This window comes from Orcinus orca, chromosome 2, assembly GCF_937001465.1.
Source record: "Orcinus orca chromosome 2, mOrcOrc1.1, whole genome shotgun sequence".
Taxonomy (NCBI): Eukaryota; Metazoa; Chordata; class Mammalia; order Artiodactyla; family Delphinidae; genus Orcinus; species Orcinus orca.
The window spans coordinates 187,109,152-188,262,584 of NC_064560.1; the positions used below are offsets into that span (position 1 = coordinate 187,109,152).

Genomic DNA, 1,153,433 nt, shown 5'->3' on the forward strand with positions numbered 1-1,153,433 from the left:
TTTGGCCGTTCTCCTGCAGGCAATGAAGCCAGGTGTGAAGATCTGAAGCAGACGATACAATCAGAAGTGACTGGGAGGGACTTCCCGGGCGGTCCAGTGGTTAGCACTCGGCGCTTCCACTGCAGGGGGCACGGATTCGATCCCTGGTGGGATAACTAAGATCCCACATGTCGTGAGGTACAACAACAACAACAAAAAAGTGACTGGGAAAGATGATTCTCGTGGCTCTGTGGGGAACGTGTGGTCAGGGGAGGCTCATGGTTATGGCTGACGTCCAGACGAGAAGCAACGGAGATTGACCAGGAAGGTGGTCATGAAGGTGGAGGACCAGAAAAAAGCAAAGGTGAGTTTGAGGTGCAATTGACCAAATATGGTGCTGGATTCCCTGGAGGAGCTGCCAGAGCAGAAGGGATTCAGGATGACTCGGGGGCTCTTAGAGAGGTTGGTTTGGGATGGGTGGGTTGCGTTCTTGATAGCACCTTGGAAACACTAAGGACCAATTTCATGTGCAGCGTGTTTATGTTATTATTAGGTTATGAGTTCTTAGATATATGAAACGAGTTCCATCCTCAAAGTGTAAGAATGTTAACTTAAGCGTGAGTATAACCTCCTTCTGAATTTTCTTAATTGGCACTTGAACTTTTCACTCCGAAGGGGCAAGTTATTGCCAATAAAGATGAGAAAATACCGAGTAGTTTCCCTGCCAATGGGTCAGGATGGGTTAGATGACATTTTCAGTCTGAAAGAAATGGTCTAGTAGAAAGGATTAAGCATCAAAAAGTCATGGCTTTTGTATTGTGTGACTAGAGCCCCTGATAATCAGTGTGCATGGCATGCCCCCTCTGAGCTCCGAGTGGAGTTTGCTGCCATGGTCCACCTGTGGGCAGGAGGCTGAACACAATGAACCTTCTCAGGTCTATGGGTCCATGTTCAGTGAGGAAGAGTTTCAGGGAAAGGACTAGACTGATAATCAACTGAATGCTTCATGCATCTTTCTGCACATCCTTGATCGCCCATAATGGTGGCAGAATTACTAAAATAAAGCAAGAGGATGCTGTGCCGCTTGGATTCTCCAATCTTCGCTCTTACAGCAATTTTGAGAAGGGAGTGATGATGGCTAGGTGGTGGGGAGAGAAAGCAGGGAGGGGGGCAGGGTGAGGTTGACTGCTTGCTTATAAATCGAGAACTTGAAGCATTGTGTGGAAGAGAAGGACACACCCAATTATTTTATCATAGAGCTGGTAACCAGTAGCAAGGATCAATTCAGTAAGAAATCATTCTCCCACGGGAGGGATGGCCATGTCTGCAAATGGCAAACAGGCTCTTATCTAATTCCTCACCAGCCAACAGAGGTGAGAAGAGGAGACATGAGAGGAAGAGGAAGACAAAAGCTGTATTGATCTTCGCAACAAGTATTTTTACGTCTTGAAAAGGCCACCCACTACTGAGAAGTTTGGGGAACGATATACCAGCCACCAGTGAGATACCCATTACTTGATACAGCTGCATTTTTGGAGGTGATCATATTTGAAGGTAGGAACCAGATTTTTCGTCTTCATCCCCAGAGCCATCAGGATTGGCAAAAAGTTGCTGAAAAACACGGGTGGGTTGACTATGACTGTGAAGGAGAGAATCTATTTTAAAATTTCCTTAACCTATTTCTTCTTTAATTTCTTCTGTATCCTTTCATGTTTCGGGCAGCCTTCTCAGACTACTGAAGTTCTGCGTGCTTAACTATATATGCCATGCCGGATAGTGTCAAGTATTTAAAAAGAAATAGGTGCCAGAAGTAACCAAACTCAAGTTCTGAGTTTTGTTTTAAGAAGGAAGACCATTATTTTAGATGCATTTGACTATGTTTAGAGACTCACTACCGGCTAGATATGGCAGTGCTCTAAACGGGCTTGCACAAGGAGTGAAGAAATACCACCAGCATTATGCTGAAACTTCTTGATTGTAAACAGGAGAAGACTGTCTGCAAACTTCAGATCTATAGTCTCAATGCTGTCCTTGGGCAAAATTCTGGGACGGATTATTACAAGAATGGTTTGTAAGCTCTTGGCAAGGAAGCTAACTTGAGCTCACTAAGATATAGTAAGTGAACGGACGGATGAAGATGTGGATGAATAAATTGGGGCTGCTTTTCATATGAGGGGTATGTTCCTTAAAATCTCATATTATTTAATACATGCATAAATCAAGACTAATTCCCCCCGTAGGAATAAAGTAGGATTTACATTATTTCAAGGTTTGTACATTAGGTGAAACTTTATTCTTCTCCGTTGCCTTATTTCAAATTTGCATAATTCACATTAGCGTAGAGTAGGACTTTATTTCTTTTTTTATAAAGGAAGACTATGGACTTATACTTGGAGATCAAGGGTGTGCTTGACAAACTTTTGACTGGATGGAGACATGTAGGCTTCATATATCTTCATAAAGCCAGGTATACGTATAACTAGTTGAATGATTGCCCTCTAAGGGGGATGACAAGGGGGTCTCCAGAACCATGCTACATGGCTCCAGCTTTGTCCTAATCAGCAAACAAAAGACATTTTCAAATTTGTGATCCAATGATGCCTGGAGGGAAAGCAAGTTTTTCCGATGGCCCCTCATACCCCCACCCCACTGCTAATCTCAACTGGCCTTGAACAATGGACCAAATCTAAGGAGGTGACATTTAATAGAGATAAATATAAAGTCCAGCACTTTGATCCAAAATGAACAACTGGAGAAGCACACCAACAGCTGGGACTTAGTTGTTTTAATTAATAGCAAGTTCAACGTGAATCCGCGGTGTGATACTTCTGAAAAAAAAAAGAGTTTAGCCTTTGGTTACATTAATAGAGGATCTAGAATGAAGAAAGTGATAGTTTCTCATCATCAAACTGTACTCAGTTCTGACTACAAACTGGAACATGTCCAGAAGAGAGAAAGAATAGACAGAACTTGGAATATTTATTCTGGAAAAGACTTTGGGAAGAAATTATTCAAACATATAAATGGTTGCCATGTAGAAGATGAGTTAGGTTTGCATCTTTGTGGCTTTCCAGGCTAGTCCATGGAACTTCAGCCAAACGTTTTAGGGGGTGGAATTTGTCTCAATATAAGGACAATTAGAGTGTCTGAAGAAAAGAGGGCCATCTGGGGACAGCTGACGTGTTTGGTCATCATGGCGCCATTTAATGGCTAATCAGGAGCACTGCTAGAAAAGAGACTATGAATCTCATTTCTTTCTCCTCTACTCTTGAAGAGTCAGTTACAGATGATTCAGAAAGAAGAAAATAAATGGCCAGTAAATGATGGGAAATCATGTAACTTTGCTAGTAATTAAATGAAAACTCACACAGTAATAAATTGTCAATTAAACCTCAATTTTAAAAAAACAGCAATTTAAAAAAACAGCAATTGTCTGGTAGCAAAAATTAAGGAGAAAAATAAATTCCAATGTTGGTAAGGGTGCAATGAAATTGGGGTTTTCATTCATTGCTGTTGGCACTGATGCCTTTTGGAAAGCTGGTATATAAAGTGCTGTAACATTGGTAATACTTTTGTTCCAATAGTCCAACAGGCTATCTACAAAAGACAAGTTGAAAATATGCAAATAGCCACTTGCCTGAAGATCTTCATTGTGGTATTACTTAAAATAGAAAGAAACTGTAAGCAATTTAAACAATGAAAAGGAAGGTAACAGTTGAAGGTGACAGGCCACCTACTCGATAGAGTGTTATATATCATTTACAAAGATAGTCATTTTCACTACAGCTGTAGGCAAAATGCATAGGACATGATATTAAGTGTGTATGTGTGGGGAATTGTCAGCTATGAAATTCTAGAGATGTGATGATTATAATTACATACCAAATAGATGGATATAGCAAAAGATAAGAAGGAAAATTTCCTCTTGAGTCCAGGTCTGCCACTAGACAGCTGTGTCATCTTGGGTAAATCCCTTAACTTTTTTGTGCTTCAGCTGCCAGGTCTATAAAACAGGGTGTTTGGACTCAACGGTCCCCAATGTCCCTTCCAGTTTTATGATGTGACTAGAATGGACCCATTTAATGAAGAAACTGCATCCCAGTGGGATTAAGACATCAGCCACTGTCTTGTTTTCAGACTTCCCTCATCATACAGTGCTTCATCCATATTACATTTTTAGAAATCAGTTTTGAGATGAGTAACAGATGAGAAAAAATAGAATTCCTTGATTCTTCTCAAATAAATTGCTGCATTTTGAGGGAGATTTAGCCATATGTTCTGTAAGTACTTTACTATGGAGTAACAGAAAACATTAGGAAACTCTATCCCAAAATGCCCCAGAATGACTGCAACTCAAGATACCGTTGTTTGAGTATTATTTAAAGCACCGTTCTGGGTTTATTCACACGAAACAACGGGAAGAGGTGGATGTCCAATAAGCTGGTTTATTCACTTATACTTGAGTCTTTTAAAAAAAGGTCCTTTAGGTGGTCACAAAGCACCTAGCTGATCTCCCTGTGCTATGCGGCTGCTTCACTTTGTTATAAAGCAGAAACTAACACACCATTGTAAAGCAATTATACTCCAATAAAAATGTTAAAAAAAAAAAAAGCGGTCCTTACCAAGTTCCTGAACCCCTGGTTTTGTATCCCAATCGACGTTATAATGGTCAGAACACATTTATGTTTGTGTACTTACAAGACCATTTGATTCCTAGGGGATCTGAGAAGCAGGGTGACAGACATGAGCTTTCAGGTGATAAACAAAAGCCTCCTAGTCATGCCAGACTCCCTCTGAAATTGCCCTCATCTGTTCAGAACTTTCTAGAAGGATGGTGACTTCTTAGTTCAGAACACTTCCTTTCATCAGGCAGAGCAGTCAAGAGGCGAAGAGAAACTGGTCAGGGGCAGCAGCACCGCTCACCTTCACTCATCCCACCGGTGCAGCAGCAACACGCCAAATGGCCTTTGTGGTCCCTGAGGTACTGGGGCGCGGGTGGTGGGTGGGTAGTTTCACTGCTCTGAGGATTCATACAACTTTGCAGACAGTGCTGTCTGATCTTTTCAGAAAATATTCCATTTTCAATTGTCCAGGAAGAATTTTTAAGTAGCAGAGAGAGCCTACATCTAGATTACCTAAACATTAGAGGAGAGCTTGCGTTTTACTTAAATATGCAAATGAGGCATCTATCCAGCACATAATTACATCCTCAAGGCAGAGTCCAGAATCTTGTAGTTTTGCTCAAAGGAAACACAAAACATTAGACATACAGTTCCGCAGCGAAATGCACGGCACAGATCGCAAATGCGGAATACAAGTCACTGATGAGTGTGTTTTATTAGTACTTTTGATTTCCTCTTTCTTTGCATTTATACCAGGCTGCTTTTAATAAAATGAAGACACTGGTCATTCCTTTGTTTACTTCTTTTGGAGGAACTGGAGAGTGAGTTGAAGAGGGAGGCTGTGGCCCCATTTTGATGAGCGCAGAGGACACAGACGGAGAGGCACGTGAATACAAGGGAAGGAAGTAAAACTGCTTGAACACACGTAGAAGCAGCTCAGAGACATGCGAGTGCTGTCCTTTCAAATCAGTCACCTGACAATACTCTGAACTTATATTTGAGTCTTTTAAAAAACGGTCTTCACTGCAGGTTACGAACAACTACCAGATTTTTTTCCCTCTCTTCTGTGGAATGGTCAATGTCCCCCGGAGGTCAGATCAGAATTTTGGAGGTGTTATCATCTTGACAGAGTTCCCTCAGATATTCTGATAATCTAACTGGCTGTCTTGTCTTCAGACACCTTGAGAATCACTTACGAAATGTTTGATATGGGCTTTTTATGGTGGGTGGCCACACTTTATGTTTGGTATTGTCATACCCAACTTGGTCAACTACCCGATTCATCAGATTTGAACCAAATGACTTTCTGCTATTCCTCCCAATCAATTCCCCTGAAATACTGAAGATCTGTCAACCAGGAGGGAGCACCACAGCTTTGAAGGTGATTCCAACAGTGCAAATGGACATGGCTGCAACCCTGGCAAACATACTGGATCCTGGAGCGACCACTCTGAGAAGCCTTGCTGGGAATCCATTCCAGCAGGCCCACTAGAAGTGATTTTGCAGTAACACCTTGACCGCAGGAGGTACAGCCTGGGCACCTAGAAGACACCCGTGAGTATGAGGGTCCAGCAGAAGGGTATCGGTGGAGACCAGATCTACGAGGGCTGCTGCTGCCACTGTGAGATCTACAGATGGACATAGTACACTAGAACAGCCATCACAAAAGGAACCAGAACTCCGAAAGAACATCCTTTCTACTCCTCCAGCATGGTGACTGGTGCCCTGGGACCTATTACTTGTCCCAACCACTCCTCTCCCAACCAGCTCCTTCGTGCCTCTTAGGGCGTGTGTGTGGCCCTTGAGTGGTGATGGATTAAATCCTGGAAGGTCAGAGTCTCAGGGTTAGGAAAGTTATCCTAAGAAGCCCTCGGGACCTGGGATAGGCTGGCAGGCTCCAGCCCCATTGTATAATTTTAATATATCGTTTGACAATTTCCAAATGAAAGGCACACTCTTTCTTAACCACAAGCTCTAAGGTTCGTGGCAGGAGGCCTGCTGTCCAACAATTCTTCAGGTCAGAGTTGGAATTCTCCGGGGTTCCACAGGTGAGCCCACCCTTAGGCTGTGAATCTGTGTATTTGCAAAAGATGTGTGATTTTCTACTGAAAAACAAGCATGCGTGAGGATAGGCACAGATAAGTACAGTGGAGACTCTAACACCAGACCGTAAAAAACAGAACACATACCCTAGTGCAGGTAAGAAATAGAAATGATTTTACTGCTCAGCATTTGCACGTGGAGACGCAGTGCACACAATACTACGTGGCATTTTTCTTCAATTGATGCAACTCAGTAATTTTTATTGCAACTGGAAGACAATACATCACAGAAACTTTATGGTAGGTCTGGGGAAAAGTGTTATTTACAATAAATGATGAAATAGTTTGTCTTTGGCAATATGATTACATACGAAGAATGCGAAATGCAAGTATGAATGCCTCCAAAGCAACACCATCAGGTCCCTAAACTTCGGGGGACTGTGCCTGCTTCCACACCGCTCCTCTAGGTAACACAAACGCAACTGAACGTCACTGTCTCCTCTATGGTTCTCCCTTTCTAGTCATGATATTGGCAGTTTCATACAGAAAAAAATACCGAAAAAAATTGGCTTTTGAAACCTTATTACTCTAGTAAATGAATTTGGCCATCGAGGTCTATTGGCCAGAGGTCACATGACCCTAAGTATTGAGAGTAAACCTCTTGTCTTCTGATTGCTTTATCACTGTTATTTATTTATTTTTCTGTAAAACAAAAGCAGAACTCAGAAATGTTACAGAATCAGAGTATAAAAAAAATGTACAAGTGTATAATGCTTCCCAGACATACACGGATACTTGTTTCTTCCACATTGTTACCATGGCAGTATAAGTAGTGAGTGTGAATGACAGCAGGAAACTGGTTACTGAATCAGCTGTGAGCGTCGATGTCTCAACATACATACTCAAGAAATGCTGAGTGTTTAAATAACTGAAATTGTGCTAAGGGTTTCATCTAAAAAAAAGGGAGGGGTTGGGAACTCAGGCCACAGTCATGAAAGGATGAAAGACAATTTCTAGGTTTGATAGATTCACCATATCGAAGTCTCTGAGAATCCAATATGGAATATTAACTCTTTGCAAAAAGTAGGGAAGGCTATTCTCAACTTTTGCAAATGAAATACAGTGGACAACACTGTTGCATCTATTCCAAATAAATAGTCTTGATTTCAACACTAACAAAACGAACAGGAAGGGTACTTGTGAGCATGATCACAGTAAGTCAGAAGTGATCTTTCACCCAAGTCTGATTTCAAAAGTAGGACAGACAGCAAAATGCAGCACCATAGACACATTGGTTTCGGCTGTTAAAAGATGGATCGTTTTAAAAATCGGATTTTCCTTCCTTAATTTTTGGTCAGTGAAGCTAGCACTTGTTTGCTGAACTGTGGAAGAATTGCAAGGTCACACGCTATATTCATGATAAAGCAACGGAGCTGATGAGTCTGTGCTTAATTCAAGAATAACCAGGGAGAGAGAGAGAGAGAACAGGAGTTGACCACCATCACCGGCTCTCTCTCAAAGGAAGAGGGGTTGACAGATGAATTCACAAAGGCAGGCGGGACTATACAGAACACTGAATGCCATGTGTAAATCCTCATGGGATTCCAGAAGGGGGAACACCACACAACGTATATACTTTGATTTACACATTCCGTTACAAAGAAAAGAAAAAAAAAGACACCATTACAACTTTGTAACTGTGTTAACTGCAATATAAACCAAAGTCCCGGAGTTTTGGCAGGTAACTAAAAAGAGGGTTATCACTTAGGTTATATAGCAAAAGTGTTGATGTATATTATATATAGTAGTATAAATAATAAAAAAGTATTATTTAAATTAGATCACAGTGCTGCATTATGTGCATAACAGTGTTTGATATAGTATTCGAGCTGGGACCTACGACACAAAGGATTTAACTGTCAACACTGGTTAAGTCACAATCAAGAGGGGACACGGAGTTCAAATGTGTTCTTTTGGTGGCAAAAAAAAAAAAAAAAAAAAAAAAATCCTGAAGATGAAAGAAAAGTACTCCTCTACAGAAACATAAAAAAGAAAAAGGCAACATCTGGGCAGCTGTGATCCACCAGAAAGAAATGAGTCCCAACCTGAATCAAGTTTAAAAGGGAAAGAGAAGTCACATTGAGTTGAATCCAATCCCATATGGAAAACCCTCCCATGTAGGTCACTTGTACATAACTCTGATTCCTTCTCCGAGAGCCCTTTGATGACAGAGGCCAAGGGCCCACACACGTGGAGTGGCGGTCACTGAAAGGAGGAACTGGTAGCGCTTGGTGCCGAGCAGTCCTGCCGCGTCCCAGGACTGAGTTGGGCGCAAAAGCCATCCGGACGGTTTTCACTCTACAGAGCCCACAGCCTGAAGCCGTCCCGGGTGAGACCAACATTCAGTGCGATGGCCTTCTCCAGTGGCCCCGTGGTATTCACAGCTATGCCTAGCAAGGGCTAGACATGCTGAAAATCAGCTCTTAGGAAAAGCCTCCCACACATCCCTTCTAAAAACTCAGCCCCAAGACTAAAACCTGCTACAGTTGTCTTGGCCAGGGTTTTCTCACACCACCATCTCGATGTGGGTTGGGTTCATTTTAGTTTCAGATAGACAGTTTTACCAAAGAACTCTTGAACGTATATATACTGCTTAGAGAGGGGGAAGGGAAGTAGGAGCTTAGGGTATATCATAAGGCTGGGAAAAATCTATGATGCAAACTTTTTCCACATAATACTAGGTAAAGATAAAAGACAACTGTAGAAGCATAAAAATAACTGTCTACGTGTATATCATTTAAGAAAAAAGAGCTTACAATCTCCTTCTCTTAAATGTGTCCGAGGACCAACAGCAAGTAACTGTAGATGTCATGGTGCCGACGGATGTGTTCACGTTTGTTTTCCAAAAGCATCTTCAAATATTGCTATAGTTCCCCATTTTCCCCTCCCCCCTGCCCCACGTGAGTATGTGAGATACTGGAATGACACATGAAACGCCACTTCTCCCAGCAGGAGAAATGAAAGCAAAAACACCACACCCCTTGAACGGTGCTCAGGCAATTTTTGTCAGACTAATGAGTACATAGGCTAGTTTGGAAGCTAAAAGAACACCTGACGTTTGGGAAGAAATTCCAAGACTAAAGTGATTACACTTGAGCAAAATATTCTTTCACAAATAGGCTTGTGCTTAAATTCTCTACTGCTCTTGGAGGAGGGGGTGAGAGAGGGTGCCTCCTGCCCCTTGGCTTGGCAAGGACATGGACAACCTCATTCTGCAATGAATTCACTACAAACGGCCACATACACATCGATACTTTTTTTTTTTTCTCAACAATCAAAATACAAAGTTAAACACAATTGAGCCATTGTTTTGGTTATGCATAATGTGTATGCCTCCAAAAACAGAAGAAAAATAGAAGAAAGTACCCTCACTAAAGTTTCCCCCAGGTCTCCCAGCGGCTCCTACGGAGGGACTGAGGGAGACTCGGGAAAAATAACACTTAGAAAGCTGCCCGATGAGGTATTTATGCAAAAAGAGTGGTTCTGGAGTTAAGAACACACTTTTATAAGATACTTATCTATTTCTCAAAGAGATCAGAAAAGTAAATCACACACATTGCATTTTATTATTTTCTAAAAGAGGCCTTTGCTCCTTTAGAAAAAGGAAATGAGGGGAGACAGCCCACGGTGGGGTTTGAATTGGAAGAAATCCCCTGCCAGAAACAGTCCTGGATGTTTACCTCTGTCTTTCAGAAGGGAAGTCTGAATTTGACCTTGGGGGTGGGGTGAGGGTGGGGGACTGAGGTGGGCTCAGTCAGGTGACAACACAGAAAGTGTCGCCCAGGTTCCACAGCTGTGGATGGCTTTTGGGGTGTCAGATGTTTGGGGAGACAGAGGGAACAGAGCACTTCAAAAAGACATCCTTATTCCCATCTACACCCTGAACAAGTATGCTGGAAGTTTTCAGGTTCAGGTAATGAATCTGACCTGTGTAGGGGCGTAGATCTTTTTTTTTTTCCCCTCAGGTTCTCTCATCAGCAACCCAGAGGATACAATGCACCAGTTAATTTTCACCGTCCTGGCTGATGGAGCTTCTGACAGTGCCTGATGCTGGCAGATGGGCTCCACAATGGCCCACCCTGTCCTATCTTAAAAATCAAGATCACCCCAGTTCCCTCCCTCTCCCTCACCATCATATCTTGAGCCATGGGAGAGGGCATTTTTATGTTTTAAAATTCCCTTCCATGTGGGTGGAAGATCAAATTCTTTTAGAGGGTTCTCTGGATCTCCCCAGATCATTTCTTTTAGGCAAAGATAACAGGAGTTTCTGGTCTGCGTGGCATCATCTGGTTGTCTAGATTCAGCGCTCACAATCTAGGTGGGCTTCATTCCAGGTTGGCTCGTGTGCCCAGGTGGTAGAGACGGCCAGCCCCTCCTTCCCACCATGAGATGGCGTCACGGGAAAACATCTGGGGCTGGTCCTTCCAACACCCGTGTCACTTCCTCCTTCACGTGTACCCTAACTCACACCCTCATCCAATAAGGCCCATTAGTGTGTTTCCCCTTCTCCTGGTGAATTTGCATAATTATTCACTGCCTTTTTCCTCAAAACCAAATCATGGTCATGGTTTTCTCAAGTCAGCGTCCCATAATTCTCTTGATTCTATCATACACACTCACTACTAAGTTTGCCCTCAAATTATTGCGTCATGGTAAACATGTACAGACAAAGAGAAAGGACACACTTTTCAACAGAGAATCAGAGGGGGTCGGGGCTGAAGTGCAGACAAGGCAGTGCAGAGCTCCACCATCCAGGCCCTACCAGAACATGAAGAGATTTTGTATTGCAGAGTAAGCTCCCCAACAGTCAGAATTTGTCCCTGAAGAAGGTTAAACCTTAAACACCTGCTTCAAAAAACAAAAACAAAATAATTGGAAAAAAGGGGGGAAAAAAAACAATGAAAAAAATTAAAGGAAAGGAAAATAAAAGGAAAAAAAGAAGAAAACCAAAAGAACCTCTAAGCCTAAGGGCTTAAAAATTAGAGGCATAGCCTTTTCTCTATTTTCTATATTTATATGAAAATAATTCATGCTTCATGCTAAATACATTGTTTACCTTACAAGAACTTTATTTTTGAATAAAAAAAGTTTGTGTTTTTGTGATTTTTTTTTCTTTTTTTTTTCTTTTTTCAAAGGAATTCCATGCATTGTGGATCAGAAATTTCTGCTGGCTACACTGGCTGAATGTGGAAATCATTGATTTTCGCAAAGATGAACCTTGACTGACATTAATTGCAAACTCCATTTTGAGGGCAGTATAGGAATTTGTTTTCCTTTCTTTTTTGCCATGTTTTACTTTAGTTGTCCATCAATGTGCCTTTCATCTTTTAAAAATACACCACAATACTAATGGCAGGTTCTGTAGCTTTTTGTTTTGTTTTGCTTTCACTTGGATCAAATGGTTTTGACAGACAGAAAAAGATTTGTACCATGATTTCCTTTGTTAACAGCTACTGTAATTTTTTGGAACTTGATTTTCACTTGGGCAGTTAAGAAGACATAGCTTGTTTTTTGCATCAGTTTTTTTCTTTTTCTCTCGTGTGTGTGTGTGTGTGTGTGTGTGGTGTGTCTGTGTGTGTGTGTGCACACGTGTGTGTGCAGGACCAACCTTCAGGCTTATGGCTTGTGGAACCTTCTCTTCATTTAATGTAGAACAGAATTCAGTGATTAGCAACATCACTAAAAACTGACCCAGTTTCTTCTCATGAGTCACTGACACCTGTTGAACATGAATGGTCCAGTGTCCACCCCGGAAGATGCTACTAGGCTTCACGGTTAAGAAGCACAGAGGACTGGTGACCGCCTACCCACCCCTGCATCGCACGCTTGGGGCAATGCCAAGGGTTTTCTGGCACAATTTGATGCCCAGCGCCACGAGCTTGGGTCTGCTCCTTCCTTCTCCTCAGTTGCCTTATGTGCATTCACTCAGCGAACCCAACTGGGTGCACATCCTGACCTTTTAAACCTAAAGGTTGGGCCTGATCGATGGTTACTTTGCACACGTGCCTTCTAAGTGCCAGATGTGTATCCCCGTGGCATTATTGTTGCCATCCCTGTGGATTCAGCCACGGGTTTCTGACAAGCTGGAGGAAGCAATGGTAATTTTGGCTTTTTCGGTTTTGTCTTCAGATAATGAAAAGCTTTTGTAAAACAGCTGAGTGTCAATATGAGTTCTATGGCTTCAATCTCCTTTAAACATAAAATTCTTAAGGGTCCAAAACAAAGGAGGGGGGCAAATTTAAAAAAAAGAAAGAAAGAAAGAAAGAAAACCAAACCAAAAAAAAAAAAAAAAAAAGAAAAAAGAAAAAATAATAATAAATTGCTGATATTGCCACAAATCATTAGAAATCTCCTGACATGCTGAAACCAAATGGCCGTAAGTTCAAAACAAATCAGTGACTTGTTTTTAATTTTTTGTGGTTTCCTTTTGTTCTTTCTGCCCCTTTGCCGTCCGATTGGTGATGTTATTCAAACAGGACCGAATCCCCGCCAAGTGCAGGAGTGACCCCGCCGCCTCTTTCATCTCCTCGTCATCGCTCTCGGGGGGCTTTTCCGTGCGTCTCTTTTTGAGGGGCAGCGTGTCGCTGGGGACCTTCCTTGCCTTGGCGAGGTGCTGGCGCTTCTTGTGCTGGGACGCGTAGCCGCTGTCCCCCAGAGCATCCTTGGCCTCCTTCGGGCTGCGTTTCCTGTCATCCTCCTCCGTCTCGCTGTGGCTCTCGTGGCTCTGGAAGCTGCCCTCGCTGCCCTCGCTGCCCTCCTGGCTCCCCTTGGTGGCAAACTCGTAGTGGTCGTCGGCCGAGGAGGAGGAGACGGAGTCGCTGGCGGGCGAGGTGCTCCTGGCGTTGGAGGACTTGGCACTGCTGTAGTTGTGATCCTCCTTGGGGTCTCCACTGACCACCGGGGAGCCACACGAAGGCTCGCTCTCAGTCCGCATCCGGCAGCTGGTGAGGCCATTCCTGCGGGGCGGGGACAGCGGTGGGGAGAGGGGCGGGGAACGGGAGACAAGAGAGGACACGGATTAAACCCCTGTGACGAGACACCCAGCAGCCCACTGAGTTGCCACAGCAGACGCTTTGACATCCAATCCGGCGATGCCCCAACAGGTGGGTCCACTTTGAAGACAGGGTCCTAAATCCTGACACCTCCGTCTTCCCTGCTTATCTCCTATCACTGACATTTTCACTCAAGTTGTGCAGCTGAGACATCAAAACAACACTCTTTTGAAGTGACAGCGGTGGAAGCGCCATCTCTTCTATTAAACCATAAAAATCAAGCTGTGCCTGGTTTCACATACCCATCAACACCGCGGAGGAGACACCACCGGGCGATGCTGGCTGGGTGCTTCAGAGAAAAAAGCCCGCTCTGTTCTAAAGCGGCTCTGGTAGGAGCCTTTTGTTGGAGGACTAAATCTGATGTTCAGGAAAAAGAGATACCTGCCATGTGGTGACAGCTACTCACTCCTGCGTCCCTTCCCTCATTCATTCATTCCACAAATATTCACTGCACACCTAATATAAATGCACGGCCTTAGGGAGGGTGCCGGGGGGAGGCATCCGAGGTGGAATCAAATCCAGACTGTCACAAAAATGTGCACAGATGAACAGAGAAGCAAGTCATGGTTAGAGCACAGACGAGACAGCAATAAGCTACCATCTACTAAACTCACCACCTGCCAGGCGCCCTGCTGCGTCTGCACAGATGATTGCGTTTAACTCTATAAAGTGGTTATATTAGCATCCTTATTTTACGGATGCTGGAAGTGAGGTCTGGAGATGTCTGGTAATTTACTTAAAGCCACACAGCTAATGAGTAGCAGAGCTGGGATGAGAACCAAAGTCTTAAGCTTGAGCTCTTCGTAACATCATCAGACCGACTCTCACTCTTTTCTGATTTCCCTACAACTAGGTCACCTGCTATATATTCCCATCGGGACCCGACAGCACCCATCACACCTCTGGTCATGTTATTGTGTCCACATGTCTGAGCAGTGAACGGACCTCCCTTGTGCTTCCTTACTGGCAAAGTGGGTATAGTACCTGCCCCCTGCTTCACGGGGTTGTTGGGCTGAGGATGTGGGCGAACGCCTGCCGGCACCTGGACCAGCGCCTGGCATAGCGGCAAGGACGGTGATGCTTATTCCTGGTTCGGCCATACACTCTGTGGAATGAGCACCAATCCTGTCTGCACGGCAGCTGTGGTTCTGATGGTGCCTGGCACACAGAAGGTGTTCATAAGAGGCAGTGATCAGAGATGAAGACACACAGGTGGGGAGGGTTACTTACAGCTGGAGGGGGCAGAGGGAGGGCACAAGGAGGTTTGTGGAAGACATGGCCTCCCTGGCCTTGGATGGGAGGGCCGGAGGTTTTGGGCAGGGAGGAGAATGTTCCACTGTACCATGTTGGCCCCATTTCCCGTAGACTCATCCACGGGTAATATATTTCTAGATCTTGGGAAGATGGGCACACTTTTCCTTCCTACACAGCCCCAACTGTAAGCACCCTACGTTCCCTCCATAGACAGCACTTCCCACCATAACTATGATCGTGTGGTGATGTCCAGTGTCGGTGGTTCCCGTTAAAGAGTTAGCACCACAAGGCAGGGCCCAGTGGTGCTAGGCCCTGTCCTCAGGGGCTAGCACTGTGCCAGGCACGGAGTGGACCCACAACAGATACACCGAGCAAGTGTGGGAGCAGATGGGATTGTTTGGCAGAGAGTAGGAAGTCTGGGGAGATGGCTGTGGGTCTCCACCAGCACGTCTTCCCAGACACTCCCTGAGGAAGCGGCCCCGGCAGAAAGGCTGTGGGGTGGGCCCTCCAATGAGAGTCAGTCTGGAGCCCCTTCCCTTTCTCTCCTGCCACCCCTGTGGGCCTCGAGGCTCAGGGAGATCCTGTTGCAGGCCAAAGAGAAAGGAAGAGGCGAGGAGAGTCCTTGGTGTAAACGGTGTAGCAGGCATCTCCTTCCTGCTGGTGCTCCATTAAATTTAAGCTGGTGGAACTTGAGGATACAGGGAGGGGGAAGGGTAAGCTGTGACAAAGCGAGAGAGAGGCATGGACATATATACACTACCAAACGTAGGCAGATAGCTAGTGGGAAGTAGCCGCATAGCACAGGATGATCAGCTGGGTGCTTTGTGACCACCTAGAGGGGTGGGATAGGGAGGGTGGGAGGGAGGGAGACCCAAGAGGGAGGAGATATGGGAACATATGTATATGTATAACTGATTCACTTTGTTATAAAGCAGAAACTAACACACCATTGTAAAGCAATTATACTCCAATAAAGATGAAAAATTAAAAAATAAATAAATTAAAAAAAATAAAGAGCCCAATGTTCAATTTTAGATTATCTGACCAAAAAAAAAAAATTTAAGCTGGTGGTGAGGAACCCCCCGCCCCCATAATGTGCACCAGCAAAATTCATGAGGGCCGTTATCAAAATTCCATCCTTGCCAGATGCCTTACGATCATCACGATAAACCGTGACAATGACAATGTGTGCATCTGTATGATAAAGTCCTAGCAGGCTCCGGAAGGATCCCAGCAGCTGCCTTGCACTCTGTGATCCCAGACCGACACCCCCTCCCCAAAGTCCTTATAGAAACAGCCTGCCTTTCAAGACAGACAGACTTTGGGGTTCACATCCCAACACTGTTTATTAGTGAGACCTTCTACAGGCCCCTCATCTGCCTTACGGGGCTATGTGACGATAAAATGAAAAGTTCCAAGCACAGAAGACGGCTCTTAGGGGTGCCTGAGAATTCTGACACCGTCCCCTCTCTTGCTGTCTGCCTGCCCAGAGCTCTCTCTGCTGCCCCAAGCAGTCCCATTTTCCTTCTAGGCCAGGTCAGCAGGCTGATGGGAATGCAGCATAAAGTAAGAGGGAAGAGGCTCGGAGACAGAAGTTCCTCACGGGCTTGCCTGTACAGACAGCCCCTGTGCTTTGGGGTATGGTCTCTGCGATACGTTTTCTGCAGACTTCCTGTTTTTTGGCTGTGTTTTGGATGCACAAAAGTGGCCAGGGAAAGATTCCTGTGAGGTGTTACCAAACATGAAACTGGGTAAATGTCATAAATTGTACAGGTAGCTATGAAGAGGTATTAAAGTGAATGAAAATGAAAGTCCCGTACAATGGTTCTCAGGATTGCTGCTGTTGCCGGTTAACTCTTGTGAAATCCCCCAATAATTAGTCTACTGAACTAACCTAAGAGGGTTCTGAATGAACCCAGCTATACTTGGATGAGTTGACTGGGCTATGGTTGGCTTTTAGAAAATCAATTCAGTTCTGAATCCTTATTTTTTTTTTTAACAACATGGGCCTTATGATTCACTTCACTACCACAGTTAAGCAGAATTTGATACATCTCTGAGCACGTATGAAGAGGGAGACGGAGCGGGAGAGGAGAGGGAGAGAATTCCGGGAGCAAAAGAGTAAGAAAAAGGCAAGTGTTGCAAAAATCTAATTCTTAGTGAATCTGGGTGAAAGGTATATATGGTGTTCATTGTGCTTCTCTTTCTTTTTTTTCCACAGGTGAAACATATTTTTAAGTAAAACATTTGGGGTGCAGGGTAGAGGAGTGGGAGAAATACACCAGAATGAAAGCAACGGTACATTTCAGTGCCATGCTATCATAAGAGGGAACGTTCTGAGCCTGAGAACTTCTTTTTCTCTCTTTCTCTTTCAAGGATATAAGCAAGCATAAACCATAATGGAAAAGAATATTTAAAAATATGTATATATGAGTATAACCGAATCACGTTGCTGTACAGCAGTAATTAACACAACATTGTGAATCAACTATACTTAAAAAAAACAACAACAAGGATATAAGCAAGCATGAGAGAAGCACTCAAGACACAGGAGAATCACACTGAGACCTTCTTCTTAAAGGCATCATAGAAGTGAAGGATAAGAGAGAAGCAAATCACTTCCCTAGCTCATGAATTCAAGGCTGTGCAGTGCAGGGTCTCTGGTTCCTCCTGGAAACACACTGCACGTCAACAGGGATTCCACAACCCACACCTTGCAGCGCTGGCCCCACACAACCACTTCACAGACAGACAAAGAGAATAAACTCAGGGAGCCCCGTGACTCATCCGAGGTGGCCCTGCTAGATCTCAAAGACGGCTCAGGCAGGAAACTGAAATGTCTCCGTCCCCCCCAGGAAGCAAGCTTACTGTAATGAAGACAGGAAACAACTTACCATTTGACAATATTTCTGGGTGAAAACAGGTACACAGACGTAACTTCACGGAGTCAGAATTACAATATAAATACATCTCTCTCACACTTGATATTGATACAATTAGCTTTCCCTGAGATTTTAGCATGGGCTCCTGATCCATAAATTACACACAAGCTCAGCAGGAAGAGACAAGCTCCTTCAATTATTAATCACTCGATGCAATGTTGTTCATGGTGGGACATGCTGGCTGCACTGACTTGGTGTCAGAGACCTCCTGCTGCAGGGGCTGTCATTCCGGGGAACCAACTACTTTAAAAGAAGAAACCGGGCAACCTGGACATGTTGGAAGGGGGATTTCTAACCACCTCCTTAAAAATCATTCATTAAAATGAACACTCGATACATCTGAAATGCCTGCCATTTTTCAGTTTCAGCTGAGTTTCTATGTAACAGTACTCACAACACTCATGTGAGCATAAATTAAAGCCACCTGATTCTACTAGGATGACACAGAACCGCATGTTATTCATCTCAAATAAAAACCTGGTATTCATTCTCCTGTCAAATTGGCGGGGGGCGGGGGAGTGGGCAGGAAATACTGAACATAAAAGGTGAGAAATCACATTAGTTCAGGCCGACAATGAGCAACGCTTGCAACTAACAAGTTAAGGTATAGCTTCTGATCAGACATGGACATTTTGCTGGTTTTTTTACGGGTTCATGATTTGTTCCATTATCGTATCATCAGTATTGATCTCATCAGTGTTGTCTCCACCTTTCACTTGTGTACTAGGGTTCTCTCTCTGGAGCTGGTGGTTTTAAACCTAGCTAGCATTGAGGGTGAAGTTGTCCTCCTTAGGGATTTACTTGAGAATACTGGTCTTTTGCCAACTGTGAAAAGAAGGTGCAATTAATGGGATTATAGAAGCAGCACTCGAAGTGCGGCGCTTCTGTCCAAAACCGACTGTAGGTAGAAAGACACAGAGGACAAGAGATGACCTGAAGCTTCCATTTCCAGCCAGTTGGCAGAGGAGATATTTAGAAGGCATTCTTCCAACTATCATACAAAAGATACTGGATAAAGGGCAGCAACATATTTCTGAGTCATTGTTGGGTTCCCTGGAAAATAAGGGTACTCTTAAAGCTCTACATCAATGCACATGTACCAAAAGAACTTCACACACACACAGACGAAAACCTAAAAAAAAAACGGGACAGAATCTGAAACGTGAGCAGTAGGCAACCAAGAAATGCAGGGTTTTCATGAAGCAAATGCCTCCTCTAGCCCTGGGACAAGAGCCCAATCTTAGGGGGAGGGAGCGGCAGGAGGATTGATTTTGGCAGCTCCCGGGTTTCTGTGGCCCCTTGAGGGGGTTAAAGTGGCCTTGGATGCATTGGTCCCCAGGCTACCAGCAGAAATTTTAAAAGCAAATGCTCTCTTGAAGAAAGCAAGCCACATTGAGGCCATCAGGATTCCTGTATATCAAGTTTAATCAAACATTCAAGTAGAAGCTCATAACCTAAAATCACCAAAAAGGCCACTAGGAACGTATAAATGTAAAAATGCCACATAAAAAGCTAGGACCCTTGAATGATGACGCCTTCAATGAGATCCTAGGGAAAAATAACTGCCCCTCACAGGCAGACAATGGGGATAAAAGCCAGCCTTGACCTCAGCTCCAGATGGAACTGGAGACAAGAAAAGCCTCCCTTGAGAATTTTTAACCACAAGCCTGAAGTCTTGCGGGTATGAGGCCAGAATTCTACTGTGTGGACCAAAAGACCTTAAGCTAAATTTAGTTTCAAGTGCCCAATCGTGCTTACTAGAAGAAAATACAAACCCTTTTTGGAAGAACATACTTTAAACCCAGGCCACAAAGAATTCCCACAGATAAGATTTTAAGGAACATATGTTCACAATTAAAAAAAAAATCATTAAACACAAAAGAAATACACCAACATAAAGAGACAACAGAAAAAACATCCTATAGAATCTGAACTGCAAAGTCTGAAAATATTGCAATAATTAGGCACAGAATGTAAACTATGTATAAAAAAATAAAAGAAGGAATTGACAAATATTAGAAAGAAAGACTGGATTATTAAAACCAAGCAGACAGGTTTTGGAATGCATCAAATAGAATTTCTAGAGCTGAAAAAATATAATCCCTGAAATTAAAAAACTCAATGTAATTGAGTTGTAAAACAAAAAAAGTAAAAAAAAATTGGTGAATTGAAAGATGGAGCTAAAGATATGATAGAAAATGCAGCAGAGAGAGATGAAGAGATTGAAAATATGGAAGAGAGATTGGGTAATACGGCACACAGTAAGAAGATCCAATATAAATCTAACTGGAGTTCCAGGGTGAAAGGAAAAATGGGGAAGATCCAATCCCAGAATAGAAAATGGCTGAGAATTTTCTAGTTTTGATGGAAGTTACCAATCTTCAGATTCAGAAAGCCAACAAATCCCATGGAGGATAAATAAAAAGAAATGCATATCTAGATACATCATAGTCATCACAGACAATACAAAGAAAAAAAAAAGGAGTAGAAAGGAAACACATTACCTAAGGAGAAGTAGCAATTAAGATAAAACCAGTGACACAGATGAAAGTGGAACAATATTCTCAAAGTGAAAGAGAAAAAAAATAACTGTCAAACTACAATACTATTGTCTAAGAATGAAGGCAAAATAAATATGTTTTCAGACAAAAATTTAAGACTTTAATTAAAAGCAGATACTCATCTATAGGAACTTCTTAAGAATATTTTTCAGGAAAAAAAAGAAAATGATCCAAAAAGAAAGGTCTGACTTAGAAAACAAACTTATGGTTACAAAAGAGGAAAGGTGGAGGGGAGAGATAAATTAGGAGGCTGGGATTAACATATACATACTACTATATATAAAATAGATAATCAACGAGGACCTGCTATATAGCATAGGGAACTTTACTCAGTACTCTGTAATAACCTACATGGGGAAAGAATCTGAAAAACAATAGATATATGTGTATGTATAACTGAATCACCTTGCTGTACACCTGAAACTAACAACATTGTAAATCTACTATACTCCACTGTAAAATAAAAATGAAAAATAAAAACAAGAAGAAAGGTCTCAGATGCAAGAAAAAAAATGATAAGCAAAGAAAATGTATTCAGGTATTGACCAGACAATACAATAGAGTCGTCCCTTGGTGTCTGTGGGGTTTTGGTTCCAGGACCCCCACAGGTACCCAAATCTGCAAACGCTCAAGTCCCTTATATAAAATGGTATAGTATTTGCTTATAACCTACGCACATCCTCCCATATACTGTAAATCATCTCTAGATTACTGATAATGCCTAATTCAATGTAAATGCGATGTAAATAGTTGCTGGTGCACAGGGCAAACAAATTTTCATTTTTGGAACTTTCTGGAATTCTTTTTTTTCCCCGAATATTTTGATTGAATCTATGGATGCAGAATCTGTGGATACGGAGGGCTGACTATAATAACAACTGACTTAAAAAAAACAAACAAACGAGAAACTGAAATAGAACTAAAGTCCTCGACAAATGTAGCGTATCATTTGGGAGGTGAAGAGAACAGAAGTTAAAGCATTCCAGGGGCCTTGTATCGATCAGGAGGTTAAAGATACTGATTAACTCTACACATTTTAAAATATTCATGTTAAAAGTTCAAGGATCAACACTAAAAGAAGAGAAAAATATATATAATTTCTAAACCATCAGAAGAGGGGTAAAAGGAATGGGGAGTGGAAGAATCATGATCAATTTAAAACAATGTTAGAAAGGAATCTGGAAAAGGGGGGACAAACAAATGCAAACTAAGATGGTAGAAATAAATCCAAATATGTCATTTAAAATGGGCTAAAAATCTTCATTAAAAGGTAAAGATCATTAACACAGACTTTTTAAAAAGCCATATGCTGCTTATAAGAGATGAACCAAAAACATAAGGATTAAGAAAGGTTAAAAGTAAAAGGAGGAAAAACATCGTGCCATGCTGGTGTAGCTACATTAAAACCAGATAAGATAGATTTTTTTTTTTTTTTTTTTTTTTTTGCGGTACGCGGGCCTCTCACTGCTGTGGCCTCTCCCGCTGCGGAGCACAGGCTCCGGACGCTCAGGCTCAGCGGCCACGGCCCACGGGCCCAGCCGCTCCGCGGCACGTGGGATGTTCCCGGACCGGGGCACGAACCCGTGTCCCCTTCATCGGCAGGCAGACTCTCAACCACTGCGCCACCAGGGAAGCCCCCCGATAAGATAGATTTTTAAGGCAAAAATCATTATTACAGATAAAGAGAGTCATTAAACATTCATAAAGGTTCAATTCACCAGGAAGATGTAACTGTTCTAAACATGGAGACCTCCAATAAGATAGCTTCAAAATACACTCCAAATTGGAAGAGCTATAAGGAGAAATGATCAAACCCACATCTCCTTCCCTCCCTCCTTCCTTCCCTCCACCAGCCCCCTCCCAAAACACACACAGACATGGTTAATAGGTAGATTTGATCTAATGGACATACATAGAACATGTGCTCATAATGGAGAAGGTATATTATTTTGAAGCACACACAAAATATTTATAAAAACTGATATACACTACTAGACCACATAGCAAGTCTCCACAAATATCAAAAAAGCAGTATCTTACAGGTCAATTCTCTGACCACAATGTATTATAATTAATAATCAATGTTGAAGAGGTAACTAAAAGCAAAAATAAGAAATAACCATCTCCTCCTAGGTTTGAAAATTTAAAGACACACTTTTAAAAACATGTATGGGTCAAAGAAGGAATCAAAATGGAAATTAGAAAATACTTTGAACCTGTAACAATAATAAAAATAAAAGATATCAAAACTTACAGATGTAACTAAGCAGTAGTTTGAAGGAAATTATAACCTTAAACTTTTATATAAAAAGAAGAAAAGTTTAAAATAAAAGTATCCAATCCAGACCAAACAACAAAAAAGAATAAGCTCAAAGAAAGAAAGGAAATTATAAAGTAGCAGAAATCAATGAAATAGAGAATAGATACAACCTTATGCCAACATATTTGAAAACAGGTGAAATGGACAAATCCCTACAGTTACCAAAATGAATTTTAAAAGAAATAAAATATACTATAATCATTAAAGAAATTAAATCAATAGTTAAAAATCACCCCACAGGGGCTTCCCTGGTGATGCAGTGGTTGAGAGTCCGCCTGCCCATGCAGGGGACACGGGTTCGTGCCCCGGCCCGGGAAGATCCCACATGCCGCGGAGCGGCTGGGCCCGTGAGCCATGGCCGCTGAGCCTGCGCGTCCGGAGCCTGTGCTCCGCAACGGGAGAGGCCACGGCAGTGAGACGCGCGCGTACCGCAAAAAAAAAAAAAAAAAAAAAAAAAATCACCCCACAAAGAAAACACCAGCTCCACAGTGTTTTGCAAGTAAGTTCCATCAAACATTAAGCAATAGACAATTCCAATCTTACCTAATCTCAGAGAATCTAATAGCGAATACTCTTTAATTCATTATATGAGAATAATGTAATCCTGACATGAAAACTAGATAAAAATAGCACTAGAGAAACATGGACATGGACAAATATGCAAAATTCATACCTAAGATGTTAGCGTACCAACACTAGCAATATGTAAAAAATATAATGTATCATAAGCATATCAGAAATGCAGATTTTACTCAAAATTGGGAATTTATAATGTAATTCACCAAGTAAAAAACAATGAGAGGGTTGATCGACTTCCCTGGTGGCGCAGTGGTTGAGAGTCCGCCTGCCGATGCAGCGGACACAGGTTCGTGCCCCGGTCTGGGAAGATCCCACATGCCGCGGAGCGGCTGGGCCCGTGAGCCATGGCCGCTGAGCCTGCGCATCTGGAACCTGTGCTCCGCAACGGGAGAGGCCACAGCAGTGACAGGCCCATGTACCGCAAAAAAACCAAAAAAACCAAAAAAACCAATGAGAGAAAAAATTTATAGTTATCTTAAATGATGTAAACATTTCGTTGATGAAATTCAACAACCATTTATGATAAAGTATCATAGCAAGCCAAAAATAGAAGGAATTTTTTTTGTTATGATAAAGTATATTTCCTAAAAAAACCTATAACATTCTATCAATTGTTCAATAACATAGCTCCCTTTAAAATAAGACACAATATAAAGATGTCTATTACCATTACTTTTACTCAGAGGTCCTAACTGCAATAGGACAGGAAAAATAAAAGATATAAGAATTAGAAAAATCCACACCATTATTTATATAAGATATAATTTTATACATAGAAGAATCTACAGATAAACTATTAAAGTTACTAAGCCGGTTTATTTTATTTAGCAAGGTTGCTGGAAAAAATCAATATACAAATAATTAACTCCACATGGATTATAGATTTAAATGAGTAGGAAAAACTTTTTAAATCTTTTAGAAAAAAACTATAAAAGACCATACGATCTTGGAACAGGGGCTTTTTAAAGACACTAGATTTCATTACAAAATGATTACTAAGCATGAAAATTAAGAGCTTCTATTCATCAAAAGACATTACTATGGACCGTGAAATGACCATCCACAAACTTAGAAAAGTTATTAGTAACACATATAGTCAATAAAGGATTAATATCCAGAATATACAAAGAACTCCTACAAAGATAAGAAAAACAGAAACAACCTGATAGAAAAATGAATAAAAATGTTGAGCAGGCAATCCATCAAAGAGCACATTCAAGCAGCCAATTAAATATATGAAGAACTGTGCAATATCTTTAGTAAGAAGGGAAATGGAAATTAAAATGCAATGAGATACTGTCACATATTCACTAGATTGGTTGAAATTGCAAAGTATGACAATTCCGAATGTTTGTGAAGATGAAGAGGAATGGGAAGCATCATACTCTGCTGGTAGGAGTGTAAATGGATACAAGCACTTTAGAAAACAATTTGTCATCATCTGGTAAAGCTGAGCATGTTCATACCTTACAAACCAACAATTCCCACACCTGGACATGCATCTTAAATGAAACTGGAGCCATGTATAGGAATTTCCATAGCGGCTTTGCTTGTAACAGCAAAGAACTATAAACAATTCAAATGTCTTAAAAAAAATTGTGGCATAGCCACAGAGTGGAATATTATACAGCCATGAAAATCATCATCAGTTACAACTATATGCAGCAAACCAAATAAACTTAATAATGAATAAAAAGAGCAAGTTGGAAAGAAGACATATAGTATCATTCTAGTTATATAAAACTCAAAACCAAGCAAAACTAAATACAGTATTTACAGATATCAAAAATACTTTTAGAAACCTAGGAACAGTAAATACAAAATTTGGGATTATGGTTATCTTTCAGATAGTGGGTGCAGGGGCCTCTGATGCTTGCTCCAGCTGGGTAGCCCTTGCCAGGAAGCATATGGGTCCAACAACTCCAGGACTTCTGTCTCAGTGGTCACCCCCAGGGCGGGGGCAGGAAGGAGCATAATTTTCTCCCATGAGCTGCAAATCGTCCCCTTAAAAGACTGAGGTAAATGTGACTCCCTCTCTGTACTAGATCGCAGAACACAACAGGAGTGATCCTAAAACTCTCCTCTATGAACCGTTTTGCATTTGGCACAGTTCTGCATACCGGGAGAGCAGAGGATTTTTAGATACAATAGGAAAAGCCCCCTGGACTTTCAAACCAATGCCATTGATTTGAAACACGAGGAGCAGCTCCAGAACGCTGATCAAATTTTACACAGGGAACTTGCTGGTCATTGTTTAGATTTCTGGACCAGAAGAGACAGAAGTCAAGACAAAAAGCCGAGCTGGCAGCCGAGCAGGAACTCTTGTGCATCCTTTGTCCTCCTGGTACTGTTTTTTCCTTTTCCCTTTAACCGCTCCCTTTAGTAATATTTCCTCCTCTCCTTCCCACCACTAAGCATAACCTCATACTGAGTTTTAGAATTGCCTTCAAAGACCATGGTTTCAGAAGATAAAATCTGACAGGTACTTGGCTTTTAACAAACAAAACAAAATACAATACAAAAGAAAGAGATCAGTGGCAAACTTTCCCTCCAGTTGTATAACTGGTCCCCACCCTATCTTAAAACTGAAGGTTGCAGGCTTCCTAAACTCCTGTGACAAACACCTTCTCCAAGGGAAAGACAAAGAAAATGACAAGGAGTAGATCTAAAGCTGATACGTAGGTTTTCCTGGTGACTCTATATGGACAGGACCTTACGTATTAATCTTTTGTATGTATAGAACCATTAATTTCTGACTTGCTTCCTGTTCCACGGGAAGTACAGTTTTCACTTGAGGTTCTTAGAGATCCAAATGAAATTAAGCAGCCTTAGGTGGTGATCAAATGGAGCTTCCTTATAATTTTACAACAGGCTATGGTTTAGACTACTGTCATGACTCCTCAAAACCATGGCTTTGCCACAAATGTGCACTGTCCTCAAGCTGGCACAGAAGCCCAATCTAAAGCCTTTTCTGGCGGTTGGGACTGAGCTTCAGATACCCAGAAAGGGGGCCTGGGAAGGTCTGTGGAGGGCAGGTTGGATGAATCCATAAGGCTCTCCCCATTACTCATTTCATTTTTTTTCCTTTTTAAAAGTTTGTGATAAAATACACAAACAAAAAACCTTACCATCTTAACCCTTTTGAAGCATACAGTTCAGTGGCATTAAATACATTCATAACATTGTGCAGGCATCCCCACCATTCATCTCCAGAACCCTTCATCTTGTAAAATTGTAACTCTGTCCCCATTAAACAATTTACCTCCCCATTCCCTCTCTCCATAGTTACTGGCAACTACCACTCTACGTTCTCTCTCTGTGAATCGGACTACTCTAGGTACCTCATATAAGTGGAATCATACAGTATTTGTCTTTGTGAGTGTCTTATTTCACTCAACATAAATGTCCTCAAGGTTCATCCATATTGTAGCATGTATCAGACCTTCCTTCCATCTTAAGGCTGAATATTCTATTGTGTGTATATATACCACATTTTGCTTGTTTGTTCATCTGCTGATGGACCCTTGAGTTGCTTACACGTTTTAGCTACTGTGTGAATAATGCTGCTATGAACATGGATGTACAAATATCTCTTTGAGAACCTGCTTTCAATTCTTTTGGGTATATACCCAGGAGTGGAATTGATGGCTCACATGTCAGTTACTATTTTTAATTTTTGGAGGACTGCCATCCTGTTTTCCACAGTGGCTTCACCATTTTACAACCCTACCAACAGTGCTCAAGGGTTCCAATTTTTCCACACCCTTGGCAACTCTTGTTATTTCCTGTTTTCTTGACAGTGCCATCCTAATGGGGGTTAAGTGGTATCTCACTGTAGTTTTGATTTGCATTTCCCTAATGATTAGTGATGTTGAGCATTTTTCTATGTGCTTATTGATTACTTGTGTATCTTCTTTGGACATAAGTCTGTTCAAGTCCTTTCCCATTTATGAATAGGGTTGTTTGTTTTTCTAATTATTTATTTATTGAACACCTGTATAATGTTTACTGTGCGCCAGGCATGTAACTGTGTGTTAATCCTAATAACTCATGAGGCAGGTGCTGGTTTTCTCTTGAGAAGCCCAGGCACACCTGGCCCAAGGTCACACAGCTGCAGGCTATGGACCCAGGAAACTTGGTTCCCAAGTTCATGCATGCAATTTCTGGGCTCTCTTGACATACGAAGGATGGCCCTTCCACCAGTTCTCTCTCAATCCTCTGGCAAGCCCTGGACATTTAATTTTTCTCTGCCACCTGAGAGGTCACTTGGGGTCAAAAAGCCTTAAGAGTTGAAAACAAGGTGGCTCAGACCCAGGAGAGTGCTACGGCCTGTACCTGGGAAGCAGCCCATAATTCTATGAATGTAAGAAGTCTTATGCTCCCATTTCCCAAGAGTTCCAGAAACAGTTCTTCTTGGACTAGAATTGTTTGTCCCATTCAGTGTATTCTCTGCAAGAAATTTCACTGGAGAAGCAGCAGAAGACACGGGCATAAAACTATGAGACGTGGGAGCAGTTATTTTGAGGAAAATGTGTCTTGAGGACTCTCTGCCCAAGCAAATTTAAAAATAAGCAGGTTTCCGATGTCTAAGGATGGGCCGATCCCTGAGGTTATTGAGTAAAAAGTCAACACTGTAAAGTCAATTATGCTATTGACAGATACTCTTACAAGGAGATTACACATCATAATTATATGCAAAGGAACCCAGCAAATACAAGCTGTGTAATGATCAGCTAATAAAAGTAACACTTCATCTATGTCAATAACAGTTTCAGAGTTAAGACAAACAAACATGGCCTTTGCCACTCAGTGGAGGAAAAAAAAATCCCTGAAAGACAAATATTTTCACTTAAGGAGAAGTTGCTTAGACTCACACAGAAAACCTGTCACACAAAGCAGGGTAGGAAACAGGTCTTCAGGGGGTGCTAATGACTTTCTGGCCCTCCTGCCAGCCCCAGCTGAACTGATGGGGACAGCAACCCCTGTAAACATGTGAACACCCCCAGGGACCCTTGGTCACTGCCACATGGTCTGGCGGACGACGTTTGCTGTTGTTCTATTCTCTGCTGGACTGTTTTCCCTATAACCTTAGTTGAATTTAGGTTCAACTGACAAATGGCCAAATTTAAAACAATTGCAATTGCAATGAATGTGAAAAAGCAAAACAAGATCCCCCCCCCTCCCCTCCAAACACTTCTTAATGGGTTTTACACAGTCTCTCCCGCAAATACCCACCTAGCTATGTTTATATTCATTTTTCCTGAAAGTGTCGCACTGCCTCCTATTTGGGCCATAAAGAGGGCAAAGGTATTATAAGCAAGGGTCCCTGATCTTCCAGAGCCTGTGACATTCCTCTCCCTAATGTCTCTTAAACTGAGGTGGAAAGTGCAGAATTGGTATTTGGATAATGGACTGCTAAGGCACAATGGTTTTCTTTATCTCTATTTATGCAAATGGGAACTTGTTTAGTTTCTGCAAACTGCGGTTGTACATTTCACTGAAATGATTCTGCTTAAACCTCCTGTGATGTTGAGGAAGGTCACTCTTCGACTATGAGTGCTTTTGTAGGGGGACAGGCGTTATGAAGCTACTGTCACTCAGCCCCAACCCCAGACTACTGTAGTGTTTCGTAAGCTGGAGCAGGCTGGGCTGGGGCAAGCCACATTTCTGCAGCACTCCTGGCTCTGCCTTCGAGAGACTGGGAAGGGGGTGGAGGAAGAGGGGACACGCTCCTTCCTGTGTGCTTCCTGTTCCTGCGTCACCCCAGCAATGCCTCTTCCCCTCTGCAGTGCCAGTTCATTCCTATAGTAGGTGCTGAATCCAGTTTGTGATTTTTCCAATACTGGAGACCCAACTTCTTCACGTTCCCTGAGAGGTACGTGCCCTAGCAGGAGGAGCTTTCTCCTTAGAGATACCTCTGGTCCTGCCACGGGTCCCTCCTCTGAGCTCAGAGATTCCAGCCCAGCTCAGTGGTACCTCCTAAGAGGTCTGGATCCCAGCCCCAGCCCCTCCTCTGAGCTCTGAGGTCCAGCTTTGAGAGGCAGTCATTCCAACCTCACCCGAGGGGATGTGGCTACTTCCTACAACTGTTTCCTCCGTGATACCCTGAGTTCTCTGTTACCCTTCCAGTTGCCTGGTTAATAACTTTCTACCTGGTTAACGGTTCTTTATTTTGAAGTCTCTCTGTTCGAGTACCTAGTGTGGCTTCTGTCTCCCAACTGGATCTGACTGATGCACAGGTCTAGCCCTGAACCTGTTTTGTGGCCTTTTACCGTGGAAGGAGCCTAGGTGAGGCACTGGCTGGACTGGATGAGTAGCAACTCTTTTACCAAAAAGAAGACATCATTGTTTTGCTGTAGTGCTATGTTATCTTCTAATCAGAACATAACCAGTTAAAAAAAATTATATTTTACATAATGCTTCTAGAGGCTAATCAGTAAATTTTTGCAATAATATATGCCATGAGGGTAATAATTAAAGTTAGGAATTAAAATTAGGAGCAGCTCCTGCTGAAGGCCAGCCCGGTCTCAGGCCTCCCTTCGCTCTGCCTGGCTCTTCCCTTCTCTGAGGGAATGGCTGGAGCCACGTGGAGAGCTTCGTTCGCTTTCAAAGGCACTGAAAAGATGCTGAAGGCGACAAACTGAAAGTCTGTACCCAGCATCCGCTCAGAAAAGTAGATTGTTACTCCCCGTAAGAATAGTCTACGGTCTCAAAGTCTTCTCAACCAAAAAGGCAAACTAGGAGGTTAGGCAGAAACAATTTTAAGAAAGAACGGAAAACAGAATGTCTCTCTCATAATGTGAGGTCAAGGCATGGATATATTGGCTTCATGGAAGAGGCTTACCATTTATGAATTCAATTACTGATCTCAGGATATCTAAGAAAAATATAGGAGAAGTACAAGAAAAAGAACCTTCCCATACACTTTTGGAAAGTATCACCATGTCTGGTTAATAGAAATGATAAGTGGTTTTTATCATTCTATGACTCTTCTAATTCCTACCAACTTTCCTCCTTAGCAGGTTCCAAATGCCAGCGCCTGCCCTGAAGATTAAGGACTTCCATCCTGGCAAAAGTAGTTGGTTTGCTGGGAGGATTAAAAGACACAAGTGAGTGGAGAATCTCCACATGGTTGATTCACATCAGGGAGCTCGACCCTACGTGTCCCTCAGGGCCCAGTTAACAGACTTCCTGGGATGGTTTCCTTTGGGACATGAAACACTATGAAAGCAAAATCGCCATTAGGTGTGAACTTGATCCAAAAGTGCAGGAAAGAAGCTGGAAGGTGATGCTGTGAAGGGATGCAGCTCAGCATGGCAGGCCTTTTCTAAACAAGGAGCTGTGTAACATGCAATGAGACATCAGCCGAGTGAGACCCAGCCCCCGTCCTCAGCGAGCAAACCACAGAGGACAGAGGGACACACACACATAGGGTCACTCATCAAAGGGTCACAACCAAAGCATGGGCTTATGGGTTCCAAGAAAAGAGAAATTAATCTGATGTTGGCTCAGAGGCCTGTGCAGAAAAGCTTTGTGAAGGAATCATTTTTGTGATGGGCCATGAAGGATATGCTGCCTTGTATATGGAGTCTGAGGGAAATTGACAGAGAGGAAACTGTATGAATAAGATGGGCAAACATTGGATGTATGCGGAGAACAAATTTGGCTCAAGGAGATGGGAGGACCAGGGGGACATCAGGGTGATGTGGTGGGAGCCAAGGAGGATGCTTTTGCAGACAGCTGGAGAGGCACATTTTAGGAAATCAGTCTGGCGATGGTTGATGGATGGGCGAGGGTGGGCAGAGAAGCAGCAAGGAATAGGAGGAAGGCATTCAAACTGGTGCGTGTGAGGCTTCCAAGCTAGCGACAGACCCTACTCTGGGGCTGGCAGAGGAGGTGAGAAGGATGGAGGAAAGAAATTTCCCAAGGAAGAGTTCATGTGGTTTGGCAACTGACTGGAGTCTCAGAAGCAGGAGACTGATGCCACCTGGTATTTATACATCACTTACCAAAGCACTTTTCACACACGATTTTTTGCATGTGAGTTTCATCGCAACCCTTCCCAGGACTAGAGGATTTCGTGGATGAGGGAACTGAGGCCCAGAGAGGTCAGACATCCACCCAAAGTCAAAGGACTGGGAAGTGACAGGGCTAAGTCTAGAGGTCGACCAGCTAGCCTAGAATCTAATGACTAACTTGCCCACCATTTCCTTCTGTTCACCTTACCGCACCTTTTTAGCACAAAGCAACTTAGTTTCATCTGTCTTCATTTAATCTGCAAAGAGACCAGGATAATTTGATGGCCCAAGAAGGAGTAGTTGGCACTTGGATTGGGGTCCCTGGGAGCTACTGTAACTTTTTTGAACACCCGTACTATTTCTGTCTTTACTACTTGAGGCTGGTCTTCTTCATCCCCTCGAGTAGCCCCGTGGGACACACAATGTCCTTCCCACTCCTCAGGTGGGCTTTGCCCAGCAAGCGTCTCCCTTACCTCACGGCTGCTGTCATTCCAATGGGAGTGATTGGCAACGGCCGGACTCCGGGAAACAGGCCTCGGCTCAGAACCCGCGTTCCGTTTTGTATCACTCCTGGAGGAACTGAAAGAGCAAAAAGGGAAAAGACACCACACATGAATCCAACTGTGAAGATTTCTGCTCTGAGTCAGAAATTTTGGATACACCAGAGAATGAGACAGAGAGAGAGACAGAGAGATAGAGAGAGAGAAGGGAGAAAGAGATAGTCATAGGTACATAGAGCAAGCAGAGACAGAGAAACACACACAGACACACACACACACAGACACACACACACACACACACAGGGAGACAGATACAGAAAAAAATACCATGAGAGCGAGACAGAAAGAGAGAAAGATACCACACCTCAAGAAAGGGACTAGTCAGCCAAGTCAGACCAATAGCTTATTATTGATGCCTTGGTGGGAAAAAAAAAAAAAAAAAGATCAGTTTTAAAAAGTGGGCTTCAAATATTATTTTCTTGCATTTATTAAATATAATCTTTTATCTCTAGTCAGACCCTAAAAAGATCTTAAGAACCTGACACCACCTGACAGCAGATGACCAAACAAAAGCATTTCCTCATGCTTCGCTGTTCATGGTCAGAATTGGGAACATCTTTCTAAGCATCCTTAATCCAACAAGGGAAAAAGACAGCCAAGAGAACAGCAGAGCTGATTTTACAAACTACTCAGCACCTCAGCGCTCACAACATCATCTCATCATCTCAGAATCCTCACAACCATCTCTGTTGGGAGTGAAGGGTTGTCAGCGGCGTGGATCTGGCTCCAGCCTCAGAATCACACAGCCCGCTCTGGAGGGCCGCCTTCCTCGTTCCCAGAAGCTTCCTCTAAGCAAATCTCCTGAGAGCTCTCTCATCATCCCATGGTCTCCTATACACACTCATCCCTGGATTAATCCTGAGCCAACCTTTCACGCCAGTGACCATCAGATACTGCCCACGCTGCATATAAACTCACGGTGGCCTTACATGAATCTGAGGCTGTGCAGAAGAGGGGAACCATAGGAAATCCCCGATATTCGATCTTTTTTGACCTCCAAACAGCAGTTCCTTCTGGTTCAAGCTAATATTCTTACTGCACCATCAACACTCCTCCATGTGTGTGTATATGGGGTCAGGCATGCATCCTGTGTGAGCACACTGACACAGGGCTTGTACACCTGGGTTTTAATCTTAGTTCTTCGGGTAGGACTTCACGCAAGCTCACGGAATCTCTGTGTCCCTCTTTGAACGGTGTTCTCTAAGACCCCTTCCGCTGCCAGCATCCGAAAGAGTCCCCAGAGCCCTGGCTGTGTTCATGCAGCCCCTGGCACAGTCTCATCCGGGGGCAAGGTGGACAAATTGTGCTTTCTCAAACAAACACCTTACCAAAAAGACTCTAGAAAATCATACCTTCAAAAATAAAAACCACTCTGGATATCAAGTTTTTAAAGCTGACATTATTTGTGGAGAATAACTACTCTTCCCAAAATACACAGCATATACTTTTTACTCCTATCATTTTCAGGTCTCTAAGAGCACATTTACTTAAATATTCGGAACCTTTAGTCAGGTCTTTCACGTAGGATGAATGTCCACTCTGGAATATGGGATTAAGTTATAGACCGATTCCTTGGGCGTTCTGTAGCTCCCGCTAATATTTTTTTGCCATTTCTCATCCAGGTTTGTGTAAGGCCCTAGTTACTAGGTTTTATAAAACGTGGGATGGGAGACAAAACTGAAACCAGTGCCTGAAGTCAGTACTACCAGTGCAGTCAGGGTTCCAGAATCCCCTGTCTCTCCCCATATTTAATTATGAAGGTAGTTTGAACTAGATCAGGAATTCCTACCCATCCCATACTATCAGCCTGATTTCAGATCATCTGAGGCAGGGGACTCACCAGGCATCTTAAAAGCATGAAACCTGTTATGATGTGATATTGCAGCTAATTATCATAGTTTGCCCAGTTGATGAGTTTTCTAGAACTCTAGAAGAGTGTCTAGAATTTATATTTACCTGAATTATTCCTATAAAGCTACAAGACAGTGTGGTATTGGTGTAAGTGCAGAAATATAGATCAATGGAACAAAATAGAGTCCAGAAACAGACTCATGTGTGTGGTCAACTGATTTTTTGACAAAAAATATGCAGACAACACAATGGGGGAGAAGAGAGAACAATCAGAGATCCATTTGGAAAACAATGAACCTCGGTCCTAACCTCATACCATTAGGAAAATTAATTAGAAATGGATCATAGACCTAAATGTAAGCACTAAAACTACGCAACTTCTAGAAGAAAATACCAATAGCTTCTGCGGACAGACATATGTAAAAACCAGTAGAACTATGCAGTTTGTAGACAGATGCTTCAGGTTGCTTGAAAAGAGAGGTGTTTTTGGTTTGTCTCTGTTTTGGGGATCGTGGGAAAGGGTTTTTCAATTATTTTGCTGTAGGGTACTCTCCCCAAAATGGTCAGATGACCACAGGTTCAGTTTAATTCTGATAATACTATTTAATATGCCAGTCACTAGGGATCTCACCTAGAACAGCAAGCAAATCTCATAGAATGGTACCCCCCCCAAAAACTTAAATATTTAAAATTTATACCATGATTATAATTCTCACCCGTAAAAATTATTACAGTCCCATATACAGATTGTATCAATTAATGGATTAAACTACCAACTACCTGCCAATGTATGAGACGAAGGGGACACAGGGTCCCCACAGTTAAGTGGGACAGACAGAAAACTGAAGAGGCAATGAAAATATACTATGGCGAGTGCTAGGGCAGGGGGCCTAAACGCATGAAAGATGGAGACACCGAACCCAAAAAAAAGCTATCTGGGAAGGCTTCCTGTAGGAAGTGCCGTCAAAGTTGGGATTCAAAGGCACAAACCAGGCCTAGAAGTGATAAAAATCACAATGTGCACATGAACTAAAAAGTAATTTTGATAAAGCACATAATCCTAGCAGGCATGAGATGCCTTTGGACTTCATCTCATGGATATTGGGAAAACCATTAAAGGGCTTTGAGCAAGGAAGTGGTCTGCAGCATAGTGGCTGAGAGCCAGACTCTGGTGTTTCCCATGCGTGTCCTTTACTGCCTGTGTCCCCTGACAAGCTACTTAAGTAAGGAGGAGACAAATGGTATTTATCAGAGTATTTAGAGATTTAACTGAATTAATAAAGGCATTGCTATTTTGAAAATACATGTTAGCCATCAATCCCCTCATCATCATCATCGTCATCAACATGCTCAACATTCCCAGAGCAATCCTGGGGTGGCCTGTGTTGTCTCCAGTCCAGGTAAGATGAAAGCCCGTAAGAATGCGTAAAGACAAAACCAGACCGCATTGGAAGACCTTGACCATCTTTCTGGTCACAGACTTAGCCGGAAGAGCAACCACTGCTCTCACGGTGCTTCCGTTCTCCTTGAACAAATCATGTCAGAGTCACCATTTTGGCAAAAACACCGGAACCACCTAAAATCCTGGGACAAAGACTAGGGAGCCCTGGAAAGTGAAGCGGGCGGATGAGAGTCATGGAACATGCATTCCCCTGGCCTCTAGTACAGCCACAGAATCACCTGCCAGTCAAAGGAGAAATGCAGCCCCACTTTTTCTTTTGCCCAGAGTCCTCTGCCCAAGTGCCTAGAACCTCTAAGCACCAGGGGCGCACCTGGCGTGAAAGGAAACAGAGAAAGGAAGCCAGCCCTCACTGAGCACCTACTGGAGACTGGGTTCTTTTGACCCTCTTGTCTCATTTAAGCTTCAGGGAAGAAGCCTCCTGCATGGTTACAAGTCATGGGGCCACATGGCCTCCATTCAAAGTCTTGCCCCACCGCTAGCTCTGTGGCTTTGGGCAAGTGCCTTACCCTTTCTGTGCCTCAGTTTCCCCACCTGTAAAGTAGGCATAAACATACCTCAGAGGATCATTTTGAAGATTAAACAAGACAAAGTACACAAATTGCTAGCTCAGTGGCTGGCCCATTATATAAGCTCATCGTCACCGTCACCACCATGTTCATCCTTCCACCATCCCATCTCACCGCAACGGCATCTTCTTACTAATTATCTCTGAGGCATAGGACCTAATGGGGTCAGGACATGGGGAAATTCTTTCAGCCTATTATGCTTTTTGTAGCTCTCCCTAACTCTGCACTCACCCCTGAAAACATCTTCCTGGTTAATGAACTGTATTCACTTCAAAGACAATCTCACGGACGGAGCTATCCCTCAGCATTAAAAGGTTTTCCCTGAGCTATTTTCTGAACCTCGCAAGACTTCTGGTGTGCAGACTAGGCTCTTCTTCTGAATCCTGGAGCTCGTTCTCAAATGAGCTGCCACTGAACGCTGCCTCGGCCAAACCCGGCATTTCTCAGTCCTCAGCACTGGCAGTGCGCCTCACGTGCGGCGGGCGGGTGTGCCCCTCTCTGCTCACAGGCTGCCAGGAGCCCGGCTGTGACACTTAACTGTCCTCCCATCTTTTCTCCTTTCCGTCTCCATCCCCAAGTTTCAAGAATGTGGCTTCTGAAAGATGAATCACAGCCAGTCTAAAATGTCTGAGAAAGGTATTCTGAGGTCCCTATTGCATGGCTTTTTGGACTCTGGGATCTGGAGGAACCCGAGTCCACCACTCCTCAGTCCTTCTCCTATCAGCAGGTCGATGTCCTTTCATTTCCTTTGCATTTCCCTCAACGTATTTCAAAGCACGTAAACCCCAGTGCACCCCACCCAATGTGCTGATATTATACCTAGGCTCCAGCTAGAGAAGAGACGTCATAAGAAACTGGACATTCAAAATCAACCTTAAACTCAGATTTGTGGCTCTCACTAAATCAACTATACTCCAACAAAAATTAAAAAAAAAAAAAAAAGCACGGGCCTCCAGCATCATCCCCTTCTGTTAGATCAGTTAAATATCTGGTTCTTCACAGGGAACTCTGCCCGATACTCTGTAATAACCTAAACGGGAAAAGAATTAGAAAAAGAATAGACACATGTATATGTATAACTGAACCACTTTGCTGTACACCTGAAACTAGCACAACATTGTTAATCAACCTACTCCAATATAAAATAAAAATTTTTTAAAATGGCTTTTATAGGAGAGAAGACATACATCTGAGACTCTCAAATCCTGGGATGAGGTGTTAAGGACATCAGCACCAGGGCTCCCAGCCGATCGACCACTTTACCTTAAGTTATACGGTGACCCTAAACTTTCTTACTTTTAACCAGCAAGAAAGCAACACACACACACACACACACACACACACACACACACACACAGTCCAATCAAGCAGCACCGCTCACTGTGATCTAAATGTGATCGTCTCCAGAACCTAAAAAAAAAAAGTTGAAGGCACAAGAGAAACCTTCCTGCAGCTCCGCCCCCCTCAGCTCCGCCCCATCCTGGCTTCCCCAGCTTCCCTCCTGATGCTCAGTTTCCTTGATTTTCACAGCTTGTGAAAGTAACCCCTGCGCTCCTGCTGCCGCCTTTGGAGAGCAGCCCTGGCTAAGCTACCAGAGGCCATAAGCTGAGCAGCAGGTGATTCCGATAATCCTTCCCTTTCCTAAAATTGGCCTTTCCACCTGCTTCCTTGGAAAGATGCTGGGGAGGGGGCTGAGAGAGGGGAGCCTGTTTCCTGGTTGCCCTTCTTCGCCGGTGGCTGGTGCATCTGTACACAGCCTAGTTCTGGGGAGGGGGATGCAGAACTCCACCTCCCCCCTCCGTCCCATTTTGTTGTTTTGTTTATTACCTAGAGTTCCTCTCTGGAACATTCCAACCAGGGATCATGCAAGCCTTTGAAGATGAGTAATGGTGATCTGACTTCTCCGGACTTAATAACAATTCCTCCACTGGGGTTAAAGATGACTCACAGGGCTTGTCGAAGGGGAACTGCAAAGCAGGTATTTAAGTAGACTCTAGAAGCTGGAATTAGTCTACACAGACACTTTTTATTGGGGCGGTGGGTAGGTGGATGGACTTGACCAGAAGCATAATCCAAAGTTAAGAGATAAGGAGGAAGCAGTGTCCTGCTTGGATTTTTCTGGAAGTAGTGTTTTTCAGAGCACCTGAGACACGATGGCACACCTTGTAGAATGTTCTCCATACGGCAATCTGGGAAAGTCTGAGAAAGATCACATTACCGCTGGTGCTACCAGAGGAGACAAAATGCTGTGGCCTGAGGTTTTGATTAGATGTGCACTGCTGCCTCACAGAAAGAGAAGCATCAGAGCACAGGCAGGGGCTGAGGGGACCCACAGGGAGTCCAGCTCAAGCAACACATAGTGCAGTGAGCACCCTTGGGGCAGGATCGGGTCCCCCCAAGATAAGCGGCTTGGCTGACTGGGGTTCTTGTCAACTTCTGGAGAAGTTTCCTTTCTATGAACTAGTCAGCTCAGAGCCAGACTGAGGCCAGTCTGCACCGAGCTAGCTGTGCAGATGCTGAGCAGGGAGGATGAGTGGAAAAGACCTAAGTGGCTGCCATCTGGTGACCTGAAGTGAACTGGCTACGAAGGGCAATGACAAAGGAAAAGGCTTTCAAACCATCCAGGACAGCCTCCGACTGCTGGGAGTGCCAGTGGCAGACAGACTAGGTTGGTGGCCGGTGGCCCCCATTCAAAGAGGGGCATCACACAGCCTGGGAGGTGAAAACAAGGGGCTATAAATAGCAGCACACGAGGAAGCTCTATAAACAGAGCCCAGCCACGGAGCAACACGGGGGAGAACACAGGCAGGCTCCGTGCAGACAGGAACCCACGCTCCCCACGCGTGGCAGTGGCAGGACCCCCGAACCTGGGTGATGCACACACACATCCTCACCGGGACACATGCACACAAACACCCCTCGGTAGGCTGCCCACACTCCAGCACTGCCTGGGCGTCTGCTGCCTTTGAACCTTTTGGTCGAGGGGTCACCTCTCACTTTTTCCAGGCTTTGCACAAAGCCAGCAGTGTAGGGCACGGTGGCTTCACCACCGTATGTATGGAATGCGTCTCCCGTCAGGAGGCGAGGTACTGCATCACTTCCCAGGACAAGAAACATCAGGCAGGGAGGGGAAGGGAGAGTGAGGCAAAGAAGAACTAAGTGAAAAGAGAGGCCTGGCGTCGGAGACACAAACCTCGGACTGCGTTTCTCAGAAGGCTGAGGAGGGACCCCCTGGCTCCCCCAAGTGCCTGGAGCGGACGCTCAACAGACACTCACTTCCTTCCGATGGTACTGGTCCAATTTTGGGGGGCTTTACATCCGGCCCACTGAGTATGCCCTAGCTTGGCCTCAAGGGGATTTTACAAGGCTTGGGGTCAGACAGGAAGGTGAATATGAAGGTGATGTTCTACCCTCTGCCCAGTCCTTAAATTTACTTCTCTGCTGCTCCTGCCAATGCGTCTCCTTCCACGACTTTTATGGGCTTCCTTGTTCCTTCCTTCCAGGACCCTGGGACCCCCTCTTGGCGGGGGCCTTCACGAAGGCTACAGCCAGGTTTCTCACAGTGGTGAGAGCGCGGTAGGAAAGCCCTACATGACTCTACAGCTTCAAGACATGAACGCGCTTTGAAAACTCAAATTCAGCATTTCAATGTAAATAAGACTATGGATACCTTGAAAAAAATAATTATTACAGTTTGTGTTACAGTAAGGGAGAGAAGAAGTTCATTTAGCCATGAGAACATTAAAACAATTCACTTCTCAGCTAATCGGGATCAACCCTTTTCCTCTTCTATCTGTGGTCAAGAATCTAGTGATAATGGATTATTATAAAGCTGCTTTTAATGACCAATCCCTTTGCCTTTCCCTGCTTAACTCCATTATTCCAGTTCATCAAGTTATTTCTTTTTTTCTTTTCTTTGTTTTTTTTTGCGGTATGCGGGCCTCTCACTGTTGCGGAGCATGAGCTCCAGACGCGCAGGCTCAGCGGCCATGGCTCACGGGCCCAGCCGCTCCGCGGCATGTGGGATCTTCCCGGCCCGGGGCACGAACCCGTGTCCCCTGCATCGGCAGGCGGACTCTCAACCACTGTGCCACCAGGGAAGCCCCAAGTTATTTCTTTAAACCAATGATCACTGCGGGCGGCGGCTGAGTGCAAAGGAAGGTGCCTGAACCTTACACAGCTCTGATAAAATCAGTACGCCTGCCTCATGATGAATTACGCAACTCGATTTCAGAAACCATTTCAGACCGTAACTGAATTACAGTCTGGTCTATACTCTTCCTGCAAGAGTCATCTGAGAATGGAGGGTTTTTTTTATTTTTTCTGATTTTGTTTTTTTCATTTCCTTTTAACTTCAAACATCATTTGAAACCCACACTACAGGTTAGCCGCTAGTGAGAGGACTGCACCGGTACACATCTGCTTACGGTGGTGTTTCCTTCTCGGAGGTGTGGGCAGCCGTTATGTCAACTGCTGGCAAGCTGAGTTTAGCAAAGAGAGAATGAGAATTCTGCACCTTCAGGATCAGGTAATGGCAGCCCGCGGCACAGGGATGAGTCTCTCCCGAGAACGCCTGGCTGCATCTCTTGGGTCCTTTAAAAAATGGACCAGGGGGCTTCCCTGGTGGCGCAGTGGTTGAGAGTCCGCCTGCCGATGCAGGGGACGCGAGTTCGTGCCCCGGTCCAGGAAGATCCCACATGCCGCGGAGCAGCTAGGCCCGTGAGCCATGGCCGCTGAGCCTGCGCGTCCAGAGCCTGTGCTCCGCAACGGGAGAGGCCACAACAGTGAGAGGCCCACGTACCGCAAAAAAAAAAAAAAAAAAAAAGGACCAGGTAAGGAAGGAGCCAAGTTTCCTAAAGCTGTTGGAAGGCTGTGACGAGTAGAAGGCTAGGAGGGATGGTCTGGAACTCCGCATCAAAAGACACCTGGGTAGGGTCTGGGAACAGATGTTCTCCTGTGGGAAACCCTATCAGCTCCAGAAGCGGGGGATTCCCTTCGCTCGGGAGGCCATGCAGCGCTCAGAATGAGGCAGGCGGGCGCCAGCCCTGGTGGGCGTCGCGGCGGGGTGTGCCGCTTCACGCCGCCGTCTCCACGCCGTGAGTTTCATGCACAGGAGGCGGCGATGCAATTGTCCTGCCAGCGAGCTGAGCGGCCCGTGGTGGCTATCTGCTCAACAGGCTTCTGGTGGGGGGTGGAATGTGCCAGAGAAACTAGCCTCAAGTTGGGAGGAGGAGGGGACAGATGTCTGCGTTTGGGTCATTTGTCATCACTTGGGAAGGAGACCTTTCTAACAATGTTGTAGCGCCAGAGGTGGGGAGAAACATCCGATGGTGGAGAGAAGAGAGTTCAAGTTAGGAAAAGAGTTGTCTCAAGCTTGACATTGCTCAAGGGCCAACAGAAGATGAAGACAGGAGCCCTGCTTACGCTAAACCAGCCCTGCCCTTCTGTCTGTGGCACCCTGGAAAGCTGGTGGGGAAGACGCAGGGCGGGGGGCACCACAGTGTTTCCATTTTAAGGCTGTTCCAAACTCCTGCATCCCCGCCTCGCCAGATTTTCCTCTCCTCTCTCTTAAATGGTAGCCTGTTATTAATGAGGTCCCCAAGGGGAGAGGAATGTCTAAAAACGGACACTGCTGAGTTCCATGACTGTCAGGCTGGCCCCCTGTAGCCTCTTCTAGCAGAAACTACAAACTCACGGGAACAATTCCTGCAGGACAAAGGGTCTCTCCTCTGGGACTCATTACAGGGTCCACTTCCCTGCCCCCAAGTCTTAAGCCCTGAAATTATATTAGAACTTTCTCATCTTGGAAACACACCTATGCATCATTCATACATATGCGTAGCTGCATCTTTATGCGCACATGTATGTAGTCATGCACTGAGGTAGTTTAAAGTGATTCTATAAGGGAAGGTTGGCTTGAGCATTAGTTCTTCCTATGGCCTGGTATATAAAGGAGAAGGTTAAGTTCACAAACTATGGTGCTGTAGGCTATAGAAATATCTACTCACAACCTGCTTGTATCTCAGGGGGAGTATTCAAAAGCATCATGGCACTGGCAGCATCAATGTCAGGATCTGGAAAAATCAACCAATAAACAACATTATTTACAACGGGGCCGGTGTGTGTGGGTGTTTTTCCCCCTGCACGTTACAGTTTATGAATGCAACAGAGAAAAAAAATTCCAGGAACTAGAGGAGCTATCCCAAAGGTGACTTTTCTTCCCATTTGGATTTGCAAGGAAGAATGTTATTCTAGAGTGAGACTTAAGGGGCATGTTAGCAAGTTTTTCAGATAAAGCACGGCTTTTTTTTCGCAGTTTGCTAATTTCATAATTTGCACTGTATGTTCCTGATAAGTTGCTGATCTTTTCACCCGCACAGCTTTGTCCCCGGGGGTGGAGGAGAGGAGAGTGGGGTGACAATAGAAAGTTCAGCCGCCGGAATCTTTAATGAACCAGGGAAGCTCACAGCACCAAGAAAAGAAAGCACTAAATACACCTGCATCTAGTGAGATACAAACAAGATATTCGGTCATTTCCATTTGTCAGCAGAATGTAAACTGTATTTTATGAGGTTGTCGCAGCAGTGGTGGAGGCGGTGAAGGCATTAAACACACACACACATCAATATAAAGAAAAAAATTAAAGTTCTGATGTTGAGGGGACAACATTTGTTTCCACATCTATTATTGCTTTTAATATGGGACAAAAAAAAAAAACAACTCATCACTTCATTGCTATCAGTCTTAATAGGTTTCTGAATCCTTTCTGATCCACCAGTTGACAGATGGCAGGTTATATACAGACAGAAAAATATTATCCTTTTATAACTAAATTCATTTTCCTCTGAGAAACAGCAGCTCTGCTGCTATGGAAATGAAAGTCACCATGGCAACAGTAAACAACCCCCAAGAATGGTCACTGAATAGGCTGAAAAGAACATCTGCCCCAGCCCAGCGTCCCAGCTGCCCTGGGGTAAAATTCACTAATAGTGCAGCGAGGCCGAGTGACAGGAGCTGCCGCTTGAGCCCGGTCCAAATAAAGGAAGTCGACATCCAAATGCCTGCCCTTGAAGATTACTACCTCCGCGTCCACTAAACCGATGACTAATGACGGGGTGCGGGGTGGCGGGGTCGCACTTGTCAGTTTTCGTATAAATTACATACCAAAAAATTCAATTTACTGCTAATGGCTCCATGGCACTTTATCTGGGGTTTTATGTTAGAAAATAACTTTTTTACCGTTTAAAAAAGTACATGTTTCATAACTTTATATGTGCAGTTTAATTCCAGGGGAGTAACGTGATACAGTATAAAGCCCTACCAGTGATTAATAATACGGTTGACTCTGGTTTCAGAAGAGTGTCTCAAAACAGAAAAAAACCCAAAAAACAAACAAAGGCAAAGGAACTTGACTCTTCAGGTCTTTTTCTATTTTGCCTGCAGGAGGTCCATTACTTACACTTCATAATGGAGTGAAATTTTATTTTAAGAAGTACATTGTAGGAGAAACAGGTAGGTTAACTTATTTGACAACTCCTGGGGTGAAACTCCTAAAACAGTCATCGATTCCCACTGATGTTAAAATATATATATTAGTTGAATGATGAACCAAAAAACTTAAAGTTCCACTCAGTGCTCCCAGGGTTGCCGCTGTCCCTGCCCTCTCATGTCCCCACCAGGACAAAGGGCTCGCAGTGTCAGGGTACTGCTGGTACCCCACAAGCCATAGGCAGCAAGGCTGAGGCCTTCCTCTCTTAGTCCCTCTCTTTGGAAAGGGCCTTTCCTTTCTCAGGAATGAGAAAACGTGCCTGTTTCCCCTCGCCAAGCAAAGGTTCTTTGCCATCTTCGAGAATGCAAGTGCTGCAGGCAACCCAGGTTTGGCCTGGCTGGACGGTCCCCACCTCCCCAGGCCACTCTCATTGGTGTTTTCCTGAGTGACCAGGAGGTTTGATGCGGGCAGAACAAGAGGAAATATAGTTAAGAAGTCTGGAGTCTTTTCCTACTTATTTTGCCAGAAAACTAAAGAAAGTAGTTCCGTACTCTTCAAAAACACATTCGACCTCAGGAGGAAGGTGTAAAGGGCCACAGATAGAAAGATGTAATGAAAGAAGGAAAAAGAAGGGAGAGAAAGAGAACTTTAAAGGGCAAGAGTATTAACATCACGTGGATTTCACCGAACCTAAGTGGGGCAGCCCCAAGGGCAACATGGGAACATCCACCCATGACCCCTACCCCCACCCCACCCAGCCAAGCCAAAGAAACATATAATCTAAGTAAAGATAGGATGCTTTAGGACAAGTCCTCCAATCCTTCCTTCCAACCAGATTTGCCATGCCCGAGGCCGCCACAGATAAGAATTCTGTTGCTACCTTGGCACTCCTGCTGGTCTCCAGGCATCTGGGGCAAATGTAACACCCAGTCTTCTCATTATTTCATGCATAATCAATTCCTAAGCCCCACTCTCCATTCTGAACGGGTCAGTTCCTGCTCATGAAGCCCCAGGAGGAGAACGGAATGGAGGGCAAGGCACGGGATTCCTCCCTCATGCTATCTTGGCAGGTGAATCGGCAAACATGAGAACTGTAAATGGTATGAGAAAACGTGATCATGAGTCTGTGCAGGTGTGTACACCCTGGCACGACAGTGCCAGCCCTTCCCTGGGGGACACAGTGAGTGTCATCCCTGGCGTACTGGTTGATGAGTCTGACAAATTTTATACCAGCGCTACCACCACCGTAATCAAGGTAAAGAGGAGAGTGAAGATACAGATTTCCATCACCCCGAAGTTTCCTTGTGCCCCTTTGCTGTCATCCCTACCCTTGCTCTGGGCAACTACTGGCTCGCTTTCTGTTATTCATCCAGGCTGTGGTGTCAGCAGTTCCTTCCTATTACCGTTACTGTCAAGTAGTACCCCATTGTATGGATACACTACAATTTGTGTATCCATCTACCCGTAGATGGACATTTGGGTTGATTCCAGTTTGGGAACTTACAGAAAAAGCTGCTGTGAACTTTTCTACCAGTCTTCTGAGAACAGCTTTTCATTCCCTTGGGTAACCGCTGGTAAGTGTACGTTTAACTTTACAGAGGATTGATTCTCTTTTCCAAAGAGGCTGTACCACGTATGAGTTCCAGTTGCTTCACATTTTTGTCAATCTTTTAAAACTTGAGCCTTTCTAGATGTGTCGTGGTATTTCCTGGTGGTTTTAACTTGTATTTCCCTACTGACAAACGATGTTGAACATCTTTTCATGTGCATAATGGCCATGTGTAGATCTTCTTTTGTGGAAAGCCTGTTCAAGTTTGTGCCTGTTTTTTCATTGGGTTGTTAAATTTCTTACGATTGAATTGTAAGGTTTCTTTAAACATTCTAGATAGAAGTCCTTTGCAAGATATATTTTTCTGAGTCCACGGCCTGTCTGTTCAGCTTCTTAATAGTGTCTTTTAATAAGTAGAAGTTTGAAATTTTTGTAAAATCCAATCTATCGATTTCTTTTATAGCTCAATGCTTTTTGTGTCCCAACTAAGAAATCTCTGCCTACCCCAAAACTGCACAGAATTGTCTCCTGAGTGGCATCTTTTTGTCTCATTTGTTAGTGTATCAAATATAACATTATCTGGGTTCAATACTCAGATACAGATAAATGAAAATGGAAGTAATCAACCAGACCTCTTTCTTGATCCAGTAAGCTGCTTAAGCACAGATCTCCCAGAACTGTACAGATCAATGCTAGAAGGGCCAGCTTTGGCTCCAGGTGTGTTGAAGAAACACCAGACAGCCCGAAAGAAGCCTCAATCAGCCATGTTTCTATGTCAAAAAGTCTCTCGGATCCTCTACTAAACATCTGACACACCTTTACGCTTGTCACACCCAGGCATCCTGTGCGTGTTTCAGTCTTCAGAGCCAAAAACCACCCATCCCTCCTCTCTAAAGAGATGCTACAATATTATTAAAATGTCTAAGATTTTTTCCCTTAAAAAAAAAATCAAGAAAGTAATGCATGCCCACTGTGAACAAAAAATATACACTAGGGGGGGTTCCCTGGTGGTGCAGTGGTTGAGAGTCCGCCTGCCGATGCAGGGGACATGGATTCGTGCCCTGGTCTGGGAAGATCCCACATGCCGCGGAGTGGCTGGGCCCGTGAGCCATGGCCGCTGAGCCTGTGCTCCGCAACGGGAGAGGCCACAACAGTGAGAGGCCCGCATACCGCAAAAAAAAAAAAAAAAAAAAAAAAAAAAAAAAAAAAATATATATATATATATATATATATATATATATATACATATGTATGGATATAATTTGAGAAATAAATGCCTTCCCCATAGACCCACTCCCAGATTCACATTTCCTTGTACATATGTCCAGAAACTGTCTATACAAATACAGGTGTTTATATATATTCACTGAAATACCAGCACACATACGCTTACACATGCACACATATCTATTCTTTAAAAATTGGTTCATGTGGAAAATACTCTTCTGAAGATAACTTTGTCCCCCTATTTTTCACTTAATGACAGATCTTGGCACTCTGTCATATTAGTATACATAAGCCGAAGCTTTTTTGTGGTGACTTTTTCATGCATAAAAACACACCACAGTGTTCGTACCGACATTCCCTCTCCTTTAGACTGCAGACTCTCAGAAGGCAGACACAAAGCGTTTGCAACAGGAAACCTGCGCCCAGCACACTGCTTTCTCCCTACAAATCCTGAGCCCCCGAAGACACCGCCTTAGCACAGCAATCCCCTCCTTCTCTCCCGGCCCCCATCTCTCCCTCCTCTGCCATGCACAGCTCTTACTTCTCAACCTCTCTCTGGGGCTCACCCCCAGCTGCCACCTTGGTGACGTGTTAGTTTTCATGAGCACACTTTGGGTATCCCTAAAAGCCTCTCAATCCCTGTGCTCAGGAGAGAGCTGGCAGTGGCCTGTGTCCTTAGGCAGCCAAGGGGCTTTCTGATGGAAGCACATCTTCCTGGTGGGATGCTTTTGACCAAGGATGCTTGTTCTGGAGCTCTTTGGCTGGGGCTGTTTTAGGGGACTGGGCAGCTGGTCTGGAGCCAGGGATGCTCTGCTTCGGAGGCATGGTTGATTCCGACAGATGAAAGGTCCAGGACCAGATTCGGGAAGGAAGAGCTGCATGTTGGCTGCGTCAAATTTTTCCCTGGGCTTAAAAAAAAGGAATTCTACCCCCGAGATGGTTCAATCCAGCTTACCAGCATAAGAAAAGAGGAAGAAGATATTTTGGCCAGGAACTCTTTTTAGGAAAGAAGATCCACCTGGCAGAAGTATCCTTTATGTTGTATCTCTGGGGAATGTGCGTGAGGCAGAGGGGGACAGGAGAACAGAGCAGCACAACCCTCTTTATTTTTGGAGGGGGTGGGGGCGTGTTTCACAGCAGTACCGAGTTCAGCATCCTAATACCAGAGGCCGTATCATTTACCACTCGGTTAATTCAGTAAAACATCAAGAGTGCCATCACGGATGCTTAATGACCATCCTTAAAACCCAGCGAATCTCAAATCCCATATTTAAAAAAATTCCTCCTTTCTCATGCTTCAGTAACAAATGTTACTTCTCCTCTGGCCTGGCTCCCAGCGGCCCATTTCAATTTTCATCTTTAATACAGTTGTCTTATCACATTGCCTCTTCTCTGTACTATGAGACTGAAAAACGGTCACACATCTTAAAGAGGTTTTCAAATCCTCTTTCTCCTGAAGGTATATAGACAATTATGTTATCCTACAGTGAAATAACAGGTAACAAAGTTTCCAGAACCAACGGTTCAGCTGTTTGGATTTAAAAAAAAAAAAAAAAAAAAAAGATTGTGCTTCATTTTACCAAAATGTGGAGACAGTTCCTTCTGGGCACCGGGAGGAGGCTTTTCCTTTGCGAGTATCACGGGAAGAGCACAAGGCGAGGCGTGAGTGTTCTTGGGTTTGAGTCTTGGGGCTGCTGCTAATCAACATGTGACTTTCACTTTGCTGGGTCTGAGCTCATTCCTTTTAAAAGGGTGATGGGTGGCTACAGACATGGGAGGGGCTGAACTGGTTTTAAATCTCATTCCACAGAGTTCCTGGCTCCACCCATAAGGCCCCATAAAGTCCCCTGACTTTTTCCTCCCTTTCCAGCTCACAGCTGCCAGAACTATGGACTCCAAGGAGTATCTACCAAATGGGGCATCTGCTCCAAGGCCTCTGGAGGCAGTTAACACTCTTAGCAAGGCTGGGAGACTATCCTAGTGTCCCTGGAGTGTGGTGGGCTGTCATTCTGGGCGTCTGCTGGGTCCACTTCAGAGCAATCCATTCGGCCTGGCATGGGTATGTTGTGGGTCTTGGTGTGGCTTCTGTTTATATCCATGCCCCTTCCTCTAGGATCTGGGGTCATAGGGAAGTGACTGCAGAGACCATCTGTTTTAACAAACTAAGAATACAAAAGATGGCCAGAAACCCCTGGTTCAATCCTCACTGCTATAGAAAGGCTGCAAAAATGGGAGTACCACCCTTAGCATCTCTGAGTTGACCAACCTAACGAAACAGTGATAATGAAACTTTTCCCATAGATAAAGTCTGAGAACAACCAACAATCATAGCTCTCTTAGAAATCACGGTTTCTCTATTTCTCCCTGATCCCTTTCATATCTGAAATGTTTTACAGGATGATAAAAGGTCTTTATGTAACTGAATAAAAGAGATTCAAGAAGCATTAAAAAAAAGCCAAACAATGGATGACAAACACTCGGCCAAAAAATTACTGGACATATGGACACAGTACACATTCAATCAGATGCACACACCAAGGTGCTCATATTCTCTCTGACATTCTTCACAAGAAAGTGAGCCCTGCTACAAGGGCTCCTCCCTCTCTGCCTTTTCACTGCTGTACCCCCAGCACCTAGAACAGTGCCTGGAGCACAGGGGGTGCTAGAAAAATAGATGTTGAACATTTGAATGCACACCTCATCCAATCCAACTGTCTGATGCTCCCAGGGCATAAGCCTCCGGATGTGCAGTGGAATCCCCAGGAAACTCCAGAAAACTAAATGTCAGGCCCCATCCCAGATGACACTGAGTTTTGTAAACATTTATCAGGGGGTTCTGATGTGCAGGAAAGGGAAAGCGCCTCCTTTAGTAGGGGATTTGAATTCCATCCAAAGCACTTGAGGATGGCAAGTGCTCCCTAGAGATCCTTTATCATCTATAACTTTCCTAGATCTCTTTGCTTTGAAATATCTTTATCCATTTTCCTGTAACTCTGCATGAGAGTGGCATCTGAAAGTATTTAATGAATCCCTGAAAATGGAGGAAAAAAATACTTGGATAACTTTTAGGGCTAAGGGAACAGGAAATAGATGAAAGCAAATACACAAGCAAGAAAAGAAATAAAAATCTCAATAAGGCGTACACTTCCTGGGGCATTCTGAGTAGATACGCATGGTTTCATTATGTACATTCCGTAAACTCCATGAGTCAGTGGTTCTCAATCAGGGATGATTCGGCACCCCTTCCCTCCTACGGCAATGCTGTCTGCCCCTTGTACGGCAACGTCTGGAGGTGGCTTTCATTGTCATGACTGGGTGGGACGGGGAGGATGCTACTGGCACCTAGCGGCAACACTTAACCCAGGGATGCTATCCAGCATTCTACAGTGTACTGACAGTCCCCCACAACAAAGAATTGTTGGATTCAGAATGGGAATAGTGCTGAGGTTGAGAAACTCTGTATTAAGCTTACATGTACATGTGCTATGGTCAGGAAAAACAGTTCTTCGAGCCAAAGTATCTCAAATAGAATACATCAAAAGTAAACAAATAGACATGAAATTCACTCTGTTGTTGATGTCTCTTTTTCTCCCCTTTTTGCAAAATCCCTAGGTGTCGGTTAACAGAGATGGGATATCTACATTTGTGGCTTTGAAACCACTGAAGTAGGAGTCACACGCTTTGGCTGCTGTTGCAATCGATCAAGACATCTGCACCAGCCGCCTCTGATCTCAAAGGCAGCAGAACGGGCTGGGGCGGGCCGGGGGCGGGCGGTGGTGCTGTCAGATCTACTGAGGTCATTTACCAGGAATATTTTTTCCACCTCCCTTCTGGCTGGAGGTGATTAAGATGGTATTCACCACGGCTACATATCTGCGAGGCTCTCACAGCCAGACGAGGGAAAGTGACACCAATGAGCCCGATGGACGATCTTCACGATGGATGGGGTTTTAGGGAATAACAGCCTCACACAAAAACTGACTCCAAGTTGTGACTTTTAAAAACTATCTTTAGGGGCTTCCCTGGTGGCGCAGTGGTTGAGAGTCCGCCTGCCGATGCAGGGGACACGGGTTCGTGCCCCGGTCCGGGAAGATCCCACATGCCGCGGAGCGGCTGCGCCCGTGAGCCATGGCCGCTGAGCCTGCGCATCCGGAGCCTGTGCTCCGCAACGGGATAGGCCACAGCAGTGAGAGGCCCGCGTACCACAAAAAACAAACAAACAAACAAAAACTATCTTTAGGATGAGAGTTGGAGCTAGAGAACACCAAGAGCAGTCCTGCTTCTCCAAAAGATTAAGTCAAAAAACAAACAAACAAAAAAAACAACCTCCAAACTTGCTACACTGAAGAAATGAATTGAGTTAAAACTAACAATTAAACAAGTTGAAACTAAAAGTTGTTTGTTGTCACAAAAGAGAATCTAAATGAGGTCGGGGCGAACTACAGGATGGATAAATTCTACTCGCATTTTAGGATTATTAGGCTCCCATTCACACAGCTTCTTCCTCAGCTTAAACCCAGTGACTGGTGAGCTCTAAATGAGGGATTTACTGGCTCTGAGGGGCAGCATCATGGTCAACTCTGCAAATCAGGACCACAGTTCTACAAGCCAGCTTCCCAACCAGGGACATCCTTCTAACGCCTGTAAATTGCCCATTGATTACGCTGATTCTATCTCATGCAGAAGGGATTGGAGGGAAAGCATCTGGAAGGTTAAGTGCTGAGCTCAGGGTGCACCCTGGGCTGGGAGTCAGGTGACATGGGCTGTCACCTCTGTAAGTCTCAGACGCCCTGTTTCTAATGTGATGTTAGGGAGGCTGAGCTGCCGGCCCTCCGGGGCCTCGAACTCTCTGCGAGTCACTCACTTTTGCTGCTGCTTCCCTCCCTGCTTGAGAAGTAAAAGCAAGCTCCTCGACACTCCTCAGGCCAGACGCTTCCATCCTTCTGCTTTTCTCTGGAGAACAAGAAACACTTTAACTCTGTTGTGTTCTGAGTCGCTTAATTCTAAAGTCTCCTTTGCTTCTTCAGAGGTCTGCGTTTCATTCCCTACTTTTCCAAGTCTGTGCTTCCAATGAAAGCAATGCCACCACCCTCTCCTGGCTCACTTCAGGTTCACCCCTCTCCTCTCAGCCAAGACACTGTCACACCAACACCTCACATCGGCGCTCTGAATTTTCCCCACGATGAATGTCTGCCTCTTTAATATCTTTGACGAGTTGATGGAACTCTTTCTAGCAGCTGCCTGGGAGCGAAGGGAAAGGAACCACGTGGACCAGGGTGGACAGTACAAAGGGTTCAAAATTCTAGAACTGGAGCATGTGGGCAAAGGTGACAGGAAACCCAGAACGGGTTATGACTTCTGTCCTGTGAGATGTAACCACTACTTAAGAGGCAAGGAGTTCTGGTTTGGTTCTGTTTGGCTTGTTCAACTGTTCTACAGCTGCTTGTCTGCTGGGAGTTTCTAAAAAAAACTCTTTTTAAACTTCTTGTAGGTGAATGAGAAACTACACATTCCTCGGAAGTGCCTTCCCCTTTGCGCCTCATTCAGCTGTAGATCTCTGCTTACTGCATGCTCTGACTTTTGCCTCTCTGGGGATGCTGTACATGACAACCATGAGCACAGGAGACATCCGGGGATTTTGTAGAGGGGCTTCTGATGCTGGGAGGGAGGACTGAAGGGGATACACGCTGAAGCCTTTTAGACTCTGGAATTCTTTGCTTTGAAAACCTTGTGTTTGCTCCTGGCTTCTTCAACCAGGGATAGAGCAAAAGCCCACCACCCAGCTGGGACCAGGAAGACGGCCCTGGGTATGGAAGGCTTCCAGGGGCAGGAACAGGAATGGGGTGCTCCCAAAAGAGCCCTGAGAACCGGAAGGCCTGGCCACACTGATGTCTCGGAGGAAGGAGGCACCAAGTCCAGAAACCAGAGGCAGAACCAGGCTGGGGATTCCTGAGACAGGAGCTAAAGGCCCAGGGGGACAACAGGAGCCCCAGAGGGCTGGACGCATAATCGGCGGGAGGTGGCAGGGGAACTCCAGGGCATCTATCTTAGCCGGTTTCCCCCCTCCCCATGCTGCGAGCTTGTCTTCCCCAGCAATCACTTCTTCCCACCTACTGGAAAATCAGCTCCTGCACAGTCCCCACCCTAGAAACCACTTCCACCTCTAGGAAAGGTCACAGGATTTCTGGCAACTCCTGCACAAACTCTTCCACGGCTCCAGCCGTTCTCATGGTGGCCCGGTCCCCACCAGGCATGCAATGCTTGTTGTTGCTGACAATTGAATATTTCCATTTGCACGGCATCTCCAATTAGCTCTGTCTTAAACTGGGTAGATGTGCAAAGCCCCTTTTCCAGAAGCAAAGATTCCATCTCAGAGTGACACCGGCAGGTGTGTTAGTGAAAGTAAACATCACACAGAAGGCTGACATCAGTGTTCCAAGGCACAAAGCGACTGCTTGCCCAGCTTTCAACTGTCTTCCTCCCTAATGTTCAAGGGATGAAGAACTGGAGGAAGTTAACTCTAAACACGAGGCTCACTTTGTCTGGGAATGTATGTATTATGCTGACTCAAAAGAATTTCAAAAGGAACAGGGAACCATTGATTTTCCCAGATCTGACAGGCGACTGTCATCAGATAGGACATGTCAGAACTAAACCTTACCCCTCAGGAATTCCCTGGTGGTTCAGTGGTTAGGACTCCGTGCTTTCACTGCCGAGGGCCTGGGTTCAATCACTGATCGGGGAACTAAGATCCCATAAGCAGTGCGGCACAGCCAAAAAATAAAATAGAATAGAATAAAATAAAATAAAATAAATAAACCTTGCCCTGTGCTTTCCACATCAAGTCTACCATATTGAATCGCACACACCATCCCATGCAATGCGTTACCATCTGTGTGTTCCTGTGCCATAAACCACTGGTCCCCAACCTTTTTGGCACCAGGGACGGGTTTCATGGAAGACAATTTTTCCACGGACTGGGGGGTGGGGGGATGGTTCAGGAGGTAATGCGAGCGATGGGGGCCGGCACATGAAGCTTTGCTCGTTCGCTCGCCTGCCGCTTACCTCCTGCTGTGCAGCCCGGTTCCTAATAGGCACTGGTCCGTGGCCCGGGGGTTGGGGACCCCTGCCATAAACGATCATTCAGTTGAGTTGAAAAAGGGTTTTCCCATGCTGAAATCAACTTCCTTACCAGAGAGCTGCTCCTCAAGAACCTGGAAGAGGAGACCACTGCCACTCTGGACCCTAATCTCCACCATCAGGTTAACTCCACAGCTGGGCAACGGTTATGCCCTGGGAGCGATGCCCAGCATTTGCCTTTCTTTTACTTCAAGACAAGTCGGAGGGTGTTCTAAGAACCCATCTGGAGTCAGAGGATGTGGGTAGGGGCGAGGGGAACAAATTAAAAATAAAATAATTCACCTGCTACAGCCCACTGGTTACACCATCCCCAGAGAGGGATTCCCTGGGAGGCTGGAACAGAGCCTGCGGTAAGTAGTGATGGGTGGCTGGACGAATGTGGTGGCGAAGGGCCTTCAGAGGGACACGCAGTCCCCCACCGTGACTCTTTGCGTCTGCACCCCAGGGGTTGAGTTCAAGTGCACATCGCAGAATTCTCTCACTTTGGTACAGTGGATTTCCAAATGAACGTTTAGGGTATTCTCTGGGGAGAGGCCTAGCCATCCACCAAGGCCGGAGCACTCTCCCTTCCACCGTGCCCTGTGTCCACGGCAACTGAGGGAGGCCAGCCTGCCAGGCCCGGGTGTGTAGGAGTACTTGCCCTCTTCTGGGGGGAGGATGGAGGGCAGGAGAGCCAGCACCCGGCCCACAACCTCAAGTGAGAAAACTGAGCAGACAAAGCCAACCGACAGGAAGTCAGGCAGTGGGGAGGCGGAGTGAGATTGGGAAGGGCTACCGAGTGTGGTTCAGACACTGGGATCGCAGCACGGGGCAGGCAGACAGCAGACACGCGGGTGGGGACAGGGCTGGGCTGCAGGGGGCGGGACAGGTCAGTGGAGGGCAAGCAGAATCACCGCAGGCTCGTGTAACCGTCTATGGTTTTCTTCTAGCTAGTCCGGAGGGCTCCGTCCATCCACAGTGCCCCAGAGCTGGGCAGCTGACCAGGAGTGGGCCAGCAAAGCAGGGACTTCTGCACGCTTTCAGCTCCAAGAAAGGAAATATGTTAGTACTCTTTGGCCACCCTGTTTCCAGATGGAAAGTCATAAGAATTTACTACTAAAACCCAGTTACTTAAATCCTATTTGGGGCATCTTAATAAAAGACGTGAAGGAAGCAAACAGGCTCCCTCCCTGACACACACATACCCACACAACAATCACCGGCTGACACCATCCTGCTTCCACTGGGGAGTGGGTCCTGGGAAACCCGTCTCTTTCTCCCTTAGAGACCTGAGTTTCAGATACAAAGAGGAACCAGAACAGGGGAAGCACATTTCCCATCAAAGACCTTGAAGTCCTTATTCCTGCTTTCGTCTGTACACACCAACCTAAAGACTCCACATCGCTCTTGGGAGACTGGAGCGCGTTCTTCACCAGGACTGATGCTGCACGCTGCCCAACCATCTCCTCCGCTATTTTTCCAAAGTGAATCAAGGCTGCTGATTCTCGCAACAGGATTACTGGTCACTGAGCTCTGTCTGGGCCTCAGTTTTAATGCTTCGCCTTTTATGCTTTCTGGTCTAATCCTTACCCCCAAATACATTATAAAAAAAAAGATAAAAGCACATCTGTTGCTTGGTATTTTGTGTGTGTGTAGTTCTCTGAAACATGTTTATTCAGAAACAACTTACACTATGAAATATACTGATTGAAAAATAAAAACAAAGCACTTGTTTTCCTTTATCCTACAGGGGAACTTTACCTAATGTGTCTCTCAAAGCTGCCTCCTGGGATGTCCTGCACCTTTTCGGGGTTGCAGAGAAGGTGGATACAATGAGGGGGCTATAATAATGTAATTGTCATTGATTCCATTTTCACTGCATAGTGTCTACTCAATTGCATACAAAGAGACTGGCCCCATCCATTCATTACTGAGAACAAAAAATAGCGTGAGGCTGTTAAGAAGTAATTCATTTTAGACACAACTAAATATGGAAATATATGGAAATGCAGATTCAAGATTAAGACTACAAATGAAAGTATCATGGAAATAAAAGGATTAAGTTTTCTACCCAACAAGATTTACATATAACGCTATGCTACTGGGAGAGAAATCCTGAAGGAGATACCAACCAGCTGAGAAGGCTACAGACCCTAAAAGGGTGGAAGATGCCTGCACTCTGAGAGACCATGGGTGGGGAGGGTGGGAATGATTGGCGTGGGTTTAGACTTTAGTCTAACCATGAAGCAATGAGCTGATCTTCTGGTGGGAAAATGGGAAACTGGCTCTCAAGACAACCTCCACGGAAGTTTCCAGAACGATTTTTGGGAATGTCTTCATCCCTGGAACAAGTATTTTGCCTTGAGTCTACTTTGAAGGACCTTCTTTTTTTGGATGTGCTTGAAAGAAAAAATTGAGCTCCTTACTTCCCAGCCACATAGCGTACATGAGTAAAACAACCAGCACATAAAAACACTAAGTAAATATACTGTGGAATAAGGTAGACCAAGTGCTGAGGGCAAGAGCTTGGTTAGGGAAGCATGCTTTTAAAGGAGGTGAGTTCAGGCCAGAGCTGATTTCCTTTTGCAGATGCTACGTATTCATTCCAGAACTGTAAATGCTACGCCAAGAAAGGTTTTCAGCTTGTGTCTGGGGCGCACTTGTCTTCGGAAAAACCAAGAGGGAGGACGGTCATCAGACAATATGATGAACAGACCCAGGTAGACTCTGAAGGTAAAATGGACGAAAGGTGCCAGTGCGGGTGGGGTAAGGTCTGTTCCCACTGGGGCTGCGTAAGGGCAAAACCATATGGAGACGGCTTTGCAGGCCAGCGCAGCAAGCAGGTGGATCAGGTGACTTCACGACAGCAACTGCGTTCCTTCTCTTACCGTGAAAGGCACATTTCATCTTTCAAAAGGAAAAAAAAGTTACAGCAAGTATTCTATGAGCAAAACCAAAGAATACTGGAAAACAGAGAAGGGAAAACCAGAGCAACTGTCTCCATGCTGGCACCTGTGGTTTTCTCTTCCCTTTCAAGATTCTTCTAGGAAGGCTTTTGGTATATTTTTCACTGAGCTGGAGCCCTCAGACCGGCCTGTGCCTCAGGTCAGTGTGGCAGCGGACCCCCAAAACCCTGCTGCTGCCAGCTCTGCCCACCAAGGTGCTTGGTGACAGGCATTCAGCCCATCCCGCGAGGCCAGGCACGAGCTGACCCACTGCCACCAGCCTCCTGTCCCCACAAATGATTACTGCTTCAGAGAACGTGTATGTGTGTGATGGGGGCACGTGGGGTGTGGAAGGGAGAGGTAAGGACAAAACTTACACTCTAGAAATCTGGGCTTTGGCTTGACTTCCGATGGAGAGAAAATGCTGAGCAGCCTAAGTGTTCCCTCCTTCCCTCCCCCACTTAGTATTTATGTCTTACTGTTTCTATTTTTTTTTTTTTTGGCCGCACCTCACGGCTTGCAGGAACCTAGTTCCCTGACCAGGAATCGAACCCGGAGCCTTGGCAGTGAAAGTGCCAAGTCCTAACCACTGGACCGCCAGGGAAGTTCGACTGTTTCTCTCTAGATAAGTCAAAGAATTTGTTTAAAAAAGGTGTTTCTGCTTTTTATTTAAAAAAGTACTTCACAGAGCCAATCTCACCTAAAATTGAACCCACATATTCAACACAGTATTCCCTGAATCCTGTCGACTAAGCCGATAAAAGGAAACATCAAAAAACTCAATGAAACAAAAACAAACAAAATACACGGTAGTCCCTCAAAGTTACATTTCACCCAGTCTGCTGTAATGTGTGTGTAGACTGATGGAATTGATGGCGAAAATGGAATGAATGAACCCAGATACCAGCGCATCCACCTTCTGAGCAATGCTCCTCTGAGATCACCAACCTGTTGTCTCCTGCCAAAGAAGGCTCCCGAGTCACTTTTAGAACTTGTCACCTGGTGCCTTCATAGCCAGGTGAGGGTTCATGGGATGCTAGCAGCAGAGGGATGACTGGCCATGTCTGAACGCACGGAGGCAAGTAGTACCCGGAACTGCCAAGTACAGCTCTGCCACTAAGCCTCCTCTGAAACTCCCACCCACGGCGGTCTCTCCCTTCCTAGACACCTAGAGCTCTCCTTACTATTTCCTGTCATCTGTCTCCGGTTATCTTCTAATCATTTCTTGTACGCTACATACCTAGGGTCTTACCAAAAAGATGCAGAGAGGGTCTTCCCAAAGCTAGTGAGCATTCATTCACCTTCTGGACCATATCTCACTTCTAACACACTTGCCTTATTTGCATTATGGGAAAAACAAGGAATTCTTTTTGCCACGGAATTCTTGGGAAGGATGCTTGCTTCCAAAGCAGAAGACATGCTGAGGCACACAGGTAGCCAGCCCATACCTTCTGACAGTGAGCCACAACTTCAGGTGTCTGAGTAGCATGAAGCGGAACCAGGAAGAACCTGTTCTTGAAGTTCCAGGCAGGGTGTGCAAATTGCAAAGACTGTGACTCTCCTAGGTTGCTAAGACCTGATCAAGAGCTTGCAATCAAGGGTCCTCTGGTCCTCAAGAGATGGACTTTTAAGGATGTCCCATTCATTCCTAAGTAACTGATCAGTTTCTAGGCTCTGCTACTTCTAGAACCTACTACGTGACTCAACCACAAAGGCCTCCTTGGTCTTGACCTTTCCATATACTGTGATCTCACCCTGTAACACTGATTTCAAAGGCAAAAGAAACATTAGTCTTATTGGTCTCAGAGGGGCTTATATGCAAACAAGAGGTGCTTCTAAGCAGTTTATAACAACTCATCCAAAGGAGCTATACAGATTATCAAGGTGCTGAGAACTTAATTGGGTAGAGTCCGAGATCCATAACAAATAGAAGAACTACATGGTTAGAATTACCGGTGGCAACAGACTGTAGTCTCCACCATTTCCTGGGAAAAGAAACCAGGGCTTCTTAGAGAAATGGCTGACTCCTGGTCTGGAGTATACACAATGAGCTCAGAGTGCCCTGTCATATCAGAAGAAGACACTATTGAAGTCTATGGTCTTCATGTCAAAAAGACTCAGAAACCTACCTGAAGCCTCTCCCATTGGCCAAAGATGGGACAATTTGAGCTCCCATAAAGCTAATAACTACGTTAAACTGAAACACATCAAATATGCTTAAACCCAATAGTTCATAATGATATTTTTAAAAAACTGAAACTCACTGGTCGACTTTGGGAAGTGCTGTGGAACTGACTCATTCTTTGAGAGCTAATAAAAGAATCAAGTGACTGCTCCTTTCTTATAGGCAGCGTACCCAGATTAGCTAAGGGATTGATGAGGAGATGTTTCTCTTTAAAGAAATATTCAAGATTATACATGCAGAAGGCAAGATGAGAGTTTGCATCTACAAAATTTTGCAAGCCTCTGATGAATAACTTTATCTAAGCAGTGATAATCAACAGCTGCTAACAACACAGAAAAGAAACAACCAGACACAATATATTACCTGACAGAGGAATAACACCCCACTTAGAAGTCGTCCTACCGAAACAAATCAGGGTTCAGTCTGAATCTCTTCAAGCCTCCATAAGCGGTGGTTCTCAACCAGGGAGTGCCTGTGGCCCCCTGGGGATACTTGGCAACGTCTGGAGACATTTCGATTGTTGTAACTGGTGTGTGTCTGTGTGTACTGACATCTAGTGTGTGGAGCCCACGGATGCTGCTAAACATCCTACAATGCAAAGGATGGCCCCTCACAGCAAAGAATGATCTGGCCCCAAACATCAAGTGCCAAGGTTGAAAAACCCAGCTCTCAACTGAGCCACCCATTTATAGAAAATTCAGGGGACAAAGGAACAAGTAAAAAGACAACCCAGAATGAATCTGTAGAATCCAGACTGTGGAAGACAAACAACCCAACCTCTTAAACAACAACAGCTGCAGCAAGAAAAAGAGACAGAGAATTATGGAAGGGAACCTACAGACTGAAAGAGACTTAATCGATTACAATGTATGACCTTTATCTGCTTCCTGATTTGAAAAACAAACGGTTAAATAAAAACCTACAAGCAATTGGGCAAAAGTAACACTGATAAATTACTAAGGAATTATCCTTTCCCCTGGTTTTACTGAGATATAATTGACATACAACACTGTGTAAATTTAAGGTGTACAACATGATTTGAGATATGTATATACTGCAAAATGACAATTAAAAATAAACTTACCAAAATAAATTTAGTTAAATCCACCACTTCACACAGTTACAACTGTTTTTCCTCATGTTGAGCACTTTTAAGATCAAAGGAATTATCATTAAAAATTTTAAGGTGTATTATTGATATTGTGGTTGTGCTTTAAACGTTTCTACATTTTTGAGACAGACATAGAAGAAGTTACATGACATCCAGGGATTTGCTCCAGAATTCCCATTACTTGGGGGTGGAAGTGGGAGAGGCACAGATGCAACAAACCTGGCCAGGATTTGATGATCACTGGGTGAAAGGTAATAGGAGTCTATTCTTTGCAATATATCGAAATATTCTCTAATAAAAATTTCTAATAGTTAGAAAAAAAAGGTGGCACAATACACCAGCCCAACTGTACCAGATGTGGAATATGCTCTTAATGAACAAAAACAGGACCCACGACATGAAGCTCCAGGTGAAGCTGGATTCTGAGAAGGCCATCATGGAAGACAGACTAAGGTCTAGACTCAACTGAAGCTTTAGATCTCTCTTGAACACGAGTTAAATTTGAACTTCCACTAGAATAACTGTTAAACAGTGGTTAAACCCAACACTTAAACAGCATGATAAAGCACAGCAGGCCCAATTTAGTTTTGTCTTATGGTGTATGCCTGGTTGAGGCTGGGGGGAAGAGAGAGGGGTCAGCACCCTCCTGACCCCTGTAGGCAATTAGCTTATACTTCCAAGCAGGAGGCGCTATTATCTTTAACTCAGCAGGCATAACTGTACATAATTAGAGGTCATAATTACGGTTCTCTTTTTAAAATGTGACCATAGTATCCAAATTGACCTCCCGTGGCAGCGCTGCCTACATGCTGGGAAGTACATAAAAGGAGGGTACAGGCGGCCTAGTGACGGGCAGCCAGAGTCCCCGCGCAGTTTCTGAGGTCAGGAGACCGTACTTATTCCCCATGGAACTTCGATCTGTTTGGGGTTTACGAATTACCATTTTTCACCGAGACACATTTTATTTCTTTAAATAGACACAGACGAGCCAGAGCATTCCACTGTCTTTTTGACCATGGGAAAAACGCAAAAGCAGCCATGCAAATTAATATGCCAGTAATTATGTGCCTCGGCTGTCTAATTACCCATGTAACGACAAAGTTGAAAAGATCAATTCTGGATCATTTTTCCACTGTAGTGTTTTGTAAAGTTGCTACAGAGACCCCACTTCACTTTAAAAATTCTGATTTATTGTTATTTTATTACATCTGATAATCGGCCCCACCTAGCCATATTTCTGGCTTATGTAGCCTGAATCATCATCGAGAACAAATCATTTTGTGGAGAAATAAAACCTACCTGGATTTTCATATAGCCAGACTTCTCTCAGTTCTAAGCAGAGAATGACAGAATTTTTGAGCTCAAAGAGACCCTGTGAAATCACCTAGGGTCTTCAGATTTCTGGATAAAAAGCCCGAGGCAGGTCCAGAAAGAAGGGGGAGCAAATGTGACGGCAGAAAATGATGGGCTGAGGAACTCACAGGAACATTTCAGGACCAACCGGTGGTCAGCATCTTATTTAGTGGTCAAGTTAATTCCAATTCCCGCTTCCAACACAACATCTAAGCAGCTATTCCGTCTCCTATTCCTTTCCTCAGGAGCATCTGATTCTTCACCCTTTACCAGAAGCCACTAAATAACCCTGACAAATAGCTAACTTCTTACCAACAGTATTTGAAATGCTCAGTCAGTGCTTGAAAAATTGGAAAGAGAGACGCAGTAGCACCAGCTAATCTCTTGCTGACTGAAAAAAAGGGATCAAAAAATTCCCAAGTTTGATACCACTGGTTTCAAAAAGGATAAGACAATGTCAATTCACAACATGTACAGCCAAGTGACAATTCCCGCTTGGAGGCCTGAGACATGTACTTTTCCACCAATATATTTTTCTTGAATAGAACAGCCTGAGAGTGAATGATGGTTCTCTATATTTGTAGAAGCTCCTCTATGCAGAAAAGAAAAACTTAACTGCTATTCAGAAGTGTCCAAAACTGGAGTTTAAATAAAAGAATGATTGCCTTACTGCTTTTATAGGCATGTCACTATGAAGAAATACTACTGTACTACTATTTTCTCTTGGTGCAGTAAAAGAAGTCAAAGGAACAAGTCTAAATACATCACAACAAAGGTATTTAATTGAGACTAGTTCATTTGCATCTCAGTGGAAAATCAATGCATGATATACTAATGCAAACACATTGATAAAGTGCATCCTACCATTGCAGTGAAAAAGGGGAAATGGTTCAGTGGTAAATTCTTCAAGTTTACATTATTTATTGGAACATTTCATGTAGTTATTCGGCCCAGAAACTCCACTTCCATGCTTCACAAGCATTTTGCAAATTACGCGCCCTCGTGTCACAGTTCCAGAACTGTGGTTTGTCACAGCACCCAGTATACTGTTGTCACTCAAACATCCTATTAAAATAAAAGGCTTGGTTCCTTAGAGCTTTGCTTTACTGCCTAGTAAATCAGCATCCACCGTATTTATCCCTAAGTGCTATTTGCTGCATTAATTTACACATACAAGCGTCAAATTAAATACCATCATTTCCTATTTCAATTGAATTTTGAATCTGGACTGCACACTTCATTTAGCTATTTGTTGGCCCCGGCAGTGGGGCAGCCTCAGCACCTAGTGACTGAAAGGGTTAAAAACATGGCCTGGTTAGGTCAGCCCCTTCCTGTGGGGGTCATCAGACTGAGCATGTTTCAAAGTAAAACATTCCTTCCACACTGTAAAATCCTGGCATCTGCTGAGTAGCAAATCCAGCTCATTCCGTTTTGCTTTATTTTATTCTCAAAAGAAACTATACAGTTTGGACTACAGAACGCAATTTCTACATTTCTTCCCACTCTCTAGCTGCCTATTTTCTCCATCTAAGGACTCTGCAAAAACCCAAATAGACTAGCTAATGAATCCAAAGTGGATTTAATTTTATTGATTCCATTTCACATAAAATTGTTCATTTTTCTGATTCTTTTTTTTATTTCATTACCTCTCATCTGGAATATACTGTGTCCCTCCAAACCAGCTGATGTCATTCCATATGCTTCTCTCTGTGGTTTTCAGAGCTAGAGGGAGGAGAACCCAAACTTGAAGCAATTTTGGAGATTAAGCTTCCCAAGTAAATTCATTTTTATCCCAATCTTCATGTTCCAAAGTGGCCAAGTCATCCTGGTCGTGTTTATTAACTAAAGGTAATAGCAAAGATCCTAATCAGAGCCTCAGTGTATGCAGCTGCACAAACTAATTCTCGCTCTGTGAATGTGAACAGATGGTTCTCAACTCCAACCACTGGATCCCATTAGTGCCCTGGGACTGAACGGCAGCACCTCGGATTCTTGATGACCACCCAAAGAAAAGCAGTTTGCAAGGAAGGAAAGAGATGCTTGCCCTGAAGACAGAGCAGGAAACCCCAGGGGGAGGGGCGAGGGTAGGTGGCCCCTCCATAGGAAGACTTATGTGGAACCTGCAGAAAGTGCATACAAACACTGGGATTCTGTGCATGTTTCTGGAGAGGGTCCATAGCTTTTATCCAGTTGTCTCAGGGATGGACTATACAGAAAAGGGTAAGAATCATCAGCTCTACACTCGCTCATCAGAGATTTGAGTCTCACCCCGGAGTGCATCATTAGGACAGGACTAAATGCTCTCCTCTTGCTGAAAGGAAGCATTACGAGTCTTTGCTCTGGAATGATCCTGAAATATTTGCAATGCCAACAAAGATGTATTCTGTTAAGAACTGAACATTTGTGTCCCCCCCAAGATTCATATATTGAAGCCCTTACCCTCAATGTGATGGTATCTGGACATGGGGCCTTTGGGAAGGAATTAGGGTTAGATTTAGGCATGAGGGTGGCACCCTCATGATGGGATTAGTGGCCTTATAAGAATAAGAAGAGAGAGAAAAATCTCCCTCTCTCTCTCTCTCTCTCTCTCTCTCTCAAGAATGCAGGGAGAAGGTGGCCATCTGCAAGCCAGTAAGTAAGCTCTCACTAGACACCAAATCCTGCTGGACCTTGATCTTGGACTTTCCAGTTTCCAGACTGAGAAAATATATTTCTGTTAAAGCCACCCAATCTATGGGTTTTGTTATGGCAGCTGGAGTAGACTAAGACATATTCCTTGGGGGGTGTTGTATTATCAGAATTCAACAATTCACAAAGATTGTGTGCAGCTGACACTGGATTGCTCAGCCTGTAGTCCATTAGCCTTCTAGCTGGAGAGGTTGGGAAGCTAAACGTCTTCATTTTTCAGAGCGAAGCTTCATCTGCTGCTCCCCATTGCTCGCGTTACTGCCTGAACCATCCCTCCCCCTCCCTCCATGGAAAAATTGTCTTCCCCGAAACCAGTCCCTGGTGCCAAAAAGGTTGGGGACCGTTGGTTTAAGGCACTATTTCTTACCCCTGTCATAAAAAGCCATTACAGATCACCCTTGTTCTCACAGCCAGGCACACCTCACTGGTACGTGTGCTTGTCCTAGAAATGAGAGCTGTGTGTACCACACTTCCCTCTTTGCTCTTGCTGTTGTCAGAGCTGGGTTTTGAATCAATTGTTGTCATTTTCATGGCCTAGGCTCTTGAAGTACAACCCCTAGGGGTGACCCTCCCTCCCTTTCCTTCCCATACAGCTACTCTTAAAAAAATCCTACCTTAGGGACTGCTGGTATTATTGCTTTTTGTGCTTTTATGATCATAAGTCACCTCCCTTCTTTTTTTGGAGATAGGTGAGGTATAGATAACTAAAATATTTGCTTTGGGCAAGCCACTGGTCTGAGGATATGACCCTGCCGGCTGACCTAAGTGAGGAATACTGAAGAAGGATAATAAATGAGACCCTTTCCCTTTTGCTTTGGAGGAGACGGGAAGACTGCCACCCAGAGGAAACTGGACAACTAACTGTGTTTCTAGAAAAGAAGCAGGCAATTACCAAAACTTGTGATGCGGCTGCTCAAGGGCACACCTAATAATTTATTAGGCCATCGCTTCCAATTTTATACTCGCTTCGACAGTATTGAAGAAGATGCGACTATCGCTGCACTTTCCTAACTTACGGGTCTTTCCTCAATGAGCTTTCTCACGGATCCTTGAAGGCTGAAAAAACTAAGCCTTTCGGGGCAACAGGCAAGCACAAAAGGAGCAAAACATTCTGGAAGAATTTAGAAAATCCCTAAAGATAACAAGTCAGCGTGGATGCGCTCCCAACTCTGATGAGGTGTCTTCTCTTTATTCTGTCCCAACCAGTCTGGGCGCAGGTTACTTAGCACAAATGGCTTCTGTCTTCTTATCTGTTAACGAGGGAGTTTCCTTATCTGTGAGCTAAGGAGGTTGGACTCAATCTCTAATTTCTATCACCGGTGAAGCAGGCTCAATCCTATTTTCCCCACTGGGATGTTGAGAAAGGACAAGGTTTGTCTGCGGAAGTCTTGACCAGAGCCCAGGCCCTGTGCCTTTTCCACCCCTCGGCCGGCCCCGCTGGCTGCACTTTCCAGGCTGGACAGAAAGGGCCGCCCGTGCTGGGCTTTCTTGTTTGGTTAATCTCTTCACATCTATTTGCTCGGCTGCCCGGACAACTCAACAGCAAACAAAGGCCTGGGCTTCATGCCGCTGGCTCCAAATTGGGAACCTGCCTATTTTGTTTGCTTTGGGGCACAAGGAGGGAGCAAGCGGCAGCTTTTGTAAATCAAGCTGGTGATATTCTTCACTCAATTACGGCTGTGAAAAGATGGAGAGATGCAAAGGCCCCCTTCCAGGGCAGGCGCTTCACAGTGACCCCCACCCCCTCCCCGCAGCTCCTTCCCTGGACTCGCCCCTGAAGGTGGTTCAACTCTGATGGCAACCGACCATAGTTTCTGCATTTTGTCAGACTTTTTTTTTTCTTTCTTCTCAGCCCAGTGGGGATCAAGAAATGTGAACGCCTTCTAGCTAAGCAGAATATTTTCTTAAAAGAAAAAACACAGGCTACAACCAGCTTGGGAGTAACACGATTCCATCTTCTGATCTGTATCAGAGGGCCAGACGCTGCTTCTGACTGTTAAACTGTTTATCGGGTAAGGTGAGCCTGGCCAAGCCCTTTAAAAAAGCAAGAGAATTAAAAGAATTTGCCTTCAGATGGTTAACAAAAACGGGAGACAAGAACGTGAGGTTGAGGGTTAGTGGGGCATATGGAAAATTATTTTGCAAGGCGTCTACACCAGAGAAAAACAGGATTGGTTGGTTAATTATGTAATTAAACTGCAGTCAGCAATGGGCTGGGTCTTCTATCTTTCAAAATCCAAACCAGTTATTCAAGCTTTCATTGGGCACAGTTTAGAGATTCTATCTGGGGAAGGCACCCAATTTTTCTTGTCTGGATTAGAGTTAAAAAAAAAGTGCTGCTTTGCAAATCTGGCTTCCAGTCTCCAGGATAAAACAATCACAACCCCCTCCCCATTCCTCAAATACCTTTTTTTTTTGCTTCATTTCTTCAGAGTTAGAAGAATAGAGGTTTGTTTTGTTTTTTTTTTGGCAGAAAGCCAAAGTAATATCCCAGCAAGATATCTGACTTCTTCACAGAGACACATACTGTTTAATGTTTGATTTTGGTTTTCAAAAGCAGAACAATTTTCACATCACTATATAAAAGGCTTCCACTACTTAAAATGTCGGTTCTAAATTAATTTTATACTCCCGAGGCAGAATGCATCTGACCACATTGAATTCTATCCATTTAATAAGGTGAGAAAAGTTCGCGGACAAGAATTTAGTGAAAGCGACAGTAAAAACTTTCAGTTTAGAACAAGAAGTTAAAGTCAATGGTTTCTGGAAGCTTGGTTTTGTTTTTTCATAGGGCATGCCGCCAGCTGTTTACCCCTGTCAGCCCCAATGCAGAAGGGAGGTAGCTTCTGTTGCAGGACAGTAAAGAGAATTTGCTGGACCAAGAGATCTATAGTGACATCCGATACATGGGTTGGGTGGTGGTGGTGGGACAGCTGAAAAATTCGATGACTTGCCGTCTTAAAATTTTAACAGCTGGGCAGATGCTGAGGGCATAATGAAATGGGTCCCTGTATCTAAAACTCTTCATTCACCTTGAAGACAGACCAGGATCTTCTTAAGAAAGTAACCTCAGTTCCTCTTGAAAAAGTTTACTAACTTGCTGAGAGTTGCAAAGGTGAGAAGTGGGACATTTTTGACAATGAGCAAAAAGATTAGGTGGGCAGCACAATGCCTCACTGGCTGGGGCACTAGGAACAGGTCGGGCTCACATCACCAGAGGCATCTAGGCTGACACACTTCCATTGATACGAAAGTTGGTTAACAGGCATTTACATAGGACTTAGTGTGAACAGACACACAAGCAGTTTGTAAGTGATGTGTGTTTATTGGGGGGCGGGAGGTGTTGTATGTGGATAGAACACTTGAGTCATAAAAGGCATTATGTCTTGATGGGGTATAAACTTTTCATCCTCCCTACTGGAAAAAAAAACAAAACCCAAATCTTTAAAACCCCAGCATTTTACCCAAGGCAAAATAATCTACGAGCTAGGTCAAGGGTGGGTGGGTGGGGTAATGTCTTGGCAGATAAGGCATTTCTAACATAGTCATATTGCAAATGCATTCAGAATGCACCCAGGCCACCACCCCGCACCCCTAACCCAGTGTTCACCAGCTTGTGCCAGAACCCTAGGAACCACCTTCAACCAGGTCTTGCCGCCTCGAGCTCTCCCCTTGCTAAACCACTGTCCACGTGGCACCAGTCTCAAGAACCCCTTTCCTTCTAAACCTCCGCCAGCTCTTCTCCAACCTGTAAGACATGGTCCAACCCTCCTGCCTGGTACTCAAAGCCAAGTGAATTGCCACTCTCACGGAGCAGCCCCGTCCCTCCAGCCAGCCTTGGCACTCCTCGTGGGTGTTCTTATTCATGTCGCCGCCAACCTGAGAACCCTTCCCCATCCTTTCTTCCTAGGAAAACTGTACCCACCCCTTAATGAAAATCCAACTTCTGCACATTTATTCCCTGTCATGTAGAACGGTCAGTAAGGACTTCTACCCATTTGATTTTCAATCTTCATGACCCTGCAACCAAGCTAGATGCTTCTTGAGGGCCAGGACTGTTGAAGTAGCATCTTACTATCCTTCGTATCTATCCTTCTCCAGCTTGGACCTTTTCTGTGCTGGTTTTGTTTATGAGAACACCTTCATTTATCTTTTATGAGGCTCCTGAGAAAATAAGATGTAAAAGTCCTGGAAACTGCTCAAAGGGAGATCTCTAGATGCGTTCTCTTCCTTAGCCCCAGTTGCTAGTGAGAAGGGCACCCAGAAGTCTGAGTTCTGGAGCCAGACACACGTGGGTTCTAATATATCATTTCGTTGCTGTGTGACTTTGGGCAATTCACTTCACCTCTCTGAGCCTCACTTTCCTTTCCAAAGGGAACCATATACCCTAGGTTCATAGGGTGCTTGTTAAGAATTAAATGAAAAAAATATATAATAAAAAATATACTCAAATTTTTTGCTTAGTTGCTTTAGAAATCTTAGTTTCCCTCTTCTACCAATCAGTCCCAACAAATTATTGCTGGAAACAAAGCCCAGCCCTGTAAGCTCTGAAGTGACCTGTATCCCCTCCCATCTGCAGACCCCTCCCCTGCGCCGGGCCGGCAGCATCACTGTGGGTCTGGCTCACTAAGCTGGTGGCTCCCCAAGGTGCCAATGCACTCAGGCAAAATGAAGCTAACATCTGTATTCTATTTGCTAATGAGCAATCATCATTTGTACCTTTCTCCAGCCTGGGATTCAGCTGACTGGAATACTAATGCCATTAAAAATTGGAGTCTTTTTTTGAAACACACACACTCATTTAGCAAAACCCGGTTTAACCCATTGACATGCGTATGGTTCCTGGGATTCGTAAACAATATCTGGCTGGTTACGAAGCTCTGGATTCCCCTCTACCCCACCTCTCCATGCTTGAATATTTGGGTGTTTGAGTGGGATTTGGAAGCCAGGAAACTTGAGTGGTCCTAGACTTGCCTTTTCAACTAACTCAACATGTGCAATCAGACAAGTCAATAGACCTTTCTTTTTTGACTTAATTTTAATCACACGATTAATACAAGAATATAGTTGCTTATTTTTAAAATTAGGCCACTACTAAAAAGATCACCTAATCCTATGGCCTTGCCCCTTCACTGAAGGTGACATTCCCTTGGTGTGTATCTGACCAGAGCTTTTCCTTTGCAGACAAGCAGACAAGAATCTGTATCTTTCACAACAATATAGTGTTGCTGTCTTAGATGAATGGAGACAGACTTACACATCGCTTTGCAATGTGTTTCTTTCATTCATTCAACAGTAAGTCTTGGCCTCTCTCCATCTGGGGTACAGAGGGATGGAGCGCGTGTCTTTCATTGCTGCGTAGTTTATTTCAACATCTCCCTGGACATGGACATTTATTTAGGTTGTTTCTAATTTTTGGCTTTTATAAAGAAAGCTGCAGCAGAAACATGTGGACAGCTCTTCTAGGGAATTCATCCTAAAGAAATTTTCTGGGCCTCACTTTCCTGTCTGCAAAACGAGAAGGTTGGACTGAACAGTCTGTTGTGACTGTACTTCCAATCAATGTTGTGTGTCATTAGAGGCAACTGTAAGAAGGCTGCGTTTCTACACACAACTCAATCCAGCCCCCAGCTAAGACTCTCCTATGCCTCTCCAAGGTCTTCCATAATCTGAACTCATTTATCCTTATTTTCTGCTTTTATCTAACACATCCAGTTGCTCCTGACCCATGTCTGTAAAGTCCTTCTCACTCCTAAGAAATTCCTGCCCTTCCTTAGTACTCGACAGGCATCACTGGAGGTGCTCAGAGCTTATGACGCATGTGTATGTGTGCTCATCTGCGTGAAGGCCAGCCCCGCAGGGAAAGGTCTCGTCTGCTTGCTCCTCACCGTGCCCCAGGAGCCAGGAGCAGTGCCCCTTACCCAGTGGGCTCTCATCAAATATCTGGTGAATGGATGACTGTTATCAATACCTTGGCCATGAGCTAGCAGTGAAGTCTGGGGCAAGTTGACTTAACCTCTCTTTGCCTTTGTTTCCTCACCTGGAAAACGCAAAATAGCACCTCCCTCCCTTACAGGGCTGCTGGGCGGATCAAACAAGTTGATACATGCAAAGCCCTAAGAAAAATGCCTGGTACAGAGACACAGCCAAGTAATATTAGCTGTTATTACAGTTATCACTGTAACTCGGGTAAGTTTGATATTCCACTTGATCAATGGGATATTGTATTCGGGCCACCCCTGAAATTGTGGGGATGCAGTGCTAAGATATCTGAGCCAGATATGCCAGAGCTGTGAGTGAGACAGAAGTATGGGCTAGCGTCCTTGTCACTCATGGTACTCGTATTCTGCTTACAGTTTACTATCCTTTTCTTTACAATGATGTATAATTCCATATTGATAACAGTTTAATGAACAGAACTTTGTGTTTTATTGTGCTTTTTGCAAGCGAGGCTTTCTCATCTATGTTTCAAAGTCCCCTCCTCTTCCTTGCTTATCACCACGTTTTTCTTCTTCATTTTACACCATTGATTCCAGTGGTTCCCCCAGGAGGTGCCCAGTTCTCTGGATGTATTTAGGGCCTTCCTTGGTTCCACTTTGGATCACAGAAGAGGCAGCGCAGTTGGGAACACAGGCTCTGGGGCCAGCCCCAGCATTTACTAGCAGTGTGATCTCAGTCAAGATACTTAACCTCTCTGTGCGTCAGGTTCCTTATCTGTCAATCGGGCTGTGGTTCTAGATGAGCTGATGTGCACAAATTGTGTAGGAGAGAACCTGGCACTCGGGAGTGCTGTATCATCATCATCAGACCAAAATGATGCAACCCAAGTACCATCATCTCGAGGTCCTGCTGCGCGAGCTGTGCTTGCGGGTGGTGTAATGGATTCTTCTGGACTGTGTACACACACACAACTCTTTCCACACTACCTACTCCATACCTCCCTGGGTGAAGAATGTGGATTCATGGGCTGGATGATGAAGAGGATACAGCCATGATGTGGCAAAGACGACCGAACTGGACTCACTGGTTCTCTTGGCCTTGGCTCCCTTTGAAACCCACCCAGGCAACTGAACATCAGTAGTTGTATCAGAGGAATTTCCATCAATTTCATCCAATATACCCTTTGAAAGATGGGACAGACACATCAGAGACTCTGCCCTGAGAACCACCAGAAAGCAAAGATTAGCTTCAGTTCAGATGCTTCTTTCAGAGGGCTGTTCACTCAGGGTCTAACAAAATATAACAATGACTGAAATGTGACCAAGGAGAGGCAATCCTGACAGCAAGGAGAACCACTGACATTTATTACAGGCGCTACAGAGAAGGTATTCAAACTCTGAAGCTTAGTGAGTTGGGCCAGTGGCTGGAAGTGAGTTCAGGGAGGCATTCATAACGTAACCTATTTTTACACCAGCAATAGGCACAAAACTCTCAAGTGAAGGCAGAAGCCTGTGTGTGTAATACAAGCCCCTGGGATGGTATCAGGGCTACTCAGCATTATCACGAAGAAAGAAAAAGACTAGCATGGATTTTACTATTTGACAACAAATACGGAGCTAACAATGATGGTTTTGTTAGAACTGTAGTTCTATTCCAGCGAAGCGTCTTATGCCAGCATTTCCTCCCTTCTCCAGGATGGTGTTCTACTGCTATGACAACCAGTAACACTTTGCACACCACAGAGCACTATATCATGTATCACCATGGCAGGAAGGAAATGCCATACTGTACTTAAAAGCCACCTTCTCTCTCTCTCTCTCTTTTAAAGTCCGTTATCACTCCCTATGCATTATTCACCGCACCACATTATATATAACCTTTGGTTACAGTCAGGTTCGTGATACATGTAGCAAAAGCCAGGAAGCCTCGCAAATCCCTTCACACTTTAAATGATAACCAAACTGTATTATTCTGGTTTTTCTTCAACATAGTTATAAAGAACTTGCTTTTACCAACTTTCTCATTGGCTCAAGAACCTTTGTCAGACTTTTACAAATGTTTTTTTCATGAAGCAAGAACTCACTTAGCCACATTGTCGGGAAATACAGCACTCTCTTTAAGACAATTTTCCAATACATGAAGCACTGCCTCTGGGTGAAATATCTTTTTTTTTTTTTTTCCATTTTAACTATTTTAACAAAATTTAAGAATTATATCGTATACTTCCCTGTCTACACAATATTTTCTTGAGGACTGAGTTGTCACCATGGAAACCCATCACTGGGCACTGCTATAACACATGATGCTCTCCAGGACTGATGTCACTTGTGGAGTGGCCGGCTGGGGGGCTGGGAGCTCTGGCAGCCAAAGATGAGGCTCCACAGGCCCACATTAGCATTTAGCATTACAGGCATACTTCATTTTATTGCTCTCCGCAGATGCTGCATTCTTCACAAATTGAAGGTTTGTGGCAACCCTGCATCAAGCAAGTCTATCAGCACCGTTTTTTTCCAAAAGCATTTGCTCACTTCATGTCCCCTTGTCACAGTCTGGTAACTCTTACAATATTTCAAACTTTGTCATTATTATTATATTTGTTATGGTGATCTGTGATCTTGGATGCTACTGCTACAACTCCCTGCAGGCTCAGATGATGGTTAGCATTTTTTAGCAATAAAGTATTTTTAAATTAAAATATGTACATTGGTTTCTTTAGACACAATGCTACTGCACACTTAACAGACTACAGTATAGTGTAAACATAAATTTCATATGCACCAGGAAACCAAATGTGACTCACTTTATAGCAATATTCACTTTACTGCGGTGGTCTGGAACCAAACCCATGATACTATATATATCTCAGATATGCCTGTATATGAAGATCGTGCACAATCCCACAGAGTTTCAAGGTCTCTGGACACTCATGGAAAGACATCTGCATATATTAAAATTTAGAAAATGTAAAATCCTTTCTGGTGACAACCAGAGGGTAGGGGATATAGATCTCGGTGAGTGGACAGAAGAATCCGTAATGTTTGCCTTTAATGTAAGGGATGGAGGACAAGTGAAAAACTTACCTCTTTAAGTTGCGGTCTCATTTACAGAGTGACTGTAAGAAGGGGCTCACCCAGCTGTCAGGGGCATATATATCCAACTGAGTGCTGGTTGATACCCACTGCTCATTAAGAAATCCCAGCAAGCTGAGAAGGCAGCTCCTCCCTCACCACTGCCCTGCCCCTGAAATTCAGTTAGGAAGGTGATGCTCAAAATTATTTGAGATGACCTCAAAGAACAATTAACTGTTTTTAAGTGAAGTAAGCATCTTCCCTCCCTTCCTTCTTCTTCTTCTTTTTTTTTTCATAAATTTATTTATTTATTTATTTATTGGCTGAGTTGGGTCTTTGTTGCTGTGCACGGGCTTTCTCTAGTTGCAGCAAGTGGGGGCTACTCTTCGTTGCGGTGGCTTCTCTTGTTGCGGAGCACGGGCTCTAGAGCGCACGCTCAGTAGTTGCGGCGCATGGGCTTAGTTGCTCTGTAGCATGTGTGATCTTCCCAGACCAGGGCTCGAACCCGTGTCCCCTGCATTGGCAGATGGATTCTTAACTGCTGCGCCACCAGTGAAGCCCTTTTTCTTCTTCTTCTTCTTCTTTTTTTTTTAAAGATGTAGACAACTGCTTATTTTTTATAACTTGTTATCTGGGGGCAAAAAAAGTTCTGTCGACAATATCTGAACAACGGAATGTGGTCTTATTATTTCTGCAGGGTGAGAAACTATTTGGGCTCAAATTTTTAAAAATGTGCACAGGGAGCCAGATTTGGTTTGCTACTTTCGGTAATTTGAATGATCATCATGGTTCTGACCCAGGCCCACACTCTGAATTCAACCTTTTACCACTGTGCAGATTTCTGCATGAGGAGAGAATGCAGGACTGAGGTGGGAAGGGAAGCTGCGGCGTGTGGTCCTGACGACCAGCCTCCCTCGGGAAGAGCTCTGGACCGGGGCAGGGTACAGACCATTGACGTTGGTGCCATGGCCAGACCCTCGCTGCCTCCTGGCCCACTACGAAGGCGGCCGTGAGGACGATGGGCAGGACCTCTCGGGGACATCCAAGCACCGGCAGCTGATGGCTCCCCAAGAGTTTGGGTGGGGCTTGTCTGCCCATCTTTGGAAACCTCTTTGGGGTAAAGGAAGTGCAGACAGCCTGAGGATGGCGCGGTGCTCCCGAGCAGCTTCCGGGAGCCTCAGATTGCTCAGACTTTCTCTCTCAAAGCTGCCAGAAGGGGGCTTCCTTGGTGGCGCAGTGGTTGAGAGTCCGCCTGCCGATACAGGGGACGCGGGTTCGTGCCCCCGTCCGGGAAGATCCCTCATGCCGCTGGGCCCGTGAGCCATGGCCGCTGAGCCTGCGCGTCCGGAGCCTGTGCTCCGCAACGGGAGAAGCCACAACAGTGAGAGGCCCGCGTACCGCAAAAAAAAAAAAAAGCTGCCAGAAGTACATGGGAGGTCCCTCCAAGGAGCACCTGATGGGGATTTGTGGTAGTTCTTCCCCTGGACAGTCATGGATGGGAGGGGAGGCACTGCTGGTGAACAGAAGTTTCCAAAGATCCCTGATGTGCGGAAGGTTCTGGAAGGCAGAGGGGAGGGTGTCCTTCTTTTCCTTCTTGGACAATGTGAGTGAGCACTTTTTAACCCAAAGAAGATTTAGAATAAAGTACAAACATGGTTAAGAAAATGAGATCTGTCAAATTAATTATTTTTAAAAAGAAATCAATGTAGATCTAGTATTTTAAATATTTGCTACAACTAAGAGAACTGGCCCGTAAGAATAACGACCAGCCTTGAAACATCAACTTAAACTGTGGAATTAAATAACCAATTGAGACTTTGATTTTAAATCAAAATCTCACTGAAGTCACATACAGTAGAAGAAAACTTAAAAGCCCGTAGGGTGTAACATACTTATAAGCTTAATTAGATTTATAAGAATTGCTTAAGTGCTCTGGGCGGCTTGTTTGTTGAGTCAGGCAATTGAGTACTTATACATTTAATATGTTCGATTTCCTTTACAAATGTAGTTTAAAATGTTTAAAGGAGTTTAATTAACTAAGTTTGCAAATCAGACCGAGCATTAGTAAAAGGTCCCCTTAAAAGTGATTGTTAAAAATTGCTAGAATAAATAAATTGAGATCTTCTGACCACCTCTTAAAAGCCTAATGAAAGGTAAGGTTTCAAATTTTGTAACTTTAATAAAAATTAATTTTAAAAAGGAAATATCAGAGGAATCTTTTTTGCTCAAAATGCTTTGAAACTCCACCCTGCCTAAAATTATTAGGCACCTAAATTATTATCTTACCTAATTACTGTCCACCTAAAAATATATCCTTTCCGGTTTTTCAGTCTTCAATACGAATTTGTTGGTGTACCTACTGTGTGTCAGGTATTGTGTTAGGCACAACTGGGTATGTCCCGGCTCTTACAAGCATCTGGTAGGGGAGATTAAGATATGTAAACAAAGTAGAATATGGATACAAATTGTTAGAAAACAGGTGACAAGTGACTAATGAAGGTATAAAATAATACTGGAATTCAGAGGAAGATATTGATGAAGGCATCATAACGGAAGTAATATTTAAACTGAATTTAGTTTGGAATTTTCCCTGAGTCTGTCATTCACATATTGATGCTTCCACTGTCCTGTGAACTTTAAAAGTCTGTTAGAATTATGTGCAGAGTAAAGGTTAATAGGATGTGAGCAAAAGTCCACAGGGTTCTCTTAAAAGGGTTTATTTTGTGACTGTTGTGACATCTTTGCTCATCATTTTTTCTGTTTTCTCTGTGACCTTGGTTTTCTATTCCCCACCTACCTTATAGGTGAGGTTGCCAGATAACTGACCTCTGGATAAGCATCCTACTACCAGAAATAGGGTTATGACTGACCAATTTTAGACGCAGAATGAGAGCTGTTTTATTTCTAAAATTAAGTCCAAAAGGCAAGGATGCCATTCTAGTGAGAAAATAGTAAACTCCCAAATGAGAGGGTGGAGGGAGAGAGGGGAATCTAATGATCTCTGACCATCGATCCACCAGGGAGACTTTGATTTACTTGCCAGAACAACATGACTATCAGGAAAATTTAAAATTATTCTTCATTAAGTGTTATGGGTTGAATTGTGTCCACTTCCCCCACCCTCACCCACCCAATTAATTAGCGTGTTGAAGTCCTACCCAGCATCTCAGAACATAATCTTATTTGGAAACAGGGTCATCACAGATAGAATTAGTTAAGATGAGGTCATACTAGAGTAGGTTGGGCCCTTAATACGATATGACTGGTGTCCTTATAAAAAAGGGAAACATGGACGCCGACACAACAGAAGCACAGGGGAAATGCCATGTGAAAAGGGGAGTGATGCCCCCGAAGTATAAAGGAAGTACCAGAAGCTAGGAGGGAGGCCTGGAGCACATCCTTCCCCAGCGCCTTCAGAGGGAGCACGGCCCTGCTGACACCCTGATCTCAGACTTCCAGCCGCAGAACCCTGTGAGCATAAGCGGCTGCTCTTTAAGCCACCTGGTTTGTGGTACTTTTGCTACAGCAGCCCGAGGAAACGAATACACTAAGAAAACAGAGCTAGAAGGAAGAGCAGCTCTGGGAATTTCCCATTAAGTTCTACCACAGACCAACTCACATTCAATTTTGAACTTTTTTATTAACGCTGAATTAGACTCGAAATAAACCAAGAATCATCTCAGTCAACATGCAGCTACCCCCTCAGCACCCAGGAACGAGGAGTCTGAAGTTATTTTGGGGTCTGGCTGCCTCTCATTTGTCCAAACCATGATCTTTTTGTCTCAAAAAATAGAGCAAGCGTGGCCACGATGTTGACATAGGCCGTAATACATGTTTGCTGTGGGTCTTCTCCCACACAGCCTAGAATCAGCTCTTTTCTCTCATTTAATACTCCCTTCACGGCGCTGACTCCATCTAGATAAAATAAGACTGATCAATTTTTCCCCATTCAGTCATGTCGGGTTTCTTCCCACGGATATGATGCGACTCCTCAGCGAACTAACGACGTTGTTTGTAGGATGTCAACTGTGTCTTTTTTCAAAGATTCCAGAGCAGAGGTTCTTTTGAGTTTTCAGGAGGTGATTATGTGAGACAAAGACCAAGGAGACCCCCGGTGGGTCATGATCTTGTATAATCTCCTTCCCTTTGAGTACAGATGGAAGGTGTTACTTGCTTCTAGTGATAAAATACAGCAAAGTGATGGGTAGTCACTTCCTGGGTCACGTTACATCAGGTAGGACTGTGTCGCAGCAGACCCGAATGAGAGATTCTCTTGCTGGCCCTGAAGCAGCTGCCTGATTGTGAGAGTCTGGGAGGGGGCCACGTGGCAGGGACTATGTGGGTATCTACCCTGCCTGAGAGCCAGCAAGAAAAGGGGACCTCCACCCTGCAACCACAAGGATCTGAATCCTGGCAGCAACTACATGAGCTTGAAGGAGGACTCAACTCCAGAAAGGACCACAGCCCTAAGACACTTGTTTGCTGCCTGGTGAGACCCTGGGCAGAGGACTTAGTTAAGTTGGGCCTGGATTCCTGACCCAGGGCAACTGTGAGATTACAAGTATGTGCTGTTTGAAGATGCTGATGTGGTGACCACGTCCTTTGAGGGTCTGATGAAAAAGAAGGATTCTTTAATTAGAAAAGCTCAGGAAGGCACATGTTTTGAACACAATTTCAGGAATTTGTCTAGACCCCCTAAACCTCATCGATGAGCCCCAAGATGTTCTTGATCGCACGGTTATGAACCTATCTTTCTGTCTGATCAATACTATTTACTGCAAAACGTGGCAATGTCTGAGAAAATAACAAGGTCACAGTACGTAAGGATCACCTGTTAGTCTATTTCTACAGTTTAAAACGTGAATTTAAATAATCTGTGTCTCACTGTTAATCTGTAAGACAGAGCTATTCTTTTAATATCATCTTCAACTTGTTGGAGAGATAGAAAAGCACAGATTTGAAGAGAGAAGGCAATTTCTTATTTTACCAGGAAAAAAATCTTCATTCCTGCCTCTTCTAGCTTAATAATAGGAACCAAAAAACCAACCAACCAGCCAACCAGCAGACAAAAAACCTCGCAAACAAACAAACTCAGAAGCATGGCTTGCGGGAAGAAGGAAGTGTTTTTAAGTGTTTAAAAAAAGGACACGTTTTAGGAAGACAGGCTCAGTTCATTTCCCCACAGAAGAGTACTTGGAGTAGAAAGAGTCTTGGAAAGAAAACAAACAGAAAGTTAAAAATCTGGGTTTAAGTCTTGTTCTGCTTGCTTGCGTGCTCTGTGCCTGGGAAGAAGTTACTTTATTTCTCCGAGCCTGGGTTTTCTCCACCCTAACATGGGTTGTTTTGAGAACGAGGTGAAGTAACAGTCATAACGTGCCAGGCCTTCTCATAAGCAAGCAAAACCACCACCATGGGCCTAACGGAGAGAAATCCTTCAGCTGCCCTGAAGAGGGGAGGGCCGTCCCGACCTATGATGGATGTTCAATGTTAATGATCTCATCCTCCTGCACTGATGTCTATGAGAAAAGAGGTTAAGTGTGGTTGCCCCGGGGAAAGATAAGGGGGAACTTCCCCACGACAATACTCATCTCTTGAATCCAGAGCAAAAGCAAAAACAATTCACCTCTTCAGAAGACTTTGTCAGACAAAAGAAGTAAAGAAACAAATATAACCTCAAACCAACAGAAACCCTACAGCACCAGAGCATGTATTAAGTCCTTGTGACTTTCAGCTCTGGGAATAAATAGGCTGTATTCGCTACTGACCCCTCACTAGCAGGAAATAAACTTGCAATGGCTTATCCTCAGTAGGCATGAGGTCTCCCTGGCCCACCTCTGCCAATGATGGGATGGAGGACCGTGGGCAGGGCTGGGAACAGGCAGGGGATGCAAAGGGTTGTCCCTCCGTGTGACACTCTCTGAGGTCAATGAGAGAGGAAAGGAGGGACGGGTGACATTTAAAAGAGTGAACAACGGCTATACCACAGACACCAACTAAACAGACAGACATCAAGGGGAACTGAACTGGCCCTCCTGGTGCAGACGGGAGGGATCAGCTCAGGAAGGCCAAGGGCCTTGGCTTTGCGGCCTGGAGTCTAACCAAAGAAGCTATTGGCTTGATCAGCCTCTCATGCCTAGAAGTTCTGCAGGGAAAGAGAGAGTACAACGCCACGATCAATGGTCTTTGGACAAAGGTAAGGCCGCTGATGCCATGAAATCACTAGGTGATTTGGGTCTGCTCAAATAGAATGCTTTTCCAGTGTGGTACCTCTGCTGCCCTAGGTAACCAAGGAGGAAGGTATATCACACCACATGGTTTGCTCATATGTCTGTGTACCCCTAATCTCCCCTAAGAGACTGTGAACCTCTCCAGGGCAGGGATAATGCCCCTTGCATTTCTATATCCCAGGCATCCAACACAGTGCCAGGCACAGAGCACTCAGAAATGTCTGCTGAATGGATAACCCCTTACCCCGTTCCGTTTCTTTCTCCACTGGCTTCTCACCCACGAACTTGCTTCTAGTGATAAAATACGGCAAAGTGATGGGTAGTCACTTTCCTCTGTGAAACTGATTTCCAGTGCCAGCATTACTAGCTGCGTGACCTTGGGCAAGTCACTTCACCTCTCTATGGGTCATTTCCCCCCACCATGGGGTTGAAAATAGTATCTACTTCATAGAGTATTTGGGATTAAATATATTACATACATGCCTGGCACAAAATAAGCACTATTGGAGTGTTACTTACTGTTGTTATTTTGATGACCACTTCTTTTTTATTTATTAGATGTTTTTGTTTCTCATCTGTTTCCCTCACGAGGCTCCATGAGGCAGGGATTTGTGTCTGTTTTCTTCACTGATGAATCCCAAGCACCAAGAACTGTTCCAAGCCCCCAGTAAATATTTATCAAATGAATAGATGAACTTAAGTTCTTAGATCGTAATGGCCACATCTTCCCCTATGTTAAATTGTATAAACATCCTTACAATGTTCTGCCTTGTCTCCCAATGTAGATGAAAGTTCCCTACTTTTTGTTGAAAACAATAGCTTCCATTTATAAAGTACTTTCACATCTATTTTCTCATTTGAGCCTCCCAACAACCCTGTAATAAATTCCCATGGTGTCTACTGGAGTAGGACATGCCCAGCATCTCTGCAGAAGTATCAGGACTGGAGGTTGATGGTAATGATGGTAACGTCCCACCTCATCTCACCTGTGAAAGGCCATTTATTACTTGATGAGGAGGAGCAAGGCTGCCTCATATTTTTGCACTGATTTACTCTGGGGTGATTTTACTGTTGTTGTTATTCTACTGAACAAAAAAGACTACTTGTTTTTATTTGCCATCTTCCCAACGGCTATTTTACAATATATATATTTCCTTTCCAGTTAAAAAACTAGTACATGTTCATTGTAGAAAATGTGATTTAAAGAAAGAAGGGTTGGGAATTCCCTGGTGGTTCAGTGGTTAGGACTCTGCGCTTTCACTGCAAGGGGTGTGGGTTCGATCCCTGGTCGGGGAACTAAGATCCTGCATATTGTGTGGCACAGCCAAAAAAAAAAAAAAAGAAAGAAGGGTATGAAGAAGAAAACTGAAACTACCCACAACCCAATTTGATGTTAGTACTTGCTTCTTAGGAAGTATTTGAAGCAAAATATTACTGTTTTGTAGAAAGATGTTAGCGTGGCTTCTTGGCCACATTGAATTCTGGGAGCCAACAGCAGTCAGACCTGGGGAGGGGGTGGCAGGGAGGTGGCAGGAGCTCAGAAGCCTGAGAGGGAGGGTGGCTGAGGATGAAAAGGAGTAGAGTGGGTCCAGGTCCAAGTGGTGGGAAGGGGCAAAGGTGGGGGTCGGATCTGATCTGCTGGCAGCGTGGAAGGTGTGTCCTTCACGGTTCACGGTTCCGACGACTAGAGTCTTGTTAGAGCAGGATGTGAGCACCACTCCCTGAGGACCAAGAGCTCTTGAGAAGGTCCCAGCCAGACAGTCAGGGTGCTGGGGCCCTGGAAGGGGCAGACACAGAACCCTCGCATCTGGAGTCAGACGTACGTGAAGTAATAGCATGGCTGCCCCATGTGGTACTGTCTTCTGATCCGTGTCGCCTACGTAGGGGTGCCTCTGAGCTGGGGCATGGGACAGATGTGCTTGTTCTACAATCTTCCCAGGCTGGGTAGGTGGGAGTAGGGGGACAGTGGTGTAATTGATTTCTAGGTCTGCTCAAATCAATTGGCTGGGGGCCGCAAATTATTGGCTACTAAATTTATATTTGAAATAACTGGGAGGAGGCCAAGATAGAAGCAGGTGATAGCAGTCACTTCAGAGATAGGTGAGCTCAGTGTTGCAGGAAAGTGTGAACCGAAGTCTCAAGAATCCTACCTGCCCTTAGGTTGTAACGTCTCCTAATTGTATCTGGGCCAGGTCTGGTAAAAGTCATAGGGGCCACTCACGGCAGCCACAAAAAGTCCCTACCGTATTGTATGTTTCCATATCTAGGCTGGCTTCTAGTTTCTGACCCGCTAGAGACATGGGCTGAGACCAGAAGGTTCGTATAAGCCAGAATCTGAAAGTCAGTTCTTTTAAACTGCTCATCTGTAGGATATGTCTGAAACTCATTTTATATTTTTCATACACAAACTGTTCACATACACATAGTTCATCCTGTATATAGTATTACTGACAACCAATAGATCCCATGTGCTTTAATCAATAACATTACTGCCTCCGCTATTACAGGAAACTATGAACTGTTGTGATCTTCTATCCTTGTTTCAATCGATATAAACCAGGGCAAGAAAAAACAGGACCCCAAATTATATAACCGGGAAGGATTATATAACAAAGGTCCTGATGCAACTTTAACTGTATCTGCGCCAACCAGGGCTGAAAGACCACATCTTTTCAGAAGTAACGTGAGCCGCCGAGAGTTGTGCAAACCACCCTTCAATATTGGTTTAACAAATCCCACTTGCTCACTATCAACAAAAGCCTCTGCTCTTCTAACCTTGTTTTTCCACAGCACTGGATGAAGCAACCCTATTTCAGGGTGACAGTTTGTTAAAGTGACAGCACACCAGCACTTAGAATGCGTACACGAAGATGGAAGATGAGAGTGTCAATTTCTCTGAGAGGTTGGTCTCCAGCTCCCGGCAATGATTATGTCATAAGGGCTGCTAAAGCCACTTCTGGATTTCAAAATGGCAGGACGCTGATCACTGGTGACGGGAAGCATTTGCACGGGGAGACTTTTGAAAGCCACACAGCATTTCTTTGTTGGAGGAACCCAAGAAACAATCATAGTAACAACAAAAAATAACAATAACAAACTCCCCTTCCTTTCAAAGTGTGCTGTCAAGCAAAATGATTCCTCCCCGTGTCTCCTTTACGTCTTCCTGATAGAAATTACATTCCAGGGCACCCAACACAAAGGACGCTCATGCAAGCAATGTGCCTTGTAAGTGACGTTCCTCGGAACCTTTAGGAGAGAGATTGATTTAAAGCTACCATGATGGCATGTGTGCATTGCTACTGCCATAATGAATCTACCTGGCATCCTGCACTCGAGATTTAAACCAAGCCTGGAAAGATGAAATCCACGGAAACAACATTAGTGGCTCTACTCCACCCTGCAGAGGGACAGGAAACTCAGAATGACGCTGAAAGTGCAACTTGTGGTGTCTGAGCTCATATAACAGTTGCTGATTTTATAAATTCTACCCTCTGCAACACGTGGGTCGGACGGTCAGTGAATGAACCTGTGAGCTGGAACTTCCCATCCACTTGAGGCTGGGGTGGATTTTATTTTTCAATGACACAGAGTAAAACTAAATACCCTTGGGTCTTTTATTTTAAAGATGCATAAACTTATTCTTTCAAATCCCTTTCCTGAAGGTCAACATGTTCCCCTTTTTTGCTTTTTCTTTTTTAAAGTGCCTATTCTTTCCTCCCCCCACCAGCCCCAGTAAATAAAGAAGAGTCTAAAGGCGTAAGTTAAAATTCTGTGACCCCCAAAAAACTTTCCGAAGTCAGAACCACAGACTTTAGAGTCCCTGTAGAAATCTTAGAAGTCTGGATATGAGATTTAAGATCTGAATTCAAGTCCTTACTCTGTTACTAGCAGAGTGGCTCTTGGATGGGTCACGTGATACTTCTCTCCAGGGAGAGGCAGGAGGAAGAGTTGGTATAAATGAACTCTGAAGTCTTTTGCCCTAGAACCCTTTAATTCCCATCTACTCCAATTTTCTAATGGGAACCACGTCACAGTGCCTGCTTACTCCACCCTCTGTCACCAGCTCACTGTCCTCCATGGAGATCCCAGAGACCTCAGCCTAAAGCCCAGAAAACCGAGGAGCCCCTCTGATGATCAAATTCCCCCTGCAAAGACCACCTATTAGCCACCGATGTGACCTCAACAGGCACAACTGAACCTCCCTGACAGACTGTAGAATCCAAGTCGAATTCCACGAGTAGAGGGCCGGGTATAAACTAGGTATGTTAGTTCCTAGGGCTGCCATAACAAAGAACCACAAACTGGGTAGCTTAAAACAACGAGGTCCAAAATCAAGGTGCTGGCAGGGCCATGTTCCCTCTGAAACTCGTAGGAGAGAACGCTTCCTTGCCTCTTCCAGTGCTGGTCACCCATCCTGGCACCCCTTGTCTTGCAGCTCCAATCTCTGCTTCCATCATCTCGTGGAGTTCTGCCCGTGTGTGTCTGTGTCTAAATTTCCCTCTTCTAATAAGGACGCCAATCACAGTGGATCAGGGTCCACCCTAGTGACCTCATCTTGATTACAAGACATAAACAGATTCCATCTGCAAAGACCCTATTTCCAAATAAGGTCACATTCCCAGGTACTGAAGGGTGGGTTAGGACTTCCAACATATCTTGGGGTGGGTGGAAGGTGCAATTCAACCCCTAACGCTAGGTAGGTAAGCACACTTTGAAGTCTTAACTCAAGTGCACAAATGAATGAGGGGATGACAAAAGCCCACTTTAGGTAAAGTGGAAGGAAAAACATAAGTGGAAAGACATTACGGTTCTAACGGTCATATGGGGAACAGATGTTTATTTTCAATGGTTGGGCAGGTGAGCGCTGGAGAGGAAAGTGCTGTTCTCTCTTCAGTCCAGCCCTATGTGCTCTGTGCTATGTTCCCTGGACGTGCCTATGCTTTCACCTCCTGGCCCACCCATTGCCAGCAGTGCCACCCTACCCCCAGCTGCTGAAATCCTCCTAACTCTGGAAGCACCAGCTCAAATTTCACCAGCAGAAAGCCAGGTTACCTGCCTCTGACCTTTGAAGGCATTTTGTCTGCTCCTTGGTGACCCCTGAACTACGGTCATTTGTACCCTCTCCGCCTACCACTCCTTGAGAGCAGGGATCATTTCTTACTCAATCACTGCACTCACAGTTGGTGTGTGCAAATATATGCTAAAGTAAACCAGCAGGAAGATAAGAGGAGAATGGAAAATATCTGCTGTTTTGAAAACTTCACCATGGAGAGGGACCTTTGAAACCAGGGGCTGTTAGAACTCCGTGGCTTATTGATTCCCCCACTGAATCTCTGTGACCTCTGCTACCGTGCCATATTTCTTGGAAATCATAAGAAAGGCAGAAAAATAAGCCAACCAATGAAAGCAAAGAATGGGCGCTCTTTTGATGCAGAAGAGATTCTCGCTGACCCTCTGAGAACTCATCTCCTTGACCAGTCATCATCATCTGTCTACAACAGAAGAAAAGTCCCCCTTGGCCTAAGTTTCAGGCCCCCCAACACACAATTATTTGGCAAATAACTGTTGATAGGCAACTGAGAGCATGCGGCAGTGCCTATAGCACCTTTTTGTAAATATCTGGTATTACCAGCAGCTTGAAGAAAATGCAATTTTATTTTTTATAAATATTTATTTATTTGGTTGCAACAGGTCTTAATTGCAGCACACGAACTCTTAGTTGCGGCATGCACGTGGGATCTAGTTCCCTGACCGGGGATCAAACCCAGGCCCCCTGCATTGGGAGCGTGGAGTCTTAATCACTGCACCACCAGGGAAGTCCCGGAAATGCAATTTAAGTGAATGCTGTCGGCACGACAGTGGATTGAAGTTCATCAAAAGGCTTCTATCCGTGCGTGCCGATCTGCTGGGGTAAAAGCCTGTATAGTGTCCGTGACGCTTTGATGACCCTAACAGGTCTTTCTTCTGCTGGGAAGTACAGGAGTGATACTGAAGACCTGATATGTTTACACCTTTTTGCTCAGCCTAAATCTCTTTGTTCAGCTTCTTTTAGAATCAGGCAAGTCAAACCAGTAACTTGGTCGAACATTTTTATTCATCAAGACCTGAATTCAGGATTTTCTTTTCTTCTGGTAGTAAATTATACAGCTGCTTAAAAGTATACCTAAAAATTGACCATCTGAAGGGACTTCTGCTTCCAGGAAATGGAATAGACATACTTTTCCCTATTCTTCCCACCAAACACAACAAAAAATGATGGACATTAAATATAAGACAAACATAAGAAGACTCTGAAAGGTAGAGAGAAGAAAGCAGACCAACTAAGGACCGTATAAAAAAGGCAAGGTACAGACTAAATTAACAAAATATTAATAAATATAATCCAGGAATATTTAAATAGAATTATATACTGTGACTAAGTGGGGTTTATTCCAGGGATGGAAGACTGGTTCAGTATTCAAAAATCAATCAAAGTAATCTACCATGTCAACAGGCTATAGAAGAAAAATCATATGATCATATCAACTGATGTAGAAAAGGCATATGAAAAATACATCTAATCATGATAAAAATGCCCAGCACACTAGGAATAGAAGGGGTCTTACCCAACTTGTCAAGGAGCATCTGTTAAAAAACCCTACAGCTAACATTATGCTTAATAAGGAAAGACTGAATGCTTTCCTCCCTATGACTGAGAACAAGGTGAAGATGTCTCTCTCACCACTCTTATTTAATATAGTGTTGGAAGTTCTAACCAGTGAAATAAGGCAAGAAAGTGAAATAAAGGTATATGGATCAAAAGGGAAGAAATAAAACTGTCTTTATTTGCAGACTGTCTACATAGAACTTCCTACGGAATATACAAAAAACCTCCTAGAACTAAAATGTACATTCAGCAAGGTCTCAGAATACAAGATAAGCATACAAAATCAACTATATTCCTATATGCTAGCAATAAATGAATGGATACCAAAAATTTAAAAATAATATCACTTACAATTGTTCAAGAAAAATGAAATACTTGGGTGTAAATATAACATGTATAGGACTTATATGTTGAAAACTACAAAAATGCTCATAAAAGAAATCAAAGAAGATCTAAACAAACAGAAAGGTATACCATGTTCATGGATTAGAAGACTCAACATAGTAAAGATGTCATTTGTCCTCAAACTGATACACAAGCTTAATGCAATTCCTATCAAAACCCCAGCAAGATTCTTTTGTAGATACAGATGAGATTATATATATTATACTATTAGTTTTGCAAGATGTTACCATTGGGAGAAACAGAATTTCTCTGAATTACAATTGTTTTACAGCTCCATATGAATCTACAATTATCTCACAAGGTTTGTTAAAAATAAAAACTGTTCTTTGCTGCATCTACTATGAGAATGAAGACCATTCTCAGCAATCAGACTGCAGATATTCCAGAAAATTCTGACATCACACAATTACTGTGTGAAGGGCCACACAATTACTGTGAAGGGAACCAGAAGAGCCTTTTGGAGGGACTTCAATCATATCAATGTAGAACTCAGTTTCCTTGGAAAGAAAAGAAAGAGGCTCCAGGTTGACAAATGGTGGGGATACAGAAAGAAACTGGCCACTTTTCGACTATCTGTATCACGAACAGAACATGATCAAGGGTGTTATGTTGGGTTTCCATTACAAAATGAGGTCTGTATATGCTCATCTCCCCATCAGTATTGTTATTCAGAACAGGTCTCTTGTTGAAATCTGAAATTTTTTGGGCAAAAGACAGATGCTCCGGGCTCAGGTGAGGCCAGACATCGCTTGTTCAGTACCTCAAGCCCAGAAAGGTGAGTTAATTCTCAAAGAAAACGACATTGAAACTGCATCAAATTCAGCTGCTTTGATGCAGCAAGCCACAACAGTTGAAAACAAGAATATTAGAAAAATTTTAGATGGTATCTACATCTCTGCAGAAGGACCAGTTCGGCAGGTGATGAATAAGATTTAAGTTATCCAGCTACAGAAACAACAAGATGCCAGATGATTCCTAAGACCTCTCTGTGATATTTTAAAGAGTCACTAAAAGCCCTGTATTGATTTGGGGGAAGACAAACAAAACCAAAAAACCCCAAAGGAACAAACTGTGACCACCCCTCCCCTTAATGTCTTCTTCTCATACTGAGAACTAGTGAAGTGCAAAAAACGACTAATAGAGTAGGATACCTTGATCACTCTATTCCTTTATCCCATTTATAATTCTTTGTAGCACTCATAACTGTACAACATTATATTATATCACATTTGGTTATCTGTCCATCTGTCTGTCCTATTTGTCTGTCTTGCTTCCCCCAGTGAAATGGAAGCTCCATGTGGGCAGGACCTCTGTCTTGTTCACACTCTACCACATTCTATAAGTACTAAAAAAAAGTTGCTGAATGACTATGGGGAACTCAAGTCACATGCCTTTTTTTTTTTTTTTTTTGCGGTACGCGGGCCTCTCACTGTTGTGGCCTCTCCCGTTGCGGAGCACAGGCTCCGGACGCGCAGGCTCAGCGGCCATGGCTCACGGGCCCAGCCGCTGCGCGGCATGTGGGATCTTCCCGGACCGGGGCACGAACCTGTGTCCCCTGCATCGGCAGGCGGACCCCCAACCACTGCGCCACAAGGGAAGCCCCATATGCCTTTTTTAGATAGAGCATTTCCAACTGCCTAACTTCCCCCAGATCCCTTCTCCTGTAAGCACCTGCTCTTCAGCATTACCCACCAGCAGGACCATCTCTTAAATCAGTTTCACTGAACCTTTAGTCTTCAGCTCCACTCTAGACCCTTCCCAAGTCCCCACCTTCTGTACTCATAGCACCAGAACAGCCCAGTCTTGGGAATCATTTCCAGGGGTCAGTTTCAATCTAGGGTGCTGGAACTTCCTGTGAGGCATGTGGCTTTAGGCAGTATCAACGGTCACTCTGTTTACCTGGTCCATACAGCAAGAACATGCCCCCTAATCCCAGACCTGTTTCTTGATTGGATCGATTTGATGTACCTCTAATTTAATTTGCACCCAGATCCTGGGGATGTCTGGAACTAATCTGATGATCTTTAAACTATTATGTTTTCCATGTATGTCTCAGCTGCCAATATCATATCGGGGGACTTTAATGTGAAATAATAACTTTAATCGCCAGTGGCTTCTAACTTCTTACCATATTCCTCATTATTACAGGGCTGGGAACAGACAAGTGTTTGGCAGCCTAGGGGACACACAGCCATTGCCGCCAGCCAGACAGTGGCTTTAGGGGTCAGCTGGGCAGTCCTGTTACACAGAGAACTACAGAATATTTTATTTTGTCTGTTCTATTCAGAGAATACATCCCAAGCACCTAGTGTGCAGTGGGTGCTCAATAAGTGGCTGTGGATTGAATGAATACACCAAAATCTTGGGAATCTCTAAGTTAGAGTACAGCGGCATTTCTTAGCTTAAAACCTGATAATGAACATCAATAACATGGCATTTACTGAACTACATCTAGAATGTGAGTGAAACGTATCAATTTCTAAATGGTTTGGGGGGAGGGAATTATAAATTACAATTCTTGCTATTGGAAGAGTTCTAGCTTACTACCCTTGCTGCCATGGAAATGACAAATAGACAACATAATTACAGACTGCCAGTAATTAACATACACCCAGCTAGAGCAAACATGAAAATTTAAAATGAACAATTATATACTAAAAAAGAGACTGCGAATGATCCACTGGGGGAAAAGGCAGAAATCTATGAATGAGATGGTGTTAAACAGTCAGATGTGGGCTTCCCTGGTGGTGCAGTGGTTGAGAGTCTGCCTGCCAATGCAGGGGACACGGGTTCAAGCCCTGGTCTGGGGGGATCCCACATGCCACGGAGCAACTGGGCCCGTGAGCCACAGCTACTGAGCCTGCGTGTCTGGAGCCTGTGCTCCGCAGCAAGAGAGGCCACGGCCGTGAGAGGCCCGCACGCTGTGATGAAGAGTGACCCCCACTCGCCGCAACTGGAGAAGGCCCTCGCACAGAAACGAAGACCCAACACAGCCAAATAAATTAATTAATTAATTAATTAAAAAAAAAGAACAGTTAAAAAAAAATAAGAAATAGTCATAAAAAAAAAAAAAAAAAACAGTCAGATGTAATTCATTCTACTTTCCTCCTCCCTAAGAGCTTTTCCAGCCAGGCGCAGCGACTTTTTCCTGTCAAACCAGTGGAACCAGAGCGCTGAACTGGTATCTCCAAGCAGGCAATTTTCCTAGTTGTAAATAACCAGCAGCTCTGTGGGAATCAATTAGGAGGCTCCCATTTCTTCTCGATGAGTCTTATTTCACTCTATCCATCTTCCTTCGTTAATTTCTTAAGTTGGGTTTAAGGGATGCAGAGAGAAAGATTATTTGTTTTGATCTCTCAGACTTCTTGGGGGAGGCAAGGGGAGGAGCAGAGTTTTCAGATCTTTTTCACTAAGAATTCAAGTAGAATACTTTCAAATCACTCTCCCTTTTCAAGGCCCGAAAACTGGATGGGCATTGAAACTACACGGGCATTATGTACTATGTCTAGCAACAGAGGCTTAAAGCCTGTAAGAAAATGATGGTCACAAGACAAATGAAATCAATGTAGGTGCAAATAAACTTTTATTGCAAAGACGCAGATGGTCTGCAAAAGTCACAATCTCATATAACATGGTCATCTCATGAATCAATTGTTTAGTCTTAGCCCATGGCCCTACTGTCACCCGTTGGGTTTATGGTGATGGCAATAACAGTCCTGATCAGAACAATGACACTAATACTAGAAGCTGTCAATTACTGAAAACCTGTCATGTGCTCGATACTTTACTATGTTCTTTCTATTGCTCAGAACAGCCTGGCAACATCAGTATTATTATTCCCATATTACAGATGAGGGAACTGTGGTCCAGAGAGGTTTGCATGGCTTGCAAATTCTGGAGCCAAGAAGATTTGAACCCAGGTCAATGTCTAGAGAACTAGTTCATCCCAAAGATAATCTCATCCCACAATGCCATGTTCTCTCTTTTGTTCAACCGGCAAAAACTGGTCAAGCCCCACTATTGGGCAGGTATTCCCCCTACTAAGTCTGAGGCTTGTTGAGGAACTCGGCATGACCTCACCTCAACAACAATGGGGAGGAAGAAAGGGACCGGGTAAACGAAGTCGGCCTCCGCAGCTGACGCGGGGCCTTTTCCCAGGTACCCGGGCTTCTCAGTAAACATCCATCAGATCTCTCCCCCGGCTAAAATATTCCTAATTGTAGAAATGACTGGCACTTGGATCATTACCTCTTTGGAAAATGAGGTGCAGTAGGAAAAGAAAAATTCAATGGGGGAAAAAAAAAAGAGCAGCGGGCACAAGGAGGGAACATACAGAAAAAAATATACATGGCCTTCAACCTCGCTCAATTAAGGAAATGAACCAACAAAACGCCACTTTGCAACCCTATCTGTAGAATGTCAAAGACCAGAGGATACTTTAATCCAGCCACACAGTGAAAAACTCCGGAGTCCCAAAAAAGGATAGCTCTATATGCATTGATACAGAAAGATCTTTATGGTCAGAATAATGCATATGGTATGTCCCCGTCTGCATAAATGTGCACACTTACTCAGGTGTGTAAAGGCATCGGCTATCAAACGGCACGTAAGAAACTGATCGTGCCGGTTACCTCTGGGGAGGGGGACTAGAGCTGTATTTCTTTCACAGGAGGATGACAGTTTTCACTATATATCTTTTTGTACTTTATGATTTTTTTTTTTTACAACATATTAAAAAGAAAGGGAGAAACAAAGCGGAGTGGTGAAGAGCAGGCAGTGACTTGCCTGGGGTCTCACAGATGGTCAGTGGCTAGGCCTGGCCCCCAGAACCCTGACTGTCAGCCCAGTGCTCTTTCCATGGCAGCAGCATCTATATAGACAGTTTGATTCTCTACACCTCACTCAATACTCACCACCCACAATGATCACTCTTGGAGAAACTGCTCCAACCTCCCTGGTTCCATGATCTTGTTAGTTAGCACTGATAGATAAGCCACAGTTTTCCAATTAGCGCCATCCCCCATATTACAGACAATGCAATCCTTTGAGCGATGAGTAGGGGATGACACTGGCTGGACCAGTCAGAACTCTATCCCTGTGACACGCTCTACTCAAAGTGATGCCCTATGGCTTGAAGTCCAACTAAAACAGTTACATGGATTTTAGGTTTCTATATAGAAAGTTCATGCTGAGGTTAAGTCCTCACGATGTGCACAAATATTACTCAATATGGATTATTCCCAGCAAATTTTCCACTTCAGGCCAACGTGTAACCAGCCACTTCCCTATTAACCACCTACTGTCCTCCCTACATACCCATGAGGCATCGGCTGTCAGCTTGTAGAGATAAAGCCCAAACCTAGTACCATGGTTGGCTCTGCATTTTGGAGTCAACCAGAACAAGTGACATGACAACAGGTGACACATTGTCCTTCCAGCCTCAGTTTCCCCATCTATAAAGTGGAGACATCAGTGGTTCTGTGGAAACAGTAACTGGAGCTACTCATACTGTTGATTCCTTTCGCCCAGCTAAGCAATAGGCAGTTGACTAGAAATTGCTTTTGGGGGTTCCCCTCAGAAACCCAAGCTCTGGAATATGCATTCAGATTCCTGCAGAAGTGTGTGGGGCATCCCTGAAGGCTGCATGAGGAGTCAGGGTCGCCGTCCTTCTCACAAAAATATACAAACACAGCCCTACTGCAGGTGTCAGGTCCATTCACACCGAGCCTCTTTCTCTGGAGCTGCGCCTTCCCTCGCCAACGGGGAGAGCCCCTGGTTGCCGTGATTCACGTCATGAGACGGCGCTCCTGGACCAGCTGACTGGACTGGGGTGGGGGGGTGTCACATGACTACAGTTGTTCCAGTCAGAATTCCCATTGCTCCTGGGAATTGGGAACTGAGACCAAAAGATGGCTGGTCCACCTGGGCTGCTCTCGTCTACAGAGGATATTTAGCTTGAAAGCTACCGATGACCACTGACCAATTCACACACAACGTTAGAGAAAACACAGAGGACGCGCAGAAAGAAGCAGCGAGGAGGTGAGCGCTGCCTGCGTTCTTGGCAGCCGTCTGGTTCCCGGTCCTGGTGCCTCCCAGCTACAAGCCTGGCCTTGGGGTCCTGAGACCCTTGGTACTGCCTCCAATAGGTCTCTATCTTTATATATATTTCTTCTTGAGCTAGCTGCTTTCTGTTACTTGCAACCAAAAGAGGCCTAAGGCATTCCTAATTCCATCTTTGCAGACCCCAATCAGCATTTCAGAACAGCCAGCAGGTGGCGCTTTCCATTCTGAGACAAAGAATTCTTACTCTAGAAGTGCTGAATTTGTGCTGTTACCTTTATTTTGCCTGATTACATTACTCAAACAGAAAGAGCTATGAAGAATAATAACAATAAAGATACCATTAAAGTAAAATATTTGACACTCATAAGATTAAAAGCTGAATACAATAATCTTCTCATAATCGTTGCAGGATATGCAGCACTTAATCAACAATTACACTGGGAAAATGCCCAAGACTTGATGCTTAAGTAGCAGGGAAAAGCAAAGGAGAAAGTCAGGAAATCCCCATAAAAAGAGAAGGGAGTATTATCCAATCTAAATACTGCATGTATTAGTATAAGAGTTCTATCTTTTCCTATCAATGCTATACAAAAAAATAATAATAAAAAACAATCCAAGAATACACACCCTCAACCGAAACACTCTAGTGAAAGAGCTATTTTTAAAAACCACGCACAGTATTCACATAGTGATGGCACAGTCCATTAATCAGGGTGCTTGCGTGTGTGTGTTTTTTAATAGCTTTATTGAGGTATGATTTACACTTTCTCTATACAAGAGTTTCTTCAACCAGTCTTGCCCCCTGATGGGAGAGAGAAATGAAATGGTCCAAGCTGGAAACCAGAACCTGGTGGGGCAAGAAGCTGGGGTGAGGCCAATTCCGAAACAGGAGGAGACAAACCCTCCCTCCTAGGAGGTTTGGGGTTCACATCCCCGAAGAGTCATACAAGTGATTGTGAGGAAGTATGTATGTATTTTCACAGACAGAACATCATTTTTAAAAGGCAAAGTACAGATGCCATGTCAAAATATCTCACGACCAAGAGGAAACCTCTGAGCCACCTTGGGAAATGAGTAGCCATTTAAGACACCCACAATCTCTTTGGGCTAAGTCAGATTTCTACAACATGGGTTTTATTTTTAACGTTCTTTTTAAAGAGCTGATTCTTCATTCAGGATGCATACAATGAAAGCAGCACAAATACCCGCACTGTACCTTAAACAGCCTCTGTTGAGGAGGGCTGGGAGTCTCACAACATATTTTAACCCAGATATAGCTTTGACAACCCCTGTATGTTCTTTCATAACCTCTAAGCATCAGCTCTGCTGTGTTATTTTATATGGATACATCCTTGATGGCCGCAGCGAGAGACAATGAGGCCATATTATGACTCCATGAACACATAATAATGCTGCCCTTTTCTTCTCTGAGAGGGTTTATTTTCCTTCTTCTACAGGTAAATGCAGTAAACCTGACATCATGGAATGCAACTGAAGTAGTAAGTGATCAATGTCAACCACAATAACAGTGCTTCAAAAAATTACCTCAACGATCCTACTTTTGCCATTTTCCATGACCTACGGAGGTGAGGGAGCGGCGCGAATGGGCTCCTGCAACTCTGAGGGAGGATCTAAACACAGCCGTGTCTGCCTTGCATCCGCCAATGGACCCATGTGAGCGCTCTCCCTGACACGCCTCAGTTCACATAAGAGCTCCCCTAAGTCCATCTCGCAGGAGAATGAAAACAGTAAAAAGCTATATGCAGCCCTGGCTACACAAGAAAATCTCTCTGCACTGATGCTATAACGGAGATGCTCAGAGAAAAAAGTTACAACAAACCAACCTGCAAAACCCAACTCATTGTCAACGAGTAGAGACATGCAGTTTATCTTCGCACCAAGTATCTAGAAATCCTATTTGTACAGAATTGAGGCAAAATCACCCTGAGAAACCAAGCAAAATGAAATCAAGTTTCAGCAAAAGCCGAAGTATTTTCTTAGGCAGAAACGTATCGTATTGGTACTCGTCTTTCCTGACCTTAAATCTGACCTTATAATACAAAGGCAACCCAAGGCAAGGTCCCCAAATAATCCAGGAGTCTTGAAATATTTTCCCTTGTCTACCCCATACCTACAAATGCCATCTACAAGTCCTTCTACGAGTCCTACCTTCAGGAAGCAAAGACAAACAGGAATCTGCCTATGGCCAAATATGTTCAGAGTTCACCTACCAATTTCATGAAAATCTCATCAAGTGTGAAGGGTATGAAAAGGCAAATTTACTAGACTTGTTTTAGGTTTGTTGTCTGATTTCCCATTAGGCTCTGGGCATGTGCTAATATGTAAGCTGACATATACATACACAAAAAGAAATCTGCCCTTCAGGATATGATGTGTATAAGAATTTCACTTCAAAGGAGACCATAGAGAAAAACACTTACCTTGTCTTCTTATAGCTACAAGAGTGAAGACTCCCCAGACTTAACTTTCTCCTTAAGATTACAGAAAAGGGAAACACACAAGAAGTTCAGATCAGGGCATGTGAAAACCCCGTTATCCTTCATACACATACAAAAATGTGTCAGAACAGCTTCCGGAGAGGGCTTTTGGCATGGATGATCAAATGTTAAAAACCAGAGGGGCCCTTCCGAATCATCTAAGTCCAACTTCCTGACTTCAGGTAGGAAGTCAGGAAGCACTGAAGCACGTGCTTCCTAAATGAGCATGTGTGTGCTCATTTCCTTTAACTCATATTAACGGAGCACCTGCCATATGCCAAGTACTGTTCTAAATGCTGGGAATACAGCAATGAACAAAGAAGAAAGTCCCGGCCTTAAGGAGCTGATATTCTAGGGGTGTGAGGAGGAGATGGAAAATAATCAAGACTTATATTGTCAGGTGGATGGAAGTGCTATGGGATACACAGTAGGGGTTGCTGAATGAATTTCACAGATGGGCAAACTGAAGCTTCAAAAGTTGCAAAGCTAGTCTGAATTCAAAGCAGCAGCAGAACTGGATAACCTAAGTTCTGGGCTTTTTATGTTTTTATGCAGCAAAGGGATACCAAAACGCTAATAAATACAAAGGAAAAATTAAGTGTAATGCACACGCATCCTATTTTTGGAAGCACATGCAAAAGAGACGCAGGTGGGCATCGGTCACGTTCTTCCTGTTTCCGTCTTTAGGATGCTGCACTGATCTATCGACTGAGAGCTGACAATTTTCACCCTGCAGCTCGAAATATCAAAGAAGTGTTCTGGGGCATAAAATACTCCAGAGCAAGAAATGTTTTCTTGTTTGAAAGCAAGAAACAATATTCACTACAGGTTTCTCATTTTAAAATTTTTTGGGCTTTTAGTGCTTGAAAAAGGCGCTGGAAGGAAAAAAAAGAAAGACAGAGCGAAACAGGAGCTTGGTCTTTCTCGTCCCCGTCTCTTGAACTGGATATTTCTTGCGGTATACGTTTTTCCGCCATTTGGAGCGCCTAGCCTCAAGATTACAAATCACTTGTGAAATAAAGTAAAGAAGACTGTCTCATCCACTAGGGCCCTCTTCTGGAAAAGCAGTTCCGTGAGAAAGAAGCAATTTTCAGGTAAAAGAGACATAATAGAATGCTTCAAAATTCACATTTCTCCCCCAAAAGTGGAGCTTTTCCCTGTGTGTGCTCTGTAAGTGGCCTGGTTAAACACACATGCGTGCGTGTGCGCGCACGCACGCACACACACACACACACACAAATTCTGGAGGACCCCAGCAGGGAAGGGGGCCCCCTGAGACACATGGTAAGCAGCAAGGGGACAGAGCCCCACCTGCCCTACCCATTCCGCATGCTGCAAGCCTACAGGCGCCCTCTCGGAGAGCTCATGATCAGAGCGCAAATTCCAGTAGGCCAATGACTTACAAATTTGATTTAAAAAATGATCATTTTGGGGGTGTGGTGGCGGAGCGATGGCTAAAGGGTATGGGCTTTTTTGTTTTTTGAGGTGATAAGAATATTCTGAAATTAATGGTGGTGGCGATTGCACAACTCTGTGACTATACTAAAAACCAGTGAATTGTATGGTATGTGAATTACACTTGAATAAAGCTGTTATCCAAAAAAAGGTCGACATTTTCATCAACCCCAAAATATCAACAGTCTTTCCCATTACATTACCCTAATGGTAAGAGGCCACCGCTGACAGCTGCTGTTCACATTTTAATTGTTTTACATCTTTAAATGAAAAGATATACTTTCCCAGGGCATGATTTCCTCCAGGCCTGGGTGTCTGCACTACAGCAGATCAGAGGCCCATGAGGAACATACCCCAGGGCTGAGGTCCTTTACCCTGAAACGGTGGGTTTCACGTATTCCTATGCTCAGTGCTCTGAAGGCCCCAGTGAAGGGCAATTAGAGAGAGTGGGGAGAATCTTGGCTTAGTCCCTATCTCTTAACTCACATTGTTTGGGGAATGGAGCTGCGTAGCTGAAGAAAAGAGAAGGCAGGACATGGTTGAAAAAGCTCAAATCTGGATTACTGAGAAAATCAAATTAAATGAATATTATCTCCTCTCCCTCCAATTTCAGGGTGTAGACTATAGGGAGAGACTTTATTTCCTTCCTTCCTTCCACTCGTCAAATATCCATCCACCCAACTGTCCATCCATCCATCCACCCATCCTTTATCAAGAGTCTCCGTTGCAAAAACAGAGATACAAATAAAATAACTTCTGTAAATTGAAAAGTATATATAGAACTTAAGTATGATTATTGTAATCAAACCTGAAGGCTATCCTTTTTATCTCTTTGCCCTCATATCCACGCCTGGGAACTAAGAAAACTTTGATGAGTAAAACCAAAAAAACTGGGTTATTAGTGGAGCTTTACGGAATCCAGGAGAGCTAGGAGAGGGCAGAGAAGAATTACTAGAAGATGTCAAATTAGATCGTACTTCCAGGTTCAATTAAACAGACAATTCAGTAAGTTTACACCTTAGGCTTGAATTATGTTAAGGAGAGAGAAAAAGTTGTATAGTTCAAGGCCTCTGCTAAGAGATTACGGTAAACAGCCATGTCTGACCACCTCTACTGCCAGCACCCTGGCCAAACTGCCGTCATCCTCACCTGGGTTATGACAGTAGACTCTTAACTGAATTCCACTTCCACAGACCCCGCCACTTGCCCAGCTATTCTGTCCTCCACTCTCCAGGGTGATCTTTCGTTTGTTTGTTTGTTTTACAGTTTTTTTTAAAACTTTTTATTTTATATTGGAGTATAGCTGATTAACAATGTTGTGATAGTTTCAGGTGCACAGCAAAGCGACTCAGCCATACATATACATGTATCCATTCTCCCCCAAACTCCCTCCAATCCAGGCTGCCACATAACATTGGGCAGAGTTCCCTGTGCTATACAGTAGGTCCTTGTTGGCTATCCATTTTAAATACCGCAGTGTGTACACGTCAATCCCAAACTCCCTAACTTTTTTTTTTAAATTGGGGTATAGTTGTTTTACAATGTTGTGTTAGTTTCTGCTGTACAGAGAAGTGAATCGGCTATACGTATACATATATCCCCTCATTTTGGATTTCCTTCCCATTTAGGTCACCACAGGGTACTGAGTAGAGTTCCCTGTGCTATAAAGTAGGTTCTCACGTGGAATCTAGAAAAATGGTTCAGATGAACCTATCTGCAAAGCAGAAATAGAGACACAGATGTAGAGAACTAACATATGGACACCAAGTGGGGAATGGGCGGTGGGATGAACTGGGAGATTGGGATTGACATATATCCAGGGTGATCTTTACAAAAAGCGTACCAGATTAAGTCTTGCCCGTCCTCAAAACCCTCCAACAGTTTCTCATCATAATTAGAATAAAACCCCAGTCTCTGTTTCATGATTTATGATGATCTGGCCTCTGCTTGCCACTCCCAATTCCTTTCCTACAACCTTCTGTCTTGTTCATACCTCTCCAGCCACATTGATATTGCCGTTCTTTCAACAAGCCATGATTGTTCCTGCCACAGGGCCTTTGCACTTGCCCTCTGCCTAAAAAGCTCTTCCCCTACATGCTGACATGACTGGTACCTTCTCATCATTTTGGTTCCTACATCAATTATTCAGAAAGGCCTTTCCTGCCTACCTTCCCTGAAATAGCACCCTAAGACCACCACTCTATCCTTGCGTTGCTTTATTCTTATTTATGGCAAGTATCCCCACCTGAGATCACACTACATATTCATTTCTCCATTTGTTTGCTTTCTGTCTTCCCACTAAAATATATATGTCACAGGGTAGAGACCTTAGTACTTATTCACTGCTGGTTTCCTGCGGGTCTAAGACTGTCACTAACATACAATAGGCATTTTATAAATGTGCAAATAGATGATTCTGATCTTAGTTCTACCCTCCACACTTCTGCATTTTAGTATTGTTTTGCTTTTCGTCAACAGAAGCAAATGATCTATAATCGGTGTCTAGAACAATTTTATAACTTCATTATTGATATTTTTCCCATCCCTATCTTCTCCCTTCCCTGATGGCTGGTTTTAATCAAAGGCAGCTTTCAGCTGATATGGGCCTAAGACCCTGAAAATGTAGCAACCATTGTATTTACAGATATGATGCCCATGGGGAAGAAAGTCAAAGCTGAAACCCTAAGCGTGTATCTGTGTATAGTGCGCTATGTGAAACTTGTGGAAAACTGCCTGCTTTTATCTGTTGGGGAACTGACTGAAGTATGAAATCTACTCTACCCAGAGGAATAAAATTAAAACTTCCTTAACTGTAGAAATCATTTTTGTTTGAAGGAAAATGAAAAGGCAAAAACTTCAATTAAGTAAATCTCTAGAGCAAATAATCCAAGAAACTGGTGAATTTTTTAAAAAGCCATTCTAATGGTTTAAACAGCTTATTCAAGTGGTCTACTTTAAAATGCCAGGAATCCAACCTCTTGATTTAAGAGCTCTGGAATTCAAGTGCTTCAAATTGAGAAAATAATACACAAGTAAATGGTCATAATTTCTTCTTTGTGCTTCCTGGCATTATATCCTCCAGATATACAGCTCTGTGCAAGAGTCATCTTCCCTAAGTGCCTCGCGTCTCTCACGGGCAAGTGGAAGCCAGGACAAACACCACCTTGCTTGAATACTGAACACCATTCCTTAGTTGAAATTATAAAGCTCTTGCCTTAAAATTACAAACAAGCGATAAAATAAATATTTCAGGGGCTCATTTAAATGAGCCTCTTGGGAGTCTGGACTCAACAGATGGGCTGTATTCTCAAAAGCTTGCCAAGGTGGAGAGGAAGGTATCTAGAAATTCCTGTGGACCCACATGGTGTATTTATAGAAGACCTGGGGCGGTCAAGGCCTCTGTTGCTGTCTTCCCTGTCACTGCTCCATCCTCCTTTCCCAAGCCCTTTCCCCTTTCATCTGACAGCATCTTCACTTAGTTGGAATCACAGACACAGAGCTCCTCAGCTGAGTAATTCTTAGAACAGCGGCTGTCAGGTAAGGAGAATTTATTTACAAGCATTGCAGCCTTTGAAATGTTAGGAGAGCCACTCAACGATGCAGACAGACAATAAATACCTTCCAGTACGGATCTATCCAAACAGATGCTGCATTCTAGGAATGAAACAATAATTTCCCAATGTTTCATGTAGACAGAGTCATCCTGCAAGTGGGACAATGACTACACCATTCATTTGGAAAGCATTCGGCAAGCACCTACTATCCGCCAGGGACTGTGGCTGTGGAGAAAGGTCTCACAGTCCCTGAATAAGATGCTTGGGAGAAACACATGACGGTACAACGCCACAGAGGCCCAGAGGTGTGCGGGACTACAGCAGGGACTTGGATAAAATCCGACAGCTGCCGAGGAGGGGTAGACTAATTCGGAAGTCAGCCAGCTACAGACAGCCCATGGGCCAAATGTGTCTGTTTCTGTATGGATGCCCTACGAGCTGACGATGGCTTATATATTTTTTAATTATTGAAAAAAAAATGAGTATTTTGTGACATGAATATTATATGAAATTCAAATTTCAGTGGCAGTACATAAAACTTTACAGGACACAGCCAGAGTTTAGAAGCTGTAAAACCTAACTGTGTGATCTGCAGAGTTTATAATATTTACTATCTGCTCTTTATAGAAAAAGTGAGCTGACTCCTCCAGTCCACTGGACTAATGCCACTGAGCAGGACTGAGGGTTTTTGCTTTTAAAAGATATAAATGTATAACTAACTCCAGTGTACTGTGTGATGGTTAGCAATGAGACACTTTTGAGAGAATCCACAAAGACATCTGTGAGTTACAATGTAAAACAGCCTTTGATGTCTCCTAGACCAACACTCACATTTTTCAGGTGAGGAACTGGACCCCAAGAAGCCAAGTTACTCTGCCAGGCCCATAGGGAACGGCACAGTCAAGAAAGTGTCCTTGCTGTCCCCAGACTCATATATGTCCCATCCTGCTAACTGAAAGAAAAAAACAAAAGATCTTTACCGAGAACTATCTAAAAAAATAAAATTAGGCTTTGAAAGGGCTAGATTTATATTTTTCCTAACTAAGCACCCCTACTTGAGAACCTCCTTAGAACGCACCACCTCCTCCTTCTCTAACCTCTGATCTTCTTCCCACTGTACTCTCCACTTCCCAGATGCTTCCTGCAGCCCCGTCACACCTGATAAAGGCACCGTCCCGAAATACGTCCTAGGCCATCCAACCTCACTCACAAAACCACCCCTTCTGCCTGGGATCCTTTTCTTAGTTGTCTGATCCATCAGGTCCCCTAATTCTAATGCTTTTGGGGTCCCCAAGCTTTCCAAGGCCTACAAAAATGAGACCAGAAAAGCAAACTCACTGCAAAAGCACCTTGTAAATTTAAAGAAAAAAAAAATCACTTAAATGTCTCTAAAAATAACATTATACTAACCAGTCAAGAGCATAGTTTATATATAATGATATTTAATGTGGGAGGAGGTAGGTGTACCTTGTTAGTTTAGTAGGATAAAGGGGGCTGACTTGAGCTAAACAAACACTTAAGATGCCCTGCTGTCCTTCTATATAAAGACCCCACCCAACTGCCATGTCTTTTATGAAATGTTTCTTCATTTTCAAGTTATTTTCTTTGTGTTCTAATAGAATGTGCTATTTTTGATCCATAAAATCATTTCTAGGCACAAATAATAGAATAAACCTACAGAATACTATTGATATGCTATGAGAAGCCTGAAGTCGTCTGAATATATGGTCTTTGACCTTGAAGCATTTACAAACGAGGGGACAGAGTCATAAAACAACTCAAAGGCATAAAGTAGCTTTGTGATACACTAGCTAAGAATTCACAGGTTTGGTTGAAAATGTTGGGGAAAAGTTCTTTGGAAGTACTGTATGTTGAACAGCAACCATTTACTGAGTATCTACTAGGCGTCATTTACATGCTTAGTCATTTGAATCGTCTCCTTTGCTCTTTGTAACAACCTAACAAAGCAGTGATCCTTATACCCACTTAGCAGATGAGGAAATGGAGGTTAAGCAACTTGACAAAGGACACTCGGCCAATAACCTGGTGAACTACAAGCCAAACCCAGGCTACAGAGCCTAGGATTACTTTTATGACATGAGCTTCTCAAACTGGGTCATGTGCTACCACCCACACTCCACCCCTGACACGTGACGGTATTTGAAAAGCCGAGATGAAAATGATACAGTTTACCTGAGCCTCATTTTATATCAACTTTAGGGAGAGTTAAAAGTAAACAAAAACACTGTTACTCGACTAAATACACAGATACAGCACGAACAGAATATAAAATTTGCAGAGGTTTTCCACTAAAGAAATGGAAAACACAGCAGTGAATGTATTGCCCCAAAGCGTGGGGAGGTTTAGGACTGTGGAAACCACCCGATTTACCTGAAGAGGGCATCTCTTTATGGAGAGACAGGCGACAAGGTCAGGCAGAGCTTGGAAGGGGGCTGTCAAGGGCACTGAGTGTCTGTGTCTCGTCTCCGCATGGGTCTTGGTGGGCCACGCCAGCGAGAAGAGCGTGCCGCGGTGCGTTGGGCACCTGGGCCGCCACAGTTCAGCTATAAATGGCTTCGTTGCTGCCCCCGCTTGTCAGTGCTCATCGAGGCATAACACGAGATGGCCCAGGCCTGGGGGGACCAAAAACGGAGGGCGCACGCGTGCGTGTGCAGGCATCCTCTTGCCTTACTCTCGTAAGGGTTCATGGGCATCGTGGAAAAGGGCCTGCAGCAGGAACCTGACATTCACGCTAGGGCTTGAAGGTTCTGGAAGACTGAATCCAAGGAGCTCCCCAGGGAGCGCTGCCCAGGGCTGCTACATGTTTATGCTGCCTCGGGGTGGAGAGGCGATTCCAGTTTTCATCACTGCATTAGGCCTGGTCCCTCCTGTTGGCCCTGAAATGCTGTCCGCGGGGGAGATCAAATGGTTCTTTCCCATGAAATAGACTGGGCTGCAGAAATCTCAACTGAGAGCACAGAAAAGATCAGATCTTATTTCACTCCCAGAGTCGTTTCTTAAGGTAAAAGTCTGGCTGGTGGGAGCTAATGCCTTTGGGCTGGAGCACCCAGAAACATGACAAATTACCAGAAGGGAACCGCAGTTCAACCTTGCTCCAAATGAAAGAGAATAAACAGAAACGTCTGTCAAGATCCTTCCTTATAAATCTTTTGCCTCCTCTTCCCTCTTTCCAGTTCCTCTGTTCCCTCTCATTAGCCATCGTTGTGTTTTTTGAGTCCCTCACTGCCTTCTTTTTTTTTTTTGCAGTACGCGGGCCTCTCACTGTTGTGGGCTCTCCCGTTGCGGAGCACAGGCTCCAGGCGCGCAGGCTCAGCGGCCATGGCCCACGGGCCCAGCCACTCCACGGCACGTGGGTTCTTCCCGGACCGGGGCACGAACCTGCATCCCCTGCGTCGGCAGGCGGACCCCCAACCACTGCACCACCAGGGAAGCCCCCTCACTGCCTTCTTGAAATCCTCTAGGATTTCCTCATTCTCCGGCCCTCATTCAAGACTCCAGCTGTATCCCTGAGGAAGTCCCTTATCCTCTCCAAGTCTCCACTCCCTCATCTGTATCTGTCCCAGAGGCTGTGCCAGACTCTATGGCAATGGGCCACACAAAGCCCTGGGCACCAGTGCTACCCACACCAGACTCAATGATGGTCAATTTCCTTGATCCGTCAAGAGCGGCCCCAGGACCCAGCTCGTTTGGGTGGAAATCCCAGCTTTGTCACAGAAGAACTGCTTGCACCTGAGCAGCTAATTCCAATTATGAAACTTGTGCTCTGGTCTCGCCATCTGTCAGAACAGGTTATAACAGTACCTGCCTGCATGGGTTTCCATGGGGTTGAGCGGATTAAAGCCAGCGCAACGCTTAGACGAGAGTCCACTCATAGCGAGCAGTTAGTTCCAAATGTTTTAGCGGCCATCGCCACCATCCTATCCTACCTTTAGCAGGGCTGCGTTAATTGCCCAAACCTGGACTATTTCCCCAGTAGAACTGGGAAGCTTGCTCTCTAACCAGTGACTCAGAGGCGAGAGCCCGAGTGAAGCAGGGTGTATGGTGCTAAGAACCATGAACCCGGACATCACGGAGCACGGCCACTCAGGTCCAGCCAGCTCCTGGCCCGAGGCAGCGTGGGCCCCGTGCTGCTGTATCTCCAAGTTGTCAAGAGAAGCCAGAAATCTGAACACTGCTGGGAAAACTCCTAATTTTAAGCATTGACGATGAATTTATATGTTCAAAGTCACTCTGTCTGACAAACAAAACCCATCTGTGTGCCAGACCTGCCCTCCGCCCACCCCTCCCCGGCCCATCAGTCTGTGCCCTCCGCTGGGTGGGGTCATTGACAAATTGTGCTTCTGAACATACGTCTCTTCCTAAGGGGCCCCAGCAGAGCTTCTTGTCCTCACCTCCTCAGACCCAGAGCCCTCAAGGCCACCTTCTTTGGCCACACCCTCCCGGCTGCGGCCCAAAGTGGACCTTCTGTTGATCCCCCCCCCCAACACACACACAGTGCATTAGAGGCACTTAGCGGGGATCCGCAGGAGAGCTAAGTGCTTTAATGACACTCCTATATCGATTTAGAGCTTTTTTTGTTCCTCCACTTGGATTTCCCGAACACAGTACATCTGTGCAGTGAACTCTCCTGGAGGCTAGGTTCCCAGAGGCCAGGGGCCCCTCCATCAGGTTCTCCCCCAGCATCCCACCCCCCTACCCCGCACACAGGGAGTGCGTGACTCTGTGCCACCGAATCCTTCTCCTGATGAAGGCCCAGAAGGCTAAGGGCACAGTGCGTTGTTCAGTGTCTTTGGAGAAATTCACACAGTCACGCCAACGCTTCTGTCTCCACAAGCCACCTGCCCACGTTGCCACTTTCTGTTCTCCTTTCTACAAATGCACAGTTTCAAGTGATGCCCGAATCTCCAACTGTGTGGACTCAACTCAAACCCAAGGAGCCTGCGCCCTCCATATTTATATCAGGCACAGGCTGTCTACTCAGATGAGTACTGCTGGTCTGCGTTCATTCATTCATCTACTCATTCACCAAGCATCGACTCACTCCAGGTCAGACACAGCACTGAGCACGAGAAGAGCCAGAAAAATTAAGTACAAAAAGTTCTATGGCTGGGCTTCCCTGGTGGCGCAGTGGTTGAGAGTCCGCCTGCCGACGCAGGGGACGCGGGTTTGTGCCCCGGTCCGGGAAGATTCCCACATGCCGCGGAGCGGCTGAGCCCGTGAGCCATGGCCGCTGAGCCTGCGCGTCCGGAGCCTGTGCTCCGCAACGGGAGGGGCCACAGCAGTGAGAGGCCCGCGTACCGCAAAAAAAAAAAAAAAAAAAAAAAAAAATCCTATGGCAAAAGTCTATTCCTGTAAACAGAGGTTAGACGGGACCTTAGGAAATGATGCCACCCAACACTCCCATCCGGATGAGGTGCAGAGTTGAACACAAACTCTACACGTTTGGCTCTGAAGGAGTGGTACAAAGATCAAATCAGAAGTCCTTGCTCCCGGTCCAACACTCTTTTCAAAACACCTTACAGAATATTCTAAACAGAATTCGAACAGAACCATTAATAAGGCCTGGTGTCCAAACTCAGATGTCAGCAAACTGGGATCTTCAGGGAAACATGACCCTCATCAAGGCCCTCAAGAATTCATCAGTGAGATTCCATCAGTGCGTTCTGCATAGTAAGCCCTCCCTACACATTCTAAAACCCTATCAAGTGGTTCTCATGCTTTTTTGGGTTAATGTTCCAATGCACCTAAGGCACAAAACCCCTGTCCATGGGTGATGGAGAGTCACAAGGAGTCTGAAGGGTGTGTGTGTGTGTGTGTGTGTCTGAACACTTATCCAACGGGCACACCTGATATGCCTTTAATGAAAGGATTAAGTCTGGTTACCTGCCAGGCAACTAAGAATTAGCTGGCACAGCCCTGCCCTTCCTGCCAGCCATCCCCACATCCTCCCGAAGGATGCCTGCTATCATTTTCAAAGGGGAGATCGAGTAGTCTTTCATGAACAACTGGCATTGAAAAAGGCTCTCCACACCACGAGTTTCAATCTCCCTCAAACTAAAATCAGTCCATCAGCAAAACAAGGCCTCCTGTGATCTAAGCCTGTTTTTGTGCACCCCTCCTGGGGTGGGGCGGGGGGCTGCACCTGAGCAGACGGTCGGTGGGCAGCTCAGCACCAAGGGAAGCAGGGCAGGGATCAAGCATGTCTCTGCAGACCTCGCGGTCTTGCCACGTTCCTCGCAGCCAGGACAAACAGGCCGTGTGTGGGTCTATTTTGGTCACACAGCTGCACACATGGGATTTATGAAGATGTCTGGTGCTTGGCTCCCGGGAGATCTGCGCACCAAGCTGCTGCTCTATCGGCAGGAAAGAAGCTGAGCTCTGGACCGTCTGCTCACGTTTCCTCATTCCCACTGAGCAAGGTACATCCCAAGTTCTGATCCCTTACGACTCTTCCCAGGTCACGAGCCTTCTGTTTTCTCTTTCCCCAGCTCGCGAGAGTGCAAGGCTGTGCATTACTGTGTTTGGCACCCAGTGGCCTCAGTGTTCTCTATCAGTCCGCTGCCGGGCTGCCTCTTCTTGGTGGGATTTAGCTCTATTGATTTCTATTTCTGACTTGCTCGACACTGCCTCATTCATTATTCAGGGAAAACCTGGCGATGAGGCCACAGTTGATATCCTGCCAACAGAAGCCTGAGCAGGTGGGACCTCTGTGAATCTTCAAAGAATCAGAACCTAGAAAAAGCAGTGTAGTTTAGACTCCTCGAGTTATTCATTTAAGACCTGGTCAATCTGAAAACTAGATTGTTTTCTGTGTGAGTAGCAGGTTAGGTGAGAAGGAAAACACACGGGGTTAACCACTGAGGCCAAAGGTTCGAACCCTGTATAAACCAATATAAATCAGTTATCTTCGAGCAGAGAAAAACTCCACTGTTCAGTCGGAAAATGAAGCACTCCTTAGCCACCCATACTGCAGGTATGTGGTGGGGGTAACTGAGGCAGGGGCTGGAGGTTCCCATTAACCACCATCATCAATTCCTCTGCCGACTCACGGGCACACGGACACGTAAGGATACACACCCACCCTACTGCTAGAGGCTGAGTCCCGCCATCTTCCCACAGGGTCGATGGGTGTTGACGGTGAGGGCAACACTTCCAAGGTGTTATAATAATAAGATGCAGGGGACCAACCCATTTTGTTGTTTTGTTATTTGTTTTCTTCTTCACAGAGCACAGAAGGAAATTATATTTAAACCATAAGAAGAGAATTTCAAATTAAAGAGTGGGAAGAAGTTCCTTCCAGAAATTCAGGCTGAAACGTACTATTGAAGAAAGTAGTAAAATTATCCTCTAGAGAAATCTTTTAAGAACAGAACTAATTACCACCTGTAAGTACCAATTTGTGCGTAATCCGATTCTGGGGGAGGAGGCTAGATGAGAAAATCTCTCAAAATCCCCTCTGGGCTTCCCCATCAGGTTGAATTTTCACCACAAAAAGTTTGAAACGCTGGAGCCGATTTCCGTTTGCGGCCCTGGTGTGAGATGCTCTCTGGTCACATGTCTTTGGCCGATTTTAACCTCAGCGTTACACAAAGTGCACAGCCTGGGTACCAGTGAGAACTCTCCAAGGGGCAGGGTTTCTTCAGAACACACAGATGAAAAGACAGTGGTGTGTGCACTTGTACCAAACTTTGGGCATCGTATCCTAATACCATGATAGAGACTCTGTCTATTTATTCTTCTAATTTGTAAAAGTAAACGAGACTTCATAAAGAATGAAATAGGAAATAACCATCTGTCCTTTGGCTGAAAATTGGAATGTCTTTGAACACACACACACACTAGAGCCATGACAAATGGGGCTTAGAGTCACATTACAAAAGCGCTGCAGGCCACGGCTTGGGATGTCAGTGAGATCCTGGCCCAGTGGCGCTCCATGGCCTTTCTGAGAGGGTGACACTGGGGTTGTGAGAGAGGCTGAGGCAGGGGACTCTTGGCCCCTAACCCCTTAGTTCAACCAGACACTTCTGATTTCATGTTTGACCTTATTTCAGCAAGGGGGTCAGGGGGAAGTGAGGGGAGGGGGAGGAGAAGGAAGAAGAAGGAAAAGAAGAAAGGAAAAGAAAAAAGAACACTTAACCACAAATGGAGTGCCAAGTTTCTGGATTCTCCTGGAATGGGCAAATTTGGAGCAGATCCCAGTTCCTCCGTTTCCTTCCTTAGTTGCACGCCAGTGACTGGGAGATGACTACAATGCCTCTTCCTCACAGGGCTACGGTGAGGTCTAGCAAGGGGGGAGCAGGTATGGCCCAAGCTCGATGCCGAGCACATAAGAGGCAAGTTTAGTAAGTGGCAGCCCCTGTGACAAAGCCAATACCACTGGAGCCCTGTTTACTGGTAAATATTTTCTAAACCTTATTATATTTTCTAATTTAAAGAATTCATATTCAATAATGATAAGTATCACTAATAATTCAAGTGATCCAATTTAAAGATATATTCAATGTGCTTTACCTTCAAACGTCTTTATTCCCATTACAGTATACCTTCCCAATCTGTATCGCTTCCCTTCTAAACTCAACCTCGAAAAGGGGTGGAGAAAATGTGAAGAGAGGTCTGCCATGGGAATGCGTCCCGTTCTCCCCTCCCTGTGTCCCTTCAGCTCCTTCGCTCTCCCCTCCTTCCTCTCTAGACTTACTTCCACAGGTGAATTTGGGCCTCTCACATGATTGGTCACTAGCAACTCATCAACCCAGTATTTCTAGCTCTGGACACTTACCTGGTTTAGTTACCTTTTTCTCACTACCTAAAACAGAAGCTATCAAGTCTGTATGAACATGAGCATCACCTGGAAGCTTTTAAAAGTACAGATTCCATGGCCCTACCCCAGCCTAAAGATGGCAACATCCCTGGGCTATCACTGAAGAACTGGCTTCTAAACGCCTCGTTGCCATTGCCCTGCCTGAAGAGATGTTACAGAAAACTGCCCGTGAAACTAGGCATAATCTTCAGGATGCATCTTGCTACATAACTAAGGATTTCTCTCAGTCTGATGATCTAAAGGACAAATTAGTACCAGGGACTTCTGCATTCCTCTTTGGTAACAAGCTGATTTTAACCTGAACATTTAAACTATACAAGTGATTGTGTTTCTCTCGTTGCCTTGGCTACCGGGAAGCTTAGAGCCATATTCATGACTGACCGCTCTATCCTTTAAACCAATACATAGAACCTAGGATATTAATTTTATATATTAATGTTATCTCCTAACTTTACCTTGGGTATCCTACCCTTCCTTTCCCTTTATTTTGATTGTTGCATGTCCTTTAAAAAAAATTCTAGTTGCACTGCATTTTCATAAGCTATTGCAAATTCTTTTTGGAACAAGGTAGGATATGTTAGACAAATTAATTAAATATAGTCATTGACATGCAGCCCTTTTCATCACAACAGCCCTAAAGCAGATGGTAACAAGCACCAGAAGTAGAGACTAGGGCTCCGAGGAAACCTTTTGGCTTTGGGGTCACTACCCCCAACAGAAACCTTCCAATGGCCCCAGTTGTCCCAGAACACCTGCAAACATTTCTAAACTGCATATTAAATATGTTTTAAGATTATGAATATTTTCAACAGCTATACACATTCAAAATCGGGAATCCTGATGTTCAATTCTGAACCTACTGTCTCTCAATCCCATTGAGCAGATCCACACATGGAATTTCTGGTCCTCATGGAAATGTACCAGGTTGGTCTGCAAAATTACAGGCAAGTAATAGATCCTGGAAGTCTGTGGCACTGTGTATCAGACAAGAAGAGATCATTTAGAAGACCGGAACATTATTCCAGTTGTTTAAAAACATGTAATAGTCTTTAAAAGTCCTGGATACAGCAAACAGCCTGCACCCGATGTCCCCACATCACCCTCCTTCACGCTTTCAACTGAGCTAACTACCCAAATACTACCTGTTCTCCAACGTGATCAAAAAGATTATTATCTGCCACTGAAGTGCTTTCCTGTATCGGTTAGAGACTCTGTTCTCCCGAGCACAGAGCCAGGAGCACTTCTGATGTGGCCAAGAATCTCGGGGTGGGGGGGTGCTCAGCCTATGGGGCAGCCTGGACCAGAGCTCTGGGCTGCAGGGAAGACCTCCCCTGTGCTTGTGGTGATTGCCATGTACCGTTAAAATACAGAGGGGCTGCGGGTCCTTCTTAGCCCTAACTCTGCCCATCTGCATCAAAAGGGTGGACCAGAAAAGGTCTCCTGGCTGGCATGGTCTGGGTGCATTCCAGCTTTGCCCCGGGTCTCACGTGTATGGGCAACGAGACCTGTTTCTGTCATTCTGCTAGTTGTTATTTCTCTCACGTAACAATGTGAGGATATGGTTCATGTTTATTAAAAAGAAAAGAAGTCTCAGGTACATATATCAGGCACAAGGAGGGGATGAGATCTAAAGCTTCCCTATTCTCTAAGATTTAAGTAGCCCAGAATGCCTTAAACACTCTGCCATTTTACATTATTGCAAACATTGCTCGATTTTTGAAGATGTAAACTAACCACTAACGATAACCTAATGAACATAAACTAGCAGTTGTACAATTTATTTTATTCTTCTATATACTTTAGTTGTCTAACCAACACAACCTGATGGCAGCCAGTAGAAAGTGAATAAAAAACTACCCATGATCCCATGGCTCAAAGTAACTACAATGAAAATTTCAGTAGATGCCCCCTCAATCCTCACTTATGTATGTATCTTGGGCTCAGTCTGGGCCATACACAGAAGCAGTGCGCTGGATTCAAAGCCAGGGGCGTGCAATTTCTTTCTTTCTTTTTTGGCGGGGTATGGGGGGAGTAGAAAAGAAGAGCTTTATTGCTTTGCCAGGCAAACGGTGCCACAGCGGGCTCACGCCCTCAGAACTGCACGTTCTGACCTGGAGGGATAGCGAGGAGGTTTACGATAATGGTTCAAAGAGGGCGTGGTCAGCTCGTGGACATTCTTCTGATTGGTTGGTGGGGAGGTAAGTGGGAGTCCACATGATCAACCTTCTGGTTCTAACCAGTCTGGGGTCTACATGCCTGTGGGCAGCAGACAGTTAACTTCTCCCACCTGGTGGGGGGTTTAAGTATCTGCAAAACAGCTCAAAGTTATTGTTATGTGTATTCCTTAAGGGGGAATCAGGACCCTGGCCGGAAGGCTGAACTACTGTTTCTTTTTTGTTGTTGTTTATTGTTTGTTTTAAATTTTTATTGGGGTGGGGCGTGCAATTTCTAATTGCACCTAAGGAAACCCACCAAGCCCTCATGGTTGTAGTCGTTTCTAATTACGGAGTGCTTACTGTATGCCAGGCATGGAGGTGACCCCATGTAAATCTTCCCCGTGACTTCGCCTGGTGGGTCTTACTTCGCATTTCACAGATGGAGGAACTGAGACTTGAAAAGATACAATACTGCTAGTGGGTAAAAAAGCTGGGATTCTCAACATCGCTAATTATTAGAGGAATGCAAATCAAAACTACTAGGTACTACCTCACACTGGTCAGAATGGCCATCATTAAAAAGTCTACAGATCACAAATGTTGGAGAGGATGTAGAGAAAAGAGAACCCTCCTACACTGTTGGTCGGAATGTAAATCGGTGCAGCCACTATGGAAAACAGTATGGAGGTTCCTTAAAAACTGAAAACAGAACTACCATACAATCCAGCAATCCCACTCCTGGGCATATATCCGGAGAAAACTCTTAATTCAAAAAGATACATGCACCCCTATGTTCATAGCAGCACTATTCACAATAGCCAAGACATGGAAACAACCTAAATGTCCATCAACAGATGAATGGATAAAGAAGACGTGATACCTATATACAATGGAATATTACTCAGCCATAAAAAAGAATGAAATAATGCCTTTTGGAGCAACATGGATGGACCTAGAGATGATCATACTCCGTGAACTAAGTCAGACAGAGAAATATGATATCACTTACATGTGGAATCTAAAATATGACACAAATGAATTTATCTATGAAACAGAAACAGAGTCACAGACATGGAGAACAGACTTGTGGTTGCCAAGGGGGTGGGGTGGGGGAGGGATGGAATGGGAGCTTGGTATTAGCAGATGCAAACTATTATATATAGGATGGATAAACAACAAGGTCCTACTGTGTAGCACCGGGAGCTATATTCAATATCCTGTGATAAAGCATAATGGAAAAGAATATGAAAAAGAATGTGTGTGTGTGTGTGCGCGCGTGTGCGTGTGTGTGTATAATATATATAACTGAATCACTTTGCTGTACAGCAGAAATTAATACAACATTGTAAATCAACTATACTACAATAAAATAAATTTAGAAAAAAAACAAAGAAAAGCTGGGATCCGAGGCCAGGACTGGTGCCAGTGTGATAAGGAAGAAGCATCCATTTTATATTACTGCTTTCGATTATGCAATGCCCTTTGGGATTTCTTTCCTTCCTTTCCATACCTCTGAGCATACCAGGAAGAGAAGGGGAGTTTACTCCAATTTTCAAGGATGGCAGAAAAGGAGAGCTGGCCTGGCCTGGGGAGGGCTGCTTTTGCCACCAATCTGCCCTGTGACCCAGAGATCCTGGACTCCCTGGGCCCAGCTTACCTGTCTGCTCACTGAGGGTGTGGCCAGCTGGGTGTCTAGGAAACCTTCCAGCTCCGAAATTCCATGACTCTAGTTGGTTCCTGCATAAACGCACCAAGTGCAAACTGGAGGCCTGTGTGATCTGTGGCACTCCGCTGGTATCGCCAAAACAACAGTCCCGAATACAAAATTACCTTGTTCCGAACAAGGAAGCAAGTCCTTTTTAATTAGACAAGCGGGGAGGATGAGGACAAATTTGGACAGAAAACATATGCTTAAGTCACGTAAGAGACACACGCAGACACTCCCACAACTTAATTTTGTACTGTGATGCGACCCCAAAACTAAGGGTGTGTACTTTCTTGCACTATCACTGAGATAAAAATAGCAGAACACCTGATGTAGGGTATGAATATAAGCCACACTACTGATACTTCAACGCCTGGTATAAATGACTACAGGAGTGAAGAAAGTCCTTCAGAAATATTTATAGGCAGACGTCAGAGATACTGCGGGTTCGGTTCCAGACCACCGCAAAAAAGCTGATATCGCAATAAAGCTCAGTCACAAGAAGTTTTTGGTCTCCCAGTGCAGATAAAAGTTATGTTTACATTCTACTGTTGTCTCTTAAGTATGCAATATGTTAACTAAGAAATACTTTATTGCTAAAAAATGCTAACCATCATCTGGGCCTTCAGCAAGTCGGAGGAATAACATCAAAGATTACTGTTCACAGATCATCACAACATATATAATAATAATGACAAAGTCTGAAGTATTGCAAGAATTACCAAAACACAGAGACGTGAAGTGAGCAAATGCTATTGGAAACAACTGTGTCAATAAAACTGCTTGATGCAGGGCTGCCACAGACCTTCAATTTGTAAAAAACACCATATTTGCGAAGCACAATAAAGCAAAGTATACTTGTAATGTGCAGACTCTGGACAGTTAAACTAATCACAATCAGAACGTGCAGGTACTTAAGCTTTGCTGGAAAACAGAAAGCATACTATAGTATTGCCTTAACTCTTTGGGGAAAAACAAATACAGACATATCTGAGATTCCCTCTGTCCCTGAAATAGGGGAGTGTCACAGCCTTTGGCTTGGGAACACACAAGACAAAATCTAGGTCTGAGTAGTACATAAAAATGACGCTATGGTTTATTATTATTACAACACATTCTTAGAAGATTTGAAAATTTAAGAGGCAGCAGTAGCCACTTAGACAGTATTTACAAAAGGGCCGATGTAAAGACTTAGAGTTTAATTGAAGATAACAAATGGTTCAGTGGTCTGACAGGCTTTCCTGAACACCTTAATCATTTCAACAAATGCTCCAGAGGAAGGGTCCTCTCTTCTAAGTCAGCCTTCAAGGTACAACCCCAATTCTATGGGCTATCAGTTGAAAAAGATCTTGGTTATTTCCTATTCCACTGGAAGCTTACAAATCTCAGTGTAACTGGCCTGGCTTGTTTTTATTTTTCTTTTTAATGGAGATATAATAGATGTGTAACATTATATTCGTTTCGGGCATACAATGTAATGATTTGATATTTGTATATATTGTGAGATAATCACCACAGTAAGTATAGTTAATCTCCATCACCACACAGTTACAATTGTTTGTCTTGTGATAAGAACTTAAGATCTACTCTCTTAGCAGCTTTCAAACATACAATGCAGTATTATTAAATAGTCGCCACGCTGTACACTACACCCCAAGGCTTTTTAATTTTATAACTGGAAGTCTGTACCTTTTGACCCTTTCACCCATTTTGCACCCCTACCACCCTGACCCTGGCCTGCTTGTTTTTAAATCTCAAAAGTTTTCAAACACGTTTTCTCCACTAGCAAAATGCTTGCTAGGAAGTTTCAAGGTTTAAATAATGATTTCTAGATCAATTACTTTACTGACGTATTTATCCATCAAGACACTATGATGGAAAGAAAAACCACTTTTGTTTAGGTAAACTTTTACACTTTTACATGAGTCTCCTATGTGTTTTGGCAAAGACCTACTCAAAGTTTTTGATAAAGAGCTTTCATTTATTTTTCTAATGTCACTTATAGTCACATAGATTCATCTTAATCTACATTTAAGAACCTAACTCTCTGGTTATGAGTGTTAAAAAATAACAACCCAGTCTCGGAAAAGATGGACATTACAGTAATCTTTGCCAGCTGGCACGTTCAAAATGGAATCTAAATATTGTATTAACGATATCAATAAAAAGCAGGTTCAGTGGGCCTTAATAAAACACGCCTGAATTGTGAGAGAAATTCTCATTATTTTGTTTCACCCAGCTTTAATTTAATACATTGATTTAATAAAATCTATGACAATCTCATTTTTTGAATCATGTAAGAATTCTGAGGTTCACTACATATGTATAAAAATAATCTGAAGTCAAGCAGGTGTAATGAAATTTTTGTTGCCGAATCATCTTTGAAACTTTTGACTGAAGTAACATATACCCAGCAAAGTCCACATATGTGTCCAGCTCAGTGAATTTTTACAAACAATTTTCCCTGGTAACCAGCACCCAGGTAACCAAACTGGCACCTCAGGAGCCCCCTTCTACCCCCTCCAGTCACTACCTCACACCCCAAGGAGAACCGTAACTTGATTTCTCTCTGCCCACCTTCCCCGTGAGCTCTGGCTGGGGCAACACTGAGCCCAGGTGACCACACCATCAGGACCACAAAGCACACTGGCTTGCACGTGATTTCATTTACTTCTTGAGAGCTAGGTGGTAACCTCCTGATCTTACAGATGGAGAAACAGAAGCTCAAGGCTGAGTATCTGAGCAAGCCAAGAAGAACATATGTAAATGAACGTGCAGCTGTGTGTGTGTGTGTGTGTGTGTGTGTGTGTGTGTGAGAGAGAGAGAGAGAGAGAGAGACAGAAAGAGACAGAGAGCGAGTGAGCGAGAGATTGATTATGAGGGGCTGTCAGAGTCAGTATTCAAAGTCAGGTTCCTCCAATGCCAAGCTCAGTTTTGCAGTACAAAAGCTATTCTAGACGATCCCATTTTTCTCCCAATTCATTGATTCACAGGTCCAACAAATGCCATTTGTAGTTAATGTCCTTATATAGAGAAGAACTATCCCACCCCTGAGCGCCCCCCTTACCCTCAACACACACACACACACACACACACACACACACACACACACACACACACACACAGTATGGCGGGTTTTGACATGAATCCGTTTTCTCACTCAGCATCTTATCTTCCTCTCACTATATTTTGGATTGTGAACGATTTTGAGACTCGTTAGAGGTATCTTAATTTTAAAAATTAAGTTGGAAACCAGCAAGTGAAATGGAAGAGGCTCCATCTCTGGCTCTGAACTGGATTTTCATTACCCAATTACTCTTCAAATTATACCGATTTAAGATGTGATTATTATTATTTTTCCTAAGTAGACTGGGTAATGAGAGAAATGCAAAGCATCCCAGCCTAATGGTATGTGAGGTTCTAACACCTCTCTCACCTGCCCAGTCGCCCCGCACACCTCACCTCCACCCAAGCTACTTCTGGGTCTGCCACTCTCCTCTCACCTCTTCAGCAAAGCTGCTTGCATCTTTTTCTGGCTTCAGCCCAGCGATGACCACGACGACCCAAGTCACCCTGACCACCTTCTGCTGTGATCGTGTGATATGATGGGTACCATCCTGCAGGAGCTTCCGGTGTTTATGACTATTGGCTCTTAGTTCTTGACCCCTCCTTATACGGCTGGTTTCCAGATTTCAATTGCACCATCCAGCCCAATGCCACTATCTAGCCACTCCCTTCACCTCAGAGTCAAACCGATCTTCTACTACCTTTCTAAGAATCTCCCCACAATTCTGCCCGGAACACCTTTCTTTCATCTCCCCATCTTCTTTCCTGCAAGGAATGAGGGAAGCTACCTGAAACGGACATGGTGACTTTCCCATCTCCATCCTGGATCATCGTATCTCGCCACTGCTTTCGAAGCCACGCACGTCACATATGACTGTCTGTGCACTTGTTAATGACTTGTGCCTTTGGGGTGGGTTTCGTGACTTCGTAAGCTTGGCTAAGTGAGCGTTTCCGCCATTGATGTAATGTGACGCATCTTTGGTACTGAGGCCCGGAGCAACACTGTGATGGAGAAGGGCACAGTTAACCGTGTCAAGGAGTCCATATGGGCAGATTTAGGAGCTGCAGGGCCTTGCACTGCACAAGCAGCACCCCTCAGCGAAGTGTTCCCTGACTCCTGACTTCCTCCTCCCAGAATCTGAGCCCTTCTGCAGTGGCACAAACCACCCAGGCTTCTTAGTGGTTCTGTCTCCCAGCTAGACTGCGATGTCACAGCTAGGGTAGCTGGCACATTGCAGAAAATCAAGGCATGTTCGTGAAATATATGCGTGTAATTCACTATTATGGGCTGAACTGTGTCTCCCTCCCCAAATTCATATGTTGAAACTCTAACCCCCAATATGACTGAATTTGGATACAGAGCCTTTAAAGAGGTAATTAAGATTAAACGGGAAGTAAGGGTGAGGCTCTAATGCAACAGGACCCTAACAGGGCCCAAATCCGATAGGACTGGTGTCCTTCTAAGATGAGGGAGGAAGCACACGTACAAAGAAGAGGCCATGTGAGGCCACAGTGAGAGGGTGGCCACCTGCAGGCCACGGAGGGGGCCGGGAAAAAGCAAGCCTGCCGACTCCCAGCCTCCAGAACGGCGAGAAAATGAATGTGTGGCAGAAGCCCCTCGGTCTGAGGTATTTTGTTGCGGCCGCCCTAGCTGATGAATACATGAACTGTCCAAGCATCTTGTATTCTGAAGTGAGGACCCTGGGGATCAACTCTGGCTGCTAAGAGAACTTCTCAGACATCCCGAGGTTGGTTGCTCAAGGTTAATCCTCAACGAAGGGAAGTTGTATCCCACCTTCTTCCTCTCCTTTATCACCAATGAGGCAAGTCTGGTTAAAGTAATGCATTCCACCGACCCCCACTTTGCCAGGAAAGGTGAATGTCATCATTGCCTAAGATCCTGGGCCTCTGCGAAATTACTTAACTTGACCGACACCACCATATGCCCTGAGACCTTGGCACCTGTACACCCGTGGATGATGGCCCTTCTCGTGCAAAGAAAGCCGGAAGAGTCTCAAAGGGGAAGATGTGCACTCAGTCTTTGACCTTCCACTGGATGGCCGCGAATACTTGCATATGTGACCTAACGCTTTCTTGTCCATTGCCTCGTTTTTTAAAATGGTTGTGCTGTTGTCATGGACAGCTCCTTTCCCCCTCTTTGGGAACTGACCCTGACTTGCAATCTGGAGACCCTTCCATCTCCCCATCCGTCCATGTGCTTCCAAGTGATGCTTCCACCCACCGTGTAACCCAACCCGCGCCTCCCATTCCTCGGATTACAGTGCTGGTTCCAGGTGGTCATGTGATCCAAGCTGGTCTAATTACAGTGCTGTTCGTAACTTCTTCTGGGAACACTGGGAAAACGCTAGAGTCAAAGTTTGTAGCCCAAGAGGCTGCAGGCAGCCACTTTGTAAATTCAATCTGAGCCTCTCCGAGCCTATTCCCACCAAAGGCAACGCTGAGTTGGGGGACAGAGAGAATAGGTATTATTATTACCACGATCCTACTTTGTTTGTTTAACTCAAGTCACCATCTCCGGAAAGCTCTCCGAGCTCATCTGCTTTCAAATGACAGCCAAACCACTAAGTGGGCCTCCCAGGACAATGGGGAGGTTGGAATTTCACTGACACACAGAAATCATCAGTGATATATATTTAGCTGAATGGATGCTATTCCCTTATCGAGATTCTTTATTAGTTAGGACTCTTGGATGTACACATACACACACAGACAAAAACACCCACGTCAAGCTGGGTCAAGTAAAAGGGAGAATTTATGAGCTCATCTCATCGAACCACAGGAAGGACTGTAGTAGAGTGGTCCCTTGTCTCTGCTTCTTTGCGCTGGTGCCATTTCTCGTACACTGGTCAATTCTATTGATACATGGAAGGCCTTGTGATGACAGCACATGCTTTAGAGCTCCCATACCCAAGAGAAGAAAGACCAGAGTAGAACTCTGGCCTGGGCTCGGTCATGTGCCTGTCTCTCAACCAATCGCCGAGGCCAGGGAGCTCCTGTAAAAAGTTGGCGCCTCTCATTTGTAATATTATGTTGCAATATCATGTTGGGGGAGCGAACAGTGGGCCCCACAAGAGAAGAAAGATGCCACTGATGCCCTGATATGGCTACTGGTACCCATGCCGTCCCCGTGAGCACCCCAATTAGGGCCCACAACAGCTGCAAAAGTTTAAAAGTGAAAACTTCATGCATAATTGTTTCATTTCCCAACCATGGCAAAACTTAAAAAAGGAAGTCTCTCAGTCTGAGAACTATGGTACACACAAATGATAAATACAGAACTGGCCTTTCTGTATGTCACAGGCTTTTGGTCTCTTGTCACAATGTCCTCAGAATCTTGTCCAACGTGTAGGAAATGACTCCATAGCCAAGACACTGGGTTAGAGTAGCCCTACTGGCAGGTGTCATCAGGCACAGACCTGTGGTTCTAACACCTCCCTGCAAGGTGTATCCAATAAGCAGAATGCGGTCATCCTGAGCACGCCGCATAAAAAAAAAAAAATCACAGCCCAAAGAGGGGCCAACCATGTGCGCTACAGTGACCGTGAAGCAGGGGACAAGCTCAACGAGATCTTTTAAACGAAGTTCTAAAGTTCTTTATCACTGCAAGTACGTCTCTCCTTCTTTCTCTCCCTCTCCCTCCCTCCCATCTTTGAAACGCATCTTTGCAAATAGTTCGTATTCTGGCACCATCGAGACGCTAAGAGGAAGAAACAGGAATACAGATCACAAACTATTCCAAACCATCCCCAAGGAAACTTCTTTTTCTGTGTCATATTTCTGCAAGATCTTAGTCACTCAAACGCGTCCGTGAGAACAGCTGGTGAGGGCTCAAGTTCTCCTCCTCCTGTGCATACCTTGTAGACATTTGCCTTCATGTAGCAGGAGCTTCAGAGAGGCTGAAAACAGTCTTAAACATTCCTGAAGATATAACATCAGTTCAACTGGGCAAGGATTTTTTTTTTATGTCGTTGTCTGGGGGTGGAAGGAATTGAAAACCTTAGGAAATCGCAGAAATGCTATCATAAACATAATGAATCCTATTTACTGAACACAATGATCACCAGGCCCTGTGCCAGCCCTGTACATACACGATTGTAATTCTCACAAAATCCCATGAAGCACTACTATCTGTCTTACTGGCTGGAAAGGCTCGAACAATCGGATAAGCTGCTTGAAATCACGCAGCTGGTGGACGGCAGAGGTCGGCCTTTGTACCCAAGACTGGCCAGCTCCGAGAGCCATACTCTTCTCTCCCAGTCACGCTGCCTCCCCTGGAGGGAAAGTAGTGGCCGTGGCAGCTACACCTGCAGCACCTACTAAGTGCCAGGGACAATACACAGATTGTCATCTAATCTTCACATATAATTATACTCATCTTGCAAGACTGGTATTTTTGCATTTTACAGCAGTTCAAAGAAGTTTACATAACTTTCCCAAAGTCAGACAGCAATTAGGCAGCAAGGCAGGGAATGGATCCAGGAAGGCCTGAATTGAAAACTGAGGTCTTTTATCCTCATACCGTCTTTTGTGGGATGGAAACACCAGAGGAAGAGGGGCAGGGGGTTGGCAGGGGAGTCACATCTACACACACACACACACACACACACACACACACACACACACCGCCATACACTCCTGACCTATCACATGCACTGCAGCCAGTACTACCCAGGAGTTCTGAGCCACACCTTTTGGTCGTCAAGGGAACCAAACAAGAACACAAACTTGACCTCTTGCAGTTTACAGGTGGATGCTTTCAAGTTCACTTCTGAAACTGTAATGTGAACATTTCCCTTCGTCTACTCTAAAAAATTCTTCTTCATTGCAAGCCTCTTGGCAATTGTATTGAAATATTTCTAAACTTCCATCCGCGCACGGTTAAACAGGACTTCAAGGGGGCTGACTTTTTCAATTGTATTTTAAGATTGAGCACTTTGATAAAAGCAGGCTCTGCAGTACAATACGATCCAAAGTTGTCTAATCTTTTTATTTTATCATCTATATGATACAATTTAATAGACAAGGAAAACATTTTTAAATGCTCCAAAAACTAAACTATAAGGAAATATTCCTGTTGCTGAGTTGTAATCCGTGTAAAACTATCTTTATCTCTCTATTTCCTAGTACAAAATTCAGATACACTCAAATAAAATATTCATTCTGTTAAGAATTACACCCTCTCATTGCATTAATCTTTGAATGACTAATTTCAGGATTTCCCTTTCTCTTTCCTCAGCCTTTAAAATATCTTAAAGTTAGCTGTTTACAATAGTCATGTGAGGGGACAAAAGAAGAAAGGAAGCCTCTTAACTACTCAAACAAAAGAAGACAAGCATTCACTTCCATCTTTTTGTCTCGTCGTTATAAATTGCTTTTAAGCATTATAACTGGATTCTCCCCAGCCCCAGTCTGCAAAACACAGCAGACTGTCTGTCTAAACACCTAAAGTGCAAAGCTGTTTAGAAATACTGATGCCATTTTGAGCCAACGATGAGTGTGAGTCCAGGTTTCTGATCCTGGCTCTGTGACCTTGAGCAGCACAGTTGCTCCAGGCCTTATTTTTCCCATCTGCAAAACGGGAGTAATTATACCTAAGGCATAAAGCTAACATAGGAATAGTGTAAAGAATATATACAGCCAGACACAAAAGGTCACTTACTGTCTGATTCCATTTATGTGAAACGTCCAGAACAGGCAGGTCCATAGAGACAGAAGATTAGCGGTCGTGCCCCGAAGGCCCTAGTGCCACTTTAATCATCAGAGCCCACAGGTGGCTTTTCTTCAGCCCCATCCATCCCCCCCACACCCCCACTGGCTTCTCTGCAGAGTGGATGCTCTTGCCCAGTCCCCTCTCTCTGAAACTCTTTCCCTTCATTTCAGTGATTTCCTCCAGTTTCTGACTGAGCGGCCTCTTTGATGCCATGGTTGCTTGCTGTCAGCTGCACTCCTCTTTCTATCACAAATCTAGGTCTTCAACATGGAGCTTTCCCCTCTTCTTCATTCTATAACCCCCTGAAAATCTCATGTAGGCTCGTAACTTCCACGGTCATTTCTGGATTGACAACTTCTAAAACTCCCTCTCCGGCCCTGCCCTCCATCTCCTAAACTCCTGCCCCAGTTTCCACCTTCCTCTGGAAACAGCAGAACCAGCTTGCACCCACCCACCCGGCAGGGGCCTGGCCCAGAGGAAGCGCTCAATGCCAGGTCCCTGGTAAAGCTAGCAGTTCCTGCTGGCTTCCCTATTTCTGTCTACAGGGCCGAGTACAACACTGGATTTTCATGAAAAGGGTTTCTATGGAGAATGGTACAGAGACTGGCTGAAATTAAAGTCAGATAGGAAAACACAGGCTATCTGGCTGGTGGAGAGTCCATGTCAGGCTGCAGACGCTGGGAAGTCGGGGCAAATCTGGATTCCCAAGAGACAGTGAAGGGCTTCCCTGGTGGCACAGTGGTTAAGAATCTGCCCGCCAATGCAGCGGACACGGGTTCGAGCCCTGGTCTGGGAAGATCCCACATGCCGCGGCGCAACTAAGCCCGTGCATCACAACTACTGAGCCTGCGCTCTAGAGCCTGTGAGCCACAACTACTGAAGCCCACATGCCACAACTACTGAAGCCCACGCGCCTAGAGCCTGTGCTCCGCAACAAGAGAAGGCATCGTGATGAGAAGCCTGCACACCGCAATGAAGAGTAGCCCCCGCTCGCCACAACTAGAGAAAGCCCACACACAGCAACAAAGACCCAACACAGCGAAAAATAAATAAATAAATAATAATAAATTAAGGGGGGGAAAAAAACAGTGAATGTCAGAATTCTATCAAAGGCTTCTTTTAAAATTGCATTTCCTGAGTCAGACAAAGACAAATACTGTATGGTATTACTTACATGTGAAATCTAAAAAATACAACCAGCTAGTGAATATAACAAAAAAGAAGCAGACTCGGATGTAGAGAACAAACCAATGGTTACCAGTGGGGAGAGGAAAGGCGGGAGGGGATTAAGAGGTATAAACTATTAGGTACAAAATAAACTACAAGAATATACTGTATAGCACAGGGAATACAGCCAATGCTTTATAATAACTATAAATGGAGTATAAGCTTTAAATATTGTGAAGCACTATACTGTGCACTTGTAACATATAATATTGTACAACAACTACACTTCAATAAAAAAAAAACGATGGGGGTAAAAATAAAATAAAACTGCATTTCCTTACAGTTTTTAAGTAACTTAAGAACATGTTCTCCGTGACCGCACAGAACCTGAGTGATGAGAAGAACAGAGCAGCAGCCGTTTAACTTCACTTGATGGTAAACAAAAATAGGCAGGTGACTTTACTACTGTATTACATAAATATCTCTACAAATAACTCAGGGCAGAACAATAAGACAAACAGGCCAAGAGATAAGAGCTCCTCCGAAAAACCAAAGGGCTTCTGCAGGCCAAACAAAGACAGAAGGCAATTAGCACTGGGGGGGAAAGTAGAGAGGTTTTTTTGGTTTCCTTTCTGTTATTACTGTTGCTTTTTTTTTTTGAAACGGGTGTGCCTGGGGACAAGAATCAAGAGGTTTATGCATTAGGTGGGTGCCCTCCTGGCAAAATGGACAAAAGAGTCAGCTTGTGGGGCAGATTAGATGAAAGAAGCCACAGAGCCCAGAGGCGGCAACCAAATGGGAAAGCAATGTGGGGGGGGGGGCAGGGTAAACCCGAACAAAGCCTTCAGTCTGCGTCTTGATGGACAGAAAGAAGGAAGCGCCTGGACTAGAGACCCAGGCCACGCAGACACCCTGGTTCCATCAGAAAGGAAACACTGGCGAGGCTGGCAGTGTGCGTGGACCTCATGCACAGGAGAGGCTTTTGTTGGGAGACCGCTCCTTTAAGGAACTTTGGAACCTTTCACCCTGAATACACCGGCCAGGATTAACGGGCACAGAGTCAAAGGTTAACTCCACTCTTTATTAAGTGTTTGTGAGGTGCCAGGCCAGGCACTGGACTGGACAAATGCTTCCACGTTCACACCCTCCTTTAATCTCTGCCAAGATTCTGGGGAGCACAACTCGTAGCCCCGTTTTACAGACAACTGAAACTGAGGCCCAAGGTCAAACAGCTGGTGCCCAAAGAGAGAGGGATTTAAAGCTGGGCGGACGTGGTGCTGAATCCGTGCTTTTCTGCGTGGTTATCTATGCTCCTGCTGGGTATGTACAACCGTACAGCAAGGGGTATAACTCAGTCTTTGTGAGCTGGGGGAACCTCACAAGGAAGCAGTCCTATTTGAAAGGAATCTGATATAAAGAGTTGAACAAGTTGTCTTTCAGATCCACGTATAAATCCAATAGGATCCGGGCTATCCCGTCTTTTGCCCTGTTCTGAGAATCAGTAGACCCAACAAATGGACAAGGGAAATTTTAGCAGAGAAGAGAAATAACACAGGGACACCAGATTCAGAGGATGTTAGCCCTGCTTTCCTAAGATTCATAGTTTTGTAAAATGTTATAATAACTGACTCTGGGAATTTAGCCTGTTCTCAGGGCTTTACTGATACGAATTCATTGAGCCCTATAGGAACCCCATACGGCAAGCATGTTTATTATTATCCCCACAGAGAGGGTTAAGCCAGGTGCCCACGAGGCCAAGATGGGTCCTTTCCAAGTTGTCCAAATCTGTAGTATGTTGCCTCCCTACGATCCACGAGAAAGGGTTTGTTCAAGGGTCAAGATATAGCCAGGGAGCCATCACCCTGTTTCCTCTCCGTGGGCCATCTGCTGACACTGCTGGTTGAAGGTGGCGCTCCTCCCACTGAGCTATGCCTCGAAACCATTTTGACCCACTTTATTTCATTTTTTCTTTTCTTTTTTTTATTTTGGTCGCACCACGCAGCATGCAGGATCTTCCCCAACCAAGGATCAAACCTGTGTACCCTGCAGTGGAAGCACGGAGTCTTAACCACCGGACCACCAGGAAAGTCCTCAACCCACTTTAGGGAAGTTGTTAGTATGGCTCATCAGAGCTGTAATCCACAGGAAACCCCTGCCACTCCTGAGGTCCGCTCCTTAATTCACAGGCAAGAACACGAAACCCTAGGGATGCCTGAGTTTTGCCCAAGGTCAGAGTTTACCAAGTGGCAGAGTTGGGACCACAGCCAGGTCCCCTCACTGGTAATCCAAGGCTCCTTTCCACGAAAACTCGTTTCTGATATACTGACTACTTGCTGCTGAGCCTTTCACAGCCCCAAACACAACCAAAGGGAGGTACTGCATACATTTTACCAGAAAAAACCCACTGCGGAGCTGCGGGAGAGGGTAAGGCGTAAGGGTTGTGGAGAGTGGGCAGTACATAATAGGACTCCCAGGAAAGTAAGTGCATGAAGCCGGCCTAGAACTTGGGAAGCTGGCATTCCCCAAAGCAGGTCATCTACTGGGCATAATCAACTTCCTGCATGTGTCACACCAGTGGCGAGCACATCTGTGCGCTCGTGGGGACAACGTGCATCTGACAGCAGAAGAGCTGGTTTCCTTTCCCCTATCTGCTCTCGGGCCTGCGGCAGCTCAGTCCTGCTCTGTGCACTGAAAAGGCCTGGAAGGTCTTCTTTCCATTTCATTAGCTCATCCAGGGGGCTGTCAGGAGTGAAAAGAAACAAGCATCTGCTATGCGTGCTAGGGAATTTCTTTGAATTCCACCCCTGCATCCTATGGGAATAGAGTTAATAATAATTAGTGGCCCCATACAGGAGGGATGGAGAGGAGAAAAGTGGAGGGAGGGCCCGGAAGGCTGCCAGGGGGTTGGTAACTGGGCAGGTCTGCATGACCTGTGGTGGCATCAGGGCTTGAGCTGCTTTGCAGGAAGGGCTGGTACGTGTGGTCTGACCCCGGGACGGGCGGTCAGTGGTGGAGGGGGCAGGCCCTGGGCCTCCCAGGGAGGTTCCAGCCTAATCCAGTGCCTGACACACAGAGACAAAGACTAATGAAATGCTTGCAGGTGGGGCAGTGTGGGTAGGCCCAGATGGTCAGCTGGCTCAGAGCTGTAAAGGCAGCAGCTTCTCTCTGAACAAAACTCCGTGGGGAGCTTGCAGGCCTATAGAGCCTATGAGGGCCAAAGCGGGGCAGACGTGGCGGATCGGATGCGCGGCGGCTCGTAGCAACTCTTAGTAGAAGAAATGATGCGAGCAAGAGCAGCGATGCCATGTGCGGCTGGGGGATGCACCCTCCAGGGGCAGACGCTGAAGGGTCAGACCAGAGGTGAGGAATGTCTTTAATTAGGAATCACTGACTCATTAAAATAATTCATCCATGGGTGATGTTTAAATAAAGTAACCTAATTTTAAGTTTGATGGGTGAAGGGAATATGTGTGTCTATGTGGCAGAAGGAGAGGGGGGAGTTTGGGGCCAGGGAGTTTGGAAGAAAACTTACAATAGTTTACTCTTTTTTTTTTTTTTTTGCGGTACGCGGGCATCTCACTGTTGTGGCCTCTTCCGTTGCGGAGCACAGGCTCCGGACGCGCAGGCTCAGCGGCCATGGCTCACGGGCCCAGCCGCTCCGCGGCATGTGGGATCTTCCCGGACCGGGGCACGAACCCGTGTCCCCTGCATCGGCAGGCGGACTCTCAACCACTGCGCCACCAGGGAAGCCCAGTTTACTCTTTTAATTAAGAAAATAAGAGATATTATAACCTAAGAAATTTTAAAATGTACTTCACAAGGACAGTCTACTCAATACTCTGTAATGGCCTACATGGGAAAAGAATCTACAAAAGAGTGGCTATGTGTATATGTGTAACTGATTCACTTTGCTGTACACCTGAAACTTACACGACATTGTAAATCAACTATACTCTAGTAAAAATTAAAAAAAAAGATGGTTAAAAAAATGTATTTCACACACAGAGACTGTCACCAAGACACACAGAGACAGGCAGAGGAGACAGTTGGGGACACCTGTCAGCTGGCCACTCCTGGCCTCTGAATAAGCCACACTCATCTGTTGGGCCCCATCCTGAGTCCCCTTTTAACGAAGGGTTTGTCCCCTTCTGGCAATCAGCTAGGTTACTGTCGTACAAGATCTGAAGTGCTCTCTACCCACTGAAACTGCTAACATACTAAAATGTCTCTAGCAGCCTAAATGGCATTTAAAATAAAATAAATACTGTGAATTGATGAAATGACCAATTATGTTAAGTACCCATGCCTGCTGTAATCCAAACCAAATCTTACCCCATTATCCTCAAAACTGCAAGACGATTCAGCAGGCCCTCTTGCCAGTGAATCTGCAAGAACCGAAACACAGAGGCCGCCCTCAACAGGACCCTGAGTGCTTCCGGTTAATTCTTGCAATTGGTTTTACGCTGGAAAAAAAGAACTATACTACCTCTCTGCTCAACAGCTTATAAAGCAAACAACTATTAGACAATACACATCGGTTCCCCACTGTAACAATTAGGTCATTCTGTTCCACTGATTTCAGGTTTTACCTTCCATTACTTCCTCTTTGGAAATCTCAGCTTTCTTCTGAAAAACATCTTGGAGTGCGTGACGATGTCATTATTCCAAAGTGCCCGCAAAGCCCTCATTTCTGCATCCACCCCATAGAGTCCCCATCGCTCTCTCTACCTGTGGTCCTCTCGTGCCCGTGTGCTCTGGTTGTTTCCCTCCTGGCACCACCCCCATCTATTTACTTTTTAAGGCCTTGTACAAGTGTCAACTCTCCCAAGAAGTGACAGGCCCACGTTCCCTCCCTCCTGTCAAAAACAAGGCTCTGTCCTCAAAGCAATGGGGCACATCTGCTCATTTTGCTGCTTTTGGGTTCTTTTAGTCTCAACCCGTAGGGTGACTTCACAGAGCAGGTTCTCCCCGGCCCCGTGCAGTTCGGTTTCGCCAGTTCTGCTTGTGGTCAGGGCCCACAGTCACAGCTGGGCTTTGCTGGCCGGTTGCTGGGTCCCTGTGTCACCCTGTGTGACCAAGCTTCACCTACTACCCTGCTTCTAGGAACTGGGTTTTTTAGGGGATCCTCCTGGCCTGCAATCCCAATCCTTGTGGCTGGAACCTATTAACAGAGTTCTTTCCTAGTCTGATTATCTAGACAAACATCCTCCTGCTTGCTTTAGACATAAAGAAAAAATGTGGACATACATTGAAAATACAAAGTATAAAGGTGAGAAAGTGAGCATAAATCAGCTACATTTTCTTCTCCTTGATTCTAAACTGAACCTTCCTCTGCCATGACTGGGCAGCTCCCTTCTTTCTATGCCAGTATCTTTACTGTAAAACTTTTGTTCGTGGGCATCAGCAACTTCTTGATAAGCCAGTACTGCCCGCCAGAGAAACACAAGAATATGACACAAATGAACTTATCTATGAAACAGAAGCAGACTCACAGACACAGAGAACAGACGGTGGTTGCCAAGGGGGAGGAGGGGTGGGAGGGGGATGGAATGGGAGTTTGGGATTAGCAGAGGCAAACCATTATATATCGAATGGATATACAACAAGGTCCTATTGTATAGCACAGGGAACTGAATTCAATATCCTGTGATAAATTATAATGGAAAAGAATATAAAAAAGATATATGTATATATAAAACTGAATCACTTCGCTGTATAGCAGAAACTGACACAACATTGTAAATCAACTATACATCAATAAAATAAAGTTAAAAAAATAATAATTCAGAAGAACACACACAGAGTTTAAAAAACCTTATTACAATGTAAGTGTCTCATGAACCCTCTATACAGATACAGCAAATGAAGAAACACAACAGGAAAAAAAACATTAGCAAATCCCCACCCACACTCCAGAATTCTCACCACGAAACTTCTGATTTTAACATGTACATAAAAAGTAAATGGGATGTATTGAATTGGATGTGGATTCAAGAAGCATCTGAAATCTGTAATAATTTAATTCTCAATGCCTAGAGTAATTAGGAGAATGTTTAACCCTATGTAGAAAAGAAAAAAAGTCTACCACCCATGAGACAGAATCTCATGGTGAAATCACTCAATTTCATAAACCTTATCAGTTTTTCCCTCATGCTTCTGTCCTGCAGAAATAACCCAAAACTAACATGCTTAGAGCAAATCTTCCCTAATGTGGAACTTAATGAATAAAAATCCTATAAGAAAATGCTCTAAGTAAATAAAATGCCTTTTGTGAAAATAATCCAACCATGAATGATATTCATATCATTGCTACAGATCTAGAGGAAAAATAAGGATGCACGTAACTTTGAAATCCACTTGCAAAAACCCAAAGGCTCCTCATAATAGGTCTCCATTTACACTTTCTGAAGGGAGAACAGAATAGATTTTTTTAAAATTATGTATTAATTTTTCAGAGTGGAGGGAGTTCCCTTTTTTTCTTAAATATTTAGGATATTTATGATGGTCATTAAAATTAGGATTAATCAGACCTACCTACCTAAATTTCACCTGGACCAAGCAAAGATGTAAAGAAATTCTGAAGTTCCCGATTTCACAGGCAATTAAAAAGACAACATACAATTGTATGGCCTTGAAAACAGTAGCACAAATGTGATGACATCTCTCACAATTGTTTGAGCTACTCTGGAAACCTGAAGATAAATGCCTCTTTTCTTAGCTGCATATATATCCTACTCCTTCACACACATGGCTGGCCCCGGGCGTGTAACTTTTAGGGAAAAGAGGCGTAACAGCTCTAAACCAACCAAGATGCACTGAAACTCCTCACCCTAAGCCCAGTACAGTTTCAAAGCTCTTGGCAAAACCAAATCCATCTGCTTTGGGCCAGTTGTGCCACTCTGACACCCAGCCAATCAAGAGAGGCTAATGAGGAAGGGAAGTCAGAAGACACTTGGGGGCCAGCCAATCCCAGCTGATCTGCAGAGCAGACATCTCCCCAAAGTACTTTCTCCAAGCAGTTAGAGTGCATCTCATTGCTATTTTTAGCTCTGTGTTCTTCTTCGACTTTGGCCATTTTTAAAGAAACTTGACAGCAAAAGTAGAGATGAAAGGCGGTTTGAATTCCTTGAGTGCATTGGACAGGAAGTCGCGCAAGGCAGCTGAGGATGGACTGGACAGCAGAAAGAATGTCCCCCTGCAAATGACGCCTGCAGGGATGAGGGAGGGCGTCTGAACTCTGAGCTCAGAACAAACCGCAGTCACCCTTCCAGGCACACGTGGACGTCAGGGCACAGCAAGCAACACGTGGATCTCCACGATGACCCAAGTGCCAGAACACCCCCAGCATTCCTCACAGCCCAGGCACTGGAAATCCGCGGTAGGGTTTGATTTTACCAGTCCAATTGATGCTATCGTTGCATCCTAACTGCCACGTAATTCCAATTTCACCAAAGCAAGCCGACCACTTCTGGAATCTGACCAGTGACAACAGACCAAAGAAGCCGTCTTATCTCAGATTAACAGTTCATATCAACCAGGAGACGTCAGTAGGAAGAAATAAAGAGAACTGGACAAACAGAGCCATCCCACAGCAGTCACAGAGGGCCCGCTCTGCAAAGCAGACAGAACTCTCCCGACAGACACCAGGAGCGAAGGAGTAGTGTGGGGGAGGGGGAGGGGGGGCTGTCAGAGACCTACCTTGTAGAAGGGCTCCATTTCTCTTGAAGAAGGTGCTGCCCGGCCAGAGGGGTGGACCTGATGTGCTAAAACAGAAGAGAAACCAGCGTGAGGGCGAGCTTGTCTACACTCACTCAGTAGCACTCAGAAAACAACCCTTCCTCCAAACACATCCTGCAAAATGGCCTCAGAACACTTTCCCAATTACGCATTATTTACACCCTCTGAAAATGTATCTTTAAAAACCGTTAGTCTTGTTTTATGATGAATGGGCTTCATATGTCAACGTGCATAACCCGTCCATGTGGGTATTCAGGTTACTGTCCTAACCCTGCTCCCTCTTGGGCACTGAAATCATTTGCAGGTAAACAAAATGGCCACATCAGATGCTCAACATCATAGCTTATAACTTTCGCTAATTTCTTCATAATTTTATGACTTTATGAGGCAAAGAACTCCCATCCATGTCTTCTGAGATCAGCAGGTTTTTCACCACTTCTTAGTGCCACCTGCCCATTATAAATGCGAGCTTGCCTTTCCTGGCTTTTCTACCACCAAATTCTTATTATACAGATATGACCTTGATCAACTCCCTCCCTCCCCTGTCTTCGTGTTTCATATCCCGTTTTCAATTCCTTGGCTTAAAATGTTGCACCCCATATCCCATAAAACACTTTTCAGATATGTTACCACTCACAGTCCTGCAACAGGAGAGGCAAGAAAAGACGAAAGATTAATGTATCACAATGACACTTTACTACATTTATAGACAAGCATTTTCACTGTTTTAAGACACCCAGTGAAAAACTTTATAACCAAGCCGGTGTTGGAGTAGAAAGGAGGTGATTCTAAATCAAGGATTGGTTTAGATTAATGTTAGAAAGCACTTAGTCAAAATTGTGCCTACAGCCAGCCCAACAGGCAGCATAAATTACTTTCTCCAAGATAGAACGTGGCAAATGATACCGGTTAATGCATCATCAATCACCTTCAGCGTTAAAAAACATTAAAAAGTTGGTCTAAATAATAAGTTTGTAAGTTTGGCAAACACGGACACACACACACAGAATAAGAAATCTGAAGGACTACCCGATGAATGTTTCTAGAGTCCATCAGGGTCTCTAGTGATGCAGGGGAACAATACTGTTAACAAGGAGAAATGCCAGTGACACGTTCTGTTGACCAACATTTCGTCCCCAGAGGTACCAGGTATGGGGACATGGTACATGGCTGGTGAGGCGTAGAGAAGGAGGAAGAAAAGTGCTACAGCACACAAATACATCAAAATGACGACAAACGTGTCAGAAAACACACAGTATGAACCTTGATGTAAATGATAAAACTTTTGTTTCATTGTGGTTTGGATCCACTCTACTCAGAGTAAGTGAGGATAATGCATCTCAGCTATGGCTTTTCCTGCAGCCCTGATCCTCAGCTCCGGCTGCTGTGGCCTCTGAGTGGCCAGGAGTTGCGCAGGACAGCAGGAGATCTGGCCGGGGTCTCAGGGCTGCAGGATGATGGCAGCAAGCTGAGTTCTCTTCTGTATGATTCCTGTCCTATTCCGATTTGAGGCTGTTAAGGCTCATAGCTGCATGAAGAATAATGTGCGTTAAAATGCTTAAGATTATCTTTGAACAACCCCAGCCAGCTCCTGGGATCTCACCATCTGATTTTTATAAGAAAGCAGGAAATAGCCAGCTGGCTGTGGCCAACGCTGAATCACCTGATTTCTAAAGATACTTAAAAACTGAGGAGTTCACGATAGAGGAGTTGGCGCTTCTGGAGAATTCGATAATTGACTATTACTGCAGGAGCCTGAATATCTAGCTTACTTCCCTCCAAATCTCCTCTTCATTCTGACCCTGATTTGCCTGAAAACTGAGTAGACGCCAGGGATGGAGTAAACGTGGGGAACGGAGGACGGGTAAATCCAGTGGTGTAGATAAGGAAAATTCTCTGTACGATAGAAATCTACTTCAAGATTTCTACAACATCCTTTGAATGTACCTAAGTCACCGATCGCTATTCCACTCGTTCTGCTGTGCTGCTGTGTAATCCACACTCTCACAGTGGAGACAGATCTGGAGTGGCCCACCTACCCGCTCTGATGTAGCCCCTGTAGTGACTGATGCATTCACCTGTGGGCTCGGTTCCTGCCATGCTAATTGCAAAGCTTTTGAGCTCACTGGCCCCATATTCTACACTCTTCTTTGGTATGGTCCCTCCAAGTGACATCTTCTAACTGTTAGGAGATTCAAGGATTTATTAAGAGCTTGTTGAAAACTGTGCTTGGACATGGAGAGAAAAATTAGAAGCCATATTTTATGGCCTCTAGGAGCTTACTGTCATACTTAGCTAGCTCCAACCTCTTGTGACTCTATCTAAAGAGACTAGAAATGCGTGTGGAAAGGCCAACGGTTATGGGCCTAGTGGCTACAGGTTGGGGAGAGAGCAAACTGATTTTTTTCCTCCATCTGGAGATATCCCTGGCTCACCGGGCTTTAAAGCTCAAAGTTAGCTTTTAAAAAGTATATAAAATTACTTTAAAATGTATAGCAACCACAGTAATTCAGAGAAGCTAGTGGTCGAGGTCTCTGTGGGAGTATCTCAGGCCACTCTGGAAACCACTCATTTGTGTGGCAAATCAAGGAGGGGAGGGTGGGTGGTCTGTGCAGAGCAGGATGGGGGACTCGCCACACTCAAGTCACCTAAACGCCAGTGAACTTGTAAATAGTCACTGCCATGGGAAGTGGCCACTAGGGCCCCCTTCAACCTACCAGAGTGGGTTTTAATCACGTTACAATGGTGCTCACACTGCTTGAAGACAGGATACCACATTACCATGTACAGAGCACCGTGATCAACACTTTTCCGTGGGATCCTCCGATCCCATGAGAGGGCAAGGCAGAACCCACTGTCCCCATTCTTCAGGTGATGGAGGGACTTGTCCAAGTCATCACACGGCTGGTCAGTGATCAGCCCAAGACCAGCCCACTGTACCACAAAGACACACGTCAACGGCCCCGATTTCATTTCTCATCGTCCAGCTTTCTCTTCCAGTCTTTCGGCACCAAACCCTTAGCTATCCTCCTCCATGGAAGAAGGCTGTGGACGGTATTTCACTAGGAATCTCTCCAAGACAAAATCCCAGGCTAGAAAAAGCAATCAGGCTCACCAGATGCGAAAAACAGACACGTGGGCTCATATCAGCAGAAACAATATAACGCTGGTTTCACAACTGTCTCACTTCAGTAACGCTCTAACAAAATCTCATGACCTTCAGCACCAGAAGCCAAACCCACGTGTGGCAAAGGAAGTCGAGCAACAGGTTAAGATGGCCTGGCCTGCCAGCAAAGGCAGTTTGTTAACTGGCATTTGAGAACATTGATCCAGCTGATCATTAAGACCAGAGCTGAGCCAGCAAATCCCAAGGGAAGTGCCCTACCATCCCACCAGCACCTGCCAGAGACTCAGAGCTCTGTCTCTCCCTGGGCCTCACACACTCAGCTGCAGTTCTTCCAGCTCCCAAGGGGACACTGTAGGTCAACAGGTCGTCCGGCCCTAAGGTGGCTCTTGGCATAATGATGCCATCTGTCATGCGACACCCATGAGCTGCCATCATTGTCAGAACTGGATGAACTCTAACCAAGACCCTGGGAGGTTCTGGCAAGATCCACACCTGTTTTCACCAGCCTGGACTTTCTGTGAGTCTAAGAAAAGAAAATTAGTTAAAGTACTTCTTTTCTAAGTACTTTTTAAAAAGTACTTTTTGTCTAAGAACCCGGCTGCCAAATGTGAACGGGTTGATCTGAAAGAGAGAACAGGGTACTGTAACACGGATGAACCCCAAGGACATCATGCTAAGTGAAATACACCAGTCACAAAAGGACAAATTTCAAGTTCATAGAGACAGAGTAGAAGGGGAGTTCCCAGGGGCTGGAGGGAGGGGGGAGTAGGGAGTTGTTTAGTGGGTACAGAGTTGCAGTTGTGTAAGTTGAAAAGAGTTATGGGGGTTGGTTACCCAGTAATGTGAATGTACTTAACACTACTGAACTGTACACTTAAACGGCTAAGATGGTATATTTTATGTTATGTGTATTTTACTACCACAACAAAAAATTTTTACTGTAAAATGATAGAGGGAGAGAGAGGGAGAGAGAGAGAGAGAGAGAGAGAGAGAGAGAGAGAGAGAGAGAGAGAGAATGAATACAGGAAGGACCCCGGAAGAAGTGAATCAAAGTCTAAAGAGTTTTGGGCAGTGAAAGATCAACCTACATGCTGCGTTTCTGAAGGTCCCCTGCAGTTAGCATCTCTGCCAGAGTGGCCCAAAGTACACTAAACAACAGAAAGGGTGGTGGTGAGACCAGCCTATCCTAACCTGGTCCTTACAGAGGCCAGAGCTTGCCTGGTAGTCTTCAGGCAGCTGAGCAGATCTCTGACGTATTCTTAGCACTAGAAACAATGCGAAGGCAGTCCCCTTGGATGTGTGAAATCTACCATCAGACTGTGTTTCTCCAGGAATAAAACAGTCAAAACAGTTGTAATGAAGGGGGAAATTCCCGAAAAAATACTTGGAATTCTACTGTTAATTCTAACTGTGGATTGATCAACAGAATGTCATAGAAAAACAAATACGACCTACACCACATACTAACACAGACACGCTGGGTGAAAGATGCCAGTCTTGAAGTTTGGAATGCAGGAATCAGACGTGTGTGAGATGGTCTCAAGTTTCACAAAACACCCTTCATAATTTGAGACGCATCACTAAAGAGTCCAGCTGAAAGTTCAGAAATCTCAGGGACTTTTACAACCTTCCATACAAAACCGGACTATACTGACATTCAAAGAGATCTCAGTGGCCACCTGGCTCCATCCGAGTTGTGGTGGGGACAGCACAAGATTTGGACTCAAGGAATTTGTCTGTTGAAAACACAAGCTGAGGGCTTCCCTGGAGGCGCAGTGGTTAAGAGTCCGCCTGCCGATGCAGGGGACACGGGTTCGTGCCCCGGTCCGGGAAGATCCCACATGCCGCGGAGCAGCTGGGCCCGTGAGCCATGGCCGCTGAGCCTGAGCATCCGGAGCCTGTGGTCCTCAATGGGAGAGGCCACAACAGTGAGAGGCCCGCGTACCGCAAAAAAAAAAAAAAAAAACACAAGATGAAAACAGGTCTCAATTCCACTCCTACAAACAGGGAGCAGTTACAGCATGTAGTGCTGGAGAATTAAATGAGATGATGCATGTACAAAGGACACTCTGTGAACTGCAAATATCCCAGTGGTTGTCTTGATTACAAGAAAACTGCAGTTCAGAGAAGTTAAATGATGTGCTCGGTGCCAACACTTCCTCCTACATCCTGTGGACTCTCCCAGTTAGGCTCTTGGCTTCACTTCTGTGACAGAAGAGCTAACCACACCTTCATCTTCCTCTTCCCCTTAAGGATGCTTTGAGATCATCTCATTTGCAAACGTTCCTCCACCCGAAGTAGCAATGAACACTTTCTAAAAATCAATAGGCTGGAAGAAGCAGCTTCACGGATGCCACCTACTCCAAAGAAAGCTAAAAAAAAGACAGCTCTGCCCAGAATCCTGCATAGATCCAAACTATTAAGTACGGCTGCCCACAGTGACCTTTCAGGGTCAGGCAATCAAGAGGCAGAAGAGACCAGGTGGAAACGTATCAGGACTGGCCAATTTTCAGAGGCTGACAATTACTGGGGAGGCATTACTGGAGTGATCAGACAATAACCAGCAAGGACCACAAAAGCCACAACGGAGAGTGTGGCAAGATCTCTCTGAAGGCAAAACTCGGATCCTGGTAAGAAATGGAATGGCTTTGTCACCTTCGCCAAAGTTAAGACTGGAGAACTGGGAGATTGGGATTGACATATATACACTAATATGTATAAAATGGATAACTAATAAGAACCTGATGTATAAAAAAATAAAGTTAAATTTAAAATTTTTTTAAAAAGACTGGAGACTCATCCTGTCTCCAACCGGATCAACCTGCAAAGCATTCCTGTGTGCCCATCACAGCCAAGGGTACGCTAGGCTGCAGCGGATGGGGGGGGAACGGCTGCGAGACTCGGACAGGGCTGGCTGCTCTGGAGCAAGAGCTACTGGGCGATTTTAAACACATCAATAATGTTCCACAAAGTATGCTATGAAGTTTAGGGTTTCCCTCCTCAGACACGTTTGAGATGTGCTGCTGACCTGTGACAGGGTTTCTCAACCTTGGCACTGCTGACCTTTGGGGCTGGATCATCTTTGTGGTGGGGGCCGTCCCGTGGGTGCTAGGGTGTTCGGCAGCCTCCCTGGCCTCTACCCACTAGATCCCAGCACCAACCCTCCCCAGTTGTAACAAATAAAAATGTCTCCAGAAACTACCATGTGTCCTCTGGGAGACAAAATGGCCCCCAGCCAAGAACCATTACCCGATGGTCAGCAACCCGACTAAGCTGCCCTCACTCTTCTCTCCACTTGCCAAGTCCCAACACCCCCCCTCCCCGCTCCATACCTCATCAGGCAAAAACGTCACCTCCTCTTTTCTAAAACCAAAGCCATTCCTCACAAGCTCACTCATGCTCCGTTATTTCTACCTGTGTCTGCACCTTCTTCTTTGCCAAAGCAACACCCCTATTGCCCTCTTTTCCTCTGGCATCTTTCCTCCTGCCATTATTCCTTGTCTCCCCTCCCCTCCCCCTTCCAGGACTTCTCAGCTGACCCATCATCCAACATCACCTAGTGTCCAGATCCTCCTTTTGGCCCCCATGACCCTGCCATGCACTCACCAAGCACAGGAGCTGGGCGACAGTGCCCGACCTCTGCTCTTCTGCGTCATGTGTCCCCGGACTGGCTGCGATCCCCTCACGTCTGGGTCATCAGAGGCCCCTAAAGTCACCCCGCCATTCAGGGCTAAGGGCCTTGATGGCTCTACAGCCCCTCTCCCCTGCCCACTCCATGCCCGCCCACATGCACGCATATGAGAGGCTTACTTTATTATTATTTTTTTCTAATTACATAAACTATCACTTTTGACATTATCTCTTTAAAACCCTTTCCAAGTTTAGCCTCACAACACCCAGCTAGCCTGGCTCTCCTCCTCCCACTCTCCTTTCTATGAAATCTGCTAGCTCTCTGTCCAGCCTTACCCCCATAAGCATGGGTATCCCTAGAGTTTTAGCCCTCTCTTCTTCTCTATTCATTCTCCTTTGTTAGGAGAGTTCATAAACTCCTGGGGAATCTGGCTTTTCCAATTCTGTATCTCGAGCTGATCTTGCCTCCAGACTCTGGAATGTATTTCTGGCTGCATCCCCCCGGGCCACATCAATTCAAATGAGGGAGCCAGTTTGCCACCTCTGTTTCCCCTGCTGGTCCCCACGGGCACTTTCCACACTGCCCTGGATTTCTCAGTGTCTCTATTGGTTCTCTAGGGCTGTCATAACAAAGTACCACAGATAAGTATCTTAAAACAATAGAAATTTCTTCTCTCCCAGTTGTGGAGGTTAGGAGTCCAAAGTCAAGGATGGTTCCTTCTAAGGGCTTTAAGTGAGAATCTGTTCTATGCCGCTCCCCTAGTTTCTGGTGGTTGCAGGCAATCCTTGGCCTTCCCTGGCTTATATATGCATCACCCTGTCTCTGCCTTCATGTTTATATGGCATTCTCCCTATGTGTGCTTTCTGTGTTCAAATTCCTCCTTTTGATATTGGCTTAGGGGTCCACCCTACTGCAGTATGACCTCATCTTCACTAACAACTGCAATGACCATATTTCCAAATGAGATCATATTCTGGAGTGCTGGGTGTTAGGACCTAACATCAATATATGAAGTTTTGGAGGGGACAACTCAGCCCACCACAGTGTCTGTGATTGTCTCCCTTTACACACGGTGCACTCACACTCCCTGACACACTGCGACATCTGAGTCTGTCTTCTCCTAAATCCCTACCACCTACGGCAATGCTTGGAACTTGGCTGGTACCTGTCAATGCTTGTTGAAAGAATACAAGTTACCAATTAATTTAACTCAGCATTCCTCAAAAAAAGAAAAGAAAATGACCCAGCTTTTGGTGATTGCCTGTAAAATGTTCAAGTTGAAAACTCTGGTGCTCATGGAACATTCTACAGGATAGATCATATCTTGGGTCACAAATCAAGCCTTGGTAAATTAAAGAAAATTGAAATCTTATCAAGTGTCTTTTCTGACCATAACGCTGTTAAGACTAGATATCAATTACAGGAAAAAATCTTTATAAGATACAAACACATGGAAGCTGAACAATACACTACTTAATAACAAAGAGATCATTGAGGCAATCAAAAAATACCTAGAAACAAATAATAATGAAAACACAACGACCCAAAACCCATGGGCTGCAGCAAAAGCAGTTGTAAGACGGAAGTTTATAGCCATACAATACTACCTCAAGAAACAAGAAACATCTCAAATAAACAATCTAACCTTACACCTAAAGCAATTAGAGAAGGAAGAACCCAAAAAACCCACAGTTAGTAGAAAGAAAGAAATCATAAAGATCAGAGCAGAAATAAATGAAAAAGAAATGAAGGAAACGATAGCAAAGATCAATAAAACTAAAGCTGGTTCTTTGAGAAAATAAACAAAATTGATAAACCATTAGCCAGACTCATCAAGAAAAAAAGGGAGAAGACTCAAATCAACAGAATTAGAAATGAAAAAGGAGAAGTAACAACTGACACTGCAGAAACAGAAAGGATCATGAGAGATTACTACAAGAAACTATATGCCAATAAAATGGACAACCTGGAGAAAATCGGAAAATTCTTAGAAAAGCACAACCTTTCAAGACTGAACCAGAAAAAATTAGAAAATATAAACAGACCAATCACAAGCACTGAAATTGAGACTGTGATAAAAAATCTTCCAACAAGGGCTTCCCTGGTGGCGCAGTGGTTGAGAGTCCGCCTGCCGATGCAGGGGACACGGGTTTGTACCCCGGTCCGGGAAGATCCCACATGCCGCGGAGCGGCTGGGCTTGTGAGTCATGGCTGCTGAGCCTGTGCGTCCGGAGCCTGTGCTCCGCAACGGGAGAGGCCACAGCACTGAGAGGCCCGCGTACCGCAAAAAAAAAAAAAAAATCTTCCAACAAACAAAAAGCCCAGGACCAGATGGCTTCCCAGGCGAATTCTATCAAACATTTAGAGAAGAGCTAACACCTATGCTTCTCAAACTCATCCAAAATATAGCAGAGGGAGAAACACTCCAAAACTCATTCTACGAGACCTCCATCAACCTGATACCAAAACCAGACAAAGATGTCACAAAGAAAGAAAACTACAGGCCAATATCACTGATGAACATAGATGCAAAAATCCTCAACAAAATCCTAGCAAACAGAATCCAACAGCACATTAAAAGGATCATACACCATTATCAAGGGGTGTTTATCCCAGGAATGCAAGAATTCTTCAAATATGCAAATCACTCAATATGATACACCCTATTAACAAACTGAAGGAAAAAAACATATGATCATCTCAATAGATGCAGAAGAAGCTTTCGACAAAATTCAACACCCATTCATGATAAAAACCCTCCAGAAAGCAGGCATAGAGGGAACTTACCTCAACATAATAAAGGCCATATACGACAAACCCACAGCCAACATTGTTCTTAATGGTGAAAAACTGAAACCATTTCCACTAAGATCAGGAACAAGACAAAGTTGCCCACTCTCACCACTATTATTCAACATAGTTTTGGAAGTTTTAGCCACAGCAATCAGAGAAGAAAAAGAAATAAAAGGAATCCAAATCGGAAAAGAAGAAGTAAAGCTGTCATTGTTTGCTGATGACATGATTCTATACATAGAGAATCCTAAAGACTCTACCAGAAAACTACCACAGCTAATCAATGAATTTGGTAAAGTAGCAGGATACAAAATTAATGCACAGAAATCTCTTGCATTCCTATACACTAATGATGAAAAATCTGAAAGAGAAATTAAGGAAACACTCCCATTTACCATTGCAACAAAAAGAATAAGATACCTAGGAATAAACCTACCTAGGAGACAAAAGACCTGTATGCAGAAAACTATAAGACAGTGATGAAAGAAATTAAAGATGGTACAAACAGATGGAGAGATATACCATGTTCTTGGATTGGAAGAATCAACATTGTGAAAATTTTACAATTTGTGTGGAAACACAAAAGACCCCGAGTAGCCAAAGCAATCTTGAGAAAGAAAAATGGAGCTGGAGGAATCAGGCTCCCTGACTTCAGAGTATACTACAAAGCTACAGTAATCAAGACAGTATGGTACTGGCATAAAAACACAAATCTAGATCAATGGAACAGGATAGAAAGCCCAGAGATAAACCCATGCACATATGGTCACCTTATCTTTGATAAAGGAGGCAAGAATATACAATGGAGAAAAGACAGCCTCTTCAATAAGTGGTGCTGGGAAAACTGGACAGCTACAGGTAAAAGAATGAAATTAGAACACTCCCTAACACCATACACAAAAATAAACTCAAAATGGATTAAAGGCCTAAATGTAAGGCCAGACGTTATAAAACTCTTAGAGGAAAACATAGGCAGAACACTCTATGACATAAATCACAGCAAGATACATTTTGACCCACCTCCTAGAGAAATGGAAATAAAAACAAAAATAAACAAATGGGACCTAATGAAACTTCAAAGCTTTTGCACAGCAAAGGAAACCATAAAAAAGACGAGAAGACAACCCTCAGAATGGGAGAAAATATTTGCAAATGAAGCAAGTGACAAAGGATTAACCTCCAAAATTTACAAGCAGCTCATGAAACTCAATACCAAAAAAAGAAACAACCCAATCCAAAAATGGGCAGAAGACCTAAATCGACCTTTCTCCAAAGACATACAGATTGCCAACAAACACATGAAAGAATGCTCAACATCACTAATCATTAGAGAAATACAAATCAAAACTACAATGATGTATCACCTCACACCAGTCAGAATGGTCATCATCAAAAAATCTACAAACAATAAATGCTGGAGAGGGTGTGGAGAAAAGGGAACCCTCTTGCACTGTTGGTGGGAATGTAAATTGATACAACCACTATGGAGAACAGTATGGAGGTTCCTTAAAAAAACTAAAAACAGAACTATCATATGACCCACCAATCCCACTACTGGGCATATACCCTGAGAAAACCATAATTCAAAGAGTCATGTACCACATTGTTCATTGCAGCTCTATTTACCATAGCCAGGACATGGAAGCAACCTAAGTGTCCATCGACAGATGAATGGATAAAGAAGATGTGGCACATATATACAATGGAATATTAGTCATAAAAAGAAATGAAATTGAGTTATTTGTAGTGAGGTGGATGGACCTAGGGTCTGTCATACAGAGCGAAGTAAGTCAGAAGGAGAAAAACAAATACTGTATGCCAACAAATATATATGGAATCTTAAAAAAAAAAAGTTCTGAAGAACCTAGGGGTAGGACAGGAATAAAACGCAGACGTAGACAATGGACTTGAGGACACGGGGAGGGGGAAGGGTAAGCTGGGACAAAGTGAGAGAGTGGCATGGACATATATACACTACCAAATGTAAAATAGATAGCTAGTGGGAAGCAGCAGCATAGCACAGGGAGATCAGCTAGGTGCTTTGTGACCACCTAGAGGGGTGGGATAGGGAGGTTGGGAGGGAGACGCAAGAGGGAGGAGATATGGGGATAAGATATGGGGATATATGTAGATGTATAGCTGATTCACTTTGTTATAAAGCAAAACTAACACACCATTGCAAAGCAATTATACTCCAATAAAGATGTTAAAAAAAAAAATCTGGGATCTCAACCAAGGTTCTCTCCTGAACCCCCATCTGCTGTCATCCATTCCTGCCAACCCCTTCTTTCAAAAGACTTGCAATTTCCCTTCCTTTGTGTTTCTACTCTACTGTGTCAACTCATATGCAGATGTTCCCACTAGCATCCTAATAGGTCTGCCCATCTCCATTCTTTCCCCCAACCCCAGTTCTCCCTGCCTAATACCTTTACAGTCTTCTCAGAGCGCAGTATCTTCCTGAGCTCTCCCCTTGGTTTGCAAACTGTTCCCCAGGGAACCCCCAGGGGGTGCCTATAGTGCTGCCAGTGGTGGGCGTGGGGGACGGGTGTCTAGGTGAGGTCCTGCACCAATGTCAACAAAGCATCTCATACTATGTATAAAACAGGTAACTAATGAGAACCTACTGTATAGCACAGGGAACTCTACTCAGTGCTCTGTGGTGACCTAAATGGGAAGGAAATCCAGAAGAGGGGATATATGTATACGTATAGCTGATTCACTTTGCTGTACAGTAGAAACTAACACAACACTGTAAAGCAACTGTACTCCAATAAAAATTAATTTAAAAAAAAAAGCATCTCATTTTTCATGTGTCTGACGTGTTGAGTTTCCACATAATTTTTCATTTGAAGAGCTTGATGGTTATAAAAGTGGGTGAAAACCAGTAGCTTATAGGGCAGAGTTAAGTCCAATAGGTTCTCTGCCCCAAGAGGCCTTTCTATTCCTTCTCAAACGTTCCCCCTGATCCCCAACATACCACCTGAGGCAGGTCTCCAGAACACACTCGTACCCCATATATTTCTGTGACCCACTCAAGCCAACTTGAAACAGGAGGGAAGGGGGCAGGGCACAACCGTTAAAAGAATGACGCAGCCACTGAGGACACAACATCAACTGGTTAGAACCAACTAGGTCCAAGATGGTAGAAGGTTCGACTTCCAGTGGACCTTGAGCCTCATTATATGCTCATTGTAATACATTATCACGCTAAATGACACACCCACAAGTGCCATGACAGTGCTGAGGCTAACCATAAAAGGTCAAAAAGTGGGCCGTCGCACCATTCCTGGAAATCTCCACCCCTTCTCCACAATATCCGTAGTTGGAACAATCCTCCCACTCATCAGCCTATGAAATTACCCAGCCCGTAAAAACGAACCGCCCCATATCTCGGGGCCTCTCGCCTTCTGAGACGGCCCACACTCTGTCTACGGAATGTGTTTCTCTCTAAATAAGTCCACTTCTTACCTATCACTTTATTTCTCACTGAATTCCTTCTGTGAGGGGACATAAAAGAACCTGAGCTTCATTAAGTCCTGAGACCAGGTGTGTGATCTCAATGAAAAGACACTGGGTTCAAGTGCCAATCTGGGTTGTGTGGTTTCAGATTCTGTTCCCCTCTGCTGAAATGCCCTGCTCCCATCTTCTCTTTGCCTATTCAACTCCCATCCATCCTTTATGGTTCAACGCAAATCCCGGATCTTCTTCTGGTCACTCCTACACTGGAACCTCTCCCCACTCTGAATTTGGTAATTCCTGTATAGTAAAGTCTATTTGGTAATTCCTGTATAGTACAGCTGATCGTACTATGTGATATTTCCTGATCTGATGTCTTACACCTTTAATTCACTTTCCATAGGTGTGTGTCTTACCTTTCCAAAGGGCAGAAACCCCATGTAGGCAGAGACTAAAGGTGACTCCCCTCCTAGAATTTAGCCGAGTTCACTGTACACAAAAATTGTTGCTATTATTCTACTAAGTGATGGTGTAAAGCAGCAGAAGTGCTACCTGCATATCATAAACAGAATTATTTCACACAGTAGGATTTCTAAAAAATTCTCTTAGTAGACATAATTCTCTTACAAAGGAACTAGCCTATATAGTAACATTCCTTCTTCCACTATCATCATCTCAGATAAAAACTTAAAAATCTTTAAAAATGGAAACAAAATTACAAATCTCATCTTTGATGGTAAGTAATACGTGAGGTAATTTGGATTACTCTTTTCTGTGATTTTTTGATTACGTAGGAATATATAAATAACTAGATAAGTACATGTATATTTTTGATAATATGGAATGCATGTTTGAGTATACCAAAGAAATTCTGCCTGAAGCCTGGGCTACAATTTTAGATGCATACAGCTCATGATACATCTTATGAACAGATGCAAAGGTGTTTATCATTATCTTTGTGCTACACAGTTTCTAATTTTACATATGAAAACCAAGGCATCATTCAGCATAAAGTACATTATTTGCATGATATATTTGCATTTGTAAAACACCCACATTTACTTTTACTGCTTAATGGGCCTGGTTAAAATGGGCCACTCTATATAAATGGAGCACACTGGTTCGCAACTCAATGGTGCTGATAAGAAAACGACTCCTTTTAGATGCAAATGAACCTACTAATCACAATTAAAATGGTGGAGTTGAGGAAAGCTGAGCAGCTGTTCCAAGAGCTACAAGTCTAGGGCCAGTTTGGTTCCAGCTTAATCTCAGGAGCAGCCTGGGACTCCCCAGAGGACAACTGCCCAGGGGCCAATGGGATAAACTTAGCTTTTTCAAAGGTGGTTGGGAGAGGTTAGAGGCAGCTCCCGAATCTGGGCTGACTGTGCAACTGTGGTCATCCGTCCAGTTCAAAGGACATAAGTGGTGCAGAAGGGAGGAGGATTGCATTTGTAAGACTCACAGAGGAAAGGCAAGACACAAAAAATTAAGTAACTGAGGCATCACTTTGAAACGGTGTAGTCGCTATGGAAAACAGTGTGGTGGTTCCTCAAACAATTACACATAGAATTACCACAGGATCCAGTCCACTTCTGGGACTATACTCAAAAGAACTGAAAGCAGGAACTCAAAGAGTTGCTTGTACCCCCATGTTCACAGCAGCATTATTCACAATAGGTAAAGAGCGGAAGCGACCAGAGTGTCCATCGATGCATGAATGGATAAAGAGTACCTGGTAAATACATACAATGGAATATTATTCAGTCTTAAAAGAAGAAAGAAATTCCAACACATACTATAACACAGATGAACCTTGAGGACATTATGCTAAGTGAAATAAGCCTGTCACAAAAAGACAAGTACTCCATGATTCTGCTTATATAAGGTACCTAGAGTAGTCAAATTCATGAAAGGCAGAAAGTAGAATGGTGGTTGCCAGGGTCTGTGGGGAGGAGGGAATGCGGCGTTGTCGTTCAATGGTCACAGAGTTTCAGTTTTGCAAGATGAAGTTAGTTCTGAAGATGGCTGGTGGGGACGATTGCACCACAATGTGAATGTACTTAATGCCACTGAACTGTACACTTAAAAATAGTTAAGATGATAAATTAATATTATGTGGATTTTACTATAACTAATGAGAACCTACTATATATAGCACACGGAACTCTACTCAATGCTCTGTGGTGACCTAAATGGGAAGGAAATCCAAAGAAGAGGGTATATATGTATACATATAACTGATTCACTTTGCTGTACAGTAGAAACTAACACAACATTGTAAAGCAATTATACTCCAATAAAAATTTTTAAAAATAAAAACAAATAGTAGCTAACTGGCTAGCTAGATAAGTAACTAAATATACAGCTATTCCCTAACGGCCAGCCAGACACTCACGTAGGGCAGGTGGAGCTTCTGCTCCAGTAATAAGAGCTGGGTTGCCCACCTTCCTTTCTCTGACTCATCCATTCATTGAATAACATGTCTTTACACCTGCTATGGGGACACAGCAATGAAGAAACTATACTGTCCTCCAAGAGGCAGGGTCATGGCTGGCTAAACAGATAAAATAAAGAATCCGTGGTTGTTCAGAGAACGACACACAGCTCTGGATCCTACTGCCCTTGGGTCCCTCAATTACTAAGCCATGAATCTGGACACTAGCAACTTCTGGACAACAACCCTCTTTTTGGGCAGAAACCATGGACAATTCCTCTCTTCCATGAGGCCTACCCTGATTTGATCTTTATCTGTCCCTTGTTTGAAGCCTGGCAGCCCCGCCATCAACACACAGACTTCAACACCAACTGTCCTGCCAGTTCTCCAGCTGCCTCCCCGGGGAAACTACAGACCCCCCAAAAGTGTCATCCATCTTGCTGGGTGCTCAGCACAGGGCATGGTACCTAGTACCTGCTCGATAAACACTGACTATTATCCCAGCCCAGAGAGCAGCCCCTCAATACACCCTTAGGTGCATTCCTGGGGGGTTGAAACCTGGAGGCTTTGTCATGGAATTTCTCTATCTCGGGGTCACTGCCCATGAATACAGACACCAAGACCCTTCAAGGAGCAGCTTGGATGAGGGCACAGGTCTGGGATGCAGTGACTTAGGGTGGCACAGGGACAGTGTGGCCCTCTGGCCATGCTGGGCTGCAGGGGCATCGAGACTGAGGAACCCCAACCCTTCTCTCCTTCCCTTGGTGGCGGTTTTGTGGCGATCTTGAACAATTGTGCAAAGAGGCTCCAGCTTAACAGGTGGAACCAGCTGGGGACCTGAAACAGTATCATGTAGCTGGAGACAAGTGATCTTTCCCCAAAATCCACTCCTTTAAGAGGATCACCTCTTGAGCGAAAATATCATTTTGTTTTGAACTCAATATCATTTTGCCTTGAAATCCTTGGGCCATCGCCCGTCACCAAGAAGCAGGAAGGGTCGGCCACACTCCTATCTTCTGTCCCAGGACTGAAGGGTTGTCCTGAGGCTGTCACACCCATGCACTGCACAATACAGATAATGTTAATAACGTTACCCATCGCCATTCCATTGCACTGATACAGCTTTCAGGGAAAAACCTCAGTAACAGAGACAAAAGTCACTATGACCTATTTATCTTTCAGGCTTGTGGAGATCAAGAGATATAAACGTTTAGTCGAAGTTTTGGACACAGTTTGATTCCCAGTACTCCCTACAATGCTGAAAACTGGTCCCAGACAAGAAAATGACCTATTTGTGGCAAAGCTGTGGTTTACCTTGACAATTCATTTCCTCCCTTTGAGAGCCAGTCCCACCCCCGGACTCCACCGAGAAGATGAGAGACATAAATGCTGATTTTGGGAAGCTGATGCTGTAGAGCTGGACATCTCCAGCTACACGTTCTATCAAGGGTACCAAATCCAGGCGTTCAAATGCTGAAGTTGTACATAACAGAAGTTGTTTTCTTTCTTTCTTTCTTTTTTTAATATTTCTCCTATGGTTTACTGGATCTAGTTATGGTTGGCTTTGAAGTGACAAAAAGCAATTTTCCATTTCCAGAAAGTAATCTCTTATATCTGCCAAGGCAACAAATATTGTGATTGGCATCAGCGTCTAAACTATGCCTTTGTCCTAATACTTCCAACTGAGCATAAAGAACTGGCTCTACCTTCAAAGATGCGCCCTCCACTCCTTCCTCTCCCTGTGATCCCTCGCCACCTCCCTCACCACCTGTACCAAGCCGTGACTTGCCTGTGACTCTCTTATTCTCAAATCGTCCCATGTGGACCCGGAGCCCCACTCAGGAAAACCAGAGAAGAAATGACTGGAAAACCCAAGAGGACTGGTCCTCTTCCCACACCATGTGGGCTAGAGCTTATATAACTGACTCTTCACCTAAAACTTCACACCCATTGGATTCTTCTAGAAAACCTACAGAAACATCCACTCCTCTCCTTAAAAGACAACGAAGCAGTTAGGGAGTTTGGGATTGACATGTACACACCGCTGCTATATTTCAAATGGATAACCAACAAGGACCTAGTGTACAGCACAGGGAACTCTGCTCAATATTATGTAACAACCTAAATGGGAAAAGAATTTGAAAAAGAATAGATACATGTATATGTATAACTGAGTCACTTTGCTGTACACGTGAAACTAACACAACATTGTTAATGAACTATACTCCAATATAAAATAAAAATTAAAAAAAAAAGACAAAGGAGCAAATAATGTTGCTAAACTTCCTTAACAGTATTAAAGTCAGGAGAATATAGTTTCAGAACAGTAATGTTACTTCTTGGCCACAGTTACAGAGATGGGGGTGTGAGGACTGCGCTTTACACAGTTCCATGGTACATGGTGACTGGTGGGAACATTTCTTCCTGGGTAAAAACAGTCGGTGTAGCTGTGTGAGAGGTTTTTTGTTTTGCTTTGTTTTGTTCTGGACTTCCCTCTTCTCTGACTTACCACAACTTAAGCGAAGCCTGAAGCGTATTCAGGAAACCCTTAGCTTCCTGAAAACTTTGGGAGAACTCGACTCCCATGTGTAGACCTGGTGCCGGGTCATCATGCTCTCCTGGGAGTGTCCACTGATCACACACAGCACACGCTTCACGTCCAAGGCTCACAGCATCCTCATTGGTGCCACCTGGCCTGAGAGCTCCTGAAGGACACGAGTCATGCCCCTGACTCGCTCGCAGAGCCCAGCACTGAATCTGGCCGGAAGAGGTCTTCCCACGGTGCTACCTCTGCACCTTCCACTGCCCTCCTTTCAAGGCAAAGCCCCACGGAGTCACGTGCCACCCAGTTTCAGGACCACTGTCCCAGGCTTAGCCTTTCCTGGGACAACGCTTTACGTTTAGGGCACCCTTATCACACGTATGTTATAATTGCTGCCACTTCATCTCCGCAGATGTACGGACTTTCATTAGCCGTGACTCCATTGACTTTTTGTGAAATTCAGTCAATCGTGTGTTCAAAACCACTCCCTGGGCTCCCTGTGGGTTGTGTCACTCCCAATTTTCCTAGCTCTAAGCGACTGGCTCAGCCTGCTCCAGCTTCATCTCCTACCATCCCTTGTCTTGTTTTTGCTTGTTTGTGTTCATTTGTTTGTATTTTTTTTGGTTTTCGCTCTGGCAACACCAAGTTGCTCATGGGCTCCCGAACACACCAGAATGCCTCTCACCTCTGTCTTTGCTCACTCAGCTGCCACGCTGGAAACACCTCTCCCTCTATTGTCCTCTTTGCAAACTCTGACGCGTTCTCGAAAATTCTGCTCTTCCGATATCTCCTTCTTGTCTTCATCCATGCCCGGAGCACATCCGGCTCTCCCATGCTGTTCTCTCCAGGTATCACCCTGTATTGTAATCTATTTGTTTATGCGGCTAGACCATGAACTCTGGGAGGATGACGGCGACTCTTCTATGAGTCTAAAGTTCTCAGTAGCTGGCACGGAGCAGGTGTTCAGTAAATGTCTGCTGAAAAAAACTAGCCTGGGGGCTTCCCTGGTGGCGCCGTGGTTGAGAATCTGCCTGCTAATGCAGGGGACACGGGTTCGAGCCCTGGTCTGGGAGGATCCCACATGCCGCGGAGCAACTAGGCCCGTGAGCCACAACTACTGAGCCTGCGTGTCTGGAGCCTGTGCTCCGCAACAAGAGAGGCCGCGACAGTGAGAGGCCCGCGCATCGCGATGAAGAGTGGCCCCCGCTTGCCACAACTAGAGAAAGCCCTCGCACAGAAACGAAGACCCAACACAGCAAAAATAAATAAATTAATTAATGTCAAAAGAAAAAAAAAAAAACTAGCCCGATGAAGTCTACAGAGCTGGTATCAGGATCCTCATTTTGCAGCTAAGGACACAATTCAGAAAGGTGAGGTCACGAGGGTCCTGCAGCTAGTAAGTGACTCATGTTCTTTCCACTGTACCATGACGTTGATATAACCCAACTCTCATTTCCTGTTATCTCTGGAGTTTTGTGACCTACAGGAAATAAAAGTTTACTGGATGCTCCTAAGCATCTATACATAGCCTTCTTTTCAGAATGGACACCTAGAAGGACAGTCCTATAATTCACCATTATCAGTGCATCTAGTTTAACTCAGAGCCCAGGCAGCCAAGCGCTAAATTAACATTACTCTTCTCTGCAGAGGTGTTGGGGCTCTGAACAGGCACAAGACGCCTGCATAACTTTGAAGAAGAGATTTACACACCTCTTTGTCTCCCATAGAAATGGACTCAAGAGCTGCAGCAGTGCATAAATGATCCTTTCTTTCCACTGTTTATAGTTGAAAGCAGCCGTTTTCAGCTTCTTGCCGGTGATCACTCCACTAAAAATAGCTTTGATGCTGTCACATGCAAACTTAGGCAGAACCTGAAAGCATTCCCCGTTTAGTTCTGAGCAGGTTCAACTTTAAGAGAGGCAGCTGTTAACATACTCCAGCGTGTTTACATGATGCTGAAGTAGTTTGGCTCGTAGTGAAAAAAAGAAAAAAAGAAAAACACTAAAAAGGGACAGAAATGGGTTTGCAGCCTCTGGTGACAACACTGCTTTCTGCTGAACTGGAGCCCCAGGAGAACAGTGGGGTTGGCAGGGAAAATGCCCAGCTTCAAGGGGAAACTGACTGAAGCACAACTGTGGAGAAGACAGGAGAGAGACTGCTTCCTAAGATGTGAGATTCCCGACTATGCTTGAGGTAGGGGTGGGGAAGTGGCCAAGAAAATGGTACTTTTAGAGAAGAGAACTTACAAAGGAGGGGTACTTTTCTACCTTGTAGAGAACATCAAAGAGCTGTTTTTAGAAATCAAGGAAATAAAGAATGAAACATATTCAACATCTTGGCCATGCCTTGGATGCCTCATATTGGTTCACTGGGCAACCGGACCCAAACTGAAGGCAAAGCAGAGCATGGGCTTGGGAACCAGAGGAAACCTGAACTTTCATCCCAGCTCCTCCCCTTCTGGCCCAAAGGACCTGCTGTGTCTTCCCTATCTTCCACCCAGGGTACGAGGATTAAGTGAAAAAACGTACTCCGAAGAGCCTGGTGAGGTGGGCGACCCCTAACAGACAATCAACAGTGTCCTTTAGAAACATGTGACCAGAAGAAAGAGTGTCTGGGGTCAAGTCTGGAATACAGCAGTTTCATTCAAAAAAAAAAAAAAAAAAAAGCATCCACCAAATAAATTGTGTTTCTTTTTTCCTTCTTAATTCTAATGTCCAAAGGATGACTCACACCATATTTGCTTATGAAGTGAGAATTCATTTTTCAAGGGTTTTGTCCTAGAAAATTTGCATGGAGGCTGGCTGAGCTTCAGGGGAACAAGGGCTCTGGCTGCCACAGGACTTATCACAGGTGCTGGGTGCTCACTTGCGGGCCACTGGGAGATGGAGACCAAGGTCAAGGACGGCGAAGTCCATCCTTGAGCCAGGGTCCTCACTTGGGACGCTTATGCTGGAACTCCACATACATTTCACAACCCATAATTTAACAAAAACCTCAGATTATTTTATGGAGACCTGGAGAAAACAACGCCTCTATTACATCACCGTCCCATTCTATGAGCTTCGGTGCTGTGAGTAGACGTCTGACTCAAGCACAAGAATGAACAGGCTCCCTAAACACACCATAAATTTTAGCTGCACCTCAAGGTTATATTAGTGGAGGAATTTATCAGCTAAGTTGCATGTATTTGAACAACAGAACAGACTTTATGTACTGCTGTATCTTTAACACTCATTTCTGGGTTAACAAGACAAAAGAATTTACAGTTACTGCCAACGGCTTGCTGGCAGCTAATACCCCCGATTAGCCGTTGCCTAGCAACAGTCAAGCATGCTTCCTCCCAAATCAGGAAGAACCACTGCTAAATCTAGACTAATTACAAAATGGGACAAATATTTAAAAGCTTTATATTTATTAAGGATTTGGGGAGGGCATCCTAATAAGAATGATTTCTATTAAACAAATTTAACTAAATACAACACAAATCTGTCTTTGTTTCGTTGTCCCACGTTATGCAGATCATTTTAGGAAAACTGGATGTTTTTGCATCTTTCCTAATTTCTCCAAAGATTGTACTAAACGAAACCATGTGCTTTTTATTTGTTTTTTTTATACAGAAGGTTCTTATTAGTTATCTATTTTACACATTAGTGTATACATGTCAATCCCAATCTCCCAATTCATCCCAGCACCACCACCCACCCCCTTTCCCCGCTTGGTGTCCATACATTTGTTCTCTACATCTGTGTCTCACCATGTGCTTATATTTTGTAGAAGCACGTCTTTTGCTTACTACTCTAAGAATAAGGAGGAAACGAAGCACCAGAGACACCTAAGCCTTTTAAAATATACGTATCTGCAAAGAAATTAGGAGGCTACCATCACAATTCTCACAACTCTTACAGGGATATCTGGATGGAAAGCTCAGCAGCTTTCTACCTTCATTTCCTACATTTGCCTGCATTCTCGATTCCCTCTATTTCAAGAGCCACTCAGAGTTCTCTGCGTGGAGAATGAGCCCAGAGTTGTTTCAGAGTCCACCATGCTGGCCTCCCTGCCGTAAAGGCTATTTTGCTGGGCAAAGTTCTGAGCAATCAAAGTTCTAAAGTAAAAAGACCTGGCTTCATCCCCTAGAGTGGAGGCAGGAGGATCAGGAGAGCCCAAAACACACGCACACGCACGCACACGCATGCATGCACACACACGCACGCACGCACACGCATGCATGCACACACACGCACACGCATGAGCACCAGAGTTTGGCCCCCTTTCACATGCCAATGTAAAAGGATTTCATATGTAGGAATATTCTCCCCAAAAGACAAGACACCAACCTCAAAGGCAGTATAGGAACTGAACAGGGGTCTGCAAACTATGGGCCAAACCGTACTGCCCCAGAGGTAAGAATGGCGTTTACATTTTTAAGTGGTTGAAATAAAAAATGAAATATGAAATCCAAATTGCAGGTCCTTCACTTATGTGTATGTCTGCTTCGTGTTAATATTTAGTATTTGGCCTTTTACAATGAAAGTCTGCAGATCTCTGAAGTGGAATAAAGACCAGGGACATTTTAGTTCTTGAAAAAGAAATCGATTTTGGATTAACTTTAAATGTGACCAAAACAAAGCAAATGAGCCATTTCCCACCAAATGGCCTTGAGTCCGGGCTGCTTCGTGAAGGCACTACCAAAATTTCCAGAAAACAGTTCCTGTGGAATGCTAATTTAATTAGTATTAAATTTAATCATCGTTACTTGGAATCTTTTTGATTTCAGCTAACCAACCCTCCCTCCCCTACCACACACACAAATTCTCTTCAAAATGTTTTTCTTAGATTGTTTCTCCTGTATCTTGTTATTAGTGGAACAATCTGAGTAACTCATCAGATGGTCTATGTAAATCTACACCATTTTCTAAACGGAAATAATTTTATTATTAAAAACAAACATGAGTACTGTTTTTGGATCTGAGGAGAATATGGAATTAATTATATTTTGTGTGTAAATAAGCCTGCCCACCAGATAGTGCTGCGTCGTCCATGAACTTTGTTAGAAAGTGCTGATCCAGATTAAAACATGGATATGCTGCTTCACTCAAGTCTGAAACAGCCCAAGGACTCTTCGCTTTTGCTACCCTCTCCCTTGGGTTCTCCATTTACCAAGCCACAGTATTTCCTTGAAGCTCACTGGCAGCCTGCACTTCTGTTTATACTTTAGAGACACATGTTTTGCATCATATTACAGCCCACGGTTTTTGTACAACCGTGGTTTTCACCATCTAACCATCCTTCCAAATTCCACTATCAACCAAAGCTTAGAAAAAGTGCCATTCTTCCAAGCCTTCCAGAATCACTTACAATAAACCCTAAAGCAATCTTCCATTAATCTAAACGCAAGTATGTGCCAGATAGAAGCAACTTTTGGACACTCCGCACCTGACATAAGAAAGAGGAAAGACCTTCAAGTCTGGTCACTATTTAAGACAATGACAATTTTGGAAGAAGAGCACAAGAATAATTATCAAAATAAAAATAGTATTCATGCCCCGGTCCAGAATTAGCTCTTCTAAAATGAACTTGAATCTTCTGGAATTACCTCAGATTGCGCTACACTGTTCTCTGCAGATGGACACAGTTGTAGGGTCACGAAGGCCCCCAGTTTTTTCTGAAAATAATCCTAGTATTTTCAGGCTGAGGTGGGTAAAATGTGTGATTGGGGACACCTGGTGAACTTGGTGGTCTGCTGGTACTTCTGGTCCACACTCTCCTCAGGAAAATGCCCTCCTCAGCACACGGAGCCAGGGTGGTCATGCTTTGCATCAATGGCCATGGCTGACAGGGCCGGGGTAGAACCTGACCCAGGTTCTGGGTCTAAGGGACATCAGTTTTAGGTGACCCTTAATCTACTTGGTCTAGCTCAAAACGAGGAGCTGAGCCATTCAGAGTCCTCAGGCCTGGAATTATAAGAATAGAAGCAGAAGTACACACACATATAAGTTAAGCTTGTTAACTTATGATGGATGATATCGATTTTTGAATGTTGAACCACTGTTGCATACCTAGAATAAATCCCACTTGGCCAAGGTTTCTAGTTCTTTTTATACATAGTTGGATTTTATTTGCTAATATTTTGTTAAGGATTTTTGCATCTATGTTCATGAGGGATACTTGTCTGTAATTTCCTTTTCTTGTAATATCTTCATCCATTTTTGGTATTAAGGTAATGCTGGCCTCAGAACGAGTTATGAAGTATTTCCTCTGCTTGAAAAAGACTGGCAAGAATTAGTATAATTTCCTTCTTAAATGTTTGATAGAATTCATCAGTGAACCCATCTGGGCCTGGGGCTTTCTGTTTGAGAAGGTTATTAGTTATTGATTCAACTTCTTTAATAGACCGAGGCCTATTCAGATTGTCTATTTCAGATTGTCTATTTCTTCCTGTGTGAGTTTTGGCAGATTGTATCTTTCAGGGAGTTGGTCCATTTAATCTGGGTTATAAAATTTGTGGGCAAAAAGTTGTTCATAATACTCCTTTATGATCCTTTTTAATTTCCATGGGATCTGTAGTGATGTTCCTTCTTTCATTTCTAATATTACTAATTTGCATCCTCTCTTTGTTCTTCTTAGTTAGCCTGGCTAGAGGCTTCTCAATTTCATCGATCTATTCAAAGAACCAGCTTTTGGTTTTAGTGATTTTTCTCTACCGATTTTCTGTTTTCAACTTCATTGATTTCTACGCTCATCTTTTTTCTTCTGCTTACTTTGGATTTAATCTTCTCTTCTTTTTTCTAGTTTCCTAAGGTGGAAACTTAGATTACTGATTTTAGATCTTTCTTCTTTTCTAGTATATCCTTTTGATGTTGTAAATTTCCATCTAAGCACTGCATCCCACAAATTTTGATAAGTTGTGCTTTCGTTTTCACTTAGTTCAAAATATTTTACAATTTCTCTATTCTGTTTTAAAATTTCTCTTAAGAGTTCTTCTTTGACTCGCGTTAGCCATCAGTGTGTTGTTTAATCTCCCCACAGTTTGGCATTTTCCAATTAACTATCTTGGTGAACATTCCATGTGAGTTTGAGAAGAACGTGTAACCTGGTATGGTTGAATGAATTAGTCTATGGATGTCCATTGTATCTAGTTGGTTGATGGTGCTGCTGAGTTCAACTATGTCTTCACTGATTTTCTGCCTTCTGCATCGGTCCATTTCTGAGAAAGAGGTGTTGAAGTCTCCAACTATAACAGTGGATTTATCTATTTCTCTTTGCAATTCTATTAGTTTTTGCCTCACATAGTCTGACACTCTGTTGCTAGGCACAAACACGTTAAAATTACGTCTTCTTGTAGAACTGACCCATTTATCATTATGTAATGCCCTTCTTTATCCCTGATTATTTTCTTTGCTTTGAAGTCTGCTTTGTCTGAAGTTAATATAGTTACTCCTGCTTTCTTTCCGTACATTTTCCTCCATCTATTTACCTTTAATCTATGTGTGTCTTTATATTTAAAGTGGGTTTCTTGTAGACAACACGTCGTTGGGTCTTGTTTCTTAATTCACTCTGCCATTATCTGCCTTTTCATTGGTGCATTCACACTACTGACATTCGAAGTGATTACTGATACAGTTGGATTAATATCTAGCCTATTGGTTCGTGTTTTCTATTCACTGCCCTTGTTCTTATTTTTGTCTTCCACTTTTTTCCTGCTTTTTGAGGTTTTAATGGAATGCTTTATATAATACCATTTTCTCTCTTCTTTTAGCATATCAGTTACACTTCTTTTTTTTTTTTTACTTTTTTTTCTTTTTACTTTTTTTTTTTTTTTTACGCGCCTCTCACTGCTGCGGCCTCTCCCATTGCGGAGCACAGGCTCCAGACGCGCAGGCTCAGCGGCCATGGCTCACAGGCCCAGCCGCTCCGCGGCACGTGGGACCCTCCCGGACCAGGGCACGAACACGTATCCCCTGCATCGGCAGGCGGACTCTCAACCACTGCGCCACCAGGGAAGCCCTTTTTTTTTACTTTTTAAGTGGTTATCCTTTGCTCCTTATATTTAAGAGCCCAAACTAAAAGACCAGGTCTGAGGCCCTCCCTCCAATTTCACCCCTTGTAAGCCCTTGCGCCTCACTAGGCCTTCTCCTCTGATAAGTGTAAGGGTTGGACTTGCATTCTCTACAGCCACTTTGGACTCACATTCTGGAAGCCCACTCCTGTGTTTTCAAAGGGCACCTAGCACCACCACTTCACATTACAGTGTACAAAACTGATTGGGAGAGGTTTTGCATAGCCCTGCACTGATAAGGAGCAGAGGGAGACCAGGTCACTGCTGTTTCCATTACATAGGCTGCCTCTGTTATTAGACTTAAAATTTTAGTTTAAAAGGGTAGGGGGAATTCCATTTAAAAGTTCATGCTTTAAGCAAAGGAAAAGGAATTTAAGTAACACCTTCATTAACTGGGCACAGCTAACCATTTCAGTAACAGCAAAACCCAAGCAAGAGTGGGGAGAGATGCACTTTGGCCAAGGGTCAGGGTGGGCTCACGGGCAATGTGCCTCCTGGGTGTGCCATCTAGCCCCCTACAGCCAGCAGATGCTGGGTGCTTGGAGAGTGAGTCCCACAGTGGTGCTGAGGAACCATTTTCTGGCTTAATACTGAAATGGCAGGCTGGAAGCTCACCTCACTCATTAAAAAGACAGGAACCCCACCAAGGTCTGCCAAGAGTCACCGATGGCCCTGGCGTCCCCAGGCTCTGCAGATGGTCCACAGTCACAGAATTTACCTGAAAAGGGGATTCTCTTGTCTTCAAGTCACCAGACCCAGGGCAAGCCCTGTTCTCTAAACATAGCTCCCATTCCGAGCCTGATGTCACGAACTTTTTTTAAACATCTTTATTGGAGTATAATTGCTTTACAATGGTGTGCTAGTTTCTGCTTTATAACAAAGTGAATCAGCTATACATTTACATATATCCCCATATCTCCTCCCTCTTGCGTCTCCCTCCCACACTCCCTATTCCACCCCTCTAGGTGGTCACAAAGCACCGAGCTGATCTCCCTGTGCTGTGCGGCTGCTTCCCACTAGCTATCTATTTTACGTTTGGTAGTGTATATATGTCCATGCCACTCTCTCACTTTGTCCCAGCTTACCCTTCCCCCTCCCGTCACGAACTTTTCTCACCGTGAAAATAAAGCGCCATGAACGTGGACGTGGTAGACACCTGCTGACATTCCCGGCCAGCCAGAATTTATTCCCTCTTCTTCCAGTAATCACTCCCCAAATTGCCTTGGGTGCCAGTCCTCCCCTAGTGCAGGGTGAGCACAAGTCAGAAACGTTCACCATCCCCTGCTACAGTTACTGGTCGTTAGGCAGATGGCAGTCAGACCTACATTTTGGAGTAGGAGATCCTTTCTTTTTTCCACTGGCCTTGACCTTCAAGGATTCATGTCAGGTTGGGCAGCCATCTGCCTCCACCAGGTGAAAGCCTGACTGAGAATGGAACCGACACAGAGAAGAAAAGCCAAAGGGTGGAAAGTGAGGAACCATGACTGTGTGACCCACGGAACAACCTCAGCCCGAAGTGAGACCTACTCTTGGACTCTATAGTCGCAGAAACCTAACAGATTTCCATTTGTGCTCAAGCCACTCCAAGTCAAATTTTCTCTCAATTGCAAATTTAGTACCAACTGATACACCGATAATTCAGATGGAGATGAAGCTCAAAGTTCCTTCTCCCACTTCCTTTAAGAAAAGGGTCTGCCATGCAAATGAAGTTTACAGACAGGGCTGAAGAGAGAAATGTGCTTTCACTAGAGAAAAGTCACTGCTGGCACTCAAGCACCACAGACACCATTATTAACTGCTAACAAGAGAGTTTCACCTATTCTTATTTGGGGCTGGATGGCATATAAATGTCCTAGACTTGACAACTCTTCAGGAAGCATCTAGCCGACGAAAGAAATCCTACAAGTTTCCATCTTTAAAAATGAGCTGTGTGGTAATCCAAAGAGTATAGCCCTAGCATAAGACTAGACAGAGAACTCAGTGAGAGTCTAGAAAGAGAATGAAGCGTTGGGACGAAACAAGTATACTATAAACGCAGCATTTCCAATCCCGGGGACGGGGATCTGACAGTAGTCCAAAGGCGTCAAAAATGAGCACGAGGACTTAACGAAAATCTGGGCCTTGAGAAAAATACAGCTGGCCCAAATCACGGGGAAGGGTGTCCACCTCAGCAATAAGGAGAGGAAGGAAAATCAAGGCAAAAAATCTCTACCAGCTGGATGAGCAGGTATTTGAAAGACTGACAAGACTAAGGGATGGCAGAATAGTCAAAGTGTTGGCAGGACTATAAATTGATACAACTTGGGGAAGGGGTGGGGAGAGAAACGTGGATATACATGCATTTCTAAAATGCCTATCTCTTGGGCCCAGCAATTCTGCTTCTAGGAGTTAATCAATACGCACCAGAGGCTACTGATAAAGAGCCCAGGCCCTCGTCTAGAACAGACCCTTCCAAATCCCACCCACCCCTTCCTGACTGTGGAACACTAGGAAAGTTACTTACCATCATTCAATTTTAGTTCTTCATTTGTAGCACGGGGATAAGTGAGCACCTAGGCTGTTAAACGTGCATTTAGGTACTTAGCACAGTCCAGGCAGAAAGAAAGCGCCACGACTGTTGCAAGCGCTGGTGGTGATGTTGTCCCATCCACAGCCTCGGAACCAGGGGCTGCCCCCCCCTCCAGCCACTATGAGGCCTACGCAAATAGCTCACACCCTGCACCTCCTCCAGAACTGCCCATGGCTTAGGGCCATGAGAGGCCTTCAAGTTACAGGCTGACAGCACCCCCAGACCAAAGAGGGGCAGCTCTGCCAGGGTGGTTACACTCCAATCGGGCCGAGACTAAATTTGAGAACTTCTCTGCTCAGTTCCTTACTCATCCTGTCTCCCTCACTCCTCTTCCCCTGAGAACACCTTTTTAGTAAATCGCTTTTACCCAGATCCCCCTCTTGGGCTCTGCTTCTGCAGAATTCAGCCTAAGACCCAAATGTTATGATTTTTATTTCCAGGCAAGGGGGGCAAAAGTATAAGTCTCACCCTGCTTACTGAGGCACGGTTAGAATATCAAGAAATGGAAAACAATTTAAATGTCCAACCACAAGTAGGTAAATCTATACAAGGGCACACACACCATGAACATAGTAAAAAAGAGTACTGCCTGTCAATATGAATTGACAAGAGAAGAGGTACATGGCAGTGTGGAGTAAAAATGCACGTTACAAAGTAGCACTGTATGTTCCCTTTATAAATATAGTTTAGGTGGGTAAAGGGATATGTTAAAAGATGTTCAACACTCATGTTCATAGCAGCATCATTCACAATAGCCAACAGGTGTCAGTCACTCAAGTGTCCATTTACAAAGGAATGGATTAACAAACTATGTATACATATATTGATACATATATATAATGGAATATCATACAAAAAGAAATCCTGACACATGCTACAACACGGATGAACCCCAAAGAAAGTGAAATAACTCAGACACACACACAAAAGACACATATTGTGTGATTCTATTTATATGAGATACCTAGAGTAGTCCTATTCACAGACAGGAAGTAGAAGGTAGAATGGTGGTTGCCAAGGGTCGGGGAGAGGATGAAATAGGGAGCCGATGTTTAATGGGTATAGTGTCAGTTCTGCAAGATGAAAAAGTTCCGGAGACTCTGGTTGGACAACGTGTACATACTTGCTGCCACTGAACTTTACACTTAAAAATAGTTAAGACAGGGCTTCCCTGGTGGCACAGTGGTTGAGAGCCCTCCTGCCGATGCAGGGGACACGGGTTCGTGCCCCGGTCCGAGAAGATCCCACATGCCGCGGAGCGGCTGGGCCCGTGAGTCATGGCCGCTGAGCCTGCGCGTCCGGAGCCTGTGCTCCGCAACGGGAGAGGCCACAACAGTGAGAGGCCTGCGTACCGCAAAAAAAAAAAAAAAAAAAATTTAAGACAGTGAATTTTATGTTATGTGCATTTTACCACAATTAAAATTTTTTTCATAAATGTTAACGATCATGGAAATAAGGGTACTTTTATTGAGTTCTTTATACTCTTTCATTGTTTGACCATTCTACATGAGTATGTACTAAGTTCATAATCAGAAAGTACAAAAAAGCTATTTTAATTCTGGAAAAAGGTAAATACACTTTGAAAAGATGGTATACTTCTACTACCCTAGGCCGGTAATCCATATAACTTAGGTTCCTAGTCTTTTAGTGTGTGTGTATTTTTAATAGTGTAGAAATTTCACTTTGGTCCCTTGTTTTGTCAGCTTCCTTTCATTTCTTATCTCACCACCACCAAAACAGCTTAAAAGCCATCAACAGTCATTGTTCTGGGGCTGTTTAAAATGTCCAGGTTAATTATGTAAAAATTACTGCAAAAAAAAAAAGTAAAGATGCTTAAAAAAATTCCTCTTCCAGCTTTTCTTGATTTGTTTGTTCAATAAATATTTCTTAAGTGCTTAATAGACACCTGGCAACACGCAAAGCCTTGGAGACACAGTGGTGCCCAGGATAAGCTCGGTTCCAGGCTCCCAGAGCTTAGAACGTAACTGGCTGAGGCAGACATGAGACAGACAGGTTGATAGGGCTCCACTTGTGTTTCCATGCTAGGCTATGCATTCACATGCATGCACGGGTGCGCGCGCGCACACACACACACACACACACACACACACACAGAGTCACCCGAGCAGCTTTCACAGTCAACGATACTGATGTTATTATCCAACCTAGAACCTGCACAGTCCCCACCAAGGAGGGCTCTTGACGCCCACTGACCATTAACCGTCGAATTTGCTGAACCTGAGATATTGTCATAATATCAGACTGTAAGAATGGAAAATTCATCCTTGCTCAAATTTAATTCTTCTCTGCTTGCAGCAAAAGTCATCTCCCCAGTACTCACGCCCCAGACGCCTAGTCATCTTGAATTATTTCCCCAAATGCACTTAGAAGTTCTTTGATACCTGATCAGTCCCATCCCCTGTCACCTGGCTCGGCCAAACAAGTATCTTTGCTGCCCAGGGCCCAGCCTCACTCTAGGACCCGAAGACCATCCATCCTTCTGCTCTCTTCCCCTACTTACTCCAGATTCTACGTCCAAACACCTATCTGACCTCAAAATCATCCCTTTGATTCCTGTCTCTTGGCAATATTTCTCTAATATTTGCTGAATACAATCTTTATTTGTTTTTAGATCCACACATATATGAACAATTGATTATTGACAAAATACAAAAAAAATTAGTGCAGTAATTAATGATAGACTTCCACAAATGCTGCAGGAACAATTGAATACCCATACGCAAAAACGTAAAGTTTTATCTATACTTTGCATCATGTGAATACAATCTTTAACATGAGCATAAACCTGAAAAGATACAGAACTTAACATAAGATGATCAGAATGGGATGAAAGCAGATGTCACGGAGGCCATCAGCCCGCCCCTCCACGTGCCCAGTAGTTCAAGTCTCCTGGCACTAAACCCAACTAACGAGTCTGGGTGTCCAGAGTCCCAGGCAGTGTCCCTCCTTCTCACAGCCCCAGACTTTCATCCATTGCTCTGCTGTCGTCACAGCACTGTGAGGGCCACAGAGGACAGCTGCTGGCATTTCCTCAAGGACGCTCAAGACCGGAAGAAGGACGTGGCCCAGGCTCGGGGCAGGCTGAGAAGACTGTGGGGGATTTTAGATATTGTTTCATCAGAACTGTCTGCATGGGCTGTATTTGCTGTTAGCTTGGAGTTCCTTTGCAAGCACTGACGTCAGATTCATGCTGATCCAGCTACACTCTTCTGGTGGGCCCTTTGGGACTGGGAGTACCCATCAATCTGTGAGCCAGATGGCTCAAGCCTTTGTAGTATGGCTGGGCATAGAGAGAATGGTGCTAAGAGGGCCCACGTGGACCAGGGAGCAGAGCATCTAATCCACTGACTGCACCCATCCCAGGAGACTGTCCGGAGGAGAAAGGCAAAGAGAGCAGACAGTAATACTGCTGAGGCAAAAAGAGCAGACGATAATACTGCTGCTTTCATTTCTGGCAAGACCCCAGCTAAACACCTTGATGCAAACTGCTGCAGCTAGAGCCGACAACCACCATACTTTCCTGTATCCACACCCGCAGATGGGCCCTGCCCATGGTTCTGCCTTGGACTCATGGCTTGCTGTGGCCAATGGGACATTAGGAAATAGGACACCAGCAGAGACTGGAAAAGTCCTTGCATACTGGAGCAATATGTTCTCTCTAGTGGCTCGGAACCCTTCTGCCACCACGTGAATAAGCTTGGAATAGCTTCCTCAACGATGTGTGAGCCCATGGAGAGAGGCCCCCGCTGTCCCTGTCATCCTAGCTGAGGTCCAAATACACAAGACAGCCTAGGCAACACCACCCGGAACAGAGATGATCCAGCCACACTGAGCCCAGCCCAAACTGCCAACACACAGAATGATGAGCACAGAGATGACTATTCCTGTAAGTCACTTAGTTTGGGGCGTTTGTTACGCAGCAGAAACTAAATGATACAAAGATCTCTACAACAGAACCGGTACAGCAAACCACAATCCCAAGATTGTGATGGAGCTTCAAGACGCAGCTTTACATGACTCTAGTGGATGCCTCATACAAATAAGGGAAAGTAGCAACAGCAATCTTGGTAACACCTTCTGCAGCGTGGCCTCTGGCAGTCACTCAGGGAGCTCCTAGGACAGAACTGCTCCCACGTGGCACAGCTGCCTTACACCCAACAGCAACTTACACCAACCCTTTCTACCAACTCCATGATGCAAGATTCGGTGGTGGCCAGTCCAATCCTCAGACATGTGTTAGGAGGCCAGGGTCCTGGGAGATTGCCCTGGTACTGACATCTATTTTCCTCTCTCCCTGTGTCCCTTCTACCACAGAGAGCCGGGAGGAAATCTAGGCACCCTGGAGAGAATCGTTCCGAAATCACCAGACAGGGATCGTATCCTCAGAAGGGCGCACACCCCGTTAAGTAGCTCAAAATGTCACTCCAGAGAAAGACGAGTTCCAGCAGGAGTTAGAGTCTCAGGGTCCCGCGGGAAGACTTTGTTTTTATGATTGTTTCTTGGAGGCACACCCAATCCTGACACTTCTCTGCCTCTCTCTGTGGGATCAGAAGTGGGGGTAAAGCATGAGTTTGGTAACTTCACTTAAACAACTTGGTGCGCCTCTTTTCCCACCTGAGCCCTTTACACAGTGTGCCACTTTCATCCGTGTTCCCCTCATACTCTCAGTTTAATCCATCAGAGCATCTTATATCCCCCAAGTAACCATAAGCTTCTTGAGAGCACAAGCCCCTTTCTCATTCATTCATTTATTCAGCAACTGATTATTAAAGAGCCACAGCCAGACAATGTCAGGCAGCAGCTCCCAGCCCAGAGGAAGAAAGTCAAGAGATAATCATAAAAACTAAGCATGAGAAATAGAGTTACAGATTCAGAAAACAAACTTATGGTTACCAGGGGGTGAGGGAGAGGGAGGGACAACTTAGAAGATCGGGACTGACATAAACACACTACTATATATAAGATAGATAACTAGTGGGCTTCCCTGGTGGCACCGTGGTTGAGAGTCCGCCTGCCGATGCAGGGGACACGGGTTCGTGCCACGGTCCGGGAAGATCCCACATGCCGCGGAGCGGCTGGGCCCGTGAGCCATGGCCGCTGAGCCTGCGCGTCCGGAGCCTGTGCTCTGCAACGGGAGAGGCCACAACAGTGAGAGGCCCACGTAGCGAAAAATAAAAATAATAATAATAATAATAAAACTAAGCACAGCTAATAGTTATGGAACACTTTTCATCTGCCAGGCACATGTTCTAAGGTTTTTAAACGTATACTCATTTAAACCTGTACCAATCCTAGCAGGAAGGTACTGTTCTTATCCTCACATACAGATAAGGACACTGACGCACAGACAGGGTGTGTAACTTGCCCGTGGCAGCCAGTGAGGGACACAAATCTGCACACCAACCGCTTTGCTGCGCCACTTCCCAGTGAAGGGCCCTGGAAGGCTGACCCGAGGCATTTGTGTTTTATTTCAATGGTGGCAGTAACTCAACCTAGGTTTTGGATGGAGGTGACACGAAGGACAGGCTGGACTGCAGATCAGAGGCAGAAAACCAGGACAGGGAAGCTGCTGCACGAAGTCCAGCAAAGAGCAGTAGTGCTAACACTGGGATGGCGGCAAGGGCTACGGGAAGGCTGGATTCGAGACACTTCAGAGGCAAAACTGACAGAATTTGGTGCTTTGAATGCAGGAGAGAATCAAAGATGATTCTGAGGTTTCTGACTATGAATACTGGGTTGAAGGGAGGGAACTGCCGAGATAGAAACAATCAAGAGGCAGAACAGGTTTAGAAGGTGTGTCAAGATACCCCAGTAAAAATAATTGACTCAGGCCAAGAAACGATTATCTCAAACTGACACTGAATGACTATCCAAACCCCAGATAACCCCCAGGTTCGGTAACTTACTAGGAGAACTCATAGGACTCAGTATATAGCATAAATGTTCATGGCTACGATTTATTTCAGCAAAAGGATACAAAGTGTATTCAGCAAAGGGAAAAGGCACATGGGGTGAAGTCTGGAAGAAACCAGGCACAAGCTTTCACGAGTTCCCTCCCAGCGGTGCCCAAGGTTTTTACTGGGGACTGCGCCCAAAGGCACCTCCTGCCTGGCTCGTGTGAAAATCCCAAATTTCTTCCATCATCACATACATTGTTTATACAAACAGTTAAGACACAGTGAACCACTCTCATTCCCAGTTCTGGAAACCTCTCAAAATCTAAGTACCCAGACACCAGCCAAAGGCCAGCTTTGCAAGACTTGCTAAGAAGACGTCAGACAGGTTAATTTTTTTCTCCACAAAAGGACAAGTATTTATGTTTTGTACAGACGATGTTTTATTTCCAACGCACAAGTGCTCGAATTTTAGACGCTAGAGCAATTCTTCAGTCATGTTCTGATTATGAAACTGAAGTCAGTACTTTCCTCAGACCGGAGTATAATACCAAAAGCAAACAACAAATACAAATTCCCAGGCAGGGCTAGCAGGTTCCGAGGCTGCTTCTGCTCCCCCTTGCTGTCCAGTTGGAGTGTGAGCTTGGAGATGACACTTTGCATTTCATTATTAAGGAAAGCAAACATGAGGTCTGCTGCAGAATCAAACACAATTAAAACTTTAATTAACTGAAACCCAGCTAGCCCCCGTCTTCAAATAAAAACATTTCCAGGTGGCAGGAAAAGCAGAGGATAGAGATTATTTCACTTCTAAGGGAAAGGGGCAGGTCAGATGCTCCAGTTGGGGATTTATTCAAAGCAATCATTTCTTGCCGCCTCTCGAGGGTGGACACGTATTTTACATCAATTATTACAAACCAAACACTGAAGGGCAAAATGCAATGTCCTCCAACACATCAAGTATTCGTTCAGCATATTCTAACTATTAGCAGAAAATCGACACACAGATTCAGAATAAATTTTTAACAATGGAAGTTCAAACACAAGGCATGGTAGTTCTGTAACCAGGGTGCCGAGGTTTCCCAAACTCAGTGTTAACTTGGGTTCTGTGGTACGAAGAAAATCTCTTGAACGTTTCCTTCGGAATCACCCACAAACTTCTCCCCTCCCTGGATATGGAAACTTCTGTGAGTGAGCTAATCCCCAACCATCATGCAAGAATCAAACCCAAGTATTATTAGCAGGGGGACAAATCCCTCGTGGGTCTCTCTGCTCACACCTGAAGGAACAGGAGGAAGGCCTGCTCTCCCATTGGCAAAAAGAAGCTTCATATCAATAAAACTTTAGGTAAGGCAGGGAGGGCTAAGGTTCAGGCACCTGGGCCAACAGCCAAGCAAAACACACCTCCAGGAAGCATCAGAGGTGAAAATGACTTTCAAGCACTAAGAGAATTGCTATGACGGCTATACAGCCCACCACAATGGTAGAGAGCACATTGAGTTGACTGTAACCCAGCCCCAACCAAACGTGAGAAGTTCTATGAATGATCTTACATGTAGGGAGCTGAGGTCAAGGGGCAAGGATCCTTCTTCTCCAGGTCCAAAACAAAGAAACTGCATTCTCACCACACTGCCCATTCACCTTCCAGACTTTGGCTTGAAGACACACTGACCAAATAAGATGTTCTTTAAAGGGAGGCTGTCTTTGTATGTTCTTAAGAGATCTGCCGTGCAATTTTCTTCATTTAGAGGACTTTTAATGAGCTTTTAAAATTTCTTTCCTTTCCTGTCGTTCTTCTTCCTTTTTATTTTTTTAAACAAGAAACCCAGTAAGTACAAATACAGATCAACTGATTTTTCAGTATCTGAAGAATGCCAGGACATCGATCTACCACTCCAGGCCCTAAACTGGATTGTCTCGCTGCCTTAAAGAAAACCAATACCTTATTTCCTGAACAAAAGCAAGGAGTTTTTAGGCGCTATAATCTCACTGCAAAGCCTTTTACCCACTCCCTACGCTTTTGGCCCCAAGATCGCAATCCTCTTTGGGTAACAGGACGGTAGCGGGTGCCAGGGCGGTACCTGCCTTTGCCTTCCCGCCCTGCTCTATGGCACTGCTCACCAGGGGCTGTGGGGCGGGGGGCAGCGTGCCAGGGTTCAGGGCCCCATAATGGCTCTGTTCTTCCAGGGCAACTGTTAATAATTAGCAGGAAGCATTCTGTCTTTAAATCTCACAGCTTGAACAGTAAGGCCTCACAGTGCCAAAGAAACCCTGAATTCTACAGAAGTGAGACTTCCTTCTGCCCATAGAATTAAATGGCCCCATTCATCCTTCAATACACAGTGGTCAAGCGCCTGCTCTGTGCGGGGTGCTCAGTCTGAAGGTGGGAGAGCGAAGGGGAGCAAGATAGAGGTGCCTCCTGTCCTCACATAACTTGGAGTCGACGGACATGACTGTGAAGTATGAAAGCCGGACAGACGAAGCTCAGGCCATCTGAGGACACAGGGCCCGGGTCTGCAGGGCTGGTGGAGGGAAGGACAGAGAACACAGGGAACGACGCGGCGGCATAGGCAAAGAATAAAGGAAATTTGGTAAGGGTGCAGGAAGAGGAGTTGTAAAGCTGTCAGGAGCCATAAGCACAGAAAGCCTCTGGAAGGAACAGTCAAGGGCAAGTAGACGTTTCAGGAGGCTCACTCTGGCCACCTGGAGTGGGGAAGCACACCAGGAAAAAGGCGAGGAGGAGACCAAGTGAGAGGCATCGGCAGCTCTCCAGGTTAGAGAGCCATTAATTCATCCATCCATTCAAAAACATTTATCTTGGGGCTTCCCTGGTGGTGCAGTGGTTGAGAGTCTGCCTGCCGATGCGGGGGCGCGGGTTTGTGCCCCGGTCCGGGAGGATCCCACGTGCCGCGGAGCGGCTGGGCCCGTGAGCCATGGCCACTGAGCCTGCGCGTCCGGAGCCTGTGCTCTGCAACCGGAGAGGCCACAACAGTGAGAGGCCCGCGTACCGCAATAAAAAAAAAAATGTATCTTGTGTTATTTGGGGTTGAGCACTGTTCTAGATCTAGAGGACGTAGCAGTGAGCAAAACAAAGCCCCTGCTCTCAAGGGACATACATACAAATAAATGTATATGGTACAGGTAAGAATAAGAGCTAAGGAGAAAAATAAAGAAGGGCACGGGGAATAGAGAATGTTGGGGTGTGTGTGTGTGTGTGTGTGTGTGTGTGTGTGTGTGTGTGTGTACGCATTATTTTTTTTTCACACGGGCCTCTCACTGCTGTGGCCTCTCCCATTGCGGAGCACAGGCTCCGGACGCACAGGCTCAGTGGCCATGGCTCACAGGTCCAGCAGCTCCGCAGCATGTGGGATCTTCCCGGACCGGGGCACGAACCCATGTCCCCTGCATCGGCAGGCGGACTCTCAACCACTGAGCCACCAGGGAAGCCCGTGTGTATGCATTATTTTTGATGGAGCAGCTAGGGAAAGCATCTTTGAGAAGGTGACATCTGAGCAAAGACCTGGAGGAGGAGAGACCAGATGCAATGACATCGACACTCAGAGGGAGGCAGCACAGGGGATGTGGGAGATGGCCTGTTCCCGGCAGGGAGCAAAGGCAGGCGCGGGGGATGGCGAATCGTGCAAAATCTGGAACCAAACCTCCAGGGGTCACACTATGGCTCCTCATTTACCAGTGCTGTGACCTTGGGTCTCTTTTAGAGACGTATTTTAGGGGCATGGAATCCTGGTGTGGTGCCCCTTCTAGCTCAGTGCCTCAGCTGCCTCACAGTGCCCTCGGCAGCTCCCAAGATGCAGCTTAATACAGTTTTGCAACCTGCCACCGACATCATATAGACAAACATCCGGTGGAGAGCCATCAGCACATCATGTCTGTGAGGATTCAAGACTGAAAAGAGGGCAGAATGAAAAGTCTCCATCAAATTCCCAACTTGGCTAATGTCAGCAATACCCAAGTAACATCCCCATTAGCCAAAGTGATCTGACCATTGGATGTCAAAAAAATCTGCGAAGTTTTCTGTTTCAATTGGCTAAATCAGTCCCATTACAGAAGAGAAATTATTAGTACTTTCAGAGAGGTGGGGGACATTTCTCTCATTTCATGTAGAAAATGTTATTTATGCTTTTGAAATATTTATCAGTAGCCAGAGTGCTGGAAGCATTAAGATAACCACAACCTGAATGTACTGATTCGGTTTGAAACATCCAGAAAGTGAGAGAGAGAGAGACAGAGACAGAGAGAAATGCATACGTACATACCCACATCTTTACCAGTTTAAGGCAAAGTAGTAGGAAAAATAAAGCTATAGTAGGATGAGTGGGAAGATAAAAAGAGAGTTACCTTTTGGGGAGAGAACCTGGGAACATAGAGATTAAGAAGGTTTATGAGGAGGAATAAGCAAAACAGCATTGAATCCTGAGTAAAAAGCTACATAACTTGTTCCTTTGATCTCTCAACCACAGGATGCAGAGACCCACACGCTTGGGTCCCCTGGAGACTGCATTAGGGTGTATGAGTAGCCGAGAAGGCAAAGGTGACGGTGAGAACCCTCCAGCTCCAAGGGTCCAGCCTCCCTAGTACTACAGCTGCGTGGAAGTCCATGCAGAACACTGAGCAGCTCAGAGGCTAGCCCTGTGCTTCTTAAATCCAAATGTGCTCGTGAACCACCTGTGCTGATTCTGATCTCGTAGGTCTGGGGTGATGTCTGAGAGTCTGCATTTCTCACAAGCTTCCAGGGAATGGACAGACCACTAGTCCTTAAGCCCCAGCAAGGCCCTAGAGCTGCACCGTCCAATGCGCTCGTTACTCGCCACGTGACGGGTTTACATTCAAATTCAAATGAAGTGAAATGAAAAATTCAGCTCCTCGGTCAAACTGGCCACATCTCCAGTGCTCGACAGCCACCTGTGGCTAGTGACTGTGCCTGGGACGGCATGGATACAGAACATTTCCATCATCACAGAAAGTTCCATTGGACACTGCTGCTCCCACCTAGAATGAGTCCTTCCTGTACTCATGCTTTTCCAACTCTGCACCATATCAAAGATTCCCTAAAGCACTAAGGAACCGAGGTTATTGTGGCCCTTTCTCCCACCTGCCCCATTTCATGCAAGAGGAAGAGGTAAAGCGTTCAGTACAGAGGAGGATGGGGAACACACCACTAGAAGGTAAAGGAATTTAAGTGGATACATTTATTTAATATCTCAGTAAGGAGGACATCACCCACTCCCTCGTTTATCACCCACCACCCACTCTGTATGGCAGGTGTCACTGGCCCAGCTTTACAGATCAAAGAACAGACAACAGGAGAGGTTATACGACTTGCCCCATGTCAAGAGCTAGTGGCAGGTGGCTTTGTGCTTAGGTGTGTGTGACTCCCAAGCTCATGCTCTGTCCTCAGGGGCTGTGTTAGCTACACTGGGCGTTACCTGTGCCTCTTGGGGACCAGGCCTAGCCCCTGCCCTGCCAAGTTAGGCATTGGAGCTGCAGCCCTTGAAGACAGGTGTGGTCGTATCTCCCAACGCTGGAGAGCAGCCCCAACCAAGATGCTATTCATGGAGACTCAGAGACAGTCACAGAGACCCTTTAATCCAGAAAACATTTAATCAATGACAAAAGGCAAAACCAGTTAGTATTTATCTCATGCATCCTCACTCAACAACTATTTACCACACAGCTACCAGGTACCAGGAACTGTGTAGACCCTGGAGGTAAAGAATGAACAGAACTATAGGTCCCTGCCCTCCTGGAATGGACATCTTCTTTTATACACGCTCTTGAAAGAAAAGGCCTCTCTTAACCTTTACATATTCTATACCTAACTTCACTTCTCTAGATACTTTAAAAAAATATTAAAGAATGAGGAATGAGGGCTTCCCTGGTGGCGCAGTGGTTGAGAGTCCGCCTGCCGATGCAGGGGACACGGGTTCGTGCCCCGGTCCAGGAGGATCCCACATGCCGCAGAGCGGCTGGGCACGTGAGCCATGGCTGCTGAGCCTGCGTGTCCAGAGCCTGTGCTCCGCAACGGGAGAGGCCACAGCAGTGAGAGGCCCGCATACCACAAAACAAACAAAAAAAAAAAAGAATGAGGAATGAATAAAACACATGCATATTTCTAATCTCAAGAGTTGCAGAGCCTTTTAACTTTGCTCCACCTGCCGCCCTGAGGAGGACCATGAGTAAATCAAAACTTCTCTTTGGCTACCTGAACACTCGGCTCATTTCACCATCCATAGCTCTCTCCAGCGGCAGGAAAATTCACCCAGAGTGGCGCGTACAATCACAGACTCACTGGACTTTAGTCAAAAGTAATGAATTTTGTGATAGAAAATTGATCTCTCTTGTTCACACAATACAGGCTCTGTCGAGAGAGCAAACAAATAGGGCTGTAAAAATTAATTGAAAAGAAAGGGTCTAATTAAATTTTTATATTAGTGTACATAATGGCCAGAAATAGTAAACACTGCTTTAAAAAAAAAAAAAGAACCAGAGCTGTAAAACAGCTAAGAGCTCTACGGCTCTTCAGATAACAGCAACCACTGATCACTCTTCAGGGCGTACACACAGCTTCATCTTATTTTCTAACCCCCAGTAAATGGCATAAAGTAGAAAGACTAGAGAACTGTGAAATATTTAAGCACTTACCATTTGGTCCAATTCTACAACTATTTATTGAGTGCCCCCCAGTGCCTGACACCGAGATCCATCCATTCCCTCCGCTGATGTTTACTGGTGTCTAACGCACACACATCCGCGCACAGCCCGACCTGGGCTGTAGGGTCCTTCTAGGTGGTTAAATACAATCATGGCTCTGGGAGAGGATCACGATCTTTTAAGAGAAACGGCACATGCACACACAGGACCACACTATAAGGCAGTATGTGCCAAATATCAGCCAGGTGATTCGGGAAATTTATCCTGACATGCAGTGAGAGTTCAAAATTTGGTTTCTTGGAGAAGGTGAGATTTACCTGCAAGACTACACCTGAAAGGGCAATAAGTACGCAGAGCTGTCTTGGAGAAAGAGAAGGATGCTCCGAATATTTCTCTCCCGTTACATATGCCTAGAGATCTCATTCCCGACTGGGCGTCCCTTGCTGGGAGCTTGGCTATGGACACCTTTGAGGTGACCGACCCTGGAATGCTGGGGATGGAGCTTATAGGATCCAGAAGTGACAGGTGTGGAGACAAGGTTTAAACTGGACAGGAAATTTACCTACAGCTTCAGGTGCAGAAGGAGTGGGTCACCTGAATCGAATAAGTTTATAAAATTCCACAGGTGAGCAGAAAGATACTGGTAAAAGGCATCCCCGCCCCCAGAAAGCCCCGTGGAAAGAAGCCCTCTGAAATGGATGGGTCTGTTTAGAGATAGCATCTTGCTTCATGGAGCTTCAGGGCAAGCTTTCAGACTTCTGGTTTACCCCTTCTGTGGGACCTCTAAGTGCTGCAAGGCCTCCGACCCCAGCAGAGTTGTGCAAGTCTCCCCACCAGGCACAAGTGAGCCGGGAACCCACTGTAACAACATAAAATAGGGCCTCCTCACAAAGGCTGGCTGATCACAAGGTTTCTAGCTCTGAAACCTATTATAATAGTATCTAATAATTCTAATACAATTACTATTAAAATAAGCATAGGCTGCTGGAGTCAGAGATGATCCAGCCCGTACACATCATCTTACACAGCCAGGAAGTGCGATCCAGAAAAAGAAAGTGACCTGGGAAAGGGAGCACGGCTAATCAGGACCAGTGTCAACATTAAAAAAAAAAAAAAAGCCAGGTTTTCAGACTCCCAGAACAGTGCTCTCCCAGACTGCATGCTAGTACCTTCCGAAATAATCACCACCACAATCAGTTCTTCAGACTTAGGCAGGAAGATTAAACCGCAGCACTTCGTACAGGTGATAGAAAGCAGTTCTCGTGATACATCAGATTTATTATAAGTCCACCTTTCAAACTAGTGTGATAGGAAACCAGCTTAGTCATCAAAGTGTCTCAAGTGACTTGAACAAAGCATGGCACGCGGGGGCTCCAGCAACAATGGATGACTGAATCGTGAAACATTCCAGCTTACCCAGCCTAGGGGAGGAAACGAATGCTTTACTTTATGGAAGATGGAACCTGGGAACCCACTGGGGGCTCTGGAACAGGTAATGAAACCATGAAGAATTCCATGGTCCCAGACAACACCCCCATGAGGTGAGTTCAGCAGACGAACTGGCCACATCATGGCTATTTAATAAGATGAAGAGCAGGTATCCTCCACTTAGACGTGGAGGGAGAAAGACACAGGAGAGGAAGTAAATAACTTGCTCATATCATTCAGCCACGTGACTGGCATAGGCACGGAGACCTGGACTGAAATCATAACCAAATACCCATCATAGAACAAGCCCATGACATGGGTAATGGTTTCACCTCACAGCAGTGCTAGGTATTAATTTCTCACAGTTGATGACACTTTACACACACGTTAAAAATTGGAGTTTTATACAAATGAGGCAGGGCTCAAACAAACAAAAAAAACCCCAAGCCATTTCCCATTATTTCCAGAATAACAACTGACGAAGTCCTCAATGCCTAAAACTCTGAACATGGCAGAATCCTGGCTGCCAGTGGTCCTGAGCCAGGGGCGATTTTGCCCCCCAGGGGACACAGGACAATGTCTGGAGACATTTTTGATCATCAGGAGTTTGGGGTGGGGGGGGCGGCCGGTGCTGCTAGCTGCTCTTGGCAACTGGTGGGTAGAGGGCAGGGATGCTGCAAACACAGGACAGCCTCTCACAACAAAGAATTCTTGGGTCCCAAACATCAACGGTGCCAAGGTAGAGAAACCCTGGGTTTGATTTCAAATCACAAGGTTACGCTGAGTTTTGAGGTAAATATCATGATGTTTTCCCCTAATTCAGGGAGATTCTACCAGCCTCACTCATGGCAAATTTCAGGTAACATAAGAATAAACTATTTCTGAAGTACTTCCTGAGCTCCCAGTAAACCGAGTTAAATACCTTCACTGATTAAGTTCAGAGGCATTTTCTCTCAGTTTCCTTTATCGTGGATGCTGACTTAAGGGCCGCAGAGATTCCGATGGGGTCGCTGCAAGCACAGGCCAGCTGTTTTTCAATATCTGTGGAGGAACAGGAAGCAAAAGGGTGCCTGCAGGACAGAGCGAAATCTCCAAAGTCCTCAAACAGAGCCAATCAGTGACTGCCATCTGCTGCGACTTTTATGGGCAGAAGTTGCCTTGCATTGGGAGTTGCAAAAACCTTCTTGGCTCCAAGGAAGAAGCACACATCCACTTTCTGCTATCTGGCCGCCCCTGGTCTCACTTCTGGTTCACCGTGCTTCTTCTGATTCTCATACCCAAACATGTGAAGAAGCATGAGCGGAGAATGGAGACAGTGGGAATCACTATCAGCAGCCTGTGGGTAGTAGCATTTCACTTAAATGGCTGTTTGCAGCGAGCCTGGCGGTCTTGTAAAGGAAGAGGAAAGGAGAACAGGGTATTTGTCAATGGGTCAGGGCTAAAGGTCAACGGAGGAGAGGGGTGGAACCAAGAGAAGAACCATGATATATGTTTCTCCTTGGCCTTCCAAAAGAAAATTGTGGGTTTATCCAAATGTCGCGTTGGAAAATCAGAGCTATTAGATGGAAAAGGTCATCTGCTGAGCAGGACCCACTGCTGTAAAATGCATCACCTGCGAAAATGCTAGCCGTCATCACCTGCCAGGGAGTCTAGAATCAAGGCCACATGTGGCCATACTCTGCTCCAGGGATTCCTAAGCGCAGGAAGCCTGCCTAGGTGGCCTCAGAAACCTCAGTGCCTGGGCCTGCACAGGGGAAGGGCCAAAGGAAGGAACAGGTGTTAGAGTGTGAAATGAGGTCTGCTTAAAACAAGTGTTATGCTGCCTTTATTATTATTATTATTACTATTATGATTTTGTGGCTGGATTCTTTTAAATTATTATCGTGATAAAGTATACATAACATAAAATTTGCCATATTAACCATTTTTAAGTGTACAGTTCAGTGCACTGAGTACATTCACATAGTTGTGCAACCGTCACCACTATCTATTTCCAGAAGTTTGTCCTCATTCCAAACAGAAACTCTGTACCCAGAGTGGTTTAATATCACTACCTCCTGGCTGCCCCTCATCTCAACCCCGGGTAACCTCCAATCTCCTTTCTGTCTCTATTAAGTTTAAGTGGAATCATACAACACTTGTCCTTTCGTGTCTGACTTGTCTCTCTTACCATAATGTCCTCAAGGCTCACCCATGTTGTAGCACATATCAGAATATCATTCCTTTTAAAGGCTGAATAATATTCCATTGTACATATAAGCCTTGTTTTGTTTATCCATTTGCCTTTGACAGACATTTGGGTTGTTTCCACCAGGGCTGCTTTTTATTTGTTTTCTGTTTTTTGAATTTTTTCGCTGCGCCGCGCAGCATGTGGGATCTCAGTTCCCCAACCAGGGATCAAACCAGCTCCCCCTGCATTGGAAGCGTGGAGTCTTAACCACTGAACCACCAGGGAAGTCCAGGGCTGCTTTTTAAACAGGATGATTTATGGATTTGGTAGAGCGCTGGTGTCGGTGAAAGAGGATGAAGAGTAGACTCAGGTTCTGTCTGCCACTAACTCCCCACGTGATCTTGAGATCCACTCAAACCCTTGAGTCTCAGGGTTTTCACTTATAAAACTGAGGAACTGAAATGGACCAGTGATCTCCAAAATATTTTTGGCCATCATCTATAGTAAGGAATAGAGTTTTCATTATGACTGAGTTTACACAAACCCACATATATAACTGAAACAAAAGTTTCACAAAATAACATTTACCCTCCTATGTGCAGCCCACTCTGGCATTTTCTATTCTATTATTTTTCACTAAAAGAAAAGAATGGTTGTAAGCCCTACATTGATTTCACAACCCATTAGCGAGTGGCAACTCATGCTTTGAAAACACCCTTATTTTAGATTACTTTTTCCCAAATTGGTGTTCCTTGGAACATGTTGGTAAGTGTGCCCCCCCCAAAAAGTATCTGTCTAATAAAGTGCGGGAAAAGATCTGAATTAGCTCACTACAAAGTTATCATGAGCTGCATTTCCCAAATTTATTGGCCATGGAAAACTCCACACATATTCGATAGGAAAGTCCTAACATCTCTGGAAACTGTTCACTGTAGTACCCGTCTGGGGAAACTAAACTGGGTGGTTTTAGGTTCTTTTCTGCCCCACTTTCTATGACATGGGACAGTAATTCTCAGCATGATTTTCCTGGTGCACGCTATAGAGGGAGACAAGCACCCTTCACAGTAATGCTATACCTGACTCCCAGAGTCATGCCCTTCATCTATTCACATAAACGTCTGAAAGAAAATAATGGACTTTATTTTTTAGAGAAGTTTTATGTTCACAGCAAAAAGTTCCCCCAACACACACAGCCCACTGCACCATCAAGAGCCTATATAATTTTTTAAAATTCCCTCTAGTGATTCTGACACCCCACCTCTTGTTCCCTTAATGCTGATCTAGAGACTTCGTTAAAACTACATCTTCCAGGACTAACTGCAAAACAGCTCAATGGTCTAGCACATTAATATCAATTGGTTCTCTCAAATTTAGTATCATTCCTACACCTTTTTATATTACTGAAAATGTCCTTACTTGTTGCATTTTGCCACCCAAGTAGTCCACTCAACTTGGCGCATAGAAGCCAAAGTGACCAGGAGAGCTTTATCATTTTCAGCAATCTAAGTCTTGCCTTAGCAACTATACACTTTCACAGCACTATTTTGATAGTTATTTACAGTTTAATTTGTATACATGTGGGTCGACCAGAATTAGCCAGGTATTTTCGGAAGAATCTTCACTTGCTTATTCTGTACCAAAATAAAGTTAATTCTGTGTCTTTCATCCATTTTATGATTTCAATATCAAATAAAGGATGCTAATTACATTTATTCATTTGATTTCACAAATATTTACTGGGTTCACACATATTGGAGGTTCGGGTCAATAATTAGTTTTTTTAAAAGAATGTTCACAAAATATATTGCTTTAACAACCATGACCAAAAAAACTTAACCCCAAAAGGCAGTTAGCTCTTGTCAGTTCTCCCTACAAACACATTTTTTTTTAATTACACATAAAAAATGATTAGAAAGATGGCTGTGTGGCCATTTATTCCCAAAGATGACAGAGTATTTAAGCAAGCTTAGAGGAAAAAACAAAACCTTAATGATCTCTGAGAATGGAATTCATCGGCAAGGCAAGTCCTTTTTTTTTAAATTTTAATTTGTTTCTACTGAAATTGAACATATGGCAGACACTGATTTTCTTTTCTTTTCTTTTTTTCCTCTTTTTCTTGGCCACGCCGCACGGCACTTGGGATCTTAGTTCCCTGACCAGGGATCGAACCCGGGCCCTTGGCAGTGAGAGCGTGGAGTCCTAACCACTGGACCGCCAGGGAACTCCCCAAGGCAAGACCTTTAATATGGAGAATGTTGAATTTCTTTATTCTTATTAAACAGTCAGTATAAATAATCTCCCAAATCATAAAACTCAAGCCACAAGTTTGAGCAAATATTGCATGATTCTCCCCCACCTCACATCTACATTTGCTTTTCTATTTTGTCTAAAACAGAAGCGATCCTTACACAAGCATGGAGTGTGCACGCACACACACACACACCCCATGGCCCTGACTCACTTCCCTCTCTGTTTCCCTCTGCGGTGCCCTCCTCCATCCACACGAGTCAGGCCCCTCTCAGCTGCCTCTCCACCCCGCTCCCCACCAAGCCCCAGGGATCTCCCTCCAACTGTCTTTGTTCCCTCCTCGCAAGCTGTTTCAGACCTTCATCTCCAAAGATGTGATCTACTGCAGGGGCCTCTGAACTGCTCTCACCTCCATCTGTCCCACCCTCATTACGCTACAGAACTGAAAATGCCTTTTAAAAAGGAATGTGCCAGGGCTTCCCTGGTGGTTCAGTGGTTAAGAATCCACCTGCCAATGCAGGGGACATGGGTTCGAGCCCTGGTCCGGGAAGATCCCACGTGCCACGGAGCAACTAAGCCCGTGCATTACAACTACTGAGCCTGCGCTCTAGACCCCACGAGCCACAACTACTGAGCCCACGTGCCACAACTGCTGAAGCCCGCGCACCTAGAGCCTGTGCTCTGCAACAAGAGAAGCCACTGCAATGAGAAGCCTGCGCACCGCAATGGAGAGTAGCCCCCGCTCACTGCAACTAGAGAAAGCCTGCGAGCAGCAACAAAGACCCAACGCAGCCATAAATAAATTAATTAATTAAAAATAAAAACTGATGTGCCAGTCTTCCTTTCCCAGGCTCACCCCTCCAACTATCAGATACTGGAGAATATTTCCATAGAAGGAAGCGACCACAAGGTGCCAAGTTAAGGTGGGAAGAGCTGAGTCTCTGGAGTCACAATAGGGAGAGACTGCTGGCTCAAGTCCCAGCTCAGTCGTTCACGAGTGACCTGGGTGACCTGCCATTGGCAGGCACAGGACTGCCTCTCTTAGCCTCAGTTCTCTAAAATGTAAAACAGTGATCAAATCAATCTCATCAGATTCTTATAAGAATTAAGACAGATTACATACATGATGTCTGTTAATACCAAGCCTGGTACATAGTAGATGCTCAATAAATGCTTGGTTTTCTGCCTTGATTTAGGGTTCAATGCAGGAGGAACTAATTAAATTTTAAATTCTTTATATAGGCATACTTCATTTTATTGTGCTTCACGTGATTGCATGCCCAGATAATTGCATTTTTTTACAGATTGAAGGTTTGTGGCAACCCTGAATTGAGCAAATCTATCAGTGCCATTTTTCCAAAAGCATTTGCTCACTTTGTGTCTCTGTGTCACATTTTGGTAATTCTCACAATATTTCAAACTTTCTCATTATTATTATATTTGTTATGGTGATCTGTAATCAATGATCTTTGGTGTTCACACATACTATGACTCACTGAAGACTCAGATGATAGTATTTTTTTTATCAGTAAAGAACTTTTAAGTTAAGGTATATACATTGTTTTTAGACATAATGCTATTGCACACTTCCTAGACAACAGCAGAGTATAAATATAACTTTTATATGCACCGGGAAACCAAGAAATTCCTATGACTCACTTTATTGCAATATTCCCTTTATTGCAGTGGTCTGGAACCAAACCCACAATATCTCCAAGCTCTGCCTGTAATCCTATAGTGCTAAAGAGCTCACATCCATTACATAGTTTTTTCATAGAAGTTTGGAATATCGGGTGGAAAGAGACTTTTGTTTGACTCTGCATCAAAGAGTTGTATTAGAGAAATTCACGGTGGTTCTCCTATAACTTCGACTTCAACACCAGTGATGACAGAATATTCCGCATCTAAGAGGGGAGGGTAAGAGGGGGTTAGAAAGAGGGAACTTCAAAGGGCTTAAATAATAAAATTCCATTGGAGTTACCATACGCCCCACCTGCCTTTCTCAAGAACAGCCCATTACAGAGCTTGAAGGAGGCACTGCTCAAGTGAGGGGGTCCTCAGAGTCAGGCCACGATGTATGGTCAGAACACCTCCTGCAGAATCCAGGGCCTGTGATATCACCTATTTGTGAGTTCTGAACCCAGATTTTCAAGTACAAAGAATCAAGATCATCTTTTAGCAGGGAGGGAGGGATAACATTTGGGTGACTTTCTTCTTGAGGGATGAAAGGGAAACAGTGAGATTTCCTGGGAGAAAGAAGCAGGATCTGGAGCAGGGGGGAGACGGGCTTTGTTCTCATCAAAGAAGAAAAGAATGTAGGGGGAAAAACTCATGAGTTACTGCCAAGAGATTTAAACACGGATTATGTATCTGGTAGAGAATGCACACAATTGAGTGTTTTGGCCGGCCTGCGGTGAAAACTTTTCCCATTATGATTAAGGAAGGGGGAGCCCAAGTGCCTTACCTTTCAAGTGCTCTGTTCTGCAGTTAAGTGTTCAGAGGAAGTTTCCTTTCAGTAAGGAGCAGAGGGAGGCTTCTTTTCAAAGGAATAATGAATGAGACAAAGCGAGAGCAATTCCTGGCTAGCACCACCTTACATGCATTTGAATTTTCTATGGCAGCTGCAAAATGTTTAGTCCTCTGACAACATTTGGTGCCTTGAAGTCAACAGCCTGGAATGTATAACCTTTCCAACGCAGAGTCACCTGATGGGTCTCTGAGGCTTCAAGAATGACCCGGTCCAAAGAGTCAGGCTTTGTGATACCCAGAGGTACACCAGGGCCTTGGCAGACAGATGGGGAAGGAGATGGAAGGTCAGAGACACCAACACTACAAACCCGCTCAATTATCGTCAGAGGGAAAGGATACAGAGTGAGCTGCCCCCCCACCCATATGTCCCTTGCCTCACAACAGTAAAGGGAGGGAGGGCATTACAATTATTCTGGGGCATCCCTGAGCAACCAGAAGAATATGTTTTGCACTATTCTCATAATCCGCACTCTGCTATCTAAGGGAAACCATTGATAAATATCTATTGAATAACACCTGTATGCAGGGTTAAAGCACAGGGAAAGAGAACTCTAAAAGAATCCTGGTTTTCACAGATCTTAAATCTAGTGGAAACTACGGAAGATAATATATAAAAAGATGCCTTACAGTGCAAACCAATATTTAGGGGCCAAATTGGTATGCAGCATGTGTAAAAACAAGACTGTACAATTACCAAAAGAGAGTCTTGCGAAGGTGAAGAAGGAGAAATTAAAATGCGTTGATTTTCCATGGGCACAGATGCATTCGATACAGTCCTTTACTTAATTTAATACCCATGGCACCCCTTTGAGACAGGTATTCTTTTTTTTCTTCTTTGTTTTTGGCCGCCATGCAGCATTCGGGACCTTAGTTTCTTAGTTCCCCAACCAGGGATCGAACCCGCGCCCCCTGCAGTGGAAGCTCAGTCTTATCCACTGGACCGCCAGGAAAGTCCTAAGCTAGGTATTCTTATGCCACAACAGGAATGACAAAATGCAACTTGGCCAAGATCACACAGATAGGGAGTGGCCCAGGCAAGGTTCTAACCCGCATCTTTCTGAGACGTACTGGGATTTGCTCTAGGCCTGGTTTGACGGTCAGCCTGCAGGAGCTGGGAGGGAGCCTGGGGATGGTCAACTGGGGTTCTCAGGCTGTGCTCCCTGATGTGCCTTGTTGCACACGAGGAGCTGAGGCCCAGGGACGCAGAAGGACCTGCCCGAGGGCACCAAAGCTCATCAGAGACAAGTCGCCTTGTGTGACTTCTGGTCTACCACAGGGCAGGATTCTGACAGGTGGGGAGGGTCGGGGATGCCAGCACCCCACTCTGAGACCATAAGATCTTTAGCTCTTCTTCGTTTTTCTGCTTTCTTACTGTTCTTCCAGACTTGCCTCTTCCTCCTGAGGACGTCACAGCTACTGCACCCGTCCATTCGCCTGCAGGACCAGCTAGGGTCCACTCCCTAGCAAGTGCGGGCAGACATGAGGCCAGGCAGGGGGCTGTGGGCCTGAGGAACTCACCAAAGCCCGTCAGAACACCCATTCCAGTGGCTTTCTGCTGGAAAGTTTAAAAGGGGGGGAATCTCTCTATGTTCCTCAATTTCTCTACAAGCAAAAAACGAAATGGGGAGGGAAGGAGGGAGTCAATTTCTAGGTCAAAGGAATCCTAAGATACTAAACTCTGCTCTCTTTATCATTAAACAAAATCCTTTCACTGAAAGTCCCACAATTGCAGAGGGAAAGGGAGAGGGAGAAGAGAAGAAAGAGGAAGAGGAAAAGGAAGAGGGGGAGAGGGAGGGGTGGAGGAAGAGGAGAAAAGGGGAGGGGGAGGGGAGGGTGGAGGAAGAGGAGGAAAGGGGAGGGGGACGGGTGGTAGAAGAGGGTGAGTAGGAAGAGAAAGCCACTAAACTCCTTCTACTTGTTTCCTCTGAATGTTTTTTTTTCCACTCACTTTTATTCTTCCCAAGCTATATGGGGGTGGGTGGTGGTGTGTGTTTGCGGGGGTGGGGGGGTGGGGGGCGGGGTACTAGTGTGTTAGAGAGATATGGGTGGCTAACAGACTTTGACCAAAAGCTTCCATTTAAAATAGATAAACACACCGTATACATGTCTCTACTTGGACTACTGCGATTAAGCAACTCAATCTAAGAAGATAAGGATTAAGAAATGTGTCTAAAGGGTTTATGGATGCTGTCTCCAGATGAATGAAAAATCAGCAAGAGTTAGCAATTAATGTGGAATTAACGTGTGACGCTTCTCACACTCTTCCTGCACCTTTCACATACACAGCAGAGTCTCAAAGATGGTTTGACAAATAACGCGATGTGGCCCTTACGTAAGAAAAAACAAAAGGTTAAGAATGTGACCAGAGACCGGCCCAAAACATGTGATACCACAGAATAAAGACAGGGGTTTGGCTCTTCCACAGAGATTTATACAAAGGGTGGGTGTTGCTCTCGTTAATTCAGTGGATAAACAATAGGAGGAAGGTCTGGATGATTTGATGGACAGCTTTTGGAAATGATCTTCTGCTTGGCAAAACACCGCAGTGATAATTTTCTTCACACGGAAGGAAATGCAAAGAAGTGTCACTAAAACAAGAGAGGTAATTATAGGGCAGGAATCAAAATACTGGGTGACACAGAATGAAGAGTAACTAAATTAGTACCATTATGGCCTTGAAATCTGGACTTAACAATTTCAAGAGAAGAATCTGACCTCTCATTTCTGAGTAACAAAGCCATATCTTCCCTGTGTTTTGTTTCCAACCTACACTGTGGGCTTGGAGAACTACAAACACTGTGCTACCAAGTGATATTCCATTACTCTCCTGTGCTGGCAGCTCAACAGACTTAGAAACAGAACATTGCAAGAGCTGGAAGGGATGACCTTGCAATTCTCCCAGCAATAATTAAATCTCTTCAAGGGACCCTGACAGCTGGTCATCTCAACTTGACTAGCATCCCAAGAGTAGCTGGTTCACACACTACCCAAACACTTACCCACCCAAACAGTTACCCAGCCAAACAGTTACCCATCCACCCAAACACTTACCCACCTAAACAGTTACCCACTCACCCAAAAAGTTACCCACCCAAACACTTACTCATCCACCCAAACAGTTACCCACCAAAACAGTTACCCATCCACCCAAACACTTACCCACCCACTTACCCATCCACCCAAACACTTACCCATCCACCCAAACACTTACCCACCCAGTTACCCACCACCCACCCAAAAAAGAGTTACCCATCCACCCAACACTTACCCACCCAAACACTTACCCATCCACCCAAACACTTACCCATCCACCCAAACACTTAACCACCCAAAGTTACCCAACCACCCAAACACTTACCCACCCAAACACTTACCAATCCACCCAAACACTTACCCATCCACCCAAACACTTACCCACCCAAACACTTACCAATCCACCCAAACACTTACCCACCCAAACAGTTACCCATCCACCCAAACACTTACCCACCCAAACAGTTACCCATCCACCCAAACACTTACCCACCCAGTTACCCACCCAAACAGCTACCCATCCACCCAACACTTACCCACCCAAACACTTACCCACCCAAACAGTTACCCATCCACCCAAACACTTGCCCACCCAGTTACCCACCCACCCAAAAAGTTACCCACCCAAACAGTTACCCATCCACCCAACACTTACCCACCCAAACACTTACCCATCCACCCAAACACTTAACCACCCAAAGTTACCCATCCACCCAAACACTTACGCACCCAAACACCTACCCATCCACCCAAACACTTACCCACCCAAACACCCACCCAAACACTTACCCATCCACCCAAATACTTACCCACCCAAACAGTTACCCATCCACCCAAACACTTACCCACCCAAATAGTTACCCATCAACCCAAACATTTACCCATCCAAACACTTACCCACCCAAACAGTTACCCATCCACCCAACACTTACCCACCCAAACACTTACCCATCCACCCAAACACTTAACCACCCAAAGTTACCCATCCACCCAAACACTTATGCACCCAAACACCTACCCATCCACCCAAACACTTACCCACCCAAACACTTACCCACCCAAACAGTTACCCATCCACCCAAACACTTACCCACCCAAACAGTTACCCATCCACCCAAACACTTACCCACCTAAACACTTACCCACCCAAACAGTTACCCATCCACCCAAACACTTACCCACCCAAACAGTTACCCATCCACCCAAACACTTACCCACCTAAACACTTACCCATCCACCCAAACATTTACCCACCCAAACAGTTACCCACCCAAACAGTTACCCATCCACCCAAACACTTACCCACCCAAACAGTTACCCATCCACCCAAACATTTACCCACCCAAACAGTTACCCATCTACCCAAACACTTACCCACCCAAACAGTTACCCATCCACCCAAACACTTACCCACCCAAACAGTTACCCATCCACCCAAACACTTACCCATCCACCCAAACATTTACCCATCCAAACAGTTACCCAGATCCTGGTATGTGTCTGGCATTGTTAGATGCTGTTCTGTTGGAGAGATCTTTTTTAAGTGAGCCCAAATCTTTCCTTCTATAACTTCAACCCACTGGACCCAAAACCCTCCTAGCAGAAGTTGAATACGGCTGGCATGCTGATCTTCTGAAAGTATTTTCTCCAGATCACACATTTCCAGCTCTTCCACCAGCTTCACTGCTTTTCTCATGATCTTAAAGTCCCCCTCCCACCTGGTCAGAAACATCGCAGTGAGGTCTGGTCTACAATGAAAGTGGGAATTACTGGTCATCATATCACTTGTTCAAATACTCACCTTTTATTAATATAACCTGAAACTACTTAACAGTACGCTTTTGACCAACATTAATTCACAGCTGACGCACTTATAGTACACGAATTCTCCCCACCCCCATTCTTCCTTCCTCAAATCTTTTGTGAATGATGGGTTCTACTGTCTAATCTAATTATATCAGGCCTCTACTTCTTAATCCCCCTCCTTTTCAGTCTATAAAATCCAGGAGTGTTTAGTGTAACCAGAAGTTGGAGAAAGAGGAGTCTTACAAATGGCAGTGGTTGCTTTTAATTTTCTATTGTGATGAAACATTTGCCGATTTTTAGATAACTAATGAGAACCTACTATATAGGGAACTGTACTCAATGCTCTGTGGTGCCCTAAATGTGAAGGAAATCCAAAAAAGAGGGGAGATATATATGTGGCTGATTCACTCTGCTGTACAGTAGAAACTAACACAACATTGTAAAGCAGCTATACTCCAATAAAAAAATTTTTTTAATTTGCCAATTTTACCCTCCTGCAAAACAGAGTGTGCAGTCTGTTGTCTCATGTTGTACATCACTGATTCCATGCGTTTTTGACAGCTCTTTCATATTTCTAACATGGAGATCAATTTCTCCCCCTCCGAGAAGGTGAGGGGGTTGACAAACATGCAGAATGCAGGTCGGCCCCTAAGATGCTCTGACCAGGAATCTGCCAGGTCCTCTGCTGGCTATTTGGAGATGCAAATAAACAGGAAGCAGATCGGTAAAGACCCCAGACTCCTGCTGAGTCCATCAACACTTCAACTTTCTAACCAGGAATCAGGGACACAGAACCCCTTTGTCATCCATTATCTCAGTAGTTAGATCAACAGAAATTTACCAGTAGCAGATTTAAAGAGATCCTAACACTTCTGCTGACAGAATACCAACCAGGGACTGAGGGCACCCCAAGAGTTCAGAGGATGAAAAAGAACTCAGCTTGGCTCTCTCTTGGCCATGAGTTTCACTCCGCACCTGAGTAAAATAGATAGCTGCTGAAACATTCAACTTTCAAAGTGAGTGTGAAAACAGGATGAAATTGGATGACTGGGCACTATATTCATACGATACACCTAGTACATAAGAGCTCAAAGATAACAGAGACTATTTTCCATTTAAATAAAATAACGGAGGATGAAATGTACAATGGACAGCATACTGCAGGTAAAATGCTGAGATTAAAAATATTCCGAGACAAACTCAGAAAATAGAATGGAAGTCAATAGACAATATGATTTGATATGCAAAGAAAATCATGGCTAACTAATGGATTTTTAAAGCTCACACTGTAAATGAGCATTGTTTTTTATATATAAGTGAACCCCTAAATTTGTAAGCCTTTTCTATGTCTCCTCCAATTTTTTAACAAAACAAAGTTTGTACTTCAAATTACTATTATTAGAAAATCTTGTCATTCAATCCCATATTCATTTTACCACATTAATTTAGCACATCCTTCAATATATTTAGCACAATGAAACTTCACACTGATTTTAAAAGATTTTTAAAATTTAAAAGAATATTGTCCTTTAAAAAATTAAGCATAATGTTGCAGTTTAACGCATATGCTTTCAACATAGCTAATACCTCACCCTTTTTAATTACACTTACACAAGTAAGTGTATTGTATATGAGGAGCTTTAAAAAAACTATTCATGGTTTCCATCAAATATGTCGCTTACAAGTAAATATAAGGTGTGTAATGTGTAATAATGATGTAACTAATCTAAATCCTCACACTCATTCTTTATACTTGACTGAATTAAAAGTTGCGATGACACAACAATCTAACAAACCCCTTTAATACAAGTTAAAACTGATTTTATTTGGGCTTTGCAGTTCTTCTGCCAACAATTAAATGCATACCACTTTGAATAACTGGAATGAAAGATGTCTTATAAGTTAAAAAATTATTGGATGTTATCCAAGCAATGAATAAGCTATTCCTTGCTGTGTACAAATTCAGCATTTTAGTGGGGGAATTAACATGGTTATGTTAACAAGCTTAACATTGTTAGGATTTTCTAATCTTTTAATTGTCTAAAAGGATGAGTTCCCTAAACACCCCACCTTCCCTACCTCCTCCCAACGCAATCCCCCATCTGCCATCATCAGGTCTCTCCTTCGGCCAATGCTTACTTACCTGGTGAGGAATCCCTGATGATTTCCTTAATTCAAACATATACTGACCACTCTGTACAATTTCTATATCCTTAGCAGTATAGTTCTGCTATGTAGGCATTTTTAAAAATTATAAAGAATAAGCTCAAAGCACATGAATAGGGCAGCAGGCAGGATAAAAATAAAACCTTTTGGTGAGTCAGCACTAAAATCAGCCATTTTCATTAAGACCCTCAATATCTGAAAGGCCAAAACCTTTGGAGAGGTCATTAACGTATCTTTTGCGGCTCATTAAACTGCTCTGAAGAAGCAAAAAGAAACATAAGGAGCTAAATGATAAGCTTAAATGTTCGGAATTCTCTTTAAAAAAAAAAAAAAAGGTGAGAGCGACAGAAACTTTCTTGAAATGTTTTGACTCTGTAAACTTTAAAGTCATCCAAAAAATAAATCTTCAGACCTAGATCAGCAAATAAAAGTCTTATGGATTTTTCTAACTTTGTACATGTTAGGCTACAATACTGTATATAAAATATAAAATACATTGTCATTATTTTTAAAGATATTTAAGCAAAAAGTGAAAGGTGCATTGGGCAACAGAAGTCCCCTCAATCAGGGTTTATGTTCCTCCAAAGCCCAACCATGGCTGCCCCATCACATAGACCAGAGGCATATAAGATGCTGAGATTTCTTTGGAGGTACCAAGGAAGCATAAAACTATAGTGGCTCTGGCTCCCAAATTAGGTATATTTTACTAAATTTCTCTTCTCTGAAAAAATGATCATCCAAGAAACTCTCTATAACCCATCCTGTTTGATTCATCATAAAACCTGTTCCCGCCTATGGTGAGAGATGATTGAAACTTTTTTTCTGTCAACTGATTTTGGATTGGTGCCTATCCCAGAGAGGATGCTACATAAGACCCTATACATAACTTTTGAAAACAATCTGTTGTCATAAACATTGTTTTGGGGTACCCAATATTTAAGGGGTGTGAATTGAGTATTGTCAAGTTTAAGGGCCCCCACTATACAGTATCAAAATCATAAATGTCAAGGTCACCCACTGGGGAGCTGTTTATTTAACCATCAGACACGGAGAAAGATTAGAAAAGGGAAAATTCCTAATAAGTTGGAGGGAGTGTAGATTGGAACAGAGTCTAAAATTGGAAGGCAAATTGGCAATATCTATATCAAAAGCACTAAAATGTGCATATCCATTAATGAGAAATCCCACGTCCACGAAAGAGGGGCATAGGCAACAAAACCATTAAACCAGATAATAGGACTTTTCTGAAGACGCATGGGCAAGAAACGCAACTACACCATCCTCCCTCCTCCTTCCAGACCTAGAGTCTGAAAGTCACACTGGCAAAAGCTGGGAACAAAAAGAAGTTGATCTGGCACGGGCAGCTTGACCTCGGGGACCCTACCAAGCACAGTTGAGCGTCATTTCACAGAAATAGAGTTCCAAGAACTGTAAGAGCCAACTTACAGCCAAGCCCCTTGTACGGCTCAGCAGATCCTAGGGAGAATGAGGTAAAAGCAAGAGCTCTTCAGTTGTCTCGTAACATGATAGAGACAGACTCCAAATGGGTCGGGCAAACTGCTCAGCGATGCAGTGATTTTCACTTTCCATTACAACAAAAGGGACATGGTTATTTTAAATTGATAAACTCAACTAGTCTGCGCATCGGGGACTGCTTTTTCTTGAACAGAAAAGTTACAGAGACAGTGCAGAGAGTTCTCACAGACCCTACACTCAGTTTGTCCAAGGTTAACATCTTAGGTTACTATGGTACATTTGTCACAACTAAGGAACCAACAATGATACGTTGCTATTAACTGCACACTTTATTCTTATTTCACTAGTTTTTCCCTAATGTCTTCTTTCTGTTCCAGGAACCTATCCAAGAGATCCCATTACCCATTTAGTCACCATGTCTCACCATGTCTTCGTAGCCTCTGGTCTGTAACAGTTTCTCAGACTTTCTTTGTTTTTGATGACCTGACAGCTTTGAAGACAATTAGTCAGGTATTTTTAAGAATGCCCCCCCCCACCCCCGCCGCACCACCTTGGGGACAAAACCTTGCCTAATGTTTTTCTCTGATTACAGAGAAGTTAGGGATTTGGGGGAGGAGGACAACAAAGGTGAAGTGATAATTTCTTGACATCGTTATCACGGGTACATCTTGTCAACTTCACATCACAGATGCTGTTAGCTTTGACCACCTGGCCAAGGTAGTGTTTGCCAGGTTTTCCACCATAAACTTCCTTTTCCACCCCCTTTCCACACTCTGCTTTTTGGAAGTAAGTCATTAAGTGCAGCCACTCAAGGGGTGGGGAGTTAAACACCCACTCCTTGAATGGATGAATATCTACATAAATTATTTAGAATTCTTCCGTACGGGAAATTTGTCTCTACTCTCATTTATTTATTTGAGCATTTATTTATATCAGTATGGATTCACAGACATGTATTTTATATTTGGGGTTATATCTCAATGCTATGTTATTTATTTATTGTTCATATTGTCCCAGCTTTGGCCACGGGGAGCAAATTCAGGTTGGCTCTGGTAGGCTTTTTACATCCTTGTTTTCTGAACACTTCCTTACTTTCTGCTTCTCCATATTTTTATTAGTGAAATGCCTTACTTAAGAAAAGGGTTGTGATGGGATGAATTTTGTGTTCCCCCTCCAACATACAAAAAAAAATTCACATTAAAGTCCTGGTTACCAGTACCTCAGAATGTGATGTTATTTGGGAATAGAGTCATTGGAGATGTAATTAGTTAAGATTAGATCATACTGGGCTTCCCACGTGGCACAGTGGTTGAGAGTCCGCCTGCTGATGCAGGGGACGCGGGTTCATGCCCCGGTCCGGGAAGATCCCACATGCCACGGAGCGGCTGGTCCCGTGAGCCATGGCCGCTGAACCTGCGCGTCCGGAGCCTGTGCTCCGCAACGGGAGAGGCCACAACAGTGAGAGGCCCGCGTGCCACAGAAAAAAAAAAGATTAGATCATACTGAATAGGGTAGTCCCCTAATCCACTATAACCGATGTCCTTCTAAAAAAGGGAAATTTGGACACGGCACACAGGAAGAACAAAGTGCATCACACAGTGAAGATGAAGACAGAGATCACAGTGATGTTTCTAACAAACATTCAAAAGGGCATACTGGAAAACAGAGGCACAAGCTCCGTGCGGCAGTACTGAGCATCATATTTGGACGTGAACAAGGTTTCGGGGTCAGTGTTTTCAGATGCTTCATTTTCCCTGCAGAGTTTCCAGCCACCTGCAGCTTGGTTCAGAGCACTACTTGCCAAGCACACCTGCAAGTACTAGCAATAACCACCCATCTAGTATAATCACCATCTTCAGCATGCTAAGTACCAGCTCTGTGAAATCCAAGCGCTTCCCAGGTGCCCCTCACAGCAATCCTGCGGGGCAGACAGGTGATTCCCTGCATCACAGAGGACCCAGCCAGATCGTGTCAGGTCGTCATTTGTGGTCCCTGTTTAATGACTCGCTTTGTCCCACTTCCACCTTCCCTAAGTCACGTCCACAAGTGGCCCAATGGCTTAGAACGGAACTGACTACGTCACTGTCAGCTATACGAATATTATACAATCATCCAGCATTTAGGACCCTTAGTACAATTTTACACACTACAGGATACTAAGCTTTCAGATGAAGGAACTATAGTCCCCGGGAAAGAGAAAGTGACTTGTTCTTAGAGTTAAGACATGGAAGAGGCAGGCTGAAATCTGGTCTGTCTTCTCACTCCACATCCAGTAATCTTTATGGAGGTGAAATCTAAGTTCCCGCATGCGCAGAGGCAGAAACTTTTTTTTCCCCCTCAGTCAACTGGGAGAAGAGGAACTGGATGTGACATACTGGGATCTGAAGTTTTCGTTTGGAAATTATTTTCATTACAAAAGTTCCAGTTCATCTGCATTTTTATTCCTATATTAAAAAATCAAATGAAGTCATTAGGCTTAGGCCAGCTCACAAAGCCCCTCGCCTGAGCGTGCATCCCTCTGGCAACCTCTAGAGCTCTACTCTAATCCTTCAAATTATTAAATAATTACTGTGTTTCCCTTGGGGTCGCGTTTGGCAACAAAATACTGGCCTAAATGAACCAGTGATGTGACCCAGTGAATAACACTTATGTTCTTAACTTCTTAGAAGCAAAAGGATACGAAATACTTCCGAGGTACAAACTGGGAGGAAAGTGAAGGGTTTTCTGTGGGGTGTGGAGGGTGAGGGGAGCAGGATGACAAAGGAACATGAGAATCTGGGAATTATTCCAATAATGAGGGTCATCCCCTCCCCCATCAACCCTGCACATCAGTAAGTCTCCACTCCAAACCCAGTTTTCTCCCATTTCAGGAGTGGTTACGGCCACAAGGAGAAAACCAAGCATATGGCTCTGCCCTTCTGGACATTTCTACAATGCTGGCTGGGCTGCTTTGGAAAATCCCATGTTATCTCCTACAGCTATATGACCTCAAGTTGTCATTTCCAATAAAGTATGCTTCCACTGATTTTTATGAACATAGACAAAAGCTGCTACAACCTTTTTTGCCCCCAAATCTTTCAAGCCAACTGTAGTTGCTATGTAGGGTTATTTGTTTCTAAGGCAACAGCCCATATCTAAGTACTAATGGCCTGTCCTTTTGCCAGGCAACAAACAGCCTTGTGATGCAACTGCACCTGTCTCGGCTACGTGTTACTATGGAGATGCTGCAGTTGCTATGGCTACCATCACGCTAATCGCCTAGCGAAGGCAGACATACAGCAGTCTTCTCAGAGAGCCCAGCTGTTCCTCCCCGTCTCTTGCTGAAGACTGATTGTCTAAGGCCTGTGATGGAATGCTTCTCAACTGAGATGTACAAGAACTTCATTAATGCTGTTTCAGAGGATCACTTTGTGCTCCCTTCTGCAGAACAAACACCAGACTAGGGAAAGAATCTGCAATGACACAGACTGTGAAACTACCGACATCTATGAATTCACGCCTTTCCTCACTGACGTAAACTTGTAGTCCAAGGATCATTCTCTTAACTGACTGGTAACAATAGAAACATCTCTATACATTAAAGAAAAAAAACTTTTTTTTTGTAGAGTTGAGGGATAGATTTCAAACCCAAACACTATGCAAGAGAAAATCAATTTTAAAAATTGGTTCTGTTTTATAGGGCTATTTTTTTAGCCTAAATACTAAAAATAGTAACCTATTTTTTTGAGTGACAGGTTGCATATCCTCCCCTCCAATTCTATCTCTGTAAAAATGGCACCCGTGACCTCACTGTCTCAAAACAAATGGGCATGTGACGGGCAATCCTAGTCTCTACTGTTCTTTGCTGTTTTCCTTGAAGAGGCAAACACCAAGTAACCACAACGAAACGATCACTCTGGAGCACCGTCTACATGGAGACGGGGAGCGGCAACAACTCTGTGCATCCTTCAGTGAAACACCTGCAGACACTCTGGCTTGGAGGATGGGAAGTTGGAATCGCTTACCCGACGCGCTCCTGGACTCTCATCCCTGCAAACGGCCACACTCTGAGATGTTAAAGCTGATAGCTTTCCTTTGTAAATGTTTCTACCCAGGAAGACATTATTTCACCCACCATGAAGCCTTCTGGAAGGAGACACATTCGTCCCAAGCAGCAGAAGCGGTAAGGTTTGCCGAAAAAACACTTGGATATGCCTCCAAGAATACTTAACTTCTTTCTCATTTATCTACAGTTATTTTTCAAATCATACAGCCTATTAAATTAGTTTCAGTGCCTGTCTCTGCCAAAATAATGCAACTTCAGTAGACAACAAACAAACCAACCCCAAAACAAAAAAGGTCTGAATGGCTTACCTTTGATATGCCTGAGGAGAGGCGGGAGGTGTATTGAACACATTCGAGTGCGGGTGATAAGGTGTCTTTTTCAAAGCCTGAATTAGATTTTGTCTATACTCTGGGTCTATGCACCACAATGACCCTTTCCCGATACTCTGCAAAGAACAATAAAATACAAAAGTGATTAATATAGAGACAGTACCTACTGTGCAGTAAGTAGATGTATAACTCTCATCATAGTTACTTATTTTGAAAAGCCTCTCACTTCTTTGTTAACTGTCTGCCAGCCTTAACTACTGTACTATTGTCCTCTGACAACAGAACGCCAGGCAATGCGCTTCTGTGTATACACATTAAGTTTAACAAAATGAGTATGTTATTTCCAGGTGATGTTGCTACAATAATATTGTAATTTTCATATCCTACTGACCAAAACCCTCAGTTCCCTTATGATTTTTCAGTGTCAACTTTGAAAAACATATGTATCCCCTTTAAAAAGTGAGTTTTAAATTTGTCAGGTATCAAGGGTTGAGAGAAAAAGAGGGCAGAGACACCCTCAAAACTCTGTCTCTGCTTTAAAAATTCGAGGGTTATGTTTTCAAACCCTATTACATCGGTGCCACTTTACAAAAACAGAAAAGTAATCCCCTTGTTTTTTCCTGCTTAACAAAAGAATGACATTATTTAAGCTTCCAATGGAATTCTGTAATGACCTTCCCAAAGAAACAAAAGAACTCAGGCAGCAGTGGTAAACCTTAGCCAGAATCCAGTACTTATTTTTTGATATCCTCCATTCTGGATTTTGCTCCAGACCTGAATCTTCAGAAGTCAGAAACTTTTAAAATACAAATTTTAACAAACTGGTTCCATGGAAAGAGGGAGACTTGCTCGGAGGCCCACTTTCAGCTGGACGCTTTCGTTCTGGGCACGCAGCATTTTATAAAACACATGCAAGATCTGCCTCTGAGGCCCGCTGGATCTGGCGGCAGGCTGATAGGATGGGCAGTCACTGTTCTGACTGCTCGCTTTCAAGTGACCGAATGTACCCAAGCTGCTTGATAAGGTCATTTGTAAACATTTACTGATTTGGAGAGAAAAGAAGTCAAATTATATAAACCCACACCCACCCCATGCTTCCAGCCAACGACTCTCTAATTTTCACAACTATTATACTACAGAAAGATTTAGAAAGCAAACAAGAAAATCATTTAACTATTATGCAGGGGGCAAAGTCCAAGAAAATCCCCTAGAAGGAGAACTAAAAATAAATTATTCCTAAAATCTTTAAAGTTTTAAAAATTTGTATTTCAGTCATCAGCTTACCAGATAGTTTACTTACAAACTTATTCACAGAACCCCTTAAAATTCTTTACTATCAACACCACCAGTGCACTCAGCACAGGGAGCTGCTCGAAGCCAAGATCCGGGGCCAGAGCCTCTGCTCCCCCTCCCCCACTGCTCCCCCCACCCGCCCCGCAAGTGCAGGCCTGACCCCAAACACAGTCCCAGTCAGGCCAACCTGCCTGGGCTAAACACCAAAGCTCCCAGTTTAACCACCCGGATGTTAAAAGAAATGAAACATTTCAATTTTAGAAAACTCAACACCCTTACGTGGTCTTTCCTTCCACGCGTACATTTTCAAGCCCAGAAGGGGGACTAATGACACTTTCCGGGTAAAGCAGGCAGGCCACCAATGATCAGCCCTGGACCTTCCATTCTGTCCTTTGGAAAAAAGCTGTGCGGCACACTTTTTAGAAGAAAGCAAAAGCCAAGATGCTGAGAGGCGTGGAGGAAGACCAGTGACTACCAGATCTGGATAACGTAAAGCAAACCACAAAAGCCAGTCACCTCCTGGGCAGCAGGGGTCCTGGCCTGAGTCCATCAAAGGCTCCCTGTCGAGCCCTGTGCCAGTGGGACTCCCTTTCCCATCCCCTTGAAGACAAGGCTCCCAACTAGCTAGTTGGAGGGCCAGGGCCCATGTGCAACCCACACGTTTCTGCAGTGAGATCACCCTGCTTCTGGGAACCACACGGGGCTTCTGTTTTCATCAAGGTGGCTTTCAGGGTAGGGCCGTTTAATCTTACAGGGAATAAAAATATGACAAACAAATGAAGGGAAATAACAATAAGCCGAGAAGGCGGCTTCTCCTAATCCTTAGCACCTTGTTTATTACACTACACTACTATTTACCAGAAGAAAAAGGGGGAAACCCCGCAGGATTGGGGTGCGGGGAGGATCGCAAGCTAAGTGATCCAGGTACAAGAGGCAGGCCGAGCTACAGTAAGAACGGGAGTTCTAAAGCCAGACAGATGTTTCCTCTGTGGCCTGGGGCAAATCAGGGCCCCCTAGAAAGTCCAGGCTTCCTCAGTGGCAAAATAAAGACCCCCTTAGAGACAGGTGTGCGGTCCAGCATGACAGGAAACACCTAGAACAGTGGAGAACGTACAGGCATTCGATAAATGGCGGAGGGCGGAGGGGACTACGGACAGGTCCTTTGGGACAGAAGAAAGAAGGCAAAGCTGGCTGCACCATGCTTTCCACATCCGATTCTCCCATCATGAAAGAATCACCAAATTCCAACAGAGGCAGTGGGTGGGGTCCCCGGCAAGCCGGCCTTCCACGTGAGGACTAAGTATTAATCTCCTGGAGCGCCACTGGCCCCGGCTCAGCAAGTGCGCTCTGGACAGCTTTGCTACTCTCTAAGACGCCCCACTTTATTTCCACCCCACCCCCCCATCACCCTTCTATGAACCCCTCACTCCATGTTACTTCTCCCTTGCTCAGGAAGCCAATTCTGACTTCCCTACTAGAAGTTTTCTTTTGCTCGGGTCTTCGCACAGTGATCACCAAGCTAAGGTTTAATTCCACACTTGGTCAGCACACATTCACAGTACCTTCACTGCAGGCAATGTGCCTGAGCTTGGGATCATCACGGTTCCTACCTGGATCAGTTCTGCATTTTACGGTGAGCGTGGTCTGGAACTGTGATAGATTTTCACAGACCAAACACTAATTTCAGTATCTCACACTCAGAATTTCCAGAGAGAAAAAAAATAAGCCAAAAGGGCATCTTCAGGACACACCTATGGGGACACTGGAGATCCCTCAAATCCCTCCAATGATTTTCCAGTGGAGAGCTCCAGGCAGAGCTTGGAAGGAGCATGAAAGAGGCTGGCGCCGCATCTTATTTGCAAGCATTCTCGTTGGTTTCATGTAACAGTTCAGAATAGTAAGAAGGTTGACTTGAAAACTTTTAAATGGAACTATGCAGAGCAGACAATGCTCAAGTTTATTCGGCCAGGAAAAATTACATTTAATGCCCATAACAGGGGAGAAAAGGGTGTAATTTGATTAGAGTTGTGTAATAAGTTTGAGGGTCAGAACTTTTAGAATTATCTGCATCTCATCTAAAGAATATGGATTTCTTTTGTTGAACCATAATAACTGTGAAGCTCATGCACCATCAAATGTTAGGGAATTCAAGATAATAAGGGAAGAAAGATTTCTATTCATAGACACATTTTCATCTTTGAAAAATAGTTATATAGGTAATATACTTTTATAAAATATATAAATATACATATTTTCTATATTTATAAATATATAATATATAAAATGCATATTTATAAATACGTTTTTATATATTATATATGTGTAAATATATATATATTTAAGACAAAAACATGTCTGTGAAGGAAGGGAGAGGTGAAGGAAGATCTTTCTTACGTGAGCACGGGTGTGTGCGCACACACACAGAGTTTGAGAAAACTAATGTGAAAAGGAAAGAGGAGTAAAAACATAGAGATGAAGCCAAGTTGTTGTTGTTTTAATTAAAAAGCACCTGGGGAATAACAGACAATTCCTTGTTAGCAATAAAAATATCAGTATATAGCACGAAAAAAAGACCAGGAGAACCTATATTATAGAAAGAACTGATTAGTGAGAAGGGTTTTAAAAAAAGAGAGAGATAAGAATAGCAACTAAATTAAATCTTAAATCTAACTTCTAAGGATAACTTGTTTTTCCCTGAGAGGTCTGGATCCAGGGGCATCCCTGGCAGGCCATGAATTTCTCCCTGTTCCCGGAACTCTGCAGACCCACATGGTAGCACTGGTCAGTCTGCCGAACATCGGGCCTTCACTGCGGGTCTCTTCGCTAGGTTGTCCCTGAGGATAAACCGTATTTTAAAACATTGTTTACAAAATGTGGCCCATGATACATTAATGGGGCACGCAGTCAATGTAATGGGTCACAACCAGCACTGCCTTCATGAAAAGGACTAGAACCAAATAGAACAGCTTAGAAAGCATCTGTACTAAAGTAATATTTTGTGAAATGTGTGTGCGAGTACACCTGCGTGTTGGTGTACAGTGGATCACAAAGTAACATACACTTCTTACTGGGGATCTGGGTCCAAAACGGGTAGTAAACACTCTTCTAGAGCAATGGTTTCCATTTTCTTCCTTCTCGTCACTTCTGAAGGATAAAGCCCTTTCCCAGCTGTAACGGAGGACTCCCTCAATGTGACCCCCAATTCACAGGGGAGGGACCATGCTTGGGGATGGGGGTTAATGAGGCAGGACCCATGGCAAAATGGAGCAGGGAGCTGGATACGTGTTTCTGGTGACTCTGAAACAATGCCCCCCACTTTTTTTTTAACTCTTTATTTTGTACTGGAGTATAATGATTAACAATGCTGCGTTAGTTTCAGGTGTACAGCAAAGTGATTCAGTTATACAGATACATATATCTATTCTTTTGCAAATTCTTTTCCCATTTAGGTTGTTACATAATACTGAGCAGAGTTCCCTGTGCCGTACACTAGGTCCTTGTTGGTTATCCATTTTAAATATAGCAGCGGTGTGTACACGTCAATTCCAAACAATCCCTTTTGATGCTTCTGATATGCCATTTCCACGGATGTTTCCAACACCACCCACCCTCTTCCGTTACCTCACCCATATGGTACCCACTGTATGCCAGGCACCATGGGGGTACATTAGTGAATACAGAACAATACAATAAGGCAACTGCTCTCTTGAAGCTTGGATTCTGGAGGGGGAAGAAGACGGTTAAGTAAGTCAAGAAATAAATAAGCAAGATTATGACAGACTGTACCGTCTGCTGTGAAGGAAATAAAGAGAGTTGTGAGTTGGAAGACAGGAACTTGCTGCTGTGTGAAAAATAAAAGGGTTGGGAGTGGAAGAGGACCTGCCGGGATCTATGATGAGCTGATGCCACAGCCCAGGCCCGACGTGCCCAGGTGGCAGCAGTGACGTAGAAGAGAGGGCAGCTTCGGGATGTAATCTGGAGAAGCAATGGGACCTGGCGATGGATTAGAAGTGGCAGGTAAAGAAAAGAGAAGAATAATGGTTTGATTTGAGTAACTAGGTCAAAGTTTGGGAGGCAGGGGGAAATCCAGTGCTCAGGTGAACATACAACCTTTGAGTCTTTGTATTAAGAGCTACTGATTAAGGTACTTGAAGGAACTTGCTGGACATATGCCACTCCCTTCCCTCTGCTGTCCCCTCACTGACCCCAAACTTTATAGCAAAAGCTTACGAACACAGAAAGGGAGATCTGAGGTGGTCTGGCTTTAGAGGTTTAACATTAACTGATTCTTCTACAGCAGGCACTGGTAAACATTTTCTTAAAGGATCAGAGTAACCATTTTAGTCTGTGTGGGGATTTCCCGGGCGGTCCAGTGGTTAGGAGTTGGCACTTCCACAGCAGGGGCCACGGGTTCAGTTCCTGGTCGGGGAACTAAGATCCCACGAGCCACACGACGCAGCCAAAAAAAAAAAAACTTTTAGTCTCTGTAGGCCACACGGTCCGTTGCAATTATTCACCTCTGCCGTTGCAGAACAAAAGCAACCACGGATGTAAATGAACAGACATGGCTGTGCTTCCACAGTATTTTATTTACAAAAACACAGGCCACTGTTGGCTGGTCCCTCTCTACAGCTTCTGCACTTGAACCCAGGGTTCAGACTCAAAGCTCCTGTAGTTTGGGAACCTAAAACCAGGTAAGGGGAGTCTTCAGGCGCTAAGAGAGTTGGGCTGGGTCCTGTGGAACCGGGGAGGGGATGCCAATGATGATCTAAGTGCTCCAAGGCAGGAAAGGGGCCCATCTGCAGGGATGCGGGAGGGAAGAGGTACGGACACGCACTGGAGTCAGTATGCCCATCAGTGATGAGTACACGTATTAGTATTTGTTGAGCTGCACCTAACACCACTGCTTCTGAAAGTCAACGTGTATGTCCAGTTCACTTTCCCTCTCTGGGTCTCAAGTTTCTCATCTATAAATTAGGTGGTCAGACTAAATCATCCCACGGGCTCCTAACTCTATGCTTTGAGAATGTGTTCCTACAGATTACTTAGTATACACGTACCTTCAATTCCCCATCTCCTTCCTAGCTTCCCAACACTGCCATTTTTCTGTTCTGGGCACTTTGGGCAAGTTACTTAACTCCTCTGAACTTCAACTTCCTCATCTATAAAATGGGAGTGATATAATAATACCTGATTCACAGGACCGTTGCAAGGATTAAATGAGATAATCCTATGCGTGGCACGTAATAAAAGCTCCACGAACACTGCTCTCCTGATGATGATGGTAAAATATTAAATAGCCCGCTTTCCTTGACATCAAGCTCCAAAACACGCAGGCCCTGCCCCGTGAGGGGGAATACTTGCCACATTGTGAAATAATGCGAATTTCGTCTTAAAAAAAAAAAAAAAACACACATGGCTATTTGTTTTCCACTGTCTGATGGTACTTTCCTTGGTCCGAAAGAAGCATTTTATATCAGACGTACTAAGGTAGAAAAGAAAGGATCAAAACAGAACAAAGCAGAGACGTGGGCACTGGAGTGATGCCAGGAGGCATACGAGGCTCTGAGGATGCTCCTTGCTTTGAGTCGCTTCCTTGTGCATCGAGGCCCCTGGGCGCCAGGACCCTGTGGCAACCCAGTACTTCCCAAGGGAGGTCCCTACCCTTCAGACCTTAAACCTGCCACCTCCTGAGTGGAGAGGCCCTACCCTCCACGCTGCCCTGCTACAGGGTGGGGAGACAGCTGACTTAGGGAATAACGCTGTCGTGCCTCATTTTGAAGCAGGCCACTTAACAACACCTGTAACCACGACGCAAGGCAGGGTCCATTTTTTAGGGTGCAGAACCTCCAGAGGAAGACAAACAATACACAACTATAAAGGACTGCACAAGCTGGCCGATGCAGTGTAGGTTGGCAGAGGAGGGAAAGGATGAGTCCTGCGGCGCACCAAGGTGCTGAAACCTCGCACTTGTGCACATACACACACACAAGCACACAACACACACACACACATATTCTGTCAGGCCAGCTCCTCCTATGGACCCACCCAACGCCCACACCCCCTCCAGCTACCCCCCTACCCCAGGCTGCCCCCGCTAGAAACTGCAGCCCCTTGGAGACTGTGTTCTCCCGATCCCTCCTCTTACTTTCCCATCAAAGCCCCAGGACAGAGTCTGGCTTTCTGAGGTTCAGGCTCCCTGGGACTGTCAACAGTGAGAGGCAAACACTCCTCACTGACTCTGACCAGTGAGGGGGCAAGAGGCAATGCCAGGGCTTCCCAGGGAGAATTCTAGAATGCAACCACGCGCATGGCTCCCAAGCAACAAAGGGATCCGCCTGTGTAGATCTTGTCTACACCACTACCCTACTGTGGTGTTACCGGGAATAAACCTCTTGTCAGCTCTGACTGCCAGTTTCTTCACCTACGTACTAGACGTAAAACAGGCTTCTCCCAGTCTTGTTGGGCTTAAAGGTGATAACATATAAAATGCGCCTAACACCATACCCAGCGTGAAAAAGACACTTAATTTAATTCTACTTCCTGTCAAAGGACGTCACAGGAGAAGTTGGGTGAAACTGGAAAGAGCAAATAAAACAAAGAAAAGTTATTCTAACAAGTGCCAGTAACGTCATACCACAACAAGATGCTTAGCAAGTGAGTGATTCCTAAAGGCCCTTTTTGTCCTAAAATTCTATAATTTATAATCTAAAAACATCAAGGGGGATTTTTAAAATTTAAAACTGTTAAGAAAAGGATCTGGGGAATTCCCTCGCAGTCCAGTGGTTAGGAATCCACGCTTCCAATGCAGGGGGCATGGGTTCGATCCCTGGTCAGGGAACTAAGATCCCGCAAGTGGGTACAGCCAAAAAAAAAGAAAAAAGAAAGTAAAAAAAAAGAAAAGGATCTGAAAAATTAGCCAAATACATGAAACAGAGGAGGAGAGAGGGAAAAAGAACAAAACTGATCACAAAGAATTTTTTTCTAGATACATCATAACAAAATAGACAACTACACCAGAAGAAAGATATTTTTAAAAAGAAATCACATCAGACAGTTGGGTTTCCCAAACTGTTTGCAGTGTTTTAAATGTCCCACTTTGCTTTCTAAATAGTTTTTTTGTTTGTTTGTTTTCCAAAAGCAGAAGGAGGAATGGAAAAGAGATATTACACACCTGGTCCAGACAGGAATCCCTCTCTCAAGACCCTGGCCTGGTGGGCCTCAGTCTAGCTTCATTCCGGGGAGCGGCCCTGCAGGCGGGGAGGGCAGCCCTGGCACCTGGAGGACCAGCCCAGCTTGTGGGCATCGGGAGCTGGACACAGAGCCCCTGAGATTCACAGCCTCTGACTATTTCGAACTCACTAACACTGCATCTTCTGAATATCAGATACACAACTCTCCTCCAGTCCCGCGATCATCTTGCTATTACTTTACAGATGTATTCTAAAAGCTAGGAAGGTGGAAATCAAGATGAACATGTCACTTGTACAATATTCAGACACGTGAGCTCTATAATGAGGCTTTCCCACAAGCGTGCCTCGGCTGTCTCTGAAAGCCTCCCTCCCTTCACCAAGCATCCATGGAGATGGGGACGAGGGAATGCAGGTGGCACAGGTGGGGAAGGAACTTTTTAGGCATGAGGAAAATGCTTCACCTCTAGTGGAGAAGCTGGACAGATTGTGTGTGTGTTTAATCGGTGCAGGAAAAGTCAATCATTTCCTTGCATTAACACCTAAATAAAACCAAAATGGCCCCAAGATCTGCCTAAAACCAAATTGATCTCTAGGACAAACCTGGCAGGTGAAGCTGGGTCGGGGTGGGAATGGCAGAAGGACACCAGTTGATTGGAGTTTACAACCAATGGCTCTTGCTCTACAGGAATCTCTCCTCTATCACTCACTATGATGCTGACTTCCACCGCTCATCACTCTAATTTCCACCTGGGGTTAGGAGAGGCCAAAGGGAGGGACACCGTGAAGCACATCAGCTCATGGCGGCTGGCAAAGCTGGCAAGTGTTTGTTTGGGTTGAAATGAGTTATTTTTGGTCCTCTCTAGACTACTGTTTTCCAACTACCAAAGGCAGTCAAGAGCTAGTGCACTAACAACAATCAATAATAAAATGATCACCAAAACACCTAAAAGACATTTACTTAAAAATACTGTCAAACTCTATGCTGGTAAGTTCTAATAAAGAAAAGGGAACACACACACACACACACACACACACACACACACACACACACACAGAGGCAGGCACGCACACACGCACTCTGATACTCCAAGTCAGCAAGTCAAAGAATTGGCTTTTTTTTTTTTTTTTTTTTCTGTACGCGGGCCTCTCACTGTTGCGGCCTCTCCCGTTGTGGAGCACAGGCTCCGGTCGCGCAGGCTCAGCGGCCATGGCTCACGGGCCCAGCCGCTCCGCGGCATGTGGGATCCCCCGGGACCGGGGCACGAACCCGTGGCCCCTGCATCGGCAGGCAGACTCTCAACCACTGCGCCACCAGGGAAGCCCAAGAATTGGCATCTTTAAAATCACTGCTTTTATCCAACTAAATCTTGGGATTCTCCCAATTAGTTTCACCAATCTGTCCTTTGGGGCCCTTTCGCAAATAAGAGTCAACTATTCTTCCCTTTCTGAAACCTCACAATATTAGCTTAGGCAAGCTGAGAAGAAGTACAGACACAGAGAAGTTTACAAAAACTTCATACACTCCCAAAACACACAGGAAATATAAAAAGCTGGTGGTTTTATATACTTGCAATACCAGCCGTGCTACACCACTTCAAAGAGTGAAATTACTACTCAAATGAAATCGAGATATTGTGGCATCAAACAGTCCTCCCTCCCTCTCTCTCTCGCATACACATACACAGAGGATATACGGATAGATAAATAAACTCTACATGACCACTTAACTGCTAATAACTTTATTACAGAAACAAAGATGAGCAAATTTACAAGGTTTTATTTGTCACCGATATAAAACAGGTTATATATAAATATATAAAACAGGACGGTACGTGATAAAGTTGTTTGGAATGTGGATATATTCCGTTTTAAAATTTATAAATAACAGTTGTTTGCATCACATCTACAACCTTAAAGTTAAAACTGCATAAGCAAATGGCAAAGAGGCTACATGGGAGAATAAAAGACATATATTAACTTGCCTTTTTCAGGCCTTTTTTTCCCCCAATTTAAAAAGCAAACTGACTTAAAGCTCGTGGATAGGAGGGGAGGTAAAACTCACCATTCAGAACACTGACAGAAGTAAGAACTCAGTTATTTTAAAAGTTCAAGACCCAGGAAAGGATTTTTAATAAACGCACTATGGAGAGGTGAGAAGATGACAGCCAGCTCCAACTCTGGACCGAACTTACACTCCTTCTGGTACCTCTACTTTTTAAAAAGTGATTCAAACGTGGCAAATGAGAATTACCACAGTAACGTTTTATGGAGGGTGACAAAGGCCCACGTGGGTCTGACAGAGACACCCGTGGTTGGATTACAACTGGCCCACCAGTGCCACTTTATCTTCTGGTTGTCCATAGTTACTCATCTATTTTTAAATGTTCCAATATGATCTTATCTAATTGGCACATATAATTTGATCACCTTATTTCCATAACTAAGAGTTGTTAAATGTGCCTGGCCAGGTAAGAGTTACAGTTACAGGCTGTGTGTCTACTGGGCTGGAGTTTAACGATCACGGCCTTTTATTTTTTTTAAATAATCATAAAGACCCTCTCAGTAGAACACGCACGCTGGGTTGGTAGTTTGGTTGGTTTGGTTGGTCGGTTGGTTTTTTAAAGAGTAGACCACTGGCCATGGGACCAACGAGTCACCCACTCTCCCTGATGGTCCGTCCCCATGGGGTCTTGGCTGGCAGATCCTAGGCTGGGAATCCAGCTTCTCGCCACAGTATTTTGCTATAAGCAACTCGGCCCGCTTTGAAGGAGAAATTATCTTTACAGTGCCTCTAAATTCTAGCACAAGCACCCCAACAGCAAAGGAGACACTTTCAACAAATGGTATCTGAGCACAGCCTGGGCCCCTGATGTTGTAGCGTCCGCTACGAGGATAAATCTGAGACCATCCCTGACCCAGGTGGGGGAAGCAATAATGATCAAATGACCCTGTAAGATTCCTTTGATATTACTGTGGGTGCTAGTCAGACAGAATCCACGGGGCTCTGGGAGCAGAGGGAGTGGCCGAATTCGTTGCGGGACAGGGAGAGGGTGCCCAGGACAATTGCAGGTAAGAGGTGGCTGGTCCAGGACGCCAAAGGAACACATGCCTGACAGAGCGCTAGGCAGAGAGGGGAGGGGAGATAGAGTCAGAGGATGATCTGATCCTGCGATTAATGATGAAGAAACATACAAGTGAACAGAGTCCCCCAAAAAGACTCGCTGACCTGGACCCTAGGAACCACATGAAAACCTTGGTGAGGTCTGAGCTTCCTGGTGTCTAAACGTCCTCTCTTGGCCTCACACTGAGTCTCCCTGAGGCCCATTTCTGAGTACGACTGACCCTTGAACAATGCAGGGTTTGGGGCACACGGACCCCCAGGCCCCCATGCACAGTCAAAAATCTTTGTATAACTCTTGACTCCCCCAAAACTCAACTACTAAGAGCCTACTGTTGACCAGAAGCCTTACCAATAACATACACAATTAACATGTGTTTTGTATGTTCCTTAATTTTTTTTGATATCCCTAGGCTACACAGTTTGCCTGCAAGTTTTTTCAAATGGTCAAAAATGTCCAAAATGTTTTCCAATATATTTACTGAAAAAAACCTGCACAAAAGTAGACCCGAGCAGTTCAAACCCCTGTTGTTCAAGGGTCAACTGTATTTAAAACGCAAATTACAACCTTAACCTCATCATCATCAACCTTAACCTCATCATCGTATCATCCTCACAAACTGTGTTCCTGGGAGGTCCCGCAAAAGGGCAGATACCTCAGTATCTGCCTGTCTCTCCCACAAACTGCTGATTTTGGTGATAATGTGTTATGTGTCACCCGGAAAGGCCAGTGTCAAAACTGAGCACTGGGCACTATGGGGATTCACCTGCGCCACAAGCACAGTGACCTAGAAGATTCGTACAGGGCCACAGAGGCAACCTGGGACAGCACACCTGCGTCTGGATGCTTCTCAGCTCACCTGAGAACTCACTGCAACCCGAGGGGCAGAACACAGAGAACAGCCCTCTAGAGAGTCAACCAGAAGCTCATGAGGGTACCTAACAACTGACAGTTACACAAGGCGACCTGATAGCCAAGTACAGGACCTTCGGAGAAAGCCTGCCAAGGGTTCTGAGTTACCTGATTACAATGCCTGGGTGGGGGTGGGTATCTCTGGCTTGCTACACAGCGCATTTCATCTCACGGTGTAAAAGTCCTCTCTGACCACCGTTTCCTCAGTCCCGAACTGGATCTCGGGAAGGACTCCTGCGGCCGGCATCTGATCCCCCCCACGGGGGAGGGGAGAAACAGGGACGCTAGATGCGTTGCCCAGGGATACCCGGGGATTCCTACCAACCGCACTCAGACCATGCCACAATGACTAATTAAGGTTTCCCAAAACAGCCAGCCCTTGATTATCCATGGAAATTTTACACACAAGAAATTTTAACTCACTCAGGATCTTGCAGAGTCACTTGGCCTAAATGTCAGTCCAACTCGGAACTCAAGCTACACACACGTGAGTAGCGGCGGTAGTAACGGCAATGACCATGAACGCTGACCAAGAACTGACCATGTGCCAGGCACCAACCTAGCATTTCACGTGCATTATTTCGTTCAATTCGCCCAACAAACCTAGAAGGTGGGTCGTGGGATGGCCCTACCGATAAGGAAGTTAAGGTTCAAACAAGTTAACTAACTTGCCTCAGTTTGACTCAGGAACCCGTGCGTGTCACCACCAAAGTAAGAGTCCTGTGACCAACATTAGTAGGTAGGTAACCAGATGCAAGAAAACCTATCACACATTTCCGAGTCAAATCACGAATAATTTGGGGATGATCTACCGTACGAAGTGATGTACATCCTTAAATGGGAGTGTGCATACAAATGCTTTCTGATACACACACCCTCATTCACACACACATTTTCTTTAATCGTTCATGTCAGATGAAAAACAGTGACAAAGTTACTATTGTTATTACGATGACTTTATATCTGCATTGCTGGCACGTGACCCTCTGCAGACAAAACATCACCTTTCTGTTTGTAAAGCAAATTTCGAAGGGCAAGCAAGCATCTCAGGTGGCCCTAAACAACTCGATGAAGGAACCTGAGAAGATCAGGTTGTTCAGAGCCAAGAAAAACAGGCTCCGAAAAGACAGGGGCTTCCCTACATCCTAACCAGCAAGAAGCAGAGCCAGCCACAGTCTTCTGAGCTGCCCCCATCTTTCCACCAAATCATGTGCTTCCACGAGAAAATCCAGCCTCCTGGAAGTGTTTTCAAATCTTCAGCATTCAGAGGGTTCCAACAATCCACAGAAAGGGCTGTACCAAGATAAACAGAATCCCACAAACTGGGGCAGCTTGTGTACGTTTGTCCCAATGTTTTTTACATCCTCTCCCCTCCAGGTGGGACCCCACGTCTCTGAATTCACCCGGCAGGAAGGAGATTCTTAAAATCATGTGCTACTTGAAAGAAATTCTCAAAGGGAATTAGGAGAGAAAGGGCTTTGGTTTGATGGACATGTTCTAAAATGGGTGAGAAAGAGCTAAACTCCAACATCCTTCCGCGGGAGTCATCTACACTGGATTTGTTTGGCAACATAAACACAGCCTTAAATTACACTCAACTTCTGGGGTAAGGTCTCTACAGCCTGTGGGGTCCACACACCACAGGGAGGATGTGATTTACATTTCTGATAAGTTATGTCCTTATAAGTACATAATGAGTACTTATAAGTGCATCTGTAAGGCACTGGTATCAATCTTTTAAGACAACAGAAAGAAAAGTTGTACTTCGGGTGCTCCAAAGATGCAGCTGTTCCCCAAAACAAAAACAACAAAAGACAGCATCTATTCCGGCAGCACTTCCTTCCCCCATGTGGCAGCCCTGAGGACAACGTACAGCTTGCAGGATCTTTTTTTTTTAACATCTTTATTAGAGTAGAATTGCTTTACAATGGTGTGTTAGTTTCTGCTTTACAACAAAGTGAATCAGTTATACATATACATATGTTCCCATATCTCTTCCCTCTTGCGTCTCCCTCCCTCCCACCCTCCCCATCCCACCCCTCCAGGTGGTCACAAAGCACGAGCTGATCTCCCTGTGCTCTCGAATGGAATGGAAAGCATGCTCTGGGCATTTAAGCTGTGGTGAACCTGTGCGGTGGGTCCCAGGAGTCCCAGCTCAGAGAGACTCTCCATATACACAAGAAGAGCTTGTGGGGATGCGGCCAGCTCTGTCTTCCGCATTCCCAAAGGTAGCCCTGGAGAAAGGGAAGCTCTCCTTTGGGAGAGATCTCTCCAGATTTTGTACCATCCTCCAGTGATGGGAAAGTAAGTATCAAACACTCGAAAATGAAGACTATTGAAACTTAGCTGAAAGGAGTTGGGGGTCCTGTTTAGTGTGGTTTGCTGTTGTTGTTGTTTTATTTTCGGCCACGCCCCTGGCAGGCAGGATCTTAGTTCCCCAACTAGGGATCGAACCCACACCCCCTGCAGTGGAAGTGCAGAGTCTTTGGACCGCCAGGTAAGTCCCTGTTTAGGTATTTCAAATTAAGGAAAGATCTTTAGATATTTTTTACAAACCTCCCATTGTGATCCACCCGACCACCAGGAGCCCCATTCCTCTCCGGCCTCTGCCAGGGCTAAGCACACACGTGCACTAGATATTCAGGGCACGTGAGGACCAACGGTTCTTAGCCCCCCCCACCCCCGCCCCATTCTATATCTTACAAGTGTGCTGGATAGACTCCCTCCGCTCCGCAGGCCACTCTACCCTTCTCTGCTCTGCTCACAACCCTCAGAGGCTGACACGTGTAGACACATGGACAGTCTCCCGGGCCCACTGACCTCCGGTCTGCGTCCTCCAATGGGAGGTACCGGTGAGAGAAGTTAGGGTGGGAGGAGAAGGAGGGCAGGGTATTTATTCTCCTGGCTCTCCTAGAAGTGAGCTGCGTCCCGCGGCCAAAGGCCCTGCCCCTACTGAGGGTCCACAACCTCAGCTACTTTCTCCCCCGGGTTCCAGCTCTTGCTCCCTTCCTTCGCCACTGGACCCAGAGGTGAGGAAAGTTCCCCGGTGCAGCCAGCCATCCCCCCTCCTCCGGGGGTAGTGCACCACCCTTGCTGGTTTCTTCTATCCCTGCCCACTGCTGCCAACTAGTCTTTTATTAAACACTCCTTGGTTACTTCGGCTTGAGCGTGCCATCTGTCTCCTGCCACGGTAGTGACTGGCAAAAATAAAAACCAAACTGATCACCCTAGAATTTCACTCTTGGAATCTACGTGCCACAATATGTGCATGCTAATCCCCTTGCAATTTCTGCAAGGCAGAGAGGATCGCTATCAGGCAGGGGGAAAAAATGCCACCAATACTTCCATCATAATTTACTCTATTGTGTACCTTGAAAGAGCAGAATTCATCTTCTTAAAAAGTGAAGTAAGCTTTCAAACATGAAAACTCAATTACAGGATTAGAAAAGTATGTTGTTCCTAAAAATATTCTCTGTAGAATTCCTTTATAAGTGCATCATCAATGATTTCGACTATGTTTCAGAGTCACTTTAACCATGCGTAAAAATTGCAAATAGGACAGCATTTGTCGGGAAGTTCCAGTTTTAGAACAGCAGATTGAAACTGCATCTTATCTAAAACGTTTTATAGAGTAGATAATAGCTCTATGGTATGAATTCAATGATTATAACAACAATAACATAAAATCAAAATTTCTAAGAATTTAAGACCTAACAGTCAACCTCACCCTGAAGACCCCTGGTGTTCTATACTAGGTCAGGGTGACCTAGGAAATCAAAACATAAACCAAAGTTTCAAATCTAAAAACTATGAGCTGTTTTGGGATGGGGTTGGGTTGGATGGGGATATCTAACAAACCTACTAAAGGAAAAAAAAAACAACCATTGATAACATAACAACTGACATTCTTTAATCACTGAGAAATGGTTCAAATCCAGTGCCGGTATCTACAATGTTAAAAACTAAACTAAAAAGGGCTTTTAAGAAATTACATGTAAACCAGGTGTTAGCAATGTATTTTTTGTAAAAACACTGAAAGTCTGTCTCAACCGGGACTCTGTAAGGAACAAGCCCATACAACTTCATCTAAAACCAAATAGTTAAGTGAAGGCTTATCATGGTTCTTCCACAGACCTGGGTTCCAATAGTGGGGTGCTGGTTATTTTCCAAGGGTTGAACCTGTTGCTACAGATCCCAGAGTCACAGCAGGTTAGAAATTTTGCAACAGGTATTAAGGGAGGGAGCATGTAAACATCTTTTCTTGGGAAACCATGATGAAATACAGACACCACAGCCTTAGCCCTCTCCTTATATCTGTCCTACAAAGCACACAGCAAAGTTACGATCTTACATTTATTTGTGAGGCTATGTGATAAATGCCTATCTCCCCTCACTAATATGTAAACTCTCTGAAGGTAGGGTCTATTTCCATTTCTACTCAAGACCCAGTGCCAACACAGATACAAGTGCTCAACAGATTCTCCAATCATTTAAACCACACCTCCCACAGGAGGATTGAGAAAAAATAAGCTTGAGACTTCACTAAATATACTTTTTCATAGAATTCTAATGTTGGAACTAAGAAATACTTTACTATTCAAAATAGAAATTCAATCAAAAGGAGAACAATGCAAATTAAAATGGTAAGATATGACAATATGCCCATGGGAATTGCTAAAATTAAGAACACTGACAATACTAAATGCGGTCAAGGATGTGAAGCTACTGAAATACTCACAAATTGTTGGGCAGAATGTAAACCAGCACAACTGCGTTGGAAAACAGTTTAGCATTTTCTTATAAAATTAAACATACAGGGCCCTCCCTGGTGGTGCAGTGGTTGAGAGTCCGCCTGCCGATGCAGGGGACACGGGTTCGTGCCCCGGTCCGGGAAGATCCCACATGCCGCAGAGCAGCTGGGCCCGTGAGCCATGGCCGCTGAGCCTGCGCGTCCAGAGCCTGTGCTCCGCAACGGGAGAGGCCACAACAGTGAGAGGCCCGCGCACCGCAAAAAAAAAAAAAAAAAAAAATTAAACATATGTTTACATGGGACCCAGCAAACCTAGTCCTAGATATTTACCCAACTGAAATGAATGTACCTATCCACACACAGACTTGTACAAGAATGTTAAGAGCAGCTCTATTCATAATTCCTAAAAACTGCAAACAATCCCAAATCCATCAGCTGGTGACTAGATAAACAAATTCTGTATCTCCATAAAATGGAATACTACTCAGCAATAAAAAGGAGTGTATTATTGATACACACAACATTTGTGATTCTCAAAAACATGCTGAGTAAGAGAAGCCAGAAATAAAATATACAATTTATGATTTCATTAATATGAAATTCTAGAAAAAAGTAAAACTAATCTACTGAAAAAGAAAGTACAACAGTGGTTGCCCAAGGGTCTGGGTGGAGGGAGAGGAGATCGACTCAAAGGAGAAGGAAGCATTTCACGCTGATGAAAAGGTTCTGGTCTCCACTGTAACACCTGCTTACACAGGCGCATATATATTAGTCAAAATACTTTCAATGGGTGCATTTTATTATGAATTTATTAAATTTTGCCTCAGTAAAGTTGATTAAAAAAAGAGCAAACCATAATTTTAAAACAAAATTTAAAAAGCCAACGAAATAACCTAACTAGAGGATCAAGTGGGCAATATAACCTGACAAGGAAAAGAGTTCGTTCACATGACTTTTGAATTCAATACTGGCTGTGCATTCTAGTGGAATGTATATTAAGGACAAAATGAACTACAAAGAAATACTATGTTTCCATCAGAATCACATTATTAATAGTAACAGACAATATGATTTTGAAACTATTTTATATATCTCGTAGAGTTCAGCAAAAAGTGCATGTGTTAACAGCATTAACAGTAGAATTAGAAGCCAAGCAAAGAGCTATGAATACAAAATCAAAGACTTAAACCCACTAATGTTTAAAGTGATTTGGAAACAGCAATAAACGCGTGATTCTATTTTGCCTTAGTTCTGTCCACTGAAAGTAATAACACCGCAGCCACAGTGAACACCCCTAGCATACAGATTCGGTTTCTAAATACCATTCTCCACTAAATGGAATTGGAGCTTTTTTGGAGAAATGGATGATCCCATGCCTGGAAATGGAAAGTATAAGATGAGCCTAAGGCATTTCCGTGCAAGAAAGCAAGGTAGTACTCAAAGACTAAAAGAGGCTTGTTCAAAAGACAGAAGAAAGCAGCTTGAAAGGCCCTGCTGGCCAAGTTTGGGATAATTTGAGCATCAAAACAACATCTGTTGCTTCGCTTGCAAATATTTTCTCCCATTCTGAGGGTTGTCTTTTTGTCTTGTTTGTGGTTTCCTTGGCTGTGCAAAAGCTTTGAAGTTTCATTAGGTCCCGTTTGTTTAGTTTTGTTCTTATACCCATTACTCTAGGAGGTGGGTCGAAAATGATCTTGCTGTGATTTATGTCATAGAGTGGATTAATCTCCAAAATATACAAGCAGCTCATGCAGATCAATATCAAAAAAACCATGAACAACCCAATCCAAAAGTGGATGGAAGACCTAAATAGACATTTGTCCAGAGAAGACATACAGATGGCCAACAAACATCTGAAAAGATGCTCAACATTGTTAATCATTAGAGAAATGCAAATCAAAACCACAATGAGGTATCACCTCACACCGGTGAGAATGGCCATCATCAAAAAATCTAGACACAATAAATGCTGGGGAGGGTGTGGAGAAAAGGGAACCCTCCTGCACTGTTGGGAATGTAAATTGATACAGCCACTGTGGAGAACAGTATGGAGGTTACTCAAAAAACTAAAAACAGAACTACCATACGACCCAGCAATCCCACTACTGGACATATACCCTGAGACAACCATAATTCAAAAAGAGTCATGTACCACAATGTTCATTGCAGCACTATTTACAATAGCCAGGACATGGAAACAACCTAAATGTCCATCGACAGACATATGGATAAAGAAGATGTGGCACATATATACAATGGAATATTACTCAGCCATAAAAAGGAACGAAACCAAGTTATTTGTAGTGAGGTGGATGGACCTAGAGTCTGTCATACAGAGTGAAGTAAGTCAGAAGGAGAAAAACAAATACCGTATGCTAATGCATATGTATGGAATCTAGAAAAATGGTACTGATGAACCTAGTGGTAGGGCAGGAATAAAGATGCAGACGTTGAGAACGGACCTGAGGACACAGCCGGGGAAGGGGAGGCTGGGACGTAGTGAGAGAGTAGCACTGACATATATACACTACCAAACGTAAAACAGATAGCTAGTGGGAAGCAGCCACATAGCACAGGGAGATCAGCTCGGTGTTTTGTGACCACCTAGAGGGGTGGGATAGGGAGGGTGGGAAGGAGGCTCAAGAGGGAGGGAATATGGGGATATATGTATGCATATAGCTGATCCACTTTGCTGTACAGCAGAAACTAACACAACATTGTAAAGCAATTATACTCCAATAAAGATGTATAACAAATCTGCAATTGATTATAAAGCATTGATTTAAATAAAAACCTATGAGGCCACAGCAATATTCACAGAGAGCAATTTATTTTGCTACCATTAGAGGTGACTATTACACCAACCCCTTTTTCTACACATCGGTCATTACAGTTCCTTTTTGGAACTTTAATGCCAACTAATGATAGAATTAGAAAAATCACCATTTTGCAATTCCCCAGTGAAAGAATTCAATCAAGCATCATCAATGGATACACACCCAGTGCCAAATTATCTCCCCATCGAGTACAGGCTAACTGCAGAGCGAAAAACACAGATAGTGTTGTGGTTGCCCAGGAGAACATCTTTATTCCTAAGAGATTCATGCTGATGTTTTGATGCTACAACTTTCTTCTAACTGGGTCATATAATCTATACGTAAAGATGAAGCAAATACAACAGGTTAACAATTACGGATTCTAGGTAGTAGGGTAACAGGTCACTGTAGTACTTTTGCAGAGGTGTAAATCTCATCATGATCTGTAAAGTCTGGTCCCAGACAGAACCTGTACATCTACAGGTACACCAAACATCTCCGTAAGCGAGCGGTGCTGAATTGTGACCCTAACCCCACAAATTCACATGTTGATGTCCAAACCCCTAGTATCTCAGAATGTGACTGTATTTGGAGACAGGGTCTTTAAAGAGGCAGTTAAGCTAAAATGAGGTCATCAGGGTGGGCGCTAATCCAACATACGACTGGTATCCTTATAAGAGGAGGAAATTTGGACACAGACACGCACAGAAGGATGACCATGTGAAGACCCAGGGAGAAGGCGGCCATCTACAAGCCAAGGAGAGAGGCCTCAGAGGAAACCAACCCTGCCGACACCTTGACTTCAGACTTCTAGTCTCCAGAGTTGTGAGGAAATACATTGCTGTTGTTCAAGCCCCCCAGTCCGTGGTACTTATTGTGGCACATCTGGCAAACTAATAGGAAAGATTTCCAGGAGAAGGAGGAAGCCTATGCCTCTAATTCAAATGGAGGAACAGTGTTTGCCACCCTGTGCACATTAGCCATTCACTGATATAGAAAATCAAGAGCTCCCAGGATACTGTGTGTGTGTAGGGGGGTGGGAGTTGAGACGGCTATCCAGGATGACTTCGTGTCTGCTGCATCAGCTGGGGAACACCCAGACACCCTGGAATCACAAGTTCTTGCACACTCACTGGACTCCTCTCAGAGCCAGACATGTCTGGGGAGGTCCCCGCAGCCGGGCTGTATCCCAGGAGAGACACTTAAAACGCACATACCTATCTGCTGTAAGTGATCAGACGTGGAATTTTCATCACTGAGCAGAAGTGTTTCAAATATATTAAAATCATTTCTCCTTGAAATAAAACAAACATTCTCATGTTTATCAGCACAGTCCTTCTTTATTAAAAAGAGGAGACATTTAAAATATGTACTTTTTATTACACAATTTTTACCTTTTCAGAAACAAACAAAAAAGCAAGTAAAAACTGGTAAGAAAGACTTAAGAAAATAGTGTCTCATCAAATTTTTTTTCGCAAATTATTCAAATCCTGCTCAGGTTATGAGGATAGAGGGTCAGTTCTAGAATCTCGGGATGTGAGAGCTGGAAAGGGTCTCAGAGATCTGGTTGGCCCTCCTCATTTGCCATTTAAGGGACCCAAACTCTGATGGGCAAAACACACCGCTGGCGGCCTGGCCCCAGTCTCCTGGTTGCAGCCACGCAGTCTTCTCTCAACCAGACCTTCACTCTGGGACCCTCCTTGGCTGTGGTGAGAGCCCTGAGTCCTCCCCCGCAGACAGCGGTGAGGATAGGAAGATTTTGCTGGAACCGTAGCCCATGGCTTCTCAACCTCAGCCCTACTGGCATTAGGGGCAGGGTAATTCTTTGTTGTGGGGCCGTCCTGTGTGTTACAGGAAGTTCAGCAACATCTCTGGTCTCTACCCACTAGGTGTCAGCAGGACTCCTCCCCCAAGTTGTGACAACCAGTCTCCAGATATTGCCAAGCGGCCCCTGAGGGGACAAAACCACCTCCATTAAGAGCTGTTGCTCCAGAGCATAATAAACTACTAAGTTCCTGAGTTCCGGCAGGAAGAGGACTCCCTGAACCCAGAACGCAGGACAGCGCCTTCTCCCACATCACTGACCTCCCCACTGCGGGTGGCTGAGGCCCTCTCTTCCCAGCCTCATTCCTGTTAAGGTCCTATTTACCTGGGACACCGAAGGACTTCAGTCAAGCTTCACCTTGTTTTCCACGTTAACACCAAAACGCAGTCAGCTTTCCCAAGAAGAACATCTCAGAATGAGCTCTGCATTGACAGTGCTGCACCCCCAGTCCTTGCCCCTGCCCTTCCTGATGTGCCCAGAGCGCGGGCCCCTCGAACCACGTCCCTGAACAGCGCTACCCACAGGCAGGGCTGCTTCTCACCCAGCGCCATGGCCATGACCTCACGGGCCCCACAGACCACGCGCAGTCCTGGGAATCACCTTCAGAATCACTTGTGGAGATGCTCAGCCATGTGGACCAGAGGCAAAACCAGCCCTGAGATGCCTAAAGCTCTGCATGTAACTCTGAAATCAAGCTCAGCAACGGCAGGGGAAAAGCCCTGTTCTCAGAAAATCATCACAAAGACACCAGCAAGGTAATTAACTGAACTGTCATCTGCAAATATTACTGATAAATACCAATAATAATCCTCCACTGTAGACTATTTACTCCCAGTATTCCTGAAGCGACTAAGAGGATTATGCCTTGGACCAAGGCCTCAACCTACAAAACCACACGGATTATAGGTTTGCTCTTAATTTTATAAAGCCTTCCCACAGCATCTGGTGGCATGACCATAACAGCCCAACTAATCCTACACGCCCCGACACCCCAGCCCTGGAGAGCATGCTGCCAAGTCTAAGCGGCCCCAGCACACACAGTCCGGGAGGGGCTTCGCGACGTTTGCCTAAATGAAGGTAAAGCTGGCCCCAGGCCCTTTGCTTGACCCTCTCAACTCTCTCCAAAGCTTCACCTGGCCCGCCCACTGCCCACACATTGGCTGTCTACCGGCCACCCACTCCAGATGACCCTTGGGTGCCCAGAGTCTGCCATGGCCAGACCACGACCCATCAGCTTCCCCACGGCCCCCCAAAATCCACCATCTCCTCCTTGATGCCTGTCACGGTGCCCGATGTCACCACCCTCTCCTCTAAGCAGCTGTAAGCCTCGACTCTTACTCCGCTTCCATGTCTGCCCACCCCGCTGCCCCCAGCTGTCAGCATAGCCTCACACTCCACCTCCAGGACAGTTAGGTCTGGCATCACCTACCCCTTTCCTACAGCTACCAACCTAGTCAACTGCTCACTGCCCCAGCCAAACCCCTGGCCCCTAACCCACCACGCTGCTCCCTCCTGCCAGGTGTAACTGCTCCAATCACCACTATTCCCCATGGCCAAGCCTTTGACAGCTCCCAGTGTAGACAGAAAACATCCCACCTCCCAGGCCTCACAGTCTGCACCTTCCTAGCTTCCTGACCTTCTCCTGTGCCATCCCCTTCCCTGTTCCCTCATCCCCCTTTTCCACCAGCTCCCTCTCCAAACTCATCTGTGTCCATTCCAAGTTTGCTCAAGCTACATTCCTACCCCTCCCACAGATGCCCTGTGAGGTGGGTTGGGAGGTCATGGGTGTCAGAGTCAGACAGACCCCACCTCAGATTCTGCTCTGCTGCTTACCCGCTGTGTGACCCGTAACAGGCTACCTCGTTGTTCTTTGGAGCCTCGGTTTCCTCATCTATAAAATGGGACAACAATTCCCCACTTCGTGGCCTGCTGAGATCATTAAATAACAGAACATTTGATAAAGAAAGGGTAGCATCTGAGGCAAGGTAAACGTGGACAAGAGCTTACAGGTCACACCGAACAAGACAGGTAAAAGACAATGAAATGCACCCCCATCTAATGGGAGGGTGTCCTGCTGGGTCCCGAGCTGGGGGGGTGGGAGGCAGGCCCAGTGCAACACTGTTCCCCTAAAACCCAAGTGCTCAGAATGCTTGAGTCGTTTTGTGTTTTGCACATGGTTGCTTTTTCGTTTTTGGCTGGAGCCAGTACCATCTGTGAATTACACTGCAGAGGCCAGGTTTTCGATAATTTGAATAAGACCTCAGGGAGCCTGAACTAAACATATGTCCCACAAAAATATAAATTAATTTGTATGTTTTCATCTATTAATTGGGAAAAGGGGCTTTTTATCAATATCTAAATTTTTAGGGACAGTCAGAGAAAGGTCTAGTTCTTTCCATCACACACACCACCTGGCAAGAAGACATCTTCCAACAGGTCAGCCTTCTCTAGACAGACATGAGGATGGCATAGCAGCATTAGAGAGAGCAAACACAATGGATGGTTTTTAAATAAAAGTACCAGCAAGCTCACTTCATTTTGCTTAAATGAAGGTAAAGCTGGCCCCATGCCCTTGGCTTGACCCTCTCAACTCTCTCCAGAGCTTCACCTGGCCCACCCACTGCCCACACATTGGCTGTCTACCGGCCATCCTCTCCAGATGACCCTTGGGTGCCTGGAGTCTGCTATGGCCCAGCCAGGACCCATCAGCTTCCCCGCGGCCCCCCAAATCCACCGTCTCCTCCTTGATGAGACAAGTGTGAGTGTGCTGGTCTCCTAGAGATGTCATAATAAGTTACCACAAACTTGGTGAATTAAAACAAAAGAAATATTAAGTCACAGGCCCGAAGTCTGAATCCAAGAAGCTGACAGAACCACACTCCCCTGAAGACTCCAGGGAATGACATCCTTCCTGGCCTCCTCCCAGGCCTGGTGGCTCCCAGCCATCCTCAGCATTCCTTGGCTTGTAGCCGCATCCCTCCAATCTTTACCTTCCTTATCACTCAGCACTCTTCCCCGTGTGTCCGTGTCCTCTCTTCTTACAGGGACACGAGTCACTGGATTTAGGGTCCACTCAAATCCAGTACGACCGCATCTTAACTACTTACACCTGCAAAAGACTTATTTCCAAATGAGATCACATTCTGAGCTTCCAGGTGGACCTGAATTTGTGGGGGGATACTCCAACCCATTACAGTGATGATCGAGGAAAATCAAGGAATTTTCTAGAATCATGAGGGCAAAAAAGAACTTCAAATATAACCATGGATGTTAAATACGTTTCTTCTCTGATACCAACCCCAGTGGACTGGCGGTGGCTTCCAGGAGCGACTCTCAGAGACAGAGCCTGAGCCTGCATCTGCACACAGGTGAGAGCTGCGGCCGATGACGGCTGCCCACCCTGGGCATGGAACGCGGGGCTGGAGATGGACTCCACACCTCTGCGCTCCCTGGCCTGATGCAACATGCTCACTTTGCAGGTGCAGAAGCCAAGCCTGTGAAATGTACAAGTTGCACCTCCACTTGGTAGAAGCATCAGGACTAGAACCCAGGTCACCTGACAACCACCACTTCCAACAGCTTCAATGAGACGGACAACTTTCCTGTGTCACAGACAAACTACCTACTACAGGCAGACACTAAAAATCAGCCAATGGTTTTCACTGCCAGAAATTGGTTTTGTCCACTTAGAAAACTTTCTAACCTAGATCAGTAAACTTCTTTCCTTCAGCACTGGCCACACACCTCCCACAGTACTAGGAATGAGTCCTAGGAACACCTGGGCTAGTTATAAGAGACAACATAATGCAACATGGAGGGGCAGAGATAAAGATATGCCCACAGTATTATGGTTCCACTGAGGAGAGGGAGTCAGCCTGGCCTAGGCAGAGAGCATCATGGAAGACTTCTTGGAGGAGGTGACCCCTGTCAAAGACTAAAGGCTAAACAGGAGTTATCTAGGGGCAGATAAGGATAAGGCCATAACAGCATGAGCAAAAATCGCGATCACTTCTTGAACTATAGCTAGGGTTGCTAACGTGTTGTAAATTATGTGGTTTTATATTCCTTGGAGAAAGAGCCCCACAATGTATTCTTTCTACAAACTGGCACCTGAGGATTATGACTCTCTCCTGAATTGTCATCTTACCAGCGAAGCAGAATTACGTAACCTGCTGAGTTTCCATTTTTGCCTTGGCTGTCAGGGTACTCAACTGAAATAAATATATCAGCTTAAGGATTTGGAATATGTGCTTTTCCCCCCTCTCTCTACAGGGTTTGTCTGTTTTTGATTTTCACTTTCACAGCCTTATTGTAACACGTCTTCTATGTCTTACAGTAATCTTTATTACAAGGAAGTGGGGTATAAATAATAATCGTGCTGATAAGGTACATATGCCATTGTCTATGAACATGACCCTGGAAATCTAAAAGCTAGAAGAACCTCATCACCTCGAACCTAAGTTAGATTCCACACGGCTAACTTTTTTTTCAGAGGCCCAAACCCACCGAGTTCTGAGAGGAAAGGGGCTAATTAATTACTAACAAAGCCATCTGGGTCCTGAGGAGAGTGAAGCAAATTTCTCTTTGAATCACAAAGGCTGAGGCAGGGGAAAGAAAAAAAAAAAGAGTTGTTTAATGTTCTCTCTGGTCTCTTAAATTTAACTCACACAAGAGAGGTAGAAGAAAGCAAAGGAGAAAAAGAACAAGACAAGAACTACTTATATTACCAACGTGTAAAGACACCTCCATAAGGGCCATCCTCACACTCACTCACTTCCACTCACTGAGAGAATAAAAAACTGAAGGTTGAGACAAAGGTTTAATATCCATCCATCCGTTGAAGACGTGATCCTCCTTTACTTTCTTCAGCTCTGCACCTCAACACCAAATGCCCTCACTGACAGCAAACAGCTCAGGAGATGCACACTGGAGAATGGGGGAGGGTGGAAAATTCCACTCTTTGCCCAGATGTAGGCGATCTAACAGTCTGGAGAAAATTAGCCGACCGAAAATTATTTTTTAATTGCTTCCTGTGCACATAGCACTTGCTAAGTGCCACTGGAGAGAAAACATAAGGCATCGCCCCTGACACCAAGGAACTCATCATCTGGACTCAGAGACCCATGGCCTCCCATTAGGGTCATGTGGGGTCACTGGCACACACTGCACAACTCCGGGAGGTGCCACTGCACAAAGGCTACAACGTGAAGTTGCTGTTCTAAACCTGGCACTGCTGGGCTATAGGAACCTCAGCAAGTTACATAACCAGTCTCCTGAGGTGGTTATGAGAATTGAGAGAGATTAGACATGGAAGGTTAAATGAGAAAGTGTCTGACACATAATAAGTGCTCAATTAACATCAACTAGACAAATCGTTATCTAATTAGAGAGAAAGTCAACTGTATTAGTCTGCTTGGGGCTGCCTTCACAAAATACCACTGCCTGGAAGGCTTAAACAACAGGAATTTATTTCTCACAGTTCTGCAGGCTCTAAGTCCAAGATCAAGGTGCTGCCTGATTCAGTTCCTGGTAAGGACTCTCCTCCTGGCTTAACAGACGGCCACTATGCACTGTGTCTTCACATGGCCTTTCCCTGGTGTGTGAGCATGGAGAGAGAGCTTGCTCTCTCTTCCTCTTCTTATAAAGCCACCAATCCTATCAGATGAGGACTGCAGCCTTATGACCTCATTTAACCTTAATTACCTCCTAAAAGCTCCAGAGTCACATTGGGGATATGAATTTAGGGAGGATACAATTCAGTCCACAGCACCAGCATAGGAGAAATGACCATCAGCATAATATTTATTGAGTACCTAGTACATTCCAGGAGTTGTACCGTCATTATATCACTTGTTCTTTAAGCAACCATGTAAGAAAGGCATTATTCTTCTCCTCATCACAGATGAGGACACGAAACTCATTAACAGTAATTAACTTGCTGAAGGACACACATCTGGCAGATGGCAAAACAAAGATTCATACCCAGGTCTCTCTGATTCCAACCTCCAAGCTCCTAAAAAATCATCTGCACTGCTCCTTATTTCATTAGATAGCAAACTTTGTTATAAAGTTTATTATAAGCCGCACAGACTTTAAGTGCCAAGGGCCAGAGAGTGTAATAAGATCAGGGGTAGATCCCATTAAGGAGATGGGCTTTAAACTGAGTTCTTAGGAAAGAGCTTGGCTGGGCTGTACAGAAGGGAGAAAGAAAAGGAAGTCCAGGGAAAGACAACACAAGTAGTGGACCATGCACGGTGCGCTCTGTAGAGCAGGCAGGGGGCCCACCTGTCCCCAGCGGGGACAGAGAAGCAGAGAAGCAACGAGATGAAGACAGCTAAAGGGGTGAAGACTCCGAAGGGGCTATACAGTCAGGGAGGAGATGAGAACTCACTTCCATGGGTGGCAGCAACCAACGAAGACACCTGAGCAGAGGACACAGTGGTGACAGTATTCAAACTACAGGGGACAGAGCTGGGAGATGGGAAAGGCTGTACCTGCCACTCAGGGATAAAGGGGGTGGGGCCACAAGCAAGGTGTCCTCCAGAGGCCCAAGGAGAGGAGGAATCAAAGACAACAGCGGGTCTAGCACCAAGGGGACCAGGAGAATGGGGGTGCCAGTTACTCGTTCAGCAGAACTTCTGGAGTCCCCTGTGTAAGGCGCTGGTGCTCCACTTGGAGAAGGAGAGAGATGGTGAACAAGTAACATGTACGAGTTTAAATACACCTGTGGCAAAGTGCTCCCTAGAGGAAAAGTCCTCATGGAGCCCAGTGGGAGGGCTTAAGCAGGACCTCTAGGAAGAGGTGTCATGAAAGCTAGAACCTGATAGTTAAGAAGGTGTCAGGTTGGGGGAAGAGCACAAAAATTTAAAAATGAGATGCCCAAGAGGCTGACAGCAAAGCCTTTGATGGGGGAAGACGTGGTGAGACAGAACGGATCCCAGACATCAGGGAACACAGCTCTGCCGGTGGCCGGCTCACCAGTGCTAACAGAGTACCGGTCCCGGATTGCTCTGTGATGCCAGGTGGCATCCACAAAGGGATCCCGGAGAAATCGGAGGATCCAAAGTCAGGTGATTCAGAAAGAGAAAGTCCTGGGAAACTGCGCATCTGAAGCACTGGGGAAGGAACTAGGACGACTCGGGAAACACCGTAATATGTCTTGCCATTAAGAAAGGAAACATTTGGGCTTCCCTGGTGGTGAAGTGGTTGAGAGTCCGCCTGCCGATGCAGGGGACACGGGTTCATGTCCCGGTTCGGGAGGCTCCCACATGCCGCGGAGCGGCTGGGCCCGTGAGCCATGGCCGCTGAGCCTGCGCGTCCGGAGCCTGCGCGTCCGGAGCCTGTGCTCCGCAACGGGAGAGGCCACAGCGGTGAGAGGCCCGCGTACCGCAAAAAAAAAAAGAAAGGAAACATTCATCCTGCGAGGCTCCAGTGGGCAGTTGCAGCTCAAGGGACAGCTTACAGGAGCTCTGTTTGGGTTTTCAGGGCAATCCTTTTCGTCCCATCTGGGGTGCTTTCCTGAAATGGGTTCGAAAGTAAAACACAGGAAAGTCAAAACACTTCTCTGTTACCACGCCCACCTCACCAGCATAAAAGCGTGTTCCTTCTCAGAGTGCTTAAAACAAAACCAAGAAAAGAACAATTATGAAGTCCCTAAATACGCCCAACCTTTCAGACTCGCAGCATTTCACACACACTGTAATTTTCTCCTTTCCCTTCCCAGCCGAGGACTCCCACAGTTCCCCAATCAAGACCCGAGATTCACGCCCAAGGATTTCCAGCTCCTTCTCAATGGGTGTGTTTAGCAGAATTACGCTCTTCATAACTCTTATTATTAAATTTTTTAATTTTTAATTTTTATACATTGGCAAAGTACACAAGCAATCCAAATGACTGCATAAAAAAACTGTTGTGAAGAAAAGGATGGAAAGCTGTTGAAACTGACCATGTGTTGGCTGGCGGGGGTGGTGGGATGGCTAGAGGCATTCGCTTGTTGAAGATGTATAGGAAGCCAAATTCGGTGCACAAAGGGCGGTCTGGAGGTGTCGATGCATGATATTAGTAAGCCCACCATGGAGGTAGCACAGAAATGATCCAGCTGGTCATGGCCACAGAGAGGACACTGCCCTTTGGCCCACCACCAAAGAGGGATGGATAAGGAATAAGAAGGGTCTTTCCAACCACCCAATTTTATAAAATTATGGCTTTTTTTTTCTGTTTTGTAAACCATAAAAAATTCTGCACTGGGAATGTTTTCAGCCATGTGTTTCAATAGCACTACACACACATATATGTATATGGTATATGTTTGAAAAGTAAGGAAAACTGTTACTTTAAGAAAATGATAGAGCCCTGAAATCCACTAATATATTTTTCAATCAGGAGACTATGTTCAGGGATTTTCTCTAAGCTGCTTTTTTTTTAAAAAAAAAAGAGGAACTCCCAACCCACAGAGCAGACAATCTGCTTTTTCTTCCAACTGACAAGCAGTATCATTCTGTATTAGATACTAGAGAATTCTTCTTATTGAATGTGCTTTTATTCGGGGGCAGGGGGAAGCCTAGTAGGAATAAAATACAAGGTATTGAAGAAAATAAAAACAGCACAAGGGTGCACCAAAGTACCTGAAGCCACACGTATGACCCAAATCTCAGGCAACCCTTCTGAGGTCCTTGCCGTTCCCTGGTGATGCCATGAGAGGGGCTGTTACTTCCGTCCTCACATACGGGAGGGGAGACCCTCTCAGGAGGAGTCCAGATCCTCTCAAGAGCTCCTGCCCTTAGCACTTAGGAGGTGGTATCTCCAGAAAGTTCTCTTTTCAGATGCTAAGCTTAAGAGTGGGTCCAGCCCACCACAAGCCAGAGATGAAGAGGACTGGCATCTGTACAGGGAACTCTGTTTACTGACTTATGTCTGGTCTCCTGGGACCAGTTAAGGACGGCGAAAACTTTAGGAAAGAGAATCACCTTGAACCCGAGGAGCAGCCCGACTGCCCATGGCCAGTCCCAGACCGACCTCAGCTCTCGAGGACGGCCAGCGAGTCCTCCTTCTGGCAAAGCAGCCCGGGTTCAAGGGCACAACTGTTGCTCAGAAACAAAATGTTGTTACACTGTGCAAACTGAAGACACTCGACGAAAGTGCCTTCGGATGCTTAGTAGAACTGAGGTCATGCACACACTGAGTCATCGGGAACAAAGTAGCCAATACATTAATAATTCTAAGGGGATGCAGCCAGGCCCTCCGTACCAAGAGCCCATCTGACGTGACCATTTGCGGTTGTGCAAACTGAGTCTCGTGATTTCATGTCTCAGTCAAAAGGATTTTTCTGCTGACGAACACGGTACTCCAAACAAGAGTTGCTCCTTCCAAGTTCAAGGTTTAGACAGATCCTAAGAAATGTCAGGCAGGTACGGCACCTAGTTAAACCAATTCAAGACGATTGCCAGGCAGCAAGGACCATCCTGTGGGTTCAATGCATCTAAGACCCTGCCATGGGCACAGGGGCACGTGAGTGGGCCCCGGAGACAGACGCCCGGTGCAGGAGACGGCCCAGGACGGGGCGGGGAGCACAGGAGGGCGTGGGGGAGGACTGAGCCAGGCCCACGAACACCTCAAAGTAGGCAGAGATGAGCCTGCAAAGTCTCTGCTCTAACAAAGTACCTTCTGAAGAGGATGAGATGAGTGACATGAGTTGAAAACAGGCTGACATCTTTAAGGTTTTCACGTGTAAAGTTAAAAAGTTAAGCCCACTTCCTGCTCCATCACCCCATACTACCTCCACCTACTAGAAACACTGAGAAAAGCCTTTCAGAAAATGCTTCCATTCAGAGAAAAGAGGGGAGGTGAGAGAAAGGAGGAAAAACAAAGGAGAAGCACATGGGCACTCATTACAATCCATTACTGATAAAGAAGAGAAAGTTCAAGTGCACGACCAGCACGCAACGGTCCCAGAAGAACGAATCCCAGCAGTTTGTGTTCCAGGCTGTCCTCTGGCAGTCTGTGGAGAAAATATGCCCGGAACCCTGTAAATTCCCCCCACTTGGTCGTCAAGACCCGTGGTCTCCTCATTCACCATCCAAACCCGAAGAGGAAAACAAACGGTTTGTCTCCTAACTTGGCTTCTTTTTCTGTAATGTGAATGAGGTCAGCTTTCGAATGTCCTCAAATAGGCGGTGTTAGGAGTGGGAGAAGCTCTAAGCTCTGGAGATGTGGGTTCCGGATCGTAATCCCTCACCAGTCCCCGCGGTGGGTCTGCAAGCACCTCTCCAACCTCAGTTCCCTCCTCTGTGAAAGGACACAGTCCCGCTGTATGATTCTTAATTATGTGTGGCTAGGGTTTACTCTTAACATCATTAGTGTAAGCAGAAACTCACTGCTACTTCTTTTTGCTGCTGTGTTAGTTTCCCATGGCTGCTGCAAAAAGGTGCCACAAACTGGGTCCCTTTAAAATAACAGAAATTTATTCTCTTGTAGTTCTGGCTTGAAGTCCAAAATCCAGGCATCAGCAGGGTTGGTTCTTTCTGGAAGTTCTGAAAGAAGATGTGGTCCATGCCTCTCTCCTAACTCCTGGTGTTGCCGGCAATCCTTGAGTTTCCTGACTTGTAGACACATCACTCCAACCTCTGCCTCTGTCTTCACCCGGCATCCTTCCCTGTGTGTGTATCTCTCCTCTTCTCATACGGACACCAGTTATACGGGATTAAGGCCCACCCTAATCCTGTCTGTCCTCGTCTTAACTTGATTCCATCTGCAAAGACCCTATTTCCAAATAAGGTCACACTCACAGGTACTGAGGGTTAGGGATTCAACACGTCTTTCGGGGGGGGACACAATTCAACGCATAATGCTTGCTTAGACAGGCAAATGAAGGGCACCATGAGACGTCCAAAAATGACACCGTGTGAATAAGCTGCCATTTCTGAATAGATGATCTGAAAACCTTCACGGCCGTCTCCGAATGGCCATCGGTCAGCCACGGCCAGGCGACAGCCACAAGCAGGGCTCCTCACCAGACCCCATACCTCAGCACCGGGGCAAACAGATGGCTCAGACTGTGTACACCAAACACTCTGCACGGGGCAAAAAAAAAAAAAAAAAAGACCAACTGGGAGTACATTTCAGAAAACTCAACCGCTGCTAAGAAAATAACCATCTGGCCATAAATTACGCCTGCACAGGCAGCACGCTTGTCCAGAGGGAGGTAGGACAGACGCAGTGATGGTGACAGAGGGGCAAAAGTGAAGCGAGAGCCCAGAGGTGTGGCTTGTCCAGAGCAGGAAGTTGGGGAGAAAAGATGGGGATGAGCACAAGTGCCCGTCACCGCCTCCGACATCACTGGGAGTTTATGAAATGATTTTTTTTTTTTCCCCCCGATACGCGGGCCTCTCACTGTTGTGGCCTCTCCTGCTGCGGAGCAGAGGCTCCGGACATGCAGGCTCAGCGGCCATGGCTCACGGGCCCAGCCGCTCCGCGGCATGTGGGAGCTTCCCGGACCGGGGCACGAACCCGTGTCCCCTGCATCGGCAGGCGGACTCTCAACCACTGCGCCACCAGGGAAGCCCCCCAATACAGTTTTGATTTCAGCACGAGAAAGGGCTTGCAGATTACACACATCCCAGGTCTGCTGTTCCCACATGGGAAGGGTCTTCCACAGAGCTAGCACCGTGAGGGCAGGGCTTCTTCCCAACACTTCCTCAAGCCCTTTGGAAATCACATTTATGCACAGCACTGCTGTGTAAGCTGCCACATCCGGCTCCTGTGCTTTGGGCAGAAGTGTTCTTTCTAGGCACACCGAGTTGACACTGGTGATCTGACACAGATCAGAACCTGTGACTGGGGGTCACATCCTGTATGTGTAACAAAAGCATGGAGGAGGGAGGATAAACAGTCCCCCAGCGCAAGTGGTTTGGGAACCATGGATCTAGGCCACCTCGGCTTACAGATGAATTACAACACACTGAATCAACACAGTGGGACCACAAGAGAAGGATTATTGAATCGAATGGAGAAATCTCAGGTTCAGAGAGATGCAGGCACACGCCTAGGTCACAGAGCTGGTCAGTTGACCCAGTTAGCTCTAGAACCCAGAGACCCTAAACATCTAGCTCAGTGCTCTGTGCACCATGCAAGCTTTCTACTAACCCTCTCTGTTCAACAGTTACCCCATTCATCAACACATATAAAAGCCAAGCCGCAGGGACCCCTCCTTGCTCTCCCACAGCACCTTGTATGGAGGTCACACACCAAGTTGGGCATGAATTTCTTTATATGCTCATCTCCCCCACAAGACTGGAATCATCCTCGTTTTCCTGATGCCTAGCGCAAAGCTTGTTTGTAAGCACGAAATGCCCACTTGCTGAATGAATGAATGAGTTATCAGAAAGTTTCAGGCACCAATACAGGGGTGGTAATGTATTAATATTATTTCAGAGAAACAACGCCCTCAATATAAACTGATCTCTAAGGAAGAAGGAAAAACTTTTCAAATACGTTAAAGAACCAGAGATAATAACTGTAGAGTCAATCAAGACAAATACTTAAGTGGATCCTCCAACTCTCCTCTGATTCCATCTGTCACTGCTTCTGGGCATTCTGCATTCTCTACGCATAACATACGTATCAACAAACAGGTCCTATGCTCACCAGGAAAGATCTGGGAGGATTTCATCGATGGCTATAATACTAATGAGCAGGTAACTCAAAATAGTGCCTGTAAGACTTATCCAAAGACTAAAATTCAAGGACATTTTGAGTAATTCATGAAACAAAAATGTGACAGGCTTGAGCATATTTTCAAAGGTCACAAACAAATGATTTTTTTTATAAAAAAAAATTTACTACATTCAGTAACTCAAAATAAGACACATGAAGGAAAATAAATCCCATGTAAATGGCACAAGTTCGTGTCCATTTCCAATTAATCAGAGTCTTGAGGAAGGAGTGAAGCAAGGAGATGGTGCAGAGGAAAGAGCAGCCGACCTGGACTCTGCGCCCAGATACATGAGTTTCTAGCAAGTCACTTGCACTGTTTCGACCTCAGATTCTTCTACAAACCCCCACCATCTTCTAGAATCCCAGTAAAGAGATCCCTATCAAAGAATTTAGGGAACGGAAAGAACAAAGAAAATCTGCTGTGCTTTAACAAAAGTGACAGACTCTTGGGTGTCATCCACAATTCAGCGATTTCCCAGGGCAGGGGTCAATTCTCCCGTATCGCCTGAACCCCCTCTTTAGCTACCAACTGTAAAACACTCCTTGGTCAGCACATTCGGTGCTAAGACTCTTTCCCTTTTGTTAATTCTTGACAAAAGGGTGGCGGCTCTTGGCCACTGAAGGTAGACAGAGGCCGTTATCTGGGCAAGCCCACAGTCTTACAGTGGACTGAAAAAAAAAATTGAAAGCAGTGTTCTTCCTAATTAAAGAAAGCTACTCATACAGGGTATACAAACCTTATTAACAGTAAATATTCGAGCGTTCAAAAAACCTAAACCTCAATTTATCTTAAAACACTTGAATTGGTGGCTTATGGCTTGTCCATTCTCTTATAAGGTATTTCAAGAATACCTACCATTGGGGCTTCCCTGGTGGCGCAGTGGTTGAGAGTCCGCCTGCCGATGCAGGGGACACGGGTTCGTGCCCCGGTACAGGAAGATCCCACATGCCGCGGAGCAGCTGGGCCCGTGAGCCATGGCCGCTGAGCCTGCGCGTCCGGAGCCTGTGCTCCGCAACGGGAGAGGCCCCAACAGTGAGAGGCCCGCGTACCGCAAAAAAAAAAAAAAAAAAAGAAGAACTAGACAAAATATTTTGAAATGAAAAAAAAAAAAAAAGGATTACCCACCATATACCAGGCACTCCCTTATTCCAGCGGGTGCAAAAGTAGACTCCATGTGATCCCTGCCCTCAGCCTCAGTGTGGGAAGAGGAGTGAAGCAAGAACACCACAGGGACAGATACTAAGGGGGTGATTACACTGCAAAATAAGTGCTGAAAAATAATGGGCAAAGTGGGGAACAAAAACTAAAATGGGCAGGGATGGCTTGGAGAAGGTTTAGAGGGGTGCAGGTCACTGGGTCTTCCAAGGTGAGAATGCAGCGCTCAGAAGAGAAAAGAGGAGGAACAATCCAGGCAGAGGGAACGGTGTACGCAAGTCAAAGTCTCAAAGTCGGCATTAGAGCACACGGCCTTCTGCAGGAACAGAGCCCAGAGATTCAGCAGAAGGACTGGAGTATCAGAATAATGACAGAAGAAGAGGATGAAACGGGAAGACAGCTTCCTTTAAATGATGAGGGGAAAAAAAGGAAGAGGAAGGAGCATAGATTAAAAAGAGATTGAAGAGATTTGAAGAGATACAGGTATCCCCTGCTTTTCCAAAGTTTGCTTTATGCCACTTCCCTTTTACAAAAGACCTATTTTAGTACTTGTTTCACTAACAGAAAGAAATCCAAAGCTCTTTGCTTTTACAAGAAAAGGCAAAAAGCGAAAAGAGCGTTCATTTTTTTGCAGCAAATACCCCAGCAGCAAGGGGGGGGCCCCCACCAAGCTCCTTCCCCAGGAACCACACTCAGCATCTCAGCATCAAACCGCCACAGCTCTGAACTGTGTCTGTGTCTGTGCTTTACCCTAATTTACTTTGTGCATCCGTTAGCAAGATGCGTCCTACGAAAGGTTTCATAGGAATGCTCTATTTTCAGACAGTGGGGGGAAACCCTGTACGTCAACCAAATGTCACATGTGGACCTTCTTTGGACTCTAATTTGAAAAAACCACTGCTAATTTTTTTTTTTTTAAACAGGCAATCAGATAAATTCTAAAACGGACTGGATTTTAGACATAGTAAAGAATCATGGTTAATTTGGTTTAGGAGTGATAATGGTTTCGTGGTGCGGGGCGGGTGTCTGTGTGCGTTTGAGAGTTCTTACGTATTAGAGATACATTCTGAAATATCTGTAGATACAACAATACACTGCCTGGGATTTGCTTTAAATAATGGGGGGGTGGGGGTGGCGTGAGAAGGGTCAGGATGAGGTCGGATGAAACAAGATAGGTCACATGTTAATGACACATACGGTTTGTGGACTCCCATGACGGTTACATGGTACACTGAAGTCCATTATACTACAGTATTAACATCTTCCAGAATACAAAGTATAAGGAAGGCAGACTTTATAAGCCCAGCTGAAGAGTTTGATCTTGGTCCTCTAAGCGCTGCTTCTGAAAATTTCAGTGTAAAAAAGAAGCATTTGGGGAGTGTGCTTAAATGCAGATGCCCAGGCGGCACCACCAGAAATTCTCAGGAAGTCTGGGCTAAGGCTCAGGAATCTGCATTTCTAATAAACACGCTAGATCATTCTAGGTTGGTGGTCAGAGCCACACTCTGAGATCAACCACTCCAGGTAACAGGAGCCACTACAGGGCTGTGAATTAAATAAGCCCTCTGGCAGCCCTGTTTCAACGGACTTGAGGGGACACAGTGAAGTACCACCCAGCAAACAAGGAAGATCAGCAGTTGTAGGGTTAGAGAGGAAGGGACGGCCAGAGAGACCTGAAGGAGGCAGAATCAGGAGACGTCTGTAACTGACTGGGTACGGAGTTGAAAAAGAGGGAAGCATCAGGGATGACCCCAGAGTGTCCGCAAGGACCCCGTCTTATACCTCTGGGTCCCCCACAGCATCTAGCGCAATGCCCTCCACATTCCAAGGGCTCGAGGGAGTTGAATGAACAAAGGAATGAAAGAAATCACCTATTGGACCCTGTTTCCCATAGAACTAAAGGGTTAATATTACTGTGTTTACCTACAATGCCAAAGGGGAAAAGATGTTACCGCCTGAAACCAGAAGAGGGAAAGATCCACCCGGACACCAAAAAATGATTAAATCCACAGGGCAGTGCCGAGCGGGCGGGTCGCTCGTTTCATTCCTCTATAAACTCTAGGAATTCCAGAATGGTCAGGTCATTCCTAGGAACTGGTGGCACCAACAAATAAAAGCAAGGATCAGTGAAAACAGAATTCATTAAATAAAAATAAGAGCAAAACACTTAAAATGAAAAATAAGTTGCAGAGTGTTTGTTGTTTATAAATCTGGCCCAAGTTAGTTAAATCTACTGAAAATCAGTCAGAGCTGGCCATGGTCTTTTTCTCCATTAATCTCTGGGCAGCAGGAAGTTCTGAAGCAGAGGACAGGGCTGCTGCCAAAACCTTGAAGACATAAGCAAGAATCACTTGCCTCCAACTTTGCATCTTCGTATATGCCCTGGGTTTGCTCAGAAATGTCTAAGGGCTCTCCCCCGCTTTAGGAGCAAAGTCTAGACTCCTTGGCGTGGCACTCAAGACCCTCAAAGTCCAGCTCAACTGACCTTTCCAAATCTATTTCCCTCTCTATCCCACAGGAGCCCTCTGCTTCAGGCAAAAGCAAAAGCCCCAGATCTTGGTTCAACACCTGGCTGGGTCACTTCACTGGCAAGCCAATGAATTTCTTTGAGCCTCAGTTTCCCCACTTATAAATAGAACATAGTATCTACTTTTACAGTTGTTGGAAAGCTACAAGATCATGGATGCAAATGCCTCACACAATTACAAACAGCCCCAACAAGACCTGTGAAAACGTCAGTTCCCGGTTTCAGATCCAGTCTTCCCCAAATGCATTCCCACCCCCGTGTCCAACCTAACCCTAATGACTCCAGTGACCTCCTATCTCCCTGTTACCAGCCCCAGTCCTGGCCACCCAGCTAATGAAATTCCATCTCCTCTCTGGGATTTCTCCCATGGCTCTGCTAACCCTCAGGGATCATTTTCTCCTTTGGATTCCCAAACCATGTAATTCTGGCCATTGGACAATCAATCCCTTGGCAATTAGCAAATGATACTTTCCTGGTCTCTTTTTATCTTTGCCCAGTCTACTCCACCAGAGTTTCATAATCTCTTTGTATCTCCAGTCCCTGGCATGAAGTAATTATATTTTTTTCCCCCATTTTGAACATCTCAATGTGATGACAGGGGCTGGTAGACAATGGTTATTATTATTAGCAAGAACCATTACCCAATCTCTTGTTCTTGAAAATCAGGACAACTTGTGTTGGATAGATGACATTTACTCCTGTCTGGAACAGGGGGCTAGAGTTCATCATTTTTGGTAATCAATCAACCCTGTGATTACAGGCAATTTGAGGGCAGCTGGCAGGAAAAAGTAGCCACCAAAGAAAAACTTTGCTAGTTTGAGAACCACCAGCCCCAAATCTACGGAAATGAAACGCAAGAAAGATGAAGTCATCACAGAGACCATTAATGAAGGGAGGCTCAAGACAGTCCCCGAATTCTCGGTGTGAAAATCTCCATTATCTGTTGGAGAGACGCTGAGGGGACACAAAGGGAAGTGGAAATCACAAAATACTTCAGAGTTATTTATTATTTTTCTTTGCATTATTAAAATGCTTCCAAAGACCAAAGGCTTTCCAGACAAGTTTTTGTTGCAGGCATGTTTCAAGCCCAAGCCCAGTCCCCACCCCAGATGAAGCGATGGTCCCAGCAGCTGCCTTGATCCAGGGGACCCTGCCCATGTTGTGACCAGGGCTGAACATCTGATTCAGGGAGGACAAGTCTGTGACTCTGAAACGATGACAAGGACACTGCACAGAGACGACGGGCACTGGGGCCATCACATCGCAAGGGTTGGTGTCAACATGCCACCTCATCAAGCCAGTGGTGTGAAGAAGCGGAAATCAAGAGCCACACGGGGGAAGCCAGGCTACTAAGAGGAGGCTGGAACGGATCCCCAGAGAATGGCAGGGATGAGCATCCGTGTGGCCACAGAGGGACAGAGGGAGCAGTTCCAATCGCCATGGACCCCAGATGTGCTTTACCGCTTGTCACCACTGGTCCATGGGACTATTATGTCCTTGGGAGGACTACTCTTCTACTTAAGGCAACTTGAGGGACTTTGTTTTCCTTGCAACCAAATGCACCCTGCCGAGGACATTCTCCTTAAATGAAACTAAATAAATTCCACCAGGAGATCCCTCTTAGAATCTATTTCAACTGACAGCAACTACTTTTGCCTGATTTATTACCTGGGTAAGCCCTTCCTCCTGGAAGCGGGAGGGGCAGCGATCTCTTTTAAAGCAGGACTGATTTTACACTAGCAGGGCCAGCGTGTGCAGTCCTACAAATACAGCGCCCTACACGATACATTGAAACTAGTTTGGTCAGCTTATCCATTCCCGGAAAGCAGGGGAGCCACCACATCAGCAACTCCGTTGCTAAGGCAACTGCTTACTTACCATATCAAATGCAAACTCGTTGCTATGGAGACACATATACAAGAAAAATTCCTCTCTCCAGCCAGAGACCAGATGGCAGGGAACTCGCCAAAGCCATGGGTTAGGGGGCTCTACTAAATGGGATGTTTAGCAGAGTGCATTTTTCTCATCATATCAGAGATGCCACTGGCCCTGAACACATTTAGAAGTTATACCCTCGTTACAAGGAGCAAAAATTGTTCTCTTCTGCCTACAAAACTACAGGCAGTAACTACCATAACTACAAATAAGTTATTTTTGAAATAATTCGGAGTTTCTCCCTCTAAATATAAACTGCTTTTGTTTTTATTCGCCATGTTGAATATACCCCAAAATGAATTTTCTTGTCAAACACTAATGGAAATATAATTTCCTACAGAACTAAACTAGAGGTTTGATTTCAGCTCCTCTCTGATGGAGAGGTAATCCAGAAATCCTCTTTAGTTTCCACCAAATAAACGCTAATGCGTCCCAGATTCATAACTCTACTCCGACTTCTCTAGTGAGCTTGAAACTCACATACCAAACTTCCAACTTGATAGCCCCACCTAGATGTTCAAAAGTCATCTCAAATTTAACATGGCCAAAATAGTATTTTTTGCTCTAACCCCCATCTCACTTCCCAACCCACGTTTGCACATACACCTTCATCTGCAAATCCCAATCCTGGTCTAAGCCAGCATCATTTCCATCATCTCTAACCTGTACCACAGGAACAAGCCCCAAACAGATGTTCCCCCTCCAGTCCCTTTAAACACCTCATTCTCCCCTCACTGACGTACTTCCTACAGGCCTTCTTTCTGTTGCTTGTACATTTCAAGCCACTGCCACCTCAGGGCCTTTGCACATGCTGTTCTCTCTGTCCCAAGTTTTTGCTCGGCTGCATCCCTCTTGCCATTCAAGGCGTGGCCCAGTCAGCTCCTCCAGGAAGCCTGCCTCTCTCCTCCCCACCCCTCTCTGGTACATTATCCCATTTTACTGTCTTCACTGCATGCATCATCATCTGATACAGTACCTATGTGTCCATGTATAGATCTACTGTTTAACACGTGCCTCCCTGTCACCCTCCCTGTCCCCACCCCATGGATGGTCCAGGAGAAATGTGAGGGACCATCACAGGTCACCACTGTGTCCCCAGCACCCAGAACAGTGCCTGGCCCTCCACAAACACATGGCACAGATGAACCACTGCTGAAAATACTTCTACGATGAAGGAGAAGTACTTCTACATTTTTGTGAGGAGTCTATTTTTTACTTTGCAAAGTAAGGCTTCCGTAGGGTCTCAGAACTGTGGCTGCGAATGCAGGTTCTCACTTTACATGATTGCATCTAGGGAAGATTCTAGAAGGAACTCAGCATTCCGTGAAGTATTCCGGGAGTACTTAGCGTGACTCTGCACCCCAGCTCTGTGCCACACTGCCTGTCCTCTGGTGCCAGGAGACTGGATTTTCTTCTCCTTCCACGACAGCCATGATTGGAGTCAGCGCTCACCTGACTTGGCCTTTTCTTCTAAAAACAAAGTACGTATGTACAAGTGTTCTGCTAGCTGACTGTTTTCTATCTAATGACATCAGTTCAATCATTTATGGGTCCTGTCCCTCAAGGATGACAGTCATCGCTTTCTATGAGGCCCTTCACAGAGCTCCAATAAGTGGAAGGCAACACTGACCTTGACCTCACTGGGCCCAGAGGGGACCCCGCACAAACCCTGTGGGGACAAAAGGAGGAAAAGGAAGGGTAATTGGAGAGCCTGTTCCCCTGAGCAGCAGCACAGTCCCTCTGCCAGTATTTACTGGTCTCCTGCTGTGTTCACAAGCAAAGGTACTCAAACAGCACGCGTGCACACACACACAGACACAGACACACACACGTAAATCAAAGACTTCATTCTCTTCTTGGAACTGTCAGTAACCTCGCACAGCAAACCATCAAGTTATTACTAAAAGAACTACTTTACGTTCCTCCCTATCTTCAACCATATATTTCCCTTGCTTTTCTTCTTATCACACCTGCCACAGACTACATCTTCACCTCTATCAAGCTATTGCTTTTGAAGATATTAAATGCAATTTAACCAGAATATCTGGAAGCAAAATGTTGATTAACTGGAATATTTGAAAAACGGGTCATCATCTCTGCTTTAAGTTACAAGAGCAATTTAAATTTCCCCCTTTAGCATCCTAGCTCCCCACCAATTCCTCATACTCATTTACATAACCTCTCCGACCACCCATTTCTCTCTTTCCTTTTCTCTGATACTGTTCCAACACATCCCTTGGGTCCAGCAACATGCATCTCCTAGACCGCCTAGACTTCTGTGACAGAAAATCTCAGGCTTGCTTAGTAAGAGAACCAGCATTTTATTTGCGATTGCAATGGGCTCAGCTAAAAGACTACATTCCCCAGCCTTCTTTGCGGCCAAGAGGGGTCATGTGGCCAGGTGCTAGCCAATAAGATGAAAGCAGAGTGCGGGGTGGGGGGTGGGGCCTGTTTCTGGAAAAGTTCCTTAAAATTGGTAACTCAATGGAACCCCTTTTTGTCCTTCCCTGCGTACCCCTTTCTGCTCCCTAAAATGAGAACAAGCTAGCAGATGCCATCTTGGACCATAAGAAGACTTTGAGAATGGAAACCAGCAGTGTATTAAGCACAGTAGAGCAGAAAGATAAACGGAATGTTGATCTCTGTCCAATACTTCAAGACTTACTTTATGTGACAAAGCAATGCACTTCTAGCTTAATTCACTGTTATTTGGAGTTTCTATTTATAATAGAAACAGTCAAACCTCATCCTAACTACTCTATTCTTGGAGGTCTCATGTTCATTCATGCTTTGTTAACAATTTATTCAAGTGCCCCCTGCCCCGCCCCCCCTAAGGAATATTCAAAACTTGTCCGTTACTGTCTTTTATGTCAGCTCCAAGTGCCCCTCGTTGGGGAGGGGAGGCCTCCTTGACTGACCTCAATGACACCAATCACTTACTGATCTGGTACACTTCTCATACCTGTGACGGTTCACTCTTCTTTATTTATATTTTTATAATGTCTCCTATTTCACTGGAATGTAAACTCCTAAAAGGCAAGAACCAAATCTCGTTTTCAATTTTAACCTTTGATATCACCAAACAATTCTATTGAATAAAGTAACTAATAAGCAGAAGGTGCTCGAAGCCCCTTAAATTATAGGCAATGAGATACTGATGTCCTAGTAACAGGGAGGCATTCCACAGGAGCGGCGGGATGCAGTTCCTACCGTCTGAAAACTTTAAGCCAGTGTTGAAGCAAATGTAGCCAAGATAAATTCTTACAGGGCTGGTTGGATGTATTCATTGAGAGAAGCCGCAAAAAAGTTAAAAGCGACAAGGGTGGAGAACAAGAATTAAACACTTTAAGGGGTCCACGAATCCCAAATCTGCAAACAGAAGACCAGCCTAATGAACACAGTATCATCGAAACGAACATTACATTAGCTTTTAAATGTATCATCATCTGTTTCAAGTGCAAAAATGTCCACTGGGAAGGAGACAGAATTTTCTAAAAAATCTACAATCTGCCATCATATTGCTCAAGCTTAAGAGCATTAAGATGGCCAAGGGCTCCATGAGAGGATACCGATTAATCCCAACAACCCATCGCTATTTGTGAAAGAAACGGAACACATGACTTTCAAATAGGAGATCGGTGTGCCAACTTCCTATATTATTTAGCACAGGGAATTATCCTGCAGCTAAAGTGATTTCAAAGGGAAGTCCTAGAGCCTCTTCAGCTCAACAGGGGAGGTCCTGAGAATAATTTCTTGCTGGTTGCATATCCAGCCAGTACGTCAATGAAGAAGCATCTCATAGACCTACCTAGGGACTACCAAGCCCTACTTTGCAAAATGATACTGGACAGATACATTAATGGGGCCCTGTGATCCCAAAGAACCAAGCTTTCCAGAACACGTGTATAGATCCTCATCAAGGTCAACAGCAGGGGAGTCTGTGAGGACTAGAAAAGCAGGGTATCCTTGAAATGGAAGGGCCAGAAAAGCAATGATGTGAGAAACCAGAAAGAGATAAGTAAAAGGGGGAGAGAGAGCTGAAAGAAGGGCTTCTGCTGGTGAATTCCGTTAGCCAGAAGGAATTTCTGCAGGTGGGGCTCACTGGACCACGAAGTCTTTCTAGGCCATGGCCACATACATTCAATCTTGCACCCTTTTAGCACTTTGTATAGGTAAGTATAGTACGTACTGAGCACAACAGGTGCTTTAAAAAGTTTGTCGAATGAATGAATGAGCAATGAACAGCTGGCAAGAGCAAGACAACAGAAATGTCAAGACAGAGCAGTGCCTGGAAGGAACAAATGGGCAAGATCGGCGGGGCAGCGTGGCCGAAGGCAGTACATAGATTTTTTGGCCTCACTGAGGATGCTGGTATGAAGTGCTTCCTATTCCAGGGCCTGTGACATGGGGGTATGTTTATTTCAGGGCCCCCAGAGACGGCCTGAAAGGCTGGTAACGTCTCAGCCTTCCAAGGCTACACAGCCTATAGCATAGACAATGGAAAGCAGCCTGCCAGGGAGTGGGCGCTGGTGAGAAAGAGGCTGTGTTCCTACTGCTGTCCAGGGCAGCGCCAGCGCAGGGACAAACGGGACCGTCACTTGCCCCAGAGGCCACGGAAGAATCTTATACACTTCATCTCATTTTTGCATGTCCTACCATCGAACATTACCCTGATTTTTAGTAATTTACTCATCAGGACAGAACTGCACAGTTTTTCAAAGAGCATCATTTATCCCCACCCCCCAAAACATAATAACAGTAGTAGTTACGGGCTTTCTTCTTCCTAAAATGACCATCACAGGAATGGGGGCTATTTCACGGGAAAGGGAAATGCTGCGGTCGCACCCCCAAGAGGAGGGAATGAGAGCAACTGTGATATGGGGGTGTTGCCATATAAGAGGTGCTCCATTTTCAAAACTGCCTTTGAAAAAGAATTTCATCCACCAGGATGGAAAAGCGAACACCAAGGGGGCTGGGAATTAGAGGGAGAACTTGTATAAACAGTGTCTAGGCAGGGAGAAGGGGCTTTGAACTTGGGCCAGACCTCAGTGGAGGGGACCTGGGAGGCAGGGGGCCTGGGAAGAGCCTGGAAACAGGGAGCTGGAGGGCCACGATAGGCTTCGTGCAAACGCCGACACCCTTCCAGCTGCTTGACAAGGACAGAGCTTGGCCCCGTCCTGACAGCACAAAAGTATTCTCTATATTTACCTTTCTCTATCCTGTACCCGCAGAGTAAATTCTGAGTTTATCTGGGTTATTTTAATTCCCCTATAACTCATGATCATAGGCTACTTTGGGGAAGCACATAGAGATCATCTACAGCAGCGTCTACACTGAGAACGTGTGCTCAGGCACCAGAGTTAACTTCAGCACATGCCGTTTAGATTTGCAGGGAATTCAGGTGAATTCCTATTGTGCTACTTACTAGCTGCGTGACCTCCAGCAAGTTGCTTAACCACTCTGAGCTTAACTCATCACCTATTTTAAGAATGAAACTAGGGCCTACCTCATAGGGTTGTAGTGAGAAAGAAATGATATATTGGGAAAGCACAAAGAAAGTATTCCATAGTAAGTCCACTATTGTTATTATAATACACCAGTGGTTCTGCACCTTTCCAGGGTCAGAGGTCCCATTAAGAACCTAAAAACCGATCAAACAAAATCTTGAGATCCTCTAGGAGAATGCATAGTCACGTGACATGTTGTCAATAATTTCAGGCTGTTTGCAAAGCCTCTCACATTCACAGAGCCCAAATTAAGAAGCTTCGGGTAACAATAAACTCTTGCTTCTATAGCTGAGAAAACTGAGGCCCAAGACAGCCATGTATCTCCGGCATCAGAACTAGAACCAGGTATCTTGGCTTCCAATCCAGGCCTCTTTCAACCAAGACAAGCTGCTTATGTTTACAAGCTAAAACTGTACTTAAAGCACTCGGCCCTGGATATAATAAACATATTTCTGTACACTGTTTCCTTTATAAACCCTGTTATGACAACAATGTGTTTTGTTAAAGTGTCAAGTGGGGAAGTAAAGAAAAAGCAGAGAAACAGCAAACACACACCCCTGAGCCATTATGATCCAGTTTATAAAAAAATAAAAAGTACACTTTACTTCTCCTTTACAAATACTCGGAGAGGTTAGTACATGCTAATCTTACGGTTCCAACTGAGAACTGTATTTAGGAAATAACCGAACTGAATCCCAGACTTTGGACCTCAATCTTGATTGATGTGGGCAAAGGGCATCCACAGATGAAACCGTAAGATGAAAGGCTTACGGGGACTTTGCAGAGGAGGAAGCAGCCGACTCTACGTGAACCCACAACACGAGCGCAGCATCCCCAGGAGTGGGTCAACCAGCCTTCCTGATGTGAGGAGGCACGAGACTCGTCTATAAAGTATTCCTGAGGGAAAACAAGCCGGAATGGGATCTAGCCTTTTAGCACTTACTTCCATTTCACAGAATATACGTACGAGGGGACAGAGGAACAAGCTTCATGAAACCCCAATGAAGCAGACGTATTACGTGGAGGGGTCTATTGGACAAGGAAGGGGCAGGGGTCTGCCGTGGATGGAAACAGGCTGAAGAAACAAAGCCAAATGCAATGTGTAAACAATGTTTGGATCCTTATTCAAACAAATATTTTGTAAGCCATCCAGGATATCTGAACACAGATCTGCCTTTAGGTGATACCAAAGAACTGTTCACTTTATCAGAGGTAACACTGGCATTGTGGTTATGGAAACCGTTCTTACGCACACTAAAATATGTTGGGATAAAATGACATGAGGGCTAGGATTTGCTTCAAAATACTTAAGCAACAGCAAAAAAAAAAGAAAAAGTGAACAAAGTAAGAGAGGCAAGCCCTTGTTAACTACTAAATCTGGTGTGGGCAGTGATGGTGGTTATACCGAGTCACTGTACTACTGTATGCCGTCACTACCATACAGTGACTGATTCTCTCCACCGTATATGCTTGAAATTTTCCATGATTGGAATAAAAACAAAAACAAAACAAAACAAAAAAACGCTATCTTTCAAAGTCCTATTAGAGATAAAACAGGAAGAAAAAAAAAAAAACCTCTATTCTCACCTAACTTATCCATTCATGAGAATATGTCCTTGACGAAATCTCAGCACTGGAAAGAACCCAAAAGGGGATCTAGTTCAGGGATTCCCAAATCTGGCTGTAAGTCAGAAATACCTATGAAGCTTATGAGAATTTCAGTTTTCCCCAGCCCACCTCAAACCCACTGAATGAGAGTCTACAGGAAGGGGCCGAGAAGCGGCGGTTGTGTGCAAGTGCCGCAGGTGATTCCGGTGCCACCCAGGTTGCTCCCTCTCCAGCACCCCACCAAGCAGCCGTGCAGCAGGGGGCTGTCCCAAGCCCCCAGGGACAAGGATCACACCACATTCTGCATTCTCATGCTTATGCCACGTTTAAAACCGTGTCCCACACTTTTAAAAAGAAAACAAAAAGCGGAATGGCTAACTCTGCAAACACAGCTCGCAAGGCTTCCATCCTCCCCTTCCCCTGGCATCTTTCTCACCAACATTTGGGCACATTTAGTCACTGTGTTGCAGCAGAACCTCAGCACGGGAGCTACAGCCAAGTAAAATCCTCTGGGAAAACATGAGCTTACCTGAGAGCCCGAGGAGCTTCCCCTGGGCAGAGTGTGAGGGAAATGCCTTTGCCTTACTCAGCTGGCCACCGGAGAAAACCACAAATGAAGGGGTCGAGACCAGTGCCTGAGGGTACCCGGGAGTCTGCCCCTCTCAGGGCAGCCAGCAGCTGGCCCCAAGGTTATCCGAGGAAAGAGGAGTAAAATGGGGAGTTCACACACCTTGCTTTGTTCTCACAGCATCACAAACCCCGGGAACAAACTCCCAGCCACACAAGTGACTGGCATCTGATCAGAAACATGTTAATACAGGTCGGTACGCCCAGGAAGCCAGAACTCAACATTTCACAAGATAAACAAACTCGAGCCCTTAAAACCATTCCCTTTCTACAGGCGCTATCTGCAGAATGACAACCATCACCCCAGGAAAACACGACTCCCAGAGCGGGGCAGGGGGGTGCAAGGGGGTGACGGCGCTCCTGCCAGAGTGCTATCCAACGCCCGCCTGTCACTCCCCAGGCTGATGAATAATACTCCCGAGTCTCTCTGCATACTTTGGAGCTGGTCTTGTTTAACATTTCAGAGTGTGCATTTGCTAAATTACTATTATGTGCCCCGGCGTGATGACAAACACGCCGACCCAGGCATGTGGTAACTTGCAGAATCATTTCACACCAACTTAAAGCCCTGATCATTGCTTCATCAGGGACGTGCTGCTCTGGCGGACCTGACAGCCCTTTCTTCTCTACCTTCTAACCCTGGAATTGCTTCCCAAGATTTTCCCTTTCTTGAGCACCCACCCATATGGAAGTTTTTAAGACCACAGACTTGGTTCTTTACAGGGGAGAGACGAATTTTCTCTAAGTTCAAGGAATGATCTTAAAACACTCAGCAGAGCCAAGTCCGGAGGTCGGTCTTAGGATGCCCATGCTCGGATGCGGAGGGGAGGAGAGCAAGTGATGGACACCTGGGGACAGCAGCAGTGCCCCGCGATTGTTACAGTTACATAAAAATAAGGACGTAACTGGGAAGGCAGGGCCCAGAGCACTCAGGAGTGTTCACACTTGCACGCTGGATCCAGGCACCACCTGCACCCACGATCAGCGGCAAAGCTCCGCAGTTTCCACATCTTTCCTCTTCCTGGGCAACACCCCCCTCAAACCCTGCATGACCACACTCCATCTTTTTTTTTTTTTTTTTTTTTTTTGCGGTATGTGGGCCTCTCACCGCTGCGACCTCTCCCGCCGCGGAGTACAGGCTCCGGACGCGCAGGCCCAGCAGCCATGGCTCACAGGCCCAGCCGCTCCGCGGCATGTGGGATCCTCCTGGACCGGGGCACGAACCCACGTCCCCCGCATCGGCAAGCGGACTCCCAACCACTGCGCCACCAGGGAAGCCCCCACACTCCATCTTAACATAAACTCTGGGTGAACAGCATCTGCAGACAAACGTGTCCAGTGGCAGCAAGGAAAAATAGGGCTTCACCACTGCCACAGTCGTAGTCTTCCAGGCCAAGGACAAGTAGAATCTTCTCAGGCTCAAGATTCAACTGGAAGCACATACCTGTTCCTGGAAAGAAAGAAATGAAAGGCCCCAACCCTGCACAGCTGCTGAGCCCACTCCAGAGGGGTCCTGAGACCGAACCTGAACTTTAAAAAGGTTGGAAAGCAGACCGCCAGCTCCACACCACAGCACCACTAACACGGAAACCAAAACCGTGAGAACAGGGCAACACGAAAACTTTGTGGCGAGTACGTTTTCTGGCAAGTTATTTTAACTGTTGCTACGTTACTTTTCAGAACCCCAAGCTAGGTCACAATTTTGATTTCCAGCTCTAACAGTCAATCCTATTTCTACCGTACCTATTGTGTTCCTTACAAGAAAAATAAAGCAAATTATTAAAACTGTCTTTCTTTAGCGAACCACGAAGCTGGAGCTTTAAAGGCTTTAAAGTCAAAATTCCACCTTCTGAAAGTCAGTCTTACCCTCAGCCCACCTTCCACACTCAGAGGGAGTTTCAAAGTTGCCAAACACTTTGTAGACACCCGATTTCAAGAGAGTCACCTGGGCAATTCGTGTCTTTGGTCTTGGAGTATAGAAGGATGCTCAAATCACCCCCCGCAATGTCCACCACTGTCCATTTATTCCAGAATCCCGGACCAGCTGCCTTTCTCCAAGTTAATATTCAGAACGAAAATAGATGCCATTTTTTTCTAGCCCTCAGTGGCAACTTTCCTCAAATATACAAACACACACACACACACAGAGACATATATATATATGTATGTATGTATACACACACACCTCATGGTTCATGGCTGCCATCAAAATACAGACCTTTGTTTGGTGTCCAAAACCAAAGGGGGACCCACCCACCGACTCTGAAGGACAATGATACTCAGAGCCAATCAAGTCTGTAAACCACCGTTTTGTAACCATGTTCCCCAGTGGGAAACCCTCAATCTGGCTTTAGAAACCCCAAACACAGGAAAAGGAAGTTCTTGACAATTATCTAAATGAATGAAATGAGATCGAATTACCCGCGTTTGTGACTGCTACTTCCCTGTGGTGAATTTACATTCCTGAACATTTTTTATTAATGGAGAGACAGGTTTAATTTCAAAAAGAAAAACGTGAGTTCCAGACCCAGAGGCTTACCTGACTCCTCTCTTTGTCCACTTTCTTAAAACACTTATTCAAGGACAAATTATGTCTCACTGAGTTTTTCCACCCAGTAGGTGCGTTTGCAAAATACGGAAAATGTTCCAAGATCCAGTTGTAGATATCCTTTACCGGCAGGCGCTTGGTTGGAGAGTCCTCGATGGCCATAAATATGAGGCAGCTGAAGGAGTAGGGGGGCTTGCAGTTGGGGTTCTGCCTGGCATCGTAGGGCATGTCGGAGTGGGCAGGGGATGGGGGCGTGTCATCGTCCAGGTCCTGGACGGGGCTGACGCTCCGCAGGACAGAGTCCCCGAAGCTCTTCAGCAGGTTCTTGCTCTCGTGCAGCCAGTTCAGGTTGGTCAGCTCTTCATCTTCCATGGCCCCCTCTTCTAATCGGATGTCAGGCAGAGAAAAGTCGAGGTCATCGTCTTCCTGAAGGGCCTTGGAGAAACCGCTGCCCCGGTAACACTGACTCAGCCCACTGGAGACACTAATTCCTGAGCTTTCTGGCTTCTTACTGGGAGGCATGACTGGACCCATTTACGTGAAGGCTCCTGGGAAACACACGACAGAGAGAAGACGAGGCGGTGAAACCCAAAACAGAGAGGCAGCCATGCCCTCCCTAATGATTATGCCCCCCTCCCACCCCTGCCACCTCTGGGGACCCCCTACCACTTAGGAACATCCCCTCACAGCTCCCACACTGAGTGACATTAACCCACATTCCACCACACAGAGATGCCCGATTAACAGTAGTAAATTCGGTCTACCACGCACATAGCACAATGACCTGTTAGCCCTTAGGTACAAGACAGGAAATGTTCACAGCACCTTTAACGTGCACATGCCAAGAAGAGAATGGGAGGGGGAGGGGTGGATTGGGAGTTTGGGATTAGCAGATGCAAACTATGATATATAGAATGGATACGCCTACTGTATAGCACAGGGAACTATATTCAATATCCTATGATAAACCGCAATAGAAAAGAATACAAAAAAGAATATATATACATGTATAAAATCACTTTGCTGTACACCAGAAACTAACACAACATTGTAAATCAACTATACTTCAATTAAAAAAAAAAAAAAAAAGAATGGGAAATTCCACAATACCTTCTTCCTGATCTATGAAGACTCTCACTGTGACCCTGGAAAAATCAGTTATTGCCTGCTGCCTCAGTTTACCTATTATACATGAATATGTACAAATTCTTTCAAGCTGCACAATAACCACAAAATAAGTGCAACCACAGCCCATGTCACTTTGGGTGACAGGTCTCACTGTTTATCTTTCTCAAGAAAAAAAAGGGACATACCTATAAGTTTAAGGCCAGTTGGTTCAGATTAAATTCAGCTCTTTCCATACAAAGACCGCTGCAACTGCCTAGGAATCAAAACTATGGCTATGATGAGCATAAATTTGGTAATGTTTTATTTGATTTTTTTTTTCCTTCTTTCTCCACAAGTCATAACCTAAAACTGAAACTTTAACATTTGGCAAGTCTAAAGAGCGATGTCAAGGAATTCTGTGGATTCAAACTGGAGGAGGAAGTACATTTAATTTCTCTGGGACACTACAAACTGAACAAAAAAGTGAGTAACGTCAGACACCACACAAATACACGGGAATGTGAAGATAAGCCATTAACTGAAGTTAAAATCGGTGAAAAAATTCAGGAGAGCAACCACGAGCTTCAAGACAGGAAGGCAAATCCAACAAAAACTGCTACAGAATTCTACTCTACCCCTCCTCCATTGTTATCAATGACCTAGAACAGGGAGTAAAATATCTGATGAGGAAAGACAATGGGGGAGGTGACAAGTCCACAAAAAGAATGACCCCGACAGATACAAGGCACATTCACCCCTGAAGCACTCAATGTGAGATGGAAAGAACAGTAAGATAATGAAAGAGGTCTCCCACTCTCCTTCTACAGTGCTCAGACAATGCGCTTGGTGTCTGTTTTATCCTCCACCCCACCCCTGAGTAAGATCAAGCAGTCTATCTAGAAAAAAGAATGAACACATCAAGAGCAAAGACATGATCATTCTAAGGCTCAAAATGCCCACTGATAACATGCCTAAAATAACTGCCACTTCAGCTAGGGAAGCTCTAGAATGAGATTCTAGAAAGCATAATGTGGGGCACTAAACAGCTAGTCAAAGGTGCCTGAGAACGGTAGCAGGCCCCCTCCCCAGAAGTGGACAAACAGAACCTACAGACCGAAGGCCTGAGGGGGAGCTCTCTGGAGCTGCTTGTAGATGTCCAACGCTAAGGACGGAAAACATCCACAGAGACCAAAGTCCCATGGAAGCAGGGCAGTTCAGATACCTACCTCGGGTTCATCCACAGGGAATATTTTTTCATCAAAAAAGGAGGCTAACCTGAGTAGTACAGGACACATTTTAAAGAATAATCTAGTATCTTAAATTTGGGGGTAAGACAGAGACCAGCCTGATTCTTTTACCTTCTTTACGAACAAATCAAAATTAGGCTTGTCTCTCTCAAAGTTTCGACGTACCCCCATCAAAAAACCTAATTTTCTGATAACCAGGAATATCCACATGGTCGAGTACAAAAGAGAACAACGACCCAGCCACTGAAGTCAACTTTAGCTCCAGAGGAAAGTTTTATGTCTCCTGAGCTTCCAAACAGGAAAATTATATCATGGCTGACAGTAAAGTAATTTAATTGCACTGTTGCTATGACAACATGCTGCTCTCTTTCTTTTTAATTTGCTTATTTGTCAGTAGCTTCCCAAAGGAACCAACACGCTATTCTCCACGTTTTCTTTTGTTTTAAACAAACATTGCCAGCTATATGGTTTTATTAGAAGAACAGCACTGTCAAGAAAAGAGGGTTACCAGGGCCCAGCACCCTTGGATCATTTGTCTGCTTTGTGTTTCTGTGCCCCCCATGTTCTCCAACTGTTAACTACATCCCTAGAAATCCCGCATTTTATAGCAACGGTATCAAGAGCTGCTGATCACTACAGTTCCATTTTAAAAAACAGTTCCCAGAAACCACAGCTGAGGAGTTTTCCATTATTATACTCTAACTACATAATTCACCAAATCTTTCTTTCCTCGTATTTTAGAGGGGGGAAAAAAAGGAATCCGGATCATGTGAGTCTGCAGTTAAGCAAACATTTTTAATCTGCTGCCAATAAGGTTGCTCCACCGGATCCGCAAATAGTTATTCACTAGTGACCTCCTTAACAATTTTTCGGTTTGCTATTGGTTACGTCCCCCACACGCACACCCTCTTCTTGTTTTTTTATGACTTGCTGTGTTTTCTTATCTTTTTTTCCTTTTTAACGGAGAAAACGCAGCAGGAAAGCTAGTTTCTTGCCCACTACCAGAGGGCTCCAAATAACTGACAAAGACATTACTGGCCCAGCTCTGAACAGATGCTCAATGTGAACTTTAAAAAGTTGAGAAATCCTCTCCAAGCCGAGCAGGGCAGTTGCGAGTTTGGTGGGGGGGGGGGGGGGAGGGCAACCCCCCCCGCGCGCGCGCACGCACGCACGCGCTCCACTCCAGTCTACTGTACTTGTCAAAAACATTTCAAGGGGACCTGCGGGAGCGGCGATTGGCTGCGTCCCGCGTCAATCAGCGGCGTTGCCAGGCAACAGGGAAACTGCTCTTCTGCCCGTATACAGGGCAATTGGGAGCTCGCATACCTTCACTGCCGGTCAGATGTCATAAACCTTTTATTGGCCGCACCGCGGCGAGCCTTAAAAACACATCAATAAAAGCCCGCCGTCCCCCAACTTCTCCAGGACCCAAGGAGGGTTTCAAAGAGGGCCGGGGTGAGGAGGAGTCAAGCCTCGAGAGTCTCCGGAGACTCTCTCTGCCGGTGCCAAGCCTGCACAGTTTGGGGAGGGGGGGGGGAATCTTTGTTAGGAGGCTGTCTGTCGTCTTGGGGTCTCCCCTTGATCGGCACCCCCTGCCCCGGCCCGAAACGGCGGGGATCCAGTCCTTCGCGGACAATACTAACTCTGTTCCTTTAGGGCGGCTTTTCGGAAATCGAGGCACCGGGAAACAGCCCGCACGTCGGGGCAGGAAACTCTTCGGACTGGGCAACTTCCCCGCTCGGGGGCTCCCGTCTCCCCGCCCGGCCAGGCCCCCCAATCCCGGGCCCTCTCCCCCAGGAACTGCGGAGTCCCCGGTCAGCCGAGAGCGGCGAGGTCGCCTCCTGGACGGCCTCGAACAACTGCCCCCGCCCCGAGTCACCCAAATCCCATTCGGGCGCTGGCGGGAGCGGGGAGCAAACTCACCTGGCCGGAGCGGGTCGCGGGGACGCGGGGGCGCCGCTGCCCTTCAGCGGGAGCCGACAAACTTTCGCAGGCGCCCAGCGGGCATAGCTTGGTGGCCCGGCTAAGGACGCGCGGACGCGGCGCGGCGAGCCCGGGGCGGCGGGCGGCAGGGGCGCGGGGGTCGCGGCGCGGCATGGGACCTGCGGCGTCCGCCGGGCGCGCCGCGCGTCCTCCCGCCGGCCCCGCCGCTCTCCCCGCCCCGTCCCGCCTCCCGCTCGCCTCCGCCGCGGCGCGTCGGGCCGGGGCGCGCCGAGCGGCGAGAAATTGTTTCCACTGCAAACAAAAAAAGGCGACACATGACCAGGCAGGAGGAGGGGAAGCGCGGGGAGGGAGGGGAGCGGAGGGGAGGGACGGAGCGGAGGGGGCGGAGGGAGCGGGAGAGAGGGAAAACGTGGGCCGGGCCGCCAGCGGCCTGGCGCGCGGGGCGCGGACCCGCCGGGGCGGCCCTTGCTGGAGCTCCCCACGCCACGATCGGCCCTGCTACCCGCGCCCGGGCGGTCCCGAGGCGCAGCCGGAGCCGAGACCCGGCTGGGCCGCGCGGACTCGCTTCCCGCGGACTCGCGGAGCGGGGGTGGCCGGCGCGGGCTCTGCGACCCCGGGCAGCCGCGACCGCGATCGGCGGGTCTGGTGAGGCGGGCGGCGCGCGGCCTGTCCCTTCCCCGGGCTCTGGCCACGCGGGCCGGCGGGCACCGCGCCTCTGGCAACGTGTCCCCGGAACGCTCCTACCCATCCGCATGCCTTACATGGCTCGAAAGTAAAAATAAAAAGAATTACGATGCGGGCGAGGCTTGCGAGGGGGAGAAGAGATTCCACTTCTCCCCAACTACGGCGTCCTGGCGGGACTCCCGGGGGCCATCCCCAGCCCTCCTCCAGCTGCCACCTCGTGCCCCGGGAGGAAAGGCACAAAGGCACCGCAGCCTCCCGCCCAGGTGGCTGCTCCTCTCGTCTGTCCGCAGGCGCGTGTCTGCCGGGGGAGGGAGGGTGGCCATTACAGATTACAGAGCAAGAGGCCCGTCCTGAAGGCCAAACCGTGGGGCCTCCAGTGGGTTGTGCTCAACGCCCCAGCCGACCTCTAAGCCTCCAGCGAAAACAAGCCTCATGTCTTTCATATTTAGAGCTTGCACGAACCCCACCGACAACTCGCAGGGCCACCACTCCAAGTCTTCAGGCGCCTGCAAAGATGGGCCACCCGCTGCTGAAGCCACACCAAGAGAGGATGAAAGGAGAGTCCAACGGGACACCCTGGTGGTGACATAAATAAAAATACTATTTTACACCACGCCCAGGTAACCAAATCAGCAGGTTCCTGCGCAGAAGAGAAGCCCAGGTCATTCTGCCGGCCACCACCTGAGCCAGAGGACAGGCCCTTTTGAGCTCTCTGAAAACCGCAGGAAAACCAGTGGGAAGGCCCGGAGTGATCTCCGTCAGAAAGCCCTCCAGGTTGCAGTACCTTGTAACCTAGCCAAAGGGGGAGAAAAATCCCACTGGGTTTCTGAGTTTTTTAATTTCCAAAAATAAGGAAACCCCAATCAATCTGAGAGTCGTTCCACTTCACAAAGCTCCAAGATGGTGGGTGGTAAGTTTTCATCAGGGCACTCACCACAGGCCTTATTACTTACCAGTGCCAAGGCAAATCCCACCCACCTGGGAGATGATTCAGAGGTGAAGGCCCAGGGGCAGCCTGAGGTCATCCAGCCCCACCCCTTAAATTACTGAACACTTGACCTACCCCAAGTCACTAAGCAAAAAGCGTGAAGCAAGAGGGACAAACGAGATATATCTGAAGTCCTGAGTCGAAGTTTCTAAAGGTCAGAGGTGGTAACAAAGCCAGGACAGGAGCTCAGTCTATTGCAGATACCTCCATCTGCCTATCAGTTGAGGCTGGTGAACCTCTCATCAAAGGAACCAAGGCCAGAGACCTTTGCTGCCTTGGGGAGGAAGAAATAGTCCTCTTCCGTCCTCCCCTTCAACTGCCAGGTCCCAAGCCTCCGCACCCGACCACACTCACACACCGTAGGTGGAAATCTCCATGTTAAGTAGAGGTGGCAGTTACGTTCACCCCTTGTCCTTTCCTTCTTCCTCAGAGCTCAAAAGGACGCGATGTAAGCGCGTGGTTATTGTACAAGGACTCTGTCTAAAGCAGCCATCCTACGTGAACAGAAACTTAAAGACACAGCAAGCTTAGGGCCAGGAGCAGCCCCTGAGCAGAGGGTGGAGTAAGGTGAGGTAAGCTGCCTTTCATGAGCTCACCTCTCTTCCCCTCTGCGGCTTTTGGTTTCTTCCATTCTCAAACATATTTCTGAATTTCTCTCTCCCGTTACCAATGCAGCAAGAGTTGTGAGAAGGTATCGTCATCCTTAAGAGGAAGTGGTGGACCAGCCCTGCCTGATGTGGAGAGCGGGGTACACGTGGTTGCCTGTCTGTCTGAAATGGGGAATACAGACCTTTGCTAAAAGCCAAAAGAAGGCTTAGAGTGGTCTTTCCACCTTATAATTCCATAGACTCCTATCTCTGGGACCTGCTGCCTGACAAACGGGGGCAAAAGCCAAATTCGCTTAGGAACAGCCTCGTTCTCAATTCCCCTCTTGAACTTGCAGGAAGGACCCTTGCGCCTTAGAGCCGGAGAAGCCTCAAAGAAACAAGTGGAACTGTTTAAATCATTGTTTGACAAACACGTTTGACAGCAGAATCCCAGGTGTGCTCTAGAACTCACTTTGGGCAACACCTACTTCCTGATTGGGGACTTGATGGGACCGTTCCACGGCCCTATCTGGGCCTGGGCTGAGAGTACTTGTATCTGGGACCGGGAGAACCCAGATTCTAGCCCAGGCAGTCCGCAATCAGCATGGGACCCCAGGTTCCTCCTCTGTGGAGAGGACTGGCCCTCGCCGTGGTGTTTTGCGCTTTCTTCTCCAACATGCCCTGGAACATTAAAGCCCCGCCCTCATCACTGGTTATTTAGCCAACGCGATTATTTATGAACAGTTCAGTGTAAAGCCCCGCGACCCTCTCCAGGCCATCGTAACAACTGAACTGACGGCAGTGAGAGAGGGCTGCAGGTGAGAAGACCTGAGGGATTTTCAAAGACGAGGAGGAATCTGAGGCAGGCCTGGAAAGACGGGCTTCTGAACAGGATCCTTCAAATTGACTCCAGGGAAAACGATACCCAAGTGGGAACTTGGGTCAAGCCTGGGACAGGAAGCACAGCTGGACTGCGTGGAACTGGGGCATCATTAGGTGGTTTTCCTCTCCATTCACCTCTTGCCCTCTGAGACCAAGTTGTCTTTCCTACCTCCCTCTATATGTCTGTGCACTCTCCTCCCTGAAGGCCGGCTTCCTCTACTCATGTATCACCACACATGGCTGCCAGCGGCAAGTGCAAAGGACCTTCTGATTGCCAGCACCCACCACCTTCAGACTGCCTCAGCCTTCCGCTACATAGTTCAGATTCCCAGGGAAATAAACTGATCGGCTTGGCCTAATTCAGGTAACTCTTCCCTTCTCCCCTCCTAACAGCAGGAGGCATAGTAGAACCATCTGGTACAACAGGACTGGGGAGGGGAAGGGAGGTGACTTTGGAAGGAGAATAATAAACATAGGTCCATAGAAACGGGGAAGGGACATTCTAGACCTGAGCTTCTCACTTGGGGATACCTGGGAAGCCACACCTAATAGATCAGAATCTCCTAGGACAGGTCCCAGGCATATGCACTTTGAGAAAGTGCCACGGCACAAACTGCTTTTCCAGGCAGGAGCCGTGAATGGCGCATACAGATTTATCAACTATGACTTGACTGTATTAGAAGATGCATTCAGGACTTCCCTGGTGGTGCAGTGGTTAAGAACCTGCCTGCCAATGCAGGGGACACGGGTTCGAGCCCTGGTCCGGGAGGATCCCACATGCCGTGGAGCAACTGAGCCCATGTGCCACAACTACTGAGCCTGCGCTCTAGAGCCCACGAGGCACAACTGTTGAGCCCGTGCACCACAACTACTGAAGCCCGTGTGCCTAGAGCACATACTCCACAGAGAGAAGCCACCACAATGAGAAGCCTGCGCACTGCAACGAAGAGTAGTAGCCCCGGCTTGCCATAACTAGAGAAAGCCCGTGCGTGCAGCAACGAAGACCCAAGGCAGCCAAAAATAAATTAAAAAAAAAAAAAAAAAAGAAGATGCATTCATTCCTTGAACAAATATATTGAGTGCCCACCAAGTACATGACGTTATTAGGTTCCAGGGATACAAAGTTTTTGTTCCTTATGGAGCATGCATATTAGTGGATAAGCGAGGAAACATCCTATCACAAAACTCCCTGAATGCTAAGGTAAGCAGTTTATGTACAGTAATCAGAGGGGAAGAGGAACTCATTGAGTATTTTTGGATCCAGAAGTTGCTCTATCAGAAATATGCTTTAAAAAAAAGAATAGCTTGCCTCTAGTAGATAAATAAGTCCTAGAGCCCTAATACACAGTACAGTGATTACACACAACAAAACTGTATTATAAGCATTAAACTTGCTAAGTGACTAGATCTGAATTATTCCCAATACTAGAAGAAATGATAATTATGTGACACAATAGAGGTATTAGCTAATGCTATAGTGGCGATAATATTTCAGTATGATGTATCAAACCAGTATGCCGTACACCTTAAAGTCACACAGTGTTATATGTCAAATATATCTCAATTTTAAAAAAGAAGAATGGGATCATGGACCCAAGATGAGTTTTGGGAGCGGAAAGAAGGAAATGGAAGACCAAAAGTAGACAGAGCCAATCAGAAAGCACTGCAGTAATCCATACAGAAACAGAGACTAGCTTTTTTAACATTTTTTAATACGAAAAAATGTTAAAATAGTAAAATAGTGTTTCCCTCTGTGGGGTTGAGTTATGGGGTAATTTTTTCTGCCTGCTTCTTTCGTACTTGTCTATATTTTCCAAATTTTCTACAATGAGTACCCAACACATTTATAATGTTTGAATAATAAAAGGGGGGTTCCATTAGAGCAGTGGTTCTCAAACCTGAATGTGCATCAGAATTACCTGTAGGGCTTACGTCAACTCAGCTTGCTGGCCCCCACCCCCAGAGTGTCTGATTCAGTAGGTCTGAGCTGGGGCCTGAGAATTTGCGTCTCTAAGAAGCTCCTAGGTGATGCTGTTGCTGGTTCAGGGACCACATTTTGGGACCCACTGAATTAGAAAGTAGTCAGTGAGACTGGAAAAAATGAATGCATGAGAGTCTTCACAGGAAGAACCAAGAGAATCTATCCAATGACTGAATATGAGAAGACAAGAGATTATGTTCAAAGATAACTCCTTAATTGTGGGTTGACTAAGTGTCTTTGAGATAACATGTGAGAATGCTGTCCATCGTAGTAAAATAGTTCCTCACTTCCCTCCCTCCTTTGCAGAAGGAAGAGACACCCAGGACCACAGCTGGAAGACCCTCCATCTCTTGGTGAGTTTCAAAGGCTCGTTCAAGCATCCTTTGGGCTTTCCGGTTATCCCCTCTTGGGGTTTTCCTCTTGTGCGTCCTTGGTGTTTACCTGACAGGTTCTGAAGGGTGGTGCCTGGGAAAAGGCTTATTAGAATTTCTCCAGCAGGGATTAGAGCCAGGAGGCTTATATGAAGAGGGAAGGAGGGCTGTGGAGTAAGGGAAGGTACAGCTGAACCCGTGGAGGGACATTCATTAGCTCAGGTGCCCTAGCCAAAGCCGAGCCTATCAAGTCACCTGCTGGAAGCAAAATGGAAAATATAGAACCTGTCAGCTCCTCTTCGAGCATAAACAGAAGTGTGAGCTGATGATCCAGAAGTCAAAAAGTACTTATTAAGCATCTAGCCATACCACGTCCAGTACTGTGTGGAGGGCACTGGGAAGGAACTGGGAGAAATAAAAGATGTGGCACTTGCCCTCAAGGATGGGGAAGATTCAGTGAGCATTTAGGAAGCAACCACAATTAAACACACACAGAGAGCCTAATACCAAGACCAGAGCTGATATAGCTTAGTGGCCTGGGACTACGTTCGTATTCTCACTTCACCACATACTAACTGGGTAACCTTAATCAAGGTACTTAACTTCTTTCTCTCTACCTAGTTTCCTCATCTTTTTTTGTTTTAAATAAATTTATTTATTTGTTTGTTTTTGGCTGCATTGGGTCACGGGCTTTCTCTAGTTGTGGCGAGCGGAGGCTACTCTTTGTTGTGGTGCGCGGGCTTCTCATTGCAGTGGCTTTTCTTGTTGCTTTGCACGGGCTCTGGGCGCGCGGGCTTAAGTACTTGTGGCTCGCAGGCTCTAGAGCGCAGGCTCAGTAGTTGTGGCGCACGGGCTTAGTTGCTCCACGGCATGTGGGATCTTCCCGGACCAGGGCTCGAACCCGTGTCCCCTGTATTGGCAGGCGGATTCTCAGCCACTGCGCCACCAGGGAAAACCCTAGTTTCCTCATCTTAAAAAAAAAGGGGGAAAGATGGAGGATACAGCAAGACCCACTTCGTAGGGTGGTGATAAAGATTAAATGAATGAATATCCGTAAAACACATGTAACAGTGCCCTGGCACTTAGAGCTATTTTTGTTAAGTAAATAAATCATAAGGAAAATAATGACATATTTGACTACAAAACAATTTAAACTTTGTATGTAAGACCAGAGGTCATAAATCAAGTTCAAAGACAAAAAAAAAAATACAAGGAAGTATTTGTCATACATATGAAAAAGGGTTAATATTTTAAATCTATAACTCTTACAACTCAATGAGAAAATTATCACCCTAATGAGAAATGGGGCAGATTCACAAAAGGAGAAACACAAATGGCAATATACCCATGAAAAGATGCTCAACCTCAGTTAAAAAAAAAAAAAAAAGCAACGAAATCCCAGAAATGCCAACTCAAGCAATTGTGATATCTCATTTCATCCATCAGATTGGCACAGACTTAAAAAGAATAACCACACCAATATTGGTGTGGGTATCGGAGGAACGTGACTTGGTATAACTATTTAAGAGGGCAGTCTGGTGAACTGAATTAAAACTTAAGCGAGCATGGTCATTGACTCTAAATTTCCAGCTTCTAGGAGTTTATCCTAAGGAGATGCCAAAGCAAGACAGTAAACTTCCCCACCAGACTGCCTACCCCCATGAGATAATAAGCCCCGTAAAACCAGGATCCATACCTGTTTTATTCAGCAATGTACACAGCAAAGTTACTCCAGTGTCTGACACACACAGAAGACACTCAGTATGTATTGAGTGAAGGCACTGAAATATGCAACAACGTTTTCAGGTGGATGTTTATTAAATTATATGGGCCACAGTTACCCATGTTCCCTTTGTTCCCTTCTACTTGCATTTTCCAGTCGTTTTAAGTGAAGCTTTCCCTTTTCTGAATCACTTTCACATTCTCATATACTGTATGTGTGAAACAATTTGCAAACATTTCATAAAGTAAGAGTTTGGGGGAAAATAGATATGGTGGCAAAACTTCTCACCAAATTGAAGCATTTTGTGATCTTTTCAATCAGAAGGGACAAAATGATCCCTTTCAGAAAAGGCTGGTGATCCAAGCAAACAAGAGAATTGCTAAGTATAACAAACGTTATACCCTGCATAATGGGGTCTATTGTCTGCTTGTGGGAAAGCTTTCAATTTATTGGTTTTGAGTATCAAACGTTTTCTACAAACTCTTAGGTAGGTTCAAAGATGAGGGAAAATACTCTTGAATTAAGAATTTGTGGGGAAGGGGGAACATTTACTCTCCATTTCCAGATGGATCTTCTATGAAAACTTATGCTTCTAAGGGACCAAATGTGGTTGCATCTTTTTGGTTGTTGCTTTTTTCAATCTGCCAGAAAAATCTGTGCCCAGCTGAGGCACACCCTGCATGGCCAGAACTACTCCTGCTTCTCCCGCCCTCCCAGGGATACTCCCTGCAGTCAAAAGCTTGTCCTAAAGGAGGCTGCCCCTCTGAGTACTTGGATTCCATTTATCTGCAGTCAATTCTTATCATTCAGTCAAGCACTGAATTAGCAAATATTGAACCTCTGCTCCTAGAGGAAATCTAGGGTTAGGTTCCTGCGAGCCACCGGTCACAACAATTTCATTAACTGATCAATACATTACCTTATTTTCTCCGATTCCATTTAAAGATACCTGATGTAATATATATTGCTGATTCATTAACACTGAACTCACAGCCACCAGCACTAGAACTCATGTCTGAACAAAGCTTATCGAACACAGGAAAAGCTTGTCTTTTCTCCACACGGCAATCACAGTCTTCTGGCACTTAGGAACACAAGATAGCCCTTCAGCACGTGTGATTGGGTGCCATTTTAAACAGCAAAATCGCCAACAAAAAGCACACCAAAAAAGTGACACTAAAGAGACATTTAAAAGGACGCTTGTTTACAGTATGAAAGCTGAAACAAAAAGGCGGAGAGTTGCTTTGTCTCAGCTGGGAATGTGTGTGTTGGATTACATATATATATATATATGTGTATATATATATATATATATATATATATATATATACGTATATATATATATATATTTTTTTTTTGTGGTACGCGGGCCTCTCACTGCTGTGGCCTCTCCCGTTGTGGAGCACAGGCTCCGGACGCGCAGGCTCAGCGGCCATGGCTCACGGGCCCAGCCGCTCCGCGGCATGTGGGATCTTCCCAGACCGGGGCACGAACCCGCGTCCCCTGCATCGGCAGGCGGACTCTCAACCACCACGCCACCAGGGAAGCCCCTGGATTACTCATATTTGTTGCCACTCTGCACATGTCCACGAATGACCATGAAAGCACCACAAGTATTGATTTTATGATTACAAATAAATTTTAGCAAGTAAGAGAATTTGCAAATATGGAACCCGTGAAGAATGAAATCGATTGTATTTAATTGGCCACTTATTCAGTGCCAGTGAGTGTTCTAAGACTTTGCAAATATTCACTGTTTCAGCCTCACATTAACCACGTGAGGTAGATAATGTTATTATGGCCATTTTATTAAATGAGGAGCCTGAGGCACAGAGAGGTTTAGCCACCTGCCCAAGGTCACACAGCTGGTAAGTGATGGGGCTGGGATTTGAAGCCACACAGTTTGGCTCCAGAGTTTAGAGCCCTGTTCCTACCAAGGGAAGCGTCAGATCAATCCAGAGCATTTGGTTTTGTCTTAAAGAACCTCTTAGAGGTCGAGGATGTAAAGGCCGGAAGCGGTGAGGTTCAAGAAAGGAAAAACTGACCAGGAGGTAGAAGGAAAAAAGGGACTTTTAAGCTGAATGAAAAGGGACTACTTTCAAAAAGACAAAGTTCAGCTTCTATTTCATAATCAACATGGTATGGTGTACCTTTGTAATAAAAAACAAATCAACTAGCTACTGACTGTCAAACAGACTAAGTGCCTTGAGAGGCAAGGACCCCGTCTTACACTTCTCTTCTGCTCGTAGCATGTGGAATTAGTGGTAATCAAAAAAATCAATCACTTAACGGGAAAAAAAAAAATGCTCTTTTTTTATTCCTCTCTCAAACTGGTATCTAATAACTACGGATCAGTGAAAGAGTAGCATCATCAACCTTTTCCTCCTCCAACGTTTTTAAGAGCATTTATTGTTTTCCTCTCTTCAGCAAGTACACCAAGTACCACAGTCTCATGGGTTTCGGTGACTATGTCTGCCAAAGTCTTAACCATGCCAAGAAATAACTTCTCTCATTTTACTTTTTCGGAGGGATGTGAAAGAAAACAATCAATTCTTCTCCTGAAGATCTGTCTTTTTAAAACAAAGTAAAAGCTCCGAATCTGGTGAACTCTCTGGAGAGATTACATAGATTAAAAATATTATCAACTTATTTCCCTGCTGTACAAAGCCCTTTTATGAAGATAAGCAAGTTACTCAATTTATTACGACAGCCAAACCTGAAGTCTCTGCTCCTCTACTGGGCAGTGCAATTCACCCAACACGTTCAGTTTTTAAACCCTGCCTCCTTCCAAAAATAGCATCTCTTGTACCTTCAATATTGTGATTCAGATGCAAGCAAAACGTGCCCATAAAGTGTGAGGCATGAGTGCCTGTGAGTGATCCATCGCTAAGGGGTGGAGGCTGGGAAGGAAGTGGCTAACTGGATTGCTGTCTTTCGGTGGGTGCGATCAACAGCACCTCATTTCTCTGCACTCAAAGCCATGTGACTCTGGCTCCAAAGATTTGGACCCTAAACAACCAGGCGTTTCTTCTCGAGAGGAATACTGAGCATCTTTCCTCCTTGCCTCGGGGCCAGCTGTCTGACAATATGGATCCCAGAAGGGGGTGCTGCCCACATTGGCGATGGCAGCCATTAGTGCCTGTTGCTCATAGCTAATGTCAAAGAGGCCTCAGCACGGGGCGGCAGGCGGTTGGCTGGGACTCCCCGGGCAAGCATCCATGCACCAGGAGCGCCAGCAGAGGCGACCCGAAGGCCAAGGTGGGCATGCCACAGAGTCCTGGACTTCCAGATGGAGTCCAGTCCCAGAGAGTGGACGTCAGAGCTCTCCGGAGGCTGCCCAGGCCAAGTTCAAAGGGAGGGATGAGCGTCATGACGTCCGTTCCAAAGCAATCCCACCTGCTACTGGCATGCCCAGGCTCATCTCCCCCTCATACCAGCCCCCAAGGCAAGTCTCCAAGGGCGCAGTAAGGAGGCAGCCGCAACCATTTGCTTTCTCTTAATAATCTGAACTGGGAAGATGTAGAGATGGGGAAGAAGTAATGGCCATTCCCAGTGACGGGGACCCTCCAGCTGGCTGGGCTCCTGCAAGGTCGTCTTGTCGATCTCTTTGTAGGAAAAACGTGGTTCTCTTTGGCCTTGGGAATCTGGCCAGGCAGCTTTGCTGGGATAAGTTTCTTCATCCACAGACACCCGCACCACACGGATGTTGAGGGCTGTAACTAACGCACACCTACTCCCAGACAGCCGGCCCCCTCCAAACTCCAGTGACATCTCCTCGCCTGAAACGCCTGCCACCATGCGACAGCCCGGTTCAGCCGCTCAACAAGGACCCCCTAGCTTGCTACTGTTGAAGAACCTGAATATCAAACCATGCACCAAGGGAATCCTACACAGGAGTTGCTAGAAAGAAAAGCTCACTCCATCTACTTCATTCTTGCTGGCAGACGCAACATTTTTAACCCCCGAAAAACTCATTTAAACTTGGGGTGCAAGAGGCATCTGAAATGTGAGAGTCCCTGGGCCGGCACAGGAAGAGAAGGAGGTTTCAAGGAAACACAAAAGCAACGCAGACCTAATGGGTGAGCAGGCTGCCTGACAACAAGGCGGCCAACTGCCAAACTCTCATTGTGCGCGGCGGCTGAACAGAAGGCTCGAGTAATGACAACCACAAAACTCATTTCAAGTCTGAAAAGGTGACTAATGAGCTCATTCATGCTGCCTATAAATTATTCACTACAACACTGATCCCACTCAAGACAAACAGTAAAGTAAACTTTAAACACAGACACCTCCGGCCTCCAAAGGAGAACGAGTTAGGTCTGTAAAACTTTTCACAATGAGGGAGACTTGTCTCTCCCTCCGTCCATTGTCACATTCATTCTTCTGTTTACGTTTTTTTACTGCCTTTAATCAAGTTTAAGCAGACACAGCTGTTAGACATTTATTTCTCTGTTGAGTTTTTTCCATTAGTTATTAGGAGCAATCATGATGCTCTAAAAATAGCAGCAAATTATATTCTCTCGAAGTTGAAGGCTGACCTTAAAATGAAGCCCAGGTCTTCGGAAATAATATTCATATGCACATGTTGGGTGAGTGACAGCCCTGCACAAAGGCGAAACAAAAGTGCATTTTCCACTCTTTGAGAGGTTTGCAACTCGCTTCCAAATATCCTTAGGTTCTAGTGGAAACCGGTTGCTTTAACATCTAACAAGACAGAACCTGCTTCCAATGGTCATGTTTTGGTTGAGATTTTCATGAAAACTCACCATCTTAACGGAATAAAAGGGGAAATGTCTCATTTAGGCTGTTCAGCACAGATAAACCCACCCGCAGGTTTGTTGGAAACCCACCACATTGCTGCAGACTGCTTTCAGTTTCCTGTTTAATATTAAATAAAGAATTTTAGCTCTTCTGTTTTTACAAACTATGCTGTTTGCAACTACTGTCACCACCGAAAGCATTATGACTGTGGAGTAGTCCTATATTTTTCAAACCTTTTTTAAATCTTAGTATCTATTTCCAAGACATAGTAAGAGTTAAAGAGTTAAAAATAGTCTTCAAATAAGTACTTACATTAGTTCTTGGTCAGATCGCTGAACATTATGTATTTTTAAACTGCTTTGAATACTTTGAACAGGAGCCACAGAAAAGCCACAGAAAACACTCACAGTCAAATACCGCCAGATGGAGGTTCTGAACAACCAAAAGTGAAAGCAGAAAGGTCTGAGGCTGAGTCGTGCCCTGTACACACCTCAAGATTACAGGAAAAAAATGAATGATTCCCCGGTCTTGGGCAGGGGAACCTTGCATATAACATATGAGAAATAACACGTGGAAGGCCAATTCAGACCAGGGCTTGAACTTCAACGTGAGACCAGGCCAAGCTCTGTCTCCATTTAAGGAAAATCTTTCACATTGTTTTCAGTTTCTTGCACATGAACTAAAGACTTGTCCAGCCATTTCTGTTGTCTGAAATGCAAAGCAAGTTTTTCTTTTAAAAGAAAGAGGAGTCCTGCAATATTTATAGCAAAGTACTTTGCCACCTACCGACAGCAATCTGGTGGTTCTTCACGTGTTTGCATGTTTTTTACCCAAGTTTCTGTATCGAGTAAGAAGCCATTCTTTCGGTCCTCTGTGCAAAACAGTTCTTGCAGATTTGTTGCTGTTGTTGTTTGAATCAAACATGTAAAAACCCCATTCCATCCAAAGAAATTGAGACGTCTAAAATGGCATCCCGTTGAAGTCTCAGCTTCTCTACCACTCTTCGGAGACTGACTAGATTTCTGTCACCTCTCTGGGGAAGGGTGGGGACAAAATATTGCTTTGAAACCGAGCCACAGGGGGCTCTTCCCTAGTAACATGTCTGACAGGCAGAGTTCGCCTCTTCCTTCATTGGTGGGAAACCTGGCTTGTCCACAGACCACCCTAACACCGCCTTACTCCTAACCTAACTGTCCTGAGGAGGACCAAAGGGAATGTCAGTTTTGCCTGGGGATGTTCAAGGCACCTAAATAACAAAAGCCAAAACAATGAACACCAAGTACCCAATTACTGCAATCCAAAAAATCAGACAGCAGACAAAACAACAAAAGCTCTCCAATGCTTCCTACATGCCAGGTACCATGCCAAGAGCTTTACCTGCGTTATTTTCTCCTTCCACTATCCTTCCCAGGTAGGGGCCGTTGTCCCCTTTTACAGATGAGGACACCGAGGCTTAAAGAAGTTAAGTTATGGGAGTTCCCTGGTGGCCTAGTGGTTAGGATTCCAGGCTTTCACTGCCATGACCGGGGTTCAATCTCTGGTCGGGGAACTGAGATCCCGCAAGCTGCGTGGCGTGGCGAAAATAAAATAAAATAAAAGTTGTTTGCTGGTGGTCAATAATCGGCACTAAGAGGTGAAATGAGAAGTTAAGACCCCAAGTCTCTTCGGCCTGCAGAGCCCATCCTCTTGAGCACCGCACTCTCCGATCTATTTATACTATCCAAGATCTCATTTCCAAGATCACAGCATGTAACTTGCTTGCAGTCTACATCTTGGGCTTCTTCGTCGGAGGTTTATGGGTTTCTCTGATTTGGTTCTTGCGTAGCATTCTTCAAATGGACCACTAAACATACACGCCCTTCCTGCTTCTGCAGGCTCAGCTGCTTGTGCTCCCATAGATATGGACATCATTCAGTGAATGACAAACATCTACAAAAGGCCGTGAGACCCAGGGTAATGGCCACACACCAGCACTGAGCTCCTGCCTGAATTATAAAACACAAAGATTTTGGGAACAACAACAAAAAAAAAACCTCATGACAGTTGACAACTCCAGAGGCCGGGCCTGAAACTCCAAGCCTGTCCCTACCTCCCATCTGGATATGGACCCGCAGAAGGAACAAGCAGCTATGAAGGTGCCCATGAGGCAACTCATAAAACAATCTACTCTCTCTCCAGTCCTCATTGTTCCCTCCCCCCAATCCAACAAATGACCCACCCCCACAGGGATAAAGATCTTATGGTTTCACTCCAGGCTAATGCTTCCAAGGCACAGACATCTGACCAGCAACCATTTTCGAATTATTTCTCTTTCACTTTGCACACAGAGTTAGGTGGTAATTGTCTGCCGGTTTAGAAACACCACCGACCACCACACCAGAACGAATTTCCAAAAGCTATATTGCAGGGAATTAGATTAAGGCACAGATCAACCTTTGCCAACTCTATACATATGTTCAAAAATGAGCCAACCCAATAAAAATATACTGACTGTACTACTAATCAGATTAACTCTTCCCCGTAGATCCTGGACAGGAGGGTAAAACTCTCCGACTGAGGCAGCCCTGGGCCCTACAGGTCTTCAGAGTCTACACACAGCTTTGTACACTGGGAATGGAGGAGACAGGCCCCCATAGCTCACCGCCATCTCCAGCACCCATGCCACCCTCACGTCCACGGCACTCCCAACTGGATTTTGGTACCAAGGCCCAGGAGTTCATTCCCTCAGAAACCACTCTCAGATGCTTCCTTGAAAGCTTTTCTGGTGCCACTACTGGGATCTCATGTCCAGACTGGCCAAAGGCTCCATAAAAAGTGGATGAAGTAGAAAGCTGAGGTCTGTGGTTTCATTCTTGAGAAACCCTCAACTAACCACAGGGATCTGATTCCACTGCCATTTAGAGTCATTCTCTGGCTTCTGGCAACACCAGCTCCCTCTGAATCCAAATTAAACCTCTCTCGGCTTCTTTGTGATACCAGCTTCCTAGCAGAGCCTCCAATGGTTATGGTAAGAAAAATAAGCCGGGCCCAGACCTTCCCGGATCTCCTGTGAACGAACATCCAAGTTACGTTTGCTGCGAACAAAATTATGCTTTGCTGCGAACAAAATATGCTTTACTAAGTCAAAGCAGGCTTTCTATGCTGTTTTCCGGGGCTCCTCCCTCACATCCTCCACTGCTCATTTTTCTAGATCAAAATCTGCAACTCATGGGTAGGAGGAAAGTTACTAAGGCTGACTGCCCTGACTTATCGAAACAGAGCTATTTGTTTCCTAATTACATTCTTAGCTCTACAGCACTGGCCAAAAAAAGGTCTGTTCATTCATTACGAGAACCAATTAGTAAAAATAAAATCATAAAGCTTACCCTTAGGAAGGACTTCACTCATGGATTCGGACAAGCCCCCAATTTAATGGGACAACTGAGGCCCGGAGAAGTGAAGTGACTTAGGGTCACATGTCAGAACGCACACTGGTAGTTTCCTTTCCGGTGTCTGTTCTTCTCTCCCTTCTCAACAGCACCCAATTCCCCAGCCTGGTGGTTTGGGCAGGATTGATCCCATCATCAGCTCCAGGGGCAGTGGACTGGTGTAGAAGAACAGGCAGGTCCAGCCAGGACTCAGTGGATGGGCCAACACATTTCCTGTCTTGTTCGGACACTGAACTGGATTTTCTGTTATTTGTAACCCAAAGCCTCCCAACACATCCCCCATGCAGAGTTAGTGGCAGATACCACTTCTTGACTCCCTGTCCACGGATGTTTCTGCCGGAGTAAAGTCTTTAACATTACAAAATAGAGAAAACTAATCTAAAGAAAAAAATACAAATGGGGGACGTCCCTGGTGGTCCAGTGGTTAAGACTCTGCACTTCTGATGTAGAGCACATGGGTTCGATCCCTGGTCAGAGAACTAAGATTCCACATGCTGCGGAGGGCAGCCAAAAATAAATAAATAAATACAAATGAACTTATTTACAAAACAGAAATAGACCCACAGGCAAAACAAACCCCAAACATAGTTACCAAAGTGGAAAGGAAGGGAGGGAAGAGATAAATTAGGAGTTCGGGATTAACATATACACACTACTATATATAAAGTAGATAACCAACAAGGACCTACTGTATAGCACAGGAAACTATACTCAATATACTTATACCTTATAGGTAATAACCTATAAGGGAAAAGAATCTGAAAAAGAATATATATACGTGTGTATGTTTATGAATACATATGTATAACTGAGTCACTGTGCTGTACATCTGAAACTAACACAACATTGTAAATCAACTATGCGTCAATAAAAAAAATAGAGAAAACAGCATTTTGACAAATTTAGTGACTGGACTTGATAGGAATAAAAAGATTTGGGAGAAAAATGAAATTAAACATTATCGATGAGCACTTTAAAAGTATGGCTGAACGTATAAATTTGGCCATATTAATAGAGCATTACTGATGAAGGGAGAATTCATAAATGGAGATTAACTGGAAAGAATTCATGGCTAGAGGGACGGCCAGCTCCACCTAGAATTTGATACAAACCATGACTCCCATTCAGGTCTCAAGAGTTTGACCCTAAGCTGAGCCCATACCAACCTCCCTGAGGGACAATATCTGAATTTTATATCCCCAGGTGCCCAGTTCCAGATCGGGTGCTGACAGGAAGGTGATGATGGTCATAGTGAAACGGAGCAGGACCCTGTGGTCCTCACCCGCCATGTCCTCTGCCTGCATTTTGTCTGTGGAAAAACTTCAGCCAAAGAATAAGTTTAATCAGAGAAGTCAGAAAATGCAGAAACAAAGGAAAACAGTCAGAGGAGACCAAATAATAATAGTTTAGTCATTAAGCATAGTCAAGGACCTTTAGTTCCTCCTTAAGGGCTATAGATAATATTCTGAGCCGTATCCCATGAGCTGTCATATAGATACTGAGATCCCCACCAGGTGGAAGAAGTTACCTACATGATGAGCAGGCTGTAGCCATGACATCAGCTGCCACAATTCTGAGAACTGGCCTCAAAGAAATGGGAACAAACCGACCCTGGAACAGAAGATTAACTGTAGCTAAAACAATCAAGATGACGCTGGTCAGACCACAGATGACCAATTTCAAGATGACGGTCAGAGCTGACTGTGCTGTTTCTGCACGTAGCCCCTTCCCTCCGTCTATAAAAGTTCTTGCCCCCTGATTGTCAGGGAGGGGGACTTGGCCTTTGGACAGGCGTCGGCCCTCCCCCTCCCCACTCCCGCCCCCAGCCCTCCCGGTTGCAGGCATCCAAAGTAAAGCAAATTCTCCTTTCCACCAACTTGGCCTCTTTATTGGCTTTTGAGCGGCGAGTAGCCAGACCCCACTTTCAGTTACAATAGTGCCTTAGTTTATTGTGTAGTCACTACAGGAAGACACTGAGCTGTGTGTTGCCACTCTGTCATCGAAGGCTCCCAACGATCAACGTGAGGTAGATTGATCAAAGTAGACAGTCAACAAATGATACTGAATGAACGACTTGCACAAATGTAACTAAATTAAGATTCTATTTAGTGTCAATGAGAATTCATTTTTAGTAAATCTAAAACTATAAAATTAAAAAGATGAGTGTCAGTAAATATAATAAAATATGATCTAGTTAACATTTATTGAGTCCTCTTAAACCTCAACACCCCTCACTCACACAGGCCCCTTCCGCGGCCCAGGTAAGGACTCCAGCAATGTGTCTAATAGGCATCTTTTATATTTAAGATTAGACACTGCATACAAAAATTTTAAATGCTCTGAAACCTTACAGCTCACACATTGAAAGAAACTTGAAAGAGCTTTCCGCAAGTTTGACAATAATCCTAAAAATTTATCTGACGTTACCGACAACCAGTTGTAAAGCTAAAAAACTTTTTTTCTAAACTATCAACTGTAAAAAACAAATCCCAACCAACCGCGCTATAGGAATGGGTGAATTATCTTGCTATTCTCTAGAGAGAAAACGGCATTCCAAAACCATTATCATATGAAGAAATGATCAAAGAGTACAGAGCCCAAAAGCTGTAGGAAGAAAAGTAACATAGACACATGTTACACAGCTGATCAATAATAATATTATGTTATTTTGATTTCATGATGTTTAGGATGTCAGCTTTTTAATCATACACTTTTTTGTGTTTTCTTTTATCATTTGAAATAAATGCTTACTTATACCTGGTTCCATATTTGTAATTTTACATTCTTTTCTTAAAGAGTTCCCTCCTACCCCAAACTGAATAGGCTTCAGGCCACACACAGCCCGCATCTTCCCCATGTGCGCCTACCGTGTGCCAGGCTCATCGCTTCTCATGGACTATCTCCTCTGTCGGCCAACAGCTCCTTGAGGAAGGTACGATTATCTTTACAAGAGACCTGGGCTTCAAGCTGGTTAAAATGACCTGCCACAGGTTACTCAGCTAAGGGGTGGCAGAGCCGGGAGTGAACCCAGCAGTCTGATCCAGCAGGCTCCGAGCCAGGGCGCCATCCGCACTCACCAGGTCTGCTTCTTGGCCTGCCCGCCCCCACTAAGGTGAGAAAGTTGAGGGCCACCCCCTCCTCTGATCGAGGTGTGCCTTCCTGGCCTCTGGCTGCTGCAGCAGCTTCCCAGTAGAGCTTGGGGAAAAGGGAGCACCTCAAACCCATGCAGCAGAGAGAGCCCTGTTTCAGTTCCCTGCAGAGCTGTGGGTTCAAGCCTTGTTAATGAGCAACAGGGGGACTCTGCAGCGGATCACCTTTCAGCTACACCCTCTTGGTCCGTGACCAGCCCTTTCCTTTGATGTTATTTATGGTTCAGGTGATGGTGATTAAGCTGCAGCAAAACAAATAGGGCGAGAGTAGGTCCAGGTGTCCAAGCCTGGTTGAGGTCTGAATACTGAAGGATGACCGATTTAGGAAGGGGACGGGGAGAGGACTGGACACTGGTCCAGCTGCGGAAAAGGCAGCCCTGAATGAAGTGTGAGGGCACAGCTGAAGCTCCAGCTCTCCTTCCACTCCAACCAGGCCCCCTGCCCAGGGTCTCCGCCCAGCCTGGGCCATCCCTTCCCCTCAGTTCAAAACAGCAACTGCGCCCTCCAGTCCCTCCTCTGAGGCCTCTTCCCCAACTACCCGAAGCCTCTGCACACAGGACTGGACCTGCCATTTCTTGGTACCACTCCTTTAATGTTAAAAATGATGACATTGCAAGGCCGTGTGTGATTACCTTCTCCAAGGAGTGAGCTGGGAAGCCAGGAGGAGCCCATGGAACCTGTGCAAGTAGGCTAGACCTTTGATTGTGCCCTTAACCTAGTGTCACTGCTCATTTCCAGGGCTCTCAGTCACCCTCCGGGTCTCAGCTCTGTCCTACACACCCCACCAGCTTGAACAGAAAAAACTTTCCTGTGCTAGATGGGATATAGATATACAAAGTCCCAAAGGGAGAGACCACCCAGTCCCCAGTCTGCAGGGTGGGCTGCGTTAACATATCTAAAGAACTAAGTGTCCTCCTGAAAGGGAGGGAGGGGTGGGAGTTGGGTGGGAGGGTCAGGGTACTGGAGGCCCTTACAGATTCCACAAAGGTGGACCTTTTTCTAAGACCAGCCCAGTGCACTGGGCAGCATTAACCCTGGCCTTGAGGTTGGGGCCTCAGCAACAATGGCATCTAGCTACACAGGGGGCTATGAGCAATTGATTTTGCAGTCGCACTCATTCAAATCATTGAAATCATCCAAGCCTTCCCTTCCTGATTCCCAAGCTCAGCAGACCACTTCTAGGCAGTGATATTTCTCACTTCAAATTAACGCACAGGTGTTCTGATTTGCCACACCTGTCCCGTGAGCTTAGTGAACAGGTGCGCCCTTGGGAAACAGGTTTGCAGCTTGGGCTGAAGTCGCTTCATGGAGGTGAGGGCACACAGCTGGAGCTCTCCTTCACCTCACCCAACACTGCTGTCAGCCATCACCACCCACCGTCATTATGTCTGAGAAGCCAAGTAGACAGAGTCCTGCCCAGCAGACAGTAAACATTAGAAATCTTTGCTGAGCAAGGGATGGAATGAGGGATTGATCGATCTGTTCTAGGAAACGATGGATCCATTAGAAGGAATACACTCGTACTTTTTACTGCCACGACATCCATTTAAAAGACAGGCGACAGGAGGGGCAAGCACATAGGCTAGTCAAGCTTGCCGGCATGGCTAAGTCATTTGACCTCCTGGTACCTTACTACCTTCACCTGTAAAATGGGGGTATAATGCTTCCGTCATAGGGCTGCGAGGAGGATCAAATAAAGGGACATTTGTAAAGCACCTACGGGGATGCATGGCACAGGGTAAATGCTATACAAGTGTTTACTATTATTATGTAAAATATAAAGAGAATTATAATAGAATGAGAGTTAAGAGCCAACTTTAAGAATCATTCGCTCATTATTTACAATAACTGTGCCTAATACCGGTACATTTTCTCCCAAGCAGAATGATTAAACCTTTTTTTTCTTTTCTCTCTTTATAGTTGAAGGTATCAATAAACCATTGAAATTCTTTCCTGGAATTAATTAGGATTTCTCGAAGTTTTCTACAACTCCCCGAAGATTTGCTGAAAAACTTTTCTAATCTTGGTCCTAGATCCCGTGCTGTCTCTGCTGAAAGAAAAATAGCACTCCCTCTCTTAACAGCAGAACCGGAATAAACTTTCCTGACCTTAATGACAAAATTCTCCAATCCCAGCCCAGTGTGCAGGACACTGTCCTTGGAGAATGCACGTTCCTAGGCGGGAGTGTTGCGGGTAAGCTGAACACATGGACAGCTAGTTTTTAAGTCATCTTCTTTGCAGACCCACCTGTTCCTCTCAGGGGACAGGTATCAGCCATCTCTAGTGACACTTCCGCGCGATGTACCATTGCCTCGACGCAAATGCGTCACATCACTCCCAGCCCTCTGCCGCTAATGAGAACTGCTCGTTGCTGCGGATGATGAGGCAAACAGGGAGCTCATTGCAACACATTTGTGGTAATTAGGCCCTTCCTGGGGTCCACATTCTGATGGGAGAAATGGATTGTAGGCGTAGACTGTGGGCCGGATGGAACATTCTGGCCGTGCAGGCAGACGATGCAACTATGCCCCTCAATAGCGGAAAACACCCCCAGGCTGATTAGTTCAGGGGTTCATGTGCCCTGAATTCTCCAGGGTCTCCCCAGCGTCTCCCTTGAGGCCACGCCCATGTTCATGGGATGAGTGGCCGTCTACTGCTTGTTAGGTACAGTCTATTGCTTGAACATACAGTTCTCAGTTTTATCCTAAGCGGCCAGCCTTCCCAGCCACGGACATAATTTACACATCAGCCTCTACCCAACTTCAGGGCCTGCTCAGTGTTCGAACTGAACATTTCTCATGGCTAACTTGACTTTCCCACCCAACATCAGAAATGAAGAAGGAGCCTTCGATAGCAAACTACAACCTGCCAGCCAATCACGTCCACTACCTGTTTCCTAAATAAAATTTTATTGGAACAAAGCCCCAGCCATTAGTTTATATATCACCGATGGCTGCTTTCCCGAGAAGGGGCAGGGTGGAGCGGTCCCAGCAGAAACTGTATAGCCTGCAAAGCTTAAAATATTTACTATCTGGCCCTTTAGAGAAAAGAAGAGAGGATGACAAAAGCCACCAGAGTATTTGTACCAGTTCCTGATGGCTTATGACTCATGGTTTAAATGGAACAGTAGCCTAGTGAGTTAGCAGAAGGGAACGTGGGTTCAAGTGCTGTTTCTACCAATGGCTCAGCTTTGAGAGGTTATGCAAGTATTTTCACCTCCCTGCTTTCATTTCATTCATAAAATAGGATTAGTCATGGGTGGCAAATGCATGACAAATAATTAGCTAATACTCCAACGTGTGCATTTTGAATGCACAACAGGAAGAACTGGCTATTTGTTTTCTGTGTATAAGTTAGAGTTATACACGATCCCTCCCTATTTGCTGTTCCTCCGCATTTGTGGCGTCAACCACATGGAACATGCAGCACTACAGTATTTACTATTGAAAAAAGTCCACATATAAGTGGACCCACGTAGTTCAAACTCATGCTGTCCAAAGGTCAACTGTAGTACCTATCATATTAGAACATTCTTTGGATGTGGAAAATAAACAATTCCTTAACCTCATTCTAACTTAAATTGTCCTATCTGTGTGTCCCTGGTATCTCCTATTTGTCTTATCATCTTCTCTTTTATAAAGTTGTGAGGATTTTTGATGTGGACCACCTTTAAAGTCTTTATTGAATTTGTTACAATATTGCCTCTGTTTTAAGGCCGTGAGGCATGTGGGATCTCAGTTCCTTGACCAGGGATCGAACCCACACCTCCTGCATTGGAAGGCGAAGTCTTAACCACTGGACCACCAGGGAAGTCCCTGTCTTATCATCTTTTAATACCTACTAATTAAGCAAAGCTAGAACCCAGCAAGGAAAGAATTTCAAGAAAAAAAGTCAACAACAAAGGTCAGGTCTTGGTATAAGTTATCACTCTTTGGGGAGGTATAGGTATGTAAGGTATAATAGCTGGCCTTTGATTTCAAACCACAAGCAGGAGGAAAGGTTATTATAGTGAGCATAAGGGAGGGTGGTTATTTCTCTCTCTCTCTCTCTCTCTCTCACTCACTCAGACCCCAGTTTCCTCATTTATAACCCTCCAGAAAAGGCAACTAAGAGTAACTTTCTCTTTCTGACTTACTTCACTCTGTATGACAGACTCTAGGTCCATCCACCTCACTACAAATATCTGTTTCGTTCCTTTTTATGGCTGAGTAATATTCCATCGTATATATGTGCCACATCTTCTTTATCCATTCATCCGATGATGGACACTTAGGTTGCTTCCATGTCCTGGCTATTGTAAATAGAGCTTCAATGAACATTTTGGTACATGACTCTTTTTGAATTATGGTTTTCTCAGGGTATATGCCCAGTAGTGGGATTGTTGGGTCGTATGGTAGTTCTAATTTTAGTTTTTTAAGGAACCTCCATAGTGTTCTCCATAGTGGCTGTATCAATTTACATTCCCACCAACAGTGCAAGAGGGTTCCCTTTTCTCCATACACGCTCTACAAGCATTTATTGTTTGTAGATTTTTTTTTTAACATCTTTACTGGAGTATAATTGCTTTAAATGGTGTGTTAGTTTCTGCTTTATAACAAGGTGAATCAGTTATACGTATACATATGTTCCCATATCTCTTCCCTCTTGCGTCTCCCTCCCTCCCACCCTCCCTATCCCACCCCTCTAGGTGGGAGGAGGGGCATCTCTCTATATATGTATATGTATAGCTATACATATATATGTACAGGTATAGCTGATATATGTATATGTATAGCTGATTCACTTTGTTATAAAGCAGAAATTAACCCACCATTGTAAAGCAATTATACTCCAATAAAGATGTTAAAAAAAAAAAAAGAGTAACTTTCTCTGCATCAACTTTCAACAGAAATGGGAATTCCCTGGCGGTTGGTCCAGTGGTTAGGATCACTTTCACTGCCGTGGGCCCTGGGTTCAATCCCTCGTCGGAGAACTAAGATGCCGCAAGACAAAAAAAAAAAAAAACACTTTTATCAGAAATAACCTTCTGCCCATTCTAAGCCTCTGCATTCCTCAGCTTCCCAGAGTCCTGCCACTTGATAGATTACCTCATCCCTCACACACTCCCCTGGCTTTAGACATCTGTTTCTATGGTTATGGTAGAGCTTGCCTCTTGGAGTGGAAGGCAGTACAGAACAGACGTTAAAGATGTTGCTTCGGGGCTTCCCAGGTGGCGCAGTGGTTGAGAGTCCGCCTGCCGATGCGGGGGACACAGGTTCGTGCCCCGGTCCGGGAAGATCCCACATGCCCCGGAGCGGCTGGGCCCGTGAGCCATGGCCGCTGAGCCTGCGCATCCGGAGCCTGTGCTCCGCAACGGGAGAGGCCACAACAGTGAGAGGCCCGCGTACCACAACAACAACAAAAAAAGATGTTGCTTCGAAGCAGATGGACTGGGGTTTGAATCCCAGCCTCTTCTACTCCAATGACCTGCTCCCGTTACCTGTCTTCTGAGCTCAAGGTCCCCACCTGTAAAATGGAGGCGATGAGTACCTACACTTCAGGGTGTATCATGAGCCTCAACGAGGAAAATGTCTGTGAAATGCTTTTTGCACTGGAACAGGCACCAGGCAAGGCTCAATCCATGGAGCTGCCATCCTTGTTTGCTTGGGGTGCGGGGACATTAGGCTGAGTTAGTGCAAGTCAACCGCAGCTTATTTTTTTCCACCAGGTGAGAGGCACTTCCTTAATTTAATTATATGACTAATACAGAAACTCTTTTCCCGGTTTGAGCACAGCCCCAGGTTCCTAGAGGACCAGAGCCCTGGAGACCAATAGTGCCCAGGGATCAGGGCTTCAGCAGCCCATCTGCTGTCTGGCTCCCCAGGAGAGCTCCGGTCCTGCCAGCCCTGCAGCAAAATCCCCAGTGTCCTCAGAAGAGACAGAGCTGCGATCTCTGTGTCCTGAGCTGGAGCCCTAGGAGGCCTCTCCGCAAGCCGTTCAGAGGACGTTCAGGACAGTTCTCAGACTCGCTCAAGGGCTCAGCACGAGTTTAAAAAAAAAGAGTTGGGTCTAGAACCCAGTTCTGCTCACTTCTCTTTCTCTCTTTCCTCAAAGCCACGTTTAAAAAAAAAAAAAAAATATATATATATATATATATACACACACTATATATACATATAGTACATACAGTATATATAATAAGTTGTCACTGCAAAAAACTTGGAAACTAGAGAAAAATAAGAAGGGAGGAAAAGCTCGTCTATAACTTCATTGCCCAAAGCTTCTACACCTTTGTTAATTCAGTCTTCCAGAGTGTTTCTATTCATATGATGAAAATGAGATCCTGTAAATATACTTTGTACCCTGCTTTCTTCCACTTCACAATGTATGAAGTCTGTTTCTACTACAAAAGTTTGAGCTTCGGGTGGGCTTGAGACTGTATCATGGCACTTCTGTGTGCCTGGCACACAGTAGTAGGCACTCAGTAAATGGTCGTGGCGTGCCCGTGTGACACTGTGATGACCCATGGCTTAGCCACCCTCATTCTACTGGACACTTAGCTTATCTGCTCCTATGAACAATGTCAGACGAACAGCCTTATTCAGGCATCGTGTACAAAGCTCTATGTCCTTGGAATGAATTCCTAAAAGTGGAATCACTGGGTCAGAGTATTCACATTATAAGGCCTTGGATCCCTGTTGCCGATCTGCTCTCCAGAAAGTCAATCCTAATTTATATCCTCCACTGGTGATACAGAAGAGTGAAAAGCACAGTATTCTCCATAGAGTAACTATGTGAGTTAAGAGGAAACTGTAGAATCCCTCAGTAGGTATTTTAATAAGGAACTGAGGGCTGGAATTGAAGTGCATTCAATATCTAGCAGCCCCACACAGTATAGAGTTTCCTTCTGAACTTTCACCAGCTTCCCCCTCCAACATCCTCTACCATGTGGCACCTAATATTGCCACAAGGGAAATTATCAACTCCCTACCATCCAAACAGATAACTCTACTAGGAAACGCCCCCAGGAACACAGGAGGTTTCCTAGAACGCAGCACAAAAAAATCCAATCTTTCCATATAAACAGTGACCCACACCCAATCTGTGTCTCTGGCACCAAGTGTGTTTTGCTTGAGCTTGTCTATAAATATCTGCAGTTTAAAGTAAATGTCCACAGTGGTTTCCAAATGTCTTTTTGATTACACGCATGCGTTAAAGATACACAGCTAATCTCAAAAACACACTTTTAATACGTGTTTCTGAGAAAAAGTTCTGTTCTTCCTAATCTAAAATCACCAAAATAAATTCCAAATGAATGTATCTATCCATGTTTTAACTGATCCCCCCCACCCCCCCGTAGGTCAAGGAGGTCATTTGTGGACATGAAAACGGAGGTGTGTAGATCTGATCCAGAAAGCCCCAAGCCCACTCTCTCCACAGAGCCAGTGTTCATTCGGAAACTAGCAGGGGTACCTTGGCAATGAAGAGGGTCCAGTGTCTACAGGCGCTCTCTCTGCCTGTCCCCACCACGCTGGACACGAAGACCCTCGTGATACGATGTGATGATGAGCTTGATTCGCTGGCCCCTCCTCTCTCTCCCAGTCCTCTACCTTCTCTCTTCCCACAATGCCAAGAGTTGACTGTACGGGGAAATCACTAGCTTCTCTCCAAGGCCTTTTCAGACAGAGCAAACTAGGAAAAAATATTTATATTCTTTTTTTGTGTGTGTGTGTGTTGGGTCTTCATTGCTGTGCCCAGGCTTTCTCTAGTTGTGGCGAGCGGGCGCTACTCTTCATTGCGGTGCGTGAGCTTCTCATTGCAGTGGCTTCTCTTGTTGCGGCACACGGGCTCTAGGGCACGAGGGCTTCAGTAGTTATGGCTCGCAGGCTCAGTAGTTGCAGTTCGCGGGCTCTAGAGCGCAGGCTCAGTAGTTGTGGTGCAGGGGCTTAGCGGCTCCGCAGCATGTGGGATCTTCCCGGACCAGGGATTGAACCCGTGTCCCCTGCGTTGGCAGGCGGATTCTTAACCACTAAGCCACCAGGGAAGTCCCAATATTTATATTCTTAACAAAAGAAACTCTAGATTCAAATCCCACCTTTGTCCCAGAATTACTGTGTCAGGTACCTTCGTGTCTTCATTTCTGAATCTTCAAAATGGGTGGGGTTTTTTCCCTGCATCTCCCTTGTGGGTTTCACGAGAACTCTGCAGAGAACTGAAGCATAAACATTTTTCACGTGTTCCCGAGAGGCAAAGCACCTCTTTAAATTCAAGGTGTTCCTTTGTTAATTACTTCTGCTTTCTTGACTTAACCATCAAGCACAACTCTTCTACCCAAATCGTCCCCATTCCTTAGTTTCTGATGGCAATGTTATCAAGGTATCTCCTACCCTTTGAACCATCTCTGATGTTTTTTTAAAAATATCCATGTGGCTCTTCACAATCAATTAATATTAGCTACTCTTTACCTTATATCCTTTTCCTATAAACACACACACACACTCACTCACACAATATGGAAGTCCAGATTCTTTTCTTTGACTCAAAATAAACCACAGGCCTCCAGTACCCAACAGCTAAAAATCACAAAGTCCATGTCCACATTTATCCATGAAAGAAAATTTAATAGTTCAGCATGTCACACAGCAAGTCAATCAGAGGACTGAGAAATCAACACAGAAGTTCCGCGGTCCGTGTTTTCTTATGACAGGAACAAGACAGAGTTTATTTGAGAAGGAAATGCCAAGGTGACATTTGGAATTACCACGTTTGTGGGGGCAGGAGGCCAAGTTCTAGGGCATTTTGCTTTCTCTTTTGGAGCCGTGGCTTTGCCGGATCCACACCCCCATATGCACACAATTCAGCCAACTCACCGTGGGAGCCCGATAGCCTTTTGCCCAAAGACTTCTCCTCCGGCCACCAAAAGGGACTTTGCCATCAGGAGGCCTCTTGGGGAGAGAGGAATAGAGGAATAGACCAGGGGGGCCAGAGGGGGAACTGAGTGGTCCAGCAGGGGGACATAGCAGAGGACCAAGATGAGAGCACCCCTGTCACTAGAGGCATACTCGCCACGTCCCCTTGTTCTGAAGCCCCTGACGGTGCTACCTTGACAGGAGGATCTGCTTGTTGCATGGGGGCAGAGCCAGTGGCCCCCATCCACTGCATCCACTACCCTGTGTGGGCAAGTGCTCTGAACCCACGCTGGGCAGGGGAGTCACCGGGCAGCTTCTGACACTCCCTGCTCTTGCCTTACGGAGCCAGGGGATGGCAGGAAAGAAACTGCTCTAAGACAGCTGCCTGTGACTGTGCCCACCTATGGACCCAGCTCTAGTCCATTTCATGGGGCCTTCGCATTCTCCCAACCTTCCCAGAAATGTTTCTAGACCAGGAGTCAATGAAATGTGTTCTGTAGGATGCATTATTTTACTAAGTCCTAATATCCTGCTTCATGGAGGGCCATGTCAGCCAAGAACATTATAAGTAATTACCCCTTTCAGTATCTGCCCACCGAGGTGCAGATCTGTAAAAGTCCCTGGTGGCCCACAGCTACCATCTGCACCTTCCCCCAGGTGCCTCGGAGCCCACGGCCCTCACTGGCAGGATTCCCTTCCCTCCTCCTCTTTCCTCACATCTTGGTTAACACGCTTTGCTGAAATTTCAACAGTTCCCTGGATCCCAACCCAATCCATCATAAGTCTGCCTTAGAGCTCGGTCCTTTTGGATGAGCCTGGGAACCACTCTGGACCTCAGTGTCTTTTTCTGACAATGGGGGCAGGAACAGCTCTTCTCCAAAGTTCTTTCTAGCTGAGAAAATGAATATTCTCTATTTTTCTTCTTAAAACTTTGCTCCCTGTGCCTTTGACAGAAATAACTTTCCAGTCTCGCCTGTTAAATGAATCTGGAACACTGAGCCTGCCAGAGAAGTCCCCCAGGGCTAGCCTTTCCTTCCTTGGTATCTGTGGGACATTGCATGGCCTGGAGGCAACATCCTCCCACCATAGGTTTAAAGAAGGATGTTTCAGTTTTGGAATTTGCAATCGGTGGGGCAGACCCCACGAATTCTAAGGTCTCTTTCAGAGTGAAGAGCCCAGGATTTTGCAAGTGGAAAGCTCAAGCTAACCACCAAAGGTCAAGACAAAAAGAGAGAAAAGCCGGTGTTGATTGAACACCTCGAAGCAGACCCAAACTTTAGCTGCCTTTCATTTTGCTCCTGATGCCAGGATGCTGATGAAATCCACAGAGGTAGAGGGTGAGTCAGTCCGATCTCCACCATCAGCCCAGCCCTGGGGCGGGGGGCATCCGTGGCAACCAGCTGCTTTCAGGTAAGGCAAAGACCATCTGGCAACATTGTGCTCTAAACAGTCTGCATGGTTGTCAGGAAATGTAATTCCTCAAACCAGGACCCTAACCCTAAAAATGACCGCCGGCCACCACATACTGCCACTGGGCCGAAAGTTCTGGAAATGGAACTTCTGGAGCATGTTATAACTTAACAAGGCTTTCCTTGGGCTGGCCTTTGGATTGATATGTTTTCAGCTCATCGTGTTACCTGTCAGTCATGTGTCACCATGCAGGTGTCAGCCTGAGCACAGGCCAGGAGGTATGGGATGCTGCCACATCTCTGTGTTCATTCTGGAGAATTACTGTAGCTTGAGGGTGACAGTCCCACAAGTTAAATCTTCATCATCCCTGCCTCCCTGTCTTAACAATGCAGATTCACTTTTTTATTTTTGAGTGTATTCACTCACTACCCATGTGAAAAAAATTGAAGGCTTGTGTGAGTATATTAAACGGTTTAAATGAAAAGAGCTTTTAAAAAACACAAAGTGTATTTTTGGAAGTCATCACTCAAGCATGGGTGGTTGGGGACCTTAGAGTGGCCAAAATCATTCATTTTTCTTAAGAGGACACTATTTCTTCATCTCCTACCTTGTCTAAATATCTCTGAATTCACTTGACACTCAAAAAAGGATCATTTTCATGGAGTGATTTCAGAGAGTAAGAAGCAGCCACACCTTAAAGCCCCTACCTGAAGTTCTTCCTCCCCCTACTGCCGTGTCCAAAATCTAGTACCCTAAATTCATACTAGTGTGTAAATGACTGATACCAAGGTCATCCCCTGGGACTGGCTGGAGAGAAAGCAGGGCTCCATGTGCCCCCAAGAGGTGTAAAGGTGTGTTTTCAGGGTGTACCCTAAGGGGCAGGGAGGGAGAAAGGCAGAAAAACAGGCTGAGGGCACCCAGAACAAAGAGGCCACTGCACTGTTTTCCCTAGAGTTGATCTTGCTTCTTCCTAATTTGGCTTTTAAAAGAGGGGCGTCCCGTAGCAGTGACCTTTCAAGGAGGGATAATTTATCCACCTGGGCTTAACTGGTGCCTGAGTGGAGCTGCTATGGAAAGGCGCCCTGGCCAAGCCCATTTCCATCTCCCCAGCACTCCTTGGGGATGGGGGGGAAGGAGCGCGGCTGAGACTGTCAGTGCCATCACAGGAGCATCACTAATGTGGACACAGGAGGTGCCGGCTCCTACTTCCCAGCCAGGTGTCCAGGCTGGCAAGGCCATCTGGGTTAGGAAATGTGTGTTCTGAAGCCTGCTGGGGGAAGCCCGTTTTGATGGGAAGCTTAGCTTAAGAATCAGCCGGCTTCAAGAAGCTTCCTCAACCTGGCCCCCTGTAAGATGGGAGGCCTTGGAAATCAGTTATTTCCCCTTATGGAGCCCTGAGAAGGCCAGTGCATCCACATTCAACAACCTGCAGCCAGGGTCCAGGAAACGAGTCAGCTCCAACAGGAAACCCTGGGGGAAAAATGCCGGGAAGGGCTAAGACTTTAGTTTCAGGTTTCCAAAAGCCTGCAGATATAAACCCAAAATGAAAACCTTTTAAGAAATGCCTATCTAAAATGGAACCACCATACCTTTAAGCTCTTTGTACCCTGACGGAAGAGATAACAAACATTAGAAAATGAACTTAAATTGTACCAGATCATAAGATTGCCTCTAAAAATCTTTAGCTCCAGGGAATTCCCTGGCGGTCCAGCGGTTACGACTCTGCGCTTTCACTGCCGAGGGCGCGGGTTCAGTCCCTGGCAGGGGAACTAAAATCCTGCAAGCTGTGCAGAGCAGCCAAAAAGTAAAAATTAAAATTAAAAAATAAATAAAATAAAAATATTTAGCTCCAGGATTTAAAAGACCTGTAAAAACCCAACGGATGAAGATGTAAGGACACAGGCAGTCTCGTTCAATTGATGGGAATGTTAGTGGGTCCTATCATTTTTGGAGGGATATTTAGCAATATCTATTAAGTTTAAAATGCACGTCGGCTTTGACTCAGCAATTCTCCTTGTCGGAATCCATTGCCCAGAAATACACAGTTGTGCAAAAATATGCAGGTACAAGGATTATTTCAGCATTATTTATTATCGAGGAAAACTGTTTTAGAGGAAAAGAATTCCATGTCCATCAAAAAGGGATCAGTTAGCTAAATCCTGGTTCATTCATATAATGAAAACTCACGGCTTTTAAAAGAAAAAGGTTGACCATGGTGCTTATGGGAAAAGATGTTCAGAGAGAAAAGCACATTGCAAACCACGTATCAAGTCTGTTTTTTGTAAAATAGCATTAGATATATTAATATATGCATGAAAAAGTCTTCCATGGGTGGATCATTAGGGACGTTAAACTTTCCTTGATAAGCACTTCTAAATTGTTAGGATTTTAACATTTATCTTTAACCTTAAACAATAACTCGTAATCAGAAGGGAAAAAAATGAATGCCTCCATCTTCACGTTAATTATCTACAACCCCTTATCTTATCCTGGAGGGGGAGTGAGGACTGTGGTTGTTCTTGTATGTTCTAGAGAATGGTGGCTACGGGCTCTGTATTTTATCCCAGCAATTCCATTTGATAAATGGCTCAAAATCCCAGCGCTTCAAATACTCTCACACTTAAGATATTTTGTGCTTGAGAAGTGGCCATTGTGATGAACAGAATGCACGACTGTGACTTGGGAACATCACCTTGGGCCAGTTTTCTTCCTGTGTCCCAACTTTTTCATCATAAGATAAAGGGTTTGAAGGGACCCTGACCAGACGCTCCATGGATGAAGTACTCAATCGGCATTTGTTGAAATACTGGAGGACAGAGACGGGGCCTGATATGGGGAAACGATGGGAAAAGGAACAGCTGAGAAAAGTCTTACCAGCATCATTGGGAGTTGGTGTAGAGTCAGCCAAGGGGGAAAGAACAAAAGGGTTTTGACGCAGGGGAAAAACAAGCACGTTTTTGAGGTTCTCAACTGGAGAACTGAATGTCTGTAAATATGTAGGTATGGTTTGAGTTGTCACACTAATAGGAGAAGGCAGGTGCTAGCAGCATATACTGGGTGGGGGCAGAGATGCTAAAGTCGCCACAAGGAAAGGGACAGTTGCACCCCAGTTCCATCCATGCGGCCCATGGAGTAACACTGAGGGATGCCAGCCAGGCTGGTAGCCATCAGCTTCCTTCCCTGACACATGGCCCGGGGCTGGGGCTGGGTGCTGGATGGGTGGGTGGGTCTCGAAGGAAAGCAAGGAGGCAAGACCACTGGGATATCCACCAGACAGCCCACCTTCTGCAGCCTGTTCCCAAGTCAGCCTGAGTCATAAAACTGCAAACTGCCTAACTCCAAAATGGCCCATTCTGGATCTTTTATGATAATCATACTTTCCCTTTAATAAACACTAATAACAAATTAAACCTCCCTGAAGGAGCCACATCTCTAGAGTCACATGCCTGAATAAGTCCTAACCACAAGAGACTTTGGGCTCTGCAGTTCAAGGCCTTCCTATTACATTTTGGACCCTGGTCTCCTCCTTGCTTACTTTAAGTGGGGTCCCAGGTTCCGCAGGGCACCGTTGTCTGATGTAAACTCCAAAAAACAGAGACCTGTCTACCTTATTCCTCACAACATCCCCAGCACAGAGAACAATGGCTGGCACATAGTAGGTGCTCAGTAAATATTTTAACAAATGAATGAAAGTGGAAACGGCATAATCTAAGGAGCGGGGTTAACTATTTATAAGCTGTGTGGCCTTGGGCAAGTCACTTAACCTTTCTGAGCCTTTGGTTCTTCATCTGTGAAGCAGAATAACAATAACCACCTTCTAGGGCTTCGGGGGAGACTGAAATGAGGTATGGGAGACATCCAGCATGGGCTTCTTAGTTCTCAGTAGGTTCTTGGAAAATCGGAACTAACACTGTGTCATTATTATTAATAACTCCAACTCACACCCTAGCCCACGCATCTCCTGCAATCACAAGCATCACATAAAAGATACGCAGTTTGGTTCAGCTTGCCCTTTGTGAGCTACTAGTCAATAACCAACAAACACAGCAAGAGCCTCTTCTTTAAACATGATGTTCTTCCAGTCTCCTTCAAAGAGCTGTACTCAGAGCATTATCAGTTGATCCATTGTTTCCAAAGACCTTCACGAAGCACTGTACAGGTATATGTGCCAGAAGGACGTGAAGACCAGTCAAGGAGAACCAGCAGGTTTGTGGGCACTTCTGGTTCAGCCCTGGCCCAAACTGTTGAGGTTTGACTCTGATTTGGCCTCCTGATACCTGAGCCTGTTCCACTAAGGAAAATCCAACATGCCATAGTGGTTACAAGCATGGAGTTGGGAGCCAGAAGCTAAGGTTCAAAGCCTGGGTCCACCACTCTTAACCGTATGACCTCGGGCAAGTTACTTAACTAACTGAAACCTCAGTGCTCTCATCTGGAAACTGGGGGACAACAATAGTATCTACCTGGGGAAAGAGGGGAAGAAAGGAATAGATTGTGCTTCTCTTGGTTTTGTAAGAAATCATGGAACTCAATCAACCCATTTGCAAAAACCCCATGGAGACTATCTTTCCTATGTTTTCTATTTTTATTAATCAATCATCTTGAATCCTCTCTGAAGGGTGGAGGAAAGAGCTTGCTGGTGATACACTGGCTGTCTCTACAGGAACACGAGCAGAATGCTTGACACACAGTAGGTCTTCAATAAATATCTGTTGAATGACTGAATAAGTGATTCAGAAGTTGAAAAAGTCTGACAGTCCATCATACCTGTTTGACCTAAGAAACTAGGTGCAAACTAAGGTGAGGGAAAATCTTGTATTTTTGAAACCAAGGTCTAGAATCTGTATTAACGGAAATCTCTTCGACCCAAGCCCTCCAAGGCTTCTCCCCTCTAAGAAATATCGATCATTTTCTGTGTCTCTTGCCATCTGCACCTGTTTCCTTTGCATTGACCCAAGCCCACTCTCTCGGCCTTGGAGGATCAGCTCTAACTTGTCTCGTTCCTATATTAGAAATACACAAGGTACTTCTTTTTTTTTTTTGGCTGCATTGGGTCTTCGTTGCTGCACGCGGACTTTCTCTAGTTGCAGTGAGCACTGGCTACTCTTCGTTGAGGTAAGCGGGCTCCTCATTGCGGTGGCTTCTCATTGCAGAGCACGGGCTCTAGGTGCACGGGCTTCAGTAGTTGTGGCATGCGGGCTCAGCAGTTGCGGCACACGCGCCCTAGAGCATGCGGGCTTCAGTAGTTGTGGCACGTGGGCTCAGTACTTGTGGCACAGGGGCTTAGTTGTTCCGCAGCATATGGGATCTTCCCAGACCAGGGATCAAACCCATATCCCCTGCATTGGAAGGATTCTTAACCACTGCACCACTAGGGAAGCCCCAAGGTACCTTTTTAGAGACAGCCACTTGGGCGGTCCCTCCTAGTGAGTCGTGGGCTCTCCACTGAAGAACTTCCTTTCCTCCTGGGATAATAAGCACATTGTTCTCCCCAAAACTCAGCATGTGGGTCAACTGTGGACTCTAACTGCCTCTTGGGTGCCCTTTTACCAAGTGTCTGACAGTGCACTTCTCAGAAAATGACCCTATTCCTCCTGTACTCCACAGAGACATACAATGTGAACTGAGAGCTTGACGATTATGCTTGTGAATAATCTGAGTTTCAAGTGCGGCCTTGGCACGCCTGAAAACAAATAATTACCAAAAAGTTATCCAGCTGCCCTCACAATGTGCCGCTACTTTGTCTTGGGTGTGGAGCCCTGTTGGCTGGCCCCGTGGGAGCCTCAGTGAACAGAGCCATCAGGACCCCCTCCAGGTCTCAGTCAATGACTGCAGCAGAAAGTTTTGGCCGATCTGGCCCTGGAGAAGATAAAGCCCTTAAACTAAGATTAGCCACGCTCATTCCAGCCCCACTCACAGCCAAGAGTCAAAGTCGATATTTGCTGAGTGGAAAAGGACAAAAGGAAACAAATTTCGTTTGCAAGCTCTCCAAACAGGACAGAAAAAGTAATTATCTGTTGCTTACCCCGTGCGTCTCCTCTCATAGAAAGACTAAGCTAATACGTCGCTGCTTTGAGGGAATATCAACATTTTGGTCTCTGGATCACAGACGATCAGCCAGCTCTCCGAATAGGGTGTTCAGCAAAGAGTTGCGTGCAGGATGGATTCTTTAAAAAACCAACAGAGCCAAAAAAAATTTTTTTAAGTCGGGGGAGGGAGACTTCCTTAACCCAGGGGTTAAGACTCTGCGCTTCCACTGCAGGGGGGTCATGTTCGATCCCTGATCAGGGGCCTAAGATCCCGCATGCCACGTGGTGAGGCCAAATTATTTATTTTTTAAATTTTTTTTAACATCTTTATTGGAGTATAAACGCTTTACAATGGTGTGTTAGTTTCTGCTTTATAACAAAGTGAATCAGTTATACATATACATATATCTCCTCCCTCTTGCATTTCCCTCCCTCCCACCCTCCCTATCCCACCTCTCTAGGTGGTCACAAACCACTGAGCTGATCTCCCTGTGCTATGCGGCTGCTTCCCACTAGCTATCTATATTACGTTTAGTAGTGTATATATGTCCATGCCACTCTCTCACTTTGTCACAACTTACCCTTCCCCCTCCCCATATCCTCAAGTCCATTCTCTAGTAGGTCTGTGTCTTTATTCCCGTCTTACCCCTAGGTTCTTCATGACCTTTTTTTTTTTTTTCTTGGATTCCATATATATGTGTTAGCATACGGTATTTTTCTCTTTCTGACTTACTTCACTCTGTATGACAGACTCTAGGTCCATTCACCTCACTACAAATATCTCAATTTCGTTTCTTTTTATGGCTGAGTAATATTCCATTGTATATATGTGCCACATCTCAGACACCATCAAACTCTTAGAGGAAAACACTGGCAGAACACTCTATGACATAAATCACAGCAAGATTTTTTGACCCACCTCCTAGAGAAATGGAAATAAAACCAAAAATAAACAAATGGGACCTAATGAAACTTAAAAGCTTTTGCACAGCAAAGGAAACCATAAACAAGACCAAAAGACAACCCTCAGAATGGGAGAAAATATTTGCAAATGAAGCAACTGACAAAGGATTAATCTCCAAGATTTACAAGCAGCTCATGCAGCTCAATAACAAAAAAACCAACAACCCAATCCAACAATGGGCAGAAGACCTAAATAGACATTTCTCCAAAGAAGATATACAGACTGCCAACAAACACATGAAAGGATGCTCAACATCATTAATCATTAGAGAAATGCAAATCAAAACTACAATGAGATAGCATCTCACACTGGTCAGAATGGCCATCATCAAAAACTCTAGAAACAATAAATGCTGGAGAGGGTGTGGAGAAAAGGGAACACTCTTGCACTGTTTGTGGGAATGTAAATTGATACAGCCACTATGGAGAACATTATGGAGGTTCCTTAAAAAACTAAAAATAGAACTACCACACGACCCAGCAATCCCACTACTGAGCATATACCCTGAGAAAACCATAACTCAAAAAGAGTCATGTACCAAAATGTTCATTGCAGCTCTATTTACAATAGCCAGGACATGGAAGCAACCTAAGTGTCCATCATCGGATGAATGGATAAAGAAGATGTGGCACATATATACAAAGGCCAAATTATTAAAAAAAAAAAAAAAAAAAGCAACAGGGCCGTTTTAAGCAAACTTATGATGACTTAAAATGACAATGACACTGTTGCTACTTTAGACCAGTAAAAGCTTGAGAAAGCTTAGAAAGAAAGCTCCTCTTAATCAGACTGAATTTAAATCTGCATCCAAACCACTAGCCTTTGGTGTACAAAGATGGCATATTTGATCAGGAAGAGACTTTAGGATTATCTAGGCCATTGCCCAATCCAGGTCCACCTCCCACCTGGGGCATCTGCTCCACACACTGTGTACACTGTACGCCACACAGCCAAAAGCACACCCCTTCTCACTCCCGTAAGCCACAGCTTTCCTGGGCTCTCCCGTCTGCGCAAGTGCCGACTGGATTGAGAAGGCAGGCCCATCACAAGCATCACGAGACCCAGAAGGCTTCGCCAGGAAGGGAATTGCCTGTATGGTATCAGAGTCCCCAATGAGGGCTGCATTCAGCAACCCGTGCCAAGACCAAACAAACAGCTCCATGGGGACCATGGGGTGAGCGAGTGGGGTGCACATCTGCACGGGGTGACATCTGGTTCAGAACTGTCAACCTCACAGCAGGAGGGGAAGACTGTAAACTCTGCCGGACAGGGGCTAAGGGATGCTGAGAGGACCCTGGCAACCCAGCTCGGGCTGGAATTCCTGGGGGAGCCCACTGCACACTTATCTGGGGTCTACTGTTCACTTTCCTTTCTCTAGAAATCCAGGCTACTTCTTTTTTTTTTGCAGTACGCGGGCCTCTCACTGTTGTGGCCTCTCCCGTTGCGGAGCACAGGCTCCGGACGCGCAGGCTCAGCGGCCATGGCTCACGGGCCCAGCCGCTCCGCGGCATGTGGGATCCTCCCGGACCGGGGCACGAGCCCGCGTCCCCTGCATCGGCAGGCGGACTCTCAACCACTGCACCACCAGGGAAGCCCCAGGCTACTTCTTGTTGGGGAGATGGGGGGAGCAGGGTGAGGGACTTCTTTTTCTTGCATTTTGTTCTAAAAGAGGGACATCCAAGTTAGATCTTCTTCCTTGAGTGTTCCAGAGGAGCAGTGCAAGCTGTGTCTAACAGGGTCACCGCCCCAAAAGTACAAGTTCAAAAGGTCAGAGCCAAGTACTAGACCTTTTCTTTTTAATAAATTTATTTTATTTATTTTGGCTGCGTTGGGTCTTCGTTGCTGCGCACGGGCTTTCTCTAGTTGTGGCGAGCGGGAGCTACTCTTCACTGCGGTGCGCAGGCTTCTCATTGCAGTGGCTTCTCTTGTTGTGGATCCTGGGCTCAAGGCGCACGGGCGTCAGTAGTTGTGGCACACAGGCTCAGGAGTTGTGGCTCGCGGGCTCTAGAGCGCAGGCTCAGTAGTTGTGGCGCACGGGCTTAGTTGCTCCACAGCATGTGGGATCCTCCCGGACCAGGGCTTGAACCCGTGTTCCCTGCATTGGCAGGCAGATTCTTAACCACTGCACCACCAGGGAAGCCCTAGATGTTTTGATTAAATGTGCATATTCCTTTTTTGGTGGGTAGGTGCTGTTTAATCTGTGTGGATCCAGGAATCAACAGGCATCTCTCTCCCTATTCAAATCGAAGGAAACGTCTGAATAGCATCCAATACCTCATTTCTTCGTGTACAACAAATGTCAATGATATGCAAACACAGGCACTTCACGGTGAAAGAGTAGTTTGTCAGAGTGGATAGTGAATGGGCTTCTCTTCTTGCTTCTGGTTACTCTGAGCTCTGCCTGGGAGCGGGGATCTTGCTGGGCGACATCCAGGAGGCTCTCCTAGGTCAGATCTGCACAGTGTAGACATTGCCTTTGTTGCTCAAAAGGATGGATCAGACAGAAAATAAATTAAGTAGAGTTATCAACTGATTACAATCACTCTCTGAGTTCTCACCTCGGCTACACTGTGGGTAATCTGCAAAGAGGCATCGAGCCCCAGACCCCTAGCCTGGCACTCAGGGCCCCTCGTACTCTCAACCTGCTAACCTATCCTTGCTGACTTCACTCCCTTCTGGCCTCTGGCATTTCCAGGATGGGCCGTCCTTTCTCTTGTCCAGACCTCTCAGGCTCACTCCAACACTTTCTCTGGACAGCTTTCCCTGACCAATCACTGAGCCCCCTTGACACCCTTTACCTCAGTATCATTCATCCTGTATCTCCAGAACCCAACACAGAACTGATACGTGGCAGGTGTCTGATTAATGTTCACTGAATAAATAAATCAGATATTCCTGAAACAATCAGCAAACTAAGTTGAAAAGAGATAAAGAAATGTGCACATTAAAAAGGTAACACACACACACACAGACAAGTCCTTTATATGCAATGAATACGTATAAAAGCTGGTGAAGTCCTCTAAACAAGGTCTGTAGTCTAGTTAATAGTATTGTACCAATGATGTACAATGGTGCTTTTAACGATGTACTAAAGTTATATAAGATGTTCTCACGGGGGAAGCCAGAAGAAGGATGCATGGGTCCTCGCTATGTTATTTTTGCAACTTCTGAGTCTAGGATTATTTCCAAATAAAAAGTTCCATAAAATAAATGAAACAAAAGAGGCACGAAGTTTCAGGTACCAAATGATCAGCTGAGGTGAGGGGTTGCAGCCTCCCTTTTGCGACCCCATCATGTTCCCACCTGATACTCCCAGGTTAGGGATGATTCCAGCCTCACTTTCTCTCTCCCTTCCCTCCCTCAGGTCTCAGCTGCGATGTCCTCCCCACTGAGGGTCTTCCCAGACCACCAGCACCACAGCCACTTTCCCCCAAGCTTATTTACTGCCTTCAGTGCATGGATCGTAATCAGAAATCTCTTGTCTGTTTGTCGCCTGTCTTTTCCCACCAAAAGGCAGATGCCACAGGACCTGGGACCTCAGCTGCGTGTTTACCACTTTGTCCCCAGTACCAGGGCATATCCTGGCCCACAGTACTTAAGAAATACTTTTAGATGAATAATGGATATGTTAATTAATAAAGTTATTAAATTAACTTTAATAAAGTTAAATTAGTAAACCAGTAAATTATTAAACCGATGCTGAGTGACGTTATTAGCCTTAAAGCCTTTCTAATAAAAATAGTAAGAACAACAAGCAAGTTCGTTACAAAATATAGCACTTTAACTATGGCTCGCTGGAAATGACTTGAAACATATGATGTGATGTCTGGAGTAGGTGCCGGAAGGAAGCAGACAGCCCTAGAGCTGGTGCAATCAGGAAGGATGTCCAGTGAGCAACTGTCTGGACGGACATGGAAAGATGGATAGGTTTTTAAAAGAAGTCAAACCAGGAAAGGAGAAAAAAGGGTGCTTCAGAATTGAGAAGCAGCATGAAAGAAAACCTTAGTGGCATCCAGGCCCACATCTGTCCTTGTAGGAAGTTGGTGACCTGTCATGAGCAGTGCTGGGGTCAGGACGGTGAATGGGAGACACAGACCCTGCCGGAGAGCTTCCACTTTAATCAGCTTTCTATCTGATAAAATAGTATCTGTAAACATCTACTTTTCTCATTAAGGAAGGCTTCCTGCTTGTATGGCAGAGAGTATAGAGACTGCCTCGATAGTTCTGAATTCTTACTAGCTGGAAGAATAGCCAGGAGGCTATTTAAAATTGATTGGGGGAAGTAGGAACCCTTGCCCCTTTGGGGCACACCCCTCCATCGTGGGGAGGGCCACTTTGGTGAGCTCTCCCGACCGTGCAGACAGAAGTCCAGTTCCTCCTCTTTCTTCCTTACAGGAAACACTGATATTGGAAAATTCATCCAAGATCAAATGCATCAGACTGGGATGTTAAGGAATCTGGCTAATGATGTCAAAAGCCATCTCATGAGTGATACACTCCTACTTAATTCCTTTTTTCTGTCATGCCCACCACCAACCTGGACCAGGACTGCTGGAGGAGAAGAGACCTGGAAAGTTATGAGGAAATCCTAGGAGGGCAGGTTTAAAACTAAAAATTTGCATCCCACCCCTCATTTCAGAAGGCCACAGTTTGGGCAGTCTTGGAGCAACCAGTTCTTACCCATAACAGGTCTTCCTAGCCAAGTACGCTGGGTTCAAGCTATTCCCATAGACTTTGGTTCTTCTACAGCACAGAGTGTATTTCAACAAAGTCTTTAACCTACAGAAGTATCCTGAGGCCTCTTTATTCTAGCCTCAGCCACTGGGGCAGGGACATGGCATCACTGCTCTAGGGCCATAAGAAGTTGGGGCTCCGCTGATGGTTTTGCCGTGGATCAATGCCTCCGGCATCAGAGATATGCAGGGGTATGTGTCTCCCAGTCCACTGTCCCCAGCTGAGTGTAGTGCAGATGGAACAGATCCCAGTCTTCTCCAGATTCCATCAGCTGAGTAGGCATGGGGGCAGCAAAGAATAAGGAAGGATCATGGAAGGGAGAAGGGACTAAGGAAAGGTCACGTGTGGGGCTATGAGATGCCTCCATCTTCTTACCGTTCCCCAGGCTTGCCCCGTTTCCCAGACCCGGGGAGCTCCTATGCTAACTTGGAGTTTAGAGGCAGTTCAAGTGCCTACTCTTCTGGCACTCAGCCTTTCTCAAATCATGGCCAAGAGCTCCCATCCTCCCAGCCCACTAAACGGCAATCCTGGTGCCACATACCCATGGCTACAGTGTCTGGATACCTTTCCAGCAACACCCGTTAAACTTGAGCGATTCCCCCTTCCCAGAAATCTTGCTGCGAAAGCTTCCTCTGCTTAGTTCATGAAGTGGGCTCCACCCTCTTGCCGAACCCTTCAGTAAGTTCAGCAAGATGGCCACACGAGGTGTGTTTTATACCACCGACTACACGCAAAGGGGCTCCCCCGGGCTTCCCTGGTGGCGCAGCGGTTAAGAATCCGCCTGCCAATGCAGGGGACATGGGTTTGAGCCCTGGTCCGCGAAGATCCCACATACCGTGGAGCAACTAAGCCCGTGCGCCACAACTACTGAGCCTGCGCTCTGGAGCCCGCAAGCCACAACTACTGAAGCCCGCAGGCCTAGAGCCCGTGCTCCACAACAAGAGAAGCCACGGCAATGAGAAGCCCACGCACTACAACGAAGAGTAGTCCCCGCTCGCCGCAACTAGGGAAAGCCTGTGCACAGCAACGAAGACCCAACGCAGCCAAAAATAAATATATAAATAAATAAATTTAAAGGAAAAAAAAGGTGGCTCCCTGAAACTCACAGATTTAAGCATTGCAAAGACTGTGAAGGGTGATCTAACACTTCCAACCTAAGCTGTTTATCATTTCAGGCCCTGAGAGGTCACATTCCATTTACTCCTGTAGATTAAGATCTGTTGGTGCTACAGACTGGAGGACACTCTGGAGATGTCCCACTTAAATCTCAATCCAGGAGCTACCTAGATATGGTAGCCTTAGAGCATCATTCTGGATTGTTCCTAAGATTAGTTTTAAATGCTATTCCAGCTTTTAGGTTTTCATGCAGTGTTATTTTTACAGGCTGATTATAGGGGTAGAACGTTAGGGCGGTCCCCTTCTCATTTGCTTTATTCATTTTTATAAATTATACGCGCGCACACACGTTTCTACCGGCTGCCCCAACACGAGTCTCAGTGTGAACACCACTGAGCACTCAGGCAGGGAGAAGTCAGGGAGGAGTCAGCAAGCAGGGCCTACGCCTGCCCCGCCCCAAAGCCTCCCTAGTGCTCCAGCTTCTGGACCATCACCTCCACTTATTTTTCCTCCTTTTCATCTCTCTTCCTCTGTGTCTGCACCCCTCCCCCTTAATCACAACACAGTTCACTGAGGCATACAAGTCACTCTGCTTAAAGCAAACTGAGATGGGAATAACCGACACATTCAGCCCCCCCGGGGCAGCCATTCTGCTACCAAACACAACTTCGCCAAACCAAATGGAAACCCCACTCCTTTCTCCTCTTTCTCATCTCTCTTCCAATTGATGGCAAGCGTAGGGGTTGTTTTTTGAATGACTTGCTTTCTGGTGCCTCTTGACTGCTCAGACAACTGATTTGCCCATGAGCACCAGCTCTATCCATGTTGGAAATGTTCCTGAGTCTTAATTAAGGGCCAGTACTAGGCACTTGGATCAGCAGGATGAATCAAGACCTAGCCCATCAGGAACCCACACCTAGTGAAGGACACAGCCTATAACAGCAATTACTCTACAGTGTGGTTAAGTGCTGGGATGCAGGTACAAACAGAATGTCATGAGGAACTGCAAGATACAAGGTCCCCCCCAGTTAAAGCAAATCCTTTAACATGAGATAAAAAATTTACAGGGGGCTTGGGGCAGCTGACCAAGAATCTTGACCCCCTTCCTTGGTTTTCTCGGTTCAGTGATTGTTCCAGTCACCACGTTGAGGCCCCGGGGCAGCAGCATGGTGGGGAGCACACTGTTCTCATCACTGACAACTAAGGCAGAGGCAAGGGGGGCACATCTGAATCTTCATCTAAAGAATGGGGAGAAAAACAATGATAGAGATGATCACAGGCACAAAATAAGAGTTGGTGCTCATTGTTGGTACATCACTGCTGGTGGTGGTAATAATCCCGAACTCAGAAGAATCCACCCAGGCTGGACCCTGCCGGGGCTCTCAAGCACAAGCAGCTGTATTCACTGGCCACGTCTCGCAGGGGCTCTCACCACCCCAGCCTCAGACACGACTCTCTGCCGGAGAAGAAAATGAGTGCTGGCCAAGCTAGACAACCAGCCTCCAGCAGAGAATGGTGTGATCCCAGTGCTGCACCTGTTCCAGGTATGTTTATCGCCGTCCACCACCATCTGCTCCAACTCTAAGCGCCTTGCGGGCAGAGAACATGGTGTCATTACATGTTACTTAAGTAACAGAGCTGGGTTCACGCTCAACAAATGCAATCAGGAGATTTCTAATCTGGCAGGGGCTCTCGGAAAGAGTTACGTCCAACCTTTTCATTTAAAAATACCGTTATTGGGACTTCCCTGGTGGCACAGTGGTTAAGAATCCACCTGCCAATGCAGGGGACACGGGTTCGATCCCTGGTCCAGGAAGATCCCACATGCCGCGGAGCAACTAAGCCCATGTGCCACAACTACTGAGCCCTCGTGCTGCAACTATTGAAGCCCACGCACCTAGAGCTCGTGCCCCGCAACTAGAGAAGCCACTGCAATGAGAAAACCGCACACTGCAATGAAGAGCAGCCCCCGCTCGCGCAACTAGAGAAAGCCCACGAGCAGCAATGAAGACCCAAGGCAGCCAAAAATTTAAAAATAAAAATACAATTATTTACTAGATAATTTCTAAATATAGAAAAATTTAAGGAAAATGTAAATGGCCCCTAGTCACACCACCTAAACAAACTAGGCCCATGTAAACCTTAAAAAATAAAACAAAAGTGCTAGATGCACCCTTGGGTTTGTTTTTTTTTTTTAAGACAAAACAGTACAGGAATGTGTACAAAGTTGCTTCCCTCCTACCTTGAACCCTCAGTCCTCCCTACCTTTATCTTGTGTAACCTGCCAAAAATAAGTATGAAAATATAAGCACATATATGCATGCACATATATGCATATACATATATACACATATATGACTTGATTCTTTTAACATAAATAGGACCTGAAACTTGTTTTTTTTTCCACTTAAAAAGTTGCTATGGTCTGAATGATTGTGTCTCCCCCAAATCCTAACATCCAATGTGATGGTATTAGTAGGTAAGGCCTTTGGGAAGTGATAAGGTCATGAGGATGGGGCCCTCATGAATGGGATTAGTGCCCTTATAAAAGAGACCCTGCAGAGCTCCCTAGCCCCTTCCATCAGGTGAGAATACAAGAAGTCTGCAAACCAGAAGAGGGTCCTCACTAGATACCTTGATCTTAGACTTCCAGCCTCCAGAGCTGTGAGAAATACATTTCTGTTGTTTATAAGCCACCCAGTCTGTGGGATTTTGCTACAGCAGCTTGAACAGACTAAGACAAAAGGCAGTGGACAGGGACCTCCCTGGTGGCACAGTGGTTAAGAATCCGCCTGCCAATGCAGTGGTTAAAAATCCACCGCCAATGCAGGGAACGCAGGTTTGTTCCCGGGTCCAGGAAGATCCCACATGCCACAGAGCAACTAAGCCCCTGCGCCACAACTACTGAGCCCACCCACCTAGAGCCTGTGCTCTGCAACAAGAGAAGCCACCGCAATGAGAAGCCCACACACCGCAATGAAGAGTAGCCCCCCTCACCGCAACTAGAGAAAGCCAACGTGCAGCAATGAAGACCCAACCCAGCCAAAGATTAAAAAAAAATTTTAATAAATTAAAAAAAAGGCAATGGACAAAGTTCTCAAACCAAAATACTTGCTTCGTACTCCCCACGCCAGGCTACTTTCTGATTATATTATGATCTTGAGCAGTTTATTTAACCTCAGTGTGCCTTGGCTTTTTCAAGTGTAAAACGGGAATAGGTGAGTCAATACATGTAAACTTCTCAGAATGTAGACGGCACTCAAAAAACATGTATTATTGTTACTTATTATATCTTTGCACCCCTCCCACGTTATCCTATTTAAATGCTGCCCAGTGTGCCAAGGATATACACTGGTCTACCAAGGATAAACACTTGTCTACCAAGGATAAACACTTATTCAGTCCCCAAGGGATGGGTATTGAGGTTGTATCTAATTTTTTGCTGTTGCTATTATGAACAATATCAATATTCCCATTCACCAGTTTTTGATACTTTGGTGAGTAGATCCATGGGATACATTCTTGAGGGTGAACTTGCTGGGTCAATGCTTTTGATAGATATTGCCAGATGCCCTTCCAAGATGCTCTACCAATGCATCCCCCCAGGAAAACAGAGAGAGGGTGTCTATTTCCCAACTCCAGCCCAGAATTGGATATTCTCAAATTTTTAAATACTTACCATACAAGTGACGAATGGTATCACATTTGTAGTTTTGATTTGAGCCTCTTTAAATTATGAGTGAGGTTGAGAACTCTTTAATTTACAGATGAGAAAAATAGACACCCAGTGTCCCCTAACTGGCTTAAGGTCTAATCCTGAGCTAGTTATACAGACAAGCCTGGACCAGATCTCGGCTCGGACCACCCTAAGGATGCCCTGACCCCCAGCACCAGGAGGAGAGGCTGACAACCAGTGGACAAACTTCTTCTTTCTCCCTGCCGGGCACACCAGCTGGGTAGGCAGGTGGCTCTCCGATGCCTGGGTTAGAGTGAGAGCCTCCCTCGGTACCCGCAATCCCAAGGCATGTGCTTCCCCTGCCTGACAGGGAAATCTCAGCCTCGTCCTCGGCCCAGGAAGCAGGGCTGTGGGGCCTCTCCAATTGGAGAGCTGCTGACTGCGGCTCGAATACAGAAGGCTTTGCCTCCGAACTGCCTGAGGTTCCAAGGTGTTTTTTCTCCTGTTCATGTCATATCAAATGTTGTTCCATCTGAGAGCAAAGTGGTTCGTGCTGTGATTGGACCTTCACATTCCTCTGTCTCCTTCTCTGTGGAACTGGACTTTATTAACTGGGAAAGAAAGCTCCTTGCAGTAGGGAAAGTATCTCTGGCCACATCCCACGGGCAGGGACAGGGCAGGTGTTCACGGAGCAACACAGGGGTGCGAGTACCCGGTCTAGGTGAGGGGCTCAGCTTCTGGGTCTCACTGGTGCTGTGACCTTGGGTGCTTCTCTCTAAGCCTCACCGTCCCCACCGGAACGACGGAAATGACACCGATACCTGCTTTGCCTACCCTGCAGGGTTGTTTCAAGTTAAGTAGATCATGTGGGTGACACTGCTTTGAAACTGTGAGACTCAACACAAATGGGGGATCTCGGTGAATGTCAACCAGCTGGTCGCCATCGGCTTCCAGGCCAGAATGTGCCTGTAGGAAGCAGCCATCCTCAGACATGGGGTGGGGTCTGCCCCTGCTCCCAGATATGCCTGAAGCCGTCCACCTCACACCAAGCACACCAGAACCAGGCTGATCGTCATGACACAGACTGAGTCGAGGCTTCACCTTGATTGTGCAAAAAAGCATTTCATAAGCATCTGTTTATGCACCCACTAAACTAGGTGTTCAGCAAAGAGAACAGCCAGTAACTTCATATTCCTTTGGCAATAGGAAGCACAGCTCCACTTGCTGGAATTTCTCAGCCAACTGACACTCATCATACGTTAGAATTAAAAACTAAACATGGCCATTTTGAAGGGAATCGTCCTACAGTTATTATATATTTCCATACTACTTTCTTCAAAAAAAAAAAAAAAAAGAGTTAAATACAGTCCAGCCTGTCTGCTTATCTCACTGCCACCTTCATCAACACTGATTATCCTTCTAAGTCTCGAATCATAAGAACCCGTTCTACCACTCCTAGCTTTGAGACCTTAGGCAAATTACCTCTTTGTGCCTAAGTTTTCTCGAAAATCAGACAACCACGTTAATTAGGAGTGTGGCTACATTAATAACACAAAACCAGCAAGGATCAACTTAAAGTTTAGTGCATGGATTTGGAGAAAGCTCTTTTGTTCTCTGAGATATGTTTTGTTTCTCCCTAACTCCTGGCTATATTCCAGAGAGCTGAATTTGCTGGCTCCATGAGGCTATCTTGTGTAGATATAAATTCCTTTTGGGGACTTGGAGAACATAACTAAGGCCCTGATGGGGATTGTTACACCAACAACCCAAGCCCAAACCCAAGCGTTCAGTTCCAAAAGAGAGACTTAAAGCCAGCACCCTGGAACAGCAGGGCAGAGATGAATAGAAGACACAGAGAGCACGGAGGCAAGGACAACGGGAGCCTCCCTGAGCCTGGAGAGCGAGGAACAACTTCCTTACTGTTGGCTGTACGCACAGACCAATGCCCCAAACAAGCGAGCTTCGTCTTTGTAAGAAGAAACCTTCAGGGACTTCTCTGGTGGCGCAGTGGTTAAGAATCCACCTGCCAATGAAGGGGACACGGGTTCGAGCCCTGGTCCAGGAAGATCCCACACGCCGCGGAGCAACGAAGCCAGGGTGTCACAACTACTGAGCCTGCGCTCTAGAGCCCGCGAGCCACAACTACTGAGCCCACGTGCCACAACTACTGAAGCCTGTGCGCACGCCTAGAGCCTGTGCTCCGCAACAAGAGAAGCCCGCGTGCTGCATCAAAGAGTAGCCCCTGCTCACCGCAACCAGAGAAAGCCGGCACGCAGCAACAAAGACCCAAAGCAGCCAAAAATAAATAAATAATTTTTTTAAAAAAAGAAGAAACCTTCAGATGCCCACTTAGGAAACTGAAATATACAGGATGAAATATAAAAGTGAACACCCAAGAGGGGGAAACCAAGCAAAATGGCTGCTCCAGAAGGTCTGTGTAGGAGGAGCTGAGAAGGGGCACAGGGTTGGCCAAGAAGGGGATGGCTGCGGGACTCCACAGATGGCCCACCTGCAAAACAAGCACACGGAATGCTTGCTTGAGTGGTTTATGTTGTATGTGAGATGGAGAGTTTGCGGGGCTAGAGCCCCGAGCCACTCCCTGGTTCAGTCTCTGGAGAGGACAATAATGAAGAGATGAAGCAACTCCATTTCAGGCGACTGGTCCATTTTTCTGAAGGATGTAAAGAATTCTCTCAAAGCTCTGCTCACTTGCTTCCACTGAGCTAGGTTTCTAGAGTTCTATCTATAATATTGAAGTTGTACATTATGGGCATCACACAGCTATTTATAAATATTTCAGCGCTCTCTCCTTCACGTACACAGTTATATAACATCTTCCCACCTTGTTGAAGTTAGGTGTGGCCGCATGACTAGCTCTGGCCAATAAAATGTGAGCGGAAGTTGGACGGCTTTAAGAGCCAGCACGTGCTTCACCATTTTCTCCTTTCCCTCAGCCTTGGTGACAGGGAATGTTCCATTGCCTCCATCCGGGACTGAGGTCAAGGACGCCTTGAAGCACAGTCCCTAGGCAACCTCAATAGATACGTAGGGTAAGCAAGAAATAAACCTTCATTGTTTTATGCCCCTGAGTTTTGGGGGCCATCTGTTAACCTATCACCTAGTCTACCCTGAGTGATACACACGTACCACTTAGCCACCAGAACATGACCTTCTTCTAAATCAGTAACTGGTTGTGCACCCAGAGAATTCACAGTACTAGGAACCTAGCTGTTTATTACAGACGTAGACACAATTTTTAATTATGAGAAACCAAACTCCTTTCCAAAAGGTAAATTTTAAAACTAAGCTCTCAGGAATTCCCTGGCGGTCCAGTGTTCAGGACTTCGTGCGTTCATTGCCAAGGGCCCAGGTTCAATCCCTGGTCGGGGGAACTAAAATCCTACAAGCCATGTAGCACGGCCAAAAAATTAATTAATTAATTAATTAAAAATTAAAAGAAATTAAATAAAACTAAGCTCTTAAACAATCCCCCAAACCCTCTAATTCCTTTCCTGAGCCCCAGTGTACACGTCCCCAGGTGCAAGGCCAGACATTAAACCTGCTCCAAATACATCATCTACCAGCAGAGGAGAAGGCAATCATCTTAAGAAACTCCACTTTCTAACGTGGAAGATTTCCCGCACGACATTCTTGATCAACACGTGAGTTCATCCTCCCAGACGTCAAGCTGGACTGGCCAAATGGGAACTCCTTTGTGGGCTCTCTTTCCCTGTTGAATCCAGAGTTTTAAAATGCAGTTCCTTGCAAATTTCCTGGTGGTCCAGTGGTTAGAACTCTGTGCTTCCACTGCAGGGGGGGCGGATTCAATCCTTGGTGGAGGAACTAAGATCCCACACGCCACACGCATGGCCAAAAAATAAAATAAAATAAAATGCAGCTCCTGGAACATCACTATGGGTTGACACCCCCCAGAGTCAGGTTCAACCCAATTTCTCATGCCTCCAAAGGCATATTTTAATTCACCATTTTATTTAATATATAAAACATGAATTAAGACAAAACTTGCAGTACTCTCCTACACTAAAAAAAAATCCACAAAGTTTTTCTACAGCAAACGTATCAAAATATATGTCTCACACAGTTGCAATGTAGTCCAGGTACACTGGCTAAGTTGCGACCAATGAAATCTTCCCATTTCTAAAGACCAGGACCAAAGACACAGCTTCTGTTATATGAAGCCACTGATTCAATCATTTGGGGTCAGATTTATTGTTTTAGCCATCATTACCTTTTTCACTTATGAATCAGTATCAATCTAGTCATTTTAGTGACCAAAATAACTATACCATGATCTAATTTCTTAGGTTGTTAAAATGACCAGATCAGAGTCACAGTGGGTGAATCAATAAAATGCCTGGAAATAAATATGAGGGGAAATGTACAGCCACCCCATTGGATGTCAAGGTCGAAAGGCCTGCCTACCACCCATATCCGTGCCTCAAGCCTTACAATTTATATCTATATTCTGACTTCCCAAGGTGCCGGGGCCAACCTCTAAGAATTTCGATGTGCACGTATTGCAGAACCACTCGGATGTAATAGTCAATTAAATTATTAATGAAAGAACTATACAAATAAAACATCATGCTCTTTTATGCAGTAATAATTATTATCATAAGCAATGCAAATTGAATAATAAGAATCATCAGGACAGTTCGGTGATAAGCTAACAATTTCTGGCAATCAGACCAAACATCTCTGCTCAAGCTGTTTAATAAAATAAATAGCAGGTTGTTGACATTTTTGTTCAGTTAAACACACACACATCCAGAGACTACTTATGTGTCCCGAGTAGAAGAGCTAAAAAAGAAGTGGAGACTGACTAATACAAAAGTGGAACCACTTACAACGGGGATCATTTAGATATCTCCACAAGAAATCAATGAATCCTATGAACTGTCCCAGAATCAAATGACATCATTTGCTCATTTATACACACATTGCATACACATATATTTACATATACATCTGCATTACATGAATATGCATATATATACAACATTATAAGAATCTTCTTATAATGTTTCAGGTACTTTCACGTGACGGATAAAGTTAAATGCCATAAGAATACTAGGCTGTCACTATTTAGAAGCATTTACCAAGCACCTAACTTCCTAGCACACAGGCACACACCACTTTGCAAAAAAACAAACCTTTTCCTTCTTTACCTTAGAGGACCCCCGATGCTGGAACCCTCTAGAAATCATGCAGTCTCAAACAGCATTGCCCAATCTTCTACCAGTTCACCGAAGACTGATTCAGAAGAGAAGCTGTCCGTTCACAGATCAAACTAACCACAGAGAAAGTCTATTAAATTCTAATTGGCAAGTCATTTGGACCTTCCAGTAGCAACTACAACCAATTTTCTGCCTCTTTTTGTGCACCTGGAAAAATACGTTTTCTATCTGAGGTAATGATATCCTCTGGTATTCAGAGGAAAAAAGTCAAAGGCAGTGAAGTCTCCTCAGCTTCCAGCAAGAAGAAAGAAATGCTAAAGAGTGAGCTGAACCTACCTGCCGTCAGATGCGTTCATGTCACAAACAAACTCATCTTCTCCTAGGCTGGTTAAAAGTCCAACCATTCAGAGGCCACTTGACTGGGCTTGGGGGTGTGCTACGCCTTTTACAAAAGCGCCTTCCTCATGAGCTGCCATAATAACGAGACCAATTTAGATGCCATTCTCTTTCAAGGGGTATCAACTTCAAAACAGCTCTACCTCTTCAGACTCTGGGAGATGCCCCTGCTCTGAGTTGCAATTATTCCTTTGAACCTAACTCTATCCTAAAAGCCAAAAACCTCTCACCTGAGCTACGTGGCTACCACCACTGATGGAGCTACGAGACTTGAGCACAGTTCTGAGTTTGGGCTCAAAAGACTCGGTCCCTGGTTAATGCCCAAATATCCATTTGGGGAGTTCACATGCATATACCAGAGTGAGAGTAAAATAAACGTGGACACATAAATATGCCCACTACAGGGAAACGGCAACCAGGAGTAACAGTTCACCCTCTGCCTTTGCAGGGGGGATGGGGTCTGCCGATTTCCACCAGGAGACAAAGGTGTGGCTGTGTATTCTTAAGCCGGAGTGCTGTGGCCAGATGTCTACTCATCGTTTCAAATGCCTTTCTTCTCTCCTCCCTAAAGCAGGAAGAAAGTCTTCATTGATGCTATGTCTCTAGCGCTAGCTAATCTCCTGTTTAATAAGGAAGACAAGCCCCAGGCTGCGGACCTCCAGTAAACAGTAGTAGAAGCCAGTATGGAGGAGAGAGAGGGAGGTGAGAAGGGAACCAAGGAGAAGGGGCGAGAGAAGCCAAGTCAGGGAGGTTCCCAGATCGTGATTTAGCACCACAATAAAATTTCAAAAATAGTTTCGGAGAGGCGTAGGTTGCCAACTTTTTATTTTTCCAAGTAAAGAATACTGAACTCACTATCTTGAGTTTATTTTTCTCTTTGCCTTGGACTGGGGAAAAGTTCATCTTTGAACACTTATTTGTACATATCTGTTTTTTCCCCCCTCCTCCCCACACCCCATCAACTGTAAACTCAAGCAGGCCCCTCAGAATCTCTCTACCTTCCACACAGGAGGGCCCCTGGTGTCCAGGAACCACTGAAATAGACAGATTGGATCCCGAATCTGAGAATTATTACTTACTTTCTCATTTCACTTCACAATGTTTCACATTTCCTTATCTTCCTTCAGAGAATTTCTGTGAAACACCTTTTCTAAGGTGACATAACTATATGGCCATCTCAAAAAAAAAATCAACACATTTTGCATCGGATCCATTTCAACCCTTGATAAGAAAGCACTATGCATGCTTCTAATGGAAATGAATTCTAACAAAAGGGTGTATTCACACTTTCAGCCTAGGGGCCTGACCCACCAGGGCCAAGAACACATGTGCAAGGAATGTGAATGCCGTCTTTTGCAGGCAGACAGGAGAAGGAGCAAATGACCAAAGATTTCCATCCATTTATTTTGACACAAACCTACTCTTCCGCCAGCCAAGATGACGGTTCTGAAGGGAACCAACTTGCAGAGTCTGGACCCGAACCAGGGCTTTCAGCAAAAACTAAGGATTTAGACCAGCTTAATTTCTGAATTCTTGTAAAACAAAGACCATATATGTTAAAGTGGCCAGCTCAGGGCCTGCGTGCAAAAATCTCCCTCTTCCCTTGAGACGAGAGCTCTGTATCTGGCCTCTCTCTCCCTGGCAAACAGCTTGCAAAGGGCTTTCAAACATGAAGAACTCTTTGTTGAAAGAGCTCTCATATCTACCTTGTTATCTGCAGTACATAGGAACAACTGACTTAGAAGTCTTTTCAATTCATTCTCATTAAATAAAAGATGGATTTTCATCTCATTTCCAATTATCAGTCAGGAACATACATTCTTTTTTTGTGGCTGCATTGGGTCTTCGTTGCTGCGCTCGGGCTTTCTCTAGTTTCGTTGCGGTGCATGGGCTTATTGCAGTGGCTTCTCCTGTTGTGGAGCACGGGCTCTAGGTGCACGGGCTTCAGTAGTTGTGGCACGTGGGCTCAGTAGTTGTGGCGCACAGGCTTAGTTGCTCCGTGGCATGGGGGATCTTCCCGGACCAGGGCTCAAACCCATGTCCCCTGCATTGGCAGGGGGATTCAAACCACTGTGCCACCCGGGAAAATACATTCTTAAGGAATGACAATTATAATCACTTTAAGAGCTACCATAAAATGAGCGCTTACTGTCTGCCAAGCACTGTGCCAAGTATTTTACTTTTGTTTATTTATTTTTTTATTGATGTGTAGTTGACATACATGATGTTAGTTTCAGGTGTACAACATAGTGATCCCACAATCGAATACATTATGAAAGGATTACCACGACAAGTAAAACCATCTGTTCCCATGCAAAATTATTACAGTACCATTGACTCTATTCCTTATGCTGTATTTTACATTCCCAGGACTTATTGATTTTAGAGCTGGAAGTCTGCATCTCTTAATCCCCTTCACCCAACCCTCCTCCCCCTGTGCCAAACATTTTATAAGAATTATTTTATTTAATTCTCACGCCAACTCTATAAGTTAAATATCATTATCCCCCTTTTACAGATGGGGAAATGGAGGCTCAGATACCTTCCATTATTTTCTAGGAATACACAGCTCAGAAATCACACCCCAAGTCATTCAGCTGGAAAGAGGAGGGACAGGAATCTGAAACTCTGGCTGATATGCTAAGCCTAACATCCTCTGCCTCTCCCTGGCACCCTTGGGTCACTCACTACAAGCAACCCCGCCAGAAGCCACAGCTTTACGGTGCATGCACTTTAACTAGCACCGCTAAAAACGCAGGCCATCCCGTCTTTCCTAGAAACCAGCGTTGTTTTCACTCTGCTTTCAAGTCCTGTTGAGGCTTTATGCCTGCTCTCTCAGGCCTTGGACCACCACAGCAGTCATTCAGTCCAATCAGACAAAGCCATTTCTCTCAGGAGAGCTGGTGTCATTCCACAATGGTTTATGAGGGACCAAAACTCTGATCTTGTTTTAAATAAAGCAAGCCCTCCAAAGTTCACAAATCTCTTTCATCTGCTTTAGTTTGTGATGACAACGAGACAAACGTTAGTGGGGAAGCTGTCCCCTCCACCACCAACGTCTCGCTTTGTGACCTTCCTTGGAGGTTCTGCGGCCCCTCAGTTTCTCTATATACAGAAGACAAACTCTTACCTTCTTCACAAGAATGAGTGTGGCGACCAAGTGAGATAGTAAAAATACTTGGAGAAACAAAAAATTAAATGCCGTCTACGACGAAGGTGTTGATGTCATATCTTTTCCAAATAGTACAGGTTCTGGCAAATTCCACTGGGCATTTATGTACAAGGACAAAGCACAGATCCAGAAACTCTCTCTGTTACATATATGGGGATTTCCATGTAATGAAATGTTTCTGGGAAACACCTTAGAGCCATAAGCAAACGTGCTAAGCGGGCAGCCATAGGAAAACTCCCCATAGGTCTATGAATCAGTCCCTGGGCGAGTTTTCTCTTTTGTTTATTAACATTTGGGCCCCATGTATGACTCCAGCATAACTTCCCTTGGCATTAAAGTAACCGGGAACTGAGATTAATTGCCCGATTTTTAACTACATTTGGCCTCTTAGCACTTCATGTTGTAAGCACCCTGCCTCTCAGGGCACGCTGACAACAAGTGGTCTGTCGTCGGCTATTCTGAAAGAGCTCTGGTGTCTGCACAGTTATGATCACTAAAATAAAGGGTTCTAGCCTTCTAAGAATCTAACACACACACTCTTCGTGTGGCTTTACAAATGCCTCAAATAATGAGACCATCACAGGAAAACATATTGAATTGAGTTTCTCGACTGTTTACACACCCCCTAACCTGTCCAGCTGCCTCTGCCTCTTCTGGCCTCAGACTCCATTTTGAACATGGATTTCTGTTGTCCTTTCTGGAGTCTCTTATTTTCTCCACTGTATTCATTCAGAGGGGGGGAAAAAAAGACCTCATACATGTCATTTCATATTCCAAGCAATTTGCTATAGGCAAATACACCATTACGTTGTACAAATAAATTTACATAAATCATTATTAGAATGTTTTATCTTAGCAAGATTATTTGGTTCCCAGAGCACACATTAAATGCATGCTTAAAGCAGAATATTTAAAAGTTATTCCTATATTGTTTATGAGATGGAATTAGAAATTTCCATCTAATTTTTCTTTCATAATGGAATTCCTTTAGTTTTCTTTGTACATCTAGAAACCACATGTATAATTGTCTGGGGGGTTTCTTGAAGCAAGCATTGCAATAGGTGCTTCTGATACATTTGGTCCATTTTTCAGAGACTATTCCCTTTGATTCCGTGGGGTCAGTTCTGAACAGTGATTAGGAAGGCCAGGAACCAGGGAAATTAAAACCATCTCCTGAGTAGATGGGTTTTTGTCTGATATAATTCTTCAAGCAAACTGGTCGTTGGTTGTGGTTTCGCTTTTTTTTTTTTTTTTAAATAAACAAACTTGTAAACAAACTTCCTGAAAATGGAGCTCAGTTTCTACTCACTGTTTAAGTTGGGAAGATGCCTGTTTGGATCAACTGCACAGCACATGGCAAGTCTTCACCGGCTGGAGTTCGACTCCACCCTAGATCTCAAAATAAAATCTTTTCTCCCTATATATAAAGGTGGTGCCCATTTTTAAAACGAGCTGCAGTTGTCAACATTAGGGAAGCAGGCAGAAAGGGACCAAGTGAAAGTCAGGAGCAGCGCTTGCCACCCTGAATCTGTTAACTGCTGGCTCCGGAGAACCCCTTCATGATTCCATGACTTGTCTTCTCATCGGGGTCAAAAAGGGCTGGACTCACCACTCAGAGCTCTACCCTTCTCCCCGTGTGCGGTCTGGGAACAGACTCCCAAGCCAGTGTCAGGGAAGGGGGGCCCCACGTGGTCAAGGGCACAATCCTCGTAAAGGATGAGTGAGGCAGTCACGTGCAAGAGCTGGAAAGAGCAAGAAAGAGCTGGGTTCAAAGCAAGCTGGTGCCACTCTCTAGCTGTGACCACAATTTAAACCTTTCTGCATCTGTTACCTCATCTTAAAATGACATTACTTGTACCTACTTCACAAGTTTGTTTGGGGAATTAAATGAAAAGAAGGCAGGTAGAAGCTGAGGACAGTGTGACCTCTGGAAGAGGCTCAATAAACAGTAGCTAACATTAATCTTCAAGGATGACCAGTGGGGTGAAGCTGGGGTGAGCATGTCATGTATTGTCCATACCAGCATATTTCCAGGTGTGAAAGGAAGGGCTGTATTACAATTCTGTTGGGTCAACTGGCAAATGCTAGGATGCTTCCAGGCACACTGGGGCATGTGTGACTATCCCAACTCCAGCCCATCACCATTCAAGACCCGGTAAAGAAGTTAGGTAGCGATTATATCTTGCATATTTTACAACTCGTTATACCTTTTAGAGATCTTTCATACATCTTTTTAAGCCTTCCATAAACTGTGTGAAAAAATGTAGGTCTGGGTTAATTACCCTTTAATCATGAGCAGACAAAAGCACAGATAAAAGTTTGGGCTTTCCCACAGTGCTACAGTGTTGCAGGGGCAGTGGGAACCCCAAACGTACCTCACGCTGCTCCCTACTTCCTACCCTCCCAGCAACGAGACAGGGTCATGTGACTAGTTCTGGCCAATGGACTGTGGATGTGGAATTGGTCTGAGTCACTTCCGGTCTAAGGCACCTAAGAACGGGTGTGTGTTCTCAACTCTTTTTCACATATTGAAGCAACCAGGAAGCCACAGTTTGAGACGTAGGTGTCACAGGATGGGGGAGGCAGCAAAGCCACACTCGTGCAATCCAACTCTGGGTGAGTGAGAAATACACTTTTATTGCACTAAACCCTGAGATTTGGAGTGTACTTTTTACCCTAGTATCCCACAGCCTGCCCTGGCTCAGCTAGCTAATACGATTAGAACCCGCATCTCCAACTTTCACCAGTTTTCACTCAACAGTATCAAAAATCCCCACCAGACTGGGAAAATGCTGCGAAGATTAAATGCCATAGCTTACTCATGGCAAACCTTCAATGCTTACTTGATTTAAAACAAAATGCTTTCTTGGTTTAAAACAAAATAGTTCACACCCAGTGCCAAGTAAAAAGAAGAAAGTTCCAAAATGCAGGCTATATTTTAATTTGGTGCTGATTTGTTCCAACATTTACGTTAACCTGAGAAGCCTGGATGCCTCCTTTTAAAGACGACCCTAATAATTAGATTCCTGAAATGAAATAGCCTCAGTGTCATATCTAGCTTTAACTGAAAGTTAAATAGATGAACAGAAAAATCCAACTAGACTAGGACCAATTCTCTATCTCAATCTAGAAAATGCCTCTCTTCCTCTCTTGCTTATTTAAATCCCACTCATCCTTCAATCCTATTTTCTTTATGAGGGAAAAAGTTCCACACCTCAAATTTTGCAAACACTTGTGTCAATCAATTGCCTAGGCCAGAGGATAGCACCTTTTTTTCTATAAAGGGTCAGAAAGCAAATACTTTATGGTTTCTGACGCACCTATTCAACTCTGCCCTTGTAGCGCAAAAGCTGGTATAGACAATCTGGAAATAAATAAACATGACTATGTTCCAGTAAAACTTAATTTAGGGACATTGAAATCTGAATTCTATATCATCTCTACGAGGCAAAATATACTATTCTTCTTTTAATTTTTTCCAGTCATTTTAAAATGTGAAAACCATCTCAGCTTGTCCACCCCAGACAAGCAGTGGGCCACGCCTGGCCGGCGGGCCGTAGTTGACCCACCCCAGGCTTAGAAGAGGCAGGGCAACGACAGATTAGGCAGTCGCTTGTGTGGGAGGGGAACACGAATACTGTTATTCTAGTTCTTCCACTTCCTGGTGGCTGGTGATCCAGGGCTCTGACTCCAGGAAGGCCTGAGCTCCTGGATGAGCCAGGCCTCAGTTCCAGAAGCACTGGTGCACGCTAAGGAAGGTGGTGTGTGGCCACGCAGACCTGACGGGCTGGGCGGGGGCCTCGGCCGGCGACCCTCACCAGCACCCTCAAGACCCAGGGCAGGAACGCCGCCACTGCTTTATCCAAAAGCGCTAGGTGTGGGCAGGATTTGCTGGGCCATTGCAAGATGAATCAGCACACTGGGCTCCCATCCCTGACTACGGCCCCAGCTTCAGCCTTGAGGCCCTCCCTGAATTCTGGTTTTCAGAACTCGTGATACACTCTTGGCATCAACGTACAAACTCACGTTCCTGGCTTCTTCTTCCTACCCTTCCATTCCACTTCTCAGCTCAGAATCACCCATTGTGAATCACCAGGGACTGACCTCACACAGCACCTGGTTCATCCCGGGGCCCTGTCAAGCCACACCCGCCAGGCAGAGTGCAGAGGGGAGGGGGGCAGGTATGTGAGGATAAACAATCAGGTAGAGAGGCAGAGGCCAGGTATGGGCAAGCCCAAGGAAGCAGAAGGCCAGCCAGGTAGCCAAGCCAGGGCTGGGGCACCACAGACTAGGGTCCCCTGAAGGAAGCCGTCAGCCAAGGTGACTCTGTAACAGAGCAGGGAGCGTGTCCCCAGGGGAACCTTAAGGGACCCAGGCCCTGAGGAGGAGCCTGGCTCTGGCTGGGATAGAAGAGGCTCGGGGTCCTCCAAGCCCTGTGTGGTCCTCACTGGCTAGGCTCATGGCAGGCTCGTTCCCGCCTTCCGGGCCAGACCAGGCTGCTTCTCTTCCCTCTTGGCTGTGACCAAGCCCGCCTTCAGCCCTCCCTCTTCCATGAACTCTCCGATTATTTCAATCCCAATCCTCAAGGTCTCTTAATTCCCTGAACCAGAGAGCTACCATAGTGCACGGCTCCGGCCGGAAGCTGAGCGCCATCTGCCATTTTCTTATGAGTGAGTCGTGGCTCCTTTGCTAAGGTCTGAGCTGCATGAGGATGTATCTTATGTTTTTATACGTCTTATAGTTTTTTATCCCCATCTGCCCTGAGAACACATAACAGATACTCAATGATACTTATTAAACTCAATTAAAAGGTCCAACATTAGAAAGATTAATACAATTCAAAAGAAATATAGGGGCTTCCTTGGTGGCGCAGTGGTTGAGAGTCCGCCTGCCAATGCAGGAGACACGGGTTCGATCCCTGGTCCGGGAGGATCCCGCATGCCGCGGAGCAACTAAGCCCGTGCGCCACAATTACTGAGCCTGTGCCCTAGAGCCTTCGAACCACAGCTACTGAAGCCTGCGCGCCTAGAGCCCGTGCTCCACAACAACAGAAGCCACCGCAATGAGAACCCGCGCACAGCAACGAAGACCCAACACAGCCATAAATTAATAAATAAATAAATTTATAAAAAGAAATACAGTATTATGGGAAAGAAAATGACTTAGAGAAACTAGGTACGGCAGAGGCTAGTTTCTATACAAAAATTCCCAGCAATGTGCCTGTTGCTTTGTGTCTATGACACACACCAAAATTTTAAATAAAGATGTGACTCATTATCTTAATGCCTAAATTCATTGACCACATTGTCAGTCTGATCAGCTGTATAAATTGATCATTAAGAAGACGCGGGGAAAAAAAAAGAAAAATAAGACGCGGAGGGGGCTTCCCTGGTGGCGCAGTGGTTGAGAGTCCGCCTGCCGATGCAGGAGACACAGGTTCGTGCCCGGTCCGGGAAGATCCCACATGCCGCGGAGCGGCTGGGCCCGTGAGCCATGGCCGCTGAGCCTGCGTCCGGAGCCTGTGCTCTGCAACGGGAGATGCCACAACAGTGAGAGGCCCGCGAACCGCAAAAAAAAAAAAAAAAAAGACGCCAAGACGCGGAGGAAGAGGGGGAAGATTTCAATTGCTGGAGAAACAATCAATTTGGCATTTGCATTTAAATATAGCTTTGGTATTTCATTTATTCAGTGCAATCTCCATGAGGTGTAAGCCAGCTGGGGAAGGCAAAGCTTGGTTACCTGAGTCAGAATGGGTCCAGGAAACCGAGGTCAGCATTGCTCCAGTCACAGAAAGGACAGAGAGGCCTCCATGATCACGAGAACGCTGGTCTTCTAGGAGATGATGCGTCTAGTGGCTGGTGGAGAGGAGCAGAAGGACGACGGGATTAGAGCAGAGGAGGAGAGAGAACCCTCTCAACCACGGTGGATGTCACCTCTGGCCTGACTCTCTAAAACATGACATACTTCAGCGAAAAAGTCAATTGCAACGGTACCTCTTTATTTCTTGGCAAGTTATTGAAGCACTGGGTCTTTCGTGATGGAGTGTTCTTGAAACTGCCTCATGGGGCATAAAAGGACCCAGAGATTTGAAAATACATGCCATAGATATTATGAGATTATCTTATTTTACTCTAGCTGCCATTGAGACATTTGTGAGATCATTTTACTTTACTTCAGCTGCCACTGAAACACTTGTCTATATAAAGGAAAAACATCAGAGCGCCAGCAAGCCTCCAAGGCCGGCCTTCCACCATGAGAACCAGCCTTGATCCTCCGGGTAGACCAGGTATACAGGCTGCAAAGTCAATGACTCCCTAGTCTGTTGTTGTAAAATAAAATTACGCTGGCTCTATTCCTGGAGAAAAAGATGCTATCAAGCTAAAGCTCACTAAATGGGCTACAGGTTTGGAGGACACGGTTAACCTATAATCTTACAAAATAGAAAAGTTGGTACACGGGATAGACGGCATCATAATTTCTAACGGAAGATATTTTTTTGACCTACACATCAAGGAAGACACAGCAATAGGCTCTCTAATGAAAAGAATGGTGTGAGCCTATGAGCTTTAGTGTGAGAATGTTAGGAAACAAATTCATTCTATCAGTGGTTCTCAAACGGTGGTCCCTGGAAGGGCAGCATCGGTATCACCTGAGAATTTGTTGGAAATGCAGATTCTTGGCCCAACCCAAGATCTACTAAATCTGAATATTTGGAGGTGGGGCTCAGGGATCTGTTTTAACAAGCCCTCCAAGTGATACTGATACATCTTAAATCATTAATTTATCCACCCATCCAAAGACATTGAGTCCATTGTTAAAAAATAAAATTACCCTACTCTACTGCATGTTAAGCTTCAATTAAGGGCCAAGTATTGGGCTAGGGATTGGGGAGGGAAGAAGGGTCAGAGAGAGAAGATGATGAAATCCCTGCCCTTGAGAAATGTATTGTCCTCTATGGGAGATAAAACAGGTATACAGGCAACTCAAATACAGACCGTGTTATTTTCTCTAACAAAGAGTTAGAAGTTTTCAAAGGAGATATTTGTTTCTGATTGGTGTGGGGAGGCAGGTAAGGGAAAGCATCAAGACAATCGTAATGGGACTTGAGATCTGCACAGGATTTTGACAGGCGGGAATAGGGAAAAGTTGAAGCAAAGGCCCAGAGGTGAGAAAGCATGAGGGCTATTCAGGTACATGGAGGAACCAGGTCTGGCTGATACGTGAGAAACTTGGAGGTGATCTCGGTGAGACAAGGTTACTGCCAAGCACAGACACGTAAATGCTAGGGGCCCGTTGCTTCTCCTTCTTGTATGAAGACTACTTAGCAGCACCTATGGCTTATGTTTAGAAACTGACGTCTGATAAACCAGGTGATTTAATAATTTCTAAGTCTAGTCTGCTTTTCTGTACGTTTTGAACTGCTTTTTCTAGAGGGGAGCACCTCAGCTGCTTCAAGGATTAACTGCTGAAGGTTTGCCCTGGAGGAAGACACAAAAGAAAATTTCAAAGCAGGCATAAGAATCTGGATGTCACAGTAGCCTCGGGCCATTCTGCAAAGGGGCAAAATGTTACCACACCTAAAAAGCCCCTGAAGGCACTGATGGTTTTAGCTTCATAAAATAACTCAAGTGGAGAGGGGTGTACCTCAGTCAAAAGGAAAAGTTAAACCAGGGACGGGGAGAAATGGGTGTAGGGATCAAAGGGTACAGACTTCCAGTTATAAAGTGGATCAAAGGGTACAGACTTCCAGTTATAAAGTAAGTCGTGGAGATACAGGATGACTATAGTTAATAAGACCGTATTGCATATTTGAAAGTTGCCAAGAGAGTAGATCTTAAAAGTTCTCATCACAAGAAAAAAAATTTTTTTGTAACTATGTAAGGTGGCGGATGTCAACTCGACTTATTGCGGTAATCATTTTGCAACGTATACAAATATTGAATCATTGTGGTACACCTGAAACTAATAAAATTTTATGTCAATCATACCTCAATTAAAAAAATTAAAACATGCCCTAAAAAAGTTAAACTAATACTCAACACTTCTCATTAGAGAAAAAACTACTTTTCATGATCAAGAAGGTATGGCTTTTGCTTCTAGAAAACTGACAGAAATAGAAGCCTTTATTTCCTGGTGCTGCTAGATGAATGATGAAAAACTGAAAATGTTTTTGATGTCATGCAAGGCTCTGATGGAAATGAAGCTGGATTCCGAATCCGTTGTTCATCCCAGTTCTGCCATTTAGCCATCTGTGTCATTAAGGGCAAGGCACTCAACTTCCTAAACCTCACTTTTTCATCCATCAAGAATTAGAGGGCTTCCCTCGTAGCGCGGTGGTTGACAGTCCGCCTGCCGATGCAGGGGACATGGGTTCGTGCCCTGGTCCGGGAAGATCCCACATGCCGCGGAGCAGCTGGGCCCGTGAGCCATGGTCACTGAGCCTGCACGTCCGGAGCCTGTGCTCCGCAACGGGAGAGGCCACAACAGTGAGAGGCCCGCGTACCGCAAAAAAAAAAAAGAATTAGAGACACTGACTTGTCCCACCTTTGAAATTTAAATAAGAAAACAGACAAGAAGTTGCTCTGAAAGTTATAAGGTGCAATATTACACAGGGGTATATTTTTATTGTATATATAATTATACTATCCTACTCACTGAGACATTTGGGTACTAATCAATACTTGTTACTGTATTGGCCTTTGAAAATATAAAAGTAAAATGTTTCTTATGCCCAGACTCTCCTTTTAAATATTTGCAGATAGAGCAGTTCTAAGGCACAAACTTGGCACCAACCAAACCGTCCTCCCAAAACACATTTCAAGGTAAATTTTTTACTTCTAATTTTTTTTTTTTAACTTTTATTCCTCTGACCTCGCTAGAGCATCCAGATATCTTTCAGCAGCTCCTGGTGAGCACGACTCAGTCTGCAGCAACACAGACATATGATGGCGATAATTTATCATCTCTGCAGTAGTTTAGTCCCAGATGGACCATTTACTAATTTATTTCCATATGTAACTGGCAGAAAGATTAATCAGGCTTCCAACTCAGAAACCTGAATTGTGTTTCATTCCCTGAACAGGCTAACTCTGGACCAGAAGAAGTACACCGTTTACATAGAAAACCAAGAGTTTCTCTTAAAAAGCCTGTCGACCTTAGACACAGGCCTTTAAACACACACACACACACATACACACACACACACACACACACACACACACACACAAGGCCTGCTCCTTATGTCAACTTGGAGGGTTGGTTCTTTCTTTAGATACTAATGGACTTCCCATAGGAGCTGTGTCTGATAGAACTGCAGGCAGAAGTAATGCCAAATCAGGCCCAGTTGCAGCTACAGTCCCCTCCCTGTGTGCAAGCACGGGGTCTTGTATTTCTGAAACTGAACAGATCTTTTTGCCATGGTGCTACACCCAGCTGGACGGCTGTGCAGTGCCCAGGCACTGGAAACTATGTGCTTTCTTTTTTCCACTCTTTTTAAGGGTCTGAACTTGACTGAATCCAGCAGCTGCCGTAGCTCTAGCAAGGCGATGGCTAATGAACTGTTAGCATTGCTCTCAGTCCCCCTGAGTTCAACTCTCAGTTCTCTTTTGTTTTTAATTCTATCCCAGTGATATCAGCCTCGAGCAAAGAGTTAATGGAATTATTGTTGGATGACGGTGTGTATAGACAGAAGGCCAGCCAATCCCAAAGCGGGGCAGAAAGGAAATTGACTGGTTATATCTTCAGTGGAACCCAAGGCCACAGCCAGGAAGGCTCAGGAGGCAGGACCACGTAGAGGTATTACCGGCTGGATCCACACACCTGGGTCACTAAACAACCACGTGGCTTCGGAAAAGTCACTTACCGGTTCAAGCTCACAATTCTCTCCTCTGTAATATGATCTTAGCTCCCTAAAGTTCCTTCTGGCTCTAAAATCTTTGATTCCATGAAGATGAAAAGAGTATCAGCCATTCACCTGGCTTCCGTGTTTAGATGATGCCAAACAGCCAGAAGTTTGGAAGCATCCGAAAGCAGCTGAACTGGTCACGATGCTTGGTTCTGGGACAGACATAGACTTAGGAATCTCAGTATCTAACAGTCTGTCTTTGAGCAGAAGACTGTTCAATGATGTATACCTTTGCAAGTGTTTAAGAATTCAATGAAAAACAAGTTTGAAGTACTGTTCTAGGTATGGCAGAAGCTACAGAAGTACCTAAACCAGGGTCCTGTGTCTTTTTTTTTTTTTTTGCGGTACGCGGGCCTCTCACCATTGTGGCCTCTCCCGTTGCGGAGCACAGGCTCCAGACATGCAGGCTCAGCGGCCATGGCTCACGGGCCCAGCCGCTCCGCGGCATGTGGGATCCTCCCGGAGCGGGACACGAACCCGTGTCCCCTGCATCGGCAGGCGGACTCTCAACCACTGAGCCACCAGGGAAGCCTGGTCCTGTGTCTTTGATTACATTTACATCACAGTTCAGAAAAGATACAACTCATCCTAATATAGTGAAATAGTGCTATAATTTGAAGACCAACTGCTATGGGAGCATGATGGAAAGGATGGAAAAGTCATCCCAGGGAGGGTGACAGGGGGAGATCTGTAAGGTTTTTTGGAGGAATTGGAATTGAAGCCGGGAAAGTGGGAGGAAAGGAATCCGGGCAGAGACAGCAGCAAGAGCAAAGGCCTAGAAACTTCCCCCACGAGGCCAGGATATAGTATTTATTACCCTAGGGCAGGCCCCGGGATGCTCAAGAAAGAGACCTAGTGACAGAGAAGGCTGGAAAGGGACTAATGGTGGAAAGCCCTGGACACCAGCTTGGGGATTGGCTCTTACCCCTGTGACCACTAAGAACCTTCAGAAACAACGAGGCAGTGGAGACTCTATGCCCAGAAAGTTTATTCTGGCAATTCTATTACCATTTACGATTGGTAATAAGATCAGTCTGTACCTTCATTTTTCTCTTATTCATTTCATGCTGCCACTATTTGGGAATCCCTCAAATTTACTTTTTTCCAAATCAACTTCCTGGCTCTTCAGATGGAAGCAATTGAGTTTCCTACAAGCACTGCCAGGATTTTACATTTGAATGACTGGTGCCGCCTAGGGCTTTATGTTTTGGTTTATGTGTTTTTCTATTTTTACGAAAGAGTTAACATACCATGGCTTAGACTGGTGTCTTCTGGAGATTTTTTGTTTACACTGGAAAGTACTCTGGGACAATGAAAAAAATATATACAAACGTGTCAACTGTTGGAAGGGCTTGCACTCCCCAAACAGGCAGAAGTTGAACTATCATCCAAAGTAGTTCATTGGCACTTTTTTGATTTCCAGTTTCAGAGCTCAAGGGTAATGACCCAAGGCTTCCAGGGCCCCTCAAATGTAATAGCAGAACATCAAGTAAACCCTCACACCAATAGTATTTGGTTTCTCTGCCTCGGGACCAAGCACAGGTGGCTTCCTGCAGCTGTCACAGAGAGAGGCTGCCCACCAGGATACCCGGGGCCCGCCGGGCAGCTCAGGCCATGGGGGAGGGGGTCTGCAAGCCTGCCCTCCCGTCGGCCCCAAAGATGGGCTGGGGTCCCGAAACTACAGAGATGAGTGTGAGAATAGGCAGAGGGGCTCCCCGTCTGAGAAAGGAGCTGCCTTTAGTATGAGCCACCACAAAAAAAAACAAAAACAAAAACAAAAATTCCCCTTAGAAGACACAGACTTCACTTCCCGTCTCTGGGTGGCTCAGGCTACAGATGGGCATTGCTGGGAGGTTTCAACACTAGTTTCACTTTGGATCACCTTATTTAGAAGGCAAATCGTATCTATCCACTAGGGTGTCAAACATTCTAGGGTTCCATCCCTGACTCACAACCCCAAATCTCTCCCAGCCCCCCACACCCCCAGGTGTGCAGGAAGCTCCCGAACCCCCTCCTCCCATAGGTGTTCTCTGAACATTCAATCAAATAATTACTGTGAAGAACAGTGTGCAGCAGACGTGGGAGACAGTTCCCTGTGCACATAAAAAACAGTCTCACACACACAAGAGTTGCGTTTCTCATACCACTTTTTGTAAAAGTCCACCTATGGTCAGAAAACAAATCCTCCTCAAATGAATAGATTGGCTTACATTACCATGCCATTTTACATTCTCTTTCCTGATACATAAATAATAAAACTGTAAGGTAAATGCAGGCTTACGTGGAATAATGGGCATAAATAAAAATATTCTGACATGAAAACCTCAGTATAAATTGAACTACAACATACTTGAAAGCTCCCGCAATCATAATGTGCGCATCAAAATCCATTAACCTAATACCTAGGCTACTATTCACAAGCAGAGGTCTAGCCTGTAACTAAATACTCATTTGAACAGTTCTCCTAAATTACTGTACAATTTGACTGCAAAGTCACACACTTACAAAGTCTATCATCTTTACTTGGGTGCTCTCTAACCAACACTCAAGTCTTATCAGGCTACAACGTGGCAGCATAATACAAACACACAGGACAGTAAATGGTACCAAAAAGTAGCAGCGAATGTGAAAGACAAACCAGGGTCATCCTGGCGAGAAGGGAGATATTTACATAAGCATTCAGAAAGACAACGGAGCCCCAATTTCTCTTTAACTGCATATACCCAGTCAGCCTCTCTGCTCCTCACCTGATCATTTTTATATAAAAGCAATTTTAGAATGATACATTCAAATACCTTAGTTACCATAAACTCAGCAGCAGTTAAAGATTCTGGTGCACATTGATTTGCTTTAAGACTCAGCTATTTTCAACCAAAGCTTACGTTCCTTACCCATCACTACCCGCCCTCCAAAAAATTAGCTTCACTGACTATATCCTTCTGAAATATGTCATCTACAAAAGCCATTTTCTTACCTTTGTAACTCACTCACATTTGTTTCATTTGATGATATTTACCCAAGCAGGGATAATTGTTTGACTGGAATCTTGCAACTTTCAACTTTGCCCAGATTTTGTTGTCATGAGGAAGGGGAATGCCGAAATCCCCAATACATCGCTTAGCTGAGCTAATATACATCTGAATCAGAGCTATATTTTAAATTCTTTTACACTTACTTAATATAGTACGTGCTGCCTGTCCACTGATGCGATATCAGAAACCTGCAAGCTACTATTTCTGCAACTGTGTCACTGTAGATAGTCTGAAACATGTACGTAGCTGTTGCCATGGAAACAAACACAGCTAGGGTAGAGTGCCACGCTGTGTTAATTCCTTCACCCATGAACCCCAGGGGAATGCTAACATTCATCTTCTTTCTCCTTTAGTCTCACACTGCTTTAATATTTTTTTAGCATTATCAAATGATGTACTAAATACATATGGTACACCTGAAAATACGGATGGCTGAAACGAGCTGTGTGCCAACCTAGCCTGCTGGGTACCTGCTTAAGGTGGTGCAAATAGGCATGGATCCTTTCACTAACTTCTCCTGAGAGAAATGGAGAACTTTGTTTCTTTCTTTTAAAATGGTGTGCGTAGGACAGAACAAGGTGAGCATCTCGTCTCACCTAAGAACAGTTATCATGGAATTGCACCACAATAAAGACGCTATCAGAAATGTGCCACCTCAGTTCTGTGAAAGGCAGGGGGAGGTTTTGCAAACTTTCCGAAGTGGATCCAAGCTGAGAGTTGTTCTCCCTTCTAACTAGAGCTGCATTAGCAGGTTGTGAATCCAATCGTTTTAATTAGGCAAAAGCATAAACCCCAACAAGGGCTTCATCTGTCCCCAGTTGGTCTTTGTTCCTAAACCCATGGAAGAAGGTATTAGAATCAGTGAGGGACTAACAAGGTGGAAATCTGCCATCGTTCAGAAAGAAATGTGATTTCCCTGGAATCTGAACATTCTCGTATTTGCATCACGTTCAAATCGCTGCCCTCATCAAATGTGTGGATCGGTGAAGAAAACTCAAATTCTTTCGTGACACCTAAAAGCCAAAACATGTAGATACTGTCTTGCTGGGCCATCTTCCCCTTCTTCAAACTGGTATGCCACTTTCAATACTGGGGTTACTCATCACAGTCAACAAAAGTAAGCTCTTCGAAATCTTAATTACAGCCTATCCCTTGGGCTACTTAATAATATTCAATCTAGATGAAAATGGCCACACTTTAGATTTACATGCTGATGTGTTTCACTGGAATACAATTTTCACACTGAACAATCAATTGCAGGCTTTAAAAATGCAGATCCGTGACTCTGAACCGGCATGTTTTAAAGAAGCCACTACTTTATTTGCAAGGTCTATGGCAAAACCATCCTACAAAAGACCAGCAAAGTTTTGACTATTATTTTCCTAAACTGAATCATTCTTGGCTACATACTGATAATAATGATCGACGCATCCGTAAGATAAGGCAAAACAGAAAATAGGTACGTGTATACACTTTACTGGCCAAAGAACTATGTCACTTTTTGAAAGCCATCTCGAGAGGAGTCCAGTATATTAAAGTCTAGTCTTCGAGTACCAGCAGGGCAGGTAGTGATGACTCTTTAACTAATCCTGACCAGTACTTACAAACTTAAGGAACAGAGTCACAGTAGTAAAAAACAGTCATTTCTTACCTTTACTTCACCCTTCCATATTTGTTGAGTATTATGAAGTGTTTTCATATAGGTCATCTCATCTGACTATGACAAGATTACACTATGAATTAGTGTGGCAATTATCTGCAATCTCATCTCCTATGGGAGAGCACTGAGATTCCAAAGTCCGTGACTGGCCTGGAGTCAACACATTCAGAGGCACAACTCTGCCTGCTGTTAACTGATCTCATGCTCTTTCCAAGAGCCACACTGCCTCTAGGTGTGCTCACAAATGTACTGGCTTGTAAAGGACTTAAAATAACTGTAGCAACAATACTTATAAAAGGACAGATACTAAGTATCCGATAAATCGGTGTGGGCATCAATTATGGCTGGTGGTTAAAGTTAGGCAATGCTCCTCTCGGCCCTCGCCCACCTATATTCTTCCAAGGGTGGAAGGAGATGGGTCAGCCTTCAGGCTGAGGTCAGCCCCTGCCCCCAAAGCACATCCTCTCAGCCTGCTCCCACGTCCTGAACCCTCTTCCTTCCCATGTGTCCCACCCTAAATCCTGGCCACTCCTCAGAGAGGGCCTTGGAGGGGAAAGATGATCAGAGGCTCCTTGGGCTTTGGACGTAAAAGGGGGATTGGAATCAGCAGGAAGCAGCAATAAATTGGTTAGCATCCTGTGATGGTTAATTTTACGTGTCAACTTGACTGGGCCACAGGGTATCCCAATACTTGGCTGAACGTGATTCTGGGTGGTCTGTGAGGGTATTTCTGGATGGGACTTGAATCTGTGGATTGAGTGAAGCAGATTGCCCTACCCAACGTGGGCGGGACTTAGCCAATCCCCTGGAGGCCTGAACTGAACAAATGGCAGGTGAGGGTGAATTCACTCTTTCTGCCTATTTCTGAACCGGGACTTTGGTTTTCTCCTGCACTTAGACTGGAATTTAGACCAACTTTCCTGGTCCCCAGCCCCTTGGACTTGGACTGGAACTGCCCCACCAGCTCTCCTGGGTCTCCAGCTCAGAGGCAGCAGATCATGGGACTTCTCAGCCTCCATAATTGCATGGACCAATTCCTTAATAGAAAGATATATAGATATAGATATACACACAGACATACACATGCACCGTTGGTTCTGTTTCTCTGGAAAATCCTAATACGTCTCCTTAAGGAAGGAAGCCATTCTGGACCAGCAGCCACCAACTAATCCAAAGTAGATTTCATGGTGATTTGGGCTATTCACGACCTCCTACCCACATCACCCTGCACATCAAGAATGAACTGGGCACTTTCGAGAGGACAACCTGAGGCTGCAGGAGTCCAGAGTGCCTCCGACAAGCTGAACAAGTTCACGGAGTGGGTCTTCAACACCACCGACATGATCTAGGCCGGGAGAGGGGGCCGCGGGGGCGCCTGCCCCCTTAGTCCTGCCGGTGAAGGCATCCTCCGAGCTGCCGCCCCAGCTCCCAACTTTGCCCCCTTTCGGGGAGTGCACAACACGGCAATTGCAGATCAACGATCATTATCTGCCTTTTGTAGAAAAGAAAAAGAAAAAGGTAAATAAAATTTAAGTAAAATAAAAGTTTAACTGCTAAAAAAAAAAAAAAAGAATGAACTGGATTTGGTCATGCTACATCGTTTTGGTGAAAGAGGACTTCTCGGAGTGAAATCTTCCAGGCCTTGGATTTGTTCTAGTTTGGCCTGGGGGAGCTGATGAAGCAGCAGAAGGCACCCTTAGGGGCAGCGTTCTGGGGAGGCTTCTCCCAGAGGGCAGGGGAAACTGGTTTCTTCCAATGGGTGTCCCAATTCAAGAGTCAATGATTTGGTCCCTTTTGACGAAAACCTTTCTAAAATGGATTGTATGAGAAAACGATGAATGGGGCAAAGTGGATAACATGTGATTTAGCCTGTTATAAATATTTTTCATGATTTGGCTGGCATTATGCGCATTATAATACAGAGGTGCCCTCAGAAGCCAGAGAATCTTGAGACAGGAGGGCAGACGGGGCAGCACACAGGACAAGGCCCCTCGCTAGTGCAGTGTTCTCATCCCTGTACTTGCATGTTCATTTTCTCTGGCCTCCACCTGCCCCTCCCTGGCTGTCAGGGTATCAGCGGGCCTTCTGAACACACCAAGTGGTCTGGTTCTGGCTGTTCCCTCCCTGTTCTGATTCACATCTAATATGCCAGGGGCTGGGGAACCAAATAAGAGAGTTGATTAGAATTTTGTCTGAAAGAAGATGAATACAGGCCTGAGAAAGTGTCCCTGAGCACAAAAGTGTCGACTTCTGCATGCCCTTGACTCTAGACCAATTAGCCTAAAGCGAGTCACCTGATGAGCAATTTGCCTATAATTTGAAACCTTTTTGAATGTTTTTACATAGGAATGTCCTTTGGTTTGTTTGTTTCTTTTTGCCATCTCTTCGGAGTTATAGGGTTTGTAAATGAAGGGCACATCCAGCTTGTTTTTCAATTTTAGTTTACGCTTCATTTTAATTTTTAAATTAAATTTTTTTTTGAGATAGTGGCAACAAACACGAAAAACACTCCACACGGAATTGAATTTCTGGTGAACTGGTGATTAGGCAAATTGATAAGAGAACTGGTGTTTTAAGGGAATTTTCACTTCTCAGTTTCATTTTTTTAGAATTCAAAAACCCATCCAAGGAAACTCGCGGTTCAACCAGCCCAGAATGCACACACTGCCTGCTACCCGGACCTCGTTTTCTTCTCCTTGCACAGGACCCTCTGCACTGTTGAGTTTCCAGCCTCCACAGGAGGGAAGGAATTCGGTATTGCTTGACTTTGTTTTTTCCCACCATGAATTTACTTTACGGGCAGTACTGAGTTCAGCTTAGCTTGTGGGTGTCAGCTAGAGCAGCGCTCACCTTGTACTCACTCAGGCCAGGAGCCTCTGTTGTGCGTTTTGAAGCAGTAGGCACAGACGGCGTAAGTGGAACCCAATATCTTTTGCATCAAAGCAACGCGTAGACTGCAGAAGTCTGAGAACCACTCACCTGACAGCCCAAATCTTTTTTTTTTTGATGCTGTCTTTTTTAAAAAAATTATTGTATTCAAGTATAGCTGATGTTGTGTTAATTTCTGCTGTACAGCAAAGTGATTCAGTTATACACATATATATATTCTTTTTCATATTCTTTTCCATTACAGTTTATCACAGGATACTGAATATAGTTCCCTGTGCTATACAGTAGGACCTTGTGGCTTACCCACCCTATATATAATAGTTTGCACCTGCTAATCCCAAACTCCCATTCCATCCCTCCCCCACCCCACCCCCTTTGGCAACCACGAGTCTGTTCTCTGTGCCTGTGAGTCTTGGGTAGATAAGTTCATTTGTGACAACCCAATACTTAATGCAAGAGGGGGAAAAGGCCCAAGGTCAAGGTACATCCAGTATGACTGGAACGGATGGCCCCAGACCCATCCAAAAGGAGGGGCCGGGTGCCTTGCCTCACTCTGTTGCAAGCGCCCTTTGAGAGGGAAACCAAAAACCAGACCAGCCTTTAAGGCCAGAAGCCAAGTTGACCCAAGAGATCAGGCACAAGCTAGTGTGATCGGACAGCATCCGGGCTGCAAAGGGGGACAGGAAAGAATTAGAGGTGGTCCCTGGACTCCCCTATTATCCACTTGTGGCTCTGACACAAACATTGTCCCTCTGGGCAGAGCTCCTGAGCCGCTGAACCACTCTGCAGAGAGCAAGCATTCCAACCAGCCTGGTACCCTGGCTGGAGCCGCAAGGATGCGGGCCAGCAGGTGCGGGTTGCCTTTTTCCTGGAGCAGCTGCTCTGCTGTTTGTCCTGCAGCAGTGAGGAGTCCCTGGGGCCAGCTCTTGGAGAAGAGAAACTGACCAGGAAGGTCTCAATCTTAAGATGCTCACTTGGGTACTGAGTCAGGATTTGGGAAGAAAATTCTCCTGGGAATGGAAACTTTTCCTTTTCATTCTCAAATTACCATTGTGACATTTGCTCTATTGGGGACAGAGCAGCTAGCTGTCCTAAGTGTGTATGCACTTCCTCTATCTTTATATGAAAGATAAGGAGCTCAGTTCACATGCCCTCAATGGGGTCATGTCCACTGCAGGACTGGACACTAATACCTAGTCACTGGGGCAGCTGTAAAATGTGTTCTTTTCCTTTTTTAATCTGAGGATGCAATGAATTACATGAAAGTGTTTTACCCTAATCCTCCCTGCTTAAGAAAAGTGAAAGTCTTTAATACAGTAAGTCACTAGTAATGTACATAATCAGAATGTAAACCACTCCTATTAGAACATTTTGGGGTCAGGGACTTCCCTGGTGGTCCAGTGGTAAAGAGCCCGCCTTCCAACGCAGGGGACACGGGTTTGATCCCTGGTCGGGGATCTAAGATCCCACATGCTGGGGCAACTAAGCCCGCGTGCCGCAACTACTGAGCTGGCTCACCTCAATGAAAGAGCCCGCGTGCCGCCAACTACAGAGCCCACGTGCCCTAGAGCCTGTGCACCACAACTAGAGAGAAGCCCACACGACGCAACGAAGAGCCTGTGTGCCGCAACGAAAGATACCGTGTGCCACAACTAAGACACAACGCAGCCAAAAACAAATGAAGAACATTTTGCGGTCTGTTTTAATAGTGATCAAATAACACTGACTTAAATAAAAATATGGTTGTTTTTTACGTCTCATGAAACAGCCTGAGATGGTGGGCAGCCCGGTGGCAGGGCAGGGGGTGAGTGGGATGTGTTGGAGCAACGGATACCCTGAAGCCCACTAAGCCCACTGGATTTTTTACTTCTTTCTATTTAACCACATAGCCAGAAAGGAAATGACCCAGGGCCAAACCAACCCAGAATTTTTCCATCTTGTCACTCTGCTATCTTCTTGTGTGTCTCCCACATTTGTATGGGCTTAAGTAGCTCACTACCACCTTGCCCCTGTCCTAATTAGAAGCAAAGAGGAAAGAGAACGTGAAAGACTTGCTCCTTCATCTTAAAGGCAAAGTCCAGATGTTGTATCCATCCCTTCCATGTTCATCCATCAGCCAGAACTCAGTCACTTAGTCATCGCTGGCAGATGGTGTTCAGCTAGCTAAAGCTCTGGGGTTCTAGTATTAAAAGGAAGAAGGAAGGGATGCATACTGGTGGAAAACTAGCAGTGTTTTTGAAGACACTAAATGTATGTATGGATACAAACATATATAGTAAAAGTTGACAAACATGCATGGGAATGATAAGCACCAAATTCAAGATGGCGGTTACATGGGGGCACAAGGGAGAGATTAGTTCTGGGATTGGGGAAGGGATACTCAGAAGTCTGTAATCATATCTTCAATTTTTTTTTCAAAATGTATTTGAAGTAAAAATTGCAAAATGTTGAGATCTGCCAAAGTTGGATAATGGTTACATGGGTGTTTTAGCTTTCATATTAGAAATAAATTATAATAAAATCCACAAAATTTAGCATTATCTCAACGACCTGACTGCAACTCAACTTATAACTAAACTGTATTTCATCAATTCTAAAAAGCGCATTTTTCTACATTTGAACTCTCTGCAATGAGTGCATCTAATTATATTAGGCATTATTTCTCTTAGTGGGATATAATGTTTTACTTTACAATGAATGATAACTTAGATTTGAAGATGTACAATGTATAAGTTCTATTGCATGTGGTCCATGGCGCATTTTAATATGTTGACAGTGGGGGAAGGGGGACTGTTTCCACAAGAGGGCATCACAAAGCTTATCAATCTCTTCAAGCCCCATACCTGGGCTCTCTCTGTTAGGTGGTTTTCCGACTTCCAAGCCAACGTTCCTTCCAATGATAGTGCCTCTGATTAAGGTCGTGTGAAACACAAACATTTGGACTAATTTTCTCTGCAACTGAAGAAACTCTGGCAGATAAAAGCCCTCCTTAATTAGTTTTAAAGTGCTTGAGAATCTCCTACCTGGTAAGTAACAAAAGCATAAATGGCACCTACAAATGAAACTCCTCCACATGGGAAGAAATCAGAGTCAGGTGATTACTGGACCACAATTTTGGACAGGCTGAGAAGGCACAGCCATCTGAGGACAACAAAGGCTTCTCCATCCACCCAAAGCAAAGTCCATGCTCCTGGCCTACAGAGGTAATGGGCAAGACCACCGTAGTCCCTTTTCCTCTGATATATGCTACTGTAGAACTCTCTTGTAGAAAATTAGCTAAGAATACACAGGCAACATTGTTCCTTCCATATTATCAAGATGCAAATAAACCAAAATGGGGAAAAAAATCCATACAGCTGGTTTATTTGAATGCAGAATAATAAATCACCATTTTTTTTTAATTTATGAAAGTTTTCTTCGTTTCTCACATCCAGTTAGTATACAGTTGGCATTTTCAAAATTCAAACCTGATGTGGGTTTGGAATTCAATGAAGCACACTGGAAGACATCTGAGTGAAAAAATAAGAGTTCTAGCCATATGCCACTGGTGCATGCATTTGAATATTTGAAAGGTAATCTAGAAATGAGAATGTTTCCAGCTCTCCTTACCAACAACAGTCATTCACAGCAACAACACATTTTATACATGGAACCACTTCACCATCTGAGAGACAACAGGAGGACAGACGGAGTCTGGGGCTGGGGTTCTGTCCCTGCCTAGTGAGTTCCAAGCCTGTGATTTTCACTAGGTCTCGACCACTCTGAAGCCCTGCTTGGTCGATGATTAGGGTGCAATAATGATTCTTGCCTCACTGGACATATTAGCACATAAAAGAGCTGCTAAATGTTTCAAGTTTGGTTAACAATTGGGTGAAAAACCAGAAGACCGTGCACAATGGCTCCTTCCAAAAGCCATATGTGACACCATGAAACAAGCTCTAATATTAAGCCCACTGGATTTTTTACTTCTTTCTATTTATCCACATAGCCGGAAAGGAAATGACCCAGGGCCAAACCAACAGCAGGGGCTCTCCCCCTTCTTGTTTGTACCCATGACTAGGATGGCAGGAGCCCCCAGCCCTAGCTGGGAGGGTTTCCTGACAGTGCCCAGCTAGCCTTGCTCATTCTGTCCCCGGGCCAGGCCTCTAACTGGGTCACTCAGCCAGGGAATATACAAGCCAAGGGATCACGTGCATTTGGGGAACGTCAACCGTGCAAGACTGGAATCTGAGGTATTACGTTAGCCCACTTCCAAATCCACGTGTCAAGGATCCAACCCATGTGTTTGCAGGGCGGCTACAATGCCATGGGGTTGTCCAAATGCTGAATGTGTTGATTCCTACGCATCCATCTCACTTTGTGACGGAAGTGAGCGATCTTTTTACCAACCTATTGATAAACTGAGAGGACAAAATGATAGCGTTTCTTCTGGATCTATCCTGGCAATAATTCCCAATGGACTGCCCTTCAACCTGCTCCAGCGTATGTAGACTGGTGCTCTTCTCAAGGGCATTAGAGAGGGCCAGAGCGGGGCAAAGAGACACAACTCCGCGTGAGGAGACAGAGTGTCCATGACAACCTGGGCCAGCCACCAATGTGTCTCCCCAGCTCCCCCTGCCACCCCAAAACCTTAACCTTAATCAGAGCCCCAGGTCTGGGGAAAATCTCCGACAAGTGGCTTCACATTGCTTGGGGAGAGAACCTCTTCTTGGTATGAACTCTCCGTAAGATGACACCTTATGATATTACCAGACCAAACCACCTCTCACAGCAACCATGGCCCACAAGACCAGTTGTTACCACTTCCCAATCTCAACAAACCCTTCTAGAGCTCCTGGATCTAATCCCCACTCAGCCCAGCAGCTTCCAAACCAGACACGACCTTGTCATGAAGCGCTTTGTTCCTCGACAGGCCTCCATGCACCCTAGAGGTCTAGAATGATCTCCACCCCCCGGCAAAGAAACAGAATATCAATGGGGTACAGCCAAGGGCTGGAAAAGATGCATGATCTGTGACTCAGCTCCCTGCATGGTTTCTGCCCGGCTAAGCTGTGATGGTTGCATCTTATCTCTGCAGCCTGAACTTGATCACAGCTTGACCAAGGGAGTTTTGGTGCTGGTTGTTAATGTGGTGTTTGCTCACTTGCTTTACTCTGTGGGTTGCCTAAAATTACACAGCTAATGAAACACCGTCCCTGAACCCATCTGCTTTACGCAGCGTGGACAGCAGATAATTAAGCAGTCAGTCAAGTGAGCCCAGAAGTCTGTCTCACGGCACGATGGCAAAGATCTGAAAATACCCGATCCCAGCAAGCACTGGGCTCATCTGGACCTCCGAGGTGGTAAGGTAAGACGCAGCTCCATCGCAGCTATCGGGTGGCCCCACCAATGGAAACCAGCAGTGACAAATGAAGACGGTTTTCTCCTAGAGTCCTCGGCAGGCCAGGAAACACCTGAGAAAGCTGAGAATTTGACCACATCCAGAAACCGACGTTCAATCATAGTAACTCCCTAGTTGGGCAAGTGCTTCGCTGAATAGGTCTGTTTGCTTACAAGCCATACATCAGCTTGCCTTAACTTTATCGTAAGGAGAAATCCAAAACGTCCTCTGAAAGGGACCAACCCTAACTTTATTTAGGTCACATTGCGGACATACACAATTAACGGGAAGTAGGGGAGGTCAATGCCTAGTTCATTCCTTAACCCACAGTGGTCCGTGAGTAACATTAATAGGCATTTGCCACTGTTTGCTCATCAATGCTGTAGTCATTAAACCAACAGGAGTAGGGAGAGGATTTCACACTCGTTAAAAAAAAAAAAAAAAAAAGAGTATGCTAGTATGTAGTGACATAAGCATGGAAATCACACATTTAAAAACAGCTCTTGGGACTTCCCTGGTAGTGAAGTGGTTAAGAATCCGCCTGCCCATGCAGGGGACACGGGTTCGATCCCTGGTCCAGGAAGATCCCACATGCCATGGAGCAACTAAGCCCAAGCCCGAGTGCCGCAACTACTGAAGTTCGCGCACCTAGAGCCTGTGCTCCGCGACAAGAGAAGCCACGGCAACGAGAAACCCGCGCAGGGCCACAAAGAGTAGCCCCCACTCGCCACAACTAGAGAAAGCCTGCGTGCGGCAACCAAGACCCAACGCAGCCAAAAAAAAAAAAAAAATCTTAAAACAGCTCTCAAAGCATTTATATAATAAAGTCTCAATACCCTGCCTGTGAAGTAGAAATGATTATAACCCCAGCTTATCAGTAAGCAGCCTGATAGCCAGGCACCTGAAAAGTGATTTGCCCCAAGCTCCTCAGAAGTTAACACAGGCTCACCTCAGAGATATTTTGAGTTCGGTTCCAGATCACTGCAATAAAGCGAATATCGCAATAAAGCGAGTCACGGGAAGTTCTGGTTTGCCAGTGCAGAAAAAGTCACGTCTACACCATACTGTAGTCCATTTAGGGTGCAATAGCATTATGTCTAAAACAAAATGTACATACCTTAATTATTGCTAAAAAAAAAGTGCTAACCATCACTGGAGCCTTGAGTGAGTTGTAATCTTTTCGCAATATACCATTAGAGATCACTGATCACCATAATAAATATAATAATAATGAAAAATTTTGAAATACTGTGAGAAATACCAAAATGTGACACAGACACATGAAGTGAGCAAATGATGTTGGAAAAATGGCTCCAACAGACTTGCTCGTTGCAGGGTTGCCGCAAACCTTCAATTTGTAAAAAACACAATATCTTCGAAGCGCAATAAAATGAGGTTTGCATGTAATAGCCAGGCCAAAATTAGATCGTCAAGATTCCAGGCTCCATGCCCAGGCCACAGAGCTGTGTGTTCTGCCTCAGAAGGGCAGGCTGAGTCCATGACACCCGATGCTAGCGTGGACCAGTCAGTATATCATCAGAAGCAACATTTCCATGTACCCTCAAAGGCAACCCCCTTTCTGTCACCTGGAACCACTGGGGCCATAAAGGGCCTGGCCAAAGATAATAGGAACTTGGTCTACAGATTAGCCACCCCACCTGTGGCTCTGTTCAAAGCATACGCCCTGCTGAGGGTGGGGGAGCAATGTTATATGCACACACAGAAGGCAGCATCGTCCTCTGTGATGGGATAGAGCGTGGGCATCTGTAACACTAAATGTTAAGAGGACAGAGCACATCCTAGAAATTCCACGGCAGGACTTTCCTGACAGTCCAGTAGTTAGGACTTTGCGCTTCCAATGCAGGGGGCGTGGGTTCGATCCCTGGTCAGGGAACCAAGATCCCACTTGCCGTACAGTGCGGCCAAAAAAAAAAAAAGAGAGAGAAAGAAATTCCACAGAGCACAGAGTATCAGCTCCCCAGGCACCTTCCCGTCCTATACAACCCCAGAGAGAGTTTGGTCTGATGGATAAGGAACGTGATGGTAGGAGAGGCGCACACTCAGAAAAAGAGAGGAACTTGGCCAGAGCAGACAATGTCAGCATCATTCTAATCTCTTCATTTCACTCAGGAGGAAACTGAGGCCGACGGGCAGTAAAGCGCCCGCCCAAGGTCGCCAGATCATTAGCGGACATGCTCTGAGCAGACTCCCGGGCTTCTGATGCCCAAAGCCACAGACTTCTCTCAGCTTGTGCTTCTCCGACGTGAACCTGCCATCGGACCACCTGCAGGCCCTGTCAGGCGCAGGTTCCGACCCCACAGGTCTGGGGTGGGGCTGAGGGTCTGTATTTCTCACCAGTGCTCAGAGGATGCCACTGCTGCTGGCCCGTGGACTGCACACGGTAGCAGGATTTGAACACCGCACATTCTGTGACCTTATGACTTAAGGCATCCCCCCGACCACGCTGCTCAAAATGATAGGCTTTGTACGTGGCGAAAATAAAATGATCGCTATCAATTGGCCCCTTAAAAGTATACGTCCTTCTCGGGAGTTCCCTGGCGGTCCAGTGGTTAGGACTCCACGCTTCCACTGCAGGGGGCACGGGCTCAATCCCTGGCTGGGGAACTAAGATCCTACAAGCTGCACGGCATAGCCAATTAAAAAAAAAAAAGTATATGTCCTTCTCCATAGCACTTACTACTAATTGCAAATGATATATATTATTTCCTGTGTCCATTGTCCATCTCCCCACTAGCATGTCAGCCCCAAGAAGGCAAGGATTTTGTCTGTTCTGTTCACTGCTGTATCTATTCCAGTGTGTGGCACCTAACAGGCATTTAAATATCTGTGAAATGAAGAAAGAATTCAATTTTTAGCGGAAATTTTAAAGTGCCAACCATCATTCTCAAAAGCTTCAGTGATTGTTTGCATACTTCTAATAGTATTTTTCAATCTGAAGAAACTACTTGGAGATTTCAAAAGGATCGTTGTTACAGATTGTGGGAGATATTTTTATCTTGTCATGCAAGCACGGGCTTCGTGGAGAAAGGCATTCCCCGTGTTTTTCAGCTCTCATTCACCATTCAGCCTGGATTCCTCCTCCTTCCCTCTCACAGGACCCACACAAGAGACAGATCAAAATTGGCAGGCAGACGTCCCCATGAGAGGGGCCTCCCATTCCTACACACAAATGGGGATGAGTCGAGAAAAGCTGGAAGCAGGATGGGGAATTCCTCGGTGTGCATGTGGAGATGCTGGCACTTGGGGAGGTATGAGACAGTGACGGTCTCACTGCCCTTTGATGGCAGGGCTGGGACTCGAACCCATGCCCCCTAATTCCCAATACTCTTTACACTGTGCTTCTCCTCATAAACAGAATCTGGGACCTGGTTTGAGAATGACTTCAGCTCCAAGATCCGTGACAGGGATCCAGAATAAGTCTCATGATATCCACGGAAGCGGAGAGAGTCCTGCACACGCACCGAAGGTGGCCTCAGCTGAGCAGAGAGGGCTGTGTGTCCAGGGTAACCCCAGGACCCACGCTGCCCTCTGACCTGGCCCTGCATCTTGCCAACACACATCCCCAATCACACAGACAAGGATGGGGGGCATAAGCAGCCCCCCATAAACTTCCCAGAGATATAGGATCATAATCACCATCACATTCAGAACGAGAGGACATCTTTGGAGCTTGGAGGTTGCAACTTTGAAGTCACAGATTGAAATGAATGACCAAATCCACTGCCACCTGCCTTTTCCCAAAGGCTACTTCTTTCTGCTCCCATACCATCCCAAATGTGCACACCTAGCCGGAACAGGCCTAGAGGCGTTCATGAGTGTGCAAAGAGTTCCTCACCTCACAATCAGATCACCTTAGGAGTCGGGATCCTCAGAAAACCTGCCTGGTTTATAATTCACATGATAACTCATATTCGCTCAGAGTCCAGAAGTCTAAAGGTCATCCCCTAAAGGCCCTGGACCCAAAGTAGCCCAGGTTTAATGAGGTTTTGCAGTCCTGATATGAACGATGCAGATTCACTAGAGGCAAGAAGGGCAGTGTGCTGCTTTCACAAAACAGCAAACCCCTGTTCTCAGCCATCTGCCTACAATGTAGAACAAACAACTGTGTCTACATCTCTCCAAAGAAGAGCAGGAAGACATACTGAGGCAGGGACTGGGCAGCACGACCAGTTGCTTGGCAACTCTAGGGGAGGAAAGACTTCTCCTCTACCCTCTTAGGTTCTGTGATTGGAACCTGTGGATTAAACTGACAAAAGTCAGATTAACGGAAGAAAAAAGTTACAAGTTGTACTTGACGTTAATATTTTTACGTGGAATAGGAGACTTCACAGAAAGAAATGAATGTACCACAATGTTCATTGTAGCACTATTTACAACAGCCAGGACATGGAAACAACCGAAACGTCCACTGACAGATGAATGGATAAAGAAGATGTGGCACATATATACAGTGGAATATTACTCGGCCATAAAGAGGAACAAAATTGAGTTATTTGTAGTGAGGTGGATGGACCCAAAGTCAGGGATACAGAGTGAAGTAAGTCAGAAAGAGAAACACAAATACTGTATGCTAACACATATATGTGGAATCTAGAAAAATGGTACTGATGAACCTAGTGGTAGGGCAGGAATAAAGATGCAGACCTTGAGAACGGACTTGAGGACACAGTGGGGGAAGGGGACGCTGGGACGTAGTGAGAGAGTAGCATTGACATATATACACTACCAAACGTAAAACAGATAGCTAGTGGGCAGCTGCTGCATAGCACAGGGAGATCAGCTCAGTGCTTTGTGACCACCTAGAGGGGTGGGATAGGGAGGGTGGGAGGGAGGCTCAAGAGGGAGGGGATATGGGGATATATGTATGCATATAGCTGATTCACTTTGTTGTACAGCAGAAACTAACACAACATTGTAAAGCAGTTATACTCCAATAAAGACACATAAAAAAGAAAGAAAGAAAGAAATGAAACCAAAAGAATTAGACCCAGGGGTTTATATATCAGTTTAACAAAGAGTGATAAATTGTAGAGATGTGACATACTAAAGGAAGATGGGTTTATGGGAAAGTGATTTGGAAGTACACAGGGTAAACTAATGGGAAAGAAGGGTTATTCTAGTAAAAGGTGTCTTTGGGCAGACACATCTCAGCTTCAACTCCCCTTCTCCAATGATAAGAATGTTTTCCTCTTCCTGGTACAGAGAGGACGCCTTTCTCACAGGAAATTTATGCTCTGCTTGTAGGCAGAGAGGGAAGGGCAGAGAGCCCTCCCTGAATCTGCTGATTTTCAAGTGCCTTCAGCTCAAAATAATGAACAGGCCGACGTGGCAGCTTTGGGGATGGTATGTTCAGGACGGGGAAGCAAGGGCTGCCGGGTGGCTTGGGGAACGACTCTCACATGTCAAAGGTGAGAAGAGTGAAATATAAGAGAGAAACTAGGCAGTCACAGCTTCCCCAAACCCTACTTCCCAAATGCAGCTTCCATGGTGTCTAATGCTGTCGCCAATGCCACCATCTTTGAGTTTGTTTGTTTTTGTTTTGTTTTGTTTTTGCGGTACATGGGCCTCTCACTGCTGTGGCCTCTCCTGTTGCAAAGCACAGGCTCCGGGCGCGCAGGCTCAGCGGCCATGGCTCACGGGCCCAGCCGCTCCGCGGCATGTGGGATCTTCCCGGACTGGGACACGAACCCACCTCCCCTGCATCGGCAGGCGGACTCTCAACCACTGCGCCACCAGGGAAGCCCTGTTTGTTTGTTTTTAATCTCAAAACACTAACCACTGTCACACCAACTGTAACCATCTCTTCTTCTTTCTCTCCTTCTCTCTCTTACACACACACACAGACACACATACACACTCCTCAACACTTAGAGGAAAGTTGATAGCATTTCCAGATGAACTAGAAGGGAGGGGACATGGCTCTATCTCTGTTTTCTTCCAGGATGTCAGAGGCTAATGTGAAAGGGCTGCTTGAGGACCAGGTGATGACGCTGATAATGGAAAACAAGATACTAAGGAGACAAGCCAGAACAGAGGAGAAGGTGTTAGAAAAAGGGAAAGAGGTGAATGAGGGAAGAAGAGGATGGAGAACGGGAGAAGCTGTCCTAGCAGCCAGGTAACCAGGCACTACCCCACTCCCAGCGCACAGGCCAACTGGGCCAGAACAATGGAGCAACACCTGCTCCCATAGAGCTTTTCTGCTGCAGGTCGCAGAGGGAGCCGGCTATTGTACATGCATTTGCCCTTGGCCTCAGCATCAATCAGACTTGAGACCTTAGTGTCTGCAGTTGTAAGCTCTGGCCTGTCCTCACCTCCTCCCTGGGGCGAACCTCTGTGTAAATCACATGTCAAGACAACAGCAATGTTACCTCCATTAAGTGCAATTAAATTGCCAAGGAATGTCCCTTATCACACGATCGTAGAGCTAGCGTCTTAGACCTTAGAAACAGACATCAGCTACCGTAACCCAACTTTATTACAGAAACTGAGGCCCAGAGAAGTTGGTCAAGGTCATAGAAGCTGTGAGGAGCAGAGCTGGTGCCGACTGTCAGGACAGCCCTCTTGCCACCCCCACGCTGCCTAACACACCACAGTTAATTTTAGTTCATCAAACATTCGGCTTGTGCTTTCGAGGAATTTTACAGTCCCCACTCCATCTGTGCATTTTGTCATTCTACTAGCTTCACGTTATTCAGTGCCTCCCAACTATCTATTGATATCTGTGGCACTCTCCTTAAAAAAAGAGGGGTCCAAGAGGTTAAATTAATCGTCATCTGTTTGTCATTTCGACAGCACAGAGACGGCAAAACGTTCACAGCTGAGTGTGTTCTGTGTTATTCTGAAGGGCCAGTTCTAGACGGACAGTCCACTTTGGGCAAGGACGAAAAACATTTCTACCAAGATTTACAGCCACTAAGAATAAGGTCACCACTGTCTACGTGTGGCATACACCGTCACTTAGGAAGGTATTAGGTTTTACTTTTCAGGACTGTTTCAAATAGAGTGAAGACCATTTAGGTGGAAACCTGCCGGTCAGAATGTATTCCAATGTGCGTAACTGTTAAAATAACACATGTAATGAAAAGTTAAAGGCCTGGTTTTTAGAATGACCAGTCATGAATGTTGAGGCTGTCAGGCTGCAGCACAAACCATTTCTGCGGCTCCTGATACCCAAGGACCGTTTGAGGAGCCACCATTATGACAGCATGGTCGCCTCTGGGACCTAGGAGCAGGTGCGCCCCTCATCTCTGTCAGAGCACCGGTCAAAAGCCACACCACTTGAAACGGCTACAGGGTTTTCAAAATGCCATCGACTGTGGGCAAAAAAAACACAACCAGCATCCAAATTGTCCAAATTAAGCATCCAAATTGTTACAGAAAAGTAGTTTATTTCATCTGCAAGTTGTGCATCTCAGGGAAGCAGAGACACAGCATTATTGTTTATGAAGCACCTACACACAGAATAGCTTTTTATTTGTGTGCAGATATCGTACGTACAGAGATGGCTATCTGTGCAGATAAATGCTTCAGGGACTTTGAACTTTAGAAAAATGGGATCTGGCTAAAGTTTCTCCTCTCTCTGCTCTCTCTACTGCTTTAATCTTTTACATCTGTACATAAGCCAGATGGAAATGGAAGCCTCTACTTCTCTAAGGTGTAGAAGTAAATAAAGGAAATGAACTTTCAAGGATGAATACACACTTAGTATTCTACATGCAGTAACTTGTCTTTCTGCTGTCACCTAAGTTCTGATTTCTGTAATTAAGATGCCACTTAGGACTCAGGAAAATACAACGGTATTCAATGGCCTCCTAGTGCATTCAAAGCTCTGGGGTAGGCACCAAGGGTCAGGCTTCCAGCAGCTCTGTAAAGCAGACACCTGCCCAATAACACTGTTCGTAGTCTCAGTCCTGAACTGCTCATTTTGACCTGTCCACGGAGCTCACCTGCCCTCTTCCACACTCTCCCCAGCACTGACTTGACCCTTTGACCTGCTGTTTGCACTGCTTCTCTAAAATCAGTCACCTGTGGTCATCTTCTCGGCCACCCAGGCTTTCCTGAAACACGACTGCCATCCAGATTCTGCTCCTCCGGTTCACCTGAGAACCAGTTCTCCACCTAGCAGGCGCCCCAACCAAAGGGGTTCGCGTTCTCTACTCCCTGGGCAAGGCAGGGCTCTAGCCATGTGAAAGATTAAAGAAATGGATGCCATATCCCAAGGCTTCCAGAAGTTTACGGTTTCAGTCAGAGAATAAACATAACCACGTAAGATGGCGTGTGTCAACGCTGTGGCATAGAGGACCCTAGAAAAGACTAAATGAAGACCCGTCAGGGAGATGACCAGATGCATGAGCAGATTTCAGGCAGATGCAGGGCATTTCAGAGAGGAAAAAAGCATTCACTCATTCAACAAACATGGCTCCCATGTGTAACAGGTATAGGGTACTCCAGCTAATACACAGATAAATACGCCAACGAGCTAACACGAGATGGTGTGCACACCAACATCTCTAATGCTTAAATGGCTGTGACAAGGGCTTAAAGAGTGATTGCAGAAGCCCCGGCTTTCCTTGGAGACTGTCTTCTTCTCTTTCCAACAGCCCTCCCCACTACCAAGATCAACAGCGGTGCTTCTGAGTGTCACATAAAGGAGCCGAAGATGACCCCTGTGTATTGGCCCCTAAGCTGTTTATTTCTTCAGTACACTCTGAGACCCATTAGCTCAAAAGCCGGCTGGTGCGAAACTCAAATTTGTACACATCCAATTATTTTAAAATAGCCCAAACAAGATTTTTAGTCATTTAGAATCGACCTGCTTTGCATACCCCACAAAACTACACCCAGAATTTGTTGGTCATTAATAAGACAGAGGCTTATGGTTGTAAGACCCTAAGCCACTACCTACTGCCCTTTGGAGCTCGCTGACCTAAAGACTCCCCAGCATGCTGCTGGGTGACATCACCTAGACACATGGAAACCCCTTCTTCCGGTACCCTCTCCCCTGGAGCTCCCATGTCCTCTTCCCCTTCCGAGTACCTACCCTCAACCCTCTCGCTGTAATCCACAAGCCCCCGCCCCCAGAATACTGCCCTGAGGGGTATCTACCCTCCTCCCCATGCAAACCTGCCTAAGTATTGCCCAATAAAGCTTGTGTGCGCTACTGCCACCTTGTGGTCATGTCTTTCCCCTTGATCAGCCCTCAAATCACTGGAATCTCCTCCGCCAGGCTGCCATGTTTATAATCATGTGACCTTGCTCTCCAGGCCTGGACTGACTGGAGGAAGGGGTACATACCTGACCCAAGCTACGTGCATCAGATTATCTTTCTTGGGAATATAGAATCGGGATTTAGAGAATAGGAAACAGCAAGTTAGACACACAAGTTTCCTTAAAATATATTCTCCCCCACTCTAAGAACAACTAAGTTTGTTTGAAGGAGGTCTCTGTTACTTGCATTGAAACCTTGTTAAATAATTTAAAAACAGATACAAAAGAGCCCAGCACAGGGCAAGATGAGTTTCAACCACTGGCAATCAGGAAAGACTTCACGTAAGAAAAGAAATAGGCACTGGAATTAGGCCTTCAAGAATGAGTTCTTCACAAGCATTCATCCACAGGCATGTGAATGAGCATGGTGCCTGCTCAAAGGGACGGCGGACCAAGCTGGAGGAAATCATGAAGCTGGAGGGGAGGGGAGGATTGAGATCAGACAGGTAGGCTGCACCAGCTGTGGATGCCTGTGGACACTCAGGCTGAAAGCCAGAGGAGGCCAATTTATCTGAAGCAAAACCAGGTTTTTTTAATTTCCCTGAAGTTCTGAAGTGTGCTACATTCTGATAGTAAAGTCTTGGAGTGGAGCTGAAGTGACATGCTTCTATTCACTCTGTCTCCTTTACCTTCAGGAAAGTTAAAAATTATGGAGACAGGGTTGCAAAAATGAATGCAAAGGTAGCTGGCTTCCTCCAGAACTACTGATCTATCACCATCTGTGAGTGAGGAGACCCCATCATAGGCAATGGAGATCTACTGGCAACGTAGAAACTGGGAATGTGATACATTAGGAAGTTTTAGGCAAAGGTGTTGAACATGGTTTAGAGGAGGAGAGCCCAGAGCCAGAAGGTCAGGTGTAAAAGGATAAAGCCTGACCTGGGATGATGAGGCCAATAGGAATAGAGAGACTAGAGCCCAAAGTCCCTCAAGGAAAAGCAGGAGTTAAGATCGAGACTGACTAGGGTAGGAGGGGGCAGTCATGCCTTCTCTGTAGGGGTAAAGCCAAGGGAGATTTAAGAACCTAGAGCCATGGATAAAACTTTAAAAGTTAGGGAAAGAGGAGAGTTGGTTTCTGATAATAGTAGAAGGGTATCTAACAGAATAATACTCTTGCAAATAACAAATACTAAACTTTAGATTTAAAACACAAACAAGGGCTTCCCTGGTAGCGCAGTGGTTGAGAGTCTGCCTGCCGATGCAGGGGACACGGGTTCGTGCCCCGGTCCGGGAAGATCCCACATGCCGCGGAGTGGCTGGGCCCGTGAGCCATGGCCGCTGAGCCTGTGCGTCCGGAGCCTGTGCTCCGCAACGGGAGAGGCCACAACAGTGAGAGGCCCGCGTACCGCAAAGAAAAAAAAAAAAACACAAACAAATGTGCAAACAAACGAAAATACTACCTGAAAGCATTAGGAGTCACAAAAGTGGCAAACACTGTCTACACCTGAATGAAGGAAAAGGCAATAGATGGAATTTCTGCTTTTTAAAACTTCACTAGTCAGTGCTGCATAAAGCACTTAAAACTTGGATGGAAAACCTTCAAGGAGTTACTGGCTTAAAGAACCAGAAAACAGAGTCTAAGGCATCCACAGCAGCTACAAAGTGAGGGTGAGATCCCAGAAAGGGAGAATCTGAGAAGGGGAAGCCCCAGTTTTTGTGTAAAAACTCTGCTCAAATCTTTGGCTATATGTGTGTAAGGAGTATTACAAGCTTTGAGCAAAGGCTAAAAGAACTAAAAAGATTTAGGTGCTGCCCACCACAAGAAAGACAGGGCTTGGAATCAGAATTCATTCAAGATAACTGCCTGACAAAACAAAACAAATCAACATTTTTCAAGAATAACAGAATCCAGAGTCTCTAAAATGTATCATCCACAACATCCAGGTTACAATCCAAAATGAGTACACATATGAAGAAACAATAAAATCTAACCTGTACTCAAGAGAAATGTCCAAAGCAATCAGAAAGACTGAACCTGGGCTTCCCTGGTGGCACAGTGGTTGAGAGTCCGCCTGCCGATGCAGGGGACGTGGGTTCATGCCCCGGTCTGGGAAGATCCCACATGCCGCGGAGCGGCTGGGCCCGTGAGCCATGGCCGCTGGGCCTGTGCGTCTGGGGCCTGTGCTCCGCAGCCGGGGAGGCCACGGCAGTGAGAGGCCCGCGTATCGCAAAAAAAAAAAAAGGCAATTGACTGTTTAAAGCAAAAATAATAACAATGAATGGTGAAGTTTATAACAAACATAGAAGTAAAACTTATGACAACAATAGCATGAAGACCAGGAGAAAAGAAATAGGAATGTACCCTTTTAACATTCTTATACTATATATTAATTAGTACACTATTATTTGAAGGTAGACTGCCATAAGTTAGATGTATACTACAAATATATACTACCAATAAAGCAACCACTGAAATACTACAAAGAGATATAACTATTAAGTAAACAAAGGAAATTAAATAGATGAAAAAGAATGTGCAATCCAAACGGAGACATAAAAGAAGAAAAGGGCAGTAAAGAACAGATTCAATAAACATAAAGCAAATAACAAAGTGGTCAGTTTAAACCTAACCAAATCAATAATCACATTATAAGTAAATAGTTATAGTTATATCCCAATTTAAAGACAAAGATTGTCAGATGAGAAAGAACAAGACCAAATCACAGGCTGCTTATAAGAAACCCACTTTAAATATAAAGTCACAAAGTCAAAGGATGAAAGAAGATACACCCATACCACAGTAACATTAATCTAAAGAAAGCTGGAATGGCTCAATTACTATAAGACAAAGTAGATTTCTAATCAAAGAATGGGTAATTTCATAATGATAGAGGAGTCAATTAATCAAGAGAACATAACAACCCTAGATGTTTAGACACCTAATAACAGAATTTTTAAAAACATGAAGAAAACTGATAGAACTGCAAGGAAAAATAGGTAAATCCACAATTATAGTTTGAGATCTCAAAAACTGATAGAACAAGTAAACAGGAAATCGGTAAGGACAGAATTGAACAACACTATCAACAAAATTGATCTAATGTCAAGAACACTATGCTCAACAACAGAACACTACACATTCAAGTGCATATGGAACATTTACCAAGATAGATCACTTTCTGAGCCATAAAATATACCAATATATGAAAAGGACTCAAGTCATATAAATATGTTCTTTATCCATAATGGAATTAAATTAGAAATCAGTAGCAGAATGATATTTGGAAAAGTCTTAAATAATTGAAAAGTAAATAACACATCTCTAAATAACCTATGAGAGAAAGAGGAAAACAAAAAATAAATCAGAAAGTATTCTGAACTGAATGAAAATGAAAACACAACATATTACAATTTGTGGGGCACTGCTAAAGCAGACTTCGAGGAAAGTTTAAAACACTGAATGCCTATATTAAAAAAAAAGTTCCCAAATTAATAACTTCAGTGTCTTCCATCTTAAGAAACTAGGGGAAAAAAAAAAAAAAAAGCAGATGAAACCCAAAGCTAGCAGAAGAAAGGAAATAAGAAAGAAAATAATAGAATCAAAAATAAATAGAAAAAAAAACAAAAAATGAGAGAATAAATCAATGAAACTAAAAGCTAGTTCTTTGAGGTCAATAAAACTAATAAATCTCTAATTAATATTATCAGGGAAAAAGGAGAGAAAACAACAAATTGCCAAAATCAGGAATGAGAATGGTGATGTCACTACAATTTATAGATATTAAAAGTATGTTAAGTGAGCATTATGAACAACTTTATGCCAATAAATTCAGTAATTTAAATTAAGTTGACAAGTTCCATGAAAGACACAAATTAACAAAAACCCATAGAAAAAATAATCTGAATAAGTTTACATTTATTAGAGAAACTGAACTTTTAGGTAAAAAAATTTTCCCATGAAGAAGACTCCAGGCCCAAATAATTTCAGTGGTGAATTCTACCAAATATTTAAGGAAAAAAATAATACTAATTCCTCACAAACACTTCCAGGAAATTGAAGAAGACAGAAAGATTTCCACTATATTCTATGAGACCAGGATCACTCCAATACCAAAACCTGACAAAGATCACAAGAAAAGAAAACTAAACACCAATACCCTTCAGGAACATATATGCAAAAATTCTTAACAAAAATGTTTAACAAATTAAATTCAATGTTAAATGTAAAAGATAATATATATATGACCAAGTGGGGTTTATTCCAGGAATGCAGGGTTGAAATAACATTAGAAAAATCAATCAATATAGTTCATCATAGTAAAAACTAAAAAATTCATATGATCATCTCAGTAGACACAGAAAAAGCATTTGACAAAATCCAGTATCTTTTCTTGGTAAAATCGGCAAACAAGGAATAGAAAGGAACTTCATCAACTTAATAAGAGCACCATTTTTTTTTAATCCTATAGCTACTATCATACTTAAAGATGAAAGACTGAATTCTTTGTTCCTATGATGAGGAACAGGCAAGATTTTCTGTTCTCACCACTTCTATTTAATATTTCATTGTAGGTTCTAGCAGAACTTTCAGACAAGAAAAAGAAATAAAAGGCAATCAGGTGAAAAAGGACAAAGTAAAATTGCATTTGCAGATGATGTCATCATCTTTGTAGAAAATTCCAAACAATCTGCAAAAAAGACCCTAGAACTAACAAGTGAGTTCAGCAAGGTTGCAGAATACATCATCAGTATACAAAAGCAGCTGTATTTCTATATCTTGGCACATAATCAGAATTGAAAATACAATTTACAATAACATATAAACATTAAAATACTGAGGGATAAATCTGACAAAAGATGTGCAAGACCTGTATGGTAAGAACTACAAAAAATTACTGAGAGAAATTAAGGACCTAAATAAATGGACAGAAATACCATGTTCATGGATTGGAAGACTCAATCCATTAAAGTGTTAATTCTCTTCAAATTGATCTAAAGATTCAACATAACCCCAATCAAAATCTCATCAGACTTTTTTTGTAGCAGTCGCCAAGATGATTAACAATTCATGTGTAAGTACAAAGGACCCAGAATAGCCAAAACAACTTTCAAAAAGAATGAATTTGTCAGAACTGCACTACATGACCCTAGATTTATTATAAAGCCACAATAATCAAGACCGTGTGGTACTAGCATCAAGATAGACAAATAGATCAGTGAGACAAAATACAGAGTCCAGAAATAGACTCACACGTATTTGGTCAATTAATTTTAAACAAAGGTACAAAAGTAATTCAATGGAAAAAGGAAGTTTTTTCAACAAATGGTTCTGGAACAATTTGAATTTCATATATTTAAAAATGAACTTCAACACATATTGTACCTTGCACCACATACAAAAAAAATTCAAAATGAACCACAGAAATATATGCAAAACCTTAAAACTTTTAGAGAAAAACATAAGGGAAAATCTTTGTGACTTCGTGTTAGGCAAATACCTCTTAGTTATAACACCAAAAGTGCCATCCATAAAAAAAAAAAAAAAATTTGATAAATTGGACTTCAAAATTAAGAAAGTCTGCTCTTTGAAAGAAACAGTTAAGAGAATGAAAATACAAGTCATAGACTGTGATAAAATATTTGCATATCACATACCTGACCAAAAAAAACCCATATCTAGAATATATTTCAAAACTCAGTAATGAGTAAATAACCAACCCAACAATACACTAGGCAAAAGACTTCAACGGACACTTCACTAAAGAAGATATATTAATGGCAAATAACATGACAAGATGCTCAATAACATTAGTCAGCAGAGAAATGCAAATTAAATCTATAATGAGATATTACTACCACATACCAATTAGAATGGCTAAAATTTTTAAAGATCATACCAAGTTTTGGTAAGGATGTGAAGCAACTGGAACTCATACAATGCTGGTGGGAATGTAAAATGGTACAGATACTTTGCGAAACATTATGGAAGTTTCTTAAAAATTAAACATACACCTATCATATAATCCAGCCATTTCAATCTTGGGCATTTACCCAAGAGAAATGAAAACATATGACCATACATAGATTTGCATACAAATATTCACAGCAGCTATATTTCTAAAAGGCATAAACTGCAAACACTCAAATGTCCATCAAAAGGTGAACAGAAAAATAAATTGTGACATGTCCATGCAAAGGAATAATGCTCAGCAGTAAAGAGATTGAAGTGTTAACACATGCTACAACGTGGATGAACCTAAAATAATGATCCTGAATGAAAGAAGCTAGACCTACCTCCTCATACTATGCTACACACTCACACTAGACACATCTACATCCTATGTGACTCCATTTATATAAAATTCTAGACAGTGTATCTATAGTGACAGAGGCAGATTAAAGGTCACTTGCCTACTTGAAGGAGGGGCGGGATGAAAGGAGAGATTACAGAGGAGAAAGAAGCTTTTGCAGGTGATGAATATCTTCATTACCTTGATTGTTAGATGGATTCACATGTGTATACATATGTCAAAATTTACCAACTGTACACTTTGAATATACACAGTGTACTATGCATCAATGATACGTCAATAAAGGTATTTTTTGAAAAGATTACCTAATATCTTAAGACATGCTTCTTAATGTTTTCGAACAACGTTATTTCTACAGAATAAAAGGAATCAAACCCTAGGGGCCTGGGGATATAACCCACAGTGGCCAGCTCCAAAAATCTAATTTCTTTAAGTCTCATGCTATACCTTAATTTGTACACATGTTACTGCCTAGTCCATAAATAATAATATGTTTTAAGATAAACATAATGTTTAATATTACTTAACTAGTCAGAGTATGTAACATTGCCCGCCCCCTCAAATCTTCAGGTGAAACATTTACCTCAAGAAGATGTACCCTGTTTTCTTTGTGGCATTGCTTATCCCGGCACATGACTAAAAGGAGTATAAAAACATTTCAGTAGCACAACTGTGAAGTCTAGATGCTTTGACTGTCTTCCTGTAGTGTTTCTCTCCCCCCACAAGTCCTCTTTTTTCTACTTGGAATCACTGGAAAACAAGGGCAGAAAACACACTTGCCAATGTTAGGCACTACTTTCCTCTTTAAAGGAAGTAACACCTATGAATTCCAAATGTTTGTCACGCAATCAATTTGAAAGAAAGAAAAATACTTTAGACTCTTCATTATCCAGGAAGGTGGCACTTTGGGTTCTGAATAACTGAAAATTCTAGATATTCCAGAAAATCTTTTTCTGTTGTTGTTTACTTTCCACTGGATTAAATAAAGCCTCCAGATGATAATTATGCACTTTAGGTTTCATTCCATAGTCCTGTGGCTGTTGAGAAGGATGGAGAAGAATCTGCAGTGGAGTGGCCCTCTGCCCCAGTCTCCCAGGTCTATAGGCTCATCTGTCTGCTGTGGTCTCCTGAGTACTTGCAAAACTTGTGGGCAGAACATGCAATGAATGAATCTGATTAGGTGAGCTCACTTTTTGATGATAAACAATTTGTAATTTTATGATGCTTTTTAAGTAAGTGATTTAAAATAAGTCATTTTCTCTAGAATTAAAGAAATGATTAAAAATTACTTCTTGGAATAATACAGAATTGAGTTCAACTATGGCCAGGGTGACTTCAGCTTGCCAGAGAAGATGCTGTCAGAAAGATTAAGTACCTAAGAGTTCTAATTTCTTTAAGATTTTCTCTTTCCCCTTCACTCAGTGCTTATGAAATCCCAATGCTAGTAACATCAGAGCATTAATGATGTTGCAAGTAGCTTAAAGCAGGGCTTCTCAAACTTGAATGTGCACATAAATCACATGGGAGCTTGTTAAAATGCAGATTCTGATTCAGTAGGTCTGGGCTGGAGCCTAAGACGCTGCATTTCTGAAAAGGTCCCAGGTGATGCGTCAGCCAAGTACAACATACATGCTGCTGGTTCCAGTCTACACTTAGCAAGGGCTGAAACTGCAGCGGTTCTCAAAATGTGGTACCTGGATAAGCAGCATCAGCATGACCTGGCAACATGGGAGAAATGCAAGTCCCCCAGCCTCACCCCAGACCTCCTGAACCAGGAACTGGTGATGGAGCCCAGCTGGCTGTGTGTTAAGAAGCCTTCCAGGTGATTCTGATGCACACTGATATTTGATAACCTCTGGCTTAGAGAAAAGAGGGAATAACTGACTGCAGCTAGTGAAAACCAGGTCCATTTCAACAGGCCTGCAGTTCTAAGAGAAAGCCATGGAAACTTCCAGAAGAAGCCCAGTTATAGAGGACTATTTTAAACCAGAATGCGTTTAAGTCTTCCAGGAGACATCATCAGCTCTAATTTTTTTTAAAGAAAGAAAATACCATGTGAAATTACACAAACATAAAAGCTTTCTTGTTGACAAGGTACAATATATATATATATACCACCAGCATAATCACAGGCTCCATTTTCACTTATTTATAATAAACATGTCACAACCATATTTTTTAAAACCCTCTTCCCTTTCCAAATTCTATGTTTAAATTAGAACACACAAAACTACATCTATTCTTAAAATTTACAAACCTTAAATAATGTGTGAGCACATTATGAAACGATCAGGAAAACACGACACAGCCCCCAATTTAGAGTGGCAAAACAAAAATCTATCCATTGGGCAAACAACATAATCAGAGGATCTTATTTAGATCAATGTTGGCAAGTTGATTTTACCCCAACATTTCCACTGATAACCCAATGAGGATGAGGTCAACCAGATTATTTTGAATAATTTTGCCATTTACCCAGAGATTTTTTAAAAATCACCATGGTAGGCACCAGATAAAAGAGAACTAGCTGTACATGTAGGTAAGAAAGACTCAAAAGATCAATTAGATTGAATCACAAAGAAAGGTAGTAGGCTGACATACCAGAATTCGATAAAAACAGGAAAAAATTAATGGAGAAAGAAACTAAATTTGGGGGACCTCCCTGGTGGCGCAGTAGCTAAGAATCCACCTGCCAATGGAGGGGACACAGGTTCGATCTCTGGTCTGGGAAGATCCCACATGCCACGGAGCAACTAAGCCCTTGTGCCAAAACAACTGAGCCTGCACTCTAGAGCCCACAAGCCAGAACTACTGAGCCCGTGAGCCACAACTACTGAAGCCCGTGTGCTCTAGGGTCCGTGCTCTACAATGAAGAGTAGCCCCTGCTCGCCACAACTAAGAAAACCTGCGCACAGCAACGAAGACCCAACGCAGCCCTCCCAAAAAAGAAACTAAATTTTTATACTCAGGTTCCCCTCAAGGTCATGTAGAGAATAGAAAGCATATAAAAATTAGTATCTATAAAAAGAGCAGTTGAGAACATAGACACTGATCATACCAAGTTGCTTGGGGCCACATGAACTCAAAGTCAAAAAATTATTATTGTGTCTGTACTTCATACATCACCTGCACAGAGGGCAGCTACACACCAGTCTTCTCCATCCATGTCTTATTCTCTTCCAGCTGCCCTCAGAAAAGCATTCACACCAGCAGATGTACTGGACTGATGTGCCTCTCAAAGTGTGAGCCGGGGGTCAGAACCATCAACATCACCTGGAAATGCTGACTCTCTTGGGCCCCTCCCTGGACCTGTTGATTCAGAATCTGCATTTTAACAACATCTCTAGATTTGTGAGAACATCCCACTTGAGGAGAGCTGCTCAAGCCTGCTTTCGGTCTCTTGGACCCACCTGTGACCTCCTGACTTTTTTCTGGTTGGTGTTGAGGTGAAGACACCCCTTCTCAATCACCCCAAACTCAAATATTTGCTCAGTAGGCAGTTCCTTGTAAAGAAGTAAATGTTCTTTATCAAACTGGAGTACAAGCGATAGTATGACTCCTGTTCTACAGACTGAGAAAAATAGAGAATTATTGAAGGTCAATGCTTAGCATTAGCGAAGTACTAACTAAAAGCCGTGTTTCTTCTTACTTATGTTATACCGTACTGTCTGATATTTCCTAGAAATCCCAAAAAGAAAAGGGAAAAGCCCCACTTAAGTTAGGGAATGTAGTTCTGACCATCAGACCTATAATCAAGAAGGTACTCTATTACTTTTCTTTTCTTTCCTTCTTTCTTGTTTTTTTTTCCCCCAGCAGTAAATTAGGGCCAAGTCTCAGTGCCTGCTGATACCTTGATCAATATCACTTCACAGCATCTTCCCACTACTTGGAAGTTTGCCTGCACCTGGATGTGGTTGTTTACTTTTTTCTTTTTCCTACTTCGGAGTTCAGAGAGAATATACTTATACTTTCTCTGTGATGGAAAGAAACCCCAGGATTCATTTTTCAAAGGAACACTGGAATTTTACTTTTTAGCCCTTAAAGAGAGGAATCTATCAAACTAAAGACTTAATCAAGTGCTCTCTGGGTTGGCTTTGAAGGTCTCTGCTCCCCACTCAGGATGGAGGCTTCCAAACCAAAGTCCCTACAAGCAAACCGCCCTAGCTGCAAAGAACACGGAAAAAGAAGGAAATCAGTCATCTTCTAGGCCGATGGTTTCTCAATCTTTGCTGAACGTCAGAGTCCTCTGGGTAGGTTTTAAAAATCCCCATGGCCAGGCCACACCCCAGACCAATTAGGTCAGAACCTCTGGGCACAGAACCAGGCATCATATATTTTTCAAACTCCCCAGGTGATTCCAATGCACATGCAAGTCTGAGAACCAATGAGCCTGGCAGTGACACCCACAAAACCTCACGCTGACGCCATGAGGTCAGTTCTATCCGTGGCTCCGCACCTCCTATATTTTCTCCATTCTTCCTACGAGCCAGGCAGCAGAATCTTGGGGGATATACTTTCACTCACGTTCCAGAACGTGCTCTTCTGAAACAGCTGCTTCAATGGGGGTATATTTCTTTGCAATGCTCTTCCATGTAATAGAGAAATTCTTTCTCATTCCCTTAATATTGCTCCCCATTAAAGCATAACCTACAAACAGATGAATTATACTTATGCAGTGAGTATAAAGGACAGCTGTTCTATCTCAATGCAGCATTTTCTCTTCGTGATTCCATTATTTTACTGTGGCATGACATGCCTAATGCTTTAAGTAAGGCTCAGCTTTTCTTTCTTTCTTTCCTTTTTTTTTTTTTTTTACTGGAGGTGAAATTTCAGCTGGAAATCTACTCTAAAAGATCTTCAAGAAACAGTCCGAGTAAGAACACAGCCGTATTTATTTTTTATGAGTAGCTGAAGGCTGATCAAAACGTTCCTCCCAAGCCACAAAATGTGTAACCCTGGCATTTTTCTGGGCTATTTTTTGGCACACTGAACACAGGTCGAGACAGCATTTTATTTTAATTCTTCTTCTTGAACCTCCTGAATCTTCAAGCAGCAATTCTTAAAGAAACTCATTCATGGTTAGCAGATAATGCAGCCTTTTTTCGCCCTGCAGTGACCTAGTACAGAGAAAATATAGTGAATACACTTCTTTTCTTTTTTTACCAAAGAGGTGCCGTTAACTTGTCCTTGAATTGCGACTGCCTGTGTGCGAACTTCTAGAATATTTTCCAAATTGTCGTTTCAACAAGCAGAGCTTGCTGAGTTTGCCAAACCTACTTCCTTACCTTTGTCTGTTCTGTTCTTTGGCAACTCCTTTTGACAGGCTACCCCATTCAAGGTCTTTCCCCTGCTCTAATCCATCTCATTACATCCTCTTCAATTTTACGTTTACCTATTCATAATATGGATCTTCAAAGGAACTCCCCAAAAGGAGGGTGTCAGAATCACGATCAATTTTCTGTTAACATCGGAAGGAAGATTTATGTATATGCCCGTAGAAACATACGTTCTTTGTAACTCCCAGTTAGTATAAAAGAATTGAAGTCACATATTCTACTCCGTAAACTTGGTTCTATTTAAGATAAAAGACTACATGATTAAAGACAAAAATTAAACAGTTGCAAATAATGGCACATTTGTTTGGTGCTGATTCTGAGTCTTTCCAATACATCAACACTCTTTGCTAAAAGGTCACTGGAGGCAAAATACAGCGACCAGCCAAAATGTTTCAGGTGAGAAATGAAGGGCAAGAAAGACATGCCAGCATCTTAACAGCATCGATAGTGGGCTAAGGGCACAGGGGCTCCAAGTCTGGCAGACCTGGGTTCAAATCCTGGCTGTGTCTCCCTGGGCCGGATAGTCAGCCTATGACCATCCCCATCTCTAAAATGCAGATAATGGGAATTCCCTGGTGGTCCAGTGGTTAGGACTCCACACTTCTACTTCCGAGGGTGCAGGTTCAATCCCTGTTTGGGGAACTAAGATCCCACAAGCCGCACCGCACGGCCAAAAAATAAATAAAATAAAATGCAAATAACAGCAATAATGACCTTCACAGGGCTGCTGTGAGGATTAAAGGGCTTAGAAAGTAGTGAGTACAGGTCAGCTATTCCTACTGCATTTTAAGGAAATGCAACCCAAACAAACCCATGAGGCAAGAGGAGTGGGTATTATCTATATGCATCTTACTGCTGAGAAAAGTAAGGTTCCCAGAGACGAAATAAACTCATCCTCCTCACATAGCTTTCTAAAACACAAAAATGACTATGCTGTTCGCTGTTAAAAACTCTTCAGTGGCTCTCATGACCAGGAAATTAGAAAGAGGCATAAAGTCCAAACTCCCTATCATGGCATAATCCCTGGATAAGATTTTTTTTTTCCCAAAACTCAACCCCAAATCACTTCTGCCACTAAGCATTTCTGCAGCACCACAGAGAGTGTTGCCCCTCCCTCCTTTGGGCTCCCACTCTACCTGGACACACTTTTAGCAAAGCACCCATGGCATTTTTCTGAGCATGTTGGTTTATGCTTCTGAATCTATACACTAAACAGGAAGTTCCTTAAGAACAAGAACACTGTCCTATTCATCTCTGTAGCCTTAGCATCTAGCCTAGCACCGAACACCTGGTAGATAGCCCATAAAATGCTTGATGAATGAATGAATAGTCCAAAGCCATCCAACAAATAAACGGCAGGGCCAGAGAGGACCCCACATCTTCCAACTTCCTGTTGGGCCACCGTTCCCTGAAACCACACTGCCTTTGTCAACGTGTGGGTGACATCTCAGAAAAGACCCTGAGGCTCAACCTCCGTATTCAGAATGGACTTGCCATGTAACCTGAGGCCACGCATTAAAAAACAAACAAAAATAACCACAAATCTGCATGCGTCGATTTGTATCTGTAAAAGAGGGCTCATGCTTAACACTGGACTTTAGAATACACAGGAGGTGGGGGAAGAAGAAGAGAAAAACCAATCAGATAACACGAGGTGCTCCTCTTGAAAAGTGCCTTAATTTAAAACTGCCACAATAGTAAATATAATTAGATAACAACAATAATACCAAACACCACAGTTTACTACAATCCTTTCTTCTGAGGCTTTCAATTGCAACTGAAAACACAATCACTAATTAAATTGGACAAGGGGAGGTATCATTTTCCAAATGGAACCCTAGTGATATAAATGAGTTACTGCAGCTTCTCGAATTTCTCACTGTCACTCAAAGAGGGGGTTCTTCACTGGGCTAGAATCAACTCAGAAAAACAGAGCCATATCCTGCATTTTTATTCTTTTATTCGAAATACAGTTTATTTCTATATTTCCTATGTAGTGACTGAGCCACTGTAAGACCACAAAGATGCTACAGCCCAGGTCCTCCCCTCAAGGAGCTCAATGTACACTGGTGGGTGGAGCGCACGGATGGCGAAAAAAACCTAGTCGAGACCTGGGCCAAAGACAAAAGTCTCAAGGCAGGAGATAAAGACCAGGGGACTCACATTTCCTGCCTTGGAGGAACCTGGGTAAAAAATAAAGACGGTTTTAAGGTGGAACAGGGTGAAACAGGAGGCTGTGAACTTTAGAGGGCCTGAGAACATTGTTTTCTCCTCTTCTTTTCCTTTTTTAAAAATTCAATTCTATAGTGGAACGCCCCAAGCTCTTTCCTTGCCTTTTACTTGAAGACTTTTCCAAATTATGCTTTTAAAGGCATTAGGAGAAAAAATAAAGGTTCTGTAGTCCAATGGAAATTTGGGGAAATTAAATTAAAATTTTAAATTTTAGAATAAAAATACTTTTTTGCTGAAGGACGGCTCAGACCTCTTAATATGCAAAAGTGAACTCAGAATCACCTAGAAGGGGATTTCATATGCAGTTTTGACCATATTAATTTAACGCAAGACTCCTTTTTTTTGGTCTGTTTGTTTTTTAGAAACATCTAACATCTTGCTGGCTAGTGTTCTGTTAAAACACATAGAAAATACTGGTCTAGTAAAAATGACAAATAAATCACCTTCCCTTCTTGTAATATTACAGACTTTGTCACAGGTCTAAAGAAAACAGTGAGTACCTATAATGGACAAATAAAGGGGGCATTATAGCTAGCACCTGCAGCAGTAGAGGGGCTTCAAAATTATGTGAGTCCCACTTCGGATCATGCTCACCGCTTATACTACGAGACCTTGGTTTAAAAATTGCTCAAACGTTCTTGGCCTCAGTTTCCACATCAGTCAAATGGGAATAATGGCATTACCTGCCCCTAAGGGTGAGTGGGAATATTTGTGTAGTCAAATCATCCAGCAGAGCGCTTAGCACAGAGCAAGCTCTCAATGTTCAGAAACTATCGCATGAGACACTCCAGGGTGGCAGGGACGCCCGTTAGGGTCAGTCCGCTGTAGCTGTGTCTTCTTAGGCTAAAACGAAGATGCTTTCAACTTGAACACAAGTGAAAGACTCGACATCGGCCACATGGGAATAGAGCAAGAAAGATGCCAAAATGGAAGAGAAGTCTGAAGGAAAATCCTCTCCAGCCAAATTTTCAAGGAAATGAATTATATGAAATTACAAAAACAGTGCCCTCGGGGCTGCTTCTACTTTTCTCTGACATCTGATACGCAGATATAACGAAGTATCAGGAGAACAAAGAAAATGCACAGAACAGCATGATAAACGCTTTTAGTCACTTTCTCAGTCAGAGCCTTCGAATCAGTGTTAGCAGCATGGCCGGGGAAGGAAACACAAGATCCATGTGTGGTAAATTTACAGCAGATTTTGAGATCCAGGACATTTCTGAGGAAATATATGGAGATAGTGGCAAGGCCAGCAACAAATGACCATGTGATTCGTGGAAAGATCCAGACTTTGAAACAGATCCTTCACTTGGCCAAGTCCATTAGTTCTCACCACTGCCCTCTAGTAGACCTGCTGAATACAGACCTACAACAAAAGCAAATCCTCACACTAGAGTTTCATAGTACTCATTAAAAAAAAAAAAAAAAAAAAAAAATCTTGCATGTAAAGTTGCCTGGAGCACTAAAGCAACCAGTTAGAAAGAAAAAGAATGAGCTATATGACTTAAAAATCCAATTTGCTAGGATAAAATGTCCCAAGATCGCTGATAACAGGAGTTTGTATGGAATATTCCTTGATAGAAGTGTGCCAGATTAGGTCTTGGAAACATTTTTGTTGTGCAGAGACTTTCGGTAGCAAGTGGGAAATACCTAATAAGTATTTGCCACATGAAGGAATGGAACGAACTGATGAACAAACAAAAGAACAAAGGGGCTGAATCCCAGCATTCATGAATTGGAAGAGTTCTAAGATCCCTACCAATTTCGGTTTTGGTTTGTACACTGTCTTGGGAAGCTCACAATCTCACCAGGCAGACCTCCCCACTGGAACAACATAATGGGTGACAATGAACCCTTCCAAAGGTTTCAGTTTATCCAACATATTTTTTTTCCAACATATTTTCTGTTAGTGGTAAGAATGCAGGTGTTCCCAAGGAGTTAAGTACTTCAACAGATAATACTTCTGTTATCTAATTGCCAACAACATTCCTCTGTTCCCCTTATATCTTAGCTAAGTACTTATCACAACCTGTAATTTTCTTACTGTTTCACCGCTGACTGTGGGCATCTCCCACTTCTAAATGTAACTTCATGAAGGTAAAGACCGCGCCTTCCCCCGGCACCTAGCCCAGTACCTGCACATAGGCAGAAGGTGTGCATTAAAGATCTGTTGGTTATACAGATGGAATCAGCGCTGTGGAAGTAGGAGCTTTTCCTCTCTCATTTCCCTTCAGAAGCATCGTTTGGGTGGTCCTGTCATTAGAGTCAACTGGCTGGCCACTCTCAACATAGCTGTGTATCCTTGAGCAAACTTCTTCACCTCTCTGGTTTCCTTCTTTGTAAAGGAGGATTTGGGGGCGCTTGAACTACTCTCTCAAAGGTCCCTTGCATCAGTAACATTCTAAGATTATTTGGGAAAATAAGCCCAAAACACCCGCATTTTCATAATTAATAAAGTTTACAATGATCAGAACAAATAAACAAGTGAATTTCAAGATTGTTCTATAGCGTTAGTCATGGTTTTCTTCAAGTTAGCTCATTTCTCTGCCAGGTCACACTCTGTATTTACCTTTCAGCGTTTGGCCCTTAGAAAGGGCGAAATTGATGAGGTGGCTAAGGTCCACTTTCTAAAAAAAGAGCAACCCCCTTCCCCCCTGTCCAGATAATTTCTGCAGCCTGTTTGCAAGATTTCTAATATGAGGTGCAACTGTCATTTAATTAAGTGGTTCTTAGAGATTTTGATTTTTCCTGCCACCAACGGGTTAATGCGCTGAGATCTTCCTTTGTTTTACGAAGGGGCAAGAAAACACATTGAGCTGATACAGTCCATTATTAAAATTGCATTTCAGCAGAGGCAAATAACTCCAGCCACCTGACGCTGGGCTTAGCCATCATCTTCTCTTGCTACAACCCAAAGCTATTACATTAAAAGCATAAGCAAAACAATAGAGCTGACAGCAATGCAAGCTCCCCTGGTAGACGGAAACCATCAATCCTGTTGGTGAAGTATTTAGCTACAGAAGTATTTAGCTACAGAAGGAGAAAAGACATTCTTTGACTGCAGGATAAGAGGAAGGGATACACAGCCACTTTTCAATCAGAGCTAGATCGTGTATACATGAAGAAATAACAGCTTCGACAGCCAGACGTTAAGTTTGCCTCTAGAAAGTGGGAGCCAGCAAGTATACCTGTGAAGGCTACGAAAAGTCTGGGGTTGAATGAAGTCGCTCTTACCTGCTCCACCTTCACCTTGGATGCTCACAGCCCCCACCCATTCCCTGCGTGGTAGTTTCTACAGAAATTAAACAAAGAGCTTTTTCAGGGGCCAGGCAGGCAGAAAACAAACTTCTTTAGCTTGGGCAGTGTTAAGCGATCTTAATAAGCTCTAAATCTTTACTTGGAAGTCAATGAAATTAGCAGCAGAGTTTAGAAGCCAGAAACACCGGGCTGGATTATTTTAAAAAGCAAAAACAAAAAACTCCAACCATTCTTTGCAGCTAAACTCCAGCTCCGGTTCTCTGGGCTAGAATAGTAGTGTTAATAGATTCTGCCTCGACTAAAAAGGGAGCCAGTGGCAGAAAATCTATTCCTCCAGCAAGGTTGCCGGGCAACGAGCAAGCTTTTGGCATGTGGCTGATGTCTCCCGGCAGCCCGGACTACACAAAGTAAGCTCTTCCATCACTTATAACTAACTTGATTTTGATGGATTAAAACCAAATCAAAAGGTACTGTAAGTCACTCGTTTCCAAATTCAGGAATCTGGGTGAGACAGAAAACATCCCAATACCAAACATAAGACTAACTGATCAGGAAAAGTAGAATCCACTAAAGGTCATTCTGCTGGGTGATACATCTCTTACACATCCTAGTATACACACAATGTTATTTTAAGATGAGAATATCCAAAAGCAATGGGAAAAAACAGCATTCAAGAATATTTGGGGGTGGGGGGATGAGTGAAATAGGTGAGAGAGATTAAGAGGTACAAATTTCCAGTTACAAAATAAATGAGTCACAGGGATGAAATGTACAGCGTGAGGAATATAGTCAATAATATTGTAATATCTTTGTATGGTGACAGATGGTAACTAGACTTATAAGGGTGATCATTTTGTGATATACAGAAATATCGAATCACTATGCTATGCACCTGGAACTAACAGTATTGTAGGTCGGTTATATTTCCATTACAAATATATATTTTGGAAAAATATTAACGTTATAAAGATGGAGCCTCAATGTTACGAGGAGTTGTGGATTCAAATGCATCTTTGTGTCTCGCGTTGGTGAAGGTGTTTGCACATCTGAGCACATTACTCAATAATCGGCGAACCCTCGCTAAGGGCTCTGAGATCCCACCCCTGTGCTGTAGGCGTGATGGAAGAAAATGTAAGACTTTGGGCCAAGGCCTCATTCAGAACACATTTACTATTAGGACATAAGGTAAGATGGTTTCTCTCACCAACTAAGTTCTTCCGCAAAAGGCTAGTTTTGGCACTGATTGTGTTTGCTTACGAAAACCACCTCCAAGACATACTGACCGAGCTGACTAGACTTCCCAAATGATGAAGACGGCACTGAAGGCCAGGCCTGTCCTTTCCCAGGGTTCTGGGGTGAACCAGGCCTACCTGCCAGGTCTCTGAATAGCATAAAATATATTCACACTTGATCCCAAACTTTTCTTTCTCTTTTAGAAAAACATCCTTCACAACATTCATAGTGTATCTCCTTTCATTTAAAAAAAAACTCCTTTTGGGGACTTCCCTGGCGGTCCAGTGGTTAAGACTCCGCGCTTCCACTGCTGGGGGCACGGATTCGATCCCTGGTCAGGAAACTAAGATCCCACACTCTGTGCGGCGTGGCAAAATAAAAAATAAATCCTTTCGGGGCTTCCCTGGTGGCGCAGTAGTTGAGAGTCTGCCTGCCGATGCAGGGGACATGGGTTCGTGCCCCGGTCCGGGAAGATCCCACATGCCGCGGAGCGACTGGGCCCGTGAGCCATGGCCACTGAGCCTGCGCGTCCGGAGCCTGTGCTCCGCAACGGGAGAGGCCACAACGGTGAGGGGCCCGCGTATCACAAAAAAAAAAAAAATCCTTTCGTTCAGAAAGTTGCACATACTCGCATGGACAGAGGCATCCTCTTCTCGTGCAATCCTGAACCTGTGGTCATTAGCAGCCACAGGCCCACCATAGGGGATGCTGAAGGCAAAGGCAACCGGATGAAGCAGCCCAGCAGAGGTGCCCACACATTTCCTTGGAGTTCCAGGCAAAACCAGCTTGTGCCCATCGGCCCCTTCTAATGTGGAGAATGCACATGACACCAAGCGAAGCATTCGTGTTTCAGACGTGGCATGTCCCATTTGTGGCCTCGTCAGCCCCTCGTCCATTATGGATCCATTATGCCTTTCGTCAACTTCCATGTTTCTTGCAACACATTCAAATGCACTGCAGGGACTAAAAGCAGCCTCCTCTGTAACCATTATGATGATAAAATGCAACTTGATGGAAATCGATATATTATCATCGCTCCCTATCAAGACATATGCCCTCAGGAAACAAAGAGTTGTTAGTTTTAATATGAAAAAGGCTTAATGGGTCTTCGCATGAGCTTGGCAGGTGGCTGAGCAGGTGCACGGCACTGCCACTCTCCACAAGTCTAATGCTTGCCCACTCTTTAAGATCGAGTCTGAATGCCACTCCAGCAATTCTTAACTGAGCCCTCCACCCCTACACTCAGCCCTTCCTGTTACCTGCAGCTCTGCTCCTGCACTGAACCTTTTCTACTGTATATACATCCTGTGCATACAACCATTCTCTCTCCTACCAGGTGTATGTTCCCCAAGAGCTAAAGCTCAGGGCCTTATCCAGAGCCAATGTTCAGTGTTAGGTGATTTTGGTTTTCATTGGAAGAAAACAAAACGGTGGGTAAATACAACCCCCGAAAAATTAAAATTTTTTTTTTTTTAGTTTGTAGGTAATCTGAGATATCTGGCCAAACCCTTAGTGCTGTGTCATGGAAAGAAGAGCCTGTGGTCTGACTATTAAGTCAGCCAAGCAGATCTAGCCTTCCTATTGGAGTACCTTGTGCACCATGTAAGTAATCTAGTACACTGTAGTTTTGCAGAGGAATTATTCAGTAAGCAGAGGCCATGAGAAAATTAAGAGTTGATGAAATGTTTTCCTAATGTTTTCCTTTCTTGAAACAATCTCCTACGTAATAAAAGCCTTACAAATGTATTATATAGCCTTCATCTTTTTCATATATATATATATATATACACACACACACACACACACACACACACGCACACAATATCAATTGCTGATTGTCAAATTTTCACTTTACCTGATGCGTTTGCAAGATGGCTTCTTCCAAGTTTATTGATAATAGCACCTTGTATGTTTCCTATCCAGGATTCATTACTATTTGTAATTTATTATTTGTTGTGTCCTAGTTTGTCTCCCCAATAGACTGGTAGCTCCCCAAGGGTAGAAACCATTTTATCTTGAGTTCTATTAGTATCCCCACTGCCCAGCACCGAGCCTGACATGGATGAGGCACCCACACACCTGCTGAACGATCACTGCCTGAAGTAATTAACTGACCGATAAATTCGTGCCTAACTGAAGTTCTGGCTTGGTTGAGGGTCTTCAAAATAAGATCGCGATTGGGCAACCAGTCTACTGGTCCTGCAATAGATTTTGCTTCAGAGAAACTCTTGCAAACCAGAATACCGAAGCTAGTGCCCTCCTTCAGCGAAACTTAGGGAGCCTGAAATCCTAGGAGAGCCAGTAGGAGCTGGAAGGAGAAGCTGGCAAAGGGAAAATATCTATTATTTTATTCGAAGAGAACATTCAAAATCAGAAACATCTATATTCAGATGTTCAAGACAGAGACACTTGAGTTGAAGTCAAAATACACATTTGTTTTTTCTGTTTTTTTGTTTTGCGGTACGCGGGCCTCTCACTGTTGCGGCCTCTCCCGTTGCGGAGCACAGGCTCCGGACGCGCAGGCTCAGCGGCCATGGCTCACGGGCCCAGTCGCTCCGCGGCATGTGGGATCTTCCCGGACCGGGGCACAAACCTGCGTCCTCTGCATCGGCAGGCGGACTCCCAGCCACTGCGCCACCAGGGAAGCCCCACATTTGTTTTTAAATACAAGTTTGGGACTAGAAACACCCCTATTCACTAAGAGTAAAAATCCTCTCTCACTCGTCCACCCTCTCGTCCTCCCCTGCCTGCCCCCCTTAACCCCTGCCCCACAGAGTCCGCAGATTTTTCTCATAATGTATATCAGGTAATTTAATTTTTCCCCAATTTTTCACTGTTTATTTATGTTCGTCAAAATATATGCTCTGATTTTTTTATTCAGAAAAGAAATCATAAATATATGTGTGAATGCGAGTAGGCTATACATAGGTTTCTAAAGATGTGTGCGTATCATCACAGCATTATCTGTTTCTTTACTCTCACTAACATAGCAGAGTAGCAGAGACTGGAAAAATCAAAGCAGTAGATAATTTTTTAAATTATTCATATTTGACTCTAGGACAGTAACAGCTTAAACATTAGACTTCCCTTCTGTTCTTAATTCTATTTAGCTTAGGCTATTCAGACTAATTTATGTTTTAAAGGCATACACTAACAGACCATATGAGATAATACATGTAAACGTACTCTGTAATTAACATGTATTACTCTGTAATAATGCAAATGTGTTAGTATCATAATAATTACGATTTTTCTTTCAATTTGTATGTACGTATATAAGTCTGTTTATATAGTATATATGTAGCCTAACAGCCTAACACTATAGTTTTCAAATACCTGTTCACAGACCAATACTGGTCAGTGACAAAGTTTTCACTGGCCAGAGGCAAAAGGAGAAAAATCGTAACAATGTATTACAGATTTTAAAAAATACAATGTTAAACGTATTATATTTAAAAGATTGCTTTTATTCTGAAATTAAATTCTTACTGATTTTTTTTCCTGGATTGTTCCAAAGTCCATTGCTTTATCGAATTATAGTGCTAACGAGTGGTAATTTTTAAAGCCCTTACTTGCCAAAAAAAAAAAAAAAAAAGAAGAAAATTTTCTTTTGAAATGTATTAATCCATGGAACCTAAAAGTCTGAAAAAAACTGATTCAGGCAACAAAAACACCAACATTTCCATAGTCTGTTCAAGAAAAGAAAGTGAGGCTCCCCTTTACCTGCAGCTTTAGTGCTTCTAGTCATCCAATCCCAGTAACATCTGGAACGTCCCAAAAGATCCAGCCTCTGAGCTGAGCCCTCCCAGGCTCCCAGCAGTCCAGCACCCATTCGGCTTCTGCGTGATCACTTCATTTTCCCCAGCAGCCTCAACAAGAAGCACCACTTCGGAAGAAGCCCCAAATCTTAAACCAGTCCAAGGTGGGGGCAGGCTGAGGGAGGCACCGAATCCAATTTTTTACAGGCAGAGAGACTTCAAAGTCTCCATCCGATGGCTCAAACATCCATAACAGAATTGGTATTTCTTCTCGGATTCAAGGCATGGCCAAGTCACACAGGCTCACTTCCAGGGTCCAGTTTTCACTTGGAGGCTGCAGCCCAGGCAGGCTCACTGCCCTTTGATCTGGTTGGAACCGGAGTGTTACAAATATGCTTGTATTAAGCTATCTCCAGTCTGCCTGAGGGCCTCGGTCTGGAATGCGAGAACGGGAGCTTCAAACAGTGAGGTTCCCAAGTCTTCATTTACGTTACATTTTTTTCTGGCCGGCCGGCCGGCCAATGCTCCTTCCATGGCAGGCAGCGATGGGGTGCCCGTGGAGTGCAGTAATGCAGACTGGCATCATAAGGCAGAACTAGAGAGTTTTGTCTCTATTCTCTGGGCCAGCAATCCAGGCGAAGAACAAGGGAAACTACAAGCAAGCACCAGAACCCTAAATTATACTTTTATTAAGCCACCCACAGGCATTTGTAAAGCACCTAGGAGCTCCGAGCGCTGTGTTATTAAGACGCAACGGAGGCATCACCATCTTTGGCCATCAAAGCATCCATGTTCCACCAGCCAGTGGGTAATGAATCATGGCAAGAGCTCCATCCCTTCTACCCCGGGGGCCTTCTCCTCCTAGACTTGACAGTGCAGGCCTCCATTTTCAAAATCAGAATGTATAAAAAACCCGTTTAGCTGGAAGATATCCTGTGTGAAAGAATGTGCAGTAAATAGCAAATATTTCCAACAGCACAGCCAGTATTTTCCTATTTCCTGGACAATTTACTAAAAATCTTCCACCCCTGCTTTCATAGGTTGAGGGCATCTGCTGTGCCAAACTGCCTGCTGGTGACAGAGAGAAACCAACACATTCTGCAGTGCCCAGGGATAAAACTGAAAAGCGAGAGAGAAGTGTCCCTGACAGAAGTAGACTCTGAACTTCTCTTGAGTCACCTGTTACCGAGAGACTTTAAATGCTGGATGATCAGAGATCTTTCACCAGCTTATACCACGCCAGTCATAATCCCCAAAATATCAAGAACCCCCAAGTCCTTGAGTGACTGCTTCATGCAAACATGGAAATAATGCAAGAGAACCACTGTTTCTTTGATTCCTCCAGACGGAAAAGGTAGTGCCTTTAATATCATGCTTACTGGACATCCATCATCCAACGCACAATGCAACCATTGTAGGGCAGAGAGAGAGAATATACTCTGTGGGGTAGAGGCATGCGGCGGAAAAAAAACCCAAAAACACGAGAGCCTCGACGCACTGAAGAAACGGTCTTCTGCTTCTCATTGGAATAATGGTGGGATGTGTACAAGAATGTTTCTGGCTGGCCTTAAAAGAAAGAAACTCTTTCAGAGAGCAGCGACCTTAAACATCTTATCAGCCTTTGAAGTTATGCACAATGACATCCTTTGGTTCCTTGCCCAGGGCAGAGGTTTAAGCTTTAAGACTCCATTTACTTACAAAGAACTGTAGAAATATTTTTGCTGCGGCACAAGGCAAAAGAGCCAGTTTTTGAAAACAGCAAATGATAGAATGGTGAGGTAGAGGGAAAACACCCTTTATAGGGGGCACCGCACTGTGTTAAGGGGATCAAGAGCTATAGATCTAACTTTCTGGGGTTAACCTCCTTTATTTTCAATCTTCTGTACCATTCAGATCAGTTTTGTGAAACTCACGTCAAAGTGATAGAAGCAGAGTAGGTTCTGATGCTGCCACCCGCCTTCTGACTCATCCCTGGTCCAACGTGCCCTACCAATGCCTGTGCTTCCTACCAACACCACTATATCTCTGTAACCCATCTCCCCTCAACCCAAAACAAAGGGTACCCCCTGCTCCCTCCAATGCTACCTCTTGAGTAGGAGTCCAAGGTGGGATAACGTCCCCCACAGGGTGGTGAGGGGGAGCCTTGTGCCCACTGCTGCCTCCACACAATTTTCTAGGGCATCTAGACTTGTGTTTCTTCCTTATGGTGGGTCCCGTCTATCTGGTCAACCACTGCATCCCTGCACGCTGTGTGCCCAGCCAGCACAGTGTTGAGTATATAGTAAGTACTCAAGACACGCTTGTAGAAGAAAGGCCCAGTGACCTCCACCCCAACATTTTCTCTTTCCTTTCTGCCAGATATCTTCTGTCTTGGGGTACACTCTATTTTAGGGTCTCCCTGATGATTCAATCTTGGGCACAAGAATGTTCACTTGCCAGAGCTGTTTGATTTATTTGCTTTTGCTTTAATCTCAGGCCATGGCAAAAGTTCTTTTGCAAGACCCCAAAAAACTGGGAATCCAGAGATTCTGGGAATCTCCTAATAGTCACCTAAGAAAAGGTAATAATGCTGTATGCCATCATTTTCATGATTTGATAAGCTACATAAAACTCGTTACTGAACTGGAGCCAAACACTTGAAGGAAAACAGAAGGAAATCTGTTGCCTTGAGATTTATCTTTCTTCTTCAAAGAACTCGGAGTTGCTTCTATAGTACATGATGTTAGGATAGGCCTTGGGCCAATCATTGTAAAGAGCATCTGAAAAATTACTCAGAATTGTGTGCTCGGTTGTTTTGCAAAGGATATAGCTATTTGTTTGCTTAAGTGAGGCTGTAAGGATTGCTGGAAACGTTCTGTGAAAATATTAGCTAAACTCAAGTCCCTATCAGCAAATACACGCATGCAGTTCACACATGTGTCACACCACACGTATGATCTCTGACTTACAGGTATGAATAATGTATAAACAAGCTGAACCCCATTCCAACAAGCAAGTGACTTTAGTTCACAATGGAAATGTAAACATGACCCTTAGTTGAAGATAGCCTTTAACTCCAAATTGTCCATATACACAATAAAACAAGCTCTTTACTGGGCCTGGAGGGCGACTCCACGTGGGCTGTGGTGAATTCTCCTAATTGAAAGCCGTGATAAGTCAACATGAAGGGGCTCTTTCGAATGTTGACACGTGTTCATGGAGGGCCTCTTCATTTGAAAATCTTCAAGAGACCCCACCTGGTCCACGGGGCTCCATTTGGTCTTCATAGCAAAGAGAACACACAGTTCTCCATAATTACACAAAGGGGACAAGTTGGTAAAGAAGAACTAACTCTATGAAGTAGTGCTTGTGAGTTAATCAAGTCAAAAGACAAGCCCAATTAAAAGAGCCTTTTGCTTAAATAATATATAAAAATAAAGAAAGCAAAACTCAGGAGGTACAGTCCCCAGATACACAACTTGTAATTTCTAATAAAGCAGGAAGGCAGAACTCGAGTCACTTAACAAAATGCTCAATACCCAATTAGGATCCACAGTCCCTGAACAGCTATCTGATTACCCCGGAGATTAATTCCCTGGGCGGCAGGCCCCAAGGGTCCTTTCTAGCCAGCCCCATCACTCATTGGGAAGTCAGGGAAGATGAATATCTAGGTTAGGTTTGATGCTCACAACTTTTCAAGGGTTACTCAGATCTCAGAAATAAAGATTGGCAGATCAAGGAGAGAGCACAGACACGATCATTTGGTTCATTAAAATCGTGAAACTAAAATCTCCTTTTGCAGTTGTAAAGAGCCAGCTCAAGTTAGTTTTCCAAATAGTGAAAGGAAAATACTCTAACAAACAAAGAGGCATATGAAAGTCAAGCATGGTAAAGGGCAGGAAAAAAACAAAACAAAAAAAACCCCGAGTAATTCCTCTTAAGTGCCTTTCTTCCTTTCATTTTATTTTACTTTATTTTAGCAAGAAGAAAGTAGGAGAGTTGGAACTTTGTCCGTATTTTTTTGTTGTTCACTTTGATTTTTTTGTTTACTTTTGTTTTGTTTCGATTTTTAAAATTTGTTGGTAATAGCTACATATAGACAAAATTCAAAAGGTTCAAAAGGATATGCAGTGAAAAGTAATCTTATCACCCCCCTGTCACCAGCCACCCAATTCTACTCCTGGGCAGGGCAGTAAACAAACAAAAACCAGCAATGACCACCAAAGTGTGTGTGTGTGTTTGGGGGGGTAGGGTGGGTGGCAGTAGACAAAGAAAATAAAGAAAAAAACCCTAAAACAATGATCTAAATCTGGTGTATCCTTTCAGATATAATCTATGCAAATATTAGCATTTCTTTTCTTTGTGAAAAGACAAAAGCAATGTTTTTTATAAACTGTTCTGTACTTTGCATTTTTCTCTCAACATAGCTTCAAGGTCAGTCCCTATCAGCAAATACAGAGATGCCTAATTTTATATAAGTGCAAGTACATCTGTAGGATAAATTTCAAGAAATGGAATTGCTTGCCCCAAATATATGCATTTTCTATTTCAATTAATGTTACCAATGTGCTTTCTCTAGAGACTGTATCAATTTATACGCCACTCAGCAACGTGAGTGTCGGCTTCTCCTCACCTTGGCTAATCCACGGCACCAACCATGACAGGTAAACATGACCTCTTAAAGTTCTAGTTTATATTTCTCTTATTAGCAGGAGGGCAAGTATCTTTTCATCTATTTAAGAGCCATTTACTTCCTATCCTGTCAACTGCATGTTCATATCTTAGGTGACTTTCTACCACCTTCTTTCTCTTCAGTAAAGGCAGTGTCTCTAGCAAATGATATCCAAGCTGGTCTTTTTTTTTTTTTTTTTAATTTTTTTTTCTTGGCCGCGGTGCGTGGCATGTGGGATCTTAGTTTCCCAACCAGGGATCGAACCCACACACCCTGCATCGGAAGCATGGAGTCTTAACCACTGTTACCTCCAGGGACGTCCCCTCCAAACTGGTCTTTTGTATAGTTCTTCAAGCCCGTGCATATATCATCTAATTTAATAATTGCAATAAGCCAGTAAGCAGGCATAAAAATATTTTCTCCATTTTATAGGTGAGGAAGCCAAGGTTTTGTTTGTAGGTTTGACCAACAAGCTCACTGGAAGTTTGTAGCCAGAACTAGAATTCATGTAGCTTACCTTTTAGTCTAACGATTTGTGCGTGCGCGCATTCCCGTGTGTGTTTACTACATTAAAATGCCTCTAGATTGTAGAAAGGATGAGAAAGGAAATATTCTCTTTTTCTCTAATGATGAATTTGCATTTTCTATTTACCTGGCCAGTTTTCATTGTATAGCAAATAAAGGAAACTAAAACTTTATTTGCTCTCATTCTGTTGCTCAGGCCAAAGCATGGACAAGCATTGAGTCTTCATGTATCGCACATCACCAAGCTATCAACCTTTTATTACCAACCTGGATGGACCGAGTACTGGGTGGAGGGGAGATAGAACAGTACTGACATACATCCTCCCCAGGAAGAGGGGGACCCTCGAGAGGACTTCCCATGTTGAATGTCCTGGGGGAGAGCATGAATACACGAACTCCTATGAGGGGGCAGAAGGAGAAGTCCCCAGGACAAAGGAGAAGAAGGTCATAAGCCATAGGGGTCTGTCAACTTGGTGCTATTGACAAGGAACGCTTCTGGGTTCAACCTAGGATACTGATTCCCAAGTATTCTCCAGCCCGTCCCGGGGGAGCTGGTCTCTAGTCTACCAGGAAGAGGCTGTGGGGTGGAAAGTACCCAGCTAATTTGGGAAAAGGGACAGGAAGGCTCTAAAAGAGCTGGAAGACCTTCTTCTGCCCCATCTTGGGGCAGGGGATGGGGGGCAGTGGGGCAAGGGATCCAAAGCTGTGAGTGATGGGGACAAAAGCATAATGAGGAAAAATACAATCAGAGCTGCCACCAGACCCTACAGGGCAGAAAAGGGCTCACTGGGCCCAGCAGTAGTTCAGGTGCTAAGCTGGGGGAAACACCAGCAGTAAACTGCACTAGGTGGGACTTGGATGCAAAACCCTGAGATTGTCACCCAAGCTCTCGACTGTCTTCAAAGCCGGTGTGGCCAGAACATATGATGAGCGATATTTCATAAATCTGAGCCTTTAGTGAAAGGTGCCAATTTCATCCTTAAGTTTACTTACTGCTTCATTCATTCATTCCCTTCAAAGGCAGTCCTTTCCATAAAACTCTCCTCCTAATTTCCACTCGAATCCTGGCAGAGTAAGCATGTCAGGACTGTGCAGAAATTCCACGGCAGTTTGCTGGAGCTCCCGTCCCACACGTAAGGTGGGTGATACGTGCAACGCAGCTGAACACGTGAAAGGGACCATTCCAAGAGAATCTAACTCATTCTCAGTGGCGCCCCTACTGGCTTCAGCCAGCCAGCCCCAAGAGCTGGCTGAGGTCCCACCCTACAGTGGGACTTTGCCTGGTTAGCTGGTTAGACCGGGGCCTCCTGACAGGTCTTCAGCAGTAGACCTGCTCGCTGAGGTGGGACAGGTGCCAAAGGCAAAGATTCCACTGCAAGCATGAAGGAGGTCTTTGACATCACACAAAATGTGATCTCATGTTATGCAGAAGTTAGGTACTAAAGCCAAAACATAAGGCAAAAAATCAAGTGTAGACAAAAATACTTTAAAATTTTAAAATTGAGTGTGACTTCCCTGGCAGTCCAGTGGTTAAGACTGCGCTTCCACTGCAGCGCGCACGGGTTCGATCCCTGGTCAGGGAACTAAGATCCCACATGCTGTGCAGCACAGCCAAAAAAAAATTAAGATACAGGAACCTTATAGATGTGTAACAGGAGGGAAGGGGGCAGGGCACAACCTTTAAAAGAATGACATAGCCGTTGAGGACAAGACAGAAACTGGTTAGAACCTACTAGCTCCAAGATGGCGGGAGACTCGACTTCCAGCGGACCTTGAGCCTCATCACACGCACACTGTAATACATCAGCATCTAAATGACACACCTACAGGTGCCACGACAGTTCTGAGGCTAATTTCCAATTCCTGGAAATCCCCGAAACAGTTGGAATAATCCTCCCCCTCATTAGCCTATGAAATTACCCAGCCCGTAAAAACTAACCACCCCGTATTTTGGGTCCTCTCACCTTCTGAGATGGCCCATACTCTGTGGAGTGTGTTCCTCCCAAAGCCGTTCTTGCCTTTTGAGATGGATGGCATTCTGTCTCTGGAATGTGAATCCCTCTAAATAAATCCACTTCTTACCTAATACTTTGTCTCTCACTGAATTCTTTCTGCAACGAGACATCAAAAACCTGAGCTTCATTAAGTCCTGAGACCAGGTGTGTGATTGCAATTAAAAGACAGTGGGTTCAAGTCCCAATCTGAGTTGTGTGGTTTCAGATATAAAAATTAACAATGTGTAGTTATTGATGGGACAACGAAGATGGATATTAAATAAAGACTTGCTTCTACTTCTCCAGACAACCTCTCCCTCCCTCCCTCTCTCTCTGTCTCTCTGTCTCTCTGTCTCTCTCCCTCTCTCTCTCTCTCTCTCTCTCTCTGTTTCTCTATCATCTATCTTGTCCAGGAGCACATCTTGGCCATGCAGTATCTCCACTGTATACAAAGGGTAGGGGGCAAAGAACAAGTGAATTAGTACAGGGAAGAGGCAGATGAAGTCAGAAACAGGGTGACTGAACCGGGAAAGGAGCAGCGCAAAACTACAAAGCTGACAGGCAGACGGTGGATAGAGGGGAGCAGAGCCCCCATCTGCTGGGCTGGTACTGAGAGGCAGGCTCTACTGCATGGACAGGGCAGGGCTGAGCACAGGCCTTTCAGTACCTGGGGTTCTCAGCCAGGTAAACAAGGCAGGAGGTTTGGGCACAGAAACAGGGTAGGGAACAGTTTGCAGAGCCTATAAAAAGAACCAAGACCCAAGGTCAAGGTTGGACTAGGCAACAAGGATTCTGGAATGGAGTTCCTTAAACCCTGCCTCAGATCAAGATCTGTCCTAGGACTTGGGCAAGCCCGTCCCTCAGGGGAGGCTGAGCCAGCTTTGGCCGTGCAGTGAGGAGAGATGCCTAGGTCTGGAGCCCAGGGGCCCGGCACATCCAGCCACATCAGGGGTAAGGGAGGAAGCAGGCCAGGCGGACCAGCATGGGGGCTCCAGCAGGCCCTGGGGAGCCAGCTGGAAAGCAGGGGTGACGACAGGGCGAGATGGGTACACTTTAGTTTTCGCTACCTGGCTGAGATGCTCAATGCATTCCTGCAAACCTATTCACATCTGAGCAGGCTTAGGCCTCTCTGAACACGAAACTTCTTCCTATTTATCACTTTAAGATTCTCACTGGCCTTCTCGGCACGGGAGGAAGGCACAGCAGTACCAAAAGATAACAAAGTGCAATTACAATACACAGTGTATCAGAACTTCTCTGTACGAATAGCGTCCGGTAGCCAAGTTCCTCTTACCACTGAGTGGAGGATGTCGGGAAAGAGTCAAGTTATTCTCTGGGACCAGGCAGCAACAGGGAAGGGAAAGAGGCAGCTGTATTCACTCAAATATACACCCTGGGGAGAGGGAGTCTGCCCAGAGCAGTGAGGGTCTGCCAGGCTAGTCTTCCTTACACAAGTCAGTAACGAGCATTGGCAAGGAGCTGGACCAGGTTGTGGCCACGTGCAGCCCCAGCGTCACTGGTGAAGGAATGGGGAGAGAAACCAGGAACCACCCTCACTCCACCTGTCCTGACTGGAGGCAAAGAGGGGGAAGCATGCCCCGCCCCCAGTTACCCATACAACTCAGTCCTGGTACTGAAGCTTTGGGCAGCAAAACTCTAGCCCTGGGATGCACTGGCTTTATGAAAAGTAGTAATCTTGTCACTGATTTTATTTATTTATTTATTAAATAATTTTCTAATTCTGTCATTCCTTCTGCATTTATTTATTTATTTGTTTGTTTATTTATTTTATTTTGGGCCGCATTGGGTCTTCGTTGCTGTGCACGGGCTTTCTCTAGTTGCGGCGAGCGGGGGCTACTCTTCGTTGTGGTCCACGGGCTTCTCATCGCGGTGGCTTCTCTTGCTGCGGAGCACGGGCTCTAGGCTTGCGGGCTTCAGTAGTTGCAGCACGCGAGCTCAGCAGTTGTGGCACTCGGGCCCTACAGCACACGGGCTTCAGTAGTTGTGGCTCGTGGGCTCTAGATCGCAGGCTCAGTACTTGCGGTGCACAAGCTGAGCTGCTCTGTGGCATGTGGGATCTTCCCAGACTAGGGCTCGAACCCATGTCCCCTGAATTGGCAGCTGGATTCTAAACCACTGCGCCGCCAGGGCAGTCCTGTCACTGATTTTAGAAGTGACTCTAGAGCCGGTTTACAAGTCTGGGTCTCATTACTTTACAATGACTTATCGTCATGGACCCAAAATTACATTACCCAGCAAGTATCACCTGCTTGCAAGTGAGTTACTTTTTGTTATCTCTGAGGATATTCGAAAAAAAAAATAAAACCAGCTACACCACTTCCTGAATGTGTCCTGCATGCCACTTACTGGCATAAGCGCTTTACACACATGGCTCTGAGGCCATAACTAACTTTCTCAAGGTCACACAGCCAATTACTAGACAAGCTGACATTGGAAACCAGGTTTCCCCTTCCCAGCTTTGCTCTGTGGCATCCAGATACAGTCTCAGTTCAGAAATTTCCAACAGAGGTCCTCCAGATTATTGAAAACATGTAACAACTGCCATGCCCATGCCTAGACCAACTGGAAAGGACACGCAGTGAGTGACAGGTAAGGGGGTCCATGTGCCTTCCGGATGAAATCAGCTCTGAGTGTAAGCTCAGGGGTACAAGAGGTACAGCCTCAACTGAGATGACAGGGTTGCTACCCTACACCAGATGCGGAACAAAAATTTTCTGCCCCACCATTTTGTAGAACAATGCCTTCAAAGGGTTACTACGAGGACATCACACAAACCCTGACACTGTCAAAACTATGCTCAATTAAACTAATAGAGGTTGTTCCATTTCAAAACATGCCTGTGTTACATCCTGATAAGGAGGTATCAAAAGAAAATGAATTTGGATCACTTTTGAATGATGACATCTGCATTACCACGGCAATTCACCTATCAAACTAATTTAGGCTTAGAGCCCAAATCAACACTGCTGTCAGAGAGTTGATTTCTATTCATTTAAAAACTTCCAGGCTCAAGAGTGATCAGTGGGAATTTTAATGTCTTGGGAAAAGGGAGGAAAAAGAGAATGTGAGTACCGCACACAGCAGCAAGACTGGAACTCACAGTTCAGCCAGCAAGCGTTTATGGAGCATCCAGTACAAGGTTCCGTCCTAGGCATGGAGGAAATTCTAAGTCACAACCTCTGTCCTAACAGGGCACACAGTTCCATCCAAAGATGCTGACAATGAGGACGAGGATGAGTGTCTTACTATACGCCAGGTACTGTCCCATGTGCTAAATTAATCTCCACCAGGTACTATTGATTAATAGGTCCATTTTACAGATGAGTAAGTTGAGGCACATTAAGTAGTAAATGTTTAAATAGTACTTCTCATAGATGAGTCTTAAATAATTTTAATGTTCTAGCTCATCTGATCCTCAAAGAACCACAATGAGACAGGCAGCATCAGACACAGGCACACAAAGTGGTAACGGCAGAACCTTGAGTAGAAGGTAGGGCTTGTGGCTGCCAATCCATAATTTCTATAAAGAGAGAGCGTTAAAAGGCAGTCCTGTGAGATCCAGATGAGGTACTGACAAGGAGTTCTACAGGACTGCACTCAGGAGGAGAGCACTTCCGATCTGGGCAGCATCCACGGAGAACAGGGATGGGTACAAGCCTTTGAGGGTAGGTTGTGTTCAGAGGAGTAGAAGGAGAAGGGGCCACCACTGCAGATGCAAAAGGAGCCAGAGCAAAGCATGGAGGTGGACAGGTGCAGTGTGTATGTGGAGATCAGGAAGTAGATCATGTTGGTTTGAAGGACGCTCCATGGGGCGACCACAAGGAGATAGCAATGGTGGAAATGGGGTGCCATTATGAATTTTGTCTAGAGCACGATAGGACAGAAGGAATTAAAATGTCAAGCTTTCCAGAAGGTGAATTTAGAGTGAGGGGATAGTGAAAAAATAATAGTTAAGGAGACAAGTAGATAAGAGTGCTGAATAAATTATAGAATAAGTAATATAGAATAAATTGTATATTCTAAATTATAATTATTCTAAATTATAAATAAATATAGAACACATATAAGAGTAAAAAGAATCAACTCTCCAAATTGAAGGCTCTAATGAGACAGAAAAAGAACTCAGAGAATCTCTACAATAATGTCTACAGCTCAATTCTTGTCTCTGAATTGTTTCTAACTTCATCCTTTTTCTGTGGCTAATCCTCGGGTTGACTCACGTGCTCTCACTCCTCGCTAAAAAGTGAAAGCTACGCATAATCCTCATTAATAATAAATGGAAAAGACTCAGGTTCCTGCACTTGACGGGAAAAGCATCAAGACAGAACAAGCTCTGAAAGTACAGTTGAAGGTGATAATGACTCATCGCAGTTCGACGTCTCCAGAAACCCTCCATGGAAAACCTTACCCAAGCCCACCTGTTCTGCGTTGAATTGCGTCCCCTTGAAAAACTACACTGAAGTCCTAACTCCTGGAACCTCTGAATGTGACCTTATTCGGAAACTGGATCTTGTAGATGAAATTAGTTAAGATGAGGTTACACTGGAGTAAAGTAGACCCTAAAGTCAACATGACGGTGTCCTTATGAGGAGAGAAAAGACTCAGAGACACACACAGGCAGAAAACCACGAGATGCTGGGGGCAGAAACTGGAACTATGCTGACACAGCCACGGAAAGGTAAGGATTGGCAGTGCCCCCAGAAGCCAGGAGAGAGGCACAGAACAGTTCCCCCCAGAGCCTTCAGTCTGCACAGCCCTGCCAATACTTTGATCTTGGATTTCTAGCCTCCAAAACATATGAGAGAATAACTTTCTGTTGCTTTAAAGCCACTCAGTTTGTTGTATCCTTCGTTACAGCAGCCCTAGGGCGCAAATACGCTGGCTTCATTTCAGCTTCTGGGAGGTAGGACAGAAAAGGAAAAACCAGGCACATCTGGGGGCTTGGAGACTTGAATTCCAGGCTCCATTTTGCAACCACCTCCCAGGTGACCCTCCCTGGACCCAGAATCCTTGTCTTTGAAATGAAGCATTTAGGCTGGATGAGCCCTAAGTCCTCTTTTGGTTTCAAACTCTGTATCTAGCACATCATAGCCAAGAAAGTCATCTGCTCGAACATCTACTGAAGGTGAGAGTACGACAGGGCTGAAAAAGGAAAACACAAATTCGAGAAAACTCCCATCACCTGTAGAAGTCAAGGAGAAAGGGAAAAGAAAGAGTAATTAGCGGCGGTCCTTGCATTTACCATATGCCACATTATCATTCCATCTTCATGTCAAATCTGGCCTGCAGCCCCCATGCCATGGCGAGTTAATACAAAGAGACGCTGGGAGCTGCCAGATGCAGAAGGTTAATACAGGGGATAAGAGAATCTCGACGAGCTACACTCCATTTCCCAAACCTGCTCGTGTCAAGGTCATTTAACCCCAGAAATACGAAACCTGCTGCCTGGAGAAGACAAAAAAAAAAAAAAAGAAGAAGAAGAAGAAAAAGGAAGGCTGGCATTGAAACTGTCCCCTCAACCCTCACCCCAGTCATACAACGTGCTTTGCAGCTGGGGGGGCTCTTCGAAACTGCTAGAAACTAATGATTATGAAACAAACCCCACTAGTAAAGACCAACAAGAAATTCCTGTAAAAACCTCATACATACGCACTATTCTACTGTACCTTTTTTTTCCAAGAGTAAATCGCGGCTGTCAAATTACACCCTTTCATTACTGTCATGGACTCTTTTAAGAACAGCTAATCAGAAAAGCCTACAGAGGTATTTAATCAGATTTTTTTTTCTTCCAATGACCTAATGTTTTGGTATGAAACTGCCGCCCGCTCACGCACCGTAGAAATTTAGCACTGTCAGCATTTAATTATTATTTTATCACGGATTTCTTTACTTTCCTACAGGGAAGAAATAACTTAAATTTTTTAAAACTCCAACAAGCGCTTAGCTTTTAAAATCGCCAAGACGCTGCCCTCATTATTTTGCTTTGTCAAAAATACTAGGTGTGGAGATGGGATATATCACAGAAACGCACTTCTGAGTTCATAAGAGCTACCACTATCACCAGCTTCGATCTTCCGGAACACCAAGACAACGTGGTGAAAATTATGTACATCGTGCTGGTTTCCAGGGGATGAAATACTCACGACTCATTCAGGTTTGTATGTGACAGCAGCTCCATGTTCCAAACAATATCCCTGCCCCTGGACACCTGAATGAAGGCCTCGGCTTCACTCTCCCCTTCCTCTTCCTCCAAGTAAACTTTGCCTTGTCTTCTCTAAGGTGGGAAAAAGAGAACAGGGAGGAGAAAGGAAGCTAAATGGAAAAGGGGAGAGAAGACAGGTGTGTAGGTGTGACCCTGACTCCAACAACAGCTGACCCAAGACTCCAAGTCTAGAGGCCAAGAAAGGGAGCATCGGGGCCAAAGGTCTAGATGTGTTCCTCAATCCGGTTTCTCTTTCGTTTCTTCCTCCTCACTCATCTGAAGTCTCTTTTCAGAAAAGTAGCCATTTCATCATCAACACCACAAAAAAAAACCCTCTTCATTTGCCTCTCTTCCCCTTTACCCACAGAGTTCCTGCTTCAGAGTCGAGCTCTGTGAACAAGTTGGGGATGCTTGGTGCAAGCAAGTCATCTCCAAATATTTATTGAGCACCTACTGTAAGTGAGCAATGGTGTTACCTACTGAGGGGGCGACATGGTATAAACATAGGTACAAAGTGGTACCCAGGGAAGATCACGTGTAGGAAGAAAGCTAGTCATTTATCAGAGCATGATACAACTCACGAGCAGTGAGGACAAGAAAGGTTACACTGGTTCGCGCTTACCAGCTCCAGAAGGTGCTTGTGCCACCCATGCACCTAATTTCAAAGCAGAACTTGAGACCCTTCCCCCACCCACATCTGTCCTCCCACCCCTCCCCCAAATTTCTCCCATCTCAGTAAATGCCACCTCCTAGATGTCAGCATCCCGGGACCTCCTTGCCCCTCCCCACTTCTATTCCAATCCACCAGAAAGTCCTCTTCATCGTCACTTTATTCTGTGTAGTCCAGGGACATCCCTCACCTGGCCTCTAGGACTGCACTCTCACCCACCTTGGAACTTCTCTATACACAACAGCAAAAGCGATGATCTAAACAGAAACTTGACTGTGCCATTCGCACTTGTGAACCTGGCCAAAGGTTTCCCACAGCACAAAATAAATCCAACCCCCTCCCAAAGCAGCCTGCCCCAGATCACCTGCTGGGCCTCCACCGGGCTATAACCCTGACAACTAGCCTAAAGCCCGGCACCAATCAAAGATTCAATGTTTGTTTAAATGAATGAATCAAGTGTTTGTTATTCATTTCCCAACAAAGACATAAGTAACGCATGGGGACGATATACATAAATATATGTGTTTACACATGGCTTGGATCATGGATGGTTTGGCCCTTTCCAGGATAACCTTCAAGCTGAGTTGTAGATTAGTCTTTCTTTTCAGTTTCCACAGTTTGATCCAGATTATCCGTGGGCAGCAGCAGAGGGGCAAAAGGGAAGGAGGTGAGGAATGGGTGGCAGCCTCCGAGTCAGGGAAACAACAGCAGTGGTGGAAAGCCTTGGTGATCTTGGGTGAGTAGCAGGCTGAGATTTCAGCCCAGCTCTGCTGCACCTGTAGCTGTGGCCTGCCTTCTATTTCTATATCCTGAGGGAAGGGCTACTTCCTCCATCAGGTGGCTGTTTGGACACTTAGCACTTTATGGCTACTACCTAAACATACAGTTAGCACAGTCAACCTCAAAGAAACCTTTATGCCACCAGAAACTCTTGGTCACGACAAATCAATTCAACATATATACGTTGAAGCCAGGTATCGTTCCAGTCAATGGAAATTTGCAGCTAAAATTAAAAGAATAGTTCCTGCCTTTACGGGACTTACAGACCAGAGTGGGAGGTAGTCATCTATACATACATGGCCTCAGATCCACGCCAGGAAAGAGTACTCTCAGCAGCAGCTGATAGGAATCGGGGTTGATGCTATTACAACAGGGACCCAGGAATGTCTGCATCTTTCCCCTAACCCTAACTCCTTCACTTTACCACCCATGGAGCTATACACAGGAACAAGGGCCTAACAGGAATCAAAGTTTGACTATATCAAGAGCTGAGCCAATCCAGCACTCTGGCAAGGGTTACTCACCTGGCCTTGTAGACGAGGGCAAACACTTGGTAATTTTTAAGGCATAGTGATCTTGCCCACCATTGCTGTGGCCCATTTCATGTTCTATAGTTGGCATATCAGTTTCACACCTGCTCCACCCAAGTGGCAGGAAGGGCAATTGAGGGAGGAGCTGAAACACATATCCCTTGCAGCACACCCTATGATGTAGTTAATATCGTTGCTGTTTTACAGATGAAGAAACAGGCTTGGGGAAGTAAAGGGAATGACTGCCTAAGACCATACAGCCACGGGACAGCTGAGGAGGGTCTAAACCCAGGTCTTTTGATCTCAAGTTCAGATCACTATTCTGGCATTGAGCCTCGCCATGATAGGAAATGCCACGTGTATGAACGGCATGTCTATGTAGGAAGCAGATGTTACGGCCAATCCATAACCACAGTCAGCAACCTGAAAGCAACTGTTTCTAGAAATTTCAAATTGTGGTAAGACTTCAACCACCTAGAATACCTCTCCAGAGTAACCCAGAGATTTAAATAAGAAGATAAATAAGAAGATTGTGCCCTTGAACTTTTGTTCAGAAACCTATTAACTCTTTCTTTGAACACAATTCTAATCACTTGTGTTCTCTGATTTCTTAGCCTCTGGCCTGGGAGACGTGGTCAATTAAAATGGATTCCTGGAGGGAAAGAGAGTGATTACAATGAAAAGTGATAGAGAGTTAAAAAAAAAAAAGAAAAGAAAAGAATCGGGCAGAGGTTGGCAAACTTCTCCTGTAAAGATAAAGATCAGAGAGTAAATATTTTAGGCATCATGGATCATACTTTCTCTGTTGTGACGACTCAACCTCACCCTTGTAGCTCAAAATAAGCCGCAGACCAATGTGTAAATGAAGGAGCATGGCTGTGTTCCAATAGACTTTTATTTACAGAAACAGGTGGTGGGTCAAGTTTGGCCCAGAGGCTACCGTTTGCAAACCGTGGAATAGAAAAAAGCTTCAACGCCAACACAATATCTAGAAAATCTCAGCAGTCTGGGACCATAGCTTAAAGAAACAAATAATCCCAACCTCAACAGCCCTTAGGACAACTGGCATCACAGAATATCATGGTCCTTCATCATAAGATTATAGAAGTTTAGAAATCTAAACAGCCTTGGGAATATTATGGTCTGACTTCCCATTTTTACACATGAGGAAATAAATTCTCAGAGAGGTTAAGGGACTTGCTAAAGGTCAAACAGCTAATTAATGATTAAACTTAAATTAGAAGCAGGGTTTTGCTTCTATGTTTAGAACTCTTTCCATTATTCCATGTCTATTATTTTAGCCTTTCGGTAACAATGGATAGAGGAAATGCTCATTTAATTAAAACACTACACCCTTGAGATTGTTAAGATTCTGAAATCACTAAAATACACAGTTCTAGATGTTTAGAAAGATGATTGTGAATCATCAAGACAAAGGTTAAATTAGGTTTAATGTCCTCAGAGAATATAATTTCCGAAGTAGGGATAAAAAGAATACATTTCAAATAATTAAAAAGTTAATATACGTGGAAATTTCTATTCTCCCTTGTGCATGGGGAAATGAGGTACCGCTTGTCCATTAGTAGGAGCAGAAAAGCTTGCCATCGTATTTGATCAGTTTAGACCTGTTCGTAAATTCTGACCACTTCCAGGACAGCCCAAAAATCACCAAGGCATTGGCAGGCCCCAGGTAATTTCTCAAATTGCTGGACGCCCATATTCATTCAATTCTAAGTGAAAAACAAAAGCCACCCTCAGTCCTACCTGTCCCTTTCTCTTTTCTATCATTAGCAATGTCTTCTGCTCCTTTTCTGAATTAATTAGGAAATAAAAATAGAACCCCTGACATGTTTATAAAGATTCCAAATGCTGGTTAAACATGAAAGAACAGAGGTTGGGAACACGGAGGTGACAAATTTTATTTCTGTGATGACAAGTTAGAGTACTCCTGCCAGCTGGACCTTGCAGCAGTCAGAAGCACGCACCTGTCTATGGGGAAGTCAGAGAGGAGTGGGGGAGCAGAAAGAGACTGGGGGGTCAGTGGCCTGCCACACCATGCAAATGAGCTATAATTGCTCAGGGTCACTGAGGACTGCTCATCTTGGGGAGGTTCCTGACAGCTCCTGACACCGGGGAATGCAGGGAGACCACTTCTCTTCTCCTGACCACACAAGTGGTCCTGTTTCTGTTTACAGACCCCAGAGCAGGGCTGTGGTTCAGGGAGTTCACCTTCCTCTAAACAGGAGAAGGGCGAAGGGGGTGGGTCGACTACTGCTTTGGAGTGTCCCCGAGATGCACTTCCCGGTTTGACAAACCTGCCAAAGGAAATGAGAAGCGATAAGTGATTGGGCCCCGATTAGATCAGCCACCTTGGGAAAGGTGCTGAGCCAGAGATACTGCACTGAAATAAGGAGAAACCTGGGACTAGATTTCTAGCAAGCAATCCCGAAGTAGATATGGTCTGAATTGGAAATGGATTTCATGGGCAGATAAAGTCTAATAAATGGCAGGTCCCTCAAAACTCATATATCATCCAGTCTCACACAGTGTCTGTGAAGTTTGTTATCAATAATTTAACAACGGGAGAACCTAGCCCTTAGCAAATATTTAATTTCAAAACATACCTACTGATTTACTCAGATACAGCATACATAGTATATTAAAAATATATTACAAGGAGCCAAATGCCAATAACGCTGCACTTGGAGAAGACCAGGGGCACTGGGTGCTTTCCGAACATTTCCGTTAAAGGAGGAACTGGACCCTCCGTCCAAAGAGCTAGTCCACTTAGCAATTTCTAAATTGTGTGGCGAAGAAAGCTTGCCTGTGAGCCCTGCTTCAAACAGCACGGACACCACCTGAGCTCCTATTCCCAGCCAAGCAACAAGCCAGATGCCACGTGTACAAGTTCTGAGGGACAAGAATCAGGGGTCCCCTCAGGAACAGCTCTCCATGCCAGGCCTGAAGGCTAAAGGAAGCGAGGGCATTTATACAAAGCAAGGTCTTTAGTAGCAAAGAGGGGACTTTTTTTTTTAATTGACGTAGAGTTGATTGACAATATGTTAATTTCTGCTGTACAGCAAAGCAATTCAGTTATATATATATATATATATACATACATATGTGTGTATATATATATATGTATATGTATATATACACACATACATTCTTTTTTTGTATTCTCTTCCATTATGATTTATCACAGGATAGTGAATACAGTTCCCTGTGCTCTACAGTAGGACCTTGTTCTTTATCCATTCTCTGTATGATAGTTTGCACCTGCTAATCCCAAACTCACCCTCCATCCCTCCCCCACCCTGCCATCCCACTGGCAACCACAAGTCTGTTCTCTATGTCCGTGAGTCTGTTTCTGTTTCACAGATAAGTTCATTTGTGTCATATTTTAGATTCCACATATAAGTGATATCATGTGGTATTCGTCTTTCTCTTTCTGACTTACTTCACTTAGCAGGATATTATCTCAGTCCCTCCATGCTGCTGCAGATGGCATTATTTCACTCTTTTTTTATGGCTGAGTAATGTTCCATTGTCCACATCTTCTTTATCAATTCATCTGTCAGTGGACATTTAGGTTGTTTTCATGTCTCAGCTATTGTGAATAGTGCTGCTACAAACATAGGGGTGCATGTATCTTTTTGGATTATAGTTTTGTCCAGATATATGCCCAGGAGTGGGATTGCTGGATCATATGACAACTCTATTTTTAGTTCGTTGAGGAACCTCCATACTGTTTTCCATAGTGGCTGCACCAATTTACATTCCCACCAACAGTGTAGGAATGGGTTCAAAGAGGGGACATTTTTAAGGGGACAGGAGGCAGAGGGAACTATCTCCATGGTCACTGTCTACAACAAGTACCGTTGATCTGAGCCACTCCCCCTGCAGCACCCCCAATCATCCAGTCCTCTCCACAACAGACCCTCACCACTTGCTGGCTGGAAGGTGTCACCCCTTGCTATGGTCTGAATGTTTGTGTCCCCCTGAAATTTCACCTGTTGGAACGCTAATGCCCAATGTGATGATGCTAGGAGGCGGAGCCTTTGGGAGGCGACTGGGTCACAAAGGCAGAGCCGTCGTGAATGGGATTAGTGCCATTATAAAAGAGGCCCCAGAGAGCCCCGGAGCCCCTTCCACCATGTAAGGCTATGATGAGAAGTCTGCAACCCAGAAGAGGGCTCTCCCCCAACCACACAGGCACCCTGATCTCAGACTTCCAACTCCAGACTGGGAGAAATACATTTCTGTTGTTCATAAGCCACCCAGTCTGTGGGATTTTGTTTTAACGGCCTGAACAGACTAAGACGCCCATGGGCAACTGGTGTCAGCAGCAAAGAGGTCCAGAGAAATGGCTGTTTCCTGACGGAATGGTGGTTCATCTAACCGAGCTTAAAATGTAAGCAGAGGCTCAACAAGGACAGATTAGTTCCACGGTAAACACTCCCCTAAGAAGGTTTTAGGCCTTTTGGGGGGTTGATTAAGGCCTGGGAGAGAGCAGAGGAGGAGGAAGAGGACAGAGAGAGAGAGCAGGTGTCAGTCAGTGGGTGCCTCTAATTCTCTTGCACCCAGAAAGCGTTGACGGGGATAACTGAACTAAGGGCTCAAAGGAGCCAGGTGTCAGTCCTGGCTCTGCCACCCAGAGCTAACGGCCTCAGGATTTGACTCTACAGTCTTTTTTTAAAAAAATATTTACTTATTTATTTTGGGGGGCTGCGCTGGGTCTTAGTCGCGGCATGCAGGATCCTCTGCTGCGGTGCTTGGGCTCCTCGTTGCAGCACGCGGGCTTCTCTCTAGCTGTGGCCCGTGTGCTCAGTAGTTGCAGCGTGCAGGCTTAGTTGCCCCGCGGCACATGGGATCTCGGTTCCCCGACCAGAGATCGAACCTGCGTCCCCTGCATTGGAAGGTGGATTCTTAACCACTGGACCACAAGGGAAATCCCTGACTCCACAGTCTTGAAGGGCCCCTTCATTCTAGGGTGCTGGAACATAACTGTCATCAGCTCTCAGCAAAGGTATTCCCACCACTTTCCATCTCACTACACTGGCATTGCAATGGGAAGCTTCTCTGATCCTCCTACAGGCTGTGGCCAGAAGGAGTAAAGAAGAGTGGGGAACTGTCCCAGACCTGGATCTTAACTCTCTGGGTTTTTCCACACATGAAAGGTGGCCCTTCCAGCTCTCAAAAGCTCTTCCTGTGAGATCCAGAGCTGCCTTGATAGCCAGAAAACTATGAATTTCTTAGTTCTGTATGCAGTGCCTTTAAAGGGGTTAGAAGTGCACACCAGAACTCCAAAACAAAACACACACACACACACACACACACACACACACACCCCACTGCCAGAGCTCACCCTGTACCCAAACAACCTAGCAACACAAGCCAGAAGCTTAAGCAGACGAGATCAGGTGAGAAAATCACAAAGTCCTTAAAGCCAACGTGAGGTGCCGAGAACAAAGTTATCTGAGCTGACAGTGTTGAGGTCGACCCAGACTCAGTTTCTCCTTCACAAACTGCAACCCTCCTCTTCTCCTTCCCTCATAAAATCCCTACCTTTCAGAGACATGAAGTGGCCAGACCACCAAGGGGACCCCCGGGAGATACTGATTCCAGAAGGTCATAGTTAAAAGCACTCAAGTGATGACCTTGAGGGACCCGGGCACCTGGACAGGCTTGCAGGTCTGCTGGTCACCAACCACTTGAAGACAGCATGGAGGGGGGGACTCCAGTGTTTGTTTTGGGTCAGTGAAGCCTGGCAGGGCTGGGGGACGGGGGGTGTAGGGGTGAACAGGAATGAAAAAGAGTGAGGGGGCTAGACAACCTGCCCACCCCCACTTATGCCAAAGGCCGGTCCTCTCCACCGCTGGTGAATTCTCTGCAAAACAAAAGCCCAGTCTGCAGTTCACCGTTACAGCCAAGCACAAAGCACAGCTCGCGAACACACAAACCACAAAGTATGTAGAAGTCAGCATTCTGGAACCAAAAGGAACTGCCACGTTCAGTCCCTTGGATGTTGATTACAGCTGACTCCTTCCCTCTCTCGAGGCATCCACGGACTCGAAATTCAACCTAGACCCCAAATCGGAGGACGGCCAGGTTCTCTAACAATCGTTTCTTGTTTAGGGTTAACAACCCCAGATCACGCTTTTGGGTACTTTTGGAAGCGCTAAGCGATGCCCCGGCCACGTGGTCCGAGAAATAATATAACTCTCGATGCCTGGATGGGGCTCCCAGCTGCCCTCCTGCCTCGGCGACAGCCGTTGATAAAACTCTCCACTCAGCAGAACTGGGAGCTGGACGCGCCATGTTTCACTGACAAACTCCTCACTCTGAAGTTAGTACGAGTGGGAGAAGAATCAGGTCTTTGATTTTTGCAACTTCCACTCCTGACACCATAACAATTTATTTTCAGCCCATTTCCTTCCCCTCTGATGACTCCCTAGTTAATCTGCCAGACACGATGTCAGTGAACTCTGGGAACCCCTGGAGGAAAAACGTTAGAAATATCAAAACGGCCACGTGCACGGGCACTTGGCACTTTGTTGAGCAACTTGTTTAGTGCTTTAGACCACTCCGCGTTAACTAATTTAGAACATTTTGCTTTCGCACTTGGCTGACTGCTTTTCACTGCCAAACTAAATACTCCACTTTAAAGCATACCCCCGTGTACGCATGTGATTTCTCCTTTTAGGTGAGGAATGTAATGTTGACATAAATGTCAAATAAAATTAATGAGAGAATGGGCCCTCAAATGGGACTCCGGTGAAGGGAATTTGTTAGACGGGGACCTTTGAGCCCAAATGTATATATAATTATGTAACACTCATATGAGGAAAGAATCTGAATGTTAAGCTTTAGCAAATTTATCACCTTTGGCAGAAATGCTGTTACCTACAAAAAGCAGGATGCAAGTAAATTAAGATGAAAATACCATGAGATTAGTCTGTCACGGCAAGCTACTGTAGAATTAGCAGGGTGGCCCAGCTGCCGGTATCAAATCCTTCCCTTATCTACACAGAATTCAGGTCGGATGTCTGCTGCTCTGCCTGAATACTTCCGCTGTTGACTTTGCAAATGGACTTCCTCCTGCTTTATCCAGCTCCTTCCCCATCCCTTATCCCACCGGCCACTTAGGAAGAGTAAAAATGGCAGTTAGAGCAATAACAGGTATTTTCACTCAATAGTCAAGGCACCAGATTCTAAGCAGAGTGGCTGCCCCCGTCCGTACACTGATATAACTACTGTCTTTTATTTGTAGTCTCAAAAATCTTCCCCAAGTACGGCAGAATCACAGAAAATCACTCTAATCATTGAAAAGAGCCCTGTTCCCAGTAAAGCAGCAAGTCTTCTCTTGTCAGAGTAAAGGGCATGGAGTAAAATTTCCTCCAAACACGGGGGAACCTGCATTTACCCCCATGCCAAGGAAAATGGCCAGCAGGACCCACCTGCAGCCGCAGGATCATTTACGCAGAGAATCTGCAAAGGTCTGGGGTGAGCGGATGCCTTAGGAGGAGGAGTTTCAAAGAAAACAGTGATGGTGTTTTGTTTTTCACACCTCAGACTGAATCCTAAGGACCAGACAGACAGCACCCATCACGCTCCTCTCGGATACACTGATTTCAAATACAATCACATAATTTTGAAAATCCATGATGCTTTCCCTAAACAAAATGAAAAAGGAATTAGAAGGATAGGTTTCTATTTCTTTGCAGTTACCTGGATACCCTCCTTCTCCTGGAAAACCCCCCAAAGAATAGCACACTAATTATGATGGTTCTAAGAGTGGTTCCTCCAATGATGAGAATCACAGCAGAATCAAACAAAACACACAAATTCCTTCTGATGCTCATGCATCTTTAAACAGTTCACAAAATCCATATATTTGGGCCAGTCACACAGAATCTCTAATTAATTTACAGCGAGGGAAAGAGAAAGAGAAAGCATTTGAGGACCAACTTCAAACAACTCACACTCTGTCCATGTACTATGAAGTCACCCTGACTCTGGATAATTTGAAATGCCTGCACAGGACCCAGGGAACATTCTCCTTTTTATTCTTCTCCAGGCTATCAGTTCATAATGAACAAATATGGAAATTTTTCTAAGGGGGAAATCCAACTACCAAAATAACTCCTTCATAATTCATATGTGCAATCACAACGGTGATTAATAAAAATCCTGAAACGGTTCCTAAAAGCCTAAAGCATTAATTACTCTGTTAGATGTCAGGACTCTATGAAAACCTATGACAGCAGGTTACTCAGGCAAATTAAATCATGAGAACTTAAGGCGGAAAAGGAGAAATCTTTGCTTGGTGGATTTGCAAGCTGGTAAATGGATGCTTTCGAAGAGGGGTAACCAACCCACAGCTCTTCGGGGCTCCATATTTCAACCTTGAAAGACATATGAAAGAGGTAAAAAATGCCATTGCAAATTGAATTTATGCTGGGATGAAAGGTAATGTTAGATCCTTTGAAAGACCTAAAGTAAATGAATGATACTATTTCCATTAAGGGGAAACTAACTTTCATTGAGCGTGTCCAGCGCTGGCTAGTCGATACGATTCTTTTCTTGCTTCTGTGACACCCCACACCCAATTCTTCTCCAGCTTCAATGAAAGCTGCTTCTCAGTTATCTTTGCTAGCTCATCTCTTCTTGGTCGGATCTCTAAACTTTAGTGCTCAGGGCTCTGTTCTGGGCCCTTTTCTCTTTTCTGCCCCTTCTCTATGGATGATAGCACCCAATCTTATAGCTGTAGACACCACCTACGTGCCAATGACCGCCCCCCCAACCCAAGTTGTAGAGGTCAATGCCCAGTGCCCTCCTGACATGCCCAGCAGGCATCTCAAGCCTAGTGTGTCCAAAACAGAACTCTGGATCTCCGCTCCCTACCCCAGGTCTTTCCAATCTCCAGAAACGACACTGCCTTCCAACTTCCTCAAATAATCCTCCATTGTTCCTTTCCCCTCCCCACACTTCCAATCCATGAGCTCTACTTCCAAAATACATCCTGAATCTTTTTACTTCTCACCGTTCCAATTTACCACTGTAGTTGAAGCTCCTTCTCTCCCAGAAACCATCATACCTCTTAAATGGTCTCTCTGCACCCATCCTCCACACAGTAGGGAGAACGTTCAAAAAATAAATCATACTCGGCAACTCCTTTGTTTACAATTCCCTGGTGGTTTCCCAGTATACCCAGTATACCAAGTATAAAGTCCATACTTCCCTTGCCCATAAAACCCGACGAGATGAGGCCCTGACATTTCATCTCCTACTCACTCCACAACTCACCAACCCCCAGCCACACTGGTCCTTCTTCTGGTTCCTCAAATGTGCAAGCTGTTTCCCACCTCAGGGCCTTTGCATGTACCGTGCCCTTTGGCTGGCCCTTTATTACTAAAGAACTCTTCTCTGGTCACTCTTATCAAAGTGGTCCCACCAGAATTCTTTCCCATTCTTTACCTTGTATGGTTATTTTACAGCCGATAGTATCTTATACAATTTATTTGTTTAGCTACTTATTGTTTCCTTGTCCCTTCAATCAAATGTCAGCTCCATGATTGCAGGAACACTGACTATCTTCCTCACTGCTACAGAGTAGACACCCAATAATCTTTGCTCAGTAAGTACATAAGTGAATAAATATATTCCCCTAACTTTATGAGATAGATTATTCCTATTTTGAAGCAGAAAAAATTGAGGTTTCCAGGAGTATGTCCAAGGTCATTCAGGTAATTGGAGGCAAAATCAGAATCTGAACCTGAATCTATTTGACTCCAATGACCATCTTTCCAGATACCAGATTAGTATTTCTCGACGAGTCTTGAAAATCCGATCAAGAGGGACTTCCCTGGTGGTCCAGTGACTAAGAATCCACCTTCCATTGCAGGGGATGCAGGTTCGATCCTTGGTAGGGGAACTAAGATCCCACATGCCATGGGGCAACCAAGCCCATGCACCACAACTAGAAAGCCCGCGTGCCACAACTACTGAGCTCACATGCCACAACTACTGAGCCCGCGTGCCCTGGAACCTGCACGCCACAACTAGAGAGAAGCCTGCATGCCGCAACTAAGACTCAATGCAGCCAAATAAATAAATATTTTTTTAAAAAATCCAATCAAGAGAAACTCTGCTCCTAAGATTTTCCAGAAACAAACTGCCTGGGAAATTGTATTAGACTCAGAATTTCTTCTTCTACCACAACTTTGCCATCTATAAAATGGGTGAACAAAATGAGTTTCTCATGGAAGTATTAGAAGACATAATTTCCTTGCTGATTATAAAAAGTTTTGTAAACTCTCAGATGATTGTTTTTCAGGACTACCATGCTGAGCAGTTTTAACTAAAATGTATTCTGTGCAGACACCACTGTGCAGGGTTCTCAATTACATTGAGGAATCATACATATACAGGCTAGAGTTATAGACCACAAAATACTGCCAAATGTGGAATCCACTTTCCCAAAACCCTTTAAAGGGGAGGTGATCTCATCCTACTAGAGGGTTTTAGGCAAGAGAAGGGAATAGGTGGTTTCTAGAGGGTCCCCCACACCAGCCCCCATGTGTATAATCGTTTGTACCAATACCTGATTGTGTAATCAACCCTCCAGAACTGGGACTGCGCTCCCCCAATATACTCTCTTTCTTTCACTCAACAAAATCACTTTGACATTCATCCATGACGTTGCATGTATAACAGTATATTCATTTGTATTACTGAACAGTGTTCTGTTGTACGGATGTATCATCGTTTGTTTCGCAATTCACCTGTGGAACATGTGGGTTGTTCCCAGGTCGGGGTTATTCTAAACAGAGCTGCTGTGGAGATCTATATACCGATCTGTGGGGAATGTGTGCTTTTATTTCTCTCAGGCAAATACCGAGGACTGGATTGTTCACAAGCCACCTGGTCTACAGTGCCTTGTTATAGCCGCCCAGCAGACAGACATACTTACCAAATGCAGGAGGTGGGGAGGTGGACTCAAACTAAACATGGTAACCAAATGCCCTCCTAGTACAACCTGAATCCAGTACCCCCTACCACCGTGGCCTTAGTGTGCCTCTACTACCAGTGATGTGCCGTCCGTATCCTTCGCTATTTACTTGCTAAAGCTGTGAAAGCTAAGACGCAGATTAAGTTCTAAGCTTTTCAAGTCAATGCAAAAAGGGAAGTATCTTCAGTCACATGACTCAGTCACCGTAAGACACAAGCAAACCAACTGTCTGCTCCTGTAGTTCTCTATGAAGACCTTGTTACGTATACTAGTCAGGGATCTCCAGAAAACAGAACCAATGGGTGAGTGTGTGCGTGTGTGTATATATATATAGAGAGAGAGAGAGAGATTTATTTTAAGGAATTGGCTCATATAATTATAGGAGCTGACAACTCCATATTCTGCAGTGAAGCTCAGCAGTCTGGAGAACACAGGAAGAGCTGATGTTGCAGCTCGAGTTCAAAGACAGTCTGGAGACAGAACCCCCTTTTCCTCAGTGGGCCTCAGTCTTTTTCTCCTAAGGTCTTCAACTGATTGACGGAGGCCCAACCACATTATGGAGGTTATCTGGTTTACTCAATGTCCATAGATTTATATGTTAATCTTACCTAAAAACACTTTCACAGCGACGTCTAGCCTGGTATTTGACTGAATATCTGAGTAAGGTGGCCTCTCCAAGTGGCACACAAAATTAACCGTCACACTGTGCAAAGGAGGATTTGCAAACTCAAATTCCCACAGGAGCCAAGCAGGCAAAGTAACTGAGTGAAGCTAGTGTCAGATGATAGGGAACGGTGGGGTCTGGGGACAGCTGGAGGGTGTTTGCTTCATCTAAAGACAATCAAATTCGAAAATTTTAAAACCACGGTTTGGGAGAAGCAACAATCATCTGCAGGACAAATAAAACCTAGGAATCACCTAGGCAACAAACACACCAATGGGGTCCACAGGGGATACTGCCCAATGGCAGCAGGATGAAACACAACTCCATGAAAGTTCCAGGCTAATATTATATCAGATACGGAGCTTTCTAGTAGTCAGGCTGAAATTAGGAATGGGTCAGACAACCAACAATCCTTCATAAACATGGTCCTATTCAATCAAAGGTTTGATCAGTGTTGAAGAGCATATTTGAGGTTAAATTCCTGGTTGGCATCTGTGTTGCCTGTTAAGTATGGAGAGATGTGATTTAAGACAGAGCAGGGCTGTGGGGTAGAGCTTCCATCTTCAGGAAGAAGGACCTGGCAAAGCCTAAAGGCACTCAGTACCCGTGGGCAGAGCTAACACTCCCCTGTGCAACAAGGATTTCAGGACACTTTAATATACAGACAAATGGGCAACCAAGTTTCCACGACTGAAATACTTCTAGCCTGGAATTTTGTAAAACATAATCAAACACACATCTTGGAAAGGATGTACCATGCCTATCTCCCAATCAGAAAACTCCCTGGCGTGCCCTCCAAGATTAACTAGCTGCAAAACATACACCACAAATTTAGTGACCCGATGTATGATATTATTAACTATAAACCAGTTTAAGATGGGGAAACACCTACCAAAAAATTAAATCACTTAAGAGTATTTGAACTGCAACCATTTTTTTTCTGGCAATAACTAAAGAGCAGAGCTGACTGCCTACCACAGACACTTCCAGATAATGAGACTAAAACCATAATCTGTCTTTTTTTTTTCTTTTGGCTGCGCCACACGGCATGTGGGATCTTAGTTCCCTGACCAGGGATCAAACCCGCGCCCCCTGCATTGGAAGTGCGGAGTCTTAACCACTGGACCCAACCCAAGACATATCTGTCTTTTTTTTTTTTTTTTTTTCCGGTACGCGGGCCTCTCACTGTTGTGGCCTCTCCCGTTGCGGAGCACAGGCTCCGGACGCGCAGGCTCAGCAGCCATGGCTCACGGGCCCAGCTGCTCCGCGGCATGTGGGATCCTCCCGGACCGGGGCACGAACCCGCGGCCCCTGCATCGGCAGGCGGACCCTCAACCACTGCGCCACCAGGGAAGCCCCATATCTGTCTTTATATAAGATGATGTGTTCTTATAATCTTTAGGAAAGAGGCACTCCTCCCTCCAGATCACTGTGAAACCAGACTTACTTAAGCATTTCAAGTTTACCTATAGGTATGGGCCATTCAAAACACAATACTCTTACCAGAACCTTTATTAACTTCTTCCAAATCAAATTACTGATGAAAGTCAAAGGAGTCTCATTTAAAAATCTCAAGGTAGCTAAAGAAACTGACCGTGCTTAAACAATTTTCCAGTTACTAAGGAATAAGGGAGAGGGAGACGGACCCTACTGACCACTGGGCACGGTCTCAATGCTCCTCATAATTGGAGAATCCCATACCCATGCAGCCTATTTCACATTCCCAGCTTTGGATGCATGAGAGGAGGGAGAAAAAGCCTACTCAGCTGAGGTCTACAGGAGAGGAGTTGCAGAGTGCCATGCAGCATCAATCAGAGATGCTCTGAACACCAGCCTAGGACTGGAAATTGGCTACCCTGAAACCACTTAGCAACAGCGGTCAAGATGCAGCTTCTAAAAATCTGTCATGAGAATGAAGTGTGGCATGCGTATTCCCAGAGACTTTTATTTTCAACAATAAGCCAATCCTGAGAACGGCTGTGTGGCTGTATTCACATCACAAAGCTTCAAAGGCTATTTTAAGAGCACCTCGTTTCTACTTAGGCGGGGGAGAGAAACTCAGCCCCTTCGGGCACCTCAGAGCTATTCCCCTTCCCTTTCCTACTCCTCTTTTCCAGACAGTTTGGAAGCAAAGACAGCTTGGAAGGAGGCAGAAGTGCTGGGCACATGTAATGGGCTGATGCCTGGCAGGGTCCAGGTTTGCTGGGCACCCAAGAGACAGAAGGAAGGAAGAACCTACCAAGAGTTGGATGCAGCACCCAAGTAGATGCTATCATTTGCATCTACACACCGGCAAATGAGAAACAAGAGATAACATGGGGGAAAGGGTAAAGAAAGCAAGAAGACGGGGCTTCCCTGGTGGTGCAGTGGTTAAGAATCTGCCTGCCAATGCAGGGGACAGAGGCTCAAGCCCTGGTCCGGGAAGCTCCCACATGCCGCAGAGCAACTAAGCCTGTGTGCCACAACTACTGAGCCTGCGCTCTAGAGCAGGAGAGCCACAACTACTGAAACTCATGCACCTAGAGCCCGTGCTCCACAACAAGAGAAGTCACCACAATGAGAAGCCCGCACACCGCAAGGAAGAGTAGACACCTGCTCACCGCAACTAGAGAAAGCCCATACGCAACAATGAAGACCCGACGCAGCCAAAAATAAATAAATTTATTTAAAAAAAAAAAAGAAAAGCAAGAAGGCAGAGTACTGCAATGATTAGGGAGGTCGGCATCAGTCAATCAATGTTTCCTAAGCCTTAGTGCTTGCGCCTGCAAGTAAACTAAAGATGTGTACGTCATGGTTTCTGTCCTTAAAGAGTTAACACAACCCACAAAGACAGAAAGAATGAGAGAGGAGACAACAGCAGATGAGAGCTGTCAAGCAATATCTAAAGATAGAGGAGTGATGGCTGAATTTAGGCATATTGAAGAAAGCTGAGACGAAAATTCCAGCAGAGGGAAAACTGATCAGATGCTAGTGGATTAGCCTCGCAGAATCCCACAAAGGCTTTGGAATTGGAGGCATCAAGCACAGTGGACTATGGGAGTGAGATGTGGAGGTTAGTTAGACTCTACAATGAAAAGTTAGACCTTCACATTCTCAACACTTCCTGGGGGCATAACCAGGTGATTCCCCCTCCCCTTTCCCATACAAGTCAATTTTAATGCTAGATAAATTGAAAAGAGCACAGGGGTAGGACACCAGGCTAAAAACAGAAGGTGAAATGGACAACAAGAGCCTGTAGCCCCTTGCCCAGCTGGGTATCAGAATACCAACACCCAGACTCACATCCCTCCTACAGGATCAAAAGATCCTTCTCTGAAGAAACGGAATGGCCCCAGAAGGAAACCTCCTGAGAGATACCGAAATTTGAAAAAACTGGGTCCCAGCCCAGCCACTTCCACAGGAAGCCCGCTCCTGAAGCACACAGCTTCCAATAAGCTATTCAGAACCTTCCATTTAAATATGAAAGGACATCCAAGGAAAACCTACACTACGAGTCAGAAACCTAAGCAATCAGGAAAAACAATAAAGTCTGAGGAAATGGAGATAATGCAGGAAACAGAAGAAAATATCAAAAACACAAATTAATATATTATGTAAGATAAGAAAAGGTATTGCTTTTAAAAAAAAAAAGCGCAGGCTGTTGCAAAAACAAACATTCAAGGAAAAATGTAAAGTTCTTGGAAATTAAAAATATGATGGACAGAATAAAAAATTCAATAGATGATTTGGAAATAAAGAAAAGGAAACCATCCAGAAAGTAAGGCAATAAGCCAGAAAGATGATCAAGACAAAAGGGAAAAAAAAAATAAGAAAATTTAAAAATCAGTCTGAAGTTCAACTATTGGAGTTTCTAAGTGTTCAGAGAAAATGGTGAGAGGAAAATGATTAAAAACAACACATAAACAAACAAACACAAATCCTTTAGATCCTTTCCTAAAACAGGAACATAAGTCTTTCAGTTGAAAGGGTTGATTAAATCCACAGCAAAATGATTTATAAAGACACAACAAAATTCTAAAAGCTTCCAGAAAGAAAAAATCTGTTTACATAGAAAAGATTAACAATCAAAATGGCATATGACTTCTCAACAGCAACAACAGAAGCTAGATGTCAATTAGTATTACCTTCAGAATATGGAGGGAAGATGATTTTCAATCTAGAATCATATATATACCCAAACTGCTGACTAAGGAAGATGGTGAATTAAAGACATTCCCCAAGATTAAGTTCTTTGAGAATTTATCTCCTATGTTTGTGCATTAGTAAACTGTTAGCAGATATGCTCCACCAAAAGCAGCAAACCATAAAAGAAAAGACATGGGATCCAGGAAATGGGAACCATACAGGACACAGGTGAGAAAGAAATCCCTGCACAAAACCTGTTCTAGAACAGGCTATAGAGCAACCACAGCAGATGACAGCAGGAAAAACAAAACAGAAGGGGTACATGATCTGATACGTTTGGCCAAGAGCAAAATGAGATTGAGAGATGCTATTAGAAGGCATGGGAAAAATTAAAGAGAAAGAACAAAAAGGAAGGGAGGGAGGGTGAAAGGAAAGTGTATGTTTGTATATCTACAAATATATACACAAATCAAAAAGAAGCAATATTTACTAGTAGGAAAAAATGAAAAGTTGCACAAGAAAGGATTTGTAATCATAGTATATCATTGGTCTCACTGATTCATAGTGTTTATGTAATAATATAAACGGTGTCAATTCAAAAGAAGGGAAAGGGAAAAGGTCTTAATTATCACAGTACCAAGTCAAGGGGTAATATTTAAATTGATTAAAAATCAAGAAAATGATGGTAAAGGTACATTACTGATTTTTTAAAATTTCCATCGTGAACTATAACATACAATACATAGAGAAAAGTGAACAAAACAAAATGTACAGCTCAATGATTTATCGAAAAGCAGACATCCAGGTAATCATCACCCAAGTCAAAAAATAGAACTTTGACAGCACCCCTGAAACTCTCATCCTTCTCCTCTTGTTTTTTTTTTTCTTTTCCGGTACCCGGGCCTCTCACTGTTGTGGCCTCTCCCGTTGCGGAGCAAAGGCTCCGGACGTGCAGGCTCAGCGGCCATGGCTCACGGGCCCCACCGCTCCGCGGCATGTGGGATTTTCCCGGACCGGGGCACAAACCCGCGTCCCCTGCATCGGCAAGCAGACTCTCAACCACTGCGCCACCAGGGAAGCCCGTCCTTCTCCTCTTAATTAGCACCCTGATCCTCCCCAACAACTATTATGTTAACTCTGATAGTAATCACTTTATAGTTTTGCTATCTAAGCATGCATCCCTAAAGACTATAGTTTCATCAAGCCTGTGTTTTGTGTTTTATATAAATGAAACACAGAGGGTGTGTGTGTGTGTGTGTGTGTGTGTGTGTGTGTGTGTGTGTGTGTGTGTGTGTGTGTGTGTGGCTTCCTTCACACATTAATGTCAATGAGACTTATCCAGGTTGTGGTGCAGTTTGTTTTTATTGGTTTTTTTATTTATATAAATATACCATAAAGCGTGTGTGCACATACACACACATGCACACATTATATTATACTCTTGATGGATACTGGCTGGTTTTCAGTTTGGGGCCTTTATGAATACTGGTGCTATGAAATTTTCTCTCCATAATTTTTGGTATATATGTATTCACTTTTCCCTTGAAACTGTACATCAGATTAGAATTGTGGACTCACAGAATATGCCCTTGTTCAATTTTATTAGATAATGCTAATTAGTATTCCAAAATGGTTGTACCAATTTAGGCTCACCAGCAGTGTATGAGAATTCTCATTTCTCCAAATCCTCACCACCTGTTAGTATTGAAAGTCATTTTTAATTTTAGGCAGTGGGTGGAAGTGTAGTCACATCTTATGTGGTTTCTAACTTGTATTTCCCTGAAGGCTTACGAAGTGCAGCCCTTTTTTCACAAGTCTATTGGACATATGGATAGCATCTTCTGTGAAGCTCCTGTTTAGGTCTACTACCCATTTTTCTATTTTATCTTTCTTTTACCGATTTGAGGGAAATTCTTTGTATATTCTTCCCACAAGCCCTATGTAAATCATAGATATTGCAGATACCTCTAACTCGTCTCTCACTCTCTTAACTATGTCTTTTGATGAATGTAAGTTCTTCATTTTAATACAGTCCAACGTTATTGTCTTTTTTTATGATTTTTTCTTTGGGGTCCTGTGTAGGAATTCCTCTCCTAGCCAAAGTCATGACTATATTATCCTACGTTATCTTCTGGATATTTTATTATCTTGTCTTTCACATTTAGATCTTGAATTCACTTGGAATGGGTTTCGGTGTATGGTGTAAATTTAGGGTCAAGGGTGTATGTTGATATCTAATTGTTCCAGGGCTGTTTATTTAAAAATGGCCATCCCATCCCCAAGGGGATGGGATTTTTATCATTGATAGTGTGTCTGTATATACACAGGTCTGTCTGGGGACTCTGTTCTTTTTCACTCGTCTATTCATCTATGCTTGCACCAGTGCCACACTCCCCCAGCTACTCGAGCAGGACAACAATAAATCTTAATATCTGGTGGACCAAGTCCTCTTTCCTTATTCTTCTTCAACAGTATCTTGGCTATTCTTGGTCCTTTGTGTTTCCATATAAATTTTAGGATCAGCTTATCAATTTTCACAAAAACCCTCTTGGGATTTGATTGAGATTTCACTGACAGTTTGAGATTGACATCTTTTTAAAAAAAAGGAGCCCTCCATTTCATAAACATAACATATCCCTCCATTTATTTACATCTTCTTTAATTTCTCTCAATAATGTCAAATGGTTTTCAACATAGGTCTTCATAACTTTTGTTAGATTTATTCCTAGGTATTCGATTATTTTTATTCTGATGTAAAGTCATTGTATATCTGTTTATTGGTAATAAGTAGAAATAGAATTTATTTTTTCATATTTACTTTGTATCCGGCCAACTTGCTAAATTCACTTTTAAGTTCCAACAATTTATCTGAAATTCCTTTTGAATTTTCTATATACATAGTAATTTCATCCCCCAATAATTATAGTTTTATTTATTCCTTTTCAATCCTAATATCTTTATTTCTCTTTTGTGCCTCATTGCATTAGCTGGGATTTGTCATGCAATGATGAACAGAAGAGGTGATAACTGACATATGTCTTATTTCTTACTCTCAAACAAAGTTTTAACATTTCATCCATTACTCACGATGTTTTCTACTTTTTAACGATACATGGTATTTTTTGTAGATACTCTTCTTGGAGTAAGAAAATTTTCTCCTGTTTATTAGTTTGCTGACCCTTTTAAAAAATCATGAATAAATGTTGCATTACATCACATACATTTTCTGCATTTATTGAGATGATCGTATGATTTTTTATTCTGTTATATACTGAGTTACACTGATTAATTTTCAAATATATGACCTCAACCTTACAGTTTTGGAAGATAATCAACTCGATCATAATGTGGTAATTTATTGCTGGATTCACTTTGCCAGTGTTTTGTTTAGTATTTCTGAATCCATATTCATAAGTGAAACTGGCCCAGAATTTTTCTTATTTATGTCAGGTTTTAGTATAAGAATTCTGCTGACCTCTTAAAACAAGTTGGGAGTGTTCCTTCTTTTTCCATTACCTGGAAGAGTTTGTGGAAAAAAATGTGTTATTTCTTCCTTAAATATTTAATGAATTTAACAGAAAAACCATCTGGGTCTGAAGTCGTCCTTGTGGTAAGGTTTTTAATTGCATATTCATATGAGTAGATATAGTGCTACTCAGACTGTTATTCTTATGTCTGTTTTGATAAGTGGCATTTTTAGAAAATTTGTCCATTTCTTCTAAAATTTCATTTCATAATTTGCCATGGTGTTATTCATCATATTCTGTCCTTATCATTTAAATATAGTGATGTCCTTTGCTTCATCCCTGATATTGGCTATTTGTGCTTTTTTTTCCCTTGATTAGTCTCACCAGAATTTATTGATTTTGAAGGTCTTTTTGGCTCTGTTGATTCTGTCTATGGGATGTCTGTTTTCTATTTCATTACTTTCTTCTCTTATTTGTATTATTTCCTTCCTCCTACCTTTTAAAAAAATTTAATTGCTTTTCTTTGTTAACTTCTTGAAATTAATGCTGAGGTTATTTATTTTTAAACCGCTTTTTTTTTCCTAATGTATATATTTGAGGCTATAAATATCCCTCTAATCATGGCTTTAGCTGTATTCCATGTCTGGTATCTCATATTTCATTCATTAATTTGTAAATATTACCTAATTTTCATTGCCATCTCTTCTTTGACCCATGATTGCTTAATTTCTAAACATATGGGGATTTTTCAGGTATCTTTTTCATTGTCGAATTCTAGTTTAATGTCACTGTTATCTGAAAATACACTCTGTATGATTTCCATCCGTTGAAATTTGCTGAGTTGCTTAATGACTCAGACTATGGGCAATGTCGACAAATATTTTCTGTGCCCTTGAAAGAAATGAGTATTTCATATTTGTCAAGTGCACTGTTTTGTTTTGTTTTTTTTTTGTGGTACGTGGGCCTCTCACTGCTGTGGCCTCTCCCGTTGCGGAGCACAGGCTCCGGACGCGCAGGCCCAGAGGCCATGGCTCACGGGCCCAGCCGCTCCGCGGCATGCGGGATCCTCGCAGACCGGGGCACGAACCCGTGTCCCCTGCATCGGCAGGCGGACTCTCAACCACTGCGCCACCAGGGAAGCCCGAAGTGCACTGTTTTATAATTAGATCAGGTCTGTTAATTAACTTCGTTCAAACTATATGCTAACTGATTCTTACTGTCTGCTCACTGTATCAATTACCAGGAGAGATATATTAAAATTTCTAACTATATCAATATCTATTTCTACTTATAGGTCTTATAATTGTATGTGTATGAGAATATGTGTGTGTGTTTTAAAAGTGCGTACAAATTTAGAAATATTTTATTTTCCTGGCAAATTGAATCTTTTTTGTTATGAAATAATCTCTCTTCATCTCTGACAACACTTCTTGCCTGTTAGAGGGTCTACTTTATCTGACATTCATTTAGCTACAGAATCTTTCTTTTGGTTAGTGTTTGCATAGTATATCTTTTTACATCCTCTTATATTTGACCCTTCCATATATTTTTAAATAATGTGTGTCTCTTTAAAGCAGTATATAGGTTTTTTAAAAGTTCAATCTGATAATATTTGACTTTTAATTAGGGTATTTACTCTGTTTATATTTAATATAACTGCTGATATATCTGGGCCTAAACCTACTAGTTTTTATTTGTCTCATAAGATCCTAGTCTAGGATCCTTTTTCTCCCATTTTCCACCTTCTGTTGAATTATTTGAGTATTTTTTATTATTCTATTTCCCCCTTCTCTTAGCTCATTATTTATATATTCCTTCATCATTCTTTTAAAGATTATCCAGAGTTTAAAGCATGCACCCTTGACTTATTAACGGCTAACACTAATTAGTTTTTATCACTTCCTTTACAATATAAAGGGTTTAGAACAATTTCATTTCATTAATCTGTCCAGACTTGAGTTCCACTTTGATCATATATATTTATTCCCTATATATTTTAAACTCCACAAGACAAAATTATTATTATTTTGTATGGCTAGTATTTATTTATATTTAACTAATTATTATTTCTATTGCTCTTCATTCCTTCCTACATCTCTGAGCTTTCATCTGGGATAATTTTCCTTCTGTCCAAAGGATGCCTTTTAGTATTTTCTTTAGGATAAATGTGCTCATAATAATTTTTTAAAATATTTTTAGTTTTTTCTGAAAATCCTTTTAGGTAAATATAGAATTCATGGTTAACAGTTGTTTTCTTTCAGCAACTTGAAGATATCATCCATTCCCGTTTGACTTTACTGTTTCAGTGAGTCAGTTGTCAATCTTATTGTTGCTCCTTTGAAGACAAAAGGTACCGACTCTTCCAGCCCTGACTGCTTTTCAGCTTTTCTCTTTGTTTTTATTTTCAGAAATCGCACTGTGTTGTACCTAGGTGAAGTTTCTTTATACAGACCCTGCTTGGTGTCTTAGGGCTTCTTGATTCCGTGGCTCTGTGTCATTTGTTCATTTTGGAAAATTCTCAGTCATTTTTTTCCCCCAATTATTTCTCCTGTTCCATTTTCTCTCTCCCTACCTACTGAAACTCCAATTATTTGTATATGAGGCCTTTCTGCTATATTTCACAAATCTTTCAAATTACTTTCCATTATTTTGCCTCTCTGTGCTTTATTTGGGTATTTTCTTCTGCCTTATATTCTAGTTAACTAACTCTCTCTTCAACTACATCTGGTTAATCCATCCATTTTTTAACAACTTTATTAAAGTATAATTTTCATACCATAAAATGCACCTACTGTAAATGTATATTCAATGGTTTTAGTATGTTAATTCAGTTGTGCAACCATCACCATAATTCAGTCTTAGAGGATTTCCATCACCCCAAAAAGTTCATCTATTTAGATTTTAACTTCAGTAACTATATTTTTCAGTTCTAGGATTTTACTTATAATTTTCAGTTCTCTGGCAAGTTTTTAAATCTTTTAATTCTTTGAATATATTAATCATAGTTATTTTAGAGACTATAATTAATTCACTATCTGGATCCCTTGTAGGTATATCTTAGTTGTCAAATTTTTTTCTTGGTTTTTGATTATGTCTCATTTTCTCACATATCTAGTTATTTTTCACTGGGTGACAGATATAGTACATGAAAAACTCTAGTGAACATGAGGCTCTGGAAGATGTATCTTCCTCCAGAGAGGATTTTTGCTTTGGCTTCTGGCAGGCATCTAAGCTAGTGACACTAATCTGAAAATATTTCATTTTTGGCTTCAGTCCCTGTGAGAGTTTTTCTATTTCTGGTTCATCTTGATTCAGAGCTCCAAATGAAAACTGAGGTTGTTTACTAGGGTTTGTGCTCCTTGGCAGGACTTGACTACCTAACCCCATGAGTTTGTTGAAAGCTCTGTTAAGTTTTTAGTCTCTTAGCCACTACTTTTGCAATTGATAATTGTCTCTAGAAGAAGATACAAAAGCTGGGCTCACCTCTTAGATGAAGGGACTTTCCTGCCCCCAAATCTTAGCTCTGCTATTCCTCATTGCCTTGATGGCTCTCCAATGCTTCCAAACTGACTTCTTTTTTTTTTCTTTCTTTTTAATTTTAAGCATCTTTTCTCCGCAGAAGAGTTGGTCTCTAAACAGACTGGATCTACTATTGCTAGACATATTGACTACCCTTGTAAGTAAGGTGACCATCATTTATCATACAAATCAGGATGCTTTTGAAAATGAAAAGAGGTAGTATTAGTCATTACACTGGGGCAATAGGCACAAACCCAAACGATCACAAACAAATCAAGATATATGGTCACCCCAATAATAATGCATGGAGTACTTCGCTTTAAAAATATAAATTAATTTAAAATTCACATTGGCCATATCAAGAATGTGGAGATTTTGTCCCTACCCTTTGTAGTGACAGAGTATTTGGTATTAAGGATGTAAATGAGCCCTTGTTCAATATGAGAAGACACCATTCAGTAGCTCATTGTATCAGTAGAAGAACTTAACTATCCTACCCAGCCTGCTAGTTCATGGGCTCTACATCTTATGAATGTCCTTGGCTGAGACTTGGTACCTCTAAAAGAGTAGTTTTGGAAACTCTTCCAAACAAGACAGCATTTTTTCTAAAAAGATAAGAGAGAAGCCTTAGAGTTGAGAAGAAAATGAACATAATTTTCAAAAAAAGCACTGTGTACCCCCCCCCCAACTTCATCTCTCTTATTAGAAATTCTGTCCTCTACTCTCATCTGCCAGAAATTCTATGCCCTGTTCCATGAAGGAAACAACATAATAAGTGAAGTGAAAGGCTAGCTCTGCCTTGGCTTTTGAGGGAGCTATATTATCCACCTAGGTCATCTTCTACCGTGAACTCCTTTGGGCTGGAAAGCTATTCTCTGACCAATGTCAGAGCTAAGCCCAGGAAGCTGCTCGGTCGAATAAAACATGGTCAATACCTAATTACAGACTCACCACATCTTGTATTTTGCAGCCTGACCCTTCCTGGAATTTTGTTGTATTCAGAATACACTTCCTTTTCTTCATCTGCATATTTTAGATGGCTTGATTCAAAACAATGTTTTGTATATAAACAGCACAACATTTTTCCAAAGCACAGGCTTTATCAGCATATAAAGTAATTTGCCACATGCATTGTGTTTGCATCCGAGCAGATGGATAATAGATTAGTTAGAGTTTCTAAGATGTCAGTGCATTTTCCCATCCACAGTACAGTGCAGTAGAGAAAGAAAACTACTCAATGAAAGCAAATTATGACTCCAACAATTTAACTCAGGTCCATATGTCATTCTCATTTACTAAGACCAACAGCAACAGAAAATAAAATGAAGCATTGAAAACATCGAGCCTAGCAACAAAGTTATGAGTTAAACTCAAGTAAAGAGGGATACTGAGGCCAATAACCTAAGGCCCAGTTTAGCTGAGATTATCTGTGGCTCTGAAGAATATTCAAGAGCTAAATTCCTCTGCCTGTTGTTAAATACTAGCCTGGAGAAAGGCTGGCCTCCTTAAGCAAGACCTAAAGCCAAAGGAAAAGGGAGGGCAAGGTCTCTACTTAAGGGCTTGAGACAGCACCAAGCCTTTTTTTTCCCACATCATACAAATAACTAGAACCTCACCATCACTATATCAATCACAAAGCCAACTATAAAGGTCTTTTTCCACTCAAAGCAGTTTGTCTGCACCTCCTCATCCAACCCCCTATAGGGCAGAATCTTATCTGTGTTGCTCATCTCTCAATGCCCTGCCTCTCAACAATATCTAGCACTCTGTAGACCTCAACAAATATTTTCAGAATGACTGAATGAATTCTCATAACAACCCAGAGACAGCTGAAAAGGCTGATTTCAACAGTGCAGAAGAAGCTACCGAGACAGATTAAACTGATCCCCCATGGAAATGCAACTATTGTTTGTAGTGCCCCCTCCAGACTCCCGACGTTTGGGGTTTTCTCCAAATTTTTATTTCAACATATTTCAAATCTAAGAAGAAAAGTTGAAGGCTTAACATAATGAGTAAGTTGCAGACCACAACACTACATCCCTAAATATGTTACAACAAGAACCTTCTCCTTTCATTCAGAGGTTTAATTTTTTTTTTTTTTTTAGAGCATACAGCATGTTCAAAACTGAGCGGTAGGGGACATTTTCAAAAGTTGAGCACAGGGCTTCCCTGGTGGCGCAGTAGTTGAGAGTCCGCCTGCCGATGCAGGGGACACGGGTTCATGCCCAGGTCCGGGAAGATCCCACATGCTGCGGAGGGGCTGGGCCCGTGAGCCATGGCCGCTGAGCCTGCCCGTCCGGAGCCTGTGCTCCGCAATGGGAGAGGCCACAACAGTGAGAGGCCCGTGTACCACACAAAAAAAGTTGAGCACAGAATTCACACCTTCAAGGAAGTTATTATATAGTTGGGGATTTAAACTGTACAAACATGAAATAATTCAGGAGAATTAGGTCCTAAAGTTGGTGTCCTTGATTATAAGTGAAACAGGAGCTCAGAGAAGTGAGAAATCAGGTTGGGCTGAAGTTTCACGGAGGAACTACATGGCAGAGACAGACTGGTTATTTATTAAACCTGTTTCTTCTTTGTCCTAGACACACATCCAGACTACTTTTCCCAGCAACCCCTCTTTGCAGTCAGATGTGGCAATCTTACCAAGTATTAGCTAGTAGAATGGGAAAGGAAGTAGAATGTGCCACATCTAGGGCTGGCTAGTGAAAACATGCCACTCATGAGTCTACACATTCTTTGCTTTTTTGCCAGTGTGATCCAAATAAGCACAATGACCTTGGGAGCCATAGACTGACAATGGCAGAGCCATAGGAAGGAAAGTGGCTCATTCCCTAAATCACCACCTGAATCAGAGCCATTCTTTAATCAGGGATACCCATTTTGGACATATAAGGAATAAACATCTATTGTTTTGATTCACTGCACTATGTTGGGTTTATTGAAGCAACTAGTGTTACCTCAACTAATACAAGTTAGGGCTTAAATTATCCTGGAATATGTGTGTCAGGAGGTAATATTTTGAAAATAATGACTGTGCTTTTCCTCTACTGTTTTTTGCACACCCTAGTTGCCCAGAGACATTCATATGTTTTTTGCACACCCTAGTTGCCCAGAGGCATTCATATGTTTCAGGGACTATTAGGATTATTAAATAAGGAATACAAAGAGAAAGAATAGTTCTTTTTCTGGCAATATGGCAGAATAGATACCTTTAAAATCTTCTGAAAACAATCAAAAATGCTGGACAAAACATGTCCTCAAAAATAGTTTGAAATGCTAACTTAGGCTTCTGTTTTTACAAGTTAGCAGGGCATAACGGTCAATGATAAAGTTGCTGGCACTGACAAAGCCAGGGCCCACCAAGGTACAAAGTGTAATAGGAGGTGTCCTGCTAAAGATAGGACTCCAAAAGGCTACCAGAATTGCCTGTCTCAAAAATCAGTGCTCAGTAGAGGGGAGAAAGTCTTTACTGAACATTTATAACCATAAGACAATCCTTACATGGGTTTTGAGTATGAATTGATTATATGGTCGGTCCCCAAACCTCTAGTTGAGAATTTTTAAGTCCTTGCTTTGCAGATTGGTGATGATCCTAGGCACTTGGGAGAAACAAATGCAAAATCTAGTGAAACTCACCTTCAATTCAAACCTCAAATTATTCTCATTGATAAAGTAAAAAAAATAAGGTCACAGTAAAATAAAACAAAGTAAAATAAAAGCCACAAATACACACATGCATATAGAAACAAAGCATCATGAACAAAAACTAGCAGAAATAAGAGATAGTAGAACTGAACCCATAGACATCAAATTTTTAAATTATCAACTAACAATATTGTATGTCAACTCTATTTCAGTTTTTTAAAAGTCTAAAAAATTATCAGATGCACAATATAAAATAAATGTTTAAAAAATAATAGAAGGACACAAGTATATAAACTATGAGCAAGATTAGACAGGTTAGATACAAGAAACAAAAAGGACTGAAAAAATTATCGACTGTAGCATATAAAGATATTATATAGACAGAAAATATGAAAAAGAGGTTAATACATAGAGAAGACAACAGAAGTCTAACATATACCTAATCTAAAATCCAGAAGTAGAAAAAAGAGTACTAAGCAGGAACAATACTCTGAGAACCTTCCAGAATTGATGAAAAAAAATCAATCCACAAATTCACAAAACAAAATATCCAAAGCAAAATAAATACATAAAAAAGAAATTCACATCTATAGACACTTTATAATAAAACTGCAGAATGCCAAAGATAAAAAGAATACCTTCAAAGCAGTCATAAGGTTTCCTTGGAAAACAAATACCTTCCAAGACAAATGGCAATTAGATTCAGTATTGATTTCTTAGCAGCAGAAGTCAGAAGACAACGGAACATCTTTAATGTGTTGAAAGAAAGTAACCAGAATTTTATACCTAGCAAAACTATATTTTAAGGAAAAAAAGGAAAGAATTAGAATTTTCCAACAAACAGTAAGTAAAATAGGTCTCCCTCAATTGATCCTCACTTAACGAAATCTATGAAGAGAAGTGATGGGTAGGGGAGTACAAGTAGGGGAAGAAATTATAAGCGAAGAAAGCAATAAATATGTGGGTAAATCTGAACAAATTTCTATTTTTAAATGATAATGTCTAACCCACGAAGCTAAAAAAAACCCACAAGATAAAATTAAAACACTGGGCAAAAATGGGACCCAAGCTAGCAGGGGCAGGTGTGAGAGGTGGTAATGACTGGAATTAAATGGTCTAAGCTCCTTGCATTGTTTAGGAGGAGAGGAAAGATAATGATTCACTTTAGACTTTTAAGTATGCATGCTTAAATATCTAGAGAACCGCTAAAAGAATAATAATAGAGTGTAAAACTTCCAAAGTACTATAGAATAATACATGAAATAAGGAAAAAATGTTAATCAATTCAAAAGAAGGCAAGAGGTGAAAGAAAAAGAAACATGAAGAGGTGAAAAAAAAGAAACATGAAGAGGTAGGACAAATGGAAAGAATAAAATAACATGAAAGAATAAATTGAAATCAATCTGAAATTACAATAAATATAAATGCTTACATATTTCATTTAAAAGATATGTATGACTGCATAAAAACAATACCCAGTGTTATGTCATTTACAAAAGATACATCTAAAATACAGGATGTAGGGACTTCCCTGGCAGTCCAGTGGTTAAGATGCCTCACTTCCACTGCAAGGGGCATGGATTCGGTCCCTGGTCAGGGAACTAAGATCTTGCATTCTGTGTGGCATGGCCAAAAAATAGAAAACAAAATAAAATAAAATACAGATGTAAAGAGTTTGAAAAAACAAAGAATGGAAAACAAAGAGCAAGAACTAATAATGAAGAAGCTATTATATCCTACTGTTGACTAGTATTGTTGCATGGACACCAGACAAAATATGCTTTAAGACAAAAAGCATTATGAGAGTTAAAGTGCACTACTTCATAATAATAAAAAATTTGATTCTCCAAGAAGATAGAAGAATTCTAAATGTGTATATACCAAATAGTGTAACTTCAAAATATATCAAGAAAAAAATGATAATCTACCACTTTACTGAGAGACTTTTAATACACTTCTCTCAGTAAAAAAATAGATCAAATTGGGATAGGGACTTCCCTGGTGGCACAGTGGTTAAGAATCCGCCTGCCAATGCAGGGGACATGGGCTTGAGCCCTGGTCCAGGAAGATCGCACATGCCACGGAGCAACTAAGCCCTTGTGCCACAACTACCGAGGCTGTGCTCTAGAGCCTGCGAGCCACAACTACTGAGCCCGTATGCCACAGCTACTGAGCCCACATGCTGCAACTACTGAAGCCCGTGTGCCTAGAGCCCATGCTCCACAATAAGAGAAGCCACCACAATGAGAAGCCCGCGCACTGCAACGAAGAGTAGCCCCCACTCACCGCAACTAGAGAAAACCCATGTGCAGCAACGAAGACGCAATGCAGCCAAAAATAAATAAATAAATAAATTTATTTAAAAAAAAAAAATTAGGATAGTGGTCATCTTGCAAAAGATAGTGCCTTAGGGGCATAAGGGGACTTCTTGGGTGAAGCTAACATTCTATTTATTAACATAAGTGCTGGTTACATAGGTGTGTTCACTTAAAAAAAATCCATCTGTTTACAGATGTAACTGTAGACATAAATATACACACAACATACGTTTACATATATATAAATACATAGGTATCTATACTATATATCTGTATATACTACAAATGGTGTGTGGGTGTGTATATATATATAATGTTTCCATCTATATGAAATCGTGTGCAACTAAACTATATACAGTTTCAGGATTTAAAAAGTATGTGATAAAATTATAAAGAAAAACAAGGGCACAAACCAGAAACAACATACTTCACATCTACTCACATCCAAGTGGCTAGAATTTTGCCATTCTTTTTTTTTATAAATTTATTTATTTATTTGTTTTTATTTTTTTGGCTGTGTTGGGTCTTCAACGCCGTACGCGGGCTTTCTCTAGTTGTGGTAAGCGGGGGGGGGGGCTACTCTTTGTTGCGGTGTGCGGGCTTCTCATTGTCGTGGCTTCTCTTGTTGCAGAGCATGGGCTCTAGGCGCTCGGGCTTCAGTAGTTGTGGCACACGGGCTCAGTAGTGGTGACTCGCGGGCTCTAGAGTGCAGGCTCAGTAGTTGTGGTACACAGGCTTAGTTGCTCCACAGCATGTGGGATCTTCCCGGGCCAGGGCTCAAACCCCTGTCCCCTGCATTGGCAGGCGGATTCTTAACCACTGCGCCACCAGGGAAGCCCAAATTTTGCCATTCTTAGCTGCAAGGGAGTCTTAGAAATGTAGTTAATGGACATAGGTGGGAAACTAGTTCACTCTGCCATAGGCAGAAATTCCATAGCCTTGAAAGTCAGGCTTTCTCCTGGGACAGGATTTTCACCTATTAGCAGCAGTCTGGAGGACCCAGCTCAAAGAATTGACCTGAAGGCTACAGAAGATACTGCTTTCTTCCATGAGTGACAGTGAAGTTGCTAATCTTTCTGCCTGGATGGTAGAAGGATGAGATGGTGGAGGGGAAGTGAAAGAAAAGCCCACCTCTTTCTGGGTCCAGTTAACGATGGGCAGGAAAAAGGAGATAAGAGAAGAAGACAGTGGATTCTGCCTCTTGATAGAGGAGCTACCCCTGAGTGCAGAGGGATGTGTTTGTGTCCATTCCCCTCCATCATCCAGAGCCCTAGGAAGAGAGGGTCTGCACCAGCCTGGAACACAGCTTCCTCAGCCCAGCACTGCAGCCTGATCAAACAGAGGGAGCTGTGTGGTGGAGTGCCTCGGGTAGACTGTGGACTGAGTAGTGGACCCCTTGCAAGGAGCACCAGGCCAGTGGGCTTGATGGATGGTGTCACACATACTCACGAGTTTGCTGCCAGTGGGAGCTAAGGGTGGACCCAGCCAGCAGGGGATGACACGTCAGGTTCTCATAAAGCCAAGAGGATGACCAGATCAACTTTTTTTGCAAACTGTGGGTCACTTATTGGGTCCCAAGTGTGGTTTTTTGTTTTGGGGGTTTTTTTTTCATTAAATAAAATAGAATGGAAAAGATCTGAGTACATCAAGTATAAAAAGGATAACAATACCTTGTAAAATTTATATTTCAGCTATACAGGTTATTTTGTAAAAACTTTTGTATCACCTGTCCACATATGCTTACTGGAATCTCATGAAAATGTATCTGTGTTTTACTTTGAATCTTTGGAAACCACTGGACTGGACTATGTGTTATAAGAGCCACAGACTTCATCTGCTAATACAGAACAAGCAACACCATGGCAAGAGACCCAGCCTCTGAGAGTCAAGGCCACCGTAACTAAGGAGACAGATTTGCTAGTCCTCTGTAAGAAATAAAAGTACACGAGACACCCCTTCCTCACACTCTGACATCACTGGCAAAGAAAGGGAACAACAGGAAGGAAGGGATATTGTTTTCCTAGGAAGACTGAGAATTATCTTAAAGGACTATTTGGATTATCAGATCAAACTAAGTTTTTAAATAGACGGGATCAAAAGTTATTATTCTTTTTCCTGATAACCGAAGGGTGTTTGCTGGGAGGAAGGTTTGCTGCAGACAAAATAGACAAATTGCATTTTTCTGCACCTCACAGTTGCAGAGTGGGTGAAACTGGTGACCCTACAACATGTGAAGCGGGGAAGAAGAAGGTTGTGGTCAGGGAACAATATGAACAAAGTCAGGGGAGCTAGAAGGAATAAGGCAAGTTCAGGGATGAATGAACCCTGACCAGATCCGGGGGCATTTCCTGAGCACTAATGGGGACGGCCAGATTATAGAAGGTCTTGAAAGTTAGGCAGAGGAGGACAGACTCGGTAAGGAGAGCAACAGGGAGCCCGCATAGGTTCTTAGTAGATGAGGGACATAACACAACAATAACAACGTAAAAATAAAAATAGCTACAATAATTTAAGTTGCAACTATGCATCAGGCTGTCTGTCAACGGTTTATCATTAGCTTTCACAAGCATCCTTTCAGGATTTCCACATTAATGAGTCTTATTTCACATTACTGAGCCTGAGGTTAAGGTCACACAGCTGTAAGTAGGTTTGAAAGCAAGAAGTCTAACTTCAAAGCCCTTAACTTCCAGAGTGGTTTAGGGACAGAAGTCTTCAGGAGGACAGAGGAAGGAAAGGGGCCAGGAGGGACAGAGCACCTCGGAGGTTCCCAGCAGTATTCTCAGAGTGAGGCACTAGAACTCAAGATGAGGAGATGACCATGAGGTGGATTTCAAAGAAAGCAGCAAGGGGCCCTGGTGATAAATGAGATACCTGGCATGTAAAACAAGTGGCTGTCCAAGTTTCCCAACCTGGGAAACAAGGATAATGGTTGTAACAGAGAAAAAACAAACCAAAACAAAAACATACACAACAAAATAAGTGCCCTTATTGAAAATTTCTGCCTGAATGCTTAGACTCAGAGCTTATGTCCTTCTCTTGTTCCCATTTCTCAGACCGAAAAACCACTTTCTCAGGATCTTCATTTTGAAGTTCAGAGGACCACTAAAAATGACTCTTGTAAAGCATTCTCAGTTCCAAGATCGTGGAAGGAGCTGAGAAGTGGAGAGCATTGTAGAGGCTGCTGGTGCCCGGCCCACGTCCCCTTCAGGCCTCACTACTCAGCGCCACCAGTCCAACCTTCACCTCGACCAGAGGTGTCAAGAACCTCCCTGAGCACCTTGTCTGGCAGAAGCTCACGCACCAACCTTAAGTGCTGGGAATCAACGTCTCCTGAGTCATCAGCCAGTGCCTAGAAGCGACATGCTGGACACCAGCTCTCAGCGCGCCTAGGCGCCCCTCGCAGTGTAACCGGGGATGGAGGTGGAGGGGGCGGGGTGCGGGGGCATAGACGAGTCTCCCACTCGCGCCCCCTACTGCTGTCCTCCTGGGATCGTCTCCCAAGTAAACTACCCACCCTGGAATCCTTGCACTTACACCTGGAGAGAGGAACTCAGGGAGGGCGTCGCTTCAATCTGTAGACATCAGCTTAGAATATAAACTTCAATAGGGCCAAATTGGGGGATACTTACAGTTTAAGAAGCCACTCAGAGTTAGGGAACAGACGGTTGGCTCTGCCGGTGATTTCTTCCCCTTTAGTTCCCTATCACAGGGCACAGTCGCTTATATGCAGTAGGCACGCAATAACTGTTCATTGAATGAATGGGTGGGTGATTCCTTCCCCGAAATTGGTGCATATATATATATTGAACACGTCCCTAGATCAATTCTTTAAAATGACTTCACATGTGAGGTCTGTGAAAGTACACGTGTGAAATATGAATTAGTTCCATTCAAGTGCTGATCATTTACCTGAAGTCTTCCAGAGAATTAGAAAGTACCAGGCACCTGCATCCCTGAAAATGTCCACATCGGTTCCATTGCTAGTTCCAACCGGTCACATACATACCAGGCATAGTGGGGTGCCCAGGTGAAGATTTAACTTGTCATTTTCCCCTTTGCCAGAATGAGAGCAGAGCTCCTGGCTTAGATGAGAAAGTCAGACTAACCCAGTTTCACTTGGTCTATATAAACCCATGTGGAGTTTGTTTGATTTACAGGTAAGGGGGTCTCAAGAAGGAGATACCCAACACCCTCCTAATCTGACAACTTAAGCCACTTGTTTTTTATTCCAAAAAAAATAAAGGAGGTATCGTTGAATTTGCATCTCTGAGTTTCTTGAGCAGTTCATAGGAATTATAAAGAGAATACTGTCTAGGAAATCTGTTTTCTGGATGCCACCAACAGAAATTCTAAGTGTAATATTTGGGTAATTAAAGAAAATCATATCCCTGTGGTAAGAGCCCTTTGTTCACCAACTAGGTGAATGTGCTCAGGGATGCATGAAGGGAATTTCAAAAGATGAAGATGGCAACTCCCCTGGTGGTGCAGTGGTTAAGAATCCGCCTGCCAGTGCAGGGGACACAGGTTCAATCCCTCCTCCGGGAAGATCCCACATGCCACGGAGCAACTAAGCCCGTGCGCCACAACTACTGAGCCTGCGTGCCTAGAGCCCGTGCTCCGCAACGAGAGAAGCCACCATGACGAGAAGCCCGCGCACTGCAACGAAGAGTAGCCCCCGCTCGCCGCAATTAGAGAAAGCCCGCGCGCAGCAATGAAGACCCAACGCAGGCAAAAATTAATTAATTAATTTTTAAAAATTCATTCAAAGAAAGAAAAGATGAAGATAAATTAAGGAAGGTAAGCTCTGACAAGGGAACTAAAAGTTTCCTCCCATCACTGATGGTCAAACATGGGAACACAGAATGTCAAGAAGCAAAACCCTACTTCTTGCCAAAATCACAATATTTTTCCCGCCCCTCGCAATTTTTCCCAGGAGGAGACGCCATTTCAAGCATAGAAGGGGGAGTTATCAACCCTGGAATAGAAACAGAGGAGCAGTTGTAAGGTAGCCAGTGGGACAGAAAATGACTGGAACTTGGAGTCAGGGGGCCTGAGGGTGAGAACTACTTGTACCAAAGAGTGTGTGGCCTGGAAACATAGTTACCTCAGTTTCTTCATCTGTGAAGGGACATTACTGCATATTATCATTATTTATTAGTAGTAGCAGTAATATTATATTAATACTAGATTATTATAATAATTAATAGGGGCAGCACCTGATAAACAAAAACCCCTTATCAGTTGGATGTGACTTTTCTATATTATCCAATATTGCCAAACTTACCATGAGCAACTTATTTCTTTTCCGAGAGACCATTCTAAATGCTAAATCCAATTCCACGAAAAAATATGACTGTCTTAATTTAGAGACCTTATTAACTAGTCATTAAATGGTAACTGTTTTCATTTTACAGCCTGCAAAAATGTTAAGTTTGCCAAATGAGAACATTTCAGACTTTAAAGAGAAATGTGAGGTTATCTAAAATCTAACCTTGTATAATATTCTAAAATCACCTCTTCCAGTAGGACTTACTACTGTCTGAATCTTAAGAAAGTGACATCTGCAAAGGTAGCAGACACACTCTGTAATATTTGGAGCCCTCCATTAACAACTTCAGCAAGGTCCTGGTAATTGGAAGCATCCTTGAGTTCCAAAACAAAGTCCCCAAGAACATCGGAGTATAAGTGCTCACTCAAGGAGAGTCACTGGTCTATTATTATGAATACGCCTTGGGACAGCTCCGTTGGTTTTCTATGGCTGTACACACTCATTCTTCTTTGAAATGCAGGTGGGAGGAGGAATAAGATAGCTTTAAACAGCCTAAACGTGAAAAGCTTTATTCAACCCAATTCAACAAACAAAAGTTAACCACAGTCATTTTCATCCACTACCACGGCCAACTATTTTGTGCTTATACTAGTTTTATCTTTCTAGAGGAAACATTTTCTTTAAAGAAAGAAAAAGTTCCGGCACAAATTGTGAGAAGATCTGTGGCTTCCCAGAATATTGATTATTTTAATCGCCATCTCTGACCCACACAGGTACTAGAAGCATGGCAAGCACGGTGGAAGTAATAGGAGCATGCAGACAGGGGGCTGTCCTTTCTACTTCTATAAACTCCCTCACTGTGCAGCCTCCAAGAAACAATGCAAGGAGGTTTGCTGTGACCCTAAGAAGCACAATGCTATTGATACCGTTTGCGTGAAGTCCCTGCTGCTTGTAACCGAGCACATGTGAATCAAGGGGTTGTGAAAATTAGGAGTGGAAGTGAAGGGGATCCCTCTGTCCGCCACCCCTAGAAATCTTAATATTTATGGCCTCTGGGATGTAAACAAGGGGAACTGAACTCAATCCCAATACTGCCATTTCAGTAAATCTCATAATAGAAGAGATAATCTGAATATGTTTGATGATATTCAAATATCATCCATGTGTTATCATTTTACTCAACACTCAAAACACTACCGCGTCTGCCAAGCAGATTATATAGCTTGGCAAACTTTCATTTCATGAATGACACTTAATATGAAATAATTTTCACTGACAGATACTGTAACAGTGATATAACAGATCCTGAGGTGGCACTAGAATAAATCCACACATTCCAGGACAATGAGAATCGACTAATCTCAAACACCTGCACATGATGTTCCTGTAACTTATGAGGAAAGGGGGCCCTTTAAAAACGTCCTTTCCTGGGGATATATGTATATGTATAGCTGATTCATTTTGTTATAAAGCAGAAACTAACACACCATTGTAAAGCAATTATACTCCAATAAAGATGTAAAAAAAAAAAAAAAAAAGTCCTTTCCCCTTCCCTTATTACAGATGGAACCAGGGCTCTTTCATACTTATAGCCAGTCCAGCCCAGCGCTATATACAGAACGTCTTATTAGAGCCCATTGTCTGCCATTCCTTCTTCCTCCTCTGAGCACAAGTGCCCTCTTAAACTGTCAAGGCAAAAGTTCTCTCTTCAGCTCAGAAGTTCCAGGGCTCTGCAAGCAATTCCCTCGGGGCCTTCCTTAGAGAATATTTGGGGCACTTTAAAAGCAGTGGTTTTCAAACAGTTCACAGGGATACTAGGGTCCTAGGGTGTGCCCCAGGCACAGCCCAGGAGAAAAGAGCAGATTCTGGGTTCCCGGCTCTTGGTTCCCCCAGAGCAGCTCTGTTTTTATTCCACTCGTATATTAGGGTCTTGCATAAGACTCCATTTGGTGCTAAATATAAAACCAAAATGATGTCTTCAAAAATGTGTGAAAACCATCGCAACAAATGGTACCCTCCCTTAGGCTCTCTTAACCCCCTCCCCCGGCTGTTCCCTTCCAAGGGAGGTTTCTGTACTTATTTTCCTTTAAAGAACCTCACCCTGTTTCCTCTTCCAGAATTTGAAACATACATGAATTGAAACTATTAAATATATTTATTTATAATATTCAAAAAGTAATCCAGAGTTTTGCACAATAAATCTTTTCAAGGTTAAGATTCGTTTTTCTCATACGGACTCTAGCCTGGCTTTAGCTATAGCCCCTCCCCAAATTCCAACTCTCCCCCACTCCATCAGCAAAGGAGGCATACACCTGACATGTAATCTTTATGGATTTTACTGTCACAAGCCCAGAGAAGAATGAAGCTGACTCTCTCCCTTTACCTCTCCACAGAACTGGCATTTGGTTGGTATTCTGGGCTAATTATTAGAAATTTGGCATCATCATCAAAAAACGCCAACTTCAGTTAATGTCTATATATCTGACAACTGAAAATGAATTAGAATTTTACTGAACATCTTGTGTGTTGGTCAAATAAGTTGTCCATAGCAGTATAATGACCGATGTTTCTAATCTCAGAGTCAAAAATAAATGAACAGAAATACCAAAGATTTGGAGTAATTTAATTGTACTCCTCCAAAGTCCATTTAAAAATGAACTGTTCTGAGCAAACTATTTGACAGACAATGGAGCATGAAGGCAGATTCTAGAAACTAACAAATCCCATTCATTTCCTTCAGTTTGTAAAAACAAGCAACTGACATGTTTCCTGCCAATGAACATAGTTGAAGATAAGAAAGCTCCCTACAGGAAATCCTTTGCTAAAAGAGAACAGTTGTGCCACTAAGCTTAACCTTTTTCACCGAATCTCAATCAGTTAAATATTTGACAAGAGGGGATCATGAAGTACATGCTAAATCACCCCAATGATGCTCTATTGCTTCTAACGTCTGTATTTCCTATGGCATAGATGCAGAATATTAAATAAATATTACAGTATAGTTAGGATTCTTTCTACCTCCTCTCCCCTGCCACCATGCAATTAGTTTATGAAAACAAGGGCAATTTTCTGCTTTTTAAAAAGACCAAAGTGTTAGTTAAGTGAAATGTAAAATGGACCATTTTCAGTTAAGACTAAGCAATACCATGCTATAAATCATCACGATTATAAGAAGGATATTTCTAAATGAATATCAAGCACGTCAAATTTAAAGGCTACCATTGACAAGATTAGAGAAATATAAGAAATACACCGGTTTTATATTTACAAGCTTCAATGTTGACCCTCAAATTCAAAATTTAGCCTCCTCAGTTATTTTTTGCTTAGCAAAGTGAAAGGGGGAGATCTCCAAACTCTTCTCCTTTCTTTACTCTCCTCACTAAAACCACTACCAAGATATTGAAAATATTCGCAACCTTGAGGTGGGGAACCTCTCAATTATCGTAAAACTAAAGCACTCTTCTCCATCCACAGAAGAAGAGGAAACTTTTCTAAGTTAACCAAAATAATAATAACTGCAGTTTTGAAAGAGCCCTTATTTCTGTTTAGGATTATCCTTTCCCTGCTTTGCTACTAAGAACACCCTTCCTTATACTTCCCAAAGCACCAGACAGAGTCTTCATCTATCCTGTACAGGCAGCCTTAGAGCAAAGCTCCAAAATGCCACAGTTCTTCAAATTCAATTGCAACAGTTCAAGTTAGAAGCCTCTTGCAAACAGAAACTCTTCATTATACCGTCCCCAAATGACTCTTCAGCCACAGGTAACAGCCTAGTCTTTACAGCTCCACAGAGTGTTGTTCTAACAGTAGACTTACAAATCAGTTCGCTTCTACAATTAAGTGATCAAATACATTCTTCTTAGCCTTCCCTGGCACAACTCCGAGGTAGCAAAATGCAAAGTAAGCACGCGTGCTCCTCCTTGCTTTAAGCCCTTTTCCTCACATCTTTTCAGTAAAAATACAGTTATGAAATCCAGGAGACTGCATTTTTGGTTGTTGTTGTAAAATGACCTTGATTTGACAGGCACGGTCTCAGGTTTCAACAGATGCTGTGGGAAAGCTTACAGAAGGCAACATGTTCTCCAGGCATCTGTGATGACATGCAGGTTTTGTTTTTTTGTTTTTTAAATGGTGGTTATGGTAGTGTACGTGTGTTGGAGGGGGTAACTCGTCTCAGTTTCCATGACAACCATGTCTCTACTCATCGGTTGTTAGATACCATCCACTTCCTGTGTCTAAATTTTTAAGCCAATCGGAAAAGTGTTTATACATTTAACAACTTCTGGGACGGTGCTTCTTTAATTGGGGTGTTTTAAGGCTCAAATGGAGTTGTCCACCGGCCTTATATTTTTCCGCTTATGTAGAACATTTCACAATATTTACCAACTCATTCTTTTAAGGTGAAGAATGCCCTTTTTTTTTTTAACTTGAAATGCATTCTCCTCAAACCAGATGCCACAATTTCTTATAACAGTCTGCAAGCTGATTTTGATTGTTGGCTCTTCGTGGCCTTTTTCTCTCACTGTTACAGACTTAAATTTAGTGCATGATACATGCTAATAATGCACAAGACACTTACATTATCAAAGTAAAGATACAGTTAAGCACCATCTGCTGACAGTGATATTTAACTCTTCAGATCAAAAAAAAAAAAAAAAACAGGAAAAATTATTCTAAGTTGAACAACTTTGCATTCTATAACTCCCAAGGAGAAACCATTGAGAACGTATTGTAAAGTGATATGTCTATAAAAGCTGATGTCTGCAAAGAAATTTGTCACCAGAATGGCCTACTTTCTTTGGATAGAAGCAACAACAAAAAATTAAACACAAAGGTATCTCAAGCAAACTGCACCCAAATTAAAAATCAACCTTGCAGAAATCTGGGCACGAGAAGGCTACTCTGAAATTACAGCATGATTTTCAAAGAAGGTTTTGGGTGACTGTTTCCCTAAGTCTTCATCGAACTGACCAATCAGTGTGAGAGCAGAGTGGGCTGGAGTCATTTGTGCAGTCTTCCGAGCTCTCCAAGCTGCTCTCCCCTCTCTCAGGCAGCGCTGGCGATCAATGAAAAACAGGGAACAAAAGGAATATAACAGGATGTCTCCTTAGCTAAGGAAAATGATTCCCTTTTTCCTCAATGAGCCAGCCGCACCCTGCCCACAACAGCTCCACATGGGAGCTCCCAGCAGACCAGACCTTTCGGCTGAAGCACATTTTACACGTGCAAATCATGTGTCCCAACTGCTGGCAAATGTGTCACCTTAAGCACATCCTGTGACAGAGGGCTCCCCGAGCCCAACCAATTGAAACTAATAAATTAAATAAATTAATAATCCCACCATTAAAAGCTACCAAGAAAGACTGTGTTTCCCTTTCCCAAATGTCAAATCCGAGAGTATAAACAAAGCATGAAAAATACTCTCTTCAGCCTCCCCAGCCAGTAATCATGGTTTTCTCCTCAAAACCAGGTTTCTCCAGAAAGAGAAATATTCTGACTGCCCTCAAAGGAAACTCTCATCTGTATATGTCATATCAGGATAACCAGTTACAGTATTTGAAAAGAGGTTTAAACTGCCCACAGATTTGACACTGTTTATAATTGATAGCAAAACACTTGACTGTTTATAATTGATAGCAAAACACTTGCGACAGCAATGCTGTAAACTCTGCCCGAGCCAAACTCCACATTTAACACGTTAGTTCCTTGAAAATAAAAGTAATGCCTGGGGAGCCCACAAAAGTAAAGACCTAGGAAGTAATTAACAGAATTACATCAATTATTTCATAATTTTTAAAAATTATCCATTTGTCTGCTATTTAAAAAAACAAATTTAAAAACTACTATCCACAAATTCCTGAGAAACTTTTTTTTTTTAAATGAACTTACTTTTGAGACAAAACTAATGAAAATATGCAACTTGCCAGCCCTGGATCTCTCCCATTCGGACTGCATGCTATAAATCAATCTGAAACCAGGTGGAAATACGGGGGCGGACACCTTAAAAAATCAAAGTGTGCCCCCAAATGCAGCAGCCTGAACAGTGAGGGCTTCTCGTGACAATGCTGAACCAGAGCAGAAGGTCAGGAGGCAGGAAATGAGCCCCATTTTCGTTACCTTCGATCGCCTGCCCCCCCTTCTGCTTCTCGCGGCCGCATTGGGGGGCTGCGGCGGCGCTGGACTCGCGGGTGGCCCCGCCGCCGGGTCGCGCCGTCTCCCGGCAGAGCTGCAGCCGATCGCGGCCGGAACCCCGGCTCCAGCCCCGGCGCCCGCCCGGGGTCGGCGGCGCGGCTCTCACCCGGGCCCGGAGCCCTGCTGGGTCCTAGTGCGCGCCGCGCGCCTGCCGGCGGCCAGGTCTGCAGCCCGCACGTACGGCAGGCGGCTCGCGAGCACCGTGGTTCCCCGGGAAAACCGAAAACCCCGTCGTCCTCTTTCAAAACCAGACACGGTAGGTGCGGATGAACTGGAGCTTAATGTCAAATCCCGGCCTAAGATGTTAAAAGAAAAACATTGGGGACAACTGAACTCATTGAAGGCGGATATTAACATCTGTAGCCCCAGTGTAAAGCGTAGGGCAGTAACTGGTTTCCGTAGGTTCTCCCGGTGCACTTGTGATATTGTACATTCACAGACGGTAAGAGAGAGTGCGGCATCAGTAATGATACGTTCCGAAGATATAACGGCGCCCCCGAGAAGAAAAAGGTTGAAAATTGTGTGTTTAAAACAATGTTTTAAACAGTTTTCCAATGATTTTTTTTCCTAACACGTCCTTCTGCATTTTGCTTTCTCTTACTTTATCATATGCTATTTTAAATAACAAAGGCCCATATGGCAAAACACGCAGTCATTTGATTTTCAAAAGACCTCAACAATTGCATCAGAATATGCACTCATGTATCTCCTAAGAAATCAACGAGCAAGAATTAATGGTGGCATATGGTGTGCTTCATGGAGAAAACTGAATTACAAATTAAAACAAATGCAAAAATTCACAAATTCAGTAAACTGAAAGTAAATTATAACCCTAGATATATACACAAATCAGCTTATGTACAATTAGGGGAAATGTAAGTTCTAGATTTCTCTAACTGCAGAAAGTGTGTTACATGAAGAGATTCCCCTCATTTGCCCCCCAAAAGGGCTTTCAGCGCCCTCTCAACACATTTGTTTACTACAGCCCACCTGGAAGGCAACTTTTAAACTTGCAAGTGCTCATTTAAGAGGACAATTCTATTAGCTCTTAATTCAAAATAAAAGTGCTTTAGTTTGAAAAGCCTGTTTAAAAGGCTTCAAGACTGGGAGCTTTACTTTCAGTCTTTGATATCACCAAGTTTGAAGGTCACAATTCTGTAAAACTGCTAATAACAATGGCGCTGTGGTTTGACACCAAAAGGAAAATCAAATGTGTGTTTTCTGAGTTCTATTTTTGGAGCTCAAAAAGTCCCTTTGAAAATTACTCTTGCCTTCCTCCTTCCCAATTATAGCTAAATAAATGTAATAGAAGATTTTTAGTATTAATTAAACATCAAAGTCACCTTTCCTGCTGCCTGATGTCCACGCAAAGAACCAGTTGTAGTATGTTACACTTGTCGATCTTCAAAGCCCTCGCACAAACATCTCATGTGATCTTTACCATACTTCTGTGATAAAACAGACACTATAATCCCCGATTTTCAAACAAGAAAGTGGAGGTCCCGAAGGGTACGGTGACTTGTCCAAATCACACAGCTGGTCCTCAGAGCAGCTGGGATCCCCAACTCAGATGCCAACATCTCCAACAGACTCCTGCTTTTTCAAGTGCCCACCTGGCCTCCCAACTATTTCTCTACAAATACTATGGAAAATGAGGTATCCAAAACAAAAACTCAGTTATGTTCCTGTAGTCATCATTTCTTACCTGTTTTAGAGCAGCGATTTACCAGAATGGAAATAAGAGGCTAGTTGCAAAAGTTTTAGTCTCTGCTAAATGAGAAAGCTGGCTGGTCGGACTTCTGTCCTGTGGCTGTCCGGGGCACCCTGGCAGACTGAAAACTTGAAACTCTGGGGCTAAGCAATGTCCCTGTCACCTATACACCTTTTTATTCTTTATCAGAGACTAGAAACTGACTCCACTTGACACATGAAGGAAAGAGGTTTTCTCAAGTGGAACTTGGTTTTCTACGTGCAGTCCCAGCACTGAAAGTCCACAAGAACCCTAGAACCTCAAAAGTTTCAGATACCTGGTGGCCTGTTCATGATATCCAGGGCATCCCTGCCCAGACCTGGTGATAATCGAGGTGTTACTTCTCAGCCCTCCTGCACCCCTGGGAAAGTCGCGAATCAGTTCTGTTTGTAGCATTCTACTTCCTCCTCTCCTCTGCCGAAAGGAAATGTAACTTCTCTTATGATGTGGCCCAAACCAGCTAAATACCGGCCAGGTGAGTGCTGGGTGACATTTAACTGAAAAGACAGAAATATCTGATTCTTAAAAATGATTCATTCCTGGGCTTCCCTGGTGGCGCAGTGGTTGAGAGTCTGCCGGCCGATGCAGGGGACACGGGTGCATGCCCCGGTCCCAGAAGATCCCACGTGCCGCAGAGCGGCTGGACCTGTGAGCCATGGCCACTGAGCCTGCGCGTCCGGAGCCTGTGCTCCGCAACGGGAGAGGCCACAACAGTGAGAGGCCCGCATACCGCAAAAAAAAAAAAAAAAAAAAAGATTCATTCCTTTCGTGGGCAGCTCATAAGGAAGAGTCTGGGCGTGGCAATGTCCTCAAAAGATGTGGACGATCTTCCTGGGGAACCACTTGGAAGGATTCATGCAAAACTTACGTGGTGAACTCGTGTGATTCCTTTGTTGAAAACTGGTCTAATTATAATCACACCATCCACTGTGGCCTTCAGATGTTGTACGTGCTAGGCTGAAAGTCATCTTAGCACCAATAGGAGGTGATGAGAAGCTGAAAAGAAGAGCTGGTGGCGAGCAATTCCTCAAAGCAAGAGTGCACCAGAAGAGGGACTGGTCAGAAGAAACCATCATTCATTCATTCATTCATTCTGTATACCTCAAACGTTGAAAACCTAATGTTTTCATGTTTAATGTAAGCCAGGTACTGTTCTAGGCTCTGGGTATAAAATATAAATAATGCACTATACAGAGCCCTCAGACAGTCAAACAGCTGCAGAGTGGTGGTGTAAGTGTTGCAGTAAAACCATGTTATAGGCACTGTGTGTTCGAATGCCAGTGGTTCCAGTCCTGGGCCAGTTTGACTTTAGAGCCATTCTCAGCCCTGCCTCTGCTCTGTTTTGCTAGTAGCTGACTCGTGCAGGCCAAGGTTTACAGAATCTTGGTCAGTTGGCTAATAGCTGGATATGGTCCATGAGAGGCACTGGAGGGAAAGTGGAGGGTGGGAGGAAAGGAGAGGCCAGAGAATTTCTTCACCTCCCTCTTGCCTCTGACAGCATCTCTAGCCATGACTGCATCTAGCTGGGGCTTCTGCCAGGTGACCCTAGCCCTTGGCTCAGGTAACACTGTCACTTCCTGTTAACTCTCCAGCTTAGTGATATTAATGGCTTTCTGCTAAAATTAGTTGCTGGGTAACTTCACCTTCCTCTGTTTGCATCTCACATCCTCCATCACCTGTGGAGCAATCCCCTGCATTAAATTCCTTCTGTGCACATCAGCAAATCCCAGTGGAAGGGCAACTTACAAAATACCTGAGCAGTACCCCTCAAAAGTATCAAGGTCAAAAAAAAAAAAAAAGTATCAAGGTCATTAAAAACCAGGAAATGCTGAGAAACTATTACAGCAAAGAGGAGCTTTAAGGAGACATGACAATTAGATGTATTGTGGTGTGCTGGATGGGATCCTGGGACAGAAAAAGGACATCAGGTAAAAACTAAGGAGATTTAATAAAGTATGGATTTTAGCTGGTAATACTGTATCAATACTGGTTCATTGATTATAACAAATGTACCATACATTAACATGTAAGATGTTAGTAATAGGGGAAAGTAGGTGTGAGGTAGGTGGGAACTCTCCGTACTATCTTCTCAATTTTTCTGTAAATTTAAAACTGTTACTTTTAAAAAGTGTATTTAAAAAAAATTCTTCCGTGGTAAACATTTGAAGTGGTTTTGTTTCCCTACTACAGAAACCCCACTGCCTCCCTTCCCAAGCAGGGGCTAGGTCTGATCCAGCAGGTCTAGGGCTTTTTTACGGGGAACTAAAACAGGGGGTTTCATGGTCAAGACATCAAGACAGCCCAGCAAGGGATCAAGTAGCTCTGGGAAGCCAGGAAAAAACCTGAATCTGAAGCCAAAATGTGGTCTGGGCAAGGATGATGAGAGGTGGGAGATGGCTGTGAGTGAGGAAAGCAAGACAGCCAGCCTGGGTGTGGAGCCAGGGTCCAGGGTGATGGCTGAGAAGGGAGGCTGCTTGAAAGACTATGGGGTGTGGGAAGGGCTGGGCCCGGCCTCTCTGGGTGAACAGAGAGAAGAGGAAGAGGGGAAAAGGAAGAACAATAATAATAGCAACTAAGAGTCACTGAGTCATTTTACCTGCATTTTCTCATTTCTAGTCCCTTATAAGCAGGGTACTCTTTTTATTCCCATTTTACAGATGAACAAACTTGCCCCAAATTGCACAGATATTTAGGGGCAGAATAACAGCTCAAATACAAGTCTGTAGGACACCAAAAAAGAGTCAACAAGTCACCATGCTGGGCAACCTTGGTAGAAACCATGAAGTTGAGTCTTCGAGGACAAGTAGAGGTTAAGATGTGAGCAAGTGTGGGGAGAAGAAGGACTTCACGGAGGGGACGTCCTAGGTGTGGGCAAGGGCATGGAAGGATGAGAAAGCCAGGCAGGTCAGAGAGCTTCACGGAGAGCAATGAGGCTAAAACAAAGGTTTCAAGTGAGGAAGTGCCTGTAGGTCCCACTGGAGATGCTGACAGGGGCCAGTGACCACCCAGGTTTACACTTTATCTTGACTTGCACATGGCAAACACATTGATCTCCCTTAAGCCTTTGCTCAAATGTCCCCTTCTCAATGTCTCTCGAGCCTCCTCATCCTGCTGTACTTTTTTCCTTCTTCCCTTGTACTTACCCCTTACTAATTTACTTATTATTCATTGTTTGTCTCCCTCCACCACCAACCCCCATACAAATAAAAGTTTCACAAGGCCAGGAATCTGTTTTATTCAGTGATCATTTCCAAGAACACAAAACAGTGTCTGGCCCACAGGAGGTGCTCAATGATTTTTTTTTAAATGAATGAATGAATGAAGTTAGTAAATAAGAAAGTATTTGTATCAGCCAGGATACTTCAGAGAAACAGAACCAATAGGATGTGAAGATATATAGAAAGCAGTTTTTGTAAGGCATTGGCTCACATGATAACAGAGGCTAAGTCCCAAGATCTGCAGTCAGCAAGGAGAACCATTGGTGTGATCTCGGTCTGAACAATGGCAGGCTCAAGACCCAGGAAGTGCAGATGTCTCAGTTGGAGTCTGACGGCAGGAAAGAACTGATGTCCCAGTTCAAGGCAGTCAGGCAGGAGGAGGTTCTCCTTACCCAACACTTTTGTCCTATTCAGGCCTTCAACTGATTATATGAGGCCCACCCACGTTAGGGAGGGCAATCTGCTTTATTCAGTCTGCCGAGTCAAATATTAATCTCACCCAAAACACCACCACTGATGTAACCAGATATCTGACCAAATATCTAGGTACCCCATGGCCCAGTTAAGTTGATACATAAAATTCACCATCACAGTTTTGAAAGGGACTCGATCGTTTTAGAACCTGTAAGGAGAATGATTTACAAGGGAGCAAGACAAAGGCAGGGAGACTCATAAGGAGGATGTTATTATACTAGCTCAGGCAAGAATTGATGCAGACCTGCAGGAAGCCATCATTTGTAGCTCCAGATGACCCTTCTGTGACCCGTGGGTGATATGTGATGTTACATACCAAAGGTATCACATAGACACAATGCCAGGAGGAATCAGTCAGAAGTGCAATGTCCAGAAAAGAACAAACTGGAAGACTATGGTGGGTCCTGGTCATTGAGAAGTCCCCTTGCGGCAGGCTGGGGACAAGAGCATCTTCTGGCCTCTTTAACGGCTCAGTTGGAGTCGACATAAGTGGGGGTGGCTACTTGGCTCTCCTTTTGGGGATTTTCCACTCCACTAGATGGTCCTGGTGATGAATGGGAGCAGGCATCTTATAGTGTGACCATCATTCTCTGACTGTAGGATTAGCCCCACACTGGGCCCTTGCCCCCATGCCAGGCTGATCAGAGTCTTCTGGAATTTTCTAACTGAAGTCAGGGGAAGTGGGCTTCCTTCTGCTCTGGTTTCCAAGCTGTAGGGTGCTGCCTGCAGCCACACCCTCAGTTTATGGGCTCAGGAGATGGGTCACAACCCAACTATTAACCCAAGCAGGACATAACAGGATGAAAGCATAAAATAAACTTTGGATTCTCCAAACAGACCTTTTCCCCTTCTATCGTCATAAACGGTTTAGAAGAGGCTGTACACATAGCCACCGTTTAGATACACACAGAGGTGCACAGAAATCCTCACTCAATTGGAAATTATGTCATAACACTAACTTTCTAGATACAGGTGATATCAGGTGATATTGAAAGGCAGATTTTCCACTTCCTTCTTTGGATGCTTTAAATTGCAATAAAATGCCACCTGCCTTTGCCCTGTGAGGTCACAAACCTTAACATCCTCCATGAAACCAATGGTGTCACCCTTCTACTAACACACTTAAGAGACGGTGCACTAGCACGTGACTCAGACTTCATTATCTTTACCCACCACTTTCTAAGGGTTTAATGCCTCCCACAGGTGACAGCACTAAATCACTACTGTGAAGCCATGCTTGTCGAAAGGAATGAGCAAACCTCACTCCGCTTCATTCATGTCTTTGATATTTATCACATTTCCTCCTTTATATCGACCAAATCCGGTAATTTGCAGGTGGTCCTGCGTTGGCAGTAGTGATGAGCGGGTGGCATCCCCTTCTCTGTAGGACCAGTTACAGAATTGGCTGCAATTCGTGTCCTCAGACTCGTTTCCCTCAGCTCTGGCTCAGCCCTCGTGGAGTGATTTATCCCGGGGTCTGACTCCTGAGCAGAGCTTGGGGCAGAGCGCTGCCAGAAACAGGCCGGCCTGGCTCCAGGCCAACCAGCCGGCTTCTGAGCTGAGACTCTCCGTGTCTCCCCAGACCCGCTTTGTCTCCCTGGGCCTCGCTCTTTCAGCTGTCTCGCCTCAGGTAATCATCCACACTGCAGTTCCCCAGCTCTTTATATCCCCTCATTTCAGATCACTTTACACATGTTAAGTAAGCCTTGAAACACCCAGGAAAGAAAAACAAAAGGCTCCCCCCAGCAGGAGGGCAGCCCCCACTCACCCCGAGGAGGAAGGACCCTGTTCCTTAGAGCAGACAGGGTTGGGGCAAAGAGGGTTGCACCAACTCCACACATCACAGGAAACCCCATTCACTTTACAGTCACATGTCAGCATCACAGAACAACCTCCCACCTCCAGGTCACCCGCCACAGTTGATCCAGATGACCTTGGGAAGGTGGGTCCCAGGCAAGACTCTGATCGAGAGGCAGTATCTGTATCACGCCTGTGATGAATGCCCTTCAGTCTGTACTGTAGTGGTGACGGTCACGGTCGTGGGCTTTGGAATCAGAGAGGCCTTATTCCACACCACGGCCCTGCCACTTCCCACCTGAGCTGTCTCACACACGTGGCTTGGAATCCTAAGTCCCACTGTCCTAGTTGTAAAGAGGATATGACGGTATCCAGCAAACCCCCTCCTTGGTTTCTGAGGAGGATGAAATCAGATCATGCGTGCAAAATATTGGGGGCCAAAATTAAAAACGTATTTATTTTTGGCACATAAAATGGTTTGTTTCGAAAGCATCTCTCTATCTAATCCCAGTCCATCTGAATTAATGTAGTTCTCTAGCTGTGTTGGAACCTTTAACCTCTATCTCAAATTAGCACTGAAGTGTCTCATTGACAAGAGATGGTGCAGAAATCCAAATGATGTCTGTAGTTTAGTTGAGAGCTTATACCATATTCAGTGTCTTAGTTTTGATAAATGTATCCTGGTTATTTACAATATTGACATCCAGGAAGCTGGGTGAATGGTATACCAGAACTCTTGCTTTCTTTGCAACAAATGCTCATCTGACAACAACGATAACGTTATTAAAATGCATCGAAATCAGTAACACTCACACATAGGTCTAATACTTCACCTATACTTTTAGTACACTATAGTAAAATATCTCCTTAGGGTTCAAAAAAATGCCAAGTTTTTTTGTTACCAAAAGGAGAGGCAATTTAATGTTATCTCTAGCTGTTATCACCACCAAGAAAAATTCCTTGAGTTTCCAGTGTCTGCAAGGCACCATACTGTACGTGAAAACTGCAAACATTACTGTCAGGAAAAAAACGCTGCCTGCGTGGAAATCATTTGAAGGTAGCCGTTCAGATGTAAGATATTTGATAACTTTACCATTTAAGTCCCCAGTGCTTCCCTTATTTCACAGAAAATGGATGACTTACCAGTCAACCAGCTCCACGCTTTCCCTTCCAGTGGGCAGTGACTACCAAGAACCATCTTGTCAAATAACGCCGTAGATTATACTGCTTGCCACCCTGAGTACAGTTTTTGAGATGTTCATCTTAAAATGCTGAGATCTTTTCTCTCTCTCACTTAAGGAGACCAGAGGCTTTACATACTTTTATTTCCTTATTTCTTGTACCATGCACATTGTGAGATACTCATGGGGGTCAGAAGGAGGTTTGCCAAAGGCAGAGGGTGAGTTTTGTTAATGGCTTTGACGTAGATCCCATCAGAGAATGTGAATGTCCTGTGGCCACATTACAACAGGTTCAGGAAAAGAGCCACTGCTTTAAAATGTGAAGATATACATGCTGTCAGGTTGCCCAGCTCTCTAGGCTATTAGGCATCCGTGAAGGGTGACTCTCTCCTGAACGTATGTTGGCAAAGCCTCTCATAATTGAAAGTGCTGTTGGCACCTACTGTGTGCAGGCATTGGGCTGGGTCTGGACCCATAGAGTAGATGAAGACATGGTCCCAGTTCTCAAGTGCAAGAACGACATTTGTCACTGTTTTTAGTTGCCCAGGATGTGACCTCCTTCCTGTGCTTGGGGGAATCCCCAACCTCGGGAGTCAAAGCTAAAGACCGGAAAGTCCCCTGGAAGTGCCAGAGACAGACTTCCCAGCCTTTCTTGCAGTTGTGGGGGGAGGGGCATGACCTAGGCTCCCCCTGCAACCGGCGATACCAAGGAGTGGGATGGTGCAGAATTCTGCAGCCGTAGGGGCGGTGGCAGCCTCCAGGGCACAGTGCAGCATCTTTGGGGTCCATAGCAGGGTCACCGCCAGACCAGTCTGCAGCAAAACTGCAGGCTTTGAACCAGACTGCATCACCTCATTGCTGATCCCACCTCCAGCCCACCTGAGGATTTCTGTGGGCCACCTGCCATGCTGAGCATAAATGCCCTTTCTGCTTAGACCATCCAGACTCAGCCTCTGTTGACTGACACAAGGGCGCTGCCCCCAGTCTCCCTAGTGGATACCAGTTGAGCCAACCAGCCATTATTTTTCAAGCCACAGCATTGGGTTTGCACTGATCCCTCACTCTGTCACCAGACTCCTTATAATAACACGCACTTAGGTACGGGGCTATTTGTGGTCATGGAATAAGCCAGTTGCTCCCATGGGGGATTTAACTAGTTACCTTGGCTGCTGGTGCTAAGCGAATCAACCAGAAATGTAAGCAAATTTAATCTCAGATACATTTCTGCATGGATAAAATGAGACATGTATTGTACACATATTTCTGGTACTGTAGACAGGGTAGTCTCTCTTTTTTTTTTTAATGACACTAAAGAATGTAAGACACTAGAGTTCTGGGCAAAAACAAAACATAAAACAAAATAAACCTTCATAGTGACAGAGAAAACATCATTTTTGTTGTTGTTTTAGATAGAGAAGAAACAGTTTCAATATTCCGTTCATCTTCCTTATTCAGTCTCTCCGTTTGTCTTGTACAAATCGCATTGTGGTGCATACTTGTAATTCATCCACTGACTCTTCTTGATGACATTGAACTTGGCAATAAGAAACTTTCAATGTGAGATTGGATCATTTTGTCTCAAAGAGCAAAGAATTGATTCCTTAAGAGATTGAGAAAATATGAACTTCCGCTGATGAAAACCAGGAATGCAAGTCTTTCACATTATTCTCCCAACAAGTTAAACGTGGAAGTGGGCTCATTTCTTAACAAAACGAGAAGGCAGAGAGATCATTAAGCTTCCCACTTACACTTACTTTGAGCAACTAAGCCCCGATCCCTCTCACTAGTGCACTAACGAGTCCCCCACGGCTCACTCTACCCCCTGTGCCGTGTGACGCTGCTGCTTCATTTTCTGGGAACTCTTGCTTTCCTGGAGCTCTACTTGCTTCTGGTTTTCCTCCTACCTTTCTGGCCAGTCCTTCCCAGTTTCTCTCCCTGGCTTCTCCTCTGCCTGCTTTCTGATGCTGGTATTCTATCATGGGCTTTTTTCTCTTTTCTTTCCGCTTGCGCTCTCTCTAGGTGATCACATCCACGTCTTTGCCTTAGAATGATCACCAATAAGCCACAACCAGCACCCAGCTCCCTCCGGAATCTCTGTCTCCAATAAACTCCTGGACCACTCGACCCTGTATATTTTGCTGTCACCTCGAATTCAACATCCGTTATGTCCCAATCTGAATTATTTATCCACCTGCTCTAAACCTCTTCTTTCTGTATTCCCATATTCAGCATCCAGAAACCACAACATTATCCTTAACACCCTCTTCCCGCCTGCTCTACATTCATTCACCGAATTCTATAGATTCTGCCTCAGAAATTGTTCTTAAACTTGGCCCCTCCACTCCGTCCTCACGGCCTCTGCCTCGGTTCAGCCCCTTCATCTCTTGACCACTGCTACTGCCCCCAGCGTACCCGGCACGGCTTCCCAGTTATCCTCGCACCAGATGAGATGTGCTGCTTGGGCAGCCAAGGGAGAAAAGCCCATCAGACCTGGGAATCCAAGCAGATGGGAGCGAGAAAAAGAACAAAGGTTTCTCGGGGGGTTAGGACCCTGGAGGATTCTGAGGCTTGAAGGGAAGAGACAGTTATGAAACCTCAGCAAGTCCTGCCTCCACCAGTGACCAAGCTAATCCCTAGAGCCACTCTCAGGGTCCGTACATGGCTGCTTGCCTCCACCCACTTCGTACTTCCAGGGAAGCTGCCCATGGCCATATAATTAGTTATCCTAAAAGACCACTTTGGTTCCATCACTTTCTGACCCCCATCTTTGGTGACTCCCCATCAGCTATAGAATATACAACATAGAGTTTACGTCCTCCTCTCAGCACCCCAGAACCCCTATAACTCTCTCATGGCTCTGTTCCCCTGTGTATCTTCACTTTCTGAAAGTAACCTTTCTCCTCTGAACTACTGACCGTGATTTTTCAATTGCTGAAATTTTGTCTATGTGTCTTCTCTTCCTAGAACCCTGTCATATAATTCCTCAAACTTGTTTGTTTCGATCACACATGATTATTCATTTGCTCAACCCATATTTATTGAGAGCCAACTATGGGCCAACTGGATTCCAGTGAAGAAGGCAAATCTTTGTCCTTGAGGAGTTTCTCATCCACTGGAAAGACAGACAGGCAAGGGAAAGGAAGTTACATTACAATGTGATCAATTCTGCAATGGTGCTACCAGACGATGACCTGGGAGCATCCTTCTGGGAATCTCTCACATCTCATCATCACAGAGACAATCGGGTCACCTTATGGAGGAAATACTGTCTCTCTTTTGAACTCCAAGGGTGTGATTCTCAACTTTGTGGTACAAAGATTCATGTGGAGTGCTGTTTAATCACACAGTTTCCAAGGGTCCATTTCCAGAGATTCTGTTTCAGTAGGTCTGGGCTTGGGACTAAAAATAAGCATTTTTAGTAAACCCCTCAGTGAACTTAATAGATGAGCCCACAGTTCACACTTGGAAAAACATTGCTAAGGGGTTTACTGTTTTCGCAACTCACAAAACATACCAGATACTGCCTTGTAATCTACATGCTTATATATATGGCTTCTATAGTTTGCTAAATAATAGCTCTTTAAAAGTAGGGTCCTTTTCTTTTTTTAACATATTTATATTTTACAGGGCAAAAGAAATTGCATACCTTTTGTACCTTCATAAGTCCTTAATAATTTTAGTTAAGTCCTTTATTTTGTTTGAATTTTTATAATAACTACAAATTGCTTTTAAAAATTAAAATAAAAAAAAGATTGATCTGAAGATGTATTGCTGCTGAAGGGTGAGTTATTAGTGACAAGATGGGGTGGGCAGGGGGCTTGCTGCCATATCCCTGAGGCCCAAGCCCCTCACCTGGGGGCAACAAAGCCAGGGTACCTGCTGCACATGTCACTCAGGGCAGCTAATGCTGCACTAACATGGGGTTAAGTAAATGTTTCAGAAAGATGCCATTGGGCCTTGGAGGAGGGTGTTCTTCAAAGCTAAATCTGATCTCCTGCAGCACAACTGTGGCAAACCATTCTTTCAAACAAGTTTTTCAGTGGCCTTTCATGAAAATGTGGAAGGAGGACCAAGATTCCCCGGCCCAGCTGGAGGAAGTCAGCCTTCCTTTGCTTGCAGCCTCCAGCAGGCACTGCACCTGACCATCCCTGCCTGGAACAGCTACAGGACCGCCGGACACCCTGGGGCTGGTGTACCGAGATGCTGGTCCCAACCAGTGGGTCTGATTCCGCCCTCTCTCTGCTCCAGCTGGATCCTTTCCTAGATGTGAACATGACTGTCCGCGATGCCACACGTGCTGGGCCCCTGGTTGTGGCAGCCTCCATGGTTATGTTTCTTGGGGTGCAGTCCCTGGACCACCCACATCAGAGTCATCCCAGGTAGTGAACCTGAGCCAGAGCAGGGCCTGGGAATCATCAGAAGAGAAACAAAAGAGGAAGATTAAGCTGGGATTAATATTCTCTTTACTGTTTTTTCCTACAATTCTCTTTCCGTTCTCAGGAGAGGCTCATTTATTATTCCCTGAGAGCCTCCACTTGCCCCAGCTTCCAGCTCTCCTCTCCCCACAGCTGAAACCATTAACCCACCTATGCAGCATTAGCCCTACTCCAGTCTTGAGATTCTAGAAAGTTCAAGAATCTAGAACAAGTCCAGATCTTGGGCAGGGGAGTTTTAACAATCTACTCTTTAACTAGGCATATATTCTACCTCAGAACCCAGTGAGATGTGCCTTGGGCTCTAACAGGACAAGGAAAGTTGGGAGCTATCAAGACCCAGAGCAAGACTTAAAACTGGACCCAGAACTGGACCAAGATGGAGCCAGCCCAGTCACAGGTGCTGGTATTGCACCCACTGCAGCAGGTGCCCTACTCTGCAGTAGGGACAATTGCAGGGCAGACTCACATGCTCAGGTATGTCCCAGCAAAGCAATAGGGACCCAGAGGTATGGTCAATAGCCAGAATTAACATAGCCCACTGGTGAACAAAGGGTCCCTAGCTTTTAGGCTGAGTTTGACGAGCTTCTCTTAGAGGACCTGTGCTACTAGGTGATTTAGCAGAACAGGGAAGCAACACAAGAATCTAGTTACCGATTCGGGGTGGGGTATGGCAAAGAGCGTACCATGGCTTTGGAGCAAAGCTAGCTTTGCTAGTTGAACAAAACGAAAAGGAAGAGGGACATATGCAGAGGGCTGAGGTCTGGAGACGGGCTTCAGAAATCATCTCTATGTTCCCCTTTATAGGATTCAGGGAGTCAAAAATACCCCATCACAGGGCTGAGGTAGAAGGCAAAGAGGGTAAACAAGGCAGCCCTGGACAATGTCCTGGGTCCAAAAGCCAACCACTGCCTCAAATACATAACATTTCTTTACTATAACACCAGCATCCTTCCTATCCTCACATGCCCTGGTTCATGCTCTCTGAAAACCGGGATTGATCATCATGTGTGCCCCTTCAGAACATCTGCTAAGCAAAATGGGATTAAAAACAAAGTTAGGGGCTTCCCTGGTGGCGCAGTGGTTGAGAGTCCACCTGCCAATGCAGGGGACACGGATTCATGCCCCGGGTCCGGGAGGATCCCACGTGCCGCGGAGCGGCTGGTCCCGTGAGCCATGGCCGCTGAGCCTGAGCATCCGGAGCCTGTGCTCCACAACGGGAGAGGCCACAACGGTGAGGGGCCCGCGTACCACAAAAAAAAAAAAAAAAAAGTTTGGGCAGTGTTTCCTTTTCATAAGCATTTAGTAGAAGTGAGAACCTTTAGAAGCACTGATTTAGTCCAACCCACTGATGTAATCTAAGGCTCTATATAATCCATCATTTTAATTTCTAGAACAAAATGCCAAGGGCAATTCTACTGGTGTTGCCACAGAAAATTAAAAAATGGAAAGCTCGTCACGTCTTGGTAGTTATAAGTGTAACATCTCAGGATGCGCTTTATACTTTTTTATTGGCAGATGGTCTTATAGGCGAGACCACGTGGTGGGGTTTGCCTTTACCAATGGCAACATAGGAACATCAATTTATTTGGGTGGAAGTGTTCTAACATTGCTCTAAAAACCATGGATGTATGTCACCAGATAATCCCGGTCTCAACTCTCCTTGGTGGCCTACCCTTACTATCATCACCCAGCTCGTGGATTTAGGAAGATGTGCCTCCCTACCTTCCCACTTCCCAATTCAGCTCACCCTACTTTATATAAGCTCCTTAATCTCCCCACCCCTCCCCTTCTCAATGGCAAGACAGGGGTCTGGTCATTCCTTCTCCTACTGTATCTTTGAGATTATGTCAACGTGGTTTTTATTTCAATTTCCTTTAAGATGTTTGTTTGTGCTAAAGAACCCATACAGAGATTTTTTTTTTTCCTCCCAGGGGATTAGCATTTTAGTAAGAGCTGAATAATAAAAGTGGATTGTAAAAGCCTGTCAGAAATGTAGTGGTGCGTGTCTTACTTCTCATAATTGCCTCGGAATGATTAGGATTGAACTTTGTTGTTGCTGTGTTCTTGTTCCAAAGTGAAAACAGGCACTTTTTCTCTGCCAGGTCTCCAGAATGGATGTCAAGGGGGGACTGACCTGTGATGCCTTATAAAAACGTAAATTCTAATTTTCTAGATAAAAACGATGTGGAGCAACTTAAGATGGGGCATTAAGGTGTGGACCGCTAGGACTGCTTTGAATGGTTCTCAACCTTTTGCGGATGTCACTCACACTCCTTCGAGAATTTGAAGCAATTGCATACGTACACAAAGATATATAAAATACGGCAACAATTTCAAGGGAATTGTGGACTTTATGTCCCTCAGATGAAAAAGATCCTTGTGGGGTCATCAAAATATTCTCCCCCTTCTTCTGGTTCAATCTTAATCCAGAAGTTAGAATAAATGGATGAAACTTAGAGTCCAATTAAGTTGCAAATATACCGTGATGCTTAGCATTGTGCCGGGTACAAAGAACCCAGAAGAATGTAAAACCTTATCCTTGCCCCAGAGTCTCAAGACTTTGAGATGACTATACAAACTTACATGATGTACCTTTCAACAAGACCGTGTAGAGTTCAGTGCTAATTTGTGAGGTAGAGAGTCAATGGCTTAATCAAAGAAGATCTCATAGAGGAAGAAGGATTTCAGTTGCACTTGATAGGATCTGTAGGGCTTAGATAAACGAAAGGGAAATGTGAATGTTTTCTGTGGAGACAATATGGTTCAAGAGAGAGAATGTGAGCTTTGACATCTGATACATCTGGGTTTGAATCACCACTCTGTTGATTACAGGCTCTGTAACCATGCTAAATTTATTTAATATCTCTGGATTTACATTTCTACATTTGTAAAATGGGCATTTTTGTAGAATGGATGGGAATCATAAATGAGATAATTTTTTAAAAGCATATGGAGCAGTGCCAAGAAGGCAACAACTACATTTCTCTTGTTTGCTACCATATCACAAGTGCATTACCCATGGGCTGGCACATAGAAGGTGTTTGGATAAATATCTTCAAGAATGTTAAATGGAAGAGTGAATGAATGAATGAATGAAGAATATGTTGAGTAGTAGGCAATAACGATGAACCCAATGTGTGGCAATATATAATTTATTTTTCAAATATATTATAATAAATAAAATTATAGGATAGCTCTAACTAAAATGGATTCACATTGTGTCCTAGATTCTCCAAGGACAAACTCTCCAGTGTCTGGGTTATTTAGGCCCTTTACAACTTCGTTGCCAGCTTCACAATTCTGGCTGATTTTAATGAATTTTTTTTCCTCCGTCTTTGGTTTTCAGTTTTCAGCAGTTTACTATGATGTCCCCAAGTGTGATTTCTTTGTATTTAGCCAACTTGGGGTTCAATGACCTTGAATCTGGAGGTTGATGGTTTGCATCAGTTTGGGCAAATCTTTGGCCAATACCCTTCAAATATTTTTTCTGTCCTATTCCCTTCTTCTCTAAGTCTCTGATTACCTACGTGTTAGACCTTTTCACTGTATCTCATATATCTTTTACCCTCTTTTCTGTTGTTGGTTTTTCTTCTCATTCATTTGTCTGTGCTTCAGTTGAACATTTTCTATTAATTTGTCTTTCAGTCACTAAGTTTTGTTCTTTTGTACCTAATCAACCATTAAACCCATTTAATGGGCTCTTAACATCAGATAGCAGGCTTTTCAACTCTAAAATTTTTATTTTATTCTTTTTAAATAGATTCCTCTCTAGTAAAATTTTCTTTTATTTTCCTGAATGTAGTAATCATAGTTATTTTAAAGCTCTTATCTGCTATTTCCAATGTCTGGGTTACCTATAGGCATATTTCTATCACTTATTTTTTCTCTTGGTTTTCAGTCTTATGGTACTTCATATGGGGCTTGTATCAGCTGTATCACTTTTTGTGACCACCTCTATTAGATAAATGCTTAAGAGATCTCCAGATATTTATAATATGTGTGTAAGGCAGAAGCTTCTTTCCCAAATCACAAAGGCATCTACTTGTGAGCAAATATCTAAGGGGACAGACATCACTATCTGGTTAACAACATCTAGGTTTCTTAGGGTTCTGAGGGATTTCCTTCATTCAACAAGTATTTGAGATCCTGTTATGTGCCAGCACTATTCTTGTGCTAAGGCTATTTTGGTGGTCAAGATAAGGTCTCTGTACTTATGAAACTTGCATTTTATGGGGGAAAGACAGCAAAAAATAAACAAATAAACAGCAAGAAAACTCTCAGAAAGTCATGAGTATTCTGCTGATAATTAAAATAGAGTGACCTGATAAATAGTAACTTAGGGAGGTACTTTACGTTGTATGGTTAGGGAAGGATTTTGGGGGAAGAAGGTGACTCTCAAGGTGATAATTGAATGACAAGAAGGAATCAGCCATGTGAGTATGAAAAAGGATTTGAGGCAGAAGGGAGAACTAGCACAAGGTCTTTAAGAGAGGAATGAGGTTGACACATGTGATGGTTAAATTTATGTGTCAACTTAACTGGGTCGTGGTATATTTAGTTGCTCAGATATTTGTTTCAACATGATTTCTGGGTGTGTCTGTGAAGGTGCTTTCAGGTGAGGTTAGCATTTGAATCCACAGGCTGAGTAAACAAGATTGTCCTCCCCAGTGTGGGTGGGCATCACCCAATCCACTGAGGGCCTGAATAGAACACAAAGGTGGAGGAAGGGAGAATTCACTCTCTCTGCTTGACTGCTTGAGCTGGACCACTGGTCTTCTCTTGCCCTAGGACTGGGATTTATCATTAGCACCCCGGGCTCTTAGGCCTTCAGACTTAGACTCATATCATCAGCTCTCCTGGTGCTCAGGTCTTCAGATTCAGACTACAACCCACATCACGAGGTCTCCTGAGTTTCCAGTTTGCAGATGGTAGATGTTGGGACTTCTCAGCCTCCATAGTCATGTGGGCCAGTTCCTTATAATAAATCTCTTTATGTATGTAAATATAAAGATGCTATTGATTCTCTCTGGAGAATGCTGACTAATGTTCAAGGAAAAGAAAGGTCAGAGTGACCGGAGTATAAACGGGGGAAGTTGAAAGTGAAAGAAACGAGGCAGTGCACAGAGACTGTCCAGATCCTTTAGAGCTTTATAAGTCAGAGTAAGGAGTTCAGATTTATCCAAACGTGGTAAGAAGCTACTGAAAAGCTTTAAGTAGGAGAGGAACAGGGTCCGATTTATATATATATATTTGGTTTTGGGGGGCGGGTACGCGGGCCTCTCACTGTTGTGGCCTCTCCCGTTGCGGAGCACAGGCTCCGGACGCGCAGGCTCAGCGGCCATGGCTCACGGGCCCAGCCGCTCCGCGGCATGTGGGATCCTCCCGGACCGGGGCACAAACCCGCGTCCCCTGCATCGGCAGGTGGACTCTCAACCACTGCGCCACCAGGGGAGCCCTGTTATATTTTTAAAAGCTCACTTTAGCTTTTGTGTGGAAAGAAGCAGTTTGCAGAGAGGCAAGATTGAAATGGAGAAACAAGTTGGGTTGTGATTGCAGTGGTCCAGGAGAGGGATGGTGAGGACTTGGATGAGGATGATGCGAGTGGAGATGAACAGGAATGGAAAGACTCAGGATTGCTTTTGAAGGTAGAGTCCACAGAGCTTGCCAACAGCTCGATATGAGTGAGAAAGGAGAGATAGTTAGAGAAAAATCCTAGATTTCTGGCATAAGCGACTAGGTGGACAGTAAGCCATCCCACTGATTTGGGAAAACTAAGGGAAAGCTCATTTGGAGGTCAGTGGGGTGGATTGGGAATTCTGCTTTGGCCACGTTAAATTAGAGACGCCCACTCACCATCCAAATGGACATAGCAAACTAATACTTTGGTACATGCCTCTAGCTTTTCAGAGAGAAGTTCAGCACAGATAAAGAGCGGGAAATCATTCACATGTAGATGCTATTTGACTCAGCCTTGGGACTAGATAAGATGTCTATATTTCTTGGCCAAGTATATAGAAACATGACATCTCGGACTGGAAGAGACATTAAAGATCCTCTAGTCCAATCCTATTCTTTTTTTAAACAGGAATAATGAGGCCTTGTGAGGTGAAGTGCTTTTTTCATAGTCATACAGTCCATCAGAGTCTAGGATTTCCTTACTTGGTTCAGTGCAGTCTTATTTACCTTCTGCTTCTAAAATAGTGCAACTTAACTCCAAAGTTATAGCAAATATTTGTTGAATGAGATAATTACACTCTGTGCAATATTGGATTTTAAATGACAAAAAAAAGTTTAAAGGGAAAAGAAACCACAAATAGATTGCTTTAAAATATTTCACTATCAATTTGAATTCAAATAAAGAAGCAGCTTGGTTGGCAGACTGGTTGGCTCAGTGAAAAATGAATTAGCAGAAACATTTTTATCCAGAATTTATTGTAGCTGAGGCAACCTTTTTGAGAGAAGACTTTAAATTAAAAGGCCAATCGTTTCTTCATCATATAGAAGAAAAAAACTTGCAATGTAAAATCCCATGGCCTGAGTTGTTAAACTGGGTAGTAAAATTCTTTAGACCACTGGCTGTTACACACACACAAACACACACACATTTACAATTTCCTTAGATAAACAGCAAGTGTGTGTCCTCCTGCTACAGCAAAGTGGTACAGAAGGAAGCTGTGAGATTGAAAAGAACAACCGTGGACATTTTGTGTTGGCTCACTTAGAATGAAGTGAAAGAGGCAAAAAGTTGAAACTGATGTTAACTGCCTTCCAATTTAGCAGCAAAAAGCTAACCTAGGCACTGCAGATAAAAGAACATGGCCATAAATCATCAATAATTCCTTGTACAAATGTACCTCTGACTTGTTTATGAAACTCTCGATAACTATGGAAGATATTCCAAATAGAATGTTCCAGATGTTGTTCTGCCTGAGAGACTTTTCTTTCTTTTTTTGAATTTTATTGTATTTTTTTATACAGCAGGTTCTTATTAGTTATCTATTTTATTCATATTAGTGTATACATGTCAATCCCAATCACCCAGTTCATCCCCGCAACCCCCCAGTTTCCCCCGTTGGTGTCCATACGTTTGGTCTCTACATCTGTGTCTCTATTTCTGCCTTGCAAACTGGTTCATCTGTACCATTTTTCTAGATTCCACCTACATGCGCTAATATACAATATTTGTTTTTCTCTTTCTTACTTAGTTCACTCTGTATGACAGTCTCTAAGTCCATCCACATCTGAGAGACTTTTCTGAGAAGAAAGCAACATCTGTGCCTTTCCCCTGTGTCTGTATCCAGCAAACTTCCTGCTGCCAACGCAAGAGACAAACATAACCATCATTTAACCTCTTTGAGCTTCAATTTCCTGGTCAGTAAAATGAAGCAGGTGATTGCTTGAGAATTCCCATGGGCTTTGAAATCATATTTCCAACGCTTGCCAAGGCCAAAATCAATAAAAAGAAAAAAATAAATTCTAAGGTCACGTGAGACTAACTTTTTTTCTATGCTGGAGCACAGCTGTGACCAGCCACTCGGTAAGTCACCTACCTTTGACCCCCTTTCTTTATGCCCCCAGTTAAAATACCTTTTCTTTGGTATTTTATTGAGTCTTTAAAGTAGTAAACACCATTTTATGAATAAAGTCATGGTAACTTCTCTAGTAGCTACAACATATAAATCCAACTTTCAAACATGATCTCAGATGAAATCTTCAATGCAAATATAAACGATGGATTCTTTTCAATGCCTGAATATATGGTAGAAGACTAGCCTAGTGTGAAGACGTGCTCTAACGTTAGGTTGGTAAACAAGAGACCACTTGTCAAAACCAGGGGGTGTCGCCTTTCAGTAAGGAGGACTTTCTCTCTTGTGGATCCCATCTGTGAGGTCTTTGCAGGGGCTGATGCCACACCAATGACCGACAGCTGAGTGCAAGAGGAGTCTTCTGCTTACTGATCGCCCACGCAAGATCAAGGCCTCTCTTCCCATATCTTGCTTCGTTCAGTTAATTCTCTATGTTTGGGGGAAATAAAACTCGACATTAACCCTGATTGCCTCTGTCACCACTAAATGTTGACCCAATTTAATGTCAACTCAAATTTGACGTGTGCCAAGTTTCATAGTGGGGAGCTTCCAAATTTTCCAGGATTTTGGTGGTGGTAGAACAGGAAACATTCCTGATCGTCTTCTTCTTCTTTTTTTTTTTTTTTTTTGCGGTACGCGGGCCTCTCCCGTTGCAGAGCACAGGCTCCGGACGCACAGGCTCAGCGGCCATGGCTCACGGGCCCAGCCGCTCCACGGCATGTGGGATCTTCCCGCACCGGGGCACGAACCCGTGTCCCCTGCATCGGCAGGCGGACTCTCAACCACTGCGCCACCAGGGAAGCCCCCTTCTTCTTCTTTTTTCTAACAACCAGTTACTTTCACTACTGTATCCCCAGCAATTAGTGCAGTGCCTGGTATGTAGTAGGCACACTGTATTTGCTGAAAGCTGAGTGAATGAATGAATGAATAAATAGAAGAACTTTACGTGATGTGAAGGCGGAGAGCAGGACTGCATTTACAGTTCACTTTAAAATTTCCCAAACTGGCTCCATATCATATGTTATCAGGGAAATGCAAGTTAAAACAATGAGATATCACTCTACACCTAGTAAAACAGCAAAATTGGAACTGACAACACCAAGTGCTGGTGAGGATGTGGAACAAAACGAATTCTCCTTTACTGCTTGTGGGAATGCAAAGTGGTACAGCCACTTTGGAAGACAGTCTGGCTCCTATCATATGATCCAACAGTTGCGCTCCTTGGTATTTATCCAAAGGAGTAGAAACCTATATCCACACAGAAACCTGTCACAGATGTTTATAAACAGCTGTGTTCATAGTTGCCAAAACCTAGAAGTAACCAAGATATCCTTCAGCAGGTGAATGGATAAAGAAACTGGTGCATTGAGTCGACGGGATGATATTCAGCCCTAAAAAGAAATGAGCTATTGATCCATGAAAAGACATGCATATGACTAAGGGAAAGAAGTCAGTCTGAAAAGGCTACAGACTATATGACATTCTGGAAAAGGCAAAACTACGGAGACAGTCAAAAGATCAGTGGTTACCAGGGACTGGGGCACAGCACAGAGGATTTTTCGGGCAGGGAACTACTCTCTATGATACCATAATGATGGACACATGTCCTTGTATATTTGTCCAAACCAACAAGTAGAGTGAATCCTAATGGGAAGTATGGACTTTGAATGGCAACAGTGTGTCAATGTAGGTTCATCAGTTGTAACAAATGTCCCACTCTGATGGGGGATGTGGATAACAGGGGAGACTGTGCATGCGGGGTGGGGAGGGGGGGCAGGGCCATATGGCATATCTCTGTTCCTTCCCCTCAGTTTTGCTGTGAAACTTAAACTGCTCTAAAAAAAGAGTCTATTTTGAAAAAAACATTCTAATAATATTCAGAAAAGGGGAATGAGGTGAAATGTTTCCTACACTCCCTCTTCCAACTTCAACTCTGAGCCCAGTGCAAGCACCCAGTTTCCCCACTCCATGTGTAGACCTCAGTTAGACTGCAGGAAGCAGCAAGATCTGTTTTACTCTACAGCCTGTCCTCTTTCCATTTTACCGTATCATCTCATCATCCAAAAGCCTCCTAAAGTATGTTGTATACCTACATCATCTTAAATGAAAAATACTGAATATGAAATCGATGACTTAAAGATGTAGTTAGGGGGCTTCCCTGGTGGCGCAGTGGTTAAGAATCCGCCTGCCAATGCAGGGGACACGGGTTCAAGCCCTGACCCGAGAAGATCCCACATGCCACGGAGCAGCTAAGCCCTTGTGCCACAACTACTGAGCCTGTGCTCTGGAGACCGCGAGCCACAGATACTGAGCCCATGCGCCTCAACTACTGAAGCCCACGTGCCCTAGGGCCTGTGATCCGCAACAAGAGAAGCCACTGCAGTAAGAAGCCGGTGCACCGCAATGAAGAGTAGCCCCCCGCTCGCTGCAACTAGAGTAAGCCCGCGCGCAGCAACGAAGACCCAACGCAGCCAAAAATAAAAATAAATAAAAAAAGATGTAGTTAGGAACATAATTTCTAGGGTAATGGAGATTGCTGCAGAATGTAGAGCTATTTGACAACACACAAACTGGTTCCTCATTGCTGTAATTTTTTTTAATGAATTTTTATTGGAGTATAGTTGATTTACAATGTTGTGTTAGTTCCTGCCGTACAGCAAAGTGAATCAGTTATACATATACATATATCCACTCTTTTTTAGATTCTATTCCCATATAGGTCATTACAGAGTATAGAGTAGAGTTCCCTGTGCTCTACAGTAGGTTCTTATTAGTTATTTATTTTATATATAGTAGTGTGTATATGCCAATCTTTTTTTTTTTTTTTTTTTTTTTTTTGTGGTACATGGGCCTCTCACTGTTGTGGCCTCTCCTGTTGCAGAGCCAGAGGCTCCGGACGCACAGGCTCAGCGGCCATGGCTCACGGGCCCAGCTGCTCGGCGGCATGTGGGATCTTCCCGGACCGGGACACGAACCCGCGTCCTCTGCATTGGCAGGCCGACTCTCAACCACTGCGCCACCAGGAAAGCCCTATATGCCAGTCTTAATCTCTTAATTTATCCCTCTCCCGTGCTGTAATTTTTGAATTACTGAGTCTGGGTCTTTTTCTATCTTCTCCTTTGTCACCAGCCATCATGTCAATTTCTAGAAGCCTCTTGATCTTTTTTGAATTAGTTGTTTCTAATCCTCTGTGGGCTAAGAAACCACGTAACCAGGTTTATTAGGATCATGTCTAAAATGCGAAAAGACAGTTGCTGAATGACAGAGTAAAAGGATGGAAATCAAATTCATGAGCTTAGCGAATGAGCTCATGGTGTTTATTTTAACTTCTCAGAGGCCTTTTTCTTTGAGCTGTGTTCTCAGTGACTGACATTATTGGAAAAATGACCTCTGGGTAGGTGAGTTATTGCTACAAAATGGCATTGTTTCCTTTAAAATGAATAAGAATGGCAGCTAATACTATATTCCATTTTCTTTGTAGAATGGATTCTTTGTTTAAAAAGAAGAGAGCAAAAAACCCAACAACAAAAAAAGGTGGAGCGATATACTCTGGGAAAGAAGACCTAAAGTGAGTCACATTATATGAATAGCTAAGTTGATAGGAAAATAAATGTTGTTTTGCTCATACACTGAGAAGTCAATAAGCAGAAAATGAACTTCAGAGTAGCAGGGCCGATATTCATTTAGATGTCCTTTGTAATTAAAAAACAACACCCAAACAAAACAAAGCATAGTGTAGGCACAATGCCTGGAAGGGTTACATATGCAGGGGAACAAATTGTTGTGTAAACAGATTTGTAAAACTTATTCATGAGACATGATAGCTCATTAATGGAGAGGCTGATTCCTTTATTCAGAAGAGGTTCCATTATCTTTAAATTCTGTAGTTTATAGTAAGGGATTTGAAAATGGAAAATTCTAGTAAAAAGGTTTAGAACACCAAAATGGGAGGAAAATTCCTAAGAGCTCAGAGGTTTATACTCTTGGAAATTGTTCAATAAAGATTTAAAGGCCTTTATCTGGTTTTAATGCTCCTCGTTCTTCACCTGCCTCATGACAAATACCTCTCCTTTACCCCTACCCTTCTTCTTAAGACTATCTTCAGGTGGCCATGAAGGATATTTTATTGTGTCAATAGCCTATAAGCAGCTTCTTATCTTTTAACCACAGTCTTGGACTCTAAACTCTACCTTGTATACCAGAGATGTTATATAGGTTTACCTTGTATGCAAACTCTAATCATTTGATAGTGCCTTCCTAGAGGGTTACAGTTAGAAAGTTTCTGAGCTCACATCTGTGCTCAGCAGGAAGGAATGTAGTGGTTGATTAGTGATGTCTACCATGGGCAAGACAGAGGTGATGGATATATGCATGCCTTAAAATCGCCATCCCACTCCTATATCCTGCCAACAGTGAACCAAGAGAGGCCGGGTTCACGCTCAGTTTCTCTCTTGGGCACTGGACTTTCTGTTAATTAGAAAGATCAACTCCCTATATCCACTACCAGCTTGTGGAATACGCAAGTATGTTGTTTCTGCATTTGAAGAGGATGGGTGTATATGGATTTGATTCTTGGCCACTTGGTGGGTGGATTATATAAATTATGGACATATTTTAAGTCGGTTGAAGAATATTTAACACAAATATACTTTAAATATGACAAACACAGAGAGATAGAGAGAGAGAGAGAGAGGGAGAGGAAGAAAGAACAACATCTATATCCCAATGAAGTTTTTTTCCATTTCTTAACCTAGCACCATTTCTTAATCTCTCTCTTCTGAATTTAAAAAAAATAAATAAATCAAAGAGAGCAAGTTTTCAACCAGATCATTAAAAAGGGGGAAAACTGATAACATTGATCAACAGGAAATATGACAATTCATGGCATAGTAACGAATTAGCCATATAATTCCATACACTTGAAGGTACATTTGACTGAAAACTAAATGGGAGGGGGACAGCTCTTGAGAAGAAATCAAAGGAGGGAAAAAAAAAGAGAGAAGGAATTCAATTCATTCAAGGAATGTTGGGCTCCTGCCCTCAGGGAGTTCCTGGTCAAGTTTACATTGGCCCATATGCATTCCTGGGTCATGGATGGAGACCTGAAAGTTAGTAGCTGAGTCTGTCATACAGAGTGAAGTAAGTCAGAAAGAGAAAGACAAATACCGTATGCTAACACATATATATGGAATTTAAGAAAAAAAAAATGTCATGAAGAACCTAGGGGTAAGACAGGAATAAATACACAGACCTACTAGAGAATGGACTTGAGGATATGGGGAAGGGGAAGGGTAAGCTGTGACAAAGTGAGAGAGTGGCATGGACATATATACAATACCAAACGTAAAATAGATAGCTGGTGGGAAGCAGCCGCATGGCACAGGGAGATCAGCTCAGTGCTTTGTGACCCCCTGGAGGGGTGGGATATGGAGGGTGGGAGGGAGGGAGACGCAAGAGGGCAGAGATATGGGAACATATGTATATGTATAACTGATTCACTTTGTTGTAAAGCAGAAACTAACACACCATTGTAAAGCAATTATACTCCAATAAAGATGTAAAAAAAAAAAAAAAAGCAAGTATACAGGTATTTCAAAACTGAAATTTCCTCCTATCTTCTTTTCTTGGTAGCCCTGTTCATGACCTTGTTATGCTCTGGCAAGCGGACCCCTTCCAGATGTCTACCAGGCTTTTCCTCCTGTCCACCATCACTGTACATTTTCATACTCAGAAAAGTGCAAAATAATAACATCAGTATATAAGTATTTAAGCAAGAATTAAAGTCTTTCAGAAGTCTTTCTTACCTTTGTGAGACCTAAGTAATTTTAAAACTTGAATGAAAGTTGAATGAACAAAGGAAAACAAATATAAAAGAATGTAAAAGAGCATCTGCTTTCCCTTGCTTCTAGGCCTGCGCTGAGCAACACAGTAGCCACTAGCCCCAGGTGGCTACTGAGGATTTGAAGTGTGGCTAGTCTGAATCTAGGTATGCCATAAGCATAAAATATATGCTGAATTATGAAGACTTAGAACAAAAGAGAATGTAAAAAATACCATTACTAATTTTGTCTACTGGTTACATATAGGAATGATAATATAGTGGACATATTGGGTTAAATAAAATCTATTACTAAAACTAATTTCACCTGCTTCTTTTTACCTTTTTAATGTGGCTACTAGAAAATTTTAAATTACCTAAGTGGCTCACACTATGTTTATATAGGACAGAGCTTCTCTAGGTAATTTTTTCTGTAAAACATTCAAGATGGATGGTGGTGTAGTTTATTTTTGAAGATTACAGAAATAGAGGTAAGTAGTCTATGCTACTTTATCCTTTAAGTCCAGAAAATCCCTTCTAACTGCCTAAAAGGACAAAAATATTAAGAGTGTCTATAGCAGAGGGTCACAAACTCTACAAGGCACAGATAGTACGTATTTCAGGTTGTCAGGACTAAATGATCTCTGTCATTTTTGGCCTCTCTCCACAGCTTGTGGAATCTTATTTCCCTGACGAGGGATTGAACCCAGGCCAGGGCAGTGACAGTACGGACTCTTAATCACTGGACGTCCAGGGAATTCCCTGTTCAACTGTGTTCTTACAGTGTGAAAGCCACCATGACCAAGATCTAAAGAATGAGTGTGGCTGTGTTATAATAAAAGTTTATTTACAAAAGCAGGTGGAAATGCCATAAGGCACTAGGAATTTCTAAGTACATAATAGTAGGCAGGACAAAAATACCCCATAAGTTGAGAAAATTTGACACAAGTGGTCAACTTGCTTTTGTTCAAAAATAGGTATTTTCTTTTGTAAATATTGGAATAATTTGGCACGGGGAGACACTAGGTCTGAAATCATGAAAAGTCTGCATTAAAGATGATTTGGTTTTCTTTTTCGGCTGTGCCATGTGCCATGCGGGATCTTAATTCCCCGACCAGGGATGGAACCCATGCTTCCTGCAGTGGAAGCCAAGAGTCTTAACCACTGGAAGGCCAGGGAAGTCCCAAAGATGATATATTTTAATACAAAGTAATTTTTCAATTACATGTACACTACATTTAGTATTACCTTTTGCAGCAATAATTTGTTATAAAGCTACTTGTCTCTGAAATGATTCCATATTCATAAGTTAAAGAAAGAAAATATGTATCTTCACATATGATTCATTATAGTCTACTGCAATGTCTGTTTTCCCCAAGCTGAGGAGATCGTGTGTTCTCAGCCAATGAGAGAGGATGTGACAGACTCTGCTGTATGCTGCTGTCCAATAAGCATTACTGTACTACGAAGCATATACTCTCAACCAATCAGCTTTCTGCTATGCCACTTAAATGGGTTTTGTAATGTGTTGCTTAGTTTAGGATGGCCTCTCTTTTCGACACTTAATTTTGTGTTCTGGATAGTTTTGAACCCATCAATGACTGGCAATGTGTACGTGTGATAAGACTGGACTTGATTTTAAGGGAAGAGTATCACCAGGGATTTTAAATATTAATTTTACAATAGCTTGGGACACCATGGAAATAGTTGAGGAAACAAGAGTAAAGATCAACAGATGATTGGGACTGGTGGAAACTTTTGATGCTGTGAAGGACATCATGAACATCCCTGCAGGCTGGGGGTGGGGTGGGGTGGGGCAGTGGCTAGGGAACCATGGTGGGAGGCTTGTGGCCTTTATGGGGATTTGGAAAGAATAGACATGAGTTGGCAGCATAGCGATGTGAGATGCTGAGCATATAACTCCATAGGGATGGGGCTTCCCCAGTCTACTCCAGTACTGGTTTGGGAGGCAGTCCCATTTCTAGAAAAGCAGCCCTCATGATAAATAAGTTTGAGTGACACAGAATTCAAAGTAGACTTAACATAGTCTTTTCAAGTTTGTTTTGACAAATAAGACATCTTTGGACCTGCTTTAATAAATCTATTTTAAAATGTAGTGTAACTTACATGTTTCATTAATTATAAATTCAACCACCTAAACAGCTTGAAAACAGTTTATTTTGTAAATTGGGTTTAATATTTTCCTCTGAAATATTTTTAAACCATTCATTTCCATTACAAACTCTGTAATACAAAAGTCATCTCTGAGCTGATCTCTGACCAAATCATGACAAATTCTCAAACAGCAGCATCTAAATGAGGGCATGCACCAGCTAAACAGTGGCATCAGTCGTTAATCTCTTTGTAAAATTGTTTATTTTTCTGTTTAAAAGAGATAGTAAAATCGTGCTCCTGTAAGTTATGGTTTAAAATTGCAAAGAGATATATGATCCCTCTGAAGAAGATAGTCTGCTTCAGAAAGCAGGTTGTATTCCATTCTGGGTTAGAGATGGTTACCAAGGAGACAGCTCAACTTCATCAGTAGGCTTCTAGGATCAGGAATCTAGTGGGCTCTTAGAAAGTGTTTGTAGAAAGAAAAAGGAGAGAAATAAAGAAGGAAAGAAAAGAGGGAGGGGGAAGGGAGGGAGGACAGGCTTTTTCCTATTAGGAAAGAACATTATGATGGTTAATTTCATGTGTCAACTCGGCTAGGCTACAGAAGCCAGATATCTGGTCAAATATTATTCTAAATATTTCTGTGAAGGTATTTTTCAGATGGGATTAACATTTAAATCAGTAGATGTTGAGTAAAGCAGATTGCCCACCATAATGTGGGTGGGCCTCATCAAATCAGTCGAAGGCCTTAATTGAAAAACCCTGACTGCCCCCTTAGAACAGAGAATCCTGCCAGAAGACTGCCTTTTGAGGCAAACTGTAGCATCAACTCTTTCCTGGGTTCCCACTCCTGCTATAGTACCTTCTCTCTCCCAGCCTGCACCTATAACCTCATAGGGAGTTCCATATGATCACTTGGAGAAAGAGAAAACTTGGGCCTTGTTTACAATAGTCCTGTGTGATATGCAGCCACCACCCCAAAGTGCACGGCTACAGCACTACAACCCTTTCTGGGATATCACTGAAGGACAGTGGTGAAGTGAAATCCTCCCGGTGGGTAGAATTTTGAGCAGTGCACCTGATTGTTCATTTTGCTTGTTAGGAGAAATGGCCAGATTAGATAGCAATTAGATAACAATTCACAGTCTATGGCCATGTGAGGTCTGTGGTTTGACTTGGAAGGAACACGACTGGAAAATTGGTGACAAGGAGGTCTAGAGAAGACATATGTGGACAGACCTCTCTGAATGTGAAAAAAATGTGAAGATATCTGTGTCCCATGTGAATGCTTGCCAAATGGTGACCCCAGAAGAGGAGGATTTTAATAATCAAGTGGATAGGATGACCTGCTCTGTAGATACCAGTCAGCCTCTTTCCCCCTGCCAGCCCTGTTATTGCCCAGTGGACTCATGAACAAAGTGGCCATAGTGGCTGGGATAGAGGTTATGCGTGGGCTCAGTAACATGGACTTCTACTCACCAAGGTCAACTTGGTTGCAGCCACTGCTGAGTGTCCAATCTGCCAGCAGCAGAGAATAATACTGAGTCCCTGATATGGCATCATTGCCTGGGGTGATCAACCAACTACCTGGTTAATTACATTGGACCACTTCCATCATGGAAGGGGCAATGTTTTGTTCTTACTGAAATAGACACTCTGGATACAGATTTGCCTTCCCCTACACACACTGCTTCTGCCGAAATTACCATCTGTGGACTTACAGAATGCCTCATCCACTGTCATGGAACTCCACATAGCATTGCTTCTGATCAAGGAACTTGCTTCACCGCAAGTGAAGTGTGCCAATGGGCTCATTCCCATTGGAATACACTGATCTTACCATATTCCCCACCATCCTAAAGCAGCTGGCTTGACAGAAAGGTGTGATGGCCTTTTGAGGACTCAGTTACAGCATCAGCTGGGCTGTAACTTGTAGGGCGAGGGCAAGGTTTTCCAGGAAGCTGTATATGCTCTGAGTCAGAGTCCAATATATGGTGCTATTTCTCCCATAGCCAGGATTCACAACTCTGGGAATCAAGGGGTGGCAATGAGAATGACACCAGTCACTATTATCCCTAGTGATCCACTAGCAAGATTTTTGTTTCTTGTCCCAAGATCTTATTCTCACTGGCCTAGAGGGCTTAATTCCAGGAAGAGATTCTTCTACCAGGAAACACAACAATGATTCCAGTGAACTGGAACTTAAGACTACCACCCAGGCACTTTGGGCTTCTCATGCCCCTGAACCAACAGGCAAAGATGGGAGTTACTGTGCTGGCTGGGGTGATTGATCCTGATTACCAAGAGGAAATTGGACTGCTACCCCACAATGTAGGTAAGGAAGAGTATGCATGGGATACAGGAGACCCCGTAGAGTTTCTCCTGGTATTACCATGTGCTGTGATGGAAAACCACATCAACCCAACTCTTGCAGGACTACTAATGGCCCAGACCCTTCAGGAATGAAGGTTTAGGTCACCCACCAGGTAAAGAACCATGACCAGCTGACGTGCTTGCTGATGGACTTTGGAGTGATGATGGTGTGTCAGTGCAGGTTCATCAACTGTAACAAATGTACAGCTCTGCTGGGGCATGTTGATAACTGGGGAGGCTATGCATGTATGGGCACAGGGTGTATGCGGGAAATCTCTATTTCTCTAAATTTTGCTGTAAACTTAAGCTGCTCTAAAAATAACGTCTATTAAAAAAAAAAAAAGACTGAGGTATTCCAAGGAAGAGGTAATTCTGTCTCCAGACTGCTTTTGAACTCAAGCTACAAAATCAGCTATTCCATCAGTTTCTAGTCTGTTAGCCCATCCTTCACAGCCTCCAAAATCACACGAGGCAATTCCTTAAAAATCTCTCTGTATATGTATATATGTATACGTGCATGTACATGTATATGTATATGTATATGCATGTGTATGTGCATGTGTGTGTGTGTGTGTGTATACATCCTATTGGTTGTGTCTCTCTGGAGAACGCTAATATAAACATCATATAAAGTAATATTATGCTGATATAAACACCTTCTACATGTCTCTAAATTTTTTTTTAATTGTTGTTGTTACATGGAGACAGAGATGGTGTAAGTCAGAGCTTGAGGAGATGTGAAGCTTTAGCGGGTGTAGCGGTAAGCAGTCAGAGGCAGGGCTCTCCTGGCAAGAGTCATCCCAGTCTCCCCTGAAGAAGTTGAGGGTGAGTCTTTTAGATTTTTAATCAAATGTGAGATGGACCCGATGGTCTTAAACTCGCAGTTGGTAGGTGAGAGCAGAGGGGCCACCTGAACGGAAAAGTCCATTTCTTTAATGAATCCTACCAGACCTACAAGCAGATCCCATCCTAGATTCTGATTCTGAGAGCCAGGAGCTTTGATGACAGCTATGGTGCTAGTCAGACAGAACAGCCAGCAGCATTGACTGGAAGTATAAGGATTCCAATGACTGAAAAAGAAGTTTTCTACAGAGCTTTAAGAATAAAACAGAGATTAACAGTGGCTGATAAGATTCAAGGATGGATGAGAAATGTAGCAAATGTACTTAGGTATGTATTTTTTCATAGTAATTTGCTCTGTGGAGCTATCTTGCTTGCTTTTTAAATATTTATTATTTGTTTTAATAAAGAGATATATTCTCTGTAAAAAGAAATTATAATTAGGTTATGAAATAAATTAATCTTTTGACTAATCATACCTTTGGGAGATTTGGGTTTTTTAGACTGCAAAGCTCTAATGTAAGAATCATCACTTACATGGTGGCCAGTACCCTAATAGTATGCAAAGCACTAAGAGGAACTAAACAGTCTTTTGAGTGCCAGGTTTACAGACTCAACCCCATAAAGAGAAAGAAATATCGGAGAAGCAAATCTATATTAAGATTTCCATGTCTGGGTGAACTTCAAATGCTGTACCAGGCCTCCATGGCCAATAATTATAGCAGAATAGCACTCAAGACACCCTATCTAGGTCTGGGGTTGTGAACTTTTTCAACTATGAGGACTCTCTATAATATTTCCCAAATCACTGGGATCCCCTATAGAATGCTAGCCATATTTTAGTATCTGATGCAAACATACGTAATAACAAAAAAGTTAGTAAGAACTTGGAAGTTATTTTAAGTGAATGTGCCTGTTCATTCATATGAGCTCCATGATTTACTTAGTCTAGGCAGGTACATGGTTTCATAAGCCCCGTGTAGTAATTCTTCAGTAGCCTCAGGGCTCCTCTGCCACTGATTTAGATAATGAGATGCGAAGCATCTCAATAACCTATACACCTTTAAAGTCTCTGCAAAAGCAAGGTTCTCCCTCTGGATTCCTTATCACAGATCTCACTGATGCTCTGAATAGCTCCTTAACTGGTCTCACTGCTTCCACTCCCCTCCACTCCCTCTCCCAGTTCAAATCCATCCTGCACATCATGGCCAGAGATACCTTTCTAAAAATCTAGATCTGATCCAGCCACTTCCCCACTCAAACATATGCATGGCCCCTCATCACCAAGAGCAGTGGTTCTCAATCTTGAGCACACATTAGACTCATTTGGAGGACCCCTTAAAATGCAGATCATCATGGAGCTCCATTCCCAGAGTTTCTGACTCAGTAAGTCTGAGGCCAGGACTAACGATTTGCATTTCTAAGAAGTTTCCAGGTGATGGTGATGGTGGTGGTCTGAGACCACATCTCAAGAACCACAGCCCTAAGTGTAAAACCCAGACCAAAGCAGGTCCTCCACTTCCTGGACCCTGACATCTCTCAAATATCGTCTCCTGCCTAGTCTGCCCTTCACCCTTTACCCACTTGTCAAATTCCAACTCATCCTAAGCTCAAGCACTCTCTCAGAGTGCCCTCCAGGAAAATAGCAATTTCTCTTTCAAGTTCCCACTGACTGTGCCGAGCATCTTCCCGAGCATTGCACTTTTACTGAGCATTGCATCTCTTTGCAACCATTTGCTTACACATATCTGCTTCGCCCACTAGATTGGGTGCCCCATGAAGAGGGGATCTGGTCATACAGCTTAGAGCTTCCAGCACCAGAAGATAGTAGGTGCTCAATAAGTATATATGCGGGCTTTTAAATCAGTATAAATAGCAAACGCACAACTTTAAAAACACACTGTTTCTCTAAGACGTTTAGAAACCCTGCACCCTGCCGGCTAGCGTCAGTAGGATTAGACTGTTGTCAGTGACTCAGAGTTCAAGATGCTGCTTGCAGCAAAGAAAGTAATACGTTGTTAACACCCTGTAGCTATTTGTGATCCTGATTAAGGAGGACATGTATATGTCATGCAAATAGAGTGAAGAAACATCTGAAATCTTTATTAGAATCTAGGACCAACTAGACTGACATCAAACCAAAAACTTGTGTTTGTCTCTGAAACTCTGTAGGATTCAGTGAAAATCAAAGATGGTCCCATATTCCTCCCAGCAAAGAGCATCAGAGAGAGGGAAGCTCTATTTCAGTGATCTTTTCTATGTATCTTTTACAAACACAGCTGAGAATTCCCAAGTAACAGACTAATTGGAGGATGGCAGTAAGAGACGAAGGAACTTGAAAAATGTTTGAGATTCTCTATAGTCCGTGAGGTAAAGAGAAAAAATAGGGTCTATAAGAACATCTGATATGGCTGCTTATAAACAGTGGACTATATGCGTACTGGGTCTAAAGACTATTTGTGGTACACTTGCCTGTGGAGGGATACCTGGAGAACTGAAAATCAGCATCTTCAAATGTAAACAATATTATATACACGGAGTCTATTGTTCTATTATGAGCTCCTGCATGATGTGTATTCTGGTTGATTACTCATTGATGATTAGGGGATTTTTGTGTTACTCTTCCAAGGGTAGATATATCTGGTCAGCGACTGCTTTAACCTGTCAATTACTCCTTCCTTCCTTCCTTCCTTTTTTCCTTCCCTCCTTCTCTCCTTCTTCTAACTCTATTGCCCTTATATATGCATACACATACATACAAATTTTATATGTATACGCACAGACATACACACACATTCTCCTATTATTCAATTACTTCTCTTGATTTTCATGAATTAATATGACAACTGATACCTCCTCATGCTCTGATAACAGCTACCAAAGTTTGCTCAACCTTTAACTATCTGTTGTCAGATCCTGCTTATCAGAACATATTCAGCTTTTAAAATGTTTTTCAGATATTCTGTTCATTTTTATTCAATTAAATAATTGAGTGTCACAGGTTCTGGTGACACTACAGCAAATAAAATAAATATGATTCCTGACCTCATTGGGCTCACAGCGTTATGAGGGAGACTGTCAGTAAACAAGTAATCTCACAAATAAGTAAACAATTACCAAGTACAAGTGCCTTGAAAGAAAAGTCTTTCCTGAGACATTAAGAATGAAGAATCTGGACTTCCCTGGTGGCAGAGTAGTTAAGAATCTGCCTGCCAATGCAGGAGACACAGTTCTATCCCTGGTCTGGGAAGATTCCACATGCCACAGAGCAACTAAGCCCATGTGCCACAACTACTGAGCCTGCGCTCTAGAGCCCACGAGCCACAACTACTGAAGCTTGCATGCCACAACTAATGAAGTCCGTGTGCTTAAAGCCCGTGCTCCGCAACAAGAGAAGCCACTGCAATGAGAAGCCCGTGCACCGCAACAAAGAGTAGCCCCCACTCGCCACAACTAGAGAAAGCCTGTGCGCAGCAACAAAGACCCAAAGCAGCCAAAAAAAAAAAAAAAAAAAGAGAGAGAGAAGAATCTAATTTAAATGAAGCAAATATGGAATATGTCATCATTGACCCCCAATTCTTCTTCCTTTCCTGTATCCAAGCCTTTTGTCATGTGATTGTTCCAGCCTCTCCCACATAAGGGGTGGAGTGCACTTCCCACCTTTAATTCTGGTTTTGGCCTTGGAATTTGGTTTGACCAAGAGAAGGAGGCAAAAATGATGTTGTGCCAGTCTTGAGTCTAAGTCTCAAGAGTTCACCTGTATTTATATTTGCCTATTGCACTTCTATCATTGCTGTGAGGAGACTATACCCAGATTAGCCTGCTGGTCCCAGAAGGAGGACAGACACTCAAAGCACCCTGACCCTCCTACTGTGCTCCAGTCAATCCTGGCTTAAAGCGAAGCCTCCAGCCATCCCACAGGCTCATGTGTGATCCCACCTAACATCAGATGACCCAGCGGACCTATAGGTGCATGAACTACAATAATAAGTGATTATTTTTTGAGCCACTGAGTTTTGGCTTGTTACACAGCTATTGTTAGAAATAGCTAACTGATGCAGGGCATCAGAGAATTCTCTCCCAGACAGTGACATTTGGACTGAGACCTAAATATTAAGTAGGTATGAGACAGATGAAGAATGAAAGTAAGAATGTTCTTACAGACGGGAGGCTTCAGGGGAGAAAGAACTTGATCACTCAGATGATTGGAAGAAGGTTTAGAGAAAAGGATGAGCTGAAGATGGGGAGCAGGGGCTAGATTATGCATGGTTCCTCATACAGTCTTTTTAGAGAATTTCAGATTAAATTTCAAAAATTGGACTCAGAGGAGAGCTACTGGTAATCAAGAACATTAAAATCAAAGGATTGCTGTCTTCATTATTATTAATCTAGAACTGCACGGTCCATTAGGATAGCCACTAGCCACATATGGCAACTTAAGTTCAAAGTAATGAAAATTCACTTCCTCACATGTACTAGCCTCATTTCAAATGCCCAGTAGCCCATGTGGCTAGTGGCTACCATATCAGCTGCACAAATATAGAACATTTCCATTATGATGGAAAATTCTACTGGACAGGGTCTTAGTTTCTTTTTACTGTGTAACAAATTACCATAAACTGAGTGGCTTAAAACAGCACAAATTTATTATTTCAGATTCCATAAGTCAGGAATCCAGGTGCAGCTTATGTGGGTCCTCTCCGCAGGGTCTCACCAGGCTGCAATCAGCCTGTAGCCTAGGGTCTCCTCTGAGGCTTGGGATCTTCTTCCAAGCGCCCTAGTTGTTGGAATTCATTTTGTTTTATCCACATAGCCAAGGGGCTGCTTGCAGCTCCTAGCGGCCACCTTGAGGTCCTTACCATGTATCCCCCTCATCTCATAACATGGCAGTTTGGTTTTTATCCTTGAGGCCAGCAGGATACTGTTTCTTCTCTGATAATTTCCCTTTTGACTAACTCAGTCAACTGAACCTAATCAAAGGAGGGATAACATATCATACTCACTGGTTTACACACATTCAAGTGGAGGTGATTATATAGGGTATATATGCCAGGGCATGGGGGAACCTTCAGGGCCACCTTAAAATTCTGTGTATCACAGACAGAACTGACCTAGAAAGTGGGAAAAGCTTAAATAAATTAATAAATAGAGAAGGCAAGTGGCGGGAGAATTTAGAATGATTAGCACAGGCTTGGACCACAGGTGTAATCTCTATTTAAATAATCTCTACATCACCGAGGTCTGTAACAGCCTTCTTGTAATTAAAGACTGGCCGCAACCACGATCAAGGTTTATCCACAGTAATTTCACCCTCAAAGTAGCTGTAACCACTACTCTGCCTGCAACTGGGAAGCAGCATAAACAAGAGCCATAAAAGCGAACACAAATAGATGTCACCTTAAGAGCTGACATCCCTAGATTCTATTCCTTGCTGTTACTGACCTCCAAGAGTTTCTGACCTTCTGCTAGTCTTGATCTTCAAAACCCAATTGCTCCTTCTCAGATTTACTGGTTTACTGGCTTGACAGAGTCCAGCCTTGGCCTGAGCTCCCTGGCTTCCAGACCCTTGGCCCCTCCAACTGCAAACATTCTTGGGCACAGTCCCCTCCTCTTGCAAGCCCTGTCTAGCTGCTGCCCATCCCCCAGGTGACTTGGGTTTCGGAGGAGGAGAGGACTTTAAATATTGATTTTCAGGGAGAGGTGCGCTGGCAGAAAAAAAGCATTTACACCATTTGGTTTCTCTTTTTTAATTGAAGTATTGTCGATTTACAATATTATATTAGTTTCAGGTGTACAGCATAGTGATTTAGTTTTTTTACAGCTTATACTCCATTAAAAGTTATTACCAGATAATGGCTATAATTCCCTGTGCTATACAATCTACCTTTGTTGCTTATCTATTTTATATGTAGTAGTTTTTATCTCTTAATCCTGTACCCCTCCCTTGCCTCTCCCGTCACCCCTCCCTTCAGGTAACCACTAATTTGTTTTCTCTATCTGTGAGTCTGTTTCTGTTTTGCATACACATTCCTTTGTATTATTTTTTAGTTTCCACATATAAGTGATATCACAACAGTATTTGATTGGTTGCCCTGAAGGTAAACGTCAACCATGAATTATAAGGACTATGTAAGACTAATTATTCATTTTAAAGAGGTGCTAATTAAAAATCATGTAAGGAATGTATTTACCATTTTGATAAAATTGTATCTACATAATTTTAAATTTTACAAAGAAAGTGAGTTTTTTTTAAATGTTGCATTTAGTTATTTTAAGAAATTCTATTTCAAAGCTGTACCTGATTCTGAAATGGCTTCTATAGTAGCACTTCCTTTAAAAAAGTTTTTGTCTGTTACAAGTGAAGAATAAGTGTTTGCATTCTAGCTACAATCAGTATTTCAACAGTGGAGATATTTTAGTGCCTTCGGTGGGCATTTATCTTCTTGCCATCAGCACAATAGAACAAAAGAGTACCCATATTAGCATTAATAATAAAACCAAGTCCATTATGCAGATTTTCTTGTCAGTTAAATTTGTTGCAGGCTCAGTTTTGGATTCAATTTCGTACATTTGGAAGTACTTTTGCTGTCAAGCACATTTTTATCATTTTAATTTTGGAGGGTTTTTCTTCTTTGTTTTTTTGCTCTCCTGTGTCTAAATTACCTTTTTAGAGGTTGGCAAATGGTTCTTCCCCACTGATATAGGAAGGGTTTGATTTGGCAAACTTAGGTATTTTCCCTGCCATGTGAATAGGGTTAATTTTAACAGAGCCGTTTCATTTTAACAGCCTCAACTTGCTCGGTGTATGTCCTGCCAAACAGCTTTGTGTATGATTGTCGACTGATGTCAGCACAGTTCTAGAAATAGTATTTGATAGTTAACAGCTGCCACAGAGCCAGAAGGGGAACACGAGACATTGTATTTCAGGAGGGTTTACGAAACTGGTGGCTATTGTTTTTATTTATTTATTTATTTGATTTCTTGACAACAGGAGAGTTTAAGATACCATGTATAGGCTTTTTAAAAAGACTGATATTCCTAAGTAGGTCAAGTGGATCCTAGGACCTTGACACTATATACCATTTAAATATTCTGCTCTCAAATAATATTTGATTAAGAGAGGTTTTTACTCATTTTGTGATGACATATATGGTCAACAGGTAGGTAACAAAAAACAGGTAGGTCGAGACTTGGCAAACTTTTTCTTTAAAGAGCCAGGTAGTAAATATTCTAGGCTTTCTGGGCCATGCAGTCTCTGTGGCACCTACCCAGTTCTACTGTTACAGGGCTAAAACAGACGATTTGTAACAGATAGGAGTGGCTGTGTTCCAATAAAACTTTATTTACAAAACAAGCAGTGGGCTGGATTTGGCCATGGGCTATAGTGTTTCCACCCTTGTTTTGAATACTAAGTGGGAATATTCCACACAATTCCATGCAGCATTCCATAAAGGTTAAAGGTACTTACACTCTCTTACAGGCTTCTGAATCAAATTCCCCATGCATTCCCTGTGGAAACACGTGCAGTTCTTTTATGGACGCAGAGGAGTACTTAATTACATACGTATATGTGCTCTGCAACCACTCTAATAATGGTCTGAGAGTAACGTGAGCAATAGATATGCTTTAATGAACTGAGAGGATAAAGATCATGATCTCTGGTGTACAGTGAACCTGATTTTTCCTACCTTTCTTATTTTATTTAATATCACCCTTAAAGTTTGAATTATCCTGCAAGAATGCAGGTTCATTAACTCCAGTTCAGCTTGTGCATCATCTTAATGGGACATATTTTGTAATGATGTAAATCACAAAACAGTTCTGTGCTCCAAATGACCTGCATATTTCATTGAAGTCATTACAAGCAGTGCATACTAGTAAGAAAACGGATGGTATTATTTAAAGATAACTTACACAGAGAAAAAAATCCAAGGAAGAAAAACTAAAGCATGGTCTGAAAAAAGAAAGTCAAAGAACATGCTGGTTGCAAAATGTTATCTCGAAAGCCTTTATATGCCTTGCCCGTGCCCACTCTCCACCATGAACAGACTACCATGAAAATTACCAATTTGACCGTATACAAAGATGGGGGGAAAATGTAACAATGCCTTACACTTTTTATTTTTCTGTATTCATGTATCACATTTGTTCTAGAAATGCCATTTTCGCCTTTGGCATCTCAAAGGCAAATTGATGGTCCCAAGCTGGAGAACGTCTACTTGAAGAGGATCCCATGCACTAGCAACTTCCTAAAAAATGATCACTTTTTCCAAACATGCCTCTTGCTCGAGGCTACATTTTCTTTTCACAATAGTTTTTGGAAACTTTCCCTCTCTTAATGTTACCACAGTCTCTTTGTTGTCTTGTTCTTTCTTGTTTTTCCTATGTGTTACTTTCTAGAGATGGGAATGTCATCTATTTGTCTAATGGGATTCAGAATGATTTTAATACTGTTGCTCTTTTTAGCTCAGTCTATTACTTGCCTTCAATATATATATCATATAACACAATAGTGTTGCACCATGTCAAAAGCTATGATGCTTTTTCTTTAATGGGTTATCTTATAGCAATTTAAGTTGAACAAGTAAATCATTACACTCTCAGTTATTCTTATCTATGTACATAATTTATAAAAACTATGCCTGTTATTGTGTTAATCATTTCCTAATTGAGTTAGGACCATCTGTAGATCTCTTGGCTCTAAGATATCTGAAGGATGCTGTGTTGTCAGCAACCATTTTTCAGTTTACTCTCCCACTGTCATGAGTAAACATCACTGGTCTCAGTACTGATTGTTAGAATATCTCAGCCCTAGCTCATCATCATGCTCTTCAAATGGCATGGAAGTGTTTTTTATGGGCACTCTTCTCTCTCCCAAACTCTCCATTTTATCCCCTGGAATCCCTATTAAATGCTAAGCAAATTTCCTAACATATTCCATCACTTCACAAAATATTCCCTCCACTTCCTAATTATAACTGAAATCTGCTCTCCCTTGAGGACATGGGTGTTCTTTATAGGACTCTTAAGCAGCTGTTCATTCTCACAGGATTGACATGGAAATAGGCCAGGAGCTGGGGGTGGTGTGAGTGCAAGAGGGCTTGATATTCCCTTAGCTTCTCATTGTGGCAGCCAAGTCATTACTTCTCTACCTTCATCTGGGCTTTGCTTCCTCTCTGAACCTCGTGCCATCCAATTATGTAGCATTTTACCACCCCTCATGCCTGGCATCTACTGGTCCAGAGGTTTGCATGGTAGAGGCACTTCACAAATAGGGAAGGAATTTATGAAATAATCAATATAATTCCCCAGATTAATCAAAGACAATTCAGTCCCTCCATCACAGGTACCACAGTCATTTTAGGGGTTCTTGGTTTCCAAGAGGGTAACCTGTCTAAAATGCTTACCTCACTCTTTTTCTACACCTCAACTCCAAAGATTTATACCCCCACACTCATGATTGTACTATGCTTTACCATCATCTAGAGCACTTTACTAACTCAAACACTTTAAACAATTTAAAATTCTTGAAGTGTGCTCCAAATCAATCCCTTACTGTCCTTACTTTGTTCCCTATCAAACCATCTACCTAAGTGTTTCTCTGAATTTTGATATCTGCAAACAACTTTATGGCCATTTAGAACACATGTGGATATTCAAATGTAGGCAAATTGTTTTTTAAAAGATTAATTAAAACTTTTAGAGTGACTAATGAGGTGTTTTATACCAATGCTCCTTCTGAGAAAAATTAGAAAAGCTGAAGCAAATATTAAACACAGACACACACACACACACACAAACACACACAAAAAAACTCTAAAGATATCATAGAAATATCAAAGCAGAGATAATTTGTAGGATCAAGATTTGAATAAGGGAAAATCCAAAGAGGTAAGCCTGGTATTTGGAGTGGAGTGTGGCTGAGAAAATGAGAAAGTAAGCAGAGATATTAGTGGTCTCATAGATTCAAGAAGTGCTATGAATACCCAAGCAGTATGTATATACATATGCTCGATAGTAAAGCTGCTAAAATACAAAGACAAAGAGATAACCTTAGATGCCTCCAGAAGAAAAATTATATATGAGCTTCAAAGAAGCAATACTATAGGACTTACAGCTGACTTCTCAACAGAAGCAATGAATCCAGAAGGCAGTGGAATCATATCCTCCAAGTGCTGAAAGAAGATAGCTGCCAACCTAGAATTCTATGTCCAGCAAAAATATTCCTCAAAAATGAGGATAAAATAAAAACATATTTAGGCAAGTGAAAACTGAGATTTTTTTAGCATCAAACATTCTCTTTTGCAAATGTGAAAGAGAAAATTTTAGGAAGAACTATGACCCTAGATGGTATTTGCAGAAAAAGAATGAATGATAAATATGTACATAAATTTAAATATTTACTCTATGAAGCAATAGTTATAATGTCCTGTGGGGCTTGAAATATACAGATACAGTTAAGGTACATTACAATGACAGCCCAAAATGTGAGGGGTAAATGGACTTAATGCATTTTTAGTTTCAAGTATTATCAAAGAAGAAATAAAGCAACAATTTATATCTTATTTTTTTTTTAACATCTTTATTGGAGTAAAATTGCTTTACAATGTTGTGTTAGTTTCTACTGTATAACAAAGTGAATCAGCTATATGTATACATATATCTCCATACCCCCTCCCTCTTGCGAATACCTCCCACCCTCCCTATCCCGCCCCTCTAGGTGGTCACAAAGCACAGAGCTGATCTCCCTTTGCTATGCGGCTACTTCCCACTAGCTATTTTACATTTGGTAGTGTATATATGTCCATGCCACTCTCTCACTTCATCCCAGCTTACCCTTCCTCCTCCCTGTGTCCTCAAGTCCATTCTCTACGTCTGCGTCTTTATTCCTGTCCTGCCCCTAGGTTCTTCAGAACCTTTTTTTTTTTTTTTTTAGATTCCATATATATGTGTTAGCATATGGTATTTGTTTTTCTCTTTTTGACTTACTTCACTCTGTATGACAGACTGTAGCTCCATCCACCTCACTACAAAGAACTCAATTTCGTTTCTTTTTATGGCTGAGTAATATTCCATTGTATATATGTGCCACATCTTCTTTAACCATTCATCTGTCGATGGACACTTAGGTTGCTTCCATGTCCTGACTATTGTAAATAGAGCCGCAATGAACATTGTGGTACATGTCTCTTTTTGAATTATGGTTTTCTCAGGGTATATGCCCAGTAGTGGGATTGCTGGGTCGTATGGTAGTTCTATTTTTAGTTTTTTAAGGAACCTCCATACTGTTCTCCATAGTGGCTGTATCAATTTACATTCCCACCAACAGTGCAAGAGGGTTCCCTTTTCTCCACACTTTCTCCAGGATTTATTGTTTGTAGATTTTTTGATGATGGCCATTCTGACCAGTGTGAGGTGATACCTCATTGTAGTTTTGTTAGATCATACTTTAAGTAAACCAGGAATGCATGTTGTAATCTATTGGGCAACTACTAAAAAGAATAGTTTAAAATACATAGATACCAAGTGAAGAGAACTAGAAAATGTAATAACAAAAATGGAATTAATGAATAATAACACAAGGAAGACAGAAAAGGGAACATAGAACATGTAGAACAAATAGAAAACAAATGGTAAGATGGTAGATTTAAATCCAGATACATTGGTAATTACATTAAATGTAAATTGACTACGTTTTTCAGTTAAGAGACAAAAAATTTGAGACTCGATTGAAACAATGACATACTGTTTACACTAGTCACATCTTAAGCATAAGGATACAGATAAGTTGAAAGCCGAAAGATAGAAAAATATATACTATGTGAACAAAATGAGAAGAAAACTGATGTACTAGTATCAGTCAAAGTAGACTTTAAAGCAGAAGCATTACTGGCAATAATGAGGGATATTTAATTATATATCTCTACAAGACAAAGTTAAAAGCAGAAATAGATACATCCATACACATAATGAAAAATTTTAATATACTCCACTCAGTAACCTGATAGAGCAACAGACAAAAAAGATCAGTAAGACTATAAATTAATTGAATAGCATGAGCTAAGAAATTTAACATAGAGAGAACACTTTACCCAACAACTGTAGAATATACATTCTTATCAAACATATATGGAGAATTTATTATCCATATGAAGAAAATTGTCCATATGTTGAGCCATAGATTTAAAATAATTAAAATCATACACAGCTTCTCAGGCTGCAACTGAATTTAATAGAAGTTAATAATAAAAAAAAAAAAAACCCTAGAAATCCCCAAAATATTTGGAAATTAAAGAGTATAGTTCTTAATTAGCATAGGTTAAAAATAAAGCATAATGCAAAAGAGAAAATATTCTGAAGTGAATAATAATGAAAATACAACATACCAAAACTTGTAAGATACAGCTAAAGCAGTGTTTAGAGAAAATTTTTATCATTAAATGCATAGGTTTGAAAAAATAAAAAGGCTAAAAATGAATTAGCTAAGCAACCTCTCAAGAAGTTAGGGGGACATAGCATAATAGACCCAAAGAAAGGAGAAGGAGGGAAATAACATAAATAAGAGGAGAAATTAATGAAATAGAAAACAAACATATCACAAAATCAGCAGAGTTTACAGAGTTGGGTCCTTGAAAAGTCCAAAAAATTTGATAAAGCCCTAGAAAAACTGGATCAAGAGGATGCCAAAAGTAGTTCTACCAATTCACATACTCCACCAGCATTTTCTCAGAGGATCCATTGCTCTAATTGACACTCAGTATTGTCAGGGTTTTTGGTTTTTCCTATTTTAGGCATTTTGGAGTGTATGTAATGGTATCTTATTATGGTTTTAATTTTAGTTTCCCTAATGGCTTATGTGGTTGAGCTCACTTTTATATATTTATTTACAATTTGTAAATCATAGTTATTGTTTATGTTTTGTTGCAACATTTAGATGTTGGATGTGTTTAAAACAAACATACCCAATATTGTATCTTTTTCTTATGTCTTCAACAAATTTTTTTTAAAAATCAAGTGTAAAATTGAGAAATCTTCAAACACTGTGCTGAAATCATTTGGACTTGAGTTTGTATTTCTAGAAAAATCTAATGTCTGGTCCTCTGCCTTAAGAATTGTGGTGATGGGCAGTGAAATGATTAGTGAGAAAAACCACTTGGTAATGTAAAATGACTTCACTGGCACTATTACTGTCATAAAAAAATAACTTTGTCTCATCCTTCATTTAAAAATGTTACGGGTGCCAGCCCCCCTTCCGGCCCGCAATGGCCAACATGCTTTCACGTGAAAAGCAGAATCTCTATTCACTGTCTATTTTTTGTGTTGCCTGACAAAAAGAAGCTTGTACTCAGTGGGGTCAAATAAATCACATTTATATTTTTCACTATTTTCTTCAGCACTTAGGCAGTTGGGTTTCCCTCTTCTTTTGGGCCAGAAATTAGCATGTAGGAGATTTATTTGGGGAGTACTCTTGAGAGGAACACCTGTGGGGGGAAGGGAAGGATGGTAGACTGGGAAGAGGAGAAGCTGAGCTGCAGTGTAGCCACTGCTAGGTCTCAGCCGACCCCGCCGGGAGCTCTGGAGCTGGGATAGCCATTCAGAGTTGTTCTGAGTTGGGGCACTGGGGTGGGGCCTCTGTACCGTGGTGACCAGCCATTGGCTGTGGGCTGACCTGGAAAAGGACTATGACTTTAAGTGGGATAGCTCTCTCCAACCTCGGCTATTCCATCAGGGCAATGCAGCCTGTGGCCACTGCCAACGCTGATCAAATTCACGAGGCACATTATTGAACGTTCAAACGCTCTGTGGATACAGCGGTGTTTGGGATGGCCTTTAGGAGCTGCATCTTTTACTTGAGTTGTCCAGCTCTTTCTTTGCTGTGCTTATAGGCAGTCATGTATGAATACTGAGCCCAAAATACCTACCCTGTTGACATTGTGGCTTATGGAGTACTTCACGTGCCCAAATGTAAGGCAATTGTATATATAGGCAATACTCTATGAGAAAATATGGAACAAAAGCCTTTTGGCGATTTGAATATAATATAAACTTTCAGGAATGCAGATGAAACAGCCAAATAGCTATGCATAATATTTACTTTAATTGTGTATATTTAAAGTCTCATGTTATAAACTCTCAGGCGACAATTTTATTCAGTCTTTATATGCTTTACCATATCTGTCATCACTGGAGTCAATTTCTGAGTTTTCTAGAGTTTTTTTAGAACACATCACCTTTGTTTCCTTCTAAATTGTTTAAGATACAGTACTTTTGGAATCTCTATATAATAATGAATGACCTTGGAAATTGTACCCTAAGTTAAAAGTAGCCATTTAGTATTTGTGAACTCCATAATCACTTACTTTATTACTTCTTAAATTGTTTGTCTTTTATTTTCTTGAAACAATTGACATATAACTTTGTATAAGTCTAAGGTGTACAATATTTTGATTTGGTACATTTATATATTGCAATATGATTACAACAGTAGCATCAGTTAACACCTCTATTATGTCACATGATTATCGTTTCATTTTTACGGTGAAAAAATTAAGATCCAGTCTCTTAGCAACTTTGAGGTTTATAACACAATATTGTTAACTATAATCACTATGCTGTGTATAGATCCCCAGAACTTATTTATCTACTAGTTACAAGTTTGTTCCCTTAAACAACATCTCTCCTATCTCTCCAGCCCCAGTCCCTGGTAACCACCACTGCAATCTCTTTTTATGAATTTGCCTTTTTGGATTCCACATATAAGTGATATCGTACAGTATTTACCTTCCTCTGTCTGACTTATCTCACTTCTTAAAGTGTTTTTAAAAGGTTTATTCTCAACAATTTCCAACACACGTGATCGAGAGATCATTTTACTATTAATAATTACTAAATCTGTGTTAAAGTTTTCTTTTTAACTGATGCCATAACTTACCACTATAAGAATATTAAAACGTCTTCTCCCAATGGTGTTATTATTGAAAATAAAGCAACTCAGACAGCACTCTGTAATATGAGTGACTTTGTAAAGATTCTAACTTAAGGCAACAGCTTCTTTTCTGAGAGATCATCTGTGGGGAAAAAAGACCTTGCATTATATTTGTGTGTGTGCAGCAACCATGAGCTAAATGAAAACCTTTTCCTCTGTATAATGGTTTCCAAAGATAAACAGATTGAGAGCTGCCTTAACTTCCCAGTTCCACTCTTAAATTTATCTTTATCACATCTTCCCTCTAGTGTCAGAGGAAACTTACTGAAGGTAGGAAAAGGAAGAACAGATGCGTCATTCAAAGTTGCAACTTGTGGCAAAGATAGTCTCTTTATTGCAGTGAAGCTGGGAACGTGGTAAAACCAAATAAACGAAATGACAAATTGCCAAGGAAAAGAAAAAAATAGAGTGAGCGAGTGGCAACATTCCTTTATCAGAGAAATCAATGATGTGTGCCATGTCAGCGGCCCTCCGCAGGGGGGAGGCCAGGTGACCCAGGCTTGGTTGAAAGCCCATGACTGAGCCCAAATCCCTTCCCACAGCGACCCATCTGCTGAAGCTCCTTTTGAAGACATCTGCATGCCCCCAACACCACCCCTGGTTCCTAATTTCAATATTCACGTAACATTCTTGCTTCACTTGGCCTCCCTGCAAAGGTGAAGGATCTCTGGAAACATGCTCCTCCCTTGAATTCACTAACTCACCTTCTACACAGCTTTCCTCTTCTCCTTCTGAACTCTCCCTTTCCATCTTTTCCAAGGAAATCTCTTATGATTTACTAGTAAAAGTTCTTGTTCCCTAGAATTCCACTGTCTGCCCTCTGCTTAAACTGCATACTCTGCCTAAGCACACTCACTTATCCCTGTAGCTTTATTTGTTGCCTGTAAACTGAGATCTTCCAGCCAGATTGTTTGGGTTTAAATCTCAAATGAACCATGTTTTAGCTGTAGAATCTCAGAAATGGGTATAATAAAACGACTGATCTCACAGGACTGTTTAATGATTAAATGAGATCATACATACAACATGTTTAGTACAGTGTCTGGCACATGGTATAAAAACACATGAAATGTCAGCTGCTCTTCTTAGTGTCTATTTCCAGCCTATATCTCCAACCTGAGTTATCTTGCATATTATCATTTAGATGTCCCATAAACACTGCAGATGCAACAGGTTCCATTTAAAACTCATCATCCCACCCTCTCCATCTCACTGTCCCTGCTGTCACCCCATACGCACACCCCTAAATATATTCTTCCTTCAGTAACATACCCTAATGTCAGATAACATCCTTGAGATGGAGAGCTCATTTGCAATATTTCATTTTGCTAAGTTATTTTGTTATTTCATTTAATGCAATCAGTATCCATACACGTGTTTGAGCCCAAAACCTTTGCCTGATTCTTAACTCCTCTTTCTACCTTCACCCAACACCCTCCCCTTGCTCCAAATTAAGACTTAAGGTAGCAGAAGAGCCACTCCAGACAGAAAAGACAGCGTGTGCAAGCGCTGAATGGGTGAATGGGTGCCACATGCTTGTCTGAATTTCAAAACCGTCTGCTGCCAACACACAATTTCAAGAATGTGTGTGGCAGAATTACAGGCCAAATAAAATAATACCTAATATGTTGTGTCTGTACGTGGTCATTTTTTAATGTGCTTGAATACATTATCTTATTTGATATGCACAAAAATCATGTGAGTTGGGCAGGGCAGATATTACTTTTCCCATTTTAAAGAGGAGGAAATTGAGCCCCAAAGGGGCCTCAAAGACCTGCTAGAGGTGCATGATCTGAGATCCATGAACGGAGGAGCAGCTCTATCAGTTTGTGGGCCTGTGCTCTGTGCACAGTGTGGCCACCTCATCCGACAGTGATCAGGGTATCAAAGCTCATATCCAAACCACTGCCTCCAAATCAAGGGCACTTGCTGTATTACTCAGGGTTCTCCAGAGACACAGAACCAACAGGAGATACGCATGCATGCATGTGCACCCGTGCATACACACACGTCTTAGAAATGGGTATAATAAACACATAGATCATATAGTATAGCCAGTGTCTCTCTCTCTCTCTCTATATATATATAGATAGATGATAGATAGATATAGATATATACATATATTTATTGAGAGAGAGAGAGAGAGAGAGAGAGATTGATTTTAAGAAACAAGTTCATGTGATTATAGATGCTTGGTAAGTCCAAAATCTGCAGGGTAGGCCAGTCTGGAGACCCAGGGAAGAGCTGATGTTGCACCTCAAGTCTAAAGGCCACCTGCTGGCAGAATTCCTTCTTGCTCATGGGCCATCAGTCTTTGTTCTATTAAGACCTTCAACTGGGACTTCCCTGGTGGTGCAGTGGTTAAGAACCTGCCCGCCAATACAGGGGACATGGGTTCAAGCCCTGGTCCAGGAAGATCCCACATGCTGCGGAGCAACTAAGCCCATGCACCACAACTACCGAAGCCCATGCTCTGCAACAAGAGAAGCCACCACAATGAGAAGCCCACGCACTGCAACAAAGAGTAGCCCCCACTCACCACAACTAGAGAAAGCCCATGCGCAGCAACGAAGACCCAATGCAGCCAAAAATAAATAAAAATTAATAAACAAGTTCATTAAAAAAAGAAAAAAGACCTTCAACTAATTGGATGAGCTCCCCCGCCCCGGCACCGCTCCATGATGGAGGGTAATCTGATTTACTCAAAGGCCACTGATCTTTGAAAAGCATAAATCAGATCTTGTCACTTCCCTGTTGTAGATCCTCCAATGCCCTTCCAACACTTGAAGAATACAATCCAAATTCCTACAGTGCCCACAAGGTTCTCCTTGGGCTACATTCCAAACTCTATTAACCTAGACTATAAACCTTCTCCTGAGTCTGTCCCCACCCAGCTGGCTAATCCCACCAACACCACTCCCCATTCCTGCTTCTTCCCTTTCAGGAATCCCTGCACATGAAATTAAGATCATTCAAGGAAGGCTTAATTGTGGGACTGTGTACAAAGCGTTGGGTGGGGTGTAGGAAAACCACAGAGACAGTGCCACGCCTCAGGGCTGTTATCACCTGAAGGAGGGAGCAGTTACAAGACCTTGGAAGAGAAAATGGAGAGGTGTCCCAGGACACCACCAGCCAGCCAGAAACCCCTCCACAAGGACCTGAACTCACTTCAGGCCCTTCATCCAAATCTCCTCCATCCATATCTCCTCCTGGAGCTCCCCATTGGCTTAACCACAACTGGCAGCCATAGAGCACACTGGTGCTCACCAATGTAGTCCCTGCAAGTCAGTCTCCCTTCAGAGAGTAGGAGGCAAAGGGTGGAAGGTAGACCTCAAGGAGCAAATGGAAGGAATAGGGCACAAGGTTCTTAAACAGGTCCAGCGATCTCTCCAGGGGATGTATCATATGAACATCCTTCTATCTGGGTCACCTTCCTCCTTCCTGCCCTCTCCCTAACACTCTCTGCAACTCTGATGTCCCTTCACTGGGCTATGTGTCCTTGCCACGTGTCAATAACACCCTGAATCTCCCCTTATCACACTGAATAGTAATTATGTTAATTATCTGTCTCTCCTACCCTGTACAGCTTGTTCATAATTATTTACCCAGCAAGTTGTCTCTGGGCCCTGCACATAGGCACTCAATTTCTGTTGTTGAATTGAATTAACCAGAATTATTTTATGTTCTTTTTTTAAAAAAATTTTTTATCGAAGTGAAACAGGAGAGAAGGGGGCAGGGCACAACATCTGACAGAATGGCATAGCCCAAGGACATGACATAAACTGATTAGAACCAAATGGGTTCAAGATGGTGGACAAGTCGACTTCCACTAGACCTTGAGCCTCAGTATACACTCACTGTAACACATCAGCAAGCTAAATGACACACCCACAGGCACCATGACAGTTCCAAGACCGACCATAAGGATCAAAAACTGGGCGGTGGCCCAATTCCTGGAAATCCCCGCCCCTTCCCCAAAGTAGCTGGAATACTCCTCCCACTCATTAGCCTATGAAATTACCCACCACTATAAAAACTGACAACCCCATACCCTGGTGGCTTTCTCGCCTTCTGACTTGGCCCACGCTCTGCTCTGTCTGTGGAGTGTGTGTTTCTCTCTAAATAAATCCACTTCTTACCTATCACTTTGTCTCTCATTGAATTCTTTCTGCGATGAGACATCAAGAACCTGAGCTTCATTAAATCCTGAAACCAGGTGTGTGATCTCAGTTGGAAGTCTGTGGGTTTAGGTTGGGTTCGAGTCCTGCCACGGAGGTTCAAATCCCAATCTGAGGTGCACAGCTTCAGAAGTACAGTTGATTTATTGTAACATGTTACAGAAAATTCCGAACGAACTTTTTGGCCAACCCAATACAATGTTGTGTTAGCATCAGGTATATAGCAAAGTAATTCAGTATGTATATTCTTTTTCAGATTCTTTTCCATTATAGGTTATTACACGATATTGAATATAGTTCCCTGTGCTATACAGTAGGTCCTTGCTGTTAATCTTTTTTTTAATATAAATTCATTTTATTTTATTTATTTTTTTATTTTTGGCTGCTTTGGGTCTTCATTGCTGCCCGTGGGCTTGTCTCTAGCTGTGGCAAGCGGGGGCTACTTTTCATTGTGGTGCGCGGGCTTCTCATTGAGGTGGCTTCTCTTGTTGTGGAGCATGGGCTCTAGGTGCGTGGGCTTCAGTAGTTGTGGCACGTGGGGCTCAGTAGTTGTGGCTCGTGGGCTCTAGAGAGCAGGCTCAGTAGTTGTGGCACACGGGCTTAGCTGCTCCGTGGCATGTGAGATCTTCCTGGACCAGGGCTCGAACCTGTGTCCCCTGCATTGGCAGGTGGATTCTTAACCACTGTGCCACCAGGGAAGCCCCTATCTATTTTTTATATAGTAGTGTGCATCTGTTAATCCCAAACTCCTAATTTATCCCTCCCCCCACCCCATTTTATGTTCTTAACCTCTATTTTAGCCGTAGTTATGTGAAATAAAATTCATATTTTATGGCAAGACAAGACAAATTTAAACACAAATTCTTCTCTGCTCTTTGGCCTCCCTCTCGCCCCACTGTGCATTGTGTATCTTCATTACCCGTGGACCAGACCTCCCCCGTTGGCAGAAACACCTGCTCAGCCATAAAGAGCAACATTCTCCCAGCACCAACAATAAAACTCCTTAAAAAATAACATTCCTCCTTAATCTTGTAAGAGGTCACGTGACCCACCAGGATGACGCTTAGATCTGGATTATGTGAACTGTCAATAATACGTCATTTGACATACAGCCCTCTGTCTCAAAAAACTTATATAACTGTGCCTTGATTTCTAACCGGTGGAAGACTCCTCAGAGCTTTCTGAGATGCTCTTCCCGAGTTATAATCCTCAAATTTGGCTCGAATAAAATTTTCCATTTCTTTCTTAGATTGACTGATGAATTTTTTGTCGACATATATAATACTCACTGACATCCATATTCTTATCACATGTTTGAGAAAATAGGCCAAAGTATTAATTTATACATATTCAAGCCACGAAGATACTGCAATGTTATTGTCAGCATTTTAAACAACCAATTCATTATCTTTATGTATACTCTTTTCTACAATATGCACTGAGGATAAGACACTTACCCTCTTTAGGCCACTGGTTTTTTATCTGTGATAAAAGGGAATTTGGCCAGATGATTTCCATGGTATCTTCCAACTCAAAATTTCAGAGGTTTTAAGTGAAGGGCTGCATAATCTCCTTAAACTCGGCACCCACGTCTTACCCGTGGTTGTGTTTCCGGCACTCAGCCGAGGGTTTGGCATGCAGCAGGGACTTGAGAGCACAGCCCAGCTGTGGGGTGTCTGTTCAAACCCAACTCTGCCACATTCTGGCTGGGTAAACCTAGGCCGTTACCTTAGCCCTTCAGAGCCTCAATCTCCTCCTTTGAAAAGTGGGGCTAATAAATGGGATAATGTTGGCAAAGAGCTGAGCACAGAAGCCAACTCACGGTAAACCATCATGGAATGTGGATGACTGTACGAGCCAGTGAATCTGGGATGCTAGACAAATTGCCTAGATTAAACTGTGCACTATTTCTTCAGTATCATGTTCTCTAAAATACTGAGTGATTAACATAACTGTTCCCACTCTCTAGTTCGTAAGTAGATGTAAATTAGTTCCTGGCATTTGTGCCAAAACACCAAATATTACTAAGATGTATGCTTAGTAATTGTATATACATTTACAGTAGGAGGCATACATTAAATTTATTTATCTTATTTTTTATGTATAAATAGATACATAAACTGATTATTACACATTTAAATGAACAACAGGCCAAACATTTGCTGAAACTTTTTTGTGGGCAAGAATTTTGTTTCTAATAAAAAGAACTGCTCTATTATCATATTGTTACCTAATTATTCCGAACAAAACAGTCTGAACTTTTATTGAGTTAAACCAGAGCTCAGGCGTTACATTATCTTTCAAACCAAGTTTCTGACTATCTCAATAAATAAGAGGAGGTGTGACGACAAATGTAATTAACAAATGTGACTTTTTCTGCCAATTTTTTCCCTTAACTGTTTATGCTGTCGGTTTTGCCCATCTGGTTTTCATTTGAGAATAGAAATCACTAATCCCACAAACCATCCACTGATTTCTAATCCTGGAAAAGACTGGTATTACTTAGCAGCATAATATGTTTTTCTTTCCTCCTGTGGAAATAAATGTGCAGCTTCATAGTGGATTAAAAAGACAATTGAGAAATTTCCTATTATAAACATGTATGGTATCTTAATTTCCTAGTATAATAGCAGACAGACGAACATAATTAATTATATTTTAAATGCAAATTGTTGACAACTGTTCATCTGGTTGAAATTATTTAAGCCACATCAACTCTAAAGAAAGTCCTACTTTCTAATTCCTATTTTTTTATAAAAATAATTCCATAGGCTTTTCAATACCCAGCAATCTCTTAAAAATTTCACATGATATTTAAAGCACCATTGCTGCAACCCCCATAGAGACATCTAGGCAAATATAAGTGATTTATATGCAGATTTCAACCTATTTACCGAGCTTAATAGTGAGAGACAAAATATTATATGCAAAATGCGTTCATTTAAATTTTTGATCAGATCTTTCTGCTGCTTGATGGAATGAGAAAGTTATATCGGTATAGGAGTAAATACTTTCAGAATAGAAGTCTCATACCACGTTTATCTGTAATGAAGGACCTGGACAACAATGTGGCTAGATGAGCCATCAGTTTCACTCGTCTTCTTGATTGACAAGTGTCACGGCAATGTGACTCAATCCTGAGATTTCCATAGTAAGCACTAAAGTGGCTGAAATTATGACAGCTCTCAAACCAGCAACGCTGTGGGACCCACAGAGATCACCTCATCCACAGGATGCCAGCCACATGTGGTATACAAGATAATTTTAGGAATTACACACACATTGGTTGAAGTTACAGTTACGTTTGTGTATCTTAGAATGTGTATCTTAGAATGTGTATTAGAAAAAAACATAACTAGCATATTGAAGCTATGATTTCATAGACGGTATTACTTAGGAAAAGGATCAGTAATTAAGCAAAAAGTGAGTTGATTAAAGAAAAATATTAACAAAATAATAGTGCAGGTGGCATATGGAAATGACAAAAATAGTGATGGCCATATGTAAGAATGACTAAAATTTAGAAAATACTGACCTACTCCAACCCCTAATTGTGTAGGTGAGGAACGTGAGGTCCTGAATCGTTTTAAAGGTTTCCCCAAGATCCTATGGCTTGTCAGAGGCAGTTTGGATTCTACAGTTTACAGCCCCACACTCTATGTATTGCATCTAAGATTGACTATCTTGCCTTTACAACATCTATTTCAGCCTCATGGAGCACACACATCTTTTTCCTGGAAGAATGGGTCAATGAGAAATTCAGATAAATTCTCAAGCTATTTATGTATTTGATGTTGTTCCTTTTTATGGAACAACGGTTGTCCGATGACAACGAGTCCAGTTGTCATTGGACCAGAATAAAAAGTGCTAATGAAAGCTGATCTCACTTTCAGCTACATTTTTTTAATTGAATCAATTTGACACGTAACACTCTGTCAGTTTAAGGTGTACAGCCTGTTACTTTGATATATTTATATCTTGCAATATAATTGCCATTGTCGCCATATTTATCACGTTATGTAATTATAGTACAATATTATTGTCTATATTCATCATACTGTGCATTAGCTCCCTAGGGTTTATTTACCACTCCTTACAAGTTTTGTACCTTAAACATCGTCACTCTTATCCCCGCCTTACCCACCAATCCCTGGTGACCATTATACTCTCTGGTTTTTCTACAGGTTTAACTTCTTTAGATTCCACATATAAATGATATCATTTAGTACTTGTCTTTCTCTGACTTATCTCACTTCTCACGGTGAGCTACATTTAAACAGAGTAATATTGATTAGGTCTGTGTTGTTAGTTATGAGTATAGATGTGGACTATAAGAATGGTAAGTTTATAATCCTCTATACATTTTGTTAAACTAATTTGTGAGCCTTCTTACTAAATTCAGCTATGCTTAAAATTTCACTTTTATCCAACACACCAAGGCCTTTGGACATTTTTGCTTTGTATGTGAAGGATATTCTAAGATACAGATTCTACAGTTTCCTGAAAATGAGGGGGGTGGAAGTGGGAGGAGTCCACATAAATGTCACTGTGCTTCCAAGTGATGTGCTGGAGCCATTTTCTACCAGACCATGAGCATCACTCCCCACCCCCCTCCAGCGTTCAGAGATGTCACATTGGTAGCTTGAAATCATTGACCACAGTGGGAGTATTTACACCACAGTAGTTGGCAAATGCTACAAATCAGTGTTTCCTCGTTGAGAGAGTTGACTGTCAAACATTTACAAGGAAACCACTTTTTTGAGGGTGAGTGGAAGGCAGGCCCTTTTAAAATGAGGCTTGGTGGTCCCTCCTTTCAGCGGTGGTGTGAGAGCAGAGTACGAACTGCAAACTGTGGTGGCCAGAATCCTGGCAAGACAGGATTTAGAAAGTTTCTTCCCCTCTTTGACTGAGTACTAGTAGAAAGAAGTGCAGCCGAAACTGTAACCAAAGGAGGTATTACGCTTCCAGAAAAATCACAAGGAAAAGTATTGCAAGCAACAGTAGTAGCTGTTGGATCAGGCTCTAAAGGAAAGGGTAGAGAGATTCAACCAGTTAGTGTGAAAGTGGGAGATAAAGTTCTCCCAGAATATGGAGGCATCAAAGTAGTTCTAGACAACAAGGATGATTTCTTATTTGGAGATGGTGACATTCTTGGAAATATGTCGACTGAAATATGTCACTATTGAAATGGCATCACATGAAGCTGCCCATTCCACTGAAGTTCTGAAATCTTTCATCATGTAAATAATGTTCACATTTCTCTGTGTAAAATAAACTAATGATATCCAAACTAATGACATCCAGTGTCTCTAAAATTTAGTTTCAATGTATTGATATAAACGTTTCCAAATAAACGTATATAAGTGAAAAACAAAAATGAGGCTTGGGTACTTTAAGAAATGATACGCAAATTAACTTTTGCACCTGTTAGGGAGTAACAGAGGCAGCACCACCCCTGCTCTAGGCAGCAGGTGAATGGAGGATGCAGAGAGCCTCTGACCGTGTTTGCTTTGCTTTCGGGGGACTATGGTATAATTTGAGCCCTGAGGACAAAAACACAGGTCCAAATAATCAGAAATGGCTTTTCTCATTATTCTGCTGACCAGAAAGACCCTGCCTAAGGCTCTTTGGAAAGTAAACATGACAGGTAATGTCTTCTTCAGAAAAATATTTCTACATAAAAATCTTCATGGGGCTTCCCTGGTGGCGCAGTGGTTGAGAGTCCGCCTGCCGATGTAGGGGAGCGGGCTCGTGCCCCGGTCTGGGAAGATCCCACATGCCGTGGAGCGGCTGGGCCCGTGAGCCATGGCCGCTGAGCCTGCGTGTCCGGAGCCTGTGCTCCGCAACGGGAGAGGCCACAACAGTGAGTGGCCCGCGTACTGCAAAAAAAAAAAAAAAAAATCCTCATGAATGGGCTAGATGTGTGCCATCCCATAGAACTTTCTGCAGTGATGGAAATGTCCTGTATCCATGCTGTCCAGCAAGGTAGCCACTACATGCAGCTTATTTAACCCTTGAAACGTGGCTAGTCTGAATTGAGACACGCTGTAAGGGTAAAATACACACTGGATTTCCAAGACTTAGAATGAAAAAAAGAATGTAAAATACCACATTAAAATGTTTATATTGATTACACGTGGAAATGACAATCTTTTGGATAGATTATTAAATATTACATACTATTATTAAAATTAATTTCACCTGTTTCTTTTTACTGTTTTAACGTGGCTACTAGAAAATTTTAAGTTTAAATGTAATATTTAAATTAATGCACACATCATATTTTTATTGGACACCACTGAGCTAGATCATGAAGTTCTGAGTCAGGTGCTGTGGAAGACAGAAGGGTATAGAGAATCAAAAACGAGGGGCAAGGAAAAACAAAGCTAAATTGTGCACACCTCAGCAGACAGATTTTGTAATGCAACTTCCCCTTCCACAGGGAGTGTTAGAATGTTGGGAAAATGCATCACGAGTTGCCTGTATGTGGCCTAGGAGGAGAGGGAGACACACCCAAATATTTGAAACCATGAGCAGTACGTCTGAGTGTCAAGCATGACCTATATTCCCCTTAACCCTCCTTCCTTTGGTGGATGGGATTAGGACATGGTTTGAGAAGTTTCTACAGAATTCTGTGAGAAAGTAGGCTCAAATTTTCAGTCCTGCTTCCAGTAGATGTGTCCTATTTCCAGCCCCAGTCTGAGAGAAAACATTGTCGTGTTTGTTTGAGAATTTACGTCAGATCATCACCAACCTTAAAACCCAGAACCTCTCTTTTAGATGGGGAACCATAAGGCGTAGACTAAGGTGTAAGCACCCTCAGTAAATCAGGAGGGCTGAGGCCATATAGGACTCAGATTTCATTATTTTAATCTCAGGTCTTCCCTTTCTCAAGAAGATTTAAGAAACACAGCACAGTCATTCCAATACACTTGATGTCCAAGACCTATTTTTTGTTCTGTTTTTTAGAAGTAGCTTCTGAATCTGTCATCAAAAGCATCTCATGGAGGGCAAATGCTGCAGCCAGCAGAAAAAAGTTTAATTTCAACATATACAAAAAAGGAAAGATGGGGAAGGGAAATTTTTTTCCTACTGCATAGAAATCCAAACTTTCAAGCCTTCAGCCATAAAGGATGTGCACCTTAGTGAGACAAAAGTCATGTTCTAATCGGGAAACTTTGATCAAGTAGAAGTTAAATAACTTCCCACCTGCAAAACCGTGAAGAAGGAAGCACAACAGGAAGCCCTGAGCGGTAGCGAGGCTGGTACACAAATCCTGACTGTCTCTGCACGCGCCTTCTGGGACTTTAACATTCACCCAGAGAGTGGGAACTATAAAAATAGACGACATGTTTCTGAAGAAGTGAAAGACTTATTGCATAATGGTGGCAAACTCTGTCTGCTAGAACAGAACGACTCTGCATGCAAACAGAAAACTAAAAAATAGCTACCACTCTAGACAAATGTATTTTTGAAATATTCAGCCTCCAGAAAAATGTATGGCTGCATTAGCAGAGTGAAAGCCTCATCACCTGATATTGGGAAAATGGAGTCACCTTCCCTAGTCCACAAATCTGGCCCATAAATCTGGCTAATCCATGTTGACCCCTCCCGAACTGTAAGTCTCAGAATTACTTCTCTCCTCTTTCCTTCCTTTTCTCTGTAAGACTTGTACATCAATAGAAAGGAAATAATTTGTGAACAGAAAATATCGATTTTGGCGGAAGCCCTGTAAGGCAGAGATCTACCGTTTCCTTCATTTTCATCGTGGGGAACGAGAGGAACGACGGAAACATCCAGACGCAGACACAGCTGTCAGGTTGAAGAGGCATCTCCTCTGGTGTCTCCTTTGCTCTCTGCTCTCCCTTTTTCCGTGTCCCCTCCAGAGTTTCATGCCGACTACATGAGTCTCTGCCTTGATGACTACCCATCTGCTGATTCACCGACCCTTACAACAAATATTTATTAAGCAACTAATATGTGCAAAGCCTGGATTAGATGCTTAGAGAGGGGGCTTTGGGGAGGGAGAGAGAGATGCAAAGACAATTAAGATATAATAACTTTCTTAAAGGAATTTAAAATCCAGGGGAGATAAATATGAAGATTGTAATAAAATACCGAGTATATCACGTGCTGTGATTGTGTGACAGGAAACCTGAAAATGCCCTAGGATAGGGCTTGTCTCAGAGTGCCTGGAAGTCCCATGGGATGCAGGTGGAAGTCTAAATGCCCAATGAATTGAGAGGCCTTTTGGGAAAAAGTAAGGGGGAGAGAGATTAGAGGTGCCTAAGATGGCTGCAAATTCAGTGCTTCCAGGTCAGAGTAATGAGACACACTCAGTGTAACAGGGCTGTCAGCTGCATCCCTGAGTCTTACAGGGTGAGGCCCAAGTGGACAGAATCCTTCTATCAATGACATGCCCATGGGGGTATCTATGGCCCACGGTCACATTGTGTCCTCGCTGATAGACCAACTTCATCTCCCTCTGGAGTTATTGTTTGAGCCTATACAGACATGGCACTGACCCACTGTTGTAAGCAGCTGGACAGTCCAGCCAGGAGCTGGACCAAAGAAGATGTGTAAGAGGACAATATGAATCTGCCATTGTGATTGTCAGTAGCAACCTGGTGGCCTCAGAAGATAGTTCCTTTGAAAGGCTTCTCTTTGGCAGGCGTCAGCAATTGTGCCTTCATAGCATCACAGATAGCAGAACAGGAAGGGAGAAAATAAGAGACCCTGGAGGGCAAGGCTAACTGCAGATGAACAAAACTCAGGTGCCCCATGGAGCCTGTGTTCTTTACAACCTGATTGTTTATTGGGCATCACCCATGTGCCTAGCATTGGATTAGACCCTAGGTCTGCTGGGGGCAAACAAGTATTAACTCATACTTGCATAAATGATTATTTCATTGGGTAAGTGCTCTGAAGGAAAAGCATCAAATTGGGAAAGTATAAAGAAGTTAGGGGCAAGGTCATCTGAGGGGTTATAAACGCTTCCTTGAGGCAAGGAGTAGTTGGGCAAAGGGAGTAGGATGGAGAAGTTCCTACAATTGCAGGCAGGGACAGGACTGGAAAAAAGCTGGTTGTGACTTGTGTTATGGCTCTGTTATTCTGCCAAGTCTGGGTACCCTGGAAAAACAGGGTACAAAACCTGTAAAAAGGGACTGTGGGGACCCATGGGCAATTGACTTGCAACAGCTGAGAAGCCTTCTTAGAAAAGGTGGCCTTTTAGTTGAGCTTTGAAATATGAGTAGGGTTTTGACAGGTGGAGGATGGAGGCAAATGGCATTCCAGAAAAAGGAAGATACAGTAAAAGCAAACACTAAGCATGAAGGGAAGAGATGAGCAATTGTATATCTATACCTATATCATATATATCTACACACACATCCCAATATCATGAGGCAGTTGTTATTTCTGTTTTGCAGATAAGAAATGCAAGGTCTAAAAGATACAAAGGTTGGAAAGACTTGCCCAAGGTCATCAGAGTCTTAGGTGATAGAGCCCACATTTAAACCCCCGTCTAAATCTGCCCCATGTTGCCTTCCTGAAAGCTCATGGCACATAATAAGCCCTCACTAAGTGGCTATCATTATAGATACAAACGTGACAGCAAAAATGATCACGTGATGCGCCGAAGGGCAGTTGGATGAAGAGGGGGGTAACGGGAATTGGGGTGGAATAGCAGGAGCAGTCGAGCTTTGAATGTCTGTTAATGTAGCCCATGTGCAGTAGGTATAAAATGATCAAACAGCAAAGTCTCAGACAAATCCATTATCCCAGGATCCTGTAAGGCAGAACCTGCTGTTTCAGGGCCTCCTGGGGTTTGTCCAGAGTCAAGAACAAAAAACAACAAAAAAAATAGGAGCAGGTTATAGAGACATATTAATGGTAGTTGATGAATCCTCTGTAGTTGAGGCAGAAAGCCTGAATTTTAAGGACAGAGGTCTGAGAAACTGCAGACAGAAGAGTTTGAACACTGCCACCAAACTGGTGCATTTCAGCAAGGGGGTGACAAATCTCATGGCGACACAGGTAGGTTTCCAGAAGTGAACTGCAGACAATGATGAGCGGCAGGGAGCAATGACCATGTACGTAGAGGACGCTGGCTGAGGAGAGGTGGTAGTTAATGCCACAGTCGCATTTTAGAACACCCGAGGTCATGTTAGTAATATGCTTTGTTTCAATGGATGCTTGCCAATCTACGGTTCAGTAATTTCATTTAGAGGTCAGCCACAGTATTTGCTTAGAAATTTCTCAAAAATCCCTTTTGATAGTCACTCTGATTTTATGAACTCTTTCAGGTTTTTAAAGAAGGGATATCTAATCAACCAGTATGGTCTCAGTGCTCTTGTCCTGGTTAAAATGCTTTTGATATTTGCTTCTTAAGTGGGAGAGTTGGGGTGAGGTGAGGACAGGGCAGGGGACCTTCCTGTTTGGATAAGGCAGATAAACATCTTTTACAATAAGGAATTTGGTATTTATTCCACAGTAGATAGAGTCATCAAAAGCATTTGAGTTGGGGCTATGACAATCAGCTCTGTAGTTTAGGAGGAAAATCCCAATAGCAGTGTGAAGGGTGGATTAGGCCTTTCGTGCACTTTTCTTTTTTTTTTCATATACTTTATTTTATCAAAACTTAACTGCTCCCCTTTAATCAGTACGAGGGTGATATGTATTACAATGAGTATCTTAGTGCCTTACTCCTATTAGCTAATAAAAGTTAATGTAATTGAACTTCAGTTGAATTGAATAGTTCCTAGAAATGTAACGACAACCCTTCTAAACACTGGCTTTTTTTTTTTTTTAACATTTTTATTGGAGTATGATTGCTTTACAATGGTGTGTTAGTTTCTGCTTTACAATAAAGTGAATCAGTTATACATGTACATATATCCCCATATCTCTTCCCTCTTGCGTCTCCCTCCCTCCCACCCTCCCTATCCCACCCTTCTAGCTGGTCACAAAGCACCGAGCTGATCTCCCTGTGCTATGCGACTGCTTCCCACTAGCTATCTATTTTACATTTGGTAGTGTATATATGTCCATATATACACTACCACTCTCTCACTTTGTCCCAGCTTACCCTTCACCCTCCCCACGTCCTCAAGTCCATTCTGTAGTAGGTCTGCGTCTTTATTCCCGTCTTGCCCCTAGGTTCTTCATGACCTTTTTTTTTTAGATTCCATATATATGTGTTAGCATATGTTATTTGTTTTTCTCTTTCCGACTTACTTCACTCTGTATGACAGACTCTAGGTCCATCCACCTCACTACAAATAACTCAATTTCGTTTATTTTATGGCTGAGTAATAAATATTCCATTGTATATATGTGTCACATCTTCTTTATCCATTTATCTGTCGATGGACACTTAGGTTGCTTCCATGTCCTGCCTATTGTAATTAGATCTGTAATGAACATTGTGGTACATGACTCTTTTCGAATTATGGTTTTCTCAGGGTATATGCCCAGTAGTGGGATTGCTGGGTCGTATGGTAGTTCTATTTTTAGTTTTTTAAGGAACCTCCATACTGTTCTCCATAGTGGCTGTATCAATTTAATTTCCCACCAACAGTGTATGAGGGTTCCCTTTTCTCCACACCCTCTCCAGCACTGAGACAAAAGACCTGTATGCAGAAAATTGTAAGACACTGATGAAAGAAATTAAAGATGATACAAATAGATGGAGAGATATACCATGTTCTCAGACTGGAAGAATCAACATTGTGAAAATGACTATACTACCCAAAGCAATCTACAGATTCAATGCAATCCCTATCAAACTACCACTGGCATTTTTCACAGAACTAGAACAAAAAATTTCACAATTTGTATGGAAACACAAAAGACCCCGAATAGCCAAAGCAATCTTGAGAAAGAAAAACAGAGCTGGAGGAATCAGGCTCCCAGACTTCAGACTATACTACAAAGCTATAGTAATCAAGACAGTATGGTACTGGCACATAAACAGAAATATAGATCAATGGAACAGGATAGAAAGCCCAGAGATAAACCCATGCACATATGGCCACCTTATCTTTGATAAAGGAGGCAAGAATATACAATGGAGAAAAGACAACCTCTTCAATAAGTGGTGCTGGGAAAACTGGACAGCTACACACAAAAGAATGAAATTAAAACACTCCCAACACCATACACAAAAATAAACTCAAAATGGATTAAAGACCTAAATGTAAGGCCAGACACTATCAAACTCTTAGAGGAAAACATAGGCAGAACACTCTATGACATAAATCACAGCAAGATCCTTTTTGACCCACCTCCTAGAGAAATGGAAATAAAACCAAAATAAACAAATGGGACATAATGAAACTTCAAAGCTTTTGCACAGCAAAGGAAACCATAAACAAGACGAAAAGACAACCCTCAGAATGGGAGAAAATATTTGCAAATGAAGAAACTGACAAAGGATTAGTCTCCAAAATTTACAAGCAGCTCATGCAGCTCAATATCAAGAAAACAAACAGCCCAATCCAAAAATGGGCAGAAGACCTATATAGACATTTCTCCAAAGAAGATATACAGATTGCCAACAAACACATGAAAGAATGCTCAACATCATTAATCAATAGAGAAATGCAAGTCAAAACTACAATGCGATATTATCTCACACCGGTCAGAATGGCCATCATCAAAAAACTGACTTTCTTATGAAGGGTATTTTAAGTTCTAGGAGAGGGGGCAGTAGAGCAAACATTTTGGAGAAGTACCACCAAGCATATCAGCCTTTGCCCTTGCCATCCAAGTTTTTTCCACCGCCACAGGTCTCTCGGAAGTATTTGCTGCAGTGTGGGATAATGCACTCATTTGAATATTTACATTTGAAAATAACAGAAATAGATTTTTTCTAGAACTTTTTTTTCTGCAGTAAATTTCTGGAAAACACAGCTTTTGCTGTGTTTAAATCAAATTGTTATGACTGTGCTTAAATGTGGCTCTCAGCTCTTCCACATTACACAGTTTTCCTCATTTCCTGGGACTGTGGTTACTGAGAATTGACAATACTTTGGGCAAGAATCTGTATAACAGATCTGTCAGCAGAGGCTGAAAAGTAAATTTCATTTCAGACTGCTCTGTGTTTAAACTGTTTGAATGAGTATTGGTTCTCTTATTTCTTACTTTCTGAAACCTGCTTACCACCTGCACCTTTTTCTTTTCCTTCTTTGGATATTCATTCATTCATTCATTCCCTCATTCATTCATTTGTTCCCTTAACAAATATTGGTTGAGGTGTACTTGTGCTTGGTACTGCTCTGGGGATAGAGATAAGAAAGGTCCAGTTCTCGTCACTGAGAACAGTGTGGTCTACTGGGGGGAGATGATGTGATGGAGGTTGGAAGGGGCTCCAGAAGTTCAGAGGAGCCATGTCTAACACACATTGCAGAGTCAGGGAGCAGTTCTCAGAGGACCTGGCGCTTGAGCCGGGTCTTCTGGATGAGTAGATGCTAATAACATCGGGAAGAAGAAGGAATTCTAGCCAGAGGCAAAGAGGTGTGTTTCCTTTTGTCACTTTCAAACTCTTATTCCTACATCCATTCTCTTTACCTTTTTAAAATTAATCATCCAAAGTGGATAAAGATGGAGAGGAAAACCCTAGAAAGTAGCAAAAGAAAAATATTTTTGAAAATACTTTTATCCAATGTCAAAAATATGCAATTCTGTGTGTTCATAAAGAAGTAAGGAGGCCTCCCTGGTGGTGCAGTGGTTAAGAATCCGCCTGCCAGTGCAGGGGACACGGGTTCGAGCCATGGTCCGGGAAGATCCCACATGCCACGGAGCAACTAAGCCAGTGCGCCACAACTACTGAGCCTGTGCTCTAGAGCCCGCAAGCCACAACTACTGAAGCCTGTGCGCCTAGAGCCCGTGCTCCGCAACGAGAAGCCACCGCAATGAGAAGCCCACGCACGGCAAAGAAGAGTAGCCCCCACTCACCACAACTAGAGAAAGCCTGTGCACAACAACGAAGACCCAATGTGGTCAAAAAAAAAATTAAAAGTTAAAAAAAAAAAAAGAAACACCAGCTAATGGGCATGGGTAATTATTTTTAAATGCTTAAAAAAAAAAAAGACAGTTGTGATGCTTTTCACCATCAGTTTATACTAAAAGATTCACAGCCCATATTGATTTTTCTTCCCCCAAAGACATCTCAGTTTTCAACAAGCCTTTAGGCCTGCCTCTTCCCATACACTCTTCTCCTTTCTTTCTCTGCTATCTCTAGCCTGTGGCTACCTTCCAAGGCAGTTTGTTTCCTAAACATGTATACTTTTAAAGAAATTTTAGTGACGATATCTGGTTTGAGATATTTTATTGCTCATTTGTTCTTTGAGGTTGTGTTGAGATGTTCAGGGAGAAACAGGTAACATTAGGTATCTCCGTATATGGATAGACTTGAACCTGCGCATTGAAGATGAACTAACAGGGCCAAAGTTTCAGCTAGAATTAGGGAGAAAAGCAGGGGAATTAGGGGATCTTCTTAGAGCAGCCACAGCAAAAGCACCAAGATACAAATGTTGTCTTCCATACAGTCTCACTTCCTTATTTGGTGCCATTCTGTCTCTCTGGGTTGGGCATCCTTGTTCCCCAACCCTAAAGATCTATTTTAGGGAATTAATTTTGTTTCCTGACATGTCAGGTTGGAAATCATTCCTGATAGGGTTGTAGTGAAACAAACAAAGAAACAAACCATAATAACAATAAAAAAAACCAAAACAATAGCCACCAAAAAAAGGTCTCCTAAAGGTGTTTACAGTGTGATTCACTTATTCCCCTAACAAACGGTGGCTGGGAGCCTACGTGTGCCAGACACAGTGTTAATGAATGGAGATGAAACGATGAATATTCAGAATGCAGTATGTTAAATGCTAAGATAGATGTATGCACGAGGTGCTTGAAAGCTCAGAAAAAATCAAGCATAGTGGGCCAAGCTCTGCATGCATGATTTCAGTGCCTTCTCACTACAGTCTCGAGAGGTACATACTTTCATTACTCCCATCATGCACATGAGGAAATGGAGGTTAGGAAGGATACATAATTTACCCAAGGTCGCACGGTGAGTACGTGGAAGAACCTGGACTTGACTGACTCCAACCCCGTGCATCATGTTTTAGCCAAGCTGCTTCCCAGAAGAAGACACGCTCAGACTCAGTTTAGAAAGAAAAGGATTAAAAGCATCCCAGGCAAAGAGAACACGTTCAAGGGTTCAGAGGCAAGAGTCATGGCGTGTGCAAGGAATCCCATGTGGATCATTGTGGCTGGGAGCGATCTAGTTAAAAGAGCACTGGGCCAAGGGCAAACCTGGGGAATCCCAACATTTTAGGTGAAAGGGGGAGAAAACTGAGAAGGAGTAAACCATAAGAAAGGAATGCCACTGAAGCCAAAGAATAAGAAACCTTCATGCAGGAAGGAGAGATGCAGAAGAATGAACGAAAATGAAGAATGAAAGCCCCAGGGAGTGAAGGGTGGGATTTCGGGCACCTGAATCCCAGGGGATGGGAGAGATGATGTAGAGGTCCTTCCTTAAATACATAAATGAAAATATACTGCATAGCCGGTCACCTATCTCCTCCCACGTTGACCACTGACAAGGCCTGCTGATGGGTGGACCGATGGATGGAATCACAAAATTTTAGAGAACAACAGTGAGATGATTTAATTTGATCATCTAGTTTTCCACAAGAGGAAATGGAGACTCAGAACTCTGCAGCGATTTTTTTTCCTGACATCGCATAGCTAATTAGGGATCGAGCTGTGATTAGAATTCAGATCATCTGACTCTCTATCTCAAAGGGAAATTTTTCAGACATGTATTCTTTGCAAAGGACGTGAATAGACAATCCACAAACGGCCAACAAACATGAAAAAATTTGTTCAGCTTCACTTGTAATCAAAGAATCCTCAACAGTACAGGGAGGCAGGCACACTCACATATTGCTGGTAGAAATCTAGATTGTAATAATTTTGGGGGGAAGCTATTCTGGCAATATGGAAGGGGCCATATAGTGCAGTGATTAAGAATATTGGGCTCAAAATCAGACAGACTTGGGCCCAAACACCAGGTCTGCCAACCACTGTCATGTAGTAACCATTTTCTGGGCACAGGCCTCAGTTTCTTCTGAAAAAAAAAGTGGATATTAATAGTACTTATCTCATGAATTTGTTGTGAGGATTAAATGAGAATATGTTGATAGCACACTCGCCAGCATATGGAGTCCAAAAGAATGTATATTCGTGATCCTTATAACAAGGAGTTCTACAAATATATGCCTTGGACCAGCAATTTCATAGCCAGGCATTTATCTTACAAAAATAATCAGAACTGGGCATTAAGATTTATGTACATAGATATTCATCACAACATCATTTATAATAGTGAAAAATTGGAAACACAAATGTCCAACAATAGAGTGGGTAAATTAATGATGGTTCATGTGGTTGACGGAATACCACGAGGCCATTAAGTATCAGACTGCAAAAGAACACTTCATCACTGGAGGGAACATCCATACTAAGTGACAAAAGCAGGTTACACAACAATGTATACGCATAACACCGATTGTGTAATAAACCAGACGCACGTATGTGCATTCTATACATATAGAAAGTGCTGGATGGCAATTCGGTGAGAAAGCAAGGATCCCCACCCCCATAAATCCATGCTGGTCATACAAGTGCATGTCTGTGTGAGACGCCTGTCCCCCAAATTGAGGAAAACCTAGTTTTAGTGGATTGTGTTGTAAACTCTGTAACAAGACTAAGATAAAAGAAAAAATGAAAATAAGTTCCTTTTTCTGATACTATCAAAATGACATAAATATTTGAATTTAACGAGCCATTCTCAACCTTCCAGATTTGAAAAGCCTTGGAAGGAAATTATATTTTACAGTTGTAAACTGATTTCAGCATGCTGGGATGTCCACATTTAACTTCTATTAATGCTTTTCAATGCCAGCATGAAAACATATACCTTAGACAATCTTCCTCAGTGCTATTTCTTACAGGGAGGTAATTAGACTAAATAAAATAAAGTAGTAAACAAAACAGGCAAACCCTCTCTGGACAAACACTGAAAAAGGATGTTAGAGTTGATTTGTTTACTACTTTCTTCTATCGATAAATCCTAGGAAACCTACAGAGGAATTACAGTACAAATGAGAACAGTAAAGAACCCAAAGGAATGAGCGATCTTTTTTCCTACACCTATGATTCCAAGTGGTTCACTGTAATAAACTTTGAAAAGACTATAGTACGCATTCTTAGCTGTAAAGCACTTATCTGCTCCTTCTAGTTGCACATTATTTGTGGAAGGTTTGGAACATACACACAAAATAGGTTCTACAAATACAAAGACTCCATCATTATTGGTTTTGTGCTTTAATTTATAATGGAATTAAGTTATAAATGTGCTTCTAATAATGTACTCTTGGACAAGTCACGTAGCCCATCAAATCCTCCATAACCTCATTTGTAAATAGTTATAGGATTGAACAGAATGATTTCTAAGATTCCCTCTAGCTCTGAAATTATACAGCAAGCTATTAACTTATAAATTAAAAAATTTGTCAATCATTTAGGTCAGAGGTTGGCAAACTATAGCCCATGGGTCCAATCTGGTAGGCTGCCTACTTCTTAAAATAAAGTTTTACTGGAACACACCTGTTCATTTACACATTGTCTATGCTTGCTCTTGTGCTACAGTGGCAGAGGTGAGTAGTTGCAGCAGAGAACACAGGGCTCACAAAGCCTAAGATATTTACCACTGGCCCTTTACAGAAAGTTTGCCAATCCCTCTCTTGGGTTCAGTTTACAGATCTTATTATTCTTTATATAAAGTTAGCAAATCTTGACAATCACTTTTAAGGAGGCTTTTATAAATTCAGTTAAAACGCCATCAAACATTTTTAACTACAGGTATACGCTTGATGTATTAGAGTTCCTTTTAATGTAACTCAGGTGTCTATCTTAACAACTTTCCAAGTGTTTGTATTATTCTTGTAAATCTAGTAAACCATGTTGAATCTTGTAAATATAACCATATATTCATATTATTTTTATATAACTTATAACCATTACTATAATCCTACAACTATTACATTCCCTTGAATGTTTCAACACTTTGTATAAATGTGGAAAAGTTTCAGTGAGAAGTCAGACGCCTAAATCAATTATAATTTCTATTTAAGATAACAAGACTGACCTATTTAACCAAGAGGTTAAATTCTCTTAAAAATTAACAGATATGAACAGATTCCTTCTTGAAATAAAATATAAATATTAAAGGTTGGATCCTCTTAACATATTTCTATGCTTAATTCTAAATCATCTCAGAGTTAAAATATGGCAACCCATTAAGGAAATAATTATATTGTCATTATAAATAGTTTGGGGGCCTCCCTTCTCAATGATGGATATTGCAGTAATAGCAGTGGAGATAACGGACTGGACATTTCTTGGCAACAGCGATGGGACTTGCTGAGCTCCATTTATGAGCCATGACAAGGGCACCATACATTACGGTAGGGGTGGTCACAACAGTCTATATTAGTTTGCTACGGCTGCCATAACCAAATACCACAAACTGGGTGACTTGAACAACAGAAATTAATTGTCTCTCAGTTTTGGAGGCTAGAAATCCAAAATCAAGGTGTCAGCAGGCAGGGTTGGCTCCTTCTGAGGGCTGTAACGAAAGGATCTGTTCCAGGACTGTCCTCTAGCTTCTGGTGGTTGCTGGAAATCTTTGTTATTCCTTGGCTTGCGGAAGCATAACCCTGATCTCTGTCTTCAGCTTCGTATGACATTCTCCATGTGTGTATGTATGTCTTTGTGTTCAAATTTTTCCTTTTCTATAAGGACTTCAGTCATATTGCATTAGTGCCCACTCTAATGACCTCATCTTAAGTTAACCAACTATATCTGCGACAACCCTATTTCCAAATAAGGTCACATTCTGAGGTAGTGAGGGTTAGGACTTCAACATATGAATTTTGTGGGGGACACAATTCAATCCACAGATAGAGTCCACGTCCATAGGCTTGACAGCAGAGACTGGAAGGCTAAAACTCTCTTTCCTGAATTCTCTTGACATTGGGATGGTGGCTCTAACGTAGGTTTAGTACTCAAGTAAAATTTGGAAGACAAAAATGGGGCAGAGGTCCTGCTTCTGCTGTTTCTTCTGGAAAGCATGGGCATGGAGGCATTTTGTTTTTCTGTGAGAGTTTTCAGCAGACCCCGATGGTTTGGAGCTGTGTCTAGTGAAAGATTCTTGACTGTGGTTACTCCCTGAATATGGTAGCCTTCCAGACCATGGCCATAACAGATGAGTCTGAAGGAAGCAATCCACACTGTATTAAGGTGACTGATCATTTACCAAGTAAGCTGTAGGGCAGTCAGTGTTGAGTGGGAGAGAGAGAGAGCAAGAGAAAATCCTCAAGCTGATCCAAAGCAGGCAGTTCTGCAATTTGGTTCTTACGATCCAGAGTATCTAATGGTGGGCACAGCATCTATGACAGGTCAGAGTGCTCTCTGGAGCCTGTGATGAGCCCCAGGGGGAGGGTCTCAGCATAGGATTTTGATATTTTGAAACTAAAGCCGCATCTTCTTTGCAGAGAACCATTAAGAAACAGCTCTCGGTTTGCTGAATGCTTGACAATGGAAAACCAAGTGATCTTGTGACCTGTCTTCCCATCATGAAGTGGGTGCTGCATGGATCCACTCAGCCACAAAGCTGGCGGAAGTGGAAGTGGTCTATGGGATACTGAGCCTGTGCAGGTTCAGATGGTCCAAGGAGCTCGAGTGGTTCGCTCACACTCCCACAGCACCTGTTCTTGTTGCTTGTCTCCTTCAATCCACACATAAACCCTCATGAGGAGTTCCCTACGAAAAGACTTTTTTTAAAGGTAAAGAGAGAAAAATCCTGAACCTGGCTCATGGATGGTTCCGGCTAACATGCAAGCCTCACTGTTAAGGGACTGTACCAGCATTACAGACTCAGAGGTGGGGAACAGCAATCTTCCCAGTAGTTAGAACTTTAAATGATTCAGCCGGTTGTTCAGTTTGTACAGAAAGAGAGATGATCAAAAGCATGGGTTTGTTTAGGGACTTGGAAATAAAAAGAGGTGACTGGTGACATGGTGGTCTGGGGAACAGGGATGTGTATAGCCCTCCTGGAATAAACCCAGAGTGTGATGCGTCCCACAGGTTTGCTTGCCAAAGGGCAGCACGGCATTTGGGAGGGAGGCATGAACCCAAATGATAAGGCAGATAAGATGCCTTGTTCAGTGCTTGTGAGTCAGCTGCTTCCTCAACCACCCCAGACTGCCCAGAAAGCAGCCAAAAAGCAAGAATGGGGGTCACACCTGGGCTCAGTCATAGGGGCTTCCGTGTATCAAGGCACATCCGGATACCTCCCACTGCTGAGGGCCACCTTACCAACAGCGGGCTAACGCTGAGCCCCTGGTGACACATCACACCGCCTGGCAGCAGGTTTCATATAACTGACCCCTCCTCATGGAGGGGGTGACAATTTGTCCTCATTGGACTGTTTCGGTTTGGATTCGCCTTCTCTGCCTGCCATGCTTCTGCCAGCAATGCCATTTATGGACGCAACAAATGCATTATTCATTCTCACAATATTCCACACAACATTATTTCTGACCAAGAAACGAACATTACTGCCAGAAAAAAGCAGGTGGCTGACCTCCAGGGGACTCGCTGACCTACCTATGTGCCCATCACTCAGAAGGCTGCCATGCAGAGAGTAACGGCCAGGGGACACAGCTGAGCCACAGCTCGTGAGGTGCTTTCCTTCTCGGTGTGACATACGCTCCAAAACAGGTGCTCTTAGGTGGTGCTGATGCTCCCACAGACGGGTCTCCCAGATCTGGAAACCAAGGGGTGGAAAAGAGAACGGCACCTCTCCTTATTAAACCTGGTGCTATGTAAAAGCTTTTATTTGCCTCACTGTGACTTGGAGTTATCGTGGAATTGGAGGTTTGTGGACTCCTCCATCGGGGAACACACGGTTTCACTGGACTGGAAGTTGAGGCTCCCACCTGGTCATCATTGGGCTCCTGACTATGAGGGAAAATGAAGGTCGCTGCTACACAGTGAGAGCCAGTCGATGCTCTGGAGCGCCTCCTAGGACTTCCACACCCAGGGGCAAAAGTTAGAGCAGACGTCAGCAACCCTAGAACTCAGACACCCGGGAAAGGAAGGTTTAGATCATGCCACTGGGCAAAGATGCTGGCCCACTGAGCAAACCTACTGGGAGCAGAGACGCCATGGAGCAGGTAGCAGAGGAAAGAAATTGTGACTGCCAGCTCTGGACTTGTGAACCATAGCGAAACGGAGGATCCTAGTAGGGATCATAGTTTTTTCTTGCTCTTTATGTATCATTTACATACATTAACCACTTTCATTTTTTTCCCCTCCCCTTTGTCCCTAATGTTTTATAAAGGGTCTGGGGGGCATGATTAACTTTACAGTTCAGCCCATAGGTTGTGGAACATCAAACCTGAATTGTGACTGGGCTTAAGAGAGAATGAACATTCCCCACATAGATACAGGGAAGGTTGGTCTCCCTTTGTGGGGAGGGCAAGTGCATTTGTATGTTAGGGAGGATCTGTTGTTATTGCTATAATTTGTTTTTTGTTTCTTTGTTTTTTTTTTTGCTGTTGTTGTTTTGGGCCGCACTGTGCGGCTTGTGGGATCTTAGTTCCCCGACCTGGGATTGAACCCAGGCCCCCGGCAGTGAGAGCCAAGAGTCCTAACCACTGGGCCTCCAGGTAATTCCCGTTATTGCTATAATTTGGAAGCTTAAGTTTGGGAAGAGCAGTGGACAAGGTTCTAACCTCCTTTTCATATGCCTTCCTCGACTGCAGACGTGGTGGGAACGCCACAGTTTTCAGACATCCTTGAAGCAAAGTTCTGGATATAATTTAGGTTCTCACGGCACACTGGCACCATCCCAGGTTCACTTCTGGGTTGGGCTGTTCCTGCCAGCAAGCACGCTCAAGAAGCCACTGAGGTGAACAAGGTTAACACTGGTGCCAATACTAGCCTGCTAGGTGTCTGGACTTTTCTCCTTGTACGCTCCCCTCCTTAGTCAAAATGTCTGTTTTATGTCCTGTCAGAATCCTGTCTATCTGTGGTTAGTCTAATCTAATAAACTAATTTAGCCTAAGTTAATTGGTGACAGTGGAAACAATGTTTTAATACAGATGGTAATCATGATGAGCACAGCACTGCTCACATCATTCACTGAGTGTTGATTGCGTGCCAAGTGCTTTACAAGAATTATGTCGTTTAATCCTTTAAAATTGCCAAACTTAATGAACTAAGTGCTATTATCTCCATTTTACAGATGAGGAAACTGAGGCCTAGAGAGGTTAAAAAAAACTTGATTAACATCACATAGCTGACATGTATACACTGATGTGTATAAAATTGATGACTAATAAGAACCTGCTGTATAAAAAAATAAATTAAATAAATTTAAAAAAACCAAAACATCACATAGCTAGTAAGCGTTAGAACCAGGATTTGAATCCCAGTCTGAGTTCAGTGTAGTAGTCTCCTAACTACTACACTACATTGCCTCTTCAAATCCCACAGAATGATCTGAGAATATTAGGTGACCTTGCAGCTGGATGGGAACAAATATTTTGAGATTTCAAGATGGGGGAATCTTCCAGCAACAGATGCATTTATATTTTCCCGATATCGGGAGATCTAAACGTAAGACATTAAGAACTAATGTCTTAACTAATTAAGCACTAAACAAGAACACTTTGTGGTAACACAGTCATTTCTGTAGTAACAAGTAAGCATTTTGGTTTATTTCATCATATAATGAAAGTGGGAAACATGAATATTTAAAGAAGGAAAAAGGTACATGGGTAAATGAGCAAAAATAGAGAAATCTGGAAAAGTAGAGAAAGGTTATTCTTATGATAAAATATTTCATTAAAGAGCCCATATTATGATAAGCCTCTAAAGGATTAAAGTAGTACAGATAAAGCGGTAAATCAAGTTTAACGCAGGATTAAATAAGAGGCTGGTAGCCAGTAATAAGGATAAGATGCTCAAAGCTTAAGGTCACTGATTATTTGGAAAAGAGGAAAGGTGAGCATGCAAAATGGATCCTGTGTTTGATAAGTATTAGGTTCCTAAGAAACAATAACCATAAATGATAAGGTAGAAACCTTGTAATAATGGAAACTAACTGCAATGGCTATGTGGAGATCATTTTCACGTTAGGAAATTATGCAGAAAATCTAGTAAGGTTCTCGACATTTATGTATTCTTAATAAAGTAGGGCATGCAGTAACTCTCTAAAACGGTCAATGAATTCTAAGGAGTGAAGGTTGGGCTAACTCATGGGTATAACCAAACCTCTACCTACCTAGAGAGAACAACCAACCAGTTACAGAGCTGAAATGGTCAGTTCTATTTGCCACGTCAGGCACGTGTGGATCCGTACCAATATCTTGCAATCAAACTGGTCTAAGCTCATACTGATAAATAACTTCTGTGAAAAGAACTTCAGGGTAATGAATGAAGAATCAGACACTAGGAAAATTACCAAAGAAAAATTAATGTTTGCAAATGCTAATATTTTATTATAAAATATATTGTTGTTTCCACCATTCTAACATTTAAACTACCGAATCGGAAGCACATTCGGCAATTTGCCTTACGCACAAAAAAGCTGTTACTATTCATAGTTTTGTACATTCTTTTTTTTTCCCTCCAATTAGTGCTAAACATAAAACTATTATTTTCAGATCCTTGATTTAGCTTTCCGAATGCAAAAATAAAGGTTCTGTTTTGATACTGGGGGAAAAAGATACAAACACACATATTCATATATAAATATAAATAATATGATCATTTGCCCAATTACATTTTCAACCGAAAAAGTATGTGAAAGAAGCTTTCTGAGAGATTAAATATTCTGGCAAAATGAAGAATAAAGAGGTTCCAAGTGAATGCTCCTTTAGAGTGGGAAAAGGTTAGCTGTGAACATGCTTGTGAAATACGCTGAGGAGGATCCTCATTCTGAGATTATGGTCGTTCTTGCCTCCAGCTTCAAGTGTTGCTCAATCAGCAAGGTGCTCAATTCACAGTGATTGCTGCGCATTCGCTTGTTGATCAAGAAAATGCATAATCTCAGCCTAGACACATTTACCATAGAAATGAATATAAGAAATAGGATTTTGATTTAAATTTTCCAGTTGCAGCAGATCGAAAAAAATATATGCAGGAGAAGATTCCATTTGAAAAGCTCTGATTCAAATAAATCCAAAGAGAACGCATCTCTATGTACCTAATGCAGTCTTCGCATTACATAGCAAGCTTTTCTCGCTCAGATCCCTTGTCCATTTGATTAAACTCACGAGCACGTGACTGACTCCGCCTCTGTTAAAAATACTCTCAAGCCAGGGCTTCCCCGGTGGCGCAGTGGTTGAGAGTCCGCCTGCCGATGCAGGGGACACGGGTTCGTGCCCTGGTCCGGGAAGATTCCCCATGCCGCGGAGCGGCTGAACCTGCGCTAGAGGCCACAACAGTGAGAGGCCCGCGTACCGCAAAAAAATAAAAAATAAAATAAAAAAGCCTCTCAGGCCAGAGAATGAGTGAGATCGTGTGGCTTTGTCTTTGTGACTGGGTCGTTTAACAGAGCATTCATAACACAGAATACTAGCTAGGGTCGTATACGTTTAAATTTAACACCCCACAACTGAATTCTCCAAACGCAGCTCACTGCAGAGAGGGATTTAGAAGAATGCAAATTCAAGTCCAGAATCCAGACTACCCTTCCAGGCATGGACAAATCAGTTTAAAATGGCCCTCGTGAAACATGATACTTATTTGCAGGGTTGTTTTTTAAATGGCTGATTTGGAAGCCGCTCTGTTTTCTGCATATTCTCTTTCCAAGATTAAAGATCCTTCAGGTGAAACACTTGAGAGAAAAGCACGGGACGCTAGGCCGTGTGTGTACGTGTTTCTTGCGTAGCTGGGGAAAAAAGGTGCGATGAGATTCCAAAGCCAAACAGTTCATTCAGCCTAGACCTGGCCCGGACGACCAACTCCGTCCCCACGAGACAGACTGTAAAGTCTCCAGGCCGTTACTGGCTCAGGCGGCGGGGGACCGAGTCGGGACCAACGACCTTGCGCCCCGGCCACGGTTGCAGACAGCTCGGGTCCCCCTGGGCTCCGGGCGAGCGCCTGGCCCCCTCTAGGCCGCAGCTGGAGCAGCGGAGGTGGATGGCCGCCTCCCGGCCGCCCACGCTGGGCCCGGAACCCTGGTTTCCCTCCGGCGCCGACGGCGTCGGGCGCGGCAGACGCGCTACCATGGCAACGGCGGCCCGCCTCACCCCGCTTCCCGGCGCCACCGCGCCAAGCCGGCGGGGATGGGGCGGGGCGGGTGTTGCTAGGACACCGCCGGCGGGCGTCAGCCTCCGCGGCGTGGGCTCTCGGCTTCCACCCTTCACCTACTTCAACCCTGCCGAGAGGGCTGTAGGGGAGGGTCGGAGAGGAGGTCGAGGAGCCACGTGGTGGCCGAGGGTGTCAGGGCCTTTCTCCTTTGAGGCCTGCCCTTCTGGCCGGCACGACGTCCTCTTTCCCTTTGCCTTGCAAGTAGTCCTGTGCCCTGGGAGGAAAAGTGAATGAAAACACTTGGGCGTTGCCTCTGCCCAAGCTGGCTCTATAAGGATAGTGATGTCCCCGGACTCCACTGAAGACGCTGTATCCGCTGTTCTTCCCCTTCCGAAAGGAACCATTTCTTGAGCTTTACTAGGACAAGGAGCAACGCTAAGCACTTTGCCTACATTAATTCTCTTTCAGTTCTGTGAAGTAGGAGCTAGTTAACTCCATTAGAACACGAACAAAATGTGGCCAAGGTCATAGAGCTGGTTGGGTGGAGGCAGAATTTGAGGTCCTGTCTTAACTTCAAGGTCCCTGCTTTTTCATAATGCTTAAGTGTTCTCCCTCAGCTGCCTCTTGGCTAGCACATTATCCTTTGCTATCCAAACACCACACCACCTGGGACACACTGTCTGGAAATGGTCTGACAGGAAGATTAAAAAACTGAAATCAGGGTTGTCCAAAAAACCTGGGGCATGTGTTTTACATTGATGTATCACTGATAATTTACAGATGTCCCCATCTGTAATACACTAATGCAATCGCCACTTAGCATCCTCAGATTCTTACTAAGGGAAGAGAGTCTAAACCAAAGAATTTGCCAAAACCCAGATCAACTCCTGGTAGGTATCCCATGCCGGGCTACATACAGTGGGAGATTAAAAGATTTTTTTTTCCCCCTAATTAGTGTCTATCCACAAAGAGTTTATGTGCTACTAGGGAACTGTCTTGTCAAGGATTTCTTTGCAAGTAATTTATTAAGGACATGCTTCCAGGAGAAACTTGTAAGGGAAACAGAATAGGGCAGGAGAAGAAGACAAGGCAGCAATTTAAGGTCAAGTTCCAGCCTCAGCTTGATCCAAAGGCAGCTCTGGAGCACAAGTTACAGTGAGTTGATACCACCCTGAGGCAAGGGACCTGGATTTTTGTACCCCTGCACTAATCAGTCACCGGCTCCAGGCCTTCCTGGAGGGAGTGGGGGACATAACACCCAGCACTTCTGATTCCAGAGTGAGCCCGGGTGAAGTGGATCTGGTCGATTAAGGTAGTTCTCTGAAGGTTGGAGGTGTGAGCCATTAGGAGAGAAGCACCCGGTAGCTGGGGGATGTGTACAGTGAACCAGTCAAAGGTCTCTGAAGGGATGTGGCAGAGCACCAGAAGCATCCACTACAGTCCACTCCTTGCAACACTCAGATTCACATGTTCTCACATGAAGTCTCCATCTTGTCATAGCTTATTCAAGATTCTAATTGGTCACAAATCTAGTGGGACAAACCACAGCCCTTGCTGCTGCAACTGGTCCCAAGATTATAACTAACATCCATCATCTCTCTTCTCTACCATCCATTCTAGACTCCTCTCATCCTCAACTAGCCCTTCTACCGATCTAGGGGTTTGCCTGGTGGAGTGTCCCAAATCTTCATCCTTGAGGGATCTGAGCTCCTTGCTACCAGGTCTTTATCAGGCAGTGGTTGCCACGACTGCCTATTTTCAGTTAAAACTTGGCAAGAGAGACTCCAGTGAATCAGCTGAGTGCCAAACACATTCCTCCCCCATTATGTAACAGCAGCCCTGCATTCTTACGATGATTGGGGTCAGTTACCTCCGCCAGTATGATCATAGCTTTCTTTGCTCACATGGAGTCCAAAACAATAGGACTACAGCAGTAGCTTTAGGTTTAGTGTGAAGTATTCTCCCTCTGGGAACTAGAACTTCTAGAACCAATGCCCTAGAGTTGTGAGGACAGGAAGCATGCATTCCCCAAGCAGGTCACTGAGAGTGGCAGTGAGCCAGGCTACTCCTCTTTCCACCCCTTGGTTCCCAGACCCATGTATTCAACTCACTGGAGACAACACAACATAATGGCTTTTGGTTTAAGGCACACGCTGCATCCTGAAGGATGGTGCCCCAACCTCACAGGGTATCATTTCTAAGTTAGTGCCTTCCTCTGCCTTCAGAAGGTGGTTACAATATATTATGCTAGAATGGCGTGGTATGTTGTGGGATCCGTGGATCCCCTAGTCGTTTGCCCGTTACCGTACCTCTTTGGGACAAAAAATGTTTTGTGAGATTCTGTGTCCATAAATCAGACATTCTGAGACCTCAAATAGTGGATCTTATCAAAGCACTGCAGTCAGGAAAGGCAAATTCATACAATGAATTTGTACCAATCAGTCAGAACAAAATGCTGCCATTGCTAGGGTAAAAGGGGTCCTACGTAATTAACTTGCTATCAAGGCTCTGGTTGGTCTCTTCAAGGAATGGACCTATAGTGGGGACTCAAAGTCAACCTCTGACAGGTCAGACATTCAGCAGTGGCAACAGCTAGGTCAGCTGTAGTGAGAATGAGCCCCAGGCTTTTGAACTGATGCGTAGCCTCCAGTTTTGTTACTGTAACTACAGTAACAAAAATGAGCTTTTAGGACAAGAACTGAGGTAGCTAACAACAAATGCTGGCTGACATCTATTGATGAGTTATCCTGCCCACCAGTTTGCTTAATGCCTCTTCTGCAGTCAGCGCTCCCTGGTGGGCATCAGCGTACAATACAAAGGTCTTCACTCCCATGGGTCCTCTTTCCTCAAACCTCCTTGTCCCCCATCTTCCAGTTGTGTGCCTTCCAGTTCCGTGACCAGCCTGTGGAGTTAGTGTCCATTGCCCATAAGTCTATCTGTATCTTTACCTTGGGCCACCTCTCTCTCCACACAAATTGCATCACCAGGTGCAATGCCCAAAGTTCTGCCTATTACAACGATTTATCTTCACTAGTCTCTTCAGAGCCACCTCTGGGTGGGGCTATAGTGCAGCTGTCCATTTTCAGTTTGTGCCAGTATACTGAGTCAACCCATCTGTGAGCCAAACTTGGGATCTTTCCTCTATCAGCTGGTCATGGGGGATACCCCATGAGGCCATAGGTGTGAGCTGATGAAGATGTCTTGGTTGGTGGATAACATAGAGTCTGGGTCCCTACTTTGTGCAATTTACTCATGTGTTCTGGACCTGCTCAAGCCCAATTCTACCCAATTACATAGTCCTTATAGTTGTTATTTCCTCTATTTCTCAAAAGCTAGAGATGTTGTACAAGCCAAAGCAGCTCCTTTTAGCTGTATGCCATCACAGCTCACCAAGAGTGAGTCTTAGTGACTTTAATGATACAAAGATATAGAATGCCACAATTAATGCTTGCTACATAAAAAATATTCTGCTTTCCTTTTTTTTAAATAAAGGTGCTTTTGTCCTTTTTTTTTTTTTTTTTTTGCGATACGCGGGCCTCTCACTGTTGTGGCATCTCCCGTTGCGGAGCACAGGCTCCGGAAGCTCAGGCTCAGCGGCCATGGCTCACAGGCCCAGCCGCTCCGCGGCATGTGGGATCTTCCCGGCCCGGGGCACGAACCCGTGTCCCCTGCATCGGCTGGCGGACTCTCAACCACTGCACCACCAGGGAAGCCCGTTGTCCATTTTTTTAAAAAAAGGTTTATTTATTATTTATTTATTTATTTTTGGCTGTGTTGGGTCTTAGTTGTGGCAGGCGGGCTTCTCTCTAGTTGTGGTGTGTGGGTTTCCTCTTCTCTAGTCGTGGCACACAGGCTCCAGGGCGTGTGGGCTCTGTAGTTGTGGTGTGCAGGCTCTCTCTTTGAGGCGCACGAGCTCAGTAGTTGTGGGGCGCGGGTTTAGTTGCCCTGTGGCATGTGGCATCTTGGTTCCCTGACCAGGGATCTAACCCCATCCCCTGCATTGTAAGGTGGATTCCTTACCGCTGGACCACGAGGGAAGTCCCTACTCTGCTCTCTTGATGCTTCATCATAAACTACGACTTAGAGGTTTGTTTTTATCAATATGTATGTCCTTAAATGTAAGTAAAATTACATCAATTATTATATGCAATTTTCTTTTGTATAAAATAAAGATATGCTGATTTTCTAACAAACACACACAAAAAAAATACAGAATGCCACCTACCACCAGAGATGAGACCTCCCTTTTCATCTTGCTGGTGAATGAGCTGCATCCAGAATCCCTTTCTTAAGGTCAGCTTCCTGGGACTACGTATGGCAGCATCTGTTTTAGGTAGGTTCCCCAGATGCAGACCCTGAGGAAAGGGTTTTTGTGTAAATACTTTATTAAGCAAGTTGCCTCAAGAGAAATTAGAGAGGGAGTAGGAAGAGCGGAATAGGGAACAAAAATTAGCCAGGTAAGGTTGTGATTTCAAGGAAAGTTCCAGACTCAACTTGAACCCCTGAGGAGCTTTTGAGAATAAATTGCCCAGTAGAGTAAGGGAGCTAGGTTTTAATACTTCTGCACCAGTCAGTCATTAGCTACAGGCCAAAATGGGGATTTGTAATTTCCCAGGCTGCTTTGGTTCTGGAAGCATCTGAATGAAGTGGTTCCAGGGGATCCAGGGTAGTGCTCTGAAGAAAGTTATAGATATGAACTCTTTGGAGCGGAGCCTGTAGAAACTGGGGGATGGGCGCACTGAACCAATAATGGGAGCTTACAGGGATTTAGACGGAGAGCCACGATTGCTAAAGGAGCTAAGATTCACATATGGAAAACTGACGTAGCGCTTCCTGTTGCTGACAAGATGGTAAACTAAGCTGAGCTTCTACCTTCTCCCAGATTCTGACTCTGAAGAAACTGGTAGGGAGACATAGAGAGGTTGGGTCCCCATGTGTGTTGATGGGGGGGCACAGTGCATGGACGTTCAGAGCCTCACAGAGATGGGTGCTGTGAAGACTTTTCCTTCCCTCACTGCCCTGAGCAGATTGTTGCCTTCTGTGATTAGGCTACATAAGATTATGACTTCCATCTTGCTAGTACACTCTCTCTACTGCATGTCTGGGTTGCATGTCTTGATAAAGCAAGCTGCCATGTTGGAGAGGCCCACGTGGCAAGGAACAGGTGGAGGCCTCCAGCCAACAGCCAGCAAAGATCTGAGGCCCTCAGTACAATAGCTCTCAAGGAACTGAATTCTACCAGCATGAGTTTAGGATTCTTTCTGGGTTGAGCCTTCAGATGAGAACACAGCCCTGGCCAATACCTTGACAGCAGCCTTTGAGAGACCCTGAAGATAGTAGCTGGCTAAACCAATCCCAGATCCCTAACCCATAAGAACTGGGAGATAAGATGCATATGTTATTTCGAGCCACTAAGTCTGTGGCAACTGGTTATGCAGCAATAGATAACAAATGCTAGCGTTCTGCAGCTGGCCTGGAGGCTTGAGCATATCTTCCTTACAGATGGTTATCTGTGTACAGATTATATCTACCTGCTAGAATGCAGTGCCCAACTCTGGGTCTCCCTGCAGCACCTAGGGTATTGCCCTGCACATAGCAGTCACACAGATAATGATTTCTAGGCAGGAAGTCCAGGCATTTATGATAATAACAAAAATGGATTGAGTCCTTATTATGTGCCAGGCCTTGTTGTAGTCACTTTAAAAATCTTAATTTATTTAATCCTCATTGATGATCAGATTAGGTAGGCTCTTTTAGGATTTCCATTTTGGAGCGGAAAAATGAGGCTTGCAGAGGACAAATAACTTACCTAGGTCTGACGCTTGTGAGTGGCAGAGCTGGGATTCAAGCCCTAGATAGCCTGGCTCCAGAGCCTGTGCTGCTCTCAGACCTGGGAAGAGATGGGGATCAGTGCCACACAAACATTGTCCTTTTCTGAAGCACCAGAAAGAATTCCAACCTGTCAGCCGCTGCCCATCAACTGTTGGAGGGCAGGAATGTACCTTATCTGATATGAAATCTCACTTTTAATATTCAAAACATGGCTATAGTAGGAGCCTTAAATGTTGGCTGGGGCTTCCCTGGTGGCGCAGTGGTTGCGAGTCCGCCTGCCGATGCCGGGGACACGGGTTCGTGCCCGGTCCGGGAAGATCCCACATGCCGCGGAGCGGCTGGGCCCGTGAGCCATGGCCGCTGAGCCTGCGCGTCTGGAGCCTGTGCTCCGCAACGGGAGAGGTCACAACAGTGAGAGGCCCGCGTACCGCAAAAGAAAAGTTGGCTGAATGAGTGAGTGAGTGAATGAATGAGATGCCTTGAATAGGATGAGGAGAGAAAAGAAAAGGGAACACACAGAAGGCTCTATTTCTAGATATTACATCAGCAGACTCAAACGTCTCACCCCCCAACACGTTTCTTTGCAGTTGCTACCCATATTACCTCTTCCGGTGCTTATCTGATAGCATGACTTAGGAAATAGGATGTGTTTTCCTTGATTTGGAATTGAGAGCAGAAAATAATTCATAAGAGGTAAGTGAAGTGGAAGGCGGCTATTGTCCCTAACAAGTGTGTTCACTTCTTACTGGTCTCACTGCACGTGCACACACAGAAAACCCAGGATTATATCTAATTCTGCCTTTATAGCAGCTTATTACCTGCAGGGATAAGCGAGGTTATATAATGGGCTGGTTCAAAGAATGTGCTTGTTTGTATATGCAAATATCTGTCTAAATTGCTTAAAATAACAAGTTGTTTAACACCCGCCACTGAGGGAATTCGGTTTGAAATGTTCAAACATCACCCTTTATTAGGCCTGCCTACTCCAAGCACATGAAGTGAAAGATGGTCGCTTAGCCGCACAATTTGTCCGAAGAAGGAAAGACGCTCAAGTCTTGTCTCATATTTCATTGTTTTCAGGTACTAGAATCAGAATAATAGTTAACAGTTTTTATGATTAAGTTGCTTTGGTTTCTTGACACAGATAAAAACATATGGGAGAGTTTGACTATACAGTCATCCTTTGCTTAATAAAAGTGGACTCTGGGCTTCCCTGGTGGCGCAGTGGTTGCGAGTCCGCCTGCTGATGCAGGGGACATGGGTTCGTGCCCCGGTCCGGGAAGATCCCACTTGCCGCGGAGTGGCTGGGCCCGTGAGCCATAGCTGCTGAGCCTGCGTGTCCGGAGCCTGTGCTCCGCAACGGGAGAGGCCACAACAGTGAGAGGCCCGCGTACCGCAAAAAAAAAAAAAAAAGTGGACTCTGACATTTTAGGCAGTGGGATTTGCTCCCTAATAAGATGTGAACAACTGAGCTTAATTTCCTGGGCCTTTTTTGGCCTTCTTCCTCTCTTTTAGTGCCATCCTGACTGAGCCACACAAATCTGGTCACATCACACCTTGGTTAAAACTTTGTACTGACTCTCCCAGTCCCCTCAAGACAGGGCACACTTCTTGGTCTGATATCCAAGGCCTCCGTCATCCAGTCCTTACTCCTCTGACTGACTTCATCTTTCAGAGGTTTTCCCCACCTTCCGGCCTCCCTATTCCCACCCTTCTGTTCTATTTTTGGTTTCTCAAATTTTTTATGATCTCCAAAGCCCTGGGCCTTTGCATTTGTGGTTCCCTCCATCTTGTTCCCCTTCCTTTCCTACCCACCCCCGAGCCCGGCCGGCCTCCACCGGTCCCCACTAAGATGTCACCGCCTGGGAAGCATCCCCTCCGCTGAGGCTCGGTGCCCTCCTCAAGGCTGCTATGGCTCCCGGCACAGCCCCACTGCGTTAGCGTTGTCTGATTCCCCTGCTGGACTCTCAACTCCTAGGTGGGGTGTCTCGACACCCAGCACAGGGGCCTGATTCACGCAAGAAACTAAAAACACTAAAATAAAAATCGGTTGAATGTATTTCTCATTACTCTCCTGTAACCTTTGTTTCTCTACTTTGAGCAGATCTAAATTGTAATTGGTCCAGTTTATACATTTCAATCCAAATGAATGACAGTTTACTTAAAATAAAAACTGTTAGCACAATAGAAAATCTTCCTGAAAACAAAATTAACTTTTGAAATTTTAACCACATGAAATTCATTGCTATAATGTAAAGTGCAAAATTGGAAACCAGTTCTCAAATGTTAGACCCCAGAACTACTTCCAAATCCATCTATTTTCATTTCTTACAGACACCCATCATTCTATGGGAATAAGCCCCCATAGACGACGCTGCCTCTCACCCTCCCTCCGCAACTTTTCTTAGAAAGTGTGACATGCATTTTTTTCTGCTGGCATAATAATGAAAGGAAGGGTAAAGACAGTAAGATGTGCTTCATGTAGTGCTAGTACAGAACAGAAAAACAGCTAAGAAGATCTAAAAAAATGCTTCTAAAAGATAGTGTTTATTAGCAAAATTGATTTTTATTTAGAAGGGAATTCTCTCTGTGCAGGCACACTCTTGCTTTGATACCGCCTCAGCTATTAGCAGCAGCAATAACAGTTTAGTCAAAGAGATGAGACTTGATCATTTGGGCATTCCTAATCGGACCCCAGCGCTCTCTAGAATGGAGGTGACTTTAAAACAAGTACTGGGAGTTGGGACTTTGTTATTATTTTGGAAGTTCTAGTGGACTTTGGTCTAAATACTTTGTAAACCATAAATCACTACTGTAGTTTTGCTCAGAGTCTTAAACTGCCTTTATCAGTTTGAATTTTTAGAGCCAGGGGGCCCAATTTGTACATTATGTTGTTATTCTGGGAAAAACTCCAATGTTTTCTGAACATTTTGTTCAGGAAACTGAAGTAGGCCTGACCCCACTTACCAGGACTGACTTCCCAGGTCTGCTGAAAAGGCATTCAATGGCTCACCAGGCAAGTTGGGAAACGAGAATAAAATGAAAGAAGAAAGCATAAGATATAGAGGGTGTATTAGCTTCCTGGGGCTGCCATTAGAAATTACCACAAACTTGGCAGCAATAGAAATCTATTCTCTCACAGTTCTGGAGGCCACGAGTCCAACATTGAGGTGTCAGCAGGATTGGTTCCTTCAGGAGGCTCTGAGGGAGAATGCATTCCATACCTCTTCTCAGCTTCTGGTGGTGTGGGCAATCCTGGGTGTTCGCTGGCTTGTAGACACATCACTCTGATCTCGCTCCATCTTTACATGGCCTTCTCTTCTGTGTGTCTGTGTCTGTGTCTCAAATCTCCTTTCTCTTATAAGGACTCCAGCTGCTGGATTTAGGGCCTGCACTTCTGCAGATAAGCAAATACCTTATCCAGGTTGACCTTAAGATCTTTAACATCTTCAAGGATCCTATTTCCAAATAAGGTCACATTCACAGGTACTGGGTTAGGACTTGGACATATCTTTTGGGGGGATGTAATTCAACCCACTACCAAGGGAGAGTTCACCTGCCTAAAAACCCTTCGTGCTTTGACCCTCCCAAGAGCTCCCTACATTTTGACCTTCTCAACTTTCTCCTTCAGCCACTGAGACAAATCCCTGCCTCTTGTCTGCACTATTTACAATAAAACCAGAATCTGAGATACTATTGTGAGGAGCTCTTGAAGACTGAAAAAGAGAAAAATAAACAAGAAACAAACAAGAAGGAAGACTGGTTCTAGAATCCTAAAAGATGGAACTTTAGAACTAGTGATGTATAACATGGCCCCTCTTTTTTTTTTTTTCTTTTGTAAGGTTAGATTGTTTATTTGAGATTTTTCTTGTTTCTATTTCATTTATTTCTGCTCTGATCTTTATGATTTCTTTCCATCTGCTAACTTTGGGTTTTGTTTGTTCTTCTTTCTCTAGTTCCTTTAGGTGTAAGGTTAGATTGTTTATTTGAGATTTTTCTTGTTTCTTGAGGTAGGCTTGTATAGCTATAAACTTCCCTCTTAGAACTGCTTTTGCTGCATCCCATAGGTTTTGGATTGTCATGTTTTCATTGTCATTTGTCTCTAGGTATTTTTTGATTTCCTCTTTGATTTCTTCAGTGATCTCTTGCTTATTTAGTAGCGTATTGTTTAGCTCCATGTGTTTGTGTTTTTTACGTTTTTTTCCCCTGTAATTGATTTCTAATCTTGTAGCGTTGTGGTCAGAAAAGATGCTTGATATGATTTCAATTTTCTTAAATTTACTGAGTCTTGATTTGTGACCCAAGATGTGATCTATCCTGGAGAGTGTTCTGTGTGCACTTGAGAAGAAAGTATAATCTGCTGTTTTTGGATGGAATGTCCTATAAATATCAATTAAATCTATCTGGTCTATTGTGTCATTTAAAGCTTCTGTTTCCTTATTTAGTTTCATTTTGGATGATCTGTCCATTGGTGTAAGTGAGGTGTTAAAGTGCCCCACTATTATTGTGTTACTGTTGATTTCCTCTTTTATAGCTGTTAGCAGTTGCCTTATGTATTGAGGTGCTCCTATGTTGGGTGCATATATATTTATAATTGTTATATCTTCTTCTTGGATTGATCCCTTGATCATTATGTAGTGTCCTTCCTTGTCTCTTGTAACATTCTTTATTTTAAAGTCTATTCTATCTGATATGAGTATCATTACTCCAGCTTTCTTTTGATTTCTATTTGCATGGACTACCTTTTTCCATCCCCTCACTTTCAGTCTCTATGTGTCCCTAGGTCTGAAGTGGGTCTCTTGTAGACAGCATATATATGGGTCTTGTTTTTGTATCCATTCAGCAAGCCTGTATCTTTTGGTTGGAGCATTTAATCCATTCACGTTTAAGGTAATTATTGATATGTATGTCCCTATGACCATTTTCTTAATTGTTTTGGGTTTGTTTTTGTAGGTCCTTTTTTTCTCTTGTGTTTCCCACTTAGAGAAGTTCCTTTAGCATTTGTTGTAGAGCTGGTTTGGTGGTGCTGAATTCTCTTAGCTTTTGCTTGTCTGTAAAGCTTTTGATTTCTCCATCAAATCTGAATGAGATCCTTGCCGGGTAGAGTAATCTTGGTTGTAGGTTCTTCCCTTTCTTCACTTTAAGTATTTCATGCCACTCCCTTCTGGCTTGTAGAATTTCTGCTGAGAAATCAGCTGTTAACCTTATGGGAGTTCCCTTGTATGTTATTTTTCGTTTTTCCCTTGCTGCTTTCAATAATTTTTCTTTGTCTTTAATTTTTGCCAATTTGATTACTCTGTGTCTCAGCGTGTTTCACCTTGGGTTTATCCTGTATGGGACTCTCTGTGCTTCCTGGACTTGGGTGGCTATTTCCTTTCCCATATTAGGGAAGTTTTTGACTATAATCTCTTCAAATATTTTCTCTGGTCCTTTCTCTCTCTCTTCTCCTTCTAGGACCCCTATAATGCGAATGTTGTTGCGTTTAATGTTGTCCCAGAGGTCTCTTAGGCTGTCTTCATTTCTTTTCATTCTTTTTTCTTTATTCTGTTCCGCAGCAGTGAACTCCACCATTCTGTCTTCCAGGTCACTTATCCGTTCTTCTGCCTCAGGTATTCTGCTATTGATTCCTTGTAGTGTATTTTTCATTTCAGTTATTGTGTTGTTCATCTCTGTTTGTTTGTTCTTTAATTCTTCTAGGTCTTTGTTAAACATTTCTTGCATCTTCTCGATCTGTGCCTCCATTCTTTTTCCGAGGTCCTGGATCATCTTCACTATCATTATTCTGAATTCTTTTTCTGGAAGGTTGCCTATCTCCGCTTCATTTAGTTGTTTTTCTGGGGTTTTATCTTGTTCCTTCATGTGGTACATAGCCTCTGCCTTTTCATCTTGTCTATCTTTCTGTGAATGTGGTTTTTGTTCCACAGGCTGCAGGATTGTAGTTCTTCTTGCTTCTCTGGCCCCTCTTTTTGACACATAAAATTGCATATATGTTCATAGAAAATGTCTGGAAGGATGGATACCAAAAAGTTGACAGAGGTAATCACTGGGTTCAGTGATTATGGGATCTTAAATTTCTTCTTTATGTGTATTCATATTTTATAATTTTAGGTAATTTTAAAACGTCTCTTTAAACATTTGAACCAATAGTTTATTAAAAGAGAATGAGATCCCAGGATGGTAAAGAATCATTCACTTGGTCTGGTTGTTCAAAGAAGCAATTGCTCTGAAATCAGGTAGAGAAGGTGGAACAGGGGTCAGTTGGCATCTTTCTCTGAATCTCCTTTCATTGGTATGAATTCCACACAGCATATCCTGCTGTTTGGTCACTATCTGGATAATCTTACTGAATTGTAGACATGAAAACTGGAAGAAGCCACACAGATCATCATGAGAAAAAAGAGAACCCTAGAGAGGGTGGCACAATCTCCTAAGGCTCATGGACAGAGGGAGAGCTGAGACCCGGAGGCGGGGCTTCTTCTATTACTGCAGGAGACTGCTATCAAGGTCTTGTACATGGACCACTGGACTAACACAAGTCATAGCATTTATTTCCAGTTCAGCTTCCAATGACTAAGCCACTTGTCTATGCCAACACTTGTGAAGGCTTATCCATCAAACAATCACTGAATGTCTGTACCCTGTCCCAACATATTCTGGTCACTGGGTATAAAGATGGAAGCCTTCAGGATCTACTAAATGTGCCCAGGCCTAGCTAGACATTTAAATTTAAAGACCTTTTAATAGAAAGGCCCAACTCTCCATGACTGAAGTCCCAAGTTGCTCTCCTGGGCATTTATCGCCCTCACCTTGGTTATTTTAGGGAGTCTCAAGACGGGGACATGAGGGTTAGGGTTTTGCTGGTAGTCTCTCACAGACATGTTCCCCACCCACCCCCAGGACCTCATTTGGGAAGTCAATGGTCCAAAAACCATTTGAGGAGATATGATGGTTAATTTCATGTGTCAATTTGGTTAGGTCAGATATTTGGTCAAATACTATTCTAGATGTTTCTACGAAGATATTTTTAAATAAAGCAGATTACCCTCCATAGTCACTCAGTTGAAGGCCTTAATAGAAAAAGAAAAAGACTGACCTCCTGGAAGATGAGGGAATTCTGCCAGCAGGCTTGGACTTTGGACTCAAACTACAACTCTTCCCTGGGTCTCCAGCCTGTTGGCCTACCCTGCAGGTTTTGGACTTACCAGTCTTTGTAATCATGTAAGCCAATACCTTCAAATTCTCTGTGTCTGTCTCTCTGTTTTTGCTCTGTCTCTCTCTTTCTCTCAACCTCTCAATCTCTCTCTCTCTTCCCCCTACTCTGTGGATAGATAGATAGATAACCTCCTTTTATCATTATAGATAGATAGATAGATATCTAGATCCTTCCTATTGATTCTGTTCTCTCTAACTCACACAGGAGGAGAACCATCGCTAGCACAAGCCCAGAGAACCCTATCTCCTTGCTACTCTAGTGACTAACTGTGCTGCTACTTCACAGCCACCCCCAGACCCTGCCTCTTTGTCCTGGGACAGAAATGGGAGGATGGATGCCACCCTCCTTGACTCTGTGTCAAGCTTGCTTGAATCAACTAATATGACAAAGGGATGTAATGCCTAATGCAAGAAAGACTTCTAAAACTTCTTAAAACATTTTCTTTTACTAAAATAAAACTATGAAAATAGGAAAATAAATAAAAATAGCATTAATAATAATTTATAGATTTAAAAGTACTCATAAAGACTCTTGCATACTTTTCCATTTTCCATATTTTACTGTCTGGACACTTTTCAGATTTGCCTTCCCTATGGCTTCACAATGATTTGCTTGTAAATCAACACTTTTTTGCAGATAATAGGCATGCTAAAAAGTTTTTTCTTCTATGTTGGATCCTTCATCCACATATTCAGTGTGTTTGGCACTTTTTGGCATGGACTTGTGGGGCTTCTCTCTCATGTCCTATTGTGGTCCCAGGGGTATGGAATAACTTGAATAAAATAGTAGCCTCATTACGTATTACGTGAGAAAGTTGTTATTATCCCTATGGTACGGAAATGGAAACTGAGGTTCAGAGATGTCCGATAACTTCCCTAATATCCTTCAACTTGAATGTCCCAAAGCTGGCCCTGAACCCAAGGCTATGTGGATCTAAGCCCACACTGACTTCTGTGATTTAGATGATTCGGATAATTTTTATTTAATTAGCCCAGCCTAGCTGAGCAGTGACTTGCCGAGTTTGTGCCACCACACGTAAGGTCATTCAACACCTTGTCCGTGTCCATGATAACCTCACGGCCTGGCCTGTGCTGTCTGTTCCTCTTAGATGTGACCCTGTTCTCTGCCTCCTCTCAAACTCAGCCAGCTGGTTGGTCTCCAGCCTTTGTTTACTTCCCCTCAGCTTCCTTGATCTTTCCCGAGGCTTCAGTGCTTCTTCTCTGCCTTCTGCTGTACCTCAGTTTTCTATTCCTCACTCTTAGCTGACTCCCAACAACTATTTTTTTCACCTGATTATTCTTAACAGAAATGAGTTTCACGTATATGAAGCAAAATTTTCATGGTTGCAAAAAAAGGCACCGTATTAGTCAGCACAAGCGACTGAACCCCAATTCAATCAGTTTTAGGGAATGAATTGGCTCAGGTACCTGGGATGTCTGGGGACGCTGCCTCCAGGCATGGCTGTATCAAGTGGCTCAAGCAATGACATGAAGAGTTTGTCTGTTTATCTTTTGACTTGGTTTGACTTCTCTCAGATAGAATCTCTCCAATGTGGCAGCAAGAATGCCTTGGCATATCTAGGTTCCTATCCTACCTCTCTTGATCTCAGGGCAAGAGAAAGAAACTCACCCCTACCCCACCCTCACCCCCAGCTCTCATACAAACCCCCATAATAATTTTGATTTACCCTGTTTGGGTTGCATAGCCATCCCTGTGGCAAAGAGGTGGGGACATGTTTGACAGCCTCAGGGACATGACACAAAATTGGTGTAATGTTACCCATTACCTTTAGAAAGGGAAGTGATGACTATCCACCTTGGTCCACATAACAAACTTTCCCTGAGGAACACTCATGACAGCAGAGAGAACACGAGTTCTCCACTTAACCCCCATGATCACCACAGGCTGATCTGGGAAGATTTACCCCCCATTTCCAGCTGGCTTGGGATGGCAGGAGGCCCAGCATTAGAGCCAGACAGGCCAGGAGAGAAGAGCCAGAGGCCACAGGCCACCGTATCCGGAAGCCCCTCCCTCATCATAAATGTCCCAGTGACCCAGGGACCTGCCTGAATCCCTGGTGAGGAGCGTGGAGAGTGTCCAGTCGCTCCTTCCACTGTTTCCCCTACCCAGGCAATCTCAGGGACAGTTTTCAATACACATATTCCCAATGTCCTTCTTTTTTCTCCCAGATCTAAATGATGATGGTGATGGCGCTGCTAATGACAGTGACAGAAAACTAAAGCTCACTGAACACCCAAGTACTGCTCAAGATGCTTAAGAGGCATTAACTCATCTAATCCCCGCAACAACTCTGTTTTACAGGTAAGAAACTGAGGCGTAGAGAAATTAAGAAATTTGCCCAAGATCACAGAGCTAGCAAGTGGAGAGCTGGGCTTTGTACTCAAGCAGTCCCTTAACAGATAATGAAAATGAATGTTAACTGAGCACTTGGTATGTCCCAAGTGCTTTAGAAGGATTATCTTTAACTTTTACAGCAGTGCAACAATGCAGTGACTATTATCCTTACTTCACAGAAGAAGAGAGTGAGGTGTAGGAGGAGTAAGTAACTCGCTCAGTCCCCAAAGCCTGCAGGGACCCACCCCGCTAAGTAGTTGGGAGCCGGTGCTGAACAGCAGAAAGATATATCTGAAGCTGCACTTCTGGAAAATGAATCTGGCAGCAGCGTAGAAGAGAGACTGTCTTTTCTCGGCTCAGTAGTACCAGCTGGAAGATCTGACCACAGAGCCAGCAAGGGGCAGAGCTGGGGTTAGAACCACATCTATCTGATTCCAGTGCCTGAGTTCATATCCCCTCGGCCAAGTGGACTGAAGCTGGATGAAGGCTTAGGCTCCACAGCCCTCTTCCCTCATTGTGGGTGTTCTGGTGCCTCATGGCCCCGCTGTGCTTCCTCTTGCTTTGAACCCTTCTATTGGCCCATCTCAGCAGCAGACAGTTCCTCTGAGTCAGATATGCTCAGAAAAGCCCAAATCTGCCACCAGTTGGAGCTGGTAAGGCTGCAGTACTTCCTGTTGAAATGGGTCCTGGGGGCAGAAACTGCAGTGTCATTTATACCCAAAGCTCTTTATTCGTGGGGCTTTACAAAACACAGAAGGCCGAGTCCTGTCTCACGGAGCCAACAGACCACAGACGTACATAAAATAACAGAGAAGAATAATAAACTCTCCCCCCTCTCCTTACACCGTAACTTCCATTCTGCCTGAACAGCCCCCTCCGCTGCCCCTTTTGTTTCTTTCATTACCTTCCTCTGAGCAGGCTTATTATTGACATAGACACCTAATTAACACATCAGGTTTCCCCTTTTCCAAAAAGTCTCAGAAATTTGCCTCTTCCCTGATGCTGTTCACTCGAAGCCCCCCCTGCCGTCTTTATTTGTTCTGCTTTTCGTCCTGGCTTGTATCATTTGTTCCTCTGTATTGAAAGCTTGTCAGCTCATGGAACCTGGCACGTATTAATTAGGAGGATGGTCCAGCGCACGTCGCAGCTTGATGGAAAGCAAGCCTGAGTGGGGAACTAGGCAGAGAATCAGAAATAAGCGGAAGCAAGCAGGAGTGGGAGACGGCTTAAGACCATGACCCAATTTTCAGGCCCAGGGCGACCAACGGTCGGCCTTTTTTTCCCCTTTTTTAAAATAAATTTATTTATTTATTTTTGGCTGCGTTGGGTCTTCGTGGCTGCGCACGGGCTTTCTCTAGTTGCGGTGAGCGGGGGCTACTCTTCATTGCGGTGCTCAGGCTTCTCACTGTGGTTTCTCTTGTTGTGGCACACAGGCTCTAGGAACACAGGCTTCAGTAGTTGTGGCACGCGGGCTCAGTAGTTGTGGCGCATGGGCTTCGTTGCTCCGCGGCACATGGGATCTTCCCAGACCAGGGCTCAAACCCGTGTCCCCTGCATTGTCAGGCGGATTCTTTTTTTTTTTTTTTCTTTGCGGTACGCGGGCCTCTCACTGTTGTGGCCTCTCCCGTTGCGGAGCACAGGCTCCGGACACGCAGGCTCAGCGGCCATGGTTCACGGGCCCAGCCGCTCCGTGGCATGTGGGATCTTCCCGGACCGGGGCACGAACCCATGTCCCCGGCATCGTCAGACGGACTCTCAACCACTGCGCCACCAGGGAAGCCCTGGCAGGCAGATTCTTAACCGCTGCGCCACCAGAGAAGTCCCAACAGTTAGCGTTTTGTGCCGTGATTCTTTACTTGGGCTAAGCCAGTCTTCAGCTTGTGCCATTAAAGCTCATATCAGGTCTCGCTTCTGTGCCTCCACCCAGTTTGTTTCCCTCGGCCAGGATGCCCTTCCTTCTGTCTTCCACCTCTCTGAATTCCACTGATTTACAAGGCCAAGATGAAGCCCCATCTCCTCCAAGAATCCTTCCATGATTCCTCCAATCCTAATTAACTTGCATTTTCATGACACTCTTACAGTATTTGTATCACAGAATCTAGCCCTTGACTATGTAGTCTTCTCAAAGAGAACTGTCTCAGCCTCTCCTTCCCTCAGTCTGGAGAGAAAAAAAAAAAGGGTTCCTCCAGACACAGGTTGAATAAGAAAGAGGCTTGTCAGGTGTTTTGGGTCAGACGTACCCCCAGAGCAGTCCTGCAGCCACCACAACGAGGGCAGCAGGAGAAGAGCTCAGCAGGCACCTAAGATTATACAGCAGCTACGAAGGGGAATCACCAGCCATTGTTCAAAAGTATGACCAAGTATACATACCTCCGCTGCTGCCAGCTGCAACGGGTTGCCCACCCGTGAGGGAAGCAGCTCAACTGAAAACCACCTTCTGCAATTTGAAGTGTCTGCCTTTAGAATTTTGGACTCCTCTGAAATACCTATTCCTTGTCCTGTACACAGGTTTTGATACATGTGATGAACTACTGGGTGTCTCTGTGATCCCCTCAAAATTCTTTTTCCATTTCTGGATGCCTTACCCTTGGCTTCTGTGTTTGCATCCCATGGCCAGCACCAGTGACTCTCTTCAGAAGACTGGAATTTAGATGCTCCTGGGGGGCCGTTGGTCGATGACTGACTGGTACCCAACATGAAAGCTCAGTCCTCTGCCCAGAGTTGGGATAAAGTCTGAGGTGTAACTTACACTCCACGGCCCTCCCAGGGTCAGGCTGAGGCTCGGACTTGCCTGCAATGGCTCCCTGGCTTGGCTTCTTTGTGTTCTCGGTCCTGCCTGTCTGGCCTCCCACTCCCACCCCATCCCCTCTGATTTTCCCCAGGGAGCAACTCCTTTAAAAATTCCTTGTCTGTTTCCGGGAGAACCTGACCTAAGATAATACATATGGTGTGTTTTTTCTTTGGTCACTGGCAGTCATACACCTCACCCCACCCTGCCAGGTCCACGTCTTTGAGTGATGATTGTCATTCTCTTTGAAGTAGCCCTCCAGGACCCAACTCCGAGTAAGGTTCACCACAGAGTCCATATTTCACGTTACATCATTGCAAACGTGCCCTCCAACCCAGTAAAAATCCACCCAGTCACTCCTAGGTGATGTGATAGCAGATACGCAGTCAGAAACCTATTTTTACTTATTCCATGTAGAAGATAAAATGTATCTTATTTTTTCTTCTTGGACTTTCCCCATTCAAAATAATTTCTATGGAATACATTTAAGGACATCAATGTATTCAAATGTTTTGTCTGTGAAAGAGAGGAACCATTAGGACCAAAAGGAGTCAAGGAGCTTGTATATATAATTAAGACAATGATGGTTACTTTCGACCCTGGGTAAAGGTTTCGTTTCATATTTATATCCCCAAGTTTGCAAAGATAACCAATTAAATGTCATCTTTCATCCTCCTAGAAAACAGTAATACCTTCGCCCTCTGTGGCTTTGGACGCTGTCAATGGAGTCACTGATAGATTTCGTTCACTTTTCTAGATCCAGCGGTCCTGATATAGTGACTCAGCACATTGTGTTTCAGCACCCCTGGCCCTGCCCTAAACTCTTCTGATAAGCTACCAATGAAGCAAAGGAAACATTTACCTTTCTGTTCTTGGTCACAATCACTAAACTCTTCCTAACTTCATTAAAATCTATCGCTAAAACCCCACCAGCATGCTGTCACCTTTGTTGCAGGTGTGCATGTTCACTTCCTACCTCTCCAAGCCCAAGGCCAAGCCTTGTAGTTCTGTGTTCCCCTATTTTGCTCGGCACGGGTCCAGAGTCACACCTGCCAAACGTATCAATCTCATGGGAAATGAAAGTCTATCAAGCCAGGCAAATAGGGTCTGTACAAGATTCAACCTATTCATGGGTCCAGGCGACTTTGCAAGCTAGAGCCTCAACTTGGCAGCTGCAATGTACTTTTCTACAATGTAATTTCTCACACTCCTTTAGCTATCTGCTGTAAGGTGCACTTGGTTTTCTTTCTAGCTCTATCGTTCTACAACTTGATCCATTTTCCTGCCTCCCTGAGATATCTACGTCCTCCTGAACTCAAGGATTTCAGTACTTCAGATTTCTAAGGAAGGCAGTTTATTAGGAAACCTGTGTTTACTCAAGTATGTGGCAAGTCCCACTTGGCCAGCAAGCTAAATGTGATTCCTTGAAATTTTCTTCCAAGCATGGACTCCAGGGAGCTAAATGTAACATTCAGTCATCAACAGGATAATTTAGGTTCATTCTTTCTACTTGACTTCTAAGAAGGGACTGGAGTTCACGCTGGTAGTCTCTAGAAAATGCAACTACCTTCCCACCCTGTAGCGGTATGTTATTATTGAAAGAGCCACCTATTTCCTGCGCTGGCTTCCTCTACGCTTTGGGACTTAGACACAGTGTCTTTTCAGACGTGCTGACTCTTTATGGCTTCGGCAATGTAATAGTGGATAAATGCCGTTGGCCGTTTACCATTTGGGATTCAACTCCACGTCTGGATCTTGTTATGCAGGCATTTTCAGAGCATTACAGCTCAGCTGTGAAAGCTCTCTGGCTTAAAGCGAAAATGCAGTAGAACCTTGCTAATCTAACAGCTTAATCACACTTACCACCCCTTCACAGCAAGGACTTAATAGTAAGACTCAAAGTGAGGCTTCATGTCTTCAGAATGCACAGGAACACATTCTTCTGATGACTGTGTTATCATAAATAATCTCCAACTTTGCTTATTGAAGCAAATGAGACATTACTTTACCGCTGTGCTATCCTTTTAATGCAGCCTTCAAGGATAGCTTCAAAATGCTGGAGAACTTGACTGAGATATTCTGCCTAATGCCTTGAATTCTATCCTTCAGTACCAAGACTCTGTGAAAATGTATTGTGATCCCGGGCCATTTCGTGTCTTCAGGTGCCAGAAGACAATCTTTAGAGGAATGTTCTAAACAAGGAATGTTTGGATTTAGATATGGAAATTCACACATATATAATTCTAATTCTTTGGCCAGAGTAGCTTAGTACATTTTCTCTCCCTTTGGGGGTGAGGGAAGCTTTCATATTCATATTGAAGTTGTTTCCAGTTATCTAAACGATTTCCATGGCATATACTAGATAAATTTGTTTTCTATTTACCTTCTCGCCATTCATAAAACAGAGAGTGTGTTTCCAAAAGAAGAGAGACTGAAAAAGTGACCTATTGTTATTTTTGAAATCTAACTGATCTCACCTAAAATTCTACTATCTCTAACCAGGAGATTACAGTTGAAAGTTTCTGTGTGTGTGTGTGTGTGTGTGTGTGTGTGTGTCCAAAATCGTTATACTCTTCTATATGAGGAAGTTTTTTACAGATTCCAGAAGACAGCTTTCAGTAACAAAGCTTAATGGAGATACAAGAGGGAAAAGTTGACGGCTCATGTTCACAAGTTCCCACGAAAATGACTACCAATCTATCCAACAAATATGTTTTCTACTGAGTATAGTGCCTGCATCTGAGTGCAACACAAATACCCTGTACAGATGGATATGGCCATTTTAAGTGACTTAAAATGTCTTGATGGTTGGGGTTATAATCCAGTGTCGTGTAGGCTTCCCGTACATGGGGCTTTAGAATGCCCAGTCTCTGGTTATTTCAGAATAGGTTCTAGGTATGTGACTTGCTTTGTGGAGATCCCTTATTTTTTGGCAACAGGTTGCTCAAGACTTCCAAAGTAATTGGTATTCTCTCTTGTTACTTCATCTATTCTAGAGATGACATTTGTCAAAGATGGAAAAGACACCTCAGAGTTTTGCCCTGACTCAAGTTGTCCCAAGTGATGTCAATTCAACATCATTCCTTATAAATAAATTACTACAGACCCAATCATCAGAACCAAAGTTTCTCTTCAAGAAAAGGGTATTTTTCCATATATGCAAATGGAGCCAGATATTTCTCTTGTCAGAAACTCAGCATCATTGTATGTGGCAGGAGAAATATCAGTAGTAATCCAGTATTCCAAAGAATTCTTAGCTGATACCTTCATCTTTGAGGGAAGGAATTCCTATGAAATCAGTGGAGAGTAACCGCCGAGGTCTGTATCTCAAGTTTTCTGGGTTTCATGATCAGTATGATCTTTCCAAGTGAATTCTTGGGAGTCCACAGAAAATGTTTGCAAATTTAAAAATAATCCTTTACAAACATATGTGAAATTATGTTCCTGCCTTGCTCAAAACACTCCCCTGAGGGCTTCCCTGGTGGCACAGTGGTTGAGAGACCGCCTGCCGATGCAGGGGACACGGGTTCGTGCCCCGGTCCGGAAAGATCCCACATGCCGCGGAGCGGCTGGGCCCATGAGCCATGGCCGCTGAGCCTGCGCGTCCGGAGCTTGTGCTCCGCAACGGGAGAGGCCACGGCTGTGAGAGGCCCGCGTACCGCAAAAAAAAAACAACAAAAAAACCACTCCCCTGACTTCCCATGACATTCGGAAGAAAATTCAGTCTTCACCATGCCTCCAGGTTTCCTCATGGCTGGCCTCTGCTTGAATCTCTGGCATCCTTGCCCTCCCTCATGGGTTCTGTTCACCATGGCCTCCTTGATATTCCAGCCTCCAGCCTTGAGCCTGTGCACCCACTGTCCCCCTGCCAGAAGTGCTCTTCCCCCAGATGACTCACCCTACACCTGTGACTCGTTCCCTCATTTGGTCTCTGCTCAGATGTCTCCCCTCCTCAGAGAGGACCTCCCTGAACCCCCGTTATGGGCTGAATTGTGTCCTCCCAGAATTCATATTGAAGCCCTAGCCCTCAGCATCTCAGAATGTGACTATATTCATCAATAAGGCCTTTAAAGAGGTGATTAAGTTAAAAAGGGTTTGTAAGGGTAGCCCTAATTCGATATGAGATTAGCATATCGATAAGAGATTAGCACAGACAAAGACACACAGAGATGACCAAGTGAACACACAGTGAGAAGATGGCCATCTGTAAGCCAAGGAGAGAGGCCTCAGAAGAAACCAAAACTGCTGGCACCTTGACCTTGAACTTCTAACCTCTAGAATTGTGAGAAAACACATTTCTGTTGTTTAAGCCGCTCTATCTGTGATATTGTGTTACGGCCACCAAGCTAATACACTCCCCCAATCTAAGGGCCCTTCCCTGACTACTCTCCCCCATTCTGTGGTTTACATCTCTTCCTAGCCCTTGAGAGTACGAACTTATTTATTTATTTCATTTCATTTCATTTTTTTCTTTTCCATATGGTTTATCACAAGGTATTGAATATAGTTCTCTGTGCTATACAGTAGGACCTTGTTGTTGATACTTTTTAAAATTGAGATTTAATTGACATATAACATTATATCAGTTTCAGGTGTACAATGTAATGATTATATATATATATATAGATATAGATATATATACTGTGAAATGGCCACCACAACAAGTCTAGTTAACATTCACCATTGCACATAGTTACAATTTTTTTCTTGTGCTGAGAACTTTTAAGGTCTATTTACTTTCTTAGCAACTTTCAGATGTACAATACAGTATTACTAACTACAGTCACCGTGCAGTATGTTACATCCCCAGGACTTATTTATTTTATACCTGGAAGTTTGTACCTTTTGACCACCTTCACACGTGGTAGGTGTTCAGTAAATATGTGCTTAATGAATTAATAAATATATTAAATAATGCACAGTAGTCTAGCTCTACAATAACTCCACTAGGAGATCTGAGCCGTGTATGAATACAGATATTAAGGTCTTATGTTTAAATCAAATGAAGCAACTTATTCCCTAAATGTATAGAAACTTGGATTGAAATGATTATAATCCTGGCAGGCACCTCGGAAATGACACTGAAATGAAACTAAGAACTAGAAAGTTACTAAGTGGAAGCTGTGAATATGATATCAAAGTCAAGAACATAAACGGTTTTTCTTTCTGCTTTCTGGTCATTATACTATATTTGGAATAGTTAGGAAAAAACACACAACAAAGAAGCTAATGTTCTAAAAGGCAGAGATACTTGAAAGTCTTTGAACACCTCACCAGAAATAATTTAACCCAATAAGATTAAAATTCCAGATCAAAGGTAGCAAAAATACAGAAAGGGAAGAAAGACAGTTGTAAGACCTCCCATTCCCACACACGTTTACCACCACGCTAATAATTAGTAGACGTGGGGTTCCCATAGCAAATAATTTCCATTTCCACCACCTGTAAGAAATAGCATTCCATCAATGTTCTCAGAAACATAGCTGGTCTCCATCACTCATGATCTGATTGGTCTAGGAACAGATAAACAATAGAGAAAAAATAATGATCCACAAGGATGAATCTTTACCATCATATAATCAATCAGCAAACATGTATTGACTACCTGCTACTATTTGAAATTCTATCCATGGTGTCATAGGAAAATCCAACATTATATTCAAAAGCTTCACGTGATTTATGTAGTCAAGCAAACCTACATTAAATGGATATTAAGTCCCTCGCTGGAATGTAAGCCAGGACCATGACACCGGTTCACCTCTGTATTTCAAGATCCTTACACCTAGCTAGGGCTGCAATAATATTTGTTGAATGAATAAATGAATATCAAAATAGAAGTAAAAATACGGCAGTGGCTCCGTTTCTTGAGTGACCCATGAGTCATGAATTCAAAACTGTTAGAACCTTTAAAAGGACTTTGGTCAGCAAGCTTTGTAGGGAAAAAACAGGCTACTGGACATCCAATCCAAAGACAAGGATTCCCTACACTCAACCTCGTGGTCAAATATCATCCAGTGTCTACCACTGACTGCTTTGCTGGCAGCGGCAACGAATGTCTGTTATTTTGGACTGTCCTGCATGGACTCCCTCCTTGTTTGAATACCGACATCTCAATTTGCCTTTCTCAGCCTTGATTCACACAGTTTAGGTGGAGCCAAACCCTCTCCCCACCCAGCGAAGATGGGCAATTGGCTCAGGTCAGGCCAAGCCAAGGTTGCCTTCCACTTGACCACAGTGATGGGTTTAGGGATATTAGGTGACTCAAGACAGGTCCACAAGACTCAAGGCCAGATTCATGCTGGGACTTCAGAGGGAAAAGCCTTGTCTTTTTACCAAACTCTAGACTTTATTTATTTATCTTCGTTTCTGTGCGCCACTTTCTCAAGTTGCGGCGAGAGGGGGCTACTCTTCATTGTGGTGCGCGGGCTTCTCAGTGCTGTGGCTTCTCTTGCTGCGGAGCATGGGCTCTAGGCACGCGGGCTTCAGTAGCTGTGGCGCACAGGCTTAGTTGCTCTGCGGCATGTGAGATCTTCCCGGACCAGGGCTCGAACCCATGTCCCCTGCACTGGCAGGCGGATTCTTAACCACTGCGCCACCAGGGAAGTCCCAAACTCTAGACTTTTAGATGTAGGTCTGATGCTAGTCAGTTTAACCATGTTAGCAGAGAGGTAGGCAACTCTAGAGGTGGAGAAAATGTGTGTGTGTGTGTGTGTGTGTGTGTGTGTGTGTGTGTGTGTGTGTACGCACGCGCGCGCTCATGCCTGGGTGTTCACACGCTTGGGCATGGTGGGGGGAGAGGAGAAAGAGAGAGAGAGCGCGTGAGAGAGCACGCAAGCCACCATTTAGTCACTTGGATACAGCCGTGCCTGAAACTGGATACACACCACCGATAAATTCCCATAGTGCTTCAGCAAATTTGAGTTGGTTTCCCGGGCTCTCTAGCAAAATAACTTGAATAATACAACAACACAGAGCAAGCCTCAAACTAGTCTGCTTCTCAGTGGAACATCCCACGGTGAAAGCAGTTGTCAAGAAAAAGGAATACAGTAGACTGTTTAGTCCCAGGCCTTGAAAGTTTGTTGTTCTCTCCGGCTGGACTCGAGGCTTCTGTCGCAACCATGCTTCTCCAGATCATCATTCAGGCCAAGAGGCATCCTAGCTTGATCCCTATCTTCATATTTACTGGAGTGGGAGGTACTGGAGCAGCGCTGTATGTCTCGCACCTGGCGTTGTTCAATCCAGATGTCAGTTGGAACAGAAAGGATAACCCAGAACCCTGGAACAAACTGGGTCCCAATGATCAGTACAAGTTCTATTCAGTGAATGTAGATTACAGCAAACTGAAGAGAGAAGGTCCAGACTTCTAAATGAAATGTTTCACTATAAAACTGCTTAGAATGAAGTTCTTCCAGAAGCCACCTGCACAATTTTCCACTTAACCAGGAAATATTTCCCCTCTAAATGCACGAAATCATGTTGGTGTATTGTGCTGGGGTTTACACTGATTAATAAATAGTCTAAAACTTGAAAAAAGACCAAAGAAAAAGGACTACAAATTTATGGACAAGCATGGAACTGGGAAAGTTACCTCCCCCCTCTGCGCCCAAGTTTCTGCATCTGTGAAATGGGGATAATAATGAAACCTCCCTCGTGGCATTATTGTGATTAAATAAGTCAATAAGAAAAGTGTTATATGAAAGTATCCCAAATGTTGGTACGATTGGTACTATTATTAGTTATTGTTACTATTATTGTTATTTCCGTCTTAAAAATGATTATATCAATGCTAGAGTTCTATTGCTCTATGTGAAGGCTCTACTCTGGAGTCATATTTGAATTGTTACCAAGTTGAATTAACTACCCATAGGGTCTATTATTGGATACATTGAGCATTTATTCAATCATTCAGAAAGGAAATCCCAGCCAAAAACAAAAAAGAAAGAAAGAATTACAAAGGAACTTCCCTGGCAGTCCAGTGGTTAAGATGCACTTCCAGTGTAGGGGGAGCGAGTTCAATCCCTGGTCGGGGAACTAAGATCCCACATGCTGCTGGGCTCCCCAAAAAAGGAAATCCACATCCAAGTCTGGGATCTGGCCTGACTCCTGAATCCACAGGGAGCACCCGTGGGCAAATAGGAGACCCCTGGAGGACAGGGTCCTTATCACTACAAGAGCCTGTGGCTCCATCTGCACCTGTGGAATCAGGCAAACTTCCCTCCTCTGTGGAATCCAGGAGGGAAACAAGTATTTTTAAGGGAACGGAGGGAAAAGGATGATGGTAGCTTTAGCTTGAATCTGAGGCTGCTGTAAGAGAGAATAACAGTGTTGGTAATTTCTCCTTCCTGTTTAAGCACTTCGGTGAAGGGCCTTCCCCTAAATTAAACTGGGAAGTAAGAAAAAACTAGTTCACATGCCAGCATACAGACCCACAGGCCCACTTGGCTACAGATTTCTAGCACACGGGAGTTGTCTTAGAGGAGAACTGGGGAACTGGGCCAGACTGCAATAGCAGAATTTCCCTCCACTGTGGGAAAAAAAGAAAAAAGAAAATGAACTTCAGTCATCTCAGTCAAAAATGTACTGAGGTTGGGCTTCCCTGGTGGCGCAGTGGTTGAGAGTCCGCCTGCCGATGCAGGGGACACGGGTTCGTGCCCCGGTCTGGGAAGATCCCACATGCCGCGGAGTGGCTGGGCACATGAGCCATGGCCGCTGAGCCTGCGCGTCCGGAGCCTGTGCTCTGCAACGGGAGAGGCCACGACAGTGAGAGGCCCGCGTACCGCAAAAAATAAATTAAAAAAAAAATGTACTGAGGTTTTCTTCCCAAATCCTTTATCTTTCTTCTCAGTCTCTTTTTCCTCCTTCTCCTCCGCCTCCTCTTTTTAAGAAAAACTGTGGTAACATATACATATATGTTATACATATATGTATACATATATGTTAAAAACTGTGGTAACATATACCATATCCATAATGTTCAAGTGTGCCGTTCAGTGGCACTGAGTACTTTCACATTGTGCAACCGTCCGCATCATGCATCTCCAGAACTTTCTCGTCATCCCACCCTGAAACTCTGTCGACATTAAACACCAGCTCTCCATTTCCCCTCCCCCTAGCCTCTGGTATCCACTATTCTACTTTCTGTTTCTATGAATCTGACTGCTCTAGGGCTCTGATATGAGTGGAATCACACTGTATCTGTAGTTTTGTAACTGGATTATTTCACCTAGCTTAATGTTTTCAGTGTTCATGTTGTGGCATGAGCCTGAATTTCCTTCTTTTCTAAGACTGGATAATGTTCCATTGTATGTACCACATTTTGTTTATCTATTTATCTGTTTACAGACACTTACGTTGCTTGCACCTTTTGACTCTTGTGAATAATGCTCCTATGAACATGGGTGTACAAATATACATGTTCCAGTACCTGATTTCAATTCCTTTGGCTATATGCCCAGAAGTGGAATTGCTAGATCATGGGGTAAATCTACGTTTAATTATTTGAGGAACCATCATACTGTTTTCCTTAGCAGTTATACTGTTTTCTATTCCCAGTAGCTATGCACCATGGTTCAATTTCTCCACTTCTTCACCAGTATTTGTTATTTTCTGTTTTTCTTTTTTAAAAAAATAATGGCCGTATTAATGGGTGTGAAGTGGTATCTCATTATGGTTTTGATTTGAATTTCCCTAGTGATCAGTGATGTTGAGCATCTTTTCATGTGTTTAGTGACTTTTTGTATATCTTCCTTGATGGAATGTCTATATATTCAAGTCCTTTGCTCGTTTTTTAATTGAGTTATTTGGTATTGTTGAGTTGTAAGAGTTCTTCATATATTTTGAATATGAATCCCTTATTAGATATATGATTCACAAATATTTTATCCTGTTTCCTGGGTTGGCTTTTCACTCTGTTGATAATGTCCTTTCATGCACAGAAGTTTTAAATTTTGACGTAGACCAATTTATCTGTTTTTTCTTTTGTTACCTATGCTTTAGGTGTCATATCCACAAAATCATCACCAAATCCAACGTCATGAACTTTTTTCTTTATGTTTTCTTTGAAGAGTTTTATACCTTTGACTCATGTTTAGGTTTCTGATCCATTTTGAGTTAATTTCTGTATATGGTGTAAGGTCCAACTTCATTTTTTGGCATGTGAACATCCAGTTTTCCTGTCACCATTTGTGGAAAAATAACAACAACCCATGTTAGTTTTGAAAACACTCATAACCGTGAGGTGTAAAATCTTTTCTCAGTTCTTTTAGAGTTTGCTTTGTGTATGTGAAGCTCTGTGAATAGGTGTATACTCATGTAGAACCGTTATGTTTTTTTAATGAATGATCCTTTATCATTGTGAATTGTTCCTCTTTTTCTCTGGCTATATTCTTTATCCTGAAGTTCACCTTGTCTGATATTAATATAGACACTCAGCTTTCTTATTATTAATGTTTGTATAGTATATCTTTTTCCATTCCTTTATATTTAAATTAGATCTCTTGTAGGCAATGTTCCACTGGGTTTTACTTTCTTATCCAGTTTGACTTTTAATTAAAGTATTTTTATTTAATGTAGTTTGTGATATGGTTGGAGCTAAGTCCAACCTTACTATTTTATTTTCTACTTGGTTATTTGTATTTTTTCCTCTTTTCATGCTATCTTTTAGATTATTTTTAGATTCTATTTTCTCTCTATTGGCTTATTATCAGTATCTACTTGCCTTATTTTTTTGATGGAGTATAGAGTTCACAATAAGCACCTTTAACATCACAGTCTACTCTCAAATCGTAATATACCACTAATATGTACCCTAAGAACCACACAATAGCTGTACTTCCATTTCTCCCTTGGGGTCATTTAAACAATTGTTGTCATTCATTTTACTTCTACATATATAATAACCCTCACAATACAATGCTATTATTTTTTTCCTTAAATGGTCAATTCTTTTTAAAAGAAAATTTTAAATTAGGGAGACACTTATTTTGTATTTATACACACATTCACCACTTCAGTGTTCTTCCCTTCGTTTAGAGCCAAGCCTCCAACTGGTATCATTTTTCCTTCAGCCTGAAACGTTTCCTTTAACATTTCTTATGGTGTAGGTCTCCCGGATAAAAAGCCTTGTTTTGCTTCCATTTTGAAGATTATTTTTTCTAGATATAGAATTCTACTTTAACCTTTTTTTTCCCCTTCCATCTCTATAAGAACACATTTTCCTTGTCTTCTAGCTTGCATTGTTCCTGACAAGAAGTCTGTGAGCATCCTCGTCTTTGCTCCGTATATGTAATATGTCTCTCTTTCTGGCTCCTTTTAGTAACTCTTTTATCACTGGTTTTCAGTAACTTGTGATGTGTTTTTATTTGTATATTTTCTGCTTGGGATTCATTGAGGCTCTTGAATCTATACATTTATAGTTTTCCTTAAACTTGGGAAAATTTTGGCCATTATTTCTTCAAATAGCATTTCTGTCCCCCCTTTTCTGGTACTCCCATTTTATATATGTTAGACCACTTAATCTTGTTCCACAGGTCACTAAAGCTCTTTTCATTTTTTTCTTCTCTGTGTTTCAGCCTAGATAGTTTCCTTTGTGATTTCTTCAAGTTCACTGATCTTTTTTTTTCTATAGTGTCCAATCTCTTGTAAAACTTGTCCAGTGAATTCTTCACTTCATTTGGTTCCATTGAAATTCCATTCATTTCTTTTTTTATAGTTTGTATTTCTCTCCTCAGTATGATCATGTTTTCCTTTGATTTCTTAAACATATTAATATGAGCTATTTTAAAGTTTTTGTTTGATGATTCCATTATTGCTATCATTTCTGGGTCTGTTTCTTATGATTAATTTTTCTCCTGATTATGAATCATACCATCTTGCTTCTTTGAATGTTTAGTAACTTTTGACTGTGATTTAAAATTTTTTTAATTAATTAATTAATTAATTTATTTTTGGCTGCGTTGGGTCTTCACTACAGCATGCAGGCTTTCTCTAGTTGCAGCGAGCAGGGGCTACTCTTTGTTGCAGTCCGCGGGCTTCTCATTGCAGTGGCTTCTCTTGCTGGGGAGCATGGGCTCTAGGCACAGGCTTCAGTAGTTGTGGCTCGAGGGGTCTAGAGTGCAGGCTCAGTAGTTGTGGCTCAGGGGCTTCATTGCTTCGCGGCATGTGGGATCTTCCCGGACCAGGGCTTGAACCTGTGTCCCCTGCATTGGCAGGTAGATTCTTAACCACTGCACCACCAGGGAAGCCCCTTGATGTGATCTTAAATTTCACATTGTTTTGTGTCTGGCTTTTGTTGTCTTTCTTTAGAGTATTGATGTTTATTTTGACAAGCATTAATTTACTTATGGACTAGCTTAATTTTTTTTATTTTCAAGCTTTGTTAGGTCAAATCTAGAACATCCACTGTTTTAGGGTTAATTTATCTCTACTACTATGGCCTAACTGTTCTGAGGTCTCTAGTAAATGCCTCAGTGGTTGTAATAAGCAAAATAATGGCCTCCCCAAATGTCCACATCCTAATTCCTGGAACCTGGGAATAATTAAGTTAAATGACAAAGGGGAAATAGGGTTTAAGAATTAAGTTTTGCTAATCAGCTGACTTTAAATTAGGGAGATTATCCTGGGTTATCTAGGTGGGTTCAAGGGTCTTTAAAAGCTGAAGAGGGAGGCAGAAGAGAGAACCAGAGAGACAGAGTGTGAGAAGGACGCAGCTCAATGTTGTTGACTTTGAAGACAGAGGAAAGAGGCCATGAGTCAAAAAACAGTGGGTGGTTCCCAGGAGGGAAAAAATGCAAAGAAACAGATTCTTCCCCAGATCCTCCAGAAAGGAATGCATCATACCCGCATTTGGGTCTTACCCCAGTGAGATCCGTGTCAGACTTCTGGTCTACAGAACTGTAAGTTAATACATTTGTGTTGTTTTAAACCACTACATTGAGAGTAATTTGTTACAGCAGCTGCAGAAAACCAAGGCAGTGGTCAGTGAGATTTCTCCACGCTGACTGGGTGGAACTCAACTGTCTTCCAGATAATCGTGAATGCTGAGAATGTTTCTGTTTATGGCTCCCTCGTGCTTCTTTCACCTTGTTTTGTTTCCCTTCCCTCAGGGATTACAGTCCTGCTGTCCAACATCTGAAAATAATTGTATCATATATTTTATCCAGTTGTCTAGTTGTTTATGGCAGGAAGGGAACAAATAGTACTGGTTATTCCAACATGGCTAGAGGCAGAATATAATGTGTGCAACTTTGCATATTGAGAAACAAATTTATATAGCATGACTTTTTTTTAACATCTTTATTGGAGTATAATTGCTTTACAATGGTATGTTAGTTCCTGCTTTATAACAAAGTGAATCAGCTATACATATACATATGTTCCCATATCTCTTCCCTCTTGCGTCTCCCTCCCTCCCACCCTCCCTATTCCACCCCTCTAGTGTATATATGTCCATGTCACTCTCTTACTTCATCCCAGCTTACCCTTCCCCCTTCCCGTGTCCTCAAGTCCATTCTCTAGCTCTGCGTCTTTATTCCTGTCCTGACCCTAGGTTCTTCAGAACCTTTTTTTGTTTTTGGATTCCATATATATGTGTTAGCATACGGTATTTGTTTTTCTCTTTCTGACTTACTTCACTCTGTATGACAGATTCTAGGTCCAGCCAGCTGACTACAGATAACTCAACATCGTTTCATTTTGTGGCTGAGTAATATTCCATTGTATATATGTGCTACATCTTCTTTATCCATTCATCTGTCGATGGACACTTAGGTTGCTTCCATAACATGACTTTTTTAAAAAAAACCTCCTTAAGCGTAGAACTGAAGACCCAGCTCAATCTTACAGTCAAATTAAAGCACGGCCTTCTTTTGGTCTTGGCAGCCACTGCTGATGACAAAATGAACTTTGTATGTTTTCACATGGTCTTCCCTTCGTGTGTGCCTGTAATCTAATCTCTTCTTTAAGAACACGAGTTATGTTGGATTGGTGCCCACCTTAGTAACCTCATTTTAACTTTTAGTCACCTCTTTAAAGACCCTATCTCCAAATATAGTCACATTTTGAGGTCCTGGGGGTTGGGGCTTCCACATATGAATTTGGGAGGAGGTGGCCACGTCCAACACGTAACAGTGCTTTCCCATGCTTAAAGTTACTGTTTCCAAAAAGACTGGAAATCTTTTCTTCCTCTGTTTCTATGGCCCATTGACTGTTCTTTATTAGTTAATGGCAGCGGGAATATTTAATGAGGTCAACTTGATTTGCTGGACAGGGTACCAGAATATGGTCAAGATACAATTCCTTCCCTCAAGGGGCTCTCTGCTTGTGGTGGAATTATACTTTGGAAATATTAAAATATTAACTGATTTTTTTTTTTTTTTGTCCTTAGTACCTTCTTCTACCGACTGACCCACAAACAAATTTCTATACACCCTGGACTCTCACATAAGCTTCTTTATCCTCACATACCTATAAGCAGCATGAAAATGCTGAGTCTTGGACCAATGGAGGGAAGCCCTACAGTCAAGAATGAGTGAAAAATCCCCAGTTAACTGACAATGAAATCCCAAACAGAAACGAGAATGCCTGCATCCGATGATGATATTGAAGATGCCCATCCCCACAACCTAAAACTTAGATGGAACTCCAAAAGAAATTAGGAAAACCCCCAATGAAATAGAATTCCTTTTCTGCTATGTCAGAAGCATGGAAACTCAAGAAAGGAACTGAATAAAGAAAGACACATTTCTTGTACCCTGAAATCAATACCTATGATATTGTCTATTTGGGAAAGGAAGACATTTCCATAAGAAGAGAAGCATTGACACTGGCTAGTAGATACAGAGAGTAAACAAGCTGTGTAGCAGACACTTTCTATAGCAGCTCAAGGCCTTTGAAGCCTGTGGAGGTGGAGAGGATATCACGAATGGCCAGTGACCTTCTTGAATATTAACTGACCATGCTGGTTAAGGCGGGGGTCCCCAATCCCCGGGCTGCGGACCCATAGTGGTCCTCGGCCTGTTAGGAATCAGGCCGCACAGCAGGAAATGAGTGGCAGCTGCTGCTCCCCATTGCTCCCCATCTATCACATTACTGCCTGAACCATCCCCTCCCCATCTGTGGAAAAACTGTTTTCCACAAAACCGGTCCCTGGTGCCAAAAAGGTTGGGGACCACTGGGTTAAGGTGAGGCACTGTGCCTAACAAGCTGGGTGCTATAATAAGCAAACCCCAAATTTATTTATTTTTCATTAATTTTTATTGGAGTATAGTTGCTTTAAAATGTTGTGTTAGTTTCTTCTGTGCAGCAAAGTGAATCAGTTATACATATACATATATCCACTCTTTTTTATATTTCCTTCCCATTTAGGTCACCACAGAGCACTGAGTAGAGTTCCCTGTGCTATACAGTATGTTCTCCTTAGTTATCTATTTTACACATAGTAGTGTATATATGTCAATCCCAATCTCCCAATTCATCCCACCTCCCCTTCCCCCCTTTGTAACTGTAAGTTTTTTCTCTACATCTGTGACTCTATTTCTGCTTTGCAAATAAGTTCATCTGTACCATTTTTCTAGATTCCACATATAAGCGATGTTATATGATATTTGTTTTTCTCTTTCTGACTTACTTCACCCTGTATGACAATCTCTAGGTCCATCCACATCTCTGCAAATAGCACTCTTTTGTTCCTTTTTATAGCTGAGTAATATTCCACTTATATATTACCACATCTTCTTTACCCATTCCTCTGTCAATGAACATTCAGGCTGCTTCCACGTCCTGGCTATTGTAAATAGGTGCATGCATCCTTTGGAATTCTGAGCAAACCTCAAATTTAGAAGTTTAACCACAATAGTTGACTCCTTGCATGTGTAACAGTTTGACAGTGGTGATCCTAGTTGCTTCCTCCACACAGTCATTCAGGGACCCAGGATGCTAGGTCTCCCCAGCGCAAGGTGGAACATTGTAACAACAATACAGAGAATTCCTAATGAAAGGAATCATCATAGTTCCCATTCATCGAGTGCTTCCTGAGGGCCAGGCACTGTGCTGAGACTCACCATTCCGTCCTCACAACAACACTCTGTGAAGAAGCCAGGGCTTGGAAAGGCTCACGCCCAATTTTGCCCAGCCACAAGCCAGATTCTTAATCATTCCACTCCACATCAGCTTCTTGATTTATGCTGATATTGCATTCCTGAGGAGTGACAGTTAATTCAAAAACACGTAGAGCAAAAATGAATTTTCTCACCAGAAATGAAGGGAAAGAAATGCAAGAGAAATGCTCTAGTAGACTGCAAAAGATTCCAGTCATGTAAATGTTTTTGCTATATTGCATTAATATGAACAGTAAATAAGCAGTTTATGGGGAAAGTTGAATATATTAAAATTTATTCATGGAATAACAAGAAAAAAATAGCCACTGACTAATGAAGAACTGGCCAATATAGCCTGCAAATGTGAGTATGCAAGTCTCCATTTGCTACATTATGAGAATTTTAATGTGCGAAGTCTCTCATCACATTACTGGTGTTTCTAGCCAAACAATCCTGTTACTCTTGGTGGCCCTGCTTACATTTTTTCTTAGCGTTTTCATCAGAGAGAAGCATACAGCCAAAGCCTATGACAATACTAATTAATAATAATAATAGTCAAGAGCAAACACTCACTGAGCACTATGTGCAGACACTATTCTAAACACATGCATTGATTCATTTAGCCTTCATGTTCACCCACTAGGATAGGTTCTTTTATTATCTCCATTTTACAGATGAGAACACTGAGGCACTGGGAGATTAACTTCCTATGATGGTTGCTTTTATGTGTCAACTTGGCTGGGCCATGGTGCCCAGATATTTGGTCAAACATTATTCTGGATGTTTCTATGAGAGTGTTTTTGGATGAGATTTACATTTAAAGCAGTGGACTTTGAGCCAAGCAGATTGCCCTCAATAATGCTGGGCGGGCCTCATCCAATCAGCTGAAGGCCTGAAAAGAACGAAAAGCTAACCTCTCTCTAAGCAAGAAGAAATTCTACCAGCAGACTGCCTGTGGACTCCATCTGCAGCACTGGCCCTTCCTGGTTCACTAACAGACTGCCTTTGGATTTGAAGTGCAACTCTTACCTGTGTCTCCAGCCTGTTGGCCTCCCCCATCAGATTCTGGACTTGCCAACCCTCCACAATCACATAAGTCAATTGCTTAAAATAAATCTCTTTCTACATATGTATCACATCCTACTGGTTCTGTTTCTCTGGAGAACCCCAGCTAATACACTTGCCTAAAGTTATATACCCAGTAAATGGCAGAACTGGCTTTCAATCCTGCAGTCTGGTGCCGAAATCCATAGTCTTGATGGGAACTGTCCTGTTAGCCCTTGTCAGTGCACCTGGTAACCTCTATTCTTATGTTAGTAGCTTTTTCCCCACTTCTTCAAATTAAATGACCATATTGGTTAAGATAATGCAAATTGCCTAAGAAGCTAGCTGCCGTAATAAACAAATTCCAAATTTCAGAGGCCAACCACAATATACATTTGCTTCTTACATCTACCTGTAGCCATTTGACAGGGGCCATCCTGGTTGCTAGGTGACCTTCCTTCACACACTCATTCAAGGGACCCAGCGGCTTGAGGCTCTGCCATCTTCACCAGGTAGGGTCCAAGGTCACCCTGGGGCTTGACTCCACTCCAGCTAGCCAGAAGGGGAAAGGAACATGGTAGATCATGCATGAGAATTTTTATAATCACTATTGCTAAGGAATTTTTTGTTAAAACAATTTGGCAAGCAGTTTAAATTGTGTTATTCTGAAATTATTTTATGTGCATGTGTGTTGCTCATTCATTGTTCTTTTTTTTTTTGCGGTACGCGGGCCTCTCACTGTTGTGGCCTCTCGCGTTGCGGAGCATAGGCTCCGGACGCGCAGGCTTAGTGGCCATGGCTCATGGGCCCAGCCACTCCGCGGCATGTGGGATCTTCCCGGACCGGGACATGAACCCGTGTCCCCTGCATCGGCAGGCGGACCCTCAATCACTGCGCCACCAGGGAAGGCCCATTTTCTTTTTTTCTTTTTTATTGTTCATTTTAAAGAATGTAATTCTTTAAGATGACATTTAAAAGCACATTTTAAAGTTGCTCATTTTATTTCAAACTCCTTAAGTTAACAGGGTGTAAAATGAGAGGTGGGTGCATTTCTTAATGAATCAACCAAATTGACTAGAAGTGTTGTTTATATAGAGGATATTGTGAGAGAAGGTTGGAGGTAAAGTTGGGACAAGATTATGGAGGGCCTTGAATGCCAGGCTAAGCGGCTTGGACCTTTTCCTTTGAGAGATCTCAAATTCTTGCTCTTTCTCCTCTGAACTAACAGCCCTTATTCTCTACACTAACTAATCATAGGTGAGGTTCACCACCACACTTGAGTGTGATAATATTTACCTCATCATTTGTTTGTTTCTCATTGCCTCTCCTCCCTCCACACCCATTGCCTGGATAAACTGTATGCATCTCAAGGGCAGGACCGTGACTTACACTCTTATTAATGCTGCACAAGCCTAGCAGAGCATCTCATATGTGAAGTTAAGGACTACATTCTGTTGAAATTCAAGAGATGTCCCTGTACCTTCAAATATCCCACAAATTGGTGAATGTAACTATGCATCTAATTTTCTCCCAAAATGCAATATATTCTAACTGAAAAATATGAATGATGTCTTGAGGCTTCTGATGACTTTATAAACTACCACGTTCCGGTTGGGGCTCTCACCAAAATGACTTACCCAATTATGCTCCCTGGCTCGGGGATTGCATCCTTTAACTGTTTTCACATCATAAAGCCAAGCTGCCGTCACATTTGGCATTCTCTTCTTTGAAATGTCTATTATTAGGTGGGGAATCTCTATTTCTCAGGCCTCTTTATTTTCCTTTCACTTCTATCACTAAGACTAGCAGTCAGCTGATATTTTTTTAGCACTTTTTTGGGGGAGCAAAGCATTTAAAAAAAATTACATCAAAAATTTATTGCATAAGGAATGACCAGTAGAGAACAAAATCCTATTTGTGCTGGTAGTCAGCTAGGATCACTCACTAGCTGAGAAACTCGCTCCCACCCACGAGCCTGGGACTCAAATTCATGGCTCAGCAAAATTATACATGACCGTACCTCATGGATCTGGGATTTACAAATAATCAAAACCACGTGTGCTGACTCTAGAGATGGTAAGTATCTAGGATATAATAGCAAATGTGACAATAGCATTGATACCACTAGTTACCAAGCTGTGTGACTGTGTGTGTGTCAAACTGGATATGTGTCTGTATGAATACATTTGCATACAAACGTGAGTGTGGGCATGTGTGTATTTTCAAGTTCTTCATTGCTACATAACAAGCTACCTCAAACAGTGGCTTGAAACAATAACCATCATTTCTTCACCCTCTCAGTTCTGGGACTGACTGAGCTCAGCTGGGTGATTCTCACTTGGGGTGGCTCCACAGCTGCAGTTAGCCTGTGAGTGGAGCTGAAATCATCTCAAAGACCTCTTCACACACATGTCTGGGGCTTGGACTGAGAAAACCCCAAAGATCTGGGAGCTAGGGCTGGAAGATAGGCAGCTCCTTGGGCATCTCTATTTCTATTTGGTTTCTCCACGTGGTCATTCTAGTATGGTGGCCTCAGGGTAGCTGGACTTTTACATGGCAGCTCAGCACTCCAAAAGCATGGGTTCAAGGAGAGAGAGACAGAGACAGAAATAGAGAGAAACTGTAGCAAGACGGGTGCTGTGCTCTTACAGAATCCCATGCACATAATCATGTACGTCTTATTGCCTTTGCCACCTTCCATTGATTAGGAGCTTGTCACAAGCTTCGCCCACACTCGTGGGGAGGGGAGTGACACAAAGGTATGAATACCAGGAGGGAGGGATCATGGGGTCCCCCTAAAGGCTGTCTGCCACATGTAACGAAATTAAGCAGTGTGTTCCAAATCACATAGCTAGTAAGCCCCACAAATAGGATTTGAGCCCCGGTGGTCTGATTCCAGAGCCCCCATTCTCAGTTATCACACTAGAGGGACATGTGGTGTGAGTGCATATTTTCAGCTGTCATAATCCTCTTTTTAAATGAATACATTCTCCTTTGCATCCTCAGTTAGTAAGAAACTAAGCTGACAGAATCATGCTTCTGAGTCTGCAAAGTTGAAGACCAGCCCCCAGGACAGGACATGGTAACTTCATGCAGGTAATGCCACACCCATCAATGCGGCTTCCTTGCTGATACCTTCAGGTCATAATTATATACCTAATATATTTGTATAAACAGAGGAAGATAGCTTGTCAGAAGACCATACATTTCCTTGGAACATCTTCAGGCCAGATGGCACGTGGGCAGGAACAAACAGCTAATGCTGCAATGGAAGCAACTGGGGGAAAGTCCTGTAGATGCTGGGCCTTCAGCCTTGGGAAGGACTCCAGCAGCAGCTGATTCTCTACCATACAACGGGCTGAAAAAAACACATCTCTGTAAAAATAAAGAAAAGCCTAACTGAGTGCAGCTGCCATCCTCCCAATAATTAGATTCGGAGGATTATGCTGAGATGAATGGAAGATATCATATGGTCACTGCTAGAAATATTTGCCATCTTTGTCTAACTGCACTACCAGACACTAGAGTTCTTAGCGGACCCACATATGTTTGTTTTTAATTAAAATGTGCTGAATGAACCGTTAGCTACACTGAAATAATGAAGAAAAGCAACACAAGACAAATCGGCTAATTGACAACTCCAAACATTCTATTTTATACCCTTCAGTTATGTTAATGGAGAGTTCCAATATGTTCTAGTTGAAATAATAATTACACAGCACAGTTACATAATAACCTAACAGGTAGATAAAAATGTTATAAATAACTACAGCAGCAAAACCCACAAATGGGTCAAAGGATCACAAATTCATTTACTCAGTCTTTCTTCCAACAAGTACATATTGAGTGCATACTGCTTATTATGTGTCAGGCTCTCATAGGTTAACGCTTATGATGAAATATTCCTGGTGTTTTCAAATACACATTTTTGTTTAAGACAGCACGTTCTGTGAGTATCGAGGTGCTACTCAGGGTACCTCTCCAACCACATGATGAAACAAAACAGCAAGCAACTCTTGAAAAGGAGACACCATAATTTTAAGACATTTCAAAAGCTAGTTTATATGAAGGCAGAGAATCTGGCCAAGATCTTGACAAATTACATTTTATTCAGTGCACAAGAAACTAGCACAGCTGCCTGAAGGAAAATGTGTCCTGGGATAGTGTACACAGAGCAAGGCCAAAGGGCAGCCATATTCCAAGTAGACCGTAAACAGGGGACTGATCGGAAGCCTTTCCAAAGATCATGGCAGAATTTCAGCTGTGCGATAACCAGAATTCTGGCCAAAATTGGGAGTGATGGAAACCGTCACATGTCTTTGGATATTTTGTGGAGATTAATCCCTTTGGCTGGGTCGTCTCTGATGAACGAAGGAGAATAATTCAGAGTCAGTCACAGAACACTCTTGCTCTTAACTGGAGGGGCAGGATATCAATGAGGTAAATTAACTCCAGGGCATTTAGAGTTTATTTACAACTAAACTGCAAAGCCGCCATCTCATCCATATTCAATCAGAGAAAATTGTGGCTCATCCAAGACAAGATATGAGCCAAATTTGGGGCGAGGCGAAGGGTGACATCATCTGAAAGGGCTGGAAATGAAGTGCAAATTTGAATATCATCTGTATATAAGTGATAATTAAAGCTGTGAGACGCGATGTGCGCCAACAGAGAAAGTTAATACAAATGAGGAAAACAGTGTCCCAAGCTACGTGGCACTTCTGAAATGGAGATTTTTTAAAAAATAAGGTAGTGGGGACAAGATTTTCTTTCCTCTTGAATGATCTCAAGACAAATGCAGGTCACTCGTGAGAAAGACGCTCATCTACTTGCAGAGAGTCACTCAATCACTTGATAAAGTAGAGGAGTTTTCCTGTAAGATTTACATTCCAAGGAAATAAGTTACTTCATTTAGTTTAAGGAAGACCATTCCCTCCCCCCAAATAGATCATTTTGGTAAATAATAACAATGAGAATCACCCACTGAAGCTGACATTTGCTTGTCCTTTTCAAGTTCAGTATTATATTTGGGCAGGAAACACAAGTTGCTTTATCTGGGTGTTAGGTGATTTCATTCATGCAATGAAGAAATAGTTTCTCTTTTCCTAGCTCTGTCTGAACACTGTAACAGTAGCATAACTAAAGGAAATGAAACATGAGTCAAATGGAATGGAGCCTAGTTCATAAGGAATTATTCATTACAAAAATGGCAGCTTTTGCCCTAATCACCCCTCTAGAGATCTATGACTTAGGGCTCTCTTTTTCTCTCTCTCTCTCTCTCTCTTCTTTTTCTTTTCTTTTCTTTTTTTTTTGGACTACCAGCTCTCCAGGTCATAGTATCTTCCAAACAACCTGTTCCTCAGTAGCATGGGCTGAGTGTGGAGTGACCCTCACCCTGAGTAATGGGTGTTATGGGCTGAATTGCATCCCCCCACAATTCCTATGTTAAAGTCCTAACTCCCAGTACCTCAGAACCGGACTGTACCTGAAGACAGGGTCTTTAAAGAGGTAATTAACTAAAATGAGGTCATCAGGGTGGGCTGTAATCCAATATATGACTGGTATCCTTATAAGAAGAGGAAATTTGGACACAGACACACACATAGGGATGACCATGTGAAGACCCAGGGAGAAGGCGGTCATCTACAAGCCAAGGAGAGAGGCCTCAGAGGAAACCAACCCTGCCGACACCCTGACTTCAGACTTCTAGTCTCCAGAGTTGTGAGAAAATACATTTCTGTTGTTTAAGCCTCCCCAGACCATGGTACTTTGTTATGGCAGCCTGAGCTGACCAGTACAATGGGACAAAAGAAGTAGGGCCAAGGATACGATGTACTTTCCATGGAAGAGCCTTACCCTGAACCTTTTCTCTCATTCTAATAGACCTACCTCATAGACTTGTTTGTTCTGTCATCACGAGCAACAACAAAAACAAAATTTATTTTACTTCTCTGAGCTTGAGTCTCCTCGTTTCAAAACTGGGATGAAAAGTCTCAAATTATTGCTCTGGAAGTAGATTTTCTTTTTTTTTTTTTCTTTATACATTTATTTATTTATTTATTTTTGGCTGCATTGGGTCTTTGTTGCTGTGTGCAGGTTTTCTCTAGTTGCAGTGAGCGGGGGCTACTCTTCGTTGCAGTGCGTGGGCTTCTCATTGTGGTGGCTTCTCTTGTTGCAGAGCATGGGTTCTAGGCATGCGGGTTTCAGTAGTTGTGGCGTGTAGGCTCAGTAGTTGTGGCTCACAGGCTCAGTTGCTCCGCGGCATGTGGGATCTTCCCGGACCAGGGCTCGAACCCATGTCCCCTGCATTGGCAGGTGGATTCTTAACCACTGTACCAGCAGGGAAGTCCCCTAGATTTTCAACAAATTAACACGAACTTGTCTCTTGCCCCTCTTCCATTCCCTATACAGTCATAAAATACTATGGCTTCCCAAATATTTTTTTCATCAAAATATCCTATTAAGGTTTGAATTTAGTCTGGTTTAATCACTCACTATGTGACTTTGGATAAGTTACTGAAACTTACTGATCCTCATAACCTGCTTCACAAGGTTATGAAAATAAAAATTCAAGTGACAATTATTTAAGGCTTCTTAGCAGAGTTCCTGGTACATGGTAGGAGTTCCATGAAGGTTGCTTTCCTCCTTCTAAAAGCATGAGCCCGGCTTCCCTGGTGGCGCAGTGGTTGAGGGTCCACCTGCCGATGCAGGGGACACGGGTTCGTGCTGCGGTCCGGGAAGATCCCACATGCCGTGGAGTGGCTGGGCCCGTGAGCCATGGCCGCTGAGCCTGCGCGTCCGGAGCCTGTGCTCCACAACGGGAGAGGCCACAACAGTGAGAGGCCCGCGTACCGCAAAAAAAAAGCATGAGCCTGTTATCCACCAGCAGAGAAATGTTTATTGCATTTCATTGATATTATACTTGTTTTATTTATTTATGCCCCTCTTCACTCTAAAAGGAATTTATCACTTCAGGAAAATATCTCCAGGATAAATTAGCCTTCATAAGGGAAAAATAGTATGGGGTGGTAGACAAGGCCATGGACCACATTTTTATAATGAACTCAGAAGGAAGTTCAGAGGGCTGAGCCTTAAAGCATCCTGTAGTTGCATGACCTCAAAATGCAGTGGGAAGGAGTAATGCTTTGCTAGGAAGGTAGAGGTGAAATGAAGTCTTGCTTTGCAGCTCCTTTATGGTTGGACTTCACCCCAAAATAAATGTAAAGTATCTTTAGGAATGGATGAGTTGGTCTTCCCTTTTGCTTTTTTAACCTCTTTAAAAATTTAAATATATAAAAACTACAAAGAATATAACAACCAAACTCCCATATTATACTGCCTAGAATTAGAAACCATTCACATCTCACCATATTTGCTTCCAATATTTTTTATTTTTTTTTAATCGGGATAGAGTTGCTTTACAATGTTGTGTTAGTTTGTGCTGTACAGCAAAGTGAATCAGCTACATGTATATATACATCCCCTCCTTTTTGGATTTCCTTCCCATTTAGGTCCCCACAGAGCATTGAATACAGTTCCCTGTGCTATACAGCAGGTTCTCATTAGCTATCTATTTTATACATATTAGTGTACAAATGGCAATCCCTATCTCCCAGTTCATCCCACCCCCTTTTCCCCCCTTGGTGTCCATACATTTGCTATGTCCACTTCCAATATTTTTTAAAGAAATAAAGTACTACATATAGCTAAAGTCATGTTTAACCAACTGATATGGAGGCAACCTCCAGTGCCTTTGAATTGATCCTTCCAGAACACTGAAATGTTTATACATATACAAAAGTTATTTGTGTAGGTCTGTGTGTGTTTCATGCCCATAGTGGTGAGTGGTAGCATATGGTACATACTATTTTGCTAATCAACATAGATTTTGCAACTATTTTTCAACTCCACATTGTTTTCTGAGTTGAAGCTGCACTGTTAGATGCATATCTCACCCATTCCTCATGGGGGCTGTTTTATGGGATGTATTGTGTGCCCCCAAAACTCGTATGTTAAGTCCTAACCCTCAGTGCCTCAGAATGTGACTATTTGGACATAGGGTCTTTAAAGAGATAATTAGGTTAAAATGGGGCCATTGGGGTGGGCCCTGATCTAATATGATTAGCCCTTATGGAAGAGGAGATTAGGACACAGACACACAGAAAGAAGACCATGTGAGAACACAGAGTGAATACAGCCATTTGTAAGCCAAGGAGAGAGGCCTCAGAAGAAACCAACCCTGCTGACACCTGGGTCTCAGACTTCTAGGCTCCAGAGTTGTGAGAAAATAGATTTCTGCTTTCTGCTTAAGCCACCTGATCTGTGGTACTCTGTCATGGCAGCCCGAGCAAACTAATACAGGCAGCGAAGTATTGCACAGAATACACAGCCTACAGTGTTTTTAGCCATTCCCCCACTGGTGGACATTTAGATGGAAAAGCATAAATATGCATCCTTGAACATGGCTCCTTGTGCAGGAGTATCTCTAGATAATACCTAGAAAGGAAATTGCTGGGTTATACAGGAGGCACATTTTCAAACTTTCAAGATGCTGTCACATTGCTCTCTGAAGCATGTGTCAATTTACACTTGCACTGACAGTGAATGAGAGGACCAGTTAATTCCCTCACATCTTAGCCAACATTTAGTATCCTCAGACTTAAAAATTTTGTGCCAATATGACTGGCAAAAAAAGTGTTTTCTTAATTGCACTTCCCTAATTATATATGAAGTTGACTATCTTTTCATACATGCATTGCCCATTCTTATTTCTTCTTCTATAAATTCTCAGCTCATATCCTTTGCATGTTTTCACTTTGGGTTGTATGTCTTTTTCTACCTGACTTGTGGGAATTATATACATTTTAGATAATAATCCTCTGTCTGCTAGCTGTTCTATAAATCCTTCTCCCAGGCTACCACTTGTCTTTTAATCTTGTTCATGGTGTTATTATTTATTTATTTATATTTTGCGGTACGCGGGCCTCTCCCTGTTGTGGCCTCTCGCGTTGCGGAGCACAGGCTCCGGACGCGCAGGCTCAGCGGCCATGGCTCACGGGCCTAGCTGCTCCGCGGCATGTGGGATCTTCCCGGACCGGGGCACGAACCCGTGTCCCCTGCATCGGCAGGCGGACAGTCAACCACTGCACCACCAGGGAAGCCCCCCATGGTGTTATTTTGGCAAAAGTTTTCTAATTAGGTGTAATCAGGTGTACCTCTATTTATACTTTGTCTTTTCTGTGTCATCTAAAAAAAACAAACAAACCTTTCCTCTCCAAAATTCATAATTTATTTTCTCACAATTCTGGTTTTTTCTTATGTTTTATTCTAATAGTTCTAGAGCATTTTCACCATGTTTAGATCTTCAGTACATCTTTATTTCTGTGATTGGGATAGGTAGGACTTTCTAATTATTTCCCCTTTGAGAGTCAACTGTCCCAACACCATCTACTGAAACAGCAGATACTTACCCTAAAAAAAAGTCTCAGTAAAGCACCCACAGACCATCTCATTTTGAGTAGCGTAATTTTCTGATAACTCCTCCAAAATGTATTAGGAGGAAAATGTGCCCCTAGGTAAGTAAATAAGCTGACCTAAATGGGTATTTGGATATGAGCCAAGCAAATGCTAGAAGTTGTCTGCCAAAAATGGTTTTGATGTTGGAAGGGTTGATGTCAAGCCCTTCTTCCTGACAGTCACTGGATAGTGGGACCAGGTGTCTCTCCGAGGCCATTCCGAGTGTGCAATGATTAAACCATCAGTGGCATTTAGAAGGCTTGCCCTTCCATTGTCCCTGGCAAGGGGATGTGCCTCCTGCCCACCAGAGCAGTGACCCCTGCATGGAAACCTCTGGAAGGACATGCTGAAGCCAGCTACAGTATTGTCTCTGGAGATGGGGGATGCGTGTTTGTGGGGAGGCTGATTTTTTGACTGAATTCCCGCCTTTTTCTTTTGGACCATATGCATGTATTACCCACTCAAAATAAGAATTTCTTTTTAAAGCTAAAAAAGAAAAAAAGGCAATATGTCACTAAGACACTAAGTAAAACCAAGAGAAAACATCCCTGTGCTATTCTGTCTAAAAAAAAGAAACATAGATTGATGAGAATTTTGGAGAGAAGTAATTCAAATAGAAATTACACTTCACCTTAATTATTTGAATAATTTAGACCATTGGTTTTCAGATATTTCTTAGCCACAAAAACCTTTGTTCAAACTAGACCTTTCTCGGGACTTCCTTGGTGGTCCAGTGGTTAAGAGTCCACCTTCCAGTGCAGGGGATGCGGGTTTGATCCCTGGTTGGGGAACTAAGATCCCACATGCCGCGGGGCAACTAAGCCTGTGTGCCACAACTAGAGAGCCCGTGTGCCACAAGTACAGAGCCCACGCACCACAGCTAGAGAGAAGCTCGTGTGCCACAACGAAGACCCAACGCAGCCAAAAACAAAAAAAAACCAACTAGACCTTTCTCAGAAGACCAATATATAAAATTGATGAAAATAAAGCAGTCTTGTTTAAAATGAGGATCCCCACTGAGGGTCTTTGAGGGGGCTCTGTGGCCCCCTCCCCAGGGCTCTTTAGAGTACACTGAAAAGCCTCTTTTAAAGTCAAGGCATTTGAGAATTAGAGATAAGTTATATAATTCTCTTTTTCACTTTCTTCGTGTAGTAATTCTATTTCGTCTCTGAAATTCACAGTGTTATGTGTTCGTAATTCTGTAAACATTTCTTGAGTACATCTACTGTTTTCCAGGCCCTGGGATAGGCACCCAGGAAGAGGAGGTGGCATGGAGATGGTGAGGCCTGAGAAAAAATTTGAAGTGTGAGGAGGAGACAGCTGAAAGCCAGGGAGGGCATGCCAGCCCCAGGAGACTGCAGGGGAAAGCAGCAAGGAAGCAGGCTGGCAGATTAGAGGCGTGGCGGGGCGGCACAGCGTGGGGAGACGCACAGGGCATTTGTTGGTGGTGGCAGGTGCTGAAACTGGAGAGGCAGGGAGGACTGAGTTACTATGTGCCTGGCGGACCTTTCTAAGTTTGGACTTGGAAGGCCACGAGGAAGCGATTGAAGGGTTTTAAGCAGGAGATTGACACAGTCATATTTGTGCTTTGGAAGGATCACTCTGGCCCAAGTGAGCATTGAAAGGGCACGTGATTAAGGCAGGGAGACTGGGTAGGAGATCGTTGCAGATATCCAGTGAAGAGATGCTGTTGGACTGACCTGAAGCCGAGTTACAGAGATGAAACAGAAGGGGGCTGACTAAGAAAAGATGAGTTGGATGTTGTACAGAGGAGGAAAACAGAAGTGCCTAGAGGATTCCTGGAGTTTGTGTTTGTATAACCGAAATGGGTTGGACAACCAGTGCCATTCAACACAGCAAGAGAGATGGGAGAAAGGATGATGAGTTCCAATGGGGGCGGGTCTTGTTTGAAGTACCTGTGAGATATCAAAGTGGAGATGCCCAGTAGGCAACCAGATATCCAGTCCTGAAGTTCAGAGGAGAGATCTGGGATGGAGGGGACGATTTGGGAGCCACCCTGAGCACGATGATAATGGTAGGTCAAGAAGGTGGTTAAAATCCTTGAGAGACTGGAAACAGTACAGAGAGTAGAGTCCCAAGAAGGCAAGGGAAGAGGACCCTAGGAAGTAGACTGAGATGGCTCAGCACAGAGGAAGAGAATCAGGGAGAGTGGGGTTCAAAGAAACAAGGGAGAAAGTTTTGAGATAAGGAGGATTTATGAGGAGGTTCAAATGCTGTGTTGAGAAGAAGAAATGAAAGAATTGTGCTGATGAGAGAAGCGTGAGCTGCCTTGAGGTGAACGTGCTCTATGATTCTGGGGAGCCACACACAGAACGACCGGGTGGAGGATTAGCAACTCTAACCACACAGTAGAAACACCTGGGGACTTTTTTTAAAATAAATCCTGGGTCATAGATTTCATTGGTCTGAGGTGGAGCCTGGGCCAGAATACATTTCTAAAGCTCCGCAAGAGAGCCTAGCGTGTGGCCACAGTTGGGAACCACTGTTCCAGTTACGCCCTATTTGAGCCACAGAGGATTGAAACAGGCTCCTCTGGGAGAGGTCAGATGACTTTCACGTTGATCTGTGTTGTTGGGATGCACAGGAAATGGAGTCCAGCCAATTACAATGCATCTGTGTGGACCCATGTCTTTTTGGTAGGGACAGGTTCTGAAATTGGGGGAATACCATAGATGAATCCTCCATTGCTGGTGAAGGGAATTTTGCTGGCTTTCCCAGTATGTAAGAGATCTGTCCCCAGATCAGGCCAAGTTTATACCCACCAAACGTCTTTCTGGTTAATAATTAAGCTTTACCTGGTAATTTAAAGATTACACATATTTTTCAAAATTTGAAAGGAATGCGTATATAAGGATAAAAAGATACTACAGCAGTAACATTCTTTCCCCTCAGATCATCTCTATCCACAGCTACATCCCAAAGCCAACCACTGGGCCATTTCTGTCTATGTGTCTGGTGGTTACCCCATAACTGTAAATAACATGCTTACCTCTCTCTTTCCTAATTTATTAATGCTGTACCTTACCTATCAATAACAGAAGATGAGAGTTTACTTACTCTGCTTTTACTGCCCCTTCTCCCTTCCAAAGTTTGGTAGTCTCAGTATTATTTTTAATTCTTCTTTGGGTTACTTTCATAAAAGTATACTTTAGTGTATTTAAAATTCTATTTCTCATTCCATGAACTTGACACAGTATTTCTTAACTCCACACAGTGTGAGATGAAGATATCAGCTCCCCCGCTTTCCTCTTTCAACTTCTGTCAGTTTGATCTATGCATTTCCATTGTTCTGATTGACAGCATTACATTCTGTTCTGTAACCATAAGTCCTCTCTGCTTGGTCTGCCGGTTAATTCTGAGTTGAAAACCAAAAAACTGCATTTGAATTATTTGGAGTAGGGCTTCCCTGGTGGCGCAGTGGTTAAGAATCTGCCTGCAGGGGACACGGGTTCAAGCCCTGGTTTGGGAAGACCCCACATGCCATGGAGCAACTAAGCCCATGTGCCACAACTACTGAGCCTGCGCTCTAGAGCCCGCGAGCCACAGCTACTGAGCCCACGTTGCACAACTACTGAAGCCCGCGCGCCTAGAGCCCATGCTCCACAACAAGAGAAGCCACGCAGCGCAACGAAGAGTAGCCCCCGCTCGCCGCAACTAGAGAAAGCCCGCGCGCAGCAACAAAGACCCAATGCAGCCAAAAATAAATTAAAAAACAAAATTATTTTGAGTAGGTAGATTCTGTTCCCTGAAGAGCCAAGGACTGTGTCAGCACCACATTTCTTCTTTTTGGGTCCAATGCCACAACTCTTGGGTGACTTAGGGAGAGTGTTCCCAGTAGCTTGTTCTGATTCTCTTTTATTACACTCCATCAATGACTCAAAATCATGGTTCATTTTAGTTTGCCTCTTCTTGGATCATGCTTTTCTTGTATCTCTTTTCCTAGACTTCTCTTTTTTCTTGTTGAGAAAAGAAACATATTCTGTCTTCGTCATGTCACAAACATTTCTGGCATCTTACTCATCCCATCTCTGGAAGAAGAATAATTGAATGCCTTCAATTTTTCTTCTTACAGAGAGATTTCTCGGAGCCCAATTACTTCCTGTTTCAACTTGAACCTGGGAAAAGGGGTGTTAGAGATAAAGAACACAAATATTTTGATCACTGCAAAAGGATGGTCTCATTGTAAACAAATCAATTTGCTGTGTATTCATTAGTCTTGTCTGAATTTAGTTAGTGTGACCTTGTCACGGAGATGCCAATTATCTATGGACACATAAAGAAAATTCAGGTTCTGGGTCTCAGAGATTAAGTATCTGAAGGTAGTCACTCAGCCACCCCAAGAGTCTCACCACCATCAGCCAAAATCCTTCAGTGCACTTGTAGTGGATGCTGTGATGTGTTGCCAAGACGTCCAAAGGACTAAGGCACTCAGCCCCTTGCCTCAATTCAAGACATTTCTGAAGGGCCATCCCACGTTCAGAGTTCCCCATGGGATGGGCTGAGGCCTCTTTTGCAACTGCTTTGAACTTCAACTTCTTTTACTGTCCAATCCTTCCTTCACTCTCCTACAGGTGTTGTTCCCACAAGTGCTCCCCAATAAATATCTGTCTCAAAGTCTGTTTTCTGAGGAACTGAACCTACAATCCTACTTTTCTCTCATACATAAACAAACAATAATATAATAAACAACAAATATAAACAAACAAACAAGAAGGTTAATTTCTTACGGGGATATTGGGTTATTGTGGGAGGGGGTTGTTTTCTAGGCAGGAGATGGGATGAGGGGTGGGATTCAGTTTCAGGAGAGGCAGGAGGGGCTGGGATCCAGGACATCAAGGGATGGGAACAGGAACTAAGCTTCATCAGAGACAGGAAGGGAGGACAGTGAGGTGCTGAAGATGTTTAAAGGGATTGGAATGGGGGAGCAAGTTGAGGACGTGGTAATGATGGTTGTGACTCTGAATTTGCTTGAGGAGAAGAGCACTCTATCTCTAACTTCAGTTCTTCCTCCTATTATACCTGTACCTAGAGACCCTGACCGGAGGCGGAGTGGGGGTGGGGAGATGGGATGGGTGTGGACCTGAACTCCTCCCCCATGATGGTGCCCTGTCTAGATACTGCCAATGCCCTCCCTCAGGAGTCTGGTCCCTCTCTCTGCCGTGCCCTCCATCTCTCCAGACATAGGCCAGGGCCCTCTTTGGATGAAAGGGATCCCCCATTAGATCCCATCAGGGTCCTCTTTGGATGGAAAAGATATACCCACATCCCAGTACCAGGCCATGGATGGGACTTTCAGTATCACTTCCTGCCTGGACCATTGCCTCACCTCCCCCCACCTCCCCATTAAATTGTTCAAATTGTACTTGAACTTGACCTGCTTCTCAGCTTCCCACCAATGATGAGGGTGAACAAAATCTTCTCCTCCCCACAAAGACTGATCTGGTAAAAACGAAATTCTGAGGGAATCCATATTTTTTTCATTCAAAATGAGAACTTGAATCCCAAGGGAAAACGTGCAGGCTTGGAGCTTAGATCACCAGCTTTGAGAGGGGAGGGGCCTCTCAGCTCAGAGAACACGCACCACAGTCTCTGTCCCACCTCTTGCCAGCTGGGTGACTTGGGCCAATAACTTACTGTCTCTGACCCTCAGTTTCCACATCTGTAAAACTGTCATAAGAACAGCAGGTACCACGCGGAGCTTGGAAAAATTTTATGGAAAATTAAAAGAGACAACCACGAAGATCTGCTGGCACACTGCCTAGCACATGGTAAGCACAAAGCAAATATTACCTATGATTGTGATTATGATTACTGAATTTTAAATATCAGTAGATAGGCACTGATTTTTAGTTGCTAAAATGCTACTACCCGGGCCTTTGTGGGAAGTAGCTGTACAGAGTCAGCTTTCTGTTTTGTTCTGATATGTTGTCTAATCCCTTGTTTCTCCTTCCCCTTCGAGGTTCCAGCTGTGGAGGTCCCAGTATGCCTTAAATCCGAGGAGGTGTCACGTGTAAATCAAAATCAAGTCTGTTTCTCTTTGGTAAATACTTACACTGCCCCACGCAAATGCCTGCCTACTCCATGTGGCAGATTCATCTTTCCAAACCGTCAACTCGGAGATTGGTCTATCAGCCCACACACATCCATGGCGTGGATGTCACATCTTGGGTGGTACTCGAAGGCCTGACCAGGTGGAGAACTTGTCCTTTGGGGACAAGGTTTCATTCTCCCTCTACCTGCTCTTTCTTTCCTACACGTGGATTTCTTTCTGTCATTTTATTTTCTCTTTGTCATCTTTGTTTTCTTTTTCTACACAAGTGTGTGTGTGTGTGTGTGTGCGCACACGTGTGCATGTGTGTGTGTGTGTTTACATATTAAATAAGTAACATATGCTTAATTTAGAAAACACAGAAAAGCAAAGAGATGGGGCAAAGTGTAATCCCACCACCTTGGGTGTGTATCCTTCCAGAACACCCAGACATGCATACAATTTTTGTTTCCATGAAAATAAAATCATATAGGCTAGACCAATGGTTCTCCATCAGGGAGGTTTTTGTCCTCCTCTCAGAGGACATTTGGCAACGTCTGGAGACATTTCAGTTGTCAAAACTGAGGCAAGTGGTGCTACTGGCATCTAGGGTAGAGGCCAAGGATGCTGCTACACATCCTACAACGCACAAGACAGCCCCACAGCAACTGACTGTCTAGCCCCAAAGGTCAAGAGGGCCAAGGTTAAGGGACACTGGTCTGGACCAGGGTTCGGCAGATTAAAGCCCCTGCTGGTTAGCTGCCTGATTTTAGAAATAAACTTTTATTGGAACACAAGACGTCCATCCATTTACATGTTTTCTCTGGAGGCTTTTGCCTTAAACAGCAGCTGCGTAGTTGTTACAGGGACTGTGTGGACTGCAAAGCCTAAAATAGATGTGAACCACACATGAAATTTTAAGTTTTTCTGGTATCCAGAGTTTTTTAAAGTACAAAGACAACTCAATAGCAAAAGAAACAACCTGACTAAAAAATGGACCAAGGATCTGAATAGACATTTTTCCAAAGAAGACATAAAAATGACCAACAGGGACATGAAAATGTGCTCAACGTTAACCAACAGGGAAATGCAAATCAAAACCACAATGAGGTATCACCTCACACCTGTTAGGATAACTATAATGAAAAAGAAAACGTAAGTGTTGGTGAGGGTATGGAGAAAAGGGAAACCTTGTGCCCTGTTAGTGGGCATGAAATTGATGCAGCCACTATGGAAAACAGTAGGGAGGTTCCTCAAAAAGTTAAAAATAGAACTACCATATGATCCAGCAATCCCTCTTCTAAACTTATATAATAGGAAATGAAATCATTGGTACTTCAAGGAGATATCTGTGCTCTCACATTCATTGCAGCATTATTCACGATAGCTAAAATATGGAAGCAATCCAAATGTCCATTGACAGATGAATGGATAAAGAAATTGTAGTATATATAGGTAATGGACTATTATCCAGCCTTAAAAAAATGAGACCTTGCCATTTACAACAACATGGATGAACCTGGAAGACATTTTGCTAAGTGAAATAATCCAGACCCCAAAAGAAAAATACTGCACAAACTTATTTATATGCAGAATCTAAAAGAAGTCGAATACATAGATGCAGGGAGTACAACGGTAGTTACCAAGGGTGGGGAGATGGGGGAAATGGGGAGATGTCGGTGAGCGGGTACAAAGTTGCAGTTGTGTAGGATGAATGAAGTTAGAGATCTAATGTACAGTATGGTGACTATAGTTAATAATGCTGTACTGTGTACTGGAAATTTGTCAAGAGAATAGATTTGTATTTTCATCACACAAAGAAATTATGTGAGGAGATGGATACGTTAATTAGCTTGACTGTAGTAATCGTTTCACTCTGTTTATGTGTCAAAACATTATGTTGTATACCTTAAACATATACAATTGTTCTTTTTAAAAATAAAAGTAAATAAATATTTAAAATGTACGAAGAGGCAGGTGAAATAAATTTGAATAGCATGTCCAAAATATTATCATTTCAACATTGCAGTCAATGTAAAAATTGTTAATGAGATATTCTATATCCTTTTTTTCCATACTAAGCCTTTACTTACAGCACATCTCAATTCAGACTAGTCACATTTCAAGTGCTTATGTGGCTCTCGGCGACTGTACCAGACAACACAGGACTGCACTATTACAAGCTACAGCGTTTACTTAATATAAAGGTCCTTTCTTGTCCACGCTACATTTTTATATCACTTTTAAATGGCTCAATTTATTTAAAAGATCCCCATCTTTTGGATATTTACATTGCTTCCTAGTTTCATAATTATAAACCATGCTGCCATCAACATTCTTACATTAAAACGTTATACCCCACCTTTAATTATTTCCTTAGGATAAATTCCCACATGTGGGTCAAAGAGCACACATCTGTGCTCAAATTTTTAAGCCTTTTAAAATATATTGTTTAATAATAATACCTCTCCTGACAAGGTTGTTATGAGGATTAAGCGAGCTAGTACATGTAAACCAATTTCATTAATTAAAGTAAGGTTAGTAAGACTTCAAACAGTAGTGCCTTGCACATAAAAGCATTCTATAAATGTCATCTATTATTATGACCAGTACTACATCTGAATGCGTCTCCAGCACTGTTATACTAATTTATACCCCAGTTAACAATGTCCACGAACGCCTGATTGCAGTGCTCTCTCTCCAATACCATTATATTTATAGCTCTTACAAGTTTCATATGCTTCTTGTTATAGTTGGTTTAATCTGACTGTAGTTCATTAGTTTTCTTAGACTTAATTTTTCTTGGATAGACCTGTCACAACCTCAGTCTATATCCATGTATCTACCGATACTATATAAAATAGTTCAACTATATAGATACACATATACACATATATCTAGTTGGACAATTTTTCATTGAACTGTGTAGGACAATAAATGACCATTTGTATCAGTCAGCTTTCATTTGGTTATGTTGTTGTAACAAACAACCCTAACATTTCAGGGGCTTACAACAACAAATATGTATTTCTCACTCTCATTCCATGTGAGAACTTGGGCTGAAAGAGCAGTGCCTATTGGGGTTATGCCTTTCTAATGGCAGACAGAGAGGAACAAATGATCAAAAGTAAGAGTGAAGTCTGCTATAACCTCTACCCTTACCTGTCACTCAATCTCTCCTGCTCGCATTTCATTTTGCCCATGACAAAGCAAGTCATGGCACCAAGCCCAATATCAAGGGGGTGGAGAAGTATGCTCCAACCATAAGAGACACTGCAAGTCACGTGGCAATGGGCGGGGATTGAAAGGGTGAGCAAATGATTGAGGACTAATATGATCCACCCCACCAGTCAAATCAATGCAGTTAAGTTAAACTGGTTATGTGGCTCCACCCACCTGAAATCAGGAACCCTTTAGGACTCACTGAAGTCCCACAGGAGTGCTGTGGCCCCTGCCCCCTAAGGGGACAGATAACAGACGCTGAGCTTCTGAACTGCTTCCAAGGTGCTCTAAGGACAAACTGATCCAGAGGGGCTAAGCTTAAAGCAAATATGGCTACATCTCCACTCCCTGCATGAAGGTACAATCAATGAAAAGAGCTTTGTACCTAAAGAAATCATTTCATCATCAAACAACTAGGAAATGATAAATACCTGGATGCCCTTGCAGCCATCAAACAAACTAAAGGTACCTCGATTCTCTAGGAAAGACAGTCTGGCAGTCTCCTTAGAACAGGGGAGAGTGGTATTCATATCCTGGCTGCATCGCCTGTATGGTCAATGGTTCTATCATCATCATCATCACCATCATCACTGCCACAATCACCACCTTTTAAGGTCCAGTCAGCTGCCACACTCCTGAAGCCAGCCAAGAGCACCCCAGTTGGCCAGAGGGGCATCTCCATCCCAGATAACTGACCCCTGTCCTAAAGAAATGAGCCACAGGCTCTGGTCGCCTGATTAATTGGAAAATCACTAAGCTATTTGAAACTGCATAAGAATGTATCTGTAAAATCCTAACACTAGATAGTTTCGGAAATAATAAGTGTGCAGTAAAATCACAAGCCTATTCCGCTGCAAACGTAAAAGGCGGCGTTCCAGGAATATGAGAAATGAAAAGGAGAAATGCCTGTTTCCTATGGCAAGTCACTTCATATCTGAATCATTTATTTATATAACAAGTCTTTCTGGACTGATTAAGGGAACTGCCAATTACACTCACCATCCTTTCTTCAGGTTACAGAGAAGCACGACGTTTCTTCTTGGTTCACATGAGAGTGCCTGGGCTGGAGATGTGTGTCCTGGCAACCAGACTCTTCCCCATGTTTGTCAGCCTCTGGAAGGATTCAGTGCTCAGAGGGAAGCACTTCTCATCCCGAACCAATGGCAGAGGAGAGAAAAACAACAGGGTCCTTTCCATCCCACAGTGCTACTGAGCTTGCCTGAGCCTTTGAAAATGGCCAGAAAAGAAAGTACAGTAATTTCTTCTTTATGCATTTTTAAGCTCTAAGTCTTTCAAGGCCCAGTTCAAATCCCACCTCTGCTGTGAAGCCTTTCCAAATTCCCCCCAGTGAGCATGATTTTCCATCTTCTGAACCCCAACTTATATTTCCTGACTTTACCCCCTCTTCGGCACTGTCTTCGCTCCTGGTGATGTTGGTTAACTTCTCAAGTAGCCTGTTGCAGGGAGTGATTTTACAGATTCATTCCAATCTCCTTCTGGGTTTCAGAGCAATGAGTTCAGGGGTGAGCCTGTGATCCCAGCAGGACCATCCAGCACTTGTTCTGCGTAATTAAAAATATATGTTGGAAGAGAGAAGCTCCTGTCTTGTGCTGGGTCATGAGCTATAAGGAGATTTTAAGCCTGGAATTTCTGAAGGCCATCTTCCCTGGCCTTCTGCAGAAAGCCCAGACTGAGAGATGGAGAGCCCTAATGACATCGTTTGAACCCCTAGATCCAGCTATGCCTGAAATTCTTACCCCAGACTTCCCAATTACGTGAGCAAATATATTCGTTTTGCTGCTTCAGTGGATTTGAGTTGACTCTTATCATCTGCAAGCTAAGTGACTAATCTGTTCACTCAGAACTCAAGAAAAAGGGATGCTTAAAGATTCTCTGGACCACAAAGCCTCCAGAAGCTTTCCGTCTTGCTGCTCTGCTCTTGTCCTTACGCGGCTGAAGCTGACTGCCCCCACCTCTGGGTTCCAGCTGGAAATGGGTAGAGCACACGGAGGAGTGCACAGCCAGTGTCTGAAGGCCCGGCTCGGGAGCTGGCACAACTGCCTCCCTCAGAGCCCTATGGTCAGTACTTAATGTCACAGCTACAGCTGCAGGGGCCTCTGGGACGTGTAGTCCATCCAGGCAGCTGTGTGTCCAGCCATGACTCTATTCCTGAAGGAAAGAACAGATGTGGATGCACAACTCTCCGTCTAAAGCACACCAGCTGCTTGCAGATTAAAACAGTTGAAATGCCAAGTCTCCTTGAAGTGCATTCAAGGTTGGGAGTGAGGTGGGGAAAAGCCACATCCTAAGTGAAAAGTGCTGGTGAGCGGAGCTCCACGTGGTCCACCGCGGAGGTGTGTTACCAGGGCAACTGCGCTAAGCGGGAACCACATTTCCTAGCGTGCCGCTCCCCATGTGGCTCCGCGCCGGGCTTGGCCACGAGAGAAGTGAGCATGAGGTCCAGAAGGTGGCGGTGAAGCAGCAGCCGTTACACTCTGAAGGTCGGTGCAGGGCACCCCGCATTGCCGCAGCTCGCGGGCCGCAGCTCTTCTGCTGCTCACCTGTTGCAGGGGGCAGCGGCCTGCAGCCTCTCAGCCAATGCCCAACCTCCTCTTTCATATTTTCCAAGTCCTCGGCCAACTGCAAGCGTCGCTGCACAGCACAGGACGCCAGCAGCTTCCGTGGGTCACCCTGCATGGAGCTTGGACACTGTGGGAGACAAACATGGGCTCCAGCCGGCCTCGCAGGTCCCAGCCTTTCTTTACCTTAACCTTGAGGTTTCTCAGCCTCAGCACTGAGGCTGTTTTAAGCCAGATGATTCTTTGTTGTGTGGGGCTGTCCTGTGCATTGTGGGGTGTTCAGCAGTATCCCTGGCCTCTACCCGCTAGATGCTGGTAGAGACACTCATGGCAGTTGTGGGAACCCAAACTGTCTCTAGGCTTTGCTGAATGTCTCCTGGGGGGCAAATCACCCCGGGTTGAGACCACTGTCGTCATATCCATGTTTCCTTCCCAATTTCCGGCCTTGTGACCTACAGCAACTTCAGGCCCACTTTCACACGCAGAGGCGTATGACTCAGAGACTCCTTGAGACCTCGCCGCCAGCTCCCACGGTCACAGTCTAACCCACAGTCAGTCCCTTATCTTGTGTTCCTCAGGGCTGTTCCGCTCAGGGCTGCATTATGACGGTCATGTGCCCCTTCCTCTATAAAAAAATAAGAGATGATATGCAAAGGCTATTTTGGTATAAAAACAAATACTATGTAGGCTGGATTTATTATTAGATATTCATTTTTATACTCATTTTAACTAAAATTAGAGCTTTTGTGGGCCCCTGCAAGGAAGGGGGAGCCCTAAGCATTGTGTCTTTGATAGAGGAGTTGGCCCTGGGCCTGCTTCTTCCCCCGGAGCCTAACAGGTGCTCTCACTTCCCACAATTATCTTCTTTGTAATCAGAACAAAAACACATGCAGCAGTGATTTGCTTCTTTCAAGACCAGCCTGACTTTAGGGGAGGAACTCCAAGTACTTGAGGCTGCAGTCAATGGGAGCAGAGCAAAATTGGGCGAGGGCCCTCCATGAGTCTGCCTCTTAGCCCACTAGCTGGACCAATAGAAATGACGGATGCGATTTAGGGAATTCGGGGCAAAAGATAAGTGTGAAATAAAACTCCCTTTTAAAAGCACATCAAGGAAAACACGTGTGTCTCAAGGTGAAATTGTAGACATGTGTTTGCTATGTATTTTCCATTAGATTGTTAATAATCGGATATAAATCATCTAGTGCAATCAGATGGACCAATCCTGGGGTCCCTTTCCCCACCAGTGACGGCTGTTTCTGATTAGCACAGAGCCCCCTGCCCTGACGAACAATGGTCTCCTCTCGGGCTGTGGAGGACAGGAAATTAAGCCATCAGGCATCTTGCCCATTATTCTCACGCTATCCTCAAGCTGTAAATCCATCAAATATGAAAGGCAGAAATATAAATTGGGGCCAAATTGGAGGAAGTTGGAGATGCAGTTTTATTCCACACGTCTCTCAGAAAGTTTGTCCACAAATGTTCAGTATTCACTCTGGAATTAAAATACCCGCTTTACAGCAGATGTTTTATAGACGGGCACCACTGTAGATGGTAAGAAGTTTGTATCAGAGCACCAAATATTTCCTTTAGCAAGAACTCTGCTTTTATCTATGGAAATATCAGGAAATCATTTTGAGTCGAACAACCAAAATAAAGGCAGTGGAGTTTGAGATAAATGTTAGGAAAATTGCGTAAAACATTATATCAAAACCCTTGGCACTGTCAAAAAGATTTCTGAATCCAATAAGTAGCTGAAGAAGAGAATTCAATTCCATTTTTTCACTTTGTCTGCCAATTTTATAGCACTTCATTTAAAATGGAATCTCTAAAGAATCAATTCAAATTAGTTTTACAGTTTTCCCCCAAAGAATCTGCTTTAAAATAAATTGAATTGGAGCATGTGACATAATATGTGAGCATAAAATTCATGTTAACTAGTCCGACGGAAAAAAGTTCTCATAATAAGGAAACAAATAATCACACATGACTGAGCTAAAAATAGTCTTTAGATTGTCAGTTTCAAAATTGAACAAAAATAGGGAGAGTTGTTATAATGATGATATGGCACATTTCCTCCTAATGAAATCGCCTTGAATTCTGTAATAAATTACAGAAAGAGAATCCTCTGGGCAAAAAGAAAAATACCAGACATGAGTTGCTGTCATAAATAGAGTGACAGCAATGCAAATACCTTCCAGCTGGGACTGAGCAGCCTCTGCTGGAGGCTTCATTACTGAAGCCAGAGCTGAGCTGGGGTGAACAATATACTGAGGATGATCCTTCATCATCTGTGGCCCCCTGTTTATAAAACAGCTTCTGCTGCTGTATTTGCTTTGTTTTGATCAGGTATATTGAGTATAAATATTTATTTGAAATCTCTTTATAAAGTTTATTAGGAGTCTTAGGCTCCTTGAGAATAGGGACAATAGCTTATGTGACTTGGTAACCACCCGTACCTAGCACAGCATCTGACACGTGGTAGCAATCCCATATGTGTCTGAGGGAGGAACATAAGAATGAATAAATCAATGAATCAATTTAGCGTTAAAATCACATTAAACTTAGTTATTATACCTTAAAAAAATTTTACAGTTAAGTTAGGAAATGTACTGTTCATTTAATTAAGGAGGGGATAGTTGGGTTGTGGTGATTTTTTTTTCCTCTGTTGAAATCAAGAAACAAATACTTAGGTTTATCACTGAATAAGGCCTGATGGACATTCTTTTTTTTAATTTAATTTTTTAATGTATTTTATTAAAGGATAGTTGATTTACAGTGTTGTGTTAGTTTCTGGTATACAGCAAAGTGATTCAGTTATACATATATATAATAGTTTACCTCTGCTAATCCCAAACTCCCACTCCATCCCCCCCTCACCCTTCCTTGGCAACCACAAGTCTGTTCTCTACGTCTGGAGTCTCTTTCTGTTTTGTAGATAATTTCATAGTTTAGACTCCACATATGTGATATCATATGGTATTTGTTCTTTTTCTGACTTACTTCACTTAGTATGATAATCTCTACGTCCATCCATGTTGCTGCAAATGGCATTATTCCATTCTTTTTTATGGCTGAGTAGTATTCCATTGTATATATGTACCACATCTTCTTTATCCATTCATCTGTTGATGGGCACTTGGGTTGTTTCCATGTCTTGGTTATTGTGAATAGTGCTGCTATGAACATTGGGGTGCATGTATCTTTTTGAGATATAGTTTGGTCTGGATATATGCCCAGGGTTGAAATTGCTGGATCATATGGCAACTCTATTTTTAGTTTTTTGAGGAATCTCCATACTGTTTTCCATAGTGGCTGCACCAGTTTACATTCCCACCAATAGTGTAGGAGGGTGCCCTTTCCTCCACACCCTCTCCAGCATTTGTTATTTGTAGACTTTTTTTTTTTTGTGGTACGTGGGCCGCTCACTGTTGTGGCCTCTCCCGCTGCAGAGCACAGGCTCCAGACGCGCAGGCTCAGCGGCCATGGCTCACGGGCCCAGCCACTCCGCGGCATGTGGGATCTTCCCGGACCAGGGCATGAACCCGTGTCCCCTGCATCGGCAGGCAGACTCTCAACCACTGCGCCACCAGGGAAGCCCCCCTGTAGACTTCTAAATGATGGCTATTCTGACCAGTGTGAGGTGGTACCTTGTAGATTTGATTTGCATTTTTCTAATAATTAGCGATGTTGAGCATCTTTTCATGTGCCTATTGACCATTTGTATGTCTTCTTTGGAGAAATGTCTATTTAGGTATTGATGGAGATTCTTTAAGGCCCTGCCTGAAAGTAACCATATAGGAGAAGTTTAACTTAGTGGGACCCAATATCTTGGAATTTAACTATGTCTTGAAGTATGGGCCAGTCCCTCTTCCACAATACCCATTTGAGCTTCCTTGCTTTTCCACCTTACCTGTCCTTCCATTCTTCAATCCACCCATGCATCGGTCTATAGCCATCTATCTGATCATCTGTCCATCAAATACTTAGGGGTACAGTGATGAACAATAATAAAAGCTAACATTTACTGAGTACTTACTCTATGTCAAACACTGTTATTAACACTTTATGCTAATTAACTCATTTAATCATCCATCATCCGCTTCTATGAAGGATGTACCATCATATTCCACACTTAACATTCAAAGCAACTCAGGTGCAGCGAGATGAAACACGCTGTCCAAGATCACATCACTAGGAAGTAGGGGAGACGAGATTTGAACCCAGAGGGTCTGGCTCTAGAGCTACCACTCTGCTGCACTAATTAGGCAGAAATGCTCTTGACCTTCACAAGCTTTATGTTCTAGTGGGAGAAACAGAATTTAAACACATAATTATGTAATTTTAACCATTAACAACTGCTTTGAAGAAAAAGTACAGGCGTTACAAGAGTATATAAAAGGGACATGTAGCCCAGTCTGAGGAATTCAGGAAGGCCTTGCTGCTGAGCAAGTTGACCCTTGGGTTGAGCCGTGAAGGGTGGGTGGGTGGTGAGGCATAAGCAGGAAAGAGTGTTCAAGGCAGAACAGCATGTGCAGGGGAAAGAGGTGTCTGTGCTGGGGACCCATGGGGCCTTTGGTGTCTACTGATGTCAATATGATCAAAAGTCAATTCTAACATGAGCCTCTTCTGATGCTCTCCATCCCACTGACTTGCAACCTAAGTAACCCAGTTACAGAAGGCAGACATCTCCAGTTAAGGAGACAGCCTTGTCACCTTCTCCCTCACCCAGTGCCCAGCATATCCACTCTTGCCATCCAGTGCCACCAAATTTAACCCACTGTCCCCATGGATCTATCAGATCCACTTGTTTCTTTCTGATCCCACCCCACCTCCTGAATACAAGCCACTTTCACTTATTACTTGGATGTCTGCAGCATTCTCCTATATCCAACACTCTTCCAGAAAGCACTCCAGAACCCCGCACATCCGTTGTCCACCTGCAGCCAGACTGATAATTTCCAAAGGCAAATCTGGTCATTCCACCTCTGCCCTCACTAAAAACCTCCGATGGTCTCCCATTGCTCTCGAGAAAAAGACAAAATTCCCTGCCCTGGTTTAGAGGGCCCTGCATGGCCTGGCTGTCCCCACTGACAATGTCAGTGTCATCCTAGCCCCATGCCGTGTCTCACAGCTCCTCAGCCACCATGGTTGCCTCCTCCTTGGTCTCTGCTTCCTGCCACGCCCCTCCCACTGGGAGGCTTGGCAGTGCCCTTCCCTCTTCCTGGAATGCCCTTCCCCTCCACTGTGTTTAGTTAGCTCTTAATCATCCTTTAGATTCCCATTTAATCCTCAGCAAGCCCACACTATGTCCCTGCTTGGGTATCCATTAATATCTGACCCTTCCCCATTAACATCTCCATCTGAACCAGATTACTCTCTGTTATGGCTGAATCGTGTCCCCCAAAATTCATATGTTGAAGCTCTAACTCCCAGTACTCAGGATGTGACTGTTTGGAGATAGGGCCTTTAAAGAGGTGATTAAGTTAAAATGAGGCTGTTACGGTAGACCCTAATCCAATCCGACTGCTGTCCTTGTAAGAAGAGGAGATTTGGACACAGACATGCACGCACACAGAGGAAAGACCATGTGAGGACATGATGAGAAGTCTGCCATCTGCAAGCCAAGGACAGAGGCCTCAGATGAAACTAAATCTGCTAAAACCTTGATCTTGGACTTCTAGTCTCCAGAATTGTGAGGCAATAAATCCCTGCTTTTTAAGCCACCCGGTTTGCAGTATTTTGTTATGGCAGCCTGAGCAGACTAACCCTTTCTTTCATAGAAACTGTCATAGTTAAAGTTAGTTGTCAAAATTAGTTGCAACTTAACTTTCATTTCATTATTTGATTGCTATCTCTCTGATAAGAATGCAAGCTCTGTAGGGACAGGAACTGGGTCTGGTTTTGCCCACCATGGTATCGCCAGAGCCTGGCACAGTGCCTGGCATATAGTAGGTGCTCAGTAAATACTTGGGGCATGAATGAATGAACAGACAAGTAAAAACATATGAGTGAGTGGATGAACACACATGGAGAAGAAACAGTAATTACACAGTGGTTTTACCTTTGGAAAGATTCACTTTGGGTCTGGGCTGTGTCTGGAAGCAAGGGCACCTTGTCCTGGCTAATATGAGTATTAACATGCATTTATGTAATTTCACTAGATACAGCAAATTCCTGGAATTTCAAGTTTTTACTCCCTCAGAGCAACACTGTTCAGTGAAATTTAATCTCATGGATTTTATTTTTAAAGAGGCAAATAACTCTAGGGTAAAAAAAAAAGATAATTCTAAGAGACATAAATCCAGCATCCTTGCAATTGGAAGAAAATATCTTGTTTGTATCAAACCATGATACAAACGGCATGCTTGATTTCCGCTTGGAAAATGTCCTTGATGGTTTCCACGGGACAATGACACAGTGAGAGCACCGTGGAATCACCACACAAGAGGGAGGGTGGGACACATGTGAGAATTTCTGTTGCAGTTTTAAGAGGAGTCTTCTTTTCTGAGAAACTCATTATTCACTTAATTATTCATTCTGTTTATTTACTGTAGAGTTATTACACATAAATATGGTGCAAATCCCTGGAATCCTCAAACACCAGATGCCAGTTTCCCTCTGCAGTCCCAAAAGACATAGCCAAGCCATCACTGTGAGAATTAAAACAACAACAACTAAAACCCAATTAAAATTGTGCCAGCATGTTCATTTCCAAAATAAAAACCCTGGGAATGAATAAGCTTTTAGTCACTCCCCTGACTGCTTCTGCAAAAGAACAAACACAAAAAACTTTAAACTAAAACTGGCATATAATTAGTATTTAAATCACAGTTACAATGAACCTCGTATCTGCACAGAAAGGGCATTGGCTAAGTCAACGTCGTATTATTTCTCCCATTTTCAAAAATCACGTGATTGAAGAAAACGGCATTTTGCTTTTCAGAATTTCTATGTGTCTGGCCAAAGCCCAACGATGGTGGAGGAAGAAGCCAAGATGGCGACATAAAGTTTGGGGTCTTGGAATCCACAGGTTACACAACCTCTTCCTCCTCATGATGTGAGGGGGCCTCACACCCAGGTGCGTCTCACCCACCTGAGTATAAGACTGGGCACAGGAGGGGATGAACACGCAGCCCATGTTCTTGGAACAAAGGCCAACAGAGCACAGAGGAGGCCTGTCTCCTTCAAGAAATTGTTGGGAGTGCAGAGAGAACCACACGACTGAGGGCAGTGCAGGGCTGACCGCTGGGCTGGAGGACGTGTGTGGGTGTGGGGAAGAAGGAGAGGTCGGGTGTGTGTGTGTGTACGTGTTTACAAGTCACCAATCCTCAGGTGATACTGGCTCCACGAAGAACCAGGTGGACTTTCTGATGAGCGTGTGACTGTGGTCACCTCCATTGGAGAGTCGCAGAGTGATAGGAGATCTGTCTGGCCTGCTACGCCCATACCAAATCACAGTCTGCCTAGGGGGTCACTGTGAGACCCGAGGTAACCTTGGAGGTGCAGGCAAATGAGTGCGTTAGTGGAAATACGTGAAGCTCTTCTGGATAGGCCAGAGGCCTGCAGTGCCTCCCCTAACCCGGAGCTCAGACCTGAAAGGCCAGGGGTCTCCATTCTCAGCGTTGTGGTTATAAGGGCGGGCTCAGAAGACAGGCTGTGCAGGTTCAAATCCCAGGTCTGCCACTGACCTTCACTCCTCTGTGCTTATTCCCCATCTTGACAATAAGGATGATGCCTCTGTCTTAGAGTTGCCACAAGAATTATCTGTGATAGTGCATGTGAAGTGCTGACAGCAGTGTCAGCCAATGGCAGGCACATACTAAACACTGGTTTCTACCATCAATGCTGGTAAATTCCAGTCGTGTGGCAATTTATCACAGGGCTGAGCTTTGTGGTAACACTGTTGTTTTCTACTTTGTATTTCCAAGGCAGCTGATAAACTGTTTGTTTCACTCCTGAGCAACAAGAATGTTGCTATTCCTGGCACCTCAGATTAAAATAAATTCATTGCCTCCTGTCTCACAATGCCCATGACCATTTTTGTTACCTGTTGCAAATATTTTCTAGTCACGTAGCCTAATCTGGGGTCTTTTTGCTGAGAAGGCAAAAACATTTTCTAATCTTCTTGGCAACCACAGTGTAAAGTATCAGGTCCATAAAAACACAAAAGGTCTTCATTACTAATATATGGAATAGGAACTCTGTATAATATTTCATTATTGCTTTCTTATTAACATAACATTAATAATCTGTAGCTGCTTTAACAATTCCTGGGCATGAAAGCCTGGTATATTAAGTTATGGCTAAGATTAGATATATTAAAGTTACCTCCATGATATCATGAAAGAAACATGATAGAGCTGAGAAAATCAATTTAAATTAAAATAAAATCATTCTGTCTTATGCTTCAGTTTTCAAGGCAGCTGCTCTTAGATCAGCTCTGATGTGACCTCACTATCTGAGGTCTGAAGTTAAGTGGGTGCACCCAGGCCTTTCCTTCCGGGTGTTTCAAGTCGAGTTGCTCAGTGTCTTCACTTGGGTGGGGCAGCGGTGCAAGGGGAGATGAGGAAGCAGGGGCAGAGGGAGTGGAAGGTTAAGTGTGTGGCTTATGAGTTTACAGTCACACCACTAGTCAAGTTAGGTACCAGGGACGGTAAGATGGCAGCATGTTCATAAGACATAAAAACATCGAACTGGAAGATCGCTTAGAGATAGCTAATCAATCATTTCCCAAAGTATAATCCATGGAACATTAGTTCTTTAAGACGGCTCTCTCTATATCCTCACATGCACATAAACACACACACACACACACACACACACACACACACACACACACACATACACATACACAAACACAGAATTACATGGTCCATCAAATAAGTCTGAGAATCTCTGCAATGTACCCATTCCTTGGAGTGCCATAACGGACTTCCACATTTTAAAGTTTCTGTGAACTCCTACAGTAAGAAAACACCCATTTGTCATCTTTGACCAAGTATTTCCCCAGCTTCCCTGGCCACGGCACCCTTTGTTCATATAACACTTATTTACGTCTAACAGGCAATGAGCAATCTTATCTAAGTCAACCTCCTCCTTGAAATTGATGAGGAAGAGGAAACTGAGGCCCAAGGAAAGCGTTTGACTTGCCAAGGAGCATAATTCAAACACTGAGTGGAGAGGGGAATTCACATCTTCGGATTCTTAGCTCTGCCTCTCAGAGAAACTTCCCTCTCATTCATCAACGTATGCAAACCTGTCATGCACAGGCACGGTGCCAGACACTAAAGACACAAAGATAAAAAATGGTCCTGGGGGCTTCCCTGGTGCCGCAGTGGTTGAGAATCTGCCTGCCAATGCAGGGGACACGGGTTCAAGCCCTGGTCTGGGAGGATCCCACATGCCGCACAGCAACTAGGCCCGTGAGCCACAACTACTGAGCCTGTGCGTCTGGAGCCTCTTCTCCGCAACAAGAGAGGCCACGATAGTGAGAGGCCCGCGCACCGCGATGAAGAGTGGCCCCCACTTGCCACAACTAGAGAAAGCCCTCGCACAGAAACGAAGACCCAACACAGCAAAAATAAATAAATTAATTAATAAACTCCTACCCCCAACATCTTCTTAAAAAAAAAAAAGGTCCTGGCTTCAGGAGGCTCATAGTCCAAAGCTGGAGGCGGAACTGGAAGTGTACCGACCACACTACAATGTGAGGAGAGCTCAGAAGTGACTGCTGTGGGAGTGGGTCCAGAAGAAAGTATGACTCATCTCCTAAGGGGTTAGGAGTTAGTTGTCACACAGGACGTGAGGTTGGCATGGGGCCTTGAAGGGTGAGCAGGAGTTTGCCTCAGAATGTTTTTATCTCCCTTAATCCCTTTCTAAGGAGTCCCCATAGTAGCTCCCTTGTGTGGGATGATGTTCGCATAAATCACCACAGGATTCTGTCACCTGACTGGACCAGGATCAGGGCCCCAGGGCAGCCAACAGGAGTGTCTAGGGAGTGCTGTCCAACAGAACTCTGTGCAATGATGGAAATGTTCTCTTTGGCGTGGTTCAACATGGCGGCCACCAATCATAGGTAGTTGTCGAACACTTGAAATATGGCTACTGGATATGGCTATCCAGTGAGGAACTGAATTTTTTTTTTTTTTTTTTGCAGTACGCGGGCCTCTCACTGTTGTGGCCTCTCCTGTTGCGGAGCACAGGCTCCGGATGCGCAGGCCCAGCGGCCATGGCTCACGGGCCCAGCTGCTCTGAGGCATATGGGATCTTCCCGGACCAGGGCACGAACCTGTGTCCCCTGCATCGGCAGGCGGACTCTCAACCACTGCGCCACCAGGGAAGCCCTGAATTTTTAACTTTATTTAATTTTGATTAGTTAAAATTAAATTTAAGTAGTCACATGTGCTGGTGACTTTAGACAGCACAGCTTTAGACTGATTAACAGATTCACTTTGTGATTCCAATTTAAAATACAAGTTGGGGGACTTCCCTGGTGGGTCCAGTGGTTAAGAATCTGCCTTCCAATGCAGGGGACACGGGTTCGAGCCCTGGTCAGGGAACTAAGATACCACATGCTGCGGGGCAACTAAGCCCACATGCCACAACTAGAGAGCCTGAGCACCGCAAATACTGAGCCCGCGCACTCCAGAGCCTGCACGCCACAACTGGAGAGAAGCCTGTGTGCCTCAACAAAGACCCCGCACACCGCAACGAAAGATCCCACATGCAGCAACTAAGACCCAACACAGCCAAAATTAATAAATAAATATATTTTTTTAAAATACAAGTTGGTTTAGACTTACGATTTTGAGTTGAAATTCGAGTTTACAAATACTATTGAAACATTCAAGAGACTTAAGACATCAGATTATAGAGTCTACTTAATTATACTTAAAATTTATTTAAATACATGGGAAGATGTATTTGTTCACTGGAGAACTGAAGGGCTTAAAAGAGAATTGATTCAAGGATTTGAAAACATTAAAAATAAGTCCTCTGACCAGTGGAATTAGCTAGAAATCAATAACGAAAACTAGAAATGCCACATCCTTTGAAAATTTAACAACGCATTTCTGTACAGCCCATGTGTCAAAGAAGAAAGTACAACAGAAATTAGAAAATATTTTGAACAAAATATTAATGAAGACAAGACATACCAAAACTTGTGAGATGCAGCTCAAGCAGGGCTTAGATGACACTTACAGTCTTAAATGTAAGTATTAGAAAAGAAAAAAGGCTGAAAATCAGTACAGTATTTGTCTTTCTCTGTAAGATTTATTTCACTTAGCATAGTGCCCTCAAGATCCATCTATATCGTCACAAGTGGCAGCTTTTCTTCTTTTTTTATGGCTGAATAATATTCCATTGTATGGGTACAGATACAGATATATTTCATATTTTCTTTATCCACTCATCCATCGATGGACACTTGGGTTGTTTCCAAGTTTGGCTATATTAACATATTTACAGGCCTTCTGAGACTGGCCACAGGGAGAATCTAGGAACCATACCTGTGGGTTTTCTCAGTGCTGTAGGAATTATGAAGTTGAAAAGACATTCAAAGGGCTTTCATTTCGATAGGTCCAAGGCCAAGGGATTTCCTCCTTTGAAATGTATATTGCAAGCAGTATTATAGGAAAGCTAGGCACTTTTGTTTGTTTGTTTTTTTTTTGAGGTTCTCCAAATGCAATTCAAAAGCAGATATATGAGGTCTCTTCTTTGTCAGAAACCAACCCGTATAACAGGTTGTGAGCGTACTTCCCTATGGCAAAAGCCTGACCCCACTGGGACACTGTTGAGAGTTCAGAGTCCTATAAAGTTGCCATTAAGTGGTGGTTTTCCAGTTTTTGCTAATGTATCCTATAACATTATTTTGAAAGGCTATATATAACCCTTTTATATATTTTTAATTGACATCTAGACTTGTATTATACATTTAAAGTGGCAAGGGATATAATTTCCATCATACAGTAATACCTGAAAATTTTAAAATAAACTTTTATTTTAGAACAGTTTTAGGGGCTTCCCTGGTGGCGCAGTGGTTGAGAGTCCGCCTGCCGATGCAGGGGACACGGGTTCGTGCCCGGTCCGGGAAGATCCCACATGCCGCGGAGCGGCTGGGCCCGTGAGCCATGGCCGCTGAGCCTGCGCGTCCGGAGCCTGTGCTCTGCAACGGGAGAGGCCACAACAGTGAGAGGCCCAAGTACCACAAAAAAACCCACCAAAACCCAAAATAGAACAGTTTTAGATTTACAAAAAAAATCGTGAAGATAGTACAGATTTCCCCTACACCTCACACCCAGTTTCACCTATTATTAACATTTTACATTAGTATCATATATTTGTTATAATTAATGAAACAATTTTGACATTACTATTAACCAAAGCACATGCTTTATTCAGTTGTCCAGGGTTTTTATCTAACGTATTTTTCCTTTTCCAGGATCCCATCCCAGCTATCACATTACATTTAGCTGTCATGTCTCCTTAGGCTCCTCTTGGCTGTGACATTTCTCAGGCATTCCTTGTTTTTGACCTTGACAGTTTTGAGAAGTGCTGGTCAGGTATTTTGTAGAATGTCTCTGAATTAGGATTTGTCTGCTGTTTTTCTCATGATGGGACTGAGGTTGTGGGGTTTGAGGAGGAAAGCCAGAGAGGTTAAGGGTCATTTTCATCACATACATAAGGGTACCTAGTATCAACAAGATTTATCACTGTTGATATTGACCTTGATCACCTGGCTCAAGTAGTGTTTGTCAGGTTTCACCACTGTTACTCTATGTCTCCCTTCCATACAGTACTCGTTGGAAGAAGGTCACTCTATGCAGTCCACACTTAAGGAATGGAGAGTTATGCTACACCTCTTTGAAGGCAGAGTACCTACGTAAATCATTTGGAATTCTTCTGCAAAGGAGATGTGTCTCAACTCTGCCATTTATTTATTCAATCATTTATTTGAATCAGTGTGGACTCATGGATATTTATTTTATACTTTGAGTTATAATCCAATACCACTTTATTTTGTTACTCAAACTGTTCCAGCTTTGGCCACTTGGAGCTCTTTCTATTGGTTCTTGTGTCCCTTTGATACACCCCTACCAATGTAAGTTGTTTTTTTTTAAATTTTGTTTTGTTTTGCTTTTTGAGCACTTCCTCACTTTCTGGCTCATCTTGCATATTTTACCACACTAAAAAAAAAAAAAAATTCCCTGTGCTTTACCTATTCAACCCTCCTCCACCACAAAAAACCCTTGATAATCACTGGTCTTTTAGTCATCACTATAGTTTTGCCTTTTCCAGAACGTCATATTGGTACCATACAGAATGTAGCCTTTTCACACTGGCTTCTTTCACTTAGAAATATGCATTTAAGATTCACCCATGTGTTTTTGTGGGTCAACAGCTCATTTCTTTTAATCACTGGATAATAATTCCATTGTATGGTTGTATCACATTTTGTTTATACAGTCATCTCCTGAAGGACATCTTGGCTGCTTCCAGCTTTGGGTGATGATGAATAAAGCTGCTATTAATAATCTTGGGCAAATTTTTTTGTGGAGAGAAGTTTTCAAATCAGTTGGGTAAATATGTAGGTTCATGACTGCTGGATCGTTTGGTAAGACTATGCTTAGCTTTGTAAGAAACTGTCAAACTGTCTTCGGAAGTGGCTGTGCCACTTTGCATTCCCACCAGCAGTGAGTGAGTAGAAATTACTGAACTGAAAGTTAAGCTGAGGGAGGAAGAGAGGGGGAGGAGGAGAACAGAGAATGAGAGACGTCAGGTCACATCGGCGGCATAACATACGTGTAACTGGATTCTGAGAGGACATTCTCTTCAAGGATGTCAGAAAAGAAGTGTTTGAAGAGATAATGGCCAAGAGGTTTTCATATTTGATAAAATACATGAAGTATGTTGGAATTTTGGTTTCTATTTGTAGTTGGGGGGGGTGGTGGAATCTGTTGACACAAGGACATCAGTTAAAAAGCAGGTCAGATAGAACCCTGGATGGCTCAGTGTATGTAATTCTATCTATGGCTGTGATAGGAATAGCAGAAACAAAGGCAGGGAGGGTGGGAGGGAGGGAGGAAAGGAAGGAAGAAAGTAACGAAGGAAGGAGGGAGGAAGGGAGGGTAGGGAAAAAGGGGGAGAAAAGAAAGACAATGGGCTTCCCTGGTGGCGCAGTGGTTGAGAGTCCGCCTGCCAATGCAGGGGACGCGGGTTCATGCCCTGTTCTGGGAAAATCCCACATGCCGCGGAGCAGCTGGGCCCGTGAGCCATGGCCGCTGAGCCTGCGCGTCCGGAGCCTGTGCTCGGCAATGGGAGAGGCCACAACAGTGAGAGGCCCGCGTACCGCAAAAAAAAAAAAAAAAAAAAAGACAATGAATAAACCTCATCCCACAAGCAGTCCAATATAAGTAGCAGTAGAGAATGCTTGGTAGAGAAGTTGACTCAGCACTATTTCTGCCATGTTTAACCTTAGAAACATCATTTAAAGTCAAGGTTGGCTTCCTTCTTTAAAACAAAGAAGATGACCAAACCTGGCTTCTACTTTACAGTGACTATTATTATAATACTTGCGATGTACTTCCAGACCCTTGGTCAATTTTTTTGTAAAAATTTAGTATTATTGAAATTGTTCTTCCTAATGAATATACTACAGCAAACCTAACTGCTTTGTTCTCCTTTGAAGTTTTTTCCCCCGCCAAGGATCAGTAAATCATAAAATAAGGAGTATATTTGGATTTCAGTTTATGTTTTCATATAAATTAATCTGCATTTTCTGTGAAGTTAGAGTGATGCTCTTTTTGATTCACACTTCTGAGCATTTTACCGATTTAGCAATCTAAGAGAAATTTAGATTGAACACTCCATATTTTATTATGTTAAATTGTTTTCAGCCACTTTTGAATCCACGTGGCCAAGCCAATTTAAATTTGTTTTGTAAGAAAGATCACTCTGTGAGCTGCTATCCTTAATGCCATTACATTTCCATTTGTGTGGGTTTTAACTGTCTAATTCCGCAGTTCTAAACAGATTTCTCAAAAGTTACAAGAAAAAGGAAAGCAACCGTTTTTATTAACCCTAAATTACAATTCTGTAAGTGAAGCGTGAACCCCAAGTACCGTGACTGTTGAAAACTACGGTTTAGAATTTACACACATAAGTGAGTGTTGCCCAATGAGGATGCACATCTATTTCAAAAATGCTTCCATTGTTCAGAGCATTTCTAGAAATCCTCTTTGAAAACCACCTTTAGAGCTGGCAGCACATTTTAAAAGATATTGTCTCTGGTGGCAAATCTTTGTCTCTTGAAAGTGGATTTGATTAATAACCCAATGTAATTTGGATTAAGCTTGGTGATGTGTAAGATGGGAATTAGTATTTAATACCTACCATGTGATAGAAGCTTGACCTGGGATGGCCAATGAATCTGGATAAACTCATTCTGGATCAAAAACAAAGTGAGACCAAAGAATACGGACCAGTGTCATAGATGATCTTCCCACTGGAGGTGATGTAGCAGAATAGCAGTTATTTATGCTTAATCAGGCTGGCAGGTTTGGCTCTCCACCCTGACACTCCACCCATCGCCACCACCTGGCCCGAGCCGCGTTACTTAGACTCTCTGAGGTGGTTTCCTCATTTATAAGAGAGGATGCTAATGTCTGTCTCATCAATTTTCAAGAATAAAATAAAATAATACAAAATACCCAGCAAAATTAGCCCCCCCTTTCCCCCCCGAAGGTGACAATGGGGAAGGAAAAATATTCATTAGGACACTGATATACCTAAAATAGATAACTAATGAGAACCTACTGTATAGCACAGGGAACTCTACTCAATCCTCTGTGGTGACCTAAATGGGAAGGAAATCCAGAAAAGAGGGGATATATGTATACGTATAAAAAAAGCTGATTCACTTTGCTGTACAGCAGAAACTAACACAACATTGTAAAGCAACTACACTCCAATAAAAATTAAAAAACAAATTCACTAGGATGAAGGTGGCCCAGTGTTTTTTTAAATGGAATTTTATCTTATGGTGTACTTTCCTATTACCTCATCAGATATGAATTCCAAGGTTATTTGTTAATTTTCTATTTGGGGCAAAGATCTAGTTGTTATTTTGGTGTTTTTAGGCTAAGGGACTTGGATGTGTGTGTGTGAGTTGCCTGGTTGTGGGATGGTATGGTAGAGGTAGTTGTGAAAGATGAAGCTGAACAGACAAGTGGAGACAAGACTGTAGAGGGCTTTGAATGGCACGTTAAGGGTTAGACATGACCCAAATGAAAAGATGGCTATTAAAGCTTCTGAGCAGAGAAGAAAAAAAAAACAAAAACAATTCTATTTGTGCTTTGAGAAGATAACTGACATGCTGGACTAAATTTCATGACAGTGGGGTCTAGTTCTTAACTTGTCACCACACCCTTTACTCATCTTTATAGCAATGAATAGAAGAACATATGCCCCAATGGACGGATGGGAGTGGGAATAAGAACATGGGCCGAGAGATCATGATGCATGGAAGGAAATGTCATGAAAGTTTTTGCAGATGCAGACTCAAAGGATGCAGTGACTGACTGGATGTCACAGTGAAGGAAGATGGGGGAGATTTGAAAGAAACTCCTAGGTGTCTGGTTCAGATGAGAGCTTGGGGTGGGGGATGGGATGGATGCCATTAACAGAAATAGAAAACACAGAATGAGAAGCCAGTTTTGGAAATCAGAGAAAACAATGAGTCTGATTTTAGTTCAGTGAGCTTGGGTTGAGGTGAAAACGTCCAACCGGCAAATGAAAACACAGGTCTGGGTGCAGCAGAGATCAAGACGAAAGATGAAGTTTGGTTGGTGGAGTCACACCCGTAATGATAGCTGAAGTCTTGGGAGAGAATGAAATCATCCTTGGAGAATGTGTTGATCAAGAAGAGTGGCCAAGGACTCCCCTGGTGGCGCAGTGGTTAAGAATCTGCCTGCCAATGTAGGGGGCACGGGTTCAAGCCCTGGTCCAGGAAGATCCCACATGCTGCGGAGCAACTAAGCCCATGTGCCACAACTACTGAAACTTGCGCACCTAGAGCCCGTGCTCTGCAACAAGAGAAGCCACCGCAACGAGAAGCCTGCACATCGCAATGAAGAGTAGCCCTCGCTCGCCGCTCCTAGAGAAAGCCCACACGCAGCAACGAAGACCCAACTCAACCAAAAATAAATAAATAAATTTATTTAAAAAAAAAAAAAAGAGTGGCCAATTAGAGTACCCTGGAGAATACTAACACTTACAAGATAGTTGAAGATACAGGAAAAGAGAGTAGAATGGGAAGAATGGGCACAGAAATACCAAGAGAGAGCAGTGCTGTGGAGGCTAAAGAGGGAAGGACCCAAGAGAAAGGACCAGTGTGATGGGGTCCGAGAGGGGCTCGTGCGTTTGGCCACTGGAAATCACTGGTGATCTCTGAGAGACAGCTGTTGCCACAGGGGAAGACTGGAGCTGGTCATAGTGAGAGATCCGCTGGAGGCAGAGGTATCAGCGAGAGAGATCTGGCGACAGCTTCCTCTTCCATCTTGGCTGCTGCTTCTTCTTCGTCTATTTAGAAGACTCTTTTCTCTGCTGCCCCAGTAAATGTTGATGTTACCTAGTATCTGTCCTTGGCTCTATGCTTGTAACAGTTAGGGTTCTCTTGGTTTCAGATAACAGAAAGCAACTCCAGCTGGCTTGAGCAGAAAGATTTATTGGAAGGATACAGAGTTACCTCATAGGACCCAAAGGGTTATGACTGGGCCTTGTGTATAAGCTTTAATCAGAAATCCAGTACCATGGGTTTCTCTAGTTCCTTTCTTGTTCCCCTCTTTGTGTCTGTTTCATTTTCTGCTCTCACTGCAAACCAGCTGCCTTGGTTTTCCAGGCCACATGGTGGCAAACACGTCTGCCCCTCGCCCCTGAGTCATAACCACTCATTCGGCCGGAGGAGCGCTGTTCCGCCTCCCTCACTCTCACTCCTGAGGTCTTCCACAGGGAGAGACCGAGCTGATCAGCTTGCATAAATGCCCATCCTTGGGCCATGCAACTGAAGGGAGACCAACAGGGTCACACTGCAGACAGCATCATGTGGCTTGGGGACGAGGGTGGGGCAGGGGCCTGGAAGTGAGAAGCTGGGGCAAAGCTTACAAGACAAGGATTTGGACGGAGTGTAGAGGGAGTGGTAAGGAGGGAAGGTGACATGAGCAGCTTCTCACGGCCCCTTCTTTTGGTCTGTGCTCTGCCCTGAGAGCCTGGGCCCTCCTAAGCATCAAATCCTCGAGGTGCTCTCCCTCCTAGAGAAGGTCCAGGTCATACTGCTTTCTTCTAAAAAAAGAACAGGGGATGGCCACCCAGCTCTTATCAACTTCCCCTCCTGTGACCAGCCCTCAGCACACCTGGCTGAGTGCCTAGGGACCAAGCCTATACCCTCAAGATGAATCAGAGTTGACTGATCCAGGGGCCAACTGAAGCCTCTTTCTAGGGTCTTTGCACTTGCACAGATGACGGGCCAATTCCTTTTTAGAATGGTGTGAGGCTGCAGTGACCAGGGGACAGGGGCAGAGTCCGGAGGTGCTTGTGTTACTCGTTCTCATTTTCCTGGAAACCCAGCTGCACCACTACCCTTCCTATGTTGGATTATATAAGCTAGCCCAGTATTTTCTAGTAAATTCCTTTTCTGTCTAAGCTAGTCTGGGTAGGTTTCTGTCACTGAGACCTCACTGAGACCGAAGAGAGCCTGGACTAATCCTGGATCAAGGCAGTTGCCCAATAGCTCTTCCCACACTGGCCTCCTGCCTGCCACTCAACGGGAGGACGTGACCTCTCCCTCTCTCTTGTCATGATTACAGGAAGAAATAAGGTCCAAATAGTGATTGCAATACAAGGTTTTGGTATTCTGGCAATTACTGAAATATAAGCATTTTGTTGGTAGATTACTCTAATTTTTATATTTTAAAAATCTAAAAGCAGTACCACTTATGTACTGAGATGAGGACCAATGACTCAACTATTCAATTTATGATGAAAATACTTGCTGAATAAAACTCTACCCAAAGTCGGAAAGGGCTTTTCATCAGCCAGAACAATTTGTCCTAAAACGCACGTGATGCTCAATGATACCACGGATCCACTTTGTTCTTGAAATAACATTTCACGTGTACTTCTTAATGATTTTCAAAGTTTTCTTCATTTTAGATAGTGTTCAGTATGCTAATTTTGGAATAAGACTTTATTTTTTAACAACCTTTTAATTTTGGAATAGTTTTAGGTTTATAGAAAGATTGTGAAGATAGAATAGAGAGTTCCCATGTACTCACTCACTTTCCCCTATGATGAATATTTTCTATGAGTATGGTACATTTGTCACAATTAATGAACCAATATTGATATAGCATTATGAACTAAAGTGCATACCTTACTAGTGTTTCCCTAACGTCCTTTCTTCTATTCCAGGATCCCCTCCAGAACACCAAATCACATTTAGCTGTTATGTCTCTGTAGGCTCCTCTGATTTATGACAGTTTATTAAGTTTATCTGCTAATACTTTGTGTCAGAAGGATGCTTATTTAATGTTTCTCTTTGACAAATGTACATATTTCCTTTGACCTTTAATACTTTTAAAATTTGAATTATATTAGATGTTTTCACAGTGTTGTTAATGTTTAGCATTCTGAACATTTACAGATAAAATATTAGTACCGATATGAGTATTTATTTAAAATAAGTGCTGAATGTCCAGGGTCACAGTTTTTGTTCTAGGACAGCAGTCCCCGGATCCCAGGTATGGATGGGCAGAAAACAGAGGACGGGAACACAGATGGCTAAGGCTCTCATGGCAGGGCAGAGCCGCCCAGAACCAGGGAGGGTACAGCACAGGGCAGCCGGGCAGCCCAGGGCTTGTTGTTCTGCTGCAGGAACCGCAGGCCCAGGCCATTCTAATGGGTTCTGCAGGTAAGTCTTTTGCCTCCGATATCCTTACTGCACCCTGTCCTTCCTCTGTATGCAGCTGGAGAAGACTTATACTAATGTCAGCTCAATCTGGTTTTTCCATCTTGCACAACCAGCGCCCTAGGGCCATTTTTGCGATGATGATTTTTGATGACTACTAAGGATACATTGTCTTAGAGAAGTCTTAACTTTGTTTTCCAAAAGCCTTGCTCGTTGCTTGGAACACAGTCAACACTCAGTTGCATGTACATGCTATTATTTGTTCAACCAAAGCTGAATGCAGGAAGGAAACTGGTACCACTGGCAGTTCCTGACACTAGGAACTGCTGAGGATCAGGGAGGCTGTGGGTAGGGTGGCAAGGACCAGTAACTGAGTGGAGCATCCTGGCTGGCAGCATTGGTCGGGGGGGAGTCGGGGCTTGAGAGTAAAGAGGAGGGGGGTTGGGGGCCATCCCAGTGGCAGTGCAAGCAACTGTGAGCATCTGAGAACCATGATGAAGAGTTTAACGGAAGGTATGCAGCATGACATCATTGGTAGAGTGGGATTCGACATCTAAATATATCACAATCTATTTCGGTCTCCCCACAGGTTGCCCAAAGCAGCACACAATTGTTAGGCTTACTTTTGTCCGTAGTTCATGGCATATTCGAAGTCTTTAAAGCTGACATGACCATCTGAGTCTTGATCTACTTCCCTGGAAAATGAAACAGAAAGTTATTCACAGGTTAGTTTCGTCTCACCTTATGCATCAAGAGCACATCAGAACCTTCATTTCTTTTCATGTCTACGTGAGAGGCACGTATTTTATCTACTTGAATGCTGAGGTTGATGTTTATCTTTTTTTTTTTCCTTGATAATACCTAAGGTGTGAAGGAAAGGAAAAGTTATTTATTAAAACCTACAGAAATAATATATTCAATAAATTTAAAGGAATGTCATCAAGTGCACAGGTTATATGAAAAAAGGCAGGAGTGATGATTTTTCTAGTCATCCTGCAAATTCTTTCTGTGATATGTCAATAAATATACATGCATTTGTCAACCAAAAACGCAATGCAGGAGGCTGCAAAGAAGAAAAGAGTTTATTTAGGGTCTGAAGAATTGCAGTTTGGGAGATACAAATTCGGATAACCCCGAAAGAGTGTTCAAAGGAAGAGACGAAAAGCCACGGGGTTGTTAAAAGCTGCTTGGTGAAATTTGTGACTGACTCTGACTCAAGTTAGAAAAGATTTGCCCTTGAGGAGTCACACGTTGTTTTAAGGTAAGGGTCCAGTAAATATTTTGCGTTTCTGGAAGGTGTTCTGGATGACGTCACCAGGACAAAAGATTTTGATGTGCAGAAGTCACACTTCCTTAATGGTCTCCTGGCTCCATTTTAGAGAACTCTCTTAGCAACACCAACTCCATTTTGATTTTCCTTTCACACATTACACAACAGAAGTGTGGAATAAAGAGTTAAGAGATAAGAAAAACATTTGGGGAGTAAATAATAACGATGGGAACAGTGACTGACACCCTGCCTCGCACTGTCTTTATATCACCTGTCTCATCAAATCTGTGCACAGATGCCAGGACGGGTCCATTTTACAGACATGGAGCCTAAAGGGGTTCAGTGGTTTCTGAAGGATCATGTTGCTGGTAAGTAACCAGATTTGAAATTCAAATCATGATTGTTAAATTCCCAAACCAGGGCTCTATACTCTATTCCACATGTCTCCCTATGTAAATAGGATGGTCCAGAGAGAAGCGGTTGTGTTGCAATTCCCATGCAGCTAACTCAAGCTCCGGAAGTTTTCACTGGCTTCATTCATGGCCTCGGAAGCTTGGTTAATTCCTCACAAACACCTGATAAGCTTTTCTGACTCCTATGGAGAGAGGTGAAGATGTGAGCCTCTGGCTGGTCAGCGGAGGGTGTGGGCGGCCTCAGCTGGGTTGTCCGTGTGTGTCGCTACAGACACTGAGACAGGGACATTGCTCCTTGAACAGGGAGCAGAGGAATGGCACCCATTCCACCTGGTTAAGATAACACATGGCAGAAGGACAAAATCATGGCATAAGCAATACATTCAACTGCTACCAGTGAAAGCAGTGTTTAGGAGTGTGTTTGAAAGCTAACTGATGAGTTGTGGTCCCAATTCCTCTTTGGGGGGCACTCTAAAACAATGCATTACGTGCCTTATTTGCCTTATTGGGTTGGTGCAAATTATAGTTTGTTGAAACGGCAAATGGTATTAACCATGACATAGGGCTTTTTAAAGCAAGGACTGGCCCGAGTAACAAAGCCACTAATCACTGTAATAGTTTTAAAGCAGGCTTTTAAAATATTGAATTCTAAAATAAACTTTCTGAATATTTCATGCCAAAGTCTCTGAAGTCTATAATGGTACTGGATAGAGTGATAATAATTTTTCATTCTTTTGAAGTAGAGAAAATCCCTACTTCTCTGCCCCAGGGCAAAACCATGTTGCAGTATGTTAGTATAAAATGATTGCAGACTGTAGGGGCCATTATTCTTGTTACTTCTTTTGGTAAAATATACATGACGATTTCATGCTATACAGGACCAAAAGCAGAATGTCGGATCTCTTCTAAGGGATTAGAAATAATCAGTATCACATGTTACTGATTACAGAGTATAAATCATCCCTCCTATTAAATTAGATAATTGAAGATTCTTAATATTGCCTACGTATTTTTTCTCAAAGAATTGGATTAGATAAATGGCCTTTTTTCTTCCCACTCTGAACTGATATGATTGAACTATAAATCTCATAGGGTGAGTAAGTGGATAACCTAGAAAAGTAATATTTAGAATAAACTGTTTCTGATATATATATACGTGTGTGTGTGTGTGTGTTCATTCACTTATTGAGATGCTGAATGCTTGTAGAAAAGGAAATCCTTTTGCCTGATTTTCTCAGTAAATAAGTTTATTGTAATTCCATTAACTTATTTTTCTTGCTGCCTTTGCCAAAGCTTCCCATCATAAAATGGGCACAGTATAACCAAGAGGTATTAAAATGGAAAAGTTTATTCATAAGGCTTGGAGTGGCGTTTTTATAATGAATGGAGGAACATCATGTTTATATTTAGAATGAGACATGGTAAAATACTGTCTTCAACTTTTCTTCCTCATCACATATATATATGGTCGTCTCAAGGAGAATGAAAAGGAAATTCACATTTCAGAGCTATAATTTTAAAAGCTAAAATACTGTTTTTCATTGCAGACGGTATTATTCCCAAGAAGGAAAGTTTCACAGCACCCACACTCAAGTCACCATGTGATGGACGAGCAGATGTGGCAGGTGGGTAGAATTAGTGGTATGCTGAGGAGATGAAGAAAACGTCATTAGGTAAAACGTTTCATTGTTTCTGTTTACAGTGTTTAACCCTAAAAGGAGTATACTCTCCTTATGAAACTAGAGTGTGCTGTCTTGGTGTCACCAACATACATTCAGCACTGAAATATTCCACCACCGTCACTCCAACTAGAAATAAACTCTGGGAAGGCAAGAACTTTCTCTTGTTTGCTGCTGTGTCCCCACCTCTTAGCCCATAGCGGGTAATGAATGTTTGCAGAGTGAATGAATTTGTGGAGTAAATGAATCTGGGGAAACAGTGGACAACACTTTGGAATATCTACTGCCTCCCAGGAGGTTTGGGGGGATTAAAGAAAGTATATCATCACTGTTTTTGTAGAGTCTGAAATACTAGCCAGAGAAATAATAACACACCGAAGAAGGCACCTAGGAGCCATCACTCAGGGACCAATAAGGAACGGTCAATTGTGGTCTCCATGCCCCACCACATTTTGTAAATACAGACCAGGTAGAGAGAGACCAAGTAAGACATGGACTCTGAAAGATGAGGTTGCTCAGTAGAGCAATGGATGGAAGGAACCCCTTGAGTGTCAGGCTGAACAATTTAGAGATAAAGAGCTGGAAACTGGAAACCAAGGCAGAGCACTGGACACATCTGCGTCTAACCTGCCCTGTAGCTGAAGTCCAAGCACTTGAAGCCACTTAACTAACTTCTCTTTTACTGGACATGTGGCTATAGACATAGATATAGATACATGCATATATACACACATACATACAGGCTTATATTTCACAACTGTCTTTTTAAAGGAATGAACAAAGTTTATACAGATGGATGAGAGGAAAATAAATTGCTATGAACAACAATAACTGCTTTCTAGACATGTAAATCCTGTTAAATTAAAGGCTTTTTGGTTTGCTTGGTTTTGAGATGCAAAGGGAGAGCTGGAATTGATGTGGGGAGTACAGACTCAAGAGAGCTGAACTGCTCTGTGTAACTTAGTATGAACAATATAGGACCATCTGGGAGGAAGGAGATGATGAGCAAGATAAGACAGGATGCAGGGAGAAGGGCTACTGAGGGGTAGGGAGGAGGCTGGGATGCTATACGATGGGAATTGGCCCAAGAAAAAGGCCCCAGTGATCAAAGGGTCCTTTAATTAACTGCTACGTTTACTGTGTGCACCGAAGTTGTTCGTGTTGCATGTTATAACCTCTCCTTTATCTTCACCAAGGGCTTGACAGGCACACAGTCTAAGGGGGGATGGTGTGTTTGGGGAGTGTGTGCTGAGTTCGGCACTGGAGATGAGTTCTGTCTGAGCAGGTGCAGTAGGGAGCAACAAAAGGGGGGTATGGTAAGATGACCATCAACTGAATTAACTCAGAGAGACGAGAACTCAGAGCCACAGGCCTTCCAGAAATTTGCAAAAACCTAGGAAGTGCTTTAAAATTCCATAGGATATTTAATGGGAGTCCCAGGCAATACTATCTGGACTTCGAAGGGCAGAAGACCCAGGGTGACAATGGGATACATTGAGAATTTCAGGCAGGACTAGACTCTGTCCATTCAGCTGAATCCCAATAGTTTTCATATCTGTTAAAATACAAACATTTTTTGACTCATCAGATAAGTGGTTATAATTACTTTTATCACCATGAGCTTTAGCATTTGTCTCTTTACATCCTGATTTGTTAAGCAAGATTCTGCTCTTTCCTTTTTTTTTTTTTTAAACATCGTTATTGGAGTATAACTGCTTTAAAATGGTTAGTTTCTGCTTTATAACAAAGTGAATCAGTTATACATATACATATGTCCCCATATCTCTTCCCTCTTGCGTCTCCCTCCCTCCCACCCTCCCTATTTCACCCCTCTAGGTGGTCACAAAGCACCGAGCTGATCTTCCTGTGCTATGAGGCTGCTTCCCACTAGCTATCTGCCTTACGTTTGGTAGTGTATATATGTCCATGCCACTCTCTCACTTTGTCACAGCTTACCCTTCCCCCTCCCTATATCCTCAAGTCCATTCTCGAGTAGGTCTGTGTCTTTATTCCTGTCTTGTCCCTAGGTTCTTCATGACCATTTTTTTTCTTTTTAGATTCCATATATATGTGTTAGCATACGGTATTTGTTTTTCTCTTTCTGACTTACTTCACTCTGTATGACAGAATCTAGGTCCATCCACCTCACTATAAATAACTCAATTTCATTTCTTTTTATGGCTGAGTAAAATTCCATTGTATACATGTGCCATCCCTTCTTTACCCATTCATCTGTTGATGGACACTTAGGTTGCTTCCATGTCCTGGCTACTGGAAATAGAGCTTCAATGAACATTTTGGTACATGACTCTTTTTGAATTATGGTTTTCTCAGGGTATATGCCCAGTAGTGGGATTGTGGGGTCGTATGGTAGTTCTAATTTTAATTTTTTAAGGAACCTCCGTACTGTTCTCCATAGTGGCTGTATCAATTTACATTCCCACCAACTGTGCAAGAGGGTTCCCTTTTCTCCACACCGTCTCCAGCATTTATTGTTTGTAGATTTTTTGATCATGGCCATTCTGACCGGTGTGAGATGATATCGCATTGTAGTTTTGATTTGCATTTCTCTAATGATTAATGATGTTGAGCATTCTTTCATGTGTTTGTTGGCAATCTGTACATCTTCTTTGGAGAAATGTCTATTTAGGTCTTCTGCCTATTTTTGGATTGGGTTGTTTTTTTGATATTGAGCTGCATGAGCTGCTTGTAAATTTTGGAGATTAATCCTTTGTCAGTTGCTTCATTTGCAAATATTTTCTCCCATTCTGAGAGTTGTCTTTTCGTCTTGTTTATGGTTTCCTTTGCTGTGCAAAAGCTTTGAAGTTTCATTAGGTCCCATTTGTTTATTTTTGTTTTTATTTCCATTTCCCTAGGAGGTGGGTCAAAAAGGATCTTGCTGTGATTTATGTCATAGAGTGTTCTGCCTATGTTTTCCTCTAAGAGTTTGATAGTGTCTGGCCTTACATTTAGGTCTTTAATCCATTTTGAGTTTATTTTTGTGTATGGTGTTGGGAGTGTTCTAATTTCATTCTTTTACGTGTACCTGTCCAGTTTTCCCAGCACCACTTATTGAAGAGGCTGTCTTTTCTCTACTGTATATTCTTGCCTCCTTTATCAAAGATCACAAGCACTGAAATTGAAACTGTGATTAAAAATCTTCCAACAAACAAGAGCCCAGGACCAGATGGCTTCACAGGCGAATTCTATCAAACATTTAGAGAAGGACTAACACCTATCCTTCTCAAACTTTTCCAAAATATAACAGAGGGAGGAACACTCCCAAACTCATTCTACAAGGCCACGGTCACCCTGATACCAAAATCAGACAAAGATGTCACAAAGAAAGAAAACTACACGCCAATATCACCGATGAACACAGATGCAAAAATCCTCAACAAAATACTAGCAAACAGAATCCAACAGAACATTAAAAGGATCATACACTATGATCAAGTGGGGTTTATCCCAGGAATGCAAGGATTCTTCAATATACACAAATCAATCAATGTGATACATCACATTAACAAACTGAAGGAGAAAAACCATATGATCATCTCAATAGATGCAGAGAAAGCTTTCGACAAAATTCAACACCAATTTTTGATAAAAACCCTCCAGAAAGTAGGCATAGAGGGAACTTTCCTCAACATCATAAAGGCCATATATGACAAACCCACAGCCAACATCGTCCTCAATGGTGAAGAACTGAAACAATTTCCACTAAGATCAGGAACAAAACAAGGTTGCCCACTCTCACCACTCTTATTCAACATAGTTTTGGAAGTTTTAGCCACAGCAATCAGAGAAGCAAAGGAAATAAAAGGAATCCAAATCGGAAAAGAAGTAAAGCTGTCACTGTTTGCAGATGACATGATTCTATACATAGAGAATCCTAAAGATGCCACCAGAAAACTACTAGAGCTTATCAACGAATTTGGTAAAGTAGCAGGATAGAAAATTAATGCACAGAAATCTCTTGCATTACTATAAACTAATGATGAAAAATCTGAAAGTGAAATTAAGAACACTCCCATTTACCATTGCAACAAGAAGAATAAAATATCTAGGAATAAACCTAAGGAGACAAAAGACCTGTATGCAGAAAATTATAAGACACTGATGAAAGAAATTAAAGATGATACAAATAGATGGAGAGATATACCATGTTCTTGGATTGGAAGAATCAACATTGTGAAAATGACTATACTACCCAAAGCAATCTACAGATTCAATGCAATCCGTATCAAACTACCACTGGCATTTTTCACAGTACTAGGACAAAAAAATTCACAGTTTGTATGGAAACACACAAGACTCTGAAAAGCCAAAGCAATCTTGAGAACGAAAAACGGAGCTGGAGGAATCAGGCTCCCTGACTTCAGACTACACTACAAAGCTACAGTAATCAAGACAATATGGTACTGGCACAAAAACAGAAATATAGATCAATGGAACAGGATAGAAAGCCCAGAGATACTCTTTCCTTTTGTGATGCAGTGTGGACTTAGCCCAGACTAGATATGTTCCTGTGAACTAGAGGCTAAGTGGCCCCCACCTTGAAGGAGCCAGGGTTTCACGCTGTGAATTTTTTTATTAAGCTCAGCACCAGTGCTGCTCTAATATTACATTCTAAAGAAAAACATAGGTTGTTTTTAAATTTTAAAAATACATAAATAGCAAATGTTTCTCACAAGTAGTAAATTTACATCATACCAATTTCTTATAATGTTTTGAAAATAATTTTTGTTGTAAATAATTCAAGATGGGCTTCCCTGGTGTCACAGTCGCTAAGAATCCTCCTGCCAATGCAGGGGACACGGGTTCAAGCCCTGGTCTGGGAAGATCCCACGTGCTGCAGAGTAACTAAGCCTGTGCACCACAACTACTGAGCCTGCACTGTGGACCCCGTGAGCCACAACTACTGAAGCCTGAGTGCCTAGAGCCCGTGCTCTGCAACAAGAGAAGCCACCACAAGGAGTAGCCCGTGCACCGCAACAAAGAGTAGCTCCCACTCACTGCACACTAGAGAAAGCCCGTGTGCAGCAACGAAGACCCAAAGCAGCCAAACATAAATAAATAAAATTTTTAAAAATAAAATAATCATTCAAGAGTGCCCCATGGCCAGGTCTCCAAAGCCAGATTTCAAATTGGAGTGCGTGCTTTTGCTCAAGTTACTTTTTTAAAAAAAAAGAAGAAGGAAGGAAGGGAAGGAAAGAAAGAAACGAAGAGAAAGGAATTGAAACAATGGAATATTCTCTATTAAAATGATGTAAAGACTATAGAAGTGACATTTTTAAGTAGAAACAAGAATACAAACTATATATAACTGCAATCTTATAAACACGTATATTCATTTGGGCAGAAGTTGAAGATTATAGGCTAAACACAAACTTGTCTTATGGTTTATTTTGGCTTAAAATAGTCTTTAATATTCATCTCTTTTTCAATTGAAGGAAGGAATTTTTTTTCTTTTTGGTCTGAATTTTCTAAACAAGTGACCTTATTTATGTATAAATCCTCAACAGCTAGAGCAGGATTTCTGTGTCGGTGCTGCTGACATTTTGGGCTGGATAATTCTTTGCTGTGGGAGCTGTCCTGCACACTGTAGGATGTTTAGCAGTATCCTTGGTCTCTACCCACTAGATGCCAGTAGGACTCTCCCCCAGCCCTCCCCGGCTATAACGGTCAAAAATGTCTCCCCGGGCTTCCCTGGTGGCGCAGTGGTTTTGAATCTGCCTGCCGATGCAGGGGACACGGGTTCGTGCCCCAGTCTGGGAAGATCCCACATGCCGCGGAGCGGCTGGGCCCGTGAGCCATGGCTGCTGAGCCTGCGCGTCCGGAGCCTGTGCTCCGCAACGGGAGAAAAATAAAATGTCTCCCCTTATTGCCAAGTGTCTTCTGGGGGGACAAAACCATCCCTGATTGAAAACCACTGAGCTAGAGGAGCCAAAGTCGGAGGCAATTCTCTGGAACATTCCAGCTAAATCTATACTTACTAGAAAATTGCTTTAAAGACTTTTTTTTCTAAACAAGTGATTTCAGGGCAGAGGAGGCATATGTTTCTTGGACAGATTAAGCAGATAATTGCCTCAACACTCTGCCTCGCCGACACTAAGGTTTTGAATGGAGCCCAGAGAAGAACGCAAGCTTTGCCTTCTTCTGGTGATAACAGAGCCAGTGGCGGGCATATCTGTGTTCGCAGCACATACACTGACAGTCGGCAATTATTTTGAGTCACTGTGATAGTTACACGGGGTGTTGAAAGTTGACGCTGCATTTGATTCACCTGAAACATGAATGAGAAATTTAATGTGGAGGCAAAGATGTAAATGAGAAAAGTTTTCTGAGTGGAATTTTTGGGGCAGGGAAAAGGGAGAGAGGCCTTCTTTCTGATTCTTTATGGAATAATTTAAAGGACAGTCAGAACTACCATTATATTAGGGACAAAGCCATCATACTGACTGAACAGTGAGAGTAAAAATTACCCTCCAAGCAAGGAGCCCCTGCTGGGCATGAGAGGACCCGCCAATTGAAGATGCGATGCTGACAGCTCCTCCCGCAAGCAGCCTTCTCTTCTGAGGACCCTGCCGGTTCTCCTCACTGGCGTGCTTGCCTCTTTGTTGATGAGAGTCCTGCAGGGCTCGACAGCAATTCAGTCGGTGATGTGTTTATTAATTTTACCTTTTTAGAGACGTGTTGTTATAAAGCAGAAACGAACACACCATTGTAAAGAAATTATACTCCAATAAAGATGTTAAAAAGAAAGAAAGAAAGAAAGAAAAGCCATTCAGACACCCAGGAAAGACAGAAGAGCCACGTAGATGGTTTCTGGTCCTTTGCAGGTTCGTACATGGCTCTGGCAGATGCCTTCCCTTTAGTGTGTGTTGCACCCCCTTCGTGCCCCGCCTCACACTCGCCACCCATCTTTTGCTCCAGCCTTTGCTGGGGGTGCCTCGCGTTACCAGGTACCTCCCCCTGTTCACCTGGGATTGCCTGGAATCACCTGGGCGGGGCCTAACCCTTACAGCCCTGAAGTATGAAAAAAGGAGTTAACGCCCCATAGGTGACCCTTGACCAATGAGGGGACAGGCGTCAATGGATAACCACTTTCCCTCGGTCCCTCTGAGGTTCTCTCGGCTCATGGGAGGTTCTGGTGGGACTGAGTCGCTCACAGATGTAACAACCGCGGTAAGAGGTCCTTGCGCCGGTTTGCTTTCATTACCTGTTCAGCTCTTGCACACCAAGGTTGTGCCCCAAGCAAGCAACCTGCAATGCAAGCCCTCATCCGAAGCTCTGCTTTCAGAGAGATCCCAGGCTGACACAGTGAAAAGTTTATTTTGAGAGATGAAGTTCTCACGGGGCATTTAAATTGCCGTCATCAACAGCATATGTCACATCAGATTCTCATTCAAGTAAAAGGGGACTCACTATTGAAACAGATCAGTTTCTTCTATGTGCAAAATGATTTTTAGAGCAAATTAAATATTCCCTTTAAGAAGAGCTCTGAAGGTTGAAGTTCCAGGCAGTTGAAATGCCAAAGTCAACCAGAAAAAGAGAGCAGCATTCTCTTCATTGTATCATATGCATGTCTTACTTACTATCTAGCCTGCCAACAATAAATGGTATTATTAGACTTTAGGTGAGGACAATATATTCCTCAGTATAAGAGACTTCTTCTGCCACTTGGATGCAGAGGTACAGCTATGGACTGGCTGTGGGCAGGTGGTGGAATTGGCCATTGAGGATGAACTGTGGAGGATAAAAGGATGGCCAGGAACAAAGAATGACACAAGCCAGGCAAAACTTTGGCCTCATTAGGATCAGGCTCAGCCTACTAGATGAAAGACACAGTGGATGCTGTCAGCTACTTCCCCAGCATCTATGCCCCCATCCCCTGTGCTACTCAGCAGCTGTGTGATTTGGGTGGACGGGTTCCCACTCCAAGCTCCAGAAGGGGGATCCCACTGGCCTAATAAGCCAACCAATTTAATCCCACTCTCCTTAGTGTGGTGACTGGTTTAAGGATTCGCTGGTTGATTAGTACGTGGCATTCCTCCCCTGACCACTGGTGATGGGCAAAGAGTTGGGTCAACCATAATGAAGCCTGGAAATTTTGTTTGCGAGCTGAGAAAGGAGAAGCTCTTTCAGCTGGGATGCAGAGGTGACACGATATTACAATGGTCCTTTTCCTACCACAAGAGTACGAAGTCCACAACAGTTCTATGAGCCATTGATCCAAAAATTTTTGCACCTGCTTTTCATTGTCAATTATCAGCCTGAAAATGGAGCTATACACAGTGAAGGGAAGAATCAGAAAAATTAGAGTGAACTGGAGCCTAATCAACCAGGCCTGAAGCATGCCCAATTTCAAAACTCTTAGTCACCTGATCCAATAAACTCCCTGGGTTGTTAAAGGAAGTATGAAATGGATTTCCTGGTACTTGCAAATAAAAGTGTCCTGACATGCCAGGTATCCCATCTGAAATCTTTTCTAAACCTTATAATATCTGGAACTTGGTAGACATAGAGTAGACACTCATAAATTCAATATTTTTGAAATAATTATTCCATTTTGAAAGAAACCCTAAAATAACTCAGATTTTTCTCTTTAGGTGCCATCTCAAGATTCTGGATTATTCTCCACAGTTCTGCATTCTAAAGAAGTTACTTCCTTGCTGTAATCCAACAAAAATCTTTGTTTACAGTGGCTTAACTGTGATTATGTGCTGAAAGAAGGTATTGATGGGACCGATATGGTTTTTCCCTAAAGAGTGACAGGATAGATTCTCCAGTCCAAGAAAAAGAAAGAAGAAAGGAAAATGGATGTGAAATGCAGTCACAGCTGGCAAAAGTGATTAACCATAAATAATGACTCACTTTTTCCTATTTACTAGGTTTTTAAAATGAGGAATCTTGTGTAAAGCTAGAGATATTTTAAAAGGAGGAAAGAATGTACTTTCAGTATGCCTGATTATTGACTACTTGTGTGCATGTGGATAAATGCAATCAACATACAGCCCAAAGTCTCATTTCTGGCAAAGAGTTTCATATTCCTTCTCTATCAAGTGTTTTAGCAGAACTGCTAATAAATAGTGAGATGATCTTTTTTTCTCAGTTTGAATCTCTGGAAGAGAAATTGTGATGGAAGAAAATAGCATGGATCAGACAGCTTTAAGGATAAAGAACAAAAACAAAAGTGAGCCTCTTTGGACTAAGCATAAAAAATCTGGTTCCTGTACTTTTGGGTCACTAGGTCCTCCGTTCTCTCTCCACGCCATATCTGTGTAAGAGGCTTACTCTGAATGCAGCAAGGAGGCAGTGTGATCCACCAGAAAAGGCCTAGGAGTGAGCTTTCATCTTAGCGAGGCTAGGTGACCCTGGGCAAGTGTCTCAGCAGCTGTGAATCTCAAGCTTCTCACTGGTCAAGCTGCTCGACTATGGTTGCTAAGATTTGATACAGCCGTACATTTTGATGAATCTACGCTGGATCTTAATCTACAACTAGTGTCTTTGTACCGAAAGTCTAAAAAGGCAAGCCAACCCCCGTTAGCCATTTTTAGCCTTTAAAAAGTAGTTTGAGGGCTTCCCTGGTGGCGCAGTGGTTGAGAGTCCGCCTGCCGATGCAGGGGACACGGGTTTGTGCCCCAGTCTGGGAAGATCCCACATGCCGCTGAGCCTGCGCGTCCGGAGCCTGTGCTCCGCAACGGGAGAGGCCACGACAGTGAGAGGCCCGCGTACCGCAAAAAAAAAAAAAAAAAAAAAAAAGTAGTTTGAGTCTTTAACCCACAGGCAGTTGTAAGGAACCATAAACATATATACATGTAAATGGGAAAAAAATGATCCTGCCTTCAATAGTATGAAATATGAATGGAGATAAAGCCATTTCTATTTCAAATATATAATCACCTCAGCTGAGATATCTAGTATCTTCTTGAACTTGATTATGAGATAACAGAAATGGGACAGAGATGGCAATCATTTAATCTCTTAAGAACAGCTATTTTGAAGAGCTTTTCACTCTATGCTCAATAGATTTCTAGCAGGTTATGATCTGGCTAGAAAGAAAGCATAATGATGAGGAAAATTATGTTTTCAATAACACAGGCTTTTACACTACAAGTTCTTCCACAAAGGAGGCAATAAAATGAACTCTGACCACTTTAACTGATGGCATAATGGCTCCATGAACAGATGGGGCCTCTCTGAAAGCAACAAGTTCATATCCTTGATTGGAGGTTTAGGAATGAGCTGAACTTTCAAGTGTAATGTAGGAAAGATTACATACTTCCAGACAAGAAAGCTGAGTATTAGGGGGTTCAGATACTTGGAGAGACGAACTAAAAGAATAAAGCTTAATAAGCTTCATTTTGCTAATGCAACAAATAGAGTTGAAGTTGAAATATGAACTATAAACATTGAGCCATGTATAAATGCCCTGCTAATCATGCTGTTAGCCACTGTCAGATAGGAAGCTTGCTGTTTTAAAAAGCACACTTCCTCGGAGTCAGAAACACCAATTGTCAGATAATGCTTATTTTCCCTAGTAGTATAAGGTTTTCGAGAAGAATATACTTTTAATAATATATGATGGGGGACTGTGGAATGTTTTGTTTGCTTATTTCAAATTGGTGGGGATAAACAGGTTGGTAGGAAAAGGAGCTGGGATCACTGACTATCCATTTCTCCATCTGGGAATGGCTGGAGTCTGTTTCCATGGCAGAGCCTGCTATGTGTTCAACAAAACTTATTTCCTTCTCTTCCTGAGAACGTAGCTAAACCACATTTTCCAGCCTCCCTTGCAATTAGACGGGACTGGGAGTTCTGGCAACAGAAGGATAATAATATAATAATATAGAAACAAAGAATATCCATTGCTCCATCTAATTAAAAGCACTCACATTTCAAAGGAATGTACAGGACCTGACAGTCACCCCAGGGACTCTGGCACAGCCAGATCCTGAAAGATATTCTCATACTGTATTAGTAGAGACTCACAGTAATCCAAGGGATTAACTCTATATAGCTTGGTAGAGGAACAATATTTTAAAATTCTATCAAGTCAGGGTGGTTTTTTTTTTTCATTAAATGAGAGTACAGGAATTTATAAAAATTAAGATTTTTAACTGCTTACACTGTAGTTTTAAATAATCCACTAGGGAAAATAAGATTTTATATCTCAGGCCAGTTCTCAATGATATGCATCACTGAGCCAATAGAAAATCTGGCCTTACTTCATAATTGCAATAAATTATTTATGTTTTTGTTTACAGCATACTCTCAGCATTTAAAACCTCTGGGTCTGTGGACAATAATAAGCAATATAAAAAATGAATAACACTTCATAATGAAACAATTCCCTCAGATGATCAGAAGTAGCCTATTAATAAAGCCCACCTATAATCACAAAGTCACACCAAGTGGAATAACCACAAGGGCTTTTTCAGAATTGCAGTTGAAATAGAACTCCAGTGGAAAGAGATGAAAGTTCAGAGGGCATATGGCAAGTGTTCAGAAAATCATGAAATGCAAAGAGAATGAACATGGCCAAATTAATCAAATCCTAGGCTAAGACCAAGGGACTCCAAGTGCAACTGCAGAGGGGATATTTTAGGACTAGAACCTGGAAGGGCTTCTTCACACAACAGCTAGAAAACAGGACTCCTTTTCTATCCCTGAACTAATAATTCCCAAGTTGGTATGGGGATGGGGGAAGAAGAGGGGATGTACCCCGCTTAATGAGGTCTCACAAAGTACACGACACCCCCCTGTTCCAATCCTCACGGGCCTCTCCCCTCCCGTTCAGCACTGAGAATCACTCTCCAGCGGGGTGACCACAGTGCCGGAAGCTGGCATGACATTTGCCTTCTGAGCGGGTGGGAGGGTTGGAGAGAGTCTCCGGAGGTCTCAGGCTGAGAACGGAAGCTGGCTCAAGGAGGGTTTCAGTAATGCGTAAATCACCAAGGGACATTAGGAGTGTGTTGGGGGGTAGGGGTGGGGCCCTTCTTAGCCTTGGGAAGAAAATGGACTCTCCCATAAATGGCCACAGCAATACTGATTTCAGGGGTTCAAATTACTGGTCCCAACCAGCGTGACGTTTTCTACCCATTATCTAGTCTCTCCTGCCCACAGGCAGGGCCACATCACTGATTACGGAGTATTTCAGCCACTAAAAAAGATCCCAATCATCATTAAAGATACAAAGTGTTGATCTGTGCTGGCTAAGTGAGGTAAAATGTTTGTGCCCTTCTAGTTAGAACTCAACGAGGCTATTTCAGGATATTTATTAAACCAATTAAGTATTTACATTATGCTCAAGCAAAGAGGCACAGTCATAGAGTACATAAATATGAGAAGATGAAAACAAGAAAATGCATGTTGGGAAAGCTGTTTTTCCGGTTTCCTCGAACTGGGTGCAGAGGACGCACTGACTGTTTGGGAACGAGTTTGCGTTGAGCAGGCATCAGTGGTGACCTCGTGACCACCTGCACACATCTTTTTGCTGTGGTTGAACTAAGGTAACCAGGAAAAGTTCATCACCTCCCCAGATGTCTTCCTTGTGGGGTGTACAGTCTACATCTTGGAAAGTGGTGATTAAGGGCTGGAAAGCCAATTTAGGAAATCTTCAAAGCCTAAACGAAATGGGTCTATTCCTACAGTTTTCCCCCTCGATTAAAATTTTTAGTGCCATGATGATGATGAACCCAAACTACAAATACTTTCTTTAGCCTACGGTGCACATGGGGTAAAGGAGTCCATGTTTTCTCAAATACAGTGATAGTCCGTGAATACTGGACCACCTGTGTTATATTATTACTAGTTTTCCTCCTCACTTGACTGTAAACTTGCAGTAGGCAGAGACCACATACATGTTCACTGTGCTGTTCTGAGACTTGATGCAGTGCCTGACACCCACGCTGGCATTCAAGAAACATGTGCTGTATATATGAACATGTGAATAGGAAGGTTTGGAAATGGGAGAAAAGAAATGTCACTTACCATCCCATGATCTTAAACCAGTTGCTATGATCACTGTGGCACTTTTCTTTCTGATTAGGGTAAGAACTTCTGTATTCTGCTCTTTTAAATGTGCTATAAACATTTCCCCCATTGTTATAGTCTTTATTATTTCCATTTTTAATGGCTATATATGATTTTATCAAATGGAATTATAATAATTTACTTATTTGTTGGACTTTTTTTTTTTTTCGGTATGCGGGCCTCTCACCGTTGTGGCCTCTCCTGCCGCGGAGCACAGGCTCCGGACGCGCAGGCTCAGCAGCCATGGCTCACGGGTCCAGCCGCCCCGCGGCATGTGGGATTCTTCTGTATCGGGGCATGAACCCGTGTCTCCTGCATCGGCAGGCGGACTCTCAACCACTGCGCCACCAGGGAGGCCCCTATTTGTTGGACTTTTGAAATGCCCCAGTCTTTTTGCTTTTATAGCTGTGTCAATGAACACATTCACTAAAAATGCTTTTTCTGAGAAACAGATTCTTGAGTTCATTTACGTATTCATCAGACACACACTAAAAGCCACTATGGACCAAGTGCATTAGGTTCTGAAGATGTAGGGGTGAGCAGAAAAGAAATAGAGCCCCTTGCAGCTTTTAGTTCAGCCAGCGAGAGAATTAAATAATTCTACAAGAAAGTAGAAGCACCAGTGTGCTAAGTGCCCTGCAGGAGAAACAGAAGGTGGTGAAGTACAGGGCAGGGACGAATTGCCCGGCAGAGGGGACAGCATGCACAAGGGCCTCACGGCAAGAGACAGCAAGTACATTCAAGGAACTGGAAGAAGCAATGTGGCCAGAGTACAGAGCGGGAATGAGCATGGAGCCCAATGAGGCTGAGGATGAATGGAATGAAACTGCTCAGGACCTGGTGGGCCACTTAAGGATTCTGGTTATAATCCAAAGAGCTATGGGGAGCTGCCAAAGTGCTTCAAGGAGAGGGCTAATGTGCTTAAATATACATTTTGAAAGTTCATCCTTGCTGAGGTAGGCAGAATGATGGCCCTCCAAAGATGTCCATGTTCTAATCCCTGGAGCGTATGGTTGTGTTCCATGGGAAAAGGGGGATAGAGTTGTAGATGGAATTAAGGCCGCTGACCTTAAAACGGAAGAGTATCCTAGATGATCCAGGTGGGCCCAATGTAATCTCAAGGATCTTTAAAGGAGGAAGAGGGAAGTAAGTAGAAGACTCAGGAATGAGTCAGAGAGAGATTGGAAGATGCTAAGCTGCTGGCTTTGAAAACGGAGGAAGGTGCCCTGAGCCAAGGAATGCAGGTGGCCTCCAGAAGCTGGAAAAGGAGAGGAAGTGGATTTTCCCCTAGAGCCTCTAGCTGTAATGCAGCCCAGCTGACATCTTGATTTTGGCCCAGGGAGGCCCGTTTTGGATCCCTAACCTCTAGTATGGAAAGCTAACAAATGTGTGTTAAGTCACTAAGTCTGGGGTAATTCGTTACAGCAGCCGTAGGAAATTAATACAAGGGGACAGATCGTGGGTTCTGTTTTGGATAGTTGAGTTTCACATGTCCTCAACACAAAGAATAGGGACATTTGGAAGTATTCATCTATTTAGCTACTTTTCTAATAAGTTACATGATCTGTAAAGAAATTTGACTTTTCACGACCCCAGTTTTATCATATATAAAAACAAGTTTTATTTAAGGTCGGTTCTACTTCTAAATCTCTGAGTTTATAAGCTTGAAAAGAAACAAATATGCTTTTCCCTTAGATTCCTGTCAGTACTTGGCAGTCATTCGGGAAAAAGTGATATTAAAAATAGTGGATCTAAACTAAAGGGGGAAAAGATTCCATTAAAAAACGCACCCCATATATAAAATTATCTTTAAATACCTTAATAAGAAATGTGTTGAATTTACATAAAGAAAACTACAAAATTCCATGGAGACCTACAAAAGGATATTTTAAAATGTCCATATGTGTGTTCCTGGATGGGAAGACTGAACGTTGTAAACATGCCAAATTCTTCCCAATTAATTTATAAGTTGAACGCAATTTTCATCGGAACCCCACAGGGAGGTTTTTGGAACTCCGCAAAAATGATTCTACCATCCATCTGGAAAATAAACAGGCAGGAAGAGCTGAGAACAATTTGAAAACAAGAAATACCAGGTTTTAGAACATATTATAAGAACTGGGGGAAAAAGTGTGTCCTTGGTGTAAGAATAAGGGAAGAGAGTAGATCACAGCCTGGAAAGGTCCCCTAGGATGTAAAAGAACTCAATACAGAATATAATAAGCAAGACATTATATATAGGGCTTCCCTGGTGGCGCAGTGGTTGAGAGTCCGCCTGCCGATGCAGTGGGCACGGGTTCGTGCCCCGGTCCGGGAAGAGCCCACATGCCGCGGAGCGGCTGGGCCCGTGAGCCATGGCCGCTGAGCCTGCGCGTCCGGAGCCTGTGCTCCACAACGGGAGAGGCCGCAACAGTGAGAGGCCCGCGTACCGCAAAAAAAAAAAAAAAAAAAAAGACATTATATATAAATAGGGGCTATCTAGTAAATGATAAGGGGGAAACTGGCTTGCAATTTGGAAACAAAAATGTTTAGATCATCACCCCATGCTAAATACCCAACTAAATTCCAAAGCACTAAACAATCTTAAAATTCAAAGCAACCAAGAAAATGCAAATGGATATTAACCTGGCCTCTAGATGAGGAAAACTTTCTCAGTATAAAAGCAGTGGGAAAAAATTGCAAAGGAAAAGATCACAAGTTTGAATATATGAAAACTTAAAACTTTGCAGATCAAAAAATCATCATAAAATAAAAGGAAAACAGCACACTGGGAATAATAGTTGTGATGAAAATAGAAACAGGTCAATATTCTCATCATAGAAAAGAGGTAAATGACATGGATAGATAATTCACAGAAGAGGGAACAGGAAGAGCTAATCAACATGTGAAAATGTTCAATATTACTAGCAAGCAGGGAAACAGAACCAAACATGAGATATACTGTTTTCCACCTATTAGATTATCAAAGATTTGAAAAATAAATAACATTCAGTCATCAGTGAGAGCACAGAGGGGCAGATGCTGCAAGAGGCAGTCACATTTGTTAATTAGGCAATTTGGTAAGAAGAATCAGGAGTCCTAAAAATGAAAAAATAAGTTCATACTACCCAGTATGGTCTTCCCACATCTAGGAACCTCTCCTAAGGAAAAAACTTAAAAGTGTGAACAGATACGTTGATTGTAGGGTTATTTATAAAGTGAAAACGGCAAAATGATTGAAAAGCATGGGATCTAAAACTCACTTAACAAAAACATGGAGAGAAACAAGAAAGACTAAATACCAAAATATTAACAACAGTTACCTTTGATTTGCTAGGGATGTGGTTGGTTTTTATTCTCTTTTTCTTACATTTCTCTATTTCCAAAATATTGTACAAGGAGCATTTGTTACTTTTGTAGCCAGATCTCTTCCCCGCCACACACACGCACAAGCGCCCCCCCCGCCCCCCCACCCCACAGCCACCTCTTCTCTATTTTGCCAGCTTCCCCCTGCACGCAACTGAGAGCTAAGGGAAAATTCATGTTTGATAAAATCATGCTGCAAGTGATGGCCAACAAAGGAAAAACATTTAGCACTTCGAGGGCTTATTTGAGTTTATAAGAAAGGAATGAAAGGAAAGATGTTATGGACAGAACTGTTAAACAAGTGTGTTCGAAGGAGGGTCCCGGGTGCCGCCGTCTGGGCGCACATTCCTCCGCGGCAGTTTTCTTTCTGTGACTGCATGGTCTGACTATTCGGCACACTTGACACTCTTTAGCAATAAATATATCCCGCGTATGGAAGTTTTACTGAAAACAGCTCCCAGCGGGGAGAGAAAACAAACAGAACCCTTTTCTTAGTTTGAATCAAACCGCAGGGATAAAACAAGTCTGAACTTCGCGCTTGGTATTCTCATCTCTGGAGGACCGTACAGAACAAACACCCTGAGGTGGGAACGCTTCATGTCTTCTTTTCTTCCCTGTCGCTTCTCTGCACCCCTACCCCTGCCCCCCGCCCTGCCCAGTGAAGTGGGCTGCTGCGATGAGGGCTTCAGATCTGCCGCCTGTCAGCCCCACGGGCTCTGGGACCCTGGGATGGAGGCGGGGTCTAACCTGCCCATCATGCTTCCAAATTCCCACCCCCTCCCCAGAATAAGAGCATGCAGGCATTTTTTCCTTTTAGAGACTTTAGAAATCACCCAACCCATTCTTTTTTTTTTTTTTTTTCCCAACCCACTCTTGCCATTTTATGGATGAGGAAATTGAGGCTCAGAAGCATAAAGCAACTTTCCTAAAGTTACCTATCCAGCTAGCAACAAAATTAGGCCAGAAAACCAGGTCTCTTGATTCACAGCACAGTCCCATGCCCAGCTAATAATAATTCTGTGCTTTCTGAGATCATAAAGACCTTTGTCAGAAATCCACGTGGATCCTATTTTACACAGAAAGAAAAGCCAAGTTGTAGAATACAAACAGCTCAAAGCTACATACACACTGCATGTAGTACTAGAAGCAAGACTCTGGGACTCATTTCCAACTCCTCGACTGTTCTCACTGTATGTGGGAATATGGGATAAACTCTGGGATTAGGATGACTTTGTTGTACAATCAGCCAAGCTTTTCACAGCCATGCAGAGTTACGGGCTGAATAAGACCTGGACCTGGAATGCCCTAGACCATGACATCACATTGAGTGTCCTCCCCAGAGCGCCACAGAACAGCACAGAGAACATTCCACTAATTCAGGGCTGGGAAAAGAAAGCACAAAAACATTTCAAAATGTTAGTGCTTCAGAATTATGCAGTGAGTGTACATTTGAAAATTTTCCATTAAAGTTCTTAATTAGGTTTTTCTCCCACAGATGCTGGGTTGTACTTAAGAGCCCTTAGCAAACTTTGAGTTTAAGAGAAGCACTGGCATCAAGATTAGAGGAATTTCATTATAAAATACTTTTTAATTAATGCTACATAGAGAGCTGTAAACTTGAGTTTTGGGCAATGGTGAGGAGATAAACTATTAGAGGACAGTGAGTGCTCCTGGAGCATCATGAAGATTAGAGTTTTGACTGATTTGATAGAGCATCTAACTGGAAAAATAAAAATCAAGGGGAAAGTTGAACGAACAGGTTAGAGACAGAGCTGAGACCAGGGAGAATGTGAAGTCTACAGGAGCCTGAGCAACAGAGGAATGAATGCTAAAGCCTCTCAAAATTCAGGGCAAAAGATGAAAAATTTGTGAAGCAAAATGGAAGATAACCAAAAAGAAATACATTCTTTTTTTTTTTTTTTTTTTTTTTGCGGTACACGGGCCTCTCACTGTTGCGGTCTCTCCCGTTGTGGAGCACAGGCTCCGGACGCGCAGGCTCAGCGGCCATGGCTCACGGGCCCAGCCGCTCCGCAGCACATGGGATTTTCCCAGACCGGGGCACGAACCCGTGTCCCCTGCATCGGTAGGCGGACTGTCAACCACTGCGCCACCAGGGAAGCCCACAAGGAAACTTTAGATGGTGATAAATATCTTCATTATCTTGACTGTGGTGATAATTCAAGAGTATATACATCTCAAAAACTATTAAATGGCATACTTTAAATATGTGCGGTTTATTGCATGTCAATTATATTGCAGTATAGATGTTGAAAAATGCTTTAGGTAGAAAATCATCTATACCATCATCTTTTACAATGGCAAAAACCCAGTAGGAAATCCAAGTGTCCTACAAAAGGAATATAGCTCAGTAAATTACAGCTCATCAATGTACCATAAAGCTTTTCTGTTATTAAATAATATATGTGATGCCATGTAGATATAAACTAATTATTTTCTCATAGTAGAATATGAAATGATATACACAACATTACTACAACTATACAAAACCCTGTGATTACATATGGCTGAAGACTAAAAGAGGCCATAGAGAAACCTAACAGCTGTTATTGCAGAGTAATACATTATACATATAAATGTAGAGTTGTTGAGATAAGTTTCTTCCTTTTTTAAAAAAGAATAGTATGTTTGTATTTTAGAGTTTTGTTAACATCTTTCTAAAGCTCCCTCTAAAGTGTTCAGGAAGTTCTGTGGTAAGGAGACAGAGAAACTAAGTGAAATTTCAATGCTGATTCTCCAACAAAATAATTATTTGCCTCTTTCCTCTCTCTTTACAGGCACTCTGCTCCATTCCCACTGCCACTACTGCCATGATCTTTCCATCCCCAGGACACTGCTTTCCTCAAGTCCTTGCCATTCTTCCCCCAGCTATCATCACGATTCTGCACATTAAACCTCAGTTTCTATGCTGCCATCAAGACAGACTACATCACCAATTTCCCTCATAAAAACAGAAGACTCCCACTCTGCCCACACACTATGGTTAGCTCCTTAACATAAGTCTCCCATGAGCTACTGCAACCTCTACTTCCAGCCTTATTTCCAAAATTAGTTCCTTATTCCCAGACTCTTATTTGTTAGTCCTTAATGCCTATGTACCACCCTAGGCTCTGGGGGTATAAAAATGAACAGTATTTGTGTGGTGGTTAATTTTTTGTGTCACCTTGGGTAGGCTATGGCGCCTACTTGTTTGGTCAAACACCAGTCTAGATGTTGCTGGGAAGGTTAATTTTTTAGATGTGATTAACCTTTAAATCAGTAGACTTTTGAGTCTGGCAGATAACCCTCCACATGGGTGGGCCTCATCCAATCCGTTCAAGGTCTTACAAGCAAAGAGTGATGCTTCCCAAAGAAGAAGTGATTCTGTTTCCAGAATGCAGTATAGAAGCCTTGGCTGAGGGACTTCCCTGGCGCTCCAGTGGTTAAGACTCTGAGCTTCCACTGCAGCGGGTGTGGGTTCTATCCCTGGTCAAGGAACTACGATCCCACATGCCGTGTGGTGTGGCCCCCCAAATAAATAAATAAATAAAATTAAAAAGAAAAAGAAAAGAAACCTCCGCTGAGTCTGCCGTCTGCAGCCTTACCTGTGGACTTCAGACTTGCCGGCTCACAACTGTGTAAGCCAAATTCCTTAAAATAAATCTCTCTCTAGATATGTCCTATTGTTTCTGTTTCTCTGGAGAACTCTAATACCATATGGCTCCTACACTTATGGAACTCGTAGGCTAATCCAGGAAATAGAAATATACACAAATAATTCAATCAAACTTGGAGAGTACCAGAGTAGCCCTTCTGCCATAAACAATGAAAGATATATATATAGATTTTTTTTTTAAATTTGTTTTTTGATGTGGACCATTTTTTAAGTCTTTAATGAATTTGTTACAATATTGCTTCTGTTTTATGTTTTGGCTTTTTGGCCAAGAGGCATGTGGGATCTTAGCTCCCCGACCAGGGATCAAACCTGCACTCCCTGCAATGGAAGGCAAAGTCTTAACCGCTGGACTGCCAGGGAAGCCCGAAAGATATATTTTTTAAAGTGGCTTTCAGAGATTGGACAGCAGAGAGCAGGGCTTATGATTCCTGAGAAGAAAAACAAGTGAAGAGAGCCCTATAATTATCCTGGCTTTCTGCCTAGAGGTACCATCCGAACTGAGGTAAAGGGAAGGGAAACTCAAGCAGGGGATGGCGGTCTTACTGAGCTGAGGAGACAGAGGTCAGAGTCTGGGGCACAGAGCACCTAACATATTTGACACCAGGAGCCTATCATTTCTTAAACACCTCTCTTCTCTGTATGACAAAATTATTTTCAGCAATAATCATGTAATAATCAGCAATAATCATTACGTTCTTGATTTATTCTCTGGTTTTAAAACAAACCATTAACAATGCAAAAAGGAGAATAAACATCATTTTACAAAATTATATTGAAATCTGTAAAATAGTTCAGGTGTAAACTAAACCTTACACTTAACAAACATAAATATGATGCCTCACATTTCCCACCTGGTTTCACTATTTTACATTGTAAACACAAAGGAAAACTCTTAAGTGGTCACATACAATGACAGACTTCAATAACTCACATTATTTCTTTATCTTCACAACAACTGTGCTATCACTGTTTATACCAAATCTATTCTTTAAACATGGGAGTTTCTTATACTACAGGAGATGGAAACACAAACTATATTTGAAGCCAGTCCAAATGATTCTGAACTGCTACTGCTAGAAATGTACTCTCAAAATAAGCACACTTAGCTGTTTAATAAAAGAAATACATAATAAGGTGCAATTTAAAGTTTATACGTGTATTATTAAAACTCAAAAGTAACCTCAGCAATTGTTTAGAATGTAGGCCAACAAAAGTCCCGTTTCCCACCCCATCCCAAGTATTTTATCACCTGATTAGTCAGAGTTGTAGAGACATGATGATAAATACAAGATAGACTTTTAGTCATTTTTATAATTATTTTAAAATTCTCTTCCAACTACACACGTCCAAATTCCCAGCACCTGCGTTGGACTGCTCCCTCACCCTAACCTTTGCGGTACCTGGGTTGGGAGTGGCTGAGGGTCTGGAATTTGCAGTGTGGAGTGCCATGGGGAAGGAGCCATGCAGAGAAAGAGCTCCAGAAATCTGCATGGGATTCCCTGAGGACACGCAGGGGTGAGAATCAAAAACCTGGGGAAGGAACTGCCAGGGATGAGCCAGCTGAACAACCGCTGATCTCACACAGGGCTTGTACCTGTTGAGGTTCCCACTAGTGAGACTGGAGAGACAGCACTGCACACCTTGGCTATTGAGTAGACACCGGAAAGGCCAAACCTCCGGAGTGGGGCTAAATTAGCTGTAAAGGGTACTCTAAAACTACACAGTTCACCCTTGAACAACACGGGTTTGAACTGCATGGGTCCGCTTATACATGGATTGTTTTCAATAAATATAATACCTGTATTTTCATTTCACAGATCTTTAATCAAGTGTGGGGAAAAGTTTGTGTTTGCTTAGAGATCACAATATGTGGCATCAAAAGAACTAGGGTTTGAGACCTGATTCCATCCAAACAGTTTTAGCTTCCTGACCTTGGGTGAGTCATCTTTCAATTCCTTTGTTTTTCGAGGCAGAGATAGCAGTACATGGATTTTTGACTACAAGGGGATCGGTGCCCTTAACCTCTGCATTGTTCAAGAGTCAACTGTACAAACAAAGCTTATAAACAAGCCTTAAAAATCAAGCCTATTTCCAAGTAAATTTAAAACCTGTCAGAACTAATCTCTATACCCAAAAGAAGACATCAAAATCTCAACTCTCAACATTGTAACATTCATAATTGTGGAAGGCAGAAGTTCTAGGAATGGCTCCCAAGATTCCATACCCCTGAGTCCTCAGAACCTGTGAATGTTATGAGAGATCATTTCCACGATTGTTAAATAAACCAGGTAAAATAATCCAGGCGGGCGTAATCTAATCCCATGAGCCCTTAAAAGCAGAAAACTTTCTCCAGTTGGAAGCAAAAGAGATCAGAGAGACTCAAAGAGTTAAGAAGGATGTGACACACCACTGCTGCTTTGAAGACGGAGAGGACCACATGAGAAGGAATGCAGGCGTCTTCTAAGAGCGCAGAGTAGACTGGCTGACAGCCGGCAAGAAAACAAGGGCCTCTGACCCACAGCCACAAGGAAGCTTCCAAAAACCCAGATGGGCTTGAAAGCAGATTCTTCCCATGAACTTCCACATAAGAGCTCAGCCCAGAGTTTGCATGCCACAACCAAGGAGCTGGTGTGCCGCAACTAAGGAGCCAGTGAGCCACAACTAAGGAGCCTGCCAGCCACAACTAAGACCTGGTGCAACCAAATAAATTAAAAAAAAAAAAAAATCTCAGCCCAGCCAATACCTTGACCCTAGGCATAGAACTCAAGTGAGCACATCTGACTTATAACCTGCAGAACTGTGAGATGAAAACAGAGGCTGCTGTAAGCTGTTAAGTTTCTGATAATCTGTCACAGAGCAATAGAAGATTAATAAAATAAAGTCTAGGATCCAATAAAAACATTATTATACACGCTAAGAAGTAAGAAAATGTGACCCATAAACAGGAGAAAAAGCAGTCAAAAGAAAGAGAACCAAAAACAACAAAGATGACAGAATTGGTAGACAAGGACTTTTAATTATAAGTATGCTCCAGGATTAAAGAAAAGATAAACTAATGAAGAGAGAAATGGAAAATATAAAAGAGAACCAAGTGGAACTTCTAGAGACTAAAAGTATAATATCTGAAGCAAATAATTCATGGGATGAGATCAACATCATATTAGACATTACAGAAAAAAATTGTGAATTTAAAGAAATGGAAATAGAAACTTCCCAAATTGAATCTGAGAAAAAAAAGGCTGAGAGTGAAATGGAAAGAACATCAGTGACTTGTGCGGTAATACAAAGTGGTCTAAGTTACATGTAATTGGAGTACCAGAATATCAGGGAAGAAGAAGAGACATTTGAAGGAATGATGGCCAAACACTGTCCAAATTTGGTCAACACTAGAATACCCCTGATCCAAACTCAACAAACTCTAAGCAGGATAAATAAAGAACACTATAAAAAGGAACATCATAATCAAATTGCTGAAAACAAACAAAACAAAATCTTAAAAGCTGCCAGAGAAAATGACACATATGTTCAGAGAAAAAAATATATAAAAATTACCATTGACTTGTCATCAGAAATAATGGAAACCAGTTAGAATGACAACTTTAAAGTGCTGAAAGAAAATATCCTTCAAAAATGAAAGTAAAATAGAACATTTTCAGACAAACAGAAACTGAGAAAATTTGTCACCAGTAGACTAGAAATTTTAAGGAAGTTCTTTAGGCTTATAAAAAAATTATAAAGAATGGAAAATTGGATCTATGCAAAGGAAAGAAGAGTCCTGGAAATAAAGGTAAGAAAGGAAGGGGAAAAAAAGGACAAATAGAAGAAACAGAAAATAAATATGAAGATGGCAGGCTTAAACCCCATCCTATTGATAATTACATTAACTGTAAATAGGATAAACACTCTAATTAAAAAGAAGAGATTATCAGAATGAATAAAAAAGCAACTCAACTGTATGCCATCCTTAGGAAATCCACTTTAATCATAAAGACATAGATAAATTAATAGTAAAAGAATAAAAAAAGATAACAAAAGAGGAATGGCTATACCAATATCACTTCAGAACAAAGAATACTATCAGAGAAAAAGAGGTGTTTCATAATAATAAGAGTCAATCAATTAATCAAGAAGACATAATCCTAAATGTATATATACCTAATAAAAGAGCTTAAAAACACATGAAGCAAAAAACTGAGAGAACTCAAAGAAGAAACAGACAAATCTATTATTATAGCTGGTTATTTTAATACTTCTCTGGTAGTAAATATCAACATCTAAAAGATATTCATTCCACTCCATTTCTAATGGAACATTCACCAAGACAGATGCTGAGACATAAAAAAACTTACAATAAATTTAAAGGAGTTGAAGGGAACAGAATTAAATAAAAAGTCAGTAACCAAAAAATCTGGAAAATATCTAAATATTTGGAAATTAAGCAACATATTTCTTAATAACCCATGGTTCACAGAAGAAAACACAAAGAGAATTAGAAACTATTTTGAACTGGATGATAATGAAAACACAAAATTTGTGGAATGCAGTTAAAGCAGTGCTTAGATGGAAATATAAAGTTTTAAATGTTTACGTTGGAAAAGAAAAAAAGACTAAAATCAACGATGGAAACATCTACTTGAAGAAGCCATAAAAAGATCAAGTAAACCAAAATAAGTAGAAGGGAATAATAATATAACAGCAGCAAAAATCAATGAACTAGAAAATGGAAGAATAATACAGAAAATAAATGACACCAAAGACGGTTCTTTAAAAAGATCAGTAAAATTAATAAACCTCTAGCTAGACTGATGAAAGGAAAAAAACCCCACAAATTACCTATATCTGGATTGAAGGTGAGGCAGATTTTACAGCCATTAAAAATATTGTTAAGAGAATACCATGCAAAATTTGTGCTAATAATTTTGAACTTAGATGAAATGGACACATTTCTTTTACATTTAACATTTCTTTAAAAAAAGAGAACGAGAGAGAAGAAAACACAATCAGAAGCAAATATGGCAAAATGTCAAAATCTGTTAAATTTGGTTGGTAGGTACCTGGGTGTTTGTTACGATATCTTCTGCATGCTTGAAATGCTTCACAACTAAAATTATAAATTAACTGAGGAAAAATTATTTCTCAGAATCATTCAATCAACAAATATGTATTGATCACCTACTATGTGGTAGGCATTGGAGCAGCGTCCTGGGAATACAGTAGCCAATCAGACAGACAGGTCTCTGCCCTAATGGAGTGCAGTTTGGTAGGGGGAAGATGAACAAGGAAGTAAAAAAGATCTACAAAGATTGCAGTAAGTGCTATGAAAGAAATGAACCCGTGATGACATATTTACAAGGGGAAAGGGTTGAAGGGAAGCAGTCACATACGAGAGCTTGGGGAAGTGAATTCCAATGACAGAGAACTGTAAAGGTGGGAGTACCACAGCTGGAAAGAGCTAGAAAGACTAGAACAACTGAGAAGAAGAAAGCGGTTTGAGATGAGGTTGAAGAGGTTAGATTTTAAGTGCAATAGGATGTCACTGGAGGTTTTAAGCAGAGGAGCTGGTTTTAAGGCACTTGGGTCATCATATAGAAAATGGGTTGTCAGAAAGAAGGACTGGAAGCCGGAAGCTATTGCAAACTTCAGGGGAGAAATGAGGATGGTGTGAGGTAGGATGGTGCAGTGCAGATGGAGAGAGGTGGGATCATTTGAGATTTGCCATCTATGACGACCTCAGTGTTTAAAGACGTGAGCTTGTCTTTTTTTTTTTTTTCCTACAAATACACATCCAGGCAGAAATAGCCACCCTATTCCCCACTCTTAGTCGTCATCATTACTGCAATGATGGGTACACGCAGCAGCCTCAAGTTTCTTTCTTCACTGGGCACTCCATTACCATCAACCCCTGGGGGTGATCTGATTAATCACGATGCCACTGCATGACATGGATTACTACCACTTCCCACTGGCAAGCTGCTCGGCACTGCATTCAGGGCCGGACACAACCAAACCACTGCCAGACCAGCTGGGGCCACTGCTAGTACATCAGCTGGGATCCAAGTCAGGAAATCCAGTCCAGAAATACGACAGTTATTTTAAAAGGGAGATTTTAACCTAAGAAATAGTCAGACAGGTATTGGAGGACTACAAGGCAAAAGGGAAACACAGCAGTTATTAAAAAGAAAAAGAAAAGTTGTAACTATGAGTATATGAAGCCTCTACCATCGTCAGGGCTGAAGAAACAGAGGGAAGAGGCTGAGGTAGACCTAGAAGGCTGGTGGAGGGTCCTGGGAAGCTGGAGCCCACCCTCTGGGAGCTGTGGTTGATGTCTCTGAGGGGTCCAGGGTGAGAAACAGTGGGAAACTGGAACCAACAGCAGGAAACTAGAACCAACAGCAGGTGCTGGAATGAAGTGACCCTTCTGGGAACCGAGACGAGACAGGGAGGAAAGAGCCACTGCTGCTCCCTTCTCCAGCCGTCAGGCATCCTCTGCACGTTGGGAAGATGGAACCTGCTGAGAGGCAGCTGGTAAAGGAGAAATGCAGCTTTCAGAGTCTTAGTCCCAGCCTCACCATGCAGAGTAGAGAAGGGTGGGTTTGGGGCTGAGAGACAAGAGCCTAATAACCAACACACGCTGCTTTTTCCATGATCACGTTTCATGAAACAATTTTATTCATTCTTGACATGCGGCTTCATATCAATGTTTTCATTATCACCAGAGCCACTTTTAGAGACATTAACTCTATTTTCCAGGGCATGTCACTTTCACATCTGTTAAAGTCGTCTGGAATACAGGACTTTGTAAATTCCATGCTTGGTACTGACACTAGAAATTTTTACCTAAAGCCACTTGGTAGCTATTTGCGTAACATTATAAAATGTATGTTTTGGGTTTCTTTTTCATTCAATCTGAGATGTATATTTGTGATCTCTAATATGTAACCACTTACTGGATTGCTTTTAAAGTATCTTTAAAGGCTTGTTTACAATGACAGCCAATACTTGCAGTTATGAGTTTATAACATCAGGCAGAAGAACTGGATCTGTGTGATATTTCCTTCCTCCTTTATTTGCCAATTTCATCAGGTAACCTCTGTAAGCATCAAAAACCCACACTGACTGAGGCTGCTTCAGGCTCAACACTCTTTTCTTGTTCAAAATAAAGTAACTGAGAACATGTCTGATAGTTTGAAAGACTTCGTAAGAGAACTAATTCTTTTCAGAGGGTATGTTTTGAAGAAAAGCCTCATTTTCTATTACGTCCCCTAAGGCAGTGCTGCTTAAATTCTCTTTGGTAAAGGACCACTTTAAAAATTTTTCCAGTCTGTTGCAAACTGCTACTTTGTAAAACTTAATACAAATTGCTAGAAAAATGAAATAAAAAGACTTACAAGTTAAAAGCTGCAATTCTGTATTACTAGTTCAACCAACAGGAAATTATATTGCAATAAATATTACCAAAGTATGCATAAGGAAAAAAGTATGAAAATTGTACATATTGTTTGTTCACTGAAAGTATGTATGTAGGCAACTAATATGCAGTATAGGCTCACTATTACACTTGCAACTTTTTTTTTCATTTTGAGGGAAAAAAAAATGAATCCCCATATTAAATGTCTATAGGCACACTTTGAATGAACACAGTGTATATAAATGTTTAAAATTTTTAATGTGACAAACTGACTTGCTTCTTGATTGATAATTTATCTAATCTAGGTGCTTTCGCCAACAAGGCTACTTGTAGTTGATAAGGTACATCTAATCTATTTCTATGTTTTATGTTAATAATAATAAGAGGAAAGAAACCAGTCTCGCAGAATGGAATAGAAGAGGTTTTAGAGCAATTTCAGCAAGCTCGTTTTGTTCATTTTAAAATTTTATCTAAAATGTAAAAAGTGCTACTATGTTTTCAGAGTCCTTTAAATCCTTCAAAAGAAGTCAGTTCCAGTAATGTATCTTGTAAGTTATGGTTAAATTTATCTTTTGATGAAAGAAATGGATTCTGGATCCATGAATTTTTTAGGCGTAGATCTTCTTTTGATGGAAAATAAAATTCAAAATGCCTTATCAAATTTTAAGGTGTTTTGTGATAGCTTTTCACAGATATGCAGTATAAAGATCATCACCTGCATCATTGATAATTGTTAATTTATGGAACGTGTGTCGTAATAAGCTGTAGAAATTCTGTTCTTCCAAGCTCCTTTCCTTTTTTTATCAGCCACTGAAAAACATGTTGCATTTCTTCCTTGCATGGAAATATTGAGATCATTAAAAATACTGAAGGTATTAGATACATACGCAATCCTGCTTGTCCAATTCATATCTTCAACAAGCCGGGATCAAACTGTCTTCCGATTTTACAGAAACGTTTAGAGTTGTTCTATAAATTGAACATTCTCAAACATTTGTCCTCTTGATTATCATCACACCTCAGCATGTAGTAATAGCTGTTCATGATCTGCCTACACAGTATCATGTAACACAAGAGAATAATCCAGAATTTAACACACCAGCCTTTACCTAATTCATGACTTTTAGGACGGCACTAAGCCCACAGTTTAGTTCCACCAACAGTTCTTTTCGTAGCAGGACTTCCTCATGAGAGAGACAGCCCACTGATTTACATTCTGGTGCAGCCCCTAAATCAGGACGATGTCTTCAGGATGTTTTCTGCACCATCGGAACACGCTCCTACACAAAATGTAAACTCCAATCCATGTTTGTTGACAACGAATCCTTCATCTACACAGTTCAGACCTAGTTGTTTGTCAGCGACAAAACTGAAAAAAGAAATTCTTCCTTCGTATCACCAACATGTTCAAATTGCACATAAATAGGAATATGAGTGAAATTATCACACTACAATGAAAAAACATGTTGCTGGCTTCAGCTGCTCTATGAATTAGTCCTCCACACCATCAGCCGGTTCCAGAACAGGCTGAGCTGCGGGGGCCCTGGAAGTACACTTGAGCTACCTTCTGTGCGCGGATTCACCCAACATTTCTGAGCAAATACCTTTGATACAATCCTTCACCAATGTCTCACCAACTGTATATGGATTTTAGTCTTGGCGAGCTGAAACACTACTTACTAAGAAGCCTGTAGAACCCTCATGTTTATAAGTGAAATACTGAACATCTGCTTGAATCAGCTTTTTAATCCTCTATTCTTCCTTTCAAAAAATTCTCGTGGCTTTGAACTTAATTTTTTTTTTGGATGCCATTAAAGAATACTTTTTTTGTGTGTCATTGTGGATTCTACTACCCTATATGTTTATTTGTTAATTTTTTTTATTTTTGCGGTACGCGGGCCTCTCACTGTCGTGGCCTCTCCCGTTGCGGAGCACAGGCTCCGGACGCGCAGGCTCAGCGGCCATGGCTCACGGGCCCAGCCGCTCCGCGGCATGTGGGATCCTCCCGGACCGGGGCACGAACCCATGTCCCTTGCATCGGCAGGCAGACTCCCAACCACTGCGCCACCAGGGAAGCCCTACCCTATGTGTTTTGATGGTTCCATTGCTTCATAGCCAGTATGTCTCTACAAATCACTAAACATTACGCTTTTAGGATGTCAACATCAATGACAGCTGTAAACTGAACTCAGTATGTGAGGGATCACAGTTTTGAGGAAAAGAAATATGTACTCTTGGGCCTTTGTTTCTTCAGAATCACTTCCACCTTCACCATTTGGTTTACACTCTTGCCACATTCAGAAAAGACAAGTGTTTCCTTGCCAACAAGCTACCAAAAAACTCCAGTGAGGCTTGTTTTACCTTCTGTAACTTGAGGGTGAAAATAATCAACATAAATTTTATTTCCTTAATTAACTAATAATGTTAAATAATAAAATGAAAATTTTTGATTAAAAATGAAAACTTGTAAATATAAGTTATAAAAAGAAATGCTTTCATCCTCACAGGTTTTTATACACTTTGAGAATACAGCTGATAAACCAATCATAAAGTATCACATACTGTAATATGGTCCTATTGCACGGGATTATTTATTACACAACTTGCGCCACATATGACTCACCATTTGAGCTTGCCAGAACTAAAGATGTCTATACCGTGTTCAATGAGATGAGTCTGCCATTGTGAATGTGGCATCATGACAATTTCAAACTGCTGTAAAAGCTTTTAATGCTTACTCTCAATGTCTATACCTAACTCATCATGGACCAGCACTGATCTGCTGACCACACTTTGAATAGCACTGTAAGAAGGTATTATGAATAGAGAACCAATATTATTTGCTGATGAATTGCATTAGGGATGTGGGATAAGGGGAGGCAAGTAAACGGAAGGTAGGATTCAAGACCCTTGGGCAATTTTTAGCTTGAGTCAATGGAGGGATAGTGATGCCACTTACTGAAATAGGAGGGAGAAATATGTTTGCTTATGTGAAGTCTGGGATGCCATGAGTCACCCAAGTAGAGATAGTAAGTATGGATGAGCCTGGATCTTAGGGCAAGATCTGGTCCGAAGGTGTAACTGGAAATCACCAGCATTTAGGTGTTGTAACTCTGCATAAGATCACGTAGGGAAGAAACGTGGATAGAGAAGAAAACCAGGAACAAGGCCCGAGCTCTCCAACATGCAGAGGTAGGTAGAGGAGGGGAGTGAGTCAAGGATGGAAAGGCTCTGGGTAGACGGTTCTGATGTGCATCACCGGATTAGTCTTTTCAAAGTTCCCCAGTGAGCACAGGCAAGGAGCAGATCTTCACCTTTGATTTGCAGAACTCTTGACACAGAGCACTGCCTATAGAAGCACTTAATAAATAAGCACTGGATGAATGAATGAAAGACATGATAGCCATGAATGTTAGTGTATCTTCTATTCTGGTACTGAAATTCTGTGGCACTTTAATTTTATAAAATGCCTAATGATTATCTGTATGACTAACTTACTCCTTCAAATGAAGAGCAGCCCCTTCAACGAACAGAGCTCTTAACTGTTTTTGTACCATGAACCCTTGTGGCAGTTTGATAAAGACTCTAATTTTAAATGCATAAAATGAAACCAATTATACTGAAATAGATATGAGTATTAAAAAAACAAATTAGCAATAAGGTATTATAGGTGCTTCCTTATTAACACATTAAATAACAAGATCTAGTGGCAAGACAAATAACTAGTGGTGGGTAAAGGAAAGGAAGGATTCAAGGGAAGGAGGACTCACTGTGATTCCAAAGCAGTGAAGAGGGTGAACATATTCAAGACAGCCACAACATTTATACTATGATACAAAAATATCTGTGTCTTCTGTTAGTGACAAAGTCACAGATACTGTTAAAATGACTGTGCTTTGTTGGCAACATTTCCAGTTTAAAAAGATGCTGAATATCTTTAAAAAGATGCTGATAAAGTTTACGTTCATGGACTCCAGATGAAGGATCCCTGAATTAAAAGGTCCCTTTCACTTGTAACCTCACCACTACATCCAGGTTAAGTTCTATTTTAAAATACATCTTTTTTTTTTTTTTTTTACAGGAAGAATCATATAGTATACCAAATGTACAACCTTTATGGAAAGCAATTTACAATACCTATTACATTTAAAATAAGCATGCCTTGGGCTTCCCTGGTGGTGCAGTGGCTGAGAATCTGCCTGCTAATGCAGGGGACACGGGTTCGAGCCCTGGTCTGGGAGGATCCCACATGCCGCGGAGCAACTAGGCCCGTGTGCCACAACTACTGAGCCTGCGCGTCTGGAGCCTGTGCTCCCCAACAAGAGAGGCCGCGATAGTGAGAGGCCCGCGCACTGCGATGAAGAGTGGCCCCCGCTTGCCACAACTAGAGAAAGCCCTCACACAGAAACGAAGACCCAACACAGCAAAAATAATTAATTAATTAACTCCTACCCCCAACATCTTCAAAAAACAAAAAAGAAAACCACAGCTTTTCTCCTTAAAAAAAAATAATAATAATAAGCATGCCCATTGGCTCAGCAATTCCACTTCTAATAATTCACCTTGAAGAGATAGCCCCACATGCGAGCAAATAAATATGTATGTGGACGTTCACAGCTGACATGTTCATAGCATCTGTTCATTCAACAAGTAGCTACTGTCAGCCTCCTGTGGGGCAGGCAGTCTTCCAGATGCTGAGGATTCCACAGAAAACCAAACAGACACATTTCCTGCCCTCCTTATCTTCCAGGGGTAGAGACAGATAATAAAGAAAACAAAAAAGTAACCCCTATTGTAAAGTACATTAGATGGTGATAACTACTACAGAGAAGAGGGCTAGAGAAGGCTGGGAAATGTTCTTTATAAATACCCTGGGCAAGGAAGACCTCACTGAGAAGGAGACTACTGAACACTTGAAAGTGTTAGGAAGCAGGCTTGTGTATATCTGGGGGAAGAGCACTGCTGACAGAAGGCAGAGCATGTGCAAAGGCCCCGAGACAGGAGCATACCTGGCTTGTTTGAAGAAAAGTGAGAAGGCGAGTATAGCTGGGGCAGCATGAGCAAAGCGGGAGAGCTATAGGTGAGTATGGGCGGGGGAGACAATGGTGGAGGGGGTGGCGGTGGTGGGGGTGATCATTTAAGGCCTTGTCCACCAGTATAAGGACCTTGGCTTTTATGCAAGTGAGACAAGAATCCACAGAAGCATGGCCTGACCTGCTGCACATTTGAAAAGGATCCCTCAGGTTGAGAACAGACTGTCGGGTAAAGGCAGAAGCATGGAGCTGACTTGGGAGGCTGAGCTGGTGCTGATATAATGGATGTGGAGAAACAGAAAGGAGCCTGAGATGATTCCAAGGGTTTTGGCATAAGCAACGCAAAGGATGGAGTTCCGTGAATTATGATGGAAAACTTTGGGCTTCCCTGGTGGTGCAGTGGTTGGGAGTCCGCCTGCCGATGCAGGGGACGTGGGTTCGTGCCCCGGTCCGGGAGGGTCCCACATGCCGCAGAGCGGCTGGGCCTGTGGGCCATGGCCGCTGGGCCTGCACGTCTGTAGCCTGTGCTCCGCAGAGGGAGAGGCCACAACAGTGAGAGGCCTGCATACCGCAAAAAAAAAAAAAAAAGATGGAAAACTTTAAGAGAAGCAGGTATGGGGGAGAAGATCAGGAGTTTGGCTTTGAACGTGGAGATGGCTATCACACATCCTTGTAGAGAGTTGGATGCAGAAAAATAGAAAAGCTAGAAGCAATTTAAACGTCACTAATAGGGACTGATTAAGTAAATTATTATATATTGATAAATAGCTGTTACAAAGAATGTGATATAATCATACTATTATGAAAATTTGTGATGTATTATATGAAAAAGCAAGTTGAAGAATGGTATGCAGTATTTTAATATTATATTTATGTATAATCTATGTGTGTAGGTATGTGCATGTATATGTTAGTTTATATGTTCAGAAAAAATGTGGATGAATATACACCAAACAGCTAATAATATTTATCCAGGGAATAGGATTGGCAGAGGGGAAAAAGGAAGAAACTCATTTTACTTTAGTTTCTATACTGTTGGAACTTTTCAAATGAAGAACATGTATTATATATATAATATAAAAGCTAACAAATAATATAAAATAATATAAAAGCTAACAAAGATTGAGAAGTTTTAAAGTGTTTTAAACGATGCTTGGTTAATATGTACACAAACACTCGCAAACCCAGGCACATTTCATTAGTTATTATTACTTTTTTAGATTTTATTGAAGTATAGTTGATTTACAATGTTGTGTTAATTTCCTCTGTACAGCAAAGTGACTCAGTTATATATTCTTTTCCATTATGGTTTATCATAGGATATTAAATATAGTTCCCCGTGCTATGCAGTAGGACCTTGTTGTTTATCCATTCTATATATAATCGTTTGCCTCAGCTAATCTCAAACTCCCGTTTCTTCCCTCCTCTACTCCCACACCCCCCTCCCTTGGCAACCACAAGTCTGTTCTCTATATCTGTGAGTCTGTTTTTATTTCGTAGATATGTTGATCTGTGTCAAATTTTAGATTCCAAGTGATATCATATGGTATTTGTCTTTCTCTTTCTGATTTACTTTGCTTAGTATGATAATCTCTAGGTCTATCCCTGTTGCTGCAAATGGCACTATTTCATTCTTTTTGATGGCTGGGTAATATTCCATTGTGCATGTACGTATACACACCACATCTTCTTTATCCATTCATCTGTCGATGGACATTAGATATTCTTTGAAATGAGGCAGAAACTTTGTGACTGCAGCTCTCGGCTGAAGTGGCAAGCAGTCCGAGATACAGGGTGGATGGTGGTGGGAAGTAAAAGAGTGAAAGAGGGTATGTGGAAAGGGGAATGGAGGACATAAAGCACGGGATAGGCATACTTCAGAGATCTAACACTTTGGCTGGGACTGTACTCAATCTCTAGACATGTTTTTGTTTGGCGAGCACAGTGTTTTTCAATTTGTTAAACATGGATGCCTTTAGGCAACTTAGGAGCTCTCCAGGTTGCCAAAGCCCCACCACTGCCTGTAATCTCCCACCCAGCCTGAGTCATACATTTATGTTACCACTGCAGGCAATGGCTTTTCCACTCCTAGGCTAACATGCATTGGGCTCTTATTCTGGGCTGGGACTGTATTCAATTCTGCCTTGTGCTCTCTTGGGCCCCTAGGTAATGCCAGAAGATTAATAGCATTAATAATGTTTCCCACGAAATCTGCACGTCTCATCTATCTCCCTTTTAGCCATATTCATTTTCTTAGACATGTCGATAAAAATTAAAGTGGCTATAGTATTACTGTTTTAGTTCATACTTACGTTGTAAAAACGTGAACTGTACAAATCAGCAGGCAATGGAACCCTGACTTCTGATTTAATTTTGACAATTCCTTCTTTCCCTGGACTGGTAAGAGTTTCCCTCTGTTTAAGTATAGAGTAGCACAAAGATACCACAACCCAAATCACTATTAAAATGACTGCAACAGGGAAAGATGGAATATAATAATACGACACATACGCAAAGTAGGTCCTGCTGGCAAACACATTCTGAAGGTGGGGAAAAGAAACCTTGGCAGGTAAAGGCCAAATAAAGTAAAAATAAACTCAGCGTCTCTTTTTGCCAAGCATCTTTCTGCACATTAAATACCCATTCTAAGATGACTTTAAGTGGCTATTAACATAATTATTTGTGGAATGAATGATGAATGAATAAACAAATAAATGCTCTACATGTGGCATCTCTTTATCTCAATGAAAAGAGAGCCCTAAATAGTTCTCTGTGGAATTCTTTTTTCAAAGTGGGTTCCAAGATCTAATTATGGCCCCTAGGCTGATGTTTGGCCCTGGAGTTTTGGGTTTGGAACGTGGAGCTAAGAGAAACTTTACGACATTTCTCTTAGCTGGAAGGGAAAAGGCCATAATGTTTAATCACAGGTCTCTAGGGAAAAAAAAACAATCTTGAAAATGTTCTATTTCTAATAATCATGGAACATACATTGCCTTTTAAGATTTGTTTCTCAGAACAGCAGAACTCATTTAGTCTAGGAGAACACAGTGTGGCTTAATTATTTTTTTTTCTTTTCTAGATTCTCTGCCAAGAACTACAGAGCAAAATGAAATGACAGTGCAGGAGACAGCTGCTAAGTTATCTCTTTGTTGTATTTCTAATAAGATAGCGACATCATTTCTGTTGCTAACGTATAGCTGTGTTAGTTCTGAAATAAGCTATTATGATTTTTTCCCCCTCAGTGGACTCCAGTTCCAATAAGTAATACATCATTCATAATTGGAAATGTGTATCCCTCCAAAAAAAAAGTTTGCTCCTTCTTGCTTAAACTTTTAAAGATTTGAGTTCCCTGCTTGAATTTGAAACCACTGCCTGATTTGCATACATAATCTGAGATTGATTGAATACCCACAGGTCAGTGCTGAGAGTTTAATGAATAAGAAGAGAAGCAGCTGAGGGCAGAGCTCTGAAAAAGACAACAATGAAGGGAAGGGGACTCAGAAAGCTGCCCGGAAAAGCAGGAAGAGCATGGATGTCAAGGGCAAAGAGCATGTTTAGAAGGCCAGCTCACTTGTGTTAAATACTGTGCAGAAGGGCTAAAGTACCCATTGGCTTTAGCCAGTAGAGGTGACTGTTGGACCTGATCGGAGAGGTTTCAGTGGAGTTACTGGGGCAGAAATAAGACCACCGTGGACTGGAGGGGATTTGGAAATGAGAGGCAGAGGAGTGATTGCAGCTTAAAGGCAGAGTGTTAGACAGAGGAGATCACTGATGCAGTTAGGTCCCCAGCAAGCAGGAAGGGGCAGAATCCAAAGTCATGGTGGAAGGATCTGCCAGAGGCTGGGGGGCGGGGAAGCCATGGCGGCAGGTGGGGCTTAGGGGTGGACAAAGTTAGCCATTATCCTCCATCTTTATCCTCACCATCATTGTCAGCAGTGTCCAGTAAAACTGCAGAGGGGGCAGGAAGTAAAAGACACTGTGGCTTTGGTGACTTCTTTTTTCTTAGAGAAATGGAAAGCGAGGCCATTTGATGAGAGTGACAGAGAAGAGGGGGGGCAGGAGCCTGAGAAGGGTGGTGACGTTTTGAAAATGTTTTGGGGGAACCAGGAAAAAGCTGGTGGTCCAGAGGTCCAACTGGGATGTGTATACTGCTTATACTGTTCAGAAGGCAGGCCCTCACCAAGCCGAGCGTGAAGCAGGAAGATGGAGACTCGGGCTGCCGGGTATGAACGATGGAAGGACAAGGGGGCTAGGAAGTTGAGGGCCTTGCTGAGAGCGTGATGGACCAGAGGACCCAGACCAGGCAGGGAGGCTCACAGTCTGAGAAAAACATAGAGAAGAGAAGGGACTGGAGGTCTTGATGAAGATGAAGATCAGGTGCAATGGCACCAGCACTAAACCCAGGCCAGAGGGGACCCTGCCCTGAACTGTAGAGGGCTCTGCTCTGGCCCTTCTCTGGCTGCACCCCTCTCCACAAAAGGAGTCTGCAAGACGAACAAGATGTGCCCACCCCTACATCCTCCATCCTCCACCTTTCAGACCCCATCCCAGGTACCTGGGACCCTAGGATTCCCTACCCAAGCAGCCCTAAGCACGCTTTCAGTGCCTGTGCAGGCCTCTTCCTGAGGGTCCACCCAAAGGGTGGCTGTTTGCAGGTCATGTGGATTAAGGTGGGATGTGAGGGCTGAGTGTCCACACAAGTGCATGTGAGGCTCCTGACCACCTGGAGCAGAGCCAGGGACAGAGGCCAGCTCTCCCCCATGCCATGAGTGCCCCACGTGGATCTCCCAGGAATCGATGAGTTCCAAATCACAGCTTTGCCTTCGAGTCATTATTAAAGTATATTTGTCAAGGTAGGAAGATAAAACATATTTTGCCTAATAGTTTACCTTGATTTATACTTTTCATATCTATAGACATATAGCATGTGGGCTTCTGTTTGTACCTTGCCCCAGGCCCTGCAAACGTTAGGGGTGTGCCCAAATGAGAGATTCAGCTGAGTAAGAGGTTGGAGTAGGGATTATTAGACTTCTGAGTCAACATGGCAGGGTAAATGCTTGCTGAAAATTCTCAGTCTGCTGCCACATATAGAAATAACAAATGAAATTTTTTAACCAAAAAAATCACATAAGCCTTGTATTATATATTTATTCTCCACTTTCATATCCCTCCAATCCATTCCCTGCCTTGCTCTGGGCCCCTCTGGGCCCTATTACCTGGGCTTCCTTGCTGGTACCTTCCATCTGGGTTTGGCCAACAGAAGTTACCAGCAAGAGGTAGGAGAAGAGAGGGAGAGAGGATGGGGTATTTCTTTCCTGCTCCCTCCCTGCCTCAGGTCTTCCTTCTGGTAGTGGCGACGTCCCTCCAAACCCAGCTTCTACCCTCCTCCATAGCTCCAGCTGTCCCTGGCCTCCAATAATAACATTCTCTCCCTTGTCCCTTCAGACTGGGAGTGGTGACAGCTTCCTAGTCCCTGGCACCTCAAATGACCTTGTTGGATTCTTTATTCCTGTGCATACTTCTGTAAATAGTTTCTTCATTAAAATCTCTTGAATTTAAGTATCTGAGTGATGCTCTATTTTCTGCTGGGACCTTTACCGATTGAAACCATTTTCAAAAACAAGACAGGAAAGTCTCTGAATAGAAGAGGATCATAAGCCCGCGGTGCTAAGTGATGACTAAGACTCTGTGGCCATTGTGAGGATGGGGTGGGGGCAGGTGCCAGAAAGACTAGAGGGGTCTGAGGCTTCTACATCTGCAAAGGGGAAGGGACTGAATATGCCTCACAGGTATCAGGGGTGCGGTGGGGTGAGAAGAGTTCCATTTATTTTCGGTTAGGATCAAGACCCCACATTACCTGTGACTAGAAATGAAGATAAGATGCATGTATCTCACTAGCAACTGAGTCTGAATCACACGTGGGCACAGAAATTTTTACGTCCCTGTAGTAGGATTCCCAAGCCATGCTTAATTTATGACTTGTTTCAGAGCTAAGAAATTCATGGGTCTGGGATTGAGGAAATCTCAAAACCACCCTTCAGAGAGAACCCTTGTAGAGCAGATCCACAGGGGAGGTAAGCTCTCAAGAAAAGAAAAGAAAACTACAAAATATGCAAGGATATGCAGCATGATTAAATGCACTCTGACGAAAGAGACAATTCACATCTGAGGAAGTAGCTATAATAGAACACTCTGAAAAAGACTTCTAAAATCCTCAAAGCCATCATAATGGAGGGACTAACAGCTATCAAACAAAACTGTGAAATCAGAAGGGTGTGAAAGAAAAAGAGGTAGAAATGAAAAGAAACCAACAGAAGATCTTGTAATGAAAAAATATAAGTAGCAAGTTTCATACAGCTTAAGAGAGATTTAATGAACTGGAAGGCAAAACTAAGAAAATCTCCCAGGATGCAGTAGAGAGAGAGAAAAAAAGATAGGGGGAAAAACTGAAAGGAAAATTAAAGAGACAGATGTAAGGGGGAAAAATTAAGGAGAAGATGTAAGGGAAAGCTCTGACATTAAAGAATTTCAAAAGGAGAGGAAAAATGGAGGAGAAAAAAATTTCATGCTGTAAATATCAGATTAAGGGAGAAAAACAATATGAGAACTTCACATGTGTAGGAAAAAAAAATTCACCGAAGCCCAACATCGACTGACAAATGAAAACACTAAGCAGATTTGGAATATAAAGGATTTTTTTCCTTCCACCAAAACCCTATAGCAATATCATACTAAATAGTGATATGAAGACTTAGAAGCATTTGCATAAAAAGCCAGAAATACAACATGGATGCCCACTACCATCCCTACCACTCAATACTGTATCAGAGGTCCTGACTCACAGAAAAGAGTTATTTGAATGTGAGACTTTTGAAATGGTGCACTTCCTGGTAATGGTCCAGACATTACCAGGACCAAACAAGGGTCCTGCTAAGTGAGCAGTCAGCTGAAGTAATGGAGATGAAGGTCACTGGAACTGAGAGGGCGAAGGAACTGAAAATCTAAAGTACTGGTAGCACCCAGGATGATGTCAGGGCTTTGAGTTTGCAAAGAGGCTGTATGTGATGCAGGTGATCTGGAGCTTGACGGATGACAGTGCCATGGACACAGAAAGCAAATCAATCAGATTCGGGATGATCAAAAAGGGAGGGTCCACCGTAGGGTGGGAAATGTTGGTCTCCAAAGAGCATTGTGCTTCTGAAGTAGTGTTCCCTCAAAAGACCAACTGGGCAAAGCTCTTGAAGAAGAGCTGAATGTCAGCTAAGGCAAGAAGGAAGGTGCAATGTTCTACCACTCAGTTAAGGATGCAGGAAAGTTCACTTACAGTGAAAGAAAGATTCCAAGGATGCCCTTGGAAAGCCTGAGTGAGGGGAAGAGTGGAGGCCAAGTCAGAACAAATGAAGATACAAGTAGAATAGGCATGAGACACCCAGAGAGAGTGCAGGGGCTTCTGTTTATAACAGAGATGGTGGGGCTGGGAGCCGGATGAGATTAGGTGGCATGGAAGACAAAGCTCTCTCCATTAGTCTGCCCCAGCCTGGATGTTGACGGGAGAATCCACTATACATGTTAAGAAATGGAACAGATGGCCTCTTGGGGGTTACACTGGGAAGAAATAAAAAAATAAACTCTGACCTCCTGGTCAGATCCATTAAGTATTAACTGCAGATTTCTCATTTGACAGTGCCCTTGTACTGTACTGTAGTCCACACTTACATGTACACAACACAGGGATATTCTCATTTACTAATATTAGAAATCTAGAGAAATTAGGATATGTCATTAAAGAGTGTATCTGGGACAAACACCAAAGTCTTAAATACGATAAATATTTAGTAGAGGGCTGTAAACTTGGAATCTATAAGTATTTAATGGCTTAATCTTATACTGAAGCTACTTGAGATATTTTATTTTACAATTTCAACAAAGAAACTGTTTCATACTTTGCATAATTAACCTCAGAGAAATAGATTTTGGAGATCAACGTCTCTGTTGATCACTTAGCTTAGCTGTGCCCCAAAAGCAACTGTCTCCATTACATCTGTCTTATCATTTCCCCTGATGCAGACATGGCATGTACAAGTCTTAGGAAGCATCCCTTTCAATAAGGAACAAGTATCAAAACAAGCAAGGATTGGCATCTGTTAGCCTATGAATCTGGACTGTTAATTATCTAAGACAAACACGGTGTATTCAAGAAAATAGTACCCATTCATCCACTTTTTTTCCAAAGTAGAAACGCACTACATTGAATTTTCGGTTCTCTGCGTTTTAAATAGACAACTCAATAGAGCAATAAATGTGTTCATAATGAATAGATTTTTCTACATGGGGAACTCAATGTCAGGAGCATAGCTGAAGATTTAACCCGGTGCACATAAAATTAAACAACAGAACACACAGGAATAATTTGAATTGGCCAGAAAATGTTTTGGTTAAAAAAAAAAAAAAAGAGTCACTATTATAGAGGGTAATTTTTAGGTTGTGATACAAATGCATCATTGCGCAAAAAGAAAAGATTACATTACCAACATCTGTAATTAAATTACCAATAGCTAAAATAAGATCCAGCTGTGCATCCTGCCTGTCTCCTCACATAACTGTTCTACCTGGCCACGCTGGTGAGCCCCTCTAGCCTTTGTCTCCCCTGTCTTCTTCCTCACGCTGCTCTGCCTTTTTTCTCCTTTGATCCAAACTCCCACTACTCTCCTCCTAAACCTTCCCAATGGGCACCACGGAACTTCGGTTTCAAATTAAACTATCCTACATCTTCTTCAGCTAATGCTCACTGTACCCTATGCCTTAATTAAAACTTGGTTCTCTGTTGGAGACATAGCTTCCCTCCACCTGTTCTCTAAATCCCCTTCCCTCCTTAGTCTTCTGGAACCTCACCATTGATTTCCCCTTGCCTCTTGTATCTTCAACCTTCTCTCTATGGGCTCCTTCCCATAGAATTATAATAACTCAAATCTCAACATCTCTCTCTCTCTCTGCCCACTCACCCACCACATCTTTTTCTATCTTTCCCCTCCTGTCCTCCACCAACCCCCTCCTCTCTCCTCTTCCTCACTCTTCCAGCTCTTGGAGCCTACCGCTCCATGGACATTGTTCTGGATACAGTCAATGACTCAACAACTACTTTCTTGTTGCTCAGTCTAGAAGACTCTCTTAATCATTTCACTGACTTCTTGACAACACTGGTCATCACTGACCCCTCCTTCTTCCTTTCTCTCCTTGGTCTCAGTGACCACATAGTCTCTGGATTCTCTTAATTCTCTGGGCACTTTTCCCAGCCAACTTTGCACACTCTTCAAATCTATGTCTCTTGTCCAGTTCTTCCTCCTCAGCTTCAGAACCACATATCCAAATGCTGACCTGGGCATCTCCTCTTGGATAGCTTGGAGATGGCTCAAATGGAATACATCCTCCCTCTTTTACAACCTGTACCTTCTGTTTTCCCTCTGTCAGTGAGCATTATCATTACTCCCAGGTGCTAAACCTGGAACCTAAATTCAGTCTTGTAAAAAAACATTTTTTAATTGAAGTATAGTTGATTTACAATGTGTTGTTTTCAAGTGTACAACAAACAGATTCAGATATATATATATATATATACTTGAATCAGATAGATATATATATATAATCTTTTTTCAGATTCTTTTCCATTATAGGTTATAACAAGATATTGAATATAGTCCCCTGTGTTATACAGTAGGTCCTTGCTGTTTATCTATTTTATAAATAGTAGCATGTATCTGTGTATCTGTTAATTCCAAACTCCTAATTTAACCCTCTCCCCCACTTTCCCCTTTGGTAACCCCACGTTTGCTTTCTATGTCTGTGAGTCTATTTCTGTTTTGTAAATAAGTTCATTTGTTCATCTCTTATATGTGCAATCTAAAAAAATGATACAAATGAACTAAATTCAGTCCTGATGCCTACCCTTCCCTCCTTAACCACACCCAATCTACTTACCTAGATCTGTAAACTTCACACGAATCTCCCTTAAATCTGTCCACATCTCTCCAACACCTGGGCCATACCCTAGCCCAGGTTCCATCATCTCTTGATTTGGTTGCCATGGTGACCCCTAACTGGTCTCCCTGCCTCTAGACCTCCATTCTCTACAACCAGAGAGATCTGTCTAAAATGCAATCTGAAGTCACTCTCCTGACTTAACCCCCTCCCCCGGGATCCTCCATTCCCCTAGGGGGAGGTCCTCACACCTCACACACTCACAAAGCCCTTCACGACCTGGCTATTGTCTTCTAGTCCAGCTTCACATCTCACCATCCCCCCAATCTGTGCTCCTGTTACACGCGACTTCTTTTACTTCTGCAGTGAAGTCATGATCTCTCACGTGGGGACCTCTGCACATGCTTTTCCATATACCCAAAGCAATCAAGCTCTCTTTGCCTGGCTAACTCTTACTCATCCTTCAAGCATCACCAGAGACATTAATTCCTCCTGGAAGTCTTCCCTAAAAAGGGCCAGGTGCTACCATATCACTTTGTGCTTCTCCTATCATGACACTTCCCACTCTATGGGAACTATCTGTTTAATTGTAGGTGACTGCTAGCTCTGAGGGCAGGGCCCGTGTCTGTCCAGTGCACCATACTATCCCTGTACCAGCGCAGGCCCAGTACATGGTAAGTATTCTATATGTACTAAACCAGTGGTTCTCAAACTTTTTGCCTTCAGGATTCCTTTAAACTCTTAAAAACTGAGAACTCCAAAGGCTTCTGTTTACGTGCGTTAAATCTATCAATTGTTACCATACTAGAAATTAAAACTGAGAAAAATTTAAAAGATTAACTCATTTAAAAATAAGTTAATTACGTTTTAACATAAATTTTTAAAATGAAAACTAAGTAAACTTTCCGAAACAAACTAAAAAATTGTGGTAAGAGAATTATTTTACACTTTTGCACGTCTTTAAAATTCTTAATACATTATAGCTGGATTCTCCTATCTGCTTCTGAAATCCCTCTGTGGCATTCTGATTGTGGTATATAAAGAAAAATACAGCCTCACACAGATATGTAGTTGAAAAGGGAGGAGTATTTTAATAGTCTTTTCATATAACTGTAGATATTCCTTTTGATATTATACCATAACTCAGTAAGTGGTAATTTCTTACAGGCTAGCTGCAATGTATAATTTGAAATCATATCAATTAACTTTTCATACTTTGCTACATTAAAATCCTTTGGTGTATTTTGTATTTTCAATGGATCTTTTACCCAACCATGATTTTGTAACATCATGCATTGGTTATCTTCTAAATGTTAACACATTTCATTATACAATATTTTAAAAACTACATTTGTTAATATCACCACTGAATTTATCAGAAAAGTCTTTAAGTATTGAGAAACTGTCAAGCTCACAGTGGCAGATATAAGTTTCCCAAATTTTAATTTTCACTTGGAAGCTTGAATTTTAGCGTTGGCAACAAATACTGTCACAGTTGTTTTCCTTGAAATGACAGGCTCACTTCGTTCATTTTTAAGAAAATGTCGACCAAGTACTCAAGTCTAAATAACCGTAGTTTGTCTGTCAGTCATTCTTTCAAATAAAAATAGTGTTCCATTAAAACAATGGCCAGTCTACATCTCAACTTAAACAACTGGGCAAGAGCTTTTCCTGGAGACAATCATCATGCCTCCACGTGTGACAGAAATGCAGTATGGGTACTTCCCAGAATGTTAAAAAGATGTGCACTTGAGAATTGAGATCTAATAAAACAAGTTTTTATTGCTTCATCAAGGATACTCAAGTGAAACTGACTTTTTTTTTTAGCTGTGAGGGCAAAGTGGCGAAGAATACAATGACTATCAGTACAATTTAGTGTTACTGCCTTGATTTATGCTAAAAACAGGTGAAACGATTCATGCAGTGCTACCTACCACAGATTTTGCATCATCAATGCAAATGTCAAGAGAGTGAGACAAGGCACACAGTGCCTTAGCATTATGAAAATAGTTTGGACCTCATAGACCCCTTGGGGCCGGGGATCATACTACAGAACTGCTGGGCCAGATGAATGAATACAAGGAAGGAGACCACAAGCCAGCTTGGGTGCTGGTGACACTACTGCCCAGCACTGGCCCTCCCAACTGGAAATCCAGCCTGAGCACCTCCTGCATGGCTGACCCCTCTGCTCTTTACTCTTGGGCTTCTGGTTGCTTCCTCCCATCCAACCCTTAGGTGTTGACACCTGCACCTTAAGAAAGTCCTGGTTGGAACCTGATCTCCTGGTTTCATTTTTCTTATTTCTGGGACACGGCTTTGGGTATCAGCCCTCTGGCCTTAGGCCCCATGATGAGGAGTATTTTTCTGGACCATTCTGGGGGGTACTGGCCGGGTTTACCTCTTGCTAGCTCTGTGTATTGCACTGTGTGTGTTGGAGAAGGCAGTGGGGGAGGGGAAGTACAGGGTTAGGGATTTGGTACAAATTGATATTGTTTAGGGATGTACCTAACTTTGAACGTAAAACAAAACTGTTTTGCTGTTTTACTTCTTGTAAGACAAGGTGAAATATTCTTATACTCTTGCAGATAGGGGTCAAATAAAAACCTTCATCTGGTCAGTGAATATAAGTTGAAAGAAATGACCAACATATTACAGTTTTAAAGATGTGTGCTCATCCATTTCTCTCCCATCAGTACCTTCTGAATACGTATCAGGAGTTCATCCAAGTATGAGACCTTGGTAAATGCATCTTTTAAATGTGAAAGTTGGAGTTGGGCCTGCACAGAACAAGGTATCATTTCCTGAAAATAGCTTTCAGCAAATAGCAAATTAATTTAGTGGCAAATTAGTATAATTTTCAAGGTGGTCCTTCCTATTGAGTAACTCATTTTTATCGTTACACAAGGAGTGCTTTCTTCTCCTTGCATACTTCTTATATTACTTTTCTGAGTAATTCTTTTTTTTTCTAAATTTTTATTGGAGTATATTTGATTTACAATGTTGTGTTAGTTTCTGGTGTACAGCAAAGTGAATCGGTTTTATAGATATATATATATATATATATATACACATACATATATATATATATATATATATATATATATATATATATATATATCTCCATTCTTTTTCAGATTCTTTCCCATATAGGTTATTACAGAATATTGAGTAGAGTTCCCTGTGTTATACAGTATGTCCTTGTTAGTTATCTATTTTATATATAGTAGTGTGTAGATGTTAACCCCAATCTCCTAATTTATCACTTCCCCTTACGTTTCCCCTTTGGTCACCGTAAGTTTGATTTTGAGATCTGTGAGTCTGTTTCTGTTTTGTAAATAAGTTCATTTGTATTGTTTTCTTTATGAGATCCCACATATACGTGATATCATATGATGTTTGTCTTTCACTGTCTGATTTTCTTCACTTAGTATGATAATCTCTAGGTCCATCCATGTTGCTGCAAATGGCATTATTTTGTTCTCTTTTATGGCTGAGTAATGAATATTCCATTGTATATATGTACACATCTTCTTTATCCATTTCTCTGTCAGTGGATGCTCCCCTATCTCGGCTATTGTAAGTAGTGCTGCAACGAACACTGGGATGCATGTATCCTTTCTTTTTTTTTTTAAAGAAATTTATTTATTTTTTAAATTTATTTTTGGCTGCATTGGGCCTTTGTTGCTGCACGGGGGCTTCCTCTAGTTGCAGCGAACGGGGGCAACTCTTCGTTGTGGTGCGCAGGCTTCTCATTGCAGTGGCTTCTCTTTGTTGCAGATCACAGGCTCTAGGCACGTGGGCTTCAGTAGTTGTGGCACGCAGCCTCAGTAGTTGTGGCTCACGGGCTCTAGAGCACAGTCTCAGCAGTTGTGGAGCACAGGCTCAGCAGCTGTGGCGCACGGGCTTAGTTGCTCCGCAGCATGTGGGATCTTCCCAGACCAGGGCTCAAACCCGTGTCCCCTGCATCGGCAGGCAGCTTCTTAACCACTGTGCCGCCAGGGAAGCCCCATATATCTTTTCGAATTATGGTTTTCTCTGGATATATGCCCAGGAGTGGTATTGCTGGATCATATGGTAGTTCTATATTTAGTTTTTTTTTTTTTTTTTTTTTTTTTTTTTGTGGTACACGGGCCTCTCACTGCTGTGGCCTCTTCCTTTAAGGAGCACAGGCTCCAGACGCTCAGGCCCAGCGGGCATGGCTCACGGGCCCAGCTGCTCCGTGGCACGTGGGATCTTCCTGGTCCAGGGCACGAACCCGTGTCCCCCGCATCGGCAGGCGGATTCTCAACCACTGCGCCACCAGGGAAGCCCTATATTTAGTTTTTTAAGGAACCTTCCGTATTGTTCTCCACAGTGGTTATACTTTTCTGAGTAATTCTTGAACTAAAGTTTCCATATCAGCATAACTACCTCCTTGTGTTTTGTTCTGCTTTGTTTTGTTTTTGTGGTACGCGGGCCTCTCACTGCTGTGGCCTCTCCCGTTGCGGAGCACAGGCTCCAGACGCGCAGGCTCAGCGGCCATGGCTCACGGGCCCAGCCGCTCCGCGGCATGTGGGACCTTCCTGGACCGGGGCACGAACCCGCGTCCCCTGCATCGGCAGGCGGACTCTCAACCACTGCGCCAGCAGGGAAGCCCCCTCCTTGTGTTTTGAACAGTCAAGCTCCCATCATAGTAATGTGTCTGTATGAAACAACCCTTTAATATTTTCCAAGAGTTGGTGATAGAATGAAATGCTTTTCCTGCCATTCCTCAGCTCTCTTGCAAGAAGAGGCCAGAGGTTTAACTTCTGGGGGGAATTTGGGAAGCCTTCTCATGCTGCCCTGGCAGTGAGGGGCACTGTGGTGAGAAAGCAGCGCTGTATGGGGTGATGGATGCTCAAAGGCATAGAGTCTGTGCTCTGAGGAGAAGCAGGCTGAAGGTGGGTGGGCACTGGGGAGATGGAGGCCACCCAGGAGGCCTAGTTCCAGTGGTGCATCTCTGGGACAAGGGATCTTGAGCGTGACTACCTTCCTCTTCCTTCACAAACAGGAATATGCTGAAGTCCAACACGAGGCTGGCCTAGGTATCCTCCGCCATTGAGAAGCTAGGATCTTGAGTTCTGAAGGGAGAAGGCCTGGGTTTGAGTGCCGGCTCCGTCACTTACAAGCTGACTGACCTCGGGCAAGGGACTTCTCTAATCTTCAGAGCGCTTAACTGTGAAACAGCTAGAGAACGTGTACCCATCTTGTTATAAGGCTGTAAAGAATCATCTACGTAAAGTGCCTGGCCCAGCAGCTGGCATGTGGCAAATGCTTAACAAATGACAGCTGCTATTATTATTATTATTAACACTCTTCTTCAGAAAGTGTAAGCTGTACGTTTCCCAAAAGGAGAAAAAATGAATCTAGGACTTTTATATTGTTCCCCTACCAATCCCAGGAAGAGGTTCCTAAGAAAAAGTTGAAGATTCTATCAGATTTCCCGGCCACCAAGTAAAGAATATGTCACTCCCCAAGAGGAGTGTTTATACCCTAACTGGGAGGGACATCTTTATTTTTTATTATTTATTTATTTTATTGAAGTATAGTTGATTTACAATGTTGTGTTAATTTCTACTGTACAGCAAAGTGATTCAGTTATACACATATATACATTCTTTTTCATATTCTTTTCCATTATGGTTTATCTCAGGATATTGAATACAGTTCTCTGTGTTATACACTCTGTGTTATACAGTAGGTCCTTGTTGTTTATCCATTCTATACATAATAGTTTGCATCGGGCTTCCCTGGTGGCTCAGTGGTTAAGAATCTGCCTGCCAATGCAGGGGACACGGGTTTGAGCCCTGGTCTGGGAAGATCCCACATGCCGCGGAGCAACTAAGCCCCCACGCCACAACTACTGAGCCTGTGCTCTAGAGCCCCCGAGCCACAACAACCGAGCCCGCACGCCACAACTACTGAAGCCCGCGCACCTAGAGCCCATGCTCCGCAACAAGAGAAGCCACCGCAATGAGAAGCCCACGCGCCGCAACAAAGAGAAGCTCCCACTCATTGCAACTAGAGAGAGCCCGCGAGCAGCAACAAAGACCCAACACAGCCAAAAAAAAAAAGTTTGCATCTGCTAATCCCAAAGGGGGGGACCTCTCTAGACATAAACATTTGGGTTAATAACAAAGAATTATAAAAAGACGCACTCTTATCAGATGAAGGATACCAGTGTGAGGTCTCAACCACAATTCTAGGCCTTGAGTCCCTTGATCTCCTCAATTCTGATGACCTTCACCTCTACTCTGTTTCAAAAACTGAACTTAATGGCAAGACCAGGGGCCTTGCCAACTATCCAGAACTTCTCTGCATATGAACTGTTGAGTGTCAAGATCCCATTCACTGTGGATAACTCGCCATTCTTACGACTCTACTGCTCATTTATTCCCAACTTCCTTTCAACATCTTCTGAGACTCCTAGGACCCTGACCGCTTAACGTTCTCTCGGTCTGTGAATGGCCATCCAGGTTTACTTGTCCTCTCCCTAGCCTAGAGCCCACAGGCCAGCCTGTACTTATACTGACCAGTATCCTCAATTCTCTGCCTCCTCATTCCTCCTAACACACCCAGCCCACATGACCCAAACTCAAGATCGGTCCAGTTATAATTCTCTGGCCAGGCTTTGTTTTTGTTTTTGGTTTTTTTTTGCGGTATGCGGGTCTCTCACTGTTGCGGCCTCTCCCATTGTGGAGCACGGGCTCCGGACGCGCAGGCTCAGTGGCCATGGCTCACGGGCCCAGCCGCTCTGCGGCATGTGGGATCTTCCCGGACTGGGGCACGAACCCATGTCCCCTGCATCGGCAGGCGGACTCTCAACCACTGAGCCACCAGGGAAGCCCTTCGGCCAGGCTTTGGATCCCACCAACCACCTCCTAAGGCACTTGGCTCCTTCAATCGTGTTCCTACACCTTCACTTCTATCAATACTTACTATTTCTTCCCAACACATATATGTTGTTAAATATCTCCCTAGATTCCCAGTTACTTCTCTAGCAGCTGATTCTTCAAAAGTCGTTTCCACCACTTCTCTCTACTCGCTCGCCATCAATTCACTCCTCAACCAAAGCAACCTGGCTTCTGCTGCCACTACCTTATCCAAACTGCATTTGTTAAGATTATCGATGTTGTTCATCTTGCCCAGTCCAAGGAATCCTTTCTAATTCTTACCTTTTATGACTCTGCCCTGTGGCATCTGAAATGGTTGATCCTTCCTTCCTGCTCTAAACTCTCAGCTTGCCTTTTAAAAACCAGTGTTGCCTGGGGCTGCATCCTTGCCCTCTCCTCTTCTCACTCTATAGACCCTTCGGGTGTAACCCACTCAAACCCAGGACGGCAACTACTCCCAAGACTAATAAACAGGTACCATCTAGCTTAGATGTCGCTGATGAATGGAGACCCCATATGCAGTTTAAAAATGTAGACTCTGAATTCAGACAAACTCGCATCCAAGTCCTGTCTCTGCACTTAGCAGCTCTCTGGCCATCAGAAAGTTATCTTACTTAAACCTCAGTCTCCTCAGCTACAGAATGGGAGTAATCATATCACTGGTATCTATGCTAGAGTTCTTTTGAGCATTAGCACATGTAAATTGTTTCTTTTGAAATAAAACATGTAAAAGCACATACTTAATAATGCTCAACAATGTTAGCTACCGTTGTTGTTATTAAAGGATTTTTTTAATCTAAAAGCCTCCAAAGCAACTCAAACTTCATGTAATAAAAAAAATTAACTTGGGACTTCCCTGGCGGTCCAGTGGTTAAGACTCTGCAACCCCTCTGCAGGGGGCATGGGTTCGATCCCTGGTCGGGGAACAAAGATCCCGTATGACACAAGGTGCAGCAAAAAAAACAAACAAAAAAACCCCCATGAACTTAATGCCCTCATGCTCCTCCTTCATTGTAGTAATAATCATAATAGCTTCTGTCTTTCAAGTTTTAATTTTTATCACTAATCTGCAAGTTAAATATTAGCGACCCCATTTCACATATAAGGAAACTGAGGCTTAGAGAAGTTAATTACTCTGCTGGAGGTGGCAGGAAAGTGATGGTTAGGATTCAGACCCTGGTCCTTCTGACTCCAAAGTGAATGCTTCCTGGCCCTGGTATCTGACTTCAGTGTTCGAGTCCCACACCAAAACCCAGGGCATTTATTCTGCACTTCTTCCGTCTTAGCCACATCTAGCAATGTGCTGGGGAACTGGCTCTCATGCAAAAAAGAAAAATTTCCTGATTTGCAGCATTTGCTGATTTCAAGCTACCAAGGTGACATCAGGGCAGAGCTGGCTTGAGGGCCTGCACCAGCGGCTCCAGCAGACTACCGGATCCGCAAGGCCCCAAATCCTGTTAATTCAGAGCTAGATACCTTGACTGATAGCAATTTTCCAAAAACAACTTAGTCAAAATCAGGTTGCTGAAAACAACAAAGTATACCGTTTGGTGACAGGCTGCAGACTTTTTCTCTTTTTATTTGCTAATCTCTCCAGCCTCCACACCCCTCAGCCTTCCCCCTCCACACTCCAGCCTGACTGGACAGCTCTCCACTCCTGCCAGGCACCGTGGTCTCCGCACCTGCAGTGCCCTTGGCCTGGAACATCTATCCCTCCGGCCTGCCATCTTTCCCTGGCTGCCTCCTGTTCTCACCTTTCAGTTTAGGCATCAGCCACAGGGGATTACCGGGAACAGAGTAAATGTCAAACAATGGGAGTTAAGTTGGAATAGTGCAAATGTGAGACAACTGGAAGACTGCTTAAACAAATTATACTAGTTTTCAAACACACACGGCATGACCCTATTTCAGTAGGGAAAAATGCACATAGACACAGAGAAGGATCTGAGAAGCTAGTCTCTAGGGGTTTTAGCAGTGATTTTCTAAATAATGGGTGGGATTCCGTGCATTTTTTTTATTGGCTATAGTTTCCGTAATAAGCATGCACTGTTTTTGTAATAAGAAAACCTATTTCTATAAAGCCCTTTTATTGTTAATGTCTTTGTATTCCAATTTTTCACAATGATAGACCATTTTGGACAAGGATGAGTGGCTGACTATTCACTCAATAGAAAAAGAACCTGGAAAATAATGGAAAACAGGTAATTGTGTGTGCATGTGGTTTAAAATGACACATTTATTATGTTACAGTTCTGGAGGTCAGAAGTCCGAAATGAGTCTCACTGGGATATAATCAAGGTGTCAGCAGGGCTGCATTCCTTTCTGTGGCTCTACAGGAGAATCCATTCACTTGCCTGTTTCAGGTTCTAGAAGCTGCCTGCATTCCTTGGCCCATGGCCCCCTTCCTCTAACTTCCGAGCCAGCAATGTTGGCCTGAGTCCTTCTCACACTGCAGTCTCCCTAATTCTGACTCTCCTGCCTCCATCTTCCCCATTTAAGAACCCTTGGGATTACACTGGGTTCACCTGGATCAGCCAGACTAATTTTATCTTGTTAGCTGATTAGCAGCCCTATTTCCCAGCCGCAACTGTAATCCCCCCGGCCAGCCATGTGCCCTTTGCCCCAGTAACACAAACTCCATGTCCCTGAACATGTCATGTGGCTTCAGTTCTCCATGCCTCTGCATGTGCTATGTGCTCTGAAATGCCTTTAAAACACATATGTGCACACACAGTGTGACACAATGTGATTAACATGATCACATCATAGACTATCAGTAATAATCCTATCTGCCCTATGGACATGATTGTGCCTTCCTCACCTTGGCATTCTGAGTGTCTCTGGGACTCAGGTACCCAAAGCGTGCTCTGTATACCAGCAGTATCAGTATTACTTGGGACTGTGGCTACTAGATATGTACATTTTCAGGCCCTGCCACAATACCTACTGAATGGGCAACTCTGAGGATGGGGTCCAGGAGGCGTGTTTAAAAAGTCCTCCAGGTGATTCTCATGCACCGAAAGTTTCAGAAGCACTGACCCAGGTCCTCCTTAATGCTTGTTGAATGAACTGATAAATGGTTAAAAACCTGTGATGCTCCTTTACATTTTTAAAAACATACCTCCAGTCCAAGCTTTTGCTTTTATACGTGTCAACCTGGACCGATGTATATGTATATACATAAATAAAATAAATAACCAATCTTTCCAAGATGTCCAGTGAAATTTGACTCATTGGATCACTGTAGGACATTAAACTTTCTTCTCTATAAACAGGCAGTTAACACAGGGCTTCATTTATTATTTGTTAGTTGTTCAGTAGCTACATTTGCATTACAGTTCTGAATTTTGGTTGCAGGAATAGAACCCCAGGAAGGTAAACTCACAGTGTCTTGCCTAGGACCGCACAGTAATTTAATGGGAGGCCAGGTTCAGACTGAGCAGCCTTGGAATTTCCCCCTATGGCTGAGTGTACTGAGTCACAATGTTGTTCTACCTTCAGGTATATCACGGTAATTAACTTGGTATAGAGACCTCAGGTTACAGTAAATACTTTGTTTTGTGGTCAGGTAATTAAATGTGTAAAGGTCCCTACCCTCTATTTGATCATTACCTAAAGGACATTCCTATGGGGCCAGAAGTGATTTGTTGTTGTTGTAATATAGGCAGCCTTTTTACATCTCCCTCTGTAGCTGCTGAAATCTTGGCTGGCACCCAAATGCCCCACTTGGGTTTTGTTCAGGAAAGATTTCTTCCAGCTGCTTTATTTGTTGCACAATTACATGTATGAGCTTCCAGAATGTACAAGATCACAAGTCAAATGAAAGGCTTCAGTTCCCAGTTCGCATAAAAGAGATAAAATTTGAAACCAAGGAAACAACAAAACATGGCTAAATGAAGGGCTAAGTAGAAACGAGACTGAATAGTATTCTTACTAAAAGGTTAGCACGTGCCAAAACTCGAAAGGAAAATGAGACACCATGGGGTAATCATAGTATCCTTGTGCTATATTTATGGCCACACTTGCAAAGGGACTCAGACTTCCTCTTTAACATTTACAATTTGGGGCACAGCAAGCTGATAGAAACAAAAATATATACCTGTATTTAAGCAATTATACTCCAATAAAGATGTTAAAAAATATATATATATATACGTGTACTTAAAAATAAAAACTTGCACACCCACATTCATAGCAGTATTATTCACAATAACCAAAAGGTGGAAACAACCCAAGTGTCCATCAACAGATGAACAGATAATGTGTTATATACATACGAGGGAATAGTATTCAGCCTTTTAAAGAAAGGAAATCCCTTTTAAATGTGGATGGCCCTTGAGGACATGATGCTAAGTGAAATAAGCCAGTCAAAAATGAGAAATACTGTATGATATTACTGATATGAAGTACCTCGAGTAGTCTAACTCACAGAAACAGAAAGGAGAACGGTGGTTGCCAGGGACTGGAGGGAGGGGAAATGGGAGTTTGTTTTGCAAAATGAGAAAGTTATAGAAACTGGTTGTACAACAATATGAATATAGCTAATGTTATGGTACTATACACTTAAAAATGGTAAAAATAAAATAAATAAATAAATACAACCACATATACAGGACTTCTGTTTTAAGGATTGGAAGAGTATATTTAAAAATGAAGTGAGGTATCCTGGAGATTGGCCATCATTTATGTCAAGAGCCTGAGGATCAGGGTAAACAGGCAGGTCTAAATGGAAAATATAAAGTAAGGGGAGTGGGAGTCCACAGTTACTTGTGGCAGATGGAAGAGTAACTGAAGAATCTGCAGATAAAGAACTACAGGTCATAGGACGTGAGAGGAAGGTGACCTTTGGCACAAACATGGAGAGTTGGACCAAAGGAGGAAAAAAAATCATCAAATGCCAAAAAAAAAAAAAAAAGTCTGGAAAATTTAAGAAGCAAAATTGGAGGTTTCATGAATTGCAAAATTGAGTTGGCCAAAAAGACCATTTGAGTTTTTAACAGAAGAAACCAAACGGACTTTTTGGCCAACCCAATATATACTGGAAAGTATTTAGAAGTCGATGGAGTCCCAAACATCATTTGAGCTTCAAACACATCACACACGTATCCACTGTGATTAAGCCTCGCAGGCTTGCTATTGGGTTGGCCAAAAAGTGCGTTCGGGTTTTTCCCACATCGCACAAAAACCCGAACGCACTTTTTGGCCAGCCCAAATATATCACAAATGGTACAACTGGCGTATGTAAAGATCAAACACAGTGAGACCTTCAGAAGATCATGCGTAAGCAGTGAAGACGCTCTTATCTGAAGCCATCTGGACCAAAAGTCAATCAGCCAATTTAAAAAAATCTGTTGAAAAGGGGAAACATGCAAAAAATGGACACAGCCAGTTGTGGATGCTGGGGACCATCACATCCCCCAACTGCAAGTGTCACCTGCTGAGAGTAGACAGGTGAGAACCTCTTGAGCTTCACTTCCAGCCAAAGGAAGTCGCCTTGCTCAAGGTGATGCCCACCTCCACTGGGGGGTAGCCCACACCTGATGTCTGGTCAATGCAGGAGGACAGTACGAACTGCCTCACTCTGCCACATCTCTGAAGAGCGGTCGGCACTAGCATCCCCACGCCATTAGCTGAGGCCTGAGCTTCAATTCTCCTTCTATTAGTCCTGCCTCTCTCACTCCCATCCAGGCCTGGTTCCAAGAGCGCTCACTCCCCAGCAAGCTTCCTGCATGCAATCTCCATCTCAGAGCCTGTTTCTCCGGAGCCTAATCTAAGACACACACATAACTTAAACGGTTAATTTTAAATTTTAAATATAAACATGCTTTCAGGGCTTCCCTGGTGACGCAGTAGTTGAGCGTCCGCCTGCCGATGCAAGGGACACCGGTTCGTGCCCCGGTCCGGGAGGATCCCATGTGCCGCGGAGCGGCTGGGCCCGTGAGCCATGGCCGCTGGGCCTGCGCATCTGGAGCTTGTGCTCCGCGGCGGGAGAGGCCACAGCAGTGAGAGGCCCGCATACCGCAAAACACACACACACACACACACACACACACACACACACACACACACAGACACACACACACACACACACACACAGACACACACACACACACACACACACACACACACACACACACACCATGCATTCATTCTCTGATATTTTGATCTATGCCAAAGCCTTCATCTTCGAGAACCGGTCCATGCATCAGCATGCTTTGTTCTCTTTCTTGCATAAACTACACCTAAAATTTTAGAATTACCTATTATTTCCGATTTTGGTTTCCTGAAAGTAAAAAAACTTAAAGACCAGTAGAAAACAACCTAGATGTGGAATTCCTCTAGCTTTTTAAATTCCACCAATCCTTAACAGGTATCTCATCCACAGTTAATGTGACAGATTAAAACAACTTTTTAATTTAATAAACTACATATAAAATTTACCATCTTCTTTCAGTCGTATTAAGTGGTGAATTCATATTGTTTCACAGCCATCACCACCATCCATCTCCAGAACTCATTTCATCTTGCAAACCTGAAACTCTGTCCCCATTAAATAATAACTCTCCATTTCCCCTTTCTCCTCAGTCCCTGGCAACCACTATTCTACTTTCTCCATGAAAATAACTATTTGAGGTACCTTGGAAGTTTTTCTTTAATTTATTGAGTTACCTTTATTAAGTCTTTCCAAAATTTATTCTGTATAGAAAAAGCAGCTGTGGGTCTTCCCTGGCAGTCCAGTGGTTAGGCCTCCGCGCTTACACTGCAGGGGGCACGGGTTCAATCCCTGGTCAAGGAACTAAGATCCCACGTGCCACACGGCCAAAAAACTAAATACATATATACAAATGTACATGCATACAAGTTAATAAAAAAAAGCACTGTCTTTTTGGATTGCACTTACATCCTGTTTGCTTAATGTTTAATTAAATCACCTAATTACAATTATAAGTTCAACTGGCATAAATAGGTTTGAGAACGAACAACATAGAACAGGTCTGGGGACAAATACAACTCAGACAGTTGGAGAAGTACATGAGGGCGCTAGAGAGAAGGCTCCGATTACAGGTGTTCAACATGCTGTGGGCATCCACTAGAGGGCTCTGCACAGGGACCGGAAGCTTCCTTTAAGCTGCTGAACTGGTTAAGAGAGCTGCTTCTACTGTATAAAAATAGATATTGATAGCATTTATTGAGCACCTATTATGTTCCAGGCACTGTGCTAAGCATGTAACTGGCATTGTGTCACTTAATGTCCATAATCCGTGAGGCAAATATTATCATCTTCATTTTATAATACCTACAGGAAACTGAGGCACAGAGAAGTACTCAAGCAATTTATCCAGAGTTGCACCACTAAGAAGTGGCAGAGCTGAGATTTTCAAGTTGGTGTGAATCCAAAACCTGTCCCCACTCTACCTGCCACACTGGCTCTTCAAATGAATATTAAATAAAAGGTGTAACAAGAATAAAACCACAGAAGCGAGCCTTTGTTTTCTATTGGCATCACACAAAATGACGAAATATGTCACAGGTAGTTTTTTTAAGACTATAATTTAACAAACGGGATGCACTTAAATTCTCGTAAGACAGGACTGTAGGTAACACAATCTGCAACTGTTATTTGTTTATATAGGAATGATTTCAGTTAATCAGAGACAGAAGAGTTAGGCAGTATTTGCAAGGAAAGAGCTGAAGTCAGACATTTTAATTATGCTATCAGATTAGCACAAAAAAGAGAATAAGCTGGAAAGTTTATAGAATATAATAAAAGCTAAGTATGTTATGTCTCAAGATAACTCTTTGGATCAAGAAAAAGAGAGAGAGCACATCTAAAATAATTCATAGAATCAGATAATAAGTGACTAATCAAAGAGCTCTCATTATATATCAACACCCACATGGAAAAACCAAGCTATAGTTTTTTTTGGCCACACTGCACGGCATGCAGGATCTTAGTTCCCCGACCAGGGATTGAACCCATGCTCCCTGCAGTGGAAGCGCGGAGCCCTAACCACTGGACCACAGGGCATTCCCTTTTTTTTTTTTTCTTCCCAAGCTACAGTTTTATTAGAAGCATTTTCCCAAGAAAATAAAGCATGAATTTGTGGTTGTCTTTTAAAAAGAAAAATGAATGACAATTCAAAACAGATACAGACAACACTGAAAGCTAACCAAACAAAAAAAAAAAAAAAAAGGGAGGTATTTAAGATTGCCAAATCATGAGTACAAGCAAGCTCCACTTAGCAGCCTCTGGGAGACCTGGCAGAGAGATGAGCCCTCGTCGGCCAGGACAATGTGGCAGCTCCCTACTACGTCTACAAGCAAGAGGTCACTCATTACTCCCCAGTCCATCCAGGATGTTGAGATATAATGACAGCTATAGAGATTCCCAACAGAACAGCACAGCCAAGAAAGGCTGCCTGTGCCACTGGGCTCTTTTCTACACCAACAGTCCATGAACCATCAACAGACACGCCTCTAAGACCTAGGCTCTCTCCCAGATACCCTGACAACTCCTCTCTCATGGGGCCATCTGACCTTGATGCCCATTCCTAGACAGAACACCTTCCCTGGTTGTCCCACAGACACATCCCAAGTTGACATCATCATAAACCCCACACCTGCTCCTCCTCCTGTGTCCCCTGTCACGCTGAATGGAGCCTCCATTCACTCAGATTCCCAGGACAGGGCCTCGGGCCCATCCTCAACTCCTCCACCTTCCATATCCTGTCGCCATGGTGATTTACATGTAAAACATCACTTGAATGCATGTGCTCTTCCACTACTCCCTTAGTTTAGGATCTAGACTCTTGCAAGAAGTCTTCTTAGTAGTGATCAGTTTGGTCAGGGGGTCAGACAGACAATCTCCTCATTTACTGAGCTCCAACTTCATATCTAAATACCATGTTTGATTTCTTTGAATCAACCAGGGTAGAATCCCTGGAAAAAATGGGAAAAGAGAAAGGAGATTTTCCCTTAGCACTTTAGGTGTGAGAAACTTTTTGCATCCCACTTAGAGATGAAAGAACATCAGGTTAACACCAAAAATTCATTTGTAGCCCAAATATAATAGGCCAGTTTACTTCCAATAGCCTTTTATTCAATCAACAAACTGTCTCCTTCTAGCAATCTCTCTTAAATCACAGTGATTCATTCTGGGTAAACACAGAGATACCGCCTAAGGAATTTCTCCCAGGTGAAATCTGTAAGGGTGCTGCTTGGGCCTCCCAACACAGGTACCTCCTAGAGTCTTCCCAACACCATCTATGCTGATGAACAAAACACAGACCTGACTTTGAAACACAAACTCTGCCACTTACTAACTGCAGGGCTTCAATCAAGTTACACAATCTTACAGAGAAAAAGAAGACAATGGTACTTAGTTGTATATAAGGCTTGTTAAGTTTAACAACAAACAGAAGATCAGCTAAGGGCCAGGCATTGCCTTGAGCACCTGAGATTCAAAGAGGAAAGTCACAGCTCTGCCCCTTGCACTTCCAGTCTAGTGGGACAGACAGATACGGACCAACAAGTGTGACAACATATGTGAGTGCTGGAATCAAGATGTGAGCAAGTTCCATGAAGAGGGAAGGCTGGGGATGATGGAGGAGAACTGAAAGAGAACTTATTTGAAATGGGATAATTATGTAAACACCTGATACCTGGCTCACTTAAAAAATGCTTCTTGGTTGTTTTCTTAAAATTAATTAATTAATTTTTAAATTATTATTATTATTTTTTAATATCAGGGTTTTTTTAACATCCTTATTGGAGTATAAGTGCTTTACAGTGGTGTGTTAGTTTCTGCTGTATAACAAAGTGAATCAGCTATACATATACCCCCATATCTCCTCCCTCTTGCATCTCCCACCTAGAGGGGTGGGATAGGGATGGTGGGAGGGAGACACAAGAGGGAGATTTTTTTTTTTAAACCCACATTTAAGCTTACAACTGTTACTGATGTAACCTTTTTCTTGTCTTCCTGAAAGTTCATATATAAAGTCACCAACAAAACACCTGATGGTCGGGCTTCCCTGGTGGGGCAGTGGTTGGGAGTCTGCCTGCCGATGCAGGGGACACGGGTTCGTGCCCCAGACCGGGAGGATCCCACATGCCACGGAGCGGCTGGGCCCGTGAGCCATGGCCACTGAGCCTGCGCGTCCGGAGTCTGTGCTCCACGGTGGGAGAGGCCGCGACAGTGAGAGGCCCGCGTACCACACACACACAAGAAAAACCACCCACACACAAAACACCTGATGGTCACTCTATTGTGAAGACACTCAAAGAGCCCTGACAAGGGGGCCTCATGCAAACAAAAGACAATAAATTGCCAGGTGTCTGAAGGAGCTACCTGGGAAGTGAATCCTCCAGCCCCAGTCAAACCTTCAGATGACTGCGGTCCTGGCCAACATCTTGAGTGTAACCTCATGAGAGGACAGGAGTCAGAACCACCTGCTAAGCCATTCCCAGATTCCTGACCCACAGGTATTATGTGAGGCACTAAATATTAATATTTATTGCTTTAATCTGCTAAGTAGCAGGGTAATTTGTTACTCAAAAATTCATAACTAAGACACAGGTCAATAGGGTATCAGTGATAAGGTTTTTGTATTCAGGACAGCATAATTTTCTTAGTTAAAAACCAATTCCATTTCTTTTCTCTGGAGCACAGAAATATGATACACACGATGGTAGGTTGTGAGGCAATGAGGAGTTAATGCTGGTTCTACTTCTTTCCTTGCCTCACATCACCACCCTCCAAAGGAAACTATAGTTTAAAATACCAGAATTATATAACTAAAGGAGAGTGATGTGTTGTGACTTCTTAAAGACAATTTAAAACAAGGTATATGGCAAGGCAAGTAATAATGAAAGCAAATGACTTATCACTAGATTGTAAGAATTAAGCAAATAAAGCACCGTAGTTCTAGCCACAATTATTAGGTAACAAACTATGAGTTTTGAATTTATCAGAACTGATGATTTGGGTCCTCAATCTATTTCATTTCTTTAAAAATATAATTTATTATGGGTAGTATAAATTAGTATTTAAAGTTTCGAGGTGTTATATCTGTAGCCAAAAGAAAGGGCATTTTATTCTCACTTATTATTGATCTCAAAATTAAGATTCATTTATTCACACACATTTACTGTACACCTAATTTCTTCCAGAAATTCCCCTAGGGTTTGGGAATGAACTGATGGAAACTATAATCTGTGACCTCCAGGAACTCACAGAGGGTAGACCACTGCTTCTCATATGAGCCTGACCTATTTTTAAATATGGATGCAAAGGCCGATTTCTAGAAACTCAAATATTGAAGGCGGGGGAGTGGGACCTGGAGATCTCCATGGTTTTACACTCATAATTGCTTCTGATGCTTGGTCCGATGGTTCCCCACCACCAGGATGGATGATAATACAGTACAGCCCATTTACTCGATCATCAAATATTTACTGAGCACCTGATCTGTACCGTGGGTGCTGGCTGCTGGGGGGTGGGGGGTGGGTGAGGCTGTATACCAGAAAATACACAACATGAAGTTAGGATAAGAGAGTCAGTCAAATGAAGGAACAGATGATGTTCCATCATTAGCAGAGCACCTCCAAATGTGGAACCACACCGTACGGTAGGCTTGGTGACTAAGTTAAATGATAAAGTATATTCACGGATTCTGAGATTTTTTTTATTCGAAAGAGACCTAATTGACCCAACATCACGCAGCAAAGAAGGGAACTGAATCTAGGTCCTGTGACTCCGGTTCTTACGTACTTTTCTCTTGATGGGTTCCTCTCAGGAGTAAAGCACATCTTCAAGGACCAGAACAAGAACAAAGAATATTTCTCAATTCTAAAAAGCTTGTGTTGTTACTATAGGCATACTATATCTTAGGAGCTATCAATCTGGGGCGTTTTTGAAAAGATGCAATCAGTGAAGAAAATAACAAGGTGGATGTGAAAAATGTCTTTGAAGCTATTTCAGTTGCTACTGCCGGAAAATGTTTGAATTTCAACTCTAGTAGGCATAAAATAAGCTTACAGAAAACACTGGTTTTGGAATCTGAATCAATGACCTAGAAATAAATCTCTAAGAGGGATAAGAAAATTTTGAAAGAGTAGAATCAAAGAAAATAAAACTGTTATCTCTAAATGGTTTGTAAAAATAATGTTTTGGGGTTACAGTTGGAAATAGGTACATCTTAGAGCTACAGGTATTAATGATATACTGGAATTTTGTGACATAACACTAGTCAGCTAAGGAGTAGATTTCCTTCAAAGGGGTTTATCACTGGAAATAACTGAAGGAAGGATCTTGTCTTACAATCTCACCAATAATAAAAAAATCTTCTCCCTATTCTGGGTCTTTGCCATCTGGCATCTACTCCTGCCACTTTCCTGAGGTTACTCAAGGGTCAACATTTTGTCCTTCTCTGGTACAAAATCAAACTCAGACCTCTTATTTTTTGATTTCTCTGCTCACCCTGTCTTCCTGAAACATTGTCTTCCCTTTGTTCCCATGAAACTGTAGGTTCCTGGCTCTCCTCTGACCTCTCCTTGCCTGGCTTCCCTCCTAATCATGGGCATCCTCTCAAGGTTTTGTCTGGTCTGCTTCTCTTTCTAATCCTGCATTTATGCTAACATGCGACCATGATTCTCCCACTCACACAGGCTCCCCAGCCCCAGGAGCTAACTGGCATTGCTTTGGCATTGCTTCCCAATATCCAATCAGCTTTTGAGGCTATCAGATTCTTTCTGTGTAACATCCCTAAGACTTGACCTTCCCTTCATATGTCCATTTCCTTTACTCTGGAACCTCACCGATTAAGCCCTAGTCAGTTACCATGGCTTCCTGTGGGCCAGCTCAGTCATTCTCTGTACATCCTGCAGCCTGAGGCCACATGAAGATCCTTTTCATCATGCCCCTTCCTTGTCCAAGGATCCACATGCCTTGCTGAATCCAACCTCAGTGCCCCATACCTGGAATGACTTTCCCCTTTGTAAGCCAAACATTCTGCTTTCTCCAAGATCCAACATGAAATTCCTTCTCGGATGATACCAACCTAATCCTCTTCCACGGTGCATTTTAATTTCCTCAGCAATCATATCTGGATCACTCTCTCTCACACTCGCTTTATTGCAACTAAAGGGCAGTTCTTGTAGAGACCACCATAATGGGGGGTGGGCAGCAAAAGCATCCCCATGTTTGCTAAATTGAACTGAATTTACTGCAGCTCTGCCAAAATTCAATTTAAATTATATAAAGATTGAAGGAACGTAGAAAGCAGATCTTGCTTCAACTATAACAGTTATTACTTCAATTTCTTAAAGTATAATAACAGAAAGAGATACACACTAAAAGCATTTTTTTAATTAGGAAAATCAATGGAACAAAAATCTTTATATATTCTTCTTAGTTTTCTCTCCCCTGACATTTTAGGTGATCTTATCACTCCAATTACAAGACGGTCTTTTGGCATCTGAAGAGCTAAGGATGGATGACAATGAATCGGTAGACTCAAGTATGTGAAGGATGAATTGTATCCAGAAGGCTGTGGGTCAGAGAGAGATTTTCCAAATGGGAAATGAATTCTGACAGGAAGCTGCCTGCTGGGAAATGAAGGAAGGCTTTGAAAAGCTAGTAATCATGATCAAATTGTAGTTGTGTTGACTGGTCAGAAATACACATGTGGAATCTACCATGTAGAAGTTGTTCTGAAAAGAACTTAATTATGCAGAAGAGGAAGCCAAAGATCTTTTAAAATGTGATCATCCACATCGTCAAACGTGTTAATACGGTCACAGATAACAGGTCTGTCTCACAAAATAACCTATGTTCAAAAGTTCTTTGCGAAGCTCATAAATCTTACCTCCTTCAAATCAAGATTAGCTCCTGACTAGGTAAAACTAGCAGGAAGTTGCTTTAATAAGATAGATTGTTTAAAAAAAAATGTGAAAATTAAAATCATACACATGTATTTATACCCAATCTCTTTTCTATTATTTCTTTCTAATCATATGTGAAATGTTGTTTTCATTCATTCACTGAACATTTATTGAGCACTGTCCAAAGCTCCAGGGATTCAATGATTCCTACCCAAAATGAACTCACAGGCCAAAGAGGGGCACTCACAGGCTCAGTGGAAAGAAATGGAGAGTAAAGAAAAGGAAATAACTAAAACGGAAGAAGTAACACTTAAATGGAAAATTTTATGTTTACTCCTAATTTACTAATTAAAGAATAATCCAACAAATCAATGTCAAATAAAGCCAGTGAAGAACTCTGCCAACTTGATCACAGTCAGATTCAGTTTTCTGAAATTCTCATATGTGAATGTGTCAAGCCAAGACAGCAGTGAGGAACAGTCTGGAACACTTAAAGATGCTGAAAAATAGTGACTGTGTAGGTAGAACAGGCTTTAGCACCTACAGATAAGAAATGGTTCCTACATTTATTTCACAAGAAATATAACTGTTGATACTTTTATCTTCTAGCTTGCTTTTGGCAATAGTTTATCACTATAAAAGAAATTTAGAATTATATATCATCATAAAACAATTCTAAAAGAACAACAGGGAATCATTACAGAAATTTTGGAAAATAACAAACGGTCGGAAGTGATCCATATAACCAAATCCTAACAATTCTACAGGAAACTGTGATACAACAAAGAAAATCTTGGAATCAAACAATATGCTCAATAATAATTTTACGGAAACTGGAATAAAAGGCAACTGCAAAAGCAAAGTTACCTGGTGGCCTGGGGAGCTCTCCCCTTCCCTGCTGTATCTGAGCCTCTCCCATCCTCTGCAGGACCACCCGTCACCCCAGAAACTGCTCCCTCTTCTAAACTGCTTATTTCATCTTACCCAGTGGAACCAGACAGTGAATAACCTGCTACTATTTATTTTCCATGTTTTCGCCTTTTCCCCCCAAATAGATCATATGCTGTTTCCTGAGGACAGGAAGTATGCCTTCTATTTCTCCGTATCCCCAGCAACTGGGAAGCACCCTGCACAGGATAAATGTTTGTTGATGAGGATGCATATGCTCATTTTTAATGCTCATGTGAATATTAACAAAATCTAGTTGGTTACTATTTTGAAGAAAGGACCTGGGGTTAAAATCTTCTAATGTTATATATTTTGCCTTATTTGGCAAGATTTCTGAAGCAGTCAGTAGAGCTTTGTATTATTTAGCCAAGTAAAAATGGTAATAAAACAATTCTCATTAAAAAAGTGAAAATTCATTTATTCTGAATTTTGAAATCTCTAAACTTCGATAAAATATACAGAGAACAAAAGGTTATCAAACCTTTCACTAACCAGTAACCCTTATTTGTCCTTCCCCTCTGCCAAACTCCAGTTTATAAAGTCATTCTAATATATCAGTGAGGAACACTGTTTAAAAAAATTTTAATAAGTTTTAAATAATGCATAATTATATGGGGATATATGTAGATGTATAGCTGATTCACTTTGTTATAAAGCAGAAACTAACACACCATTGTAAAGCAATTATACTCCAATAAAGATGTTAAAAAAAAAATAATGCACGGCTTCCCTGGTGGCGCAGTGGTTGAGAGTCCGCCTGCCAATGCAGGGGACACGGGTTCGTGCCCTGGTCCGGGAAGATCCCACATGCCACGGAGCAGCTGGGCCCGTGAGCCATGGCCCCTGAGCCTGCGCTCCGCAACGGGAGAGGCCACAACAATGAGAGGCCTGCGTACCACATTAAAAAAAAAAAAAAAAAAAAAAAAGCATAATTGTCCTAACCAAAAAGAACCCACACCTTTTTTGAATTCCACCTACCACACCTCCTACACTTAGCCTATGTAAACTTCAGACTCCCAGGTTCAAATGCCAACAGCACAGGCATGTCACAGACAAAACTCACTGTGTAATCTGAGAGCCGACTGAGATCAGCTACACTGAGGAAATGAGAGTTGGGGTGGGGTGGGGGAAGGGAGAGGAAGCAGCAGGTGATTCTGGAGCAGTGCGATCAGAGGGCTCTGGGGACCCCTGAGGGAGGAGGACACGAAAGAAAGGGTGAGCCAGAGCCCAGAAAGGCAGAGGAAAAGCTCCCCATCCTTCTCTCTCGGCATTTTAACACTAACAGGCCCACAGGCATTAGGGCGGGGGTCACCTGCTCTAGGGATTAAAGATGCTGGTGGGCTAGCCTGGGAAACTAAGCAGCAGTTTACTACATTGTTGGGGCACTACACTCCAAGCTCCAGATTCAACTTTCCCAAACTTTAGAAACCAATCGGTTCTTAGTTGGGGACTATACTCTGTCACTTCCAAAAGGGAAAACTGTGTACTAAGCCCATAGTAAGTGTGCAATAAACACCCATTTAACTGATGGATCAACAGTGTACGATCTGATCACTGCCTCAAAGAACCTGATCCCTGGGGAGAAACTCAGGACTAGACAAAAGGAAAGGTTTCTTTTTGATCATCTTCCAAGACCTGCACGTAGTTTGTGAGAGTGGCCTGCGTTTCGAATTATGCATTATATTTCATCCATCACTGCGCATGAGATTGTGTGGTCCTCAGGAAGTTTATGTTATGAGATATTCCTACTACAAGGATTCTGATTTTGCATCAAGCTCCACCAAAAGAAGGCACGTGTAAGTACATATCGAGATAAAAGTACCCCACAGAGCTGAGGAGTGAACCTCTCCTGTCAAACGCTTTCCTGGAAACACTACAGCTGGGGGTTCTCTCCCTGAGTCATAAACACCCAGCACTCGCCTTCCAGGTGCTGCCAGCCTGAGGCACCCTCCGGCGCAGGGTCCTCCTGCTATCTTTCTGCTGCAGTTCCTTGTTTTAAGTGCTCTGTAAGTCAGATTAAAGTATTTGTTTATTTTTTCAGTAGCCGACTAAAAATAAATCTGCAAGCTAAGGATAAAAAAAGACACTTCAAACTCTGCCTTTGAAGCCCATTTCATGGCAAGTAATTGACTTCCCTCCTAGGGACCAGTCATAGATCAGGGGGAAAACAGCATTCAGAGCTTTCACCAGAATACCAGAGACTGAAACACGATTTGCACCCAGCTTACTTTCTCCTAGAAACAAAGGTGTGCATGCCCTGTCTCCTTCCCTCACGTGAAAGAACTATCACCATGTTTAGCAAAATAAAAATCTCTCTAAGGTGCTTGTCCCTCCTCCTCATACTTTAGGAATGTTACCTCCAGCTTTTCCAAAAATATCAACCACCCAGATACCAACAACAGGGTTTTGATAAGAAGAAAAAGTATAAGATTCACTAAAAAAGAGGGGTAACGGGATCTCGGCAACGTAGTCTCCCTCCTGCCTGCAGGCCACAGAGCTTGCCCACTTGTCCCTACTACGTAACTTCCTATCACCACAACCCTGTGGCATTCTGATATCCATCAGATAAAAACATTCTGTATGCTCACATGACAGTGTTAGAATTAACGGATGAGATGACAAGGCTGTCACATTGCTAAAAGCATGGGCTGTAGTATCCACAAACAGACTGCATTCTGGCTGGGAGAACATGAAGTTACTGCACTTCTCTCTAAGCCCTGCTTCAATAAACAAAATGGGGGTGATGATAACAGCCACCCTGGGGCTGCTGAAAAGAGTAAATGAAACAAAGTATGAAAAGCGTTTAGTCTCCAGTAGGTGATAAAAATATTTAGTGGTAGTATGATGACAACCTAAGGGTGACCTCACAAAGAATCTACTGTCTTAACTCTCAAGGTCAGCTAGAGAAGGGTTGGAGAGCTCCCAGAGGTCTTGTGTGGGGTTGTCAGCAAGGAGCTGCAGTCATTCTTGAGGGACACAGAAGGACAAAATTCTCCTTAGAGTTTTGCCACCTGAGAAAGGCTTGAAGGGCCCTTGCTTTTTTCTTGCCCTCCCTCTCCCTCTCCCTCTCTCTCTCGACTAGATAGAAGATAGAGTTAGGAAAGGAAATAAGACTTCTCCATTCCCCTTGGACAGAGAAGTTGGTAGAGTACATATATTTCCCAAAATTTCCCAAATGCATGGGTAATGCCCTCTTAGTACTATAAATATACAAAGTGTTTACAGTCTGTTTTTAGGAATAATGAAAAAGAACAGTATCTAAAATTAGACATCAAGCTAAAAATAACTCTTAATTGGTCTTAGTTTAGGCAAATATGAGAGCCTTAATTTGCAAAAATTTCATGATGTAGCCTCTCTCCAAGAAAGGTCAAACACTGAACCTCTCCAGTATTTCTTGCACAAAGGTATAGAGATGTACCATTTTCCTGTTGCATGTGGTAGGGCTCTCAAGGGAAGACATTATCCTCTACCAAAATCCATATAGAAATCTAACATGCTATGCCATTCATAGCAATCCAATAATTTTAATTATAAACTAAATTTCCCTAAGCTGGTCATAAAAATTTATTATGTAATAGTTGATACACACAAAAGAACAAATATATGTTAACAAATAGCTACATTATGAAGCTTGGTAATAAAACCAAAACCTGTGAGCCCAACCCCAGCTTAAGAATTAGAAAATTTACAATATTAGTGTAGCTACCTGCGCGCTCCTTCCCGATCTCAGCCCCGTGGCTGGCCTGCAGAAGTAATCGCTTTCTTAAACTTTGAATTTATCATTCCCTTGCTCTTCAAAATATTTTTTTGCAAAGATGGATCTTCAAGTGTGTATTATTTACTTTGGCTAACACTGCAAAAACTTGGAGACCTTTATCTCCAAATGGATCTGAAGTTGGCGCCACAGAGCCTAGGATGTCTCAGCTGTTGCCATTCTTCCTTAATAGGCATTATGTGCCCGGCCCCTCATCTCCCAAGAGAGTCAACAGAAGTTCTAAGGATTCTCTCGGTTTGTGCCCACAGCAGTCACAAAATTTCCTGCATTCTCAGAATAGGTGTCTGTCTACACAGCTGCTGTCTGAAATGGGTAGAACTTTCTACCCACCCAATATGGGGGGGGGGGCACATCACTGTCAGCATCCCATCCTTGTTGATAAAACTGTTAAGAACTGCGAAGGGCCTGAGAATTCAGCCTCCTTGCAAGCTACCAAGGTAGCTTGCCACAGTTTCATGGATGCTGGCAGAAGATCCAGGTCTATTGGTTCAGAGACAAAGGACTTCACTACTCACGGCACAGAGAGCGGCACGAGCATCACACATTTGCATCAGTTTCCTGTACCCCCAGATTCTACGGTGTAGTGTGGATGGGCTCAGATAGATGCCTGTGCACACAGAGGGCTGCATCACAGAAGAGGGACCTTGAGCTTATGGCGTCCAGCATGCCTGCCTTTTGTTCCGGAAGGAGACACTAACTCCATCTTCCAAGGATGTTCACTATACAAATATCCTTGAAAAGAGACTGTGGAACAAAAAGCAGTCAGTGCCTTACTCATAAGATGTGTAGAAACAAGAGAGGTCCATAGAGTTCCCATAGTCAACCATATCTGTTATACTTCAATTAAAATTTTTATTTAAAACGTTTTTAATGGTATGATTGTTTTAAATTCTATCTTGAATCCGGAAGTGACAATCATATTTACAGAGCCTCGTGGAGGAATGTGTGACGATGTGCAGGAAAGGGTCCCCCAAAAGATACTTGTTCATTACAGCTGACAAATACGTACTTTACAGGTTCAGGACTTCAGAGGCTTTGAGGGCACCTTTCTGACTCCCGTTTTTTTCTTTTTCTCAACTAAGCAAGAACAGTAATTTTCCTCTGTAATATTAACTTAGAATTTAATTAAAGACATAAAGATCTGCTGTGAGATAGAACTATAAGAATACTGAAAGTTCTAGCCACGGTCTGCATGGCCAGCAAGCTTCCTTGATGTGATGTAAGCTCATCTTTACAGTGAAGCCCCTACTTTACATTATCCTACAATTTGCACCTTTTCTTCCCAAATCTGCCAGTTTTCTCATGCTACTGATGTACTGACCTCTTCTTTATATTACCCTGTAATTTATGCCTTTTCTTTAAGTCCATCACATTCCCTGCATTACTAACAGACTGACCTCCCCTTTATATTATCCTGCAATTTACACCTTTTCCTTCTGACTCCATCAGATTTCCTAATGTCACTACTAATGTACTGACAGCTCACAATTTGTACTGCATTTCTTGCAATTTGTACTCATTTTTCAGAAAAGCTGGAGGAAAGCTGCCTTGTTACTGTGTGTCTAGGGCTGAAGACCAGAGACTGCTGGGCATGCGTGCTTCACTACAGGCCTGTGGACAGGGCTCCTGACTTAGGACGGCGATGTTACGAAGTGATGAAAGATGATGAGCTGGGTCCTAAGTTGTTGACTAAGTATCAATAGATGATGAAAAGGAAGATGTACATTTTATTTTATTTTATATTTTTAAATTTATTTATTTAATTTATTTATTTTGGCTGCGTTGGGTCTTCGTTGCTGCGCGCGGGCTTTCTCTAGTTGCGGCGAGCGGGGGCTACTCTTCGTTGCGGTGTGCGGGCGTCTCATTGTGGTGGCTTCTCTTGTTGCAGAGCACGGGCTCTAGGCATGTGGGCTTTAGTAGTTGTGGTGCACGGGCTCAGTAGTTGTGGCGCACGGACTTAGTTGCTCTGCGGCACGTGGGATCCTCCCGCACCAGGGTTCGAACCCGTGTGCCCTGCATTGGCAGGTGGATTCTTAACCACTGCGCCACCAGGGAAGCCCAGGAAGATATACATTTTATCATCTGTCCTTTAAGAAAATTTCAGGGGCTCCATAGGATGAGAAAAGTCTATCACAACTAACTTAACTTACATTTAACACATACTTTTTCATTGAGTTCAAATAAAAGAGAGGCTTTTTGACATGTTAACAAGTTTCCCTCAGTTTGTACTCTTGCTATTTGCCATATTTCCTCCCGGTCACTCTGAAGTAAGACTTCCTGCAGAATGTGCTACCTATGTGGAGTCTGAAATGAATTAGAGTTGGTAAAACAAATGGAGGTAGGGTTAAGAAAAAGAAAATTCCAGATACAGGACACCACATGCGCAAAGGCACAGAGGTGCAGGCCCACAACCTTTCGGGAACTTCAGCTATTTCAGAGTGGCTGGAGCACAGACTGAGTAGGAAGGTGCCTGGAGCAGATAATGAGGATGTGCCATCTGAAGGAATCTAGACAATCTATAGAATCGGGAGCCACCAAAGAGTTTTAAGCGAGAGTAATGTGCTCATATTTGAAATCAGAATAATCTCTCGGATGGTGGAATGGAGGCCACGTTAGAATGGAGATGACACTGGAGGCAGGAAAACAGATCAGGAGAGTACACAATTAGCTAGTAAGGAGGTGACAAGGGCATGTGTTATGGGCTGAATTGCATCCCCCTAAAATTCCTATGCTGATGTCCTAGCTCCTAGTACTTCAGAATGTGATTCTATTTGGAGACAGGGTCTTAAGAGACAGCCACTGGTCTCAGAAGAAACCAACCCTGCTGACACCTTGATCTCAGACTTCTAGCCCCAGAATTGTGGGACAATAAATTTCTGTTGTTTAAGCCATCCCATCTGTGGCATTTGTTACGCCAGACTATGACAGCCTGGATCAAGGATGGTGAGCAGGAAGAAACCTGAGACAGACTTGGGTGGTAGAATACTCAAACTCTGGTGACCAGCTGGTATAAGTGGTCAAGAAAGAAGTTGATTTAGAGGATCCTGGTATGGGTAACTGGGTAGATGGCCATATCATGGACCAAGAAAAGTAATACAAGAAAAGAGAAAGATCGGCAGTTCTGAGGTAAAAGACAACATCAAGCATTCACAACATGTGGAGTTCAGTAGGATGTGAAGACATGGGTCTGGAATTCAGAAAACAGGACTGAGATCAAGGCAGGGAACTGGAAGTCCTCCACGTGGAAGTGGAGGCTGTGAACGAAATCTCCCAGAGGAAGTACACTGGTGTAAAGGAGAATATTGGAAGGAGGATGCATCCAGTGAAGGAGATAGAAAGGGATGCATAGGTAGGACGGACCCAGGAATGACGACTGTCACAGACATCAGTGGAAAAGGGTGTTCAAAGAGGGAGTGGTCACCAGGGTTGAATGTTGAAAAGAGGTCAGAGACTTAAGATTATCCATTGAATCTGTCAATTAGGAGCTTATTGGTGAACTCAGCAAAATTATTCAGTAGAGCTGTCAGAGGTGAAAGCCATGCTGCACTGAGTTGGCAAGTAAAGAGATTGGGGGTAAATGAAAACGGCAAGCACAGATCACTCTTGCAAGAAGCTTGGCTAAGTTGGAGCTGGAGGTGATGCAGGGCTCAGGGTGGGTTTTCTCATCATCATCATCATCATCATCAGTAGCGGTGGTACTGGCAGTGGTGGAGGAGGAGGGGCGGGGGGAATAGTACTACTGAGCAGGTAGGTGGTCACATCCTAAGGTCAGAGGGTGCTGGGCCTGCCTCTCTGACATGTTATTTCTTCAAGATGAAATCAAACATCATCTTTACAATGAGTTGTTCTAACTCCCATTTGGGGTGGCTGATTTGGATTAGAGTAATTTGCTGTTCAAAGTATGGTCATGGGTGCAGGCAGCCCATTGGTGGAGAATCCCTCATAGATTTCTCTGCAAGGTGAGGTAGATTATATTCATTTGATATCATGAAGGGGTAAGTTCGGTCAGGGGAAAAATAAGAGGGGGACAGGAAATCAAGAAGGAGGTGAAGAGGAACTTTATCCCCTGGCAACACCTGTCATGGCTGAAGCTAGGTGAATTCGAGTCCCTTGCTATGCATTTACTCTCCCACCAGACTGCAAGTTCCCTGCCTGCAGCAGTAAGTTACCTAGAGCACCCACACAGTGCCAGGCACCTAGAAGGAGCCCAATCAATTCGGAATGAGAGCTCTACCATGGCCCTACCATGTAGAGATCATGGCCCTAGAGCTAGGTCTTCATGCCCTGATGCCCAGTCCTGCCCACAAGGCAAGAAATGAGCCCAGTGAGTATCCACACCTGGATGTCTACATCCTCTCACAAGACTAGGATAGGTCAGGGAGGGATATGTAACTGAGACGGTGAGAGACCACCTCTCTGGGTAGATCCCAAATTCTTTCTGAGTGAAATCAAGGTTACATCTAGGGAAATAGGGGAATGAGGCCAAGAAGAGGGTTTTAAAAGGCAGAATAAAGCAAACTGGATGGGGATAACATTTAACATAGGAAATCTGAAAACAATTCAGAACCAGGTGGCTATGAAATGTTTGTTAAGGGTTTAAGGTGCACATTATCTTATTTCATTTATAATCAGGACACCTTTCCCCACAATTTAGAATCTTTAAAATTGTGGTGCATCTTACAATAACTGGTATCTTAGCACTGTCATAGCTTAATGGGCAGAATTTTTTTTCATTAGTGGTACATGATATGAGGGTGCCCGAGAATCAATGGTGTCTTAAACTTCATGATGTGGTATTTTACTCTATGAAAGGCTATGGCAGTTGTTTTGATCTGCTGCGTTAAAGTACTCAGCTTATGTGACAAAGCGAGAGAGTGGCACGGACATATATACACTACCAAACATAAAACAGATAGCTAGTGGGAAGCAGCCGCACAGCACAGGGAGATCAGCTCGGTGCTTTGTGACCACCTAGAGGGGTGGGATAGGGAGGGTGGGAGGGAGGGAGACGCAAGAGGGAAGAGATATGGGGACATATGTATATGTATAACTGATTCACTTTGTTATAAAGCAGAAACTAACACACCATTGTAAAGCAATTATACTCCAATAAAGACGTAAAATAAATAAATAAATAAATAAAAGTACTCAGCTTTAGCGATGGGTAAACTTTAAGTACTATCTCAACAAAAGAGTATCTCAAAAGGCACCTCTTCACATATTAAGTCACTGAGTAACTATTTTGAGAGCCCAACTGTGCACTTTAGTTGATCACTCCCAAAACAGTGAGCAGGAAGAACTCTAACTCACAGAAAGCTCTGTTACGCTGCATCGTGAGTAACAACATTCAGGACCCAAATCTCAGGAATAAAAAGAGCCTGATTATGACCATTTTCTGTTCAATTGGTTCTACATTTGTAATTAAGTCTGTGCCTTCTCTCCAACACTGTGGAATGTTGATGACTTACTACATGGGTCAGAGGAAAAAGACTTGAGACTCTATTTCAAAAGATAGGAGGAAAATTCTAGCTTGTAGTTGGGACAGACTCTGAAGAATATTTTGAGACAGTCGTCTTTCACCAGATGAACCCTGTGGTAACTGTGGTATTACTGGGGGTTGGTAATGCTTTCAGTGTTTACAAGGTCAAATCTAAATTCATATACTGGAAATGTGTTCTATTTTCACTGCTGAATACGGGCTGCCTCAATTTATTTGCTTATTTTTAAATGCGTCTTCTGGCCTTTAGAAGCTATTATTTACATAAAGGTAGTTCTGAACTTTACAAACATGTTGGATGCTACCTACTGTCTACATATTTTAAATAAGGTTAGATATGTACAAAGCAACAACCTATATCCAAAATAAGAAAATGAAAGATGGAAATCATTGCCAAACGCCTTCCTAAATCATATTTTAAAAGAATCATTTTCACAGATTTGTTTTTATCATACTGAATTAAAATATACTTTCTTAAAATATTAAACCATATGAATATCTAAATCTATTTTCAATGTTTTATACAAAGAGTATGGAGAACAATTTTTAGAGCAATCAATAGGTCTACTTTGGGCAGTTATTTTATTTAATGATTATTACAACCCAGTGTCTGTTTTTTAAAATTGACCTAAGAGACAATCTAAAAATGTGAATATTTATCTTAACCTTCTTTAAGATCTAAATTCACTTTTCATCTTGGCTTTTCTCATTTTCACCTTGTACCTGATTACTTTACAAGGCATATGTCTCTTTCTTCCTTTAATTGCTTTTTGTACCTCCTTTTTCATTTTTTACAAAATTGCTTGTTGTTAAGCAATGTGCATAACATTAGGATACACATTCATTATTCTAGAACACTGTCTACTTGGTATTATTTTCCTCTATTCCTTTACCTCATTTGAATTGACCTAAACTGTACTTTCTGCTTTCTTTTGACATTTCTTTCTGTCAAAACATGTTCCCCCATCTTCCTGTCCTTTGATCACTACTCAATAGCTATTGTATTCAATATTTAGCCCCATGTTTTTCTGTTCTCCATTGTTTTTGTTAGGCTCTGGTGGACAGGCTCATAGCATATGGCTATTTTTCTCCTTAGTCTACTCTGCCTTACTTCTTTCTTTTGTATGTAAAGACATTAGAAAGACATCTCTTATGAAATTTAGGTCACTTCCTATTATTTTCCTTTTATGACTTTTGCTCTTCCAGATGTTGGTTTTTTCAGGACCACAGCACCTGTTCTGCTCTCTTCCTCATCTTACTGTAGTGATTATAATACTGACTATGGTATAATCCTATGAAGCCACTTCATTTACCCAACTTAAATTTGTTCTATTTTTCAATGACCTACATTGCATTTAATTTATTTAGCTATGGGAAGCTGCCCAAAACAAAAAGTTCCCCCAGAAAACCAAGAAACAAAACAAAACACCAAGCACGTCAATTACTTACATATACCATAATTTTCTTTTACATATATGTCTGAATAAATATTTTTGAAGAACACAACGAGCACACTTTACCTTTACCAAACCAAGCTAACTTGTAGCCTAACTTGTACTGCTGGGCTCATATAGATTCTTGTTCCTATTATTATTCTTGAAAACCATGATTTCTAAGTAGAGTGTGGACGGGTTTATGACACAGGGTTACCTGATATTCAGCTTGACTTACTCTGGTCATAACCTTATAAGGTCTTGCTTTTCTAATTGTAAAAAGAAAAAAGTGATGATCCTTCGCCTACTGTAACACAGGGATGTTACAGAGTTACAGAATAAGTTTAAGCAAGATTCAGTATGGATAAACTCTCTGGAACAAAGTTGTTCTATCAGAAATGTCAGAGATGTGTATGGGTACACATGTTAATATTAGTATATCCTCTGTCACATCTGGCCTATTAATACTTTTCAAGTTCTATTTAATCTAAACTTTGCAAGTATACCCTTCTTAATATTTATTTGTATGACTCCTTTCTCTTGAATACTGGACTGCACAGTCAGATGAGAGGCTCAAATTAATTGACCTCATAGTCAAAGGTTCTTACCATATTTCAAATCGATCCTAAACTGAGAATTGGCTTCCATTTTATTTTCTGTTGAAGGTGGTTTATAATAAGTTGAAAAATAACAGTGGAAACTAAATAATAAACCGGAAAAAAATGTTAATCACTTAAATGATAAAAACATGCCAGCTATGTCTGTCTATAAACTCTATGGCTTATTGAGAGGCAGCTAGTGTAGTTGTTAAGAGTATAGGTTTTGGAGTCAATCAGCTTGGTTCTCTGGACTATTTCATTAAAATGAAAGCGAATAAAACTTATGGAGCAGCAGAACATAGTGGCTAAGAAGGTAAACTTGAAAATTTAGAAGGAAATGCACCGAGTTAAGGACAGTCAAGGTAATTCTGAAGAAATTACAAAGCTCTAGGACTTATACTACTAGATATCAAGACTTATTATAAAGCCATATAATTAAGAGAGTGTGGTATTGGCACAAGGATAGACAAATAGATCACGGCAAAATAACACAGAGTTGATATTACAGTCTCGCAAGTCTGAAGTCAGTCTAGAGGCAGAATTCCTTCCTCCTCAGGGAATCTCAGTCTCTCTCTTTTTTTTTTAATGGCCTTTAACTGATTAGATGAGGCCCACCCACATTAGGAAGGGTCCTCTGCTTTACTCAAAGTCTACTGATTTAAATGTTAATCACATCTTAAAAACATCTTCACAGCAACATCTAGACTGGTGTCTGATGAAAAACTGGATACCACAGACTAGCCAGGGCCACACATAAAACTAACCATCACACTTGCATAGGCAAAGAATAAGATAAGACCAAAAAAAGCATGAATCATAAAAAACTGATAAATTGGACTTCATCAAAATAAAGAACTTCTGTCTTTAAAAGCAAATGTTAAGAAAATGAAAGTCACAGACTGGGACCTGTATCTGGAATATACAGAAATCTCTTACAACTCAGTAGTTTAAAAAAAAAAAATTAAATATAAGCAAAAGATTTTAACATACCCTTCATTACAAAGGTGTGGATGGAGAACAGAACACAAAACAATTGTCTAAGTCATTAGTCATTAGGGAAGTACAGATTAAAATCACAATGAGATACCACTATACACCTATTAGAAATGGGTAAAAACAAAACAAAAAATTAATAATACCCAGTGCTAGTAACAATGGACAGCAAATGGCAGTCTCATATTCTGCTAGCGGGAATACAAAACAGTAAAGTCGATTCAGAAAAAGTTTCCCAGTTTCTTTATAAAATTAAAACATATACCTACCATGTGGCTCAGAAATCACACTTATTAACTCAAAAGAAATGAGGATAAATATCCAAACAAAAACCTGAACACAAATGTTTATATAGCAGTGTCATGCATAATCACTCCAACTGGAAACAACCCAGTGTCCATTAGCTGGTGAACAGATAAACTGGTACATCTGTACAACAGAATGTGACTCAGCATTTAAAAGGAATTAACCCCTGATATGTGCAACAGCATGGATGAATTTCATATGCATTATGTAAAGGAAAAGAAGCCTGAGACAAAAAATTACAAACTGTATGATTCCATTTACATGGCATTCTGGAAAAGGCAATAACATAGGGGCAAATTATCATCATCATCATCATCATCGTCGTCGTCAGTAGTGCCAGAGACTGGGATTATAGGGAGGGAACTGAGAGGGAAATAAATATTTTATATGTCGATTATGGTGCTGGTTACACAACTGTATACATGTGTCAAAACCCACATGACTAGGATACAACTATTAATGGACAATTCTACAGTCTGTAAACTATACCTTAATAAACCTGACTTTACAATATTGGCAGTGAAAGCCAAAAAGATGAAAAAAACATCACATTAGGATGAAACTTAGTGGGGGAAGAAAAATTGAAATACGAGTTCTAAAAGAAAGGATGTAAAATTTCAAATTGGTAAAGAACTTTTTCACATAATTTTAAATGCTTGTTCACACTTTCTTTTTTTTTTTTTTTTGCGGTACGCGGACCTCTCACTGTTGTGGCCTCTCCCGTTGCGGAGCACAGGCTCCGGACGCGCAGGCTCAGCGGCCATGGCTCATGGGCCCAGCCGCTCCGCGGCATGTGGGATCTTCCCGGACCGGGGCACGAACCCATGTCCCCTGCAACGGCAGGCGGACTCTCAACCACTGAGCCACCAGGGAAGCCCTGTTCACTCATTTTTGAAAGAAAAATAACGACTGTCAAATCACTGTGGTATGTAAGTTCCACCTGATACACTTAAGAGTGACATAACAGCTTTCTTTTTAAATGTCAGTGTTTATAATACACTGGAAATTATATGCTTTGCAACCATTAAACTTACTTTGAAAAGTTTTAGCTATCATTCTAAAAATGCACAAGGAAATGCATAGTTTTTAAGACTCCTTTTAGAGAAATACAAAGACTCCTGCTCTAGACTCTGCCACAGATGGTTTGCAGGTGTGGCGAGATACTGAGCTCCAAAGTCTCTTGGGCAGGCAGGCTGTTTGCCTTGAGCTAAAAGCAACTTGTCTGTTTACCTAATGTGCTTTTATTAATACTCTCATTGTCTCTGAATGCAATAAGGTGAAAGAGATTGTAAGACACTGTCCTAGAGAAGTTCTTGCACATGAGTACAGATGGAAAGATACAAGAAAACCTACTGCACAGTTAACTGAAATACTGAATAACTGAACAACTTAAATGTCCATCCACAAGCAAATGGATAAATAAAATGCAGAATTACCTTTCAGTGAGATTTTACGTAGCAGTGACAATGAATGAGCTACAAGAGCTCTATGTATCATTATGATGAATCTCAAAAATTTAATGTTGAATGAAAAACATCAAGGTCATGATTACATACAGTATGACACCATGTACAAAACATTTGAAAACATGCAAAACAAGATAATGGATCGTTTGTGAATAAATATCTACGCAGTCATAGTAAAACATGCACAAGCTTGATAAATACCAAAATATAGATCATATGGTTCTCTCCAGAGAGAAAGGGTAAGAAATCAGGGAAGGATGCATAGGGGTTTTCAACTCTTTGTGTAATATTTTATTTCTTAAAAAATCTGAAATAAATATGGCAAATGTTAAGACTGAAGAAAGTTAAGTAGCTGAAATGCAAGTGTTACATTCTATTACTATCTATGCTGTTCTGTGTTTAGAATATTTCCAATGGACACACACAAAAATTAAGTATGTATTTGGTATCCTAAAATTTGGCAGGAGTTCTGGTTTATTGTAGATGTCGTGATTTGTAACAGATAGAAAATCTTCAGAGTCTGAAGAATCAGAAAACTTGATCAAGCCTAGAGATTAAATATACACGTTATTAACTTTTCAGTTAGCTAATTAGACGACTAAACCCAAGGCCAGTCTGGACATCCTCCTCAAGTTCTAAGAAACTTAAAGAAAATCTGATGCACTTGAATTGGTAAAGATCAAAAATTATATCTAACATAAATAACTTACTTTTCTGTAGTCTTTAATAAATGAATTCATTGATTCATCCGACAAGAACTGAATGACCATGTGCTCTGTGCTAACTTGAATATCCAGAGGAATCAAGACAGAACAGACGCATCGCTGCTCTCATGGAACTTTATAGCCAAGTGTAAGAAACAGACAGTGATCAAACAAAGAAAGAAGATCGTCTCAGAGATTGGTTAAGTGCCATAAATGATATAAAACTGGGTAGCAGAGATTTATTGTTGCGGGGAAGGAGGGATAAGGTGAAGCAACTTCGGATACAACAGGCCTCTCTGATGATGCAATGTTTAAACAGGGAACCATAGTGCAAAGACCCAGAATAGAAGGTAGCAAATGTCTTGAACAACCAGATGCGTGGGACCGCATAAGCATAACAAAATAGACATAAGCTTTACCAAGCCTATAGAAATACAAGGATATTTATCCTCAGGTAGTAGTTTAAAAGTTTTACAATTTTTTTAAAGCAGTTAAAACTAGAAATACCTTGTTTCCTATCCAGGAGCACTTTAAGTATCACACCTCAGTCATCTAGCTTGACTTCTTATCTGGTATTTCAGTAAAAATAGTACTTTGGTATTACACTGAAATAAAATAACACTGAGAATAAAATAACAAGGAATCCTCAAGGTACTTTCTGAATGACACCAGTAAAAATCAACCTTTTTCTAACATATGTACCGACCATTCAGAAAAGACAACAGACTGTAAATATATTCTTGGGAACAGATGTTATGGAATAAAGCAAGCAAGCTAAGGCAGGGATCAAAAAAGCAGGTGACAATGAACAGTAAAATAATATTACAGTAAGACATTAAACATCTGTATCATATTTCAGCACATGTGTTAACACTCAAACTTTTCTTGAAGCTATAATGTATTTTCTTGGGAATGGATATAGTGAACAGTGGATCTCTTCACTTCAATCAGAAAAAAATAATCTAAAGTAGACTTACAGAGAGGCAAGGTCTATCAGCTATATTAGTTATCAGCTATATCCCAGATGGCCATCTAGAGGTATTTAAAGACTACTACCTACGTCATTGTCTAATATACTGAGGTAGACAATGTGGTTAATACAATGAGAATTACAAGGAAGGAAATAAAACAGAAAATGCTGTCCTGTCTTTGTTCATAAACCATGATGCAGTGATACCTTCCCTGTTTGCAGTTCTAATTGCTACATCTCAGAAGATGCCAAAAGGAGGTATAGAAAGAACAGTGGAACTAAAATTAGGGTCAAGAACCAGACAAGCCTTCTGTAGGAAGATGGAAAAACAAGAAGAATTCAGATCCTCTAATCCAGAAACAGAAAGGCTGAGGAAAGCCTATGAGATCAGGAAAGGTTTGCATATGATAATTAGAATGATTTTCCAAATCTGAAAATTAAGAGCCATGAAACAACACTGAAGATTAAAAGAGGTCATATGGGGACAATTTCTTTGAATCATAGCTGTATGGAAATGTATAAAACATCTTATCCATGAGGTGGAACAAAATGAAAATCATTTTTAAAAATCAATAAAGTGTTTGATAAATCATGGATTCTGAAGCCTGCGTTTGAATCCTGACTTTCTACTTATTAGCTGTGCAACATTGGACAAGTTTCTTAACCTCTCTGTGTCTCAGTTCCTTATCTAAGAGATGGTTGTTGTGAGGATGAAATGAATAAAGAACAGTGTTTGACACATAGTAAATGCTTTAAAAACTTTAGTCATAACTCCACGTGCAGAAAAGAGTTAACATAGCTGTCCTGATGGCCATACTGCTTACAAGGATGGCCCTTGGCTGGCCTCCCACCAACATTAAGTCATAAGAGTGGATCACTGTGCTGAAAACTCTTTGTGCAACAATATGGTTTGTGCTGAACCCCTGCTTTCCTTCTGGGAGTCTGGAATTTTGGTACATGCCAGGCAGAGAATGCCTACGTGATCATCCCACAATAAAAATTCTGGGTGCTGAGTCTCTAATGAGCTTCCTTGGTTGGCAACATTTCACACATGATGTCACAACTTGTTGGAGGAATTAAGCACATCCCGTGTGACTTCACTGAGAGCGGACCCTCGGAAGCTTGCCCCTGGTTTCCCCAAGACTGAGCCCCGTGTGCCTTTCCCTTTGCTAATTTTGCTTCATATCCTTTCACTGTAACAAATCATAGCCGAAAGTACAGTTACATGCTGAGTCCTTCCAGCGAATCATCAAAGCTGGTGGTGGTCCTGGGGCCCCATCAACACACTCAGACATAGATTATTATTAGCAATTATTTTACACTAGGTATAAGTATAGTAAAAAAGGCATTTTAATAAATCTGGAAGTCAAGTTCAAGAAAAGAGACTTTTAGATATAACATCTTGATGAAAATAGAAAACATTGTATTGTTTCTTTTCATAAATAATGGATGAAAAAAACAAGTTGAGATTCAATGGCATGTTCATTCATTTATACCGCTATTTCCTGATAATATGCTTTTATGTAACATGAAAATAAATATTTAGCTGTTACACCTTTCTAAATGACATTCAAGACAAGAACAATAAGTGGTCAAAAATACTTGGGTACATCCTTCAAATAACAATAGAAGATACAGCATAACTAAAATGCCAGCATCACTAAACTGTAGGAATGCACCACTAATTTTATATATTTTCATCATCTCTTACAAGTAAGTGGTTAGTCTTCCCCAAAACTTAATAAATCCAATGTTCTGCCCAATAAATCTAAATGTTCTGTCTAAAAAAATCAATATCTGGAAAAGAGAATTTAGAAAGAAAAGCCTGAGAGAAAAAGTATTTAATAATTCATGTGAGTTTCTATTTTTGGATAATCAGACCAATTCCCCCACTGAAAAAAACGAAAATGGTAAATAAGATACTAAAACAAAACTACCTTAAAGGCACTGAGTTAAAAAGATAGTGGGGACAGGCCATATTCTTGAGGCAGCTTGAATCCAAAGAGGTTAGTGGAAACTCAGCATCCCAAGGCCACTTTTGCCTTGGGGTGTCGGTCCATATCTGAACTTGAGCTTTGGTTTCATGGCTTCATGGGAGAAGAGGCCAGGAGTCAAGATCCAGGGCTTGCCCAACATGGATCATCTCATAGGATAACTTTCCCATGTTAAGCTGATACCCAAAGGGTAAGATGGAAGTTGCCTTGAGCAAAGAAGTAAACGAAAAATAAAAGAAAAAATGATAAGCTATCTCTGAAAGGTTATGGCTAATTGATTGCCCTCATGTAGACTGGTACCCTGAATCTGAGCAAACCTTGAGTGGGTACAACAATATCAACCTGTGAACTTGTTTTAACATGGTCTTGTACTGATAGTACACACACACACACACACACACACACACACACACACACAAATATCTTAAGTAAAATATTAGCAAACTGAATCCAACCGTGTATAAAAAAAAATAGCATGACCAAATTACATATACACACACATATGTATAAGCCATTCAGCACATTAACAGATTAAAGTAAAAAAACAATATCATCTCCTCGATAGAGAAAAAGCATGTAATAAAATTTAATGCCCATTCTTGACAGAAACTCTTGTGCTAGACTAGGGAGGAACTTCTTTAATCTGACACAGGATCTAATTATAAAACATCTATAGCTATGATCAAAGTAAGTGATAAAATGTTGAAGTCTTTCTCCCTGAGTCTGGGAACAAGATATTATCAACACTGGAAGTACTAGCCAGTGTAGTTAAGTCCAGAAAAAGAAATTAAAGGCATAGGATTGGAAAAGAAGAAAGAAGATGTTACTATTTTCTACTGGTATCATAATCTTCTTAGAAACACCTTTAAAAATCTACAGATAAATTTAACAAGGTTACTAGATATAAGATTGATATACAAAAATAAATTACATTTCTATTTAATTGTTTCTGTAAGTAATTAAAAAACAATTTTCAAAAGCTACCATTTTAATACCAACAAAACTATAAAATACCATATTATAAACTCCAAAATTGCTAAGAGATTAAATCTTAATTGTTTTCACCACAAAAAAGAAATGACCATTATGTTACCTGAGAGAGGTGTTAGCTAACACTAAGGCAGTGATCATATTGCAAGATATAAATGCATCAAATCAACACGTTGTACAACTTATACAACATTATATGTCAATTACATCTTAATAAAAAACTATAAAATATGTAGGAATAAATCCAACACAAAAAAAGAAAAACCTATTTGCAATATAGAGCAGTGATTAAAAGCACAAACTCTATACACAGGCACCTTAGTTTAGAAACCTGCCTCTGACATTTACTAGTTGTAGGATCTTGGGCAAGTCAATTAACCTCTAGGTGCCTCAGTTTCCTGTGTGAAATATCCCATATTACTAGGATTACCTCATAAGGTTGTTAGGAAGACTGACTACAAAGTAACAGAATGAGGCCTGGCACACAGGAAACCCTTAAGAGTGCTTTAGAAAGTGACAACCGTAATCATGATGATGATGATACTGGTAGTGTGATGGTGTAGAAAATTATAAAAATTTTCTGAAAGGCTTTAAAGAATACTTAATTAAATGGAAAATATACCATAATCATGGATAGGTAGGCAATATCATTAAGATGTCAATTCTCCAGAAAATCTGCAGACTCAATGCAATGTTAATTAAAATGTAAACAGGGTTTTTGCCTCTCAATAAGCCAGTTTTGGAATTTAAAACAAAAGACTCGATACAACCAATACACTGCTGCAGAAGAGAAGTAAAGAGGGAGAGTAGCCCTACAGATATTAAGATTTTATGAGAACAACGTGGCATTGGTGCAGGGATAGGTTAAGTGACCAAAGAAACAGAATAGAAAATTCATAAACAAAGGCAGAATGGCAGAGCTGTAGAGAAAAGAGGGCAGTCAATAAAAAGAGCTGAAAATATTGGTTATCCATATGGAAAAAAAGTGAAATTAGGTTCCCACACACACACACTATGCCATACTAAAAAATCAACTCCAGAAGAATTAAGGACTTAATTTACAAGAGCAAAACTTTAAAAATTATGAAGAAAATATGAGTATTTCTCTGACCTTGAGATAAGGGATTTCTTAAATAAGATATAATCACTCTACTACAAAAAATTTTATAAATTCAAACAAATTAAATTCGATTTATATTTCAAAAAAGATACCTGAAGAAAGTGAAAAGATGAGCAACAAACTGGGAGAAGACATTTGTTAACTGACAAAATATTTGCCCCAAGAACATATATAAAGAACAGGTTCAAATCAACAGAAAATGAAGCAGAAAAAAAATGGGTAAAAATGACAGACATATTTACAATTTACAGATAGACAATATACAGATATATAACAAACATGAAGAGATATGATAGATGAATCATTATTAATCAGGGAATACAAATCAGGCCCATGATGAGTTATTATGCCCACTCCACTAGAAAAGATTAAGAAGTCTGACAATACCAAGTCTTGAAGAAGATACAGGTAAACAGACTCTCTCACATACTGATGACTGGAGTGTAAATTAATACAAATGATTTGGAAATATCATTTGGTATTATAATATTTTGGCACTAAGTAAATATGCCACTTTGGAATAATTTACCGTAACACTTAGCTTATTTATACAACCTGCTGGAAAGACTAGCATGTAAACACTAGCTAAATAAGGAAGGAAAACAGTGTACATTACTTCCATAAAATTAATTTAAGGAAGTATGATAAACAGTTCTTTTGACGCTAAGTAACTAAAAATATGCCAGCAACAAAAAAGCCCAATGCACTGAAACCTATCAGTCAAGGAAATCAAGCTGTAAAAATACACACCAACTTTATATAAAAATAGACAGTAAAGCCATGATTCTATAACATATATACTACAGACTGAAGGTTTGTATTCTCCCAAAATTCTTATGTTGAAACCTAACCTGCAAGGTGGTGGTATTAGGAGGTGGGGACTTTGGGAGATGATTAGGTCATGAGGGTGGAACCCTCATGACTGGGATTAGTGTCCTTATAAATGGGACCCCAGAGAGCTCCCTTGCCTCTTCCACCATGTCAGGACACAATGAGAAGACAGCTGTCTGTGAACTAGGAAGCAGGTCCTCACCGGACACGAATCTGCCAGCACCTAGATCTTGGACTGCCCAGCCTCCTGAACTATGAGAAATAAATTTCTGTTGTTTAAGCCACCCAGTCTATGGTCTTCTATTACAGCAGCCCAAATGGACCAAGATACCACTGCAATGGAGAGCACACTACACTGTGGCTGAGAGACCTTGTTCTTAACCTTGATTTTACGCCCATCTCGGCGTGCAACCTTGGGTGGATTATTTAAACTCGCATGTGTAAAATAAGAGACTGTACCAAGTGTTCTTTAAGAATCTTTTAATTGGTGTCTATAACCCTATAAGAAACTATTTTTATCAAGAATTAGTAAAATCGTGATGTAATTTCCTTATATAAGTAGCATGATATTTAATCCACACTCAAGTGCCTTTGGATAATAACAATGTCCACAAGCTCTGAGGAGAGAATGAAGCATTAATACAGCATTACTATAGGATTAGTTAAAAGAAAAAGTTGTTTTCCACACATAGAGTTTCCAAGTGGTAGATGAATTTGCTTTTTGGTAGATCAGAGGTGTTTTATGGTATAGCCTATTAACTACACTGAGGGAAAAAAAATCATAATTTAAGTATTAAGATTTAAACATGAAGCATTAAATTCTATAATGTCAAAGAATCTGAAGAGTAACATAAATCTTGCAGAAACAGTGTTCAAAGAGCTTAATATAAAATAGGAAAGATTAGCAGTTGTTCAAAGACAATCTAAATACTTTCAACAGGCAGAAAACATAAGATCCTATTAGTATGCTCAAGTGATACTACCCACATTTTCTATATAATTTTAGACTTTGGACATGTCAAAGTCTATAAAAGAGAAAGTCCTCTGATATCCCAGATATATGTCAAAAGATACCCTAATAAAAAAATGAAAATATCAGCCACAAACAGGTAAAATTTTTTATGACTCATAAATGAAAAAGGATTAGTACTGAGAATATATAAAGAACCCCTATAGATTAACATAAAAGAGACAACTCAATATTAATATGTGGGCCAATAATATAAATAGGCAATTGACAGAACAGGAAACTCAAATGGCTAGCAGACATGATGCTGAACTTTACTAGTAATCAGGGAAATTAAAATGATAATAAAATGCCATTTCACACTCATCAGCTTGGCAAAAACTACAGAGTTTGATAACAAGTGTTGATGAGGATATGGATAGAAAGGAATTCTGATGCACTGATAAGAGAGAACGTGAAAGACCACGTAGGGAGCAAGTCGGGTTACAGATCAGCATGGCTCTGACCCTGCCATTCCACTCCTATGTATATGTGCTCTACAGGATAGCTCCCACATGTGGACAAGGAGACACTGTAGCACATCTGCGATAATAACAAATGAGTCTATCAACAAGAGAATGGATATATAAATTATGGGACACTTATATAATAGAAAAAAATGTTCTGGGGAAAACTTCCTTCTCCCTGTTTATTTCCATGCAGAGGGACCTCTTTTGGAGTAACATTCCCAGCCTCTCTCCACCTCCCCACTCATTCCTCCTAGAGAAATAATTGGTGCCCACTTCTTCTTTTCTCTGTAAGAGGCACCTGACCGTGTGGGGCATACACAGTGCTCTGCTCCCCAGTGCTATGGGGGCAGAGCTCAGGTGGGGAGTCCCAGGCTAACTGCACAGCCTGTGATTAGAAGGGTAAACCTTCTATTTAATCCTGGCTGCATACTAGCAAGCCTGTCCCTCCAATGGAGCTATCTCACAAATAAAGCTGATATTTTTATCTACCACTCTCTAACACTTGCATCTATTTCTCAATTTATTCTAGATGGCAAGAGAGGGTGCTAGTTATTGTACCTCCTCAGGCTTCAACAGAATACTATACAGCAGGGAAAATAATTGAAAGATACCCGTATCAAGGGGGCTAAGTCTTTAAAACATAGTAAGAGAAAAGGCAATGTGCATTTATGTAAGCTTGAAAGATAAAACAATACTATGTATTATTTAAAATACATAAATCTGTATCATAAAATATAAAGACATACATGAATGATTTTAAAAATTCAGGATAGTGGTTATCTCTGGGGCAGAGGAAGGGAAATGCAACCAGGCAGGGTTACCCAGTGGGCTTCTCCATCATGTTTGGAATGGAATGTTTTGTTTCTCAATCTGGGAGGAACATACATATTTTTTTCAGCCTCAAATATTTCAAATACACACAGACACACACACACACACACACACACACGCACGCACGCACACACTTACATACCACATGTACATCTACAAGAGAATAAGCAGCAGAGCTGGAGAAGCTACAAGAACTGCCTGAAGTGGCCTGCCCTGTTAGTCAGGCCTGGCCAGCTCTTTTCCAGACCCCCTGGAACCAAGCCAGTGGGAGGAGGGATTGTCCATGCCTGGAGATGGATGCTAAATGTAGTCCTGGCTTCTACAGTGTTATTCTAAACAGGAGGAAAATCTATTAAACCACAGAATCAGTGACAGTTAGAAAGGATAAAGCAAAACAAGAATCCAAGGAGTGGAATTACTAGCAGCAAACCATTGAAAGGCTTCTAGAACTTACTTTTGCTAGAATGAAACCTAAACTATTGCCTTTTAAAAAAAATCTTTTTATTAATTATCTCTAAAGGAAGATTCAGTAACTGCTCTTAGTAATGCATCTCAATGTCTTATAAATCACTAGAAAGTTTAATTCAGTGGAAATTTTCAGTCAGTATATTATGACTACATATGGTCTGAAGATGCACAGAAAGGAGATAATCTGTATTATTTCCTGATTCCCTAGGCTAATCAGACACTCTGAATCATCACCATAATAATAGAACAAAGTCTGCAAATCTGTGTTGCTTCATTTAAAAGAACATATATATTTTAAACTTTCATATATATTTTATTAAATTGTTAATTTTTAACAACTTATTTCTTCCAGAAGAAAGGTATTTAAATGATAAATTCTTTTTAGCCTGATGCACACGCAGGCCTCAAAATACCATATTTTTTTCTTGTCTTGTATCTCCAATGAAGAGGAACAAATGAAGACTATGTTAACGTTACAAATCACTGACATTTAGACTAGATATTCGGTCCTTAGTACACGTTATGATTTGCAACCTAGGGGTAAATAAGATGTTAGAAAAGGTAGCTGACCACCGACTGAAATAATAGATAGAGTGCAGGAAAGTTGCTTTCCAACGAAAGCCTATCACATTTTCTGCTGCATCAGTCTATAACTGCCCGGTAGACTCATCAGTTTCTTGTGCCCAGCATGGACTCAGAAAATATCTACTGAACTGATTCACTGATAATTAGGAAGAAACATGGGAAGACGGTGAGGATCCAGGAGAGGATACTACAGCCCACAAGCATGACTTTGTGTACTGGGAATGCTCAGAAAACCTACACATCTTGAGGACTCGAACATCTTTCTTTAACCCTTCATCTCCCTGTTTACAAGGTAGAGAAACATAAATATATAATATTTATACAATATGCTGAGATATGGTATGATACAACACAGCATAGAGAATAAAATAATACAGCACCATATGGGGCAGCACCCATGAATAATCCATTATCTTGCCCCCCTCTACCTTTCAAATTTCACTGCAGATCTTGCCTCTTGCCCACTGCAGTCCAGCCACTCTGGTTTTCTTTCAGTTTCTCAATCCTGCCAAGCTTATCCCCACATCAGAGCCTTTCTAACTGCTTTTCCTCTTTCTGGGCAGCTCTTCTCCCAAACGGCAATCAGCTTTTCATCATTTAGGTCTTATTCCAAGGTGACCCTCCCAAAACGCCTTCCCTTACCTCCCCATCAAAACCACCCCCTTGTCAGTCATTCTTTCATTTATTCTGTTTTACTTTCCCTATAGCACACTATCCCTACCTGAAGTTAACTTGTTTGCTTATGTGGTTATTGCCTACCTTCTTACTACTAACCTGTGAACTCCTTGAGCGCAGGGACCTTGTGTGCTTTGTTCATGGCTCTGGCCCTGGGACCCAGAAAGGGACCAGGCACACAGTAGGTCCTCAGTAACCATTTAATGAATTAACAAAAATATGCCTGCTCAATTTAAAATCCCTCAATTTCAAGGTTTTTTCAAAGAATGTAACAAATGCATTCCCTATTTTACCAAATTCAAAATCCTGAATATTGGGTTTACTTAAAAATGGGGGCGGGAAGAAAAAAATGGAATAGGATGAATATTAGAGAGCCGATCCCACTGCAAAGTGAATGCTATCATTTTACATATTTTTAATCACACTGATCCAATCCATTAAAAACCAAAAATAAATGCTTCCACTATCTTTACAGTAAGCACTAATTTAATTATATTCTGTTACTACAGCTATTACATTTTCTATCCAAATTGCATTGTACTTTTCTAGCAATGATATGAGCTATCTCAATATGTCGCAGGTATTCTTGTAGTCTGAGAAACAGTAAGAGGTGAAACACAATATGAACATATTACTGTATAAAATGCTTATAAAATGTCATTCCTTCTCTCAGCCAGAAAAAGGAGATACAACACATTAGGTCAATCATTAGGAGAGTAAAAGCCCACAAACAATGAATGCATCTGTGTTATGCATGAATCCGGCTCTCTTACATGTCTACTAGAATCTGAATAATTGTGTTTTACTGAATACACATTTAAAGGAGAAAGCCATCCCTTAGAAAAAAAATTCTAGAATCACTCAAACATAACTTTACTGGCACGGTTTCGGAATCTATCGTGAGGTATTCCAAGTGAAATTTAAAACTCCTCATTTTTCAAGCTGGCCTGTTACAACTAATAGGTTTTAAAATGATGAACAGCCACAGAACCATAAAAAAGATTCCATTTTATAAAACCAAAGATCGTTCTATATGAAATGAAGTTTCACTTTTAAAACATCATGCATTTGAAAAAAAAATCATATACTCCTGGAAGCAATGGGCATTTTCCATGAAAGAAAATGTTACTGGGACACAGCAGCAGCACAGAAGTGAAATATACACTGTCAAAGAAAAGCTGGTTTGCTATTTGGCAAATACAGAGCTTGTTTCCATATAATGGGTAGGAGAGAAGGGGAGGGGAGACTCCAAGATTATGTTCAGGAAATTAGGAGAGACAAAACAGAAGTACGGTATTAGAGCATGTAAATAATCACAATTTATTATCTACTTTTAAGATCCCTTTCTACTGAAGTGCAGAACTTTAAAAGGCAGTAAGACTGTGGTTAAAGAAGCATCTCAAACCACATCTCCTATTTGCACACAGTAGGACAAAAACTCAGGGGCTAATAGGGCAAAAGGTATGGCTTCCGATGGAGTCCTTTCGGGGGCGGGGGCTCCCAAGATCACCCTCAAGTTTGATGATTTGCTATTTTTTCCTCTGTCCTTGGGTCAAAGTATTTGGAGAGAGAGAAATAAATGCCTCTTGATGGCAGGAGAGTCAAGCCGCTTTGCAAAGGCCAGCACCAACAGTGGGCGGGGAGAGGACTGGTTGTGGCCATTTTTGCAAACAATCGACCACAGCAATCTGTGAATGCACGTGGCCATTTTACAGTGAACCGTGTCTCTGAATAATACGGCTTTGGTGGATTAATGTGAGATCTGTTAACTCACTGAGTTCGATGTGAGAGATGTGCTATAATGACTGTAAAAATTGCTATCCTCATGCATGCATAAGGGACATGGAAACTTGCACCTTGGGGTGTACAGCAATGTTCTGAAGATTGTGAGGGGTCTAATCTCCCTCCACCCCTGAGCACCTGTGAGAGACAGATCACACACAGGAAGAGCAATATAAGGCAGGTAGCATGCACTCAGAGCAAAATGAGAGGTTGGGAAGCTACCGTAACAAGCGCTGGGAAGAGGGGGATACTCACTGAGGAATGGACTGACCAGAACACGATAGAGGAGGAACCCGACCTCAACCTGAGGGAGGAGCAGGGCTCACAGAGCAGGGAGCACGGGAGGGGACATCCCAGAAAGGAGCTATCATGCACAACGGGGGCCACGCGGAAAAACAGCAAGATGTGTTTAGGTAACTAGTTCATCGCGAAGGAAGTGAGAACAGAAGAAAGTAGGAGCCAGAGGGTAGCCAGCCTATGTGAATACTGAGTTAAGAGTTTGTTCTTACAAATGCTGGTGAGGGTGTGGAGAAAAGAGAACCCTAGTGCACTGCTGGTGGGAATGTGAATTATGTAGCCCCTGTGGAAAACAGTATGGAGGTGCCTCAAAAAACTAAAAATAGAATTACCGTAAGATCCAACAATTCCACTCCTGGGTATATACCTGGATAAAATGAAAAAACTAATTCAAAAAGATACACGTAACCTGATGTTCATAGCAGTGCTATTTACAACAGCCAAGACATGGAAGCAACCTAAGTGTCCATCAACAGATGAATGGATAAAGAAGATGTGGTACATATATACAATGGAATATTACTCGGTCACACAAAAAAAAAGAATGAAATTTGGCCATTTGTAGTAACATGGATGGACCTAGGGAATATTATGCTTAGTGAAATAAGTCAGAAAGAGAAAGACAAATCCTGTAGGATATCACTTATGTGTAGCATATAAAAAATAATACAACTGAGTATATATGCAAAACAGAAACAGGCTTACAGATATAGAAAATAAATTTGTGGTTACCATACGGGAGGGGGAAAAGGAGAGGTGTACGTTGGGGTATGGGATTAATAGATACAAACTACTATGTATAAAATAGGAAAGCAGTAAGGATATGTTGCATAGCACAAGGAATTATAGCAATTATCTTGTAATAATTTACAATGGAGTATGATCTGCAAAAATACTGAATCACTATGCTGTACACCTGAAACTTATATAATATTGTAAATCAACTATACTTCAATAAAAAAAGAAATTCTGGCCTTTAGCCTCTACACTTAGATGTAAGGCCTAGACCCCTGGACTAGGGTAATGGGAAGAGGGCTGACAGCACAAAGACACTGAACAAGCAAAGTGACTTGATTTAGAGCAAGGACAGAAAAGGAAAAATCAATGGCTGTGAGAATGAATCTGAGAAAATCGTGGTATCACTGACAGAAATAGAAAGAAAGAGCTGACCTGAGGACAAGGATAATGACTTTTGATTTAAATATGATGAACTGAAGGCGGTAACAAGCAACTTGAAACATTTTCAGCTATGCGCTGTGTGACTTTGCGAACATTATTTAACCTCTGTAAGCTCAGTTTTCTCATCTGTAAAATAGGAATAATAATAGATGACTGTGAGGATTGAGTGAAATGATGGCAATGCCCAGCACTCACTAAAGCACTCGAAAAATGACAGATATTTTGGCCATCATTATTATTCATCTTATATTTGACAAATTGCCCAATAACTCTTTTTTTGTCACATGAACTGATGACTGATACACCTCTTATCAGGGTTTTTTTGTTTTTTTTCCCAATACAACTGAGATAAGTCAAAACACTATTCTAATTGCAGTCCTTGTAAATTTTCCACAGCATTAGAGACTGAGCAATTTACAACCTGCAGAAGGCTCCAAGTCTATGACAAATTCATCACGGCAAACCATTAAACCTAGTATGTCAGCTGATCCAGCTGGATTAGATGTGAACATCTGATGGCTACGGTTCTCCCTATGAAGCAGTAGGTTTATGGGGCTTCTTTACATTGAAAACATGGAAAGAAAAATTCTGTACATGATTTAATAATAATTTGCAACATATTAAGGATCGCTTTGAGATGAAAGTTTTCTGTTTTGCTTTGTTTGGGGTATAAGAAAATAAGATTAAAGAGAATAAGATTCTAGAGTAATAATGTAGCCATGAAGGGTACATTAGCAATGGGGAAACTGAGAGAAGGTAACTTCCAAGTAAATCTGAGAATTTAACATTGTAATTATTAGTAATGCTGGGCAGTGAAACACAAATATTTATCATGTACATGGTAGGTGCTTAATAAATAGTTGTTAAATAATGCTGAGTGAAAGTGATGATGGTGATCGATGACACTGATGATGAGATTGATGATGATCAGTGAAACTGACGAGCAAATGATTTGCTTGCCCTTTCCTTCACTTCTGGCGATTAGTTCACTGTGCTATTAATCATAATTTTCTTTAAAGAGTAAGTAAACAAAAGGTATGGAAACAGAGAATCAAGGTATTTAAAGCTAGAAGTCCTTTAGGAGAAGAAACTGAGGTCCAGGGAGGTTAACAGACTTGCTTAAGTCAATTCCCTATAACATGAGATCCGAGCCTGAACAACTAACCGACAGCCCTGCGCACATCCCACCACCCCACGATGGAGAAGAAAAGAGTTACGGAGAAGCTCAAGCCAGTCAGTTCTGTGATTGGTTTGAAGATCTAACAAAGGGGTGAGATGAGTATACGGATTCTGAGAAACAGCGACTTCAATTATTTAAGCCATAAATGTTTCTCATTATGATGTTTAAACAGATCACGACAGGCTAAAATACAGATTTTTTTTTTTTTGCCATTAATGCACCCACATTTTATAGCATTGAAGTATGAGGTTTTTGATTTTAAAAAAAAATAAATTTAGTTATTTGTTTATTTTTGGCTGTGTTGGGGTCTTCATTGCTGTGTATGGGCTTTATCTAGCTGCGGCGAGCAGGGGCTACTCTTCGTTGCGGTGCGCAGGCTTCTCATTGCGGTGGCTTCTCTTGTTGCGGAGCATGGGCTCTAGGTGCACGGGCTTCAGTAGTTGGGCTTCAGTAGTTGTGGTACGCGGACTCAGTAGTTGTGACTCACGGGCTCTAGAGCACAGGTTCAGTAGTTGTGGCAGATGGGCTTAGTTGCTCCGCAGCATGTGGAATCTTCCCGGACCAGGGCTCGAACCCGTGTCCCTTGCACTGGCAGGTGGATTCTTGACCACTGCGCCTCCAGGGAAATCCCATGAGGTTTTTGATATTTTTATCAAAAGATTTTATGACCAAATTGTCAGAAATCAGGGAATTTTATAAAAAGGGTGTTACAATTTAGCTTAAGTGTTTTCATATATCCACAGTCTTAGGTCCATGAAAACGCTTATAGCCATAGATTATATAGCTCTATTTTTGACTGCAAAAATTTACATGCTGTCCAGATCTTTATTCTACTGAAATTGAACTGGAAAAGGCCCTTAACTGAAATTCCTTCAAAATTATAAATTGTAGTAGATCTGACTGAGAAAGAGATTCAAAAGCACATGGGGAGAGATGTAAAAGGGAAAGAAAGGCAAAGATTCTCCATGTGTATGCCTATTTGTGTTTCCAATCTGGAGTCAGAATGTCTGGGTCAAAACCAAATTCTATCAGTTACTGTGATCTTAGCCAAGTTACTTGGCCGCTCTGTGCCTCAGTTTCCTCATCTGTAAAACAGGGGTAATAACAGTAGCCACCTCGTGGGGTTGCTGTGAGGGTCACAGTTAAGACAAGCAAAGCATTTAGAATGGGGCTTGGTGTACAGTAAGCACTCTGTGTGTTAGCTCTTTAGATCACACCCTCAGGTCTACTCACCTTTCCTGTTCCATCTCCTACTCTCTTCCGCCCACTCTTTGTCTATGCTCTTCTCTCTCCTGGATGCTTTCCTTCCAGGGATTCTTCAAATCCTAACTCAGTTGCTAAGTTCCTCGATTACCCTGGCTGGAATTAAATCCTCTCGCCTCTCTGTTCTTCTACAGTAGGTACCATTTTCTACTTACAGTCACTCTGTGAAAGACTGTCCCTGTCTGATTTGTTCCTGTAGCCCTGAAAGTACCCTTCTCAGTGTCTTGCACATGGCATTCAGCAAGTACTTGTGGAATAAACCAATATATAGGGAGAGTTGTCTTCTCCTGCCTTATCAACTGGTAGCTGTTATTATCACTATTATTAAGGAGGAAAGGCAGGTCCTAGGAGGCCCAAACTACTGATGCAAAGCTGAGGCAAACATCATGACTGTCTTTTGGAATAAAGCATAATTTATGAAATGCAAAGCTAATTTAATTTCATGAAAATTCAGAGAATTTCTGGAACAAAATCAATGGAGAATAAAACCTTAGGTTTGAAAGGAAGCCAGATTGGTCACTACCCGGACTGGGAAGGGCGTAGTATTATTACTATCATCTCTCGATTACCCACTGTGAAGAGGCGTGGCCCTTTCAAGATCAATCTCATCTGCCTGGGGCAAATTATCCCTGAAGTCAAAATCCTTTTATGTTCTCTGCTTCTTTCTCTCCGACAGTCTAGACACCTTCATAAAATCATTAATAAACAGTGAGTGCCTACTATGGGACAAGCAGAGTGTTTTTCATGCATCCGCTCATTTGATCCTTCAAACAACTCTATGGTGTTGGTTCTCTTAATATCTTAATATCAGGAAACTGAGGCACAGAGACATTAAATAACTTTCCCAAAGTTTACTCGCTACTTCAACTCATCTTACTTCAGTCCATCTCCCCACATTTATTGTCCTATATGGGAGTGGGAAGGGGATCAGTGTGGAATATCTGGAATATTCAATTGCTGGTGGGAAAAAGGGCTAGAAGGATTCTTCAGGGGCAGGTCAGGTCTGGTCTGCTAAGGGCCGGGCAGGAAGTGCCAATCTTACAAACTGCAATGACTTTCAGGGGTCAAAGGAACCCAATGAACTCAGGCTAGATCCCCAAATCCTGGGGGAATCCACGCTGGTAGGCAAAGCAATGGACTCTCTGGGCAATGGTAATATAGGGACACCAGCAGACATTCCAGGTGACACAGTCATTTCAGAGCAAGAATCAGCCAGGAGCTGGGAGAAGGTGGAGTCCTGATCGTCAAGACAGGAAGCTAGAAAAGGGAAGCGAGAGTCTGGGACAAGCCTTTGTGTTAATCAGGAGAATGTAGGAAGCTGGATGTGCTGAGCTGGACTCACACTGTGGGGTTAAGAAGGTGAGTTTGAGCCAGGGGTCGCTGGGATCAACCCAGATAGAGGTTATTCTTCACACTGTAATAGGAGACACCAGGTAAACCACAAATCCGACCCTGTGGCTTCCCTACTTAAAACATTTCAATGGCTTCCTGCTGTCCTTAGGATCAAGTTCAAACTTCTCAGCAACTTCCAAGGCCATTCGTGACCCAGGCCCTGCGTGCCTTTCCAGTCTCATCAGTCTGCATTTACCCTTCTGGCCCCACCCACCCAGGCAAACAAAAATGAGTATATTCAACAGCAGACTAGCTATAGTTAACAACCCTTAGTTATTCAAAGGGCCAGTCTCCCCTGCTGACCTCTGCGGATACACTCTGCCTAGAACATGCTCTCTCTTCCTCTGCCTGGCTATTTCCACCCTTCAGGTCTCCCATCAGCCACCACTCCCTCTGAAGTCAGCCTCCGTGCCCCTTCCCCAGCCTGCAGTCAGCAGCCTTCCTGTATATTCCCACAGTGCTCTGTAGTCACCTTTCAGGATTGACCATCTTGGATTCTGACCACCTATCTCCCCAGCTAGACAATAAGCTCCTAGAAGGCAGGGCGGTGTCTGTCTTGTTTACTTTTATATATTCCCAGTGCCTGCAATGCAGTAGATGCCAACAAATATTTGTTTCCAAAACAAAGAAAGAGCACAGGACAGAGACACCTCCTCTAGAGATCAGGGTGCAAAGAGAACACAAGAGTGTGTGGTGCTCATTAAGTGTGAGGTGAGAACCATGCAGCCAAGCAGGGGCCCAGGGAGGATTTGGAAACGTTATCAAATATGTAGGGAGGGTCTAAATTTCAGTCACTGATTTGAAAGCTATACACAGTGTGTCCAATGCAGTCATAGAAATACAGGGGTCCCTTGAGTGCCCAGGTCACCTTGGGTGTTGACAGCTTCTCACAGAAGACATGAGAGTCTGACTCCAGAGTTTTTATCACGTGGGGAGAAGCAGGAAGAATGACAGTGAAGGGGAAAACACAATATTCAGAAAAGTTAAACTGTTATCTCTTTGGAACTGGCATGAGCCTGCTAATAAGCAGCCAGGGAAAAACAAAGAGGTAAATAAAGAGAACCGGGAACGCTGTGGTATAATATCTGAATGTGGCAAAGGGGAAACCATAAAGACCATTTTGTTTTAATCATGAAGAAAAGTGCACCTAGTTCACATGCTATGGATCAGGCTCGGGGTGGCGGGGGGAAGACAAATTAATCTAAGGCTATTCATTTTGTGATAGCTTAACGCAAACAACTTTTAGCAACATTATGAAGCCAGCTAGTAAAATAAATAGAAATGAAGTCCAAGGGATTTAAAGATGAAAAATTTGGGGGGTGGGGAGAAAGAACTGCACAAAGCAAATCGGACAAAATACAAGGCTAACCAAACAAAAGCTGAATCATATAAATAGGCATTGCCGTGTGCCCTGGAGGACTGCCAAGGAGAGTGAATTTCAACAAAGAATGCTTCTGCTACCAGTCTGGAAAACTTCAGTTCCAGGAAGGTGGGAGGGAGGCTGCAGCCATTGCTGAATGACACTGGGGAGTGTGGGGCGGGGAGGCAGGCTCGGTAGACAAATGCTGGAACCTTCCCCTAGCAAGCCATGAACAGGCAGCTCACTCCCTCTCCATGCCCTCCCATGTACCCCACACACACCCAGTTATGAGAAACAAGCCCACGTCTTAGATGAGAAATTGGCAACAAGGGCAGCGGCCTTCTCTTCTCCATTTGCAGATCAAAAGACCACTGTAAACACCCCTAGGCTACCATGCTAGTATCCAAAGGGTTGAGATGAACCCAGTCCCTGAAGCCCAAGTCAGAGGAGGCATTGGCAATTATCTGTGAACTTGGATGCTGGGGACAGAGCCCCGGGCCCTGTGTGGAAGAGTCCTAAGAGCAGTACTGTAACCCTCGCAGTGATAACCGTCACCACCACCAGAACAGTCCCCCCTGCCTGAGTATTTATCCCTTGGCAGGCACAGAACTAGGCCCTTTGCATGGATTATCCCTGTGAAGCCCCCCCGCTCAGCCCTTATTTTCTTAATTTTATAGCTGTTCACTCTACAGATAAGGAAACCAAGGCAAGTTAAGATACTGATACTTTTCAAAGGTCTCACAGCCAACAAGCAAGGGAGCAGGGATTTAGATCCACACAGTTATTCCCAGACAAGCTCTCTTAACCAATAAAAATAAAACCCAGTAAAAGAAGGTGGATAATCAACAAGCACTTATTAATGGTGGGCATGGTGTGTACTATGAACTCTGCTAGGTTAAAATGGGTAAAATGGTTTCTTTTAAAAAAAAAAAGAGGAAGACTAACTAGAATTCCTTTTACTTAATCTGTAAAAAAATTCTTGAACTTTATTAGCCTTCAGAGAAAAAAGGGTCCCTACTCTAATATCTACCACAAGGCTCCAGTAAGTATGTAGGTTGCTCAAACCCCTACAGAAACTAACAAAACAAACCAAAAGGAGAGTCGATAACATCTAGCTCAGTGGCTTTTTTGGGATTGGCATTACCCAAAATGCAGACTTAGCGCCAAATACCGGGAGACCTGCGAATCTGAAGTTCCTTAAGATTTCCTTAGCATAGTAATGCTTTCTCCTCAAATTTCTGTATTGCTGCTTTATCGAGATCTCTGTACATTAATATGTGCTTTTTAAAAAATATGACCTATTTTTCCAATGGGACTGAGGGGGAAAAATCACAAATGCATATTTAAACCCATAGAATATTTAAATTCTCCCAAATCTTATCATACAGTTTTAGTACTTTCTTTTTGAGATGAAAGATAAAAACGTGTGTGTATGATTAATTGTCATGATGAAAGAATACTGGGCAGTTGCTTAAGAAACGAGAACAACAAAGGAATAAACTACTGCAGGCATCACCAGGACTGGAATGACACTGCTCTGTGTACTCGATTTCCATGGCAACTAGCAATGGGAAGATGAATGTTTCATAGTCACTCCGCTCTGCGGTACACGTCTATAAATCAAACTTACATAAAGAGCACAAGATTTCTGCTGTGGGCTGTATGCAGAGCCGGTTTATTTTCCTGTTACTGTATAATTATGGAAAAGCAGCACAGAACAATGAGGTCATCTTGAGTGGGGAACAAACTCAGAAATTACTAATACACCTGAGGCATAGAATGCCATTCGTCTCGGAGGAAACCAGACACAGGCAAGGCAGACGGCGAATGGAAACCCTGCCTGCCTCTGTCAGGTATGGTCCTGGCACTCATCTGCTCTGGCTGAGAACTGCATGTTGCGTACCTGGCGTGGGCTCCCTCCCGCTGCTGTGCTCTGAAACGTATGTAGGGGCACCTTAGTTAACTGCCTCCCGAATGAAACTGCAAGGTTTCATTCTGATAAACTGGGCAGAAATGATACACCATGTTTCGTATGAAAGTTTACTGAGGCTGAACAAGCATGCACTTGTTTTTATTTACACCCCAAATGGCTCGTCTTGTAGAAGTCAGGATGGAAAATTAATGCTTTGGCATTGAATTGGGAGTCAGAAGGCCCAAGTCTTGACTCTGGTCTATGTAACCTTGGGTAAGCCATGAAGTTCAGGTAGCTTCCATTTTCTTAGCTATGTTACGAGAGACGGTGGATGTGATTTTTAAAGTCTCTGCCGCCATCTGCTTCCATGATTCTGTATCTTGAAAACCCAAAGGTCTGAATCAATCAGATCTAACCAAAGATATTAGTTGTACTATCCCTAAAAAATATATATATATATAGATATACCTTACACAGTTATACTTTTAAATTCTATACTGGCTAAAGTGCCTAAGTCATAGTGTTTTATGATTACCATTGCATTGAAGCTTTCTTCTGATTTGTTTCAATTTTTCAAACACAGTATATGCTCTGGAAAACTTAATGAAACCATCAGAGTTTTTTTGTTTTTTGTTTTTTTTTTTTTTGCGGTACGCAGGCCTCTCACTGTTGCGGCCTCTCCCGTTGCGGAGCACAGGCTCCGGACGCGCAGGCTCTGCGGCCATGGCTCACGGGCCCAGCTGCTCCGCGGCATGTGGGATCTTCCCGGACCGGGGCACGAACCTGCATCCCCTGCATTGGCAGGCGGACTCTCAACCACTGCGCCACCAGGGAAGCCCAACCATCAGAGTTTTAAATGCAAAAAAAAAAAAAAAAAAAATTGTTACAGATGATCCTAGAACTGATTTTTATGATATAATATAAACAATATTTAAATTTAAATAATCTTCCTGTTACCTAGATAAGGGCTGCCTATCAATTCCTACCAAATGGGAAGCGTCCCGCTTCTTTTTTTCGTATAATTAATTTATTTTTTATTATTTATTTATTTATTTTTGGCTGTGTTGGGTCTTCATTGCTGCACGCGGGCTTTCTCTAGTTGCGGCGAGCGGGGGCTACTCTTCGTTGCGGTGCACGGGCTTCTCATTGCGGTGGCTTCTCTTGTTGCGGAGCACAGGCTCTAGTCACACAGGCTTCAGCAGTTGTAGCGTGCGGGCTCAGTAGTTGTGGCTCGCAGGCTCTGGAGCACAGGCTCAGTAGTCGTGGCACACAGGCTTAGTTGCTCCGCGGCATGTGGGATCTTCCCGGACCAAGGCTCGAACCCGTGTCCCCTGCATTGGCAGGCGGATTCTTAACCACTGCGCCACCAGGGAAGCCCTGCGTCCTGCTCCTTGAAGTTTGCAGCTCTCAGAGACATGGTGAAGCTTTCCTGGACCTCATCTTTGGAAGAGTCATGCTCAGTAAATTTTGTGGAACAAATAAATGGATGGATGAACAAACTCTTAGTAACACCTTTGCTACACCTTTCAGAAATCTTATATCCCCTTCCCCGATCTTACATGTTTAGGCAGATTCAGACCAACACATAAATATCCCCAGGATAGACAGGCAAATATCTGAAAACCAGGTATAACTAGATGAGTATCTGTTTTGTGAGTCTGTGAGTCTACAAAACCCTTGTGAAACTTTATAAACTAGAAACAGCTCTTCATTAGTGGAGCACCAGGCGTGATCAGACACAGAGAGGACCTCCTGTGCTAAGGCCCTGGCTGAGTCCAGGAGTACCATGGGGGCTCAGAAGTAACGGAGTCACAGTCCCTGTCTCACGGGAGGGAAAACAACACCCAAAAGCACCCGGTACCTTATCTAAAGCTTACACCACCTCTGGGGAAAAGACGTCATTATCCCCGCTTTACAAGTTGGGAAAACTGAGCTATAGAGAACTGATATAAGTGACAGTTATGAAAAATGTAGGGATATTCAAAACCTGACTTCCTGAATTGATAGGCAGCCCTTATCTAGGTAACAGGAAGATTATTTAAATTTAAATATTCTTTATGTTATAAAAATCAGTTCTAGGATTATTTGTTTAAAATGGGTTTTTGTTTGTTTGTTCGTTTTATTGGGGTTTTTGCTTTTTTTTTTTTTTTTTTTTTTTACTTTTTAAGACTGATAGTTTCATTAAGTTTTCCACAGCATATTCTATGTTTGGAAGATGGAAACAAATTAGAAGAAAGCTTCAGTGTGATGATAAAACCCTAAAACACTATTAATGAGGTGCTTCAGCCAGTACAGAATTTAGAAGTATAATTGTGTAAAGTATATATTTTTAAGAATAGCACAAGTAGGGGATTTCCCTGGTAGTCCAGTGGTTAGGACTCGGTGCTTTCACCTCTGGAACCCGGGCTCAATCCCTGGTCGGGAATTAAGATCCCGCAAGCAAGAATAGAACAAGTAACAACTTTGGTTAGATCTGACTGATAGATTCAGACCTTTGAGTTCCTGACTCCAAGACCTCTGTGCTCTTCTGACTGCAACTCAGGACACATTGGAGCAACAGACTGTTGCTCTACTGGACTTCTTGGGCACTAAAAAACAAAGTTAAACAAACACACCTAGCCCCTAAAAAGCCCAGTAATAGTTAAAAAAAAAAAAAGTAGTAATAATATAAAACAATATTTCTTAAATCTACTGTGCTAGCCCACGTTATGTCCCGCACTTCCATTCCCCAGTCAGCAGGTTAACGGCTATTTCCAGGATGGAGCCAAGTGTTATACAACCATGCAATTTCCGATACGTGAACCTTATGGGAGCCAATGACATCTTTACAGAAGTTTATTAGAAATGTATTCTGCCGTCAGAGACACTTGGTTTGGTTCCTAAGCTTAGAAGATGCAGTAATTTGGGCACACATTTTTGGCACTGATTTTTCAAAAATTAATAAAGTAACATTTATTAAGAAAGCCTCCAGGTTAACCTCCTCGCCTTCCAATTAGTTTCTTATCAGAGTTTTTAGCACCACCAACTGGTTAAAGAGATCAACTACAAATCTGCTTGGCTCTCAATCTGCTTTGTTCATAAGAGGATCATACATATATTTCACATTTAATTTATGTTAAAGTAATTTATTTCAGTCACTAAATAAAATTAGAAATGCCTTTCCTTGTTAGTCAAATAAAAAATAATCCACTTTGGCTTTTTCACTTAAAAAGAAGGTACATTTTGCTTAGTAAGTCATTAAAGAAAACTAAATCTACCCACTAAAGCTAATCTGATTTACTCTACCATAAACTCATACTCAAAAAGCAAAGACTAAGAACTACAATGAAAATTAGAAACTAAGAGAGCGATAGCAAACTAAATGGTATTGAATACTATGTGAGTCTACAGTGTCTATATAAGACATTAATTTAATTGGAAATAAAAATGATTGAGGAGGTAATTTCACATTTTTAAAAATTTGAGCTTTTTCTATCAAGATTCCTGACTTAGAGATGAATGCTGCCATGTGACACATGAATATTTACTGCCATTTATCTTTCCCTCCTGTTTAATTGAACCACATCTAGCAATGGATGGTGTACACAGATTGCGGTTCAAATCTGATTTCTGTACAATGAATCAATTTGTGAAACTATGTATTCCTGAAGAACTAAGTCCAATTTTTTTCCCCAAAACAACCAATTTGTGGATACAAGTTGTCTTTGAAAAGTACATCCAGCCACTTGTTGTCATGACACGTTTGTAACGGGCAGAATAAATAGCACCACACTATAACAAATTTGGTCACCAAGAGAAACTTCTCTACTAGACAATGTACAAGAGGGAAAGAAAAAGAAGCTTCCATCCAATTTATTAAATTTGACTCTGATAGCAGAGTTCTGTTAAAAGCTTTCTGCTTACAGTTTAAAACTGCTGTAATAATTTCACGATGATAGCAGTTTAAATCTCTACACAAATGGGTAGTCAAGTTCATATATTTTAAAGCCTGACTCTAAATCTGCAATTGAAAATCCAGTAAAGAAGATAATTTGCAACAGACCCAGATAAAATTAAGGACCAGCAGCTGCCCTACCCCATTTAACACACAATTTCAACATGTGTACTTTGATCTTCATTCTATTCCTCTGCTCATTTATTTACTCATTCATTCTTTCACTCATACATCCATTGAATATTCTCTCTATTTAACTGCAAAGACAGTTAAATTTCTGCAAAAAGGGAAACAAGAATAAGACTCTTCTACTGTCCCCTCCTCTCCTTGGATGCCAGCCTTGATATGCCGTCTCCAAGGCACAGAAGATTTCCATTTGAAATCATGAATGGATTACCAGGAACCTTAACAGTAAGAAGACTTGGGTTAAGAAAAGCATTTTATAACTTTTATTGTTGTTGCTATACATGTTCTTTAACATGACTCTTGAATGATACTTAAAGCTAAGTGTGTTTAGACATTTTAACTGTAAATTTTGTCTACTCTACTATTATTATTAGACAGCAGTATTCTTAAATCAAAAAATACAATTTTGAGATGTAGCAGAAACATCTGTCCATTAACAAGTACCAGCAACGTGACTGCCATCAAATTAAAAAAAAAAAAAAAGTTGATTACTTGTCAATTTCCTACGACTTTTCTTCTTTAACCAAAAGATAAAATGATTGAGAAGTCTAAGTCCAGTTTGGCTTGAGATTAGCAATAAAGGTGCTCAGCTTTACCTGTAGAATAGGTATGCATAACAGCTGATGTGTAGATCACTGCATCAATTCAGCAAGGTAATACTAGCAGGTGTTTAATGAATGGGAACTGCCGTCACTGGCACTGGGTTGGCACGGTGTCACAAAAGCTGGGAAGGAGCGAGCATCAAGGGCAGGGTCCCAGGCAGAGTGCTGAGTGCCTTGAGTAGCTGGCAAGAATAAACACTTAGAAAAAGGACAGGGAGGCAGCCTAGAGGAACTTAGGTACGAGGAGTAGCTTTCTAGGCTGCGGAGACTGAAGTTTATCTGCAGGCAGGGAGGTTAGTTATAAACAGGAGAGGGAGTGACTGATGGAGAAAGGTCTAAGAAGAAGGGAAGGGGATGAGACAAGAACAAACGGGAGGAACTAGAAAAAAGAAAAAAACTAGAAACAGAATTGAAGGAAAACAGAACTCTGGAGGTGAAGAGGAAACCCAGGCAGAGGCCATGACCCTGTCCGTGAAGCAGAAGGCAAGGTCACCTGCAATGCACAGCAGTAGGAAAGGTCTGGTACAAATGTGACAGAGCAAGTCAGTCTCATGGTGTGTGACATGCTAGTGAACTGGCTTGGGGTGTTATACCAAGAAGAATTCTGAGTCTCATCAGAAGAGTGTAGGCCACGGGTATAAGGAAGTGACGGTGATAGCACACATGCCAACGATCTGCCATCCCTGAAAAAGGGAATTGAAAACAGATGAGCTAAATTCTCCTGGATGATTTCAGCACGAAAAGGAAAGCATTCTGGAATGACATAGGACCAGGGCTGGGGAACTGTGTACAGAAGATGGGTTTGGGTGGTCTAAACACTTTGGTCAAGTAGGCACAGCGTCTGCCTGACCTGAGAACTTGGTTCCATTCCGGGACAGGCAGCTGGGAGAATCAAGGCAGGCATCTGGGATCAAAGCAAAAGGATCCAGGAAGGTGGACACAGAACTCTGAGATCTTTCAGACATGACACTTGCTGGGAGACGGAGAGGGAGAGTATTGAGTGTGGTGTGTTTGGAGGAGAAGGTAGATGCACCACAGAAAGAAGACAAAGGGAAAGCTCGCTCCAGGCCTCAGATTGGCGAGGAGCAGCTCCAAGGACTAGCGCACGCTCAAGAGCCTGCAGTACAGGACTGCGGGAAGGTCAGAACCAAGGCGGGGGCCTCGGATGGAGGCTCAGCCCAAGGCTTGGGTTAGAAGTGAAGGTAAGGAGGGGAAAGCGGTGTCAGCATTCTTGGGGCTTAGTCGCAGCTGAAGAGGACAGAGGTAGGAGATGTGGAAGATACAGCAGGGGAGGAAGAAGAAAGATGGGGCCACATGAGGGTCCAGCAGCCATGTTTAGCCACTAGGAAGCAGTCCTGAGATTGTACCATTCTTGGTCCTTTTGCGGGGAGGGAAGGGAAAGGTGAGTGACAGGCAGGAGGGAGGGACGGGAAAGTTATGGTTAACAGTATTAGTGCCTGTTCCGCCTCTCCTGGGGTCAGCTTAGGAACAGGGAAAGGCAGGGGGAGGGAAAGCGTAGGAAGAAAGAGATGCCGCTCGAAGCCCGTAGCGCACTGAATTCCTACTTTGCCCTGATCTTCTCCAGCAGCAGGTTGCAACCAAGGAGGGAAGATGAGCAGACAATACTGACAAGCTGGAAATGGTAAAAGATGATGCTAAACTCACAACAACTGATCAAAAGGGTCTTACAAGTGAATCAATGTATAATCCCGCCTTGTAAAGAAGACAATCGTAAATTCAGCCTAGCACTCCCACCCCGGCTAAAGTGATGAAACCTCATTTGTCAATTTTAAACGTTTTTTGCTTTTCCAGCTGATTTGGCAAAATCTTTCGCTATTGTGATATAATTCCAAAGGCAACACACAAAACACAAGGGTTCCTATCAAAGCGACGTGATCTGGAATTCCTGCTACCGTCTCATGTAATAAAATGCTGCATCAGTTTCCTTTTGCACATTTTTGTAAATAGTTCCTTTCATTTATGTGCAGAAAATCAAATGAAATCTCAAATGTAACAATCCAAACCAAACCAATTCATATGAAGAGGGAAAAGCTATATAATTGTGCAACTGGTTTACCAAGAACACTTCCAGGCAGAGCGAACATGCCTTACTTAGCCAGCTTTATGGCAGGCATTGTGGGGATGCAAAAGCATGCCTGGTTCCTACTCTCAGGACGTCCATACTGTTAGAAGAAGTGAGAAGGTAATATTACAGTGATTAAGAGCACAAGCAAATCTTCGTTCTGTTACTCAGCAGGCAGCAGCATCAAGCAAGTCCTCTGACCTCTCCAAGCTTTGTCCTCATCTGTAAAATGGGGACAGACAGAGCCTAACCCAGGAGGTTCCTAAGAAGATTCCTTCAGACCAGGGTCCGGTACACAGTAAATATTCAGCAAATGTCAGTTGCCAGGGTTACTGTGGTTACTATTATTAGATGCAGTACTCTCACAAGTGCTACAGAATTTCTAAGGAAGAAAAAGGAAATTTTGTGAGCTGGAGTGATCAGGGAAGGCTCCCTAGAAGAGAGAGTTCAGCTAAGTTCAAAGGAATGGATACCAGTAGATATGTGGATGGGGAAGTCAGGAGAGGAGAAGAGAGGGCAGTGGAAGAGAAATGAGACAGGATCAGAACACAGCAAGTAAATCAGAATAGTGGATTAGAATCTTTGATCTGGGCAGGCCAGGTCTGTGTGTGGAGGGGCCCTGTATGTCAGGCTAAGGAGTCTGGGTGTCATCTGGCAGGGGATGAAAGGTTACTGAAGTCAAGAGGTAACATTAAAAAGTAATGTTAATTTACTCTCATTATCCAAAATTGAACGAGGAGGGTGGACCAGTGATTTTCAAACTTTAATAAGTGCATATGGATCACCCAGGGATCACACAAAACACATCTGATTCAGTATGTTTGGAGTGAGGCCTGAGATTAGGCATTGCTAATCACTGCTAACAAGCTTCCTAATGCTGATGCTGCTGGTCTCTGGAGCTTTGAATGACAAGGATGTATCTCTTCAAGGTAGCCTGATGGAAAAGAATGCATGGGTAGGAGGATGGTAGACAAGATGGCTAGACGTGAGGTCGCAAACTCATAGGTCGGTATGCCATACATAAAAACATAGCATTAGAAGCCTTTGGACTTGATTTTTTAAGCTATATCTAAGGGGGACAACTGAAACTTTGTAGTGAAACTCTTAATGCTGAGCCTATTTTTTTTTTTTTTGGTGACATCTTAAAACAATGTTAATTTAATTATCTCCTATAAAATAAAAATTTCTTTTATTAAATGCAAGTTTTTCTTATTTTATAAATACAACACACAGTATTATCAAAATTTTCACCCAGAAGTTAGCTATCTACTACAAAAGAAAAATGTAAGAAACAGATTCCTCTTTCTATAAAGGAAAATGGCATGAATACATGCGTGATGTGCGCCTATCACTAATTTCAAGGATGACTGAAAGCGTTAGCAACATTTGGCCATAAGAAAGAAACCATGGCAGCAGTTTCTTATGTGACAGTTGGATTAAAAGAAAAATAGTCCTCATGCTATTACAGCAAGAACAGTGTATTTTACCATATATGTAGATGAGGAATTGGAAACGTTGACCATAACACTTGTTATAGTGACATCTCAAAAACTAAACCCAGGGTTGGAGAGCTGTCAGCCCAGTAATTTTCTCTTGAGAGCAGTCTTTGTCACATCTGTATTCACATGGTGGTGGATTCTGAAATATTATGTGGGATACACAGAGAAAATCAAGGAGACTGCCATGCCACCCTCCATGATAGATAACCCCACCAGTCGGTTCTGGAACAAGAAGAAGCACAACCTCCTCATGTCTGAGATGAGGAGAGTGCAGGCCTGAGAGGTTTTGGTGAAAGCCTGTTCGCTATGTAAGCCATTCATTTACATAAAATTCAGTCACTTACTTGACACGTATAAAACTGTGCTACGGGAGTTCTGTACTCCCATAAATATCCCACTTGTGCCTGTTTATATTAAGCTCACGTTCTAAAACTAGAAATAATTGATGCATGCAAATACCTATGTATGAGCATACAGAAGAAAGATATTTATGACAGATTAGGAGTTTCAAGCTGAAGGAGGAGACAAGTTCCTTTTTGGGGTAGAGAGGGGTTGGGTAGGGTGTAGGGTAGGGCCAGCTTTCAAGATAAGAAATATTTTGTTAAAAGCTGGGCCTTGAAGGAGGAGTAGAATTTGCATCTGGATGGGTTTAACCTCAGAAAAGACTACAAAATCTGGACATCTGGAATGTGAAAGAGATTAAATACTTCTTCTAAACAAATAGTACATCCTCGTTAACGGAAACTAATTAGCTTAACTGAAGAAACCAAAATAACACATTCTGTTTGAAAATCTCTGTAATGAAGTCATTATTCTTCTCTACTTGTTTTCTGGTCCAGTTTCTGAGCTTCAATTCCTGCATCACCAATTCTAAAATTTATACCGGTAAAAAAAGACCATCCTCAAATGCAAGGATATAATTTTTGTTCATGGAGCAAAATCAGTCAAGAACCCTCTGAAAAACTGACATTTTCTTAAAATGATTAGCATATAATTATTTCTATAGCTGGATTTTTAAAGTACAGTTGTATTTAACATATTACATGTGAAAGTCCCCAGAGAGGAGAAATTCTGAGGTCAGTTTGAAAAGCTTACACATATTCATATTCCCCATTCAGTGATCACATGCAAGAAAATAAACAGAAATGGGAATCTCTGACAATAAAATTGTGAAACATAAAACACTGAAATAAAAACCAAGGCATTATCATTGCAGGGAAGATACAAAAATTCACGAAATAAAAGTTGGAAACTCAAGAAGTCTACCTATTTGGTCACTACACTCACACACGAGGTACAGTTGGTAACAGCTATCTACCTATAGTTACAAAGAATCAGATACAATTTCTAGTCTCTTTTATACTTTTCTATACACAGAAGCATGTAGATACTTACAGATCAACAATCATATTCCCCAAAGTAGGTACTCACTATAATAACTGCGATCTTGGTGACGTCACCTGACTGCATTTATAAGATGACCATTCTGACGCACAGAATAATGACTGGGAAACTTTCTCCAGTTAGAGACTGTCCAGGAAAATGACATGCAACAAGTTGGCTGCCAGCAGAAAGGAATTACAAGAAGCTAAAGAGCACAGTGAAGAATAACACTTCAAAAGAGACGCAAATGATTTGAAAAAATACATTCTATCTTATATCACTTTCCTTTGGGCTCCTTGGTTCTAAAAGACTCTTCCATTAACATGTTAATTCACGTGACCCAAGCTCATGAGGCCCCTTTCCCCCACAAGAGCTGTGATAAAAGGCATATGTGATCTTTCTATCAAGAGGGTACCCATCATTTCCTTTTAAAATTGCATTCTTAAGCCCTACCCCACTAACACTCTGGCAATGAAAATATACTATCCAACAAGTCAAGATGCTCTTATTCTCAACCAATTTTTAATACTCCCAAAAGGAGAGTGAGATATTCTATGTTTTTGACCATCCCCATGTAATACGAAGAATGAGATTCTTAGACCAAAAATATTATATATCACTTTAAATGTCTCCAGTTGTGACTGGAGAGCATTTTGGTACGTCAGTATTTCTGCATTACGTTACTATCTGGCAATCCACCTGCACTCACAGTCTTGGATACTGGCGGGCCTTCTGCACACCCATGTTTCATTTCATATGGCTGGAAAGCAGAAGAAGCTACCCAGAGCTTTTTGTCAACTGACAGGCGGTAAGAAAGTGCAAATCTCAGCACTTACAATGAGATGGAGAAGGCTCCTAGGCATGGAGACGCAAACATACCCACACAGAGAAAAACACCGGCCAGAAATATCACAGGGTGCTGATGGTGGGCGAAGTCAAGAAAGCACATTAAGCCAGCTCCCTGACAACAGCTGGGGCTAAATCATGAACTGAAAATGTCTCTAAAAAAAAAAAACAGAGAGGCCATCAGAGATTAATTCATAAAAATCACATGTAGAACGAGAAAAATAGAAGGCAAAGCCACATGTGGTTAGAAAGCTCCTGATTGCATTTTAAAGGATTCTTGCCTAGATTATAAGAAATTAAAACCATAAGAAAATTGTAAGTGAGGATTTTACTGTTACTGGGTATTTGGAGTAAGTGACAATGGACCAACAATTATTAAGCAACTAGAATGGATAAGGCAACATGCTGAGAACTGTGGAAGTTACAGATAAATTTGTAAACTCAAAGAGCTTGTAGTATTTTATGGAGATAATCATAAACACTGTATTTTTGTTTATTGAGTAGACGATTGAAACAATTACACAACCACAGTACTATCAAAATTCAGAGAAAGGAGAAAAGCCTGTTCAATGTAAAGAAAAAAAGACTTTTTTGTGGGTATTTGTTGAGCAGGGTCTTGGAAGATAGGTCTAATTTGGACAGGTAAGAAGTAGAGAAAGGCATTGCTGGCAAGAGCAACAGAATGCAGTATAAATACACATCACATATTCAAAGGAACAAGCATTAGGCAAAGGGAAATACAGGAATTTGGGATGATGAATGAAAGATGAGTTTGGGAAGGGGACCAGATGTTGGAGAGCCAGGTTAAATAGTTTTAACTACTTTTTAGATTCACTAAAGATTTTTGAATGTTTAAGAAAAAAAAAAAGTACTACAAAGTTTTTATAATGTTCTATTAGTATTAAAGAAGAAAAGATGTTTTTTGTTTTAAACTTTCAGTGCTAGAAACAGCCTGTTAGCTCAGATTCATTCCACTGGACAAAGAGCACTACTCAGTTCTCGCACCTCTTAAACTTCTGCCATTTGTAGTGGGTAAGACAAAAGAAAAGAAAGTTCTTCAAGAGAATTTCCTGAGAATTTCTTAATAATAATGAAACTTCATCCATGATATTTATTAGCTTTAGTTATTTCAGTGCACAGGTACACAAGTAATGATTATCAGCTCTAAGTGGAAAGCAACGTTTTAAGTTTTAAACACTGAAAGGAATCTCAAAATTTAAAAACATTAAGCCTTTTTAAAAATACTTTTAGAGGTAATATAAAGTAGTACCAATTTTTGTTTTTTACATAAGATATCACCTCTTGCTTTAAGAAAGAAACATTCCTCAAAACCCATCCCTCGTTAAAAAACTTGATTTCTTAATTTACATGAAAAATGCTATAATTAGCAACCCCCAAGCAATCAACCATTACAAATAAAACCTCAAAAACTACTTTCCCCAATAAAGCAAACACCTCCATAAAACGAGAGATGAAAGTAGATACAGAAAGGCTTAGGGGAGATACTATAAAATAACAAGATTCAGCAAAATAACAAAATGAAACATCAGTAGATATAGCTCAAGAAAGAAACATAAGGAGAAAATAAAACCATAACAGAGGGAGTGCTTCAAGATGGCGGAGGAGTAAGACGTCCTCCCCACAAATACGTCAAAAATACATCTACATGTGGAACGACTCCTACAGAACACCTACTGAACGCTAGCAGAAGACCTCAGACTTCCAAAATAGGTCTTGGTGCTCCTGCCTGGTGTCAGGCCTGAGCCTCTGAGGTGGGAGAGCCGAGTTCAGGACACTGGACCACCAGACACCTCCAGGCCCCACATAATATCAATCAGCGAGAGCTCGCCCAGAGATCTCTGTCTCAACGCTAAGACCCAGCTCCACTCAACAGCCAGCAAGCTCCAGTGCTGGACACCCCATGCCAAACAACTAGCAAGACAGGAACACAACCCCACCCATTAGCAGAGAGGCTGCCTAAAACCATACTAACTTCACAGACACCCCAAAACACACCACCGGATGCAGCCGTGCCCACCAGAAAGATCCAGCCCCACCCACCAGAACACAGGCACCGGTCCCCTTCCCCAGGAAGCTTACACAAGCCCCTGAACCAACCTTACCCACTGGGGGCAGACACCAAAAACAATGGGAACTACAAACCTGTAGCCTGCAAAAAGGAGACCCCAAACACAGTAAGTTAAGCAAAATGAGAACACAGAGAAACACACAGCAGATGAAGGAGCAAGGCAAAAACCCACCAGACCAGACAAATGAAGTGCAAATAGGCAGCCAGCTGAAGAAGAATCCAGAGTAATGACAGTAAAGATGATCCAAAATCTTGGAAATAGAATGGAGAAACTACAAGAAACATTTAACAAGGACCCAGAAGAACTAAAGAGCAAACAAACAATGATGAACAACAAAATAAATGAAATTAAAAATTCTCTAGAAGGAATCAATAGCAGAATAAACGAGGCAGAAGAACAGATAAGTGACCTGGAAGATAAAATATTGGAAATAACTACCACAGAGCAGAATAAAGAAAAAAGAATGAAAACAATTAAAGACAGTCTCAGAGATCTCCAGGACAACATTAAACGCACCAACATTCGAATTATACGAGTCCCGGAAGAAGAAAAGATACAGAAAGGGTCTGAGAAAATGTTTGAAGAGATTATAGTTGAAAACTTCCCTAACATGGGAAAGGAAATAGTCAATCAACTCCAGGAAGCACAGAGAGTCCCATACAGGATAAATCCAAGGAGAAACACTCCAAGACACATATTAATCAAACTATCAAAAATTAAATACAAAGAAAAAATATTAAAAGCATCAAGGGAAAAGCAACAAATAACATACAATGGAACTGCATAAGGTTAACAGCTGATCTTTCAGCAGAAACTCTACAACCCAGAAGGGAGTGGCAGGACATGTTTAAAGTGATGAAAGGGAAAAACCTACAACCAAGATTACTCTGCTCAGCAAGGATCTCACTGAGATTCAACAGAGAAATTAAAACCTTTACAGACAAGCAAAAGCTAAGAGAATTCACCACCACCAAACCAGCTTTCCAACAAATGCTAAAGGAACTTCTCTAGGCAGGAAACACAGGAGAAGGAAAAGACCTACAATAACAAACCCAAAACAATTAAGAAAATGGTAATAGGAACATATATATTGATAATTACCTAAAATGTAAATGGATTAAATGCTCCAACCAAAGGACATAGCCTGGCTGAATGGATACAAAAACAAGACCCATAAATATGCTGTCTACAAGAGACCCACCTCAGACCTAGGGACACATACACACTGAAAGTGAGGGGATGGAAAAAGATATTCCATGCAAATGGAAATCAAAAGGAAGCTGGAGTAGCAATTCTCATATCAGACAAAACAGACTTTAAAATAAAGACTATTACAAGAGACAAAGAAGGACACTACATAATGATCAAGGGATCAAACCAAGAAGATATAACAATTGGAAATATTTACACACCCAACATAGGAGCATTTGCCTCAAAACATAAGGCAAATGCTAACAGCCATAAAAGGGGAACTAGACAGATACACAATAATAGTTGGGGACTTTAACACCCCACTTTCACGAATGGACAGATCATCCAAAATGAAAATAAATAATGAAACACAAACTTTAAATGACACATTAAACAAGATGGACTTAATTGATATTTATACAACATTCCATCCAAAAACAACAGAATACACTTTCTTCTCAAGTGCTCATGGAACATGCTCCAGGACAGATCATATCTTGGGACACAAATCAAGCCCTGGTAAATTTAAGAAAACTGAAATCGTATCAAGTATCTTTTCCAACCACAACACTATGAGACTAGATATCAATTACAGAAAAATATCTGTAAAAACTACAAACACATGGAGGCTAAACAATACGCTACTAAATAACCAAGGGATTACTGAAGAAATCAAAGAGGAAATCAAAAAATACCTAGAAACAAATGACAATGAAAACATGATGACCCAAAACCTATGGAATTCAGCAAAAGCAGTTCTAAGAGGGAAGTTTATAGCAATACAATCCTACCTCAAGAAACAAGAAACATCTCAAATAAACAACCTAACCTTACACCTAAAGCAATTAGAGAAAGAAGAACCAAAAACCCCCAAAGTTAGCAGAAGGAAAGAAATCATAAAGATCAGATCAGAAATAAATGAAAAAGAAATGAAGGAAAGGATAGCAAAGATCAATAAAACTAAAAGCTGGTTCTTTGAGAAGATAAACAAAATTGATAAACCATTAGCCAGACTCATCAAGAAAAAAAGGGAGAAGACTCAAATCAACAGAATTAGAAATGAAAAGGGAGAAGTAACAACTGACACTGCAGAAATACAAAGGATCATGAGAGATTACTACAAGCAACCATATGCCAATAAAATGGACAACCTGGAAGAAATGGACAAATTCTTAGAAAAGCACAGCCTTCCAAGACTGAACCAGAAAGAAATAGAAAATATAAACAGACCAATCACAAGCACTGAAATTGAAACTGTGATTAAAAATCTTCCAACAGGGGGCTTCCCTAGTGGCGCAGTGGTTAAGAGTCTGCCTGCCGATGCAGGGGACACAGGTTCGTGCCCCGGTCCGGGAAGATCCCACACGCCGCGGAGCGGCTAGGCCTGTGAGCCATGGCCGCTGAGCCTGTGCATCCCGCAATGGGAGAGGCCACAACAGTGAGAGGCCTGCATACCGGGGGAAAAAAAAAAAAAAAAATCTTCCAACAAACAAAAGCCCAGGACCAGATGGCCTCACAGGCTAACTCTATCAAACATTTAGAGAAGAGCTAACACCTATTCTTCTCAATCTCTTCCAAAAGATAGCAGAGGGAGGAACACACCCAAACTCATTCTATGAGGCCACTAAGACCCTGATACCAAAACCAGACAATGATGTCACAAAAAATGAAAACTACAGGCCAATATCACTGATGAACATAGATGCAAAAATCCTCAACAAAATACTAGCGAACAGAATCCAACAGCACATTAAAAGGATCATACACCATGATCAAGTGGGGTTTATCCAAGGAATGCAAGGATTCTTCAATATACACAAATCAATAATGTGATACACCATATTAACAAACTGAAGGAGAAAGACCATATGATCATCTCAATAGATGCAGAAAAAGCTTTCAACAAAATTCAACACCCATTTATGATAAAAACGCTCCAGAAAGTAGGCATAGAGGGAATTTACCTCAACATAATAAAGGCCATATATGACAAACCCACAGCCAACATCATTCTCAGTGGTGAAAAACTGAAAAAATTTCCACTAAGATCAGGAAGAAGACAAGGTTGCTCCCTCTCACCACTGTTACTCAACATAGTTTTGGAAGTTTTAGCCACAGCAATCAGAGAAGAAAAAGAAATAAAAGGAATCCACATCGGAAAAGAAGAAGTAAGCTGTAGATGACATGATATTATACATAGAGAATCCTAAAGATGCCACCAGAAAACTACTAGAGCTAATCAATGAATTTGGTAAAGTAGCAGGATACAAAATTAATGCACAGAAATGTCTTGCATTCCTATACACCAATGATGAAATATCTGAAAGAGAAATTAAGGATACACTCCCATTTACCATTTCAACAAAAAGAATAAAATACCTAGGAATAAACCTACCTAAGGAGACAAAAAACCTGTATGCAGTAAACTATAAGACACTGACGAAAGAAATTAAAGATGATACAAACAAATGGAGAGAGATACCATGTTCTTGGATCGGGAGAATCAACATTGTGAAAATGACTCTACTACCCAAAGCAATCTACAGATTCAATGTAATCCCTATTAGACTACCAATGGCATTTTTCACAGAACTAGAACAAAAAATTTCACAATTTGTATGGAAACACAAAAGACCCCGAACAGCCAAAGCAATCTTGAGAAAGAAAAATGGAGCTGGAGGAATCAGGCTCCCTGACTTCACACTATACTACAAATCTACAGTAATCAAGACAATATGGTACTGGCACAAAAACAGAAATATAGATCAATGGAACAGGATAGAAAGCCCAGAGGTAAACCCACACACATATGGTCACCTTATCTTTGATAAAGGAGGCAAAAATATACAATGGAGAAAAGACAGCCTCTTCAATAAGCGGTGCTGGGAAAACTGGACAGCTACATGTAAAAGAATGATATTAGAACACTCCCTAACACCATACACAAAAATAAGCTCAAAATGCATTAAAGACCTAAATATATAAGACCAGACACAATAAAACTCTCAGAGGAAAACATAGGAAGAACACTCATAGACATAAATCACAGCAAGATCCTTTTTGACCCACCTCCTAGAAAAACGGAAACAAAACCAAAAATAAACAAATGGGACATAATGAAACTTAAAAGCTTTTGCACAGCAAAGGAAACCATAAACAAGACCAAAAGACAACCCTCAGAATGGGAGAAAATTTTTGCAAATGAAGCAACTGACAAAGGATTCATCTCCAAAACATATAAGCAACTCATGCAGCTCAATATCAAAATAACAAACAACCCAATCCAAAAATGGGCAGAAGACCTAAATAGACATTTCTCCAAAGGAGATATACAGATTGCCAACAAACACATGAAAGGATGCTCAACATCACTAATCATTAGAGACATGCAAATCAAAACTACAATGAGGTATCACCTCACACCGGTCAGAATGGCCATCATCACAAAATCTACAAACAATAAATGCTGGAGACGGTGTGGAGAAAAGGGAACCCTGTTGCACTGCTGGTGGGAATGTAAATTGATACAGCCACGATGGAGAACAGTATGGAGGTTCCTTAAAAAACTAAAAATAGAACTACCGTATGGCCCAGTAATCCCACTACTGGGCATATACCCTGAGAAAACCATAATTCAAAAAGAGACATGTACCACAATGTTCACTGTAGCACTATTTACAATAGCCAGGACACGGAAGCAACCTAAGTGTCCATTGACAGATGAATGGATAAAGAAGATGTGGCACATATATACAGTGGAATATTACTCAGCCATAAAAAGAAACAAAACTGAGTTATTTGTAGTGAGGTGGATGGAGCTAGAGTCTGTCATACAGAGTAAAGTAAGTCAGAAAGAGAAAAACAAATATTGTATGCAAACACATATATATGAAATCTAAAAAAAAAAAATGATTCTGATGAACATGGGGCAGGACAGAAATAAAGATGCAGACGTACAGAATGGGTTGAGGACACAGGGAGGGGGAAGGGTAAGCTGGGACGAAGTGAGAGAGTGGCATGGACATATATACACTACCAAATGTAAAACAGCTAGTGGGAAGCAGCCGCATTGCACAGGGAGATCAGCTCCGTGCTTTGTGACCACCTAGAGGGGTGGGATAGGGAGGGTGGGAGGGAGACACAAGAGGGAGGGGATATGGGAATACATATATATGTATAGCTGATTCACTTTGTTATACAGCAGAAACTAACACAACATTGTAAAGCAATTATACTCCAATAAAGATATTTTAAAAAAAACCATAACAACAACAACAAAAAAAAAGCCACATTGGACACAGCACAAAGGAGAACAGACACTGCTGAAAATATACTGAGAAACATGGTGAACAATTTGAGCAAAAGAAATAGAAATTAAACAATTTAAAAGGACTTCCAACATAAGCACAATCAGCATTTTCAAAGAAAAAGAATGTGATTCAAAAATGTTAATGTTTGGACTTCCCTGGTGGCGCAGTGGTTAAGAAACCTACTGCCAATGCAGGGGACACAAGTTCGAGCCCTGGTCTGGGAAGATCCCACATGCCGCGGAGCAACTAAGCCCGCGAGCCACAACTACTGAGCCCACACACCACAAATAAAAAATAATTTATCTTTGGCTACGTTGGGTCTTCGTTGCCGGGCACGGGCTTTCTGTAGTTGCGGTGAGCAGGGGCTACTCTTTGTTGTGGTGCGCCGGCTTCTCCTTCCAGTGGCTTCGCTTGTTGCGGAGCACGGGATCTAGGCGTGTGGGGTTCAGCAGTCGTGGCTCGTGGGCTTAGTTTCTTTGCGGCATGTGGGATCTTCCCAGACCAGGGCTCGAACCCGTGTCCCCTCCATTGGCAGGCGGATTCCTAACCACTGCGTCACCAGGCTAGCCCCTAAATTAATTAATTTTTTAAAAATGTTAATGTTCAATCTATTATATGTTTTTATTCAAGGACAATGGCTCAGATAAACATTGTTGAATATGGAAGACACCAGGGAATATAGTTCTTATGAACCCTACCTAGAGGATAGACTTCAGCTTAGCAGAAACTATAGCACAAAGCCTGGAGGTGAGCTTTGAATCCATTTAACTATAGAACTAAGATTTTTTTAAAAAGGTTATGATAGCAGAACAGGTTATGAATATTACGAATACTGACAATATACATATTTTTTAAAAACCACGTTGCTTTTATTCATGAAAAAATCGCTAAAAGTAAACACCACCAGAGTAGTTAGCCAACAATTCACAAACTTTATAAACATATCTCATTTACTTCTTGTAAAGCCCTCAGATTTAATGAATGATACTCCAGTGTTTCCATCAAGTTACAAGATGAAATGATTCTTTGATGTCTTATGCTTCAAGTCTGTCTTTCTGGAAGGTTTGTTTTGGGTGTTTAGTTGGTTTTATTGTTGTGGTTGGTTGGTTTGTCTTATAAAATGAAGGTGTGATATGAGCAAGTATCACAAGCCTTCTGGAAAGAGACTACTCTTGGTCCTAGAAGTTTCTTTGGGAAGAATCCGGCAATCTAAGAATTGAAGATTGTGAAAACTTCTTTCATCATTCAAACCACAGCTGACTCTGGTCGTATTGGAAGTCTCCCTCTCTGGATGCCTTTTTATAGTGGTCTTCATATATCAGCTTTCTTCTGAGTAACTGTGAACCTGGGAATGAACTCCATTCACACTTAAATGTGAATTAAGTCAAAGCTATTCAAGCTTCTCACACAGTGTCTAACCTTAGAAACATTATGTAATTTGCATCATCACTAACGACCCCAGCAGCTGCTCTTCTTTTCCTTATTCTTTCTTGTTTTTTTTTTTTTTTTTGGCCACGCCGCACAGCATGCAGGATCTTAGTTCCCCGACCAGGGATCGAACCCATGCCCCCTGCAGTGGAAGTGCAGAGTCTTAACCACTAGACCACCAGGGAAATCCTTCTTTTCCTTATTCTTGAAAATTATTTGTACCACTGAAACAGAGACATGTGGAAGTTAGATATCTCTGTTTCTCTGGCCAACTTCAATTTACACTCAGAGGAAATATTTTTCTCTCTTTTGGTGTCACAACTTCATTTAATTCTTATCATGCATCATTTATTCTGGCTTAGGGATTGTGGTGCTATAAATAATAATACAAATGAGACTTTAAGCAGGGCATGTTCAGTTAGCTAAAATGCCTTGTTTGGCTGTTTACTGTAGTAGTCTCTAAACGGTTTTGATCGCAATCCTGGGAAGTACAAGATTTGTGGGCATATGAATATATTTATGTATAGATTATACGGACATGTGCCACAATATTAATATGTTATGTTCATTATAAAATGTAATACAGAAATTTCTAAGTAATTAAAGGTAAAAACATTTTATTCATTAATGGCAAATGACTTTTTGCCATCACTTGAAATTATTAATAACATCTAACAAGAACAATGTGATTTCACATACTTTATTATTTCTGAACATCTCGGTTGAATCCTTTGTGATTGAGCAATCTGAAGTTCAGTTTGTTTTACTATTTGGTCTTAACGGCTGTCAGAGAGACCTCACAAAGGTATGTAGATCTAAATGGGAAAAGGGTATCATGACACCGAATCCCTGTTTTTAATTCCATCCTCTGATAATGAAAAAGCTTAAGGGTTTTTTTTTTTAATTAGTTTGTTGGTATTGTTAATTGAAATTCAGCTAATAAATATCCATCACTCCTGATACCAATTAGTTGCTCTTGAAAACTTATCAAAGCTACTGAATTTTTATACTTTTAAAAACTGTGCTCTCAAACCACTGAAACTTTTCTTTTGAATTTTTATTTTATTTATTTATTTATTATTATTATTATTATTTTTAGAGGATGATTAATAAATTTTATGGATTATCTGGGCAGTTATGTGATTAAAAATAAAATAGTTTACATTTATTGAGTTCCTACTGTTTACCAGAAACTGTTCTAAGAGTTTTATTTACTTTATAATAAAAATAAGCTCTTATGAGTTTACTTTAAATATTTTACATTTTTTTAAACATCTTTATTGGAGTATAATTGCTTTCCAATGGTGTGTTAGCTTCTACTTTATAACAAAGTGAATCAGTTATACATATACATATGTTCCCATATCTCTTCCCTCTTGCGTCTCCCTCCCTCCCACCCTCCCTATCCCACCCCTCTAGGTGGTCACAAACCACTGAGCTGATCTCCCTGTGCTATGCGGCTGCTTCCCACTAGCTATCTATTTTACGTTTGGTAGTATATATATGTCCATGCCACTCTCTCACTTTGTCACAGCTTACCCTTCCCCCTCCCCATATCCTCAAGTCCATTCTCTAGTAGGTCTGTGTCTTTATTCCCGTCTTGCTCCTAGGTTCTTCATGACTTTTTTTTTTTCTTAAACCACTGAAACTTTGTACGACTTTTTTCACCAGATTAGAACATTCCATTTTTAACTTATTAAACATGCAGGTATGAAGGTTTCAATAGGCGTACACATTTTTCAAAACAGAATCACATTGCCAAATGTCTATTTTCAAAAATGCTCTCCCAATAACGTAGATTTCTTTTGAGAAGCAGTTACCTTCCCACTCACTGTTAAAAGACTGCTTCTATCTTGAATGGCTATATTTACGTGGATTTTTCAAAATTATACATGTGGTACAAGGGGGCACCTCCTGAAACCATTTAACACAAAAAGGTCAGCAAATTTGGACACTTGTCTTTTTAAATTTTATTTATTTATTTTTGGCTGCATTAGGTCTTCATTGCTGTGCACGGGCTTTCTCTAGTTGCAGCGAGCGGGGGCTACTCTTCGTTGCGGTGCACGGGCTTCTCATTGCGGTGGCTTCTCCTGTTGTGGAGCACGGGCTCTAAGCACGCCAGCTTCAGTAGTTGTGGTGCGCAGGCTCAGTAGTTGTGGCTTGTGGGCTCTAGAGCACAGGCTCAGTAGTTGTGGTGCACGGGCTTAGTTGCTCCGCAGCATGTGGGATCTTCCCGGACCAGGGCTCGAACCCGTGTCCCCCACATTGGCAGAAGGATTCTTAACCACTGCGCCACCAGGGAAGACCGACACACGTCTTTTTGTAAAAGTAAAATGAAGTAATTCTTTTTGTGAAAAAACCACCAGCATGTGCTAGAAATACATTGACTTTGATTACTCTTCTCATCACAAAATGTGCACAAAGATGCTACTATATTTTAAAGGTCCTGATGTTCTGGAAACACCTAAGTAATACTGGCCTCAGGCACTTTGTCTGTGCCTGGCTTGAACTCCTTTGCTCTTCAATAGCTTGCTCAATAATCTGCTTGCAAATGATGCAGCAAAAGAATTTCATATATGTCACTGTTAATGACAGTGAGTGCAGATCTTTATTTCAAATAACCTGCTTGATAATTCCTACTGAGCAGGGCTGGCTTCCGGTCAGATTTCACGAAATTACTTTATCCACATGGGAACACCTGCCAGATGTCCCCCAGTATCTGTTCTCTCCTTCTTCCTCAGTATCAGAAACTCCATTTGAGTGCACATGACTGCCCAAAGCAGGGACTACATTTTCCAGACCCACCTCCCCCTTGTAGCTATTCGTGGCCTTGGAACTAAGTTTTGGTCACTGCGATGTAGGAAGAAATAATGGAAAGCCTTAAAAGGAGGGGCATATCTTCTGCTCCCTTTTGGCCTACCTAGCTGGAATTCAGGTGTGATGGCTGAAACCTCGGGAGCCATCTTGAAGCAAGAGGGAGAAGCCAGATGCTGAGGCAGCCGAACAACAAGAGGGGAGGAATCTGGGTCCTTCACAGCTGTGCTGCCATCAAATCAGCCCTGGACTCTCCTGTGTTTACTGCTCTCTTTTTTGAGCTTTGTTGTTCTGGGTCTTCTGGCTCTTACTGCTGTATGAAACCCTAATTAACACACCTGGTAACAGGGTTGATGAGGAACTCATGTTAGCAGTCAGAGAAGAGGCAACTCTGCAATTTTCTCTGCAAGCATGTGCTTACACTATTCTTACTACTTTCAATCTGCAGTTTCCTAACGGAAACTGCTTTTAAGCCACTTGCCATTTTGTCAGAATTAGTTTATAAAGAAAACATAATATAGTCTTTAAATCTACTTTATCAGGTGTGTGTGAACTGCAACATGGGTCTATAACTTTGAAAACAAACGAAGGAGGGGCCACCACTGATCAACCCAACTCTACTCTCCAGACGACTCAAGGACCATTTGTAACCCATGTCTGATGGAATACAGACCATGGGAGAACACCAGCATCCATATTAAATATTAATAAAGCTTCGGGGGGGGAGGTTGGTCAATACATAAATACACAAAGAAGTTCTACTTCCTTTCTGCTCCTCTCCACCCCTACTAACAAATGATTTTTGCACCTTCCTAGTATACAAGCACTCCACCCACTTTACAGCCCACTGTCAAGGTGTAGATGGACTAATAGCTCACTATAAAATTCTCTCCTGGGGCTTCCCTGGTGGCGCAGTGGTTGAGAGTCCGCCTGCCGATGCAGGGGACACGGGTTCGTGCCCCGGTCCGGGAAGACCCCACATGCCGCGGAGCGGCTGGGCCCGTGAGCCACGGCCGCTGAGCCTGAGCGTCCGGAGCCTGTGCTCCGCAACGGGAGAGGCCACAACAGCGAGAGGCCCGCGTACCGCAAAAAAAAAAAAAAAAAAAAATTCTCTCCTGGATCATGACAATATGCTGTGAGATGAAAATGTTTACTAGCGAAAAATAAGCATAAATGAGTGTTCTCCATAAAACTGAAAACTTGTAAAAGCAAATGGTAAATCAAGGGGTGGGTTATACATAAAGATTTTGGCACCTTACCTGAATACCTCGAGAATAATCCTTTCCGATAACTTGGGAGCCACCTGCTTAAATGCTTTCTTGAAATCTTCCAGAGTTAAATATCCATGATCTATTTGAAAACAGAATACATAATATTCACACACTTCTATCAGCCCCATGAACTGCTATTTCAGCCATAACATATGCATGAGACTTTAATCTATTAGTAGGAGAAAAGCAGTAAATTATAGTTGATTTTACATATAAGGTAATCTGAGATTGTCCTGTTGGAAGAATTTGAGAATCTAGTAATACTCTCCCTCAGTACAGCCCCAGATGCTCCTGCAGGTTTCTTCCAGCCCCATGATTTGCTGATTCCCTGAGTCCCAGGTAAAGGACTAAGGGACAGACACTGCAACAATGGCATTGGCTTCAAGTCTTTGTGAATTGCCAAAATAATTCATTCTTCAAAATTCACATTTTTTTCTTGCTTGGTATTAGAACTATATTATTATTTAGAGGAAAACCATTACAGAAGCCAAAATACTGAACCTGGACTCCACAAGTCTTTCAACCCTGTGTTCTGTGGGGAGGGGGTCTGAAGCTACTCCTCTGGGCCACCCCAGCGTGGGAAAACAATTCCTCCAATTATGTGTGGGTCAAAGGAGGAGTCGGAAAAAAAGGCCTCATGTTCTCACAAACTTCCATAAGTAGCTCTTCACCTATATCCCCGCACGGCCAGCCCTTCTGTTGTCCCCATTACACTGCAGGCAAATCGTAAGTATTGTATAATTATATAACTGTAGATATTATTTCACCCATCGTAAATGTCAAGAATTTAAGATTGTGATGGAGAAAAAAAAATGTACACCAACATCTAAGGTAATAGCTAACGAATACAGTAAAATAACCTTCCAAGTATATTATTTTAGTTACTGAGTATGTTCCCATTCACAGTTCCTTAACAGCCATTTTTTATATCAAAACACTTTAAAGATACTTACAGTGCCTGTCAAAAGCTGTGAAGATGTGTCTTATTTCATTCCGATATAGTTGAGCTTCCTTCTTTTTCCTTACAATGTCTAAAAACTCCTTAAGTAATATCCCTAAAAGTTGGAAAAAAACAATTTACTTTCTTCCTCTTTAAGAAGGAAACAAAACATAAACGGAAAGTGATACCACCACAAACAAATGTTATCTTAATTTTTGGTGAGTAGTATTTATTCATAAAGATCTCTAAAGTTGAAAAGACATTTCCTTAAAAGCTAAGTAGACTCCACATTAGCAATCGATGGCAAAAAGGATAGACACTTTCGGAGCTCACTGAGCTCTTCCCGGAGATAAAAGATGATGACCTCGAAAAAGTATGACACTCTTCCCTCTGACAGATCTAACAGACAGGCCCGAAACTACTTATAAAATAAGGTCTCATAATTTTTTTTCCTTATGCATCTTTGATCCCTTTTTTCCTAGCCAGATGTCATTACGACAGGTTTTTTTCCAGCTGGGAGATCGGGGCGAAGGAGTAGTTTCTCAAAAGTCAATACCAACTGCATACCGCAGATAAAGGTGGAGAGAACATTCCATAAACAATAGCGTTGGCACTGTCCCCAGCCTTAGCTACCTCCCATGACTGTTCTGTAGCCTCAGGCTCTGCTTCCTGTGATTCTCATAATAAAAGAGCTCAGCATGATCATATGAGATTGGATACTGTGCTTACAATGTCTATTAAAATGAATTCTAGGGCTTCCCTGGTGGTGCAGTGGTTGAGAGTCCGCCTGCCGATGCAGGGGACATGGGTTCATGCCCCGGTCCGGGAAGATCCCACATGCCGCGGAGCGGCTGGGCCCGTGAGCCATGGCCGCTGAGCCTGAGCATCCGGAGCCTGTGCTCCGCAACGGGAGAGGCCACAGCAGTGAGAGGCCCGCGTACCGCAAAAAAAAAGAATTCTAATGTGATCTTTGTAGTAGGTTTAAAGAATGCAGCCAAGAATTTAAACATTCTAGTGAACTGAGTCCTAAATATCTAAAAAGAGCAGTTCGTTTTTACAAGTCAGAATTTCCATTTAAAAATGTATCACTGTTTTAAAAATAGCCCCAAATCACACAATAACCACGTGCTAATTTTTAAGAACTTGCACCCTTTCCAAAAGGAAATATTTTGGTGAGGTATACTGAACTATACACATTTCCCGAAATAGTTCCGATGGTTTTTTAAAAAGTAGAAAATAGTTTTCTTAATTTTCCACATTTTTCTTACTTGTAGTTAAAGATTCAGAAATTTAAAAAGTCCATCTATCTTTATGTGTTTATAAATGATTCTCTTACAACTCTTTAGGACCCACTGGGTGCCAGGCACTGCATTAAGCTCTGGGAATAGAGGGGAAAAGAGAACACACACGATTCCAGTGCCAAGGGTCACTGGTCCAGTGACACAGACGGTGATGATACAGATTCAATGACAAACGTACACATAATTACAAACTGTGGCGTGCGCAACGAGGGGAAAACAGGAGGGTATAAAACGCGTCACAGAAATCCTCCCGTAGAGCAGACTCTGGGGAAGGAGAGATCTCACAGAGGAGGTAATAGATAGGCTAAGACCTAAATGATGAGAAGACACCAACTGGCTAAAGGTGGGAAGAAGAGCATTCCAGGCCGTAGAAAGAGCACGTGCCAAGGCCATGGGGTGGGGAGTAGGAGAAGTGAAAACAGGCCACAGTGGCTCGAATGCGGTGAAGATGGCGCTGGTGAGGTGGGCAGGGGCCCGAACGCATAGCCCCTCATGGGCCCTGGGAAATAATCTGATTTTTATTTCAGTTGCGATAGGAAGTCAATAAAGTTTGAACTGAGAAGTGACATGATCTGATTTAGATTTTGGAAAGATCTTTCTGGCTATTGTTTTGAAAAAGGACTGGGGAGATAGCAAAATATAAAAAAGGAGACTCGTTAGGATCCTACTGGCAAGAGATGTGGTCACGAGGGTGCGGGCAGCGGGAACGGAGGGCAGTGGAAGGTTCCAGACATACTGCAGAAAAGATGGAGGGTCAGACGTAGTGCAAGAGAAAGAAGATGTCAAGAATAAGCCCTAGGTTCTGGCTTGAGGACTAGGTGGTTTGAGGAGTCATTTAAAGAGATAAGAAAGACGGGGGGAAGCAGGATGGGGGTGGTGCTGAGATGGAGTTGCAATTTGGAGATGTAAGCTGTTTGAGGCTTCGGAGAAAACCAAGAGCAAGAGTCAAGAAAGCAGCAGCAGGCGTATCTCCTGGCACCTACCAGAGTGCTTGGCATGTGCTTGATAAATACACATTGTATGGAATTAGCGTTTCCCCCATGGCAGTGGAGGATGTGCAGTGATGCAGCTCCATTCTCATTGGGTCCCATGGTAACTATTTGGCCACACGTCTGCCTGAGACACACTGAGGGAAAGGACTGCCTGTTGTCAAAATTTATCCACACAATATTCAAACCTAAAATTACCACTTCACAAAGACTTTCCATAATTCTACTGCCACCACATTTCATACGCAATGAGAAATGCATTACCTGTGTCCACCCCTGGAGTGAAAGTATGTTCAGAACATTCTAATTCCAAGCAGATACCTGCTTGTAGGAGGCATTCCTCACATGTTTGTTGAATAAGTAAATAAAATCATAGGAAGACGTTATTTCTAGTTTTCAGCAAAAAGCGTTAAAATGTGTTTTAAATGCTCTTATAACCGTAAATTAATGCCAAAAAGTAGGTCTCTATTTATTCACATATCCAGCAAAATCGTCATTTTAGAAACCCCAATTTCTTAATACCTATGACACAGTAAAAAACAAAATTCAGAGGAAAAGGAAATGAATACATAATATTTGTTCTTCGTTTAATTGCATCTGATTTCGGGAAATGGTAAGAAAAACAGCACAGTTCCATGGTTCAATGTGTGATTCAGATTCACAAGAAAAAAAAAAGTGCATGAGTGGTGAATGATATATTTTAAACCACATATTCAGAAAACTCATCCGTATTTGGGTCTATAAAGTAGTCAGGTCTTTTTTTTTTTTTTTTTTGCGGTACGCGGGCCTCTCACTGTTGTGGCCTCTCCCGTTGCGGAGCGCAAGCTCAGCTGCCATGGCTCACGGGCCCAGCCGCTCCGCGGCATGTGGGATCCTCCCAGACCAGGACACGAACCCGCGTCCCCTGCATCGGCAGGCGGACTCTCAACCACTGCGCCACCAGGGAAGCCCAGTAGTCAGGTCTTTATTTCATATCTTGGGGGATAAAAAGCACATGTTCTTTAGTGTTCCCTAGGAGAAAATATATGTGGATTTCAACTCTATGTTTATTACCATTTAAAAGGAAGAAACCATCTAATAATGCAAATAACTCTATTTACATAATCAAGTTCATTCACACTATTTTCCCACAGGCTCGGATACCTTATTTTTTAAAGTCAATATTAAATGACGTAAACATATCTCACTGCCCCATCCCCATCCCCTTGTCTTAATCTTCAATGGCAACACATACAAATGCATTCAATACCATGCAAGTCCCTTTTCTAAAAAGGATAGAGACGTTTCCATTCAGCTGAGCTCTCATGTTGTAGTAGTATGATCACTTTCCAAAGCCAAGGCATAAAAGGTTTGCTATTCCTACAGCTCTGTAATGCAAACACATTAATGTAAGTTTTATATGTTTTACTGCTGTTTAAATGGCCTAGAAATAGAGTTCCTACTACTAGCTCCACCTGCTGTCACAACATTCAAACCTAAAATTACCACTTCACAAAGACTTTCCATAATTCTACTGCCACCACATTTCATACACAATGAGAAATGCATTACCTGTTTCCACCCCTGGAGTGAAAGTATGTTCAGAACATTCTAATTACAAATACGAGGTTGGGTCTTCTCTGTAAACTGTCCCAGCAATAAAAGTTACCTAAACACACTTTGCTGTAGCTAGACGTTGGGATCACAACAGGAACCACGTAGACCTATATGTTTATCTGTGTTCATTATTAATCTGCAGAAGGTGTTTAGAAGTTGCCCGGGTAGCTGGACTCTACCAGTAGTTCTCTGACTTTGTTTTAGCTGTAGGAAAGGTTCTTCTTTCTAAAACAGGAACGCCCAGTATGTAGAGATGAAGGCAAAGCTATTCGGTTTGCAGTGAGGTGGGCTCCTCACTGTTCCCTCTCCAGCAGTGCCTCTGCAAGTGCCCCCCACAGGACACAAGACTGAGGATCATGCCTCAAAGGCCACTGGGACCAATGATCTTTACGAATCCTTCCAGACTCTGCAAGTCTGTGCATTTTCCGTATCACTGAAAGCACTCCCTTCCATTTTATAAACTACTCTTGGCGAAATGGACTCTTCGTGTTCTATAATGAATATATATATTTTTTACTTTCCAATCTACTTAATACATGTGATATAGATATATCATATACAGAAGTGTTATCTTTTCCCCCTTTTTTGTTTTTAAGCAATTTCCTAGGAAGGTAATCATCTTTCACCACAGGGGTGGATATATTCAAAAAGTCCAATAAAACTATATAAATTTTCCCTCGAAAGTTGTTTTTTTTCTTTTTTTTGTGGCTCACAGTTCTAAGCTTCAGGGTCAGTGTGTACAGAGAAATCCTCTTGAAAATGTAGTCATCTAGTTTCTGGCTATCACAGCGAGCTTAAATTAGAAACTGCAATAAACCTGGGAGAATGAAAGAGAAAATAATAAAAATGCCAAGTGTTTTAGACTGTAAGTCTGGTCCTGGATTTAGTAGAAAAGAGAGGGCTCACAGTCATTGGGCCATCTATTAATTTTTCCAGGGATTGAAAATGCCTAAAAATGAGGGCTTAAAAGGATTAAGTGGCCTTTTAAAAGGTATAATACAAGCCTTTTCTAGTTTGAGAAATAAAATTCAGATTATGACTTTTGGAGGTCATGCAGGAAAAAAAAAAAAGGATAGAATGTGTTTGCATAAAAAGATTGTAAGGACAGAAGGGCTTTCGTGGCATCAAGAGCAGTGAGTTGTCACAGTAAGATGGGTAAGTAAATTCAGAGGACTAATATTTTCTTCCAGCTACACGCATAAGAGTAGGGGCATGAAGAGAAAAGAATCCACCTTAATGGAAGAAAGCAAGTTTTACTCTATCATTGGGAGGGAAATGAGGAAGAGTAAAAACAGGTTACAGTGGAATAGAGAATTCTGAACCAACAAAACCTTATTCCTACCAAACGTGGACAGGAATCGTCATCTTTTTTTATTATGCACATCCCCTGCTCATAACCCTTCAAAGGTTCCTCAGCGATATCAGTGCAAAGCCCCGATCCCTTATTCTGGAATTTAAAGCTTCACTCTTCCTTCCAGGTAAACTGGTCCTTATATCTTCCCCTCTCCAGCTCTCAGCTTCCATCAGGGCTGCTCGCTGGGGTGCAGCTGGCTTGCGGCTCGCACCGCACTCCCCGCGGCAGCACGAGAAAGCAGGACTCCACGGGGGCGGGGGCTTCCGTTTCCGGCAGGACTTGATACCAACACAGGGACAGCTGAGGAGCACTTTGGGCCTGCAAATCTGAGGGGGGACCGGCAAAAGGGTGCGCTGTAAAACGGGGGGCAGGGATCTGAGAGAAGAGGGTGAGACGCTTGGGGGTAGGGGGTCTGTAGGAGAAACCCCACAGGGCGAGCATGCAGGAAGAGACCCTGCGGAGAAGAAAGTGATGGAGGGACCTGTGATGGAGGGCGAGTGGTGAGTGATAAAGCCCCTCCTCTGGACCATTAACAGACACCTCGGCAAAGTCTCCAGGACATGACAGGCAACATTTGCATGGGTGTGGACTGTGCAGGGAAGTCTAAATTTGCACGGAGTTCTTCATCCACGCTGGCACCAGCAGAGCACAGGCAGCACCAGGAGCTGGAGGACAAGCTCGCAGCTGGCATCTGCCTTTATTCATTCTCCCTGTTCTCCTCTTTGCTTCTCCACCTTTTGCAAACCCCACCCAGCCTTCCACATCCGGCTCTGGCCCACACCTCGGGCAGGAAGGGAGTGCCACTCCCTTCGAAACCCTTACAGGTCTTCTTGTCTATTGTGTTCGTGTGACATCTGGCCATCACAGAAGTGACAATACTTCTTTAATCTTCCCTATCAAATATGACATTTTTAAAGAGTGTCTTTAGGTCAGTGTCTCCTAATTCTTTTTTACCCCTACAAGGAAACTTACTCATCATCTTTAAATGGGGAATTAAATACATTAATTGAGAGGGGAATATCTGTGGGCGATACCACAAAATGGTCCTATGATTTCAAGATAAGTATAATGTGTATGTGTTTCCTGATGATAGAAATGAACAAAGAAGTCAACTGAAATCTGAAGTCAAACAACAGCCTGCTACACCTGCTATACTGTGGCCTCAGTTCCTTAGATAGGGGCCCAAAACAACAAAATATACACAAAACAAATACCAAAAAAATGTGTTTACAATGTAACTTAGAAGACTAGAAAACAGACATTTAAATTTAGGAAAAGAATACTTTTATAGTGAACTATCTGGCTCAAAACAACTCAGCCAAGATAGCAATAAATAAAAGCCATTAACCTCATCATCCACAAATTATTTTTCAATTAAACTGACCCTGGATAGCATGACTGAGTCAAACAGTCCATCATCACCATTGTAATGAATCAATCTCTTTGATTTTTCCATTTTTTAAAGTTGCAGGTTAAAAGTAAGCTCCTGGAAAGCTTTTTTATTTCTAAGTATGAAAGTAAAATATGTTCACTGTATTGAAAGGGCAACAATATAAAAAAACAGAAAGAAAGGGGAGAAAAAAGCATGATCTAATCACCCAGTGGAAACAAAATTCTGATATTTTGTTCTGGTTTTTTCCCTCAAGCATATTTTATATAGACCTGGGATAAAAACACACAGAGAGCTGTGTGAGAATGCAGTGGGGCGATGTGCATTGGGCAGATTAAGCAAAAGTCTTATACATCTTAGCTGTTGTTATTCATATAAAATGCTCTACGATTTATCCCACAAGGAAGTCAAACCATCTGAGATGACACATGGTCTTGCCCTTCAAAGAACTGCCCAGACAAGTTTGGCATTAAACCACTGGTCTATGCTGAAGAAAGTTCAAGAAACGGCCTTACAGACTTCACTGTTGTGTTTATTGAACAGTTTGTGGACATCAGTGTCCACTTATTAGTCTCTCCTCCACGAGACATCGTGGGGGAAATATCCCACATCAGGGAAAACTATGTCTCTCTAGAAAAGGAGTTTCTGTGGTGTGGATGCTGACTTCTGCACTTGGTTGTGATTCCCTGTTTGATCTGGACACTCAGTAGCTCGGAACCAAATTTGACATCAGCCTCTAGCGGCTGCACAGAACCTTGTGATTTGTGTTTTGTGTACTGACCCACTCCTGATTTCGACTCATTCATTCATTAAGTTCCCAGGACAATGAAGACTGGCCTCAGCTCCATCAATATGATCCATGACACTGTTAACCTCAAGGGAAGGGTTTATCAAATGGTTGAGAGGGTAAGCTTGGAGATTACACTACTGTGGTCTGCCACCCTGCACAGATTACTTAACCTCTCTAAGCTTCAGGATTGTTTTAACTTATAAAATGGGATAATCCTAACATAGAGTTGTATTAAATTTAACAATCCATGCATAATACTCATCACAGAGTCTGCACATGGTAAACACTCAAGGAATCAAAGCTATAATTATTATCTATAATAATAATAAATACTGTAACACATGTAAACGTATCTTATAAACCAATAAAGAACCATCAAATGCCAGGATTAAGATCTTTTATTCCTCTCTGGAGCTCAGTTTCCTCATTTTAAAAAAGGAAATATATGACTGTTTTCTAGGCTCTTCTAGTTGCAAACTTCTTTCATTTTCTATAGTTAGAGGAGATATGAAATGTTCTATACCCTTAGAGAACAGAAATAAAACCCTCTAAAATTAGGTAGCAATAGTGTGTATTGGAACCAATCCCAACACTGATCTGCTGCTTCCTTAAACAAGTGGCTTGATTTTTTTTTCCCCCTATTAATATAATTCCTTGTTCCTGGGGCCTAAACAGTTTTTGCTGATACTCACGTGCTTGTTAAGTTATAGGCATTAAAAATGTCATTAACACCTTTTTGCTACTCATTCTGGCTGCCCTCAAATTCTCCCAGTGTGACTTCCCTTGAGACATCCTAGTCTTCTAATGGCTTTGTCTTAACTTTTCACTCTTTTTAATTTTCACAAGGAACCTCTACAGAAACGACCCACCTTTTAGAGAGACCTTGGGAAGCAGGGCCTGGGCATCCAGGTTTAGGTACTGTATGAAATGTGTGCATCGTCAGGGCTCTGCCCAGTCAGACTCAATCCAGGATGTGAGCCTGGACCTTCCCCAAGGAAGCTGGGCAGCAAATGGGCTCTGTGTGGAGGGTCCTTTGGGGTTGCAAGCTGGAGATATGGTACAACCTTGTCTGGATATAAGAAGAGCTACACCTAGTGGGAGAATTCCCAAGTCACAGCTACTCAGAAGAACTCTGGGAAGTTGATTACCTGAATTAATAGCTCCCAGAAAGCCAAGGCCAACCTTTCAGTTCTTCAAGATCAAAACATTAAGGAGAGAGATAATATATTTGGTAGAATAATCTGTGTATAAACTCTCTTCGATAATATATTTGGTAAAATAATCTGTATATAAACTCTCTTCCTGTAAGAAAAATAACATGTAAATGTGACTCATGTCACTGAAAGGGAGAAAAGAAGGAGCTGGTCTGAAATTGGTTCACTACTAACAGTCCTAATGAAAAAATTTTATGTTAGCAGCATTCAGAGTTCAGCAGTGACTTCCTACTAAGATGGCTATTTTACTCTTTCCCTGGGATGTCTGTGGTCTTGAGTCTCCCCTTTCAAGGGGACATGAACTGAAGGTAAGTCTACTCCTTTAATCATGAAGAAAGTGATGCTTTGAGAAAATTAATCTGCTGTTGATATCAGGGCCAGAAGAGGAAGGGAAAAGCCTGGAAGCTTGTAGACTAAGGAAACCCCTTCCACAGTTATTCTGGAGCAAGGTACTAAGCACCTACACTTTGACCTCGTTCCTCCAACCCAATCTTCCCTTGAATTTCTCAGATGACTAATTTACTTTGTAACCTTTTGAAATATACTTAAAAATTAATTATTAGGAAAAGATGCTGTGACAGGAAGCATCCTAATGATCTGATGGGGAAGTGGATGTGAGAGTACCTATAATATCCCTGATATTAAATGCAAGGGATGTGATACGGGAGCAGGTCCCAGAGCACATCACCAAAGTCGGAAAGCCCTCATAGGGAAGCCTACTTTCAGCATCAAAAACTCCAGTTCTGAAGCAATCCTTAGACTATTATGAATTTGAGAAAATGTCCTATACTAAGGCAGTCTTCATTATACATAAGAGAACTCAGGTGTGGGATAGGCCACATGAAGGGAATGTAGAGAACCTCATTCAAAACTTAAAGCTTTAATGTACATCAGAACTAATATTAAAAGGAAGCTCCATGACTGCAAAAATGTGAGAACTGTTTCTGCAGGAAGTCCAAATCCAAGCACTAGAGAACTCAGGAAGGAGAGGAAAGGTTCATGAAATTTACAAAATATCTCCAGCCTCAAGTCAATCCTCTCTCAAACATCAGAAAAAAAGAAAAGGCAGGGGAGGAAACTAACAACCGCATACTTGGAAGATTCTTTTGCCACAGACCAGTCCTCATTTTATATCAGAGCACTCACACTCAAGAGAAACCTTTAGAATGTAATGAAGGTGGGAAAGAAAACCTTCTGCCAGAATTTGCCCTTCAATGTACATCAAATTACCCACAGAGAAACCATATGAATGTAACACAAGCGTATAAGTCATATCTTACTAAATGTGAGCTAATACACATGGGGGGAAAACTCAGGATACTGAATGTGGAAGGTTTTTTCAGAAGTCAACCTTTATATCAGAGAACTCACTACACCTGTAAAGAACATGGGTAACCTTTCTTCCAGAATAACACCTGTCTGTACATCAAAGAACTGATTAAGGAAAGAAAACCTTCCGTGTGAAGTCAAATCCCTAATTCAGAACCAAAGAACACACATAAGGGAGAAAATCTCCGGGAATAATGAATGTGAGAGTGCTTTTGGCAAACTACATGTATTTATGTAGAAACACTACATAAGCAAGAGCAGCGTAAGACATGCATCCAGACAGAATCACTCACTGACTCTCAGGGGACTCCTAAAGGAGAGAAACCCTAACAATGCAAAAAATGCGGGAAATCCTTCTGCCAGAAGACAGAAATCTTTATAGACTGGAATATTCACATAGAAACCCAGAGAAAATATGTAAGGAAGGCTTCACCAAGAAGTTACAACCTAAACTGAACAGCAAAGAAACAACATTTGAATACTTTGAAAGCGTGAAAATTTTTAACATGAAATTTAAAGCCTGGGGAAATTCTATCAAGTTAGGGAGTATGTCAAAAACAACTTCTCCTAGCAATAATATTGTTCGAAAAGTCATGTTTAATATGTGATACCAAGCCTGTATCCAAAAAATAATCTAGTAAACTCTTCTGTAAATCCAAAATTTATAAATAAAAAGATTTTTAAAAAGAAAAAAGTCAAGCCAGTCTAAAGGACACAGGAGCCAGCTCAAGGAGGCACTCAATGGCCAAATCTGTGGTAAGTGGAGCACTAAAATAATTAAGTAAAGTAATGAATTATAAATCATTAAAAACATACAAATTTATGAGTCCATACTGATAAAAGAGAAATAGATTGATCAATCAAGAAGATGGGAAGTCTCCTGCTTATAGTAAAAATGCCAAGGGCTAACTGAAAGAAACACTGGGATTATAAAATGATTACTTTGCAATCATATGGCAAAAACTGGATCAGACAAGAATCATAAATGGATACCAAATCCAGGCGGAAATTTTGATGAGAAGCAGAATATCTGCAACATCGAACGTGTCTCTCCACAGGCTGCTGATTAGTTGCAAGGGAAGAAAATATAAAGAGAAATAATACAATGGAGAAATCCGACAACGTCATGACCGGTGATAAAATTAGTATCTACAGGAGACAGACAGACATTGTGTGCCTCCAGATGTGGCGCCCTGAGAGGGACATATCACCCAAATAGGATTCTGGCTGAGGGTGCTTAACCTCAACCTACTTACAGAGAAACGTCATGCAAACACAAGATGAGGGCTGTTCCTAAAAAAAGGAAACCGTGAGGGGTGAGCTATTTCCTCAACAATATCAATGTTGTAAAAAAGCAAAAAAAAAAAAAAAAGGGCTCCCCTGGTGGCGCAGTGGTTGAGAATCTGCCTCCTAATGCAGGGGACACGAGTTCGAGCCCTGGTCTGGGAGGATCCCACATGCCGCGGAGCAACTAGGCCCGTGAGCCACAACTACTGAGCCTGCGCATCTGGAGCCTGTGCTCCCCAACAAGAGAGGCCGCGATAGTGAGAGGCCCGCGCACCGTGATAAAGAATGGCCCCCACTTGCCACAACCAGAGAAAGCCCTCGCATAGAAATGAAGACCCAACACAGCAAAAATAAATAAATAAATAGATAAACTCCTACCCCCAACATCTTCTTTAAAAAAAAAAAAAAAGTCTCTAGAAATATCCCAGATTAAAGGAGCCTAAAGAGACATGATACCAAGGACTAATTCCTGTATTAAATGAGGAAAGATGCTAATAAGGACATAATTAGATCAAGTGACAACATTGCAATATAGACGGTAAAGCAGATAAAGACAAGTATCAATATAAACTTATGATGGGTGTGCTGTGGTTACAGACAGCTCAGCGAGAGGATGGAGAAGAGGCAGAAAGTGCAGAAGAGAAGGTAGATGGGGTAAAATATGAACAGTAAGTGAATCTGGCTAAAGGGTATACAGCTATTCTCTGTACTATTTTTATCTTGCAACTTTCCGTAAGCCTCAAATTACATTCCCCCAAAAAGGAATTTTTGAAAAGCCAATTCAGCATGCTCTGGATCCTATCTCCTCCAACAATAGGTAGTTATCTCTCTGTCTCATTTGCCTTTCCTCTCCTCACTAGATCATTCTGCTAAGCTTAGAAACATCTTCTTCATGTTCCAAAAAAAGGCAAACAAAAGCAAAGCAAACAGCTCTTGATCCACAGCTACTGCAGCCACTGAAAGACTTATCTACTCACATTGTCACTTTGCCACTTTCCCTTTATCTTCAAACCACTGCAGCCTGGCCTCTGCCCCCATGACGTGGTGACACTGCTCTTCCTAAAATCACCCGACACCCCCAGGTTGCCAGCTCCACGGATCCTCTTCAGTTCTTTTGCTACTTAACCTTTCAACAGCATTGGACACTGTTGACCATACCTCTTCCCTGGAATAGTCACTCCTCTTGGCTTTTGATTAAATACTCTTGATTTTCCTCTGGCCCCTCTGCTCCTCCTAAGTCTCCTTTGCCATCTCTTCATCCCCTACCTGACTTTTAATGTTTATAGTTCCTACGGGTCTCAGTCTACACTCTCCCTCAAGGGGTCTCATCCACTCCCATGGCTTCAAAACCATCCAAACGCTGATGACTCTCAAACTTATTTCTGTGGCCCAGATCTTTCCTCTGAATTCCATACTCATACAGCTCAATTGCCTTGACATCATCGACCAAAACCTCTCAAACTCAACATATTCAAAACTGAACTCTTGCACTCCCCAAACCCTAAATCTTCTCCCCCAGTCTTCCCATTTCAGGAAGTGCCACTTCCACTCACTCAGCTGCTCAAGTCAGAAAACCTAGATCATCTGCGGGATGTTGAAATTATCAGCAACATTTTTTCTTTATGCTTTTCAGTGGTTTAAAATTTTCCTACAATAAACATACGCTTGTGAATACATTAATTAACTAAAATTAAAAGAACCAAGCCTCGTTCTTTTTGTGTAATCAGAAACAAAACAAAGATTTGCTTAAACATAATGCTTTATAGCCTCTATATTTGTTCTTAGTTGTAGTTTCATGAATGTCTAAATAAGAGTACTAAAAATGAACTTTCACATTACCGGAAGTGTTTGGATCTACTGAGGACATCACAGAATCAGCTTCTATCTAGAAAAGAAAAAAGCGTAGGATATACAATTTCATCAAATGTTTTCACAGTACAAGTTCTTAATTCCTGGGGTGCGGGGAAGGAATGTATTTTATGAGAAACCAACTTTGTTGAATCCAGCAGACAAGTAACATCACAGGACAGCTATAATAGTCATTTTTCTCTTCTATTAATAAGATACCAGATGCTGATCTACTACAGACTCTGATGGCCCCCAAAACTTTACTGCATTGACCAAAACAGTTTATCATATAAAATCAACTTGACTGTCACATATACAGAATAACCTAAAAGGTAACATTTCTGTTTTAGACAAATACAAGCAATTGTTACAATGGGCTCTATGGGTTTAAAATTTTTTTCCTGACTGTAATAGTAACATGATGTAGAAAACATGAAAAATATTTTTTAATTATGAAGAAAAACATCTAAAAAACCAGCCATCCAGTGAAAACCATTGTTAACGTTTAGGCCTAGTACAACTTTTTTTTCCCCCCTCCATGCATTTTTAAACATATTTGAGAATACACTATATATTAAGTTCGGGGACCTGCCTTCACTGAATATTAAAACATAAGTGTTTTCCCACATTGTTAAGAGAGCTTTATAAACATCATGGAATTAGAACCTTGGCAACATCTGATGTAGCTTCTCCACCTTCGATTCCATGCCCTGCACTTCCCTGGTTCCTCCTGTCCCTCCCAGACAACCAGTTCCCAGTGCATCTTCTTCATGGAGTCCCCACCGACCCTTAAATGTGGGTACGCCCCCCATGTTCTCCCCTCAGGACACTGCCCTTCACACTCCACATACTCCTTTTGGGCAATGCCACCTCAGTCTCATGCTTTGAGCTACCACCTGTGAGGAATCCCAAATCTATCTCCAGCCCTCACCTCTCCACCCAACTTCAGATTCCTACATCTAAGGGAGGTGGCACAATCTGAGAGCAGATCTTTACCACCATCACCTCAACACCCAGCACAGCACTTAAAAAAGGAATGCACTTGGGGTGCTTCTAGCCTCCTCGAACTTAACATGCCCCAATCCGAACTCACTGCCTTTCCCCCAAACCTACTCCTTCTGAATTTTCTTATTTTCTTATCCCTTTAGTCCTGTTGTTACATCACTCTGATACGGCCACCACATGTAACCATGAATCACCAAGGCATAACTTCTCCCACCACCACAAAGCGCTCCCAGACACTTCATATCAGAGTCTACCTCCGCTGCTCTAAATGATGCCCAGATTCCTATTAAAGTTACCACAGAATTAGACCCTTCTCCTTGCCCTCCTCCCTTTCTGTTCTTAATCTCTTCTCTATCTTAGTATTTGTCAGAGTTTTATAAGTCTCTCTACACTAAACTGTGAACTATTTCAAAGTAGGGTCTATGTTTATTCACCTTTATATTTCTAGCAACTAGCAAGTGCTCCTTTTATTAAATGGGAACACAATAAATTTCATTCTGTAAACATTTTCATGAATGCAGAAGTGATTTATTATTTTAGTGCCTTATTGCTTCATGACCTGCATTCAGTAAATATTTCGTTTGCTGAAAAGCAATGTTTAAAAATAAAACCCCAAGTTGAATGAGGTAAAATGGCACTAGTGGGCTCTACGTTTTTTAAGGATATACAGTTGTTTCAATGTCACTTTTATACATACTTCTATGTATGTAAACATATCTTCACAGTTTACACTTTCATTTGTATCTGCTGGGCTGGATTAAGCTTTGTTGTGATTGTGACCAATATTCAGGCCACATGAGCACATCTTATCACATCACCAATTCGTTGTGATAAATGTTCAATGTACACCAAAAAAAAACAAACAAAAAAAACCCAAACCTCAACCTATTATAAGAGGAAAAATCTGTTAAATTTCACAGAGGGAATACATTTAGTGTCACTTAATAAAACTTCATGATTGTTACAAATGATCGTTAAGTGTATAGGTGATTTGCTATATCAGTATTTCACTGTTTAGCGATCTGCAGTAAACAAGCATTTCCTTTGATTAAAAAATAAAATCCAAAACCTCAACCAAAAGTAAAAATCTGTTAAATTTGATGGTGTGTATGTATGTATGTTACCATATCTCTGTACTTGTCATTAAATTCCTCACTTACATGTTCTAAAATTAAAATCAAGTAAGTAGATCCAAAGGTGATAAAGGTAGAATGAGACCAGATATCTTTCCAGCTGGACCTGGGTTAAATTCAATGCTTCAAAAGCTGAGTCCACTTAGCTGACCTGCTCTGGAATTCCAGCTGAAATGACTGCAGGTTAACAGGAGAGCTGCAATTTCTGGGAGCCAGCCCTGAAGCTCCATAATCAACATCTCAGTAACTAAGCAACCCCTAGCAGTTGAACCTACCTGGGTGGTTCATGGGACATATTTATATCAACAGAACATATTAACAGTGGAGTTGTAATACATTTAAGCATAATGAAGAACAGAGAAGTGGGACATCACGTGGTCCCTGGCTTTACAGGGCCCGCAATCTGACAGACAGGTAGAGCCCACTCATAGGGAACAACTGGGCCAACGTAGTTGCCCAGGCACTTTGTCTAACAACAGCAGGAGGGATGACATTCCAGGCAGAGCCCTGAGGGCTCCCTCTGTTTGATGCCTGCAACTGAATTTCTTAAACCTGGCCAAGATCTTGCCCCTGATTAATTCCAGTTCAGCAGCTTAACAAGAGGGATCCATCACTAGAATGGATGTAACAGACAAGAGGAGCAGCACAAGGACAGGAGGCATAGGAAACCTGTCCTACTAAAATGGGAGATTCACTGAAGTTCAGCTCAACTCTACTTAATTAGCGCAACCTTTCCTGGAGAGCAATGCCCAACAAAATTTCAAATGTACCTAGCACTTGTATCTCTAGGAATTTATTCCACAGAGATATATCCACAAGCAGAGATAGAGTTATAAGAGAATGCTCACGGCAGCAATATTTGTAGGAATGAAAAATAATAGAAACAACTGAAATGACCAAAACAAGGAAACTAGCTAAAGAGAATACTAAGCAACTATTTTTTTAATGTGGGGTGTGTGCTTTTATGTTCTTCTATTGTGAAGTGAAAAAAGCAAGTTAAAATAAAATAGGCATACTATGCACCCTCTTTTCAATACAATGCTAGGCGTGTTTGTCAATACACAGGGAATTTGGGGATGATACACAATAAACTGTTACTAATGGTAACTCCTGAGGAGTGGGACCCTTTGGTAGGGAGGGAGGGGATTTTACACCCAACTTTATACTTTTCTGGACCATTTTAATTATTTGACTATGTAAATGCATTATTTTCATAATTTAAATGGAGCAAAATTTTTTTTTTTAAGAAAAAAAAATCCTGCATGTCACTTCCTCTGTGAATTCCTTCTGTTACCAACATTCCACTCCCAGGCTTCCCTCTTGGAACCTCACTAGCATCTCATACTTAATATTATTAGCAGCCTGGTGACTTAGTCTTGATGGATTCTAATTCATTCCTGAGTTGGATTCTTAAGACAAAAGTAAAATTCAGCACTGGACACATCTCTGAAATTGCTCAAAAGGCAGCGGTTTGCTTCATAAACATCCTAAGCTAGCCCTCTGCACTTTATTTAGAATCCATCCACTATTGTATTGTCAGCCCAGTCCCCAAATACAAAAGAAAGTTCTACCTTGGAGGGCTTGTATCCAAACAGCATTACAACAGCAACTTTAAAGTCCTCTCTGCTTAGATAGCCTTTGTTTTCTTCATCGCATGCTTTAAATACCTAAAGAACAGCAAGTATCTTTAGTTAATAAGACAGAAACTGTTTGTTCTATTATTACTATATTAAGTTTAGACCTCCCAAACCTAAAACTTAGCCAAGAGTAGGGCTGGGAAATGGAATTTCATTATCCTAATTTTAATCCTCAAGAAATCTTAATCTGCTGGGACTTCCCTGGAGAACCAGTGGTTAAGACTCCTAGCTTCCACTTCAGGGGGCACGGGTTCTACCCCTGGTCGGGGAACTAAGATCCCGAATGCTGCCCCCAGGGCCAAAAAGAAAAAGAAATCTTAATGTGCTAAAATTTACTCCCCCCAAAAATGCAAACGACTTAATCGCTGGGTTAATTCCTTTAAACCATTCGAATAAGTTCTACCGAAAATTCAATCCTAGAATTGGGAAGGTGAGGCAAAAGGCTGGCTTTGAAAGGCGGGAGGAGAGATGGAGATTACAGCTTGTTATACACAGACTATGTCGCGGAGAAAAGAAGGAGTTGGAAGTAGAACACTGGACAGGGATCCAGAAGCCTTGCAGCCCTAGCCTCGGTCATTAACCAGGACACTTCGGAAGGACAGTCCAGCCCCTATCTGTGCAACAAAGCTGAGGGAGAGCCAGGCGGGGTGACGGAAGTGAAAGTCCCGGGTCAAGTTTAAGTCCGAGACAGCCCTCCGGGCACTTACTTCCACCCACTTCTTGTGTTCCGACTGGCTGGCTTCCCACGTCCGCGGCCGGGCCCCGGCCTGGGAGAAAAACATCGCGACAGCCACACGGCAGTCGGGACGCCTGAACTCGCGACCTCTGCGGCCTACTCCCGGCTTGCAGCGACAGCCCGCCAAGCTCCCCGCAGTTCGGGAAGCTGAACTTGGCCGGGTACCTCCAACGTCTTCTCCCATTGGACGGCCTGCGAGCCACTGGCGTTGACCCCGCAGCTCTATTGGCCAGAGACTTTGTTTAATAACGTTTCCTTGGAACAGCCTAGGGCGGAGGGGCTTCCAGGCCCGCCCCCAGCCTTGGCTCCGCCCCTCTCGCCCCTTTAACTCCTGGCGCGCGGCTGTGGATCCCGCACATCCAGGTGCTGTTTCAACGTGTCCTGCATGATTCTTCTCATTTTCTGCCCCCACACCTTGTAGTAAATTACTTTTGATAATTTTGATCAATGGCACTATGCTAAACATTATAGGAGACACAAAAAGAGTGTGAACAAAGCATAAAAGGAACCAATCAAAACAAGACCGGGGCTCCCGTGCAGATCAGCAAGTCATTGGAATCGAGCCCTCCAGGGTAGCTACTGTGTCTGTTCCGTCCTCCCTATAAGCCTAGCACTGAGCACGGTACCTGGCACAAAACAGACTTTCAATAAATGAACCAAGTGAGCCCTTAGGACGTTTACCCCAAGTTATTTCATTCAGTCCTCTAGGAGAGGTGCCTGGTGTGAAGGAAACTCTGAGAATAATATCAACAGCACTGAACCCAAATTCCACAGCAAACATCCTTATTAAAGGCAAGGAATATGGCGAGGGTTCCGCTTTGCAAAGTAGTTTATCTCAGCCCTCTCTCTTCTGACAAATCAGTAAGATTAAAAAGGCAACACACACACACACACACACACACACAGGCACACGTGCCTGTTTCAACGAAGAAACGGGCATTCGAGGTTGAGTCTAAGGGAGCTCGTTTAACCTTTTATTTTACAGCAGGTTTTACAGTCCGCTCCCCCAGGAGAACCCACTCCTCCTGGGACACCGGTCTCAGCCCTCAGCTTCCTCGAACCTCTCAGGTGATCCTGTCTCTGCCTTTAAAATACCCACCCCTGCCACACACACACCTCGAGCTCCGGGAGTCTGAAGCTATGAGAACCTCTGCAAAGCGGATGAGTTTTGCTAATTAACTACGGGAGAAGTGAGGGAAATTTCTTTTCCTCTCTCCCCCTTTTAGGAGACGCGCCCAGGAGGTGAGAGGGGAGCTGGAGGCGGCCAGGTCTTCTCTCCGCCCCTTCCTGCGGGAGCGCCCCCTCAGCCCCTCATGACCCGGAGGGCTTTAGGACCCAGCTGCGGGCGTCCCGGAAGGGGAAGGGGCAGGGTCACTCTGCGCGCGCTGCCGGCTGGAGGGTTTGAAGCGCGCGCAGGCGCGAGTGGCGGCGGAGTGGCGGGATCCTAGGTGGCTGCGCGTTCTGGGGGCTTCAGCTGAGTGGAGGCCGCGGGTTCCGGGGCCTCCGGTACGCGTTCGGCAGCTGCCCGCTCTTTTGCTCCTTCCGGCCTGGAGCGCGGGCAGCCGGCGTCCGGCGAATTCTTGAGTGTCCCGCGGGGCTGGAGGTGGATCCGGAGGGAAGCGGAGCATCTTGTAAAGACACTAGGTAGGGTCCCCTTCTGGGCCTCGGCTTCCTCCAGTAATAGTACCTCTTTGGCGCGAGCAGCTGCTGCTTGAGGAGACCAGAGTCCTGCTGGAGGGGTCCCCCTCCGCGGATTCTTATTCTGGCTCCTCCACGTAGTAGGCAGATGGTCTGGAGAGTTAGTGATAGCTAGCATGTTGGGCGCTTACTCTGTGCCAGGCACTTAACCTCTGTGTTTAGTCTCCCCATAAATGGAAACAGTTGTGAGCGTGAAATGAGTGTATGCCCAGTAAAGGTGAGCGCACAGAAAACAGTGTACCCCGGAATCAGCCCACTTCACTCCATCCCGACTGCCTTCATGAGCTACCAGAGTCCCTGCAGGAGCCGCCTCACTTCGACTTTTGTCTCCCTCCAAACCATTCTCCATACAGAGTTGCAGGGAACGTAATATTTTTAAAAAGTAGATCGGACCAAGGTACTCCCCTTCAGTGGGGCCGACTGTTCTTAGAATAAAATCCAGGAACTTTAACTTACTCCTGCCCACCCCCTTCATCCTGGACCACCTACCTGTCTTCCTTACCCAAGTCTTTCTGTGTGTTTTTGGAGTTACTACACCCTTGTTCTGGTCGTTGCAGGTTGGGTTCCCTCACTTGGAATACTCTTCTTTCCCTCCCACACTTTTATTTGGCTGATTCCTTTTCACCCTTCAGAGCTCACTTAGATGTTAAATTCAGGATAGTCGAAGGTAAGGGCATCCCTGTTACTTTCTCATACCTGTAAAATATAATGAATATCTGTAAAGATATCTTGGCTTTTTTGGTTATTTTTGTTTGTGTCAGTCTGTTTCTTTCTCCTTGAAATAGAAGCTTTTCGAGGACAAATTGTTTCTATGTTGTTAATTTCTTATTCCCAGGGCTTGGCACATGGTAGCTGCTCAATAAATATTTTTCGAATGAGCATACTCTGGGAGGTAGGTATGACACCCATTTTACAGAGGAGGAAGTTGAGGCTCAGCAGTTAAGTAACTTGCCTAAGTGCACATTTACCACCTAGTAATGACTGGATTTGAAATTGGAGTCGTATTTGCCAACTACTGGCCACACCTGGCCTCAGTTGAGATTGACTCCCATGGCCTCCTGATGGTCTGCATGCTCTATAAGAAGGGTCAGCTGGAAGTGTAAAAGAAATAGCCCAGCTGGGTCTGGGATGGTAGGGGGAGAGGAGGAGCCAGCAGCTTTAAGAGGAGTATCCATTTACATCCACACATTTTTTTTTAGTATCTAATAGACACTCTAATGTTATGAGTTGGCATCTGGTGGTAGAATTTCTTTAGATTTTTACCCTCCTTGGCATTGTAGCTTAATGCAGTGTTTGCCAAATTTCAGTAATGTGGTCGGTTGCTTCCTCCCCAGTTTTGTCTCACTCTCAACATCTGTACTACTATTTGTGTAATATTTTCATTTGAACCCACTTTTACATAAACACCATCTTTTAGAAGTAGACTTCAGTTATTGTAAATGTAATGGAGCCATAAGATCCCTTCTGTTGATGTTAAACCAAAGTGTTACTGCCTGCAGAAGAGCCCAAAATCCGTTATTTGTTCAAAAGCAGGAATAGAGACATTTCTACAAACAGCTTTCTCCTTGATTAATTCCATTGGATTGGAATGGGAAAGGGAGGTACTTTCATAAAGTAATGTTAGTTAATGTCAGGTCCCAGTCACCTCTGCTTTGGGAAATACTGCACTTTGCTGACCCACTGAATGTCAGCTCTCAGAGTCAGCCCACCTGTGTTGTAATTCTGATCCTGGTGTCACCACTTACCCAGAGTGTGGTGTTAGACCTGTGCTGTGCGAGACACTGCCCAGGGAAGACAAACCGTGAACAAACAATTGAAGGAAAACACTTAGGTTCTATCCTTGTAAAGCTCTATGACTTGAGTATGAAAGCTGTCTGAGAATGCAGAGAATCTGGGCCTGTGTGAGAGAGAAATGAAATTCTGATCCTGAGACCAGATCCAGTCCTCCAAAGTAGAATCAGTTGCTGGTTAATCTTGGTGTTTACCAACAGCTCCTCTTCAACAGGTTAAGTGCCTTGACTGCATAGAGAGGCTGGTAACCTGCTAGGCTTAATGATTTGTTACAGTTTTATTAGCATATTGCAAAGGTTTTTTTGCCTTTAATTGGTAAATAATCTCAGGCACATTTTGGATTGTGAGTAGATCCCAAATTTAAACGATGTATAGAGCAGACAAAAACCTTTTTTTTTTCTCTAGGAAATGTCTTTTTCAAAGCTTTATTTTTTACCCACTTGTCCTTTTTTGGAAGGAATTCTCTGTCCTCCTCCCCTCCCCCACCCCACATGTGGTTCTAGAAAGTGTAGATAATGATAAAACTGAAAAATTTAGAAATCTCCAAAATAGCTCACAGAGTCACTAAAGACCAATAAATATTTTCCTTTTAGAGTTCTCAGGATTTTTGAATTCCATTTTATTTATACGTAATTGATCTGGGAAGAGGGGTGGTGGTGATCTCTAAGGTCTGCATACAGCTCCTTTTCTCAGGCTGGGAGCTGAACCCTTTTTTCACCTAAAAACTCTGAGACCCTCTCTTTGCTTTAGGATGGGGCAGGAATCTAGGGAGAACAGGCTGAGGAATCTCAGTTGAAGATTCTATTACTCATTGCCTAGCTTTAGAGCTGGTTTAGAATTCAATGGAAGCTAGAGCTTACAGCACAGTAGTTTTTCCAGAGATGGTTCTTTTGTTCTTAAATCATTTTTCAATTACAAACTAACTGACAAAATGGCTCCTTCAAAGTGAATTGTGATAGCAGTCTCCAGAGTCTAGAACACTAAGGGAACTTAAGTTTTAAAAAAACAGTCAAAACAAACAAAAAACTGAGCTGTTTAAGTAGGTGTTAAGTAGTAAGTCTGTCTTAACCCCTTTCATGGGAAAACCTGGTTCTCAGATCCTGTTAACTGTAACAATACAGTTCCAACAAGCTTGATTATCTGGTGTCTTAACCCTTATCAGATTAGAAACAATTTAGGGGGAAAACCTACTCAGAGTTCATACAGCCCCTAGAAGTGGACTGAACACAGAGGGAAAGGACAGAGAACTTTTAGAAAAGAAGACCTAGACAGAGTCTAGGGCCCCTATTACAGGAGCAAGTGTCTGCATCCATCTGTGGTCCCTACAGTTGAGGCTGCAAAACACTGTCCATGCCAGGTGGGCTTAATAGTGACCCTGGGCCATGAAGAACGAGTCAAATTATTGTCTAGATGCACTCTGCTTAAAAGCTCCTTGAAATGTGTAATTTACAGGAGAAACCTTATCTGACTTGGTCATAAATTGAAAAAGGTGAGAAGTTGTGCAAAGTGATAGATACCTTAAAAAATATATACTTTTTAGCTTGAAACATGAAAGTATATTCATTAGCAAGTCTTTCAGTGCAGAATTTAGCCTTTTTTAAGGAGTGGGGGTTATGCTGCAGTCTGTCCTATATCTGCACTCACAGCAGGTCCTGCTTACGCTCTAGAGCAAACATGTAGACACTCTGTCCACGATCTGAGCACAGACTCTTGAGTTGTGTAATTTTCCTCTGGGTCTTGTACTAAAGTGTTTTGTTTTTTTTTTTTTAAATCACACTAAGGAGCTCTTCTTTGGTTATTTGGGAAACCTACTTAGATAGCCCTTTACTCTTGAATTGGTGACATTTTGTAGGTAAGAAAAGCAAAAGTTTCATGTGTTTTCCTCTTCTGAGAGCAAGAAAGTAGAAGTTAAACTGTGTGGTTTAGAAAACAAGTAACGTTTTGCTTTAGTACAAGTTCTTTCTCTGCAGGTTTTCATGGTTTGATTTAGGATTAGATAATCATTGAGTCGGTTGGGTCCTCATGGAAGCATCCCTAGATAATGTATATATAGAATTGATCATTTGATACTGTCTGGAGGATTTCGTTAAGCTCTATGGTAAGAAGCTTATCTTGGGGGAGTAAGAAGTAGTCCCTGAAGTCCTTTGGGCTCCCATACCTGGGTGAGGAATAGGTGATAAATTCCAATTTGACCTTAAAAATATGAGCGTAGTCAGAATTACCCCTGAAATTCCTTAAACTGACCTTAACCCCAAACACCTGTTGGAAGCTTCAGGGCTAAGAGTGGACATTTTTGTTTTGGACTTTGGCTCAACTCCATTTCCTCAGGCATTTAAGAACAAGGTCTAGGTGGAAAGACAAAGGGAGAGAAGCAGAAGGTGAGCAGGATTTTCGCCATCACTTTATTTGCCAAGTTTTCACGGCAGATTGTGGTGATGTGCCGTGAACACCTACAGAGCCGCTGATGTTAGTGACACGTCTTGGCATCTGGTAAGTGTCAGGTGTGCTGTATGTGTCCTAGAAGCTCAGGACACGGAATTTGAGAGCAAGAGCATGAGTGTGCCGGTGGCCTGATGGATGGGAAATAACGAAATTTCCACCTTTCATTTCCAGAGGAAGTGTAATGTCTCAGGAAGGCAGTTATGGGAGGTGGACGATATCCAGTAGTGATGAAAGTGAGGAGGAAAAGCCAAGACCGGACGAGCCATCTACCTCTTTTCTCCCGCACGCTGAGCAGGGAGCAGCCAGTGAGCCAAAGTACACCTGTTCCGAGGCTCGGAAAGCTGCCCACAGGAGGAAGATCGCACCTGTGAAGTTCAGCAGCACAGATTCCGTTTCAGAAGCTTCACCTCCCAAAAGGCAGAAGGGCGGTTCCCAGGAAGACCTGGGCTGGTGTCTCTCCAGCAGTGAGGATGAGCTGCCACCAGAGACGCAGCAGAAGCAGGCTGAGGACACGGGGGTCAAAGAGGAGAAAGGCCTCCCTTCTCCCAGAGATGGTGCTGTCCCGGGAGCTGAGCATCACAGCCCCTCAGCCGGCCACGGGCTTGAAACGTCAGGGGAAGGCCAGGACATCTGGGACATGCTGGGTAAAGGGAACCCCTTCCAATTTTACCTCACTAGAGTCTCCGGAATTAAGCCAAAGTATAACTCGGGAGCCCTCCACATCAGGGGTGAGTGAAGCCGGGGGTCTGGGAGCTGCACGTGTGGGGCTCCCCCTCGAAGAACAGGAGGGAAGCCTAGAAGGGGTCTCTTAAGAACCCTCTGAACTTCTCTCAGGGGGAAAAGAACCCATTTTGACAAGCAGATGCATTCGTCTGACAGCAAACTGCTTAGCTCGGGAAGCCAGCGGGTGTCTCCCAGAGCCCTGCAGGCCACCCTGCTGGCACCCCTTGCACAGTGCTTAGAATTACTTAACTTGTAATTTAAAGGTTAAACTCGGTCGCTGACACTTTATTAACCAAGTAGCCAGCCCTTGACAGCAATAGTTCTCTCTGGTCCCTGGACCAGCAGTGTCAGCACCACCGGGAGCTTGTTGAACATGCAAATTCTCGGCCTCCTGTTCAGATTCCCAGCACCAAACTCTGGGAGCCTGGCCCTGCAATCCCCTTTAACAAGCCCAATCAAGTTTGAGAACCGTTGCTTGAAAGCCTGGTTTTGGTTCCTGGCGCAGAAGCAAAACAAGAAGTGCCCTGATTTTTGGTTGCTGTGGTTAGTCCCCAGGGAGTATCTGTGTGATATTGTGATGTATACAGATATTTGGTCTTCACTCCGGTTATAGTTGGGGTTTGGTTTTGGTTTTTGTCCCAGGTTCCTGAAATAGCTCCAAGGTGATGAAGGGTGAAAGGAGCATCTTTTGTTATTCCTAACAAGCCCCTTTCAGCCACACCGGAGTGGAGTGTATGTTAATGCGATGACTTTCGGAAAGCCCCTAGGAAGGGGGGTGCTGGTTGCCTGGGGAACCAGCCTGGTGATTAAAGCTGGAACTTTCAGCCCTAACCTCCACCTCCGGGGAGGGCAGAGGGGCTGGAGATCGAGTTCACCGCTAAGGGCCACTGATTTAGTCAGTCTTGCCTGTGTAATGAAGCCTCTGTAAAAGACCCCTCACTGCAAGGGTTCACAGAGCCTCCAGGTTGGTGCCGACGAGGAGGTGCTGGGCCGTGGCGCACCTGCAGAGGGCATGGCCGCGCCCCGTCCCCCATACCTCGCCCTGTGCATCTCTTCATCTGGCTGTTCCTGAGTTGTGTCCTTTTATAATAAGCTGGTAATCTAGCGAGGAAAGTGCTTTTCTGAGTTCTGTGAGGCCTTGCAGCAAATTATCGAGCCCGCGGAGGGGATGGTGGCAACCCCCAATTTATAGCCGGTCGGTCAGAAGCACAGGTGGTCCGGGCTTGTGACTGGCATCTGAGATGGGGGCAGTCCTGTGGGGTCTGATGCCACCTCCGGGTGGATGGTGTCAGAATTGAATTCAGTTGTAGGACGCGCAGCTGGTGTCCGTGGAGGATTGGTCTGTGTGGGAACCCCCCCTCCCTTCTGCTACACTTGGTGTCAAAAGCTTTGCGTGCAGAGAGGAAACAAGGGTTTCCTTTGAGAGAACGGCAGGGCCCCTAGAATCCCAGACACAGGGCCTCACCACCTGCTTGCTGTGTTGGTAATTAACAAAGGACCTAACACTCTTCACAATTTCAGTTCACTCACCTTTAAACTGGGGATTCAGAAAAAAGGGAGATAACACATGAAGTGCCCGGCACAGTATATTCACGTGGCAGATAAACAAAAGAAACGTTGTCACCCGTATTTCACATTGCCTTTCTTGCCCACATTCAAGAATAGATTGTGTTCACTGTTAATAGTGTTTTAATTATATACCCAATGTATAATTACATCTTATGTGATGTATAAATGTTGGTATATTTAATTCCATACTATAAAGAGTTTGGTTCTACAAGGTGTTTATTTTTCCTTTTTGCAAATGTCTAGGTGCTTTGCAGAAATATATAAGATAGATCTCAGTGTTTCATTTTATTTGAGAGAGATTGAAACAGGAAATAGAGAACTATGCAAGGTTTTGCTGTATACAATAAAGAGATAAAGACTGGCTATTAGCACCAAGATATGGAAGAAGGAGAGGTAACATGATAGGAGCTTTTGTATAGATTATCTCCTTTAATCCTCGAAACAACCTTATGAGTAGATGTTACAGTTGTCCTCCTCGGATAGGTGACCGATCTGCAGAGAAGTTAAATAACCTGCCCAAGGTCATAGAGCTGGCAGATGGCAGAACTGGGATTTGAATCCAGGCATTCCAGCATCACAGTGCGTGCTCTTAAGCGTTTGGTGTACCACTCCAGCAAAGGCCATAATTGTAGGTTGTTTAGAAGATCTCATGGAGGAAGAGGGACCTCAGATGGGCCTTGAAAAATGGGTAAAATTTAGAAAGGTAGAAAGAGGAGTGGCAGTGGGGGCAAAATGGGGGCCCCACGTTGCAGTTTCTCTCTTGATTATGCAACTCTCCCTTTAAGGTAGGAGCTTCCTTAGAGGACTTTTTCGTTCTTTTAAAATCTTTGTGCCCTGGCATTTATCTCCATGTCTGGAGGCACTCAATAAATATGGGTCAAATAAGTGAACGAGCCCAGTCTGAACCCTCAGGGTTGGATTGGTGGTTAGAGCGGAAGCGCTGGAGCCAGACTGTCTGTGTTCAAGTCCCGACCCTGCCTGACCCCAGCTGTGTGGCCACGGGAGGCCCCCTAAGGAGAGACTCTCTATCTACAACATGGGAACGACAGACCCCCACGGACAGAAAATGGCTGCGAGGAGTGAGAGTTAACACGTGGAAAATACCAGGAACAGGACCTGGCACCCGATGGGTCCTGTCCAAGTGAGGCTGTTATAATCGGTGGTGGCGATGAGGGTTGTGTGCTTCCTCTCAGGGTGTAGACATGGCTTTCTGTTTTCTCTGAAGTAAAGGCTGAGTGGGTGCAAGGTGGGCCCTCCTTAGAGATGACCTGGGTGCTAGAGCTTGGAGCTGCGGGGGCCTCTGTCCTCCCTCCACGGGAAGCAAGAGCCCTCAGGCTCCAGAGAGCTGTCTTGCTAGTCCCAGACTGGGGAGGTTTCCTGGCGAGAGACTTCAGTAAGTATTTGAAGGAGGTAAAAAATTAAGAGATCTGGAAAGAGGAAGGACACTCATCGTTATTGTCCTTATTGGTAGTTTGTAAAATTGCCCAGTCATCCAGTACTAAAGTTGTAGATCTTGATTTTCCATTATGTGTGGTTAAATAATACTGATACATAATAAATATTATTAAATAGCCCAGGGAAATTTTCTCTTGAATTTTATGGAACATTACAGTCTAGTCTTGTAATACCTTTTCAGCGCATCATTTTCTAAGCCAAATTCTCGTCGGTGACTATTTAATAAGTCAGTTGTGATTATTATTACTAGGTAGTCTTTATATCAAAAATATGAAATTAGATATAAATGTTTTGTCTCCCCAGATATTTTATCTCCTCTATTTGGGACACTTGTTTCTTCAGCTCAGGTGAGTTTACAGTTTTTTCTTTGGACAGAAGGGGCAAATAACTCTGTAAGAGAGTGAGCAGCGGGACCTGTGGGCCGGTCCTGTGCAGGGTCCCTGAGATGGCACTTACCTGGAGGCTGGCGCCAAACGCCGCGGTTGTGGGATCCATCAGCCTGGAACGTGGATGCACGATCCCTGGGGCTTCTGACTCTCGATTGGGCCATAAGGACTGGCCAGGAAGTCACTCTGGAAATCCCAACCTGAGGGACTTCTCTCTGGGACACCAATAATCTCACAGGACTCTGGTGCAACTCCCTGGGAGTGTGGGTAGAGAGGTGGAGGCCATGTCAAGTTTGATTTGATTTAGAGAAGTAAATGAGAAATTTCCTACACCCTCCAAAGAGAAGTGAGCAGAAGTTATGGATGTGGGTACGTCTGCATGTTTGATTGACGTGTTTGATTGGCAGCTCTCCTGCCTGACAGAGCTGGTCCCTTTGCGTTGATAAATCACCTTCACGTGCCAGGCTCTCCAGCAAATAGAACAAGGTCTTGTGCCTAAAGAAGGCAAAGCTTTCTCTGTGCTCCATGTTCTGCTTGGCGATGGGAATCCTGGTCTCCAGATGGAACGTGGGGTGAATTTGTGTGTGTTCTCCTGGCTAGATTGAGTCGGTATGTCCAGGAGGAGGTCCAGGGATTACCCAGGCCTGGGGAAGACCCCCGTGGGTAAGTCTAGTCCAGAACCTGTAATCAAGATGTAATTGTCATAAGCCTAGTGAACGTCCAGTCGCAGATGCCTGTTTACAAAGCTAGCTCATAAGTTAGGCTGAAAGGAAATGTTCTTTTCCGAAAGTGCTTTTTATAGTCATCTAGGGGAAAAGGGATAAATTTATAAGCCCCATTAATCAGAGGACTCTTAGAAATATTGTAAAAAGACTCAGTTTACAAATACAAATGCTGCCAAAGCATGCAGAGGTAATTTTCTGTTTTCTCAGGCGCTCCTGCACTAATTCAGAACCTTTGAATGGTGTATTCCCTTCAAGATGTATTTTAGCTTTGTTTATGAGTATTGTAGCAAATTGTCCATGTTTATACATAATATATGTGGTTCATCATTAGAGTTTCTTTGAATTCAATAACCAAACACTTCTCCTTATAGACTGCTTTTCTGAATTGCCCGTGACTTCTTTTCTTCCCCCCATCCAGTTTAACTACTGCTTTGATGTGGACTGGCTCATAAAACAGTATCCACCAGAGTTCAGGTGAGTTCCACAGAGTGACGGATGACGTCATAACTGTAATGCAGCCTTAAAACACAAGATTTGTGTTTCTCAGGCAGCTGCCGTGCATCTTCTTTGAATATTTCTTTTGGAACTATTGAAATCATAAAAACGTTAAGTTATACTGGGAAAACAGCATTTTTTGATATATTCTAACTAATCACAAGCCTTCCTAATACAGATTTTAGCATGTCCTTCTGTTCTGTCCAGAAGTAGATTAGGACAAATTTCAGCCCAAATAAAAGAATTTTAGGTCCAATGTTAATATGAAGGAAAAGGTCACTGCCACCTGCGTTCTCGACCTACAAGCATGCCATGCTTCACTGGGCACATCAGTGCTGTTCTTTTTTTGAGACTCTCTTGTCTCACAAGTGATTTTTCACGTAGCTTAGGAGTTAATGCAGGGGTCATAGGGCGTTCCCTTACCCAGATTATGGAAGTGATGGGTTTTCAGTCTGTCTGCCTCATGTTAGGCAGTGCAAACCAAATAAATATGGCATCCCATGGTGACATGCCATCTGTCCCATTTCTAACACATGGACGTGGCAGAATCCCATAAGAGCAGGTAAGGTGGAGGAATACACGTGCAGGAGAATGGTTGTCAGGATCCTCAAAGTCCATGGTGCATTTAGCCCGTCAGATTGTGGGAAGCTTCATTATTAATAATAGATAAAACGCTGGGAGTTCCCTGGCAGTCCAGTGGTTAGTACTCGGTGCTTTCATTGCTGTGGCCCAGGTTCATTCCCTGGTTGGGGAACTAAGATCCTGCAAGCCACGAGGCACAGCCAAAAATAATACTAATAGATAAAATACTGTTGAAATTTCCCAAGCAGCTTTGGCACTCAAGGGCTCATATTTGACCTGTAACACGTAAGATTAGTTTCAGCTGCATGTAACAGAAAAGTAGAAATAACAGTGGCTTAAACAGGAGAGAAAATAATTTCACCAACCTATTCAAAGTATTGGATGATGCCCACCCACATTAGGGAGGGCGATCTGCTTTGCTGAGCCACCGATTCAAATGGTCATCTCCTCCGCAAGCACCCTCACAGACACACCCAGAAATAATGTGTTTTGGGTTTTTATGGGTTTTTTTTTTGTGGTACGCGGGCCTCTCACTGTTGTGGCCTCTCCCGTTGCGGAGCACAGGCTCTGGACGCGCAGGCTCAGCGGCCATGGCTCACGGGCCCAGCCGCTCCACGGCATGTGGGATCTTCCCGGACCGCAGCACGAACCCGTGTCCCCTGCATCGGCAGGTGGACTCCCAACCACTGTGCCACCAGGGAAGCCCCAGAAATAATGTTTTATCTGGACACCCTTGGCCCAATCAAGTTGACACACAAAATTACCCATCCCACTGCCTTTTTGTGATAGTTTTTAGAACACCAGTAAATCTGAAGTAATTAATGAGGACTTCAGCTTCTGTCAATAATGTTTAATCTTTTATTTTTTAAAAAGACCTGATAATCTGATAACAGGAATCGTTTCTAGGTAACACATGCATGATTATCTCTTACATTATTCTCTGTACTGTGTTTCTAGTTGTAAAATAGAAAATTTTTTCCAAATAGAAACAAACCGGGAAGGTGTGTTTCTTAGTTTTATTTTACCTGACATATTAGAGTAAAGCTATCAGGTTTAGGGGTTAGGAATCAGTCCTGGATGTGCGTTTTCTGTCCTGTTTTTTTTTTTGTTTTGGTTTTTTTTTGCGGTACACGGGCCTCTCACTGTTGCGGCCTCTCCCGTTGCGGAGCACAGGCTCCGGATGCGCAGGCTCAGCGGCCATGGCTCACGGGCCCAGCCGCTCCGTGGCATGTGGGATCCTTCCGGACCGGGGCACGAACCCGTGTCCCCTGCATCGGCAGGTGGACTCTCAACCACTGCGCCACCAGGGAAGCCCCTTTCCTGTTTCTTTTTAGTTGAGTGTTGTCCCTTCACGTGTGGCAGAGAATCGTTCTGCATGTGGTTGATAATTGTGGAAGTTGTTCATCTTGCTTGATTGCTTGTTGGAGAAAAATCCAATTTTTGTTGTGTTGGGAGAGCTTATAAAGGTACATTGATTTCTAAGGCTTATCTCGCTTTGAATTAACCAGAGTAGATCATGGTTCCTTTAAAAGCCCTTTTAATCTATTCCTGCAGAATGTTTTTATATTGTCCTTTTGAATTTAAAAATAGGGCATTTTCAATGTGCATTGGGCTCTGTTGCATTGAAATATCACCACCTATTAGTGAAACTACATGCTGTGGGCCTGGGCCCCTTCACTTGTATTCTGGGCATCTGGTGCAGGACCTTGCTCACAGTAGGGGTTTAACATATGGCTAGTGAGGAAGTGGTCTATTGTTTGGGCCAAGAGAAGGGAAAGAAAAGAGCATCATACTAGACAACAATGATTGTATATCTTTTAGTCTATCTGAATTTAAATATATTAACACAGAGATGATGATGTGCCCTTTTGGACCAAAGAAGATAATTACTCGAGGACTTTCTTGAGTCACAATCCCTCCAGGTCACAGCAGAGCTTCAGGCTCAGGCCACAGGGCTCCATTATAAAGGTAACCAGTTACCGAAGGTTAGCCGGTCAATGTCCTGTGCTGGCCCCCTACTCAGTCACCACACAGGCCAGAAACAGATGTCGGTGGTCAACGACCCTTAACTGAGTGCCAGTTCAGCTTCATGAATGATGGATTTTAAATACTCCTGATCTCTTTTTCAGGAAGAAACCAATCCTGCTCGTGCATGGCGACAAACGCGAAGCAAAGGCTCACCTACATGCCCAGGCAAAGCCTTATGAAAACATTGCCCTCTGCCAGGTAAGGTACTCATTGCCCTTCGAGATCATGCTTAGTCTGAGAGTTGGAAGGAAATTGAGACCTTGAGTCTATCCACCCACCTAATGCAGGAATCCTGTCTCCAGCATCACCAACAGACATCTCTCCAGCCTTGGCTTAAACGCTTCCTGAGGTAGCTCATCCTATTTGTGGGTAGCCCTCATGGTTGAAAGATTTTCCTTTATGCTAACCTGATATCTCTGTAATTAGTCAGGGTTCTCCAGAGAAACAGAACCAATAAGGGTGTGTGTGTGTGTGTGTGTGTGTGTGTCTGTGTGTGTGTGTCTGTGTGTGTGTGTGTGTGTGTGTGTGTGTGTGTCTGTGTGTGTGTGTCTGTGTGTCTGTGTGTGTGTGTGTCTGTGTGTGTCTGTGTGTGTCTGTGTGTCTGTGTGTGTGTCTGTGTGTGTGTGTCTCTGTGTGTGTCTGTGTGTCTGTGTGTAGACAGAGATTTATTTTCAAAGAACTGGCTCACGTGATTGTGGAGGGTGGCAAGTCCAAAATCTGCAGGGCAGGCTGGAGACCCCAAGAAGCACTGATGTTGCATTTTGAGGCCAAAGACCGACTGGAGACTCATTCCCTCTTCCTACAGGGAATCAGTCTTTTTTTAATTTCCTTTCCACTTTTCAACAGACTGACCGAGGCTCACAAACATTCTGGAGGGTAATCTCCTTTACTCAAAGTCCACTGATTGAAACGTTAATCTCCTCAAAACATACCTTCACGGCAACATCTGACCAAATATCTGGGTGCTGTGGCCTAGCCAGGTTGACACACACCATCTTCTTCCTCTGCCTTCTACGTTGGTCCTAATTTTCCCGCTCTGGAGCCACATAGACTAAATCTCCTTGCACATGTCAGTGATTCTCGTATCTGAAGTCATCTATTTTGTCCCCCTAGTTTTCTCGTTCAGGTTCAAGCGTTCACTTTCTTCAGTTGTACCGGGTATATCAAGGGTTCCCTGTCTTTCCCCAACCTGCCAGCCCTCTGGTTGTATCTATTTTGTCCATGTCCCTGTGGAAACGGAGGTTTCAGCATTATTGAGCAGGTTTTTTGGATTCAATTCAATGGCAGTTTCTTTCTCTGAAGGCAGCTTAAAACTGGTAGTTTTTATTGTGACATTAGCTGCCATTGACATTTCACCCATAGCCCTTCCCAAGAATCACTCAATACTGGAGAGACCCATAGATCGATCAGAAGCAGACCTGTTAGAAAACTACCTTGCGAGTTGTATGCTGCCTGTGATCCTAGTCCGATGAGGGGCGTTAAGTGGTCTCAGAACAGGCTTGGTTTGCTGGGACCAAAGCAGAGAAGGGGCGAGAAGGCTGTTTCTTTATATATTCCCATAATTTTGTCCTGATACTTTCCAGTCAGTTCATGGAAATACAGTGTGACCAGTGAGTCTTGGAGTTTCCTTAGGACTCCTTGTTTTAGCCTCCACGTCTGAAAGGATCTTTTTATGTGTGACATTTTGTGTAAGAAGCAGGCACACTGGGCGGGGAGGGGAGGCAAGGGGGTAGCATGGAATTCAGAAAATGTTAACATTTATCATTTCCTTCCTGTGGTGGTTCTGAAGTGGCTGGTGTAATATTCACCTTTTCCTGTTTGAGCAAGTTGGTCAGTCCATTCATGAGCAGCTTGATGAATGAGTCTTTCATGGCCCTTTTCTCTCCTGGCCAATAGCTTAGTGAAATTGGCTCAGGATTTCTGCTCTTGGAGTACAGAGGCAAGAGTGAATTACATAGAACCTAATTATTTTTCTTTTCCATTTTCCTTCTAACGTCCTTTTTCCTCCATCCATACAAGGTAAAAGAATTCCAACTCACGTTTTATCACTTCTTCTAGCTATAGAATATTATCTATGTGTGTATGTGTATTTTTTTAAAGATTAAAACAGTGAGAAATCTCAACCTGCTCAATTTTAAACCTGTCTCACAACATTTTTCCTGTGATGTAACTCACTGTACTTTATGTAGAGTTTTAAATTATTCCATCTCTTTATCCATCCTGTTTGCAGCTTACCTTCTACACAAGATATGCCTTTGCTTAGCAGTTGCCTAAAATCCCCTTGTTTTGCATTTGTTTCCAAAAACAGAAGAGGTTAAACTGCAGTAGGATAGTACTTATCAGACTAATAGTGGGCAGAAAATAAAATAACACGGGAATCCTGAAAAACAGAGATAAAATCAATGGAAATACAAAGTGTTTTTCAAATGTACTGAAAAGTTTAGGTGGCATGCCTAGTGGCGTGCTTCATGCCAGCCACTAGAGGGTGTAACGAGCCCTGTCTTCCAAACCTTGTGTGCAGAGCCTCCGTAAGCTCCCAGCTCTAGTCTGAGGGACATGGTGATTGCCCCATCCTGACTTATTGAAATACCTTTATATCTTGTCTATAAAATGAATTTTTGAATTTTTTTTAGCAACGTAGTGTCATTTGACTAAGCTGGGTCACGTTAAGTCAAAGAATAAGTGGATGCTGACACTTTTCCCATTTTGCACACCTGGTGGTCCAGGTTCAGACTTCCTGGGTTCTGTCCCAGCTCTCTGCCCGCTAGCTGTGTCATTCTGGGCCCATCACTTAACCACTTAAAGCCTCATTTCTTCATCTTTAAAATGAATTACTAATACTGTATCTCATAGGGTTATTGGGCAAAGAATTTGATGCATTTGCCAAAAAGAAGCACCCGTTAAATATTATCTGTTGAAATTATTATCATCCTTGCTTTTGTGCTTAGACTTGCCCAAAAGCCCACAACAAATCACAAAACTAAACTCAGAAGCCAAGTATTTTGACCATTGCTTTTCCTGAGCTAAATATCAATTTACAGAGTGGCGGCCTTTGTTCTAATTTTGTAATTTAAAGACGTGAAATACTGGGATTAGCATATACACACTACTATATATAAAATAGATAACCAACAAGGAGCTACTGTATGGCACAGGGAACTATACTCAGTATTTTGTAGTAACCTATAAGGGAAAAGAATCTGAAAAAGAATAGAGATATATACGTATCAATATAACTGAATCACTTTGCTGTACACCTGAAACTAACACAACATTGTGTTAATTTTTTTTTAAAAGAAAGACATGAAATGTACTTTCCTGCTCACTCTTCTGTGGCCAGTCCACACAAACGTGTGCCAGTCTGTGAGCAGCCCAAACACTGAGTTTACAAGAGTAGTGAACCTGGCCATCTGTCCGTGAACATCCCCAAGACGGGCTATGTCATTCTCACCTGTGTATTCCAGTTGCCCATCGCTGCCCCCAGCAGACAGGCCCACCTGTGGAGAGTGGACAGGGGGACGCTTTGATTTTAATAGCACTTGCTTCCATTTGTAGAGTGCTTACCCCGTGCAGCTCCTTTTCCTAAGCGTTTTATGTGTACTTCTCTCATTTATTCCTAACAACTCCCTGAATCTCCTAACAGTACCCTCATTTCAAAGAGTAGAAAGATGAGGCATAGAGATTCAAGTATTTTCCGAGGCATAGAGATTCAAGTATTTTCCAAAGTCCTACATAGTTGTGAAGACAGGATTTGTGTCCATACACAGAATTCCTAGCTGGTAAACTATTCTTGACATCTCTATTTATTTTAACTTTTTCATCTTGAGGCCTAACCAAGGTCTTGCTATACCGGATTTTAGATAAAATGTTTTATTTCCCCACCTACCCCCCCCCATTTGTTTGTAAAGATATCATTTTAAAACATGAAAAATGGATTTAATATATTTATTTTCAGCATCTTCTGTGTTATAAATGTAAGAAAACTTTTAATATCATAATGTCTCAATACTGCCACCACTTTCAATGTTTCTTTTAAGTATGCTTTGAAAACTTTGTGTGTGTATTTCTGTATAAGCCAAATATCTAATTTTAAAACGTTGCATAGAGTCTCATTTGTTTTTACTAGTTTTCTGGCTTCTAAGGAAATTAGGCTTCTCACTTCTAATTAGTGTAATTAAAAATGCAATATGTGTTGAATCATTCTGGGTAATGAAAAAGAAGTTTTTTAAAAAATGAACCTCACTGGATGCTATTCTAAAAGCTGTTTTGAATCTACAAACAATAAATGCTGGAGAGGGTGTAGAGGAAAGGGAACCCTCATACACTGTTGGTGGGAATGTAAATTGATACAGCCACTATGGAGAACAGTATGGAGGTTCCTTAAAAAACTAAAAATAGAACTACCATACGACCCAGCAATCCAACTACTGGGCATATACCCTGAGAAAACCATAATTCAAAAAGAGTCATGTACCAAAATGTTCATTGCTGCTCTATTTACAATAGCCAGGACACGGAAGCAACCTAAGTGTCCATCGACAGATGAATGGATAAAGAAGATGTGGCACATATATACAATGGAATATTACTCAGCCCTAAAAAGAAACAAAACTGAGTTATTTGTAGTGAGGTGGATGTACCCAGAGTCTGTTATACAGAGTGAAGTAAGTCAGAAAGAGAAAAACAAATCCATATGCTAACACATATATATGGAATCTAAAAAAAAAAAAGTCATGAAGAACCTAGAGGCAAGATGGGAATAAAGACGCAGACCTACTAGAGAATGGACTTGAAGACACAGGGAGGGGGAAGGGTAAGCTGGGACAAAGTGAGAGAGTGGCATGGACATATATACACTACCAAATGTAAAGTAGATAGCTAGTGGGAAGCAGCTGCATAGCACAGGGAGATCAGCTCAGTGGTTTGTGACCAGCTAGAAGGGTGGGATAGGGAGGGAGGGAGACACAAGAGGGAAGAGATATGGGGATATATGTATATGTATAACTGATTCACTTTGTTATAAAGCAGAAACTAACACACCACTGTAAAGCAATTATACTCCAATAAAAATGTTAAAAAAAGATTAAAAAATAAAAGCTGCTTTGGCGATCAAGGGCTTGTCCACTAGAGGGCAGTAACAACTTTAAAAACAAAAAAAAGTTGACCTGAATCTTTTCTAATTTAATTTTCAATAGATAGGGATATTATTGAGTTTTTAAAAAACAAGTAACTTGACCTCTTTTTTATCCTAGGCAAAGTTGGATATTGCATTTGGAACACACCACACGTAAGCAATTTTTATGAAATGGGGAGGGGAGGATATGAGTTTAATAGATCAGAGGATGCTCTTCAGAAATCGCCCTTAGAGGGACTCACATGTGATGATTTTGCTGGGGGAAAAGCTATCACTTAGGAAGCAGAGGAAAAGGAGTTGTTTCTGAACAGCCTTAAGACCAAGTACCAGGATTCTGGCTCTGGACATGAAAGTCTGAATCTGTGATGTGGTTTCTGCTTTCTCTTGAGGGCGTTCATTATAGCCAACTGAGGGGGATAGATTGTGGTCCGCGGTTACGCATGACTGTACGTGCGGTAGTCACATGCCTATGGATTCCACCACTTTAAAGAGGGTCTTGTGAATTTCATAAGATTCTGAGTTGCATCAAATAGAATATTGTTGGGTCAACTGTGCTGTGATTGAAAGAAAAACTGTTTTACAAGAAATTGTCATCTTGAGAGGCTGGTACCTGTCCCTGCTTCAAGACATCTCAGAAAATTCTCTTAGGATAATTTCTGAGACATTGCAAACAACAGACAGCAGAAACTTTTCTCTTACTTCCTACTTGATACATATCAGCTTGACTCCCGTTTTATTTGAGTCTTACTGTTTAATAGAGCCGTTTTACATAATTGTTCTCTAGCTGAGAAAAGAATAAGACATGGTTGCCTCGATTTCAGTATTTTTGTAAATCATATTTCTCTAGAAATATGTCACACTCAAAAGAGTGACAAAGGGCTTCCCTGGTGGCGCAGTGGTTGAGAGTCCGCCTGCCGATGCAGGGGACACGGGTTCGTGCCCCGGTCGGGGAAGATCCCACATGCCGCGGAGCGGCTGGGCCCGTGAGCCATGGCCGCTGAATCTGCGTGTCTGGAGCCTGTGCTCCGCAACGGGAGAGGCCACAGCAGTGAGAGGCCCGCCGTACGGCAAAAAAAAAAAAAAGAGTGATAAAGCCTTATCTTTCTTCTAGACCAGCAGTGGAAACAGGTAGCCTCCTGCTTCAGGCATGTCCCTTTGGGTATCTGTCCCTAAGGCAACAAGGAATCTCATGGGAGGAAGTGTTTGCCCCGAGTCTTTCAGTGACCACTGTTTTCCTGCTACTACGCCAAAAACGAGGGCATATGTTCATCATTCCCTTTGTAAGCTTAAAGCTATATTTTGCCAGTCTGTCTCCAGAAAGGAACCAGAGCAGAAAGCACTGAGCCACTTTGTGAAAGGATACCTATCAAGCATACATTATCTGGTCTTAGGTGCTCTTGTGTAAATGTTGCTGCGTTTACCAACCACCCCTAATTGGTAACTTTAGTGTAATGGAGGGTTGTTGAGAGTGACCTCAAGCACCTACCTAGCTGGAGTATCAGGCACAGAGCTCACAGAATGCTAATTTCAGCAAAGGATACAAAATAGCACTGAATAGGCTGAGTCAGAATCTTAGGCTCCTATAGCTGCACCACAGTGGGAGACGCTGATGGGCGGCAGTAGTAGTAGTCAGCCGTCCTGGGAGAGATTCTGCCAGTAAAGCGTCCTTGTCCCCCGCCCTTAGCTGGAACCCTAGCCTAAATACCTTACTGATTCCAGAATACATTCAGCAAGCCCTGTTTTGGATCCTGGGCATGATTTGCTAGACCTGCAGTGCGGGGTTCCTGTGCAGGGCACATGTTCTGTGCCTGCAGCCAGCGTTTCTTGGGCACTTTCACACTGCACTTAATATGCTAGCGAGTCATAGGAGAGCCTGGGTCAGGGGAGGGACTGAGTGCTGGGCTGGCCCAGATCTGACACAGTGGCATTTGAGGGGGATGGAGCTATCCGTTTTTTTTTTTTTTTTTAATGCTATTCCAAAAATTACTTGGTCCTTTGTCTTCATTTTATAGACTAGAGGCCCCAAATAGGTAGGCAGCTTTCCTCCAGCCAGTGTTGGGAGACAGGACTAGAACTGTTTATTTTTGCTTAAGTTCTTAATTTACTTTTGTTGTTTCCTCACTGCTCAAATTAAACCTGTTTCCTTTGGCGCGCGCGCGCACTTTGCAAGCCCATTCTTCCTTCGCCTCCAGCACATGCATTTTGCAGGTTAAACCCAGCAGAGTTCCTCATTCAGAGTTGAAAGTGCCTAGGGAAGTACTGATAGACCCTTTCCCCACTCTGTAGTATGTGTGTAGTTTACATTTTGTTAAAATGCCAGTATTTTGTAGGAGATTGAACTCATGCCTTGAAATTACTTTCAGTTGTTCATTTTAAAATATTTTAAGAGTTATTCATTAAATATCTATTATATTCTTGAAGCACAGCTCAAGGGAATGTAAAGTGTTTTAAGATATAGTGGCTTTTGTCCTTCCAGCTTTTAGTCTTTGGGTGAGAGAGGCAAGACAAACACATGAGCTAGGAAAGAAGGAAAGCCTTCCAGCTCCTGGTGACAGGTGTGAACACGTCCCCCGCCTCCCCCAACAGAGTGGAGCTGCCACAGTAACTCTGAAGGAGTCTCCGGGGTCACACTTGCGTCAGCTGGCGGGTGCTGACCACGTACTACTTGCGGCCCCAGGAGCTCATGGTCCTCTTAGAGACAGTGAACGTGCTCCATCCCTGCTTCCAGGATGCTGTGCAGTCCCGGGGCTTATCTCATAGTGCTTTAGAATGCTGAAGCTCTTTGGTGGCCTCCAGAGCCGGAAGCAAAGGCACCTCCCACGGCCCTGAGAATCCACAGGGGGAGGGAAGCGTCAGATCTGGCTGTGCAGCCTGGAGCAGACTGCAGGATGAGTCTCTCTCCTCTTCGGGCTGTAGCAGGGCTCCCCTCCGTGTGACCCACTCCTGCCCCAGTAGCATGAAGTAGCTGCGGCCCTGTCCAGCCCAAGGGAAGCCGTGCACAGCGAGAGGAGGATCCAACACGTGTGATCCAAATAAGCGCTGCTTCCGGTTCACGTGGGGAGCTGGGTAGTCCCCATGAGCTCTCCTAGCCACGGATTCTGCAGTTGTAAAATGGGAATGATAGCGCCTCCTCTGGATTGGGTGGCATTTAGTGTGCTAGCATTCTGTGTGGCAGTGCCTGGTACATAAATGCTCCGCGGACATTAGCTTGCCTCCCCCTGTGCAGGGACAGCTTCAAATAGGGGAAATGTCCCTTCTGCCACCCCCATAGCTTAACAGATAATATGCAGGTCAGTATTCTTCAGGGAAGACCTCATTTCTTTATGTTTGATCCATTTTTAACTCTGACCTTATTGGGACATGCCATTTTGTCTATGAAAAGATTAATATGACTCCCCTTAGATTAGTTCTCAATGCTATTTGATAGGATTCACTGACATCAGTGCATGATTTTCCTGTTAATTGATACCTTAACGAATGGAAATATTTGTCAAAGTTAAATAGTGAATTCGTAACTGGCTTATTCTTAATTACAGTCAGCTACTAATGTGGCAACTGTGTATGTAAATTTGCCCAGATTTCAGGGAGCACATCTCATACATGGAGAGAAGATTGGCTCAACAGCTGTCATTTCTCCAGCTTTGCATTAATTTACCATTTGCCAGCTTGGGTTAAATTCTCGTTCTGGCAAGAGCTAAATCTCATTCTCTGTATAGTCTTTTCTGTACTTTTTAATGCTAATAACCCCATTCGGTTGAGATAGTATTTGGGATGTTGTTTATTTGAGAGAACCAGTGGTTCATTTTTTTCCCACGTGTAAACTGACTTCCATCAGTAAATGTTAAGTAGCATTTTGGCCTCCATAGAAATAAGGTAGAGTTACTGCCTTGAGTGAATCTCTAGTTGGGGGAGAGAGAATTTAGGTTCCTGAAATAATTAGAAAACCATCGGGAGGCCAAGAACCATCCGAAAGTAGATGGCAAAGTAAAGCAAGGCATGGAAGCAGTAGAGGGAATGTACACCTGGAGTGTTTTACATTTAACAAAACATGTACTGCGTTTCATTCTCACATCAGACCTATGAAGTGAATACGGGGTTGATCCTTTATGCCACAAGTGAGAAGCCGAGGCTCAGGGGACATGGAACGACTCAGAGATATTAAATGACTTATGTAGGGTCCTATGGCTTCTAACTGATGAACACTGGTACTTAGGTCTTCCAGCTTCGGATGGAAAGCTCTTATCTGTCCTGTTCCCTCCCTCTCACTGGAATTAAACTAAGAGAAATAATCTGATGACTGGGGAAGCCCCATGGGAAAGAAGGGAATCTCTAGGGCTGATTTGAGTAAAGGGAGAAAAAAAGGGAAGACTTACCTCAAGCTCAGGTACACGCTGGTGACAAGTCTGGCGTCTATAGAGTATGAAGAAAGATCAGTCTCTTGAAAGGGAAGCATCTTTCAAACTTAAACTGCAACCCACAGTAGGAAATGCGTTTGTCATTTCAGTCTGCTGCACGTGTCTGTACTGATAAGTGCTGAAACCGGAGTTTCACGAACCAGCACTTAAATATATGCAATATACTCTTGAGTTTCTAATTTATTCTGTTGCAGTTTTTTTTTAATGCGAGGTAGGCACAGCGTAGCAAGAGGTTGTGACCATACTCTGAAAACACTGGGCAAGAAGATTCCTGTTGTCCCTGATAGTAATGGGTGATGCTGAATAGATATTAAGGAGCCAGACTACAGTGTGGGGAGGGGTTTAAAGTGCCAGGGCTGGCCACGTGGACGGGATGGAGCAAAAGTTCATTTACCACCAAATACTCAGCATTTTGGAAGGTGGTTTTCCACTTGTCACTTAAGCAGATAACATCATTGATAACAATGATGTATGGAAGAAAAGAAGACTAAATGTTCAAAGTTGGGATAATGTAATAAGAGTTTAAAGAATTCCTTTAGCTATTGCATTTGCGTTAGAAAGGTATTATGAGAGTACTGTTAATGCTTTTTGGACCTTTTTCTGTTTTTAAAGGAAAATGATGCTACTGCTCTACGAAGAGGGCCTCCGGGTTGTCATACACACCTCCAACCTCATCCACGCCGACTGGCACCAGAAAACACAAGGGTTTGTAGGTTCCGTTCATTTCTTGGTAGTCACTGTGTGTGCTGAGAAAGGTCAAAAGCAAGAACATTCGATTTATTCTTTTTCTCCTGTTTTTTTAATTGTGAAAAAACCCAGAATTATGGCATAGAAAAGAGACACATGCAAAAAAAAGTGATAGTATTCTTTTACTACCTCCCCCCACTTCCTCTCTTGGGGTGGCCGGTGCTAACCGTTCAACACATAATCATAATCATAACACATAATCCATAACTGCCTTTATTATACCTGTAAACATACATATTTATACACCGTAGTTTTTTTCTAGTTTTTGCAAAATGGCATCATACATACACTCTCCAGCCAAGTAGATCCAAGTAGATCCTGCCTCTTTCCTGAGGCAGGAAAGAGGATGAAAAATGAAAGGCCTGAACCTATTATTTTTCCATTAAGACCCTCCTGATAACTTTCTTGGTCCTCACTTATTCCTGCATCCACTTGTACTTGCCACTTCCCAACAGGTATCAAAAGAAAACTTGGGGGTTGATTGTACACTAAAAATATCCCCTCACCCCCAGTCAGTTTAGTTTCCCATAAAACAAATCTAAACGGCTTTTTAGAGCCTGTAACATGGTTGTGAATCTCCAAAAGAATTGAACATGAAGGTTTTTCATGGCTCTATTTTATTTTATTTTTTTAATTACTAACCCTTTGTCCTTGGTGCATATATGCCAGATCTAGGTTTTGATCTCCTAAGAGAAGTTTAGGTTTATTTTTAGGGATTTTAGGGACTTGTTCAAATCGTTTCACCCTTTGTTCTCCTTCCCGATAAGGCTTCATTATGACCAGCCTTAATTTCGCTTTCTTTCACTTAAGCTAGTCTGCACGTCTCTGCTTTCCTGTGTTAGAAGGAACTCACCCTTTCAAGGTTCGAGTATCTTCCCCTGCATCTTCCTCCTCATTCCCTCGCTCATACCATTGCCCAGCCTGGGCTAGAGCCCTATTCTGGGGCTCTGACTGAGCCCAAGTTAGACCTTCAGTTGAGCTGAGACAGAGAGCCTCCCAGCCCCCATCCTCTGGGCCTGCTGGACCTGAGTGGGCCGGGCAGCATCACAGCTGCCTCTTCCCTCACATAGCCTTTCCCTGAGCCAGGTGTGTGTCGTCCTCTCTTCACTCCCCTTCCCCACCATAGAAGGTGGCTTGATCCCCTGTCCCCACTGCCTGATGGCTTTCCTACAAACATGTTCTAGTTTCCAAGTGTCCCCACTTAAGATATGCTTCTCAGAATGCAGCGTTGTTCTGACGGGTTCAGGGTCTCGGGGATGGACTGTCTCTAAGAGCCTCAGCCGTGGTGCTTTTTTTTTTTTAACATCTTTATTGGAGTATAATTGCTTTACAATGGTGTGTTAGTTTCTGCTTTATAACAAAGTGAATCAGTTATACATATGTCCCCATATCTCTTCCCTCTTGCATCTCCCTCCCTCCCACCCTCCCTATCCCACCCCTCCAGGTGGTCACAAACCACTGAGCTGATCTCCCTGTGCTATGCGGCTGCTTCCCACTAGCTATCTATTTTACGTTTGGTAGTGTATATATGTCCATGCCACTCTCTCACTTTGTCACAGCTTACCCTTTCCCCTCCCCATATCCTCAAGTACATTCTCTAGTAGGTCTGTGTGTTTATTTCCGTCTTACCCCTAGGTTCTTCATGACCTTTTTTTTCTTAGATTCCATATATATGTGTTAGCATACGGTATTTGTTTTTCTCTTTCTGACTTACTTCACTCTGTATGACAGACTCTCGGTCCATCCACCTCACTACAAATAACTCAATTTAGTTTCTTTTTATGGCTGAGTAATATTCCATTGTATATATGTGCCACATCTTCTTTATCCGTATAAGACACTGATGAAAGAAATTAAAGATGATACAAATAGATTGAGAGATATACCATGTTCTTGGATTGGAAGAATCAACATTGTGAAAATGACTCTACTACCCAAAGCAATCTACAGATTCAGTGCAATCCCTATCAAACTACCACTGACATTTTTCAGAGAACTAGAACAAAAAATTTCACAATTTGTATGGAAACACAAAAGACCCCGAATAGCCAAAGCAATCTTGAGAACAAAAAATGGAACTGGAGGAATCAGGCTCCCTGACTTCAGACTATACTACAAAGCTACAGCAATCAAGATGGTATGGTACTGGCACAAAAACAGAAATATAGATCAGGGGAACAGGTTAGAAAGCCCAGAGATAAACCCACGCATATACGGTCACCTTATCTTTGATAAAGGAGGCAAGAATATACAGTGGAGAAAAGACAGCCTCTTCAGTAAGTGGTGCTGGGAAAACTGGACAGGTACATGTAAAAGTATGAAATTAGAACACTCCCTAACACCATACACAAAAATAAACTCAAAATGGATTAAAGGGCTTCCCTGGTGGCGCAGTGGTTTAGAGTCTGCCTGTCGATGCAGGGGACACGGGTTCGTGCCCCTGTCTAGGAAGATCCCACATGCCACGGAGCGGCTGGGCCCGTGAGCCACGGCCGCTGAGCCCGCGTGTCCGGAGCCTGTGCTCCGCAACGGGAGAGGCCACAACAGGGAGAGGTCTGCGTACTGCAAAAAAAAAAAGTGGATTAAAGACCTAAATGTAAGGCCAGACACTATCAAACTCTTAGAGGAAAACATAGGCAGAACACTCTATGACATAAATCACAGCAAGATCCTTTTTGACCCACCTCCTAGAGAAATGGAAATAAAAACAAAAATAAACAAATGGGACCTAATGAAACTTGAAAGCTTTTGCACAGCAAAGGAAACCATAAACAAGACCGAAAGACAACCCTCAGAATGGGAGAAAGTATTCGCAGTGCTCTTGATCCACCGAGTTTCCAGTTAACAAGGTCTTTGCTGCCCCAGGAGCTTCTAAGCTGCTAGCTTGCATTATGGGACTCATGACTCATATGTAGCCCCATCTAAAAAAGGATGTGATATTAACATAGCTTGTTCTTGAGGGAACAATAATTAACACAGCTAAAGGGATTTATCGAATTGGCTCTCCCGTGGCTCAAAGAATCCCACCCACAGCCTCTAGCGCCTCTGGAGCTTCAGTTTATAGGCAGCCAGGCCTGTTTCCTTAGGCATCTCTGGGTTGGCTACTATGGGGAAGGGATTAAGGGTAAATGGCTCCGGTGTTCATTTTTCTCCTTTATTTAAAAAAACCACGCGGTTCAAAACTCAAAAGTACCAAGGGTATGAAATCTCCCTCCAACTTTCCTCTTCCGGCCACCCCAGAATAGGAGGTGCTGTTATCTCACGGTTAGTCTAGATTCTACTCTCTGAGACTTTCATGTCGTGGGTTGTAACTTTTTAAAATATTGGCTTGGCCAAAAGGTTCGTTCGGATTTTTCCGTAAGACCTTATGGAAAAACCCAAATGAACTTTTTGGCCAGCCCAATATTTAAAAGTAGTTTTTTTGTGTAATCTCATTTCCTGGTCATCCTATCATGGCTCTGCTGATTCTTGCCTTCTCCACGTGTGTTCCAGCCATCCTTTTCACCTGCTTCTTGGTCCACCTGTTAATTTCTCAATTTTAAAATTATTTGGCCCAGGGTGATTTCTCTTCTTGTTTTGTGAAATGTTAAAAACGCCTCACATCTTGGTATCCTCGTTTAGAAAGTCGTCATCTGTCATGTTCCTCATTCAGAACTCTCGTGAGTGAACCTCTAATCCAGGAGGAGCCCCACTCACCCTGTGGGCTCCGAGTTGCTACTGGGAGGAGAGACTTTAGCAAGCCAGCCCGACATGGTCGCGTTACACGCACAGGGTCAGAGGGAGGCCCAGAGGGGTCACCGAGCTTGCCCAGAATGACAACCAGGTAGAAGCAGATCCAGGTCCAGAGCCTGGACTCCCGTCCTGGTCACAAGTATAACCCCTCATGCGAGGGGTCACCTCGAGGTGGGAAGGGAAGGTGTGACTTGCCACTGCTAGAAACGTGTACGGAGTTCACAAGACGCACAGCCGGGATCCTCGTGGTCCCGGATCCTTCCTGCCCTGACAGCCTGCCTCTTACTAGTCTCCTTGGAGGGCCGCTGAGTGAAAGAGGAATTGGGCAGTTTCTCTTTTGGCTTGTTGGGTAGAAGTGTGGAAATAACCCAAGAACGGGAAAAAGGCAGACACAGCTCGTACTTGCTGAGGCTGCTTTAAGTTAGACCCTGTTCATTACCTCGTGGGCACCTTGGTGAGGCAGGGCTGTTAACCTGATTTTGCTGTTGAAGAAACAGCACAAGAAGTTTGAAGCCATACTTCTTTGTAATCTACGAGGGACCACTTCACAGAAGGACTGGGTTTCGCTGTGCTTGTTTGCCATTTGTGGGTATGATATAGAAGTTTTGGCAAAGTATGCTGACAAAGAATTGATGAAAGATGTCTTTAAAGTTTTTTTACTGAATTATTTGAAAGTCTGAGGTTAGTGTTAATGTAACATGACTAAATGTGGTCTATACTCATTCCAGACACCAGATGTGGGATATATATATCCCATATGTTATATATGAAAATGAGTTTGTTTATTGAAAACATTTGCACATACATTTTTTTCTTAGATAACTTTTATTTTCCACTTGGCTAAAGAGCTACATTGACGTAGGCATGGGCAGAACCTTGCTGGGGTTACTGCTGGTGGTGGAGTTGCTATAGCACTTAGGAGTAGAACACTTAACTGTTGTCATCAAGTCTTTAAATATGATGTAGAGGTGCGAGGGGGAAGGTACATGAATGAAGGAGGGAGCATGGAGAGACTGAGTCGGGAGAGGCGGACAGAGGCCAGGTCTTACTGGGTCTTAAATTCACAGTGAGGTTTTCAGAAATAATTCTGAATGTGATGGGAACCATTGGAGTGGTGACATCAGATTTGTTTCATGTTTATAAGGATGACCTTACCTACCAAGGAGAGAGGTAGTGAGAATTCACCTCTTCCTTAGGGTGAGTGCCTAATCAATACAGAGGTACCACTGTGATCAGCTGTACTTCTGACTGTTAAAGGTTATATATATATTTTTCCATTCCAGAATGTGGTTGAGCCCCTTGTACCCACGAATAGTCCATGGGACCCACAGATCTGGAGAATCAACCACACACTTTAAAGCTGACCTCATCAGCTACCTGATGGCTTATAACACCTCTCCCCTCAAGGAGTGGATAGATACCATCCAGGAGCACGACCTCTCAGAAACAAAGTACGTGGCGTCTTAGCAACGGGGTGCTTACCTTGAGCGTCATGTGAGGTCTGGGACACGGGGGCCTGGCAGGAGATAGCTGTCCTTCGGGACGTGATGAGAGCAGGCCTGTCCCTGTCTGCACCTCCTGGTCCTTGAGCATTGAAGTGGAGGCTGGGAGATCTTGCCCCTCACCTGAGTGCCATCACCCCACCCCCTCCCATCCCAGCTGGAGAGCTTTCTCTTAAAATTGCTGAGCTCTTTGCCTGGTACCTCACACTCCGTGGGTGTCCCACCATTACTTGATGTGCTCAAAAATGATTTTAAGTGTCAGTCTGAAGAGGCATCTCAAGAAAGTGGGTTGGCTCTTAGAATATTTCTTGCTTAATGTTACTTTTCATGCATATTTTGTGATTTGGGGAGTCCACAAATCACTATGTTCTATAACTTGTGCTTTATATCTTTTTAGTGTTTACCTTATTGGCTCAACCCCGGGACGCTTTCAAGGAAATCAAAAAGATAATTGGGGACATTTTAGGCTTAGGAAGGTAACAGAATTTTTACTATTTTACCATTTTTTTTAAATGTAATGTATGTTCTGTCCTTTTTCATTTATAATTGGTATATTTTGAAGGCAGCTTCGTAGTATCTCTAGCACAATTCTGGGCAAATAGTAGGCACTTGATAATTGATTGTCTAATTATAGTTTCCAGTAATTACTTGCATTTTAACATTTTGCCTCATTTATAGGTGTAGAGTTAACAATTCTAAATGGCAAAAGTATATGGAGGATTTTTAGTTTTTTTTATTTCTTGTAATAAAGATAGAGATTTTTTATTCATATAAGTATTATAGCTTTTCATCAGCACATCAAGGATTTTTAACACAAATTCAACAAAGAACAGAAAATAGTGTTGAGTGAAGACTACACCTGAGCTATGATGTATTTTGTTTGCTAAACCATTGCCCTGAGAACTGTAATTATGGCAATGACATTTGCTGCTGGTATGAAAATAAGCCAAGAAAGATCTTTAACAAAATAAAACAACCAGCAAGTTAAAGCTTAACGTTTTCTCCACCTCTCTCTAGAGTCAGTTTATCGACCTTGGTAAATTCCTCAAAGGGGCTTTCTTAAAAGCCCCTCTTTTTCCATAAATTATGTTGTGTGAGAATTCCGCCCAGCCAGTGACAACTTTTCACTTTAATTTCTTTTTGTAAGTGACACCACAGCTGAAAGTGGGCAAGGTCTTGAAGCCACCATCTTTCTATCCTGACCTGGGGCGGAGAGGGTCCCACATACTGGCTAAGTGCACAACTTTGTGGGCGGATACCCACACCCAGGGCCAAATCCTGACCTGGTTACGAGCCATGTGATCTTGCCTTGCTCCTTAACCCCTCTTGACATCCATAAAATGGGCATAATAATAGTACTTCCCTCACAGCATTACGTAAGGATTAAATGAGGAAATGAATGCAAGGCATGTGTTGAGTGTTCGGTAAGCACTAGTGTGTACTAGCCTGTGGGCCAGTGTTTCAGAACGGCCAGGTGATCGCACATACTGTGCAGCATCCCAATCTTATTGAAAGCTGAGGAGCATCTTGGAGTTTGCGACCACTTTCCACTGTCAGGAACTCGTGGTGCATCATAGCTGCACTCCAGGGAAGATGGGTGATCAGACGTATGTTCCACTGAGGTGTAAAGAGAAGCCCAGGGACTTGGCTAGGGTCGTGTACCTGATCAAGGACTGAGCCCAGAATAGCCCCAAATAGAAGCTGAGTCTTGTTGGCTCAGCTGCACCCAGGGTGTTGCCATGCTGCACCCAGGGTGGAAGTTGAGAACTATTTGGGCTCTTTGGGGAAGTGTGTTTATAAATATTAATGGAAAATAATACATATAAACTAAACAATACATCCATCAGAATATGAGCTCCACTGGGGCAGGAACTGCGGCTTTTTGTTGTTGTTGCCATCTCCAGCCTCTAGGAAAGACCCTCAGTTTGTGTTTAAATGGATAAAATTTCCCAGTATTTTCTGAATTGTTTCTGCAGCTTTGCATAAATATCAGACAAAGCAGGAAATGCAGGTCAGTCTTCTGCAGTGCTTATGGTAGTATGTATCTATATGTAAATATATTCCCTTTTATTTCCAGAGCATCACAGCTGCCTAGGCCCCAAGGGTTAAACCTCCTTCAAATGATACGAGTCAAAATATACAATAGCTTGATCTCCTAGTATTGTTTAGGTATGTTAAACCATTGCAACTTCAAGGCAAAAATCTAATTTCCTATGTCAGGTTGGTGCTTTATCTGACATTGCTACTAAAATGGGTCTTCTTTTTATTTTTGTTAATCTGTTTTTGCTTTTAGTACAAATCAAAGAATTTTGGAAGAAGAATACTTATGTCCACTTACTCAATTAAAATAAAATATCTTCAGTGTTTAAAAATATTTCCCAAAGAAGGAAAAAAAACTACACATGGGTATGAACTTGGTTGCTAATATTTTCAGCCTTTCCTTGTGAACGAGGGATTCCAAGGGCAGAAAACCATGTTCTGAGTTGTCACAGCATTTCTGTTCACGTGTTTGGAGTAACGGTAGCATTCGTTTTTATTCTCTCACAGATTCTGAAAGAGCACACCTCGTCCATACCTAAAGCAGAGTCCTGGCCTATAGTAGGTCAGTTCTCAAGCGTTGGCTCCATGGGAGCCGATGAATCAAAATGGTTGTGTTCTGAGTTTAAAGAGAGCTTGGTGACACTGGGCAAAGAAGGCAGGGCCCTAGGAAGGGCTGTTCCTCTTCATCTGGTGAGTGTCCCCCTCCTCGAGGTCACTGTTCTTATCCTGTAGTCCAGGGGAAGAATCAAATCAGTCCTCGTTGTCATAGAGAGATGTTTCATTCCGTGGTTTGGGGATGGAAGCAGCAGGCCCTCAGCATAGTCATTTGTAATCAAGTGGCCCTAATATCATTTGGTGCTGGGAGCTTGCTGGTTTGCTCAGAGCTCCATCTCAGCCACAGACTAGCCTGCGAATTCTCCATTCCTTCCTTGAGGTCGTCAAGCCAAGGGAAAAAATACTTGATAAAACATTGCCAGCAGAATTACAAGCATTATTAGTTTAGAGACCTTTGAATTAATAATTTTGCATTCAATTCAGTGTTAATTTGTCATTTCAGAGGGAAAAAAAATACTCAAATGGAAATGTAATTTTCTTTCATTGACTATAAATGCTTTCTGTAGTTTAATTACTAGAAGTTTAATTTTTTTCAGTAAGATGGGAACTTGTTTAAAATTTAAAGCACGTTTTCTAAGTCTTTAGGTATTTCTAATTGAGATTTTCATTTTCTTAAAAACGAATCTTCATTCCTTTTAACAAATAGTTCTTCCATGTGGTAAATTCCAAGTGTTTTGTTTTTTTTTTTTTTTAGATCTATCCTTCAGTGGAAAACGTGCGGACCAGCTTAGAAGGATATCCAGGTAATTGTTGGGGAAACTGTCCCGATTGTATTTTGTGTTTGTGTATATTTCATAAATGCCCTGGTAAACATTTTCTTTTTTAATTTTATTGGGATATAGCTGATTTACAATGTTGTGTTAGTTTCAGGTGTACAGTAAAGTGATTCAGTTATACATGGCCCTGGTAAACTTTTTAAAACAAGTAATAAAAATGCCTTCCTCCTTGAGACCAGAAAAGTGTTGGTTAGAAATTTAGAGATTATTCTCTCTTAACTAGATAAGGATCATGACAGTAGGTAATATTGAACAGTGCTGTGTTCCAAAGATGATGCCATGCAGTTGGGCAATTTGTGTGTTATTTAATCCTCACAATAATGCTCTGAGTGATTGATATTTTTACCAATAAGATTGTTCTCACTTCTGCCACCAGCATATTGGTTGTCCAGACAAGACGTCCGGATAAAACCAGCTTCCCCTACAGCTGTGTGTCATACCTTTCTCTGACCTCTCTCTCCCCACATCCCCCCCTGCCTGAAGTACTGTGTGGTTCTTCCAGATTTGAATTCCAGATACAGATAATATTGAAGGTCCGGAACTTATGCTTAATACTGAGATGAAACCTTTGGTATAACCCAGTTGATATATCTTGTCTTGCAAGAGCTTCATCTGTAAATCCTAGGACTGTTTTGTAGACATCTTTCAGTCTTGTCCTCTATTTCCCTTATGTCAGTGCTGGGCACTAAACTTATTTAGAATTCAGCAGCCCCCCCCCAGATAGTGCATTCAGGAGGTATTAACCAGAAACCCAAACAGGGTAATGCCTTGGGAAAAGGGGAAGTCTGATTGGCATTTGCTTATGGCTGGAAGCAGAGTGCTCTGAATTAGACCAGCTTAGTCCATTCATTGCTTATCAAACTACATGTGACCCTGCCAGGAAAATCTCAGTAGAGTTTGGAGTGTATTAGCCCATTTGTTGCTTTTTTTTTTTTTTTTTTTTTTTTTGCGGTACGCGGGCCTTTCACTGTTGTGGCCTCTCCCGTTGCGGAGCACAGGCTCCGGACGCGCAGGCTCAGCGGCCATGGCTCACGGGCCCAGCCGCTCCGCGGCATGTGGGATCTTCCCGGACCGGGGCACGAACCCGTGTCCCCTGCATCGGCAGGTGGACTCTCAACCACTGCGCCACCAGGGAAGCCCCATTTGTTGCTTTTTAATGGCAAGCTAAAATTACTTCACTGACACTCAGGGACATGGTGATTTTCTGGTTGGTTTGGCTGCCTTTTTTTTTTTTTTTTTCCCTCCTTTCTGTACTTCTAATAGGCTAGATCCATGCAAAGCATGTTTTTCAGTAGGGAAGAACTTGGTAGTTTCAATAAAGCTATTGGGTAACTGGTCCTTGAAACCTCAGCTATGTTCTTAGTTAATTTGTAGTGGGAGATACAACATGCCTTATTCGATATGTCAGGAATTTAAAGCCCTCTTTGGATATAGATTACTATGGAGAAGTTCTAACGTGTTTGGAAAGTCACTGATGAATCTACAGGGAACTTTCTTCCTTTCAAAGAGGAACAAAAAATGGCTTCTAATTGTGTTTCCACTTGGAACTGTATCTTCGTTCTCTTTGTAGGACTATGGCTTTTAGAATTCCTTTTTAAAAATGTACCTGTTTACTGAACATTTTGATTTAGTGATCCTTTTATTTCATTTGTAAGAATCTGTGTAGCTAGGACAAAGTCTTTTTGGAGATATCAGTGTAAAAGGTGAAGGAGGCAGGAGAACCAAGTTTTTATCCTAGTGTGCCTTCCCCCGAGTGTCCTGGTCTTGGGCAAAAAACAGGTGCACCAAACCTCATCTTGCAAAATGTGGCTAAGGGTGTCTCACCTGCATGAGGACAGCAGGATGGGCAGAGATTCATTCTCTGGTCTTTCCTAACATTTCAGATCTGTGCTATTATAGATGTTAAATTTCCACCACCACTACCACCCCAGTGATTAAATACCTTTTCTATTCAGATAGTAAACATTTACTATTTGACACGCATATCTAAGAAAGGAAACCCCATTGAGAGCAAACCCAAAGCAGGTTTGTTTAGCCATTTTCTTTCAAAGAACTATTCCATAAGATGAAGTAAGTAGTGGTTTTCTTTTACCTTCCAACTGTTTGCTGTAGTTTTTCTTCTTAAAAAAGGATCCTCAAATTATAGTCAGTAATTTTCATTTTTTAATTTTTCTTATTTTAAAAGCCGGGGGCTCTCTTCCCTATAGCATCCAGACGGCGGAGAAACAGAATTGGCTCCATTCCTATTTTCAGTAAGTAGTAGGTTTAGAATGCTGCCTTTGCTTCTTTAGGGTAAAATAAGAATGTTATTTGTCAGTATGATTTTTTTTTAAAAAAAGGACCTTATATAATATAGCTATATTTTTTATCTGCATATGTTAGTGATAGAAATCATTTAAAACAAGGTTCTAAACATTTCTTGGAAATGTTTTTTAATACCAAAGAGTCAAATATTGGCATACAGAGAAAAAGGTAAATAAAAGAACATGTTGGGAAGTTTCGAATTTACATAAGCAGTATTTTCGTCCATATTTTCAAAATATGTCATCCTTCCGTCTACACATTCATACGCTGTGAAACCACAGGCTTACCGAGGGAAGAGTCCACGCCACTCTCTCCAGGGCACGAGGTGCCTTTGGCTTGTTGTAACAGTCAGCAAATGGCCGAGTGTTCAGGTGAGCAGGGTGTCCCGCGTCCTCTTCTGGCTGCAGTGACTGCACATCTTGCGTGTTCTAGGCCAGTTGTAGTTTCATACTTGCTTCAACAAGCATTCATTATGCTGGACGCCAGAAACTAGGGCAGATTACATTTCTCTAGCTTTCAGTCTGGGAGTTCCCTGGCGGTCCAGTGGTTAGGACTCCACGCTTTCACTGCCAAGGGCCCGGATTCAGTCCCTGGTCGGGGAACTAAGATCCCACGTGCAGTGCAGCAAGGCCAAAAAAAAAAAAAAGCTTTCAGTCTAATTCAGTACGCCATTCATCCTGGAGCCTTTCTTTAATGCTTTCTTTGGAGATGTTTGGTTTTGCAGAGGACATTTTTAAAAATTGAACTCCTTTCAGTATTGTCCTCATACAAGTGAATGTAACAATCTAATAAGGAATCTACCTAATCCTGATTTTACTCTTGCAGACAATCTGTTTTCTTGAGGGACCCTCCTCTTATATTCATAAGTAAGGATTGTTACCTCGTAATATAGGTCATTTTTTTTCCCATGGAACCGTAGTCCTAAAAATGTTGGAAACTTAGAAACCAAACTCAGATATATGAATATCAGCATTTGACTGGAATATTTCTGAATTGTCCCCCTGCCTTTCAGCATTCCATTTTGATATTCATACTGTTTGTATTTTTCCCATTTTGTATTTTATTCTTTCAACAAGCATTTGGTGAGCCTCTTGTACTCAGTAACGTGCTCCGGGAGCACAGTTCCTGCTTTCAAGGAGACCAGATGTGCATACATGCGGTTAAAAGCACAATAGAAATAATATGTATGTGTATTCATAACAAGATGGGAAGGCCATACAAAAGGTTACAGTGCTTTTTGTAGGTGGTGGTAAATTTTTCTTCTGAGTACCTACATTCTAAAATGAACATGTGTTATGCTGTTAGCTGAGTACAGTTTAAGGAGATATCACAGGTCATATCACAGAGAACAATGTACTCACTGTTTCTTAGATGATAGGAGTTTGCTTTTGAGACAGTTTCCTCATACTAGGACTATGACCAATTTATATTTTCTAATTAGTGATGTGTGTCTTTCCCGTCACTAGCAAATGGTCAGCTGACACGTCAGGCCGCAGCAATGCCATGCCACATATTAAGACATATATGAGACCCTCTCCAGACTTCAGTCAACTTGCGTGGTTCCTTGTCACAAGGTACGTAGTTCTTACATTCCTGATGGGAGGAGTTGTTACAAGTGTATTTGTAACTCCTGCTAAGAGTACTGAATAGGGTTCCAAAAAGTGACTTTGTGGATTGTTGTTAGTTTTCTTTGTGTATGTGTGTGTCTTCTATGAGCCTTATTTAAAGTAGGCCCTTGACATGAATCACTTGGTAGAGGGATCATTGCCTGATTTTACTTATAAGTGTAGATGTTTACACGGTTTGCATAAAGTTTGTGTTTACTTCTGTATTTAATACTTCAGAAATAGGAATTAAGCAAATTGACATTTGGTAAATACAGAAGAAGAATAACATGGTAAAATTAATATTCCTTAATTATTTTCTTCTTAGATAAGTGAAACTTGAGCAATCAAATCTCTTTGTGTTTTTTTTAAACATCTTTATTAAGATATAATTAACATACTATAAAGTTTACCAATTTGAAGTCTACAATTTAATGATTTAGTATATTCACAGAATTATGAAACCATCACAGTAATCCAATTTTAGATTATTTTTGTCACCCCCTATAAGAAAGTCCCTACCTATTAGCATTTTTGTGTCTGTTTTTATAACAAACTATAAAATAGAGCTGGACTAGAACTTTAGTTCCTGGCTTGTAATCTACAGAGACCGTTAGGCATCTCTTCATAATTTAATAACACAGTTGATGCCAATAGCAACTAATTAAGGTATCACAGAGTAGAATTATTTCTTTAATGATGAACAAACTTTTAAACAGAAGTTTAAAAGCTTTCATGAACACACTTTTCAACCAAAGAACCACTTAGAAGCAACCAAGTTACTTTCCTAGTTTATGGAAATTAGTGGCTAACCTTTGCCCCTGGCTCCGGATACGGGTCCGAGACTAAACAGTGTTAGTGGTGGAGGTTAGATGTGAGAGAGGCTTCCCAGACGTTTCTGAGGAGCCATAGCACAATGGGAAAGCACCTCCTGAGTCCTAAAGATCGGGCTCTTCTGTTATTTACTAGCTCCGTGAACTTGGGAAATTTATTTAACCCGAGGCTCTTTCCTGTTGTATAAAATGGGAAAGGTGATGGCTGCCTTTGGGGGTTATTGTGAGAGTTAAATGACAGAGCCCAGTGCTGGAGACATATCAGCCCATGACATGAGAGCTGTCGTTACACTTGTTCAAGCTCTGCCCTCAAGGCTGTGAAGGATGGCCAGGGGAATTAGTGCCCTTCTCTTTGCTGTGTGCCTATAAAAAGAGAAACTTCTGCCTGTAAAGAGTAGGTTACCTGAGTATGAGACCTGAACTGTAGATCCCCTGGGTAGAGAAGTCATTGCCTGAGACAGATAGGAAATGCCAGGGAGAGCAGAGGCATGGAGGCCGTGTGGCCCCTCTGTGGGTGAGGAGTTTGGGCCTTGGTGAGTGGGAGATTGTTACTTCCTCTCCCAAGTGTATTTTAAATAAAACACACTTGAGAAAGCTAGATTATTACCAGTATTCCTGAATTTCAAGTGATGAGAAATTAAGTTATAATACTACCCAGTCTTCTATGAAGTTAACCAACAAAAACATGAATTGGGGCCTAACGTGGATCCTTGAACAGCCTCCCAAGTGACCTGGATGCTCAGAGACCACATTTCAGTGTCAGCTCACCTATGTGCTCAGTAACTGTCTGTTAAACCAGCTTACTAAGCTGCAAGGAGAAAAACCTGGCTTTTAATACTGGTTCTGTCACATCGTGATGCTGTGTGTGACCTTTGCTTCCTTGTATATGCTGATGAGTCAGTAGGACTCAATGAAATTATCTACTTGCTTCTGATTCTACAACGCTACCATTGGAAGCATTGCGGAGTGGTAGGCCATCATACATCCCAAGGGCTACTTTATTACAAAGCTTGTTGTTTTGCTCTGTGTTGAGTACCTGAAATGATGTGACATTTCCCTCAATCAGATCTGACAGATTCTCTACCCATTATATTATGTTTTTATACTCATCAAGGCTCTTACTGAAATCGTACCACTTTGCAGCAATGTTGAATTGAATCTGAAGGCTATTCTTCCAACTTTGGTTAAAATCCTCTTAACAATTAGCAGAATGTTTTTTCTCAAAATAGGGTGAGAGGGTCAGAGCAATATAAAGAAACATATCAGTTATTGGGGAAAAGTGGTCTCATCTAGCATCATGGGTTTTTTGGCTGAGAAAACAGGTGCCCCAAGAAATTAAGCATTCAAAAGCGTGCAGCTCACCTTTTATCCACAGAGTGATCAGAAGTGATCTCTTTTACTCCCCTCCTGCCATTAGGTAGACTTTTCCTCCAAGATGTTAGTGTCGAAATCTTCTATGTAAGAGTGCTTGCTGTGGGTCTTTGAGGGTTACTAGAGATGGAAATCCTGGTGCCGGGGACCCAGGGATAAAGGAGAAGAGAGGCTGTTTGGAGGGCTGGCCTGTAGGATAGAAATGGAAACGTTGGGTCCTGGGAAGGGAGGGACGATTCCTCTCACGCTGCCGTGTTAGTCAGGGTTCTCCAGAGAAACGGAACCAGTAGCTGAGATACACAGAGAGGTATTTTTATTTTAAGGAATTGACTCGCGATTGTGGGAGCTTCAAGGTCCAGAATCCATAGGGCCAGCCCGCAGCCTGGAGTCTCAAGTCTCCGGTCCTGTGTTGCAGTCTTGAGCCTCTCTTTACTTTCCCTGGAAAAGACAATTTGGGGATTGTTTTTCCTCAAAGTGGAGTGAAAAGGATAGATGTGCTTCACAGAAGTTGCATGAGATTTACTGATTATGATTTAAGGGCACTAAGGGAGGTTGAGATTAAGTTAACCCCGTGAGTAATCCTTTTCTACGGGCTGAGTTTCATAGTTTAACGACAGTGTGTGCTCAGCCCTGGGAGCACGACTGGGAAAAAGAGCGAGACGTGCTCCTGCCGTGCAGGGGCTGCCGGGAGAGACGACGCTGGCCCCTCGTCGTTCCGCTGTGTAAGGACCAGTGTTGGAAACATTTTCTGGCGGGAGCAGGGTCTGGTTGTGTGAGAGACCACCAGCTAAAGATAAGAAAGTGGTATTTCATGTAGGTCTCAAGGTAGGTCTGGACGTAAACCAGGTGGATCGGGAGGGGAATCTGAGCCGAGGAGCTAGGGGACGAAGGGCACAGAGCTGAGAAAGCCCATGGGGCTTTCAGGGAGAATCTGAGTGAGTCCATGCAGCTAGGTGAATAAAAACAGATTCAGATACCTTCAGAACAGATCTTCTCAGACAAGTGCACCTGTGTTCTTGCACTTAAGTCCAGAAAGCATCTACTGTCAGTTGATTCATTTAATATTTGGTGGCGGTTTTGTACTGTGAATGTCTGCTGTAGTACTGACTGGCTTAATTATAACTTGCAAGTTAATTGAAGAATTTGAAATTTGTCTTTGTGAATCTGTGGCTTCTAATTTTATTCTGGAGCACCTAGACCAAAAACTATACTTGCCAAGATGTTTAAAGGATAACAAGTAACATTCATTCAGGGATTTCGACACGCCAGACGCTGTTCTAAATGCTTTATGTACGATTATTCATTTAATGCTCAACAGCTCCATGAGGACTTGGAGAGATGAGTGGTTGAAAAGGCTGCCCGTGGTCACACGGTAGTAAGTGGTAGAAGCAGGATTTGAACCCCGGGCATTTGGCTCCACGACTGGCACTCTTCAGCTCTACCTTCTAATGCCTCTTAATTAAGATACGGTTTTAGTGCTCCTGTTTTCTGTGAAGACCAGTTAGGTCAAAAGAAACTGCAGCACATTTTACTTTGTTATGTAAAGGAGAAAAAGCCACCATAGCACTCCAGTTTTATGAAAGGATACCTGAGAAATGTAACTTCTATAACAATTTAGAACATACTTAGAGCCCGCTCTCCAGCCCTTTCATAACAAGGGAAGGTACAGATCCCAAGTATAAGTGACATCTATTAGTAACTCCTTTCTTTTTTGTTTCCAACCTTATCTCCCAAACCGAGCTCATCTATCTAGAAGGAGGTTCCTTTCCCATCACCCCTCTTTGCCCCAGAGGCACCTGCCCACTCTCATCAGGCTTGAAGCCCAGCTGTCCTCTTGTGCTCTTCCTTCCTTGGAGCGTTTACCGAGGTCCTTCCTCCTGTGGATGCTGGGCACTCGGGATAAAACAATAAGAAGATGTATGTAGTGCCTTTGAGATGCTCAGAATCTCAGAGATGTCAGAAGCCAGACACAGAAATGATTTCAATAGAAAGAGATCAACTGTATTCTTGACGTGGGCACGTGGACGCTTTCGAAATAGCTAACAAAGCTTACTCGTCCTTCAGATGTCTCCAAGTTTCCTTTTCTAATCCCTGGACTTCTGAAATGATTGCCTGTCTGCTGTCCTATCACACAGGTCATCCTCTTCCCAGGCCACCTGTCCTCGTTGTCCATGACCATTCATCTTTCAGAGACACGGGTCTTCCTCACCGTCCCATGTTCAGAATCCTCGCCCGTTTCCTGTAAGCTGAAGTCTGGAGTCCTCCATTGGCATTCAGACCCTGGCCACCCCATTACCACCTTGCTTCTCCTGTACTTCCTGGCGGGAACTGCCAGCAGCCGCCGGGCTGGCCTCCTTTGCCCCTGAAGTCATCCTGCCAGCAGCCCATGGAGTCCCCTTTCCAGATGCCTTGGTCCTTTTCCTCTGCCTCTCCAGCTGCTGCTCATCTCGTCAGTATTGTGCTCAGGGCTGGCCTCTTCTCAAGGAGGCTTTGCCAGCCGCTACTGGTCTCTGCCTCCTGCACATCCTTAAGAGCACTTGTGCGTGTGCTTGGGAGCTCACTGTTCTGTCTCATCTTGTAGAGAAGAGAGAGTATGAGCTTTACATCATCAGACGGTCCTGGACGAGATGATCTGTCTACTCCTGAACGAGTCTTTTGCCATGAGCAAGTTTCTTAACCTCTCTGAGCCTCAGACACCTCATCTGCACAGCAGCCACGAGGGTGTGAGGTGCCACGCTTGGTGATTTGACCCACAGTCAGAAGAGTTCAACTTTAAGTTCAGAGCGGTAAATTCACTGATAAAGTATAATGAAAGAACTGGGAGTGGAAGAGCACAATCTTGACACACGGGTCACTAGTGATAGTCCAATGCGTGTGGCCCCTCCGTGGCATCTACTCCACCCTTAGAATGAGAGGTTCATGCTCTCATGGGATTTACATTAGGACCAAAGAGGTTCTGTCAAACAGCTGGTTGTATATGTGTTATGTAATTGCAGTGTAATTCTGACCATTCTGCATAAGTAGATTTTCACCCAGCAAGGCCTACACTGACTTTCAGCTCTCAGCTTAAACATCACTGAAACTCTCCTTGCTTCCTCAGCCTCCTGGTGTCCATCTGTCCAACAACTCATGGCACACATATTCCTTATTTTAGCCATTGCTCTTTCCAGACACTACTCTGTTCCAGGCAGGGTGTCCATATGCCCTGGGCTTCTTGCATGGTCTATGTTGTTTCCCTTTCAGTGTGGTTGCTTGTGTGATCACTGGCTTCCCCTCTCACCTCTGAGCCAAGTCCATTTCTGTCTTGTTCAGTGCCCTCCGGTGCCTGGCATGGAGGGGCGCTCAGCACAGATTTGTTAACGAGGAATCAAACGAAGGCCAGGATGGAGGCTGTACCAGTGAAAGCACTGCCTAGACTTTGTGTGTAATTGACTGTGGGAGATGCTTCAAAGGCAAGTCCTGGGCTTGGGGTGTGGCTGGTAGGGAGATGGGGGATGGTCACCATCATCAATAGAGAAGTCAGGAAATGAAACTGGTTTCGGTGGGAGAATGGTCAACTCGATTAGACTGATTTATTATAGTGGGATGGTCAAGTGGAATTGTTTATTGGCGATGTTGCACTCAGAAGGTCGGTGTACACATGGTATATTTTGGAGTTCTCTTTGGAACTGATCATGGACACCCTGAGCCTTTGTGGATGGTCAGGGAAGAGGAGCACGAGGTTGGTGCCTGGGAGGGGAGGAACATACAGGGACTAAACATCACATTAACCCAGTGTTCCACTGCCACACAGATGAATTGGATCCAAGCCTTCCCTCCTGAGTTAAAGAACAACTAACTGGTCACCATCTTCCGTGAAATAATCTTCCTTCTACCTAAGAAATGTTCTGTGTTGTATTTTGGGCATCATAAAGTTTAACCATTCATTTCAACACGTATTTATTGAGCACCTGCTATGTAGCAGGTACTTTTCCAGGTGCAGGGAGTGCAATAATAACATGTAATCCTTGACTTTATGATGGTGAGAATTATACAGAAACCAAGTTTATATGTATCCAAATGGTGATAATTGCTCTAGAGAAAAATAAAGTAGAAGAATAATTTAGGTGCACAGTCCTTTACTCAAAGTCCTTGAGACAAGATGTATTTGGAGCATGGAGACATAGTATGGTACATATACCATCTATTAACATCCTTAGTGGTGTTACAAGAAGCCTCATGTTAGCTTAGGTCAACTTCTGTCACCTAATGAGTTAACAAAATTAAGTTTTGCCATTAATATGATAAGTTAGGTAATAGCTTAATTTCCAAGTTGGTTTCGGTTGTTTTAGATTTTCAGAGCTAACGTAGTGCTTACGCTAAGTTCCAGGCATTCTTCTAAAAGCATAGTCCATACACACACATACGCTCATGTAATCCTCATAACAGCCCTACAACAGAGCTGTTAGTCCCCTTTACAGATGGGAGAACTGAAGCACAGAGGGGTCAACAAGCGCCCAGGAGCCCAGTAACATCCTCAGGCACTGTGCTATCCCTGTGTCAGGAAGGGAGGCTGCCCATGAATAGGATGGTCAGGGAACGCCTCGCTGACGTGGTGACATTTAAGCAGAGACCTGAAAGAAGCGAGGGAGCCGTGTGGGGGGAGAGCTGGGGGAAAGCGTTCTGGGCAGAGAGGCGGAGTTGGGGATATTCTGGTTTGTGATGGAGAAACCAAGTGGCTATTGCTGGAGTGAGTGGGATTGGAGGGCCGGGGAGGTCAGAGCAGTAACTGGCATTTTGGTCAAGATAATCCTTCGTTGTGCAGGATTGTCCTGTGCGTTATGGGGTGTTCAGTAACCTGGGCCTCACATACGAGCCGCCATGTCACGCTGAAAGCCATCCAGATGCCCCATGCCTTTCTAAATATCCCCTAGATTGTCTCTCCTGGTGGATGGTATTGTCGTCTTTGAGAATAAATTCAGAACTCTGTGAACAACTGATTTATGAGTGCTGCTGTTCTTTCATTTAATGCATTTTCCTACTTTAGAGTGATGAGGTGGGGTTGTAGAGAGAACCATGGATTCTAGTCTAAATGAAACGATAATGCCAGCAAACCTTGCAATCCATCTACAGAGTGGCAGACGTATTATGTTTTAAGAATGGGGATTTTAGTGAAAGATAAATACATCAAAAGCTGCATGCATTTAACTCCCTTTGTTTTTTTGACACTTTACTACTTTGATCTATTACCCCTCCATGTTAGTGTTCACGTTTGGGATGAATAAATACCTTTTACTAAAACAGATTTCCCAGAAAAAAATTATAACAGTAATAAGCAAGATGGATGATAAGCAATGTGAATTTTGACTCTAACCTAAAAATGAGACTTCTTTTTTTTAATAAGTCAGAATTGCATGTCCAAAGAAATGTTGCCCTTCAAGGTGGTCACCTTTTGAAACTAGATATTTTATGAAGAATACTGCCACTGCTCAAATCCTTTTGCCACTCTTTGGAATTTCCTTCAAAATGAGTTTACATGGCACATTAACGAGTACTGTTTCTTAATAGACATGCTTCTGTTCTAGGCCTTGTATAAGGTTATTGTTGCTTTGTAATAAGTTACCACAAACTGAGTGACTGAAAACAATGCAGATTTAGTATCCTGCAGTTTCTGTGGGTCAGGAGTCTGGACATGGGTTAGCTGCACGGGATCAAAGTGTTGACCAGGGAGGGCTATGATCTCCTCTAAGGCTCAGGGTCTTCTTCCAAACTCACTGGTTGTTGGCAGAATTTAGTTGCTTATGGCAAAGCATAGCCGTTTGTTTCTTCAAAATCAACAGGAGAATCTCTCCTCAGGAAGGACCTAGTCCCTCCTTTTAGGTTTCACCTGATTAGGTCAGGCCCGCCCAGGATTATCCCAAACCTTTTGATTAACTTAAAAGTCAAGGGATTAGTGACCTAATCATGGGAATGAAATCCCATCATACTCACAATTTTTGCTCACACTCCAGGGGAGGGGATTATACTGGATACGTACACCGGGGGCAGGGGCAGAAATCTTGGGGGCTGTCTTCCAGTTCTGCCCTCCACCGGCCTCATTGGTATTCATTACCCAGCTTGATTCATCCATCTTATTCTCCAGTCTTGACTTGAAATAATTTCTTACTATTTTTAAACTTGAGGTTTATTTTCCATAGTTAAGGGAAATGCCCCTTGAATATACTCAAAAGACTGAACCTCAGGCTCTAGAGGCTGTTTAAGAAGTGAAGTTCTAGCATTATTTGGAGCCAAAGAAGGCAGCTTTATTGGAGTGAGGTAATAACCCTGCAGCATGATGGCTTTGGAGAACCACATTCACTAGGATGTGTAGAGTTGTTAAAAAATAATGATAGTAAGTCTTATAAAAGATAAGTAGGATCCTAAAAGATCTAATTTCCAAAAAAACACAAAAAACCTCATCACTTTAGAAGTGTACTTCTCATATTTCCTATAGTGTGTGCATAATGATCACTGGTCATTTCTGTACCCATCGTAAGTAGAGGATGTTGGCTTCCTGGTCATACGGACTTGGTTTTACCCAGTTGACATTTCACAAATGTGGAAACTGGCTTGAAGATCAGGAACTGAAATCTTATAAAAATGCTAGCCTTAATACAGTTTTCATCTTCTGTTTTATTTATCCTTTTAAATACACAAAAATCACAAAGTTTTCATTTCCTCTCTTTCATGATGTGTTGTGATTGGGATTCTGACTGAAAACCTTTTTTATAGATCCTGGGTAGTGTTTTAGTATAGAGCTGCCACATCACCCAAATCTGCACTAAAACCATTTTTAATGAAGTTTCCGCGTGATTGGACTTGTATATGTTAGTTTTTGTTCTACTCTAAGAGAAAATGAATTCATAATTCCCATACTTTTTTTCCTACGAAAATGCTCTTCCTGACACTTGGTAATTTTGTGCAATGTCTGTTTTCTTTCAGACCACTAAGTATAGCACCTAGTACAGTACCTGGTCTGCAGTAGCTCAGGAAATTTTGAATGAATGTGTGGTATCCCTCTTAATCTAACTACAGTACCGTTCATTTTCTGACCGCTTCTCAGGTTTAAGTATGTTTTCCTTTCTGTACTGTCCAGAACACTTAAGCTTATCCTTTTTTTTAACTTAAGCTTATTCTTAAGGTTGGTCTCAAATCTTCCCCTTTGCAACTTCTTCTAGCTCAGCAGACATGATTCATTGTTTTTCCTTTGTGTTTTCAAGCACCTCTTGCCTGGTCCTTTTACATGTCCCTTGTTGGTCTTTGGGCATCCATTGGCCTCAATTTATTATGAGCTGCTTGAGAGTGGGTGCCGGTCTTACTCACCTTTATCCTCAGCATCTAACACTGTGCCCAGTGTATGGTTAGGGACCAGTACGTATTTGAATCAGTGCCCTTTTCAGAACTTCTGTTCAAATAAATTATATCCACACATCATAGAACAAGGGTGTGCAGAGCAGGTTTGTCATCCCACTCCTGGTCCCCAGCCATTCTGCTCAACCCCAAACCACTACTGCTAGTTTCTTAGCTTTAACCTCATCAGCCCTTTCAAACTCAGGTACCTCAGGTGATGATTTTATCCAATCAGCCATCATACTGTGGAGGAAATGGCCCTGAGGTAGAGTCCAAAGATCCATGTCCTAATTCGGGATTGCCGCTTACTAGCCTTGCCTCTCAAATTTTGGGGAAGTCATTTCATTTTTTTTTTTAATTTTATTTAATTAATTTTTTTATACAGCATGTTCTTATTAGTTATCCATTTTATACATATTAGTGTATACATGTCAATCCCAGTCTCCCAGTTCATCACAGCACCACCACCACCCCCGGGAAAGTCATTTCTAATCTGAGCCTTTTCTCACTTATGGAATGCTCAGAGGAGGAGGATAGGAAGTAAGTGTGAAGGTTACCCATTAAACGGTATGAGGTATGATGATGTTAGTCAACTACTTGGTTTTTACTGGCTACTGACAACCACGTGTTATTATTAAGGTCATGTTCATTAGGCCTCTAGGGAGTCAAGAAAGCTTATCAAAACTGTTTTGTTTATATGACATATGGATGTGTAGTATGTGACCTAAAGATTTTCCATAGGTATAGCCTTTTCTCAACTCAATGTGGTTAAGTTAAAAACTGGTCATAATTATTCTATATAATCAAGGCAAGTATATTCAGCCAGAAGAATATGTTCAAAGAAACTTAAAACTAGCACTTTAGCTTGAACTTATTAGAATGTTTTATTGGCTGGCTTTTGTCTGGTTGCTGTTATGGAAAGCTATTTATAGTTCTCCATGCTACTGTGAAATCATCCTGTGTTTGATGGACAGCCTGTTATGGAATTATTGGAACATAATGACAAATACAGTGTTTAAATTTTACCACAGGACCAAGCAGGCAAGAAGATGAGCTTGAAGAAGCAACCTTGGCTGAGAAGATAGTGGCTAGGAGTAATTGGCAAACCCAGTGAGAACAATTATGAAAGCTGTGCATTGTGGGTGGGCAGAGAGCAGCGATCCCTGTTACAGTTGCCTAGCAACCGACAGGCATTGCAGGATGGTTGGGATGAGTAGAAATGTTAGTGCTGCCACTTCAGGGGAAAACAAGACAAGTGCTTGACTAGAAAACGACTGTGGCTTTTTGAGGAAACATAAAGGAGACTCTCCCCCCCTCTGCTTTTCCACATAGCTGTGCAATGTTTCTCTTATGTCTGTTCCTTTGATTCTGAAACAAATAGTCTTTTTCCTCCTTCGTCTGAGCTTTTTGGTAAAAATCAGATTGGATCACACAGAAAAATATTCATAGATGTCATTGGAGTAGACTTGGTTGCCTGGGGCTACAGCTCCAAGTTGGTATGTCTCAAGTACTTGGTTACAAATAATGGTTATTATTATTATTATTATTATTATTATTATTATTATTATATATGAAAGTCTGCAAATGATTTCCTTTATATGTTAGAGATGATTCAAGGTCCCTCACTTTCTTGCATTCTGGTACAAGTAGACCAAGGTCAGTACATGCCGCTTTTCATGCTCGTGGGAGCAAGTCTCCTGAAGCACTATCCCTGATGGGAGAAAGCTTGAGACCCCCAACCTAGGGCCTCTAGACCCTTCGTACGCTGGCATTGCTAGTGACAAGTTGTACCTGTGGCTAGAGATGACGAGGTACAGTCTGGGAGCTCTGCACCAGGAACTGGCCTCCAAAGAAGACGCCTCACAAATGATAACAGATACTTGTGTGGTGCTTACTATATGCTGACTCATTTAATGCTGACTCATCTCATCCTCCCAGTTGAGATCTAGGTACTATAATCCTCATTTTAGAGATATGAAAACTAAAGCATAGAGACCTTGAAAAACGTGGCCCAGTAGGCAAGGTGGTAGAGCTAGGATTCACACCCAGAGAGTCTAGCATGAATATTTCTTGCCTGTGTGCCAGACACTGCTCTGTGCTTTGGTGATGGATGATGAACAAGACAGGCATGGTCCCTGCCCACAAGCAGCTTGTGTTCTAGCTGGTGTAGCCCTGTTGCCTTCTGCTTCAGGATCAGCACTGCTGGCTAAGTCTCTGGCGAGAACACGCAGCTCAAAAACTCACCGCAGCTCCCTTTCCTAAGAGCAACTTGTCAGATCGTGCTTCCTCCCCGCTAATGGCCTCCAGCACTGCGGAGCCAGACCTTTCCCCGACTCTTCTCTCCTGGCCCTTCGATGAAAATGTTCTGACTTCCTACCCATCGCTTTGCCATAGCTTCCCCACCCTCCACCCCCAACTCAGTGAAGGTTGTGGTTTCTGCCATAGCTGTCATTTGTGGCCCCTGCTGCGCAAGCTCATATGACAGTGTGGCTGGCCGTGAGAGGCCTGATGCTGCTTTTTCCTAGCCTTTGTGTGTCCTGCCTCTGTTAGTCTCTTGAGCATCCGGTCTGTGCCAGGCTTTGGTAGGGTCCAGTGCTTAAACCTTCCAGGTTCTCCTAAAACACTTCTTCATCCTGGTCGTCAGTTCCCACTTGCTAGTCAACATCCAGGCACCTGACAGATTTCTCGAGCGCCTGAGTCCTCTGGCTTCTGCCCATCTACACTGTTCATACCAAACTCAACCACCCGCATAGTGGTTCATGCCGCCTAGAGCCTGGATCTTCTGGATGTACCTGTCGTCCCACATTGCTTTGAAGTCCCTTATCATTCAGTCTTTTGCTCATCTGCTCTTCCTTTGCAGATGCACATTCAGCACCTATTCTTGATACCATGGTGGGCCTATGGGCCTGCAGACGTCCCCAAGCTTGGGATATTGATCACTAGATCTGCCCATCTACCAAGAGGTTGATTGGGATGTAGGTAGGTGTGCGCACGTGTGTGTGTTCAGGGGAACTCACAGTTTACCCTGTGGCAGTTCAGGGCATCCAGGGTGGCAGTAATGCAGGGGTGGTGGTTCAGAGAAGAGAGAGATCACTTCTGCATAAAATAACTAGATGAAGCTTTGGGACGTGGCATGTTTTGTGTTTGATAGGCCGAGGTGGAACATTAGGTAGAAGAAATCATGTACTTGAAGTCCTCAGGCAGGGGGCGCTGCCAGAGGGGGCGGTGGTCTGGGCTGGCACGGAGAGCTGTGGGGTGGGAGGGCAGCCTGACCAGTGGATGGGTCAGGGCTTGTGGCGCTGGCCTGACGGGCAGAGGACTTGAGGCTTCGCAGGTGGGGAGCACTGAATGCCTTTGAACAAGGGAGTGAGATCGCCAACAGTGTTTTGCTGATGTTACTGATAGTGTCTGTCCTTGTTCAAGGCTTTATAACTGATGTACTGTTCCCATGATAAGGCCATCCCCGTGCCCTCTGAGATCTAAGTGGAGCAGGTATGTTATGAATGTAGAAACAGGTGCAGAGCTGAGGCTGCTCATCGAGGACATGGTCGAACCAGCACTTGAACGGCTCTTTCTTCTAAGTCATGACTCTTTCTGGAATTGGTTTATGGGATAGAATAGAGGAAATAAAGCATGGGGGCAGAGAAAACTACTGAGAGACTGGTGCAGAGTTCCAGACACAGACTATAAAGGTGGTCACAGAAGGGAAAAGCAGAGGGGCGTTCGCAATAGAAACCTTGCAGAAGAATCCAGAGGAACAGGCTGATGAGAGCAGGGCGGGAGGAAGCTGGAAGAATTGGGTTACCTGCAAGGTTGTGAACGGAACTCTCTGGGAAAGTTACAGATGCAGGCAGAGTTCGTGGAGCTGGTCGCTCACCCCCAGGAGGCTGCCCCTCATGCCGTCTCGGAAGGTTTTCGTGGAAACCACTTGTTGGCTCTGCAGCATCAGTACTTGGTGCTATTGGCTGTGAGGTTCCCAGAGGCTAACCCCCTGTGGGAGCCAGGGAAGCAAAGGCGAGGTGCTTGAGCAATGTCACAGACTTTGTTTGGGGGCTCAGGGAGGGATCTTCTTCAGAAACCTTTCGAGGTCTCTAAGGGAATTGACCAAATACTGGCTATTCATCGGACCTTTCAGTGCTACCTGGATTATAAACAGTCCACTGCCTGCAGCCACACCCTTGCTCTCCACAGCTCCTTCCGTTTTCTAAGCTGTTTCCCCACGTGGGTAACCAGGGGCTAGACTAGATCAGTGGTTTGGGGCCATGGTCCCTGGAGCCCTAAGGGTCCTGGAAACCACTTTCAGAGCTCACTGTCCTGCTTTAAATGTTTCCTTTGAACAAAGGACTCTCCAGGTTAAAAAAAAAAAAGTTTAAAATATATTACAGTAGATAGCCTCCCAGAGCCTATTCTAACAAAATTTCATGGATCTGTTCAAAGTAGTAATACTTTACAAATGTTTCCTTTGTGCCATGCTTTACAATTTCCTAAGCACTTTCGCCTAGATTATTTTATTCATTCCTCATTATAACCCCGTGAAGTGAACAGATGGTGTTAAACCCATATTATAGACAAAGAAATTGGTGCCCAAAGGATGTAACCCCAAGGTAACAGCTGACCAAAACCAAAATTCAAATCTTATGAACCTGTTGCTCTTTCCAAGTGCTTATTTTGCCTTTCCACTATAGGAGATGGACCAAAATAATGGAACGTTTCAGTAGAAAATGAAATAGCAATCAGTTTTGGGTTATCACAAACAAATATACACTGACATTGTTTGATATGGTGTTCTAAATACCAGTTTTGACCCGAAATTTGAAAAGCAACTTTTGATTCCGCTTGACAGTGTTTTTTGTCATTTTGGATTCTGTATGCTGACATGATGGCTTTTTAAGCCCGTGTGATTCGATTTGTGGGATCAAAGAGAGATGGATTCTTTTACAGACTAAGTTGACCGCTAGGCTGGACTGTGCCGTGGATTGAAAGCTAGGCTTCCAAATCCAGATTCAAAAGGGGGTCGTAACATGCCTGTGACTGAGAAACAAAGTGAGGTTGCAAGTGGATTTCTCAGTCTGTTTGGTGATCTGTCAGAATCGTAACTTGCAAAAGCGCACACCCACGTATGTTATCTCTTCTAGACTCTGCTCTTGCTTATCTTTGGAAAAACATGGGTCATAATCATTTTTGTTTTTCTGCTGGCATTTCTTTGTTGATACATTGTATCTATAAATCAGATACCAGCCCCCAAAACACAGCTGATGTGATGTGTCCTTTTTGGCACTTAATCTGGCAAGATTGTTGGACATCTGCATGATTGGTTTAATTTTAACCATGCTTTTAAGTTCCTGGCACATTATCACTCATATCTGTATTGAAAATTGGGGGGCATATGTCTGTATCAAGGAGACCAAAATCCTTTGGACATCCTTTACAAAATAAAATAGAAGCTCACTGTATCTCTGCCTCGGGAACTTGTGATAGGATTTTTTTTTTTTTTGCGGTACGCGGGCCTCTCACTGTTGTGGCCTCTCCCGTTGCGGAGCACAGGCTCCGGACGCGCAGGCTCAGTGGTCACGGGCCCAGCCGCTCCGCAGCATGTGGGATCCTCCCGGACCGGGGCACGAACCCATGTCCCCTACATCGGCAGGCAGACTCTCAACCACTGCACCACCAGGAAAGCCTTGTGATAGGGTTATTGAATCAGTGAAGCAATCTGATGAATGGTTTTTGGACCCATCTACCACTATAACCTAGGATTAGGAGGTCCAAATGGACCTGCCTTCTGGAGAATTCCATTGCTTGGGGAGTCACACCAGAGAGAAGGACCAGAGTCAGCCTCCCATAAATTTAGCCAAGTATTCAATGATGGTAATAGGTAGTATCTGTTAAGCAACATATATGTGCCTGGGGCTTTACACACCTTCTCTGATATAATCTGCACATCACTTTTATGAGGCAGCTGCATTACCAGACCTTACAGGTACAGAACTTGAAGATGAGCAGTGTTGGCTGTAATTGTGATTGAAAAGTATGTGAGCTCAGATTCTGCTCTCACCCACTGGCCTACTGTGCCTCTCCTGCTTACTTTTGTAGTTTAAAAGTTTTTAATTCTCTAACCACAATGAACAAAATAGTCTTGATAAATTGTATCTTCTAAGCCTTTGTGTATTAGTCTCTTTTCTCAAATTAATTAGATATTTCCTGCCCACCTAACATCTGCAGGATTCAGTCCTGGGAGACATCTGTGGGCTGGAATAGCCATCAACAGCTTCTTGAAAGAGCTGGAGGAGAAAGGGCTCAATTATCCCCAGGAGTGGGTAGGTGGAAGGCATCATGGACAAGGAAATGGTGTTTGTGAAGATGTGGAGGCAGTCAGTAAATCAATTTAGTTAAGGGTAGGGGAGTCAAGAAAAGACATGCTGCAGAATAAGGCTGAAGGGGGGCTTCCCTGGAGGCTCAGTGGTTGAGAATCCGCCTGCCAGTGCAGGGGACACGGGTTCGAGCCCTAGTCTGGGAAGATCCCACATGCCGCAGAGCAATTGAGCCTGTGCACGACGACTACTGAGCCCGCGCACCTAGAGCTGGTGCTCCGCAACAAGAGAAGCCATCTCAATGAGAAGCCCGCACACCGTGACGAAGAGTAGCCCCCGCTTGCCACGACTAGAGAAAGCCTGCGCACAGCAACGAAGACCCAATGCAGCCAAAAATAAATAAATAAATTTATTTTAAAAAAAAAGAAAGAAGATTGAAGGGCATAAACTTGGTCAGACTGTGGAGTTTCCTAAATGCCAGGCTATACATTTGCTTTATATATGCTTCAGGAGAAAGGATGCATTGATACTTGGAGAGCCACTGGAGGAAGACATAGAATGAGAAACCAGAGACAGGGAAATCTGTTTGGATCTAAAGTCTGGGGTGGGAAGGACTGAACTAGGGAGATCTTCTTGGAAAGAGAAAAGGAATGTTACAAGGGGTTAAAAAAGCTTGATATCTGACTACACAGCTGCCAGTGGAGCCGGCAAGACCAAAGTCCCTGAGATTTCTGAGCCTGACTGAGATTGTGGACAGAATCAAATTCAAAAGAAAGCTGGTTTTCAGAGGGGAAGGCATGCTGATAGTTTTCGGTTTTTGGAGTGTTGGATTTGGGGTAACCATGTGATATTCCAGTGGAGAAATCCAGCTTGTGGTTGCAGATGCCCATTTGGAAATTTGATGATCAAAGTTGGACAAGTCTGAGCGTCCTCTTGTTAAAGTAACGGTTGCAGCTGGTGAGTGGGAAAGTCCCTGTGGGAGGGAAGAAAGAGGAACCAAGGGCAGAGCAGAAATTTAGAGGGTACGGTTCGGGGTGGAAAGAGCAGCACATCTGAGAGAAGCTGAGTCAGAGAGCTGGGAGAGAACCAGAATAGTCAAGTGGAGGGAAAGCCAAGGAAACCAGAGGCAGGGGAGGAGGAGACAACCACATCAGCACAGCAGAGAGGTCTACAGCGGTAGCTCAGCCGCGGCACTCCTGAACATCTGGGGCCGGGTCGTTCTTTGTTACGGGGCCGTCCTGTGCATTGTTGGGTATCTCGCAGCGTCCCTGGCCTCTAGAAAATGTCCCCAGACATTGCTAAATGTCCCCGAGGGGCAAAATCACCCCCAGTTGAGAACCACTGGTCTAGAAGCCCATGGGGTTTGGCAGTGAAGAATATTATTTGAGTGGAAGGCAGACAACAGGTTTGGAGGGGAAGAAAGGGAAGCTGCCAACACCTTGTTTTAGCCCAGCAAGACCCATTCCAGACTCTGACCTCCAGAAGTGTAAGACCAAAGATCTGTGTTGTTCCAAGCCAGTAAATTTGTGGCAATTTGTAAGAGCAGTGGGAAACTAATGCACACTGTATATCAATAAAAAAGACAAGTGACAATTTAAAAGTGGATAATTGGCAGAATTAAGACATAGTTTTAGAGAGAAATTTGACAGAATCCATCAAAATTAAAGATTCTTTCCTTGCATGTACCTAGATACAACTCACATCCTTTGCAGTGAGAATATCTTCTGTCTTCCTCAAAAATATTTTTTCAGTACATAAAAAGAAACAGAGCCCAAGCACAATACAGGAAAACCTACAGCAAATGCAAAGGGGAAGGTGACTCACAGTGTCAGTGTGTGTGTGTGTGTGTGTGTGTGTGTGTGTGTGTGTGTGTGTGTGTGTGTGTGAGTGAGAGAGAGAGACAGGCACGCAGCTGTGGGGTTTGAGGACAGGGTGACAGCAGCACGAGCTCGAGTTGATCGTTTTCCCTCCTCGTCACCCCAGCTGCTCCATCTCCATCCTCTCTCACATCCACTGTCAACGTTCTGTTTATTGCATCTGTCTGTGAGAGCATCTGCTCCTCCACCCCCGTCCTCCAGGATGTGTGGCTAAAAGCTCGGTCTGTTAGGCATCTCTGCGCTCTGGGCAGCCACTGCCAACATCAGGTACCAACCGTGAAAGAAGTGCTGTATCAAAGGACACATTTCCCGAAGCAGCAGTCATCCTCAGGGATTCAGACACCTTGCAACAGAATCTTAGAAGTAAACTCCGTCAGCTGCTCCAGTGCTCAGGCTGGGGTTGGAGGTAATGGCTCCTGCTGCTGCTGCTATGACATGTGAAGCTTTCAGATGCCGTTGCAGGGTCGGCCCAGAGATCACCTTCCTTGCCCCCTTCTCCTTTCTTGCATGGCTGTTTTCCCAACACGTTATCATGGATTTTATCTTCACGGTTGGAGTATGTAGGTGGAGGGACTGAGTTAGTTAGAGGCGAGTGTGGACATCTCTAGTCATTGTAGACTGTTGTCTAGAAAGGGAATTTTGGCCTCATCGGCTGAAATCCCTCATTCTAGAGACGAGAAGCTAAGGCCTGGGAGGAAGAGGAGTGCCTTTGGGTGTCTTTGTGGGCGATACCCTCTTTCCTGATTTGGGGTCCAGGGAGCTGTTCTCAGCATTGGCCTTCCTTTCTTCACCATGTCCCTTATGTGGCATTCCTGTGCTTTACTGAGCTTTCTTTCAGGAATTCTCTGTTATACATTATTAGTTTGAATTTACTCTTAAAACTTTAAACTGTGGGACAGAATTCCCATAGTGTGGGCTGAGGTCAGATCTCTAGTTACAGCCACGCTCTGCAGGCCATGGCAGAGAACTGACCACAGCCGAGCTCCTGGTCATTAAGGGGCCCATAAACTGCCCAGTTGAATAACTGACCGTTGGTCAGCTTAGCAGGGGCTCAGGAAAAAAACATCCCACCCTGTGGAGGCTTTGTAATGTGTCAGTTTTACACATTTTGCAGAGTCCCTTTTCTGGGCTGGACCAGGGCTGAACCACATTTTGCAGAGTCCCTTTTCTTGTACGTTTCCGGTTAGTTTTCTTGTATGTTTCTGGTTAGGATGGGCCCCAGAGGAGATTCCTGTGGGGATTAGAGGGCAGATGTGAAGTGCACTGTGATAACCCACACACTGTCACCTTGGGCTGGCTCACCTTCTTGGCATGAGGTGGCAGCTGGCCCTGCATTGCTGCGTTTTCTCCTGGTCCTGCTGCAACTTCTCTAACCCTGGACCTCGCCAGGTATGTGCGTTTAGCTCTGGTGAGGGCCCGGCTTCTGCAGGACACCCTACCCTCGATGCCAGAGGCAGCACGAAAAGACATGGTTTGCGCCTGTATATGTGGCTTCATCTCGTTGCCTGTGGTTCTGGCTTGTCCTCCACTGTGTATGCATCCTCTGGCTTCTGTCCACCCTGCAGACCTCAAGCTGCGGCTCTAGGGCAAAGACAGCAACTGGCTTTACTGGCTCTCACAGCTACTTTCCTGGCTGTGAGAGCCAGGAAAGCACAGACTGCTTTACTGGCTCTCACAGCTACTTTCCTGATGTCAAATTCTTGTAAATTACATACATTGTATATTTCACACACACACACAAAGTGGTTCTGCTTCTCTGGTTGAACCGCAACTAATACACACCTCCATCCCCCAGAAGCCACTGTTTTATTCACCATTACTTTCTTAAAGGCTTGGGCAGAGTTTCTGATGGACAGTACAACACGGGACATCCAGAATCACCCTCTGAAGTTCTCCAACTTACAAATGTTCGATACCCCAGAGAATGCAAAGTCAGTTCAGACCCCAACGCTCTTAGGTGATGAAGCACATCCAGTACCCAGAATGAAAGTGCAGCACTGGGGGGGGAGAAGCAGCTCAGGCCAGCAGGGGATAGAAGTCATGGAGAACTGAGCTTGAGGGGTGGTAGTGGCCACAGCAAGAAGCCAGGGCAGGCAGTAGATGTGGCTCCTGAATGGAGAAGATGAGAAGCTGGAGCTCCTTTGGCATTTCAGGAGTAAACAAGCTTGTCATAAACAGCCCTGTGGTGCCACCGTGCCTCTGCCAGACACTGGCGGATGCCCATCCACACACACAGCAGGCGGGTCAGAGCCTGCAAATATATACCCCATGTGCTGGCCGCCCTGCGCACCAGTGATCCAAAGTGTATTCAGAGTGTAAAGAAGTATCAAAGATGCTATTTCAAGGAATAAAAATTTATCACCTAGACAGCCTACAAGAGACTTTTAGTCTCATTATTCAGGATAGAGTTTAAGGTTCCAGATGCTTAGAATTCTCTTAGAAGCCAAATACAAAGGAGAGTTGCAGGAAACCGTCTGAGGAGATGTTCTCATGATCTTCATTGATCTTTACCTTGGAATAAGCCCTCAGATCTTGGGATGTTGAGGAAAACGTGACTAGTGAGGGAAGAGTGAGAATAAGCCTTCCGGAAAGTGCCTCTCACCTATAACGTTCTGCCGACAAGTTGAGGGAGTTACCGGGAAGGCGATAATCTAGAAAGCTGGAAAAATTATTCATAGGAAGACGGCTTCCACCTCACGCTCACTGATTGGTTTTGCCCTTAAACCTGTGTCTCGACCCAGGCAGTCACTTTATGTTACTAACAGGCGAGAGAAATAAAAGCAGGCTGTTTTTCTAGAGTCGTAATATCACTTTATTGTCAACTTCCCACTTCCTCTGCATTGTATGTCTTTGTGACACATCACTGATAGTGATGTTCATGATTGTGGCTCTTGGGCATCAAAGAAAGGTCCCCTGTCCTCAGTGTGGTCCGTTTAAGAAGGTAGGGAGGTCTGTGAATACCCTTATTTTATTTTTTTTTTTGAAGTTGTAGCTTAATTGCTCTAAGAGCTTCCTTAGCTCTGATTTCCATACTCCTCCTTGTCTGTTCCCATAGAATGCTGAACAGAGACTGTTCTTTTCACCTCACTGATGCCTGTTTCTCCTTGACTTCAGTCCCCACGACAGCAGTCCCAGCCCTTGGCTCAGGAGAGTGGTTGATGCCCCAGTGAATGAATCTTTAATGAATCTTTCTGTTATCCACAAAGTCAGGCTTTAAGGGTCTGAATAGCTGAGGTTTTACTCTCCATTCTAAAAATGAGATAGAATTTGGGTGAGCCTAATTGAAAAAAATGGTCCCAGTGAGTTTACGCTGATTAACGGATGGATGAGAGCTCTCGGCCTGATTTGCTGCAGGAGAGAGTTTCTAAAGATGCCTCGGAGCTGTTTCATCTCTGCTCCTGGGCATCCTGCTCGCATCCTGGTGCCTCCAGTCAGGTCCAAGCCTCCTCCTCCCACTGCATCGTGTGATTTTCAGCCGTATCTACAACTCTTTGTCCACATAAAACATGAATCTAAAGGCACTATTTCTTTCTGGATACAAATACCAATCTAGTGCCCTTGGAGCTGTTTTCTTTTGATTGAAAGTAGAAATTAGCACTCCCTGGCCAAAACCAAAGGCAGAAAAGGGAATGTGAAGCTTAAGATACTACTCTGTAAGATTATATTGACAGAGTTTTTTTTTAATTAAAGTATAGTTTATTTATAATATTAATTTCAGGTATACAATATAGTGATTCAGTATTTTTATAGATTATACTCCATTTATAGTTTTTATAAAATATTGACTCTATTCCCTGTGTTATACAATATATCCTTGTGACCTGTGTATTTTGTACACAGTAGGTGGTACCTCTTAATCCCCCACTTCTGTCTTGCCCCCCACTTCCCTCTCCGCACTATAACCACTAGTTTGTTCTCTGTATCTGTGAGTCTCTTTCTGTTTTGTTATATTTATAGTTATCTTTTAGATTCCATGTATAAGTGGTAACACACAGTATTTTTCTGTCTGACTTCATAAGCATAATACCCTCCTTGTCCATCCATGTTGTTACAGATGGCAACTTTTCATTTTTCATGACTGAGTAATATTCGTGTGTGTGTGTGTGTGTGTGTGTGTGTGTGTGTGTGTGTGTGTGTTATATATATGAGGGGTCCCCAACCCCCGGGCCATGGACTGGTACCAGTCTGTGGCCTGTTAGGAACCCAGCCGCACAGCAGGAGGTGAGTGGCGGGCAAGCGAGCGAACCTTCATCGGTATTTACAGTTGCCGCTCCGCACTGCTCGCGTTACCGCCTGAGCTCTGCCTCCTGTCAGCATTATAGTGAGTTGTGTAATTATTTCATTATATATTACAATGTAATAATAATAGAAATAAAGCACACAATAAATGTAACGCGCTTGAATCATCCTGAAATCAACCCCCCCCCACACCCCACCCCTGGTCCATGGAAAAATTGTCTTCCATGAAACTGGTCCCTGGTGCCAAAAAGGTTGGGGACCGCTAATCTATACCACATCTTCTTTATCCATTCATCTGTGATGGGCACTTAGGTTGCTTCCATATCTTGACTATTGTAAATTATGCTACTGTGAACATGGGGGTGCATGTATCTTTTCAAATTAGTGTTTTTGTTTTCTTAGAATATATACCCCAGAGTGGGATTGCTGGATCACATGGTAGTTCTATTTCTAGTTATTTGAGGAACCTCCATATTGTTTCCATAGTGGCTGCATCAGTTTACATTCCCACTAACTCTGCACCAGGCTTCCCTTTTCTCCACATCCTCGCCAACATTTGCTTGTGGTCTTTTTAATGATAGCCATTGACAGGTGTGAGGTGATAGCTCATTGTGGTTTTGATTTGCATTTCCTTCACATAGTTTTTTTTCTTAAGTGCTACTTTTATATACAACAAAACGAGATCTCCTGTCTAGGGCTACAGCAGGGTCGTGAAAAGGAAAGGGGTTTTGGGGTGGGGGTCTTTCTAAGGAATGATAATTATTTTAATAGCTGCCCTCAGGGGAAAACACAGGTCAGGGTGAAGCTATCTCTAATTAGCAGTTGGATAAATCTTTTTTTTTAACATCTTTATGGGAGTATAATTGCTTTACATTGTTGTGTTAGTTGCTGCTGTATAACAACGTGAATCAACTATAAGTATACATATATCCCCATATCCCCTCCCTCTTGTGTCTCCCTCCCACCCTCCCTATCCCACCCCTCTAGGTGGTCACAAAGTACCAAGCTAATCTCCCTGTGCTATACAGCTGCTTCCCACTAACTATCTGTTTTACATTTGGTAGTGTATATATGTCCATGCCACTATCTCACTTCATCTCAGCTTTTCCTTCCCCCTCCCCGTGTCCTCAAGTCCATTCCCTATGTCTGCATCTTTATTCCTGTCCTGCCCTTAAGTTCTTCAGAACCATATATATACATTTTTTTTTTAGCTTCCATATATATGTATTAGCATACAGTATTTGTTTTTCTCTTTCTGACTTACTTCACTCTGTATGACAGTCTCTAGGTCCATCCACCTCACTACAAATAACTCAGTTTCGTTCCTTTTTACGGCTGAGTAATATTCCATTGTACATATGTGCCACATCTTCTTTATCCATTTACCTGTTGATGGACACTTAGGTTGCTTCCATGTTCTGGCTATTGTAAATAGAGCTGCAGTGAACATTGTGGTACATGACTCTTTGAATTATGGCTTTCTCAGGGTATATGCCCAGTAGTGGGATTGCTGGGTCGTATGGTAGTTCTATTTTTAGTTTTTTAAGGAACCTCCATACTGTTCTCCATAGTGGCTGTATCAATTTACTTTCTCACCAATCAGTTGGATAAATCTTGAGAATTATAGCACAGCAGGATTTACATTCCATTTCCCAAAATGCAGGACTCTGCTAGAAGCTGAATGGACATGATTGCGGCTCTCGGGCGTTGACCGTCACTCTCGCAGCTGTGGGAGTTTGACCCGCGCTAAAACGCCTCACTGAGTCAATCCTCTCCCTGTCCTTGTCCCCGCAGCGCCAATCTGTCCAAGGCCGCCTGGGGAGCATTAGAGAAGAACGGTGCCCAGTTGATGATCCGCTCCTATGAGCTCGGCGTCCTTTTCCTCCCATCAGCATTTGTAAGTGCACACTTGATAGATGATTGGTCATGAGTGAAGCGAATGGGGTTTGTGTTCTCTTCTTGAGTCTCGATGACCTGCCCGAGGTCAGGAGGTTGCAAGCCTGTGCACTGACCCGGAGCCTGTGCTCCTAGTCACAGGCTCGAGCCGATGAATTTATTCACCAATCACTGCTCTGGGTGTGGGGGGATCGCTGCTCTCGAGGTGTGTTCCAGATTAGTGATCAAAGGCATCGCTTTGGGTAAAGTTAATAACAACCTTTAAATGAAGATTGTGAACCAGCATGTGAAAATTTACTTTAAGGTAGTTAGTGACAAGTCACCAAAGGGATGAGTCAGCCAAGTGCGTGGCTTGTACTAGGTGACTGGAGACCGCCTTCAGAAGCTGGTCGGCCTGGGGGCAACAAAGGATGCTGAGGATTCTCAGTCGGCGGAGAGGAGCGGGAAGGGCAGCCTCATGGGAGGAATGGCCTGAGCACAAGCCGGGAGGGAGGCAGGGAAGCTCACAGCATCTGCTAGAGACAGAGTCCCGGGGGTCGCAGAGGACGTGTTACCAGGCTCACTGGGAAGCCCCCCAGAAGGGCACCGGAACAGCCAGCTTGCATCCTGGCTTTGGAACAGCGCTCAGTTTCTGCAGCTGAACACCCAACAGAGTAGCTAGTTTTTGTGTAGGGACTGGGTTTTACAAGCCGTATGTTTCTCTCAACACTAGAATTCCTCTTGGTCCAGAGAGCTGTTCCCTCCTTAAGAGGCACACAGGGTCCCCAGTACCCGCTCTCGCCCCCAACCCCACTCTGGGCACACACTCATTGGTGGATGCAGTTGGAACTGCCCACACCATGTGATGTGTAATGCTTTTCTTTTTTTCTTTTTTTTGCCACTTGCTCTAGTTGAGCTAAACACACACATGATGCAGCCCCATGGCAAACCACTTGGACTGGACCAGAAGACTTAGCCAGGGGGGTGCTGTGTGCTTGTCCCGAGACTTACATCCAGGCCCTGTGCTGTGTGGGTATCGTCTCAAGGCGAGCTGAGATTGCCCTCCTGCCCAGCCTGACAGGCCTCCCCACTGTTCCTTTTCTCACGCATGCTCTGGGGAAGAGCTCCCCTCTCCCTTTCTCCCCCCCTCACCACTCTTTATCCATCCTTTTCTCTGTCTCAGAGGGTTTCACTACTGAACTGTCCCACGGGCCTCTCCTGAGAGCAGATTCTAGCACTTTTTGTTTCTTTCCCATAGAGTCAAACAGCAGATCCTGATGCTGCTTTCAGCTAAAGATCACCACCTCCACAGCCCCGTCGGTAGATGGTTTCCATAGACAAGGAGGTGACTTCCCTAAGGTTCCACCGCTGAGTGGATCTAGCTCTCAAGCCTCCGTCTCTAACTGATCCTCCTGTGATCTCTCAGCTGTATCACAGGGAGGTAGGAGATTCTCAGCACCAGGGTAATAATACACAGTCATGTGGTGTGATTACAGTGGCTGTAGCTTCGAACTCAGCTAGAATTAGCTCCCAGTAATCACCTAGGTAAAGGAGTAAATTCCGCGTCGCTCTTGCTTGGCTTTTCATGTCAGCATTTGCAAAATTCTAGTCATTTCTACCTGTTCTGACCTTATCCCTCATCATAAAAATGGTGCTAGGAAAGTATACTGCACTTCCAGGACCACTCAACCCTTCTAAGCTACTAATTTTTACCTCTAATATTGTTTCTGTCTGTACATTAGAGAAAGAATGGGCATAATCATTTAGAATCCCCAAACTGACTCTAGACTAGACTATTATTCCTATACTTTTGGAATAAGAGCGAGTCCTACTAGAGTGCATTCTAGGTAAAGTAGAGATTTAGTTATTTATAAAGACCATCAGGCAAGAATATTAAAAAATGGACACCCCCACCCCCACCCCGTCCTGTGCCAGCAGATTCAAGAGCGAGGCCCCCAGCAGGGGGACCCGTGTAGTTGACACACTGAGACAGTGGCTTCTCCAGCAGGTGGTTCCATGGCGTCTCAACATGCAGGTCCCACGGGGAGCAGTGCTTTACAGCAGGCTTGCTCCACAGCGTTAACGAGGACCCACACGCTGCCGCTGTCCTGCTATCAGACTTTTTCCCATCTGGGCGGATCGTCGTGTCCTTTAGCAAATCATAAGTGACTTGAGCAGAGCGCTGAGATGAGACGTGTGGACAGTACACAGGTATTTGACCTTGTCTCCTAAGGAGCTAAGGGTCGAGTTGAGCAAGAAGGTCATAGAAGTGAAGCAGACGCCTTGTTTGAGAGACGTCCCAGGTGTGAGCTTGGGTGCTCAGACATGTGAGGAGGGCACCTGGCCTGAGCATGCAGAACCCAGAGGGCTCAAAGTGGGTGTCCGAGTTCTTTTAGGTGCATTTTATAGACACGAACTTGAGCTGACATAGGCCCATAGAAGGGGGAGTGTCATGGAATCAAAGGAAGGGGGGAACAGCCGAGACGTGGGGGGGACGGGCCGGCCAGCTCTAGGGCCCAGGCAGCAGGCGGACTCTCTGGGCTGCTGCCCCTGCTGTGACTCCACCACATGGCTTCTCGGCCCTGTGACCAGGGCTTCTGCATTTACAGTCACTGCGCAAGCTTGGGTCTGCCCCGCATGCCTCTCTCCTTCCCAACCCCGTCCCCCAGTCGGGGCCTGTTTCCAGAAAAGGGGGTTTGTTGTGAGCTAGGAAGCCACTCAAGAGGTAGGAACTTACTGCCAGAGGGTTTCACCTGTAAGTGGGTTGATGTGTGTTTTATCTGCAGAAAGCAGTTAAAGGGGATCTTGCAACATAGGAGACTTTGTCCTTAAGCCACTCTAACTCATCTGCTTCATTTACTGTTACGTGGAGCTTCTGGGAAAGTAGTAGACCTTTGTTTGCCCTCACAGAATTAACATTTATGGTTTTCACTTTGACGGCAACCTAAAGGTCTATGACAGGAGGTAATTAGTCATCTTGCTGAGGCTATAGGAGCACAGAATGAGACTTAGCTTGTGAAGGAGTGGCTGTCCGTCCGCAGAGTGCACGCCAGGCTCGTCACCAGACATCTGGCTGCCTGAGATGACCTCTTGTGCAGTCAGCTCCATAAGCACCTCCTGTGTCCTCTTTGGCTCCTCCTGGGAACACAGGGAGGAAGAGATGGACTCTTTGTTCTCAGGAAGCTTGTGGATAAGTAAAGGAAGCAGACCCAAGTTATCACAGTAGGTGATGAGAGCTGTGGGGTGTCCAGAATATAAGGACTGAGAAGAGGGAGTGAACAGTCTGCCTGGGGGGCTTGGGGAAGGCTTCATTTAGATGACGTTTGACCTGGGTCTTGAAAAATGAATGTGTGTTCAACCCACCATCAGGGGAGATGAGGCTCCCGGCCAGAGGGAACAGTGCACGTTATATTTGAGAAATGGCAACCAGCTCCACGTGCCTGGAATGGGCCGGGGGGTGGCCTGGGCTATGCGGTTGGAGTCCTGTTCTGAAGGAAGGTGGCAAGCAGGACGTGCTGGAGTGGACTTTGTCCCATGCGAATAGTGGAAAGCCATCAGTTTTGGGTTTTTTTTTATGTTGGGGGTAGGAGTTTATTAATTTATTTATTTTTGCTGTGTTGGGTCTTCATTTCTGTGCGAGGGCTTTCTCTAGTTGTGGCAAGCGGGGGCCACTCTTCATCGCGGTGCGCGGGCCTCTCACCGTCGCGGCCTCTGTTGCGGAGCACAGGCTCCAGACGCGCAGGCTCAGTAGTTGTGGCTCACGGGCCTAGTTGCTCCGTGGCATGTGGGATCCTCCCAGACCAGGGCTCAAACCCGTGTCTCCTGCATTAGCAGGCAGATTCTCAACCACTGCGCCACCAGGGAAGCCCAAGCCATCAGTTTTTAAGCAGGGTTAGTGGTCTCATCAGGCCAATTTTCAGAGAATTTGAATCTGTAAAACTTATCTCCCCTTAGGATTATAGTGTAATTTATATTATGCGAGGTACTTGAGGGGAAGGGCCTTGCAGATGCCGTCAAAATCGTATCTTAATCACCTACACCACACTGTTATAAAATTCTGATGCTGAATGAATCGCTCTTTGCCTTCACCCACTGTCCCAGCTCAGGGTGTAGGAAGTCATCCCCCACTCCTCGTTCTCCCCCCACATGTTTAATCACCTAGGCTTGTCATCCCCAACTCCTAATGCTCCCTTAAATCTGTCACTTCTGGCCATCCCTGCTGCCACCGCGGCCAGACCTGCCTCCCGGCCCACTTCCTAGGCCACCTCCAAGTTGCTCAGCCCCCTGCTGCCAGAACGTCTCCAGACCATGAATCTGGTCATGTCTCCCACCTGCTCCAAATCCTATGACTCCTTAGCATGGCCTGCTTTTCCCTTTGCGGCCTGACTCCTCGGGTCTGACCTCTTCCCTCTCGATCCTGGCCTTTCGTGTTCCAGCCACACAGAGCGACTGCCTCTCATTCTGGACCAGGCCCCTTAGCCTTCTCTGGAGAAACAGAACCAATAGGATATATAGATCCACATAGAAAGAGACTTACTGTGAGGAATCGGCCCACACGATTTTGGAGCGCAAGGAGTCCCAAGCTCTGCCGTCTGTGAGCTGGAGACCAGGAGGGCTGGTGGTGTGGGCCAGCCCGAGTCTGAAGGCCTGAGGACCAGGACCCCATGCTTTCCGTCCCAGTCTGAGTTTAGGAGAAGACAGATGTCCCAGCCAAGCAGCCCTTCCTCGGCCTTTTTGTTCCACTCAGTCCCTCTACTGGCTGGATGGTGCATCGTTGGCAGGGATCATCATTACTCAGTCCACTGATTCAAATATTAACCCCATGCAGAAACACCCTCAGAGATGCCCAGAGTGATGTTTACCGGTTACCTGGGTATCCCATGGCCCAGTCACGTTGACATGTAGAATGAGCCACCATACCACCCTTCTCAGCAGCCTTAATCCGTAGCAGGAACGACCCCCTGAGGCCCCTAACCCCACCGGCCTCTCACATCTGCTCCAGGGGTCCCTCCTTTGTGCCCCACAGCCCTCAAGAACCGGGGCTTTTCCTGTGTCCCCTGTGTTGTCATCGATGACTTGTGTGTCTCCTTGACTGGGCTGGGAGCTGCTCTCACAGAGGGCCGGCACACGGGAGGCTCTTAGTGAAGTCTGTTGGTGTTGCTCCCTTGAGGTTCCCGGAGTACCCTCTCCCCTTTCTGTGAGGAGAACACGTGTGCAAAACAGTGGCTGCAGAGGCAACGTGGATTTAGTCTGAGGGGTGTCGGGTGCAGTAGGTGCTTAAGTGTGCTCACGAATCTCGTCGTGAGCAGCTTGCAGCGTGGGATAGCTCACCTGTAGCTGTTCTGTGCAAACTAAAACGTACACACAGGCTCACGTTCGCTCTCACTCACAGAAGTCTATTGCCTTAACTACAAATGCCAATCCCTATATATTCATTTAATGTCTTAAAAATTTCGGTATTGGCCATAATCTTAAAAGAGTTACTGACAGTAAGGCAGTTTGTTGTGAAATGAAGCCCAGTGTGATTCCTTTCTTTTCTCCCTTCAGTACTATCAAGATAACGTCTTTTCATACCTTTAGTTACACATTTGCCAAAGAGTTACTTAGCACCCAGTTTTGTAGTCGTTCTTCTGACTGGACAGCATCCAAAATCCAGTTTCTTGAGATCAGCCCACCTTTGTGGCCCTTAGGCAGAACTGCATGTCCGAAACGCCCATGTTTCTGAGTTAGCAGCAGCCAGAATTGCCACTTCTGTCCTTCACCAGTGGGCCATCCTGATCTCTGTGCTCCTGAACGCTGACTTGAGGCCAGCGTTGCAAACGGTCAGGTTTTGTGCCCAGAACGGCACAGTCTCAAACGCTGCAGAGGTGGTTGGCCAGAAGAAACCCGGCAGCTCCCCTTTCCCGCAGCCGTCATACAGGCCTGTCACTCAGGAACCAATGGCCGTGTGAAGGGACACGCTGTGTGGCCTACAAACTGCAGTGGACGGAGAGCCAGCACTTCCCATTCATAATTAAGATGCCATTTGAAACTTCTGGGATTGATCTGGAAGCTGATAAGTCCCTGGTAACCGAGTATTGATTTTTTCCCATTTTTTTCTGCTGCTTTTAAATGAATGAATCAATAAACACATCATTACGAAATTAACCTGACTTGCCATAGAGCATGGAGTCAGTAGCTTTCCCTGTGATTAGGAACACTTGCAAGGGCTTTGGGGCTTAATGTCAAGGTACATTTGACTGTGTACCCAGCACTTGGCTGTTGTTGCTCCACAGTTAAGTGCTTAATAAATGTTTAATTGAAGACTTGATTCTTTTAATGTCTAACATCAATTTATCAGTTTTATTATGCTTTTTGAGTTGTCCCTTTAATTTAAGTGTATTTAACTTTCAGATTAGACTAATGCATTTAGGTTCAGAAAAATCTCAATATAGGAAAGATCATCTAATGATTTCAAAGACCAGCAGCTGTATTCCAAACCTTCAGGCATCTGTATTTCAGGGAGATAGAAATTTTCTCTCTTTGAACTCGGTGCATTTTGGTGTTTACTGAGTACGTACTTTGTCAGGCGCCGACTAGGCTGCCCAGCACTTTGTGTCTAGAACGCCTCCTACCTCTGGGAATAATGCACAGACCATCTCAGAATCATGGATCGATGTCCTGAACTCCTTCCTCCAGAGGAAGGTACCCTGAGCATCCCTGCCCTTGTCCCAGGGCTGAGAGCCACCTCAGGCCCTGCTCAGCCCCAGGTTCATTTGCTCCCCAGATGGCGGGCTCTCTTTCCTACAATCGGAGTCAAAAATGCTGCCACTAAATCCCCAAGAACTTTCAGTCTTCAAGGCTTTACTTTCTCTTTTCTCCATTCTGGTTAAACTATTTTATTGTCCCTCTGTTGCCAAAGATGGCTCTGGCTGGAAGAACTAATACAAGTGACAAGAGCTGCCACATTAACTCCCCCTCGTACTCCCTGCACCACCTCTGACAGCCTGCCTTGGGCCCAGCACATGGGTTCAGGGCTCTCAGCGTTTCCCAGGGCTCACAGCTGGGCAACACTGTTTCAGGTGGTGTTTCTTTGTAACTTCTCATGTTCTCTGACTCAGCGAATACAGCCACGTCCTGGCATTCCACTGCTGCCACTCGCCCATCCCCATCCGATCCCATCTGCCCAGGCACGAATTCTTTTTTTTTTTTTTTTTGGCCACTCCATGCAGCATACAACATCTTAGTTCCCCGAGCAGAGATCGAAGCCATGCCCCCTGCAGTGGAAGCGTGGAGTCTTCCTTCAAAACCTTCTGCAGCCTGTCTCTGCGTTTCTTCTCCGGTGTCCCAGGCTCTCCTCCTGGGCATTGCTTCACTCGCTGTCCCCCTGAAATGCCAGCTCTTTGCTTTTCCAGCTCCGCCTTTGGTCATGCCGGTCTCCCTCTGATGCTCTTCCCTACCAGCTCTCTGTCTATCAAAATTACATCAATTTTTCAAGGCCCAGCAAAAATATTTTCTACAGACCCTTTTCTTAACCTGCCACTGGCAAGAGGTCATTTCTTCCCTTTCTGCCTAGAGTTTGTGCCCGGCGTCTGTCACGTGTTGCCTTTCACGGAGTTACTAACCACCATCTTGGTTGGTGCTGTCACCCCTACCTTCCTGTAGGTCTTCACTGGCACAAAGCACTTTTGTGCATCTTGTTGCATTTGCTTCTATGCAGACGCCTATAAAGTAAGCAGGGAAGGTACTTTAATCCCATTTTTGCAGCTCAAAATTGCTTGACCAGCTATGCACCAAGACTTGTGCTAGGTGTTGAAGTAAGAAATGTTAATATGGTAACATCCAGAAAGTTATTATTCCAATTTTACAAATGAGGAAATTGAGGCCTAGTGAATAAGTGGCCAAGTGTCCCACTGACCATCTTTTTTAGTTCCTAGCACACGCAAGCTCTTTGCCACCTCTGGGCCATTGCAGATGCTGTTCCCTCCTCCTGGAACTTTTTTTTTTTTTTAATTTGGCTGCACCAGGTCTTCATTGCAGCATGCAGGATCTTTGTTGCAGCATGTGGACTTCTTAGTTGCAGCATGCAAACTCTTAGTTGCAGCATGCGGGATCTAGTTCCCAGACCAGGGATCAAACCCGGGCCCCCTGCATTGGGAGTGTGGAGTCTTACCCACTGGACCACCAGGGAAGTCCCTGGAACGTTATTATTTCCACTCTCAACTGACCAAACACTATTAACTTTTCAGAGTTTAATTAAAATGTCACTTTTTTAGGGAGGCTTCCGCTGAGCACCCCCTCGCCCCCATATCTAAAACAGGCCTACTATTCTGTCTTCTAGGACTCCTCTGTTTTTCTCTAGCGCTTATAAAAAATTGTAGTTATTTATTTTACTTCTATAAATGCATTTGTTTAATGTCTCACTGATAGACTGTACATGCCACGAGAACAGGGATTGTGATAATTGTTCGGACTCCTGTGCACTCAGTGCCCAGCACCCATGCCTGACACAAAAGAGGGACTCAAGAAATAATGTGTGGGATGAATGAATGCAAATGTGAGCCATTCACACAGCCCGTAAATACCAGCACAGAGACTCAACTCAGGTTGCCCAAAGCCCAGGTCCACACAGCCCTGACACTTACCTCATCTTCCGAAGAACTGTAGTTGTAGCTCTTTATGTGGGTTCGTAGATGTTAGCACTGTTTGATATGTGGGTATTTAGGATGAGAAGGGTGGATCTGTGCGTGGATGGGTGGCCAGAGGAATGAGGCAAAAACAGAATGCCAGGATCATCCGGGAAGGGGGCCAGGAGGCGATCGATGCGTGGAGGCCTGGGGAGGGCAAAGCCGACGTAGTAGGCACCCCCACTACCGGACAGGCCCTGTGTGAGGAGGCAGTGCAGTGTGTACATCGGCCTGGGTGTGGCACCTATAGTTGCACCCTGATTCAGATCCAGAGTTAATAGTAGCCTATTCTCGAGTTCCTGGGATAAACCTTCCATTTTGACGGGTCTTGAAGAGTTCTCACTTTTATATTCCTACCCCATCGTATTGGACACTTTCATGATACATGAAAGCAACTTTCATTCTTCACCAGAGTGAGCAGCCCATTTCTATAGATGGCAATATCGAAAGTATTCAGAGGTATTTTTACACAGTGTCTTCTACACACTCCTTGCTGCTGTACACAGAGGTTAGTAGAAATGGGCTGTAACATCCAAAATTGTTTTTCTCTTATGTCTTTGTATCCTTTATTAGACTTTTGCAAACTTTGCTATAATTTATTTTCTGACATTTGGACCTCTTATTTTTTAGGAAAGAATATTTGGGGGAGTGTTGTAAATATATTTGACCCACTGAATATCAAAAATAGCACTGAAATAACAAAAATAGCTCTGAATTTTGTTGTATCATAAAAATATAATGGCTTCTTGCTATCTTTTTCCAGAAAATGAGATGCAATTATAGATTCTCTGTGTCTGCAGGGCCTGGACAGTTTCAGAGTGAAACAGAAATTCTTCTCAGGGAGCCAGGAGCCAACAGCCTCCTTTCCTGTGCCGTATGACCTGCCTCCAGAACTGTATGGAAGTAAAGGTGAGACACTGGTGAAAGAAAACCTTGGGTGTGTGTACCAGAGCAGAAACAAACAGAGCCCAGGGAAAGCCATTGGGTTGGGCTCTCCCTGGGAGCCTGGCTCGTGGGTGGCCCTGGAAGCGCAGGTTTTTGCAGAGTCTCCCTTGCTGCCCTGTGTGTGGCCACCGGAGCCGCAGTTCTCAAACTGGTTGGTCTCAGAACCGCTCTTTATTTTATTACTGAGGACCACAAAGGGCTTTTGTTTACGTGGCTTTTATAGCTATTGATATGTATCATATCAGCAATTAAAACCAATAAATTTTTAAATATTTATTAACTTATTTAAAGATACTAATAAACCCATTTGTATATTTAAAAATATATAAAATGACTATTCCCCAAAACAAGTTCGTTTGGAAGATGGCATTGTTTACCTTTTCTGCAGACCCCGTTATTATCTGGGTTAACAGCCCGATTCTCACAGCTGCTCTGTTGTGTTATCACACAGGTCGTGTAGCGTCTGTACACTCCCGTGAAAGTGACAAATAATGGCTTAATGCTATGTTGACAGTAATTTTGACTTTACAGGTATTTCCCCCTCCCCAACCCCCTTAAAAAGTCGGTCCCCAGGCCACACACTCTGAGAACTGCTGCGCTAGGTGAGGACTTCAAGGGCAGCGACCAGGTATTTTTCACAAGAGAAAGCCAGTGGGGTATTGGTCCAGGTCGCCGGCGCTTTTGGGAGGAAGGCTGGCTGGGATGCGGACACCACCTCATCCCAGCTCTGACCCAGCCCCGCCGGCCGCAGGGCTCTCTGCTCAGCCCCAGAAAATCTGTCTTTGGGGTGAGTTCACACTTCACCAAGCTCACCCCGGAGGAGATGCGTAATCGGGACAAGCTTATTAATTTAAAATGGCAGGTTCTTATATCACTGTGGCTGGCGTATTTTCCCCTGGACGGTAGAGGCCTACACAGGTAGCCAGATTGTAATCTGTGGTTTTTGAGAGAAGGCTGAATGTGAACAGGGGAAATTGGTTTTTGATTTGGTAAGTTTTGATGATGCCACCCCATTAACATTCCAAACTCTTGGATTCCCTAACGGAGTCAGCCTTGCCCCAGTGGGTCCCTTCCTTCCCTGAGCGATGCTGGTTGGGTTCTAGCTACCCCCCCGCCCTCACTCGCCCTTTTGGCTTTCGTGGTGAACCAAACCTGCCCTTCTGATGGACCCATTTCTCAGATTGTATTGGCACACCTGGCAGAGTTCATCCTGCCTCGCCCAGGTGACTTCATCTCTCTCTGATCAGTCGTGTGGATGCTGTTTCGGAAGGTATTCTTGTTCCCTTCCTTCCAAGCCGCGTGCAGTTTTCTGAGTCCTCTAAATGTGTTGTAAGTTCACACACGTTCACTTTTCACTAGCAAGAGGTTTTACCAGAATTTCAAGAAATCCGTGACCATTCCTCCCCACCCTCCAACCCACAGATGCTTTAGATCCAGGCCGTGTTTGTGTGCCAGCCTGACAACTTATGAAGTGACCTTGGGCAGTGGTTTGTATTCTCTAGGCCTTAGTGTCTCTGTTTGCAAAATGAGAACATGAGAGTGCATAGCTCACTGTTGAAGAGTGACCGAGATATGGTCTAGAAAGCATCTAACCCAGCGTCCAGCTCAGAGTTAGCAGCTGATTTCTGTTAGCCATTGTTTCTGTTATTTAAATGTCCAGTTCAGTTATAACAGTGGATTGATGGCCATCCCTCCCCCTCCTCCTGATGAGCTGACATTCAGAAGAGCCTGAGGCTTGTGCAGGACAGTCCCTAACCCAGGACATGACCCAGTGAGTGACCTTCCCCCCTTCTGGCTTTGCGCTGCACCTCTGTCTTCTCTCCCTTTCTCTGCTCTTCATGTCCCTCACCCCCACCCCCAACCTGAGTGCTCCTGAATAAACAGGTTGGAGGTGGGAAGGACTAACTGTGACAGCCTTATTTAGGCTTAGCCTCCTGCAGTCTGGCCTCAGGCATTGTACCTCCCACCCGCAGCCAGGAACCTTGGCTGGAATTTCACCCCCTCCCTTTAATACTAATCTCCAAAGGACTGTAAAAGCAAGAATGGAAGAGGTAGAGGAGCCTTAAAAATATCCTGAGGTTCCCTCAGTTCCACTAGAAAAAGCATTCCCAAGAACTTAAATGTTTACAACTAGGTAGTGTCTTAGACCATGTAATGAAAACGGTAATCCTTTTATTTGACCAGCAAGCAGAAGTTTTCCATTGTTTAAGTGAGTTTTCTATTTTTTACGCATTTCCTTTGAAAGACATATGCGAGAGAGACTGCAACATTTTAGTTTTTTTTATCAGTACTATTTTACCTTCCACACTGCTTTACTAGCATGTAGAATAATGCCAGGGATTCAGATATCACCATTTCCGGGGGAGTCATGTGCACCTTAAAAAAGGTATCTTGGGCTTCCCTGGTGGTGCAGTGGTTAAGAATCCGCCTGCCAATGAAGGGGACACAGGTTCAATCCCTGGTCCGGGAAGATCCCACATGCCGCGGAGCAACTAAGCCCGTGCGCCACAACTACTGAGCCTGTGCTCTAGAGCCCGCAAGCCATAACTACTGAAGCCCGCATGCCTAGAGCCCGTGCTCTGCAACAAGAGAAGCAACTGCAGTGAGAAGGCCGCGCTCCGCAACAAAGAGTAGCCGCCACTCACTACAACTAGAGAAAGCCCGGGCACAGCAACGAAGACCCAACACAGCCTAAAATAAATAAATGTTAAAAAAAAAAAAAAAAAAGGGCATCTTACCAGTGCTTGGAAAAGTTGAGTGGTTAAGAACATTTCAAAAGCACTGTATTTGGGACTTTCCTGTTGGTGCAGTGGTTAAGAATCCGCCTGCCAGTGCAGAGGACACGGGTTCGAGCCCTGGTCCGGGAAGATCCCACATGCTGCGGAGCAGCTAAGCCCGTGCGCCACAACTACTGAGCCTGCGCTCCAGAGCCTGTGAGCCACAACTCCTGAAGCCAGGGCGCCTAGAGCCCGTGCTCTGCAACAAGAGAAGCCACCACAATGAGAAGCCCGTGCACCGCAAGGAAGAGTAGCCCCTGCTCAGCGCAACTAGAGAAAGCCCGCACACAGCAATGAAGACCCAACGCAGCCGAAAATAAATAAATTTAAAAAAAAAAAGCACTGCATTTGAGTAAGTGATTTTTCAAGCCACTTCAACATATATAAGATCTTTTTCAGTATTTTTTAAGTCAGGAGACTATAAGAAAAGCTTAGCAGAGAAATATACTAATGTGAACAAATCATGGTTGGATACAAGAGACCACCAGACATCCTGACACCAAGAAATTGATCAAATTAAACAGAAACAAAGACTCAGCTACAGGGGTACCTGCTTCCTGCTTGCTGCTTATCCTCTCTCCCCACAGGTGTATCATTGAGAACCTGCTGTGCACAGATACCAGCGAGGTGGTTGGAATAGATCAGTGAACAAGACAGGCACAAATCCTTGCCCTCCTTGAGTTTATATTACTCCTCCCATGAAAAGTTACATGTACTCAAACCCATTTTACAACAGGAACTGTGTTTTTAAAAGAAAACTTTTACAAAGCAAAATCGCTAACATTGTAAATCACACACTGTAGCATGCAGTCCCTGACCACAGGGACACACAGAGGGAACCATGCCCCCCAGGTTGTCCTTCGTCCTCCCCCACCGTGGCCCTAACACAGGCCTCACCCGGACTCTCACCCGGACTGTGCTGCTCTTTATTTCCCTGGTTCTGCACTCCTCCCCCTGGATGCCATCTTCCACGCTGCTGCCAGGCTCCTCTGATCGTTCCCTCTCCTGTTTTAAATCCTTTCATTGTATTCCAGGAAAAAAAAAAAAAAAAAAAGGCGCTTTTCATCCCCTTTAGCCTCAGATCCCAAACAGATTCTGTGAAAATCACCTTTAGACCTTGACAAAGGTGCACATTGCCAGGCCCCAGCCCAGACCTACTGAAACGAGCTCTCCAGGGGTGGGTCCCAGAAAAACATGCCAGCAATTCCCACATCAGCCCAGTCAGGGAGCTGCTGCACAGACACAGTGGGGTTCAGCGTCCCAGCAGCAGGGCGTGCCTGCTTGTCTGCTGCCCCCTGGACCGTTAACTTGAGAGGCCTTCATGTTTGGCTAGCGGAGTACCAGGCATCTAGCCAGCACTACCAAGTATTTCACATACACATGTGACTGTATCATGTGAGGCAAGTTGTTCTCTCACGGGACAGTTTAGGAGGATTGCCTAAAACAGGCCTTCATCTGAGCCAGTGAGTGGTAATGGCTGATTTCCAGTAGTAATGGGTAAAAAGGCACAACAGAATCATAACCCCCCTCTTCGCCTTCCTCTTGGCCCTTTTTGTGGCCTTCCCCCACGGTAGTGGAAGGCCTTGCAGCTGGCATGGAGAGGCTCTGCCCGGGAGGTGCAGACATTTGCTCATTTATAAAGCAGAGCCTTGGGGATTTGCCAGGAGCGTGGTTTCCAGGTCCTCGCTTGGTCATCGTTGGCTAAATTTGAGGGAAAGGAATAGTCATCCCTTGGTATCTGCCAGGGATTGGTCAAGGTCCCACCTTGGATCCCAGAATCCACAGATACTCAAGCCCCATAGTGAGCCATCCGTATCTGCAGTTCCACATCCCCAGATTCAACCAACCACTGATCGTGTAGTGTGTATTTATTGAAGAAAATCGCATATAAGTGGACCCTCACTGTTCAAGCCCAAGTTGTTCAAGGGTCCACTGTAAATGCAGTGGTGGTCTTTAAGTTACAGCCTCACTGGCAAATGTCTGTGTCACAGATCTGCACTGGTGAAGAATCTCTCTAATGGCTATTCATATAGCAAGGATTGGGGGGTCTTCTGCCTGGGGGATGAAGCAGAGCAGACATTGCCCAACAGAGCAGTTTGCAGGGAAAGAGGTAAATAAGGGGAAGTCCAGCCACAGAAGATGGTGTTTCCAATGGAAGAGAGTGGGTGCTTTCTTAAGGCCAGTGAGTAGCCGCGGAGTCAAGTTGCCAGCCCTGCTAGTCCTGTACCTCTTAAGAAACTTAATTACCAGAAAGTGTGGTTTCATGCTTTCAAACCATCTCAAGGCCAAAGGGGAGAGAACAGGGTTCTGATAACTTGTTGCCATCTTTGGCATTCTTTTCCTGCACTTCCTGCTGGGAGCTGCCATTTGCATACTTGCCCTGTGATTATTCAAAACAAACAGCGAGGCTGGGTGGAAGGAGCAACAGATACCATTGTTTGCCGGTCGGCCTCCAAGGTACCATCTGCCTCTGTTCTAGAAAAGGAGAAACCCTCCCCCGGGGCTGCGGGCGGTGCGGCGAGCAGCTGCTGCAGTGGGATGGTCCATCTCAGCTGACCTGCCAAGTGGCCAGCTTACTATAAGCATGCAGCCCTTCCATCTCTCTGTATTTCTCAGAACAATAGTATGGGGGGTTATTTTTAATCCTTGCAGTGTATTTATACCCTACCCATATATTTTTTTAATTAAATGATTTATTTTTGGCTGCATTGGGTCTCCGTTGCTGCCCGTGGGCTTTCTCTAGTTGTTGAGAGCAGGGGCTACTCTTCGTTGTGGTGCTTGGGCATCTCATTGCGGTGGCTTCTCAGAGCAGGGGCTCTAGGTGCTCGGGCTTCAGTAGTTGTGGTGCACTGGCTCAGTAGTTGTGGCTCACGGGCTATAGAGCGCAGGCTCAGTAGTTGTGGCACACGGGCTTAGTTGCTCCGCAGCATGTGGGATCTTCCCGGACCAGGGCTTGAACCCGTGTCCCCTGCATTGACAGGTGGATTGTTAACCACTGCGCCACCAGGGAAGTCCCTACACCCTACCCATATTATGATGGTTCTTTTTGAAATGGTTTGACTCTGGCAGCCATGTGTGGTAAAAGAGATTTGTTCCAATTTTTTCAATTTGTGAAACATCAGTTAAAAGGAAGAAAAGTTCACACATATTGAGCACCTACAACATGCCAGGAACTTTCACAGATGTTCTCTCATTCATGCTTCACAATAATCCTGGGAGGTTGCTAATGTCATTACTTCCCATTTCAGAGATAGGGAACCTGAGGCCAAAATCCACATGCCTTCTTCAGGCTGCAGAGAAGGATGAAGGCAGGATTTGAGCCTAGGTCACCTTTCCGTTGTACCATTCCAAGGCTTGTTGCTTTTCTCAACGTGGGTCTACGGTCATTATACAGGGACCTTTCTGCCTTATCAATCACTAGCCTTAAGTTACAGAACAAAACCATTTCAGGGATGTGACGCTGGGCCTCTTGGTTCTGTGCAACCGTGACCAGCTGCTGAGAGCAGAAAAATGGCCTTTGACTGTACCCATTGTCACTGTTGGTTTCTCCAGGTTCTTAAAAGAAGAAAATGAGCTGCCCTCATTTGTTACATTCTCTCTGTGTGCGACACTGCGTCTTGTGCACTACACGGGTTCATTTCATTTAATCCTCCTGACAGCTCCACGACTTAGATACACATAAGGAAACTGAGGCTCAGAGAGGTGAAGTGACTTGTCAACGTAAGTGGCAAGCCAGCACTCACCCCGGGCTTCAGCCTGCTCCCATGTTCACTCACCCGTGTCTTAACGTGAACCTTTACTACAAGCTCTTACCTGTAAGGGCTCTCGTCGGGGCTTGATTCAGAAAAGGCTCTTCATGCTTTGTAGGCTCCGGCCCATGAGTAGTTTTATCCTGTCAGGTGGGTGAATTTTCTGTAATCCTATTTAAATCAGTATTATACTTATGTAATTTTTTTCCCCCCAGATCGGCCCTGGATTTGGAACATTCCTTATGTCAAAGCACCAGATACACACGGGAACATGTGGGTTCCCTCCTGAGAGCAGTAAAGTACTGTGAAGTTGACGTGTAAGGCATTGAACCCCAAACATTGGATGTTCTTGTTTGTACTGGGTGTTCACTTTTCTTAATGTTTTATCTGCCCCCTACAAAACTCTTTGCAAAAGTCGAGATTTCAGACACAGATGTTGGTTACCCTTTTAATGGCCATTGTTAACATTCTCACTTTAAAAAATTATATATTTTCTTAATTCCCTTTTCTATGCTTTGGAATGAAAGCTATTAAACTTCACCACGTTAAAAGAATATATAGGTGTAAAATGATCTTCCTAATGATGAGGACTTTTCGCGGCGGTGTCGGCGCTTGTGAATTGAAGGTTGACTTGTGTCAGTTGTGCTCTGTCAGGAGAGGTACTCTGGATTCAGCTGGAACTTCTCAGAGCAGGAACGTGACCTCTCACCCAGCCCTCTCTCAGCTTTCTTAGTGTGTCTCGGCGTTGCTGGAGGGAGTCTGGGGTGTGTCGGCTGGTGCGGCTACCCGGACGCCATGGGCCGTGTTGACCATCGTCACCCTGCAGCTTTAGACGACGTTTCATCCCCCCTGCCCCCGGCCGTGCTGGCTGCCTTCCCGCTCAAGGACCACCTGCCCTCCCCTCACCCATTCCCCACAGTGCACGGTGTCTCCTCCATCCCCAGAAATGTCCACAAAAGACAGCTCGCAGGATCATAAAAAGCACACAAGTATTTCACTCAGAAGAGCCCCTGAACGGTGAACTGACTGGGTGCCTTTAATTCACAAGTGAGGGAACTGAGGCCCAGAAAGGTTCAGGACGTCCCTCAGGCCCCAGCTGCCTGGGTCAGAGCGACGAGCATCTTCCTGCTTTGTGTCTGTGCCCTTCACACGCAGGATCGCGCTCTCCTCAGATGACTTAGAGCCTTCTCGTTTTTTCTTCTGCGTGAGGCTCATTTCCAGGTTGTCATCAGCTCCTTCATCGTAGAATCTAGAATAGAGTTCAATGTTAATTTTGTTTTGTTTGGGGTTTTTTTGTTTTGTTTTGTTTTGTTTTGCGGTACGCGGGCCTCTCACTGTTGTGGCCTCTCCTGTTGCGGAGCACAGGCTCTGGACACGCAGGCCCAGCGGCCATGGCTCACGGGCCCAGCCGCTCCGCGGCATGTGGGATCTTTCCAGACCGGGCACGAACCCGTGTCCGCTGCATCGGCAGGCGGACTCTCGACCACTGCGCCACCAGGGAAGCCCCAATGTTAATTTTGAAAGATTTTTTTAAGATACTAGTTTTCCAGACTGTTCCTCAGAGGCCGAGGATGTTCACATCAGAAAGCTGCTGGGGTGGGTTAGGGACGGGGGCTCCTCCCTTCTCCTTCCCTGATCAGAGGAGCCTTCCTTCACCACTTTTATATATTGGGTTCTCTAAAGGATACTATCTGGGTGGTTTTTTGTTTTGCATTCTGCTTAAAAACATAAAGTGAAAAGCCACTGAATTCGTTTAACCAGTTTCTTCCACTGGTAAGAAAAGTTAGGCTTAATCCTTTTCGCACCCTGCCTTCTACTTCAGGGGCATTCAAACCCTGTATCAGATGAGCCCAGGTGCCTTGGAAGGCAACAGGGAAGGTGCCCTGGACTGGTAGTAGCGGTGGGGCTGGCCCAAAGCAGGAGCCCAGGAGTCTGAGCTGGGTGTCCAGGGGACTGCCATCAAAGACCTGTGATTCCCACCAGCACAGTGGTCCGTCCTGGGTGGGCATGGGGGGAGTGCCAGCCTCCAGGCAGCAGGGGAGCATCACAACCGCCGCAAGTAGTCGGCCAGCTCCGGGCAGGACCCAGGAAGCCTGGGCTGCTCGGGGCCCGGGCCCAGCCAGTCAAAGGATAGCGGACTCGGGTATGTGGCTCATCTGATCCACATGACTGCAAAGTGGGTCGGAGCCCAGAGCTGGAGTCAGGCTGCCGGGCTTTGAATCCCAGTTCTGCCACCACTTCTCTGTGCCTTGGTCCCCTCACCTTGTAAGACAGGGGTGGGGTAATAATCATTCCCGTTGCAGAGGCTCATTGAGACTGTCCAGTGAGTTAGGACATGAAAGTACCTGCACAGAGTGGGGACTGTACAGGGGACACCCTTGAGTCATTAGGCTTATCCTCATTTTCCTGATAAGGAAACCTGGACTCAGACAGGTGAAGTGCTTGTCCAAGGTCACACTTCTCGAAGGTGCTCTCACCAGTGTTTGGACCCAGGTCCGGCAGCATCCAGAGCCTGTTCTGTACTTCCAGGGGGCCCAGGCTCCCGGGCAGTGTGGTGGACAGTAGCCGAGGAGATGGACCATTTTCCCCCAATCCACTGTGGACAGATACTTTTATAGGATACAGGATCAGGTGCTTGGATGTCACAGCACTGTCAGATTGCTAAGAAAGTTTCTAAATGCTCACTTTTTCTTTCTGTACTCATCGCAGGCTGGCCTGGTCCACAGCCACACTTGGAGTGGCACCCTAGACCCAGCAGGGACCCAGAGTGCCCTTCTGGAAGCTGAGACAATCTCTGTAGGATGGGCTGGTTAGGTACATCAAGGTACAGTTAGGGGAGGTCCAAGGTCAAGGGGCATGTACCCAGTGGGTGTGCAGGCCCAATCCCGGAGAGCTGCCTCCTGTGGCCCTTGCCCTGGTCAGCATGGGCTCAGCGAGGCAGGGCTAGGCCAGGCCAGCATAGTACCAGGTCAGTACCACGAGCTCTCTGGGCACAGTTGATAGCACATGTGGAAAATAAAGTAATGCCTCAAGAGTAATCAACATGGGATTGATTAAATCCCATGAGGTTCAGCAAAACAAGAGGTTCAGCCCCATCTGGTCCTTTTATTAATGTGACTGGCTAAATTACCCAAAGTGCTACAAAAAAGCATCATCAACGCCTGTTAATTTTTTTTTAATATTTGTTTAGTTATTTGGCTGCGCTGGGTCTTAGTTGCGGCACAGGGGATCTACATTGCAGCATGAGGGATCTAGTTCCCTGATCAGGGATCAAATCCGGGCCCCCTGCATTGGGAGCCTGGAGTCTTAGCCACTGGACCACCAGGGAAGTCCAAACACTTGTTAATGTTTGAGGAAACCACTTCTGTTATTCTCAGGTTGGGGTTCAACAATTATTTCTCCCCAACTCAGGAAACCCTCACCTCCCCTCTGCCGTAGCTCCGTGCCACTTTTTATCCTTTTTCCCCACCTGCTTCTGTCCTTTCAGATCTCAGGGAAACACTTATCTAGTGACTTTATACCTGCTGAGGGCAAACTTCCGTATAAAAGAATCCACCCTCTTCTTCGCAAGCTGCCCGATACAGGAGACTCATCTGCTGAGTAAGGAGTTTCTCTGCATGTGGACGAAAGGAACCTCTGCCTCTTTTTCTTAAAAAGTTTTATCTTGTTCTTTTGAAATCTTACCTAGCATCCTTTTACAGAGATGGACATGTAGCCAAAAATCTAAATGAGATTTTCATATTGGACAATGAATTTCAACAGTATTCTAAATGCTTAAGCAATTAAGAGACCCTCCCCAAACTTTTGGAGGCAGGAAATTGTCATCCCTGACACTTGGTGACTTAAAGGAAGTCACTTGGCATTTAGGCAGGAGGATTCCATGTCCCCTCACTTCTCTGATACTCTCTGGTGAAGAGAGGAATGATCTGCCACCAGCTTCTTTCTTGGGGGAGGGAGGGAGATGGGATTTTTAAATTATGTTTTATCCTCATACTCCTGGGAAAGGAGGCCTAGTTTTAACCATAGTTGATAAAAATCAGCCTTAGAAGTTCACTGATTTGGAGACTGTATTTTTCTACATAACATAATAGCTGATGTTCCCTGACTTCTTCCTATGTTTCAACTCCTGTACTTAAGTGCTTGTTTAATCCTCACATCAGCCTTCTGTCTTTTTTTTTTTATCTTTATTGGAATATAATTGTTTTACACTGTTGTGTTAGTTTCTGCTGTGCAACAAAGTGAATCAGCTATACGTATACATATATCCCTGTATCCCCTCCCTGTCTCACCCTTCTAGGTCATCACAAAGCATCGAGTTGATCTCCCTGTGCTATGCGGCTGCTTCCCACTAGCCATCCATTTTACATTTGGTAGTGTATATATGTCAAAGCTACTCTCTCACTTCGTCCCAGCTTCCCCTTCCCCCCGCCCTGTGTCCTCAAGTCCATTCTCTACATCTGAGTCTTTATTCCTGCCCTGCCACTAGGTTCATCAGTACCTTTTTTTTAGATTCCATATACGTCCGTTAGCATACGGTATTTTTCTCTTTTGACTCACTTCACTCTGTGTGACAGACTCTAGGTCCATCCACCTCACTACAAATCACTCAATTTCATTCCTTTTTATGGCTGAGTAATATCCCATTGTATATATGTACCACAACTTCTTTATCCATTCATCTGCTGATGGACATTTAGGTTGCTTCCATGTCCTGGCTATTGTAAATAGTGCTGCAATGAACATTGTGGTACAAGACTCTTTGAATTATGGTTTTCTCAGGGTATATGCCCAGTAGTGGGATTGCTGGGTCATATGGTAGCTCTATTTTTAGTTTTTTAAGGAACCTCCATACTCTTCTCCGTAGTGGCTGTATCAACTTACATTCCCACCAGCAGTGCAGGAGGGTTCCCTTTTCTCCACTTCTCTCCAGCCTTCTCTTAAATAACATCCATAAGATCCCACAGTGAGCAGCAGCACCAAGCCTCACTTTCCTGGTGTGGAAGTTTTCTTGTGTGGAAGTTATACAGTTGTCCTTAATAGAAATTATTAATATCACATGACTTTTCAAATGAACATGGTTTCTGCATCAGATTCAGTATGCTTAAAATGAGGATCTTAGATTTGATTTTGTTGCAACTTTTTTTTTTTTTCTGTGGTACACGGGCCTCTCACTGCTGTGGCCTCTCCCATTGCGGAGCACAGGCTCCGGACGCGCAGGCTCAGCGGCCATGACTCGGGCCCAGCCGCTCCGTGGCATGTGGGATCCTCCCAGACCGGGGCACGAACCCGTGTCCCCTGCATCGGCAGGCGGACTCTCAACCACTGCGCCACCAGGGAAGCCCTTGTTGGAACATTTTTTCCCACATGAGAGTAAAAATTCACTTTCTAAGAAACAGTGTCTAACATCATTTGATCCATTGTGAAACCATTTTTGGGTGATCTAAGTGTTTGATTCAAATCTTAAGACATTTTGAGTTCCCCCCCCCCCACTTACTGTAGAGTTAGAGCTTTAACTAACCCCATCCTCGAGAATTCCTTGAGAATACTTGCTTTTGACTCTATATGTCAAAGAAAAAGGTTAGATAGGCATTCTTTTTTTACATTCGTAAAATGTAGCAATTGTGTTGATGCCTGAATGATACTAATTGTAATGATAAAGTATAATGACAGAAGTCTGTACAGGAACTCAGTGACTGGCAGAAATAAATTAGCTTAACAATTGTATGGAATTAAATCTAAAATTCTTTTGATTATGTGCTAACACGTGTTATGCACACGTCACATCCCATTATGATTAAATCTTTGCCGAGTTTACCAAGTTTAGTAGCCCACTTATTTCAAGCAATATGCAGGACAAAAGTACTACAAACAAAACTGTACAATTTCTTACTGAATTTCTATCAACTAGTAAGTTATATGTCTTAAGTGGCCGTTGCTTACATAGTAGGATTCACAGGCAGAAACGCAGAAACAAAAGATGAGGCCAGAAAAGGGGCTCCTGGGAGATGCCAACAGAGCAGCGTAGAGGCAGGGACCACCTCTGAGCCCCGTCTCTGTCTACCGGTCCCTGAGGAGTAACACTGACCCACAAGTACTGAGTACTTGCTGTGTCCCGGCTACTGTTCTGTGACTTATGCATATTACTAACTGAATCTTCATAAGAACCTGATCAAGGAGGCATTATTATTATCCCCATGTTACACATGGGGAAACTAAGATGATTTGTCCAGAGAGAGTCACACAGCTGGCGAGGGGCAAAGCTGGGATTTGAACCCAGGCAGGACTGCTGGGAGGAGCCGGGCAGCAGGTGTGGCCAATGCTCCAGTCAAGGAGCAGGGCGCCCATACATGATTTGTAGCTGTAGCTACAAAACCAGGTGCACTTTCAGACACTGTAACAGTGCACGGTTGGCAGGACAGAACCCGCTGGCAGTGCACAAAATCAGCCACTAAATGCCGCCTTAGCGTGCAGGGCTGAGCCACTGCAGTGTTAAAGCCAGAACCCAGCAGTGGAGCCGGTTCCTTTCAAGAGAGAACATCGATGGCTGAAAACTTTGCCTTGTTGAGTGTGTTCTCTTCAGTTCTCTGAAACCTGGCGTTTCCACTGACTCAGTATATCTAAAGCACAGAAAACTGGCGGCGTAGAGGATGCTGGAGGGGGGAGGGCAAGAGGCAGCCCAGGAAGTGGGGAGCAGGGATGTGTTGAAATGAGGGCACCTCATATATTTAAGGAGGGGTGACGAGTAGTCACAGAGCCAAAGCATTGCAAGTCTGGGTACGATTAGTAGCCCAGTTTTCACAACAGAGTTCCAAGCAGGTCTCTCAGCGCAGAATCCAACTGCTGTGTATAAGTTACACTTTATTCTCTCTAGGTCTACCAGAAGCTCTACTGAAACTGCAGTCTGATTAATGTTAATCCGCCGAAGGCACTTGGCTCAGTTTCTCCTGTTCCCTTTGTAGCAAGGTTTTCGGAGAGCCCCATTGCAATGGCTAGTTTTCTTAATACGCACAAAGAGACTCTCAGAAGGGAAAGGCAAAAGAGAAATTGCATCCGTAGGGAATTTATTATGGGTTATGATAGTAGGTAACTTTATATACATCATCACACGTGGGGCAGGTTATACCTCATTTTATAAGAGGGAAAAAGTAAGGTTCAAGGTCACAGAACTAGTGTGTGTCCCTTTGTGGCCCCAAGGACACAGGTGATGCCACTGTGCGTGATCTGGGTGGCTCTGTGTTCATAGGTTCTTTAGAAATTAACATTATGACAGCTGAATGCTGATTTTGTTTTCTTCAGATAATTGACATTACTAAAATTTAAAAGCCTCTGTAAATATTTGTTATTTAATAATACTTTATTAATATTTTTACGAAAGACTACATTAGTCAGGATGCTTTTATAGTTACAGAAACCAGATTAGTTAGGCTTAAGCAACGAAAGAGCCTTCTAACACGAGTCTAGCAAATGCCAGAGGATCATAATGTAACCAAGTCTACCTTCAAGTCTCAGCTCTGCTTTCCAGAATCTGGACATCATTCTCAATCAAGCTCTCTCCACCTGGAGGCTGAAATTCCCACTCCCTCACCACCACCGCACGCTCCAGGATCCCATATTATATCCGGCTAGTCATTTCAGAGAAAACAAAATACTTCTTTCCCAACTGCGCTGGCCAAAGTCCCCTGACACGTCCGATTGGTCAGGTTGAGTCATGTGTCCATCCATGATGCAAGCACTCCAGATCAGAGACAGCCCCTGCTGAGGAGGGGGCAGGTGCAGAGTTCACCAAAGACAAGTGGAAGATGCCTGAGGTCCAATCCAGAACAAGAAGTATCTCTAGGTGAAGTATTAATATTGTGCCAGAGGAACCTTCTTTATGCCTTGTTCTTAAATAATGTGTGCAGGCATGCAGATTTTATTTAAAAGTAAAAGGATGCAACTAGAGATTATTGTACTAAGTGAAATCAGTCAGAAAGAGAAAGACAAATACCATATGATATCACTTATATGTGGAATCTAAAATATGACACAAATGAACCTATCTGTGAAACAGAAACAGAATCACGGACATAGAGAACAGACTAGTGGTTGCCCAGGGGGAGGGGGTTGGGGGAGGAATGGATTGGGAGGTTGGGGTCAGCAGATGTAAGCTAGTATATATATAGGATGGATAAACAACAAGGTCCTACTGTATAGCACAGAGAACTATATTCAGTATCCTATGATAAACCATAATGGAAAAGAATATTTAAAAATATATATATATGTGTGTAACTGAATCACTTTGCTGTATAGCAGTAATTAACATTGTAAATCAACTATACTTCAATTTAAAAATAAATAAATAAATAAAAGCAAAAGGAGACCAAGAAGGACATTTTAAAATCCAAGTTTCTCAAAAAAGCTGGTTATATAAGTGAACCCTTGTAACTTGAGTGTTCTAAAGCAGTGATTTTTCAAACTTCGGGTCACAACCCTTTAGTGAATCATGAATCAGTTTAGGGTGTCATGACCAGCACTTTTAAATGAAAGATAGTAGAAATTATCTGTGTGTAGCACAAAGTAAGGTTATTATTTTTTTCTTTCTTTTTCTTTTTGGTACGCGGGCCTCTCACCGTTGTGGCCTCTCCCGTTGCGGAGCACAGGCTGCGGACGCGCAGGCCCAGCGGCCATGGCTCACGGGCCCAGCCGCTCCGCGGCATGTGGGATCTTCCCGGACCAGTGCACGAACCCGTGTCCCCTGCATCGGCAGGCGGACTCTCAACCACTGCCCCACCAGGGAAGCCCCAAGTAAGGTTATTTTTGTTTCAATTTGTGTGAGTGGGTTCAGGGTTACAATCTAAAACGTATTCTTTCCCAGGTTTGCTAGTTCACCCACTCTGAATGAAGACAGATGGTCACCTGGGTGATGACTTGAGGTTTTACCAAAGCCTGAGCAGTGACTCACTCTTCATTAGAATTGTCTAGCCCCAGCTCTGCTCCCTTCCGCCATGAGACCTTAGGCAAGTCATGTGATGCCTCTGAGTCTTCATTTTCTCATCTGTTATGTGGGGCTAATAGCTATCCTTCCTGCCTTGTGGGATTGTTGTAAGAATCAAATGAAATGGAGCTCCTAAGCACTAGTAAGAACTCCCTCAATGTAAATTGGAACGATTCTTGGTAAGTACCAAACTGGCAGTCTCTCCCTGGGGCATTTAGAGAATGGTTAACTCAAGTGTAAAAAATAAAACCCATGCCTTCTGAAAAATTAGCTACTTGCCACAAATATTGCTCCTTCACCCACTACTAAAGGCAGGTTTTTCTGACAGACGGGGGTAGATTGAAGAGTCCTTGGATGCAGCAGGGTGGCTAGTAGGCCTCTGGATTCCAGAGGCGGGGGCTCTATTTTCAAGGGAGTCTTTGTCCAGGGGCCCAGGCTCTCAAACGCGCCCTGAACAACTCTGCAGAGCTGACCCACATACTTCCTGCCCTGAAAGCACGGATCCATGTTGCCTCCTGCCTCTGGGAAAGAGGGGTCCTCATGGAGGCTGAGTTGGGACTGAGGGTGGGGTTGGGAGTCCATGTTCACGTGAACCCCACGTGTGAGTTGACCCTTCGGCCCTGGGAGGAAGTCCATTTTACAAATGAAGAAACTGAGGTGCAAAGAGATCTGTGAACTGCCTACAGTTGCCTTCTTGAAGACAGAGGGACGCCTCTGATACCACAACAGCCTCAAGCAATGGGCGTCTTTACTTGTGCTTGGATTGGCAGAATCTTCCTTAAGAGAGAGGAATGAACTGTGTGATCTCAGCCACTTACCTCTCTAGGAACAACCTGGGAGGAAGCACTTAGGAAGAGCCCAGCCTAGCCCTGGTTCTGCCCTTCCATTCCATTCTTCTCTGGCATTCCAGGACACACTTGGCCGTGTATGACGTCTCCCCTGGGTCTCTAGTTCCTGCTCTTGGTGTGGCACCCATCCCCTGCCCAAAGCAGAGCTGGGTGGCCTTAAAAATAAGTGCAGCTGTGGGGAGAGGGGATTGAATGCATGAGGGCATGTTTAGGGGTGACGGAAATGTTCCTAGCATGACGGTGGCATTGGTTACACTTTACAAAACCCCTTGCATTATACACCCAGTTGGTCACTTTTATTGAACGTGAATTATAGCTCCATAAAGCTGCTTTTTAAAAACTCAAAGAACGTACAAGCTCAGATATGTGCATTGTATGTAAATTCTACATAAGAAAAGATCAGGAGCTGAACTCTAGTTATATATATACTGAAGTATTTAGGGGCAAGTGTATTGATGTCTGCAGTTTATTTTGAAATGCTTTAAAATAAGGTGTATTAAAGGACGAGTAGATACATGATAAAGTATAGAAAAATTTAATTGTACAATCTAGATTGCGACTCTCAAATTCTTTCGACTTTGGTGTGTGTTTGAAAATTTCACTATCAAACGTTGTGGGGAAACCACGTAACTTCCGGTTTCTGGCAGCGCCAAATGGCTCCTATTGAACCAATTCTTTCACAAATAAAAGTTATACGCTCTGGGGTGGAGCTTATACCAGCCACTGAAAGCGACCAAAAGCAGGCAGAAAAGAAGAGAGTCAACGGCGGAAAGAAAAGCACTCCACTGGGTGAGTTTCCTGTCTTTTCACCACTTTGGGCCTGAGGTCAGGTTTTAGTCTGAGGTCAGGTTTATGCATGGCAGGTAAACCACCACCAGTGGGAAAGCTACAGTCTTCTTGGCTTGGAGATCCAGAGTACAGGGTTTGGAGCATCCACAGCCTCTGAGAGTGAAGAGGGAAATGACAGAAGAAAGAGCCAGAGGGGATTCCCAGTGTGTTTGTAAACTCTCCTCAAATCTCTGGCTGACCGCGGAACCGTCCGTGCGTGGCTAAGGCTAAAAGAACTGAGCTAGAATTTGAGATACTTCCCGCTGTAGAGATAATATTGCAGTTGAGTTCAGCCAGGTTTACTGCCTGTTTAAGAAGTATTGTTTTTAGAGGAACAGAATCCAGAATTTCTCCATCATAAATTATATACAGCAGTCACTAGCCACATGTGATATTTAAATACGTTAACATCAAATAAAGTTAAAAATTCAGTTCCTCACTTGCACTAGTCACATTTCAAGTGCTCAGTAGCACCACGATGGACCACTTTATAGAACAGCATAGATATGGGATACTTCCCTCATCACGGAAGTGATGGACAGTGTTTATCTGATTAAAATGTGGAGATTGTCAGAACTGACCAGAAAAATGGAAAGAAAGAAGACTGAACTGCTATATGCTGTCCATAACAAATCCACCTTAAATATATATAAAGACAGAGATAGGTTAAAAGTAAATGGAAAAGATACCATGCAAATGTTAAGTAAATGAAGCCTGTGGTAACCAGATTAATATCAGACAAAATAAACTTCAAAGCAAAGAGTATTACCAGAGATAAAGACAGACACTTCATAAAAATAAAAGGGTCACTACATCAGGAAGATATAATAATCATAAATGCTTATATTAAATAACAGCTTCAAAGTATGTGAAACACAAATTGACATAAGTAAAGGGAGAAATAGACAATTTGACAGTCATAGTTGGTGATTTTAATACTCTCAATAACTGTTAGAATAACTAGAACAAATGTCACTAAAGACAGAAGATCTGAAAAACACTTATCAACAACCTTGACGTAATTGGCATTTATAGAACACTACGTCCAACAACTGCAGAATACATATTCTTTTCAAATGCATATGGTACATTCACTAAGACCATATTCTGGACCATAAAACAAGTCTCAATACATTTAGGAATACTGAAACATACCAAATATGGTCCTCTGACCTGTGAATGAAAAACACTGCCTGCCTTATCAGTAAACAAAAGATGTGGCAGCCATCAAGCCACTGCGGCCACTCCCAGTGGTACACCCTGAGGGAAAGCACAGGATACTGGCCCTAGATGGCTCAGGTGCATATCAAAGGAATGATTTCAATGAGCCCAGACGTTGCATCTTCCCATACCCCGGAAAGTGCTAAATACATTAACTTGAGATACCCAGTTTTCTTTACCAGTAATCTTTTGGTGTTCCAGCTACCTGGTTTTTGTCGGAAAACTCCTATATACCCTGGATCCTCCCCTCCCTCTTCAGAGCAGTCCCTCAGAACTACCTGAGAAGCTGTGTCCTGGGCTTGAAATCCTCAGAAAGTCTGACAAAACATAATTCTTAACTTTCAGGATGTGCCTTTTTTTTCACTTGACCACATTGAAAATGTTATAATTTGTCTTTAAAAACAGACTTAAAAAATTAACACAGCTAAATAATTTGTGGGTCAAAGAAGAAAAAATTGGAAAATATATTCAACAAAATGATGTAGAAATACAGCATACCAAAATTTTTAGGATGCAGCTAGCCCAGGGCTAACAGAGATTTATAGCTGAAAAATGTGAACATTGGAAAAGAAGATCTAAAATTTGTGACCTTACCATCCACTGTAAGAAGTTGTAAAAAGAAGTAAAGTAAACCCAAAAGGAATTAGAAGAATGAAATATGAGTAGAAATCCGAAGTGGAATTTATCCCAGAAATGCAAGGTTGGCTTGACATTAGAAAACAATAAATGAAATTCAAGATATTAACAGAATAAAGGAGAAAATTATATGATCGTTACACTAAATGCAGGAAAAGCATTTGATAAAATTCAGCACTCATTCATGTTTAAAAAAAACCTCTCAGAAACAAAAGTAAAAGGAAACTTCCTCAACCTGATAAAGGGTATCTATGAAAAACCCACACTGTAGTTAATGGTGGAAGAACTAAAGGCTTTCCCGTAGGATCATGAACAAGACAAGGATGTCTGCTTCTACCACTTCTAGTCAGTATTATACTGAGGTCCTAACCATTGCAGCATGACAAGAAAAAAAAAGGTAAACATCAGAAAAGAAGAAGCAAAACACTATTTCAGATGCCATGGTTATTTACATAGAAAATCCTAAAGGGGGACTTCCCGGGTGGCACAGTTGTTAAGAATCCTCCTCCCAATGCAGAGGACACGGGTTCAATCCCTGGTCCAGGAAGATCCCATATGCTGCGGAGCAACTAAGCCCATGCACCACAACTACTGAGCCTGTGCTCCAGAGCCCACGAGCCACCACTACTGAGTCCAAGTGCTGCAACTGCTGAAGCCTGCGCGCCTAGAGCTGGTGCTCCACAACGAGAGAAGCCACCTCAATGAGAATTCCACACACCGCAACGTAAGAGCAGCCCCCGCTCACCGCAACCAGAGAAAGCCCACGCACAGCAATGAAGACCCAACACAGCCAAAAATAAATAAATAAATAAATAAAAGAAAATCCTAAAGGAATCAACTACTTCAGCTAATGAGTGAATTTAGCAAGGTTGCAGGAACCAAGTTAATTTGTAAAAATCATTTGCATTTTTACATACTACAGCAAACACTTGGAAAATAGGATCTTGATATTTCATTTACAATTTCATCAAAAAACCAAAATACTTTAGAATGAATTTACAAAGATGTGCAAGATCTCTACATGAAAATTTGCTAAGTCTGAAATAAACTGAGGGCTATACCTCATTCATGAATTAAGATGTCAATTCTCCCTAAAATAGATCTGACACAATCCTAATCAAGATCTCACAAGGTTTTTTCTGATGAAATTAACAGGCTGATTCTACAATTTTGATGGAAATGGTAAGATGCTATAATACCCAAAGAAAATCTTGATAAAGAAGAGCGAAGTTGGAGGACTCACACTTCCTGACTTCAAGACCGATTATAAAGCTACAAGTAATCTAAATACTGTGGTATTCTTATAAGGATGGACAAATAATGAGCAGGATACAGATTCCTATAATAAATTCACTTTTGTCTTTTCAGCAAATGACACTCAAATAACTGTATAGCCACACGGACAAAATATACCTCGACTCTTTTACCTCACGCCATACAGAAACAGACTTAAGATAAATCATTGACCCACGTACAAAAGCTAAAACTATAAGATTTCTACAGGAAAAAAACCCGTAAAACTTACGCAACCTTAAGGGAGGTGATGATTTCTTATTACACAAAGAGATCCAAACATAAATGAAATGATTGATAAATTGGGCTTCACCAAAATTAAAAACATAAACATCAGAAAACATCTTTGAGAATTAGGCAATCCAGAGACTTGTCGAAAATATTTCTAAGATACATATCTGAGAAAGGACTAGTATCCTGGATCTATATAAAGAATCCCTACAGTTCAGTAGTAAAAAAAGAGAAACAAATCTTTTAATGGATATTCAACAGATTTTACAATATTTCAAAAGATAAAAAGGCAGATATACGAATGGCCAACAAGCACATTAGTCATCAGGGAAATGCAAATTAAACTACAATGAAATACGACAACACATCCACCAGTATGTTTAACATTAAAATGACTGATACTGCCAAATGTTCACAAGGATGTGGGACATCCAAGACTTGTATCTTGTTGGTTGGTACAGCTACTCTGGAAAAATGTTAGGCAGTTTCTTATAAAATTAAATACACACCACCCCTATGACCCAGCAATTCCACACCTAGGTATTTACCCAAGAGGTATGAAAACATATATCCGCAAATACTTTTGCGAGAATGTTCCTAACAGTTTTATTATTTATGATGGCAAGCATTTTTAACAGCCCTGGTTTCTATCAATAAGAAGAGAATGAATATTCAAACAATTAAAAAGTAGCAATAAAAGAACAGATTACTAAGGCATATAACATGGATAGATCTCAGAAATACAGTGCTTTACACAAAAGAATACATAACTGTATGATTCCATTTATATGAAGATCTAGAACTAGGCAAGACTAAGTCCTACAAAGTGAAAACAAGTTGATGGTGGAAAAATCCAGAACAGTGATTTCCTCTGTAGGAATGTGGGTAGGGATTTGCTGGGAAGGGACATACAATATTTGGTTGAGAGGCTGCATAGGTAGGTGTTTAATTTGCAAGAGTGTACGCATTTGTGAGACCTCATTTAATGGTACACTTAAGATGTGTGCATTTCATAGTATGTAAATTTTATCCTCCCCCCAAAAATCTGGAAGTAAATAGGGTTGTGTTGAACTCTAGGTAGTAATATGCAGGGAGAACTTGGGGGGTGGGGTGAGGAGGGGGCGTGTAGTGATGTCTACAACTTACTTCGAAATGAATCCAAACAAGATGGGTTGATGGATGGAAAGAGGGATGGATAGATACGTAATAAAGCAAGTATAGTAAAATGTTCGTTGAGAATAAGACTATTCACTGTAAAATTCTTTCAACTTTATGTTTGAAATTTTTCACAATAAAATGGGATGGGGGAGTAATTGCAGGACTCAGCCAGTGTGTATACACATGCTCCTCCTGTAAGTGCTGCCACCTAAAACTCTTGCCCTCGATAGGCTAGATAAAAGAGGGGTATCCGGGGGTGGATAACGGGAGAGGAGTGGGAGAGGAATCCTAGCAGCATCAGGGCTTCTTATGGCAGATGTATTGGAACCCGGAAGTGTGTTTTTTTAATTCTCTGCTCTTGGGGAGTATAGGTGGGTGGCCTCTGAGCCTGGGGTCACTCTCTCGGGAGGCGAGGAAATTTTCCTTAGTTCGAAGATGCCCATGCATCTTTCCTTCTTGTATTCATATTCACTCCCAAATGCTAGGGGCTGGTGATTCCGAAGGGGCAGTGTGTGGCTGGGTACGCAGGTGGGGGCGAGATGTGTCTGAAGGGGACGGAGCGCCCTCTTCTGGCCCTGGAGGGGCCCACACAGGCCCGCTAAGCACCTGACCTGACCCTCCTCTTGAGCACCCACTCTCGGGATCTGCGCGTCCGGGATGGGAGCGCCGCAGCCCCCGGGTGGCCCAGCAGGGAGCCGGGCATCAGCAGGCGGAGACTAGTGCTGGGGGCGGCTCCGCGCGGCCGGGAGGCGGAGGACGGGGTGGAGTCGCCACCGCTGCTGCCAGCCGAGCGGCTCCACCTGTTGCAGCGTCGGAGCGCGCGGACCAGGCAAGGCAGACCGCGGCGTGGACCTCTGCTCCCCCCGCAGAGGGACCCGGAGGACAGTGCTGACAGAGCGGCGCGGAGGGTGCACTCCCCGGTGAGTGAGACTCGAGCGCGGCGCCAGCGCCCCTTGAAAGGCGGGGTCTCGGGGAGGGGCCCCGGCGGTTTGCTAGCGAGCCTGTGGCTAGGGTGGGGTAAAGCACTCTCAGCGGAGCCCTGTCGGCGCGGGATCTCTGGAGCCCACCGAGGCAGCCAAGCCAGGGTGCAGGAGATGGAATTCTCCGGGGTCACTGCCTCCTGCCCGCGTGCTCCTCCAGTCCCCGGTCCTTGGCAGCCTCCCCAGGAGCTGGGGCTGGCTCGCGGCGCGCGCTTCGAGCGGGCGGATCCGACACGTGGGGGTGGAAAACGCCCCCGCGCGGGATCCAGAAGCCAAGGGCGTCTGGTCGGGCAAGGCTAGGAAGGCTGCCTGGGGGAGAGGCCCCTAACTTCCTTCGCTCCGTCACTCCAACCTCCTTTTCTGGTCTCCTCCTCCAGCAAGTCGGCCCGCCGGACGCCGCGCAGCGTCGGGGGCGGGCGGGAGGTCGGAACCCGTGAACCGCGCTCTGCGCAATCCCTCTGTCCGTGCGCCCGCCCGGGACCTGCTCCAGCCTCTAAGCGCCGGCAGCCGGGCCGGTGACCCGAGAAGCCCGAGGCTCCGCGCGACGCCGAGCCTGGGACACAGCACTGCGGCTCTATCTGGGGAGGCACTTGCAGCACTAGCGGACTGAGAGCCCGCGTCCTAGACGTCAGCGGCTTGAGAAGCGACGGTCAAGGAGACAGAGACCGCGGGGCTCCGCTCACCCGTCAGCGCCCGAGGCCCCTTGCTTTGGGGGAAGGTCAAGCCCACCCGAGTTTGCCCTAAAGATGCGCCACGCCCCCTCCCCAACCTGAGCCGGGCAGGACACCAGGGGGAAGCAGCGGCTGCATCCTCGTGCCAAGCAGAAGCGGACTCCGTGCCGGGTCACTCAGCTCTTCAGCTTTTAGGAGAACTCCTAGGGGGGCGGGGACGGCGGCGAAAATGCGGATTTGAAACCGGGAGTCGAGGCGGACGTGGGGGGCTGGCGCTGCAGGAGCGGTCGACGCGGCGGCCCCGGGAACCGCGTGGCCTGGAGGAGCGTCCGGCGGTCATGGGCGAGCTGGCTGTCGCGCGGCCAGGGGCGGACTGAGTGTCGGGCCGAGACCCCACCTCCCGGGGCGCCCGGGCGACAGTCAGCCGGCGGACACGGCCGCCCGGCTTGGGGCTGCCCCCGGGGGTTTGGCCATGGCCGGCCGGGGTTGCGGCTGCAGCTGCGGCCCGGGCCACCTGAACGAGGACAACGCGCGCTTCCTGCTGCTCGCCGCGCTCATCGTGCTCTACCTGCTGGGCGGCGCCGCCGTCTTCTCGGCGCTGGAGCTGGCGCACGAACGCCAGGCCAAGCAGCGCTGGGAGGAGCGCCTGGCTAACTTCAGCCGCCGCCACAACCTGAGCCGCGACGAACTGCGCGGCTTCCTTCGCCACTACGAGGAGGCCACCGAGGCCGGCATCCGCGTGGACAATGTTCGCCTGCGCTGGGACTTCACCGGCGCCTTCTACTTCGTGGGCACCGTCGTGTCTACCATAGGTAAGTGGGCCCTGCGGTAGGGCGGAGGGGCGACCATCCTCGCAGGCGTTTTTCTGGCCCGGCGCTTCGAAGGGCGGGACCGCGCTTCTCAGCCCTGCATTCATCCACCTCCGCGCTCGGCCAGGTGGCACCGATGTGAGCTGTTGCCTGATCCACAGGTGGTATTGCCTCCCTGCTTCTTTAAGTGAGGTCCACGGACCAGCTGCGTCAGCATCACTTGGGAGCTTGTTATAAATGCAGTCTCAGCCCCGCCCCAGACCACTTGAATCAGAATTTGCATGTTAAAATCTCTAGGGAATTTGAGTGAGCCTTAAATTGGAGACGTTCTGCTCTGAGAGTGTTCCTAGTTAAGGAGACTGAGCTTGAATTCATGGAACATTAGGGAGAAAGCTTACAGATCGGGACAGGAGCCTATAAACATTAATTGAGTTAGTACCATGCGTGAGGCACTGGTCTGAGGGGGAGAAACAAATTTTAAAAAGACTGTCCATGACTTAAAACTTAATAGAGAGAAAAAATAGATCGAAAACGAGATTGGAAGTAAGGAGGCAAAAGTGCTAATGAGGATGGAAACTGTTTTCTGCCAGAAGGAAGCAGGTGGGGGTGGGGAGAAGGGACCTATGGGCTGAACCGCTAAGTGTTGGCCTGATTGGGCTCTGGAAACTAAAAGTGCTTTACACTCCGGAGGAGGAGAGAATTGCGTTCAGGGTCCAGTGAGCTCCCTGATCTGTAGGGAGTAGTGGAAGGAAAGCTAGGGGAGTCTCCTGGCTAATGGGATGGAGGGGAGAACTCTAGTGACAGACTCAGGAGCTAGAGCTTATCTAGAGGCAATTGGAAGCTATTGAGAGTTTTTGAGCAAGCGTGTCTCATGGCTGCCGTCAGTTATGCCTTTATTACCAGCAGAAGGAAAAAGATTGGGAGTCTTTGCACCACACTCCTAAGGACTGTTCATGCGTAAAGCATACTTGAGTGATAAGGGGGTTGGGAAGGATGCTGTAGAAATTCTGAAGAAAGCAGAGAGCTGGAGCGGAGGAGGGGGCTTTGAAAGGCTGCTCAGAAAGGGAGGAGCACCGGAGCCGCAGCAGGGCCGGCAGGGGGCTGTGCAGGGGCTTGGCTGCCGTAGCCCCTGTGTTGCTGGGAGAGCTGTCAGTGAGGCGGTGACAAGGCGGACTTCTTTGAAGCTCCCACGCAAGGTTGTCTTTGGTAGACGTTCTTCCAGGAGAAGGAACACAAGATACAACAGGGATCAGCCTCAGGCCCGATTAGTCAAGAAAGACTTCCCAGGGTTAGTCTAGAAGCCCAGGGCTTCAGGTGGTGAGTAGGCGGCAAGGTGGAGAGGACTGGCCTGATTCCAGATACACGGGCTGCGTCTGAAGTGCTTTGTGCTGAACTGCGCAGCTCGCCACCGCAACCCTCTCTTATTTCAGGCGGCCCTGCCCATCCGTGGGCCATTATGACACCACAGTAACTGGGTATCTGGTAGGAAAGACTTTCATAGCATTCTCCACGATGACCAGAACACGGGCCCTGACGGGGATGGAGACAGAGTAATACCCTCCACAGCTCTCTCCCCCAGCCCACGTTCTCCACTGGACTGTCCTAACAGAATTGCCTAAGTCCTCCCATTTCTCAAAAGACAGTTCCAGAACTTCTATGTAGGGAGGACTTGGGGTGAGCAAACTGATTGGGAAGGGTTGCTGTGGAACTTTCCTTGAATCTGCTATGTCTGTGTAGCTGGTACAGGGTTTTGATTTAGATTATTCATTTGGGGGTTGTTTTGGTGGGAGATTGGGGAGCTAAGTCCTCCCCACGCCCTCCACAGGCCCCCCCGTTTGTACTTCCCATGGCCGTGGACGTAGGAAGGAGCAGAGTGTGTGTAAAGACTGGTGAACACCAATGCCAGAGGAACCGCGGATGTCGTGGATGGGTGGGCGTATAAGCACACAGTCATCCGGGGGCACAAATAGAATAATGAAGCCTGATGGAACAGAAGGAACCCTGGACCGAGAGTCTGGAGCTGGAGTTGCTGACCCTGCCTGTACGTTGGGCCGGTTGCTTAACATTCTGAGCCCCATCCTTCTCTTCTGAGATACCTACAAGTGCCCACCTTGGTATCTGGCACATTGTAGCTGTTGAGTAAATATTAGTCCTGTCTCCTTCACACACCCTGCCCCTAAGCCTGCCCCTCTCGCAGGGTTCTTGCCAGCGATAATGAGTTCATATAAGTGAGTGTTCTTTAAAAAGGACAAAGCACTATGTAAGTATGGGCTTATTTTTAGTTTCTCATTTCTCACATGTCCTTAAATTGTTTCATTAATCGCTGATGTAATAACAGCACTTGCAACCCTTTATTGGGGTACATAATTAGGCACATACTGTGATTATTATGTGAATATGTGATGCAGCTAATTTCATCGATTAACCACAATTTCAATCAACACAATTCATATATGTGATATGTGATTCATATGTGTGAAGTGTGATTATCCCTGTATATAGATGAAGAAACTGAAGCTTCATGTTCTTTGTAAAATAAAGAAGAAGAAAAAAAACCATCTGTAATGACATCACCTAAAGTTGACCATGGTTGACATTTCGGTCATTTTTTTAAATTGAAGGTTAGTTGATTTACAATGTTGTGTTAGTTTCAGGTGTACAGCAGAGTGATTCAGTTATACATACATATATATCAGTTTTTTTCAGATTCTTCTCCCTTATAGGTTATTACAAAATACTGAGTATAGTTCCCTGTACTATACAGTAGGTCCTTGTTGGTTGGTGCATTTCTTTCTGTTCTTTTTCCCTATAGACACACATATGTACATATGTATTTTTCTAAATTTGGATCATATTCTGTAAACCCTTTACATCTTGTATTTGAATCGTAGTATTACATGATGGTTTTTTCTTCAAAAAATTAGTTCCACTCTGTTTTATTCTGCAAAGGTGTTGAGGTAACAGATAACAAGAAAGCATACAGTAGAATAATCATAAAATGTAAATAAAACCTCAGAACTAGGAAAAAAAGAAGAACAGAAATATGGAAAGCAGTTGGATCTAGGAAATCGGTAGAGAGGAGCTTTGTCTTAGCTGAAGTTCCCTCAGAAGCAGCTTCTGAGCCAAGAATTTGAGTGCAAGCAGTTTATTGGCAGATTCAAGGGATACAGGGAGGTGAAGGAGGAAGTGATACAAGAGAGGGAAGTCAGTCAGTATAGGGTATGGTATTAGGCAGAAAGCATAGTGGGCAACTGATCCTTAATCTCAAGTGGAAGCTTGAGAACAGTGCAAAGCTCATTAACCGGACTTACCCCAGGCAAGGGAGCTGGGGTATTTATACACCCACGCTAGTCAGAAAGTGGTTAAAAGCTGCTTGGAGGGTGGGGGAAGCACAAAAATATAATTTCCAGGTACTTCTGTCCTGATTTTTCATGGACGGCCCAAGAGTAGCCTTCTGATAAGATATAGGCACTGGCCATTTGAAGTCAGGCCAGTGTGTCCAGAAATGATAAAGGAGATGCCAGGGGGTGAGGACTGAGTACCACCAGTGACTATTCAAGCTTCAGATTTGGCTGCAGGCTCCATGGCGGAGTCATGACCCACACTGGAATTATTTTTTTTGGCTGTGTTGGGTCTTCGTTGCTGCACGCGGGCTTTCTCTAGTTGCAACGAGCGGGGGCTACCCTTCGTTGTGGTGCGCAGGCTTCTCATTACTGTGGCTTCTCTTGTGGCGGAGCACGGGCTCTAGGCATGCGGGCTTCAGTAGTTGCAGCACATGGGCTCAGTAGTTGCGGCACGCGGGCCCTAGAGCACGGGCTTCAGTAGCTGTGACGTGCAGGCTCAGTAGTTGGCGGCACGTGGGCTCTAGGGCATGTGGGCTTCAGTAATTGTGGCACGCGGGCTCTAGGAAATGCGGGATTGAGTAGTTGTGGTGTGCAGGCTCAGTAGTTGTGGCACATGGGCCTAGTTGCTCCGTGACATGTGGGATCTTCCCGGACCAGGGATTGAACCCGTGTCCCCTGCATTGGCAGGCTGATTCTTAACCACTGCACCACCAGGGATGTCCCCACACTGGAATTCTTAGTAGACAAAAGGAAGCATACACCTTTTCCCAATACGCAATTCTCAAAAATATTTTCCTCTTGGGATTTTATATGGGAAACATTGCATAGGACAGGGGGTGATGCTCACAAACAGCAGTTTCCTGGAAAATGCAACTGAGGATTTCATGCAACTGTTGTTTAATTTAAAAGTAAGAGCAGAGTAAAAAACACTGTGGCCAGTTTCTCAGAAGTTTAAACATAGAACTACATGTGACCCAGAAATTCCACTCCTAGGGAATATATATCCAAAAGAATTGAAAGCAGAGACTCAAACAGATACAGGAACACCTCAGAGATGCTGCGAATCCGGTTCCAGACCACTGCAATAAAGCGAATATCACAGTAAAGCGAGTCACATGAATTTTTTTTGGTTTCCCAGTGCATATGAAAATTATGTTTTCACTGTGCTGTAGTCTGTTAAGTGTGCAATAGCATTATGTCTAAAAAATGTATATACCTTAATTTAAAAATACTTCATTGCTAAAAAATGCTAACCACCATCTGAGCCTTCAGTGAGTCATAATCTTTCTGCAACAGTAACATCAAAGATCACTGATCACAGCCCACCATAACAAATATAACAATAATGAAGAAGTTTGAAATATTGCAGGACTTACCAAAATGTAACACAGAGACACGAAGTGAGCAAATACTGTTGGAAAAATGGCATCAATAGACTTCCTCGTCACAGGGTTGCCACAAACCTTCAGTTTGTAAAAAACACAATAGCCGTGAAGCACAGTAAAGCAAAGCACAATAAAAAGAGGTATGCCTGTGTTTGTACACCAGTGTTCATTGCAGCATCATTCACAGGAACCAAAAGGTGGAAGCAACCCAAGTGTCTATCAGCAGATGAATGGATAAACAAAATGTGCATACATACAATGGAATGTATGGACAACGCAGATGGACCTTGAAAATATGATACTTAGTGAAATAAGCCAGACACAGAAGGACAGATACAATTCGACTTACATGAGGTGTTTAGGATAGGCAGATTTCATAGGGATGGAGAGTAGAATAGAGGGTACCAGGGACTGAGAGAAGAAGGGAAGGCTTCTTTAATGGCATTTTTGTTGGGGATGATAAAAAAGTTTTGGATATAGAGAGTGGCGATGGTTATACAACAATGTGAATGTATTTAATGCCATCAAATAGTACACTTATGAATGGTTAAAATGACAAATATTATGTATATTTTACCACAGCATAGAAAGAGCAGAATATTAAAACACAACTCAGGGAGTTGATTCTGAAAGAGGCTGGTGATCAAACTTGAAACAAGAATGAATTTGAAGCACTCGGAGAAGTAGATTGACGTTATACTCTGTAAGTGATCTTCTGTAAATATCTTTTTCTCTCAAATAGGCATCTATTAGGCATTTGTTTTTGTGTTTGCCTGTGTATTTATAACTCAGCTTCTGTCCACAAAGGATATGAGATCATTTGCATATTGATATGGTCAGGGTAGCCTTAAGCCTTGGGCTACCCCGTCATCTCAGTAGCTTAACACAACAAGAGTTTACTTCTTACTCAGCCAAAGCCCATTGCAGGCGAGGTGCTTTACCAGGACAGTTGTCTCCTGGGTTGGCCCAGTGTTCCAGGATTCTTCTATCTTATGGCTGCTCTTTATCAGCTCATGCCTCCAGTACTGCCCAGGAAGGGACAGAAAGGGTTGAAGAGTGCAGCCACCTGCAATTAAACGGCCACCACCTGGAGGTGACAAGAAGTCACCTCCACACGCGTTTCATTGGCCAAATCAAGTCCCATGGCTACACCCAACTTCAAGGATGTAGAGAACCACACTCCTCCCGTAAGTCCAGAAGTGGATAAGACTTGATCTCGGTGAACAGAACGGATGCCTACCGCACATATATGCACAGTGCACTAGAAATGGATACTAATGGATTTAAGACATTGGGGAGATGAGAAAACATGAGTAGGATAAGACAGTGAAGCCACACATTGTTAATACACAGAGGTATATGTCAAAAGGACCCACGTAATTGCCAGATTTGGCTGTGAGTTTTCCAGTTGTTGAAAGAAAGAGGCAAGGGCAACCATTAAATGGTTCCTTTTATCCAGGCTGGCTGCTTGGAAGACACCCAGCTTTTTTAGATGGGAATAAAAATTTCTCCTATAGATTGTCATGAAAGGGACAAGACAATGTGATGAGTAGTCTTCTCCACTGCATCTCAGCTGTGAAAGACAACCCTGTGCTCCTGCACGGCATAGCATCCCTCAGTACAAGGTGCAGTTCCGGAAGAGCCCCTCTGCCTAAGTCCAAGGTCATGCAGGGCGGTGTCCAGCTTCCAATTGTATGGTCCAGTAAGAACGTCTAGAATTCTCTACTGGCGGTTCCCAAGGTTCACTGTCCATAAGTACTCACCTGAGGGGAGTGTGGTGCTTCTTAAAATGCAGGTGTCTGGATCCGCCTTTCAGAGCTCCTGATGCATTTTAAGAAACTTCCCCAGATGGCTCTGATAGAGGCAGAACAGGGAGCACACTTGAGGCATGTGTGATAGGAGTTGGCCTAGGGTTGAAAATTGAGACCACCCCTAAGGATTCTTGCTACTCAAACAGTGATCCGTGAATCAGCAGGACAAGCATCACCTTGGACCTTGTTAGAAATGCAGAGTCTCAGGCCAACCCCAGACCACCTGAATTAGAAGCTGCTCTTCAACAAACCACCTGGTGAATTGTAGCCACGTTAAAGTTTGAGAACTCGAGTCTAGGAGGCTGTTATGTGATGTTGTGATGTTGCTGACCAGGGGAGGCCCCTCCCTGAGCTTTGAAACTTAGGCAAGCCAGTGGCAGGGCTAGAATGGAGGGGGGTGAGATGTGCTTGTCTTTTGCCTTGGTGGACCTCCTCACCTGCTGGTGGTTAAGGAGGCGAGGGGAACATTAATTTAGAACAACACTGGGACTTCCCTGGCAGTCCAGTGGTTAGGATTCCACGCTGCCACTGCAGGGGGCCACAGGTTTGATCCCTGGTCGGGGAACTAAGATCCCACATGCTGCGTGTCGAGGCCAAATAAAAACAAAAAAGGGAAAAAAAGGCGCAAATGAAAACAAATGAGATGAGGAAAAACTCTTGAAAAAGAAAAATCTAGAACAACACTTATCAGATGCAGGGATGTGCTGCGTCTGAGCTGAGAAAGTGACTCTGGCTTTTATGGGTCTGGGAAGCTCAGACTCAGAGATGACCAGCCCCGCCTCAGTGGTGGACCACTCAAAGTAGGCGACCAGATCTTCAACACAGTTTTATTTATTTTAACTAAACAGAGATGATCATAGTGGCGCCCCTTTTTGGACCTGGGTGTGGTTCATGATTAGCACCTGTGCAGCGGTATTCTACAGGGCTCTCGTGGGGTTCAGGAGCTGGGCAGACAGGTGTGTGATTTGGCCCGGCCAATGTGCACACCTATGGGGTGCTGGACTGGATGTTGTTTTCAGAATCGTTTTTTTTTTTTTCTACGTGGAAAGAGCTTTTGAATCAAATTATATTAGATCCAAAAAATAAAATACTGGGAATCACCATCTTATAGTCTAAAGCTATAACCGAACATCAAAGATGATGAACAGGCATTGCGAAAGAGTAAAAACATCCCCTGAATACATTAATAAATGTCACATGTTAGCAGATGTCATACGTGTGTCAAGATTTAACTGACACATTGAATTGGCACTTTACATTTTACAAAGCATTTGCACACAAATCTTAGGAGATGGGCAGAGAAGTTACTATCAATTCCATTTTGCAGATAAGGAAACTGAGGTACAGATAACATAAGTATTTTATGACCACGTGGCTATAAAGCAGCAAAGTCAAGATTAGAACCGGATTTCATTTTGTTTATTGTCTGTTGATAAAAGAAATACATACTCATTTTAGAAGACTGGAAATATATGGGAAAGTATAAAAAAGAAACTAAAAATCACCCATAATTCTACCATCCAACAAGAACCACTGTTAATATTTTGGTTTATCATATTATATTGGACCTAAAGTACTAAAGATTTTACTGAATCTAATATGCATCATTATTTTATGTACCATTAAGAAAGCAAATAATGCTGCCAGTTAGATCTTGACATGCTAGCAATTGTGAGATTATCCTGATTTCCGAGATATTAAAATATTGGGAAAAATATCTTAAAATCACTGAAATATATTTTGTATCTGTTTTCCATATAACCATTATAACGTGAGCTTATAACAACTCTTGTATAAAATGAGCGTATAACAACGGATGTAATTAGGTAAAAATGAATCTCATTATAGTTAGAATTTCTTTGATTTATATTAAAATTGCTTAATTTTAAATATTTATTAAAAATACAGTTCATCTCTCAATCAACTAGCTAATCCCCCAGTTTTCTTTTGGGAGCAAGAGATATTGTGTTAATCATTGTATGGTTGTGCTTTATATTTTGAGGATTTTAGCCGTTTGCCATGTTTGTATCTTACTTTCCATCTGTTGTCGTTTCCTGTTTAATGTTTATTTAGATATAGAAACATTTTTAATTTATGTACCATTTCATATTTTAGTTTTTCCTTCTGATTTCTTCCATTACTTTTGTGCTTAGAAAATCTTTTCCCATCTGTAAGAATGCTTATTGGTTTTTTTTGTTTTGTTTTGTTTTTGTGGTATGCAGGCCTCTCACTGTTGTGGTCCCTCCCATTGCAGAGCACAGGCTCCGGACGCACAGGCCCAGCGGCCATGGCTCATGGGCCTAGCCCCTCCGCGGCATGTGGGATCCTCCCGGACCGGGGCACAAACCCGTGTCCCCTGCATCGGCAGGCAGACTCTGAACCACTGCGCCACCAGGGAAGCCCTATTGGTTTTTTTTTTTTAATTGAGGTGACATTGGTTTACAATATTATGTAAGTTTCATGTGTACAGCGTTATATTTCTACTTCTGTATACACTACAATGTGCTCGCCACCAGCAATTTAGTTTTCATTTGTAGCCATACAGTTGATCCCCTTTACCCATTTTACCCTCACCCTGCCTCTTCCCTTCTGAGAGCCGCCACTCTGTTCTCTGTATTTACGTGTTTGTTTTTGTTTGATTTAGTTTGTTCGTTTATTTATTTATTTATATTAAAAAAAAATATTTTTTTGCGGTACGCGGGCCTCACTGTTGTGGCCTCTCCCGTTGCGGAGCACAGGCTCCGGGCACGCAGGCTCAGCGGCCATGGCTCACGGGCCCAGCCACTCCGCGGCATGTGGGATCTTCCCGGACCGGGGCATGAACCTGTGTCCCCTGCATCGGCAGGCGGACTCAACCACTGCGCCACCAGGGAAGCCCTGTTCATTTATTTTTTGTTTTTTATATTCCACATATGAATGAAATCATATGGTAGTTGTCTTTCTCAGTCTGATTTATCTCACTTAGCATAATACCCTCAAGGCCCATCAATGTTGTCACAAATGGTAAGATTTCGTCTTTTTATGGCTGAGTAGTGTTCCATTGCATGTATATATGTGTGTGTGTATCACATTTTCTTCATTCATCTGTTGACGTGCGCTTAGGTTGTTTCCATATCTTGGCTATTGTAAATAATACTGCAGTGAACATTAGGGTACATATATCTTTTCAAATTAATGTTCTCATATTCTTTGGGTAAATACCCAGAAGTGGGATAGCTGGGTCATATGGTAGTTCTATTCTTAACTTTTTGAGGAACCTCCATACTGTTTTCCACAGTGGCTGCACCAATTTACATTCCCACCAACAGTGTAGGAGGGTTCTCTTTTCTCCACATCCTTGCCAACCCTTGTTATTTCTTGCCTTTTTGATAATAGCCAGGATGCCAGTTTTTGTTCAGTATTTTTTCAGCTGCTCTGCACTTTTAGTCATAGCAATAGTTGTTAAAACACTTTAACCTATTGTTTCATGTGAACAATGATGGGTACATTTTAAGACTGTAGCCAAGGAGCAGTGCTGCTCATGGGAAATGAGGGAGCAGAAAGAGTGGCTGGTAGGAATTTGCATGCATTCATTCCAGGTAGGGTCATCTCTCTTGGGATCTACTACCAAATTTTCACGGGGAAGCTCTCAGACTGTCCATTCTGAGAACCCTGGATTTGTTTAATTATTTGTTTCCTACTTAGGAAACTTCAGTACCTATCTTGAAATTAGAGACTTTGCAGGCCATAGCTCTTACTCTCCACTGCCCAGCATTCTCATACACACACGTGTTAATTTCAGCTTGTTTCACTAGAAATTCTCGTTTATGTTATAAAACAGCGATTTCCTCTTCTTTTATCCTAAATTCCCTCCTGTTCTCTCTTCCCCTTCATACCTTTCTCTGTGAAGGAGAGATGGGTTTGGTATGAATGTAACCCAAATAATTCTGGGGCTCCTTAGGGTTCAAGCATGTTCCATTAGTCCAAAGTAATGGAAAAATAAATCCAATTTTTGCTTGTGTATCTCTAAAGAATCTTAGTCTCCAACTTATAACACAAAGGAAAGCTTCCTCTCTCCCCATCTCCCAGTCTCTCATTCCTCAAAGGAATTCTGGAGCCTTTTATCCCGAAACCCCTCCCCAAATCCTCCCCAACTGGCAGCCCTCTCAGTCTTTCTGTCCTTCCTTGTCTCTTCTCCCCCATCTCTCTCTGCTCTGTATTATCATGATTGACTTAACCTCTCCGACTTCTTTTAGCTTCCCCTCATTCAGCCTAGTGTTCATAGTAAAGCATAGCCCCAAGAGCTGACCCCACAAGCAACAGTCCTTTCCCCTGAGGAGGAAAGAGAGAAGGACAGGGGATGGTTACTATCACCAGCCCATCAGTGACTTTATACGCGGGGACACTCTCACCCTGTAGAGGAACACATTACTGTGTTTGGATCCAGAAGCCCACGGTCCTGCTGAGGACAGTGGGGAAACACACCTCATCAGGAAACATCTCCATCGTCATGCTGCTCTCCCTTCACCCTCCAACCTTCTGCCTCCTTCTCTTCAGTTTATCTGAATTGCTGGACATTATACCACTTTTCTGAAAGGCTGCACCTTTAGCACACCCACCGCATCTTCCTTTGGCCGGAGAGCCATCATAGAAGCGTCGTGAAATGCTCAGGATTTATTGTTCCCATTCTCTGATCAACCCCCCAGCATCTCTGCTATTGATCACCTCTTCTTGGAAGGGAAATCCTGTGGTCAGTGAGCCCAGGGGTCAGACCAGGAATGCAACTGAGTGGGACTTAGAGATGTGGGACATTAGGGAGCAGTGGAGCATGTGCCCTGGAAAGAGCAGCCCCACCACAGGCATTCAGATTCTAATTGCAAAACAACATTGTCCTGGCCAGACAGGTCTGAGGACAGCTCGACTCCAGAGTGTGAGTCCCTCAGTTAAAGCTTTGATCATCTGTGAGCTCCAGGCTGCTTTCCCTTTGGGAGGGAGAAGGATAAGAAGCTCTGAACTCTTCTTCATCAGTAGCAGCATCTTAATCTTTGCAGTTCACTTAAGTACCTGTTTGTGCAGGACACTTGATCATCACAGAGGGGAAATCTAACATATTCGCTGTCACGTTGTACACCCACTAATCTCTAAAAGGAGCTGGGGGCAGTTATCAATATATTCTCTTAACTCTTCTGATACTCATGACTAAACATATTGTATTGTAATCCGTAAGTACCTACTATTCTGGTTTTTTTCCTTTCCTTTTATGTTATTTCCTATACACTTTCTCAAGAATTCCATGTGTTCAATTAATGTAGAATAGTTTATTTAACGGTCCTTAAATTATTGGATTTGGGGGTTATATGTGATTTTTTTTTACTCTTGTGTTTAATTAAAAATTATGAAATTTATTGAGTGCTTTACCATAGGTTAAACCCAGTACAATCTTTACATATGTTTAATTCTTATAACAACTCCATAAGGATAGGTACTGTTAATATTCTCACATTACAGACCAGGATCCGAGGCCCAGAGAGCTTCCAGGCAGTGTCTGAAGTTACCCAGTGGAAGTAGTGTGGGGCATCCCTTTAGAGCTTATACTGTGAACCACCACTTCTTTGCCATTTCTTCCTTTGGGGTCCTTGTGGGGAGAATTGCCAGTTAAAGAGATCACAACCTCTTTTTTCAGTGGTGATGGTCCTTAGGCAACCTGGGGTAATAGAAGAAGACAGAGATAGCCTGGGTAGCAGAATGTCAGGATGATAAAAGGTTTGGGTGGTGTTCTGCCTACCTCCCAGGAGTCCACATAATCAGAGCCTGTACTTCCCATTGGAATATTTGATGTCCTCTCAAAGTTGCAAGCGTCCTCCCATCACCATGACAACTAATGTGCCTGCCCCCAGAATTTTACTCTCCAGTTTGGACATATTTGATCCCAGAAGTCACTTCCTGACTCTGCCCATGAACTCTTGGAATACTGGCACCAAAGCTGTGTCTTGGGTCTTCCCTAGTATTAAGCATCTGATGAAGATCAGATTGACCTTAGAGACCAATCTTAGAGACCAACATCGATCTTAGAGACCAACCAGGCAAGTGGTTTTCAAACTATGCTCCAAGGACCCCTGGGATTCTTTGTGGTATATAAGTGCTGTCTTGAGAGCCAAGGGGGACACATCAAGTTCTTATCTTTGTTGTTATTTATATATGTCCCAAATATTTATCCTATTCTGCTACCTTTTTATTGACTATTGTTTCAAATGTAGAAAAGATTTTTATATACCCAAATACACTCATTTTCACTGGCATTTTTTTCTATATTTTTTCATAAATTTAGGTCCTCTATGTGGTTGAGATAAATATTCTTATCCATTCTCTGTTTAGTTCTAACTCATCTCAATGTTTTTCAAAAAGACTGTTTTATAAATGCTTTTTTATGGCTGGCTATATAATTATGCTTTGATTTATTTCTAAAATTATCACATAATGGTTTGAGAATGTGCATTTTCCAGAGTTCTCTTTTTTATTTGAGTGTTTCTGTGTATCCTGGTATCTGTATATATTTCAGTTGGATTTTTTCTTACCTTACAGAATTTTGGAGCAGGAGGGAACATAATCCCCAGCCACACTCCAAGCCTAGTAAACACACCCAAAATAACATTTGTGTGTTTGGGGACATATAAATTCAGTGTTATTGATTTCATCACTTGTGTAACTTTAAATTTTATTAATAATACTTTTGTTTACTTCTTTATGCTTTCTATGCTAACTATTTTTAAACTTACATTTGATTAAATTCCTGCATTATATTAGCAGAGACTTGCTGACTTTTGGATCATCTCTCTAGTTTTAATTTTTAAAGTAAACCACCTAATTTTTTTAATTTCCCGGTTTTAAAATTTTTATTTTTGGCTGCATTGGGCCTTCGTTGTTGCGCACAGGCTTTTTCTAATTGCGGCGATCGGGGGCTACTCTTTGTTGTGGTTCGCAGGCTTCTCGTTGCAGTGCACAGGCTTCTCGTTGCGGTGGCTTCTCTTGTCGCGGAGCACGGGCTCTAGGTGCGCGGGCTTCAGTAGTTGTGGCATTTGGGCTCAGTAGTTGCGGCTCGCGGGCTCTAGAGCACAGGCTCAGTAGTTGTGGCGCACAGGCTCAGTTGCCCCGTGGCATGTGGGATCTTCCTGGACCAGGGCTGGAACCCGTGTGCCCTGCATTGGCAGGTGGATTCTTAACCACTGCGCCACCAGGGAAGGCCCTACCATGACTTCTTTATCCATTCATCCATTGATGGACACTTAGGTTATTTCCAGGTCTTGGCTACTGTAAATAATGCTACAATGAACATGGGATTGCAGATATCTTTTCAAGTTAGTGTTTTCATTTCCTTTGGGTAAATACCCAGAAGTAGAATTGCTGGATCGTATGGTAGTTCTATTTTTAATTCTTTGAGGGAACTTCATACTGTTTTCCACAGCAACTGCACCAATTTACATTCCCACCAACAGTGCCCAAGGGTTCTGTTTTCCATACACCCTCACCAACACTTGTTACCTCTTTGATAACAGCCATTCTAACAGGTGTGAGGTGATATCTCATTGTGGTCTTGATTTGCATTTCCTTGATGATCAGTGATGTTGAGCAACTGTATTTCTGCTTTGGAAAAATGTCTATTCAAATCCTCTGTCCAGGGGCTTCCCTGGTGGCGCAGTGGTTGAGAGTCTGCCTGCCGATGCAGGGGACACGGGTTCGTGCCCCGGTCTGGGAAGATCCCACATGCCGCGGAGCTGCTGGGCCCGTGAGCCATGGCCGCTGAGCCTGCGCGTCCGGAGCCTGTGCTCCGCAGCGGGAGAGGCCACAACAGTGAGAGGCCCGCGTACCGCAAAAAAAAAAAAAAATCCTCTGTCCATTTTTTTTTTAACATCGTTATTGGAGTATAATTGCTCTGCCCATTTTTAAATTGGATTGTTTGGGGGTTTTTTGCTATTGAGTTGTCTGAGTTTTACATTTTTATATATATATATATATATATATAATATATATATATATATAATATTTATTTATTTATTTGGCTGCACCGAGTCTTAGTTGCGGCACTCGGGATCGTCGATCTTCGTTGTGGCACTCGGGATCTTCGATCTTCGTTGTGGCATGCGTGATCTTTTAGCTGTGACATTCGAACTCTTAGTTGTGGCATGCGGGATCAAGTTCCCCGACCAGGGATCGAACCTGGGCCCCCTGCATTGGAAGCGTGGAGTCTTAGCCACTGGACCACCAGGAAAGTCCCTATATATTTTGGATATTAACCCCTTATCAGATACATATGATCTGCAAATATTTTCTCCCTTTCAGTAGGTTGCCTTTTCATTTTGTTGGTGGTTTCCTTTGCTGTGCAGAAACTTTTCGGTTTGGTGTAGTCCTTCTTGTTTATTTTTGCTTTTGTTGCCTTTGCTTTTGGTGGTTTATAGTTTCTATCTCTCTTTTCTCTCTTAAAGTAGATGTTCATTCAATCTTACTCATCTGTGGGGTTCCTTCTTTCTTAGTTTCCTGCTACTTCCTATAAGCCACTTCCATTCCCACCAGAATCTTGAGATCTTTCTTTGGGACTTAAAATTTGAAAACTGAATTTATGCTACAGTTAGCATTTTCCCCACTAAGGGCTTTTTAAATTAATTCTGGCTGTTGATGTTTTCTGCTTCAGATGTTATATTTTTGGTATTTGGTGTGGAGGCCTGCTATATATACTATTTCTTGACCTACTGTATTTTTAGACTTAGTTTCTTTTATTTAACAGCCTGTGACTTAATACCAACATCTGTAAAAACAAATGTGTAGAAGGCATGCTTTGACCACACAGGGATTTACTGGTGTTCCATTTCATGGAATGATGGATGGAGACCATCCATCTGGGAGTTTATAACTTGAAACAACAACTATCACTCTCTCTTCAGTTAATTAAGACAAATTTCCTGGAGGATATGAAGTCTAGGGGCTGTTGGGGAAGAGTTGATGACCTGCTTATTCTTTCAACAGTTCTTTGAGTTCTGGAAAGTAAGGCTCAGAGAGAGTCAGTAAATTTCCCAAGTACACACAGCTGTTAAGGGAGTATATCAGCGTCAAGTTACCAGACCCAAAAAGTAGTGGTTGAAGCAGACAGAATTTTACTCTATTCCAGAAAAGAGGTCTGCACTGCATATAGACAATTCAGGGCAAGTGTGGTGACTGCATAATGTCAACAGGGAGTCAGGTGTCTTCAGCTCTGCTATCCCTAGGATGTTGCCCTCGTCCTCAGGGCTCAATGTGGTTGCTGGAGCTCTGGCCATCATATCTACACCATAAGTAGCAGTAGTAGGAAAGGGAGAGTCTTTCAAGGTCTGAGGTCATTTTCTCTAAGAAGCAGACTCTGGGCTAAATGTTTGGGTGGAAGTGATTTATCAAGGAAGTACTCCGGAAGAGACTAGTAGGAGAGTGAGGGGTGTGAGGATGGGAAAAGGGAAGAAGCCAAGTAGGAGGTTATCTTATGGAGCTCTGCAGCATAAATTACACCTTGCGGTTTGTCCCACCTTGGGGCAGAGGAACTGGGCTTTTAGACGCCCACACCAGACACTCACTGGCTCTGGCTGGGGTGGGAAGAACGAGGCACTTTGCTGTTTCTGGGGGGAAAAAATCACATTAAAAAGGGCGGGGTAATCCTTTGTTGTGGGGTTGTCCTGTGCATTATAGGACGTCTAGCAGTGTCTCTGGACTAAAGAGAAAATTTTGAAACACAGGGTTTGGAGTGTTTGCCTCTGTCCATGCCTCACCCACACCCCGACACCTCACCTTTAACTTGAATTGTTAACTGTAAAGTGGCTTTGTTCTTTTCTTTTAAAAAATATTTTTTCCATTAAAAAAATTCCTAAACTAATATATGCACATTTGAATAGATTTTCAAATAATTCAAAAGTGTTTAAAGTGAAAAATCAAAGTCTCCTTTTACTTTCTCATCCTACTCCCCAGAGGTAACCATTGTTTTTTTACACATACTGGGGTTCTCTTTTCTTTTTTTGGTAATAGCTTTATTGAGCTATAATTCATATACCATAAATTTCACATATTTGAAGTGTACAATTCAGTGGTTTTTAGTGTATTCACAGGGTTTTGCAACCATCAACACAATCAATTTGACGACATTTCATCATCTCCCAAAGAAACCCCATCCCCTTTAGCAATCACCTCCCATCCCCTCCAGCCCTAGGTAACCACTAATCTACTGTCTGATTCTGTAGATTTGCTTATTCTGGACATTTCATATAAATGGAATCATATAGTACACAGCCTTTTGTGCCTGGCTTCTTTGACTTAGCATAATGTTTTCAAGTCATCCATCTTGTAATACGTATCAATACTTCACTCCATTTTATTACTGAATAATATTCTATTATATGGATGTACCATATTTTATCTATCAGTTAATCAGGTGATGGACATTTGAGTTGTTTTCACTTTTTAGCTATTATGAATAATGATGTATAATGATGAATAAGTGTACAAGTTTTTGTGTAGACATATGTTTTTATTTATCTTGGGTAGATTTGGAATTGTCGGGTCATATGGAAACTCTATTCTCAACCTTTGGAAGAACTGTCAGACTCTTTCCAAGTAGGTGTATCATTTTATATTCCCAACAGTGTGTGAGGGTTCCTATTTCTTCACATCCTTGCCAAGACTTTCAATAACCTGTCTCTTTGGTTACATCCATCCTGTGGATGTGAAGTGGTATCTTATTGTGGTTTTGATTTGCATTTCTGTAATGACAAATGATGTTGAGCGTATTCTCACGTGTTTTTTTTTTTTTTTAGTCATTTATATATCCTCTTGAAAGAAATGTCTATTCAAATCCTTTGCCCATTTTTAAATTGTTTTTTTAATAATTGAGTTATAATTGTTCTTTATATATTTTAGATTCAAGTCCCTTATCAGATATATAGTTTGCAAACATTTTCTCCCCTTCTGTGGGTTGTCATTTCACTTTCTTCATGGTATCCTTTGAAGCACAAACATTTTAAATTTTGGTGAAGTCTAATTTACCTATTTTGTCATTGTTGTTGCTTATGTTTTCAGTACTATATCTAAGAAACCATCGCCTAATCCAAAGTCACAAAGATTTGTACCTGTGTTTTCTTCTGAGAGTTTTATAGCTCTGCTCTTACATTTATGCTGTTGATCCATTTTGAGGCAATTTTTGTATATGGTATGAGACGTGGGTGCAGCTTTATTTTTCTATGTGGTATCCAGTTCCAGCACCATTTGTTGGAAAGACTATTCTTTCGCCCACTGAATAGTTTTGACACCCTTGTCAAAAATCAATTGACCATAAATGTGAGGGTTGATTTCTGAACTCTCAGTTCTATTCCACTGATGTATATGTGTATCCTTATGCTAGTACCACACTGCCTTGATTACTGTAGCTTTGTAGTAAATTCTGAAATCAGGAAGTGTGGATCCTCCAACATTGTTCTTGTTTATCAAGATTGTTTTGGCTATTATGGGTCCCTTGAACTTCCATGTGAATTTTAAAATCAGCTTGTCAGTTTCTGCAAAGAAGACTTCTGTTGAATCTGTAGATCATCTTGGGGAATGTTGTGATCTTAAAAGTATTAAATGTTATAATCCATGAACATGGGATGTCTTTTCATTTATTTGGATCCTTTCATTTCTTTCCAATGCTTTGTAGTTTTCAAGGTATTGAATATAAGTTTGGCACTTCTTTTGTTAAATTTATTCCTAAATATATTATTCTTTTTAGTGCCATTGTAAATTAAATTGTCTTCTTAATTTTATTTTGAATTGTTTATTCAAGTATAGGGAGTACAATTGATTTTTATATATAGATCTTGTATCCTGTGATCTTGCTGCACTCATATATTCTAACAGTTTTTTAGTGGATTCCTTAGGATTTTCTATATAAATATTATGTGATAATATCATCTATGAATAGAGATAGTTTTCATTCTTTCCTTCCAATCTGGATGCCTTTTGTTTCTTTTATTTCATGCCTCCAGTACAGTGTTGAATAGAAGTGGTGAGAGTGGACGTTCTTGCTTTATTCCTGATCTTGGGGGGAAAGTTTCGGTCTTTCACCATGAAGTGTGATATTAGTTCTGGTTTGTTTTGGTAGATGGCCTTTATTGGGTTGAGAAAGTTCCCTTCTATTCCTACTTTGTTGGGTGTTTTTATCACAGAGAGGTGTTGGATTTTTGTCAGATTATTTTTCTGCATCTGAGACGATCATGTGGTTTCATCCTTTCTGCTACTGATGCTAGGGTACTGCATTAATTAATTTTAGATATTAAACCAACCATGGATTCCTAGGATAAATTCCACGTGGTCATGGTTTATAATCCTTTTCATATATTGCTGCATTTGGTTTGCTAGTATTTTGTTGAGGATTTTTGCATCTATATTCAAAAGATATATTTGTCTGTTTTTTTTCCTTTCTTGTGATATCTCTGTCTTGCTTTGGTGTCAGGATAATACTGGCCTATGGAATAAGTTGGGAAGTATTCACCTATGGTTCTTATATAACTTTCTGAGGTTGCCCAGCATATACAACGGTGGTATGAATGTTCAATAATTTGTTCCTTCTATTGTGGGACATGTGGTTTGTTTCTAATTATTTGCTAGTACAACAGCTCTATAAAGCATATTTTAAATTTTAATATTTAAACTTTCAATTGTAAGTATTTGTAGGTACTGCTAAATTTTTGAGTATTTTAAATTTTAAAATTTTCTTAACCAATTTGTAAGAATTTTGTTATTCTCACAGCTAAAGCATATTGTATTCTTCTTCTTCCTTGGTATTACGCTAAATGCTCTAGATACACAATTTTTCATCCTGTGATGTAGGATTATTGTTTTCCTCATTCTATTGGTGAGAAAACTGAAGCACAGAGGGATAAATAGCTTTCCCAAAGTGATACAAGTAGTAAGTGTTGGAACTTTAGTTCAAACTTTGTTTAGCCATGATTTAAATTTTGGAGAGGAAGTTAAGTCTCTGAGATAGTATTCTAGTGAAAACTGAAATAAAACCTATGACTCCAGTTCTATTTTTGCCATCAATGGATTTGATGTTAGTGATGAATATTATTTGCAAGTTATCGTTTTGAAGAACCTGGGCTCCCAGGCTGTATAATAAGGAAGACATCTAGATGTCCCTCACTGGGTTTGAACAGTCTTTTCTCCCTTCTTATTGTCTTAGAACCACACTCAGCACCCATCTTATATCAAGCAGAAAATTTAGTTTGGTTCAGTCAGAATTTATTGAATCCCTACTATGTGTCCAGCCTGATAACCTGGGTCCATGCATAGCATTCAGGAGGCGTATAAATTTGGATGGGAAAAGAATTCCGTCTTTATGTCTACTAACCTCGAACTAAGCAGCCTCTAGCGTTTCCTTCAATAGAGAGTATAGGCAACAACTCAGAGGCAGAATGAGTGGCACCTGTAGCTTTGTCACCAGTAGAAATCACAAATGTGTTCCTTTAAGAATGTGGCAGATTCCACCATGGTCATCCCCCCTCAACATACTTCAAAATTATGGTAGTTGTTAGGCCTGTTCTTGTTATTTAATGATATAATAAAGTTGCTCATATACTATATCACACATTTGTTTCCTAGTTTAATAACTTTGTTTTAATATAGTTGCTTTTGTAATTCTATGCATTTTATTTCATTCATTTAAAAAAAGCATTCATAGATGGAACCCGCAGGCTTCCCGAGATTGCCAAAGGCTCTATGTCACAGAAAACAGGAAGTGAGAACCAGACTGAGGTTAGGCTGATTCTGAATGAAGACAGAAGGGGAAATTGTAACTGTTGTTATTGCTTCTCCTTGCATGGCTGGCAAAGAGCTTTAATCCACTTGCAGTTGTTTGAAAACTGACTTGAAAGACTTATTGCTCAATCACTGTGCATAATCTCATCTTTTCCTGATGATTCAGAAGACATTTCAGGATGTTGCAATGTCTTTTTTTTTTTTTTAATTTTATTTATTTATTTTTGGCTGTGTTGCGTCTTCGTTGCTGAGCGCGGGCTTTCTCTAGTTGCGTCGAGTAGGGGCTGCTCTTCGTCCCAGTATGTGGACTTCTCACTGTGGTGGCTTCTCTTGTTGTGGAGCACGGGCTCTAGGTGCGCAGGCTTCAGTAGTTGCAGCACGTGGGCTCAGTAGTTGTGGCTCGTGGGCTCTAGAGCACAGGCTCAGTAGTTGTGGTGCACGGGCTTAGTTGCTCCACGGCATGTAGGATCTTCCTGGACCAGGGCTTGAACCCATGTCCCCTGCATTGGCAGGTGGATTCTTAACCACTGCGCCACCAGAGAAACCCCCGTTGCAGTGTCTTGAGGGTCAGGTTTGGAGCATAAAATACCACACTCCCTCGGAGCAGTGCGGAAGCAGTAAGTGTTTAGAAATGTATTTATAGGGTGTACTTTTTCTAGGGTCACAGGCTCGGTTCAGAGCTGCCTCACTGTGTCCTTACCTTTGTGTTCTCAGCTGATGATGGTGTCCCTCTGACTCTTAGCCCACCGCCTCTCCTGTGGTTACAGTGTCACATGTACTCTTTGTTGTAAATACAGGTTTGGGAATATATACTACTTCTTTGTGGTTATTTAACATTACTTCTAGTTTAGTATTTAAATTAGAAGATGCAACTTTGGCCAAAGGTGACATGCTTTATTTGACCCACAGATGCTGGTAAATGTTTGACAATCAGCTTAAAAAACAAACAACCCTATTTGTAGCATTTGCCTGTTTCTGTGATGTAAATATTCCCCAAATGGCTGATTTCAAGCTATGAACATGAAGTCACTGAAGACAAGAGTAGAGAAAATACCCTCTTGTGAGCCTCTAGCAGCCAGCTCCAGGACGTGACTGTGGGCTGCAGGGTGTTGGAGAAACTTCAAATCAGCTGTCAACTTTTAAAAAGGAGATTCCCAGTCAAAGTCTAGATTTCTGATTTCTCTTGGAAAATGGGAAACCTGGCTATGCTGGGCCCACATTTCTGCATGCCAACCACTGGGTGAAGAAGAGCTATGGGTGCTCCCTTTGGGGAGCCCACTGGTTCCCTGGTCCCACCCCATCTAGGTTGAGTGTTACCTGCCATTCATCAGTGTGTTTGACTTCCTTCCTGTCGCCTGGCTTAAGCACTGTGGTTCTTCCTACCTCTTTGAGATATAAGAACCAAGTGATCTCGTCACCTGGCTCTTTATCAAAAAATCAAGAAGGAGTTGCAGAGTTGTGTCCTGTATGAAAATACTTTTTAGAAATTGCTTCCAGTTTGATCATGGGACAATCAATTTTCCCCTGATGGGATGCATGGAGATTTTTTTCCACTCTTGTTGATTTCTCTCTGATCATCCCAGATCAGTAGGCAAAAGAGCTTTTCTTCTTAAGCTGTGTAATAAATGAGGTTGAACTAGAAAAGCATGAACTTTATGACAGGCTAAAGGTTTTCCTATGGGAAATTAAGACCCACTAACTGGAAATGATGAAAAGTAACAAGTTCAAAGGAAACTCAGTGGAGTAATTAAAAATGTATCAAGCCCTGTACAGTAGGCAATAGACACAGCACAGTGAAAGGAAAAGAGCATCTCTGAGTTCTCCTTGGATACCGGCCATGTTGATTTTGGATAATGCCCAAGTGTCTGGGGGAAGGATCATTCTTAAACCTGGGACGCCAACCCCGCCAGAGTGATTGTACTGTAAATACCTCATTATTTATGGGTATTAAGGGACCCAGAAAGGGTAATAGACACTTTAATACCGTGTTCTTGGGTGAGGTGGAGTGCTTCTGCAGATGATTTAGGAATTCAAGGTTTAGAAAAGGGCTAAGGGAGAGTCTTGGAGTTTCCAATGCTGAGGGATGAGGGAAAGTCAGTCAGAAAAGCAGTGATGTTAGGAATTGCATTATATATGTACTTACTTAAACATTGGCAAGAGTGTTATTTAAGAATAAAGTCAATTTCATTGTGGGAAAGGGAGCTCCATTTTTTTAATTCAAACAGAAAGTCACAAAAATTATAATCATCCTCAACATTTCACTCAGTCCCATGTAATTAATTTTTTTTTATCTTGATCTTTTGTTAGCACTTTTATGAATTCATCAGTTTTCCATTAGAGTTCTGAAAATGCTTATTCATTCAGTTCAGCAGTATAGTCAGTTATCAGAAACCTGTACTTGTCAGAGTCTTTTCCATGAATTCCTTGAAGATGAAACGCTTTTATAGGAACATTTTTGCAAAAGCGTCAGAGTACACCCAGAACTGTCTGTAAATGACAAAACACTTAAAAATGACCACGGTTAAAGACTTGATGAAAGTTCATAATAATGCAATTGACAAGAAAATTTGTTTTTTTCTGAGATATACATTTTTTTTTTTTTTGTGGTACGCGGGCCTCTCACTGTCGTGGCCTCTCCCGTTGCGGAGCGCAGGCTCAGCGGCCATGGCTCACGGGACCAGCCGCTCTGCGGCATGTGGGATCTTCCCGGACCGGGGCACGAACCTGTGTCCCCTGCATTGGCAGGCGGACTCTCAACCACTGCGCCACCAGGGAAGTCCTGAGATATACATTTTAAAGTAATAACTAGAATTATGACTTATAACATTATACCAGAACTTGTAAGATTTTTAGAAATTTCATGTAATGTCTGAAACATTTATATTAACATATTTCCATACAAATAACCCAAAGAAAGTTTAGTATTAGTTGTTTTCTTTGTTTTTTTATACTGCAGGCTCTTATTAGTCATCAATTTTATACACATCAGTGTATATATGTCAATCCCAATTGCCCAATTCAGCACACCACCATCCCCACCCCACCGTGGATTTCCCCCCTTGGTGTCCATACATTTGTTCTCTACAACTGTGTCTCAACTTCTACCCTGCAAACCAGTTCATCTGTACCATTTTTCTAGGTCCCACATACATGCGTTAATATACGATATTTGTTTTTCTCTTTCTGACTTACTTCACTCTGTATGACAGTCTCTAGATCCATCCATGTCTCAACAAATGACTCAGTTTCATTCCTTTTTATGGCTGAGTAATATTCCATTGTATATATGTACCACAACTTCTTTATCCATTCGTCTGTCGATGGACATTTAGGTTGCTTCCATGACCTGGCTATTGTAAATAGTGCTGCAATGAACATTGAGGTGCATGTGTCTTTTTGAATTATGGTTTTCTCTGGGTATATGCCCAGTAATGTGATTGCTGGATCATATGGTAATTCTATTATTAGTTTTTTAAGGAACCTGCATACTGTTCTCCACAGTGGCTGTATCAATTTACATTCCCACCAACAGTGCAAGAGGGTTCCCTTTTCTCCACACCCTCTCCAGCATTTGTTGTTTGTAGATTTTCTGATGATGCCCATTCTAACTGGTGTGAAGTGATACCTCATTGTAGTTTTGATTCGCATTTCTCTAATAATTAGTGATGTTGAACAGTTTTTCATGTGCTTCTTGGCCATCTGTATGTCTTCTTTGGAGACAGGTCTATTTAGATCTTCTGCCCATTTTTGGATTGGGGTTTTTTTCTTTAATATTGATCTGCATGAGCTGTTTATATATTTTGGAGATTAATCCTTTGATTCATTTGTGAATATTTTCTCCCATTCTGAGGGTTGTCTTTTCGTCTTGTTTATGTTTTCCTTTGCTGTGCAAAAGCTTTGAAGTTTCATTAGGTCCCATTTGTTTATTTTTGGTTTTATTTCCACTACTCTAGGAGGAGGATCAAAAAAGATCTTGCTGTGATTTATGTCAAAGAGTGTTCTTCCTATGTTTTCCTCTAAGAGTTTTATACTGTCCGGTCTTACATTTAGGTCTCAAATCCATTTTGAGTTTATTTTTGTGTATGGTGTTAGGGAGTGTTCTAATTTCATTCTTTTATATGTAGCTCTCCAGTTTTCCCAGCACCAGTTATTGAAGAGATTGTCTTTTCTCCACTGTATATCTTTGCCTCCTTTGTCATAGATTAGTTGACCATAGGTGCGTGGGTTTATCTGTGGGCTTTCTATCTTGTTCCATTGATCTGTATTTCTGTTTTTGTGCCAGTACCATATTGTCTTGATTACTGTAGCTTTGTAGTATAGTCTGAAGTCAGGGAGTCTGATTCCTCCAGCTCCATTTTTTTCCCTCAAGACTGCTTTGGCTGTTCGGGGTCTTTTGTGTCTCCATGCAGATTTTGAGATGATTTGTTCTAGTTCCATAAAAAATGCCATTGGTAATTTGATAGGGATTGCATTGAATCTGTAGATTGCTTTGGGTAGTATAGTCATTTTCACAATATTGATTCTTCCAATCCAAGAACATGGTATATCTCTCCATCTGTTGGTATCATCTTTAATTTCTTTCATCAGTGTCTTATAGTTTTCTGCCTACAGGTCTTTTGTTTCCCTAGGTAGGTTTATTCCTAGGTATTTTATTCTTTTTGTTGCAATGGTAAATGGGAGTGTTTCCATAATTTCTCTTACAGATTTTTCATCATTAGTGTATAGGAATGCAAGAGATTTCTGGGCATTAATTTTGTATCCTGCAACTTTACCAAATTCATTGATTAGCTCTAGTAGTTTTCTGGTGGCATTTTTAGGATTCTCTATGTATAGTATCATGTCATCTGCAAACAGTGACAGTTTTACTTCTTCTTTTCCAATTTGTATTCCTTTCATTTTTTTTTCTTCTCTGATTGCCGTGGCTAGGACTTCCAAAACTATGTTGAATAATAGTGGTGAGGGTGGACATCCTTGTCTTGTTCCTGATCTTAGAGGAAATGCTTTCAGTTTTTCACCATTGAGAATGATGTTTGCTGTGGGTTTGTCAAATATGGCCTTTATTATGTTGAGGTAGTTTTCCTATATGCCCACTTTCTGGAGAGTTTTTATCATAAATGGGTGTTGAATTTTGTCAAAAGCGTTTTCTGCATCTATTGAGATGATCATATGGTTTTTATTCTTCAGTTTGTTAATATGGTGTATCACATTGATTGATTTGCATATACTGAAGAATCCTTGCATCCCTGGGATAAATCCCACTTGATCATGGTGTATGATCCTTTTAATGTGCTGTTGGATTCTGTTTGCTAGTATTTTGTTGAAGATTTTTGCATCTATATTAATCAGTGATATTGGTCTGTAATTTTCTTTTTTTGTAGTATCTTTGTCTGGTTTTGTTATCAGGGTGATGGTGGCCTCATAGAAAGAGTTTGGGAGTGTTCCTTCTTCCGCAATTTTATGGAAGAGTTTGAGAAGGATGGATGTTAGCTGTTCTCTAAAAGTTTGATAGAATTCACCTGTGAAGCCATCTGGTCCTGGACTTTTGTTTGTTGGAAGATTTTTAATCACAGTTTCAATTTCATTACTTGTGATTGGTCTGTTCATATTTTCTGTTTCTTCCTGGTTCAGTCTTGGAAGGTTATACCTTTCTAAGCATTTGTCCATTTCTTCCAGATTGTCCATTTTATTGGCATAGAGTTGCTTGTAGTAGTCTCTTAGGATGCTTTGTATTTCTGCAGTGTCTGTTTTAACTTCTCCTTTTTCATTTCTAATTTTATTGATTTGAATCCTCTCCCTCTTTTTCTTGATGAGTCTGGCTAATGGTTTATCAATTTTGTTTATCTTCTCAAAGAACCAGCTTTTAGTTTTATTGATCTTTGCTATTGTTTTCTTTGTTTCTATTTCATTTCTTTCTGCTCTGATCTTTATGATTTCTGTCCTTCTGCTAACTCTGGGTTTTGTTTGTTCTTCTTTCTCTAGTTCCTTTAGGTGTAAGGTTAGATTGTTTACTTGAGATTTTTCTTGTTTCTTGAGGTAGGCTTGTATAGCTATATACTTCCCTCTTAGAACTGCTTTTGCTGCATCCCACAGGTTTTGGATCGTCGTGTTTTCATTGTCATTTGTCTCTAGGTATTTTTTTATTTCCTCTTTGATTTCTTCAGTGATCTCTTGCTTATTTAGTAACGTATTGTTTAGCCTCCATGTGTTTTTGTTTTTTACGTTTTTTTCCCTGTAATTCATTTCTAATCTCACAGCGTTGTGGTCAGAAAAGATGCTTGATATGATTTCAATTTTCTTAAATTTACCATGGCTTGATTTGTGACCCAAGATGTGATCTATCCTGGAGAATGTTCTGTGCGCACTGGAGAAGAGAGTGTAATCTGCTGTTTTTGGATGGAATATCCTATAAATATCAATTAAATCCATCTGGTCTATTGTGTCATTTAAAGCATCTGTTTCCTTATTTATTTTCATTTTGGATGATCTGTCCATTGGTGTAAGTGAGGTGTTAAAGTGCCCCACTATTATTGTGTTACTGTTGATTTCCTCTTTTATAGCTGTTAGCAGTTGCCTTATGTATTAAGGTGCTCCTATGTTGGGTGCATATATATTTATAATTGTTATATCTTCTTCTTGGATTGATCCCTTGATCATTATGTAGTGTCCTTCCTTGTCTCTTGTAACATTCTTTATTTTAAAGTCTATTTTATCTGATATGAGTATCGCTACTCCAGCTTTCTTTTGATTTCCATTTGCATGGAATATCTTTTTCCATCCCCTCACTTTCAGTCTGTATGTGTCCCTGGGTCTGAAGTGGGTCTCTTGTAGACAGCATATATATGGATCTTGTTTTTGTATCCATTCAGCAAGCCTGTGTCTTTTGGTTGGAGCATTTAATCCATTCACATTTAAGGTAATTATCAATATGTATCTTCCTATTATCATTTTCTTAATTGTTTTGTGTTTGTTTTTGTAGGTTCTTTTTTTCTCTTGTGTTTCCCACTTAGAGAAGTTCCTTTAGCATTTGTTGTAGAACTGTTTTGGTGGTGCTGAATTCTCTTAGCCTTTGCTTCTCTGTAAAGCTTTTGATCTCTCCATCGAATCTGAATGAGATCCTTGCAGGGTAGAGTAATCTTGGTTGTAGGTTCTTCCCTTTCATCACTTTAAGTATATCATGCTGCTCCCTTCTGGCTTGTAGAGTTTCTGCTGAGAAATCAGCTGTTAACCTTATGGGAGTTCCCTTGTATGTTATTTTTCATTTTTCCCTTGCTGCTTTCAATAATTTTTCTTTGTCTTTAATTTTTGTCAATTTGATTACTGTGTGTCTCAGCGTGTTTCTCCTTGGGTTTATCCTGTGTGGGGCTTGATGCACTTCCTGGACTTGGGTGGCTATTTCCTTTCCCATGTTAGGGAAGTTTTCGACTATAATCTCTTCAAATATTTTCTCTGGTCCTTTCTCTCTCTCTTCTCCTTCTGGGACCCCTATAATGCGAATGTTCTTGCGTTTAATGTTGTCCCAGAGGTCTCTTAGGCTGTCCTCATTTCTTTTCATTCTTTTTTCTTTATTCTGTTCCGCAGCAGTGAATTCCACCATTCTGTCTTCCAGGTCACTTATCCGTTCTTCTGCCTCAGTTATTCTGCTATTGATTACTTCTAGTGTAGTTTTCATTTCAGTTATTATATCGTTCATCTCTGTTTGTTCTTTCTTCTAGGTCTTTGTTAAACATTTCTTGCATCTCCTCGATCTTTGCCTCCATTCTTTTTCCAAGGTCCTGGATCATCTTCACTATCATTATTCTGAATTCTTTTTCTGGAAGGTTGCCTATCTCCACTTCATTTAGTTGTTTTCCTGGGGTTTTATCTTGTTCCTTCATATGGTACATAGTTCTTTGCCTTTTCATCTTGTCTATCTTTCTGTGAATGTGGTTTTTGTTCCGCAGGCTGCAGGATTGTAGTTCTTGCTTCTGCTGTCTGCCCTCTGGTGGATGAGGCTGTGTAAGAGGCTTGATGGGAGGGAGTGGTGGTGGGTAGAGCTGACTGTTGCTCTGGTGGGCAGAGCTCAGTAAAACTTTAATCCACTTGACTGTTGTTGGGTGGGGCTGGGTTCCCTCCCTTTTGGTTGTTTGGCCTGAGGCAACCCAACACTGGAGACTACCTGGGCTCTTTGGTGGGGCTAATGACAGACTCTGGGAGGGCTCACACCAAGGAGTACTTCCCAGAACTTCTGCTGTCAGCGTCCTAGTCCCCACGGTGAGCCACAGCACCCCCCCAGCCTCTGCAGGAGACCTCCAACACTAGCAGGTGGGTCTGGTTCAGTCTCCCCTGGGGTCACTGCTCCTTCCCCTGGGTCCCGATGCACACACTACTTTGCGTGTGCCCTCCAAGAATGGAGTCTGTGTTTCCCCCAGTCCTGTCGAAGTCCTGCAATCAATTCCCACTAGACTTCAAAGTCTGATTCTCTAGGAATTCCTCCTCCCGTTGCTGGACCCCCAGGTTGGGAAGCCTGACGTGGGGCTCAGAACCTTCACTCCAATGGGTGGACTTCTGTGGTATAAGTGTTCTCCAGTCTATGAGTCACCCACCCAGCAGTTATGGGATTTGATTTTACTGTGATTGCGCCCCTCCTACCGTCTCATTGCGGCTTCTCCTTTGTCTTTGGATGTGGGGTATGTTTTTTGGTGAGTTCCAGTGTCTTCCTGTCAATGATTGTCCAGCAGCTAGTTGTGATTCTGGTGTTCTCGCAAGAGGGAGTGAGAGCACGTCCTTCTGCTCCGCCATCTCGGTTCCTCTCGGAGCTCCATTTTTAAAGACACTTCTTTTTGAACCTTAACTCAGTGAGACGTTTTTCATGACTCCTTTGTAAAAACCCTCTACATTCTCATGATCTCATGTTTGTTTGAGAGGCGATAGGACCCAGTGCTAAGTCATCCTTCCCTTCAGGTTCTTCTTTCCAACAATTTGTGTAAAATGAAGAGAGGAAAGGGTTTTTAACTGATGGACTGAGTTTATTAAACACAGATGCAGTAAAGCCACAGTTAAAAACAAAGAAAAATACTGAGGTTTGCAGGCAGAAGGTAAGGAAACATGGAAGATAGACGTCAGAGGGAGCATTTTGAGGTAGAAGGAAAACCCACCAGTGAGGAAAGAAGATGGGTAGGATGTAAGATACAGAAAACAACCTTTTCAGACATCAGCATCTTCATTTCTTTGTCTTTAGAGAAGCATCATGATGCTCTGAAAGGGCAGGGAGACCAAACAGCCACCACTGGTACCCATTTTGCACCAGATGCTAAATATCCTCTGGGCACTGGGCAGACACTCCCAGTAGGTGCCCAGATTATAATAATTAAATTGTTGAGCCCTTCAGTGTGCCAGGCACTGTACTAAGTGATGATTTGTGTAATAATCATCCTGTTTGATCCTCAGAACAACACTCTGAGGTAGGTGATGATGTCGCCATTTCAGAGATGAGCAAACTGAGCCTTAGGAAACTTGCTTCTCATCCCACAGCTGGCAGAAGGAGGAGCAGGTCCATCTGGCTTCAAAGCCCACACTTTTTCCAGACTGCTGTGTCACCTTCACCAGCATCAGATTGTATTGTGAACTAATTAATTAGTTGAGCATAATGCTCCCCAGAAACATGATGTAGAATTGCCGCTGTTCTCCCAGCACTGGCGAAAAAAATTAATTCAAAATATCGGTGAAGATGGAGTCAGCTCCACTTCCACCTGATTTTATTCTTCCTTGATAGTATTTTTTTTTAAATAAAAGCTATTACCATTGCCCTGATTACTCTTTGCCACCTCTGCATTTTCAACAAATCCAGAGTGAGTCAGGGAGAATGGTGGATGCTTCTGATGCTATATTCCAAGGAATCCTAATCCTGCCAGTGTGCGCAGCCTCAATTAGACGTGGTGTGAATATTGCTAAAGGGCTAAAGGACCCAAGGAGAGCAGACAGTACTGGGCTTGTCTGAGGATCCTCTCTCCCAGTCACTTGCAGAGAACATGATGAGCTGTCTCAGTTCTCTAGGGTGAGTCCCTTGCAGAAGACACGAAGTTCTCCTTGACCATGCATGGGTGGAGACTTAAATCAAATCCTCATTCATGGAACTCTGGAATACAGTCCTCAATCTTTCTCGATAACTTAAATGGTCTTATTCTGTAGCTGAATTAGTGCCTGGCATTTGGAAATGCTGATTTATCACATAATTGGCTTGGCTGTATTGGGATTTGTTTAATGGGGTTTGGTGGGTGCCTCTTCCTTCCTCCCTCCCTCCCTCCCTCCCTCTTTCCCTCTTTCCCTCCCTTCTTTCCTTTTCCTTTCTTTTCTTTTCTTTTTATTTATTTTGGCTGCATTGGGTCTTCGTTGCCATGTGCGGGCTTTCTTTAGTTGCAGCAAGCGGGGGCTACTCTTCGTTGTGTTGCAGTCGCTTCTATTGTCGCAGAGCACGGGCTCTAGGCGCACGGGCTTCAGTAGTAATGGCGCACAGGCTCAGTAGTTGTGGCTCATGGGCTTTAAGTGCAGGGTCAGTAGTTGTGGCACACGGACTTAGTTGCTCCGTGGCATGTGGGATCTTCCTGGACCAGGGATCGAACCCATGTCCGCTGCATTGGCAGGCAGATTCTTAACCACTGCGCCACCAGGGAAGTCCCTGGTGGGTGCCACTTTCCCGCTCTGGCTCCTTTGTCTCATTACATCATATCTCATCGCTTCTGCTTCAGCATTCACTCCATGGGGAAGGGTGGGGAGTCTCCCAGTACCTTTAGGTCTTGCTGTCCACATGGAACCGTGAATCCCCTGTCTATCTCATTTACTTCTGTGTGTCTGCAGCTAGCACACAATGCCTGGCACACCACAGGCCCTCAGTAAATGTTTGCTGAGTGGATGAATAAATGGAACTACTTCCCATGCGTTTTGACTGTGATGTCCTTGTGCCCTTCCTTTGTCGCCACTGGATGAGAACCCGGCATTCATATGATCTCCCAAAATGACTGTTTCTTCTGATAGCCAGAGAAGACAGTGATCCAGCGCAAAGCCCCGAACCGGGGCTGCTCAAATGAATTATCAGAGGTGAGACAAGTGTGAAGTGACTTATCTTAATGTTTAATAAAGCAAAACGGGGCCTCCCTGGTGGCGCAGTGGTTGAGAGTCCGCCTGCCGATGCAGGGGACACGGGTTCGTGTCCCGGTCCGGAAAGATCCCACATGCTGCGGAGTGGCTGGGCCCGTGAGCCATGGCCGCTGAGCCTGTGCGTCCGAAGCCTGTGCTCCGCAGCAGGAGAGGCCACAACAGTGAGAGGCCCGCATACCGCAAAAAAAAAAAAAAAAAGTTAACACGATAAAAAAATAACTGATTCTGTGAGAGGAAATACCAGAGTGTGGAGTTCTTGCTTTACTTGCTTCCTTTTCCTCTGTCTTAATGAGATCGAGTCCTATCCCTGGTCACCTAGAAGGAGGACTAGTCCCCATTGCACGTGCAGCACAGCATCATCAGGTTTATTGGGCACCTACGGGATGATGTGCTACATTATCAAGGATTTTTCTCTAGAATTAAAGTTTTCTCTAGAAATGCATTTGTCCTAAACTTGTTTCTAAGTTAATCATTTTGTTAGAAGCATTTTAATGAATTAAATGTTTGTATACTGATATTTATCATGTATCAAGATTTATTATAGTATTGGGTTGGCCCAAAAGTTCGTTTGGGTTTTCCCGTAACATCTTATGGAAAACCCGAACTTTTTAGCCAACCCAGTATCATAGTGAGAATTTAGCTTTCTAAGCCTAGAATTCACAAAGGATAAGACTGAGAGGATTTGGGTGAAAACACAAAACTTCTGTGTACTTAACACCTAAAACAAAAGATAAAACAATCAACTACAAAAAGTGTTTCTAGCTAATGAAAAGAGTTAATGTCTGTTATATATACAATAAAGAAAACATGAATACCCGCACCCCGGGAACAACCTAATATTCCATCAGTAGGGAAATGATTAAGCACATTATAGTAACAGTAGTAACTGCTACCATTTATTGAGTACCTACTATGCACCTCACATGGTTGTCTCATTCCACCCTCACAAATTCATCCATAACTGGAATGCAATGAAGCTATAAGAAGTATATTTTTTACACAGAACATGATCATAATATATAAAATAGAAAATATGTCATAAAACAATATCCTATTTATATAAGGAAAAAATATATACATAACCTGATAACATAAAGAGAGAAAGATAGAAACCCAACAGTGTGATATAAATCACAGAAGAGTGGGTGACGTGATTCTAGGATATAATTTGTTTTAATGCTTATCTTTATTTTCCAATTTCTACAATGAAGAAGTTACTTTAAAATTTTATGGACATTGCAAACTCAACCCCTGTTTTTTTTAAGAAATGGATTACATGTGATCCTACCTCCTCAAGAAGTATATATTGAACATAATTTAAGCTACTTTGGATGTTTGAAGCTTATCATCATGGGCAAGAATATCACCGTGTTTCTGAGCTAGGAAGGAATTCTACCAATGGCATCAAGGAACCACTGTGGTTAGCATTATTTGTCTTTACATTAACCTGTGACCGCTAGAACCTTCCTTTGCTCAGATGTCCCTTTGTCCTGGGATCAAGTGGCTCTTCCTAATAGGAGTGCACATCAAAATCTCCTAGGAAACTTTTTTTTTTTTACATCTTTATTGGAGTATAATTGCTTTACAATGGTGTGTTAGTTTCTGCTTTACAACAAAATGAATCAGTTATATGTATACATATGTTCCCATATCTCTTCCCTCTTGCGTCTCCCTCCCTCCCTACCCCACCCCTCCAGGCAATCACAAAGCACCGAGCTGATCTCCCTGTGCTATGCGGCTGCTTCCCAGTAGCTATCTATTTTACATTTGGTAGTGTATATATGTCCATGCCTCTCTCTCGCTTTGTCACAGCTTACCCTTCCCCCTCCCCATATCCTCAAGTCCATTCTCTAGTAGGTCTGTGTCTTTATTCCTGTCTTACCCCTAGGTTCTTCATGACATTTTTTTTTCTTAAATTCCATACATATGTGTTAGCATACGGTATTTGTCTCTTTCTGACTTACTTCACTCTGTATGACAGACTCTGGGTCTATCCACCTCATTACAAATAGCTCAATTTCGTTTCTTTTTATGGCTGAGTAATATTCCATTGTATATATGTACCACATCTTCTTAAACAACACTTAAGTTGTTTCCATCTCCGGGCTATTGTAAATAGAGCTGCAATGAACATTTTGGTACATGACTCTTCTTGAATTACGGTTTTCTCTGGGTATATGCCCAGTAGTGGGATTGCTGGGTCTTATGGTAGTTCTATGTGTAGTTTTTTAAGTAACCTCCATACTGTTCTCCACAGTGGCTGTATCAATTTACATTCCCACCAACAGTGCAAGAGGGTTCCCTTTTCTCCACACCCTCTCCAGCATTTATTGTTTGTACATTTTTTGATGATGGCCATTCTGACTGGTGTGAGATGATATCTCATTGTAGTTTTGATTTGCATTTCTCTAATGATTAGTGATGTTGAGCATTCTTTCATGTGTTTGTTGGCAGTCTGTATATCTTCTTTGGAGAAATGTCTATTTAGGTCTTCTGCCCATTTTTGGATTGGGTTGTTTGTTTTTTTATTAAGCTGCATGAGCTGCTTATAAATTTTGGAGATTAATCCTTTGTCAGTTGCTTCATTTGCAAATATTTTCTCCCATGCTGAAGGTTGTCTTTTGGTCTTGTTTATGGTTTCCTTTGCTGTGCAAAAGCTTTGAAGTTTCATTAGGTCCCATTTGTTTATTTTTGGTTTTATTTCCATTTCTCTAGGAGGTGGGTCAGAAAGGATCTTGCTGTGATTTATGTCATAGAGTGTTCTACCTATGTTTTCCTCGAAGAGTTTGATAGTTTCTGGCCTTACATTTAGGGCTTTAATCCATTTTGAGCTTATTTTTGTGTATGGTGTTAGGGAGTGATGTAATCTCATACTTTTACATGTACCTGTCCAGTTTTCCTAGCACCACTTATTGAAGACACTGTCCTTTCTCCACTCTAAAAAATGTGTAACTGCCTTGACTGCTTGACTGGAGTTTTTGATTCAGTAGGTCTGAGGTAGGGCCTTGGAAGCTCCATATAAAACAAACTCCAGAGCTTCCTTTTTATCTTCTTTGAGAGCCAGTGTTATAGTCAACATGTCTTCTGCTGCTGCTATCAGCCGCCTTAACTTTTCTCAGGTTATTTGTGTGAGGACCCAAGAAAGGCTTCTTCCTGCTGCCAACACATTAGAGCAGTCATTCTCAAACTTGTTCAGATGATGAGATACCTCATCGTCTTAGTCGTCCTTGCAGACTACAGTGAAACATTGTGACATTTAATTCTCTTATAAAAACTACGGACAATTTTGTTAGCAGTAAGTATGACCATGTTTTCTGTACTGCGTCATTTTCTTACAAGTATTAGAACTCACTTGGATTAGCTCAAGGCAAAATGCAGAATGTATTATAAGGATAGAGGGGTAGTTTCTGGACCTGTGGGGCTGGAAGCACAGCCCGCCCTCCCAAGAGCCCTAAACTATGAGGTAGAAACCCAGCAGGAAACGGCATTTTCTCAATCTCTTGTTTTTGACTTCTGCTTCCTGCCTCTCCCCACTCTTGGAGGCTGATGGCCACCCCTCAGCCCCTGAGTTTTTATCTCCTGAGTTGAAACAACCAGCAATGACTGCCTGCTGTTTCTTAGTCCCGCCTCTGCATTCCTTAGAGAATCTGATTGTCCATATGTAAGTCAGGTGTTTATCCCTTGTCCAATCAGTTGAATCTTAGGGGGTTGGATCAGGCAGGATAAACATGACTGCAAAGGCAAAATCCCCAGGGAGGAAATAGGTGGAGGGAAACCCCAAACCTCCTTCATTTTATCTTATTTTACCTCTTAACATAAGCTCCCCTTCCTGTACACCTTGAGACATGGCCCAGTATAACCAGCCGTGTTATCAACAGCCACAAATTGTGTTCCGCATCCTTGATGGGAGAATATTCAGAGTCCTGTGAGCTGCAGTGGAGAGAGGATCCTGGTTCCCAGGTGTGACCACCTACCAGCTGCCATTTGTGGACTAAGAAATCAGGTTACATCACCTACAACACAAATTCCCCTTTAGAAAAAGGAATGGGGTATAGGAATCACCATGGCATCATGTCCAGTTATCACTCATTGATTTATTAATCAATTAATCAATCAATTAATCTATATGAGTTATTAGATTGTTTCTGACTCAGCAATTGGCTTTGAATGTCTCATCAAGTTTTCTGTTTGAGGCAAGTGGGGAAAAAGTGCTCATTGTTTAGGCAAGTTTTGAGGGCTCTAGATGAAAGACATTGCTACCACAGAGCAAAGTGAAACCCTGTGTGATCAGAGCAGTAAGTCAACATCTGTGAGAACCTGACCATACAGCAGAAAAGTGGAAATTGGGGTGGGCATGATGTTCACAGAATTATTCAGAAGGGTTTGGAACATCTGCTTAAGGGAGAAAGTCCCAGAACCACATTCTTTCTCCTACCAAGCAAACATAATTTTTCCTTCCAGGGGAAGCGAGTAGTGCAAACAGTTTCCAAATGGCATGTATTTGGCTTTGACATACAGAATGGTTTCTTCCCGCCCACCACCCCCCACAGCAAATTTCCTTCTCTGATAGATATATATACACCTGACTAATGATGCAGCTCTTGAATTTTCTCGAGCTGCTGTTCTATTAGCACATTACCTAAGTCTTGGCTTTCTTCTGCCTTTCCCTTTGCAACTCAATATTAAAATTAATTTGCTTTTTCTATGTTAGGAAGTACCTAAGGGCTTAGATAAAGTTTCTTGGACATTAATCCCACTTTGTTGTAAATAGTGTAGATAATCTACACCTGGTAAATAGGGACTGGCCACAGTCAAGAAAGAACAAAACTAAAAAGCGCTTGATTTCGGAACCCTGATGCAAGGAAGTGTGAATTCACTTCACATTCTTAAAACTCCAGAATAGTTGCCATGGGTGCATTTCTGTGGCTTAATTTTTTGTCATTGGCCCATTCTCAAAGCTCAGTGATGTTTGACCCTCATCGAGTCTGAACTCGAAGTAGATACTGCGCAATGAAATTACACTTAATAAACCGCTTTCCGGGGAATTCCCTTGTGGTCCGATGGTTGGGACTCCGCGCTTTCACTGCCGAGGCTCCGGGTACAATCCCTGGTCGGGGAACTAGGGCACTGCAAGCCGTGCAGCATGGCCAAACAATTAAAAATAAGTAAATAAACGCTTTCTGGCTGGTACCTGTGACCTCCAGGACATAAGGCTCTTCTGTTTCCTGGCGAGAAAACTGCCTACCTCATAGAAGACAAGGCCTAATCAGCCCCAAGGTTATTAGGCAGGCATCTTAAGTGTGAAGCGGAGGCTTGAACAAATGAAAACAATAATTTTATCCAATTAGTAGTGGTTATTTTTGTAGCTTTGATTTGTACACGTGAAACAGTGGAATGATTTTGAAAACTATTCTGAAGATCTGCTACTTATAAAGTTGTATTTGCATCTTAGGGTAGCTGTCTGACTCCTGCAGATGCCCTACATGCTTACAACTAAGTGGGCTGCAGCTTATCTGTGGATTTACCCCTTGCAAGATGCTCCACTCCTCTGTATCTTAGTTTCTCCATCAGTAACAGGGGGTGATGATAATCACAGCTCACGGAGCTGTGCTGAGGAATGAAGGAATGACATAGGCATGGCGTTTAGAGCCATGCTTTTTCACTGAAGTCACTCTCAGTACCAAATGGGCAGGGGACTCTTGCTGAAATCTTCATCCTAAGTCCCAGCCTGTCTCTACTCTGATAGCTTGTCCTGGATCAGTGATCCCAGTGAGGGTGTCTTGTCCTTTGCATGGCAAAACCAGTACTGAGACAAGGGAGCGGGGTCTCATCTTCAGGAATGGCCCATTGGAGTGAACTCCTCTGCAACTATGGGGGTGCTCCGTTAATTCTGGTTGAAGGTGGAGACGTACACCTGTGGTGTGGTACAGGTGACTGTAACCACCATCGCAGAGAAAGCTCATTGGACACCAGACTCAGCACATAGCTCTTGCACTTACTGGAATACATTCACCTGTGGATGAGAGAAAACCGAGGCTTCCAGGGGTTAAGTAAACATCCTGCATGTTCTCAAATGCCTCGTGACAAAGGCAGGACTCCTTCCTGGACGATCGGATTCCAGGAGTCATAATCAACCCTGGCTGCACCCAGCCACTCTCAGACGCTGTCTTCTCTCCTGCCCTGTTCCTGGTTATCAGAATCAATTACATGAACAGTATCTTCTCTCCTGGGTCCCTCCCCCAACCCCTGTGAAATTCCTTCCCTTGTCTATATATAGCCCTTGGGAACTGGAGCCTTTCTTGGCGCTTCTAAATCAGTATGGTGTGTTTTCTCAGATGTTCACACTGAGTTTCCATCTCTCTGCTGGTTGCTGTTTTCTGGATCTCTAGTCGAATTGGAAAGCTTTCATCTACCGTGTTAGAACATTAGAGTTGGAGGAATTTTGTGTTCGTTAACACTCTGGGAATTTTAATGGCAACTTGGGTGATTTTATCCAGGAGCTTTTCCCATGAAAAATAATGCAGGTATTTTTGGAGACTGAAAAATACATGGGAAGTTAGAGCACCCTCTCCACACCAAGGAGAAAAAGGTGTCTTTTTCCCTCCCTTGGGCCAGAGAGACCTGTAAGCGCATCGTGCCCCTCTGAAGACTTCTCTTTTCTTCTTCCGTTCTCCCTAGGCTAAATGACGCATGGATCTTGTCCAGATGCTTGAGATCAGCCTCTCAGCTTCCTTGAAAGCTACCGCGTCTTTACCTCTGCACATTTCTGGCAGCCAGGAGTCAGCCCTTTTGTCCGCTTGTCATCCTCCATTCTTTCTCTGCTGATCTTTCGCCTTTCTTCTGACAACCCCCTTACTTTGCTCCTGTGCCCAGTTTTCCTTCAACATCAGTTTTCCGCTTCCTGTCAGAACCTCCTAGTCTCACTCCTCCTCTAGGACGGGAGGAATGAGAGCTTTGCTCAACCCCCCGCCCCTGCTCCTTTTCATGCTGTTTGGCCCCCTCCCCGCCTTCTCTTTGGGTGTCAGGAACTGAGTCATTTTGGGGCTTTCTCTCTGGACCCTTTCCTCCCTGAAAGCAGTAACCTTACTTTCTATAGAGACTATCTCAAATCCATTATTCTACAGGCCTTTCTTTGATGAGTTTCTGAAAACACAGATTGTCAGAAGCCTGTTCTCTCTCTTGACACAGCAGAAGCAGCCCTCCGGCAACAAGTCACACTGCCCTCGTTGCAACATGTGTGCCCATGTTTGGGGACTCTGTGATTTGCTTGATAACTTTATCTTTTAAAAAATTTCTTTGAAGCTTTTGTGTGATCATCTGACGAATTCTGCCAGAATTGTCTCATGAGGGTGATATCCATTCTGTTTCTCTCCCAGGCAGTGTGTCCTCATGGGATGACCAGGTTAAGCCCAAAAGAAGACTCTGCGCTACTCAAGTTTGGCCAGGAAGGTGGGAGAGTCCCAGGGAATCCCTTCCTTTATGAGGCATTGCCATCTTAAACTTGGGGATTGACTACTTTCCAACTCCATCTTGCTATTAACAAATAGTAGGGTGGTGGGGTTGCGTTCAGCCGTACTCCTACGACCTTCAGTAATGCTGTCCCTTACCCACACGGGTCTCCTTTCTGGTTTTCCAGTCTTCCACGCTCCTTTCTGCTTCCGGCCCCTTTGGACTCACCTTTCCTTCTCTCAGCTCTATATGAAATGGGTCAGCGTCCTTCAGCCTCACCTGAGGACATGCTACCTTCTATTACCCGCTCTGGGAAGTAGCCCTCCCCTCATTTACCTCCTCTCTAGCCCTTACCTGAAATGATGGATGTTAGAGGCAAAGCTGTCACTTGATTTTCACATGCAGGATAAAGCAAGTGGCAGAACAACCAACATTTGAGCAACTCAAGTCCCTATACTTTTGTGGGGACACCCTGTGGGGACAGATTAGGCACCACCCACCCTGTGGTCCTGGATCGTTGTCGCTGAGGGTGATAGTGTATTAATGGGCTTAGCATCTCAGGCATTAGGTCTTTAGGTACAAAATCCATTGCCTTCCAGAATCAAGGAAGTTATTGTTCTTGTCAATTTTCTTGAAGTCCCTTGAATCTAATCGCAAACAAACAAGGACAGGCAGTAATTTGTGTCCCGAGAGAGCCAGGAACAAGGGCTCCATTTATTTTGTCATTTGTAATTTCTTTGTCTCCAAGGAAAAGACCCTGGGTAAAAAAAAAATCATAATTGAGAATCCAGCAAAGGTTTTGTGCTTCCTTGTGAAGCTGCATGATGTTACAAATTATTACCCAGGGCCTTGGTAAGAGCAGGAGCAGAGAAGGAGGTTTTCAGTGGAGACGAGATCTTCAGATGGCTGGGCAGGCTGAGTGGGCGGTGCTGGGGGGCAGAAAGCCAGTCCTGGTAGGGGCTGGATTCTTGGGTATCTGGTCCTACTGATGCAAGTTACCCCATGACCTTGGCCACTCTACCTCCCTGGGTTTCAATCCTTTATCTAAAAAATGAGGCAGTTCAATCAGGGCATTTTTTCTTAGGTCTGTCATACCCAATAACTTCCTTTTTATGTCAAAAGTTTTCCTATGGTACTAAAATGAAATTTTAACAAATAAGATATTCCTTTACTATCCTGAAATGAGATTGTATAAACAAAATAAGCTGTCTGTACACATAATTTCAAAAAAGACAGTATATTGACTTAATTTTAACATGAAGAAGAAAACAAAGGAAAATATAGTAAAATAATATGTACATTAATAAATCCATTCTAGGGTGTGACTCTAATGAAATAGTCTGGTGCTACACCTACAGGTAGACTAACAGGTGTGCTGTACTACACACAATTGCACTACCTTCCGCAGTGGGATATCTGAGATGGTGTGTTAGAGTTCTCCAGGGAAACGAAACCAATGGGGGAGAGAGACAGAAATAAGAGGAGATTTATTATAGGAATCGCTCATGTGGTTATGAGACCAAGACGTCCCACATTCTGCTGTCTGCAAGCTGGAGAACCAGGAAAGCTGGTGGTTTAACTCAGTCGGAGTCCAAAGACTTGAGATGGGGGGGGCGGGGGGGGCTGAGGGGTTAGGTCCCGATCTTGGTCCAAAGCCTGAGAACCAGGAGCCCTGATGTCCAAGGGCAGGAGACAATGGGTATCGCAGCTCCAGCAGAGGGAACAGATTCTCCTTTGTCAGCCTTTTTGTTCTGTTCAGGCCCTCAACGGATTAGATGATGCCCACTGCTTTGGTGAGGGTGATCTTTACTCAGTCTACTGATTCAAGTGCTAATCTCTTCCAGACACATGTTCATAAACACACTGAAAAATACTGTTTTACCAGCTCTCTGGGCATCCCTTCACCTAGTCAAGTTGGCACATAAAATGAACCATCACTTATGGTGAACAACTCATAGTAATACTTAAAATCAATGTTGACTCTTCCCTCAATTTATACAGCGGTTGCATTCCTGGAAATTAAAGTGTATGTAGAAATGGTTCCCCTCAAAAGGGTAAACAAGAATTAGGTTCTAGGCTTCCCTGGTGGCGCAGTGGTTGAGAGTCTGCCTGCCGATGCAGGGGATGCGAGTTCGTGCCCCGGTCCGGGAAGATCCCACGTGCCGCGGAGCGGCTGGGCCCGTGAGCCATGGCCGCTGAGCCTGCGCGTCCGGAGCCTGTGCTCCGCAACGGGAGAGGCCTCTGAATATCCAGCGGGATGTCTGAATGTCTGCAGGAGGCAGGATGCTTCTTTAATGTGTTGACCGTCCTGTACATTGCAGGATATCAAGCATTTCTGTTCACAGCCAAACCACCTATTTCCTAAATGCTCTGCGGGGGCAGCACTGCCCTGTTGAGACTCTGTCTTCCATGAACCCAGGATATGCTGCTAAAACTTGGATGTGCACACGTTACCTGGAGGATCTCATTTCATACATATGATTCATCTGCTCTGGATTGGGCCCAGGATTCTGCATTCCCATCAGGCTTCCAGGTGCCACTGCTGCTGCTGGACCGGGGCCACACTTTGAGTAACAAGGACCTACAGGACTCACGTGGCACTAAGCTTCTTGCACTAAGCTTCTGTAGATTCAGTACGTGGCTCTCCAAAGTGGGGTGTCTTTGAGAACCACTGCTATCAAATCTCCTGGGGTGCTTTAAAAAATGTACGTCCCTGGGCGTCCCTGGTGGCAAGGTGGTTGAGGGTCCGCCTGCCGATGTGGGGGACACGGGTTCGTGCCCCGGTCCGGGAGGATCCCACATGCCGCAGAGCGGCTGGGCCCGTGAGCCATGGCTGCTGAGCCTGCGCGTCCGGAGCCTGTGCTCCGCAACGGGAGAGGCCACAACAGTGAGAGGCCCGTGTACCGCAAAAAAAAAAAAAAAAAAAAAAAATGTACGTTCCAGAGCCTCACCTGGACGTCTTGAATCAGGAATTCCCTGTTTCTGCATCTTAATAATTAATTCCCCGAGTGTGGCCTTAAAATCGCTAACGTTGAAAACCCCCAAGTACGTATCTTGACATCTCTGGATCGTGAGGATCTTTGTGGAAAAAGCCCTGTTTCTCCAACAAAATCTCAGATGTGGTGCAAATCAAAAAACTCCTAAAATATCATATGATATTACTTATATGCAGAAGGTAAAAAATGATACAGATGAACTTATTGACAGAAACAGACTCACAGGCTTAGAAAACAAACTTACGGTTACCAAAGGGGAAACATGGTCGGGGGGAATTAGTTAGGAGATTGGGATTAACATATACACACTACTATGTATAAAATGGATAATCAACAAGGACCTACTGTATAGCACAGGGAACTTTTCTCAATACTCTGTAATAACCTATATGGAAAAGGAATCTGAAAAAGAATAGATATATGTATAACTCAAATCACTTTGCTGTACACCTGAAACTAACACAACATTGTAAATCAACTATACTCCAATATGAAATAAAAATTTTAAAAAAACAAAACTGTCCTGGTTCATCAGATAGCAGTTGGAGAGTCAACCACTCATCTGAAGTTCTAGAAATCTTCTATTTCTTGACTGGGTGGTGGTTACACAGATGCTCAAGCCTTTTGCGCACTTATTCACTTTTTTCTGAATGTATGCCACATTTCACATACCGGTAAGACCTCTCCTCGGTGGCTTTAATAGATGTGGTCGTTTAGCCCAGGGAAAGCAGGAGGGGAATTGTTATTTACTCTTCAAGCCCAGTTATCCTTTATTTCCCAGCTGTGCCCTTTTTCTGTTGGTTTCACTTATTCTAAGCTGCTGGTGGGAGAGGGCAGCGTGGGAGACACAGTGAAATACATCCTTTTGTTGTCCTGAGACCAAGCAGAGAGCTGTTGACCTGCTCTATTGGAAAAGGCCATCTGGGGGCATCTGGAGAAGGGGTCGAGTCTTCCTCTTTCTGAATATAGAACGTCCCTCCTCTCCCTCGATGCAGCATCTCTGCCCTGCATGGCTCAGCCACGATAAAGCCACTTTCCCTCTGTACTTGCAGGTGGTTACCACGAGAGTGTTACAGCTAAACCTTCTGAGAACACTTTTACCTAAATAAGGCCTCTGATCTCCTCAGATGAATTACCCTCTCTGGTGATTTCCTGGTTGCACCCCGTTGGCGCAGCCCTCGTAGGTGGGTCGCTGTGTCATGTTACAGATGCTGCAATAGACTCTACTCCTCCTGTAGGGGTCTAAAGCGGGGAGGCCAAAAGTTCAGCAGCTTGGGGCTGGCCCACCCTGACCTTGTACCCTGGTTCCAAGAGCTAGGACTTCTTCCCTTTGGCCACGCCTCTGCCTCGGCCCATTTCTGGTGCCCATGTCTCTGCCCCAAATCCTATTCTGCTTGTTCTGCTTTGCTCTTGTGCCTTGTCTTTTGTTGATCTTCTACGGCTGGCTGCACAGCCAGCTGCCATCCCATACGACTCCAGGAGTGCCATTTACACTGTGCCCCGTGGGCAAGGCAGCGCTGCTGGGGTACCGGCATCAAAAAATCAAAGCCCCCTGCCTTTTTTTTTTTTTTTAAATAAGGCAGGTCATTTGACTCATTTGACCCCCTTTGTTCTTACTCTGCCAGGCCATGCATGTGAAGTGAGCTCAAGCGTCCAGAAAAACTGGATGGACAACACAATGGATTCCTTCTGGACAGTAGGGCATTCGTGGAATATCTGAGAAGAGCTGCTCAGTTCTCCCATGGCTTACCCAAAAGAATACAAATTATCTGGTTTTATCCAAGTTATCAGTAAATGTTATTAGTAGAAATATCCAATGCACAATGAAACTGGCAACAGTTAACACTGAACATAACAAGATGTTACAAATCAGAAACTCATGATTGTAAACTTGTTGGTAAGTTTGAAAAGTACAAAACAATTGAAGTGGGAAAAAACAGGTATAATAGGAAACACCTACACAAAATAAAACCAGCAGAAGGAAACATGCATGCACATTGAAAATTGACTTTTTCCCCCTCAGTGGCATTTTTCACAGAAATAGAACAAACAATCCTAAAATCTATATGGAACTACAAAAGGCCCTGAATAGCCAAAGCAATCTTGATTATATATATATATAAAATATATATAATATATAATTATTATATATAATATTATACAAATACTGAACCATTATGTTGTACACCTGGAAGTAATACAATGTATGTCAATTATACCTCAATTCAAAAAATAAAAATGGAGTTTTTTAATCAGAGGAATCAATCTTGGCACAATCTGGATATACAGATTTTGACCCAGGAAATTGCTGTTGGTTGAAATGCGGTCATCAAAGCAAACTCAGATTGTCAGAAACCATGATGGACAGCATTCATATAGACAAAAGTAATTGAAGAACCATGTATTTTTAGTAATATTTTAGCAGGGAAAAACTCCTGTTGAAAAAATTTTAAATCGGAACAACGTGGTAATAGTTTAACCGCACAGAATGGAAAAATTGTTGAGGGATTAAAGTGGTTTATGATGGAATTCACTGAGGAAAATATAGTTTCTCAATGAAATTTCTTCAGTGTTGGTAAAATTCAGAGTAAAATCTACATCTTCTTAAAGACAGAACAAAAAAAATGTTTTTAAGGGCAAAGCACCAAGTGGGTCAAATAGAGTCTTCAAAAATGGTGGGTGGGGACAAATGGGACATGATGACTAGATGACTAAATGCCATTTTAGATTGGATCCTGGGACAGAAAAAAAAAGGATGGTGGTGGAAAAATTGGTGAAATCCAAATGAAGTCTGGAGTTCACTGAATAGTAACGTACCAATGTTGGTTTTTTAGGTATGGCAAATGTATCATAGTAATATCAGATATTTATATTAGGAAAAACTAGGTGAAGAGCATACAGGAACTTTCTGTATTATCTCTGCAACTTTTCTGTAAGTCTAAAATTGCTCCCCAAATATGGTGGGCTCAAAATGGCCTGGACCAGAGGAAAAAACAACCCAAGCTTCCCACTGCAGCTCTCCCATGAGCCTTGCGGCTCACTTCCCGGTGGAGCCCTATGGTTGTGCTGCATTGATTTCTTTCTAGGGACTTGTACCTAATGCCACGCCTGCCCTCAGCACCCGTGAGCTCATGGCCAGCCTCTGGCCTCTCCCCACAATGCTTTCCTCCGGTTCCAGACAGCCTTCTACTGCTCATCCTGGAACCAGCTCCCTTGGGTCTCCTAGTGTGTAGACCTAGCGCTCCAACTTGGCCAAATATTGCAATCATCTGAGAAGTTTAACAATTTCTGGTGCCTGGTTGCCACACCCAAATATTCTGATTTAAGTGGTCTGGAGAATGGCCTTGGCCTCTGGATTTAAAAAACCTCCCCAGGGGCTTCCCTGGTGGCACAGTAGTTAAGAATCCACCTGCCAATGCAGGGGACATGGGTTTAAGCCCTGGTCGGGGAAGATCCCACATGCTGCAGAGCAACAAAGCCGTGTGCCACAACTAATGAGCCTGTGCTCTAGAGCCCGCGAGCCACAACTACTGAGCCAGCGTGACACAACTACTGAAGCCCGTGCACCTGAAGCCCAGGAGGCTAGAGCCCATGCTCTGCAACAAGAGAAGCCACTGCAATGAGAAGCCCATGCACCACAATGAAGAGTAGCTCCCGCTCGCGGCAACTGGAGAAAGCCCATGTGCAGCAACAAAGACCCAGTGCAGCCCAAAACAAATAAAAATATAAATAAATTTATTAAAAAACAGAAAACCTCCCCAGGTGATTCTAATTGCAGCCAAGTTTGAGAACCCTTGGCATCACCTCACCAAATCCTATTAGTCCTTGAAAAGCCTAGTGAAGCCCTGACTTAATTACAGCAGCCCTTCCCTGTCCTCTGGACCATGGAGGTTACACATGCTCCTTCCACCATAGATGATTGCATATGTACATTGCGCCCACTCTGCTTTCATATATGTTAGTTAGCACCCTGTGGGCAGTTTTGTTGCGTATTTTTTTGCATCTCTACCACCAGGAGGTTCGTGCTCCTGATTCTCAGGATGTTCTTGTGAGTCATCCCGAGAGTGAGGAATAAATTGCTCGTTTCTCTTCTGGAAGCAGATGGCCTTGACTGTCCTGAGGGACTTCATTGTTAGGTAAGCACCGGCCTCACCGTGTAGCAGCCCACAGTGCCTGTTTCCTCTTCTGCGGGTGGCCCTTATCCCTGATGCAGTTGCTGGTCCTTCTCTGATCACTTCCTTTGCAGAGCAGAGACTCTCGGGTGCCCTCCGAGCGTGGCCTGGGCAGAACCTACTCTCTTGTTTGCACTTAAAGCCAAAGTCAGATCGAAATCACTTGACTCCCACTGATTCATTGTACATTCTGAGAGAGTTTGGGACCTGGGACCCTTTGCTGCGGTGCTGCAATGCTTGCACCTGGACAAACATCTCCTAGAGCTACAAATTACAGAGAAGCTATAAGGGACTAAAAATAATTTGTGGGCAAATTCTGGACAAAAGATACAAAAAGACCAAAAAAACTCCCAACTGCCTCTTCTGAAGAGCTGGGAGCAAAAACAGGGTGTCCAGAGCAAAAGCAGGGTAGTGCACATGCCCCCTGCACTCAACACCGCCAGAGGGGTGGGCAAAACACCTAAGCTACCGCTCCAGCCCAGCCCCTGGACACACCCCTACCCTCACCTGTAAGGAACCCGGCAGCCCCCTCTCAGGGAGAGAGCAAGGGAACATGTTACATGTTTCGCTCCCTCCTGCGGCCACAGGGGCTCCAATAAAGCCTTCCTGAATTTCTTGTCTGGCTTCTAGTCAATTTCTATTGATTGTGGAAGGCCAAGAACCCTGGTCAGTATCAATTCCAGTGTCCAGGTGGAATTATGCCTTTGAAATATTGGATCTGGGCTGGGATCTGGTCTCGTTTCAGCCTCTGAATGTCAGTATTCCCAAACACAGAGAGGAGTTGGGGGATTTTTTTGTTTGCTTCTTTTTTTTTTTTTTTTTTTTTTTTGGCGGTACACAGGCCTCTCACTGTTGTGGCCTCTCCCGCTGCAGAGCACAGGCTCCGGACGCGCAGGCTTAGCGGCCATGGCTCATGGGCCCAGCCGCTCCGCGGCATGTGGGATCTTCCCGGACCGGGGCACGAACCTGTGTCCCTTGCATCGGCAGGCGGACTCTCAACCACTGCGCCACCAGGGAAGCCCTTGATTTTTTAATAGCAGTTGATGGACTCTACCCTAGACCTTCTGATTCAGAATTCAGAGTCTGAAGGGTGACAGCTGGGAATCTGAGTCTTCCTAAGTTCCTCAGATGATGCTGGGGGAGCCAGCCCACTACTGCTGGTTTTGGGCTCCACTGGGAACTGTATCAACCCAAAGCATTAAGGGACTGGTTCGGAACTCAGGGTTCCTCGTGAAAACCTCCTGGAATTTACAAAGACGTCAGGCCCAAGCCCTAGCCCTGAAGAGTTGGCTGTGGAAAGTTGCAAGTGGTCGTGAACATCTGAGTGGTTTGTAAACTCCCCAGGTGATTCAGATGTGCAGTCCTGATCTGATGCCGGGATCAGCAGACTTTTTCTGTAAAGGGCCAGTGAATAAATATTTTAGTCTACATGGTCTCTGGTACAACTGCTCAACTTTGCCATTGTGGTGTGGAAGCAACCAGGGACGTTATGTAAACGCATGCGCATGCGCGTGGCTGTGTTCTAGTAACACTTCATTTGTAAAAACAGTCAGCAGGCTGATGTAGCTCTCGGGTCGTAGTTTGTCCACCCCTGATAGAACCACCTGGGGAGCTACAAAATCATCTTGTCCCCCCAGGGCCAATTAAATCAGATTCTCCATTGGGGGTGCCCAGGCGTGGGTATTTATGAAAACCTCTTCAGGTGAGCTTTCAATCAGCCGGGATTAAGACCCACAGCTGTAGTATACTATGATTGCACACCTCATTCTAAAAGTCTTGCCCTGACACGATGGTTAGTCTGCTGAGAAGATTTTTTCTTTCTTTGTATGTTTGTGTGCTTGATTTTTAAAATTTATTTAAATGGAAGTATTCCAGGCATACTGTTCTATGCCTGCCTCTCCCTGGACCACAGTTTTTTAACGAGATATGACATATATGCAGTCAGGTGTACAAATCTTAAGTGTACAGCTTGATGAATGTAAAAACATTTATTGATTGTATCCTTCTTCACATATATTATAGCCATGTAACCACCACTCAGATCAAAGTATAAGACACTCAGAGAAGCCCTGTTCCCCTTCCCAGTCAGTAGCCTCCGGATGCTTTTTTGAAGCCTGCCTTGAAATCCATGTTCTCTCGGAATAGGTGTCACTAAGTCACCGAGTATTTGGCGCTTGCTTTGCCCACAGATCTTGGCATTACAGGGGTGAAAGCAAGCATAGGGTGTGCCTGGCATCTTCCACTATACGTTTCGTTGCTGTGGCACACGGCGCCCTTGGAAGGCAAGCTCTGCAGGCCCCATTGGCCCATGATCCTCAGGGAACAGGGAGGGCTTTCAAGCAGGCCTGGGCTAGTGAGCTCACCACACTTCCATGGATTCTGCTGGGAAGGTAACAACAAGCCTGAGTAGACAGCTCATTTCAGCACAGCAGGCAGCATGAGCTTCATCTTCGCGTGGTCCCCTTGCCCCTCGCATCCCAGGGAAGCCGTGTACAGCAGGCCCAGGCGAACGCTGCTCCCCCCATGGGCCTGTGTTCCAGCTGAGGAACCTGAGCACAGGAAACCCCTGGTCTTATCAGGGACTGCAAACAAATGTGCTCCACGTTTTTCCCACAGAGAGACATTAGCTTTATTATTTTTTTTAATTGTGATGAAATTCACATAGCATAAAATTTGCCTTTTTCAAACGTACAGTTCAGTGGCCTTTAATACATTCAGAGCATTGTGCCACCACCACCTGTATCTAGTCCTGAAACATTTTCATCACCCTAAGAAACAACTCCATCCCATTGTCACCCCCAATCAGCCCCTCCCCTCAGCCCCTGGCAACCACCAACCCGCTTGCTGCCCCTATGGATGAATCTGTTTAGGGTAGTTCATGTAAAGGCCGTCATACAATATTGTGACCTTTGGGATGTGGCTGCTTTCATTTAACATAATGTTTTTGAGGTCCATCCATATTGTGGTACATATCAGTGTTTCATAGTTGATGGACTTCTGGGTTGTTTCTACCTTTTGGCTATTATACATAGTGCTGCTGTAAACTTTCATATATAAGTATTTGAGTACTTGTTTTCAAATTTGGGGGTATAAATTGAGGAGTGGAATTGCTGGGTCGTGTGATAATTCTATGTTTAACTTTTTGAAGAACCTCCGTGCTGTTTTCCACAGCAGCTGTAACATTTTATATCCCACCAGAAAAGTACCTGGGTTCTAGTTTCTCCATATCCTCACCAACACTTGTCATTTTCCATTTTATTATTGCCATCCTAGTGGGTATCTCACTGCAGTTTTAATTTGCGTTTTCCTAATAACTAATGAGGTTGCATGTCTTTTCATGTACTTATTGGCCTCTTGTATATCTTCTTTGTGGAAATATCTATTCAACTCTTTTACTCATTTTTTTAAATTGTGTTGTTTGTCTTTTTGTTATTGACTTGTAGGGTTCTTCATGTATTCTGGATACAAGACCCTTATCACTAGACCCTTATCAGATATATGATTTGCAAATATTTTCTCCCACTTTGCAGATTGTCCTTTGATAATGTCCTCTGACGCACCAAAGTTTCAAATTCTGATGGAGTTCAATATACCTATTTTTTTCTTATGATTTTTGTGTCATACCTAAGACACCATTACCAGATCCTAGAATGTAAGCAAATCTACTCCATGCGGGGACTTCCCTGGTGGTCCAGTGGTTAAGAATCCACCTTCCAATGCAGGGGACACGTTCAATCCCTGGTCAGGGAACATGCAGATCCCAGATGCTGCAGTGCAACTAAACCCACGTGCTGCAACTACTGAACCCATGCAGTCTGGAGCCCCCGCATCATAACTAGAGAGAAGCCTTCATGCTGCAACAAAGAGCCCATGCACTGCAACTAAGACCCGATGCACCCAAAAATAAATAAGTAAATACATACATAAATATATTTTTTTAAAAAGTCTGCTCCATGCCTTAGAGCGGTTTTGGAAACATCCTGGAACATAGCTGCTAATACTCAGCTTTGCTCAGAATATATGCAGAAACACTAGAATTATCTCCCAATAGGCCAACATGCAAAGGCTGAGATGAGAGACAGAGCTGAAAAAAGAATCTTCATACCAGTTTAGGGGCTGCAGCCAGCTGTCCCAGAGTGAAAGACTGCTTTCTCTTAATCTGGTCATATGATCCAATCTTCCTTTTCAGCTTAAACTAGCATAAACTGGGAGTTTATTTCTTACAAGTGATTGAGTCCTGAGCAATGTGGTGATGTACAGTGGTGGTCTTCTGTTCTCCTAAGTTTTCATAAAATCAGTAACAGCAACTGGCTCATAACTGATGTCGGAGAGGCAGCAAAAATAATCCCTCAACAAACTCCCCTTTCCAGTTCAATGCCAGACTTGAACTCCCGTCTTTGGGCAAGATGCTTTACAAGACATCTGAACTGTCTACCCCAGATGCCCTTCTGACCTGGCGAGGTGGGTTTGGTCACCCCAAGACACCCCTTAATGAGTGTTTTCTGTGTCCCTCTGCAGTGGGGCCCTACCCCTGCTGTGCTTCCACGGCTGGGATATCTGAGGATTCTCCAGGAAAGCCCTTTGGAACGTGCCCATCTGGGCTGGGTGGTCAACCTTGAACTAGGAAGTGGCACAGTCCTTTGTTTCTATATCCCAAGGCCTAGACATTGATGAGAGTAAAGTGTTCAATAAATGTTCTTTTTTTTTTTTTTGCGGTACGTGGGCCTCTCACTGTTGTGGCCTCTCCCGTTGCAGAGCACAGGCTCCGCACGCGCAGGCTCAGCGGCCATGGCTCACGGACCCAGCCACTCCGCGGCACATGGGATCTTCCCGGACTGGGGCACGAACCCGTGTCCCCTGCATCGGCAGGCAGACTCTCAACCACTGCGCCACCAGGGAAGCCCTAAATGTTCATTTTTAAGAATAGCTAATAATAACCATTAACACTGACTTAAGTACTAGTTCATTCAATCCTCACAATAGCCTTATGCAATGGCGTTCCTATTTTACATTTGGAGAAACTGAGGCATGAGGATATTAGGTTTTCATGTCCAAGGTCACAGAGCTCATAAATGATAGAGCTGAGATACAGGCCTAAACAGAATGGCTTAGTGCCCATGCCCTTTTTACAGCTGCCCAAACAAGTGATGAAGTCTCCCTTTGCCTGGCAATGGCCCATCTTCTTGCTTCATTCCGTTTTATTCCTTCTGGTTTTCTTTAGTTAAGTGTTGGTATATGTTTTTTGAGTCAACCAAGTATTCATTGTGTTACCACTGTGTGCTCAGAGCCCCTTGCTGCGGACACTTTGATCCTTGGTTTCCATTCTGCTTACTCTTCAAGTGGATGTGTGTGTTGTGTCGTGCTATGCTGTGTGTGTGCTGTATGTGTGCTCATGCCATTCCAGTGAAGATAGCCAACTAATCCCCTCCAAGAGTTTACTTTGAATTTTATTTATCTACTCCCGTTTACCCAAAATAATCACCATATATATATACACTCATAAAAGTATTCTCATGGGCTTCCCTGGTGGCGCAGTGGTTGAGAGTCCGCCTGGCAACGCAGGGGACACGGGTTTGTGCCCCGGTCCGGGAAGATCCCACATGCCGCGGAGCGGCTGGGCCCGTGAGCCATGGCCGCTGAGCCTGCGTGTCCGGAGGCTGTGCTCCGCAAGCAGAGAGGCCACAACAGTGAGAGGCCCGTGTACCGCAAAAAAAAAAAAAAAAAAAAAGTAGTCTCATAACAAGCTCTGAATATGGGTCCCTGGAGTCTTGCTTTTGTTTTTCTGATGGGGGAGTTGGCAATATCTGTATCTAGCCCGGTGGCAACTTCTAGTCAGAACTTAACATTTGGATCCATTAAGAGGCCTCTTCTTACCACCAAGCGCTCTGTGTTGGCAACCAGAGTGTGAGGTTCTCCGGCCTGATGAACTGCAGAGAAGTACCTCTGGCTGGGCAGTGTAGGAAGGGAAAGAGTGAGCTGGTGAATAGAAGCGTCTGGGTATTTTTCCTTGTTGTTATTTTGACGGAGCTGGGAATAGCCATTGAGATACTTTACTAGTCCAAGAGCCCAAGGAAACTTCTCATCACTGTGGTTCAAGCAAAACCCCCTTGCCAGGGGCTGGACGGGGTGCTGCTCTCCTGACAAGCGGGCCCATCAGTAGTTGTCTTCAAACTTTTTGTTCGTATGCTTCCTAAAAGAATTTTGGAAAACATACATTTTTAAGTCAGCATCTAGAATTTCATCATAAATGCAGATAGTAAAGATGGCTTTTTAGATATACTGTAAATATTGATATTTAAAACAAAACTGTCATATCTTTCTTTTAAATGTACCCAATGGAATCTAAATACCATAGCAATTTGATACCCACCAACCACCACCCATTTAAAAAACATAAAAACAAGTTTTTCGTTACCTGTCAGAAATTTCATATTGTTTCATTTTCTTCTGGAACCTGTGTATCCATTCCACTTCCCCCACAGAAATTTATACTAATGCATTTTACACATAAATCTTTCTTTGATCACCTTTCTCCTACAACAAAAATATATACATATAAGTTTAAATTTAAGTTTTTGAATTTCCTGTGATCATAAGACTTAAAATTTTTTTAAATTTCTTCGTGATTGAGTTATCCTTCAATTATTAGAAGTATATTATTGATCAAAACCACATGAATATGTAACAAATTTGGATAAACAAGAAACACATAAAAAGTAGAATTTTACTGAAAATACATTTCTAAATGAGATGAATGGAGCTTTATAATTTTTTCCAATTAACTTATCATTGAATGAATGTTACTTATTGCTAGAAAGAATTCGACTTAGAATTAGGAATTCTATTCCGATCTTTCAATTGAATGTAAGCGTGCAAGCAGCCTTGTTTATATAAACAGGCAAATAAGAATGGAAGGAAATTTTGTTTAGCAATGCCACTCAATTTTCTGAATGTCTTCTGAGTTACATGCCCAAAATCATACATGCATTTTCATCAAAAATTATATTTAATGACTGTGGTAAGCTAAATGATGCCCCGCTCCCCCACCGCCCGCCCTGCCGGTATCTCCACATCCTAATCTCTGGAACCTAGGAATATTACTTTGTATGGCAAACGAGGCTGTGCAGACATGATCAAGTTAAGGATCTTGAAATGGGAGAATAAGCCTGGATTATCCACGTGGGGCTGATGTAATCACAAACATCCGGAAAAGAGGGACACAGGCAGAGTTCTGTGAGGAGAAGGTGGTGATACGAAGACAGAAGGAGAAAGAGTTTCAAAGATGCTGCGCTGCTGCCTCTGAAGGCAGGGGCCACGAGCCAGGGAATGTAAGGCATGCAGCGCTAGGGGCCGAAAAAGACAAGGAAAAGTTTTCTCCCCTCAGATCCTGGATCCTCCAGATCCTTCAGAAGGAACCAGCCCTGCCCATACCTTCACGTTAGCTCGGTGAAACCATTTTCAGACTTCTGACCTCCAGAACCATAAGAGAATAAATTTGTGTTGTTTTAAGTCACTATGTTTGTGCTGAGTTGTAATAGCAGCTGAAGGAATCTACTATGTTATCAACCAACAGTTCAGTTACATCCCCCTAGTAAGTAAAGAATTGGAAACCATGACCACCGTGTCTTCATTCCAGCCCATGGGAAGTGGCAGGGGAAGAAGAGGATGCACATAATCCAGAAGTTGCCCCATCAGTCACGTGATCTCACCTAATTAAAGGAAACAGGGAACTGTAGTTTTTTCCTAAGTGGCCACGTGCCAGCTCTTTTAGGAAGGTTCTATTACTATAGAAGAAGGGGAGGATGAATTTAGAAGGAAAGTAGTGTCTGGCTTAGAGTTGTTGAGGGAGAGACGGTGGTGGCATTAGCCATATGGAGAAGTGGATGATGAGGAATTTGGAGTCCTTCCGCAACAGGACCTGAAGGGTTGGTGCAGCGAGAGGGGTAGGGAGGCAGGGACTCAGTGCCTGGATTTCTGCCTTAACTGAGTGGCTGGCTGTGTCGCGCGCAGCAGAGGTTGGGACCACTGTGTAGAGCGTGCTACAAAGTGTAGGAATAATATACGTGCCTTATCAGAACTGCAGGTTTGTGTAAATATTGACTCTCATCGACAGGTTTCTGTTAACTTAATTAAGGAGAATGTTTTGTTAAAGGGATAGAAGAGAAGTTGCTGAAGCAGCACTTGGCAACTTCCTGCCCTCGCCTCTCTTTAAGCACTGTGACTTCCTTAGGATACGTTTTACACCCACACCAGGAAAATGTTCTGGCGGGGACATCATCATGCCAGGGCCGTGTCATTAGCTAAATGGCATTGGATCATTTGTATGCATTGTAATGAGACAGCTGAATCCCCGAGAAAATGGATCACCTGGGTCCTGTTTTCTGTTGATTGTCATTGGCTGTCTTATATTAGCTCTATTTTTATTTTCCCTTATGATAAATGTAGTCTACTCTCCTTTTAGAAAAAAGTCAGAGGTAGAGAACAAATGTATGGATACCAAGGGGGAGAGGGGTGGGGTGGGAGGAATTGGGAGATGGGGGTTGAGGCATATACACTACTGATACTATGTGTAAAATGGACAACTGAGGGGAACATACTGTACAGCACAGGGAACTCTACTTAATGCACTGTAGTGTCCTAAATGGGAGGGAAATCCAAGAGGGAGGGGATGTATGTGTATGTATGGCTGATTCATTTTGCTGTGCAGTAGAAGCTAGCACCACATTGTAAAGCAACTATACTCAAATAAAAATTAATTTTAAAAAAACATAATAAAATAGTAATACATTTTTAGTAGAGTAGCTAAAATTAAACAGGACTGATGATCCTAATCATTGGTGAGGATGTAGAGAAACTGGCATTCTCACACATTTTTGATGGAAATTTCAAATAATACAGCCACTTTGAAATTTGGCATTAAAGAAAAAATAGTGAAATATACACCTACCATATGATCTAGTATTCCACTTCTAGATATTTTCACAATAGAAAATAAAGCATATATCTATACAAAAATAAAAGTCAGAAACTTCAGAGAAGTAGAAGGAAGGAGGAAGATGACACATAATCCCACCAGCTAAGGTCCCCCTTTATTAGCACCTTGTTGGATTTCCTTTCAACCTTATCTCTATGCATTATTATTTCTTTTTTTTTTTTGCGGTACGCGGGCCTCTCACCGCTGTGGCCTCTCCCGTTGCAGAGCACAGGCTCCGGACGCGCAGGCTCAGCGGCCATGGCTCACGGGCCCAGCCGCTCCGCGGCACGTGGGATCCTCCCGGACCGGGGCACAAACCCACGTTCCCCACATCGGCAGGCAGACTCTCAACCACTGCGCCACCAGGGAAGCTCTGCATTTTTAACTTACGTATTCTGCATCTTTTTCTTAAGTAAACACCATAATATAAGTATTTTTCATAAATTCACTAGTTTTACAATAGTCTGTGTTGAGCATGTACTATTTTATATTTTATTTGGGCATTTAGATTGTCTCTGATTTTTCAGTTACCTATAATGCTGTCAGTACTAACCGAGTTATTTCTGTATTTAGCCTCTGTTCCTCAGAAGTAACAGAAGTGAAATTTCTGGATAATAGGATATGGATATTTTAATGGCTTTTCACTCATAATTTGACATTACTTTTGCAAAGAGTGTATCTATTTATATTTTAAGGATCCTATGTGAAAATGTTGGGTCTTATTTAGAATGTGATATTTACCAACTGGCCCAAGGCATTCAGTAAACAGCAGAATAAAGGAGAAGCTGCAACTGGGTGAGACCAACATTAGAACTAATTTTTAAAATTGCAGCTGAGCTGATAGAAGAAAAAGTTTGCATGGATTTGCTTTATGACACTCTGTTCATTCTTTCAATACGTACCCAGTAAGCCCTCCCATCAAAATCAAAATCACACAGGCTGAGGAAGGGTCCTAGTAGATTTCCCGTCACACAGATTTTTCCATCACGCATTATCTCAGCAGTCAACGTGAGGTAATGGCATTTTACAGATGAAGATATGAAGCTTAATGACTTAGCCAACCAAGATCACATAGCCAACTAGTGGTGGGACATAAACCCAGGCTTGTGGCTGCTTTGATTGGATTTATTGAGCTACCGCTATATTCAAAACAGCATGATAAGCATAATGAGAAACAGGTGAGAAGGCCAGGCCCAACCTAAGAGCTTGCACTTATTAAGGGAGATCAGATATGCTTAAAAGGGTATGTTCATCTGCTCGGGCTGCCATAACAAAGTACCACAGACCTGGAGGCTTAAACAACAGGACTTTATTTTCTTATAGTTCTGGAAGCTTGAAGTCCAAGATCAAGGTGTTGGCAGGGTTGGTTTCTTCTGGGACCTCTTTTCCTGGCTTGAGGATGGCTGTGTTCCCCCTGTGTCCTTACATGGTCATCTCTCTGTGCGTGTCTGTGTCCTGATCTCTTCTTAGAAGGATACCAGTCATACTAGATTAGGGCCCCATCCTAATGACCTCACTTTAGCTTAAGTAATTAATAAGGTAACTTTTTAAAGACTCTGTCTCCAAATATAATCGCCTTCTGAGATCCTGGGGGTTAGGACTTCAACATATGGATTTGGGGGACACAATTCAGCCCATAACAAAAGGTCATAGTGTCCAAAACGTTGTGAGTCCTCAGTTATGAAATTTGGCTAATTCTAAGCCAGTGCCTCTCAGCTTCAGCTGCACTTTAGAATCACCTGGGGATGGGCTTCCCTGGTGGCGCAGTGGTTGAGAGTCTGCCTGCCGATGCAGGGCACACAGGTTCGTGCCCCGGTCCGGGAAGATCCCACATGCCGCGGAGCGGCTGGGCCCGTGAGCCATGGCCGCTGAGCCAGCATGTCCGGAACCTGTGCTCCGCAACGGGAGAGGCCACAACAGTGAGAGGCCTGCGTGCCGCCCAAAAAAAAAGAAAAAAAAAAGAATCACCTAGGGAGTTCTTTTAACAAATAGCTGTGGACCCCCAGAGTCTCACTTGACTGGTCTGTGGAGCACCTGACAAAGGTGTTTTTTAAAAGCTCCTTGGTGATTTGAATGCGCACCCAGGACTGGGAGCCTTGTTGAATTGAAATACCAAAGAGACACCTGAGCTGGTTTTGTTGTCTGAAACTGTCCTGCTTTCTGTCCGGCCAACACTTAGCTGTATGCATAAAATACCTCAGCATCAGCAAAGTATCAGAGCAGCCGCTCAGTTTTGAGTCTCCACTTCATGCACACTCAGCTTTCTCTCTCAGTCATTAAAGGAGATAGCCGTTCGTTGAAGGCCTGTGATACACCAGACACTATGCTGATGTGAGAAGCTGAATAACGACCCCCACAGATGTTCATGCCCTAATCCTTGGAACCTTGAATAGGGAGATTATTCTGGATTATCTGCATGGGCTCAATTTAATCATACTGCTCTTAAAAGCAGAGAACCTTTCCTAGCAAATGTCAGAGAAATACGACCCAAGAAGAGCAGGAGAGTTTTGAAGCATGAGAGGGACTTCATCCACCACTGCTGCCTTTGAAGATGGAAAATGGGGGACAGTAGCCAGGGAATGCAGGCAGCCTCGATAACCTAGGAAACTGGGCAGCCGGGACCGGCCTTCAGCTCTCAACCAGCAAGGAAGTGGGCCCTCAGTTCTATAACCTCACGTCATTGAATCTGTCAACAACCTGAACGAGCAAGGGAAACATTCTCCCCTAACAGCTCCAGAAAGGGATGTAAGGAGTGCGGCCCTGCAGACGCTTGGTTTTAGCATGGTGAGACCCAAGTCAGACTTCTGACCTCTGAAACTGTGAGATTATAAATTTGTGTTGTTCTAAGCCACTAAATTTGTGGTAACTCGTTACAGCAGCAATAGGAAACTAATACAGCTTAAAAGTGAAAAATAAAATAATAACACATTCTCCCTGCTGTCGTGGAGCTTAGCAACTTAAATTTGCAAAATTTATAAAAGGAGAAACAGATCAAGTTTCAACTCAAGTCTTAGGCTCAAGAAGTTTTTGAATTCAAGGGGCTTGGGTGTTAGGTGGTGTGTGAGGCCCAAATTATGCACTTTTTAAAAGTGTAAACATAACTCTTATATGCACTGGAAAACCATATATATACATACATATACATTTTATTTATCCATTCATCCATCAGTGGACACTTGGGTTGCTTCCACATCTTGGCCATTGTAAATAATGCTGTGGTGAACATAGGGGTGCATACATGTTTTCAAATTAGTGTTTTGATTTTCTTTGCATATATACCCAGGAGAGGAATTGCTGGATCATATGGTAGTTCTATTTTTAGGTTTTTGAGGAACCTCCATACTGTTTTCCATAGTGGCTACACCAATATGTATTCCCACCAACAGTGCACAAGGGTTCCCTTTTCTCCACATCCTCGCCAGCACTTGTCATCTCTTGTCTTTTTGATAATAGCCATTCTCACAGGTGTGAGGTGATATCTTATTATGTTTTTGATTTTCATTTCCCTGATGATTACGAATGTTGAGCATATTTTCATGTGCCTATTGGCCATCTGTATTTCTTCTATGGAAAAATGTCTATTCATTTCAGTAGGTCCTCTACCTATTTTTTAATCAGTTGTTTGGTGTTTTTTTTGATATCGAGTTGTAGGAATTCTTTGTCTATTTGGATATTAACCCCTTATCGGACATATTGTTTGCAGATATCTTCTCTCATTCAGTAGGTGGCCTTTTCATTTTGTTAATAGTTTCCTTCACTGTGCAAAAGCTTTTTAGTTTGATGTTGTCCCATTAGTTTATTTTTGCTTTGGTTTCCCTTGCCTGAGGAGACATAACAACAACAACAACAACAACAAAAAATGTATGTGTATATATATATATATATATATATATATATATATATATATATAGCTAAGACTAATGTCAAAGAGCATACTGCCTGTGTTTTCTTCTAGAAGTTTTATGGGTTCAGGTCTTACATTTAAATTTTTAATCCATCTTGAGTTGATTTTAGTATGCAGTGTGAGAAAGTAGTCCAGTTTGATTCTTTTGCATCTAGCTGCCAGTTTTCCCAACACCATTTATTGATGAGGCTGTTTTTTCAGAATGTTGTATATTCTTACCTCCTTTGTCATAGATTAGTTGACTGTATAAGTGTGGGTTCACTTCTGGGCTCTCTATTCTGTTCCATTGATCTATGTGTCTGGTTTTTGTACAAGTACCATGCTGTTTTGATTACTGTAGCTTTGTAGTGTAGTTTGAAATCAGGGAGTGTGATACTTCCAATTGTGCTGTTTCTCAAGATTCTTTTGGCTGTTCAGGATCTTTTATGTTTCCATACAAATTTTAGAATTATTTGTTCTGGTTTTGTGAAAAAAGCCATTGGTATTTTAATAGGGATTGCATTGAATCCATAGATTGCCTTAGATACTTGTAGATAGTATGTTCATTTTTACAGTACTACTTCTTCTAATCCATGAGCACAATATGTCTTTCCATTTTTTTATATCATTTTCAATTTCCTTCATCAATATTTTATTGTTTTCAGAGTATAGATCTTTCACCTTCTTGGTTAATTTTATTCCTAGGCATTTTTCTCTTTTTGATGTGATTGTAAACAGGATTGTTTTCTTGCTTTCTCTTTCTGATAGTTCATTATTAGTGTATAGAAAAGCAACATATTTCTGGATATTAATCTTACAACTACACTGAATTCATTTATTAGTTCTAATAGGTTTTTGGTGGAGACTTTAGGGTCTTCTATATATAGCATCATGTCATCTGCAAAGAGTGACAGTTTTACTTCTTCTCTTCCAATTAGAATGCCTTTTATTTCTTTTTCTTGTCTGATTGTTGTGACTAGGACTTCCAATACCATGTTGAATAAAAGAGGCAAGAGCGGGCATCCTTGATTTGTTCCTGATTTTAGAGGAAATTTTTCAGTTTTTTTCACCATTGAGTATGATGTTAGCTGTGGGTTTGTCATAGATGGCCTTTATTATGTTGAGGTATGCTCCCTCTATACCTACTTTGTAGAGAGTTTTTTTTTAATCATAAGTGGATGTCGAATTTTGTCAAAAGCTTTTTCTGTATCTATTGAGATGATCATATGATTTTTATTCTTCAATTTGTTGATGTGGTATATGACATTGATTGATTTGTATATATTGAACCATCCTTGCATCCCTGGGATAAGTCCCACTTGATCATGTTGTATGATCTTTTAATGTATTATTGAATTTGGTTTGCTAATATTTTGTTGAGGGTTTTTGCAACCATGTCCATCAGTGATATCAGGCTGTAATTTTCTTTTTTGTGTGTGATATCTTTGTCTGGTTTTGGGATCAGGGTAATGCTTGCCTTGTAAAATGAGTTTTGAAAGTATTCCTTCCTCTGAATTTTTGGAATAGTTTGAAAAGAATAGGGTTTTTTTTAAAAAAACTTTTAATAGATCTTTATTGGAGTATAATTACTTCACAATACTCTGTTAGTTTCTGTTGCACAACAAAGCGAATCAGCCATATGTATACATATGTCCCCATATCCCCTCCCACTTGAGCCTCCCTCCCATCCTCCCTATCCCACCCCTCAAGGTCATCGCAAAGCACCAAACTGATCTCCCTGTGCTCTGCTGCTGCTTCCCACCAGCCAACTATTTTAAATTCGGTAATGTATGTATGTCGCTGCTACTCTCACTTCGCCCCAGCTTCACCCTCCCACCCCATGTCCTCAAGTCCATTTTCTATGTCTGTCTCTTTATTCCTGCCCTGCAACTAGGTTCATCAGTACCATGAAAAGAATATATTTTTAACTCTTTAAATATTTGGTAGAATTCACTGGGCAGCTGTCTGGTCCTGGACTTTGTTTGCTTAGAGTTTTTTTTCTTTTAATTACTGATTCAATTTCACTGCTGGTAATTGGTCTGTTCATATATTCTATTTCTTTCTGGTCCAGTCTTGGGAGATTGTACATTTCTAGGAATTTGTCCATTTCTTCTAGGTTTTTCATTTTATTGGCATATAATTGTTTGTAGTAATCTGTGGTCCTTTGTATTTCTGTAGTGTCAGTTGTAACTTCTTTTTCGTTTCTGATTTTATTGATTTGGGCCCTCTGTTTTTTTCTTGATGAGCCTGGCTAAATGTTTATCAATTTTGTTTATCTTTTCAAAAAACAAGCTCTTAATTTCATTGATTTTCTATTGCTTCTTTAGTCTCTATTTCGTTTATTTCTACTCTTATCTTTATGATTTCTTTCCTTCTACTAACTTTGGGTTTGTTTGTTCTTCTTTCTCTAGTCACTTTGGGTATAAGGTTAGGTTGTTTATTTGAGATTTTTCTTGTTTCCTGAGGTAAGCTTGTATCGCTGTAAACTTCCCTCTTAGAACTGCTTTTGCTGCATCCCATACATTTTGGATCATTGTGTTTTCATTTTCATTTGTCTCCAGGTATTTTCTGATTTCCTCTTTGATTTCTTCAGTGACACATTGACTGTATAGTAGCATGTTGTTTAGCCTCCATGTGTTTGTGTTTTTGAAATTTCTTTTCTTGTAATTGATTTCTAGCCTCATAGTGTTGTGGTAGGAATAGATGGTTGATATGATTTCAGTCTTCTTAAATTTACTGAGACTTGTTTTGTGACCTAGTATGTGATCTATCCTGGAGAATGTTCCATATGAGCTTGAGAAGAATGTGTATTCTGCTTTCAGATGAAATGTTCTATACATATTAAGTCCATTGGGTCTAATGTGTCATTTAAGGCCAGTGTTTTCTTATTGATTTTCCATCTGGATGATCTGTTTATTGATGTAAATGGGGTGTTAAAGTCCCCTATTCTTATTGTGTTACTGTCAGTTTCTCCCTTTACGTCTGTTGATATTTGTTTTAAGTATTTAGGTGGTCCTATGTTGCATGAATATGTATTTACAATTGTTATGTCTTCTTCTTGGATTGATCCCTTTACCATTACATAATGTGCTTCTTTGTCTCTTGTTACCGTCTTTGCTTTAAAGTCTATTTTGCCTAATATAAGTATTGCTAGCCCAGTTTTCTTTTGATTTCCATTGGCATGAAATACCTTTTCCCATCCCCTCACTTTTGGTCTTGTGTGTCTTTAGATCTGAAGCAAGTCTCTTATTGGCATCATATACATGGGAATTTTCTTTTATCCATTCAGCCACTCTATGTATTTTGATTGGAACATTTAGTCCATTTACATTTAAAGTAATTATTGATAGCTATGTACTTATTGCCATTTTGTTAATTGTTTTAGGATTGTTTTTGTAGTTCTTTTCTGTTCCTTTCTTCTTGTTTTGTTCTCTTTCCTTGTGATTTGCTGTCTTTAGTCTTATGTTTGGATTCCTTTCTCTTTTTTGTGTGTGTATCTGTTTAAACACATTTTTAACAACCCTGCACTTTTACTCTCTGCCCCTCATCATTTAACATTTCTTAAGTCATATATAACATTTTTGCTTTGTGTATCCCTTAACTACTCATTGTGGTTATAGATGATTTTTACTACTTTTATTGTTTAACTTTTCTCCTAGCTGTATAAGTGCTTGAACTAGTGCCTTTACTGTATATTTGTCTTTACCAATGAGATTTTTCCCTTTGTAATTTTAATGCTTCCAGTTGTTGCCTTTCCTTTTCCACTTAGAGAATTCCCTTTAGCATTTCTGGTAAAGCTGGTTTCATGGTGCTTAACTCTTAGCTTTTGCTTGTCTGTAAAAATCTTTATCTCTTCTTGAAATCTGAATGATAGCCTTTTTGGGTAGAGTATTCTTGGTTGCAGGTTTTTCCCTTTCATCACTTTGAACTTTGAATATATTGTGCCACTCCCTTCTGGCCTGCAGAGTTTCTGGTGAAAAGTTAGCTGATAGCCTTATGTAACTTGTTGCTTTTCCCTTGCTGCTTTTAATATTCTCTCTTTATCTTTAATTTTTGCCATGTTAATTACAGTGTGTCTTGGTGTGATCTTCTTTGGGTTGGTCCTGTTTGGAGCTCTCTGTGCTTCCTGGATCTGGATGTCTGTTTCCCTTCCCAGGTTGGGGAAGTTTTTAGCTATTATGTCTTCAAATATGTTCTCTGCCCCTTTCTCTACTATCCTTCTGGGACCCCTATAATGTGAATGTTATTGTGCTTGATGTTGTCCCAGATGTCTCTTAAACTGTCCTAATTTTTTAAAATTCCTTTTTCTTTATTTCTGTTCAGCTTGAGTGATTTCCACTTCTCTGTCTTCTAGTTCACTGATCCATTCCTCTATATCATCTAATCTACTATTGATTCTTCTGAGTGTATTTTTTTATTTCCGTTATTGTATTCTTCAGCTCTGTTCGGTTCTTCTTTATATTTTCTAACTCTTTGTTAGAAATTTTCACCTTCTTACTGTGTTCATCATTCTTCTCCCAAGTTCTCTGAGCATCTTTATGACTATTACCTTGAACTATTTGTTGGGTAGGTTGTTTATGTCTACTTTACTTAGTTCTTCTGGGATTTTACCTTGTTCTTTCCTTTGGAACATATTCCTCTGTTGCCTCATTTTGCCTATTCTCTGTTTTTATTTCCATGTATTTGATAGGTTGATTATAGTTACTAATCTTGGAGAAGTGGCCTCGTGTAGGAGACGTCCTATGGGGCCCACCAGCATACTCCCCTCTGTTCACCAGAGCCATATGCTTTAGCATGCACACTATGTGGACTGCATGGGCCCTTCTGTTGTGGTTTGCTGACTACTGTGGTCATCTAGCAGGTGTGGCTGGCCCCTGGTCTGGTTAGTTGCCGGGCCCTGCCTAGTGCAGATGCTGTTGGATGCTGGTGGGTGGGGCTGGGTCCTGTCACAGCTGGTTGCAAGGCCTGGGAAGTTTCAGTCCTGGTGCTGGCTCACTGGTGGGTGGGGTTGGATTATGATGTGACTGGCTATGGAGTCCTGGGGTGGGTCACAGGGCTAGTGTTGGCCCACTGATGGGAGGAGCTGAGTCCTGGGGTGGCTGGCTGTTGGACTGGGGGTCCTGGAGTACTAGTGTTGGCCTGCTGGTGTGTGGAGCTCAGGTCCAGGGGGTCCTGGGGCTGGTGTCAGCCCACTGGTGAGTGTGACTATGTCCTGGGCCATCTGTTGGGTGGGGCTGAATCCTGGGGTAGATAGGGGCTCAGCGTCCTATGGCAGCTAGCCTGCTAGTGAGTGAGGCTGTGTCCCTACCCAGCTAGCTGCTTGGCCTGGGGCATCCCAGGACTGGTACCAATTGGCTGGTGGGTGGGGCAGGTCCCAGCACTAACAAGCTAGAGGGAGGATTACAAAATGGCACCTGCCAGCACTAGTGTCCTCATGGTATAATGAACTCCTAAAAATGGCTGCCACCATCATGTGTGACCCTAGGATGAATCCCAGTTGCCTTCTGCCTGTCCAGAAGGCTCTCCAAGATCAGAAAGAGAGTCTGACTCAGGCTCCTTTCAAATTACTGCTTCTGGCCTGAGTCTCATAGTGTGTAAGATTTTGTGTGGAGTCTCTATTTCCTACAGCCCTCTGCCTCTCCCAGGAGTAAGCTGCACTGGCCTTCAAAGCCAAACATTCTGGGGGCTCATCTTCCTGGGACAGGACCTTCAGGCTGGGGAACCCAATGTAGGGCTGTACCCCTTGCTCCTTGGGGAGAACATCTGTAATTATAATTATTCTCCTGTTTGTGGGTCACCTACCCAGGAGTATGGGTCTTGACTATACTTGTCTCCACCCCTCCTACCTGTCTCATTGTGGTTCCTTCTTTATATCATTAGTTTTAGAAGATCTTTTCTTCTAGTCTTTGGGTCATCCTCATTGACAGCTGCTGTGTAAATAGTTGTAATTTTGGTGTGCCCATGGGAGGAGGTGAGCTCAGGGTCTTCCTACTCTGCCATCTCGGGCACTCTCCCAAATTCTGCACTTTTGTGGGAAGTTTCTGGTAAAAGGAGAATGAGGACCCTGTTACTGCAGATTGATGGAAAAAGGAAATTTTTGTAGCTAAATATAGGAAGGACTGATCATATAGAAAGGGTAGACTTTATATAAAGAAAATTATGTAATAATAGCTTCTCAGACTTCAGAGGAATACCTATCCTTTCCTACCCTCAGCCCCCAAATCTTCTTAATTTTGTTATGAAAGCTTATGGTAAAAATCGTATGCATCTAGTAAGGAAATGCTCAAAATTAAAAAAGAAAAAGAAGAAAATTCCACAACGATGGGCGTATGTCAAAGGAACATAGGAGCCAACTGAAAGAACTCCAAGTGGCCAAAGCTGAAACAATTTGAGGAATAAAATAAAGTAGTATTGGATAATAACGCAAATATACAGTAAATATCCATGAGCCCATGCTAATATAAGTAAATGATTCAATAAATAAGTGGGGAAGCAGAAACAAACCTCCTGTGAAGAAGAATTCCAAATCATTTATGTAGGTGCTCCACCCTCAAGGAGGTGAATGGAGCACAACTCCCCACCCCTTATGTGTGTGTGCACAGTGACCTCCTCCAAGAGGAGGGCAGAGAAGGCTAGGTGGGGACACAGATAACTTTATAGTGGAGAAACCTGTCGGACTCTCCCTTAGCCAGGTGATCAAGGTTTTAGCATCATCTGTGATAAGGCATGTGGATAGTAAGTTTCCTTGACATGATGTGATGAGAAGAGCACTTCCCCTCTGTGGTCTTCCTCCCCAAGGATGTGATATTAGACATATCACCCAGTCTAATCATGAGAAAGCATCGGACAAGTCCCAGTTGAGGGACAGTCTACAAAATCCCTAACCAGTACTCCTCAAAACTCTCAAGGTCACCCAAAACATGGAAAGTCTGAGAAAGTGTCACAGACTAGTGCCATCTACGGAGACATGATGACTCAATGTAACATGGTCTCCTGGATGGAATCCTGCAACAGTAAAAAGACATTAGATAAAACAAAGGGAATCTGAATAAAGAATGGACTTTAATAATAATGCATCAATATTGGTTCATTAATGGTAACAAATATACCATACTCATAAAAGCTGTTACTATAGGGGACACTGGGTGTAAGGTATATGGGAACTCTTTGACTGTTTTTCTGTGACTCTAAAACTATTCTAAAATAAAACGTAATTTTTTAAGTAAAAAAGAAAAGCATATGCACCTTACAAATGTTTCTTCCATGGACCACATATGTTCCGTAGAGTAAGAATAATCTTTCTATATTTTCTGAAGGGGGAAAGGAGCACTGAGTGTGTGGATTTGGACACGGCTCCCAGAGCAGTTAAGAGGCAGGGGCATTTATTTTTCAAGTAGTTTAAAAGCAAAAGCACTCACCATACTTTATTATTTTTTTTGTACACCACTTTCTCTGTCTCACATACGACTCACTCATCATCCTACATTAAAGCTATTTGATGTTCCAAGAGTATGTTTCATTTAACAAAGTATAATCCGTGACCATTTTGAGTATACTTTTGGGAAATAAGGAAAAAATATGCATCATGGAAAACAGACGGAGCTTTGGTACTTGCCTGAGTTGAAGGCAAACCTGGTTTGACCCTGGGCCTCTGGGAGCCCAGCTCTAGCCCGTGCCATTTAGGAGAGCTTTCCACTCTCATTGTAAATCCATCTGCACATGGAAATAAAAATGGGTGCATTACCCTCTAGTCCATCAGAGGGAGCATAGGAATCGTGTATCTCATCTTAAACAGTGGACTTGGTGGCGCAAACATTTAAGTACTTTGAGAGGTGGTTGAGTTCTCTATCTTCAAATGAAGCTAATTTACTCATTCAGGAAAAGATTGACAATTTTTCAAGCAGCAATTTATTTCCAGTCCCAGGGAAGATTCGACCGGTGGTAGGAAAAAAAATATATGTGTGTGTGTGTGTGTGTGTGTCTGTCTGTGTGTGTGTGTGTGTGTGTGTGTGTGTGTGTAGTAAGAGTGCCTGTATGTATTGTTGACATTTCAGGAGGCCTGGGCCTCCTCGGCCAGCTGTTCCTCGTGATTCCTCTCCTCACTGCCTTACAGCTCATCCCTTGCCACTGACTTCTCACTGCTTGGCACACTGGCGGCTCAAGTGTTCAGTGAATGAATAACCCAGACAAGGCTGGTGGCAGAAAAAGAGCCAACACACAGCACTGTTACTGTCCTAGAGATGGAGGTTGACGAGGAGGAGGGAGAGGGATTCTCTGTGTGTGTCTACTTCCTTCATCCTCTGCAGGCTCCTCTGAGGGTGGCAGTCCTTCCAGTCTCGTTCCCCTTTGGAGGCTTTTCTCATCCTTTCTCTTACAGAGTACTTTTCCTGAGCATTGTTCTCCTAATCAAACAAGAATAGTGTGGTACTTGTCAGAATTCATCCCCTTCCCCCCTTTTTTAACTTAATATTTGATACACACAGAAGAATGTGTGGAACACAAATGTAACTTACAAATCTTCCTAATAAGGGGAACCCACCACCTGCTCTAAGAACTGGGAGTGTTACCTACACTGCTGCATCTCCCGACCTGTTCCCACCTCCCCACCCCCAGAAGTGACCATTACCTCAAACTATGTGGTTATCATTTCCCCAGTTTTTAAAAATTTATACTTTCATTACATAAGTATATAGCCCTAAGGAATATACTGTTTCATTTTTGGCTTGAGGTTTACAAAATATGCACCACATTGTAGTCAACTGCAATGTTCTCCTCAGCCTCAAAATTATGTTCCTAAGATTCATATATATTATGTGGAGCTCTTAACTGTAGTTCATTTACTTTGGGGTCTGTATAGTATGCTGTAATATGAATATTCCAGTTTACTTCTCCATTCTCCTGACTTGGGGCATTTGAGCTTTCTCCAGGTTTTGTGCCGTTATGATTGAGGGCCCAGGGAACATTCTTGGTGGACGTCTCCTGGTGCATTTTCATATGCGCATTCATTAGTGTAGTAGTTCTCAGACATGAGCATGCATCAGAATTCTCCAGAGGACTTGTTGAAACACAGATTGCTGGATCCTATGCCCAAAGTTTCTGATTCAGTGGGTCCCAGAGATTTTGCATTTCTAATAAGTGTGCAGGTGATGCTGCTTTTGCTGCTGGTCTGGGACCGCACTTTGGGGACCGCTGTCCTAGAGGAAACACCTCGGAGTTGGATGGCTGGGTTGCAGGGGATGTACCTGTTATAAGGTAATACCCAGTTGTTGTATCATTTTATTTTCTCATGACAGTATAGAAAATTTCCATTGAGCCATATTTTCACAAATCCTTGGTTTTATTCGTGTTCTTTCTCTACATTCAATGTGACTGACACTGTAGGAAGGGAAAGGATTTATATACTGAGACAAGTATGTTTTACACTTTTTAAAATTGAAATATAATTGATTTACAATATTGTGTTAGTTTCAGGTGTATAGCAAAGTGATTCAGTTTATTTATATTTGTTCAGATTATTTTCCATTATAGATTATTACAAGATATTGAATATTGTTCCCTGTGTTCTTTGTTGCTTATCTATTTTATGCATAGTAGTCTGTATCTCTTAATCCCATACTCCTAATTTATCCCTTCCCCCTCACTTCTCTTCTTTGGTAACCATAAGTTTGTTTTCTTTGTCTGTGAGTCTGTTTCTGTTTTGTAAATAAATTTATTTGTATTATATTTTAGATTCCACATGTGAGTGATATCATACAATATTTGTCTTTCTCTGTCTGGTTTACTTCACTAAGTCTGATGTTCTCTAGGTCCACCCATGTTGCTGCAAATGGCATTATTTCATTCTTTTTTATGGCTGAGTAATATTCCATTGTGTATATATACCACATCTTCTTTATACATTCATCTTTTTTTTTTTTTTTTTTTTAGCGGTACGAGGGCCTCTCACTGTTGTGGCCTCTCCCATTGCGGAGCACGGGCTCCGGACGCACAGACTCAGCGACCATGGTTCACGGGCCCAGCCGCTCCACGGCATGTGGGATATTCCTGGACCGGGGCACGAACCCGTGTCCCCTGCACTGTGCCACCAAGGAAGCCCTATCCATTCATCTTTTGATGGACACTTAGGTTGCTTTCATGTCTTGGCTACTGCATTTTACCCTTTTTAAAAAGACAGAGATCTTTACACTATTTGAGTGTGTTTCTTTGGGCTTAACAAGCAAAAGAATGGACTCTAACAGGTTTGCCAAGGGAATTAAATAGTGAACAATTGATATAACTTTAAAAGGACATCATTTACCAGTGTCGGGGGAGCTGGATGGTTTAGACATTTAGGTTCTTTCCAAGTAGCAATAACAAAACTGGAGAAGGTCCTCACACACTAGCTGAAACGATTACAGACATTTTTGTCTGTTCTCCCATCAGAGTACAATGCTGGTTAATCAAAAGGCACTTCTTTTTGAGAAGATGAAGACTCAGGAGGGATGTGTTTGAAATTTTTTCGATATTGTGACAGATAAGATGATCTAGGACTGATGTATCACATGCCAGAACTGGAAGAAGAGAAGAGATGGGTATTTAAAATAAATAAGAGGAGAGAGGAGACTGCCCTGTGCAGGACATGGAAGGATTAACTTGCCCACAAGGTGGCAAAACAGAACATGGTAGAAAGAGTATCAGCTTTCATCTGCCAGGCTTCAGCTTGAATTTTAGCTCCTCTAGCCGAGCTCTGGTGTGAGAACTGGTCCCAATTGCTTGCTCTGTCCTGAGCCTCAGTTTCCTCTTCTGTGAATTGGAATCAGTCCCGTGTTGCAGAGGTTTACATGAAATAACACACACAGCGCCTGGCACATGGTAGGACACCCAATAAGCATTCCATGTCTTCTTTTCCTTTGGAACAGGTTTATAAGTATTGTAAGTATTGCCATTTTTACATTAGCTCACTGTTTGCAAAGCCCTTTCCCATATCTAATTCTCATAGCGCCCAAGAGGATGCTATTTCCATCATCCTCATTACGTGCTCATTCACCTCACCTGCCTCACCTCTGAGGCGGTCACCTCTGTAATTAACGTCACTCCTTGCTCTCCGCGCACCGTTTCGAACTTTGAAGAGCGGTGCGCATGCGCCATGGTTCCTCACTCTCAGCGTATGGATGACGAGATCATTACGGACTGGACAGGTGTCTAACCTGATCCCCTCCTTGGCTCTGCAAAGATACATCAGCATGAGGAGACCTAACTCTGAGTACTTCCTCTGCACCAGACGTTTGGCAGGCTTCTCATCTAAACCTCATAAAACATCTACATCTGAGGTAGATTCAATTATTACTTTCATTCGATACATGACTAACTAGCCACAGACCGCAAAAATATTTTGCTAAGTGAAAGAAGCCAGTCACAGAAGACCACATATTGTGTGATTTAATTTACCTGAAATGTCCAGAAAAGGCAGATCTATCAAGGCAGAGAGTAGGTCAGTGGTTGCCAGGAGCTAAGCGGGGGATCGGAGGGAAATGGGGAATGACTGTTAGTGGGTATGGCGTTTCTTTATAGGATGATGAAAGTGTTCCAAAATTGATGTGCAGGTAGTTGCACAACTCTGTGAATATCCTACATTGTAAATGAATTGTACTCTTTAAATGGGGGAGTTTTATGGGGTGTGAGTTATATCTCAGTAAAGCTGATTTTTTTAGAGTCTTATTTAAAACAAAACAGGCTCTGAGCAGTTAGGGAACTTGGCCAAGATTATAAGCGCTAGTAAGTGGCAGGCAGACTGAGTTCAGAGGCCACACTTGAGGCTTCTGGGTTCCTCTCTCCCCATTTGTCTGCCTGACAAGCTCCAGCTGGTCCTTCAAGATCCAGCTCAATTCTTCCTCTTCAGAAAGGTTTTCTGCATTTCCAGGCAGCCTCCGTGCTCCCTCTCCGGGGCCCTTATTGTCCCAAGAAAACCTCCTCTGTAGAGCACTTTCCACAGTGTCCTGTAAGGTGAGCTGCTTGTTTGCTTCCTCGGTATAACCGTGTACGCTTCTAGAAAGCACGTAAATCCAGGGCTATATAAATCCAGGGCCTAGCTAGTGTCCGGCATCAATTACATGTGTTCAGTCCTGGCACTGTGGCTGAAATAATGGGGCAAGGGCCAGTCCCTTTCACAAAGCGTCCTTCGGCACCAGCATCAAAGAAGACTCCTGAGCGAAACGACCCCATGTGAGGTACATTTACGGACCCAGTTGGGTATGATGAGCTCGACTGATGCCTTCTTCACACTGATGACGCCCAAATGCCAGTATAATCTCCGTGCAGGTCACTGAGCATTGCTTTCTTTTCTGTGATTGCAATTTGGACCCTCACCCCAGACAGCCTTCTTGTAAAGCCCGTGCAGTTGATAAGATAGGATACTAGAAATGACTGTGTATCATTGGGGAAAAATACACTATTGCCTCTGGAAAAATATTTGCAAGTTCATGTCCAAGTGGTGGGAATGAACGCTATTCCTTATACACAGAGCTGACACTTCTTAATTTTTGACCCTCCATCTTTCCTCCTAATGATAGTTTTTAGAACATAGCCTTGGAAGATTAGTCAGAACCCAGCTGAAATGGAAAGGGATTTTAAGAAAAATTAAATTCCTCCGTAAGATCCAAGGTGTGTGAAATGTTGATGTTTGTACATACACACACACACACACAGACTGCAAGGAAATACATTAAGATGTTATCAGTAAAGCAGCTCACATTAATTATCTTGTGTTGTGCTGAGTTCTTTACACTATAAACTCACTTAAATCCTCCTACTCTTGAACTATTATTTGTCCCTGTTTGGCCATTGGGAAATCTGAACTGCGGAGAGCTGTGTTAACCACCTGTTTCTGGACAGCAGGATTGTGAGGGGTTTTTAATTGCTTTTCTCTGGTTTTCTGCGTGTTCTGAATGTTCTACAGCGAACATGTGTCATTAGGGATAACACATATGAAATGTTATTACAAACAAAATGTTGTTAAAAACAAACCAGGTCTTCCCTGGTGGCACAGTGGTTGAGAGTCCGCCTGCCGATGCAGGGGACACGGGTTCGTGCCCTGGTCCGGGAAGATCCCACACGCGTGGAGCGGCTGGGTCCGTGAGCCATGGCCGCTGAGCCTGCGCGTCCGGAGCCTGTGCTCCGCAACGGGAGAGGCCACAACAGTGAGAGGCCCGCGTACCGCAAAAAAAAAAAAACAAAGAATGCAGCAACCGCTGAGGAGAAAACACTTTCCCAGATGATGGGCTGCCCCGCCGTGGGGCTGGTGGGGGTCAAGCTGGCCTATTAATCATGCACAGGACTGACTCGAGAGTTTCTGTCCTGGCTGCAAGGCTTACTGAAGCATGCCAGCTTACTTTTAAAGTCACGTGTGAATGCCTGACATTTCGCATTGTGAAGTCGCAGAGGAATTGTGCTCAGTGGCTCATCTGAGGGAGTTTCACCTCCACGCTGCCGGTGACCCAGGTCCTCTAAGAAAAACACACACATCTGTGCGTAATCCTTCAACTGGGACTCATTCAAAAAGAAAACAAAGATAAGGATAAAGTGGATTTCATGAAAGAAAAGCGACCATGTGCTTGATGACTTCTTGGCAAAGGCGGACAGGAAGTGTGCTGCCGGCCAGCATCTCCTTGGCCGCCCCGGGCCTGTCTCGCCTGCCACAGCATGTGGTCAACGTTTATCTCACCGAGAGCCAAGGGAAGGGAGGTGCTGAGGTTCACCGATGGCTCGCACTGTTTCCAGGCTGATACGTGATTTTTCAGATTGTCAAAACATAAAGATGTTGAGGTTCCATTGTTTTCTGTTTGGTGACCAATGCCTGGTGTCAGGTCTGGGAAGACCTTTCCTGCCTTCATTGCCGTTGGGGGGTGATTTCTGACTGATGTGGCTCCCGCGTCATGGGTGGGCGTGAGAAGCATCTGGCCTGGTGGGGAAGGTTGGAGGGCACTTGGCTTGCCTTTCAGCTCTAGATCGTGCAGATGGCCTCTTCAAGAAAAGGAAGCTTTGGGACTTCCCTGGAGGTCTAGTGGTTCAGACTCCGTGCTTCCACTGCAGGGGGCGTGGGTTCTATCCGTGGTGGGGGAACTAAGATACCGCCTGTCCCCGTGGCCAAGTGTTGAGGTCTTATAATTGAGTTTAGGGCCATGAGCTGCTCACAGAGTTTTAAAGAAGTTTCCCAAATTGCCTGAAAGGACTTATCAGAAGGAAGGGTCCACATTCACTGGGACAGCGGGAGATGCGGATAAGCCACTTTCTTCCCCCAGGAGAAATAAGGAGAGGCCTCCAGCTGTCATCACTCACCTGACCGGAAGGGAACCATTCCCCAGGTGCTGCAGGCCCACCACTGCCACCCACGCCACCTGCAGGACACGCACACCTGACCTGAGTAAGCCACGGCCAGGGCAGCGGTTGTATGGACCGACAGGCCCGATGGTATCAGGAAATGGAAACATGTTACTGAAGAGGGAGGCTGGTCTGAGGGTCATGAACAGTGACCAGAACGTGAGTGAGAGCTGATGCGATGGGACGGGGCAGACGGCTGAAGGTCAAGGAAGTCGGTGCCTGCTGGGTGTGTACTCTCTATATCTCTGGTCTGAACGGCTCCTCCTTTCCTGCAAAACAAAGTAGATGGACCGATGGTCCCTGATCTATTTTGCAGGCCTCCTGTTTGCCCATCACAGAGCTTTGCTTCTGTTCTTGTGGTTCCCATGCAAGAGTCACTTCTAAGTGGGAACAGGAAGCTGGGCATAGGTGGCTGCTGATTGAAGTGGGGCGTCTGGGGACAAGGAATCTGGAGACTCCTTACCAAGTAAGTCCTGAACCCAGAAGGGGGTATTCTTTAACAAGGACCCCACAGAAAGCATAACGTAAGCCTCTCCCTTAGTGCAGGGACACAAGCTAACTCACTGAATATAGGGTTTGTTTGTTTTTAATTTTAGTAACACCTGAATTCTCTCAGGTTTTACTGAAAATAAAATAGCTGATACTAATAGTCATCATTATAATAAAAACAGTACCTAGCGTTCTGTAATGAAATGGCCCTTTACTCTCCGTCTCTCCAGTTAAGTTTTTTGAGCTACTTGAGGGTGGGAGTCTTCCACCTCCATCCTCAGAGTCTAGCCAGAATGGATGTTGAATGAAGGCTCAAGGATGGTCTGGGGGGAAAGACTGGAGAGAGAGGGAAGGTCCTCCAGTGTCCCCGCCCCTCATTCCAGGCTGAACCAAGGGTGAGTACAGACCCGGTCAGCTTTTACATACCACTTGGGGTGGGGAAAGTCTACCACCAGGTAGATTTTTTAAATCACAAGCCTACTTTCATGAGTAGCTCTACATATATTACTCTGGCTAAAACAGACAATGAAAGAGAATTGAAAAGAAACAAAGAAAGAGTCACAAAATAGCAAACCAGGCAGGGAAAGTAGTTTCTAGGACCAATTAATTACCCACAGGTCAAAGGGCAGCTCAGTGAGTTTTTCTGATTCGTATTTCTTCCTTTTCTGTTTGTGCTCATTTAAAAAGAGCCAAAGAATTCTATCAAACATTTACGGAAGAGCTAACACCTATCCTTCTCAAACTCTCCCAAAATACAGCAAAGGGAGGAACACTCCCAAACTCATTCTACGAGGCCACCCTCACCCTGATACCAAAACCAGACAAAGATGTCACAGAAAAAGAAAACTACAGGCCAGTATCACTGATGAACATAGATGCAAAAATCCTCAACAAAATACTAGCAAACAGAATCCAACAGCACACTAAAAGGATCATACACCATGATCAATGGGGTTTATCCAAGGAATGCAAGGATTCTTCAATATACGCAAATCAATCAGTGTGATACACCGTATTAACAAATTGAAGGATAAAAACCATATGATCATCTCAATAGATGCAGAAAAAGCTTTCAACAAAATTCAACACCGATTTATGATAAAAATGCTCCAGAAAGTAGGCATAGAGGGAACTTACCTCAACGTATTAAAGGCCATATATGAGAAACCCACAGCCAACATCATTCTTAATGGTGAAAAACTGAAACCATTTTCACTAAGATCAGGAAGAAGACAAGGTTGCCCACTCTCACCACTGTTTTTCAACATAGTTTTGGAAGTTTTAGCTACAGCAATCAGAAAAGAAAAAGAAATAAAAGGAGTCCAAATCGGAAAAGAAGAAGTAGAATTGTCACTGTTTGCAGATGACATGATACTATACATAGAGAATCCTAAAAATGCCGCCAGAAAACTACTAGAGCTAATCAATGAATTTGGTAAAGTTGCAGGATACAAATTTAATGCCCAGAAATCTCTTGCATTCCTATACACTAATGATGAAAAATCTGTAAGAGAAATTATGGAAACACTCCCATTTACCACTGCAACAAAAAGAATAAAATATCTAGGAATAAACCTACCTGAGGAGACAAAAGATCTGTGTGCAGCAAACTGTAAGACACTGGTGAAAGAAATTAAAGATGATACAAACAAATGGAGAGATACACCATGTTCTTGGATTGGAAGAATCAACACTGTGAAAATGACTATACTACACAAAGAAATCTACAGATTCAATGCAATCCCAATCAAACTACCAATGGCATTTTTCGCAGAGCGAGAACGAAAAATTTCACAATTTGTGTGGAAACACAAAAGACCCCAAATAGCCACAGCAATCTTGAGAAAAAAATGGAGCTGGAGGAATCAGGCTTCCTGACTTCAGACTATAGTACAAAGCTACAGTAATCAAGACAGTATGGTACTGGCACAAAAACAGAAATATAGATCAATGGAACAGGATAGAAAGGCCAGAGATAAAACCATGCACATATGGTCACCTTATCTTTGATAAAGGAGGCAAGAGTATACAATGGAGAAAAGACAACCTCTTCAATAAGTGGTGCTGGGAAAACTGGACAGCTATATGTAAAAGAATGCAATTAGAACATTCCCTAACACCATACACAAAAATAAAGTCAAAATGGATTAAAGACCTAAATGTAAGGTCAGACACTATCAAACTCTTAGAGGAAAATATAGGCAGAACACTCTATGACATAAATCACAGCAAGATCCTTTTTGACCCACCTCCTAGAGAAATGGAAATAAATCAAAATTAAACAAATGGCACCTAATGAAACATAAAAGCTTTTGCACAGCAAAGGAAACCATAAACAAGACGAAAAGACAACCCTCAGAATGGGAGAAAATATTTGCAAATGAAGCAACTGACAAAGGGTTAATCTCCAAAATTTACAAGCAGCTCATGCAGCTCAATATCAAAAAAACAAACAACCCAATCCAAAAATGGGCAGAAGACCTAAATAGACGTTTCTCCAAAGAAGATATACAGATTGCCAACAAACACATGAAAGGATGCTCAACATCATTAATCATCAGAGAAATGCAAATCAAAACTACAACGAGTTATCACCTCACACCAGTCAGAATGGCCATGATCAAAAAATGTACAAACAATAAATGCTGGAGAGGGTGTGGAGAAAAGGGAACCCTCCTACACTGTTGGTGGGAATGTAAATTGCTACAGCCACTATGGAGAACAGTATGGAGTTTCCTTAAAAAACTAAAAATAGAACTACCATATGACCCAGCAATCCCACTACTGAGCATATACCCTGGGAAAACCATAACTCAAAAAGAGTCATGTACCACAATGTTCATTGCAGCACTATTTACAGTAGACAGGACATGGAAGCAACCTAACTGTCTATCGACAGGTGAATGGATAAAGAAGATGTGGCACATATATACAATGGAATATCACTCAGCCATAAAAAGAAACAAAATTGAGTTATTTGTAGTGGGGTGGATGGACCTAGAGTCTGTCATACATAGTGAAGTAAGTCAGAAAGAGAAAAATACTGTAGGCTAACACATACATATGGAATCTAAAAAAAAAAAAAAAATACTGGTTCTAAGGAACCTAGGGGCAGGACAGGCATAAAGACACAGACGTAGAGAATGGACTTGAGGACACAGGGAGGGGGAAGGGTAAGCTGTGACAAAGCGAGAGAGAGGCATGGACATATATACACTACCAAACGTACAGTAGATAGCTAGTGGGAAGCAGCCGCATAGCACAGGGAGATCAGCTCGGTGCTTTGTGACCACCTAGAGTGGTGGGATAGGGAGGGTGAGAGTGAGACACAAGAGGGAGGGGATATGGAGATATAAGTATATGTATGGCTGATTCTCCGTGTTATACAGCAGAAACTAACACAACAATGTAAAGCAATTATACTCCACTAAGATGTTAAAAAAAAAAAAGAAAACTATAGAATTCCCACCCTCTCTCACCTCACTCTCCTCTCCAACCAAAATCCCCTGTGTGGGAATGCAGACAAGTTATTAACTATTGGATTGTAGTCTGTTGGTTAAAACACTGGTTTACACATGAGCTTGCTAAACCTGTATACTACAAAGCAGGCTCATCTAAACAAGCACGGAAATCAGTTCTGATATTTCCTGCTGCTGTACATCCTCTACATCATTTTTTTAAGTTAATTAGTCTGTACAATTCAGCATAAATAGTTCCATTCCCTTTCAGGTTCAGAGGAAGTATGCAAGTATGGAGTAGTAGGAAGAACACTGAACTTGGAGTTCCCAGGAGGATACTGCTGTGAACTTGGGGAAATCTCTTAAATCTTTAGAGCCTCAGTTTCCTCATTTTTAGGGAGGTGATAATGTCACTTCCCTGACCACTCTCATTTGGCTGTTGTGAGGATCAAGTGGGTCAGTGGCTGTGCTAGCAGTTTGAGAAGTGTCAAGCTCTGTTCCAATGCCATGTGCTTTCATTATTACGAAGAATAACCAGCACAGGCTGTTAAACATTTCCCTTCTCATGAGCTTATGTCCTTTGAAGCTATTGTTATTTTCTTGAGTAGAATCAGCTCTTGTGAGGCGTGCCCAGAAAATTCATTGTGGACATCGTTGTTTTTAGACTGCTAAGATTAATCCACATGAGTGAAATTTATCATTTTCCTTCAGCATCTTTCAGCATCACCCAAAAGTATATCTTATTTTTAAATTGACACATAACTGACGTATAACATTGTGAAAGTTTACGGTATACAATACGTTGATCTGATACATTTATATTACAATATGATCACCATCACAGTGTTAGCTAACACCTCCATCATGTCATAAAGTTATCATTCTTTTTTATGGTGAGAATATTTAAGATCTAATCTCTTAGCAACTTTGAAGTACATAATACAGTATGATTAGCTGTAATCACAATACTGTGCATTAGATTTCCAGAATTTATTCAGCTTTGTGCCCCTTGAACAACATCTTCCCAATTCCCTCACACCAAGCCCCTGGTAGCCACCATTCAACGCTCTGTTTCTCCAAGTTCAGCTTTTTCAGATTCCACATATAAGTGATATCATACAGTATTTGTCTTTCTCTTGTCTGACTTCTCTCATGTAGCATAATACTCTCAAATTCCATCCAGGTTGTCACAATGGCAGGATTTTCTTCTTTCTCGTGACTGAGTAATATTCCATTGTGTGTGTGTGTATACATTTATACCATACCTTCTTTATCCATTCGTCCATTCATGGACACTTAGGTTGTTTCCATATCTTGACTACTGTGAATAATGCTGCAATAAACATGGGAGTGCAGATTTAAAAAAATAAATAAAAAGAGCCAAAGTAAACACACAAAAACGTGGCCAACCTTCTTCTGACTTCTCGACCTTTGGCTTCCTTTCTCCTTGCTGCACTGGGGTTGCTGGCTACTTAATTCCACTTGCATTTTCCTGCCCGTAATAAGGTATACACTCAACGGTGTGACTATCCCCCACCCCCCACTTTGCTGCTTTGTGGCCAGGGATCCTGTTCTTGTTTTAAAAGGACACATCAGGAACAAATGAAAGAAGACTATTAATTGTGAAGTTATTCCTAAAAATGGAGGAAATAAATGAGCTGTAAAAATGTGAACCATGTAATTGACTCTCAGCTGAGTGTTTACCGTATTACAACTGCAAGTACCAGAATTCATTTTCCCACCCAGTGGCTTGACACAATGGTAATGAGTGGCTTGCACACACGATTGTGTGTTTAAAAAGCCTGTAGTTTCTTATAATTAGAAATTGATTTCACTGTTAGCCTGGCAAGCGGTTTAACTGTTAGTGTGAAGGCAGGATTGTTCCGCCTCTGAGGAATTGCTGTCATCGTGTGGAGTGGGGCGATGTCCCCTGCCTGATTAGTCAGCCCTTGGGCAGAATCTCCTCCTCTGACCCGAGTCATTTGGGGTCATTTTCCTGCTTACCAGCACCCATAACAGGAAATAAAATAAAAAAATTTTAAATTGAAGTGTAGCTGATTTACAATATTGTGTTAGTTTCAGGTGTACAGTAAAGTGATAGTTATACACATATATATTTCTTTCATATTATTTTCCATTATAGGTTATTACAAGATACTGAATATAGTTAGTTCCCTTTGCTATACAGTAAATCCTTGTTGCTTATCTACTTTATGTATAGGAGTGTGTATCTGTTAATCCCATACTCCTAATTTATCCTTCCTGCCCTCCCTCTCCCCTTTGGTAACCATAAGTTTGTTTTCTATGTCCGTGAGTCTGTTTCTGTTTTGTATATAGATTATTATTTTTTAGATTCCACATATGAGTGATATATAATATTTATCTTTCTCTGTCTGACTTACTTCATTAAGTGTGATATTCTCTAGGTTCATCCATGTTGCTGCAAATGGCCATATTTCATTCTTTTTGTTTGTTTGTTTGATTTTTGCGGTACACGGACCTCTCGCTGTTGTGGCCTCTCCCGCTGTGGAGCACAGGCTCTGGACGCGCAGGCTCAGCGGCCATGGCTCACGGGCCCAGCCGCTCCGTGGCACATGGGATCTTCCCAGACCGGGCCACAAACCCGTGTCCCCTGCATCGGCAGGCGGACTCTAAACCACTGCGCCACCAGGGAAGCCCTCATTCTTTTTTATGACTAATATTCCTTTGTATATATATATACCACATATTCTTAAGCCAATAATCTGTTGATATTCACTTGGGTTGTTTGCACGTCTTGACAATTGTAAATAGTGCTGCGGTGAACATTGGGGTGCATGTATCTTTTTGAAAATTTTTAAATTTTATTTGTATTTACTTTTTTATTTATGAAAGAAACTGAAATTCAAAGCAATTAATTTTACTTTTTATTTACAGTTTTTTAGTTCATGCTATTTTTTCCAAAACAGCAATATTATTATTTTCTGTTTATAAAAGTAATGATAAGCTCATTTAAAAAAATTAGACCATTCAGAAATATATCAACTATAAAGTCCCATTGTAAATCCTACTCCCCCAAATAACTACTACTATCTACTGTCCTGTCTATCCATACTTAAATAATTCATTTTGATTTTCTAATGCGATCATGTATCTACTGAATTCTGTAACTTATTTTTTCGTTTTAAAAACTGCTAATGTCATGTGGTTGATAAAATGTGACAATGTGCTTCAAGTGTCTAGCCCAGCACCTGGCACATAGTTAGGACTTGGTAAGTAGTGAGATTTACGAAAGTAAGGTTTGGGGGTTCCCTTTGGCTTTCAGATCTTCATTCTCTATTTACCATGGATAATTGAGAGTTCATATAAAATACCAGAGAACTGAGGCTTACAGTGAGGAAGCTAAAAATCTAGCCTATGGGGCTTGACCTGGTATCTCTGAGGTGACCCCTCAAAGATGCGCCTACAGCTGGGTGATGTGTGCACTGCACAAGAGGAGTCGAGCGGAGAGCTCAAACCCAGCCTGCATGCACTCCACGCTCTGCACCCAGGGGGCTACATCTGCCCAGAGGGAAGCCTCTTTCTGATTTTCACACAAATTCCCACACCAGCTAAGTGGCACCCCCTTGACTACTAGTAAGAGGTTGCTTCTTATGGGGTAATTTTCTATTACATCCTAAGACATAGCACAGCATCACCCTGAAGAAGTTGGTCTGGAATATTGAGCTCCCCTAACTGGGATGCTGCTAACTCCAGCAGGCCTCCCAGAGTGCACCGGGCAACATTTGCAAGATGGACTTGCACAAGCATCTGGTGTTATGCTTGGAGGACCAGGGCTTCTGGATTCCAGACATGGCCCAGAAGCAGGGGAAGGAGGTAGGGAGGGCCTACCCTGCACATCCACGCAAGTGGTGCTTAGAAGGCAACAGTGGGGCTCCAGACAAGGCCCAACAAGGTAAAAAGGATTGGTTCCATTAATCACACAGAGTGTGGCTCAGGGGACTCTGGAAGGAGAAAACCACATGGGAGCCAGTGTGGTCCAGGCATCTGCTTGGCCCTGGAGAGACAGCAGAGTAAGACGATGAGGTCCACCGTCTCATGGAGCTTTCATTCTGTTATAACAAGTACATAAGGAGGTGATTTGAGATAGGGGCAAGTGCCGTAAAGAAAAATAAAGCAGACTGAGATTATAGTGTGCATCTGGGCAGAGGGCCAGGCTGTTCTTTAGGTGGCCAAGGGCCTGGGGATACTGAAGCTGAGATGTGAAGTCAGCAGTGTGAATGAAGAGCTGGAGAAGAGCATTCCAGGCAGACAGCATAGCAGGTACCAAGACCCTGTGGCAGGCCAGCATGGCCAAAGCACGGTGAGCTAGGGGGACAAAATAACTAAATGAGATCAGAGACGAGGTGTGATTTAGAGCATGCGGGGCCCTGGAAGCCATGGTGAGAAGCTGGCGCTGTGTACTTTCCTGCAGTGGGAGGCCACTGAAGGATTTTAAGCACGAGAGTGACAAGATCAGAGTTATATTTTCAAACAGTCGTTCTCAGAATGAAAAATTAACTTAATGATGAACTCTGCGTGCTGGGAGGAACCGGTGTTGTAGGTGAGCAGGAGAGGAAGCAGAAACGTCCTTTAGGAGCATCTGCAGTGGTCCAGGCAAGCAGTGAGGTCTTCGGCTGTGGGTGGCCATGCAGATGGGGAGTGGTCAGGTTCGCGATGTCAGGGATGGAGGAACCACGGTCTCAGGGGAGCCAGGATGGCTATCATGAGAGCCACTAGGATAGTAAAGGTTGAGACAGGCCCCCTGACTTTGGGGTGTGAGGTTAGAGGGTGGTTATAATAACCAGCAGGAAACCACACCCCAGAGCCTCTGAGCCATCATGTAGGCTCCTGAATAAGGGTTAGATTCTCCCAGTGCCTGGTCTCGACTACAGGATAAAAGACTTGAGAAATGTGTTCCTTTCTTCTGGTTCTCGAAGACCTCCCCCTCATTAAGAACATTCTGGTTCTTGAAGACCCATTAAGAAGCAATGAACTTAAACATTTTAAACATACCGTACGACAAAGCAGTCATTTCGATCTGGGGAAATGGAGATGAGAAATGGTGCTATTAATTGTTAAACATCGATGCAGGGCTGAGATCATGAGTCATCGCCCCTTCCATCCCAGCCCCCTCTCTCCAAAGAAATAAATCTGGTACTAAAGCTGGACAAGCACAGAAATAATTTGAAACCCATTTCATGTTAATGCTCCTGCTTTGAAAATCCCACAGGATCCCCTGTAAGATCCCAGTGTACCCTCTGAATTATCTGAGGAAGGTGAATTATGTCCAGTAGAGTTTGAGGGTTAAGGGTAGTGGAAAGGAGCTGAAGATAAATGTGCCAGTGCCTTTTGTAGGTTTTAGGTTCCGTGGTGAGAAATAAATCAAAGGTTCATTCTCTCCCCGGGGCAGTGAATTTATTATGCTCATTCCTCCAGCCACTTCTGGCCGAGCTCTCACATATCCTGGGGAATAAGTAAGTAAATAATGGCAACTTAAAAGCAGTGGTGGAGGGGGCTCGAGCCTCAGCCACCTACCTCTTCCGTTAGGGGAAGTCATACTTTTCTCATCAGACCAATTTACGCTCTTACCAAGAGTGAATGAGAGGAAAGACTTCTCTCCACCACCCACCATCCCCTCCCCCAGAGATGGGGGTCTTCCTGCACATCTTAGCTTCTCCAGGTCAAAACCAAGAGAGCTGGCCCCCTGCTGGCAGCCCAGCCAGGACCCTCCTTCCCAGTTCTTGGCTCTTCTCCAGGAAGAGACTCTAAAATTGACCACATTTCAAGGAGCATTTTCCCCAGTGCAAACACAAACAAGGATGTGGCATCACTTCAAGGCTTAATAGCGTAACCAGAGAGCTATTTGCTTTAAACCATAGATTTTGTCTTTTACAACTTGATTGAAATATAATTGACATACAATAATCTGCACCTATTTAAGGTATACAGTTTGATGAGTTTTGACATATGCATGCCTCCAGGAAGCCAACTAAAGAAGATAATGAACATCCCCATCATTTCCAAGAGTTTCCTTGTGCCCTGTTATAATCCATCCCTCCCTTCCCCATCCCCAGGTAACCACTACTACTCTGTCACTATGAATTGTTTGCATTTTCTAGAATTTGTGTGTAATTGGGATTATACGGTTTTTAAACTGGCTTCTTTCACTTAGCGTAATCATTCTGAGATTTATCCATCTTGTTGCGTGTATCAATAATTCGTTCCTTGTTATTGGCTGTCCATTATTTCTAGCATCATTTGTTTTGATGTTAAAAACATTTTCAATTCTCAGTTGAATTGCCTAGGTACCTTTCTAAAAAATCAATTGACTGTGTGTGTGTGATGTGGGTCTATTTCTAGACTCTCTATTGAGTTTCATAGATCTGTGTGTCTATCTTTACACTAGTACCTCATTGTCTAGATTGTTTTAACTATATAATAGCCTTGAAATCAGGTAGTATAAGTCTCTAGCATTGTGCTTTTTCAAGTTGCTTTGGCTATTTCAGGTCCTTTGCACTTCTATATAAATTTTAAAATTAACTTGTCGTTTGCTACCAAAAAAAAATGCTGTGGGATTTTGATTAGGATTGCCTTGAGTGTATAGACCAATTTGGGGAGAATTGACATCTTAACAATATGAAGTCTTCTATTCATTTTGCTGTACAGTAGAAACCAACACAACACTGTAAAGCAACTATACCCCAATAAAAATTAATTTAAAACAAACAAAAAAACCAATATGAAGTCTTCTGATCCATAAACATGGCATCTCTCTCCATTTATTTAGGTGTTTCATTTTTCTCAGTAATGTTTTATAGTTTTCAGTGTGCAGGTCTTGCACATCTTTTGTCAAATTTTCCTTAAATATTTTCCTTTTTTTTTCTAAACACCTTTATTGGAGTATAATTGCTTTACAATGGTGTGTTAGTTTCTGCTGTATAACAAAGTGAATCAGCTGTATGTATACATATATCCCCATATCTCCCTCTTGTGTCTCCCTCCCACCCTCCCTATCCCACCCCTCTACGTGGTCCCAAAGCACCAAGCTGAGCTCCCTGTGCTATGCGGCTGCTTCCCACTAGCTATTTTACATTTGGTAGTGTATATACGTCCATGCCACTCTCTCACTTCGTCCCAGCTTACCCTTCCCCCTCTCCGTGTCCTTAGGTCCATTCTCTACATCTGCATCTTTATTCCTGTCCTGCCCCTAGGTTCTTCAGAACCGTTTTTTTTTTTTTGATTCCGTATATACATGTTAGCATACAGTATTTGTTTTTCTCTTTCTGACTTACTTCACTCTGTATGACAGATTCTAGGTCCATCCACCTCACTACAAATAACTCAATTTTGTTTCTTTTTATGGCTGAGTAATATTCCATTGTTTACATTTGCCACATCTTCTTTATCCTTTCATCTGTCCATGGACACTTAGGTTGCTTCCATGTCCTGTCTATTGTAAATAGTACTGCAGTGGACATTGTGGTATGTGACTCTTTTTGAATTATGGTTTTCTCAGGGTATATGCCCAGTAGTGGGATTGCTGGGTCACATGGTAGTTCTATTTCTAGTTTTTTAAGGAACCTCCATACTGTTCTCCATAGTAGTTCTATCAATTTACATTCCCACCAACAGTGCAGGAGGGTTCCCTTTTCTCCACACCCTCTCCAGCATTTATTGTTTGTAGATTTTTTGATGATGGCCATTCTGACAGGTGTGAGGTGATAGCTCATTGTAGTTTTGATTTGCATTTCTCTAATGATTAGTGATGTTGAGCATCCTTTCATGTGTTTGTTGGCCATCTGTATACCTTCTTTAGAGAAATGTCTATTTAGGTCTTCTGCCCATTGTTGGATTGGGTTGTTTGTTTTTTTTGATATTGAGCTGCATGAGCTGCTTGTCTATTTTGGAGATTAATCCTTTGTCAGTTGCTTCTTTTGCAAATATTTTCTCCCAAGTATTTTACAGTTTTGATGCTATTGTAAATATTTTAGTTCAATTTTTTATTGTCATATATACTGCTAGTATGTAGAAATACAATTGTATTTGTGTCCTGCAATTTTGCTAAACGTATGTTAGTTCTTAATTTTTTTTGAGATTCAGTTGGATTTTTTTATATAGACAATCATGTCTCCTGTAAATGAAGACTTCTTTCTTTCCTTCTAAGAACTGTTTTAAATGCATCTTTAATCTTTCATATTTTGATTTTCATTCCTTTCAAAATACTTTCCAGTTTCTATTTATTTCTTCTTTGACTCATGGGTTATTTAAGTGTGTCGTTTAATTTTCAAGTAATTGGGGATTTTGTGCCAATTCTTTTCTTATTATTTTCTAACTTAGGCCCATTGTGGTCCTCCACGTACTTATTATTTGAATGCTTTTAGATTTATTGAGTTTTGTCTTATGGCCAAGAATATTATCTATTTTGGTAAAGGTTCCACTGCACTTGAGAAGAATGTGTGTTCTGCTCTTGGTGGGTGGAGTTTTCTACAAGTATTAATGAGGTCTGGTTGGTCAACACTTTTGTTCGAGTCTTCCATATCCTTACTGATTTTCTATCTGCTCGTTCTGTCATTTATTGTGAGACATGTGTTGAAATCTTCAGTGGTTCTTCAGTGGTTATCATGGTTTTGTTTATTTCTACTTACCGTTCTAGCAGTTTTTGCTTCATATGTTTCAAAGCTCTGTTATTAGTTGCTTAAACATTTAGGGTTTTTTTGTCCTCTGGATGAATTGGTCCCTTCTAAGGAGATCTAAGGAGATCCCCTTAGAAATGATCCTCTTTCCTCCAGCAGTGTTCCTTGCTCTAACCTATGCTTTATCTTTAATGAATATAAACACTCCACCTTCTTTTACTTAGTGTTAATGTGGAATATCTTTTCCATTCCTTTACTTCTAAACTCTCTGTGCCTTTATATTTAAAGTGGGTCTCCTGTAGACAGCATATAGTTGGACCTTGCTTTTCCTTCCCCCAATCTGAAAATCAGTGCTGGCTAATTAGGTGTTTAAACATTTACAGTTAATGTGATTTGATGATTAGTATGATTGGGTTTAAATCTACTATTTTACTATTTTTTCTGTTTGTTCCATCTATTTTTGTTCTCACTCTCTCTTGTTTTTTTTTCATTTTCTGCCTTCTTTTGGAGTAACTGAGTATTTTTTATTATTCCATTTTATCTTCCCTGCTGGCTCATTAGCTAAAACTCTCTGATGTGTTATTTTAATGGTTGCTAAAGGTTTATAATATCCGTATTTAAGCCAGTCTATGTTCGAGCATTATTATGCCTCTTCACATATAGTATAAGTACCTTAAAATAGTATATTTCCATTTCTCCCCTTCCGGCCTTTGTTCTATTGTTGTCATACATTTTACTTCAACGTATGTGCTGCCTGCTGTTCAGTGTGTGAAAACTGTCATTTCATGTATTTTGTCCAATAGTTTTAGTCATTTAAGGCAAGAGGGTAGATTTAGCTCGTTATTCCATCATATTCAGAAGAGAAATCCTAAGAGTTTTTTAGCCACATCTTTTTAATTTTTAAGTAAAAGTTTTTCATCTCTGTTCATTACAGAAATTTTAGAAAATGTCAGACTGTACTAAAAAGAAAATATTACCCATAAGATTATCACCTAGAAATAACCCCTATTAATATTTTACCATATTTCCCTTACCTTTTCTTTTTTTACATTCTCACACAATTGAACCTATATATAGTCTTATAATTTAAGGGGAAGATAGACATTTTCTTAAATAATGAAAAACTCTTCACCAACATCATGTCATTGGCTGTCTCCTAGTTCATCATCTGTTGGCTGTTTAGTGTGCCTACCCATTCCTGCCCTAGTACCATGCTACTAATCCATAAAACACAAATAAGTCTAGGGCACCTGATCCATCATAGGTACTACCCAAGCCACGAGGCCATGAATGAGATCCTCTCCCTTCATCCCAGGGCCTTAAGACCCATCATGTCCGGGGAGGGAGGAATAACCTGTAAACAGATCATTTCACACAGATAACAAATACTGCCAACGGCAAGAAAGGAAAAGAAACTCTGTCAGGGAAGCTGAGCAAATCTTCCCAAAAAGGGGGCCTTTGAACTAGGTCTTGAATGGCAAGAAAATGGGCACAGCAGGCCAAGGACACATACAGGTAGCATTCCAGAGGTGCAGAGCGGCATGGTGCCATGTGCCGGAGGAGCAGGACGTGGCCGGAAAAAGCTTCAGGAGGCCAGATTCTGGGGTCCTGCTAAGGAATTTATATTTTCTCCTGTGAGCAACCTAAATAGACATTTCTCTAAAGAAGGTATACAGATGGCCAACAAACACATGAAAGGATGCTCAACATCACTAATCATTAGAGAAATGCAAATCAAAACTACAATGAGCTATCACCTCACACCTGTCAGAATGGCCATCATCAAAAAATCACAGAGGTTTTTTCAAAAGGGAGCAATCCATAAATCATACTTGCTTTAGTTGCCATCGCTCAGTGAAAGGTGCTGGCGATGCACGAATGAACAAGTAACAACACACAGTCCTTGCTCTCTGGGAGAAGACCACGCTTTGCATTGAATTGTGAATACACTGTAAAAACTGTAATAGCGATGTGTTACAGCTGTGCCCCACTGAGAGACGAGGTCAGGAAAGGTTTTGCAGGGTTTATTGCTCAGCAGGAGGAAAAGCAATAAGGAGATCAGAATAGGCCTGGTGAGACTAGAGGAAGGCGTAAACTAAGACCATGAGGACCATGGTGATGGAAAGAATTCAGGAGGCTTTTCTGAAAAAGAACTTAGGTACACGTTGGATTCAGGGAGATGGAAGAGGACAAAGGATGACTGAGGTTTCTAACTGTATTCACAGATGCGTACAGAGCAGCTACTCTGTGCCAGGCTTTGTGCTAGGCACTGGTGACGTAACAGCAATCAGGTAATTCCCAGCCCTCCAACTGCTTGGAATCTAGAAGGTGAAACAGACAAACCAACCAGCAATTACAGCACTGTTAGGCCTACCATAGGGATATGTAATGTTGCTCACAGGAGTGTACATAGGAGCTCACAGAAGGGACACACAACCTGGTCAGTCCTCAAAAATTTGGTGGACTCAGGATGTCTAATCCAAAACTTGAGATACACTGTAGAAATTATCCACCCAAAGAGGTGAGTGGATAATAAAAGAGAGTTCTAGGCTTAGGTCCAGAAGTTGGGGAGAACGTGACAGTGGTGTAGTATGAGAGGGGTATAGCAAGAGATGAGATTGGAGAAGCAGAGAGAGGCCAGCGTATCTGAGAAATTTGGACTTTATTCCAAGGACTGCTATAGGGTTTGAAGCAGGAATGTCAATTTTGCATGTTAACTGAAGTTCTAGTTGCAGAATGAAGAATGGGTAGGAGTGGGACAAGACCCAGGCAAGAGAGATGATGGCCTGGACCAGGGATATGGCAGTGATGGATCAGATAACTATTCCAGGGCTGGAATCAATGGGACATGAAGTTTAACCAGATAGAAGATGTAGGGCAGTCAAGCTAACCCCAAGGGTTCTGCGTTGGGGTAATGGTGATACTCTTCACCCAAAAGGGGGGGAAGGATTTGGGGCTTAAGGATGATGACTTCAGTTTGGAGCAGGTTGAGTTTGAAGTGTCTATGGGACATGTAAATGCAGATGTCTGGCTTACTGGAGAGATCTGGGTTGAGATATAACTTTAATGACATCAGGATATAGATAGTAGTGGAAGCTCAGAGAATGTGTTAGCGCTGTCAGAGTGTGCTGAAAATGGGAAAAGGACAGAACACAGAGAGTGGTGAGGAAAACCGACATTGAAGGGCAGTGTAACAAGAGACCACCCAGGAGAACAAGAAGGACCTACCAGAGGCCTGTGGAAAAGCAAAGGGGTGTGGTGTCATGGAAACTAAAGCTACAGGGAGTTTCAACAAAAGAGGGGTCAGTTGTGTCAAATGCTGCAGAGAGACCACGGAAGAAGAGGACTAAAACATATCCATTGGCCTTCCTGAAAAGAAGTTTCAGTGACTTGTCTGAGAACGGTTTTCTGGAGATGGGAAATTAAGCCCATATTCCAAAGGTTCCAGAGGAGTGAACTGGAGATACGGAATGGAAACAACTGATTCTCTCAGCTGTTTGAGGACATTTGGCAGGGAAGTAGAGGAGAAGGAAGAGAGGTAGTGACCATAGGAGGAAATGGGAGAGACCTGAAAAGTGTAAATGCTGATAGGATGGGTCTAGAGAAGGAGAATGAAAGATATAGGAGAAAGAGGAGGTAAGTGACGGAGCAGGACCCCTTGGGAGACAGGTGGGAGACAGGCACACATGGCAGGATTAACCTTAGTTGGGGAAGGGCCACCTCATCCGTGGTGCAGAAGAGAAAGCTAGAAGCGTGTGGAAGCAGGGATGTGTGTAGGTTTCTTGAGAAGTTCTGTGCTAATAGCTTCTATTTTCTCTGGGAGGTGTCTGGGTAGTTGAATTCACACAAAGATGAGAAGACAAAGAAAAGAGCAAAGTGTTGGCATTCCTTGGGGAGCACCAATCCCATGGGGTGGATGGAGAAGGAAATACCAATGAAGGGATGACCAGAGAAACGGGAAGAACCAAGCGGTTCCCTGAAGCCAAGGGGAGAGTTTCAATAAGGAGGAAGCGGATCAACATAGCAGAACGAGTGAGGACTAAAATGAACTGCTGGATGAGGCAAACCCAAGAACAGTGAGGCAGGAGTCAAATTGACAGAACTATTAGGAAAGTCATCTGGAGATGGCAAGTGTAGACAGCTCCTAAACTTTAAAAAGATTGAGTGGTAAATGGAAAGAGGTAAAAGAAATTCCTCTAAGGGCAGTTCAGGGTAAGCTTTTTCTTCCCCTGTGGTCCTGCCATTCTCTCCGGGCGGGTGGTGTGGCTCCTTGGAGCAGATGTTCGTTCATCTAGTGTGATTTGGAGCTCGGGCTGGAGGCGGAGCTTGTCAGGGGCACGGCTTGTTGGGGGCGGGGCTTGTCAGGGGCTAGTCTGCACTCGTCACCGGCTGTTCTGGGTACAATAGGCAGGTTGATAGACGGAACTTTTGTGGCTCTTCCATGGGAACGTTGAGGAACAGAGGTTAAGTAGCTTGCCCAAGTTTCCACAGCTAACACGTAGCAGAACCAGGTTTTGAACCCAGGGTGTCTGGCCGTAGAGTCCACACGCTTAACTACTCTGATCTCCTGTTAAAGGTGGGATCCCCAATCCAGCCCTCAAAAGCCTTCATGAACGAGACACTCCAACCCACAAAGTCGAGAAAAATATTTGGAGCTAGCTACTTCAGGGAAGGTCTGTCTCATGTACAAGGAAGCAGATTTCTACTTTCAAGTGTACATGCTAAGGAAACGTCTTTAAGGAAGCCTATGGCTAACAGAGCCTCATAGGTAACCCATTTTAACCGACACGGGGACTCCTGTTCAGGGGGCTTCATTCTGGAGATTTCTGAGGCTTGAGAAATCTGTAGCTCATGGCCTTGCTGGACTACATCATAGTAAGGGCCTGATCTGGACCTTGACATTCTGTCTCCATCCCCTTCCTGCTGGCACTGTCCTGGGCACACCATGCTCTTTTCGAGCCCCTTCCTAGGCACTGGAAGCTCCCTAGCCTGGAACATTGTTCCCATCATTCTTTACCTAGACTGCTCAGCTCAGGCATCCTCCATCCACCTCCCAGGGGAAGCCTTCTCTGATGTCCCTGGCACTCCTCCCCTGGCCTTTCCCTAAACCCAGTCAGAGTTAGGGGTCTGCCCACAGTATCACCTAGCACCCCAAAAGTCAGCAGGGTTTACTGATTAGGAAACAGCTTTGGAGTCCAAAAGACTGTATTTCTCTGACTGGTTCTGCGTCTTCTCGGCTGTGTGACTCTGGGCAATTTATTTTACCCCCCATAAGTCTCATGTGGAAAATGGGAATAATAATAGCAGTAGTACCCACCTCATGGGCTCCTAAAGTAAAGTAATCCGTGTAAAGCTCAGAGCACAGAGCCCGGCACCCAGTAAACTGTTGCTATTATGATTATTATCATTCACTTATACTTGGTATGTTTCTGTCTTCACCGCTGCACTTGCAGGCGGGAACTGGATTTACGCTTTCTTCATGGTCTCAGGGCACAGCCATAGCCTGGCATGCAGTGGGTAGTCGGTGAATATTGTGGTATGAATAAATTTCCTGTTTGCTCAAGGTCCTCCACCTGATGTCACGAGAACTGGAAGGGGACCTGGGAGGAAACACGGGCTGCAACCTCAGGCCTCTGAGCTGTGAAGAAGATTCCGAGGCAGGGAGCCCTGTTCAGGTGCGGCAGCTGCAGCCACGTGCCCTGTGCTCCCAGCTTTTCTCCCAAGAGCAGTGACACCTGGCCGGCTTTATGTACCCACCAAGAAAGGTGCTTAGAGCAAGGGCAAACAGCCTCTGTCCTGGGGGCTCCAGGTGACGGTGAGCGGGTCCTGGCATGGACCTGCCACCTCATGTGGTTAGTTCCATTTGGATTCTGACCTCTACCTGGTCCCTCATCTCTGATATGTCCCTATGCCTTGACCTCTGTCAGGATTCTTGTACCTTGTTCTACCTGGCTATAATTAGGTAGCTCACGTTCTCTTTGGTTTGACCTGAAAGCACTGGAATTTTCTGCCCTTGCCAACAATCCTGAGTGATCTCTACCAACCCTGCAATGGGCTTTCCTACCACAGTGCTGTGTTCTCCTACCCACAGTGCCTGCTCCCCTACCCATTTGAATAAAGACCCGAAAAGAGGTGAAGGGGCGAATCTTGCAGCTATCCAGGGGAAAAGCAGGAAGAGTAAAAGGTGCACGAGTGGGCCTGGGATGTAGAAGCAGCAAGGAGGCCATTGGGGCTGGAAGAGTAGAGGGGCTGGAGAAGTCGGAGGTGAATTAGGGAGGGGGCAGATTGGGTCCACTTTGTAGGTTCTTGTAAGGACTTCGGTGAATGGGGGTCACTGGAGGGTTTGGGACCAAGGAGTGTGTGATCTGACATATTTCAGAAGGGTACCTCTGGCTGCTGTAGGATGTTTCAAGGACAGCAGCAGGGAGACCAGTCAAGAGGCTACTGTAAGTATCCAGAGAAGACAGCTACAGCCTTTCTGCGCAGGTTAGAAATCAGAAATGGGGCCCACAGACTCAGCATCTGGCCCTCCTCTCCTTCCAGGTGCCCGCTGCTCTCAGGGCCACGTGCACGGCCAGTCAGTGGACAGTGCGGCCACTGTACGCTGTCTGTTACTGATGGCTGGCTCCAGTCAGATATGAATGGAAATGCTATTCCAGGTGCCATGGTGAGGGCAGGATGGTGGGTGTCAAGTGTACCGTGTGATTGGGCCATTGTGATTATGTAAGGAGTTTTCCCAAGGCGCACGATGAACACTCAGGTTTACAGAAAGCATCACTTAGCAAACGCTGTGCAAGGCACGATGCTTGGCCCCATATGTCAGTAACAGCGGCCCCTTTAAAGGGCTGACTTCAAACTTGAAGGCACCACTCTAGCATTTTGCCTGTATTAGGTCATTTAATCCCCACAAAAACCCTATGAGGAAGGTGTTGTTACTACCTGGTTTTGCAGATGAAGGAACCAAGGCATAGTTTAAATAATTTGCTCAAGGTTAAGATAATGATCAAACCCTCTCTGCATCCCTTTCTAGCTGAGTGTCCTTGGGAAAGTGATGGGGCTCAGATGTGAGCCCAGACAGACCGACTTCAGGCTTGGTGTTCTTAACCATTGTGTGTGTGTGGCGGGGTGGCCCCGGGAGGGGGAAGGCTGAAGGACAAGACTCTGCTTTTAAGGAACTTAAAGTCTAACAGAGTACGAAGAAGTGCTGATCCGGAACTCAGTCCAGGCCTTCAGGCCACAGCAAAATAAGAACACCCAGATGAGCAAGAGAAATTGTGGGAGTTCCCTGGAGGTCCAGTGGTTAGGGCTCGGTGCTTTCATTGCCAAGGCCTGGGTTTGATCCCTGGGCCGGGAACTAAGATCCCACAAGCTGCCCAGTGCAGCCAAAAGAAAAAAAAAAAGAAGAAAGAGAGAAGTTGTTTGTGCGGAGAGCAGAAGAGAAGTGTATTCCAAGGGAGCTATCAGGAAACCACAAATATCTGGACATGATGGGACAGATTGCCCCTTCAGATAAATTCTGCTGCCTTTTGGGCCTCAAGTCACTTCGGCCAGGTTGAAGGAATCTCTCTGTTGAACCTACACCAACCACTCTCTTCTGTCTTCGCAGAGAAACTCATCCAGAAGATTCAAAAGCACAAAGAGAGAGCTGACTTTTTTATTACAAATTAAACTTTAAAGCTTTGAGTATCTGGTATGTGCTGAGCTCACAGTCTAGGAATGGGCAAGCGTTCGTCAATAACTAGCGCGGTGAGGTCAGGGCCTGAGAGAAGCAGGAAAGGCAGTTGCCAAGGGCCTCGAAGGATGAGGACATATGTTCTGGTTTTGTTTGGGGGTTTTTCTTGTGGAGGGGAGGGGAGGCTCATAAAAAAATCTAGAAATAGAACTACCATATGATCCAGCAATTCCACTCCTGGGTACATATCCAAAGAAATGAAAATGCTAATTTGAAAAGATGCACGCATCCCACTGTGCATAGCAGCACTATTTACAATAGCCAAGATATGGAAGCAACCAAAGTGTCCATCAACAGATGAATGGATAAAGAAGATATGCTATATATACACAATGGAATAGTACTCAGCCTTAAAAAAGAATGAAATTTTGCCGTCTGCAGCAACATGGATGGACTTGGAGGGTCTTATGGTTAGTGACATAAGTCAGACAGAGAAAGACAAATACTGTATAATAGCACTTATATGTGGAATCTGAAAAATAAAGCAAACTAGTGAATATCACAAAAATAAAGACTCACAGATATAGAGAGCAGACTAGTGGTTACCAGTCGGAAGGGTGGGGGGGAGGGGGAAGATAGGAGTAGGGGCTTAAGAGGTACAAACTAATATGTATAAAATAAATAAGCTACAGGGATATATTGTACAACACAGGGAATACAGCCAATATTTTATAATAACTTTAAATGGAGTATAATTTGTATAATAAGTATTGAATCAGTAAGTTGTATACCTGAAACTAATATAATATTGTAAATCAACTATGCATCAATAAAAACAGTCAATAAGAAAACAGACAACCAAAAAAATATATATGGTAGAGGGAAAGACTCCATTCACACCACCTACAAAAGCTAAGAAACAGAATTCAGTGCGACAAGATTTGTGATGGATTTATATGAGGAAATTACAAAATTCTACTAAGGCTTATTTTTTAAAGATTTCTGTGAATGGATAGAGATACAATGTTTTCCTGGTGGGAGAACTCAATTTAGTAAGGATGTCATTTCTCTACAAATGAATCTCTAAACATAAGGCAACTCTAATCAGAAATCCAAATACCTTTTCTGGAACTTAACCAAATAATTCTAAAGCTCATCAGGGAAATTGGACATGAAATAAGCTGGGCATTTTTGAAAAGAAAAAGGAGAAAGGAGGAAGAGAAGAGGGGACAAGGAAGAGGGAAGAGTCTTCACGGATATTAAAAAAGGAGAACTGCTTGGGTTTTGGGTACCAGTCCCAGCATAGACAGATCAATGGAACAAAATACATAATCCAGAAACAAATTTAAGAAAGGTGCCGGGCTTCCCTGGTGGCGCAGTGGTTGAGAGTCCACCTGCCGATGCAGGGGACACGTGTTCATGCCCCGGTCTGGGAGGATCCCACATGCCGCGGAGCGGCTGGGCCCGTGAGCCATGGCCGCTGGGCCTGCGCGTCCAGAGCCAGTGCTGCGCACCGGGAAAGGCCACAACAGTGAGAGGCCCGTGTACCGCAAAAAAAAAAAAAGAAAGGTGCCTCTGATAAAAATGACATTTCAAGAGAGTGGAAAAAGAATGGACTATTTAAAAATGATGCTGAAGAGCCTACACATGTGACAAAGTTGTGTAGAACTAAACACACACACACATGAGTACGAGTAAAAAAGGCAACATGTAAATATAAGATGGTAGGTTATAGCAATGTTAATATCCTGGTCATGATATTATACTGTAGTTTTGCAGAGTATTAGCAAAAAACTGGGTAAAGTATAAACACACTATTATTTCTTATGATTGCTTATCAGTTTGCAATTATCTCAATAAAAATTTTAACTAAAAATAGTACTGAGAAAAACAAACTAGTATTTTCAAAATGTTAGATCCCTACAGTTAAACAGGAATGATTATCAAGTTTTAAAATTTAGACTGTAAGTAAATACCAGTATATTCTTGGGGTAAGGAAGGACTTTTCTCTCCATGACTCCTAAAGCCAAACGCCACAAAAGAAGATTGATGGAAACTGATAGATTTTCCTACATAAAAGTTAAAGTTCAGGGCTTCCCTGGTGGCGCAGTGGTTGAGAGTCCGCCTGCCGATGCAGGAGACACGGGTTTGTGCCCCGGTCCGGGAAAATCCCACGTGCCGCGGAGCGGCTGGGCCCGTGAGCCATGGCCGCTGAGCCTGCGCGTCCAGAGCCTGCACGTCCGGAGCCTGTGCTCCGCAACGCGAGAGGCCGCAACAGTGAGAGGCCCGCGTACCGCAAAAGAAAAAAAAAAAAAAAAAAGTTAAAGTTCGGCATAGCAACAAAACGTGTAAAAATAAACGACAGACATAAATTGGGAAAACTATTTCAACATATGTAAAAGATGACAAGTTAATTTCTTAAAAATCTATGAAGTGCTCTCACAAATCAATAAGAAAAACAGTAGATACCCTAATTGGAAAATGGACTAGACATGAATAGGAATTCACAAAAGAAGAGAAACAGAAGGCCAATGAACATGAAAATTGTAGGCAATGAAGCAGAAATTGGTAGAGAAAGAAAGTATAAATTATGGAAGAAATATAGTTGAAGGAAGCTGAGAGGTGATATCTTATTTACTGATACCTGATTACTGATACCTGAGTTAGCTCAGCGTCTGAAACATAGTACATGCTCAATAAATGTTTGTTGCAGGGATGAGTAAGCAGAGAGAAAACACGTTACTTGTCAAGGAGAAGGAATACTTCCAGATGCACATGGGAGAGAAGAGAAAGGTAGAAGTGTAGCATAATTTTAAGGGAGAAATGGGCAAATTAGGTGGACTTTGATCATAGAGCCTGTTTTGCCAGTTAAATCAGAAATGATGTCATCAGAAGAAAATCCCTTTGTGTCAACTCCAGAATGCCTCCAGTGAAAGTACACTCAGATAGGAGAGTCCCTGAGATAAAGTTTAGGGTTTAAACCATTCTTTTCAAGGCCTATTGTCTGAATATGCAGCCGCTCACTCTTCTTCCCATCCCCCAGTAGGTAACGAGTGCCTTTGCCCTTTTCCAGCCCCATGATTTTGCCATCAAATCTGATGCCGCTCAACATAAACAGTGTGACTGACGAGATGCACATCAGATTCAGGGTGCACCTGAATTCTGGTTTGCACTGGGCACCTCAGACTTGTTCTCCAACTTTTAAGTTCACATTTCCATTTTCGGAAGTAACTTAGCAGAGACCCTCGCATTTGGGTTAATAGCCTGAGTTCACAGGAAGTGTTTGTCTTCAGTGTTTTTTCCCTCAGTGGAAAAATCAGTCCTAATGAACTAGCCCTTTCTTTCCCCACGACTAGCTAAAATACCATTTTGTTATACTATTTTCAAACAGCTCCGCCGGCAGTTGTTATACCAATTCCATTTGTGCCACAGGTGTCATGGTGCTTTCTGAAATGGGTTCTCGACTGGCTTTGGGCAAAAGAAAGTTATAATTGCTTTCTGGAACTAATAATATCAAAATTAAATGTTTTTAAGAAAAGGCCCCAACAGAGCCCCTCAAAGCCCAGTTTATTACAGAGCAGTGACTCATTTAGATACAGCCCAGAAGGTGCCTCTACAAAGAATGAGGTTCGAGTCTCTAAAGACTTTTTCAAAGAAATGGAGGGTAGGAGACTAGAAGCAAAGGAAGGAAGGGGAAAAAGGAAAGAAACTTGATTTGCTGCAGGGAGCTTTGATTCCCTAGAGCTGGTTTTCTTTGCAAACATCAGGATGTTTGCCAAATGTTTCTAGGAAATTGTAGGTAACGTAGGGTAGGTATGGGTACAGTAGTAACGTACTGTCTTAGCCCAGGCTGCTATAACGAATACCGTAGACTGGGTGACTAATAGACCACAGAGATTTCTTTCTCTCAGTTCTGGAGGCTGGAACTCCAAGATCAGGGTGCCAGCTTGGTTAGGTTCTTGGGTGACAGCTCCCTTAGGTGTTTCAGACTGCTATCTTCGCCTTGTATCCTCACGTGGTCGAGAGCAGAGAAGAAGAAACTAGCTCTCTCTGGTGAATCTTAGAAGGGCACTAATCCATCATGACGGCTCCACCCTCATGACCTCATCTAATCCTGTTTACTTCCCAAAGGTTCCACCTCCTAATGCATCACGTTGAGGGGGTAGGGTTTCAACATATAAATGTGGGGAGGACACAAACATTCAGTCTGTAACATGTAGGAAATTTCATGAGTTTCTAGGGAAGCAGTACAGACTGGGGAGGAACATATATTATGATAGTATAAATAACACATTGATTTCTTCAGTCTTGTATGATTCTGTCATTTAGCTTGCCTGGGCCATACTTCTTTCATCCTTGTTAGATCATACATCTAAGTAAAACCCTAAAAGCTAGAGAAACATCAATATTCTGTAGGTCTTTGACTTTCACACCAGATTTCTAGAAGCACTAGGGTCCCACGAAGGAGCTAAAAGGCTGCTGCTGTGGGAGAAGCGAGGTGTTGAGAAGGTGGGCGGGGAGCCATCCCAGGTCAAGCAGAACAGGTGGGCATCACTGTTGTGTACACCAGCTCCCACCACTCCAGGAGAACCTTACATCCCTCTCAGCAGCAGCACGAGATTCAAAAAGGCAGGTGCATTTGCTTGTGCTGTATCTGGATATCCATTAAAATAAAGTATCAATTTCATAGTGTCTTGCAGCCAGATCCTCTCACTCATGTTGAAGAAAAGGCACCTTTCAGGGCTTCCCTGGTGGCGCAGTGGTTGAGAGTCCGCCTGCCGATGCAGGGGACGCGGGTTCGTGCCCCGGTCCGGGAAGATCCCACATGCCGCGGAGCCTGCGCGTCTGGAGCCTGTGCTCCGCATACGGGAGGGACCAAAACAGTGAGAGGCCCGCGTACCACCAAAAAAAAAAAAAAAAAAAAAGGCACCTTTCATCAGTTGCCACCTGTGTTGTGCTAACATTCTACTTAATTGAACCATTTCTTTGTAGTCTTGGGGAGGGCAGTTTTGTTCAAGAGAGAACATAATTACAGGTGCTTTTTCTTTTAATAAATAAATAAATTTATTTATTTATTCATTTATTTTTGGCTGTGTTGGGTCTTCGTTGCTGTGCACGGGCTTTCTCTAGTTGCAGTGAGCGGGGTCTACTCTTTGTTGCAGTGCGCGGGCTTCTCAGTGCAGTGGCTTCTCTTGTTGCGGAGCATAGGCTCTAGGCACACAGGCTTCAGTAGTTGTGGCTCGTGGGCTCAGTAGTTGTGGCTCACGGGCTCTAGAGTGCAGGCTCAGTAGTTGTGGCACACGGGCTTAGTTGGTCTGCAGCATGTGGGATCTTCCCCGACCAGGGCTCCAACCGGTGTCCCCTGAATTGGCAGGCAGATTCTTAACCACTGCGCCACCAGGGAAGTCCCTAGGTGCTTGTTTTTAAGGAGTAGTTTCACTATTTAAAAATTAAGAAAGGGCTTAATTTGTGACCGTAGCCACAGGGCACAATGCTGGACCAGGAAGGAAAACTGAAAGAGGCCAGAGAAAGCCAATTTCGCGTCCCATCGTTCCTTCTTGGTAATTTTCCAGTGTTTGGTTGTGGAGAAAGAACCGTGTCAAAGGAGAGACATTCTTAGCTTGATGTTACTAATTAGTAAGGACTGTCTTTTTAGTTTGTATAAGGAAGATTAGGGTGACCACAAACATGGTGTCATGTGAAATCCCATCAAGCCAAAGGGATGTTTTGTTTATCGGCAGCACTCAACAGAGTGTTTAGGATGGGAAAGGAGAGACTTTTTAAAAGTTTTAGAAGGTCTTCAAGAACGATGAGTCATCCTCTTGTTCCTTTGCCTTAGTACAGGGGTGCCTCAAGTGTGAGGTGAATGGAAGTTGTTTCTCTCCTGTAGGGCGTGTCAGCATTTGGTACACAACCACAGCTTTCCGTTAGAGCGTTCAAACCCTGGCTTGTCATAGAAAAATCCTGACAGGGTGTTAACACAAGCAGTTTCTGGTGTTATTGTGTTGTTTGAGTGGTCATTTACCATTAAAAACTTCACTATAAACAGGTAAGTGTGTGTTGTGTACGTTAACTTCAGTTTATACCCTAGCAGCAGTTAGCCATCAATGGAAGCATCTCTTCTGGAATCCATTCTCAAGACGTGGCTGTTGGGACTTCCCTGGTGGTCCAGGGGTAAAGAATCCACCTGCCAATGCAGGGGACGCGGCTTCAATCCCTGGTCCGGGAACTAGATCCCACATGCTGCGGGGCAATTAAGCCTGAGCGCCACAACTACTGAGCTCGCGCGCTGCGTGCTGCAAACTACAGAGCCCACGCACCCTGGAGCCTGCACGCCACAACTAGAGAGAGGAAACCCATACGCCACAACTAGAGAAAAGCCCGTGCACCGTAACTAGGGAGAAGCCCTACAATGAAGAGCCCACGCTGCAACGAAAGATCCCATATGCAACGAAGACCCTGCGTGCTGCAACTAAGACGCGACGTGGCCAAAAAATAGATAAATAAATTAATTAAATAAATTTTTTAAAAGAGGTGGCTGTTTAGCACTATGAATATTGTTATGAAAATCTATGCCATAGGGCTGGGGTCCCCAACCCCCGGGCCAAGGAGGGGTACCGGTCCATGGCCTATTAGGAGCCAGGCCGCACAGTGTGGCCAAAATAAAAAGTGGAGGGAGGAGCTGGAAGGGCAGGGAAATAGAGAAGATGCCTGGTGAAAAAACTGCAAGTCCCAGAGAGAAGTCATTTCATTATCCATTGCTTGCTATGTAGCAAACTGCTCCAAAGTAGTGGCTTAAACAACAACCATGGACATTTCTCATAATTCTGTGGATCTGTTGGGCTCAGCTGGTGGTTCTTTGGTTCCATCAGGTATCATCTGGTATAACTCATACAACTGCATTTAACTTGGAGCTCGACTGGGGCTGGAATGTCCAAGATGGCTTTACTCAATATCTGGGGAGGCTGGAATGGCTGGGGAGAGCCAAGCCTCTTTCTCCAGCTGAGGGGTCACGCTTCTTACACGGCAACTCATGGATCCAGAGAGAGAAAGACAAAATTGCTGGGCTTCTTACCATTTAAGCCTGGAACTGGTGCAGCCTCACTTCTACCACATTCTGGTGATCAGAGCCAGTCTCAAGGTCACTCAAGATTCAAGGGGAAGCGAAGTAGGCTTCGCCTGTTGATGGGAGGACCAATAAGTGCTTACAGGGTTGGGAGCAGTTAGTTCAAAATCATCTCTGGAAACAGTTGACCACAGGCAACAAGAGTAAAGGAGGGCAGTCTGGATGGAGAACCTGGGTTCAGGCCAAGCCTCCACCACTCTTGAAGGTTACCTGGCTTACTGGTACCTCAGTTTCCTCACCTGTAACACAAAACCTTGGACGTGAAGGCTGTGTAGAGATAGTGTGCCTGATGAGACCCTTGACTCTTCCATCATTGGAACCCACTCCCCACCCCCTAACCTCCTCCCCAAGAATAATCCGTGGGGTCGGCTCTTGCCCCCTTTTTCCTTCCCAATTGAAATTGGAGGGTCTTTTGAAAAAAACACCCACAAACCCCTATGAAACCTCTTTCATCCCACACAAAGAGGCTTAACATTTCTGAATCAAAAACCAAAAAAAAGAACTTTACTGGTGGCGCAGTGGTTAAGAACCACCTGCCAATGCAGGGGACACGGGTTCGAGCCCTGGTCCAGGAAGATCCCAGATGCCGCGGAGCAGCTAAGTTGTGCATCACAACTACTGAGCCTGTGCTCTAGAGCCCGTGAGCCACAACTACTGAAGCCTGAGCACCTGGAGTCCGTGCACCGCAACAAGAGAAGCCATCGCGATGAGAAGCCCGTGCACCGCAACAAAGAGTAGCCCCCACTCGCTGCAACTAGAGAAAGCCTGCACGCAGCAAGAGACCCAATGCAGCCAAAAATAAATAAATAAATAATAATTTTAAGAAAAAACAACCCCCCCAAAAAATTCTAAAAATAAAATTTTTTTATTAAAAAAATTTTTGAATAAAAAATTTTTTAAAAGATTATGAAAACATTTATTCAAGTCAAAGTTTGATTTCTCGGTGTATTAACGAGATGAATCAAGAGGAATGCTTCTTCTGGGCAGGTGTTTACCTGCAATCTGAGGAAACATTCCAGAATATTATAACATATTTTTCTCAGTTTAAAGGTAATAAATGATATAAATCATTAAGAAAGAATTATCACCACCCTGAAATAACTGATTAAAACTTTTGTGTCTTTCCCTTTATTTTGTTTTTTTTCTGTGTATGTTTGTGGCAGACATTGCCTGTTTTGAGGTCCCTCTCTTCCTCAGGGGCGCTGGTAAACCCTGACCAGTCTAAGAGGAAATCCATTCCTCCTGTAGATAACTGGTTTGAGAAGTGGGCGTGTGACTTGGTGCTGCTTAATGGTATACAATGGGAATTTTGCTAGGGGGTTTCTGGAAAGGATTCTCTCCTCCGATAAAGACGTAAACAAGGCAGGAACACAATATGTTCTGACTCTGGGCACTGATGTGTGAGGAGGTAAGTCCTGAAGCTTTTGGCGTGGAGGGGGGACTAGACGACATGTTGATGGAGCCAGAGCCAGAAAGGTGAAATGTTAGAAAGCCACCTAATGAACCGTTCCTGGAGCTGCCCTATCTCCAAATTTCATGTTCTATGAGATAATATATCCCCTTCATGTTTAAGCTACCCCTACTTATGATTTGCTGCTACTGGCATCCAAAAACACCCTAAGTGCTACAATATATATAGCTGTATAAATATATTTTGTAAAGTTTATTCTTTCATCCAACAAATATTTAATGAGGATGTCCCAGGCTTGAGTCATTCCGCAGACACACTTTGGCTCTGCTTTTTTCCACTTAACATTTTCTCTAGTCATTAAAAATTATTTGTGGGGGCTTCCCTGGTGGCGCAGTGGTTGAGAATCTGCCTGGCAATGCAGGGGATACGGGTTCGAGCCCTGGTCTGGGAAGATCCCACATGCTGCAGAGCAACTGGGCCTGTCAGCCACAACTACTGAGCCTGCACGTCCGGAGCCTGTGCTCTGCAACAAGAGAGGCCGTGACAGTAAGAGGCCCACGCACTGTGATGAAGAGTGGCCCCCGATTGCCACAAATAGAGAAAGCCCTCGCACAGAAACGAAGACCCAACACAGCCAAAAATAAATAAATTAATTAAAAAAAAAATTATTTGTACATGTAATTTTTAAATTGAAACATAGTTGATGTACAATATTATATGTTACAGGTGTACAATATAGTGATTCATAGTTTTTAAAGGTTCTACTCCATTTATAGTTATCATAGAATATTAGCTGTATTCCCTGTTTATATGTCCTTATAGCTTATTTTGTACATAATATATATATCTTATGTATACAGAATTTTTAAAAATTTATTTTATTGAAGTATAGTTGATTTACAGTGTTGTTTTAATTTCCACTGTACAGCAAAGTGATTCAGTTATACATATATATGTATATGTATATATTCTATTTCATATTCTTTTCCATTATGGTTTATTACAGGGTATTGAATATAGTTACCTGTGCTATACAGTAGGTCATTGTTGTTTATACATTTTATATATAAAAGCTTACATCTGCTAATCCCAAACTCCCACTCCATCCCTCCCACATTCCCCTCCCCCTTGGCAACCACAAGTCTGTTCTCTATTATCTGTGAGTCTGTTTCTGTTTTGCAGATAAATGCATTTGTGTCATATTTTAGGTTTCTCATACAAATGATATCGTATGGTATTTGTCTTTCTCTTTCTGACTTACTTCACTTAGTATGATAATCTCTAGGTCCATCCATGTTGCTGTAAGTGGCATTATTTCATTCTTTCTGATGGCTGAGTAGTTTTCCATTATTTATATGGACCACATCTTCTTTATCCATTCGTCTGTCAGTGGACACAGGTTGTTTCCATGTCTTGGCTACTGTAAATAGTGCTGCTATGAACATAGGGGTGCAGGTATCTTTTCGAATTACAGTTTTGTCCAGCTATATGCCCAGGAGTGGGATTGCTGGATCATATGGCAACTCTATTTATAGTTTTCTGAGGAACCTCCATATTGTTTTCTGTAGTGGTTGCACCAATTTACATTCCGACCAACAGCGTAGGAGGGTTCCTTTTTCTTCACGCCCTCTCCAGCACTTATTATTTGTAGACTTTTTTTTTTAAACATCTTTATTGGAGTATAATTACTTTACAATGGTGTGTTAGTTTCTGCTTTATAACAAAGTGAATCAGTTATACATATACATATATCCCCATATCTCTTCCCTCTTGCGTCTCCCTCCCTCCCACTCTCCCTATCCCACCCCTCCAGACGGTCACAAAGCACCCAGCTGGTCTCCCTGTGCTATGCGGCTGCTTCCCACTAGCTATCTATTTTACGTTTCGTAGTGTATATATGTCCATGCCACTCTCTCGCTTTGTTATTTGTAGACTTTTAATGATGGCCATTCTGACCGGTGTGAGGTGGTACCTCATTGTAGTTTTGATTTGCATTTCTCTAATAATTAGCAACGATGAGCATCTTTTCATGTGTCTGTTGGCGATCTGTATGTCTTCTTTGGAGAAATGTCTATTTAGGTCTTCTTCCCATTTTTTCGACTGGGTTGTTTGTTTTTTTATTCCTGAGTAGTATGAGCTGTTACATTTTGGAAATTAAGCCGTTATTGGTCGCATCATTTGCAATATTTTCTCCCAGTCCGTAGGTTGTCTTTTCATTTTGTTTACCATTGCTGTGCAAAAGCTTATGAGTTTGATTAGGTCCCATTTGTTTATTTTTGCTTTTATTTTTATTGCCTTGGGAGACTGACCTAAGAAAACATTGGTATGATTTATGTCAGAGAATATTTTTCCTGTGTTCTCTTCTAGGAATTTTATGGTGTCATGTCTTATATTTAAATCTTTAAGCCATTTTGAGTTTATTTTTGTGTAGAGTGTGAGAGTGTGTTCTAACTTCATTGATTTACATGTGACTTTCCAACTTTCCCAACACCACTTGCTGAAGAGACTGTCTTTTCCCCATTGTATATTATTTCCTCCTTTGCCAAAGATTAATTGACTGTAGGTATGTGAGTTTATTTCTGGGCTGTCTATTCTGTTCCATTGATCCCTATGTCTGTTTTTGTGCCAGTACCACGCTGTTTGATTACTGTAGCTTTGCGGTATTGTCTGAAGTCTGGGAGGGTTTTCCCTCCTGCTTTGTTCTTTTTTCCCTCAGGATTGCTTTGGCAATTCTGGATCTTTTATGATTCCATATAGATTCTAGGATTGTTTGTTTTAGTTCTGTTATGTATGTGTAATTTTTTGTTGTTGTTGTTGTTTTTTGCGGTACGCGGGCCTCTCACTGTTGTGGCCTCTCCCGTTGCAGAGCACAGGCTCTGGACGCGCAGGCTCAGCGGCCATGGCTCACGGGCCCAGCCGCTTCGCGGCATGTGGGATCTTCCCGGACCGGGGTACGAACCCGTGTCCCCTGCATCGGCAGGCGGACTCTCAACCACTGCGCCACCAGGGAAGCCCTATGTGTAATTTTAATGACTTCATTTTAATGGCTACTTTTATTTAGTCCTTGCCCTGTTATCTGACACTTAGGTTGCTAAAGATTTTCATTATTAAAAGTAAAGCCAGGGTGACATCACTGTATGTAATTAGTCACATTTCTAATACTTTGGGGGATATATTCCTAAAAATAAAAAAAACAGAGAGAAAGATATAAATATTTTTAAGATGTCTGATGCATATTCCCAAATTGCTTTCTAGACAGTTTATGCCAATTAGTATGTCCCCATGCAATGTTTGAAATTTGCTACTTCATCTGAAGTCACTCTCATAATATACATTTTTCCCCAAATGTTTCTGGAAAAAATTATGATTTAAGTCTACAGGACACATTTGCCCAACAAGTCAATGGCATAAAAAAAAATGGAAATGGAGACTGTTAACAAATGAAAGAGACTTAAAAGATATAATGCATGGACCTTGTTAGGATCCTGATTCATACAGATGGTCTGTAAAAATATATTTTTGGGAGACTGAAATATGGACTGGGTATTGGTGTTAAAGAGTGAGTGTTGGGCTTCCCTGGTGGCACAGTGGTTGAGAGTCCGCCTGCCGATGCAGGGGACATGGGTTCATGTCCCAGTGCGGGAAGATCCCACATGCCTCGGAGCGGCTGGGCCTGTGAGCCATGGCCACTGGGCCTGCGCGTCCGGAGCCTGTGCTCTGCAACGGGAGAGGCCACAACAATGAGAGGCCCGCGTACCGCAAAAAAAAAAAAAAAAGTTAGTGTTAATTTTGTTAGGTGTGATAACGACATAGTGGTTATACTGGGAAAATAAAGTCCTTGTCAGTTACAGATGCATCATTATTAATGGATGAAATGGCATGCTGTCTGGGATTTACTTTAAAAAATTCCAGCAAATAAAGGGGGTAGGGTGGAATAGGAGAAACATGATTGGCAAGATCTAGACAATTGCTGAAACTGGGAAATGAGGGCTTATTATAGCAGTCTCTCTACCTCTGTGTATATTTGGAAAATATAATGCAAAGCTTTTTGATTTTTCATCTTGACTAATTTTGAAAGAATATGTAGTTGACACTATACGCATAAAAGGGTGGGAGACGGCAGACCTATTCTCCTCTCTTCATGGTCTAAGTGCAGGGCTCTTTTGGGGTTGACTGGGACGCTGGCAGTGCCTAATTGCTTCATTCCTGGCCCCAAGGACACCAGGGAGCCCGGTTTGGTCCCAGGAGCACATTAAAACAGATCTGAAATGGCCAAGGGAGCTCAGCGGAAGTAGACTGCCAGGCGAGCTCCCTTGGCCTCCAAGCCAAACCTAGGTGCCCTTGATCCCCAATCAGCTAGCTCATCTGCTCCCAGACTCAGGGGCTGGACACAAATCAGGAGACTGCAGGCTTGAAGCACAGGAAAGAAACTGTATATTGGAAAGCACCACCTGTGACAGTCAGATTCGTTTGTGTGCCTATGAAATACAAAGAGACCGAATGCATGGGGTGTAACAAGTTTTTTAAACCGATGTAATGGCATCAGCCGTTGGGAGAGGCACACGTACGTTCAGAAACGTAAGTGAAGACTGTAGGGTTTCAGCTTCTGATTCAGCCGATCCCCTGATTTTGGTACCAGATCTGGCAGCTACTGCAGTCTGGGTGTCTATGTAAAGCATTAGACGCTTGGTTAATTTCCCTCTCTCAGTTCTGCTTACAGTGTGTACACCTGACAGTGGTTTCACTCACTTAGCGTAGGCAGGTGGAAAGATCACAAGCCTGGGAGACAAGATAAATCTAGGTTCTAACTCTGGCTTTACTTTACACCTGTACACCCAGGAGCGGGCCTGGGTATTAGGAGTCAGTGATACCTGGCAGAGGGCAGGCCTTTGATAATACCTGTGTCCTTTTCCTCCACTAAGGAGGACCCTGAGGCTTATTATTCCCAATCCAAGGGATCTGTAACGCTCAGTATTATGGGACTCCAAAAAGTGGGAGACTTTCTATGAAAAAGCCTGCATTATTAGCTGACACACTGTTAAGCTCTGAGAGTAGTAAAAGCCATGGCAACACCTCTAACTGCAAATGTTAGGAAGCTGTCTCCCGTTGCTTCTATGAATAACACCGCTTGTGCCATCTTCTGTCATTTTTGCTGATTGAAAAGATGGTAGTGATCAAGCAAATAGTGCAGGTAATCGAAAGTCACGGGTTTAGGGAGGGTGGGAGGGAGGGAGTCGCAAGAGGGAAGAGATATGGGAACATATGTATATGTATAACTGATTCACTTTGTTATAAAGCAGAAACTAACACACCATTGTAAAGCAATTATACCCCAATAAAGATGTTAAAAAAAGTCACAGGTTATCCTTTCTTTCATAAAATGGAATGTTTTAAAACCAACCAAACAAGATAGAATATAGAGATTTTAAATCCCTGGAACGTGTTGCAAAATCACTAGAAGTCTCAGTCATTGGAAAAAAATCAGCTTGTCAAGCTTGTCAGCTGGCTTCAGCAACACGTCTACATGGATCCCAGGCATTCATCCCGAGTGAGGCTGCATTTGGGACCCTGAAGCCAGGATAGCACCACTGTGACTTTACTTCGGCCCTTGACTCACTCTGCCTTGTTTTGTAGACAGCAGTTTATCTGTCGCAGCCTGGATGATGGGCTCCTGGAGGCCAAGGACCTTGTCCAGGCCATCATCGTGTGGCCCAGACACCTAGTGCTGCCCCTGACCTTAACAGATGCTCAATAAATAATTGTTCTTACCTTTGACTGAGAGCTACTCATTACTCCTGCTTCTCTGCTCTCCAAGAGGAAAATCATTAAGTTCCTTCTGGGATCAGAGGAAGATTTTGTAAAAGAAAACATTTGCCCACTTGCGTCTTGCGTTACACAAGAAAGCTCTCTGATTGTTGGCAAATGCCTCCCCTCACTCCTCCACATATACACCTGTTGTTACCTCTGGGCCTTCCCTTTTTTTTAATATATTTTTTAATTTAAAAATACAGCTCAAAAAATGAGTTGCCCTGTTGAATTGTTTTTTGTTGTTATTGTTGTTTTTTATTGGGATATAGTTGCTTTACAATGTTGTGTTAGTTTCTACTGCACAACAAAGTGAATCAGCTGTATGTATACATATATCCCCTCCCTCTTGGACCTCCCTCCCACCCCACCCCCCATCCCACCCAACTAGGTCACTGCAGAGCACCCAGCTGAGCTCCCTGTGCTATATAGCAGGTTCCCACTAGCTATCTGTTTCACTCATGGTAGTGTATATATGTCAATCTCAGTCTCCGAATTCATCCCATCCCCTCTTCCCCCCCGTGTCCACATGTTCATTCTCTATGTCTGTGTCTCTATTCCTGTCCTGCAAATAGGTTCATATGTACCATTTTTCTAGATTCCACATATATGCGTTGATATACAGTATTTGTTTTTCTCTTTCTGACTTACTTCACTCTGTATGACAGACTCCAGGTCCATCCACGTCTCTACAAATGACCCAATTTCGTTCCTTTTTATGGCTGAGTAATATTCCATTGTATATATGTACCACATCTTCTTTATCCATTCCTCTGCTGATGGACATTTAGGTTGCTTCCATGTCCTGACTACTGTAAATAGTGCTGCAGTGAACATTGGGGTGCATGTGTCTTTTTGAATTATGGTTTTCTCAGGGTATATTGGGCCTTCCCTATTTTCAATAACTTTATCCTTTTTTTGGAATGTTGTTGGGTCAATAAATGGCTGCAGATAAACGTTTCTTCTTTTTCCTGCGTGTTGCCTCAGTTCTGTTTCAATGAAGACAGCCGCAATACTCTGCTAGCCTTACAGCTTTGGGGCAAGGGCTCCAGCTTTCATTTTTATCTCTTCTTAGTGCAGAAGCATTCACAAGCTTACTGGTTTCAGGAATTCACTGAGCCAGAGGAGGTCCCCCCCGCAGCCCTAAGTGATCAGGAACTAATCACTCCACACCTTGGTCGCTCCTCCATGTTCTTCAGACTGGGTAGAAAAAGACACTGCTCTCAGCTCAGTCCTTAAACTCAGTAAGTTTTTTCTTAATTCTCCACTACTTCAACCGCCTCATTGCAACTCAAGCTTGGGGATAAGAATTAAAGTTACTAACAAGAGAAAAGACAGCAAAGAGAGAATTTCCTTACATCATAATGAAGATATCTAACAAATGAAACCTACACTGTCAAGAGTCACTAAAGGCCTTTAATTTTCAAAACAAGAGTTCCCAGAGAAGAGATGATGGTCTGACTTTCTACCATTAAAGGGCCAGGACTGTAACTCCCAGTGGAATTATTCCCTGCCCCTCGCTCCTTCCTTACCTGATCACCCATTCCACTCCATGCCAACCAGCTAAAAAGCAATCAATATCTTCCTGCAGGCTCTTGGCTATATATTGTTAATTTCCTACCCTAGATAGACCCTTGTATGCTGAGAAAGGAAAATTGAATTTACTTGGAAAACTAAATGGCAACACAGTATGCACACCTAGGTGTTTGGGAAAGGTGGCCCATTGGCTCCCCATGAGGAAGCAGGAAGTCATAATCCCAGAAGTTCACAAATCGCGAGGTCTGATCTGACCACGTCCCAGGATGCACTGGGAGGCAGCCACGGGCTGAGCTGTGGCAGCAAAGAAAAGTGTTGGCTTGATGATAGCAGGGTGTTATCAGGAAAGAGGATAATGGGTGAATCCTAGAGATCCCAATGATGCGGCCTCGGTTAGGAAACTGAGCTTGATAAGAAAGAAAAAATACAAAGAAGGAGGTTTGACTTGAAAAAAAAATCTGAACCCAGGGTGGCGTGATGAGTACTTATTTTTCAGATGGTGTTTATTATCAGAAGGACTTTGATGCCCATCCCCTCAAACAAATCAGACTCCTCATGTTTACTGAATCATTTGCTTGGAAGAATTTCATGTCCCTCACGGCGGGCTGAAGATTAGTGCCCCTGAGTGAGAAATACTGAGTGTATTTTTCTTCCGTTTCTCCTTTTTCTTAGTGTCCTACAGTTGGTATCCTTGGTATCCTTACTATCATATCTGTGTGTAGGGGTAGAAAGGTCAAGAAAGTCAAAACTGTGAACAGTAAGAGACAAAGGCAAGAGAGACTTTTTATATGTTATCAAACTATAACTAACACGTCAGTTACCACTCCCAAAGCATGAGAGTTTTGTTTAAAGATGGGAAAACCTTGAGCAAATTGTTCATTTCCGTATATGCTGACATGTGCTGTTTCTCTGCCTGAAACACCACCACCACCAGGCACACACACACACACACACACACGCACACGCACACGCACACACACACACACATGCACCCTCCTTGCCTTGCCTAACTCCGCTTTAGCTTTAGGTTCTCCCTGTTCAGTCTTCCTAGACTCCAAGTCTGAGATGGGTTTCCCTCTTAATAGCTCCCATAAGACCCTGAACATTCTCCAGCACCATGCTTATCACAACACTGATCACAAAACATAGTAATCACTTCACTACATTGGAGCTCCATGAAGGCAGAGACCAGATCTATCTTTCTCCACAGTTCTATCCCCCATTCCTGGAATGGCAGCCAATAAGTGTTTATAGAATAAATGAATTCTGTAAGACTTTTCTTTGTATGAGCCTTTGTTTATCTCTCTGAACAACGTCTGTTAAGTATGGTCGTTCAGGTCATCTACTGTATGAGGACATCTACAGCAGAATCGGGAGGGGAGGCTGAAACCCAGCCCACATTCTCATCCCCAAGCCACTGTCACTGGTGGTATCCACTCAGAGGAAGAGGTACCTTGTTCTGATTTGCACTGTGGCACCATATGGACTTTGAGCAGCCCAGCTCTGAACAACACTTAGTGTCTTCAAAAGCAAGTCAGAATTCTCCCTCTCCTTCCTAGAAAGGCTAGGACAGAGTGCTTTTACGAAACTGTTTATTCAGGTCCTTTGCCAGCCATCAAAGCCAAGACTGACCCCGTTCACGGCCGAGATCTCCCTCACTCTCCTCTGATTTTTGTCTCCTGCAGGGTTTGGGATGACGACTCCGGCAACAGTAGAAGGAAAACTCTTTCTGATCTTTTATGGCCTCCTCGGGTGCTCCAGCACCATCTTGTTCTTCAACCTCTTCCTGGAGCGCCTGATCACCGTCATCGCCTGCATCATGAAATCGTGCCACCAGCGGCAGCTCCAGAGGCGGGGGGCCTTGCCCCAGCAGAGCCTGAAGAACCCGGGGAAGGGTGAGGCGGACAGCTCGGCTGGCTGGAAGCCCTCCGTGTACTACGTCATGCTGATCCTGTGCATGGCCTCCCTCCTCATCTCCTGCTGCGCGTCCGCCATGTACACCTCCGTGGAAGGGTGGAGCTACTTCGACGCGCTCTACTTCTGCTTTGTGGCTTTCAGCACCATTGGCTTTGGGGACCTTGTCAGCAGCCAGAACGCCCGGTATGCTAGCCAGGGCCTCTACCGCTTCGCCAACTTCGTCTTCATCCTCATGGGCGTCTGCTGCATCTATTCCTTGTTCAATGTCATCTCCATCCTCATTAAACAGTCCGTGAACTGGATCCTGAGGAAGATGGATGGCGGGTGCTGCCAACAATGCCAGAGAAGACTCTTGCAGTCCCGGAGGAACGTGGTGATGCCAGGCACTGTCCAGAACCGGTGCGACATCTCCATAGAAACGGATGGAGTCATAGAGAGTGACACGGACGGGCGGCGTCTCTCGGGTGAGATGATCTCCATGAAGGACTTCTTGGCGGCCAACAAGGTCTCCCTAGCCATCCTCCAGAAACAGCTGTCCGAAACGGCCAATGGCTGCCCCCACCAGACCAGCACTCTGTCGCTGGACGATGAATTCTCAGGGGGGATAGGAGCCTTTGCAGTAATGAACAACAGGCTGGCAGAGACCAGTGGGGACAGGTAGGGGCAAGGAGAGAATGGACAACGAGGGTACTGTCACCCAACTCAGCTCTGTGCCCTGGCTGGGTTCATTCTGTTCCTTCTAGCCTGGAGCCCAGCTTGAGAAATCTCATCTTCTTGTCTCCAGCAAACAGCCACTTCCCAGGGCTGCGGGAACCTGCAGCCTCGATGCCTTTCTCCTTATCTTTATTCTTTAAGTCTGAATTCAGTCTTTTAAAAATGAACCACAAAAGCAGTCTAAGACATATTGTCTTCTTTACCCACCTTGCTCCAGGGCTTTAACTGCCTAAGAGAGGGAGGGCTTCCTTAAGCCTTGATCTCCTGCTGCTCTATTCTTCATTTGGAAGTAAAAATCCTGAAGATCCTGACTTTCCCCTGGAACTCTGAACAGCTGAATTCACTGCCTCTCAGTCCCGTCAACAAAGGGAGGGTGGGAACCGTTTGAGAATGTGACTGGGCTTTCTTTTTGCATGCTTGACTAAGGTGTCTGTGGGACCTCAGTGTGGTAAGAAGAGAAAATTCAGCTTCAGGCCTTTAAACTGAGGCATGGTGGTGGGAAGACTCACTCTTGTCACTAAAGAATAGAGCTTAACGTGTTAAACTCTATTCTTAACACGTTAAGCTCTATTCTTAACACGTTAAGCTCTGTTCTTAACACGTTAAGCTCTATTCTTAACACGTTAAGCTCTGTTGAATGGACCCTTTGAATGGTCCCAGAGCCCGCTTCATTTTTACCAGGGTTTGGGGCCCATTGCAAAGATAATGGCTGACTATTTATTAGAATCGAAAGTTTAATAAATCCTCCTTTTATTAACGAAGATTACATGAGTGCTCATTAAGGGCACTGCGGGGAGGCTGCCTAATTAAACAGTCACTTACTGCGCTCAGAGAAAAAGGAAACAGGAGGTTAACTTCTAGGAATGCGGACATCATCTTGGATTCTTGGCTGGAGAAACATTCTAGACCAGATAATGAAACTTGGCTTCTCTTGTCTAATCCGTTTCAGTTCTGCCTTGTGGTATCGTAACAAGTCTAATTACATAACCTCCCATGTTGTTAAAGTGGTCCATGCTAGGAACAAGAGCTGTTGATCTTCTACGTCTACGCAGGAGAGAAGATTTGGGGGGATGAGAGCAGAGTTCATAAGAGATAGCTGCACTTTTTATAAGATAAGAATGGTGTCCAAAAGGCACTTTCAGAAATGAGGAAGAAAGATGGGCACCATAAAGAAGACAAAGCAGAAAAGCTCTGCCCAATGAAACTGAGCTGTTGAGCAGAAAGCATCAGGCTGGGAGGACCCTTAGGAACCATCCCATTCAACCCCCTTGTGTTTGACACAAGGAAACAGAGGCACGCGGGGATTGCTCCTTGTCTGAATGCTCAGGGCTGATGGGACGCAGCTAGGAGAAGCGCCCGGGTCTCTGCTGAAGTCTGGGCTCTCCACCCATGCTCTACCCAGCCTCGGAACACCCCCAACAGCTCCCTCTCCAGGCTGAGTTGACTTTTCTTCCAGCTGGCAAACCCAGATATTTTCTTTACGGTACCAAGAGTGCCCTAGAACCAAAGTGTGATAAGCAGCAGCGCTGGGCTTTGAACTTAGGGCTGTGAAGCTCCAAAGTCAGAGATCTTCCACCATTACCTTGTATCACCCTTACAGGGCAGCAGCCTGGAGCTACTGCAAAACCCTTGTTAGGAACTTCTGATCATAAACTGAGCTCCCTGGGGGCTCTGCCCTGCACGAGGCACTGTGGGGATGGGGAGAGCATCTGGGTCCCTGCCCGTAGGGGATTTCTTGATCTCCACATTCCTGGTACAGGGACTGGCACGAAGCAAGGCCTTGCTTCTCTAACCTGGGTCCCTAGAGATCTCGCAGGTGTACCAAGAGGCCAAGGAGCATCAGTATAAGCAAGCCTCATCTTCCTGGAGGGTCAGTTTTACTAAATGATTTTTGCAGAGAAATGTTATGTCAAAACACATCTATTTAAGTAGGTCCCGAAATTGGCGTAAACATTTAAGCTAAACATAAAAAACATTTGTGATCTTATGATGAGCTTTCTAAGTCTTCTCAGAGTCTCAGAGGATGAGTTTGTTCTCCTCTAGGTTGGGGGTTCCCTGGTGGAAACACTTGAGAACCAGTGTAAGGAGAGAAAAGTGCAATGCATTTAGGACGGATGGATAGATGGATGGGAGTAACATGCCAAAAAAATTACAAAACTAGGAATCTTTGTTTAGATAAACCTCTTTATACTTACCCTTAGGCGTGAGTTGGTCAATAAGAGAATTTCTAGATAGTAATATCAAAGCTGGAGTTCAAAACCTGGAGCCCACAGACCCCCTAATATTGTCATGTATGCGTACACAAACGTGAGCGGAAACACACGTGCAATTTCCTAGGTAACAGCCTTCATGGTTTTCATCATGTTTCCAAAGGGGTCCTCACATCTCCACTACAGTAAGAACGTTTACTGCTATTTTCTCTTGTTACCTTTGTCCCCACTCAGCATGTCTCTGGCCCTCCTGACCAGTTCTCTCTATTCTGTTCTCTCTGAACTGTCCCTGTGTGACCTTTAGGTTGGCCCAGGTTCTTCTGTTTAGGAACCCAGAGACTCCCCAGAGTGATAAAGGACCTATTGACTCAGCATCATGAGGTGGTCAGGCTTCATCCACGGCTGGGCTCACAGCTGGCCATCTTGAGCTCTCTGTGACGCTATAAATGTGAACTGGCCTTGAATGCAGGGACCTCAAAGGCAAGACCCAAGTGACCATCAAGTTTCTCAAGTGACCATCATCCCACACACTTGCACAAGTTTTGTTATATCTCTATCCTACCTGAAATAGTATCTTCTTAACATTTTAATCAACTCAGTTTTAATTAGTTTTGTTTAAAAAGAAACTTTGTCTCACTACCTAAACAGAAGACTCATATCACTTGCCATAAACAGAAAATAGAGTCATTGCAAAAATCAATATAATGAAGATAAAACTATGTTATTAAATTCTAACAAGATCCCATATCCTAGTAAAGGCTTTAATCCCAAGATCTTTTCTCTCTTGGTTAAAAACTGAGATTGGCAAATGTGGGGGAGTTGTTATAAAAACTCATTAGCACCGAACAGAGACTCTCTTCATGATGTCATGAAAGAACTGGAAGAGAACTGGGAAGGGAGTAACTTTCTGACCGTACGGTTCAGTGTTAATTCATTCCAAGCCTGAGGGCCCCTAAAACCATCTTATGTTCCACCTACATCATTGGTGCACATCCCACATTGGGGGGGCTACATAAAAGTAACAAAGTACAGCACAGTTTCTGAGGTCAGGCCCCCCACATGGTAAAGAACAGTTCTTGGATTTGAACACCAGGCCCAGTAGTTCTAATGTGAGAGACAGTGGGCAGCTCTCTCAACCTCACTGTGTCCCATTCCCTCCGTACCTGTGATGTGGAAACAGTAGCAACACCAGATCAAATGAGGAGATGCTCAGGGCAGGGCTTTGTGGCCTCTGAGGAGCTGCAAATGCAGTGGGTGCTGGTGGTCCATGTGCTGTGGGGGGGGGGGGGGACGTTACATCCAACAGGGAAGGATTTTGTCCTCTTCTTGCACCTTCCACCCAGCACTTGCCACACTGCACTTCATTAACTGTTCTCATTTATGAAATGGTGTCACTCTTGGTGATGGTTTTATACTAAACCAAAAGACCACAATTTCTTTATTTCTGTTCCACTGAGTCCTTTTATTTTAGTATTAGCTGAGCCAATTGAATGATTTGACACAGTAGAATGTTCTGGGAAAGCTGGAATATCTTGGATTTTGCTAGAATTTTATAGCTTTTAAGGCTTATCCATTCACAGTTGTAATATTTTAACTTTCATAACCACATTGCGAAGTAGGTAGGGTACTTATCTTCAAACTGCCTTTAATCTTTTCTGAAATAAGAGAGAGAAATAATCACACTTCACATAAAAATTAACTGGGGTTCAGATTGAAGTAGGTTAGAGAATAAGTAAGTTAAAATTATACAGGGCTTCCCTGGTGGCGCAGTGGTTGAGAGTCCGCCTGCCGATGCAGGGGACATGGGTTCGTGCCCCAGTCCGGGAAGATCCCACATGCCGCGGAGTGGCTAGGCCTGTGAGCCATGGCCACTGGGCCTGCGCGTCCAGAGCCTGTGCTCCGCAATGCGAGAGGCCACAACAGTGAGAGGCCCGCATACCACAAAAAAAAAAAAAAAAATTATACAGACTGGGTTTGAAGTTTGGCTTTGTCACATTCTGGTTATATGAATATGGGAAAATTACTTAATGTTTTAAATCCTAGTTTCCTCATTGTTAATGTGGGAACAGTTGTATCCGCATTGCGGCATCACTGAACCAGGTAAATGAAGTGATCTGGGTCTAGGCTCTCATCATCAAGACTATGGTCCCTAAGCCCTTGGAAGTGAAGGATGATAAGTCACAGCATTTCAGAAGCCAAAGGAAAAACAAGACCAGCTTCTAGAAGAGCCCATTTTATTCCAAGATTTGGAAAGAAAGGAAGTTTCCTCCTTCCTATATGACATAATGTAATACATTCTTTTATGACCAAGTGGGATTTATCCCTAGGATGCAAGGACAGTTTAACATTCACAAATCAATAAATGTGATACACAACCAATAGGCTGAAGATAAAAATCATAGAGTCATCTCAATAGATGTAGAAAAAGAATTTGACAAAATACAACATCCTTTCATGATAAAACAAAAACTCTCAACAAATTGGGTATAGAAGGAATGTACCACAACGTAATAAAGGCAGTAGATGACAAGCCCACAGCTAACATCATACTCAACAGTTAAAGGCTAAAATCTTTTAAGATCAGAAACAAGACAAGGATGCCCACTCTCATCATTCCTATTCAACATAGTACTGGAAATCCTAGCCAGAGAAATCAGGCAAGAAAAAAAATAAAAGGCATCTAAATCAGAAAGGAAGAAGTAAAAATTCTCTCTGCAGATGATATGATCTTACATATGGAAAATCCAAAAGACTCCGCAAAAAATGTTGTTAGAATTAATCAGTGAAATCAGTAAAGTTGCAGGATACAAAATCAGCTGTGTTTCTATACACTAACAATGAAATATCTGAAAAATAAATAAAGAAAAGAGCCCCATTTATATTAGCATCAAAAACAACAAAATATTTAGGAATAAATTTAACCAAGAAGTTGAAAGATCTGTACACTGAAAACTATAAGACTTTGATTAAAGAAATTAAAGACAAAAGATATCCCATGTTAATGAGTCAGAAAAATTAATATTGGAAAAATTGCCATACTACCCCAAACCATCTATAAATTCAATGCAATCTCTATCAAAATTCCAATGGCATTTTTCACAGAAATAGAACAACAACCCTACAATTTGTATGAAACCACAAAAGACTCCAAATAGCCAAAGCAATCCTTAGAAGAACAAAGCTGGAGGCATCACGCTTTCTGACTTCAAACTATATTACAAGGCTATAGTAATCAAAACAGTGTGGTACTGGCATAAAACCAAACACATGGACCAATGGAACAGAATCAAAAGCCCAGAAATAAACCCAAGCATATGCAGTCAACTAATATTTGATTAGGGAGCCAAGAATACTCAGTAGAGAAAAGACATCCTCTTCAATAAATGGTTCTGGGAAAATTGGACATTCACAAGCAAAAGAATAAAACTAGACCCTTATCTTACACCACTCACAAAAATTAACTCAAAATGGATTAGATACATAAATACTGAAACCATAAAACTCCTAGAAGAGGGCTTCCCTGGTGGCGCAGTGGTTGAGAGTTCGCTTGCCGATGCAGGGGACACGGGTTCGTGCCCCGGTCTGGGAAGGTCCCACATGCCGCGGAGCGGCTGGGCTCATGGGCCATGGCTGCTGAGCCTGCGCGTCCGGAGCCCGCGCGTCCGGAGCCTGTGCTCCGTGACGGGAGAGGCCCCAATAGTGAGAGGCCTGTGTACCGCAAAAAAAAAAAAAAAAAAAAAAAACTCCTAGAAGAAAACATAGGGGGAAAGCTCCTTGACATTGGCCTTGGCAATGATTTTTTTAGATATGACACCAAAAGGACAAGCAATAAAGGTGCAAATACACAAGAGGGACTACATCAAACTAAAAAGCTCTGCATAGCAAAAGAAATAATCAACAAAATGAAAAGGCAACCTACAGAATGGGAGAAATTATTTGCAAACCATCTATCTGATAAGAGGATAATATCTAAAATGTATAAGGAATTCATGCAACTCAACAGCAAAAAAATCAAACAATCTGATTTTAAAATGGGCAGAGGACCTGAATAAACATTTTTCCAAAGAAGACAAACAAACGGCCAACAGGTACGTGAAAAAATTCTCAATGTCATACTCTCTGTGCCTCCAGAGGAATGGGGTTATCTATAGCCATGTACCACATGGGGAGCAATGAGGAAATTCCCACCCCTTATTTAAACAAAAAAATGTACTAGAAGATTCAATCTTCTGGTATGGAAAAAAGGTAGTCTAGTGGTTTGATAGACTATCTTGTCATCTCATTTAAAAATTTAGCTACTGCTTCCTGGATATACAGTGGTGTGCTAATCAGGTGGGATGGAAAGTACCAGATGAGATGGGAATCCTCATCCCTGCTGTGCATCAGCATCCTTTAGGGACTTTTGTTAACATAACAGATTATCGGGTTCCATTCCTCACCTACTGCAAAATATTCTCTGATGGTGGAACCTCAGAAATATATTTTGCACAGTTTTCATTGGTGCTTTTGACGTGCAGTCAGGTTGAGAGCCCCTGTTGAGGAGGAGCTTGTTATCTTGGGTTCTGGAAATTACTGTATACAATTAGTAAGGATGATCTAACGAGAACAGTACCTCACCTGGCGTAATCTTTATACTTTTCGAAGAGCTTCCATGTGTTCCGTGTGCCACTTGATCCTGATGACAGTCCTGTGAAGAAGGCATAACCGTTCCCACATTTCTGATGAGGAAACCGAGCCTCAGAAAAATGTAAGGACTTGATAAAATTTCTGGCCTCTACCCCTAGATGTGGAGAGCTGGAAGGAACATCACTCCAGCCAAACAATGAAAAAGAGCCAGATGAGCTTCAAATTCTCCACTTTGTGGGAAATCACTGGAGAGCTGAGGTCCTAGAGCAACTGGCCCAAAATAGGAGGAGAAACAGATAATCTGCCGAAGAAGAGGAAACGCAAGTGCTCACTTAGCTGGGGTAGAAGCATTTAGCCAGAATAATTGATGAACTGGTGAATGGTGATTCTAGCCTCGCGGGATGTGTGAAGCCCCAAGGGCCACAGAAACTGGAGGAGCCCACACCCTCTTGCAGATCTTTTCTCCATGAACCCCACTGAGCACTCACAGAAGAGACCAGAAAGAGCTCCAAGAAAGTGTCCATTGTGGTGCAAACCCAGGGGAGGGGAGTGACTGCCACGTGGGGAGAGAAACTCCACCAGGACCCTCTCTCTCCTGTCTCCCCTATGGGACAAATGCCTTAATGTGGAGTGGAGGTGGGGCAACAAAATCTGCTCTCCTTAGGGCAGAGTGAAAACTCACTGCAGTGGGGCAAGGGGACAGAAAAAGTATCTCTGCTTCGGGGAGAGAGGCAGGAATATGTGCTGCACCAAAAGGCACAGGCAGGGGACAAGCAGGAGGACTGGGGCGAACATGCCCCTGATGCCCAAGGACATGGCACCTCTCGGAAACAAAGGCTGCATCTGAACAACACAAACACTCCCAGCATCCTCCCCATCGAGCTCAGGAGCTTCCGATGACAGGTATCAGTGGCACACTGCTAGGAAGATGAGAGTGTGCAAAGAGATGACAGGTATCAGTGGCAGGAAGATGAGAGCGTGCAAAGAGACCCCCTCTCAGAAGGGTGCAGGGAGAAGACCTAACATTCAAGATCAAACAAACCTCGCTCTGGCAAATCAAGTTTCATTCTAAACACAAGGCATTGCTACAGGAATGTGAGGGCTGAGGAGCGCTGAGGGTAACCGTAGCAACCACCAACCTCAAGTCCAGGCCAACTCCTAACTGGATTAAATCAAACATCCACACTAAGCATTTATCAATAGGAAAGGCATGCTCGTGTCTAGGCGTAAAAACTCTGCCTCAGTCTCTGCTGACATACACAAGATGCCCAGCTTTCAAGAAAAAAATTATAAGGCAGGCAGAAACATCAAAAAAAGAAAACTTCCCCCAGAGACAAAGCAATCGTCAGAACCAGACTCAGATTTGAAACAGATGTTAGAAAATATCTGGCAGGGAATTTAAAATAACTATCATTAGTATGGTAAAGATTCAAGAGGAAAAGGTGGACATCAGGCAACATAGGATGGATAATTTCAGTAGGGAGATGGGAGCTATAAGAATCAAGTAGAAATGCTAGAAATAAAAAACATAGCAACAGAGATAAACAGTGCCCTTGACAGGCTCGTCAGTCGACTGACACAGCCAAGAAGAGAATCCACGAACTTGAAGACAGGCCAATAGAAATTGCTCAAACTAAACCACAAAGAGATGAAAGAATGAAAAAAAAAAAATGACATCCAAGAGCTTTGGGACAATATCAAATGGGCTAGCACATGAATAATTGGAATCCCAGGAGAAAACAATGAGAACAGAGCAGAAGATATATTTGAAGAAATAATAGCTGAGAATTTTCCAAAATTAATGACAGAAGCCAAGATCCAAGAAGCTCATAGTACACCTAGCAAGTTTTAGGTATAAACACACACACACACATACATAATACACAAACGCACACCACATACACCTAGGCATATCATATTCAAATTGCAGAAAACAAAAAATCTTGAAAGCAGTTAGGAAAAAAAAGAACATTACATTCACAAGAACAAGATAAAAATTACAACAGATCTCTCATCATAAACCATGGCTGTCATAAGACAAAAGTATGACATCTTTAAAATGCTGAAGTTTTTTAAAGAACCCCTGTCAATCCAGAATTCTATATCCATCAAAAATCTTTCAAAAGGGGAGGAGAAATAAATACTTTCTCAAACTAAAACTTAGAGAATTCATTGCCAGCAAACCTACCCTTCAAGACATGTTTTTTAAAGTTCTTTAACATTTTAAAACAATGGGAGAGAAGGAACAACTCTTCCAAACAGAAGAATTCTAATTAGTAAATGGAGAGGAAATTAGGGAAATAGAGAATTACCATTAGAACACCAAAGTAATAATTGCTGCAGGGGAGACCCACAGATGGATGCTAAAATTAGTGATGTAAAATTTGAAGAAGAACCAGGATATTTGCGGTCTCAAAGGATCTCCACCAACCACCAAAATATTTAGTCATTACAAAAAGAAAACTAGTCACTTAACAGTGGACAATTCTGGCAGACACCACATTAATCAATTGAGCGGAGTTGACGTCACCAGTGACACCATGATGTCGCAAATATCATGGGCCACCTAAAATGATGCGTCGAGACAGGAGCAGCACCTAAAGCATCCTTTGCAATAACTTCAATCTAATCATGAGAAAGCATCAGACCCAAACTGAGGAACATTCTACAAAATAACTGACAAGTATTCTTCAAAAATCTCAAGCCAGTGAAAGGCAAGACTAAAGAGGCATGACAACTAAATGCGTGTGGGATCCTGCATTGAAATCTGAAATATAAAACAGACTTTAGTGGACAAACCGGGGTGACAGTCAATAAATTCTGTAGTCTACTTAATAGTATTATACCAAGGTTACAGTCTTCGTTTTGATGATTGTTCTATGGTTATGTAAGATGTTAAATAAGAAGCTGGATAAAAGGTATATAGAAACTCTCTGCACTATTTTTACAACTTGACTGTAAGTCTAAAATTATCTCAGAAAGTTAGGAAGAAAAAAACCCAAGAATTTCTCGAGTTTGCACACAGCCAGTCACAGCTCAGCGTGGGCCGTGACTTGAGCGTAATACACCCATGATTCCAGTTCAGTTCTCACATCCTCAGCAGGTCGTGGCCATTGCTGTAAAGCTGTGGTTCTAAGAGTGTGGTCCTCAGATCGGCAGCCTTAACAGCAGCACCTGGGAAGTTTGACGTGCAACTATCTGAGGTCCCAAACCTGACTTAAAGAATCAGAAACTCTGAGGGTAGGGCCCAGCAGTCTGTATTTTAACAAGTTTTTCAGGCAATCTTTTCCAGTAAAGAGTGCTTTCCTGAGCATGAGCTATAAAGGATGGGAAAGAGACCCTCCCTGGGACCCAGCCTGCATCCCCATCAGGCTGTTCCGCTGTTGCCAGATGCCAGTGGCTCCCAGAAATTAATTTCTTCTGTATCTCAGAGCCATTTCTAATCATTTTGAATTTCCCAGACACTAAAATAACTACTCTGGAAACTCTGCTCCCTGCAGGTTATTAGATGAAGGTAATGATTCTGGATTTAGGCAGAAGATGGTGCTTTTTTGTTTGCAAGGGATTTTTAAAAAAATATCATCTCCTAGTTGTCCTCGGGCAGATTTCTTTGTATTCCTAGGGCATTTGCTGAGTGAATTTTGTTTAGTCTTCCCAGCAGCTGGCCTTGGAATTTAAGTTATTACAGAATTCCCTGCCAGTGGGAGCCATGCGTCCAGTATGTCCTACCTTCCTCAAAAATCGCCATAATCCCCTGGGGAGATTGTTTTTAATGCAGATTTTCAGGACTTTCCCCAGACCTTCTCCATCAGAACCTCTATGGGTGGGACCAAGGAATCTGCATTTTTTTATTTTAATATGCATCCACGATCCCCGTAAAAATCAGTCCTTCAGCACATTAACGTTCAAGAACCACTGCTTTGTGGGATTAGGTGGGAGGAAGAAAGGACATCGCCTCAAAGAAGGTGCAGGATCTGCCTCGGGTTTGCTGAGAAAGATTCGCGGACACCTGAGATTGTAAATTGCAGCAGAGATTTGTGCATTCAGCTTGGTTGGGCTGATGGCCACTGAGACGATCAGAAACCTGCGTGGTGCACCCGTTCCCATGATTTATTCCTGACTTTCTCTGGCCCGTGTGGGAACTTGGGCACCACCCCATCCGCTTCTCCATGCGCAATGGAAATGTTCATCTCTGCTTTCTCGCGGGCTCTTGTAAGTCAGTTCCATATTTAGTAAGTATCAAGACCTGCCCTGTGTGAGCTGCTTTGAAGGTGCAGAGTGAATCTCAGGCAGTCAGTCCCTGACTTTAGGGACACACTCAACACACTTTATATCACTAAGGGTTGAAGACAAAGTCTCTGAAACATTTCCAGGGTGACCAGGAAGGGGTGAGGGTCCGTGTGGACTTAGCAAGTCAGGGAGCTCGCATGGAAGAGGTGGGCTGGGAGCTAGGACCGGGAGAATGGATACGAGCAGTAAAGAGCTCTCTGCTGAAGGCGTAGGTAGGTGAGAAAGGGAGAAGGAAGATCATGACTGCAAGGAAAGAGACTGTGTCCTGCAGCCAACATTGAGTATTTAAGAGCACCTCCCATGCGCAAGGGAAGTCAGGGGTGAGAACAAGTCTAGAGCTGAAGGCAGCTGCTTGCTCATCTTCTTCCGGAATTCTTTTTCTCCCTCCTCTAAGGAGAGTCTGCCCTGACTCTTCTCTTTCCTTTACTAGAATCTCTCTCCTTCTTGGTCACCCTGGGTCCTCCGGGATTTTACACTAACCGCAAGGACCCTTTAAACTCTCCGTGAGTCGCTTAAGCTCGATCTAGTGGGAATGGAAGGTAGCAACCAGCGTCAACACCTCGTGCTCCTGGAGAAGAGACGTGGGACAGAGGAGAGTGATGAGCTGAGAGGCACCACCTGGGGAAGATGGGCAGGCCACAGCCTGTTGTATTAGCCAGCGTTCTGCAGAGACACGGAACCCATAGGTTGTGTAGATGCATAGAGATTTCTTTTAAGGGATTGGCTCATGCACATGTGGGGGCCGGCAAGTCCAAACTCTGCAGGGCCGGCCAACAGTCTGGAGACCCAGGGAAGAGTTGATGTTGCAGCTCAAGATCAAAGACAGTACAGAGGCAGAACTCCCTCTTCCTCCGGGGACCTCAGTCTTTTTCTCTTGAGGTCTTCAACTGATTGGATGAGGCCCACCCACGTTTTGTACAGTCATCTGCGCTACTCAAATCTACCAATATAAAGGTTCATCTCTTCTTAAAATAGCTCCACAGCAACATCCAGACTGGTGTTGGACCAAATATTTGGGTACCTTGCCCAAGCCAAGTTGTCATAAAACCAACCATCATCACATCTATTAAACACCTCAGAGCCTAAAGCAGAAAAAAATTAGAAACTATCCTAAGCCCTGAAATCCCCTCCAGTTAAGCTTCAGAGAGAATGCCCAAAATGGCACACTCTCGCTTCAGGGGTCTGGACCTCAGCTCTGAGGGAGGGGCGAGCACTCCTCTAAGTGTCCAAGGTCCCCCTCAGCCGCTCTCCCTCTGCTCTAGGGGCGGTAGCTTCTTTCTGCAGTTGCTGCATCTGCACACTTAAGATCCTCCTTCCCCCTCTGAGTGGTTAACACCTTTCACCAGGTAACCATTCCTTCTGTTAAATTTTCCCTGTTCAGATTGTTGGAGTGGTTTCCATCTCCAAATGGACTCTGATTAAATCAGAGGGAGAGCCCTGAGGAGAGCACCTGTGATCCTTCCCTTCCCTAATTCAGCTGGGAGACTGAAGAAGGGAGAGAAGAGAAAATTCTATCCTCTGCTGAAAGTGAAAGCTGCTGTCTGTAGTGTCTCCTGTAGCCTTTTTCCTTCAACAGGGCATCCTCTTCTCTCACTGTACACTTGAATCATTTGAGAGCTTTAAAAAATATATGATGCCCCATTCCTGTCTCCAGGGATTCTGGCTCAGTTGGTCTGGGATGATGCTCAGTCATGAGTATTATTTAGTTGCTTCCATAGTTGTTACAAGAGAGAACTGCATGAAGTACTCAATTTATGCTGTATAAATTGCTATATAAATTCTGTGTTTCTATGTATTTTTTAATTTTCCCTGAGCTATATTTTGTAAGATTTGTTTTGAAATTTTTATCCTGCCTCAGGAGAGAGGTGGTTTGGTCCTCACTCAGTCTCAGGAGAAGAGCATGAGTAGGAAAGTCAGATTAGACATCCATGCCTTGCCTCCTGCAGGGAGGCCACAAAACATGCTCTTCTTTGTTGGATCCACGTGTCAAAACATAATTTTCAAAAAATTAAAATCATAATTCTCATGCAAATATACAGTGAACAAAAATAGAAGATTTTTTTAATAGAAGATATCTTTAACTCAATGAGGGAACAAAAAGGAAAGAAAAAATGAGAGATGACAAATCATTCAAAGGATGATAGGAGATACATAATTCATATGTATGTACACACACACAGTGAAAGAAAAGATGCTGGAATAAAACTGCTAAATTAGATACAACGTGGGTTAAGCTAACAGATTTATACAGAACACTCCACCAAATAACAGCAGAACACACATTTGTTTCAAGGGCACATGGAACAGTCTCCAAGATACCCCATATGTCAGGCCACAAAACAAGTCTTAACAGAAAGACTGTTTAAATTAAAATCATACAGAGTATCTTTTCCAATCACAACAGAATGAAACTAGAAATCAATAGCAGAAGGAAATAGCAGAAACTAGAAATCAATAGCAGAAGAAAAATTCACAAATATGTGTAAATTAAGTAACTCTTATGCAACCAATAAGTCAGAGAAGAAATCACAAGGGAAATTAGAAAATATCTTGAGACAAACGAAAATGAAAACACAACATACCAAAACTTATGGAATGCAGCAGAAGCAGAGTTAAGAGGAAAATTTATAGCTATAAGTGATTACATTAAAAAGAAGCAAGATCTCAAATTCATGACCAAACTTTACACCTTAAGGAATTAGAAAATGAACAAAGTAAACCCAAAGCTAGCAGAGGAAGGGAATAAGAAAGTAGAGGTAAATAAAATAGACAATACGACAATAGAAAGAAAAAAAAAAAAAAACCAAGAACTGGTTCTTCAAAAACATCAACAAAATTGACAGACATTTAGCTAGATTGACTAAGGAAAAATGAGCAAAGACTCAAATGACTACAATAAAAAAATGAAATTGGGAACATTAGTACTGATTTTACAGAAATAAAAAGATTATAAGAGAATACTGTGAGCACTTGTATAGCAACAAATTGGATAACCTAGGTGAAATGAAGAAATATCTATAAACATACACTCTACCAAGACTGAATCACAAAGAAATAAAAAACCTGAATAGAGATTGAATCCATAATCAAAAACCTCCCAACAAAGAAAAGCCCTGGACCAGATGACTCCACTGGTGGAATCTACTAAACATTTAAAAATAATGCCAATTCTTCTCAAACTATTCCAAAAGTTGAAAGGGAGGTAACATTTTCTAACTCATTCTGCAAGGCTGCATTACCCTAATACCAAAGCCCAACAAGAACATGACAAGAAAACCATAGAACGATATCCCTTATGAACATTAATGCAAAAATCCTCAAAATAAAAAAATACTAGCAAACTGAATTCAACAGCGTATTGAAAGGGCTATACACCATGACCAAGTGGGATTTGTTCCTGGAATGCAAGGATGATTCAACACATGAAAATCAATCAATGTAACACACCACATCAACAGAATGAAGGGATGAAAAACACATGATCATCTCAATTGATGCAGAAAAAGTATTTGACAAAATTCAACACCCTTTCATAATAAAAACATTCAACAAACTAGGAATAGAAGGAAACTAGCTCAACCTAATAAAGACCAAATATGAAAAACCCACAGCTAGTATCATTCTCAATGATGAAAGACTAAATGCTTTTCCTCTAAAATCAAGAACAAGACAAGAATGCCCACTTCAGCCACTTCTATTCAACATAATATTGGAAGCAGTAGCCAGAGCAATCAGACAAGACAAAGAATCTATGAGAGAAACATCTAGTTAAAAAAGAAAGAGGAAAGAGAAGGGGATGGGGGGAGGGGAGGAAGGAAGGGAGGGAGAGAGGGAGGGATGGAAGGAAGGCAATTATTTCAACCTCAATATTTTTCATTACTTTACATGGATCGTTTCAGAAATATCTCTTGAAAAGAAGAAACATTTATTTGAAGTTTAATGATTTCTTCTATTTCTTGTCAGTTACTTCTATAAAGTTCAAGTAAGATTAAACGTAATTAGTCTTCTAAATGTCATATATAGATTCATCCCATTTTTGCAATAACATTTCTTTCTACAGCTGTCTATTCATCCATTTACCCATCTATTTATTTATCCATATTCTGATGCCTAAAAAGATGTCTGAAATTTTGTTCAGGCATAAACCTGGAAATAAATATACTTAAGATGCTAACAATAATTAATTCTGAGTTTTCGTATGGCTGACTCTTAATTGCTTCTTTGTAGTTATCTATTGTTTTTAAATATTCAAGAATTAAAATAAAAATACAAAATAAAATGAGTTCAGTAATATGTAGTGGGAAAAATCAGACAGATTTCTATTTGCATATTGGCAACTTTGTTAATTTCTCTGACTTTCAGCTTCCCCATCAGTGAAACAGAATAATTATACTCACCTTACAGCAGAGTTGCACAGCTGAAAAGATTTAATGTCTGCAAAATGACCAGAAGTTCCTGGCTCAGAGTAAGCTCTTACAGGAACTAACTTTGACTCTGTTCTTGACATGTTACTGTCTCCCTCCTCTTTTAGGGTCATCCTGGCAGCTGTCTCTTTTCCAGCTACCACTCTGCCTTTTGGACCAGCCACTCTGCACTGTCTCTCCTAGTTAACGCTTCTAAAATAGACCCTTAAATGAATTTTAAATTATTGATTAAATATGAGTTACTAAAGCTGAAAGAGAGTCTAAGCAAGAGTGACTGGCTTTACTGTAGGGTTTATGGCATTTTAGGGCCAAATCTGTGTGCTGCTATGTTCATTCAATCAACCATTCATTTAGCAAATATAGATTGAGCATCTACCATCTGCCATCTGGGCATCTGCTATGCTGGGCATTAGAGGTAGAAAGATGAATAAGGCACAGTCCAGACTTAGGAGATCCACAGACTTCAGCCTTTATTCCATAATGTGGAACTTGTCAAAAAACTGGTGTCTGTGCTTAGATGGGTGTTAAGGTGGATTTTTCTGTCCCCGAAGAGCTAGATCAGTTCAGGGAATACCCTGGCGGTCCAGTGGTTAGGACTCCGTGCTCTCACTGCCAAGGGCCCGGGTTTGATCCCTGGTTCAGGAACTAAAATCCCACAAGACGTGCAGCACAGCAAAAAAATAAAAATAAGTTTGAAAAAAAGCACATTAAAAAAAAAAGATCAGTTCAAAGCCCTCCCCTCCCTACTCCCAAGACTGCTATGAATTCTAGGGGAGCCATTGCTTTTGTGGTCATTTCTGGCTCTGAGATTCTTAACAGTCTAAACTGGTGTTTTTTTGAAATAGGTCCTTAAATGCCTTCCTGGGTGAACACATGTGTGGTTCCTGTTGTGGGTGCTCCCACAAGCACACAGGCACCATTCTTCTGCCTTCTCTCTCTCTCTTCTCCTTTGTGATGATTAAATTCATGGGTCAACTTGACTGGGCCGCCAGATGCCCAGATATCTGGTCAAACATTATTTCTGGGTCTGTCTGTGAGGGTGTTTCTAGAAGAGATTAACATTTGAATTCATAGACCGAGCAACGCAGATGGCCCTCTCCAATGTGGGGGGCACCATCCTATCTGTCAAGAGCCCCAGTAGCACAGAAAGTTTGAGGAAGGTTGGATTTGCTCTCTGCCTAACTGCTTGAACTGGGGAATTGATCTTCTCCTGCCCTCAGAGCTCCTGGTTATCAGGCCTTTGAACTACACCACCAGCTTTCCTGGGTGTCCAACTTGCAGACAGCAAATTGTGGGACTTCTCAGCCTCCATAATCCCATGAGGCAATATCTCATAATAAATCTCTTTATCTGTATCTATATCTCTATATCTTCATATCACTATCTATCTATCAATCTATCTATCTATCATCTATCTATCTCTTATTGGTCCTGTTTCTCTGGAACACCCCAACTAATGCACCTTCCTGCCTCACCTTCTCATCTTCTCCTGGATTATTATGGGGAACTACCAGTTCTTCTCATCATTTATGAAGAATTATAATATTTCCTTCTCTTCATTGTCCTCCTCTTTTGAATTATGCCCCTTCAATGTGAAAAGGGCCTATCGTTGAATCTAATAAATATCTCTAATTAGCATCACAAAGGAGAAGAATTATTTTAAATTATTGCTGAGAAGGATGCCATTATATACTATAGGGAAAGATCTTTCTCTAATATGAAGTGGTTGGGGGCGGGAATAACCAGTTACAATCGTCTAATTGTTTTTGATCCAAAATATTTCCTGCTTCATTTGTTTTACTTTTTTCTCAGATTAGTGATGGGGGCTGGAGGATTGAATCATAACCTGGTTTGAAGCCCCATGTGTGAGGCCAACAGATAGCTTCTTGTTGAATGTTTCAAGGATCTGTTCACTGGGCTGAGAGTGCAAGTACAGTTGTTCTTCATCTCCAGAAATGGCCTCTTCACTCAGAGGCTCTCAGAAAAATTTAAGAAACATTCCTCCAATCAGTTCCATTTTCAAAGGTTTACCTAAAGGGATCCTTAATTAGAACCTTCAGTATAATGGATGCCACTCCCAGACAGTCGTAATTAAGTTACTTGATAAGTTTCTGAGTCTACGTTGTAGTGACAGGCCTATTGCAAGGCAGTTCCAGGGGTCCCTTTTGGTCCAGACACTTGGTTGCATTTCAGCCACTGAGCCATCTTTGGCTGTCACTTCTAACTAGATGAAGAGATTGACCTGCAGATGTTACAACTTTTCCACCCTGGACTCGCCATTGTCTTATCTCAACTTAGCCCCTGTGATCCCCCACTTCTCCCATTCTCTTAATTTCCTGGTCCTCACTTCAAAAGCCCATTTCTGGTGCCTCCCCATGGCCTGACCTGGGCCAGTTTGGTCATTTACAATTCTTATGTTTTCTGTGCTGGATGCTGGAGACCACCAAAAGCTCTGAGAGGAAAAAGAGTTAAGTACCCCACCAAACCTTGCTGCCAGGAAATAATGAAAGGAAGTCTCAGACCAAATTCCACCCTACATATAGACGTTTATTAAATAACTATTTATCAGCATGTCGGTCCCAAACCAGTTCCTACAGCCTGTTCCGTGAGCTTGACGGAGTCCCAGCCCCTGTCCTTCTACACCCTCTGACCACACTCCACATAGAACATTCATCAAGGCAGAAGGACCAGTAGCCAGCATCAAAACAGATCTCTAGGTTCTGCGTTAGACAAGGGACACTTGGAGACTTGGCTGAGGGACTGGGTTCAGTCATCACCCCTTCCCTTCTGCACAGCTGATCTCTTCTATTAGCTCCCTCCGCCAACAGAAGAGCCAACACTTACTGAGTTCTTGCTGTGTTCCAGGCAGTGTGCTAAGTGCCTTGTAGATGTTCTTTTATGCAGTCCCCATAATAACCACATGACCTAGGAAGTATTAGAAGCCCCGTTTTACAACTAAGAAAGTGGAGCTTGGAGAAGTGACTTGTCCTAGGTTACAGGAATTAAAGGTGCCCAAAGTTAGAGGAATAAAGAGGGAGGTCTGGCTGGTGCCAAAACTTTAACCACTTAACCACATACTGCATTTAACCACTGCACTGTGCTTGAGTCACTCCCAGAGAAACAAATAAATAAAGTAAAAAAGAAACAGGAAACAAAAAAATTCCTTTGATCTGCCACCTGGGCTCTCGTCTTCCCTTCAGAGCCACGCTTCCCCAAGCAAGAGTTGAAGTTGCCATTTCCTCTTCTCTACCCGCCTCTGTCCTGCTGCAGCACAGGCTGTGCCTCCAGCACCCACGAGATATGGTCACCAACAGCATCCATGTTGCCAGGGGCAATGGATACCTGGGCGCAGACCTTACGCTGTGTCCTGGCGTATTTGGCTCTGTGGTCCATGGCCTCCCTGAAATTGTGTCCTTGCTAGCCTGGCTGACAGTTTTGTCCTACTTCTCTGGGCACCCCTCCTCCAGGGCTCTTCTTCCTTGTGCATCCTGTGAACATCCTCCAGGGTTTACACTCACCCACCCACGTGCCTTTTACTCCCACCCTGTGGAACACTGCTTAGAGCTCTACTGATGTCACTCACTTGTCCTGCTGGTGGTAGAGAAAAAGGCAAAGCAAGTTTCAGCCTGTGTAAGGGATACTCTCTTTGCAGACGTTTCTCTCCCTGTTATATTTGTCAATACTTCAGTATGAGGAGAAGTGTAGTGGGGAAGGCTGCGCCCGCAAGATAATCCAAACCCGTAACACCTCCGCAGACGTGCCTAATGAGCATAAGGGATGACAGAGCATCCTTTGGTTGGTGGAATTACAGGTGAAGTATCGGGACCCACCGTGTGATTAAGTATGAACACTGGTGAGCCCTTATGATGGGGAAACTTCTGGAAGTCTAGTTTGACCACAGCCCTTACCTGTGAGCCATGTTGTCACTCAAAGCTTTCATGCATGGGGTAGATGTGAGTCCCTGAGATGGAGAGAGACACCTTTCCTGAAATTCCAACCGCTAGTGAGACTATCCAGGCTGTTTACTAATAAATGTCTGTGTGTTTGGCAGAATCTGGAGGGAACTTGCTCTCACTGTCACTCACCTCCTGGTGGTGGCCATGGGGGCGCAGAGGGGCGCACAGCTCCTTTCTGCCTCCAAACGCTAGAAGCTGCCCAGAGTCGTCAAAAGAACCCGACATTCAACAGATTATAAGATGAACTTTTGGTTCACAACACTCCATTTGGAAAGGATAAAATCTAAGGTCATAAAAAATGTCCTGCCAATGGAGGGTTTTAATTTAATACTTTATTTTTAAAATAAATTTACAGGACTTCCCTGGCAGCCCAGTAGTTAGGACTCGGAGCTTCCACTGCAGGGGGCGAGGGTTCAATCCTTGGTCGGGGAACTAAGATCCCACATGCCACGAGGCGTGGGCAAAAAATAAAAAATAAAATAAATTTTCTATTTTAGGATTATTTTAGATTTACAGAAAAGTTGCAAATATAGTACAAAGTTCCCATATACCCCTCACCCAGGTTCCCTGAACGTTAACAGCTTACGTAACCATGGCACAATTGTCAAAACGAGAGAGTAGTACTGATACATTATGATTAACTAAACTAGTCTTCCCACTGATGCGCTCTGTCTGCCCCAGAATCCCATCCAGGGTCCCACACTGCAAATTAGTCATCGTGTCTCCTCGGTCTCCTCTGGTCTATGACAGCTTCTCAGCCGTTGCTTGCTTTCCTTTTCAAGACCTTGACAGGTTTGAGGAGTACTGGTCAGGTGTTTTGCAGAATGTCCCCCAGTTTGGGTTAGTTTGGTGCTTTCTCACAATTAGACTGGGGTTATGTGTTTGGAGGGAGAGTCAATGCTGGAAGTCCCCCCACAATGCCCACTGAAGCCCCCTCCACTGAGCAGGGGCCCCCAGAGTGCTCTGTGGGAGCCGTAGGCTGGGAAGGGAGCCGGAGTGACTAGGAGGCAGTGCCTTGGAATTCCATGATGGGACATCACCCTGAAGAGCTGTGTGGATTTTGTGGTCACTGGAAGGTCAGAGCTAGAGAAAGGCAACGGTTGTTGATGAAGGGGGTAAATACATCCGAGGCTGAAGGAGGGAGAACAGTACAGCTGCGCATGGGAAACCCTCACCCCTGTGTGTTGTAAATAGATGGGTTAAGCATCCTGTTGCTGTTTCTTATTTTTTCCAAGTCTGCTTTTCCACAATAAAGCTGTATTTCCTGTCTAAGAAGGAAGGAAAGAGGGAAAGAAGGAAGGGAGGGAGGGAGGGAAGGAGAGAGGAAAGAAGGAAAACGTACTAGAAAGAAAGAACCTGAATATAATCCACCCTGGATTGTATTTGTCTTTGAACCAATGCAATCATCAAATATAATTTTAATAGGTTTTTTTAAAGAGGAAAGGGACCACAAAAGTTACACCACAGCCTTGCTCCAAGTGCTGGCAATCTTATTTATTTCTTAATTGAATGCAGGTCCCTGAGGAACAGGGTTCCATGAAGCTTAACTTGGGGTGAATGTTTATCAGCCAGTGTCCCCAGTAAGAGGGGAAAGATACAGCCAGAGAGCCTTTGGTGCCCACGGTGGAGGGGGAAGTATTGGTTGAAGCAGAGTCCACAGTATTGCTAAGGGCTGGGCTTGTCCTTGAGAACACTAGTTCCTCGAGCTCCACTGGGGCGGAGTCCCCATTCCACACTAATTGATTAGTGGTAAATGGCAGAAATAAATGGACAAATAGGCTAACAATTTAAATTAGTTTACAACCAGAAATGAAGTTAAATGCACAGAGCCCCAGTCTCTGGAGGAAGAGGCAAGATTACCATGAAGCCGGATATGCCTCACCTTCAGGGAGCTCACTACCTAAGGAGAAAGATGAAGAAGTAAACAAATAATCACAAAGTAATAACACATTAAAGGGACAATGGGAGAGCAGAAGAGGAAAATCTATGCCTCAAAGTCAAGGATGACTTTACGAAGAGGTTAATTTAGACTGGGTCTTGACAGATGTGTAAGAGTTCACCAGATGAAGGATCAATGTTAGATGATAAAAATCACAGGCGTTGGAATCAAGCAGTCCAAGATTCCAATCCCAGCTCCATTCTTTACTGTTCATATGACCAGAGACAAGTTATTTAGCCTCTCTGAGACTCAGTTCCCCTATCTATAGTATACCTACTAAGAAGAGTTCTTGGGAAGATTAAAAACAATAATGTACATATAGTATCTAGGTGCTGCCTGGCACTTAGTAGGCTTTTTTGTAAATAGGAGCTACCAAAAGGAGAAGGTGCATCAGATGATGAGGGTGTGTATAAAGGTGTGTCGGAGGGATGAGTCACACAGAGGCTGGGGAGAGGGTATGTTGGAAGGCTGTTGGAGCCCAGGGAGCCTGGGTTTTCATTTCTTCCAGTCCTTGACTTACAAGCTGTGTGATCCTGGGCTAATTAGTTAGTTTCTCTGCAACCAGAAGATGTGGATAATAGTAGCACAACCTCAAAGGGCTGTTGTGACGATGCAATGAGTTAATGCAGGTAAAATGCCCAGTACAGAGTGACCAGTCAGCACAGGGCACCTATTATTTCTGTTGTCATCATCGTTCTTTTTGTCATCATTGGGAAAAAGGAAGTGAGAGAATGGAGCTAAGAACCAACAGCCTATATCTGGCCCTCCATCTCCCTTGACAGTATTTATTGATGGGTTTACCTCTTTGTTGTATCTCCCCACTAGAACATGCCCTCCCATGAGGGTGAGCTCATGGTCTTATTCAATGCTGAGAGCCCAGTATCCAGCATCGTGCCTGGCATGTAGTATGTGCTCCAAAAACATATGTAAGATGGGTGGGTGGGTGGATGGATGGGTGGGCAGATGGATGGATGGATGGATGGATGGGTAGGTCGTTGGGTCATGGATAGATGGGTAGTTGGGTCACAGATGGATGGATGGATGGGTAGTTGGGTCATGGATGGTTGGATGGGTAGTCGGGTCATGGACGGGTGGGTGGTTGGATGGTTGGGTGGTTGGATGGATAACTGGTTGCTTGGTTTGGAAAGAGCACAAAGCCTATTACAGGGAGGACTCAGAGCAGGAGAGTGACTGCGACTCAGCTCCACATGCAGTTAAAGCTCCAGAAATGTTTCCAGCAGTGGCCCTGGGAGAATAGAGCAGGAAGAAGGCAGCTGGGTGCCATTGCAGGTGGGTGGGCGTAGGTGGAATGCACCCCCGCCCCCGCACACAGGGGCAAGGTCAGCTGGACCTTCAAGGGGATCCTTGCCAGCCCCCAGCCACTGGCCCTAGGGAGCCTGGAACCCCACCCAGACAGCAGTGATGGGAGCCTGGCCTGGGTCCCCAAGGAGGGATGGTGGGGGGAGTGGAAGTGGGGCCTCTCCACTGCTCAAACTCTGACCATCCTTTGTTACCCTTTTCTAAGTATCAGGAGACCCGAATTCAAGTCCCGGTTCTGCCACTCACTGCTGTGTCTCTTAAGCCAGTTATACAACCATCTGTGCTTCAGTTTCCTCATTTGTAAATAGTGGGGAGAGGACCTACCTTCTAAATTGTTGTGAGCATTAGACCCAACACAGAGGACGCCCTGGACAGAGGTGGCAGCTGTTGTTACTACTGTTATTATTATTTTTGATAATAAAATGCACTTCATAAACAGCTACAATTATTACTATAGGCCAAAGGAATCTCTTTTTTTGCTGAACAGCATAAAGACAGCTTTTCCTGTCTCAGTTACAAAATCCCCCTCTAGATGCAAAGCTCGTTTGGGGCTGTGGCCTCTGAGAATCATCCGTGTGTCATTCTGCTTTCCCTGGCTGTCAGGAGCTCCTGGGTCACCGGCGTGGTCTCTCTCTCTGTCTCTTTGTCTGTCTCTCTCTATCTCTATTTCTCTCTCTCCTCCTAACTCTCTTCCTTGATGTTCTCTCTCCTGAAGTCCTCCCGGCCCCACTCACCATCACCCTTAACCGGAAGTGACCCCCTCGCGACTCCCCCCCCCCCACTCCTCTGGGCAGCTTTGCACAGAGCCTTAGTTTCCTTGCCTGTAAAAGCAGGTATGGTGGCAGCCACATCTCTCAGGGCTGTGGGAGGATTCAGCGAGATGGAGCAGACGAATTGCTTAGCCCAGGGCCTGGCGCTGGGAAGCGCTCAGTCACAGGGCAGCACCTGTGCTCTGCATTTGCACCTCATTTCCTTCCCTTCATCGTGGGTCCTTAAGTCAGGCACTGCGCTCTGGCGTCATCCCTGAATAATTCCCAGCATGTATCACGGCGTCATCTGGGGACCAGTGAGGCATGAGGAAGACACAAAAGGGGACGAACAGAGCGGGTGATGAGCTGGCCCTGCTCATAGAAAATGTAGTCCTTTTACTTGTTTAGTTTTTGTTGTTGCCTTTGCTTTTTTTTTTTTTTTTTTTGCTGTATGCGGGTCTCTCACTGTTGTGGCCTCTCCCGTTGCGGAGCACAGGCTCCGGACGCACAGGCCCAGCTGCCATGGCCCACGGGCCCAGCCGCTCCACGGCATGCAGGATCCTCCCAGACCGGGGCACGAACCCGCGTCCCCTGCATCGGCAGGTGGATTCTCAACCACTGCGCCACCAGGGAAACCCGTTGCCTTTGCTTTTGGTGTCAAATCCAAAAAATCATCACCAGAACCAATGTCAAGGAGCTTACTGCTTATGATTTCTTCTAGGAGTTTTAGGTCTCAGGTCTTACATTCAAATCTTTAATCCATTTTGAGTTAATGTTTGTGTATGGTGTAAGACAGTGGTCAAGTTCATTCATTTGCCTGTAGCTGTACAGGTTTCCCGGCACCATTTATTTATTTATTTTTGAATTTTTCTATTTTATTTTATTTTTTTTTTTACACAGCAGGTTCTCATTATCATCAGTTTTATACACATCAGTGTATACATGTCAATCCCAATCGCCCAATTCACCACACCACCACCACCACCCCCCCGTGGCTTTCCCCCCTTCGTGTCCATACGTTTGTTCTCTACTTCTTTTTTTTTTTTTTTTTTTTTTTTTTTTTTTTGCGATACGCGGGCCTCTCACCGCTGCGGCCTCTCCCGTTGCGGAGCACAGGCTCCGGACGCGGAGGCTCAGCGGCCATGGCTCACAGGCCCAGCCGCTCTGCGGCATGTGGGATCTTCCCGGACCGGGGCACGAACCCGTGTCCCCTGCATCGGCAGGCGGACTCGCAACCACTGCGCCACCAGGGAAGCCCTGTTCTCTACTTCTGTGTCTCAATTTCTGCCCTGCAAACCGGTTCATCTGTACCATTTTTCTAGGTTCCACATATATGCGTTAATATATGATATTTGTTTTTCTCTTTCTGACTTACTTCACTCTGTATGACAGTCTCTAGATCCATCCACATCTCAACAAATGGCCCAATTTCATTCCTTTTTATGGCTGAGTAATATTCCATTGTATATATGTACCACAACTTCTTTATCCATTCGTCTGTCAATGGGCATTTAGGTTGCTTCCATGACCTGGCTATTGTAAATAGTGCTGCAGTGAACATTGAGGTGCATGTGTCTTTTTGAATTATGGTTTTCTCTGGGTATATGCCCAGTAGTGGGATTGCTGGATCATATGGTAATTCTATTTTTAGTTTTTTAAGGAACATCCATACTGTTCTCCATAGTGGCTGTATCAATTTACATTCCCACCAACAGTGCCAGAGGGTTCCCTTTTCTCCACACCCTCTCCAGCATTTGTTGTTTGTAGATTTTCTGATGATGCCCCTTCTAACTGGTGTGAGGTGATACCTTATTGTAGTTTTGATTTGCATTTCTCTAATAATTAGTGATGTTGAGCAGCTTTTCATGTGCTTCTTGGCCATCTGTATGTCTTCTTTAGAGAAATGTCTATTTAGGTCTTCTGCCCATTTTTGGATTGGGTTGTTTTGTTTTTGTTTTTGTTTTGTTTTTGCGGTATATGGGCCTCTCACCGCTGTGGCCTCTCCCACTGCAGAGCACAGGCTCCAGACGCACAGACTCAGCGGCCATGGCTCACGGGCCCAGCCGCTCCGCGGCATGTGGGATCTTCCCAGACTGGGGCACGAACCCATGTCCCCTGCATTGGCAGGCGGACTCTCAACCACCGCGCCACCAGGGAAGCCCAGTTGTTTGTTTTTTTAATATTGAGCTGCATGAGCTATTTATATATTTTGGAGATTAATCCTTTGTCTGTTGATTTGTTTGCAAATATTTTCTCCCATTCTGAGGGTCGTCTTTTCATCTTGTTTATGGTTTCTTTTGCTGTGCAAAAGCTTTGAAGTTTCATTAGGTCCCATTTGTTTATTTTTGTTTTTATTTCCATTACTCTAGGTGGTGGATCAAAAAAGATCTTGCTGTGATTTATGTCAAAGAGTGTTCTTCCTATGTTTTCCTCTAAGAGTTTTATACTGTCCAGTCTTGCATTTAGGTCTCAAATCCATTTTGGGTTTATTTTTGCGTATGGTGTTAGGGAGTATTCTAATTTCATTCTTTTACATGTAGCTGTCCAGTTTTCCCAACACCACTTATTGAAGAGACTGTCTTTTCTCCATTGTATATCCTTGCCTCCTTTGTCATAGATTAGTTGACCATAGGTGCGTGGGTTTATCTCTGGGCTTTCGATCTTGTTCCATTGATCTATGTTTCTGTTTTTGTGCCAGTACCATATTGTCTTGATTACTGTAGTTTTGTGGTATAGTCTGAAGTCAGGGAATCTGATTTCTCCAGCTCTGCTTTTTTCCCTCAAGACTGCTCGGCTATTCGGCGTCTTTTGTGTCTCCATACAAATTTTAAGATTTTTTGTTCTAGTTCCATAAAAAATGCCATTGGTAATTTGATAGGGATTCCAGCACCATTTATTGAAGAAGGTGTCCTTTGTCCATTGTCTTGTAAGTTGTTATGGGAAAACCCGAACGAACTTTTTGGCCAACTCGATATATTCTTGGCTCCTTTGCCATAAATTATTTGACCATCTATGTATGACTTTATTTCTGGGCTGTCTATTCTATTCCATTGATATGTGTGTCTGTTTTTATGCCAATACTGTGCTGTTTTGAATACTATGGCTTTGTAATATAGTTTGTAATCAGGAAGCATGATAGTTCCAGTTTTGTTCTTTTTCAAGATTGCTTTGGCTATTTAGTGTCTTTTGTGATTCTGGAGTGTGTTGCATTTCTGAAGGGCCATTTCATTGTGATCGACTGTTTCAGGCATCATGAGATGTCCAGCTTTCTGGTCCACTAAATGCCAGGACAACCCCTCCCCCCAATCATTATGCCAACAAAAAATACCTCCTCATGCTTACAACTGCTCCCCAAGGAAGTGATATTATCTTATTTTAAGAACTGAGTCTTACCTGGGGCTATTTGCCATGCTCTTTTGTCTGACACAGACTGGTCAAAATGTCAATACTTTCATGAAGCACATTGGGATTCTGTGGAGGCTCCCCATGAGGACCTCCACACTGCTCTGTTCCCTGACTTTGGCTTCAAATTCTCCAGCTGACCTCTCATGAACACCCCCCCTCCTACCCCTGGGGGTATGCCACACAGACTCCCCCTGCTGGGGTTCCTACATGCTGGCAGACGCCTCTTGGTTGGGATCCACTGAAGGTTCAAGCCAGCTATTTTCTGTGGCATCCTCTTGTTCCATGATGAGCAACAATCAGGCTGCCCCCTCTTCCAATGGCCACAGCAAGCTGGTCCAGGCACCCTCCCACACGGGCCCCCCAACTACAGGCATACATGTCAAGTTCCCACCAAAATTGCTCTCACGTGCTGCAGCCTGGTACCCCCATATGTCTGCAACTTAGCAAACCTGCAGCCAGGGAACCTGCACTCATCCCCTTCCTGACGGGGAGCCCCACATCTCTAGGGGTGATTCTGCTCGGGTTTACTCACTTGGTTTGGGAGGGGGAAGAGAAAATCCAAAGTACTTTCTGCTTCCAGGTGTGACCTTCTCTCTCCAGTTCCTTTATAGGCGCCGTCATGGTGGCTGATGGGAGTTGATAGGACCAAGCCCTGCAAGGGTGTATCTGGTACCTCTCTTAGCAGGTGGAAGGACTCGTTGTCTGCTGTTCTCAGTTTTAGGGTTTCTCCTAACTTCTGTCACCTTCCACCTCCCCTTACAAATGAATGAATAAGCACAGTTCTTTGCGGAATGTAGGTAGGTCTCTGAGCCTGGAAGCCAGATTGTATACAGAGCAGTGAGAAAAAATGAGTCAGCTGGAACCCCACAATATGTACAATAAGTGTTTATTATGTGCTAAGCTCCACACTATGGGCTTCCTGTGCATTATCTCATTTAAAACCTAATTTTACAGAGAAGGAAACTGAGGGGCAAAGAGGTCAGTTGACTTGCCCAAGGTCACCCAGCTGGGTGGAGGTTGAGGAGCTAAGCTGTGAACCAAGGTGGGCTGGGGAAAGCCAGGCTCTGAACTCTTGCTGTGATTAAGGTTAACCTCTGGGCGGGTCCATCCTGCTGGCAGCTTGGACCACAAAACCCTGTGGAGGGGATCAGAGGGGTCTTCATTATGGGGGTGTTTGTTATCCCAGCAAGCAACAGTCCCAGGCTACAGGAAGCAACGCTGCCATTTTACTAATGAGTTCAGCCGTTATAAAACCAGTGCCACCCAGTCACCACCCCCGCTTCCCAGCACACGGGGTCCACAGCTTTGTCCTCAGTCTCTTGCTCATGTCTGATTGTCAGATGTTGCCATCCAGATGCAAGAGCAGAACCTTGAGTCTTGACAACGATGCTGGACTTTGGGACAGTGATGCTGGAGAGCTGCTTGTGTCTCAAGCAAAGGTCTGGTCCAGGGAGGATGTGGTGAGGACAGGCCAGTTAACACCCCAGGACAAGAGCTTCAACAAGCGGGTGGTGACGCGTAGAAAGAGAGTGATTGAATTTTGAGAGTCCAGGAGGCCGTCAAACACTTTTGCTAGAATGACCTTTCTGATTGTGCCATGAAAATCAACTGGGACATGAAGGATTTAGTATCGCTTGTGCTGCAGAAATCACTCTAAGAAGCCACCTCCAAGCAAGCAACGTCTGATTCATTCTTTGTTCACTTTTAGAATGTATGTGGGATGCCATTACACCCTAAATGTCCTTATATATTATTTTCCTAATTATGAGTTCTATTTTTCATAACTGAGTTTCAGCCATGTTTTTTTTCCTCTCTACTTTCTATTCCATTTCAATCCTTGCTTTAAGAGCCTGAAAGGATGGGGAAAGAGAGAAAGACTGAGGCTAGGGAGAACTCAAAGGGGGAATGGAAAGAGTTTAGGAGATGGCTTGGAAGAGGAACAAAGGAACCGGAAGCCGTGACGTTGGGAATGGCAGCTGGCGAGGGCCTTACTGGGCTTGGTGGGTGTGGCACAGACACCATGGGTCTGGGGAGGCCTTGGCCATACCTTTATCCACACATATTCCCTGAGTGCCTACTGTGTACCAGAAGTGCTGCTGGGGACACAGAGATGGAAAAGACCTTACAGCTCACAATCTATTAGGAGAAAGAGATACATGAACAGATAATTACTATATAAGGGGATTTTAAAAAACACTAATAGTGAATCTCTAGGAAATTGTGTTGTTATAGATTGAATTGTGTCCACCTCCCAAAAAGATATGTTTGAGTCTTAACCCCCATGACCTCAGAATGTGGCCTTCTTTGGAAATAGAATCATTGCAGATGTAATAGTTACGATGAGGTCACACTGGAGGAAGGGGGGGCCCTAGTCCACTAGGACTGCCGTCCTTATAAAAAGATGGCCAGGTGAAGACACAGATACAGAGGGCAAGCCACGGGATAATGGAGGCAGAAGTCACGCAGCTGAAAGCCGAGGGACACCAAGGATTGGTGACAGCGCCAGATGCTGAGGGACCTAGGACAGGTTCTCCCCTAGAGCCGTCGGGAAAGCATGGCCCTTCCGACACCTGGATTTTGGACTTTCAGCCTCCAGAACTCGGAGACAATACATTTCTGTTATTTTAAGCCACCCAGTTTGTGATACCTTGTTGCCAGAGCAGTACTAGAAAACTAACACCTATGCTGAGTAAAAAAATCCCCAAAGGTTACATTTATTTAACATTCTTGAAATGGCAAAATTACAGAAATGAGAACAGATGGGTGGTTGCTAAGGGTTAAGGAGGGGGCGGGGGTGAGAGCAAAATGGGTGTGGCTGTACAGGGATCCCAACCGGGATGTTCTGCATCCTGACTGTGTCCCTCTCGAGATCCTGGCTGTGATCTTGTAGAACAGTAGTGCAAGGTGTCAGCACTGGAGGAATCTGGGTAAAGGGTATGCAGGGTCTCTGTATTATTCCTAATAATTACATGTGAATCCATAATTATCTAAAAATTTAGAGTTTAATTTTTTTTTCTTTTTTTTTTTTTGCCGTACGTGGGCCTCTCACTGTTGTGGTCTCTCCCGTTGCGGAGCACAGGCTCCAGACGCGCAGGCTCAGCAGCCATGGCTCACGGGCCCAGCCGCTCCGCGGCATGTGGGATCTTCCCGGACCGGGGCACAAACTCGTGTCTCCTGCATCGGCAGGCGGACTCTCAACCACTGCGCCACCGGGGAAGCCCTAGAGTTTAATTTTTTTTAAAAAACGTAGCTACCATTGATTAAATAATTACTGTGTGAAAGCACGTGGCACGTCTTATCTAATTCTCACTAAGATCTGAGGAAGAGGTATTATCATCCCTATTTTAGGAGGAAATGGAGGTTCAGAGAGGTTAAGGAGGATGTGGCTAGGAAGGGTTACGGGTCAGGATTTGAACCCAAGCCTGAATAACTCAAAAGCCCAGGGGCTGAGAAGCACATGCTGCAGTAAGTGGGGAGAGAAGGTCCAGAAGAAACCGAAATGTCCAGGAGGCAGCTGGGGATTTAAGACTAAATCTCAGGACTGAAAAAGAGACAAAAGAGATTCTCCTTCTGAAAGTGGTGGCACGAGGTGAGTACCTTCTTCAGGAAACGCATATAAAACTGGACAAAGTGGGCTTCCCTCGTGGCACAGTGGTTGGGAGTCCGCCTGCCGATGCAGGGGACACGGGTTCGTGCCCCGATCCAGGAGGATCCCGCATGCCGCGGAGCGGCTGGGCCCGTGAGCCATGGCCGCTGAGCCTGCACGTCTGGAGCCTGTGCTTCGCAACGGGAGAGGCCACAGCAGTGAGAGGCCCGCGTACCGCAAAAAAAAAAAAACAAAAACAAACAAAAAAAAAAACTGGACAAAGCTATCGAAACGACCATCGCAGGGCCCTGGAAAATGATCAGAGGCAGACAGCTTGAGAAGTGCTTACTCATGAAAGCACAGCTCCTTCATGGAGAAGGAAGGCAAGTTCAAGGCATTCTTTTTTTTTTCTTTTTTTTTTTTAAATTGAAGTTTAGTTGCTGTACAATATTATATTAGTTACAGGTGTACAATATAGTGATTCACCATTTTTAAAGATTATACTCCATTTATAGTTATTGTAAAATATTGGCTATATTCCCCATGTTGTACAATATATCCTTGTAGCTTATTTTATACATAATAGTTTGTACCTCTTAATCCCATATCCCTATATTGCCCCTCCCTGCTTCCCTCTCCCCATTGGTAACCACTAGTTTGTTCTCTGTATCTGTGAATCTGCTTCTTTTTTGTTATATTCACCAGTTTATTTTTTAGATTCCACATGTAAGTGATATCATACACTATTTATCTTTCTCTGTCTGACTTATTTCCCTTAGCATAATACCCTCTAAATACATCCATGTTGCTGCAAATGGTGATATTTCATTCTTTTTTTATTTGACGGAGTAATATTCCATTGTATATATATACACCACATCTTCTTTATCCATTATGTGTTGATGGACACTCAGGTTACTTCCATGTTTTGGCTATTGTAAATAGTGCTGCTATGAGCATAGGGGTGCATATATCTTTTCCAATTAGTGTTTTTGGTTTTTTGGGGTAAATATCCAGGAGTGGAATTTCTGGGTCATATGGTAGTTCTATTTTAGTTTTCTGAGGAACCTCCATACTGTTTTCCACGGTGACTGCACCAAATTACATTCCCAACAACAGTGAAGGAGGGGAGGGTTCCCTTTTCTCCAAGTTTGAGGCATTCTTGAGTGGGGTGTTCCACCCCCTCCCCAGCTCACGTGGCAAAACCTGCAGTTTTCTCAGCCAGAGGAGGTGTCTGGACCAGGCAGGTGGCAGAGCAGCTATAAAGCTAACACAGCGATAGTGAAGTGAGAGAGCCAGGAAGACAATAACAAACTCCACAATCCCTGGCTGACTGCCCAGCTACACATGCGAGTGGGGGACCCCAGAGAACCCAGAGAAAATTCAAAGCCTGAAGAGACTTCTGAAATTCTGCACTTATGAATGCCTTTCCCATTCCCCACACAGCTTGGGCTGCAGAGGGTAGTGAAGTGTCTGAACAGAACCTCTACTGACCACTTAAAATATGCAGCTGCAAGGGAGACCCCTAGGGAGCGAGGCTCTAAAAACAAAAACCAGAAACTTTGAGGAAACACATCAGCAGCTACATATCCCAAGAGATACAGATTTTGCAGTTTGAGTTAATTACCTAAAAAAAGAAAAGAAACAAAAACAAAACACCAGAACCCTCAGAAGAACAAAACAGAAGCCAGAAATGTTACAGTGATACCACATATTGTTCACAATGTTCAGTTTCAATAAAAAAATTATTAGATTTGCAAAGAAACAGGACGGTGTGACCTATGCTCAGAGGAAAGCGATCACTTCCGAGTGGGAATATGGGATTTAGCAGAACAAGACTCCAGAGCATTCACGAGTGTATATTCAAATAATTAAAGGGAAATGTGTTAATAATGAGTCAACAGTAGAGAATATTGACAGATAAATGCAAACTGCAAAAAAAAAAAAGAACTTCTAGAATTTAAAAGTGTAATGTCTGAACAAAAAACTGACTAGGTGGGTTCGATGGGCAGAAGAAAGAATGAGTGTCTTTAAAGAAAGATGAATAGAAATTAAACATCCAGAAAACAGGGAGAAAAGGGAAGAAAATTGAACAGAGCCTCTGAGATTTAGGACAATATCAAGTGTAACAACATAGAAGTAATTGCAGTCCCAGAAGGAAAGGAAAAAAAAAAAAGAGGCAGAAAAAATTTTTTGAAAAATAAATTGCTGATAACACCTCAAAGTTGGTGAAAAGGATCAACTTACAGATCCAAGAATTTCCATGAACTCCAGGTAAAATAAACAACGCAGGAGAGAAGGCAGAAGGAGGTGGGAGCTGTCTTCACAGAGGGGCTGGCTGAAGTCCTGGGCTCTCCTCGGGGAGGATGTAGGGAAAGCAGCCAATGGGCCAGGGTGACTCTAGTGAATGGCTGTAATTAGAGGAACTGGAGGAGGGACAGTTAAGGGCGAGAGGCCAGCCTAGACAGTGTACGTACATGTCAGGGAGGTGAAGGGGAGAGAATCTCATGGAGGTCAGTGGTGTCGCGTGCACAGAGCAGCGTAGAATTAAGGACAAGGGACCCAAAGGCCACCGGGTATGGTCCTTACATCTCCAGGGCACATTCCGCCAACACCCTCATCCTCTACTGTTGGGAGGGCAGCCTGGTGCAGACTTGCAATATGGCAAAATGGCAAAATATTTAAAAATGCTAACTTTGACCCACTCACTCTACTTCTAGGAATTTATCCTATAGAAATTACTAAGTGAGGCACACAGATTTCTGCATATTCATTGCAATAATAATGACAGCGGACTTTTGTTAAGTGATTACCAGGTGCTGAGTGCTCTGCGTGTGTTATTTACCTCAATGAGGCAAATGCTATTTTTATACCCATTTCATAGATGAGGATACTGAGGCGTAAAGAGATTAACTTAACAAAGGCACATAATACAAGGGAAAGCTCAGGTCTTTCTGACACAGAGCCCCTACTCTCAAATGTGAAAGCAGCATAAACGCTGAAAAATACCAGCTTGGTATAAATGATGGTATATCCAACAACCGAAGTATCACGCTATCGTAAATCTCTTTCCCGTGAGAAGGTCAGCTCCATGAGTGTGGGGTGTTTGTCTGACTTGTTCCTCAACGCCTGAAGCAGTGCCTGGAACATAGCAGATGTTCAATAAATGAGTTTATTTCATATTTGTTCATAAGGTAAATTCATAAAATAAGTGAAGGAATAAGCCTATATAATAGAATATTAAGGGTCATTAAAAATCATTTTTCAAAGAGTAGTTAATGACATGAGGGAAATATTCATGATAAACAACTGTGATAATATTTTAAGTAAAAAGGAGATATGTCACATGAAATATATAGTATGTTCCCGATTTTGCTTAATTATTTATTATACATAGAAAAAACAGCTTAAGGAAACACACCAAAATGTTAAAGGGGTTACATCTGAGTGGTAGAACAGCAACTGACTTGTATTCGCTCAGTTTTTCTCAACTCTTTTCTCTATTTTTAACATTTTCTGTAATGAACATATGGCACTTCCAGATTTAGAAAAAAAAAAATGTTATGGGCAGGGTCAGCAGAATGAAGGTCACGGAAAGCACACGGCAGATGGAAGGTTGAGGAGAAATCAACTGCAGGGGCATGGAGCAGCAGTCCCACCAGTCCTGCTGCGAAAAGGAGAGAAATCAGACAGAAACAGGAAGGGCAGCCTCTGTATTTAGCCAGACCCACTGCAGAGCAGCAGAACTGCTCCCAGCTGAGCAGTACTTTCCTTCAACCAGTAAATGGTTAAGGAGGCCCCACCAAGTGCCTGGGGCAGGATACAGTGATACAGGGATGCAGGGGTGAGCAGTAGATGTGGCACCCAGAAGACAGTGTCTGAGAATTGTAAACTTTTGTTTCCAATGACAAGCATCTAACTCTTGTGGGATTCGTGCTCAGAGAAGAGAAGGATGAGAAGATATGGCTGGGGTAGGGATCAGATCTGCCGGCCAGGGAAATGTTCTGAGGTGGATGCTGTTATGGGAGAAGAACTCTTCCTCTACCCTCTAAGGTTAAGTGAGTGGGTACATGCGAATTAAACTGCCAAGAGACATATTAACAGGAGAAAAGGTTTATTCATATGCATATGAGAGGTAACAAGAGAAGTAGTAGCTCAATAAATGGTTAAAGTTAGAGGCTTATATACCTAATTTAGTAGCGTAAAGGGAGGGGGGAGAAAAGGCTTCTACGGAAGAACAAATTGGTTTCTTTAGGAAAGACAAACATATTTCAGGAGAACAAATGGGAGATAAGAAAGGTTGTGATGATATTTGTCTATGCAGGTTTGAGTTGGCTTTCTGTCTTCTTGGGGGCCATAGAACTCCCTCAGAGGGAGGATTTGTGGCCGGTTTACTCTTGGTCTCTCTCCTGGAAGTAAACTGCCCCAAGAGGAAATTCATGGCAGCCTCATTTCCCCAAAGTTGCTGCTTTTAGTCAGATAAGGGAAGCTCCTAGGCTTCTTTCCGCATCTGTTGACTCTCAAATGTTTTCAGCTTATAATAATCTTCCTACCAACTCTGGGATTCTGAGTGGTTACCCAAAGTATCTAAGCTGAGATCTGCAAGTTAAGTAGGAGGAAGCCAGGCAGAGATGTCCCCAAGCAGAGGTCACGGGGCCCCCCAAGGGCTGGCTGAGGCACTGATCCACTGTCTGGGAAGTGTAGAATGTGAACTTGAGGCTGCATCCCAGTCCTAAAACCCTCTGGATTTTCCTGCAAAAAAAAAAAAAAAAAAGGCGATGAAAATAAAGGTTGGGAGCCTGAATGTCTAAGTTAGACCTGACTGCCCATCAGCTATATGGTCTAGAGCAGGTCATTTAATGACTCTGAGCTCCAATTTCTCATCTGCAATTTGGGGGTAATAGATGAAACTCAAAGCATTGTTGTGAAGTCATGCGAGCCCAGGTCGAAGAAGGTGGCCAGGGGGCACTGGGTGAGAGTTAAGTGGACTCCGAAGTCTTTAGCGTTAGTTCATGCCGTGGGGTCAAGGGCCCAAGGGGAGCAGAAATGAGGAGGAGTGGGAGAGCAAGGGAGAGCGGCCCGGCGCCTTTCGGGCGCCTTGGAGGAGCAAGAGTCCCGCTCCACGAGGCATTTCGAGCGCGACCACTGCGCAGTATTTCGTTGGGCGGCCCCCTCTGCTGGTGAGTCTCTGAACTGCATGCACCCTTCAGCCACCCGGAAAACTGGCCGCCGTTCATTCCTCCTTCAGTCCCCGGGCTTGGGAGACACACCTACAGTAACAAGCAGCCTGGGCGCTAACTCTGGGGTTTCTTCTTGTTGGAAGGTTATCAAACTTCAAGTCATTTAACCCAAGCCCTTTATTAAAAAAGATAATTTAACAAACATAACTGCTCACCACACTGTTTTATGTACTACAAATGTCACCTAGTTTGTTATTTTAAGTACTTCTGTGAGTAGGGTCGGTTAGTGTACCTACTTTACGGATAGGGAAACTGATGCATGGGGTCACACACTGACATGCTGTGTGAGTGGCACACTGGGGGTCAAACCCAGGCAGCCTGGCTTTAGAGTCTCTGCTCTTAACCATTACTCTACACCACCCACTCCTTTATATATATATATAAATAATACATATATATAAAAATATATATATATAAAACAGCTTTATCGAGATATAATTCACAACCGTACAACTTATCCACTTAAAGTGTACGATTCAGTGGTTTTTATATGTCTTCACAGATATGTACAACCATCACTGCGGTACATTTTGGAACCTTTTCATCACTCCCAAAAGAAACCCACTACGCACCAGCAGTCAATCCCCATACCCCTCACCCGTTCCCAGGAAACCACGGATCTGTATACTTTCTGTCTCTATTGATTTGCCTGTTATGGACATTGGAAGTATATGTGGTCTTTTGTGACTGGCTTCTTTCCCTTATAATTTTTTCAAGGTTCATTCATGTCATATGTATCAGGACTTCATTTCTTTTATGTCTGAATACTATCCCGTTGTGTGGATATACACCACCTCATGTTTATCCATTCATTGGTGGACATTTGGGTTGTTTACACTTTTTTGGTCATTATGAATGTGGATGAGAAATTAATTGTCAACTGAAGAAAGAAATGGAGAATTTTACTCCAGCCAACTTGAGGATTATAACTTTGGAGGCAGTCTCTCAGAAAGCTCTGAGGACTGTTCCACCCGTTAGAGGTCAAAGCACAGTCTTGATTTCGAGACAAAGGGTTATACATCAAAGTAACATACTGACCGTTTACGTGGTCCAGATCTGCACGTACAAGGCCAGTAGTGGGTCATCGTGACCCTTGACAGGACTGGGAAAAGAATGTTATCTCCTAAGGAGTTACCTTGCTGGTAGCAGGAGAAAACTGCTCTTTTCAGTTGAGCAGGCATTCCTGTGTCTTCCGAGGGGATCTGGTTAATGTATAATGTACATGCACAGGGCACACCAAAGAGGGGTAGTGGCCCAGACGGGCAGAGAGAATTGTATGGGTAAAAAGTTTCTTGTCGTGCCTTAAACATAATTTTCTTCCCTCAGAATAATGCCGCTATGAATGTTGATGTTCAGGTTTTGTGTGAATGTATTATGTGTTCATCTCTCATCATCACCCAGGAGTGCAATTGCTGGGCCACAGGGTAGCTCTGTTTAACCTTCCAGAGCAGCTTCCAGACTGTTCTCATTATTATTTTTTTAAATGTATGTGTGCTTTTTTTAAGGTAAGGCCCAAGGAGGGAAGGGACTCTCCCCAGTTCACACACAAGGTAAAGAAAAGGCCAGAACCTGACCCCAAGTCTCTGACTCCTGGCCAGTGCCCCTCCCGCTACACCACACCGTCCCTTGGGCCGGTGGCCTCACCCATTGGGTCAGCTGAGCTGCCAGCACTGCCACATTCCACCCCTTCCTCCGCCTGCTTCCCTTCACCTTCTACACCAAATAGCAGAACTTCCTTCCACACCAAGGTCCAGATGACGCTTAAACCCTTCCCAAGGGCTTCTGCTTTACAGCAGGAATCAAGCCTTGAGAAGAAAAATTAGTCACTTTAATGGTTAAAGTTCATGGTTGATGCAAAAAGAGTCCAGTTCCAGGCTCTGATCCTCAGAAACAGGTTTTTCAACCACAAAGATGCCTGGCGGTAAGGTATTGAGAGTCCTGGTGAATGCAGGATGTTTCACTGTGTGGGGTGTCCCTACCCACCCTGCCGCCAAATACCAGTCACATTCCTCCTCATCACAAGGACCAAAAGCTGCCCCAGAACTTTCCCAAGTGTCCCATTAGGCGGCACCGTCCCTGGGAACCCAGCTCTGAACACCCACTCCTACCCCCAGATTCCCTTCCTGTCTGCTGCACCTACAACCCTCCCCACCAGCCTGGAGAAACTTCATTCTTAATCCACGTGGACTCTATCAAATCTATGTTCTAGGTCCTGAGATCTTTCCTTGCCCCCTTGAAGCTGGCTTCTGACACTGGCTTAGGAAGCAGGGGCTCCGTTTTCTCTGCTCTGCGCCAACCTCTCCATCCCTCACCTGGAGCAATGGGTCCAGGAGAGCCCGGCAGAACGGGGGAGGGCAAAAGGTAAAAGGCGATGTTGGAAACTGGGACACAAAACAGCCAGTGGTTAGGATTTTCAGACTATTCTTTCACCACAGCACCTAAAGGAGACTGACACCAGCAAGAACAAAGGCAGCCGGTACTGAGACAGGGGTTCTCAGGTAACGCCAAGCAGCCCACTTAGCTGAGGAGGCAACTCTGAAGGGAAGGCACCTGGGCTTCCCTGGTGGCGCAATGGTTGAGAGTCCGCTTGCCGATGCAGGGGACACAGGTTCGTGCCCCGGTCCGGGAAGATCCCACGTGCCGCGGAGTGGCTGGGCCCGTGAGCCATGGCCGCTGAGCCTGTGCTCCGCAATAGGAGAGGCCACAAGAGTGAGAGGCCCGCGTACCGCAAAAAAAAAAAAAAAAAAAAAGTTAAGCATCAGGGCTTTCCCGGTGGTGCAGTGGTTAAGAATCCACCTGCCAATGCAGGGGACACAGGTTCAAGCCCTGGTCCGGGAAGATCCCACATGCCGCGGAGCAACTAAGCCCGTGCGCCAAACTACTGAGCCTGCGCGCCTAGAGCCCGCGTGCCACAACTACTGAAGCCCGTGCGCCTAGAACCTGTGCTCGGGAACGAGAGAAGCCACAGCAATAAGCCCGCGCACCGCAACGAAGAGTAGCCCCCGCTCACTGCAACTAGAGAAAGCCCGTGCGCAGCAAAGAAGACCCAGTGCAGCCAAAAATAAATAAATAAAATAAATAAATAAAAGAATGATGCATCTTATGATAGAGGTCAGGTCATCAAACGAAACTTGTCATCACTCCCACTTTGCCTGTTTCCCCATGTATAAATTCAGAACACCTCACCATGGCTGCAGTACTTCCTTCCGACTCTGATGTGGCTGAATAGCTTGAAGTTGAGCATTATTTGCCAATTAGACATTTTTCATAAATAGAATATTCCAAATCACTGATGCACCACAGTTTTTGACAAGATCTATTTAAAGAAGTTATGTGACAAAAAAATCTCGTAAAAAATATTACAATATTTCCAAAGCTGTAATGAAATTAATGATGTTAAAATGTTTCCCAGCTTTCCTTGAGGCTATTAGTTTAAATAAGGGGTTTCTGAGTGAAGAGGTAATAAGGATAATAGTTAATCTTTTGATGTGTCATGGTAAAGCCTTTTGGGTGCATTTCCCAGAAACTGAGAGTAAATGGCTTTGATGACTGAGTAGTAAATCCTTTTGTACACCCAATGTTTTCTAGTTCCTTGCCATCACATGGAAGAAAGACTTAATTCAAATTATCATTAATAATAGATTTTGCTGATAGATCACTATGTGATTTGGGGTATACGACACAGAAGGATTTAAAGAATTGGGTGACATTTTAATTACTAAATTCTTTCCTTTGCTTTTTAATTCCTAAAAATTAATTTATCACAAACTATAATATAATATATACTTTTGATCAAGTGTGTACTAATTATAGTTTGTAATAACTCAATCTAGAAAACATTTTTAACACATGGCACCTTAAAGACAGAAAATAAAATACATTGTAAAATTCTAATTTGTATAAAATGTTTACAGAGATGTTTGGGAGATTGATCAATAAAATATTTTCAAGCACAGAAATACATGACATTAGGATAAAAGTATGTGGGATGGAAATGTGAATTCAAGGAGAAAAAAAATTTTTAACCCTACAACATACTCACCACCAAAAATTTATTTTCCATCTGTCACCATACAGTTGATCCCCTTTATCCATTTCACCCTTCCCCCCCGCCCCTCCCCTCTCATAACCACTACTCTGTATTTATATGTTTGGTTTTGTTTGATTTGTTCCTTTCTTTTGTTTTGTTTATTAGCTTTTTATATTCCACATATGAGTGAAATCATAAGGTGTTTGTCTTTCTCCGTCTGACTTATTTCACTTAGCATAATACCCTCAAGGTCTGTCCATGTTGTCACAAACGGCATGCTTTTATCTCTTTTTATGGCTGAGTAGAATTCCATTATACATATACACATGTATACCAATTACATCTTCTTTATCCATTCACCTGTTGATGAGCACTTAGTTTGTTTCCATATCTTGGCTTTTGTAAATAATTCTGCCATGAACATGGGGGTATCTTTTTGGATTAGTGTTTTCGTATTCTTTGGATAAATACCGAGAGGTGGGAAAGCTGGATCACGTGGTAGTTCTGGTCTTAATTTTTTGAGGAACCTCCATACTGTCTTCCCTGGTGGCTGCACCAATTTACATTCCCACCAACAGTGCATGAGGGTTCCCTTTTCTCCCCATCCTCACTAACACTTGGTGTTTAGTTGTCTTTCTGATAATAGCCATTCTGACAGGTGTGAGGTGATATCTCATTGCGGTTTAATCGGTTGTTTATTTTTTTGTCGTTGAGTTGTATCAGTTCTTTATATATTTTGAATATTAATCCCTTTTCGGCTATATCATGGGGAGAAAATTTTTCAGTGCTAAAGAAGAACCTGTGTACATAACTTTCAAATGGATGGTGTTAGATATCAAGCTATCAAGCTAGTTAGATTCCACTGGATAGACAGGAAAATATCAAGACTTCAAATGTGCTGATGAATGGATTCCTTGCAGCTATTTAAAACTTACGATGAAATTTAGATGCCAACTTAGAAATGTGTCACACAATATGTGGTTGTGCAGAGTTTTTGTTTGTTTGTTTGTTTGTTTGTTTGTTTTGCGGTACGCGGGCCTCTCACTGTTGTGGCCTCTCTCGCTGCGGAGCACAGGCTCCGGACGCGCAGACTCAGCGGCCATGGCTCACGGGCCTAGCCGCTGTGCGGCATGTGGGATCTTCCCGGACCGGGGCACGAACCCGTGTTAGGCAGGCGGACTCTCAACCACTGCACCACCAGGGAAGCCCTGCAGAGTATTTTTGAGGACACGTGTAGGCAAACGTGTTTGAAGATCTCTGTACCAATACGTTATAAATTTTGTGAAGGATATGTGACCATTTAATACAGCACAGAACAGGAAACTAGGAGCAATTCGTGTATTAAAAATACTACTAATAATAATTGTAGCTGATGCTTAGAGTTCTAGGCACTTTAGTCCTCAAACAAGGACTCTGTGTGGGAGGAACTCTTTTTTTTCAAAATTTTATTGGAGTATAGTTGACTTACAATGTTGTGTTACTTTCAGGTGTAAAGCATAGTGATTCGGTTATACATATACATATATTCATTCTTTTTCAGATTCTTTCCCCATATAGGTTATTATACAGTACTGAGTAGAGTTCCCTGTGCTATACGGTAGGTCCTTGTTGGTTGTCTATTTTACATATAGCAGTGTGTGTATGTTAATCCCAAGCTCCTAATTTATCGAGGGAGGAACTCTTAAGGCCCCTATTTCACAGATGGCAAAACTGAGGCACAAAGGGCTTAAACAGCTTACTAAGACAACACAGCTCCTTAGTGAGAAGGCCAGAAAGGAGACCTGAAGTGGGGGCCCACACCCTTAATCCCTGTGCTGATTGCCTGTTTAATTGCTCTTCTTTTATAAATAAAAGATTTAGTATTTAGTATCTAAAATAAAAAGATTTAGTTTCATTTTTAGCATGAAAACATTCTGATTTCTTGTCAGCTGGGTGGAGAATATTGAGAGGGTCCGTGATGGGGAAAAAAGAGAGGACCATGTTTGCTCTGCGTTAAGAAGTCTTTTTTAATGAACATCCTCCAGAATAAATTCTTAAGTTTTCGCTATTAGCCTATATTCTTTGAATGTGACGCAATCTCAGGGGCACTGTACTTCTTCAGATAACACACAGATTTCCTAGATATTCTGCACAACTCTGGAATTGCTTTCCGCATTCCTGAAGGGAGAGTTTTCTTGTCCCTAACCCGTCACATCATTTCATGTATCATGTAGATGCCACATTTGTTAGTGGAGGTTGACAGCGTCAAGACTTTCTATTACAGTATTTTAGTGATGAAATGGAAATAGTAAGTTCCTGTTGCGTGTTAGGGAAATATTTTTAGACTTTCAAAATTAAAATGCCTAAATTAATCTGGATGGGGATGGGGTGGAAATCAGACAAATAAATCCATCTCTCCAGTTCAGCGAGATGCAGCATTTTGAGCACCTGTTATGGAAGTTTACAGTGGCCAAAAGGATGCTTGCCATCTTTCTGATGTTCTGCTGGATGTAATAAATGACGAACTTTACAAACTGGGTGCAAGATGAGGACGTTTAAGACAACATTTGGCATCATCACAAGTCATCAAAAAAAAAAAAAAGATTTAGATGATTCATGAGACAGATGAGCAGATTAATTCCAGAGACCAAATCAGAGCTTAAATGTTGGTGCAAAAGTATATGTTAACTTCTCAGTTCCAAATGCCAGTCCAGTTCTTGGAGAAGCAAGTAAAGGTCTTCCCAGCTTGATTTTTGCATATTAAAAAAAATTATATTTTCACAATTGTCTTAGTGTGACAGTCGAGGTCATTGTCTTAAGTTGTTGACAATAACCTAATAACTGCGGTTTAAATTTTTTTTCAAGTTAAATATTTATAAGGCTCAAATCTCGCTAGTAAGTTAGCGCATCATTGCCCACCCGCTCGCACAAGCCTTGAGAGCTCATTGGTGCGTGCGGGATTTGGTTCCTATCGGCCTCCGTGGAGTCCCTCGTCAACTTCCGCCTCTGACGGGCCGCCGAGGCGGTGCACTTCCGGCAGCGGCGGCTCGAGCGGCCGAAGCAAGATGGTGAGTGACTAAGGGTTTCGGCTGGTAGTGGTGGTGCGACGGGGTCGAGGCGGCTGCCGGAGGCACTCGATCCACCCGCCGGCCCGGTCTCCTGGGGCGGGCCTTATCCCGGGGCCCCGGGGCCGGGGCTCGGCACGGAGGGTCCCCCAGGCGGGCCACGGGGGCGGCGGAGCGGCTCAGGTGGCCCGGCCTCACTTCTCCGCCGGCCAGGGCTCTGCCAACCGGGGCGGGGTGTTTCGGCGGGAGCCTGCTCGAGTAACTGGGACGAGGGCTTTCGGAGCCGCGCAAGTGGAGGGATGTGCGGCTTGAGCGGAGGGAGGGATTCTCTCCAGCTGAGGAGGAAGAGCGAGTCGTGGGATACCGCCTGGAGTTGGAGGCATTTGACGGAGGCCTTAAGATGCCTTTCTAACAGGTGGACCTTGGAGGGAAAGGTCCCGTGGTGCGCTAGTAATAATAAAAGCAGCTAGCATTTATTCATTAGTTCGCGGATTGATGCTGCACTTTGGCGGAGGGAGGGCCCAGGCTCTGCTCTAGGCGCTGGGGATACAGGGGGTGAGCATGACTGACCTAGTCTCTGCCTCTTGGAGCTTACATTCTCAAGAAGACAGACAAAAAATAGAGGAAGGGATATGTGATATGACGTCGGGGCGGGTGGCCGTCGCTTAGGGCTGTTCTGCAGAAAGGGGTAGGATGGGGAGGGGTAGCTGTTTTACATAGCATGTCAGCGAGTCCCGATGAGGAGGTGAGATTTGAGCAGAGATCTAAATGAAATGAGAGAGTAGCCTATGCAGATACCTGAAGGAAACTGGTCCAGGCAGAAGCAACAGCAAGTGCAAAGGGCCTGAGATGGGAATGTGTTTGGCCTGTATCGTGAACAGCAGGAAGTTCCGACCACAGTCTTACAGGTCTTAGAAGGACTTCGGGGTAGCAGTATTCTGGGTATGATAAACACGTGGCAGGTACTTTTCCAGCATTTGGTCATTATTCTTCTCAACAGCCCCTTGAGGTAATTATTATTATCCTCAGTTTACCAAGGAGGAAACTGAGACAGGGTAAGCGGCTGTGCTAGAACACAAACCCGGTGGGTCTTTGCTATGAGGTACTAGTTACTCAGGCAGTAGAGAAACACAGGTATTGGTGTCCCGTGGACCTGAGTGTGATTCCTGGCTACCTCTCTGACAGCTTTGTGGCAACAGGCAAGTCACTTAACCTCTCTAAGCCTTCATTTCCTTATATGTAAACTAGGGGTATTGATGGTGCCAACCTCATAGCGTCTGTAAGAATAAAACGAGATGATACCTTGAGAATGTTTAGCACACTGCTTGGCATATAGTGTAATGCATATACTTGTTATTATTTGAGGCTGAGAAACATCATGTAAATGGCCCAGACATGAAGAAGTTCGGGACCGACTCAGGAAAACGTCCTCCAGTGGGGCCAGACTTGTAGGATCATGGGGAAGGTAGATGAACCTGGGAAAAGTTGGTTGCAGCCAGTTTGGCAAGGGCCAGTTATGCCAAGCTAAAGAGTTTGGACATTACACTCTAAATGTTAGGGAGCAGTTGAAGGTTTTTGAGGAGATTTAAAGGATCGGCTCTTTGCTGTAGGCGGTAATAATTGGATTGGTGAGGGAAGAAACTGGACCTGGAAATCTGAGCTGGGAGACTAGAGCCCAAATAAGATATGATGGCCTGGACAAAACAGAGACAGGGTGTGGACAGAAGAGAGAGTGAAGAACTGAACCAGAGTGGATTTGTTTCAGAGCCCAGACTTTATAACCAGACTGACAAAATCCTGACCCTGACATTTCTTATTCACCAATGATATTGTATTGAGTAGGTACTATGAGTCATGCAAATTTGAAGTGTTTTACGTGCATTACTTCATTTTCAGCAACAAATAGGAACTAATACTATCCCCACTTTCCAGTTAAGGAAACCAAGGCTCAGAGAGGTGGCTTGACTTACCTGAGGTCACATAGCCTATTAGGAATGAAGTCGGAATTCAAACCTGGATACATTTATTTCCTTAGCCCATGTTCTTAGGCTTGTTGCAGTTCCTCATCTAGAAAGTAGTAGTAATGAACCCTACCTTGAAGGATTGTCTGGGATTAATGCGGTAGTGAAGGAGAACGTCTAGTACAGACTTAGGCGCATCGTAAACATCTCAGACAGCTGCCCCAGCCAACAGCGCACTTCCTTAGGGGTGTAATTGATGGTGAAAGGCCTGCAATTTGGACGGCTTAATGCAGTAAAACAAATTCTATTTCCCAAAACTTCTCAGAGCCTTGAATTACCTTCTTCAGAATAAAGTGCAAAGTTTTAAGAATCCTGCAGGTCGGGAAATAGATTTGACTTTAACTCTTTCAGGTAACGATGAGAGGGTTGTTTCGTCCTGATAATGAAGCTGGTGCTGTGTTAATTTAGAGGAAGTGATTTGAGGGGACAGAGGGCCCCTCTAGTCAAGTAAATTCACTATTGCTCATTTCAAATGCCATCATTTCTGAGACACTGCTCTGTGTGAAACATTGTCCTGTAACTGAAGGGTCTGTTTTAAAGTCAGAAATCCCACTGAACTTATTAATACACTAAGTTCTTGATAGCTTAAGGTGATTCAACATTTTAGATTGGGAAGAAGGACCTGCCCGAGCGCTCCAGGCTTTAGGGATGGGAGGTATTTAAGCTGCCATTGAAAGGAAAGTCTCCTGGATCTTGGCGTGATGCTAGTAAGGAGTAAGTGACTGACAAGTGATTGTTGAGTAGGTTAAATGATTTAGCTTTCATGGCCCAATTTCATGAAATACGCTCTTGGTGGCCTCAGCCAGGTAGTTTTATATTAGAGAGTGTCAGGCTCTATACCTTCCCCTCAAGAAAGGGTGGTCTTAAGATCTTAGTCTCATAATGACACATTAGTTATATCTGTTTCTTAATAGAGTTGTCCTTGATTTAAGATGCAGTCTGTGGCAAGGTGCACCATTGATCTAACAGCTTTCCAGGAAAAAGAAGTTCTGCCACATTAAATGTACACGTTGACTGCAGGGTATATCTTGAGTTCAGAAATATTAAAATGTGGGGAAGTGTTGGTGTCTTAGAATCGCAGGAGAATAAGAAGGGTTTTTTGAAGTGATCATATTCTGAATTTATACCTCTGTCTTAATTTTTTTCTTTTTTTCAGGGTCAGAGTCAGAGTGGTGGTCATGGTCCTGGAGGTGGAAAGAAGGATGACAAGGTAAATAAATAAGAAGCCAGATATGTCTGTCATGTGAGTAAATTGCGGAAAATGTCAGATCTCAGCTGAGAAGTTCTTTGGGGATTCACGAATTTTAAAATGCAAAATAAATTCTCTCTTCATTTAACCAGCCTAGCCTACAGATACAATACCCTTTTCGTGTTTTACAAAAGATTATTGACCGTCACTTAGGTATTTATGAATTAATGATTTTTAAAGGTGTAAAATTAATAACGTTACAGAAGTGTTAGAATAAATTGCCTGTGATTTTAGTGTTTAATATCCTTAGGTGTGAAGACTTGTGTCAAATCATTTCACCTCAGACTTCTGGCATATTATTCTGAATTCTGACTTCTGTTCCTTATTGAATGATCTGTCAGTGTGTATTATAATAAAGAAAGATCAGTTACATTCACATATTAACATTGTAGAATGTAAAAACAGGTTTTGGGGTTTTTTTAGGACAGTCTTTAATAACATCCTAAAAGATGAGGAAAATTGTATTACCTGAAAATAGATGATGGTCCCGCATAAGTAAGTTTGTGTTTTAATATGATTTCTGTGTGATTTTTTTTCCTTACTATTCTAAAAACTCAAGGACAAGAAAAAGAAATATGAACCTCCTGTACCAACCAGAGTGGGGAAAAAGAAGAAGAAAACAAAGGGACCAGATGCTGCCAGCAAACTGCCCCTGGGTAATGACATGGTTCCGATTCCTAGGGGGACTGTCTCTGTGTGTGTAGCTTAGAGGTCTGAATGTGGAGACAGGAAATAGGGTGTGGTTGAAGCTCTAGGTCTGTGACTTTGTGGGGCATTCTCTAGGTTGGAATAAAAGCTGTATTTTGGTTTTAACAGTATACACAGGATACGACTGTTATTCATTTTAAGAAATTCCATTAGTTTCCTCTAAATAACCAGCTCCTCTAGTGTATTAGAGCACAGGGTTAGATTAGAAAACTCAGGTTGAGCTTGGTTACCTTAGAGATAAGATACACTTATTTCATGAAGAAATGGAATTTAGTGTATTGGAACTCACAGCATGCGATGCCTGAACATAAAATTTTTCAATGTCTTCCTACCAAGCAAGGAATAAAACTCAATCAGGTGACCTCACCCAGCCCACTGCTCCATCCTCAGCCTCTTGCACTCCCCTTGTGTGTCGTTCTTCACACTGCCCTGCCTCATGTCCTTTGAATCTCCTGCAGCAGGGCCTTTGCTTCCCTCTGCTTAAAAATGTTCTTCCCCCAGTCCTTCCCGTGGCTGCCTGCTTCTCATCCCTTCAGGCTTCAGCTCAAATACCTCTGCCATCCTCATCTATCATCTAAACAAGTCTATTCCTGCTTAGATGCAATAAAATAATTTTTTTTGCATCTTTTTTTTTGCATATATTTAAAAAATATTGCTTGGTTAATAATAGAGTCAGACAGTAAAAAAATGTGCCATTAACCTACCGTAGTGAATCAATATGGTATTGATAAAGAACAGATCATCAGATCCCCAGAAAAGCATATAAAATTCAAAAACAGAGTCAAGTTATGGATAACTATTATGTGGTAAAGGTGACATTTCTGTTCTGTGGAAGAGGATGGGTTATTTAATATAAATGGCTGGCATCTTTTATTTGTTATTGAGAGAAAATGAAATTAGACCCCTTGCTCTTTGCCAGATGAGTTAGATATACATATGTAAATAAGTAAATAAATGAAAATTCAGGAATACATTTAACCTTAGGGGAGGAGAGACCTTTTGAAGAAGCCAAGAAACCCAGAAACTACAAAAGAAAAGTTGTCTATATAAATGTTAAAAGTCCTGTGTAGCACGAGACTTTAGGCCAAAAGAAACAACATACGAGTGTGGAAAAAAATATTTGCACGTATGTTAATATCCCCAATATTTCATAATCCTCCTGTAAATGAATGTATGTGTTACAGCTAGGGTGCAACAACCTATACTGACTGAACAGCACCTGCAGCTATCTTTATTAGCACCTGTGGGGAGTAATAAACCAAAGCAAACTATCTTTTTGGTCAATGAGTTTTTTCTTCTTTGTAGACAGTTACCACATGTCATTTATATTATCTGTTTGGTCATAGGCCTCATCCCCATTATTATTGGGCTGGCCCAAAAGTTCATTCGGGTTTTTCTGTAAGATGTTACAGAAAAACCCGAACGAACTTTCTGGCCAACCCAATACATAAAATCCCTCTCCCCTTTGCATTTAGGCACCTGCTTACTTCGGGTCACCAAACTTTGAATTTTTCAGTGTCTGTCCAACTAAACTAAGTTTAAGTGTTAACTTCTTTTTGTTCTTAAGGATGAACCGAATTAATTGCAAACTTCAAGCTCCAAGTATAATAAAACTTTCTTTTTTAATTACAGTGACACCTCACACTCAGTGCCGGTTAAAATTATTGAAGTTAGAGAGAATTAAAGACTATCTTCTCATGGAGGAAGAATTCATTAGAAATCAGGAACAAATGAAGCCTTTAGAAGAAAAGCAAGAGGTAAATTGAGAAATTACTGTAACTTGTTTTTTTTTACCAATTGAATTCTACTTAGAACTTAAAACTGTTAATGAATAAATGAAATTCATTTTCTGCCTTTAATGAATTATTATTTAACTGCCTTTTTAAAAAAAATTTTATTTTAAATTTATTCATCGATTGATTGGTGGCTGCGTTGGGTCCTTCCCATTGGGTCTTCGTTGCTGTGCGCGGGCTTTCTCTAGTTGCGGCGAGCAGGGGCTAATCTTTGTTGCGGTGCACGGGCTTCTCATGGCGGTGGCTTTTCTTGTTGCAGAGCATGGGCTCCAGGCGCACAGGCATCAGCAGTTGTGGCACGCGGGCTCAGTAGTTGTGGCTCTCGGGCTCTAGAGTGCGGGCTCGGTAGTTGTGGCACACGGGCTTAGTTGCTCCACAGCATGTGGGATCTTCCCAGACCAGGGCTCGAACCCGTGCCCCTGCATTGGTAGGCGGATTCTTAACCACTGCGCTATCAGGGAAATCCTTAGCTGCCTTTGAAAAGTACCAACTGCTTTGTGAATCTCGTGAACTGTCAGCATCGTCTACTTTTTAGGTCTAATCTGCTTTTCCTTCTTGGCCTACTCTTATGTAGGAGGAAAGATCAAAGGTGGATGATCTGAGGGGGACCCCAATGTCGGTAGGAACCTTGGAAGAGATCATTGATGACAATCATGCCATCGTGTCTACGTCTGTGGGCTCAGAACACTATGTCAGCATTCTTTCATTTGTAGACAAGGATCTGCTGGAACCGGGCTGCTCGGTCCTGCTCAACCACAAGGTAAGTTGATAGCCTAAGAAAGCCCGTCGGAGTGCTTGCTTCTTGCTTGCAGATCCGTCCACCTGTCCCGTGGAAGTAGATCACCAGAGCACTCCAAAGGGTAGAGAAAATTCTGTGATTGCCATTTCATTGTAAGTGGATTGTGTGAACCTTACATGCCTGTGTTAAAGCTTAATGTTCCCTGTTAGGTGCATGCTGTGATAGGGGTGCTGATGGATGACACGGATCCCTTGGTCACAGTGATGAAGGTGGAAAAGGCCCCCCAGGAGACATATGCTGATATTGGGGGCTTAGACAACCAAATCCAGGAAATTAAGGTATGTCAAGGAACCAGCTCTGGGGTTTTATTATGTATTTATTTATTTATTTTAAAATATTTATTTATTTACTTGGCTGCTCCAGGTCTTAGTTGTGGCATGCGGGCTCTTTAGTTGCAGCATGCATGTGGGATCTAGTTCCCTGACCAGGGATTGAACCTGGGCCCCCTGCATTGGGAGCTTGGAGTCTTAACCACTGGACCACCAGAGAAGTCCTGAGCTCTGGGATTTTAGACCTTTGGTTTCTTACTGCTGTCTCATTTACGGTGCTTGGAGTTGTTTTGCGTGTTTTATTTTTTCTTTATTGATCAGACCAGTAACTGACTCAGACCTTACTAGTGGTGGTGTTTTGTGTTGTTAATACTGAGTTAGGTAATAGAAGTAAGTATAAATTGTATGATAGTTCTTGCAGCAGCAGCAGTGTAATACTTTTTACATGTAATGTTTAATGATTATCTGTGTGAACATGTTTCCAATTGTACTGACTTCAGCTGTGGCTATCCAGAAACCTCCAGTGATGTCTGGGGGTAGGGTGAGTGGCACACACTTGCACAGTGCTGGCGTCTAGAACGTTAACCCCAGCTCCTGCCAGGGTCCTGGGGTCAGGGGCATGTGGTGGGCCAGCCCTCTGCAGGTTCTTTCATCTGCAGGGAGGTCATTCAGAGTGATCACAGATCTCCACTGGTGACTCTCAGACAGCTGGGAAATAGCCATCATGTCCCTTGGTGGTCACAACAGAAAATCTTGCCAGCTCCTGCCTGCAGTTTCATTGAAAAGGGTGAATTTTAGCTTTAAGTTTCTTTTGCTCAGGAAGGGCTTAAATGTTACTCAAGGTTGACTTTTACTGGGAAATGAAAGGGAAATTGGGTGCTATTAGGAAGAGGGGATCAGTGCTGGGAGCTCAGGTAGGACAGAGGTCCTCTTCAATGTGTCCTTGCTGCTGGTGGAAGTCAAACGTTGTCTCTAACAAGAATAATTGAAATTTTAGCTTATTTTTGTTGAAAGTGAGATGTACCCATGATGTCAGTGAATGAATCTGATAAATTTCAGTAAGAAAGCCTTTTATTTTTACCAAGTGTCTGTTTTCTTTAGGAATCTGTGGAGCTTCCACTCACTCATCCTGAATATTATGAAGAGATGGGTATAAAGCCCCCTAAGGGGGTCATTCTGTATGGTCCACCTGGCACAGGTATGTGTGCTCTGTGTTGGTCACTTTCCAGGCACTGAGCTCGTCTCTTGAGCAGCAGCACTAGCTGGTTATAATGACTTAGCTGTTGAGTGAGGATGCCACACTTCCTTAGTTTGAAAATGTGCTCTAAGCAGCATTTTGGACATTTCTGAATAAGCAGCTCCTCTGGAAACATACCTATTGCATGAAAGTATATATTTCTGTATAATAGGTGTACTAAGAAACTGAACTATCTTAGGCTTGTAATTGTAGACTTAACAGAGTTAATGTGTTAAAAACAATAGTAGGAATTACAACAGAAGATAAACACCAGTAGGCACCCCCCCCAAAATGCCTGCTCGATGTGAATGCATTTCCAGTTCCCCAGCGCACCTGTTGTATGCTCAAATGTGCTAGATTTATATGTTGTAAAACATAATGCCTTTAAATATTTTAAAGAGTAATGTGAGTCTGTTGAAAATATTTTGTAAGAAAAAATAAAAATAAACAGGGTGCTCAACTTTGGCTGTACGTTGGAATCACCTTGGGAGCTTTAAAAAATACTGATGGCTGCTCCCATCCCTGAAGATTCTGATCTGTTTATCTGGAGTGTGGCCAAGCATCAGCACCTTGGTGGAGGACCACTGTTTTAAAAGCTATCCTGTGCTGTTCAGATTAGGTTCATCCTCCTGGTCCATTGGTACTGAATGAGTCTACCATTGGATGAATAAATGGAGAAAGATAAAAATGCATATACGTATCTGGTTCATTATGCAGTAAGCTGACCTGAGTAAGTTGTATAGTCATTGCTATGTAAATTCCAAAGGAAGAGAGGTTATTTGATTGAGTGAACTGAAGCCATGTTGCCAAGAGGGTCTGTACTGAGGATTGCCCACGCTGGAGGGACAGGGAGCCAGCTGTACCCTGAGGCAGGGAGCTACTGTAGCCTGTCATTTTATAGCCCAGGGAAGTGAGTTTCAGAGGGGCCAGCGACTAGCCCAAGGCCCCATTAGCTCTGGGAATTGAGCTGGTACCAGGGCTGGAGCTGGAACACAGGCGTTCTGACTCGCAGCCGTGAGCCTTCTTTGGGGCACATGTGCTGACAAGGGCTGGAGTGGAGTACCGGGTGTCAGCCCTATCGGGAAGAAGAGGAGACTGGTTCAGGGATCCCTCTGGCCATTGAACATCCCGGCAGCTGAACCTGGCTCCTTCTGGACTGTAAGATCCCATCCACTTAGAAGGTCCTTTTTGTCTTCTGTCAGCCGTCCTTAAATGATGCTCTCAGGAAGCAGTCCAGCCCTCTAATAGGCATTTGAACCTGCCACTCTGACTGCCCGGCTGAGGGAACGCCATTGCCCCGTCTTGTTGCTGAGCTTAACTCCCTGTCCTCCTTCCCGCTTGCACGAAATCTTTTGTCACTCACTCACTGGCCTGCCGGCCTCCTCCCCTCCCCTTACAGGCCTGAGGGTGGTCCTCTGCCAGCTCTGCCTCTAACTGCCTCTGTGTCCTGAGGTGACTGCCCAGCCCTCACCATCAAAGGGGCCATGGTCTTGAGCTCGAAAGTTCTCAAGTTGGTACTCTTTGCTTACTCTTGTTCTTGATCTGAAGGAGGAATATCAGGGAACAAAGCAGGGTTGGAAATGTCAGGTCTTCCCTGAGATCAGTGAGGAATGTCCCGTAAGGGCACACCACAAAGAGAAAAGTCTCTTGAGCTTTCAGCAGCTCACAGCTGTGGGCTTCATCAGGAGCTGGTCTTGGCTCAGCTGACTGAGCCTTGGGGCAAGCCCACAGCAACGTCTTCAGGAAGCCCCAGGGCACTGCAGGCCCTGCTCAGGGACACTATGTGTCCTTCGGTCAAACCTAGGGCTCCCGGGCCTTTTTTTCATCACTGATAGTTTTGTAGGAGTTGAGTTTGGTTCTCTAACCCTGGTTGCATAGGTCAGGTTAATATTACATGCAACTTTGCAGTAAAAAGTATTTTCTGACATTATCCTGATGAATTTAGGAAGATGGTTAAAAATAATCAAAATATGTTTTTTAGGTTTTTTTGAATTTCCTCTTGTCTGCTTTGGAGAACAGAATGCTTTTCACAGAGGGATCCTCCCATTCTTTATGTCTTTTTAAGGTGACAATGAGGGTTTTAAAGTTAAAACAGCACTTGAGTTTTTTTCCCCTTTTTTCTCTTTCAATCTAAAACAGGTAAAACCTTACTAGCCAAAGCAGTAGCAAACCAAACCTCGGCCACTTTCTTGAGAGTCGTTGGCTCTGAACTTATTCAGAAGTACCTAGGTGATGGGCCCAAACTTGTTCGGGAACTGTTTCGAGTTGCTGAAGAACATGCACCGTCCATCGTGTTTATTGATGAAATTGATGCTATTGGGACGAAAAGGTAGACTTTCTCTTACCTCTTTTTGTGTTATTTAGAGGTAAAAACCATATGGTCCGTCTCTGAGAACGCCCGACCGCTGGGCACTCCCTACGTGGCCTGCATGTTGGTTTGCCACAGTCCGTACTGGGTCGCTTCCATGGATTCTTTAGGCTCTGCTCTCCCACGTGCCAGGTAACAACTACCCGGCAGTTGACTGGTCAGTAGCCATGCCTTGAGCACCCGCTCTGAGCATGGCACCATCCTGACTCTGGAGACACAGCCATGAGGATGAGTCTCTGCCCTTGAGGAGCTCAACTGTGGAGACTGAATAAATCACATAATTTCAGGCATGAAAACCGCTACGAAGAAAATAATGTGTTGTTTATCTTGGGCTTTGGGAGGGTGTGACATATAGGCTGAGACAGAGCTGTGTTTTGTAATCCCCTTTAACAGGAGATCAGTTGGGTCTTCACTTCTCCCTCACTTCTTTTCCAAAGGTATGACTCAAATTCCGGTGGTGAGAGAGAAATTCAGCGAACAATGTTGGAACTGTTGAACCAGTTGGATGGGTTTGATTCAAGGGGAGACGTGAAAGTCATCATGGCCACAAACCGGATAGAGACTTTGGATCCAGCACTTATCAGACCAGGTCACATTTGCTTTGGTTTCATTGTGGAGAATGAAGGTCCTATGTGGATTTGTATTTCTTAGGAGCACTTTGGGGAGAATATAAATGATACGTGTAAGGCAAATACTGCCTGGAAACTTAGAATAATTCACCAAAACTGTGTTCCCTTGAGATAATCGTGACGTAGTCTGTGTAGCTTGGCCCTTTTAGCCTCGAGGCGCCTTTTTTTTTTTTTTTGAAGAAATATGACAGCTCAGGTCCATTTTTTACATTCAGGTAGTACCAAAAGAAGCAGTAGCTAATTTTACTGTCTTTTGTAATGTTTTTAACATGATTGATCTGTCCTTTTCCACTAACTGTGCCATTTAGGAATCTCTCCTTTCGTTTGTTTCCCAAAGTACCAGAGCAGAGAGGATTCTGTAAATGAGATGAATTCAAACGTTGATATTTACAAACTACAGACATGAGTGTTCACTTTTTAAGAGCTGGACCTCCTTCCATAGGACACTATGTGACTGAGACTACTCGTGTGGAGACTAAGGCCTCTCCCGGGGCCCCCAGGAGTGTGACTGAAAACCTTTTATACCCACAGGCCGCATCGACAGGAAGATCGAGTTCCCCTTGCCCGATGAAAAGACGAAGAAGCGCATCTTTCAGATCCACACGAGCAGGATGACACTAGCAGACGACGTAACCCTGGATGACTTGATCATGGCTAAAGATGACCTCTCTGGTGCCGACATCAAGGTGAGGACCTGGGCTGGATTGTACCTCTTTGTTTTATCATATGTGTGTATGAGTTTGGACGTGTCTTCCCAGATGACCGGAGTTTAAAGCAAGGCCTGGCAGCACTGCATACGGCCACAGCCTGCCTTCTGGGGGAGGACCTGGGTTGATGCCATGGTTAGGTAGGGGCGGCACACACAGGCTGTTTCACGCTGGTGCCTGCACTGAACTGCGTATCCCTGGCATCTATAGAACTAGGTTAGTGTCTCAGTTGGGGAGTAACTCTCTCTTTTTAAAATTTAAATTACCTTAAAATTCTGCACCAACTTTTTATTTAGAAAAATTTCAAGCCTTCAGAAAAGTTGCAACAAAAACACCCACATACTCATCACCCCCATTTACCAAATGTTACCCTTTTACCTGTTTCTTCTCTCTGTATGCAGAAACACTCTCTCTTCTGAACCATCTGAAATAAATATCCTAAAGGCCATAACCAGATAGAACCTTCAGTGCCAGGATTGTGTTTTTACCATATCATGTTGCTTGGGTTCTTGTTTTACTTTTGGCAAGTAATTGTTGAGAAAATAAATATATTAGAATAAATACTGTACTAAAACTTGTAAATATTTAACCAGAAAATACAAGTTCTCTTCTGACTATAGGTAAATGAAATGGATGTACACTCTATGTGGGCTCTAAACTTCTGGAATAATTTTATCTATTTCTTAGGAGGATTACTGCCTTTAATGAAAGCAGGGCTGTGAGAACTTACTGACCTGCCAGGCCACACGGCGGGGGTTGGAACCTGAGCCAGTCCTCTTCCTTAGTGAAATATTCCCAGTTTAAGCCACTTCAGGTCCTTTGAGGAAATAATTAGAATGTTTAAAACATTTAAAAAATCTAATCGTTCCCAAATGGTTTGAGAACTTCGTGTTTAGGTTGGGTGCCTACACCAGATTTCAAAATAGCACTCTCTGAATTGTTAGCATAAAAAGTATTTCACTTTCTGAACACACTGTTCCTTCTTACAGGCAATCTGTACGGAAGCTGGTCTGATGGCCTTGAGGGAACGTAGGATGAAAGTAACAAATGAAGACTTCAAAAAGTCTAAAGAAAATGTCCTTTATAAAAAACAAGAAGGCACCCCTGAGGGGCTCTATCTCTAGTGGACCACAGTTGCCTTCCAGGAAAAGGTTGGAAGTGTGTCGACCCCCTCAGAGGTGAGAGGTTGGGGAAGTTGCCCAGGAGTCCATGTTGTGGTTGATCTTCACTAGCACAGCACCCCGAGTACCTTTGGAATGTGATGTGTAGGATGCCCGTCCGGCCCTCTTCGTATGTTGCTCGCGTGCAGCGCTCTCTTGCCAATAAAGCGTGCTCTTTCTCAAACAAACACTGAATCCTGTTTCTGGGCCCTCCACACCGGCCGCTCGGTAGCAGCAAGTCGATGGATCTGGGTGCTAAGGAAGCTGGCTGACCAAAAGGACTGCAGACTTCAATACCTGCTGCCCCGTCACACCCCCAGAGCTGGTGGCAGTTGTTCAACAGCAGCTGATGGGAAAGCAACGAGCATACGTAAATAGCGGCTATCTTTGTTGCTTAAGCAACAAGGGCTGAGGAGTCCCTACAGCCGTGGCTTCCCTTTTGCAAGGTCGGTGGAGCATGTGGGCTCTCAGCGCTCTGGAGGCGGGAAGGAGGTGTCGCTGTTGCTAAGAGACTGACGCTCCTACAAGAGACCTCAAAAGGGCAGGGCTGAAGAGTCCCATACCAGCCCTGCCATCCCTTGTTCTCGGGTTCAGAACCTGATCCCTCCCAAGAGTGCTCAGAAATGTGTCAAGCTTCCCCTTCCCTTTTCTTTGTCTATTATTTCCTGCTCTTCTCTCATTTCAGAACAGTTCCATCTCAAAGCCTGTAAGTGGGGCAGATCAAGGAAAGCCTCCACTTGGTTGGCCAGCTTCCTTGGGTGCTCCAAGATGCTCTTTAGAAAGTGCTCTAGCTCAGGAGTTCCCAGTCCCTGGGCCTCCACCTGCTAGGAACCACCGGGCCGAACAGCAGGAGATGAGTGGCAGGTGAAGGAAGCTTCATCTGCCGCTCCCCACTGCTCGCATTGGGGCCTGAACCATCCCCCATCTCCCTCCCCGCACCCCACCTTCTGTGGGAAAACTGTCTTCCACAAAACCGGTCCCTGGTGCCAAAAAGGTCGGGGACCGCTGCTGTAGCTGTGCTGCCCTCTGCTGCTTTTTCCCAACCAGTGTCCATCGATTTCTAGCCAAAATTCTATGCCACAGCAGTGGCCTTTCTGGATGAGGTGCCAAGGAAATATGCTTTCAGCAATTCTAGAGAGCATGATTTAAAAAAAAAAAAAAAAGCCAGAGAGAAGCTGTCCACTTTTTAAAAAGCAGGACCTCAGAGAAGATAAAGCAATTTCCTCTCTGTCAAATGTAACTCAGTTCCTGGAAATCAAAACGAGAGCGTGGCCAACACCGCTGAAAGCCACCTTCAGCACGTGTCACAGGCAGCACTGGGTTTGGTAGGAGGGAGCTCGCTCCATTTTCCACGACTGGCTGCTGGTGAGCTCCCCGGCAGCGGAGTCCTTATTTGTTCAGGCAGTGCTTTCTACACGGTAACGTACACACAAAGTCCCCTAACAGGGCGTCCTGTTAGAGCCCAGGTTCTGACAGCAGGGCTGGGGAGGGGCCTGAGGGTCTACATTGCTCCCAAGCGACGCTGGCTGCTCAGGCCGTAGTCGAGGACGTCACTGAATAGGGTTCAGGGAGTAATGAGAACTTAACACATTTGATACAGGTGAGAATACCAAGGTTTAAACGACTCCCCACTGCTCTGGTCTGAAGATAAGGGTAAAATCTGCTAAGCAGCCCAGGGGAGGAAGTCCTAGTATTGAGTAACCAGACCTTTTTTTTTTTTGACTGCAAGACCCAGGAGACCTGGCAGGACCACCAAGGATGCCAACAGAGAAGGTACATTCACCCCAGCAGGGCTGGCGCTGGCTGGGCAGGGGAAGAGTGGACCAAACGAGAACTCGCACATCAACCATGACAGGTTCATTTATCACTTAGCATGATTCCTGTCTATGCACATATATACACATACATATATAATATGCAAAACGATGGTTTTGTGTCATTTGCACACACAATGTGCAAGAGATGAGAGACCAATAACCCAGACACAAACTATCAAGAAAGAAACTCCAAAGGCAGAGGTCTTAACACACTCGCACGCATGTGTCACCGTCTCTTCTGGTATCTCCTGCTCCCACGGGGCCGGCGCCGAGGCCTCGGAGGCACGCCCCACTCCCCTCCTGGTCTCTAGTCCTCAAGCAGAAGCTCCAGCTCCTCCAGCGGCAGGCGCACCCGGAGCTCCTTCTCCGTCATCAGGTCCAGGATCTCCTGCATCTCATCGGGGAAGTACTCCACGGCATCCAGGTACAGCACCTGGGGCCGGAGAGCAACATCCTCATCGGCCGGCCGCTCCCTCCAGCTGCCCCGCCACAGCCCACGCTCCCCTTGCTGTCCTAACCCAGCAACACCTTGACATGCTTCAGGAAGGGCTGAACTCAAAAGCAGAGGGAAAGTGAGTAAACTCAAAGTGAGACCCTCTCTTTCCAAAGTGGGGCCGGCAGCTGTGGGCAGACACTGCGGTCACCATCAGTCTGGTCTCTGAACGTCTCCTGACTTGGGCTGTACAGGGCAGAGCTGGGACGTGGATCCCAACGCTCTCAGCATCTGGGCTGAGCTTTGGGCAAATGTTGGGCACCAGCCGCCTACAGCAACGCTCCCATGAAACGCCAGCTCCAGTGCAGGGAAAGGACACAAATGCCCCTCCGTCTCCAAAGGGGATGCTCTGACTATGGAAAGGCCTGGGAAGTGCCCTGTCCCCATGACACTGACTGGATGAGGCTTGGCAGGGAGGTCCTTGGGAATCTGAAGAGACCATGGCCGTTAGAACTCACCTTTGCCCAAGGACAATTCTGAAGTGCTTTGTAGAACACACCTTTGCTTCTTTCTTTATTTCCTAAGGAAACCTGAGGCAAGGGGAAAAAAATACAAAAATGACAAAAGAGAATCCAAGGCCATCCCGGTACTGATCCACCCGGGGCACTGCCACAGTGGCTGATGGGTGGTATGGGTCCATGTACCACGGGATGCCCTCAGGGGCCACTGCTGTGTCTCAGTGGGCCTGGAGTTGACCTTTAACACTTCTGACTTGTTTTCATCTCCTCCATCACTGGGCCATCACACCTGGCATTACTAAGAGTGCCTAGAACGAGGCCTGTGCACGAGGTGAGGGTGATAACTTTACACAGAGAAAATATTTGCTTTAATACTTGCCATTTTTTGAGAACTATCTTAGAGAAATGAGGTGACCAGGATTACTGAATCAGTAACCTTATCAAAAGCAAATTTCGGGTCAAAAATTTCAGTCTGAGAGCATGCAGATATTCAGCACGTTTTTCATCTAAGCACATTTTTATACTGATATAAAATCCTTATATCTTCTATCAACTCACAGACAGGTGCTTTTTCCACGCCTGCTGTGGAAGCTGGAGCAGCGTGTGTCCTCCCCTCCATATCCCCGGGCCTCTCCCAAGTCCCAGGGAGGGATCTGTCCCTCCTCCAGGGAGTCACAACCCACCGGGCAGCTCCCCAGGCGGGCGTCCGCAGCTGTGAATGGGCACAAGCCGAGCTCACGGAGCTGAAGTCTGTTCCTGGGCTTCCTGCCCACCCACCTCCACCAGACTTCCCCTTCCCACAGCAGAGCTTTCTAGTGGACGCTGGCTCTGCCCACCAGGCAGCCAGGGCATGATGTCCAGACAAGACCGGTGAGGGCTGTTGACCGACCTCTCAGAAACGCGGGGGATGGCATCAAGAGACCCCTATCCACAGCTCAGGACCTCTATCTACCAAGGACAGCCTCGCCTCCTTTTCAGATCTTTCAGGTTAACTCCCACAGTCAGGAAGACTGGAACTCCGGGCTGTAACCAGCATCTGTGATAACCTTCAGGCCGGCAAGGCGCAGGCCTTCCTCACTCCCTCCCAGTGCCACCCACAGAGTCAGCCGCGTGGCCCCGGGGGACTCCTGCCTCCCTCCCTGGTATGAGCCTCGGCCATTCTGAGGCTGGACCTCTGAACTTATACCCAAGAAGCCAGTGGGAGCTGTCCTTTTTTCACACACCAAAATACTTCAATGTCCTCTGCTAAAATAGTAACTACACTTAAGGCTTTGTTCTTGAAAGAAGAAAAACGGTACTCCTGTACTTTCTCAACCACTGTATTTGTGAGACTCACAGTTAACCCTGGAATCCAGCAAATCCAGGTACGTAAGTTGGCTAGCCTCAAATGAGAACTGCCCTCTGCTATCTCCTTCATCAGTCAGCCACTGGAAAACGCCTTTGCTGCATCAGGTATGAAAGGGTTAAACGCCAGGTGAAAGCGTGGTAGTGACGTTTCTCCTCCAGGGAGCCAGAGCCACACCCTTCCACAGTGGCCCCACGCGCCCTGCCCTCTCCTGGCACTCAGAGCCTACACCTTACATTTTGGCCCTAATTTGATTTCTTCACTGAGTTTATCAAAGCGTTAGGAGCTCACCCAGATGCCTCAGAAACTGCTAGGAGTTTCACTGCTCTAATTAATTCTTGGTCTGATGCTAATCTTTCCAAAAAGACAGACATTCCTTAATGGTCCCAGGCTGTTTTTCTAAGTCAACAAGAATTTTTCTGTCTACAGTCCACCCAGACTTGGCTCATGGCAGATCCTCAGTGAAAGTACTACAAGTTTGCACTTCACCCTATTTGTCTCTACCTAAAAAAGACCGGAGAAGTTAAATTGGCAAGTGTGCAAGCTCTCCCTCTTTTTAAATTTAGAGTCTTTCACTGGCTTAGACTCCCAGAGTGTTAGCGCTGGAACCATTAGGGAGCATCTGGCGCGCTCCTTCAGTGAGGGCCTGACCACGGGGGTGGAGCTCAGTGGGAACCCAGCCCTCCTGCTGCACCCCAGTGGCCTCCTCTGGTAACAGGCAGGGCCCGCGTCCAGGCCGCGCGTGCCCACGGACACCACGCTGGCGTCTGGACTTCTGAAGGTTTCCATTTCACACAAGGGAGTCAAGACGTAAAATCTGAGCTTTTGAGTCTGAAGAATAAACATTAAAAACACAGAAACTTTGGTGGTAATTCATCTTGATGCCGACTTCTGCCCACAAAATTGTGCCCGTTTGTCCTGGGTGTGCTATCCTGAGATCTGTCCTTCCCTGCTACTCAGGCCTTTCAGAGGTCAGGGGAGGTGCTCCCCGATGAATTCTGGACTCTAAGAGGATGGGGGAGGCCCAAACCTCTCCTAACCCCTAACTTACACTCTATGTATCTCTTTACACCCGACTCGGTCAAATGTCAATGGGAAATGTTCAAATACTTTGATCAACTTCTGAGAAATTATCCTATGGAAACAATCAGAGAGATACATATTTATCTTCTTTTTCAGGAAGGTCACTCCTGACTTCTGAAAGGTACAATATTCAATGGAGGTCACTGTGATATGATTCAATAGCCTTGAGCTAAACAACACTCAAGTGGCCTAGAAGATTGTTTCTAAAAAAGCATGCAACTTAGCAGTGGATGTATTATAGTAAAGGAGGCCCAGCCCAATGCCAAGCCTTTAAGCAAAGGCAAAGACAATTCAAGACTCCAGGAATGAAGCCCAGGAACCACCTTTCAGCCTGCACAACACATTAACAAAACTAAATGGCATCTCACCATATTCAATTACTGTGGTACTTTTAAGTAAAAACAAAGTTGCTTTGGAAAGGTCTATTTTAAAAACCACATTCCAGATTGAATCTTATCTTTTAGTAACAAAACAGAATCAGGACCTGGAAATTCTTAGAGGCAGAACAGCAACAAATTTAGGTCTCTTTCAAATGAAAGCTCTTAGACTATTTCCAAGTTGTTGACTCAACAACATCAACTAGGAGAAAGCCACGTGACATTCTGCTGCACTGAACAGCCCAGGCATCACTCCTCGCTATCATTCTACCAAAGGCCCCAGTAGAAAAGGCAACTTGTGACCCCTCCCACGTCCTGAGGGACCTGACGTCATCCCACCAGGATGCCCACAGGATGAGCCAAGGCTGAGAGGGGTGCGGGCTGCTGGACACCCGCACCGCTCACTTACGAAGGAGGAGGCAGAGCTCTGCATAAACACAAAAACTCCGCATCTTTTCTTACCAAAAAATTCAAATACATCCTCCACAGTAAGGGGCACTGGCTGCCGTAGTCACTCCGCATCGCGTTTTCAAACAGGGCTCTGATCCGATGTGTCAGGCCGGTCTCGGGAATGGTGGCGTAGACCTCTCTACCATCTACCCTGCAAGACAAAAGCTCATGTAACTCCAAGACAACTTCCCACACCTACGTTGCAGTGGGAAGAGATACGTCAGTGACAGCTGACGTCAGCGACAACTGGATCTGAACACGTCGGAGGCAGTGCTGCGGCCAGGTCTGGGGACACGGGGGTGCAGGATATAGTATGATGTGGCTCCTCCAGGGCCACAGGAAGCCAGCGTCGAGGGTGCTGTGGTGTCTCCGCCACACTGGGTCTGCCTAGAAGGCACACAAACTCCCTGCTTCTCTGTTTTCTAAGGAAAACCTACCCTTTCATCAGCAGAGTGCAAATTCTACCCTATGGGAAAGAAAGACCTTTCAGTTGAAAGTAGAGTGAATAAAATCCTGATGGAAGAAGTAAAAAACAAGTAAACTGAAATACTATTCTGGACCTCCCATCAGGGGTTAATAATCTGCCTGCCCACGCAGGGGACACGGGTTCGATCCCTGGTCCGGGAAGATCCCACGTGCCGTGGAGCCACTAAGCCCTTGCACCGCAGCTACTGAGCCTGCGCTCTAGAGCCCACGAGCCACAACTACTGAAGCCCACGCACCTAGAACCTGTGCTCCGCAACAAGAGAAGCCACCACAGTGAGAAGCCGCACACCGCAATGAAACTAGAGAAAGCCCGCGTGCAGCAACGAAGACCCAACGGAGAAAGAAGGAAGGGAGGGAGGGAGGGACGGAGGGAGGGAGGCAGGGACGGAGGAAGGAAGGAAGGGAAAGAAAGAAAGGAAGGAAATAAAAGTTAAAAATTATTTATTTAAAAAAAAGAGAAAGAAATACTATTCAGAGGCAATTCTGAACACTCGATTTCTAAGGTCAGAGTGAAGTAACAACAAAGCTTCTGGAAGGAACAATGATGCCTAAGCCAATATGTTCCCAACCCTGTCGTTTACCCTTCAGATATAAAATACTGTATCCAAAAAAAAACCAAAACATTTAAAACATGACACTGTTATCATCAGTAATAATAACAGAGGCTAGTAATTAGTCTGCACTCTCTTTGTGCTCGATACTCACCCTTCCCAGCAACCCTCTGAGGTAGGTCTTTATTCCCATTTTACAGAAGGGGGAACCTACTGGAGGCATGAACTGACTTGTCCAAGATCACACAGCTGCTAAGTGGAAGAGCTGGGATTTGACTCCAGATTCCAACTCCAGAGCCTGTGTTCTTACCCCCATGCTTTTACTACACCTTCTCAGACACCTGAAGACCTGGCAGTCACCACTCATGCACCGTAAGCAATGCTCAGGGATCCCAAAAAGCACGGCCTAAGGAGACAGCCACAGGAGCCTCTGACGAAAGGTGTTGCTACTTGCAAGTCTCTCATTCCTTTTTCACCATGTTTTTCCTACAACATGGAGAAACCCCCCAGCAGGCGTTCCAGGCCCAGGCCGCATTCACTTCTGTATTCTGGAGGCCGAGTGGGTGGTGGGAACATGGCAAGCATTGCATAAAGGTTTCTGGACACACAGACAAGATGCTCTGTAATTACCTCTGCACAGTTTCCACTAGTCTTTTCCTCATTTTCTCAGCTTCAATTGCGAACAACCACGGCTCCAAGGGTTTGGCAGACCTGGTGATCGCATCGAAGAATCTTCTGGTCTTACTGGCACTGTGGGACTTATTCTGAATCTGTACATACGACCTCCAAAGAACCTGGTTGTCCGGATACAACTTTAAAGCCTCCGAGAGAGCCTCTCGCAGAGGAGCCAGAGGGTAGACGGCGACTTTCATGTGGAATCTAAGCAGGCTCGTGTGCATCAGGGTGACGGCCTCAAGGACACTGCTCAGGCTCGGGGGGCTGGCACTGCCCTCCAGACCAGGGCCCTCTGCGGAAACAGAGACCTTGTGTTTCGCAAATACCTGCTCATATATCCGCACAGCAGCGTCGATCCCTATGGTCAAATACTGGAAGAGCATGAAGCATTTAACCAGGTTAATCAGGCGGCTAAAGGAATCGGCGGGAGCTGGATCAGAGACACAGCTCTCCCCCAAACAGTCCTGCAGCGCGTGTTCATAAGCCTTCCGAGCTTTCAAAATGTGAACGGCCAAGACTTGCCCGGTGTAGGGCCCGTAGGCCCCATTCTCGGTCAGTCTGGTCAATACGTGAATGGCTCGGGCTGGGGCAGCCCCTCTCACGTCCGGCAACAGCTCCACCTCCAGCTCGGCGTAGAGGAGACCGAGCTCACACAGCTCATGGTCCTTCAGTTCTCTGCTCCCTGCCATGCCGAGTGCTGTATCGAAAACTCTTCTGGCATCCTCTGTGTTGCCGAGCAACCACTCCAGATGCGCATACTGCTTCCAGAGGCAAAAATTGTTGCGGTTGTCTGGCTCCTTGAGGAGATTCTTGGCTAGTTTTTTGCAGTTCTTTCCTTGTGATTTTAATCTCTTCTTGTTTTTAGTGCGCAGACACCAAACGACCTAAAGGTAAAAAGAAAAGAATGACTCCAAGTGCTCTGTGATATTAAAGACATCCCTTCGTACTGTCAGCTGCAGAAAGCCACACAAGGCTCTTCACTGCCTTCCTTTATCACGTGTCTGCTAAACACTTAGGCTCTCCGAGAAACAAATCAGGGTTCCACCAGGGCCACAGGAGCCCCAAAATGAACACATCTAGGTTTCCATCTGAAATCCCTACGAAGAAGGCTTATATACTCCACATGCTCTTCTCCAAAGATAGATGACCACCAAACTTTACCAGGCACTATTTTAATAATACAGCCTGGTGTGTGCAACCTGCAATTAAAGCATCAGAACTTTGGGTTTTATAATTCAATACTAACCGGTGGCCAGCAGAGGGCAGAGGAGTCAACCCTAGATGAACTTCTAGCAGATAATGAAGAGCAGCATAAGTAAGTAGCTTATTTTCTCTATTTTAATAAGCCCCTAAATCCTCTAACCTGGCTTAAGCTTAAGCTTGGTCCTTAACACTAACTGCTCACATAATCACAGACATCCGGTAATAAAGAGTCAACACAACAAATAGCTCCCGTCACTGACGCGCTGGACTCACTCCCACCTTCCTCCTCTTCCCCGTGGCCCCTCAGAAGGGGCAGCCGCACACCCGGTGCCTTTGGGTCCCCGAAGGAGGAGGTGCTGTGGCCCAGAGCCCTGAAGAACACCAAGAGCCTGGCCATCCCACTGACAAACAGCGACGGGAAATGAGGTCCTCACACAGGGGAGGAGGCCGGAGTTACCTTTGCAATCTCGTACCGTAACCAGGAGAAGCAGAGCTGAGACCTCTCCTTGCCTGAAAACAAAGGCATCACGAGGTGGAAGATGTTGCGGATGAACTCCTCGCCCTCTCGACTGTGACCCCTGGTCCAGTGCCGGCAACCCAGCTGGTCTGTGCGTCCGATACAGCTGACGCCGGAAAATGAAAGGTTGAGAAAAGTCAAGGGCTTTTCATCATAAAGTCCATTGTCGAAGATGCTGTTCTCATCCATGGCCAGATAGAGGCAGGAGGCCGGAGGGCTGAAGCCGGAAGGCACACCCAAGAACTGCAGAAAGGCTGCAATCAGCCGAAACTGAAGATCTGGGCTGGAAAGCTGGATCAGAGACTGTCCAATATCATCAAACAACACCTGCAACAAAGACAAAATCATGTGACCGAATGCAACAAACAAAAAAGCCTTCACATTTTTTTCCACAATTCTTTTTAGAGGGATATACTTACGAGTCAACATTATTCAAATTAAATTTTAAACAGACAGAAGCTAGGCTGTCTGCAAGGCGCAAAAAAGCTAGAGGCCTCCCAAGGCAAGCTGAGGGCGGGAGGGTGAGTGCCAGGGGTCCTGCAGCGCCGGCAGCATCTCACACTTCCTGGGAATCCTCCACAGGAGGGGACACCAAAGTGGAAACTTTCAAAGTCTCCTAACGGATTCACAGGAAATCTAAAATCACATTCACTTCTTTTTTTTTAACATGCATTTCTGAGAACACACAAAATTGCTTTTCTAGTTACTCTGATAAGTTACAATTGTGAAAAATTTTTATTTTAAGATAGAAGAACTTTACTACTTTGTGGTTTCTTTGTATAAAATTGCTTCAGGAAATGAAAAATACGCTCAAAAATACACAAACAGCAGCACAGTAAAAAGGAAACTGCAGGAGCAATGGACCATGCTGAAAGCAATTGTAAGAGCCTAATACTGACTGTAACTGTTTGTAGCTGACTTCGCATAATAACTTTAAAATATAAGGCCACAGGGACTACACTGTGTCTCAGGTCCTGCTTATCTGACTGGTCTCTGTGGCCCTCAGCAAAGAGGAAATCAAAACACGAGCACAATAAAAGTGGACTACCTGGGACTCAGCTCATCAAAACCATCAACTAATCAGAAAGCTTTTTCTCCTCCAGGCTTTGACTAGAGAAAAAAAATCTAAGAAATTGCTCGCGGCAGTAGTTTGCTCCAGAAATGAGCTTCCGGGAAACCGCCAAAGTGCTGAGCCTTGAGAACTAACTTCTGAAGGGTGACCATGAACTCTGTAAAGCCATCAAACACCAAAGACCGAGCCCACCCACCCTGCCTGAAAACTTCAGCTCAGCGGGGCGGGGACCTCACGGGCAGGCTCGCCTCAGAAGGTCGAAGGTCACCGCATGAGCAGCCATTCCCCTGGGCGCTGGCCCTTCCCTCCTGCCCAGAGGCCACCTCCGTCCTTCCTCCCAATTCTGTTTTCTCATTCTGGCCACTCCTCGAACATCCCCAGCCCTCTGGTTCCTTCACTCATGCTGATCCCTCTGCCTGGAGGCGAAGCTCTGGCATCACTCTCCACATCCAGGACTATTAACTGAGCGCTCACCACTGGGCAAGCTTCGTCCAGGCACTGGTGACGCAGCAGTGACAGAAACAGGAAAAGTCTCCACTCTCACGGCACGTGATTTGTAGGGAGCGAGCAGGTCAAAGCTCAGGAGCCTTGCTGCTGTAAACCCTCTCAGACTGTACTTGTGACCTGTCGCGTGCCAAGCAGCACACTGTAGACCCTTGAAGAACACGGGTTTGAACTGGGCGGGTCCACTTACACATGGATTTTTTAACTAAACATGTCCCACAGGACCCCATGACCCGTGGCTGGTTGAATCCGCAGCTGTGGAACCACGGATGCGGAGGGCTGACTGCAAAGTTATACTCAGATTTTCAATTGCTTGGGGGAGTCGGTGCCCCTAACCCCCTCGTTGTTTAAGGGTCGACTGTAGTAGGTATCTTGTCAAAGTGGCTCAATTCCAGGTATCAAAATAGAATCTCTTCCTTTCGTTTAATGTAAAACTTCCAAAGCTGCTGGCCACTGGGCACAGAGTAGCAGGCGCCAAGCCACGCAACAGCCGTGAGGGACGTAACCTGAGTGCCTGGCAGCACAGGTGCCCAACAGATACTACTTCCCCCCCAGCAAGATGAGCTGGACACCCACCGTCCCAACACGGCCTCTACATTCCTGTCCCTCTTGTCTTCCAGAGTCACACCCACCCACCCATCTTTAAGGATCCAAGAGTAGGGTGGGGAAAGTGCACACAGTTGAAGAATCTAGGACAGTGACTCCATGCTTTTAAACCCTGAGCCCCCAGGCTTCCGTGTGAAAAACTAACTGAATAACCTGGAAGACAATCTCCAGAAGGGGGACCACCAGAGCCGACCCTCCTCCTTGGGGACAAGAACTATCAGGTCGAGTGCCTCGATGCTCCCCCATCACTAGCAGCCAGTGAAAGTCTCCCCGGTTTCCGGGAAAGAGGGGAGTTTCCGTAGGCAGGAGCAGGCTAGAACCTCCCAAGCCAGGCAGGTGCCCAGAGAGCCCAGCATACTCCTTCTGGGGAGCCAAACCCCAAGGGGAACGGGGGCAGAGCAAAGACCCCGCGGGGGGCAGCGCTCACCTGCCTCTCCGGGTCCTCACAGTCTTCCTCCGCCTGCTTCTTGGTCTTCTCAGGGCGCCACGGCCGCCAGTGTCTGTGGTCTCGGGACCGCTCAGCAGCAAGCCAGATCTGCCACCTGGGCAGAGTCTTATCTTTAATTTCCTGGTCGTCGTCTTCTGGTTCATCATCGTCATCATCTAGGCAAGAATCAAACTTCTAGACACCTAACCAGCAAACAAAGCCACCATCAACACTTAAATCTACCTGCTGGTTCCAGCTACAGAGGTGGGCACCTGGAAGGCCAAGGTAAGACCCAGGCCCAGCCTTCTGCGACACTCAGTGGCATTTACAGACTCTCCCATAATCACTCAGGTTCCCAGAAAAAAACGGCAGGTTAGCCGGTGAAATCAGATGATTGTTAATGCTATCACAGCAATTAAAATGGGAATGACACATATTTAGGACAGCACTGCCCAGTGGAACTTTCTGTGATGCCAAAAGTGTTCCAATTCTGCGCTGAGTAATATGATAGCTACCAGCTACAAGTGACTTACTGGGCACTTGAAATGCAGCTGGTAGAATAACTGAATTTTAAATTTTATTTCATTTTAACTAATTTTAATTAAAATAACCACGTGTCACTAGTGGCTACTGTACTGTACAACACAATTCTAGAATGCTAAATGACATTTAATGAGAGCATTGCTTTAGATTTTCTTAAGCCATCAGAATTTTTAGCCAGTGGCCCTATGATTATGACACGTTTACTTTTTTTTAAAAAAAAAAGCAAGCCAAGATATCCTATACTTTATTTCACTTTGTTTCCTAACTCTGAACATGCAGAATAGGAAAGGAAAAAAGTCTGAGTCTTCTGTAAAGTTCAATATTTAAAAATAAACAAACAGAGTATGTACAATGGTGCAGCCACCCAGAAAACAGTTGGGCGGTTTCTTATAAAACTAAACTGCACTTAACGTAAGACCCAGAAACTGTATTCCTCGTGCTGATCCCAGAAAAATGAAAACCTATGTTCACACAAAAACCTATACATTAATGCCCACAGCAGTTTTATACATAATAGCCAAAAACTGGCAACAATCCAACTGTCCTACAGAGGGTGAACAGAGAAACAAACTGTGGTACATCTATGCCATGGGCACTGCTAAGCAATAAATATGAAGAAACTGCTGACACATGCAACAGTATGGACGGATCTCAGGGGAATTCTGCTAAGTGAGTAAAAGGCAATCTTAAAAAGTTACACAGAAAACAACTGTTAGTGAGGATGTGAAGAAACTGGAACCCTCGTGCACTGGTGGTGGGGATGTAAAATGGTGCAGCTGATGTGGAAGACAGTATGATGGATCCTCAAAAATTAAACCCAGAACTACCATATGATCTGTCAATTCCACTTCTGGGTATATACCCCAAAAAACTGAAAGCAGGGACCCAAACAGGTATTTGTGTATCCACGTTCACAGCAGTATTATTCACAACTGCCAAAAGGTGAAGCAATCCAAGTGTCCATCCATAGATGGAGAGAGAAATAAAATGTGGTGTATACATACAATGGAAAATTATTCAGCCTTAAAAAGCAAAGAAATATTGACACATGCTTCATACTGTATGAACCCTGAAGACATCACACTAAGTGAAATAAGCAATCACAAAACAACAAATATTGAATGATTCCACTTATATGACGTTCTTAAAGTAGTCAGATTCATAGAGACAGAAAGTAGAGTGGTGGCTGTCAGGGGCTAGGGAGAGAGGAGAGGAATAGAGAGTTAATACTTAATGGGTATAGAGTTGCAGCTGGAGAAAATGAAAAAGTTGAGGAGATGGATAGAGGTGATGATGGTCACACAAGTGTCTGAATGTAATTAATGTCACTGAACTGTACACTTAAAAATAGTTAAGATGGGGGACTTCCCTGGTGGCGCAGTGGTTGGGGGTCCGCCTGCCGGTGCGGGGGGCATGGGTTCGGGCCCTGGTCCGGGAGGGTCCCGCGTGCCGGGGAGCGGCTGGGCCCGTGCGCCACGGCTGCTGGGCCTGCGCTCTGGAGCCCGCGAGCCGCGGCTGCTGAGCCCGTGTGCCACGGCTGCTGGGGCCCGCGCGCCTGGAGCCCGTGCTCCGGGCAGGACAGGCCGCTGCAGTGGGAGGCCTGGGCGGCGCGACGGGGGGTGGCTCCTGCTCGCCGCAGGTAGAGAGAGCCTGCGTGCAGCACAAGGATCCAGCGCCCCCAAAAATAAAATAAATAAAAATTAAAAAAAAAAAAAAAAATAGTTAAGATGGTAAATTTTGTGTGTGTTTTACAATAAAAAATGTTGAAAAGAGTTACATGCCATGTGATCCCATTTATATAAACAGAGGTGAAATAACACAGTAATATAATAATAGACATGGAGAACAGATCAGTGGTAGGAGTGGGGGGAGCGGGGAGGAGGTGTGGCAAGAAAGGTACAGCATAGGGGGCCCTGTGGCGATGCAGTGGTTCTGTATCTTGATTGTGGTTACGTGAAGCTGCACATGTGGTAAAACCGTAAAGTACGAAACAAACACAGGCAAAGACGAGTGCCTGTCAAACCAGTGAAATCTGAATAAACTCTGTGGATTGTACCAGCATCGATTTCCTGGCTGTGCTACTGTCTGCAGCACTACCACTGGGGGCAGCTGGGTGAAGGGTGCACAAAACCTCCCTGTGTATTTTTTTTCCCAACTTCTTGTGAGTTTATAAGTATTTCAAAATAAATAACAAACAAGCAAAAATCTCAAAAAATCGAAATGCATGATACGTGTACCAGCATTTAAAACCCAATATTCTACCCAATGCTCTTCTGAATTCCTCAAAGAAGAAAACAAATTTAACTATTTATCACCTTCTTCTAAAGGTCTACATTTGAAGTAATCCTTTAATCACGCTGAGAAACTTACTATAAGAGAAATTACCCTTGTGAGCTACATATCAGACTTAGATACCAGAATTTATTACATCAGTAATTCAAAAAGTTACATGGTTGTGGACAGATGTATATACGTAACAATCACAGCCTAACAGGAAGCGAGGGTAAGCAAGGAGAAATAAGTTGTACCATATGAAGAAGTACTTCAGAATCAATGAGAAACACCAGCCACTCTCTAAATGCCAGCCCTGTCCTGATGAACCAAAAACTTAAAAATAAAACAAAACCAAAAATAATTATCCACTAGTTTTCTGAAAACAAGAATCTTTCAACCTTTCTCCTGATGCTGCTGGGGTTTTGCGTACTCCCATTATATTCATTAGAAAGAAATTCATTGAATTTTCTCTATAATGGAAACTTTGCAGGAATATTAGCACCAACATATGTCCCTAACTTGATACTAAAAATCAAGGTTTCAACACTGGGGTTACCTTTCTGAGAAAATTAACTTTACATCTGATTATGAGTGACGATTAGACATTTGGACATTTATCAGAGAAGTAATGTTAACTTGGTCTCTGGACACTGCTATGAGAACTCTATCCTCATAGAACTGCAGAATACGGTAAACTTTAGAACGTAGATTCCATGCAGTCTAAGAGTCTTGCTCATTCACAAAACACAGAAACAAAAACAAGCTGAAAACACAGAACCATGCTGAGTCGGTCACTCAGAGAAAGAAGATTTATTACCCAAAGACCTATGTTCGTAATTCTTCATGTGGTCTCGCAGACTCAGTGGCTAAAAGTGCAACACCTACTTCCATTTTTCCCTGCATGTTATTGTTTTCATATATGAAACCACTGAGGTCAGCCTGAAGAACAGTTCCAGTTCTTTTAGGAAAGGACACTCAAGAGAAGTCAAAACAGCTGAGCCTTTGACAGCATAGGTGAAGCATGACCATCACCAGACAGTGCTGCCCAGAGCAGAGTCACCCCAAATACCTGACGGTCCCCCCCACCCAACCTGCCTTAGTGGAGGCAGGGATGCCACCTGGCCTGGAGCTCTGCGCTGCCACGCAGACCTTAGCTAATCCAAAGCTTCCATGCCACGGATGAAGAAGCCAAGGCCCAGAAAGGTCACACCTGTGAGAAGAGGCTGGCCGAGTCTGGGCTCTCTCCCCCTCACACTTTCAACAAAACCAGAAAGTGAAGCAATTCCTGAATAGCTGAGAGCTGTGCTGTCCAATTCAGTAGCCACAGTATGAGGCTATCAAGCACCTGAAAGTGACTGGTCTGAACTGAGATGTGCTGTAAGTATAAAATATACACGAGATGGCAAAGTCTTTGTATGGAAAAAAAAGAAGGCAAAATATCTCATTAATTTGTTTAAATTGATTACATGTTGAAATGTTCATGTTCTGATATACTAGGTTAAACAAAATAACATTATCAAAATTAATTTCACCTCTTTTCACTTTTTTAACGTGACTACCAGAAAATGTGAAGTTACATATGTGACTTGAATTATATTTCTGTTGGTCAATGCTGTCTTGAAGAATACAAATCTGGAAAATACTTTGGAGTCACTTAGGATGACTACTGTATAAATGCTAGTTAATAATTATAGTATTCCTAAAAAGGCAAGTATTTTTCAAATAATCTGTTGGTCTGTACATTGCCAAGAAAACGAAAAGACAGTCTTAAACACACACAAAAATGGGAGGAGGGAGAGCAGGGGATTAGTAACAAAATTACTAATCAGAAGCAACCTACAAAATGAAAATTACTTCCTCTGGAAAGAAATTCAACCCTCAAGAGTGTATGGACTAAAGGAGGGCATGGCAGTCAACTGCTTTAAAATCTCTAAGGGGAAGAAACAGTCTTTCTCCCAGGTCAGTTACTTCATGAGTTTTTGACACTTTGATGTTTGCACAGTGTTCTTAAGCTACTGATAAATAGCTCACACCTACAAACAAATAACCCGTGAAGACGTGAAAACAAATTCTGGAAGGAAAAGGCAGAGCATCTCAACTGAGAGGCGCCTTACCTGGGCTGACGACCACCCAGCCGCCCCGCTCCTGCTGCTGCATCCACGCTCTCCAGCCTCGGGCGCCCTTCTCCCCGGCCCTGGGCTCTCCACTGTCCCAAAAGGGCTCAAAGAATTCTATCTGTTCAGGTTTAAGACACAGAGGTTAGCCTACCTCGTACAGAACTGCTAAGTCACTGGGCAAAATCAGTGCTGACTGGCATAAGAGGGGCTTATGATTCTTGAAATCTTGCCTGTCATCAGTCCTGGGAGTAGATATACGATACACAAAACAGAAAAAACAATTCGTGTGACAGGCAGCCACCAAGAGAGGCCCCCGTGGCCCTCCCCTGCCTTGAAGTATTCACACCCTTGAGTGTGGGGTGGGCCCAGTGGCTTCTAACAAACAGAACATGGCACAAGGTGATGGGACGACACCTCTGAGGTTAGTTACAGAAAGACCGGCCAAGCCCACGAAGAGGGACCTGCAGCTGGGTGGGAGAAGGACGATTTGCCGGTTCTGACCCTGGTAGGCCAGTCTGACCAGGGACAGTGGCACTGCCAGTTCCCTGAATGCCACTGGGCCCCCTAACTGATACCTGAAGTCATGTTGCTTTCAAGACCTTTGGAGGGGAAGGAGAATCAAAGTCTTTTTTTTAAATAGAATTACAGTTGATTTACAATATTATATTACCAAAGTTTTAACAGGACAGACTGTGAGCTCTTGAGGTCAGGACCACATCTCAATTACAGTAAATTACCAGCACCTGGCACTGTGCCCAACACACAGGAGGGACTCAATAAATGTTTGCTGGGAGACAGCTGAACATGGCTGGCACCCAGCGAACAAACAGGCCTGCAGGGTAAAGCCTGGTCCCTCCCTCAGTCATCTGGCCACCAGGCCTGCAGCGTGTGGGGGCAGTTTGGCAGCAGCAATTCCCTATGGAACAAACGTGAACACTTCCATGAACAGGAAACTGAATATGTCATCACCTGACAATCGGGACTTTGAAAGTTGGCCAGTAGGGACTTCCCTGGTGGTGCAGTGGTTAAGACTCCACGCTCCCAATGCAGGGGCCTGGGTTCGATCCCCGGTCAGGGAACTAGATCCCACATGCCGCAACTAAGAGATGGCATGCCACAACTAAGGAGTCCGTGAGCTGCAGCTAAAGGAGCTGGCAAGCCGCAACTAAGGAGACCCAGTGCAACCAAATAAATAAATAAATATTTAAAAAAAAAAAAGTGAGCCAGTAACCTGTTCAATGAAAGCTTTTGCAAGAAACCTCTTGAAGAAGAACGAGCAGGCTTCAAAGGGCAGGAGCGGCAGGATGACGCAGCCTGAGCCCCAGTCTGCAACCAGGAGAGCCACAGGAGGGCCAGGCCCTGCGCTCGAGTGCAGGCAGCCACCTCGGCCAGGGGAACCGCGAGGACTACACTCCCTCTTTACAGGATTTGCTCTTATAATAAGAAGGGATGGCAGAAGCGCAGTCAAGAAAAAGAAGGTTTGTTTTTTTTTTTTAAGTGTGATGAATGGTTATAACCAATTCATTTATTCCACAGACAGACCAGTAATCCCAGACTCTGCCTGTTTTCTGTTGTACTACTCTGTTTATGGTAACAATGTCTCTCAGTTACAAAGGTATGGAATGTCATTAAACAAAAGCTTCAAAGTTGTCATACACATGCTTTGAAATCACAGATCTCTTATTCACTGGGTGCCCACCACCGTCAGCTCTGTGCCAACAAGCACTGGTCCCTACCGTGTGCTGGGAACACGTGTTAAGCTGAGGTGTGGTCATGCCCTCAAGAGTATTTAAAGCCTCAAGTGCGTGGGCCAGTCCTGGGTGATGCTTCTGTCCTGGGCAGCGCCCCCCAAGCCCATCAGCAACTGCTCCCACCCCAGAGGGTGTCAGCAGAGGGGTGGGGGTGAGGGAAATTCTGTTCCTGACCCCCAGCACACACCCCAGGCTCCACAGAGAGGTTAAGAACCACTTCTGCGGCACAGCAGGTTCTTCAAACAGCAAAACGTGTCTTAAAGTAACTGTGCTATCTGGCTTATTATACTAATAATCAGTTATACCAATACTAACCAATATTCTTTAACCCAATTTTGTCTAGGAAAAAAAGGTTAAAAATAAGGATGATAAAAAGTCTTTACAGGCAGTTCATGAAAGCTCCACAAGATGGAGACCGTAGCCTGTCACCAAAGACCTTTGAAAGTTCACCATAAATTCAGATGTCCAATCCATCTCTCATCAGACCCTCTTTGCTGAGTAGAAAACTCAGTTTTCTTGAGTGGAAAAAGGGAAAAGAAGGTTGTCTTATTTGGATAGTTCTACAGTTAGTTTTTTTTATTGCTTCACATCACGAATATTGGCAATGTTCACTCATCTTCTAAATGACTAACCCCCCCAGCCCTACCCACCCCCAGTTAGGATCGGTGTTGACAAAGCACCAACATGTGCTTGCAACTCCACTTGCAACTCCAGCAAGATTTTAGGTGGTGGAAAGGTTAACCGGGGGAGAGACGCGAGACCCAGATTAGAGTGCACGCAAGCAGGAGAGAGGACCACAGTTTACAGGGCATGACAACTGCCTGCCTGGAGGGCGGGGGCAACTAGCACTTAAACACGGGCAGTTAAGTAAGGGAAAAAAAGGAACATAAGTGAACCTTTATATTTGGGGAGGTGGAGGGATCGTCTTTCCTCTCTCCATGTTTCACTACTTTCATTATGGAATTTTCCTTGCATTGCCAGAATATTTCTGAGGAACAATCCTCAACAGGACTGATGTAAAGGAGGATATAAATATTCTAAAAATACGACCACCACCTCCCATTATCCACACACCCCCACGAAAGAGGGAGAGGGGGAGAGAGATAGAGATGGAGACGGGGTGGGGGGGACTCAAGCAGGACTCGCACCTGTCCTTTGGTAGGCAGGTCTTTCACACTGTCGGGTTTGAAGAAGGTGAAGTCAACCATGGCCTGGAACAGAGAGACGGCCTTCTCGGAGTGACCAGCCTGCCGCAGAAAGTGGCACTGCTGAAGAAAGAGGGCTGCAGGCAGGGAGAGCAAAGGGGGAGAACCCTGGTTAACACCCAAAAAGGGAGAGAACATAACTCCTACAGACATGCAGTTCAACACCCAGAACATCTTTTCCCTGAAATTTAGTGACTTAATATTTTCAAAGCTGTGAGACATACATGTCCTGATTTTAAAGGACTCAGATGGTACTGCAATGAAAGCACATTCTCATTTTTATGTGAAACTATCACAGAGTACTAATAGTAACAATAAAATAAGGCAAGAGGATGGTCTGAATATTGGTTATCAAATACTCAAAGCTCATTAATACGAGAAAAATTCTAGGAAAAGGATGGCGTCATAGATTTCTTATCAGAAAGCAAAGATCTGTACTCAACTGATCACTAGATGGCATTATTCACCAGCAATTTTCATGGTGTACTCAGTCCGCTGTAAACAAATCAGGGTTCCATGTTTGAAAATTTCAGTTCATTTAAACTGTGGTACAATTCCATCTACTAAATACCATTAAGCTATTTGAGCTCATCACAAAGGATATCAAACATGAGACTCTTTTTAAGTCAGTGGAGTAAATGCTTATTATTTCTAGAGCAATATATTTCTATCTTTAGAAATTAGTAGCACTATTCGATAGCAGGGATTTGATCAAATAAACGCCTGCTACATGCCGGATCCTGAGCTAGACTCACCATATATCATCTCAGCCGACATGCCCAACAATCAGGTAAAGCAGGTATTGTGCTATTGCTGCTGAGGGAGAAACTAGAGCTCAAACAGGTTAAGGGACCTATCCAAGGTCACACCAGAACCCATGAAGGGCAAACTCAGGATTCAAGTCAGGAGTGACACTCTCCAGCTCCTGTATAACATGCAGTCTCCCGTGCCTCATTACTGGACAAAATTTATATTCTAGTCTCCTTCAGGACCTGCCAAAAATGGTAACAGTATAATAATACCAAAAACCTATACCTATCAGTGATGTCAGCCAGTCAGGGCAACCCGCACACAGTAGTGCCTCAGACCCTATGCTATAATGGGTCAGATGAGCAGTGCAGGCATCTCAACAGATAAGGCCACCAACAGCCAAAGCAGTTAAGAGACTTGACTACATTTACCTGATTAACAAGTAGAAAAGTTGGAACTTCTAGTCTGGTGATATTTTCCGAGCCCTACTGGCTCTAATGCCCCACCACCAAGAAGCTGGAGGGGGAGAACCTGTTATCAAAAGGAGTCATAATACCTTTTTTAAAAATCAGTTTTATCGATTTAGACATTCCTAAAATAAACCAAAAATAAATCTTCATTTTCAAGTTAGCCAAAAGAAAGTACAGCTCCTCCCGCGTAAGAGGATCTGGTCATCATCTCCTTACCAAACATGGCCTCCTCAGTGCCAGGCAGCTCAGGGTGAGACAAGATGCTGCCGTCCTTAACAGCAGACAAAGTACTCAAGCATTTTCCATAAAGACTCTGAATTTTTGATATGGAAAAGGTGCTAAACTGGCTCTGGCAAAATAAAAGGTATTTCTGCCAAAGGGCTGTATTGTTGGGATGTAAAAATATCAGTTTCTGCCACTCTTTGACCAGAGTGGAGGGCTCCCAGAACTCGGTGCAGAGCTGCAGCTTGGCAAGTTTCAGATCCACGCTGCTCGGGTTGCTTTCCACGGCCCGTTCCAGAATGGCCAGCTTCTTCTCCAGAACCAGCTTCAGGGACCGCTTCCGCTTTTCCTGCTGTCCTTCCTCGATGGCATACAGGCCCGGACTCCTCATGACCTCGTCCTCAACAACAAAAACACCGATTTACAAATGCAAATGGAAGTGGGGGACCCTCAGGATTTCAAGGCTGCTTGTAGAGTGACTTACAAGCCCCGAATGGTTTCTCACCTCTCAAAATGAATTGTTATTCAGACATGTTTGATCTCGAGTTTAGTTCACCTAATTTACCTATCCACTCTCTGTCATTTTAAACTTAGATTTATGTATCAATAACTAGCATGCAATGTCTTGAAAACCTTTTCTGAAGAGCCAGTTTTACCAATAACACAGCCAAATGTAGGACAAATATGATAATTATATAAGTGGTTCAAAAAGATAAGTGGGACGAAGACAAATCCATGTGTTCCAGAAGGGGAGCACACAGCTCTAACTACGTCATTCCACGGGCAGCCCCTCTTTGCAGTTCTGTGCACTTCGCATGTGCTGTTTGTATTTCAGGAACGCCTCCCCCTGCCTGGTTAGCATCTACTGTTCTTTCACGATTCTGTTCAAGTTTCACCATCCCTTGGAAGCCATTTCTTACTCCCTAGTGGCAAGTCACCCCCTCATTCCATCCCCAAATTAGATGTTATAGCGTTTATTACCGCAGATTGCATTTACCCTCCCTCACGGGGCTTTGAGTAAACTCAAGGCGAGGGCTGAATTCTAGTTATCTTTAGAGGCCCGGCACCAGGGTTCCTCCTACGAGCTCAAAAATCACTGCAGAGTAAACCAGTGCCCCAAATTATGACCGTCATTCTCAGGTAAGAGAACTGGGACAGCGATACTTACCTGAAAAGCAACAAATGCCATCCACAGCTGAATGTCCCGAGGATTCTCCCAAACCCTCCTGTTAAACTCCTCCACCTTGGCCTTGAGAAGCACGTTCTCTCTGTTGGGCTGTGAATCTGGCTGCTTGGATTCTTGCTCTGAAGGACCCCGGCCTTGTAACCACTGCGTGGTGGCTTCATCATAAATCCCCAGAGGGTTCAACCAGGTTGTAACAGGGGAAACCACATCCTCTGCACCCTTCACTGGGATAAATGAGATCGACTCTGATGAGGGAGGTTCAGTTTTACTGCTAATGGCAATTCCGTCAATGTTCATTAATCCCACGCTCTTCTTTGTAAAGTAGCGCTCGACATGCTTGTGTGACCGCTTCTTTTCTGTGGAAGTCCCCTCCCAAGATATACACTGCTTCCTAGGGTTAATGCCAAGGCAGGAGTCTCCTTTCCTCTTGTATCTTATATTTGAAAAAGAAAACAAGTTACTGAGAGAACATGTGCCCTGGATCCAAATGACTGAAGGCCCAGCAGACACACTCTTGTTCTGCAAGTTAACTGCATATATTCAAATTCACCTTCCCTTCAAACTGCTTCTATTTGGAGAAGCACGAGGATTAGCTGCTAACTTTTTCTGCCTGTTTGACTTATTCCTCTAACATGACTCTTTGTTTATGTCTCATGAATTTAAGATCATGCCTGTCTTCCAGATCTTAGTAACTTATATTCTCCTGCAGCTTTGTACAGCACTGTCCCATACATTGTGTCATTTGAACACCCCAATCATGTGTGACAGGCAAGGCGGAAATCATCTCCTCTTTTACACCATTCCTAGATGAGGACGCTGAGACCTCAGGTGACACTATGTCATCTGTCTCCTAGACCAGTCCCTTTTTCTCAGTACTGCCCTGTGTCCCTGCTTAAGATAACAGAGAGGTCTAAGATTCTTTTTTTAATCCTGAAACAAAGTATGTCAAATAAAATTACATTTGGCTATTTTCTACTCTACAGGAAAAGAGGCTGGGTTCTGAAATGCTTTTATGGATCATGTAGGCGTCCCCAGAGTTAAACACAAGACTACTGAATATGTGCACAAAAGCTAAGGAAAACTGTGCACACTTTTCTGTATGTATGTTATACAAACAACCCAATTAAAAAATGGGCAAAAGATCTGAACAGAAATGTCACAAAAGATATGAATGACCAATAAGCACATAAAGTGGTCAACATCATTAGTCATCAAGGAAAAGCAATTAAAACAGTGAGATACAGCACAGGCCCACCAGACAGCTAAAATTAAAAGGACTGACAATACCAAATGCTGGCAAATGATCTGTGGAGTAACCGGGACTCTCATATGCTGTTGGTGGGAATGTAAACTGGTACAATCACTTTGGGAAAAGGTCTGCCAGTTTCTTAAAAAAACTAAACGCAGACCTTACCCTATGACCTAGCAATTCTATTCCTAGGTATTTACCCAAGAAAAAGGAAACCACAGGTCTACACAAAGAGCTGTGCACAAATGTTCTCAGCAGCTTTATTCGTAACAGCCAAACACTGGAAAAAGTCCAGGTGTCCATCAACAGAAGAATGGATAAACAAATTGTGGTATGGTACTCCCACCAGGAAAGAGGAACAAACTACCGATAAATGCCACAGCATGGATGAAACTCAAAAACATTATGCCGAGTGAAAGGAGCCAGACACAATGGAGCACGTACTATATGATTCCATTTATATGAAATTCTAGAAGAGACCATACTAATTGATGGTGGAAAAAAATTAGAATGGCAATCTTCTCTAGGGAGGTGGGGTGTGGACTGAGTGGAAAGGAGCCTGGGGAAACTTCTTGGGGTCATAGTAATGTCCTCTATTTTCATAGGTGTCTGGGTTACACAGGTATATGCATTTATCAAAACTCAGCAAATAAAGATGTGGATTATTACACTGTAAGTAAATTTTAAATCAAAAGAAAAAAATAAGCAAATCTTGAACTCTAGCCAATGATATGCACATTGAAGTATTTAGGGGGCAGTGTACTGATTTCTGCAATTTACTTTGAAACGCATCCAAAAATTAAGATGGGTGGGTAGACAGCCAAATGGACACGTACGTGACAAGGCAAGCACAGAAACATTAATGGTAGAACGTAGGGCATGGTTATATGAGTGCTCACTGTAAACTTCTTTCGACTTTGGCTGTATTTTTTAATTTTTTCACAATAAAATGCTGTGGAGAGAAAAAAACAAGAGAGAGGTGCTGCCATCTTCTGTCAACTCCCAGAGAGCTTCTCTTCCACCTCCTCCTGGTCCAGCTCCATCACCTCCTTTCCTTCCTCACTGTCAGCAGAGACCTGAGAAGCTCTCTGCTTGCCTGTGCCTCCCTCACCGCTCCACTGTGGTGGATTCCACTTTAGGGGAACAGTTTCTCTCGCACACACAAGTTTTCTCTCAAACTCTTTCTCTTTATCCTCTCTCCCAGTTCCTCCTGGATTACCTCTGGATAATCTCTCTCCTTTCCATTTATGAGTCAAACAACTTTAGCAAAGGGGTGATGAGATAAAATAGGCTAAAATAGCTCTATATAAGCCTTTCATCCCCTAAGAAACAAATTTTAAGTTAAAAACTAGTTTTGTTTTCCTTAATTACTATTTTCTTTTATTTTCACTAAAAATGAACAATATTTTAGATATTCAATCTCTTAAAAAATGTTTTCTGACTTTAAAACTGCATTTTGTAAAACTGATTTTAATAGCTTCCTTTTATAACAAATTTGATGAAAATGATAAAGGAGAAAAAAGAATGCTACTGGCCTACATTATTAAGTATCAACTTTCAGATAATGTGCATATGCATATATTCATATATATACATACACACATCCTTTTAAAAAATAGCTGATATATTATAGCTTCAGGCTTTCCTCCCTACTTTTAAGCATTTCCCCATACCATTAGTTTTAGAAAATACAATTCTTATTGGCTTCAAACTGGTTCATTGGAAGAGTGTGTCATAATTTATTTAACCATTTCCCTACTGTTGGATATTTAGGTTCTATACAATTTATCACAGAACCTTAATAATTGGACAGGACCTAGGATTAATGCAATAGTTCCCCAAATAAAGGCACTTTTCCTATAAAATCCTTATCAAATAATCAGGTAGTCTTCACTTGAATAATTCCAGAGGTAGGGACCCTCACTTTGTTTGGAGGTTCAGTGAATGATATCACATGTATCTAATTTAAATAAATTCAGATATAGGTACTTAGTCACCTCCCCAAAAAAAAGAGAGAGAGAGAGAAAGAAAGAAAGAGTGAAAGAAATGAAAAGAAAAGAAAGAGGGAAAGGGTTTGGGAAGAGAATATGTTTAAATCAAACACCCAGTTCTGCCCTGAATCCACTCAGTGGGTCTGAGCCCCAGAGTAAGCTGGACTGAACAACATGAATTTGCCTTTCCTTTGGCGAATTCAATTCACACATGCCTTCTGAGTGTCTGACTGCCTAGGTCCAAATTCCAACTCCACCATTTACTAGCTGGGTGACCATGATCAAGTTTTAAAAAACAAACAAACAAACAAACAAACTGTGCCTCAGTTTCCTTGTCTGTAAAACAGGGATAATAACAGTATCTTATGTCAGAGAATTGCTAGGATGATCAAAAAAGTTTATATATGTAAAGTCCTGGGACTTCTCTGGTGGCGCAGTGGTTAAGAATCTGCCTGCCAATGCAGGGGACATGGGTTCAATCCCTGGTCAGGGAATTAGATCCCACATGCTGCGGAGCAACTAAGCCTGTGTGCCACAACTACTGAGCCTGTGCTCTAGAGCCTGCGAGCCACAACTACTGAGCCCACGCACCACAGCTGCTGAAGCCCGCACGCCTAGAGCCCGAGCTCTGCAACAAGAGAAGCCACCGCAATGAGAAGCCTGTGCACCGCAACGAAGAGCAGCCCCCGCTCGCCACAACTAGAGAAAGCCCACATGCAGCACTGAAGACCCAACGCAGCCAAAAATAACTAAACAGAAAAAAAATTAAATTATATATGTAAAGTCCTTAACCATACAGTAAGGACTAGATAAGTTTAAATTATTATTATTTCATACAACTTGGCTCCTAAACTTAAGCCAATTATTTCTTTGGTATATAGCCAAAGAAACGATAATCTCTTCCAAAAATGGAGAAAAAACTAGCTGAACTTCACTGACAGATAGTATACTAGTCCTATGGAATTTTCCAAAGGTAATTCTGACTTGTTATACACTCACTTTAGAAGATGACCCTTGCTTACCACAATGCTCCAAAACACACCACATCACTGCTGGGATGCTCACACTCTTAGATTACTTTCATGCTGAGCCAAACTTCCACTCACTGGTCCTGGTTCTGCTTCCCAAGTTACACAGGACATTGCCAACCCACCTTCCAAAACACAGTCCAACAAAGCCTACAAAACGATAACCATATCCCTGACAGGGGCCAAATACCCACAAGCCCTCACCTCATCCTCACACGATGGCCTTTAGCCAAGTGTCTGCTCACCTTCCTCTCAATGCTCTTGGTTTGTCAATATCCCTCTTAAAAAGTGTGAAAATTCAGTACCTGACACAGTATTCCCGCCATCCCCTGAGCAGCTCAGAGTGCCATGGGACCAACACCTCCTCAGACCTGGACACTAACAGTTGTACCGCTATTAATCTGGGCAAGACTTGCCTCACTTAAGTTTTAGTAATTTACTAGGAAATCATACCAATGCCCTAAGCCCTTTGTAGTAGTCTCTTTGCAGTTTAGATTAACAAAGTTGTCTTTAATTACTCTTCCTGAGCTCTGGGCCATTCATTAGCAGAGGCTCAAGAGCCACTCTCTGTTCATATTTTTTCCTTTTTTCAATCTATTACTAAATAAGAACTCTTTCTATCTGCACACCAATTTCTAATTTCATAGCAAATATTTTTGATATTTGAGTGTAAGGCACAGCAGGCATTACAATTCCCAATTTACAACTGAAGAAATGGAGGCTCAGAAAGGTTAAGAGACTTGCCTGGGATTACATTACTAGTCAACAGCAAAGTCAGAATGAGAACCAGAGTCTTCTGTTTCCCAGCCTAGAAAATGCCCTACCACCCAACCTGTCTCCTCTTTTTGTGGACAGTGGAAGAACATCTGAAGTCAGAGAAATACAGGTTTAAACCCCAACTCTCCTGCTTCCTGGTTGTATGACCTTGAGAAGGTACTTCATCTCTGAGATTCCTTTCCTCGTTGGTAAAATCAGAGTGCCCCCTCCTCACGGAGCAGCTGTGAGGGTCAGACAGGCTAGCATCAGTGAGAAAACACACACAGGATCATGCTACATACTTCATGCCAGGCCAGCATTTGCTGTGTATCCCCACATCTGTGGCATGAAAAACCGCACAGGACTTTAGGGAGCATTAAAATCATTCTAAAAATACACAAATACACTTTAAATATGATAGTCATTTACTCCCTGCCATGAGGTTTTAGTAGACAGTATGGAGATACAAATATGCACCAAAAAATAACTGATATAAACTCATCATAGAGGAAATTTTAGTTGGAGTTGCTTATGTGGTGAGTTACAGTGTCAACAATGAGTGACAACATGACTAAAATGTGGAGGTGCAGCAAAGTAATGGGAACTAAAATTTACTTTAAAAAGTAATTAGCCCATGAAGAATGATAATGATCTTCAAGGCCTCCTCTTGGCCGTATATTCCATGATCTCTACCTTCAGTTTTCATTACCTATAAGCTGTTTGGGAATAGAGACTGTGTATTATTGTTCTTACAAAGTAGTAAGTGTCTAAAGAGTTTATTGAGGATTCCAATAGTTTTGATTGACAGATTAGAGGAGAAAAGTTTAAACTCATTACTGAAGCAAATACCATCACCTATTTTTACGATTATCTGGTGACATCTGCATGCTGGAAGCAGTTTGAAAAGGTCATTACCATTTAATGTCATTTTTTTAAAACGGCACGTGTGCGTTGCAGGGGGTGGACAAATAAAAGGCTTTTGTAACTTTTAAGAACGGCATATAGATTAGCCCAAATGGTTCACGGATAGTCACAATTATTTCAAGGTATTTTTCGGTTCATTCATTCTACAAATATTCATTGAACACCTACTATGCCAACACACTATGCCAAGCACCATGGCTAAATAAGATTAATCTGACCTGGGTCCTGATCTCAAGGTTTAAAATTTTATTTTAGAATGTGAGATTACTCACCTTCTATTGTATATGCTTACACAACTTAACAGTGGATAAAAGTCAACAGAGTCGATGGGGGGTGGGGGGAGGCAAAGAGACACAGACAGTGCTGAGAGAGCACAGAGGAGAAGGAAGTTCCCTCCCAGCAGGGAAAACCAGGGAGCGCTACCACGATGGATACCTTGCTACATCTCCTCGGTAAAGAGACTTATACTCCCAGTTTGCAGGATCCGGCTTCTTATCTGTTCTGAAGGTTTCTCCCGTCAGAGCCTGAATGTCCTCAAGCCAAACAAAGTGACGTCCAATATCAGCAGTGGCATTATTTTCTTGACTGTGGGACAAAGGAAGGTGAACAAAAAAAGGGAAGAGGCACTTAGAAATCTCCCAGTTACATATCTCATGTTTCAGAAATGTGAAAGTTACACACTTCAAACTCCATACAGCATCAAGCACACCTAAGTACATAAAATGTGCACATGCCATAAAAATGGGAAGAGGACTCCTACTCTGGAGAAAGTTTTAAAATACAGAGCAAAAACTGTCAACACTAAGTGACCCTTTACCAAGAAATGAAGTCAACTTATCCCAGAAATACAAGTGAAGGATACAGGTGTTTTTTTAAAAAAAATTCATTTAAATGATTATAACTTGATTTTCAAGTATATTTATAAACAAGGTTTTTTCTAAAAAAAAAAGAGAGAGAGAGAAAGATAAGGCTGCCCTAACTTTGCCTAACTTTCTTGAAAGTGCTCAGATAATTTATTCCAATTAAAAACTTAACAACAACGGCAACAAAGCCACAGTTCTGAATGCTTCAGTCTTGCGTGCTACTTATGTATGGTCTAAGTCTCGTTTTTATAGTCTGGGCTCTGTGTAGGGTGTTTTGCCTATACGTCCGGACCTCTATCTAAAGGGCAGAGAGTCCACTATAAGACAAGACCCTTATTTATCCCTTTGAACCAATTTGTGACTTGGCAGACTTTCAGATACAAAGGGAACCAGTTCCCTAGGAGTCAAAGAAGAGGGAGGTTTTTTTCTGGCATCTAACATCTTTCTTCCTCTAAAGAAAATCAGTTATTAATGCTGCTGACACAAGAAGGTGCCAAAGTAGTCGAAACAGCCATTAAGTGTTGTTCCATCTTTGCTTTTTGGCTCTGCCCAGATAGAAATAAAGATTCTAAAGGCTTCTAAATCATTCTTGGCTGGCAACACAAGGGAATGGTATTTCAGGGACACAAAGTAGCTACTCAATAAATATTTGTTGAATGATGCATCTCGGGTTAAAATACATGGTGATTTTTAACACATTCCCCTCCAGAACAACTGTGGAGGGTTTTCTGATGACAAAAACTGAAAGGGGCAGCAAAGGAAGAGAAAGAGATCGGTGCACTCCAGAAAGAAATGGAAAGCCAGTGCGGAGAGGGGGCGGGAAGGGCCAGGCTGCCGACCACCCCTGGGGAGCAACAAGCCCTCATTCCTCCCCTACTGGGTACTGCGGTCAGGAAGCAGGCTGTGGTCTAGGCTGTGTAAGAGGAAGGATGCGCCTCCCTCTGAAGGTGAAGAAGAGCTCATCCTAGGAGACAAAGGTCAGTTATAAGCTGTGACCTCTGGGGAAGCTGTCCCTTGATCACCCTGAAATAGAGTCCCATATGGTATGCAACCCACCCCTCCCTCCAGGCCACTTTCCTGACATCACGGAAAGACTCTCACAACTCAGTAATATCTTACTCCCTGTCTGTACAGAAACAAACGATTCTTCCAGGTCACCGCCCCAGGAACAGACTGCAGAAGTGAGTAGTGAGAAAGTAAAAGACAAAGACAAGAACAATCCACTCTGATCTTAATGGGGATATTCTACAAAATATCAACAGACTTAAAAATGCTGTCTGGATCATAAAACTATCAAGAGGCTGTAAAGATCACCTCTGATGTGGTTAAGCACAGGCTGAAAATAACTATCTTTCAAGTTCTTATGGTCGTTCCTGTACAGTTTCAGGAAATCCTTTAAAACTCATTTTCCTCAGCCATAAAAAAAAGACAGTTAAAGATGAGTCTTCAGAACACACAGCAATTAATGTATTTTGCTTTGAAGACATACCAAAAAAGCAACAATATCAATGGTATATTCATCCATTCATTCATGTAACAAAAACGTACTTGAGCATTTACTCCACATCAGGCCCAGTGCCAACCGCTGGGGGGACTCAAAGGCAAGCAAGGTGGGGTGGTTCCCGCCCACAGAAATTCAGCCAAGTTCGAAACCTTGCTGCTAGACTCCTTTATTCCTTCCTCCTCTAGGGTTACAGGGATAGCACCTGAGACACAGAGAAGGCTAAATAAATCTGGGTCCTCTGAGCCACAGAGGACTGCGGCATTCTCCAACACTGATCTGCTGACAAAAGGGTCCCGGAAGACTATGGTGTCTGCCTCTCTGGAGACTACGGGCCGGATTCCAGACTCATTCTGACCAGAGCTCTCACGGACATCAATGGGACTTCTAAGCACACCACAAGAGCAAATAATCCCTGAAGAGTCACAAAAGTCTTAACAGCACTAAATTTTTTCAAGTATGCCTTGGACAGGACTTAAATTTTCTCTCTTCTAGACCACATGAACAAAGAAAAGAAAAAAAGTTAAATGAGGAATAATAATTCAAGTAGTTTCACCACATAACCACCTGTCTCACGCATCGGAAAAGTGCTTCCCTATGTAAGAGGAAGTTAGATTAAGCAGAGAGGAAAAGCACCTGCTCTGGGGTCAACCTGTAGAACACCTGGAACACTATGCTCAGAGTAGACAGCAGAGCGAAACACGGGGAGAAAAAAGGCCCCCAAGGAAAGGAAATGCTGTGGTCACGAGCCATTCTATACCTTTAACACAGTGGTTCTAAACAAATGTGAAATAAGGACAAAAGCAATGATTATTTTTAAGTGCTATATTAACCTTAACCTGTGTGTGTGTGTGTGTGTGTGTGTGTGTGTGTTATGCACACAGGGGTTCTGATGTGAGTGACTGAAAGGAAGACATATCAAGAAAGAGAACGAAGACATTTTTCTTACTCGTTACAAAAGCGTGTAAAGCTAAGTAGTGACCTGGTTCACATGCCCACTGTAAGGCACATCTGCCACCTTTCAGAAATCCTGTAGACTTTTTGTCTGAATCAGATTTGACACAATCATTACTGTGTCTAAATAATATTTCTCAAATAAAATCATGGTCCTATTTTTTTTTAAATAAAAGCTCTCTTCTCTTATGTTGACCTAATGATAGAGCTCTTTTCGGTTTTTTCCCACTTTACTGAGGTATTTATTGACTCCATTTTGATTGAGTGGCTAAACAGTCATTCAGATGTCTAACTTGTGGCAACGATCAAGGGGAAAAAAATCAAGATTTGAAAAATCATAGGTATCTGAGAATAGAAAACCTACTTCGGTTTCTCTGATTCCTTTTTACTGCTTCTGATGCTTCTGGAAGATATGTCTTTTTCAGAATCAGTATATGACTCAGATCCACTGCTACTTGACTGCCCACGTTTTCTCTTGGTTTTCTTGTGGTGCTGATGCTTCCTTTTCTTCTTTTTCTCTTTCTTCTTTTTTCTGCTTGTTTGTTTGGGCTTTTTGTTAGTGTCACTTTCATCTGAAGGCTCTGAATTCAGAGGACTCCTGTTTGGGAAAAGCAACATTAGAATTATTTTCAAAAGAGAATTAGGGAAATAATATGTAAGTAAGTATGCAAATAAACAAATATGCAAAAGGAAATTCTATAAATGCCCACACAGACTTACTATGTGCCCATACATTATACAGTACCTTCCTGGATTGCAACTCACCTTAACGATTTAAGAGTTGGACCTAAAATAACATCAGCCGAAGAAATTCTAATCTTTCTAAGATTTCTAAGCTTGTAAACCTATATTTTCATAGCTATATATTTTTAAATTAATCTATCAGTTATTTTATCAAATACAGTTTTTTTAATGCTATAAAAGGTTTATTTTCAGTCTTACATATTATGCCAGCATATCCTTAATGCCAAAAAAAAAAAAAGGTTTAACTCTGGTCCTTATTTTTTAAAGTTATAACAAGATCTTCCTCATTACTCCCTCTCATGCATTAACTATTCTCAATTTCTAAAAGCTTCCTACACTTTTAGAGTACATCATATTAATGAGACCGTTTGGCCTATATTTGTGAGAGAGCTCATTTCTCAATCCAGTGATCTATAACAAAATTCTTTCCAAGCTGGGTACAGATGCGTGCCATTTTGCTTTCCCCAAAGTTTTCATGAGGTTTTATCCTATCCTTCTATTTTTGCATGCAACTTCTATCTTTATGCAACTAAAGAAATATCTGAATTACAATATTCTAAAGGTTACTAATGAGGTTAATAAAGTTACTTAAGAATCACAATGATGCCATTTCCCTTGTGGCCTAATTACTGGCAGTAACTGTGTCAGGTACTTGTCACTCCAATGGAAAGGGAAAAAAAAAGGATAATCTGTTAAGAGTGAGATAAGGGAAAATAGTCAAAGATTACCTCATTACATCAGGTAAAAGGAAGAGTTTTACTTAACTCTTTTATCACAGGGTTTTCTATGGAGCATCATTCAAACTAAGCTATAGATGGTACACTGACAAAGACTAAACATCCACCTATCAAAAAAACTACCTGGTCAGTAGCGACTCTTCAGAAACAAAGGCTGTGACCTCTTCAGTTTGTTGGCTCAGAGATGTTATGGTTTCAACACAAAAGCTTGGGTTGCTCAGCCAGTCTAATTCTGCACATGGGCAAAAAGGAGAAAAGATCAATGAAATTAGCTCAACAGGATTTCTAAAGCAGGAAATCCATCTTACCAGCTGACATCTTAATTCACAGCCAACGTCAGCCAGACATTTTGAACAGTCCACAGAAGCTGAAGGGAATCCATGAAATTGTTATTTCATAGGGCATGGGGCTTTAACACACTCTAAAATATTTAAAACTGAAATCCTCTTGTGATATCATGGCAAAAGCCATGTAATAAGCATGGCCTAAAATACAACAAGGCTTTACGTATTCCATCCACACTCTAATGAGCATGAACGCTTCCAAAGCATTAGGTTTTAATGACCCCAAATTTGATTTAAACAATTCTGAAAAGTTAAAAAAAAATCAAATCATGCATAGAAACCCACCAGGCTTAACATTATTCCAGAAGATTCAGATATTTTTCTTTAAAAAAAAATTCCAGTGTTCTTAGTATAGTAACTTAACATAAGCTTTTCCTTATAAAAGTACTCTGTGAAAATAAAAACAGAAGGTGTCAACTTTTTAAATTAATGCTAAAATTATATAAGATGTTAATAATGATTATCTCTGGACAGTGAGGTTAAATGTCCAAAATTTTTCTTCTTTCTGCTTATCCATTAATTTCTAACTCTTCTATGATGAACTATTTCTAAATTACTTATTTTCTAACTTTTAGGAGTCTTGGCTGTGAAGGAAAGAAAAAGAATGGTGGCAGCAAGGGGGCCCACGGTGGTGTGTGTATTTTGTCCTGCTTTGTTTTAGGAGGGGAGGCCACAGCATAATCACATGCTCAGGAGAAAGGACCCACAAAATGGTTGAAGTTAGAAGAGAGAAGGGTTAATTACATTTTTTAACAGTTGTACTGGGATATAGATTATATACAAGGTTCACCCATTTAAAGTGGACAAGTCAGTGGTTTTTAGTATATTTAGAATTGTGCAACTGCCACTGTAAGATAATTTTAGAACATTTTCATCATCCCAAAAGAAACCCCACACCTATTAGCAGCAACTCCCCATCACCCACCTCCTGCCCTCCAACTCCCACAACGAGCCCTAGGCAACCACGAATCTACTTTCTCTCTCCGTAGATCTGCCTATTTTGGACATTTACTATAAACAAGATCATACAAGGTATGGTCTTTTGTAACTGGCTTCTTTTGCTTGGCATAATGTTTTCAAGGTTCATCCATGCTGTATCATGTATCAGTACTCCATTCGTTTTTATTGCTGAATAATAATTCCATTTTATGGCTATACCACATTTTATCCTTTAACAGTTGAGGGACACTTGGGTTGCTTCCACTTTTGGCTATTATAAATAATGTTGCTATGAACATCCAGGTACAAGTTTTTATATATGGACATATGTTTTCAGTTATCTTGGGCAGATATCTAGGAGCAGAATTGCTGGGTCATATGGTAACTCATGTTCAGCATTTTGAGGAACTGTCAGATTGTTTTCCTAACTGCTGCACCATTTTATACTCCCATTAACAAGGTATGAGGATTCCAATTTCTCCACATCACTGCCAGCTTGTTACTCTCTGTCTTTTAGATTACAGTCATCCTACTGGGTATGCTGTTTTCTCACTGTGGTTATGATTTCCATTTCCCAGGTGACTAACGATGTTGAGAATCTTTTCATGTGTTTGTTTGTTGGTCCTTCATATTTCAATAGAAATAGTTATTCAAATCTTTTCCCCATTTTTTAACTGGGTTGTCTTTTTATTATTGAGTTGTAAGAGTTCTTTATATATTCTGTATTCTAGTCCCTGGTGGTAACTGCATCTTAGTGAAGAGGGGATATCGGAATGTATGCTCCATGAGTACCTTATTTTATTCACTGCTGTATCCCTAGCACTGAGAGCAATGCCTGGCATACATCAGTAGGAGTTTAATAAATATTTGTGGAAAAGAGGGGATGAAGGAAAGTTCCTAAAGAGAAAAGGTACATTGAAAAGCAGAGGAAAAAGGGAAAGAAGAGAGAGAATCTAGCTTATGAAGGGCTTTACCGTAGGTCAAGCAACAGGTTAAGCACTTAATTTACATCTTTTAATCCTCACAACAACCCTCTATAGGAGGTACTACAATCTTCATTGTACAGAAGAGGAAACTAAGGCTCAAAGGGATCAAGTAATTTTTAAGGTCATACTTAATAAGAGTTAAAAGAATTCTTCATGCAGTCTTTCTTCTATTGTCTCCTTTTTCCTTCTGTGGGGTTCCCTTCCCTTGGGCCTAATTCCTGGCAAGAGGTATGTGAAAATAGTTCCTGTTGCTCACTGAGGTCACAATTATTTTCACAATAATTGGATTCTATCATGAGCAAAGGAAAAGTGGGAAAAAATGGAACAAACAATATGCAAGGAGAGATGCTCTCAAAGAAGTCCATTATATTTTTACATAAATATCTGGATAGTGAGGAGAGCTTGGAGGAAATGTAAAGAAATAGATACATTAAAACAACAAAGTGTGTAGCTCTCCAAAGTCCTTCAGAAGGTACAAAAAAAGCTTTTAAAGGATGCATTTAAGGCTTTGCCATATGGGACCACTGTGGGGAGAGAAAAAAAGTAGTTTATAAAGAACTAAAACTCTTGGGTTTTGAACTCAGATCATCACTGACCCTCTGAGTGACCTTCATCTCAATCAAATGACCTTTTATAGGAACAAAAGGTATTTTTACCTGATAAGAAGTTGCTGCTGCTTTTTGGGGGGTGGGAGGAGGGAGGCTATCATATTAGCAGTAACCATGTGTGGAATATTAAAGTAATAATCATTGGGTGTTAGGCCTAGAAAAATTTGGGAGATCACCTAGTCCACAGATTTTCAAACTTTCTTAGCCAAGGAACTCACTGTTCAAGCACAATCTTTCAGAGAAGTTCAAAATGCAGAACAGAAAAAGCAGGATGCCCTTGTTGGGGGCTCACAGGGAGGGAGCAGGTCCACAAAGGCTCACTGGAGCACAGCCTGGATACCCTTCCCTCATTTACAGATCAATAGCCAGAGGCTCAAAGAAGTTAAGTCACACACACATCTGAACCTGGATCTGGGATCCTCCATCCAGCCCTCTCTAACCATGCCATGGTGCTAACTCTTCACCGCCTCAGCTAAGGAGTTGCTTTTCCTAAGTCTCCCCGCAATCGGTACAGGGGACTACGACAGCAATTTTCACATTGTAATCTCATTATCTGCATGTCAAGTCTTCCCATCATATTCTAAGCCAAAGGCCAACAACTCAAATCCTTACAGGGACCAGATGAGTAATGATTACTATGACACTATCGAGAGTGACAACAGAAAAAAAGAAAACGACAAAAATATTCTTCCAGCCAAATATATCAACTGGTTTACAACTCATGCATCCAAGTTTCCAGCTTGCCTCCACTCCCACTCCCTTCTTCCCAAACCAAAAGAAACATGAGGGCAGGAGCCATGACTATTCACTCCTGTATTCCCAACTCCTAGCACAGTGCCTTGGTACAAAGTAACTGGAGTCAATAAATATTTGTTGAATAAGTAAAGTGAATGAGGATCTGAATCATATCTCTGCATCCCTGCACCCCCAGCACCTAATTTACAGAACTGAAAAAATCTGATTGTTAAAAGCATGCCATTGGGGCTTCCCTGGTGGCACAGTGGTTGAGAGTCTGCCTGCCGATGCAGGGGACACGGGTTCGAGCCCTGGTCCGGGAAGATCCCACATGCCGCGGAGCGGCTGGGCCCGTGAGCCATGGCCGCTGGGCCTAAGCATCCGGAGCCTGTGCTCCACAACCGGAGAGGCCACAACAGTGAGAGGCCTGCATACCGCAAAAAAAAAAAAAAAAAAAGCGTGCCATTATCTAGGTATAAAGTACTACTTTATAATTCTTCCAGTCTTCATTGTAAATTCAGATTTAATCATTAAAGAATGGAATATCTACTATGTGTCCAGGCACAGTTCCAGGCTTTGGAGGCACAGTGGTGAACAAGTCCCTGCTCACGCGGTGCTTATACTTAATCATAACATTAACTGTTCATGTAATACATTTGCATTCTTAAATTTTAATTACACAGAATCCTGGAAAGTTATCTGAGATCAAAAGATGCTTTATTAATCAGATTGCAAAGTCCTTTTCTATATTTACTTACATCTTCAAATAATTTACAAATACCAATTATGTATTTAGATAACTGTGCTAATACCAAGCAGGACGTAACACGTTACAGAGAAGACTAGCAGGATACCACATGTCTAGGGTTTAAGATAGAGAAGATGACTAGCTAACAAATCTTTTGTCCCGGCAAGTTAGTAAGTAAATCACAGGTTGAAACTTACCTGGAAATTAGCACCCTGCTATACACATACACACATCTAAGAAGGGAAGAAGAGTGGAAGTATCAGGCAGAAAAACCACTTTAGAACTACTGCCTAACAAAACCAGGCAGGCATCTACAAAAACCACATCATGTGTAATTTTACAGAAAAAAATATAATGTATCATCACTGAATACTTCAAGCTGAAATGCTTTTTGCGATTATATAAGTTTATTATATAATTCTATTTCTCCATCACTAGTGAAAATGCTTTAATTCAATTCCACTATAGATGGAGGGAAGAAGGAATTGTCATGAATAGATTTAAATTTTAAAAACAAATTTTGGGGGGCTTCCCTGGTGGTGCAGTGGTTGGGAGTCCACCTGCCAATGCAGGGGACATGGGTTCATGCCCTGGTCTGGGAGGATCCTGCATGCCGCGGAGCGGCTGGGCCCGTGAGACATGGCCGCTGAGCCTGCACATCCGGAGCCTGTGCTCTGCAACGGGAGAGGCCACAGCAGTGAGAGGCCCGCGTACCGCAAAAAAAAAAAAAAAAAAACAAATTTTGGGGACTTCCCTGGTGGCAGAGTGGTTAAGAATCCACCTGCCAATGCAGGGAACACGGGTTTGATCCCTGGTCCAGGAAGATCCCACATGCCGCGGAGCAACAAAGTCTGCGCCACAGCTGCTGAACCTGCACTCTAGAGCTCATGAGCCACAACTACTGAGCCCGCGTGCCACAACTACTGAAGCCTGTGCACCTAGAGCTCATGCTCCGCAACAAGAGAAGCCACTGCAATGAGAAGCCCGTGCACCGCAACGAAGAGTAGCCCCCACTCACCACAACTAGAGAAAGCCCGCGCACAGCAACGAAGACCCAACACAGCCAAAAATAAATAATTTTTTTTAAAAATTAAAAAGTTAAAAAAATAAAAACAAATTTTGAACCACAGGTGGATAAAATACCCTTGTTCTACACCCATTCCCCATTGTATTAGGCTTTCCCCTGCTTTTCCAAAGTTCACTGTATGGCACTTTCCTCTTATGAAAGACCTTCAACTAGTACCTATTTTCACTAGCCAAAATCCGAAGAGGATTTTCGCTTTTACCAAAAAAAAAAAAAAAAAAAAAGGCAAAAAGCAAAAGTAGCCTTCAGTGTTTGTGTTGCAGCGAGCCTTCAGAGAGGCAGTGAGCACCCCAAGCAGCAACAGTGGCCTCACGAAGCTCCCTCCCCAGGAGGGAGCTCAGCATCAAGCCGCCATAGCTTTGAACTATGTCTGTGAGTATCTGTGCTTTATCCTGATTTACTCTGTGCATCCGTTAGCAAGATGTGTCCTGAAGTAACTGTTTCTTCACTGTACATCATTTCAGCTTAGGACAGGTTTCATCAGAACGCTGCTCTACCTTCAGATAGTGGGGGAAACCTGTATAACAAAATAGCACTGATTATGAGTTTACGTAAACTCAGAGGCAAGCACCATCCCTTCAGTGATAATTCAAAAGACATTTCTAGGGCTCTACAGCATACATATTAGGGAAGGGGGTTATTCCTTTAAAAAGAATGAGCCAAGCTCTTTGTTTTGATGGAAACACTTGATTCCTGACAGAATCTGAGAGCACAAGCATTTGTACAAACAGCACTGGCAAACATGACTAAACTGCATTTAAGACAGTGAGTACAGAGAATCTAAGCAAAGTCAGCCTTTCCACAGAGTTAAGCTACAATTTGAAGAGACCCAGGGATCCCAAGGGTAATGTTTAAACAACAAAACCCCAAAGTACAATATCACAGTGTGGTTTATAATACAATTTCCGGTGTCAGAAGGACCTGCGTTCAAACACTGGCTTTAAAGTTCATTAGTTGTGCAACTCGGAACAAAAAGCCTAATCTCTCCAAGTTTTCTCCTTTCATCCAGCACCTTTTCCCTGAGAGCCAGGCATGGACAAACCCAGGACAGCCCTCAGGGAGCGGACACACTGGCAGTCATTTACATGCAATTAGACAAGGCCAAGATAAAGAAAAGTTACAGGGTATAATGAGAGCACACAGCTGGGTTCCGTAGTCCATACTAGGTATGGATCAGAGAAAGCTGCCTGGGAGAACAGCTCAATAAGACCTAAAGGATGAGAAAAAAAGTAGGCAAATATGCTCCTAGGAAGCATCTAGGCAGGGGAAATGGCTTATACAAAGGCCTGAGAGTGAGAAAGCATGACTCTCTGGGCAACAGGAGGGAGCTGCTATGGCTGGACCACTGGGAGTGAGGGGGTGGGGCGGGGGGAGCAAAATGAAGCCAGAGAGGTTCAGGGGCCTAAGAAACCCTATCAGAGTTTGTGTTTACCCTAGGAGCAATGGGGAAATGCTTGAGTTTGTGGCAAGGGTGACAAAATCAGGCCTAGGGTTCAAAAGATCAGCAGCAAAGAGCATACACGTTTTGAAGCTAGATTGCTTGAGCTCAAATCCTGCTTCTGTGCCTGTTTCCTCCTCCCTAAAAATGCTGACAATAATACCGACTTCACAGGGTTGTTATGAGGATTCAGTGACTTAATATGTATTTGTAAAGCATTTAGACCAGTGAATGGCACATAGTGGTCTTTTTAAATTTATTTTTTATTGAAGTATAGTTGATTTACAATGTTGTGCCCATCTCTGCTGTACAGCAAAGTGACTCAGTTATACACATACATTCTTTTTAATATTCTTTTCCATTATGGTTTTTCCCAGGATATTGAATATAGTTCCCTGGGCTATACAGTAGGACCTTGTTGTTTATCCATTTTATATACAATAGTTTGTATTTACTAACCCCAAACTCCCAGTCCCTCCCCCACCCCCCTCCCCTGGCAACCACAAGTCTGTTCTCTATGACTGTCTTTCTGTTTTGTAGGTCGGTTCATCTGTGCCATATTTTAGATTCTACATATAAGTGATAGCATATGGTATTTCTCTTCCTTTTTCTGACTTACTTCATTTAGTACAATGATCTCTAGGTACATCCATGTTGTTGCAAATGGTATTATTTCATTCTTTTTTTATGGCTGAGTAATATTCCATTGTATATATGTGCCACATCTTCTTTATCCATTCATCTGTTGATGGACATTTAGGTTGTTTCCATGTCTTGGCTACTGTGAATAGTGCTGCGATGAACACAGGGTTGCATGTATCTTTTTGAATTATAGTTTTGTCCAGATATATGCCCAGGAGTGACATTGCTGGGTCATATGATAGTTCTATTTTTAGTTTTCTGAGGAACCTCCATACTGTTTTCCACAGTGGCTACACCAACTTACCTTCTCACCAACTTACATTCCCACCAACAGTATAAGAGGGTTCCCTTTTCTCCACACCCTCTCCAGCATTTGTTATTTGTACAGTTTTTAATGATGGCCATTCTGACCAGTGTGAGGTGGTACCTCATTGTAGCTCTGATTTGCATTTCTCTAATGATTAGCAATGTTGAGCATCTTTCCATGTGTCTATCAGACATCTGTATGTCTTCTTTGGAGAAATGTCTATTTAGGTCTTCTGCCCAGTTTTCAATTGGGTTGTTTGGTTTTTTGCTGTTGAGTTGTATGAGCTGTTGGTGTATTTTGGAAATTAAGCCCTTGTTGGTCCCATCATTTGCAAATATTTTCTCCCATTCTGTGGGTTGTCTTTTCATTTTGTTTATGGTTTCCTTTGCTGTTCAAAAGCTTGTAAGTTTGATTAGGTCCCGTTTGTTTAGTTTTGTTTTTATTTCTATTGTCTTGGGAGACTGACCTAAGAAAACACTGGTACGATTTATCTCAGAGACACACAGTGTTTTTAAATAAGTAGTTTTAAAATTCTGGCTGTGGTGTGGAGAGTGGTTCAGGGAGTGACTATTTAGAAGGCCGTTGTAATAATCCAGGGGATGACTGTGGTGAAAATTATGCAGTGGCAGTGAGAACAGAGGGAAACTAACGAATTTAAGAGTTATTTGGAAGGACTGGATGAAGAACTGAATGGGGGGAACAGGAAGTTGAGGTATGTGTCTAAGTTTTGGCCTGGGAGAATGGCGGTGCCATTTTCTGACATGTGGACACAGGAAGAAGAGCAGGTTTCAGGTAAAAAGACAATGTGTGCAGTTTCTTCCCCCAATATAAATAATAACCTGCTTCATATGCCTCATATCTTCCAGCCCAACTCTGTCTGAATATTCAACCCCCAAGCAACAATGTTTTAGAGTAGACAAGCCTAATAAATCTGATGGTGTAGAAAGAAAAGCTCGAGAATTGGAGGGATCACACACTGAGGTCTTTCTGCTGCTCCTAACACAAGGGAGGCGCTGGATACCTGTTTGTTGACAGAATGAATGTTACTGAATTTAGCCTCCCCAAAACACTTACTGAGCGTGATGCCTGCTTAAATCCTGGCCTAACTCTTAACAGTACCGAGAGAGCGGCGAACAGAGCCTCTCTCACTTGCTTTGGTATTGCTCATCTTTCCTGTCCAGGAGTTTTTTGTTTCTGTTTTTGTTTTTAATTGAAACTCTGCACACACCAGTACTAACACCATCTTACATTTTTATCACATTTTATAGTGTAAGGCCAAAAGTACAGTGCTTCTATTTTTAACAGCAAAAGACCAGAAACAGTCAAAATGTCCTTAATAGGGACTGACAGAATAAAGTATGTGACATCCACACTATGGAGCTCTGTGGACCAGTCAAAAGAAGTGAGGAAGACTTCTATACTCCACTGTAGAGTGATGTCTGGGATTTTAGGTAAAATGCAGAATAATATGCATTTAAGAAACAGAAGTGTGGGCTTCCCTGGTGGCGCAGTGGTTGAGAGTCCGCCTGCCGATGCAGGGGACACGGGTTCGTGCCCCTGTCTGGGAGGATCCCACATGCCGCGGAGCGGCTGGGCCCGTGAGCCATGGCCGCTGAGCCTGTGCGTCCGGAGCCTGTGCTCCGCAACGGGAGAGGCCACAACAGTGAGAGGCCCGCGTACCGCAAAAAAAGGAAAAAAAAAAGAAACCGAAGTGGAGGGGGGAGGAGAGATAAATTTGGGACTTGGAATTAACAGATATACATTACTATATATAAAATAGAGAAACGATGAGGACCTATTGTATAGCACAGGGCACTATATTCAATATCATGTAATAACCTATAATGGAAAAGAATCGGAAAAAGTATATATATATATATATGTATGTATAACTGAATCAATTTGCTGCATATCTGAAACACTGTAAATTAACTATACTTTAATAAAAAAACAAAATATTTAAAAAAAGAAACAGAACGGAAATGTAGTTGCTCATGTTAAGGAGGAAAGAAATGGAAGGATATCATTGATTACTAAAAATTCTAAACTGTAGGGGAAAGTTGGAGAATTGAGATGGAGGTTTATTCTCCGAAAATAACTGGGTTACACGTATTTTCAACTTTAGAACCATGTAAATGTTTCACAACATTACAAAATGGGACCAAATCAAAAAGAAGAAAAACACAATCCCCCAAAGTTAAAAACAAATATACCTAATTGTATATCAAACTGGTAATGAAATCACACAGAGAATTATTTCAAATGAATTTAAAACACAGTAATTTGACAGCACATGGGTTGTGGGATACAGCGTAAGGACAAATAGAACCATAAAGAAATAGTGAACTATTTAGTATTAGTCATACTACTATTGTTATTTTGGACCTATATATAATTGGACTAATGACACTAAGAACTAATATTTTCAGCATAAGAGGAAATGAATATAAATAGTAAATCAAAGAAATCAATTAAAAATCTCATAATCTTAAACTTGGATTAGAAATATCAGTATGAAGTCATGATGTATTTTTCTCTTTCTGGTTCTGGCCATTGAAAATGTTTAGAAGTAATGACAACCCAGTGCCATGAGTACTCCCAATATCCAATTTGTGGTTTTAACATACCCATACCATTTTCCACTAAAAGAAACCAGGGTTCCTTTGAGAAATGGTCAATTCCAGGCCATAATAAAACATGTAAGCGATGAGCTCTGAGCAGCTTTTAGGGCAGAAAACAAGGAAGTGATTAAAGACAACGGGTTTATGCTAAAAAGACACAGGCCCAACTTGATCAAGGCCCCATCAGCCAAAAATGGGACAATTTGAGCATTAGAAAATAGTATTTGCAATGGACTGAAATATAAGTATGTTAAAAATTCATGAGTTCATAATTAAAGGGGGTGGGGGGAGAAACACCTCACTTGTCACCTCTAAAAGTTGCCAAGACCCAAACTTGTTATTCTGTAAACTAACAAAAGGAACAAACCAAGTATTCATCCTGTCCTTCCTGCCTGAACTGTATTTCGGGGTATCCCAACAGTTTTGAAAAAAAGTTCTTTATAGGATAACTGATACTAATAAATATAGGAGGAATGCTAAAAACGGAAAATACCCATTTTGTAACCCCAATGAAATGGTGGATCTAAGCAATAATCATAAATGGCTGCAAAAATCATTAGGTGAAAGACTGATGGGCAGCTTCATAATGGATGAATCAGGCCATCCAGGAATCCACTGATCAATCTTACCACTAAAAGGGAGAAAACTGGACAGCTCATCTTCCTGATTTGGCTCAACAGCAAGTGTAGAGCACACCCAATGAGGTATTTTCAACTAAAAAAATTGTACCTGAATCTAATTAACTCTCTACATCTAACTACCAGTTTACAGGAAATGCTAGGGTAGAGAAGCATGTTAAATGACACCACAAGGATTTGGTGGGAAATGTCTATAGGACAAATGATGCAGTTTCCTCAACAAATCACAAGGGAAAATAGAAGGGAGGGAGAAATTGTTTCATATTTTTTAAAAAGACCTAAGAGACATATCCAAAATGCAGTGTTGGATTTCTTTGGATACTGATTTGAAGAAACCAACTGTAAAAGGCCATTTTTGAAACAACTCTGGAAATTTGAACATTAACTGACAATTAGATGATATTAAAGAATTATAGTTACTTTCATTATGGCTAATAATGTTGTGTTTAAATTTTTTAAAATACAGTACTTTATAAAAAGCTCTTAACATTCTCTAACACCATACACAAAAATAAACCCAAAGTGGATTAAAGACCTAAAACGTAAGACCGGATGCTGTAAAACTCTTAGAGGAAAACACAGGCAGAACACTCTCTGATATACACTGCAGCAATATCTTTTTGGATCCACCTCTTAGAGTAATGAAAATAAAAACAAAAATAAACAAATGGGACCTCATTAAACTTAAAAGCTTTTGCACAGCAAAGGGAACCATAAACAAAACGAAAAGACAACCCACAGAATAGGAGAAAACATTTGCAAACAATGTGACCGACAAGGGATTCATCTCCAAAATATACAAACAGCTCATACATATAGCTCATATTGATACAGCTCAATATCAAAAAAGTAAACAACCCAATCAAAAAAAAAGAAAAAACGGGCACAAAATCTAAATAGACATTTCTCCGAAGAAGACATACAGATGATCAAAAAGCACATGAAAAGATGCTCAGCATCGCTAATTATTAGAGAATTGCAAATCAAAACTACAGTGAGGTATCAACTCACACCAGTCAGAATGGTCATCATCAAAAAGTCTATAAACAGGGCTTCCCTGGTGGCGCAGTGGTTGAGAGTCCGCCTGTCGATGCAGGGGACACGGGTTCGTGCCCCGGTCTGGAAAGATCCCACATGCCGCGGAGCGGCTAGGCCCATGAGCCATGGCCACTGAGCCTGCGCGTCCGGAGCCTGTGCTCCGCAACGGGAGAGGCCACAACAGTGAGAGGCCCGCGTACCGCAAAAAAAAAAAAAGTCTATAAACAATAAGTGCTGGAGAGGGTGTGGAGAAAAGGGAACCCTCCTACACTGCTGGTGGGAATGTAAATTGATACAGCCACTATGGAGAACAGTATGGAGGTTCCTTAAAAAACTAAAAATAGAACTACCATATGACCCAGCAATTCCACTACTGGGCATATACCCTGAGAAAACCATATTTCGAAAAGATACATGCACCCCAGTGTTCACTGCAGCACTATTTACAATAACCAAGACATGGAAGCAACCTAAGTGTCCATCAACAGATGAATGGATAAAGAAGATGTGGTGCATATATACAATGGAATATTACTCAGCCATAAAAAAGAGTGAAATAATGCCATTTGCAACAACATGGATGGACCTAGAGATTATCGTAGTAAGTGAAGTCAGAGAAAGAGAAAGACAAACACCATATGCTATCACTTATATGTGGAATCTAAAAAATGATACAGATGAATTTATTTACAAACCAGAAACAGACTCACAGACTTAGAAAACAAACTTATGGTTACCAAAGCAGAAAGGTGGGGGGTGAGGAATAAATTAGGAGGTTGGGATTAACATATATACATTACTATATATAAAATGGATAATCAACAAGGACCTACTGTATAGCACAGGGAACTCTACTCAATACTGTGTCATAACCTATATGGGAAAAGAATCTGAAAAAGAATAGATATATGTATAACTAATCATCTTGTTGTACACCTGGAATTAACACATTTTAAATCAACTACACTGCAATATAAAATAAAAATTAAAAAAAAAACGAAAATAAATAAATTTTAAAAGAATAAAAAGCTCTTTTGCAATCATTACCCCGATGCGGGTACCCAGAAGATGTCCAATAAACACTGGTTAAGATAAATGACAAGAGCAACACTCCCCTGTAAACCTGCCACTTCACCCTCCCAAAATAAAAGGATTAATCCTTGGCCTGTTATTCAAGTCAGTACCATCCTCATCACCAGTTCCAACCATATTTCCCAAGGTGCCTCCTTACACCTCTACATTTCCAGACAAATTGAACTACCTGCAGTTTTTTGCAGAGGTCTCATGTTTTCCTTCGTGCGTGCCTTTGAAGGCCCTGGAATGCCCTTCCACTATCTCTTTGTCCAAATCTACCCTCTTGAAGACCCATCTCCAAAGTTAGCTCCTATATAATGCTTTCTTTGAACTTCCCCACAGAAGTCATTATTCCGCTGGTTCACCTGTGTCATCTATAACATCCCACCTTGTAAGTACTGTTACTTTTTTGTTAAGTACTTACTATTGGTCTGTACATTCAGCTAATATTTATCGAACACCTACTACACTTTGGGCCTGTGCTAGGGGGTAACGATGCTGCAATGAATAGACAAACACTGTTTCTGACTACGTGGATGTTACGGTCTAGTAAAGGATGACCAAAATTACACTAGTTATATAAGAAATTACTCACAATTATGAGAAACATACCAAAAAAAGAAATGTAGGAATTACGACTGGATACGATAAAGGTGTCAGACACAGCTGGACTCTGCCACATAAGGGCATGATTTAGGATTAATCACTTTAAATTACAATTCACTATGTGCCACAGCTTTTAACAATGCAGATCTGGGAACGCTTAAGGCCTAAATAAAATATGTAATGCCATTACCTGACCTACAGTCGACCCTCAATAAATAAATGTTAGTTCTTATTCCCAGCAGCTGTGCCCATCTGGAGAGAAACTGTGTTTGATTAGCCTTTGGATCCTAATTCTCTAGCTCTTGGTCTGCCAAAAGATGAGTCCAATAAACAATTCAGAAATAAGGAGAACAGAGAAGGAAAAAAAGCTGTAATAAGAACACCCAGCATTTGCATCAGGAGTCTCCCCGAGATGTGGAGTACCATTGTTTCCATCTTACAGGTGAAGTAACTGAGGCTGGGGGGAGAAAACGGGGCTCAACAATATGATTACATGTAAGTCCCAGCTCCGAAGCCTCTCCCGGTCTGTCTTTCTCCTTTTGGACTCTACAACTCTAGCCCAGAAACCCGGACGAGCGCCGCTGCTCCTCCCACAAGGCTTTGCAACACCGCGGAGAACTCTGGGATACAAATGAATAAACAAATCCAAGGCAAGGGCGAGACCTGGGCCCGAGAAACTCCGCCCTAAGCCCACCAAGTACCTTCTTCATCCCTTTTGTGTGCTTACCTTTCCTGGGGCTCCCGCTCTCGGGCTCCTCACTAACACCCGCAAAGGCGGGGAACAGCGCCATGTTCACAGGCCACACCGCCTTTTCACTCCACAAAAATGGCGGCGGGAAGCCGAGGCCGGTAGTAAGGCCCTTGCGGTCGGTGTGCACTCTGGGAAGTGTAGTTTTCCCGTCGGTCCTTTGGCTTGTACCCAAACCGCGGGGGCGGGGCGGAATGAAAGGGGAAGGGGCGTGATGGGGGAGGGGCGGAAGGGACCACTTCCCAGTAATTAGTACCGTCAGGCTTCTGTGAGAACCAGAAAATGCTGAGACTGGAGGTGCAACTGTTCAGAGCACAAAGTTCAAGGAAGTTGGGATTCTGATTACACCCCAGAGTTCACACCATGGCTTCCTGAGTCAAATCAAATTCCCTAAGCGTCAGGGTTTTTTTTGGGTTTTGGGGGGTTTTTTTTGCGGGGGCTTCTCACTGTTGTGGCCTCTCCCGTTGCGGAGCACAAGCTCCGGACGCGCAGGTTCAGCGGCCATGGCTCATGGGCCCAGCCGCTCCGCGGCATGTGGGATCTTCCCGCACCGGCGCACGAACCCGTGTCCCCTGCATCGGCAGGCGGACTCGCAACCACTGCGCCACCAGGGAAGCCCCGAGCTTCAGTTTTGATGAAATAAAAATTTGTATTTTAAGGCAAGATAAAAATTTAAACAAAATTTTTCTCTGCCCATTTGTACCTCCTCCCTCCCATCTAGTGTGCATCCTGCATCTGCATTATGCATTAACCAGACCTCCGCAATGGCAGAAATACCTGCTCAGCCGTAAAGATCAATTTTTCTTTTTCTGGTGCCAGCTGGGTAATTCCTCAGAAGATAACATTCCTTTCTCAATCCTGTAAGGGGTCATCTATGACCCACCACTCACCCTGTATGTGTAGGCATCTTTGGTGAACTTTATGTACAATACCAATATGTCATTTCCCTTAAAGATAGTGATTGGTGCAGAACAGACTGGTCAGACGACCTGCGGAGAGTACTGGGCCACACCTTATGGAAGTTCTTGGCTTAAATACATATTTATGAACTTAATGTTACCAGCTATATTACTTGTTTTCTGTCTATTCTATAAGATTATTGTTTCCTGCATTACCAAATGTGTGACTGAGTCTCAGATAAAATTAATGATGAATAGATGCCTTGAAGTGATTGATCAAATACATAGTTCTATAAGATCAATGATTGTAATAGTGTAACTCTAGATACGGGAAAAAGCAACAAGAGGGAACCATTTCCTGGACCATAGAAGACTAGTAAGACAGGCAGTCCAGAGGCTTTTGGTTACTGTTAAAGGGGCCTACTCCAGTAACAGTACCTTGAGGGGCCTATCAATGACATCTTTGCTTGACCTGGGAATGAGCATTTCCAGCACCTTGGGACAAAGTGGTCACGAAATGCCTCCCAAACCTTGGTCAAAATTAAGACCAAAAGGGAGGGGATTGTAAAATAAAGAATGTCACCCACCATCCAGTTCTACAAGAATCAAGTCACTAGCCACTGCAGTCACTGAAAGGAATCCCTGAAAGGAATTCAGGGCAAGCATGAGGATGAGGCACTTTTGTGCTCTGGGAGAACTGATAGAACTGGCCCTCAGATAGTTAGATATTTTCAGGTGAAAATTTTATGAACCCAGTTTCTTGCACCTTCCAATAATTAGAAAAGCACTAAAACCATTAACTAAGATATCTTTTCCTCCCAAATGGCAGTAACCTTCTATCAAGATGAGAGTTTGCATGTAACCCTTCACCAAAATCACATACATTCTGGCCTCATACTGTATCTCTTCAGAACAGTTCTCAGAGCTGTCTGGGAGATTGTCTCCTGTATTATAATCCTCAGTTTGGCTCAAACAAAACTTTCCATTTCTTTCTTAGATTGACAATTGATTAAGTTTTTTGTGTGGACAGTTTCTTCTGCAAAATGTTTTGAAGGTTAAATTAGCATAGAGGTAAAGTGCTTAGGCTTGTGCCTGGCTCGTGGAAAGCACTTAATACAAGTTAGCTTTTATGTGAGTTGTGACTGCAAGTCTGACTCAAAGCCTTGTGAGATATCCAAACTTCAATCAATTTATCATTTTAAATATTTTAGAAATACAAAAGAATTCAAGGTCTTCTCAAGTTCAAAGGTCTTTGCTGGTTAGAAAATATATTTACCCACTTATGAAGTATTCTTGACTTTAAAAAAATTGAATCTGAATCTAATGAAGACTGCTACCAGAAATATATGAGTAAAGGAACAATTTAAAGAGCTCATACCACCTAGAAGCAATCAGCCAAATTCGGAGTGTAGGAAATTATAGAAAACAACCCAGTTTCTTCAACGAATCAACATCTTTAAGGGGGTGGGAGATTGAAATAGATTAAAAGATTTTAGAGATATATCAACCAAATGCAATATACGGCCTCATTATGATTCTGGTTGGAAGAATTGTAAAAATTCTTGTTTTGAGACAGATGGAGAAATTAGAAGTCGACAGAATATTAGATGACATCAGGTAATTCTTATTAATTCTGTTAGATGTACTAATGTACTAATGGCACTGAGGTTACTTTTTTAAAATTCTTATATATCAGAGATATATAGTGAAGTATTTGCAGGTGAAAATAAATAAATGAAAATATATTTGGGGGGTGGTGGAGTCCCAGGGAGTTCAAAGATCTTTAGTTAGGAAATAGATTAAGAGTGGGAGATGCAAATCAAGTCAAAGGATGGATGGACTCTTGCGAAAACTGCAGACCTGTGTGAGAATTAGGTTGTGTGCGTCCAAAATGAGCACCCTTCAAGTTTTTTTTTGTTTGTTTTTTTTGGGTTCTTTTGTGGTACGCGGGCCTCTCACTGTTGTGGCCTCTCCCGTTGCGGAGCACAGCCTCCGGACGCACAGGCTCAGCAGCCATGGCTCACGGGCCCAGCCGCCCCGCGGGATGTGGCATCTTCCCAGACCGGGGCACGAACCCGTGTCCCCTGCATGGGCAGGCAGACTCTCAACCACTGTGCCACCAGGGAAGCCCACCCTTCAAGCTTTGAAGCCCTCTACACATTGCTTACAAAAAGAGACTTAGTATGACGATATGAGCAGCAAAAGTCTGCAACTTTCAGGTTCTACCAAAATCTCTGGCTCTAAGGTCCCTCAGTTAATCGGGACAGCTTCCGCCTCCATTAGCAGACATCTCCCTTAGCAGACTCCCCTGGCTGCTGCGTTCCCCACCGCTTCGTATCCTTCCATTCCAGAAGAGCAACTAATGTGGAAGGGTTAGGAGAATCAGGGCCATAATAGTAACGTTTTTGTCCAAGAAGGAATCTGGGCATATTAGATATTTTCTGTACTACAGATGGGGAAGAGAATTTGGCTTAAGAGACGCCTTATAAGCAAAATTTAAAAGTGTGTAACTGAGTAACTGCTTTAGATTCCTGATTTTAAGTCGAAATCTTATGAAGTTTAGGCAAAGTTTCAGACCATCGAATAATTTAAAGTTTACCATACTTTTAGGTATAATTGATTACCTTTGTAAAAATTAATACTTGAAGAAGATTGATGTATTGTCAGGTAACTGAAATACCCAAAGAGGAAATAAAATGTATTACGTTTATAAATTTATATAAGATGCATAAATGCTAAGCCAAGGTCAGCAAACTTTTTCTTAAAGGGCCAGATAGTAAATATTTTAGGTTTTGTGGGCCAGAGGGTCTGTGCCACAGCTACTCAATTTTGCCACTGTATTGGGAAAGCAGCCAGAGATAATAAATGTTAAATGAATGGACATGGCTATGTTCTAATAAAACTTTATTTACAAAAACAAGTGGTGAGCCCACAGGCCATCATTTGCCAATCCCAAAGAGGCCTGTATTACATTGGGAAGTGTTTCATTAGCTACCTTTATAAAGTGAAGCAAACATTATTCAAGATCCCTAAAAATTATTGCTAAAATAACAAATGAAATATGTAATCTGAACTTGAACATTTAAGAACATTATTCTTCAATTAAATCATTTATTCCTTTATATCCAACAACCAGTTTTCAGGAAATGAAAGGACAAAGGAACATCATAAACACCAACAGGGGATACAATCAGCAAAATCCTGATTTTGGGAAACCGTGTGGAACAAACTACCTGCTTGCTTTCTTTCTCTCTGCTTCTCTCTTGGCTGTGTTGGGTCTTCATTGCTGTAAGCGGGCTTTCTCTATTTGCCGTGAGAGGGGAATACTCTGTGTTGCAATGCACAGGTTTCTCATTGCGGTGGCTTCTCTTGTTGCTGAGCACGGGCTCTAGGTGCACGGGCTTCAGTAGTTGTGGCTCGTGGGCTCTAGAGCGCAGGCTCAATAGTTGAGGCGCAGGGGCTTAGTTGCTCTGCAGCATGTGGGATCTTCCCAGACCAGGGCTCGAACTCGTGTCCCCTGCGTTGGCAGGTGGATTTTTTTGTTTGTTTTTTTTTTGTTTTTTTGCGGTACGCGGGCCTCTCACTGTTGTGGCCTCTCCCGTTGCGGAGCACAGGATCCGGATGCGCAGGCTCAGCGGCCATGTCTCACGGGCCCAGCCGCTCCGCGGCATGTGGGATCTTCCCGGACTGGGGCACGAACCCGTGTGCCCTGCATCGGCAGGCGGACTCTCAACCACTGCGCCACCAGGGAAGCCCTGGCAGGTGGATTCTTAACCACTGCGCCACCAGGGAAACCCCCTGTTTTCTTTAACAAATAAAGTGCAAGGGAAAAAAATAAAGCAAGTACCCAAATGGAGACATGTATTAAAAGAGACTTGAGAGGCATATTGACCAATAGTAATGCACAGATCTTATTTGGATTCTGATTCAAACATACTGTATACGTAAAATGATGACATTTACAAAACAGCTGAAAATGTGAACACTGGCTGGATATTTGATAAAATTAAGGGTTTATTGTTTAAACTTTATAGACATGATAAATGTGTTATGGTTATATATTTTTGTAAAGAGTCCATATCTTTTAGAAATACATGCTGAACTATTGACAAGTAAAATGGTATATGCCTAGGATTTGCTTCAAATATGGGAGGGAATTAATTGGTGAAGGTATGGTTGAAACAACATTGGCCCTGAGTTTATAATTATTAAAGTTGGCTAATGTGAACATGGGGGTTCATACACTATTTTGGCCTTTTTTGTTAAGTATATTGAAATGTTTCATAATACAAAATTTCTAAACTGGAAATTTAGAAGCTTATTTTTTAAAAAACATAGCAGTGAAAAGGAACAAACTACTGATATACATAGCGACATGAATGAATCTCAAAATCTATGCTGGGTAAGAAAAGCCAGACACAGAAGAGTATTTACTGTATGACTCTGTTGATATAAAATTCTAGAAAATGCAAATTAATATATAGTGACAGAAAGTAGATCAGTGGCTTCCTGGCTCTGGGAGTAGAAGGAGGGATATTCTGTGTGGTGCAAGGAGAATCTCTTGGGAGTGATGAAAATGCTCTGTATCTTGATTGTGGTGGTGGTGGTTTCAAAGATGTGAACCATCTGTTTTTTTTAAAAGCTTAGGAACACACTAAGGTTTTGAATTTGTTGTTTCAATAAACTGAACGCTAATCTTTTAAACCAGGATCAGCAAACTTTCTGAAAAGGGTCACATAGTAAATATTTTAGACATAGCAGGACATACGGTCTCTGTGGCAACTACACTGAAATCTGAATTTCAAAAATTTTCATGTCACAAAATATTATTCCCCTTTCTATTTTTTCCAACATTTATAAATGTAAAAACCATTCTCAACTCATGGGCCATGCAAATCAGCGTGGGCCGATTTGACCCACGGCCGTAGTTCACTGGACCCTTACAAACTTTTTACCATTAGACAAAAATAAAAGTAAACTTTTGAATAGTCTTTTCTGCACAGGAAAAACCACCCCAGAGAGCATGAAACGAACTCACTTAACTATTATTATTATTATCTGGGTATTTCCAGCGCATTTGGCAGGGTATTTCTTGGAATAAACCAACGTTTTCAAATTATGATTTGGTTTTGCATGGAGCCTGACTAAAGGAAAAGAATGCACTGCTCAGCTACTTGTAAATGTTGCTATTCTTTGTAGTAGAGATTACTCACTCTAAATTCATAAGTTGCTGTTCTAGCATCTGTCACACTTTCTAATGTACACTCATTTAGCCTGTTTCACAGACCTTGATCACCCTTGGACACCAACAAGAGTGAATCTATTCTCCAAAGCTGGGAGGAAAAGATGTGGGGCAGGGGGGGTTGTGCAGGAGAGATATATGAAAAGGGGCTGTATTTTAGTTGCAGAAGAGTTGGATGGGAGAGGTTATGCAATCTTGATCTCAGTAAAGTGGGCAGTCAGACTGGCCGTGAAGAATGAAAAAGACGCGGGCATGACGTAGGGGCTGAAAACCATAGAAAACAGCCTTTAAACGATGTCATAGAAGACACAACATGAACAAAAGGATTGCCAGGAGGCAGTTAGACACCAAGTACGTAGGTGTAGGTACTCAGTACTTGTTTGTTGCCAAAATAGCACCTACATAATTCCCATTTACTTTTGGAGAAGGATATTATAGAAAAAAGAATAGGTAGTGGACACCTTTTGTTTTGCTTAATTAACACCCTCTTTTCTGAATCCACAGGGTGGTCGTATTAGTACAATGTGGCCTTACTGTCCTGGCCCCATCTGATTGGTCAGGGTAAGGATGTGACCCAACTTGGCCACGTCTATAGTTGGTCAGTGTTCAACACAGCTCTGACCCAATCCGGGCCAAGCAAAGTTCTTTTCCAGGAATTTTGGAGTTAGAACTGAGAAAGAGAAGCTTGTCTCTCTTTGTGTGTCTGGACTGCAAGATATAATAGCCCAGGAGCTGGTGGACAAGTAGAGGAAACCCGCTTGTAGAGAGAGAAGGATGAAAGCAGATGTGAGTTGGAGAAGAGGGGTACGGAACTCTAATTCTAGTCGTCCCTGGAGCCTCGGGTCTATGCTTGGATTCTGGAAAACAGCCCAACATCCCTTTCATGTATCCCTCATTTCAGTTAAACAGATTCCAGTTGACTTTCTGTCACTCACAACCAAAAGTCCTATATGATACAGAATGAATGAGTGAATGAATCAATAAATGACATCATCTCTACACTCAAGGTCATAATCCCAGAGCCTAGAGGTGCTCCAATTAGTTTCAATGATGATGAGATTTTTAAACTGGTATAAATATTAATAAAGGGAATCCTCACTAAAATGGATTTGGGAGGCTAGAAGCAGGAGAGCTCTCATGCACATACCACTCAGTCTCAATTACAGGAAAAACTGTCAATTACAGACCCGAACAAAAGAATCACCAACAAGAAGGAACCATCAATTACAGGCCCCAACAGAAAAAGATGTACATTGCACTCCTACATGAAATCTAATACCTCAGCAATTCAGCCAATGAGAAACCATCATTACTCCAAACTCTCACTTTCTCTAATGGACTTTCATTCAAAACAACGCCCCTGGGCTTCTCTGGTGGCGCAGTGGTTAGGAGTCCTCCTGCTAATGCAGGAGACACGGGTTTGAGCCCTGGTCGGGGAAGATCCCACGTGCTGTGGCGCAGCTGGGCCCGTGCGCCACAACTACTGAGCCTGCACTCTAGAGCCCGGGAGCCACAACTACTGAAGCTAGCGCGCCCGGAGCCCATGCTCTGCAACAAGAGAAGCCACCACAATGAGAAGCCCGTGCACCGCAACAACGAGTAGCCCCCGCTCTCAGCAACTAGAGAAAACCTGCGTGCAGCAGCAAAGACCCAGTGCAGCCAAAAATTAAATAAATGAATAAATAAATTTATTTTAAAAAAAAAACCTCCCAGTGCCCTCCTTTTTCCCTATAAAATAATGTTCTTCGCCTTTTTTTATTGGACTTGCCTATGGTTTTTGCTATAGCTTGTTTGTCCCGAATTGCAATTCCTCCGCTATCCTGGAATAAACATATTTGCTGGTTGAATAACTGACTTCTTTTTTATGGTCAACATTGGCCTATGAAGAACATGTAAAAGCAAACTCTTTTCATCTTAAGAAGAAAGGAATCTTCACCCAGTAACTCAGGCAAACTGGAGAAACCGGTCTATCAACTCATTCAATCTTAAGGAATTTTCTGCTGGTCCCTATGAAGTAAAAGAAAGAAAATGTGCCTTTGGAAACCAGAGATATCAACAAGGAAATAAAAGAGCCTGAGCCATTTCATTGCTGTGATCTGCTTTCCCTTTTTTTTTTAAGAGGAAGAAGGATGGCATGTCTTAGGTTGGAATGCCTTAATACGTGGACACAATCCCGAGCAATTGTTCTTCAGTCATGGCTAAAGTGGCCTATTTATGCCTAATCGCAGTTCACATACTCAAGAATCTGTCTGAAATATGTAAAGTTTTGAGAAGTGGTGCAGAAATTACGGAAGAGTGTCAGCAACAACGCATAGTAATGATGTTAGCATTTAGAAGAGTCTCTAGGAGGAAACTCAGGTTTACTCTTCTATAAGGAAGGTTATGTGGTCAGGCTGAGGGCGTTGCCTAAGAGCTTTGGATAAAAGGGATTATAACCAGAGTTTTAAAAGGTTAAATGAACTTTCTTGTGTAGCTTACTCTTAAACTAGCCTTTCTTCCCAAAATGCCCTGAACTTTCAGTCTCTGCTATGATTAGACTCTTCCAGAAAGTGATATGTTTTATAAGTTATACTGATAATGAAAGGGATCAGTGAAAAAACATAAGCCTTTTATTTTTTTAAGTAATTTTTAACAAGCAAATAGTTAAATCCCCACTAGTCAGGCTGCCTTTCTTTGACTAGGAAAGTGACATTTTTAAGAACTGGTTGGTCCCAGTTTCCATTCAAAAACTCCTTTTTCCTATTGACTTTTCTCTCCCTGGTGATTCTCCTGGCTTGTGGCAGCATGTCTTTTAAGTATGGGGCAAGCGTGGCTGGTTTATCTCCTCCCCTTCTTATTCCCATCTTTGCCTCTCTTTTCACTGCCTCCTCTCATTGCCAAAAAGAACAAAAATGTGCATTTTTTTTCACCTGTAAATTTCCAGTTGCAAATGCAAGTATCTAAATTAAATTGGTTTCACCTTGTGCCCACCTATTTAGGAGTACAGAGAGGAATTATCCCCTCCTACCATTTTAAGCATGCAATACATGCTTGATACCAAAAAAAAAAAAGTTTTAAACACTGGAAAGTATAAAGAAGATGGGGAATAATTGCCCATATTTTCATTACCCAAAGACAAATACTATTTTGGAGTATTTCTACAGAGGCCTTTTCTTTCTTTCTTTTATGTCTTTTTGGGGTCTTGGTTTATGGGTATATTTTTTCATCATAACTGTGATTACTTTTCCTCCTAATATTCTATATAAGCATTTCTCGGTTTTACTACAAACCTCATAAATATGCATTAGATGCATAATATTTCATCCAGTGAAATATTCTACTTAACCACTTTCTACTTCTAGATATTTCGCAAACCTTACTTCTTGTGTCATCTCATCAGTGTTACCCGTGAGTTTTCCAAAACATGAATGGCCGGGCAGGATGGTCAGCAACAAGATCTTAAGTGGTAACTCATCCACCAGTAGCCAAGAAAGGATGTTTGTAATGAGGAACTGCCACAGTGCTGGAGCATGAAGGGTGATGTGGCGAACATGGCAGCAAAAAAGGGCAAGAGGACACTTTCTAAAAAGACAAATATAACTTCAAATAATGTAGGCAAAACTCCATGAAACATTCACGCGGCAGTCACTACATTACGTGCCAACAGGACATACAGACATCTCAACAAACAAAGTGCAAAGATAATCTATAAACAAACAAGGAGTACTAGCAGCTGGGGAGGTGGGGATTAACTCTGCCTGGGAGGGCTCCACAGAGGTGGAACTGCTCACCTACATCTTGACAAATAAGAAGGAGTTCCCTGGCTAGACAAAGGAGAAAACACAGGTAGACAGAGGAGATAGCATGTGCAGAAGTCCAGTTTCTAAAACAGCAAGGTGTGTTCAAGGACTCTCAACCAGGGCTATGTAGCTGCAGTGAAGTGAGAGAGGCTGGGGTCACGTCCTGAAGAACCCTGATGCCCTGTGTTGAACAGTAAAGAATTTGTCTGGTCCTTGTGTCTCTCAGTGGTAAACACTAAATCCTTGGCATTTACTGAGTGATCCTTTGCTGTTCATGGTGGCCCCTGACCACACCTGTGTTTATGCTAACGCGATGACTTTCCAGCATGACTGTCATGACTTAGACCAGTCATGCTGGAAAGATCAACCATGTGATTAGAGGGTTGGGGCTTTGAGCCAGCCAACCTCTAGGGAGTGGAAGGAGGCTGGAGGCTGAGTTCAATCACCTGGCTGATAATTCAATCAATCATATTATGTAATGAAACCCCAATAAAACTCGAGACCCCAAGACTCCAGTGAGCTTCCTGGTCGACAAATACATCAAATGTGCAAGGAGGAGGGTGCATCCTGAGTCTACTAGGAAAGTGCACAGAAGCTCTACATCTGGCTGGTCCTGATTTGCATCCTTTATAATAAAACTGTAGTTGTAAGTATAGTACTTTCTTGAGAGTTTTATGAGTTGCTCTAGGTGGTTGAGGGCACCCCTGAATTTGTAGCCAGTTGGTCAGAAGTGCAGGTAGGCTGGGGGCCCCTGAACTTGTGACTGGAATCTGAAGGAGAGCAGTCTTATCAGGGACAGTGCCCTCAACCTGTAAGTCTGCAAACTTCAGGTGATCTGCATAGGAATCGCACTACAAGGTTGCATCCTGGGAAGAAATTTGGACCTGATTTTGAAGGATTTTAAGTAAAGGGACATCACATATTTGTGTCTTAGGAAAATCACTCTGTGCAGTATGAAGAGTGGATTAGACAGGGAAAAATATGAAGGGAGGGCTTTATGGATTGCTGGGAATCAGGCAGGAGCAATAAACTAGGCCAACATACAGCAATCAGGAGTGAAGATGAATTACCAAAAATCTCTGAAATAACTGTGTGAAGCAGCAGATCAAAGAGCAGAATCCCCCAGGGTTGGCTCTGCAAGAATGTGCCCAACCTATCATGGAATGAAGACAGAAGTTTATTGGAAACATCACTTTCGATTATCACAAGCTAAAAGATTTGGATCTTTTAAAAAAGAGTAAAAAGATACATTTTTCTTTTGAGTCTTTAGGAAGAGTTTAAAGACACAGAATAATACAACGAATGATTATGTGCTTACCCCTGCCCCCAATTAGCACGTGTAAATATTCTCTTCTTTTCTATTAATTAGTTCTATTTGTGCTTATTTGTTTTCTATTATAAATCAGTGGCTTTCCGCAGGGGGGCGGGGGACTCCCAGGGGACATTGGATGGTGTCTAGAGGTATTTTTGGTTGTCACAATTGGGGATGCTACTGGCATCTAGTGAATACAGCCCAGAGGTGCTGCTAAACATCCTAAAATGCACAGGACAATCCCCATCGCAAAGAATTATCTGGCCCAAAATGTCAGTGCTGAGGCTGAAAAATCCTGATTTAAATAAAAGAAGTAAAATATTATAAAGTTGAACTCCCTGTGTACCCTTCCAAACCCACTTCCCAACCACCCTCTCCCCAAAGGCAGCCACTAACTTGAATTAGGTATAAGGACAGAGGATTTTTTTGGAGTTATATTTTTCCAATTTCTTTTTTGCTAAGTTCTTAGGGTTCAACCCTTTGAAAATGTTTAGTTAATTCTCAGTGTCTCCTACAGGAATGAAAGTACCCACACAGACACCACTGTGCCACCAAAAAAGTACAATTGTAAAGGTGCTGCCTTTACACACGCACACACACACACACACACACACACACACCCAGATCCATCCCCTTACCACTGTTAATCTGCGCTGCCCTCTTTCTCAAGCTAGGCTGGGTTGCCCACCTAAAAGCGGGAGAGGAGACACAGTGCTAGACATGCTTCAGCCTTGACCAAAACATAACAAAAAACTCTTCTTCATTCAGTCTCCTTTGACACTGCTACTAGCGGTCCATCCTACAGGATCCTATGGTTGACCCTTTTACAGAATATAGTAAGTGTTTAATAAATCTGTTGGAACAGGGTCACTAAAAGCAGGCTTATTAAGCAAGGATGATCTAATTCAAGTCATCGTCTTACAAAAAACTTACAAACAGATGTTTGTGTTACAAACAGCTTATGAGAATTTGGGGGTAATACTGAAATGATGCTTCAATGCAAAAAAAAAAAAAATCAACTAAAAGAAATGAAAAAGTTATCAAAAAGATGGAGAACAAAAAATAGCTCCTGGGCTTCCCTGGTGGTGCAGTGGTTGAGAGTCCACCTGCCGATGCAGGGGACACGGGTTCGTGCCCCAGTCCGGGAAGATCCCACATGCCGTGGAGCGGCTGGGCCCGTGAGCCATGGCCGCTGAGCCTGCGCGTCTGGAGCCTGTGCTCCGCAAAGGGAGAGGCCACAACAGTGAGTAGGCCCGCGTACTGCAAAAAAAAAAAAAAAAAAAAAAAAAAGCTCCTTGTTTTTTATTTTAAAAAATAAAAAGCAAAACTATCTTTTAACTGCATGCTAAGTACTATGCTTTATACTGGTGATAAACTATCACTCCAAGTGAGGGAAATATCACTCAAGATGCCTTCAAGGATCTCATAATCCAGAAAGGGAAACACAAACATTAGCAGATAATGCTCGTAAGATGACATGGTGGGACAATGAAAGAGATATTTTTTCAGTATAACTGCAGCAGAGATGAAATTAAAGACTCAATTGGTAATAGCAATGCCCTTCTTCATCCCATGCAGACTATCGTTTATAACCTTGTAATAAGAGCTGAGAATGCCATTTAAATTAAAATAGTCCAACAAACTTACTCTACCAGATTTAAAATATATTGCTATAATAATCCACTGTAATTTATATGGATAAGACACTGGTTTAAAACTAGGTAGATATAATAGAATAGAGAGTATAGAAACAGAGTTTGATCTAGCATAAATATGGTATTTCATATCAGTAAAGAAAGTATGGATTATTCAATAAATGATCTTGAAATAAATTTTAGTTTGGAGGAAAAAGTACATCATATCCCTAGCTCTTCTTAGTAGCAAATAAATTCTAGGAGGATCAAAGATTAAATATTTTTAAAACACATGAAAAACTAGAAGGAAATATAGGTATTTAAAAAATCTTGAGTCAAATGAGATATTTCTAAGTATGACACCAAATTTAGAAATTCCAAAAAGAAAATAATTTTTGCTAGATTAAATTTTTAAACTTCTGAACTACAGAAAACTGTCACAAACAAATGTAAAAAGAGAAGCAATCTTTTTTCAAAAAAAAACTAGGTCATCTGGACTAATATCCTTAAGACATATGAAGAGCTCTTATAAATGAATAAGGAAAATGTGACTCTCCCTGATAAAATGGGGAAAATGAAATAAAAATGCAATTCACAAAAGATTTACAAATAATCAGGTAGAAAGATAGCGTTCTTATTAATAGTCAAAGAAATGCAAATTTCACCACAATAAATGATGGTGAAGATTTTAAGTCTGAAAATACCAGTTTGTGCAGAAAGCAGATATTATTACATGCTGATGGTGGCAAGATACCTCGGTAGAAATCTTCTAGATGGAAATTTGGTAATACGTGTAAAAAGTTAAAGGAGAAGAGAAAATAGAGGGGAAGAAGGTTGAGGGGAAGAAGAGATGCTGAAGGAAATACTTTTGAACTAGCCCTTTTCATGAAATTTGTCTTAAAATTTATCTTAGATATGCTTCTAGGTCAAGGTGTCAGCAGGGTTGGTTTCTCCTAAGACCTCCTTGGCTTGCCGATGGCCACCTTCTCGCTGTATCCTCACGTGGCTTTGCTCTGGCTTTGTTTCCTTTTCATATAAGGATACCAGTCATATTGGATTAAGGCTCTACCCTTATTTAACATTAATTACCTCTCTAAAAGCCCTATTTCCAAATATAGTCACATTCACGGTTAGGGCTTCAACATACGGATTTGGGGGGAACACAATTCAGTCTATTACAAATCGTGAAAAGTGGAAACAACCTAGAGGTCCAGAAAGTAAAATATTATGCAGCCTCACAGCGATGAAGCCGATTTATACTTGTTAACATGGAAAGCTGTCACAATACATGACATTTTTTTTTTTTGGCCGCACCCCACAGGTTAGGGGATCTTAGTTCCCTGACCAGAGATTGAACCCCTGCCCTCGGCAGTGAAAGCGCAGAGTCATAACCACTGGGCCGCCAGGGAATTCCCTATGACATGTTTCTTAACAGGTTTTAAAACAATAGGCTTAGTATGACCACACTTTTGGAAAAATATATATGTATATTTGCAAAAAAACGTTATGTATGTAAACAAAGTGACATCTGGATAGCGGAGCTCTGAGAAAGATACATATTCAATTTTATATTTTTATGAATAATATAAAATGAATATTTTAACCTTTATAATAAAGGAGAAAAAAGTTATTTTCGAAAGGGCAGTTCCGTCCCAAATTTATTTCTTCCAGGATTATTTAAATACATTTCAAATTCTGATTGCTAATTTTTTGCATAAATAATTACAAACTATGAGCCAAAGTGACTCCGCGGGGTGCACCAGCGGAGGCCACTGATGCGAGGCAGATGACAAGCTTGAGTGGAAGAGATTCATTTGCAGAAAAATTATGAACATAAAAAAGTGTTAATTAGCCAACAGAATTTATGGGTGTGTTTTGTGGACCCTGGCACTCATTCAATTTGATTATTGTAGCCTATCAAACTACATAATTTAAGCCAAAAGGCCCTGTTAGAATAGACAAATACATTGACAAATTTCAAAGACAATAGATTCCTTTTTTTAGCAACTTGGAATCCTATGCACAATTTCAACACCAACCAAGTGGAATTTCACAAAAAAAGTGCAGTTTCACAACAAGGAAAAAAACAACGTAACAGTGTATGTTGGTTTAGTCCCTGATTGGTGTATCCACTAATTCAGTCCCCCGAGTGACAACTCTTTCCTTTTAGTGAAAAATCATCTCAATTTGCTACTTCTTTTGAGTTAGTTTTTGTATTTAAAGAATCAAAATTCAAGGCAGCTCCCTCAAATTTGAAGACCTCAGCAGTGAAATCACCTAGTGGTGATGGTCGTTCAGACTAAGCAACATTCCCAGTGTAGCCCTCCCTTCTGCATCATTAGTTATGGTTACGTTGTAGACAGAACCTCCATAATGCAGCTTGATTTGCCTAAATAGAAGAAATAGATCTTTCTCTGTTAGAGGGAAAGTTGGCATCAAGGACAGAAATTCATCTCCTGATTTTTTGCCATCCTCAAACGTTTAGCTAACTGATTCATCAGAACAAGCGAAAGCATAATGTCTTTCAACCTCTCCTGGGATTATCAAGTAGCTGATTGCAACCTTTCACAATCCTTCAGCATATGGGTTGCATAATCTTTAGGGGATTCTGCAGAATGTGCTGATAATGGTTTCCTCTTTGACATTCAAGTTAATTATCACTATTGAATCTTTAATACTTAAAAAATATGTGTTGCTTAATTTGTTCATGAATCAGTGGTTTAATAAATGCCAGCATATATATTAAATTATGTTAATGTTTAATATCTTTTTTGAGCAAAGTGCATTAAAAATTAAAATAAAATTAATTCTCACTTTCCCATTCTTACACTGTAAGTAATGTTATTTTACGCTGTGCTACAGTCTTCTACAAATTGATGTTCAGTGCTTTGAATTAATGAACTTTGTGATTTATATACTGGCTGGGGTATTATTCATTGCTTTTTCAATTACAGTAAAACTTTATACATCATGACATGAGACTGAGCCATTGGATGAATAGTACTGGGGGAGTTTTTCTTTTAAAAGGGATCACGTAATAAAGACAGAAAACTAAATTAGCGTCTCTAATATGCCAGCCAGCGACACTGGGCTCCGTGTTAGTGCGCTTATGAATGACCTTCCGGAAGTGAAGTTTTCAGAATCAGAATGTTCAGGAAAACCTGATCTCCCGCCCTTGAATAACTGCAAACGTTCATGGCGAACCACTATCATCCAGAGAACTAAAAAACAAGAATCTCTAGGATCCAGCGTATTAACAAGAGGCTGAGATTTTGAAAGTACTGACATGTCGTATCATCCTATCAATTTTTAGAACTGCCAGAAGTGATGGTTATGCTTTGCACCAACACCTAAATGTGTCCCATGCATCTGACTTCTTTCCATATTTCTTTTAGTCAACACTGACAAGATTCCTATCCCTGCCCTGGGCTCTAAGGGCTGAGGGAACATAACACAGGGATGACATTCCCCCAGGGTTTGTTCTGTTTGTTTGTTTGTTTTAATCTCTTGAAAACCCTGTGTCATTCCCAGGAGGAGCATCCCATGTAGTACATGGCCCCAGCTGGAAAACTCAAGGTGAGGCCAATGTGAGGAAAGGCTAGAGGGGGCCTCACTGAACTGCTCCCACAATCACAGAAGAGCGAGAAGCACAGTGAGAAGCCAGGAGAAGCGGTTGACAAGGCAACAGAAGCAGCAAACAGGCTCACTGGGAATCCAGACTCAGCACCGGCAAGCCACTGCCTGTGAAAAACCCACAGCCACATGGGGCCCAGGCTCCTTCCAGCCAGCTTGACCTACTCTGCTCATGACCCTCAACCTACAGGAACTTCAAATGCGCCAATAGAAAGGGAGGCTTTTCACCTGGCATGAGGGATTTTACTATTCAAAAGGAAGGACAAAGGGAGGGAGGAAAGACCTGTTATCGCCTCAGAAAAATGGGCCTGATGACAAGACCCTGCACCACGAATACCCCAGAAGCCTGGGCAGCCCCTTGCTTACTCAGGCAATTTGAGACCAGACCACACAAAACACCGGAAGGAAGCCTGTGCTTAAGACAAGGGATAGCCATGTAACTAATAAGCATTTATTAGTCCTGTGCATAGATATGCAAAATACCCATCACACAAGGAGACTTCAAACTCTAATTTTAGGATTTTATTCCTGTCTGAAAAATATAACCTGTGTTTTCTGGAATTTTCCTCATTCTGTTCTGGCATCTCTTAGTTGGTCAATCTGCCCACATCCCTTTGGTCACCTCCCATTAGAACAGGTCCCCCTCCACCCTGCGCCCCGCCCCCCAGGGCCATTGCCTCCTCCGGCACAGGGCTGGTCCCAAGTCACTGTCTGTCATACAAGCATCCATCTGACCTGACCCCTCATTTCTTGTCCCCCACCCTGTTCCCTGCTTATGGTCTTTCCTGACCCTTGTACCTGATGCTCAGGATGGCTTCTCTGGCTCTTAACACTGTCTTCTGCTTTCTCCTTGATTTAAACCCAGCTCTTTGATGAAGCCTGTCTAAGCCCCTCCAGGAGCCCCTTACCCAGGACAGGTCCCCACCAAGCCAGCCCTGGTTCCTCCAGCTGAGCAGACCAAGACAGTTCTGGAAATTTTGCATTTGGAAGTCAAGGAGAAAATCTTATTTTGCATCAACACTTATTGTAAATAACACCTGTAAAAACTGGTGGATTTCTTGTCTGATCCTTTCTCAATGATGCAGCATGGTATGTATCTCAGGGTCCTCATTCCAAACATCAGTGAAGGTTGCACAGAGCTACAGTTCATCCAGTAAGATGGTTCATCCACTAATAGGACCAGACACTGGAATCCTTGGCTTGAGTCACCTCTCTTGTCATTTGATGTTTTCTGATAAGAGACAAGTGCTGTAAAAATAAATAAGCAACAGCATTCCAGTTGTTGCAAGTTCTGGGGAGCAGGGGGCTTTTAGACTTCCTACGCCATAACCATCCAAATGGATCCCAAAATTTACGTAGCTCCTGGAAAGTGTCACAATTATCTTGGCAAGTAAATCACTCTGCCCAGAAGTATCCACAAAATCCATTTTTTTAACGTCTTTATTGGAGTACAATTGCTTTACAATGGTGTGTTAGTTTCTGCTTTATAACAAAGTGAATCAGCTATACGTATACATATATCCCCATATCTCCACCCTCTTGCATATCCCTCCCACCCTCTCTCTCCCACCCCTCTAGGTTGTCACAAAGCATGGAGCTGATCTCCCTGCTGCTACCCACTAGCTATCTATTTTACATTTGGTAGTATATATAAGTCCATGCCACTCTCTTACTTCATCTCAGCTTCCCCTTTCCCCTCCCTGTGTCCTCAAGTCCATTCTCTACGTCTGTGTCTTTATGCCTGTCCTGCCCCTAGGTTCCTTAGAACCAGTATTTTTTTTTTTTTTTTTAGATTCCATATGTATGTGTTAGCCTACAGTATTTTTCTCTTTCTGACTTACTTCACTCTGTATGACAGACTCTAGGTCCACCCACCTCACTACAAATAGCTCAATTTCGTTTCTTTTTATGGCTGAGTGATATTCCATTGTATATATGTGCCACATCTTCTTTATCCATTCATCTGTCGATGGACACTTAGGCTGCTTCCATGTCCTGGCTATTGTAAATAGAGCAGCAATGAACATTGTGGTACGTGACTCTTTTTGAATTATGGTTTTCTCAGGGTATATGCCCAGTAATGGGATTGCTGGGTCATATGGTAGTTCTGTTTTTAGTTTTTTAAGGAACCTCCATACTGTTCTCCATAGTGGCTGTATCAATTTACATTCCCACCAACAGTGCACAAAATCCATTTTAAAGCCTCTGCTTTCAGGTTATCTGAAGACCCTGTATGGAGAGACCTAGCATAGGTTGTAGTGAACAGATGGTGTAGGTTCCAAGAAAGTCATGACATGTGCTCAGTTTTGGCCAGAGTGGCTCATGGTTATACTGTGGTCAGTGCCAGCTGAGACCCACTCAGGACCCTGCATGGCCTGCCCAATGACCTCCAGAACTTTTGGGAAGGTGGTGACAGCATGGGAGCGTGACTGAGGGAAGATTCAGGGATGTGTCCCACCCTTAGTCTCTGAAATAGGTGTGACTCGTTGGCTCCAGTTAGAACTGGTGAATTCCCCAAATCCAAATGTCAGAGTGGTGATTTCTTGCAGAGAGTGGATGGCAGCCCTGGATATTTTGGGAACGAACCGTATCATCTTCCCTCATCTCTTCTGGGAGAGCAGCCTACTTCTACACATCTGCTCCCAGGAGATCAGTCTCCAAAAAGCCCCACCTTGAGTGCAGGTTACAGGGTCAAAAGATGCTGCTGCTTTGGCTGCCAGCTGGGGTGATGTAGGCAGAGAAGCTGGGATGCGGAGGCATGCTATCCTGACCTACAACTGCTTCCCTTGCAGCCTGTAGACACTGCGAAAGCAATTTTGAAAATCTGAGACATCTTGATGTATCTGTTCATCTTAAGCTTATTTTAATAACTATAATTTTATTTATTTTTTAAAGCATTTATACCCTTTAAAAATTTTATTTATTTACTTATTTTATTTTATTTGGCTGCGCTGGGTCTTAGTTGTGGCACACAGGATCGTCATTGCCACATGCAGGATCTTTGTTGCAGCATGAGGGATCTTTAGTTGCATCATGCGGGATCTTTTAGTTGCAGCATGCTAACTCTTAGTTGCGTCACGTGGGATCTAGTTCCCTGACCAGGGATCAAACCTGGGCCCCCTGCATTGTGAGCGCAGAGTCTTAGCCACTGGGCTACCAGGGAAGTCCCTAATAACTATAATTTTAGATGGTCATCTTTTATCCTGATCTTACATCTTACATTTAATTTTTAAGCATCATAATGAATATTAATGAACTAATTTACTTAGGAATTCACCTAGAGTCTATTCCTTTATGTATGGCTTTCATCACAGTGATCTCAAACACTTCTAGGAAGATTACCCACATAAATAGTGCCCCCAGCATTTATGCTGGGAAATACTTGATTGCTTTCTGCTTATTGTTAATTCAGGAAACCCGTTCATTCTCAAAATATAAACTCTTGCAATTGAATCAAATGACTCAGCTCTCCCGCTCCAGCCATGCTGCCTGGCCTTTCCTCACAGCTCCAGACAGGGGTCCAGTTGTCCTGAGCACACCCCCGCTCACCTGTCCTGTTGTACGAAACTAAACGTGTTCCCTTCTTTCCCAGAGTCTCCCTATTTACTCCCACCAGTTAGACTGTGCAAATATTCCTGTGTCCTTCGGGGATCCCAAATCACACTGGACCCATGAACCAACCCCCAAAATCACACATGATATGTGGTCCATGTGTGCATAGTTTTCTGGGGATCACACCCACGGCTTTCATTATATTCTCAAAGGGCCCGTGACCCTCTCATCCAAAAGGATGGAAATGGTCTCTCACTGTCATCGATACTGTCCTACGGTATACTTGCAACAGTAAAACAGCCTCCTGGCTGGTCCCCCCGCCTCCAGGGTCCTTCCAGTCCATTCTGTGCACTGACACCACCTCACTGATCATCAGTGGAACACAAGGTTTACCTGCTTTAATTCTCTCCCATTCCCCAAGTCCACAGGAGCCTGAGAGCGGTGCTACCACACCTGTTTTATTCCTAATTAATTGCTTTTCTACCTAGAACACCTCCCCTGCCTCTCTCCGCACGCCCATTCAACCTCCACACTTCAAGGCCCAGCCAAAGGCACGTCCCAGCCGAAGACCAGCCTAGAGGTGGAGTTCGGTTTCAGATGACAGGATACCTGAGAGGGGATGTGGGCCTGGAGGTTTACAGAGCTGGAAAGGTCTGCACGGAGTTGAAAATCTTGAAAAAGGACGAGCTCTCCAAGGTTTCAACCTTGACAATGAAAGAGCTCTCCAAGGTAACTAAAAGCAAAAACAGTCAAATGTTTATTCTCAATTTCTACAGCACTTAGGTGCCCGGCCCAGGGCTCCACAAAGAGCTCACTTGAATACTTACCGAACAAATGTGGAATGTTACATTCAAAACGAAACATAATCTGATGGGGGAATGGGAGTTTCATAAGGTTAAAATTTGCCTGCAAAATATTTTGAACAAAGTACTTTGCAAAAATTAGGTGAATTATTTCCCTAGTCTTTGCCTCAAAAATTGTAATTTATAAAAGCACTGGAGTTGAAAGTGGTTTAAAGCGGCAAATGAAAAGTCAAATGACATCCTTAATAGGTGCATATTAAATATACATATTTCTATTAACATTTTTCATGGATGTGATGATAAAGTAAATCTACAGTGGAGAGAAAGAAAATACACTTTGCATTAATAATTTGTAAATCACTATCTCAGGGATTTGCTTAATTACTGTTACCTATGCAACTAACCCCGGGCATAATTATTTAGGAAAGAATTCATGTCTTCCTTGCGACACATTCTAAACCAATATTGTTGGTCTCTAAGGAGAAACTGTGTCCGCAGTTAAGTTAGGTGTTTAATATCATGAGTCAATATTAATATTAAACTAGAGCTGAAGAGAGAACAAAAAACAGGGGCTGGTGCACAGCCACAGAACCACGCTACAACTGCAGGCAAATGTGAGTTGCCAAATTAGGTGTTATTGAAATGGAAGATCAAGCAGGAAGCTGGTGGATCGGCAGGCGGGGCCCGTCCCTCATAACGCGCTCACCAATATAACATTCCCCCAGTGCTTCATCTTCATTTGCAGAGGATAATGGATAGGATCAGGGCTGCGAGAGTTTGGTCAGTTGCACAAGACCCAGCCTCTAGGCACAGAGCTACCACGGAGCCTGGCTTCTACCAGACCATCTACTCTCTACCAACTCAACAGCAGTTTATAAATTCCCCCCAGGGCTTAACAATGCCCTTTGGACCTCCACGCACAGGAGCCCTTTAAAAGCCGTCATCCCCAAAGCTGGCTGCCCATAGCATCCCACCAGTGTTCAGACCACACAGCCCAACTGTGCCCCAAATCTAGAGAATTTCCAAGTCAGAGCCCTCAACAATAACTGCTCCTCTGCACATGTGACGAAACAGAGGCCTGGAAGATCTAAGAACTGGGCCCGAACCCTGATCTTCTTCCAGTCCGGAGGAGGTTCTGCTGTATCCCAGTTCTGCCAGCTGTTATGACATAGGGGATGCCAACCGAAGTACAGCTGGCTTTTCAGAAGTGATATTGCAGTCCTTCAGGAATCCTGAGTGCCTGGACCTTTGAGTGTTATTGGAAAAGCATTGTTCCAATTTACTGGAAATTTTCCTTTTACAAATTGACCTCCTGCCCTTGCTAAACCGTTCCCCTTCTTTTCCTCTGGAAACGGTCTACCTGGACACCCCTTGCCATTGTTACCCGGCTGTGGGCACAGGGATTCCTGTCTACTAGGCTCCCTTGTAAATGTAGTGAGCACTGGCAAAGAATGGGAGGAAAAGGCCGGAGCATCAGAGGTTTTTTGATGCAGCTGTTCTAGAGCAAGACCCACGGTGCAGAAAACCAAACTCTGACAGCAGGTGTTTGCAGCAAAATAAGGGTTTATTTGCAGGGTGCCAAGCAAGGGAGTGGGAGACCAGTCTCAGATCCACTCCATCTTGGTCTTTGAGTTAGGGCTGTTTTAAACGGGAAGAACAAAGAAACTGGGATTAATCATTTTGTGACATTTCTGTGACATTTCTTAACTGTCGTTTCGCGAGTCAGGATGCCTCTGGTTTATGATTCTCTGGCCAGATGGTCCAAGCCTCAGGGATCTGTGAGCTCATCTTGCTCTGAGTCTTTACGTTAACGATGACCTCCATAATAGCAATTTTACTGTATTAACAATGTTACCGAGAACAGCCATCTTTGTCATCTGACTGTTTGATTCGTGTTCAGTTAGCACAGGATTGAGGTCAGAGGAGACAAGAAAGAGATCAAGGTTTATGAATAGAGAGATTAATCATAAACTCTGCAAGGGAACTCGGTTTTAGAGGCACTCAGTTTCACAGTCAGTGGCCAAGTCCTTGACCTGAAAGCTGCCTCGGGTGCCCGTGTCTTCATGAAGGGCTTTGCCTGGCTCAGAAAAGCCTTGCAGCTGATAAACTTTGTGAGGTCCCTGTCCTGCCTGTTTCCACCAAGTAAAGCACGCTCAGCCCTTTCCCCTTCCCTCACTGGTTTAGGCAGATGGCCCAGTCCGTCACAACCAAAGTGGAGAAATGGTCTGAGCTGACTCACTGAAGAACAGTAATTCCTTCCAGAGAAGATTCGCCATTCGCTTAGACACTGGAACGATTATTTGCTGGCGGACAGCTGTAATTACTTTTTGCTGCAGGTAGGCAACTGTTCCAGAAGTCAAACTAATAGAATTACTGGTTTCTGAATGGCTTTTGGAACAAGTAATTTTCAACAAGTCAGCACAGCATGTTCAGTGAACTTTCCACCCAGGACAAATCCCTGCCTCTGTGACTCCGCACTGCAGGCAAGATGTGGGTTCTTCGATGGGGCACTTTGGAACTGTAGGGGCATTTTTCTTCCAGGACCCTTCGTTTGAAAATGGGACTTGAGCAAATCGTGCTTGGAGATATTTCATGTGCTTGCACCAAATCACTCTTCTAATTTTTAATTACTCTGGGAGTTGGCATTAAATTGTATCAACCAACTAACCAACCTTTCTAGCAATAGCAGGGTAAATCACTTTCCCAGTCATGGTATCCCATGGTAACTTCTCCCTCCATGCTACCCATTTCTGAAGAGAAGTTAAGGGAAAAATAAATCCAGAGGGCCTTTTAGTCAAGGTTCCTAACAAGATTACCAACTACTGTAGACTGTAGATAATGATTTTGCAACTAGATTCTCTATTTGATAAGAAAAAGCCCTTTTGAATGCTTGTCAACATTGGACCCTATCAGCTGATTTGATGTCTAACAGATTTTAAAAAGCACATCCATGGTCTGTTGGGACAACAGTTCCTTTTACTGAGAAGTCTTTGAGGTATTTTTTGCTGTTGTTGTTGTTGTTGTTATGATTACTAAACATTCCCGCCTCCTGCTTTGCCATCCACTAATTAGCTGAGCTCTGTTTTTGAGTGGGCTGGGCCATAACTGTTCTCTTTGTGCCCATGAGTTGGCTTGTCCTGTTATCTGTCCAGGGGAAGGAGCAAACGCAAAACTGTATGACTTGGGAGAAGACTGGGCCTACCTTAACTCTAGTATCATAAGAAGAGACAGGTCTGCTTTTAAGCAGATTGAGAACACTGAGTTGTTGAGAATCAAGAGAGGATGGACTATATAGACTATTGATCCGGAGACTGTGTATGGTGAGAACATTTAAGACTTACCCGCTTAGTAACCTTCAAATATACAATACAGTATTGTAAACTATAATCACCATGCTGCACAACAGATCCCTAGAACTCATTCATGTTATGACTAGAAGTTTCTACCCTTTGACCAATATCTCATCACCACCCAACACCCCAGTTCCTGGCAGCCACCAATCTACTCTCTATTTCCATGGCTTTGGGTTTTCTAGATTCCACATATAAGTGAGATCATATAGTATTTGTCTTTCTCTGTGGAGACTATTTTTCAGACTTTTTGACATATGGTCAATGCATAGAGACCTGTTAAGGGAATTTATTTCAAGCAATTGGTGTTATCAGTCTGCTTTATTGATATGCAAATTCATTAGAGTCTGGGATCCCCAGAGAAGGAACTGTAACCCCACAGCAAACTTCCTTTGCAGCCCTTAGAAATCAAAAAACCTTCATTCATTGTTAGGAAAGTTGAAAGTATGCTAGATAGCTGTCTTCAAAAGTCTGAAAAATGCTTAGCTGAAAATCATTAAGTAGGTTTAAGAAACTGTTTACTGTTTAGTACTACACAACATTTAGTATTACCACAACCTTTGCAAGTCATTCTGATGGGGGCACTAAAGTCACCCTCAACTGCAGGACCCCAGCTCTAAAACATCAGGAGGGTAGAGTCTGCAAATTGAGAGCATATGAGTCAGAGCAAAAGTTTGGAATCAGACAGAACTGGGCTCAAATCCCACTCTACCACTTCCTACCCGTGTCTTCCTACAATCCTGTCTGCCTTGCAATGGGGGTGATGAGATAATGTATGTGAAGCACTTAGTGCTGTGCCTGGCACATAGTAAATGCTCAACAAACAGTGATCAATACATTAATTATGCTGATGAATCATGCTTCCTTTAAAAGACATACACCAATAACATTTCAAAGGGCGTACCCTTTGCTAGCCAAACCTCCTTTACGGAAGATCTAACATTCTGGGTGTTGAGGAAGATTCTAAGGTACCCATGAGACCCATACTATCACAAAAGGTCAGTGTGGTCACTTATCACAAAGTGTGGTCAGTGGGCCACTGCCCCAGAATCACCAATAGTGCCTGTTTATAAAACTGGTTTCTGGGCCCCCTAGAAGGCAGGCTGCATTGGTCAGGATTGGCCAGGCTATGCTGCAGTAAGAGACACACCCTAGAAGCTTGGCGATTTCACCTTGAAAGGTTTATTTCTCACTCACGCAAAGTCCGCTGTGGCTCTGAGCGTCCTCCAGGGCATCTCATTTTCAGCAGGGGCTCGGGGACGCAGGCTGTTTCTCTCTGGTGGCTCCACTGTGGAGATAAAGCCTCTTGCTGTTGACGTGGCAGGTGAAGAAGACCACCAAAGTGACTCCTGGCACATCTACTCACAGTCTGTTGGCCAGAACCTGTCACGTGATCCCGTTTACTTCCAGGAGCTGAGAAAAATGGTGAGGAGGGTGGATATCTGAAATGTCTCCCTCTGCCTCACTCACTGAATCATTCTCTGGGGTTAGGATCTAGGAATCTACATTTTCAAACTCCCCAGATGATACAATTCAAAGTTAGCCATCACAGGGCTGTGATTATCTACTGCTGGCAATGTTCCTTTTTGGGATAAATAATTTGAAATAATGGAAATGAGAGAGTGGCTCTGTCAACATAATAATTAAACTGGGAGTCTAAGAGTCTAAAACATTAGGCTCTTTTCTAGCTGTTAATGTTAAGTGTAGCTCTTAGGTACAGATGCCTCTGAAATCTATTTCTGGTCCAGACTCTCCACTGCCTTCAGACTGATATATACTCAGCCAGGGTGTCACAAATCTCAAACTGTTTGTTCATCTCTACCAAACCTGTCCCTGTGTCGTGTCCTGGGACAGTACCAACACCCACCCTCCCGGGCAGCTTCCAAGGCTTCGTGACTTGGGAGCCTTCCTTGGCTTTTCCTTTTTTTTAACCCCTCAAAGCCAGGCATCAAGACTGTGTTTCTGTCTCTTCACCGCCTAGTGAGTCTGTTCCCATCTCTCTTCCTCCACTGCCGTTCCCTTAGTCCAGGGTCCCATCATCACCTGCCCTGGTCCAGCTCCTCTCTCCTCTTTCTCCCAAATTGCTGCCAGGGTGATGAACTCCCCTTCACGATAAGCATTTCCTCATTTCTTCCCAGCAAGACTCCTCTCCTCAGCCTTTTCTGAGCTTACTCTTTTCCCCTTCACTGTTCCCCAGCATACTTCCCTCACACAGCTATAGTTTGAACTCACCTGTATCTGCTACACTGCAAGCCCCCTGAGGACAGACAGCAAGCTTGCCTCTCTCAGGATGGGATCCTCATGGTCTGACACCACACTCAGCACATAGTAGGTATGAAGGGAGAGACCAGTGAGGGTGGGGAGCTGCATGGTGCCTGGCACCTGGTGGGTGCTATACAAAATTTGTTGAGAAGAGGATATCCAACCATCTTCCTCTGCTTAGTTATCCTGTCCTGCAGCTATGATCAAAGATGAGAAAAAGAGGTGGAGCGAGTCAGCATGTTCAGGGTGTCTAAGTAATATTGTTTTGCAAGCAGAGCAGCATTTTAATTTGCAGAAAAACAATTCTGAGTAAAACCAAGTGAATTAAAAATAAATTGCATGAGTGAACTAATTCCCAGTTCAAGGAGGGCTAACAACTGAAAGTGATATCATTTTTCTTAATTCACAATAGAATCCATAAATATTTGGGGGAGTTAAAATAGTAGTGTTAATATTTGTTATATTCCTGAACATCTACAACAGTATTTATCCACATGTAGTAAAAAATGAGCCAGAAATATACTCAGAATGTATTTCTAGGAGCATGTTTGTGAGCCATTTTACATACTATACAATGTGTCTCATGTCTTAAATCATAATACAATTTTGTTACAAAAGTTTTCTTATCTCTAGGTCTGCTCTTTCATATTTTTAAGGCAAGACTTGGCACCTCTACTCACTAAAGATTTCCAAAAAATGACCCTCAAATAGGAGACTCTACAAAAGAGGGTAATGTTCTAATATGTAGATATAAAGAGATAAAGAGAGATTAATGAATTAGAAATAGTACTTGGAAAATAATGAATTCTTTTTTTATATTTTAATTAAAAATTTTTTTTTGATGTGGACCATTTTTAAAGTCTTTATTGAATCTGTTACAATATTGCTTCTGTTTTATGTTTTGTTTTTTTGGCCATGAGGCATGTGGGATCTTATCTCCCTGAGCAGGGATTGAACCTGCACCCCCTGCCTTGGAAGGTGAAGTCTTAACTACTGGGCCACCAGGGAAGTCCCAACAAGAAATTCTTTTAAAATAATTTTTAATAATATGTGTGTGACAAAGCGAGAGAGAGGCATGGACATATATACACTACCAAACGTAAGGTAGATAGCTAGTGGGAAGCAGCCGCATAGCACAGGGAGATCAGCTCGCTGCTTTGTGACCGCCTGGAGGGGTGGGATAGGGAAGGTGGGAGGGAGGGAGACGCAAGAGGGAAGAGGTATGGGAACATATGTATATGTATAACTGATTCACTTTGTTATAAAGCAGAAACTAACACACCATTGTAAAGCATTATACCCCAATAAAGATGTTAAAAAAAAATGTGAACTATTTGGAAACTAGAGACAATCAAAAATAATAAAACAAAAATCGGTCATAATTCCTCCCAAAGCAGATAGTTACTAAATTTTTTGATTTATCTGAAATTTCATATGATGTATGGTGTAGGGGAGAAATCAAACTTTATTTTTTTCCTGAATACAAGTTAGCCAGTTATCTCAACTTATATCATTGGGTAAAGCCTTAGAAGAAGTTAATTTCCACTTAAGCAAACCAAGATTGCACCTGTGTTGGCGGCACTTCCTGAGACCCTCTGCTTTTGCCACAGTTCTAAACTTTCTTGGTTCTCTGACTGAAGGGAATATACCAGCAGCGGTGGCCATGTTGCCCAACCAGACCCCAGCCCCGACATTGTCTCCTTCTCTGAGAAGCCAGGAGGACTAGTCAAACCAGAACAGGGAGTTCCAGGGCGGCACCAGCTGAGGGAACAAGTGGAGGCAGAAAGGGTGTCACAGACATTTTCCACAAGTCTGAATGCATATGCCCAGGATACCACCTCTTTGAATCTAACCTAAAGAAATACTTTCACACATGGACAAAAATGCAAAGGAAGCACTGATCACTGCAGCATTATCAGTTATCAGCAAAAACATCAATAGGAAGTTGGTTACATAATGATAAATCTGTATTATGGAATACTTCGCAGTGATTAAAAAGAATAAGTGGGGAGGGAGAGAAGGGAAAGAGAACGACTGCAAAAACATATTAAATGAAAAACCAAGTCATAGAATAATATGTATGATTTGATCTTGTTAATGTAAAAAGAACCCTCATAAATGTGTATACTGTATATATGATATATATTATATATAAAATGTAATATATACAAAATATGTATATATGTATTTATACATATATAAAATATATAAAAAATAAACATATATATACATATATAATATATAGTATATATTTAGAGTATTTAGGTATATGTAACGAGAAAAGGTTTTGAAAAGATGCAAATTCCACTAAAGAAATCACAAATGGAATTGACGGGGGAGTGCTGGAAAAGAGAGATGGCAGAGACGCTGTTTTACATTTTGCTCTAAGTACTTCTGTATTTTTAAAAAATCTTTTACAATGAGAAATGCAGGAAATGCTTATTCAATATTTTCAAAAGACAAAAATAAACATATAAGAAAGGAAGACTTTCATGGAAACCCTAAGCCCATTTATGCCAGCATGAACCAGCATGTTCCTGACTTGCCCGACAGTGGGGTTCAGTCTTTATCAGCAGGTGCAGCTGAAGGCCAGCCCACAAATTCCTACCCATGACTCGAAGCTTAATCTGGGAAATGCAGAATGGAATACAGGAGAACAGGAAACACAGGAGTCCCAGGAACGCTTATATTAAGGACCAGTTAAACCCAGAATTTTAAAAAGTAAAAGGAGCCAGAAATGATGACTACAACAAAAAGAATCATCACCCCCACAGAGAGGGCCAGGCCGATTTTGTTCTGGGCTGGACTTGATTAGACCATGGCATGAAAAAAACGAAATAATTTTTTTTTTACTGTCTCAGAAGAAAAATACAGAAGGTGTGTCTTGAAGTGACCGAAAATCACAAAGTTTTATTTTTTAAAGTGGAAATGATTCTCTCTTTTGCCACCTGGTGTATCTTACCAAACTGATTTACTAAAGGCTTGACCTTTGGGTCATCCTATGTTTATAGCAGGTGCCAGATTAGATTCCATTAAACTGGAATAAAAAGCACCTGCCCCAGCCTGCAACATCAGCCCAGTCCGAGGGCCGTCTGAGAGAGCAGGGGCATGGGGAAGCCTCAGGAAGGGAAGACGGTGGGCTCCCCTACCTGTCAGGTGTCCTAAGAAGAGCACTCCAAGGGACCCTGCTCCTCAGATGCTGATTTCTATTAATGAAGGAAGTACTCAGGAGAAGGGAGGGGAGCATAGACGTAGTGGATTATGAGGAAAACACCACTGCCACCACCACCTTCTTTTATAGGTCTGGTCCCAGAAAATGTCACCTTATTTCCCAATTCCCACCCTACCCTTGCCCAGGGGTGAGAAGGGGTGAGAAGAGGGGAAAAATGATTTGCTTTGATACTTGAAATGTATTAAAACCTGCAGACACTGACAGTCTGCTCCTCTTCCATGCAGCAGCATGGGGCAGCGATGAACCTAAGGAGAGAGATCCTGACAGCTGAGAACACTCACAGGTTAAGTTGTTCTGTGCAATTCCACACCCCTGCTGGTATCCCCCAAAGGACGAAATCCCAGAGTACTGTTATGTGAGACAGTATCTCCTCTTTTATCTAAGGCCACTTTTTCTATTCCGTCCTCTCTTGCTGGGTGCTTTCAATTACCCTTCTCTTGCTCAATTATTTAATCTTTACCCCTCAACTGCAACTTTTCAGCATGCGGAAGGCCTTCCCATTTAAAGAAAAATAACCACACTCTCTTGTTATGGACTAAATTTTGTTCCCCCCAAATCCATTTGTTGAAGCCCTAAGCCCCCAATGTGATGGCATTTGGAGACAGAGCCTTTGGGAAGTGATTACATTTAGATGAGGTCATGAGGTTGGGGCCCTCATGATGGGATTACTGCCCTTATACTCAGAGGAACCAGAGAGCTTGCATGCTTTCTCTCGTTCTCTCTCGCTTTCACTTCCCACCATGTGAGGACACAGCAAGGAGGCAACCACTGCAAGCCAGGAAGAGAGTTCTCTCCAGAAAGCAGCCATGCTGGCGCCTTGATCTTAGACTTTCAGCCTTCACAACTGTGAGCAAATAAATGTCTGTTGTTGAAGCCACCCAGTCTATGGCACTTCGTTACAGCAGCCCGAGCTAAGACGGTCCTACACTCTGCTTCCAGGAACTACTTCTTCCACCATTTCACAGCCAAATTTCTGGAAAGTGTCAGTGTTTATAAAGCCTGTCTTCATTGCCCTTCTCCCACTCATCACACCCCTCCAGTCTGGCTTCCTCCATTTCACTAGCCCAAAGAATCTTTCTGTTAAGTTACCAATCACTTCCATATTGCTACATCCAGTGGACAGTTTTTGCCTCTCTCAGGTGTATTTGACCACTCCCTCTTCCCCTGGCTTCTATGAAGCCACACTCTCCTAGTTTTCCTCTTCTGTCTCTGGCTGCTCTGCCTTAATCTCCTTTGTGGGCCTATTTTCTGCTATTGCCCTAGGCCCTCTTCTCTTCTCCCTGTAGATACTCTCTCAACCGGGGTGCACACCTTCAATTATCACTTACACGCCAGTGATTCTAATTTTCATCTTCAGCTGGGACCTTCCCTCTAGGCCCCAGATCTACAAATGCTGATCTGACGATTCTAAGAGGAGCACCCCAGGACCAGCATGTCCAAAGTAAACTCACAAGTTTGCCCATAACATGGTTCATTCATGCATTTAGACAAATGAGTCAGAAATCTAGGAATGAACATTCTTGACCATTCCCTCCTCCATCTTACATCCAATTTATCATCAAGGCTCACTTATTTTGCTTTCTGTGACCAATTCCCTTTATGTCCCTTCCTCTCTCACCTGCTCTATTGCAGTAGCTTCCTAAATGGTATAACTGCATCTATTCTTGCTGTCACCAACCCATGTGATTTTTTTCAAAGTGCAAATCTGATCACGTCTTATTCCTGCTGAAATCCTCCAATAAAGATTCATTGCTCTTACATTATAACCAAAGTCCCTAACACAGGCCTAACCACGCATCTTTACTTCCATTCCAGCTTCCTCTCACACCACACAACCCCTCACTTTCTACTCCACAGAGGCCATGTTTCCTCCCGCCAAAGGACCATGTCATGTACTGTTTCCCCTGCATAGAACACTTTTCTACTCCTCTTCTTCTTGTCCTGTTATGGGTTGAATTTTGGCCCCCAAAAAGATATGTTGAAGCTCCAACCCCTAGTACCTCAGAAGGTGATCTTATTTGAAGACAGGGTCTTTACAGAGGTAATCAAGTTAAACAAAATGAGGTCATTAGGGTGGGTCCTAATCTAATACGACTGATGTTCTTACTACAAAGGGGACATCTGGGCACAGAGACCAACATGTACAGAGGGAAGGAAATATAAAGACACAAAGGGAGAAGGCAGTCATATGCCTTGGGAGGTACATCTACAAGCCAAAGAACACCTGGGGTTGCCAGCACACACCAGAAGCTAGATAAGACAAGGAAGGATTCTCTCCTAGAACCATCAGAGAGGGCACGGCCCTGCTGACACCTTAATCGCGGACTTCTAGCCTCCAGGACCACGAAATAATACATTTCCGATGCTTTAAGCAACCCAATTTTTGGTACTTTATTATGGCACTCCTAGGAGGCCAATACATCCTATCAATCCTTCTGTCTCATTAACTCCCATTCAGTTCAATCAGACTTTCTCAGGGAGTATGTCCTGGACCTCCTGGCTAGGGCCCCTATTAGATATACACAGCACTCTGTTCTCCCCTTCATAGCACTTTCCACAGTTACAACTTGACATGTATTTATATGATTATTTGACAGAATCTCTCATTAGACTATAAAGTCCACTGCAGTAGGGACTGTGCCTTTCTTTAGTTTATTGTGCTACTCCCTGTGCCTAGCCTAGTACATCACACATACTGAAGCTCTGTAAATATTTGTTGAATAAATGAATGAGAGAAAGAGATAAGAGGGGCGTGCTGGAGATGGAACTAGAGGCTAAGACCTTAAAAGAAGACAGGCTGGGAGATAGTTTAACATGATAATAATTTCCAGAAGGGCCTCGAAATACCTCTGCTGTCAGCTGGTGCTATCATTCCATAGAAGAAAGGTTTGAAATGCACATATCCCTGAGAGAGATAAGACATTAACCTAAATTTGCATTAGCATATTAATAACATCCTTCCCAGAAAGTAAGCTCGAGGAGAAGGTGTGTCATGGAGAATACTAAATCAAGACTCTGAATGTCTGAAGATGGAGGCTGTGACTTGATGATGGGAACCAGGGTGAATGGTGTAAAAAAATAACCTTTCTTACGTCACAGTTTTGTTAAGGGTCAGCTTACCATTGGCCAGAAGCAAACTGCCAGATAACTACTTACCAAGCGTCGACGAGACCCCTTCCCAGAGAACTTTAACACAGCGCTTCACTGACACTTGGCAGCCAGGGAACCACTTCCTCTTCAACTAGATGATGCTGGGGGACAGTGAGAGGACGGGTATCCGGGACCCACCCAACCCACCATGCCCTTGAGTTCTGATCACAAGGTTCTTCTGCTGGAATTAAAATGGAAAAATCTTCACCATTGATCAACATCCAGATCCCACAAGGTACAGGCCACCACACACAGCCGGTTCACAAAGGACAGTCAGCTTTTTGGGGAGATCAAACTTTAGAACCCAATAATGACAGGAAATGATCCTCACATTTTACTAAAAACGATTTGCTGAAGATCAGCAGAAATAGAAGAGAAAGTTGTTTTTTTTTTTTTTTTTTTGTGGTACACGGGCCTCTCACTGTTGTGGCCTCTCCCGTTGCGGAGCACAGGCTCAGCGGCCATGGCTCACGGACCCAGCCGCTCCGCGGCATGTGGGATCTTCCCGGACCGGGGCACGAACCCGCGTTCCCTGCGTCGGCAGGTGGATTCTCAACCACTGCGCCACCAGGGAAGCCCCGATAGTTATTTTCATAAAACGTTTTTAGAGCTACAGGAGTTCTTTTTGTTTTTTTTATTCTCTACTGTCAACATGCCTTCAATGGCAGCAAAAAGGGAAACATTTTTCTTCATTGCCCCAACTCAGGATATATTTCCAGAATAATGATTAAACACCCCTCAAAATGCCTCCCATTCATACTCTCTGAAATTGTTAACGTTAGTTTTATAAAGGATTAGTCTAAAGTTTACTGAAATCTTAGACTTTTAGAGTTAAAAGGGATATTTGAGTATATCTGATCCAACCTCCCTCCAGTGAAAAAATATATTCTACAAAATTTCCAACAGTGACCTCAACTTATGCTTGAGTTTTCATGGGAACAATGATCTATTTTACTTCTTTTCTAGCCAAATTATTCCATTACTAAGCAATTCTACTTAAGCTTTTTTTAATATATCTTATTACCTGGAACTCTATAAAACCAGTTGGCTCCATTTAAATTTTACGCTGGCACCTTATTCTTCCAAAAGTAATTGCCTAAAAAATTACTTAATTGAATATTTAAGTGAAAGGCACAAAATTGGCAATGATTTTATTTTTGCACTTATGACCTCTGGAATATTCCTGTGGCAGGTGTAAAATTAAGCTAAATTTTGAAATCTAACACAAGTTTCAACATGTACATTACACATTTGCAGTCTTTCCCCAAAAAGAGCTTTAAGCATTAGAGGGTTTTCAATCTTTACCTTTTTTAGTGAAACTTGAACTTCACAAAACAGTCATTTGTGAGGTATCTTTCCTACAGTGACTCATTTTTGTGAACAATTTCATTTCTATAAAATATATTGTTGGCACGTGGTATAGTCATTTAATTTTATAATGACAGTATATTTTAAGAGTAAAAGCAAATATAGATGATTTAGAAATTCTGAAACATAAATTGAGCAACTGGAAGTAAAAACCAAAAGCTTTCTCAAATATGTTTTAAATAAACCATTAGAGTCAGAGTAAAAAGAAAACTTTTAACTTTGAGCAGAATTTTAGAACATTTTAAATGTTCATAAAAATCTCAAAATATATAACCAAAATAAGCAGAAAAATACAGAGGTCACAGGCTTCTGATTGGGCTCAATGTGGAAATAACAATCTACACTGTTTCCTGAAAGTCATTAATAGGACTTAGTCAAAACAAGAGAGAAAATTCTAAAGAAAGGAGATCTGATAATTAAATCATGAGATGATTAGCAAAAGCATTTACCTTCCAAGAGGCAGCAGGAAGAAGGTAATCTCAGCCAACATCTCTATTCAGCAAAAAAGAGAGCCCCGAGAAACTGAAATGACTTAGCTAGATCTCCCCTACTGTTCTCTATAACTGATAGGGGCTGCTGCTGTTTGACTCAGTTGTAAGGACTCATACCGATGAAAATTAGTTATAGCAATTGCTTGTACTGTCAGCCATGTTCAAATGCTGCCTTCTATACTGTAATAATCATGTTTCAACTTGAAAGGGATTAAAACCTCCACAAATACTGAAGCATACTGAAAATAAATTGAAAACCAGTGGGAAATAGAGTGTGGTTTAAAAAGCTTCATCAGCAACCTTAAACAGAAGAATTACGACTTGTGTCCCAGATAAAATTTCAGAACGGACTTCAAAAGCAATCCTTAGACTATTTTCAGTGTCTCAAAATATGTTAGTGGGAAGAGAGGCATAACAATTTTATTTGGATCTGTTTTGGACAAAAGAAAGTTTAATTAGAGACAAATTCCATAATTCACTTAGGAAGCAGAGTCCTTTTTCCTTGGTTTTTTTATTTACAATATTTTAAAGTTACAGTTTTGAAAGAGCTGAAAAATGTTTCCTACTAACTCTCCCACGTTCTCTGTGGATAAAAGTTCTGTGTTTTGGATCCTTCACACGACAGAAGATAAATGCAGGAGATGGAAGGAGTGAATTCCACAAACACTCAGCCTAGCTGCAATGTGAAACCAGCAACTCTAATAATTTATAGCTATATAAAAAGAAAAAAGGGAGACTGCTACACTTCACAACCACGAGGAGTAGCTGATCACAGCTTTCATACAATACGCATGCAAGCACTTCCCCACAATCACTTCAAAGAACCATTCTCTTGTTCCAAACAATTTCAAAAGCAAAGGAACTACCTATAGCCATTTAGAAAATGAAATGCTGTCTAGAAAATAATTATTGGGATCCATAAACAATTAAAATTGGAGGTAGGGGATACTTAGATTTACTTGGATTCTTTCTTAGGAAGTTAAATTAAGAATTATCAAAGAAAATAAATTTCAAAATACTGTATAAACTCCTTTGGAAGTAAGCTACATATAAATAAGTAGGTGTTCTCTTGATCTGTTCAAAAATCATCTGACACTAACAGATATACTACCCTGTATTTTGGTAGTACCATTTACGATCCATAAGATGGCAGGCCTAGATTTCATAGTGATATTCTTAAAAGTGTAAGTATACTGGTTGCCTTGAAATAAATATTGAATATTATCAGCAGTGTGTGGCTAGTAATAATATTAAGGGCATCTATCAGATTAAATTTGGAAATTATGAAGCATGGAAACTATTAACAAGCTAATGCATTCTATTAGCTCATAATGAATCACAAAATACTACAGCCAGAAGAAAACTCACAATCACCTATTTTAGTCTTGCCTTTCTCCATATAAGGAAACCAGAATCCAGATTGCCCAATGTCACAGGGCATAGGGAATAGCAGAGAGAGACCCAGAATCCTGGTTTTCTTCACCCCAGTTGGCATTAATCCTAACGTTCACTGTATTTCTTCAGCTCCTCATGGTGGCATCAAAGGCCACATAACTGCTCTGCCCTATCTCACTGCTCTCAAACCCCACTTCTGCACTTCTCCACAGACTGCCTTTTACTTGTCAAAGTGTCTCTCATGAGTTAGCACTCTGTTCTGCCTGGACCCCAAGCATGCAATTCCACAACTCTCTTCATGAATTTGTTCGTGTGTTTCTCAAACTGGGGTGTGGTGATATGGAGTGGTATTTGAAGCTACAGGAGTAGTTAAGTCCTATCTCTTAGACAGGTTTTTGGAGGTGCAACATCTTCTTAATTGAAAGAAATAAAATATGTATAAATTTTAAACATGAAATACATGAAGTTTCAAAAAAATGTGTAGCATTGGGTAGACTAGCTCAGGCCCACAGCAATAAATATCTTCTGTTCCCTATCCTGTCAGGGATACTCTGGTGAAAAGCTTACAGCTGTACAGTCGGCCCTCAGGTTCTGTTATCGGTGGATTCAACCAACTGTAGATTGAAAATATTCGGGAAAAAAAAATTCCAGAAAGTTCAGAAAAAGCAAAACTTGAATTTGCTGTGCACTAGCAACTAGTTACACAGCATTTACATTGTATTAGGTCCTATAAGTAATCTAAAGATGATTTTAAGTATATTGGAGGATATGCATAGGTTATATGCAAAGATCACGCCATTTTGTATAAGGGACTTGAGCATCTGCAGATTTCGGCATCCTCAGGGATCCTGGAACCAAACCCCCTCACATACCAAGGGTGACTGAACCTGGTTAAAAGGTTCCTTTCCTTCAGAGCATAGCCTGGAGCCCACCCTGTCTTCTGTGAAGTACCTAAGGTCATGTTACACTTGTGTCCTAGACAAACTATCACACTACTGCCTAAATACTGTGTAAATGGTCCTAAGATAAATTTAACTTCTATGTGACAAAACATTATATTATAAACATTATAATGGAAATCAAATATCAACTATTATACAACTATCATATGGGATACATATGTAACAGATAGAGACAACTGGTTGGCAGAATTCTTATGGGCAAACCAAACACAGTAGACGGAATTAATAAAAATAAACCAATGTACTACTTTTAGAGTTTTATACTGAGTTTTTTCCATTAAGCATTATATGCTATAGAGAAAAGTACGGAGATCCAAGAAGGTGAGCTAGAGGACTTCTGACCAATTACCTAATCTGTCTTGGTCTGCTTTCTATTTTCTCATCTGTAAAAAAGAGTGAATTGGATTAGGAAGGGGGGAAAAAGTCTAGAATTTTAAATTGCTTTTTCTCATCTTTTGCTCTACCATCTCTTTGGCATAATTTTTTAATGAATGTAACATAAAATAATCAGTGCCTAAACCTTTTTTCTATATATCCTGACAGTGATTAATTCAGTTACTTGAAATATACTTACTTCCTTAAAAATTCTCAGCATATTCATGGGTTAGAAATCTGTAAACTAGTCCATGTTGTGAAAAACACAGACGGACTGAGGAAGGATTCCAGATTACGTGACACTAGAGACATGACACTTGAATGCAATGCATGATCTGGGATTTTACTTTTCTATAAAGAACAGCAGTGGGACAATTTGCAAATTTTGAATGAAGACTGTAGATTGGACAATATTGGACAATGTTATTATGTCCTTTTCCTGATTTTGATAATTGTACTATAGTTATGTAACATGTAATAGAATGACCTTATTTCTAGAATTATACACTGAAATGTTTAGGGACAAAGGGCTATCATGCCTGCCACAAGAAAGAGGGAGCACAAGAGAACATGTATGAATGTGCCAATGTGATAAATGTTACCATTTGGGAAATATAGGGTACATGGGGATTCTTTGTACAATTCTTGGAACTTTTCTGTAAGTCTGAAATTATGTCAAGTAAAAAATTAAAAGAGGGACTTCCCTGGTGGCACAGTGGTTAAGAATCCGCCTGCAATGCAGGGAACACGGGTTCAAGCCCTGGTCCGGGAAGATCCCACATGCCGCGGAGCAACGAAGCCCGTGCACCACAACGACTGAGCCTGTGAGCTGCAACTACTGAAGCCTGTGCGCCTAGAGCCTGTGCTCCACAAGAGAAGCCACTGCAATGAGAAGCCCTCGCACTGTAACAAAGAGTAGCCCCCGCTCGCCGCAAATAGAGAAAGCCTGCAGACAGCAATGAAGACCCAACTCAGCCAAAAATTAATTAATTAATTAATTAATTTTAAAAAATTAAAAGAAGGAAATCAGAAAGACAACTTGTTTGATGGCTGCATATAGAACTACAATGGAAACCAGATGTAGAAAGATTAATGAGAAAGGAAAATTGTTCTGGAAAGAAATCCTATTCATTTACAATACTATATTTCTCTGGAATTTGAGTTTATGATACTAGACATAACACACTATACTATGTATTGTAGAAAAGGATGCTCCTAGTAAACATTGGTGTAAGGATTCTTATTTGATAAGATAAATGTTTCTATAATGCCATTCTGTTTGTGGCTTGCTTCTTTACTTTTATGTTCTGCTTTAGTAAATCTTTACCAGTGTTATAACTTAAAATCTCTTCACAGACAACTCACAGGAAGAGTTTCACTAAGAATCGATGTAAAAACATACCCCAAGTGATTAAAGACAGTTTTGAGACTATGAAATAGAAAACATACATGACAAATAGAAAAGCAATTTAAAGTAAATTTCCCCCAAAAAATGATATTTCAAAATTTACTTTACACCATAAGAGGGAAGGAAAGGCAAAACAAACAAAACAAAAAAGTGAACTCTAATATATGCCTTCTCTGAGTGCATAGGTAAGCTGTTCTGATGTCCCCAGGATTTAGCACACAGAAGTAACCCTTACTACTTTTTTATGGTATTCAAAGAGCCTATAATAAATTATCTTCCATATGATTATTAACAAATGTATTTTTCAATCACTTACTAAATGTATTAATTCTTTTTTTTTTTTTTTTTTTTTTTTTGCGGTACGCGGGCCTCTCACTGTTGTGGCCTCTCCCGCTGTGGAGCCTAAGGCTCCGGACGCGCAGGCTTAGCGGCCATGGCTCACGGACCTAGCCACTCTGCGGCATGTGGGATCTTCCCGGACCGCGGCACGAACCCGTGTCCCCTGCATCAGCAGGCGGACTCTCAACCACTGCGCCACCAGGGATGCCCTGTATTAATTCTTAATAAAGAATCACATAGATTTGTCTTCTGTAAATCCTTGTTTCTGATTTATCCATCTCAAAGTTAAAATACCCCTGAATTGAGAATGCAGTTTGGGCTGAGGGAGAGGCAGGAAGATGACATTGGGAAGTATACAAGTTATTTTCCACAGTATTGGTAATTTTCTAATTATTTGAATAGGTGGTGAATTCACTGGGGCTTATTTTAATATGCTTAATAATTTACATTTACTATATATATTATTTTATATGTATCAAATATCACATAATAAAGGTGTTTTAAAAGAACATATGTAGTATTTTCCCTTTTAAAAGCTACATTACAAAATAGAAGCTTTTCTTCTTTCATTTAACTCTCTTTTTTTCTCTCCAACTATTTTAATAGTTATTGATTCAGATGTTCAACATACACTTAGTTAGCAACTATTATATGCCAGACTTGGTTGTAAGTATTGAGGGTATAAGCAAACGTAAGTGTAACTAACTAAATAACTAACTAAATAAAACTATGGTCCCTGCCTGCATGTGGGTTATAGTTTAGTTGTGAGAATGTAAAGGGCAGAGCTATGTGTAATTCTTTGCAAGCTCGGTACTCCCAGAGTACCTTGCCCAGGTAAGAACCTCAATAATGTTCACTGATGATATTGATGATGCTTGCACCACCTATAGATCTTTTTTATGGGTAGAAGATTCTTTATGTTGTAATCAGATCATTTTACCATTTAAAATAGACTTCATCCAGCAACAAAGAAATCTGTCATACTGGATTCCTAAAGGCCACTTGGAATTACATCCTTTTGGGAAATCTCAGCAACCTTGTCTTCCTGAAATAATAATCATTGCAACAAGTTTCCAGGTAGAGGTAAAGAGTTGTAGACACTTGTAAATTTTGTTTGGTATCCAGTTATACCATCATTAATTATTCACACAGAGAAGAACTCTCAAATGACAGCTTGTGTTCCCTCTCTGCACCTTTTAAACATACAAGTTTTACACAAATTCATAAATCTCAGGTTCCAGATGACAGGGTTTCTCTTTATCAGTCTTTCTGCAATAAAATTTAGCAAACCTGATGTTAATTAGGAAGAGCAGCACAAGGGAAGTAATATCAAAAAACCCACTGGTAAACTGTTCTGAAAATAACTCAGGCAATCACCACTCATTCTCTTCAATGAAAATACTTTTTCAAGATAATAAACAAACTTTGATCAAAACATCAATTGTACTAAATCTCACAGGAAAATGTTCTGTGAAAAATCTTATTTACGTACTCCAGGTATGTAATTGTATATATTTAATTGTATATATTTCTTTAATTGTATATATTTCAGGTTGTACAGACTTTAAAACAAATGAGAGACCAGAACTTAAAAACTTCAAAGACTAGATTTACCAATATGGCATATTATAATTTGAAAAATGCTTGCATAAGTGACGAATTACAACTCTTATCTTAATGAAAAAAACAATGCTATAATGTATTTTGCCTCCCAAATTCCAGTAGCAAAAAGATGGCCCTTTTTTGCTTTAAAGTCTTATGATTAAAAACAACAATCAGTTCGAGTATTGAAATAGTTCCCTTAGTGCTACGTATACAGTTGATCAACTAAACTACGTATGAATGCCTACGTATGTAGTTATCTACATAGATAGATCATATGTGATCATACAGTGGTAAGGCCTAAACACATCCCACTGAAGAGGATTTTTAGATTTTAAATGTCTTGGTTTTGATTGAGTCTGAAAGTCTAGACTCTATGACAAGAGTTGCAGAATTATTTTGTGTATGTTTTTCTGGGAGGTTTCTATGGCTTTTATTAGACACCCAAAGGTGCTGATGACCCCCAAACCACTAATAACCATGACCCCAGGACAGGGTAATAAGCACTCACATTCAAGGGTATCTGACATACAGAATGAATTTAATAAACATTGTTGAATGAATCTTGAATGAATATCCTTTTTCTAGAGTATCATTAAACTTTTCAGTGCTGTCATCAGAGATAAGTGTTGACTAGAAAAATCAGAAAAAAAGGGGAGAAAAATGACAAATCAAGACTGAGTGATTACTATATGCAGGACAACGGTGCAGGTGGTGGGAATTTTTTTTTAAGGTAATTTCTGTTTTTAAGGAACTTATGATCTAATTAGAATGATAAAAACACACAAAATGATGTAAGAACATTAGCAAAAGGGAAAAAGGTAGTCAGTGTATTATAAAATGTATACTAGAACTACTGACGATGAAAAGCCTTTCCTAGGTTTGAAGGATCTTTGACATATATAGCGTTTAATTTTGCCATCTATAATCAGGAAAAGACCAGAAGTATAAAGGGTAGCGAGAGGTGAAATAGAAGGTGTTGGAATAAATACTCTTTTTACGGTCTTTGGTGATTGGGAAGACGGTACCAAGGGAAACACAAAATAATCCAGTGGTTCTTGAAGGGCAATTGTTCTTGACGCTCTTCCTCCTTATTGCTAGTGTATTTTTTGGAGGGGCACGGTGGGGGGCCATGGCGATGCTGACTTGACCAGAGCACAGGAAAATCACTCCTCCAGTGCTCTGAAACCATTAAATATCTTTAAGCAGGTACTACCCAAGGTCTTTCACCCGAAGGCAAATGCACTGAAAAATTCTAGTTCACATTCAGAAACATGCCCAATCAACAGGAATATTTGGAAGCATAACTTGGTACACCTCCAGGCCACTGCTGTTGGCACTTTTCCTCTATGAGGTTTCTGAGGAGTCCGAGTAGAAGGCCAAGCCCAACTAGCATCTATATCCTTTCCCCATTTTGATATCATGAGCTTTCGTAAAGTGAGGCAGAACTGTAGCAACATATTTTGCTTACTGGTCTTATTTCCTTCATATAGAAAAATATGTAGGAGATACATGACGAAACCAACGTTGGAGAAGACAGTCCAGGAGTTCAGCCCAACCACAGTGGTATTTGTTGCTTTTTCATTCTTCACTTCAAACTTAAAGTACATAAAATACTATAATTTAAGAAGTATCGGGGACTTCCCTGGTGGTCCAGTGGTGAAGAATCCACCTTCCAGTTCAGGGGACGCGGGTTCGATCCCTGGTCGGGGAACTAAGATCCCACATGCTGCAGGGCAACTAAGCCCGCACACCACAACTACTGAGCTCGCACACCTCAACAAGAGAGCCCGCGTGCCGCAAAGTACAGAGCCCACGTGCCCTGGAGCCTGCACGCCACAACTAGAGAGAGAAAACCCACACCGCAACAAAAGATCCCGCATGCCACAGCTAAGACCTGATGCAGCCAAAACATAATAAAGACAATTAAAAATATATATCATTTCTTGGATCTTCTCCTCTAATTCCACTGCTAACACTTTCAGATTAAGGGTAATTCATGGACCAACTACTGCATACAGTAAATGGGTTCAACTTCCAACTCTGTCACCATGGGTGAAGTTGGATAAGTTATTCTTATAACTTAGTTATTATAACTAACCTCTTGTAACTTAGAGGTTAGTTATTCCTCTCTAACCTAAATTTCCTTATTTGTGAAAAGGAGTGAATAATAAGGTTTTCGTGAGCTATAAATAAGATATTGCAAGGAAGGATATTGCACGGCATTTTGTAAGGGCTCAATAAATATATGCCATTATTCTTATCGCTTTCATTAGTCTCCCTGTGTACAGTATCACTGTAAAATTCACCTCCCACTTTGCTGCCACATAATTATTCTGAACTCACCTCTGATTCTGTCCGTCTCTTGTCAAAACTCTTCAATGGATTCCATGCAACGGCATCATCTTATCTTCTGGCCGGGAATGTGTGGCCATTCTCTATCTAGCCTTAACCAACCTGCCACCAGCCTGTCTCCCAAGAGGCCCCTTAATAACAGATGAAACTTCTGCCCCTTCCCTAACATACCCTTCTCTTTTCAGCTTGGTAGCTTTGTTCCTGGTATTCCCTCTGTGTTGAATGCCTTCCCCATGTACATCCATATAAGTCGCTGATCCTCCAAGCTAGCTTGGATGCCACCTTCTCCACAAAGCTTTCTCTCATCCCTCTAGCAAAGTGAGTTCTCCCTCTGGATGCCTGAAATACTTGTTTTCTTTTACCTTGAAAAAAATGTTATTTAGGTTCACATTACCTCCCAACCCAAAATACAAGTCCTTTAAAAACCAAGGTTTGAATCAGTTTTATTTTATATCCGCATGGCCCCTAGTACAGGGCCACACTCACAACAGATACTTGAAAAACATTTATGGAATGAGTAATCAAATACTCATAATAAAGTAGACAGTAAGAACAGAAGAGGGTAAAATAAAGCACTGAGGGAGTCCAGCGGAGGAAGAGGTTATCTTAGCTAACTTTGCATTTGAAGTCTTTAAGGATGTTAGAACTCTGCTAGGCAGAGATGATGGAAATCAGAAATCGAGGCCCAGAGAGCAAAGTGAATGTAAGATGGAGGGGAAAAAGCACAAAGATTAAAGAACAGTTCGTATGGCCAAAATTTAGCAGTTGCAAAGGGTAGTAGATTATTAGGACTGAAAGATCAGATTATGGAGGGCCCTGAAGGAATTCCTGAGGAAACTGCACTTAAGGCTAGAGGCCATAGGAAGCCATGGGAGGTTGAGGAGGGAAATTATATAGTCATATATGTGCTTTAGAAAAACTACTCCATCAGCTGGGCGTAAGATGGAACTAGGGGTGGGAGAACAATTTTTGCAATAGTTAGGAAAACAGCCACAGTGTCTTGAACTATGGTGGTGACATATAATGGCAAGAATGTAAAGGTGGGACTTCCCTGCTGGTGCAGTGGTTAAGAATCCGCCTGCCATTTCAGGGGACACGGGTTCGAGCCCTGGTCCAGGAAGATCCCACGTGCCGTGGAGCAACTAAACCCATGTGCCACAACTACTGAGCCTGCGCTATAGAGCCCACACACCACAGCTACTGAAGCCCGCGTGCCTAGAGCCCGTGCTCTGCAGCAAAGAGAAGCCACTGCAATGAGAAGCCCGCACACCGCGACGAAGAGTAGCCCCCGCTTGCCGCAACTAGAGAAAGTCTGCACGCAGCAACAAAGACCCAACAAAACCAAAAATAAATAAATTTATTTATTAAAAAAAAAAAAGAATGTAAAGGTGAAAGAGAATAAAAGAGGACAGGGTGGAAAGAGAACTACAATGGAGCAATGGAGAAGGAGTGGGGTTCTGAACCTGGCCTACATGGAGACAATTCAGGTCCATAAACTTGGATAGAAAAGTAGAACATCTCTTTTCACTAACCTCTAAGTGAAATGTAGCATGCCTTCAATTATGAATACAGCAATGAACCATAGCAGCATTAGGCTTCATCAGATTGACAAAGGGGTCCATGGCATAAAAAAGAATTTCTGTGCTCCAAAGTGACGAAATCTTTAGGAGAGCCTTTACCAGAGATAAAGATTAGAACTGAATAAGAAAATTCCGAAACAGAAAGATAGAAAAGAAAGAAAACAGAGGAAGAGAGGAAGGAAGGAAGGAAGGCACGCAGGCAGGCCCTGTGTGGGGACTGAGAGAAGGAAGGACAATAAAGATGGATAAAATTATGTTTGAATTTGGACATGCTGAGTTTCAGGCGTCAGCCCACACTTACCTTACACAAGGACATCCCTTTTCTTGAGCCCAGTAGCCTCCAGCTGCAGGGAAACCTAATCGCCTCTATATAGTAGGAATCTTCATTTCCTATTCTGTTCATCCTCCCATCTTGTGGGAATGAAAACAGTCCAAGGGTGACCAAATGTCCTGGTTTGCCTGGGACAGAGGCGCTTTCTAGGACATGGGCCTTTGATGCTAAAACCAGGAAAGACCAAGGCAAACTGATGTGCTAGTCACCCTAAGGGCCCTCAAATCTGGCCTGCATGCTAATAAGGCTACAATAATACTATGCCTTCAATTAAGAAAAAAACTGTGCTATTTAAGGTTTATTTTAGATCTGAGTTTGTCAATCTGTTCACCCCACAAAGCAGAAAATACTGAAGGAAAATCTTCCTCTCACAATGTCAGACAGTTATTGGCACTCAATAAATGCTTTAGTAACTGAATATCATGATGTCAATAGTTCTACAATTTACATAGTGCTGGCACATTCCCATCTCATGCAATCGTCACAAGGACTGGGAAACAGACTTGATTCTCTTCATACTACAGAAGAAACCAAGACTCTGGAAGATGTAGTCCTTTGCTCTACCTCACACAGCAAGCCAAGTGGCGGACTCCCAGCACTGCAGCTGACAAAGAACACTGAATTACTGCGTGTTCCACAAAGGCACGAGTGGTTGTTGCTATATGGCGATTATGCAAAGCTGCAACTGTCTTTCTTTTGCAATGTCCATGAACTCAGTGGTCTGGTATTATATTGATACACAGTAAAATGGAGTGTAAGTTTTAGGCAGAAAGCACCCTAAGGTAAAGTGATGGTTTGCCTATGGGAAAAGGCATAAAAAGCCAATGATTAAATGTTCGAACTCGGTATGATGAGGTAAGAGAAGCAGTAACTTACACATCAAATTGTATGGCCAATGGTTCCAAAACTATGCTCCCGTATGCAGCCTCTAATTACAAAACCATACAAGGCAGTGACTGCGCCTGTATTAGTCAATATAGGAATCAATACAAGACCCTCGTGTGCCTGTAATGATCAGTCCAGGAACCTTGGACCGGGATGGGAACGGTGAAAGCCAGGATACATAAACTTGGATAGTTAATACTAAGGCTTCATTCAAGGGAGAGGCCTGGCCTTGCTGGGTTTATTGGCCCCCGTAACTCACCAACTACCTCTCCCTGTAGCCATGGCAACACCCACACCAAGGCAGCTCCAGAATTCACCTTTGGATACCCACACTGCACCGAATTTGCACCTACGCAGCTCAAATAAAACCAACAGAGACATCCCTCCCGCTAAACCAAGACAACCATGGCCTTTCTCGTTTCTCCAGCTCTAATTCACCCAGGGAACATAGTCTTTCTTTTCACCCATATCCACTGAAGAGAGTCCTGGACAACGACCACTTCTGCTGCAGTAAAAGATAAGAAGAGGGTTTTTCTCTTTTTTGCGGGTGTGGATATCAGAGACGAATGAAAGCCGGATGCGCGCGCGCGCGAGCACACACACACACACACACACACACACACACACACAGAATAGTTGCCTAAAAAGGCAACTAAACTGATAAGATCAAAATAATTTTCAGCCAACATCTCGTAGCATGTCTGTCAGGCAAGCTCCGTTTTGCTCCTGCAGGCCACTGTCCCTGCAGCCGGTAAATAGTTTCCAAGACGGCTACTGGACTTACAGCTCTAAAACACAAAAAACGCATTCCCTGCAGGCGCACAGCATGAGCAAGAACCATGACGTATTCGGGAGAGCTTTCCAGAACTGCTTTCCAGCCCGAGCAAGATGCCCAGGAAGCAAATCTCCCTTTTGCTTCTAGAAATGGAGAGGAATCAAATCACACTCCCCGCGCTCGCCGAGAGAATGCAGACCCAGCGGTTTTCGGGAAGCGGCGGCTAAACGTCCTGTCAGACCCCCTCCTTCCTGGATGGCCACTCGGCCCTGAGCCGGGAGCCCGCGAATTCTACCCCCTCCACCTCCCTGGCACCTGAGCAAAACCGAAACAACCCACCGCAATGGAAAAAAGGAAAAGAACCCCCCTCCACAAAACTTCTGTCGCAAAGCGTTTTTCTACTGGCCCAAGAGCGCCGTGAAAAACCCCTTTGCGTCTGGGACGTCCCGGCTGCCACTAGTAAAGATGGCGGCCATAGGCGGAGCCGCTCCCTCCCGAAGGCGGCCGGCTGCCCCTCCAGCCATGGGCATTCACGCCCACTGCGGCTTGACGCATTGCAGGTGCGGCGCGGCCAATCAGGCGCCTCGACTCTTTCCGGCCAACTACTGCAGGGTCGCGCTGGCCAATCAGAGCATCCTTGTCAAACTGAACGAGGAAAGCAGCCTCGGCAGCGCCAACTAAACAACCGGCCCCAGAGCAGCGCGTTTTGGGGCGTGGAAAGCTGGAGCTGCTGTGTGCTCCTCCGCCGGGAGATATAGTGCCCTCGGCCCGCGCCCCGCCCCGCCTGCCCGCGCGCGCTTGAAAAGCTTAGGTTTGAGGCTCGCCTATTCTCTTCCCCTCGGAGGGACGGGAAGCTAGGAGTTGTTTTAAGAACAATGCTGAGTTCCTTTGCCGTAGCACGTGGCACTCCGGGGGGCGATCTCAAACCACTCTCGCCCTGCCTCCTGGCTTGTTGAGGCCGCGCTCGTTACGGTTCATCCGGCACGTTGTGAGAAACAGTTGCCACTGGTGAAATAAGAAAAACCTCCCCTTTTCTCCGAAACCTGACTCGATCCGCCTCTGAGACGACCCTTCCTGTTTACGAGCGGAGGCCCAGCCGCCCGACAAGCATCCTTGTGGGCACTTTTGTTTCAGAAGGGCCCTTTTCCATTTCCCTCCTGTGGTCCCGCGGGCTCGGGTTTTCCGCCGCGGCCGAGCAGGAGGGGCCTGAGGGGGACGCGCCAGGAGCCGGCCTGGGGGCTACGGGACAGACGAGGGTAACTTAACAGGCAGTGAGCTGAGAGCCAATGGTTAGCTCCTGGGTAGACCGACGGGGAGCTTCTTGTGTCCTGAGGAAAGACTCTCCTAGATGGAGGAGAAGGCTTAGTGAAATAACCTGTCAAACGTGCCAGATCTGGTACCATAGTCTGCCTAGTGTGTAGTCTGTCTGGGTTTCTCTAATCCCTCACTGTACAGCCAAACAGTCTGAGATCCAGGAGGGTCAATGGACCCTCCTGCAGTCACACAGCAACTGAGGAGCAGAGCACAGAACAGAATCTAGGTTGTCTGTCTCCCAAGCCCGTGTTTTTCTGCTATAGTAACACCTCATCTTCTGGAGCTGATGGCTGTAGTGTGAGATGGCTCAAGCATTTGGGGAGCTTTATTGTATAATTGGAGGAAGGTATAGGAATTAAGGGAACTAAGCTGTCTCTGAACATAATTTTCCATTAGTGTCCTACAGAGAAAGTTAGCAGAGAAGAAATGTTACTTGGTTATTCTCACTCCTGTAAGAATCTAGCTAAGAAAATGAAATCCTCTGGATTTCTTAGAACTGCCATTTCATTTAAATGTGATTTTATCCTCTCTGATTTTGACACAATATGACTTGGATGATCTAATGATTTTTGTGATTGAACTACTGTATATTCCTGTTTCCAAGATTAGGCTATTAGTGGTCTTTCCTGAGGTTTTACAACTTGTAGTGGTGTCTGCTCGGTACCCGTGTAAGAGTTGTTCTCTGATCTAAGGCTATAGTTGCCAGCTGCTGTTTATTGCTGCTTCTTAGTCTTTTACTCAAAGCCTTGATTTATTTTTGCTGTGTTGGGTCTTCGTTTCTGTGCGAGGGCTTTCTCTAGTTGTGGCAAGCGGGGGCCACTCACTACCGTGGCCTCTCTTGTTGCGGAGCACAGGCTCCAGACACGCAGGCTCAGTAGTTGTGGCTCACGGGCCTAGTTGCTCCACGGCATGTGGGATCCTCCCAGACCAGGGCTCGAACCCGTGTCCCCTGCATTAGCAGGCAGATTCTCAACCACTGCGCCACCAGGGAAGCCCTGTGGTTTTCTTTCTGTAGGCGGCTAGTAGTCATCTCTAAAGGTGTTTACCAAATGAGCAAATATCTGAACTTCCAAATGAGCAACTCATTATAAAAATACCTACTCAAAGAAACAGTACATCATATTTCTTTTGCAATGTGTATGGTATAGGAAATATGTACCATGACTTCTTGGTGTCAAGTCAGATCATAATGTGAGATAAGAGCTCTGGCTGTGCCACTAACAAATTGGAAATTCTTGGCTAAGCCCCTCTGTTCGCTGGACCTCAGTTTTCTATTCTGTCGAATGAGAGGATTGAATTAGATGATTTCCAGACTTCCTTTCAGCTCTAATATTTGATTCTGCTGCAAAGAAGTTAGACCATAACATAGCTGTGTCGTTATATTTAGGCTTACCTGCTTCTGCATGTAGTGCTTTAAGCTTTTTTTTTTTTTTTGCAGTACGCTAGGCCTCTCACTGTTGTGGCCTCTCCCGTTGCGGAGCACAGGCTCCAGACGCGCAGGCTCAGCGGCCATGGCTCACCGGACCAGCCGCTCCGCGGCACGTGGGATCTTCCCGGACCGGGGCACGAACCCGCGTGCCCTGCATCGGCAGGCGGACTCTCAACCACTGCGCCACCAGGGAAGCCCTGCTTTAAGCTTTTAAAGTCACTCTTACATTTATTTTCATGCTGGAGGGAGAGTCCCCATTTACCAAGAAGTTAGGTTTACTGTAAAGTGTATCCCAGGTTTATCTTAATGTGAATCAGTGTGCCACAAAATATTCCTCTGAGTTTACTTCAGTCCTAGTACATACCAAACCTGCTACTTTTGGTGGTCAGAAAAGTAGTTCACTAAATTGTGAGCTCCTCAAGGACGGGACCTATCAAATTTATCTTCATATTCACAGTGTTTAGTGAATTTCATTTCCATGAGCTCAATAAAAGTTTATTGAAGGAATGAATGAACAATAATTAGGACAGAGGTAGAAAGAAGAACCTGGATGTGAAGGGGTCTTTTGAGTTTCAAGAAAATCAATCAACCAATACTTACGGAGAGTCTACAGTGTAGAAGGTATAGTTTCTTTTTTCAACACCACAATTTTTTTTTCCATTTGAATTGTCTTCACTTTTTATTTTTAAATTAAGGAAATATCGTCATTATGGGACATTAATCTTTTGAAATAGCAGGGCTTATCTCCAAGCTTTCCTTTATATGTATTCTATCATGTTCTTTGAAGAATATAAATATTTAGAAGAAAATGTTTTTTTAAAAAATTTGACACTCAAAATTGCTCACTTTCCCCTTTTATTGTTACTTTTCTGGTCTTTTTAAAGAGATCATGTCCTCTTCCCAGCTTTTGATCATTTTTGGCTCTTTTTGGAAATAAATGTCCAGGATTGATCTGTCAGTGGGAGTAGGCATGGCCTAGTCTGTTCTAAGTATTTTAACTGAGTATCATTCAACAAAGTAGGAACTCTATAATGATCTGAATTTTTACCATTTATAAAAAGATGTAACTCTTGAGTCAAGTCCCCTATGACCTTAGCTCTATTTACATTCACATCTCCAGGGGTCTCCTAGTTACTAGGGAATTCTGCACAAGTTCCTCACAAATTTCACAAGCAAAATATTTAGAATCATAAAATTCTAAATCAGGGAGGCACCAGAGAAAGTCCATCTGGGTCCCCTTTCCCATTTTTCAGGTAAGAAAACTAAGTTCCAAGAAGTACAAGTTCAGGACAGAGCCGCCTTTAGGGTCTTACTAGACTGATCTTTCCTTTGACCTTTGAAAACATTTTAATGAAAGATTAATCATATTAAGGGGATCAGAGGAATGTTATCATTTACAAGGCCTCCGAGTGACTGTGGAAAATCTCTAGATGACTTTGCTTTGGACTTTGTGATTCCATTTAGGGATTGGCTGTCCTGAATTGTTCCCTGTGCTAGGCCTTATCTATACAGCTTGTTTAAAATCTTTGACCTCCGTTTAAATTGCTGACACTTTCCTGTTGTTAAGCCTTATCATAGTTTCTTTACTTACGTCTTCTTCAGGCTAGCAGTGGTTCCCTTTCTTATTCCCAAAAGAGCTCAGAGAAGCTAATTTTTAAAAAGAATTTTTTTAACTGAAGTGTAGTTTATTTACAATGTAGTGCAAAGAAGCTAATTAAAAAAAAAATTTATTTATGTATTTGGCCGCGCCAGGTCACTGCCGCGTGCAGGATCTTCATTGTGGCATGCAGGATCTTTTACTTGCAGCATGCAGGCTCTTAGTTGCGGCGTGCGGGATCTAGTTCCCTGACCAGGGATTGAACCCGGGCCCCCTGCATTGGGAGTGTGGAATCTTAACAGCTGGACCACCAGGGAAATCCCAAAGAAGCTAATTTTTTGAGATGAGTAACAAACAAATGAAAGGGTAAGTAGTTATACAATTATAATTTTTTCATATCATTCCAAAGTATTTTTTAGGGTATTGCAACATGCTAATAAAGAATAATCATGGATATATCTTCATTTCTCACTGTCCAACTTTTAGGCTGGTTCCTAAAAATTTGGTTCTTTTCTTCAGCTGATTAAAACAGGTATGAATGGACTTGTTCAGAATATGGTGCTCTTTCACAGAAAGAAAAACTTGTTCCATGACTTTTGCAGCACCTAACCCCCAACCCAGCTGGCTACCTAGCAAATGTTACAAGCAGCAGCGTTTAGAAAGTAAAAACGGCTTGGTGGCAGCCTGTGGTATCACCATACAAAGCACAGGTTGAAATGCATGCTCTAGTCTCAAAGTACCCCAAAATACAAAGTTCCCACAGGTGTATACAAAGTCCTGAACGGCTCTGTTCCGTTCTCAACCTTTCTTTAGGATTTGAAAGTCAGAAATACCTCTATTAGAATCACTACGTCAATAGGCCATTTAAAACATGGCTTCTATATTTTGCTGCTATTCGGTTTTGAGGTCATTTCCTAGGTTTCAAACGTTGTGTGAAACAGGTGCAACTAGGAAACTTTGTGTGGCAGAGAAGAGCTAGAGCAGTGAAACGTGAAACTATAAATCAGTTCTCTGAGTCACAAATCTCTTCGGCTGCTCTAGAAGACAGTGATGACTCAGCAGCATTCCACTGGCATGGTGGAGGGAATGAGTCTGCGAGGGCTTGTTGCCCTGGGCACCAGCCTGTTGGGGGCGTGGAAAGATGGGAGACCTTGGATCTTCCCACTGCTGAACTGTTAGACTGCTTCAGATTCCCTGACTGTTCTGAATTGCCTTCTATCTGACCTTTGCCATGTTTAGCTGATTGATGTTTTAGATATTACAAACAACCACAACTTGTATTTGTCTCGCTAGGTATTTATTGTTTACAAACTAATTCGACATTCTTTTCACGCATGTAACCCTCACACAAGCCCTTGAGGTTTTGTTATTACACCCATTTTACAGATGAGATGGCTGAGTCTGTGTGGTTAACTGGCCAAGGAAATAGTCATTTAACCTGGCAAATAATATGCCACAATATTATCCTCTTCTTGGGAAATAACTGTTTTCTTTGTCAAAACAATAAAAATAACCAAGCCTTTTGCTGAAATAAGACAAAATTTCTTTCGTTTTGGTTTATAGAGGAGGGTGTGAGAAGAAAGGGGGCACACCACTACTCAGTTGTACAGCTTAAAAACTCTCCTGAAGGCAAACCTTTTCAGGGACCAAATGATCCAGTCATCTTGTTGTGATGCCTAGAGTTGGTTTATTAGCCAACGACTCGGAGTCTCTACTTAGGATGAATAAGACTCAAGAAGCATCTTCACTGGACTTAGACAGAGATAGTTCCAGTTTTTCTGTTCAACTACAACTTGCCTTTGGCCGTATTTTCTCCATATAGGAAGCAGGGAATGGATCCAGTCATTTGAAAGTGGGGAAAGAATTGCAGAAGGAGGAAGGATCAGCCCAGGTCCATACGTGCTCAGGGCTGTAGAAGGGTACAGGTCAGGATCAAAGCAGGAACAGTCTGGCCTATTCCTGAGGAAGTATGATCCGCCACCAAATCTAGGGAGACTCATTTCTGGTGGTAGTTCCAGTGGTAGTATCAAAGCAAAAGACTTCCTTTTCCTTTTGTCTCTGCTTTGGAAAATTCACTTCTCATATCCTCTCTAGCCCAGTAGTGAATTGAGCTCACCACTAATCAATTAAATAATCTATTGATATTTATTATCAGGTACTGTGCTGAGCTCAGAGTATAAGATGGTAGCTTCTGCTACTACCTGGTTGAGGAGATGAAATACATGAAAAGATAATACCAAGTAGAAATGGGTAAGAGGTGTAGGCATTCAGAAGAGAGGAAGTATCATTCAGAGCTATGATAATTGGGAAAGTTTGAAAGATGTGTGATTTAAAGAGGACATGAAGGACTGGTAGGAGATTGGTGGCGAGGATCTGGACACTGAGAATGGCATGGAAAAGGCAGTGAGTTGGGAGGGCAGAATGAGTATTCAGGGGTCAGAGAGTAAACCAATTTGTCTGAGGCAGAGAATTCATATTTGTAGAATAACAAAAGTAATGCTGAAAAAGTAGATCAACAGACTGTTGAAGGGCTTTGAATGCTAGGCACAAGGACTTTGCATTTTATCTCCTGCAGGCATTGGGGAGCCTCTGAAAGTTTCTGAGCAGAGAAGTGACAGGATGAAGCTAATTTGGGTGACTGACTGTGTGCTGCATGTATCAGAAGGGAACAAACTCATTGGGATGAACAAAGAATAATGGATGTGGTACTAAAAATTTGGAACCCTCAGGATTCTTGATCCAGGCAAACATGATGCTCCTTCCTTTTTTTAAATCTCTAGAATGGTGCTGTCCAATAAAGCTTTTGTGATGATGGAAATGTTCTGTGCTGTCCAACACGGTAACCACTAGCTATGGGGGCCTACTGAGTACTTGACTGTGGCTAGTGAAACGAAGGAACTACATTTTAAAATTTTAATTATTTTGAGTTAAATAGCCACACGCAGCTAGTGGCTACTCTACTGAACATCATGGCTCCAGAAGGCAGGATAAAGGCTATTCATTATGATTCAAAACCAAACCACACAGTTACCAAAATAAATCTTAATTCTGTTGGAATTGGTGAGGCCCATTCTTTGGTATAATCCACATTCAGCATCAGTTTCTCTGATTTATAATTATGGCCCAGTTTTCTGCATATCAAGACCTCAGTGAAAGTACCAGTTTGTGCGGATCACTGGCTCTGCCCTTCAGGCAAACTGAGTCACCCCAAAACCTGCCATTCCAGCTTACCACTGTGGCTACACAGCCCTCAGATGACTAGTTGTTAAATCATCTATAAGCTGCTAAATGCCTATTGTTGCATGGACGTGTTAGACCTGCTCTCTGGTATGACCCCCACTGTAGCACATGTGGTAGAAATGAGAAGTTGCTGGTTACTGTTTGGATGTTGATTAAAGCTACTTTTGCACTTGACTTTTGGATTAATGGGGAAAATGGTGACTCAGGAATTTCCAGAATAATATGGCTTAGAGAATACATTGCTCAGTAGGTCAGCTGCATTGTTTTAAAAAAAAGTTTAAATTTAGTGTAAACACCTAAAGCACAAAAACTATGATCTTATCCCATTGGGCGTTTTAGAATCTGAATTCACATACTTGGTCCTTAAGTCTATAACTGTTGGCTGCCTGTGACTTAAAATTCAGTCCATTAAAGCACAGACCTAACGAGGCCCAAGTCATGGGTCCAGTCTCATTAATGGTCAATTATTTTGCTCTGTTCTCACACTTGCTGTGTTGCATATTCATGACCTTGGTCACAAGGGTGGACCAAGCCAGAGAGGGAATAGTGCAAATCCATGACCACAGCTACTAGCAAAAGAAGCACAAGCCCTGTGAATGGAGGGCAAGATGTGTCCTCTACTATACAAAAGAAAGTGTTTAAAAAACAAACAAGAATTGGGCACATATGCAAGGTGAATGGTGCTATTTGGAAATATTTCACTTTAGATCATTAACTAAATATACTGATGAACCCTGCAAGCTGGAACACACAGTAGGACATGTAGTGGTCTGGTTATGATTCACTTAAAATTCTGGGACACTAAATAGACATATGCTAAAATTGATAATGTTTTTCTCATGGTAATAAGTCATGGCCTAACACTTGCTTATTTTGTTACAATGGTAACACATTTCAAATTTGAATGTAATGTTAGAATTTTCCCTGTATTCTTTACCTATCTAAGAGTCATTCATAAAATATAATAGCAAAAAAAAAGATAATAGCAAAATTTTATATGGAAAAATAATGAGGTATTTTGTCATTGATAGGGATAGTAAAGCTTGTGTAATAATCCTGTATAACACTTAATGAAATGTAAATCCACACACAAACAGCAGGAACCTGTTCTGGCTATTGGAGATGATTAATGAGGAAGACAATCCCAAATGGTGGATCATCATCAAATTATATTGGACTATGGGGCAGAGAAGGAGGGAGCTGGGGATGGTGGAGAGGTAGAAGACAAGATTTCTTTCCTGTGAGACAGCTTACAAATTCCTTAAGGAAAATCCTCTAACTAGATAATCCATCCACGAAGACACAACAGACTATGGTTATATTCAGTGAATGAATTTAGACCGGTTACTTTGTAAAAACCATCAAACCAACCATTCACCTCTTTCTCTCTCTCTCTCTCTCTCTCTCTCTCTCTCTCTCTCTCACACACACACACACACACACACACACACACATAGTCATTTTCTCAAAAGACTGTAAGCTCCATGAAGGCTAGGAGATCTATCTATCTATCTATCTATCTACCTACCTACCTATCTACCTATCTACCTATCTATCCATCATTCCAATCATCCATCTCTCTCTGTGTTTAATTTAAAATACCAAATCCCAGGGCTTCCCTGGTGGCGCAGTGGTTGAGAGTCTGCCTGCCAATGCAGGGGATGTGGGTTCTTGCCCCGGTCCGGGAAGATCCCACATGCCGCGGAGCGCCTAGGCCCGTGAGCCATGGCCGCTGAGCCTGTGCATCCGGAGCCTGTGCTCTGCAACGGGAGAGGCCACAACAGCGAGAGGCCCGCATATCGCAAAAAAAAAATTTTAATAAATAAAATTAAATAAAATACCAGCTCCCAAAGATACAGCATGGAATAGGACTGGGATTAGGGAGTCCTTGGCTATCTCTTTCAATGAAAGCATATAGTCAACTAAATGTTTGACAGTGAGCAAGTCTCCTCACCTCTTTAGGTCTCCTCTGCAAAATGAGAAATGTCCTCCAACTAGGAAGCATCACAAAGTAAAAGTTTTTCTTTTTCTTATGCATTCTACTCCTTGTGTGGGAGATACAGCTATTACTACATTCCTATGATCTTATTTTTAAATCCTTGGGTAAGAAGTATCTCTTTAACAACCAAATTTGAACCTTATTCTTTGTGCTCCTTCCAAAAAATTAAAAATAAATTCTATTAAAAATTCTATTAAATTACAAGAGATATAGTGTAATGCTTACATGTTTGGTCCTCTGAAATAGATTTTTGGGTTCCACCACTTAAATTAGGCAAATCACTGAATCTCTCAGTGCCTTGATTTCTACATAAGGATAATAATGACACTGGCCTCACAGGATGGGCAGGAAGATGAAATAATACAGTTAGCACAGAGCCTGGCCATAGCCAATGCTCAGCAAATGTTAATTTTTAAGCCATTCCCATTTCTCCATTTGCCCTCTTCATCTTCAGTATATGTATAATTGTGTGTATACACGCATATATGAAATAATGTATAATATATATTATACATGTATATTTTATAATAACATATATTATAATCTCAGGCACACCGTTTTACAGCTGGAAGGAATTTTTAGATTAAATCTAAACCTCTTGTTTTACCCCTGAGTATGTAAAATTATTACATTTTTATTCTTTCTTTTTTTTTTTTTTTTTTTTTTTTACATTTTTATTCTTTCTGTTAGACTCAGATAGGTAGAGTAATCAGGTTAGTGACAGAAATGATATTCGAACTTGAGATTCCTGACTTGGGGTTGCATTCTTTCTATTTTTCTTCAATTTAATATTACTTTATATAAATAATAATAACCATTTTCTATCAATATTATGAAATATTCCATAGTTTTTTGGTTCTCAGTAAATTATGAGTTCATAATAATGTGACTTATTTTCTTGATTCTTGATCTTTTCATAAATTAGGAAGTTTATTCACTTAAAGAAATCTTTAATGAACACCCAGTGATCATCTAGGTGGTCGGAAGAACCTGCTTCAGGAAACAGGTAAATCTTCACACGGTACCTTTAAAAATTTCAGGTATTAATTTCACTAATATATAATCTAATATTAGAGCCCCTGAGCAAGATCTTGGGCAAGTCACTTGACCTTCTTATATTTCAATGTGTCAAACTGGCCGTAAAACTGAGTAAAGCATGACCTCATTATAAATCCAATTAGACTTGAAAGCTAAGATGTGATTTGATACATTAAAGAATTACCAAAAGGGAACTCTAGCTGGTAAAATATGAAGAATCACAATAATGAATTTTACTATAATAAGTAAAATGATTCTGAAATACAGTTTTTAGCAAGTAAAATCATGAAAAAGGTTCACAGTGTTTTATTTGGGTGAAATAGGTTAAATGATAGAGGAAGAAATATTATTTTAGAAAATGCCTGGTTTTCAAAACCATAGATTGTAGCAACTTAATTATAAGGCGTGGAAGACTATTAGAAGGTAATAAACCCTTAACAAACACATTTTATTTCTAGGCCACTATTTCCCCCTACCTACACAACGTATGCCAAGTTTTAAAATGTATTTAACTAACTACTGTATGAAAACCTGGCAAAAGAATACAAATTCCCTTAGTGTGTTTAGCCATTTAGACTGTAACTCACTGTATTACTGAATATTCTTTTAACTGACTTTATATTAGTCCCTTCCCCCTATTTCCAACTCTCCTATTAATATATACATTTAAAAAATATATATACATATATTTTATTTCCACTCAGGTTACCCCTGTGAGCACAAGATGATGATGATGACGATGGCGATGACAATGACAGTGATTGGTAGATGTGTTAACTGGATGATGTCTTTCTCATCTGCAGAGGGAAGGCAGTACCATTCCCTGGCTTGCTGCTACAGCTTCTCTTTAAATCGTACAGCAGGTTCACCCTTTCTGCAGCATTCCAGAAGGAATATCAGTAAGAACAGTTCCACAGATGCTTGTCTGAGGTTATCACAGAAGTCCTGGGGCATCTACAATGTGCCTGAACATTTTCCATTGTTTTACATCTTTCTGCAGACTTTGTCAAAGCCAGAAACAAACACAACCAAGCAAAGCCCTTTCAAGCAGAGCTTGTCAATCGCACACTTTGCCACATTCTCTGAAACAGTAAGCAAATGATAACTTGCAACTGTTGCTCAGGCCCTGTAAACAAAAGATCAAATTCTGTGCTCTGCCTTGGCCAAAAAAGAAACTGCAGCATTTTGTCAAGATTTTTACAAAGTTCTGGGCTTCAAATTTACAACTGGTACTGTCGTTTCTCTAGTATACAGAAAATTGAAAACATTAGTAAATTTAAAGATTAAAATACTACTTGAAAAAGCATATAATTAAGATTGTACATTAAAGAATGGTCTAGCTCCATAGTAGAGTCAGTCAGCTGTGTGTGTTCTAGCTCTAATCTAGGGGATTCTATGTATCTATTTTTCTACTTCTTTGTTTGTACGGGCGTATGAGTAAAGATCTGATCTCTCTCAGGACCAGGTAATTAACAAAAACCCAAAACCAAACAAACAAAAAAATTAAAGCATGTGTTTTAAAGTCTATAGAAGATGCACAGATACATTAATTTCAGTAAGACTGGGGTCAGGATGAATAGTATTTTCCACAGGAAAAAGAGAACCAAACAGTAGGAGAGGGAGATTATTCAGGCATAAAAAAAAAAAAATTCAGTGGAAACGTAAAAACATTAAAATAAGACTGGCTAAGCATATGAACACGACACAGATTTAGCAACTGAGCATATATTAATTTGTCTCTGATATTACTTCAAATTTTCAAAAGCAAACGTCTGACCAATTTCTTGCACGAGGCACACTGCCCTTCCCCTTCCAGACCCCTCTCCCCGGCAGCAGAAGGAGAGCGGTCAATTCCTGTCCCCAGCTCCCCGCGGCCGCCCCCTACCCTAGGACCGCCCGCAGCTCCCCAACGGAGGCGGCCAGCTGGGGACGACGAGGCCAGGGCCCAGGGGCACCCGGGTGCCCCAGCGGAGCGGTAGGAGATGTGAGGTGGGGGTAGGAGGGGGGGCCCACAGGTGGGGGTGGGGCTGGGGTGAGGGGCCTTGGGCTTCTGAAGCCCAGGGCCGCCCCAAGTCGGGGCTATGCTGACGTTCCGTCCTCGCCCCGGCCCCGGTGAGCATCTCCGGGGACTCTTCGCCGCACCTGTCCCGCGACCCTGCGCCTCTCCCCTCACCCTTCGCGTATGGGTCTCCAGCCCCGGCCCGCCGCGGCTTGCGCGCAGGGGCCGGCGGGAGGCCGGGCGCGCCTGGGGGCGGGGCCGAGTGGCCAAGGCCCGGCCCTCGTAGCGCAGCTCACAACGAGGCGGCCGCGGCTGAGGCGGAGGGATACCGAGCGCCGTATATATATCGCGGAGCGCAGGCTCGCACTTCGACAGTGGTGCTGGGAGTCTCGCGAAGGCAGAGCCGTTACTCGCAGTTGGGCGGCGGCGGCGGCGGTGGCGGCGGTGGCGGTGGCATAGCGCTCAGCGCTCACAGCGCCTTAGCAGCAGCAGCAGCAGCAGCAGTAGTAGCAGAGGCACCCCTGCGGTCACAGCCCCGGCGCAGGTGCAGCCACCCTTGTTCTCTCTGCTCTTCCTCCGTTCGCTCGCACCATGGTAGGTCGGGAGTGGCAAACGCCGGCGTAGCAGCTGCCGGCCCATGATTTCTTCCCCAATTTTTAGTTCAGACTATTTTTTACTCCTCTTTTTCTTTTCTTTGTTGGGTTTTTTTTTCTTTTCTGGGTGTTACGAAGCAGGTGCGGTTTAGGATGCATTCCGGATTTGCATCTCGGTTTCCTCGGCCAGGGATCCTCATTTAAATTTTGGTGCGTCTTGGAGCTGGGATTGGCCGTGGGCTGTCCGCGGGCAGGGGCTCTGGCCCCAGCTGAATCGGAGCCATCTGCATCCACCCCCCTCCCCCAGTCCGCACCACTGCATCCAGCGCGCCGCACCCGGGCTGCCCGCAGCGCTTCGCCTCTGCCCCGGGGGGCAGGGGAGCCGGGCGGGGCCGGGCACTAGACCCTGGCTCGCAGGCAGCTGGGCGGGCGGGCAGCGGAGAATGAATGGGCCGGAGCGAGCCGGTGGCGCACGTTGCTCCTGCCGGGATGTGGGGGGCGCCGTCAGCCTTCCCCCAACACTGCTGTCCCCGTTGGGCGCTCTCTCCCGGCGCTCTTTCCTCCTCCCTCCCGGGGGGCGCGGCGCGGGCGTGGGCTGGGAAGGAAGGAGCCGGGGAAGGGTGGGGTGGGGGCAGGAAGGCGCGGGGTGGGGGGCGGAGAGGGCGGAAGCGGCGGGCCGGCCGCCCTGCACCCGGGCGGGGCCCTGCGGCGTGGCCGGGGCTCGTGTCTCGTGGGTTCGCCCCCCTGCAGCCCCTCACCCTGTGCGGCAGTAAAGGCGTGCGGGAGCCTCGGTACACCAGGAGGTCCCTTCCCGAGGGAGGCGCTCGGCTCGCGCTAATTGGGGCGGGGGACAGGCGGGGGAGGAGGGAGCTGGCGCGCAGCTCGGCTTCCAGCAGAGACGCAAAGTTTCTGCTCTGGGAGGCGGTGGCGGCGCGGCGGGCTCGTCGCCTCGGGGAGCAGAAGCGGGTGGGGGGCGCGGGGCGGACTGGGCCTCCGCCTGCCGCGCAGCCGGGGTGTGGGGTTGGGGGTGGGAGTGGGGGTCTCCCTGGCCTGGGAGGGCGGCGCCCCCTTGAACCCGCCTGCACTCGGGGCCCGCTCCCCTGCCCGGCCCTTCGCCCGGCGTTTTCTCCGCCCCGAGCCACTTCCCAGTCCGAAGGGAGATGCCCTCCACGTTTCCGCTTTCTCTGCAGCCTCTAGATTGCCAGATGCGGCTGTGCGCCTCGCTGGGTGTTTTCCATAGCCCCTTTCCTCTCTCGGCGGGCAGGGCTGACATCACCCACAGCGTTTTCTGGCTTGGCGGGGTGGGGAGGTGGCTCCCGGCAGGTTCAGCGCACCTTCGCCCCCAAGGCCAGCGCGGTCCGGTGGTCGGCGTGTATTTCTTTGTCGAGGAAGGCTGATGCTCTCGATAACCACTCTAATGCGAGAATTTTGCGGCGAGGTGAGACTGTCTCCACGGTGAGGTGACAGCTTCTCTTGCGAGGTGTGGCAGCGCTTCCTGTTGTGCAAGACAGACGTTGCCCTGGCATTACGTAAATCATCGTGTCTCCTTCATTCGGTATAAAGAAGACCAACGTGCTATGTCTCGGTTAGAAAGGAAGGAAGACCCAGTTCTAATTTGAAAACATAAGTGTCTGATATAAATCAGTATATGGGAACATCATTCCTATTGTGAAAGTTTTCACTTATGAGTTAGAATAAACTTAATGCCGTCAGCTTTCTAATAGGACTTATTCTGGAACTGGCTTCATTAGGCGTCCTTCATTAATATAAAAATACATATTAGCTCTCCTTGAGATCTCGAATTCCCCTGGCTGGAGGCACAGGTTTAGTGTTGCTGAGGCCAAATAATGCAAGTGAGAATTACCTTCGTGGCCGTTACCACCTCTAGTCAAGTATTTCTATTATGAGCAGCTCTTACGTCATCCATAAAGTAGGTAAATAACAAAGTTAATAGTTCCTCTCCAAAAAAGGGAGGGCGCAGTCTCATAATTATTATGTAGTTTCTTTGTACTTAATTTTTGCAGTTTTCTAACAGCTCAGCTGTAGGACAGTTCCATTTTTTCCTGGCTCCTGAGTCAGGATAATTTGACCAAGGGCATTTAGCTGTTCTAAATTTTAGGCTTTTAACAAATAGCTGCCTAATTTAAATGATTGGAAAGCACTTGTTACGTGGGAATGAAGTCGGTAGGATAACCCATTGCTGTATATTTTTTTCCATTGAATTGTGTCTCATAAAATAGATATAAAAGCCTGTTAATCCAACCCAATGACATTATGTAACGCCAGTTTGGAGCTTTGGAGTGCCTGCAGCAATGCGCAAGGTGCACTAAAAGTCTGCCCCTGGACCCAATCCTGGCTGCGGTGACAGCAGCAGCAGGCTGGGTCCCTTCTTGGATGGAAGCGGGGACTGTGGCACCCCTGGTGCAGTAGGTGGCGCTCTTCTTTCTCAGAGCCTGCCCCTGCAGCCGATGCAGTGGGCCTTTTGCCACTAGAGGTGCCATTTTTCAAACTATGAACTGACCCTTCCTAGTTAGACTGCAGAGCGTATAGCCATAGGCCCAGAGAAGAAAACCCGAAATGAGATGTTGTCACTTCCTTTGCCATCCTTTGTTTTTAAAATAGCGTAAAGGGTTCCCTTTATTCTAATTGTTTTTATTAAATGACTTTGCTGAAGTTTTCAAACAGCTGATTTTTTTTTTGAGATTGATTTTTGAAAGATCACTATTAAAAGTGTAATTGGAAAAACCATGTTGACCTCGATCAAACTCTGGTGGATTGAATTATAACCTTTTCTTTTTCTATGTAGGCTGATCAGCTGACCGAAGAACAGATTGCTGGTAAGTTGATGATTTCAGGGAGTTTCAGTAGACTGGAACTAGGCAGACTCAGTTCTGGTGACTCCTCTGTCCCCTCCCCCTATAGTCTGAGCAGTTTTCTAAGAATTTACTTAAATGAAAACAATAAGCAGAGATATTTAGGTCAAGTGTTACTCCTTGTCAGCGTTTTGGAGATAATGAGAAAGGAAGTAGAACTAAGAATACCCACATATTATACTCTGGAGTATTTGACTATGCTTCACGGTGTGCCAGGCTTTGTATATAATGAGATTGCATGGAGCCTGCTACAAAAATGTAGCAAAAATGTAGTTTAGAATTCTTATGCCATAGGTCTTTTAGTAATTCACCATGAAAGCTTGTACTTGCTATTCTAAATGGGAACGGGTGGAAATAAGTGTCAGGACCACTGTAATAATTGGGAAGGGAATGATTTAGTTTAGATTTTAGCTTTTAATATTCCCTGGAGAACTTTTTTTTTTTTTTTTTTTTTTTTGCGGTACGCAGGCCTCTTACTATTGTGGCCTCTCCCGTTGCGGAGCACAGGCTCAGCGGCCATGGCTCACGGGCCCAGCCGCTCCGCGGCACGTGGGATCTTCCCGGACTGGGGCACGAACCCGTGTCCCCTGCATCGGCAGGCGGACTCTCAACCACTGCGCCAGCAGGGCAGCCCCTGGAGGACTTTTTTGAGATGGTTTCTCTTTAGGAAACCAGGAGTGCCTTTGAAATACTCTGAATGCCATGTAGAGAGAACACACTGGTTACGTGGGATTGTACATTTCTGGTAACCACCTCTTCCTATGGCAGTGAAACGGGGAGTTCTTGTGGCTGTAGAAATTTAACAGGAAGGGACCATAAAGGAACATGTGGACCAATCTTCACTTGTCAGATTGGACTTAGGACTAAATTAAGTGTGTTGAAGCTTAGCCTTCCTTATGTGAGAATATTGTGGCTTTATGGAACTGGTTACCAGGAATGACGTGTGCTCTATGGACTACTGTGTGAAGGCCAATCCAACAGAACTGCTGTGATCTTTGTTTCAGCAGATAAAGAGCAGACAGTTTCTCTTAACTTGCACAACTTGGATGGCTTGCTTTGGCAAGTTAAGGAAAGGGCGTGCTGTGGCTGGGTTGGGTGAAGACATTCATTCTAAAAGGTAAACTTTTGTTTTCAGAATTCAAGGAAGCTTTCTCCCTATTTGACAAAGATGGCGATGGCACCATCACAACAAAGGAACTTGGAACTGTCATGAGGTCACTGGGTCAGAACCCAACAGAAGCCGAATTGCAGGATATGATCAACGAAGTGGACGCTGATGGTAAGGGCTTTAGCACTATGAACGAATGCCAGCGTTGTGTAATTCAAGTTCAGACATTAAAGATTGTCTTTCAGGTCCCCAGATCAAGGCAAACGTGCAAAGATCCTTTCTGTGGTTTCCTTACAGCCACTGACAATTAAAATAGAAGATTACGGGCCTGTCTTTCGCCCTGCTCACTGTCTAGAATATTTCCTGGATCGGATCACAGTATTGTTCTTTTCCACTCGCCATGACCTACAGCTCAGTCTTTTATCAACTGGCCCATGAGTCTGCACTGAGTCCTATGGGGAAAGTAAAAATAAATAGCCGTAGACCTTTAAAAAAGCTTATTGTCTCTAAGAGGAGAAAAAACCCAAGTGAGGTGGGGGAAGAGCATTCTCAGATGTTAACATGTGGAAGTGAGTACAGTGTGAGCTGTCAGTGTGGTTTTTTTTTTTTTTTTTTGCGGTACGCGGGCCTCTCACTGTTGTGGCCTCTCCCGTTGCGGAGCACAGGCTCCGGACGCGCAGGCTCAGTGGCCATGGCTCATGGGCCCAGCCGCTCCGTGGCATGTGGGATCCTCCCGGACCGGGGCACGAACCCGTGTCCCCTGCATCGGCAGGCGGACTCTCAACCACTGCGCCACCAGGGAAGCCCTGTCCGTGTGTTTATTGAAGAGGATTTTGAGGATCATTGAGGCTTGGAGGTGGGGTGCATGATGATTATAGGGAGCAGATTTATAGAAGCTAGTAGAAGGATGTGGAGCCAGAAGGGACAAGCAGTAACCCCTCCAGCAGTTGGTCACCATTTGGTTGTTCGTTCCTCTGGACTCCAGAACAGTGGACAGTAGACCTTTTATTGGGCACTTCTATCAGTAAGTCGTTTTTGATCACTTCCCCCCCCCCAAAAGAAAACACGTTTTTTGGAAATAATATCAATTAAATTAATAATTTTAATTTATTTAATAAACTGAAGTAAATTAATCAAATCTACAGACATTGTAGAACATTAGTAAATTTTGAAAAGAGGTAGGAATAAACAATTTGGATCTAGACTACTTTCTTGATGATTGGCATGATAGTAGCCATTAAAAATATGGTATCATAAGGTGATAAAATGGAATTACACTTCTCTGGTCATATACATTTAGAAGCAGGGGTTTTGGGTCAGCTCTTTAACAATGGTTTTACCCCATTTGAACTACTTTTAAAGACTGTTTTCATCCTTAGTAATTTGGAAAAAGGTTTTTCATAGTTCCGTCTCGTTTGACTGCTAAGGGTGACCAGCCATCTGGGAGCGTGGGGTGGCTCTCTCATGTTTTGTGTAAGCCCCGGGGAAGCTGCTTGGGGACTGGCAAAGTGTATTAGGCCCTCGGGTTTTATGGAACAAGGTGGGGAAAGTTGTCTCAAGGTATAGAATCTGGTACTCACAATGAATAAATGTGATGCCTAAGGACATCGCTGTGTGGCTGTAAGAGAGCATGTCAAATAATTTTGTCTTCCGTGAATGTCAATAATGCTTAAAGATTTTGGAGGCTAAATAGATTTCAAGGAATCTCTGAATTATTATTTTGATTTAAAGGTACTGGTGAAAATGAGTGACTTAACGTAAGGCTTTTTTCTTCTAATTTAATTTTTGTTTCTGTTTAGTTCAAGTAACACTGTTGATCTGGTGACTTGTCTTTGGGGTGTTCATCGAGCTGTTGGTTTTAAAGGAGGAGTTGTTTGGAATACTGGCCATAGAACAGATTCTTCTGACAAAGTTTCCTGAATGTTAATAGTCTGAGCTGAGAAAACACTTTTGAGCCTTGCCCTTAATGGGAAATAAAGATACTGGAGTTGGGGAGAACATGATTAGGTGACTTACCATAATGTGGCTGAGAAATGCCTCCTGGAGAAGACTTTGCAACACTTCATGGTCCCTGGCATAACAAAGTCAACTTTTTTCCCGCTCATAATCCTTTTCTTTCCTAAAAACATTGTGTACTCCTGGTGGCCCAATTATGGACCTTCACCAGCATCGCTAGTGCAGGCAGAGCTAGATCCGAGTGACCTCCCTAACTCTGGGGAAGGCAAACTCAGGTGCCTCCTTTGGGAGTAGAAAGATTCAGCTTGCACTGCTGTGGGCTTTTTTTCCTCTTGAACGGTACAAAACCTTCAGTGGCCAAGAGTCTGTATGTGCATTTTCCTTTGCATCATTAAATGCTATCCTGGGCACTGATCACTGGTTTGAATTAAGTGAATCACATGAAATTGCCCTGTGAAGTATTTGAATAGTTTAAACCTAAGATGGCTCAACATAATAAAACAATTTACCAGTTTGTCCTAGCAAATGCTTACTGTTCTATAAAGTGGTTCTAAAACTATCACTCCAGGGTAGCGTCACTGGAGCGCTTATTTTACATGAGCTTTTGTTTTTTTATTTGAGGCAATGGCACCATTGACTTCCCAGAATTTTTGACTATGATGGCTAGAAAAATGAAAGATACAGACAGTGAAGAAGAAATCCGCGAGGCATTCCGAGTCTTTGACAAGGTAACCCTGCGTCTGCATTGCAGACTGTGCTTAAATATGGCTTTCTGGCTGTCATTTCTAAAAGCTTTAACGTTCTGTTCTAGTTAGAACACTTACCTAACTGCCTGAGCCTCTGTAATCTCATTTTCAGATATCCTGACTTATTGTAGTAACCTTATCAGATGAGAGTAAACATAATAAATAGTAGAGAAATTTTGAACCAAGTTTCTTGATTGTGACTTTCAATTTCTGTTTGCTTTTCAAAAGCCCCTGCAGTGTCTGCATTGCCTGACTGCATGTGTTTAGTAGGTAGAAGTGGGAACTGGAGATGGAGAATTGTCGACATACACACAGTTGGCAGTAACTTGAGGGGCTTAATTAAGTCAAAGGCCTACTTGCCCACACCGAACCACTATGAGTCCCTACCAGTAACAGTTGCTGAATGTTCACAGGATGGCAATGGTTACATCAGTGCTGCAGAGCTACGTCACGTCATGACAAACTTAGGAGAAAAACTAACAGATGAAGAAGTAGATGAAATGATCAGAGAAGCAGATATTGATGGAGATGGACAAGTCAACTACGAAGGTAACACACCAAGTTTCTTCAGCTTAGTTTTTAAGGTTTCCCTTTAGGATCTATAAACAAGTTAACTACTTGAACTAGATTTTTTTTTTTTTTTCCTTATGCAGAGTAGAGATGTTATGTTCATTAAAGCTGCTTTTGAAGATAACCGAAAGTTATGATTATTTGTCTTTTCAGAATTCGTACAGATGATGACTGCAAAATGAAGACCTACTTTCAACTCCTTTTTTCCCCCCTCTAGAAGAATCAAATTGATCTTTTACTTACCTCTTGCAAAAAAAAAAAAAAAATTCATTTACTCATTCTGTTTCTATATAGCAAAACTGAATGTCAAGAGTACCTTCTGTCCACACACACAAAAAATCTGCATGTATTGATTGGTGGTCCTGTCCCCTAAAGATCAAGCTACATCAGTTTTCCGATATAAATACTTGTCCTACCTTAATGATAAGGAAGCACTTAGTGGACACCTGGCAGGTCCGTCCGCTCATGGTTAAATACACTGTTTGGGCTGGCCAGTTTTTCATGCATGCAGCTTGACAGTTGAGCACAGTCAGGCGTTTGTATTAAAAATGAAAAACAAAAAAACAAATTCAAAGCCTGCTCAAAGGGGCTCTAGTTCAATTTGTTACCATAAACCATAAAAGCTGGTTTACTGAAAACAGACATTGAAGATTGGTTTATCTCAGGATGCTGTGGAAGAGAAACTGTCCAGGCATAGCCCCACTAGCAGGATGGCCCTCTTGTAACTTCCCCGTGCCCCTACCTGTCGTGACCGGGACACACCCTGGTGGCATGCCCACGTGTGTTGGTTTAGCCTTGTCTGCATTGTGCTAGAGCGGAGTGGGTGTCAGGCTATCACCATTCATACAAATTTTTAAAAACCTTTATCAAGGGAGCATCTTTGGACTCTCTGTTTTTAAAACCTTCTGAACCATGACTTGGAGCCAGCAGAGTAGGCTGTGGCTGTGGACTTCAGCACAACCATCAACATTGCTGTTCAAGAAATTACAATTTACGTCCATTCCAAGTTGTAAATGCTAGTTGTTTTTTTTTTTCCAATAAAAAGACCATTAACTTAAAGTGGTGTTAAATGCTTTGTAAAGCTGAGATCTAAACGGGGACAAGGCAGTTGGAGGGGAGGCAAGTGTACCTTTAAATGCCCACAGCCCAGCATTGGGTTTCCCTCCCTCCCTCCCTCCTGAAATCCCAGCACCAACTGCTGAGCCTGAGACCTTGCCTAAAACCAAGCAGATACCGATTGCTTCATCTTATTTATGGACATGTAGGTCTACTTGTATTTTCACTGGGGGGGAGGGGGGAAAGTGAATTATGGTAACTTAATGATTATTCAGGCGGTAGAGCTCTTAATGAAGGAAAACCACTTTCTCTCAAGCATGTATTTAGGGGTTCTTATCAATTGTGCTGCTGATTACCTGTTTTATGTAACTACTTGAGACCATCTGTGCAAAAGACATGATTTAGTGTGTCTGTAATTCAATCCTCGCTGTGTGGTAGAAGCAGTCACTTTTCTAAGCCAGGCTTTTCATGCCTAAAAGACACTACCAGTCACCTTTTGATTCACAGTTTTTAATTTATGATTATACTTACCTTAGACTCCTTTTCCTTTTTCTTTTTTTTTTTTTCGGTTGACTTGACTTTGCTTCCCCACCCCCCAAGTAGAATGAATGCTAGCTCCCAGCTTGAAAGTAACACTCCCAGCCCAGAGGGAATTTTGTGTTTCTTGATAAACCTGTAACCAAAACTCAGAGATGCTGGTACTGGTCTTTGCAGTGGGATTGGTTTGCTTAAAAGCTCCCTAAAAGGCGTTTGGATTTAGTGCAGACCCCTTTTTGAAGTGAAGGCTGAATGTGCATTTTTCAGGGTGTTAACTTGGTTGTATCTTATTAGCGAGGAGATTTGGATTTTGAGTGTTTCTGTGAGAAGTTTTACTTTGCCAGGGAACAGCGGCAGGCTGCTAGTGAGGCAGTGAGAAGCTCTTGGCAGCCAAATGGGTGCATTCGGGACTGTTTTACGGAGACCCTCAGCTTCTCCCTCTCCTACTTCTTGTCTCTCTGGCACTTTGCAGCTCTTTAGTTTTCCCGCCAGAGGGGTGGGTCAGAGCAGTGGAGAGGAGCCTGCCCATCTGCCTTTGCTGCTGGTCCTTAGACCCGGTGGTTGGAAGAAGAGAGGTTGACGTCATGAACTGGGCTTGGCTTTCACAACTCCTTGAATCTGGAAGGAACATCTCAGAATACCTCGGGGGTTTTCTTCTGGTGAGACAGGACTGGGGTTTCTCCTTCGAGTAAGTTAATAACCTGGATGTTTCTTGCAGGGAGGTCAAGTAGCCTGACTGTTGACCCACTCTCAGGCCTGTGGCCGATGACCTCCTGGTAGTTTTAAAAAGGGTTGAGGGCGATTTGGCTTGTTTTTCAGAAACTTTGCCTTCTATCTTACCCTTTCACCAAGTTTTTTTTCTAGAAGCTGGGTGGACTCCATGTTAGTGGTCCTGCAGTCGTTCCTAAAAGACTACTCTTGAAACCAGATTCTTGAATGGCCCGGATCCTGTACGGGAACCAGAAACCTTTCCCCCAGGGGATGCTGAGTTCCACTTTGGTGCACAGGGAACTCAGTCCACTGTAGCCTTTCTCTCTGGCCTTTGAGGGGGACGACCAGCCCAGGGGTTGAGTGTTTGCAGTCTGCAGGGGTTTGTGAGAGGAAATGGCTGGAATGAGGTGGCAGTACTGTGAAAGTTGGTCAGCACCTTCCTGTAAACTCTTGCCCTACTTCTAACTGCTCTATAATATATATATATATATATATATATACACACATATATATATATATACACACACACATATATAAAGTGACTAGTTTAACTGGCATCCCGCAGGAGCCTGAGACTTGCCATAAAAAACTGCTGAGTCCTTGGCATATACCTTCATAGTTTTGTTCTCCATCTGTTCAGGGTAGGTGTCAAGCAAGGTAAATGTATCTTGATATTTCAGATGGACTTTGGATGTACTGTTGCCAAGGAAGGTGTTTTTCTGATTTTTTGACAAACGAATTTTTGCACACTTTAAATCGGTGTCTTTCGGCAACTTAAAACACATTGAAAATTAGCTACTGTACATATTTTTATATTCTCTTTATAAATGCATGTCTGACTGTACTTGTAACCATATTGTAACACGTGGCCGCCCAGTAGGCCTCGTGCTGCTGTGGCCCCGTCGGAGTAGCAGCATATTAGCAGCCCCTCAGCATACTGGGAACTTCTTCCTAAACAAAGAATGTAAATTTGGTCAAGTCTGCTCTTGGTTCATTCAATTATTTTTAACATTTGAATTAATTATTGTATATCCTAAATACATTTATCCTTTTGGCAGTGACTAGATTCCACGAATGTGTCTTAATCTATCCCTTCAGCTGGCGGTTACTATTATCTTTTTTGATCCCTTGAAGTTACCCTGTAGGAGACAGAAATTCTTTGCTGTCTGTATTCCTCAGAGTGAGAAGGTAGTGGCATGGGTGGAGTGTGTGTTCTTTCTCCAAATCTATTATAATGTTCATTAAACATGTCTGTAGCAAAGATGGTGGTAGTTCTTTTGTTACCGAAGTCACCCTTCACCGTGGCGTTTTGCGAAGCAGATGAACGTTTCTGTAAATCGTGAGATGAACTGTTTGGAGATTTAACCACCTCTCTGATGGGGGACCAACTCTATGGAAATTGTAAATAAGTTCTATTTATAAACCTGGCACTGTATTCAATAAACATTTCTGCAGCCTTTCATCTCTAACTGCGAACTCTGTAGGTTTTTAGCTCGCAATGCTTTCCATTCCTTTTGCTCAATGAACAAGCTACACCTGCCCTCAGCTGTGATTCCACCTGGGCCCTAGCGTGGTAGGGGAGGGACCAGAAACACCACAGACACATCCCACTACGGCCTTACCCTGGTTTTAAAGTTTAGGTGTCAATAGCTGACGTTTTAACCCAATCTTTTGGCATATTAATGTATCTGTGTTTGCCTTATGTGGAAAATTCACACCGTAAAAAGATTCATTCCTCTTTAACTTCAAGGTTAATCCAAGTCTCTAGGAATTGTGTGAAGAAGTACACTTTAAACATTAGATGCAAATTTAGATACTAGATGGGAATTTAACATTACGTAAGCACATGCCTCTGCCCATGTCCAGAGCAGGGCAGTGGAGGCTACAGCTTCCATGCAGAACCTTGGAGTTGAAACCTTGCCCTTAATCAGTGCCATCCCAGACCCTGGTTTCTAGACAAGGTTCTCTAGCAGGAAAGGCCATCTCCTGGCTCCACCTGTGTTTCCAGAAGGATCTTACCCAGGCTGCCTTGCCCATTTCCTTTCTTCCCACTGCACAGAAGCACAAGAGGGCTGAGAAGAACGGGAATGATCACAGGGTAAGCCCCTGCTTTGGCCAGAGGGCTTGAGACACAGCCAGCCCCTCGTCTACAAGGATGGAGACACCACCGTGGGGACAGAGCCCTCTGCTGAGACTTTAGGCCCGGCTCCTAGTTTTGCTTCTGTCCTTCTGTAGCCATGGACAGGTTCTTTACCTCTCTACACCTCAGTTAAAATCAGATTATTGGACGAGGCACATTCTACCTGTGGCTTTCTAGTATTGTGACCAACCCAGCTTGGCGTCACTTGGTGTTTAAATTGAAATTGCAGCCTAAAGGGTGGGAGGCAAAAGAGTGTAGGTATGCTGTACACTTGGAGATGACAAATGGCATTTTAAAAGTCTCAGCAGCTCCCTGTTGGGGGTGGAGCGGAGGGTAAGCTTGCTCTTAACACTGTGATGTAATACTGGAACGGGGGTCAAAGAAACATCATGAAGTGACTTCCATCCTCCTGGCAGCACAGAAATAGGAAGCTACCATTCACTGCCTGCAGGAGATTCAGTCCAAGTGACGTCATCTAGTTTTTCAGCAGTTTTGGTTCAGGAAGAAAAACACATGCACACATTTCCGATTTGAGCTGAACTTCCCAGGGCACTGAGGGCTGGAGCGTCCAGTGACTCATGATGCCTTAGAAGGAAATCAGACTTCAAGTTTTTTTATAGCTGCTGAGAAGCTGAGAAGCTGCTGCTTCTCTCCCACTGCCCTCAGCCCTCTGCCAGGGAGTGAGAGGAGTTCACTCGTGCTCTGGAACCCACGGGAAAGCTGACGGGAGCCCGAGGAACTGCCGGCTCTTCCATCTCACGTCTCCATCGACAATGCCGGAACTTGGGTTAAAAAAAATGGTGGCACTGTCCCACATAAGAATTATTTATGTCCTGCCTGTGTGTCAGCAACTATGGGAGTGAATGTGTAATTTACATATTCAGATAGTATTTCAAATGTCACATTTTTAAGTTCTGCTTTCACTTTTACAAAGGTGAAAGGTCAGTGGTTCGGCTCCCTCTTCACTCTCTGTGAACATCCCATTCCCTTCCATAGCCTGGCAGAGACCTGCCTCTTCCTGTTCCTCCTTTTCTGCGTCCCCTGTGGTCCTATCAGAATTCTGACTACTCCTTGAGAAATGCTCACTGCCCCCAGCCAGGAGCCCTTCTCTCTAGTACGGCTGGACCTGGCCCAGATTTGTCTAACACCATGAGAAATGAAGCCACCTGGTCACATCTCACCTCTTCTCTTCTTTGCCAAAGTCTTGATCTTCAACTGGAAGATGTCACACAACACCCCTGGGCTCCCACGACCTGATTCCAACTCAAGGTTGGAGACACTTCCCTAAACCCCAGAAGTGGGTGATGACCCAATGGTTGGCTAAACCCTAGTGAGCTCATCCTTTTTGGAGGGTTCTGGAGGGGAACTCAGGGTCTGAATGCAGCTGTTCAAACAGAGCAAATCCTTTAACTCAGCTCTGCAAATAACTGCCTGGCCTTGCCATTCAGGCTGCCACCTATGGCCAGGAAGGAATTCAGAGCATAGTTCTTTTGCTGTTTCTTACTGGGAGCACCAACTCATTAGAGGAAAAAGTGAGAGTGCTGTATTCTGATTATTTGTTCTCAGGTTCAATGCCTACAATGTTCAGAGCTCAGAATTAGAGGACTTCAAAATACTGGAAGGCTCAGTATCAACCTTTTGAGGAGCCTTTGCAGGCTATTCGTAGAAACATGAGATACAACCGCCAAGTAGCGTGCCGATGAACAATATATAACAACTTGAATAAATAAGAACTGACGCAGATATAGCATAAGAAAGTATAAAGCAAGAATTGACAAGAGTAACAAATCCATCATCATAGAGATTTTGACATAGTTACCCCAGTTATTAAGAAATCAAGTAGACAATAGTACATTTGAACCACACCATGAACAAGTTGATTTCATGTATGTATGTAGAACGTAGCATCCAGCAGTTAGAGATTTCATATTACAGATATTAACATTAATAATAATAAATCATTAAATATTATATTGATTATAGTTATAGGATAATATAATTACAAATACATAACAAATTAGTAATGATAACATAAGAAATTAATAAATAAGATTAAGTAGAGAATTAAGACTGACTATATATTAGATCATAAAGTAAACTGCAACAAACATTAAAAAAAATCTTTCATATTGACCAAGTTGCCTAATAACAATGCAATGGATAGAAAACAATTTAAAAATTACAACTTTTAATATACCCATTTAGTTTGAAAATTAAAGTCCACTTCTAATAGCATTTCTAAAAAGAAATAATATGAACATCTAGAAAATGTTTAGGACTGAATGAGAACAAAATTCTGCATTCCAAAACTGTGGGATACAGCTTCGAAATTAATAGCATGAAAATGCTTATAATGGAAAAGAGGAAAGACTAAAAATAAATAAGGTAAACATCCAACTTGAGTTAGAAAAAGAATAAAATAAGCCCAAAGAGAGCAGAAGTATCAAAGATACCCACAGAAATTAATGAAATACGAAACAAAGGTACAAAAAAGAAGATCAACAAAGACAAAAAGTTGGCTCTTTGAAAAGATGATTAGACACAGTATGGTAGCTTGTCAAAAAATTAAACATATAATTACCACATGATATATCAATTCCACTTCTGGGTATATACCCCAAAGAATTGAAAGCAGGGACTAAAGCAGATATTTGTACACCCATGTTCATAGCAGCTTTATTTACAATGGCTAAAAGGTGGAAGGAACCCAAGTGCCCATCAGTGGGTGAACGGATGAAAAAAAAAGGTGGTATGTATATATATATATATATATATATATATATATATATAACAAAATATTATTCAGTCTTTAAAAAAGAAAGGAAATGCTGACATATGCTACAACATGGATGACAACAATCTGTTCTTTTGTAAGAACAAATACTGTATGATTCCACTTACATGAGGTCCCTAGAGTAGTCAAATTCACAGAGACAGAAGGTAGAATGGGTGCATGCAATGGGGGGGACAATCATTGTTTAATGGGTAAAATTTCAGTTTTGCAAGATAAAAACGTTCTAGAGATGGATGGTAGTGATGGTTGCACAGCAATGTGAATATACTTAATGCTGATGAATTGTACACTTAAAAATGGTTAAAATTATAAATTTTGTTATGCATGTTTTACAATTGTTTTTAAAAGTCAAGCAAGTGAAGAAAATATTACAGAAAGATAATGTCATCCTGGAAGTTGCTTATATTGCAGATGATGTTTTCTGTTTCATTGATTTTTTTCCCTATTATTTCACCATTAATATAATGTTTAATTATTATAGTTTTATAATAATAAAACTATAATAATAATAATAATTTTTATAATAATAATTTTTTAATTATTATAGTTTTATAATAAAAAATATATAAACTATATTATAGTTTTTATAATAAAAGTTCATTCCATTTCTGGTTTAAAAAGTTTAGACAAATCTCAGGCAGTGCTAATGAAAAAAATGTTAGGAGGGAATTCTCTGGTGGTCCAGTGGTTAGAACTCCACGCTTTGACTGCTGAGGGCCCGGGTTCGACCCATAGTCGGGGAACTAAGATCCCACAAGCTGTGGAGTGCTGCCAAAAAAAAAAAAATAAGTTAGGAATAAAGTGGGAGACGTAACCACAAATAAACCAGAGATTTTTTAAAACTGTACTGTAAGAACTTTGATGCCAATAAATATGAAAACTTAGGTAAAAGGGATAATTTCCTAGAGAACTGACTCAAGAAGAAGTAGAAAATTTAAAACAAACTAACCATTAAAGGAATCTAATCAGTAGTTAAAAATATATCTACCTGTGTTGGATGACTGTCTAACTGTGCCCCATTCCTCCCCATGAGTGATGAGGCCTTGGTCTCATACCCTTGAGTCTAAGAGGACACTGTGACTACTTTGACCAATGGAATACACTAGAAAGGATATACTAGTTTCTGGGCCCATGCTTTTTCCAATTCTGCCCTTGGAACATTCTGGAAGCCCTGAGATCTCCATGCTGGAGAGGCCACATGTAGATGCTTCAGCAGACAGTCAGCTGAGCCAAGCCTTCCTGCCAGCTGTCCCCACTGAGGTGCCCAGTAGGTGAGGCTATCTTGGATCTTCCAGACCAGGTCATTTGCCAGCTGAATACCACTGAGTAATCTCAGATGGAGCAGAAGAATCACCCATCTGAACACTGCCTGAATTCCTCACCCACAAAATCAGGAGATAAAATAAAATGGTAGTTGTTTTAAGCCACTAATATTTGGGTTCATTTGTTTTGAAGTAACAGATAACAAAGCCACCACCAAAAACAGAAAAAAATTCTTCCAGAGAAAGAAAACAAAACAGAAAGATTACACTGCAACTCTTTACCCATTCTTTTTTTTTTTTTTTTTTTTTTTTTTTGTGGTACGCGGGCCTCTCACTGTTGTGGCCTCTGCTGTTGCGGAGCACAGGCTCTGGATGCACAGGCCCAGCAGCCATGGCTCACGGGCCCAGCCGCTCCGCGGCATGTGGGATCTTCCCGGACCAGGGCACGAACCCGCGTCCCCTACATTGGCAGGCGGACTCTCAACCACTGCGCCACCAGGGAAGCCCTCTTTACCCATTCTTGACAAGTTCTTCCAGAAAATAAAGAGAGATTATGTTAAAACTGATTATCCACACCAGATAAGAATAGAAGAAGGAAGGAAAATGACAGGCTGGTCTATGTACATAGATGTAAAAATATACAAATATAATTATTAAACTCAATCCAGCAGTGTATTAAATAAAATGCATCTATGAACATGTTGGTTGTAATCCAATAACCCAATGATTATTTCACATGGAAGGAGAGAGAGTCGTACGAGGGGAAGGAAAGGCTGAACAACCTAGCCAGTGGAAAGGCAGATGCCCCGAGCTTCAGGCTTTTTGGAACTGGGGACTCCCCCTCCTCCGTCGAGCCTCTGGTCCTCTTGCTTGTGCATTGTCTTCCTTCCCTATCTTCCTCGAAGACTGGCTTTCTCTACTGTAGGCAATGTGGCTGGTACCACTCCTGAGATTTATACCCTACACTTTTAGCCAGGTAGAGACAATCTGTTTCAGTCCCAGCTCCAACATTTTTGAGGAAGAATTCTGCTACAGTTTGCCTAAGGCACCCAATCTTGGACTATTCATCTGTGCCAGGAGGTAGACTCTGGGGAAACAACTATGCATTAATTTCTTATTGCTGCCGTAACAAGTATCGTAGACTTAGCGGCTTAAAACGGGGGTCTCCAAAGCCTGGGCTGCAGACTGGTAACGGTTCACGGCCTGTTAGGAACCAGGCCACACAGCAGGAGGTGAGTGGCTGGCCAGCGAGTGAAGCTTCATCTGCTGCTCCCCATCGCTCCCCATCACTCGCATTGCCGCCTGAACCATCCCTGACCCCTCCCCCCCAGCCCCCCACCCCCGACTGGCCTGGAAAAATTGTCTTCCATGAAATCGGTTCCTGGTGCCAAAAAGGTTGGGGACCGCTGGCTTAAAACAGCACACACTTATCTTACAGTCCTGGAGGTCAGAAGTTTGAAATCACTTTCACTGGCCTAAAATCAAGGTGTCAGCAGGACAGGTTCCTTCTGGAAGCCCTAGGAGAGAATCTGTTTCCATGCCTTTTCTAGCTTCTATAGGTCACCTGCATTCCCTGGCTCATGGCCCCTTCCTGAATCTTCAAATGTAGCATCTTAAATCTCTTTCTCTATGACCCCTGCTTCTATTGTCACATCTCCTCTGACTGTGACCCTCCTGCCTCCCTCTTATAAAGACCCTTGTGATTATATTGGGCCCATCTGGACAATCCAGGATCTTCTTTCCACCTCAAGATTCTTAATCACATTTGCAAAGTCTCTTTTTCCATGTAAGGAAACATATTCACAGGTTCCAGGAATTGGATGTGGGCCTCTTTGGGGGCTATTATTCTGTCTGCCCTCGACTGTGATTGGCTTAGACTGGATCAGGTGTTCACCTCTGGACCGATCAACCACCACTAGGAAGTTGGGCTACTTTAAAGTCAGGGCTGCTTCCACAGGAACCTCAGAGATGGGGGAGTTCTCAGAAGGATGGGAACACTACACAGAGAGGATGAAAATTTTCCCCTCCGGTGGCATTGCTGTCCACTCATTACCCAAACTAGAAATGTGGGAGTCACTCATAATTCCTTTCTTCCCCCTCATGCAGTATCAATTATATTATTTTAACCAATACTTAAGTAGCACTTAGTCTGTGCCAAGCGTTGCTTTCAGCCCGTGACCCATAGTCACTCATGTAACCTCCTGTGAGATAGTTACTCTCCCAGCTCTGTTTTCCAGGAGGGAACCTGTGGCATAGAAAAGGTCCAGTACTTGCCTGGGGTCCCACAGCCAGGAAGCTGAGAGCCAAGATTTGAGCCCAGGAAAACTGGCCCTAGAGGCCATGCTCTTAAACACCCTTCAATTCTGCTTCATCCTTTTCCTTATTTTGCCAGTGAGCATTTCCTAAATGCTGTGTTTCTTCCCTACATTATCTTATTTACTCCTTCAGATGACTGTGATTGAAGGTGGTCCAGACAATTCTACCTTTTAAACGCCCTGCACCCTGACCTGCTTCCCTCCTGAGCCTTATCCTGTTACCATCCACCTCTTTTTTTTTTTTTTTTTAGGCTGCACCATGCAGTTTGATTGAACCTGGGACCCTGCGGTGAAAGTGCAGAGCCCTAACCACTGGACTGCCAGGGAATTCCCACCGTCCACCTCTTATCTCTTGGTTGACTGCTACTGCCTTCTAACTGGACTGTCTGCCTCTGGCTTGGTCCCCTCAAATTCATCCGTCAAAGAGGTGACACAATAATCTGCCTGCTTAAAATGCTGAAGTTGAGGGTTCCTTTCCCATTGTCGAGGGGAAAGTCCAGTCTCACTAACACACTCTCCAAGGCCTTCCATGAGGTGCCTCACCCACCTCTCCAGCTGCCTTCCTGCCACTTTATGCTCCAGCAAAACCAACTTGCTCATGGGTCCCCTCACATACAGCCCATCCCCTTAAATGGTGAGTTTCTTGAGGGCAAAGACTTTCTTACTTACATCTGAATCCACTTGGCCTGGCATGGAGGGATGACTCATACTCCAAAAATGTGTTAGGGATCCACTCCCATGGGACAGGAGGTCTCCAGTGGATTGCCACTGAGCTCTGTCCTGATCTATGTTCCTATGCTTGGCTCTGATGAAACCATAACAACACCCCGTATGACAGAATCAGGAAAGTTGAGGTTGAAATGATGGTCCCACACGAATTTAACAGACATTTGTGTAACATCTTATGCTTAGGTTCCAGAATGCACCTGCCCACGTACAGCAAGAGGGAGACAGAATTTAGGGCAGCAAATAAGGTAGCGCTGTGAAAACTAGAGATTCAGCGAGCGACTCGAGGCCAGGAAAGGGTCAGTGTTGAGTCCAGAGTTTGAAATTCCGTTTCTGACATTCTTTCTATAGTCCAGCATGGCTTCCCCAAGGCCTCTCTCTCTTATTGGTTTCTGTCTCCATTGAAGAAGAAAAGCGTGTCTTATATTTCACGGCATCCCTATTGGCTTAGGCTGTTCCGTCTGGTCACAATGCTTGTTCCGCCACTCTGGGATGGCTGACTCCTTCTCAGTCTTTGGGTCTCAGCTTGGATGTTTTCTCCTCAAGAATCCTTCCCTGACCATCCTCTACAAGACATCCGCCCATTAGTCTCTACCACAGCATCCCCGTTTGTTTGCTTCCCACCAGCGTAATTTGCTTCCCTTCCTTGTTCATTGTCTGTCTCCTGTGCGAGACAAAGCCCACGGGGCAGGGACCAGGTTGGTCTTGTTCACCAACGTGTCCCCAGCCTCCGGCTCCAGGCCTCGGTGTTGGAGGTCCTCAGTAAATAAATATTTGTTGAATTGGAGAAAGATATGCCACTGAAGCAGTAGAAGGTTACACAGGAAATGCCAAACACACAGGTGGGCCTTCTCAACAAGGGGTCCTGTCACGGCAGCGGATGGGAGGAGATGAGGGGGTCAGTAAGCGCACAGCAGGGTCCAGCCCTGGGGGACTGTAGTCCTGGCCAAGGAGCCAAGGCAGGGACTCGGATCCAGGTGGCGTTAATGTAACATTGCTCTTTGCTGTGTTCGTGTAGGGCCCAGCATGAAGTTGAGTTTAATACATTATAGCTGGGTTTTATTATTTTTTTTAAATTTTTATTATTTATTTATTTTCTTTTTCGGTACGTGGGCCTCTCACTGTTGTGGCCTCTCCCGTTGCGGAGCACAGGCTCCGGACGCGCAGGCTCAGTGGCCATGGCTCACGGGCCCAGCCGCTCTGTGGCATGTGGGATCTTCCCGGACTGGGGCACGAGCCCGTGTCCCCTGCATCGGCAGGTGGACTCTCAACCACTGTGCCACCAGGGAAGCCCAAATACATTATAGCTGGGTTTTTAAAAAAATTACATATCACACCGTAACTGCCTGACTTCTCCCTTGTTTTTTTCTTTTTTAATGGTAGCAAAGCTCATATAACATAAAATTAACCATTTTAAAGTGTACAATTCAGTGGCATTTAGTACATTCACCATTGTGCAAACACCACCTCTGTCTAGTTCCAAAACATTTTCATCACCCAAAAGGAAACCCCAGACCTCCTCCCAGGCCCTGGCAACCACCAATCTGTGTTCTGTCTCTACGAATTCATCAATTCTGCATAGTTCCTATAAATAGAATCATGCGGTATGTGGCCTATCGTGTCTGCCTTCTTTCACTTAGCAGAGTATTTTCAAGATTCATCTACGCCGCAGCATGTATCAATGCTTTGTTCCTTTTTATGGCTGAAAAAACTAATATTCCACTGTATGGATAGACCCCAATTTGTTCATTCATTCATCCGTGATGGGCATTTGAGTGACTCCCGTCTTTTGGTCTCCCCTTGTTCTGGTCAGTGATGCATGTATCTTAGTGGGTGACCTAAGAAAATGGTACCCCAGTGTGTGTGATGCTGATATCACAAGTGAGAAGAATACACAGATGTGCCCTGGGGGCCCTGTGTCCATCCTGCTGTCTTTGGGGGCAGTGCTAAGAGCCCAGCTGTTGGCCTCAGGACATCCACCTTTGAGTCCTGGCTCTGCCACATGGGCTCCCTGGACCTCACCTGCCAATGGAGCCGGCCACACTTGTGCTGCCCCCTCATAGGTATGTTGGGAGGCTCCTGTGGTTGCCAGAAGGCTTTGTGAGCTGAGAAGCTTAGCAGATGGGCAGCTAATACTGCTGGTTTCCAGACCCAGGTGGAGCAGTAAGTCTCTGGGCCTCATGTGACCCAGACTGCTTCGGTCCAAATCCTGGCTCCTATAATTTCTAGTCCAGTGGTTAAGACATGTTGTCAGCTTCTCTGAGCTATTGAGAGAATACTTTCCCCCCTGGGCCCCTGAGTTGAGCTGGGCTGGGAACTTGGTTCTCCTGCTTCCAAACTTCAGATTCCTTCCTCTGAAATAATGAGAGGGGGCACCTTTTTATCAAACTGTTGTGGAAAGGTGAGGGACAGGCTCTTTGCGAAACCAACCCACATGGGCGTCCAGATACAAACCTTCACACAGCTGCGTACACACATCCAGGTTAGCCATCAAGACACTGAACAACAGATAGGGCCCTTGTCACCTCCACCAACTAGAACGCTCTCTTTCCTTCACTGGAGCAGGTCGGGGGTTAACCCTTCAGTTGAAGGCTCATCTGTGCCAGGGTTCCAGGGAGGGGCTGGGGCAATAAAGGAGCACTTGGGTGTTTGGGGCAGTGGCTGTTTACCAGCAGGTAAGGATATTTTAGAATATTTGAAGACTGAAGGCCATGATGGTATTTATCAGGTACACATCAGATGAACGTCGACCTTGCCTACCTGCGAACATTTGCTCATCCATCAGCACATACAAGGGCACTGCCCCCTGCCAGCCCGCGCCCGACACCAGACTTTCTGACCTCCTGCAATCAGTTTTCCTCGAATGAGGCCGGGGGGGGGCTGACTCAGGCGGCACACGGCCAGCCTGCTGATACTACCCTCGGCTCCGGCCTGAGAAGCTTCAGGGAAAGAATCACGCACATCCTGAGCTCTCACCTGCCCTGGACAGGCCTGCGGGCCTCCTGGTCCGGATGTCAAGGCAGCTGGCCACGGTTCCACCCTGTCCTTCCCTCCTGCCAATCACGTTTGCAGGGAGAAAAACCCATACCACACAGGGTTTCTCCAAAGTCCTTCTTGGGAAGAGGCCTACAGGATGGGCTGAGGCTGGGTTTCCTACCTTTTGGAGCTGGGAAGTCACTCTGGGATAACCGGGCCAAGCTCTCCACTTACCAGGTGAAGAATTAGGTCCCAAATGTTGGAGGAGAACCAACCCAAGTCACCCATGGAGAGGGTGGTGAGACTAGGGCAACGTCCAGGCCTCCCAAGGCCCAGCTGACACCTTCTACCTTTACAAGTAGAAGGGGACATTCCCCCACTTGGTGTTCCGATTCCCTCCCAGGCAGGACCCCACAAGCAAAATGTCCTAACTGGCTCAGTTTTCTCTCCAAGCTCCGCCCGTGACCGTTCTGAAGGCCTGCCTTCTATCAGCTCTGGTCAGGACTTAACCCATCCATGTCCTGCTCTCCCAGGTTCAGGTGTCAAATGGGTCCACCTGATTGGCCAGCTGACAGGCTGATGCACTTCAATGAGTGTCCTCTCCTGGGAGTGTGTGGCCTTCATCAACCCAGTTAAATTCACCCTTCCCCACACCCAGCCCATACCCACCACAACACACTGGCTAAGAGCTCCTTGGAGGTCACAGCTGGTCCCGTGGTCTCTCCCTTGCAGAGCCCAGCACAGGGCTAGGCTCAGAGCAAGTGTCTGGTGACTCTTCCCTGAAGGGGACTGAGAGGGACAGGGATCTGCTTAGAATCCATGTCCTTAGAGGGACCGGGAAGGGGAGGAACTGTGGAGGGTGGCCTGCAGGGTGGCTGCGAGCAGGCAGGGAAGGGACTCCCTCGGGGGGTGGGGGGGGCTCTGGAATCCCTCGGCCTGCCTTCCTGGACAGCACCCACCAAGCACCCAGTCCCGCCTGTGACTGTAGGGGCCAAGGTGGGCCGGAGAGCGCTTGCTCAAGATGGGCTGGGGGGCTTCCCTGGTGGCGCAGTGGTTGAGAGTCCGCCTGCCGGTGCAGGGGACACGGGTTCGTGCCCCGGTCTGGGAAGATCCCACATGCCGCGGAGCGGCTGGGCCCGTGAGCCATGGCCACTGAGCCTGCGCGTCCAGAGCCTGTGCTCCACAACGGGAGAGGCCACAACAGTGAGAGGCCTGCGTACCGCAAACAAAACAAAACAAAACATGGGCTGGGTGGCAGCAAGGCCTCAACGACACCCCCCGCGGGAGGGTCCTGATTCTGAACAGATGGGCATGGGGAGGGCTTCAGGGAATGGCTGAGAGCCCAGGATGCGGGGCTGGGTGGAGCTTGCGTGACTCAGGTGGGCAGTGGGGAGCCAGGGAGCCTGTCGGGCTGTTTGTTCTCCGTGTACCCCCAGACTCATCTCTGCCCTTCTCTGCCCTGCCCAGTGTCCTGGAGTGGGGCTGGCCTGTCTCCATGGCATCAGTGGGCCCCCTTACCCACTGGTTTCTGGTTGGAGCTGGCCAAAGGGAAGCACTTAGGCAGACTGGAGGGCAGAGGGGCTAGTCGTTGCCAGGCCATGAGTCAGCAGTGGCTGTGTCCCAGCTGCTGCGTGTGTGTGTGTGTGTGTGTGGGGGTGTGTGTGTGTGTGTGTGTGTGTGTGTGTGTGTGAGGGTCCCAGCTCCTGTGGGGCAGCCCTCCCTGCAGCTCCGGCACTCTCTGGGGACTGCCCCTGCCCCTTGCTCGGCAGGAGTAGGGCTGGTGCCGTGTCTAGCCTGGATGCTTCCATATCCCATGCTGGTGTCCTTCTCCCTGTCCACACCCTGTAAACAGCCCCAATTCTCCTGTTTCAGGGTGCCCTCTGTGTCCCTCCAGGACACTTGTCGGGACCCTGTGGGTCAGGACCAACAGTTGACAAGCATGGTTCTAGAAGATGAGGGGGAAAAGGCCTAAAGCAGACATGATAGTAACTGGGGCTCTGAGGCTCACCCCAGAGCAGACTCCACTGGGCAGCAAGACTTCTGAGCACAGCGGTCGCCCAGACTCAGCTGGAGGCCCTGGGGGCTGAGATTAGAGAACCAGCTGAGCCCACAGATGTGGTTAGGATGACTCCCAGAGGAGGGAGCTTGGCTCCCAGGACGGAAGAACCCAAAATGGCCCTCCTCAAGCCCAGGCAGTGGGGGGGTGTCTGAGCCTGCAGACGGGCACCCCAGAATGGCTCATCCCTCATTCCTGCTCCGCCCTCACACCTCCTGCTGCCCATGGGGAATTGGCCTGGGCTTCCAGCATGCACCTGGACTACTTGGACCTTGATAGAACAGTCCAGAGCCTTGGGGAGATGCGGGAAGGGCAGTGGGGTCAACACAGGGCCTTGTTCTGACTCTGGCCTTCCTACTAATCAGTGATGGAATCTCAGGGGGGCAGCTTCTTACCCCTGGGGCTGCAGCCTGCCCTGCTCCCACACTGGGACTCTGGGGCTTCGACCCAAACCTACTTGAGAAGATACTGAGAGCTGACTTGGCTTCTCTAAAAAATTGGAGAGAACAAAGAAGCAAACTCACCAGTTACCATGGAAACCACCCAAAATTTAAAAGACTAAAACAACAGTTTAATATCTCAAAAATCCTCTTTTTTCTCCCCCCCTCTTAAAAACACACACTCATATACAAATCCCATTGTACCACATTATTCTGATGAGATGGGGTGGAGGTGGAGGGGAGGATGAGAAAAGGATTCAGACTCTCAGGGGGCCACATGGCGATGGGGTTCCCAGAATTAGTTCTAGGGGTTTAAATTAAAACACAAATAAACATTGGAAATGCAAAAGACCTAAATCCTCCTGCTCCACTGCAGATGGAAACAAGGTAAAAGCTTTTCACTGGATTAAAAGGGAGAGAAGATATGCAGGTGGGATAGTGGGGCTGAGGAAGTCAGCGGGGCCCTAGTGCCTGAGGGAGGGCCGGGGACCACTGCTCCTCCAGAACCCCATCTCTTGGGCTTGGCCATCACTCCAGCCCCACCCTGTCCCATCCCCCCGCTCTCTGCAGGGCCTGAGAACTGAAGACTGGGAACGAGGCATCCCCAGTACTGCGTGGGCCTGGTGTGGGTGAGTGGGGACTGAGCTCCCTTATGTGGAGGCCATGGAGCCACTGCCGAAATGCCAGGTCCACTCCTGTGAGGACAGGTCTCGCCTCCCAGAGTGTCACACTGGCCCCAGAGAACTGCCCCGGTGTAGCGCCTCACTGCTGGCAGGATGAGTCTGTGGGGCATGCTTGCTGCCCTGTCCTTCTGCGAATGGTTCCCTGAATGTCCGCAGGACCCACCCATCCTCGAGTCTCAGGCATGTGGTTTTTGCAGGACTGACTCCATCCCCAGTCCCAGGGGAGAGGCCTGCCTGGCCACAGGGACGTGTTAAAGGATAGGCAAGTGACATGTCATTAGATGCTGACTTGGAGTTCTGCGAGAGAGATGTCCATCTTCCCCTCTGGGCTTGAACTTGGCAGCGTGAGTGTGCTGGGGGCCACCTTGAGAACATGAAGGGGTAAACCTGCCTAGAGAAAGGAGTCAACACTGAGAAAGCAATGTTGAGATAACATCACCCTGGATTAAGCTTCGCCTGAACCCCATCTCCCGGCCCCCAAATGCTTCAGTTGTTTGAGCAGATACATTCCCATCATTTCCTCCTGAAAACATTTTAGTTGGTACAGATCTCGACCCCTGGGCCTGGCATTCAAGGCTTGTTGCCATCTACTTCTCTCCCCTTTTATCTGCATCTCCACTAATTGCTCTGCATGATTCCTCCACTCAGCCCACTGATCCAGTTGGCCTTTTTCCAAACATGCTGCGAGCAACCCACCCTCCAGGGTGTTGCTTACAGCACTGTCCCTACCAGGAATGCCCATTCTATTTATCTGAGTACTGAGTACTCAGCACTTGCTACTATCTAAGTAGTACTTAGACAGGTAGGCATATTAGATTAAGACTAATTGCTAAGTACTACTTACTCTCCAAGGTCCTTCTCCCTCTTCCAGGAAGACTTCCTTGGAAGCCTCCTCTTGTGTGTTTTCCTGATTGCCCAGGTCTCTCATCTGGCCCTGATGAAATACACCTGGCTTCCCAGGTGGTTCATGAACTCCAAGTATCATCCCTTGGCTTGATTCGGTAGGTTCCTAGAACCTATTTCTATTCCAGCAAGGGACTTGTGTTTAGGGATGGACACCTGTCCCCAGGCCCCAGCTCTGCCCTGTTCAGGCAGCCAAGAAAATGGATCCTATCATACTCATTTTCACATTTGGTCCTTACAATAGGTCTGTGAGGTAGGAGATTTTAACCCATTTTAAGAACCAAACCTTGAGGCTCAGAACAGTTCAATGACTTGTCCAAGGTCACACGTTCCTGCACTAGTAGACTTGGCACCTCAAACCCAGGTCTTCTGATTCCCTTGTTCATTCCTCAGATGAGAGACAGAACTGAATTTTACTGAGGCGTCCCCTGGGGTGTGTGTGCATCTCTCCTTGGTCCTGCGGAGCCCAGGGTGGCACCTGTACCTTCACAGCTGAGCCAGTGTCTTCCATCCTGGACCCAGCAGGCTGGGTCCCAGGTGGCAGTGGATTCTGAGCAGCCAGGGGCTGGCCAGCCTCATCCTGACCATGTCAAATCCCAGAGGCCTCGCTGAGGGGTCATGTCCCTCCAGATGAACAAAATAAATTCATGGAAATGTTTTCACAAGGGCGTTTTTCCTCTGCTGGTCTCTGCTTCCTTGAAAAACACAGACTTGGAGGTAAACAGTCTTTGCTGCTACAAGGGAGCAAATACAGACTTCCTTCCCCATCTCCGGCCCCGACAGTTCTGCTTCCTCTGCCCTTCTTTCCAGCACTGTCCAGTGTCCCCCAGGAAGGCCTGAGGACCAAGCTCCAAGGGTGGAGGGTGTCCCACAGAGACAAGCCGCGGGGACACCTGGAGCTCCAGATGCTTCTGCCTCCCCATCAGTCAGGGTAGTTGGACTCCTGTCCTCTGGACTCTCCCCACTCCCATCAGATGGGCCCGCTGGCCTGGAGAAGCAAAAGGGGAGCACTTCTGAAAGGAGGGGTGCTGTTAGGTTAAGATGGAGGCTCGATCCTGACGGGAAAAATAATCCACGGGCTTGAACCATGCTTTCTTCTTAATTCCAGACCCTGGAATTTGCTTGTAAACAACACATTGTCATCTTGATTTTCAGCTCCTTGAAATTAAACAATGTTAAGAAGGGTTTGTACGAACAACCTTAACTGCAGAGGGCGGAATGAGAGGAATTACTGTCTGTTTATTTATGCTTTACATTTTCTACTTGAAAAATGCTTCAAGATACATTTCACTTTCTGTCTGGGATTTTTTGTCCCCCAAGATCCTGGTGGGGACGCATCTTTCTAGTGATTCCTGGGGATGGACTGGAGGCAAACAGCAGTAGAGTGACCTGCCCTCAGTCACCTGCAAGGGCAGGATTCACATGATGGGTTAGCACCACGGCAGATGGGATTATTGGTTGCAGTTCTTCACTCCCCTGTGCTCATATAACACACCCACACCCTAGCCATAGCCTCATAGATTTCCTTGTCCCACTGATTTTGAGGCTGACCATGTGACTTGCTTTGACCTCTGGCAGGTGGACAGAAGTGGCAGTGTGCCAGTTCTCAGCCTAGGCAATAAGAGACTGTGGGTATTTCTACTTGTCCTTGTGCACTTTTGCTATCTTCACGAGGGAAGTTTCCCCTGGTTGCTGCTGCCCTTTTATCCTGGGGCCCAGAATGAACATGTGAGGGGTCAGAGTTGCCCCTATCGATCCACAGATCCCTGAGAGGGAATAAATGACGGCTGTTGTAATTCTCTGAGTTTTGAGGTGATCTGTTACAGTGTTTCATGGCCATTGCTGACTGATACAAGTACTCAGTAGAAATTCTGTAGATAGTAGGTGATTAATAAATGACACCCTGGCATGTTTATTTCCTACAGATTTACTGAGCATCTATGTTTTTGCCAACCACTGTGATATGTTAAGTTATGGGGATACAGATAATAACAAAAATCAGTAAAATAATAATTAACATTTATTAAACATTTACTAGGTTCCAGGTATCATGCTCAGCTCTTTATATATAATACCTTATTGAATTCTCCCACATTTCTATGAAGAAAATGAGGAAATTAAGCTTTTGAGAGTGAAAGCAACCTTCCCCAGATCATATGACCGGAAAGACCCTGTTTCTGTCCTCAGGACGCTCACAATCTGGCAAAGAAGGATGCTTGCCTGCATACACTTGTGCACGCCTGTCCATGTGACTGGACCGGTATTATTATTGTCCAAGTTTGAATTCTGTGGTGAGGCAGCAAAAGGCAGACTGGCTGTTTTGGCAGGAAAATCTGCCTTGTTCTTCTCCGCAGGCAGAGTTGAGCTAAAGGCTGTTAGGAAGCTAGGGGGTGGTGAGGTTACAACCTGCACCAAATGGCATGAAGGTGAACATGACCCCCACAGGTGCTTAGGAAAGCCCTGCTTTTGGAGTTATAAAAGCTTGAAAGTAAGTTTCTGGTGGTTCTGCACCCAGCTTCCCCAGACATGTGGTATGACCTTGGGCCCACCCCTTGCTCTCTTTGGGCCTCAGTCTCCTCACCTGTAAAATGGGCTGGAAGATGTGGTTGGGTGATCTCTACAGTGGCTTCCATTTCAGAGTTGTGTGTAGCCTTGTACCCCTGCTTTGGAAGGAATGTGTCTTCCTTTCTCTTTGCTCTTGTCATCTGCAAGGGGGTGGGAAAGGGAGTATAGAGGGGTAGGGGAGGAGTGGACGTGTTCTTTTAGAAATTGTGTTAAGGGCTTCCCTGGTGGCACAGTGGTTGGGAACCTGCCTGCCAATGCAGGGGACACGGTTCTATCCCTGGTCCGGGAGGATCCCGCATGTCACGGAGCAGCTAAGCCCGTGCACCACAACTACTGAGGCTGGGCTCTAGAGCCTGCGAGCCACAACTACTGAAGCCCGCGTGCCTAGAGCCTGTGCTCCACACCAAAGAGAAGCCACCACAATGAGAAGCCTACGCACTGCAACGAAGAGTAGCCCCCGCTCACAGCAATAAAGACCTAACTCAGCCAATAATAAATAAATAAATATTTATTTATTTACTAAAAAAAAAAGAAATCGTGTTAAAAGCAGTGCAAGCACAGGGACTTCCCTGGTGGTGCAGTGGATAGGACTCTGTGCTCCCATTACAGGGAGCCTGGGTTCGATCCCTGGTCAGGGAACTAGATCCCACATGCATGCCACAGCTAAGGAGCCTGCAAGCCGCAGCTAAGACCTAGTGCCAAAAAAAAAAAAAAAAAAAGCAGTGCAAGCAGTTTCATACTGTGATATTTGTTTGATTAGAGCCTTTGTTGACTGTGGCTCTTTCTCCTGGAAACTGGCTGTAGAGTGGGATTTTAGCACCAGCACACGGGGCGTGTGTGTATGTGTGTGTGGGGGGGTGGCCGTGTTCTGTGGGGGGGGGTTAGCTTTTCAAATGGAAGGATCACAACCCCATCAATAACTACCATTTATTGAGCAACTATTATGAGCCAGGCACTTGCCTTACCTCCATCAATCCTCCATTTTACAAAGGAGAAAACTGAGCCCCTTAGAGGCTTCCTGTGCTGCTTTCTCCTGCTCAGGAGCCTCTCCTCTTAGCAGAGATGCCCTTCATGGCTCTGGCATCTTGGGCAAGTTCTGAACATCTCTGAGCCTCAGTTTCCTTATCTATAAAATGGGCATAAGAAGCCCTGCCTCACAAGTTTGTCATGGGGATCACACTGAGTAAGATAAATGTTACTGGGACGTAGAAGGCACTTGATAAAAGTAACCATTTTACTTAATGTGCAAATAAGCATGTATTTACTTAAAGTCTTTCTCTTCAGATGCAATAATTCTAACTCCATCCCTTCCCAGAAATTTTTATTCTGTTTTCACAATTACTCACTTTGCTCAGTTCAATTCAAACCTCAGAATCATAGACATCAAAGCTCAAAATCACCCAATGTCTGCCAGTCCAGTCAGTTTTAATCTTGTTTTTTTTTTTTTTTTCGCTGTCTAACCAGAGGAACCTTTTTGCTAACTAAACCTTCCAGAGAAGCCCAATGAACAAAACACAGAAAAGCTAGGTTGCTCTGATGGAGGCAAGACGGCTGGGTGGTGCAAGGGATGAAATCCTGCCCGATAGGGGTTCCTCCTCCCCTAGAGGGGGCTTCTAAATGCCTCTGAGGATCCTTGCCTGGTGCCCTTCAAACCGCGTGAAATCAATCTCCAAGTGCATCATTTGGAGCCCAAGGCTGGTTGGAGAGATCAGACCAAGGAAGAAGGATACTGCACTTTACTGATGACCGCAAAGGTCCCGGCAGTGTGTGGGTTGCATTCAGAGACAGCGGGATTCCACGGGGGAAGCAGCTCCCAGCTGGCTTCTGCAGGATCACGAGGGCTGGCATCCCCAGGCTGGAGCTGGGAGTGACCTTCCTGCTGCACCCCAGCGCTCCTGGTGCCGCTAAAGCAAGTGAGCAAGGGCAACCTTGAACCTCTTAAGTTATATTGCTATTAATGAGCACCTTTTCCCCACGCAAATTACTTGTCATATACCTCCCGTGATCCTGCCTGGGATGCCGAGGTGGAAGGCATTAGGCCTGCAGTGAAGCAAGTTTTGATTTTTGTTTTTCTTAGTAATATTCATTTTTTAGACACAGTCCCTACAACTCTTCTGTCCTCCCTTTGTCCCCACCTTCTTTGTGTTCCAGTGTCTCTCTTAGTCTTTGTGTGTCTCCCTGGATGCCCCAGTCTTTCTCTATGGACTATTCTCTGTCTCTCTCCCTCTCTGGCTCACTGTTTCCTCTTTCTCTCCATCTCTCTGATGTTCTTCCCTTCTTTTTTTTTTTAATTAACAGGAACAGAGCTGGTGGCTCTGAATTCACAGTTGCTACCCCCTTGCTAATTGCACCACCAGGACCCATAGACCAATGACCACGTGGGAAGAGGCTTTCAAGAAAAGGGGAGTTCCCATGATTCTCCTCTCCTCTCTCCACGGGAACAGGAGGGGAGCGATTTGTGGCTGGTTTCTCCATGGGAAGCTTTAACAAGGTGCTGGCAATCAATGGTGGCCTTTTGAGCCCCGACTGCCTGCTCTGGGACACCATCCAGCTCTAGAGAGAGCTAAAATACCCACACTGGACAGATATTATTAACACTGAGATAGTAATTTCCCCTCAGCATTTACAGAATCTTCCCCTCAGCTCTGGGAAGGAAACCAATATTGTCCCCATTTTATGGATGGGGAAACTGAGGGCCAGAGTAGTAAGTGAAGTGACTCACCAGAGGTCTCATAAGTGATTCAGAGCAGAGCCAAGACTTGAATCCAGGTCTCTTGACCCTAAACCTCAATGCTCTGAGCATGAGGCCTGTGGAGATGGAAGCTTCCAGGAAATATTGGCAGGGAGAACGAGAGGGGCAGGCTGCAGGCTGCTTAGAATTGTGACTGTTTTCCTCCTCTGGGTCCCGGGGCTGAAGTGAGGAAATTCCTCCATGAAGCAAAGTTGGATTGCCTCTTGGAGGCTTCTCTTCCTGTGTTTGGAAGGCTCTCAAGGCAGGAGGGAAGGGGAGCAGCTGGTGGGCATGTTCCTTGCGCCAGGAGAGAGCTGTAGGCGACTACTTATTTTCCTGTGTCCTCCCAGGGTTTCTTTTCTTTTCTTTTTTCTCTTAAAAGGTTAACTTGAGAATTTAGTGTCTTTATCTATTTATTATTATTTTTTTGACTGTGTCACATGACATGCGGGATCTTAGTTCCCCTACCAGAGATCGAACCGTGCCCCTTGCAGTGGAAGCGCAGAATCTTAACCACTGGATCTCCAGGGAAGTCCCTCTACTAAAGTCTTGATTCAGGGCTTCAGTCTGATCTTGGATGGGCAAAGGGGAATTACAGGTAACTGAGGAGGGGTGGCAAAGGGGGGCAGTAGTCGACTCCCAGAGCTGCCTGGTGGCAGCACGGTGCTTAGTGAGAACACCCTAAGGAAGGTGGGGAGGCTGTTTTGTGCCCAGCTCAGGCTGTCAATAAGCTATGCTGTGGTTGGATTGGCCCTTGTGGTTCTTATTATGATTGTAAGGCATCCTTCGGCAATACCCACCAGGAGACTCTGTAAAAAATAAAGGTTTATTACTTACAGGACCTGGAAGTTACATGACACACCTGGGGCCACACAGCAAGACCTTGCGGGGCAGGGGTGGGGTAGAGGGAGAATGGGCCTGGGTTTTGCTTTTATCGGGGTTGACGGTGGAGGCCTAGGGTTTCAAGGACTCAATCTTTATTGGTGAATTTAAAACATAAGAGTGAGCAGAGAAAGACAAATATCATATGATATTGCTTATATGTGGGATCTAAAAAAATGGTACAAGGGAACATAATTACAACAGAGAAATAGATTCACAGATGTAGAAAACAAACTTAAGGTTACCAAGGGGGAAAGGCGGGGGGGAAGGGATAAATTGGGAGATTGGGATTGACATATACACATTGCTATATGTAAACCAGGTAACTAATAAGAACCTACTGTATAGCACAGGGAACTCTACTCAATACTCTGTAATGACCTATATGGGAAAAGAATCTAAAAAAGAGTGGATATATGTATATGTATAACTGATTCACTTTGCTGTACAGCAGAAACTTATACAACATTGTAAATCAACTAAACTCCAACAAAAATTAATTTTAGGGACTTCTCTGGTGGTCCAGTGGTTAAGACTCTGCGCTTCCACTGTAGGGGGCAAGGGTTCGATCCTTGGTTGGGGAACTAAGATCTCGCGTGCCATGAGGCACAGCCAAAGAAACAAATTAATTAAAAAAAATAAAGTTTAATTATCAAGGGGGAAAAAACCCCACAAGAGTGAGAATTTAAAGCATGGGAAGAGAAAAAACAACTGGCCCAAATGGTCAGTTATTGAAATCAACCAAGGTCTCTAAAACAAAGGCGCCTCAGTGGGAGGAGGTGGGCTGGGTCTTTACCTAGTCCTTTGGCTGGCAATGTGTTTATTCAAGATCCCCATCATTGAAGTGGATGCCTCTTTGAAGTGGCTGCCTTGGCAATCAAAGCTTAAGTCAGGCACTTGCATCACACAAAAGAAAAAACAAACAAGAAACAACTGGCAGGATTTATACTGCAAAGGCCCTCCACAGCTGGAACTATACGGACTAGGCACCCTCCCCGCATGCAGACTCTCCCCTCACTGTCAGCTTTGAAGGGCTGGGGTGAGATTTTATTGAGGGAGCTGAAGCTGGTCTGCTGGGTGGGTTATGAGGGAGGGCGGAGGCACTAGTCCATTGCCATCCATTTTGGACATCTTTCAGTGGTTTAGGGAAGCAGGTTTGCCTCATCTGGGCTCCACGAAGGATGTACGCTGCACAACTCTGGGGAGCACTGGTCCCATTGTGCAGTGCACAACCTACACTCCTGTATATGGCAGCCTGGTCTGGGAAGGAGAGGTGCCTGATTCAAGGCAAAACCAGCCCAACACAGATCCCGGCTCTGGGAACTGAAAGGCTGGTCTTGGTCCACTTTAGTGACCAATTCAATTTCAGATTGAACTAGCCCACACTGAGCTCCTATTATGTGCCAAGCTCACAGTAGGTGATTTTTCTTATTCAAGTCTCTCCATCTCCCAGTGTACTCTCTACTACATTTTGAATTGGAGGAAATTTACTTGCCTTATTGATAGAATGACCACATTTATGTTCTCAGGGCAGACGGTTCATTTTCAACACTCAAAAGTCAGTTTTTCTTTGTTTGTTTGTTTTTTTTGCGGTACGTGGGCCTCTCACTGTTGTGGCCTCTCCCTTTGCGGAGCACAGGCTCCGGACGCGCAGGCTCAGCGGTCATGGCTCCCGGGCCCAGCCGCTCCGCGGCATGTGGGATCTTCCCGGACCGGGGCACGAACCCGTGTCCCCTGCATCGGCAGGCGGACTATCAACCACTGTGCCACCAGGGAAGCCCCAAAAGTCAGTTTTGTAGCCAGGTCTGGCATACAATGTAGATTGCCTTTGTGCCTCCAAAGACAATTGAGACATTCAAGTTGGTACTCAAGAGCCTTTCTGGGGCCCCGTGGATGTTTCTTCTCATACTGATGACCCACAGGCTTCCAAGCAATCACTCAAAGGGTCCCTGGGCATTTGGCTCTTAGCCGGGTTAAGAAGGGCCTGTGATTCTGGGAGGTTCTCCTGCATCAGGGGCTGGGCTGCCTGCTGGAGTGGCCTGTGGAACTAGAAAGGACCTGGGTCTTGGGTTCAACTCTTAGCTCTCTTACCTACCAGCTATGGACCTTGGATAAATTTCTTGCAGTCTCAGTTTTCTTACTGTGAAATGGAGATGATAATACATGCTGTATTATATCATGAGGTTTACATGGAAATAAAAGGCACTGTTTATTGAGTACCCACTGTGTACCAGATCTGCTGAGCCCTTGACATTTGTCAGCTCATATGACTTGTACCTGGCACAAAATCCCCACTATTTGCTGAATGAATGAATAAACGCTTCCTCAGAGGGCCAGCTTCACGTGCAGGCCACCTGGGCACTTGCACAGGACCCCACACTTAGTTTAATGCTCTGCTGTTGCCATCTTGAAATGTTTCATACTTTTTGAGCAAGGGACCCTGCTTTTTTTAAGGTAAGAAGTAGATTTATTCATATCTTTTGTTGCAGGAAAATGGGGCACAAGAGGACGGTCAGGTCCCAGGTCTCGGATGAGTTCCTGGGACGGGCCATCAAATAAGGGTCCTTGGCTTCACGCAGGGAAAGAGGACCCTGCATTTTGATTTTACACTGGGTCCTGCAAATCATGCAGCTGGTATTGCCTCTCCATAAACCCTGTGGGACATACCTAGTCTGCATTGTCATACCTATTCTACAGATGCATAAACTGAGGCATAGGGAGGCGAAACTACTTGCACAAAGTTTCCCAGCCTATAAAATGCAGAGCAGGGCCCCATTGTGGACCTCCACTAAATGCAGTTCATTTCACTGGGGTGGTGGCCCTGTTGCTCTGGCCTCACGCCTGGGCTGGGCCCGGCAGTGGACAGGTTACAAATCCACCAATTGGAGTGGCCTTTCCTCCAGCTCTTAAAAGTCAGGGGTTTGGAGGATCTCACCAGTCTTTGGAAAAACTTCCAGTTTCTGACAAAGCAGTAAAAATGGCCTTCAGTCCGCCCACTCTCTTTCTGTCTTGTTCCGGAAGATGAGTGAGAGGTAAATGCGGGAGAAACAAGGAAGATGAACAAATGTCATGGAAAGTCAACAACATCTCCCTCACCAGTGTGGTCGAGGGGAGGAGGACACAGAAAAAGAAAGCCCCCCCCCCCAGGTCTGGGGCCTCTGGGTGGCTGTGTCCACAGCTCTCCAAACAGTGCTGAAAATGAAAACTGTGGGACAAGCTGGTCCCCACTGCCTAGAACAAAGGGAGGCTGGTGTGTCTTAGTCACTGCTAATTTCTGGCAAATTACTGGCCTTGGGAGCAGGACTGCTTGTAAAGTTCTCAGCTGCTCTAAGCTGAAGGCAATGTATTCAAAGGGAAATAAGGGCCACATCTGCTGAGGTGATGGGGAGACAGGGAGCCTCTTACAAGCTCATAAAGACGGTGCTGGAATCCTAGATGCACCTGCAACAGGCCTGGCACTCTCCTCAGCCCAGTTTTTATTCTTTTGGATTGGTTTGCAGAAGGATGCCCAGAAGGGTTTATGAGAACCTGGGACTGTGTGTATGGGTTCTTTAAAAAATAATAAAGTCCTCTACTACTCCCATGGCTAAGTGCATGTGATGTGGGAGTCGTGGGCGGGAGGAAATTGCAACTGGTTTTTTTCAGCCTGAGAGGGAGGGTGTTGGAACAGGTTCTGAAGGAGAGGAAATGCTCCGTTGTCTCTTAATTCCAATGCTGCTGGATTCACACACAACACTCCAGCAGCTCAAGGCGAAAAGGGAGCTTCAGGTTGTAGGTGAGCGTTCAGGTTCACCAGCGTTCAGGAGCTTCAGGTTCCAGGTCTCAGGGCTGGAAACCCTGCGAGGGTAAAAGGAGAGAAGGAAGAGGAGATAATGCCTTTGCCTCCTTGGGCCTCAGTTTACCCTTCTGTAAAATGGGATCTGGGAGCCCAAACTAGAATGGAGCTTGAACATTCTGGATTATGAACCTAGAGAAAAGGGGCAGGCAGGAAGAGGTTATTCATGAGCCCTAATATGTACACAGAGCTTTACAGTTTATGAGCCTCTTTAAAGACATTGTCCATTTCTTCTTCTTCATTATCATCCTAGCAGACATACAGAAAAGGACATAAGCAAATGCAAAGTGTCATGGGTAATTCTAATTGTAATAAATTCTAAAGCAAACACCCATCTAGTGAACAACACAGATCAAGACAGAATGAATGACAGAACGATGCCAGCAACACTAAGTGATCTTTCCCACTCACATCCCCTCCCATATACTACAGGCACTCATAGCTTTGCTTTTATGAAAATCATTTCTTTTTCTTTCTCTTTTGTTTTAGTTTTGCCACCGTGTATACATTCCTCAATGATAAAGTTTAGCCTTGCCTGTTTTTGAACCGTATATAAATGGATTCATACAGGACATGTTATCTGTGTCAGCTTCTTTTACTCAAAATCATGATTGTAACACTGGCCCATTTTTCCAGATGAAAAAAGGGAGCCTCGGAGAAGTTAAGTGACACATCAAAGGTCACATAACTAGTCCTGGCAAAGCTGGGCATGAAGCCACACCACCTGGTTACTCCGTTACCCAGATCAATCCGCAGGGGTTGCTAACGTCCGTTTCCAGCAATAGGGCAGAGTAGGTAATCCGAGAACAGAAGAGACGCCCTTATGGCTGAGCCAAGGTCACGGGCCCTAGAGAAGGAGCCTCTGTGACCTGCTCTTCTCTGGCTTGTTCCTGTTTCACTTTTTTTTTTCTCTATTGAAGCATAGTTGATTTACAATATTGTGTTAGTTTCAGGTGTAGAACAAAGTGATTCAGTTATATATAAATATATATATATATATATATATTCTTTTACAGATTCTTTTCCATTATAGGTTATTACAGGATATTGAATATAGTTCTCTGTGCTATACAGTAAATCCTTGTTTATCTGTTTTATACTCAGTAGTGTGTATCTGTTAATCCCAAGCTCCTAATTTATCCCTCCCCACCCTTTTCCACTTTGGTAACCATAAATTTGTTTCTGTGTCTGTGAGTCGTAAACAAGTTCATTTGTAGCTTTTTAAAAAAAGATTCTACATATAAGTGATATCATATGATATTTGTCTTTCTCTGCTCCACTTCTTAATATATGAGTTAGGACAATTTATCAAAATAAACCCCTAAGTACCAGCGGGCAACAGTGAGCAATCTAAGCTAATGGAAACATAGATTTTTCTGAATTTCTTCTTCAAGAAAGCCTTGCATTTTCTCCTCATAGGCTTTGGCTCCTGAGGCTGACACAAACATAACATAAAATTGAGGCATTTTACAGCACCCAGATGCCCACAGGACTACATTTCCCAGCCCCTGCCTGGGCAGTTGTTCTTTCATGTTACCCCTGCCTTTGCTTGGCCCTTCAGGGTCATGCCAGAGACCACTAAAGTCTTGAGAAATGCCCTCAGTTTCCAGCAGTAGCATAAAATATTTCCTCATATTGTCTTAAGTGGGGCTCCTGGTGAGTCAGTTATATCCTAGACTGCAGAGAGGCTCCCGGGTTTTTGGAAGATATTTGCAGCTGGGATGAGACTTTGGGGAAGGGGGGATTCTTGGCTGGAGAGGGGAGATGGTGAAGGAGGAGAAATGAATATCTGAAGAAATTGGGCTGTGGGTATTCGGGCATGGAAATGGGGGCAGGGCAGCTTAGAAACACAATACAGGGGTCACAGTGCTCGGGGAGGGAGTGTTAGGTGAAGACAGGGCCCTTGCACAGACCCTGGCCTGGGGCGGCTCCTTCGAGGTGCTCATGACTGAGGCCCTTGATCCCTTCCAGGAAAGCACAGAACTATCTCCAGGAAGCCCCCAGCCTTGGGCAGAGGCATGAGCACTTGTCCAGGAGTCTGGGAGCACTCAGGATGTGCCCGGTCCTGTTGCACGCACGCTCCCGTGTTAATTCATTTGAGACTTACAAGGACCCTACACTTTTTACTGGCATCATTACTTTATCATAAAAGGGAACGTGACGGTTCCCTTTTGACAGACGAGGAAAATGAGGCACTGTGAGGGTAAATAACATGCTTGAGTAAACTAGTGGTGGAGCTGGGATTTGAACCTTGGTATCTGACTTGATTTTTTTTAAATCTTAAAAAAATGAGGGGATGGGACCGGGCGACATCCATCGTCCCTCCCGGTCCACCATCACAAGGGCTGATGGTCTTGTCTGCTAACTTTATTGTGAAGTCTGGGGTCACACAACGCAACAGAACAAACCTTACGAGAAACAAGCAGCTTCGTAAAAGATGAGGCTGCCGGGCTGACCCGATTTCCTTCCTTGACATCATGCGATTATAAGAGAACAGGTGGGCTGGGGGCACATCCTGCCCGTGGTTTGTGCAGACCAGCCATGAGCCAGCGGTCCCATGAAGCTCCACTGTGTTCTGGGTCTCTCTGAACGAATCCTGCCCTGCCTCGCTCATGCAGCTAATGCTGGATGGGGGGGTCCTCACCTCCTCTGACCTCCCCACCTGCTACGCCAGCATGGTGCCAACTTGTACTCACAACCAGTAACGCCAGTGGTGGGGACTGAAGCTGGGCCTCTCTCATCCTTTCTCTGTGGGGTAACACTGGGTTGTCATAAAGTGGGGTCCGCCTAGATAGAGTGGGGAATCTAAGGCTTTCATTGGCCTGACTTGCTTGGGTGCCTGCTTAAGCAGAGAAGCAAAGATGAGCCACAGGGGGTGGCATTTAAGAGTCACCAGGTCGTTAGAAACAAACTGGTCCTGAGAGTCAGAGGGGAGAGACGTTGGCCCCAGCTCTGGGGGGAAGCTCTGAGTGACAGCATCGGGGAACCCCTGCTACCCACTCCCTGGACAGATGAGCAACTTGCCCAAGTTCATAGTGAGTGATGGTGGAACTGAGATTCAAACGGGATCTCTCAAGGCCAAGTCTGGGGCTCCAGCCGCTTAACCTTTTCTGCCTTCACATCTGGTACCAGCTCAGGAAACCATATGCTCTGGTCATATGGGCTCGACACCCAGGAGGCCCCACCGCGCTGCCAACAAACATGAACGTGAGTTTGTCCCATCTCTACGGGAACCTCCAGTGATGACTCAGCACCTGCATGCTCTGAGTTCTTGGAGCTCCTCCATCCAGAAACAGAGAGCCTAGGAGTAACATGGCTGGCAGCTCTTGGAGTCGCTCCAGGCCAGGAGGGACACAGCCCGTCACGGGCCACCTTGGCAGCCTGTGCCGTTTCTCCGGGGAGTGGATTGATCCTGTGCTCTGCACTCTGTCTCTCCCAGTCCCCGTACACAGCGATACCACCAACCAACATTCACTACCCTTCACAGCAATCTAGTGAGGTTGATACATTACTGCACAACAGCATTTTACCGATGAGGAAACTGAGGCATAGGAAGGTTAATACCCTGCCTGTACTGGTTAAGTACAACTAGTCAGTGGGAAAGCCAGGATGGCAAACCCAGACAGCCTGGCTCCCAAGTCCATGCGCCCAATCACTGCACCCAAGTTATCCCTCCCTTCTCCTTTCTGGGGGAAATTCACTCAGCATCTCCTTTAAGAAGCTCCCCTCCTCCATTCTGTGAGGTGGGGTGAAGGGAGGGGCTGGCTGTCAGCCACCATGCCCTACCCACAGGGCGGACCCAATGCCCAAGCTGGGTCAATCAGGTTCTCTAGGCACAGGACTCTTTGCCTGAGTGACAAAGACATCTTGAGTCATCCTCACAGTGATGGCCCCCAAAAGCTCCTTTCTGACTGAGTTCTCTGGACCTGCCTTTGTTTCTTCAGCGTTTCTTTCACCACTGAGCTGTCCAATTTCCTTCCAATAAATAGCATTTTCCCCCTGCTTGTTAGCCAGAATTAGGTTCTACAGTTCAAGAACCCTATGGGTATAACCACTGCAGAAATGACTTACCTTTCATTCCATATACATTTAGTAGGTGCCCAAACAGGCCTGCATTCAAATGTGAGCTCTGTACTTACTAGCGGTGTGATCCTGAGGAAGGGACTTCTCCGATCTGATCCTCACCCCTCTCATCTGATAAAGGAGGACATTACCTTGTAGAACAATTATACGGACAACATTCCAAGAAGAGGAAAACCCAGATGCAAAGGACTGGAAGTGAGCGAGTGTTTGCCTTTGACCACAGTGGCATTAATGGCCCTGTTCTACACCTCTCCCTGTGTCCATGCCCTTTGTCATGTGGCTTTGCAGTACCCTCCTTATTGTGGGTGGGAGGTACTTCCCTACCTCTTTACTCTGGGCTTGACTATGTGCTTTGGCCAATGGGATGACAGCAGATATGGCTCAAGCAGACACTTGATAAGGGCTTGCAGGACTGATTTTGCTTCCTCGTGCTACTACCATCACCTTCAGATGGACATACCCAGGTGAACCCACTGGCCTCAGGTGGAGGATGAGAGACACATGGAGCACAGCCATCCCCAGCTGAGCCTAGCCTAGATCCACGAGCTGCAGACTCATAAATTGGCCCAGCCAAGACCAGCAGAGCCAGTCAAGTTCAGCCTGGGTCAGCTACCCCCCAGCTGACTCACAGACATGTAAAAAAATCATTCATGATTTTTATCTTAAATGACTGAAATTTGGGATATTTTGTTATGTATCAATAATTAACTGCTACATAAACTGGTACGCAGAAGTGGACATAAATCATATGTAACATTGTTTTTTGGGACTGGGTGGTGGGAATGAGTAAACTATTAGGGAAGGCTGAAAAAAAAGTAAGGAAATTGCTCTTGGAGGCTGGAAAAATGGCAATCCACATTATGTAATGCTGAATCCTTTAGGAAAACTGTTAGTAACTTGGGAGATAAAAAGTGTATCTAATAAACTCTTGGACTTGGGCAAAGAGATTTCTCAGCAGAGTATTGAAAGCATCAGTTGGCTTTTATGACTGTGTTTGATAAGGTACTACAAAAAAGAGACAAGCTCATAAAATAACTGCCTAGTTTGCAAGTAGTATTAGAAGGATGATAGAGAAGGTAGAATCTGTTCTGTTGCTGTGGCTTCTGGCACATGCAGTAGAATGGAATCAAAGACAAAGGGAACCCACAAAGTTTTTAGACAGAGTTATATTGACAAAACGACTCGTAGCCTGAATTAAAAGAGATGGAAATTGTTCAAAATATAAAAAGACCTCTGGGTAGGAAGCAGTTTCAAAAGATTGCTTAAAGGCTATATTTTATAATGCCTTCAGAAGTAGCCAGGGATGGTGATAGAAAAGGAAGGACACCTCAGAGGCTGGAGCAAGAGCCATAGAGAACAATGGGGAGAGAACCTTTCTTAGAATGCAGATCTTGGAGCCTTTCGGCCGGAACCGCCATCTTCCAGTAATTTGTCAAAATGACCAATGCAAAGGGAAAGAGGAGGGACACCTGCTACATGTTCTCTAGGCCTTTTAGAAAACATGGAGTTGTTCCTTTGGCCACATACATGTGAATCTACAAGAAAGGTGATATTGTATGTATCAAGGGAATGGGCACTATTCAAAAAGGAATGCCCCACAAATGTTACCATGGCAAAACTGGAAGAGTCTACAATGTTAGGCAGCATGGTGTTGGCACTGTTGTAAACAAGCAAGTTAAGGGCAAGATTCTTGCCAAGAGAATTAATGTGCATATTGAGCTTTTGAGCACTCTAAGACCCGAGATAGCTTCCTGAAATGTGTGAAGGAAAATGATCAGAAAAAGAAGGAAGCCAAAAAGAAAGGTACTTGGGTTCAACTGAAGCACCAGCCTGCTCCACCCAGAGAAGCACACTTTGTGAGAACCAACGGAAAGGAGCCTGAACTGTTGGAGCCCATTCCCTATGAGCTCATGGCATGATGGGTGTAAAGAAAATAAGGGACCTGGACTGTACAAGTGTTTCTCTTAATTGAGTAGAAGTGTTGTGTCCCCTCCCCCAAAGAAATATTTAAAGCACATTTTAATTGTGTCCAGATTCAGTGGGTGATGTCTTTACTTTCCAAATTTAGTAGTTTTTCTTCCTGAAAGATGTGAGGTAGTTTGCTGTGCAATATACTCCACTGGTTAATAAACTGCCAATTATAATTTATATATATATTTAAAAAAGAATGCAGATCTTGGAGCTAATCAAGGAATGTTACCTATCCCCAAGTTGTGGTAGCTGGAAACGTTTTCCCAGCAGGATTTCAGAATTGCTGTGGACCAGTGACTGGTATGGACCTCCTTCTTCCCCTGTTTGAATAGGAATGTTTATTGCAGATGTCCTGTCCCTAGCTTACCATTATATGTTGGAGGTATGGGAGATGGATAACTTGCCCAGAGGTCTTGGATCAAAAGGAGCTGTATCTGGACTGATGTAGATCATGAGAAATTAGATTTTGAGTTTGTTGCCACCGGCTGTTTCTCAGTCTTGCAATGGGAGTGATTGATTTTTGCATGTGGGAAGGATCTGAATAATTGAGGTTGAGTGTAGGGTGCCATAGATTGATTGCCTTAATGGACCCAATTCTTCACCCCTGCTGTATCCACATCATTTGCCATGTAAATTGGCAGTGCCCTCTTACTGTGGGGAGGAAGCACTTCCCTACCCCTTGACTCTAGGCTCCTATATGGCTTGCTTTGGCCAATGGGATATTAGCAGAGCTGACACAAGCAGAGTCCTGACAAATGCTTACATGATGGGGTTCGTCCCCTTGCGCCTCTGACATCACCATCAGAAGGCTGTGCTCAGGCCAGCCTAGTGATCCACGGAGGAGGATGAAAGACACATGTGGCAGAGCCTCTCCCAAGCTGGGCAACTGCAGACTTATGTGTGAGTTCACTCAAGACCCACAGGACCATCCAGCCAACTCCAGTCAATCCACAGAGACATGAAAAATAATATGATTGCTGTTTTGAGCCTCAGAGATTTGCAGCAATATTTTTATGCAGCAGTAGATATCTGATATAGCAACAAAGTGGAGTTTTTCTCCACGGGAGGCTGCTAGCCACACATGAAGACCAAATGAACCCCTTCCCTTGTAAGACTTCTCCAATACTAATCATGATAACAATAACAAAAGCTATCACTTACTGAACTCATTTCCAGGTCCTGTGAGAAGGGCTATATGCATCATCTCGCTGAATTCTTACAACAGCCCTGAGGGTTGGTTATGATTATTTCCATTTTATAGATTAAAAAAAGCCCAACCCCCCCCCCCCAAGGCTCAGAGAGGTTAAGAAAACAGGCTGAGGTCACACAGATAGTAAGTAGTACAGTTTGGATTCAACCTCAAGCTAGTCTAACTCCAAAAGCTATGCCATCTAGTCAGGCACAGGCACTGTAGTGAATGGGGTTGGTTTCAGGCCTGCATTCTCCAGGCTGCCCTATGGATCACACAGCATTTGTTGGTTTTGTTTTCCCAACAGACTTTAATGTAAGAAATTATTTGAACAGGTGCTGGAGAATTGAAGAAGTGAGACGGGGGATATGAGCGTAACACAGAGGTAGAAGCCACAGCTGTCATCACCCTTAAACCAGGGAACAGAGGGAAGAGGTGGAGTTATCAGAACTTTGCAGCTGGGGCTCCATTTTCTGGGGAGGAGCCCTGTCTGGCAGGTGCTGGTGCCTCTGATGGGCAGAGCTCATTTCTGACATGTGAACAATGTCAAGGGTGTCAAGGAACATAGCTGGCTGGTTGGGGAAGGACTGGGTTATCCAGTCTGGAACCCACTTTGCTCCAGACATAAAGAAGACACCCAAGGAGAAGGAACGACATCGGGGAGAAGATGGGGCTTGGATTAGGCATCAGAAGATGGGGATAACTGAAGAAGAGATCTAAGGGAAGGAGTCACTCACCCAAGGTCCTGGGGCTAGGATGGGGGCAGGGCTGAGACTGAACAAAGATCCAGGTGTGCATACTTCCCACACTGCCCTGGGGAGGGATGCACCCCTGGAACTTCCTGCCAAGGATCCAAGCATGGGCTTGTCCACCCTCTGACATGATGATAGTGGTCATGTGTGCTGGGGAGGGCAAGTGACAGTGGCCCTCTGAGTTGGAGTATGGGGGCCACAAGCATGGCCTTTGCAGCCAGATGGTCTGGGACCTAATTCTCCCCTCTGCCACCTAGTAGCCATGTGACCTCAGGCAAGTCACTTAACCTCTTTTATTTTTATTTATTTATTTTTTTGAGGTACACGGGCCTCTCACTGTTATGGCCTCTCCCGTTGCGGAGCACAGGCTCCGGACGCACAGGCTCAGCGGCCATGGCTCACGGGCCCAGCCGCTCAGCGGTATGTGGGATCTTCCCAGACCGGGATATGAACCCGTGTCCCCTGCACCGGCAGGCGGACTCTCAACCACTGCGCCACCAGGGAAGCCCAACCTCTTTTATTTTTAAACTTTTTATGTCAAGAGAATTTTAGATTTACAAAAGACTTGCAAAGAGAGTTCCCACATACTCTTCACCCAGCTGCCCCTGATGTTAACATCTTACATTCATCCCAAGGAACACTGGTACATTACTGTTAACTGAACTCCAGACTTTATTCAGATATCTCCAGTTTTTCCACCAATGTCCTTTTTCTGTTCTGGGACCTAATCCACTTAGACTTCTCCTCTCTTTGCTTCAGTGTCCTCATCTGTAAAATGGGGCGATGGTCATGATGGCACCTAGAATCCTTGTCCTCTTGTGAGGATCAAGTGATGGGTCACTGACGCATAGCACTGAGGTGGTGCCTGGCACAGGGAACTGCTGTATCAGTGTAGGTCATGATTATAACGCTTAAGACCAGTGACGCCTTTTCCGGCCTTCTGGGAGCGTACCCTGGAATGCCAGCCGGAGCCCCTACCACTCACTCAGGACTCAGGTTCCTTTGGAAACGCCTGGCAGTTAGGTGGGTGACAGCGAATCCCAGATACCATCACTGAGACCCAAGTGGTGGGAATCCACGCCGTCCAAATCCAGCAAGTGCACTCTTCAGCCCGAGCTCACTGCCCCGCAATGATCAATTCTGTAGGAATTTCACAGGTTCAGCATTTGAGGCGTCCCACACATACTGTGGGAAGAGGGATCGGGACACAGAGCTGTCTCAGAAATAGGAGAAAGAGGAGCAAAAATAGGAACCCAGGGAGAGGGTGGGCAGCAGAGCATCATCTGGGCCAGCCTGAGACCCTCCTTTTCAAGTCACAATGCCACCCGCAAGCCCTCGCTGAGTGCCCGGTGCTGGCCAGGCTCTGGGAGGACAGCATGACAGCGGGCGCACATGAAGGTGCCGTCCGAGGCCACCTTCTGGGAGCCTCCCGCTGCCTCTGGGTTCTGGAGGCATCCTCCTGGGAAGGCCCTGATGGCCTGGTTGGGCATTTCTGCAGAAGCATCAGCTGGGTAGAAGTAAAGGGGCGGGGAGGGGAGCAGAGAGGAGATAGCGCGCGGCCAAGGCAAGGGGCGATGTGGCGGACTGGAGGGAGAAGCGGGCGTATGCGATTCCCCGTGAGCTAGGCTGTATGTTCAAATGTGGACAAGTGTTTGCCCAGGGGCACCAAGCCTGAGGGGAGCCCAGCCGGAGAACAGCGCGGAGAGGGCTCGGCCTGCCCGGGAAATTGTTGCATGGCTCTGCGTTATGCTGGGAAAAAGAGGGAGTCTGGGTTTGTGACGACCAAGGGAAGAAGACCGGAAGCTGCCATGCATCACGCCTGCTGTGGGCCCTGAGGCTGACCTCCGCTGTCAGCCACCCTCCCTTCTAGCTACCCCGGAGTAGGGGTTACAGAGGCTCAGAGAAATTAGCTGATTTGCCCACGGACAGACAGGTACTAATTGGGAGAGGTGGGTGTCTCATACAGTGTCCTGCTCTGAGGAGGGTGAGCTGCTTAGGACTCTCAGGGGGTGGAGGTAGGGGACTTCTGCACCAGGCTGGCCTCCCAGCTCGCAGCCCCACCTGCTGTCATTCCTGGCTCTGATGCAGCTCATGGGCTCTGGAGCTCACGCCTAGCTGTGGAGGCAGCTGGGAAAGTCAACCCACGGCCTTGGGGGCTTTAAGACAACCACCAAAAAAATACTAGGAGGGCAGAGAGAAGCCAGCACTTCATTTAAACTGCAGTGGCTGTGTAGAGGCACATTCAGGCAAAACTTCAAAGAACTAGACTGAGAAAGGTCTTGAGGAACAGGAAACAGGCTAACAGGTAGATGGAAGAGCAATGGTGTTTGCTGCCGATTGCACTGATGGCCCCAGGGACTGGCCCACGCTCTTTGCCGTGAGATCTTGCAGCTCCTTCCCACCTCCGATCTGGGATGCCCTTGGTACTTGCTTTGGCTGATAGAATGCAGCAGAAGTGTGCCAGTCCTGAGCCCAAGCCATAAGAGGACTCTCATGCTGCCACCCACTCTCTTGGACTCCAGCCTCCTCCGTGGGAATAGCCTGGGCTAGCCTCTTGGGAGATGAGACACCTCATGGAGCAGAGGCAAGTCACCCAGTTGTCCCAGCTGAGGCCCTGGCATGTGAGAGAGCCCAGCCCACAGCTCTTCTGCCCGCTGACATATGAGTGAGACAGTTAAGACAAAAGAACTGCCTCGCTGACCCCCAGACTCAAAGGCTAAACAAATGCATACTCGTAAGCATGGGTTTTGTGGTTTGTTACACAGCATTACTGTGAAATAGAGAACTGATACAGTGTTCAGTGGGAAGACAAGGCTTGGAGGTGGGAGAGTGTGGGGTACCTGGGGATGGTGAGCAGTCCAGAATTTCTGTTTCAAAGGGAGGGCTGGAGGTAGCCCCAAAGTATTCTCCAGCCAGGGGCCCTGGAACCTCCAGGGCAGCTGACCTGGCCAGCTGTTGAATGATGGATCAAGTGAGTATCTGATTGCCTGGCTGACTGGCCACCAGCCTGACTGCTATCTGATGAGCTGACTAGTTGAATGCCTGCCAGGTTCACAGACAAATAGGCCAGCCTGATGGGATGTTTCCTCAGCCTGTTTTTTCCTATTGATATTTGCCAGTGGCCAGGCCTTTGGAACACCTATCACAAGACTGCTTCCTGGCAGATCCTGCTCACTGGTGACTTTTGCACCTCCCTTGTGCCCTCTATTATGGACTGAATGTTTGTGTCCCCTTCAAATTCATGCACTGGAATCCTAACCCCCAATGTGATGGTGTTAGGAGGTGGAGGCCTTTGGGAAGTGATTAGGTCATGAGGGTGGAGCCCTCATGAATGGGATTAGTGCCCTTTTAAAAGAGGCCCACAGAGCTCTCTCCCCATCTCTGCCACATAGGAATACAATGAGAACTTGGCTGTCTGCAACCCAGAAGAGGGCCCTCACCAGAACCCAACCATGCTGGCACCCTGATCTCAGACTTCCAGCCTCTAGGACTGTAAGAAATAAATGTCTCTCGTCTATAAGTCACCTGGTCTGTGGCATTCTCTTACACAGCCTGAGTGAACTAACACACCTTCTGAGCATTCATTGCATAGATGGCCACATGGGGTTTGTCATGTCTACTGTTCTAGTTGTTAGAGGGGAGGAGGCCTTACAGGAGATGCTGATGACGCAGGGGGGTAGAGTTAGGACAAGTAAGGTCGAGGGGGTCTTAGATGTGCCCCCCTCCTCTGCTGGTGCTGGAGCTGAAATGTGCCCCTGAAACCCTCTAGTCTAACCTCTTATTATGGAACAGGGAGCCTGAGACAGAGAAGGCAAACAGCTTGTCCTTGGTCACACAGCAAGTTCACAGCAGGGCTCAGACTGGAACCCCAAGCCAATGGTCCCACCACACTGCCCAGCACTGCCTTGCCTTCCCATAATCTCCCCTTGCTGCCAGAGCCAAGCTCCCCCTTCACCCCTTCTTCTGCCCCTCTCTGAGGGGGAGGGGAGCAGAGCCACACAGAACAATCTGGCGTCCTGGCTGGGTGGATGGGTGGTCAGCCCCTCATGCCAGCTCAGGACCCCCGAGTGCCCCTCCCTGTAACTACAGTCATCAGTCATTCTCCTTGTCCTTGTCCTGTACCTGGTCTCTCCCCAACCAACCCCCACTTCTGTCTGGGTGCTGCTCAGAAGGCCTGGGGGCAGGGGTCCCAGCCTGCCCCTCAGAGAAGAAAGGGGGGCCTTCCAGCCTGTCCTGCCCCTTTCCTTTTTGTTAAAGAGTCCCTAGTCAGCTAGATTCACAGCAAGGGCACAGTGATGGGGGTGAGGGCAGTGGAGGTTGTGGGCATCGGGTGGTGGGGAAGGAGACCTGTGGGTGTGAGAAGAGCCTGAGCTGGGAGTCTGGAGAGCCATCCCCAGTCCTTGCACTGCCTCAAGAGGGCTCAGTATCTTCATTTATCAAGTGGGGGGTGAGGAGTCTAAGGGAACTCTGAGATCCTGTCCAGATCCCCAGCCTGAAGTTTTTGTGTTACCCCCTGAAGATCTGCATCTGAGAAGGGAAGGAGGCTACCTGTGTGTGTGTGGTGGGGGGGCTTACTGCATGCCAGGAGTCCTTTGAACCTGCCGTGTGGGTGTGACCCCCAGGACCTTGAGGGAGGCCCATAGAGGCTCCAAGACCATGCCTGAGTTCCATAGCTGTTAAGAGGCCAAGGTCATGCTGGGACTGGAACCCACGTCTCTGGCCCTGTGAGGGCACTCTGTGTGACAGAGACAGAGGCCCAGGTCACCTGCACACCTTTGGCAAAAGCACAGGTAGGAAGTAGGTGGGAAGTGGGCTAGTTCAGGCCTAGGCTAGAGGGCCAACCCCCATGGGAGGGGCTGGAAGGGAGGAACCTACTGCCACTGCCCTGAATGTGCAGTTTGGTGGGGGCATGGGTAGTCCTAGGCCTCTGCCCTGTTTCTGAGGAGAGCAAGGAAACGCTCCGTGTGTCCTGACTCTGTGGCTCCAGCTGGAAGTGTGTTTTTGCAAGGCAGCCTCTCCCTTCCCCACCCTTCCCCCCCACCCAAGCAGTCCCTCTATCCCAGGACTCCCCGTGCCCAGGTTGGTCCCTCTGGCTGGGGACCTGTGTGAACCATAGAGCACCAGCCTTGGCATCAGGCAGTCCAGAGTCAGGTCCTGGCTTTCTGCCACTGCACCTTTCCATCCCTCAGTTTTCTCATCTGTAAAATGGGGATCACGACAGGGATTACCTCATAGGGTTGGGGGAGGGATAGGGCCCTTGTGTGCCAGTGCATGTAGTTGGGATTCCTGGGGCAGAGATAGGATGGAGGGGCCCACAGGTGTCTCACCCCCTCCTTTGAGAAGTAAAAGCTGCTTTGGTTTCCATCCCCAACTCCCCCTGCTCTCTCTCCCTCGGGCCATTTGAATGGTCTTTTAAAAAAAGCACAGGGATTTCTGAGGCGAAGGCAAGTCCTGGGCAGCTCCTGGCTGCCCATGCCACATTTTGGACTCAAACCTGTAATTCATCACGTGTCTAGAGCAAGTCGTAGGCATCCGAATCTCACACCTCACATTCTCAGCTCAGCCTCCTCCCTCTGGGCACCAGGCTGTTTCCCCGGAGGGCCGGGCTAGTGCCTCTTCCTTTCCTCACTCTCCTAGGATTTGCGCGCCCGCAGACTCGAAGGCACTTGCGCTGCCCCAGGGGGTGACGGAGTAGGGGGTGTTTGGGACCCTCTCCCCGCGCTCCCCCATGAGCTTAGAGTTTGGTAAAGGCAGCAGCCGGCAGCTGCCAGTCCCCGGGTCTGCTCAGGGAGGGACCCGGGCTCCTGGCTCAGTCCTTAGCTCCCCCAATTCGCGCCCCACCCCCTCCCCAGACCCTTGATTCCTTCTGCGGAAAACCCCCAGCCGCGAAAAGCACTGCCCTGGAGTGGGTTTTGGAGTGGCAGGAAGAGCAGCCAATGACGTTGGAGGCCAAGCATTACATCATCACACTACATCATCACTGTGGGCTCCCATTGGTTGGGGACACGGCCTTCCCGGCGCTTACCCCCGTGCTTGACAATGGGCATCTCTGTGCCCCAGGCTCCCAAAGGTCTAGTGCTGGGTTTGCAGAAGGGCCCGACGAGCTGGAGGTCCAGGCTCTGCCACTGATAAGGGGTGAGGCGCTGTGTCGCCAGGCGTCAGCTTCCTCACGTGCAAGAGGAGAGAGTTTCTGCTTTAACATCCTCGCCCACTGCCACCATTCTACAGAATTCCCCAGGACCAGGCTCTGACCCAGTTCCTCCACACCACATCCACCGGCTTGAAGGTCCTCCCCGCGGGGCCAGGAGCCCTGGGGGGACAAGAATCTCGCCTGGCCCACTCTCCTTTTCATCCCCAGAGCCGGGCAGGACGTGGACATGTATAATAATGGTTAGCGTTAACTGAGTGTTTTCCTAAAAGGCAGACATTGTGCTAAGCTTTATATATCATTTTATTCATATTATAAATATTAACTCCCCACTGACATTGAGGCTGGGTAAGGACAATGATTGCCCAAGGTCATGAGACTGGTGAGTGGGAAAGCCAGGCATCGCGCCCAGGCAGGCTGGCTCCAGAGCCCGTAATTCCAAAGCCATGGGAATGAAGGACCAACCCTCACCGCTGTGCCTGGTTTAAGCTCCCCTGCCTGACAGGCAGTCCTTGGCAGGAGCCTTCCCTGGACTGGCTTCTCAGGGCAGGGCTATTCCGCTGAACTGTTGTCAGTGAGCTTGGGTGTTGCTGGGGAAAAGCTATTGCTGGGATTTGAGGAGTTCGGTCCTGAGCTGTCAGAAAGGATTTTAGCTCTTGTGCCACCCCAGGGATGGTGGCACATAAATCACAGCAGACTGGCTCCTGGCATGTCACCTGTGGCATTTGATGCCAGCATGGCTGCCTCCTCTGTCTCCCCATCTGTCTTGGCTCTTGTTTGAACTCTACACAGATTCTCTGAGTGATCCGGAGAAAACTGTCCTGACTGTTTAGGCCTGACATCCGCTAACCTGTACCAGGAAAGGGAGGAGATGGATAATCTCACACCCAGGAAACCTGTGGGGCCCTACCTGTGCCCTCCACCTGAGCTCATCTGGCCTGTGCCCTATGGTTTTTGAGCCAAGGTGCAGTTTTGGGGGTGCAGGACCAGGGAGAGGGTGCAGGTGTCTGAATGCTTTTTTTAAAAATTTTTTGGCTGTGTTGGGTCTTCATTGCTACGCGTATCCTAGCAACCTCCAAGGCTGACATCCGCAGGGCTAGACCCAAACTCAAGGCTTGTTCGAATTCCCTAGCCTTCCATTAATGTGTGTTTCCCACAGAAATGGGGGGTGGGTTGGGGAAAAGAGGAGAGAAAAAAGCAACAAGTGTAGCATCCAGCCCCATCCTGGCCCAGATCAGGCCTCTCAAAAAACACAGTGGGGGTGGGGGGGGGGAGGGAGGAACAAGGGGAATCCTTTAACTGAATATTGCCACCTGCCTGTCACCAAGGTCAATTTACAGCCATTTAGAATACAGTGAATCTAGGCAGTGACCGTCAATGACAGCTAATATCATAAAATGATAGCTGGAAATTATGTTCCTTCCGATGGAAGAACACACCACCATCTATGCAGTATTCCTGCCCCCCAAAATCAAACCTGAATCTGATCAAGCCTCTAGAGGTAACTCCCAGTTACAGAGATGCAGCGAGATCTTATCTATAGGAAAAACACTACAGGTTTCATCAACAAGAGACTGTAAGGAAAAGGAACAACGGCAAGAACAGCAACAACAAAAACCTCAAACAAAACAGAAGGGGAACAGAAGCTCAAGAGAAATACCAACCAATTATAATATATGGACATTGTTCGGATCCTGATTCTTACTAATAAACTAAAAAACAACAATGACAGTAAAAACTAAGACATTCTGGGCTTCCCTGGTGGCACAGTGGTTGAGAGTCCGCCTGCCGATGCAGGGGATGCGGGTTCGTGCCCCGGTCCGGGAAGATCCAACATGCCGCGGAGCGGCTGGGCCCGTGAGCCACGGCCGCTGAGCCTGCGCGTCTGGAGCCTGTGCTCCGCAACGGGAGAGGCCACAACAGTGAGAGGCCCGCGTACTGCAAAAAAAAAAAAAAAAAAACCTAAGACATTCATGAGACAGTTGGGGAAATTTGAACACTGACTGGATGTCTACTGATATCATTGAATAATTTTAATTTTTAGGGATGTTAAAATGATTTGGAGATTGGAAAGAGTCCTAGTTGTTCAGGAATGCATACAGAAATATTTGTGAATAAACTAATAAGAGGTCTGGAATGTGCTTTAAAATAATCCATGGTGGAGAGGAGGGTGGAGAGGTTTAGATGAAACAAGATTGACCTTGAGCTGATGATTGCTGTAACTGGGTGGTGATAGGAACATGGGGGTCATTATACTATTAATTTAAGTCATGTTGAATTGTTGCTATTTAACCATTTTGGACCTTCAGATGGCAATTTTGTATGGTACAAACTAATCCTTTGGTATATGTTTGAAATTTTTCATAATAAACGTTTTTTTAGAGCAAAAGGAGAGGTCCAATCCTGCTTTTCCAAGAGGCTGTGCCCTAGGAAAGTGGTATCCCAGGCTGGTACTAAACTCTGTAGCACTGTTATGAACAAAGCTGAAAACAACTCTCAGAGGCTTCTGTAACCTGCATGAATGATCTCTGTTGAACTACTAATAATAGTAACAATATAATTTACTGATCACTGACAGCAAATGCTGAGTGACTTGACTGGGTATGTTTGAGCTACGGAAGATGGCTTCATTGACATTTTAACTGCTTACTAAGTAACAATAAAAAATTAAAGGAATCCAAACAAGCAGTAGACACATCAAACGAAAATTCTTCTTGCTTGCGGAAGAAGGCACACTGGATCACTTCTGGAGCATAAATTTTCCCTGCGGAACATTGGCCAGAAGACCCCAAAGAGGGGGCAGAGTCAGGCCCTGAACTCCAGCGCTGCTTCATCCCATGGTCTCTGCAAATCTCCCAACTTTTGAAACCACAGTGTTGAACTCCTGCCCGTTTCTCAGACTTGTGGTTTCCTGCACCTGGAGAAGGCCCAGGTCACTCTACTACGTCCCTTGTCTAGTTCCTGCTTTTATCTCGATGCTGAGTTAATTACTCATGCAACCAACAAGGTTTTATTTGTTTGTTTTAAATAATGTCTTCTCTTTGTGAACCACTGTGCTGGGTGCTTTAGATGACACGGTTTCTTGTCGTGACAAGCTCGTGAATCAAATCCCAACTCTTAATAGCTTTGTGGCCCTAGGCATGTGGTATTTAACCTCCATTTGGGTCTCAGTTTCCTTACCTGCAAATTGGGGTTAATGATAGTTAATACCTGCATATAGGGATTTTGTGAGGATTAAATAAAATAAGGCAGTTCAACCACTTAGTGTCTGGCACATTGTAAGGCTCAATGAATGGTAACTACCACTATTATTATTATTACATAAAACCCTGAGTGTTTAACAGTAAAGATAAACTGTGTGGTTTTGGTGATATGTGATATAAGATATCCTAGTGGACTGGTTTCACAGGAAAATCTTGTACTGAGAAACTACTAACTGCCCCTCACTATTCATTGTCCCTTTTTTCCTTAGTAACAAAGCTGGGACTACATTTCCCAGCCTTCCTTGCTGCTAGACATGGACATGTGACTAAGTTCAAAGAAGTGAAAACACAGGTGTTATGTAGGACTTCTAGAAAGGCTGCTCAAAAGGATCTGATTCAGCTGGGAGGAGAGTCCCTTTGTCCCCATTTCTTGCTTCTGCTGGTGTGGAATGCTGATGTGATGGTTGGAGCTCTAGCATCCACTTTGGAGTGTGAATCCATCTTGCAGATAGAAGAAGTGTACTGAGGATGATAGAACATGACAGGAGCCTGGGTTTCTGATGACTGTGGAACAACCATGATGTCCCTGGACTCCCTATCTCTTTACTTTTTTGTGTGAGAGAAGTAAACTCTCTTGTTTACCCCACCCCCTCTTCTCTGGTAACCACCTGTTTGTTCTCTGTATTTATGACTCTGTTTCTGTCTGTTTGTCCATTTGTTCTGTTTTTTTAGATCCCACATATAAATAAAATAATAAAGTATTTGTCTTTCTCTGACATTTCATTTAGCATGATACCCTCTAGATCCATCCATGTTGTCTCAAATGGCAAGATTTCATTCTTTTTTATGGCTGAGTAATATTCCATTGTGTATGGGGTGGTGTCTCATTGCCGTTTTGATTTACATTTCCCTAATGATGAGTGGCTCTGAGCATCTTTTTATGTGCTTATTGGCCACCTGAATGTCTCCTTTGAAGAAAAAATGTTCTCTTTAGTGTGTGTGTGTATGTGTGTGTGTAGGTTATAAGAGGGGCTCGAAGATATCACTGGAAGTAACATCAAAGAGGCCAAATGAATCAGATTACAGAAGCCTGTGAGAGGTAGATTCAGAAATATTCTTGAATTTGAGGCGGTGGAGCATCTGTGGGTTTGGGGGTGAGTGAGGGACCAGATGACCATCGGAAGTGATGAATCTTGGCTGTGCAGTGCCAGGTGGCATTTCAGTTGCCCCTTCAGTGTAACAAGCCATCTCTATCAGTCAAAGAAATCATGAGTCTGTCCAGATTCCGGGGGAGCACACATAGGTGCCCCTTCTCACCGGGAGAAGAGTCAAGTTCATATTGCAGAAACACATGAGATGGGAGATTCGATTGCAGTCATCTGTGGAAACTACAGCCTGGCGCTGGAGGTGTCCTTCCTTTTCAGCACCTGTCTAGTTAAGAAGACCCTCAGGGTGGATGCTTTCCCTTACTTCGCAGTTCCAGCCCATTCAGAAGTATCTGGAGGTGCTTACTGCCTTCTAAGTGGGATACACAATGTGCACCTAAATTATTTATGGAAACAAATGATATCTATCGTGGAAAATAACCAAGAAAAAGCTTAAGCATTGAACTAATTAGCTAATGTAATTGAAACAAAGGGAATAGTTCAGACTCTAAGTATGACTCAAAAATAAAGAGAAATGATTTTTCAGTGGGAGATGATATAGTTCCCATCACTATCCAAAATTACTGGACTTATGAGTTATTCATTTAACAAAATTTCTGGAGTGCCTACTAGGTACCAGGCACTGTGCTGAGTCCAGGTTAGAAGCAGATGATCCAGCTCCTACCTGCAAGCAGTTGGATAAGATTTAAAAACTGTGGACCATGATGTGCTAAGCGCTCTGCTGGAGGAATGCAAAAGGAACCCTGGGAACATGGGGGTGGTTGGGCTCAAGGGTCAACCTTGAGCTGGGTTTTGAAGGAGTATAAGAGTACTGGGAACCCAGAGGCAAAGCAGGGTTTGACCTGCAGGGTGACCCTGCAAGTTTCCTGAGGCTGGATCTTCTCAACCATGGCTGAATGTTGATCTGTCTCATAGACCCAAAGTTAAAAAAAAAAAAGAAATATATATATGGTTTCCGTCTTTTTACTGTAGCCTTAAGATAAGGAACAGCTAGTTTTATACAGCAATATGGGCCTATTCAGGGAAGGGGAAGGCAGCCCCCCAAATCTCTACAAGCCCAGAGGGAATCGTCCAGTTGTATTTAGGGCAATAATCAATGTCCATAATGATGATTCTGGGCCATCCAAATGTTTAATTATCTCTTAGATCCATTGTTTAAATGAGGCACAGCAGATGATTGCATCTTAAAGAACATCAATCATTCTTATATAAATTTACAAACAACATTTACACATACCCTTTGGTCTAATTTTCTTGACAGTCCTGTAAATGAGTTTATCTCCACTTTCTGGATAAGACTCAGAAAGGTCAAGGGGCTCACTCAAGGTCACTCAATTAAAATCAGAGAGGGGACTCCTCCAGCTTAGTTCTTCTGGTATGTTTTACTTTCTTGACGGGATAGTTAACTTCTGGGGAACAACTGATTCTTCCATGATGCCACATAAATGACAGATGAATGGATTCGAGCTAGCATCACGGAGGGGAGGAAGCGATGGTCTTTGGTCTTTTATCATTTCGAGCCCCACCCCCAAGGTCATTCTGAGCCTGGATATCCCACTGGCAGGAAGAGGAAGAGAGAGTATGGCAGCCCAAGAAGGTTTTCTGAGCCAGGTGGGGATGTGGCATACATGATGTCCCCCACATTCTGTTGGCCAGAACTCAGTCACGTGACCTCATCTCAAGATCGAGGTGGCAGGGACATATAATCCCCAAGTAGTAAAGTGCTTCCCAGTGCCATTTAGACTAAGAAAGAGAAGCATGATTGTCTGATATTCTGCTGGTCATCAATGCCGTAACACACTTGTCAAGCGTTTACAATGTACCAAGCAACATTCTATGAGTTCCACCAGTATTGATGCACTTAATCCTCACACCAAAACTGGGTGGAGGTCCTGCTGTTAGTCCCATTTACGGGTAAGGAAGCTAAGGCACAGAAAGGAGGTAGTTAACTGGGATTCACACTGAGATCCTTGCTCTGGACCTTGGAGCTTGGCTTGTCTCCATCCCACACATCCCTTCTTGACTTCTCCTCTGACTTACAGCCTGCATCTGGCTCCTCGTCTCCATCCTCTGCCACAGGTCCAGGTTACACTTTCTCCATATCTCTTGTGTTCCCCTCTCCCCCAGCTTGTCCCTTCCATCCACTGTCCCCTCTGCCACCAGTGATCTTGAAAGTCAAGTGTGGCTCTGTCCTTGCACCTTCCTACCAGTGCCTGTCTGTTGCCCTCAGGATAAAGTCCAGACTCCCCTCCGTGGCAGTCTAGGTCTATTCAGTTTGACAATATCTCCATCCTCATCTATCACCAAGCTGTGTTCTCCAAACACTAGGCTTCCACCCCTCTGAGCTTCTCACCAGTCCCCACTCACCAAGGAGCCCAATTGTGAACTCACGCCTTTGCAATGCTGTGCCTTCTTTCTGGAATGATCTTTCCTTGTCGCATTTGTCAAATTCCCAGTTCTTCAGGACGAGGCTCAGAGACCGCCCACCCCATACCTCCCCTTGGGGCTCCCCCAGGTGGGTCCTTCACTCCCTCTTCTGTGCTTCTCAAGTTTGCACGGAGACTCCAGCCCTTCCCACACTACCTTGTTGGTTCTTTACTTGAGTGTCTCCCTCCCCAGACCAGGAGCTACTCAGGGTCAAGACAGTATCTCCTCCACCATCATTTCCATGGGGCCCAGAACAGGAGCTGAGCTCTCACACTGTCGAGCCAGGAGGAAGGGAGCCTGTGTCCTATGGCCCGCTCTTCCCTGGCTAGATTTGACCCTAGTCAGCCTCTCTGTGAATGAATGGAGGGCATTTGTCTAGTCAGTGGTTCTTAACCCCAGGAACCTTGTAAAAATTACTGATGGCTAAGCGTTACCCCCAGCAATCCTGATTCGATGCTCCCTGGTGACTCTAACATGCAGCAGGGCTGAGGACCACTCCAGCGCTTCTCTGGCTTTAATGTGCACGCAGATCCCCTGGGATCGTGTTGAAGGGCCAGCGCGGATCCAGTAGGTCTGGGGTGGGGTCAGAGGGTCTGCATTTCTCCCGAGCTCCCCAGTGATGCCAGTGCTGCTGGTCCAAGGTCCACAGCTTGAGTAGAAAGGACTTAGATGATCTCTCCCGTGGCTGGCCTGGCATTCGATGCCACTGAGAAGAGAGGAGGAGGCCTGGAGGCCTGCAGGTCAGAAAGGAGGGGTGAGGGATGAGGGGAGGTAGTGAGGTCAGGGAGGTGGGGCATACCTGAGAGCTGTCAGGGAGGACACATGGGGGGGACATGGCTGTACGTGGCACATGGGTGGGTGACGAAGGTCCTGGCCTGCGTGCGGTGGTACCATGGCCCGTGGTCCTGCGAATCGTAACAGCTAGTGTTTACCAGGTACTGGGCAACATTCTAGACTTCTAATAACTCATTTAATCCCCTCGTCCTTTTCATAAATGAGGAAACAGGGGCACAGAGAGATTAAATAACATACCCAAGGTCATGCGGTAGGAAGTAACAGAGCCCAGGCACTCTGGCTGCAGGGTCTGAGTGACTGACCCCTTCGCCATATGGCCCCTCTGGTTTCTGAGCCAATGCATATTCATTTCTTTGTTCATCTCACCAAATATTGGATGGCCCCCCACTCTGAGCCAAGGTCCAGTTTGGGCACTGGGAATACAAGGGTGCCACTGCCCTGGCCCCCCGCTACAGAACCCCAGCCCCTTCTGCAAGATCTACTCTCATGAGCAGCTCCTAGAATCTGGCCCCAGCTGGAGGGCATGCTAGGCTGAATGGAGGGTCAACGTATAGCGCCCACAGGGCTCTGGACCGGAGGAAGGCAAAGCAGCCTGGGGCCCCTGTCTCTTTCCCTGACAATCTCCTTCCCTGCCCTGCCCAGCCTCTTAGGATTTCAGTCCTTTTCAGGTCCCCTCTCCAGTCCTTGAATTTCATTGTCCCAGCCCACGAGGCACCTAACTGCTTGCCTTTTACAAAATCAATTCCATTCTATTATTTACTAACTACTTAGTTATTATTTTGATGGATGGAATAAGGCACCCAGCCCTCTGGGCTTCTGGAAGCCCACACTACTTGGATAAATAATAGATCCTCACACTGGGAGGCAGGTGAAAGCCCATGTGCTGCGATGCCATTGTTCTCTGTGTCCCTTGCTCCTGGGGACCGAGAGCCTTCACCTTCCCTCAGGTGGGCTCTCACGGAATGGGTGCCCCATTTGGTGAGCTCACTGGCTGAGGTCAGAACTCTCCCTCAGGGAACCTGGTTGCTATGGGGACTGATGCCCTGAGCTCCAGGTCGGGGAGAGGAGACGGACACGGGGTCAGCAGGAGAGTTATCCAAGTCAGAGGGAATCAGACTGACCAAGGAAAAGCTTATCCCAGCCAGACCCCCCCTGGTCCCAGCTTCTGTCTCATTGGGTCGTCATGTTGGCATCATTGCCGCCACCATCAGGCTGGGAGCTCCAGCAGCATCTGATTTCTTTTCATCTCTGTCACCCCCAGAGCCTGTGTAGATGATATCATGTGTATCCCATGGGAGGGGAGAGCCCAAGGATTATCATTCCAGTAGCTGTCACCAGCCTGGCATCTGCCATTCATCTGCCGTTTTGTTTGACTCCTGTTCCTAATAGCTCACGTTTGTGACACATACTTCTTATGCTAGTTTATAATACGGTATACTGTTTATTCACAATTAGTATTTCCACTTGATGAAAACCTATGGGATCTTGTAACTTACATAGCAAACCCATAGGGAGTGTTTACAATGAGCCATGCCTTGTTTGAGGTGTTATTAACTCACTGAATCCTCATAGCAGCCCTATGAAGTAGGTACAGTCATCATCTACATTTCACAGAAACCTGCAGCACAGAGAGGTTAAGTCAACTTGTGGGTAAGTGAGGAGCTGGGATTTAAACCCAGGCGGCCTCGCTGCAGATTCTGTGTCCTAACCCTTAGCTGAGCTCCTCTCCTGGTCTTTTAATTTCCAATCATTCTTCTCTTTCTCTGATGTTGTATGCCTGCCTTGATCAACATAAAGGAGCTTCTAAACTTTCTGATCATGTATGCCACCAGCAAAAATTTCTGAGCGTGCATCCCTCCAATATACGTATATTTAAGCGCCTATAAGTTATGTTCAGGCACTGCCATCAGGAATCAATATCTCAAGACCCAATATAGACTTCGTGCAAGGGCCATCACTTACTATGATGGGAATAACCCACTTTTCAAATAGTCTTCTTGAGAATTAAAAATTGGGGGCTAGGGGTAATTGTTTGTCAGATTTGTCACTGGTTTTATCTCAAAGCAGCTGAAAGTAAAGGCTGTCCTTGGAAGAGAGGAGGGTCAGCTTTGTCATTTGCTTGTTTTTCTCCTGTGCTTATGTGATTTGTATTATCTTCAGCCCATAGATTCTTGGGAGTCTTTTAAAGCCATATGTCCACTTCTTGAGAGCTGATTTAACGAAAAGTAGTTTGCAAACTCAGTTGCCTTGGGCAAACCTGAAACCCACGCACTGAAACACTTATGGAAGAGGGTCTGCGGTTAACCTCACCACACTGTGGCCACCTGATTTGGGACAACCTAGAGGTCAGTTTGTAAATTAAACATTAGTAAAGTATCATTTCTTTCCTAATTTTTACATGAAGATCTGAACAAAAATTCTAATATTGTCTGAACTCAGATGAACCAGCTTTAGCACCCCCTGGGTGCATATACCGCCCCCCATTACAGTCTGTTTCTTGCTCCTTTAATGTTTATTACCATTTTTTCTATGATTTTCCAGAGTTCTTACACATGATACGGCCAATTTTACACAGATCAAACCTTTGACTAACCAAATAAACACTTAAAAATAGCCACAGAAAATTATTTGATTAACTAAATACAAGCTCAGAAACACTAACAGTTCTCAAAAACACTTTTATGGGTGGCATTAAGTTCAAAATAGGTGATCTGTGTTTAGTATTAAACACAGTAGAAATTCTAAGCTTGATTTTAAGAGACCAAGTAAACAAGTGCTCTGAAGGACTTGCAATTCTTGTGAACAGTCCCTGCCTACCTGTCACTTGTTGGGTCAACATTTACAGAGGAACAGGGATGGTGATCACTGCTGGAGTGATCATGGGATTAGTAGGCCCAGCTGCATTTGTATCTCCCATATCAGCATTTGAAGCAGAGAGATTTAAAAGGGGAGGCACCTGAATCTTGGAGAGGTTAAAGGTCACACAGAGAGTTAATGGTGGAGCTGGGTTATAGCCAGGTCTTTTGATAGTGCTATAGCAAGCTTTCAAGTTGGCCTGTGAATTTTTGAAAAAATTTTGAGATTCTTGGATGTGTTTTTCATTTTTATTTACTTGATCCCAAGTCAAAACTATAAAACACGGTACATTCAGATAAGTCTACTTCTAGCTATGTTCACTTCTATTGTTTTTATTAGCTTGGGGGATTCCTTCAATTGTTTCTTCTTAAAAATATAAATGAAACACACACACACGTGTGTGTGTGTGTTTGTGTTTACATGTATTTCTCCCTGTTCTACACAAAAAAAGGACAAACTATGCACTCTGTTCTGCACCCTCTCTTAACAATATGTCTTGGAAATTTCTGCATAACATTACGTAGACATTGTCCTCATTCTTTTATACAGCTGCATAGTAATCCATTGTATGGATGTACATAGGCTATTCAACCAATTACATATTGATCAATATTTGTTTTTTTTCCAGTTTTTGACTGTTACAAATAATGCTTCAATGAATGACTTTTACCTACATCATTTTGTATTTCTTTCAGTGTACTTTTGGGATAGATTCCTAGAAATGGGATTGCAGGGTTAAAAGGTAAGACCTACATAATTTTGCTAGATATTGCCAAATTCTTGATAGGGAGTGCTTTTTTTTTTTTTTTCTACCAGAATTATGTGAGAGTGCCTGTTTCCCTAAGGCTTCTCCAATAGTGTATGTTGTTAAATTTTTGGAGTTTGCCAGTATGTTAGGTAAGAAGTGGTATCTTGGTTTAGTTTTAATTTGCATTTTCTATTTTTATAAGTTTAGTGGCTACATGCTTTTTTTTCCCCCTGGGAACTGTCTATTCATATCTTTCATCCATTTTTCTACTGAGCTGTTGTTAGGGGTACTAACTCTTTGTGATGTAAGCTTAAAAATATTTCCCCAGTTTATCATTTTTTCACTGTGCTTATTTTTTTATATAAAAAAATGAAAACTTTTTTATATAGTAACTTTACTATTTTTTCCCCTTATTGCTTCTGGATTTTTAGTCATAGTTTAAAAAATGTTTTTCCAACCCCAGGTTTTAAAGGAATTCACATATATTCTCTTTATAGAATTTTATTTAGTTTCTACAATTAGATTTCTGGTTCATATGGAATTTATCCTGGCATGCAATGTGAAGGCTGGATCTGATTTTATCCTTTTCTATATGGCTACCCAGTTGTCTCAACACAACTTATTAAAATGTTCTTCTGGGCTTCCCTGGTGGTGCAGTGGTTAAGAATCCGCCTGCCGATGCAGGGGACACGGGTTTGAGCCTGGGTCCGAGAAGATCCCACATGTCACGGAGCAACTTGGCCTGTGCACCACAACTACTGAGCCTAAGCTCTAGAGCCCATGAGCCACAACTACTGAGCCTGTGTGCTGTAACTACTGAAGCCCGCATGCTTAGAGCCCGTGCTCTACAACAAGAGTGGTCACTGCAATGAGAAGCCCGCACACCACAACGAAGGATAGCCCCTGCTTGCCACAACTAGAGAAAGCCTGCACACAGCAATGAAGACCCAATGCAGCCAAAAATAAATAAACAAACAAATAAATAAATTTTAAAAAATAAATAAATTAAATTAAATTAAATTAAATGTTCTTCTGGGACTTCCCTGGTGGTCCAGTGGTTAAGACTCTGTGCTTCCACTGCAGGGGGCACATGTTTGATCCCTGGTCGGGGAACTAAGATCCTGCATGCCATGTGGTATGGCCAAAATAAATAAATAAATAAACAAACAAATAAATTAAAATAAAATAAATTTTAAAAATAAAATAAAATGTTCCTCTTTGCCACCATTGACTTGAAATGCTACCTTTATCATATACTAAATTTCCATATACAATTGTGTTTATTTCTGGATTTTGATCGGTGTGTGCACCAATACTATACTGTTATAATTATAGAGGCTTTAAAATATATTTAATATCTTTTAATGCTAGGATCCCTTATTACTCTTCTTTTTTAGTTTTTTTTTCTTTTTTTTGGCTACTCTTACTAGCTTTTTTCCTTATGAATTTTGTAATCAACTTCTGATGCTCCAGGGAAAAATAGATGGTATTTTGGGAGTGAGAGATCTCAGTAAATTTATAAATTAACTTATGGAGAATTGGCATTTTTACAACGTTGAATTTTTCTACCTGAGAACATGGTATATACATCAATTTACTCAAGTGTACATATTTGCATTTCAGGAACTTAAAACTTTTTCTTCCTATGGATTTTACACATTCCTTGTTAAGTTTATGTCTAATTTTTTTTTAAGTTTTGCTATTATAAATGGAGTCTGCTCTGCTGTTTTTTATAATTTCTAACATAATTTTTTATATTTATGAAGACTTGGTTTCTGCATGTTAATTTTATCTTACTATTTTGCTAAATTCTCAACATTTATAGCAGTTTTTCCATATTCTTTTGGCTTTTCCAAATATATATAGTCATATCATCTGCAAATAGAGATAGTTTTTACCTCTTCCTTTCTGGTTCTTATACCTCTACTTCCTTTCTCTTATCTAATTGCATTGGTGAATATCTCCAATGCATGTTAAATAGTCACAATGTGCTGTTTTAAGATGTGCTGTTGGTTTTTGTTTGCTAGTAGTTTATTTAAGATTTTTCTATCTGTGGTCATAGGTGAGATTGGTGGGGCCTGTTTTTAAACCTTTCCATGGTAACCATGGCTTAAGCATGGGTGACAGCATGAACTGCAAAGATTCTCATTAACTTCACTTTGTGTCTCTTTCCTCTCTTCTTCCTCCACACTGGCTGGTGTTATCACCTTCAAAATATACCTCCCCTTTGCTTCCTTTTCCTCACCCTCCAATGGTTTTTTATTCTTCTCCATTCACCCTCATGTTTGCTTTCTGTTCTTTCTCTTTCCTGGGAATCTATGAATCTTGATGGGATTGGGTAAGTGAATAGACCTCAGACTCACACAGACCAACCTGGTATTGAATCACAGCTCAGCCACTTACCAGTTCTGTGACTTTGGGCCAATTGTAGAATCTTTTCAAGCCTCAGCTTTCTCATCTGTAAAATGGAAATGATAATAGTGCCTTACTTCACGGTATTGCTGATAAGAGTAACAGATGAAACAGACAGTACAATTAACACGTGTCTGTTATAGCTCACCAAACCCATCCTTTCTTCCTGAGCATATTCTTAAAAAGCATTTCCATTTTTCCTTGCAGTTAGGTGTGGCCAGGTGCCTGTGTGCTAGCCAATGGAATATGATCAGAATAATGTGTGATACTTACAGGTAAGGGCCATAAAAAACTTCCCACAGGTAATTATCCATGCTTTTCCCCTTCTGCTAGTTTCATGCAGACAAGCAAGGTGCAGATGGTGGAGCTGCAATGTGGAAGGAGGCTGGGCCCCTGCATTGCCATGTGGAGGAGAGTCACTCGTTAATCAGAAACATAGTTTCAGACTTTACTTGAATACATAGTAAACCTCTACCATGTTTGACCCATTGTCCTTTTCAAGGTTTGCTTGTTACAGCAACTAGAATTACCCTAAGTAATACCATGCTCAATAAACATGACTTCTTCCCATCCCTTACAACCCATCTCACAATGCCAGCTCCCTGGTGAGACTTTCTCCACCCTCCTCAGGCAAAATTAACGTCATTCTGTCTCTGTGCTCGCAGGTCACTTAGCACAAGCCCTGCCTGAATCACAAACTGGATTGTGGATTCTTTGTTTACTTATCTTCTCGAGTCACCTGGCCCACAGCTGGTGTTCAGCAAGGGTTGGTGGGTTGAATGAAGAATGTGTGTAGTATGAAGATGCATCAAATCCACGTTCTAATAAAGAGGGAAGGCTAGCTGATGGCTGCAAAAGGGTGTGGAAATAACACACTCACCTGCTCGTCCAAATTTAAGTCTCAAAGCGAACTGTTGGCCTAGTTACAACATTGGGTCACTGCCAGGGACAGCTCTCAGTAAAGGCTCTTGTTTTTGCACTGGTACCAATGACGTGGATTGCACGGGCCCTTCATTTCCTACCACATAAGGTTCAAGCCTTGGTTCTGTCTGGAATTGGCTGTGCAGCCTTGGACATGTTACCCCTTCCCCCGCCCCCAGCCCCGGACTCACCCCTCCAGCTCAGAGAGCTGTACCTGGGAGTGGGGGAGATAACTTCTGACCTGAATGTGGGCCTAGGGGAGCTGAGCGACAGGGACCTGAGGCTGGGGGAGGCCTCCCTATGGCTTCTCTGGGGTCCCAAGTGGCATTCATGTCAGCAAATATCAGAATTATGGGCCCAGGCCTCAGCTCTCCCTGCCTCGCCCAGCTCAGCCCCAGCCAGTCTCACTGCTCCAAGCTCCCCATAGGCAGGGCCACTATATTTGGAAGAGATTCTGGGGATCGCCACCACTGCAGAAGTCATACAAAATTAAAACAATACTGGAAATACCATAGTCCAAATGAGTTCTGATTTTTTTGATGATTATTATTTTGACAGTGCTTTTACAACATTACATATCAACATCTTTCTAAAATGTTTTATTTTTCCTCATTTATTTTTGGTGACCCTGCTTGCAGTCTTCTTCAGCACCTGCTGGGCCTCCTGTGTTAGGATCCAGGAGGCAAGTGATACTCATCTGAAAGCACCTTGAGAATTGCGCATCCCTGGTGTCTGTGGGAGCGGAGCCCAATTCCTGTCCGTGTGGGTAGGTGCTGATACTTCCCTTCACACGTGGCTGGAGAGGAGCCAGGTCTCAGAGCTGCAGCACCTCTCTCCAGTTCCCGTGGCACTTGGCACTCGGAGGAGGAAGGAAGTCTTGCAAGCTGCCGAGTGTGGGGTGAGGGTGTGACAAAGGGTGCAGGGATGGGGACGGGTGGGCAATGGAGAAGCTGAGCTGGGAGGAAAGTGAGTCGGGAGGGGCCCCTAGAAAATGCCACCTGCGTCATCACTTCGGCTCTGGATGAGGCAGAAAAATGTGGAACAAGCCCAGATGGTGCTTGGTGGTACAGGGGATTAGGGGCTTGGGACTGGGGAACAAGGAACCCCTGACTGGACTTCCAGCCTTTCTTCTGATGTCCCAATAGTGGCAGTGAAGCAGAACAGTTGAAAAGAATGCACTTTAGAGCCAGATTGACCAGATCCACATCTGGGCCCCATCATGACCTTGGAAAAATCACTTAATGTTTCTGAGACAGGAGTTGGTCCAAACTGGAAGGGATCAAAAAAGCCAACTAGTCCAGCAACCTCATTTTACAGAGGATGCTGCTGAGATCTTGAGTGGGGAAGGAGCTCTCCAAGAGTCCCAGCTAGTAGGAGGCAAGCTGGAGGCTGAACCACGGGCTTCTGACTCCCAACCAAGTACTTCATCCAGTACATCATTGTGAATATTGGGTACAAACAACATCCACCCGCCGATTCCCCCCATTTAACCAGTTATCCCTCCAACCGTCCATCATCCATTCACAGATCCACCAACTGCGCCATTTACCCACCCATATACCTCATTCCGTGCATGACCCATCTATCATCCATCCATCCACCTATCAGTCTATCCAACTAGTCCTTATCCATCCATTTACCCACCATCCTATCCACCATCCATCTATCCACTCACTTATCTACCCATCTTTCCATCCAACCACCATGACATCCATCAGCCGGGGGGAAGAGAGGGGGAATGACTGTACATAACCAACAGTGTTTGCCATAGGGTGTGAAGCTGAAATTATTACTATTAAACCTGTTGTTCTTAATTCAATTCAAAGTGATTACTGAGTTGCTATTAAGTTCATAGCTTTGTGCTAAGCACTGCTGGGTAGGGGTAGGGATTCAGAAAAAAAAAAACAAACCACAATACATAAAATATTTCCTCCTAAAGAAATAGGACAACTAAAAGCAATTCTAGACCCTGGGTTGGGTCTTAGCTTGGGAAAATATAAGGACTATAAAGGACATTACTGAGACAATTGATGAAATTCTAATATGGACTGTACAACGGATAATAGTATTTTCCTGGTATGGTTAATTTCCTGATTTTTATAACTGTACTGTTGTTATATAAGAGAATGTCCTTTTTCTTAGGAAATTCACACTGAAGTATTTGGGAATAAAGGGGCATGAAATCTTTGACTTACTTGCAAATGATTTCAGAAAAAAGTTTTTTATATATATAAAAATATATAAAATGTATAATATATATTAACACTGTAATATATGGTAATATATATGGAGAGAGAGAGTGAAGAAACAAATGGGGCAAAAAGTAAGCAATTAATGAATTTGGGTCAAGAATATAAGGGGGAGCCTTTATATTCTTGCAAATTTTTTGTCTGTTTGAAATGATATGAAATAAAAAGTCAGTCCCCCAAATCAATAGTTCCTTTGTGTTAGAGCTTATAATTAGATGAGGGAGATACCCATTGGAAACTCAAACACATATGAGGAGGGCGAGATGCGCATTAATTTGTGAGTGTTTGTGTTCCCCTCCCCCACCCTGCAATGTACATCATAAAGAACCGGAGGGGAGAGAATGAAAGTAAATCTGTAGGGGCTGGGGCTGGGATGGGCTTTTGAGAGCTGCAGCTTCAGGCTGTATGAGAACCTGGGAGTTGCAAAGGAGCTTCTGAGAAGTCTGCTACGGATGATGAATTTGTTTTTCAAGCATCAAGAATAAAGACTGAAATGTCTTTTAAAATTACTTTTGGTTGCTTGACTGTCTTTGAGTGCAACTCTATGCAAAGACTGACCACACGGAGCCCTGCATCTTACCCCGGTAACAGATTTATAACTACTCCCTATCAATGAGGACTACAGCAAAGAGATGACCGAGGAATGGGTTGGTCAGAGAAGGTCTACCTCCGATAGTCATTGGAAGATATTGACGGTGGAGCTTGAGGCATAAGTGGCAGCTGGCTAGGCAGAGAGGAAGAGGAAGCTATGGGAATCCAGTGAGAGAGGGGAAAGTCACAGAGAAGATGGGTATTTATGGAGCACTGTACTAGGCTCTTTTACATACCTTCATTTCACTTAATCCATACGATATCCCTGCTAATTACTCACTGTTAGTTCTATTTTGCAGGTAAGGAAACTGGGTCGCAGGGAGATTGCCTATACTGCTGGTAAATGGCAGAAGCAAGAATTGCATGACTCTAAAGACCTCTGATGCCACAATGCCTCAGGAAAGAGCATGGCTCGAGGAGATGGTAAGGACAGATGAGAATGGGATGTGTCTGAAGGGAATGGCCTTGAATGCTAGAGTTAGGGGAACCACGGACGGAAACCACCCTCCCTGCTCAGGCATGATAGTAGCCACTTGCATGAGTTATCTTACAACAGGAGGTCCTGGTAAGGAACGTGGAACTAATAAGCTACAACCAACCGGAAGAATTCGGGAAAGGCCAAGAAGAGGGAGGAGACACCGGTCTATATGTCCCTAACAATCTCCCAGAATCCTTCTCGCTGGAATCCATCTTGCCTGAGTGATGTGCACGCCACCAGGAAGGACCCTGAGTCAGAGTGATTGGCCAGAGACAACCTGGAAACTAACCCCATTACCATAAAATCCAAGACTGCGAGCCACGTGGCAGAGCAGTTCTCCTCGGTTGCCTTACGCTGCTGCTCTCCACCAGGGCGCCTGTGCCCAATAAAGTCTCTTGCCTTGTCAGCACGTGTGTCTCCTTGGACAATTCATTTTGGAGCCCACTCTCGGACCCTGGAAAGTGTCCCCCTTCCTGCAGCACTAGGAGTGAGATCCCAGGCTTTACAAATACAGATTCCCAGAAAACTACTAGAGGGAAAGGGCCTGGTGGACGTAGAATATTAACAGTTGGGGCCGGGGGACTTCCCTGGCGGCGCAGTGGTTAAGAATCCACCTGCCAATGCAGGGGACACGGGACGGGTTCGAGCCCTGGTCTGAGAGGATCCCACATGCTGCAGAGCAAATAAGCCCATGTGCCACAACTACTGAGCCTGTGCTCTAGAGCCCGCGCACCACAACAAAGAATAACCCCCGCTCGCCGCAACTAGAGAAAGCCCACGTGCAGCAACGAAGCCTCAACACAGCCAAAAAAAAAAAAAAAAAAAAAGAATTGGGGCCGGGTGTTCCCAATCTTATCCAGCCACGACAGCAGTGGTGACACAGAAGACCACCTCTTAGCGGGCCTGGTTGGTAGACCTCTCAGCCTGATTGAATATCCTCAGGGTAGAAACTGCTTCTTTCACCATGGCACCAGGCACATTTAAATTCAGAGAGAAGGATTTGTGATTCTGTGTGGGCAGACTCCAACTGTGAACTTGCCAGCTGCCGCTTCCTGTTCTTTCCTGCCACAGGATGGGGGGAAGCGCCCCACTTCCCCCCCCCCCCCCCGCCTTGCAGAATGCATGATTATTGGACGCACACCAGCTGTTCAATTATTCCAGCCTCCCTCTGCTTGGTGACTTGGACTGAAGCCCTGCCCACCTGGCCGGCCGTGACTCCAGACCCAACCCTTCCGGGATGGGCAGAGGGGCTGAGCATGTGACACAAGGGGCCAAGAGAAGGCTGCAGTTTGGAGGAACGGCTTCAGGGCAGCATGAAGGGAGCAGTGAAAGCCAGAAAAAAGTCATTTGGGATTTCAGCAAAGTCGAAGTAGGATTCTCCTGACTGGGCCTGGGCTCTGTCTCCATCTTTCAGATGATGGCAGTGAACTATGCCCTGCAGGATGGCCGAGCCATGAGATGGAAGGATCCTGGGTCTCTGAAGGACAGTGAGGAGGACAGCTGACTAACCACCCTGAATACTCAGCCAGGACTAGTGTGAGCAAAAAGAACTTCTGTTGTGGTGATCTGTTACGTGTTTGGGCCTGCAGTTACAGCAGTTAGCCTGCTCTAACCCATACACAGTCTGAATCATCAGGGTGTCATGAAAAGAGCACCCTAGTCCTGGTTCTACCACCAATTCACTCTGTCATCTTGGACCAGTCACTTTTCTGGGCCTTGACTTCGCCATCTGTGAGAAAAGAATATGAGTTAGGTGATTTCCAAAGTCTCTTCTATTCTACAATTCTACAAGTCTGTTTTCTAAAAGGTGGGTGGTAATACTTGGGAATAGAAACCCAGTCAGATATTTGACAAAATGCTCCCAGTCATCCTTACAAATAATATAGTAAAATGGAACCTTGCAGGTTGTAGGTGGAGACTGGTCACAGCAGGTTGATTAATGATACCTGAGGAGCACTGATAAGTAGATCAATAACAACTGGGAAAGGAGGTCTCTAGTGACATGCTACAGGGCTCTTTTAAAATCAACAATTTGGATGAACACACAGAAAGGAAGCTGAGAAAATACAGATCTTTCTCCACTTACAGTGGGGTTACATCCCCATGGTAAAGTTGAAATCACTGTGAGCTGAAAATGCACTTAACATACCTAACCTAACGAACATCATAGCTTAGCCTAGCCTGTCTTAAAGTGCTCGGAACACTTATATTAACCTACAGCTTGGCAAAATCATCTAAAACAAAGACTTTTATAATGAAGTGTTGAATAACTCATGTTATTTACTGAAGACTATACTGAAAGTGAAAAACAGAATGGTTGTCTGGGTACAGAATGGTTGTAAGTGTATAACCGTTGTTTACCCTCGTGATTGCTGGCTGACTGGGAGCTGTGCTCACTGTCTACTGCCCAGCAACATGAGAGAGGATTGTACCATATATCACCAGCCAGGGAAAGATCAAAATTCAAAATTTAAAGTATGGTTTCCACGGAATATATACTGCTTTTGCACCATCGTAACGTCAAAAAATTGTAAGTTAAACCATTGTGAGTCAGGGACAGTCTGTATATGGAAAACACAAAGCTGGGAGGGCTGGTTTATAGATGGATGAGGGACTCATGGTTCAAAATAGTCTTTATTAAGCAAGAAGTTGGGACAAAGACAGCAAAGGAGAATGAACCAAGATGAATGCAGGTCCTGCAAAACTCAAGGGCCGGGGCACTTGTTTTGGCAATAGGCCTTAGCGACAGGCTGTGCAAAAGTGCCCTGGGCATTTCTGTTGACCACAGGTTCTCATGGAGCCAATGCCGGGTCATGGCTGCTGAAATCCACAGCATCTGATGCCGCACCAAGCAGTCACACAGAGGATCCTAGGAGGGGACACCAAGGGAGGTACCCATCCTGAAGGTCAGGCCATGCCTGGGATCTCTTGTACCATTTAGGGGACCACTGATGCTTTGGAACAGGGGTCAGAAAACTTCTTCTGTAAAGGGACAGGTAGTAAATGTTTTAAGCTTTGTGGGCCATACAGTGTCTGTCTTGACTATTCAACTTGGCCTTTGTAGCACAAAAGCAGCCATAGACAATAATAAATGAGTCAGTGTGTCTGTGTCCTAATAAAACTTTATTTACAAAACAGGTGGTGGGCCAGATTTGGCCCTTAGGCTGTAGTTTGCAATCCCTGCTTTAGAAAGAGGCAGACATAAGTGACTGGAGTGGTGAGGGTCCTGGAGTTTGGGGCATATGTGGATTGGTCAAAGAAAGGAGTGGAATTCACTGTGGAGAGTTAGGTGTGCCCACTCAGTGGTCTCAGAAGGAAAACCATAATGGGGGGAAGTCACAAAGAGGCTTAATTACATTCATGCCAATAAGGACACCATAAACCAACAAAGAGATGATTCTGTATCATCGGAGGTGTGCAAGCAGAGGCTGGGGGATGGGGGAATTGGGCTGGGTGCTCATTAATCCCCAGTCCTGCTCTGGAGTGAAAAGGTTTTCTACCTCTCATGACGGCCCTGTCTTCCCATCCTTCCCAGTGCTCAGTGCTGAGCTGGTACATCCTGCCCACATAGTGAGGCATGAATAACACATTGGAGGTGGAGCCACAGTCCCTTTGATCATGAAGCTCCAGGAGTCGGGGAGACATTTGTAGGGCTGGCTTGATAGGAGACTTGCAGTGAGCCCTGTGGAGGATGGCGAGCGGATGCAACCCCCTTCCCTTATGGGTGATAGAAAGCTGCCTCCTACAATGGGGGGCCTGGCCCAGGACTGAGCATTCAGAGCTCCCCACATGACCGAAATGGTGGGAAGGAGTTGGATGAGTTAATTTCTCTGGTCCTTCTCAGCATAGGTGTCGTGGGGCCAGCAGATGGAAGCATAAACCCCACTCATTGCTTTTGGCTGACCGCTGGAAGGAGGCTTGCTAGTAGAAGTGGGACCTCCAGGTTTCTTGAGACAACATTCTGGATCCCCTCACCTCAGCTCTGTAAGGTCACGACCGAGCTTGACCAGGTCTGACATTCAATTTTGCAGTAAACCTATGGAATGGCAGGCCGGCCATGAGGTTTTGGTTACTAGTAACAGAAACCACAACTCACCTGACTACATAGAAGCATAGAAGCAAGTGGCTCAGCACCAAGGGTATGAGACCCAAGTCCAGGTGAGTGAGGTGCCTGCTCAGGTAAAAGAACCCACAATTCCAAATGGCTTAAACAGTGAAGAAATCCATCCATTATCTTAGCAACAATCTTCAGTAACATGGGACCCCGCCTCCCTGGCCACAGCTGATTGGACCAGGAGAAAGCACCAGACTCAGAGCAGCCAATCAGTGGCCTGGCCAGCAGCCCGTGGGATGGTCTGGAGGGGGAGTTCTGTGCCATCAGGGTGCCAGCAATTAAGATGTCCAGGCTGGATGCCTTGGAAATTTGATCCAGAGAGTTGGAGAGAGTGGGACAAGCCTTAGAGGGATCTGAAGACAAAAATCCCATCCAAGGTAGTGAGTAGCGGAGCATCAGCCACAAGGATACGGAAACCAGGAGAAAACAAGGCCAAGTGGCTCAGCATGGAGGTCATGCCCAGCGACTGGCCTGGCTGAGTTACTATCTTTGCTGCTCCCACAATATCTTTATACATGATCTCCCACCAACCCCTCACCATCATCTGAAAGGTTCTGAGGAGTGCAGTGAACCCCCTGGAATTCTAAGCCTCTTGTAGGAGTATGACGGGCATAGGCAGACCTGAACCCTGGGTCAGGTTCTCAATCCCCAGGGTCCCCCAGGAGAAATGAGGGGGTGCTGGGAATGGCATCCAGGTCTCTGGTTCCCTGAACCTCCCAATGCCATCTCTAGGACAGGAGCCTCCTCTGGGCCTGAGAGAGCGAGCGCTGGTCAGCCAAGGCCAGGAAACTCAGCCAACGGTGGTGCCCGGCAGGTGTGGGCAGTTGGCATTGCCCTCCACCCTGGCTTCAACCAGGAAGGTCAGTGTGGGGTGCAGGCAGTGGGAGGGGAAGTGGGGACAGGGTCTTCAGAGCATGGACATGTGCTGCCTGTGCCCCTCTGTGTCCCCCCGCCCCTTCATTTCATTAGCAGCCCCTGGTGTTTCTTAGACAATGGAGACCATCCAGACACTACAGTGGCTGAGAGTGCCGTCACTGGCATCCAGCCCAACTCCTGAGTCTGCCAGTTACTGGGCAAGTCACCCAACCTCCCTGGGCCTCCACTTGCCCACCTGTGAAATGGGGATGATGATAGTACCTACCACACAGTGGTGAGAGGGTTAAATGAATTCACATGTGTAAAACGCTTGGAACAGTGCCTGGTGCGTAGTATGTGCTCAATAAACACCAACTACTGTTCCTAAGGGCAAGGGCTCAGGGAAGGGAGCGGGAAGGAGGACCTAGACAAAGGAGAAAAGAACACAGAAACATCAAAAGAGGGAGGAGGGAATGAAAATGGCAGAGGAAATGTGGGGTCCGCTTGGGTACTGGCCCTACCCTCGCCCAGGGCCTGCTCAGGGCTCACTTTCTTGTTCTTCCCTCCCCCATATGCTCTCCCCGGAATTCTGAGGAATTCTGCTTCCACCCCCCAGCAGTTACCATGGTGATGGAAACCTGGACCCAGTGGAAAGTTCTCTGTGCTTGGCAACGAGACTGTAGCACCCTGCCTCCTGCCTGCCTGTGCGTGGGCGGCCAGCTACGACTGCTGCCAGATTCAGGGCCAGCACGGCCGCTCCCTCTCCATGGAGACCAGCCCTCCCCCCATAGAATCTAGGATGGGAGCCCTGGCATGACTGGCACCAAGCGCCCTCAGGGAACATCTAGCCTGTCCCACTTTATAGGTGGGACATTGGGCCTGGGAGGTGACGTGGGTGACACAGGGCACCTGACACCCCTGTATTCTCTCTTCTGGGCTCAGCTGTGAATTCTGCAGGCGTGGGGTACCCGAGGACATCACAGCATTGGCTACAAGGCAGGGCAGGCCAGCCCCAGAGAACTGGGCAGCTGTGGAGAGCCAGGGGGACACAGGAAAACAATGGGACTCTGGGGAGGGCACCACTGCCCCCTTCCCACGTCACAGTTGTTGGTGGGGTTTGCTGGGGTGCTGAGTTTGCTCTCCTCCAATCAGCCCTACTTTTAGCCAAAGTGAGGTCATAAAGCCAGCCTTTAGCAGCCCCCATCTGGCCTTTCCTGACAGGGTCCCACTGCCCAGTCTCAGCTCCTTCCTCCACCCCTTCCCTTCCCCCCCAGACTGAGCCTTGGTTCCCAGAAGGAGACCAACTATTTCCTTCAGGTGTTGGTAGGTCCTGGCTCCTCCTCCTTCTCACCTACTCAGCTTCTTCTGTGTGATGTTTCTTCTATGGATCCCATATTTTCAAAACGTTGTCCCTTGAGCAAAACGTCTTTATTGAGTGGCTATGCTCACACAGCTCATTTTTCTTTTTTTCACAGCTCATTTTTGATCATCAAAATCCTTTACACCCCAGGTTTGACTGCTCCAGAGGCAGAGACACGGGACTTGTGTGGTTGTATGGGGGATACAGGGGACAGTTCCAAGAAGTGAAAACTGACGCTAGCTCAGGACTCATGGTCCCCACACCTTAGAACCCTGCAGGTGACAGTCCGCAGGTTGGCGACAATGGGATTTCTCCCAAGTCCCACAAACCACCAGTGGGTAGGATGTGGATTGTCTTGGGAGCTGTGGCTACTGGCCAGACTGAGGCCAGGACGGGCCATATCACGCCTACCCGCATTTCCTGTGAGTCTGGAGTGTCCAGGCGTTTGGGGGTTTATGAAAGACTCTTGCGGTTGCTGCCGAGAATCCAGCTCTTGCCAAGAAGGGGTCTCCCACCCAGTTTCTGATAATATGACTTGGACAACAAAACAACTTATTA

At 43.5% G+C, this 1,153,433-nt stretch overlaps 8 protein-coding genes, 2 long non-coding RNA genes, 1 other non-coding gene and 2 pseudogenes across 51 annotated transcripts; 8 read left to right on the plus strand and 5 right to left on the minus strand.

The window, feature by feature from the left end:
- Positions 1-6,883: 6,883 nt before the first annotated feature.
- On the minus strand, positions 6,884-411,111 carry FOXN3 (forkhead box N3). Of its 14 annotated transcripts, XM_049705633.1 has the most exons (10): positions 410,919-411,105; positions 355,364-356,050; positions 306,917-307,032; positions 242,734-243,290; positions 192,195-192,331; positions 129,753-129,817; positions 41,877-41,942; positions 31,903-32,008; positions 14,740-14,913; positions 6,884-13,659 (listed from the first exon to the last, which is right to left on the minus strand). In XM_049705633.1, exons 4-10 carry the CDS (start codon positions 243,274-243,276, stop codon positions 13,110-13,112), a joined length of 1,641 nt encoding a protein of 546 aa, XP_049561590.1. In that variant the 5' UTR covers positions 243,277-243,290; positions 306,917-307,032; positions 355,364-356,050; positions 410,919-411,105; the 3' UTR covers positions 6,884-13,109. The 14 variants fall into 14 exon arrangements, with proteins under 14 accessions (XP_049561590.1, XP_049561599.1, XP_049561592.1 ...); XM_049705642.1 differs by lacking the exons at positions 242,734-243,290; positions 355,364-356,050 and adding an exon at positions 247,020-247,331 and having other exon boundaries at positions 410,919-411,111; XM_049705635.1 differs by lacking the exon at positions 355,364-356,050 and having other exon boundaries at positions 41,880-41,942.
- LOC101283863 (60S ribosomal protein L9-like) lies at positions 86,167-86,756 on the plus strand (annotated as a pseudogene).
- Positions 124,052-709,937, minus strand: EFCAB11 (EF-hand calcium binding domain 11). 15 transcript variants are annotated; one of them, XR_004480551.2, is made up of 9 exons: positions 709,756-709,927; positions 708,611-708,861; positions 707,838-707,933; positions 704,120-704,165; positions 691,044-691,145; positions 690,079-690,169; positions 564,419-564,490; positions 542,253-544,457; positions 522,879-523,018 (listed from the first exon to the last, which is right to left on the minus strand). XR_004480551.2 is itself a non-coding variant. In XM_033418543.2 (8 exons), the coding sequence occupies exons 2-8, from the start codon at positions 708,821-708,823 to the stop codon at positions 522,934-522,936; spliced, it is 705 nt and encodes a 234-aa protein (XP_033274434.1). In that variant the 5' UTR covers positions 708,824-708,861; positions 709,756-709,932; the 3' UTR covers positions 515,537-522,933. The 15 variants fall into 15 exon arrangements, 13 of the variants coding, with proteins under 13 accessions (XP_033274434.1, XP_033274446.1, XP_049561601.1 ...); XR_007475407.1 differs by lacking the exons at positions 522,879-523,018; positions 542,253-544,457; positions 564,419-564,490 and adding exons at positions 124,052-125,812; positions 687,267-688,321 and having other exon boundaries at positions 709,756-709,929; XM_033418543.2 differs by lacking the exon at positions 542,253-544,457 and having other exon boundaries at positions 515,537-523,018; positions 709,756-709,932.
- LOC117199307 (uncharacterized) lies at positions 248,317-267,602 on the plus strand. 4 transcript variants are annotated; one of them, XR_007475410.1, is made up of 5 exons: positions 248,317-249,284; positions 249,388-250,545; positions 252,469-252,515; positions 265,242-265,377; positions 267,515-267,602. It is a non-coding gene; the product is annotated as an uncharacterized LOC117199307 (long non-coding RNA). The 4 variants fall into 4 exon arrangements; XR_007475409.1 differs by lacking the exons at positions 265,242-265,377; positions 267,515-267,602 and adding an exon at positions 263,649-264,654 and having other exon boundaries at positions 248,317-248,481; positions 249,143-249,284; XR_007475408.1 differs by lacking the exons at positions 265,242-265,377; positions 267,515-267,602 and adding an exon at positions 261,542-264,654.
- LOC117199347 (cytochrome c oxidase subunit NDUFA4-like) lies at positions 509,968-513,120 on the plus strand. The gene has a single exon (XM_049705649.1). The coding sequence runs from the start codon at positions 512,447-512,449 to the stop codon at positions 512,693-512,695; it is 249 nt and encodes an 82-aa protein (XP_049561606.1). The 5' UTR covers positions 509,968-512,446; the 3' UTR covers positions 512,696-513,120.
- Positions 709,938-714,484: 4,547 nt separating the features above from the next.
- Positions 714,485-785,964, plus strand: TDP1 (tyrosyl-DNA phosphodiesterase 1). Of its 4 annotated transcripts, none has more exons than XM_049705631.1 (16): positions 714,486-714,618; positions 714,742-715,298; positions 718,621-718,664; positions 719,847-719,902; positions 722,635-722,731; positions 727,786-727,820; positions 732,695-732,787; positions 737,845-738,012; positions 738,461-738,539; positions 740,611-740,793; positions 741,413-741,461; positions 743,680-743,746; positions 745,265-745,372; positions 769,193-769,295; positions 778,703-778,848; positions 785,626-785,964. In XM_049705631.1, the coding sequence occupies exons 2-15, from the start codon at positions 714,752-714,754 to the stop codon at positions 778,817-778,819; spliced, it is 1,746 nt and encodes a 581-aa protein (XP_049561588.1). In that variant the 5' UTR covers positions 714,486-714,618; positions 714,742-714,751; the 3' UTR covers positions 778,820-778,848; positions 785,626-785,964. The 4 variants fall into 4 exon arrangements, 3 of the variants coding, with proteins under 3 accessions (XP_049561589.1, XP_049561588.1, XP_004262377.1); XM_004262329.4 differs by having other exon boundaries at positions 714,488-714,618; positions 778,740-778,848; XR_007475406.1 differs by lacking the exon at positions 769,193-769,295 and having other exon boundaries at positions 714,488-714,618; positions 778,740-778,848.
- Positions 785,965-801,730: 15,766 nt separating this feature from the next.
- Positions 801,731-915,872, plus strand: KCNK13 (potassium two pore domain channel subfamily K member 13). Its single transcript, XM_033418579.2, has 2 exons — positions 801,731-803,065; positions 914,180-915,872. Exons 1-2 carry the CDS (start codon positions 802,726-802,728, stop codon positions 915,070-915,072), a joined length of 1,233 nt encoding a protein of 410 aa, XP_033274470.2. The 5' UTR covers positions 801,731-802,725; the 3' UTR covers positions 915,073-915,872.
- Positions 915,873-957,869: 41,997 nt separating this feature from the next.
- On the plus strand, positions 957,870-971,072 carry PSMC1 (proteasome 26S subunit, ATPase 1). Its single transcript, XM_004262331.3, has 11 exons — positions 957,870-957,947; positions 961,122-961,175; positions 961,774-961,870; positions 963,555-963,679; positions 964,290-964,475; positions 964,664-964,792; positions 965,885-965,981; positions 968,160-968,349; positions 968,826-968,977; positions 969,549-969,703; positions 970,714-971,072. The coding sequence occupies exons 1-11, from the start codon at positions 957,945-957,947 to the stop codon at positions 970,846-970,848; spliced, it is 1,323 nt and encodes a 440-aa protein (XP_004262379.1). The 5' UTR covers positions 957,870-957,944; the 3' UTR covers positions 970,849-971,072.
- Positions 971,073-972,726: 1,654 nt separating this feature from the next.
- On the minus strand, positions 972,727-1,018,908 carry NRDE2 (NRDE-2, necessary for RNA interference, domain containing). 2 transcript variants are annotated; one of them, XM_004262333.4, is made up of 14 exons: positions 1,018,749-1,018,908; positions 1,004,337-1,004,445; positions 1,003,097-1,003,330; positions 999,850-999,999; positions 993,449-993,899; positions 992,275-992,680; positions 990,782-990,915; positions 987,880-988,000; positions 982,949-983,124; positions 980,280-980,666; positions 978,575-979,503; positions 976,920-977,058; positions 973,653-973,724; positions 972,727-973,134 (listed from the first exon to the last, which is right to left on the minus strand). In XM_004262333.4, exons 1-14 carry the CDS (start codon positions 1,018,810-1,018,812, stop codon positions 973,009-973,011), a joined length of 3,498 nt encoding a protein of 1,165 aa, XP_004262381.3. In that variant the 5' UTR covers positions 1,018,813-1,018,908; the 3' UTR covers positions 972,727-973,008. The 2 variants fall into 2 exon arrangements, with proteins under 2 accessions (XP_004262381.3, XP_033274478.1); XM_033418587.2 differs by lacking the exons at positions 972,727-973,134; positions 973,653-973,724 and having other exon boundaries at positions 976,918-977,053.
- Positions 1,018,909-1,038,358: 19,450 nt separating this feature from the next.
- On the minus strand, positions 1,038,359-1,038,431 carry TRNAV-CAC (transfer RNA valine (anticodon CAC)). The gene has a single exon. It is a non-coding gene; the product is annotated as a tRNA-Val (tRNA).
- A 1,742-nt stretch (positions 1,038,432-1,040,173) lies between these two features.
- LOC117199361 (uncharacterized) lies at positions 1,040,174-1,065,918 on the minus strand. Of its 7 annotated transcripts, none has more exons than XR_007475486.1 (5): positions 1,063,794-1,065,918; positions 1,061,904-1,062,274; positions 1,045,206-1,060,190; positions 1,044,171-1,044,386; positions 1,040,174-1,041,261 (listed from the first exon to the last, which is right to left on the minus strand). It is a non-coding gene; the product is annotated as an uncharacterized LOC117199361 (long non-coding RNA). The 7 variants fall into 7 exon arrangements; XR_007475485.1 differs by having other exon boundaries at positions 1,045,206-1,045,432; positions 1,051,624-1,060,190; positions 1,061,904-1,065,918; XR_007475482.1 differs by having other exon boundaries at positions 1,045,206-1,045,432; positions 1,046,803-1,060,190; positions 1,061,904-1,065,918.
- A 12,541-nt stretch (positions 1,065,919-1,078,459) lies between these two features.
- CALM1 (calmodulin 1) lies at positions 1,078,460-1,087,004 on the plus strand. Its single transcript, XM_004262335.3, has 6 exons — positions 1,078,460-1,078,693; positions 1,081,499-1,081,529; positions 1,082,701-1,082,844; positions 1,085,251-1,085,357; positions 1,085,789-1,085,924; positions 1,086,099-1,087,004. Exons 1-6 carry the CDS (start codon positions 1,078,691-1,078,693, stop codon positions 1,086,125-1,086,127), a joined length of 450 nt encoding a protein of 149 aa, XP_004262383.1. The 5' UTR covers positions 1,078,460-1,078,690; the 3' UTR covers positions 1,086,128-1,087,004.
- A 33,070-nt stretch (positions 1,087,005-1,120,074) lies between these two features.
- LOC117202098 (60S ribosomal protein L21-like) lies at positions 1,120,075-1,120,591 on the plus strand (annotated as a pseudogene).
- The last annotated feature ends 32,842 nt before the right edge of the window (positions 1,120,592-1,153,433 follow it).

What these genes read in the sequence shown, in the direction of transcription:
- TDP1 (XM_004262329.4), top strand. Translation starts at nt 714,752, where the DNA reads ATGTCTCAGGAAGGCAGTTATGGGAGGTGGACGATATCCAGTAGTGAT. An exon ending in CACGACCTCTCAGAAACAAA is followed by an intron (nt 738,013 to 738,460) that starts GTACGTGGCGTC and finishes ATATCTTTTTAG; the next exon opens with TGTTTACCTTATTGGCTCAA. An exon ending in GGGCTGTTCCTCTTCATCTG is followed by an intron (nt 740,794 to 741,412) that starts GTGAGTGTCCCC and finishes TTTTTTTTTTAG; the next exon opens with ATCTATCCTTCAGTGGAAAA.
- KCNK13 (XM_033418579.2), top strand. Translation starts at nt 802,726, where the DNA reads ATGGCCGGCCGGGGTTGCGGCTGCAGCTGCGGCCCGGGCCACCTGAAC. An exon ending in CACCGTCGTGTCTACCATAG is followed by an intron (nt 803,066 to 914,179) that starts GTAAGTGGGCCC and finishes TGTCTCCTGCAG; the next exon opens with GGTTTGGGATGACGACTCCG.
- EFCAB11 (XM_049705644.1), bottom strand. Translation starts at nt 708,823, where the DNA reads ATGGGAGAAGACGTTGGAGGTACCCGGCCAAGTTCAGCTTCCCGAACT. An exon ending in AGTAGATCCAAACACTTCCG is followed by an intron (nt 691,146 to 704,119) that starts GTAATGTGAAAG and finishes TCCAACTTTTAG; the next exon opens with GGATATTACTTAAGGAGTTT. An exon ending in GCCATGAACTACGGACAAAA is followed by an intron (nt 555,999 to 564,418) that starts GTAAGCCTAACA and finishes CTCCCGTTGCAG; the next exon opens with AGCACAGGCTCCGGACGCGC.
- CALM1 (XM_004262335.3), top strand. An exon ending in CAACGAAGTGGACGCTGATG is followed by an intron (nt 1,082,845 to 1,085,250) that starts GTAAGGGCTTTA and finishes TTTTTATTTGAG; the next exon opens with GCAATGGCACCATTGACTTC. An exon ending in TGGACAAGTCAACTACGAAG is followed by an intron (nt 1,085,925 to 1,086,098) that starts GTAACACACCAA and finishes TTGTCTTTTCAG; the next exon opens with AATTCGTACAGATGATGACT.
- FOXN3 (XM_033418430.2), bottom strand. Translation starts at nt 243,276, where the DNA reads ATGGGTCCAGTCATGCCTCCCAGTAAGAAGCCAGAAAGCTCAGGAATT. An exon ending in CCCTGAGATACAAGCAGGTT is followed by an intron (nt 32,009 to 41,876) that starts GTGAGTAGATAT and finishes TTGCTCTTTCAG; the next exon opens with TTCCTCCAGGAGTGATACAA. An exon ending in GGAATGACAGCAGCCGTGAG is followed by an intron (nt 14,914 to 31,902) that starts GTAAGGGAGACG and finishes TCTGTGTGCCAG; the next exon opens with GCACCATCAGAACCACAGCT.
- PSMC1 (XM_004262331.3), top strand. An exon ending in GTGGAAAGAAGGATGACAAG is followed by an intron (nt 961,176 to 961,773) that starts GTAAATAAATAA and finishes TAAAAACTCAAG; the next exon opens with GACAAGAAAAAGAAATATGA. An exon ending in GTATGGTCCACCTGGCACAG is followed by an intron (nt 965,982 to 968,159) that starts GTATGTGTGCTC and finishes AATCTAAAACAG; the next exon opens with GTAAAACCTTACTAGCCAAA.
- NRDE2 (XM_004262333.4), bottom strand. Translation starts at nt 1,018,812, where the DNA reads ATGGCGCTGTTCCCCGCCTTTGCGGGTGTTAGTGAGGAGCCCGAGAGC. An exon ending in CTAGTGGAAACTGTGCAGAG is followed by an intron (nt 977,059 to 978,574) that starts GTAATTACAGAG and finishes TTTGTCTTGCAG; the next exon opens with GGTAGATGGTAGAGAGGTCT. An exon ending in GGATGTATTTGAATTTTTTG is followed by an intron (nt 973,725 to 976,919) that starts GTAAGAAAAGAT and finishes CCCTTGCCTCAG; the next exon opens with GTTTCCTTAGGAAATAAAGA.
- LOC117199347 (XM_049705649.1), top strand. Translation starts at nt 512,447, where the DNA reads ATGCTTCTCCAGATCATCATTCAGGCCAAGAGGCATCCTAGCTTGATC.